This window comes from Schistocerca piceifrons, chromosome 3, assembly GCF_021461385.2.
Source record: "Schistocerca piceifrons isolate TAMUIC-IGC-003096 chromosome 3, iqSchPice1.1, whole genome shotgun sequence".
NCBI classification, from domain to species: Eukaryota; Metazoa; Arthropoda; class Insecta; order Orthoptera; family Acrididae; genus Schistocerca; species Schistocerca piceifrons.
In genome coordinates, this window is record NC_060140.1 from 190,280,831 (window position 1) to 191,262,943 (window position 982,113).

At 43.5% G+C, this 982,113-nt stretch overlaps 2 protein-coding genes, 2 non-coding genes and 1 pseudogene across 8 annotated transcripts; 3 read left to right on the top strand and 2 right to left on the bottom strand.

Moving 5' to 3' along the window:
• Positions 1-79,357: 79,357 nt before the first annotated feature.
• Positions 79,358-79,475, bottom strand: LOC124790596 (annotated as a pseudogene).
• A 23,212-nt stretch (positions 79,476-102,687) lies between these two features.
• LOC124788013 (calcium uptake protein 3, mitochondrial-like) lies at positions 102,688-682,774 on the bottom strand. 5 transcript variants are annotated; one of them, XM_047255061.1, is made up of 4 exons: positions 682,668-682,774; positions 499,192-499,282; positions 378,631-378,680; positions 102,688-104,645 (listed from the first exon to the last, which is right to left on the bottom strand). In XM_047255061.1, exon 4 carries the CDS (start codon positions 104,503-104,505, stop codon positions 103,186-103,188), a length of 1,320 nt encoding a protein of 439 aa, XP_047111017.1. In that variant the 5' UTR covers positions 104,506-104,645; positions 378,631-378,680; positions 499,192-499,282; positions 682,668-682,774; the 3' UTR covers positions 102,688-103,185. The 5 variants fall into 5 exon arrangements, with proteins under 5 accessions (XP_047111017.1, XP_047111015.1, XP_047111019.1 ...); XM_047255059.1 differs by lacking the exon at positions 378,631-378,680; XM_047255063.1 differs by lacking the exons at positions 378,631-378,680; positions 499,192-499,282 and having other exon boundaries at positions 682,668-682,689.
• LOC124788507 (GTP-binding protein Rhes) lies at positions 189,919-866,963 on the top strand. The gene is made up of 5 exons (XM_047255776.1): positions 189,919-189,962; positions 260,456-260,613; positions 741,724-741,919; positions 865,804-866,177; positions 866,938-866,963. The coding sequence occupies exons 1-5, from the start codon at positions 189,919-189,921 to the stop codon at positions 866,961-866,963; spliced, it is 798 nt and encodes a 265-aa protein (XP_047111732.1).
• Positions 463,009-463,082, top strand: Trnat-ugu. The gene has a single exon. It is a non-coding gene; the product is annotated as a tRNA-Thr (tRNA).
• On the top strand, positions 850,415-850,489 carry Trnat-ugu. Its single transcript has one exon. It is a non-coding gene; the product is annotated as a tRNA-Thr (tRNA).
• Positions 866,964-982,113: the final 115,150 nt, after the last annotated feature.

Consider the following 982,113-nt stretch of genomic DNA (forward strand, 5'->3'; position numbering starts at 1 on the left):
AGAACTTTACATAGTCTGTCCCGGCTAACGTCTTTTGGAAAGGGCTAGTGAGAAAAGAGTGAAGCCCTAATTAGTTGAGAAATTTCTGAAACACGATTAAAAAGATAAACGACCTGAATTAATTAAAAGTACAATTTTAACTGCTTTCAGTTTTTATGTGTGTGTGTATTAAGCGTTTAAATAAACTGTAACGCGGTATTATATAAACTGTTTCGTTGCTTTAACGATCTAAGGGGCGAGGTTAATTTCGCTTCTGAAACTTTTACGAAAATGTCTTATCTAATATTGATGATCCAAGAAGAAAATGTCTTATGTAATACTGATGATCCACGTTGATTTTGTATCACAAAGTAAGCAAATTTGATTCTCATTAGCCGCGCGGGATTAGCCGAGCGCCCTAGGGCGCTGCAGTCATGGACTGTGCGGCTGATCCCGGCGGAGGTTCGAGTCCTCCCTCGGGCCTGGCTGTGTGTGTGTTTGTCCTTAGTATAATTTAGGTTAAGTAGTGTGTAAGCTTAGGGACTGATGACCTTAGCAGTTAAGTCCCATAAGACATCACACACATTTGAACATTTTTTGGTTCTCATTTTTCATAACTCGCATATCCTCTGTTTTCATACACACATTCTTTTGAAAACCTATATTATTATTAAATTTGTCACAACAGGATATTTAAGTGTTTCTTAACATTCTAGCGATAAACAATAACGTCGACGTCATTATGTTCACACATTAAACTTACATCACTGAACAGTATGGTCGGCTGAAATGGAATGTTTTTGAAATACACCGGATATTTTGGGAGCATTCATGGTTGGAATTTCATATCGTCTCACTACTGCTCAATCACTTCTCTTCGGGAGCGATAAAGTAAATCTTGATACTCACTTCTTAGAGTTTTAAATGGGCAACTTTGACCCTTTTTCTCAAAATTGAACTTACCGAGTAAATTACAGAGCTCGTTGAGACTTTATTTGTATTTAATATTTCAGGACGAGCCTTTTTAATTGATGTGAGGACCGTTTACCCTATTTACAGGTTGTCTATGAGTGTTCACTACCTTACCAGTTATAGACATTTTTCAGGCTTTTGAGACAAATAAATTCTTTTGTGCTCATTAAAATGTGAAATTTCGTTCATTTGCCTTTGTTGATTTTATGATTTGGATCGAACCTCTGGTTTAAAAATGTATTGCTCTTTTTTCACGTCCAGGAAGCCGAGACTATTTTTCTGTCTCCATCTGTCATCCATTTGCCTATCTACAAGTTCCACCCTCCTCCATTTCTTTTTCATTGCGTTAATAATTGCGCCTTCCACTCTAATCTGATGCTGACCTGTTTGTTAGTTTTCTGTCTTTCCCAATAATTCTTAACATTCATCTCCTCATTGTTCGCAGGGTAGCCGCCAGTTTTTGACTATTTTCGTAGACTGTCTGTGTCTCACTGTCATAAATAAGAACTGGTAACACTTACTGGTTGTAAACTTCCCATTTCATGTGCATCGAGAACTCAGTTTTCAGAACACTATTTACTTTACTAAAAGATCTCCAAACGAATTTTACTACTGTCGCTTTTATTTCCTCTTCATCCTGTCTTTCTATTGAACTGTCCTAAATACAACTCATCTTGTAATTCAATGGTTCCATTGTTAATATGCGCTATACTTTTTTCAAGGGATGATTGTGTCTTTTTTAATTGATTTTCTGGCCTGCGTCCAAACTTCCTCCATTAAATTCTTCGACTCATCATTGAGGTCTATCTGCATTAAAGGCAACCAGTGGAACGTCATCAAGAAAAAGAAGGTGATTCAGACATGACCCCGCTTGTCCTCCAGTTCTGCATATCTTTCTATCTTAATGTCGTCAAATAAACAACACATTACGGTCAATCGAACAGTGGAAATTCCTCCAACCACTGAGGCGAATCGAAGTCCTCCTTACATGCCTACGAGCTACACACTGTCTCTGTATACGATATGTGCTTTTGCAGTGGAAGACCTGCAATTGTACCGTGCTCATGGGATACGAATGTCAACACGCCACGTACAATATATAGTTTTGATAATGAAATCATACCCGGTAGTTTGGATGAGAACTTGTCCTATACTTTAGACTACGAAAGTAAGCATGGATATTGCTTCAAAATATATGTTACTTCTCTTCGAAATCTCAACTTGAGATTGGGGCATTGCCTCCAAAATTCTCGTTCTTAAGGATTCATAACTTAGGATTCACTTACGATATCTTTATAGTTTTAAACACCTGTTTACTAGTTTGTCTCTTTTTGTAACTATTATCGCACCTGTTAGTGCTATTACACTATTTAATTTTCCTTCGGTGGTATGTATTATTTAATTGCACAAAGGTGCTAATGACTACGCTGTCGTGCAACCTGAACCATAATAACGGAAACCACTGTTTGTGTTATATGAAAACAGTTCTATGTTCAGCTCTGATACACTGGTAACAGGTATTGAATGCCAGTTAAAGTGCAATAAGGGCTGGGTGATTCTAATCGACATATTATGCCTTCATATTCCTAAGACCAGCGTACAAGTACGTATAAGAGTACGTTACACAATATTCCTACGTACACTCAATTCTCAGTTGTGGCATAATTTTGTGGGGGGCGTTGTAGTTATCAGTTCGAAGACAGCTCTCCAAGAAAGTCTACCCTGTGCAAGCGCCTTCGTTTTCGAGACCAAGTACACACAATATGGGCACAGCATTAAAACTGTTGAAAAGGTTCATACCACTCATAACCGAGAACGACAATCGGGCTAACTGTAAAAATCTGTTTAAATAGTTGGCGTTTCTAACTGTACCGTCAGAGTACACTTGCCAGTTCATTGCGCACGTTAAGAAGAAGGTTAGGAAGTATTATGATCGTGGAACAAGAGACACACTTGAATTACAAGAAGTGAAAAAAGTAAACAAGAAACCCAGAACAGTATTTTATACCCAGTAATTAAGCTGTACAATAAATTGCACAAGTCGCTGGAAGAGATGACTAAAACCAACACATTTAACATCTGTAGTTACAGATTAGTTGTTAAAATATAATTCATACTACACAGCAAAAGATTACTTAAAAAACACGAAGTATTGGTTACCAAAAAAATTAAGATTGTCTAGGGACCACAAAGACTTAAAAGAACAGTTTAACGGAATTATCGTTGTCTTGAAACGAGATTATAGATGAACATCAACAAAAGTAAAACAAAGGTAACGGAATGTAGTCGAATTAAATAAGGTTCAAATGTGTGTGAATTCCTCAGGGACTAAACTGCTGCGGTCATCGGTCCCTAGACTTACACACTACTTATACTAACTTATGCTGAGAAGAACATGCACACCTATGCCCGAGGGAGAACTCGAACCTCCGGCGGGAGGGACCGCGCAATCCGTGACATGGCGCCTCAAACCGCGCCAGCACTCCGCCCGGCGAATCAGGTAGTATTATGGGAATTAGATTAGGAAATGAGACACTAAAAGAAGTCGATGAGTTTGGCAATTTGTCAACAAAAAACTGATGATGGTAGAAATACAAAGAATATAAAATGGAGACTAACAACAACAAGGAAATCATTTTAGAAAAATAGAAATTTGTTAACAGCAAAAATAAAAATTAAGTGTTGAGAAGTCTGTTCTGAAGGCAGTTGTCTGAAGTGTAGCATAGCACCGAAGTGAAACAGGAACGATAACTGGTTCAGACAAGAACAGAATAACAGATTTTGAAACCTAGTGCTACAGAAGAATGTCGAAGATTAGATGGGTAGTTTGAATAATTGATGTGGAGGTATTGAATAGAGTTGGTGAAAAAAATTATTGCACAATTAGATCAAAAGAAGGAATCGGCTGATAGAACATATACTGAGATACCTAAGAATCGTCGATTTGGTAATGGAGGAAAGTGTGGAAGGCAAAAATTGTAAAGGGAGATAAGTTTTAAATTAATTTAGGTAGCAATACTTATGCAGGGATGAAGGGATCTGCGTAGGATAGGCTAGTGCAGAGAGCTCCAGCAAACCTGTATTCGGACAGAAGACCAGAAGAACGACAGAAACTTAAAATCTCTATTATTCTTCAACACATTTTCGGAGCATACTGCATGTTACGGAAAAACTGTATGCTCCATATATATAATTAATACTACAAACCCTCAATAATAGCCATTTCAAAAGACAATGCTCACCTCATAACACTGTTGACGAACAGTTTACAGCGTTCATTAAATTAAACCAAATTTAAAAATACGTTGGACTATGAGACCTCTGGTATAGCAGTTCACAACTGCTTCTACAACCAAGGATGCGGTCTACTGCGCTGTTACCATTTATGAAGTGGACGATTTTGTGTTACAATAGGAGTTGCAGAGCAATGTGCTTTTCACTTTATTTTATTTTATGTTATTTAATGAACACCACAAACTTAGTGTCAACCGCCTGATGATGAGAACATTGTCTCTAGAAAGGTGTTGAATTGTATCTAGTACTATTAAAGTAGTTGACAGTAAATAATTATTGCTGATTAATGCTAACCCCCATTCATTTTCATGAAGTCAACATTTCCTTCACTGTGAAGGAGTGCTGATCAAGTATTTTAGTCGGCAAAGGAGAACGCCCAAATAATGTAATCGTGACTCAAGGGGTCATGATCTCAGGTGAGAGAACGTGCGTACAGTGTATGCGGTGATCCCGGAAGAGATGTGAGGATGCGCAGTGGATGTGCAGTGGGTTGCATCTCTGGTGACGGCAGGGGTGCGCGAAAGGCGGTCGGCATTCCGTAGTCACCTTGTGCGCTGCTGTCTTCTTCGAGCCCTTTGTTTGGGCGCAAGAAAGAAGGGCTATATTTCCGCTCGCGCCACCGGAAGGAAGTTAGCAGCGAGCCGAGAGGCGAGATAACAGAAGAGCGGAGACCGCCACAGCAGGGCAATGGCCTCAATGTTCTGAAGCACCATTTACTCCTTTCTTCCTGCAGATGTTCTCGGTTCGCTGCGTTCAGCGTCAAGCCCTCTATTTTCTGTCTTGGAAGGGAAATTAATTTTATTTTAGAAAAAAACGGAAGACGAGGAGAAGAACTGAGACAAACTCTAAAGTCAGTCACACAACAACTTCAATTCAATCGCTGGATGTTACCCAAATGGCAATCATATAAACACTGAAATAAATGGTAAGTAAATCAGAAGATACTACCCTAGTAATTCTTGACTCTCGGTCAGTTTTATGGCTGCTAAAAAAATCAATTGAAGTATAATTGTCTGAATAAAAACAGCAACAGTTGCTGTGACGAGTCCGTAGATCTGAAGATGAGCTATACCTGCTGAAACTGGTAGTCGAGAACATAAAGTTTGTGACATAGACTGTTATTTAGATGACTAGAATATAGATGTGAATCTGGCGCCGCCATAACAGCGTAATGCCGTCTTTTAGTTAAGTGTAATCATGAAGATACTGATGGATGCAGTGTTTAGAGAGTTGCAAGGAGAATGCAAGTTGTTGGCAAGAAGATTTTACTCATATGGGTGAAGGCAAGCAGCAACATACACGGTAATGGAAAGGTAACAGAATGAACAAAACGAACGAGGTATGAATGCGAGGATCCGAAAATACTATCTTCTCGCGCCTGAAAAAAAAACTGAAATAAAATTAGACAGAAAATGGCAAATACATTATCTAACAAAGAACAACACTATAGACACGTTTAAACACATATGACGGGAAATCAGTGTTTTCAATAACTACACTACTGGCCATTAAAATTGCTACGCCACGAAGATGACGTGCTACAGTCGCGAAATTAAATCTACAGGAAGAAGATCCTGTGATACGCAAATGATTAGCTTTTCAGAGCATTCACACAAGGTTGGCGCCGGTGGCAACACCTACAACGTGCTGACGTGAAGAAAGTTTCCAACCGATTTCTCATGCGTTCAAAAGGGTAATAAGGAACGCCGTGCTGGATTCCAACGGCCTCCTATCACTACCAGTCGAGATGACAGGCATCTTATCCGCATACCTGTAACGGATCCTGCAGGCACGTCTCGATCTCTGGGTCAACGGATGGGGACGTTTGCAAGACAACAACCATCTGCACGAACAGTTCGACGACGTTCGCAGCAGCATGGACTATCAGCTCGGAGACCATGGCTGCGGTTATTCTTGACGCTGCATCACGGACAGGAGCGCCTGCGATGGTGCACTCAACGACGAACCTGGGTGCACGAATGGCAAAACGTCATTTTTTCGGATGAATCCAGATTCTGTTTACAGCATCATGATGGTCGCATCCGTGTTTGGCGACATCGCGGTCAACGCACATTGGAGCCGTGTATTCGTCATCGCCACACTGGCGTATCACCCGGCGTGATGGTATGGGGTGCCATTGGTTACCCGTCTCGGTCACCTCTTGTTCGCATTGACGGCACTTTGAACAGTGGACGTTACACTACAGATGTGTTACGACCCGTGGCTCCACCTATCATTCGATCCCTGCGAAACCCTACATTTCAGCAGGATAACGCTCGACCGCATATTGCAGGTCCTGTACGGGCCTTTCTGGATACAGAAAATGCTCGACTGCTGCCCTGGCCAGCACATTCTCTAGATCTCTCACCAGTTGAAAACGTCTGGTCAATGGTGGCCGAGCAACTGGCTCGTCACAATACACCAGTCACTACTCTTGATGAACTGTGGTATCGTGTTGAAGCTGCATGGGCAGCTGTACCTACACACGCCATCCAAGCTCTGTTTGACTCAATGCTTAGGCGTATCAAGGCTGTTATTACGGATAGATGTGGTTGTTCTGGGTACTGATTTCTCAGGATCTATGCACCCAAATTGCGTGAAAATGTAATCACATGTCAGTTCTAGTATAATATATTTGTCCAATAAATACCCGCTAATCATCTGCATTTCTTCTTGGTGTAGCAATTTTAATAGCCAGTAGTGTATATGTTCTAGTAAATTATGTGTAAACGTAAAACTTTATCACAGTCTGGCGACCCGGCTCAGTCAGTCACTGTTAGCACTAATGTAAGTATCTTTGACGAGACAACGTGTCTCCCCAACGACCGTTTAACTAAAGTTGCTGTGGATGGGCCTCCGCACCAGGACCTTGGTTGATGCACCCATGATGACTGCTGCTCATTGATGACGTAGGATGGAATTTTCACGCCAGTTCCGCAACTGGACGTCCACTACATGGAAACAGGTGGCCTTTTCAGGTGAATTACGTTTATGCCCCATCGGGCAGGTGGCCGTTGGCGTATACAGCTCTGTAAGAATCGTCGGAAGGGTCCATGTCAGTGCAAGGAGCTTTACACTATGGAGAATGTTTTCCTCGTATTCCCTGGGTGTGCTCGTCGTTTTGGAAGGCACAATGGATCAACACAAGTTTGCATCTATATTTGGCGACCATATCCACTCCTCCATGAAGTTTTTTTTTTCCTTTACACGGTAGCATGTACCAGCAGAACAATGCAACTTGTAACACAACTTGCAATGGACGTGTGTTGCTCTAAGGACGCCAGGATGAGTTTATCCTACTCCCCCGGCCACCAAACCCCCTGATGTAAGCCCAATTGAGGAACTGGCGGATCACCTCCATCCGGTTGTTCTCGCCATAAATTATCAACTGTGAAGCCAGCACAGGTGTCTACGGCACTGGAATCATCATGGCTCCGTATCCCTGTCGGTACCTTCCAGAACCTCACTGATTCTCTTCCCAAACGTGGACACCGTAAAAGTGGTTATTCAGGATTTTGGCAGGTGGTCGAATTGAAGTGACTGGACCGTATGCTAAAAGGCACCTCTTTTTTAATGTTTCATCATACAGATTGTGGGGCGGCGGGTGGAAAATATTGTTTATTTAAAATGAAATATAAAATGTTTTGTAATGTAGAAAAGATGCAATTCCCTGCCGTTTTAACCATATGCGGGACGGCGGGTGGAAAATATTGTTATTATAAATGTTCCTATTATTTATGCTGTTGTTTTGCCATTCTCAACACTGACTCTCTAACTACAATTTTGGCAATCAGAAAGTGATCCGCAAAACGTGAAGCCTGTAATTAGAATTCCTAGTGCCCACTTCATCTGAGAAATACACTTATAGCTACAGCTTATAGCTCTGAGGAATTAGGAGATTGTTTGGGATTCATAATCAAAAACGATCGTGTAAAAACTTTCTCTGTGTTATGAAAGTCACACACAAACTGACTAACAGAGCAGTTCAGAGTCTAATGCGCTGATGCAACTATAACTGTCCAAATTAAATGTTTAAATGAATGCTCGCCATAATTTGATGATTAGGTTCATCAAACGCCACGCTACGCTAAATAATGGTAGAATGTCTGTCCCGCGGCGGCACGTGAAAATACGACATACGCAAACTGAAGATAGATAATTAAAGTCATCCCAGAATTAACACTTCACTCGAAAATGATTTCATAGTTACTCGTATCCTGAGTAACTTATTACGGCATCCGAGGCTGTTTATAGCAATGATACCGATGCGACGCGACTCCCGACACAGATGGTGTGCTATTCAGCGTCTGGAGAGAACTGGGGCCTTCCTTCCTCGCGCAGCGCTCTTATATATATAGCCGCGGTGCGAACGGCTAAGGGAACGCCTGATCAAATCGGCTCTCCCGACTAGCCGCTGGGCTAGTAATGCACCACTTTAAGTTACCGAATAAATCATAGCTTCTCTTACTGATGGGCGATGAAACTCTCAATTTAAATGTCCATTCAACACACAGGTAAGTAATCATAATAAAAGTTTGACGTGGCTAAGTTAAATATTTTGGGCGAGAGAATTAATTTAATTACACTGCACGCAGTAGACGAGCTCTGAACTTGCCCTTTGGAAATACGCTATCGCTATAGTTTTATAGTTATTCAATGAAACTTCTCACATCTTTATGGTTATAGCGGATCTCCATTCTACTTAAATATAAACATCCTAGCCTTAGTTATTAGCCTACTTAATCTATCTTGCTTCCTTAATTTTTAAGACAAAAACCAGAAAATTATGAATTTCAACTAAAATCTTAATTTGTGAGATCCAAAGTACTGTTTCTATTAAATTATTATGGAAAAGGAATCTAAATACAAATTTTTAAGTCTCTAGCTCTTTTCTGTTGCGCCAATGATTTTTACAGAAAAACGTCCAAATTCCGAAAATGGTTAAAGTTATCGAACTGATATTCAACACATATTAATTTAGTATTACTCCTGACATGCTAGAACCGTTTCAGGTTATTCACTTGATTTTTAAAGTATTGCGCAACATTTATGACGTCAGAGCTAGTTACAGCGGACTGGCTGGCACACAATGGAAATACTGATGTGAATTTACTACGGCGTGAGTAGGCTGCTTCCCTACAAGATGTTATTTGGAGACTATGGATCCACACATGAAGACATTAACAGTCCTTTCTCGTGAATCGGTCTATCTACTTTGTTAGTGAAAAACTATTAAGATGCTGATGTTAGCCTTTACATACAGGCAGAAAACGTGGACCAGAATTTTAATGTATAATACATACTGACCCTATGTTGTTGTTGTGGTCTTTAGTCCTGAGACTGGTTTGGTGCAGCTCTCCATGCTACTCCATCCTGAGCAAGCTTCTTCATCTCCCAGTATCTACTGCAACCTACATCCTTTTGAATCTGCTTAGCGTATTCATCCCTTGGTCTCCTTCTACGATTTTTACCCTCCACGCTTCCCTCCAATACTAAATTGGTGATCCCTTGATGCGTCAGCACATGTCCTACCAACCGATCCTTTCTTCTAGTCAAGTTGTGCCACAAACTTCTCCCCAATCCTATTCAATACTTCCTCATTAGTTATGTGATCTACCCACCTAATCTTCAGCATTCTTCTGTAGCACCACATTTCAAAAGCTTCTATTCTTTTCTTGTCCAAACTATTTATCGTCCATGTTTCACTTCCATACATGGCTACACTCCATACAAATACTTTCAGAAAAGACTTCCTGACTCTTAAATCTATACTCGATGTTAACAAATTTGTCTTCTTCAAAAACGCTTTCGTTACCATTGCCAGTCTACATTTTATATCCTCTCTACTTCGACCATCATCAGTTATTTCGGTCGCATGTTCGAATCCTGCCTCGGGCATGGATGTGTGTGATGTCCTTAGGTTAGTTAGGTTTAAGTAGTTCTAAGTTCTAGGGGACTGATGACCAAAGATGTTAAGTCCCATAGTGCTCAGAGCCATTAGCCATCAGTTATTTTGCTCCCCAAATAGCAAAATTCCTTTACTACTTTATTCGACTACATTCCATTATCCTCGTTTTGCTTTTGTTGATGTTCATCTTATACCCTCGTTTCAAGACACTATCCATTCCATTGAACTGCTCTTCCAAGTCCTTTGCTGTCTCTGACAGAATTACAATGTCATCGGCGAACCTCAAAGTTTTTATTTCTTCTCCATGGATTTTAATACCTACCCCGAATTTTTCTTTTGTTTCCTTCACTGCTTGCTAAATATACAGATTGAATAAAATCGGGAGAGACTACAACCCTGTCTCACTCCCTTCCCAACCACTGCTTCCCTTTCATGTCCCTCGACTCTTATAACTGCCGTCTGGTTTCTGTACAAATTATAAATAGCCTTTCGCTCCCTATATTTTACCCCTGCCACCTTCAGAATTTGAAAGAGCGTATTCCAGTCAACATTGTCAAAAGCTTTCTCTAAGTCTACAAATGCTAGAAACGTAGGTTTGCCTTTCCTTAATCTAGCTTCTAAGATAAGTTGTAGGACCAGTATTGCCTCACGTGTCCCAACATTTCTACAGAATCCAAACTGATCTTCCCCGAGGTCGGCTTCTACTAGTTTTTCCATTTATCTGTAAAGAATCCACGTTAGTATTTTGCAGCCGTGACTTATGAAACTGATAGTTTGGTAATTTTCACATTTGTCAACACCTAATTTGGTATTGGAATTATTATATATATTGATCCTATAAGAAACCTTATCCTGGATAGGGGTGATGGATAAGCCAGATTGCTCTTGTAGACAATAATCAAAAGCTTTTTCTTCAAATTTTCCCTCTCTCATTATCCCTGTCCTTCCTTCCCCTCTATCTGTCTCCTACCTCCACCATCTCTCTGCTCAGTCATGTCCATCAGCATATGTAGTCCCTGTAAGGCATGTTGAAACTACCCACACAAGAAGCCACCTCCCCTCACTCTCTGTCCACCCCTTTTCCCTACACTTTCTGTCCATCTCATCCTCCCCCTCTCCATGCCCATCCCCTCCACCTCCTCTCTCTATGCACGATCTCATCACCCCTCTCTGTCCGCCTCTCCTCCAATTTTCTCTGTGTACTTCATCCTTCCCATTCCCTCACTACTATATCCACCCTCCGTCTCTCTGTTCAGCCATGGCCATCTGCATATGTAGTCCCTGCAAAAAGATTCGATAAAGCAGGCTGATACTACACACATGCCTGTCGTGTATGGGACCTGACACTTCTAGGGCTTGAAAACTATTCTTTGCCAGTGATATGCAGCTGTCATGCAAAGGAGGTCGATAAAGCAGGCAGATACGACTCCTATACAACATCCCTATCATGCAGGGCAGCTTGCATGGAAGGGGCTGGAATAAAGCGGGCCGGTACCACTCCTACACAATAAGCTTGTCGTGCAGGACAGCCTGCATCCTGCATGCGAGGGCTGGTAAACTGTTTCTTGCCTCTGTAAAGCAGGTTGATAAGGCTGGATGATAATATTACCACATAACACACATGTCATGCAGGGCAGTCTATGTCGCAGGGACTACAGACCACGTTTATGCCTGTATCTCGTATAGGAGTTAGGGCATTATAAACCCTACAGCGGTTATACTCGAGAAGTTTGCTGTTTGTGTGCTAAGTTTATCTAGGGGTCTTGGAGGACATCCCAGACACACACACATACATACATATATTGTCTGCTAATTTTTTTGTTTTCTGTATTAACTAATGAGGAACAGGTTGGTTCTGTGGAGTTTCATGGAACAGAGAAAACTGTATTTTCAGATTTATTTCTTCAGCAACGCTCTATAGAGTGGAACCACATTACTGTCAAGGATGTATTTGTGTGCCCCCTTCACTTTGTTTTACATTTGACTTACATATACTTACTATACCTTTTTGTGTCTTTCTCTTACGTATCTGCAGCCAGCCATTCACCTACTGACGCTAATGAACGGCACAGACAGCGTGTTATAGTACACCCAGCAATATGTAGCACCCTTCACATACGTCTTGAAATAATGATAAAAAATGACTTAAGAATCTTGAACAGCGGTAAACTGGTAGTTCAGCAAATAACCATAGCATATGTCGAAAGGTATTATTTGGAGCTCATTTCATGTCTTGTTCTTGTGATTTTTAGGCCAAACAAGGTCCTATTTAAATGCCTAATACGGGTTAGGAACTTATCATATAATTTAATGGAGCATTAAAATAATTCGCCGTTTGTTTTATTTCTAATTTGCCGACATACGTCATCCAGTGCAAGAACGCTACGAATATGGTGGCCATCCAGTTGTTGTTTGCCAAGTTTCCATCCAAAATTAAGGCGCAAAAAACTTACGTTGTATGTACCAAAAGCAAGAAACAGATGCGAGAATCGTAACAAGCATGACAAATGCAGGTTTAGGACACTGCCAAAGTGTGTGATGATGATGTTTAGTTTGTGGGGCGCTCAACAATGATCGTGAACTTGCCTGAAGCCAGTATTGGTTTTCAGAGACGTTAGTCTTTACAGGGCAATATGTACCCCATTAAGTCATTTCGAAATTAACAAATGAAGGAGATCTTTCTCTGTAGTATACATTTCGAGACACTGAAAGTATGAAACGTAATTTGACATATCTACAGACGAATAGTTTACCGTTTAATGTAACACACGCCTGGACATTACCAAGTGTGCCTAAGAAGATTTGATGCTTTCTCAAGTATTAATAATAACGATTGTAAAGAAACTGTGTTAATGCATAGTTTGTTTTACACTGCAGAAATAAAAATATGTTGTTGTTGTTGTGGTCTTTAGTCCGAAGATTGGTTTGACGCAGCTCTCCAAGCTACTCTATCCTACGCAAGCCTCTTCATCTCCGAAAAACTACTGAAACGTACATCGTTCTGATTCTGCTTTCTGTATTCATCTCTTGGTTTCTCTCTACGATTTTTACACCCCATAATACTCTCAGAAGGTGTCCTATCAACTGATCCCTTCTTCTAGTACGGTCGTGCCACAAATTTCTTTTCTCCCCAGTTCTATTAAGTACCTTCTACTAAGTTCCGTAATCTACCTGTCTAATCTTCAGCACTGTTCTGTAGCACCACATCTCAAAAGCCTCTATTCCCTTCTTGTCTGAAGTGTTTATCATCCATGTTTCACTTCCATACGTGGCTACACTCCACACAAATACTTTCAAAAAAGACTTCCTAACACTTAAAGCTACATTCGAAGTTAACGAATTTCTTTTCTTCAGAAACGCTTTTCTTGCCATTGCCAGTCTACATTTGATATCCTTCCTACTTCGGCCATCACCAGTAATTTTGTTGCCCAAATAACAAAACTCATGTACTGCTTTAAGTGTCTCGTTTCCTAATTTAACTCATTCAGCATCACCTGATTTAATTCGACTACAGTCCATTACACTTATTTTGCTTTTGTTGCTGTTCATCTTATGTCCTCCTTTCAAGACGCTGTCCATTCCGTTCAACTGCTCTTGCAAACCCTTTGCTGTCTCTGTCAGAATTTCAATGTCATCGGCACACCTCAAAGTTTTTATTTCTTCTCCTTCGTCTTTAATTTTTACGCAAAATCTTTCTTTAGTTGCCTTTATTGCTCGCTCAGTGTTAAGATTTAATGACATCGGGGATGGGCAACAGCGTTCTCTCACTCCTTTCTCAATCACTGCTTCCCTTTCATGCTCCTGGACTCTTATAACTGCCTTCTGGTTTCTGTACAAGTTGTAAACAATTTCTTGCTCTCTGTGTTTTAATCCTGCTACCCGCAGAATTACTGTGTATATTCTCCAGGAATTTTTTTTTCCCAAAACCAGTCGTCTGTCATCTTGCAACATAAATGCTGGTAAGGAATGCGTTACTTCACATACATACCTTTGTGCAGAGAAATATCTTCATTTCAAATTTTAATATCAGTTTGCGCGAAATCATTATTTACTCAGTTATTTGCAATTTTTCGTATCAATATAGCCATATCTGAGCAAACAATATAAGGGTGATTATAATTATAGTTAAACTTTCAAACCGCTATATAAATAACACCACTGATCAGAATGACGGCAAATTGCAACGGAATATTATCGGAGAAAAGTTTTAAACACATGGCAGAAGAAAAACAGATAGTTACAAAATGTAGCAAAAGATGGCGCTGTAATCATCATAATTTAATAGTGGTCGACTACAAATGACAAATGAATCATACAACATTGCCTAACGTGTACGTTTGACGTTAAACAAACTGTACTACTCAGTGTGCATGGGTGTACAGGTGTGATACTGTTAGTTACGTAAGCCCACCCACCACGGCAAGGTCATATCACATCGGACGGGAAAAATCGGTTTTTAACTGTCCTGAGGCCAAAAACCGCATAAAAAGCATCACTCACATCGGTTTTTAACTGTCCTGAGGCCAAAAACCGCATAAAAAGCATCAACCACATCGGTTCTTAATCATCCTGAGGCCGAAAACCGCATAAAAAGTATCAGTCAAAATCAAATCGGATTATTAATTTCCGTGTGACTGTCGCAAAACATATTCAATATGCTGACCACCGTTTTCTGCAATAAGTTTTAATCGAGAAACAGCATGTTCCACAACTGATCGAAGTGTTTCCGGGGTCACGCTCGGAATGTGTTGCACAATGCACACCTTCAATGGAGCTAAATTTGCGACCGGAACACTGAACGCAACGTCTATTAGATAGCGCCACAGCCAAAAGTCACACGGATTAAGATAAGGTGATTAGGACGGCCAGGCTGTAGGGAAATGGCGGCTGATAATTCTAGCATTTCTGAAATGTCACTTCAGCAGCTGCTTAACTGGATTTGCGAAGTGCGCAAGTTCGCCATCTTGCATAAAAATGATCCCATCCACACATCCACGCTGTTGGAGAGATGGCATGACGTTGTTGGGCAAAAGACACTCATAGCGCTTACCAGTGACGGTAGAGGTAACAGGACCGGAAGCACCTGTCTCTTCGAAAAAATATGGCCCTATGATAAATGATGCCGTAAACCCGCACATGAAATGGAACTGGTTGATTTGCATGTGGATTTTCCGTCGCCCATATTCGACAATTCTGTGTATTGACATATCCTGTCATATGGGAGTGGGCTTCGTCTGTCCACAAAATCTTCCACGGCCAGTCAATATCCACTTCCATGCGAGCAAGAAATTCTGAAATAAAAATCTCTCTTGCCGGCAGGTCAACAGGAAGCAACTCGTGCACATGGGTAATTTTGAATGGATAACAAAGAAGAATGTTTCGTAGGATTTTAAGCACCGTGCTCATGGATATGTCGCAATTCTCCGTGCACTACACGTTTGCACACCACCACTCGTCTCCTCCTGCATTGCTGTGCCAACTGCTTCCACTGACGTCGAATCAGGTTTCCTCCCTCTACAAGGCTGCACACTAAAAGAACCCGTCTTTTCGAATATCCGAATCATTTTCTCCAGACCCACGACAGCCATCAGATCAACGTCTTTTTTCGAACCCTTCAGTGTCCGGAACTTCTGCAGAGCGACGTGTGCACAGTCTTCACTCTTGTAATAGAGCTTTACAAGCCGAGCGCGATCCTGCATTGAGACAGTCATGGCGAATGTAGCAGACGCGAAAGGAGGAAAAGCCGTGTACCTGGAGTGTTTACAACAACTTCAATGGGTCGTGCGCGTGACTCATACAAAGCCATCTACTGATCAATTTTCACAAGATTTTTTGCTTCTGACATAAGCTTTCGCCCTTCTCCGATAATATTCCGTTGCAATTTGATATCATACTGACCAGTGGTGTTATTTCTACAGCGGTTTGAAAGTTTAATTATAATTACCCTGTACATAGAAGTTTCGCTAATGTAGTAGTTTACCCAGTTCCCCTGCATCTCATAACGTTGCTTTGAACGCAGCATAATTTATGAGTAAAGCACACAGGGGTTGGACAAAAATATGGAAACACCGCTAAAATACATATTTGAGTATAAATGCAGATTCCAGCCAAGTCTGCGGGTGTGGATGTCTTATTTGACCATGAACGGCACCTGTGCAGTGCCCTCAATATGTCGCAAGTGTCAGTCATGGTCGTAATAGTATTCTATGTAATCCTGAATGAATTCGGAGCTAAGTGAATTCGAATGTGGGTAAATTTTAGGTGCTCGTATGGTGATTGCATCCGTAACCAAAGCAGCCGAAGTGTTTGATTTTTCAAGAGGCACCACATCGAACACCGAAACTGCATAAAGGAAAAGCCGAAAAAGATCATCCGGTAAGTCACAACGCCCGTAGACCAAACTGTGTTCCAATTGATTGTGACGGACGGTCATTCAAGAGGATTGTGACGAAAAATAAGAGGACGATAGCTGCAAAAATTACTGCAGAACTGAATGCCGCACTCGCGAATCCTGTCAGTACCAAAACAATACGAGGGGAGCTCCTACAGAGCTAAATAGAATTCCAAAAGTGCTTATCTGCCACGCAAATGCCCGTAACAAGAAAACGTGGTGCGGAAATCATAAAATCTGAAATTTGGTGCAATGGAAGAAAATCATGTTGTCGGAGAGCCTTGTTTCACACTGCCTCCAACTTCTAGCCGAGTTTCCGTCCCAAGAATGAAACATGCCGGAGGTTCGGTAATGATTTGCGCAGCTGCATCGTCGTATTCCATTGGCACCAGGGTTACTCTGCAAAGTCACATTATTGCCAATGGTTATGTGAACAGTTTGGGTGGTCAGGCTCATCCCATGGCACAATGTTTGTTCCCCAATGGTGATGTTGTTTTCAGAGACGACTGGGCCCCAGTTCACACAGCTCTTATCGTCCAGATCTGGTTTGATGAGCACGAGGACGAAGTGTCACATCTTCTCTGGCCAATGCAGTCACCAGATCTCAGTATTATTGGGCCTTTCTGATATACGTTGGAGAGATTGGTGAGCGATCGCTATCCACTTTCATCATCGTTATTTGCAGGAAGAATGTAAGATTCTGTTGGTAACCAAACAGGACCTGTTTTGAGTGGCAATTATTTTACTACACCGTTTTAGGCATGGTAATGTGTTGTGTTTATGACCACCCTCTCTAAGTGAAATAAAGCAGAGTCAATGGCATGATCTGCCTGTCAGCGCCAAAATAAGACTCGAATTGTGAAATGATACAGCAGAACTGTCACCCTTTTCGCACTTATTTTGAAACAGTTCGTTTTGTTCTTCAGCAGAAATTTGAAACGTTCGATGTAGTAGGTTCGTGAGGGTGGAGACTGGGAAAGTATTTTCTCTTGCCTCCTAACACTTGGTGCTCACTGTGTTGTACGTACGAGGGGCGTTAAAAGTCCGTGCAAAGTCCGAGAGACGGCACTACCGGCGCGTATCGAGGTCATCTTTAGTTAGTAGCATCTTTGGAATGAACGCACACCAAGTGTCAGCCATATTGGTCTATTTCTTTGTGTTTTGCACTCGTGTCAATCAAAGAAGTCGAGTGATTGTCAAAAAATGGATGAAAAAGAATTTCGTGTGGTGATTAGACATTACTTTATGAAAGGCAAAACGCCTCAGGAGACTAGAGAGAAGCTAGATAAACATTACGGTGACTCTGCACCTTCGGTTAGAACAGTTTATAAGTGGTTTCAAAATTTTCGGAGTGGCCATATGGGCACAAGTGATGCTGAACGTTCTGGACGCCCTGTGGAGGTTACGACTCCAGAAATCATTGATCAAAACCATGATATGGTCATGAATGACAGAAGAGTAAAGGTGCGGGAGATTGCTAGTACTGTGGGCATCTCGAATGAACGGGTACATAATATTTTGCATAAACATTTGAACATGAGAAAGCTATCCACAAGATGGGTTCCGCCATTGCTCACGCTTGACGAAAAACGGAATCGTGTGAGGTGTTGCAAGGATGTTTTGCAGCTGTTCAGGAAGAATCCGCAGGCCTTTAAGCGTCGTTTCGTCACTGTGGATGAAACATATATTACTATACTCCTGAGACCAAACAACAATCTAAACAATGGGTTACCAAAGGAGAATGTGAACCAAAAAAGGCGAAGACCATTCCATCGGCCGGTAATGTTATGGCGACTGTCTTTTGGGATTCGCAAGGGATAATCCTCATCGACTATCTGGAAAAGGGTAAAACTATTACAAGTGCATATTATTCATCATTATTGGACCGTTTGAAAACTGAGCTGCAAAAAAAAAAAAAAAAAAAAAAAAAAAAAAAAGCGCCGGCGATTGGACCGCAAAAATGTCCTTTTCCATCACGACAATGCACCAGCACACATCTCAGCAGTTGTGGTCGCAAAATTAATGGAAATAGGATTCCAACTCGTTCCACATCCCCCCTATTCTCCAGGCTTGGCTCCCTCGGAATACTATTTGTTCCTCAATTTGAAGAAATGGCTGGCAGGACAAAGATTCTATTTAAACGGAGGTGATTGCAGCAACTAATAGCTATTTTGCAGACTTGGACAATTCCTATTATTCGGAAGGGATCAAAAAATTAGAACAGCGTTGGACGAAGTGTATAATTCTAAGAGGAGACTAATCTGAAAAATAAAAAAGGTTTGCCCCAAACACGTAAGTAGCTTTTATTTTTGCACGGACTTTTCAAACGCCCCTCGTAGTTAGGGATACTTAGACAGTAGCAGTTCGACATCCAGTTCAGGCGGTTATCACTAGGCCAGTGCTACTACGGCGCCAGCTCGGTCTCTTCCTTTGTTTAGAAGTGACAGCGGTGAACTGAGACGTAAGCAGAGTGCTGTAAGTAAGTTTTCAATGGGGCTCTCGTAACGGCCTTGATTGCAGCGTTCGCAAAGGCTCTTAGACGAAGGCAGTCTTACATCTGCTCTGAGTCGCATCACGAGTCTGTTGGTGATGTAGTCCGATACGGGATGCAATGACGTTATAACTTCTCCGATTGTCAAGTCCGGAAACAGAAACATGCGGTTTGTTTTAAAATAAACATACACTTGTTGTGAGTGCGTGACAGAGAGGGCAGCACTATACAGTACACCGAACTGTAGCAGCAGCAGCGACAGTTAGGACTGATTTCACACTTAAAATGGCGACGATTTAATTACAGGAACAGCGTGTAATCATTCGCTTTCTCCACTTTCATGGTGTGACATTCACTGAACTTCATCGCCAGTTGAGTAGAAAAAGTGCTGATGGCGGCATGGATGCGTCTAATATGCGTACGAGGGTGCGATAGTTCAAAGGATGCAAAACGTCGGCCTCTCACCAGCTAGTCTGAAGACACGCTCGAGAGAGAGGAGAAAGTTGTTTTGGAGTATCGTCGAATGACTGTTGAAGACGTCGCCTTCAAAGTTCGTATTTCCGTGGGATCTGTGCACGCAATCCCGCATGAAGACCTGAAAAATTTGAGAAGTGTCCTCTGGGTGGGAGCCTGGAATGCTGACGAATGACGACAAAGCTGCACGCTTGGCTTGTTGCCAGGAAACGTTGACGCTTGTTAACGGCGTGAGTGGGACATCGATTGAGACAATGTATGAGACCTGGATATCGATTTTCAGTCCTGGAACGAAGAGCCAGTCAGCTCGGTGGAAACACACACACTCACCACCAACAAAAAAATTTCGGGTAAGGGCCAGTGCTGAAAAAATAATGGTGGCCATTAATTGGGACAGCAATGGCGTAATCCTTACTCACTGCGTACCAAAGGATGGTAGAGTGACAGACGCTGTCAGCATGTTTTGAAGAACAAACTTCTTCCAGCGCTGCGTGAAAAACGACTGAAAATGGCTGCCAGTGTTCTCTTTCAGCCGCAGTTTCTTCGTAACAACAACTTTGAAGGGATTCCTCATGCCACATGCTGATGTAACTTTGCTCCTGGCTACTTTTGCTGGTTCCAACAATGAACGATACTCTCCGTGGTCGTACATTCACTAGCCGTGTCGCTATTGCATCGCGTACGGCTGCTGGGAGATTGCGTCGCGAAGTGAAACAAACATGTTTTGCAGTTTAGTTCTTGAGGAAAAAAGTCGGCTGTGTTATAACCTGACTGCAAATAGTACTGAACAAGCAGTGTAAAGGCGATTACTAGACAATGAAGAGCATTAACATGCGTCCCTGCAGACCATACTCTTGCACGAACAATCTGTCGATAGGCGAGTAACAGCAGTCACTAAGCGACGGCAGGGTCAACACTACTGGTATAAAGGTGGCTGAAAAGCTTGCGCATGATCAATCGAAACAGTCACCTCAAACTAAAGAGGGGTTTGAAAATTGGAGGAAACTGAAGTATGTACTTCAATGTTGTTGTTGTCGTGGAATTCGGTCCTAAGACTAGTTCGATGCAGCCCGCATCTCGTGGTCGTGCGGTAGCGTTCTCGCTTCCCACGCCCGGGTTCCCGGGTTCGATTCCCGGCGGGGTCAGGGATTTTCTCTGCCTCGTGATGGCTGGGTGTTGTGTGATGTCCTTAGGTTAGTTAGGTTTAAGTAGTTCTAAGTTCTAGGGGACTGATGACCATAGATGTTAAGTCCCATAGTGCTCAGAGCCATTTGAACTAGTTTGATGCAGCCCTCGATTTTACCCTATACTGTGCAAGACTTTTCATTTCTGAATAACTACTGCTATCTACATACTTCTGAATCTGCTTACTTTGTTCATCTGTTGGTCTTCCTCTACGATATTTACCCGTCTCCCCCCCCCCCCCTCCTCCAGGACTAAATTGGTGATCTCTTGACGCCTCAGAATGTCTCATACCATCTGATCCCTCCTTCTAGGCAGGTCGTGCCACAAATTTCTTTTCTCCCCAGCCAGTTCCACTCAGTACCTCCACATCAGTTACGTGATCTACCCATCTAATCTTCTGAATTCTTCTGTAGCGCCACATTTTAAAAGCTTCTTATTCTCTTCTTGACTAAACTACACTCCTGGAAATGGAAAAAAGAACACATTGACACCGGTGTGTCAGACCCACCATACTTGCTCCGGACATTGCGAGAGGGCTGTACAAGCAATGATCACACGCACGGCACAGCGGACACACCAGGAACCGCGGTGTTGGCCGTCGAATGGCGCTAGCTGCGCAGCATTTGTGCACCGCCGCCGTCAGTGTCAGCCAGTTTGCCGTGGCATACGGAGCTCCATCGCAGTCTTTAACACAGGTAGCATGCCGCGACAGCGTGGACGTGAACCGTATGTGCAGTTGACGGACTTCGAGCGAGGGCGTATAGTGGGCATGCGGGAGGCCGGGTGGACGTACCCCCGAATTGCTCAACACGTGGGGCGTGAGGTCTCCACAGTACATCGATGTTGTCGCCAGTGGTCGGCGGAAGGTGCACGTGCCCGTCGACCTGGGACCGGGCCGCAGCGACGCACGGATGCACGCCAAGACCGTAGGATCCTACACAGTGCCATAGGGGACCGCACCGCCACTTCCCAGCAAATTAGGGACACTGTTGCTCCTGGGGTATCGGCGAGGACCATTCGCAACCGTCTCCATGAAGCTGGGCTACGGTCCCGCACACCGCTAGGCCGTCTTCCGCTCACGCCCCAACATCGTGCAGCCCGCCTCCAGTGGTGTCGCGACAGGCGTGAATGGAGGGACGAATGGAGACGTGTCGTCTTCAGCGATGAGAGTCGCTTCTGCCTTGGTGCCAATGATGGTCGTATGCGTGTTTGGCGCCGTGCAGGTGAGCGCCACAATCAGGACTGCACACGACCGAGGCACACAGAGCCTACACCCGGCATCATGGTGTGGGGAGCGATCTCCTACACTGGCCTTACACCACAGGTGATCGTCGAGGGGACACTGAATAGTGCACGGTACATCCAAACCGTCATCGAACCCATCGTTCTACCATTCCTAGACCGGCAAGGGAAGTTGCTGTTCCAACAGGACAATGCACGTCCGAATGTATCCCGTGCCACCCAACGTGCTCTAGAAGGTGTAAGTCAACTACCCTGTCCAGCAAGATCTCCGGATCTGTCCCCCATTGAGCATGTTTAGGACTGGATGAAGCGTCATCTCACGCGGCCTGCACGTCCAGCACGAACGCTGGTCCAACTGAGGCGCCAGGTGGAAATGGCATGGCAAGCCGTTCCACAGGACTACATCCAGCATCTCTACGATCGTCTCCATGGGAGAATAGCAGCCTGCATTGCTGCGAAAGGTGGATATACACTGTACTAGTGCCGACATTGTGCATGCTCTGTTGCCTGTGTCTATGTGCCTGTGGTTCTGTCAGTGTGATCATGTGATGTATCTGACCCCAGGAATGTGTCAATAAAGTCTCCCCTTCCTGGGACAATGAATTCACGGTGTTCTTATTTCAATTTCCAGGAGTGTATTTATCGTCCACATTTCACAGCCATACATGGCCACATACCATACAAATACTTTCAGAAAAGACTTCCTAATACTGAAATCTACACTCGATGTTAACAAATTTCTCTTCTTCAGAAACACTCTCCTTGGCATAGGCAGTCTACATTCTATATCCTCTATACTTCAACCATCATCAGTTATTTTGATGCCCAAATAGCAAAACTCATTTGCTACTTTAATTATCTCATTCCTAATCAGCATCACCTGATTTAATTCGTGTAGATTTCACCATTCTTGTTTCGCTTTTGTTGATCTTCATCTTATATCCTCCTATCAAGACATTGTCCATTCTGTTCAGCTGCTATTCCAAGTCCTCTGCTGTCTCTGACGGAATTACAGTGTCGTCGGCAAACCTCAAAGTTTGTATTTGTTTTCCCTGCACATTAATTCTTACTCTCAATTTTTCTTTTGTTTCCTTTACTGCTTCCTGAATGTAGACAAATTAAAGGCTGCCTCACTCCCTTCTAGCCGCGCGGGATTAGCCGAGCGGTCTGAGGCGCCGCAGTCATGGACTGTGCGGCTGGTCCCGGCGGAGTTTCGAGTCCTCCCTATGGCATGGGTGTGTGTGTTTGTCCTTAGGATAGTTTAGGTTAAGTAATGTGTAAGCTTAGGGACTGATGACCTTAGTAATTAAGTCTCATAAGATTTCACACACATTTGCACATTTTGAACACTCCCTTCTCAATCACAACTTTCCTTTCGTGCCCCTCGACTTTTACAACTGCCATGTGGTTTCAGTACAAATTGTTTTTTATCCTTGCCACCTCTAGAATTTGAAAGAGAGTCTTCCATTCAACATTTCCAAAAGCTTTCTCTAAGCCTACAAATGCTATAAACTTAGGTTTGCTTTTCTTAACTTATTTTATAGCAGAAGTCGTAGGGTCAGTATTACCTCGCGTGTTCCTGCATTTCATCCGGAATTCAAAATGACCTTCTCCGAGGTCAGCTTCTACTAGATTGTCCATTCTTCTGTAAATAATTGGTCTTATTATTCTGCAGCCATGACTTATTAAATTGATATTGAGATAATTTTCATATCTGTCATCATCTGCTTTCTTTGTAACTGGAATTACTACATTCTTCTTGAAATGTGCGGGTGTTTCACCTGTCTCATACATCTTGCTCACCAGATGGCAGAGTTCTGTCATGGGTGGCTCGACCAAGGCTATCGATTCTTCTAACGGAATGTTGTGTACCCCCTGGGCCTTGTTTCGACTTAGGTCCTTCAGTGCTCTGTCAGACTCTTCACGTAGCATCATATCTCGTATCTCATCCTCAACCTACGAAATTAATTTGTAAAATTTATGTAAGACTATTAAAACAAATTTATGTACAGATTAAGTTTTTACCCCTAGTTGCTCGGTTACGTATTCATCCGAATATTATATCAGTTAGGGCAAGCAATGAAATGTACCCATAGTTTTGTAACTGAACTTTCCCAGGATCGCATCTAACGAGACACAATCTTTGGCAGCCACACAACACCATGAACAAAGTAATATTCGAGTAGAAATCAAAAAGTAATAATTCAGATCACAGATCCAGGACCCTTTAGTAACGAAAAACCCGCTGCTGTATCCATAAATTGCTTTACAATTTTATTTCGCGTTCCTGGAAAACTCAGTCTCAATTTAAAGCATTAGCGAAAATTCTGAGAGAAAAGAAATTTCACGATTATGATTGCTAACACTTTGAGGAAACAAATCTGGAAACTGATTTCTGCTGCTGTCATTTTGAGGGAAGTTGATAAAATGCACAGAATGGGGAAAAGCATTAAAAACTAGTCTAGTTTTAAACTGCCGTTTTTCTTCCTCATGGAGGCTTTACGGATACAGCGATAACTGCCTTTCCGACGGTTGGAACTCAGCCAGAATAAGTAACTTGTGTCGGCAAAAAGACGTTCTCAGCTCCTGCATCTCAGCAGGGAGACTTGTAACCTGCTCTCCCACGTGGTTGGCAACGGCACCATTTTTTGACCTCGGGAGTGAGTTTGGTGCCAGCTAAGCCATAAAAGATCTGGCGGTCGTCACATCTTGGTCCCGTCAGTTTGAATTTAGAGTCAGACCGGCAGCCATAGGTTCGTCACTGTTGCGGAAGCGTTTTGCGGCAGTCATTTACTGTCTTGTTATTAGTAGGACTCTAGCTTCTCTTTACTTTAAACAGAACACAGCAAAGTTACTAATCCCCGCACGTCGTTTTGTTTGCTCGGCGAACTCAACTATCCCGCGCTAAGACTGCAACAGTGTGGCGTCAGCCATGTGGTAAGATTCGCCGGGGCTTCCCCCTTTTTTACCATGATCTGGTCTCTTGGTTCAGTACTCTCTCCCTGTAATCATCGCAGTTCTGTATACCCGCCTTTGGTTTCAAAACGAGTACTCTGTGCCGTTTATCATTGCGTAACGTCAGTGAAGGCTGTCCTTGGCTAAATATTGTATTTTGCTTTATTCTGATTTCATAATACCGGGTGATCAAAAAGTCAGTATAAATTTGAAAACTGAATAAATCACGGAATAATGTAGATAGAGAGGTACAAATTGACACACATGCTTGGAATGACATGGGGTTTTATTAGAACCAAAAAAATACAAAATTTCAAAAATGTCCGACAGATCGCGCTTCATCTGATCAGAATAGCAATAATTAGCATAACAAAGTAATAAAAAGCAAAGATGATGTCCTTTACAGGAAGTGCTCAATATGTTCACCATCATTCATCAACAATAGCTGTAGTCGAGGAATAATGTAAACCATGTCCGGAGTTATGGTGAGGCATTGGCGTCGGATGTTGTCTTTCAGCATCCCTAGAGATGTCGGTCGATCACGATACACTTGCGATTTCAGGTAACCCCAAAGCCAATAATCGCACGGACTGACGTCTGGGGACCTGGGAGGCCAAGCATGACGAAAGTGGCGGCTGAGCACACGATCATCATCAAACGACGCGCGCAAGAGATCTTTCACGCGTCTAGCAATATGGGGTGGAGCGCCATCCTGCATAAACATCGTACGTTCCAGCAGGTGTTTATCAGCCACGCTGGGGATGATGCCATTCTGTAACATATCGGCGTACCTCTCACCCGTCACGGTAGCAGTTACAACACCAGAATCACGCATTTCCTAGAAGAAAAAAGGCCCGATAACCGTAGATGTGGTAAATCCAACTCATACCGCGACTTTCTCGTGGTGCAACGCAGTTCCCATGACTGTTCTAGGATTTTCGGTAGCCCAAATTCTGCAGTTGTGGGCGTTGACAGATCCTCGGAGCGTGAAATGAGCTTCGTCGGTCCATCTTCCGCCATCTTTTGAAACGCCCACACCGCAAATGCCCTCCGCTTCACTAAATCGCCAGGTAATAGTTCACGGTGCCGATGGATTTTGTACGAATAGCATCGGAGGGTACACCTAAGTACCAACCAAACCGTAGTGTACGGAATGCTGGTGTGACGTGCGACTGCACGAGCGCTGACTTCCCCGTGCATAGACGAACCCGCTACAGTCTCCATTTCTTCCTGAACTGTCTCAGCAGCATTACGCCTTGTGCTCGGTCGGCCACTACGGGGTCTATCGTCTAAACAACCCGTGGCTTCGAACTTCGAAATCATTCTCGCCACAGCTGCATTTGTCAACGGACCTTTACCCGTTCGAATCCCCTTCCTATGGCTATAGGATCGTAACGCTGAACTGGCACATTCCCCATTCTGATAATACAGCTTCACTAAAAGCGCCTATTCAGGTAATGTCAACATGCTGCGACTGATGGCGCATCTGATTCTCTCTCTCATTGCAGCTCCTTTTATACACGATTGTCATGCGCAGTCACTGACGTTTTGCTGTCCAGCGCCTCCTATCGGACATTTTGTGAACTTTGTTTTTTTTTTTTTTTTGTTCTTATAAAGCCCCATGCCATTCCAAGCATGTGTGTCAATTTTTACCTCTCTGTCCACATTATTCCGTGGTTTATTCAGTTTTCAATTTGAAATTTGATCACCCGGTATATCTTTATTTTTGTTATTCCTTATTTCTTTCTGATTACAGTTGTCACATCACCCCACTTTTCCCAGTATCCAACAAATCAGGGCTCTCTGCATGTTGAAACGTTGCCGACGCCATATGCCGACGAGTACTGTATGGGAAATCAATTTAAAATCCCAGCCATACGTTAACATTTACCGCATACACAAACAGGAGCTAGCTCCTTGCATCTTCACCACTTGTATGTAAGAGTTGTGGTAGATAGTTTACTTGAGATTATTTTTGCGCCCTTCTCTGATCCCTTAAGTTACTACAGACATCTTACCTAAGTCGTATTTCTTCCAGGTATGTGACTTACCTGAATACTAGAATACCTGCATACTTACCTGGATACTAGATTATTTTTGGGCCCTTCTCTGATCCCTTAAGTTACCACAGACCTCTTACCCAAGCCATATTTCTTACAGGTATGTGACTTACCTGGATACTCACTTTGCTTGAAGAAGTCCAGAGGTAAGTTACACGACAGCTGAATGAAAAGTATTGCCTCCACCTCCATAATTCAATATCAGATAGTAGCACTGGTACGCAGCATCTACTGCGTTGTCCATGATACTGACCTTTACAACTGAAGTTGGCGGGATGCCGCACAAGAGAATGGCTTTGTTGTTACAGGATGAGGAATGGACGGTCGCTCAATGGGATGTAAGCAATGGACTGTCACTGAATTCTTGACTGCAGAAGGTGTCACCTTGAAGGAAGCTGTTTATGGTGACTGTATTGATGTGAGCACCATGAGCCATTTGTCCAGTACTTCTTGATGCAATAATATACCAACAGCTTATGTTGCACTTATCTTGATTTAGATGTTGGTCAAACTGTTAGAAGGTGAATATGAAGAGTTGAACACTTCATTACATCCCGCCTGAAAAAGCTAAACAAATACCGCTATTTTTTTTGAAAAAAATATTCATTGTACCAGTCTCAGCAGCGAATATTTGAAAGAAATATTAATATCTCGTGACAGTATGTCATCTATTATTAAAATACAGCTATGTCGCGAATCTTATCTTACGTAGGCCATTCTGCAAGCAACATAGAATAATTAGGTACTCTACGTTGCCAATGAAGGATAAAACGTTGGCTTCTCCTTCTGTCTCTAACTCTCTCTCTCTCTCTCTCTCTAACTTCTTACCTATACAAACTCACGCACACAATACAAAGCATCTGAATACATTCTTAATGGCTACATCGAACTGGCAAGCAAGTTTCTCCTACAGAACTCCCAAGAACTATCAACTCAAAACAACTAATTATGACTCTCTCTCTGCCCCCCCCCCTCTCTCTCTCTCTCTCTCTCTCTCTCTCTCTCTCTCTCTCTCTCTTATGTGTTGAGTATACAAACAGTCTGTGTCGCCTGGGCACCAAGAGCTGTTGCAGTACGATTGATTCACGGATCCAGTTATATGGCTCCATCCGTGTATAGCGATTTTACGACTATGACGAGTGGGGCCTGAAAAAAATGGTTCAAATGGGTCTGAGTACCATGGGACTTAACTTCTGAGGTCATCAGTCCCCTAGAACTTAAAACTACTTAAACCTAACTAACCTAAGGACATCACACACATCCATGCCCAAAGCAGGATTCGAACCTGCGACCGCAGCGGTCGCGCAGTTCCAGACCGTAGCGCCCAGAACCGCTCGGCCAGTCCGGCCGGCAGTGGGGCTGAAGATGGCATCAATGTAATGCCGAAACTGGTAGCACATAGAAGATCATAAAATAAAATAAACTTCTACAGATCATACGGCTGTTGGTAAATTATTACATCAAGAAGTTCATGCCAGCTGTCGTCCCACGATCCATCATGGATCAACGAAGACTTGTCCAGTAATCTCAGAATGGTGTCTTGCATGACAAACAAAGAGCTGGCCATTCTTTCGTAGTGTTAGATGTCCCTTGGATTGTGGAGAGTGAAATTAGACATCAAAAGGGCAGTGTATTTGTATAATTAACTTCTTTATTCCGACCCACGGCCACAGTGCATCAGAACAGCTAGGTAGAGGCGTGCAGTTGCCTCTCATGCAAAATAACAGACATACGGCATTGCTGACTGTGCAAAGAGCAGTGCCGAGTGCGGCACCACTCGACTGCCACTGTCAGCGAAGTCTCTAGCTGTGATGTGGATGACAACACAACAGCGCAGCTTGATGATACCACAGAGGCGGCCGTGACCTCCCACCAGGGAGCAGGCGGCTCTGTGCTCTGACGATGGCTGCTCTTGTGACTCAGGACAGGCTCCCCCATTCTGTGGTCGAACAGAAGTCCGCGTAATGCACTCCAGGATGTCACTCCTGGTGTCACAGGCTTGTGGTGTATGCTGTAATGTTGATATGACAGTCATTTAGTACACAAATGACTGAGTACTTACGTTCATTTAGGATTTAATGGATGTACTCTAAACACATCTGTGGTGACAACTGAGGAAAGTCATTCGACTTCCCGTTAGCGTTTTGGAGCGTCAGCTGTTGCTATACCATGCCCATCTGGCTCTGCTTCGAAACGCCTGTCGGTCATGTTTTGCTTCACAACACATAACAATCATGCCTGCATGTGGCTGACTGTTGCAACTCACTTCCAGTCTGTCGTAGTTTTGATAGAAAACTGTCGATACGCGACAGCAGTAGCCATTGAGTTGAACATGCAAGACGTAGACAGGTTAATTCATGATCAACGTCCTATCACTCACACAGAAATGGTGAGCACAATCGGCATTTCGCAAGAACGCCTAGTCAACATTGTTGCTGTGATTGGTTATTGTAAATTTTGTGCTCGATGGGTACCCTGGATGCTGATACCTGAAATGAAGGCAGACACTTGAAATTTCTGAGGAACTGTTTGGATTCCTCCATACAGTTCAAATATCGTATCGTCTAACTTTCATCTGTTATCAGTAATGGAAAAAAGATCTATGGGGACCTAATTATGCATCCAACGAATACCTTGAGAGAACTGTGAGAGGCTGGCTGTGGGATCACCGTCGACATTTACCGTGGCGGTTTTGTACATCCAGTTGTCAATCAAAAATGGTTCAAATGGCTCTGAGCACTATGGGACTTAACATCTGAGGTCATCAGTCCCCTAGAACTTAGAACTAATTAAACCTAACTAACCTAAAGACAGCACACACGTCCATGCCCGAGGCAGGATTCGAACCTGCGACCGTAGCAGTCGCGCGGATCCAGACTGAAGCGCCTAGAACCGCTCGGCCACCCTGGCCCGCTAGTTGTCAATCAATGATGTGGAAAAGTGAATAAAGGTATTTAAGGAGCGCATTCTAAGAGTTATTTCTGCGTCTGATTTATTTAAGTGTTACCACCTAAATCTTTGTTACGAAGGTGGAAGCTTTTATTTTCATTCAAACACCGTACTAATGGAATCATGCACACACATTGAAAGTAGTTGGACATATACACTTGCGTTACTTTCATCACTTCATGTGGTGCTGATAAGAATGTTTGTTCCTTAGTGGTGTAAACTATGTAGTTTCCTGTGCTGGTTTTGGCTTAACCTACGTGGTGAAGGTGGGGCATTGCGTTGGAATAGGATTATGTCCACAGTGGATAGCTGGACGATGCTAGAAATTATTTCAAGATACAATGGCAAATACTCAAAAAATACATTTATTATACAGTTTGCAAGTTGAACGTGGTGACCAGGGAGTTGCACCGAGATTCACAAAATGTCAATAAAAACTACAAGTACTCATAGCAAAGATCCATCTCTGAACATTTGAATGCAGAAGCAGAAATTACACAGAGTGTGTGTTTTCGTAAACGATGGATGTTGCCACTATTTACTTTTTAGGATTAAATGTATAGCTTTCACCTCAAGATAGACTACGTACGAGAATCTTTGCAATAATAGACATCATAGCTGTAGAAATATTCCATTACTGTGCCATGTTGTTCTACGGCGAACCCAATAAAACAACTAGCTGACGTGGCGTCAGACGTAAATCCGTACGTCTGCCATTTTGCCTTTAGGTTAGCTAACGGTACGGCAAATCACATATCAACGAAGCAGCCTTTTATTCTGTGTAATAACAATTTGACTTGGCTTAACGGATTCCAGTGAGTTTAATTATTCAGTGATCCAGCTGTTAGTACCTCATGTATGGGTTTTCAGAATGCAGCAACAAAACTCTTTGATAATTTATTCAGTAATACAAAATGGTTAAAAGCAAAATTTTAAATCAACACCTAATAAGTAGATGAATAAAGGGCACTTGAAACTGGAAGTAGAGATTACAGATGACTATAACTATTTGGTCGGTAGCGAAACATCGATCTGAATTACAGAGAATTTAAAAGAAAGTACAGAATTTTGGTCCTTGACTAAGTGTAGTCAATCGGAAACCGATGCATGATGAGAAGTTCCGTCTCGTGAGTGAAAATGGTGGATTCCGTACAGAAGCCATTCTGCATCTTAGAATTTAACAAATGTCGTTCTGTCGTCACAGTGCAGAGAAGATTTCGTCAGCGATAAAATCAAGCAGCTCCAAATGTCAACAGCAATGGACTATGTCATTTGCTGTTTGAAGCAGCGAGATGTATGTTTTCTTCATTCAGCTACGTGTTTCAAAATACATTTACTTGGGCGTACTTGCGCAACGACTCATACGATAGTTTGATATGGATTCCACAGGTGAAGTCTTTCAGTACTTCTACATTGGGTTCAAATGGCTCTGAGCACTATGGGACTTAACATCTGAGGTCATCAGTCCCCTAGAACTTAGATCTACTTAAACCTAACTAACTTAAGGACATCACACACATCCATGCCCGAGGCAGGATTGGAACCTGCGACCGTAGCGGTCGCGCGGTTCCAGAATGTAGCGCCTAGAACCGCTCGGCCACCCCGGCCGGCTCTACATTGGGTTATGAAATTCCAGCGTTTTTAAATCGACGTCCTCCTACCCTTTCGATCAGCGAAACGGTACATAACACTGTGTACTACTTTTGTCCACCCACACAGTTTCGACATAGATATGGAAACACCGGGAGAAATGCATGCTTGAACGTAAATACAGATATTAGGCAAGTCTGCAAGTTGTGTTGTTGTTTTTTACCACGAACGGCGCCTGTGAAATGTCTTCAGTACACTGCAAATGCCAACGGCCTTGCCGCAGTGATAACATCGGTTCCCGTCACATCACCGCAGTTAAGCGCTGTCGGGCTGGGCTAGCACTTGGATGGATGACCTTCCGGTCTGCTGAGCGCTGTTGGCAAGTGGGGTGTACTCAGCCCTTGTGAGGCAAACTGAGGAGCTGCTTGACTGAGAAGTAACGGCTCCGGTCTCTGAAACGAACATACGACTGGGATAGCGGTGTGCTGACCAGATGCCCCTCCATATCTGCATCCAGTGACGCCTATGGCCTGAGGATGACACTGCGGCCGGTCGGGGTACTGACTTCACCTGTGCCTTCATGGACTGTTCGGGCGGTGTTATGTTACACTGCAAATACTGGTCGTGGTCGGAACAGTGTTCTGTGTAGTAGCGAATCCTTTATATCGCAGCTAAAGGAATTTAACATGGGCAAATTGTTGGTACTCGTGTGGTGAGTGCTTTCGTAACCAAGTTAACCGAAGCGTTTGGTGTTTCACGAGGTACTGCGCCAAATATTTAAGTGAAGTGAAAGCAGAAAAACATTATTAGCTACGTCACAATGCAGACGAAAGTTCAAGTTAAGCGATAGTGACAGACGGATGTTGAAGAGGATTGTGACAAAAAATAAGAGGAAGACAGTTGCTAAAGTCGCTGCAGAATCCGCGAATCATGTCAGCACCAAAACAACACGAAGGGAATTCCACAAGGAGGGAATAGTAAGGCATGCCGGAATTGTAAAACCAATCATCAGTGATACAACAGCCCGTAACAGGAAAACGTGGTGCCAAAGCCATATAACCTCGACTACGGAGTCATTGCTCGGATCAGTCTTGTTTCACACTGTCTGCAACGTGTCGACGAGTTTGCGCCCCAAGAGTGAACCACGGGGGGTACTCGGTGACGATCTGGCCAGACATAGAAGCAAAGCACATGGCATAACTCTCTAAATGCTGGGGAACTTGTATTGAGGAACCTAGAAGGGATGAAGGACATTTAAAACTGTTATTTTTTTCATTTGAGTCAGCATACTATCATGTAGCGCATCTATTTCTTCTTTTTTTTTCCTTTGATCCGTTGTGTCCAACTGAAGAGCGTGTTCAAATTGTGTAACAGCTTTTATCCTCCAATTACCTCTTCATCCGCTCGATGTATTCCTTCTACCGTTTCTATTCATCCTATTTTGTCAAAGGGGCATCTCAGCAAATTTATGACTGTTAATTATAGTCCTGAATTTTGTTCTACCTTCAATGACGTCTTCACGTGAGCCAGTTTCCTTTAGATCTTCAAGAATTTTTAGTTAGCTAGTCGTTTCGATTCTTCATAGTTTTCTTCATAGTTTCTTCATAGTTTTTATAGTGAATCTTTTTTTTTAAATTAAAATCTCTATTTCCTACTAGAATCTTTCTGCTTTTACTTTTTTTATATCTTGGTACACTTCCTTTAATTTGTTGTCCACTTAAATTCCATTATCTCATTTTATTTGTAGAACTTTCCTCAGCATTTTCGTTTCTAGTTTATCGGTGCGGTTGATATTAGATCTGCTACCAGTTATTGCAGTATCTCATGCATTAACAACTGCGATATAATGTCGTACTATAGCCATCTGTTGATAGTATTTTTGCTACCTCTGTACCGCTTGGGTTTGCGTGCTTACTGATGTATCTCAATTGTTTTCTTGTTACTTTACCGATTTAACTCTGCTGGTTCAATAATACAACATAAATATTTGAATTCATCCATTTTAACAAGTTTTTCGGATATAGCGATTAAAAATCAGTTTCAAATCATTATCTACGTAGTTTCGACATACATTGAGTCTTCGTTTTTGAATTTTGGTGACTGGTTTTTGCTATATTTTATGAACTTCATCTACATATTGGTTTGCTTTTGCTAGTTATTGGTGAGGGTTGTAAATGCTACACAATCAAGGTGAATTCTGTTTGAGAGACATCTGCCAGTAATTACACCCTTAGATTCACTTCCATTCCAAGGCGACTAATTGTTTCCCTTACAACTCCCACTTCTGAAGTACACCTATCTGCGGTGTTACTTTTTTCACGCAGACACAGCCGGAACGGTTTTTAAATAAACATCGTATTAGCTTTTCGCTGAATCGTAACAGTGGCGTATGAAGTTTGTTTCAAACCAGCGCTGCCACACACATTTAGCTACACCGCTTTCTGTTCGTGGGCTTTTCACTGAAAGATGAACAAACATCAGACAATGCACACCAAAAATAAGCGAACACATGTAAAACAGAATTTACAGAAAGTCCTTCTATTCTATTTTTATCAAACAATGCGGTGGGAAGCAACCACAACAACTGTAAATGGTTATTATTGCTAAGTACAAGCTTTTAGAGCAAAACACTGAGCTCGACAAGAACAGATAGGGAACATAGTTTGTTTTAGAAACAAAAGTTAGGAAGGAGGTAGGGAGGATTCTGAAGAGTAACGTCTCTTGTGCGTTATTGATGGCACGGCAAGTATGGTCAGAAACGAGATAATTAGATATGAAGCAAAAGCTCTGTTTGCACGAACAGGGGACAGAAACCGGAATATTCTTTTCAGCGGGATCATCTCAGAAACCATCTAAAGTGATTAACGGACACAACGGAGAACCTAACTATCGGTGGACTGTGCAGAAAAGCACTTCTTTCATAAATTACGTGGTACCTCAAATTATGTTCGGCCTCTCGCGTGTGCCTATTTTATATGTGAATACAATGTAGCACCCGAGGTCTACTGCATCGGCACGGCAGGTCAGCATGTTAGGTCAGAGGGTAGCTGCCCTCTGCAATAAAAAACTGAATGAACGGATCAAAGACGAACTTGAGCGGGTGTCATTGGACGTCTGCCTCAAACGAATGCAACGATCAATAACGAACAAATTCAGATAAAAGAAAGAGGGGTAGCGTCTTCGACTAGTAATCAAAAGGTCCTCGGTCTAGGGTTCGACTCCCGCCCCTAACTAAATTTTGAAGAAAAAATCAGCAATAGCGGCCGAACACTTGCGTCTTAAGAATTCACGATCGTTCTGCCAGCTATCTGACAAGAGCGCGGTGGAGCGGACAGAGATTCAGGGCACTCTCTTGTCCTAGGGGTGGGAAATTGCCCCTAAAAGGCGGAATAATCAGCAATGATCAACGGTATGAAGATGCAGGAGGCAACGGAAACAGTTGCATCGAAGACACACAATGTGTATCCACAAGACATGAGGCCTGTAATTAAAAAATTGTAATGATATGATCTTTCCTTTGGCAAAAGATTCCGAACGAGTCCTCCACTCCTATATTCTGGAGGGGAATGACGAAGGGGAGGTGACCATGAGAAAAAGATCGAATAACCAACGAAAGGATAACGTTCTACGAGCCGGTGGAGAGAGGGGTGCGGAGCTAGAAAATCTGGATACGGAAATGCTAAGGCTTAATGTAGATTTAGTGGAAGTTAGTGAAGTGAAATGGAAAGAAGACAAAAATTTCTGGTCAGACAGAAAATGGCATAACAGGGAATGGGACTCGTTAAAAATAGGAAGGCAGCGCAGACAGTGACTTACTGTAAACAGATTGGTGATAGGCTTGTTCCCATAAGAATCGACAGTAAACCGACACTGACAATAATAGTTCAGGTAGACATGCCGACACAGGAATCAGAAGATGAAGAGATAGAGAAAGTATATGGAAATACTGAATAGGTAATTAAGTACCTAAAGGGAGATGAAAACCTTATAGTCACGAAGGATTGAAATGCAGTTGTAGGGGAAGGAACAGAAGAAAGGGTTACGGGAAAATACAGGCTTGGTAGCAGGAATGAGGTAGGAGAAAGACTAACCGAGTTCTGAAATAAATTTCAGCTAGTACTAGCGGATATTCTGTTCAAGAATCACAAGAGGTGGAGGTATAATTGGAAAATTCAAGGAGGAACGGGAAGACTTCAGTTGGATTATATCGTGGTAAGGCAGAGATTCCGAAATCAGACATTGGATTGTAAGGCGTACTCAGGAGCAGATATAGATTCAGATCGCAGTTAAGTAATGATGAAGAGTAGGCTGAAGTTAAACAAAGTAGTCAGGAAGAAACAATGTGCAAAGAAATGGGATAAGGAAATATTAAGAAATGAAGATATACGCCTGAAGTTCTCTGGGGGTATACACACTGTGATAGTGAATACCTCAATAGGCATTTCAGTCGAAGAAGAATGGACATCTCTAAAAAGGGCAATCACAGAAGCTGGAAAGAAAAATATAGGTACAAGGAAGGTAACCGCCACTAGAAAACCATGGGTAACAGAATAAAAACATCAACTGATCGACGAAAGAAGGAAGTAGAAAAATATGCACGGAAATTCAGGAATACAGAAATACAAGTCGCTTAGGAATGAAACATATAGGAAGTGCACGGACGCTAAAGCGAAATGGCTGCAAGAAAAATATGAAGAAATCGAAAAAAAATGTTGTCAGAAGGACTCCTCAACACACAAAGTTGCACTTCTTCCGTGATACGAAGAAGACTATACGGTTTGACAGTAGCTTACTGGAATAGTGTAATGACGTTCGCCGACTCGTTATTTTCCTTCTTTTCAAATGATGTAAAGTGTTGAGTGCACCGATGACCGACTGAGATATTTCACCCACGTGTATTGAGGCTTTTTCAGGCCAGAGGTGACTTTATGATGTTTTAGCAGTATTTTTCGCACCATGTCTTTGGCTCGAACACTTAAGTTGTCATGAATGTGAATCAGGATGCTTATCTCAAAATTCTGGTGACCAAGTCTTTCCCTTCTTTTTACATCTTCATAAAGCGCACAGTGTGGACACTTTTATCTTCCAAGATGCGATCTTCCAGGTTCACAAAGTTGCATGCATTGAATCCTGGTTCGATAAAAACTCTGACAGCCTATCGCACCACAGCTGTCCTGCTGAATCACTTGCTCTTAAACTCACAGTAAATGCCTTGAACTGTATGAACAGCGGGTGAACTGTAACAATCAATGTCCCCGCAATTTCGTGTCTCTGCGGAATCTAATCATCAATGAATAGCTTCTGCTGGATATTGTAAATCTGAAGAAACTTGTAGAAGACTGTCTTCCCCATCGAATTTAGGTTATGATGAAGGCCAGAGGCACTATTACATGGTGTTAGTGAGTTTTCTCTCGGGGGTTACTAAAGTTTTTCTCCATTGTGGTAAATTATATCTCTTGCACATTCGCATCAAAATACACTTTCTACTTTCAGACACACGTAAGAAAAACTGAAAGAAAGACGTAATGGCATTTACATGGTGTTTGTACAAACTGGCCACAAGTAGGTAATAAGACAATAATAATAACCACAGAAAGACCAAGTCTGGATATTCAGGTCCAGCTCAGCTTACAGTTTTAGAATCGTACACAGTAATAGAATTAACCAACTGAATTGCTATGTTGAATTAATAGTCTGCTTTAGCCCAGAGTAAAAGGGTCTTCATTTGGGACAGTAAAAGTTCCAAACGCAGTTCAAAAGTATAATTGCATACGACTTTTGACGTGACTTTGCTTCCTCATGAGTCGGATGGGTTAACAGACTGATAGTCCCTATCTGTGAATACAGGTGTAGTGTGGGATTTAGTTGAAGTGGGGTTCAGGCACAGGGTTGTGCAGACATGAGGCTCATTTTAACAGTTATTTTATTTAGCATAAAAAAAATTTTCAGTCGACAGAACCCTAAACCGCTTACAGTAAAACAAAAAAGCTACAGAACAAATTTAACCAAGGAACAAATTCAATCTGGCCCAACAATGGGCACCAAGGCAATGACGTACAATTTGAAATGTCTGGCATTCTGCCATAATTGGAAAAAACTGAAAAATTCACGATGCCAAAGGATACTTAAACTTATCTGGGATCAGGAATGTAATCTGCCCTAACTGCACCTCGCTCTATTATAACTACCGACATCCGACAACTAGGACACCAGTTACCAACAATACTATTAAGCTACCTACCCTTATGTTTGAATAACTTCTTACACAATACAAATGTGACGATTTATTCAGGTAAGGCAATAACAGCCCGCCCGGTTAGCCGAGCGGTCTAACGCACGGCTTTCCGCAGTGGGAAGGAGCGCCTGGTCCCCGGCACGAATCCACCCGGCGGACTTGTGTCGAGGTCCGGTGAGCCGTCAAGTCTGTGGATGGTTTTTAGGCGGTTTTCCATCTGCTTCGGCGATTGCGGGCTGGTTCCTCTTATTCCGCCTCAGCTACACTATGTACGCGATTGCTGCGCAAAGAAGTTCTCCACGTACGCGTACACCACCATTACTCTACCACGCAAACATAGGGGTTACACTCGTCTGGTGTGAGACGTTCCCTCGGAGGAGTTGACCACTGGTTCAGTAACAAGAATTCAATACACAATCGTATCTTAAAGTCTCACCGAATAACAACTGATCCATGCTCGTAGTGAAAGACTGTCGACTTCTGTTTAATTTGCTTAGTCACACTGAGACAATTGTGCCTGCTCTTTCTCAAAACCCACATTGCTGCATGCCCTGCCTGCCTTAAATGCAAACAAGCCATTATTAGCACCCACAGACTTCCATTCAAGAAGCAGTCCACAAGCGGCCACATTCAGTACACTGTAACGACCTAGCCTATTCCGGACCGCTGCGCATCGGGGTGGGTGAGAGTGTAAGAGGTCCATGACTAAGGAATTTATTGCTAGCGCATTCGAGCAGATATAATTTCGATGGATTGCCCACGCGCTGCCTGCGATATGTAAGCTATAAGAGAATCTCAGACCAGAGAGCAGTGTTGGCTGCAGTAAGAGCAGTGGCAGTAGGAGTAAGTAGTAGTAGCGAGCAGTCTGGTGTAAGGAGTTGGCGGGACCGGTCGTGGGGAGCGATGGCGGTGCCTGAGCGTCGTAGTATAGGGTAAAAGCACCAGCGCGCATATGTAGTTTGTTACAACAAAATTTGTATTATTGTTATATCAAGTCCCATGTAAATGTTTCAAAAACTCTTTTAATAATAATCCCATTCTTAAAATTAGCTTTTTGACAATAATTCATCTGAATTTAAAGAATTTACTAATTTCTGCAATCCATGGTCATCCCGATTATCGTAAAGAACAATCAGTCGTTTCCTTTTTTACATGACAAATCTAGCGGCCAGCATTGCACTAGGCTGTGCCAGGAAAATGTCTTATAGGAGCAGAAATATACGCGTTATCCGGCGACTTCATTGAGGTAAGAATTTTCACTTTATTCAGAATGATCTCTCAGGGCCATGACGCAGCACTGCTGACGTCCAAAATTTACCAGTTTAAATTCACAGCCCATTATTAAAAGGTTATAAGTAAGCCACAATTTTATTGAGAGGTTAGTCACGTTATTATTACAAGGTTACGGAATAATAAACTGTTGCGAGGTTACACTGAATGTGAATGTTATACTATATTTTTTTCTGTTGGGAGGTTACAAGAGAAATACTGAGGGAGAGGACAGATTTACACCGGGGCATAAGTCAAACAGTGGTAGGACTTGTAAAGGCTCAATTGCATGCTGTGCGTAAGTTTCCTCGGAAACGCGAAATCTTAATTAAATAATTAATCTCTGGCAAATAAATAAAGCCTATGACACAGAACTGGAGTGCTATGCCGCTGATAAAACAAAATACAATTACGACACACTTATGTTTCATTAAGAAGAAGTAGGTCTTGTACAATACCTGGTGCGGGAAGCACGTATATTTTATTAACTGGCACACCTCAATATTTGATGTTATATAAGAACATTGCGAGTTGCAATCTCACTAGGCACTCGACTCTGTAAAGATTCTATACAGGGTGTTACAAAAAGGTACGGCCAAACTTTCAGGAAACATTCCTCACACACAAAGAAAGAAAATATGTTATGTGGACATGTGTTCGGAAACGCTTACTTTCCATGTTAGAGCTCATTTTATTAGTTCTCTTCAAATCACATTAATTATGGAATGAAACACACAGCAACAGAACGTACCAGCGTGACTTCAAACACTTTGTTACGGGAAATGTTGAAAATGTCCTCCGTTAGCGAGGATTCATGGATCCACCCTCCGTCGCATGGAATCCCAGAGGCCCTGGAGGATGGCGTATTGTGTCACAGTAGTCCACAATACGAGCACGAAGAGTCTCTACATTTGGTACCGGGGTTGCGTAGACAAGAGCTTTCAAATGCCCCCATAAATGACAGTCAAGAGGGTTGAGGTCAGGAGAGCGTGGAGGCCATGGAATTGGATCGCCTTGTACAATCTGTACCTTGTACCGAATCTGTTGTTGAGAAGCGTACGAACACTTCGACTGGAATGTGCAGGAGCTCCACCGTGCATGAACCACATGTTGTGTCGTACTTGTAAAGGCACACGTTCTAGCAGCACAGGTAGAGTATCCCGTATGAAATCATGATAACGTGTTCCACTGAGCGTAGGTGGAAGAAACTAAAATGAGCTCTAACATGGAAATTCAGCGTTTCCGGACACATGTCCACATAACATCTTTTCTTTATTAGTGTGTGAGGAATGTTTCCTTAAAGTTTGGCCGTACCTTTTTGTAACACCCTGTATTTATGAAAGTAAGTTGAATCATTTAACTGTAGGCTTATTCGTTGAATATATCTGATTTAACTAACTGTGTAAACATTTTTATGTTTAGTAGACAGTCACCTCTGTACGACGTATTGACATGGCTGGCAAATTATTCTAATATTGAGATTTTGAGTCCGCACCTACCGCAGTAGTCTTTGGAAACGATTTAAATACGAAGTCCGATTATTTTAGTTACATTTCACGGTCAACTACGAATAACATTGCAAGCATCAAGCGTCTGATACCAAATAATTAAACGTCCACGTTCTAGATAAGCAAATATTAATTACAACCAATCACTATCATACATATACAATAATCTATTTTTTTTAATTTATTTTATAGACTGACGGGTGTTTATTCAAGTAGCCTTATACAGCATTCGAACAGTCCTCACGGCTTCGCCTTGCTAGCAGACGCAGTCGATCGCGGAATGCGCTGATGCTCCGAACAGTTGTTCTGGGTCGCAGGTGGCGTACTGCCAGCGGTGAAGAACGAGAGCGGCCCGCCCAGATCCTCCGGAGTCTTGCTGGCTACACACACCCTTGCGGTTACTAGTAGTCCCATTGTCGAGCACTTGTGTGCAGTAGCCGACATCAGATACCCGTTTCCTAGCAGCAACGCCCCGTCACTCCTGCCCCCCCCCCCTCCTCCCGCCCCTTCTTTCCCATCCTAGGGACCGACCAGGACGATGACCAATGACGTCTAGATGGCTAGGAGGCCGCCAAAGCGCGCCTCCCGCAGGCGTATCGCAGACAAGTTGCAGTGCTCCATAAAAACACGGGAGAACTGCCGGATATCAGTAACGTCCTGCCACGATATTTCGGCGCAGAGTGAAAACTCTACCACTTTTAAACCTACAATATTTTGGCGGTACGTTGACGACACTTTTATAGTGTGGCTTCATGGTCTGGACCGTCTCCAAGAATTTTTACGTCACATGAACTCCATACATGGAAACATAAAGTTTACCATGGAGGTAGAGAAAGATGGTTGTCTGCCATTATTAGATGTCTTGGTGGGACGGAAGAGTGATGGCACACTTGGTCACTCGGTGTACAGAAAGCCCACTCAAACAGACCTGTATCTACAAGCTACTAGTTGCCACCATCCAGCACAAACAATGGGTGTTCTCAAAACGTTGATCCACCGTGCCCATTCTATCTCCGACGCCGACAGTCTTCAAGCGGAACTGGAACACCTGCAAAAAGTATTTCTGAATAATGGCTTTTCACGTAGGCAAGTGAACAGAGTAATGAAGACCTACAAACGACGGAACAAGGAAGAGGAAGAGGCCTTCAGGTCGACTGTTTATCTACCATTTATTGGGAATATTTCTTCACATATAGGCAGAATATTGAGAAAGTATCAAGTGAGAGTCATCTTTCGCCCCCCTTCCAAAATTTCATCACTGGTGGGATCCGTTAAAGACGACCTGGGACTGCGTAAACCAGGTGTTTACAAAATGCCGTGTGAATGCGGCAAATCATATATAGGGCAAACAACACGAACTGTGCAGGAACGCATTGTGGAACACCAACGGCATACTCGCCTTCTCCAACCCACCAAGTCTGCAATCGCCGAACATTGTATTTCCACAGACCATTCCATGAATTACGACGACACAAAAATTTTGGCCCATACATCGAACTTTTGGAGCTCGATTATCAGTGAATCTGTGGAAATAAGATTGTCTGACAACGAGACTCTCATCAATCGAGATAACGGTTATCAGCTAAACTCTGCTTGGAATCCTGTTATAGAGAAACTTCGTAGTCGGCGTAGTTATCTGCATAAAGATGGAAATCGACCTGACACCGATACGCCAGGCTTTCACCGTGGAGGGCGCGAGGCGCAGCGCACGGAGCCGTTATGAACGCGCACGCTGAACAGCGCATGCGCAATGTCACCTCAGAAGGCTTTAAATAGCGGAGCTCAGCGCGTACTCGCCAGTACTACTACAGTGGCACTTACCTGAATACAGCCAGAAGACTCTGCGCCGAAATGTCGTGGCAGGACGTTACTGATATCCGGCAGTTCTCCCGTGTTTTTATGGAGCAATCAGTACGCCGGGAGAGCTTTAAACATCACAAGAAGTTGCAGTGCGTTGGCCCAAGTCCCTGAGGGGGCGGATACTTGCTGCGCACCAGCTCCCCGCATCGGTTAATTTACCCAAAGTCCTGCGGCCGCTACGCCACGGGTAGACGCGCCTCGGAGGAAGTCGATTAGGCGGTCAACTGAAACTAGTCAGCCGATCCTCATCACCAAAAACGTGGGTCGTGGTTTCTCTGAGACTCAAAGGCCCGTCATTCTCTCTGGTTCAAGACGCAGACAGAATAGCGGCACGACTTAACGCTTTGAGCCCCTAATGTCGATTAGTTATACCCGTACAGCTATGCAGAAGTACACTACTGGCCATTAAAATTGCTACACCACTAAGATGACGTGCTACAGACGCGAAATTTAACCGACAGTAAGAGGATGCTGTGATATGCAAATGATTAGCTTTTCAGAGCATTAGTTTTTTCAGAGCATTGGCGCCGGTAGCGATACCTACAACGTGCTGACATGACGAAAGTTTCCAACCGATTTCTCACACAAAAACAGCATTTGACCGGCGTTGCCTGCTCAAACGTTGTTGTGATGCCTCGTGTAAGGAGGAGAGATGCGTACCATCACGTTACGGACTTTGATAAAGGTCGGAGCCTATCGGGATTGCGGTGTATCGCATCGCGACATTGCTGCTCGCGTTGGTCGAGATCCAATGACTGTTAGCAGAATATGGAATCGGTGGGTTCAGGAGGGTAATACGGAACGCCGTGCTGGATCCCAACGGCCTCGTATCACTAGCAGTCGAGATGACAGGCATCTTATCCGCATGGCTGTAGCGGATAGTGCAGCCAAGTCTCGATCCCTGAGTCAACAGATGGGGACGTTTGCAAGACAACAACCATCTGCATGAACAGTTCGACGACGTTTGCAGCAGCATGGACTATCAGCTCGGAGACCATGGCTGCGGTTACCCTTGACGCTGAATCACAGACAGGAGCGCCTGCGATGCACGAATGGCAAAACGTCATTTTTACGGATGAATCCAGGTTCTGTTTACAGCATCATGATGGTCGCATCCGTTTTTGACGTCATCGCGGTTAACGCACATTGGAAGCGTGTATTCGTCATCGCCGTACTGGCGTATCACCCGGCGTGATGGTATGGGGTGCCACTGGTTACACGTCTCGGTCACTTCTTGTTCGCATGGACGGCACTTTTAACAGTGGACGTTACATTTCAGATGTGTTGCGACCCGTTGCTCTACCCTTCATTCGATGCCTGCGACACTATATATTTAAGCAGGATAATGCACGACCGCATGTTGCAGGTCATTTACGGGCCTTTCTGAATACAGAAAATGTTCGACTGCTGCCTTGGCCAGCACATTCTCCAGATCTCTCACCAATTGAAAACGTCTGGTCAATGGTGGCCCAGAAACTGTCTCGTCACAATCCACCAGTCACTACTCTTGATGAACTGTGGTATCGTGTTGAATCTGCATGGGTAGCTGTACCTGTACACGCCATCCAAGCTCTGTTGGACTCAATTCCCAGGCGTATCAAGGCCGTTATTACGGCCAGAGGTGGTCGGTATAGGTACTGATTTCTCAGGATCTATGCACCCACATTGTGTGAAAATGTAATCACATGTCAGTTGTAGTATAATATATTTGTCCAATGAATACCCTTTTATCATATGCATTTCTTCTTGGTGTAGCAATTTTAATGGCCAGTAGTGTAAGAGCAAGACAATTGGAAAAGTCGCAGCAGAACTGAAAAAGCGCCCCGAGCGCGAGTTGCTAGGCCCAGTTAAATTAACATCGTGTGGGATTCTCGGTAGCAGACAACTGCCAGAGTCAGCTATTAGACGCTCTAGGCGCTCGACCGTTAACCGGTATCGCAAACTCCAGTCTGCCCTGAGTGTTTTTGCTGTAATGTCAAAGTTTCATCCACTGGCTTACTTGATTAGCTCATCGGGCGACTCGTCCCTGTTGTCTAGCCGCGGTAGCAGTAAAACTGCCCCAGAACAGTTAAAAATCGATTTCATTTTGCTTTTTATGCGGTATGTGAGTGGCTCGAAGACTTCTTAAGTAATAGTACCCAGTACATTGTCCTCGATGATGAGTGTTCATCGGAGGTGAGGGTATCATCTGGAGTGCCCCAGGGAAGTGTGGTAGGACCGCTGTTGTTTTCTATCTACATAACTGATCTTTTGGATAGGGTGGATAGCAATGTGCGGCTGTTTGCTGATGATGCTGTGGTGTACGGGAAGGTGTCGTCGTTGAGTGACTGTAGGAGAATACAAGATGACTTGGAAAGGATTTGTGATTCGTGTAAAGAATGGCAGCTAACTCTATGTATATATCAATGTAAATTAGTGCAGATGACGAGGAAAAACAATCCTGTAATGTTTGAATACTCTATTAGTAGTGTAGCGCCTGACACAGTCACGTCGATTAAATATTTGGGCGTAATATTGCAGAGCGATATGAATGGCAGTTATGGGGAAGGCAGATAGTCGTCTTCGGTTCATTGGTAGAATTTCGGGAAGATGTGGTTCATCTGTAAAGGAGACCGCTTATAAAACACTAATACGACCTATTCTTGAGTATTGCTCGACCGTTTGGGATCCCTATCAGGTCGGATTGAGGGAGGACATAGAAGCAATTCAGAGGCGGGCTGCTAGTTTTGTTACTGGTAGGTTTGATCATCACGCGAGTGTTACGGAAATGCTTTAGGAACTCGGGTGGAAGTCTCTAGAGGGAAGGAGGCGTTGATTTCGTGAATCGCTACTGAGGAAATTTAGAGAACCAGCATTTGAGGCTGACTGCAGTACAATCTTACTGCCGCCAACTTACGTTTCGCGGAAAGACCACAAAGAAAAGATAAGAGAGATTAGGGCTCGTGCAGAGGCGTATAGGCAGTCATCTTTCCCTCGTTCTGTCTGGGAGTGGAACAGGGAGAGCAGATGCTACTTGTGGTACGAGGTACCCTCCGCCACGCACTGTATGGTGGATTGCGGAGTATGTATGTAGATGTAGGTTTTAGGCGTCAAGAAAACTGAAAACCGACTTTTCCCAACGATGTGGTACGACATTGTCGTGGTGGATCGGCATACCTCACTAACATTGCCGCAACTGTTGACAGCCGAACTTTTGCAGTTATGTAGGGGGTGCAAAAAGTCTCTCCGCAGTGCCGTATGATTGTTAGCCGCGCGTGCCGTATGCCGCAGTGAATATACAGAATAGAAACTCAGTGAAATACAAGTTATTAATTTATTGAATATTTATTTTTACTTACGAATTTTCACATTAAATGTTGAAAGTATCCCCCCCTGTTGTTGAATGCACAGTTCAATTCGTCTAATCATGTTTCCAAACACAAGCTGTAACATTTTTTTCTTTTTTTCCAATGACGCTTCTCCCCAATAATATGCTCTTCAGATTTGAAGTCATTCTCAGCAGTGGTGCTCTTTCTACAGAGTTTTGGAACTGGGATTTTAATTATGGACACCCTGGATTGCTTCTGTACGAGCGCTAATCTCTCTTATCTTGTCTTCTCGTCCTACTAGGAATACACGACAGCAGCAGTAGATTAGTTCTGCAGCTAACATCAAATGCCGGTTATCTGACTTTTCTCAATAGCGTTTCGCGAAAGAAACGTCGTCTTTACTCTATGGATTTCCATTTCAGCACATGCAGCATTTACATAATACTCGCTTCTTGATCACACCTACAGGTAACAATTCTAGCAGCGTGCCTCTGAATTGTTCTACGATCTCTCCCTATAATCCGACCTGGTGCAGATCCCAAATATTCGAGCAGTACTCAAGAATAGGTCGTACCAGTGTCCTGTACTCGCGCTCCTATCCAAATGAGCTACCGTTTCTGGAAATTCTTCCATTGAACGAAAATAGACCACTGGTCTTCCCTGCCGCCTACTTCATGCCGTCGTTCCATTTCATACCGCTTTTAGACGATACACTTGGATATTTAATCAAGGTGACTGCATACCGATCATATTGGATTCTGACATTACAACCTTTTTTTTTTCCTACTCATCTGCCTAAACTCATGTTTCCGTATTTTTAGAGTAATCTGCCATCCATTACACGAAACAGAAATTCTCTAAGTTACTTCAATCATTCAACGACGACTCTTACCAGAACACTCTAGCGTCACCAGGAAACAGTCGCAGACTGCTGCCCACCCTGTTTGACAGATCGTTTACGTATATAAAAAATAAGAGCGGTCCTGTCTCACTTCCCTGTCTCTGATGAACACTCCCCGTCCCCAACAACGTACTGGGTTCCATTACTTAAGAAGTCTCCAAGCGACGATATAGGAAAACCGCTGGCATTCAAAACAGCTTCCAATCGACTCGACATGACTAAATACAGATCACGTATGGTTCTCAAAGGAATCTTATACCACTCTTCGTCCAAAATACGAGGCCTGTTTAAAAAATTCCTATAATTCGTAATTTTTCGCCAACAGTGTGTTGGAGTGAAAAGAGGTCGTCATCCGTGAACACACCTGTGTTTAATATATTACTGTCCGAAGTTGCGTTGTTGTATATCTGTTAATTATTGATCATTGTGTCACACAGTTTGCAATTTTCGAGGTGGCAGACTTATAGAGGCAACACGTCTGCATTAAATTTTGCGTAAAACTCCAGAAAGCCTTTACGGAGACATATCAAATTATGCAGGATATATAATGGCTAGATTGCTGATGACATGCTGCCAAAAAAACGATGAAAATGAGCACTGAAATCGATGTATAATAATACAGTTCAATTAGCGATGTAATTTTAAGGTGAGTGTCCAAAAAAATCGAAGCAAATTGCAAATATTTTATTTCCTGGGCCTACAGTAGTTAATTTATTAAAAATGTGATATTGTACTTTACAGAAAATAAAAATTTAACCAACAGAAGATGACACATTGGTGTCGAAACATGTCTGGGGAAATATGAAAATAAACTAATTGTGTTTGCATAAGGCTGATTCCCAAAACAACCCAGTTTTTAAATCGCAAACACGGAAGAACGAAAAGAGGAGCTTCAAACCTTAGTAAAATGAGTAGTCAGGAAACCTACGGTGATGAGTGCTTAAGCCGGACTTAGTGTTACGAATGGGTCACACGTTTCAAAAATGGCCGGACGGAAGTTAAATGTGACCCTCGTTCAGGATGCACAGAAGCGTTATTTACACTCACAACAGTGTAAATTGCTCACCATCAGGTGCGAGGCAAAACAAATTCATGCTGTGGCTAGAAATGTTACTGACTTGCAGAAATTACCTTCCCCAACATTTTCCTGAAGTGATCTAGGGAAATCGTACGAAATCTAATTTATTATGGCCGGACTTGGATTTGAATTCCACTCTCCTGATAAGAGTCTAGAGCCTTAACCATTGCGTCACCTCTCCCAGTTCCATCGATGTCGAAAATTATGACTCCACCGTGAAAAATATTTGTAGTTGCTACAAACTGCGCTGTCAGCAAAATCGGTAACACGAATTTGAGGACAGGAGCGTAGTGTAAAGAAATCACAGCACCCGACAGAGGTTTTTACGGGTGTGTGAAGGCCAAGGGTGAGAGGATTTTATTACTTTCGCCGGGAAGGTATCCTTTCGAACTCCGTTAGAAATTTATTGCATATGAGTGAGAGATCCCCTTTAATCCATAGGTTCGCTCAGACAGCACCACTTCCGCAGGGAAGCTCATGAATCTCATTTCATCTGTGAGCCCTACTGCGCGCGAAAATATTCAGAGCTCTATACTGTCAGAAATGTTGTCTCCATTCCTCACGTAAAGATAAGTGGAACCAAATTATTCAGTATTATTTTGAAATTTTACTGTAATACCATATTTACAAAAACCTGTCTCGCTTTTCGGAAAAATTCCCTCATCCCGGCATCGGATACGGACTCATCAAAACGGAACGACAGATCCGTTTGCACCTTTGTAACTGATTCAGTATTACGGGAATCTCGCGCCGGACAGTTTGAAGAGAAATGTGTGTTTAACATACCACAGAATCGTTATTTAGTTACATATGTTGCATGAAGCAACGGTATCGAAACTCGATACAGCTCTGTATTCTGTAATTAGTTGTTTTCATCTGGTGGAACGCCACACGAAGCAAATACTTACTCAGTAATTGTTCAAAAATCATCATCTGACATTATGAAATTCGTACAGTTTAAACAGAAATTCCAAGGTCATCCTCTCAACTTTTCCTCTGTTATCCGACTTCTGTTCGAGCAATCGGTACGTAGAACAAAGCCTTTTCTCGGTCCTTTTGTTTTGGATTTCATAAGAATTGCTCGATCAATTTACATTTTAGTTCTTTTATCATTTCGTTTATATTAAATATCATTCATTCCTGTCTGTTAGGTAAGTTTCTTATTTCCAGCCGCATTTCTCAGTAATTTCTTTTCTGTTGTTTGAATAGCCCTCCTCCGTTTTCTGTTCAGAGCCCATTGCTCACAACCACACAGCTTTTGCTAGTGCTTCGTTTCTTTTTTCATTGGTAATCATCAGTTCGCAATGTAGTACATCAGCTAAAATTTGTTTGATTTATTTCTCAGATATTAATTTTGATATTTATACTAAGCTTCTTAATCTGCACTATTACATTACCTATTTTCGTTTACAATTTCCCAATAGCTCTGCTACTTCTCCTTCAATGCTATTACTTTATCTAGGGTCTTAAAAATGTTCCATGTTTTGAGACGTGGTACTAGGGATCAAACAAAGAAAGAGGACTAGACAAAAATCTCCAGCAAACAGGAGCCCTAAAATGCATACCTTAAGAGCCATGAGCTCTTGTTCATCATCGCTTCTGCGAAATTCATCACTTCTACAGCAAGGTCTTTGCTGCTACGAACGGCCTACAGATTGCAGTAAAAAAGTAAGGACGTCTTCGTCTGTTCTTTCCCGTGGATATTATCCGACCACGATATTACTGCCCTTGACCTCCCGTGGCCGTTGACGGAAACTCGCGGTGATGTTGCAGTAAGCAAGTACAGTGGTTGAGCGTTTCCTCGTGAAACATCACGATAAAAACTCCCGATAAGGCGAACGAAGGGCCCACTCTCCCAGTTGCAGTAATATTTTGATCGACAAATACAGATGCAGTAAACATGCGTTAGTGTTGTTATTGTATTCGTATTCACAGTTTTGGGAAAGCGTAATGCATACGTTAGTGCTGATGGAATTAGTTTATATTTTGGTAAGTTTATGAAATGTATACGTGACAACCCTGGAGCTTTTCAGATAGTAAGTGGCGGTGGCACATAAGTGCAGGCCATATGTAATACAAGGGAGATTACATTCGAAGCTTTGCTTTTTCATAATATCAGAATAATGTTCATTCGTTCACCCATTTGTTTACTGCAATCTGTACGTCGCTAGTATTAACAAAGAGCTTACAGTAGAAGAGATGTTTCGCAGCAGCGAAGACAAACAAGCAAGCTTTTCAGGTAGGCCCTATGGATTTGAGAGCCCATGTTTACTCCACTTTTTTTTTTTTTTTTTTTTTTTTTTTTTTTGTCCGCACTAACACATCTCAAGGTACAGTCGTTCATAACAGCAAAGTGCTTGCAGTAGAAGAGATGCGTTTCACAGTAGCGAAGATGAAAAAGTGCCCATAGCTTTTAAGGTAGGGGCTATGCATTTAAGTCCATGTTTACTCGACATTTTTTTCATTCTTTGTGCCATACTAACACCTCTCAAAATATGGCCGTTCGTAATAGCAAAGAGCTTGCAGTAGAAGAGATGTGCTGCGCAGTAACGAAGATGAACATGTGCTCATAGATTTTAAAGTAGACTTTATGCGTTTTAGAGCCCATGTTCACTGCACATATTTTCTTGTTTTGGTCCATACTGCCGCCTCTTAAAATATGGAATACTTATTTTAACATCCTGTATCTTTTGAGAGATTTCTGTAGGTTGTAGTTTGAAACTGAGAAGAAAATTTTCTGCGTGGCCAATTTTAGGTCAGTCCCCTTGCCTGTATTACCCGATCTTCTCGAAACAAAATTGTTTTTAAAACTGTGTTGCCATTATTAAATTGTTTCATATTGCGTTATTGTTGGGTAATTTAGAAATTAAAAAAGTTATGTGATAAGGGGCACATCTGTTTATGGTTGCATCCTTTGGATCTTCTACACTCGCCCCCCCCCCCTCCTTCTTCCCACCCACACCTCTAGATTTCGACACCGACGATACTGTCTGTATATATACCGTTAAATTCTTCTCTTAATGATGTACATAGTTCTACTTTTTCATTATTTCCCAAAGCTTGTGTCTCGAAACTTTGTGAATGCTTTTATGTGGTTAACGAATAAAGCATGATTGTCTATGTTGAATACTCATACATTTTGTATTATTATTTCAATGGGAATACAGATTCACTACAAGAATGTCCTTTCCCGAAGCCATGATGTTCTTCTGTATGTCCTTCTGCTAAAATAGACTTCCTGCTTGTGTTAGGTGTCTAACAAGAATTTTGACATAGTCATTTGTGGCGGTGTTAATCAACTTAAGTCCCTATAATTGCATCACTCTTTCCAGTTTCATCTCTGAGTAATGGATATCACAGGTACTCTGGATCATTCTTTTGAGAATCAACCCAGGATAAAATTGAGGGTATTTAATTTGTTAGTAGGCAAAGACATTATGAAATGGAGTTCGTTTCTACGATTTTACCCGACTTTACTTACCAGTTATAACTAATGCGCCTAGAAGCTAAGAAAAATAGGTGCACTTTACCGTATTTTGTGAAAATGAAGCGCGAAGTTGCGCTTCAGACACCCTCTTTCGCTGCTTTTAATCCGGTATGAACACCGCTTACCACTTCATGTTTCCATTGATTCTATACATATATCAAACAGTCTACATCTACCTTTCTATGTATTCGCAGCACATTACACTTTTCTACATTGAGATTCAATGGCCATTCCCTGCACCATGCGTCAATTCGTTGCAGATCCTCCCGCATTTCAGTACAATTTTCCATTGTTACAACCTCTCGATACACCACAGCATCATCTGCAAAAAGCCTCAGGTTGTGGCTAAGCCATGTCTCCGCTATATTCTTTCTTTCAGGAGTGCTAGTTCTGCAAGTTTCACAGGAGAGCTTCTGTGAAGTTTGGAAGGTAGGAGACGAGGTACTGGCGGAATTAAAGCTGTGAGGACGGGGCGTGAGTAGTGCTTGGGTAGCTCAGTTGGTAGAGCACTTGCCCGCGAAAGGCAAAGGTCCCGAGTTCGAGTCTCGGTCGGGCACACAGTTTTAATCTGCCAGGAAGTTTCAGCCTCAGTGAACTTCCGATGTCATCCACAAGGTCATTTATGTACATTGTGAATAGCAACGGTCCTATGACACTCCCCTGCGGCACACCTGAAATCACTCTTACTTCGGAAGACTTCTCTCCATTGAGAATGGCATGCTGCGTTCTGTTATCTAGGAACTCTTCAATCCAATCACACAATTGGTCTGATAGTCCATATGCTCTTACTTTGTTCATTAAACGACTGTGGGGAACTGTATCGAACGCCTTGCGGAAGTCAAGAAACACGGCATCTACCTGGGAACCAGTGTCTATGGGTCTCTGAGTCTCGTGGACGAATAGCGCGAGATGGGTTTCACACTATCGTCTTTTTCGAAACCCGTGCTGATTCCTACAGAGTAGATTTCTAGTCTCCAGAAAAGTCATTATACTCGAACATAATACGTGTTCCAAAATTCTACAACTGATCGACGTTAGAGATATAGGTCTATAGTTCTGCACATCTGTTCGACGTCCCTTCTTGAAAACGGGGATGACCTGTGCCCTTTTCCAATCCCTTGGAACGCTACGCTCTTCTAGAGACCTACGGTACACCGCTGCAAGAAGGAGGGCAAGTTCCTTCGCGTACTCTGCGTAAAATCGAACTGGTATCCCATCTGGTCCAGCGGCCTTTCCTCTTTTGAGCGATTTTAATTGGTTCTCTATCCCTCTGTCATCTATTTCGATATCTACCATTTTGTCATCTGTGCGACAATCTAGAGAAGGAACTCTGTGAAACAGCTTTGGAAAAAGACATTTAGTATTTCGGCCTTTAGTCTGTCGTCCCCTGCTTCACTACCATTTTGGTCACAGATTGTCTGGACATTTTGTTTTGATCCACCTACCGCTTTGACATAAGACCAAAATTTCTTAGGATTTTCTGCCAAGTCAGTACATAGAACGTTACTTTCGAATTCATTGAACGCCTCTTGCATAGCCCTCCTCACACTACATTTTGCTTCGCGTAATTTTTGTTTGTCTGCAAGGCTTTGGCTATGTTTATGTTTGCTGTGAAGTTCCCTTTGCTTCCGCAGCAGTTTCCTAACTCGGTTGTTGTACCACGGTGGCTCTTTTCCATCTCTTACGATCTTGCTTGGCACATACTCATCTAACGCATATTGTACGATGGTTTTGAACTTTGTCCACTGATCCTCAACACTATTTGTACTTGAGACAAAACTTTTGTGTTGAGCCGTCAGGTACTCTGTAATCTGCTTTTTGTCACTTTTGCTAAACAGAAAAATCTTCCTACCTTTTTTAATATTTCTATTTACGGCTGAAATCATCGATGCAGTAACCGCTTTATGATCGCTGATTCCTTGTTCTGCGTTAACTGCTTCAAATAGTTCGGGTCTGTTTGTCACCAGAAGGTCTAATATGTTATCGCCACGAGTCGGTTCTCTGTTTAACTGCTCAAGGTAGTTTTTAGATTAAGCACTTAAAAAAATTTCACTACATTCTTTGTCCCTGCCACCCGTTATGAACGTTTGAGTCTCCCAGTCTATATCCGGCAAATTAAAATCTCTACCCAGAACTACAACATGGTGGGGAAATCTACTCGAAATATTATCCAAATTATCCTTCAGGTGCTCAGCCACAACAGCTGCTGAGCCAGGGGGCCTATAGAGACATCCAATTACCATGTCTGAGCCTGCTTTAACCGTGACCTTCACCCAAATTATTTCACATTTCGGATCTCCGTCAATTTCCTTCGATACTATTGCACTTCTTATCGCTATAAACATGCCTCCCCCTTCACTGTCCAGCTTGTCCCTGCGGTATACATTTCAATATGAGTTTAGGATTTCATTACTGTTTACGTCTGGTTTCAGCCAACTTTCTGTCCCTAGTACTATATGGGCGTTGTGACCGTTTATTAATGAGAGCAGTTCTGGGACCTTTCTATAGACGCTCCTGCAGTTTACTATTAGCACATCAATACTGTTATTCCCTGTTGCATTTTGCCTACTCCTACCTTGCCGCGTCTCAGGAGGCGTCTTGTCGGGCCTAGGGAGGGAATTCTCTAACCTAAAAAACCCACATGTGCACTCCACACGTACTCCGCTACCCTTGTAGCCGCTTCCTGCATGTAGTGCACGCCTGACGTATTCAGGGGGACCCTACATTTCCCCACCCGATAGCGGAGGTCGAGAAATTTGCACCCCATATCTCCGCAGAATCGTCGAAGCCTCTGGTTTAAGCCTTCCACTCGGCTCCAAACCAGAGGACCGCGATCGGTTCTGGGAACGATACTACAAATAGTTAGCTCTGATTCCACCCCGCGAGCGAGGCCTTCCGCCTTCACCAATTCCGCCAACCGCCTGTACGAACTGAGGATGACCTCTGAACCCAGACGGCAGGAGTCATTGGTGCCGACATGAGCAACAATTTGCAGTCGGGTGCACCCAGTGCTCTCTACCGCCCCCAGCAGGGCCTCCTCCACATCTCGGATGAGACCCCCCCCGGCAAGTAGACAGAGTGAACACTGGCCTTCTTCCCCGACCTTTCCGCTATTTCCCTAAGGGGCTCCATCACCCGCCTAACGTTGGAGCTCCCAATAACTAATAAACCTCAAAGCCACTAAATAAGCACTACTTTGTCCATCTCTACGGGCTCAAAAATGGTCTTTGGCTTATGTGTTCTACATCATAACAAGGCTATACAAAGTAAGTAAGTACAGGATCTTTTTACATTTTCACAAAAATTAGCGGAAATAAAAAACTTTACATCCATGAAGCACCTACCACTCTGGCTCAGTGTGTCTCAAGAGCCATATACGGCTCTGTGTCATATTCTGGTCGCTATTTGTATTCCCATTGAAATATAATACAAAATGTATGAGGATTCAACATAGAGAATCATGCTTTATTCATTAACCACACAAAAGCATTCACTAAGTTTCGAGACATAAGATTTGGAAAATAATGAAAAAGTAGAACTATGCACATCATTAACAGAATATTTTAACGGTATACATACGGACAGTATCATCTGTGTTGAAATCTAGGGGTCGGGTGGGAAGAAGGAGGGGCGGGGGCGGATGTAGAAGATCCTTGGATGCAACAATAAACAGAAGTGCCCGTTATCACATAACTTCTGATTGTTTCACTGACTACTTCGATCCTCATCGCGAGGTAGTTTTATGTAAAATGGATGACAGATCGCTGAATTCTTGCAGTTCACGTGCTTACCCATTGGCTGAATATGGGTTTGAGAGAGATTGCCTCTGGGTGCACAACTAGGCTATCCTTCCCCAATAATTGTAGATTCATATTTAGTTCTTCAAATCTTGCACTGTGTCCACCGACTGCTAATAAAACAGTTTTGATGATTCTCGTTTCTTTAAAAGTATCCACTGCTTGCTGCCACATTACTACCAATATACGCTTAATGCACCGTTTCAGTATTTCACCTGCTCTGAAGTCCGTCTTCTCAACCCCTACGGCAGTTAATCCTTCGTAAGCGATACCAACTGCCCATTGCTACTGCTCTGGAAGATTAAATTCTTGCTGGCAATGCCATCTAGCATCTAATTTTCTTGATGATCCTGAAATTTGGATCACACTCATTAAATGAATGACCAAGCAACTAGTGCTTGCAGTTTACTATTTCAGTGGCTGCATCATTCATGTCCCAAGGCGATTACTTCTCAAAAAGTGTTTCTTTTTTCTTTTTGCTTGGCTCGGCTCAAAGTGTCATTCAGTTTCGCTAGTATTAGAGACCTGTTTATCGGTACATTCTAGTACCAAGGTATGGTCTTTCGGGTTGTATTCTCCCCCGGTTGGTATGAATTCGAAAGATAAATAAGATTCGCCTTATTTTTAAATTTTTGCATATTTTGCAGCCTGAAAGCCAGTTTCAGCACAAGACTCTTTCTATTTGTCACAAGATTAGCGAATGAGGCAAAAAACGAAATGTCGTCACTAAATTAAGCAGAGAAAAATTAAAAATTGTTTGACTTCATACCAAAAAGTTTCTTCCCGTCAACGAATAAGCATATACACTATGCGACCAAAAATATCCGCACTCCCCCAGAAACATACGTTTCTCATATTAGATGCGTTGTGCTGCTACCTACTGCCAGGTACTCCATATCAGTGACGTCAGTATTCATTACACATTACACATCGAAAGTGGTGAGGTGATTGTGTGTCACTTGCATACGCGAGATTTCCAAATTTCTAAGCATCCCTAGGTCCTCTGTTTCCGATGATATAGTGAAGTGGAAACGTGAAGCGACACATATAGCACAAAAGCGTACAGGTCGACCTCGTCTGTTGACTGACAGAGACCGCCTACAGTTGAAGAGGGTCGTAATGTGTAATAGGCAGACATCTATCCAGACCATTACACAGTAAGTCCTAGCTGCATCAGGATCCACTGCAAGTACTATGACAGTTAGGCTAGAGGTGAGAAAACTTTGACTTCATGGTCGAGCGGCTGCTCATAAGCCACACATCACGCCGGTAAATGCCAAACGACAGCTTACTTGGTGTAAGGATCATAAAGATTGAACCATTGAACAGTGGAAAAAAGTTGTGTGGAGTGACGAATCACGGTACAAATGTGGCGATCCGATGGCAGGGTGTGGATATGACGAACGCCCGGTGAACGTCATCTGCCAGCGTCTGTAGTGCCAACAATAAAATTCAGAGGCGGTGGTGTTATGGTGTGGTCGTGTTTTTCATGGAGGGGGCTTGCACACCTGTCACAGCCCAGGCCTACGTTGATGTTTTAAGCACCTTCTTGCTTCTCACTGTTGAAGAGCAATTCGGAGATGGCGATTGCATCTTTCAACACGATCGAGCACGTGTTCATAATGCAAGGTCTGTGGTGGAGTGGTTACACGACAATAACATCCCAGTAATGGACTGGCCAGCACAAGGCCCTGACCTGAATCATATATAACACCACTGGGATGTTTCGGAACGCCGAATTCATGCCAGGCCTTACCGACGAACATCGATACCTCTCCTCACCTGATTGAGCGTATGCCTACGAGAGTGGAAGCTGTCATCAAGGCTAAGGATAGGGTGGGCTAACACCATACTGAATTCCAGCATTATCGATGGAGGGCACCACGAGCTTGTAAGTCATTTTCAGCCAGGTATCTGGATACTTTCGCTCACATAGTGTATCTGTACAGTGAAGGAACAATGTGACAAAATACTATTGTGTATTTAAACCCCACAGAAAACTGAGCAACAGCACTTTCCGAAACATATTTTCGGTGTTCTCCTCTTAATGCAGTTGATGCTTAGGCAGTACCATCGTTAGCACTGATTCAACATTCAGTCCCATCGAACAACTGTGTGATCTTAAGCCAATCATACTGCAAATAATAAACTACGGTACTAAAGGAAGGAATTGCACTGAGGGACAGATAGCGAAATGCTACTATTATTAAATGTATGAAATTGTATTCTCCGCTTAACATAAAGTTCACACAACAGATTCGCTGCTGTACAGAAGAATAGAAGTCTTAGTTAAGTAACGTTAATATGCAGTAGAAATGTCAATGAAGGCTTTTAGTAAGCACAGAATGGTGACACCCAGATACGGTTACCATGTGCGGTGACTGAGTGCCCAACTTGACGACAAGATTCATGACTCACTGAAGACTTAAAGGGGCGTCTTTAGAATCATTATATCTACAATTTACAGTAATAAACCGTATTTGCTTCTTAGAGACTATGTCTTTTGTATTCTATTTAGTTTCCTCCTACTTCTTGCCTCGTTTTTTTCACTTAAAGAAGTCGCTTTCACTTGGTAGTGCAGTAGGTAGTTTTACCAATCTTATATTCCCAAAATCACTATCTTTTCTTCTTCCGTTCTTATGTCCATTTCTCATCAGTGCTCTTTTTAAGGGTCTCCATGAAAGTGTGCTTCGTTACTAGTGTTTCAAAGGTGATTTCGTCTATGATGTATAAGACTTGCAGATCTTCAATTGTTCCTTCTGACCACCTGATTTTGACCTCATTTGAAATAGTAATGCTGCGTGTTCTTTCGGTGAGTCTATTGCTATCTGTTCTAGAAACATGGCGACAGAATTAAAAGTGTCTCTAATGTACTGTGCTAGTAAACTTAGCTAGCTGTGTTTGGTCATATACACTGATCCGACTAAAGTCATGGATATCTCCCAATATCGTGTTGGGCCTCCTTTTGCCTGGCATAACGCAGCACCTTGACGTGGCATGGACTCAGAAAGTCGGTAGAAGTCCGCTGCAGAAATATTGAGGCATGCTGCCTCTATAGCGGTCCATAAATGCGAAGAAATGGTCTCCAAGTAACCGGACATAAGCATTTCCAGTCAATGATCGGTTCAGTTGGACCAAGGGAGTCTGTCCTCTGCACGTAAACACGGACAACACCATTATGAAGGCACTACCAGTCTGCACAGTGCCTTGTTGACAACTAGGGTCCATGGCTGCGTGCGGTCTGCGCCACACTCGAGCTCTACCGTCAGCTCTTACCAACTAAAATCGGGACTCATCTGACCAGTGCACAGTTTTCCAGTCGTCTAGGACCCAACCGATAGGGTGACGAGTCCAGGCGATATCGTGCTGACGTTTGCTGCCTTAGTCCGTTAACGCCAAATTACGCCACATTGTCCTAACGGATACGTTCGTCGTAGTCCGACGTTGATATCTGCTGTTATTTCACGCTGTGTTGCTGTTGTTGGCACTGGCAACTCTGCGCATACACAGCTGTTGTCGGTCGTTAAGTGAAGACCGTCTGCAACTGCATTGGCCGTGGTGAGAGGTAATGCTTAAAATTTGGTACTCTCGGCACATTCTTTACACTGTGGATCTTGGAATATTGAATTCTTTAACGATTTCCGAAATTGAAAGTCCCATGCGCCTAGCTCCAACTACCATTCCACGTTCAAAGTCTGTTGATTTCCGTCGTGCGGCAATAATCATTCGTAAACATTTTCATATGATTTTCCTGAGTACAAATCACAGTTCCGCCAATGCACTGCCATTTTATACGTTGTGTACGCGATACTGCCGCCATACGTATAGGTGCACATCGCAATCCCATGTCGCTTGTCACCTCAGCGTATTAGCCTTAGAGTTTTTCGCTATTGTTACTTCCGTTTCTGCAACCTTAGTATAACCAACATTTAGTTTCTCTGTTGCGTCTAGAGTTAGCGATAGAAGAACTGAATTGCAACGTAATAATTTCACTTTGCACGGCGTTATTTATTTCTTATAAGTCATACCATGTGGTTCGGAATGTGTTTCGAAGTTGCATTGCTCTTTCTAGATTTGCGCTATGGTCCATCACTAATTGCAGCATTCGAAAGAGCATACCTGTGAAGTTGTCCCATTATTTATCTTTAGCGGAATTTTCCTATGCTTCGAAGCAGATATTCCATGTAACGGGTAATGTCATATGTTATCTTGAATAGTTTTTCTGTTGCATATTTAGTTTCTTCTGCGGTCGTGGTGCTCCCTATTAAATCATCAGCATAGGCTGAACATTTATTAATCTGATAATGATTAATTTGAAATGATAAATTCTTTTTTTTATGGTACTTCACTGTGTTACTCTTGTTAACAGGTATTAAGGTAAAACAAATGTGTACCGTGCGTAAAACGCTATGCTTCAGTGAGATGCGACATCTGTACTGGCGACGGTCTCAACAATGGAGAATTGCGCTACACGATGCGTGCCGTTCCCTAGCAACGTTTTGATCCTATGTCGAACAGAGATTGCTTATGTTCGGAGTTCCAGTGAGCTTCCTGAGAATAATACGTGTTACATTACGAAACCACATACATTAAGTGACTTACGAACGCCGTTTGGGAACTCAAAATCCGAAGACAAAACCTGCGTCACGCGAGATGCTGCTCCATTAAGAGGTAAGTGGTCAGTGATCAGTTTTGATTGGTGATCATAATATATCCGCAGGAAGATGCTGTGGTGTGGGCTTCCGGTATAAATTGCTAGTACTAAAACCTAGACCGCTGACTTAAAATCAGAAGAATGCAGCTTATATTCGATGCATGGTCGTGCTAGCTGCATTTTATGGAAGAAACCAATTCCTTCAAGTTATATGAGTTAATATACGAGCTATGAGAGCTGCTTTTCTGCCTAGTAGTGTAATCTTCGTATAGCCGTAAGCCGCTATGGATAGTTCGCCGGTAGCGAGCCTTCTGTTTGAGCGCGTTTAGAGCGACTTAAGCGCAAAAGCAGTAGGGGACGTATCGGAGTAGGCGGCTCGATTTACGGAGCGCCGAGCAGAGCATTGTTATAAAAATTCTATCATGGCGGTGATAATTTAGTGGCTGGTAGTTCGTGCTCGAGTACACCATGTAACGATACAGGCGTAGAGCTTGTGTGTTCGTTCGCTCAATGTTTTTGTTGAAACAATTCGAGCTGGAAGTGATATGTAATCGTGAACATCTACTTCGCCGTGTGCTTTCAAATGTGAACTGGATCACAAGGATTAAACACCAAAGTATTTTGTTTTGCGATGTAGGCTGATCGTCAGTATAATATTGTGATATCTTAATTTGAACTGAGTGGTTATCACGACGGACAAAACATAATTATGCCCACGATAAACCAGTTTCTAGAAGTATGTGATCTGACTGTGAAAGAGATTCTAGTGTGTATGTAGTACTAGTGTCTCCAAGAGAGAATCATATTATACAAGAACTACGTTACTTTGAATAGTAAAATAGCACTCATTCCCTCCTTATATATTTTTTCTCAGTTCTAGCCTTTTTCTCGACAAATACTAATCGTACAAGGATGATTGAGCAATCGTTAGGAAGGCTTTTTAGCCGGCTTCCGACATTGCATACTGTTTACGGGCTAAAACTATTTATGAAAAATTTTAACATAAGAGACTTTTAACTATCATAGGCAAAATGGCATCATGGATGCCCAGCTTCATAAACAATTTATAGGAAGCCTTCTTATTAATCACGAATAAGAAACTCCCTTTTCACATTATCTTGTTACATGTATTATTTTATTTGTTTTCAAGTAATTATTAACTGGATAATTTGTATGCAGCATTGTCAATGATAATAACTATGACTACTGCGGTAATCCGTTATCTCTGCCCGTCCTTGGAGTCGACTTTTCTAAACGAATGTGCTTTCCGAAATGACAAAAATATTTATCACGGTCGCCTTGAATTGTGATTTACGTATTGCTACTGCAGCCTAACGCTCTTACTGTAACTAAAAATGGCTCTGAGCACTATGGGACTCAACTGCTGAGGTCATTAGTCCCCTAGAACTTAGAACTAGTTAAACCTAACTAACCTAAGGACATCACAAACATCCATGCCCGAGGCAGGATTCGAACCTGCGACCGTAGCGGTCTTGCGGTGCCAGACTGCAGCGCCTTACTGTAACTAAAAATATTTGTCAAGTTAAAGTCATAGGTTACGTGGCACTACCGACTGGCCCTGATCTCTGCCCGTCGTACAAGCCGGGAAAAACATTCCGAATGCAAAGAACTTTTTTGGTTACATGGAAAAGTATATACAAAGATGTAACATAAATTATTATTGTTTCACGTATTTTGGTTCACGTTTAAAACTGTTTTCTCCTCACTCCCACGACTATCCTTATCCCAACGATTCCAGATACTGTCAATATTTCAAACTATGAAAGTGCGAAAGTTTCGCACACCCGCAATTAAACTATAGAAAGGGACTTCGGCCACGGTCGTTAAACATTCCCAGCGCTTAAATGTCCAGGGCAGAGTGATAACTATGCAATTCGATTAGCCACGCAGGAGGTATCGTGAACTTTCATTGTTAACTCCAATATTTCTTCACTTATAATTTTCGTCTGTAGTATTCAAGTACCAGTCATTGAGGCCAACGTGCTAAAAAGGATCGCACCTCAGCAGAGGATATTTGTTCCCGCAAAATGCGCTGACGCTCATTCCCCTACGAATAGGTCTTTGAAGAGGCAATAAGGAGCGTGGGAGAGAAATCAGGCTTTGGTTGCAGCACCCGGAGTATCGACCCAAGACAGCATGTTGCCTCTCTGGTCCAGGCCTCTCCTGATCGATGTCGGACTTTTTTCTGACAACATTACATCTTTCCACGTCCATCTTGACCGGTTAATGATCTGTCATTGTTCCCCGGGCACGGGCAATTGTATTCCGTACTTTCAGAAGATAGGCAAATGTGATTAAACACTTATTTGATTCCTGAAAGACCTCCCTGTAGATGCCATCATGTTTAAACACCCGCCAGGAGCCACTCAATTCCTGTATAGAACATTATTAATCTTGCGTACGTAACGCCGTTTATATTACCAACGACGACTTACAATTGGACGCCTTTTGTTTTTGCAAATACTATTCTTTTGTCCTGGTAATGACAGATGCATAACTTTTTGCATTTTGTTGCTTCAATTTGTTTTACAACTAAGTATTCTATGGGTCTTCAAAATTTTCTTTTTTCCTTGTGAGATTGGTTTGGCAGCAATGTATCGCAGTTTTGTTCAGCCTGGGAATCAAAGATTGTCTCTGTTAGCAAACCACGTATTATGTAAATTATCAATCGCTCCGTAGCAAGCTTATTTCGTATGTGATGCTTTTCCTGTAATCACAAGATCACTCACTTAGTGTGACGCTTTGACATCGATTTTTACTGAGAGTTTTTAACAAACGTCTTCTAAGAGCGCAGAGAAAAGTTTTGCTGATGCGGAATCACCGTCCCAGATTTACAGTAACACTTTCTTATCAAATTGCCGAAAAAAGGGTGCACCGATAAACTTGAAAATTAATCTGGTTGACATTTCATGTGTGTGACCTGCTGACTGAGATATTATGCAGAATAATACAAATAAACATTAAAATTGCACTAGAAATATATGACTTTTGTTTCAGGACGGGAAAAGGTACCAGAGAAGCAACTGTGACACTGCGCTTCGTAATGGAAGTCAGACTAAGGAAATTTCAAAACACTTTCCTCGCAGGTTCGAATTCTGCCTCGGGCATGGATGTGTGTGATGTACTTAGGTTAGTTAGGTTTAAGTAGTTCTAAGTTCTAGGGGACTGATGACCTCAGAAGTTAAGTCTCATAGTGCTCAGAGCCATTTGAACCATTTGAACTTTCCTCGCATTTTTGAACCTACAGAAAGCATCCGATTTTGTAAGTTGGATAAAATGTTCAAAATCCTCATAAGATTGAGGCTTAAATCAGAGAGAGGCAAATTATGTTTACCTTTCACAAAACACCGAGTGAAAGGTCAAGTAAAACAAGTTCTCGTTAAGGACGGCGTAAGAAAAGGCTGCAGATTATCTACATCTACATCTCCATCCACATGGACATCTACTTCTACATGGATTCTGTGCAAATCACATTTACGTCTCTGGCAGAGAGTTCATCGAACCATCTTCAATATACGTAATTCTCTATTATTCCAGTTTGGAACAGCGCGCGGAAAAAACGAACAACTATTTCTTTCAGTGTGAGTTCTGATTTCCCTTATTATGATGATCGTTTCCCCGTACGTAGGTCGGCGTCAACAAAATATTTTCGCATTCGGAGGAGAAAATGTGTGTGAATTCCTAAGGGACGAAACTGTTGAGGTCATCGGTCCCTAGACTTACACACTAATTAAACTAACTTATGCTAAGAACAACACGCACACCCATGCCCGAGGGAGGACTCGAATCCCCGGCGGGAGGAGCCGCGCAATCCGTGACATGGCGCCTCAAACCACGCGGCCTCTCCGAGCGGCTCGGAGGAGAAAGTTGGTGACAGAAATTTCGGGAGAAGTTCCCGCTGCAACGAAAATCGCCATTGTTTTAATGATGCTCACCCCAAATTCCATATCACAATTGCTATTCAACATCTACATCGAAGAAGTACTACTGTCTGAACATTGCAGCCAAGTGAAGTAGCATTCCAAAAGAGAATCATATTATACAAAAACTTTGTTACTGTGAATAGTAAAACAGCACTTATTCCCTCCCTGTCGTACTGTTGTCTTATATATTATTTCTCAGTTCACCATGCCTTTTTCTCGACAAATACTAATCGTACAGGGATGAATGAGCTATCGTTAGAAAGGCTTTTTAGAGGGCTTCTGACATTGCATACTGGTTTTGGGCTAAAACTATTTATGACAAATTTTAACATAAGACACTTTTAACTATCATAGGCAAAATGGCATCGTCGATGCCCAGCTTCATATACACTTTTTACGAAGCTAACTTAAGAGAACACTTCCCTCATGGAATAAAACTTCAATGTGAACAGATGCCAATGCTACGGTTCGAAGGCGGAATAGCACTTCAGGCTAGATGTAAGAACGACCTGGTAGACCATCTGAAAGGAATGGACCGCACACTTAGCACCCAGTGCTAACTGAGGATAAACACACTAAAGGTGAGGAACAGCAAGAACCATCGCAAAAGTGCTCCTGTCGGAACACAAAGCTTATGAATATGACCCTGTTTATTTAAATCTGACTGAAAAGTGGGGTGCTAGCTGCTTCATTCTACGATCCTCGGCACCTTGAAATATTTTCTGAAAAATTTTTTCATGTGAATATGTTGTTACGTTTTTTTAACATGCAACTCATTTCAAATTCCCGCAACTTCCTCTAACTGTAACTCACTCACACCCACAAGTCCATTTCTGTAAGTTGCTGATACACATACACTCCCAGCTACCATTTCTCACTCACTCATCCAGCCCAACTCACTGTCATTATCCCTTTGTGTCTCTCTGTCATTGTCTCCTGTGTCATAGTCACAGTCCCCTTCATTCTGTCGTACTACATCACTCTCCTCTCACTGTCACTGTATTCCTCTTGTTCCCTATTACTGCTAATACACTGTCACTAGACAATCAACAAAGTCAGACATTCTACAGAGACGGTATCAAAATAGTTGTCTCTCATTGGGAGAAATGTATTCGTCGTCAAGGAAGCTACGTTAAGAATTAAATATGTAGACATGAAGAATAAAGATGTATACTGTTAATATTGTTTTATTTTAAAAAACTGTAAGTGTTTTCACATAAAAAATCGGAAGCATTACTTTTCAGGGCGCCCTCGCACTTTACCGTACTGGCAGAAGACATTACCATGTGATAGTTAAAACATATGTAAGCTATAAGAAAACACATGTGTGAAAAACACGAAGAACCGCGAATCCAGCAGACCGAATCATCTGGGACAGGATTCCGGCGCAGCGTAGCCCCGTGAGTCGGACTACAAGTGGCAGTATTTCGTTATCGACGTCTGCAAAGCCATTAATCAGATGATCCGAATACCGCGGTAAAAATTCCACTGCGGCAGCGAAATTAATTACATCGCGACTGGCCACGTGTCTGCTTCCCCACGGACGTCCCACAAATCCCTTGGATGACTCGGGGTTGCGTTGACAGCTGAAACGGCGACCACCCCTGCTGTGACCTACATACCGCACATCGCTGTACCTGGTGTGCAGTGCGCCATGAAGAATTTTGAGCGACCTGCAGAATACAGACAAATTCCCAGGCGCGTTATCCACCTTCTGTAATCTGTGTTCCGTACTCTAAATCTTTTATCCTTCTCCTCTACGCGCTGGGCAAAATAAAACTGCCCGGACAATATTTCATGCGCCTTCAGACAGGCAACCCAACTTGTACCATCCGCATCCCGAAGCATTTTAAGAGAAGAGGGGAAAAAAAAGAAACAGAACGCACAACGAAGGAACTATTTGAGCGGGACGGAAATTGGTAGATATGATGTCCATGTATAGACAAACAAATGAGTACAGTTTCAGGAAAATTCAATGCTTTGTTCAAGAGATGAGCTTCACATATTGAGGAAGTCAATAACGCAGTGTGCGGCGGGGCGAAGTTTTAATAATTGTTCAAAAATGGTTCAAATGGCTCTGACCACTATGGGACTTAACATCTGAGGTTATCAGTCCTATAGAACGTAGAACTACTTAAACCTAACTAACCTAAGGACATCACACACATCCATGCCCGAGGCAGGATTCCAACCTGCGACTGTAACGGTCGCGCGGTTCCAGACTGAAGCGCCTAGAACTGCTCGGCCACACCGGCCGGCTAATAATTGTTCGCTAGCACTGAGTGAAGCAGGCTGCATATTAAAATTCACCTACCTCAGAACGGCGTCTGCTCGATGTCCCTTCACTCGGCAACGTAGATGCTTACAAGATGATGTAAAAGCAGCGTTGATAAGAAACACCATCTAATATCTACAATTACTGAGCCTGCCCAACTCTAGTAATGAAATAAAGTTCTGTAAAAAAACTGTCATTAAAAAATTTATCGGGCGGTAAGAAAATGTATTGGCTTCTGGGGAATAATGTACGACATTTCCACATAAAAATGTTTATTTTGGCCTTGTAGCCAAAGAAACGGTACTATTCAGTCCACATTTAAACTATTGGCTATTACCTTCCGGTTCGTGATTGGTACATACATTTCACACGCACAGCAGCCAGAAACTTGTCCAAACCCGACCTGAATTAAACCACGTTTCCATATTAATTAATTCCATTACTAATATGAGTTATTACATTCGGTCCTTCTTATGGATTTCTAAAAAGAAACTGCTCGCCAAAAGTGTTCGTGGTTTAATAATGAAACATGCCATGCAGATACTATGACGGCCAATATTTCACACGTGAATATCTGTCCAACAGATTTAGTCAAAATCTTTGAATTTTCGCCAAGCAGTCCTCTACAGCAACTGCTACCGACTTAGCTCACCAATAACTCAAACACTAAATAATTCTTCACCTTACATACTATTTTGACTGACACTAGTAACATGAGCGTCTGCGTTCAAAGCTAGCGTGTGATTTCCTTCTTGCAGCCTCACTCCCAATATAACTATCAAGTAACGAGCGGGAACCGTCTCAATTCTGATTGGCTGATCATACTCGCTACCAATCAGAACGCTCGCTCATGATTACACTCGCGCCAAAACTTGCCTGCACCAGTCCTTATACACAGACGCATTTGCGTCAGTCTGACATGCAAGTATTAAAGTAATGTTTAATAAATGAAAACGAAAAAGCAATAATTCTGAAAATATTCTTTAAATACAGATTTTACTCCAGCTGACTTTCTGGCCGCTCTGTTACCATATCAATCACACCTGGACATACGTCATCAGGTTCATTTTCCCACGAAAAGCTTGTGTAGCTGTTGCAGGTTACTTATGACGGTATATAATGCAACATTTGAATCTGATGAATGTCCCACAACAATATTAAACGCAAAGAATAATTTTGTATGATTTTTATATTACGAAAACGAAAAATAATTAAAGTTTTAATATGAAAATCTCAATCAATTCTGCACACTGAGAGTTCTGTTTATGATTTCCAATTATACCAAAAGATAAAGTATTATATTTCCTAACTGAATTTAGTACCCTAAGTGTCGGTTTTTGACTTTTTTAATAATTTTTTATCTCCGAAACTATCATAGTTACAATGTTGAAATCTTTTATACAATCTTGTCCTGAATAACAAAAGGTAGTGTACCGATTTTGAAAATGATTGAATAATATTTAATATCATTTATTTAGGTTCATAGGTGGCATGAGTATACGCGTCCAGTAAGAAACATTGAATAGCTTTCCCTTAGCAGGCAGTGACAGATGCACGTGTGTCTCCCGGTTAGGACGCTAGATGTCAGCCATCGAAGTTAGATGCAGTAACCTATCCTAAAACAAACGCTCGCTCGGAACAACTTGCGACGCTACAAGTGGTCCATATCTGGTTCTTATGCAACCAGTTATTCGGCTTGGTTCTGATTGATGGAGTTGCTGAATGTCCTCTTGAGGGATATCATGCGAAATTCTATTCAATTGAAGCGTTAGATCTTCAAACTCCCGAGCTGATTGAAGGGTCCTGTCCATAATTTTCAAATTTCTCAACTGGGGAGAGATCCGCTGCCCTTGCTGGCCAAGGAAGGGCTTCGCAAGCACCAAGACAAGCAGTAGAAACTCGTGTCGTGAGCATGTGGGCATTATCTTGCTGAAATATAAGCCCAGGATGACTTGCCATGAAGGGCAACAAAAGACCATCACTCTTGGTTGTCGACCAGTATGGCGGGCGACAGTCACACTGGGATCCCACCGCTGACCAGGACGTCTCGAGAAACGTTTTCGGCCTGGAATCTCACTGACTGGAACATTATTGTCTGCAGTGATTAGTGCCGCTTCGAACTGAGTACAGTTAGCCAGCGACGACGTGTCTATACGAGGTGCGGCTAGAAAAAAACCGGACTGATGCTGGAAAAAACATTTATTTACAATTATTTACAATTTCATGTTATCTCCTTCAATGTACTCTCCTCCTCGGTCTCTACACCGCTCCATACGAATTTTCCACTGTTCATAGCAATGCTGCAGATCATTTTCGGTAAGTCCATACATTACTTCCGTCGCTTTTTCTTTTACTGCTTCAACAGTCTCAAATCTAGTTCCTTTCAAAGCTGACTTGACTTTAGGGAAAAGAAAAAAGTCACAGGGGGCCAAATCAGGTGAGTAGGGTGGATGATCTAAGATGGGAATGTTGTGTTTTGCCAAAAACGTCTTCACTGACAACGCACTGTGAGCTAGGGCATTGTCTTGGTGAAGGATCCATGACTTTTTTCTCCACAAATCGTTCCGTTTTCTCCGTACTCGCTCACGTATGGTAGCCAGGACGCTAATGTAGTAATGCTGATTCACTGTTTGTCCCTCTGGTACCCAATCAATGTGCACAATCCCTTTGATGTCAAAAAAAACAATCATCATTGCCTTGAATTTCGATTTTGACATTCGTGCTTTTTTTTTTGTCGTGGAGAACCAGGAGTTTTCCAATGCACTGATTGGCGTTTAGTTTCGGGATCGTAAGTAAAAAACCACGATTCATCGCAAGTAATAACATTTTGTAAGAAGGTGGGATCACTTTCAATGTTTTCCAGGATGTCAGAACAAATCATTCTTCGGCGTTCCTTCTGTTCAATTGTGAGACACTTTGGAACCATTTTTGAACACACTTTGTTCATGTTGAAACTTTCATGAAGAATCTGCCTATCACTTTCCTTGTCAACTCCTGTTAACTCAGACACTGCTCTGATTGTTAAACGGCGATCTTGTCGAACAAGTTTACCGATTTTTTCAATGTTTGCATCAGTTTTTGCTGACAATGGTCTGCCAGTGCGAGTGTCATCACTGGTGTCTTCGCGGCCATCTTTAAATCGTTTAAATCACTCAAACACGTGTGTTCGCGATAAACAATCATCGCCGTACACTTGTTGTAACACTACAAACGTTTCACTTGCAGATTTTCCTAGTTTGAAACAAAATTTGATGTTAACACGCTGTTCTTTCTGTACACTCAACATTTTCCGACGCACAGACAAATCGTCAACTACTTAAAACAGACGCCACGGGCAGACTGAGTGCAGGAGGCAGATGAAACTCGAGCAGTAGGCGGAGCGAGAGTCACGTGACAGGCCACGCGACTTTCAGCCTTATTGCATTCGTTTTATTGTTTCACCAGTACTAGTCCGGTTTTTTTCTAGCCACACCTCGTAGATGCCCTGGACAGTCTGACTGTCGCCTGCCATATGGCTCGACCAGGAGTGGCGGTCTGGTGCGCCATTTCGTTCCATAGCAGGACCCCTTTGATTTTTATCCGCGGCACCCTTACAGGACAGCGGTAGGTTGACGATATTCCACGCCTCGTTCTGTTACCCTTTATGGCAAGCTATCCTGGGCTTACATTTCGGCAAGATAATGCCCACCCGCACAGGGCGAGAGTTTCTACTGCCTGTCTTCCTGCTTGCCAAACCCCACCTTGGCCAGAAAGGTCATCGGATCTCTCCCCAGTTGAGAACGTTTGGCGCATTAAAGGGCAATGCCCTTCTTTCAAACTTCCCTGGATTTTCACGGTCTAACGCACCAATTGGACAGAATTTGGCAGAATATCCCTCAAGAGGACAACCAGCAACTCCATCAATCAAACCCAAGCCGAATAACTGTATGTGTAAGGGTCAGATGTGGATCGAAGCGTTACTGACTTGCTCAATTTGGCTCTTTGGCTTGGGTAAATCGTCCACTTTTTTTGAAATTGTATCAGTTTGTTTGTCTGCACATGTACGTAATATCAACTGACTTCCGTCCTATTCTGATAATTCCCTCGTGGTAGGTCGGTGGATGCTTTTTTTCTTTTTTAATTTACTATCAGGGCCGGTTTTGTTTTTCCAAGTACAGCAGGGTCCCGCTAATCCGAAACCCGGTAAGCCGAACGTTCGGTTAATCCGAACATGAAAAATGTTACTCTAAGTATGGAAAACTGTACGGTAAACTGCTGGACATACACACTATTTTAATTTACACAGTACAGTAAACATGTATTAGAAAAATTATCAAGAAAATATTAGGTTTAAACAATTCATAACAATGAAAAAAAAGCTGTCAAACTTACTAAAATACAGCGGACATTTTATCCCTATTCTTTAGATGATAATAACTCAATCATTGTTTTTTGGCGTAATCAAGACAGTCTGTTATATGACCCATAGTTCCGCCGACGTCTCATAAACATCAAATCAGCAGTTGTATCAGTGGGCTGTTGCTCCAAATAACGTAACGCGATGTCACTGGCTTCTGCTGCGTCACTGTGTGTCACCAGCTCTCCTTTGTCACTTCCGTCACCGCAGTCCACTTCTTCCTGGTCTTGAGTCTCAGCAGCAACTAAATCAGCGTCAGTAAGGTTCTCCACACATGCCCCATCCGCTGCCATCCACTCATCTACGTCTCCTTCACTAGCTTCTTCACATCCAGGGATTGTCTCTATCATTTGTGTTAGATTTTCCTCTTCATTTTCAACTAGGTTGTCCTGAAAGTCAAGAGATCTCCACGATTTTCTCCGAGTATTTTCTTAAATATTGTGCCATGCCTCAGCGGCCCAATAAACAACATCCTTCACATTGGTCTGTTTTATTTTGTCCACTAATGGAGTGCTCTCATCTTGGATCAGCATTCTTAAAAACTGTTTTCTGTAAATCAGTTTTAATGTTTGCAGTACGCCCTGGTCCATCGGCTGTAGAAGTGGCAAAAACTTCGCTACAGATTCTCCATCACATAATTCCTCAGTGCTGAGGTGAGACGGCGCGTTACCAATCAAAAGGATTGCACGGGGAGACAAATGATTTTCCTTGGAAAACCGTCGAACATAGGGAACAAACTGGCCATGAAACCATTCTGTGAACAGCATACAATCCATTCGTGCCTTTTTCTAGTTGCGGTAATGTACGGGCAGGGACTTCATGCTGCAGTTTTTAATAGCTCTGGTAGCCGACCGTGGTGGCCGAGCGGTTCTAGGCGCTTCAGTCCGGAACCGCGCTGGTACTACGGTCGCAGGTTCGAATCCTTCCTCGGGCATGGATGTGTGTGATGTCCTTATGTTGCTTAGGTTTAAGTAGTTCTAAGTCTAGAGGACTGATGACCTCAGATGTTAAGTCCCATAGTGCTTAGAGCTATTTGAACAATTTTTTTAAAGCTCTGGGCCTAGCAGATTTGCCGATCAGCATTAAAGGCAGTTTGTGATTATCAGCAGCGTTGCTGCACCCTAGTAAAGTCACACGATCTTTGAACATTTTAAAACCAGGAGCATTGTCCTCTGCTTTTGAAGCCAGGCTTTTTGTTGGCAATGCCCTAAAATTAAGGCCAGTCTCGTAAGAGTTATAAATTTGTTGGGGTGAATATTTTCCCTCTCTTATCATTTTTTCAAACTCACCCAAGTATTCCTTTGCTGCATTACGTCCAGAAGAAAGCTTCTCTCCACTAATTGTTAGCTGACGGATTCCATGACGTTTTATAAATCTGTCCAACCAACCCGTACTCGCACTAAAAGACTCATCACCATTCATTAACTTGTTCAGGTAAACAGCCATCTTTTGAACCAGTGCTCCACTCAAAGAAGTTCCCCTTTCTCTTTTCTGCGTAACTTAAGGAAAAGAGCTTCATCCACTTCATCGTACTGGGGCTGTTTCAAAGTCTGCCGAATTTCAAGTGTTTTTCCCGAAGACGTTGCACAGGACTGTTCAAATTCCATTCATTTCTTCTTCCAATCACAAATGGTTGCTTTACCAACACCCAGTTCCGTTGCCAGTTTAGATACATTCTCACCATTGTCTATCCGCTTCAAAGCATTCATTTTATCTTTGAGAGTTAACGTTGTACGTTTCCGTTTACTCATGAGGAAATTATGTACACCACTACACCTGAACGAATGCAATACAACTGTTAAGCGTGCCAGCGATCGATAAATATCATAACCAAGCGGTTTTCGAGCCAACTGGAAGTGCACTGACCGCAGATACTACAAAGGTCTCAGCAATTCACAGCAACAAGGGCAGGGAGTGAGAATGAGCCATTGTTCCCACACTTATTCCCGTCTGTTACCATGGTGTAGCTACTTATCTGCTTGGTATACTTCATTCTAGAAACTCGTCACCGTAATTCCGGCTAATCCGAACAAATCGGTAATCCGAACAAGGTCCGGTCCCAATTAGTTCGGATTAACGGAACTCTACTGTACTTCTTTCTTCCATTATTATTTTTAGCTTTTCTTCATTTCATACGGCATCTGCTTTCTTAATTTTTAATATTCGTCGATAGCGCTACATTTCACATTCTTCCACTTCTTCTCCTCCAGATTTTAGACCCAGGTCTCACTGCTATACGATGCTCTGCTCCATACGTACACTGTCAGGAGTTTTTTGGCTCTTTAGAAATTACACAGTGGCTTTTTCTACGAATTTTCCTAGCAAAACTCAGAGTGAGAATTGGAAAAATGATGAAGTCTAGTTTAACAAAGAAAGATTTAATTGTTTGAAGGCAATCAGGTTAAATAATAAAAAAATAATTAGTGATTTGAAGTGAACTGAAATATTTGACGACCAGCGGTTGCTAGCTTTGTAAATTGAGTGTCAAAATGTCCATCTTCTCAACGCCCAGCCATACTACGCATAGGCAGTTACTCTGATGCAGCAATTGTGGAATTATTTCGTTCATGTTGAAAAAATAAAAAAAGATCTCTCCTCTCTCTTAATCTGTATACTCTTAATAATAATAGAATACCGTTCGATATTTTAGTATATAAGGGGCGCTCAAAAAGAAACGAGCTGGAGGCATAATTACAGAAACCAGTACCTATATGTTAGAAGTATTGAACCTGGCTGTTGAGACACTTGTCCCATTATGACACAAGGCGGTGAATGGCTGTCTCATAAAATTCCCGGGACTGCGATGTTAACCAGTTCCGCACGTACAGCTGGACGTCGTCGTCCGAGGTGAATCGTTTGCCCCTCAGAGCCTTTTTAAGGAGACCAAAAATGGCGTAAGCACAGGGAAAGATGACCGGACTGTATGGAGTGTTGCCGAGAACCTCCCATTTGAAATTCTACACGAGTGCCGCGACTGTGTTGGCCGTATGAGGCTTTGCACTGTCGTGGAGCAGAATGACCTCACGGGTGAGATTGCCTGGTCGTTTTGATTTGATCGCTTGGCGACGGATGGTCAAGGTTTGCGAGTAACGCTGGGCATTCACTGTTGTCCCGTGCTGTAGGAAGTGAATCAGAAGAGGGCCATCTTGGTTTCTCTTTGAACGCTTCTTATACAAGTATTGTACGATCTGTTACTTGCAGCTGCACTCGTGCATCAGTAGTTTTGACGTGAAGATGGGCGTGGGCAGGAGCATGTATCTGTGTAGTGTGCTGTTAAGTAGCTCCACAATATGGAGTGTGTACATTATGCAACATATTTAATAATTTTTATCATGGTTATGTGCGCTGATGCAAAAAAAGAAGTTGCATTCATTACTTCTTTCTCTTTGTGGTAAATTTTCTTTTTTGTTCTTTTCTTAATTTACTAAGTAGCCGATGCTCTTCCTCAGGGTTCAATCTCCATACCAATTTTCATCGAAATCGGTTCAGCGATTTAATCGTGAAAACGTAACATACAGTTACTCTGGCACTTATAATGCTGTTATGTTATAGTACGGGAGTATGGATTGAACACGCTTAGGACTGTTCAAGCATTATATTCGTTACGTTCAATCGTATTATGTATACATAGCAACCAATAAAAGCATTTCCACAAACTGATAAAGTACAAAAATCGGAGAGTAAATAACGGTTTCAAAGCGTGAATATTCTTCCCTAACTCATATAATACTCTTCAAATTAATATTTTGTACTACACACTTCTTAAAGTAGCCTATGTTCTTCCTCAGCGTTCAAGCTACCTCCATAACAAAATTAACCAAAATCGGTTCAGCAAATTAGTCGCGAAAACGTAACAAACAGATACACTTACACATTTACAGTACAGTACTGCTATGAGATTCACGCAAAATTAAAAAACCCTCAGATATTTTTGTTAAGCTATTTTTTAGACAAAAACGTAAGGCGACCTATTTACTGCAGATGATTCTGAGCATCATTTAAAGGTACGTCAAATGTTTCTATAATATATTTTATTTCCTTTTTCAGACATATTATTTCACAAAACATTTGGCAATTTTTTTTTATTCCTCAGCTCCATAGAAACACATGTAATCAGCCCTTTTCCTTAAGGAGGCTTTCTTCGCCAGTGGCAGTCTATTTCTGCAATCTTCCTTGATTCGACCGTCGTCTGTACTCTTTCTTCCTGGACTGACACTACCATTACTTATCCTCCACCCCTGTTCCTTAAATGGTCGTACTCGTTTATATAAATAAAGCTTCAAACGTCTGTTTACTTAGAAACGAGTTTGTTGAAAGTTGCTAAATGCTCTCATTATCAAACACGGGATAAGTATATCCTCGATAATTTGCTCTCCGTCTTAAGAAAACCTACTTTTTAATGCATCTCAGTGTTCATGAAATCATATCGCTTGAATTATGTGTCGTACAAAGACATAAATTTGTTGGTACATTCCTTAGTATGTTTGGATACTTTCTGCAAAATGTCTTGCCTGATACTGACGTTTCGCGAATAAACAGCGAAAACGTTGTAGCGCAAAACCTTTTTAGCGAGAAAAAGTTTCGTAAAAGTTTCGTAAAAGTTTCAAATTATGTGTAAAGTTTGTTGGAAGTGGCTAAGTGCTCTCCTTCTCACTTATTCTCAAATACTGGATGAATAGAGTCTGGATAATTTGCGCGCCTGGTTATATGGTACCTCAAGTATTATGCACAGTTTCCACTTTTTATAGATTTCTTACTGTGTTAAACCTTTAATGTAAGACTGTACATCTTAATTAGTAAATTACGACAGAATTTTATATTTTTAAATTCAGTTAATAGTTATATGAAACATTGAAAATCAAATATCTATTGCCACTGAAAGTTCTTATATAGGCAACCCGCTAATCAGTTTGGGTGACCATTTCAAATATTTGATGAAACACACTGAGTTTGTAAAAACTAGTTAAGATCCTAAATATTTTTTTCTCATTAATTATGCTTTATATAAAGTATGTTTTCTTCGGTATATAATCTTTGGTATGCTGTAAAGATGTATAAAGATATGCATTATGTTTTATCTTCACTGTTAGAACCCTTGCCTCATTTGGAGGAGGATGACTTTAATTATATGTATTTTTTGTTGATTTACTAATATGTGTAAAGGAAAGGATATTGTAAAAGGTATGAATACACAACTATGTATATGCTGATTTACACTTAAGACTTTCGAATTGTGTAAATGAAAACTTGGTGTGCTTCCCATCTGAAACGAAAGTGAGTTAGCGCGGTCAAAAATGTGGTTGGTGCGAAGGGAAAGGTGGAAACGATAGTCAGTCGGAAACTAGCAGACGTACAGTCGGCAACTAGTAACTGGAAAGTGCATAGCGCAGGTGCCGAGTGAAGCTTTCAGTACTTGGAGTTATTATGGAAAATCCTCGGCAGGATAAACGGCGCTAAAATATTGCTCTGTTTCTGGAAAATACCATAAAAGTTGATGATAATCGCCAAGAAGATAATAACAGAGCAAATTACTTACAACGGAAAGTCCACCTGTTGTTATGTACTCGCCACCAACATTGCGCAATCACTTCAGCAGAGAGGAGAAGACAGATCTTTGTAAAGTGTATGGATCAGCACGTTTACTAAAGCATGTGCAATTATAAGATAAGTCTTGTTAAATTTGTGTACCAACCTTGATTTTTACCTGTCATGATACCTCTTAGGATCCACTCCTCTTAAACAGTGCTTTCCGAGTACCCTGATTGTGAGAACTGGTGAAAAATCAAGTGTTTAATTACTTTTGCTTAAACCTGGGTGCTAAAACGTTGCCTAAAATTACTGAGGATTTTATTGAAGTTCAGGGAGGAAGTAAATTTTGCTCTTATGAGAGCCTCCCCAGTAACTGAATTGATTCAGTTCAATGTGTCAGTGTTATGAGAATTAACTGATTTAATTCTGTCAAAAAATATTAATGTTTGTGCTAATGACAAATAGGCAACACGAGTTTGAGGTTGATTAGAAGTAAATGATCTTAAAGTCATATTTGAAAAGCCTGTTGAAAAGTTCTTCTGTTTTAACTGTCATAAAATTCATACAAGGTGAATGAAACTTGTGAAAGAGTTTTTCAAAGTTTGCTTTCTGTAGTTTGTTCATAAAAGTGTGTTTAGATTGTTTTATGGAGATGGTCAAGATAAAGGGTCCCCCATTTTAAGTTGCTCAGAATACACAAATTTACTTGATCAATGAATATATTAAATGAATTTGAAGTTAATGTTGAGCTTTGTGTAGATTGTGTAATGAAAAGTGTAATATCAGCTTGTGATCCCACACTTACTGTTTTTTTTTTTCTTACTGAAGATAAAGTTACTATGAGTGCCCTTATTCATGAAAACAGTTACAACATTACTTATTAAGAAATGTGTAAATCATACAGCTAGTAAATTTTATTTGAATTTGTGCTGTTTAGAAAGCATCTGATGAAATGGAACTAGGTCCATGTTCAATTTTTAGTTTAACATTGATTTCCACTTTTATTGTTGATGAAATAACTTACTCCAGGTAAAGTATTTACTGTTGATAGTACTAAAGTGTCTAATGTGTTTGTGAGAACTTGCATTTCCTATTGAAACTGGTTATATCCACTATACTACTTGCCTGCTTGTAAAAGGGTTCGTTGCACTTCTGTGAAATAGAAGTAAGTTGTGTTTTTCTATCAAAACTATTTACTGTCTATTTAACAGACATGTTTCATATTTCTATGTCTAATTAGGCTGGCGACTGTATTCTATTTCATTTGAGTGAACTTGATTAGCTAAAACATTTTCTAAACTGGCTGTCACTATCTATGTCCTTAAGTAACATTGATATTCAGCTTCGATAAGTCAGATCCATTAAGCAACTCACGGACCATTTTACTTAAAGCCTCTCAGACGGTAACATTAACTGCATCTAAATACCACAATTGGTTAGAAATATAATGTCAGTATACTAAACGTTGCAATAAAGTGTTATAAGATGACAAAAGTAGAGAGACAGAGGTATATGCTCATACACAGATGGCAGAATAACCGTGTACACAAGATATCAAACGCATTGTCAGAGCTGTTATTTCCACTGAGGTGATACACGTGGAAATGTTTCCCATATGATTATCGGCGCACGACGGGAATTAACATACCTTGACCGTGGAATGGTAGTTGAAACGAAGTGCATGGGATATCCATTTCAAAAATCGTTAGGTAATTCAGTATTTCGAGACCCACAGCGTCAAGAGTATGTCAAGAATACCGAATTTCAGGCATTAACTCTCACCAGGGACAACGCAGTGGCCGACAGCCTTCACTTAATGACCGAGAGCAGAGGCGTTTGCGTAGATTTGTCAGCAATAACAAACAAGCAACGTGGCATGAAATAACCGCAAGAATCAATGTGGGACGTACCAAGAAAGTATCCGTTAGGAAAGTGCGGTGAAATATGGCGTTAATGGGCTATGGCAGCTTCATTTGGTAGAGCTGTTGATAGGATTCGAGTGTGACGCAGACCCCACGAAGCCATGAGCCCAAGTTGTCAACAAGGCACTGTGCAAGCTCCATAGTGGTGTGGTCTGCGTTTACATGGAATTGACTGGGCCCTCTGGTCCAACTGTGCAGATCATTGACTGGAAATGGTTATGTTCAACCACCTGGAGAGTATTTGCAGGCATTCATGAATTTCAAGTACCCAAACAAAGATGTAACTTTTATGGGTGACAATACACCATCTCATTGGGGCACAATCATTCGCGATTAGTTTGAAGAACATTCTGGACATTTCGATCGCCTGATCTGGCCACCAGATCGCCCGACACCAATCCCATCGTACATCTTTGGCACATAATCAGTTCGTGCACAAAACCCTGCGCCGGAAACACTTTCGCAATTGTGGACGGCTATAAAGGCACCATGACTCCTTATTTCTGTGGTGGACTTCCAACAACATGTTGAGTCCACGCCAAGTCGAGGCTGCGCCTTCAAAAAGGAAGTCCGCCACGGTATTAGGAGGTATCCCATGACCTTTGTCACGTCAGTGTAGGTATTCCACTAAGGCATCATTCCCAGTTTCGATGTTAAGCAAGTCGTTCTTCTCCTTTCTGCTACTCTTCTTCAATTTCGTCTTAGCTCTGTTTGTCCTCGAACCATCCCCAGTGGTTTCTATGTTGTCTTTTCCTTCCGACAGGGCAACGTACTTTTCCTTGCTCACCGTCCAAAATATTACGTGCAAGTGTGGCACGAGACATATGCAGCTGCTGGCTATAACCCTGCTGAAGACCAAAAGCTTCACAAGGGAAAGTCTCATAAGAGTACATCACACACTAAACTATCTGACGTGAGACATAATGCTCCAAACAATGCTGGACTGCGTGTGCACAAGTTATCACCTCCGCATTCGCCAAGTCCGTGATGTTATGATCTAAATTATTTCAGTGTGCCAACCGGCTGTTGTACAGAGTCATGTCTTGTTGGGAAGAAGAGTTGCTGGAAGTGACAGACAATAATCTGCGTCTAGTAATGTCCACAACACCGCCGTGGCATGCCTCCTCCAAGCCACGCAGGTAGGATGAGGTGCTTCATACTAGTTTTCGCATATGCCACAGCCTTTGACGCACAGCTTCTTACTCTGGCAAGAGGGCCCTGCAACCTGTGGTGCACCTGGGGTACGTATCACAATGTGCCACATATCACTGAACTCTATTTTATTTTCGAGCTGAAGGATGGCAGCTCATGTGCTGACAGATTTGCCGCCTATTTTAACTGACTCTCACACGAATGCGCTACGACTTTTAAAATTTTGTGAACTGTCTGTTTTTTTCCCTGGAGGTTTATGACACGCTTTTAATGTTTTACCAGATGGCTGGATTATTGGTAAATGGGCAGCCATCTATAATTTCCTGAGATTATAAAAACTAAACTCCTCCCGAACAGGCCATGAAGGCCCAACGGTACCGACCGGCCGCCGTGTCATCCTCAGGACCACAGGCGTCACTGGATGCGGATATGGAGGGGCATGTGGTCAGCACATCGCTCTCCCGGCCGTATGTCAGTTTCCGAGACTGGAGCCGCTACTTCTCAATCAAGTAGCTCCTCAGTTTGCCTCGCAAGGGCTGAGTGCACACCGCTTGCCAACAGCGCTCGGCAGACCGGATGGTCACCCATCCAAGTGCTAGCCCAGCCCGACAACGCTTAACTTCGGTGATCAGACGGGAACCGGTGTTACCATTGCGGCAAGGCCGTTGTCTTCCTGTGATTATACACTAACGGAAAAAAGTCTCAGCACCAAGAAGTAGTTGTGCGACATGAACGAAAGTTGGTAGGCGTGTTTCTACATCTGAAAGATGATGTTTAATCAAATTTCGCCTAACTCACATAAGAATGGCGCTAGTAACACCACTATGAGGATGCAGATCAGGTTCGCTTTAAGTACACATTGCATGGGTCGTCAGCGTTAGCTACCTTCGATTTGCACGTGATGAGTTGATGTTGGTCAACAATCCCTTTAAGGTGACAAAGACGTCATTATCAACACCTCACCGAATTTGAACGAGTTCGTGTAATACGGCTACAAGAAGCTGGATGTCCCTTCTGCGATACTGCAGGAATACTAGGAAGATTCCTGCCACTGTCCATGATTCCTAGCAGCGGTGCTCACGAGAATGTACGGTCTCAAGAAGACCGGTCTCCGGACGGTCACATGGCACCACCGAGAGGGAAGACCGTCGTGTTCGACGTCCAGCTCTGGCGCATTGTACTGCAGATGCAGCACGAATTTGAGCAGCAGTTGGCACCACAGTGACACAACAAACTTTCACAAATCGGTTACTTCACGGACAGCTCCGAGCCATACACCCTGCAGTGTGCGTTCCAATGACCCCAAACCACCGCCTTTTGCGACTTCAGTAGAGCCAAGCGACAGTTCATTGGAGGGCTGGAAGAAGATATGTTGTGTTTTCTGATGAAGCATGATTCTGCCTCGGTGCCGGTGATGGCCGTTTGTAGGACAGAAGAAGGCCAGTTGAGGGACTGGTACCAACGTGCCTGCGTGCTAGATACAGTGGACGTCAATCTGGTGATTCAACCCGTTACGCTGCTATTCATGAACAGCATTCCGGGGGTGTTTTCCCCAAGGATAACACTCGCCCACATACCGCTGTTGTAACCCAGCATGCTCTGCAGAGTGTTCGGAAAGTACCAGACTATAGAATCCCATTTCAAAAACAAAGTTGACCTTAATATCTCTGAAGCGACCCCACCAAGCAACAAAAACCAACGTCATATAATGGCCCCCGTTGTCCCATGCAACTTTTGTCCCACAAACTTTTCAGCTCCTACCATACTTTCGGAGTTATTCTTGGTGGCAATATACAGTAACTCACCTTGTATGAGAAAGTCTTTTTTCTGGATTGAAATGTCAGATGCCTGGATGGTCACTGAAAACAGCAGTGCTAGACTTTGAAATGCCTACAATTAAAGCTAATTAAATAGTGTTCCCCAAACATACCTTGCCGCTTGACCGAGCGAGGTGGTGCAGTGATTAACATACTGAACTCGCATTCGGGAGGACGACGGTTCAAAACGGCGTCCGGCCAACCTGATTTAGGTTTTCCGTCATTTCCCTAAATCGCTTCAGGTAAATGCTGGGAATGTTCCTGTGAAAGCGCACAGCCGACTTCCTTCCGCACCCTTCCCTACTGAACTGATGACCTCGCTGTCTGGTCCCCTTCCCCAAATCAACCAACCAACCTTGCCGGTACCCATTTTCGCTTCAACTCTTGTCTATCGAAGAAAATACAAGATCAGGGTTTTATGGAAAACCACAGGGACGGAGAAGAAGTCCGATTGTTTTGTCGCATGTGAACTCCAGTGGAACATCTTTCACCAGTGTTGATGAAGCGTGGATACGGATAGTGGAGGAAACTCCCACTGGAAAAAAGGTCATGAAATTGCTGTCTATATGGTCAGTAAATGGATGCAAAATACTGACGCACCAATTGAAATATGGAATGATTTAACCAGCGTTATAATACCACGAATACTATCGAAGGTTCGCACAGCAGAATAACTCCTCTATAAAACAAAAACATCCAGTTACTTTCACAAACACGCTGAAGGAGGAAACAGTAAATGCTAATCTGAAACCAGCTGACAAACCCGTTGTAGACCGGTTATTAATTTTGTCGATTTTGTGTTAGAAACGAAAACAAAAATTGAATTGTGTTCGTAGTGAAGTATCGAAAAAAATTCATTTCCATGTTTTCGTGAGAAAAACTTTGGGAGTATGAAACACTCAAACATAGAAATATACATAAAGTACAGATGTATAACTACAGTATCCAATCTAAGACGCATTCGGGAGGACGACGGTTCAATCCCGCGTCCGGCCATCCTGATTTAGGTTTTCCGTGATTTCCCTAAATCACTCCAGGGAAATGCCGAGATGGTTCCTCTGAAAGGGCACGGCCGACTTCCTTCCCAATCCTTCCCTAATCTGATGAGACCGATGACCACGCTGTCTGGTCTCCTTCCCCAAACCAACCAACCAACCAATCTAAGAGACATGATAACGGACAGTCTCCGTACACTGGGAGCAGCTGCTTCGCGCATCCACAACGCGATTTTGTAAATGTCTCTCTGGGAATACCTCTTCATAGCTCTACAGACGGCTATCGTTTTCGCCTACTGCGCTTCGTTCTTGAAGGCTGTCGTAAGTGTTGCCAGATGTCAGGTACTTCATTAAGTTGAGTCGACTATAGGAGTGTCTTAGTAGTAAAGAATAAACGTACACACTTCAAAAAACGTTTTCCATCACCACGGTTCCCAGAACTCCTGGAGACAGACATTGACTGTGGATATTGCATCACAGACACAGTCCCTTTGACTGTTCAGAGATTTCACTAAACCCGTCCAAAGATATAAACAACCATGCAAGAGCAGCGCCTATTAGACGGAGGTGGTCTGACAGCCGATCAGTTCCAGTCATTCCACCAGGAAGGAGGTGCACGTCTCGTGTTGTCTGTAGTTCAACCATGCCTACACGGTCAATATCGCAGTTCGATCGCGCTCGCATTGTTGCTTTGTGCTAGGAAGGACTCTCAACAAGGGAAGTGTTCAGGCGCCTCGGAGTGAACCAAAGCAATATTTTTCGGACATGGAGGAGATACAGAGAGACGGGAACTGTCGATGACATGCCTCGCTCAGGCCGCCCAAGGGCTACTACTGCAGTGGATGACCGCTACCTACGGATTATGGCTCGGAGGAACCCTGACAGCAACGCCACCATGTTGAATAATGCTTTCGTGCAGCCACATGACATCGTGTTACGACTCGAACTGTGCGCAATTGGCTGCATGATGCGCAACTTCACTCCCGACGTCTATCACAAGGTCCATCTTTGCAACCACACCATGCAGCGCGGTACATATGGGACCAACAACATGGCGAATGGGCCGATCAGGATTAGCATCACGTTCTGTTCACTGATGAGTGTCACGTATGCCTTCAACCAGACAATCGTCAGAGACGTGCTGGGAGGCAACCCGGTCGGGCTGAACGCCTTAGACACACTGTCCAGCGAGCGCAGCAAGGTGGAGGTTCCCTGATGTTTTGGGGTGGCATTATGTGGGGCGTACGTACGCCGCTAGTGGTCATGGAAGGCGCCGTAACGGCTGTCCGATACGTGAATGTCATCCTCCGACCGATAGTGCAGCCATATCGACAGCATATTGGCGAGGCATTCGCCTTCATAGACGACAATTCGCGCCCCCATCGTGCACATCTTGTGAATGACTTCCTTCAGGATAACGACATCGCTCGACTAGAGTGCAGCATGTTCTCCAGACATGAACCCTATCGAACATGCCTGAGATGGATCGAAAAGGACTGTTTATGGACGACGTGACCCAACGACCACTATGAAGGATCTACAACGAATCACCGTTGAGGAGTGGGACAATCTGGACCAACAATGCCTTGATGAACTTGTGGATAGTATGCCACGACGAATATAGGCATGCATTAGCGCAAGAGGACGTGTTACCGGGTATTAGAGGTACCGGTGTGTACAGCAATCTGGACCACCACCTCTGAAGGTCTCGCTGTTTGGTGGTACAACATGCAATGTGTGGTTTTCATGACCAATACAAAGGGGGGAAATGATGTTTATGTTGATGCAAAACGTCAGGCATGATGCAACATCTAAGTGTTTAAGACGTCATATGTCTTGAACTATGCGTCGTACGATCATGTATTTGTGAAGTACATTCAGCGGCATATATCGGTACTGCCTGCGACAAACATTGCAAATTGTAGAGTTGGTAGCGAAGAAGTAATAAATTTAAACCTCATGCACCATGCGGCACCTTTTCACACGTCACAATGTTTATGGTGTCATATCTCCTGAGCTGTGGTAGGTAGGCGCTTCTTATCCCAACAGCGACTGTAGCTTGACAGTAAGAGATATGTGTACCACATTTGGTAGAAATCGGTCCGGTGGCTTAGGAGCAAGTGAGGCCCCATGTGGGGAAGTTCGGCCGCCGGGTTCCAAGTCTTATTTCAGTCGACGCCACATTGGACGACTTGCGCATCGGTGGTGCTGATGAAAGGATGATGAGGGCAACACAACACCCAGCCCACGAGCGGAGATAACCCCAACCGGCAGGGAGGGAATTGAACGCGGGCCCACTGCATGGGAGACAAACACGTTACCACTCAGATAAGCCGACGGACATTCATTCGTATAATACGTACGGATTTAAGAAAAAAAGAAGATACACAGATATTGACAAAAATTTTAAGAATAAGTAACGAGTTGGAGGGGTTTTAGAAGATGTTTAGAATCTGTGAATTTCTTTCAAAGAATTGAGTGAGAAATTAAAATTCATAAAATAAGACAAGAAAACAAGAAGTTTAATCATTTCTTGCTGTAAAGGAAGAAGAAAAAGTTCAAAATAAAAAACTGTTGAAAGATGCTTACACGCATTGTTCATAGCCAGTCCTAAGCCTAAGTAAAAGGTAAAGAAATATTCTTAATACAAAATGGTCAGCAGAGCATCCGCATCCCCCACTGTTGCGACTTCCTTGGACGGTCGGAAAACCCACAGCTAAAATATTTGTGTTGAGAAACACCTCGTTGATGTCACGCGTCGCAAAACCCACGGTTGGAAAGCCCACGACATTAACAAAGGTTCGTGGAAATCACTGGATGGTAGCGTTGATTGGAAGATCCATTATTCGTTATTTCGTCGATTAGTGGTGAGAAGGTATCAGGACAAACAGGCGGTGAAACACAGGGAACTCCTAGTGAAGGGGAAGACAAACACGCATTGGCTAGGGACACAGCTAACGACGCTGTCAGGAAGGACGTTTCAGGGACTAAGGGAGGCGTCGAAACGAAAGACAGGCCGCGTGATGACCGGCGGTGATCAAACGAGGCGATGGCGGTAACATAGAACTAGTTATTTACAGTTTGACCTTCAGATGGAAAAACTTAGGCCGTTGCTCTTGCAAAAGGCGATTAACGTTCAGTAGGTTATATCCTTCTTGGAAGTAAGTCTGTCTCAAACGTGACGAAGCAAGTAAACACCATATCTCTTATTGCCGCTATGTCGTCGGATCTAGTTGGTAGCACAGTGTCCCTTCCGATGTTATTACTTGCATAAAAGATATCGCATTCATGTGTCAGTGGAATCTACAGCATTTCCACCCATATTGTCTTACGTTCTTCAGGGGATATGATTAATGGGAAATCTCTCGCTTACCCACATCTGTACTTTCATTTTTTCGATATCGATCGAACAGTCACCGATATTGTTCCAGCAGTTTTCGATATTGCTTCATTTTGTGTGTGGACATGTTAGGTATTTTTACCTGACGGTCTAAATGAATATAACGTACCACTATCTGGAAAATCAACGCTACCAGTCGTAAACGTAATTCTTGCTAACAGCTTTCGTATGCATAAAACAACATTCCCATGGGTGTTCGTCACGGTATTCTCCAATTCGTAACGGATCTTTATGTATATGCATTGCTCCATGAAAGGAGGTAATCCGTAGACAAAATCCTGTGCCGCACTGTGCAGTTACAATGTTGTTGTTGTTGTGGTCTTCAGTCCTAAAACTGGTTTGATGCAGCTCTCCATTCTACTCTATCCTGTGCAAGCTTCTTCATCTCCCACTACCTACTGCAACCTACATCCTTCTGAATCTACTTAGTGTATTCATCTCTTGGTCCCCCTCTACGATTTCTACCCTCCACGCTGCCCTCCAATACTAAATAGGTGGTCCCTTGATGCCTCAGAACATATCCTACCAACCGATTCCTTCTTCTAGTCAAGTTGTGCCACAAACTTCTCTTCTCCCCAACCCTATTCAATACTTCCCCATTAGTTATGTGATCTACCCATCTAATCTTCAGCATTCTTCTGTAGCACCACATTTCGAAAGATTCTATTCTCTTCTTGTCCAAACTATTTACCGTCCATGTTTCACTTCCATGCATGGCTACACTCCATACAAATACTTTCAGAAACGATTTTCTGACACTTAAATCTATACTCGATGCTAACAAATTTCTCTTCTTCAGAAACGCTTTCCTTGCCATTGCCAATCTACATTTTATATCCTCTCTACTTCGACCATCATCAGTTATTTTGCTCCTCAAATAGCAAAACTCCTTTACTACTTTAAGTGTCTCATTTCCTTATCTAATTCCCTCAGCATCATCCTACTTAATTCGACTACATTCCATTATCCTCGTTTTGCTTTTGTTGATGTTCATCTTACATCCTCCTTTCAAGACACTATCGCCTGCCGCTGGTGGCCGAGCGGTTCTAGGCGCTTCAGTCTGGAACCGTGCGACCGCTACTGTCGCAGGTTCGAATCCTGCCTCGGGCATGGTTGTGTGTGATGTCCTTAGTTAGGTTTAAGTAGTTCTAAGTTCTAGGGGACTGATGACCTGAGATGTTAAGTCCCATAGTGCTCAGAGCCAGTTGAACCAAGACACTATCCATTCCGTTCAACTGCTCTTCCCAGTCCTTTGCTGTCTCTGACAGAATGTTAATGTCATCGGCAAACCTCAAAGTTATTATTTCTTCTCCATGGATTTTAATGCCTACTCCGAAATTTTCTTTTGTTTCCTTTATTGCTTACTCAGTATACAAATTGAATAACATCGGGGAGAGGCTACAACCCTGTCTCACTCTCTCCCCAACCACTGCTTCCCTTTGATGTCCCTCGACTCTTATAAGTGCCATCTGGTTTCTGTACAAATTGTAAATAGCCTTTCGCTCCCTGTATTTTACCCCTGCCACCTTCAGAATTTGAAAGAGAGTATTCCAGTCAACATTTTGCAGTTACAATATTTGATTAAAAGTATCTGGATCCTTATGCAATACGCTGTTGACCACTAACTGTCACGTGAGGCGATCCCGCCAGTATAAAAAAGGCAGGGGGTGTTCTGTTGCCAGTAGAGAAGGAGTATCAACATTATGGGTCCGTCAGGAGAGCTCGGCGACTTCGAACATGCTTCAATCACTAGATGCCACCTGAGTAACAAATCAATTACAGACATTTCAGCCCTTCTAAAGCTGCCTAAGTCGACTGCTGACGAGGTGACTGCGGAGTGTAAAGCCAAAGGAATAACTATGGCTAAAGCAGGAAGACTTCGTGTACAAACGGACAGGAACAGTCGATCTGTGAGATCGGTGGTTGACAAAATCGCTTAAAATCAGCAGAAGCAGCCACTCGCGAGTTCCATAGTGCTAGCAGCGGCCTAGCTACACAATGGCTGTGAGTAGGGCGTTAGAAACAATGATGTGCAATGGTCGAGCAGCTCCTCATAACGCACGCATTTCTATAGTCAATGCGAAGCGACGCTCGGATAATCTAAAGAGCGGGCCAGTGGAACGGAAAATTGTGATTTGGAGTGATGTATAAAGCTATGATACGAAGCCGCCATTAATAGTCACTAATACGTGCCCGGATACTTTTCATCAAAGTATTTTATCCCTCCTCAGCAACTGTAGTCGAATATGAAGAAATAATAAGCAGCCAGTTGCATAACAGAATTTTTAAATTCTTTAGCGGTCGCAGGCACTTATTGCCCTTCTTCAGAAGGTTATACCTATCTCATTATTTGTTTGTCAACTATAAGATGCATATACAGCAAAATGCCATGGTCATGTGGCTCACAGTGTCCGTACAAAATTAGTATAAAGCAGAGAAACAACAAGTGCAGACATCATGCCAGAACACGAGCTGCCGGCCGAGGTGGCCGAGCGGTTCTAGTCGCTACAATCTGGAACCACGCGACCGTTACGGTCGCAGGTTCGAATCCTGCCTCGGGCATGGATGTGTGTGATGTCCTTAGGTTAGTTAGGTTTACGTAGTTCTCAGTTCTAGGGGACCGATGACCTCAGAAGTTAAGTCCCATAGCACTCAGAGCCATTTTCAGGTATTTTTACCTGACGGTCTAAATGCATATAGCGCACCACTATCTGGAAAATCAACGCTACCAGTCGTAAACGTAATTCTTGCCAACAGCTTCCGTTTGCATAAAACAACATTCTCATGGGTCTTCGTCACATTTTTAGCTGATTAGCTCATGTTCTGGCATGATGTCTGCACTTGTTGTTTCTCTGCTTTATACTAATTTTGTACAGACACTATAAACCACATGAGAATGACATATTGCTGTATCCGTCTTATTGTTGACACAAATAATGCGATACGTATAACCTCCTGACGAAGGGCAGTAAGTGCCCATAACCGATAATCAAATTAAATTTCTGCTATGCAATTGGATGCTTATTACTTCGTTAGTGTCATCTACCCATCTTCCAATAGGCCGTCGTCTGTCTTACTTATTAAAATATAGTGAAGAACTTCCCTGGTCTGTTTGGTCTGTCTGTTATTCATTCGCCTCGATACATGTCTCACATACCTCACTTTCCTCTTCAAACAGGCTGACATATAAGTTTCCGTTTTTTTTTTTTCCCTGATCCATTTGTTTCTCCCACAAATTCCCAACATCCATTTCCACACTTATCGTTGAACAACACTTTTTTTAACACTTTGTCAACCCTTGGGACGTATGTGTCTCTCGATAAGCTATCAGAGAATCAATGGGAATTTACTGCGTGTTGATGGCCGGAGTGGCCGAGCGGTTCTAAGCGCTACAGTCTGGAACCGCGCGACCGCTACGGTCGCAGGTTCGAACCCTGCCAGGGGCATGGATGTGTGTGATGTCCTTAGGTTAGTTAGGTTTAAGTAGTTCTAAGTTCTAGGGGACTGATGACCTCCGAAGTTAAGTCCCATAGTGCTCAGAGCCATTTGAACCATTTTTTACTGCGTGTTATTGTTATTTATGTAATATCCTACTTGTAAAGTGAAGTAATTGTAGATTGCACCTGTAGTGTGTGAAGCCTCCCAGTTTCATTGTTTACTCTCCGTTCCGTATTGTCGGACAGAATTAGTTCGCGCCTGCAGATGGGCAATCCAATGAACAGATTTGGAAAGCGAGATGCTGTCGCGCTTTCCCGGACAATTAGTGTCAATGAACTGCAGAGGCACATATTGGCTTTTGCCGCGTCACGTACAGTGGCCATTCTGAGTACTTCTAATGTGAGTTACAAACTTTTCAGGGATGATCTACCCACTGTTGTGTGTCTGTTTCGCGTATGTCATGTTGTTTTCTGCAGTCATCTTGTGAAACCCCGTGGGGAGAGGTGGTTATTTATGAATAAAATGGTATGTCCTACAACTCCCCTCGCTTCAAGACGAAAAGCAGTAAAGTTGTTTTTCGTATTGTTGCTTCTGACTACGACAGTAATTAAAACAAACACTGATATTTTTCATTCCGAAAAAATTGGTAGAAAAAGAGCTTTAAAAAGTTTCATGTTACAAGCCCAGGTCTGCTTAAAGCGAAAATTGATGGTAAGTCTAACCACTTAAAGTACACCAGAAGTTAGGCTTGGAAACTGGTTTACCAAAAGCATTGCAAGCAGTTTTCGTTTTTACGCTTCTTTTTACTTCTCCAGTTGTCCATTTAGGGCAGTGGTGCTAAACCCGGTCCCTACAGCCCCCAATCCGGCGTCTCAACTTTCTTGGTGGCGATAGGGTTTTAAATAATTTCATCAGGTTTTCCTAAAATTTTGACAAAATGTTATAAGTTTTAACATTCTATAACCCTGATTTATAAATTTTGTAAAGTAAAGTCACCTAATGTACACTACTGGCCATTAAAATTGCTACACCACGAAGATGACATGCTACAGATGCGAAATTTAACCGACAGAAAGAAGATGCTGTGATATGCAAATGATTAGCTTTTCAGAGCATTCACACAAGGTTGGCGCCGGTGGCGACACCTACAACGTGCTGACATGAGAAAAGTTTCCAACCGATTTCTCATACACAAACAGCAGTTGACCGGCGTTGCCTGCTGAAACGTTGTTGTGATGCCTCGTGTAAGGAGGAGTAAAGCGTACCATCATGTTTCCGACTTTGATAAAGGTCGCATTGTAGCCTATCGCCATTGCGGTTTATCGTATCGCGAAATTGCTGCTCGCGTTGGTCGAGATCCAATGACTTTTAACAGAATATGGAATCGGTGGGTTCAGGAGGGTAATACGGAACGCCGTGCTGGATCGAAACGGCCTCGTAACACCAGCAGTTGAGATGACAGGCATCTTATCCACATGGCTGTAACGGATCGTGCAGCCACATCTCGATCCCTGAGTCAACAGATCGGGACGTTTGCAAGACAACAACCATCTGCACGAACAGTTCGACGACGTTTGCAGCAGCATGGACTATTTGAGTCAAAAGGCTTAAATTTTTCTTTAGGACGAGAAGTCCCTATAGAGCTTAACATTTTATTTTTATATAGTTTTTTGTTTGTCTTTCTATATTTAATGATGATGTTTTGTTGGGGTGACATGAAGAATAAATAAACTCTTCATTATTATATCATTTATTTATGTTTGTTGTTTGATCCATAATTTATGATCATAAGATTAAGTTACCTTAGGGATAACAGCATAATTGTTTTTGAGAGCTCATATCGACAAAGCAGATTGCGACCTCGATGTTGGATTAAGAAAAATTTTGGGTGCAGTAGCCCAGTAATTAGGTCTGTTCGACCTTTAAATTCTTACATGATCTGAGTTCAGACCGGCGTGAGTGTGGATATAGATGTAGTCGTATTAGCAGCAATTGCTGTGATTGCTTAATGGTAATGGAAAGAATATTTCTGACATTTTTCTTGTTCTCCCTTTTTTTATTTTACATGTTTTTTGGTTAACCATAGTTGCCGTGTGTTGACTTAAGACTTCATCATGTACAATAGCTACTCTGAACATCAATGTCAAGCAAATCAATTACATTGTCGGAATATAGTGCTTCATTTTCGGTAGTTAGGCAGTTTTTTTCCTCGAACGTTTTAAAGTATTTTATTTCGTGCTAGGACATTTCTTGTTCATTATGCACGTGGCTTAGCTAAGCTTCATAGTGCGCACGTGCTTCCAAATTTTGTAAATCGTTGTTAGTGTCGACTGGCGACACTACTGTTGCGATTAAATTTATCTTTTTTATCTACTTGCTGTGAACGTTTTGTTCCTTTAAGTTTCGTTGTGATTCCACACTACTATTAACAATATTGATTACTTTGTCCTTGACGACAGTCTGGAACAAATTGTCACATGTGTGTGTTGCACAGTTTACAAGTTCGATATAGCCTTATTTCCTGATAGATGTTGAGTTTCCGATCTCTTTCGCACAGGACCACGCAATCTGTGCGATTAACCAGTTGGAGCAAGCGCAAATTCTAAAGGGCAAACAGGCAACACGTTGCAGACTCTGGATTTTGTTTGAAGTTGAAATGAATTGTTGGACCTCATAAGCCCCGAAGAGTTACGTTATCACTGTCAGCTTGCATTATAGATAGTGACTTCACAACACACGATGCAAAGACTGGCTGCGGTATTAGGCCATCTCAATCGTAGACACGACAGAAGAGGTAAAATGGCACGAAGAATTTTCGGACAACTACTAGCCCCATATGAAACATGTCCATTTACACTGCACAAGTCATTCTGAAACATGGAGTGCAAGACGCCACTATCATATCGTCCTTCTCCTGTTCAATTTGCGACTGCTGCCTGGTTGTTGGCCATCCCCTCTGTACGATCTCGAATCCCTCTCATTTCACCGGCACGGTCATTTCGCCAGGTGTACATTGGAGGAAGTGATATGTTTCTGGACTATTCCGGGAACACCCAATGCCTTTCTCGTAGTGACTGCCTCCGGAGTTTTATGAACATCTTCAAGACGCTTCCGCACTAACTACACATACCCGCATCAAATCCCCTCTTTGGCCCTAGTCTGTTAAGTCTGCCTGGTAATGCTCCCATAACAACGAAGATTGAGCTAACAACCAGCAAAACGAAATTTTTGTGAGTTACTTCTACCATGTGTGTTAGATTTCGTTATAAACCTTCCACAAACCGCTCAGGTATATGCCATTCATGTATTTGTTCCACTTTAGGTCTGTTCGCACAAATACAGCTTGTTGCGGCATCAACCGCAGTCCGGGCTTCGCAAACCACAGAGAGGCAAGTAGGTGTCCTGTCTACAAACTTCTGCCAACGCGTGCCAAAATACTGCCCTGCAATACAACAAGTCTGCCTTGCGGGTGGGCTAGATTTTCACATTCTACGACACAACGCAGCGCATCCATCGTCACCTGCGTGACCAGAAACAGGCCCCTGTCACACCTTAGCTGGGGAGAGCGACTGTAAATACTTTACGCTCAGCCCTTAGCAGCCCTTGTATCCATGCTACGACTTACGACTACTGGCCATTAAAATTGCTACACCAAGAAGAAATGCAGATGATAAACGAGTATTCATTGAACAAATATATTATACTACAACTGACATGTGATTACATTTTCACGCAGTTTGAGTGCATAGATACTGAGAAATCAGTACCTAGAACCACCACCTCTGGCCGTAATAACGGCCAAGATACGCCTGGGCATTGAGTCAAACAGAGCTTGCATGGCGTGTACAGGTACAGCTGCCCATGCAGCTTTAACACGATACGACAGTTCATCAAGAGTAGTGACTGGCGTATTGTGACGAGCCAGTTGCTCGGCCACCATTGACCAGACGTTTTCAATTGGTGAGAGATCTGGAGAATGCGCTGGCCAGGGCAGCAGTCGAACATTTTCTGTAGCCAGAAAGGCCCGTACAGGACCTGCAACACGCGATCGTGCATTATCTTGCTGAAATGTAAGGTTTCGCAGCGATCGAATAAAGGGTAGAGCCACGGGTCGTAACACATCTGAAATGTAACGTCCACTGTTCAAAGTTCCGTCAATGCGAACAAGAGGTAACCGAGACGTGTAACCAATGGCTCCCCGTACCATCACGCCGGGTGATACGCTAGTATGGCGACGACGAACACACGCTTCCAATGTGCGTTCACCGCGATGTCACCAAACACGGATGCGACCGTCATGATGCTGTAAACAGAACCTGGATTCATCCGAAAAAATGACGTTTTGCAATTCGTGCACTCAGGTTCGTCGTTGAGTACACCATCGCAGGCGCTCCTGTCTGTGATGCAGCGTCAAGGGTAACCACAGCCACGGTCTCCGAGCTGGTAGTCCATGCTGCTGCAAACGTCGTCGAACTGTTCGTGCAGATGGTTGTTGTCTTGCAAACGTCCCCGTCTGTTGACTCAGTGATCGAGACGCGGCTGCACGATCCGTTACAGCTATGCGGATAAGATGCCTGTCATGTCGACTGCTACGAGGCCGTTGGGATCCAGCACGGCGTTCCGTATTACCCTCTTGAACCCACCAATTCCATATTCTGCTAACAGTCATTGGATCTCGACCAACGCGAGCAGCAATGTCGCGATACGATAAACCGCAATCGCGATGGGCTACAATGCAACCTTTATCAAAGTCGGAAACGTGATGGTAAGCATTTCTCCTCCTTACACGAGGCATCACAACAACGTCTCACCAGGCAACGCCGGTCAACTGTTGCTTGTGTATGAGAAATCGGTTGGAAACTTTTCTCATGTCAGCACGTTGTAGGCTTCGCCACCGGCGCCAACCTTGTGTGAATGCTCTGAAAAGCTAATCGTTTGCATATCACAGTATCTTCTTCCTATCGGTTAATTTTCGCGTCTGTAGAACGTCATCTTAGTGGTGTAACAATTTTAATGGCCAGTAGTGCATTTGTTCCACTTTAGGTCGTTTCGCACAAATACAGCTTGTTGCGGCAACAGCCGCAGTCAAGACTTCGCAACCCACAGAGAGGTATGCAGGTGTGTTGTATACGAACTTCTGCCAACGCGTGCCAAAATACTGCCCTGCAACACAGCAAGTCTGCCTTTTGCGTCGACTTGATTTCCACATTCCACGGCTCAGCGCTGCGCATCCATCATCAGCTGCGTGACCAGAAACAGGCTCCTGTCACACCGTAGCTGGAGAGAGCGACTGTAAGTACTCTACGCTCAGCCCTTAGCAGCCGTTGTATCCATGCTACGACTTATTTCGGCACTTCGAACTACAACCAAAGCGGTAACATTCTCCACGCCAGCTGACGTATGTGCCTGGGACTATATTGCTCTGCACACCATGCAGGTATTGTTGGTTGCCGCCTCTCCAGGAGGTTGCGGATAAACAATTTACATCATCCTCACTTACCGATCTGTTTATAAGCCTATCCTCGCACGGCTCGGGCTGTCTAGTTCTTAACTTCACACAAACTCCACGGTGTCCAGCAATGACGATCCCGCCGACAGCCTGCGTGCCTATAGCAGCAGATGGCACTGAAGTCTGAGCACCACATTCTTACGCCACGTCACATGCCCCCTCAGCAAGTCGCTGGTATCCCTCCGGTGGGTAGTATTTGGACTGCCGTCTGACCATGTTGCTCCAGTCCCACTTAGAGCTTCACGCCAGACGTAACAGCAGCCCGCCAATCGGAGTCATCGGCCCCTCCGTAAGCACCGGTCGCCGACGCTGTGCTGGATCGCCATGCGGCTCTCCCACGTGCCACTCCTCGCCACACGTCGACCCATCGATGACCGACGTCGATCCATCGCCTCCGACACTCCGGAAGTATCATCGTCCCACAGGCAGTTACCGTCGTCGAGCCGTCGCCCCCGACGCCTAACGCCCTGGAAAATGGCCGTCCTCGAGGGAACACTCCTCGTGCCAGTACGTCAAGAAAGCAAGAAGGAATTGATTGTTGGTGTTAATAACGATCATCCCCCTTTACCTCCTCTGCATTACTGCAGATGACGTGCCACTGAGCACATTTGTACTGTGCATGCAGTACACGTGAGGTGCCTAGTTGTTTCCACTGCACTGTGTGGAACACGAAGGTTCTGTTATAGTTCACTAACATGCTGTCTTCAAGTTGATGTCCCCAGCGCAGAAAACAGCACGCAGGTCGTAGGTTCTGTATCTTGAGGCTGAAACTGACTTTTAGCGAGGTTCTGTTCTGAAATAACCCACCACTTCTTTGTCACGCCACTCGCGTATTTTAATATAGCCACACGAGAAGACTACATGATCTTAATACAACACATTCTGATACAGCGAAGTACATGATCAAACACAATGTTTAAGAAAATGTATCTTTACACTATTTGTGGCACGTGTCTGTGCCTCATGACTACCGGAGTGAATCTTTTAATACCGAATACTGGCAAACACATCCTGTGACAGACAACATGTCTGTTCTTCTCGACTACCTAATGCAGAGTGACGAACAGGAACTTAAATAAAAATTGGAAACACATGCTGCGACAGACAACATGTCTGTTTTCCTCGACTGCCGAATCCAGAGTGACGAACAGCCCGAAACACTTCGCGTGCCATACCAGAAAAGGCTTGACCCGAACACTTCCGAAGTGCTTCGTCTGCAATTTCGTCAGTCATTTGTTTTTGATTTAAATTGTTTTTAATAATTCTAAAATAACTGATTGATAGTCAGCTGTTGAGATATATTTATATTAAAAAGTGAAGTCATTCCAATGAGTAGTTTAACTAATAATAATAACTATACTTTAACATTTTGGCGCCCTTGCTCCGAACACAGCAGCCAATCACAGAGCAGTAGCATTATGCAGGCGGTCTTTCTCACGGGAATGGAACCGAATCTAACATCTGTCACAGGTACCTCACACCACATTTCGTCATCTATATACTTCTTGCATCTCCACTGCTCTGGGAACAGCTTCTTGGAGCCTAAGATGATGGCTGACTAAGCCAGAAATATTACACCAGGTTGCATCCTACCGTCCATCATCCTCGACCTCTTATGCTCTGCTGCATACTACGACTCACTGACATCATCGTGTAGGCACGTCCCAGGCAACGCCTAGGAATGACACGTCTGTCTGTACTTTAGTAATCTGAGTACTGTTTCTTACATCGATAATAAACAATTATTGCTGCACTTGCTCATTTCATTATTACTCAGTAGCACCTCTCTGTGACGGACCCAAAAGCGACCAAACAGCAACTTCGTTTAGCAGTGCCATCGGCTGGTTACAACCCGCCCCTAGAACTGATGGTTCCAGTTCTCGAGCCGGTGCTACCAAGGGAAGACCTCTACTAGGTTGTCTTCGTCCGACACACCGGGGGAAGTCCATGGGTCCTGGGTTCAGCACAGGGCATCTGCGTGCCTGGCCTGCCGTTCGTGGCCACTCCGTCATAAGCCTGCTCATGCCAGCGGCGCCTGCCCTAAGTCAGCACAACCACCGCGCCAGCCATGTACTTCCACTGAGGCAGCACCACTGCCTTGCGTGCGCGCGCACTTCCGCAAACCGTGCATGCTGCGGTAGCAACCTGTCAAGTTATTGCTAATTAACAAAGATAATTTTTTCTTTACCTTCTTTCTTTTCTTCTGTTTCATTTTACTGGGTATCAATGTCTGAAGATATTCCTCAATATTAAAGTTTTTTTTTGCGTTTTCTTCTTTCTTGTTTACTGCTTCATTTTACTCTGTACGTATATCTTCGATGGCCCGGAATGTTATTTCTGTTTTTTTTCTGTAATATTAGATGTGCCAAAATCTTGTTTTTTTACATTGCTGCATGTGATTACGTAGGCTTTCCCGGCGTAATAAGTCTTGAAAGTCTCTTCGGGTTTGCTGCCGGATCCTAAAATTAACTTGACTCGATATTTCGGCGATACAACTCGTCGCCATCTTCAGGAAAATGCTGCTTCTGCTGATGAGTCCCGCTAGAACTGACGCCAGGTTGCAAATCGACGTCCTATATAGGCCACCGTTCAGTACACGGCGCATGCGACGCCCATCACGGTTTCTGCCTTCCATGACAGGGAGGTGGCGCCGCCCTTAGTGAAACACTGCTGGCAACGATAATCGCAATCAAGGCCGCACCGAAGAACGTTCAGTTTAGATGCAAGATAATACAGGATTCCACGTGTTGCTAAGAGGAAACCCATTGTCTCTGTTGATTAAATTACCAGCCAACCTAATTTCAATCGCCTCTTTATAGACACTGTTCCAAAAACCGGAAATGTTGGCAACTACCACAGTTTCATCAAATTCCATACTGCGTCCCTCATTTAGGCAGTGTTCTGCTACTGCCGATTTTTCCGGCTGTTGTAGCCTCGTATGACGGCGATGTTCCAACCACCTGTCATGCACTGTGCGAATCGAACGGCCAATCTAAGCCTTCCCATATTGACACGGAATTTTGTATACTTCGGGTTTCGTAAGCCCCAAATAATCTTTCACAGAGCCGAGCAGAGCCCTAATCTTAGAGTGTGGACGGAACACACTCTTAATGTTAAAATTCCTTAAAATTCGTTCAGTCTTAAACGATAAGCCTCCGGCATAAGGAAGAAAGGCCACAGACCTATGTTCCTCTTCATACACCTCCGGAGATGGTCCAAACTCTATAGCCCGACTAATCTGCTTCTCAGTGTATCCATTTTCCTTAAAAACAATGGCTGTTTTTTTTTTCGTGTCAATGTGGGAAAGCTTACATTGTCCGTTCGATTCGCACAGTGCATGACAGGTGCGTGGAACATCACCGTCACACGAGGCTACAACAGCCGGAAAAATCGGCAGTAGCAGAACACTGCCTAAATGAGAGACACAGTATGGAATTTGATGAAACTGTGGTAGTTGCCAACATTTCCGGTTTTTGGAAGTGTCTATAAAGAGGCGATTGAAATTGGTTGGCTGATAATTTAATCAACAGAGACAATGGGTTTCCTCTTAGCAACACGTGGAATCCTGTATTATCTTGCATCGAAACTGAACGTTCTTCGGTGCGGCCTTGATTGCGATATATCGTTGCCAGAAGTGTTTCACTAAGGGCGGCGCCACCTCCCTGTCATGGAAGGCAGAAACCGTGATGGGCGTCGCATGCGCCGTGTACTGAACGGTGGGCTATATAGGACGTCGATTTGCAACCTGGCGTCAGTTCTAGCGGGACTCATCAGCAAAAGCAGCATTTTCCTGAAGATGGCGGCCAGTTGGATCGCCGAAATACCGAATCAAGTTGATTTTAGAATCCGGCAGCAAACCCGAAGAGACTTTCAATACATTGCTACATGATTCTCGTTTTAACTGAGTATGCAAAAGCCTCAATACGTTTCATTTTCTTCGTAATGCTTACACGTTATGTGCTTCAAATGGCTCTAAGCACTATGGGACTTAACATCTGACGTCATGAGTCCCCTAGACATAGAACTACTTAAACCTAACTAATCTAAGGATATCACACATATCCATGCCAAAGGCAGGATTCGAACCCGCGACCGTAGCAGCAGCGCGGTTCCAGACTGAAGCGCCTAGAACCGCTCGGCCACAGCGGGCGGCGTAATGTGCTGTGACAACCACATGTAACATGCAGCACTGTTGTATGAACTGTGATGCGATAGCGAAATCGATCGTTCCATGCGGGCAGTGAAAACAGTCAGGGTGTGTGCAGTGTCGGGGCGTACGCGCTGTTTATGTTGTTCAATGGTGCTAGACAGAATCACACGAAAATTCATGGCCTATATATATTTTGTCGACTGAAACTAAACTTCGAAGTGGACCTTATGATACGAAATGGTAGACTGTGTGGGTGACGAGAGTTTTGTGGAGCAATATAAACAGTAGTGACGATGCTTCGCCAAATATATACTATCATTGTCGTAGTGAGAACTGAACTGCTTGCAGCTAACCGCTGAACTATTTGCAGCTAACCGAACTGTACAAACTAATACACTTTCGAGTTACTACCTCGTTTGCAACTTAATGACCTGCCACACACGTAAACGTTTAAGTGTCGCGGCAGGGTTTCAAACTGTTATTACGTGTGGTACCGTTTTCCGCCAGAACGGTGTATTCACGACCGTGGCACTCACGCAATAACTGGACGGACTGTGAATTCGCAATGGGCGAGTCAAAGTGAATTTTATGCTGTTTTGAAACTGTATAACATTGGTAAAAGAGTCATGATTGTAAGAGACGTCACTGACGAGCACATAGGAACTTGGATGTGCACAACAACAACTACGTCTAACCGGCCTATGACCAAAGTTATTATACGAACGATAATATTACCGCCTGTAGAAGCCTGTACTAAGCAAGAGGATGCACCCATGGGAATTTCAGTACTGGTGGAAATACAATAATAACACCGCCAGAATCATCAAACCGCCACTGATGTCACAACGCATTCTCTACAAATAGATACGACCCAAAGCATTTCAGACTGTTTATATTGCAATTTCTTTTTCTTTTGTACCTAACTTCTCTCAATATTTACTCCTTAAAAATGAAGTTAGTTGCTGTAAAGTCTGTTCGTAAATCTGTGTTGACATTGTTGAGCCCACCTTTAACAGTAGTTATTTTATGTCTTATTCATTTGTTTTGTTGTTGTCGTTGCATGTGTTTTTTTAGGGTATTCTTTTAGAGTGTGTATTTCCATGCGAGGCACGAAGTCGGCGGAAAGTTTGATTTTGATAGCTGTCAACTACGTAAATTATTTTTACTTTCAGTAAGACATATTACGGCATTCTCATTACCAAATGCAAGTTGGTTTTTTTTTTTTTTTTTTTTTTTTTTGCTCTTTCAATTATAAATGACCAAAATTATAATGGATTCCTTAATTATTCACGAATTTTTGTGGGAGTTTTCGTGGTTGGTTGGCTGGATGATTAAAGGGACCAAAGTATTGGGTTATCAGCCCATTTTTTCCTCTAAGAGACAGGTCTATATGACAGTAGATCAGAAATAGCCCTCCGCGTAAAACCCAGGAGAAGAAAACCCCAAGGTCAACCAAGGGTCAGCGAAGCTGAGATAGGGGACAAAAAGAAGAAAGAGAGACAGAGGAAGAAAGGCAGGTAAGGTACCCATGTAGGGAGCAGCCGGAAGCCCCTGAAAGCACATGAACAGGTCTAACAGACCACACGAGAGACAGAGAAAGGAGGGCGGGGGGGGGGGGGGGTGAGGAGATACGTAAAGGGTGAGGACCGGGCTAGACCACCAAGCCCAGACAGCCGCAGCCCCGTCTGGGCAGAGGAGGCCACACAGACTTCTGCCAACCCCTCAGTGGGCCGATAAGTTTAAAGTGAGTGCGGTTTTCGTGTTATATCTTCTTGTTTGTGTTTGTTGTCATACTCTGACGTGGCTACTTTCGTTAAGCTGGGGTGTCAAACGGGTAAATGGGTTCTTTTGGATTTAAATAATCGAAATTCAGGTCGAAATTATGGAAAATAGAGAATACTTTCGTCACTACCTGCTGGCTGGACGACCGCACACGCCCCTGAACGCCGTCAGCAACCTTTGTGCGGAAGTCTTGCATAATAAATACGGTTATTACTGGCCCAGCTTCTGATTCCACCCTCGCCACCGAGCGGGGTGGCGCAGTGGTTAGACACTGGACTCGCATTCGGGAGGACGACGGTTCAATCCCGCGTCCGGCCATCCTGATTTAGGTTTGCCGTGATTTCCCTAAATCACTCCAGGCAAATGCCGGGATGGTTCCTCTGAAAGGGCACGGCCGACTTCCTTCCCAATCCTTCCCTAATCCGATGAGACCGATGACCACGCTGTCTGGTCTCCTTCCCCAAACCAACCAACCAACCACCCTCGCCATAGTCCTGGTAGAAGGTAACCCACCAGTCCCGTAAATACCATGCTGTGGCAGAAGCAATCATCCTGCCTGATAATAGTGTCCGCATTGTCGATACCATTACGAACTAGACAATTTATGCTTGGTATTGCTGCCGGTGTTCATTGCTAATCGTGCTCTTGAACAATAATGGGCTTCCCCCTCCCCCTGTTCATGCTCATTCCTTTTGTTTATACTGACGGTCCACTACCATATTTTGCATTCATCGTCTGGCTTCTGCAGGCCTTCCTGCATTTCGTTAAAAATTTTTGGCAGTGTTACTTCCCTATTTACGGGGTGAGTCTGAGACAAAGCTACAAGTTTCCATGGATCTTGGAGACGGTAGATGTATCAATTTGAAGTGACTGACATTCGTCAGGAAACGGCCGAGTCTAAATGTACAAGCGAAGAATGTTCCGATACCTCTTGACAGTGGAATACATGTACTGGTACTGTTGTTGCTTCCTTTGCAGGGTAGGCAACGTTCAGAAGTGGTGGTAGTGAATCAAAAGAAGAAAAAATTCAGTAAGCATGGCCTTTAAAATAGACACCTTAAGCGCTATAGGCACTTGGTCACGTTCGCTACTGTGAAACACATCTACTGAGCAAGTGCCCATAGGTCTTAAAGTATATGTTTTACAACCCATCTTTACTAGACATTATTTTCCTTGTTTTGGTTCATACTACTATCTCTGGAAGTCGCCTACAATACAATATTAGCAACAGTATCGGTACCTTTATCCCAGTTTTGGTTCATACTACTATCTCTAGAAGTCGCCTACAATACAATCTTAGCAACAGTATCGGTACCTTTATCCTATTGTCAGAGATATCAGAACGACTTTCGCTTAGAACTTTAGTCTCGCCCGCTTCCGGATGACAGTCCCTTACCTCATATTGTTACCTTTACCCTTCTCTACTGTGCCTAAAAGTTTGTATCATCAACACGGAATAGCCCTATATACGCGCATAAACTGTAAGCAGCATCAAGAAGCCTCCAACGTTATCTACACACTTGGGCTAGTCCTGAAGTTACTTTTAAATCTTACTGTTTTGTCACATTAACCAACGACGAGCTGAGGATGTCCTCAGTCTAACCACGTGTTATCTGATTCACAAACTAGTACTGTATTTACCAGACGATTATGAAGTAGTATGAATGCCTTCGGGAGCACAGTATCAACTATGTAATCTTTATTTACATCCCCCCCCCCCTCTCCCTCTCGATTTAACTGTGAGCAAAGCGACCTCCGCTCAGCATGATCACCCTCGGGGAAATCAGTTTGATTTTTACATAGGACATTTTTTGGTCTCAACAAAGGTGCGTCAGTGCTACAGAAAGAAAAAATGAAAGCTTAAGTACTATCGTAATTTTTAACATATTTACCTGCTCAATTGCATGTTTTAATGCAGGTGAAAGCAGGAGCATAACGGGACTACTTCTGCGGATTCCTCATTAAGGTGACGTTTCATCAAGGAATATCGCAACGTATGTCACGCTTTCTTTCAGCTTACAAATGATGACAATTTAAAACCATATTGACTACTACTCCACTGTGGTTGCTTCAAAAATATGAAAGGGTCTTTCAGAGACCGCCACAAGTCACAAAATTTTGTTGTTTACCTAAATTATTTGATGGAGCTACACGTGCAAAGGTAGAAATATATTTTCAGGCTAGAATGACAGTTCAGTAAACTTTTATTAAAATTACACGTGGGTATTATAGTTGTTATTCACAGCCTTTGTATGTATCGTGGTCACACTCCGAAAGAGATAATGATGACCTACAAGGGGGGAAGTCACCTCCATTTTCTGTCAGCTGTTCACAATGTTTTCTTTCTTTTTTGATAATCATTTTTTGTGTATAATAATACTGTCTTGTTGTGATATTAGTGTCTTCCTGCGGTGTGTTCAGTTACCTCCATTGCTGCTGTACCTTGGATCTTATTCACCACCGCTCATGAACTTTCAGTGGATACTTAAAACAGGTTAGGACAGAAAATTAGATTTTGTAATAGAAAAAGGTGGTAATTAAATGCAACTTGTTTCGATTTAACTATCGTTGTGTTGATCCTGATGTTATGTGTCAGTTCAAAGATAAAATAAAAAAATAACGAATGGGACTGGTATCTGTCTCTGACTAATGGCTGCGAAGATTATTGACTCTCTTCTTATAGGTTGACATAATTTGCACTGATTTTTGCTTAATCTGGTTATGTGCCAAATCATATTGCATCCCTTGAAAGACATTCTTATTACGTACAGGAGGTGCGTTACCGACTTTATTTGGGCAACCTTCTAACTGTTCAAATCTTTATTACATCACAATATTTTCAGTATTTCAATTACAAACGTGAATCGAAGAAAATGGCATGAACTTAAATGGTTGCAAGTGTATAAAATTAGTTAAGAAGTAGATTTTTAGTTACAAATACATTTTTAGAAGTTATGAACAACAGATAATTGTTTCCAGTTTCTTCTCGTGGAAACCCATATGTACCAAATATTCATGATGGGCTTTGCCCTGATTCTCCTGTAGGGAATTAGTTATTTGGCACAATTTCAGCAAACATAACACTGTACGTTAAACTTGCAACAGAACAATTTCTTAAATTTCAGTTACATTCCTGGTACAAAAATACAATTTTAGTTCCAGTTTATCCAGACAATGTTTTTCCCGTTGTAAAAAGTAGGGAGCAGCTCAGTATTTGGACGCAGACTGTCATCAAACGATTGCCCTCACCACATTCTTAATGCATTTGGCGTGAGGGATACAGACATCATCAAACCATCGACTTCATCTCGTTCTTGATGCACGCCTTGAAGCTTTCCCACTTCTCGCGGGTGGGCTGCGCCTTGAACCTCCTGCGCAGGCGGTCCTTCATGATGGCGACGAACTCGCGCTGGCTCAGCCGGCCGTCACCGTCCACGTCGAAAATCTGGAAGACGGTGTGGACGAGGTGCCGGCTGACACCCGCGCCGCCGCAGATCTTGACGGCGCGGAAGAACTCCTGCTCGGCGACGGGCCGGCCCACCACGTTGAACATGTTCACCGCCACCGTGAAGTCGTCGATGTTGTTGAGGAACTGGCAGAAGGCCCAGAACTCGTCGAAGCCGATCCCCTTCTCCACCTTGATCCTGAGCAGCAGGCGGTCGAGGTACGCCTTGCACTCCGCGGAGTCGAGGTAGGTGTACCGCAGCAAGATCTTGGCGAAGTCCATCTCGGAGATGCGGTCGGCGCCCTTGGAGAACTCGTGGAACTCCAGCTCGACGATCTCCTTCTGCAGGTTCTCCATGAACTTCTCGAAGTCCTCGTAGCGCAGCACCTCTCTGCCGGACTTGCCGAAGAAGTGGACGGTGAGGAAGGTATCTACGGCGTGCCCGCTGCTGCTATCGTCCTGCCCGTGAGCCTCGTGCGATGCCTGTCGTCGGCGGAAGTTGTTGTTGTTGTTGTTGACCCTCCAGAACTGGTGCTTCTTGCCCCTCCACGTCTGGATGAAGATGTCCTCGATGATGTGGAACTCGGACTTGTCGACACGCCGGTTACCGTCCGTGTCGAACATGTTGAAGGCGATGACGAAGCCACTGCGGGGCTTGATGAGCACCGACAGCAGAAAGAGGTACTCCGTGTACGAGATGAGTCCCCGGTCGCGTACGGTGCGGAACATGGCTGGCGACCCCGCGTGCAGCGGAGGGGTGGACTCGCGGAAGGCGACCACGTCCGCCACGCTCAGTTGTCGCCTCTTGAGTCGGGGCCGCGGTTCCTGGTCCAACACCGACTCTAGGAAGTCCTGAGGCGTCATGTAGACCTGCCCGTCGAACTCGACGGACGCGAACTTTATGAACCGCTGTTCGCGGTAGGCGAGCTTCCCGCTGACCGGCCCCTTCTGCTCTTCCTTCGGCTGCCTCGTCTCGTTGGCAGCCTCCAGCTTTCCCGTGCGGCTCGCTGCGTACACAGCCGCAGCGGTGCCGATGGCGCACGCTGCAGTGACCGCCACGACACCCCTACGCTTAGCGGAATTGTAGCTCTTGGCTGCAGCTGTGCCCAACAGTCGTTTTGGGATCCTGTGCAGTCTCGACCCCAAACGCACCAGTGACGACATCGTACAGCTATTAAGATTGATATCTGCTTTGTCTTCAATCAGCACTCCAAATTACGCCTGTCAGAAGCTTCCTGATTTCATTTCACTGTCTGATCCTCCAGTCACTTCTACGATAACAGCCATCTGCCGACTTCGGGCACCTGTGAACAAAAAAAAAAAAATTGTGTTGAGGTCGAATAACTCTGCTAAGTTTGGGTGACAGAATATTTGTACCAATCCATCTGTGGCATACAGCAAACCAGTGCTTAACAGTATTGGTTAAAAACAGTCTTGGTTGCAACTGTAGTTTTTTATTTTTCAACGACGCGTTTCGCCTTATTTAGGCATCTTGAGGTTATCTTTAGTCAGTGTAGCCAAAGGCTGACTAAATGATTCTTCAAAGAAATACCAAATTAAGATAACCTGAAAATGTGTCGTTGAAAAATAAAAAACTACAATTGCAGCCAAGACTAGAATATCTGTAAATACTAGCTGTGTCTGCCGTGCGCTGCAACATCTATTTTTGTGAGGACGTACTTTCATACAAATCAGACACATTTACATGAACAGAATGATGAAAGAATGATTTTTTGTGCATTAAATTAAATTTTAAATAGTTTATTCAAGAATTCTGGGATATGTAGTATTTTTGTTGTTTCCACCTTCTGTGAAAAACAGACGTCTTTTTCGGGGGTTTCGTCAAAGTACGTGTGTGTTACATATTTGTACATACACTGACGGAAAAAAATCGCCACAATAAAAAATAATGTAGAGTGATAAAATTTTGGAAATCCATTTGTCTGGTAATATACTTAAGTAATTAACATTGAAGATCACAGATTAATGTAAGCGCAAGATGTTATTGTTGTTGTGGTTTCAGTCCAAAGACTGGTTCGATGCAGCTCTCCATGCTACTCTATCCTGTGCAAGCTTTTTCATCTCCCAGTACCTACTGCAACCTACATCCTTCTGAATCTGTTTACTGTATTCACCTCTTGGTCTCCCTCTACGATTTTTACCCTCCACGCTGTCCTCCAATACTAAATTGGTGATCCCTTGATGCCTCAGAATATGCCCTACCAACCGATCCCTTCTTCTTGTCAAGTTGTGCCACAAATTTCTCTTCTCTCCAATTCTATTCAATACCTCCTCATTAATTATGTGATCTAATCTTCAGCATTCTTCTGTAGCACCTCATTTCGAAAGCTTCTATTCTCTTTTTCTCCAAACTATTTATCGTCCACGTTTCACTTTCATACATTCCTACACTCCATACAAATACTTTCAGAAACAACTTCCTCACACTTAAATCTATATTCGATGTTAACAAATTTCTCTTCTTTTTCTTGCCATTGCTAGTCTACATTTTATATCCTCTCTACTTCGACAATCATCACTTATTTTGCTCCCCATATAGCAAAACTCATTTACTACTCTAAGCAGCGTAACCCGATGTTGCAAGTGTGAAATGCTGGTACATTATAACTGGCGTAACCCCAGAATGTTGAATGCAATCATGCAAATGTGCATACTTTATGTTGGACAACTGCCTGATGTCAGTTCCAAGCCGCTTGCCTTGGTCGGTCAGGCCGTGCGGTTCTAGGCGCGTCAGTCTGGAACCGCGTGACCGCTACGGTCGCAGGTTCGAATCCTGCCTCGGGCATGGATGTGTGTGATGTCCTTAGGTTAGTTAGGTTTAAGTAGTTCTAAGTTTTAGGGGACTGATGACCTCAGAAGTTAAGTCCCATAGTGACCAGAGCCATTTGAACCATTTTGAACCTTGGTCGGTCAATACAGGGACGATGAATGCTCTTTATGTATGACGCTGGTGTTGGCGTCCAATGATTTCCTATATGAGCTATATAGAAGACAGATCTGGTGATCAAACAGTCCGAGGCAACATGTGAACACTCCGTACAGCATGTTGAGTCACAATAGCGGTATGTGGACGAGCGATATTCTGTTGCAAAACACATCCTGGAATGCAGTTCGTGAATGGCAGCACAACAGGTCGAATAGCCAGAGTTACAAATTTACCGCCGCAGTGCGTGGGATGACCACGAGTGTGTTCTTGCTGTCATGCGAAATCGCGCCGCACACCGTAATTCCAATTGTAGGTCCAATGTTGACGAGTTGGTTGCCGGCCCTCAGCTGGCCTCCTCCTAACCAAAACACGACCGTCACTGGCACCGAGGCAGAACCAACTTCCGTCAGAGAACACAACAGACCTCCACGCTGCACTCAGATGAGGTCTCGCTTGATACCGCTGAAGTCGTAAACGGCGGTGTCTTGGAGTCGGTGAAATGCACGCTACGCAGTCTTGGAGCTGTCCTTGAAGTAACTGACTTGTAACAGGTCGTTGTGTCACTGTGGTACCAATTTCTGCTCAGACTGCTGCTGCATATGCAGTACGATGCTCCAGAGTCGTACGCCAAACACGATGATCTACCGTGTCGCTAACGCCGCGTGGCCGTCCGGACACCGATCATCTTGCGACCGTACATTCTCGTGACCAGCAGTCATGTACAGTGGCTACATTCCTACCAAGTCTTTCTTCAGTATCGTAGAAGGGGATCCAGCTTCTCGTAATCCCATTACATGAGCCAGTTCAATCTCAGTGGTCAATTGATAATGGCTTCTTTGTCGCCTTAAAGGCACCCTTGACTAATATCAACTCACCACATCCAATCTCAAAGGTAACTAACGCTCACAGCAGTTACAGCGTGTGTTTAAAGCAAACCTGGTTTGCATCCTTAAAGTGGAGCTACATGCGCCACTCTTATACGACTGGCGCGAAGTTTGAAAAGACACCATCTTACAAGTGTAGAACACGCCTACACACTTTCATTTATGTCCCTCAACTCCTCCTTGACGTTTTCTGTCAGTATATACACTACTGGCCATTAAAATTGCTACAGCAAGAAGAAATGTAGATGAGAAACGGTTACTCATTGGACAAATATATTATGCTAGAACTGACATGTGATTACATTTTCACGCAATTTGAGTGCATAGATCCTGAGAAATCAGTACCCAGAACAACCACCTCTGGCCGTAATAACGGCCTTGATACGCCTGGGCATTGAGTCAAACAGATCTTGGATGGCGTGTACAGGTACAGCTGCCCATGCAGCTTCAACACAATACCACAGTTCATCAAGAGTAGCGACTGACGTATTGTGACGAGCCAGTTGCTCGGCCAACATTGACCAGACGTTTTCAGTTGGTGACAGATCTGGATAATGTGCTGACCAGGGCAGCAGCTGAACATTCTCTGTATCCAGAAAGGCCCGTACAGGACCTGCAACATGCGGTCGTGCATTATCCTGCTGAAATATAGGGTTTCGCAGGGATCGAATTAAGGGTACAGCCACGGGTCGTAACACATCTGAAATGTAACGTCCACTGTTTAAAGTGCCGTCAATGCGAACAAGAGATGATCGAGACGTCTAACCAATGGCACTCCATACCATCAAGCCGGGTGCTACGCCAGTACGGCGATGACGAATACACGCTTACAATGTGCGTTCGCCGCGATGTCGCCAAACACGGATGCGACCATCATTATGCTGTAAGCAGAACCCGGATTCATCCGAAAAAATGACGCTTTGCCATTCGTGCATCCACGTTCGTCGTTGAGTACACCATCGCAGGCGCTCCTGTCTGTGATGCAGCGTCGAGGATAACCGCAGCCATGGTCTCTGAGCTGATAGTCCATGCTGCTGCGAACGTCGTCAAACTGTTCGTGGAGATGGTTGTTGTCTTGCAAACGTCCCCATCTGTGACTCAGGGATCGAGACGAGGCTACACGATCCCTTACAGCTATGCCGATAAGGTGCCTGTCATCTCGACTGCTAGTGATACGAGGCCGTTGGGATCCAGCACGGCATTCCGTGTTACCCTCCTGAACTCACAGATTCCATATTCTGCTAACAGTCATTGGATCTCGACCAACGCGAGCAGCAATGTCACGATACGATGAACCGCAATCGCGATAGGCTACAATCCGACCTTTATCAAAGTCGGAAACGTGATGGTACGCATTTCTCGTCCCTACACGAGGAATCACAACAACGTTTCACCAGGCAACGCCAGTCAACTGATGTTTGTGTATAAGAAATCGGTTGGAAAGTTTCCTCATGTCAGCACGTTGTAGGCGTCGCCACCGGCGCCAAACTTGTGTGAATGCTCTGAAAAGCTAATCATTTGCATAGCACAGCTACTTCTTCCTGTCGGTTAAATTTCGAGTCCGTAGCACGTCATCTTCGTGCTGTAGCAATTTTAATGGCCGGTAGTGTATTTTATCCGTACCTCTACCAATTTCCGCCCAGCAATTTCATCTAAATTCTAAGGAAACTTTTCTTAACTCTGCCAGTAACTGATCTTTCTTTCAACAAAAAGCACTGTCGCTGACAAGTGCCTCCTTCTCCGCGTTTTGTACCACGCGGCTCTAGAGAGGACGTTAAATGTATCTGTGGTACAGACCCGTGTGGCATGCTGTTTGGCTCCGAAAAACGCTGTCAGTATTATTACTTGGCTACAGTGCTTATTCTAACAGTATGGTTGTCGCAATGAACAAAGCAAATATGAGACAGGCTGCCCTTCAGACGTATATAGTACTTCAAGTTAATCAGTTACAGGAAATAAATACCGACACGTCATTTTAGTACGTTTCTACATGTCACTAGTCCTCATTGTCACCACCAACAGTAGCGGTAGTGGGGAATCTGTTATTCAAACAGTATTTTTATGCAAATAGTGAGTCACGTGTCTATCAAATTTTGTTGAAATTGCTGCAGACGTTCCTGGGTTATCTTTTTATATCATGCTTTTCCAATCCAGACTCTCATTCATAGAGGTATGTATGTATGTATTGTATGTTAACCGGGGGCCTAAAAATGAGGGAGAGGCTCCGTTCCCTCCGCAGCCGCAGTGGTCGACAACCCCACGACTGCTACCGCAGTCCACTGCACCTCTCCGCCGCCCCACACCGAACCCAGGGTTATTGTGCGGTTAGTCCCCCGATGGATCCCACCCCCAAGGAACGTCTCACACCAGATGAGTGTAACCCCTTTGTTTGCGTGGTAGAGTAATGGTGGTGTACGCATACGTGGAGAACTTGTTTGCGCACCAATCGCCGACATAGTGTAGCAAAGACGGAATAAGGGGAACCCGCACGCATTCGCCGAGGTAAATGGAAAAACGCCTAAAAACCATTCACAGACTGGCCGCTTCACCGGACCTCGACACAAGTCCGCCGAGCAGATTCGTGCGGGAACCAGGCGCTCCTTGCCACTCCGGAAAGCCTTGCGTTAGACCGAGCGGCTAACCGGGCGGGCCATTCATAGGGGCGCTAGGAGTGTCTTACTGTCACAGTAATTTTTTTTCCCAGATAACAACAAGTGATGTGTGACACTTTTGGTAGAAATTTCTTCAGGCGTTAGAGAGAGAGGTACTGATACGTCCTGCCTCTAGACGTCATGGGTTGTTATCGAATGTTTATATATTTCCCCCAACAATATTTTTATACAAATAATGAGCTGTGTTCATAAAATATTTCATGAAAATTGCGGGCGCGCGGACAATTCACGTACAGCTCATCGTAATCAGAGGAATGAGACGGGACCGCATAGAAGGCGAACAAACACAATGCTTCAGTAGGCATGGTCCTATTGCAGGTAATATAGAGCTACCGTTCTCTGACCTTATAACTGACTTAACTCCGCCAGTTATAGGCTGGCCTACAGCTTAACAAGGACACCGAAGCATGTAGCAACTCGGCATTTTTCACATTAACAAACACTGACAGAGGTGAAAGAAGTAATAAGTGACAGATAGAAACCTTGCGATTGAACTAAGGATCAAATTCCATACTTTTCACTCCGCAGGACTACACTTTACCACTAATTCTTCGAGCCACGAAACTACAACATATTATGAAACTGCAGTATATGTGTTGTGAATAAGTAGAATGTAATGTATAAATGCATGGTTTCGCGGCGATACGAATTAATAAAATTTTGTCGGGCTTCCAGCCGCGTCAGGTGGTTAAAATCCCACGAGCTCTCCTCAGTCATTGTCAAGTGGTATGAATGACAATGACTGAGGAGACCTCGGTCGAAAGCTCGTTGGATTTTAACCACCTGACGCGGCTGGAAGCCCGACAAAATTTTATTAGTAAAATGTAATGTTCGTTCGGACATGCATGCACGTCCGAAGGAACAATGCGTCGAACTTCTTCAGAACACTGGCATTGCAATTTCCTATTCATCCGCCAATACCGGGATTGCTACTTTAAATGTCTGCCCTGTACGGGAAAAACATTAATGGGATTTACGAGTACAGGTATTACTACGGACGACGACATATGATCTTTGGGTCTGGTCATGAGTCATGGTGAGGTAGACGACTGTGGTTAAATGGTTCTGAGGACTATGAGATTTAACACCTAAGGTCATCAGTCCCCTAGAACTTAGATCTACTTTAACCTAACTAACCTAAGGACATCACACACATCCATGCCCGAGGCAGGATTCGAACCTGCTACCGTAGCGGCAGCGCGGTTCCGGACTGTAGCGCTCGGTAACAGCGGCCGGCGACTGTCGTTAAGGCGGCCGCCCGCGTAAAGCGTGTAATCCGAGTTGAATTGCCGGTCGGCCACAAAGTTTCCTTGTATTTCCATTACGAAACTGGGACGTGTTCATATTCGCAACTGCGAATACATTTCATGTATAACATATTACTCTCGCAGCCGCTGAAGTCACTGGGCGCGGTGGCTGATGTAAGGTAACATCGATACAAATAGAAGATACTCGACGGGCAGTGGGACTTAATCCGACTTCGTTAGCTGACAACACTGAGAGCTTGGTATGCTTGTGTATACGAAAGCAGCCCACCCGAAACAGAACGCAGTACAGCAAACACAATGTACGTTTGCGGTAATTCCAGTGTACATAGTATTCTTTTCTGGGCTAGGGTTTGTAATAATCCGAAATAACTAACTATCGGTCCAAAGCAAAACACAGTCTTGTTTCTTTTCATCTTATCTGTAACTCTACCTCTAGATCTATCTCTACATGCTTACTCTGCAATCCACATTTGAGTGGTATGCAGAGTGTTCATAGAATCACTTTCAAAGAATTTCTCTACCATTTCACTATCTAATAACAAATCTGCAAAATGAACACTTAAATCTTTCTGCGCGAACCCTGACTCCTCTTATTTCATTACGATGGTCATTTTGCCCTACGTAGGTGACACTCAACAAAATATTTTCGCATTCGGAGGAAAAAGTTAGTGATTTCCAATTTTATGAAAAGATTTCGCTGCAAAAGAAAACGTTTTTCCCCTAATTACTGTCACCCTAATTCAAGTATCATATCCATGACAAACACTCCCTTATTTCGCGATAATACAAAGCGAACTGTTTCGTTGTCCTCCGTCAACACTCAGATACTGCATAGCAGCATTACTTCAGAAGAGGACGGACAAGCGTTGTGTAGGTAGTCTCTTCAGTGCATGCGTTGCATCTTCTTCGACAATTTAAAAATTATGCGATTCATCATGCAACCGGAATTTATTGGACTTCTTTTGGTACCCACGTGAAGAACCTCTCAGTTTTTATTGCTTAAGGTCAACGTCACTTTTGGCACCATAAAGACATCTTGTCTACGTAATTTTGTAATTGGTTTTGATCTTATGAAGACTTTACTATATGGTAAACAACAGCATCATTTGCAAAAAATCTACCAACGCTACTTAGATTGTCTCCTAGATCCTTTATACAAACTAGGAGCAGTTGAGGGCCTGTAACATCGTTGGGAAACGCCAGATATCATTTGTGTTTCCATTAGATGGCTTTCCGTTAGTTACAATGAACTCAGACCTTTCTGACAGGTAATCACGAATCCAGTCGCAGTACTGTAACGATACTCCACAGGCACACAGCCTGATGAAATGTGTCAAAAGCCTGCTGGAAATCTAAAAATACTGAATCTATTTGTGATCCCCTGTCGATAGCTTTCGTGTGCATAGCGCTCGTTCTGTTTCACGAGAGCGATATTTTCTGAATTCGTGCTGCATAAGTGTCAATAGATATTATTTTCAGAGATACTTCATAATTTTAGAACACACTGTATGTTCCAAAATTCCGCTACAAACTGATATCAACAAGTTGGGTGCATAATTGAGCTGATTACTCCAGTTTTGTCTTTATGTATTAGGGAGACATGAGCAACGTTCCAGTCCTTACGTGAAGATCTTCCGTCGAGCGAGCAGGTGTACATGATTCCTAAATACGGAGCTATTACGTCAGCATAGTCCAAAGGTTACCTAATTGGTATATAATCTGGACCTGGAGACATGCATCTATTAAGCGACTTCAGTTGCTTCGCTACACCAAGGCGATCTACTTCCAAGTTACTCGTGTTGGCAGTTGTTCTTCAATCTGATATTGGGATATTAACTGCGTATTCTTTGGTAAAGGAATTTCGGAGAACTATGGTTAGTAATGCCGTTTTACTGGCGATGTCGGCATTAACAATTCCATAGTTACCATACAGTAAAAGTACTGATAATTTCTTACCACTGATGTCTACTTTACATACAGTCAGAATATCTTTGGATTTTCTGCGAGATATCGAAACAGCGTTCGCTGTGGAAACTATTAAAAACTTCTTACATCTCCTGTCGGCCATCTCAACTACAGTCTTCCTGAAGCACCCAATTAATGTTTCATCTTGGATACGTCTTGGGCTTAAAACAATTTTATTTAATAAAAGTTGCTATCATATGAAAAACAAGCAGCCTTGTTTGCAGTGATGATTTTTTTATTATTTCCCAGTGACATGTTTCACCTTTATTTAGGCATCTTCGGATTTGTCTACGGAAGAAGTACAAAATCTCATAATAGTGACGTGACCCCGTTTAGTGAGATTGGATTACAAAGAAAATATTAAACAACTTGCTGATATTTGGTAAAGATGGGTACCTGTGATACTGCGCATAAAATATCCCAGCAGGTAAATGCCCCTTGTCAAAGCTTTAAAAACACTGCACGATGGCGTGTAAAATCGAATGAAACAGATGACAAAGGTATTTTTTTGATAAATTAACCCGCTTTGTTGCTAAAATGACAACCCACACTACAAGTACCAAGGAAGCAGAAGATTTCCTTATTACGGCATGTGGCGCAGTCCTATGCAAACCAAACAGAATGAGGCCTATAGTAAAGCTTCACATCATAAACATGTCTGAGGTGTATTGCGTATTACAGGACACCACGCAATGTTTTTAAAACTTTGACAAGGGATATTTACCTGATGGGATATTTTATGAGCGGAATCCCAGGTAACACCGCTACCAAATTTCAGTAAGTTAATACATTCTTTGTAATGTAATGACAATAAATAGGGTCACACCACTATTATGAAACTTTTTATATCTTCCGTAAGCCAATCCGAAGGTGGCTAAATAAAGGTGAACGCGTACTTGGGAAATAAAAAGATTTTAACACTGCAACGAAGACTGCTTGTTTTTTCTTACTGACTGCTGTAGCAACCAGGTTATGAACTGTAAAAGCGTCCTAAGTTTGTCGTCAGCTTGAAGGTTGGTTCGAACACCATTGTGATTCACTAAGTAAGGCTCTATATGATGTGGTATGCACTTGCCATCCTCTGATATTTTAACTGACAGACAGCCACATATCGGGGTTCAGTGAAGGGCTCCGTCCATGTGCCAACCCTTCGAAGAACTTCGGGCGAACTGTAAAATCGCGTAACATCAACAGTGAATTCAGTATTCAAGACATGCTTGCCTAAGTACGGGGCGAGATTGATTATAGTCTGAACGGTTGTACAGGGTACAGTGGAGGGCACTCTGAAAATTTGATAAAGATAAATGAAAACTTTGATTGTGTACACAATTGTAAAAAGCACCTAAAGATTCTGTGTGTATTCATGTAAAATATACATCCATGCTAATTCCGATAGTTCTTTTAAAAATAAGTATTTTCTTGACATACGTAACAGTTAAAGTTCATCCTGTGTTTCCATCTTCATTTATGTAGAAGAAATAGTCTTGTGAAATCGGATGAACTTTTTTTTTTAAATACCCGCTACCTGGATTTTATGATATTTATTTGGAGTTCTTCAACTCATGTGATTCCAAAGCTGCTTTTCTGCTACGGTTCGACTCACAAATTCAGCCACGCTCATCTTTAATCAGTCAATAAATCCACAAAGATCTGCAGTGCGCAAATGTGGCATCAAATGGTTTGCACGCCACGAGGTTACCAGAATGCAGTAGGGCCACCAGCTCCGAGACTCTGATCTTGTAAGCGGCTTACAGCACAGCGTCCTTCAGATTTCCCCCTCCCCACCACCACTTCCCTTCCGCTGTGGAGCACACAGGAACGAAAAGCGACTGCCGGTGCGTAGGCAGCTGTCTGCGGCACGTGGCACCGAAGAAAGCCCACAATATCGCCCCGACACTCCATCGATTCTCCGCATGCCAACAGCCGCCAGCTTCCTCAAGCTTTCCTTCTTCACGTGCGAGCATAAAAGATGTTGTTTATTCTCATCAAAAATGGCTCTGAGCACTATGGGACTTAACATCTATGATCATTAGTCCCCTAGAACTTAGAACTACTTAAACCTAACTAACCTAAGGACATCACACAACACCCAGTCATCACGAGGCAGAGAAAATCCATGACCCCGCCGGGAATCGAACCCGGGAACCCGGGCGCGAGAAGCGAGAACGCTACCGCACGACGACGAGCTACTGACTTATTCTCATCTTTTATATTTACATTGCCAGCATTTACAAAAATACTGACTGCGTCCACATACATGTGAACTTTAGTGTCTTTTGCATATTAGAACTGAAACCAAGTTCCTCGAGAAGAAAACGAAAAATAAAAATCTGCACACAAAGTCTTGTGTTTAGAACATGTTCGTTCACCAAACTTTTTTTCCAAATTATATATTATCAAAATCATCAACTGAAACTAAAAGTTACTTTTAACAGCCACACCACCACCACCACCACCTTCATCATCCTCGTATGGATTTATATCGATCAATAAGACTTGTATGTGTTGTGTGTACGACTTTGGTGCAGCCTGTGATACAGTCAGACGCCGTCTTCCCCTTCTCAAATTCCATAGTTTCCCATCCGTCCGATCTTCTTTCCGAAACCCCCTTGAATTCATCACATCTTTAACATCTTGCATCCATCTTCCAGGAAGCCCTCAAGGTTTTCTTCGCTCAACAGACGTCTATTTACACATTCTTTTCGACCATCTGTTATCATTCATTCGTTGGAGTTGGCAATACCAAGTTAATGTTTTGCTATCTACGACCTCGGGGAGTGGCTCTCTTTACGCACTAATTTCCTGTATTCTGTTATTTGTCACGTGTTCCAGTCTAAAGACACGACAACTTCTTTGTCAAAAATCCATCTCAAGCGACAAGAATTAATTGTTTTCTTCTTCGGTTAGCTCCCGTATGCCACCACTGTATGTAGTGATGTTCTCTACGATTGACTTATGCCGCAACACCTTCGTTGCCTTTATAATTTTGTCACTCCGTAGAAAGGAGTTAAGTTGGCCATTTACTCTTTTTCCTCGCCCAGTTTTGTGTTTGTCTTGTGTGTTTATTCTATTTGCTGTAAAACTGACACCCGCGTATTTAAATGCATAGACACGTTTAATTTTTCAGAGATTCCTACACACAAATCTATTCGGTCATCTTTACCCACTGTCACGTATTCCGTCTGTTTTGTGTTTACTATCAGGCCTGTTTGTCAGCATCCATTTTGTGTACTCTTCGTGCAGTTTCCTGAACACGTAACACGAGTCGTCTATACTCTTCCCCGATGACCAGATTCTGTCAGCGGGAGGCTAAGTATAGAGCATTTCTTGTCCTATGGGGATTCTCATTCCACGACATTTCCTCCTTAAATTTTGCAAAACTATTTCTAAGTACGCTTTAAGTAAAATCGGTGCTAATGAGCAGGCCGGCCGCGTGGCCGAACAGTTCTAGGAATTTCAGTCCGGAACCGAGCTGCTGCTACAGTTGCAGGTTCGAATCCTGCCTCGGGCATGGATGTGTGTGATGTCCTTAGGTTAGTTAGGTTTAAGTAGTTCTAAGTTCTAGGGGACTGATGACCTCAGATGTTAAGTCCCATAGTGCTTGGAGCCATTTGAAACTTTTTTTAACTAATGGGCAACCTTGTCTTAGATCCTTATTTATGAAGAATTCTTGAGAAATTTTGTTGCCTACTTTAAACGTACTGTCGCAACCCTCGTTTCAGTTTCTTATTGTCTGGGTTCCTCGTCAAAACGTTATCTACTAACGAAGATACCACATGTCAATCGGATTTTTAAAATTTTTTATATTTATGGTACGTGAAGATTACTAATCAAACAACAATCTTTCAAAGCAATTCAACGCATATCTCAAAAATTCTCGAAGAAATCGGCTTTGAAGTTTTCCTAATATCTTTAATTCGCTAAAGCTAGGACGAGTTTTTGGTGGGCTACTTGGTTTGCTCTTTAACAGAATGCTAGCCTCCCATATAAGTGACACAGGCTCGGCTCGCTGCCGATGCAGATTTTTAGACAAAAATGCACGTTCGATAAGTATTTCCGTGAAAGTAAGAAACATAAAGATAATAAATTTACGTCTGTAATACTTTTAATCCAAATAATCTTCATTCACAAACATATGTAAGACACTGGTATTTAATAATTTATATTTCTAACGAAAATTGGAAAGGTCCGAGGGCTATGTAATTAGAAAAGGAAGGGACGCATTTTTCATAAATAATGAATTATATAGGGGTTAATTAGCGTATATATAATCATGAATTTTGTACTTAAATGATGTACGTATTAGAACCAAACGGGAATAAACGAAAAAAATGAAGACCAAAACTGGAACCAATGATCAAACGAGTACCAGATTCCAGAGCTACCTAATTTTCTTTCTTCTCCATCTATTTTACGCTGCAGAGAACTGCTCTGAGAATGTATAACTTTGTTTAAAAATTTGCGTCAGTCGGGAATCGAACTAGACTGCCCACATGGCAGGAGCGCCGTCTACCACAGAGCCACGTGGCCCATCGAAAAAATCGTCCTAGCTTTAGCAAATTAAACGTGCTCGGAGAACTTAAAAGTCGAGTTCCTCGATATTGTTTGAGAATTGCATGAAACTGCGTTTGGGGAGGCATATATGAGTTTTGCATTTTACGTAAGATAAAAATAAAAAATTATAAATATCTGATTGTCTTATAGTCCCCTTTTAAGTTCCCTGCACAACCCTTAGAATGTTGACACGAACTGCGAAGCACCGTGTATATTCGGCAAGCCACTGTACGTGGCTTAGTCGTAATATCGTTTTTCTGTCCTACTCCATTCGCATGCCATCTATTTGGTGTTTTATGTTATGTAAATAAGACAAGAAAAGGAGCATGTGACCATTGAAGGAAAGATATACACAGTTGTATAAATGTAAATTCCTCCCGTGGCCAAATACTCTTTTACTTGTATTTACGTCACATACACTGATCAGCCAGAATATTATGATAATCTACCTAATAGCCGGTATTTCCAGCTTTGGCACGGATAACAGCGGCGATGCATCGTAGCATGGAAGCAATAAGACCTTGGTAGGTCACTGGAGAGAGTTGGCACACCTGCATACACAAGTTACCTAAATGAAGGGAGGAGAAAGGGGGGGCGGGGGGGTGGGGGGCATGAGCTCTGACGCCACGTTCAGTCACATCCCAGACGTGTTCGATCGGATTCCAGTCTGGCGAGCTAGGAGGCCCAGCACATCAGCTGGAACTCGCCAATATGTTTCTCGAACAAACCCATCACACTCCTAGCCTTCTGACATGGCACATTATCTTGTTGAAAAATTCCACTGCAGTCGGGAAACATGATCGTCATGAAGGGGTGTACGTGATATGCAGCTAGTGCACGATACTCTTTGGCCGTCATGGCGTGTTGCACGAGTTCCACTGTACCCATAGATACCCACGTGAATGTTTCCCAGAACATAATGGAGCCGCCGCCAGCTTGTCTCAGCCCCACAGTATAGGTGTCAAGGGGCTGTTCCTCTCAAAGACGACGGATTCCTGTTCTCCAATCGGCATGGTGAAGAATGTATCGGGATTCTTCAGACCATGCAATGCTCTGCCACTGCGCCAACGTCTAGTGCCGATCGTCACGTGCCCATTTCAGTCGTAGTTGCAGATGTCCGTGTTAACGTTGGCACATGCATGGGATGTCGGCTGTGGAGGCCCATCGTTAGGAGTGTTCGGTGCACTGTGTATTCACACACAATTTTACTCCGTCCAGCATTAAAGCCAGATGATAGTTCCGCCATAGTTCGCTGCCTGTACTGTTTTACCAATCTGCCCAGCCTAGGGCGTCGGGCATCTGTAATGAGGAGTGGCCGCCCAACCCCACGACGTCTGGAAGTGGTTTCACCTTGATTCTGCCACATGTTGATGACATACGCCACAACACTCGTCTAACACCCTACTATCGTACAGTTACCGAAATGCTCGTGCCGAGCTTCGAGACCATCATAATCTGCCCTCGGTCAAACTCAGATAAACTGCGAGCCTTCCCCATTCTACACATGGACACCACGCTCAGTGATACTACATGCACAGTGCGTGTGTCTGAGTTGGGTTGTTTGGGAGAAGAGACCAAACAGCGAGGTCATCGGCCTCATCGGATTAGGGAAGGATGAGGAATGAAGTCGGCCATGCCCTTTCAAAGGAACCACACCGGCATTTGCCTGGAGCGATTTAGGGAAATCATAGAACACCTACATCAGGATGGCCGGACGCGAGATTGAACCATTGTCCTGCCGAATGCGAGTCCAGTGCGCTAACCACTGCACCACCACGCTCGGTTCGTGTGTCTGACTGTCATTTCTCGCCAGGTGACGCTGGTACCACGTGGACGCGTTTATATCTATAGTAGGTTGGTGTCACAATGTTTTGACTGATCAATGTAAAATACCACATAGTTGAATGAAATAGGACACAAAAACGATAATACTGATGCGAAATACCCTTGCTAAATATCGTACAGTGGCTTGCCGAGTATACGCGGTGCTACACAATTCCTATTGAAAGATTCTAAGGGCTACGGAGTGGACTCAGTAGATATAGATTTCATGAGGGACCCATGTTTTGAAATCTACCGTTCAAGATATAACGTAAGTTTGATGATCAGATAACTTTCAAATCTCCCGCTTTGCAATACGGTACGTAATGGCAGAGCAGCAGAACGCATATATCGAGGAATTTTTCCGGTTTGCCCCAATCCATCACATACCAATATCGTCTGATTACAGTAGTGCGAGGAACCTGGTTTGGCCGGCCGGTGTGGCCGAGAGGTTCTAGGCGCTTCAGTCCGGAACCACGCGGCTGCTACGGTCGCAAGTTCGAATCCTGCCTCTTGCATGGATGTGTGTGATGTCCTTAGGTTAGTTAGGTGTAAGTAGTTCTAAGTCTAGGGGACCGATGATCTCAGATGTTAAGTCCCATAGTGCTCAGAGCCATTTGAACCTGCTATGTTCGCAACTAAGAGGGCTGACTGCGTTGTTCCATGGACGCCCACCGGGGTTCCGGGATCGTGCGTATAAAAGCTTGTGCATGCGTCGCTGATACACCTTGTGCAACCAACAGCACGGTTGCCTTGTGGGACGCAACCTCTGAAGCACACACGTCAGATCTTATTGTCTCCGCTGAGTGCATACCGTGCCGCTGGAGATTTGAAAGTTATCCTATCTTCAAACTCGTTTTACAACCATACTGAACATTTCCAACATTGGTTCCTTATCAAGTAAGTCCCTTCCACAACCTTTACAAGTTGGTACTATCAACTGTGAAACACCCTGTATGTGTAGGTATAGACATTGGAGTGATAAATAAATCCATTTGGCAGGTGAGAGTAGAATTTCTTCAAATCAAATGGTTCAAATGGCTCTGATCACTATGGGACTTAACAGCTGAGGTCATCAGTCCCCTAGAACTTAGAACTGCTTAAACCTAACCAACCTAAGGACATCACACACATCCATGCCCGAGGCAGGATTCGAACCTGCGACCGTAGCGAGAATTTCTTTCGTGATATATTTCTTTAAAGACGTGAAGAGCATAATTGCATTACGGCACAGAATAGTAAGGGTGCATAAATAGCAAAAATATTATTAAAACTCACATTGCCAGGAGCAAATACAAGTCACGCCAGAAACAAGCGGAAGCAGGAAGCGAGAGCTAGCATGTCGCAAGTGGGGTCAGGTCGACAACACACTGACTGCCTAGGAAGGATATGAGTTTAGCAGAAAGTAATCTGCGACAGAAAACCAAAGGAAGTGAGTCAGTCATATTCGTTAGCTCTTGAGACGTCATGCAAAAGACTGTCTTTCGTAACAGCACAAAGCGAGGGACTGACGCAGCAATTAACAGCGTGTTAACTGACTATAGCAGAATAAGGACGACACAGTCAGTCATTACGAACCGAGCCTTGCGTCATATCCTCACGCTAGCTGCCTTTAAATACTCCAGCTCTCGTTATCAATTGGTCATTGGGATTATGACATTCACAGTAACAGCACACGATGCCACTGCTACGAACTATAGTGAATCTGTGTCTTACGTTCTCCAGCATAGTTTATGAATTAGCCAACGATGTAATCAAGACGATGGCCTTCACCTGATAGACTTCATATGTAAAGATGGTATCTTTTCTTTCGGACATAACTGCTTACAGGCGTTGATAAATATCAACCGGGACAGTTGAAAATGTGTGCCCCGACCAGGGCTCAAACCCGTGATCGCCTGCTTGCATGGCAGACGCTCTGTCCGACTGAGCCATCGACGACACAGAGGACAGTGCGACTGCAGGGACTTATCTCTGGCACGCTACCCGTGAGACCCACATTTCCAATTTACTGTCCACACACTACATTTGTAGTGCCTCTGGCCGCTATACTCATTACTCGCGGCCGTCAGTCTACTGATTCCCGTTAGACTTTTGAGCAATGTGAGTCCATCCACACTGAAGATCATTGGTCGGTAAGCCTTGTCTATATGAAGATGTTATCTATTCTTTCGGACAGTAAGATGGAAATGGTGGTCTCACGGGGAGTGTGCCAGAGATAAGTCCCTGCAGTCGCCCTATCCTCTGTGTTCTCGATGGTTCAGTCGGATAGAGCGTCTGCCACGTAAGCAGGAGATCCCGGGTTTGAGTCCTGGTCGGGGCACACATTTTCAACCTTCCTCGTTGATATTTATCAAGGCCTGTAAGCAGCTAATGGTCTGGATTTCATTGTAAATTTCATTGATAAACTTCATGCTGCTCTACACCTATCATCTTCTACTGGAGAAACAGACAGTTTTCCAACAATATCACATCGCACAGTGCTGCCAATACCGGAATTCTGTACGGAAGCCAGTAACAGAACCTTTTGGGGTCCACGTTCCTGTTCAACAATCTGGCTCCTTCGGAGATCCACCGACCACACGCGAATAGGTCATCAAACGTCATCGGAGAATTCGGAGTGTGACCGAGTACGCTCCAGCAAGCCTGCGCGAGACCCACTTCGTGCTGGATAACGGCAGTGTTTGCTCGCCGGCAATCCGACAAGGCGCCAGGATCGGTGACATCACCTCCTTGGCGTGAAAACGCTGAGCTGACTCGACGGACGTCAGCTACAATCCAACACGCAGCTGAGTGAGCAACAGCCGAGGCTGGTGCGGAAGGACGACGAGTTGTCAACATTGCGAATAAATAACTGAACTCTGATAATGATCTAACACTTATCCTGACTTCATGCAGAGGTATCTCCGCTCGGCCCTCTATAACTGGAATGGAATAGTAATAATTCATCATAAGTAAGCTGGCATACCGAGGAAAGAGTATCCGGCGGGAAGTTTCGACTTTCTACAATGAAGAACTTGCACAAAGCAGAAAGCCTAAACAAAAAAAAAAATTGAACAGAACACTTTTGAGGAGACATAATAGCTGACAAACAGAGAGGGAAATCAGCGAACCTGTCTTTCATTGTATCCCATGATTAGCGATCCGTATGCATCCCCGCCACCGCAGCCCTGTTACGTGGTATAACACTAATTCGAACCCACAATTCGTGTCACAGGAAACACAAATCCTTCCCGTCGAGCACCGATCACCTAATCAGTGCGCGGTTGGGACACAAGCGAGATGCTTCTAGGAAATTGCCACCTCAGTTAATTAACCGAAACGTCCCGACATTGCGTGTTCTATACGTGCACCACATCTAAAAGCTCATCTCTCCACATAGGAGTCAAAAGAAATATTCTTCCTACCATTATTAATTCATAAACGCAACAAAAAGGAGTATCTGTACTGTCAAATATATCGTGGTTTTGCCCGCATCCACGTTAATATCCGCTCTTACTGAATCTCTTATCCGAATTATTCATTCACTGTCAGACTGACCGTGAATTAAACGCCATGAAGACCGCTATCAAAATACATGAACTGAACGCCAAACTGGTTAGTACGTACACTTCCTAAGAGCAGCATTTCACTCCTCCGTCAAAAACATGAACAACCTGCGATTCAACGACAAACAAATGCTTGGACAACAAAGTAAAATTGGCAACATATCGTCAACAAAGAGATGGTAACTGTTCGTTTCCGTCCAGAAGTCGCAGGAGATATAACGATCAGTCAAAACTAGACAGAGGCAAAAAACTAAGTAAAACGCGTAATATTTCAACTGTAATCGCCATTACTGCATACGTTTATCCCACTGTAAGACGGTCAGTGCCTTCATGAAAAAAGGTTTGCCGTTGCCTACGGAACCATGATTGCACCCAGGAGCGCACCTCTTCGTTCGAGGCATATCGACGACCACGAATGTCTTTCTTCACTTTTTTTGTGAAGTTTTCATTTGCCACTGTGCGTTTATGATGGAGCCGTGTTCCAGAAAGTCAATAAGTAGCGGGCCCTTGCAGGCAAAGGAGGGGGTCATCATGACTTTCCCGGAGCTGGTGTGCCTGTTGTTTCGACTACGTTGCAGAGATTTCGTTGGGAATCCCTTACACGTCCTCCATACAATACTGATCTCTCCCTGTGCGATTTGCATACTTTGGGAGCCTTGAAGAAAGACACCTGTGGCCGCCGGTTTACTTCCATAGGCACCCAAAACATTTCTCCGTTAAGGCAATGAATGTCTTGTGCCTCAGTGGGATAAATGTGTTAACAGTTACGGCGATTACTTTTGAAATAATAAACTGTTTTCTTACCTTTTTTTCCATCTTACTCGCTTTCATTTGAATGTCCCTTTTAGAATTGTTATATTCAGAGTTCCGGAGGAAGGGAAACGACCAGGGATTAATGTGCCGTAGGCGTTGAGATCATTACAGATGCTGAAAAAGCTCGCGTTGGGAAAGGAAGACAGGGAAATCAGCTCTATCCTCTCCAAAGGAATCATCACTATATTTGCATTAATCGATTTAGAAACGCACGGAAAAACTAAATGTGGGTATCCGTACGGCACTGAATCCAGAACGTTACAACAGGAACTGCTGTGTCTAAGCACTGCGTCGCCAAGGAACCAAAACAGGGAACTCTCCTGAAACGGGAAAACGAACTAGGATGAAACACGAAAAGGAGCAAAGCGATAAACAAGGAATAATATGCGGGAGGAGGAGGAGGAGGAGGAGGAGGAGGATGAGGAGGAGTAGGCAACTTCAGAATAATCGCAAAAATAGATGCGCATGGGTAATAGCGAATACTACTATTCTTCATTTGATAACTCATCCAAACGATTTCTGTATTGCTGAAGAATACTTTACTAGGTATACCTTTGACGAAATTATTCTTTTACATGACGCGTGAAGACGCTCCAGTTAAAGCACGTAGCCATAGACAAAAGTAATTTCAGTGGATCATTAAACCAGAACTATGCATGGAGGGGACAAAAGTCATGGGATACCTCCTAATACCGTTTCGGGCTTCCTTTTGGCCGGCGAAGGTGTACGAACTCAACATGGAATGGACTCAAGAAGTCGTTGAAGTCCCCTTGCAGAAATACTAAGTCATAGTCCATACTTGCGAAAGTGTTGCCGGTGCAGGATTATTTGCTGATCTCTAGATTATGTTCAATTAATGTTCAAGATGATTCACGTCGGGCGATCAGTTTGGCCAAATCATTGGCTCCGGATGTCCAGATTCTTTTTCAAATCAATGCCAACAATTCTGGTTCAGTATCACGGCGCATTGTCATCCATAAAAATTCCATCGTTTATTGGTAAAATGAACTCCATGAATGGCCGAAAATGGTCTCAAAGCAACCGAACATGCCTGTTACCAGTCACCGATCGGCTCAGATGGCCGAGAGGATCCAGTCCATTTCATGTAAACACAGTCCACGGTATTATGGATCTACTATCAGCTTGCACAGTGCCTTGTTGACGGCTTGGGTCCATGGCTCTTACCAACCGAAACCGGATCACATCTGACCAGGCCACAGTTTTCCAGTCGTCTAGGGATCACGATCCCAAGAGAGGCACAGCAGGCCATGTCGTACTGTTAGCAAAGTCTCTCGCGTCGGTCGTCTGCTGCCATAGCCCATTAACGCTAAACTTGGTCGCAATGTCCTAACGAATACTTCGTTGTACGTCCCACATTGATTTCTGCGGTTATTTCACGCAGTGTTGCTTACCAGTCAGCGCTGAAAACTCTCAGCAAATGCTGCCGCTCGTGTCGTTAAGTGAAGGCCGCCGGCCACTGCGTTGTTCGTGGCGATAGGTAATGCCTGAAATTTGGTAGTCCCGGCACAGTCTTGACACTATGGACCTTGGAATGTTGAATACGCTAATGATTTCCCAAGTAGAATTCCCCTTGCGCGTAGCTCCAACTACCACTCCGCATTGTAAGTGTATCAGTTCCCGTCCTGCGGCCATAATTACATCGGCCACCTTCTCACATGAATCATCTGAAAGAAGAAAGCTCCGCCAATGCACCGCCCTTTTATACCTAGTGTACGTGAGACTGCCACCATCTGCATATAGCGTGGTCCATTGATAGTGACCGGGCCACATATGTCACGAAATAAGCGTCAAATGAAAAAACTACAAAGTACGAAACTTTTCTAGCTTGAAGGGGGAAACCAGATGGCGCTTTAGTTGGCCCGCTAGATGGCGCTGCTATAGGTCAAACGGGTATCAACTGCGTTTCTTTAAATAAGAACTCCCATTTTTTATTACGTGTTCGTATAGTACGTAAAGAAATGTGAATATTTTAGTTGGACCACTTTTTTCGCTTTGTGATAGATGGCGGTGTAATAGTCACAAACATATGGCTCACAATTTTAGACGAACAGTTGGTAACAGGTAGGATTTTTAAATTAAAATACAGAACGTAGGTACGTTTGAACATTTTATACCGGTTGTTCCAATGTGATACATGTACCTTTGTGGACTTATCATTTCTGAGAACGCATGCTGTTATAGCGAGATTGCCTGTAAATACCACATTAATGCAATAAATGCTCAAAATGATGTCCGTCAACCTCAATGCATTTGGCAATACGTGTAACGACATTCCTCTCAACAGCGAGTAGTTCGCCTTCCGTAATGTTCGCACATGCATTGACAATGCGCTGACACATGTTGTCGGGCGTTGTCGGTGGATCACGATAGCAAATATCCTTCAGCTTTCCCCACAGAAAGAAATCCGGGGACGTCAGATCCGGTGAACGTGCGGGCCATGGTATAGTGCTTCGACGACCAATCCAGCTGTCATGAAACATACTATTCAATACCGCTTCAACCGCACACGAGCTATATGCCGGACATCCATCATCTTGGAAGCGCATCGCCATTCCGTCATGCAGTGAAACGTCTTGTAGTAACATCGGTAGAACATTACATAGGAAATCAACATACATTGCACCATTTAGATTGCCATCGATAAAATGGGGGCCAGTTATCCTTCCTCCCATAATGCCGCACCATACATTAATCCGCCAAGGTCGCTGATGTTCCACTTGTCGCAGCCATCGTGGATTTTCCGTAGCTCAATAGTGCATATTATGGCGGTTTACGTTACCGCTGTTGGTGAATGACGCTTCGTCGCTAAATAGAACGCGTGCAAAAAATCTTTCATCGTCCCGTAATTTCTCTTATGCCCAGTGGCAGAACTGTACACGACGTTCAAAGTCGTCGCCATGCAATTCCTGGTGGACAGAAATATGGTACGGGTGCAATCGATGTTGATGTAGCATTCTCAACATCGACCTTTTTGAAATTCCCGATTCTCGCGCAATTTGTCTGCTACTGATGTGCGGATTAGCCGCGACAGCAGCTAAAACACCTGCTCGGGCATCATCATTCGTTGCAGGTCGTGGTTGACGTTTCACATGTCGCTGAACACTTCCTGTTTCCTTAAATAACGTAACTATCCGGCGAACGGTCCGGGCACTTGGATGATGTCGTCCAGGATACCGAGCAGCATACATAGCACACGCCCGTTGGGCATTTTCATCACAATAGCTATACATCAACACGATATCGACCTTTTCCGCAATTGGTAAAAGGTCCATTTTAACACGGGTAATGTATCACGAAGTAAATACCGTCCGCACTGGCGGAATGTTACGCGATACCTCGTACTTATACGTTTGTGACTATTACAGTGCCACCAATCACAAAGCGAAAAAAGTGGTCCTACTAAAACATTCATAGTTCTTTACGTACTACACGAATATGTAATAAAAAATGGGGGTTCCTATTTTAAAAAAAAAAGCAGTTGATATCCGTTTGACCTACGGCAGCGCCATCTAGCGGGCTAACCATAGCGCCATCTTGTTTCCCCTTCAAGCTACACAAGTTTCGTTTTTTTAGTTTTTTCGTTTATGCTTATTTCGTGAGATATTTGGCCCGGTCACGATCAATAGACCACCCTGTGTATGTGCATATCTCTAGCCCATGACTTGTCACCTCCGTGTAAAGTATATCAAAATGCCTGACTTTTTTACGAAATTTTGTGAATGTAGAGACATAATCGTAGGTACAAAAGACGACAGCATTTCGGATTTTTTTTTTTTTTTTTTTATAGTTCGAGTGACCCCTTTACTACATTTCTCCTACAGTGGTAAAATATCTACGCGGTACTTTGCGCTAGATCCATGTACTCCACATACTACTGGACACGCTGAGCGCTGTGTCAGAGTGATTTGCTGTATACTTACCTGTCCAAAATTAATTTTTTTTTCAAGCGCAAATCGGTTCCGCATTAACGCATCAGAATATCTACCAAGTTTCGTTTTCATTCAATGATTACAGCCCACATTGAACTTCTGTGAGTAGCTGTACTTTAATTATAACCACCAGATATGTATACACTGAAGAGCCAATCACAACGCGAGACTGAAATGCCGGCGTTGCAGCCTCGTGCCGAGTTAATGAACTATTTTCTAGTGATCATACAGGTCGCAAATGCGCGAATCCATTACGTGAGCGACTTTGACAAAGAGAAGATCAAGCAAATCGTATCAGAAGAAAAAATTTCCAGTATACATGGCACGTAAACGTTGCGGATGCGAGCCTATGAGGCGCAGCTGATTTCGTTATCAAATATAATCTGTCTGTAAATACAAGAGCGAGCAGCGCTTTTGGTGGGGGAAGTGGCCTTTCCCGGAAGAACGCTGCCACCGGCCTACAGGGGCACCCAAAATCTGTTGCCCGTTATCTGTCTAGCAGTGTAGATCGGCGTGCAGTGATATACGTCGTTTCTGTTAGTGAGATCTTAGTTGCCATTGTCAGTGAGTTAACTCTGTATACTTACTGATGTACTTCGATATTCGAAAGTGATGGATAAGAGTCTAGCAGTGCAGGAAAAAGTGCAGAATACCAAGAAGAGGAGGTATTTGGGAAGTAACAAACGTTCGAACGTCTCTAATGTTATTACAGCGTGTATTAAAGAGGCGATCCAAATAGAACTGTTGGCTAATGTTACCAGTCCCAATCAAAGGGCTGCAATTTATGCAAACGTCAGCCTCCTAATAGGACGCATAAGTAAGGAGTGGAAAAATAAGCCGCATGGTTTACTGGAATCGCCACGAAGGAAATCTAATAATTTTAGGAGGAAACCCATCGTTATAGACAGTTTCAAAACTATGTAAAACCTTTGATGCATATGGAACACCAAATCTCTATCTCGGTCACTATTCATCTGATTCTAAGACATATTGCTTAAAACATGTCCGGAATAGCTATTCTAAACACTCCTGAAATTTCCTTCGAAACATGTACACCGATTCTGGACTTCTAAGCAGAAAGCTTGACATACGAGGTGCGTTCACATATTAATTTTTATTTTTTTGTAAGAACTTTATTTGTTAATCTACAGTAATGTTATCCTCTTCAAAATATTCCCCATTACATACTATACACTTATGCCAGTGCTTTTTCCAATTCATGAAACCCTTTTGGAACTGTTTCTTCGGAATAGTTTATAGGTCTCTTAACTGTGCATTTTTAATCGCATCCATGCTTGCTAGTAAAACCGCTGTCCTTTAAGGCCTGCTTTGAAATGTTTATACCACACGTCTGCCCTTGGTTTACTCATAACAGGCTCACCAAGAGCAATATTTACCATTTCTAAAAATTTCGTACACTTGATTCCATTCTTATAACAAAACTTAATACAGATTCTCTAATTTATTTTTATACAAAATAAATAATCGTTGATGCTACCAAAATACATGTAACCTTTCTGACAGCTGACAACAGAGTAAATACCCAATATATATAACATTGAACACATACTTTTGAGGCATGTTTACAAAGACAGTGACAAAAAAGTAGTGCAAATCGGACACAATACACAAAATTATAAATTTCTGCTTACTTTTTAAACACTCTTTGTGTTGCAAGAATTGTTAAGTTTCAATGCAGTTCTTCAAAGAAAACTTCTTCCTTTTAGTAGAAACACAAAATAAGAAAAAGTCTTATATTCTACAGACTGATTGCATTATATGGTGTTCGTTTTACGAATAGCAATAGAGGAATATACATTCACATGAACAGGCATTTGGTCCTATGTTTGTAGTAGTATCCTTACTTCCGTTCTTATGTTAACATTATTTACTCTATAATGTTGTGTTTCGGGAGAAGCTATCGTTTTTTGTATTCCTTATCGTCTTAATGCATTTGTCTAAAAGTAAACGCAACCGAGACACATCTGTACACGGCTTCGCCACAGGGCCGGTGCTATGTTGTGAAACAGCCGGTAGAAGCGCCATGTGACATAGCTGGGTTGCCAGTGTGGGGACTCGCTCGCTCGCTATTCGGTTTATCTGCAGACTGTAATATCCTAGTTATTACAAACGTATTTGAAATGTAAGTTTTTCAATTAAGTCGCCATCTATTGAGCCCAAACTTAACTAGTGGCCTACCTAATCAAAAAATACAGTTGTGCTTCAAATACGTTAAATGTCACAATTTACTGTGCTCCCGTGCTTGTCAAAGGGGGTGTTCCCTGTGTCGTCATTGGCTTTTGATACGACACTACACTCATTATTCTCTTAAATACACTCTGATCATCTTGTAAATATTAACAAGACCGTCGCTGTCCCAATTTTCAATCTAGTGAAATGGAGTGCCTTCCCTTTCACTTTCGACATGACCTCCAAGATCATCTGACGTCAATCCTCTAGACTTCTTGTGTGGAGTCAAGGTACAGGCTGTGCTCCAGTTATCCAACTCGGACCATACTGATGCGTTAGCTGTCGTCGTACGTCAGCAGCATAAAGAGCTGGTGCCTCGTCATGTGCGTGGTTCATTCCCTAATCACAGGCCACCATTGAATTCTCAGACCCGTAATATAAGGACCCAATCATCAAATTAGAGAGAATTTCAAATACTTCTGTACTAACTAGGGCAGTATCTTATACTGAAATCAGCTGCGATTCGCAATTAATTCACAAATGTTTTAAGTTAAATCTTACAAGTTAGCTGCTGATAGTCTTGTTATACACACTAGCACGGAACGACGCACGAATGGAACGGAAATCGGTATATGTGACGAACATGTACAGACAAACAAATGATTACAATTTCAGAAAAACTGAATGATTTACTCAAGAGAAAGAGTTGCCCAATTGAGCAAGTCAGCAACGCATGGGTCCACCTTCGGTCCTTGTGCAAAGCAGTTATTCGGCTTGGGGTTGACTGACAGATTGTAGGGTGTTTTCCTCAGGGATATCTGCCACATTCTATCCAATTGGCGCGTTAGGTCGTTAAAATCCGGAGCTATTTGGAGAGCCCTTCCCATGACGCTCCAAACGTTCCTAATTGGGGAGAGGTCAGGGGACCTTCCTGCCCGTGCTAGAGTTTGGTAAGCAGAAGGCAAGCAGTAGAAATTCTCGCCGTGAGCGGGTGGACATTATCTTGCTGAAATGCAAGCCCAGGATGACTTGCAACGTAGGGCAACAAAACGGGGCGTGAAATATCGTTGACGTACCGTTCCGCTGTAATGGTGCCGTGGATGAAAACAAAAGGGGTCCTCTTGTAAAATGAAATGGCACCCCGAGCATTACTACTGGTTGCCGGGTCAGATGGCGGGCTATAGTCAGGATGTTATCTCCCCAATTGAAAACGTGTTGAGCATTATGGGCATGGCCTTCCAATCATCTAGGGATTATGACCATCTAATGCCCCAATTGGACAGAAGCTGGTAGGATATTCCTCAAAAGGACATGCAGTAACTCTTATCAATCAATGCCAAGCCGAATAACTGATTGCATGAAAGCCAGAGGTGCAGCAGTGCGTTATTGACTTGCTCAATCAGAGAAGCTCTCTGTGTGTATAAATCAGCCAATTTTTCTGAAACTGTAATTTTTTTGTTTGTACATGCACATCACTTTCACCAGTTTCTGTCCCAGTCCCATAATTCCTTTCTGGTGCTTAGTACATAGAGTAAGACTATCTCGAGAGTACCGCCATTGTCAAGTACACCTGCTAATAATATAGTTGGTAAACTTTATTTACTTTTCCGAGATTTGTATATAGAGTTAATTGTACATCTGGGCGAAACGCATATATGGCATGATTCAAGAATCCTTTCGTCAGTTGTTTACGTTTGTATGTTGGTAAAATAATGTCACGTCGTAATATGACAGTTGACAGATCTCAATGATGCTGTATGTCTCCAAAGTGGTTATAGCTAGTCGGCGGTATTGTTTGAGTTGTGGATAATTTACTTGTTTGTGTAATATTTGGTTGTTTATTTTTTACCCGTTGTCGTGTGCCCATGTTCCAGAATGTCAATAATAACTTGTAACTAATATTTAAGTTTGAAGTACGTCTTCTGGTTTAATACGTCGTGCTATAACCACTTTGTAAACCTACAACATCAGCTCCCAAATTACAGCCTGACTTCATTTTACCATCATAAATACAGTGACACCTGACGAAAGGATTCATCAAAGATGTAATATGTGCGTCTCGCCCAGCTAGACTAAGTTAAAATGTACATTTAGCTCCAAATACAAATATCGTAAAAGTAAATGAAATTTACCAACTTTAATATTCGGAAGCGTAGTTGACACTGGCGATACTGCCGAAATAGGACTATTGTGCGAAATATATGAAACTATTTGCAGCTAAAGTGGAAGATTCAGTTTTAAATATCTTGTAACGACTTATTTCATTCTACAGACCCAATTAAAAAAGAAAGGAAGAGGTAGTTTCGAATTTTGTGAGAACAGCTCCCTGCGGTACTTTTTTTTCCGCAATGTGTCTCACTGCAGCTTACTGAGCGTGTGTCTGAGACGTTGACTGTGGAAACCCTTGACGTAAGGAGCAGCTCCTCTCTTAATCCTGTCCGTCGATGCTGTCAGTCTTGACGATTCTTGCAAGTCTACCTTCTGGCATCCTCACGGCTAGATCTGATCTCCCTCTCCACCTTAAATCACTCTGGACAGGTGCTGCTTGATCGCTGAACTAGGCTTGTACGACTGATTTTAAAAGAAAAGAGCAGACAAACGGTGTGTCCAAAAGCCACGACGATTTACATGCACAAAGAAGAATATTATTCCGCTCTATAGCTCCACAGAGAGCCATTCACGTGAGTCGATAAGCTTTTATGGCTGTTCGTCGTGCACGCCCAACGTTACAACAGTAACAGCACCATCGAGGAAGGCGCACTCGCAGTGGAGACAAAACTACTCTTGTGCTGTTACGTGCCTCTAGAAACGCATATTGTATTGCAGCTAAAACACAAAAAAGGGGCTCTGAACGTGGATTATGGAAAACATCACTCTCATCTCTGCCACTAAGCGTGGCTGTCTGAAGTGCTACGTGACTCGCGGCGACACATTGAAAGGTGGCTACACTGAGCCACAGCGCCAGAGATTGCGCCAAAGAGTATTATTCAGCCGCCTCCACTGGCAGTGCTGGTCGAGAACTCTTAGTAGGCAGTGCCTGTCGAGGACTCGTAGTAGTCAGTGCTTGGGGAGAACTCGTAGTAGTCAGTGCTTGTTGAGATGTGCTAGTGAAAAGTGCTTGGGGAGAACTCGTGGTAGTAAGTGCTTACTGAGATGTGGTAGTGAAGAGTGCTTGTCGAGAGGTCGTGGTGGAGAGTTCTTGTTGAGATGTGGTAGTAGAGAGTCGGTGTGGAGATATATTGTAATGATTAGAGTGATTTTCGTCAATATATGAAGGTAAAAGAAAAAAATTTTTCCTTTTCTTTTTATTATCTCAATGTCTTAAATAATGCGTCATTACAGGTTCAGTCAACAAAGCATCTGGCTTGCGTTCTTGTATTAGAGTGTAATTCTGCTTTCCTTAGGCAATTATAGTATTTCTATTTTTTAATTACTTCAGTATAAATGATATTTAAAATTTCTTTCCTTATTGAAGAAGAACCGTGCCAGATGTGTACGTTGAGTCATACTTCCACACACAGAACAGTTATACTTGTGCTTTGGTTTCGTAGGTTTTATAGTTGCTGGGGACTTAATTAATTAATTGTGTTAACGGAAATTTTCTTTCATTCTTTGTTGTTGTTCTATGCAGTCAGATTGCGTACTAAGACTAGTCAGGGCCAACCGTTTACGAGACTTGCGTAATCGGACAGACAGCGACGAAAAATAAAAATTATTTTCAAAAATAATAATTAAGCCCCCATGCAACATGCCCCTGACAATCTCGGCGATGAGTCCTGTTTTGGTATTCATAACATCAAAAGGTAACATCTACATGGTTACTCTGCAATTCACACTTAAGTGCCTGGCAGAGGGTTGACCGAACGATTTTCGTACTACTACTCTACGATTCCACTATCGAATGGCGCATGGAAAAAAGGAATACCTAAATCATTCCATTCGAGCTCTGATTTCTCTTATTTTATTATGATGATCATTCCTCCATATGTATGTGAGGGTCAACAGAATATATTCGCATTCGGAAGAGAAAGTTAGTCATTCAAATTTCGTAAATAGATCTCGCGGCAAAGAAAACAGCCTGCGTTTCAGTGACTGCCACTCCAACTCGCCTATCATATCAGCGACACTCTCACCCCTATTGCGCAATAACACGAAACGAGCTGCCCTTCTTTCCACTTTTTCTATGTCCTCCGTCAATCCCACCTGGTAAGGATCCCACACTGCGCAGCAACATTAGAGCAGAGGACGGGCAAGTGTAATGTAGGCTGTCTCTCTAGTGGGTTTGTCGCATCTTCCAAATGTTCTGCCAACAAAGCGCCTTCCCCACAATATTATCAATGTATTCTTTCCAATTTAAGTTGCTCGAAATTGTAATTCCTAGGTCGCATTGACAGCCCTTAGATTTGTGAGATTTATCGAATACCCAAAATTTATCGGATTTATTTTAGTAAAAAATGGTTCAAATGGCTCTGAGCACTATGGGACTTAACTTCTGAGGTCATCAGTCCCCTAGAACTTAGAACTACTTAAACCTAACTAACCTAAAGACATCACACACATCTATGCCAGAGGCAGGATTCGAACCTGCGACCGTAGCGGTCGCGCAGTTCCAGACTGAAGCACCTAGAACTGCTCGGCTTCTTTTAGTACCCATGTGGATGACCTCGCACTTTCCTTTGTTTAGTGCCAATTGCTACTTTTCACACAATACAGAAATTCTATCTAGATCATTTTGTAATTACAATTGATCGTCCGATGATTTTACTAGACGGTAAATTAAAGCGTCATCTGCAAACAATCTAAGGGGGCTGCTCAGATTATCACCTAGGTCATTTATGTAAATCAGGAACATCAGAGGGCCAATGACACTACATTGCGCAACGCCAGATATCACTTCTGTTCCACTCGATGATTTACCTTCTCTCACTACGTACTGTGACCTCTCTGAGAGGAAATCACGAATCCAGTCACACAACTGAGACGATACACCATCTGCTCGCAATTTGATTAATACTCGCTTGTGAGGAACGGTATCAAAAGCCTTCTGGAAATCTAGGAATATGGAATCGATCTGAGATCCCTTGTCGACAGCACTCATTACTTCATGGGAATAAAGAACGACATTTTCTGAATCCGTGTTGGTTATGTACCAATAAGCCATTTTCTTCAAGGTAATTCATAATGTTTGAGTACAGTATATGCTCCAAAATCCTACTGCAAATTGAGGTCAGTGATATGGGTCTGTAATTCAATGGGTTACTCCTATTTCCTTTCTTGAATACTGGTGTGACCTGTGCTACTTTCCAGTCTTTAGGAACAGACCTTTCGTCAAGTGAGCGGTTGTATATGATTGCTAAGAAAGGCGCTATTGTGTCTGCATCCTCTGAAAGTAACCTGATTGGTATACCATCTGGACCGGAAGACTTGCCTTTCTTAAGTGATTTGAGTTGTTTCGCAACACCTAAGATACCTACTTTTATGTCACTCATGCTAACAGCTGTTCTGGTTTCGAGTTCTGGAATACTTACTTCGTCTTCTTTCGTGAAGGAATTACGGAAAACTGGATTTAGCAACTCCTCTTTCGTGGCACCATCATGGGTAACATTTCCATTGCTATCGCGCAGTGACGGTATTGACTGTTTTCTGCCACTGGTGTACTTTACATACGACCAGAATCTCTTTGGGATTTGTCGCGGCGGTGCTGGATTGCTAGGATTTCCCTAAGGACCCTTATTTAGTGAGAGAAACTGTAATAGTGCTTCCTTTACAAAGCATACGTTTTCATACGAAATGTCTAAATATAGATCGACACTCGGCGCCCCACTGTGAACTACACTGACGGAAAAAGAAATCGCTACACCAAGTGGGAGTTGTGCGACGTAAACGAAAGTTTGTGGTCGTGTTTCTACATCTGAAAGATGATGCCTATTCAAATTTCACGTCAGTCGCATAAGAGTGGCCCCACTATGAGGATGGAAATCAGGTCTGCTTTAAATACACGCTGCAACGGCCATGACAGTTAGTTACCTTTGAGATTGGGCGTGGTCGGTTGCTTTAAGTCAAGAATACATTTAAAGCGACAATGATGCCATTACCAACAAATCACTGAGTTTCAACGAGGTCGTGCGACAGGGCTGCGAGAAGCTAGACGTTCCTTCTGCGATGCTGCAGAAAAGTTTCGCAGGAACACAGGCACGGCAGGTTATTGGTGGCAGCAGTAATCACAAGAATGTACGGTCACAAGAAGACAGGCCTCTGCCGCATCGTACTGAATGTGCAGCAGCAATTTGAGTAGCAGTTGACACTACAGTGACACAACGAATTGTTACATATCGGTATTTAAGGACAGCTCCCAGGTAGACGCCCTGTACCGTGTATGCCACTGACCTAAAACCCAACACCATTTGGGACTTCAGTTCAAATGGCTCTGAGCACTATGGGACTTAACATCTATGGTCATCAGTCCCCTAGAACTTAGAACTACTTAAACCTAACTAACCTAAGGACAGCACACAACACCCAGCCATCACGAGGCAGAGAAAATCCCTGACCCCGCCGGGAATCGAACCCGGGAACCCGGGCGTGGGAAGCGAGAACGCTAGGGACTTCAGTGATGTCAAGAGAAAGCTTACTGGAGGGCAGGATGTAGGTCGGTTGTGTTTTCTGATTAAAGTTGTTCGGCCAGGTTGCCAACGATGACGGTATTCTGTTTAGGAGCAGGCCTGAAACCAAACTGTCTGCGGACTTGACACACTGGACGTACAGCTGGAATTATGGTCTTGGCTGACATTTCGTGTGACAGCAAGGGCACTCTCGTAATTATTCCACGCAACCTGACTGCAAATTTGTACGTCAACCGGTTATTTGACCTGATGTGCTGCCATTCATGAACAGCATTCCATGGGGTGTTTTCCAACAGGATAACGCTATTGGTTCAAATAGTTCTGAGCACTATGGGACTAATTATCGGAGGTCATCAGTCCTCTAACTAACCTAAGGACATCACACACATCTATGCCCGAGGCAGGATTCGAACCTGCGACTGTAGCGGTCGCGCGGTTCCGGACTCGAGCGCCTAGAACCGCATGGCCACCGCGGCCGGCGATAACGCTATTACTACACACACCTGTTGTAACCCAGTATGCTCTACAGAGTGTCGTTATGTTCCCTTGGCCTGCTCTATCGCTAGATATGTCTCCAATCGAGCACATGTGGGACAGCATTAACCGGTGACCAAGTGGAACATGCATGGTATACCACCCGAAAAACTGACATCCGGCACCCTCAAAACACAAAGCAGGCACGTTTACATTCTCACATTGAACATTGTGGCTGTTACACTGATTATTAATGCACCAGCATTTCACACTTGCGATGGTTTATCTCGCGCTTACATTAACCTGTGATCCTACGATGTTAATCACTTAAATGTGGCCGGCAAGAGTGGCCGTGCGGTTCTAGGCACTACAGTCTGGAGCCGAGCGACCACTACGGTCGCAGGTTCGAATCCTGGCTTGGGCATGGATGTGTGTGATGTCCATAGGTTAGTTAGGTTTAATTAGTTCTAAGTTCTAGGCGACTGATGACCTCAGAAGTTAAGTCGCATAGTGCTCAGAGCCATTTGAACCATTTTCGAACTTAAATATGTTACTCAGACAAACGTATTCGCGAAATTTCACTACTCCACATTAATTACGAGGATAATCCCAAAAGTAAGGTCTCCTACTTTTTTATAAGTACATAGACAAGTACATAAGTACATAGACAAGTTTCTACAATGGTTTGCATCAGTTTACAGCTTGAACAATTAGCCAGTTTTCGACATAATCACCATTTCTGTCGATGCATTTTTGTGGACTCTGGGGCAGTTTTTGTATCCCAAGTCATACCAGCTTGCCGCCATGCTGTTCAGAAAGTTATGAACTACTTCTTTCACCTCGTCGTCGGAGCTGAATCGCTTTCCGGCCAAACGTTCTTTTAGCTTAGGGAACAGATGTTAGTCACTGGGTGCCAAGTCAGGACCATAGGGTGGGTGGGTGATTATGTTCCACTGAAACTGATCCAGGAGAGCAATGGTTTGCCGAGTGATGCGTGGGCGAGCGTTGTCATGGAGAATGTGTACGCCCTTGCTCAACATTCCTCTTCTCCGGATCTGAATTTCCCGTTTGAGTTTTTTCAGAGTCTCTCAAACGGGCAATTCAGAACGGGTATTCATTGGACAAATATATTGTATTAGATCTGGCATGTGATTACATTTTCACGCAATTTGGGTGCATAGATCCAGAGAAATCAGTACCCAGAGCAACCACCTCAGCTATAATAACAGCCTTGATACGCCTGGGCATTGAGTCAAACAGAGCTTGGATGGCGTGTACAGGTACAACTGCCCATGCAGCTTCAACGCGATACCACAGTTCATCAAGAGTAGTGACTGGCGTATTGTGACGAGCCAGTTGCTCAACCACCATTGACCAGACGTCTTCAATTGGTGAGAGATCTGGAGAATGTGCTGGCCAGGGCAGCACTCGAACATTTTCTGTGTCCAGAAAGGCCCGCACAGGACCTGCAACATGCGGTCGTGCATTATCCTGCTGAAATGTAGGGTTTCGCAGGGATCGAAAGAAGGGTAGAGCCACGGGTCGTAACACATCTGAAATGTAACGTCCACTGTTTAAAGTGCCGTCAATGCGAACAAGAGGTGACCGAGACGTGTAACCAAGAGCACCCCATACCATCACGCCGGGTAATACGCCAGTATGTTGATGACGAATACACGCTTCCAATGTGCGTTCACCGCGATGTCGCCAAACACGGATGCGACCATCATGATGCTTTAAACAGAACCTGGATTTATCGGAAAAAATGACGTTTTGCCATTCGTGCACCCAGGTTCGTACACCATCGCAGACGCTCCTGTCTGTGATGCAACGTCAAGCGTAACCGCAGCCATGGTCTCCGAGCTAATAGTCCATTCTGCTGCAAACGTCGTCGAACTGTTCGTGCAGATGGTTGTTGTCTTGCAAACGTCCCGATCTGTTGACTCAGGGATCGAGGTGTGGCTGCACGATCCGTTACAGCCATGCGGATAAGATGCATGTCATCTCGACTGCCAGCGATACGAGGCCGTTGGGATAAAGCACAGCGTTCCGTATTACCCTCCTGAACCCACCGATTTCGTATTCTGCTAACAGTCATTGGATCTCGACCAAAGCGATCAGCAATGTCGCGATACGATAAACCGCAATCGTGATAGGCTACAATCCGACATTCATCAAAGTCGGAAATGTGCTGGGTCGCATTTCTCCTGCTTACACGAGGCATCACAACAACGTTTCACCAGGCAAGCGGGTCAACTGCTGTTTGTGTAGGAGAAATAGGTTGGGAACTTTCCTCTTGTCAGCACGTTGTAGGTGTGTGAATGGTCTGAAAAGCTAATCATTTGCATATCACAGCATCTTCATCCTGTCGGTTAAATTTTGCGTCTGTAGCACGTCATCTTCGTGGTGTAGCGTTTTTAATTGTCAGTAGTGTAGATGTTACTTTCTCTTCCGTAAGTAGTAGAGCAGCCCCGATCTAAAGTTAACAGCTGTTTAATAAAAAACGCACGTGTTCTTTGATTATTACTTTATGGCTGGTATTTGCAACCAGGAAATTAAGTCGACGACAGTGATTTCTTCCCCCTGATCCCTGTACGCTGCTCCTTCTCCCCCATTTCTCAACTGAACTGAACGACAGAAACTGCAACGTTTTGTATTGCTTTTAACTGATGTCAAACTGTGCAATGTATTGCTCTGTGGCCCTGCAGTACCCTCTACGACATTCGACAGTGAAAAGGCCGTTCTTTATTTGTTTGTTTGCTGCTGTGATGTGCCTCTACCGACCTGCATAATATCAACCGCTTTTGTATCGTCTGGTGGTGTCATCCGAGCGTGTTAACCTGCCTTTAGTTTTTTCGAACGAAGCGTGATACGGTACATTCGCACTCAGAGGGAAGTTGATCATGAAGTACGAGCTGGTCGCACAAGGAAAAATATCAAATATAAAATTTCGGTCGTTGACAAACATAGAAAAACAACTCGCCATACAAACATGCACATAACGTAAATCCATTTGCTTTCGTACACGACTGAACTGTTATAAGCTAGTTGTTATTACTTAACATCCGCCGGCCGCGGTGGCCGTGCGGTTCAAGGCGCTGCAGTCCGGTATCCGCTTTTGTATCGTCTGGTGGTGTCATCCGAGCGTGTTAACCTGCCTTTAGTTTTTTCGAACGAAGCGTGATACGGTACATTCGCACTCAGAGGGAAGTTGATCATGAAGTACGAGCTGGTCGCACAAGGAAAAATATCAAATATAAAATTTCGGTCGTTGACAAACATAGAAAAACAACTCGCCATACAAACATGCACATAACGTAAATCCATTTGCTTTCGTACACGACTGAACTGTTATAAGCTAGTTGTTATTACTTAACATCCGCCGGCCGCGGTGGCCGTGCGGTTCAAGGCGCTGCAGTCCGGAACCGCGGGACTGCTACGGTCGCAGGTTCGAATCCTGCCTCGGGCATGGATGTGTGTGATGTCCTTAGGTTAGTTAGGTTTAAGTAGTTCTAAGTTCTAGGGGACTGATGAACTTAGATGTTAAGTCCCATAGCGCTCAGAGCCATTTGAACCATTTTTGATAAAAGTTGTTGTCCATGCACTTTCTGGTTCAAATGGCTCTGAGCACTATGGGACTTAACTGCTGAGGTCATCAGTCACCTAGAACTTAGAACTACTTAAACCTAATTAACCTAAGGACATCACACACATCCATGCCCGAGGCAGGATTCGAACCTGCGACCGTAGCCGCACTTTCTGTTCGAAGTAATTGAATTAGCAATGAAACAAAAGAGTACCGGCAACGAGATGTTAATATTTTTTTCTTCGCTAATTGACCAATCGTTTGACATGCAGTGTGCATTCCTGTACAGTTGTGATGAAGAATGATGCAATGTTTTCGTTTTTTTTCTAATTTCATCGATGAATTGCAGCAAAATACACTGCTCTGCAAATATTAAGAACGGAATAGAGAAAGTAACATGGCGTGTTAACTAGCCGGTGGAAATGAATTAAAATGCGGTAACATATTACCAGGAACTCCCCAGTCGTGCACAGGGAGTTGGAAGTGAAATGGCGTGAGATGAGCGTGATATAACGGCGAATGGTGTTGCGCCGGAACAAAGGCAGTCGAAGGAACGCGAAAAGACAGTATGTGTCAATCATCAAGCAGTTACGGCACACTGTGCTGGTGTTCTCCATTAAATAATGGCTCGGAAACAACACTCGGGCGATTTCAGACGGAGGAGAATCGTTGCGGAACTGTAAGAAGGACGGACAGTGACGAGTGTAGCCCGGGAGCTACAGCTTTGCTTCGCGGGTATGGGCAGCGTTTCGAACCACAGACACTTTTGCCAGGACGAGAGGAGATGGTCAGTCACGTTCAACTACAGCGGCAGATGAGCGCTACGTTGTGCAACAGACAAGAAGGTGCCTTTGTCAATCAACCACACTTGACTGAACTGCAATACACACAAACTCACACTTCGCAGTGGGGTGAACACACTGCCTGCCGACGAGTGGGTTGTATTCCGTTGACACCTCCATACCAGCTGCGCCGTTTGCGATGGTGCCAAGACCATTGAGACTGGACCAGTGAGGAGTGAGGTTGCGTGCTCGTCACGGAAGAGAGCAGACTCAGCCCGAGTAGTGATTCTGCACGTACCCTATATGGCACTATACGTTAGCACACAGGAACGTTGTCGAACATGACCGGTTTGGTGGTCCAGGTGTTATGCTGTGGAGAGACAATGTTTAATGGGTGCCTTGGCCTCACCTCTTTGAAGTGACAACTTTTATGGTAGACAACGTTCGACCGCATATAACAGCGTAAATGGAGCAAATGGAGCCGCTCTTTGAACGAGAGGATATTTGGGGAAATGTCTTGGCCTGTCCGTTCCCGCGACTTACATCCCATCGAGAACGGAAGGGATGCGTTAGGGAGACGCACTGCGTCACATGCACTTGTACCAACGACAATCCAGCTGTTATTAACCGCTCTGGTGGAGGAATGGGACGCTCTACAACTACTCCGTACCAACGTTGTGGCCAGCATGGCAGCGTGTTGCCTAGCATGCTTTGCTGTCCCTAGCACTCACGCCCTGTTTAGAACTACGTCCCGTATTTTGTAGCGTCTAGGATACCACAATAACCCTGGATGGCTTCAACGTACATACTGTCTTTGAGTAAAAGTGCTATTTCTCTTCGTCTCATTGCGTAATTCTTTCAGCTACGTTTTGTACTACACTGTAACAGTTCTTTCTACGTATTGTCCAAGTTTCATCGAGCTATGTTACTTTGTCCTTATGGTCCGCACACCTGTGTACTAGAGGGGGCATCAGAGCTCTGCGTTCCCAGGACGGAAACTTTGTATATTTGAATGAATCTTGGGAGGGCAATAATCTTGTATGCTGAGCGAAAATGTGGTGCTTCTCACTGCAAATAGCAACTCCTCAAATAGACTTCCGTTGATTCATGCCCGATACAGGAGCGATCTTATCAATGGAGCACATTTTTAAACTTCCCCTTTGTATGTAAAGAATGACAGTACTTGAAAAACTCTTACGTTATTTGATTTTCATGACAACTGAGCAAAACTGAACGTACTCGGACAGTTCTGTCTTTACTCATTCTGATCATCACTAAACTGACACACAGAATTTTTGCACAACGCAATCTGACTTTCAATAATCCCTACAAAAGAAGGGCCCTGACTAATAATAATAACTTATACCTTTCATGAATCACTTACCTCATAAAAATCTTCGTTACTCGAACTACTACAATACAGCGAGTGATATTATCCGCAAGACTCTTCGATGGTGATTGTGCACCCGCACAGTTGCAGCGGCTGGCTGTTGGCCATTTCCACAAGGACTACAGTGGGTCTGCATCTTTGATGGCCCACCAATACCATTATATCTACGAGAAATACTGTGGGTCTGCTCTGTGATGACCTACCTACCAATATTCTTCAAAACTTCGACTGACTCTGCTGTGCGTTCGCTCTGTTGTGGTCCCTTACCTGTCTGCATGTCAAGAGTCAGCACTGTCTTTCCGTTGCAAGGACAACACTACTTCCTCCAGACTGCATTGAAATCCACTATTTCCGCATGCATTTTCTTTTACTGCTCAGACTCTGTGCATAAAACTATCATTATTATTGTGACGAATGATCAGAACTGTCTTTATGGACTGTGAGGACAATTTTTGCTTTTTACCAACACTGTATCAATATGTGTGTGCATTTGATATATTTGTTATCGTTAACACAAAAAATTTTAGCAAGTAAGTATTGGCCACTGCCCAAAACAATCTGTACAAATTTTTGTGGGGGAGCATGGGGGCTATGTAAGTAGGCTGTTTAGGTTTTTATCTTGGTGACGCCACGTAGCGCTCTGTATGAAAATCGCTGACTGCGCTGTTTGCAGTCTGTGGCTGGTTGGACTCATTGTTGGAATATTCGCCGGTGTAGCGTTGAGCAGTTGGATGTGAACAGCGCGTAGCGTTGCGCAGTTGGAGGTGAGCCGCCAACAGTGGTGGATGTGGGGAGAGAGATGCCAGAGTTTTGAGAGGTTACTCTGAGCGAACGATCTGGACGTGTGTCCGTCAGAAAAAGGAAATTTGTAAGACTGTATGTCATGAAATGATACATATATTATGACTTTTGGACGCGATTAAGGTAAATACATCGTTTGTTCTCTATCAAAATCTTTCATTTGCTAACTATGCCTATCAGTAGTTAGTCCCTTCAGTAGTTTCTTTTATTTACCTGGCAGTATTGGCGCTCGCTGTATTGCAGTAGTTCGAGTAACGAAGATTTTTGTGAGGTAAGTGATTCATGAAAGGTATAGGTTATTGTTAGTCACGGCCATTCTTTTGAACAGATTATTGAAAGTCAGATAGCGTTGCACTAAAAATATTGTGTGTCAGCTTAGTGATGACCAGAATAAGTAAGGAGAGAACTGTCTGAGTACGTTCAGTTTTGCTCAGCTGTTTGAAAATCACATAACATAAGAGTTTTTCCAGCACTGTCATTCTTTACATACAAAGAGGAAGTTTCAATTTTACTCGAATTTTTGCTTTGACACTTATATTCTTGTCCATTTATTTATTTATTTATTTATTTGTTTGCTTATTTGCAGCGTCAACGTTAAAAATAAATTTTATTATGAAAGCAACTTAAAGATGCGAGCAAGAAACAGGCAAGAGGTTCCAATCGATGTTTTAACTGAATAAGAAAAAACTCGTTCGTGACAAAAAATGCATTTCAGCAGTTGCACGCACATTGACAACTTAATAAACTATATACACATCACCTACTGATCCCGCAGCCGCATAAATGAAGAATTTAAACCGTTATTATTCCGGAAGTCCCAATACGCTGAAGATGTGCGATGGTTTAATATATTTATGGCGCTTGTATACAAACAATCCAGTCACAGTGTCCTGATGACGTTACATTAACTATAGTTTTGGAACGGCATGTAATATTCCGCTTTCGACTGCGCCACCGCATTTCTGTCAGGCGCATTCTCCTCAGCTACAGACAGTAATGTAGTAGCTCGAATGTTCGCTGGCAAATGCAAAGATGCAAAAGAAAAGCACCATATACTCACTGCACGCCCGCCGCATCTATCGTGCAATTCCAAACAGGGACGTCATCCTCGCGCTACACCTCCGATGTACTGCCAGCACACATTCGCCGCTACGGAGAGAGGACTGTCTGAAAGTGACAACTCCCGCAGGGCGTGTGTAGAGCAGCACAGCCAGCGTCAGATAGCTTATCGTGCCGTGCATTTGCGGCACTGACGAATTATCGTTCTGCAGAATACCATGTGGCGTACTGTGACGCAATTTCCTTGTCAATCTGCTCCTATCGCTGATCGAACCTCGCTGGGTCTTGTGGAGTTCGTGTTTTTACCAACAGAAAGTCGTGCATGCACTTATCAACTAACTTTGTTTGTTTGTTTGTTTCATGTTCCATAGACCATTGGAACGAATCTTTTATCAAAATATTGTAGAAATAGTTACAGGATACGTATACGTGAATGCTAGAACTATTAGCGAACATATTTTTTTACTCCTACTCATGCAACTTAGTTTTTCTACAGGCTACCAGCTTTTAAACAAAAATTCGTCCGTGGCGTAAAAGACGTTATCCAGGAGAAAATTTTTTAGAGCAGTTTTAAAACTAGATTTGCTACTTGTCAGTCATTTTATGTTGTTGGGAAAAGGGACAAAAATTTTATCGCTGCATACTGAATATTTCGAGCCACTGACAACTTTATTTTCCATTATTAAAGATCAGTTTTTCTTCTTGTGAAGTAGGTATGGACATTCATACTGTTCTGCAATTGTGGCGGATTATTTATGACGAATTTTATTAGCGAATTAATGCACTGTGATGGTGCAATTAAAATGCTCAACTCCTTGAAGAGGTACCTACATAACGACCGTGGCTAAATACACGTATTATTCTTAGTGGTTGCACTTGTGCAATCAGTACTTTCTTTCAGAGTGATGAGCCACCCAAGAAAATTATTCTGTAAGACATTATTTAGGGGAAATATGCAAAATATGTCATGAGGTTGATTCGTTTGCCGCAAGACTAGCAATTACACGAAGATCAAAAGGAGCTGAACTTCATTGTTTGAGCAGCTCAGTAATGTGCTTCTAACAGTTAAAGTTTTTCATCACTATGTATATGTCCGTGCCCGGTAGCTGAATGGACAGCGTGATGGATTGTCAATCCTCTGGGTCCGGGTTAGATTCCCGGCTGGGTCGGGGAATTTTCTCCGCTCAGGGACTGGGTGTTGTGCTGTCATCATCAGCATCCTATCATCCTCATCGACTGCAGGTCGCCAAAGTGGCGTCAAATTGAAAGACCAACATCCGGCGAACGGTTTGCCCGACGAGGGGCCCTAAAAATACGGTTAAATAAAACTATGTATATCCAAAATTTAGAGTAGTCTTTTCTGGTTACTGAGACCTGTTCATGTTCTACATCAATCGTTGATCTGATTCTGTTTCTTGTGCAGTGTTTCATTAAAATTTAGTGAGAGCCCATTTTCAGAGAACCACGTAAGAATTGTTTGAGAAACCTCACTAGCAACTCTTCTGTGTAATTGAATTTATTACAATACTAATATCGTCCGGAAAAAGTACAAATTCTGCTTGATGAATGTTAAGTGGGAGGTCATTTACATTATAGGACTAGGTGAAGACTCAAAATTGAACCTGGCAGGAGTCCCTTCACAAGTAGGCGGTTTGGCTCAGATCTTATTGAAAACTTGTTTAGAAGCAACGCTTAAAAGCTGGCGCCGAATGTATAGCAATAGCGATATAGTTGTGGCAGACGTGGTAGATGGTAGGAAAAGCAAATCGGAGGAGTCCTCAAAACATGTAATTCATCACAAGACCAGGATCTGAGAAAACACAAGTTCGATCGATGATGAGTACTGCTACATTGTCTGGGATCCTTACCACGTGGAAGTTATAGAGGTGGAGAAGATACAGATGAGAGCAACGTGTTTCGTGACAGAATTCTTTAACAACGGCGAGACCGCCAAGGAGGTGTCATTAGATTCCAGTAGCAAAAAAATGGTTCAAATGGCTCTGAGCACTATGGGACTTAACAGCTATGGTCATCAGTCCCCTAGAACTTAGAACTACTTAAACCTAACTAACCTAAGGACAGCACACAACACCCAGCCATCACGAGGCAGAGAAAATCCCTGACCCCGCCGGGAATCGAACCCGGGAAGATTCCAGTAGCAGACACTACAAGAGGACAATTGTGGATTATGGTGAGATATACTGTCAAAATTTCGACTGTGTGTATAGCAAAAAGTTCAATCAATATAGATCTGATATAACTAAATTTTCCTTGGGACATTTGAAGCATATCTTTATCTATGATAATGACGGAAGCTCAAGAAATGAATTAAAATTTGTGCTACAGACAGGACTTGAACGCAGGTCTCCTTACTTACGAGGCATGTATGTTAGCCATTACACCACCACCGTGGCAGTCCGCCCCAGTAGCTGAGTGGTCAGCGTGACGGATTGCCGTCCTCTGGGCCCGGGTTCGATTCCCGGCTGGGTCGGAGATTTTCTCCGCTCAGGGACTGGGTGTTGTGTTGTGTTCATCATCATTTCATCCCCATCCGGCGTGCAGGTCGCCCAATGTGGCGCCGAATGCAATAAGACCTGCGATATGGCGGCCGGACCTGCCCCGCGAGGGGCCTCCCGGCCCATGACGCCAAACGCTCATTTCCATTTCCACCACCGTGGCATAGTTGCATGGACTACCCTAGTCGACGCTCTCCCTAGCACAAACTTCAAGGAGGGGAAAATAAGTTCAAGATGTGACTTGAGGGTTGTGTTAGGAACGCACTGGACAAGGACAGTCCGTGTTGCTGTGTTAGCTAAGCCAGTGCGGTAATGAAACGGCGAACACACTTGCCTAGTAAGCAAGGAGACCGGGTTCAAGTCCCGGCTATGGCACAAATTTTAATTCATTTCTTGCGCTTCAATCATTATCACAGATAACGGTGTGACTCAATCAATATACTACTTCCTTACAAATACATGTTTCGAAATAAACTCGACAATGAAAACCCAGTGAATATCATGACGATACATTTGCAAGTATGCCGACAATTGTTCTTCCAGGGCGCCACTCTCGAACACAATAGGACAATGTGGGGTTGGAGGCACAAGGGGTGGATTAGTGGTACACTTCGTACATGTGTGGTGCAAATCGCATTATGGTACCCGAACTGTAATTGTAGATTTAGTTTATGCAACTGAAATATTCAGTTGACCTATGAAGTGTATTAATCACGACATGAACACACATGCCTTGTGTCCCTGCATATCACGAATGTACGTAGAGACTTCATGAAGTAAGTTGCACATGTCATTTCACGCTAAAAGCATTTCGCACCAAGAGTGGCACACTGTCAGGAAAGAGTTCAGAGTTTTCTGTAGCCACAGTTCTATTGCTGTACGGGTGAGAGGTGCATCACAGTGTGCGACTCAAATGATGGGCAACTCGGAAAGTACTCCGAAGCTGAAGTACGCAGAAAAATCAAATTCGTGTGGGCGTAAAGTCTGAATTTCACACAGATTCAGACGTGAAATTTTGGCGGTATATGAACCAAATGCAATGTCGCGTCCACGACTATTGGAATGGTTCCAACGCGACAGAGACGTGGATGATGGTGGTCAGGAAGTCCAGATCCTGCAACATGTGGTTTACGTCTTTTCGGCAGGATGAAAGAACGTCTGGGTGAATCGATTTTGCAACGATAATAACGTTCACCCAGCGGCGGAAGAATGGTTCCGTTAACAAGGAGGTGATATCTGCAACCGAGGAGTTTAACTATTGGTAGAGAAACTTCGACCATTGTTTACAGACACTTTGTGGCTATGTAGAGAAATTTAGTCTCGTACAAGGGTTGGGCAAAAATAATGGAAACACCGGGAGAAGTGCATGCTTGAACATAAATGGAGATGCTAGTCAAGCCTACAGATTGCGCGGCTGTACCTGACCACTAGTGGCAACTGTGTTGTGCCCCCAACACGTTGCAAATCTCCAAATGTGTGTCAAATCTTATGGGACTTCACTGCTAAGGTCATCAGTCCCTAAGCTTACACACTACTTAAACTGTTGTAGTTGTGATGCGTTATGTCGGGGCCAAGTCAACTGGAACGTGGGCAGATTGTTGGTGTTCATATGGTGCGTGCTTCCAAAAATAGACAACTGGAGTGTTTGGTGTTTGAAGACGTACCATATCCAAGATTTATACCGTACACAGGGGTAGTGGAAAAATATCATCCACTAAGCCACAACGCGGGCGAAACTGTGGGTTAAACACTCATGATGGGTGGTCATTGAAGAGTACTGTGTCGAAAAACATGACGACGACAGTTGCGAAAGTCACTGCAGACCTGAGTGTTGCACTCGCGAACCGCGTCAGCACCAAAACAACACATAGGGAGCACCACAAGCAAGAAATTGCTGGGCGAGAAGGAATTCCAAAATGGATCATCAGCAATGCAAATGCCTGAAACAGGAAAACGTGGTGCCAAAACCATAAAACCGGGACTATGAAGCAATGGAAGAAAGTCTTGTGTCTTTTTTCTCACTGTTTCCAGCTTCTGGCCGAGTTAAACATTGCGTGGGTTCGGTGATGAAGTGGCCAGACATACCGTGGTATTCCAAGGGGACCATGGTTATTCTCAGGTTGCATTACCGCCAAAGATTATGTGACCATTTTGGGTGATCAGTCCCATCCATGTGACAGTGTTTGTTGCCCAGTGGTGATGCTGTGTTCCAAAAGGACAAGCCCTTATTCAGAGAGCGCGCATCGTCCGGGACCGGCTTTGTGACCACGAGGATGAACTGTCGCATCTCCCCTGTCCACCACAGTCACCACAACACAATATTAGAGAGCCTTCGTGGTATGCTAGAGAGAGAAGGGTGCGTGATCGCTACCCACCTCAGTCCTCGTCACCTGAAATTGTTACTGTTTTGTGGCAAGGTTGGTATAAGATTCCTTTGAAAGCCATACAGTCTGAGACGATTGGAAGCTATTTTGAATGCCAATGGGTTTCCTACACCGTATTAAACACGGTGGTATGTTGTACACTACTGGATTTTAAAATTGCTACACCACGTAGATGACGTGCTACAGACGCGAAATTTAACCGACAGGAAGAAGATGCTGTGATATGCAAATGATTAGCTTTTCAGAACATTCACACAACCTTGGCGCCGGTGGCGACACCTACAACGTGCCGACATGAGGAAAGTTTCCAACCGATTTCTCATACACAAACAGCAGTTGACCGGCGTTGCCTGGTGAAACGTTGTTGTCATGCCTCGTATAAGGAGGAAAAATGCGAACCATCACGTTTCCGACTTTGATAAAATCGCGATTGCGGTTTATCGTATCACGACATTGCTGCTCGCGTTGGTCGAGATCCAATGACTGTTAGCAGAATATAGAATCGGTGGGTTCAGGAGGGCAGTACGCAACGCCGTGTTGGATCCCAACGGCCTCATATCACTAGCAGTCGAGATGACAGGCATCTTTTCCGCATGGCTGTAAAGGATCGTGCAGCCACGTCTCGATCCCTGAGTCAACAGATGGGGACGTTCGCAAAACAACAACCATCTGCACGAACAGTTCGACGACGTTTGCAGCAGCATGGACTATCAGCTCGGAGACCATGACTGCGGTTACCCTTCACGCGACCGCCTGCGACGAACCTGGCTGCACGAATGGCGAAACGTCATTTTTTCGGATGAATGCAGGTTCTGTTTACAGCATCACGATGGTCGCATCCGTGTTTGGCGACATCGCAGTGAACGCACATTGGAATCGTGTATTCGTCATCGCCTTTCTGGCGTATCACCCGGCGTGATGGTATGGGGTGCCATTGGTTACACGTCTCGGGCACCTCTTGTTTGCATTGACGGCACTTTGATCAGAAAATGTTCGACTGCTGCCCTAGCCAGCACATTCTCCAGGACTCTCAGCAATTGAAAACGTCTGGTCAATGGTGGCCGAGCAACTGGCTCGTCACAATACGCCAGTCACTACTCTTGATGAACTGTGGTATCGTGTTGAAGCTGCATGGGCAGCTCTACCTGTACACGTCATCCAAGCTCTGTTTGACTCAATTCCCAGGCGTATCAAGGCCGTTATTACGGCCAGAGGTGGTTGTTCTGGGTACTGATTTCTCAGGATCTATGCACCCAAATTGCGTGAAAATGTAATCACATGTCAGTTCTAGTATAACATATTTGTCCAATGAATACCTGTTTATCATCTACATTTCTTCTTGGCGTAGCAATTTTAATGGCTAGTAGTGTATGTTTGTTGTTTCCATATTTTTGTGCCACCCCCCCCCCCCCCCCGCCCCACTCCCCGTTATCTGTCTCACTCTGAAATTTAGTATACCAATCAAAAGTTATTTGACCTGTCATAATAATGAGTATCTTAGTTTCAGCAGTCCTCTAGTAGGTGGACGTTGTCGTCTTCAACTGTCCTAATTATGAAAGGGCGCCGGTAAAGTTTTCTGTTCCCCATTGCTCCAAGGTGCTTATTCTTTATCGGTTGGCCGGCCGCTATGGCCGAGCGGTTCTAGGCGCTTCAGTCTGGATTCGCGCGACTGCTACGGTCGTAGGTTCGAATCCTGCCTCGGGCATGGATGTGTGTGATGTCCTTAGGTTAGTTAGCTTTAATTAGTTCTAAGTCTAGGGGACTGATGACATCAGATGTTAAGTCCCATAGTGCTTAGAGCCATTCGAACCATTTTTTTTATCGGTTGGCAGAGGCTGTCTCAGTATTTCCCCTATTGTGTGATCTGAGGTTTTCCCTACGTACCGAAATATCGCGCCTTTTGGACGACGCTGCCTGGCTGAATACCCGAGAAATTTTCAATATTTCCCGTTTTAGCAACATCAGTCTCTTGTACGAACGTGAATACGCTGATAGGTTCTGTAGGTAGAATATCGAGATATTCTTTAGATTACAAATAGATAGTTGTCTTTGACCCTTTACGAAAGGAGTTTGTTGCTTCAATGCTTACAATAGAAGCTTTAAAATTGCAGATTAGCTTCTTGGGTAGTCTAGTCTAGTCTAGTGTAGTGTGAGAATAGGTATGGATGCAGGAATGTATAAAAACGTAAAACAAATGAACCAAAAGGCAGAGAAAAGAGGAAAGAGAATGAAGATAATAGAATGAAGATAATAGAATAAAGATAATAGAATAAAGATAATAGAATAAAGATAATAGAATAAAGATAATAGAATAAAGATAATAGAATAAAGATAATAGAATAAAGATAATAGAATAAAGATAATAGAATAAAGATAAGAGAATAAAGATAAACAAGGGAAAAAAAGGAAGCAGCTAAGTGACGAGCTAGTGAGGAAAACAATTACAAAAAGACAAGTAAAGGAAAAAAGTAAATAAATGAACCCCAGAATGTGATAATATGTTTCATTAATGTAACGAAAGACAGCTAGCAGATAAAACTAATTTGAAATACGTACCGCAGTACACCCAACACACAAGTTCTAGAGTTATAAGCTATAACAATATGAAGTTGTTCAGAGGGTAAACCACGACATATTAAGATAGAAGAATGTCAGGAGAACAGCGGAATGCAAGTGGATAAGAAATAAGCATACTCTGAGATGAGCTGATGTGTTAGTGGTTAATATTAAGCGAAGGTGCACCTCGGTCCGGAGTAAGGAGTTACCGAGTTTCAGGGACGGGAAGTTTACGCCGCCGCGGAACTCTGCGCTGGAGAGAGTAACGGGCGATAACGAGCTGATCATACTCTGTCCCAGAGTTGACGGCGAATTTTACGAGTCCGGTCACAGACCCTCCCAACTCTGCCTCAGCTTGCGCCAAGGAGCCAAGCAACCAACAGGAAATACCTCGGCCCAGTTTTAGATAATGTAGACGATGTCCATAAGATGTAATCGATACAGACGTCTACCGAAATCCAGAGTTATCGTAAAAGTTAAACTCAAGGGCGAACTGAAGCGCTCAATATCACTTCGCCAACTCATAACCAGACTGTCGCCTTTCAGCCCAACCTAGACGTCGGGCTACGCTACGGGTATGTACAATCTCTGCAATCTACATTGCAAAAACACATGTAGACGCAAATTAAATAGTGAAAGTGTTCTGTTCTCTTTCTGTTACCATACGTATGACTTCAATCGCCGCATCTTCATTCAGTTACGAGAAGAAGCCAACATCCAATATCGGTATGTTCGGCTGAAGCGACTTTTCAGTCGCGTATAATAAAACAAAACGCACTGTGAAACGGAAGCAAACCGTTCTAAAATAGCAGAGTAAATGCTTTTTCCGCAAAATCTGCGAAAATTAAAAAGAATGCAGCAACAAAAAGTACATTCCTTCAAAACTCCAGATCGCGTACGTCACAGACAAAAATATTGCAGTCTTTCAGAGACATTGCGTTAAACTCAGTTCCAATTTCTTTCTCTAATGCTGGTACATCCTGCTCTGTAACGTAAGTTTTAAGTTCATCTAAGGAATATCTTTTTTAATCTAGCTTTTTACAGTTGTTTACATTTGTGTGTGTGTGTGTGTGTGTGTGTGTGTGTGTGTGTGTGTGTGTCGCTCAAATGTGTCGGTTCGAATATCATGTCATACAGAACTACGAAGCTTTATAAGGAATTCTTGAAAGTGATCGCTTGAGCAATGAACGGTACCTAACGACTGGAATTATGAAGTTTTTGGAAAATGAACATCTCTATAAAAATCAACATGGATTCTGCAAACAGAGATCCTGCGAAACTCAGTTCGCTCTGTTCCTCCGTGAGATCCACAGCGCAGTGGACAACGGCGCTCAGTTTGATGCCGTGTTCCTTGATTTTAGTAAGGCATTTGACACAGTCCCGCATTGCAGTATAATGAAAAAAATACGAGCTTACGGAGTATAGGAGCAGACTTGTGATTGGATTCAAGACTTTCTTGCAGACAGAACCCAACACGTCGCTCTTAAAGGAACAAAATCGACAGATGTAAAGGTAATATCCGGAGTACCACAGGGAAGTGTGGTAGGTCCGCTGCTGTATATTTGTTTTTTACAATGACACCCTGTATTTTTTATTCGGTAATTCATTTCCTCTCCTAAAGAACTATTCAAAAATGTATCACAGTGTACCATTCACTGAAAAACAACGTTATTAATTCCATAAAACAACATTGCCTTTGAGCCCGGGGTCATAAACTCGTCCACTTGTTGGAGTTGTCAGAAAACAAATGAAAACCAAGTAAAAACATAACACAAAATTGACTTTGACTCTCCTGTATCATTGCCCAGGAGTAGAACATTGAAAGGTGCTCAAAGTGGTGACCCTGGACACCGATACATTGGTACACTCGTTGAATGAAAGAATTAGTTACTGCTTCCATTGTTGCCTACTGAAGGGAATTACAAGCAAGCACGATACTTTCCTGCATGTCCTCTGGAGTTGTTGGAATATCGCGATACACAACGTCTTCAATACATCCCCAAAGAAAAAAGTCCAGAGGATTTAAATCAGGAGACTCAGCAGGCTAAGTAAATGTTCCTCCTCGACAAATCCATCAGGCAGGATACCTTCGGTTCAGAACAAAACGTGCACGCAAGGCATTATGTTCTGGACAGCCTTAGTGTTGATACCACATAAGCATTCTGGTTCTTAGCCGCTCTTCATCCACAAGAGAAGGAAGAATTTGTCTGAGGCCGTTGGCACACGCTATGCCGTTTAGACTACCAATAATTGTAGTACCAAGCATCCCACACCAGACGTTAACTCTCTATTGAGACAATGTTCCACCTGTCTAAGCCATCATGGGTTGTCGCTGGACCAATAATGCATGTCCCCTGTATTTACTTGTCCTTCGTCTGAGAAGGAACATTCATAGGTAAATAGAACATTGGAGAAGAAGTTGGGGTTGGCGAGGATTTGCTGCTGTGCGCACTGACAGAACTTTACAAGATTCTGGAAATCATTCCCATGTAATTCTTGATGTAGGTGTATTTGATATGGATGGAACCGGTGACGCGTAAGAATACGATGTACACTGGTTTTGGGAATATGAGTCTCGTGTTCAAGCTGTCGTGTGCTCACATGTGGATTCATAGCATCGGAAGCGAGAACAGTAGCTTCGGCAGCTTCGTCTTTACAAGTGTTACGACGATTGCACTGTCGTGGGTTGAAACTTCCTGTTTCCTGATGCGTCACAACAAGACGAGAAAACATCCGTCGGTAACAGGATATCGCTCTCTGTACAGTTCCGCTTCCTGCGTAGCATTTCGCCTACCTTCAACAACAACAACAACAACAACAATAATAATAAAAGAAACGTTATTTCCATGCAGTTTGTAGGAAGGACAGCTTTTTACTGTATGCCTACTCTAAACAACAGTATATAAAAGGATTGAACTACTGTACTAAATGTACCCTTACATAAGGAAACAACACCGAGCGAGGTGGCGCAGTGGTTATACACTGGACTCGCATTCGGGAGGACGACGGTTCAATCCCGCGTCCGGCCATCCTGATTTAGGTTTTCCGTGATTTCCCTGAATAGCTCCAGGCAAATGCCGGGATGGTTCCTTTCAAAGGGCACGGCCGACTTCCTTCCCCGTCCCTCCCTAATCCGATGAGACCGATGACCTCGATGTCTGGTCTCCTTCTCCAAAACAACCAACCAACCATAAGAAAACAGTATTGCAATTACTGTTCTGCTAACTTACATTCCCCATAGCTGAGTAGCATTACTACCTCTTTCGTTGGTGCACATTCTACTCACACAACTCTTCAACTGACGATGGTTGACGGAATGACGAGTGTGCATTCTACTTATATATACATTTGTTCTATGTCAACGTCAGCACGTCGTTGTGTTCCGTTACCCCGAGTACCTGCGCTAAGCGCTGGGAGTGTCTACGTCAGTGCTGTGTTACGAAATTAATAATGTAGTGTTTCAGTGAATGGTACTCTGTGATACATTTATGAATAGGTCCTTGGGAGAGGCAATGAATTACCGAATAAAAAATACTTGGTGCCATTTAAAACAGTCATACCGCTGTTCACATCTTTGTAAAAAACAAAGCTACAACGAAGGCAATCATGCTGATTGATGTCCCCCTGACGGCTAAAGAACATTTGCCTGAAACATTTTGTAATTTGCATCTGGACAAACACGTATTTAGGGTGGTCAAGGTAAATGGGACACCCTGTATACATACACGATCAGCATTAACTTATATTTTTCCGCATTTAGCGCAAGCTACCATTCTTCACACCTACTAAAAATTTTGTCTACGTCTTCCTGCATTCTCCTACAGTCACTCAACGGCGACACCCTACCGTACTAGACCTCGTCATCAGCAAACAGTCGCAGATTGATGCTCATCCTGCCCGTCTGACCATCTATGTACGAGTAAAGAGAGTAAGAGCGGTCCCATCACATTTCCCTGGAATGATCCTACCTACCCTTGTATCTGATGAACATTGGCCGTCGAGTACGACGTACCGAGTTCTATTACTTAAAGAGTTCTTCGAGCCAGTCACATACCTGGGTACTTGCTCTGGAAGCTCGTACCTTCGTTAACAGTTTGCTGTGGTCTGATGCCTCTGAAAGCCTTTCCATGACAATGTTACAGAGAAGTAGTAAACGTGACCAACAGTATCTCTGTTATGTCTTGAAGATGTTTCGCCGCGCGGGATTAGCCGAGCGGTCCAAGGCGCTGCAGTAATGGACTGTGCGGCTGGTCCCGGTGGAGGTTCGAGTCCTCCCTCGGGCATGGGTGTGTGTGTATGTGTTTGTCCTTAGGATAATTTAGGTTAAGTAGTGTGTAAGCTTAGGGACTGATGACCTTAGCAGTTAAGTCCCATGAGATTTCACACACATTTGAACATTTTGAAGATGTTTAGGGAACTCAAATGGGGGGTCTCTCGAGGAAAGTCTACGTTCTTTCAGAGGAACACTATCCACGTAACAGGCATTTGAAGATGACTTCAGAAAGATTCTACTGCCGCCAACATACATTTTGCGTAGGAACCACAAAAATTCGAAAAATTAGGGCTTATACTGAGGCATATACGACCAGTGTCGAGTAGATGCTGAATTACTGTAACTGGCAGGAGATAGGACGTGATAACGAGCCAGTCCCACGAACGAAGTCATCTGCACCTACTTACTTTGCAAAATGAAAGTTAACCAAACATCTACTTGTCTGGTCAAATCCTAAGAGAACTTGCAATTCCCATAAAATTTTCTACATGTATCTCCCCGTAATCCGTCTTTTGCTGGTCACATCCAATTTCTCTCTCTCATAAGATGAAGACGGATAACACCACCGACACACGGATTCGTCCCGTTGATCTACCGATGCCAGTACTTCCAGTTTGTCCTAGTATCACTTATCTAGCTGTGTCATTGATATAACATCTCCTGGCGCCAGTTCGTTCTCCGCAGTTAAACTTTAATGAAAATCTATGAGTCGCAATAGTAATATACACTGAAAAGCCAGAGAAACAGGTACACCTGCCTAATATCGTGTAAGGATCCCGCGAGTACGCATAAGTGCCGCAGCACGACGTGACATGGACTCTATTAATGTCTGAAGTAGTGCTGGAGGAGACTGCCACCATTAATCCTGCAGAACTGTCCATAAATCCTTAAAAATACAAGAGTTGGAGATCTCTTCTGAATAGCATGTTGCAAGGCATCCCAGATATGCTCAATAATGTTCATAAATGATTAAACAGAGGGGAGTGTTCCTGGAGCCACTCTGTAGCAATTCTGTTCGTGTGGGGTGTCCCATTTTCCCGCTGAATATCCCAAGTTTGTCGGAATGACCAATGGACATGAATGGATGCAGGTGATCAGACAGGATGCTTGCGTACGTGTCACCTATCAGAGCCGTATCTAGACGTATCAGGGATCCCATATCAATCCAACTGCACACGCCCCACACCAGTACAGAGCCTCCAGCAGCTTGAACAGTCCCCTACTGACATGCAGGATCAGTGGATTCATGAGGTTATCTCTCGTTACAATTTGAAACGAGACTTGTCCGACCAGGAAACATGTTTCCAGCCACCATCAGTCCAATGTCGGGCCGAAGAGAGGCGTAGGGCTTTGTGCCTTGCAATCGTGAAGTGTACACGAGAGAGCTTTCGACTCAGAAATCCCATATCGATGACGTTTCGTTGAATACTTCGTACGCTGACATTTGTTAATGGCCCAGCATTGAAATCTGCAACAATTTGAGGAAGGGTTGCACTTCTGACATGTTGAACGATTCTCTTGCACGATGTTTTTCCGGCCGCAGCGATGTCGGAGATGTGATGTTTTACCTGATTCCTGAAATTTACGGTACGCTCGTGAAATGGTCGTACGGGAAAATCCCCACTTCATCGCTACCTCGGAAATGCTGTGTCCCATCGCTCGTGCGCCGACCTTAGCAGCACGTTAAAAACTCACTTAAATCTCGATAACCTGCCATAGTAGCAGCAATAACCAATCTGACAATTGCGCCACACTCTTGTCTTAAATAGGAGTTGCCGACAGTAGCACCGTATTTCGGCCTGTTTACATAGTTCTGCATTTGAATGTGCATGACTATAGCAGTTTCTTTGGCGCTTCAGTGTAATGCGAAGGCCGGCCGGTGTGGCCGTGCGGTTAAAGGCGCTTCAGTCTGGAACCGCGTGACCGCTACGGTCGCAGGTTCGAATCCTGCCTCGGGCATGGATGTGTGTGATGTCCTTAGGTTAGTTAGGTTTAATTAGTTCTAAGTTCTAGGCGACTGATGACCTCAGAAGTTAAGTCGCATAGTGCTCAGAGCCATTTTTTTTTTAGCCATTTTTTTTTTAATGCGAATGTCTCTCTTTCAGTTGGACTGTACTGTCGTCTGTGACTACAGCACTTGAGTGAGGCATCCACGCACGCCCCTTAAACCCACTTAGAACTTCCAGTTTAAATTTATCTTGTCCTAATGTCCCATATTCCAAAGCTTTCCTCACCAATATGTATTTCAGCTTACGACCTGGGACATAAAGACTGTTCGCTGAATTCAATTTTTGTGATACGTTAAAGCAATGAACCGGTCTAGGACTAGAAAACTGCCATTTGCCTTAAATGGCGGTATTCTACATTTAATTTTGGAGCTTAAATTTCCACAATAGTTGAGGCCTGTGAGGTGATTATCCGAAGTCAACAGAAAGCAGAGACAATTATTGTACCGCTCCTCGGGTGCGTCTCCATTACCCCTAAGTATGTCTCATCATTATCTCCATGTCTCTCAAACCTACGATCTGAGATGCTACGTAAAATCCCCTTCCAGGCGTCTCACAAAGCTGTTTCACATATCTCTGTTACGGGAGAGAAAGAGATAAATAGCCCTAAAATTCCCTGCCACGTTATTTGGAAAGCCACAATGCATAGGCAAATTGTCGTCCTCACTAGGAAATGAAAATTAGAAAATCTTCATATTGTCATTTTTAGGCCAGGAACGCACTTATTTTTCGTCGTACTCAACCTTTAAGTCAGTACCCTTTATCAAATGGCTCTGAGCAGTATTGGACTTAACTTCTGAGGTCATCAGTGCCCTAGAACTTAGAACTACTTAAACCTAACTAACCTAAGGACATCACACACATCCATGCCCGAGGCAGGATTCGAACCTGCGACCGTAGCGGTCGCGCGGTTCCAGACTGTAGCGCCTACAACCGCTCGGCCACCACGGCCGGCTTACCCTTTATCGAATGGCCTCTAGTGTATAGATTGCATCTCATGACTATCTCGTATCTCAACGTGTTCTGGGAGTTCACACTGTTTCTTCAGAATTATTAATTTAATTTTCAAGATCTTTACCCTCCTATCTGGTGACAGTCTACTTGTCATCCTCTACTACCTCACATTTAAATATAATAATTCGTCATTTTTCTCATCATATTGATTACAAACGATGTCTATCTTACTGTAACTAAACTCATGTTCGATGTATTTAGTCCACTCATGATTTGTTAAACTCCTGTACATGAATCAAACAAGAAAACTTACTCGAAAATGAAAGTGTCTTTTATATAGACTCCTTCGGCGATTGGAGAACCTCTTTTCAGAGGGCAAGACAAGAAGTTTTAGTGGATAGATTCGCCGTGCCTATCCTTTCAATTACAAATTTTCCACAGTCGTGACGAAAATCTATTGTAGTTTTAGTATTAATGCACATGTTGCGCAATCGTTATAAGAATGAGCCGATTCAAAAGAGACATTTTTGAACTAACAGTCCTTAGGACAAATAACTGATGCAGTCGGTTTCGATTGAGTTTTTTCCTCATTATAACACAGTAGCAGCGAGAAATGAAACTCCCTCAGGTTAGACTTAATCAGCTGCAAGCTATGTCTGGAAGCTATTTCCAGAATTTGAAAGTGTCATGAATTTTGCTGCTGCAGCTATCCAGAGGTTAATGGCACCTGCGGAGCTGATAGGAGCACTATAAATATCACTCTGATGGAGAATTACTGCTCTCGGCGGAAACAGAGCACTCTACCCCTGCATTCGCCAAATAGAGGAAATGCAGGCATAAATTTTACCCTAGGATAAAATTGTAGTACACACGGGTAACTAAAAGTGATGCCTGTGCAGAAAATAATATTATCGTACACACCTGAATATATGAATCTCACAAACGGTAGCAAACACAGCACTACCTTCGAGAGAATTTGCGCATATAGGCAGTAATGACAGTCTTATGATCACAAAAGTACACTGCGTGTTGTCAGAGACAACAACAAATAGTGCAGAAAATTTGAAGTTGCAAAGCTGAAATAAGGTTACAAGTTTAGTTGCATACAGAGCAAGTATAGATACTGATCTTAAATATCTTAAATATAGCAGTCTAGAACTTACCAAAGGTAAAAGGATAATAAATTGAGTCTTTGACGAAATGCGAAACATACAGGATGACTCCAGTAACTGAAAAATGTCACGTAAAACACAAGAGTAAAACACTTTCGGTAAAGGATGTATTGCTACATCCTATGACACTGACTATGGGTTTGTTAATGATCCTTGGCACCTTGTTCCTTCAATATAACAGCCAAGAATCATGTTCTGTTTCAATTTACACATTTTGAAATCTTCTTGATTCTTTCAGTGCTCGACGGGGGGGGGGGGGGGGGTGAATTGTTCTTTTAAATTAAATCGTTCGATACCGGAATCTACGTAGATGAATCATCTGATTCTACTTTTGATCGAGTTCTCGTGATCTGCAATTTTGTTCAAAAGGTCAGTTTTTCATTACTTTCGTCCTGGTTTGCTGTTTCATCACCAGTGTCATAGCCGGCCATTGTGGCTGAGTGGTGCAAGGCGCTTCAGTCCGGAACCGCGCTGCTGCTACGGTCGCAGGTTCGAATCCTACCTCGGGCATGGATGTGGTGTCCTTAGGTTAGTTCGGTGTAAGTATTTCTAAGTCTAGGGGACTGATGACCTCAGATGTTAAGTCCCATAGTGCTTAGAGCCATTTGAACCAGTGTCATAAATGATGAAAAGATTTTAGTATAATTTACATAGAAAAAGACTGACTCCAAAAAGGTAATCATTCTGATATTTATCACGATCAATTTAAAGAAAAAATAACCAGAATGATATTGTATAAAGAAAAAAATGTGTGTTAATGTACCAGATTCTTACATCAAATCAGAACTTTATCGTTGTTGTCAAGGCACAGAGAATATTTATTTTACTGGAAATACTCAGATACATATCTTCGACTTGTGAACTATTTGGAGTTGTTATTCCTGTCATGAATGCGATTAGTTAGTTCGTAATTGGTTCTGAAAAGAATGGAAGGTCGGACAAATTGTCCCGAAGTTGTTAATTAATTATTGTCGTAAGACTGTAAGATCAAGAGCCATTTTATATGGATTTGTATTTGAAATTGATGTCAGATATGTGGTATCCTTACAAAGAGCTAGTTTTCAATCGGTTGTAGTAAATGGAAATGAGCATATGGCATCGATGGCCGGGAGGCCCCTATTCGGGGAAGTTCGGCCGCCCAGTGCAAGTCTTATTTCATCGTCGCCACATTGGGCTACTTGCGCGCCGGTAATGAGGATGAAATAATGATGAGGACAACACAACACCCAGTCTCCGAGCGGAGAAAATGTCCAGCCCGGCCGGGAATCGAACCCGGGCCCGCTTGCATGAGAGGCGAGCACGTTGCCATCCAGCTAGTCAGGTGGGCGTAAAATGGCATTAGTGTTCTCTGTCACTTCGAGACGAAGACCCGGACTAACTAATTACAGATTTTTAACAAACTGAGTTTATCCCTGTACGACTGCAACCACTACAACAGTAAAGCACTGACAAACAGCCACACAGCATTATTATTATTATTATTATCCACGTTGCAAAATTGTTATCTTTCACGAAAGTGCACATAGTGATATTGTTAGATCATTGTTTGGTCACTCATTTGGTCGCATGTTATAGGTTGCATTTAATTCTTCTTCAGTCCTCTGTTCTAGATCAGCGTATTTTGTGTGGAACAATCTTAATGTTCAGAAGGTCCTGCTCATATTCCTCCAGACACTAGGATCAGCGAATTTCAAAGGCCACAGAGCACCACTGTCAGGCGGTGCCTACGACCTGCAGATAGTTTCCATCGCTAGCCATGCGCTATCAGTTTTGTACAGCTGAAGCAGCCACACTGATTTAACATCGCAAACGTGTGCAGTGACCCAGCTTGCGCACAAATACTGTTGCAAGCCTGCGGAAAGGTACATTCACAAGATGTTGTCTTCCGTAAGGAGGAGGTCGGAGAGACACCGTCAGAATCTGAAGTAGCGTCCAGTGTAACAACAAGAAAGTGTAACAGAACTCTTTACTCCTCGTGACATTGTATTACGTTATACGACCTGCCAGACGTCGTCTTTAGAAACCAACTGTTTCCAGACGAGACGCTTTAAACCGAAACGACTTCCTTGCAAACAGAAATCAACACGCAGTGTTTAACGGAACAAACTGAACAGAAGTAAAAGTAATTTTAGAAATACTCCAATGGAGAGAGAAAGGGTTGTTCCTGTTTACAATATACAGATTGTTTTTTTGTACCTTGAAAGTTGGTAGTGTGGACCTAAATTGATTCCGGTTCCTTAAGAGCTATGAGCATTTATTCATGGTCGCTACTGTGAAAAACATCTCTTTTACCGCAAGCTTCTTGCGATTACGAAACGACCTACGGAATGCAGAAACAAACGAGAACACTTTATGTTACTGTGAAACAACAGAGATTCTAATGTATGAGGGCCCCCTGAAAAGCAACACCTCCGAATTGTTTATGTGAAAACTATTGAGGTTTTTCAAATAAAACAAATTTTATTAGCATTCTACATCCTTATTTTTTATGTCTGCAATATTTGCAGTCTTCTGCCGCTAGAGGGCTACTAATTGTAATGTGTAACTCAGCGGTGTGTAACGTAACTATGTCGGTGGATGAGAAACAGCGCGCTTTAATCGAGTTTCGAATTCAGGGAGTTTTTCCACACATGCAGCACCCTCTCCTTAGAATGACAATACCAGACCACACACGAGCGCTGCGACATCTGCAACAATCCTTCAGTGTCATCGATCACCCTCCATTCAGTCCCGACTTGTGCCCACCCGATTTTCATCCGTTTTCAAAACTTTAAGAACACCTACGAAAATTTCACTTTGGAAGCAGTGGACGCAGATGTGAGGTTGTGCCTCCGTCAACGAAGTCAAACATTCTACATTGGCAGTATCAACAAACTGGTCTCTCGTTGGGAGAAATATGTTCAACGCCAGGGTGACTACGTTGAGAAATAAATATGCAGATATGGAAAATAAAGATGTAGAATGATGATAATGTTTGTTTTATTTAAAAGCTATAAGAGTTTTTCATATGAATTCGCTAACGCCCAACTAATCTCTGCAACAGGTCACAGCTTAAAGTACCAACTACACTATCAGCAAAGAATGCACCACCCTGCAGGACAATTTATTGACTAGTGAGCTGACAGATAGGAGAAGTACACTACTGGCCATTAAAATTCCTACACCAAGAAGAAATGCAGATGATGAACGGGTATTCATTGGACAAAGCGTTTCCGGACACATGTCCACATAACATATTTTCTTTCTTTGTGTGTAAGGAATGTTTCCTGAAAGTTTGGCCGTACCTTTTTGTAACACCCTGTATTATACTAGAACTGACATGTGATTACATTTTCACGCAATTTGGGTACATAGATCCTGAGAAATCAGTACCCAGAACCACCACCTCTGGCTGTAATAACGGCCTTTATACGCCTGGGCATTGACTCAAACAGAGCTTGGATGGCGTGTACAGGTAGAGCTGCCCATGCAGCTTCAACACGATACCACAGTTCATCAAGAGTAGTGACTGGCGTATTGTGACGAGCCAGTTGCTCGGCCAACATTGACCAGACGTTTCCAATTGGTGAGAGTTCTGGAGAACGTGCTGGCCAGGGCAGCAGTCGAACATTTTCTGATCAAAGTGCCGTCAATGCGAACAAGAGGTGACCGAGACGTGTAACAAATGGCACCCCATACCATCACGCCGGGTGATACGCCAGAAAAGCTATGACGAATACACGCATCCAATGTGCGTTCACCGCGATGTCGCCAAACACGGATGCGACCATCATGATGCTGTAAACAGAACCTGGATGCATCCGAAAAAATGACGTTTCGCCATTCGTGCACCCAGGTTGGTCGTTGAGTACACCATCGCAGGCGCTCCTGTCTGTGATGCAGCGTCAAGGGTAACCGCAGCCATGGTCTCCGAGCTGACAGTCCATGCTGCTGCAAGTGTCGTCGAACTGTTCGTGCGGATGGTTGTTGTCTTGCAAACGTCCCCATCTGTTGACTGAGGGATCGAGACGTGGCTGCACGATCCGTTACAACCATGCGGATAAGATGCGTATCATCTCCACTGCTAGTGATACGAGGCCGTTGGGGTCCAGCATGGGGTTCCGTATTACCATCCCGAACCCACCGATTCCATATTCTGCTAACAGTCATTGGATCTCGACCAAGGCGAGCAGCAATGTCGCGATACGATAAACCGCAGTGGCGATAGGCTACAATCCGACCTTTATCAAAGTCGGAAACGTGATGGTTCGCATTTCTGCTCCTTACACGAGGCATCACAACAACGTTTCACCAGGCAACGCCGGTTAACTGCTGTTTGTGTATGAGAAATCGATTGGAAACTTTCCTCATGTCAGCACGTTGTAGGTGTCGCCACCGGCACCAACCTTGTGTGAATGCTCTGAAAAGTTAATCATTTGCATATCACAGCATCTTCTTCCTGTCGGTTAAATTTCGCGTCTGTAGCACGTCATCTTCGTGGTGTAGCAGCTTTAATGGCCAGAAGTGTATTTAAAAAGCTACAAGAGTTTTTCATATGAATTCGCTAATGCCCAACTAATCTCTGCACAGGTCACAGCTTAAAGTACCAACCACACGATCAGAAAAGAATGCAACACCGTCAAAGACAATTTCTTGAGTAGTGAGCTGACAGATAGGAGGAGTATATAATGACAAATTCAGACCAAATGAAATCCTCGTCAGATTAAAGCGTGCCCAAACAGCTCCATCAATACACGAAGAACCCGTTTGGAGGCAACGGCGGCATGTATTCTATCCGATTGGCATCCTGTCATGGAATGATCTAAGCATCTTGCGCCTTTGTTGCAATTCGGCAACAGTTTTTGCAGGCGCTTAAGGACAAGTAAGCTAGCGCTTCACCGTGTCCCATACGTGTTCAGTTGGCGACAGATCTGGTGATCTTGCTAGCCACGGCATTGTACATCATGAGGAGAACAATGCGTCGCAGCATACGTATGTGGACACAGTGTCGTGCTGAAAAACAAATCACCATCCTGTAGACGAAATGGTAAAACCACTGGGATAACAGCCTGAGCAACGTAGTGGCCACTGGTTACTTCTCCAGCACGGACACCAAATGTGTCCGCGAGTTGTATCTTATGCCCCCCAACACACACACACACACACACACACACACACACACACACACACACACCACGAAATTTACCGATGGGACCAGCATGTCGTGGACGACTGCATTCTAGAACAGGTAGCTCATCACATCCAGCCATACATGGGTACGACTATCACTCACATACAGACGGAACCTACTCTCATCACTGAAGGCAACGGAGCAGTATTCACTATTTAGTCCGCTCTTTCATGACACCAGAACAGCTATGCTTGGCGGTTATTGGTACCGGTGGTAGTCTGGCCAGCAAGATGTTCTGAAAGGCCACCATTACTCGCTCAATGCGTGTATCTTGACGTGCCTCTGTACTATGCGAACGTCCAGAACCTTCTCTGCAAGTATGGCAATGTTCCACAGACCGCTGTTGGAAGCAGGGACACACCACCGATAAATTGTGCCCAACATGCGCGGTGACACGTCCCACAGAGCGACAGTGTGGCCCCCTTCAAATGGTTGAAGCCGGTCAACACGGGTACGTACTGTACATTATAACCAAATGTAATCAAGAGGATATTTGAAACGTTTCATGTAATGCAGGCATGCTCTGTTTCTGTGTGTTTCCCATCAGCAATGTGATTATGAAGAGCAGTAGAAAATGAGATATAATATACACATAACGCGTTTCCGGACTCATGTCCAAATAAGAAATTTTATTCCTCTACGTGCGAGAAACATTTCCAAGGAGTTCGGTCATACTGTTTCGTTACACCCTGTAACGGTTATCTACGTCCCGATATGCAGCTTCTATACCTTACAAGCTTTGATCTGGATGGAACTGCTCTCGAGCGCCCAATTCCCATTGAGAACATGCGGAAAAGCTTGCCCCACACCATACTGACAGTAGGAGGCCACGACAATCGGATCACGGATTTATTTCGAACTTTGTACACTTTTAGTAGTCCATTAGGGCAACATCATGAGCACCTAGTAAAGCAACTTGCCGGTTTCGAGGGAATCGCAAAAGAAGTTCTACGAACCAGTGATGTTCCGGTGCGTTACGTCCCTGAGCACCAGATGGCGGCGGTCATGTCATTAACGTTCAAGTCCCGTAATTGATGGATCGCTTCCCGCTCATATTTGTGTGTTTCTTAGTGTTATTTATATTTTTTAAACACTTGTCCTATTAGTTCGTAAATATTGCATCTGAAAGGTAATACGATGAATAGACGTGTATTTTGGTGAACTTCATTGAATATTCAATATTATTTGGTTTCTACTGATTTTTACTATCACAATAAATATTATAAATATAATTATCGGCAAATAAACGACCAACTGCATAGACTTTTCCTCAAAATGTATGCCTGTCGTGATTTCCGAAATCCCTTATACTTGCAGCTGGGTAAGGTACTGAGAGCTGCTTTGGACCTAGACGCTTCGATCTGCAGAGACAGGTTTCAAGGACGAGGAACAGGCTGGACAAGCCCAAGTCAGTCATCGATAAATAAAGATGTAAATGACTTTATTCCATAATACAAAGACTAACAACATGCAAGAATATAAGGGTGTCGTATGTGCTTACGACATTACAAGTTGCAGGATGATAAATTTTCGTAGACACACAGAAAACAAATTAAAAGGCATCCACTACATAGAATGAATGTAATTTTCCCGCATGCACAAGGTATCTTCAGTGTTTCTAAGGAAAGGCAATGGTCGTTAACTTTTCGAAACATTTCTCTTTCTTCCGAGGATTTGGATCCAAACCACTCGTAACGCAAACTTTTCATAAATATCGATGCCCAGTATTGGCGATGTACGATTGAATGTATTTGAACAGAATCTTCACGAGTAATAGTTTCTCGTTCGTTCTCAAACAGGGACAGGTTTGAAGGCGCTTGATAAAGTTTTTAAATTGTCTACAGAAATAAAAGTCGGATAATACTTGTTATAATAATAAAATTTAGTAAATAGACAAATAACACAAGCAATTCAATAAAGTTTCATACAGATACACGCGTCTTTTCATCATCATACTTTCCAAATGTAGTACGTAAGAAATAATATGACTATTGTTGACAAAAATACACATATCAAAAAAAGTTTTGCATCAACCCGGTTCCGAGAACCCCTAAAGATAGACGTTGACTATCGATATTGTGTCACAGACTCAGTCCCTTCAACTGTTCAGAAGATGTAAACGGCCATGCATGAGCAGCGCCTATTACATGGAGACTGTCCGGCAACCTATCAGTTCCAGCCATTCTACCAGGAAGGAGCTACACGGCTCGTGTTGCCTGTAGTTCAACCATGCCTAGACGTTCAATACTGCGGTTCAATTGAGTCCTCATTGTTACTTTGTGCCAGGAAGGGCTCTCTCAACATAGGAAGTGTCCAGGCGTCTCGGAATGAACCAAAGCGACGTTGTTCGGGCCAGCCGGAGTGGCCGAGCGGTTCTAGGTGCTACAGTCTGGAACTGCGCGACCGCAACGGTCAAAGGTTCGAATCCTGCTTCGGGCATGGATGTGTGTGATGGCCTTAGGTTAGTTAGGTTTAAGTTGTTCTAAGTTCTAGGGGGGCTGATGACCTAAGAAGTTAAGCCCCATAGTGCTCAGAGCCATTTGAACCATTTTTTTTTATGTTGTTCGAACATGGAGGAGATACAGGATCTGTCGATGACATGTCTCACTTAGGCCGCCCAAGGGCTACTACTGCAGTGGATGATCGCTGCCTGCGAATTATGGCTCGGAGGAACCCTTACAGCAACGCCACCATGTTGAATAGTGCTTTTCGTGCTGCCACGGGACATCGGGTTATGACTCAAACTGCCCTCAATAGGCTGCATGATGCGCAACTTCACTCCCGACGTCTATGTCGAGGTCCATCGCCGCGCGGAGTTGCCGCGCATTTAGAGGCGCCAAGTCACTAATGGCTGCAGCCACTCCTGCCGGAGGTTCGAGTCCTCCCCCGGGCATGGATGTGTGTGTTGTCATTAGCGTTAAGTTAATTTAAGTAATGTGTAAGTCTAGGGACCGATGACCTCAGCAGTTTGGTGCCTTAGGAATTCACACACATTTGAACATTTTGATGTCCATCTTTGCAACCACAACACCATGCAGTTTGGTACAAATGGGCCCAACAACATGCCGAATGGACCGCTCAGGACTGGCATCACGTTCTCTGCACTGATGCGTGTCGCATATACCTTTAACTAGATAATCGTCGGAGACGTTTTTGGTTTTTGGAGTCAACCCGGTCATGCTGAACTCCTCAGACACACTATCCAGCGAGTGCAGCAAGGTGGAGGTGCCCTGCTGTTTCGGGGTGGCATTATGTGGGGCCGACGTACGCCGCTGGTGGTCATGGAAGGCGCCGTAACGGCTGTACGATACGTGAATATCATCCTCCGACCGATAGTGCAACCATATCGGCAGCATATTGGCGACGCATAAGTCTTCATGGACGACAATTTGCTGCCCCATTGTGCACGTCTTGTGAATGACTTCCTTCAGGATAACGACATCAAAATGGCTCTGAGCACTACGGGACTTAACTGCTGAGGTCATGAGAACTTAGAACTACTTAAACTAACTACTTAACGTAACTAAGCACATCACACACACCCATGCCCGAGGCAGGATTCGAACCTGCGACCCTAGCGGTCGCGCGGTTCCAGTCTGTAGCACCTAGAACCCCTCGGCCACCCCGGCCGGCTGATAACGACATCACTCGAGTGGCCAGCATGTTCTACAGACATGAACCGTATCGAACATGCCTGGGATAGACTCAAAAGGGCTGTTCATGGACAACGTGCCCCACCAACCACTCCGAGGGATCTACGCCGAATCGCCGTAGAAGAGTGGGACAATCTGTACCAACAGTGCCTTGATGAACTTATGGATAGTATGCCACGACGAATACAGGTATGGATCAACGCAAGAGGACATGCTACTGGGTATTAGAGGTACCGGTGTGTGTACAGCAATCTGGACCACCACATCTGATGGTCTCGTTGTATGGTGGTACAACATGCAATGTGTGCTTTTCATGAGCAATAAAAAGGGCGGAAATGGTGCTTATGTTGATCTCTATTCCAATTTTCTGTACAAGTTCCGTTCCGGATCTCTCGGAACCGAAGTGTTGCAAAACCATTTTTTAGTGTGTTGATATATATATGAGAGAGAGAGAAGAACTGGCTCTGAGCACTATGGGACTTAACATCTGAGGTCATCAGTCCCCTAGAACCGAGAACTACTTAAACCTAACTAACCTAATGAAATCACATAAATCTCATACATCCATGCCCGAGGCAGGATTCGAACCTGCGACCGTAGAGAGAGACCAGCGGGAATCGATACAGCAATCTACGGTTTATGGAGCTCGAACGCTAACCACATGACCGGCGCCAGACCATGTTCAGGAAAGCAACATAGCAGTACATATTGAGGCGCGAAACTTCTTTTGAGATTTTCACGAAATCACCTGAATAGCGCACTTTACTACTTGCACATTATGTTAGCCTAATGGGCTACTAAACGTGTACAAAGTCTGAAGTAAATCCGTTATCCGAACGTCGTGGCCTCCCCTTTTGAGACGGAGGTAATGCCACCTCGTCGAGCACGGCGATTACACAGTAGCGTGTAACAGCCAACGTCGCTGCGCGGAAACAGCGGCCGTAAGGTGGAGCTGGTTGGCGAGTGGGTCTGAGGGCGAGTACGTAAGCCGGCGGCTGGAGAGGCGCTCTCCAGGCAGAGCCGCCCGCCAGAGACGGCGCGCCGAGGGCCCTCCGGGTCTGCCTCTTCCGCCGTCGTGCCCCCGGTAAAGGCAGGCGGCCTGCCCCGCCCGTGTGGCTCGCGCTGCCCGCCCACCGGCGCAGCGCCAGCCGACACTCGGCCTGCAAACAACTTCACTCCTGCTGCCCCAGCAGCACCGAGGGCGCTTCACAGACTACCCACTCCTCCTCTGACGGTCTCCAGTCAGCGAATAAAACGTCGTCGTTACTTATGGAATACTGCGTCGCACCTGGGTGATGTCACTGATGACAGTGCCACTAAAGCAGAGTTATTAAACACGGTTTCCCGAAACTCCTTCACCAAAGAAGACGAAGTAAGTATTCCTGAATTCCAATCAAGAACAACTGCCAAGATGACAAACATGAAATCAGCAGATATCCTCGGAGTCAAACTACCAGTTTAATAAGCCACAGCTGCAAAATACTAACGCGAATTCTTTACAGACGAATGGAAAAACTGGTAGAAGCAGACCTCGGGGAAGATCAGTTTGAATTCCGTAGAAATGTTGGAACACGTGAGGCAATACTGACCTTACGACTTATCTTAGAAGTTAGATTAAGGAAAGGCAAACCTACGTTTCTAGCATTTGCAGACTTAGAGAAAGCTTTTGATAATGTTAACTGGAATACTCTATTTCAAATTCTGAAGGTGGCAGGGGTAAAATACAGGGAGGGAAAGGCTATTTACAATTTGTACAGAAACCAAATGGCAGTTATAAGGGTTGAGGGGCATGAAAGGGAAGCAGTAGTTGGGAAGGGAGTGAGACAGGGTTGTAGCCTCTCCCCGAAGTTATTCAATCTGTATATTCAGCAAGCAGTGAAGGAAACAAAAGAAAAATTCGGTGTAGGTATTAAAATCCATGGTGAAGAAATGAAAACTTTGAGGTTCGCCGATGATACTGTAATTCTGTCAGAGACAGCAAAGGACTTGGAAGAGCAGTTGAATGGAATGGATAGTGTCTTGAAAGGAGCATATAAGATGAACATCAACAAAAGCAAAACGAGGATAATGGAATGTAGTCGAATTAGGTCGGGTGATGCTGACGGAATTAGATTAGGAAATGAGACACTTAAAGTAGTAAAGGAGTTTTGCTATTTGGGGAGCAAAGTAACTGATGATGGTCGAAGTAGAGAGGATATAAAATGTAGATTGGCAATGACAAGGAAAGCGTTTCTGAAGAAGAGAAATTTGTTAACATCGAGTATTGACTTAAGTGGCAGGAAGTCGTTACTAAAAGTATTTGTATGGAGTGTAGCCATGTATAGAAGTGAAACATGGACGATAAATAGTTTAGACAAGAAGAGAATAGAAGCTATCGAAATGTGGTGCTACAGAAGAATGCTGAAGATTATATGGGTAGATCACATAACTAATGAGGAGGTATTGAATAGAATTGGGGAGAAGAGGAGTTTGTGGCACAACTTGACCAGAAGAAGGGACCGGTTGGTAGGACATGTTCTGAGGCACCAGGGGATCATCAATTTAGTATTGGAGGGCAGCATGGAGGGTAAAAATCGTAGAGGGAGAACAAGAGATGAACACACTAAGCAGATTCAAAAGGTTGTAGGTTGCAGGTTGCAGTAGGTACTGGGAGATGAAGAAGCTTGCACAGGATAGAGTAGCATGGAAAGTTGCATCAAACCAGTCTCAGGACTGAAGACAATAACAACAACAACAACAACAACAACAACAACAACATCCTCGGAGTAACGAAGCAGCTTAAATCACGTAATAAAGGCAAGGCCTCCGATCCAGATTACATACCAGTCAGGTTCCTCTCAGAGTATGCTGATAAAATAGCTCCATATTTAGCAATTATGTACAACCACTCGGTCACAAAAAGATCCGTACCTAAAGACTGGAAAATTGCTCAAGTCACACCAATACCCAAAACTGGAAGTAGGAGTAATCCGCTGAATTACAGCCCTATACCACTAACGTCGATTTGCAGTAATGTTTTGCAACATATATTGTATTCGAACATTATCAAGTACCTCGAAGAAAACGATTTATTGCCACTTAGTCAGCACGGTTTCAGAAAACGTAGTTCTTGTGAAATAGAAATAGCTCTTTATACTCGTGAAGTTGGTTGGTTGGTTGGTTGGTTTTTGGGGGAGGAGACCAGAAAGCGAGGTCATCGGTCTCATCGGATTAGGGGCGGATGGGGAAGGAAGTCGGCCGTGCCCTTTGAAAGGAACCATCCCGGCATTTGCCTGGAGCGATTTAGGGAAATCACGGAAAACCTAAATCAGGATGGCCGGACGTAGGATACTCGTGACGTAATAAGTGCTATCGGCAGGGGATGTCAAATTGATTCCATAATTTTAGATTTCCAGAAGGCTTTCGACACCGTTCCTGACGAGCACCTTCTAACCAAGCTGCGTGCCTATGGAGTATCGCCTCAGTTGTGAGACTGGATTCCTGATTTCCTGTCAGAAAGATCACAGTTCGTAGTAACAGACGACAAATCATCGAGTAAAACAGAAGTAATATCCAGCGTTCCCCAAGGAAATGTTATAGGCGTCCTATTATTCCTGATCTATATTAACGACATAGGAGACAATCTGAGTAGCCGTCTTAATTGTTTGCAGATGATGCTGTCATTTACCGTCTTGTAAAGTCGTCAGATGATCAAATCGACTTGCAGAATGAGTTAGATAAGCTATCTGTAGCAATGTACCCTGAATAAGGAAAAGTGCGAACTTATTCACATGAGTACTAAAAGAAATTAGCTAAATTTCGATTACGCGGTAAGTCACACAAACCTGAAGGCTGTAAATTCAACTAAATACTTAGAGATTACAATTACGAATAACCTAAATTGGAACTATCACGTAGATAATATTGGGGGTAGAGCAAACCAAAGACCGCGATCATTGGCAGAACCCTTAGAAAGTGCAACAGGTCTACTAAAGAGACTGCTTACACCACACTTGTCCGCCCTATTGTGGAGTATTGCTGGGCGTTGTGGGATGTGGGATCTGCATCAGCTGGGACTGACGGATGACATCGAAAAAGTACAAGGAAGGGCAGCTCGTTTTGTATTACCGCGAAATAGGGGAGATAGTGTCACAGACATGATACGTGAATTGGAATGGCAATCAATAAAACAAAGGCGTTTTCCGTTGCGACGGGATCTTCTCATGAAATTTCAATCACCAGTTTTCTCCTCCGATTGCCAAACATTCTGTTGGCACCCACCTACATACGGAGAAATGATCATCACGTTAAAATAAGAGAAATCAGGGCTCGCACAAAAAAAATTAAGTGCTCGTTTTTCCCGCGTGCCGTTCGAGAGTGGAACGGTAGAGAGACAGCTTGAAAGTGGTTCATTGAACCCTCAACCACGCACTTTATCGTGAATAGCGGAGTAATCACGTAGATTTGTAGATGGGCCGATCTACCTTGTACAGTGACTGCCCATTACCTCTACAGCACCAGGATGGACAGTAAACTAATCAATTCTATTTTCTATTAAGACACAAAGGAATTAAAGACATTAGCTGCCAGTGGGCAATGATTTTTATCAATCGGGTAAGGTGATTATTTGTGCCGGACCGAGATTCGAACCGCAACCTCCCGCTGACTAGGCAGTTGCGCTGACCACTAAGCCATATGGACACTTTGCTCACGACAATCGCACGGACTACCCTAGCATACCTCGGATCAGACCCAGATGTTCAACTTATACCACACACTGTTTATGTAGTGCCCCTGTTCATTGCCTTATTACTCACGGCTTCTCTCGCCGATTCGCTAAGAGTTCGAGCTTAGTGTGCGTCTTCACTTAAGGAAGCATAGGTCTCATCTGCTTATGTCCGCCCCCAGTAGCTGAGTGGTCAGCGCGGCAGAATGTCAATCCTAAGGGCCTGGGTACGATTCCTGGGTGGATCGGAGATTTTCTCCGATAAGGACTGGGTGTTGTGTTGTCCTAATCATCATCATTTCATCCCCATCGACGCGCAAGTCGCTGAAGTGGCGTCAAATCTAAAGACTTGCACCAGGCGAACGGTCTACCCGACGGGAGGCCCTAGTCATACGACATCTACTTAATTGTATGTATGTGGTGTCTGTTCTTTCGGGCTGATACCACACATATATTTATTTTTGATACTTACATCTGATAAAAAATTATCCGGGCACTCCGACATAATGCGTAACTTATCACTAGAGTTCACGACAGGCAGACGCGCCTCATAAGGAGACTATTGCTTGGTCGGTAGAGAAGCGCTAACAGCAAAATGGATCGCACAGGAGACCTCAGTGACTTCGAACTAAGGCTAGTCATCTGACCCAAAATATGCATCAGCGATATTTCAACTCTTCTAAAGCTGCCTAAGCAGACTACTGGTGATACGGAGCGACGGGACAATCACACCTAACATGAGGACAGAACGAACGTCCCCTTACAAATGTGATTCATATTAACAGGGTGTGCAGTGCACTACTACGACTATGTAAACAAGAAGATGTAAATCTCAATTGTTTTCCAGAAAAATCAGTTGTGCTTATATTTCTTGAATTTTCTCATTTTCAGATTATTGAAGGACAATACTAAGGGTTGCCAGCATATTTAAAAAAAATGGTTCAATTGGCTCTGAGCACTATGGGTCTTAACATCTGAGGTCATCAATCCCCTAGAACTTAGAACTACTTACACCTAACTAACCTGAGGACATCACACACATCCATGCCCGAGGCAGGATTCGAACCTGCGACCGTAGCGGTCGCGCGGTTCCAGACTGAAGCGCCTAGAACCGCTCGTCCACTCCGGCCGGCTGAAAATATCAGCAATGACTGTTGAAACCTGTCGTCTTAAATAAAGAAATTTGTTATGTTGTTGTCTGATATTGACTTTATAATGGTTTTTAACTTACATTCTTTGTAGCAGTCAGCACCCGTGCGAGTTAAGTGCTTAGTTTCATAACCGCAAGGCCTCTGGATCGAACATTGCTGCCGATAGCTTCTTTTCATTATTCCCACGTAATTCTAACAACCGGTTTATGGCCGTGCAAATTATGAATATTTTCCATTCATTTATTATTTTCCAAATCTTTCTACTGAAAAAAGGCAAAAGCTTTTTTCTCAAGCAGATTGAAAACAAAGTAAGAATACATGAGGACTTTCAGTCAAATCAGTATTACCATTATATTTATATTATTGTGTGTACTTTTGTGATAGGTATAATTTGTAACTATAGAATACTGCACGAATCAGGGTAACACTGATCGTAGAAACATGGAAAACAATAATCATTGCGACAGACAACAGACGTAATGAATGCCGATTTCTTCCATGTGCGTGGTTCTTTCAACGTGTCTATTGAAAAAAAAAAGTTTTACTTTCATAAACTGTTGTCTGCCATCAAAAAAATTCGCAGCGGCATACCACGCATATCGAAACTCACCGGATATTCATGCAGACAGCTCACAAAAGAAGTGGCATAGGCAGCGAAATTCGAAACCGAGACCTCGTCCTTAAGAAACTCAAGGATTACACGCTCGGTTGCAGACTCCTTGCATACTAGCGACCGTAAAAAGTATGTAAGGACGTCAACAAATTTCAAACTCAATTTTCTCGAAAACGGCTGAGAGTAGTGTCATCCTGTTTGGGTATTTTGAAGTGCTAGTAGTGCGTTACACATCCTGTCAGACTGAATATAATCGGTGCGGGGAAGCCCCTACGCTTCCCTTGTCAATAGAAGCCAGGCAGGTCTCGTGTACTGACGGATGCGGACTCTCGAGCACTGCGGAGGATAAAAAAATCGCATTAAATCAGCGGCAGGAATCTGGTAGTATTTCTGGCTTTGCACCCATCACATTCGGCTACAATATGCTCTTCTTAGAGCAGATGAGAAGGCAGCAGTGGCAGGATGACGTAATGTGGTGTGAGGCACCGATGATAGATGGTTTGTTCGGTAAGGGTATCGTGAGAAAGACCGCCTAAATTGTAGTTCTCCTCCGTGATTGGCTGGTGCATTCGCAAGCTGCGCGCCAAAATGAGAATCTTCTGTTACTAATATTGGTCAAATTAAATAGCATATAAAGCCTCTCTCACTAGCGCGCTATCATTCCATTATTTCACAAGTATTAATAACCAGCAGAATAATAAAATGGCTCTGAGCACTATGGGACTTAACTTCTGTGGTCATCAGTCCCCTAGAACTTAGAACTACTTAAACCTAACTAACCTAAGGACATCACACACATCCATGCCCGAGGCAGGATTCGAACCTGCGACCGTAGCGGTCGTGCGGTTCTAGACTGATGCGCCTAGAACCGCTCGGCCACCCCGGCCGGCACGCAGAATAATAAACAACTGCTATACGAAAAGGCAGACGAAGCACTTCGGTGATCGGATCGCACCTAACTTTGATGGCGGGTGAAGTGGTTTGGTTGTAAGAACAGAGCTGGTTCGGCAGTGTCAGAGTACACAGTCGGTGTTGAGAGTTCATTAACAATGTATGGCTATTTGGAACATATAGTTGAGAACAGTGTGAAACTAATTACGGAAATACGCAGTTCATTATTTTGTTGAACAGAAATTATTTGTGCCTCTAAGCTGGAACGTAATTGTGCAGTTTCTCGTGTTCTGCCAATAAAAAGAAAGTGTCATCCCGTATAAACAAAGTGATGGGAAATTTAATTCTTTCTAAACTAATAGCTCCTCGCTAAGCGTTTCTTACAGCCTCAAGATTATGGATTCACTACCTAAGTACCCGTCTGGTTAGCCGAGCGGTTTAACACACGGCTTTCCGGAGCGGGAAGGAGCGCCTGGTCCCCGGCACGAACCCGCACGGCGGACTAGTGTCGAGGTCCGCTGAGCCGGCCAGTCTGTGGCTGGTTTTTAGGCGGTTTACCATCTACCTCGGCGAATGCGGGCTGGTTCCCCTTACTCCGCCTCAGCTACTCTATGTCGGCGATTGCTGCGCAAACAATTTCTCCACATACGCATATACCACCATTACTCTACCACGCAAACATGGGGGTTACAGTCGTGTGTGGTGTGAGACGTTCCCTGGGGAGGGGGGGGGGGGGGGCGAACCGCACAACAATAAGCCTAGGTTCGGTGTGGCGGCGGCGGACAGGTGAAGTGGACTACGGTAGTCGTGGGGTTGTGGACCACTGCGGCTGCGGCCGGGGTGGAGCCTTTCCGTCGTTTCTAGGGCCCCGGATAACATACGACATACAACACTACCTAAGTGCTGTTTTCTGCGCAACTATAGACTACTGCAGGTTGGTGACATTAATTAGAACTTGTGCATTCCACTCAGGCACTTCGCGTGTACTGCAATCTTAGTATAAATGAGATCAGTGACACGTCACCTGCGGTAATACAGAGGAGGTATGAAGGAGGGTTTAATACACACACCCATAAATATATCAGCCCCCCTCCCTCATATCTCTCTCTCTCTCTCTCTCTCTCTCTCTCTCTCTCTCTCTCTCTCTTGCGGCTTGTGTTTGGCGAATTCCTGGAGCACGCTATCAGCCATCACCTGTAGTGCCAACATCTATGTGCAGAAGAGATGTTTTAATCGGTATGGAGGCCTTTCGCATGGTTTTCGCGTGGTCTTCTAATAGGTCTGAAGAAAACGCTAAATGCGGAAGGATATGCACACGTTTTACAACACTGTGCACTGTTTATAGCAGCATCGCAATGCATCTTACCACAAATCAGCGTCTGTGGATAATACCATTCCTGAAATGGACTGGCCTGCCCAGCGTCCCACATGAAACCAACGGGAGCACCACTGCAATGAGTTAGAATGCCGCACTGCCCGCGTGCGTACTTATTTTGATGCAAACAAGCATATTTCCTGACTTAAGGTATGGCTCCCCAGTCCTGCTCGGCCGGGCGACCAATTCTTCTATCCTCTACGGCAGCAGTACCGTTGACATCTTGCATGACGTTGAGTAAGGTCCTCCAGATCTCAAAGGATTCTCCATATTCTCTCGACAGTCGCGGGATCCACCCTAACGCGAGTAGAAATATTGCTCAATCATCAACCGCGTTTCAAAGTGAACTGTCCTATTTGGTATATCGATTTTCAAGAATTTTTGGCCGAAACTGTGTATGAAGAAGCAAATCTCATTAATGTACTCAACAGCTGTAGTATCGATACACTTATCTATTTTTTTGTAATTCGTTGCCTGAGACCGCAGATGTTGGTCAGAGCGGTTACTTCATTTTTTAGAAAGTAGCAGTGAGTCGGCGGGTGTGAGACAGTCTGGCTACGTACTTTCTTTGAGAAGGATGGAAGCTGATCTGCCTTGTAGTGGAGGCAGTATTATTTAAGATGGATTTTGCAATAATATATTCTGAGAAAAAAATCTGTGGGTTTGAGATGATGTGAATGCAAGATGTCAAAAAGGAAGTTTTCTAAGATGATCTAGTGTTTATTTGTATTCGTAATTGTGTCGTTTCTTATTGTTAGAATATTGTGTGTGCTCAAAGCTTGTGTCATTTCTTATTGTTAGAACATTGTGTGTGCTCAAAGCTAACTGTAAAAATTTTATTGTGAAGCACATGGATTTTTCTTATAATTGAAAGATGTGTAAAGGAAAGTAACAGTACGGAGGAAAATTGTGAAGAAATATTTTGCTAACCTGTCTAGTTGCGAGAACTTTATAGAAGGGTGTATTGTTGTTACGGTTTAATGAAGCATAATTATACCTGGAGTATTTGTTCTCATTTATCAGTCGTTAAATTTAGTCCCTCATTTTTCATTTACTGCCTTTATGAACGTGTTTGTATACTCGCTTGGCACATCGCGAGTTGTGCGCTGCAGAAGCATTTTTTGTGAAAACTGGTAAGATACCGTCTTGCATTGCATATCGCAAGTACGGCAAATGGAATTTGGTTTTGGACAGTCAGATCAAACTCCCTAATAGTAACAGGTTCCAGAACAGACGAGCGTTCAAATATCATTTCAGAGATTTCAAAACAGTTAAGGATTTCAAAAAAGTGCTATCTTTTGAGTTTTCAAGCAGTTTTATCAGAATGTCAGAGGCGTTAAATTTTATATTAATTTGCTGTATAATTAGAACAACAGTTCTGGTACAGTGACTGTTTGCTAGGAAGAAGACGAAGATTCGCAATATTCAGGGCATCCATTTTAATCTGTATCATTTCGTTTTGCAGTCAAATAGCATACGTAAATTTCGTTGACAACGCATTACTTTCTCGCAGGCCAATTGTTTGATGTAATAGCTAGTCTGGCTTCCGCATCGTGTAGCGTGAGCTTCATATACTTGAGGTCAAAATTAAAATTTAACAGGGTTCTATTGCCCTGCACTGAGATTAACTTATTTCGATATCAAAATAAGTTTCATATAAATTTTCAGGTAAGAACCAGTCACAAACAAACACGAGTTTAAAAATTTTATACATTAATTTCACATTCTCAATAGATCACAGCCTGCCGCTTTCGAACTTTAACCTCTGCAGCTGAACGCTGATCTTTACGCAACGGATGACGCGGTATTCTCACAAACTATCAACGTGTAAGAAACCTACTTTGTAATGTCTTCTTATTATACATAATGAACGACAGTACTCGTATCTACTTTGTACGGTAGAGTTCAGACTCTAATCATTTGGATATCCAAACATGTAGTACACCACTTGCCAATTAGACGTTTGTCGCATTCCGCCTTCATTGTGGTGCAATTTTTACGGCCAGCAGTGTAATCTACAGCGAAACACACGTCGTGTTCTGACAGGTAGGCAGAAGGTGAACGGTCTACCCGACGGGAGGCCCTAGCCACACGACATTTCCATTTCAACGTTAGAATGTAAGGTTATGTTTGTTTCGTTGGGTGCCGAAGACTGCTAGAGATATGTCACATAGTTACGCACGGATTCATAAATTCCACAGTTCTGCTGCGGTACGGATAGCAGGTATACCACAATGTGCGACTGAAATGGCGCGGCTAATGGAAACGTACTCCGAATTTGAAGCACGCCTAACAGTAACATTCTTGTGGGAAAAACGTCTAAATTGCATAAAAGTTCACCGTTAAATTCTAGCGGTATATCAACCAAATGTGAAGTCGCGGTCTAGCCGTAGTCAAGTGGTGACGTTAATTAAATTAAGCCCACAGAGAAGTGGGTGACACTAATCAGGAACTTCAGATCTTACACACGCGATTTCCATCTTTTCAGCAAGCTTTTGTATCATTGTGGCTAAATGTGTGAAAAATCATGTTCCGCAATTATGTACGATTTGTTATACACGGGCGAGTCACGTTAATGTAACCACCCGTCAAAATACTAAATAACCTTTGAGGACGAGTGTGTAGGAGGTTCTGCAAGGTAGCGACAGGGATGTGGAGCCATCCCGATTCGAGCGCCGTGGCCAGCTGCGCTAAGTTTCTTAGTTGAGGATCCGTGGCGCGTACCCCCGATAGAGGTGGTCCCACAGAGTCTCCAATAGGTTTACATCCTACGAGTTTGGTGGTCAGAGGAATATGGCAAACTCATGCTGGTGCTCTCCGAATCACGCACGTACACTGACACTCTGAATTGTCCTGCTAGTAGATACCACCGTGCCGAGTAAAAACAAACTGCATGTCGGAGTGGACATGGTCACCAAGGATAGATCCATACTTATGTTGGTTCACTGTGCCTTCCAGAGCGACGGGATAGCCCTCAGAATGGCACGAAAAGATTCCCGGATCATAACGCTCCTTCTCTGGCATGGACCCTTGCGACAACTGTTGCTTTCAGACGTTTCCCGCAGCACACGACATCTGCCATCTGTCCCATGGAGTATAAAACGTGATTCATCTGAAATGCCACCTGTCGGCACTTAGAGGTCTTCCAGTTATAGCACTGGCCCTCAAATCCAGTCTTTGTCGCCGATGAACAGCAGTCGGTACGGGTGTACAAACCATGGCCCTACTGCTGAAGATTACACGCAGGGTGGCCGAGCGGTTGTAGGCGCTACAGTCTGGAACCGCGCGACCGCTACGGTCGCAGGTTCGAATCCTGCCTCGGGCATTTATGTGTGTGATGTCCTTAGGTTAGTTAGGTTTAACTAGATCTAAGTTCTAGGGGACTGATGACCTCAGCAGTTAAGTCCCGTAGTGCTCAGAGCCATTTGAACCATTACACGCAACAGCGTTCGCTAGACTGTTGCTGAGGAGACACTATTGGTAGCCCGTTGGTTCGTCTGGGCAGTCAGTTTGCTGGAGTGCTGGACGTCTATTCGCTCGTACACATCTCCGCAGCCCTCGTTCACCCTAGTCATCTAGGGCCTATGGTGAACCACATTTGCCTCTGCGCTGGTTTTGGATACCGCTGCTCTGCCATGCACGGCCCATGGCGGCACGCGGACAGTTTACGAACTTAGCTGTTTCGGAAATGCTTCCACTCTTGGCCCGAAAGCCAACGATCATGCCCCTTCGGACGTCAGATAAATCCCTCCGATCCCGCATTACGACGACGAATGCACTGTTTCTCGCGCTACTCCACGCTACGCAAATGCACGGAGCTTCGTACTCCGGTGTGTTGTAGGGTGAGCGGATCACGCCTTTCCTACTTCTGCCTGGGTGAGTTTGTAGTAGTCCTCTCTTCGGAATCTTCCTTTCTTTTTTTACTGCATCTGGCTCGTGTTGCGGCGTGCCTTCACTCTAGCAACAGGTCTGGCCACTGTGTGGTCGGGTGCCAGTGCACTTGGTGTCCCAAGTTGCGAATAAGCTCGTTCTCCGACATCCGGGCGGCCACGTAAAAACGATGGGCCGCCTGCCGGAATCGGTGCTAGAGCAGTGGGACTCCTGCTACTCTGGAGTTCTCCGGTGCTGAAGTCACGTGGCAAGTGAAGCGCTAACATAAGTGCCTTGTTCTGGACCGCCTGCAGCCTGGCGATGGACGAGTCGGCAGCGTTGCCCCACACCACAGCAGCGTACTCTAACACAGGCCTGATGAATGTTAGGTACAGAGTTATGCCACAGTGTGGCGGCTGTTTCTCGCGCGACCCCGACACGCGTTATATACCCTCCGCTGCTAGTACTGCCACCTGCTGTCTGTGAGTGGTTACTGCAACTTGACGTCCAACATAGGCGCTGGTTACAGTAATGTGACTCGATCGTGTACAGTTGTACGTTAGCAGCTTCTGAAAGGGTACGAATAAAGGGAACGCTCTGCCACATATTTGATCCGACGTGCCACGCTGCTTGGCCTACTTATGGATCGCAGCTATCCTTACCATTAATGAGGGAGGCAGTGCACGCCTGCAAGAGTTTCGCAATCTAAAGTTGTGATGAGGCAAGGACGGCCACCGCTGCAGAAAACAAACCAACAAGAACTTGCGCTAACAAGCTAGACTGTCAATGGAGAGCCGGCCGTTGCGGCCGAGCGGTTCTAGGCGCTTCAGTCCGGAAGGGCGCTGCCGCTGCGGTCGCAGGTTCGAATCCTGCCTCGAGCATGGATGTGTCTGCTGTCCTTAGGTTGGTTAGGTTTAAGTAGTTCTACGTTCTAGGGGACTGATGACTTCAGATGTTAAGTCCTATAGTGCTCAGAGCCATTTGAACTGTTATTGTCTAGATATCTGGAATGCACAGACTTGTTGCTTTACCTTTACATGACAGAACTTATTTTGACGAAGGCTGTTCCAGAAAAAGTGCTTTACCACCATCGCGCCAATTCTGGGGAGAGTTTAGTGACGGATGAACTGCGAAATCTTGTAAAAAAACTGTCCTTTATTATATGGAATAGCAACAATTGATTAGCAGACGCCGGCCGCGGTGGTCTAGCGGTTCAGGCGCTCAGTCCGGAACCGCGCGACTACTACGGTCGCGGGTTCGAATCCTGCCTCGGGCATGGATGTGTGTGATGTCCTTAGGTTAGTTAGGTTTAATTAGTTCTAAGTTCTAGGGGACTGCTGACCACAGATGTTAAGTCCCATAGTGCTCAGAGCCATTTGAACCATTTTTTTTGATTAGCAGACTATCACTGTTGTGTCTTAAGCGTAAATATTTACTTTTGCTGCAGAGCTTCAACAGGTTGTGTGTGTGTGTGTGTGTGTGTGTGTGTGTGTGTGTGTGTGTGTGTGTGTGTGTGTGTGTGTGTGTGTCTGACGATGATCTCATATCTTGACGATACGATGAGATAGTGATCCTATTGACAAAGATCATGACTGGAGAAGGAAGAGAATGAAACCTTTCTGGTGAAACAACAGTATAATGATCTTACATATTCAATCATCGCACTTACTTACCATTTTTATTTACATCATTCATTGATTTGTTTAACTTGGTAAGATTATGGCCACTGTGCCCTTTCCTACATCTACTCACGCACTCTTTGTGTTTAATATACCAGGTGATCAAAAAGTCAGTATAAATTTGAAAAGTGAATAAGTCACGGAATAATGTAGATTCGGAGGTACAAATTGACACGCATGCTTGGAATGACATGGGGTACATTAGAACCAAAAAAATACAAACGTTCAAATAATGTCCGACAGATGGCGCTTCATCTGATCAGAATAGCAATAATTAGCATAACAAAGTAAGACAAAGCAAAGATGATGTTCTTTACAGGAAATGCTCAATATGTCCACCATCATTCCTCAACAATAGCTGTAGTCGAGGAATAATGTTGTGAACAGCACTGTAAATCATGTCCGGAGTTATGGTGAGACATTGGCGTCGGTGTAGTCTTTCTGCATCCCTAGAGATGTCGGTCGATCACGATACACTTGCGACTTCAGGTAACCGCAAAGCCAATAATCGCACGGACTGAGGTCTGGGGACCTGGGAGGCCAAGCATGACGAAAGTGGCGGCTGAGCACACGATCATCACCAAAATACGCGCGCAAGAGATCTTTCACGCGTCTAGCAATATGTGGCGGAGCGCCATCCTGCATAAACATCGTACGTTCCAGCAGGTGTTTATCAGACAAGCTGGGGATGATGCGATTCTGTAACATATCGGCGTACCTCTCACCCGTCACGGTAGCAGTTACTGACATTTTGCTGTCCAGCGCCATCAGTCAGACATTTTGTGAACTTTGTTTTTTTTTGTTCTAATAAACCCCATGTCATTCCAAGCATGTATGTGTCAAGTTTTACCCCTCTATCTACATTATCCCGTGGTTTATTAAGATTTCAAATTTATACTGAATTTTTGATCGTCCAGTATATATTATATATTATTATAGCTGCCGGGCTCTATGGCGGGCTACAGTCAAACTGCTATCCCACTGCAAAATGGTTCAAATGGCTCTGAGCACTGTGGGACTTAACATCTGAGGTCATCAGTCTCCTAGAACTTAGAACTACGTAAACCTAACTAACCTAAGGACAGCACACACATCCATGCCCGAGGCAGGATTCGAACCTGCGATCGTAGCGGTCGCGCGGTTCCAGCCTGAAGCGCCTAGAACCGCTTGGTCACATCGGCCGGCTATCCCACTGCAGTCCGGGGCGTATTCAGACATGTCTTCGCTGGTCATCGGGGCTCATTTCGAAGCGGGACTTATGACTAAGACAATTCTACTCTGATCAATAATATTCCTTGCCAAATGTGTCTAACACCGCTGCAAACTGGCTTGCTGGTGTAAGAGACCAACGGGCGCCGTGAGCTCGACTCCCTTTCTGTGAGAAGCCAATTCGTGCTCCTCGTGGTCACTGAAGCACCAGTCGCATGTCGGATCGAAGACAACGATGAAACCGGGGTCTAAGTGCCACTCTGACGATTTCTCGGTCCTGGTCCGCAAGTTCTGTCGTCTCTCCACTTCGACAGTTCCTTCTTGGCGCTGTGTTCCATTCCTACCAATATCGTCTAATAGTGGCATCGTTTCTATTCAAATGTCAGCGATTCGCCGATTACTCAACCGGCTTTCTTGAGCCCCACTACAAGTCTTGTTAACGTGCCTGTCTGCGAGGCATAGTTATCGTCCAGCTGAAATTTACAAAGGCTTTATGCCCTGGTATCGAGATATCTCCTGTTTAGCATCCTTGCCAGCTGCGCGGTGAAATTGTGCTGCAGCGTTACATACACTACTGGCCATTAAAATTGCTACACCAAGAAGAAATGCAGATGATAAACAGGTATTCATTTGACAAACATATTATACTAGAACTGACATGTTATTACATTTTCACGCAATTTGAGTGCATAGATCCTGAGAAATCAGTACCCAGAACAACCACCTCTGGCCGTAATAACGGCCTTGATACGCCTGGGCATTGAGTCAAACAGAGCTTGGATGGGGTGTACAAGTACACAGCTTCAACACGATACCACGGTTCATCACGAGTAGTGACTGGCGTACTGTGACGAGCCAGTTGCTTGGACACCATTGACCAGACGTTTTCAATTGGTGAGAAATCTGGCGACTGTACTGGCCAGGGCAGCAGTCGAACATTTTCTGTATCCAGAAAGGCCCGTACAGGACTTGCAACACGCGGTCGTGCATTATCCTGCTGAAATGTAAGGTTTCGCAGGGATCGTATGAAGGGTAGAGCCACGGGTCGTAACACATCTGAAATGTAAAGTCCATTGTTCAAAGTGCCGTCAATGCGAACAAGAGCTGACCGAGACGTGTAACCAATGGCACCCCATACCATTACGCTGGGTGATACGCCAGTATGGCGATGACGAATACACGCTTCCAATGTGCGTTCACCGCTATGTCGTCAAACACGGATGTGACCATCCTGATGCTGTAAACAGAACCTGGATTCATCCGAAAAAATGACGTTTTGCCATTCGTGCACCCAGATGCGTCGTTGAGTACACCATCGCAGGCGCTCCGGTCTGTGATGCAGCGTCAAGGGTAACCGCAGCCATGGTCTCCGAGCTGATAGTCCGTGTTGCTGCAAACGTCGTCGAACTATTCGTGCAGATGGTTGTTGCCTTGCAAACGTCCCCATCTGTTGACTCAGGGATCGAGACGTGGCTGCACGATCCATTACAGTCATGCGGATAAGATGCTTGTCAGTTGGGATCCAGCACGGCGTTCCGTATTACCCTCCTGAACCCACCAATTCCATATTCTCCTCACAGTCATTGGATCTCGACCAACGCGAGCAGCAATGTCGCCATACGATAAACCGCAATCGGGATAGGCTACAATCCGACCTTTATCAAAGTCGGAAACGTGATGGTACGCATTTCTGCTCCTTACACGAGGCATCACAACAACGTTTCACCAGGCAACGCCGGTCAACTGTTGTTTGTTTATGAGAAATCGATTGGAAACTTTCCTCATGTCAGCACGTTGTAGGTGTCGCCACCGGCGCCAAACTTGTGTGAATGCTCTGAAAAGCTAATCATTTGCATATTACAACGTCTTCTTCCTGTTGGTTAAATTTCGCGTCCTTAGCACGTCATCTTCGTGGTGTAGCAATTTTAATGGCCAGTAGTGTATTTATCTATCCGCCTCCGAAGCTAACAAGTTTGCATTTTCCGTCGATACGTGTATGAATATTAATTTGTTACCAATTGGCATAACTGCTTTGCGTTTTTTTTTCTTTTTTTTTTTTGAGTGTTTTTCTAAGACACCCAACTTGTAAGAGGCTAATTATGAGTGCTAGCGGCAATGGGCATTAGAGGAAGGGGGCGGAGAAGGGAGGAAGAGGTAAGCATAACAACACGCAGTTATGAAAGTAAGAGAAAAGAATATGGCGTAACGCAGAGAGAAAAGAAAAGAGAAAGAAGCATTACTGGGGGAAAACTGGAATATTGGCTTTATGACTTACATTTGACAGAGGGAAAGTTGGCCACATACGGCAGTTTCTGGGGAAAATATTATGAGCTTGCAGAGGCAAGTATTTCAGCTTCTTAAAAGCAGCAAGACACTGAACTGCGTGCAGAGTGCAACAAGGGCGTCCGCAGTCTTTCATGTCAATAAAGGCGCCGGCCGACGGTGGCCGAGCGATTCTAGGCGCTGCAGTCTGGAGCCGCACGACCGCTACGGTCGCAGGTTCGAATCCTGCCTCGGGCATGGATGTGTGTGATGTCCTTAGGTCAGTTAGGTTTAAGTAGTTCTAAGTTCTTGGCGACTGATGACCGTAGAATTTAAGTCCCATAATGGTCAGCCGGCCACGGTGGCCGAACGGTTCTGGGCGCTTCAGCCCGGAACCGCGCGACTGCTATGGTCGCAGGTTCGAATCCTGCCTCGGGCATGGATGTGTGTGATGTCCTTAGGTTAGTTAGGTTTAAGTAGGTCTAAGTTCTAGGGGACTTATGACCTCAGCTGTTGAGTCCCATAGTGCTCAGAGCCATCTGAACCCATAATGGTCAGAGCCATTTGAATCATATCAATAAAGGCAAAATTTTTCCCCATGTAAATTCATTGGAGAAAACATCAACTACAAATTCTGTGAATTTCGTTTGTAAGGATAATGCGACTGTCTTATTGTTACGAAAGAATTAATGTGGTTATGTAGTTCCAACATTACGTTGGTATCTTGAGACCTGAGTAAAAAAGTGTTGCATTACACATATCATGCCATTGCACGTGATTTTTGCTTCGTCAAACAAATAAAATTTGACTTGGCCGAAACGGTTAACAATTTTGACTACACCGTCACATGTAACGGCGTGATGTGCGTAATGTGACACGTTTTTACTCAGCTCTGAAGGTGGTCATTACCGACCGAAATTAACAACGTGATTACAAATAAACATTGTTATCCAAGACTGAAATTATAATAAAGCAAATATTTTCCTAGGCCGCTGCAAACTTTTTCGTTATTATGTCACAACTCGTAAAGTAATTAATATTGAGAAGGGACGTCACGACACTGCTGTGAATCTTAATACCCTTTGACAGCTGAAGCGTCACCAGCGCTTTTAATCACGCTGAGCCATAATTTTCGTTTTTTCCCCCATTCGAGTCTGTACCTCATTCATTATCCCATCCGCCCTTTTAATATTCAGCATTCTTCTGTTGCACTGTAGTTCAAAAGCTACTATTCTCTTTTTGTCTGAAGTGTTTGTAGTCTTCACTTCCGTACTGGGCTACAGTACAGATGAATACCTCTGGAAAAAAAAACCCTAAAATTCAAATTTACATTCATCATTAACAAATTTGTCTTTTTCAGAATTGCTTCTAATGCTATTCGCAGTCCGTATTTTATTGCCTTTCTACTTTAGCCGTTGTCAGTTATTTTGCGGGCTAAATGGGAAAAAGAAACATCGATTGATTTTAGTCTCATTTCCTAGCCTAATTTCCTCAACATTGCCTAACTTAATTCGAATGAATGCCATTACCCCTGTCTTGCTTACAAGGAGGCTGTCAGTTGGGTTGCAGTTTGGTAGAAAATTTTCAGCATGAGAAACATTTGATTTAGTACTGGGAATTCGTCACACGGTTGCACTGTTTCCCTTTGTGGATTACATACAGGGCGGCCGTAATTAAAGTTCGAGTTTCGAAACGCCGTAGAAATGGAACCACTGCTCAGAATAACGTCAAATTTTACCAGCATGTATTGACGCAGGGGTAACAAACAAAACTAAAGAAAATTTGACCAATAGATGGTGCTGTAAGCGTTACAATATGCACACTAAGCGTTACAATATGCACACCAACAGACGTGCGGCACCCGGCTATTCTTCAGTTTGCGTCCGAGATGGTCACTAACACTGTCCCCATGAAGGATCGCACGCTATTGGTAAAACCCGTTTACAAGAACGGTGACTGTGCGCCTTTAGCCATTCAGATGTTCAGGACACTGAAGGCTATGGAATAAGGTTCAAAAATGGCTCTGAGCACTATGGGACTTAACATCTGAGGTCATCAGTCCCCTAGAACTTAGAACTACTTAAACCTAACTAACCTAAGGACATCACACACATCCATGCCCGAGGCAGGATTCGAACCAGCGACCGTAGCGGTCGCGCGGTTCCAGACCGAAGCGCCTAGAACCGATCGGCCACAACGGCCGGCTTTAGGCATTAAGAGTTCATGGAAGCTTCGAAATGTGGGATTGTGTCCAGGAAAAATGCGAAATTGATTTCAAATATATCTCTTTTGAAATGGTGCTTGGTTGGAAACTGTATCTCCCAGTGGTTCCCAAGCGAACCTTACAACTATTCATTGCTTAATTTATGCGCATTTGTTCTTGTATTCGTTGCTTAATACGATGATAAAAGCCAATTTTTTGAAAAATTTTGTTGGGACCCCAAGGGTTAAGAAGAGATTGAAAAATTGAGTCGCTAATGAAGGAAAATCTAGAGGAATACAGGAATGCAGATTTCTCTAGAGGAACAACATTTCCTCTTAACAGTAACAATAGATACTGAAAGAAGGACTCGCCAAAGACGGCTAGGAACGACACACAAGCTGCACATTTGAAGAGACACTTGTTATGCCACATATGCGAAAATGAAAGAGAACGCACAGAGAAGAGTGGAATGACGTGGTGCTGCAAACCAACCTCAGCGTTAATACGAAAAGGTACTTTAAGTGCCCACATAAGTAAAGAAGAGAGCGAAGACGATAAGATTAATGAAAGTGAGAGGTGGGTAGGGATTTATGGGAAGTGTGAGAAGGATGGGGCTGAGAGCAAATGGAAAGGGGATGAGGTTGGAGCAACTGTAAGTTAGGTAGGTAGGGAAGACCCACTTTCACTGCACGCTATGTACCTGACAGGTCATTTGTCGTCATAGCTCAATTTTATGTGGCTTGCTGCACTTCCTCACGCCACCTAGGTAGAGGATTTTATATAATCAGTCCATTTGTGAATAGCTCTTTCTTCCTTCTGAATGTTCGTTTCTCCACTTTCTAAATCGATGATTCAATTTCGGTCACGAATCCAGCGAAACAGCCGTGGGAAGCCACCTAAAGCCATCTGGATCCAGATATTTCATTACGAAATATTACTTTTTATTGACTTAATGGCAGTGGAATCCATCAGGATTTGATCACACATGACAAAATAAATGAAAAACGTAGAGCTAAATAATTCAACCATTAGCAGAGGGAGAAAAATTTTAGTGACTGGCAAAAAAATCATGGATGAGGTCCTATAGCGTTCAGTGTTCTAGTCCTCACATATGTGAATGAAAATGTTAGCATAAACGTAAAATAGAAGTGGTGTTTCTTTTTTCAGATGACAGATGTTACAAAGAATAGTCTTAGGGCAAGCGTAAAAAAAACTGCTAGCAATACTTTAAAGCACTATTAAAAGAGGTCTCCGTTAGCTAAGAGAAAAAGCAGTATATTCAGTTCCGTACAACAAATATAACTGAGAGTCACGGTTAATGTAGCACGCGAAATGGAGATAGTGCATAAGCTACAATATTCCAAATTTCTGAGTGTACATATTGATGATTTTGTACTAAAGGCAGCATATTATAACACTTCAGTGACGCTATTGCGCAACAATTACCAACACAAGAGAAACAAAATTCAGTGAAGTCAGCGCCATGTGTATGGGTGGGTTGAGAATTCCGCCCCGGCCTGGAATAGGAGTGTCGCTTTGCGGTGGTGAACAAAGCTGCCGGTGAGGGGGCGGGGCGGTGGCTCGCTATTCGTCACCCTGGGGAAAGGCCGCAGCTGCTCGCTGACTGGGGTGGGTGGGGGCTTCTCCGATAGCGGCGGGCCGCAACTTTCCACTTCACGGTTCGCAGCTTAAGCCGCGCTTTGCCCGTCGCCTGCGCTCGTCCGGAGGCTTTTGGAGGACTGATTCCCGCATCCGCGCCGTCACACACCGAGAGAGTTTCTCTGGAAATGCTAATTGTCACGCTCCGCATCCTTCCTGGGAACTGGGAGCACACACTGCACAACGAATTACTTGTTGGGCGACAGACACACCGTGGTCTGTTCTCAGATACCGTCTCCCATGCGCTCAGCCAGTACGCTGATGTCTCGGGAAACACAGCTACCTCTACACTTTCGATAAATACTGTCTAGAACACAGGTTCCCAACCAGCGGTCTGCTGCAGCTAAAATACCGTCGCCAACAGATTTAAAACTTCAGACTAGATGTTGAGTTGTTTCTAGGCGAGAAAAAATTAAAGCAGTTTTCTGATCTCACATCTCAGATGTATTTGGCTCCTCTTGTGGATATTTGCGCACACCTGAATGAATTAAACTTGCAATTGCAAGGTTCAGGAAATAGACAAAAAAATGGTTCAATGGCTCTGAGCACTATGGGACTTGACATCTGAGGTCATCAGTCCCCTAGAACTTAGAATTACTTAAACCTAACTAACCTAAGGACATCACACACGTCCATGCCCGAGGCACGATTCGAACCTGCGACCGTAGCAGTCGCGCTGTTCCAGACTGAAGCGCCTAGAACCGCTCGGTTACTGCGACCGGCAGGAAATAGACATTTAGTAGGCTTTTCAAATACGCTGGTGTCCAAACTTTAAAGCAATAAACGGAAACTTTGCAAGGTAGCGCTTATTTCGCCACAAAACAGTATAAAGAGGCGATAGTACATTAGAAACAACGCAAAGGATACATAACGTAAACAACAGCAACCTGCATAACGGTAGACAAAAATGTTCTCTATTTTTTTCCATCTCAACGAATTTGCACACACATTCCGACAGTTGGTTAATGTGCTCAGTACGTGGTGTGACCACCACTGGCAGAAATACAGGCCTGACAGCGACAAGGCATGCTGTGAATGATGTTATCAGCCTCATATTCTACATCTACAGCTACATGGATACTCTCCAAATCACATTTAAGTGCCTAGCAGAGGGTTCATCGAACCACCTTCACAATTCTCTCTTATTCCAATCTTGTACAGTGCGCGGAAAGAATGAACACCTATATCTTTCCGTACGAGCTCTGATTTCCATTATTTTATCTTGGTGATCGTTCCTCCCTATGTATGTCCGTGTCAACAAAATATTTTAGCTTTCGGAGGAGAAAGTTGGTGATTGAAATTTCGTGAGAAGATTACGTCGCAGCGAAAAACGCCTTTCTTTTAATGACGTCCATGCCAAATCTTGTATCATTTCTGTGACACCCTCTCCCATATTTCGCGATAGCACAAAACGTGCTGCCTTTCTTTGAACTTTCTCGATGTACTCCGTCAGTCCTATCTGGTAAGGATCCCACACCGCGCAGCAATATTCTAAAAAAGGACGGACAACCGTAGAGTAGGCAGTCTCCTTAGTAGGTCTATTACATTTTCTAAGTGTCCTGCCAATAAAACGCAGTCTTTAGTTTGCCTTCCCCACAACATTTTCTATGTGTTCCTTCCAATTTAAGTTGTTCGTAATTGTAATACCTAGGTATGTAGTTGAATTTACGGCTTTTAGATTCGACTGATTTATCGTGTAAACGAAGTTTAACGAGTTCCTTTTAGCACTCATGTGGATGACCTGAAGCAAAAACGATCATTCTCCCTGCACAGATGCTCGCAGTCCTTAAGACTGGTTGGTGGATGATGACGTGATGCAAGACGTCTCCCTAGTGCTTCCCAGACATGCTCTATGGGATTCAAATCGGGACAGCGAGCAAGCCACGACATACATGCAATATCCTCCATTTCCAAAAAAACATCAACCACCCGTGCTCGATGAGTTCGAGCATCATCGTCCATCAATACGAAGTCTGGGCCCACAGCACCTCGCAACAGCCGCAAATGGGGTCCCAAGATCTCGTCACGATACCTGACAGCAGTTAAACCTTGCCGATTCATCTGTACAATTTCATGAAGAATGGTAAACATAATCCCTGCCCACACCGTTAGGGATCGTCCTTGATATCCGTCTCTTCCCACAATGTTCGGACCTCAAAATCGTGTTCCACGTTCCCTCCAGATGCGAATCCGTGGAGAATCACTCTCCAGACTAAATCGAGTCTCATGTGTGAAAACGACATTATCCCACTGTTCGACCGTCCAGGCGGCATGTTGATGACCCCTGGCTAGAAGTTCCCTTCTGCGAAGACGAGTCAGGGGTAGGCATACAGCAGGTCTCCGACAATAAAGGCCACTCTACCTAATCCTTGTGCTCACCGTTTGCCTCGATACAACACGTCCAGTTGATGCTGCGAGCTCAGATGCCAGTTGCCGTGCGGTACTAAGGTGGTACTATTGTGCCCGTACAGCCAAATAACGGTCCTCTTTTCTGAAGGCGCTCTTGGTCGAGCCTGCCCTGGTCTTCGGGATACAGTTTCGGTCTCTATGCACTGTCGCCACATGCCAAAAACAACAGATCGATTCACGCTAAGCCATCGGGCCACATCAGTCTGCGACTGTCATGTTTCCTTTCTTTCTCTGGCCCTCTACCGCAGAGCGTCTGGTAGGCATCTCCTCCGTGCCATACTGCACAGTCTGTGACTGTGTGCACAGCGATTGTGGATGTTGGGCTACCCAGCAAACATACCTCGTTTCATAGGTGCCCTGACATCACGGTTGGCATGGTTGTCAGTTGACTGGAGTACCATCTTCCGCGCAGAACACGATCGTACGGACATCTCATTGACAGTTTGTATGATTACATCGTGAATTAGACACAGGACGGGAAAATAACGGTTTATTGCTTTAGTATTGGACACCAGTGTATATTTGTCTTCGAAAGCAAACTTCGTCACGTTATTTGCGAACTCCCATTACGGACAGGTAAAACTGACGAAAATAATTATTCTGTGGCCGCGACATGAAAAGCAGTCGAAGATAACACGTGTCACATGTTTAGGGCAAACAAAAGGAAACATCAAGGGTCATCTGCAAATGCTGAATTCAATCATTACTTCCCAGAATACAACAAAACAGAAGCTAAAGTTGACCAAAAATTTATTCGCTGCACTTTTACCACTAACGCAGGAGAAGTTGCAGATGAAATGAAGGACGAGCTCACTGAATTCCAAAATGATAGAAACTTTAAGGAAGCATTTGAATCTGGTTCTCTTGAGCAGTCTTGGTGTAAAAAAAAAAAAAAAAAAAAAAAAAGCAAATTCAATACACTAAAATTCCAGAAATCACCTTGCGCCATCTTACGCTTCTCTCCAAAACTTATTTAATCGAACAAGCATTTTGGGTGGTTCGTTTGTTGATTTGTGTAGGGGACCAAACAGTGAGGTGATAGGTTCTGTCCGGTTAGGGAAGGAAGTCGGCCGTGCCCTTTGAAAGGAGCCTTCCCGCCGTTTGCCTGAAGCGATTTAGGGAAATCACGGAAAACATAAATCAGGATGGCCGGACGCGGGTCTGAACCGACGTCCTCCCGAATGCGAGTCCAGTGTGCTAACCACTGCGCCACGTCTCCCGGTGACAAAAAATTTCTGTTTTGCTGGTAATTAAAAACAAGACCAGTACTCCACTAAAATTAAGTGATAATATCCGTGTAGCTTTGAATAATAATATTATCTACAGGATTATCAAACTTTTACAGAAGATGCAAGCTCAAAAATCACACTGATGCAACCCGTATTCAATTTTCTACTAAAACGTTATGTTTTCTATTGTAATAGCACTGTTTATCAATGTTCCTTTTGAGTTGAAGGAATACGATAAATACTTTTGATTAAACATTAGCTTACCCTTTTAATAATACATACGCTTCATTATCTGAATATTACTCATTTGAAGTTTCCACCTACGTTGTTCTCTAGAACAGACTTTCTACCGAAATTTTTGTACTCTAAACCTTTAATTCGTGGTCTTTTACAATTTCAGGTTGATACTGAACGTTCTTTACATCCTTTTTTCTCTTTGAAGTATCATGACTAACGTCTGCATCCAGACAATCCACAACGGTGTCGAACAGTGCAAAATGGCGGGAGTGCTGAGTTATTAGGCTTGCCTAGTTGGCTGCAGAGAGATCGTAGCTCTGGACAAGAATTGTTTCTCGTCCGACTCACAACTTCGGCGTCTCTTTTCTTCCGTTACAAAGTAGAACAAATGTTCTCACAGGATTCCTTGCATAGAGGAAGCGTCAGAGTACGGAAAACAGCTTTAAACTCGATATTGCCAAATAACGGAATAGTGTTTGTCCTGCAATCAGCGTTATGATTAGTGAAAAATATATTCTTATTAAGAATGTATGTAAAGGAGAACTGTGTGAATATTGGGTGTGAGTGAATGTTACCATAGAGTTCTATCTCCTCGTCGGCCGTTTTGGAATGCTGTTCAATGGTTCAAACGGCTCTGAGCACTATGGGACTTAACATCTGAGGTCCTCAGTCCCCTAGACTTAGAACTAGTTAAACCTAACCAACCTAAGGACATCACACAAATCCATGCCCGAGGCAGGATTCGAACCTGTGACCGTAGCAGCAGCGCGGTTCCGGATTGAAGCGCCTAGCAGCGCTCGGCCACAGCAGCCGGCTTGGATTGCTGTGTATACTGGATGTGTGGGCCATCAGGGTGATGAGTGTGATCAACATTTTCTTTTGTCTGCGTAGAAATCAATCGTCATTAACTCTGTGAGACAGAGGGGTTACTGTATTATATTTATGTTATAGAGTAGAATCCATTTGTCTCTGTGGGAATTACGCAGTGATTTGAACTACAGTGCAGTATGAATTCACACCAATATTATCATGCAGCCCTGTACTACCGTCGTAATATCTGCCTTTCTGAGCTTATCATCCTTATCCATTATCCACAGAGACGAACTATCCTTAGGATATTTACTTTATTTCAATTAATGACAGCGGGAAATATGTTGGAAATGTCACTAAGTCTTGTTGTTGTATCGATAATTATGTGGAAATCCGAGGAAAAAAGCATTCCTGCCGCGTTCTTCTTCGTGTATTAATTTAATTTCGTATCAGTTTAGTTACTCTACGCATTATTTTAAGGAGGCTACAAATATTTGTAACAGATCACCTGGCACAAAAGCCATCTGTCACTTTATAAGGACTTCGAAACTTGGTCATCAGGTATAGCATAAAAAAGAAAAAAATTAAAAATCCTTATAAGTACGAGTAGGGATAGTTGACCACGAAATCGAAAAGCTTAACGATTTTTGTCTTTCATCGTTACTGGTATCGATACTGATAAGATAGCGGCCCTGATAATTACAGGATTTTCGAGACTATTTTAACTGTAATTTTTAAGTTTAAATTTTTTGTATTATTTCACATTCGTTATAGTAATTTTTCATTCATTCTATTAATTCTGAAGTTATATAACAGACTATGGTAAATGGCAATTGCAGATGCGTTTACTTTGTCTGCTCCCGTTCATGGTTCGATTACTGGTAGACTTCATCGAATTCTCCAAAGAAATATCCTTACTGCCAGCCACAGGGCTATTACTACGCAAATGTCGAAATATTCTGTGGAACGCTTCAATGAATGTATTATGGGATACCAGAACCTCATCCTAAACAATGGAAGTGAGATCATTCATCAGTTACCAGTATTATTTTGGTTTGGAACATGACATATGCCGTATATTACAACGTCAGCGTGGTAATAGGGCGGCCTTTCGTCTACCACCGCTAGGTGGCAGAGGCGTCGTTATCACAGCGACACGGGACTTCGTTTCATCATAGCTCAGCCAATTAGCAAGAAGTATTGGTAAATTATATGCATAAATCGCCCTCGTGAATCACTGTACCAATTACTGAAACCAGACCAAAATACCTACAGTAAGTTCCTGACTTTTTGACAGGTTACTAATGCAATGTTAGACAGCAATGGCAAAAAAATTTATGCGACATACGAGGGTCATTCAATAAGTAATGCAACACTTTTTTCCTCGGCCGATTTCGGTTAAAAATGCGAAATTTGTTGTGGAACATCATTCCCGGGGCCGCGCAACCGCTACGGTCGCAGGTTCGAATCCTGCCTCGGGTATGGATGTGTGTGTTGTTCTTAGGTTAGTTAGGTTTAAGTAGTTCTAAGTTCTAGGGAACTGATGATCTCAGATGTTAAGTCCCATAGTGCCCAGAGCCATTTGAACCATTTTTTTTAAATGTGTGGAAACACTCATACGAGGCTACCGACAGATCACAGTAAAACACCATGCTGCACCACTGGAAGCATCTGTTGCTAGTGTTGATACACTCGTCCAACAGTTGAGGTACCTGGGTACCTCGCCACGTAGCAAAAGACCATAAAAAGCAACGAAGGACAATCTGTGCGGAATTGGCAATGGCGAATTTATAGGCACTGGCGCCTGCCACTGGGGGGCACGCATTTGACTACAAATGTGACTTTGTACGCTGTCAGACCATAGACGGAACGCCTCAAAATGCTGTTTGTTATTCAGTGACGGCGACTGACTGCTGCGATTGGCAATGGAGAAGTTGGAGCTAGTTGGTTGGTCATTGTTTTGGGGGAAGAAACCAAATTACGAGGTCATCGGTCTCATCGGATTAGGGAAGGACGGGGAAGGAATTCGGCCGTGCCCTTTCAAAGGAACCATCTCGGCATTTTCCTGGAGCGATTTAGGGAAATCACGGAAAACCTAAATCAGGATGGCCGGACGCGGGATTGAACCGTCGTCCTCCCGAATGCGATTCCAGTGTGCTGACCAGTGCGCCACCTCGCTCGGTTGGAGCTAGTTGCTGTGCATGAAGTCCTTGTCTCCTACGAATATTGGAGGTTTCTGGGAGAAAATTAAACTGCAGTTGGAAACGAGTGTCTGATACTGTCATCCACCGAGTCAACAGAGCATTGGATTCATAAGAGACAAGGTCTTTCTACGCAGCAGCTTCTCAGTGGCGATCGTGGCAGTCAGTTGCCATCACTGAATAACTGGCAACACGGCGAGACGTTCCGCCTGTGATCCGCCAGCGTACAAAGCCACGTTTGCTGCTGAAGGGGTAGCCTAGTGGCAGGCGCCAGAGCCTGCAACTTCTGTGCTCTGTAGCGTCGTTGGATGACGTTTTTCGGGCACGGGTTCCTATCCTCGATTTGTTACTCAAGACACCCTCTATAACCCGTCGAGTACGTCGCAACATTTCTAGGACACCTTGTACATAGATTACAGAACTCTGCATATGATCCTTGAAGAAATTGGTGAGGTATATATCCATAGCCTGGGGAAACTACGCTATAGACAATAAGAGCACGAACAATACAACAATATAATGACGTCAAGAAAAAGCGGTAAAGCGGTACTTGCCTTATTCAGGCGTGATATCTCAGCAACACAACAATTACTTGTGTCAGGTAGAGAGAGCGTTACTAGGATTGGCCTGAAGCACGCGCTCTCCTGTACCACCACACACACACACACACACACACACACACACACAGTAGGAGATCGGGGAAAGGAGGGAGGGAGCGGAGCGGTCCTCCACCACACATCCTTGATCGACCAGAACGCCAGCCGGCAGCCGCCGGACCATTCAGCGCCCTGCGCCATGGAGCTGTTCATTAGGCTGCGCCGGTAACTGCAGGCGGCGTTAATTGGCCTCCGCTAGCAGACACGGGCAGGGACTTGGCCGATAACACAGTCCCACTCCACATCTGCCGGACCGCTCTCAGTTTGTTTTCTGACGCAGGTCGGGTGGAAACTCAGCGCTATGTCGGGCGGTCGGTGGGAACCAAAATGGTGGGCGCATATGCACGCTGCTGAAGCTAGAGTGCCGCTTACTGCGACCAGCCTCCCTTGTGCAAAATCATCCCCAGCAGCGCTCGCTAAAGGGCTTCCAGCATACACTTTCTTCCACTGCAATGACAGTGTCGTCTCAACTTCCTATCTTCTCTTACATTATCCTCCCCTAAATTACCGGTTACTAGTATCCATTTGCTTCGTGTAAATCATATCAATTTTTAAATGTGCATCTGCATCTATGTGATTACTCTGATATTCACAATAAAGTGCCTGGCAGAGCTGTCTCTACCGTTCCACTCTTGAACTGCGCGCGGGAAAAAACGAGCACTTAATTTTTTCTGTGCGTGCCGTGATTTCTCTTATTTTATTGTGATGATCATTTCTCCCAGTGGAGGTGGGTCCAACAGAATTTTTTCGGAATCGGAGGAGAAAACTGGTGATTGAAATTTCATGAGAAGATCACATCGCAACGAAAAGCTCATTTCTTTTAATGGTTGCCACTCCAATTCATTTATCAAGTCTGTGGCTCTATCTTCCCTATTTCGCGATGATACAAAACGAGCTGCCCTTCTCTGAACTTTTTCGATGTCATCTGTCAGTCCCACCCGATGCGGATACCACACCGCACAGCAATACTACTTCTGGCAGCAATAAATACTCCACCACCAACTGTGTTTAATCTATCCTTTCTGAACACTGTTAGGTCGTTTGAAAAAAATTCCGCTGAACTTATTTCCCACTTTAGGCAGCTTTCCGTACCTATAACTATTTGGGCATCAGTGTTTTTAGTAGGGCTTGGAGCTCTGGTTCCTTCCCAACTAAACTATGACAATTTACAACTACAATACCGATCGTTTCTACTACTACCTTACTGCGTTTTACCTGCACCCTTTTAGACGAATGCCCTTTCTGTGATTTCCTGGGACCCTCTAACCTTAAAAACTGCCACAGTCCCTTCCACACAACCTCCACTACCTGCGTGTAGTGGACTCCTGTGATGTGAAAAATGAAGTCTGGAACCTGTAACAGTTAATTACGGCTCAGTCTCTTTATTCACTGTTTTAGTAGGTGAGTTCCAGGCGTTGCCTGGTTATGTATTTATTCCATATCTATTAGTCCGCCTCCTCCCCCCCCCATCTCTCTCTCCCCCTCTCTCCCCCCCTCTCCGTCTCCCACCTCCTTCCACCTGTCTCCTCCTTCCACCTCTGTTTGCCATCTCTTTCTCCCCTCATTCTCCCTCTACATTATCAGCCACACACCAATAGGAGGTTGCTGGTTCTCATCACCACAGTATCTCTTTCCGGACAGTAAATAATGTGAGTACCAAGTGTGACTTGAAATCTCTCCATGGATTTTTAATAGATTTTTAGCCGCGGATTTTCCTGCATGTGTACATGTCACATTTATTTCACACATATTTGTACTAATATTGCGCCTACATCTCTAGCGATTTTCGCTCTGCAATTTCTTTTTCACGCAGATCGATGTTAACGCATGTTTTCTGAATTGTGTGTCGTATAATGATATACAGGGCTATTACAAATGATTGAAGCGATTTCATAAATTCACTGTAGCTCCATTCATTGACATATGGTCACGACATACTACAGATACGTAGAAAAACTCAAAGTTTTGTTCGGCTGAAGCCGCACTTCAGGTTTCTGCCGCCAGAGCGCTCGAGAGCGCAGTGAGACAGAATGGTGACAGGAGCCGAGAAAGCGTATGTCGTGCTTGAAATGCACTCACATCAGTCAGTCGTAACAGTGCAACGACACTTCAGGACGAAGTTCAACAAAGACCCACCAACTGCTAACTCCATTCGGCGATGGTATGCGCAGTTTAAAGCTTCTGGATGCCTCTGTAAGGGGAAATCAACGGGTCGGCCTGCAGTGAGCGAAGAAACGGTTGAACGCGTGCGGGCAAGTTTCACGCGTAGCCCGCGGAAGTCGACGAATAAAGCAAGCAGGGAGCTAAACGTACCACAGCCGACGGTTTGGAAAATCTTACGGAAAAGGCTAAAGCAGAAGCCTTACCGTTTACAATTGCTACATGCCCTGACACCCGATGACAAAGTCAAACGCTTTGAATTTTCGGCGCGGTTGCATCAGCTCATGGAAGAGGATACGTTCAGTGCGAAACTTGTTTTCAGTGATGAAGCAACATTTTTTCTTAATGGTGAACTGAACAGAAGTGAACAGACACAATGTGCGAATCTGGGCGATAGAGAATCCTCACGCATTCGTGCAGCAAATTCGCAATTCACCAAAAGTTAACGTGTTTTGTGCAATCTCACGGTTTAAAGTTTACGGCCCCTTTTTCTTCTGCGGAAAAAAAGGTTACAGGACACGTGTATCTGGACATGCTGGAAAATTGGCTCATGCCACAACTGGAGACCGACAGCGCCGACTTCATCTTTCAACAGGATGGTGCTCCACCGCACTTCCATCATGATGTTCGGCATTTCTTAAACAGGAGATTGGAAAACTGATGGATCGGTCGAGGTGGAGATCATGATCAGCAATTCATGTCATGGCTTCCACGCTCTCCCGACTTAACCCCATGCGATTTCTTTCTGTGGGGTTATGTGAAAGATTCAGTGTTTAAACCTCCTCTACCAAGAAACGTGCCAGAACTGCGAGCTCGCATCAACGATGCTTTCGAACTCATTGATGGGGACATGCTGCGCCGAGTGTGGGAGGAACTTTATTATCGGCTTGATGTCTGCCGAATCACTAAAGGGGCACATATCGAACATTTGTGAATGCCTAAAAAAACTTTTTGAGTTTTTGTATGTGTGTGCAAAGCATTGTGAAAATATCTCAAATAATAAAGTTATTGTAGAGCTGTGAAATCGCTTCAATCATTTGTAAAAACCCTGTAATTTTGTTGACGGTGATCCGCCCATCTGACGAGGACGTTAAGCTCGTCGGCCTCCTCGCTGCTGAGGAGCAGGCTATGTCCCTTCACCGGGTTTCACGCTCTCCCTTGTTTGCAACCATAACACAACAGTATTTCCTCTACACAATGAAGACAGAAGCTTGGGGTGAATTATAACTTAAGCGCAGGATTACGAAATTTCTATTTCCGAAGGAACCCATCGATTTTACAATACTATGTCTTTACATGCACACAACTTCGGTGTACTTTTTAACAGCTACGTTAACATCAAACATTTTATTTTAATTTTTACTGCGTTTGATATTCAGCATAACATGTACCATTAACCACCTTTCCTGAGCATGGTTGATTGGTAGATGGTATAATCTGTCGATCTGAATTCCGGTAGCTAGATTCCTGTTGCGCAGTTTCTTATGATAAAACGTAGAGCTAAATTAAATTTAGGTTTATGTGACTTCTCTCGATTTGGCATTCAGAGGAGTGCTCGAGAATGCTAACCACTAATTGGCCTTAAATACACACTGTAACGATCGTGAGTGTTCGTTACCTTTGAGATTGGACGTGATGAGTTGATGTTAGCCAACAATGCCTTTAATGCGACGAAATCGCGATTATCAACACCTCACTCAGTTTGAACGAGATGGTGTAATAGGACTACGAGAAGCTGGATGTTCCTTCTGCGATACTGCACAAAGAGTTGGTAGGAATGTAGCCTCTGTGTGTGAGTGTTGGCAGCGGTGGTCATCAAAATGTACGGTTCCGACGCATCGTACTTAAACCTCACTGGAGGGCAGGGTGGAGATCTGTTGTATTTTCCTATGAAAGCTGGTTATGGCTCGACGCCAGTGATAACCATGTGATGGTTAGAAAGAGGCCAGTTGAGGGCCTGTAATCAGCCTGTCTGCATGCTAGTCACACTGGACCTACAACCGGAATTATGGTCTGGGGTGCGATTTCATATGACAGCAGGAGCACTCTCTTGGTTATCTCACGCATCCTGACTGCAAATTTTTACGACAGTCTGGTGATCTGACCTGCTGTATTGCTACTCATATAATTCCAGGGGATGTTTTCCAACAAGATAACGCTCACCCACATACCGCTGTTGCAGCCCAACATGCCCTACAGGGTGTCGACTTGTTGCCTGTGCTTGCTCCATTACCAGACCTGTCTCCAGTCGACCACATATGGGACATCATCGGACGCATTATACGTCCCTGTACTGACCGACCAAGTGCAACAGGCATGGGACTCTAGCCTACAAACTGACAGCCGCATCTGCACAGCACAATGAGTGCATGTTTTCATGCTTTCATTCAACATACAGGCGGTTACACCGGTTGTTAATATACCAGCATTTCACATGTGCAATGGCTTATCTCGCGCTTACATTAACGTGTGATCTTGAAATGTTATTCACTTAAATATATTACCTAGACAAATGTATTCCCGAAATGTCATTACTCCGTATTAAATATTTTTTTACGTTGCTTTTTTCCGTCAGTGAATACGGCGAAAGTGCATTCTACCGAAGAACTTGTTACAAATATTTAGACTTTTCCGGTATCTTATAATCAATAAACAGCTCATAAGTACGTTTAGGGCAGGCGAGATCCGTTCGCACCTTAAACTGACATTTACATCTATCGTCCACAAGTCATCTCACGGTGTGTGGCGGACGGTACTTTCTGTACCAGTGTCACTTCCTTCTATTCCTGTTCCAATCGTGAATGGTTGACAGGAAGAACGATTGCTGGTAAGCCTCGTTCGGAGCTCGAATCTCTCTTATTTTATTCTAATAGTCTTTTCGCGAAATATACGCAGGAGAAAACATTATACTGGTTGATTGTTCCACGAACGCAAGCTCTCAGGATTTTAATAGTAAACTACGCCTTGATGCAGAACGGCACGAAAATGGAAACCAGCAGCAATGGGAACGAAACTCAAAAAATTGGAGAAACTAAAAGCAGAAGGAAGGCTTAAAAATCCACTACAGAAAGGGGTTGGTTGTCCCCAATAAAAGCTTCAAATGACTGACGTCATTTCACTGGCACTAATAAACGCGAGAACGCGATCGGCCGCGCGCGTGTCATCTGCTAAAATTGACGATAGATCAGGCGACTGCTGTAGACGGGCGCGTAACGGAGTAAAATAGGGGCACTCAATTAAAAGGTGTCTTACCGTCCACAGCTGAGAGCAGTGGGGACAGAGTGGGGGAGGATCGCCGCTTAAAAGATGTCGATGGCTAAAAAGACAGTGACCTATCCGGAGTCTAGTTAAAATTACCTCCTCCCGACGACGCGTCCGGGAGGAAGAGGTCCAAGCACAAGGAAGAGCTTTCACGTTTCGCAATTTATTATGGGAAAGTGTCGACCAATGTGCGTGCCATAAAAGAACGACACGACGACATAAAACGCTCCGTAGATCGGCGAAGGGAATCGATTGAATAGCTGGCCGAAGAAGAGAGACTGCAGCCTTGGCCGCTATATCGGCCGCCTCATTTCCATCAGATACCAACGTGTCCCGGGAGCCAGAGGAACGCCACCGAGACGCCCCCAGGTGGAGCAAGCGCAGACAGTCCCGAATCCGGTGGACCAGAGGGTGGACAGGGTAAAGAGCTTGGAGACTGTGGAGAGAGCTAAGAAAATCTGAGCAGATAACATACTGTATCCGCTGATGGCGGCGGATGTAGTGGACAGCCTGGAGAACAGCGTAAACCTCCGCAGTATAAACCGAACACTGGTCGGGAAGCCGAAATTGATTTGGGGTGTCGCCAACAATACAGGCACTCCCTACACCTAACGATGTTTTCGAGCCATCAGTGTAAATAAATGTGGCTTCCTTCATTTGTGCACATAGAGCAGCAAATGCCCGACGATAAACAAGTGAAGGGATACCATCCTTAGGAAATTGACATAGGTCACGGAGCAGGCAGATCCGGGGACGGAGCCAAGGCGGTGCTGTACCCCAAGTTGTCAAGAAGGTTTTAGGAAAGCGGAAGGAAAGAGAATGGAGCAGTTGACGGAAGCGGACTCCCGGTGGTAGTAGGGAGGAGGGGCGGCCTGCATACCCTACATGAGGCGTCGAAAAAAATGTCATGGGCTGGATTAGCAGGCATGGAAGACAGATGGCTAGCATAACGACTCAGAAGGACTGCTCGCCGATTGGACAGCGGAGGTTCAGCAGTCTCAGCATAAAGGCTTTCCACAGGGCTGGTGTAAAAAGCTCCGGACACTAAACGTAACCCACGGTGGTGGATAGAGTCGAGACGCCGAAGAATAGACGGCCGAGCAGAGGAGTAGACTATGCTTCTGTAGTCCAATTTCGAGCGCACTAAGGCGCGATAAAGGCGGAGAAGGACCACTCGGTCCGCTCCCCAGGAGGTACCATTCAGGACACGGAGGGTGTTGAGGGATCGCAGACAGCGAGCCGAAAGATAGGAAACGTGGGAGGACCAGCACAGTTTACTGTCAAACATAAGAGCCAAGAATTTAGCGATGTCCGAAAACGGAAGGTTGACAGGTCCTAGATTTAAGGAGGGTGGAAGAAACTCCTTACGTCGCCAAAAATTAACACAAACGGTCTTACTGGGAGAAAAACGGAAGCCGGTTTCGATGCTCCAAGAGCGGAGGCGATCGAGACATCCTTGAAGACGTCGTTCAAGAAGGCTGGTCCGTTGAGAGCTGTAGTAGATCGCAAAATCGTCCACAAAGAGGGAGCCCGAGACATCAGGAAGGAGACAATCCATAATTGGATTTATGGCAATGGCAAACAGTACAACACTCAGCACGGAGCCCTGGGGTATACCCGTTTTCTTGGGAGAATGTACGGGAGATAGTAGTGTTCACCCGCACTCTAAATGTGCTCTCTGCCATATATTCGCGAAGAAAAGAGGCAGCCGACCTCGAAAGCCCCAAGAGAACAGTGTGCGGAGGATGCCTGTCCTCCAACAGGTATCGTATGCTCTCTCCAGATCAAAAAATATTGCTACTGTTTGGCGTTTCCGGAGAAAATTGTTCATATAAGTGGAGAGAGAAACAAGATGGTCAACTGCAGAACGATGCTTTCGGAATCCGCATTGGGCAGGTGTTAAAAGACTGCGGGACTCCAGCCACCAAGCTAAACGGCAATTCACCATACGCTCCAAAACCTTACATACACTACTCGTGAGAGAAATGGGGCGATAGCTAGAGGGGAGATGTTTGTCCTTTCCAGGTTTCGGAACAGGAACGACGATAGCTTCCCGCCAACGTCTGGGAAAAGTACTGTCGGTCCAAATTCGATTATAAAGGCGAAGGAGGTAACGCAGACTATGGGTTGATAAATGCAGCAACATTTGGATGTGGATACCATCCGGTCCTGCGGCGGAGGAGCGAGAAGATGAGAGTGCATGTTGGAGTTCCCGCATGGAGAAAACAGTATTGTATCTTTCGCGATTTTGAGAGGAGAAAGCAAGAGGTCGCACTTCCGCTGCACGTTTCTTCTGGAGAAACGCTGGCAGGTAATTTGAAGAGCTCGAAATCGCAGCAAAGTGCTGACCCAATGAGTTAGATATTGCGACGGGGTCCACTAATGTATCATGCGCGACAGTGATCCCAGAGACCGGGGAGAAACTAGGCGCGCCTGATAACCGTCGAAGCCGACTCTAAACTTCCGAGGACGGAGTGAAGGCGTTAAATGAGCTAATAAAGAATTTCCAGCTTGCCTTCTTGCTATCGCGGATGACGCGACGGCATCGCGCACGGAACTGCTTATAGCGGATGCAGTTGGCCAAAGTAGGATGGTGGTGGAAAACGCGAAGAGCACGTCGCCGCTCACGTATTGCGTCACGGCACGCCTCGTTCCACCAAGGAACTGGGGGGCGCCGGGGTAATTCGGAGGTTGTTTTTTTTTTTTTTTTGTGGTTTTAGGGCGCAAAACTTCTATGGTCATTAGCGCCCAGCCCGTGACGTAGAAAACAGGAAAAAAACGAAATTTAAAATCAGCAGCAATGGGAACAAAGTCATAAAATTTGAGAAACTAAAGGCTGAAGGAATGCTTAAAAATCCACTATAGAAAGGGGTTGGTTGTCCCCCAAAAAAAAGGCTTCAAATGACTGACGTCATTTCACTGTCACTAATAAACTGTAGAACGCGGTCAGCTGAGCGCGTGTCATCTGCTAAAATCGACGATAGATCAGGCGATAGCTGTAGACGGGAGCGTAACGGATTAAAATAGGGGCATTCAATTAAAAGGTGTCTGACCGTCCACGGCTGAGAGCAGTGGGGACAGAGTGGGGGAGGATCACCGCTTAAAAGATGTCGATGACTAAAAAGACAGTGCCCTATCCGGAGTCTAGCTAAAATTACCTCCTCCCGACGACGCGATCGGGAGGAAGAGGTCCATGCGCAAGGAAGGGCTTTCACTTCCCGCAATTTATTATGGGGAAGTGTTGACCAATGCGCATGCCATAAATGAGCAACTTGGCGACATAAACCGCTCCGTAGGTCGGTAAACGGAAGATACTGAATAGCTGGCCGAGGAAGAGAGACTGCAGCCTTGGCCGCTATATCGGCCGCCTCATTTCCACAGATACCAGCGTGTCCTGGGAGCCAGAGGAACGCCACTGAGACGCCCCCCAGGTGGAGCAAGCGCAGACAGTCCTGAATCCGGTGGACCAGAGGGTGCACAGGGTAAAGAGCTTGGAGACTTAGGAGAGAGTTGAGAGAATCTGAGCAGATTACGTACTGTATCCGCTGATGGCGGCGGATGTAGTGGACAGCGTGGAGAATTGCGTAAAGCTCCGCAGTATAAACCGAACACTGGTCGGGAAGCCGAAATTGATTTGGGGTGTCGCCAACAATATAGGCACTCCCTACACCTAACGATGTTTTCGAGCCATCGGTGTAAATAAATGTGGCTTCCGTCATTTGTGCACATAGAGCAGCAAATGCCCGACGGTAAACAAGTGTAGGGGTACCATCCTTGGGAAATTGACATAGGTCTCTGAGCAAGTCGATCCGGGGGCGGAGCCAAGGCGGTGCTGTACCCCAAGTTGTCAAGAAGGTTTTAGGAAAGCGGAAGGAAAGAGAATGGAGCAGTTGACGGAAGCGGACTCCCGGGGGTAGTAGGGAGGAGGAGCGGCCTGCATACCCGACATCAAGGGAGGCGTCGAAAAAAAGGTCATGGGCTGGATTAGCAGGCATGGAAGACAAATGGCTAGCATAACGACTCAGAAGGACTGCCCGCCGATTGGGTAGCGGAGGTTCAGCAGTCTCAGCATAAAGGCTTTCCACAGGGCTGGTGTAAAAAGCTCCAGACACTAAACGTAATCCACGGTGGTGGATAGAGTCGAGACGCCGAAGAATAGACGGCCGAGCAGGGGAGTAGACTATGCTTCCATAATCCAATTTCGAGCGCACTAAGGCGCGATAGAGGCGGAGAAGGACCACTCGGTCCGCTCCCCAAGAGGTGCCATTCAGGACACGGAGGGTGTTAAGGGAACGCAAACAGCGAGCCGAAAGATAGGAAACGTGGGAGGACCAGCACAGTTTTCTGTCAAACATAAGACCCAAGAATTTAGCGACGTCGGAAAACGGAAGGTTGACAGGACCTAGATGTAAGGAGGGTGGAAGAAACTCCTTACGTCGCCAAAAATTAACACAAACGGTCTTACTGGGTGAGAAACGGAAGCCGGTTTCGATGCTCCACGAGTGGAGGCGATCGAGACATCCTTGAAGACGTCTTTCAAGAAGGCTGGTCCGTTGAGAGCTGTAGTAGATCGCAAAATCGTCCACAAAGAGGGAGCCCGAGACATCAGGAAGGAGACAATCCATAATTGGATTTATGGCAATGGCAAACAGTACAACACTCAGCACGGAGCCCTGGGGTACCCCGTTTTCTTGGGAGAAAGTACGGGATAGAGTAGTGTTCACCCGCACCCTAAATGTGCGCTCTGCCATAAATTCGCGAAGAAAAAGGGGCAGCCGGCCTCGAAAGCCCCAAGAGAACAGTGTGCGGAGGATGCCTGTCCTCCAACAGGTATCGTATGCTCTCTCCAGATCAAAAAATATTGCTACTGTTTGGCGTTTCCGGAGAAAATTGTTCATATAAGTGGAGAGAGAAACAAGATGGTCAACTGCAGAACGATGCTTTCGGAATCCGCATTGGGCAGGTGTTAAAAGACTGCGGGACTCCAGCCACCAAGCTAAACGGCAATTCACCATACGCTCCAAAACCTTACATACACTACTCGTGAGAGAAATGGGGCGATAGCTAGAGGGGAGATGTTTGTCCTTTCCAGGTTTCGGAACAGGAACGACGATAGCTTCCCGCCAACGTCTGGGAAAAGTACTGTCGGTCCAAATTCGATTATAAAGGCGAAGGAGGTAACGCAGACTATGGGTTGATAAATGCAGCAACATTTGGATGTGGATACCATCCGGTCCTGCGGCGGAGGAGCGAGAAGATGAGAGTGCATGTTGGAGTTCCCGCATGGAGAAAACAGTATTGTATCTTTCGCGATTTTGAGAGGAGAAAGCAAGAGGTCGCACTTCCGCTGCACGTTTCTTCTGGAGAAACGCTGGCAGGTAATTTGAAGAGCTCGAAATCGCAGCAAAGTGCTGACCCAATGAGTTAGATATTGCGACGGGGTCCACTAATGTATCATGCGCGACAGTGATCCCAGAGACCGGGGAGAAACTAGGCGCGCCTGATAACCGTCGAAGCCGACTCTAAACTTCCGAGGACGGAGTGAAGGCGTTAAATGAGCTAATAAAGAATTTCCAGCTTGCCTTCTTGCTATCGCGGATGACGCGACGGCATCGCGCACGGAACTGCTTATAGCGGATGCAGTTGGCCAAAGTAGGATGGTGGTGGAAAACGCGAAGAGCACGTCGCCGCTCACGTATTGCGTCACGGCACGCCTCGTTCCACCAAGGAACTGGGGGGCGCCGGGGTAATTCGGAGGTGCGTGGTATTGAATGTTCCGCAGCTGTAAGAATAACGTCGGTAATATGTGTGACCTCATCATCGACGCTGGGAAAGTGACGGTCATCGAATGTCGCTAGAGACGAAAAATGTGTCCAATCGGCTTGTGCAAACTTCCAGCGTCGCGGGCGCATATACGGCATTTGAGGCTGCAGTCTAAGGACACATGGAAAGTGGTCACTCGAGTGTGTATCCTCAAGGACGAACCATTCGAAGCGCCGAGCTAGCGGAACAGTAACGACCGAAAGGTCCAAATGAGAGAAATTTGTCGTGGAAGCAGACAAAAATGTAGGGACCCCAGTGTTGAGGCAAACTAGATCCGCTTGGTGGAAGACGTCTAGCAATAGTGAGCCACGTGGACAAGGATGTGGTGATCCCCAAAGTGGGTGGTGGGCATTGAAGTCCCCAACCAGCAAATTGGGGGGGGGGGGGTGGAAGTTGACCAAGAAGATGAAGGAGATCAGCTCGTGCCATTGGTGTGGACGATGGAATGTATACAGTACAAAGAGAAAAGGTATTTCCAGAAAGGGAAGGACAGCGACAGCTTGGAAGGAAGTGTTTAAGTGGATTGGGTGATAATGGAGAGTATCATGGAGAAGAATCATGAGTCCTCCATGGGCTGGAGTGCCTTCAACAGAGGGGAGATCAAATCGGACGGACTGAAAATGGGGGAGAACAAAGCGGTCATGGGGATGCAGCTTTGTTTCCTGAAGACAGAAGATGACCGGCGTGTAGGATCGTAAGAGGATCGACAATTCATCCCGATTGGCTCGAAGACCGCGGATATTCCAGTGGATAATGGACATAGCGTGAACAAAGAATGGAGGAATGTGACTAAGGTTGCCGTCAACTCAACGACTGCTCAGAGCTTGCGACCGACAGCATGGAATGGCATTCTGCCGAAGGCAGAAGATCCTGATCCATAGGTTGTCCAGGAGCAGCTCCTGCCACTAGCGATCGGCCGGTTGACTGGCCGCCAGCAGTGCGCCTCAGCGACACAGAAGACGGCCGAGGGCGATTTCCGCCAGGTGGTGCTGTAGATGGGACACGCCTTGGCGGAGAAGGAGATGAACTGGGTTTCTTAGTAGCCTTCTTGGAAATATGATGTTTAGATGAAGGAGGAACTGATGGTGGTGAAGTTGGGGTACGCAAAAAATCTTCACGAGTATGCTCTTTTTTCGAAGTCTTGGTGTCTGACTTTTGGGCTCGAGATTTAGCAGAACCCGATGAAGGGTGAGCCATAGAGTGGGCAGGCGAAAGTGGTGAGGTTGAACGGGCGATCTTTGTGCTTGCCGATCTGACGACCGAAGCACTAAAGGTGAGGTCGCAAGTCTGCGTGGCAGCCTCCTTTGTTGGCCGAGGAGAAGCAAGGACAGTGCTGTATTTTCCTGTCTGAGGCATGGTGGGCTGTCGACTGGCGAATAATTTTCGAGCAGCAAAGGTAGACACCTTTTCCTTCACTCTTATTTCCTGGATGAGCTTTTCGTCTTTAAAAACAGGGCAATCTCTAGAGGAAGCAGCGTGGTCACCCATACAGTTGATGCAGCGAGGGGATGGAAATGGACAAGCACCCTCATGGGCATCCTTGCCACACATAACACATTTGGCCGGATTGGAACAGGACTGGCTGGTGTGATTGAACCGCTGACACCGATAGCAATGCGTAGGGTTTGGGACGTAAGGGTGAACGGAAATTATCTCATAGCCTGCTTTGATTTTCGATGGGAGGTGAACTTTGTCAAATGTCAAGAAGACATTGCGGGTGGGAATGATGTTCGTGTCAACCCTTTTCATAACTCTATGAACAGCCGTTACGCCCTGGTCAGACAGGTAATGCTTAATTTCTTTGTCAGACAATCCATCGAGGGAACATGTATAAACGACTCCATGCGACGAATTTAAAGTGCGGTGCGCTTCAACCCGGACAGGGAAGGTGTGGAGCAGTGAAGTACGCAGCACTTTTTGTGCCTGGAGGACACTGACTGTTTCTAACAACAAGGTGCCATTCCGTAATCTGGAACAAGACTTTACAGGACCTGCAATTGCGTCGACACCTTTCTGAATAATGAAAGGGTTGACCATGGAGAAGTCGTGACCTTCGTCAGACCGAGAAACAACAAGGAACTGTGGCAATGATGGAAGAACTGTCTGTGGCTGAGACTCAGTGAACTTACGCTTATGAGCAGACATAGTGGAAGGTGAGGAAACCATTGCGGAAGAATCCCCCATGATTACCGGCGTCTCCGATGGCGCGCTCCTCCCTTGTGGGGGCCCTCTCTGAGGGCACTCCCGCCTTAGGTGATTGTCGGGAGGTGTGACCTGAGGTGTGAACAAATGGACGGAGGGACCAATCGGCACTTTCGGAAGGTATCAGCTTGGGTAATCACCTCTCCCTGGGCCTGGCCATCACCAGGGGGTACGTACGTCTCCTACCTGTCTACCCGGGGCGGGGAATTACGCGTTACCCCGTCACCGGCTATGCACAAAAATGCGTGGGTCGGCCTTCAGACACACACAGGGAGGAAGAAAGAGAAAGGGAAAAACAAAGAAAGGGAAAGGAAAGAAGAGAGGTCTCAAACGCCACAGCGGAGAAAAGGGTAAGAGAAGAGGTAAGGAAAAGAAAAGGACAAAGGAAGGATGAAGACATACAAGCAGAGAAGGCGAAGGATGCGTTACATTTACAAGCATCCGTCTCCGGACGTAGGCACAAACCATACTCCCAGAGGGGGAGAAAGGGAAGGAAAGAGCCAGAGGTGAGGGGAGGGGGGGGCGAAGATGGGGGATAGGGAAGGATGTGGAAAAGGAAGGTATGCAGCCCGGAAAGGAAGGAGGGCCACATTAGCTCGGGGTCCCGTGCTCGCTATGCACATATCCACAAAAGAGTTGTGGACCCCCTGGGGGGGGGGGGGGGGGGCGTGGTGGTTTCGCGGATCCGAACGAACCTGTAACTAAACCAGCTTCTCTTCTTTGGAAATTATCTCTTTTCTCTCTCAGTCCTGCCTGGTACGGATCCCACGCTGACGAGAAATATTCAAGCCCTGGCCGAACGAGTGTTTTGTAAGCTAACTGTTCCGTCGATAGGGGTACATTCCTCGAGTCCGCAATACAGTGCTGTACTTTCGACGAAAATCACGCTACACAGCTTTAACTGAACTGCACACGCTGGAACGGAGAACACAAAGCGTGATTTCTTGGTGTGTTATCGTCATTCGACTGCTAGCTCATTCGTAATGAACGAGCGAGATATTGAAAAATAAGACCGCTACTTGGAAAGACATGAACCACCAGCTTACAACTGGTGCCACCGTATTCTGCTAGTTTCTGTGTAACTGTCTCCGCAATCAGGCCACGAGAAAAGCGCAATGCCGACCAGTCACCGCGTTATCCTCTGCCTGCAACATCACCGGTTGTGGTGTAGAGGAACATGGAGTCAGCACGCCGCTCTCCCAGTCGTTATCGGCTTCCCAAACCTTGGAGCTGCTGCTTCTCATTCAAGTAGCTCCTCAAATTGCGTCACGAGGCTGAGTGGATCCCGTTCCAGTCCTTCACCAAGGAAAAATCCGTGGCAGTATCGGCAATCGAACCTGGGTCCTCCACATGCAGGCGGGCCACGTTTACCACCGTTCTGCGGAGACTGACTCTGGGGTCTAAAATAATATAAAAGTAACCCCAAGTGCCTGTCTTCATTCATGTAGAATATATGGTCTTTGGTTATAGAATGAATCTTTATGAAATACTGTTTTATCGTTGACATCGTCGCTCGATTTTACAACGGGATCAAAGAAACTCTTTCCATTTAGTAGATTTAAACTTAACAGCACTATGTATGGTTCGAGTAAGAAGTACAGAGGCTACACAGAAATATGAGAACACCGCGAGAAACGTGTGCTTGAACCATAAAGGCCGTGTCCTACGTGAGCGACATCGCGCCACAGCTTCAGGTGACAAAACACAACCGCAAGTGTAGTTCAGGAAGTGTCCTACGTAAGCGACATCTGTGTCGCTGCCTGTCTTCCGCTGCAACTGGCGACGTTAGAATTCAAACGTGTTTGAATCTTGTCGCTGCAGCACGCGCGACACAGAGCGACAGCCACGTGTCTTCTTCGCAAAGCAGTGGAGCGGACGCGACGGCAGCTAGGAATTATTTAACATCTGATTTTAAGGACACAATTCGGTGAAAAAATTTGATTCTTCCGCAACCTATAGCTTGATATCCTTAAATGACAAAGGTCAAATTTATTTTCGTTATTCGTCATAGTTATTGTGCTACACGAAATTGAGTACATGGGTGTACGAAATTTTTAACAATTTGCAGAGGCAAGATCACATTGTGTAGACTTTCCGTATAGTTCATTTAAGGCCATACATTACTGCGTATGAAATGTAACCAATATATCTAACTTGTATATAAAGTTGAGAGCGGAATGACATCTCTTTTCATTCATGAGATATTGGTTGTTATATCCGCGGACGGGTCGCTCGCGGCGCGTCCGAACCTTTCCTGCACTTCGGGAATCAAGTGGTCATAAAAATCGTCGTATCTCATAAAAGGTTCTAAATATCGAAACGACGAATTTTGGAAATGACAGCAGGCAGAAAGGACTATTTTATCATATTATTAACAATCGATACGTTTTTGTAAACGCGTGAGCAGTGCGAAAACAAGGCTCTCTATAACTTACACCATGAGGTTTTGTCCAAATTTTCATTGCCAAACAAAGGAAACGAACAGGTAAACGGGATATCAAAGTGACCAGCATGAGGTCTAGTTTGGCAAGAAAATATTTAACTGCTTGAAAGTAATCAGTGTAATGAACGAAAACATAATTAATAAGGTAAGAAAAAATTGAAATATTTCACGAAAAGCTTGTGTAAATGAATTGTCAAAAATTTTATCTATTTTGCATATAAAAAGATACGTTGGCGCGGTATTTAAATGTCAAAAAGGCTTCCTTCGAGTCAAGTGCGTTACGAAGGCAAACGAGGAGTCAGTAAGATCATGCTTTCTGAATAAAACTTTAAATTCCAAAATGGAAGAAATCAGTCAAATATTTCGTGAAATGATCTGTGTAAAAGAAATAAGTAGATCAGAGAAACGTTCTACGTGCCTTTGAATGATGCTCTAAATCATGAACAGAAAATGAGGTGCAGCAAACGTTTCCATAATATTTGTTATTTCATACTTCTTAGACAAATCATTACACAAAACGTTTGACTTTCTTTTCAAAAATTTTGTAACCTTCACTTTTACAGACGATATAGAGTATTTGAAACGCTTGGCCTTAACACTGACTGCTGATGAATTACGTTCGCAACATCAAATATCTGTAAAATTTCATGGTTCATTGTAACTTATTATGAATTAAATGCGTGCGATACACTGGGACAGGTGTGAAGATCAAGTTCTTTGGCAAGACTTTAAAAATATACTTAGCGATGCAGTGTGAACAGTGTACATAAAACTTAGTATACAGAATCGTAAATGAGTAAGTAAAAACATAAGAACGGCCTGGAATCGAACCCAGTACTTCTTCCTCAGACGTAATTTATGGTCTGTATACACTACCCCTACACCACAGCTAGATATGGTTCACTGGTGTCAGTCTGTGTGCTTATGTTTGTATTTAGCGTGGTCAGTCATGTAATAGTCATTCCTCCGCATTTATTGGCTGTTTTTCTTGATCATGTAAAAAACCATTCGTATTTAATTTACTGATAGTCGAATGCTCCTCAGCTCATTCGCTTATATTCTAGGAACTTGTCTGGTGATCTTTGTAGTTGATGACACTTATGACATTCTCCATGGCGGTTCCTCCATTTGTAAATTTCATGCACACCATTCCTTCTCGTTTTGTTTTCTTAAGTAAACCTAATTCTGTAGCCGTACTCTCCAGCTACAGTATACGGGTTAAGGACGCCGTTTTATAGATTCCCGGTTGTTTGAGGTTAAAGGGACCAAACAGCAAGGTCATCAGTCCCTTGTTTCAAATAGACTCCATTCTGCTAACGGGACATCTCAGAAAAGTCAGAACAATAAAACGGAAAAACGGAAAAAGGCAGCACGTTGTCATTTGTAAAAACAAATGAGGGAAGTCGGCAAGAGAACGAACCCAAAACTATGCTGAAGCAGCATAGGCAAGACCACCTGCGACTTAAAAGGTATAACTGCTATAATGCAGAAAGTACGTATGGGAATAGAAAGACTAACCAAGCCTTAAAAAGAAGGGGTAAAAACAGAGTAAAAGGGGAAGAAAAGAGGATTCCTGTCAGGGAGGTGAATCGGGAATCTCTGAACACTGCCTACAGTGGGAGACACCCAAACACTCACCGCCCTGCCCCAACACCAGAGAGAGATTAAAAACCTTAAAACTGAGAATAAAAACCACTCTCACGGAGGAAACCGAGAACCAGAGAGACCATCCGGGAATCGTCAGCCAACATCAAAGGTAAAGTGTGGGGGAGTCTGTACTTAGCACGCAGAGCCAAAAGAAGGGGGCATTCAACCAAAATGTGGGCCACTGACTGGAAGGCTCCACAACCACATAGCGGGGGTGGCTCATCATGCAAAAGAAAACCATGGGTCAGCCTGGTATGGCCAATGCGGAGACGACACAGTGTGGTCGAGTCCTTGCGGGAGAGGCGAAAGGAAGAACGCCATGGGCCTGGTGTCACCTCAATTGCACGAAGTTTATTAGACAGTGGAGTAGCCTCCCAAGAATTGGCCCATGACTGTGCGAAGTGGGATTTGATGTGAAGCCGTAAATCCGCTGCAGGAGGGGTTACAGAAAACGGGGGGTAAGTAACTGCTCCCCCAGCCAAACGATCAGCGAGCTCATTACCCGGGATACCCACGTGGCCCGGGACCCATAGGAAGTCAATAGAACAAGCAGCACGGTGAAGATCAGCGAGATGGTCATGGATGGCAGAGACCAAGGGATGGCGCGAAAAACACCGGTCAATAGCAAGAAGCCCACTCATCGAGTCCGTACATAACAAAACGCGGTTGTGTTGGGATTGTTTAATAAAGGTAAGGGCCCGGGAAATTGCCATCAATTCCGCAGTAAACACCCCACATGTAGGTGGCAGCAGATGATTTTCCGTTCCAGCAAAGGACGTGAAGGCATACCCAACATGATCAGCAGATTTAGAGCCATCAGTGTAAAAAACAACAGCATCCCGAAACTCCCATAAAATTTGGTGGAAAAAGGAACGGAACACCACCGGGGGATGGAATCTTTCGGACCTCGGCGGAGATCCATCCGAATTCGAGGCCGAGGAACTAACCAAGGAGGGATGGAGGGGAGGGAGCGAGGAAGACAGGACAAAGAAGGAAGCTGAAAATCACGGTAAAGAGACGCAAGGCGCAGCCCAACCGGTAAACCCGCCCGAGGGCGGGAGTCGGGTGGGCGACGTCCATGGTCTGGGAACAGGATAGAATAGGAAGGATGAGTGGGAGAGGAGCGGATAGTGAGTGCATAAGAAACCAGAAGCTGGGACCGCCGAACAGAAAGGGGGGGGGGGGGGGGGGGGGAATCCCAGCTTCAACCAGGAGACTATCAACAGAGCTAGTAGGGAAGGCACCGGTGGCCAAACGGATACCACGATGGTGGACTGGATCCAGCACGTGCAGTGTGGAAGGAGCAGCTGAACCATAAACTTGACAACCGTAGTCCAAACGTGACAGAACTAGAGCACGATAAAGACGGAGGAGGAGGGAATGGTCCGCATCCCAAGAGGAGTGGGCAAGGAAGCGAAGGACATTGAGTTTACGGAAACATCCTACCTTCAGGAGTCTGATATGGGGCAGCCAAGTGAGCTTGTTGTCGAAAAGAAGACCCAGGAAACGAAACTGTGGAACCACAGGCAATCTTTGTGCAGCGAGATAGAGCTCTGGATCAGGGTGGACCATAGTACGGCGACAGAAGTGGACCACCCGCGATTTTAAAGGAGAGAATTGAAACCCGTGTGAGAGGGTCCATGCAGAGGCACGCCGTATAGCCACCTGGAGCTGCCGTTCTGCAGATGGCATCGAGGAGGAACTAACCCAAATGCAGAAATCATCCACATACAGGGCAGGGGTGACCAAGGGACCGACAGAGGCCACAAGTCCATCGATAGCAATGAGGAAAAGAAGGACACTCAAGACAGAACCCTGTGGGATGCCCGTCTCCTGGGTCCGAGAAGAACTAAAATCAGTACCAACTCGAACTCTGAATGACCGATGGATCAGGAACTGGCGGATAAAAATCGGGAGTGGGCCCCGAAGACCCCACTGATGAAGGGTTAGTAAGATGTGATGGCGCCAGGCCGTGTCACAGGCGTTGCGAAGGTCAAAAAACACTGCAACCTAATGGCGGCGCTGGGAAAAAGCCTGCCGAACTGCGGATTCCAAGCGAAGTAAATGATCGATTGGAGATCGTCCCTCTCGAAAGCCACACTGGTAACGGGACAATAGATCCCAAGATTCGAGGACCCAAGTGAGCCGACGGGCTACCAGCCGTTCAAGTAACTTACAAACAACATTGGTCAAAGTAATTGGCCGATAGCTGTCAACAGATAGGGGGTTCTTACCAGGCTTAAGGACAGGAACCACAATGCTATCCCTCCACTGAGAAGGGAAGTCACCCTGGAGCCAGATACGGTTAAACACTCAAAGAAGATGTTGCCATTGTGGAGCACTGAGATGTTGAAGCAGTTGGTTATGAATGGAATCTGGGCCAGGGGCCGTATCATGAGAAGAAGATAGAGCAGAAAGAAATTCCCATTCAGTAAAAGGTTCGTTGTAAGATTCTGACTCACAAGTGGTGAAACATAAGGTGAGGGCTTCAGCCTGCTGTTTTTGATGAAGGAAAGCAGCTGGATAGGAGGCTGACGCTGATGCCACTGCAAAATGGGTCGCAAGATGTTCTGCGAGAACTAATGGGTCCGTACAAATGCCATCTGGGAGGTGAAGGCCTGGGAGGGTGGACTGCCGATGGCAACCTTAGAGAGAGCGAAGTGTAGCCCATACCCGTGACAGAGGGACAGTGGAACCAAGGGAAGAAACGAATCGTTCCCAACATATCCGCTTGCTCTGTTTGATTAAATAACGGGCTTTAGCGCGAAGGCGCTTGAAGGTAGTAAGGCTGGCTACGGATGGGTGCCTCTTAAAGTGTTGCAAAGCTCGACGGCGATCACGGATGGCAATGGCAATGGCCGTACTCCACCACGGGACTTGCCGGCGACGAAATGGTCCAGATGAGCGCGGGACAGCAAGGTTAGCAGCGCGAACAGTCGCGTCAGACACGTCACGTAGGACGTCATCAATACAACCCAACAAAGAGGGAGAAAACACGACCTGTGCAGTATATAGAGGCCAATCGGCGCGGTGGAAAGACCAACGAGGTAACCTGTCCATCGGGGAGCGGGAAGGGAGCGTGATAATCAACGGGAAATGGTCACTATCACAAAGGTCGTCGTGTGGCGACCAGTGTAATGAAGGGAGGAGAGAGGGAGAAGAAAGAGAAAGATCAATGGCAGAAATGGTACCATGACCAGCACTGAAATGAGTAGGGGAGCCATCATTAAGAAGGCACAGGTCGTGGTCTGCAATAAATTGGTCTATAAGAAGACCTCGTCTAGATGGAAAGGCACTGCCCCACAAAGGATGACGAGCATTAAAAGCCCCAAGGAGGAGGAAGGGAGGAGGAAGTTGCTGAAGAAGGGTGGTTAAGGCAGCAGGTGTAAAAGTCCTGTCAGGAGGGAGGTAAAGATTGCAAAATGTGACTGCAGAGTCTAAGTGGACCCTAACAGCAACCGCTTCCAATGTAGAGGAATCCACGTGCTAGCAATGTCTGTACGGACCAACGTACAAACGCCACCAGAAGCCCGCAAGGGTCCAACCCGATTTCGACAGAAAACACGGAACCCACGGAGGGTCGGTGAGTGAGCATCAGTAAAATGAGATTCCTGGAGAACCACACAAGCTGCAGAGTAGGACGAAAGAAGGGATTTCAATTCCGGAAGGTGACGATAGTAGCCATTACAATTCCATTGGAGAACCACAGAACGATGGTTTAAATGAGGGCGGAACACGCTAAATCCAGACATACCGCTGGGTCCCCACCCGTCACCGACAAGGAGGGGGCGACATCCATGAACGACAGGTCAGAATCCGGTTGTGAAGTCGGGGAAGGGACCTCCGGTGACACCAGAGGCTCTTTGTCCTGGGATTTATGTTTCTTCTTCTTTTCAGGCTGAGATCGAGGAGGGCTGTGTGGCATAAAGGAGCCAGCTGCAGCAAGATCAGGAACAGAAAGACACCGGGCGACCTGGGGGCCGATAGACCGCGGCTCCCGCGGCAGCAGGCCTTTGACCTGGAAGGTGCCGGGAAGGGGCATCCCGGGAGAGGCGCCCTTGACCGGCAGACGCCGAAGGAGTGGGACACTTCTCCGGCTGGGGAGGGGGAGCAGCGCCCAGAGGAGAAGGTGTGGGAGCCGCAGGGGAGGGGGGAAGGAGAGGGGTCCGGGATGGGGGTAAGGAAGGGGGAGGAAGGGATGAAGATGTAACCAAGGCGTAACTAGATGTCATGGACACAGGGTGCAATCGTGCATATTTCTTACGGGCCTCTGTGTAGCTTAAACGATCAAGGGACTTATACTCCTGTATCTTTTTTTCTTTCTTATAGACTGCGCAATCTGGTGAACGTGGAGAATGACTACCATGACAATTTACACATACAGGAGGGGGAACACAGGGACTCCCCTCATGGAGTGGACGTCCACAGTCACCACAGAGAGGGTCCTGGGAACAGCGAGAAGACATGTGGCCAAAACGTAAGCACTTAAAACACCGCATAGGAGGTGGGATGTACGGCTTCACATCACAGCGATAGACCATAATCTTAACTTTCTCAGGAAGGGTATCCCCTTCAAAGGCCAGGATAAAGGCACCAGTATCAATACGATTATCTTTAGGACCCTTCTGAACACGCCGCACAAAGTGAACACCCCGCCGTCCGAGATTGTCCCAAAGTTCCTCATCAGTTTGAAGGATGAGGTCCCTGTGAAAAATCACACCTTGTACCATATTTAGAGACTGGTGAGGGGTAATGGACACAGGAATTGTTCCAAGATGGGTACAGGCACGAAGGGCCGCAGATCGGGCAGCCGAAGCAGTTTTTATCAGCAACGAACCCGACCGCATCTTGCTCAGGGAGTCCACTTCGCCGAACTTGTCTTCAATGTGTTCCACAAAGAATAAAGGTTTGACACTGGTGAAAGTATCTCCATCAGTCCTGGTGCAAACTAGATAACGGGGGAAAGGTTTTGCCCCTAGACGACGGGCCTGACCCTCTTCCCAGAGGGTAGCCATGGAAGGGAAGGCCGAAGGAGCAAGAGAAGCAGCACTTGAGGAATCAGTACCACGCAGAGAGACGGCCGCAGAAGAATGGCCAGAGTTTTGGACCCGTATGCGTTTCATCTGCATAGCGTCCGCCCTGATACCACCCACTTCGATCAGGGGCTCTCCTCACGGGCGCCACCCAGCCACAGCAAGGGCCGTCTGGCACAGCGGCCATTGCCGGGAGTTCCAATGCTCCAGGATGACGAGCAACCACTCCAAGGCATGCATGAGGAGGTCGCAGCTCAGGTATCAGAAGTGTGATCCCTGTGTGTTCAGGGGGCTCAACCAAAAGGGTACATAGCGACCCCACCACACAGGCTGGCTACCGTGCTGGCTATGCACCCTAGCATCAAACAACGACATGAAAGAAAAGGTGGAATGTACTAGGAGGGCGCACGTCGGAGACACTAGGTAAGGTGCTCTTCCCCAAATGGCTCACACTACGGAGGAGAAATTTTGTAATGGAGGTCAAACCCAAGAGGGGGACCAAGGAATGCCAAAAGGAGGAGACGATTACGCAACAAAGCCGGAGTGTGAAAAACAAAAGAACCATGAGGATAGCGGGGGCCAACATAAGCAAGGACACCAATAGAGGGAGAGGAGAGGGCGAGGGGAAAGGAGCATGGAGGGGAAAGGAGGGGAAGGGAAAGGAAATGCAGCCCGGGAGAGAAAGAAGGCTGCAATGGCTCGGGGCCCCGTGCTCGCCACGCACGTATCCACAAAAGAGTTGTGGACCCCCTGGGGGCCGTTTTATAGAAACAGCTAGTTGGCTCTCAGCAGCCATCGCTCGCACACAAGACACCCAAGGTTTTCTCCTGATGTTGCTGCTTGTCGCCGGAGTGTCACATACCTAGAAGTCGATCGCTTCTGTCGCTGACATAGGACACGGCCTAAGTGCAGATGGTAGCCAAACCCGCGGGTTGCACTGTTGTATTTGACTATGAACAGAACCTGTGCAATGTCCTCAATAACGCCGAAAGGGTCAGTCGTGGCCAGAACAGAGTTCTGTGTAGTTTTGAGTTCGTTCTATCGGGAATAAGTGAATTACAACGCGGACAAATTGTTGTTGCTCCTGTGGCGGGTCCTTCCAAAACCAGAGTAGTTGAAGTGTTTGGTGTTCAAGAGACATTGTATCGAAAACAGTGGACCAACATCATCCCCTAAGACACAATGCGGACGGAAGTGTGTGTTAAGTGATCGTGACAGAAGTTTCATTGAAGATAACTGTGACGAAAAACAAGACGATGGCAGCTGCGAAAGTCACTGCAGAACTAAATGTCGCACTCGCGAACGCTGCCAGCATCTGAACAACACAAAGGCAGCTTCATAAGCAGGGAATTTCTGAACGACCTGGAATTCTAAAACCGGTCTTCAGTGATGCAAATACCCGTAACAGGAAAGCGTGATATTGAAACCATGTAACCTCGATTATGGAGGAACAGAAGAAAGTCATTTGGGCAGATGAGTCAAGCTTGGCACTGTTTCAAACTTCTGACCAAATTTACGTCCAAAGAGTGAAAGACGCTGAGGTTTCAATGATGATTTGGGCAGCCGTATCGTCGAATTCCATCGGCCTTATGGGTACTCTGGAAGATCGCATTATTGCTAAGGATTATGTGACCATTTTGGCTGATCAGGTTCATCCCGAGGTACAATGTTTGTTCTCCAACGTTGATGCTGTTCTGAACACGGCAACTCGCTTCGTTGATGCGTGGCTTTGTGACCAGGAGATAAGTTGCCTCAACTCCTCTAACCATCACTGTCAACAGATCTCAGTACTATTGGGCTTTATGGTTTACTTTGGAGAGAATAGTGCGTGATCATTATCCACCCACATCATCGTTATAAGAACTTGACACAATTGCTTGAAGAATGGTGTAAAAGCCCTGTAAACGAGCAAACATTTTTTCAAACTTAACTATGCTTGCCAAACATTTGACTGTGTACGGTGGAGTTTGACGTATTTATCAAGCACAGATCGTGTTTGATCGGTTTGCAAGAAATTTTGATTGACAGGAAGCTTGACAAGACGGTGGACGTTGTTTCTGTCGCATACGTTTAGTGAAAAACTGTTTTATTACAATTTCTCTCACTGTATCGTGAGTTTCCACTACCACGGAAACTACGATCAAGTGTAAAAACAAAATAGCACTGACAGTTTACAAAATGATAGAGGTACCACATCTTTCCCAGCCATGTATTACGGATGAAGAACTTATGAACGAAATCAATACGCCTTCAAGGGGAATGGAATGGAATAAAAGAAATCGAAGTTTTCCGGTTCCTCCACCGACGATGTGCGCTTTATGTTCCCACGTTGCGGCATTTTTAAGGGCCTAACGTAACGGATCAACTAGAAGAGAATAAATTTTCGCATACTTGTGTCCTCTTTTTCAGTGTGGGGTAAAGTAACACTAAACAAGTTATTAAACGTTTCACTGTCGATGTAATTATCAGGTTCTGAGTGAAACATGGAAATTAACAGGTTTCCAGTTGTATGTTTCTCATTTTAAACCATTCTCTGGCCCAGCGTCTTGTTTTCCTGTTCTTTAAACACAGTGACAAGAGCAATCCTAGAAACTATTGATTTGCATTTGCAGCCATTCCTGCTAGCGCCCACTAGCTGCACGAGAAGTGTGTTTCAAAAGTAAGGTTAAATTGACAAGCTTTCTTAGTACGGATACAGGTTTGTTTGACATATTCGTGGCTAGGTAACACTGAACTTGACAGGAAATTTTGCTCTTTTAGAAAGAGCCTTACATTGTTTTAAAAATGTTTCATTGTCCATTCGAAGCAAGCTGATGTAATCATTGTATTCTGAGAGTAAAATTTCCTTTAGCCTATTTTCATGGGTAGATCCCACAATTTAAGTCATTCCTGGACTAGAGTATTGTTTTCTTCTTCTTCTTCTTCTTCTTCTTCAAACACTGTGCCAAAGTCCATACCAGGACTAATTTTTCTGCGTTTGCTACAGATCTCTCAAAATACCCACGAACAAAAATAGCGGCTGCTTCAAAGTGAAGTTAAACTGACAAACATTGTTTGAACGTGTATGGGGTTGCTTGACAAATCAGTGGCTAAGTATGAGCGATGTTGTCAAACACGTTTGATCGTATACGGGGATCTTAAGATTCTCTTGGAAACCATACAGGATCTGTATTTACCCGTTCCGAGAGGATTGGAAGCTTATTTCAATGCTAACGGTTTTCCTATATCGTATCAGTGACGGTAATGTGTTGTGTTTCTGGTATTTTGATGTTTTTGTCCACCCTGCGCCCCTGAGTATCACTATCTCGCGTCTGTAAATTATGTGTCAGGGTGAAAGTCATTCCGCGGTGAAAGCACTGAATATTAAAAAATAATCTTACTCCAGAATACTCATCAAGAGACGAGCCAAATTACTCAGCATTTACGGCTCTAGCGATCGTCCTAAGCTGCGCCTGTTCAGTGCCGCCAAAGTTGTGTACAGCCAAGAAACGCCAGGCTAAAGGGCTGCCTGAAGTTAAAAAGGAGGCGGCTGTATGCGAGGTAACTCCATTAGACTCTGCGCTGCGTGTCTGACGTGATAAATGAGATGCAAGGGGAGAGCCCGGCTGGCTCATTAGCGAAAAAAACCTGCCGGGGCGCCAGCGTCGGCGGTGGCGCACGCCCAGGGCCGCCACCTGCTGCCCGTGTGTCTACTGACACACCCAGCGACCTTATGCGTCTCTGCCAGCAATGTACAGTGTGTAAACTTTTAGATGGCAGACCTCTCCCTAGTCCTGAATCGGTACAAGTCGGTAAACGTCGGGAGGCTTCGGTAGGCACACAGTTTCGACTGTTGCAAACATTACGTAGCTGAATGTGTTGTACAAGGTAGCCATTGTCGTCTGCTTCGTTATTGTTTTGCGCTCTACTGTTCTGCGTGTTTTTATTGTGCAGTTGTGCTAAACATTATCGAAATGAGTGAAGAGGCAGTTGCTGGCCCACCTCGGGAGTTGCCAACAATCTCTACCGGCAGGCCTACGGTTAGAAGGAAACCAGTATTACGTAGCGATGCTCGCAAAATTCGTATATTTAAATTTTATAATTAATAGTTTAACATTGCGGGGAATGAAATAATATGAAAAAAAATTGCGAGGAGTGGGAATCGCACCCGGGTCCGTTGGATGACAAGCCTTTACCTAATCAATTACTCTACGCATGCTACAGTAACGTAACTGTTGAAACATTGTCCATTACTCTTTTCGGGTGTTCGGAGAACAACTCACCAAAGTTTAATTGCAATCGGATGAATGGTTTGTGAGCGCATAGTAGACAAACATATATAATATATATATATATATATATATATATATATATATATATATATATATATATATATATACACACATGGCGATTTCAGTTTCGTTTACGAACAACATTTAAAGCGAGTTTTACTTCCAAGACTTTCGTCTGCTTTCGTGTAAGAATGACGCGCAATTTGTAGTGCCAGCACTGCAACTGGTAGCCGTGCCTTGTCCCCCCTCCCCGCCCAACGGCTCCACTCCCCACGTCAGCCAATGCTTGCTTCCTCCTCTCCCCGCGCACCCCTCACAACTCAACTCAACTCAACTCAACCGTCTAACAGTTAACACGTAGTCGAAACGCTGACTGCCTTCATCGCAGTGCTGTGCTTGAGCGCGAGCGGCTAGAGCAGCTTACGTCACAGTTCGAGGAAAATCTGCTGCTGCTAGCATTTTCGATCGTCCTGCCGTATAGCGCCTGATGTTGGTATTATCTGTATGGTATGTTTTACGTTACGTTAATTAACCCATAATCCCCACCTACCGACTCTTTAAAGAACCGAAAGCCCGTATATAAAACAGCTCGAACGTCTAATTACTTTACATATGAGTTATTGTGTTAAAAGTTTTTGCATGTTTAACGTGAAATACGCTGGGGTCCAAAATTAAAGCAACGAATAGAAATTTTGTAAGGTCGCGTTTATTTTGCCACAAAACGGTCGGTATAAACACGTGGAAATAATGTAAAGAATACAGAACGTGAACAAGTGCATAACGGTAGACAAAAATGATCTTCACTTTTTTCCAACTTAAGAGATCTGTACGCACATTCCCACAACTTATTACTGTGCTCAGCAAGGGGTGTGACCACCTCTGGCAACAATACAGGCCTGCACGCTGTGAATGATGTCATCAATCTCATGTTGAGGCAAAAATGCCCCTTCTTCCTGCAGAGCTGCTCGCAGTCTTGAGCAGTGGTTGGTGGATACTGACGTGACGCAACCCGCCTACCACCTACGTAGTGATTCCAGACATGCTGTATGAGATTCAAATCAGAAGAGCGAGCAGGCCACGTCATGTGTGCAGTATCTTCTGTTTCCAAGAAAACATCAACCACTTGTGCTCTATGAGGTCGACCGTAAATGTCCTTCAGTACGAAGTCCGGGCCCACAGCACCTCGCAACTACCGCACATGAGGCCTCAAGATATCGTGACTATACCTGACAGCAGTTAAATCTAACCGATTTACCCGTACAGTTTCATGAAGAGCTGTTGGAATGGTTAACGTAATTCCTGCCGACAGCGTTGGGGATTCTCCTCGATATTGGTCTCTTTCCACAGTATGTGTGTCCTGAAATCGTGTTTCACATTCCCTCCAGATACGAATCCGTCGAGACTCACTCTCCAAACCAATCCTGGACTAATTAGTGAGAACATTTGCCCATTGTTCGAGCGTCCAGGTGGCATGTTGACGACTCCACTCTTGACGTTCCCTTCTGTGATGACGCGTCAGAGGTACAAATACAGCAAGTCTCAGGCAATAAAGGTCACTCCGCCGAAACCTTCTGTATACCGTCTGACTCGACACAACACGTCCAGCGGATGCTGCGAGGTCATATGCCAGCTGCCCTGCGATACTAGAGTGGTTCCGTTGTGCCCTTACAGCCAAATAAAGCTCTTCTCCTTCTGATGTCACACGTGGTCAGACTTGACCTGGTCTTTGGGATACAGTTCTGGTCTTTATCAACTGTCGCCACATCCGGGAAACAACAGAATGATTCACTTTAAGCTATCGGACCACATCTGTTTGCGACTGTCCTGCTTCCGTTCTTCCCATGGCTCTCCACTGCAAATAGTCTCTGTGCCACACTGCACCGTCTGAGACTGTGTACACAGCGATCGGGGATGTGGAACTACCCGACAAATATTGCTCCGTTTGATTGGTGCCCTGACGTCATCGCTGGTGTGGTCGTCCGTTGACTAGAATGCCATCTTCCGTGCGGAACACGATCGTACGGACATCTGTTGACAATTTGTATATCTGGTAAACCTCTGGAGGTAACACGTTCGTGGAAGATGGTACTGAGCAGATCTTACACTGGGCGGGTGACGAGATGTGTTGCCCCAGCTTGCATGAAAATTGTGGCTTCCATGCAGTTGCTCTCTTACAAAGCGGGAATCGCATGCTGCACAAAGAGGTCTCGATAGCGTGCAGACTTCACGGTGTACCTGACAGGCCCTCTCTGGGTGTATTCTCTGCGAAGAAGAACGGACGGAGCGTAGAGGTTCTTGTGAATCCACGTCACCGAGTCACATACGGCGATAACGGCTCTCTGTGGGCGACACGCGGTTTAACAGTTTTATGTATTCACTGCGCACAATAAAGTAAAATGCGCCTTGTCACGCCATAGAATATTCCTCGGCCATACGTCATGAACTTCGATCTGTGCCAGAAACCGAAGAGCAAATTCAGAACGTCTCTGCGGATCATGAGGTTTCAGTTGCTGCACAGTCTCGATCGTGTAAGGGTATAAAAATTCCATACTGTTGATCATGGGATGATGCTGCATGGTCTGCATGCACACTGCATGGTCTGTCAGAGCAACAGCAACTGGTCAATTGCTTCCACCAGTATAGGACGCCATCCTCTTCCAGGTGCCACACCAGGCTCTCTCTCGTGTTTTTCTATTTTATCACCACCACCACCACCACCATCGTCATCTTTAAGCATTTAGTGACATCTGGCCTCTCCCAGTCGGTAATACTCTCTCAATGCAGCTCTGTATTTGCTGCCATTCACGTAAAACAGTTTCACTAACAGCACACGGTCTCTCTTCTCCATAACCATACTGTTCGCTCACGTTATGGCTTGTCAAGTGACAGCGTGGATGGTATACCCTCATACAAACAGTGTAGAGCGCCAGATCTGCACCTGACGGCCACAACCGAAACTATTTTTTTCCAGCGTAAATCGGTTCCGCATTAACTCATTGGGAGGTCTTCCAAGTTTCGTTGCCATATGGTAATTACAGCCCACGCTCGATCTCCGTGAGTAGCTGCACTTTAGCTGTATTGCAATGATAGCCTAACCAGCTGGCACAATGGTGCATCGGGAACTATTCGACCGAATCAGTGACCGGCCGAATAAGGCCGAACACAGATGTTCGTCCACTGCAGCCGACACAAGGTTGGCAACCAGTAAGTGACCGCACCAGTGAACTACCTCAAACGAACGACAGAGTCGTACTTTCCAGAAAATACACACCTCATGAGACAAAGAATCCAGTGAAAGCTAGGATGATGATGATGATGATGATGATGATGATGATGATGGTGATGATGATGGTGATGATGATGATGTTTGGTTTGTGGGGCGCTCGACTGAGTGGTTATCAGCGCCCGTACAAATTCCCAACCTTTGTTCTGTGCTTTGTCAATACATTATGGACTGTGGGACAACGGCTGGCATATATTTTTTGATGCAATAATTTACCAACAGCCGTATGTATTGTAGAAATTTATTTTATGAACTTCTTACATGCTACCAGTTTCGGCTTACATTGATGCCATCTTCAGGCCCCACACGTCATAGTCGTAAAATCATATACACGGAAGGAGCCATATAACTGGATCCGTGAGTCAAATCGCCATGCAACAGCTATAACGTGTGGGGCCTGAAGATGGCATCAATGTAATGCCGAAACTGGTAGTATATAAGAAGTTCATAAAATAAATTTCTACAATACATACGGGTGTTGGCAAATTATTGCGTCAAGAGATTTGCTCAGTCCAGTCTCGCCACTTTCATAAATGCTGATGAAATGATGAGGACAACACAAATACCTAGTTATCTCGAGGCAGGTGAAAATCCCTGAGCCCGGCGGGAATCGAATCCGGGACCCCGCGCTCGGGAAGCGAGAACGCGACCGCGAGACCACGAGCTGCGGACTGGAAGCTAGGAAAGTACTTTGCCTTTTTGTTGCAGAATCGTAGAGCATATCCCAGGTTCAAACTTTATGATGTTCCTGGAGCAAAACAAGCTTCTCTGAACGAATCGCCACGAATTCGCCGAAAAACATTTGTGTGGTACGCAGTTTGCTCGATTCATATACGTCTTGCTAACAGTTGATGCAGATGAACAGGTAAATTGCTTCTTCCTAGGTTTCCGAAAGGCGACCGACAATGTATCAGATAGTCGACCTCGCAGAATGTTTTCGAAAACATGTGACTGGCTCGAGGAATATTTGACTAACAAAAACAATCTACCATTTTGAGCTTTACAGTTGACTTATGTTTATTTCACCGAACACCACAGTTGTATTGAGCTATGTTTATCAGTCGATGTCTTACACCCGACAATGTGGCGAATATCCTGACGTATGAGTAATCTTTATGGATTAATAGCGGCCGAATGAAAAATATTTTAATTTAACTGTATACAGGAAATGGACAAAAAAGGTCGGAACACCACAAACATAGTGTACTATCTTTGCGTAATACGACGTAGGAAAACCGTTGACATTCAAAACAGGTCACATTCGTCTCGGAATGAACATATACACGTCCTGTATGGTTTTCGAGGGAATCTTATACCATTCCCCCGGCAAAAAAGTGACAACCTCACATATCGTGGATTGAGCTGCAAAATACTATTATTCATGATTCTGACACGTGGTCACATTAATGTGACTGGACAGTGTATTTCTGTGTCAGAAATATCTGGAGTGGGGTCCCTGCAGCCTCGTGACGTCATACGAGAAGTTATTTGAAGAAATACGATGCAAAACGGACACGCAAGCCGCTGAAGTGGCGTCAAATCAGAAAGATCGCGCCATTTAGGGAGCTACATATTTGTTCGTGTATCTAATCTGTTGTCCATAATGAACGTTACTTTTCACTACTTTTTTAACTTTCTAGCGAGTAATTCGGCTACAGCAAACAATACAGCACCAAACACGATTTCCAGGATCAGTGTCCAAATAGCATTCCAGTGCACTAGTAGATACTGATTGGAGTAATGTAAGTGAGAACATACGAACGGGCATTTAGGTCGAGCAACGTCATGGGTACAGCAAATAATCTCCAGAACTGTGGCATAATGGCCCTCTGGCGAACTCAAAATGCTGTCCGATGCGTAGTGGCACAAAGACGACTTTCACTGGCATGTCAAAAGACTCTGGCCCACGAAAGTAGAACAGCGGATTGCGAGACGCAGCTTGATTTGTTGGGACGAAGCGGACGTGAGAGCCGAGCCAAAACAAGGCTACCCAAGTCAAGCCAACACCTGGCGCAAGGTGGCGGCTCTGTTCGACTCTGAAAGATTGGGGAGCTAATTAGCCGTGATCTTGATGAAGGGAGCATCTCGCCATCAGCCTGAGCAGCCCAGGAAAACCAAATTGATCGTCAGTGAAGATAGTGGACGGGATTTTGCACCTTGCCTCTTGTGGTAGTAATCGAAAGTATTCAACACTGCGCCAGCTTGCTTGGTGACTTTATTTCTCGATTTTGATTATATATTTGAATAGTCAGCTCACGTTACTCTAAATAATGATGTACAGGTCAATGCCACAGTTCCTGTCAGACTACATCACGGTAGTAGGAAACTCCTAATTGAAACTTTTACATCTTAAAACAGGAGAAACGAAGAAGAAATGTGTGTTATTGATAATATCTGCTTTGTTGATACAATTTGCTGTTTGCCTCTGATGCAGAAAAACTTCAGATACTAGTGAAAGATTTTTGAAATGTCCACTATTTTTGTTGTAGTAAGTTTGCCTCAGTGGAAATTGCACAGTTTTCACTTGTTTCCTCTGTGACTAATAATGCAGCGCTTCACGAAGCAACAATGCGTTGCCGTAGGGAAACTTATTACACGTGGTGAATGTTGTTCACCGACTGTTCGCAAACTCCGTGGAACGTTTGATCAATGCAGTAAACTAAGTCAACTGAGATCTACATCTACATCTACATCCATACTCCGCAAGCCACCTGACGGTGTGTGGCGGAGGGTACCTTGAATAGCTCTATCGGTTCTCCCTTCTATTCCAGTCTCGTATTGTTCGTGGAAAGAAGGATTGTCGGTATGCCTCTGTGTGGGCTCTAATCTCTCTGATTTTATCCTCATGGTCTCTTCGCGAGATACACGTAGGAGGGAGCAATATACTGCTTGACTCCTCAGTGAAGGTATGTTCTCGAAACTTCAACAAAAGCCCAATACCGAGCTTCTGAGCCTCTCTCCTGTAGAGTCTTCCACTGGAGTTTATCATCTCCGTAACGCTATGGCGATTACTAAATGATCCTGTAACGAAGCGCGCTGCTCTCCGTTGGCTCTTCTCTCTCTCTTCTATCAACCCTATCTGGTACGGATCCCACACTGGTGAGCAGTATTCAAGCAGTGGACGAACGAGTGTACTGTAACCTACTTCCTTTGTTTTCGGATTGCATTGCCTTAGGATTCTTCCAATGAATCTCAGTCTGGCATCTGCTTTTCCGATGATCAACTTTATATGATAATTCCATTTTAAATCACTCCTACTGCGTACTCCCAGATAATTTATGGAATTAACTGCTTCCGGTTGCTGACCTGCTATTTTGTAGCTAAATGATAAGGGATCTATCTATGTATTCGCAGCACATTCCACTTGTCTACATTGAGATTCAATTGCCATTCCCTGCACCATGCGTCAATTCGCTGCAGATCCTCCTGCATTTCAGTACAATTTTCCATTGTTACAACCTCTCGATATACCACAGCATCATCCGCAAAAAGCCTCATTGAACTTCTGATGTTATCCACAAGGTCATTTATGTATGTTGTGAATAGCAACGGTCCTACGACACTCCCCTGCGGCACACCTGAAATCACTCTTACTTCGGAAGACTTCTCTCCATTCAGAATGACATGCTGCGTCCTGTTATCTAGGAACTCCTTAATCCAATCGCACAATTGGTCTGATAGTCCATACGCTCCTACTTTGTTCATTAAACGACTGTGGGGAACTGTATGGAACGCCTTCCGGAAGTCAAGAAACACGGCATCTACCTGGGAACCCGTGTCTATGGCCCTCTGAGTCTCGTGGACGAATAGGGCGATCTGGGTTTCAGACGATCGTCTTTTTAGAAACCCATGCTGGTTCCTACAGAGTAGATTTCTAGTCTCCAGGAAAGTCATTATACTCGAACATAAGACGTGTTCCAAAATTCTACAACTGATCGACGTTAGAGATATAGGTCTATAGTTCTGAACATCTGTTCGACGTCTCTTCTTGAAAACGGGGATGACCTGTGCCCTTTTCCAATCCTTTGGAACGCTACGCTCTTCTAGAGGTCTACGGTACACGCTGCAAGAAGGGGGCAAGTTCCTTCGCGTACGATTTTAATTGTTTCTCTATCCCTCTGTCGTCTATTTCGATATCTACCATTTTGTCATCTGTACGACAATCTAGAGAAGGAACTACAGTGCTGTATTCCTCTGTGAAACAGCTTTAGATGAAGACATTTAGAATTTCGGCCTTTAGTCTGTCATCCTCTGTTTCAGTACCATTTTCGTCACAGAGTGTCTGGACATTTTGTTTTGATCCACCTACCGCTTTGACATAAGACCAAAATTTCTTAGGATTTTCTGCCAAGTCAGTACATAGAACTTTACTTTCGAATTCATTGAACGCCTCTCGCATAGCCCTCCTCACACTACATTTCGCTTCGCGAAATTTTTGTTTGTCTGTAAGGCTTCGGGTATATTTATGTTTGCTGTGAAGTTCCCTTTGCTTCCGCAGCAGTTTTCTAACCCGGTTGTTGTACCACGGTGGCTCTTTTCCATCTCTTACGATCTTGCTTGGCACATACCCATCTAACGCATATTGTACGATGGCTTTGAACTTTGTCTACTGATCCTCAACACTATCTGTACTTGAGACAAAACTTTTGTGTTGAGCCGTCAAGTATTCTGAAATCTACTTTTTGTCACTCTTGCTAAACAGAAAAATCTTCCTACCTTTTTTAATATTTCTATTTACGGCTGAAATCATCGATGCAGTAACCGCTTTATGATCGCTGATTCCCTGTTCTGCGTTAACTGTTTCAAATAGTTCGGGTCTGTTAGTCACCAGAAGGCCTAATATGTTATCGCCACGAGTCGGTTCTCTGTTTAACTGCTCAAGGTAGTTTTCGAATAAAGCACTTAAAAAATTTTCACTGGATTCTTTGTCTCTGCCACCCGTTATGAACGTTTGAGTCTCCCAGTCTGTATCCGGCAAATTAAAATCTCCACCCAGAACTATAACATGGTGGGGAAATCTACTCGAAATATTTTCCAAATTATCCTTCAGGTGCTCAGCCACAAAAGCTGCTGAGCCAGGGGGCCTATAGAGACACCCAAATTATTTCACATTTCGGATCTCCGTCAATTTCCTTCGATACTATTGCACTTTTTATCGTAATAAACACGCCTCCCCCTTCACTGTCCAGCCTGTCTCTGTGGTATACATTCCAATCTGAGTTTAGAATTTCATTACTGTTTACATCTGGTTTCAGCCAACTTTCTGTCCCTAGTACTATGTGGGCATTGTGACAGTTTATTAATGAGAGCCGTTCTGGGACCTTTCTATAGACGCTCGTGCAGTTTACTATTAGCACATTAATATTGTTATTCCCTATTGCGTTTTGCCTACTACTACCTTGCCGCGTCTCAGGAGGCGTCTTGTCGGGCCTAGGGAGGGAATTCTCTAACCTAAAAAACCCACATGTGCACTCCACACGTACTCCGCTACCCTTGTAGCCGCTTCCTGCGTGTAGTGCACGCCTGACCTATTCAGGGGGACCCTGCATTTCTCCACCCGATAGCGGAGGTCGAGAAATTTGCACCCCAGATCTCCGCAGAATCGTCTGAGCCTCTGGTTTAAGCCTTCCACTCGGCCCCAAACCAGAGGACCGCAATCGGTTCTGGGAACGATATTACAAATCGTTAGCTCAGATTCCACCCCGTGAGCGAGGCTTTCCGCCCTCACCAACTCCGCCAACCGTCTGTATGAACTGAGGATGACCTCTGAACCCAGACGGCAGGAGTCATTGGTGCCGACATGAGCAACAGTTTGCAGTCGGGTGCACCCAGTGCTCTCTATCGCCGCCGGCAGGGCCTCCTCCTCCACATCTCGGATGAAACCCCCCGGCAAGCAGACAGAGTGAAAACTGGCCTTCTTTCCCGACCTTTCCGCTATGAGATGGTTCATATTGAAAGTATGGAAATTAATAAACGCGTTCATTCGTCCAAGCTTAGTACTGAAGAATCAGAAGCAGTTCCGTTAGTCGCCACTTATAACTGCAGATACTACTCATAACAACCCCTGCCAGACCATGTTGCAAATAAAACTCACCCCCCCCCATCCCACCTCCACCGAAACGCCCAATTTTTCCTGTATTTCAGCTACTAGAGTTCCACTTGTCCTGTTAAAAATGTTTGCATCATATAATCACATTTGCTTCACTTGCCATTTTATTTTCGTTTGCATTTCTAACTTGCTTGTACTACTCGACCCGTTAAATAAAAATTTATTTTATTCAACCACTCTCTTGAAATATTAGAGCAAAGTTTATTGTTCAATTGATTTTATTTTCAGAACAATTGTTGTAATTTTATATACAGCTCTTTGTTTATTGTGTCACGCTCCTCTATCTTAAGCAGTTTTACATCGCATTTTTACTGAATTTATGCCCATAATTTCACTCCTAAGTCAAAATTGTGTTGCTGAACTAGTTTAAAATCACTGATCCTACGAAAATTTCGGTTACACATACTTATCTTTGTACCAGATCGTTTGGAAAATAAAATAATATTTTCGAATATTACACCAGTGTAGTCTGTGTTTTCATTCATATCGTTATTTGTTGTTCCTTAATTTACAGAAACTTATTACAGTTAATTAACGATCATAAAAAAAAAATATTGTGTACCCGTCTCACGTCTTGTAAAGTGTAACTAAATGTGCGTATAACGTTTTTTTCCTAAAAAATTACGAACGTCTTTAATTTTGTCCGTTTTTATTAGATGCAAGGTAGCGGCTCTACCACATTTTAAAGCTATTTTTTGCTACAGCTACAATGCTCAACAGTAATAATCACATTGTTACACACGACGAATTTGAGAGATCACGCTCTCATCATCACATAAAACTTTCGAAGAATTTTACTGACTTACAGAAGAACAAAAGCGAATGAAATCAGTCTTGTCACCCCATAAAACAAAAGGTTGTAATTTCTGTATTTGCCATTTTATGGAAGTACGATCTTCACAGACGCTTCGCGTATATAAGGTAGTGAACGCAGAATGTTTCGCAATTGCTAAATTTATTTGGGGATTAGATATACATCCTACTCTCCTCCCCCCCCCCGCCCCCCCCCATCCCACCGTTCATCTCCGTCTCTCTTCAGTCTTTGTTTTTCTACTCCTCCCCCCCCCCCCCCCCATACTTTCTCCACTTCCTCTTCCCTCCGCTTCCTGTCCATGTCTACCTTTCTCCTCTCTATGTCCACTATCCCGAGCCCGGCCCTCCCCCTCTGACTATTTCCTCTCCTCCCGCCTCTTCGCTGACCTTGAGCCTTGTTTATTCCTATAGCTTTTTTTTTTAATCGTATGGGACTTAACTGCTAAGGTCATCAGTCCCTAAGCTTACACACTACTTAACCAAAATTATCCTAAGGACAAACACACACACCCATGTCCGAGGGAGAACTCGAACCTCCGCCGTGACTATTGCTATAACGAACGAACCGTTAATTGGGAATTGAGGTCGCTTAAAATAAATGGGTAAATCGGTTGGAATCATTGGAATATGGGATATGAAAGATGCTCTCCTGCTGCTGGTTCAGTGGGGATAGTAGCTTCAATGAGAGCATTTCACTGTTTCATCCTGAAAACCGGTACGAATGACAGAGTTTGGGACGATTCAGATTTCGCAGTAGTATTTTAATCATAAGCCCATAAACCATAAATACAAACTGTCTGCGAGAAAGAAAACAAAACAGCGCTTTATATAAGGAAAACAGTCTAATGTAAATAATTACCCTGTGCCGTAGTTGAAAATGACCTTGACAAAGAAAACGAAACCGCGAATTTTCACAGCACAGCATTTTCTTGAAGAAGCTTTTAACAGAAAACCTGTACATTATTGTTTAAAAAGTGCATGGCAATGTACATCTGATGTTTATTGGAGTATCGTGTTGAAAACTGAGTTAGATGTATACAAAAAATATGTTGCCCATATTCATGCGACATTTATTGCACTATTTAAATATATGTAGCCTATGTCTGTCCATACGTATCATGTAAAAATTCGAGGTATATCAATCAAGAACTTTTCGAGACTTTCAGTAACAACATAGACTTGTCTTTATACGGTAATATACATTAGTGTTGTTGTTGTATATAGTGATTGAAGCTGACAAATAACTTTCAAAACAATGGTTCAAATGGCTCTCAGCACTATGGGACTTAACTTCTGGGGTCATCAGTCCCCTAGGCTTAGAACTATTTAAACCTAACTAATCTAAGCACGTCACACACATCCATGCCCGAGGCAGGATTCGAACCTGCGACCGTAACAGCTGCGTGATTCCAGACTGAAGCACTTAGAACCGCTCGGCCAGCGGCCGACCAATAACTTTCAAAAACATTGCTGTCCCCATCTCTAGGATAACGTTTATGAAATCTGGAAGAACAAACCTCGTTTATAGTGACTGAAATTACCTTCTCACTGGCTGCTATCACATTGCAGCTTTTTTTTACGGACTCAGTGACACAGTTTGTTATCGGCGCTGGGAACGGTGCCTTTCGACTATCGACAGTAAAAGTTTACGTCGGCTGAGTAGCGCCGTGGTGGGCCCGGAATTGGCCGCCAAACGAGTTGCCGCCTGCTATTTCCACACGTGGCGCTGCTATCGATCGAATTTTTATTGCGCCATCGTTACGTTAAGGTAATTCGGCTCGCGTGAGAGCGGCAACCAGCCACTCTGGTTGCGTCACGAGGGCTGTGATGTCAGCGGACGCCCGCCCGTCGCCTACGAGAAAGACAGGCCGTGACGTCACAGCACGTCGCACTGCAGGTCTTTACGAGTGCCAGAAGCCATCTCCGGAGGGAGCAAGTAACTATTTCAGACAAGTTTAGCAAATCTCGACCCTGTGTTTCAATTCATGCAGACTCTAGACAGCACACGACAAAGTTGAGACCTTTAGTGGGTACCTTTCTAGTGACATTGATTTACCGTCGGCCCTGCACAGAGCCGATGGTTCGCGCAGTATCGCGAACAAGGCGTCTAGTGTGACGTCATAAGTTCATTGAGGGGCCCGTATTTCTCGTGATCCCCATCCTCGCCGACCGAGCGACATGGCATGGAGTGTCTTTGTTCGTAGATTGAGTGGATTTGGTCTTCAGCCGCGATACACCAAAATAACAGGAAACTGTGCCTGGTTATATGGATGCTCTTACACTGAAGGGAAGAAGATCAGGGTCTGACCGTCGACGACATGAACATTACAGACGAAGCACAAGCTCGAACTAAACAAGTATAATGGTTGGAATCAGGGTGTATATTTCTAGAGGGGAAACATCCCGACATCAACCATAAATAATTTTCGGCGAACCACTTTCTATGGCCAGATCTCATACAATCTAAGTAATATTTTTCTAAAAAAAGAAAGTAATGTTCACATCGCATATAAATTTCAACCTTCACTTTTACGTCTTTTGATGCACGACATTAAGACAATGCAAGACTTCTGCTAAAACTATTAAATATACAAAATTTACTGCTTTGATTCTACGGCTAGCAGCAACAGAGAAACGGGAAGGAATTTTAAAACACGCTTCAAGGACACACAGAATTAAAAAAAAAACCTCAAGACAACTTGTTTATGGTCCACTGGCTACTGTAGTTCATAGAATTTTGAGAACAACGTTACGTAACTTAATACCATCAGTGTCATATAACTGAAATGATTTAAGCAGCATAAGCCATGAAAGTTCTTAGGAGGCATGAATATTATCTGTTCCATATGAAATTGGTGTTTGGTGGGAAATGATGCGAGTACATGATTTAATTAATGTGTCTACAAACAATGTAAATATACACTAAGACGAATAAAAAGAACCCGACGTACCACAAAGGATTTATCCCAATGGGACGGAAATATGTAGATGTAATGCACCTATACAGACAAACAAATGATTATAATGTCAGAAAAATTGGGCGATTTATTCAAGAGAAACGTGTTAGTCCACATCTAGACCTTATTTATGCAAGCAATTATTGGGCTTGGCATTAATTGACAGAGCTGTTGGACGCCCTCATTAAGGATATCGTCCCAAATCTTGCCCAATAACGCTCCATGCGTCCTCAACTGATCCGGTGACCTTTCTGGCCAAGGTGGAGTTTTACAAGCACGAGGACAAGAAGTAGAAACTCTCGCCGTGTACAGGCAAGCAGTATCTTGCTGAAATGTAAGCCCATGATGGCCTGCCTTGAAGAGCAACAAAACGGGACGTAGAATATGGTCGACGTACTGCTGTGCTATAAATGTGCCGGGATGACAACCAAAGGGGTCCTTCTATGAAGAGAATTGATAGCCCAGGCCATCAGTCTTGACTGTCGGGCCATATGGTGGAAGACAGTCAGGTTCGTATCCCACGACTGTCTGGGGTGTCAGCAGACACGTTTTGGGCCTGGAATGTCAGTGACTGGAATAGAACTGCCTTCAGCGAATAGTCCTGCTTCGAACTGAGCCCAGATGACCTGCAAAGACGTGTCTTTAGACACCCCGGACGGCGGTGGAGTATCCACCAGAGTGTTGTCCGCCATACGGTCCGATAACCAGGACTGGTCGTCTGGGATGCCTTTTCTCTTCACAGCAGGACCCCTTTGGTTGTCATCCGCGGCACCCTTACAACACAGCCCTTGATCACAAGCTATCCTGGGCTTACATTTCAGCAAGATAATGCTCACTCGCACATGGCGAGAATTTCTACTGTTTGTCTTCGTGCTTGCCGAGCCATATTTTGGCCAGAAAAGTCGCCGTATCTCTGCGCCATTGAGAATGTATGGAACATTATGGGCAAGGTCCTCCAACCATCTCGAAATTTCGACAATCTAACGCGCCAATTGGACATGATTTTAGATGACGTTCTTCAGGAGGACATTCAACAATACTGTCAATCAATGCCAAGCCGAATAACTGATTGTATAAGGGTCAGAGGTGGACCAACGCGTTATTGACTTAATTTGTGAAGCTCATTCTCTTGAATAAGTCATCCAATTTTTCTGAAATTGTAACGATTTGTTTGTCTGCACGTGTACAATTCGTCTACCGATTTTCGTCCCATTCGGATAATTCATTCGTGCTGCGGACTGTCTTTTAGTACGTAGCATATCATGTATTGGTGGTTAGCTGAGTGGGCCATGTCCGAAGGCCAGAAACAGAAGGAAATGAACGTGCCTGATGTAGCTATGTTGCCCGTGACAGCACTCCTGTTGTAAACCTTTATACTCACTGGTTCGTTGTTCAGTTTCATTGCAGCAGTTATTTGTCGGAAACTCTTTATGGCACACTTATTCGCCCTGCCACGCAAAAAATTGTGTCCGATTCTTGGTTTTATTTGAAGGGAAACAGAGAGCTGGAAGTCGAGTCATCTCCATCGCCGCTGAAAAAACTTTACATAAAGAAATCGAAAGAGCGCCCCTTGCTGAAGGAGTCTGTTGAAAAATCTTTTACTTTTCGCATACAAAATTAAAACCACAGATCTTGGACTAGCATGTTTTTCGTTGTGCAGTAGTTCTAAAACAACTGCTTACAACACTTCAAAGTCAAGTAACTCACAACGCGTTGTTAGAAGAATGTGCAGTGAGTTATGTGCGAGAAATGCAACTGCAAATGTGAGGAAAGCAGTAACAAAGTCTGAAATAGAAATCTTTTTTCCGATATGCGCCCGGTCCCCAACCAAAGCCTTTAGAAATTTTCTCTAGTCATCTGCTAGGAATTTTTGAATGCCATTCCATCCTCTACTTTCAAGGCGTCATCAAGTCGCGTCCACGCTGACTGCGTCGCGTCAGACACATTCCTTCTGTTTTCAGTACACCAAAGGAAGCGCTCAGTTCGCGCGCACTCAGTTTGGCCGTGGCTACATCGCACTGCGCAGAGCTGTAGATTCAGGGAGTTGTGTTGTTTACTGCCAGATGCAAATGGCATCGTTTTCACAGCGGCGGCTGACAAATTCACCTTAGTTCAGCCAGTTTGCTCGAAATATTAATAAATCATGTACACAAAACTCTCTCGTAATAACTCCTGAAGCTATCCAGAACGTACAGAAAGAAGCGATCAAGAGGACGTAAATTTCTAGGTATATTTGCAAATGAGGCCATTTCATTGTTCATTTGGGGAATATTATGGCACCATACCTAATTATTTACAGTAAATTTAAAAACGGAGATAGAAGAGTGTGTGTGTGTGTGTGTGTGTGTGTGTTTGTGTGTGTGTGTATTGCAAATTTAATAACGTAGGTTGAACAATGGATTGGCCTCATTTACAAATATACCAACACACCAACAGCTTGTAACCCATGACAGCTCGAGACTATATGTAGATCTTTTAATAATATAAATATTATAATTATCTGCATATTTTTAAACAATAATCAATGTATTAGTCTAACCTGTACTTAGTTATAGCATTTAACAGATATCATCTGAACTGCCAAATGAACAATAACTTGCCTAACTCAAAAGCTAAATAGAGCCTCCCAAATAAAACGAACTGTTTGTATCCCCTGTTAGCCTGATGTTAAATACACCTGTTTATATTATTAAGAGTATATCAATCTGCATATCTTTAATTATGTATCATGTAATATCTCAGCATTACTAACAATTAGTGGAAACATGTAAGTAAAAGATCTAAGTTTAACAAACCCACACCTCTACGACATCCAAAATTTAGTTCTCCTTCTCGCCATCCTTTCGTCCTCTTATTTCTAAATTCCAGTCAAAATTGTTATTTACGTATAATATTATCACTGTTGGCAACATATTATCGCACTTGAGATTTGCGATACGAGAACCAAATTTAGCTACGTAAACGTGACGGAAAATAATTTGTATACCACTTGAAATATTTACTCCAACGTTTGTACTTATCAGCTCAACCACAGATCTCCACAATACTTTAAAATTTACCGGGTGATCAAAAAGACAGTATAAATTTGAAAACTGAATAAATCATGGAATAATGTAGATAGAGAGGTACAAATTGACACACATGCTTGGAATGACATGGGGTTTTATTAGAACCAAAAAAATACAAAATTTCAAAAAATGTCCGACAGATGGCGCTTCATCTGATCAGAATAGCAATAATTAGCATAACAAAGTAAGACAAAGCAAAGATGATGTTCTTCACAGGAAATGCTCAATATGTCCACCATCATTCCTCAAAAATAGCTGTAGTCGAGGAACAATGTTGTGAACAGCACTGTAAAGCATGTCCGGAGTTATGGTGAGGCATTGGCGTTAGATGTTGTCTTTCAGCATCCCTAGAGATGTCGGTCGATCACGATATACTTGCGACTTCAGATAACCCCAAAGCCAATAATCGCACGGACTGAGGTCTGAGGACCTGGGAGGCCAAGCATGACTAAAGTGGCGGCTGAGCACACGATCATCACCAAATGACGCGCGCAAGAGATCTTTTACGCGTCTAGCAATATGGGGTGGAGCGCCATCCTGCATAAACATCGTATGTTCCAGGTTGGGGATGATGCGATTCTGTAACATATCGGCGTACCTCTCACCCGTCACGGTAGCAGTTACAAAACAAGAATCACGCATTTCCTCGAAGAAAAAAGGCCCGATAACGGTAGCTGTAGTAAATCCAACCCATACCGTGACTTTCTCGTCGTGCAATGGAGTTTCCACGGCAGTTCTAAGATTTTCGGTAGCCCAAATCCTGCAGTTGTGGGCGTTGACAGCGCCATCAGTCGGACATTTTGTGAACACTGCTTTTTTTTGTTCTAATAAAACCCCATGTCATTCCAAGTATGTGTGTCAATTTTTACCTCTCTATCTACATTATTCCGTGGTTTATTAAGTTTTCAAATTTATACTGACTTTTTGATCACCCGGTAGGTTGAACAATGGATTGGCCCCATTTACAAATATACCAACAGCTTGTAACCCATGTCAGCTCGAGACTCTATCTAAATCATTTAATAGTATAAATATTATACTTAGTTATAGCATTTAACAGATATCATCTGAACTGCCAAATGAACAATAACTTGCTTAACTAACAAAGCTAAATAGACACACCATAATAAAACGAACAGTCTGTACCCCATGTTAGCCTGATGTTAAATACACCTGTTTATATTACTAAGAGTATATCAATCTGCCTATCTTTAATCCTGTATCATGTATTATCTCAGCATTTACTCACAATTAGTTGAAACATGTAAGAAAAAGATTTAAGTTTAACAAACCCACACCTCTAGGATATCCAAAATTTAGTTCTCCTTCTCGCCATCCTTTCGTCCTCTATCTCTAAATTCCAGCCAAAATTGTTATTTACGTATAATATTACCACTGTTGGCGAAAAATTATTGCACTTGAGATTTGCGATACGAGAACGAAATGTATCTACGTAAACTTGACAAAAAATAATTTGTATACCACTTGAAATATTTACTCCAACGTTTGTACTGATCAGCTAAACCAAATATCTCCACAATACTTGAAAATTTACTTTGAAACAATAGTGTTGTTTTGCTATATGTTCTTTGTACTTCGAAATAATGTTAGTTTTACTGTATGTTCTTTGCACCTACTAGTTTCCTGACACCATCTTTGTCTACATAGCTTGACAGTTCATATGTGATGTATTGCGACAGAGAAAGGAGTCTACCTGTGGAGGTATTCTGTTTTTCACATTTACATTTCAAACCATGTTCTGAAATAGTGTTTTGTTTCTCCACGGCCCCGAAGTCTTAACACAACACACACAAAACACACACAACAACAACAAAACACAAACACACACACACACACACACACACACACACACACACACACACACACGCACGCACGACACAACACACCCCTGATGGAGGTTTAAAGCACTTCGAAATATCGAATGTGTCAGAATATAAAACGTATTAAAGCCAAAGGGTTCCAGTACCTTTAATTTTTTGAGTTTTACAGTCTTTATAATTTCGAAATGCCCATTTTTCTGAGGATACCATTGGGCACATAACTTAAATTTACCTGACTTACTTTTTTATCATTTGGTGTTGATTCTGTACAGCACGATGTAAGTTACATATTATTTCTGTACTTATATTGCACGTTTTCATCTCCGACTACGTAAAATATTTAGATGGCTATCATATTATTCATTAACAAGCACTTCCAGGTCCACTTGAATGTGGTTTTATGTAAAGGCCGAACCGGGTCGCAGACATAACGAAACTGTTGTTATTAACTGGAGCAGCTTTTCTTAACTACTCGCAGAATAGCTAAATCTGAGTGACTGGGAGGGGTTTGAACGCTAGTCCAGTATCACAGCACATCGACACGAACCCACTCGTTCTAGTATTATCAACAGACATACTACGAGCAGGGAGAAATTACAATCCACACGTTTATATCTTAGAATCTTTGCTGTTGTGGCTGTGTCTTGCTGTCGTACCATTTAATCTTACTTTATTCACAGGCAGAACTTGCATTTTTACTGATTATGCTACTATTACGTCCAGCAGGTAATATCAGTAAATAATAAAGAACGTTCTCCTGAAAATTTCAAACTATTTTTCCACACATGTGCTTGCTCTGAACATTCAGAAAACACGGCACATCTCCCTCGCCCTTTTGTCGCACGATATCCTGCGAACCATGGATGACTACTGTTCAAAACAAGTTGCTTGTTTTGAACAGTAGTGCTACTGACAACATGACTCGTGCATATGCTGTTATTTACATATATTTGGCGATGCTGGTGCTAAATCTGCATTGAACATTCAACGATGCTACTATGGCTGCAGTACATTAGGACACTTTTTATAAAACACAGATCTGAAGATGGTCATTATAGACCCAAACCAGTAATCTGTGAACAAAACGTTTGCGACCATAGACGTAAATTAAAGGAAATTTATTCTATATACATGTCACTGTTTTATTCGAGACAATGTCGGAGCTTGTGAAACAAGTACATCGATTAATTTAGTATACGTACGAACGACAGTAAATACTTTTTCACAGCGTGTTTGAAGTCTTGTGCCCAACACAGAACATCCATACAATGGTAATAAAGTCATGACCATAAAAATTTAGACAGTGAAATATTGTATAGCACAAATGCAAGTAAACAAAGTGTATGCAACTGTCTAGTGCCATATATCTCATATCTACTACGACTTCCGCACTTCTGTTACAAAGTTCTCGTTCGTCGTCTATCGTGCTGAGGAGTAGCTAGAAACAAAATTCGTGATCACTTGAACAGTTGAAGACGCGAAGACTGGTGGAACAAACAAAGTTTTGTACGGGCATTAACCACCGAATTTACGTAGGAAATGGCTAACTAGAATCGGAGACCCGCAATACATCAATGGTTGTAGCAGAGCATGATATGTCCGTCTAAAGAGCAATCCAAATCTGAAAGAGACAAGGTCAAACTCTAAACACACGTATGTCGTGTTGAACAGTGCTTCGCAGACTATATAAGCGCAACTAAGAATCCTTATCGCGCCAGTAGTCACGCCTCGCTCAGGTTTAGATTGCGCCCTCCAGGGCGCCGTGAGATAACTGGCTGGCTCGTCATACCGAGTATCTCTGATAGCGTGTCCGTCTAGATATTCGCGCTGAGCGGGAAATATCAACCGATTCAGATCCTAAACCATGAATATGAACGTACTAATATGACGAGAACTTTTGTCAGAGACATGGGTTTGACTCAAGTCCTACATTAAGCGCGCAGTAAAAGTTACAGCCTCTCACAAGGTAACTAAAGTAAAGGCGGTAATTCAAAATTGCTAAACGTGCATCACAAAAGTGGAAAGCGGTATCGCTGTCGTACATTGTATGGTGCTAAGAAAACGTTGCAGTAAACACCATACCTGTATGTACTAAACTCTAGTTTTATATTGTATGACCATTCCCTATCAAGATGTCTCAAGTTGTTGAATATATTACGTAAAATGGAAATTCCGCATCGCAACGTCCTCAGATTTAGTGGTAAGATGGGCCAGTGGATAGCCCGTCAGAAACTGGACACAGACCATGCGAGAAAACAGTAAGAAAGTGTATTGAACTGTGAAAAAATGAAGCAAAATAGAAAAGTGAGCGGTCCAAGCTCATTATATGCAACACCGAGCGAACTGGAACAGCCACGGCGTCGTGGTTACGAGGTCACTGTGTTGGATTGCAGGGCGGAATATCTGTGTTCAAATCTCCCTGATGACCCTTTTTTTCACAAGATTGTGAACTATCCGTACGGTAATTGACGTGTCTGTTAGCTGTATTCAGATGTGTGTGTATGCCGTTGTGTAACGTCTGTTTGCAACAGCAAGGTTTAAGGACCTACAATGAAAGTTGATTCCGACATCCTGTGTGTTTTCACCGGAACTCGACGTTCGGATCCCATGATTACAAGAGGATGAGGCGCTAAACATATTTACAGTACCTCGTATTTGTTCCACAAAAGTACCACCTGTTAAGTCTTGCGTTCCGTTTTGGAAGGTCTGACTCTTAAATTTCTCTGTTGTAGCATAATTCACACCCGTTTATTTGTTGTTGCCATTTCTGTGAAATGTCTATGCGGCACCTCACCTTCTCTCACTATTCATAGTATTTGCTTGCGACGGCAATAAATTGTAACCACATGACTCATATTCTGTAACCATTGTATAGTATGACAGTTGCCAAAACTGCAGAAAGGGGAGAGGCACTTCAGTGACCGTACGGACAGTTCATAATTTTGTGAAAAAAAAAAGAGTGGGGAGCACGAGGGAGATTTGAATACGGATCTGCCGCTTCGTTTTTCCAAGTCGCTCGATGTTGCACATCTTCAACTCGGACCGTTCATTTTTTTACAGTTCAGTTCAGTACACCTTCTTCCTGTTTTCATCCTTGATCTGTGTTCAGCTTTTGAAGCGCCATCTTACCATTAAATCTAAGGGCTCTGCGTTGGGAAGTTTCCCTTCTTAGGTATGCAAGAACACTGTGTGACAAAAAAGGTAAGACCCAGAGAAGGAGGAGGAAACGAAATGAAACTTCATGGGTTGTGAGCGTACGCGATGTTATTTCAGTGATCACAAACTAGATTCAAATTTATAAGGAACTTCGCAGTGAGAGCCCACTTATCAGTACGGCATAGCCTGGACGCATGCACTGATTCGCCTGGGGTGTCATTTTAGCTGTTGTATCGACTCCTGTGATAAGCTGACCTACAACTGTCGTAACTGGTCCTTGATATCCTGAATAAATCAGAGACGGAGTTGACGTCCGAGCCGGTCCCATAAATTTTCTATTGGGGACAGATCTGGGGAACTTTCTGGCCACTCTATACCCCTCAGCATTACGCAGACAGTTCACAGAAATGCGTACCATGGGTGGATGGGCATTGTCCTGCTGAAAAACGAAACCACGGTAATGATGCACGAGAGGTAAACACAAGATTGTGTGTTGTGCCACCAAAGTTCCTTCAGTCACTGACAACGTTGACTTGAAGTCATGTCTGTAGCTCCACACACAAGGACGACAGGAATAACACCGCTGCTCCTCTCCAAAACACTTCAAGAATGAGACTTTTCGCCAGGTCATACCGAACTCGCTGGTGATGCTCATCCGGGGCAGTGCTGAACCGTGGTCCATTGCTGAATACTATGCGACGCAATTTCTCTACATCTACATCCATGCTCCGCAAGCCACCTTCTATTCCAGTCTCGTATTGTTCGTGGAAAGAAAGATTGTCGGTATGCCTCTGTGTGGGCTCTAATCTCTCTGATGTTATCCTCATGGTCTCTTCGCGAGATATACATAGGAGAGAGCAATAAATATACTGCTTGACTCCTCGGAGAAGGTATGTTCTCGAAACTTCAACAAAAGCCCGTACCGAGATACTGAGCGTCTCTCCTGCAGAGTCTTCCACTGGAGTGTATCTATCACCTCCGTGACACTATGGCGATTACTAAATGATCCTGTAACGAAGCGCGCTGCTCTCCGTTGCATCTTCTCTATCTCTTCTATCAACCCTATCTGGTACAGATCCCACACTGCTGAGCAGTATTCAAGCAGTGGGCGAACAAGCGTACTGTATCCTACTTCCTTTGTTTTCGGATTGCATTTCCTTAGGATTCTTCCAATGAATCTCAGTCTGGCATCTGCTTTACCGACTATCAACTTTATATGATCATTCCATTTTAAATCACTCCTAATGCGTACTCCCAGATAATTTATGGAATTAACTGCTTCCAGTTGCTGACCTGCTAAATTGTAGCTAAATGATAAGGGATCTTTCTTTCTATGTATTCGCAGCACATTCCACTTGTCTACATTGTGATTCAATTGCCATTCCCTGCACCATGCGTCAATTCGTTGCAGATCCTCTTGCATTTCAGCACAATTTTCCATTGTTACAAACTCTCGATATACTACAGCATCATCCTCAAAAAGCCTCAGTGAACTTCTGATGTTATCCACAAGGTCATTTATGAATATTGTGAATAGCAACGGTCCTACGACACTCCCCTGCGGCACACCTGAAATCACTCTTACTTCGGAAGACTTCTCTCCATTATGAATGACATGCTGCGTTTAACTAAGGCGCAACATAGTGAGGGATAAATTTTAGACAGGGCAGGCGAAAGGCACTATGCTGCTCATCCGCTTATAGTCACACAAATTGGTAGTGTGAACTTTCATTAATAAATCGTTGCTTAATGGTGTTGCCATCCGTTTTGGCACATAGCTGTTCCCTGACCCTATCAGGACCATGACGAATCTGTATAGTTGGTGTTTGCAATCAAGATCCACACGTGGCATCTTAGTTTCTCCCACCGAACATAGTGTCCGAATAATGTATGGGAATGCAACCCAGTGATGTCTACGACTTCACCCGGTTGCATTCTCGTAGCTTATTTGAGCAAGACACTTCATAACAGCAACTACTCCGATGATATACGGTTCTCTTCCTGTCATAGTTACATGTTCGACACCAAATGAATTTGGGGTACATGACAATCTCCTACGACAATCACATAAAAATTCTGAAATTCAGGTATGGTAGTGTCTCTCCTGTGACCCTCTTTCACCTACTTTCATCGCACATCGTCAACACATGCGAAACAGAACGTTACACGATCATCCTCCTGCAAAGGCTCAGTGCGGACAGGCCGACACAATGCTTTATGCAGACGAAATGGTAACACAGTAAAGCCATCGGCACACGGGACTAGGCAGCTAACGTTGATGTGCACGCAGATGGGATGGTCAACGGCACGAGACCAGCACCGTCGCATACGGGACGATGTGGTTAGCGTGATCTTGCTCTCTCAGCGCTCTCCAGCGACAGTTGTCGGCTTCATTAGGCTGGAAAAAAATACAGTTCGTTCACGAAAATGGACGCGAATTAAATTTCTACGTTAGCTCTATTACAAAGCACATTTTCTCACTGGGCCATAAGCTGGTGGTGGTGGTGTTCTGCTTGTGGTATACATAAATAAAAACCTCAGTATCCATGAATATGTAATAAGACAAGGAGACATATATCTCAGGATCAGTAAGGACATCAGCCCGTACAAACTAGAGATGGGTCGTTCGCGAACTAACGGGTCCAAAGGAACGGTTCACCAAGATAAAGGATGAACGAGGAACGAATTCTAAGGAACGGTCTTTCATAGTCGCGGCTTTCTACTTATAGTTCCCGGGAACGGGAAACGGTCGGTCTCGTTCCCGCAGTGGCAGCCGGCCGCTGTGGCCAAGCGTTTCTAGGCGCTTCAGTCCGGAACCGCGCTGCTGCTACGGTCGCAGGTTCGAATCCTGCCTCGGGCATGGATGTGTGTGATGTCCTTAGGTTAGTTAGGTTTAAGTAGTTCTAAGTCTAGGGGACTGATGACCTCAGATGTTAAGTCCCATAGTGCTCAGAGCCATTTGAACCCGCAACGGCACGTCCGCCGGTCTCGTTCGAGCCTCGGCCCCGTTCCCGTCTGTCTCTGTCTCCTTCGGCCGGACTCGTCCTCCTTCGCTCGTCGCAATTGCACTGCCGACTGCTCATAGTTACTTGAGTATCCAGTTACTTGAGTATCCAGTTCGTTTCGTTCGCTGCGCACACCCATTCTAGATCTGTTTCAAACCTCTTTTGAACTCTGGACTTCTGGTTCTTTCCGTATTCTATTCAGCGTCCACGACCGGTAATTAAAATGTACTTCATAATTGCGTAAATTACATAAAAAGTACGTGATATGTAATACATGCATCTTTTCATGTAACAAAAGCGCATATCAGCTTCATTATTTCGATAAACAGCAAAAGCCATAGTTATAAAAAGGCAAGTTTTTTTCAGTATTACACACGCAAAGAAAGTCGGCACGCCACACACGTGTCGCCCTTCTCCTCTTTTTTTGATCCATGGTAAAACAGCATGTTCATTGTTATGGAAGGCAGACCCGCTTACAACCGAATGAAGCCCGCTCTCCATAACAGAGTTTCTGGTGTCACATTTTGTAAAGAGAATGCGATAACTCCTACAATATTATTTCAGTGGTACAGGGTGGCGCACGAAAAATCGGCCCCGAGTACTAGACTGCTCATTGTAGTCCACCAATCGTCATCTGTTGTTTCGAAGTTTTTGTTTGCATTAGCTTATTTGTTATTCCTTTAATGCCTAATTATTACATGTTTATCCATTCTTTTCGTAGCGGTCAACAAATAGTGCGTAATTGCCGAGCAGTCTGTACTCGGAGCCGGTTTTTCGTGCGCCACCTATTATTTCACTGAGACCAGCCACATAATGCTACAGTTGGCTACACGAGATGTTTTGCAGAAGCACGAAAATTACTTCTACAAGTGTATGAGAATTCTGTAATGAATAAAAACTCTGTACTCCAGGGGGGGAAGCAAGTGCCCCCTCTTGGCGCCTTTCGTCTTCAGTTATGTATGCTATTAATTTTCAATTTTTCTTAAGAACCATATACCATGCACAAATGAACGGTGAACGAGTAAAAACGAACGATTTCCAGAAAAAGAGCGATCGCCAGTGAACCAGTTCCCAAGGATGAACGAGTTTGCCTGTCTAGTACAAACTCATTCCTGACAGAGAACGCACTTGCATTTCCATAACATTAAGTATCATAGATATTATTTCTATTAATTTCGTAATAAAGTCCCGCAACGTTTTGGAAAACGCGAAGGTGAATGAAAATATTAGGTAGAACAGGACTCGAATCCTTTACAGACCCCATCTGTGCCCTGTAACATGGTGCCTCTACACACTACCTTAGGCTGCAGTTTCGTTGTAATAGATTTTGGATTTTATCTTAGAGTCTTCTATGGGCTTTGATCGCCGATATGTTATTAATGCATATTTAATTATAACAAATCCTACCAATAACGACAAGTTTTTCGTGAATCATTAATGTGCCGATGCCTTACAGCCGCTTACTCTGATACCACGCGAGTTGCAACGCGGTAATAACCGAATATGAAAATTCTTTAACCACCAATATGACTTTTCCCGTAGTTTTATCTCAACAAATCGTACCTTTAAAAATTCGTTCTTGAAAAATTCAATCTGCTGGTGCTTAGAAACAGCACATATTCATGGTTTGTAATGTGTAACGTAAATCCCATCGAATATGGGCTTCTATTTAAAGATGGCTTGCTTTCTGCAGGCCTCAAGATTTCTGCGAGGCGCGCGAGAAGCCAGGCTGTTGCCCGTACGTCATAGTCCGTGGCACTGCAGATCTTACCAGCGCAGGCAGCGAGTAACTATTTCAGACGAGTTTAACAATTCTTGACTGCTCGTTTAAATGTGTGCAGGCTCTCTTTTTCAAATGGTTCAAATGGCTCCGAGCACTATGGGACTTAACATATGAGGTCATCAGTCCCCTAGAACTTAGAACTACTTAAACCTAAATAACCTAGGCACATTACACACATCCATGCCCGAGGCAGGATTCGAACCTGCGACCGTAGCGGTCGCGCGGTTCCAGACTGAAGCGCCTAGAACCGTTCGGCCACACCGGCCGGCACCAATTTAGTACTGCAGGGAAGCGTGGGGGGTAAAAATCGTAGAGGAAGACTAAGAGATGAATGCATTAAGCAGATTCAGAAGGACGTATGTTGCAGTAGTTATTCCGAGATGAAGAGGCACTCGTAGTGGCATTCGTACGTAAACATAAAAACTCGTTATATCCTCTTCAGTCTTGGAGGCTTTCTTTTTCAGGCCGCGTACGCAGCTGAACCTCTTCTGACTTGTGGTGTCATATATGATACACATCGTGGCTGCCACAGTTCACGTGTTTGTCGTCGTGAGCGCCGTGAGTCGGCAGCACTGACTGCAGACTTCGGATTCTGCAACCGCACAGCATGTCTAGCAGAAATAAAAGTAAAGACATTTGTTCTAATTACAAGTGTTTCCACAGGTTATCATAACTTATTAAACGTCTACAGTCATTTCTCAGTGAATAGTTAACTATAAATTAATGCTATAACTGATTTATAAGCTTTAAACGTTTGGGTATCAAGTCTGATACCTCGGGACTCACTGCCGACTTTGTTTACGTTAAAGGAAGTGGAGTAATGTCTTTTTCCACCTGATTCCCAGGCTTGACTGCCATGTTCAGAACACCAGGTCACTATTCCGGGGCCTTCCGTTGTGACCGAGCGGTTCTAGGCGCTTCAGTCTGGAACCGCGCGACCGCTTCGGTCGCAGGATCGAATCCTGCCTCGAGCATGGATGTGTGTGATGTCCTTAGGTGAGCTAGGTTTAAGTAGTTCTACGTTCTAGGGGACTTATGACCTCGGATAGTGCTCCCATAGTGCTCAGAGCCATTTCAACCAACTATGCCGGGCAGAAGGTTGCAGAGGCCTTAACTTTACACGGTGTGAGCAGTGGAAATTGCTTCCTTACTTCACTACTGACAGGAATTGCTTTATAACATTCCGCAAGGACAAGTTAACTTAATACTGATCCATGTGATAATACCAAGAAAAGCAACTATACTTCGAAAAATTTTGCAATGATCATTTTGTATAAATATTTTGAACTGTTTACTTATAATTGTTGAAAGTTTCGAGACCAAAAGTGTATTTTGGACCTTCCCTGAAATCTACAGCAGATCGAGGAATGTGTGCTATGTATATGACTTTTTTTTTAATATAGCAACATGAAGTTCTAAAGTTGTGTGTATAATTGTCCCGCTTAAGTCCTGAGGTATCGTATATACCACCGACAAAAAATTCACTGTTTCAAAAATATTTTGAGTGTCACTCGTTGTTAACTAGCACTACAAAGCAATTAACTCAATAGTCGCTCACCTGTACTTTTAATATGTGCTCGGTACTCAATAGCATATATTACACAGCACGTTGCTCTGCTGGGATTGATTCGACACTACACCAGTAATGTTATAATGAATATGAAATCACAGACCTGTGTATAAGTACATCCAAAAAGGCTGATGGTGTGAATTTACGAGTATATGAGTACACACTCGAAAATTGCAAACGGCCGAAATCGGCTGATCGTGTTATAAATGACAGCCGGGGTGGAAAATGGAATTGCTGTTCAATTACCATTTAATTGCCTCTAGCGTCTCTGTCACTCTTCCGCATTAGCTATACCTACCTGTTCAGATTCTAGCAGCGTTCCCCTGAATTCGTTCGATGTCTGCTATCATGGCTCTTTGATAAGCACTTAAGTCTCAAGAACAATACTCTAAAATTGATCGCACTAGCGTCTTGTATGCTGTTTCTTCTACAGATTCACGGAGGTTTCCCGCCACCCTTCCAAGTCTGCATTTCGCCTATCATAATAATTATTGCACGTAGGGTCTGGTGGTCTAGCGCTGCAGGCACGGTATCTAAGCGTGTTCGGTCAAAGGGCTGGCCCCCGTTTGTGAAAAAAGAAAGTTGAGTAAGTATTAGACTATGAACTCTGAGAGGCGTCGTTTGACGTCCGCCCACACAATAACGAACAAAATGAAAAAATTGGCGAAGCGCATGCCTGGGAACCAACAGATAAAAGGGTCGAAAGCAGGTTGGTCCACGGATTTTTCAATCTGCTTATTAACCTAGCGTTCACCTCTGAATTATGAAAAAAATTCGTCAGGTTCGAATTCCACTTTACACTGTAGGTCCCCTTTCCTCTGTTGGAAGACGGGGGAAGGTTAGGGACACACAAGTCGCCGAAGTCGCGTCCAATGGAATGACCTCCATCAGGCTATTTAGCCACACTAAATTATTGTTATTACTTTGCGTGATCGCTTCAGTTCATGTATCTTCTTAGTATTACCCCTAAATATGTATGCAATGTGACTTGTTTCACATCTTCATTATTGATCTTTTAGTCTGATACTAACGATATCTTATTCTGTGTTATACACAGGTTTTGCATGTATCCGCATTTAATGAGAACAGCCATTCATTACACAGACTAGAAATGTCGTCCAAACCTTCATAGATTTGTTATGATCGTTCAAGGACGTTACCTTGCCGTAGATAAAGGCATCAGCGAAAAGCTGACCACTGTAAGAAAATCATGATTGTATGTAACGTTGACAATATGGACGTCAATTTCACAGTTTTACTAACCGCATGTTCAACTGTCGTTAAGGTGATCCAACTTGATACATTTTAGCAGACGCAGCTCCACAAAATTTCCAGTGCAATCACAGGAAATTTAGCACCACTAATGCTAGTTTACAATTACATTAACTTTGCCGTGAGCTCCGATAATTAAGCCCGTGGACAATAACAGTCGATTTACTGTTAACATGCGCACGCACAGTGTGGAACGATTAAAGTACGCTGATGGGCAAGCGCCCTCAATCAAATTCGCGTCAGACATCGCACGAAGAGTGGTAAAGTGCGTGACGAATATGTAGCATTAGAAGAGGTGTATATGGCGCGCAACACGAGTCTCCTCGGTAATAGAGGTGCTATAAATACTTGAACTGCAATGAATAACCTAACGTTGAGTATTAGTGGTTTTTATAATAACGGTTACCTGTACTGGGCAGTGTTTTTAGTAACTGCATACACTGCATGAAATCTATTTACTTAAACACGTAATCTGTTTCTCGCTATGTGACCACATATACATGGTGATGCAACTAATACAGAGCACATGAAATACATCCAGAATAATAAATATTTCAAGATGCGGTTTTTTCAAGTTATCGCGGACAATACAGTGAATTTCCTAATGTTGGCAAGTAATTTTTATCGTATGTAGTCCCCGAACTATGGCACAGGCTTCGTTCTTTTCTAATGGAACTATATAACTTTTTCTATGGTATTCCAAAGAAGCTTCTCGAAGAACTTCAACGACATAATATGTATGTGATATGGTCAAATAGTGTCAAGATAACAGAGCCGCAAACCACTGTCTTGCCGTCCGAAGAAGGCTTTCCACAAACGTCTGCCGTATTATACCGAACGTATGTAAGGTAAGATTCGTGTGTTTATCATCACTGCTGTTATACAAAGATCTCAAAACGTTGACCTTGAGCGTTGCTACACGCTGTAAACTGACTCTGGAGAAATAATACTGCATGCTGAATTTCATCTTGAGTTAAAGTCAGCACGGCCTGTCTTATAAGAGAGGAGTCGTCGGTGTGTCCTAACAAATCTCGAGTTTTTATTTTTGCCACAGATAAAAGTGTAGAAGCATTAATTTTGGCTAATGTGTAGATTATTTTGCGTTTCCTGAACTACCATTCCAACGCTCTCGAAATGTTGCCTTAAGAGGGTCTGTCATACGTGCGGAAACACATCAAGCCTACAAACTTAAAATCACCTTCATGTTCGTGTACGGTAGAGGAACGTGAAGAACTGACGGACGTCATACGAATTACTCTCCGCAACACACCGTACGTCACGAAGCATAATACTAATGAAGATGACATCCACAAGCCACTATGCAGTAGGTGGTAGTGGGTACTTACTACCGATCATCACTATTTTCCGTTGCAGTCCTTTTACGCACAGAACGAGGGGAAAATGTACGATGATTCGCTATTGTCCGATAAACTATCGCACTGTTGCTCGAATATCTTTTCTCTAAACAACGCCTCCCTTCCTAAGATTCGAATTTATTACAATTAATACTGTCCGCACTCTAGCAAAACATTGTTATGGGACAGCTGGATAATTGTGACACCGGATAATCGTACGCATTCAGTATTTGGAACTGTAAACATGATGATTTCCGACTAGTGCCTCCTGCTTCTGATTCCTGTAAGTAACAAACAGGAACAAGGAGACATGCACCTTTTGAGCTGCGGAATGTGTCTGGGGCACATAAAATAAGACAGAAAATAGGAAGATGAGTTATATAGTCATTACAGGAGAGTGAGGCAATTAGGCTTAGCGGACAAAACGATGCACGTTAACATTTCAAACTGTGAGAGCTAGTCTTATCTGACAGGTGTTGCCATCTGGTGTTCGGTTGTACAAATAAGCATACAGAATGCGGGACGTTACTTGCCAGTTCTCGGCGCAAGAAGCAAGAGTGTATTCTTTATTTCTTTTAATAGTTGATGCCTAGTTTCTAAGAGGCAAGCCATGGTTTGTTACATTAAAATAAAAGTTCCTGTTGTTATGCCTATCTCTAGACATTAACACTCAACATTTTGTAAGTATTATTTCTCTTAAACAAAGCGCGAGTGTGGAAAGAGGGTTTCATACAGGCCTCGCTTGTTGGGGTAGTTTGACGCACAGAGGTCAAGTGCGTTATTTTATCCCACTTCAGTTTTACGCTAATGAAAGTAGATAGCTAAATGAACTACGTAAATGTATATGAAATGAATGTCAAAATAACATAGTGCATCATTTTTATAAGAATGGGTTCCTCTGTTCGGGTTCCGAGGACGTACACCGATAAAACAGAGAAAGCTTCTTGGACGGCGGTGAATTAAGAAATGCCGTCTGTGCTGTTCGTAATGGAACGTCTATTAAAAACAGGGCCACCCAGCACTACATACCAGAGGCAAAGATCTGTGCGTAAGTCCGCGTCACGTTGGAAGGCGACCCAATTTTCAGCCGTTGTGCGCATCCCGCTTCACTAGTCACTGGCAGCCAATAATATTCATTCTCTTTCCAAGCGAGTAGCAAAGAGTTACACCCACACAGAGAGAACCTCGCTCCTACATGGGGCGTCTTCGTGGACTCTAGTGGATGGATGGGAGAAGGTAAGGGCTGCAAATGGGGAGGCCAATGGCCAAGAAAGTTCCGTACACCACAGTGATATGTGTGGGAATACCAGTATTCAAGAGGAAAAGGTCAAGTTGTGTCGGTAGGTTTCTGAGGTCTTTATCGTGTGGCCAATGATCATGGTTCCACCAAACAAAGAATTATGGGTGTTGAAAGCACCCAAGATTAGGAAAGGTGGAGGGACCTGAGAAACGAATGCAAGCAATACGTTCTGAAACACTTCACCATTGCGATGGTGCAGATGGTAATATCCTGAAATGCCCTTATCCGAAGAGCCACAACCTCCACAGGTGTATTAAGAGGCATGAGTTCGCCATGTAGTGTGTCCAGATAATATGTGCAGACTCCGTCTGATGCCCTGTCATTGGTAGCACGATTCTTATAGTATCCCTGATATCCATGAAGTGCTGGAGCCAGTATTGCTGGAAACCAGCTATCCTGAAGGGCAATGCAGAAGGCAGGAGAAACGCTTAAAAGACGGCTTAGAACAGTCTGGTGGTGGAAAAAACCGTTAGCACTGAAGAATAATATTGTCTATGTACTGCAGTGTTCTGAAGGGACCAAGGAGGCAGGTTTTGGCCTAGGATCACCTGCTACAGCTGGTTGAGGGGTTATGGCATCAATATACATAAATTGTAAGATCTGCTGTATGGTGTGAATTGGGGCCTCACGGGCCACCATACTCTCTGCCTCTGTCACAGGAGTAGAATAGACGGGATCTGGTGGCATGGGAGGCACTGGGATGTCCTCCTCCTTGGAGGACTTTTTCTAATCTTCCCTCTCCTTAGAGGATTTCGAAGCTTGCGAGGGCTCCTCTGAATCAATGTCAAGTAAATATGATCATCATGAAGCCCTATGACAAACAGCATGTGGCTCCTTTAGCCACTGGCTGGTGTCCACTTGTATACCAGTGAAAGTGTCCCAAGGGACCTCTTCCTGGCGAGGAAAGTTATGGGAAGGTGCTATGTCTCTGGCTGGGAGGTGGGGAACAGTGTCCCTGCTGGGTGAGAAGCTACTGATCCCAAAGTAGACCTGGAGAAAGCAGCAAGAGAGGAGTGCCCAACCATCAGGGAAGCAGGCATGGTTCAGCGACAATGAAGGCCCACTGTAGGAGTTGTAATTAGGCGATGTCGTCGTCGTTGTAGCGTATGACACTGTTCTACATGCTGTGTGCAACTGCTCGTACATCTTCTTGGCCTCTTGATAAGTTACTTTGTCCTGTGTCTTGTATTTTGTATTTGTTTCTCTCTCTGGAAATAGTGCAAGCTGGTGAGCAGGAAGAATTGTGTCTTCCACAGTTGACACAGATGAGGGAGCTTCCCACAAGAAGCATTCGCATGCAACACACACACCCACAATCTACAGATTTACAGATTGGGCTAGCATTGCGATGCAAAGACATTTCAAACACTTTGAGCACTGCCTAGGAGGGGGAGGGGATACGATTTCACATAGCATCAGTATACAATCACCTTGACCTTTTCAGGCAATGCGGTGCTTGCTTCACCTTCGTGTCTTTCCGTCTTTGCACCCTTCTCTTTAATAAGGTAATACATCCAAAACCCTGCACGTTAGCCATCCATTCGCCGGTGGCAGAGAGGGGGGGGGGGGGGCGTTGTGAACCTTGTAATACTAAGATGAAGGTACCAGTAGCGACCTTATTGTCCGTCCGCCCCCTATTTACACGACAGAGAAACTGCACACCCCGTTGCTCCAAGTTGGAATGTAGCTCATCATCAGATTTAAGAGCAGTTCTTAGTTGAAAACGATGCCCTGAACCATTGTTTATGTGCAGTGATTGTCACCATTATGTCACTCAGCTTGTTACAAGCGAGCAGTGCCCGTGACTGGGCAGGAGATGCTGTTTTGATCAGAATGGAGCCACTTTTCCTTTTAGAGATACCAATTCCTTCCCCAAACTTGTCTTCTAAGTTCACCACAAAGACAGAGTTTTGTTCCCAAGAAGAAATTCCCACCAGTCCTTGTCCAAACCAAGTATTGCGGGGGTATTTCTCTGCTTGCTGCTTAGCTGTTAGTTCCCAGCACAGTGTAGCCAAGGAAGGTAACATTATAAACTCTTGTCTCTCTACATTAAAAGAGGACTACCCTTTCGTAGAGACTGCTGTGTCTGTATGGCCACCAGCGGTAGATAACTTGATCAACTTCATTTGCTGCTCATCTGCCATGGTGCCACGCACTCCGAACGGGGGCTCTCGCCATGGGCGCCACCCATCCTCAGCAACGGCCATCTGGCCAGTAATCCGTTGCTCGGAATCCCCGTACCCCAGTCACAATGAACACGAACTCCTTGGCAGAATTCAGCTCAGGCACCAACAGTGCGATCTCTGCGTGATCATCTTCCCAAGCCCCCTATTCCCCCCCCCCCCCCCCCCCCCCCCCGACGACAGGCTTGCTGGGTTTTGGGTGTATTACCTTATCAAATAGAAGAGTGCAACGATGGAAAGGCACAAAGGTGAAGCAAGCACCGCATTGGGCTACATTCCCTGCACGATCTGCACCTATGGAGCATTTTAAAAATTGATGGCATGTCAAACCCAACAACGGGGGCGTCAGCGAGATAAAGTGTCGAAACTTTCTCAGTATCAAACGCTGCACGAATCTAGTGTGGGTAGTTTGTGATCCGTAAGTTGACACTGCCTCAAGGCAATAACATAGCTCCAAACTTTAATATTTGACTTACCATTTAATGGGTTGATTTAACGAGGGGGTCTCAATAAGTAATTCAACACATCTTCTTTCTCGGCCAGTTTCGGATGGAAAAATGCGAAATTAGTTGTGGGACAAAGTGGAGTATTCCCGCTTCAGTCCCTCCGTGAAGTTCCGATAAGCGGCAGCGCTATACGTAGCGTTCAAAATGGTGTCTGTAACGAAGGTGCGTTCCAGACAGAGAGCTTTCAATGAATTTCTGTTAGTGGAAACCCAGAGCATCGCAGATATTCATACGCCCTTGCTGAACGTCTACAGAGACCTGGAAGTGAACAAAAGCACGATGAGTCGTCACGCATGGCGGCTGGTTGGTCACCCATCCAAAAGCCGGCCACGCCAAACAGCGCTTAACTTCGATGACCTCACGGGAACCGGTACAGGCCAGAGAACCGGGAGATTATGTTTCAAAATAGAGTTTTGTAGCCAAAAGTGTGTGGAATAACATGGTGTATGGAAAACCTGAATAAAACCAACAGGCTTTCAGAAAAAAATTGATGCATTACATATTTAATACCCTTCGTAAATTCTGTCAGTAATTATATTTAACTGAAAATAAAAATTTTGTTCCTCTCGGAAGCAACCTGGACGTCTAACAATATAGATCACAAACAATTTCGATGCGTTTTAATTTCTGTCCAGCAACTGTTGCACCTCATCTCTCTATTTCTTGTTGCAGTGTTTGTATTGTAGTGTATTTCTATAATTAGACCGTTTAATTTCGTTTTCTTAACATTTAAGCAGAATTTTTTTACAATTGTATTACATAAGTTTTCAAAGTTTAGTGACGTACCTCAGACATCAGAATATTAGTGAGATTACTGTTGTGGTACTATCAAAAGTAACTGTAAAAGATAGTCTGGAGTATGTGTGCGGTGTGTAAAAGGGATCGTTCGTTGTGTGTGCGCAGGTTCCTGAACAACAAGTTCGAGGACTCTTACACGCCGACGATAGAGGACTTCCACCGCAAGCTGTACCGCATCCGCGGAGAGGTGCACCAACTGGACATCCTCGACACGTCCGGCAACCACCCGTTCCCCGCCATGCGTCGCCTCTCCTTCCTCACAGGTAGGCAAACACGCGCGAAGCGGACACCTCTCAAGCAGCGTCTACTGCGTCACCCAGAGCTGGAGTCTTACGTACATCGTCTAGGCACGATAACCTGCATCTTTACGTCAGCCAGTACTTTTGTTGGTTGGTTTTGGGGTTTGATGAGGGCTAAACATCGAGGTCATCAGTCCCCTGTTCCAAACAGACATACTTGGAAAAGGCCTATACAGTAAAAGCGTAACCTCCGCAACCAGATGGAGGGAACACCAAGGGGTGCAGAGCTAAAATGAACACCGCAATAACGTAAAATAGAGGACACTTAAAAAGAGCAGAGCAAATAGTTGACTAGAGTAAAACAGACTACAGTGGTTGATGGATCAGGTAAAAGGTCAACCACTCAACTACAAACGAAGAACCTCCAGCTGGAAAGCGTTGATAGAGGTACCAACACAACTTGTTACCATAAAAGACACTATTTTGGTACCCACGTCACAATTAAAAGTCGATGGAGTGGGTGTAGCCTGAGAAATCGTGCGAGAGCGCCCACGCTAGAGTGAGTGGTAAGACCTAGCTGCACGGATAAAACGTAAAACTGAGACAGCTATAGAGGCATCATCGCCTAGAATTAAAGGAAGTGCAGCTGGTAAATTGAAGGACTGCCGCAAGGGGGCTAAAAGGGGGCAGTCGATCAGAAGATGGACCACTGTCAGTCCTGCATCACAGCGACACTTGGCCGGGTTCTCACGGCGAAGGAGATAGCTGTGGGTCAACCGCGTATGTCCAATTCGGAGACGGCAGAGAACAACTGAGTCCCTACGCGTGCTCCTCAAGGATGGTTCCATACGGCCATGGACGACTTTACCATGCGGAGCTTATTTGGCGCGTTCAAGACAGACCATTCAGAGCTCCAGACGTCGCGGACCTTGCGATATAGGGCTGACCGGAGGTCTCTTTTCCACGAGACCAAGCTCCAGGGGTGGCGAAGTGGTTGCCTGCTTGGCCAACCAATCGACACGTTCGTTTCCTGGAATGCCGATGTGGCCCGGGGTCCACGCAAACGTCGCTGAATGATCACACTCGGCGAGAGCAAAAACAGCATCTTGAATACCGCGCACCAAAGGGTCCCGAGAAAAAACACTGGTCGAGTGCTTGCAATCAACTCAGGGAGTAACTGCATATGACAAATTACTCCCCAGGGCAGGAGGAAAGGTGAGCGAGTGCACGATAAAGAGCAACCAGCTCCGCAGTGAAAACACTGCTCCCACAAGGCAGGGAATGCTGCTCAACGTAGTCGCCGTGGATGAAAGCAAACCCAGTGCGTCCATTGACCACAGAACCACCGGTCTAGACTACATCTGTATCGCGAAACGAGGCAAGAAGAGCCGTGAATTGTTGACGAAGACTGGCAGGTGGAACGGAGGACTTGGAGTCGCAGGACAAAACCAAGCAAAGCCGCAAGCGAGGGAGGGACCAAGCAGAGGTAGAAGGATGGAGGAAGGGGAAAGGACTGGAGTGACGAGAGAAGGGAACGAACGCGGATCGCAGTCGGGAGACCCGACCTAGGCCGCCGTCGTAGTACTTTTGTGTTGTTGTGTAAAGACAAACCTTATTTCTTTCCTCTTGTAATGTAGACCATAAGATACTTTCACGTAACAGAAATTTCATATGTATATCAAAGTAAGTTTACACGGACAACAAAAAATTGCATGTTGCTGTGCAAAATTGCCCTTCTCACTAACTGAAGCAACATCCAGACAATACTGCCAGCTAATGTTGCCCATCAATATTTGCGGCAAAACATTTCTGGGCAGAATTGATTAAACGGTCCCCACAGTATTGTTGCGAAATGGACGAAAGCGAAATGCTGGGAGTAACTACGGCTCTCTTGCATTTGCTTTCCAGAAAGAGAAAAGTTAGCAGGATAAAAAGAGAAATCGGGCGTTGTGAACGTGTTCTTTTTTAAAGTAAGCGAACTGCTGTCGAAACTTTAACTCGTGAACTTTTCCTGAATACACTTCCAGAATATTGAAACACGATTTAAATTTATCGTAAATGCAATTGGTCCAAGAACTGGTATGCCCAAAACCAGTATGAAAGACTGTACCAGCCGCAACCTGACTGGCTTCAACTTTGTTTTCTACTCCTCGCGATTAATGCACCAGTTTGATGTATAATACCTCTTATAAAGGACACATCTCATCGATACGACTCTGCAGCGCTTTGGTTTAAGGAGTCACGGAATCGAATGTCTATGTTAATATTTTATTGTCACCCATCGTACAATATTAGAACTATGAATTTCAATGCGAGAATTACGAATTTCATAAACACAATACACGTACGAACAGTCTTCTGAGAGTTTAAAACGGTAACGAAAACACCAATCACAACAATTACGGCTGGAACATTGCTGCCCATGCATATGAAAAGCACGTTATGATACTTAAAAACGCTTAGAAGACTTATCCTACGTAAAACAGAATTGTACCTCACTGTTGCAGGTCCTCTGCAATGACTGTACCAGCGGGATGATCCCCCCTCAGATTGCTTTCTTCCTATATACACTCAGACGAAAGAAGAAGCACCACGAAGGAATTATCCAAATAGGACAGAAATCTGTACATGTGAAGTGCATGAGAAGACAAACAAATGATTACAATTTCACAAAAATTGGATGATTTATTCAAGAGAAAGAGTTTCACAAATGAGCAACTCAGTAATGCGTTGGTCCACCTCTGGCCCTTATGCAAGCACTTATTCGGCTTGGCACTGATCAGAGTTCTTGGACGTTCTTCTGAGAGATCTCGTGCCAAATTCTGTTCACCTAGCACGTTAGACCGTCAAAATCCTGAGTTGGTAGGAGAGCACTGCCCATAACACTTCAGACGTTCTCAGTTGTGGAGAGACCCGGCGACCTTTCTGGCCAAGGTAGGATTTGGCAAGCACGAAGACAAGCAGTAGAAACTCTCGCCATGTACGGGAGGTCATTATCTTGCTGAAATGTAAGCGCAGAATGGCTTAGCCGCTGACGAAACTTCCAGGCTGTATGGCCGCGGTCAAAAAAACTTCCTGTTCCTGACGTTTCGTCCAGAGCTATGCCTGACATCTTCGGAGGTGCTCCTGACGACGCTGAGTCGGATAGCGACGTAACTACTGTGCAAAGTGGGCGTGGTCGAGTTTACACGTGATTAGCAGAGAGAATCTTTGTCAGACTTAAAACTTAACTATCGATTGTCACCTGTCAAGCATAAAAACTTATCAATCGATTCTGCTGAGCCACTGTCCACATATCATTAAGTTTCATGGCTCCTTCTTTACTGTTATAATTATCACTATGCTTATGTATTTCGATAGCTTCTCTACATAGTCGCGGTTAACTGTCATAAACAAAATTTTATCCATGATAATCGCTTAAATTTGTTCTCAAATATCGAACGTTCATCGGTTCTTCGCTTACGTTTAAATGCAAATTATACTCTTCATACAGCATAGCAGCAGATGTACGATGAATAGAAAAAGTACTACGTATTGTTGTTGTTACAATGAGCTATCTTATCAGTAAATCTTCACAATGTTTGCCCGCAACTAACGTTGTTCCATTTATAATACGAATTCTTCCACATGTATTGTTTTCTGCTGTTTCCATATTTCATCAAAACAAATAACTGATATTCCACATTATGTAATTCAGCGGTGATCATTGCCCATCATTGAGAGATGAACCACAGATAGCTAGCGGGAGTAACCGTAAGTTCGTAATATTAACGGTAACTTTTGTCGTGATCCCACCGCCCCCTGCTGCACAACAAGGAGACTGAAGGACTGAGTGCATAACATTACAAAAATCCCAGCTTCTATACATTCATGAAGATTTCAAATCTTTAAATAAAATAACACCAATATTCACCTGTGAATTACACTACTGGCAATTAAAATTGCTACACAAAGAAGAAATGCAGATGCTAAACGGGTATTCAAAGGACAAATATATTACACTAAAACTGGCATGTGATTACATTTTAACGCAATTTGGGTGCATAGGTCCTGAGAAATCAGTACCCAGAACAACCACCTCTGGCCGTAATAACGGCCTTGATTCGCCTGAGCATTGAGTCGAACAGAGCTTGGTTGGCGTGTACAGGTACAGCTGCCCATGCAGCTTCACCACGATACCAAAGTTCATTAAGAGCAGTGACAGGCGTATTGTGACGAGCCAGTTGCTCGGCCACCACTGACCAGACGTTTTCAATTGGTGAGAGATCTGGAGAATGTGCTGGCCAGGGCAGCAGTCGAACATTTTCTGTATCCAGAAAGGCCCCTACAGGACCTGCAACATGCGGTCGTGCATTATCCTCCTGAAATGTAGGGTTTCGCAGGGATCGAACGAAGGGTAGAGCCACGGGTCGTAACACATCTGAAATGTAACGTTCACTGTTGAAAGTGCCATCAATGCGAACAAGAGGTGACCGAGACGTGTAACCAATGGCACCCCATACCATCACGCCGGGTGATACGCCAGTATGGCCATGACGAATACACGCTTCCAATGTGCGTTCACAGCGAAGTCGCCAAATACGGATGCGACCATCGTAATGCCGTAAACAGACCCTGGATTCACCCGAAAAAATTACGTTTTGCCAGTCGTGCACCCAGGTTCGTCGATGAGTACACCATCGCAGGCGCTCCTGTCTGTGATGCAACGTTAAGGGTAACCGCAGCCACGGTCTTCGAGCTGATAGCCCATGGTGCTGCAAACATCGTCGAACTGTTCGTGCAGATGGTTGTATCTTGCAAACGTCCCCATCTGTTGACTGAGGGATCGAGACGTGGCTGCACGATCCGCTACAGCCATGCGGATAAGATGCCTGTCATCTCGACTGCTAGTGATACGAGGCCGTTGGGATCCAGCACGGTTTTCCGTATTACCCTCCTGAACCCACAGATTCCATATTCTGCTAACAGTCATTGGATCTCTACCAACGCGAGCAGCAATGTTGCGATACGATAAACCGCAATTGCGATAGGCTACAATCCGACCTTTATCAAAGTCGGAAACGTGATGGTACGCATTTCTCCTCCTTATACGAGCCATCACAACAACGTTTCACCAGGCAACGCCTGTCAACTGCTGTTTGTGTATGAGAAATCGGTTGGAAACTTTCCTCATGTCAGCACGTAGTAGGTGTCGCCAGCGGCGCCAGCCTTGTGTGAATGCTCTGAAAAGCTAATCATTTGCATGTCGCAGCATCTTCTTTCTGTCAGTTAAATTTCGCGTCTCTTGCACGTCATCTTCGTGGTGTAGTGATTTTAATGGCCAGTAGTGTACATTCCAGAAGCTTTGACTTACAATTTAATGTTAACATGAATTAGGAAAACTCTGCTATGCCGTTAGAGCTACTAGTTTTCAAAGGAAAAGGTGGCTTTTCGAGTATTCTTACTTGTCCTTCTGTGGGCCATCAGTAACACTGATAAAAATGTTAAAGAGCGCTTCGCATTACGACGCGGTATACGCCTCGGAGAGTCAGTTTCTGACTGCGAAAATTAGCAGTTAATTCAGAACGAGAAGACATGATTACCGCGTGTGGTTGTAGTACTCCAGACTAAACGACTTTACATGCATATGGCACCTCACAGTTTGCTGAGTGATGTGGGCAGAACAGCTGTCGTACCGGATGTCGTTTGCATGCGAGACACCACCTGGCCGTACGCATTCATATATGATGGCACCAGCAGCGCACCAGCCGTGTTGCCTTCTTGTAGATGACAGGGCGCACTTTTCATAACAAAGTTCATCCGTAAGAAACAACTGCTTACTGAGATGTGAAAGCATAATTCCACTTTTCAGATACAACGTATCCTAAATCATCAGGGTCAGACTGAGTACTTTAGATACCGAAATAATGTTCAGAAACGAATATTATCGGTTTTATTAGCATAAAAACCGTACAGCAACAACTTAAACTCGTACCAACTGTTCTAAGTGACGACCGGTAGTGTTACTGCGTCCACTACGACGGAGCACATTCTTCTGCCGCTCAAATGTACCTGTTTTAAGAGCGACAGGTGGATACGACGTGATCAGGGAGCTTCCTCTCATACCTTAACGACTTCATTCAACTCACAGGAAAAAGTCAACAGAAGTTAAATCCGGCGAACGCGCTGGTGATGCGACAGAAGTTTCCCATTCCAATCTGACGATGAGGGTATTTGCTGTTCATGTGGTCTTGGGCAGTAATATCTAACAGGGACAGCTCACAGTCGTTTGAGAGCCACATCATCTTTGCGGTGAGCAAGACGCACAGTCTCAGACAACTGTAACATTAAATCTGGAATGAAAACATACTTACGTGCACCGTTCAAACTGCTAGCGGGAAACTAAGTTTTATTAGTGAGACCTTAACTTTTCCTGGCGAATTGAATGTTCAAATAACTTACGGGTTTGCTGCCGGGTGACGTCGTCGACTACCGCCGATATTTCGACAGGAGCACACCCTGACATTTTCAAGTCACAACTGCAAGGAGGAGCAATGTGCAAGGAATTTAATGCCTCGGTTCACAGAGGAGAAACAAGGAAGATACCACACACAGAACAAGTAACCGAAGAGTCAACACACAACCAAAGATAACCAACATCAGAAATATAGATAGTGACTATTAATCAGCAGGTGAAGCAGCACTAATTCTGTCCCTCTGTTTTTTGATGAGAGACAGAGCCGGATTGCAAGCAGCATTTAAACAAAATCCACCATCTCTGTTTATAAGGTTGCTTGATAGTTTGATTTCAACAGCTTCCTTAACAACAGTATCCCAATAGCTGGACGTGCAAGCCAGAATCTCCGTGTTGTTGTATTCCATAGGATGACCGGTGTCAAGGCAATGTTCTGCAATAGCGGATTTACTCGGCTGTTGTAAGCGTGTGTGACGCTCATGTTCAATACACCAGTCTTCCACAGTCCTGATTGTTTGGCCAATATACGACATGCCACAACTGCGAACGCAAACCATCTTTTAGGGACGCCAACAGGGCCTTAATCTTAGAAGGTGGTCGAAAAACACATTTCACATTATATTTCCGCAAAATACGGCCAATCCTGTTGGAAATGCTTCCTGCGTAAGGCAAAAAGACCGTAGACTTAGGTGCCACTTCGTTGCTATCGTCACTCACCCGTTGCACAGAAGTCTGATAGCGCAATGCACGTTTGATCTGCGTCTCACTATAACCATTCTGACGAAAGGTGACTTAGAGATGTGATAGCTCAGATGCCAAACTTTCAGGGTCTGAGATAACGTGGGCCCTGTGAACCAAGGTACGAAGTACTGCTTCACGCTGTGCTGGATGGTGACAATCCATCCAGTGAGGGATGAAGCTGTTGAAATCAAACTATCAAGCAACGTTATAAACAGAGATGGTAGATTTAGTTTAAATGCTGCTTGCAATCCGGCTCTGTCTCTCATAAAAAAAAGGACAGTATTCGTGTTACCTAACCTGCTGATTAATAGTCACTATCGATATTTCTGATGTTGGTTATCTTTGGTTGTGTGTTGACTCTGCGGTTACTTGTTCTGTGTGTGGTATCTACCTTGTCTCTCCTCTGTGAACCGAGGTATTAAATTCCCTTGCACATTGCTTCCTCCTTGCAGTTGTGCCTTGAGAATGGCAGGGTGTGCTCCTGTCGAAATATCGGCGGTGGTCGGCGACGTCACCCGGCAGCAAACCCGTAAGTTATTTTAAGTTTTATTAGTTGATCTTTTACAAAAAAAGGTCCAGATGTTGATAAAGAATGGTTGACGATGATCAGAAAGGCGTGCTGCATGGATTTTCAACACTAACTAGGGCTACTAAGCCAGCAGACAACAGTGTCGTCGTTGCAAAGGCCTCATCCGGGTAATGTACGAACAGCACCATTTTCGGCACTGTAGTCCGCTGGCGAAACTAAACACTGCCTTAAAAATCATTTGGGCTCATTACTTGCACGCGATATTTTTGATGGTTTCCATTAGTACTCTGCACACTTTATCCTACGAAGAATTCATTTTACGTACAAGGTGACTCGTCTTTATTGAGAAATTTTCTCCCTCACGATCCAGCACCACCACCTCAAATTCTGTTAGCGTTTGGCGAAACTATTAACTACGAGTAATAGTGTTCCAGTTTCAACCACGTAATACATATCAGAAATCTGTTACTTATTTCATAGGTTCCATAGAGACATTCAGTGAAACGAGCGAAGTGGGTCACACTACTGTAGCAACGTTTCCTAGATATTTTAGATTTGAGTTACACTTAGCGCAGTCTGGACAATAAATTAATGAGTCACGGCTGCAGCGCAGAGCAGCTGCGGTGGAAATTTTGCAAACGTGAGAAGGACAGCGTGACCCCGCGGAGATACTTGTATCTATTAGGTTGTGAGAAAGAACCTGAGGCTGCATATAACGGTGCCAAAGCACGAATGGTATTGATATGTTCAAAGTCATTGAAATTTTAACAAGAAAAAGAAAAACATTGTAATACCTAAATAGGTTTCCCCAGTACTATCAAAATGTTGGATATTGGAAACGGATTTTTTTATGAAACCCCTCAAAATAATAATTTAATAGGCTCTAGTGTGGAACGTGTTATTTTATTAACACGTACCGCTAAGTAAACAGGGTTATTTTAGTAGTTACTTTAAATTCTGCTCAAGCCCAAATTCAGTGCTGCGAACAATTCTCTGTCGAGAATCTAGATCAGCTGTCTGTCTCAAACGAGCGAGCTCCAGAAATTTCCATACAGGGGGATAATATTTTCGTAATAAGGATTATGCCTTCTGCAAAAAATCACTCTATACAGTCAATCGGCTTTCTAAGTGCTGCACGCAGCTGAATGATACAGTAACTGTGTCTCTGCAAGTTAATGTACTGTGGAATGTTGAAACTTTGACAACTAGTCATGAACAGTAAACATTGATAAGCTGTTTACAGTTCGTGACAGATTGCTCAAGGCGTGTTCAATAAGTAATGCAACTTTTTTTTTCTGAAGTCAAGTTGGTATTATTCAGGCTTCCCAAACACCATATTATTTCCCGCTATTTTGTCTACAGAACCCTATTTTCTTACAATCTCCGTTCAATGCGACAGCCTGACTGGGGCTCAGTGGTAGGGCCCGTATGGTACCACTCTACTGGTCGACGTCGGAGCACGTCTTGCTGCATCAATAACCTCCCCATCATCCACGAACTGCTTGCCACGGAGATCATCCTCCATTGAGCCACACAGATGTTCCTTTTTATGGTCCTATGTTAGGCGGCGAAGAAACCAGCGGCCACACACCTTTGAGAACCTAACTGGTGGACAGGTGTCTCAGCACTGCCAACAGAAACGTCCAGTTGAGCAGCGAGGGGTTCGATTGTAATCCGTCGGTCACCTCGAACAAGAGTGTCCGCACGTTCCAACATTGCTGGTGTCACAGCTGTGCGCGACCGGTCGGCACGCAGCCTCCACGACCAGTAATTAAAATGTGTTTTATAATTATGTAAACTGCATAAAAATTACGTAGCATGTAATACATACATCTTTTCAGGTAACAAAACTGCGTATGAGCTGACTTCACTATTTCGATAAACAGCGGAAGAAATACTTGTAAAAGGCAAGACTTTTTTGTTATTACACATGCGAAAGATGTCGGCGTGGCACACACGAGTGGCCATTTTCCGTCGTTTTTGATTCGGTAAAATAGCATGTTCATTGTTATGGAAGGGACTCGTCTTACAACCGAATGAAGCCCGCCCTTCGTAATCGAATGTATGGTGTCACATTTTGTAAAGAGAATATAACTCCTACAATATTATTTCAGTGGTACAGGGCGGCGCACGAAAAATCGACCCGAGTACTAGACTGCTCATTGTCGCTTACCAATCGTCATCTCTTGCTTCGAAGTTGTTTGCAGTAGCTTGTTATTTCTTCACTGCCTAATTGTTGCATGTTTATCTATTCTGCTCGTAGCGGTCAACAAATCGTGCGTAAATGGCGAGCAGTCTGTACTCGGGGCCGGTTTTCGTGCGTTACCTTATATTATTTCAGTGCGATCATCCACATAACGCTACAGTTGGCTCACCAGATGTTTTGCAGAACCACGAAAATTACAAGTGTGTGATAATTCTGTTATGAATAAAAATTCTGTAGTCCATAGGGGAGGCAAGTGCCCCCTCTTGGCGCCTTCCATCCTTCAGTCACCTATGCTAGTAATTTTCAGTTTTTCATAAGAACCATATACCAAGTACGATGAAAGAGTGAAAATGAACGGTTCCCAAAAAAGAGGGATCACCAGTGAACTAGTTCCCAAGGATGCCCCTCTAGTCCGAGACGCCCAACATGTACGTCTCCGTGAACGATCGCGCCTGCTGGTAAAGCTCTTTCACAAGAACGGTGTTTGTTAGCCTGTAGCTCTGCAGAAGTGCCGCACATTCACGGTATCAAAGAAGTGTAGTATAGTATGATGCCTGCTATCGATCTGGATAAAATCATTACTAAATTCTAAAAGACAAGTTCTTTTGAAGTGCAATGTGGCAAAGGGGAAGCAGACAGTTGATTCGACGTAGGTCGAAGATGTGGCCACAGCATTGCAAGAACGATCGACAGGTGGTGTGCGAACATGCAGTGCACAGGGAATTGCCCGAACGTTGGACATGCTCCCGAGTAGGTTGCCCAAAATCCTACGAAATATCCTGCATTGCTCTCCTTAGGAGATCACCCATACTCATGAGTTGCTTCATTCTTACCTGCGAGCAGGACAAGCGGTCGGTCTGGAATTTCTTGCAGGCCGGTGTAGCCGAGCGGTTCTAGGCGCTTCAGTCTGGAACCGCTCGACCACTCCGGTCGCAGGTTCGAATCGTGCCTTGGGCGTGGCTGTGTGTGATGTCCTTAGGTTAGTTAGGTTTAAGTAGTTCTAAGTTCTAGGGGACTGATGACCTCAGATGTTAAATCCCATAGTGCTCAGAGCCATTTGAACCATTTGTTTTGGAATTTCTTGCTCATGTGAAAGTTGACAGTGAATGGCCATGGAACATTCTGTGGACAGACGAAGCCCATTTCCATCTCCAGAGACAGGTCAGCAAGCAGAACTGCAGAATATGGGCAACGGAAAATCCGCACGCACGTTAACCAGTACCAGTACCACTTCATTCTCCAAAGATGATTGTGTGGTGCGTATTGCGGGCATCGTTTACCGTAGAGCCGTATTTCTACGGGAAGATGAGTCCTGCGGGCCCTATACAGTCACTGGTAAAAGCTATGAGATTGTTTTGCACACCAACTTCATTCCAACCCTCCAACAATGTGCATTTGTAGGTAGGATCATTTTTATGCAAGATGGCGCTTCTCCGCACTTTGCACAGTCAGTGAAGCGGCTGCTGCAGATACATTTCGAAAATGCTAGAATTATCACCCGTCTTTTCCCTCCAACTTGGCCGTCCAGCTCACCTGATCTTAATCCTTGCGACTTCTGGCTGTGGGGTTATCTGAACGATTGTGTGATAGAATTACGAACGTAGCTGAACTAAAGGCACGCATTGCGCAACGCGTTCTGAACGCGAACCCCGAGCCACTGTGATTTGTTGTTCGTGCTGTGTCTCATTTTTAGCTTGTGGCAGAAAATGGTGGACACCATACTGGACACATCATACGTAAGTCACACGACTAGCAGAAACCGATGTTTTGTTTTTATTCGGTTTTTGGTCTCAGGGCAATTAAAAACCGATTTTTCTCATTCGATGTAGTATGACCTTGTAGTGGTGGATAGACTTACCTAAATGACAGTGCCACAACTGTTGAGTGCTGAACTTGGCCAGTCATGCACATTGAACATTACGGATGGAGTAACGTGCAACTCAAACCGTAGCCGCCGTACTGTTATTCATCTGTCATTTGTAACCGTACTCATTTACGTTGCGATGCTTACAGAGTCAACTATTGCTAAAATTTTCGTTAACTTTTTTTCCCCATGACGTTTCCCCCTGCGTCAATAATATGCTGTATAAGTTTGACTTCATTCAGTGCAGTGGTTCTCTTTCTACGGCGCTTTGAAACTGGAATTTAATTATGGACATCCTGCACATACTTATCCCCGTCGTGAGTCCGCATCGCCACGAGGGGACATTCAGTCTCGCATGATTAGTGAGTGTTTGTTAGCAATTAATGACATACAATTTTGATAAACATTTTCTTTGGCATACAGTGATCAATAGATTATTATATTTTAACTAAAGTTCAGTCTTGATCACAACACTTATGTCTCAATAACATAGGTGACCGGTTTCGGTTATATTTATATAACCATCTTCAGACCTGTGAATTAATTTTAGAAAATACTAGAAACCAATCTTAAAATAACATGAAAAGTGTCTAATGACGACAAATTTTGACAAGATAAAATAAAACTTATTATACCCATGGCTTCCTTGGAGGATGGTAGGCGGAGCTCTCCTCAGCTGCTACAAAGTCAACTGATGGTTATGAGTGCTGAGCATGAGCTTAAACATGCAGAGGCTCCGCCTACTTCATCTCACACTACTTCACAACTGCCAATCAGCGTTGATAATATGACGCTATCATCAAAGTATAAAAATACGAAATACACTAACAACATGAAATTGATTCATTTAAAATGTCTGATTAAGAGATAGTATGTGAAAAACTTATTTGTATTTTAGATAAAAATGGTAAACTACGATGTAGTAGAAACCGGTCACACGTGACATGTTGACTAACGTACATACTCAAAATTCTAGCGACCTAACAAATAACGATGTAACGTTCGAACTGTTGTGCCGTGTATTTTAAAAGCATTTGTTTTGTGTGTGCCCACGATCACCGCTATAGTTTAATTTGGGTAATACTGTTTTGGTCTGTTTGAACTGATTATGTCGGGGAGCGCGGAGGGGGGGGGGGGGGCGGCAAATGACAAATTCAAAAACAAAAAACAGAAAAAAGCTTAATAAGCGGTACATCTGAAGTGCAATCTTTCCAGTCTGCTCACTGTTGCAATACTGCTCATGTTCGGTCCCGCCCTGGTCTTCTCCCGACCGTCAAATCCGCTCGCCTTTGTCGTCCTCTCCGGACCGGAATATCCGCTGTCGGAAAGGCCCCGAGGAAACGTGTGTCGGCCATTAACTAGCGTTGCCACAGAGTTAACGACGTTTACTTTCAACATCCCGCCTGCTTCCTCCGCCCGCCCACTTGCGCCATACGCTCGCCCCCCTTCCCTGCGCGTCGCCAGCCATTTCCCCCCGCCCTTTTCATACGCAGTGTTTATAAACAGCCGTGACGTCAGCAGCAGTCATTACGCGCTAACAAGCGGGGCAGACTGAGGCCAGCTGTCTGGGCGCGAGGGCGAACTCACGTGGCTGTCTGCAGCAGACAGCAGCCGAGGGGGACTTGCCACAGCCCGGCAGGTACTGGCTGGCACGAGAAAGCGGCGCAGTGTGTGTTTCACGCAAAATGCACGAAAAAAGAACAAGACACAAATAATTTAAACCTATATTGACCGGTAATCGACAGTGACATTTTCAAACATATGAAAAGCTTATTCAGTTATCAGGATCAACAAATCGATAGTTAAATCGGAACAAAGTTTGTTTTTTACCGCAATCTTGTTTTTACTTTACAGCAGATTTGATAGTGATAACTGATGTAAGCTTCAAAGCCAGCCGGAGTGGCCGAGCGGTTATAGGCGCTACAGTCTGGAACCGCGCGACCGCTACGGTGGCAGGTTCGAATCCTGCCTCGGGCATGGATGTGTGTGACGTCCTTAGGTTAGTTAGGTGGCGTCCTTATGCTTCAATTTTGAAACGCATTGTTGAAGGACGACCTGTGACAGTTAATGTGAAAAACAAACCAGGTATGGTCATAAAGCACCGGGGCTTGGTTATATTTGTGTCGAATGAGTTTTCTATTGGTGATGAAGCATTAATTTCACGGTTGAACGTTGTGCACGCAGATTGTCATATTATTCATCGTTTATCTATGAAGGAGGAGGTGGCGTCGGACTCGTCGGATGTTGAGACCCCGGAGGAGGTTGTTTGCCTTTCGTCGGACGAGGATGGTCCAGAGGGGTCGCGCTTCACGCCCGAGGCGGTTAATTCGTCGACGGACGATTCTGACTAAACCGTATTTTGGACGTATGTGCAGGTGGCGCACAGAATATACCCAATCGGATAGTGTTAGGTTCGAGTATGGAAAGATGGGCGCCACTGAGAAATATGATGAAAATGCTATTAACTTTACTACTTTAAAACATTATGACATAACAGATGAATTTAAGTTCTTTGCTAACAAGTATGCATCAGTAATAATCAATAAGGTGGTCACATATGTATATAGGATTAATGTTAGAGTTGAACGTTTGACACTGGATGATAGAACTAATAAGAAAATATTTGAAGATCAAGGTGCTTTGGAGAAAGTTCGTATAGCATGCAGTAATAAAATTGGTCCGTTCAGTCTTAGACCAGAACGTTCATCTGGAGTCCCATGGGACTGATTGCCTCAGAAGTTAAGTCCCATAGTGCTCAGAGCCATTTTTATAAGCTCCAAAAAGAAACATCATCCAGCCACAATCATGGTTTAACACTATTTATTTGGGCAAAACAATGACCGGTTTCGGATTTTTTTTACAAATCCACCTCCATATGGTTGTTGCACGTTTCCTCTTGTTTCCTTGATGGGGCCTCGTTTTCTATGCGCCATTGGTTTGTTGCACTACGATAGACAAAGATTTTGGTTCACTATTTGCTTACTTTTACTATAGAATTATTTCTTCCGATCTGTCAAAGGCTTTCTAAAAATGTTTTAATAACGAAATGTGGTTAAAACTGACCTTCCGTATGCTTCTACGTAAGTTTTCACCACATTTCACGTTTTAATAACTTCAAAACATTTTCATAAAACCGTTGACAGAGATCAGAAGAAATAATTCTATCGTAAACTTTACCAAGTAGTGGAAAAAACTTTCTATCCTAGTGCAGCAAACCAATAACGGATACAAACTGAGGTACCAGCAAGAAAGCCGGACGTGGTGGCCGAGCGGTTCTAGGCGCTTCAGTCCGGAACCGCGCGACTGCTACGGTCACAGGTTCAAATCCTACCTCGGGCATGGGTGTGTGTGATGTCCTTAGGTTAGTTAGGTTTAAGTAGTTCTAAGTTCTAGGGGTCTGATGACCTCTGATGTTAAGTCCCATAGTGCTCAAAGCCATTTGAACCAGCAAGAAAACAAGGCAAAACTTGTAACAACCATCTGAAGAAGGATGTGGAAAAAAAAAAACGAAACCGATCATGGGTTGATCCAGATAAACCTTACTGGACCATACTGTGGCTAGTTCCTATTTCAGTTCTAAACCTTATAGTATTACAGCCACGATTCTCAACATGCCAATTTCCGACAAAATAGAGTTACATTTATAAGCAACGATCAACAAAATCCAAGGAGCTGCAACAATGGATGTAACTGAGCACACGACAAGAAGATGGCTGTTGCATATGAATAAAGCGAGTGATTACTTTAAAAAAATGTGAACAGCAAACCAACAAACGATCACGTTAAATTATCCTTCTCTTTCTCCACCTAAAGATGAGGTTTGTACCTCGAAACATGTTGCTTTGTTAAATAATTTAAGTAAGCAAGCAAACGTTTGCTACTGGTAGCGGCTCTGAAGAATATTTTCAAAGGAAAGAAATATTTAACGATCGAAGAGCAAGCACGGAAGGAAGGAAAGCTAGAAACCTAGTTGGTATCACTGGCATGCGGACGCACCGCTAGCTCACTTGGCAGGGACGAAGTGTCGACCAATGGGCCTGGCCTTTCCAGTGGACCCACACAGCATTCATTTCAAATCATTTACGAAAATCCCCTAATCAAGATATCAAGTTGAAACGCTGGATCCTCTCTTTCTCAAAAATGGTTGGTTCAAATGGCTCTGAGCACTATGGGACTTAACATCTATGGTCATCAGTCCCTAGAACTTAGAACTACTTAAACCTAACTAACCTAAGGACATCACACAACACTCAGTCATCACGAGGCAGAGAAAATCCCTGACCCCGCCGGGAATCGAACCCGGGAACCCGGGCGTGGGAAGCGAGAACGCTACCGCACGACCACGAGCTGCGGACTCCTCTTTCTCCCGAATTTGTGTCAAGGCCTACAGATTATGTCATTAACTGTCCCATTGCGATTGGCACTTCCTACTTTATGTCAAAAAGTGGTCCAAGGAAGGAAGGAGGACTGCGTTTTAAGTCCCGTCGACATCAAGGCCGTTAGGGGCGCAGCACAAGCTCGGACTGTGTCAAGCATGGGGAAGGAAATCGGCCCAGCCATTTCAAAGGAACCATCCCGGCATTTGCCTGGAGGTATTTAGGTAAATCACTGAAAACCTGCCGGCCGCGGTGGTCTAGCGGTTCTAGGCGCTCAGTCCGGAGCCGCGCGACTGCTACGGTCGCAGGTTCGAATCCTGCCTCGGGCATGGATGTGTGTGATGTCCTTAGGTTAGTTAGGTTTAGGTAGTTCTAAGTTCTAGGGAACTGATGACCTAAGATGTTAAGTCCCATAGTGCTCAGAGCCATTTGAACTGAAAACCTAAATCTGGATGGCTGGACGCAGGATTGAACAGTCGTCCTCCCGAATGCGAGTCCGTTGTGCTAACCACTGCACCACCTCGTTAGGTGAAAAGTTCCATTGCGAGAACACATTCTGACAGCCCTTTCTGCAAATATAGTTTTCTATAACATCGTTTTGTCTAAACACGGTCGGCCGGGGTGACCGAGCGGTTCTAGGCGCTACAATCTGGAACCGCGCGACCGCTACGGTCGCAGGTTCGAATCCTGCCTCTGGAATGAGTGTGTGTGATGTCCTTAGGTTAGTTAGGTTTAAGTAGTTCTAAGTTCTAGGGGACTGATGACCTCAGAAGTTAATTCCCATAGTGCTCAGAGCCATTTTTTGTCCAAACACGAATATTATCGTTCTTTCCTTTTCTTGCACAGGCATTTTTATGAGACTGTGTGTATATCGCTCTAGTCTGACCCTTACTGCAGTATGGATATGACTGCTTTTCTACGCTATTATTTTAGAACGAAAAACTTTAATACGTATGTATAGTTCCAGTACGATTGCCTATCCTGCAGTGTGATTTAAGAGTCTCACAAAATGGCACATTTATCTGAGAGCAAGCCATCTGCACAGTATGAAGATACAGCAGAATTCTTTGTTAAAAACCAATTACCTTTGCAGAGTTTACTTCCGTTTTTCGTTAGTGGATGAGCTGAACTTCCGATCTTTGACACACTGTTTCCTCGATTGTAGTTCAATGTACTCTTTCATGTTATCTTTATATTGAAGACTACGCCAAAAACAGCTTTTATAATCATCTTCCCATTATAAATCAAATATTAAGGAATCTTCGTGAAAAGAACATGAAGCCATATATGGCCTTTATCTTTGATACTCCGTGTTCTCTAAAGCAGAACTAAATTTTAACAGAAGTGAAGCAAGAAAAACAAATATTAATTAAACTGTTTCATCAACGTAGTGACAATTTTGGAGACTAGAGTGGGCAGTAAAGGATTCACCATTATAGGAAAGAAAGCAGTTTATTTTTGTTCAAATGGCTCTGAGCACTATGGGACTCAACATCTTAGGTCATAAGTCCCCTAGAACTTAGAACTACTTAAACCTAACTAACCTAAGGACATCACACACACCCATGCCCGAGGCAGGATTCTAACCTGCGACCGTAGCAGCCTCACGGTTCCGGACTGCAGCGCCAGAACCGCACGGCCACCGCGGCCGGCTTTTATTTTTGTTGTTGATATGATATTGTGCTATTTATAGATAACTTACATGAAGTACAAAAAAGTTAATTAACGAAACTAAATGCGTACTTATGATGGTCAACACATTTTTGTTCCCAGGCTATCAGGAAGAGGCACTAAAAATGTTACAGAAATTGAACTTATATGCACATTGAGAAAGTATACCTTGTGCACATATCATCGTTCCTTCACTTCAGAAAATAGAAACTGATATACGAATAAATTACACTTAGAAAATGTAAGACATATTTATGTTCCACATTAAGGACGATGTCTTCACTGTTACCGAAAAAATATTCTGTATACCTGTGTCAGTCCTACTCTAAGATTACAACTCTAGACCTGGATACATGTTCACGAAAGAGAAACTAAATCTTAGTCATGCATTGGATCCTGGAAAGACACCTTCTGAGAAATTTGGGAAGTACTAGCAAACTGAAGCTGTGACGAAGGGTCGTGCTCCTGATTCGTGCCTGGTCTATCGGCAAGTTTCTGAGTTCGTGTCCCAGTCAAGTACACAGTTTTAATCACCTTTCGTGTTTGTCGAGTGATTCTCGAATATTAAGCATACTGCATACCGAAAAACTGATTGAATGTAACTATGATACGTCGCATTTTTTAAAATTTATGTCCATGTTATGTCTATATTAATACGCTTCCCATAAAATACATGTAATTTCATTGTTATTTTATATGTCTGTGCCTTTCAGTGTAAGTCTGTATATACATTTGGACCGAACAAGTTTTCATGATAGAATTCAGCCATATTCAGGTCTTCGCAGTTCTATCGTTTCGCTTAATTCCGATGATACAGTTCTGGGTCTTTGTGATGATTAGTAATCCATAGCTTTGATGAAATTAAGATAAGAGGGTGTAGGGTGTTTTACTATTGTAGGTAGAAGGAGCGATTAGAGGGCAACGAGACAAGCAAATAATTCGAGAAATCACCGGTCCCGAGACCAATTATTTAACCGATACGACGTTTGCACAAGTGCAGTCGTGCCCGTGCTACAACACAGTTAATACGTAAGGTTGCGTTCGATGATGTTCCTTATGGCGAAAGTATGCGCATGTGATACATTTGTGATTTGCACACCGGCAAACTTTCATGTGGCTGTAACTTCCTGGCAGATTAAAACTGTGTGCGGGACCGAGATTCGAACTCGCGACCTTTGGTAGAGCACTTGCCCGCGATATGCGAAGGTCCCGAGTTCGAGTCTCGGTCTGGCACACAGTTTTAATATGCCAGGAAGTTTCTTAACAACGCGCACTCCGCTGCAGACTGAAAATTTCATTCTGGTTTCATGTGGCTGTTCGGGGTACGTAGCACTAATATTCGAAAACAAGTGCATCGAGACGAAACGTGTTCGCAGTTGCGAATATGACCGACCTGCAACTGTATATAGAATAACGACAATGAAAATTCGTGCGGGCCGGGACTCGAACCTGGATTTCCCGCTTTACAGGAGCGGTCGCCTTAACCGCTTTGGCTATCGGAGCGCGACTCAGGGCCACTCCCAAACCAACATATGTCGTCCTCCGACTGACATACTTGTAGTCGTAAATCTCATTAAGTTTACCCCCGTACAGTGGAGACGTTTTCTTTGCAAGTCGCAGGCTGATAAAACGAAATCACGAAGTCCTCCTTCACAACACGTGCATTGCAGCTTCGTACAAGTGTGTCGATCGTGGCTCGCCAGTAATGTACCATAGACTCCCAGGTCAGCCAACGTGAACCCATAAAAGCGTCAATGTATTATACACTACTGGCCATTAAAATTGCTACACCAAGAAGAAATGCAGATGATAAACGGGTATTCATTGGACAAATATATTATACTAGAACTGACATGTGATTACATTTTCACGCAATTTGGGTGCATAGATCCTGAGTAATCAGTACCCACAACAACCACCTCTGGCCGTAATAACGGCCTTGATACGCCTGGGCATTGAATTAAACAGAGCTTGGATGGCGTGTACAGGTACAGCTGCCCATGCAGCTTCAACACGATACCCCAGTTCATCGAGAGTAGTGACGCGTATTGTAATGAGCCAGTTGCTCGGCCACCATTGACCAGACGTTTTCAATTGGTGAGAGATCTGGAGAATGTGGTGGCCAAGGCAGTAGTCGAACATTTTCTGTATCCAGAAAGGCCCCTACAGGACCTGCAACATGCGGCCGTGCATTATCCTGCTTAAATGTAGGGTTTCGCAGGGATCCAATGAAGGGTAGAGACACGGGTCGTAACACATCTGAAATGTAACGTCCACTGTTCAAAGTGCCGTCAATGAGAACAAGAGGTGACCGAGACGTGTAACCAATGGCACCCTATACCATCACGCCGAGTGATACGCCAGTATGTCGATGACGAATACACGCTTCCAATGTGCGTTCACCACGATGTCACAAAACACGGATGCTACCATCATGATGCTGTAAACAGAACCTGGATTCATCCGAAAAAATGACGTTTAGCCATTCGTGCACCCAGGTTCGTCGTTGAGTACACCATCGCAGGCGCTCCTGTCTGTGATGCAGCGTCAAGAGTAATTGCAGCCATGGTCTCCGAGCTGATAGTACACGCTGCTGCAAACGTCGTCGAACTCTTCGTGCAGATGGTTGTTGTCTTGAAAACGTGGCCATCAGTTGACTCAGGGATCGAGACGTGGCTGCACGATCCGTTACAGCCGTGCGGATAAGATGCCTGTCATCTCGACTGCTAGTGATACGAGGCCGTTGGAATCCAGCACGGCGTTACGTATTACGCTCCTGAACCCACCGATTCCATATTCTGCTAACAGTCATTGGATCCCGACCGACGCGAGCAGCAATGTCGCGATACGATAAACCGCAATTGCGATAGGCTACAATCCGACCTTTATCAAAGTCGGAAACGTGATGGTACGCATTTCTCCTCCTTTCACGAGCCATCACAACAACGTTTCACCAGGCAACGCCGGTCAACTGCTGTTTGTGTATGAGAAATCGATTGGAAACTTTCCTCATGTCAGCACGTTTTAGGTGTCGCCACCGATGCCAACCTTGTGTGAATGCTCTGAAAAGCTAATCATTTGCATATCACAGCATCTTCTTCCTGTCGGTTAAATTTCGCGTCTGTAGCACATCATCTTCGTGGTGTAGCAATTTTAACGGCCAGTAGTGTAGTTCTGTTAATAGCGTCGTGGAACTTTTGGCACGCATTGTGAATGGTTGTCAGTAGATTCGGAACACGCCAGAGTTAATTGAACGCGTACGGGCATCGATGAAGAGACGTACTGAAGCCTGCCTTCACATTTACGGTGTCCATGTGGAACACTTTCTGTACCGTGTTTCTTCTGGAGTACCTATCTGCAGTCAGGATTCTCTAGGACTCCTGTCACAAGCCGGCCGCGGTGGTCTAGCGATTCTAGGCGCGCAGTCCGGAACCGCGCGACTGCTACGGTCGCAGGTTCGAATCCTGCCTCGGGCATGGATGTGTGTGATGTCCTTAGGTTAGTTAGGTTTAAGTAGTTCTAAGTTCTAGGGGACTGATGACCACAGTAGTTAAGTCCCATAGTGCTCAGAGCCATTTTTTTCTTGTCACAACGTGTTCATGTACTTAGTCGTAAAACACAGTATTGGGAAAACCATTGGCTTCCGGATCTATATCTGTTAGAGTATTATTTGCCTGCTTCACTGCCTTCAACTCGTCACCCTGTTTGTACCTATAATAGTGATCCTGTACATGAAGAGTATCTCGAGTTTTTCTGGGACATAATTCTGAGTAACATCCGAGGTATGGCTTGCGTATGAAATTGAATGCAAATGTTATATAGCGGAACGGTGTTTAGATAGAAAAAGCACAAATCCAAACTCATTGTAGAATCTTCTGGGAGCCTGCGGGCAACAACATTAAACTACATGAAGAGAGCTGCGGTCCAAAAGTGCAGACAGTGAAAATGGCGCTGGGTACAACATTTCATGAACTTATCACATAACAGAATGAGAAATATTACCAGTTATCATCCCGAATGGGAAGGAGAAAGAAGGAACGAGGATTACGTTCAACGTACCATTGAGGAAGACGTCAGTAGTGAAGGAGCACAAGTTCTTATTGGACCAGGAAATCGCCCGTGTCCTGACGAAAGAGCCATCCCAGTAAACGCCTTTAAACGATTTACCGGCCCTGCGGAAAGCGTAAAATCCAAGTGGCCAGATAAGGTTCTGACTCCTATCAAACAAGAGTTTAGAGTGAAGACAATCGGTCAGAATTAAGTTGTCCGAGCGTCGCGCTCAACTATGGCGCGAATTAAATGCCAGCAGAAGCAATAGGATAGTGGCGTAACTACCATAATTGGCGCTTACATCTTCCCCCTCCCATCGCCCAAAGAATGTTGCCAGCGAACATCTCATTATCCGTCGATTTTCACCGTAGCTTAGTCTGTTTAGTCGTTTACTGGTATCGACACGACTTTACAATGACGTAGAAGATACATGTTTGAAATATTTTCTGTTTGATACATCGCACAAGCAAGGTTCAGAAAAGGTAAAACAACAATAGACCTCGCTTCCCGCGCACGGGTTCCCGGGTTTGATTCCCAGCGGGGTCAGGGATTTTCTCTGCCTCGTGATGGCTCGGTGTTGTGTGATGTCCTTAGGTTAGTTAGGTTTAAGTAGTTCTAAGTTCTAGGGGACTGATGACCATAGATGTTAAGTCCCATAGTGCTCAGAGCCATTTGAACCATTTGAACCAACAATAGACCAAATATTCACACTAAGACAAATAATAGATAAGAACTGGGAGCACAATCATGATACCTTTTGCCTGTTTATAGATATCAACAAAGCATATGACAGCATAGTAAGAGAGGAAATGTGGAGGATAGTGGAAGAGTATGGGATACCTGAAAAGTTGATACAGCTGACTAAAATGTGTGTGATGGTTCAAATGGCTCTGAGCACTATGGGACTTAACTTGTGAGATCATCAGTCCCCTAGAACTTAGAACTACTTAAACCTAACTGACCTAATGACATCACACACATCCATGCCTGAGGCAGGATTTGAAGCTGCGACCGTAGCGGTCGTGCGGTTCCAGACTGTAGCGCCTAGAGCCGCTCCGGCCACCCCGGCCGGCTGTGTGGGATGGAATCAAAGTGTAGAGTGAAAGTACAGGGGGAGTTCCCAGAAATAATAACAGGAGTGAGACAGGGAGATATTATATCACCAACCCTGTTCAATTTGGCCCTCAACAACTCCCTGAGGAGAGTAACATGTGAAAGCTCAGGAGTCACCATATGAAAAAAGATAACTGGCCTGGCTTTTGCGGATGATGATATCGATGATGTTTGGTTTGTGGGTCGCTCATCTTAGCGGTCATCAGCGCCAGTACAAAGTCCCAGTTCTTATACAGTCCAATTTTTTTACCCAATCCAATCTAGCCACTGTCACAAATAATGATAATGACGATGATGATGATGAGGAGGAGGAGGAGGAGGAGGAGAAGGAGGAGGAGGAGGAGGAGGAGGAGGCAGAGAAAAATCCCCAACCCGGCCGGCAATCGATCCCAGGACCCTGTGATCCAGAGGCAGCAACGCTCGCCACTAGACCACGAGCTGCAGACACTGATGGTAGGAAAGAACATGGAAGACCTGGAGAAAATGAGGTCTGTGCTAATGGAAGAAGCTAAGAAAGTAGGTCTAACAAGGGGAGGCCGCCAATTGTGAAATTCAGATTCGGTTCATACTGCGCATAATAAAAGCTCATGGCCAGAGGTGTAATGTGCCAAAGCACCAAGATGCACTTCTCAGCCGTTGTCGAGAAAATCGACAGTTAAAAGAAACTGTTGCGGTGAAATACTCTCTACGATTAATAGTTTTCTGCAGCGTCATGGCGCAGCGGTAAGCGCTCGGGTTCGTAATCCGAAGGTCGCCGGATCGAATCTCGCGCCATGCAATTTTTTTTATTATTAGCTTTTTGTAATTCAAATATATATGAACTATTAATGAATTGCTTATTCATGTTGGTGAAGGCGGATCGCTCTCCAATTGTACCGCCTCCATTTTTCCGTTTTTTTAACAGGGTGTACCAAAGCTCTCCCGTCCGCACTGATTTTCGACGATGTTATAAGTGGCGTTAGGGACCGCATCTACCTTCTTTCGAAGTTAGCAGGCAACTACGCTGTTATGCGGCGGCTCGTTTCGGCCCATTCAACATCTGTCCTTCAAGTGTAACGAGCGAGTAACGGAGTTTATATTTCATACCCGCCACAGCGAATTTGTGTTCGTGGGGTCTCTATTCTAATTCGAACGTTTGACTTACGCTTTACGTATTCGTTTCGCAATATCGTGTCTACGTCTTCCGTTAACTATACGTGGTTAACATTATGAAGACAATTAATAACATCTGTGAAATACAACTTTCTTTGCGGAAAACATAATGATGTTCGAAGTCGCCAGTTTTTCCACGACAAACGACTTTCAACAACTTATTATATGCATAATTGTTGCAACTGATTGCCGGTAATTATATATATATTTGAATTACAAAAAACAAATACTAAAAAAAAAGTTGCATGGTGCGAGATTCGATCCCGCGACCTTCGGATTACAAACCCGAGCACTTACCGCTGCGCCACGACGCTGTGGAAAATTATTAATCGTAGAGAGTATTTCACCGCAACGGTTTCTTTTAACTGTCGATTTTCTCGACAACGGCTGAGAAATGCATCTTGGTGCTTTGCCACATTACACCTCTGGCCATGAGCTTTTATTATGCGCAGTATGAATCGAATCTGAATTTCACAATTTGCGGCCTTCCCTGGTAAGTATAAATGAATGTAAAACGAAGTTCATGGTAGTAGGGAGAAGAGCTCATTTAGGGCCAAACCACCTAAAAATCGGAAATCTAACTATACAGACACATTCACGTACCTCAGTGTCAACTTCAACCAACAAAACCTTATAGAACAAGAGATAGTAACAAGAATTCAAGCTGGGAGAAGATGTCTAGGAGCTATGCACAACATCATAAGATCGTAGTTACTACCTAGGCAGGCAAAAATAAGAATATATCAGACCATCACCAAGCCAATTGTCTGCTTTGCAAGTGAGACATGGACCCCGACAAAGAAAACAGAAAAAACTTATCACCTTTGAAAAAAAGGTACTGAGAAAAGTATATGGACCAGTGAAAGAAAGTGAACAGTGGAGAATAAGGAGAAACAGAGAACTCAGACAATTATACACACTGACGTCGTAGCGAGTGTGAAAATTAAGAGACTAAGATGGTACGGACACGTGAGGAGCACAGGGGAGGACACAGTAATAAAGACTGTAGTGGCTGGAGAAGCTGAAGGAAAGAGACCACTGGGACGTCCGAGAATGAAGGATAATACCATGGGAGACATGCAGATACTGGGTCTGGGAGATGAGGCAGGTGACAGGACAGTGTGAAGGCTGGACTGAGTGATGCCAAGGACCAGTTGCGGTTTGTGTGGCCAGTATAAGTTAGTACAATCCAAAATACAGAACGAAGTCCAAAGTCGCATTGCTGGCAACAATTACGCAATAACTTTTTCACTGTTTCGCTGCCGGTAATTTCAAGCGCGAACTACACTCTACATTTTGGTATAACGAGAGTCCTCCAACTAGCAGCCAAAATCAAGACACAAGGGTTTCCATGCCAGGGAGAGTTAGGTCTTATGCAATTGTTGATCGACAGAGTCCAGTTAGACTCTCCTCGTGATTTCGTTTCATAACCTCCGTTCTCAAACCACGTTAGTGACCTACAATCCATTTCCTCCTCCTCCTCCTCCTTCGAATGGTCCTCTTTATACTCTTGCTCATTTTTTCGCCCGCCTCAAAACTGTGTCCCCACGGAAGCGTCACACCGTAACTACGGCAAAAAATACGAAGGTCAGGGAGTCTGGCACCGACAGGCCCCTGTGATGTCAACATCCGTAGACTGGTTCGCATAGCGTTCATTCACCTCTTCGTGACGCTATCGTTTACCCATCTGTTTTTAGATTTATGTTTTCCCACGCGATCTGGACAGTTAAATCGTTAACGAAGTCCTACACTCTCTGTAACAAGGCACATTCCACTGTCGAGTCAAAACGTGGACGCTGAAGCATTTGCAGTGATTATAGAGATGGATGGGTACTGGCTACGCGCCCGGAGACATTTGGCACAACCCAACGGGCACGTGTGCCTTAAGGAATGCTAATAGACGTATACACACCCGTACAACATTATTCGGCTGAGGCGCGCGCAAGCCCTTGTATAAGGAATAGTTGTGCTGCTGTCTTAGTTGGACCGTAGGGAAAGACTGCTGGGAACTATAAGTTCTTTAAAATAACGAGTGGTATCAGCAATATGAATTCAGTTACCCGGGTGCAATTATCCTTAAATACAGTGCATGGATACAAGAATTATTCACCTCTAACATATAAGTATGGCAATGGCCTTGCCGCAGTGGATGCATCGGTTTCCGTGAGATCACCGAAGTTAGCGCTGTCGGGCGTGGTCGGCACTTGGGTGGGTGACCATCCAGGCCGCCATGCGCTGTTGCCATTTTTCGGGGTGCACTCAGCCTCGTCATGCCAACTCAGGAGCTACTCGACCGAATAGTAGCGGCTTCGGTCAAGAATACCATCTTACGACCGGGAGAGCGGTGTGCTGACCACACGCCCCTACTATTCGCATCCTCTACCGAGGATGACACGGCAGTCGGATGGTCCCAGTAGGCCACTGGTGGCCTGAAGACGGAGTCCTTTTTTTTTTAACATATAAGTATACTGAACCTCCCAATTATCCGAGTTGATGTGGACTAGAGACTGCACAGATAACCAAGAAAACGGATATTACACATACTTTCACAGGAATCTGCTATCTGCTGTATTTTCTAAACATGCCACGTGTCACACTTTGAAGTCCACTGCCTCCTTTTTGGTCTCTTCCTCTACCGAACACAATTTGTTCACTACACCCCCGTCACTTACAAGTTACTGTTTGAAACCTTAGTACAAAGGCGTCGTTATTTGCCCATCCGCGGATGTTTTCGTCATCCAGGTCTTTGCATCACAAATTTCTATTCTGAACGAACATATTTTACTAAACAGCTAAAACGGTCTCCTGTTCCTACAGAAGGTTGCCTATCTGTAAGCTTCCAGAGGTAACAAAACTTTGATTTCCTGCAATTAAAATTAAAAAATTAAAATCTATCAATACTCATACATTGCATTTAACACAATACGTGAAGTATTAAAAGTAATAAATTATGTACACGTCTTGAGACAGCCTAACTCAAAGCGTGCAAATTACTCAGACTATATTCATCCAGTATTTGAGAATGACAGCACTTAGCTGCTTCGAACAAACTTTACACAGAACTTCAAACCTTTTCGAAACTGACATCCCCTACAAAATAATGAAAGGAAAAAAACTTTATCGTCTAATACATTTTCGCTGTTCATGCAGAAGAACTTTACATTATGATTTATTACATTTTTACTACTGCTATTCTATTCCAAATACATTTTGCAGACAGTATCCACATATACCTGAATGTTCTTCCAAACTTACGTCAGATGAACCTATGGTTCACGAGATATGACGTCATAAACACTGAGACGTGTGAAAAATTTAATGTCAAATATTAAACACATTAACTCATTTGTAATCAGATATGTTAAGCTGTTTTCAACTTGTGAGTTCGATACTTTAAAGAATGCTGGTGGAGGTTTACTGTATATAAAGAATACGTCAGTCGTTATATATTTTTTTTATTTTTTCAAAAATCAAAGAACTATGCACAGATAATCCGCACTCGAATGATTGGAAATTACATGTAATATCGTAATGTTTTGCAATTTTCTACGATATTCTACGCTCCGCAGATTCGGCACAGTGGAGTAATTTCAGCGGATTTTGCAGATCAAAACGTCGATTGTTTACTCAGTAACATGGCACACATTTTTAGTTGACCAGGCTTGGAAACAGCTCTTAAAGACACAATGGCTGTACCTCTGAGACTGCTTGGACTCCAGAGTTGCATTATTAGTTAGGTCAGCAGATCGAGATCCCGATAATATACTAGGTCACCCATTCCAATAACGTAGTAAATCACAAAAAGGTGAAAGCGAAATTCATTCACCATTCTGAAACTAGTTCATCCGTGCTAAGCAGCAGATAAAATTGTTAACCTATTTAGCAATTTATACTCTGACTTTTAGTTGTCTACGTCACTTTCTGATACCACGATTCTCTGACAGACTGTGTGGGCGCAGCTGTATTAAGATTGTAGGTGGACGTGTTTCGCTTGTTAGTTTCGTGCCGTTAGAAGCGTATCTAGCGGCTCTTTATGTTTTCATATTTGTGCGTGATCTGATGTTGAGTCCAGATACACCACCTTACGTATTACCACTCAGACGCCTTCTCCTTTTGGCCTCTGTTTTACGCAACGGTTCGACACTAAGATAAAGTTACCCATGTGTGCCGCTAAAGCACTTCTGCATCCCAGGTGCTTCCGTCACGAAGCGACGGACTAATGGACAGTGCAAACTCTGCCTCGTTCTGGTACAAGGTGAAGGTGTTCTGGCCAGTGGAGATAGATACGAGGTCTGCGACGGCCGTCTGAACTCCGAAAAATGGTGGATGCTGACTCGCACAGAATTTTAGGAGCATCGAACGTTTGAGCGCCAAGCGGCGCTGAGTCTCAGTATCAAGAGTTGCGCTCTACCACAACTACAGTTCCGTAGCTTTGACACAGTGCATAAATGACTTTGTAAATGGCAGGATTACCGGCAGTATTGGTAGCATTGATAGGGAACGAACCATAAATGAGTGTGTGAGAGAGGAACTGGGAGCCGATAACTTCTCTTCGTTTGTTTTGCACATAATTAGAACCACACATCGTCCATTGTTAGTCCATTGTGTATTTTATATCCATAAAAAATATAAATTGCGTTTTATAAATAATAATTAGCTGATCGCGTAGCTCCTACATTTTTACGTAACCAAAGCAATCAATCACTTTTGATGAATGTACCGTTTATATGCGCAAGCATTAAAATTAATTATTGTTATTTTGTCCTCAATAGAACATTCTTTACCATAATCAAAGCAAGAGTTTCCTGTCATTTTTGGTAAGTGCGAAAGTTGTGTAGCAATAACAGAAACATGTTTTGTATAACTTCGACGTAGTATTGAAACGACGTTTGATGTGTTTCTGTTTTGCTTTTTCTAGACCTGTATGATAAATCTGCATTTTTTTTATTTTTGCTACAGCATTCCTCTGGTTCACGTTACAAATCAACAATTTTCGAATAAAATCTGTACTGAGCGTTGGCGATTTCAATTTTGCTATAAATATTGTTTCTTTGTAAGTTACACACAGGAGGATAAGTATGCATAACAGAAATGTTCCGTAACTTACGTGGCGCTTTATAAATCCCAGTTAGTTTCGAGACAGTTTACTTCACCACTTCTAGATTCTAGGAGAGTCTAGTAAGACACTGACTGCAGAAGCTAACTGATTGAAATGAGACAACGCTCGACAGGTATGCAACACACAAACTGACCAAAGCTACTAGGAAAACTACCGTAGTCTACGCTCACTTACGACAATCTATGATAGCGTACAGTAGTTTTACAACTCTACCCTACGTAGTCTGTTAGGCAGCCAGCTCCCTTATCCCTAGAAACTCTTGGAAGGGGTTACACCACGCCAAACCAGGCTTAGCCATTCCCGTTCAGCAGGTGTCGTCTGTACACCCTGCAGCCATACATTTAGCACTGCTGTGATTCACTCTTGTCGTGCAATAAATTATAAATTACACGGAAACTCAATACACTCTGACCTCTAATAGATTGCTAGCGTTTCTTACGTATCAATCGTTTCACAAACGTATCAATCGTTTCGTTCCCGCAACACTTAAGTGACAAATTAATTTACTAGGTGTTCGCGTCTCTAGTTCTTCGATCATATTCGACAACGGTCTCCTCATTTTAACACATCTGCTGCATCCTACAGGATCAATTATATGCCTTACATACGGATATCTCAACCTGCCCGTATGCTACTTACCTTTCTTCGACAGAAACATGCTCCACTGGATCTCTTTATCAGGCAGTCCATCTAGTCTTCAACAGAAACTTTTGACACCACATTTCAAAAGCTTCTAATTGTTGCAGTAATTTTGAATTACTGTCAACATTTCGCACCAAAGGAGGACAGTGTGTCTCAATATTTTTCTGTTCCCGTGGTTCACTTTTTTGGCCGTTAACATGTTGCTTCATCTTACTCCTTAAATCGACCTCCAAGATGGCTAAATTCGTTCACCTCTTCAACAGTCTCTTGAGCAGTCGCAACATTGAGCCATCCAACACGCCCCCTGCTAGGTGCACCATTACCTGATATTTTTATGGGCGTATTGCAATTACAAAACTAACATTACATGTCATTTAACACCGGATTTAATTTCCGTTCACTTTCAACGGCCATTTCTATGTCATGTCGATTTTCTATTAAAGACAAATGTAACCTGCTGAAAATTGTATTGATAATAGAACACCTCACTCTGATCGTCACAGTTCTTCGACCGTGGCTGCAAGAGAATTCCTCGAACGACGGAAATCTGCTGCACTACGTAATTGTCATTTTGGTAGTGGGAGGGAGTTTGGGGAGGGGGGGGGGGGGTACCAGTTGTAGAGGGAAACCCAGGCTTGCATACAGGTAGCTGGTTCAAATTTATGTAGGCTGTAGCAGTTATCGAGAGAAGAAGAGTCTTGCACAGGATACACTAGCACGGAAAACTGCATCAGACCAGTCTTCGGACTGACGACGACAACCACCACCACCACTACCATATCACCACCAAATTAGACTTCCCAAATTATGTGCACAAGTAAGCGCCTCGGTCTACTCCTATCGCCTGCTGTGCACTATTTTAACACACGCTGTACCTGTATAGCCCTGAGATCCGTATGAAGTGACCCCTCGCTGATCCACTGTACTGACTTAGCTGTTTCCTCTGCGGTACAGCTGACGTACAAACAACGCTTTCAAAACAGAATTAATCCCCTGCTGATTCCCAGATTACGTCTTATCTATTGCAGGGTGCAACAAGTCGATACACATCACGCTCCACAGTGTGAGCCTACGGTCCCCAACAACTAGCACCAGGTGCCACGATGAAGTATCCACTCATTATCAGCACATCGATGATCTACTTACAGGACCCATAATCCGCCCCTCCTCACCTAATCAAATGTTACCTGGACATCCACTCTTCTGGAGTTTTATCACTCCCTCAAGATCGTCGAAAGACTTGCAATCGACCTTTCGCTCCATATGCGACTATCTTCTCTCTTCTGTATCCTGTACATCTTCATCATACTCCGCAAGCCACCTAATGGTGTGTGGCGCAGGGTACTGTCGATACCACTATCTGATCCCTCCAACACTGTTCCACTTGGGAATGGAGCGTGGGAAGAATGATTGTCGGTAAGCCCTCTGTACTGCCTCTAATTTCTCGAAATTTCTCGTGGTCAATACGCGAGATGTATGTGGTGAGGTAAGTGCTGTCCCGAAATTTCAATAGTAAATCTCTCCATGATGCACAACGCCTCTCTTGGTCTCGTAACGTCTGCCAGTGGAGTTTAACATCTCCTAAACGATCCCGTGACGAAATGCGCCGCTCTTCGTTTGATTTTCTCTGTCTCCTCTATCAGTCCTACTTGACACGTATCCCAGATAGATGAACAATACTCAAGAATCGGGCTGAACAAGCGCCTTGTAAGCCACTTCTTTCGTGAATAATTTATATTTCCTTAAGATTCTTCCGATGAATCTGAGTCTGGTATCTGCTTTTCCCACTATCTGTTTTATGTGGTCATTACACTGAAGGTCGCTCTGGATAGTTACGCTTAGATATTTTACAGCAGGCGCTGTCTCCGGCTGTTGATCATTAATAGTGTAGCTGTCCAGTAGTGGTATTCTTTTCCTATTCATGCGCAATATGTTACATTTATTTACGTTCAGTGTCAACTGCTAGAGTCTGCACCATTCATCAGTTCTCTGCATGTCGTTCTGCAAATTCTTACTATGTTCTGGCGTCGATACTTTGGTATAAACAACTGCACCATCTGCGAATAGCCTTAAAGAGCATCTGACGCTTTCTACTAGATATTTTTATATATTTTAAACAGCAACTGTCCTATCACACTTCCCTGTGGTACTTCGGATATTACCTTTATATCCGTCGATTTGGTTCAGTTAAGAGCGACGTGCTGAGTTCTTTTCGTAAGAAAGTCTTGAATCTAATCGCAGGTCTGCTCCGATACTCCGTAAGCTCGTATTTTTTTCATTAAACGGCAATGCGGGACACTGTCAAATGCCTTACTGAAATCAAGGAACACAACATCAACCTGAACGCCGTCGTCCACTGCGCTATGGATCTCATGGAGGAACACAGCGAGCTGAGTTTCGCAGGATCTCCGTTTGCGAAATCCATGTTGATTTTTATAGAGGAGATGTTCATTTTTCAAAAACGTCATAATATAGGTCTATAATCGTGTGGATCTGTCTTACGGCCATTCTTAAAAATAGGAATGACCTCGCTTTTTTCCAGTCGTTAATTACCTTTTGTTATTCAAACGATCTACGATAAATTATTGCTAGAAGAGAAGCAACTTCTTTCACGTAATCTTTATAGAATCTCGTAGGAATCTCATCTGGTCCTGAAGCCTTTCCACTACTAAGCGATTGTAGCTGCTTTCCAATTCCGCGATCGGTGATCTCAATGTCTGCCATATCGACGTTCGTGCGACTACTGAAAGGAGGGACAGTGTTACGATCTTCCGCAGTGAAACAACTTCGGAAGACCGAATTCAGTATTTCGGCCTTCTGTTATTTTCCCTTTCGGTACCGTTGCGGTCGCTAAGAGAGTGAATACATGGTTTTGACCCACTTACAGATTTTACATACGACCAAAATCTCTTAGGGTTTTTACTCAGGACGGTTGACAACGTCTTACTTTCAAAATCATTGAACGCTTCTCTCATTGCTCTCCTTACGCTCTTTTTCGGTTCGTTCAGCTTTTATTTGTCAGCTAGGTTTTTACTTCTCTTGAATGTGAGATGAAGTGTTGTTTATGTAACGCTTTTCTAAAACGGCTATTAAAGCATAGTGGATCTGATCTTTCCCATCCCTTAAAACCTTACTCAGAAAATACTTGTCTTGGGCCTATTGAACGATGCCATTGGATTTTTCCATTTGTTCTCTACATCTTCGTTCTCATCACCGAATATTTGATGCTGACTGCTGAGTTAGCTTAAGTTACTTTACCTCTGCAACCACCTAGACCATGTTCGCAAGTCTTATGTCTTCCGTAAACTTGAGTCCCCATATTTCGTTCTGCCTCGCTTACTTGCCAAACGGTAACAAGCTGCTCAGCCTGTATCAATGAATGTCACCTTCCTTTCGTTTCTTAACTAACCAATTCCTGAGAACTAGTAATACAACCGGGTGATTATAATTAAAGTGCACCTGCTCTCAAAGATCCAGTGTGGGTTGTAATTATCCTACTGCAGCGAAACTTGTAGATAGTCTAATGCGTTAACGCAGAACTGATTTACACTGGAAAAAAGGCGCAAATCTGCTGCTATGAATGCAAGAAAGACGTATGAAACTGTTTTCAAATGTAATGGACTAGGGACGGAATGTGGACAGAAAAGGCGAAACAATTGATAAAGGCATAATGTTCATTTAATTATTAATCGCCGCTTACACAGTTCGCTCGATGTGAACACTACAGAGGTCGACAAGATGCTGCATCCGTGAAAGTACGTGATCAACTGCTGCTCGCAGCAGTCTGGTGGAATGTGAGCAACATGTCCCTATACACTGGTCTTCAGGTAGAGACCGAACGTGTCCCTGGTAAACGTGTTCTTTTAGATATCCCCAGAGACAAAAGTCACATGCCTTCAGATCAGGTGAGCTTGCAGGTTATGCAAGAAAACCTCTGGCATAACACGTTCGTGGAAGGATGCATTAAGAAAATGTTTCTCTGGCTGAGCGACCTGAGATGTTGCCCCATCTTGCGTGAAATAGTGGTTTGCACACAGTTGCCTCTTCCAAATCAGGAATCACATGTTGTAGAAAGTGGTCTTGATAACCAGCAGGTGTCGCGGTACACCTGACAGGCTCTTTGGGTGCATTCTCTCCAAAGAAGAACATACATAGAAAAAAGGTACAAAGCCTCTTCGCGGAAACACATGGTTTAACAGTACCCCAAATTCGACATATCTGTTGATTCACTGCACCTGTAGTGTAAAATGTGCCTCACCACTCCACAGAGTATTTCATCAACTTCCACTCATGCCAGAAACCGAGAGCATATTCAATCTATTGTTGTGGATCATGAGGTTTCAGTTGCTGCACCGCCTAGACTTTGTATGGGTTGTTGTTGTTGTTGTTGTTGTCTTCAGTCCTGAGACTGGTTTGATGCAGCTCTCCATGCTACTCTATCCTGTGCAAGCTGCTTCATCTCCCAGTACTTACTGCAACCTACATCCTTCTGAATCTGCTTAGTGTATTCATCTCTTGGTCTCCCTCTACGATTTTTACCATCCACGCTGCCCTTCAATACTAAATTGGTGATCCCTTGATGCCTCAGAACATGACCTACCAACCGATCCCTTCTTCTGGTCAAGTTGTGCCACGAACTTCTCCCCAATCCTATTCAAAACCTCCTCATTAGTTATGTGATCTACCCATCTAATCTTCAGCATTCTTCTGTAGCATTTCGAAAGCTTCTATTCTCTTCTTGTCTAAACTATTTATCGTCCACGTTTCACTTCCGTGCATGGCTACACTTCATACAAATACTTTCAGAAACGACTTCCTGACATTTAAATCTATACTCGATGTTAACAAATTTCTCTTCTTCAGAAACGCTTTCCCTGCCATTGCCAGTCTACATTTTATATCCTCTCTACTTCGACCATCATCAGTTATTTTGCTCCCCAAATAGCAAAACTCCTTTACTACTTTAAGTGTCTCATTTCCTATTCTAATTCCTCAACATCACCCGACTTAATTCAACTACTTTCCATTATCCTTGTTATGATTTTGTTGATGTTCATCTTATACCCTCCTTTCAAGACACTGTCCATTCCGTTCAACTGCTCTTCCAAGTCCTTTGCTGTCTCTGACGGAATTACAATGTCATCGGCGAACCTCAAAGTTTTTATTTCTTCCCATGGATTTTAATACCTACTCCGAACTTTTCTTTTGTTTCCTTTACTCCTTGCTCAATATATAGATTGAATAACATCGGGGAGAGGCTACAACCCTGTCTCACTCCCTTTCCAACCACTGCTTCCCTTTCATGTCCTTCGACTCTTATAACTGCCATCTGCTTTCTGTACAAATTGTAAATAGCCTTTCGCTCCCTGTATTTTACCCCTGCCACCTTTAGAATTTGAAAGAGAGTATTCCAGTCAACATTGTCAAAAGCTTTCTCTAAGTCTACAAATGCTAGAAACGTAGGTTTGCCTTTCCTAAATCTTTCTTCTAAGGTAAGTCGTAAGGTCAGTATTGCCTCACGTGTTCCAACATTTCTACGTAATCCAAACTGATCTTCCCCGAGGACGGCTTCTACCAGTTTTTCCATTCCTCTGTAAAGAATTCATTGTATGGGTACCAGTGTAAAATAGACGCAAAGCTTTCCGTAGTGATGGTCGTGGGATGGACAATTCTTGCGGCACTACACGAGCACTGGCAATACGCGAGGCACATGCTACACGGTCAGCAGCAACAGCAATCTCGTCAATAACTTCCACAGGGATAGGACGCCACGCAAATCGTCACACAGTGTACAGCGCTAGATTTGCACCTGGTGGCTCCAATTTGAACTAATTTTCTAACAGCGTAAATCGGTTCAGCATTAACGCATTAGCATATCTAACAAGTTTCTCTGTCATACGATAATTGCTGCCCACACGGTTCTCCGTGAGTAATTGCACTATAACCGCCCGGTACTAAATGCGACTTAACAACAGCCCATTCAGGTCAACAACGTTACGTCGTTTATACCACTTTTTCAGCAACGTATGTTTTGCTTCCGTAAACCCATTATTTCTAATTCGAATCTGGCCGTATTCAAGTTCACCTCCCATAGGTGGCATGTAAATAAGAAACAAATAAAAAAAAAATTTGGGTGGTCTTGGCCGCAAATTTATCCAAGACCACCGGTTTTGATATGGTGGTCTTGATATATCAGACAACGATCTCTGGCTTAACAGAATACAGACAAAAGCTTTGCTTCTAAGCTGTTCTGACTGCAAGCAGTATGTACTGCATATATATGACTGGCGGAGAAGATCCCATTAAAATCTCGTTACAGTGAATGACTCGTCAGACGTGGTATTAGCATACACTGTGTCATAAAAACTGCTGTTCATTCTCTGACGCTACTTTTTAAGGCAGAAGCAAACACCTATCCGCTTGAAAGCGCATATATGTTTATCATACCAAAGAACATTTAAAACAATATATAAAAAAGAACTTTTACACTTAACTTAAAGGTGACACGTTTTCTAGGTACTGTAAACTTGCAGATGATTGCTTGATCATTGTAAACCGGTCACCATTGTATAAATTTGCAATATGGACTGATATTTTTTATAGAAAATTAAGATCGTGCACCCCCAAAACTGGGCTATATCCAGTTGTAGATAACCTCAACATAACTTAATATTTCATTGCTAAAAGAGAGAAATAAGTGACAGAAAAAATCGGATAAAGATGAATTTGCGATACTAGTCGTCGGCTCCGACCTTTACAATGCAAACATGCGCCGAACGTTGTAAACAATATGTCGACTGTTACGTCTCATCGACGACTTTTTTTTCCAAATGTGATGAACACAGAGTATTGAATTCGTTACGCCCGAAAACCATGTTTCGAATCAGAACTATTATGATAAGTGACATACAAATAAGAGAAACTTCTTGGACAGAAAACGAATCGAGACCATAAAAACAAGCTTTACAGTTATAATGGACATCACGACGCACAGTGCGAACTACACAGCTATGATGGTCACCACGACACAAAGTGTGGACTAAAAAGAAATATTTTTCGTAAATCCACGTAAGAAAACACTTCGTCTGTAGTGGCGACCACGATACAAAAATTGGGTTACAAAATACATAAATCGACAAAATAATATTACTTACGAAACAGAACAGACCATATTTTGTTCCTCATAAACACCAAAGACGTAAAACATAATTTTACACTTACCCAAAGGGAATGTAACAAATAGCACTATAAAGAGCTGAAAAATCAAAATGCGCTCTTAGAAGTGACATCAGAGCAGCAATTATCATTACGTCACAGGTCAAACTCAGGGATTAGCCCTGAAAATTCCTCTTGACCCAAAAATCATTACACCGTTCAAATGGTTCAAATGGCTCTGAGCACTATGGGACTCAACTGCTGAGGTCATTAGTCCCCTAGAACTTAGAACTAGTTAAACCTAACTAACCTAAGGACATCACACGCATCCATGCCCGAGGCAGGATTCGAACCTGCGACCGTAGCGGTCTCGCGGTTCCAGACTGCAGCGCCAGAACCGCGCGGCCACTTCGGCCGGCTCATTACACCGTCTGGGGATAGAACCCCAGAGTATAGAATTTGTAATCTTTCACTTATGCACAGAACGACAGACACATTACTGCATTATTTAAAGTTAAAATCTGTGGAAACATAAAATTAATCTTTTCATATTGCACAACGCAGTCTCCAAACATCTAGTCTTCCAACGCCAGTAGTGGCGTCATGTTGCTTACACAGGTAGTAGCAAACTCCAGAAACGCCGCTTCTGGAATAAATTGCTGATATGTTGCTAGGCAATGAGATGTGTCCCAGTGTGCAGTGGTTCAGTTGCTGGGCAACAACTACTCAGATTGTCTTCAACAATGAACAATACGAAATACAAATCTGGTGTGTCGGCGACAAATTGCAAATGGCTCTGAGCACTATGGGACTTAACATCTGTGGTCATCAGTCCCCTAGAACTTAGAATTACTTAAACCTAACTAACCTAAGGACATCAAACACATCCATGCCCGAGGCAGGATTCGAACCTGCGACCGTAGCAGCAGCGCGGCTCCAGACTGAAGCGCCAAGAAGCGCTCGGCCACTTCGGCCGGCTGTGTCTGTGACAGTCGCAGTAAATTGAGAGATGTATACCTGTTACTGGTGTGGTCAAATTGTCAAGCGTCGGGAAGTCCGAGCGATTTTTGTCCCCTTCAAATACCTATTTTCGGCAGTTTTACATCTCGCACACATTGCGAAAAGCGTCCGAATGCACTCCAACATCTTAGGAATAACACACTTTATCAATCAAACGCAGTTAGGAACCAAACAGCGTGTTAGGAACTGAAAGTAACGACGCATGTTTCGCACCCTTATTGCATCTAATCGCTAGATGGTGGCAACTTAACGTTACAATAAGAAGTGCACTGTGGATGCAAATTTAGCTTGCCTTTACTACAGTCGTCAGAAATGACAAAAATGTAGGGTTTTTATAATTTGGCTTTCACTACTTGTGTGTTTGTTTTGTTTTGGTTTAAGGCTCAGAAACAACTGGGGTCATACGCGCCCAAGGCAAAACTATAGAACACGAAGACAGAGCGGAATTAAAAACGACTATCCGTCAGTCCCAGTTGACATAATAGAAGACAGTAATAGTAATAGAAGACATTAATAGTAATAGAAGACATTAATAGTAATAGAAGACATTAATAGTAATAGAAGACATTAATAGTAATAGCAGACATTAATAGTAATAGCAGACAGTAATAGTAATAGCAGACAGTAATAGTAATAGCAGACAGTAATAGTAATAGCAGACAGTAATAGTAATAGCAGACAGTAATAGTAATAGCAGACAGTAATAGTAATAGCAGACAGTAATAGTAATAGCAGACAGTAATAGTAATAGCAGACAGTAATAGTAATAGCAGACAGTAATAGTAATAGCAGACAGTAATAGTAATAGCAGACAGTAATAGTAATAGCAGACAGTAATAGAAGACAGTAATAGAAGACAGTAATAGAAGACAGTAATAGAAGACAGTAATAGAAGACAGTAATAGAAGACAGTAATAGAAGACAGTAATAGAAGACAGTAATAGAAGACAGTAATAGAAGACAGTAATAGAAGACAGTAATAGAAGACAGTAATAGAAGACAGTAATAGAAGACAGCTAAAAATAGGGACGTGGAAATAGGGCTAAAAAAGCACCATACAGAAACGGAGGTCCAAAACTAAAAATTAAATGACCGTCATATTTCTTTGGCGTATAAAAAGTAAAAGGCGGTGGACAGGCCGCGCGTCATTTGCTAAAACGGCCGATAACTCAGACGGCAAATCCAAGCGGGAACGTAAACGGTTAAAAGACGGGCATTCCGTCATGAAGTGGTGAACAGTTAAAACTTGAGTGCAATTTGTACGAAGTGATGGGGTAGCGCTACTTACCAAATGACGATGGCTATAAATGCTGTGCCCAACACGCAGCCCAGTTAAAAAGACCTCCGGCCAGCGGGAGAGCAGAGAGGAGGTCGTCAAAGCCGCTGGGGTAGGCTTATTAAGCCGGAGCTTATTCCTGTGAAGGGAGGACCATTGGTGAAACCAAGGGACACCAGCTCCGGACAGATGCCAACACACAGATCGTCGGAAGGAATATAGAAACTAGCGGGCTGAGGTACGAGGACTACAGCCTTGGCAGCAGCGTCCTCGTTTCCAGGCACACATGACCAGGAACCCACATAAACATCACAGTGGCTCCGCCAAGAGTGAGCAAGTGACTTTTTCTGGACCCTTTGCAGTAAGAGATGGGTGGTGTACAGCGCACATAAACTTTGAATGGCGCTGAGTAAATATGAGCAGAGGATTGAATGGAAAAATCTGTGTCTCCATATGTACTCCGTGGCCTGATACAAGGCGAAAAGCTCGGCAGTAAATAGTGAGCAGTGTGCCGGAAGCCGATATCGAAAGACATGGGCACCAATGACGAATGCACACCCGACACCAGGGTCAGCCCGAGAGCCGTCAGTGTACACAAAGGTACTATCGCCAAGTTCCATGCGAAGGTCGTAAAACTGAAGGTGATTGAGCGAGGCTGGAGTAGTGTCCTTAGGAAGCGAATGAAGGCCAAGGTTAACACGGGCCGCTTCACGAAGACAAGGTGGTGAAGGGTTCACACCCACCGGGAAAGTTGCAGGTAGTGTGAATGGCTTCAAATGGCTCTGAGCACTATGGGACTTAACTGCTGAGGTCATCAGTCCCCTAGAACTTAGAACTACTTAAACCTAACTAACCTAAGGACATCAAACACATCCATGCCCGAGGCAGGATTCGAACCTGCGACCGTAGCGGTCACGCGGTTCCAGACTGTTGCGCCTAGAACCGCTCTGCTACCCCCGCCGGCCAGGTAGTGTGAAGTTAAGCCGCCGTAGGAAGTGTCGAAAGCGGACTCGAGGATCCCACTGCGGGTACTTTTCTTTCGTTAGCGTATATTGCAGGAACAACTTCAATAAATAACATACGTACACACGTTTCGCTGTTCTTCTTCCAAATCCTTTCACTACTAGAGAGCGCCCCCAGAAAAAAAAGGCAAGTCGTTAGAACAATTAAACTGTGTGGAAACATTTGTGGGGACATGAGGAAAAGAAATAACGAATGAACCATTGAAAGAAACCCGTTTCGATTTCCATAAAAGAGTGTAACATTTGTTAATTGGGTACAATGTTCACGTTCCAGGTTACAAACTTTGCTCAGTGTGAAGACCATCTGCATCCACGACAGCCTGGAACCGTACCAGAGATAGCATTTCACAGTTGCTCGCAGCACTTTTCGAACGGTTGGCCATGAAATGTTCAGCTGTAGTCACGCAGCTCGTGGAAGATCGCACACTGCAGCCAGCATTCGCAGCCACGGCAAAAGTAAGTTCTTGAACATTTTGCGTACAATTGGCCGTCGGCCTCTTCCAGGAGCAATTCCCAAGCCCCTGAGCGGAAAGTGGACCTCTCCGTATTCCTTTAATGCGTCGATACTCGAGAAGAACTGCAGTACTGTCGCTGTTGTTTTCATAAAACGGCTTTACGAGTAAAGCCCTGCTCAGCTTGTCCAGACCCAAGTTGACTATCTTTAACTTAATGCACGCTGCTTGCATTTCGACCCTACATCGCCGTACCAGTACCGGAGCCTCATGCCAAGTCATCGTGAACCCTGCAGCGCGTAGTCTTATCATTCCTATAAAGTTGGTTACGCATATGGTAAATGGTTTCCCGTCTACATTCGCTCAAGTAGCCGAAGTTAAATTATAGCTACTTCGTATTTTTAACACTATCAAAGCAGTATTATGTATCGATTAACGAGGTATAAGAGAGATGCGGACGAAGAGATTCGAGAGTGAAGGAGCGTTGATTCCCCTTCGTCGTAAGCAGCTGAACTAAAAATTGATGTGGAGGTTGCGACGACTTTAAGATCAGCTAAACGGATATTCTAGAAGCTCGTAACAGCTGTACTCTGTAGTACCCACACTTCAAAATATCTGCTCTATGCACCTAAGCGGCATTTTAGCCGTAAGACTTGCAACTACATGTTTGTGAAACATCATTACGTTGGAATAATATTCAACTAAATTAATCTGAGTAACCTGTGGGTCTCAGTTTGGGTAGCATCGACGAACAATATATCTCCGCGGTATCAGTGTTTGCACGACGGTCCTGATGAGTTAATACTCCACGGCCTATGCTTTTTACGCAGGGTCTCGTACAATGTTTACGGTTCGCCGTTCAGGCACTGCACAGCTCTAAGTAGTGTCTGGGTACCCTGGTACTAAACCTTGTAGTGTCACACAGTGCACCTGACACTGGTCCTGAAATAGCTTGTTTTTCTGCAAAAAATAAAAAGACACTTCAAACTAAACAAGTGGATGGTTCGATGAAGGAAACTGTAGTCAGGAATGAAATGCAGTATGTGCCGTTTATTTGAATATATATCAATACAATTCATATACAGTGTATTTTTTTAAAGCATATGGAAGGCTTAAAGGACAAATTTAGATATCGCGCGCCAGAAACTCCGAAGCTAATAACTGTTAGTTTCTCACTTCTTTCCTTGAGCCATGCTTTACTCCATCACTTACTTCTCCTCAAAACATAAGCACCGATTTCTGTCTTTTTCTACTTCTGCATTCCGACTTCGTTACCATCTCTAACATGGTAGCTGCATTTCCGACTTTAGAATAGTTGACAAAACCACTACTTACGAAGAGCTGCCACGTACAGATACGCAGACACACAAGAAATAATCAAGGAAATTCACACAGAATATTATTGTTCGATCCCCGAACGCTGCAGAGCAACTTCAGCACTGCAGTACATCTCGGGCATTAACCGGCTCTACACTATGCAGCACACTGTTGCAAATCGTGAGAGTTCTGTCTCGTGTGTCGTCGTGTTTTCACAGTGTGTGTGATCAAGGGAAACCAAACAGAAAGTACGCTCCCTGTAAGTATCCAGCGGACATTATCGACCCGCGTTTGGCTCGTCCTCCCATCTCGCTACGTAGCTCTGTGTTAAGCTATTCAAGCAGATCACCATGACGACACAGTTTAATGAAAATAACTATATACTAAACAAAGGACGATACTGACATCTCAGTAAGTCAGTCTTCATACAGATGGCTGAGGGGCTTCGGGTATTCAACATAAAATGTCGAATCAAAAACACCTTTAGCCGTCTATATTTCCAATTTCATTTCCTTATGCGACCCGTTACGGTGCTCTAGTACACCATCCTCAGTTCCCCTAGCTGACGTTTAGGACGAATCCAACCTCATCTGAAATAAAAATAGGGGCAGAATTTAGTAACTGGTATCCGCAGACTTCTTTTAATATCGCGATCCCTTCGCTCATGCAAAAATTAGTGAAAATTAATTTAATTTTACCTCATGTTAAATCGATGTTTTTATTGCAGTTCGCATTACTATGTACAGGACACGCCCAAAGAAATAAGTTATTTTACTTTATCGGTAAAAGTCTAAAAGAGGGTCTCCCACGCTTTAACAGTCATTACATGTTCGTAATGCCTACTACTAGCAATTACAGCAAGTTATGATGATGAAATCCTGATTCGTTTAAGGTGGCTTAACGATGTTTTTTATTTTAATCGCGGAGGAGTATTACGTATTTAGTTGACAACTTACTAGATGCTACGGCGCAACTGAACTTATGTCTGAGAAAAACACTGTTGACGGGGGCAAAAACGCACAAACTCGCAGTAGTTTTTTATTGCATATTCGTATTCCACGCCAAAAATAAGTACAGTTTACTCAAATAATTGTTTCGCGTTCTTGGTAGATGGCACTGCAATAGAAAAATATGAAATTTGCCTATTTTTGCAGTTAATCGACGCATTTGGCTGTACATTTCATTTACGATGCAAATGTAAAACGGTGTGAGTAAATCGTAAGTAATTTTTGGCTTGGAATCCGAATATGCAATAAAAATGGGGAGTCGGGAGGAGAGAGGGGGGGGGGGCGGAGGAGTGGTTAAGATTTGGGCAGCTATTCCCTTTCTTAACATTAACTTTTCACCTAGAACTTTTTTTTTCGTAGGATGCATCGTTTTCGAGATATTTAGTGGTCTCAAACTGAAACAAATTGTATACAGGGTGGTCCACTGACAGTGACCGGGTCAAATATCTTACGAAATAAGCATCAAAAGAAAAAACTTGTCTAGCTTCAAGGGGGAAACCAGATGGCGCTACGATTGGCCCGCTAGATGGCGCTACCATAGATCAAACGGATATCAGCTGCGTTTTTTTTAAATAGGAACCCCCATTTTATTACATATTCATGTAGTACGTAAATAAATATGAATGTTTTAGTTGGACCACTTTTTTCGCTTTGTGATAGATGGCGCTGTAATAATCACAAACGTATAAGTACGTGGTAGCAAGTAACATTCCGCCAGTGCGGAAAGGTATTTTCTTCGTGATACATTACCCGTGTTAAAAATGGACCGTTTACCAATTGCGGAAAATGTCGATATCGTGTTGATGTATGGCTATTGTGATCATAATGCCCAGCGGGCGTGTGCTATGTATGCTGCTCGGTATCCTGGACGGTATCATCCAAGTGTCCGGACCGTTCGCCGGATAGTTACGTTATTTCAGGAAACAGAAAGTGTTCAGCCACATGTGGAACGTCAACCACGACCTGCAACAAATGATGATGCCCAAGTACGTGTTTTACCTGCTGTCGCGGCTAATCCGCACATCAGTAGCAGACAGATTGCGCGAGAATCGGGAATCTCAAAAACGTCGATGTTTAGAATGCTACATCAACATCGATTTCACCCGTACCTAATTACTATGCGCCAGGAATTGGATGGAGACGACTTTGAACGTCGTGTACAGTTCTGTCACTGGGCACAAGAGAAATTACAGGACGATGACAGATATCTTGCACGCGTTCTATTTATCGACGAAGCGTCATTCACCATCAACGGTAACGTAAATCGGCATAATATGCACTATTGGGCAACGGAAAATCCACGATGGCTGCGACAAGTGGAACCTCAGCGACCTTGGCTCGTTAATGTATGGTGCGGCATTATGGGAGGAAGGATAATTGGCCCCCATTTTATCGATGGCAATCTAAATGGTGCAATGTATGCTGATGTCCTACGTAATGTTATACCGATGTTACTACAAGATGTATCACTGCATGACAGAATGGCGATGTACTTCCAACATGATGGATGTCCGGCACATAGCTCGCGTGCGGTTGAAGGGGTACTGAATAGCATATTTCATGACAGGTTGATTGGTCGTCGAAGCACTATACCATGGCCCGCACGTTCACCGGATCTGACGTCCCCGGATTTCTTTCTGTAGGGAAAGTAAAAGGATATTTGCCATCGTGATCCACCGACAACGCCTGACATCATGCGTCAGCGCATTGTCAATGCAGGTGCGAACATTACCGAAGGCGAACTAGTCGCTGTTGAGAGGAATGTCGTTACACGTACTGCCAAATGCATTGCGGTTGACGGACATCATTTTGAGCATTTATTGCATTAATGTGGTATATACAGGTAATCACGCTGTAACAGCATGCGTTCTGAGGAATGATAAGTTCACAAAGGTACATGTATCACATTGGAACAACCGAAAAAAAATGTTCAAACGTACCTACGTTCTGTATTTGAATTTAAAAAACCAACCTGTTACCAACTGTTCGTCTAAAATTGTGAGCCATATGTTTGTGACTATTACATCGCCATCTATCACAAAGCGAAAAAAAGTGATCCAACTAAAATATTCACATTTCTTTACGTACTATACGAACACGTAATAAAAATGGGAGTTCTTATTTAATAAACGCAGTTGACAGCCGTTTGACCTATGGCAGCGCCATCTAGCACGCCACCCATAGCGCCATCTGGTTTCCCCCTTCAAGCTAGACAAGTTTCGTTCTCTCTAGTTTTTTCGTTTGACGCTTATTTCGTGAGATATTTGGCCCGGTCACGATCAATGGACCGCCCTGTATACATGGTGTCCCAGGAGTAATGATCTGTTCCCAGGCATATGACAGGAACGATCATTCGTAGCAAACACATCAAGTAAACACGGGCTCTAAAATTCATATCGTAAGAGATATGAGTAGTAGTTGATCTTTGCTAATATGAAACACGACTGTTTCACTGGACAAGACCTCATTGCTCTTAAGGCGAGCGTTTCAGACCCAATGTTTGCTAGATGTTTTTGCTTGGAATGGTCACAAACTCAGATAGGCAGAGAAAATGAAGAAACGCTTTATAAAAAAAAATTAAAAAAAAAATGGTTCAAATGGCTCTGAGCACTATGCGACTTAACTTCTGAGGTCATCAGTCGCCTAGAACTCAGAACTAATTAAACCTAACTAACCCAAGGACATCACACACATCCATTCCCGAGGCAGGATTCCAACCTGCGACCGTAGCGGTCGCTCGGTTCCAGACTGTAGCGCCTAGAACCGCACGGCCACTCCGGCCGGCAAGAAAGGCATTCCTTACAATGCGAGTATATCCTATCATTTTCTCTCACAACCAAGATTAGTACATCTCGTGAAATTATTAATTTTGAAGGAAATGCCGCCCACGCAATACGATTAGTACGTTAACAGGTGTACATTCGCCTCCAACTTGAGAAAGTGGCGCATTCCCACCAGCTAAACTATACGTGAACAAGTACAGTGTGTGGGCGGCTTTAAGTTTAGTCACTTAACCCACTATGTTACAACATGCTGCCAAGAATGTAAGGGAGTCAGTTTCAAAAGAATGGTGAATTACTCACTGATCGACAGGCAAGCTGAAATTAATGGAAATGATTATGTTGTAAGTAACTTTGCGCATAACACAGCTTATAACATGCTCTCTCAACGTAGCCATGCGTTCAGACTTGACACATTGTCTCTCAGACGCGCTGGAGACGACATATCTACAGGTGAGGGTATTCTATTTCATGTTGGTGGGTCTAGAAAGTATTTTTGATGGTGCTGAACAGGACGGCGACAGTCCTTGCCTTGATAAACAGGAAGGCTGGAGATAAAGTCACTTCCTGGTTCCGCAACCAGCCAGTAGCAGAGACTATGTTGCTACGAAGTGCACGTTAAATTGGTTACAGCCGGTTGTTAACACGTGGCGCTGAGCCGGGCTAGTGAATGGAAGTTATTACGGAACGGGGTTACGAGCCAGCCCACACCTGTGAACGTTAAGTGATCGTAAAGCTAATCCACGGGCAAGGTAATGCTACCGTACCGAACTATAAAGCCAATGAACCTTCAATAGCAGTCTAGTACAGTCATATCGCTTTAGGAGGTTGTGGGCGAACTTCAGCTGTTAATGGAAGAAAGTCATGTAGCCGCACCAGACCACTGACTTCTGACATCTCTCCTAGTACTTGTTTCATGGTTGATGCTCCACAATACAGTCAATTTACTGTTGTAGTCTTTGTTCTTGCAACACATTTTCCTTGTTACGTCATCGTCCTCGGTCGGTAGCGGCGAAATTACGTTACACATTTCATCCAAGTCTATGACTCAAACAAATCCACTTTAAACGTTTAAAGTTTGGTTAAAAGAACTGAGTTTCATCTTAGAATCAGATAATAAATCGCTTGTTACCTGTTTCTACAATAAATATTTAAACTGGAGAGACATTTTTGAACTCTTAAACAAAGTCAGTTATCCACCTATGCACTTCGAATCATTGCAGATCTTTGGGGGGGGGGGGGGTAATAAGTCATAAGAAAACATTTTGCACATTTTCATTCAATTATGCATGAAATAATATTCTGGGTTGCCAACTCTAAGAAAGAAAGTTTTCATTATCTCTGGAAACGTGTAGTAAGAATAATATGAGCTCATCCACGATCGTCTTTTGGATATCTGTTTATGAAGTTAGGCATTTTGAGGGGTTAACGGAAACGTCCCGTTACACTCATCTGCTTTGACCAATGACGTCACCAATATGGCGGAAACGACCATTCACAACAACTCCCATATGGCGACTATGACGTCTTTGCGTAAACATGACAACAAACACAAAAATAGATCGAAAAACCATCGCACACATATTCCTCCAAAAATATAATGAAACTAACGGGATAAGCGGGTGTAAATTGGGGGTTTTTGAGTGGGGACAAATTAAAAATAAACACGCCACTAAACCAAAAGACAAAAACGATAACATAAAACGACCACAACCTTCCCAAAATCAACTAAACAATATCCACTGGAATCGAACACCTCCCTTGACCTGTTATCCTTACATCTCCATATATAGCCGTCGCTGATCCGAGACGCCGGAACTTTAGTAAGTCTCATTTCTTCACCACACTCTGAACACTTTACGAGTTCAGCCAAAAGGTCGAATAGCTGCAGAAACTTTATTAGAGACAACGCACTGTCCCCCATCATCGCCGACAACCGAAAACTGTTGACCTTATCAGTCCTATCCATACCTACCAAAGACATAAACAAAGCGATTTATCAAAATTCACGCACGATGAACAGAAAAAAAACTACAATACATCGACAGAACAAAACCAGAATCGTTAACTCACTGAAAAATATTTCGCTGAAAGCACAGTCACCACCGATACCACACACGTGCAATGCTACCACGCAAATGAACCCCATACGCCACATAGTACGCTAACAATAAACACACCACCAGAGAGCACCACCGATCACATCAAAAGGACACCTACAAACATGCCACACTCACAAAGTAAACTCCACGTCGTCGTGACGTCACACACCACAACAGCCTTAGGTCACGGGTCAAAGCCGGACTCTTCGGTTGACTAAGAATAATAAACCTCTGTCTGCACTGCAAAGAAGTATGACACCACAAGTATGATGTCGTATTCACATTCGGTGGCTTTGCCAAATCACAACCAGACTGTCACCTGTCAATCTAACCTAGACCTCAGGCCACAACTACACTGCAAAATAATATAGAGGAAAAACAAATAGTCAGTCCTCTGCTACTTACGGGAAACCTGTTCCCTCATGACGTTTGCTGTAAGTAACCGACTACCGTTCGAGAGTAACAACAATATGAACCATAAGCTAGTGAAAAACAAGGTGCTACATGGACCACAAGCTGACAATACACAAGAGAGAGAGACAATTATTACTACTGTTGTGACATCACATTCATTGAGTTCGCCATTTCAAAACCAAATTGTCATCTTACATCCTAATCTAAACCTTGGGCTGCGTTTCGCATCAGTATTACACTACTACTACTACTACTACTACTACTACTACTACTGCTTCTTAAATCTCCAAAAAGGACTATAGAACAAAACAAATATTGTCTGTGTTGTATTTCTGTTTGCACCCTACGATGTTACACATCATTACGTCTTAAGTTAAAGTCAGTGTGCACGTCCACTCACGCTTTCGATACTGCTTCCCCAGTTCACAATCAGTTACCGACCATCCTAACGTAGACCTCTGACTGCACCGCAAATAAGTATGCCACCAGAACCATAATGTCGTATTCACATTCGGTGGCTTTGCCAAATCACAACCAGACTGTCACCTTTCAATCTAACCTAACCCTCAGGCCACAACTACACTGCAAAAATTAATATAGAGGCAAAACAAATGTTGTCAGTCTTCTGCTATCTTCCTTTTTTGTACATGTCACAACATCATCACGTCACGGGTCAAAGCCGACGTTCTTTATCGGTAGGTTCAACCCACTCCTTCTAGCTAATCGACCAGATTACACTGCACAAACAACAATATATGGGCGCTGAGGAGTAATTTATTTTTATACGTGGGAGCTATCATCTGTTCACAGACGCCAGCCGCGAAGCAAAATGTGGATATACAGGAATGTTCAATAGGATCGACGGCTTTAACCTGTGACATAGAAAACATGCGACAAATGCCGTAAACAAAATGGCGACTATGAAGTATCTTACTGTCGATTTTTCAAACGGGCTAAGCTACAGACCAGTCAGTAATATGACAATCGTTGGCTTCGCCAGTTTACAACCAAACTGTCACTTTCCAACCTAACCAGTACCTCGAGCTAACCTGCAGCTCAATCTCTCACCATAACCAGTTTTTTTTTCCTTCTTTGAAATTCGTTTGGCTTCCACAACTAACAACAATATATGCACCAAAAGGTGACGTGACAGCTGTCATTAACATCACTGGTCAACGCCGACGACTCGTATGGAACATTCCTCTTGACCCCAAAATATCAGCAGATAGTGGGCGGATGCGGTTTACTTTCATCAACAGCTGAGTATGTAATTGTTTACCTTTGTACGCCTTGGATACCGACGTTGTGGCCCACACGCACAGTGTTGGTTGTAGTTCCAGCTGCCGCTGAAGAGCACAGATTCCGAACAACCAGGCACTTGCTAAAACACTGGCGCGTACTGCGCTGCACACCGCTTGCGGTATGTATCCGACGCTCCCTTCCGCCTCGGTGCAAACAGCGCTAAGGAGTTCACACAGGGGGCCGACCCGCACGCCCGCCCTCTCGCCAGGTAAACACAGACACTCGCACACACCCGCCGCCACGAGCACAGACACTTGTTGCGAGTCGGAGTCAGCGACCAGCAACTGGCGACCGCGCCGCAACGCAGCAACTAGCGGCCGGCGACCACAGCGCGAGCCTTGACGCAATCCGTTCGGGAAGCCTGCCGGCTGTGCGGTTTATCAGCCAAGGCCGCACACGCGGCAGTTACGACACGCGCAGCGGTCCAATGGGGCCGCGGCGCGCGAGTTCGAGGCAAGGGCGTCGGCACGACCTCGCCAACTGCGAAGCTCCGCGCGGTCGGTCCGGCAGGATGCAGCGATAAGCGCGCGATCCGGAACGTCGTGTACGGGGAAGCGGCCCGCTTTCAAGAACCACTCCGTCTTAACCCCTCTCACCTTAATATGACTGTACGTCTATTCACCGAGAGCTAGGGCGAAATAGTTTCACGTGACTGATTACGACCTGGGCAAGTGAAAGCAATGGTGTCTAAAATCCTTCGTGCACACTGTGCAGTTGGCCGCCGGCCTGACGTCGCAGAGAAGCGTGCGTCGCTCGTGAGAAAAACCCTGTGCACGAACTTTGGCTACAGTGTAATCTACATCTACATCCATACTCCGCAAGCCACCTGACGGTGTGTGGCGGAGGGTACCTCGAGTACCTCTATCTGTTCTCCCTTCCATTCCAGTCTCGTATTATTCATGGAAAGAAGGATTGTCGGTATGCCTCTGTGTGGGCTCTAATCTCTCTGATTTTTTTCCTCATGGTCTCTTCGTGAGATATACGTAGGATTGCCTCACTCCTCGGTGAAGGTATGTTCTCGAAACTTCAACAAAAGCCCGTTCCGAGCTACTGAGCGCCTCTCTTGCAGAGTCTTCCACTGGAGTTTATCTATCATCTCCGTAACGCTTTCGCCATTACTAAATGATCCTGTAACGAAGCGCGCTGCTCTCCGTTGGATCTTCTCTATCTCTTATATCAACCCTATCTGGTACGGATCCCACACTTCTGAGCAGTATTCAAGCAATGGGCGAACAAGTGTACTGTAACCTACTTCCTTTGTTTTCGGATTGCATTTCCTTAGGATTCTTCCAATGAATCTCAGTCTGGCATCTGCTTCACCGACGATCAACTTTATATGATCATTCCATTTTAAACCACTCCTAATGCCTACTCCCAGATAATTTATGGAATTAACTGCTTCCAGTTGCTGACGTGCTATATTGTAGCTAAATGATAAGGGATCTTTCTTTCTATGTATTCGCAGCACATTACACTTGTCTACGTTGAGACTCAATTGCCATTCCCTGCACCATGCGTCAATTCGCTGCAGATCCTCCAGCATTTCAGTACAATTTTCCATTGTTACAACCTCTCGATATATCACAACATCATCCGCAAAAAGCCTCGGTGAACTTCCGACGTCATCCACCAGGTCATTTATGAATAGTGTGAATAGCAACGGTCCTACGACACTCCCCTGAGGCACACCTGAAATCGCTCTTACTTCGGAAGACTTGTCTCTATTGAGAATGACATGCTGCGTTCTATTATCTAGGAACTCTTCAATCCAATCACACAATTGGTCTGATAGTCCATATGCTCTTACTTTGTTCATTAAATGAAAGAAAGCGTAAAAAACCGACTGACCAAATAGTAGATTCAAACACAAACAATAATAACAACAACACCAGTTACAATAATGTTAAAGGAAGGATAAAACTAACTTTATAAAAACTATACTCCGCCCGAACAGGTCATGAAGGCCCAACGGGACCGACCGGTCGCCGTGTCATCCTCACCCGAAGTCGTCACTGGATGCGGATATGGAGGGTCATGTCGTCAGCACACCGCTCTCCCGGCCGTATATCAGTTTACGAAACCGGATTCTCTCCTTTATAATGAAGTCTAATTTCCACATCTGAGTTTCAGCTTTTTCCACCAGATGGAGGACACGTGTGTTCGAGTCTTCCACAGTCAATGTTCTTACTGCTTGTTATGGTAGTTCTTTAACCTCCTACATTTTGTATGACCTGTTTTCTGCTGCATCACTTCAACATTGCCTTTGATTGTGGTCCAAACTAACTCGAGAGCATGTAATTTGCAGTGAAACGAAGGAATTCGAAGAACAGTGTTCCATGTATTTTTAGCCATTTCATCTACCGCATATTCATTGTCTGCCACCCTGTTTCTTTTAACGATTTCTAATAGTACTTCCTTCATCATACTGCCTTGAAATGCGATAGTTTTATCCATTCCGACATATCTTGCTCATTGGAATGCGCATCAGGAACTTTTTCTATTCGACGAGAATAGTACGCTGCGTTATCAAGAAAAAACTTCGTTTTCCTAAATCCGAGAAAGAACTTCTTGAAACCACTTCTCGAACGCATCGGTGCACATCTCCTCATAATAATGTCCCCTCTTCTTGGATTCGAAGCTTCTCAACAGTATTCGACGGATCCTGCGTTGTTCCCAGTGCGTGTGATAATCAGGCGTTCTCCTTTACCTGGTGGGCCCTTGTTTCCCGTGGCTAAACAAAGCAAAAAAGCTTGTTTAGAGAATTTTCTGGCGTTACTTCTTGTATGTGTACATTCAACCATGTCTCATCCAAATAGTAAATGGATCTTATTTTATCTCTCAACAATTTAATGGTTCGTACATAAAACAGCGCCCATAAAATGATGTCATCGCTGTCTTTTAGCAAGCTATCGCATCCACTCCGAACATTTTAAATTAATTTCTTTTAACAATGCAGTATGTCGATGCCATAATGAGCAATCAGTTTTATGCAAGTGGTTGCTGGTTATTTCAATATACATACAGCTACAGTTGCTACAGATGGATAAAAATATTTCTTTTAATAACTTGTAAAGTGTGTGTGTGAGCGCGTGCCCTCTGGTGACACCTTCTTTATTTCTTCTTTCATTTTTGCTTACTTACACTGCAAATAAATAGAAGTAATGCTCAGTACATTTTATTTATTAATATTTTCATAAATGGCATGGAAAGGAAAGGCAAAGGAAAATTTCGGAATTCAAATAAATTTCCAGAAATGGAGTGTAATTCGTACACGAGAACTTCGTACATAAAATTAGATACTTTTATTATTTTACAGTTGATTATGTGCCTATACACGTGCGGTGTGATATTCATCGTGAAAATAGAGGAATAATTAATTTGCTGTGCATCTGCCACATGTTACAAATGGTGCATTCTTACAATTACATGTTTTTTTTTAAATAATCGTCTTTATTTACTTTCATAAACTATAGCACAGTTTGGCAGCATACCGAGCGTAACACACCTAGCCGCCAAATATCAGTGAGGATAGCTGGTGTTGTACAGTGGAATGTATTTTGATGCAGTCTTCCAGGAATGTGATTCCTTTTTCTCTCTCAGCGAGATAAGAGCAGTATTCTTTCCCTTTCGCCAGTCGCGGCCGGGAAGCTACACTAACATTAATTGCTCATGCCTCGTCAGATCCCCTCCAAAAATGCTATTTTTTTTTCCAAACCTTCATATCATGAGGGACTAATGTGTTTCCAGCAGGACCAGTCTCTTATACACATGAATGCGATGGTGGAGGAGTGGTCTGCGGAGCAGAATGAAAGTTCTCTTCTCGACTGGCCTCCTCCTGCACCAGACCTAAACCCCATTCGTATGTGCAGGCAAAACGGACCATGCGAGAAAACTGACCCCGCGCCTGTTATGACTTTTAGAACGTCAGCCTAGCTGACAGGGAGGAGGTGATAGATGTCGAGTGGGCATGTCGAGTGCAGTCAGTGGTTGAAACTGAAGGCCTTTGGACGGGATATTAAGTGGTAAAGAAGCAACATGCTGCGTGCGTTTGAGGGCCGAAAATGCGAGTACCTATCTTAATAAGAACAGTGAGCCGTGAACCGTGGAGCAAATTAACGGAGTAATACAAAACGAGAAGTGCTAACAGGGGGACCACCCTTACTTGTCCGAATTGATGGGAGATGCACGGCTCGGCCAGAAATGAAAGTGACGGAAATGGAAGCTCATATTTGGCCATATTGGCATCAAGATAAATAGCTGCAGTTATGGCCTCAACGTGCGGTGATGTATGCTCTATTACGTTCATTGCATCAATCGGAGGGAGTGCGCCAAAGGGCACATTAAGTTTGCCTTGCACATATATTGTGTTGGCTGTAAATCGGCTAATGTAGTCAATATGCGTCAATTGTATTGGCGATGCCTTACTTGGCCTCACTTTGAAGGCGTAAGTTAACGGCCTGTGGCCCTTAAAGATACTGAAATGGCAACCTTCCAAAGAATACTTGGATTATTTTTATTGCAGCGTAGGCTGCATACAGCTCACTTTCGTACGTCGCCTACTTCTGTTATGAGGGTGACAGCTTCTGGCGAAAAACGAAGCGGTTGCCAATGTTGGTTTATCCTCTGACCCAACACTGCTCCAACTGCGTTAGTAGAAGCATCGATCGTTAATACTAACGGTGCTTTTCCTACAGTGTGTTCTAGCAGAGCTGCGTCCGCTATTGTTACTGCGGTTTTGATAGCACTGAAAGCGGAGTCTGCCGCACGTGTCCATTGAAGTCTGTCGTTTGGCCTATGAGCACCTTTCACGAGTTCATTCAGAGGTGTTATTATTGACGTATGATGTGACAGAAACCACTTGTAGAAATTTATTATATTAAGATAATGCTGCAATTGCCGAATTGTAGCTGGACAAGGGTACGCAACTTGTCTTGCAGTGGTCAGACGCCACTTGCATCCACTGTGTAGCCAAAAAACTGAACTTCCTTGACGGCGAAAATACATTTTGATGGGTTCGCTATTAGTCTTTGTGCACGCAAACGTTCAAACACTTCGTCAAATGCTGCATATGTTCCGCTTCAGAGGCAGGCACAACGAGCAAATGGTTCAAATGGCTCTGAGCACTATGGGACTTAACATCTATGGTCATCAGTCTCCTAGAACTTAGAACTACTTAAACCTATCTAACCTAAGGACATCACACAACACCCAGTCATCACGAGGCAGAGAAAATCCCTGACCCCGCCGGGAACCGAACCCAGGAACCCGGGCGTGGGAAGCGAGAACGCTACCGCACGACCACGAGCTGCGGACGCACAACGAGCACATCGTCTATACAGGGTGAGGCAGCTAAGCCATAACACCCCTTGTATCTCCCTGACCGTAATAGATACAAAGATGCCGTCTGGACAGTGAATTGCAGGGACAGGGGATACTTGAATACATCACATTTCATGTTTGTGCTAATTTTTATTACAGATATATGACGCCATCTTTGGTTTTCTTAAATGGAACCCTATGTTAAATTCTAGCGTAACTTGATGAGCTTAAAAGGACGGTTTCAAATATGTGTACATCATAATATTTAGTTGAATAGTTATTGAGACACAGATATGTTCTCGTATCGTGTTCGTCCTTCGAAGCGGCGTTGTCCAGTGCGACCTTCCCTGTTGTGTAGAGTACATGGTAAACGTCGCGAGTCCGTCCTTACACAAACACGCCCATTTACCCGACAATACTAATACATACTGCGATATTTTGCGCAAAAATTAACTGATAATGTCGCGCAAATATTATTTAGTTATTTGACAACTGTGATACCAAAACAGTAGACAACATACAGTATTAAAATACTACAAGATGTTAATACATTTTAAGTAACAGAAATACAAATGCGAATGAGGAGGCCCTTATTGGTTACGATTATCTCATACGTATTTGTTTCGCATTTGAAAATATTTAATATTGATCACAATACGAAGCAAATACACACAAAGATGCAAAATACATACTGTAAATGATACAAAACTTTACTGAAGCATGTGCTCAAAATGCTCATTGCTCCCCACAGAAAAAAATCAAGAAGGGTCTGATCAGGAGACCGGGCTGGCCACTTCACTTCGGCACGTCGTCCTGTCCAACAGTCCGGGAACTTTTCATTTAACAGCTCTAGAGCCACACGGGAACAGCCCGCATCTCGTGGTCGTGCGGTAGCGTTCTCGCTTCCCACGCCCGGGTTCCTGGGTTAGATTCCCGGCGGGGCCAGGGATTTTCTCTGCCTCGTGATGACTGGGTGTTGTGTGATGTCCTTAGGTTAGTTAGGTTTAAGTAGTTCTAAGTTCTAGGGGACTGATGACCATAGATGTTAAGTCCCATAGTGCTCAGAGCCATTTGAACCACACGGGAAGAGTGAGCAGGACAGCCGTCATGTTGGAACCACATGCACTGACGCGTAGTTAGTGGTACCTCTTCCAGCAAAATGGGCAGAACGTTTCGCAGGAACTGTGCGCAATTATTGCCATTTAGTATACCCGGAATGACGTACGGCTCCACAATGACATTTCCGACGATGCCGCACCACACGTTAACACTCCACGGTTGCTGATCCTGTACCTGTCGAAGCCAATAAGGGTTCTCTATTGACCAGTAATGCATATTATGCAAATTCACATTACCGTGGTTCGTGAAAGTCGCTTCATCAGTAAAAAGCACCCATTGAAAAAACGTTGGATCATCTTGTAGGCGCTGGATAGCAAACCGGCAAAATTCCTGGCGCCGTCCGAAATCCACTCCTGAGAGTGCTTGATGTAATGAGAGGTGAAACAGGTGAAATCTATGCCGGTGCAATATGCGTAGAACACTTCTCTGGCTTATACCACATTCCGAGGCGGTACGCCGTGACGAAACAGTAGGGTCTTTATGCGCCAACGCTAGAACGCCCTCTTCGTGCACCTCGCCAGTTGCAGTTTTCTGCCTTGTCCTCTGTATAGCGTTCCATGATCCCAATTCAAGTAGTTTCTTGCAAATACGTGCAAGAAGCTGGCGCGTAGGACGCTCACGATCAGGATACAGCTCCCCATATCGCTTTATTCCTCTAACAGCATTTCTTCTCCTTTCACCATATACTAGAGGCATATCTAACTTTTCTTCGTTGGTGTACATGTCTGCTCCAAGAAACTGTGACGGAAATGCGATGTCTCACTACTTCAGTAGCACATTTATACCCTTCTCTCCAGCTACCTCGTGCGTCACCTTGCGACGTTATAGAGAAACAGGAATACAACGCTTGCCCTGTTAAGTTCCTCAGTGGTCAACAGGAAAGGTCGCATTGGACAACGCCGCTTCGAAGAACGAACACGATACGAAACATATGTGACTCAAAAACTATTCGCCTAAATATGTGATATACACATATTTCAAACGATCTTTTAAAGCCCATCATGTTACGCTAAAATTTAACATAGGGTTCCATTTAAAAAAACAAAGATGGCCTCATATCTCTGTAATAAAAAATAGCACAAACATGAAATGTGATGTATTCAAGTATCCCCTGTTCCTGCAATTCACTGTCCAAACTGCATCTTTACATCTTTTACGGTTGGGGAGATACAAGGGGTGTTATGACGTAGCTGCCTAATGTAATTATATAATTCTAGTTCATCCATTACCCCGTTTATGAAAGTCTGCGCTGCATTATAGAGCCCGAATAACATTCGTGTGAACTCGCATAAACCAAACGGCATGGTGACAGCTGTCTTGGGAACGTCTTCATGAGCAACCGGACTCTAGTAGAATGCTCTGACCAAATCTATTTTTGAAAAAATCGTTTTGCTTTGTATCCCGGCAGAGGTATCCTCTATATGCAGCATGGGACATTTGTCCGGAATCTTTATGGCATGTAATTGCCGATAACCACCGCAGGGATGCCAACCGTTCTTCATTTTGGGTACCACGTGAAGAAGGGCTGCCCAGTTGCTTCTCGAAGAGCGGAAAATAACTTATGGGGTGCTAATCGTCGAGGGCATACATAATTTGGTGGGCTTGGGGTAGAGAGGATGTGATGAACTGTCGGGTGTTTGACAAATGCTAACGTTATTGATTGCCTCGTGATCTCCTGGAAATCTCTTAGTAGTCGTTTATATTTCATGTTCCTAGCGTTCACTCTGACTGTCGTCGTAGTAGTAGTAGTAGTAGTTTAGTTCAACTTACCTTATGCAGCCATGTTCGTTGTCGCGTCGCTTAATCGCTGCAGACCTAGTCGTGGTACGAGATCGTAGAACGCCAGGAAGTCTGCTCCTAGTATGAGGTCTATACATTAACCACAGTAGACATCCACTCAAAGGTACGACGCAGTGGTAACGTGGCGTATCCGAATGTCGTAAGCTTTGTATCATTTGCAGCACACAGGCAAGCATCGTAGCGGCTGTGACGTGGTAACTTGGTTGCCGGGGTGAACGTGATTGTACGTAGCTGCTACTGTATTAGCATCACGATTCGCTTTACACTGTTGTATACACTTCCGTGCGTCTTCGCCCAAATTTTCTGTGGTACCAGCATATGTTCTATGTCGCTGGCAAACGATTTCGAGGCGGCCGCTGTGGCCCAGCGGTTCTCGGCGCTTCAGTCTGGAACTGCGCGACCGCTACGGTCGCAGGTTCGAATCCTGCCTCGGGCATGGATGTGTGTGATGTCCTTAGGTTAGTTAGGTTTATTTAGTTCTAAGTTCTAGGCGACTGATGACCTCAGAAGTTAAGTCCCATAGTGCTCAGAGCCATTTGAACAATTTGAACGATTTCGACTACTTTTTCGTCGACGTGTGCGTTGCTTTTTGTGTGATTTGTATTGTAAGCCCGTATAATTTGAGTCTGTTGTGACGACAAAGTCGCTGAGGCTGTGTTATCTTGCGCATAAGCCATCGTCGCGACACTTGTCGTCTGATATATTTCCGCTATGCGATCAGCTGTTTGCGCTTATGCGTTCAAATCTACGGGACATCCACTGATAGTCGGCATTGTCATATATAGTGTAATACATCGTCACTGACAGTATTATTTGCAAGAGTACGCAGGCGACGAACCAGTAGCTACGGAGTTCTGTTGCCTGATTCCTCTGTTATTACAAGCTTCTCCAGACGTTTAGCTTCGAACAGCGACAGTCGCATAATCAAAGCATTCTTTATGGCAGCACATCCTTCGGTTTCCGGAAGCGTAGCGAGAATGCCTTGGGCGTCTGCGGCAAGATCTTCCATTAACGCAGCTACCACGTAACCATATTTCATCTGGCGTAATATATGCTAAGATGAATTGGCTCTCTTATTGCGCGAACCAAAACAAGTGTTATGTCGGCAAAAAGGCGGTGGTTTGATCATAACCCTGCTGATAACTCCATTACTCGATGCTGGCTCGGTAAGCACTGGGAAGGAATTCATCTCTGTGCTGAATGAATAACCGACGCGGCTGGCGCGGTAATAACAGTCGTAGTTATGGCTGGCTGGCTCTGAGCACTATGGGACTCAACTGCTGTGGTCATAAGTCCCATAGAACTTAGAACTACTTAAACCTAACTAACCTAAGGACAGCACACAACACCCAGCCATCACGAGGCAGAGAAAATCCCTGACCCCGCCGGGAATCGAACCCGGGAACCCGGGCGTGGGAAGCGAGAACGCTACCGCACGACCACGAGATGCGGGCAGTCGTAGTTATGGCGCGTAGTGTCGAACCTGGCGCGGAAGTCGTGTTATGCGTGATCACGTCGGGCAGCACCAGTTATATGTGGTTAATTAGAGAAAAAATTGATTTCCACGTATAAATTAATTACACAGAAGTATGTTGTTAGCATGACATTCAGTGTCACGAGACAAAACAAGGAATAACTATATAATCAAAACAAAGAATAAACACACTGGCCGGCCGTTGGTGGCCGAGCGGTTCTAGGCGCTTCAATCTGGAACCGCGCGACCGCTACGGTCGCAGGTTCGAATCCTGCCTCAGGCATGGATGTATGTGATGTCCTTAGGTTAGTTAGGCTTAAGTAGTTCTAAGTTCTAGGGGACTGATGACCTGAGATGTTCAGTCCCATAGTGCTCAGAGCCATTTGAACCATTTTTTGAAACACAATGCGGTATGGAACCATGGAATTCTCGAACAGTCTACACCACTGTACCGCGGAATGTATATAATGGGAATCACTATAAACGTTTTATTAAACGAAGACTAATGTTAACTGACAAATAATAGTCTGAAAGACCTTTCAAGTCCAAACAAAGATGTACAATTCACTACAGGTTTTCGTAACTGCGGTAAATTTCAAGCAGAGAGTTTTAGATACGCTACGACTATATAGTTCAAAAAGAGAAATAAACACAATTTTTAAAGAGAATTACTTGAGTGTCAAAGACATATATTGTGATTGTATTATAGATATTACAAATCTAATTGCACTTTGCAAAAAAAAAGCAGAGTTATTACCATAAAAGAAAAATAAAAGAAATCCAGTGTATGTAGTAAAATATATCGCTGACTTGGCTTGTGGCTTAGTCGCTGTGAGGCTACGATAAATTTTACAGAACAAAAGAACGCAATTTTCGCTGGAGGGAATATCATTGATAAAAAGTTTACGTAAGTAGTTTTTGCTACTGATACTGACTTGATACCATTGAGAGAATGGTTTTACTGTTAATATGCACTCTCATGTTAATTTTTAACAGGCATAGTCTGAACAGATTTGCGATAATAAACTGGTACAAGTCTGCGATATAAATAATCGTATACTCGTAGCTCGTGCTGAGCGATAACAGTAAGTCTTAAAATCATTTAAGTTTCTTACCACGGCTAAAGAAACTCCATTACGCCTGTGGAAGAGTTGTTAAGCTGATAAAATCTGTTAACTGAATTTACGTTAAACGAGAGCTAACTGTGATGACCTTTGAGTACGATTAATACTTTTAAAAAATCCGTTAAGAACTAAGGAATTTTTGCGAGAATCTAGTAAGTTAGATGCGTGAAAGCTCGAACTCCTTATACATACACTAAACGTTTTGTGCTGGGAAAGCTGTATTGAGATGCGATGGGAAACAGGGACCAGTTAAACTAGAGGTCAACGTTAACAGGTATGTCAAGTGTCGACCACATAGTGACAATCAGACTTACCGTACTCGTCTAGAAGGTGTTACGAGAACTAAACTGTCAGTCGTACTTGTTTATGAAGTGGCGCAGTGCATCGTCTACATGGCTAATAACCGGTGAGTGAGTAATTGTTGGATTAGAGGCGCTTCAGGTCTGTCGCTGGGTGAAGTCCTCACCTAGGACTGGTTCAGGCAGCGATGATGCGAAGTTGTTTCGGCTGTGAGAGACGGCGGCTGCAAGCAGACTGTAGACGTCAGACATCAGACATCAGGGAGCTGGCTGGGAACGTGCGCAGACCTTGGCGGCGAGTTGTCTGAGTTTGCGGCGGACGTGCTGGGTCAGAGCGGAGGAAGTTGGCTGCCCGAGTGAACTGCTCTCTGGCGCACGCACAGGGAGGAGAGAATCTCTTTCTTCCGTTAAAATCGGCTTTGTTATATGGATTCTCCACAACAATTGCGATGACATCAATGCAAATGGCTGTAGCTGCATTATACTCATTTAAAAATACAATCTAAGACAAAAAATACAAAAAAAATACGACGCACCACGAAAAAATTATCCGAACCGGACCGAACAAAAGATTACAGTGTAAGAAAAAACTGGATGATTTATTCAAGAGAAAGAGCCTCACAATTTGTGCGAGTTAATAACGACTAGGACCTCCCCTGGCCTTTATGAAATCAGTTATTCACCGTGCCACTGATTAATAGAGGTTTTGAATCTCGTCCTGAGGGATACTGTGCCAAATTCTGTCCAACTGCCGCGTTAGCTCGTCAAAATGCTGAGGGATGTGTCTTGTCCATAATACATCTACATCTAGATCTACATGACTACTCTGCAATTCACATTTAAGTGCTTGGCAGAGGGTTCATCGAACCACAATCATACTATCTCTCTACCATTCCACTCCCGAACAGCGCGTGGGAAAAACGAACACCTTAACCTTTCTGTTCGAGCTCTGATTTCTCTTATTTTATTTTGATGATTATTCCTACCTATGTAGGTTGGGCTCAACAAAATATTTTCGCATTCGGAAGAGAAAGTTGGTGACTGTAATTTCGTAAATAGATCTCGCCGCGACGAAAAACGTCTTTGCTTTAATGACTTCCATCCCAACACGCGTATCATATCTGCCACACTCTACGTGATAATACAAAACGAGCTGCCCTTTTTTGCACCCTTTCGATGCCCTCCGTCAATCCCACCTGGTAAGGATCCCACACCGCGCAGCAACATTCTAACAGAGGACGAACGAGTGTAGTGTAAGCTGTCTCTTTAGTGGACTTGTTGCATCTTCTAAGTGTCCTGCCAATGAAACGCAACCTTTGGCTCGCCTTCCCCACAATATTATCTATGTGGTCTTTTCAACTGAAGTTATTCGTAATTTTAACAGCCAGGTATTTAGTTGAATTGACAGCCTTGAGAATTGTACTATTTATCGAGTAATCGAATTCCAACGGATTTCTTTTGGAACTCATGTGGATCACCTCACACTTTTCGTTATTTAGCGTCAACAGCCACCTGCCACACCATACAGCAATCTTTTCTAAATCGCTTTGCAACTGATACTGGTCTTCGGATGACCTTACTAGACGGTAAATTACAGCATCATGCGAACAACCTAAGAGAACTGCTCATTGTCACCCAGGTCATTTATATAGCTCAGGAACAGCAGAGGTCCCGGGACGCTTCCCTGGGGAACACCTGATATCACTTCAGTTTTACTAGATGATTTGCCGTCTATTAGTACGAACTGCGACCTTCCTGACAGGAAATCACGAATCCAGTCGCACAACTGAGACGATACCCCGTAGGCCCGCAACTTGATTAGAAGTTGCTTGTGAGGAACGGTGTCAAAAGCTTTCCGGAAATCTAGAAATACGGAATCAACTTGAGATCTCCTGTCGATAGCGGCCATTACTTCGTGCGAATAAAGAACTAGCTGCGTTGCACGAGAACGATGTTTTCTGAGACCATGCTGATTACGTATCAATAGATCGTTCCCTTCGAGGTGATTCATAATGTTTGAATACAGTATATGCTCCAAAACCCTACTTCAGACGTTGTTAATTGGAGAGAGATCCGGCGACCTTACTGGTCAAGGAATGGGTTTGGCAAGCACGAAGACAAGAACTAGCTCTGGTACGGCGCGCCGCGGAATTTGAATCCCCGCCAGACGTCATGGACGTCGAAGACCCCTAGAGGTCTCTGCACCACCGCGCCGTAAGCTGTAAGCGCCTGCCTCTCGCTCAGCCAGCGAGTCTAATCGTTGCTCGAGTCTTGACATATCGCCTTGGCAACAGACAGCCTGTTTTCCGTTCTTTGTTTTCATTACTAGTGGACGTCTTGAATTCGTTTGGTTGTCTCTGTCACTTCGTTGCTTCTTGCGTGTTGTCGTCGTAAGGTCTCTTTCCATCGCCCGTCGTTGTTTCGTGTCCGTCCGTTCCGTTCGTTTGTTTATTCGCGGGCCTCTCTCCGTTTGGTCCCGCCGCCCTTTCTCGGCCACCCCGTGACCGTTCCGGTCGCGGTTACAACAGTAGCCGTGTGCGGGTGGGCATTATCTTGTTGGAATGTAAGCCCCGGATGCACTGCCATGAAGAGCAACAAAACGTGGCGTGTAATATCGTCACGTACCGGTGTGCTATAATGGTGCCGTCAATTATAACCAAAGGGGTCCTGGTACGAAAAGAAATGGCACCCTCGTTGTCGGGCCGTAGGTGAGCGATAGTAAGATTGCTATCCCACTGCTGTCCACACTGTCACCAGACATGTCATCGGCCTGGAATCTCATTGACTGAAATAGGATCGTCTTGAGTTGTGAGTTCCGCTTCGAAATGAGCCTTGATGACCAGTGGGGAGCCGGCCGCGGTGGCCGAGCGGTTCTACGCGCTTCAGTCCAGAGCCGCGCTGCTGCTACGGTCGCAGGTTCGAATCCTGCCTCGGGCATGGATGTGTGTGATGTCCTTAGGTTAGTTAGTTTTATGTAGTTTTAAGTCTAGGGGACTGATGACCTCGGATGTTAAGTCCCATAGTGCTTAGAGCCATTTGAACCAAGGGGTACGTTTCTGGAGATGTCCCGGACAGCGGTGGGATACTAAAACGGCCCGAGAACCAGGACTGATGGTCTGGGGTGACACTTGTTTTCATTCTAGGGTTTCTTTGATTGTCATCCGTGGCACTCTGCAGCACAGCGGTATGTCGACGATATTCTACGCCCCGTTTTGTTGCTCTTCATGGCAAGCCATCAGTGTCTAACATTTCAGCAAGATAATGCCCAACCACAGGGTTGTAGCCTATCCCCGATGTTATTTAATCTGTATATTGAGCAAGCAGTAAAGGAAACAAAAGAAAAATTCGGAGTAGGAATTAAGATCCATGGAGAAGAAATAAAAATTTTGAGGTTCACCGATGACATTTTAATTCTGTCAGGGACAACAAAGAACCTGGAAGAGCAGCTGAACGGAACGGACAGTGTCTTGAAAGGAGGATATAAGCTGAACATCAACAAAAGCAAAACGAGTATGTTGGAGTGTCGTCGAATTAAATCGGGTGCTGCTGAGGGAATCGGATTAGGAAATGAGGCGCTTACTGTAGTAAATGAGTTTTGCTATTTGGGGAGCAAAATAACTGATGATGGTTGAAGTAGAGAGGATATAAAATGTAGACTGGCAATGACAAGGAAAGCGTTTCTGAGGAAGAGAAATTTGTTAACATCGAGTATAGATTTAAGTGTCAGGAAGTCGTTTCTGAAAGTATTTGTATGGAGTGTAGCCATGTATGGAAGTGAAACGTGGACGATAAATAGTTTAGACAAGAAGAAAACAGAAGCTTTCGAAATGTGGTGCTACAGAATAATGCTGAAGATTAGATGGGTAGATCACATAACTAACGAGGAGGTATTGAATAGAAATGAGGAGAAGAGAAATTTGTGGCACAACTTGACTAGAAGAAGGGATCTCTTGATAGGACATATTCTGAGGCATCAAGGGATCACCAATTTAGTATTGGAGGGCAGCGTGGAGGGTAAAAATCGTAGGTGGAGACCAAGAGACGAATACACTAAACAGATTCAGAAGGATGTAGGTTGCAGTAGGTACTGCGAGATGAAGAAGCTTGCACAGGATAGAGTACCATGGAGAGCTGCATGAAACCAGTCTCTGGACTGGAGACCTCAACAACAACAATGCCCAACCGCACACAACGAGCGCTTCTGCTGCTTGTCTTCGTCCTTACCAAACCCAGAAAGGTCACCGGATCTCTCCTTGTCAGAGAACGTTTGGAACGTTATGCGTAGGTCTCTCCATCCATCTCGGGACATCGACGATCTAAGGCGTCAGTTGGACAGAATTTGGCACGATATCCAACAAGATGCCATTCGACAACTCTATCAACCAAAGCGAAGCCGAATAACTGCGTAAGGGCCAGAGGTGGACCAACACGTTACCGACTTGCTAAATTTGTGAAACTCTTTCTCTTGAATAAATTTACTTGTAATCATTTGTTTGTCTGTAGAAATACATCACATCTATACCAATTCGAAACAGCCACATTGAAAAAGGATATTATCGAGGTAATTACGTGTTTCTACAATGTAATTTCACTCTGTCTACTAACGCAATAAGATAAAAAATTCTATAGATCGTCCACTAAAACAAAAAAACATTTACGAGGGTGAGTCGAATGAAAACCTTAAATTTGTAATAACAAATCGAAATTTCGCGCCGTTATCCTATTCGTAGGTAAGCGTGCTACAAACAGCGTGGACAATGGCCTGTAGATGGCAGCATAGTGCAAATGCACACATACCGTCGCAATGGCCTGTAGATGGCAGCATAGTGCAAATGCTCACATACCGTCGCAGTATCAGTATAAAGATGGCCGCTCCATTTGCGACTTGCACCAGGGAAGAACAACGTTCTGTTATTCGGTTTTTGCGTTGTGGAGGTGTGAAATCTATTGAAATTCATCGACGAATGAAGGTTCAGTACGGTAATGCATGTTTGTCATAGCAGCAAGTTTACGAATGGAGTAGGAAGTTCGCAAATGGTGTGACTTCAGTGGAAGATGCTCCTCGTCCAGGTCAGGCACAACGAGTTTGACTCCACAGAACATTGCAGCAGTTGAAGCCATAGTGAAGGAAAACCGCCGAGTGACACTGAATGACACTGCAGCATGTTTACAGATTAGTCGTGGGTCAGCACACCACATTGTGCATGATGTGCTCCAGTTTCACAAAGTGTCTGCAAGACGGGTGCCACGGCAGCTGATTCCTGAAATGAGAGAACGACGTGTTGATGCTAGTGAAGAATTTCTTCGACACTTCGAACGAGAAGGTGATTGCTTGCTTGCAAGAATCGTTACTGGGGACGAAACCTGGGTTCTCTTCCACCAACCGGAAAAGAAAAAAGCGAGCAAGTAATGGCGGCAGTCCTCATCACCAAGTGATTTCCAAATGTTTGGGCCACTCAGAGACGCAATGGGAGGAAAGAAGTTCCGTTCTGATGAAGAGGTACGCCACGCGGTGCATGAGTGGTTGCGTGGACTACGAAAAGAATTTTTTTCTAAAGGAATTTATGCACTTTTTAAGCGCTGGAGGACTTGCACTGAGCGTGGGGGAGATTATCTTGAAAAGTGATACAGCTTTGTACTACTTCTGTACAATAAGTAATATTTAAAAAAATATTGAAGGTTTTCATTTGACTCACCCTCGTACTATATAATAAGTTATGGAACTTCTACAGCTGAAAACAGGTAGTGAGTTATGATGCTTCTTTTAACCTAACCTTCTTTTCTTTCTGTCACTACCACATCTATATGGTTGACAGGCGAATACAGCGTAATTCATAAGTACCTCTGAGGTTTCGGACGAGGCTCCTTCCTTTTCCGTGGTCGTTTCTCGTATCTTTTGGGATAGGGTTATTAGTCTGGATCTCTCAGCTTTAGTGGAAGAGGGTGGCTAGATACCTTTCCTGTCGCCACTCCTTCCACCCTCTCAAAAAAATGGTTCAAACGGCTCTGAGCACTATGGGACTTAACATCCATGGTCATCAGTCCCCTAGAACTTAGAACTACTTAAACCTAACTAACCTAAGGACAGCACACGACACCCAGTCATCACGAGGCAGAGAAAATCCCTGACCCCGCCGGGAATCGAACCCGGGAACCCGGGCGCGGGAAGCGAGAACGCTACCGCACGACCACGAGCTGCGGACGCCCACCCTGTCTCCCCCACCCCTCTGCACCCGTACACGAAACAGAAATGGTACACCCGATCTGCTTGCCTCTAGTGCTGTCCCACGTGTGAGTGTGTTCGATACGGTTGTGAGCTGTGTAACCGAGGCGGGATGCGTGTACACGCCCGATATACGCCTAGTCTGATGTGGTAAACCGTCTAGAAATCACATACAGGCTGAACAACAGACCGGGTCACGTCGTTAATCCGCAAAGCGGATTCCATTCGGTGCTGGCACGTCTCCCTGAATTACCGAAGCGGCATGCTGATGAGCGAGGCTATGCGGACGGGTTTCGGTTTCAGAAGGAGACTGCGCAGGAACTGCAAAGCACACTGAAAAATGACACATTGTAAGTAGGCTGTTTAGGTTTTTATGTTGGTAATGCCACGTAGCGCTCTCTATGAAAATCACTGGCTGTGCTGTGCACCAGTCTCTGGCTGATTTGCATTGTTGGAATATTTACTATTGTAGCGTTGGACAGTTGGATGTGAACAGCGCGTAGCGTTGCGCAGTTGGAGGTGAGCCGCCAGCAGTGGTGGATGCAGGGAGAGAGATGGCAGAATTTTGAGAGCGGACGATCTGGACCTGTGTCCATCAGAGAGAGTAAATTTATAATTGTATAGACGCCAGTTCTTCAAATTAAGTTTCATTTCACTGCACACGTTTCTGTTGGTAATAGTATATGCACAATATGTGAAAAAGAAGGGATTGTTACTGGTCGCACACTGTGTTGATAATTTTTCAAGGGACTGGTTAACAGCATTTCTGGTTCTAAAGACATACCAGAAAGTTTGTGAGTGCACAAGTGGTGGTTTATGGACTTGCTATATTGTCTGCAAGACTCTATAATGGTGATTGTGCACCTACACAGTCTCAACAGATGGCTAGTGGCCATCTCTACAAGGACTACAGTCGGTCTACACCTTTGACGACCCACCAATACCATTATTTCTACAAGGACTGCAATGGGTCTGCACCTCTGGTAGCCTACCAATACCATAATCTCTACCAGGACTACAGTGCGTCTGCTCTGTGATGACCTACCTATCAAATTTCTTAAAAACTTCGACTGACTCTGCTGTGGGTTTGCTCTGTTGTGGCCTATTACCTGTCTGCATGTCAAGAGTCAGCACAGTCTTTCCGTTGGAAGGACAACACTACTTCTTCAAAACTGCATGGAAATCCACTACTTCCGTGTGCGTTTTCTTTTTCTGATCAGACTTTGTGCAATGCAGTTACTACTGTGATGAATGATCAGGATTGTCTTTATGAGAACAACTTTTGCTTTTGACCACCAGTGTATCAATAAGTGTGCGCATTTGATATCTTTGTTATTGTAATTATGAAATTTTTTTTTTCAAATCTGTATGGGGCACTGCCCAAAACAATTTGTAAAATTTTTGTGGAGAGCATGGGGGCTATGTAAGTAGGCTGTTTAAGTTTTTATGTTGGTAATGCCACGTAGCGCTCTGTATGAAAATCACTGACTGTGCTGTGTGCAGGCTGTGGCTGATTTGCATTGTTGTTGGCTATTGTAGTGTTGGGCAGTTGGATGTGAACAGCGCGTAGCGTTGCGCAGTTGGAGGTGAGCCGCCAGCAGTGGTGGGTGTGGGGAGAGAGATGGCACAATTTTGAGAACGGACGATCTGGACGTGTGACCATCAGAAAGAGTAAATTTGTAATACTGTATATCATGAACTGATATAAATATGATGACTTTTGAATATTATTAAGGTAAATACATTGTTTGTTCTCTATCAAAATCTTTCATTTGCTAACTATGCCTATCAGTAGTTAGTACCTTCAGTTGTTAGAATCTTCAATCTAGCTGGCAGTATTGGCACTCGCTGTATTGCAGTAGGTCGAGTAACGAAGATTTTTGTGAGGTAAGTGATTCATGAAAGGTATAGGTTAATTGCTAGTCAGGGCCATTCTTTTGTAGGGATTATTGAAAGTCAGATTGCGTTGCGCTAAAAATATTGTGTCAGTTTAGTGTTGATCAGAATAAGTAAAGAGCGAAATGTCTGAGTACGTTCAGTTCTGCTCAGCTGTTTGAAAATCAAATAACGTAAGAGGTTTACCAGCACAGTCATTCATAAATTTTTCTAAGGGGAGATTTCAACATATCAGTAGATAGAACGTGTCTGCAAGTTTAGATTCGTACACCGTGCAGTAGCTGACCTGCGGGGCATGTGTTTCAGAACATGTAGACACATCACCCGACATAGCCTACTGTGTTCATAACATGAATAAACTTATGTAAACATTACATCGTGTAACCTTCCGCGTTTGCTGCAATCTCATTGGATTTCGTTTCACTCGGAGTACAGTTAAATACGATAACAAGAATACGTTTTATAGTGTGCGTTACAAGCACATTGACTGAGCGATAATACGGGACAACAGCTTTACCAGCACATTTAACTTGGACATTAGTGGTTAGTCAGTTGGTCCAAGTAACCTGCAGTAATGTGTGCAGTTGCAGCTACGACGTAGAAAGAGTCCAGCAGAGAAATAATATAGCTTCTAATGTTATTCAATTTTTAAAGAGAATGCAATAATATTCGGCAAAACTTCAACAATACCTCACGCTTCTTAAGGGAGGAGACGGAAAGCATAACATGATCTCGTTCTTAGCCATCATAGTATGAGGGCAGTTCGGAAAGAGGCTGTTCGAAAAGTAAGGGCCGATCGCGGTCGCGAAATGAAAACCAGTGAAAATCAAAAAAAATTTTATTCGCAGCAGTTGACCACACCTTCCAGCTACCATCCTTAAATGGACATTTGTCGTGGCGTTGTACAAACTTTCGAGTACCCTCATCGCAGAAAGCAGGCGCCTGTGCTCTGCGCCAATTCTCTGCGCTGGTCCGCCTTTTGTTGTTTGTGCCAAAATGTTGTCTTCGTAGCCAGCACTTCATGTGAGCAGAGACGGACAACGGAGGAAGCCAATTAAGAACTGTATTGTGGGTGAGAAAACACTTCCCAACGAAAACGCTGCATGAGTGTCTTCATTCCACCTGCAGAATGTTGCTGAAAATTGTCTTGCAGAAAGAAACGCACGACGTTTATGTTATGTGGGGTGCATAGCTTCAGGCGAATCTCTCACTAGATCCACATACTTGGCGGTAGACACTGTTGTTTTAGGCGTTTCTATGAGATCACTTTGAGCTCTGAACGAAAAGAGCGACTTGAAGCGATCGACAGGCGCGCTACAGACACTGCCCAACACATCGGTGCAAATTTCCAACAGATTTTCACAGTGGTTTCCATTTCGTGCCCAATCGGACCTTACTTTCCGAATAAGCCTCGTACTGTTATTAAAACCAGTGGTGATGAAAATTCGTAACTTAAAAGCAGGATAGAATTTCTGCGCGAGACATATGTGACGCAAAAGCTGCAGGAATTTCACCGTACAGTTAAATATTGAAGCGACCGAAGGTATTAACTTACAGATAGTCATCTGGTAATCTCTCAGTTCCTTCCATATCCGAATACGAGAATAACATTTCAGTACTGGAACTGCATCTGCTACGTTGATAACGAGTCGATCAATAACAGAACTCAATCCAACCAAGCGCGACATTTTCTCCTCTTCTTTTATGAATTGTCGTGCTGTATCCCACCAGCGTTCGACTCCGACGCGTGTCAAAGCTTTGTCCGTTAGTTTCAGTACGTCTGGCAACTTAAATGCCTCGTTATTTGTCGCTACAAATCCCTTAACTTGGCTCAGGATCAGTTTTGTTGGGTTCCTGTTGCAGCGGTACGGCGGCAACCGTAAAAATGTATCGTTTGAATGGTGTGTTCAGTGCTGCGAAAACTATTGTTCTTCGTGTTTTCCGACGCTTATAGCTCTGACTCGCGTGAGACTGCACCTGTGCTACAAAACGCTGGACATGTCCAAATAAAGAGTACTTAAATTTCATTTTTGTCCTAAAATGTAGACTGTAATGATTTCTTAATTTAAACAACCTTTATTAACAATATTTTATAAAATATCGTTTATTAAGAATTTATATTTGCAATGAAAACTGCAATTTTCTGTGCAGTATGTAATTACAAATGAGAAGACGTCAATTTCTAATTAAAATAATGGTTAGATATTTGTTAATTATCATATATTTGATGGGTTTTACATGTAAAGGATGTAGGTATTCCAAATTTAACGAAAACAAGAACAACCAAGGCGATATTTGAACCCTCGATAAAAGGATTTATCGTAGAGCATCATTCTACTGCACTACCGATTTTTTTTTAGTTTCAGCTATGTATCCTGTATTCAAAAATTCCCTAACTTCAGTAAATACAGTTCCTCAGAAAATTTCAAAGATGATTTTCTCTGAAAACTTGTCAAAAACGCTGAGAATGACTTCTTCCGGGCCACTTTTTGACGGTGTTCCACACGCGGGTTTCCCTACGGTGCAGAAAGCAGCGCCAGACATTTTCACATTGCGTATCAACAACGTAGCAATCAGAGCACAACAGTAAACATACCGTGATTGTACACGATTTTTGAAATAAAACGTAAGTTTCTAAAATATTTATAAAAACGTTGATGGCTGTCACACATTAGAATATCTTAAAGGTTCATTTATCTTAACGCAGTAATAAGATACCTAATACATAAAGTAGTACCTACTTCCAGGAGCGTGACAACACGAGTGTACATGTGCCACGGCTGCTAACCAGTCGTTGCGTTTGTGTTTGTTTACATCAAGTTTATTATTATGATGAACAAAATACACATATCGTCACATCAAATAAGTTCGCACCCGGAAATAGACAACCCAGTAAACAAATTTCCAAAGCCTGGGCCTTCCCTTACAGCAATGCAGCGACTTCAGTTAGCTGCACGCACGTGTCGAGTTTTACCACGTCAAAATGGTATCTGTATGGAGCATATGTAGCGTGAGTTAAAAACTTGACGAGATAATACAGGGTGATTCAAAAAGAATACCACAACTTTAGGAATTTAAAACTCTGCAACGACAAAAGGCAGAGCTAAGCACTATCTGTCGGCGAATTAAGGGAGCTATAAAGTTTCATTTAGTTGTACATTTGTTCGCCATTTCAGCCAATAAAGTTTTTGGTCCCTTTTTCTTCGAAGGTGCTACTGTAACTGGACTACAGTATCTGGGGATGTTAGAGAATTGGCTGTTCCCTCAGCTCGAACAAGAAGCACAACAATTCATATTTCAGCAGGATGGAGCGCCACCACATTGGCACTTATCTGTCCGTAACTACCTGAACGTCAACTACCCGAGGCGATGGATCGGCCGCCAGGCAGCCCGTGACAGAGCACTTCATCACTGGCCTCCAAGAAGCCCTGATCTTACCACCTGCGATTTTTTCTTATGGGGGTATGTTAAGGATATGGTGTTTCGGCCACCTCTCCCAGCCACCATTGATGATTTGAAACGAGAAATAACAGCAGCTATCCAAACTGTTACGCCTGATATGCTACAGAGAGTGTGGAACGAGTTGGAGTATCGGGTTGATATTGCTCGTGTGTCTGGAGGGGGCCATACTGAACATCTCTGAACTTGTTTTTGAGTGAAAAAAAACCTTTTTAAATACTCTTTGTAATGATGTATAACAGAAGGTTATATTATGTTTCTTTCATTAAATACACATTTTTAAAGTTGTGGTATTCTTTTTGAATCACCCTGTATATCCACTAATGTGTGTCATTTTCCAGTACGTCTTTTAGTCTCACACAGCCGTCTTATGAAACCCCAGAGGTACTTATGAGTAACCCTGGATAGTTGGTTAATTTACACGAACACACAGGACAAAAAATTGCGCTCCCGTGTAACAGTGCCTCTACCGTTGAGAGTGGCCTCAATTTGGGGAGTAACAGTGTTCACAAGCTTCTTCTGCTATACCTTATCCACCTGAAGGCAGACACGGTGAAGATTTTGTTTGCTATCTTTCATCTGCATTTCCACGTAGTCCCAGATATTTGCTACGCAACTAAGATCGGGTGAATTATTGGACCAATCGACGTGCGACAGCGTGGCTGGGTGTTCATGAAACCAAAACCATTCAACTGTCTTCATGTCGCGTAACAGCAGTGCAGACAGCACGCTTATAATAGGTCCACACGACATGCCTTCAAGCAGATACTTTCCATTTCATGTCTTTTATGGTCCACTGTAGACAAAACCTGTATATGCTCACTAAGAACCTCTATGCCTCGGCAGATACACGCTATTTCTCATCGTAGTCTCCATCAAGCCCCACTCACAGGCACCGCCGACGTGGAATTATAATTACAATCAACTTCACCCAAATCTCACTTAGAACCAATTGTGTACTACCCATTTTAAACACAGGCAAGAACATCTAAACTCTGTCACTCCTGCCAACGAGCGCAGTTGTTACAGGTGTTACAGGGGATCGCAGCTTTACAGACAAGTAGCATTACCGTAAGACATGGCTAAAAGTGGACGCCCGTAGTAACATCCTTAGGAAGATATTTAGTTGTTTATGGGGCCCTCAACGAACTTCAAAAACAACAAAATGTTCAGTGTCCTAATCGATCTTCCTACGCCAAAGAAGTCGACAGGACAGAATAGGCACATCCAGACTTACTGCCCCTAGTTCGCAGCTTACACTACTTTCCAAGACTGAGGCCCAGGAAGAACAAAAATTGCGATTTCCAGTGGTCACAAGCAACTGCGAATGCAGAAAACCGTGGACTACTTGTTTATCTGCCGGCTCTGTTTCATGGTCTTCACCGAGGAAAATCTATTTCAAGCATCTTCAGATGCTCTTAAGATTTTCCGCTTTTCGTGATGCATGGTGTGAATCTTCTATTCCTCAGTACCCAGATTATCTGTGCCCTTCTGTTAACTTTCTTTACGTTTTCAGTAAGTTTTTCGTTTCCTTGTGTTGATGATTATAACAAGAATAAGTAAAACACACGCTCATCTCTCACTTATTGTGGACAAACTGTTCTGCACGCCTTCCAAGTTTGTATTCACTCGGTCCATACCTTTCTGGTTGGTTCGTATTTTCCTGGCGTTGCATTTTTTTTCACAAACAATAGTGTAAGAAGATACATTCGCTCTGAGACTAAGAGATCATTGCGTCGAATGTCACGTGAACTCCAATAGTCACTGTGGAACGTCCAGTTAGAAGGTGACTGAAGCCGTTCAAATGTCAACTGCTTAAATTGAACGACGTCCACTTAATCAAATTCTCCGAGTTTCTGCGTCAGTTGCAGTGAGTACCGATTACAGCTAGTGCATAAGAACTTATTTTTCGTAACAAAAGGTGTTCAGGTGAATCTAAAACACCAGGGGAGAACTTGCAAAGCTGACTCAATTTTGCACTCACACAGATTTGCCACGACTACCTGGATTGCGACATTCCGGTTTATAGATTTTTGTAGCTCGCTTGTTTACCGCATCATACGAATAGAAAAAGTCACTAAAAGAAAAGACACTCGTCTTAGTATAGGAAAATAACGTACATACTTTTTCTTCAGAACCGTGCTTTGGTTCTTTGTTATAAATTTTGTTCTCGGAATTTATGTACACCCTGTATTCTTGCTCGAGATTAAAGCAGTATATCACGCCGTCCACAGCGATCGTTATGAGTATGTTCATCCACTCGGTCACCGTTCTTTCTTTCTTGACGTTGCTGGCCGTTATTAAAGCTGTTCTTATGCGACGTGTATCTTCCGGGCTCTCCTAGAGCCTTACTGCTGCTGTAAATACCTTATTAAGAAATACCTCTCCACTCTTTATATCCACTTTCAGACCTTTAACAAACCTGTGCATAATATTTCGAAAAATTCGATCAGGATGAGTTTCTGGTATGTCTTTGCCTTCGTACTTTCGTCCATTCTATTATTGCATAGTACACCGCACCGTTTCGCATCTGATGCTGTCACAGCACTTCAACGATAATACGAGTACAAAGTTTTTGAACGACGTATTTGGATTAAAATGTTAAATTTCCTGTCCTCAATGCTTTATCTGTGGAGTCAGTGGCGAGCGATCTATGAATTCTTAACTCTTCATTAAAAATTGTTGAATGACAATGTCCCACTAAAAGCATATACACTGAAGCGCGAAAGAAACTGGTATAGGCATGCGTATTCAAATACAGAGATATATGTAAACAGGCAGAACAAAGCGCTGTGGTCGGCAACGCCTATATAAGAAAACAAGTGTCTGGCGCAGTTGTTAGATCGGTTACTGCTGCTACAATGGCAGGTTATGAGGATTTAAGTGAGTTTGAACGTGATGTTATAGTCGGCGCACGAACAATGAGACACAGCATCTCCGAGGTAGCGATGAAGTGGGAATTTTCCCGTACGACCATTTGACGAGCGTACCGTGAATATCAGGAATCCGGTAAAACATCAAATCTCCGACATCGCTGCGGCCGAGAAAAGATCCTGCAAGAAAAGGCCCAACGACAACTGAAGAGAATCGTTCAACCTGACAGATGTGTTCCGCAAATTGCTGCACATTTCACTGCTATGCCATCGACAACTGTCAGCATGCGAACCATGCAACGAAACATCACCGACACTGAACTGTTGGTGACTGGAAACATGTTTCCCGGTCGGACGATTCTCGTTTCAAATTGTATCGAGCGGATGGACGTGAACGGGTATGGAGACAACCTCATGAATCCATGGACCCTGCATGACAGCAGGTGCTGTTCAAGCTGGTGGGGACGTGTGCAGTTGGACTGATATGGGACCCCAAATACGCCTAAATACGACTCTGACAGGTGACACGTACGTAAGCGTGTCCGCAAGTCGTGGTCGTGCGGTAGCGTTCTCGCTTCCCACGCCCGGGTTCCCGGGTTCGATTCCCGGCGGGGTCGGGGATTTTCTCTGCCTCGTGATGACTTGGTGTTGTGTGATGTCCTTAGGCTAGTTAGGTTTAAGTAGTTCTAAGTTCTAGGGGACTGATGACCATAGATGTTAAGTCCCATAGTGCTCAGAGCCATTTGAACCATTTGAACGTAAGCATCCTGTCTGATCACCTGTATCCGTTCATGTCCATTGTGCATTCCAACGGAATTGGGCAACTCCAACAGGACAATGCGACACTCCACACGTCCAGAATTGCTACAGAGTGGCTTCAGTAACACTCATCTCTCGCCCCTCCTTCCCCCCTCGTACTCTTACGGATTTATGGACAGCCATGGAGTGTTATCAGCCATTATAGCTTCCGATCATTGAAATCAATGGTGAATGTTGAAAATTTGTGCCCAACTGGAATTCGAACTAGGCCTTCTCCTTAGGAGGTAGATGCTGTGACCACTGAGCCATCCGGGCACAGCGGTCGTTGCAACAGCGCGGACTATCATAGCACGTCTCCCGTGAGACCCAAATTCTCAACTTATCCACATACTACTAATTTATTGCCCCTCGCATTTCACCGGTTCCTGTAAGAGTTTGGGCCTGGTGTGCATCCGTACTGTAGCGATCACAGGCCATCTCGCCTTATACGTATAGAGAGCGTGTGTGTGTGTGTGTGTGTGTGTGTGTGTGTGTGTGTGTGTGTGTGTGTCGAAGTTGTTCTTTCGGACGTGTTCAAAAGAACAGACACCATTTTTTGATTTAGCAACCATTATGAATTAAGGCACGAAGGAATTACAGTCATTGGCTGCGAGCGGGTATTGATTGAAATCAATAGGGAAAGTTGATACAGTTAAGGCGAGACGGCCAATGCATCTTCAGTGCAGACGTACACCAGGCTCTAACTCATAAGGGAATCGACGAGATGCAGCGAGTAATGAGGATAATGGGCACTGGGTATTACAATAGTAATGTGTGGATAAGTTGAGAATTTGGGTGTGATGGGAGGCGTGCTACGGTAGGGAGCCTGTGAAGTTACAAGGACCACTGTTCCGGATCGCTAAGTGGTGAGAGCATCTGCCTAGATAACAGGAGACCAGAGTTCGAATCCCGGTCCAGCACAACTTTCTTTATTGATTTCAATCAATGCTGTGTGTGTGTGTGTGTGTGTGTGTGTGTGTGTGGTTTGAGGTTTTCGGGCGCTAAACAGCATGGTCATCAGCGCCCAAACGCATAGAAACAGGAACACATGCGGTGAACGGACGAAGACGGACAGCGAACAAGGAGAACGGCTAAAAGACACGCAGTTCCAAATCCTCACATACAGAGGCAAAACAAGAGGAGAAGAAACGCACTAAAAAAGGAGAGGAAACACAAGGAAAAGAGAACAGAAATCGAAGTGAAACAAGTAGGTAATCGTGACTGGCGGAACTCTTACCTAAAACCTGGGTGAGCCAATCACCCAGCAGCACATTAAAATCCTCTCCCTAAAATCTGAGGCAACAAAAATTGGACAGGACGCAAAACCGTAAGACCTTAACCACAGTCGTTGCGTCGTCTTGCAAAATAGAGGGCAAATCCGGTGGGAAGGAAACCATCACCCTCTGGTCAGAGAATAAAAGACAGTCAAGTAAAATGTGGCGGACAGTAATCTGGACGCCACAAGCAATGCAGATTGGGGGGTCCCCCCGCCGCAGTTAAAAAACCATGCGTTAAGGGACTGTGCCCGATGCGGAGGCGAGTGAGGAGAACCTCATCCAGCCTGCATGACTGGTAGGACGTACGCCATGGCCGCGTGGTGGCCTTGACCAGACGCAGCTTATTTTCACCGACTGCCAGCCACTCCTCTTCCCATTTACGCATAACACGAAAACGCAAAAGGGAGGTAACAGCATGGAGGGAGACGGCACATTCAACAATGCTCTTTCGCGGCCAGTGCTTGTAATTATTTTGTGTCTTCAACTGAAAGCTTTTAGATTAAGAGCATAACTGGTCTGTAGCTCATGACAAACTACGTATATGAGCTAGACCTGCAGGAATTTCGAGTACTGAAGAGTGATAATCAGCACTCAACACTCACAGAACATCTATAAAATGGGTGCCTAAACAATATAGTACCTTGTCACAATAGAAAGGAGAGTGTTCATGTAAGTAAGGAACCATTTGTTGTGGCATATTAGAGCGAAACTGTTTTTCGACCTCGACCTGTGTCCTTTCAGTGTGATAAGTTTCATCAAGATCGATCAAGTCACCAGCAATGGATGAGCAGTTTGCTACGTCCTTCTCACGCCTAGCTCCTAATATTGCTACTCACAAGCTGAGGCTTCGCCTGGAAGCAGTGACCTCGGTGCCGTATGGATTCACCGGGCAGAATGCGAGTAATTTCACTCATGGAGGCAACGTGCGGTTAGCTCCGTCATAAATTAACCTCTTGAGCAAGCAGTATATAGTCTCACACCTGCTCTGTGCTGCAGTTTCTTCTCATCATGCCCCTTGCAGTTGGTGTACTGTGCTGCTATAAACTGATAAATCGCGGCACCTGATAGGATTGCGAAAAGCTACCTCCAACAAATAAAAATGAGGCTGACATCACGGAGTGTTTTTTGATATTATCGTAATATATATCTCATATTAAGATACATATCCAACACATAAGTTAAGGCCGGCCGGAGTGGCCGAGCGGTTCTAGGCGCTACAGTCTGGAACCGCGCGACCGCTACGGTCGTAGGTTCGAATCCTGCCTCGGGCATGGATGTGTGTGGTGTCCTTAGGTTAGTTGGGTTCAAGTAGTTCTAAGTTCTAGGGGACTGATGACCTCAGCAGTTAAGTCCCATAGTGCTCAGAGCCATTTTTGAATTTAAGTTAGGACCAACACGAAGATCTCGAGTGGATGGCGCCTGACAGCCGCCTTGGTAAGCCACAGTACCGACTACGTAACGTCGTGCTATTTCGCAACTCCGTGCTTTTCTCGAGTGCTACGTCCCCATCTTGTCTTTAACAAAAGATTACTCACAAATGTATTATTTTAACTGGTTGTTGGAGCTGGCATTTGTAAGTGGTATGACAGTTAAACTAAATCAGTTAAACAAAGAACTACAAGGAAAAAACCAAATTGTGATAAATCTTATGTCTTTTACATTTTTTTATACAAAATCTTGACCTTTGATAGCACATTTACAGAAATTAACAATTTCCTCAAATAGAGTCAGAACTGTCGGATCAACAAACCTCATTGTATCAACAAGCTACACAGAAGCATACAGTCGATCTGACAGCAATGAAGACAGAGTCTTAAAACCGATTTTCAGAATTCAAGGCAAAGGAACTTGTTCTAGCTTTCATAGCCCAATATTTCCAAAAAGCGAATGCGGAAGATATTTCAAATAAAATTAGTACTCTTTGCTCTTTTGTTGGGACTGAACTTGAAGAGGAAATAATTCGATTTCAAAATGACATTTTCTTCGATTCAGTATGCAATGAAGATAACTTTTGGAAATTAGTGAATCTAAAACGCTTCCCTAACACTGTAAAAGCGGCGTCACACGGTTTGCCGATTTATTATCATATCGTTTTATTATCATTTATCTTTGTGAGGCAGCGTTTTGAATAATTAACGTAATGGAATCTAAGTCTAGAAATGAATTGACTGATCCATATATTTCACATTGTGTTAGGTTGGTTCTGATAATTATTCACCAGATCATAATAAACTTGCTAATGACATCCAAAGCCAAGTATCTCACTAACCGTTTTCAACGTTTTTTAGGTGAACAATTAATTTTTTTCACAACTGTAACATCTCGAAAATTGAGTTGTGAGTCTACAATTTTTCATGGAGAAAAAATTACCTTTTATGCATTTCGTGTGATTAAAATGTTTAAGAAACAATTCTTACTGCGTTGTAATAATGTCACTATTATGACCAGTGACTGAGAGACTTAAAATTTTCTACATCCAAAATAAGTTGTTACTTGTAATTAAAGTTACGAATGTTTGGCACCCATTCTTTGAGTCATCCCCGATCTTTATGTCGGTGTGCAAGATATATTCTGACATAGTGAGCCACTCCTTACACCACAGAGCTGCTACGAGATGCACTAAAATTAAAACTGGTGCTGAAAATATTTCATGCACTTTAAGATAGGCAACCTAACTTCCCTCACCCAACCCAGGTGCAAATGATGTAAGTTGCGTTGCATGAAATATTTTCAGAGTCAGTTTTAATTTTTGTCCACACTGTGCAACAGTGGTGTGAACGATTTAGGTTTGAGATCTACTGGATGCAATTTAATCCACTCAGAGATCTACTGGCTTAAAAATTCATAATGGCTTACGTACAAAACAATACCGTAGCAAAAATTAACCATTTTAATCACACGAATACATAAAAGGTAATTTTCTCTCCATGAAAATTTGTGCGCCTACGGCTCGATTTTCTAGCTTTTACTATTGGAAAAAATTAAAATGTACACCATCATAAAAGTTGAAAAAGGTTTAGTGAGATACTTGGCTTTGGATGTCGTTGGCCAGCTTATTATAATCTGATGAATAATTTGTCAGAGCCAACCTTACGCAGTCTGAAAGATGTGGATCAGTCAGTTTATTTCTAGACTTAAATTTTACCATGTTCATAGCTGAAAACGCTGTCTCACCTAGAGAAACTGATCCAAAGAAATGGTAAAACGTGCGAGGTCGTTTCTATAGTGTTAGGGTTGGGATTTAGACGCACTAATTTTCGGAATTTATCTTCCTTGTATTCTGAATTTAAGGAACTGTCATTAAGGAATCGAATTATTTCCTCTTGAAGTTCAGTTTCACCAAAAGAGAAAAGAGTACTCATTTTATTTGAAATATATTCAACATCCACTGAGATATGAAAGCTAGAACAAGTTTCATTGCCTTGGATTCTGAAAATCAGTTTTCAAACTCTGACTTCAGTGCTATCAGGTCGGCTGTATACTTCTTCGCAGCTTCTTGATATAGTGACGTTTGTTGATCCGACAGTTCTCACGCATTTGAGGAAAGGATTTCACATTTAATTCTGTAACTGGGCTATCCAAAGGTCAAGTTTTCGCATGAAAAAATTGTAGAAGACCTAAGACTTACGACAGTTCGGTTTCTTCCTTAAGTTTTTTGTTTTACTCATTTAGTAATACCACTTACAAATGCCAGCTCCAACAACAAGCTCAAATGATGATTTTGGAGTTATCGTCCTCTCTTTCAGACACAAAAAACTTCATCGCTGTCGGAAGTTCTCTAAATCTCAGCCATCGAATTTCGGCGTGCAGTAGCAGGTCTCCGTACGGGCTATCCAATCCTTCTAAAAGAAGTCTAAACTTTCTTGTCTATAGTAATTGTGAGCTAATTTAATTCACACTTTTTATAACAATACCCATAACATGTACCATTTTCAAAACTTTGTCCACAAAGAACTTGAAAAATGCACGATACAATGATGCAAAAAAGGCGGAAAAGATTCATCGTTTCCACACAAGATAACAAATCCTTTGTATCTGCGTAACATGCAAAGCGCTCCATCAGTAGTTAGAGACGCAAGTTTCGGAACTGGCAAAATCATTTTCAGAAAGGAAGGATCTGAATGCATTGTAAAAATCTGCTCTTCGTGTAGTGTCTTCCAAGGCCAAAATTGTATGTAAATCTTCTTTTACACTGAAATCCGAAAAAAATCAGTCTTACAGAAATCGTAACTTGACTACTGTGCAATCGTCAAATTGTTTTGCCTGTTTCATCAGCACTTTGGACACACAAAATGATGCTATGTTTGAACAAAGACTTTTTGTACAGGCTTTACAAGACACTACTGCTGTGATTGTAATTTACTCTGAAGATTAGATAGTTTCTTCGTACTCAACCCACTACCAACAGCCGCTTCCGTTTCGGAGTCTTTGTGACCGTTCTAAAACGGCTATCTATGGCAACGGCTTTACAGCAGTTGATACACCGGTTCCCTTCAGATCACCGAAGTTAAGCGCTGTCTGGGGTGGCTGGCACTTGGATGGTGACCATCTGGGCCTCCATGCGCTGTTGCCATTTTTCAGGGTGCACTCAGCCCCGTGATGCCAACTGAGGAGCTACTCGACCGAATAGTAGTGACTCCAGTCAAAGAAATCCATCACAATGACGGGGAGAGTGGTGTGCTGACCATGCGCCCCTCCTATCCACATCCTCAATGAGGATGACATGGCGGTCGGATGGTTCCGATGGGTCACTTATGTCCTGAAGATTGAGTGGTTTAAAATGACTATCTATAAATCGCTTTATAGACATGGCTGACCTTCATTGCTTACATATTCCTCCCTCACAATCATATTCCGCACATCAAGACGCTTCATTCGAACCCAAACTCGATAAGATAAAGTCAATGTTGTATGAAGTCATGTAAATGATATGCAAATAACAAGAAAATCGCAAGTTCATGCATACCGAGGTTGAAATACTCGAGGCTGGTGTACACACACACACACACACAATGGTTCAAATGGCTCTGAGCACTATGGGACTTAACAGCTGTGGTCATCAGTCCCCTAGAACTTAGAACTACTGAAACCTAACTAACCTAAGGACACCACACACATCCATGCCCGAGGCAGGATTCGAACCTGCGACCGTAGCAGTCGCGCGGTTCCGGACTGCGCCACACACACACATTCAAGACACGACAGTCACAAAAGCTTTTAGTTTGGGAGAGGCATACCACATGCCAGGAGGCCGGTCCCTTCAGAGGACGAGTCAACCTATCTACATCGGCCGGCGACCGCCCATAGAGCAGACAGCGTTTGCCAGAGTGAAAAGGTGAACGTCCCCGTGTGCGGCTTAAGAGCAAATTCTACTACATTGTGTGGGAGTGCCCAGCCTACGCATTCTTTACAAACACAGCACACAGTTTCAGAGGTTTCCACAGGGAGACAGCAAACGCCAAACACCATTGCCCCAGATTTCCTGATTGGTCACCTTAAACGAAACGCCATTCTCCCATTTTAGAAGAGCAATGCTGATTGGCAGACGATATTCCTGACGCCTTGAGCTGAAGGAGTAATGGAAGAGACTGAAAGATATACCCCTTCACGTCTGGCATGGGGAGGGGCTGTTCCGTTATCGCTCTTGGAGCGACATCATGTAACAAGAGCGTGCATGCTCGTCCATGTACTCAAAGAGCGAGGAACAAGTCTCTCCTCAGTACTTCACTGGGAGAGCACCTCTGTCGAGAGCGAATCGGAGTGCAACTCTATATTGAGTCCTTGCGATTAAGCGTTGTTCACTGTGTTGACTGCCACACTTATTGTGTGGTGTGAACGGACGGAGTTATAATTAAACACCTGTGAGCGAATTTTTGAGTGGCATCGTGGTGGACTGGTTGTCTGACCGTTGTACCACGCCAGTAGTTAGACTAGGGGCGAATTGGAGTCCTTGACTTCATTAAGGCGTAGGGAGAGTTTGATTGGCGAAGGTCAATCCAGATAGAACGAGAGTTATCTTATTTGTCAGCAGCGAGCAGCGCAGACAGCAGTCATTGCAGCTTACGGTATTGTGCGCTACAGCTATTGCGAGCGCCATATTTCCTCCACAACTGTACACTTCACTGCATTTCACACGCGACAGCCTCGACCATACCTAGCAACATTCTAACGGATAATTATTCAGGTAGAGTAGGTGCGGCTCTCAGCCATTCTGCCAAGTCAATAACAATCTTAAACTCTGTATAGAAATTTCATTAGCGAATCCTATCCTTAAGGGGTAACTTCACAGACCGAAAAAAAAAAAATGGAAATAATTTGTTCAGTTCATAACTAAAAGTGCCATTGTGATTTCTCAGAATTTTTGCAAAAATAATAATAATTTTCGTTAGTTTCATGTTTTTCTTACACTAACTAGCACTACTCCAGTACCCAAGTATACCACTAGTTACGTAAGAAATTTTGTGAATTTTTGTGTCATTTCCTTACAGCGGACGACTCCAGAAGATATTTATTGCTAAAAGTTTTTCAGGCATTTCTCTTTAGAACGTTAGGAGCGTCTGTCTGACTTCTGTAGTAGTGTGGGGGTGGAAATTGCATCTTGCGAGAGCCACAGGATAAAGGGTACATCTCAGATTAATCCGTTGCGCAGAATGACAGAATAGCACCCACACGCTCACAATATATACGTATCTTTATGCAGTGCAACAAAAATTGGTCTTATCACTCACCGTGAAAGTGCTACATTTTTCTGCGTTTTCCTGCACTCGTCTTCCACAAACACGTTAAAAGCAGCTCATTTAAAGAGATTTCCGACAGTGGTTTTGTAAGATCGATTCATGAAGCCATGGCAATCGACTGGTCGATCGCGATCGACTTGTTCAGCACCCCTGCTGCAGAAGCAAACCACATGGCACGGCTTATGTGCTGTGCTCAGGCCCTCTCCCTCTGTGGGAACATCAACTACAGGTTGTTATTGTGATGTCTGAACCTCTGTGATACTAAACTCTAACTAAAAAATACATAAAGGGCTGCTTCATGACAATGTACGTCGCATGTTCACTACAGACTTTTTTGTTCATGCAGAAGACGGGAATGACGCAGCTACTGTGCAGAGTCACGGAAAACAGCGTGGAGAAATATTGTCGTTGCGGTATATGTAAATGTCTGCAAAATCAAACTTCTCCATTTATTAACTGACCTGCATTAACAGAACATATTTACTAATCACACAAACTTACGGCAGGTGCCTCCTTTCGTTTTTGTAAATCATCCTACACAACTTTAATAGGGACCTCGTCCAGTGCAACTGAGTTGGTCGTTTCTTGGGGAAACGTGTCACAGTGAAGACCGAAAAGTAGTAGTGTACAAGTGCGCCGCGTGATAGTTTCTTAGTAATGCGACCGGTCTGAGTTCTCTTCAGCTGGTTAAATGTACTTCAACCCAGCAACTACAAAGGGCTGAGCCAAAATTTTATGATCACCTATGTGTCCGCCTATTGTCGACATATTATTACGGATTCAAGTGACATTCTAGTGTGGACCTTGCTGGATGATGTGAGCACAAATGTGCAACCGAGCACACTGAGGGAGAATTTCCTTGTGTTAACGTCATGAAATAAGTTACAGTGCGCTGGGATACTTGTGGGCAACGCAGTAAGCCACGACAGGGGATTGAGTATCCGGCCACTGGCGGCGCATAACGTGACGCGTCTGCTCACGCAAGATTACTAAAATGTGTAATAGTTTCACTTTAAATAGAAATAGAAATTACTCACTGGAATGAAATTAATCACTGGAAGTTAACTGGCGTAGACGGCCATTGTTGATCGAGGATACATTTTTGTTAGTGGCCATATTGACTTCTAGAAAAATGCTGTAAAATTTAGAAAAGATTACATTTTTCAACACTACGATCAATTTTGTGGGGCCGGTATCTGTGATTTTCGGGCGAAACGGAATTATAGCTTGGAGACTGTGGCCAGATCATTTAAGGTTCAGCGCTTGCATTCAAGCTTGCAAAATGCTTCGAGATGATCTTCAGTTAATCTCAGGGACACTGTAGCAAGTCGCAAATGAATAAATGGCAAAATACTAATTGTATTCGGCTCGTATTGGTCGTTGGCTGTAACAATAAAACATTAAACATGTCCTGTATCATATACCCATTAGGAGAACTGTTAAAAGTAATTTACATTAATTCAATTGCAAATGGTTTAAAGTTAATGCATGACACTTACGTCATATTTGTCTACACAAGAGAAAGATAAATTAATGATACGCAAGGAACGGTGGTATAGTGCGTCCTATCAGTGTAAAGGCTAACAGACAAGAGACAGAGATCCGAGCAGGAATGCTCTTCACTTACTTTCCAAAACAAACAAAAACATATTATAATCGATCGCAATCATCCATAGGCTCACTGCCCCTATATCTCTGAAATATTATTGATGAAATTCATTTCACAAAATTACTTTAAATAAGTACCTTACACTTGAAGTTTTTACAGAAAATAAATAGTTAAGTGCTCATTTTTGTGCTTTATGTCTTTTTTGCACATAAAGTTTACATGAAATTACGTGAATCAGTCCATGCAATGCTTCAAACCGACGGTCGTCATAGATGTCATTGACACCGAAAAATGAAGAGACATTTCTGCTACGTCACTATTCATGTAATGAACAGCGCCAAGATTTCCCTAATAGGAATTCTGACTGATGTTAATAATTCTCAGAATACTCAGGTATATGATCGCGTACTTGTACTAGTTCAGTGGAAATATAACTGTGTTACTATGAACTGCCTTTGAACGTGATTTAATAGATTAAGCAATATTGATGTGACTGTATGAACTACGTGATATGTTACATTAGTGTTTTTCAGTGCAATTCTAATTAAATTACCCATGATAATTGAATCAGTGATTCGAATTAATCCGAGAAGGCGAATTTTTCTTTGACTTCTCTGAATTTTTCTCCACTTCTGGTTAAGATAGCAACACATTACTGTCAACTTATTTTCTTCTGTCAGAGTTAGTTAGGGTCTGTTCACAATTAACAAGAAATCGTTTATTTGCAGGAAATTGTAATTCAGCCCCTGGTACTGTGGGTCCCCCCTGAGGCGATAATTACAACTAGAATTCCTCAGGTTTCAAGTAGGTCCGACGGTGGGCGGAACACTTGCTCCCGCAGCAAAAAAATCCGACTGATAAAGGACTCCCCACACCTGCTTAATGGCGTGTTGATCCACCTTTGTAACGCCGCACAGCTGCGGTTCTGCATGGCATGGATTCGATAAGTCCTTGGCAGATTTCCAGAAGCATTTGGCAGCAGGTTTCTAAGCAAAGGTCAGGCAGTTCCTGTAAATTACGGGCATGTGTTTTGTTGGTGTGGACCCTTTGCCCAATACTGTCCATGATGTGTTCTTTCGGGTTTAGATGAGGACAATTTTTTTGGCCAAGACATCAACATAACGTGAGTCCACTATCATGCTCCTTAAACCACTGGAGCACTGTTCCGGACTGGCGTCGCTGTCAATTATCCTGCTGGAAGATGCCATCTCCTTCAGGGATGACAACAAGCATGAAGGGATGCAGGTGGTCCGCAGTATTGTTCACGACATCTTTAATTTTTGTTGTTCTGTCTTCCTCAGATGAGTGTAATATTGTGTCGACAGTTGTCACCTTAGGTCCGTCACCATGCAACTGAACGGAAACAATTTTTTCATCCCAAACGCGTTTCGCATTTCTTGATTTTCATACTAAGCCACGTGTGAACAAAGAAATCGGATGACAAAACCGCCTTGATCTGGCAACGCTGCGTTGTTTTTTTTTTTTTTTGTGTAGATCGGTGTGTTCATCCCTTCCAGACGCTCAGTTCGAGTTGCAGCTCCGTACAACCATCGTGTGGTTTTTGAGAGTGCCATCACTGAAGTTGTGTTTTTGTTGCATGTGGCCACAATGGAACAGCGGAATATAAAGCTAAGTTAAGCCGTCAAATTTTGTTTTAACTTGAAGAATTCGTCAGTGCAACCTTTCAGAGTTGAAACAGACCTGTGGGGAACATTCCTTACCAAGGTTACTAGTTTTTCGCTGGCACAAATAGTTTTTTAAAGGCCGAGAACAAGTTGAAGATGAACCTCGATCAGGGAGAATTTCAACTTCAAAAACAGACGACAACGTCGAACGTGTGCGTGTTCTTGTGAGATTACACCGGCGTTTAACAATAAGGATGATGAGTGACACTTTCTCTGTATATCAAATTTTGACCGATGTTTTGCACAAGCGAAAGTTTTGTGCTAAAGTGGTGCCGAAAAACCTCACAACTGAGCAGAAGGACAATCGAAGAAACGTGTACGTTGATCTCCTTCAGAGGAATGCCAATGGCCATTCGTGGTCCATTCGTGTGATCACATCCCGGATTTTTGAGTACGATCCTGAGACAAAGCGGCAAAGTGAGCAGTGGCACACTCAGACGTGTCCTCGACAGAAAGTCTCGAGTAAGCAAATCAAATATCAAAACAAGGCTGATTCGCTTTTTTGACGATAGGGGAATTGTGATTAAGGAATTTGTTCCTCCAGGACAAAGTGTTAACCAAGCGCATTACAAAGATGTCCTTGAAAGGCTTAGGAAAAGGGTGAATCAAGTCAGACCGGACACTGCAAACAAGTGGATATTGTGTCATGGCAACCCCCATGTCACACGGCCACTTCCATCATAGAATTTTGACCTCAAAAAGCATTCCTGTTCTTCCACATCCTCCTGTTAACGTGATCTGAGTCCTTGTGATTTTTTTCTTTCCCTTGAATTGAAAATGTCTTAAAATGATGTTACTTTGGGACTCTGGGGAACAGAAGAAACGTCACCGACATGGTAAAGGGCCTACCAGTTGCAGCCTTTCGGCGCTGCTACAAAGACAGAGAACAAGACTCTGCCGATGTATAACTGCTGAAGGGAACTACTTTGAAGGGTATAAGCTTTGGTAGATAAAAAATCAATTTCAATACTTTTCTCACACATCGCTATGTTGTTTTACATACTAGACGCTCTACTTCGAGGTTACAAACAGTTGTGGCAGTTTATGACTCATTGTAACGTAATGACACTACAAATTGTTACTCCTGTTACAGTAAGTCAGCAAGTACCAGAACTGCTTCTAACCTAAAGTGTCCAGTGTGCAAAACAAAATCAATTATATATATATATATATATATATATATATATATATATATAAACTCCAAAAGTATGATAGTAGCTGAAACGTTTGTGGGAAAAACGTTGTATGGGGCAGCGGGGGCCATAATATGACGTTAGTTTTTTGTTGCTAGGTGCGGTCGCGACAGAGATATAAAGGTCAACTTTGTTTTTTTAAATGGGATGCTATAGTTTGGTACTTATTTTCTGATAGCGGCTATCGACACGAATCCAATGATGTGTAACAGTAAGGTCTTTGAAGGTCCGCAAAGGTAAAAAATGTGGCCTGAACGGCCATTTAGAGAACGTCTTCGAAGTGATGACCATTGGTATCAATGCAGAGCTGCGATTTTCTTATCATGGATTGAGTAGTATTCCTTATCATTTCGGCACTTATCTAAACACATGCTCTGACGGTTATCTCTCGCATATGGTGCAAATGGTAAATATTCGCCCAATACGGCGTATCCATCTAACCTTGTCATTGACATGTAAACACCATTCGATGGTTTCGCAATACAACACTAATAGGAACGGTAAGACTAGTATCGTCGAATCACGCGAATGTGAATGATGTATTCCTTCGAAGAACAAGTCGATATGCTTCCCATTTACGGAGAATGCCAACGAAATTCAGTGAGAGCTAGAGACTTATAGGCTGAAAGATATCCTCAACGTACTCATCCTGCACGTCGTACATTTAAATATGTGTATGATAAAATGAGAACAACAGGATCTTTAACGCATCGGAAAGTTACTAACGAGGAATCGAAAATTGATACTCTTGCCACTGTGATTCGAGATCCTTGTGTTAGTTCGCGTCAAATCGCAAGGTAATCTGGCATGAGCCAGACTAGTGTTGTTCGTGTTCTGCATCGCCATAAATATCATCCTCACCATATCAGTCTCCATCAAGAATTAACTGGGGATTAACAGGGGATTTTACGCGTCGCACTGAATTCTGTCGATGGGCTCAACTTCAGATTCAGATGGATGACACATTTATTGTTTTGATTTTATATACTGACGAGGCTACATTCACGAACCATTAAAATGTTAATTTGGATAACATGCATTGTGGGGCAACTGAATATACATATGGAGTGCGGCAAGTTGCATACAAAAAACCATGGTCTGTGATTGTATGGTGTGGGATACTGGAGGACAGAATCATAGGCCCCTATTTCATCGAAGGAAATCTTAATGGTAGGAAGTACACCACATTCCTGCAAGAAACATTAGATCTGTCATTGGAAGAAATACCTTTATGAACAAGGAACAGAATGTGATATCAACACGATCGGTGTCCGGCACATTTTTCGCTGATAGCTAGAAATGAGATGCAGAGACAATTCCCATATCGTTGGATTGGACGCGGAGGGGATGTGTCATGATTGGCTCGTTCGCCAGACTTGAAGCCTCTGGATTTTTTCCTATGGGGATTCGTAAAAGACATTGTTTATAAAGACATTTCAACTACACCTGAAGATACACGAAAGAGAATTGTCGGATCATGTGCTTCAATAAGCGCCGATGTGACAGAGAATATCACTAAGTCCATGATAAGAAGATTGCAGCACTGCATTGATACCAATGGTCAGCACTTCGAACACCTTCGGTAAATAGACGTTCATGCCACCTTTGTGACCTGCGTTGACCCTCAAAGACCTTACTGTTACACATCATTGGATTCGTCTCTTCTGCTATCAGAAAATAAGTACCAAACTATACTATCCCATTACAAAAAAAAAACAAAGTTGACCTTCATATCCCTGACGCGACCCACCTAGTAACGAAAAACTAACGTCATATTATGACCCCCGTTGTCCCTTGCAACTTTTGTCCCACAAACTTTTCAGCTCCTATCATACTTTCGGAGTTATTCTTGCTTGCAACAGTAAGTGACTCACCCTAAGGATTACATCGACTCTCTTATGAATGATTTTTGTTACAAGTTTCATATCCTGGTAAGACAAATGGTATCATTATCTGTTCCGCCTTGTTAGAGTGTAAGACATTATGCCTAGCCTGTGAAAAGCGTGTTTGTTGTGACCTGGCATTCGAGAAACAATGTTACATTCCAACTTCGAATCAAAAATGACTAACAGGGAGTCTTGGTTATCTTTCACGAAGGTTTATAATAAATTCTTATGCAGCAAGGAGAACCAACATGCCATTTCCGTTGTAACCAGCATGCTGGAGGGGTTCAGGAAGTCAGACTGTTTGGCGAACCTCATGCTTCACTTTGTGAACAGTTATCTTGATTATTTTTGTTGAAAATGTGTGTGATATCAGTAAAGAACAAGGTGAACGCTTCCATCAAAAATCAGAGAGATGAAAAGACAATAACAGGTCATTTGGAACACCAATATGACGGGAGACGTGTAACACAGAATTCGTGGGAGAAAAAGGTGTAGTAGACTCTTCAAGAAAACGAGAGAAACGACACACAATTCTTTTGACGTAAAGAAGTGATTTGGTGTCTATTCTTCAATAAAACCTTTGTTCATACCGAAGAATTAAATATTTTTTCATTCCATTCCATATGTTCCATGTGTTTTCATTTTTGTAGTGAGGCCACATTGTGATAAAAGTGTACAGCAAAGAAAACACTGAGGTTGAGTAGGGAGTCAGTGCGAAATACTGTGAGATTAAGCTGATGCCTAACACAATGTATAAAAAAATATTTTTCGGTCGGCCTGTGTTTTCGTTATTCTTTAAAGTCACATCGAAAGCGGTATTAGCAGTGAAAAATCACGTAATTAGTACTAAATATTCAGGCGAAGACGTCTGTCGTATGACGTCTATGACGATTTTCTAAAAATCTGAAAAATTTGCGGTATGTATGACGAGAACAACGTAAAATTATTGTGCGAGGTAACGACGACACGTGTGCCAAATAATTTGTATGGAATTAACCGCAAATGACATTTCAAATTCCGCCGCTTGTCGCATTTCTGCTGCGGTTATCGGTGAGCGATTTCTACTGTAGAATTGCTCAGTGGCATTTGTCAGCGGTTACCAGTTCTCGCAAAATGTTTTCATTCGCAGTCTGAACAGTGGTCACGCTCGACAATGGAGCGAGAGGAACCGGATTCGCATGTTGCATGTCGAGTTGTGTATCTGTAAGCACTCATTAGGTTTCTGCATTTCAAGCAGTGATTAGTAGTCACTTCACAGTAAAAACGGTCTTTCCGGAGAGCAAAGGGCCGTTGTATTTAAATGTTAGCAGGTCAGAAGAAAATTGCTCGAATGTGCACAAAGTGTTGATTGTTTAAGAACCCACAAAAGTCATTGTTTTGATTGAGTATTCTTTTGACTGTTGGTGAAGGCAAACAACTATGTCTTCGAAAATCTTTACTCCTGCCAGTTGCGAAGTGTGTGCTGTAACTCCATTTTTGTGTGCAAATCGCTCTACAGTTTCAAATACTTAGGTAGTCTTTTCAGTAAAAACAACAGATCGAATACAGAAATAAAGAAACAGATGCCAGTATAGTAGCAGCTTACAAACCACTTGAAAATTCGCTTGCATCAATCAAGTATTGCACCGACAACATTATACGAATGTGATACATTAGTATTTAGAGAGAGAAATGAAGAAAAGCTTACAATATTCTAAAGAAAAACATTAAGAAAAAAGTTTTGAATCTGTAATGGATGAAAATACAATATACAGCAAGTAATAAAAAAATTAAAGAGTAACAAGGCTTGTAGTGAAGACCAGATATACGCTGAGTCTTTAGCAGAAACAGTTTGGAACACAGAAGTCATACCTGCAGACTGGCTAACCGCAGTTATATGTCCCATATTTAAGAAGAATGATCCCCTTATGTGTGATAACTATAGAGAAATTGCTTTACTGGATGTCAATAATTCTATCGATCTGCTTATTACAAAGGCTAATTCCAATAAATGAAGAACTAATTTGGGACTACCAGTGCGGTTTCTGCGGAAATTCATAGGTCCACATTAGATCATTTATCCAGTCTCTGACAAATAACGAGAAGGAATTCAGTGCCGATGTCCACATACTATTTCAAAAAGACTTATGACAGCTTACACCGGCAGACACACCAAATATATTGAGGGAATCTGAAATACTCTCAAAGGTTATCAGTTTAGTTAATAAAATGTATAGGTGAAATTTTATGGACACTTCTAGGAGAAACTGAAAATATTGAAGTTTAGACTGGACAGCGACAAAGGAATGCCGTTTCATCGATTTTATTTAACCTCATGTTAGAGAAGATCCATAGAGAATTCACTAAAACTAAACCACAGGGGATCCAGCTGCAAGAGATAAAAATTACTGAACTTACCTATGCAGATGTTGTAGCGTTAAGTAGTAGTTCCAAAGCCAAATTAATTGGAATGATACAAAGTTATTACAAAATAGCTGAGAAAACAGGATTACGTGTTAGTGAAGAAAAGACAGAATATCTGGTCATACTTAAAAAAATCCGAAATGATACACCTGCTGTGGATGGATTCACTTTCAAGATAGTTGACATTTTCAAGTACTCAGGGAGACTTTTTAGTAACAACAATAGAGCGGGTATAGAAATAGATGCCCGTTTAGCAACAGCCACCGAAACACTTTACATTTTTATCAACATCGTAAAGAAAAGATAATTTAGACTAATTTCAAAATCAGCTTGTACCAGCTTGCTACTATACCAGTAACATCATACGGATGTGAAGCATTAATAAATAAATAGAAAGATGAATAAAAACTGTTACTACTAGAAAGAAAAATGCTAAGAATTAGTTTTGGACCTGTATATGATAAAAATAACGTGGAATGGAGTGTACGAAAAAATGAATAATTAAGAGAACTGTAAGGACACCGTTACATCGTCGAAGTGTTAAAGAAGAGAAGACTGAGCTGGTCTGGTCATATAGCAAGAATGACGGAAAATAGACCAGCTAGAATAGTATTCAGCATGACAGTAGGTGGAACGAGAGGAAGAGCCAAAGTCGGGTGGAGCAAGAACATCCTTGAGAACACAGATTGGACGAACGTCAACTCCAAATGGATAATCAGTGTACTCGACAGAAAGAAATGAAAGGGACTCGTAGAGTAGGTCTATGGTCGATAAGGGCTTTACCACATGCAAAGCAAAGCAAAAGTGTCTACTAGCTGTTAAAATTCATCAGTTTATGGGCCTACAGCGATAAGTGAGGGAAAAGATATACACTGGTGTCCAGACATTAAATGTGACCGGAAAAATGTGCACGGTGGACAGTGGGGGTCAAGTATCCAGACCGATGAAAGCGCGCAACAAGTAGACTAAAGAATGTCATCTGATCGACGATTCACGATTAATGCTCAGGCAGATGAATTTCCTCGCCACTATTTACACGATCGTCACGGAAAAGGGCATATATGACAAATTTTGAGGAAAGTTTATGGTACCGAAAATGGTTGCGTTGAGACTTCAATGATAAGGTCAGAATTTATGTTGAGAACTTATCGATCTCTCACTTTACAGACCTCCCATCCAGTGTCGCTATTTTCGCGAAAGTCCCGATTTGTGGGGGTGTAATGGTATTCCAAGATAACGATTTTAGAATCTTACGCGGGGGGGGGGGGGGGGGGTGAATAACCCGACTGTTGAGCACGGCCAACTATTCCAAACATAATGCGTTTCGCTTCAAAAATGAACAAGTATATGACAGCGAAGAAATGAGTTTCTGAACTCGCCGATGGCGGTAGCCGAGAAAGTTAAAATACACAGGAGATCGCGATCAGCCTATGAAATAAAGGGGCGCCGCAGCGCATGCTCGAACTGTAAGTTTCGAAAACAGCCGCCAGGCTTCCATTCTTATATTGTTACCGCCACACCGTTGTTTTCTTAAGTGTTTCAACCTCTTGCCTATTTGACCGGCCGTGACTTCTCTTTTCGCGCTGATAAGTAGTGTTATGTTGTGCTGAGACGTGTCAGAAAAAGTTTATTACCAACCTAAAGTTGGCACTACTGTTGGACAGAGTGCAGTCCTAAAGCATCGACTGCCCACCGACCAGCGCAGCGCCGCGAAAATGCAACAAGAAGGCGCTGACACATGCACCAATGGAAAAAGCGCGCAGCGTCACACCTACAGGAAGAAAAAGGTTCAGCGCCCCCTGTCAGTGCTTGCTTAACCAATTGCCTATCACTGGCCGTGACCAGTTTGGTCGCAGACTTCGGGAACACCACTACTGAATAATACGAAGACGATACTTAGCCTGCGTTCTGCTAGTAGTAGTACACTACTGGCCATTAAAATTGCTCCATCACGAAGATGACGTGCTACAGACGGGAAATTTAACCGAAAGGAAGAAGATGCTGTGATATGTAAATGATTAGCTTTTCAGAGTATTCACATAAGGTTGGCGCCGGTGGCGACACATACAACATGCTGACATAAGGAAAGTTTCCAACCGATTTCTCATACATAAACAGCAGTTGACCGGCGTTGCCTGGTGAAACGTAGTTGTGATGCCTCGTGCAAGGAGGAGGAATGCGTACCATCACGTTTCCGACTTTGATAAAGGTCGGATTGTCGCCTATCGAGATTGCGGTTTATCGTATCGCGACATTGCTGCTCGCGTTGGTCAAGGTCCAATGACTGTTAGCAGAATATGGAATCGGAGGGTTCAGGAGGGTAATACGGAACGTCGTGCTGGATCGGCCTCGTATCACTAGCAGTCGAGATGACAGGCATCTTATCCGCATGGCTGTAACGGAATGTGCAGCCACGTCTCGATCACTGAGTCAGCAGACGGGGACGTTTGCAAGACAACAACCATCTGCACAAACAGTTCGACGACGTTTGCAGCAGCGTGTACTATCAGCTCGGAGACCATAGCTGCGGTTACCCTTGACGCTGCATCACAGACAGGAGCGCCTGCGATGGTGTATTCAATGACGAACCTGGGTGCACGATTGGCAAAACGTCATTTTTTCGGATGAATTCAGGTTCTGTTTACAGCATCATGATGGTTGCATGCGTGTCTGGCAACATCGCGGTGAACGCACATTGGAAGTATGTATTCGTCATCGCCATACTAGCGTATCACCCGGCGTGATGGTATGGGGTACCATTGGTTACACGTCTCGGTCACCTCTTGTTCGCATTGACGGCACTTTGAACAGTGGACGTTACATTTCAGATGTGTTACGACCCGTGGCTCTGCCCTTCATTCGATCCCTGCGAGACCCTACATTTCAACAAGATAATGCACGACCGCATGTTGTAGGTCCTGTACCGGCCTTTCTGGATACAGAAAATGTTCGACTGCTGCCCTGACCAGCACATTCTCCAGATCTCTCACCAACTGAAAACGTCTGGTCAATGGTGGCCGAGCAACTGGCTCCTCACAATACGCCAGTCACTCACTACTCTTGATGAACTGTGCTATCGTGTTGAAGCTGCATGGGCAGCTGTACCTGTACACGCCATCCAAGCTCTGTTTGACTCAATGCCCAGGCGTATCAAGGCCGTTATTACGGCCAGAGGTGGTTGTTCTGGGTACTGATTTCTCAGGATCTATGCACCCAAATTGCGTGAAAATGTAATCACATGTCAGTTCTAGTATAATATATTTGTCCAACGAATACCCGTTTATCATCTGCATTTCTTCTTGGTGTAGCAATTTTAATGGCCAGTAGTGTAGATCGTCAATGTACACTCCTGGAAATGGAAAAAAGAACACATTGACACCGGTGTGTCAGACCCACCATACTTGCTCCGGACACTGCGAGAGGGCTGTACAAGCAATGATCACACGCACGGCACAGCGGACACACCAGGAACCGCGGTGTTGGCCGTCGAATGGCGCTAGCTGCGCAGCATTTGTGCACCGCCGCCGTCAGTGTCAGCCAGTTTGCCGTGGCATACGGAGCTCCATCGCAGTCTTTAACACTGGTAGCATGCCGCGACAGCGTGCACGTGAACCATATGTGCAGTTGACGGACTTTGAGCGAGGGCGTATAGTGGGCATGCGGGAGGCTGGGTGGACGTACCGCCGAATTGCTCAACACGTGGGGCGTGAGGTCTCCACAGTACATCGATGTTGTCGGCAGTGGTCGGCGGAAGGTGCACGTGCCCGTCGACCTGGGACCGGACCGCAGCGACGCACGGATGCACGCCAAGACCGTAGGATCCTACGCAGTGCCGTAGGGGACCGCACCGCCACTTCCCAGCAAATTAGGGACACTGTTGCTCCTGGGGTATCGGCGAGGACCATTCGCAACCGTCTCCATGAAGCTGGGCTACGGTCCCGCACACCGTTAGGCCGTCTTCCGCTCACGCCCCAACATCGTGCAGCCCGCCTCCAGTGGTGTCGGGACAGGCGTGAATGGAGGGACGAATGGAGACGTGTCGTCTTCAGCGATGAGAGTCGCTTCTGCCTTGGTGCCAATGATAGTCGTATGCGTGTTTGGCGCCGTGCAGGTGAGCGCCACAATCAGGACTGCATACGACCGAGGCACACAGGGCCAACACCCGGCATCATGGTGTGCGGAGCGATCTCCTACACTGGCCGTACACCACTGGTGATCGTCGAGGGGACACTGAATAGTGCACGGTACATCCAAACCGTCATCGAACCCATCGTTCTACCATTCCTAGACCGGGAAGGGAACTTGCTGTTCCAACAGGACAATGCACGTCCGCATGTATCCCGTGCCACCCAACGTGCTCTAGAAGGTGTAAGTCAACTACCCTGGCCAGCAAGATCTCCGGATCTGTCCCCCATTGAGCATGTTTGGGACTGGATGAAGCGTCGTCTCACGCGGTCTGCACTTCCAGCACGAACGCTGGTCCAACTGAGGCGCCAGGTGGAAATGGCATGGCAAGCCGTTCCACAGGACTACATCCAGCATCTCTACAATCGTCTCCATGGGAGAATAGCAGCCTGCATTGCTGCAAAAGGTGGATATACACTGTACTAGTGCCGACATTGTGCATGCTCTGTTGCCTGTGTCTATGTGCCTGTGGTTCTGTCAGTGTGATCATGTGATGTATCTGACCCCAGGAATGTGTCAATAAAGTTTCCCCTTCCTGGGACAATGAATTCACGGTGTTCTTATTTCAATTTCCAGGAGTGTATTTGCAAGTAGAAGGCACAAAAAGTTAAGTAATGGTTCTCTTCTTTGTAGAAATAAAATGTTATATTAAGCACTAAGCTCATTGTAGAAACCATTTTGATTCCTGCCACCGGCCATCGCAACTTCTCTCCTTCCTTCCTTGTTTGTGTCGGTGCTGACTCCCACAGTAGCCGACACAGCAGACAGAACAATACTTTCGACTACAGTTGCACCACTGTACCAAATTTGTTCATTACGTACTGTCACGTCCCACCCACAACGAAGACCAAATTCAATAGCAGGGTCGTTACGGAAGAGCACGCGTAGCACTGGAATCAAGGTTATTGTGCATGTCAGAGCGCAGAGACAACCGAACTCAATTCCTCGACAGAGAGTGCTGCTGTTTTGTAAGATAGGCATGTCATTTTGATTTTTGTAAATTATTGATGTGCACGTCAGAGAAAGACGAAGAAGCTTGAAGTAATATTGCAGCGCTGCACAGCTAGTTTGTCAGAGTGACTTTTGTCAGCTAGTTAGCTCTGTTTCCTTGTTCAGACCTGACAGAATGATCATCCCGCTTCTCTGAGTCATGCATTAACATATCAATTCATCAGCCTCTATGGTTTTTATAGAAATTCTGTGTTAACACTGTACCCCTTTTAAATCATTGTTCAATTTGTTAAGCATAGTTTTGTTAAGACCAGTTTTATGTGTGATGATCATACGAAATTTTACTCAGTCTTTTTGAATATATACTTCATTCTAAGATCGTTGTCTTGGAATATCATTTCCCCATCCCGCCGTTTAAAGAAGGTTTATCATTATGCATTATTACATTGCACCACAGGTATACAACAGTTCGAATATTCCAGAATGAAATTTTCACTCTGCAGCGGTTTGTGCGTTGATATGAAACTTCCTGGTAGATTAAAAGTGTATGCCGGACCGTGACTCGAACTCGGGATCTTTGCCTTTCACGGGCAAGTGCTCTACCATCTGAGTTACCCAAGCACGACTCACGAACGTCCTCATACCTTTCATTCCTCCAGTATCTCGTCTCGTACCTTCCAAACTTCACAGAAGCTCTCCTGCAAACCTTAGAGAACTAGCATTTCGGAAATATCTTTTCCTCCAGGAGTACTACGAGGTGCATTCAAGTTCTAAGGCCTCCGATTTTTTTTCTCTGGACTGGAAAGAGATAGAAACATGCGCATTGTTTTAAAATGAGGCCGCATTCATCGTCAATACGTCCCAGAGGTGGCCGCACCATACGGCAGATGGAATTTTACCTGCAGCGGCGAGAATGAGAACTGTTTTAAATACTAAAAATGGCGACGTTTTCCTTACTTGAACAGCGTGCAATCATTCGTTTTCTGAATTTGCGTGGTGTGAAACCAATTGAAATTCATCGACAGTTGAAGGAGACATGTGGTGATGGAGTTATGGATGTGTCGAAAGTGCGTTCGTGGGTGCGACAGTTTAATGAAGGCAGAACATTGTGTGACAACAAACCGAAACAACCTCGGGCTCGCACAAGCCGGTCTGACGACATGATCGAGATAGTGGAGATAATTGTTTTGGGGGATCGCCGAATGACTGTTGAACAGATCGCCTCCAGAGCTGGCATTTCTGTGGGTTCTGTGCACACAATCCTGCATGACGACCTGAAAATGCGAGAAGTGTCATCCAGATGGGTGCCACGAATGCTGACGGACGACCACATGGCTGCCCATTTGGCATGTTGCCAAGCAATGTTGACGCGCAACGGCAGCATGAATGGGACTTTCTTTTCGTCGGTTGTGACAATGGATGAGACATGCATGCCATTTTTTAATCCAGAAACAAAGCGCCAGTCAGCTCAATGGAAGCACACAGATTCACCGCCACCAAAAAAATTTCCGGTAACTGCCAGTGCTGAAAAAATGATGGTGTCCATGTTCTGGGACAGCGAGGGCGTAGTCCTTACCCATTGCGTTCCAAAGGGCACTACGGTAACAGGTGCGTCCTACGAAAATGTTTTGAAGAACAAATTCCTTCCTGCACTGCAACAAAAACGTCCGGGAAGGACTGCGTGTGTGCTGTTTCACCAAGACAACGCACCCGCACATCGAGCTAACGTTACGCAACAGTTTCTTCGTGATAACAACTTTGAACTGATTCCTCATGCTCCCTACTCAGCTGACCTGGCTCCGAGTAACTTTTGGCTTTTTCCAACAATGAAAGACGCTCTCCGTGGCCGCACATTCACCAGCCGTGCTGCTATTGCCTCCGATTTTCCAGTGGTCAAAACAGACTCCTAAAGAAGCCTTCGCCGCTGCCATGGAATCATGGCGTCAGGGTTGTGAAAAATGTGTGCGTCTGCAGGGCGATTACGTCGAGAAGTAACGCCAGTTTCATCGATTTCGGGTGAGTAAATTAGAAAAAAAAATCGGTGGCCTTAGAACTTGAATGCACCTCGTAGTTCTGCAAGGTTTGAAGGAGCGTTTCTGTGAAGGTTGGAAGGTAGGAGTCGAGGTACTGGCGGAAATAAAGCTGGGAGGACAGATCGTGGGTCGTGCTTGGGTAGCTCAGATGACAGACTACTTGCTTGCGAAAGGCAAAGTTCCCGAGTTCGAGTCTCGGTCCGGCACACATTTGTAATCTGCCAGGTAGTTTCATTTTAAATACTGTTTGGAAATTTCATTTTAAAAATAGAGACCTAGCTTAGCGGCTGTCTGCTTGCTGTCTCGTGTTGTTCTTTCGAAAAATCTGCAACAATGTTGCCAAGACGCGAGCCAAGGGAATTTTGATTACGGCCAGACAATTGTTTTACATCAGTGATGCATTTAATATAAAGACAGGTTGTATTCAGGCCCGTTATATTTAGATTCAAATTAGGTTCTGTTCAGTGAAATGTTAGCATACGAGTTTAAGTGCGAAAACAGTTTATGGGTACATGTTGTTGTTGTTGTGGTTCAAATGGTTCTGAGCACTATGCGACTTAACTTCTGAGGTCATCAGTCGCCTAGAACTTAGAACTAATTAAACCTAACTAACCTAAGGACACCACACACATCCATGCCCGCGGTAGGATTCGAACCTGCGACCGTAGCGGTCGCTCGGCACCAGACTGTAGCGCCTAGAACCGCACGGCCACTCCGGCCGGCTGTTGTTTTGGTCTTCAGTCCTCAGACTGGTTTGATGCAGCTCTCCATGCTACTCTATCCTGTGCAAGCATCTTCATCTCCCAGTACTTATTGCAACCTACATGCTTCTGAATCTGCTTAGTGTATTCGTCTCTTGGTCTCCCTCTACGTTTTTTACCCTCCACCCTGCCCTCCAATGCTAAATTTGTGATCCCTTGATGCCTCAGAACATGTCCTACCAACTGGTCGCTTCTTCTTGTCAAGTTGTGCCGCAAACTCCTCTTCTCCCCAATTCTATTCAGTACCTCCTCATTATTTATGTGATCTACCCATCTAAACCTCAGCATTCTTCTGTAGCACCACTTTTCGAAACCTTCTATTCTCTTCTTGGTCAAACTATTTGTCGTCCATGTTTCACTTCCATACACGGCTACACTCCATACAAATACTTTCAGGAACGACTTCCTGACACTTAAATCTATACTCGATGTTAACAAATCTCTCTTCTTCAGAAACGCTTTCCTTGCCATTGCCGGTACATAGTTTTGGTAATACGAATACTTTTTGTAGTGTGGGAGATAAATTTATGCTAAATTTCATACAAAAACACGTAGTGGGGAACTTACGATTTATAGGAATGTGGAATATCTGAGAATATACAAACATCACAAATATAATAAATTTCGAGAATCTTCTAGAAATCATAAATGCTAAGTAATAAATGTTTGGAGATTGGATTTGAACAGGCGAACCACACCACACCAGGCAGCAACGTTAACCACTGATCCACACTGCACGAGGCGCAGCTCGCGGGATTGCTCTCTCTCATGGAAAATCAGCAACCCGTTGTTTCAGGAGTGCTCTGTGGAACCGACTACAGCACACGAGATTTACCATAGATCCTGACTGCAGTCTTCTGTATGGCAGCGCTAGAGGATCCTCGCTTTCTGATCGTTTTGTCACATCTTTTTCATCCTGGTGAAGGTAGCCTCATTGAGTGGTTCGAGTGGATCTTGAGTTTCCTTGAATGACAAGTCCCCTCGTCGACCTGAGCGTCTGGGATGTAGGGATTCATACGGGGCACATAGACGACGTCTCTTTGGTTTCTTAATGATGCGTCGTAATCGTTGATTTCATATGTCCCGTTCGGCAAACGACGAAGGATACGACACGACTCAAAGCAGCGCTTTAGTAACTTCTCCGATAGCCCCACTTTCTGCTCTGGTGTAAAAATCCATAGCAAGCCTCCTGGACTGTATCTGACTGGCCATTTCTGGGCGTTATAGCGCTCCCGCTCCTTCTCGGTGTTCAGGAACCGTATGCGAGCCAGTTGCCTTGCTTCTTCTGTCCTGGGGATAAGGCATTTCACTTTGTCATCCTGAATATAGTCCAGTTAAAATAGGAAAAGTGTATCCATTGTCGTTTCAGCCTCGCGACTGAATGGAGCAAAAAGGACGGCGTAAAGTCTGCAGTGTCTTGCTTCGATTCGAGTGTCGCGATGGGCAGTGTTAAGTCGCAGTCTGTATGTTGGGTAACAACATACATCGTGAGCATTCTGATAGCATTTTATCAGCGCATTTGTGAGGCCATTCGTCTGTGAGTGGAAGTCCTGTGTTGATGTCGCAACGTGAAGTTACCACTGACACTAGTCTCGACTGGAAAACTTTTCGACTATCAGACATCGTCACATGTGATATCCTGTACTTCGGTATTGCGTCTCCTAGAAAGAATGTTGTAATCTCCGGAGATTCGGCACAGCTTTGATGACAGCGTAGCTATGAGGTAGTCAGTGGAGACTATTATCTTTCAAATCCTGTTTGTCGACTTCGGGAGCCTGCACAAAAGGTCGATACCAGTCCGATGTAATGGTGCTGATGCAGGTGGGATTGGTAGCAGACACCCCAGAGGTAACTGCGGGACGTGCTTCCGTTGCTGGATCCTTCAGTTTCCTCGAATGACCAGCCAACCATCGCGATCTGCGCATCAGGAATGTAGCAGAGCCTCATACGGCGTTGCTAAATGGTCGATGGAGACCTGGCCACTGACACACGCGTCTGATTCTGTTTAGAGCGTTCATGAATCCCAAGTGACCTTACGTTGGAGCATCGTGGAAACACTTCAGGGCGACTGACCCTAGACGCCGGCCGCTGTGGGCGAGCGGTTCTCGGCGCTTCAGTCCGGAACCTCTCTGCTGCTACGGTCGTACGTTCGAATCCTGCTTCGGGCGAGGATGTGTGTGATGTCCTTAGGTTAGTTAGGTTTAAGTAGTTCTAAGTTCTAGGGGACTGATGACCTCAGATGTTGACTCCCATAGTGCTCAGAGCCATTTGAACCATATTTGACCCTAGACGACTTGGGATAGCGAACAAACATTTCCTTCTCATTGCAGCATAGTTCCTCTTAAACAACGTTCAGTTTATTAATTGGGATTCTCCTTTGGTCGTTTACTCCTTCTTCAAGGAGTCTATGGATTTCAGCGCTGGTGGATCTTCCCTCTCTTCGGCATCAATCATTTAATGCAGCGACGGCTGAGATTTCGTCCACGCTGCTGTGTTCCGCCAAAGGACTGCTTCAAAGGCAGTCGGCGTCCTTGGGTTTGTGTCCTCTTTTTTATAACCATGTGACGTCACATTCCTGAAGGCTCAGCGCCCATCTCGCCATTCCACGCGATGAATGCTTCAGGCTAGACAGTTGCTACTCAGCATTATATGCAGCACAGCTCACGTTTGTATTATAAGGAAATACTTACCCAATTGCTGAAAATTTACGTCGTTTTTCGTTTTGTTTCCATATGTCCCCATCTTCAGATACTTGTCCCACTGATCATTTAAACCACTACTCCCTAAGGCTCAATTTTTTTCAAACTGTGTAACCTCCCTCTTACTAATCGGCCTATCCTGCTTGCGGCATAAAATATGACCGAGGATCGCGTGTATGCCTAATGGATTTTTTTCTAATTGGATAAGGCTATCTTTCCCGAAGAAGTGATACTGATAAGTAGGAAGAAAGTGTACAACCGACCCTTCTGATGGAAAGTCTACTAAAAATAAAAAGTAATTAAACCGAATAGGGCTGTAATTTGGAAAATGAAAGTTATTTTGTGCATTCACTCACGAGCAACACTGGACAGAAAAGGGGTACCACTGATCATGAATCCAAAAGTTACACTAAAGAACGAAAAGGAAATAATTAACGGCCGCCAGCCCACTAGAGCAATTTACATCCAAAATCCTGTACAAGATGAAGGGAAAGAAAAACATGTATTATTAAACATTGACGTGGCAACTGAAGGTTGTCACATTTTTTGACATTTTGAGTGAGTATGTACTGATAAAGAAAACTGAGAAGTCACTCTTATGTTTTGTTTGCCATTAAATTTTGAAAAAGGCAATCGAGTAATGATTTGAAAATTGTAATTAAACTGTATTTTAGTATTGAACTTCGTTACGTGAAGAATGACTTTCAGTGACAACATAACGTCATCAAAGAAATTTAGAAAAAAAGCAAGCACTGTTTACTTTGCCATTATTTATTTTGCAAATTGGATTTCATATTATTGTCTGAACACCTGATCCTTTTTTACTGACTTGAACAGAATTAGACACTAGAATACATACCAAACCGAACAGCCATTTGCACCAAGCTATATGTAAAATAAATAAAACTTCCGCACTCTTAATTTGTGCATTTCTTTAGATTTGGATTTTTTTCCATGTGATTGATTCTCAAACTTGAAAAATGAAATTGCTTTACTTTAGTCATACACTGAAACCTCTGTTGTTCAACAGTTAATTGAAAGTAGACTGAGGCTAAAATTCTTAAAAGTGAAATTATTCATTAATAAACTGGCTTTAACTATTCAATTTGTTTCTTATGACACTCAGTTAGCATATAAGGTAAAAAAGGAACAAGGATCCTGCTTGGTAACAATGTCTGGGAGCAATGAGGACACAATCGCCCTGAGTTTAACTGATTATTATTTACCTAAATTATATCAATCAAATCACATTCAGTTGTGCTGCTGGGATAGCCGTTAATACTTTCTACCAATGAACAGTATTACTTCAGTGCTCTGCATACGACGAAACTCGGAGCCGACGACGAAACTGTGTTACCGGAACTGCTTCTGTTGTTGAAGACGGTAGCATCTTGTGGAGCCACGACTAATTACAGGAACTGGCAATCGTAATTAATACAGCCTCTTCCGGCCCGTCCACTGTCCGTACTCCTGCTCTAGACATCTGGCCGGCTCGCGTACATGATGCCGCCGAAAATGGTATTCTCTATTGCGAGAGCGTTAACACCACACTTCGCACGCTACAAGTGCTGGAACCCATCTCTCCCTCTCTCAGCGCGCTCCGCGCAACAACTCCCTACCCAAAGATTTTACAATGCACAAGCACTGCTTTTATCGTTGCTAGCCGATGCAAATAACAATCCCTTTGACTTTTTCCCATAGCTTATAAGTTTCATAGTGAGACACAGGTAAATACAATGAAATCTCAACAGACTTCTACCTAAATTTACACATACAGTGAAGCAATGTCCTTACTTATTAAAAGAAAGCATTTAAATTACAAATATTTGCATACAATTCAGAAAAAAATTATACATCGGTAGCAGGTGCCATGCATCCTGCATTTTCGGTGTTACAACTGGATCATGCAACGTTTTTCCCACGCTACCTTGCTCTCAGCGACTATTGCCTTTGCTTGCTCTTGAAACAATACATCTGTGGAAAACTGTTTGAAGATGAAGAAGATAATGTTGGTGAGGGCGCATGACAGCGAGTTCTGTAGCGCCCCCCATACTAAAATTTTATGAGACGAGCATGGGTAAAGAGCGCAAAATGTTTAAAACTGAAACTACAAAGAATATGAGAAATAACACCCTCAGTATGTGTGTACACACACACACACACACACACACAGACACACACACACACACACACACACACACACACACACACACACACAAACGCGCGCGCGCGCATAACGCCAAAAATCACGAATTGAAAACGTACAGTAAAACGTACCATAAAACAGAATTAAAATAACACAGCAGAGAGGGGTGGTTGGCTGTTCGCTGGAAAAAATGGAACGACCCAGCCACACTGAGACACACCAAAATCTTGCCCCTAAAAGCGTAGGCTGGATTTTCGACATGTCTCAAAACTTTGAAAGCGTTACCACAATCGTCTCGTCATCGGTTAAACTAGAGGGCAGATCCCCACCGAGATTTGCATTTGCTCTCTCATCACGATATAAAATACACTCAGCAAAAACATGCGTACAGTGACTGGCACACCACAGCCATCACAGACTGGAGGATCCTCTCGCTGCGGCTGTGTTAGGGGAGAGTGCCCAATTACTAGTCGGATCATGGTCACTTAATTCCAAATGGCTCTAAGTACTATCGGACTTAACATCTGAGGTCATCAGTCCCCTAGACTTAGAACTACTTAAACCTAACTAACCTAAGGACATCACACACATCCATGTCCGAGGCAGGATTCGAACCTGCGACCGCAGCAGCAGCGCGGTTCCGGACTTAGGCACCTAGAACCGCTCCGCCACAGCGGCCGGCCCACTTAATTTCTACCATACGTGAGGTACGGTAAGGTCGGATAGCTGGTTTCACCAATCGCAGCTTATTGTGGCTCACTGCCAGCCACGCCTTCCCCCAAAAGCGGATGGATCTCTGACGCGATAGTGAAATGAAAGCCTGCAAGGGAATTGCACATTCTGTCACTTGAAGTTTCTCCAATTCCCACCTGGTCCGGTATATACCAGAATGATAACTGCTTTCCCCGCCATTGAAGGAAGTACAGTTCGTCATGTATTAACTGGACCAGTTTCTCTGCTGGGTACATGTTGGTTGGTTGGTTGATTTGGGGTAGGGGACCAAACAGCGAAGTCATCGGTCCCATCGGATTAGGGAAGGATGGGGAAGGAAGTCGGACGTTCCCTTTCAGAGAAATCATCCCAGCATTTGCCTGAAGCGATTTTGGGAAATCACGGGAACTCTAAATCAGCATGGCCGGACGCGGGTTTGAACCGTCGTCCTCCCGATTTCGAGTCCAGTGTGTTAACCACTGCGCCACTTCTCACGGTCAGCTGGGTACATATGCTGCAATGGTTTTAGAGCACTAAGAGAATCGTTGCAGATTAGAATCCGTCCCGAAGACGGCTAATAACCAGGAACTCAAGACCTTTTTCTTTTTGAAAAATATGTAAAAATCAGCCAACCCGTTGCATAGGTTTTCTATATACCTTGACCAGGTTTCGTCACCTGTAAGGGTGACTTCATCAGAAGGTAAGGTAATGACTGTACATCTTTGACGATACGTTCTTCATGTAATTACCTTACCGTCTGATGAAGTCACCCTTAGAGGTGACGAAACCTGGTCAAGGTATATAGAAAACCTATGCAACGGGTTGGCTGATTTTTACATATTTTTCAAATTTGTGTATACGGTTGGTGCAAACGTCAGCCATGTTCAAAGCTGAACTCAAGACCGCTATTGTCAACTAGCTCAACTGTTTGAATAAAAAATCTCCCCCTCGAATATTACCGAAATCATGTAAAAGCGAAAACTCTGAGAAAGAAGCGGTCAGGGAATGGTTCCCCCGCTGCACGCACTGTGCCCGAACCGCGCCGCACGACAGCAAAATAAATAAGGACGGGAGCTGTGGGGCGGTGGTCGCGCTGAGTACACTAATATGGGCGTGCATTATGAATCGCAGGCCGGCAGCGGCCGACTGGGTGCCCCTGACCAAAACCGCCGCTCCGCACCGCGGCGATGCATTTGGCATGAGCGCCAGGCAGCCGCGTCCCGACCTCCCATAAATCCATAACACGGCGCGCGTTCACGGCGCTGCTGCCTCTAATAGCAAAATAACACACCCGCCACTGCCGTGGCCTGTTATCTGCCCGCTTACACGCCCAGTTTTCGAGATTTGTCCTGCGTGCATAACGGTGATCCCTCTGCTACGTAAGTGTCTCTTTTTCTCGGCAGCTTTTCTTTATTGATGCCGTGAAAATTGCGCCCAGTTACGCAGGTGAAAGTTCAGAATAACGTTCGACTTACGAGGAGTAGTCATAAGGTTTTAGTTATTTACTAGAAAAAAAACAGCGCCAATGAAATTTGCTGATGGTGTTACTCATTATTTACACTACTGGCCACTAAAATTGCTACATCTCGAAGATGACGTGCTGCAGACGCGAAATTTAACCGACAGAAAGAAGATGCTGTGATAAGAAAATGATTAGCTTTTCAGAGCATTCACACAAGGATAGCGACGGTGGCGACACCTACAACGTGCTGACATGAGGAAAGTTTCCAACCGATTTCTCATACACAAACAGCAGTTGACCGGCGTTGCCTGGTGAAACGTTGTTGTGATGCCTCCTGTAAGGAGGAGAAATGCGTACCATCACGTTTCCTACTTTGATAAAGGTCAGATTGTAGCCTATCGCGATTGCGGTTTATCGTATCGCGACATTGCTGCTCGCTTTGGTCGAGATCCAATTACTGTTAGCAGAATATGGAATCAGTGGGTTCAGGAGGGTAATACGGAACTCTGTGCTGGATCCCAACGGCCTCATATCACTAGCAGTCGACATGACAGGCATCTTATCCGCATGCCTGTGACGGATCGTGCAGCCACGTCTCGATCCATGAGTCAACAGATGGGGACGTTTGCAAGACAACGACCATCTACAGGAAGAGTTCTACGACGTTTGCAGCAGCATGGAATATCAGCTCGGAGACCGTGGCTGCGGTTACCCTTGACGCTGCATCACAGACAGGAGCGCCTGCGATGGTGTACTCAACGACGAACCTGGGTGCACGAATGGCAAAACGTCATTTTTTCGGATGAATCCATGTTCTGTTTACAGCATTACGATGGCCTCATCCGTGTTTGGCGACATCGCAGTGAACGTATATTGGAAGCGTGTATTCGTCATCGCCATACTGGCGTATCACCCGGCGTGACGATATGGGGTGCCATTAGTTACACGTCTTGGTCACCTCTTGTTCGCATTGATGGCACTTTGAACAGTGGACGTTATATTTCAGATGTGTTACGACCCGTGGCTCTACCCTTCATTCGATCCCTGCGAAACCCTACATTTCAGCAAGATAATGCACGACCGCATGTTGTAGGTCCTGTACGGGCCTTTCTAGATACAGAAAATGTTCGACTGCTGCACTGGCCAGCACATTCCCCAGATCTCTCACCAATTGAAAACGTCTGGTCAATGGTGGCCGAGCAACTGGCTCGTCACAATACGCCAGTCACTACTCTTGACGAACTGCGGTATCGTGTTTAAGCTGCATGGGCAGCTGTACGTATACACGCCATGCAAGCTCTGTTTGACTCAATGCCCAGGCGTATCTAGGCCGTTATTACGGAGAGATGTGGTTATTCTGGGTACTGATTTCTCAGGATCTATGCACCCAAACTGCGTGAAAATGTAATCACATGTCAGTTCTAGTATAATATATTTGTCCAATGAATACCCGTTTATCATCTGCATTTCTTCTTGGTGTAGCAATTTTAATGTCCAGTAGTGTACAGAATCACCCTTTAGTGCGACAAGTTTATCACCAACGATGAATCACTTGACGGAGACCTTCACTGCGGAAGTCAGCATTTTGCCTGTTCATGTATCATTCTATTTCGGAGATCGCCTCGTCATCGTTCTGGATGTGCCGCCACGCAATTGGCTCAAATGGCTCTGAGCACTATGGGACTTAACATCTGTGGTCATCAGTCCCCTAGAACTTAGAACTACTTAAACCTAACTAACCTAAGGACATCACACACATCCATGTCCGAGGCAGGATTCGAACCTGCGACCGTAGCAGTCACGCGGTTCCGGACTGAGCGCCTAGAACCGCTAGACCACGCCACGCAATTGTTACTTTAACCGAGGAAAGAGGAAGAAAGCTCTGGGGGATGTGTCATGATAATATGGTGGGGGTGAGGGGGTGCGGAATTTGATAACCCAAAGAAGAAGCCCGAGTGACGTGTGTAGAATGAGTTGAGTCGTTGTCATGAAGCAAAAACAATCCCCTGGGACAATTCCCCGTGACGCTTTATCTTTAACGGGTGATAACGGCCGCGGAACCTGTAAGGGAAGGGGGACGTCATATTCATTCAGAGGTCGTGCCGGATGTTAGAAACTGATCCATGACTCATAAATACTTTTAGGGTTCCGCGCCTCGGTACAAACGGAACTCTTATAGGATCACTTTATTGTCTGTCAGTCTGTCCGATTGTTAAGACCCCTTCTTCTCAGGTATCAAGTTGAAATTTATGTGACATACTACGATCCCTTAAAGGTGTAAAAAAGGTAAGTTCTAAGTCAGTGCAAGTCAAAAGATATGGCCCTTTTTTGATACTCGTAAACTCATTGATCGAATATACGTTTTGTAAAATAAAACCGTCTTTTCCTTGCTGCAGTGTATTTTATTTGTTCCAGACGGGTTTCGCCTTTTTGTTTTAAGGCATCTTCAGTGGAATTTTGTATGATACAGTTTTGTTTTGATATGCGAAATTTTAGCTCATAAATCAGTTCACATCAATTTTTTACGCGAATAAGTGATTACTTACAGTTATTCGAGTTTTTAGGTCGCATCTGCGTTTGCTTTCATATTATAACATGCTGGAGTTCGCACTATAACTTCACTTACGAAATAAAAAAAATATTTTCACGTTACGAACTTATTTTTTCAGAATTTTCATGACCTTTACGGTACTTGCGGTAGAGCACTATTATTCTTCTGTCACCTGTTGTAGATATTTTACCGAAAACAGTGATCTAAAGTCGTAACTACTATGTGTTCATTTTATGTCTCTTCCTATACGGTTTGTTTATGTACTTGTTGCCAAAATAACGAAGTATGTACCGAAGAGTAATTACTGTGGTGCACTATTGTTCTTCTCCTACTAGCTGTAGTTCTCTCGAAATTTCAATAGTAAGCCTCTTCGTTATTCACAACGCCTCTCTTGTAACGTCTGCCAATGGGGTTTGATGAGCATGCCGGTAACTCTCTCGCGACGACTAAACGATAACGTGACTAAACGCTCATCTCTTCGTTGGATCTTCTCTGTCTCTTCTATAAGATCTACCTGATCAGGACTGCATATTGATGAACAATACCCAAGAATCGGTCAAACAAGCACCTTCTAAACTACTTCCTTCGTGAGTGATTTATATTACCTTAAAATTCTTCCTATGAGTCTCAGCCTGCTTCTCCTCCTACTTGTTGTATGTGGTCTTTTCACTTAAGGTGACTCTCGCAGTTACTCCTACATATTTTACGGTAAATATTATTTCCAGGAATTTGTGATCAATAGTGTAGTTGTAAAGTCTAAAATTTCTTTTCATGTAAACGCACAATATTTTACATTTATTTACATTAAGCACCATCTAGCAGAACCTGCACCATTCGTCAATCTCCTGCAGGTCATTTGCAGATCGATACTGTCTTCTGGCGTTGCTACTTTCTTACAGACAACCGCATCATCGGCGAACAGTCTTAAAGAGCTTCCGACGCTTTCTACTAGTCCATTTATTTACGTTGTAAAGACTGACGGCCTTACCATACTTCCTTGCTTCCTTGGGGTACTCCGGAAATGATCTTTATGTTTGTCAATTTTGACGAGCTGAGTTTTATCTCAATGGAAGTTTCGTATCCAGTGCAAATCTGATCCTATGCGCGGTAAGCTCGTTTTCTTTCTTTTTTCTTTTTTTTTTCGCTAAATCGCAGTGCAGGACGGTGTCAAATGCCTTCCGGAAATCAAGGAACGAGGCATAAACCTCAGCGCTGTTCTCAACAGCGCTATGGATGGATCTCATTGAGGAACAGAGCGAGCTGAGTTTTGCAAGATCGTTGTTTGTGGAATCCATATTGATTTTTATAGAGGAGATCTTCGTTCTCCAAAAACGTGAGCACAAAACATTTTCCGTAATTCTACAATAGATTGACGTCAACTATATAGGTCTATAATTGTGTGCATGTGTCCAACGGCCCTTCTTGAAAACGGGAATGAGTTGCGCTTTTTTCCAGTCGCTAGGTACTATGACGAAAAAATAAATAATATCCATTTTGGGTTTGGGTTGTGTTAGTAGGTTCAGTTTAGTTTGGTATTACCCGGTATTATGTCACTTGTATCTTGTACCGTGTGTCACAATGTTCTGTTAAAGGTGTGGTGTCACCGGCAGACACCACACTTGCTAGGTGGTAGCCTTTAAATCGGCCGCGGTCCATTAGTACATGTCGGACCCGCGTGTCGCCACTGTCAGTGATCGCAGACCGAGCGCCACCATACGGCAGGTCTAGAGAGACTTACTAGCAGTCGCCCCAGTTGTACGGACGACTTAGCTAGCGATGCAACACTGACGAAGCCTCGTTTATATGCAGAGAAGATAGTTAGAATAGCCTTCAGCTAAGTCAATGGCTACGACCTAGCAAGGCGCCATAGCAATTGATAGTTATCGTATGAAGCATGTCTCATCAAGAACGATGTATACAAATGATGGATTAAAGTTAAGTATTCCAGAAGCTACGTACTTTTCTATATAGCATTCATTACGTATCCTGTTTCAGACCTCACGCCATCCTACGTGAGCTTATAGCGTGCATTTCGACCTCCTCTAGCAATATAACAAAAGGATTACCTCTTTTTTGATGAATCTGGTTTTTATGCAGTTCTGTAGAATTTTGTGGACAAGCTATGCTGTGCTACGCCCGTGCAGACTTCTTTGAAGCGTCTTCTCTGCTGCAGGAAATTGCTAAAACTTTCCGACTAACGACTTATACCAAATTATCAAATGCCGAATGAGCACGTCTTTTCACTTTCAGCCATCCGTTTCCAGATGTTTATTGCATAACTGCATTTACAATTCAGTCCACTAACGTGGCGCTTATACATTCTTTCTCTATGAGAACTCAAACAAGGGCGCCGCCGAATTAATAGTAATACTAAATGATTTTACTTTTGCATGGAGCCACAGTCATATAAAATTTTTTGAAAGATGTAACCGCCATTTGACTGCAGAGCAGGTTTTATTTTACAGTCTAGATTTCGGCCTTAGGCCACTATCACCTGTTACAACTGAAACATTTTAAAGCACAATAAAAGTACAAGTGTCAGACAAAGTATTTGAAAAATAGCAGGGCAAACAGTTAAATCAAAGTATGGACTGCATGATTACTTATTATATATCATCAGACGTGAGTAGAACCCAAGTCATCGTAAAACGCATCGTCAGTTACATAAACGACTTTTATAAAAAATAAATGCTACAAAATTTGTGTAATTGCCAGTAAATTAGCATATTACACAAATGATCTCGCATTTGTTCTTTAGAAAATTCGTCAATGTAACCGAAGATACATTTGACGATGACTTGCGTTCTACTCAAGTCTAATGATTTATAATATGTAAGTAACAAATCATGCAAGCCATACATTGATTTAATTGTTTGCCTTGCTATTTTTCTGATACTTCATCTGACACTTGTACATTTATTGAGCGATTATCTGTTGCAGTTGCAATATTTGATTATGGCCTAAGACCCGAATATAGATTTTGAAATAAAAACTGTTCTGAAGTAATAAAAAAGCTTTCTTACATTACAATCGAAAAACGTCATTTGTTTTTCTCCTAAAAGATTCCATGATCCCGTCTATTCTTTGTGCGTCTTCTGGGTCCATGGACTGCATATCAGACGTCCTGCAAGTATTCAGTATTCTCCTAGCTTCCGCGCAATGCGGTTACGTCTTTCTTCGTACGTCCTCTCTGTGGGAACGAATAAGAAGCGCACAGTAGGTGTGTCGGTGTTTGACCCCATTACTTTATTTAAACGTCGCAGACATTTTTAGCTGACGCGACAATTCTTCATATAGCGTAACAGGACTTGAACCACAGCGTCCTGTTAGACTACAGTACCCGGCGTTGCTCCAGCTATTTTCGATGAACTGCTGCTAGAAGGGAATCAAGTTCTTTCGCATAATCTTTTTAGAATCTTATAGGTATCTCATCTAGTCCTGATGCCTTTTCGCTACTAAGCGATTGTAGTTACTTATTCTGCGAACGGTGATCTTAATAGCTGTCATTTAGAAGTCCGTACAGTGATTGAAGGAACAGCTCGTTTTACGATCTTACGCAGTGAAACAATTTCGGAAGACCGAATTCAAGCCTCGCGGAGTGGCCGCGCGGTTTAAGGCGCCATGTCCCGGATTGCGCGGTCCCTCCCGCCCGAGGATCGAGTCCTCCCTCGGGCATGGGCGTGTGTGTTGTTATCAGCATAAGTTAGTTTAAGTTGCTTTAAGTAGTGTGTAAGTCTTGGGACCGGTGACCTCAGCAGTTTAGTACCTTAGAAATTGACACAGATTTGAACACTGGAGCCGGCCGGAGTGGCCGAGTGGTTCTAGGCGCTACAGTCTGGAACCGCGCGACCGCTACGGTCGCAGGTTCGAATCCTGCCTCGGGCGTGGATGTTTGTGATGTCTTTAGGTTAGTTAGGTTTAAGTAGTTCTAAGTTCTAGGGGACTGATGACCTCAGAAGTTAAGTCCCATGGTGTTCAGAACCATTTTTTTGAACATTTGAACCGAATTCAGTTTTTCGGTTTTCTCTTTGCTATCATCCGTTCGACGCCAGTATAGTGAATGAGAAGATGATTTCTAATCGCTTACTGATTTCATATAAGATCTATATCTCTTAGGATCTTTCCTCAGAGCGGTTGAAAAAAATTAATCTTCAAATTCACTGATCGCTTCACTCATTGTTCTCCTTTCACTCATTTTCGCTTCGTTCGGCTTTTGTTTGTCAGCTAGGTTTTGACCTCTCTTGAATCTGAGATGAAGCTTTCTTCATTTAAGGAGCAGTTTTCTAACATGATTATTAAACCACTGTGGGTTTTTTCCCATCTCTTAAGACCTTGCTTGGAACATCTTTGTCTAAATCATAGTGAACGGTGCTTCCGAATTTTCTTCCATTTGTGCTCCACATCTAGGAAATGTATACAAAAGCCTTGCGAGGGCCCACGGACGAGTATATTTAGATTACGATCAATAGGGATCTAACAGTTTTGTATATACCCGACATCCATGATACTCTTACAGCTGAATGCGAACAACCAGATACTATTTACTACGGATGAAAATGGTTCAAATGGCTTTGAGCACTATGGGACTTAACATCTGAGATCATCAGTCCCCTAGAACTTAGAACTACTTAAACCTAACCAACCTAAGGACATCACACACATCCATGCCCGAGGCAGGATTCGAACCTGCGACCGTAGCGGTCGCGCGGTTCCAGACTGAAGCGCCTAGAACCGCTTGGCCACAACGACCGGCTGTACGGATGAAGTGCACGCGGACATGGTCTGCTTGCAGAAGCCCTGCACCAGGAACGGCATACTAGAAGGTTTTAACCTTAGACAAATCATCGTAACAGGTTCATCCAATGCGAAATCTGCGACCGTTGTCACAAATCGAAACCTTACAGTTACACAGATAGCTCATCTAATGAACCGAACACCTCGTAACAGTTGAAATAATGCTGGAAGGAAACAAGTGGGTTATTGCGTCGTTATGCGCGCAGTACTAGCACGACACTGAACCATATCTCAGTTACATCAGATATTATCGAACTTGACAATAATAGAAACCTACTAATAGCTGCAGACATAAATGCTAGGTCGACTATGTGGCACTCTGATGCAACGGATGACAGGAGACAAAAAGTCCATGAAGTCCTAAATGAACACAGCCTCTACATCGTCAACAGTCCGAACCAATCACTCACCTAAATAGCGGCGTTAGGAGTCAGCAGCAGGGTTGACATAACAATTGCAAATGCAAATGCACCGCCATTTATAACGGGATGGGAGGTCATGGATGGCGCTACTCACAGCGACCATGCGCTATCATCATGAACATAGACACACAGATACGAGGTGTGGCTAGAAAAAAACCGGACTAGTACTGGTGAAACAATAAAACGAATGCAATAAGGCTGAAAGTCGCGTGGCCTGTCACGTGACTCTCGCTCCGCCTACTGCTCGAGTTTCATCTGCCTCCTGCACTCAGTCTGCCCGTGGCGTCTGTTTTAAGTAGTTGACGTTTTGTCTGTGCGTCGGAAAATGTTGAGTGTACAGAAAGAACAGCGTGTTAACATCAAATTTTGTTTCAAACTAGGAAAATCTGCAAGTGAAACGTTTGTAATGTTACAACAAGTGTACGGCGATGATTGTTTACCGCGAACACAAGTGTTTGAGTGGTTTAAACGATTTAAAGACGGCCGCGAAGACACCAGTGATGACACTCGCACTGGCAGACCATTGTCAGCAAAAACTGATGCAAACATTGAAAAAATCGGTAAACTTGTTCGACAAGATCGCCGTTTAACAATCAGAGCAGTGTCTGAGTTAACAGGAGTTGACAAGGAAAGTGTTAGGCAGATTCTCCATGAAAGTTTCAACATGAACAACGTGTGTTCAAAAATGGTTCCAAAGTGTCTCACAATTGAACAGAAGGAACGCCGAAGAATGATTTGTTCTGACATCCTGGAAAACATTGAAAGTGATCCCACCTTCTTACAAAATGTTATTACTTGCGATGAATCGTGGTTTTTTACTTACGATCCCGAAACTAAACGCCAATCGATGCATTGGAAAACTCCTGGTTCTCCACGACAAAAAAAGCACGAATGTCAAAATCGAAATTCAAGGCAATGATGATTGTTTTTTTTTTGACATCAAAGGGATTGTGCACATTGATTGGGTACCAGAGGGACAAACAGTGAATCAGCATTACTACATTAGCGTCCTGGCTACCCTACGTGAGCGAGTACGGAGAAAACGGAACGATTTGTGGAGAAAAAAGTCATGGATCCTTCACCAAGACAATGCCCCAGCTCACAGTGCGTTGTCAGTGAAGACGTTTTTGGCAAAACACAACATTCACATCTTAGATCATCCACCCTACTCACCTGATTTGGCCCTCTGTGACTTTTTTCTTTTCCCTAAAGTCAAGTCAGCTTTGAAAGGAACTAGATTTGAGACTGTTGAAGCAGTAAAGAAAAAGCGACGGAAGTAATGTATGGACTTACCGAAAATGATCTGCAGCATTGCTATGAACAGTGGAAAATTCGTATGGAGCGGTGTAGAGACCGAGGAGGAGAGTACATTGAAGGAGATAACATGAAACTGTAAATAATTGTAAATAAATGTTTTTTCCAGCATCAGTCCGGTTTTTTTCTAGCCGCTCCTCGTATACATCCCCACACAGAACAGACATCAGCGATTGTTATTTCATAAGGCGGACTGGGCAAAACTAAGACAAATGATTGAGGCCACCCGCCTACAAGCAGTCGTGGATACATAAAGCACATACTTTGACTGTCTTATAAAAAAAAGCACAAAGGGCTGCAACTATGACCGCTGACACAGGTCGCAAGCTAAACAAATTTAGAATTTTGTGGTAAGATCTTATGGGACCAAACAGCTGAGGTCATTGGTCCCTATGCTTTCACACTACTTAATTTAACTTAAACTAACTTACGCAAAGGACAACACACTCACCCATGTCCGAGGGAGGACTCGAACCTCTGACGGGGGGAACCGCGCGAACCGTGACAAGACGCCTAAGACTGCACGGCTACCCCACGCGGCCAAGCTAAACATACCAAGGACTAGAAGACTAACAACGTTGCGCAAAGAACCGAGAAACAAATGGAAATGATATCAAAAGGTGACAACGGCGAGGGACAGAAACGTCAGACTCACACATTTAGAGAAGCAAAATAACGCTACAAACAAGAATAACAAAAAACACGAGAAGAACATTGGAACTCACACGTGCAGGAATAGCTCCAAACCACCATTCGTGAGACCCATAAAGATACATACTGAGCATCTGAAGACGCCATTAGTCTTAGCAACGCTGAGACGAGATGACGGTACCATAACAGAGGGATGGAGAAGTTCTGCTGAATTCCTGCTAAACATACGTATTGCTCCTCGAGACGAGCAACAGTCGGATTAACAGATTCGTACTGGACGGCGAACCTTAATGAACTCTTGCTATGAGAATGGTACCGTCATTATTCCCTTTGTATGTGAGCACAAGAATAAAACAGCCCCCGGTCGAGACGGTATCCACTCGTGAGCCACTGAAAGTTGTCGTTCCACAGTCTGCTCCATACCTGACGGATCTGCTCAACGAAGCGCTACGACTGGGATGTGTACCTGCGACCTGAAAACAGAAAATACCGTCATAATTAAAAACTCAGAGGACAAGGATTCCTCAGATTCCAAAACGTATAAGCCTATATGCTTAATTAACACCTTGGCCAAGGTCCAGGAACGATTTCTGTGCGATCGTTTGCTATAGCACAGGAAGCTCCTTGGCCTTAGTCCACACCAGTTCGATTTCAGGGCGGGAAAATCTGTAGATGACGCACTTAGTGAAGTACTAACCACTGTTAATAACACAGAAATCAAATGTGCAGTAGCTGTTCTTATAGACGTTCCGGGGGCCTTTGATAATCTCTGGTGGCCCGCAATCTTTGCGAGACTCAGAGATATGCAGGTACCTAAGGCACTCTACGACAGCCCATTGCAATACTGTCGAAATGGTTGAATGGCACGCGGGAAGTCATAAGTGATTAAAAGAATCAACTTTTGAATACCGTCCTTTGGGATATTGCCTTTGAACCCCTCCTACATATCCTGGATGGGGAAAACCGTGTGAACGGGGCGACAGCATACGCAGATGACCTCCGGGTGATGGTCTCCGCGGACTCAGGAGTGCAACTCGAACACCTGTCAACACAGCTGCTCACAAGTGTCAGCCAGTAGTGCAAACATAATAAACTTCAGGTGAGTATACGCAAAACAGTTCATATACTACTCAAAGGAACACTACGAAGTTATCCAACCACAAAACTACAAGACAGCAGCATACACAGTCAACGGAAAACACGATATCTTGGTGTGCAACTCGACGAACGACTATGGTTTGGCGAACAGCTCAGAACAACGACTGACAGAGCTGCCAGGATAATGCACAAGGAGTCAGACTCAAGATAACACAGTTCAGGGCACCATTACGCACGTTGAGAACTTACCTTTCCGCTCTCTCTGAATCTGTGGTCTGTTTCGCAGCCAGTGCATGGGCACACCGAGTACGTCTGGTGGCGAAAATGAATATCGTGCGGCGAGGGCAGAGAAGTGCCCTTGCAAGGCTATCAGGAGATTTCAACACCACATCAGGGAATTACTCTGCGTGGAGCTTGGAACCTTCCCTACCGACATAATCATTCTGTTTCGAGCTGCAATGTACTGGCTGAGGAGGGGTAGATAGGATAAGGTCTATATCTATATCTACGTGGATACTCTGCAAATCACATTTAAGTGCCTGGTAGAGGGTTCATCGAACCACCTTCACAATTCTCTATTATTCCAATCTCGTAACGCGGAAAGAATGAACACCTTTATCTTTCCGTACGAGCTCTGATTTCCCTTATTTTATCGTGGTGATCGTTCCCCCCTATGTAGGTCGGTGTCAACAAAACATTTTCGCATTCGGAGGAGAAAGCTGGTGATTGGAATTTCGTGAGAAAATTCCGTCGCAACGAAAAACGCCTTTCTTTTAATGATTTCCAGCCCAAATTCTGTATCATTTCTGTGACACCCTCTCCCATATTTCGCGATAATACAAAACGTGCAGCCTTACTTTGAACTTTTTCGATGTACTCCGTCAGTCCTATCTGGTAAGGATCCCACACCGCGCAGCAGCATTCTAAAAGAGGACGGACAAGCGTAGTGTAGGCAGTTACATTTTCTAAGTGTCCTGCCAATAAAACGCAGTCTTTGGTTAGCCTTCCCCACAACATTTTCTATGTGTTCTTTCCAATTTAAGTTGTTAGTAATTGTAAAACTAGGTATTTAGTTGAATTTATGGCTTTTAGATTAGGCTGATTCATCGTGTAATCAAAGTTTAATGAGTTCCTTTTAGCACTCATGTGGATGACCTCACACTTTTCATTATTTAGGGTCAATTGCCACTTTTCGCACCATTCAGATATTTCTTCTAAATCGTTTTGCAGTTTGTTTTGATCTTCTGATGACTTTATTAGTCGATAAAAGACAGCGTCGTCTGCAAACAACCGAAGACGGCTGCTCAGATTGTCTCCAAAATCGTTTATATAGATAAGGAACAGCAAAGGGCCTATAACACTACCTTGGGGGAACGCCTGGAATTACTTCTGTTTTACTCGATGACCTTCCGTCAGTTATTGCGAACTGTGACCTCTGTGACAGGAAATCGCAAATCCAGTCACATAACTGAGACGATATTCCATAAGCAAACAATTTTACTACGAGGAGCTTGTGTGGTACAGTGTCAAAAGCCTTTCGGAAATCCAGGAATACGAAATCGAGATTGTCGGACAGGACATCACCTAGAAGCTCCAACTCGTTAAACGGCTGGTAGATACCTGGCAAAGAGAATGGAAGTCCAGCTGTAAGGGTCGTAGGGTATATCCTTTCTTCCTGGACATCAGGGAAAGTGTGAGACTGAGCCGTATCACTCCCAACCGTGACATGGTTCAGTTTCTGACAGCTCATGGACCTTACCTTGCCCATTTCCACCACGTAGGCCTCAGCCAGAGTGCTACTTCTACATGTGGGGGAACATGTACTTTTTCACTGTCACCGATACAAGGCAGCACAGCAGACACCAACGCAGTATAACAATGACATGATAGGGGCAAAAAGAGACAAAGACGAGTGAGAGATAATAAATAAAATCGCTGGTGATGTCTCAAGGACGTTACATGACGAAACAGACAGACATGGCGGTATAACAGAGCACTGCAACACACGAGGCACGTAAGACAGCAGTCCCAATTCGTACACCAATACAGAGGGCCGGCCTGAGTGGCCGAGCGGTTCTAGGCACTACAGTCTGGAACCGCGTGACCGCTGCGGTCGCAGGTTCGAGTCCTGCCTCGGGCATGGATGTGTGTGATGTCTTTAGGTTAGTTAGGTTTAAGTAGTTCTAAGTTCTATGGGACTGATGACCTCATAAGTTAAGTCACATAGTGTTCAGAGCCATTTGAACCATTTGAGCCATACAGAGGCAATACCGAAACACACACTTACTCAAACACCAACAAGTATCGCAGACAGCATTACATAAAATCTAGAATAATTAAACTTTATTAGAATAAACAGCGTAATTAATCAACCCTGTAAACCTGTTCTAGGTCAAATATAAATAGCAGGAATATCCAACCCGCGGTCATTGTACCGCTTTTGGAATGTAACACTTCTAACTGAACACTTAGTATATAAGTAGGGACAATTCAAAACACATAATACAGCAACTGAAGGTTAATTAATAACCCTAAGAAATAACGTACTTTACACTCACACACCACTGCCCTTTCCACAATCCACACAATAGTGCTAATGTTTTTGTAAATAGTGTTTAGAAATATTAATCCCTGAATTAAACTATAGCGAACTGGGATTTCAAGGCTCGTAGAAGTTTCAAGGCTTTCAGAACAGGCTGGCTCTGATACGGTAACATTTCTCTCTCTGAAACTTCCTGGCTGATTAAAACTGTGTGCCGGACCGAGACTGGAACTCGGGACCTTTGCCTTTCTCGCATATCAGCGCACACTCCGCTGCAGAGTGAGAATCTCATTCTAGATTTCTCTCTCTATCCGAGTCTTTCCTATCATGTGTCAAATGGTTCAAATGGCTCTGAACACTATGGGACTTAACATCTTAGGTCATCAGTCCCCTAGAACTTAGAACTACTTAAACCTAACTAACCAAAGGACATCACACACATCCATGCCCGAGGCAGGATTCGAACCTGCGACCGTAGCAGTCCCGCGGTTCCGGACTGCAGCGCCAGAACCGCACGGCCACCGCGGCCGGCCCTATCATCTGTCATCACATCTACTTAAAATATGAATATTTTTGTGTTTCTCTTTCAATTTGTAATGTACTTTTAATTTATTATTATTTCCATTGTAATTGCTGAAAACAAAACTGCTCCTTCTAATATGGTATATGTTTTGCAATCTAAATGAAAAACTGTAAAATGAACGACCAGTTATAAAATGTTAAGGCAACAGGTCTCTAAATGAGCAATAAATCACATGAAATCCGCATATTCACCCTCATCAGGGAATATTTTATGCTGAAAATTCAGGTACAACATTCGTTGTAAAAGCTATAGTCATAGTTGCTATCGCAGCCTGGTGCAAGTCTTTCGCGTTGACGCCACTTCGGCGACTTGCGTGTCGATGGGGATGAGGTGATGATGATAAGGACAACACAACACCCAGTCACTGAGCGGAGAAAATCTCCGACCCACCCCGGAATAGAACCGGGGCCGATGACATTCCGTCGCGCTGACCAGTCAGCTACCAGGGGTGGACGTTTCAAAGGTTTATACCTCCATCATCTAGTGGATTTATATGTGTCAATACGACACGTGCTTGTTGTGTTACGACTTTAGGGTTACCTTTGGCACTGTCTAGTTGTCGTGTGATAATACAGGATAGAAGGAAGACAGAGGGTTTCAGGTTAGTCTCCAATTTCCGAACGGTGAGAATCAAATGCAGAAAGAAAATTCCCAGTGAAGGCAGGCTGGTGACTTGGATCAGCGCCAAACACTGTCACAGGGCACCTACTACAGATGCGGATTCTGGGACTCGGCAGGATGCAAGGAGCACGACATCCATGGAATTCGCGGTATCTGGTTAGTACTGTTTATTTGCAATCAGACTAACCACTACACTGGAGGCTAATTCTAAACACTAGAAAAAGCAAAGGAGGCAACTGGTTGCACAACAGAAATCAGTGGCAGAATCCACGAGGTGGGCGCTGACAGAAGTAGCGGTCACTAGCAGTATGTTAAGTAAGCACATGAGAGCAGCACTCCAAGTGAGAAAAACAGACATTACGGAGCTTGAGGCGTAGCGCCGTATAACGATCCTGCCTTGGAGGCGGTTAAGTGGGAGATGTGTCTTAGAGCTGGATAGTGACAGATGGTGATGCGAGACTGGACGCACACGTAGTTTATGTGTCAGCCGGTAGAGGACAATATTGGATAGGGGGACTGTGATTTTAGTTTCGATTGTGACCACTAGAGTGTACTAAAGTAATAGAATGTTCTCCATAACCTGTTCTAGTATTTTCATAAAGTGTTATTATGTCTTTTTGTGTATGTAAAATGTTATAAATGTGTTTTAGTAGTATGAATGATGCGTGAGTGTGGTTTAAGGTTAATATGAAGCTAATTGTTTAACGAGTTATGTAATACGATTTAGTGTGTGAACATTTCGAAGAAGTATGGATATGGACAAAGGGGATTTTGTAGAATAGATTTGTAAAGTAAGTTTATGGTAAAGGAAAAGTTAATTCAGGTATAAATAACAATAGTAAATAACTTTATGCATAAACAAAACTTCAGCATATTAGATAATTGTGTCGGTAAAAAGTGCAGCCATTAGATTTACTATTTTGCGATTGGTTATTGATTAAAAGCGCGGATTGACGCAGGAGAATGTTGTTGTGCTATTGGCTGTTGAGTAAACTGACCAATGGTAAAGCAGCATTCTTCGGGCGCCTTTCTCTGCTGGTAGAGAAGAATTAGAGTATTCTAGAGAGGAGTGGGGGCCTAGCCATGAAACAGTTCGGACATGTGTAGTAGTAGTTCCGATGGAAACGATAAGTTGCCAGATCTAGCAGTGTCTCATACATCAAAAGTGTGGTAAAGTGGCGGCATGATTATTCCGATGGGCGTGTAGAAATTTCGGAATTTTTAAGTGAATTTTGTGACGAAAAAATACATTATTCCGCGTGGCGTATTGAGCAGGTCGGAGGCTAAAAACTGTGACTGCATTTGGTACCGACAGACTTAATATTTGGCGAGCATTCTCAATCAAAAACAATCAGTATTTTTGTATCTATTACGTTTTCGGGAAAATGCAACACCATGAACTTGCTAACGTGAGTGAAACGGATTGTGAGTGACTGTGTTAAGACTAGCACGGGCTTGGCAGCGTTACTTGTTCACCTAAGTTTCAGAATCTCGTATTGAGGACAAAGTTTCCGAACTTTCATTTGTGTGAAAATTTTCTCCCGAAACGTAGATTAGTGACTTAAATTGCAGCCTGGTTCACGTCGAAGTACAGTAGGTTTCACTCGGCTATCCTACTGATGATCTGCTGAGACAATGTTCACAGGTAGGTGCAGGTTCGTCGTAAAGGGACGGAAGGAACCGCGCCGCCGCAAGCTGACCACGGTATCGGGGCCCCACCGATCTCACTGAGAACTCCCTTTTTAAAGAATCGTGGTGGCGCACTCTTTCTCCCTTCCTGTAGTCGACCACCAATATACCGGTAAATAACATGCTTTGGTCAATATGCAGAGTCGCTCAGCACCTCCAGGGCGCCTCTGGCCGTTCACATTTAAATTCCTCCCCCCCCCCCCCCCCTCCACTTAGGGATGTTTCTGGACTTTACATTAACAAACTCCAAGATTGGTAACAACAGTGTTCAGCTGAAAGCTAAACGTCTCTGCCACTCCGCTAACAGCCAACAACAACAGTGTTTTACGTCACTTGGCTCCGCCCTCCGTCCTTCTGTGAGTGGGGACCTCAACAGTAGCACTCTAACCTGTGTAAACCCACTGACGTTGCAGATCTCAGGAGCAAGTATCAAGCTTGTTGCCTCTGCTAAGACGTGCCTTTTCGTGGGCACTTTATACCGTGACGCCTTACAACAGCATCTAAGCGGTGGATGGAGTTACCAGTTAATTCTCTGAAGTGAAACTTTAGCCTGGAGAAGCTACGCAGAGCGTCTGCAATTTGCAGGGTTATAATGTTACTCTTTAGCTCCGGTAACATAAACGCTACCACTTTTGCCTGTTCTCTGCATTCTGTCTCTGATTTCCTGTCTTGGAGTGCACTAGAAAGCTCCAAATAGCCTTATGCGTAGCAACGTACAGGTCATTAAGTCATCAACATATGATGTAGTGGAGAATCAAACCACTATTGCAGAAAATTGTTTTGGAGGTATTTTTTACAAAAAACTAAACGTAAATGCAAATGCGGAAATGGAACAACTAAAACAGAACACCTCTAGAGGTCACAAGCTCTTTTCTCTGTCGTGATACATCACATGTAAACTGCCACACTTTTTAAACGTAGATGGAGTCTGGAAACTAATAGGTGCAAAGAACAGGTAGCAAAAACGGAAACATCTCTAAATAAGAAGAACAAATAGCAAAACAGCACTATTATTTCAGAGTACGTTTTAAAGCATTGTGGTGATCATTGGTTGAGATAATCAATACAAACGTTAGGCTAAATATTTCAAGTGGTATACAAATCCTTCTCCGTCAAGATTGCCGCGCGGGATAGTCGCGTGGTCTATGGCGCCCTGTCACGGTTCGCGCAGTTTCCCGGTCGGAGGTTCGAGTCCTCCCTCAGGCATGGGTGTGTGTGTTGTCCTTAGCGTAAGTTAGTTTCAGTCAGATTAAGTAGTGTGTAAGCTTAGGGACCGACGACCTTTGCAGTTTGGTCCCATAGGATCTTACCATCAATTTCCAATTTTTTTTCTGTCAATACTATATAGCTTAAATTTTGTACTCGTTTATGTAACCAAGTGACGTATTACGGACCTTAAGTGCAATTATTATGTTGCCAACAGTGGTAACATTGTAAGTAAATAACAATTTTGGCTGGAACTTAGAAATGAAAGGATTGCGAGGAAGCGGGCTAAGTTTTGGGTACACTAGCATTGTGGGGTTGTTAACCGTTGTTAACCCTACATCTGCTACGTGTTCTTTCTCACTTGAAACTCTGCCTACCCAAAAGCTACTGCATGAAATAAATATGCAAACTCCAGTCCACTGATCTAAGCAGTATGATGTCTACTAACACGAGATTTAAACGAAGAGACATGACGTGGTGCTTCGGACGACGGAAAATTGCTCGAAGAATCCGCCTCATATAGCGATATGCACTAAGATTTACGGAAAAACGAAAACTGAGAGTACTTTGCTACACCCTAGCCTACGCAGTAAAATACACAGATATAGTTTACTTCTTCGCAGGAATACGTGAAAAAGCAAAAACTAAACTATATTACTCTAAACTGCTACTGCTGCTACCGCTGTAGGCGCGTCCTCTCACCTCTGATGAGTCAAACGTTTAGCCTCTATTATCTTGTAAGACAGGAGTGTCCACAACATACCCATGACGAAGATGTAGAAAAAAGATAGAAAAGAGAAACGTCTGCTCACCGAAACTTCTGAAAATAAACATCCTTCTTTAATGAGAATGAGATTTTCACTCTGCAGCGGAGTGTGCGCTGATATGAAACTTCCTGGTAGATTAAAACTGTGTGCCCGACCGAGACTCGAACTCGGGACCTTTGCCTTTCGCGGGCAAGTGCTCTACCATCTTTTTTTTTTTTTTTTTTTATCATAACTAACATTTCTAATACTTGGAAACTAATCTGCATTATGACGTATGTATGCAGACTGAAGTGGCGAATGAAAATTTGTACCAAGCCCAGGTTTCGAACCCAGGTCTCCTGCTCACTTTTTTTTTTTTAAGAGTGTTCAGATATGGGTAGGTGGAGGCAAGGCGGGCAGGGGTCGAAACCCGAGGCCTGGCCGCGATGTCTCCCCCCTCCCGTCCCTGAATCACTCACTCAAAGTAGCTTTTTGATTTTTTTTATTTATATTTTTTTTCACCAGGAAAAGGGTAAATGGAAAAAAAAGATCTTTATTGGTACAAACTTAAATACAACAGAAGTGCCATCCTTCGGGCGGAAATAACACAAGACAATATACTCGTACAAGGCGAGGATTTTTTTTTATGAACATGGTGTAGGGAAAAAAAGAATAATAGGTCTGATGTAATCTAAGAGGTGTGAAGCAATATACAGTGGAGTGAGGGAAAGACCAGTGTTGTCTGGGGTAGTGCATTAAAGAAAGGAGGCGCGTGTCCATGCGCCTATTCCACTGTGGGTTACAATGTAGAAAGTAGCGCGGGGAGTCTCAGATGTCGGCAGGGGGGGCGGGAGTGCTGTCGGCGTGTGGCACCATCCAACTGAGCGGTGGTGAAGGAAAGATCGCGTGTAGGTAATTGGCGAAGACGGCGCGGTAGCGCGGTCGCTGTTCGACTTCACTGTGGGCGGTTTGTAAGTACTGCCAGAAATCAAGGCGTGATTTGTCGCCACCATTATACATGTAGGTGATCGTCCATCCCTTGACCCAGACAATCGCATGATTTTTGGAGGTGGGGAAATAAGTATTCTCAGGATGGATAAAAGTCCATGGGTCAATCGAGTCCGGCGGAACGCGGAGGTAACAGGCTACGAACTGTCGGGCAAGTTTCCAGACGTCACTGGTGGCAGTACAAGTCAGTTGATGGACATCGTCATCCACGAGGTGGCAAATGGAATAAAGTGGAGAGTCCTGTAGTCCGATGGCGTGAAGGCGATGGTTTGTGGCGAATTTTTCATTTGCGATTTGGTACCATGTTGCCCTGACGTTGGAGGGAAGAAAAGGTTGGTGGATGTGACGCCAAACCGTTGGCCACCGCGTGGACGGATGTCTCAGTTCGATATTGTTGCTGGATATGGAACGAAGGAGAGGGGTGTAAAAATCTTTAGGTCGAGGAGAACGCGTGGTCGGTAAGTGTGTGTGAGCATAACTGAAGTCGACGATGAAATCAGAAATGTGCGTCAAATGGTGCTTGATGTGTCCGACTGGTACTGGTGGTGTTATGGTCGCGGGCACAAGAATTTCCAGCAAGCTGCGCGTAAGGGAGGTGCCCCCGTGCCACTGCTTGTGCATGGTGGACATGTACAAGGACGCCGCTCGGAGTCGCACATTGACAAGGCCGAGGCCTCCTGCTCGCGGGGGAAGGGTGAGCGTGTCGCAGCGGACCTTAAAGATCGTACCGGCTGTAAGGAAGTATCCGAGGGCAGCCTGAAGGCTGCGTCCAATAGTTGATGGCAGCGGGAGGACCTGTGCGATGTGGACCATTCTGGCCGCCACATGTTGATTGAGGTATTGGACACGTTGTAAAGAATCGAGTCGTCGGAGAAGATTTTGTCGCACCGTCGTGCGGATAGTTTGGAGTGCACGCCGAAAATTGATGACAGTGGAGCGGCGCACGGTGGAGGTGAAAATGATACCAAGATATCGTAGTTGTTGTACACACGGGAGAGGTGCTAAGTCTTCGTGTGAGAGGCCGCGTCCAATGGTCATCGCCGCGGATTTAGCCACATTCATGTTACTGCCCGCTGCAGTGCCGTACGTTGATATCAAATCAAGTACCGTGTGTGTTTCACTCCGTGAGCGGATCAAGAGGAGGAGGTCGTCCGCATACGCACGACATCGAAAACTGTGCTGTCGCAAAGTGAGACCAGAAAGGTGGCTCGTCAGACTCCCGATGAGTGGCTCCAGGCTTATGGCATACAGTAGGGTCGAAAGTGGGCAGCCTTGCCGTACGGAACGCCGGATCGCCACTGGTCCCGCCACACGGCCGTTAACCTGAATCAGAGATTCGGCGGTGCCGTACAGGCGCCGGATCACGTCGATAAAGGCTGGTGGAAAACCCATGCGGTTCATCACTGAGAACAGAAAAAGATGCCGCAATTTGTCGAATGCGCTGTCAAAATCAATGGCAACCACTGCGGCGCGGAGTCTGCACGCCGCTGCCAGTGCAATTAAATCGCGACATTCTCCTGTGGCCGTTTGTATATTAACTGAGCCGCCCGGAGTTGTCTGTTCCGGGGATAGAATGTTAGGCAGGATCTTGCGGCATCGCGTTGCCAGTAGGCGTGTAAAAATTTTACAGTCTGCGTTAAGCAGAGTCAGGGGACGGTAATGTGCTGTCGTCACACCTGGTGTCGGCTTGTGGATGGGTATAATAGTTCCCGTGACGAAGGACGGCGGTACGGCGTTCCCTATCGTCAGCAGTTCATTAAACATCGTTGTCCACCGTGATGCCATTAGTGTGAAGAAAGCGCGATAAAATTCTATCGGCAATCCGTCGACACCAGGTGACTTATTCAGAGCACCTTTTTTGATTGCATCGTGGATTTCGTCACGCGTAATGGGCTCCAGCAGCTCGTCCGCTTCGTCGCTGGTGAGGGTGCGAGTTACGTGTGGTAACACAGACTCCTCAGCGTGGTTGTTGGTAGTCTCCTCCTGGTACATTGTGCGGTAGTGGTCGACAAAGGCACTGACGATTTCGGCCTGGCAAGTGACGTGCTGGCCGCGACAGGTGGTGATCTCGGTGATGAGTTGTCGTCGTCGATGTTTCCTATCGGAGGCGATATGATGCATGGTCGGATGTTCTTGTTCCGCCGAATCTTGACGTCGGGTTCGCACCATAGCCCCCTGCAGTCTACGGCGTGTCAAAGTTACAATTTGCGCCTTAATCCTGCTGCGTTCCCTCTGGGTGTCGGGGGTGGGCGGTTGGGCGTCCAGGTCGCGGAGAACGGCGTAGAAATAGTCGGTAGTGTGCCGGCGCCACGTAGCAACTTCCTTTCCATACTGAATCAAAGTACGTCGAATGGCAGGTTTGGCACATTCTAGCCACCAGGTCAAGGTCGTGCAGTATTTAGGTAAGCGACGTTCACAGGTGGCCCATGTCTCGGTAACACGTTGAAGACATTCGGGATCATGAAGATGGGAGGTGTTTAGCTTCCACGGTGCACGACTACGCCAGACCACTTGCTTGGGGAAGAGAATGTTGCAGATGTAGGCACAGTGGTCCGAAAAGGCCAGGGGCCAAAGTTCTGCACCTTGGACTGCAGGTGTGAGTTCCCGAGAGACGTAAATTCTATCAAGGCGGCTCGCGGAGTGACTCGTCTGGTAAGTATGTCCAGGCGCGTCGCCGTGCCGAACTTCCCAAGTGTCGCGGAGCAACAGATCTCGGACGACAAGACGCAGTTCTTGACAGGTGTTGTAGTGGGGCACTTGATCTTTAGGGTGCAAGACACAATTAAAATCACCCCCAAGCAAGTAATGGTCGCAGCGTCCAAGAAACAAAGGAGCGATTTCTTCTGAATAGAAGAGGGCCCTGTCGCGTCTGCGGGTGGAGCCTGACGGAGCGTAAATGTTGATGATACGCGTCCCCATGACGGTGACGGCCATGCCTCTGGCAGATGGAAGGTATGTGATATCGGCCACTGGAATGCCTTCTCTGGCGTAGATGGCTACGCCGCGTCCCAGGTGGTCACCAGGAGAAGGATAAGTGTTATATCCCGCGACGTCTGGTAGTGTGGCCAGGTGTACTTCCTGTATTAGTGCGATATCGACGTCCGATGCCCATATCATCTCTCGCAGCAGTTGAAGTTTCACGGGTGAGCTAATGGTGTTAGTGTTGATCGTCGCTATTCGGTAGGTTTGGAGCTGTAACCCGCCGTGGAGGGGAACTCCACCGGCGGAGGATGAAGAGGGACGAGGCAACGGTGAGTCGTGCCGTATGCCACCTGACGGCATTATCAGCGGCGTAACGATGCTTCCGTCTGGGGTAACTCTGTCCCCAGCGTGTGGTCCGGCTCCTCATCGACGTCCTCACTCCACACCATTGAAGGCGTTGTCGTTGTGATGGTCGTACGTTCCACTTCGGTCGTAGGGGCAGAGGACGTCACGGCGGCAGTCGCATCTGTGGAGTCCATTGGTTCAGGAGCACCTGAGCGAGCCAGTAGAGTAGGCATCGACGTATCCACAATCGGCGTCATGTTGCCGTCATTCGTATCGTTCCGAGACCGTACGGCGCCTCCTCTTGCGCCTCTTAGGTGAACGTTGTTTGCGGGTTCGTCCCTCCGTGTCGGAAGACGGGAGGGAGTCGCGTCGCTCTGAGAGGAAGGCCGTCGCGGGAACGTCAAATGAAGGGGCGTCCATATGTTCAGGCGGGTGGGTGTCGGAAGTCGTCGCTGTTGGTAGTGGCGCCGGAGTAGCGTCAGGCTTTGAGCGCGACGCGTCGGCCCCAGCGGTATCCGTAGCAGCTGGAAGGGTCACCGGTGCATGGTCCGATGGGCGGCGGCCGGTGGGAGGAGAACAGAGCGCCGATGCGTAGGTGATCGGTAAAACCGTAGTCGGAGCCGGAGGTGCCACGGTAGCGGCTGGCAATTGGGTGATTCGTCGCTGAAGACACTCAGATCTGAGGTGGCCTTCTTTGCCGCACCCGGAACAGGTCTTGGGTTGGCCGTCGTATATGACAACCGCGCGGCACCCGCTAATTTGCAGGTAAGATGGCACGTGGCGATGGAGGTCGATGGTGATCTGCCGTACACCGTTAAGAACAGGGTACGTTTGGAATTGCGCCCAGCGTTCGGCAGTGTGGCCGTGTACAGTGCCATAGGGGCGGAAAGCCGCGATAACGTCTTCCGCTGGAAGCTCGAACGGGAGTTCGAAAACTCGTATGGTGCGCATTCCTAAGCCGGCATGGTCGACAGTGACCGCTCCGACATTGCCGTCGGCGTGGCAAAAGCGTAATCCATGGTTGGTGTCACGAAGTATTCTTTCACATACCGCGTCATTGACGACTTTGACGTACACAGTACTGCTTAATATGGACAAATGGATGCCCAAGATGTCATAAGCTGGGATCTTAGCAACGTCGCGTAGGAAGCGTTCCACTTCCAAGGCCTTTGGTCGTGCGTAGTCGTTGCAGAAGTTGAAACGTAAAGTTGATTTTCGAAAACGGTTGGCCATGATTCTAGTGCACGTAAGCGACACGTAAGTGACGGCCGCGGAAATGTAAACAACAGCGAGCGCGCGCGCTCCGCAGGCGGAAATAACAACACGTCCGCACTGCACGGCGGCGAAAGCCGGACTGACCATCTGAGCTACCCAAGCACGACTCATGCCCGGTACTCACAGCTTTACTTCTGCCAGTATCTCGTCTCCTACCTTCCAAACTTTACAGAAGCTCTCTTGCGAAACTTGCAGAACTAGTACTCCTGAAAGAAAGGATATAGCGGAGACATGGCTTAGCCACATCCTGGGGGATGTTTCCAGAATGAGATTTTCACTCTGCAGCGGAGTGTGCGCTGATATGACTGGCAGATTAAAACTGTGTGCCCGACCGAGAAAGGCAAAGGTCCCGAGTTCGAGTCTCGGTCGGGCACACAGTTTTAATCTGCTAGGAAGTTTCATATCAGCGCACACTCCGCTGCAGAGTGAAAATCTCATTCTGGAAACATCCCCCAGGCTGTGGCTAAGCCATGTCTCCGCTATATCCTTTCTTTGAGGAGTACTAGTTCTGCAAATTTCGCAAGAGAGCTCCTGTAAAGTTTGGAAGGTAGGAGACGAGATACTGGCAGAAGTAAAGCTGTGAGTACCGGGCGTGAGTCGTGCTTGGGTAGCTCAGATGGTAGAGCACTTGCCCGCGAAAGGCAAAGGTCCTGAGTTCGAGTCTCGGTCGGGCACACAGTTTTAATCTGCCAGGAAGTTTCATATCAGCGCACACTCCGCTGCAGAGTGAAAATCTCATTCTGGAAACATCCCCCAGGCTGTGGCTAAGCCATGTCTCCGCTATATCCTTTCTTTCAGGAGTACTAGTTCCGCAAGTTTCGCAAGAGAGCTTCTGTAAAGTTTGGAAGGTAGGAGACGAGATACTGGCAGAAGTAAAGCTGTGAGTACCGGGCGTGAGTCATGCTTCGGTAGCTCAGATGGTAGAGCACTTGCCCGCGAAAGGCAAAGGTCCCGAGTTCGAGTCTCGGTCGGGCACACAGTTTTAATCTGCCAGGAAGTTTCATCCTTCTTTAATGTTCAAAGTAGTCTGAATGATTGGGCCCAAGTCGTAGTAAGAGAAACACACGCGAAATATCACAGGACCACGTCCGGCCGCGGCTGGATCTTCCACATACTGTGGGGTAAACGCCTGATTGCGCAGTGAGCGCAATCAATGCCTGAGAAGAAAGAAAATTGCTATCTGTCAGACCACACTATGCGCCTCCAATCAATTATTGACAGTTTCCATATTTTTTTGTTCAATTGAAAACTTTCAGTTGTTTAGGTCGCTCTGAACAATAGTCCATTGGGGGACATTCAATTAAAAATGTTAACTGCATGCAGCACCCTTCGCGATGTTCACTTGGAAATTGATTCAGATGGACCAACCACCAAACATATAGCACTTGCTGTCACGTTTGTAACTGTCATTGATATGGCCTCGTCTCGGTCCCTGTTGATTAGAATTTTTTACGACCATAGTTTGCGGCGATTCAACTGTTTTACTGGTGGCTTTATGCAGGAGTCTCCATTATCAGTTCATGAACGTATTGCATTAGATTAAATATTTTTTTCAGGTGAAGTTCCGTATTATGGGGCTAATATAAAGATCACCTGATGTAATAAGTATTCCAGTACAAAAGTCCTACTGGGGCCTTAAATTATGCGATCTAATTGCGCCCAAATGATACAACTTCATACAACAATAAGGTTCCGCCAGTCTGCGAGTGTGTGGTAAACTTCACCTGAGTGCATAAGCTCAGAGAAAGAAAAAGAGAACCACACTGCTGTAACCATACCACCACACTAATTTTGGGACATCTCTTGAGCTTACCGACTACTCTCTTAGGTTACTCCCTGTGTCTGTGACATTCACGATTCTCAATTTTCCTCCTGATTTCATTTACGCTGATTTATCTTGCAGTGGTATCCTCCATATTGCTTTCATTGCCTCTGCTTCAGTACAATATCATTTTTATTCCTCCACATTTGCTTCCTGACATTTATGAGTTCTTTTCTGTTTCATGACATTATTCCTTTCCTGTCCCATCATTTTTGTTAGTGATATGGTTCCTAAAACATGACATTTACCATAACATCTCTCCCCGTAATCTGTAAAATTTCTTTTAGCATTTGTTTTACCTCCTCCATTTCACTGCGCCACTGAGTAAAGAAGGTAAATACACAATAATAGGAAATAAATGATAACTTGAAATATCTCTAACGTAAGCGAAAACTTAAAACATCTCTTATCTAAGCAATCCACACTTTATTTATCACAACATATATCAATACTTTACGAAAGTTCAGCAAAAGGGTAAAGCAACCTTCCTCTTTCCACTTCGCTCTTTACCCATCACTCTGTCAATATTTTCACCCTGGAGACATGGTGTAGCCCATAGCATCTCCAAATCTGTGTCATTTGCACGTGTTTATGTAGGTGTTGGAAGTCTCCAAATCCTATACGGCCTATTGAAGACACTGAAAAATTTCTTGCACAAAGCTGTGCCCTTATTAGACAGTCTACGCTAAAGTACTAAAACTTTTTGCCCCACATGAAAAAACGTCTTCTTCCTGAGGTCTGCAGCTTATTTTATATTCTGTAATGCAGTGTCAATGGGGATTTCTTCGCCCAAGAGACTATCTTCTTAATCCTGTTGGAAGGTTCCTTTTTCTTTAAAAATAAGCCTGGTGGTAATTTAGTTAACTTGTTTGGCAACTCATTCAGGATATTCTGGAAGGACCTGAGATGCAGGTCCCACATACGATGTTTCTGATGAGAATGGAGCTTACATGACTTGCCAGTTCCTTCATCACCCTGTCCGCAGGATTCGGAGTGGCCTGGTACAAGAAAATCAAAATGGGTTTAATTTTGTGACTTCTCATTACTTGCAACCAATGTTGTGACCTGAATTACGCCCCACTGTGCACAATTGTGCATCTTACTGGCATCACATCACGTAATAAGCATCTTTCAAAAGCTATAGCAACCTATTTCCTTTAGTTCTCCTCAAAGGCAAATAGGAAACAAACTTTGGGGTTAACTCAATAGTCACCAAAACAAATGAAAAGCCTTAACATGTGTGTGGGACTGGCCCAAATGAGTCTGTTGCCACTATATCACGCAACCTCATCGGAATGACTGGATATTTCGTCGCTGCGTATGACACTGTTGGTGGCTTAGTCTTTTGACAAGTTTTACAGATCATTAAAACACATTTTATCATTTTTAAAATGTTATTAAAGTAGCATATCTCGGGCAATTTGTTGAAGCGTTTGACTACTTCAAAGCACGCGTAGCTCAGATGGATGTACCAGACTAGTTTATTTACTGGACCATCCAGTATGTCCAGTGACCACTTGCAGTCATCCGGATCTTTACATTTCAACAAGAGATAATATTTTGTCAAGTAAATTTGGTGCAATGCCACAATGTGTTTGTCGACCACTCGTTCTTAGCGTCCCTCAATATAGGATCTTTGTCCTGTTCATAGGTGATGTCTTCAAGTGACGTTGTGACATAAATTTCAGATGTGGCAGTCTTCAAATATAGAAAATTAAAATTTATCTCTCGTAGGTTTCCTCCCACACTATGTCATAAGCCACTGGGTGCAACATGACAGGGCATCAGCTATTATAATGTGCTTATCAGTTATGTACTCTATGGTCGAATGGTACTCTTGTAGAAGGAGGTTCCATCGGGGTAACCTCCTGTATATTATTTTTGCGGACATTAGAAACTTCAGTGCTCAGTGATCCATGTATATTTCAGTTGTTTTGTTGAATAAAAAAGACCAGAACTTTGTGAAAAACCCAGACAACAGCGAGTGCCTTGAGGTGGGAGACTGAGTAATTCCGTTCATTTAGAGAAAGAATATGACTTGCAAAAGATATGGTCTTCTCGGCTAAGGGATCATTCTCCTCCATCTCTTAAAATAATATCGCTCCAAGACCTGTCAACGAGTTTTCTATCATGACGCAAAATTCTTTGCTCAGATCTGGAAAGCCAACATGTGTGCATTTACTAAGGTAATCTTTATGGTTTGAAACTCTTGCTGTGATTTCTGACACCCGTCTTACGCCACGCTCTTTCCTGTAAAGTCACATAGTCACGGAATAGATAAAACATCAGTATTGATAAAACGCTTATAAAAATGACATTATTCTAAGAGACCCCTGAGTTGTTTCTTCGTTTTTGGAATGGCAAATTCCATAATCGCCTGAATTTTGTCTGGATTGGGCTGAATCCCATCCACTGAGAGGATGTAGCCAACAAACTTAATGTTTCATTTGCCAAACCGTGACTTTTGGAGTCGGCCGGTGTGGCCGAGCGGTTATAGGCGCTTTAGTCTGGAACCACGCGACCGCTACGGTCGCAGGTTCGAATCCTGGCTCGGGCATGGATGTGTGTGATGTCCTTGGGTTAGTTAGGTTTAAGCAGTTCTACGTTCTATGGGACTGATGACCTCAGATGTTAAGTCCCATAGTGCTCAGAGCCATTTGAACCATTTTTTGACTTTTGGAAATTTATCCTCATATCAGCCTGCCAAAAACATATAGTAGTCGACTCAGTACTTCATTATGCTATGCCCAGTATCCCACCATGATCAAAATATCATCAACATAGGGCATCAGTCACGCTATTAAGTCGTCAGGTAATATAGTGTTTTACCCTCTTATAAAAGCCGCTGAAGGTACATTCAAGTGGTTCAAACGGCTCTGAGCACTATGCGACTTAACGTCTGAGGTCATCAGTCGCCTAGAACTTAGAACTAATTAAACCTAACTAACCTAAGGACATCACACACATCCATGCCCGAGGCAGGATTCGAACCTGCGACCCTAGCGGTCGCTCGGTTCCAGACTGTAGCGCCGAGAACCGCACGGCCACTCCGGCCGGCAAGGTACATTCAACGTGGAAGGAAGCCGCCTATACCGGTAGCAAGTCCTGAAGCGCAAGAACGCCGTATACTGGCGGCTTGCAGGGTGCAGTACTATTTTCCAACAATTGGCACACAAATCAGTTGAGCATTGGACATTCACGCCATGGAACATCTGCAGTAGTTCATCTAGACTCTCAGGTCTATCTGCTTCTGAAAGAATGACACTGTTTACCTGCCTGGAGTCCAGAGCCAACCTGACAGAGCTATCTCACTTTGGCACCGCCAAGGAAGGACTGTTACAAGAGCTTGCAGCTCTCTCGGTTACACTTTACTTCAGAATCTCCTGAATTTCTTTTCCAGCTCTCGTCTTATATGCCAAGGGTATTTTGTTTGGTCTCACGAAAATTTTCTGGTGTTCCCTTACTCTAAAACCATACACAAAACCCTTGAGGGAGTCAGGAGACTCAGAAAACACCGCACCTTGTTCCTGCCAGATATTGTACAATTACATTTGGTCAGCCACTGACGAACCCTCAACACAGCCAATACTCTCCCTCACAATACTAGCAATAGCTTCATTCTGTCCTTGCTCAGATAATGGAAGACAAGGTCCTGTCACACAGTTGATGACTACTTCTGGTTCCAGTTGCAATTCAGAGCGAGCATGTATCATAGGCAAAGCACCTCTGACTCTTCCCTCAAAACATAATCCTCAAATTGCAATTTCAAAGGGACCCCATCGACATCCACAGTCTTCCAGCAAAATCTATCACTGCTCCATGGGCATTCATGAAATCAGTCCCCAGTATCGCTTCTACATTCAGCAAAGACGCATTGAATAAATTCACTTCAAACTGTTTCCCATGACACTTAAATACAACCTGATTTTGCCTTTTAACTTCCGCACTTTTTCCAAATATCGCACCCTTCGCCTTCTTTCCTTGTAGTGTCAAGGCTGACCGAGTCCCCGCCTCCTTGCATTCCTGAAACGCTGCTTTGTCACTTATGGGGGTTATGTTTACTGTGATTAACTTGTTCGCTAATCACTTCTGCTCCCATCCAACATCTCTATAACGAAGCTGCCGCACCACTGTGTAGCCCGCCTCTCCTTACCGTTGTGTATGAAGTCATACACAGTAAGTTAGAATAAGACTACATATTATCGCCATTGGAACATGATGGCCAACAGATTCATTATCTTGTACATTCGTTTGCGCATTTGCATGTCTACTGCAATGGCAACCATGGTTGGAAAACAAGGCATATTAACTGAAATTTCGCCTGTTGTAAGTAGAGTGGCCCGAGAACGGCCTAAGTTTTATATGTCACAAGCGACATTGAAATGTCTCCAGATTCATAACACGGTTTCCCGCTGATCATTCGAATGAGCTGTTTCCTGTTCTGTATTTACGTTCGCAAATGTGACTTTGCAGCTCTCCATAGTCTCAGATTCGGCATCAGAATTGTTCTCTCGCGTTTCCATTGCTGCTGGCTCATATCCTTCATCTAATTTAGCCCTTCTTGAGCTTCTCTTGGAGTGAGTACGAGAAGGCAAGTTCAGTGTACTGGAACACAAGATTACCCTTACAAAACAACAACACCAAGTACAAAAACTAACAACAAAATTTTCAGAAATCACAAAACCTATTCTCGTTCACTGCTAATGTACTTTCCCCTTTCTGTTGTAGTTAATCATATAGAATATTTAAATTCCCTGCAACACCTCAGTAATATTCCCCAAAATACTTAAAAACTTCATAGCAATACGGATGAACATTAACGATAGGCACCAATGGTAATATATGGCTCTTGCAATAAATTCATTAATTAAATATAATACCTCATGTGCCTGTTTCTCAGAGAATTCCCACAATTATTGAGATTCTAAGCAAGTGTCAGTATCTATAGTGTACATTAAACAGGAAGACGTACTGTGTCTAAGAGAACGATCCTGACAGGATCACTTATATATATCTCTACGTTCTGAGCTGGGAGTAGTAAATTAACCTGACATTCAAATAAAAATACAATATCACGTGTCGGTTCTGTTAAACTGAATTAACCGATGAGGGATGGAACTACATCATGTGATCAAAAGTATCCGGACACCTGGCTGAAAATAACTTACAAGTTGGTGGCGCCCTTCATCGGTTATGTTGGAATTCAATATGGTATTGGCCCACCGTTAGCCTTCATGACAGCTTCCACTCTCGCAGGCATATGATCAATCAGGTGCTGGAAGGTTTCTTGGGGCATAGCAGCTCATTCTTCATGGAGTGCTGCACTGAGGAGAGGAGGAGAGGTATGGACATCGGTCGGTGAGGCCTGGCACGAAGTCGGCGCTCCAATATATCCCAAAGGTGTTCTATAGGATTCAGGTCAGAACTCTGTGCAGGCCAGTCCATTACAGGCATGTTATCGTCGTGTAGCCACTCCGCCAAAGACCGTGCATTATGAACAGGCGCTCGATCGTGTTGAAAGATGCAATCGCCATCCCCTAATTGCCCTTCAGCAGTGGGAAGCAAGAAGATGCTTAAAAAATCATTGTAGGCCTGTGCTGTGATACTGCCAAGCAAAACAACAAGGGTGCAGACCCCCTCCATGAAAAACACGACCACACCGTAACACTACCGCCTCCGAATTTTACTGTTGGCACTACACACGCTGGCAGATGACGTTCACCGGGCATTCGCCTTACCCACACCCTGCCATCGGATCGCCACATGGTGTAGCGTCATTCGTCACTCCACACAACGCTTTTCCACTATTCAATCGTCCAATGTTTACGCTCTTTACACCAAGTGAGGCGTCGTTTGGCATTTACCGACGTGATGTGTGACTTATGAGCAGCCGCTCGACCATGCAATCCAAGTTTTCTCACCTTCCGCCTAACTGTCGTAGTACTTGCAGTGGGTCCTGATGCAGTTTGGAATTCATGTGTGATGGTCTGGATAGATGTCTGCCTGTTACACATTACGACCCTTTTCAACTGTCGGCGGTCGCTGTCAGTCAACAGACGAAGTCGGCCCTTACGCTTTTGTGCCGTATGTGTCCCTCCACGTTTCCACTTCACTATCACATCGGTAACAGTGGACCAAGGGCTGTTTAGGAGTGTGGAAATCTCGCGTACAGACGTATGACACAAGTGACACCCAACCACCTGACCATGTTCGAAGTCCGTGAGTTCCGCAGAGGGCCCCATTCTGCTCTCTCACGATGTCTAATGACTACTGAGGTCGCTGATATGGAGTACCTGGCAGTAGGTGGCAGCACAATGCACGTAATATGAAAAACTTATGTTTTTGGGGGCGTCCGCATACTTTTGAACACATATTGTATATTACCTAGAGAATGGCAACGATTGATTCATATTACTTCTGATCATTTAATATAGGATTTTAAGTGACAAAACAGTTTATGTTACATTGATACACGAATGAAATAGTCAAATGATTATTTGTCTCCTTACTGCATCGCTAGTACAGCATATAAAACACACTTGTGCATGGACATCAGAGGAAGTGGATGATGCAAGAGAATCGGTAGTGGATCCTCCTTAGTAATCGCAGCCAAAAGGCTCTTATAATCAGGTAGAATCAAAAAAAATTTCATTGGTCATTATAATTTTTACGGCTACAAATGTCTATGAGCAGTTCTTGAAGAATAAGCATCGGCATACGCGTACCTAATCTGTAATCCATTCAGGAGGTGATTGCGAATTTAAAGAAATTATCGAAACTGGTCTGACTGAAAACTCGCGTTTTAATACCGTTGTCTCACAATGTACAACCCTAATCAAACCTAACACACAACTCGCGGAACAGTGCTTATTACCAAGAAATCGGGGATGCCTCTGAAATCAGTGTTGTCACGCGGCAGGAGCTGATTTCCTCCAAGTCCAACATCAGTAGGTTTCACATTCGTTCGAGGTGAAATTTTGGAGAGCAGCCAATTGGACAGAGAGAGAACGACTTTCTACCATTACCTCCTAATGAGATGAAATGAAAATTTCCACATGCGATGACCAGAGAGAGATGGAGAGAAGGAGCAAGAGAGGGAGTACATTTGTGCAACAAACTTTTCTGCTGCCGTTTTCAAGGATAAAGCAGATTCTTAGACAATTTTCTGTTGTAGAACTTGCATTCCTCCCTCCGCTTCTTAATCATGCTATGCTTGGGTGTCCACTAAGAAGAGTTATGTTCTCAGTTTCTCCCTTCTAGGCGCCTTCAGGTTGCACCACCAGTAAAGCACCTATTATTAGACTATTATTAGACAATGAGAGGAGGGGTAACCGATGGCGTCTTGCCTCTATGTTGCCAGCCAGCCATGCACTTATAGAAGATCCTCATTTTCCAGCTAGCCTCTGACCACCTACATAGTACATGCAGCTATGCACCTATTGTCAGAGAGCGATTTCAGTGGCACAGCCATGGCCAGAATAGCTTGCCTGTCTATTCACAAAGCGTTCGATTTGGTGGGGAACGAGTCTTCCTAGATGTATGCATTTGTCCCCCACAAGAGACTTGCCAGACCTGGCTTACCCTTATGGCTGAAGTCAAGAGCCAGCATTTCATTACTTAAGAATTCATTCCCTTCTAATGGGCAATAAAACTTCTCATTCTCTGCCTAAATGAGGAAATCCAGCTACATTAAAATCAGAAGTTTGGGTTGGAGGAAACTCACAGCCTGATATTCCGCAATTGCTTCTGACAATTATCACTGCCTTGGGAACTCCCTTCCTATTAGGGAGATTTAAATAGGAAGCATAAATAGTGGTGGCTCTTAATGTAACGTCCTAGCTAGCAATTAGAAGGCCTCTTAAAAATTGTGAACTTAAAGTTTTATACAGAAATTGAACAAGAACATGGCTCGTAGGAGTTGCCAAGATACACCCAGAAAGACATGGAATGTTTCAACAGTAGCGTAATGCAGGAAACGAGAGGCAATATAGAATTTAGTGTATACTCTTGGCTATAATAATTGCAAGAAGGAAGAGAGTTAATTGTTAAAGCCATAAAAGAGGTAATTTGCAGGGTAAAAATTAGACATGTATTAGAATTCGAGAATATACGTACTTTGTATTTGTCAAGTTATTGGCTGAAGAAGGAGTTAGATGATTTGGATGTAGATTTAAATTATAAGTTAATAATTATTCTGGATGATAATAAAATTGCGCCAAGCAAATAGAGTTGTTTTCTGTGTGTAAATATATATACAAAAATTAATAAATGTCTTGCACCCACAAATTTGGATACTTATTCGCTACACTGCCAAAACAAAAAAACTAAAAAGTCTCCTATTTACGGTGATCTACGTGCGTCTATAGGATGGTGCCGTAAAAGAGTAGTTGATCATCATTTCTTAGAGTCAAGTGCAGTTCTTTGATTTCTCTGTGCGAAACACGATAGAATGGTAAAAACAGCATTTCCCCTACATGACAAGGATAACTTGTGACTGTGTGAGAAAACACAAAGCGATGTATAATTAAAGGTTCAGTAGCGACTTTTATTTGATCATTACTCCGGAGAACTGTTAATCTGCCTCCTCCCATACTCTTGTCATTAAAAAAAAAAAAAAAACTACTGTCTTCAAGATAAACATACCTCCTAGTATTGTAATGGTTTATCACAGTTTGTTGATTGTTCAAGAGTGCACTCATCCTGTATAAGTAGGGGCAGCTGTATTCGAGTATTGTGTATTAAACCTGGGACATAGAAACGACGGAGAGGCTTCGTTCCTGCCGAGCAGTCCACACACCCCACCGCCGCCCCACACCGAACACGGGGTTATTGGGCGGTTCAGTCCCAAGTAAATCCCCCCCCCCCTCTCCCCCCACCGGGAACATCTCATACCAGATAAGTGTAACCCCAAATATTTGCGTGGTAGAGTAATTATGGTGTACGCATACGTGGAGACCATATTTGCGCAGCAATCGCCGACATACTGTAACTGAGACGGAATAAGGAGAACCAGCCCGCATTCGCCGAGGCAGATGGAAAACCGTCTTAAAAGCCATCCACAGACTTTCGGCACACCGGACCTCGACACTAATCCTCCGGGCGGATTCGTGCCGGGGACAGGCACGCCTTTCCACTAGGGAAGCAGATTAGCACTTTGCTATGTTGGAGTAACTAGCTATTCTTTTCGTTTTTAATGTTCCTGTTAATACATACCGATTAAATGAATATCGAATTACCACATAAAACAGCTTGCATTCTCTGCCCGCAAACTGTTAGTTGCAGCATATCGGTCTTATGAAGGTCTCTGTTGATAGCAAGGCTCCCATATCTCAGTACTAGTGGCCTGTCAGTCTTGCTTCAAGCCTGTGGGACGCTGATGGCTGTTGTCCATATGCCAGACAACGGCCAAGAGTCCATTCTCCATCGCACTTGCTCTCTCCAATCGCGTTGTCAGGTCTGTGAACAGTTCTGGCCATTGCTCGTGCGACAGAGTGGCCAAGAGATGCCTCTCCCCCCCCCCCCCCCTCTCCCTCTCTAATAATGTTATCTCTATCAGTTGTGTGGGACTCTTCTGCCTGTGTGACAGAGGTTGGCGGTGTGCACTCCAGTAACATAACTGCTATTGGAAGGATCTTGACCGCGTTGGTGCAGTATGGCGCAGACGGACAATCCAGAGGCTGTGCGCACTTATGGAGAGGAACAGAAAATGTTTTTTCGTTCATTTCATTTCCATCCAGTACCACTGGTGACAGTAACAACATAACAGGTGGGGAAATTCGTTTATATTACAATTTAGCCTTTTTTTTTTGTAATATAACATATCATCTGTACAAACGCTTCTACACGGAATTCCCGCCGTTATTTACAAGTCTACTAAAATCTTATAGTGGCCGACTCCTCAACGGCATCCTGTTAGTGACGCCATTCTTTTAACCCTTGTGCGGCTATGTGCATACATGTATACCTGGCAAGTGGAACGTCCAGAAAGCTACTGGCATTCATTTATACAGGCAGGGAGGACCGACTGACAGCTAAGTGTATTCATCTGTGCCTAGGTGCTGTAATGACACATTCCGATGCAGAGACATGCAATACCTTAAAGGCTGCGCCAAAGATTAAATTGAGAGGGATGTAGAATATAATCTCTGTAATGTGCATATTGGATACTCTTTTGTTTCATACTCCAAGGAGTTAAGGGACACTGTCGATTGTTGCCTTGTAGAGGATGGACGTAAGTTTTGGTGTGTGCGGAAAGGCAGCCATATTGTTAGTGTTTACGGTTTGTGCGACGAGCAGAGCAAGTCTTATTGTGTTGTGAATAAAAAATAGTGAGAAGTATCTAAGTTTTACGAGAATTATTTAAAGCGACGTAGCATTGTATTCCTTGGTTTCCACCGTCTTCGTGAAGTGAACCGATGCCGACTCAGGAAGGTACACACGGTCAACAAAGAGAAGAACATCGATGGCGACTAATGAATTAATATTGTGGCAGAAGGACGAATTCTACGTCTAAGGTGAGAACTCTGAATAAATCAACAATGTCGTACAATTCAAAAATGTAATTAATCGGAATGGTAAATTATATTACAGGCAAATTTCACGCAGCACTGAATTTGTCCGCATTCAAGCCGGTCAATACAGTCCGTAAAAAAGCCCTTCAAAATTTCTAAATTTACAGTTCCATATCAATAATTTTTTCTCTTTTCAAAAAAATCAATAAATTTAATTTTTCAAAATTTATTTCGCCACAGTGCGCAGTAGAATGGCGGCTCGCCGTTGTCCGTGTTTCAACATTCCTGCCATCGCTGACGTTATCTGGTCTTCTTTGTAATATCGGAAAGTGCTATTCTTTCACCTGCTCCTGAGACCTTTCCGCTAAAGAGCTGAGCATCTGAGTAGTCCTGTATCCATGTTTGGTGAGACAACAGAATTTTCGTGTACTGTTATTGCAAAGTCAGGACGTAATGTATCATACAAGAAAATTGTGGAAATCTTCATGAATAGAAGAGAGGAAGATGATAGCTCTACTTCGGACCTTTCTTCGGATAAAGATCTGGATATGTCTGGACCTACTGCTGAATCTTCAACATAACAGGGAAGTTTGCCAGTAGTTTCTTCTCATAAAGCTGGAAAAGATGAAGCGGTAAGCAAAACTTCATCGCGAAAAACATTGTGTGTAGGGGTCGGAGAATCACCACAATGCTATTAACACATTTAGCGGTGTACAAATAGACTTCCTCCTTTGAATTTGCTTGTGCTATTTGTACAAAGACGAAAAGTTATTACAAATTCATTACTGAAAAAATGACGAGAGTGCCCAGCAGATTAGCACAATGGAAGCTCACAGAGCCTACAGAATTTTATTACTTCTTCCTTATGCCAAGACCTAATAAGTTAGAAGGAAATGACTATTGTTCGACAGATTCTTTGCGTCAAGCACCAATATTTTCTCTCATAATGGCCAGGAACCGGCACAAACTGATTCCGCGTTTATTGCACTTTAGTGACAATTCGGCCCTGTCTCAAGATGTTCTTGAGAAAATACGTCTCATTGTAGAGCACATTGGAAAATTCCATTTAAAAACTTAATGAAAGGTGAAAGTTTTCTGCTTTTCAAAGATAAGGTCTGACTTAAGCAATGTGTACCGAAAAAACGTAACCATTTTGGCAATCAAGTTTCCGCCCTTTGTGATGTACAAAGCAAGTATATACTAGAGTACATTGTTTGCACTGGTACCGCCACGGAAGTAAAATTGCAGACTGGGGAAAATCAGGTGATGTTGTTGTGAGTTCTTACTTGCCGTACCTCAAATAAAGGTCATGCCATTTATTCGGACAGTTGCTATTCGAGCTCTGAATTATTCCTCTGGCTCCACGAGAAACACACCAATGCCATCGGAACAGTACGAAAAAGCACGAAACATTTACCACCATTTCCTCGCAAACTGAATAAAGAGGAAATACAATTCAAGCTCCGTAGAACACTGTTGGCATTAACATGGATGGATAAGAAAGAAATCAGAGTGTTATCCACGGTAACTGGGCGAGATTTTGATGAGGCTGAAAAAAAGAAGCATAAAACGGGTCAAATTGATTGAAACCCACTTTTATAGGTAGCTATAACAAGTCAGGCGCTGCTGTTGGCAAGTAAGTTCAAATGTTCAAATGTGTGTGAACTCTTACGGGACTTAACTGCTAAGGTCATCAGTCCCTAAGCTTACACACTACTTAACCTAAATTATCCTAAGGACAAACACACACACCCATGCCCGAGGGAGGACTCGAACCTCCGCCGGGACCAGCCGCACAGTCCATGACTGCAGCGCCTGAGATCGCTCGGCTAATCCCGCGCGGCGGAAAGAAAGTCACGATGTTGAATTCTGTACAGTGCACCCCAAAGATAGTGAAATGGTACGAGAAAGCATTATTTCATTTGACTGACATTTACGTGCTGAATGCACGAATAATTTTTGAACACGAAAGCATCAGAAGATGCCGCTGGCGAAGTTCCAATTGGAACTAATCTTCCAGTCTCTGGATACATCATGGACTATCACGTAAACCAGAGATCCCAAGGACACAAGAAGAAGAAATTTCATAAAGGACATCATCTAGGGTTCCTCGGAACCACGGAGAAAAAGGACATCCCTCAGAGACACTTTGTAGTATCTACTGCTAATCCACGACGAGAAATGACATGCATGAGGTGCAAAAGTGTATTGTTGCTCTTTGTATGGAGCCATGTTTTCAAAAATATCACCAACAAAGGAAATCGTGACTGTGTATGTTACAAGAAAAGGAAAGTCAAAAGAATAAAAATAAAGGAAAAGGGAAAAAAAATAAAAATAAAAGGCTTCTAATTCAGCCAGTGGCAGTCCAAATACTATGTTAAAAATGACGATCGTAAGCCACTATGCCAGTTCGTTCCGAAGGAGACGAGCTGCAAAGGAAAACGGCAAGCAAGAAGCAGGTTGGTCACTTACTGCTGGATTTTTTTATTATAGAGAATCGAGTTCAGGCTTTTAACACAAACTAACCAACAGACCTATCGCAAAATAAATTGAATCATTTGTTTACCATATTACAGTCTATATCAGACAATTTGGTTTTAAAGTTCAACAATTACTTTTGTTTATGATTGTAGTAAGAGTTGTCCGAGTTTTGAGTATCTTCGCTAGTAACTTTTCACTTTAGTACTGTATATCTTAAAATGCATTTGTTCGATGTTTCTGAAAAGTTAGCAGGTTACAGGCACTGGTAATTTACATCTCAAGTTACAGAATTTTTCAGTAACATAAAAGTTCTTATTTTTCTGATGTAACCCTTTCTCAAACCAGGCTAAATTTATAACAGAGAGCATGGTTAGTTAAGAAGCTCTCCTTCATGCTTATCGGAAAATGTTAGCGGAGTGTCCATACAGTGTGATTTTTAAAAAAGTGTTATTGGAGAGTGGCTGTACGAGCGCTGCAATATGCGATCAGCCAGCAGTGGTAGCCTGTAGCGGTCGCTGGGCTTATTCAGCCATCCACCCTCAGCTGGCCAGGCAGTCAAGATGCTTGACCCTCGCCGCCGCGAAAGGGTTAACTCACTAGGAAGTCATTTTTATGTCGTTGGCGGCGGTTAGCACCCCTGATGGGTTTGAGTAATTGTTTATAGTGTAAATTTAGCAATGTCATGTGAGTGTGCGTATGGTGTGTGTGTGTGTGTGTGTGTGTGTGTGTGTGTGTGTGTGCGCACATACCTGGATTTTCACCATTATTTACAAACTTCTATAATCGTATAGCGTCGGATTCCTGTAAGGCAGCCTTATAATGATGTCATTGTCTGTAACACTCTAAAAATGCGGGGACAAGTTCCTTACAGTGAAATGTAGGCTTGGTATGTAGCAAGAGCGTATTTGTTGCTGTATGCTAATTCTTTAATGGGGGATATCAATGTATTTGTTAAAATGACACACTGTGCTTACTGTTTAACATTTCAAACCTCATATTTACGCGTGTATTAGGATGACGATCTTGAAAAGTGGAAGAGAGTCGGTCAAAAACTGTAATAAATTACTTCAAAACTATAAATAGCAATGGGATGTGGTTGTACATTGGAGTGATTACGGAAAATGCCATTGTTTTCAACTATGACATCACATACTGACTACGCAGGGAAACTTCATCATAGACTTGGTATGTGGCGACAGTTTATTTGTTGAATAATGTACTGTGCTAATTTTGAACATTAAAAGTCTCGTCTTTACGTTTGTCTTTGGATCAAAATCTCGAAAATTGGGAGGAAATAGATCAAAAGGGTAACAAATTACCCTAAAATTGTAAATAGCAATGAGACTCGATCACACGTTGCTGTGTTTATAGAAAATGTCACGACATCATCAAATTATACAGGGTGAAAAATATTTAAACCGACAAACTCTGGGAGGTTGTAGGGGACATCAAAACAAATATTTTTCCCTAATGTCATTTTTTCCTATGAGGAGTATTTAAACCGGTAGAGGAAGATTTCTCTGGCGGCAAATTAATTAAACCGCCAAACATTTTTCCATTTTTTTATGACCAGGAGACAACACCTAAACACAACCCAATTTCAATTACAGTAGATTTTCAAAAATGCCTCCATTGACACGTAAACAAAGGTTACAAAAAAAATGGCTCTGAGCATTATGGGACTTAACTTCTGAGGTCATCAGTCCCATAGAACTTAGAACTACTTAAACCTAACTAACCTAAGGACATCACACACATCCATGCCCGAGGCAGGATTCGAACCTGCGACCGTAGCGGTAGCGCGGTTCCAGACTGTAGCGCCTAGAACCGCTCGGCCACTCCGGCCGGCAAACAAAGGTTACACCGTCGGATAATGTTCTGTCTGACAACGGCAAAAACCCCAGGAGTATCCTGAATTGTTCCTGCTGCTGCTACTATTCGGGCAATCAGATCCTCTTCTGATGCAACAGTAGTTCCGTAAACAAGGTTGCGCATGTCTCTCCACACAAAAACGTCCAGAGGGGTCGTACCTGGGGATCGAGCAGGCCATGTACAGGACCACCTCTGCCAATCCTCGTTTCTGGGAACCGTCGGTGCAGGAATCGACGCACACGACGATTGAAATGTGGCGGCGCCCCGTCATGTTGGAACCACGTGCGTTGTCTTGTAGAGAGCGGGACGTCTTCCAGCAATTCTGGCAATGCTCTGGCGAGAAAATAGTAATAGTGCCTGTCATTTAATGGCCTAGGTAGCAGATAACGCCCAGTTAAACAGTACTCAACAACACCGACCCACACATTAACGAAGAACCGCACATGATGAGCGCTAGTAACTGTGGCATGTGGGTTGTCCTCACTCCAAACATGCGAATTGTGCATGTTGAAGACTTCATCAAGCCCGAACGTTGCTTCATCGGTAAACGACGCAGAGGATGGAATTGTAGGATGCATTTCACACTGTTCCAGGTACCACTGCGAAAACTGTGCACTGGGTGGATAATCAACGGGTTCCAGGTTGTGGACACGCTGTAAGTGAAATGGACGTAACAATTGCTCTCGAAGGACTGTTCTTACATTCGTCTGATTCGTCCCCATGTTATGTGCAATTGCATGAGTGCTGATTGAAGGACCCTGCTCCACATGCTGCAAGACAGCTTCCTCAAATTGCAGCGTTCTTACCATGTGACAGCGTCCCTGTCCAGGTAATCTGCTAAATGACCCGGTCTCACGCAGACGTTGGTACACAGCAGCAAAGGTCGTATGATGCGGGATACGGCGATTAGGACATTGTTGTTGATAAACCCGCTGGGCACCTCAGCCGTTGTGGTGCGCTACGCAGTACACACCAACCATATCAGTGTACTCACTCCAGGTATATCGCTCCATTAGTAAACAGAGACAATGCAATACTACACTGGTGGACAGCAGTTACCTAAAACTGAAGAGCGTAATACACCCTTTAACAACTGAAGATAGTAATACGGCCTCCACCGGTTTAAATAATCCTCATAAGAAAAAATGACATTAGGGAAAAATATTTGTTTTGATGTCCCCTACAACGTCCCAGAGCTTATCGGTTTAAATACTTTTCACCCTGTAGTAATACAGCCAATAGGAAAATGCATCCCTTCGAATTTACTGCAAGTTTTTAGTCACACATTATAATGTCAGATTGTCTTAAGTAATTTTGGGTGAGGTATTGAGTTGCACCCTGTCAGCACTATATTCGGTCCACCCACACGCTATTGTGGATGAACATTTTAGGGAGACAAAGTTACAAAGAAGTGACCACGAAATTTTAATATTTTTCTTTATTTTCTTTATTTCTCGCGTTTATAGATTTTTGTGTAATAAATTCTAATGACGATGGTTTGCTCCTTGGAAACACGTCAGTTTTAGTGTTTATGCACTGTGAAAGATGGTTGAGTCAACATTTTAACATTGATTTCAACAACCATGACGTCATTTCCTTATGACTAAGAGAACGTTATTATTATCAGTTTTAGGAATTAAAAAAATCCGCTCAATTGCCTTATTCGCCAGATGACCGCGAAATGTCCGTATTCGGGGTATATAAAAATACTCCGATTAGAATTGACAGGAATCCGATCTTGTACGTTACTTGTGTGAACTTCACAATTAGCTCCAGCCCAGTTACCTTGCAAATCGTGCGGTGTGTCGCTGCAGGATAGGATGTGCTAATGTGCTGAGGTACTGCTGCCTGAGGGAAAGCGGCGTGCACGAGCAGGCAGGCGCCATCACGCATAGCACGCATACCAAACAGCTGGCCGCCGCGAGAACCTAATTACTGTGAACAGCGCAGCGGGGAGGTGCTCCAAGTTGCCGCCGCTCCAAGTTACCCCAAACTGCCGCTCTGGAGTGGGGGCGGGTAAGGAACACGCTGATACTAATTAACCCACCAGCCTCTGATCAGCATCTCGCCCCCTTGCACTGGTCGGATGTTCCCACAGGACAAAACTACTTCTCTGATCTTTGACCACTCCCATTACTCTGTTTTACCCCTATGGTGCATCGAAACGTCAGGGCTGTTTCGATTATAGTGATTCGCACATGCACAGTGCAATTTATTGACGATCAGTCTGGGATGGCAAGACTCTGTTACCAAGTTTCAAATAATGGTTGAAATGGCTCTAAGCATTATGGGAATTAACATCTAATATATACTAAGACGGTATCTGTTCTTTCGGACAAGGTGACCATGCAGCTCGTTAGAATGAAATTACAATGAAATGAACACCGTTAGCTGCTTACAGGCGTTGACATACGTCAACGGGGCCAGATGAAAATGTGTGCCGCGACCGGGACTCGAATCCGGGATCTCCTGCTTACATGGCAGACACTCTATCCATCTTTTTTTTTTTTTTAAAAAAAAGTCTCATTTTGTTCGCTATCGTTTGTTGCATCTGCTCGAGGCACACGTCGTAAGACATCCGTTTAAGTTCGTTGTAGATCGATTAACTCAGTTTTTTATTACAGTGGGCTGCTAACCCTCTGACCGAGCATGCTGAGCTACCGTGCCGGCTAATCCATCTGAGCCACCGAGGACACAGAGGATAGCGCGACTGCAGGGATTTATCTCTGGCACGCCTCCCGCACACCCGCACACACACACACACACACACACACACACACACACACACACACACACACATATATATATATATATATATATATATATATATATATATATATATGGCTCACCGGCCACTTGACCATCGTCTTCTTCGAATGCACAAGCAGTGCCCGAACTCTTAGGGGAATCGGCAACGCGCCGTGAGTAACAAGTAGAATGGGCAGGGGCACTATGAATGTAGTGCGGGACAATACGTTGAGAATGTGGATTTCGCGGGAGGCGTGCCAGAGATAAATCCCTGTGTCCTCGGTGGCCCAGATGGATAGAGCGTCTGCCATGTAAGCAGGAGATCCCGGGTTCGAGTCCCGGTCGGGGTACACATTTTCATCTGTCCCCGTTGACGTATGTCAACGCCTTAAGCAGCTAAGGGTGTTCATTTCATTGTAATTTCATTGTAATTAACATCTAAGGTCATCAGTACCCTAGACGTAGAACTACTTAAACCTAACTAACCTACGGACATCACAGACATCCGTGGCCGAGGCAGGATTCGAACCTGCGACCGCAGCAGCAGCGTGGTTCCGGGCATAAGCACCTAGAACCGCTCGGCCACAGCAGCCAGCTATCAAGTTTCTTACAAAATGTCAAGTATCTAAAGTTCCTGCCAATGTTCGAACTCTATATGCTATTTCAAAAAGATTTATTTCAGAAAACTTAACTTCCATCATTTGCAGCGGCAACAGTGAAGTGCGGTGGAGATGGTGCTACAGTACGGGTTTTTCTTTCGAAGCCAGAGATGTAACGTAGTAAATTATTACGAGTTGTCATCTTGCATTGAAAGCGTAGCTTGCCGTACGGCTAGGAGGAGAGCAGATTTTGGTTCTCACGCTTGTACAGCTGACGCTGGCTACTGGGCCGAGCTAGCTGTGTACTTGCCTAACGCTGAGTGCAATACGTTACCAGTACTCTCTATAAATCTGAAGAAGTACTAATAAATATTAATCGATCTTTTTCATACTAATTATACCAAATTTTATGTATAACACAAACTGTTAAAATTTCAAATCAACAACTTCAATACTTTCCGAGATTCAAATTTTTACCTAAAATGTATAATAACCGTATATGCATTGTGAAACTGGGTTAAGCACTATAGTATCAACTGAAACTACAACCAAGAGGAAAGATTGACGTAACATAATTTTCTGGAATTTTCTTTAGTTTCATTATCACAGATTTATGACGTAATTAAAACTACTTTGAAAAATTAATATTTCATCGTGTTTTGATTGTATGAGTGTGTTTGAGAGACTGAAAGAGTGAACGTAGGACATAGTAAAGTGAGAATGTGATCTTTATTAAAACTATGAAAATGAATGCGTGATAAAACTGTTGTGCAAGAGGGGAATTTGTGTTGTATGTCCGAGTGAGCTTGATTTATAAAAGGCAGCCACAAGGGACGTTGAGTTTTAAATTCATTAGTAATTTATTTTCTGGAAAGGAATTGTATTTTGATTTCATTAAATTTTATTTAGTTTTGGAATTACAAGATTTCTAGTCCAAATTACTTGTGGTAACCTGATTGGCTGACATTAGAAATACCGCGAGGATAGAAGTGCTCGAGTGTTCTGATTGTCTGCTTAACGTACTAGCCAATGGGAAATCAGCATTTCCCGCGAGTAGGGCTTGGAACCTTAGCTGAATGAGTAGATATAGTCGCTCGGGAGCTGTCTTCCGGCAAACATCTATGTTGAATCGCGCTGATCAGATTGGTAGCAAAATGAAACAAATCGCGCGTTTTATCGGTTCTCGTGTTGTTGAGGAAAAGCGACTACGTTATTGATTATTTCGTGAAAGTTTGAAGCTTGTGAGTCGTTTATTTTTTGAGATATTCGCTTTGAACATTTGATGTCGTACATAAAGTCCGCGTGGTATGTTTCGCACAGATTACGAGACATTATGGCACGCACTTCTTAACAAGAAGCTTACTGAACGACTGAGTGTGTTAACTCGCATTTAGTCGTGGGTCAGTGACTGTGTAGGACGTTCAAAATATCGGGTCGGATTGAATATCTTCTGTGTGCTTTCGGGTGTGAATTTATAACAGAGACAGTCAGTAACATTGCATAATTGATGTCGGGATATTAAATACGGACTTGTGGCCATTTTACGTATTTTAAAGACAATAAACCAACTTAAAGGAAATTTTGGACTTTTTCAAACGAATCATGCGAATGCACAAGCTAACCTTAAAATTTCTGTAGCGATTTTGAAACGGATATCACCAATAGATAAACAGATTCACTTGAAAGGTTTGTGTGTAATTTATTACTGCTACCCCAGACAAGCTGTCAGTTCGTATATACTTAGTGTTGCCCTATGAAGTGGAAGCCTGTCGCTAGTGTTACATAAAGTAAGTAGTTATTTGCTATAATTCGCTATTTCAAATAACGATTAACTCAGCGGCACACAAAATCAAAGACAGATAATAATTACTTCAAAAGTCACACTAAATGTGTCTAGGGGCAAACCTGAGCCAAGATTGGTTGCCTATAGCGCCAAATTTCAGTATCAGCATTTCGAAAAATCTTCACGCCATCTTTCGCTGTTTCCGGTTCCACAATACACTAGAAATTTTGCCATTAAATCTTTACTTTTCAGTTAATTGAAAACACAGTGGATGAGCAGACGACTTGTATATTGTATTCAAAGACCTGTGACTGACACCCGAACAACAGAGATTTAAGCTCATTGAGAACTTAAAATAGTGCATTGAGAATGGCTAGCTACTAGCCGAAATGTGGATTTGCGTAATAAAATCTAAAAAAGGACGACTGACTGGTGCACTCTATAATTTATTAAAAAAATACGAAAATTTGATGCTAGTTTCTCCAAAACGTGGACACTGTCTGGACTCATTCTGTAGAATTCATGGAATTTGTGTTCTTCTTGAGTGAGTCTACGAAAAGCAACAGCTGAACTGTGTTTGATATTAGTAGCATTGTATGATTGTATAGGCGCATGCAGTGATTCCTTTTCTTTTTAAGTTGTTTGAACTTTAAATATTGATAGGCCACGATGACGTTCTCTTCGAAAGATCTCATGATTGAAACTGAGCCAGAAACGTGATTCGTGCTGTCTTGTTTTTCGTCGTAGAGCAGGTCGCATTGCGTATCGTACAGCACATACGAGGTGCGGCTAGAAAAAAACCGGACTGATGCTGGAAAAAACATTTATTTACAATTATTTACAATTTCATGTTATCTCCTTCAATGTACTCTCCTCCTCGGTCTCTACACCGCTCCATACGAATTTTCCACTGTTCATAGCAATGCTGCAGATCATTTTCGGTAAGTCCATACATTACTTCCGTCGCTTTTTCTTTTACTGCTTCAACAGTCTCAAATCTAGTTCTTTTCAAAGCTGACTTGACTTTAGGGAAAAGAAAAAAGTCACAGGGGGCAAAATCAGGTGAGTAGGGTGGATGATCTAAGATGGGAATGTTGTGTTTTGCCAAAAACGTCTTCACTGACAACGCACTTTGAGCTGGGGCATTGTCTTGGTGAAGGATCCATGACTTTTTTCTCCACAAATCGTTCCGTTTTCTCCGTACTCGCTCACGTAGGGTAGCCAGGACGCTAATGTAGTAATGCTGATTCACTGTTTGTCCCTCTGGTACCCAATCAATGTGCACAATCCCTTTGATGTCAAAAAAAACAATCATCATTGCCTTGAATTTCTATTTTGACATTCGTGCTTTTTTTTGTCGTGGAGAACCAGAAGTTTTCCAATGCATCGATTGGCGTTTAGTTTCGGGATCGTAAGTAAAAAACCACGATTCATCGCAAGTAATAACATTTTGTAAGAAGGTGGGATCACTTTCAATGTTTTCCAGGATGTCAGAACAAATCATTCTTCGGCGTTCCTTCTGTTCAATTGTGAGACACTTTGGAACCATTTTTGAACACACTTTGTTCATGTTGAAACTTTCATGAAGAATCTGCCTAACACTTTCCTTGTCAACTCCTGTTAACTCAGACACTGCTCCGATTGTTAAACGGCGATCTTGTCGAACAAGTTTACCGATTTTTTCAATGATTGCATCAGTTTTTGCTGACAATGGTCTGCCAGTGCGAGTGTCATCACTGGTGTCTTCGCGGCCATCTTTAAATCGTTTAAACCACTCAAACACTTGTGTTCGCGATAAACAATCATCGCCGTACACTTGTTGTAACATTACAAACGTTTCACTTGCAGATTTTCCTAGTTTGAAACAAAATTTGATGTTAACACGCTGTTATTTCTGTACACTCAACATTTTCCGACGCACAGACAAAACGTCAACTACTTAAAACAGACGCCACGGGCAGACTGAGTGCAGGAGGCAGATGAAACTCGAGCAGTAGGCCACGCGACTTTCAGCCTTATTGCATTCGTTTTATTGTTTCACCAGTACTAGTCCGGTTTTTTTCTAGCCACACCTCGTGGTATCGCCTCAGCGAGAACTCGAGTGTCGCATCGATAACCGTGCAACTCGCAACCTTTATTACAACGAATCGTGTCGCATATCGCATCGCCTGTGTGTGAAGCGCGTCTCCCTCGCCAAATTGACGTAATCTAAAGGGTAGAAATGCTGCTATACAGTGTTAGCATTATGTATTTACAGGTGCAGCTCATAGTTAAAGGCGGAGCCGACAAAAAAATGTTCTCAATAGCGTGTTACAGAATTTAAATTATCAGAACGCATTTTGCATATTTCCCACACGGATTTATAAATAATGCCGGTTAAAGTTTTTGTAACTGTTGATATATGACACCAAGCGATGTTCTTCTAACAGATAGTAACTAGTGGTAAGACTTCGCCTAGAAATGCCGCTTGGCTCTGCAGCAGAGGTTTGGTGGCGTGGCTTGTTAGGAGTACAACACTGGCCGTCCCGAAGTCTCTGGTATTTAAGCCTAAGCATGTTCTACCAACCTGCACAAAATTTTCACGTTCCATTGCGTACATCAGAAAATAATGAATCCCTTTCTGCGTATACCTCTACTATGCTTTGATGCGACATTAATCGACGTTTTATACTATTGTTTTGATAATTTTTTCGTTTCTGCCATTGGCTATTCTATCCACCGGGATTTAGTTTCCAAATGACTCGCCAGAATGCACTAGAGTAAAACAAAAGTAACACCACCATGTGCGAGCTACGTGAATGATTAGAGGAAAACGGGCCCGAAATATACCCATGTGCGAAATATGTCCTGTTACTTCAGTTTCATTGCTAGCTGACTGTGCATAAGTGCGTTATTAGCAACTTTCTCTTTGGGAGTGTATTAGGCATGAGTTTAGTGAGATTTACTTTCTTGCAAATAACATCAACATACAATGATTTCGTAAACGGCGCAATATCAATTCAGTGCGCGTTTATCAGATAAAATTTGGAATATGAGGTTAGAAAGTGAAGGAACTTGGTGCGCCCAGATCGGATGTAAAAACGAATCAAGAACAAAAAGAGTGTAAATCCAGGCAAGGATATACACAAAATTTTAACAGACCCTTGCAGCTGATAGGTTGTGTGTGCTATAATATCATTTGAAATCCAAATTTTTGTAGCCCACGAGTATAAATATGACGAATATGGTGTGTAAATTTCCACGGCGATTGCTTGGGTTGCTCATGTCAACCATCATTCACAAGATCTGTGACGTCATGGAAACATCAGTGTTTCGTCACGTAAACTCAAAACGCCGTGATTTGATAGCACAGAACATTGAAGCCTGAAGTTTACAGGGCTATTACAAATGATTGAAGCAATTTCATAAATTCACTGTAGCTCCATTCATTGACATATGGTCACGACACACTACAGATACGTAGAAAAAGTCATAAGGTTTTGTTCGACTGAAGCCGCACTTCAGGTTTCTACCGCCAGAGCGCTCGAGAGCGCAGTGAGACAAAATGGCGACAGGAGCCGAGAAAGCGTATGTCGTGCTTGAAATGCACTCACATCAGTCAGTCATAACAGTGCAACGACACTTCAGGACGAAGTTGAACGAAGATCCACCAACTGCTAACTCCATTCGGCGATGGTATGCGCAGTTTAAAGCTTCTGGATGCCTCTGTAAGGGGAAATCAACGGGTCGGCCTGCAGTGAGCGAAGAAACGGTTGAACGCGTGCGGGCAAGTTTCACGCGTAGCCCGCGGAAGTCGACGAATAAAGCAAGCAGGGAGCTAAACGTACCACAGCCGACGGTTTGGAAAATCTTACGGAAAAGGCTAAAGCAGAAGCCTTACCGTTTACAATTGCTACAAGCCCTGACGCCCGATGACAAAGTCAAACGCTTTGAATTTTCGTCGCGGTTGCAACAGCTCATGGAAGCGGATGCGTTCAGTGCAAAACTTGTTTTCAGTGATGAAGCAGCATTTTTTCTTAATGGTGAAGTGAACAGACACAATGTGCGAATCTTGGCGGTAGAGAATCCTCACGCATTCGTGCAGCAAATTCGCAATTCACCAAAAGTTAACGTGTTTTGTGCAATCTCACGGTTTAAAGTTTACGGCCCCATTTTCTTCTGCGAAAGAAACGTTACAGGACACGTGTATCTGGACATGCTGGAAAATTGGCTCATGCCACAACTGGAGACCGACAGCGCCGACTTCATCTTTCAACAGGATGGTGCTCCACCGCACTTCCATCATGATGTTCGGCATTTCTTAAACAGGAGATTGGAAAACCGATGGATCGCTCGTGGTGGAGATCATGATCAGCAATTCATCTCATGGCCTCCACGCTCTCCCGACTTAACCCCATGCGATTTCTTTCTGTGGGGTTATGTGAAAGATTCAGTGTTTAATTCTCCTCTACCAAGAAACGTGCCAGAACTGTGAGCTCGCATCAACGATGCTTTCGAACTCATTGATGGAGACATGCTGCGCCGAGTGTGGGAGGAACTTGATTATCGGCTTGTTGCCTGCCGAATCACTAAAGGGGCACATATCGAACATTTGTGAATGTCTAAAAAAACTTTGAGTTTTTGTATGTGTGTGCAAAGCATTGTGAAAATATCTCAAATAATAAAGTTATTGTAGAGCTGTGAAATCGCTTCAATCATTTGTAATAACCCTGTAGAAATGAAAATAACAAAAACATCAAGCATGCAACGAAGCTAACATGCAACGCATTAAATAACTCACCAAAACGCGTCTTTTACTACGATTTGTTGTGGTAAACTGTCGGGAAATGTGACGTTGGGGAATTAGTAAGCTATAGATTTTATCTTGGCGTTAGCTTCTGATACTATTTAGTAATTTATTATAAAACAGAAAGGAAATACAGAATATAAACGTTTGGCAAGAGTATGATATCGCCCCCCCCCCCCCCTCCACCTCCTGAAATTTTGTTTGTGGTGACAGACTGATCTGTAGCATAGCCCGAGATCCAGGTTAGTTCCCATCGGTAAATGTCGCAGCCATCCCCAGCATGGAAACTACGAGCCGTGCATGTTCTGATGTAAGTAACAATTTTCGTCTGATGCGTCGCACGTTTACATATGGATATGTTGCGACGTGTAGGTAGTCTCACATGTACGTACTGTAAAAAAAAATCAACAAAGTATTTGCTGTTGCTACGCCTTAAAACAAAGCTGTTATTTGAGGTATCCAGTACGCATAGCAATACTAGTAGAACAGCATCAGAAAATATTGCACGTAAATGCAAAAACCAGGAAGGATTACATGCCTGTCCACCTTCAGTGATCAAAGACTGCAGCGGGACAGCTTCATCAGTCTAGCGCTGCTGATGGATTTTCCGTTTTCTGCTTTGCTGAATTTGTGCGCTGCAGCGGCAATAACACGACTTCCTTATTCAAATACTGTAACGTTTCAAACGGAGATTAAAAACGGACTGTGAAAACATGCTACTTCCGCGTGAGTAATCCTGCTTCTACTTGCCCTTCCGGAACTATTCGAGCAAAGTTCTGGGTTTCCAAGAAACAAAACTTTTTATAACGCTGTACAGTCGCTTTACAGCGGAGATAAAAGACAAAATAAACTAACAAGAATTTAATTTCTTTCATCTCTTAACACATTTTGTGGGAAGCAGATCTCCAGTATCATAGAAAGTGCGATGTTGTTTAATCGAATGAATTTTCCGTTAAGTGCTAACCATACGGCAAATACTAAAAGACGACCGAGCGAGGTGGCGCAGTGGTTAGACACTGGACTCGCATTCGGGAGGACGACGGTTCAATCCCGCGTCCGGCCAACCTGATTTAGGTTTTCCGTGATTTCCCTAAATCGCTCCAGGCAAATGCCGGGATGGTTCCTTTCAAAGGGCACGGCCGACTTCCTTCCCCGTCCTTCCCTAATCCGATGTGACCGAAGACCTCGCTGTCTGGTCTCCTTCCCCCAAAAACCACCACCACCACTAAAAGACGTATGGAATCATTTCTGTACCCCACGCATATCATACAAGTTATTTTTAAACTATTTTTGCTCTTAAATTACAAAATGTCTGAAAGCCGTTTCACGACTCCAAACATCTCCAGTTTTTACACCCATGCAGCCCCCCTCCCCCCCCCCCCCCCACACACACACACATAACACATATACACATGCTTAGTGTGACGTTGCTGAATATACTTCACGTTTGAAATATACTGACTATTCTGCAATCAGCGACACATATATTTTGTTATTTCGTCTCACATATGTTACAGTGCTCTTACAAAATTAAAAGTTATTTTTTTCGTCTTATACAGGGTGGTCCATTGGTAGTCACCGCGTCAAATATCTCACGAAATAAGCATCAAACTAAAAAATTACAAAGAACGAAACTCGTCTAGCTTGAAGGGGGAAACAAGATGGCGCTATGGTTGGCCCGATAGATGGCGCTGCCCTAGATCAAACGGATATCAACTGCGTTTTTAAAAAATAGAAACCCCTATTTTTATTACATATTCGTGTAGTACGTTAAGAAATATGAATGTTTTAGTTGGATCACTTTTTTCGCTTTGTGATAGATGGCACTGTAATAGTCACAAACGTATAAGTACGCGGTGTCCCGTAACATTCCGCCGCGGACGGTATTTGCTTCGTGATACATTACCCGTGTTAAAATGGACCGTTTACTAATTGCGGAAAAGGTCGATATCGTGTTGATGTATGGCTATTGTGATCAAAATGCCCAACGGGCGTGTGCTACGTGTGCTGCTTGGTATCCTGGACGACATCATCCACGTGTCTGGACCGTTCGCCGGATGCTTACGTTATTTAAGGAAACAGGAAGTGTTCAGCCACATGTGAAACGTCAGCCACGACCTGCAACAAATGATGATGCCCAAGTAGGTGTTTCAGCTGCTGTCGCGGCTAACCCACACATCAGTACCAGAAAAATAGCGCGAGAATCGGGAATCTCGAAAATGTCGGTGTTGAGAATGTTACATCAACATCGATTGCACCTGTACCATATTTCTATGCACCAGGAATTGCATGACGACGACTTTGAAAGTCCTGTACACTTCGGCCACTGGGCAGAAGAGAAATTACAGGACGATGACACATTTTTTGCACGCGTTGTATTTGGCGACGAAGCGTCATTCACCAACAGCGGTAACGTAAACCTGCGTAATGTGCACTATTGTGCAACCGAAATTCCATGATGGCTTCGACAAGTGAGAGATCAGCGACCTTGGCGGGTTAATGTATGGTGCGGCATTATGGGAGGAAGGATAATTGGCCCCCATTTTATCGATGGCAATCTAGATGGTGCAATGTACGCTGATTTCCTTCGTAATGTTCTACCGATGTTACTACATGACAGAATGGCGATGTACTTCCAACATGACGGATGTCCGGCACATAGCTCGCGTGCTGTTGAAGCGGTGTTGGATAGCATATTTCATGACAGGTGGATTGGTCGTCGAAGCACCATACCATGGCCCGCACGTTCACCGGATCTGACGTCCCGGGAATTCTTTCTGTGGGGAAAGTTGAAGGATATTTGCTATCGTGATCCACCGACAACGCCTGACAACATGCGTCAGCGCATTGTCAATGCGTGTGCGATCATTACGGAAGGCGAACTACTCGCTGTTGAGAGGAATGTCATTACACGTATTGCCAAATGCACTGAGATTGACGGACATAATTTTGAGCATTTATTGCATTAATGTGGTATTTACAGGTAATCACGCTGTAACAGGATGCGTTCTCAGAAATGATAAGTTCACAAAGGTACATAATCACATTGAAGCAACTGAAATAAAATGTTCAAACGTACCTACGTTCTATATTTTAAATTAAAAAACCGACCTGTTACCAACTGTTCGTTTAAAATTGTGAGCAATATGTTTGTGCTTATTACAGCGCCATCTATCAGAAAGCGAAAAAAGTGGTCCAACTAAAACATTCATATTTCTTTACGTTGGAACGTCCCCTTTGAACAATTATACATGACTGTGCTTAAACTGACACATAAGAATTTGTTTTAGCGCAACGCAATCTTACTTTCAATAATCCCTACAAAAGAATGGCCCTGACTAACATTAACCTATACCTTTCACAAATCACTTACCTCACAAAAATCTTCGTTACTCAAACTACTGCAGTACAGCGAGCGCCACTACTGCCAGCTAAATAAAAGATTCAAACTACGGAAGGCACTAACTACTGATAGGCACAGTTAGCAAATGAAAGATTTTAATAGAGAACAAACAATGTATTTACCTTAATAGTCATAATATATATAGCAGTTCATGACATCCAGTCTTACAAATTTCAAAACTCCGCCATTTCTCTCCCCACATCCACCACTGCTGGCGGCTCACTTCCAACTGCGCAACGCTACGCGCTGTTCACATCCAGCTGCCCAACACTACAATGGCAGACAACAATGCAAACTAGCCACAGACTGCACACAGCACAGCCAGTGATTTTCATACAGTGCGCTACTTAATGTTGCCAATAAGAAAACATAAACAGCCTACTTACATAGCCCCCATGCTCCCTACAAAAAATTTTACAAATTGTTTTGGGCAGTGGCCAATAATGATTTGATAAAATTTTTCATAATTACAATAACAAATATATCAAATGCACACACTTATTGATACAATGTTGGTCAAAAGCTAAAATTTTCTCACAGTCCATAAAGACAGTACTGATCATTCATCACAGTAAAATTGCTGTGTTTTTCTCAAAGTCTGAGCAGTAAAGGAAAATGCACATGGAAGTAGTGGATTTCCATGCAGTCTTGAAGAAGTATTGTTGTCCTTCCAACGGAAATATAGTGCTGACTCTTGACATACAGGCAGGTACTGGGCCACAACAGAGTAAACCCACAGCAGAGTCAGTCGAAGTTGAAGGATATTGGTAGGTAGGTCATCACAGAGCAGACCAACTGTAGTCCTGGTAGAGATTACGGTATTGGTGGGCCATCAGCGGTGCAGACCCACTGCTGTCCTTGTAGAAATAATGGTACTGGTGAGTCAGAAAAAGGTGTAGACCCACTGTAGTCCTTGTAGAGATGGCCAGCAGCCATCTGCTGCGACTGTGCAGGTGCACAATCACCATCGAAGAGTCTTGCAGACAATATAGCAAGTCCATAACCACCACTTGTGCACTCATAAAGTTTTTGGAATTGTCCTTAGAACCAGCAATGCTGTTATCCAGTCCCTTGCAGAATTATTAACACACGTGCAAACACTAACAGTACCCACTTCTCACATATTGTCCATATACTATGACCAACAGATATGTGTGCAATGAAATGGAACTTACAAGTTAATAATATGATGAACTGATGTCAATTACAATTTTATAACATAAGAATACAATTACAAAGGTACGAAATACATCATTAAAGAACATAACAATACAGATAACATTTGTAGTACAGGTTTTACAAAAGAATCGAAAAAACATATACATCAGTGTTACAGGAATTATGACATAAGTTCATACATAAAAGATCAGAATAACTTTCGAAACATCAACTTCACACATGAGCATTAAAACAGAACAGAATAAATAATGTCTAAACATCTTTACAAAGAAAATAAAATATTATCAGAAAAATTCTACAACGTAGCTCTTATTAGCGAAACACATTAATACAGGAAAAACACAAATTCACATAGTGTAATAACACAAAAATACAGGACAAGGTTTGTTTTCAGTGTGACATTTGGTACTGCAGTCCACCCCAAAACTTCATTCCATATATCTTTCCTCTTATTTCAACATTTGTTTCCACCAAAAAAGTTCTATCCAAGCATGCTTTCTGTAGTTATATGTTTACAAATTTCCTACCTCATTATTTATTTTTCATTATCTTACCTCATCATTTATTTCCAAGAAAATCCTACCTAAACCTGTTGTCCATAAACCTCACTTTTTTGCTCATATCCTCTTTCAAAATACTTTTTTGGCCAAACCATTTTCTTATGGCTTCTCAATGCATTTCTTCCAATTCATCACAACTTGTTCTCTCATATAGCCTACCCCATCTTAAGCTAACTTAAATCTACTGAGCTCAGATGCTAAACTAAGGAACAAGGCAATGCAGCAGCACAAAACAATTAACACAAACAGCAATGAAAAAAATACAAATGGCAAAGCAAGCAGCATAAATAAGCAAAGCAAATGCAATATTACAACTAATATAAGGCAATGCACAGCAAACAAGAAAAATAAATCAGTAGTAAAACTAGATTAACAGAGTAATACAAAGTGAAATTATAACACTATGCCTGGCAAACAGCAGCAGCAAATGCTATACCTTATATCTAATCATGAAAAAGCTCAAGCAGAAAAAATATTATAGTAAAGATGGCCATGTCTAATACCTATGTCACATCTTAACACTAGGGTGATGCATCACCTTAACTTACACTACTAAATAAGTTACCCAGTCATTGACAAAAATTATGTACACAATTCCTGTGAAGGGAAATGTCTTTTTGTGCACTCTCCTTTTTTTTGGAATAGATTATAAAGTTATTATTGACTGGATCTGTAGGCATAAAATAACTATATTAGTACATCTATTAAATTTTATTTTAACCAATGCTGCAGTGCAGCTAGAAACTAGATATTAAACAAAATAGGCAAAGCAAGGCATGAAACATCATTCGCTAGCCGTAAGGCATTTCATAATGCAGTAAACAATCTTTCAACTAGCAAGACAATAAACATGAAATGTTTCTCATCATTTCATTTCAGTAAATATCATAAATTAAGAACTCTACAGTTTAATCATGTTTTCAAGTTTGAGGGTGTCGTATTTACGATGCTTTCTACAAAGGAATGTCAATAGCGAGGGTATGGCCTCCCTCTTTTTTTTTTTTTGCCTGAGCCTCTGAAAAGGCACACACTAATGGCTTTTTCTCCAGGCATCTGACACAGCTGGCCACGCAAGATGCATTACGTCAAGGTCACTTGGCTTTCTTACCGAAATATTTACGACACCAGTTTGCAATACAGTGACAGTCTCATATAAAAATTTCACAGTTCGAGAATTTGCATTGCACATCTGTAGAAACAAAATCCTATAAATGTAACAGTGACCAACAAATATTCGTCGGCATTGTGATACATTCATGCATTTAGACACATTTCATAACTCTTAAAGTACGATTCTTGGTTTCCAACATACTTTTTCACAAGTCAGTGTCCCTAACCACTACTCATTATTCCTTACCTTATTACACATATACATATTCATCGACACTTCTTCAATATTTCATCATAATAAATACATAGCATAATCAAATTCCTCATATAGCATCAGCTTATTGATCATAAACATACCGCAACAGCGTAATACACATCGTCATCATAACATCATAAAACCTCAGCCAAATCTCAAAAAAGGCGTAGCTTTCTGCAATAATGTAAAAACCTAAAAAAAATTCTCTGCTCATTTCAATGGGGTCATCTACCTCAAACATACTTTAAAAATCATGATCTCATACCAAATACATCATTCAAAGCTATCATAGTATCACAATGGTTCCGAAAAAATATGAACAGTTCACACATTACAGAAAAAATACAGTTTCATAAGTGTGAAGTAATCCAACTGTGTAATCGTGCAAACGTGTCACTGATGTAGTAAAAAAGTTTATCTCTCAGTTAAATGATCAGATAGCTGTGTAATTTATGTGTTAGAGGAATATGGTACCGATGTGTAAGGTATAAGCAAATACCATATTAGCTAGGGCTCCTTGTGCTTGCCAAACACATGGTACACAAAGTAGGCGTGTACCCCCCTGAGGATTAATGTAATTATACCCTCAGGTGTTACAGATTACAGCAATGGAATGAAATGTATCATGGAGAACTTTCTTTGTAATTCAAAATTCTTTAAAAATAAATGTTTTAAGTACAAAATTAATCACTCAAATGCGTGTCCTGTAGCGCTAAATGTGTGTCTTGTTGTAAGATAATTCTGTGGAAGTGTCGTAGTTATCATCCTCTGTAAGCAAAGTTCTGCCGAAGTCAATGTACTTATCTCGTAATGAAAGAAGTGAATTGCTTTGCGTATAGATATCGTAGTTATTATGCTTATTGCCGTGATGAAGAAAGTACTATAATGTAACGTATTGTTGTGCTACGATAAAGGCTGTCTCATTGTAGCTATACCACAAAAGTTACTACTAAAACATGTTTTACTTTCCAGAAGAATTCAGAAAACCTATGCAGATATAAAACAGATACACTGCAAAAACAACATTGTAAATTGTCACTCATTAGTAGCGTCGTGATAAAATAGTGTAGCTGTCACATAAACTAACCACTGTGTCATCTGGTATCTCACAGAAAGTACTTTAAATCCAGAATGTATTTTCAAGTAAACCAAAATGTTGCATTAAAATCTCATTAGCAGTACTGGTAAATGTTCTAAGTATGTGAGCCTTATAGTCATTACGTAATCGTGCAACTAACAAGCAAGAATGTACACACACAATAACACTGTGTCGTCTGTTCACAATAACAATGCATTCGTAATTTCTGTTTAAATAAGTTCTCTTGGTTCTTGACTGGATATTTAACTTCAGACATTGTTGCATATTAACAGATTCTAAGATTGAAAAAGAGTACTAGTAACGTGAAGTGAAAAATTTTATAGCAAATACTAAGTTAAAAAGCAGATTATCTCTCAACAAATGGTTTTACATGTGAAATGTGGTGTAACCCTTTGCTCTTCCTAGTATGCAGAGTTTCAACTTTAACGCAATTATCATGTGGTATACGTCGGTAAAGAATACTGGAATTTTCCTCAAGGTTAGCATCTATGTTATTTTTCCCTGAGCCAGCGGGCGCACGTGGCTGCCTGCGGTGTCTGTTTCTTTGTTGGCGCCCGTCGTTATTGGGATTAGGAGACCTAACTTCTACAAATTCACCTTGACGAGAAGGCCCTGCCCTGTTTGAAGCTCGCCAGTTCTGATGGAATTCAGGTTTGTCGTTACGATCATATAGTCTGTCGTCATGTCGGTAGATTCCATAGTTTCTTTCTTGTCAGTCACGTGGTGGAGAATTTCTCCCTGAATCGTAACTGTGCGCTGGACCGTTGCATCTAAAGTTATTCTTTCTCCCTTGATAATAATTATTTTGGTTCCCATATTGTCTGTTTCTCTGATTGTCTCTGTGATAGTCATTACTGCGTAGAGGTGATCTTTCACTGTAATTATTACTACTCTGCCAACGGTTGTCATACGGGTGGTGTCTGTTTTGGTCACGATTTACGTTGTAAGAATAGCCTTGTCGTGTATTATTTCTGTCATCGCGGAATTGTGACAGATGTGACCTGTAATTGTTGTGCTCCTGTTTTCGCGTTCCGCGATTGTCAGTGTCAATTTCCAGTTCTTGTAACAGTCCCTGAAAAGCTTCAATGTCGTCTTTGCAACGTCCTGCTAAAATAATATGTCGTAAATGTTCAGGCAATTTGATTAAGCAAATGCGGATGAGTTCTGAGGGGCTGTATGGGTTTGAAAGATACTGATTCTTATGCAACATGTCTTCAAAATATTTCATAAGACTGGAAAATTCAGATTGTTCGAAACGTTTCATCATTATGATGCTATGTTTTACTCGGTCTTGTGTAGCTTGAGACCAATATGCTGAGAGGAAGGCATGGTAAAATTCTCCTTCACCATGACAATCGTGAATGACCGATCGCATTCTTACAGCTGGTTGATTCCCTAAATAGCCACACATAAATTCTAATCTGTGCTCTAATGACCAGTTGGGAGGAAAACAATGAGAGAATTGATGAAGCCATGCTTGTGGATGAATGTCGTTGTCAGAATTCTTAAATGTTTTGAATTTACGTGTAGTAATGGACAGCTTATAGTCAAAATCATGGTGTCGGTGAGCCGCACATCGCTCATTGTTACTTCGTTTCGGCGGTTCCATCTCAAAATCCAATGCGCCTTGCCAATTTCTTTCATAATTTCCGAAGTGTCCTGTGTTATTATTTTGTGGTTGTTCTGTATTTCTATGACCCTCTTCCCATACTGTAGCATGAGTGTCCTCTGTAATATGTAATTCTTGTATTACTTGTGCCAACTGATCTTGTACTTCCCGGATTTCTCTTTTATACTGTGTATTGATTTGATTTTGATTTTGTTTGAATTTTCTAATTTGTTCATACTCTTCAGTGTCCGTGAAGGCTACAGGTCTTCCGTCATTCAGATCATGATCTACCTTTGTAGATAAGTTAGTGAACTGATCTGAAAGTTCGGCTACTTTATCCGTTAGTGAAATTATTTCCTCTGTGTGTTTTTCTGAACCAAGTTTCAGAGTGTCCATTTGTGTTGAAATCGTATCTACTGTGTCTTTTAAGTTTTCCTGAGTTTTTGCAAGTTGCATAACCGAATCGGTAGATGCAACTGAGTCAATTTTAGCTTGCAAGATGTCGTGATTTTCATGAACAATAGTTTGCAGTTCCTTTATGGCTGCTTCGTGATTCTGTAATGGATTTTCATGACGCGAAAAAATAGGTTGGAAATGCTCACAAATTTGTGTTTTTACATCGTTACAGACTTTTTGACGTTTCGATTCGATTTTATGTAACTCAGTAGTTAAATCTTCACGTGTTTGTTCAAGCGTGGTGTGAAGATTTTGTTCCATTGAGTCTAACGTTTGAAGATTTTGTCCCATTTGTTGCATTAACTGTAATAACAATGCACTGGTGTCTGAAACATGTTCTTCAGTGCTTTTCGACAGTGAATTTGCACCGGCAACATTCAAATTTTGACAAACGGAAAATGTGTCTTGACTCATTTGAGAAAACGGTGAGAACCCAAAACCTGAGTCTACAGTATTTGCAATATTGTGTCCTGTCATTTCGGAATCCTGAGGCGGGCTGTTGCCGACCAATCGATCGATAATGCTTCCCTGTTCACTAATTGTTTCACTGCCTACAGCATTATTTGCAGCCCGCTCCATTTCCCTATGCACAATTACCAAATTACTACTTTGAACATTAGTTAATTCATTACTCGGTGGCGCTGATAAGCTACGCTCGTCGTCACTATTATTTCTCAGTTTACTTTGGAGCCTAGTGTTACGTTTTTCACACGCCATTATTGTCACAATATTTCACACGACAACACAGAAAAGCACAATTTGAAGAGCAAAATAAGAAAACACATTAACGTAGCACTGAAAATAATATCTAGTTAATTGCAAGCGCAGCTGCGAAATACTTGGTGCAAATCTACATGCATGCCACAACAACAATGAAAGACTGCAACTACAAAGGAGATTCTCTCTACAATTACACGCTAGCAATAAACTAAAGCTACACTAATTACACAAACTACAAGAAAAAATCAGAAGATTCCAGTGAGGTATCCTCGGCTAAGGGTCGACACATGAAACGTCCCCTTTGAACAATTATACATGACTGTGCTTAAAGTGACACACAATAATTTTTTTAGCGCAACGCAATCTGACTTTCACTTATCCCTACAAAAGAATGGCCCTGACTAACATTAACCTATACCTTTCACAAATCACTTACCTCACAAAAATCTTTGTTACTCGAACTACTGCAATACAGCGAGCGCCACTACTGCCAGCTAAATAAAAGATTCAAACTATGGAAGGCACTAACTACTGATAGGCATAGTTAGCAAATGAAAGATTTTAATAGAGAACAAACAATATATTTACCTTAATAGTCATAATATATATAGCAGTTCATGACATCCAGTCTTACAAATTTCAAAACTCCGCCATTTCTCCCCCCACATCCACCACTGCTGGCGGCTCACCTCCAACTGCGCAACGTTACGCGCTGTTCACATCCAGCTGCCCAACACTACAATGGCAGACAACAATGCAAACTAGCCACAGACTGCACACAGCACAGCCAGTGATTTTCATACAGAGCGCTACGTAATGTTGCCAATAAGAAAACATGAACAGCGTACTTACAACGTACTACACGAATATGTAATAAAAAATGCGGGTTCCTATTTTAAAAAACGCAGTTGATATCCGTTTGACCTATGGCAGCGCTATCTAGCGGGCCAGCCATAGCGCCATCTGGTTTGCCCCTTCAAGCTGGACAAGTTTCGTCTTTGTAGTTTTTTCGTTTGACGCTTACTTCGTGTAATATTTGGCCCGGTCACGATCAATGGACCACCCTGTATATACTAATAATAAAACTGTAAAACTGTCGTGCCTGTCCATCTGAACACACTAATCTCCAGAACAACGACATCAATTTTCATGAGGTTTTCTTAGGTAACTGGAGCATAGCTCGGAGCAACGCTTAGGCGTTGTATCATGAAAACTGGATCACGGAAGTTCTGATTTACAGTTTTATCTTAAACCATCGTGTCTGTCTGATTGTCTGTTTGAAAACGCTGATCTTAAAAACTACTAGACGAATTTTCATTGGGTTTTAATATCTTGGGGTAACATATACGCTTTATTTAATTAAAATCGGAGAAAAAGATATTGTAATTTAAATTTTTGTCTAAAATCGTCTTTTGACAGCTTGGTAGTTTGTATGTTTAATCACCACGGCACAATAGACCAAAGAATCAACACATGGCACTGTTAATTTCGTATTGCACCGAAGAACCAAAAGTTGGCGTTGTTAGTTTTTCTTTTGTTAAACACAGTGACAAATGTATTTTCGAAAGTTTCCATCAGAGATAGAATTAAGTGCTGTAATTTTACCTTTGCGAGTTGAATCTAAGAGCGAATCAACTTGTCTAAGATATACGGATTTACTCATTTCGCTTTGTGTATTACAAACATAACTTTTTTCGATGCGTTTTATTTACATTCTTTTTTACGAAAAACGTATTTATTGAGTTTCCTTTTGATTTAGGTGCCTACTCATTGTATTTTCATTTCGTTTTCTTTACGAATAAAAAAAGCCGAGAAAACGGTCGAATCTTTCTGAATACATCAGAGCGGCCAAAAGACTTGAGGACTATGTGATCTCGAGAATCCAATGAAGATTGGGAGGCGAGACTTGAACGGCTCGAGAACATCAAATTTTTCTCGCTCTTTGGAAACTCCTACTGAAAGCGAGATGTGACGTAACTCTACTCGAGAGCGTCATGCATTATCCCACTCCTTAAAACCCTTCACTCACAGAGGCTCAAGTTACTTCTCTCCAACTTAACATCTTAGAAACTGAAATTTTGGTGGCATGTGGCGCTAGCAATCGAATTTTTATACTCCAAACCTCGCTTATTCCTAAAATGTACGATCTTGCTTTAAACGTATACAATTTCTCTGATCTTATGTTATGCCGTAATCACAAACAAATCACAATGCCAGGCTCTGTGTGTTGCGGATGTGACTCTTAGCATCAGTTGCTTTTCGTATAGCCAGCTCTACATCGCTTTCGCGCCGGCCTGTGTGGCCGAGCGGTTCTAGGCGCTTCAGCCTGGAACCGCGTGACCGCTACGGTCGCAGGTTCGAATCCTTCCTCGGGCGTGGATCTCTGTGATGTCTTTAGGTTAATTAGGTTTAAGTAGTTCTAAGTTCTAGTGGACTGATGACCTCAGATGTTAAGTCCCATAGGGCTCAGAGCCATTTGAACCATCGCTTTCGCACAAGTCAGTAAAACAAACAAGCTCATCGTTCATGTTCTTAATCATACTACAGAGAAGCTTTATAAACCAAAAATTAATTCCACTTGAACAATCCTCGGACACAGCTATAAATTTATACCCAGGCAATGCCAGGTTTCTCAGCTAGTATTACCATAATAGTTAATTAACATTGGATGAACTAATACCTACAGATAATGTTACACTCATTGATTTCAGTTATTATTTTTATTCAAAAATGCAGCATTTGGGTGATATTTTTACCACGTCTACAAGTTAGTCATCTGCATCTGGATCAATACTTCGGGAAACTTTCAGTGCTTTAGGCCTTAAAGTAAAACTAGATTTGTTTACTGTTTCTGCAAACCGCTATTACAGCTATATTTACTTCTCTTTAGACATGGGTTTTTTGGCCCACAACTTACGAACGTTCCTCAAAGTGTCACTGCTTGGAAAAAAAAGTGTGCCTTGACTTATGCTTTGTATTACGTATTTTACGCTCTTCGTTATTATAAACCGATTGGTTGATGATAAGATTTCGCGTTTTCACCAGAGTTAATGATTCCTTTTTTGGCCTGGTTGGTCGGCTGTAGTCTGCGGAGCGAGTTCAGATAAAATAATCGCTCGCAGCACCTAAAAATGGCGATTTAATACCAATCTAGTAAATTTATTGCCGTAAATTTTGAATCTGTTACTTGGAAACACTAAACAGGCCATATATGCATTCAACAATTGTGATAACATACAGTACTTTGACGTTAACTGAATTTTCCGTAGGTGCTCGACAGAACATGATAATAATATTAAATAGCAAACACTTCCTAAAGTTCTGCAGAATTACAATCATTTAGAAGGGCTAGGCAAACGATACTCACGTTGGGACGGGCTCAAGATTACCCGATACGACGCAGCGTTCGATACAGCATCGATCTTGTTCGAAAAATCACGTGACGTTTGACTCGCTTATGTAGTACCGATATGTATAGATATATAGACATTTATGGTGATTTTTAGGTAAAGGTAATTGACAAAGACGAAAATGTTGTCCTCCAAAAAGTAATACTTGACTGAACCCAATATCATATTTTATTTGTTTATGAGGGACGGTAATGATTTACGAAGTACGTTGCAGATGAGCGACTCAGTCCCTGTTCACAGGCTAGAAGAACAGATAAAAACGTTATCAGATTTTATAATCAGTTTGCAAACAACACGCCAACATTCAGATGAATCAATCAAGACAAGTAATTAAGAATTAAATGCCTTACAAACGAAACAGATGGTAATAAAGTGACCAGTTTTCATCACGAGAATGAATTACAGCGGCAACGCCCCCGTTGGAAGTAATACCGTCAGACATCACTAGATCGAAGGAAACCTCGATAATTGAAGAGAATCATGGTTTCAATCTTTTATTTATTTATTAGTTGCCGTTGTTACGCATGACCTGTACCCTAGAGGATATCACAGACCGTGTTTCACAATTATTTTTGTTATTAAAATCCACAGTGCATTAAAAACGCTAAGACAGGACGTTGCGATATTACCAATAAAAATCACTAGAACGCAGCCCGAAGTAAAGATAGAACAGAACCCGAGATTTCCCGAACTGTGACGTAAACTGCTGGAACAGTTCGAGTCGTGCTTAATTACAGCCCTATCATTTAGTCACGTACCAGATGTTGGCTTCTTGGGCCATCGTCAGCAGACAACTGAATGTCACAAACACGGACTTACGCAGACAATATTTATACAGAAAATACGAAAGACACAAAAATGATGCCTTCTAGAGTGTTTGTAAAGGAAAGCATCCCATTTTTATGAAATGCAGAAATAGTTATATTTAACTAAGAAAGGAAAACAAGTTTTTATGTGGACATACAGGGTGGCGCATTTAAAAAGAGCTCGCCTCCCCTTCAAATGCGATTGCATTATTTCGGCTTCCGAAATAGAGTAAACAACCACAACAAATGGCAATTTATGCAGTAACCGATTGTTAGCATTCGTCTGTCAGCACTTCAGTTTATTACATCAGTGAAGTCTGCAAAACAACTTTCTCGATGAAGAAAGAATTGAAATTGTGGAAGCATATGTGAAAACAGGCTCGACTAACGAGACTCGCAGCCGGCCGCTGTGGCCGAGCTGTTCTAGGCGCTTCAGTCCGGAACCGCGCGCCCTGTCAAAGGTCCGAATCCTGCCTCGGGCATGGATGTGTGTGGTGTCAGGTGAGTTAGGTTTCAGTAGTTCTAAGTTCTAGGGGACTGATGACCTCAGATGGTAAGTCGCATAGTGCTTAGAGCCATTTGAATTTGAAGGAGACTCGCGAAATTTTCTGGGTCATGTATCCGGGCACAAGACTGCCAGCAAAGAGAACAATACAGACTTTGCATAAAAATTGGCGCACCTACTGGTCTGTGCTAAATGTAAAACGAGAAAGAATTCCTTCAGTTCGCACACCGGAAGTTATTGCAGACATTCTTCGAAGAATTATTCATAGCCCAAAGAAGTCGACACGCAAATTTCCGCAACAGGCGCATGTACGTAGGAGGAGTTAACTAGCGGATATTTAAAAGTCTTAATCTGAAGCCATATCGGGTACGACTGTGCGCAAGACTGCCAGCAAAGAGAGCAATACAGACTTTGCATAAAAATTGGCGCACCTACTGGTCTGTGCTAAATGTAAAACGAGAAAGAATTCCTTCAGTTCGCACACCGGAAGTTATTGCAGACATTCGTCGAAGAATTATTCATAGCCCAAAGAAGTCGACACGTAAGTTTCCGCAACAGGCGCATGTACGTAGGAGGAGTTAACTAGCGGATATTTAAAAGTCTTAATCTGAAGCCATATCGGGTACGACTGTGCAGCGATTACGTGAGGATTACACACAGAAATGTGTAGATTACTGCACATGGCTTTTGAATACCATTAATGATGCTTTGTTAGACCTTTTCCATTACATGAAGAGTGATGAAGTATGACTCCATCTTTCCGGTCATGTGAATTCACAAACCGCGATGGACTAGCAACAGAGAACCGTAACATCGTGAGTCAGCAACCACTACATGATGAAAAACTCTGCGGTTGGTGCGGTATAAGAGGAACGCGCATCATTACACCGGTACTTTTCGACAATACCCTCAGTATGGTTGCACAATAGAAATTTTTGATGCATTTTGTGCTCAACTTATTGAATATGAAAGACAATAATGCTTATTCCAGCAAGACGGGGGCAACATGTTCCACATCTGAGGTATTCCAGGAACGATTCCATGATGTCTTCGCTGAGGAACTGTCCACAATAATTTATGGCCACCACGTTCGCCGGATGTAACAGCATGTGATTTTTTCCCGTGGGAACACTTGAAGAGCAAGGTCTGCGAAACAAATGCAAGCACTATACTGGGACTGAAAGGCAACATCAGTCGTGAAGTTGTCGCCGTCGATATCCGAACTTTACGCCGGGTGTATCTGAATGTGCTTAGACGTGCACAGCTGTGTATTGATGTTGCAGCGTTCACTTTCACCATCTTCTATGAATGTGTTTTTCACTTTATTTGTCGTTGTAAATAAGTCCATTTCAGCTCTTCGTTCCTGTAATTTCATTTCTTTTCCGTCATACTTACATGGCCTACTTTTATCTGCACTACCCTGTATAATTAACAACCAACGAAAAATCAAGTTGAATTTACAACCTAATGTAGTGTTGTGCAACTAAAACCTATTTTTAGAAAAAGGAGAAAAAGAAAATTATGTTTTTCATTCAATTAAAAAAAAATGGTTCAAATGGCTCTGAGCACTATGGGACTTAACTTCTGAGGTCATCAGTCCTCTAGAACTTAGAGCTACTTAAACCTAATTAACCTAAGAACATCACACACATCCATGCTCGAGGCAGGATTCGAACCTGCGACTGTAGCGGACGCGCGGTTCCAGGCTGTAGCGCCTAGAACCGCTCGGCCACACTGGCCGGCTTCATTTAATTCTAAGCTCACATTCTGTGTTATATGTCTGTTGGTTTCCAGTGTTACCAATAGGATCACCTTTCTTAAAGCAATTGTAATGTTTTACATTATGTATTGATAAGGTACAATAACAGCAACTACTGCTAATATACAATACAGAAATAAAAACTAATATTGACAATATAATTCAATGAAAATGTATATAAATAAAGTCTTAGATGCGTGTTAGTTTAAATTACTACAACTGTTACTGATTGTCTAGGAAGAGCTAGAGGTTTGCCGACTGACTACAGCTGCGCCTCCATCTGGATATATTAGTACTACACTGTTCTATTTTGATCCCAATTGTACCTGTGTGCCTTGACAAACCTCGGGTCTACACAGACGCATGTTGGTGACCATTGCATTTTTCTCTATAGTTTCATTTAGCTACATTTCAGTTGTGCCTACCATTCTCTACTATATAGTAATACCTTTTTCTTTTATTCTTCTGCTTTCCTCTTCGGATCTGCTGATCTTGATATTCGGAGTATCCAGTTGACCTTAAAGACGGTGACAGGCTGAAGATGACAAGTGGGTCCTTATGAATCCAAGAGAAACAAAAATTGGTGTGATTAAAACCTTGGTGGATGGGGCAAATAAAATATTCTATACGGTTTTCTTTCAAGAAGAGCTGTTACCTACAGTTAGGTTTCGAGAGAGATATTTACTCTAATAGGGAGGTGGAATGAATGCTGCAGCCAAAAAGAAAGATTTGCTGTAGCAATGAGGAACAACAATAGCGAGCAAAGAAAGTTTTCCATCCAAAAAACGGCTCTGAGCACTATGGGACTTAACATCTGAGGTCATCAGTCCCCTAGACTTAGAACCACTTAAACCTGACTAACCTAAGGACATCACACACATCCATGCCCGAGGCAGGATTCGAACCTGCGACCATAGCGGGGGCGCGGTTCCAGACTGAAGCGCCTAGAACCGCTCGGCCACAACGGCAGGCCGTTTTCCCTCCATTTGTTAACAATATTACTGTACGCGTTAGAAACGTTTTGGAGAAGTATGAGATGAAAACTATTTTTAGCCCACAAGTAGGATTGATATATTAGAACTGTAAAAGATACACGTCATCAGTTGACGACAGATGATGTGTAAAAAATTACTGTTAAGTAAACACTATCTGATCAACGATATCCAGATATAATCATAATAATGGATATTAATGTAGAATCACCTAATTGATCCTCCAGTGTATGCATTAAAATGTGTTCACATCCTTCAGCATTTAGCGTTTTTAAGAACTACAAGGGGACTACAGCCCATCCACGAATATCACCCCATATAGTAACACCACCTCATCCGTACTTCTTTGTTGGCATCACACATGATGACAGGTTACGTTTTAAGGACATTCGCTAAATCCAAACTTTTCCGTGGGATTGCCACAGGATATAGCGTGATTCATCACTCCAGACAACTCGTTTCAAGACATCCACTAGTCAATGGCGTCGTGCCTCACGCCACCTCAAGCGTCGCTTAGCACTAGCTGAAGAAATGTGTGGCATTTGAGGAGCTGCTCTACCACTGGACCCCTTTGCTTCCGCTGATTTCATGCGATTTTTTACATCCGCCCTCCACAATGCTTAACGGTTCCAGTTCGTCAGTGCATGATATCCGCCTGGTGTTGGTTTAGATGTGGTCATTCCTTCGAGTCTCCACATCACCATCACTTCGCCACAATCGACTTTGACAGCTTTAGAAGGTTGAAATGACCCTGAGAGATCTACTACTCATGTGACATTCAGTGACCAGTTCACGTTCGAATTTACTGACAAGGCGACCACCCGGCAACGGGGTTTTTGTAATTTTTTATGCTTCTGGTACCTCAAGTTCAGAACTCAAGTATCAGTCACCAAAAGCAGTTCAACGCAACTCTCAAAAATTCCCGAGAAAATCTACTATAAGATTTCCAAGGAAATTTAATTAACCATAGTTAAGATAATTATTCATTATGGACTCCATGGCTCACTTGGTAGCATTGGGGAGTAGTAAAGGGTAATGTGGATCTGTGGACTATACCTTTTTTTTCGCTTTATTATTTTCTTTGAGTTCAAATACCTACATCATTGAAACATAGAATTCATCAATTAACACACATCTGATCATCATTTTTATGAATATTGTACGTCTATTTGTCTCTAATTATATACTGCACGCATTCCAAACATAAATTCTTAATTATCAATACTGTATAAAACAGTGGTGTTAATAAAGAAAGTTTAAATTTTTAAAAATGACAAGCTAGCTGGAAAACCCAGCATTTCCCGTATGGCCTTGTGCTTTGTTTATGGTAATGGCACAACATAAGCTTACAAAGAATTGTACATGTTTACAGGAAAATGGTAAATTGTTAGGAATAAGCGAGATATGGGGTATGAAAATACGCTCACCAGCGCCACTTTGCATCAAAATTTTCGCTTCTACGATGTTAGGTTAGTGAGAAGTAACTTGGAGTCTGTGTTAGTGAACGGTTCTGAGGAGCGAGATACTGTGTGACGCTCTCGAATGTTCAAATGTGAAGGAGGACTCGGCAGTGGAGGCGCAGTCCGTGACATGGCGCCTCAAACCACGCAGCCACTGCGCGGCTGACGCTCTCGTTCAGAGTTGGTGCACACCTCGCTTTCGGAAGGAGTTACCAAAGTGTGAGTTAAAGCCTGATGTTCTCGAGCCGCAACTAGTCTCGTCTCACGATCTTCATTGGATTCTCGGAACCGCATGTTCTCAATATTTTAGCCCCTCTGGTGTATTTAGAAAGACTCGACTGTTTCCTAGACATTACTATTCGTAACCAAAGTGATATCAAAACGTAATGAGTAGGCACCCAAATAACAAAAGAAAAACTTAATAAATTTCTTTTTAATATCAAAGAAAGTAAACAAAACGACGAACGACAGTAGCGAAGCAATATCGTTAAGTTTTTAATCCTCAAAATGAAATCAGTAAATTCGTATATCCTGACCAAGTAAATTCAGTTTGTATTCGTAAAGACAAGACTGTGGCACTTAATTCTGCCCCTGACATAAACTTTCCAAAACACATCTGTAACTGTGTCAAATAACTAACAGCATCACTTATTGGTTTTTTGGTATACTACAAAATTAACAATCTCATCTAATTGTTCTTTGTTGTAATATGCCACAATGATTAAACATTCAAACTACTAAGCTGAGCAGATGATTTTAGATAAATATTTCAATTAATGTAACTTTTTTCCCAATTTTGGTGAAATATAACCTATATGTCGCCCCAAGCTTAATTCAAATACCTATGAAAACCCTTTGAAAATTAGTCTAGTCGTTTTTGAGTTTAGCGTGTTCAAACAGGTAAAGAGGCAGACATGAAAGTTTTAGATAAAATATTAAATCATGACATCTTTTTTTCTGCGGTCCGTTTTCGGTGACACTGAGCGTATATGTTGGCCAAAGCTACACTCAAGTTACCTGTAATAACCCCATGAAAATTCGTGTAGTATTTTTAGAGATTAGTGTTCTCAAACAGACAAATGGACAGGCAGGACGGTTTCACTGTTTTGTTATTAGTATACGAGTAGCTCTTATCTAATATATCGGTATTTTAGAATTTATGTTTTGAATGAAAACTATAATTTCGTGTGTGATATGTAATTAAAAAAAAGAAGAAATTTAGTTTTATAAAAAAAATATGTTTAGATATGTGTTAATAAGCCTATGTTTTACGACTTTTACATTTAAGTGACAAAGCCATCCGATTGCTCAAAAAAAAGTCAAAGCGATAATTGACTAGTTATCAATCTCCATCGCTACCGAGTCAGCCACACAGCCCACCGCCGAAACGGCACAACAGAAACAACCTTAAGTTAGTGAACTACAGTTTCTCGGAAATCTTCAAAGTCGATTTTCTGGGGAATTTTTTAGAGTTGCGTCGGACTGCTTGAACTGACTCATTACATTATCCGATTGCCAGGCAGTCCACAAGACAGGTCTCCTGACTGACCCACTCTGCTGTTACTGCTTCTCTGCTGACTTCAGCCAAGAGTGCTTCTGAAAGAAAACAAAGGTGATAGAGAAATAAAAATGTAAAGATTGTTTGCACTGTAAGTTAAGAAGATTAATGACAGACAGCTAAAAGGACGAAGAATATGTATAACGTAAAAACAAAGCTGCAATGAGGTGAAATTCTTCTATGAGAAAACACTGGAGCACTGCACTTTCATTTAGCCTCAGAAGGACCTGGACAAGGTGAGGAAGAATATGTTCCATAGAGGTTCAGGGGATTGGGGGGGGGGGAAGAGATATGCGTCTGTTAAGTGGAGATGATGGGTAGAAGGTGAAGCAGATAGTGAGAATACAGAAATTGGAAAGGACAGAGGGTGAGTAGGAGTAATGGTGTGTGGGGATGGTAGTGGCATAACAAGAAAGGGATACAAGTGTGTGTACAGAAAAAAGGAGACAGGAGCCCCGATGTGGAGTGGAGTAGGTGGGGAAGGGTTAAAGTTGGTTGAAGGGATAAATATCAAAGCAGATCTCATTGTCTAGGAGAGGGAGTTGGTTGAAGTTGGTGTTGGGATAGGATATGGAGTGTGTGAAGGTGTAGTGATGGAGGGTTGTATTGGTGAAGGAGTGACAGCATACCAGAGTTGTGACCAGATGGGAGCGAATGGGGTTATTGGAAACTAGTTCGTGGACAGTGTTGGAGATGCATAGGTATTCAATGTGGGTGAGGAGGGGTGGAAATTTGATGAGATGGTAGAGGACCCAGGTGGGGAAGGTAAACGAATGTGGAAAGCAAGACAGAGTGCTTGTCGTTCCAGGATTTGGAGGGATTTATAGAACTCTGGTGGGACAGATGACAACACAGTATTCACCTCCTCATTTTATACCGGCAGGTCCACCTCTCGTGGCATCTGGTGGTCTATTCCACATTACGTAGGGAAGTCTGGATAGGTTTGATGAAATAAGATACAATGGAACCACATAAAGAAGTATTAACGCCTGTTTAATCGAACATAAAAGGAACTATCACTTAGGACAAATCGATAAGTCGGCCATAGTGAAACATGTTTTAGGTACAGAGACCACGAAATAAAATTTCCTGACCCTAGCCAAGAGCACACATTATCCACTCGTTTGTGTAGAGAGACAACAGAAATTTATAGGCACCATGATTGTGTCAGATCAAACACCTCCACAAATCCTACACCATCCGCGAACTATAGCCACATTGGTCCATCATATTTCGGGCTTGCAGCCGGATCACGTTGACATCTTGGCACGATATTTCGGCTAACAAACATGCAGCCATCTTCAGGTGAGTACGAGACTGAAGATTACAGGTGCGCGTCGTTCTATATATATCGAAAATTGGCGCGGCGGCGCCTGCGCAGTGGAGAAGGCTAATACCGCGCCCCCGATCTAATTTGGCGCACTCTGCAGCAGAAGCGGGCCACGCATGCGTAGTGGTGTACCTACATTTGCGGTATCTGTCGTAAAGCGCCTTTGCGCAGCTGAGGCGCGGAAGTCGAAAGTATAAAATCAATTTTCGTCAGCCGTCGCACTAGATGCAGACCCATGTCTCTGTGAAGCGATTAAAGAAATTACAGGATCCCATGCTTTATCCATCTGAAAGCCGCCGTCTCGATTAATAAGATCTTTTGCCAATCGTATGTCCACGGACTCCTTCATAATGGATTCCCAAAAAGATCTAGTTGTCGCTAAAATTTTTGTTCCACAATAATCCATGGAGTGTCCCGTCGAAATAGTGTTCTGCTATGGCCGATTTGATGGGCTGTAGTAGACGTGTGTGGCGCTCATGCCCCACGCATCTTTCCCGTACTGTGCGAGTAGTTTGGCCAATGTAGGATTTTCCACGTTGACAAGCGATCTTATAAATACCCGCCTTCCTCAGACCCAGATCGTCCTTCACAGAGCCAAGCAAAGCCGATATTTTCGTAGGTGGTCGGAAGATCACTTTAACACAATGCTTCTTTAAAATCCTTCCTATTTTAGAGGAGAGGTTACCCACCTACGGAAGAAACGCCCTGGACCTTGTTTCTCTTTACATTCCTTCTTTGTTACAGCTGTGCGGATTTGGCGTGTAGAATATCCATTCTCCCTGAAGACGGATTGCATATGTTCTAATTCTTTAGGATGGCTGTCCTTATCAGATACCACATGTGCCCGGTGCACCAGAGTACGCAGCAAACCCATAGTTTGTGCAGGGTGGTGGCAGCTTGTCGCCTGCAAATACAGATCTGTGTGTGTGGGCTTCCGGTAGACGGAGTGCCCCAAAGATCCATCGGTTCTACGATTGACAAGGACATCCAGAAACGGCAGACATATATCTTTTTCGACCTCCATGGTAAACTGAATATTCTTGTGAATGGAATTCAGATGTTTTAAGAATCCTGCCAGTTTTTCTTCTCCATGGGGCCAAACTACAAATGTGTCATCCACGTAACGCCAGAAGACTTTCGGTTTAAATTCAGCCGACTCGAGTGCTTTCTCCTCAAAGCCCTCCATAAAATGGTTTGCTACCAGAGGGGACAAAGGACTGCCCATGGCAACACCGTCAACTTGTTCAAAATATTCATTATTGAATAAGAAATAAGTTGAGGACGGGCAATGATGAAATAATGCTGTTATGTCACCTTTGAACCTTCTGCTAATGAGTACCAGTGAATCTATCAGACTCGCGAAGGCGCTTTACGACAGATAGCGCAAATGTAGGTACACCACTACGCATGCGCGGCCCGCTTCTGCTGCAGAGCGCGCCAAATTAGATCGGGGGCGCGGTATTAGCCTTCTCCATTGCGCAGGCGCCGCCGCGCCAATTTTCGATATACGAGGGTTATTCCAAAAGTAAGGTCCGATTGATTGCCAAATTGAAACCACAGTGAACATCAGAAATGTTTTACTTGTAACAATTAGCTACACCTTTCAGCTACTTCTCTACGTAGTCGCCGTTCTGACTTAGACTTTTGTCATAGCGTTGTACCAACTTTTCAATAGCCTCATCATAGAAGGCAGCCGCCAGTGCTTTCCGCCAATTCTCCACGCTGGCCTACACCTCGTTGTCTGTGTCAAAATGTTGTCTTCAAAGACAGCGGTTCATGTGACCAGAGATGAAACTCAGGGGGAGACAATTGCGGACTGTATTCTGGGTAATCTAACATTTCCATTTGAAAACGATGCAGGAGCATCTTCATTGCCCCTGCAGAATGCGGCTGAGAATTGTCGTGAAGACGAAACAGCACGACAGTTATGTAATGTTGGCTGCATAGCTTCAGGCGAAATTTCTCACCAGGCCCTCGTACTTGGCGGCAGACACTATTTTCTAGACATCTTTACGCACTCACTGCGAGCTCAGAAATGTGAAGAGCGACGTGATGCTAACTGGGGTTATACTAGAGACACTACCCAACACATCTGTGCAAAGCTTTATCGGATTTTCATAGTCGTTTCCATTTCGCGACCGATCGGACCTTACTTTTGGAATAACCCTCGTATATAGAACGACGCGCACCTCTAATCTTCAGTCTCGTACTCACCTGAAGATGGCTGCATGTGTTTTAGCCGAAATATCGTGCCAAGATGTCAACGTGATCCGGCTGCAAGCCCGAAATATGATGGACCAATCAATACGCCGGGAAAACTTCAATATAGCCACATTGTTCCCCTCTGATCACCAACCTTGGTATGCTGGCGCGACTTTAAAAAAAAAAATCCCACTGTCCCTATAGCTAGCCACAAACCCCATCTCCTATACAATGCAACGTCAAACTACTCCGTCTCTAGACAATGTGATCTGCCCCACTATTTGTCCGTCCTACCAACTGTAACCTTTCGCCACCTACCCCATTCCCCACCAGATCTCTCATCCCTTCTCCTCTTAATTTCACGGCTCTGTCCACACACCAAACCCCTGTTCACCTTCAGTCTTCCCACCATCTACCCCAACACCTGTCTCCATTTCCAAAGCACCTACCCATATTTTTTCCACCCACATCCTTCAAGCCTGTAGAATACATTTTCCCCTCTGAAAATCCTCTTCTCCTAGTGCAGATCCTTCAGTTTTTAAGTGAAACTGCAGTCCTGGTTTTTTTTAAAGAATGTCTCCATTTCTGCGATGTGTTTTTAAATCTGTACCTATTTTTGTTTTTTATCTTTCAGTGCTTCGATTTTTAATTTTAAAAAATCAACAAACTTAATATTTTTAATGCAAACACCAAAAAATTCATATTTTTATAGTTTGTGACGGCACTGGCATGTCACATGTCACAAAGCGACCATACGTATAATCATTTCATGTTGTTATTTTCATGACCTTTCTAGACGGAAGAGCAGGGCTTTTGAATTCTGGCGTTTTAGCTCGTGTTTTCCACTGTTATTGGAATGTGGCAAAAATGTCCAGCTGCAAGCATTAGGTGTTGGGTAGTCAATAGCAGAAAGTCGGAGGGGGCGGGAGGGGGGGGGGGGGGAGACTCTACGTGAGACTTTCCAGGGATGGTGGGCACGTGAGAAGACTTCTCTGCCTATCTCCCCAGGCAAAGTATCACAAAAGCGACCTTTTCAGAGCAGTGCGGACTACGTATGTTCCCGAGAGACTTGCACAAAAGCCCAGAGGAAGAGCCATTGCTTTTTTTTCGTAAACAGCAGGGAAGCGAGCTGCATTTTCATGCCCTAACGTCTTTCCGCCAGCCGTAAAGTGAGCCTCCGTACAGTGTCAACTTTAAGCCAGTTAAGGGGCTCCGGAAAGGCTCAGAATCATGAAAAGTTCAATTTTTACTTTTTTGCGTTTTCTGAATCTGCATACTATTACCTTTTAATAGATATATAATTTATTCAATTCCGAAGACTACAACTATTTTTAAATTTTTTTTTGAAATGTGTTCTACATGGGCGTGACCCACTGTGGCGCTGTTAAACTGCTGTCAAATGGTGTTATTATTAACGTCCGTGTTCATCAGGTACATTTTAGTGATGTGAGATAAAGTACGTGTTGTGGCTAACCTGTGATGGTTCAATATATATCGCTGGTGTGATTGTCGATTGTTTCATGTTTATTTACTCTGTCGTTATCTCGAAAATATTCGTAATTAATTCTGTTTCTTGAGTCTCTGTTTTGTTGAAGTATAATAATGAGTAAAAGTAAAGATATTAGAAATCCTCTGAAGGCTTTTAAGAAAAGGAGAAATGTTGGAAAGCCAAAGGTATGTGTTATTACTGTAAACAATAAAGACGATAACCAAGTGAGTGAACCTAACCTCTCAAGTACACCTGCCCATAGCAGTCAAAGTGGGAAAGAAAATACTTCACAGAAGAAGCTTGGTTCAATGAGTGAAAACTATGAATGTTTTATGGGCGAATCGGATGTGAATGAAATATTTGATATGTCGGTTCTGAAAGAAATTTTTTCAAATTGTGTAAGATGTATTCATTGTAGTGAAGTTGGTCTGGAAGTCTCCATAATAAAGCACGTAGGACTTGCTAGTGAAATACAGCTGAAATGTGATAAGTGTTCATACATGACCACCTTTTGGAGCAGTGTTGCAGTAACTGCAACTGAAGAAAATGGTAGCAAAATCTACGAACACAACAACGAGCGATGCTTGCTTTAGACAAGGAACGCCTTCGGGCTGCAGACAGGGCTGTAAAGAGTCTAGAAATACAAGCAAGAGTAAACAGGAGGAGGAACAAGAGGAAGCTGGAGGAGGAGTTTGCAGAGGATGAAGATAATCCATCCTATGGACCTGGAATGCACTAAAAAGTTAATCCAATCTTTGTCGCTCGATTCCCAAAACTTTTATTTTCTCATACTAATTACATGTTTTCTAAGGATCTTCCAAACATATTTGTTTCAAACTTTCAGTAAATGTTACACAGTACCTCCTGCATAATTTAACACAGCCTTTTTCCAAAAAACTGTATATTTTTGAATATATAAATAAAAAATTGCAAAAAATGTTGTGAATTTTCATTACAATTGAAAAAAAATCATCTTTAATAACTGAACTAAAACTTTGTAAAATCCCTGTGTTAAGTTGTAGCCCATATTCCAATAAATAATCTGTAAAAATGTTCAACTTCCTACCTCAAATACTTTGTGAGGAAAGATGTAATTTATAAGCGTTATTTTAACATTGCAAGTATAGGGCGTTCCAGAGCCCCTTAACAGGGAATACAACAAGCGCTCGAGGAGAAAATTCTGCAGGCTTCCCATGCTTCCAGGAAGATAGAGAGACATTATCATTTGCCACCGGGAGAAAACTGGTGATCTCTTCCCTACTGCAGTAGCACTGACGAGCGTATGACGGCGACAGTCAGTGGTCGCTCTAGAGCGAGGACATTGTCGCTGTTTGAGTTTCCCTGTTCAAGAGTCGCTGTTCCATGTCTGGCTTCAGTCTGGCGCTTATTTAGGTGTTTTGGAAAAGTGTTGCGTATAACGTTGACGTTGCTTTAGCCCTGAGAAGCTCATAATTTGCGAGTCTGTTCTCAACCTATAATTGCTTTTTATAGATAGTGGTGTATCATACTGGGTTTGAGAGTCAATACTGTCAGTATTTTCGCCTTTGACGGGCCCAGATTTCTGAAAGTGATTTATATCTGAATTTACAGTTTTAGAGACAGCTTTCAGCTGCCTTCTGCACAGACACAGTGTTTTCAGAATTTGAATATTATCATGATGGTGGTTCAGTCAAACTTTGATGTAATAAGAATACTGATAATCATTCCTGATGAAAGTAATTGTAAATTAACCAAATTTTGACTTGTGAATTATTGATAGAGGACAAATAAATTAATATTTTGAAGCTAACTTTTTTTTTTTACTCAATCATTTCCTCCCACAATATTCTGATAAGGCGACTCTATTTTAAAAAAGAAATATGATCAGAGAGTTCTAGCTCGCTTAATTACACTCTCACTGTGGCGGTGTTTCCAACGTAGTACAGGCGCCATTACGGCAAAGATATTCTTTCATTTGAATCTGGAAAGTCAACAAAGTTCTTTTCTTACTTACGAATTTAATTAAGTTTTTAATAATTAAACTTCACTTGCAGTAATACTTAGCAACGTGAATTATCATCACTGCCAAAATTGTACGATTGTATTAAATACTATCAAGTCAGAAATACTTGTTTGGTTATTAGAGTACTGTGATCGCAAGTGTGGCAGACAGATTCCACGAATTACAGCCGAACCCCTGTCGACCCACACATCCCAAAATTCACTGAACACGCAAAATTTTCAACATTTCAAGTTTTTAAAACAATGTCGACGTTACCTGAAAGACGCCATTCCAGGACATTGGACTGGAGGAGCAGGAGGAGCAGAAGATGAACTTCATCGCCGGTGGCCTCCCAGGTCTCCAGACCTCACACCTTGTGACTTTTATCTGTGGAGTTACGTAAAAGACCGCGTTTTAACCCCTACCCCCTATGCCTGACACTCTTTAAAGTCTGCGACATTGTTGAAGCTGTGAATTCGATACCAAAAGGCCAGTTGCTTCGTTGTGACAGTAAATGAACCACCGTTTTGATATTTGTCCCACATGGTGCTCACATTGAACGTTTCCAGGAACGTTGGAATTGTGTTTCTATGTTCTGTAAAATAGAAGCAGTAGATGTTTGAAATCTGTTTCTTCTTTTTGACTAACCCTGTATTGTTGTTTTGCGGTTTTTTATTTTGAGGAAATTCCGTTCTCTAACACTATACAATAAATCTGTATTGTTTCCTTTATTTTTACTACGTATAAAATCTCTCTGTTTCACATTACAAATCGACTGTTTTCGAATAGGACCTGAACTAAACATTGACAGTTTCAGTTTTGCTATAAATGCTGTATATTTTTAAGTAACGGGCAGGAGGATCGCTGTGTTGAAGAAAAATGTTCTGCGGGTTACCTGGCCCTCTATACACTGAAGAGCCAAAGAAACTGGTAAACCTGAGTATTATCGTGTAGGGCCTCCCCGAGCAGCATAAGTCCCGAAACATGACGTGGAATGGACTCGGCTAATGTCTGAAGTAGTGCTGGAGGGAACTGACACCATAAATCGTGCAGGGCTCTCCATAAATCCGTAAGAGTACGAAGGAGTGGATATCTCCACTGGAGAGCATGTTACAAGGCATCCCAGATATGCTCAATTATATTCAGTTATGCGGAGTTTTGTGGCCAGCAGAAGTGTTTAAACTCAGAATAGTGTTCCTGGAGCCACTCTGTAGCGGTTCTGGACATGTGGGGTGTCGCATTGTCCTGCTAGATTTAACCAAGTCCGTCGGAATGCACAATGGACATGACTGGATCCATATGATCAGACAGAATGCTGGCCGGCCGTGGTGGCCGAGCGGTTCTAGGCGCTTCAGTTTGGAACAGCGCGACCGCTACGGTCGCAGGTTCGAATCCTGCCTCGGGCATGGATGTGTCTGATGTCCTTAGGTTAGTTAGGTTTAAGTAGTTCTAAGTTCTAGGGGACTGATGACCTCAGATGTTAAGTCCCATAGTACTCAGAGCCATTTGAACCAGACAGGATGCTTACGTACTTGTCACCTGTCAGAGTCGTATCTAGACGTATCATGGGTCCCATATCACTCCAGTTGCACACGCCTCACACCGTTACAGAGCCTCCACCAGCTTGAACAATCTCCTGCCGACACGCGGCGTCCATGGGTTCATGAGGTTGTCTCAACACCCGTACATGTCCATCCGCTCGACACAATTTGAAACGAGAGTCGTCCGACCATGCAACATGTTTCCAGTCATCAACAGTCTACTTTCGGTGTTGACGGGCCCAGGTGAGGCGTAAAGCTTTGTGTCGTGCAGTCATCAAGGGTACACGAGTGGGCCTTCGGCTCCGAAAGCCAATATCGGTGATGTTTCGTTGAATGGTTCACACACTGACACTTGTTGATGGCCCAGCATTGAAATCTGCAGCAATTTACGGAAGGTTTGCGCTTCTGTCACGTTGAACGATTCTCATCAGTCGTCGTTTGTCTCGTTCTTGCAGGATCTTTCTCCGGCCGCAACGCCGTCGGAGATTTGATGTTTTACCGGATTCCTGATATTCACGGTACGCTCGTGAAATGGTCTTAATGGAAAGTTCCCACTTCCTCGGTACCTCAGAGATGCTGTGTCCCATCGCTCGTGCGCCGAGTACAACACCACGTTCAAACTCACTTAAATCTTGATAACCTGCCATTGTAGCAGCAGTAACCGATCTAACAAATGCGCCAGACACTTGTGATCTTATATAGGCATTGCGAACATAGTGCCGTATTTACTTGTTTAAGTATCTCTGTATTTGAATACACATGCCCATACCAGTTTCTTTGGCGCTTCAGTGTATACTATCAATCAGTTTCCGGAAGTTCAGCGCTTCCGGGTTTGAGGGGAATCTATTAAGACATTGACGGCATACTTAAAGAAAGAGATCGCCCGACAGCCATGCAACACACTTGACGTACAGGTAACGTGCGTACGACCTTAACTGAACAAAGCTGCTAGGAGAACTACCATAGTCAAATCTTACTTATGGTAGTCTGCAGTAGCCTATGTCAGTTTTGCAGCTATACTTCTTACATTTGCCACAGTCGTTAAAGTCATGTGTGCTACACGGTGCTCCCATCTGTGTCACAAATAGTGCCCTCGTATTTTAAGCAACTTAACCACTCAGTGCGTCCCACTTCTGAAGTATTTGGATATCTAGAGCCATCCGTAAGCACTTAAAGAAAAGTATATACGGCCTGTAAAGTATCGACACTTGAATTCCTTGTGCCGAAATCATTTTGCTTAAAACTGTAACGTTATTGTTTTCCAACTAATACCCAAATGCAATTCCAAAAAGGCCACACTACAGGATTCAGCGGTCGCCGATGGGGAGATCTGGAAACATAAGCTTCGATGAACTGAAAAACAGCGTCATATTATTGGAAGGTCTAGAAAAATTCACTGTAGCCTCAATCTCTTCGAGGATTCAGCATACACTGCGTGCTGTAGAATTCGAGAGGCAGATTTGACCCGCTGTTTGTTTACCGCCGATAATATCGGGCGAAATTGAGTGGCGTGAAAATGCATATGCGCATTGGAATACATTTAAATGACCATGCATTTTCAGAAACGATAAGACCCTCGAATAGCTACAGCCCATCGATTAAGCACGGAATTCTTATCAGCTGGCTTTGTCGTTGGCATCATGCTGCGAAGGAAAATCCGCTTTTAGACTCAATTCCTTCGGGATTGCTCGTGTGAATCTCGAGTGCTAACAGAAACGTTTCAGCTCTCTACAACTAACTGCTCTTCAGACGATAGGCAATAAAAGAAAATAAGAACGGCGATGACTATACCCACAATTTAAAAAAAAGACACTGCTGAATACATAGGATGTAAAAAACTACGTATATAAAGTTTTGGTGCGTTCAGAGGATGTAAAATGAAACAAATCTTCATATGGCAAATACAAAAAATGTACAGTGTATCCCCTAGACGTACGTAAAGGATTTGACGCTGCATTTTCTTATGCCAACGTTCAGAGTTCTTTTGACTTCTTCGTATGCCACATACTGACCGTGACATTTTTGTATTGTTGCTCCATCATTAACAGACGTCTGTCACAAATGTGTAGGGTGGTATTTTTCACGACCATCTGACTGGGTCTTATCTTCCACTTAACACGCTCGGTGGAGGAAATTACCTTTCGTCATAAATGTCGGAGAAAGTCCTGTTGCCGGCCGAAGTGGACGAGCGGTTCTAGGCGCTACAATCTGGTGCCGCGCGACCGCTGCGGTCGCAGATTCGAATCCTGCCTCGGGCATGGATGTGTGTGATGCCCTTAGGTTAATTAGGTTTAAGTAGTTCTAAGTTCTTGGGGACTGATGACCTCAGACATTAAGTCCCATAGTGCTCAGAGCCATTTGAACCATTTTTGAAAGTCCTGTTATCAGGAAATGAATGTGACGGGGCCCTTTCACACTTTGCCGGTGATGTCAGAGAACATCTAGACAAGGGATTCCCCAATTACTGGATTGGGAGGGGTGGACTAGTACCGTGGCCACTCGTTCTCCCGACCTCACTCCCATGGATTTCTTTTTATGCGGTTGATGTACGACCCCAGAAGAGCCAGTTGCCCGTTCTGGTGAAGCTGTGCCTGTTATTAGCGAAACATTTGTTTCTTTTGAAAGAGTTAATCATTAGCACGCAACTGCCAGTTGTGCACTAATGTAAACAAGCGGAATTTTCAGCAACATCTCTAAAACAATGTTCATCAGACGGCTATTTGAACACTGTCTCTGGATATCACTAGCGATGAAACGAAACATCTAAAATTCTGTATATGTCGTTTTACTACCTTGTATATAAACTGCACGACAAGTTAAAATACAGTGTCCAGTCACACTGAAGTCACCACCTATTAAAAGACTAAATAAATACCTTTTGCAGCGGAGACTTCTGGGATAGGTGCAGAAAGGATGTGGGGCTATTCCGACTCGAGTGCCGTGGCCAGCTACGCAAGATTTCTCAATTGATGACCCATGGCGCGAACAGCTTGATCGAGATAGTCCCACAGATTCTCCATTGGGTTTAAATCCGGAGAATTTGGTGGCCAGGGGAGTACAGTAAACCCATCCTCCTGTTCTTCGAATCACGCACGTGCACTGCGAACTGTGTGACATGTTGCATTGTTCTACTGGTAGATGCCATCACGCCGAGAAAAAACTGATTGCATCTGTGGGTGGACATGGTCCTCAAGAATATATGCATACTTGATCCACTATACCTTCCAGAATGACGAGATCACTCAGCGAATGGTTTCTCGCCTGGACCCTTCCGACGATGTTTTGCATACCTTTCACGTAGTACACGCCAACGGCCATCTGCCCGATGCAGCATAAAATGCGATTCTTCTGAAAGGTCCATCTGTCGCCACTCAGTGGACATACACTTGCGTGCAAATTCCAGCCTTCGTCGCCAATGAACAGTACTTATCATTGGTGTATGAACCAGGCGCCTGTTGTGGAAGCCTATACACAGTAACGTTCGCTGAACGACCATTAAGGTAGCCCATTGTTCATCTGGGTGGTCAGTTGCTGAGCACTTGCACGTCTATTCGCTCCTACACATCTTCACAGCCGTCCTTCAACTCTGTCTTCTATGGTCTGTGGTGTACCACAGTTGCCTCGGTAACAGATTTGGATAGCGCCATTTTGCCAGGTACGGTGTACTCTAACCACGACGGTACGCAAACAGTTCAAAAATTTATGCCACGCGGTTTGAGGCGTCATGTCACGGATTGCGCGGCCCCTCCCGCCGGAGGTTCGAGTCCTCCCTCGAGCATGGGTGTGTGTGTTGTTCTTAGCGTAAATTAGTTTAAGTTGTGTGTGGGTCTAGGGACCGATGATCTCAGCAGTTTGGTCTCTTAGAAATTCACACACATTTGAACATAAAAACTTAGCAGCTTCGAAAATATTTCCACTCTTGTCCCTAAATACAATCATCACGCTCTTTTGGCATTACAACAACGACTGCCCTGTATTTCGCGTCCCCTGACACCCCTTATATACCCACCACTGCTAATGCTACCACCTGCCTTCTGTGAGTGGTTATTGCACGTTGTCGTCGAACATAGGTGGTGATCACATTAATGTGGCTGGACCGTGTAAATCAGCAGGATAAAATGAAACAGCAGTCACACAGGACAAACTGGGGTGTAGATGTACCACATTTACAGACAGTTACGTCCGTAGGGTGGTAGCGCCAGATCAACGTTGAAGTCATTATAGACGGAACACAAGTTCTGAAGAAAAAGTGATAGCAACCGCAATCAACCGTATCTTTATTAAAGGAACCATTCCAGTATCTGACTGATATGATTTAGGGAAATTACGAAACATCTGAATCAGGATGGTCGGAAAGGTATTTGAACCGCGATTACGCATTCATTTTAACTGTTGTTGCACAAACTTGTTCGGTCATGACGACCAAATGACTGCTAAGATGAGGGCAAAGCTGTACTGAACCTGCACTGCTTAACTTGGGATGGTCTAATTACAGCAGGTGTCCTTACCTCTCTTCGACCGTTGGACTTACCCAGGTTACAGGGGGGCCTAGAGTTTACACTTTGTTTCGGCTTATCTTTATTATATTACAATTGTATTGGTTCAAATGGCTCTGAGCACTATGGGACTTAACATCTGAGGTCATCAGTCCCCTAGAACTTGGAACTACTTAAACCTAACTAACCTAAGGACATCACACACATCCATGCCCGAGGCAGGATTCGAACCTGCGACCGTAGCGGTCGGGCGGTTCCAGACTGAAGCGCCTAGAACCGCTCGGCCACACCGGCCGCCTACAATTGTATTAATGCCATTAAATCGCGAGGTTAGGTATAGAGCAACATACTGATGTGGCGATTTACATGTAGGGAGAACGTTGTACATTAAACAGTTTTCAGGCTTCCGTCTGCATCCAGCCCTATAAAAGATGTTTAACATATTTTCGTACTCTATTCTGAAATGATAGAATTCGCTTTACATATGTTGCAGTTTTTTTCTGAAATTACAAAAATTACTCAGGAAAAGTAAGGCTTTTCCAAATGTGAAAAACTGCTCCGAGGTGCAACATGATCATGGTCATATAGTTAGGAATTAATATTCTATTCATATTTGAAGGTTTTGCAATCAAGAAAATCTTTTAAATACGATCTTTAATAGTCTATGTGTTATATTGCTATTCTGTCACCTACCAGTAATCAGTAAGTGAAGTCATATTAAGTAGTAACACTTTAACTGCTGTGGAAAGGTTAACTCGCGGTACACCTTCTCTCCCCAGGCGCTGAGAACTAGCGAAACCGCAGCCCCTGGGTTTTCCTGAAAAGCTGCTGATACGTTTATGCGTCCCATTCCATTGACATCTCAGTGCTGTGTACGAGTTACTACCATACCATAGCCAATAAAAAAGTTACGAGTATTTATCACACGACCTACGTGCCTCTTTATGTGCTATGATTTGCTAAAAACCTCGTTTCGATATGTTGAACCGATTATGAAATATGAAGATTGTTATGACCACATGATTCGCGATGCGCAAGGATGGAAATGGCCGCATCACGTGACTATCTGTCGGATATAAAAATCAGTAACTCAAAAGCTCAATGTAAAATAAAATTTCGATATTTCGTACAGTGTAATGTATGAGGTATAAACAACCGCACGTAAGGTTTACGCAATGCGTTTTTACCTAACAAATGCTTTAAAATTTCGTGCAATGTTTTACTTAACATCAAGCATTGCAATATCCTTAATGAATAATTAATCCTATCAGTCGTTTATCGAGCGAAGATGATAGACTGTGATGTGCAAAAATCAAATTTTTCACCTAATATTTTTCATAAAATCGGACGATTAGCCGCCCTCGGGGAGGATCAGTTTGGATTCCGTAGAAATGTTGGAACACGCGAGGCAATACTGACCCTACGACTTAGCTTAGAAGAAAGATTAAGGAAAGACAAACCTACGTTTCTAGCATTTGTAGACATAGAGAAAGCTTTTGACAACGTTGACTGGAATACGCTCTTTCAAATTTTGAAGGTGGCAGGGGTAAAATACAGGGAGCGAAAGGCTATTTACAATTTGTACAGAAAGCAGATGGCAGTTATGAGAGTCGAAGGACATGAAAGGGAAGCAGTGGTTGGGAAGGGAGTGAGACAGGGTTGTAGCCTCTCCCCGATGCTATTCAATCTGTATATTGAGCAAGCAGTAAAGGAAACGAAAGAAAAATTCGGAGTAGGTATTAAAGTCCATGGAGAAGAAATAAAAACGTTGAGGTTCGCCGATGACATTGTAATTCTGTCAGAGACAGCAAAGGTCTTGGAAGAGCAGTTGAATGGAATGAACATTGTCTTGAGAGGAGGATATAAGATGAACATCAACAAAAGCAAAACGAGGATAATGGAATGTAGTCGAATTAAGTCGGGTGATGCTGAGGGAATTAGATTAGGAAATGAGATGCTTAAAGCAGTAAAGGAGTTTCGCTATTTGGGGAGCAAAATAACTGATGATGGTCGAAGTAGAGAGGATATAAAATGTAGACTGGCAATGGCAAGGAAAGCGTTTCTGAAGAAGAGAAATTTGTTAACATCGAGTATAGATTTAAGTGTCAGGAAGTCGTTTCTGAAAGTATTTGTATGGAGTGCAGCCATTTATGGAAGTGAAACGTGGACAATAAACAGTTTAGACAAGAAGAGAATAGAAGCTTTCGAAATGTGGTGCTACAGAAGAATGCTGAAGATTAGATGGGTAGATCACATAACTAATGAGGAGGTATTGAATAGAATTGGGGAGAAGAGTTTGTGGCACAACTTGACTAGAAGAAGGGATCGGTTGGTATGACATGTTCTGAGGCATCAAGGGATCACTAATTTAGTACTGGAGGGCAGCGTGGAGGGTAAAAATCGTAGAGGGAGACCAAGAGATGAATACACTAAGCAGATTCAGAAGGATGTAGGTTGCAGTAGGTACTTGGAGATGAAGAAGCTTGCACAGGATAGAGTAGCATGGAGAGCTGCATCAAACCAGTCTCAGGACTGAAGACCACAACAACAACAACAGTATTTTATAGCTGCCAGAATGCTGGCTCTCAGCACATATAGCAGCATTTGATGAACAGTACAGCCATAATAAAGCAGCACTCAGCGCGGAGTGCAGAGAACAAGTCTGTAGCAGTGAAAGTATTGAACACAATTTGAAACAAAAGTTACTGGTGACTAACAGGAATTCCCATTTTCGAGACAGGGGAAAAAGTTAAGATACGAAAGAAATTCAGTTCATTTACAATTGACACATGCTCATGGTAAAAAAGCCTTCCATTTCAAGTTTCAAGATAGTGCATGACCAACGAAATATGACCTAATCGCCCACACATTATGTAACTAGTTTCAAAAATATACACACTTTAACTCACCATAAAACGCTATAACTGAATAGTTAACAATGTCATCCAAATAGCTTTAATGTATTACACAGAACATAAATTTTTGGAACTCGTAAAATTTAGAAACGCTACACAAAACACCTCCTCATGTCTCACAACAAAATTAATAGAAAATGACGGAAACTGTTTATGGTGGTTTCTGCTGCGCATTCCTTCATGTGATTCTATAAGTGGTCACTAGACCGACCAGGAATCATCACATACTCTTAGGTATGCTATCCTGCTAGAGCAACACTGTCCCCTACGTTAAAGTATCAGCATCTTTCTTTTTAAGACAGTATTTCATTACGGATAATTGCTCTATCTCCAAATAGTTTAACGTTATTTTTAGTATTGTGTGTCAGGTCAATAGCCAACGATATGAAGAGCAGAGTCATAACACTGTTCCATGGGTCACGCCTAGAGTTAGTTTATCAATCTACACCTCTCTATTCAAGATAACATGCTACACCCGTGTAACATTGTGTGGAATGTCACTTGATGATGATCGTTAAATGTAGTCAGTAGTGACTGAAGTCCAGTTAAAATTACTTGACATGTGACTTTTCCACTTGCCGCTACAGTGTTGCCACATCGGCCGCCGGCTGCGGCTCGGTTACAGGCGACACACAAACAGGGCGGGTCACTTCACAAATGCTAATAATGTGTAACGCTGAGCAATGTTCGACGCGGCCGCTGTGAGGTGTGACGGAAATGCGGCATACTCTATCGACAGCTGATTTTAAACGACCAACCACTGAACTGCGGCAGACGACATGTTTTGTAACCCTGAATTTAAAATCGTGTTCTACCCATAATGTTCAATATATCTGAGAAAACGGCAGTCAATAGTCTGCGTCAGAATTAAAATAACAAACGATTTGTTCTCAGCGGTTCAGGCTAACCTCTACGAGCATACTCAAGACAGAAGAATTTCGCGTTATGATTGGGTACCTGAAACCATCGTCACACTGGCTACACCAGCTGCCACGTTACCAACTGATGAGCAGTGTTGGTTGGCACTTGACCATACATTGTAAGCAACATAGGATCATTCCAAACGAAAAAAAAGGAAGAAAAATTAGAGCAAATAGAAAATCAATACGATGATAAAAAGGATGCGCCAAAGAATTAGAAATAAAAAATTACACTTTAACCAATCAATTACATAAAAATAAGAATCAGTCTCGTGATTAGATTTAGAAAGAAAATACGAGGTTGTTTTTTAAGTAAGTGCCGTTTTTATTTTTTTAAAAGGATACAAATACTTTTGTAAAAAAACTTTATTTTCTGATTCTACACAATTTTACCCATTTTTCGACATAGTTACCTTTTTTATTTAAGCACTTGTCATACCGTAAAACTAAGTTTTTAATTCCCACTTCAAAGAATTCGGCCACCTGCTCCAACAGCCAGGAGTTCACGGCTGCTTTCACTTCATCGTCGTCATTGAAGCGCTGCCCGCCAAGATGGTGTTTCAGGTACCGGAAAAGGTGAAAATCGCTAGGAGCAAGGTCGGGGCTGTATGGTGCATGGTCCAAAACTTCCCAGCCAGAAGAATCAATCAAATCCCGAGTCTTTTGAGAGGTGTGAGGCCTACCGTTATCGTGCAGGAGCAAAACTCCTTTTGTCAGCATGCCGCTCCTTTTGTTTTGAGTTGCTCTGCGGAGATTCTTTAGAGTTGCACAGTAGGCATCTGAGTTGATTGTCGTTCCTCGTGGCATAAAGTCCACTAGCAAAACACCGCGCCGGTCCCAGAACACAGTTGCCATAATCTTGCGCTTTGACAGCGTCTGTTTGGCTTTGACCTTGACGGGTGAGGTTGGGTGTCGCCATTCCATCGATTGTCGCTTGCTTTCAGGAGTGATATGGGATACCCATGTTTCATCTCCAGTGACAATTTGACTCAACATGTCATCCCCTTCTTCCTCGTAACGAATCAAAAAGTCCAATGAAGTGGCAAATCTCTTCCCTTTGTGGTCCTCTGTGAGGAGTCTGGGTACCCACCGAGAACACAGTTTCTTAAAGTTTGGGTTTTCAGACACAATTTTGTACAAAACCGATCTTGAAACTTGTGGAAATTCCAAAGAAAGAGTGGAAATTGTGAATCTTCTGTCCTCACGAATCTTTGTTTCGAGTGCAGCCACCAAATCATCAGTGATCACAGAGGGCCGGCCTGAGCGTTCTTCGTCATGGACGTTTTGACGGCCATTTTTAAACTCTCTAACCCATTGACGCACTTTATCATCACTCATTGCATTCAAGCCATAAACTTCTGTTAACTGACGATGAATTTCTGCAGCTGATAGGCTTCTCTCGGTCAAAAAACGTATCACTGACCGTATCTCACACGCGGCGGGCGATTCACTAATCGTAAACATTATAAAGTAGCACAGCGATGCGTACACGTCAGCTACAGAGCTGCAACTTGCATCAGTGTGAACGGGAAGGATGCCGGCAAGTGGCACGGTGGCTTGTTGCGGCGCCCGCGCGAACTACGGGACTATACGCGCGAACGGCCCTTACTTAAAAAACAACCCTCGTAGTTAGGTGTATTCCACGTGATTAGTATCTACCACCATCTACACATCAGGTTTATACGGTAACCCTTGCCCTACTCCATTACACTGCGTTACTTTCTATATTTATTACTCCGGTGTCCGGTCACAACAATGAATTGCACCCTTCAAAAATTCCGTATCACGCAGTGTTGCGTGAAGCTTATCTTAGGAAGCTGATCTATATTATTATACACTCCTGGAAATTGAAATAAGAACACCGTGAATTCATTGTCCCAGGAAGGGGAAACTTTATTGACACATTCCTGGGGTCAGATACATCACATGATCACACTGACAGAACCACAGGCACATAGACACAGGCAACAGAGCATGCACAATGTCGGCACTAGTACAGTGTATATCCACCTTTCGCAGCAATGCAGGCTGCTATTCTTCCATGGAGACGATCGTAGAGATGCTGGATGTAGTCCTGTGGAACGGCTTGCCATTCCATTTCCACCTGGCGCCTCAGTTGGACCAGCGTTCGTGCTGGACGTGCAGACCGCGTGAGACGACGCTTCATCCAGTCCCAAACATGCTCAATGGGGGACAGATCCGGAGATCTTGCTGGCCAGGGTAGTTGACTTACACCTTCTAGAGCACGTTGGGTGGCACGGGATACATGCGGACGTGCATTGTCCTGTTGGAACAGCAAGTTCCCTTGCCGGTCTAGGAATGGTAGAACGATGGGTTCGATGACGGTTTGGATGTACCGTGCACTATTCAGTGTCCCCTCGACGATCACCAGTGGTGTACGGCCAGTGTAGGAGATCGCTCCCCACACCATGATGCCGGGTGTTGGCCCTGTGTGCCTCGGTCGTATGCAGTCCTGATTGTGGCGCTCACCTGCACGGCGCCAAACACGCATACGACCATCATTGGCACCAAGGCAGAAGCGACTCTCATCGCTGAAGACGACACGTCTCCATTGGTCCCTCCATTCACGCCTGTCGCGACACCACTGGAGGCGGGCTGCACGATGTTGGGGCGTGAGCGGAAGACGGCCTAACGGTGTGCGGGACCGTAGCCCAGCTTCATGGAGACGGTTGCGAATGGTCCTCGCCGATACCCCAGGAGCAACAGTGTCCCTAATTTGCTGGGAAGTGGCGGTGCGGTCCCCTACGGCACTGCGTAGGATCCTACGGTCTTGGCGTGCATCCGTGCGTCGCTGCGGTCCGGTCCCAGGTCGACGGGCACGTGCACCTTCCGCCGACCACTGGCGACAACATCGATGTACTGTGGAGACCTCACGCCCCACGTGTTGAGCAATTCGGCGGTACGTCCACCCGGCCTCCCGCATGCCCACTATACGCCCTCGCTCAAAGTCCGTCAACTGCACATACGGTTCACGTCCACGCTGTCGCGGCATGCTACCAGTGTTAAAGACTGCGATGGAGCTCCGTATGCCACGGCAAACTGGCTGACACTGACGGCGGCGGTGCACAAATGCTGCGCAGCTAGCGCCATTCGACGGCCAACACCGCGGTTCCTGGTGTGTCCGCTGTGCCGTGCGTGTGATCATTGCTTGTACAGCCCTCTCGCAGTGTCCGGAGCAAGTATGGTGGGTCTGACACACCGGTGTCAATGTGTTCTTTTTTCCATTTCCAGGAGTGTAGTAACTAAATATGTGACGCTTATTCACGTCTTGTGCTAAAGGATCCAGCAGTGCTTGGTTAATGCTGTGTACGAAACGTGTGTATTTCTTTAGCATCGTTATGTCTATGTGTGTGTGTGTGTGTGTGTGTGTGTGTGTGTGTGTGTTTTCTGCTGTGGTTATCATGTATGATGAAATACGAAATAAAAGGGTCAGACGGAGGATTCGGGATCCAAATATATCAAGAAAGAAAGCTGACAACGAATGAGAAGTGAACTGACCATTCGCTGTGGCAGTTTGGCAACGGCGAACAGTTCGGGCGTGATGCTGAGCGCTCTGATTGGAGGAAACCAGCTCAACGTGTGAAGTTCAACCTGTGAAGCTCAACGTGTGAAGCTCAACTGTCAAGTAATTTTAATCAGACTGTAGTAATGTATTTTATAAACAGCACCTGAGATAGTGATATGCAAATGGCTAAAGTATCAACAGCTTTAGTGCTACAAATATATGGGACATGATCAAATTATTGTATCTCGGATTTCTTGAGATACGGTTACTGAGGATCTAGACGTTGAATATTTAGAAACGTCGGCCCACACACCTAAACATTGTTGCTTTTGTGGTCTTCAGCATGAAGAATGTTTTGTTGCAGCTCTCCACGCTAGTCTATCCTGTGCATTGTTCTTCAGCTCTCCATAGCTACTGCAATCTACATACATTTGAACCTACTCAGTATATTCAAACTTTGATCTCTCTCTATAATTTTTATCCTTGACCTCCCCTTCGATTCCTCGACGCCTCAGGATCTGTCGTGTGAAACGATCCTTTGTTTTAGTCAAGTTATACCACAAATTTCTTTCCGTCCCGATCTGATTCAATACCTCTTCATAAGTTATTCGATTTATCCACCGAATCTTCAGCGTTCTTCTGTAGCACCACATTTCAAAAGTTTCTCTCTCTTCTCATATGAATTGATCATCGTACTCGACGCAGTTCCAAAACAAGATTACACACCAGGCAAATGCCTTTAGAAAAGACTTCTTAACACTTCAATTTCTAGTTTTAAACTACCTGGAAGTTTCAAATCAGCGCACACCCCGCCACAGAGTAAAAATTTACCCTGGGAACAGTACCCTCGGCTGTGGTTAAGCCGTTTTCTGCCAACATCCTTTCTGCCATCTTTACTTATGCTGGAGAGCTTCTATTCAGTTTACGACGCAGAAGAGAGGTGCTAGCGGACCAAGTATTGTGAGGGAGAGTTTATTTTTCTAGATTAATTCCTTCAGTAAAGTAAATAATTTGAAAGAGTGATGGTAGTACTTACGTTTCGCATCAACATTTCTACAACATCCACTGTATTTCAGCACAATAAAAGATTTTAATGAAATAAATGATTGCCCAACCGGTAGCGTTCAAATGGCTCTGAGCACTATGGGACTTAACTGCTGTGGTCATCAGTCCCCTAGAACTTAGAACTACTTAAACCTAACTAACCTAAGGACATCACACACATCCATGCCCGAGGCAGGATTCGAACCTGCGACCGTAGCGGTCACGCGGTTCCAGACTGAAGCGCCTTTAACCGCACGGCCACACCGGCCGGCGTCGGTAGAGTACTCGCCTGCGAAACGCAAATGTGAGATTCGAGTCCTGATCTGGTATAGAATTCCGCCGGAAATTTGATGTAAATATATATTCAATGCTGACACATTTACTCTTTTAAAAACGCTTTTTCTTCTTATTGGCAGCCTGCATTTATGTCTTCTCTAGGTCACCCACCCATCGTCAGTTATTTTGATGCCGAAATAACTAAACTCATCTACTACTTTTAATGTTTCATTTACTGATATAATTCACTCAGTATCTCCTGATTCGGTTCGACTACATTCCATTAGTCTCGTTTTACTTTCGTTGAAATTCGTGTTATAACGTCGTTCCGTGACGATATCCATTAGTCTCGTTTTACTTTCGTTGAAATTCATTTCCTATTTTCGACAAGCGCGTGGGAAAGACAGTAATGCCGCACTAATCCCTTACCTACATGTCGATGCTCATGTACCCGCATTGGAGTCACGCTACTTTTTTGCATACGCTCTACAACAACGCTCTCAAACTGAAACTTTTTGATCACTTCTTACACAAAGTCATTGACAAACCTCAGAATCTCTATTACTTCACCCCGAACTTTAATTACTTTTCCAAATTCTTTTTTGGTTTCCTTTAAGATCGTTTATTTTTACTAGCTTTACATAGTCATTGCAAGTTGTATCTCTCTCTCTCTCTCTCTCTCTCTCTCTCTCTCTCTCTCTCTGATTATACCTTCAAGGTAATACACATGTATTCCGACAGAGTATGACGCTTAACACGATTATACCGGCGTCAGACTGAGCAACGAAAATAGCGGCTGGGATATAAACGGTCCGTAAAGTGGCGCTGGGTTGCGTTCGATGTGGGAGGAGCATCGAGGTGTTTGCGGGCCGGAAGCCGGTCAGGTGGTCAGCACTCGAGCTCAATCGATGCGCCTTGAATGCAAATACTGGCGCGGCCTTGAACCTCCCTCGTGCCAGCCGATGCGTGAGTGGACTGGGATATTAAAAAGCAAGGAGAATAGCGTAGGAGGGAGAATGGCAAATCAGTACATGTGACACAAACAGAAACTCCTCTCCCATCCCTCTTAGCTGGTATTAAACTAACCGAATCACCGAGCAACGAGTTGTCTTCAGGGACGATTTAGCTCGTGCCGGCAGCGATTACTATAATGTATACGGAGGTCCGGTGTGGGCTGTAATTATCCTATAGTAGCAAAACTTTGTAGATATGTTGCTCATGTTTGATCGCGAGTCTACTATTTGCCGCACGCAACCATTTGTCCTGCAGGCTGGAACATGTTTATATACTAATATGGTATCTGTTCTTTCGGACATGTCCGAAAGAACAGATACCATTTTTGTATATATGTAATTAAGGCTCACCGGCCACTTGACCATCTTCTTCTTCTGTGTGAATCCACAAACAGTGCCCGAACTCTTACGGGAATCGGCAACGCGCCGCGAGTAATGAGTATAACGGGCGGGGGCACTACGAATGTAGTGCGGGACAATACGTTGAGAATGAGGGTTTCGCGGGAGGCGTGCCAGAGATAAATCCCTGCAGTCGCGCTATCCTCTGTGTCCTCGGTGGCTCAGATGGATAGAGCGTCTGCCATGTAAGCAGGAGATCCCGGGTTCGAGTCCCGGTCGGGGCACACATTTTCATCTGTCCCCGTTGACGCATTTCAACGCCTGTAAGGAGCTAAGGGTGTTCATTTCATTGGAACGTGTTTACCGGGAAACCGGATCGGATTGTATCCTACGCTGACCAGGTGGTTACGGGCTCGCATCGTTATCAGGCATGGGATGTGGTGGACATGAAACAGAATGAAAAGTCTGAGTCTTCTGATCCCCTACTCTGAGTATACTCTCGGCCCTGAGATTGTTAGTAGATTGGCATGCGAGATGCTGACACCAGAGACCACCGTATAGAGTGCCGCTACGTGTGGAATGTATGGGAGTTTTGCCGATTGATGGTGGGGCTTATAAACTAAACTGCACCTTCCAGTGTGACACCAACGTGGATTCTCTTTCCTGACTTTAAACTGCACCCAAGAACGAAGATCAGCGCCGTGGCCTGGCTACTGGGACACACTGCCTATGCTGTTTTTGAGTTACAACAGAGTGACGCCGTGCAGTACATGGTCTACCTGTGGGAAGGTCTTCAACAACTGAACCATTCACCGAAGTACAGCGAACATTTTGCAAACAGTTTATCAGTTGCGATATTGTATGGTTATCAGAGGATGTTTCAGTTACAGTGATACCTTTGCTAGAAGTATCCATTTGTTTCCTATTTTTCATTACAGTTTTCCATTTTCTTTTACCTTATTACATGATACAATTATTTCAATTTGTTTAAATTTCACAACTCATACACATTTCTATCAGGATTGTTACCAAAAGCACTCTGTGAATAACTTGTAACACATTTCAATTGTTTTTGTTTTCACTCTGTTTTCTTTAAAGGATTTCGATTCTGTATAATATTGACCTGCGACTCATAATTAAATTTCTGTTCATGTATTGTTCTAAAGATGTTATGTTATAATGATGTAATGTTAATAAATAAATAAATAAACTACAAAAAAAAAGAAAGAAAGAAAAGAAAAGCGCGTCCTTCGGGCGCGTCATTCGCGCTAACCTGACGAATTAAAAAAAAAGCAGAAACATTAATGCGGAACCGATAAACGCTGGAAAAAAGTTTTTCCAGTTTTGGCAACCAGGTGCTTATCTGGCGCTGTGAATGCAAGAAAGACGGATAGAAATATTTCCATATGTACTGAGTTGGGTCGAGACGAGCGCGGAAAAGGCCAAACAAGCGAGAAAGGCATAACGTTGACCTTATTGTTAACCACAGCTCACGTAATTTATTTAATATGAGCACCGGAGACGTCAACGAGATGCTGCATCTGCAAAACGACGTGGTCAGTTGCTCGCAATAGTTCCGGTGGAATCTGAGCGACGTGTTCCTGTATACTGGCCTTCACACCGGGTGCAGACCGAACGTGTCCCTGTTAAACGCGTTCTTTTCCATATCTCCAGAACCAAAGGCCACATGGATTCAGATCAGGTGATTTTGCAGACCATGCATCTGGAAAACCTCTGCAGATAACACGTTCGCGGACGGTTGCATTAAGAATATCCTCCACTAGGGGAGCGACATGAGTTGTAGCCCCATCTTGCATGAAAGCAGTTGTTTCTACACAGTTGCGCTCTTCCAAAGCAGGAATCGCATGCTGTACAAGCACGTGAATCCACTCCACACAGTCACATACAGCGAGTGCAATGGTTCTTCGTTCACAGCACGCGGTTTAACAGTACCCAAAATTCGTCAGTTCTGTGTATTCACTGCACCCTGTGGTGTTAAATGAGCGTCCTCACTCCGTAAAATATTGCCCGGCCACATGCCCAGCTTGTATGCCTGCGAGAAACCGAAAAGTAAATTCAGAACTTTGCTGAGGACTATGCGGTTTCAGTTGCTGCGTTGTCTGGATCTTCTACGGGTACCAGTGTGATATACACTATGTGATCAAAAGTATCCGGACACCTGGCTGAAAATGACTTACAAGTTCGTGGCGCCTTCATCGGTAATGCTGGAATTCAATATGGTGTTGGGCCACCCTTAACTTTGATGGCAGCTTCCACTCTCGGACGCATACGTTCAATCAGGTGCTGGAAGTTTCCTTGGGGAATGGCAGCCCATTCTTCACGGAACGCTGCACTGAGGAGACATATCGATTTCGGACGGTGAGGCCTGGCACGAACTCGGCGTTCCTAAACATTCCAAAGGTGTTGTATAGGATTCGGTTCAGGACTCTGTGCAGGCCAGTCCATTACAGGCATGTTATTGTCGTGTAACCACTCCGCCACAGGCCGTGCATTATGAAAAGGTGTTCGATAGTGTTGAAAGACGCAATCGCCATCCCCGAATTGCTCTTCAACAGTTGGAAGCAAGAAGGTGCTTAAAACATCAATGTAGGTGCGTAATGGGGCCCCTTAGGGATATGGTGGCTAAGGAGGGATAGAAATCCAGTGTGCACTCCGTGTGCATTCCGGGTGGAGTCATTCCTGATGTGGAAAGGGTCCTTCCGGATGCCATGAAGAGCACAGGGTGCAGCCAGCTGCAGGTGGTGGCACATGTCGGCACTAATGATGTGTGGATCTGAGGAAATTCTCTCTGGATTCCAGCGGCTATCTGATTTGGTGAAGGCTGCCGGTCTTGCTTACGAGATGAAGGCAGAGCTCACCATCTGCAGCATCGTTGACAGAACCGACTGCGGACCTTTGGTGCAGAGCCGGGTGGAGGGCCTGAATCAGAGGCTCGGACGGTTTTGCGACCGTGTTGGCTGCAGATTCCTTGACTTGCGCCATAGGGTGGTGGGGTTTCGGGTTCCGCTGAATAGATCAGGAGTTCACTACACTCAGCTGGCGGCTACACGGGTAGCGGAGGCTCTGTGGCGTGGACTGGAAGGTTTTTTAGGTTAGAAGGCCTCGGGAAAGTATGGGGTGGGCTACAATCTCAAAGGGTGCATGGCAAATACTGGACGTGCTTGGATCAAGGAACAGTCGGAATTGTAGTTGTAAATTGTTGTAGTTGTGCTGGGAAAGTCCCTGAGCTTCAAGCGCTAATAGAAAGCACAGAAGCTGAAATCGTTATAGGTACAGAAAGCTGCCTAAAGCCTGAAATAAGTTCTGCAGAAATTTTTACGAAGTCTCAGACGGTGTTCAGGAAAGATAGATTAGGCAGAATTGGTGGTGGAGTGTTTGTGTCTGTCAGTAGTGGTTTATCTTGTAGTGAAGTCGAAGTAGATACTCCGTGCGAATTGGTATGGGTGGAGGTTATACTTAACAGCCGATCTAAGTTAATAGTTGGCTCCTTCTACCGACCCCCAGACTCCGATGATATAGTTGCGGAACAGTTCAGAGAAAAATTTGAGTCTCGTAACAAATAAATACCCCACTCATACGGTTATGGTTGTTGGGGACTTCAACCTTTCCTCGATATGTTGGCAAAAATACTTGTTCAAAACCGGTGGTAGGCAGAAAACATCTTCCGAGATTGTCCTAAATGCTTTCCCCGAAAATTATTTCGAGCAGTTAGTCCACGAACCCACGCCAATTGTAACTGGTTGCGAAAACACACTTGACCTCTTAGCCACAAACAATCCAGAGCTGATTGAGAGCATCATGACTGATACAGGGATTAGTGATCACAAGGTCGTTGTAGCTAGGCTCAATACCGTTTCTTCCAAATCCACCAGAAACAAACGCAAAATAATTTTATTTAAAAAAGGAGATAAATTGTCACTAGAAGCCTTCCTAAGAGACAATCTTCATTCCTTCCGAACTTACTATGCAAATGTAGACGAGATGTGGCTCAAATTCAGAGATATAGTAGCAACAGCAATTGAGAGATTCATACCTCATAAATTGGTAAGAGATGGAACTGATCCCCCGTGGTACACAAAACAGGTCCGAGCTCTGTTGCAGAGGCAACGGAAAAAGCATGCGAAGTTCAGAAGAACGCGAAATCCCGAAGATTGGCTAAAATTTACAGACGCGCGAAATTTGGCACGGACTTCAGTGCGAGATGCCTTTAATAGGTTCCACAACGAAACATTGTCTCGAAATTTGGTAGAAAATCCGAAGAAATTCTGGTCGTATGTAAAGTACACAAGCGGCAAGACGCAGTCAATACCTTCGCTGCGCAGTGCCGATGGTACTGTTACCGACGACTGTGCCGCTAAAGCGGAGTTATTGAGCGCAGTTTTCCGAAATTCCTTCACCAGGAAAGATGAATGGAATATTCCAGAATTTGAAACACGAAAAGCTGCTAGCATGAGTTTCTTAGAAGTAGATACCTTAGGGGTTCCGAAGCAACTCAAATCGCTTGATACGGTCAAGTCTTCAGGTCCAGATTGTATACCGATTAGGTTCCTTTCAGATTACGCTGATACAATAGCTCCCTACTTAGCACTCATATACAACCACTCGCTCACCGATAGATCTGTACCTACAGATTGGAAAATTGCGCAGGTCGCACCAGTGTTTAAGAAGGGTAGTAGGAGTAATCCATCTAACTACAGACCTATATCATTGACGTCGGTTTGCAGTAGGGTTTTGGAGCATATACTGTATTCAAACATTATGAATCACCTCGAAGGGAACAATCTATTGATACGTAATCAGCATGGTTTCAGAAAACATCGTTCTTGTGCAACGCAGCTAGCCCTTTATTCGCACGAAGTAATGGCCGCTATCGACAGGGGATCTCAAGTTGATTCCGTATTTCTAGATTTCCGGAAAGCTTTTGACACCGTTCCTCACAAGCGACTTCTAATCAAGCTGCGGGCCTATGGGGTATCGTCTCAGTTGTGCGACTGGATTCGTGATTTCCTGTCAGGAAGGTCGCAGTTTGTAGTAATAGACGGCAAATCATCCAGTAAAACTGAAGTGATATCAGGTGTTCCCCAGGGAAGCGTCCTGGGACCTCTGCTGTTCCTGATCTATATAAATGACCTGGCTGACAATCGGAGCAGTTCTGTTAGGTTGTTCGCAGATGATGCTGTAATTTACCTTCCAGTAAGGTAATCCGAAGACCAGTATCAGTTGCAAAGCGATTTAGAAAAGATTGCTGTATGGTGTGGCAGGTGGCAGTTGACGCTAAATAACGAAAAGTGTGAGGTGATCCACATGAGTTCCAAAAGAAGTCCGTTGGAATTCGATTACTCGATAAATAGTACAATTCTCAAGGCTGTCAATTCAACTAAGTACCTGGGTGTTAAAATTACGAACAACTTCAGTTGGAAAGACCACATAGATGATATTGTGGGGAAGGCGAGCCAAAGGTTGCGTTTCATTGGCAGGACACTTAGAAGATGCAACAAGTCCACTAAAGAGACAGCTTACACTACACTCGTTCGTCCTCTGTTAGAATGTTGCTGCGCGGTGTGGGATCCTTACCAGGTGGGATTGACGGAGGACATCGAAAGGGTGCAAAAAAGGGCAGCTCGTTTTGTATTATCACGTAGTAAGGGAGAGAGTGTGGCAGATATGATACGCGAATTGGGATGGAAGTCATTACAGCAAAGACGTTTTTCGTCGTGGCGAGATCTATTTACGAAATTTCAGTCACCAACTTTCTCTTCCGAATGCGAAAATATTTTGTTGAGCCTAACCTACATAGGTAGTAATGATCATCAAAATAAAATAAGAGAAATCAGAGCTCGAACAGGAAGGTTTCGGTGTTCGTTTTTCACGCGCGCTGTTCGGGAGTGGAATGGTAGAGAGATAGTATGATTGTGGTTCGACGAACCCTCTGCCAAGCACTTAAATGTGAATTGCAGAGTAGTCATGTAGATGTAGATGTAGATGTAGGCCTGTGCTGTGATAGTGCCACGCAAAAAAACAAGGGGTGCAAGCCCCCACCATGAAAAACACGATCACACCATAACACCACCGCCTCAGAATTTTACTGTTGGCACTACACACCCTAGCAGATAAGACGTTCACCGGGCATTCGCCACACCCACATCCTGCCATCGGATCGTCACATTGTGTAACGTGATTCGTCACTCCACAAAACGTTTCTCCACGTTTCAATCGTCAAATGTTTACGCTCCTTACGCCAAGCGAGGCGTCGTTTGGCATTTACCGGCTCGATGTGTGGCTTATGAGCAGCCACTCTATCATGAAATCCAAGTTTTCTCACCTCCCACCTGTCATAGTACTTGCAGTGGATCCTGATGCAGTTTGTAATTCCTGTGTGATGGTCTGAATAAATGTCTGCCTATCACACATTACGACCCTCTTCAACTGTCGGCGCTCTCTGTCAGTCAACAGACGAGGTCGGTTTATACGCTTTTATACTGTACGCGTTCCTTCACGTTTCATCTTCACTATCACACCGAAAACAGTGGACCTAGGGATGTTTAGGAGTGTGGAAATCTCGCGTACAGACGTATAACGCAAGTGACAACCAATCACATGACCACGTTCGAAGTCCGTGAGTTCCGCGGAACGCCTCATTCTGTCCTCTCATCATGTCTAATTACTACTGATGTCGGTGATATGGAGTACCTGGCAGCAGGTGGCAGCAAAATGCAAAACGTGTTTTTTTTTTTTTTTGGGTGTTCGGGTACGTTTGATCACATAGTGTATATAATTCGATGGAATGTGCATCTCCGACGGAACAGGAAATGCTGAAGGTTGGCAGTCGCATTAAGTCATGAAATGCATTCGCAGATCGCGAATACGGCTGTACAACAGCTACGCAATTGACTAGTAAGAAACGAAAATTTTTGTCAGACTGGGACTCGAACACGGATCTCCCTCTTTGTGCAAGGAGTCGCCTTAACAACTTGGTCTGGGTGGACGTCACGTGACACACCTTCAAGTTCCTCGTTGAATATTTCACATTCTTTGTCCTACAGAGGGCAGCCAGCCCTCTGACCTAACACGCTACTCTACCGTGGCAGCTACCAGCCTTGGACATTCGAGCACGTCGCCACGACCACCCCGATCTTCCACACGTCTTAACGTCTACGCCCCGTAGTGCCTGCTCACAAGTCATGTGATTCCACACAGGAAGAGAAATTGTTTTACTCGTTAGATGGCCTTGCTTTGGCAGTAAATAGAGCAGGGCAGTATCTACTCCCTGCAGCACAAATTTTTATATGTTACTGGTAAATCTCATAGCTGTTGCACAGTTCTATTCGCAGTTTCCGAATGTATTTCATAATTTAATACGGCTGCGAATCGTCTGCGGAGTCTGTTCCTTCGCATGCATGGATGTCTGAAGGAACATTTCATTGAACCGTACAGACACTGTAAAACACAGGCACTGCCCTGCTGTATTTCATGCCAAAGCAAGGCAATCTGACGCGTAAAATAATGTCGTTCCCTCTTTGGGAAGCGCACGCTTTGTGTTCAAGTACTGTGGAACATAGACATTAGGGTATATGGAACTTTGGGTCCGTCCTGGAGGCGTGCTTGAAGGGCAGGCACGGTAGCTCAGCGTGTTCAGTCAGAGGGTTAGCTGCTCTCTGTAATAAAAAAACTGCGTGAACGGATCAACGAAGAACCTAAACTGGTGTCACGAACAATATGGAACAAAATGAGATCAGCAATAAATAAAGAGGTAGCGCTATCCTCTGTAATAAGAACAGTGAGAAAAGGAACCAACGATAAACTTGAACGGGTGTCAAGTGACGTCTACCCAGACCAAATGCAACGCAAAAAATGGGGAAAAAAGGTGGGGTTAAAATGACCGCTCCCGTAGGACGGTAGAGGCGGGTTCGAGTCCTGGTCTGGTACAAATTTTTATCTCTCACTAGTAAATACTATAGCTACTCTACAATCGTATTCACAGCTGACAAATGCATCTAATAATAATTTCAAACATTTTAAAAACTTTTTCTTGTTATAACCCCACAAAATAATGAAAGGAAAACGTTTATCGCTTACTAAATGATCTTTGCTCATATGGTAGAGGTTCAACACAGTCATGACGTTGTAAATTATTATTTCCTTACTGCTAACTCTATTTACTACCCATTTTGCAGACAATATCCTCATATACCACTGAAGATCCTTACAAAATTGTATCATTGTATGACACATGGTTTAGGAGAAGAATTGGCTTTTCAGAAAAATATAAAAAGTTCTCGACATGGATTGTATGAATGTTTACAGAGTTTAAGAAAAAAAACTTTGTTGTAAGGTATCAGACGTCTGAAGCTGATCTAAAGTGGGAGTTAGATTCTTCGAAGAATCGGGTGTGGGTTTTACTGGTATCAGATAAAACAGGATTCCATATTTTATTTCAAGGGTTGCCTCCATTTATAACATTGTGTGTGTGTGTGTGTGTGTGTGTGTGTGTGTGTGTGTGTGAATTGCTAAGGGACCAAAACTGCTAAAGCCACCGGTCCCCAGTCTCACACTCTACTTAAACTTAGACTAACGTACGCTAAGGACAACACAACACCAATGCCATAGGGAGGGCTCGAAGCTCCGACAGGGGCAGCCGCACGAACCGTGGAAAGACGCCTAAGGACCGCGAGGCTACCCCGCCCGGCTTATAACATTGTTTGCCAGTCTAATTTCCACTGCTCACTGTAAGACACTTTCCCGATAGTGAGACGCAAGAGCAACTATCTCTGTCTCACCATACACCATTCTGTTGCCTCGGGTAGAGAGAGCTTCTCCTGTCGCCTCCACAAACAGATGAATCCGTCGTGATGCTGCACCCGGTACAGGGACTGGATTTTTGTATCAAGGTGCATTATGACTGCTAGGGCCTGCCATCTTAATAATTTATGCAGATCGTAGCGCTCCTCTAAGACCTCGTAGCCCGCACGCACGGACTCCACAGCGCAACAGGATACCAACACCACCAAGGGAAGAGGAGTTTTTACTCTACTAAGACAAGGACTCCTTTGGAAAAACGACGTGGAATCACTCCACTCTCTAGAGTTGTCGCAGGCACAACTCTTCAGCTGCCACGCCAAGGGATGCCGCAGAAATGGTCAGTCTACGGACGGCCTGTGGTGCTCTGGATACTGTTCGCGTTTATAACTTCCTCGCAGCAAACGAAGCTGCCCGCTCGGACCCTGATGGGCCAATCGGGACCAAGCAGCCACCGTGTCGTTCTCATTTGGATGCGGTGTGGCGGGTCGTGACGTCAGCACACCGCTGTCCCGGTAGTTGCCGGCTTTCTTGAGTTTGGAACGGCTACATCTACATCTACATATACCTAGCAACTCTGCAAATCACACTTAAGTGTCTGACAGAGGGTTCATCTGACCACCTTCACAATAACTCTCTATTATTCCAATCTCGAACAGTGCGCGGAAGAAACGAAGACATATACGTTTCCGTGCGAGCTCTGATTTCCCTTATTTTATGATGATCGGTTTTTCCAATGTAGGTCGGCGTCAACAAAATGTTTTCGCATTCAGAGGAGAAAACTGGTGATGTAAATTTTGTGAGAATATCCCGCAGCAACTAGAAACACCTTTCTTTTAATGATGTCAACCTCAAATCCTGTATCATTTCAGTGACACACTCTCCCCAATTTCGCTATAGTACAAAACATACTGCTCTTCTTTGAACTTTTTCGATGTACTCCGTCATTCCTATCTGTTAAGCATCCCACACTGCGCAGCGGTATTCCAAAAGAGGACCGACAAGCGTAGTATAGGCAGTCTCTTCAGTAGATCTGTTACATTTTCTAAGTGTTCTACGAATAAATCGCAGTCTTTTTGTTTGCCTTTCCCATAACATTATCTGTGTGTTCATTACAAATGGACTTGTTCGTAATTGTAATTCCCAGGTACTTAGTTTAGATTTGATTGATTTATCGCGTCACCGAAGTCTAACGGATTCTTTTAGCACTCATATGGATGACCTCACACTTTTCATTATTTAGGGTGAACTGCCAATTTTCGTGCCATACAGAAATTGTTTCTAAATCTTTGATCTTCTGATGACAACAACAGCATCATCTGCAAATAACCTAAGACGGCTGCTCAGATTGTCTCCTAAGTCAGTGCGTATAACACTATCTTCGGGAACGCCAGAAATCGCTTCTGTTTTATTCGATGGCTTTCCGTCCATTACTACGAACTGTGACCTCTCTGACAGGAAACCACGAATCCAATCACATATTTGGGAAGATATTCCATTAGCACGCGGTTTCACTCCATGTCGGCTGTGTGGTACAGTGTCAATCGCCTTCTGGAAGTCTAGATACACGGAATCAATTTGCAAGCCTTGTCAATAGCGCTCAGCACTTCGTGTGTGTAAAGAGCTAGTTGTCTTTCACAAGAACGATGATTTCTAAATCCTTCTTGACTACGTGTCAAATCTCAGCCAAGTAGCTCCTCAACTGGCATCACGAAGTTGAGTGCATCCCGCAGCAGTCATCCCCGCACCCATCAGGGAAAAATCCCTGGCAGTACCGGGAATCGAACCGGGATCTTCCGCTTAGCAGTCACACACGCTGTCCAATCTACGTAAGCGGACTTTGTTGCAGCAAGCAGGGCCATTTCGTGACTCAGTGTGTGTTACGTGCATGTAGGATCCTGAAGGGCAGAGCGAACAGTTATATCTGTCCACTCAGACCGTAGTCGCGTGGGGTCGTTGAGATCCAACGCGGCGTTCACCATGGCATTTCTAAACTTGTCGATTTCATATTCGCCTGACAGCCGTAGGGTTCCGTCCAACACGAGCGGCAATATCGGGAAACTATAAACTGTTTCGGTAGATCACTCTCTAGCCGTTGTTGAATTCAGCGTATCGGGAAAAGCACGAGGCATAGCATGATCTTCCCAAAAGCAATATACAAACGCGATTTCTGAAACTGTTACTGAATTGGGTGGTCTCAGGGGACCCTTTGCTATTTTACTCACGCATCCGTCCATGCCGAAACCCCCTCCTGGTTGTCACGCCACAAGAGGGCACGAAACAGAAAGGCTGAAAATGCATAAGCACTCCCTGCTGCTTCAAATTACGTTCAGATTTCGTCCAGTGGTTGTGTTCCAAACTGTACACAGGAGCAAAAATTGTGGTCTTACTGAGCTCCAGACAAGTGCAATCACGTTCACAGGGGATGCGCCCCATAGTGTCCTTAGAGAGGGGTTGAAACGTCCAGGGGTATCAGGGATGTCAAATATTGTCAAGACCGTAGTCCTGTTGCTCATTCCACTGCGAACTGTCGTTTTCGGACGTGAAATGCGAGGGAATCAACGCCCCAAGGAAAGGGGTGGTTTCATTGAGGCCCTTTATGCCTCTCCCTGAGGTCTTTTCGTGTCAATACTGAGCTGCGCAATCTTTCCTTACACACGATGCTTCAGAATTTCTAGTACAGGCTTCTAGGATTTCCAAAGGGGACTTAGTAGGTAAAGTTACGATATTAAACCCGAGTCCGGAAATGAACCGCTTGAATGTAAAATAATTTTGACGATCGGGTCATTTTCAAATCTCTTGCTCTACGGTATGCACAAAGCGCAGATAATAAGCTATGACCTGCGTGATCTCTAGGAGCCCATGGCATGGGCAATGGATGGACTCAAAATGGCTCTGAGCACTATGGGACTTAACATCTATGGTCATCAGTCCCCTAGAACTTAGAACTACTTAAACCTAACTAACCTAAGGACATCACACAACACCCAGCCATCACGAGGCAGAGAAAATCCCTGACCCCGCCGGGAATCGAACCCGGGAACTCGAGCGTGGGAAGCGAGAACGCTACCGCACGACCACGAGATGCGGGCAATGAATGGACTACTCGCCGTCGGGTTCTCTTCTACGTTACGAGGGATGTCCTCTTGTGGGGCACCACAGTCCCCTCCCCCCCTCCCCCCTCCCCCCCCCCCAAGCTTCTAACGTATCCGGGTGGTTACAATTAAAGTAAAGCTACTCACGGAGGTCCAGTGTGGCCTGTAATCGTGGTATAGCAGCGAAACTTGGTAGATACGCCAACGCGTGAATGCGGAACCGGTTTATGCTGGGCAAAAACTAGTCCCAATGTTGGCCACCAGGTGTAAACTGGGCGCTGCGCACTGTTTGTATGACGGTGTGACATCCACGCTGTCATTTTACAAGCCACAACATGAGTGGACAGTATGGCTGTCGAGAAGGGAGACTGTGCGCTGTTGGTGAAACAGTTTAATGTGAACAGCAACAATTACAGTGCTGCATTGAGAGATTATCGCCGACTGAAATGTGTGAGCACAGACCCAATCTAAATCAAGTGGTTTAAAGAAGATGATAATGAAGTTCGAATATAGGCCTGAGCTTGGTGCAGCATCTGGAAGAGGAAGGCGTTATATCACAGCGGAGGCTAACCATGAGGTTACTGTGATAACTGACCACGCAGCACGTGCCCTGGGTAGTGTTAGTGCTCGTGCAATATCACGCGAATTGTCCATCCATGGTCAACAGCTCGGGAAGTTTTTCAATGTATTTTACACTGGCAGACGTGCAATATCCAGTCGGTGCAGCTGATGCCTCATGATCCGTAGCAACATTCTGTATTTGCTCTTCGGTTTCTGGCACAGTTCGAAGTTGATGCCGTGTGGCCGGGAAATATTCTACGTAGTGACGGAAGACACAAAGCTGCCGTGTTTGGTATACTGTTTGATCGCGTGTTGTGCACGAATAGCCACTGTGATTGTGAGGTGTGGATTCATAAGCAGTTTTATTCTTGGTCCGTTATTTGAACAGAATACACCCAGAAGGCCTGTCAGGTGTATCGTAACGTCTGCACGTTATCGAGTTTTCCTTGTACAGCATGTGACTCATGCTCTGGAAGAGCGCAACTGTGTAGAAACAACTGTTTTCATGCAAAATGTGGCAACACCTCATGTCGCTCGGCCACTGAGAGATCCTCTTAATGCAACCTTACACGAACGTGTTATCTTCTACATCTACATTTATACTCCGCAAGCCACACGACGGTGTGTGGCGGAGGGCACTTTACGTGCCACTGTCATTACCTACCTTTCCTGTTCCAGTCGCGTATGGTTCGCGGGAAGAACGACTGCCGGAAAGCCTCCGTGCGCGCTCGAATCTCTCTAATTTTACATTCGTGATCTCCTCGGGAGCTATAAGTAGGGGGAAGAAATATATTCGATACCTCATCCAGAAACGCACCCTCTCGAAACTTGGACAGCAAGCTACACCGCGATGCAGAGCGCCTCTCTTGCAGAGTCTGCCACTTGAGTTTGCTAAACATCTCCGTAACGCTGTCACGCTTACCAAATAACCCTGTGACGAAACGTGCCGCTCTTCTTTGGATCTTCTCTATCTCCTCTGTCAACCCGACCTGGTACGGATCCCACACAGATGAGCAATTCTCAAGTATAGGTGAAACGAGTGTTTTGTAAGCCACCTCCTTTGTTAATGGGCTACATTTTCTATGGACTCTCCCAATGAATCTCAACCTGGCACCCGCCTTACCAACAATTAATTTTATATGATCATTCCACTTCAAATCGTTCCGCACGCATACTCCCAGATATTTTACAGAAGTTACTGCTACCAGTGTTTGTTCCGCTATCATATAATCATACACTAAAGGATCCTTCTTTCTATGTATTCGCAATACATTACATTTGTCTATGTTAAGGGTCAGTTGCCACTCCCTGCACCAAGTGCCTATCCGCTGCAGATCTTTCTGCATTTCGCTACAATTTTCTAATGCTGCAACTTCTCTGTATACTACAGCATCATCCGCGAAAAGCCGCATGGGACTTCCGACACTATCTACTAGGTCATTTATATATATTGTGAAAAGCAATGGTCCCATAACACTCCCCTGTGGCACGCCAGAGGTTACTTTAACGTCTGTAGACGTCTCTCCATTGATAACAACATGCTGTGTTCTGTTTGCTAAAAACTCTTCAATCCAGCCACACAGCTGGTCTGATATTCCGTAGGCTCTTACTTTGTTTATCAGGCGACAGTGCGGAACTGTATCGAACGCCTTCCGGAAGTCAAGAAAAATAGCATCTACCTGGGAGCCTGTATCTAATATTTTCTGGGTCTCATGAACAAATAAAGCGAGTTGGGTCTCACACGATCGCTGTTTCCGGAATCCATGTTGATTCCTACAGAGTAGGTTCTGGGTTTCCAGAAATGACATGATACGCGAGCAAAAAACATGTTCTAAAATTCTACAACAGATCGATGTCAGAGATATAGGCCTATAGTTTTGCGCATCTGCTCCACGACCCTTCTTGAAAACTGGAACTACCTGTGCTCTTTTCCAATCATTTGGAACCTTCCGTTCCTCTAGAGACTTGCGGTACATGGCTGTTAGAAGGGGGCAAGTTCTTTCGCGTTCTTCAGAGGTTTTCCAGTACATGGCCTACAAGATCACTTGACATGAATCCATATGACTTTTGGCTTTGGAGATATCGAAAAGAATGCGTTTACCACAGATACGTTCGGTCTCTACGTGATCTCAGGGCAGTATACAGGAACGCATTGCTCACATTCCTCCGTCGTTTTACGGATGCAGCATCTCGTCCACGCCTCCGGTGCTCATATTGAACAAATTGTGTCAGCGGCGGTTAATAATAACATCAACATTATGCCTTTCTCACTTGTTTGACCTTGTCTGAGCATGTCCCGCTCCTAATGCACTGTACAGGGTGTTACAAAAAGGTACGGCCAAACTTTCAGGAAACATTCCTCACACACAAAGAAAGGAAATATGTTTTGTGGACATGTGTCCGGAACCGCTTACTTTCCATGTTAGAGCTCATTTTATTACTTCTCTTCAAATCACATTAATCATGGAATGGAAACACACAGCAACAGAACGTACCAGCGTGACTTCAAACACTTTGTTACAGGAAATGTTCAAAATGTCCTCCGTTAGCGAGGATACATGCATCCACCCTCCGTCGCATGGAATCGCTGATGCGCTGATGCAGCCCTGGAGAATGGCGTATTGTATCACAGCCGTCCACAATACGAGCACGAAAAGTCTCTACATTTGGTACCGGGGTTGCGTAGACGAGAGCTTTCAAATGCCCCCATAAATGAAAGTCAAGAGGGTTGAGGTCAGGAGAGCGTGGAGGCCATGGAATTGGTCCGCCTCTGCCAATCCATCGGTCACCGAATCTGTTGTTGAGAAGCGTACGAACACTTCGACTGAAATGTGCAGGAGCTCCATCGTGCATGAACCACATGTTGTGTCGTACTTGTAAAGGCACATGTTCTAGCAGCACAGGTAGAGTATCCCGTATGAAATCATGATAACGTGCTCCATTGAGCGTAGGTGGAAGAACGAAACTAAAATGAGCTCTAACATGGAAATTAAGCGTTTCCGGACACATGTCCACATAACATCTTTTCTTTATTTGTGTGTGAGGAATGTTTCCTGAGAGTTTGGCCGTACCTTTTTGTAACACCCTGTATACTGGGAACATTTCTATATGTACTTCTTGCAGTCACAGCGGCAGATTTGCACCTGGTGGCCAAACATGAAATACATTTTTTCCAGCGTAAATTTTCCCCATAATAACACATTAGAATATCTATCCAAGTTTCGCTACGATGCGATAATTGCAGCCCGCATCTCTGGGAGTACGAGTGCTTTAATTATAACCACCCTGTCCAGTTTCAGTCAGCTGTTATTGTTGTCGCACAAAAATAACCTAATCAGAACCGGGACCGACGACGGCGCCATCTTCTAAGTTGAAAGTTGAGCTCAGAACTTATTTAATATTCAAAAGGTACATTTTCGTACAGTATTTCCTGATTACAACTTTATCTTCTAAATCCCCTCCATAACGCCTGCGAGCTTGAAACAAAAACAGTGGAAAACCCTGTATACCGTTTCCAGTTGGCTTTCCACCACTTACTTCGTGTTGTTGATGGGATATAGTAATCGTTTGCATATCCAAGGCTGTAGTAGACTTCATGCCAATTTGACCCATGTTGCAGGCTGCCTGCATGGCGCTGAAGTTTCAATGGCCAATAGTGCATTTCACAGTTGGTATTGCAATTATCACATGCGGACAAATTCAGAGAGCTTCGTGAGAACTACACACATAAAGTGCACTCGATTTGCGTGCAAGAGCTTCGTACTTCCATCTTTGAGCTGATAAAACGATCAAGCATCTACAGTGAATTGACAAAAGTCATAGGATACCTCCAAATATCGTATCAGTCATCCTTATGTCCGGCATATTGCAGTAACTGGACAAATCGTTGGAAGTTCCATTCAGAAATACTGAACGATGATGCCCTTACAGCCGTCTATAACTACGAAAGTGTTCCCAGTGCAGGATTTTCCGCACCAACTGACCTCTTGATCATGTCCCTAAATGTTCGATGGAATGCAAGTCGGGCGACCTGATTGGCCAGAGCGTTCGCTCGGATAATTCAGAATGTTCTTCAAACAAATCGCGAACAACTGCGACCCAGTGGCATGACATAGTTGTTTGGGAATGGTTGCGTCCACGAATGGTTGCAAATGGTCTCCAAGTAGCTGAACATAACCATTTTCAGTCAATGATCCGTTCAGTTGGATCGCTCCAAGTAAACACAGCCCACACCATTATGGAGCCACCACCAGCTTGCACAGTGTCTTGTAGGCAACTTGGATCCATAGTTTCTTGGGAACTGCGCCACATTCCAACCCTACTATCTGAAATCGGGACTCATATGACCAGGCCACGGTTTTCTAGTCGTCTAAGATTCAAAGGGTGTGGTCACGAGCCCATGAGAGTCGTTGCAGGCGATGTCGTGCTGTTAGCAAAGGCATCCGCGTCGGTCTTCTGCTACCGTAGCCCATTAACTCCAAATTCTCCTGCACTGTCCTAACGCATGCGTTCGTCGCACGTCCCACACTGATTTATGCAGTTGTTTCATGCAGTGTTGCTTGTCTGTAAGCAAACACCGCTGTTCTCGGTCGTTGAGTGAAGGCAGTCGGCCATTGTGTTGTCCGTGGTGAGAGGTAATGCCTGAAGTTTGGCAATCTCGACATTCTCTTGACACTGTGGATCTCGGAATATTGAATTCCCTAACGATTTCCTAAATGGAACGTCCCATGCCCCGACTACCATTCTGCGTTAAAAGTCTGTTAATTCATGATGTGTAGCCATCATCACGTTTGAAATCGTTTTATATGAATCGGCCAGTACAAGTAATACACTACTGGCCATTAAAATTGCTACACCAAGAAGAAATGCAGATGATAAACGTGTATTCATTGGACAAATATATTATACTAGATCTGACAGGTGATTACATTTTCACGCAATTTGGGTGTACAGATCCTGAGTAATCAGTACCCAGAAGAACCACCTCTGGCCGTAATAACGGCCTTGTTACGCCTGGGCATTGAGTCAAACAGAGCTTGGATGGCGTGTACAGGTACAGCTGCCCATGCAGCTTCAACACGATACCACAGTTCATCAAGAGTAGTGACTGGAGAATGTGCTGGCCAGGGCAGCAGTCGAACATTTTCTCTATCCAGAAAGGCCCGTACAGGACCTGCAACATGCGGTCGTGCATTATTCTGCTGAAATGCAGGGTTTCGCAGGGATCAAATGAAGGGTAGAGCCACGGGTTATACCACATCTGAAATGCATCGTCCACTGTTCAAAGTGCCGTCAATGCGAACAAGAGGTGACGGAGACGTGTAACCAATGGCACCCCATACCATCCCGCCAGGTGACACGCCAGTATGGTGATGACGAATACACGCTTCCAATGTGCGTTCAGCGTGATGTCGCAAAACACGGATGCGACCATCATGATGCTGCAAACAGCTTAACGGCCCATCTGATGGACTGATCACCAACAATTAACTTTTTATACCTGGGTTCCACAGTCAGGTAGAACTTCATAAAAGACATCATAATTACGCCAGTGACTGTAACACTTTCTTTATTTCACGATTGCAATTTCGGCCTTAGGCCATTATCAAGTGAAGATGTTATGGCTACTAGGCCATGTCAACCTAAAATGAGCTGACACTTTTATATGTCTTTGTCACTATTATTAAATACATTGGTGACGCTCTTACATAGTGCGAGCACACACATCCATGTCATACAACAACACAGTCTGTAGACACTCATGTTCGTTGGCCCATCACTAGTCATATATGCGCTGGAATTTAACCCAGCAAATACTTGTGCTCTGTAACTTCACGCTGCCACCTCTCGTCCCATTGCCGGCCTAGTATTGGCAGTGAAACTTTGAGTACATATATGACCAGTGATGGGCCAACGAATATGAGTGTCTACAGACTATGTTGTTGTATGACATATGGATATGTGTGCTCGCACTATGTAACAGCGTCACCAATGTATTTAATAGTAGTGACAACGATATATAAATGTGTCAGCTCATTTTAGGTTGACATGGACTAATGGCCATAACATCTTCACTTGATGCTGGCCTAAGGCCGAAATTGCAGTCGTGAAATAAAGAAAATGTTACAGTCACTGGCGTAAATATGACGTCTTTTATAAAGGAGCCAGCCACTGTGGCCGATCGGTTCTAGGCGCTTCAGTCCAGAACCGCGCTGCTGCTACGGTCGCAGGTTCGCATCCTGCCTCGGGCATGGATGTGTGTGATGTCCTTAAGTTAATTAGGTTTAAGTAGTTCTACGTCTAGGGGACTAATGACCTCAGATGTTAAGTCCCATAGTGCTTAGAGCCATTTGAACAATTTTTTATAAATGATCACCAACAGTGTCACATTCCCTCACTCCAAGAGACATTCTGGAAAGGTTTGGAATTGAACCCAGGACATTGCATCAAATATTCGTGCTCTGGAACTTCACCAGGACTCGAATCGGCGTACCTTCAACTCAAGCGCCACAGAACAGGCCTCGGTAATGGAGGCTGGCTTAACATTGTGCAACACTTGTGATAACTCTCTGTGATTGTAACTGGAGTTGGCGTGTACAACATCTGTTGCTGGGGCAACCTGGAGGCAACTGAATATTTCAGCACCTCAACTCCCGTAGTTACTGAGGCGCCCGCACTTACTCCTTTCCTCAGCTGCAGCCTTCCTGCCTCCCAGCTGAGAAAGGGAAGAAAAACAGCTGCCGAGCTACTACCAGCACTCGCAGCCGCAGACGTAACAGATGGAACAGCCCTCTAGGGTCGGCTGGTCCCCCAGGTGAGTGGATGATAAAGCGGTGTGCGCCAGCCGCCGTCTGAACTACAGGCAGTTATCTTCAGCTGGGTCGTGCCTTCTGACACCAGCACGTTCGTGTACCGTCAGATGCTGCATTTAACATCACCGTGTTTCAAAAAACATGTTAGGAAGTTACTACAAAAGCAAAGACAGCTTACTCACAGATTTAAGCGAATTCAGGGTCTAGTTGGCAAACAAATGCTGAACGAAGACAAAATGGTTGTAAAGAGAGGAATGCAGGAAGCGTTCATCGAATTCGAATGTAAAATTTTCCCGTACTTTTAGTCTTATGGATATCAGTAAGCAGATCAAAATAATCTATTCAGTCGCCGAATGACTACTGGCACCGGCGCGAATGACAGAGGAAAGACCGAAACTCTGAGTTCAGTGTGCCGATATTGTTTCACTGCGGATTATCGTAATATGGTTCCTCTTTCAGTCATCACACGAACATCAAATTGTCATAAACTAAATACAAAATCGACTAAAACTGCTCAACAGCGAAAAGCTGTTTGGACGTAACGAGGCGTGAGGTACGTGTGATAGTCCATAGATTCCTCTTGATTCTGGTGAGAGCGAAAACGCAAATATTTTGATTTACGTACCTGAATAAATTGACGATCATACTAGCAGTGATACCAGTGTGCAGTCCAGACAGCAAATTTATTGGAGCACCTACAGTTTAAGCCATTTGCTCCATTGTAGGCATCAGAAGCAAGAAGAATAACATAATACAATAACTGCAATGTAAATCGTCACTAATAGTACATTTTCCAGCAGCGACTGACCAGTGCTGCTGCATGGCGGTAAAAAATGGTTCAAATGGCTCTGAGCACTATGGGACTTAACATCTGAGGTCATCAGTCCCCTAGAACTTAGAACTACTTACACCTAACTAACCTAAGAACATTACACACATCCATGCCCGAGGCAGGATTCGAATCTGCGACCGTAGCGGTCTCGCGGTTCCAGACTGAAGCGCCTAGAACCGCTCGGCCACAACGGCCGACATGACGTTAATATTCACCGCGGGCCAGGTCGGTGCCATCGCTGCGGGAGTACTAGTTATTCTTAGTGTTTCACTGGCCCTGATAATACATATCGATTAAACGAATATTTCATACATGATTTTCAGACCGCTCCATCAACTGGGCACGTAAAATTCCGCAATAAAAATAATTTTGTTTGTAACGAGAAAGAAACCAACGCTTCCCGTCGGCACGGAGGGGCCACTTGAAATACGTGATGAACACTATTTATTTGGGTTCACTCCAGCAACAAATATATTTAGTTATGGTACATGTGGTCTCCGACGACAATTTCTCATGTTAGGGACGATTTACGTTAAGATGGTTTAGCGTGCTAATGACAGCAGTGGCATTCGTAGTAAAATATAACTTTCTGTTGATATTACTTGAAAGAATGTTAAATCTTGTTAAGTAGAAAGAATTTTTATAATCTAGATGACTTCTATTGACAGTAAATAGTAGCTTTTATAAGTGAAGTTAGCAACATGAGATTTACTTTTTATAGTTTCTGTAGAAAAGTTCTGGAAGATGTCATTCAGCGGCAAATGGCTAGCTTTTAAAGAGCAGTATTTTTTGTTATTAGTGTCCAGAAGTGGGGTCGACTAATGATAAAATATAGAATATCTGAGAATCTGGAAATAACTCCTAAATAATTTGGTGAAACCCTATTTTTTTCCAACAATGCAGGTTATTATTTAGAAAAATTATTTCGTACATTTACAAGTTTCATGGCAGACATCTTCTGCAAAGAAAACACAATGGAATTTGCCAACTTACGGTGGAAATTAGTTATCGTTAATAAAGTTTAATATTTTCTGTTTAGAACAAATGTTCAAATGTGTGTGAAACCTTATGGGACTTAACTGCTAAGGTCATCAGTTCCTAAGCTTACACACTACTTAACCTAAATTATCCTAAGGACAAACACACACACCCATGCCCGAGGGAGGGCTCGAACCTCCGCCGGGACCAGCCGCACAGTCCATGACTGCATTGCCCTAGACCGCTCGGCTAATCCCGCGGCCCTGCTTAGAAATTAGAATGCTCATCAGCAGAGCAAATCATTGTAGGAAATGATAATATCGCGGTAACTGCGATGAATAATACGTCATAAGATAAAAATAATAATTACAACATTAATAAATAGAGCTCACTGGAGCTAAAATGTCTGCCAAGATAGAATCTGGCTCTCAAATGATTCTTCACGGCAATGCTGGAAGTAAATCCTTTGTCTAACACTGAGAGGTACATCCTCCAGCAGTTCTGGCAACATACACTCCTGGAAATGGAAAAAAGAACACATTGACACCGGTGTGTCAGACCCACCATACTTGCTCCGGACACTGCGAGAGGGCTGTACAAGCAATGATCACACGCACGGCACAGCGGACACACCAGGAACCGCGGTGTTGGCCGTCGAATGGCGCTAGCTGCGCAGCATTTGTGCACCGCCGCCGTCAGTGTCAGCCAGTTTGCCGTGGCATACGGAGCTCCATCGCAGTCTTTAACACTGGTAGCATGCCGCGACAGCGTGGACGTGAACCGTATGTGCAGTTGACGGACTTTGAGCGAGGGCGTATAGTGGGCATGCGGGAGGCCGGGTGGACGTACCGCCGAATTGCTCAACACGTGGGGCGTGAGGTCTCCACAGTACATCGATGTTGTCGCCAGTGGTCGGCGGAAGGTGCACGTGTCCGTCGACCTGGGACCGGACCGCAGCGACGCACGGATGCACGCCAAGACCGTAGGATCCTACGCAGTGCCGTAGGGGACCGCACCGCCACTTCCCAGCAAATTAGGGACACTGTTGCTCCTGGGGTATCGGCGAGGACCATTCGCAATCGTCTCTATGAAGCTGGGCTACGGTCCCGCACACCGTTAGGCCGTCTTCCGCTCACGCCCCAACATCGTGCAGCCCGCCTCCAGTGGTGTCGCGACAGGCGTGAATGGAGGGACGAATGGAGACGTGTCGTTTTCAGCGATGAGAGTCGCTTCTTCCTTGGTGCCAATGATGGTCGTATGCGTGTTTGGCGCCGTGCAGGTGAGCGCCACAATCAGGACTGCATACGACCGAGGCACACAGGGCCAACACCCGGCATCATGGTGTGGGGAGCGATCTCCTACACTGGCCGTACACCACTGGTGATCGTCGAGGGGACACTGAATAGTGCACGGTACATCCAAACCGTCATCGAACCCATCGTTCTACCATTCCTAGACCGGCAAGGGAACTTGCTGTTCCAACAGGACAATGCACGTCCGCATGTATCCCGTGCCACCCAACGTGCTCTAGAAGGTGTACGTCAACTACCCTGGCCAGCAAGATCTCCGGATCTGTCCCCCATTGAGCATGTTTGGGACTGGATGAAGCGTCGTCTCACGCGGTCTGCACGTCCAGCACGAACGCTGGTCCAACTGAGGCGCCAGGTGGAAATGGCATGGCAAGCCGTTCCACAGGACTACATCCAGCATCTCTACGATCGTCTCCATGGGAGAATAGCAGCCTGCATTGCTGCGAAGGGTGGATATACACTGTACTAGTGCCGACATTGTGCATGCTCTGTTGCCTGTGTCTATGTGCCTGTGGTTCTGTCAGTGTGATCATGTGATGTATCTGACCCCAGGAATGTGTCAATAAAGTTTCCCCTTCCTGGGCCAATGAATTCACGGTGTTCTTATTTCAATTTCCAGGAGTGTATATGCCACAAAGACGCGATATATCCGTCCGTTGAGGCGAAATGGAAGAATGTGTGGTCCGATCACACCGAATCGCTGTTGATGAGCACGAGATGGAGTATCAAGTAGATTCACATGTTCCAGGTGCCACACCAAGCTCACCTGTGTTTTCGAATTTCATTATCACCCTCTTTAAGGGAAGGTTTACTATCTTTTGGTTCAAAAAATCGGTATTTTTAAAATTCCATTTTTGGCTCCATAAAAGTGTTTAGAATCCGCTCCTGAAACGGTTTTCCCGAATACGGAACGGAAATGTTTGTTATTCGCAGCTGAACAAAAAAAAAATTCATCTGCCTGAAATCGGCCTTTCTCACGCACCAGTTTTTTTTCTTTCGGGGAACGAGTTATTGTACCGGTACTTTGGAGGAGGAAACACACAAATTCAAATGAAAGTTTGAACGCATGTGTTTGGAAGTAAGACCTCAAGCATTTGCATTCTGGTGCGAAGACTTTGGAGATTGCGACTTCCCTGGGAGCGAGCAGCTTCAACGAAGGGTGTTCAGCAATTATGAAGACCATGACAACGATGGACGTCACCCTGGGACTCTATTCGACGCAGTTCGCCAAGTATTCGGACGACCACCGGATTCAAGTTGCCGAAAACCGCTTGTCACCGGACAGCTGAAAATGTGTGCCTCGACCGAGACTCGAAACCGGAATCTCCTGCTTACATGGCAGACGCTCTATCCATTTGAGCCGCCGAGGACACAGAGGATAGGGGCTCTATGAATATAGTGCAGAACAATAAGTTGCGAATCTGGGTCTCACGGGAGACGTGACAGAGATACGTCCCTGCAGTCGCACTATCATCTGTGTCCTCGGTGGCTCAGATAGACCAGCCAGCACGGTAGCTCAACGTGTTCGGTCAGAGGGCTGCTCGCCCTCTGTAATAAAAAAAACTGAGTCAAGGAATCAATGATCAACTGCTGTCTTGTGACGTCCGCCCAGACCAAACGCAACTAACTATATCGAACAAAATGAAAAAAAAAAAGATGGATAGAGCGTTTGCCATGTAAGCTGGAGATCCCGGGTTCAAGTCCTGGTCGGAACACACCTTTTCTAATGTCCCCGTTGACTTATATCAACGCCTGTATGCATCTAAAGGTATTCATTTCATTGTAATTTAACTATAACTACTCTGTACTAGCCGACATTATTGTCGATCCTGCTGTCGGATAACACTAACATTTTGATACAATATTTCAGCTGTCCATCTGTTCGCCATCTTCAGGTTAACGCGATATTTGGTAATCTATCCGGAACTGATTACTACCGTAAGCGGTGGGCATTTTGTACGGTGCAGAAAACCTACAGTGCGTGCGGCACGTATTATCGCTGCGGCCCCTAAAGCCGTCGGCACACGGACCGTGCATCCGAACGTTGAGCGTTGAGCGTAGCGAGTTTCTGACGTCATAGCGTGGAATAGCACGTTCGGGAGTCTTTCCGAACGTGCAGAGCAATATCTGGCATGTCAGATATTTTGAGCGTGCGTGTGAGCGTTGACCAATGAGATGGCACAACGCCACCTACGTCACACGCTCGCCGTCTCCCTTCAGTACAGAGTTGTGAGGCGCCATATTGGCATTCATTTCAAGCCTATATGTATATATGCCGTTTCTGAGTACCAGCGAATTGAGAATCACTGGAGAACCCGTTGTTAACTGTGTGATTCGTTCCAATAAAATAATGAGAAACATCATATTTGTGGCAAAAGAATTATTGTAACTTGCGTGTAATGAGAGTAGGCTATTTGAAGGCAGCGACACACTGAAGATCCACCCAAAACGCATTGTTCTTGGTACAATTTATTATAATTAAATTTCAGTTAGCAATGATTAAGGTTTTCAGTAAGGGTAAGATAATATGATTAGATGTCAAAAGTGTGTTGTAGGCTTAGCGTAATGCGTAGCGTCACTGAGTTTGTTGGGGCGGTGGTTCGCGTCTTGACCGTTCCAAATTTTTTTCCTAACATTCCCGTATTTATTAGGTTCTGATACTTTATTATTAGTTTACTATAAGTATATACTATAATATTTGATGTTACGTAAATACAAGTTCACCCTTTTTGAGGGTTGACTTTGTCCGATTGGCTTAATCTACAGGACAGCTTGCGCTTCTTGTGTAAAGATATTTTGCTCCTTTTTCTTTTACGCTCCGTAATTCACATGTTGCAAAGATTCTGCTGCTGGGTAGGAAGAATGTGCAAAAGAATTTAAGAATAAGCCTTCTCTGGCTGATTAATAGTATTATGGGAGTTGTTTGTCGTTGTGCCTGTAGAGAGCTGTATTGTGTTCATCGAAGTTGAACCTTCGTGTAAACAAACGTAAGTGCTCTACCACTGGCGATCGACTACTCTGTTCCAACATTAGAAGTAGGTTTTACTTACGTATTTTATTGTGATTCGAGAGCGAAAGAAACTCTGACACGCGCTAAAGCATCGAATATAGTAAGTTTCTTTTTAGGAGTGGTGACTCTCAGCTCTTAAATGTCAGGAAAATTTCATATTACCGCCTTGAGCTGCTGGTAAAATACTTTGTTTACACAACCACTTTCAGTCGTCTGACCATCATCAGGTTTATAAAAGCATTCACAGCATTGTGTTGGGAGACATATAAAATCATTATAGTCAGGTGATAAAACCATGAAGTATGCATTGCTATCGTATCATCACATAAATTAAATCGTTAGTTTATAAAAGCTGTGGTAGGTAGTTTACTTATTCATGTTAAAACTGTAATCGGCGACAACATTGTGAACAGATTCATTGATGAATCTGCTCAAAGCGTTAAGTCGACTTCAGTTTCAACATGTATGAGCACACTACCTAGCACAGTTTTTACAGACTGACAACGTAATTTATACTACGATGTAACAATCGTTTTATCACCTGACGATAACGACTTTATCTGTCGCAGAACATAACGCTGTGAGTACTTCTCTGAATCTGATTGTTGTCACACCAATGAAACTCGTGTAAATAAAACATTTTACGAGCAGCACAAGGCGGTAATATGTCATTTTCCAAATTTAAGTTGTTTTGTTAATCACTATATTTAGCACTAGTGTGATGCTTCGCTTAAAGTCAGAAATGCAAAGTACATTACTGGCCATTAAAGTTGCTACACCAAGAAGAAATGCAGATGATAAACGGGTATTCATTGGACAAATATAATATACTTGAACTGAAATGTGATCACATTTTCACGCAATTTGGGTGCATAGATCCTGAGAAATCAGTACCCAGAACAACCACCTCTGGCCGTAATAACGGCCTTGAAACGCCTGGGCATTGAGTCAAACAAAGCTTAGATGGCGTGTACAGGTACAGCTGCCCATACAGCTTCAACACGATACCACAGTACATCAGGAGTAGTGACTGGCGTATTGTGACGAGCCAGTTTCTCGGTCACCATTGACCAGACGTTTTCAACTGGTGAGAGATCTGGAGAATGCGCTGGCCAGGGCAACAGTCGAACATTTTCTGTATCCATAAAGGCCCGTACAGGACCTGCAACATGTGGTCGTGCATTATCCTACTGAATGTAGGGTTTCGCAGGGATCGAATGAAGGGTAGAGCCACGGGTCGTAACACCTCTGAAATGTAACGCCCACTGTTCAAAGTGCCGTCAATGCGAACAAGAGGTGACCGAGACGTGTAACCAATGGCACCCCATACCATCACGCCGGGTGATACGCCAGTATGGCGATGACGAATAGACGCTTCCAATGTGCGTTCACCGCGACGTCGCCAAACGCAGACGCGAACATCATGATGCTGTAAACAGAACCTGGATTCATCCGAAAAAATGACGTTTTGCCATTCGTGTACCCAGGTTCGTCGTTGAGTACACTATCGCAGGCGCTCCTGTCTGTGATGCAGCGTCAAGGGTAACCGCAGCCATCGTCTCCGAGCTGATAGTCCATGCTGCTGCAAACGTCGTCGAACTGTTCGTGCAGATGGTTGTCTTGCAAACGTCCCCACCTGTTGACTCAGGGATCGAGACGTGGCTGCACGATCCGTTACAACCATGCGGATAAGATGCCTGTCATCTCGACTGCTATTGGTACGAGGCAGTTGGGATGCAGCACGGCGTTCCGTATTACCCTCCTGAACCCACCGATTCCATATTCTGCTAACAGTCATTGGAACTCGACCAACGCGAGCAGCAATGTCGCTATACGATAAACCGAAATCGCGATAGGCTACAATCCGACCTTTATCAAAGTCGGAAACGTGATGGTACGCTTTTCTCCTCCTTACACGAGGCATCAACACAACGTTTCACCAGGCAACGCCGGTCAACAGCTGTTTGTGTATGAGAAATCGGTTGGAAACTTTCCTCATGTCAGCACGTTGTAGGTGTCGACACCGGCGCCAATCTTGTGTGAATGCTCTGAAAAGCTAATCATTTGCATATCACAGCGTCTTCTTCCTGTCTGTTAAATTTCGCGTCTGTAGCACATCTTCGTGATGTAGCAATTTTAATGGCCAGTAGTGTAGATTTTGTTTTACTTTCAGTTTTTTTAGACAGTTTATCAATTTGTAATTCGTTCACTTCAATGACGTCAACGTTCTGTCTGCATTATTTTTCAACAACGTAATTCAAAAAATGGTTCAAATAGCTCTGAGCACTATGGGACTTAACTTCTGAGGTCATTAGTCCCCTATAGCTTAGAACTACTTAAACCTAACTAACTTAAGGACAGCACACACATCCATTCCCGAGGCAGGATTCGAACCTGCGACCGTAGCGATCGCGCGGTTCCAGACTGTAGCGCCTAGAACCGCTCAGCCACTCTGGCCAGCCAACGTAATTCATTTAAGTAATATTTTCCAATAATTCTTAATGTTAATTAAAACTAAATCTAAACTCTGTCAGATCAGGTCCTGAAGACCCAACGGTAATAGTCGGCCGCCGTGTTATCCTTAACGCATAGGCGTCACTGCATGCGGATATGGAGGTGCATGTGGTCAGGGCACTGCTCTCCCGGCCGATGTCAGTTAACGAGACCAGAGCCCATACTTCTGAGTCAAGTACACTACTGGCCATTAAAACTGCTACACCACGAAGATGACGTGCTACAGACGAGAAATTTAACCAGCAGGAAGAAGATGCTGTGATATGCAAATTATTAGCATTTCAGAGCATTCACACTAGGTTGGCGCCGGTGGCGACACCTACAACGTGCTGACATGAGGAAAGTTTCCAACCGATTTCTCACACTCAAACAGCAGTTGACCGCCGTTGCCTGGTGAAACGTTGTTGTGATGCCTCGTGTAAGGAGGAGAAATGCGTACCATCACGTTTCCGACTTTGATAATGGTCGGATTGTAGCCTATCGCGAATGCGGTTTATCGTATCGCGACATTGCTGCTCGCGTTGGTCGAGATCCAATGACTGTTAGCAGAATATGGAATCGGTCGGTTCAGGAGCGTAATACGGAACGCCGTGCTGGATCCCAACGGCCACGTATCACTAGCAGTCGAGATGGCAGGCATCTTATCCGCAAGGCTCTAACGGATCGTGCAGCCACGTCTCGATCCCTGAGTCAACAGATGGGGACGTTTGCAAGGCGACAACCATCTGCACGAACAGTTCGATGACGTTTGCAGCAACAAGAACTATCAGCTCGGAGACGATGGCTGCGGTTACCCTTGACGCTGCATCACAGACAGGAGCGCCTGCGATGGTGTACTCAACGACGAACCTGGGTGGACGTATGTCAAAACGTCGTTTTTTCGGATGAATCTAGGTGCTGTTTACAGCATCATGATGGTCGCATCCCTGTTTGGCGACATCGCGGTGAACGCACATTGGAAGCGTGTATTCGTCATCGCCATACTGACGTATCACCTGGCGTGATGGTATGGGGTGCCATTGGTTACACGTCTCGGTCACCTCTTGTTCGCATTGACGGCACTTTGAACAGTAGACGTTACATTTCAGATGTGTTAAAACCCGTGGCTCTACCCTTCATTCGATCCCTGCGAAACCCTACATTTCAGCAGGATAATGCACGACCGTATGTTGCAGGTCCTGTACGGGCCTTTCTGGATACGAAAAATGTTCGACTGCTGCCCTGGCTAGCACATTCTCCAGATCTCTCACCAATTGAAAACGTCTGGTTAATGGTGGCCGAGCAACTGGCTCGTCACAATACGCCAGGCACTACTCTTGATGAACTGTGGTATCGTGTTGAAGCTGCATGGGCAGCTGTACCTGTACACGCCATCCAAGCCCTGTTTCACTCATTGCCCAGGCGTATCAAGGCCGTGTTTACGGCCTGAGGTGGTTGTTCTGGGTACTGATTTCTCAGGATCTATGCACCCAAATTGCGTGAAAATGTGATCACATTTCAGTTCAAGTATATTATATTTGTCCAATGAATACCCGTTTATCATCTGCATTTCTTCTTGGTGTAGCAATTTTAATGGTCAGTAGTGTATATAATTCTTATTTCGCACTTAACTTTGGTGATCGGACGGAAACCGGTGGTACCACTGTGGCAAGTTAGGCCTTTATGAAAATTACTTACAAATTTATAAAATCGGATAAGTCTTCGTAGAAAAAGCTGCAGAGAGGCAATTTTATCGAAGAGGGGAGAGGCAGCTTTGATGCTTATGCTGGGGCGCAAGCTCACCTCGGTACCGTTCTGCATCTTTCACAGTCTTTGCAGGTGGAGAAGGAAGTCCTGGACGCTCTGGAGACAGTTGTCTCCTGGGTGTAGTCATCCATTTAGAGAAACACGGAAAACCTAGTTCTGGGCATCCAGAACGGGGGAGCTGAACCGCTGCTCCCGAAAGCAAGAGTAGTCACATTCACTGCGGCAACTCTTTCTGTCTAGTCCACCCAGCGTTGTGAGTTCATTTCCACAAGGATTTCGGTTAAATAGGTGAAAAGCGCACAGCTCTGCTGCCGTTAGTTAGGCAGTCTACTAATACGATTACCATTTCGCCTGTATCCTCGTGGTTTGTTCTCTCTGGAAGTTCGCCACGAGCATGAATATTTGATACGCTCGTTCGTTGGGCGGACGTTTCAGCTTATTAAATCCCCACGCCGTACTCGACAGGGGCAGAATCTTTCATCTAGGGTTCCCACTGTTTTCGAGTCGGCGCATAAACCCACCTGTTATATCCGTTATCATGAATTTTAGCCACTTCGCACATTTAACGACATATACACTATTCTCAATTTCTATTATCATAATGTTCGTGATCTTATGAATAAATTTCTAGTGTAAGTCCTTTTATCCTGTACAGAAAACATGCGTCTTACAGAAAGCAGTTTCAACCAACTACAGTCGTCAGAATACTTTTTTTTTTTTACTCTTACCATTAGCCTGGATACCCAGAGTTCAGAGTTACGTTTTATGTGGTTTTTCTAAATGGATGGTCGTACCCTGCTGACAGATATGTCAAGAACATCCAGGGTCCATTCTACACCTGCATAGGATGGGGAAAACGTATCATGGTACAAGGTAAGCCAGGGGAATAAATTAGTAGATTATTTTGAATCAAATGGGTAAATGGCCTGTTCTCGTATATGCAACAGCTCCGGTGTTAGCTACAGAGTAATGCGTCAGTGGGAAGAAGAGTGAGTGAAAGTGACCGATAGTACGTTGGAGGTGTAAAATTAACTGTTTGGTCGTGGCGTACCTCCTTGTAGCCACAGAGGTAACATGTACTACTTTTTACCCGCCTTCGGACGCGGCAGAATCCGATGCTGCATGACTTTTTACAGCGGCGGCAGAACCTTCCAGTGTGTGGTACACGTGGTGCACAGACTTTAAATTAATGTATTTTATTTACGGACAAGAAGGCAGTAGTTAGTTCACCATATGATCGGTTTTCTACTTTAGCAGACAATTAGGCGAATGAGACACCGCTTTTAAAATTTTGTGGGATGTATGACTCTCTTCCTAAACTATTACGGAGATAGTTGTAATGTATCCTGAAGGTGTTTGTACTTACTTTATCGTTAGTGGCAGTCTAATGGTATTTAGTTCATTTCTTTCCTATACATGAAGAGAATATCCTACATCTACATCTACATCCGTACTCAGCAAGCCACCTGACGGTGTGTGGCGAAGGCTACCTTGAGTACCTCTATCGGTTCTCTCTTCTCTTCCAGTCTCGTATTGTTCGTGGAAAGAAAGATTGTCGGTATGCCTCTGTGTGGGCTCTAATTTCTCTGATTTTATCCTCATGGTCTCTTCGCGAGATATACGTAGGAGGGAGCAATATACTGCTAGACTCCTCGGTGAAGGTATGTGCTCGAAACTTCAACAAAAGCCCGTAACGAACTACTGACCGTCTCTCTTGCAGTCTTCCGCTGGAGTTTATCTATCATCTCCGTAACGCTTTCGCGATTACTAAATGATCCTGTAACGAAGCGCGCTGCTCCCCGTTGGATCTTCTCTATCTCTTCTACCAGCCCTATGTGGTACGGATCCCACACCGGTGTGCAGTATTCAAGCAGTGGGCGAACAAGCGTACTGTAACCTACTTCCTTTGTTTTCGGATTGCATTTCCTTAGGAATCTTCCAATGAATCTCAGTCTGGCATCTGCTTTACCGACGATCAACTTTATATGATCATTCCATTTTAAATCACTCCTAATGCTTACTCCCAGATAATTTATGGAATTAACTGCTTCCAGTTGCTGACCTGCTATATTGTAGCTAAATGATAAAGGATCTTTCTTTCTATGTATTCGCAGCAAATTACACTTGTCTACATTTAGATTCAATTGCCATTCCCTGCACCATAGCGTCAATTCGTTGCAGATCCTCCTCCATTTCAGTACAATTTTCCATTGTTACAACCTGTCGATATACTACAGCATCATCCGCAAAAAACCTCAGCGAACTTCCGATGTTATCCATAAGGTCAATTATATATATTGTGAATAGCAACGGTCCTACGACACTTCCCTGCGGCACACCTGCCTGCGGCACACCTGAAATCACTCTTACTTCTGAAGACTTCTCTACATTGAGAATGACATGCTGCGATCTGTTATCTAGGAACTCTTCAATCCCATCACACAACTGGTCTGATAGTCCATATGCTCTTACTTTGTTCATTAAACGACTGTGGGGAACTGTATCAAACGCCTTGCGGAAGTCAAGAAACACGGCATCTACCTGGGAACCCGTGTCTATGGCCCTCTGAGTCTCGTGGACGAATAGCGCGAGTTTGGTTTCACACGATCGTCTTTTTCGAAACTCATGCTGATTCCTACAGAGTAGATTTCTAGTCTCCAGAAAAGTCATTATATTCGAACATAATACGTGTTCTCAAATTCTCCGCTAATTGCATTGAATGTATGATATGGAACAGTCAAGTGAAGAGAAAACTTCAAATGCAACAAGGAAACTGATGTCTATGTGACTTGAAAATTTTTTGTGAAGAATACATGCTTTCAATAAACAAAGTCAGCTAGATCGTATACAATTGTTTGGAACTCTTGTGACAGGACCTAGAGTGAGACACAATTTCTAAGGAGTGATGTAAGAAAAATTTCACGATGACTTCACTTGCTTTATGATGGTTAGGGTTCCGTGCCTCAATCAGCACACACGGACCCTCTCCGATGCTGGTCTGTCTGTCTGTCTATCTATCAGCCGGATATACGTATCAGGTTCAAAATTATGTTACATATTAATATCTATGGTCCCTTGGAGGTGTACAGATTTTAAGCTTCTAAGTCATTTCAGTCAAAAAGTACGGCAATTTATGTCACATACTTCCATACTCGAAATCTCACTCATCAGAACTTACAGAATGCTTCCCGTTGACCTAGAATCATGAAATTCGGTAAGGAACAAGATTTTACAGCACAGGAAACGAAAAATTCCGAAATCTGTTAATTTGTAATTATATCCCACTAAAAATTTTTTTTGTTGTTTTTTGTCCGTCTGTCTCTCTGTCCGTCTTTTAGGACCCCATTTTTCCTGGATAGTTTTGCATATCACGTTCAAATCCATGTCACATACAAAATTCTATGGTTCGTTGTTGGGTAAAAAAAATTAAGTTTCTAAGTCATTGCAATCAAAAGATTGTCATGTATGTCGCAAACTCACTTATCAAAAGCTATAGGATACTCCCCGTTGACCTATAATCATGGAATTCGGTAAGAAGTAAGATTTTACAGTACAAGTAAAACAAAAAATCTGAAACATCTTAAACTGTAATTATATTACAAAAAATATCTTTTGCCATCTGAACATACACTGATGAGCCAATACGTTTTGACCAGCTGCTTAATACCTTGTTTGTCCGTTTTTGGAAAGAAATATATCAGTGATCCTGCTTATCAGGAATCCGAAAGCTTGTTGATAGGTTTGTGGAGATATGTAGCATTAAATATCTACGCACAGGTCACATAATTAGCGTAAATAAGGGTCTGCTGATTTGTGTCCGCGGTGATGGCACCCGATATAGAGATAGATGGATTCCATAGGATTTACATCAGGCGTATTTGGCGACCAAGACATCACCGTGAGTTCACTATAATGCTCCTCAAACCACCGTAACACGGTTCTGGCTCAGAGACACGGAGAATTACTCTACTGAAAGATGCCATGGCCGTCGGGAAACATCAAGCATGAAGGGATGCAGGTGGTACGCAGCTGTCAGCGTCCCGTGCAAGCCCAGGAGAATGTTTCCCACAGCATAATACTGCTCCCAGCAGCCTGCACACGTCGCGCGCTGCACGTTTCGACCCGCCGTTCACCTCGATGGTGGCGTTTGTGGAGACGACGATCGACCTAGTGTAGCAAAAACGTGATTCACCCGAAGAGCCGACACGTTTCCATTGATCGACGATTAAATCCCGATGGTCCCGTGCCTACTGCGCTCGTAACTGATGATGTCGTTGAGTGAACATGTGAACACGTAGGGGTGGTCTGCTGCGGTGCTCCCTCTTCAACTATGTACGGTGAATGATGAAATGTGTGACGAGGGCCTCCCGTCGGGTAGACCGTTCGCCTGGTGCAAGTCTTTCGATTAGACGCCACTTCGGCGACTTGCGCGTCGATGGGGATGAAATGATGATGATTAGGACAACACAACACCCAATCCCTGAGCGGAGAAAATCTCCGACCCAGCCGGGAATCGAACCCGGGCCCTTTGGATTGACAGTATGTCGCGCTGACCATTCAGCTACCGGGGGCGGACAACTATGTACGGTGAACGCTGTGCTCCGAAACATTTGTGCGTGCAGCATTGTACTCTTTCGACATAGATGCCACAGATCACCATCTATCTTACTTTACAGAACAGACAAGCCTCCGAACCCCACGTTCTGTGAAGAGTCGTGGAAGTCTAACCACTTAGCGCCTAGTGTTAGTTTCACTGTCCATCTACATCTTTCCGTGGTTGCTCACGACATTCGACCAACTTCACCGTTTTCAATATACTCGTTGACAGGCTTTGCGTAATAATAATCTGTCCTTTGACAAAGTCTCTTATCTCAATGGGTTTCCCCATTTGCAGCCCATATCTTCGTTAGGGTATACCCCCTCCGTCTCTGCTGCGCCTACGTACTTTTCATTGCTCGTCACATGCCCGCAACGCCACCACGTGACATCCAGCCTCGGGGTGGGCGGTGGTAATAATGTTTTGTCTTATCAGTGAACATTGCGTTGATCGTCTGTCAAAAGCGTAACAGACGAACATTACTGCACGCAAACATAAAATGTTAAGTTGTAGTCATCTTTTAGCAAGTACACTCATGCTCATAAATTAAGGATAATTGCAGAATGTTGTGCCACACAACGTGGCACTACACAAAACTGGCGCTAATAGCATATGCACATTGGGAACACACACGACACATATCTGTAAGTCCACAGTATTAGTGATAAGTTGAGAAAACCGTCCCGAAACACATGTGCTACAAAACTCCACTGTTTCCTGCGCATGTACCCCAACATCGATATGAGCTATGATCACCATGCACACGTACACAGGCCGCACAACGGTTGGCATACTCTAGATCAGGTGGCCGAGTAGCTGCTGGGGTACAGCCTCCCATTCTTGCACCAGTGCCTGTCGGAGATCCTGAAGTGTCCTAGGGGTTTGAAGACGTGCAGCGATACGTCAACCGAGAGCATCCCAGACGTACTTGATGTAGATTAGGTCTGGAGAACAGGCAGGTCACTCCATTCGCCTGATATCTTCTGTTTCAAGGTACTCCTCCACGATGGCAGTTCAATGGGGCCGTGCGTTATCATCCATCAGGAGGAAGGTGGGACCCACTGTACCCCTGAAAAATGATGTCCCAATACACCTGTCCTGTTACAGTGTTCCTCTCTCAAAGATGTGCAGGGGTGTACGTGCACCAATCATAATCATGTGTTCTTGACACCAGGCTTTACGGGCTCTCCTGTGACCAGGGGTCAGTGGAATGCACCTTGCAGGCCTCCGGGCGAATAAACCATGTCCGTTCAGTCGTCTGTAGACTGTGTCTGGAGACAACAGTTCCAGTGGCTGCGGTAGGGTCCCGAGCACGGCTACCTGCAGTACTCCGTGGCCGTCTGTGTGCACTGATAGTGAGATATCGGTCTTCTTGTGGTGTTGTACACTGTAGACGTCCCATACTGTAGTGCCTGGACACGTTTCCTATCTGCTGGAATCATTGCCACAACTTGAGGTTCCTCTTCGTGGCACACGGAGGGCCCGTGCTACGACCTGCTGTGTTTGACCAGCCTCCAGTCGCCCTAGTATTCTACCCCTCGTAACGTTATCTGTATGTGTTCTTTGAGCCATTTTCAACACAGTCACCATTAGCACGTCTGAAAACGTCTGCACACTTACTCGCTGCACCGTATTCTGACATGCACCAACGCACCTCGGCGTATGTGGACTGCTGCACCACATGTTCATACCCCGAGGTGATTTAAAACCGCAAACAGCCCACCAGAGCATTGTTTCACCTTGTATCAGCACTATCCTTAATTTATGAGCATTAGTGTAAATAAAAATAAACATATACAAATTTAAGTACCCTGCGCTCTTCTTATTGTATGTCCAATTTTGTCGGAAAACTAATGTAGAGATTTTGATACGGTCTTCGAATTCCCGGGATCAATATCTTGCCAATATTGATAGCGATAACAGATTGAAATTCTCGATTCCTGGGATGAATGAACTATCTATGTATACACAATTAAGTTTGTGCACAACCTTCATTACATGAGTCCTACTAGCACTTATAGAATTTTTTTATAAGAACATATCATTTGCACGTTGAGGAGTTTGTTTAGGAAAGCACTTGACTAAGGCAAGGATCTGGTTTTACTCTTCTATCGTACGTACCTTATGTATCTGGATAGGCTGGACGTACTTGCATCACTGCGTAGAAGGGTCGCGTTGAAGTTTGAAGATGATGTGATTATACAGTTTGACCCTGCAAATGATAAATAAAAATAAACTAATTACTCTACTGAAACTAGTTATTATACAATTTTTGTGTCAATGTTGAATACGCGTCCCTCCCCCACAAATTTTTAAATATCAATATCGCTCAAGAACATCGGTTTAAGAAGTTCTTTATCGAGCTTAATTAAAGCGATGTACTAGGAAAAAATCGTTTCAGAAAGATGCTTTTAATCTGCAGAGAAGTGTGCTGTGTTTTGAAACTTTTTGGCACATTACAACTGTTTGTCGGATCAGGACTCGAACCGAAGATCCTCGCCTTCCACGAGCAATTCCCCTAGCTATTGAGCTATCCAGGCACGATGGCGCCCTGTTCTCACAGCTTTACTTCTGCAAGCTCCTCTCCTCTGGAGCCAGCCGATGTGGCTGAGCGGTTCTAGGCGCTTCAGTCCGGAACCACGCGGCTGCTACGGTCGCAGGTTCGAATCCTGCCTCTGGCATGGATGTGTGTGTTGTCCTTAGGTTAGTTAGGTTTAAGTAGTTTTAAGTCCAGGGGACTGATGACCTCAGAAGTTAAGTCGCATAGTGCTCAGAGCCATTTGAACCATTAAACTCCTGGGCAAGTTGCGCGTTAAGAAAATGGTTCAAATGGCTCTAAGCACTATGGGACTTAACATCTGAGATCATCAGTCCCCTGGACTTAAAACTACTTAAACCTAACTAACCTAAGGACATCACACACATCCATGCCCGAGGCAGGATTCGAACCTGCGACCGTAGCAGCCGCGTGGTTCCGGACTGAAGCGCCTAGAACCGCTCGGCCACAGCGGCAGGCTGCGCGTTATGAAGAGCAATTTATGAAACTCCGTAGCCTTCCTATTTCACTGCCGGGAATAAAAGACAATCCACGTTTTTCTATCGTGAACCACCATATCGACACAGCAGGACCAGGAGAATAGTTCACCTTGCCAACTTCTTCCTGCTGCGATAAAAAATACATTAAACCATAAATCAGCTGGATACAAATAGCCGCGATTTTATTACCGTCTTCTTGCAGCTGACGGATTCGCTTTGAGCGTTCGATTGGGGCTGTATTGATACAGCCACAAGTGGCAAGTCGATACAGGGGAAAACCACGGAGAGGCAGAAATGGAAATTCAGTCAGCTTTCGCAACAACAGGAACAAATCCCGAAACAACATAACGCGTCGTTATCAACATGACGGCGAGAGACATCGACGCGGGTGCCATTTCGGCACTTAAGGGGAGTTCATCGTCGACAAGCACGAAAAATGGGCGATGTTTAGAATTTTTTTCATACAAGGATCGTTGTTATTAAAATTGTAGTTTTGCCGCTTTATTATACATCCATACAGGTGGCTGAGAATGACTTATAAGTTCGTGGCGCCCTCCATCGGTAATTCTGAAATTCAGTAAGGTGTCGGCCCACCCTTAACCTTGACGACAGTTTTCACTCTCGCTGGCATACGTTCAATCAGTTGCTGGAAGGTTTCTTGGGGTGTGGCAGCCCATTCTTCACGGAGTGCTGCTCTGAGGAGAGGTATCGATGTCGGTTGGTGAGGCTTGGCATGAAGTCGGCGTTGCAAAACAACCCAAACGTGTTCTATAGGATTCAGATCAGGTCTCCGTGCAGGCCAGTCCATTACAAGGATGTTATTATCGTATAACCTCTCTGCCACATGCCATGCATTATGAACAGGTGCTCGATCGTGTTGAAAGATGCAATCGTCATTCCCGAACTGCTTTTCAACAGTGGGAAGCCAGAAGGTGCCTGAAACATCAGTGTAGGCCTGTACTGTGTTAGTGCCACGCAAAACAACAAAGGGTGCAAGCTCACTCCATGAAAAACACGACCACACCATACACCACCGTCTCCGAATTTTGCTGTTGGTACGACACACGCTGGCCGATGACATTCACTGGGCATTCGCCATACCCACACCTATCATTGGATTTCCACGTTTTGTACCGTGATCCGTCATTCTACACAACGTTTTTCCACTGTTCAATCGTCCAACGTTTGCGCTCCTTACACACCAAGCCAGGCGTCGTTTTGCATTTACCGGAATGATGTGTGGATTATGAGCAGCCGCTCGACCATGAAATCCAAGTTTTATCGCCTCCCGCCTAACTGTCATAGTACTTGCTGTGGATCCTGATGGAGACTGAAATATCTGCGTGATGGTCTGGATAGAAGTCTGCCTATACACATTACGACCTTCTTCAACTGTCGGCGGTCTCTGTCAATCAACAGACGAGGTCGGCCTGTACGCTTTTGTGCTGTACGTGTCCCTTCATGTTTTCCACTTCACTGTCACATCGGGGACGGTGGATCTAGGGATGTTTAGGAGCATGAAAATCTCGCGCACTGATGTATAACACAAGTGACACCCCATCACCTGATCACGTTCGAAGTCCGTGAGTTCCACGGAGCGCCCCATTCTGCTCTCTCACGATGACTAATGCCTACTGAGGTCGCTGATATGGAGTACATGGCAGTAGGTGGCAGCACAATGCACCTAATATGAAAAACGTGTATTTTTGGGGGTGTCCGGATACTTTTGATCACGTAGTGTTCATGCATGTATGAAAAAATCCTTTTATCTCATAACACATTAGAAATGTTAGTTGCAGCCATTGTCAAAGTATGCACCTCGCGGCGCATTCTGGTTTGTGCGATTTTGAACCATTTGAACTGTGCGGCATGGGATATTTGTTTCTGGGCATGTAAGATTTGTAGAAGTCCTACAGAGATACATGAAAAAAATTTTCTTTTAGTTGAATGTCCGACTGCAACTCTATGCATTTCATCCGAATACCTTCTGAAACGTATCTATTTTAATTGTAAAAGATGTCGCATAAATACAAAAATTTCTATTATATTTTTGAAAATCCTGAAAGTGATTTTCAAATTCATGCATCATATCGGAAAGTATGGCTGCATATTTCAAACCATCTTTAGGATTATGTTTCAGTTTATCGTAACTTTACGTAAGCGGAATTTAAACGAACAATGGTTTGTCGTACAGGGCCACGAGAAAAACAATTGAGATATAAATTTCAGGGAAAACCCTCAATAAAAGTGGCGGTCTTAGGCGCAGCTTGGAACCCGGCCATCAGAAGACTGAAGTTGGTGCGGCTCTCTTGCAACTAGGACTGTTGATATTATTAAAAATGTCGGGAATCCGATGTATCGATATTTAAGAAATATCACTAACCGCTCTCGAATTATCGAGAAAGGATCGTTATATCGATATATCGACGAAAAAAATACAGCGTACCTGACAAAAAAATTCGGCTGCACATTGTAAATATACTGCCGGTTTTAGAGCTGTATATTTAAGTACCGACTTATTATTAGATAGTCTGTACATCAAGAAGCTAGCAGCTTGCCTATCCCCCTTAGAACAAGAATTGATAGGAAAACGATGTACGTTCACGCTTAGCGATAACCACTTTGCTAACAATGGTAACTGCATGTACGTGGCACAATAAATGGTACCCGATTAGTCCATCTTTCGGTTTCGTCACATATCAGATTTATCCGGAACGCTTCGTGTCAGCTTCCCTCTTTTTTCATTTCTGCCAACGCCAGCGACCGAGCAGCTGTAGTGTCAGAATTGCGTGCTGAAGCTAAACGTTCCAGTTTCTGTTGGTAGCGCCGAGGGCCGATTGCATCAGCATTTCCCCTCAAACGCTCCACTCACCATAAAGATCAATCTTGTCATTTAGGTTTTTGTTCATCATTTTCAGCAACTGTTTTTGAAGAATGCCGGCGTGAAGAAATAGCACAGTAGTTGCATCAGATTTTTTTTTTTTTTAAGCAACTGATGTGCTATTTCTTAACGTCGGAAATCTTGTTATTCCATTCACACACCACCGCTCAGTGCAACCGGATTTCTTCTTTTGTGTCGCACATATTTGGTTCACACCATCAAAGACAAAGAGTGGATGTGATGAATGTTCAAAAAGTAGCAAGACCCCTTCATACAGTGAAAGTAAAATTATGTTCTACTACAGGGTGAGGCACAAAGGATGAGCACCCCGTCTTCACGCCACAACTGCCCCATTGGGACCATCCGACAGCCGTGTCATCCTCAGTGGAGGATGCAGATATGAGGGGCATGTGGTCAGCATACCGCTCTCCCGGTCGTTATGGTGGTTTTCTTTGACCGGAGCCACTACTATTCGATCGACTAGCTCCTCAATTGGCATCACGAGGCTGAGTGTACCCCGAAAAATGGCAACAGCGCGTGGCGGCCCGAATGGTCACCCATCCAAGTGTCGGCTACGCCCAACAGCGCTTAACTTCGGTGATCTGACGGAAAGCGGTGTAGTCACTGCGGTAAGGCTGTTGCCCGTAAAGGATGAACGGTTTTCAAATGAACAAAACATCGTTAGGAGTGCTTCAAAAAAATTTTAATTACAGAATAACACTCAAATAATGTTGCCATTTAGCAAAATTAATGCTCAAAAACAACATCTCCAAAGTGACGGCCGTTTTCAGCGATGCACTTTTCAAGACGCTCTCAAGGCGTTCTCTGCAACATGCCGCTGTCTATTTGGACGATTTCCACACGAACAGCTTCCTTCAATTCTTCAAGTGTACATGGTTTATACACGTACACACGTGATTTGAGGTAACCCCGCAAAAAGTAGTCATGCACGGTCGGGGAACGAGGAGGCCAATAAATGTCCCCGAACCGGGAAATCACTCTACCACAAAAAACAGTCTTAATTGCTTCCACAATCAATCTTGCCGTGTGAGTTGTAGCTCCATCCTGCTGAAACCACACTCGCCGGATAGGAATACATTTTCTTCTTAGTTCAGGAAGGAAGAATTCAGCGATCATCTCTCTATATCGTTCAGAGGTTACAGTTACAGTGTTCCCATTCCCGTCTTGGTAAAAGCGTGGACCAATAACATCTGTACCTGTCACAATGCACCAAACAGTCACCTTGGGACTATGTAATGGTTTCTCTTGCAATAGGTTTTGGGTTTCACAGGCCCATTAACGACAGTTCTGCAGATTTACCATTCCATTCAAATGGAAATGAGCTTCATCAGTCATAAGCAAAATAATGTTGTCATTTTGCTCAAATATGGCCTCCATTTCTCGGGGAAAATCAAGCCGCTCTTCATAATCTCTTGGGTTTAATTTTTGCAAAAATGGTTCAAATGGCTCTGAGCACTATGCGACTTAACTTCTGAGGTCATCAGTCGCCTAGAACTTAGAACTAATTAAACCTAACTAACCTAAGGACATCACACACATCCATGCCCGAGGCAGGATTCGAACCTGCGACCGTAGCGGTCGCTCGGTTCCAGACTGTAGCGCCTAGAACCGCACGGCCTAATTTTTGCACAGTGACCATTTTGTAGGGATGAAATTTTAGGTTAGTATGCAAAATACTAAAGGTGGCAGGGTTAAAATACAGGAAGCGAAAGGCTATTTACAATATGTACAGAAACCAGATGGCAGTTATAAGAGTCGAGGGGCATGAAAGGGAAGCAGCGGTTTGGAAGGGTCCCCGATGTTATTCAATTTGTATATTGAGCAAGCAGTGACGGAAACAAAAGACAAATTCGGAGTAGGTATTAAAGTCCATGGAGAAGAAATAAAAACGTTGAGGTTCGCTGATGACATTGTAATTCTGTCAGAGACAGCAAAGGACTTGGAAGAGCAGTTGAACGGAATGGACAGTGTCTTGAAAGGAGGATATAAGATGAACATCAACAAAAGCAAAACGAGGATAATGGAATGTAGTCGAATTAAGTCGGGTGAAGCTGAGGGAATTTGATTAGGAAATGAGACACTTAAAGTAGTCAAGGAGTTTTGCTATTTGGGGAGCAAAATAACTGATGATGGTCGAAGTAGAGAGGATATAAAATGTAGACTGGCAATGGCAAGGAAAGCGTTTCTGAAGAAGAGAAATTTGTTAACATCGAGTATAGATTTAAGTGTCAGGAAGTCGTTTCTGAAAGTATTTGTATGGAGTGTAGCCATGTATGGAAGTGAAACATGGACGATAAATAGTTTGGACAAGAAGAGAATAGAAGCTTTCGAAATGTGGTGCTACAGAAGAATGCTGAAGATTAGATGGGTAGATCACATAACTAATTAGGAGGTATTGAATAGAATTGGGGAGAAAAGGAGCTTGTGGCACAACTTGACAAGAAGAAGGGACTGGTTGGTAGGACATGTTCTGAGGCATCAAGGGATCACAAATTTAGCATTGGAGGGCAGCGTGGAGGGTAAAAATCGTAGAGGGAGACCAAGAGATGAATACACTAAGCAGATTCAGAAGGATGTAGGTTGCTGTAAGTACTGGGAGATGAAGAAGCTTGCACAGGATAGAGTAGCATGGAGAGCTGCATCAAACCAGTCTCACGACTGAAGACAACAACAATAACAACATGCAAAATACGCCTTACCGAGCGATTACCGAGATGCAGCTCAGCCCAGTGTCTTCTAGCATATCGACCAGGACTAGGGAGTATCGCTTGCCGAACTCTTTCCACATTATCTTGTGTCTGAACTGAGAGAGGAGCTCATGGTGGTTTTTCGTTCATAACTGTTCCTCGTGTCGAAATAATTCTACCCATCGTAAAATGGTGTTACGAGTGGGAACGCTTTCATGTCTAGCGAGACTGAAATGGCGACGAAACTCACGCTGCACTGCAACGATAGACTAACTATTGCGCACAAAACTATCGTAGCTAAACACACAATGTTGCACAGTCCACGGCTCCATGACCTTGACTAAACAAAATGGCAGGAGCTACCGATCACGTTACCACATCTCTCCCCCGACTCCGACCGCCTGAACCTGAATACTAGCTGTTCTAAAAACGTCCGTCTTTTCTGCCTCACCTTCTACAATTTCGAAAGAACAAATTGAAATATTTACCAAAAATTCAGAAAAAAATCTAATCTAAAATAAAAATTTCGGCGCTTGATATAGCCATTTTAATGTCGATGTCTCGATATATTGGTGGTAAAAGCATCGCCGACATACAACAATAGGTAATGGAAAAAATATCGGTATTTTATCACCAGCTACTTGCAACCAATACTAGTGACTTCGTAGTTGGCAGCGTGGCTGAATAAGAACGACAGCACCAACCACACGAAAGTCACCGCCTGACGCTGGTTAAGCCGTACTGGGCCGAAAGCTCGTGGTCTTCTTACCCCTTGATGCAGCTGGAAACCCGAGAAAATTTTATCCTAAAGATTTGTATGCAATAATTACCTAATGTAAATTCTAAATACGAGGGCAGTTCAATAAGTAATGCAACACATTTTTTTTCTCGGCCAATTTTGGTTGAAAAAACCGGAAATTTCTTGTGGAATATTTTCAAACATTCCCGCTTCGTCTCGTATAGTTTCATTGACTTCCGACAGGTGGCAGCGCTGTACGGAGCTGTTAAAATGGCGTCTGTAACGGATGTGCGTTGCAAACAACGGGCAGTGATCGAGTTTCTTTTGGCGGAAAACCAGGGCATCTCAGATATTCATAGGCGCTTGCGGAATGTCTACGGTGATCTGGCAGTGGACAAAAGCACGGTGAGTCGTTGGGCAAAGCGTGTGTCATCATCGCCGCAAGGTCAAGCAAGACTGTCTGATCTCCCGCGTGCGGGCCGGCCGTGCACAGCTGTGACTCCTGCAATGGCGGACCGTGCGAACACACTCTTCAGAAATTGAAGAAACGACTTCAGCGTGTTCGTAGTCACAAAAATCTGAACGAACTTCTCCTTCTTCATGACAACGCAAGACCTCACACAAGTCTTCGCACCCGAGACGAGCTCACAAAACTTCAGAGGACTGTTCTTCCTCATGCACCCTACAGCCCCGATCTCGCACCGTCGGATTTCCATATGTTTGGCCCAATGAAGGACGCAATCCGTGGGAGGCACTACGCGGATGATGAAGAAGATATTGATGCAGTACGACGTTGGCTCCGACATCGACCAATGGAATGGTACCGTGCAGGCATACAGGCCCTCATTTCAAGGTGGCGTAAGGCCGTAGCATTGAATGGAGATTACGTTGAAAAATAGTGTTGTGTAGCTAAAAGATTGGGAAATAAACTGGTGTATTTCAATGCTGAATAAAACAACCCCTGTTTCAGAAAAAAAATGTGTTGCATTACTTATTGAACTGCCCTCGTACTACGGAATATTCCATTGTATATATAGACGAATAATCTGTGTCTCAAGCTGTTCGATATATATCGTAGTGTTTGACCTGAAGTAAGTTATTACATCACAGTCCTCGTAGCGACGCTACAGGAGCGGCCAGTTTTTATCATTGGGTCCGCTTTGCCCACATCCGCTTTAACGCTGCTTCTTCCTAGCGTCCCGTCCCTGTTCCCTCCTCTCTGCCCGTCTCTTCTCGCAGGCAGCGCGGCCCTTTACATTTCGTTCCATTGTCCGCCGAGACAATTATGCGGCCTTCCCGCGCACCCCCTGAACCCCGCGCCGGCCGGCCAGCAGTCGATTACGTTCGAGAACCGCGGGCAGACCATTAACACCGCGCGGCGCTTCTATTGGCTGCGCGGGCAGCTGCCGCCGCGACTTCAAAGCGGATTTCCCGCCACCTCAGAACTCCACTTTCCACCTTAGAGAATAGGCACGATAGATTCACTGCTACGTCAAAAACAGAACTTCCGCCTTTCGTTTGCGACGCGTCATCAAAGTATAATAAGTGAACACGAAAACTGAAGTACCGATTTTTAATATTAATTATACAAGGAGCTCAATGAAACATGTAATTCGGAGGTATTTTGCCATAGATGTGCACAAAGAAAAAAATCACGTGTGTACGTAACCGGTAAGAGTGGAAGTAGATGCTTTCATATTCATAAGTCTGACGATATCCTGTCCGTCAGGCAGTAATATCTCCAACATGTGAACATCGAAAACCAAAGGACTGCCACCTTCTGCCTGTATACTGATAAGGTGCTATAGTAGATATGACACACGAAAGTAACGTTTTTTGAAATCGCATTCAAGGGACTTTTATGTTTTAGATGTCTCATTTGCAGCACGCATTACGTGGTAGCTACAGTGCGACAGCTACTACGTCGATGTTGTCAGCATCAGAACTCGAAATATCGTAGTAATGAGGTCTGTAAATAACGTTATATATTAGCATCGTTATTTCGATTACTATTCTGGAAGAGTAATTTTGTGATCATTTGATGACGTTACCGGAAGATTTGGAGTATGTTCCTCGTCTTTAATGTCTTCATTTTGAATAATCTACGACTTCCGCCATCCCTTATTATATAGAAACTATATTTGTTTTACGCTATGGCTAGAAGGGGAACACTAACGGGCCGGAGTAAAAAACGCAGAGCTAGACAGACACAGTTTCTGCATAGAGTAAGTAACAGGAATGTGGGAATTCATAATGATAATAGAGCTGCTTTTTTGAGCGGTACTTTCACATGTGCACTTAAGATAATTTCATTGACAGTTACAATTGCGGTCTGATCAATTTACGTTGTAGATTTCGTAATGCAGAACATTTCACATCACAGATTACTGTAAGTGGTACAACGACACTGACATTGTATTGTCATAAGGGAAACGTTAGTATGTCGACGTTAACACAAAATTAATTGTTTAAAGCACTTTGCCAAGGACACACCTCAAATGAGACAAAAGTTCAAGAGAAATCAAAGAATTATATCATTAATATTCGTAGCTACAACGCAACATCTGCTACTGTCAGTTCTGATGCTAAAATTTCAGACTAGTTTTACGTGGAATGCAGACACACGACTAATTTTTATCATCGGTCAGGTCCAATGACACACACTGAAGAGCCAAAGAAACTGGTAGACGTGCCTAATATAGTGTAGGACCTCCGCGAGTAAGCAGAAGTGTCGCAACACGATGTGGCTCAAAAAATGGTTCAAATGGCTCTAAGCACTATGGGACCTAACATCTGAATTCTTCAGTCCCATAGACTTAGAACTACTTAACCTATCTAACCTAAGGACATCACACACACCCATGCCCGAGGCAGGATGCCAACCTGCGACCGTAGAAGCGCCTAGAACCGATCGGACACAGCGCACGAAGTGGCATGGACTCGACTAATGTCTGAAGTAGTGCTTGAGAGAATTGACACCATGAATCCTGCAGAGGTGTCCATAAATCTGTAACAGTACGAAGAGGTGGAGATCTCTTCTGAACACCACGTTGCAAGGCATCCAAGATATGCTCAGTAATCCCAGATACGTTCAGTAATATTCATGTGTGGGGAGTTTGGCGGCCAGCTGAAGTGTTTAAACTGAGAAGAGTGTTCCTGGAGCCATCCTATAGCAGTTCTGGACGTGTTGGGTGTCGCATTGTCCTGCTGGAATTGCCCAAGTCCATCGGAATTCACAACGGACGTAAATGGATGCAGGTGATCAGACATGATGCTCACGTACGTGTCACCTGTCAGAGTCGTATCTAGAAGTATCAGGGTCCCACATCACTCCAACTGCATACACCTCACACCATTACAGAGCCTCTACCAGCTTGAACAGTCCCCCACTGACATGCAGGGTCCATGGATTCGCGAGGTTGTCTCCATACCCGTACACGTCCATGCGCTCGATACAGTTTGAAACGAAATGGCAACATGTTTCCAGTCATCAACATTCCAATGTCAGTGTTGACGGACCCAGGCAAGACGTAAGGCGCTGTGTAGTGCAGTCATCAAGGGTACACGAGTGGGCCTTCGCTCTGAAATTCCATATCGATGATGTTTCGTTGAATGGTTCGCACGCTGACACTTGTTGACGGCACAGTCCTGGAATGTGCAGCAATTTGCGGAAGGATTGCACTTCTGTCACGTCGAACGATTCTCTTCAGTTGTCGTTGGTTCCGTTCTTGCTTAATCTTTTTCCGGCCGCAGCGATGTCGGAGGTTTGTTTTTTTACCGGTTTCTTGATATTCACGGTACACTCGCGAAATGGTCGTACGGGAAAATCCCCACTTCATCGCTATTTCGGAGATGCTGTGTCCCATCGCTCGTGCGCCGACTACAACACCACGTTGAAGCTCACTTAAATCTTGATAACCTGCTGTTGTAGCTGCAGTAACCGATCTAACAGTTGCGCCAGACACTTGTATTATGTAGGTGTTGCCGATCCCACCGGCGTATTCTGCCTGTTCGCGTATCTCTGTATTTGAATACACATGCCTGTGCCAGTTTTTTTTTTTGGGCTTCAGTGTATGTTTAGACGTTAGCCGCGTTATGTGCATTTTTATTTTAGTGACATCGACACAGTTGATCGAATGTCGACCACAGGCGATACTAGTTTTTTTTAAGCGCTGCTGTTAAAGTGGTCGTCACGAAATTAGACAGCTCAAAGTCACATCCGCTCCCTACAGTCTACAGGCGCTAAGCGCCATGACTTGCACCCCTCATAACTTCGCTATCGTATTTACACTGTTAACAGTGCATCAAGTCAGCGTCAGCTGAATGTTCTGTGTGCACTGACGTGTGTTTAGTAATGAGCGAAACGCAGAAGCAGACATTCGAAAACAATCTAAAACTGTCGCATCGAATTCACTGACGTGGCTAACAGTGAAGAAACAAGGAATAATATAAATTTTGCGCAAGTTCATAAAATCACGACAAAATTTTGTGGTATTTCGGAATCGACTGTATTTCATATTAACAGTCCAGTAACGTGGGCATAACCTCTAGATGTGTGCGTGTATTTTGACTCTCCAAGAAAGGGACGTAAATGAAAACAGAAATCTACGGAATTTGACGATTTTGACAAAAATAGATTCCCAAACCGACGAGCATCCGACGACTAGAAAAATTCTTGCTCAGAGACATCCGTTATTTGTCTTTTCCACTCAATTGGTTTTTGATTCAAAAAGTATAACGATGGACGAAAAAAATTAAGTGGAATGCAGAGACATTGCAGTTGCACTTATTGCTTGCTAGAAGGCAATAGTCTTATAGTATACTTCGATAAAACTTGGCGTTCACGAAACCATACGCACAAATATATTTTGCTAGACTTCAACGGAAATAATCGCCTGAAAGTACTTACACTCACTTCGGTAGAGCATATATCGGTCATTTGGGTAATGAGTTCAGTGACGAAGGGTCAGTAACTATTGCAAATAAAATATTTTCGAGAGATAGTGAATATTCTCGGTCGTATTGAGGCGAAGTCCCAGAACTAAAATCCTGGCGGCGGCAATTCGGTACTCGCGCACTGCCGCGCGAAGAGCCTGTCGCAAATAAAATGCGTTCGTAACTGATATGGTTCAATAATGTCTCAGATGTTACCAAAATTAATTTTATAGTTTTCTTAACATCTTCCTCGCTGGTAGTATCTGCAAGGTCCAACAGTACACTCATTTTTGATGTTCCTGAACAACAGTCACACAATATTTTCTAAAGGAACGCATCGTCGTTTGACTGTTTTACTGTTTATGTAAGTACAGCCCAGGTACAGCTGGACACTTAGCATGTTCTCAAGCTCAAAGTTGGCCATAGCTTAAGAGAAACTGTTAAGAGTCCTGAAATATGCGTAAAAGACATAAAATCAAATACTTGAAAACGGCATGAAAGGCCGAAACCTGGATTGCACTTAAATAAATAATAAAACAACCGAATTGCTGTGTGTTCCTTTAAAAAAAGACGTAAATTCATCAGGAGCAACATTTTTCGTTACAAAATCTGAACAATTTCTCAAATGTTACAGTATTTTTTTTATTTCGGGATAATTTTATATTTTTACAATAAAAAATGTATCACATACATTTATAAACTTTCAGAATACTCGCCTATTTCTTTTCTGGGCCAAATATGTCAGTGTCTCTGTTTTATCGACAGTTTGAAGTAAAAAATTATTTTTCTTCAAAATCTCTTGTAATATTAGATTTTATTTTGGTTAATTAAAAAGAATTTTCGTTTAGCAAGTACTACATCACTTTCTACGCTAAAAATAGAGGTCTAAAACTTTTTTCGGAATTCTTACTAACATTTGAATTCGCCACTAGCTGACAACGATGTTAAGACGGTAAGATGACGTTCTGGTACTTATTTTCGTGGCGGCCGCTGAAGCAACTGTGCCTTGTGACATTCTGTTAGCACAAGCACTTAAAGCATAGAAAAGAGATACAGTGTACATCACATTCACGTACTCTGTAAATCACTGAGAAATTTAAATACGTAAAACTGCAGCCAGTCACTCTTTGGAAACAGTTATTTATTCATTCCATGTCCCGGTTTTCGAGTCTTTTCAGGCTCGTCTTCAGATGGTGTATAGGACGTTACATAGCTATCTTCAGATGGTATACAGGAAGTGACGTAGCTATCTATACCTGCACACCATGATGCCTGAAAAGGTTCACAAACCGGTTCATGGAATGAATCAATAACTATTTCAAAAAAGTGACTGGGTGCAGTTTTATGTATTTAAATTGGATAAACATTCACGGGTTCTTAAACGTCCGTGACGGATAAGCTTAATCACTGTGATATGCTTGGTGAACACTTCCCACTCCAATCGTGTTTGCGGAGTAAGAAGAAAGGGAGCGGTACACAGGGGCTTGAAGAATTTCTCCAGATTCTGCATCTGGACGCTGCAACACCGTTTACGATGAAATAGACCGCTACATGCTGTAACACAGCCCTGCGTTTTCACACCCGGCTACGTGACGGAAAGCTTAATGTGAGGGTACAGTTGAGCCTTCAACACACCACTGTGGATGTCGTAATGATACACATCGCTTGGTCTGGCCAATAGTCAGATCGCTCCCCATGGACCCATATAAGAGGGGCGTTCAATAAGTAATGCAACACATTCTTCTTCTCGGGCAGTTTCGGTTGAAAAAAATGCAGAGTTTGTTATGGGGCATCATGGAAGGTTCCCACTTCACCGCCTATAGTTTCATGAAGTTCCTAAAGAGGGCAGCCTTCAAAAAGGCGGCTCTGACGGAGGTTCGTTTCAAGCAGAAAGCTGTTATAGAGTTTCTTTTGGCGGAAAACCAGAGCATTACAGGCTCTTGCGGAGTGTCTAGAGAGACCTGGCAATGAACAAAAGCACTGTGAGTCGTTGGGCGAGGAGTCTTTCATCATCGCAAGAAGATCGCTCAGATCTATCTGATTTCCCGTGTGCCGCCCGGCCGCACGCTGCTTTGTCTACTGCAATGTTGGAACGTGCGGACACTCTCATTTGAGGTGATCGAAGGATCACGATCGAACACCTCGCTACACAGCTGGACATCTCTGTATGCAGTCCGGATACACCCACCCACCAGTTGGGGAAGTCAAAGGTGTGTGCCCGCTCGGTTCCTCGCCGCCTAACAGAAGACCGTAAAGAGCAACGCCAGACCATTTATGCGGCATTGCTTGTGCATTACAAGCCTGCTCGTGACAATTCTTTGCCTAACCATCACAGGCAGTGAAACATCGGTGCATCACTTCGAATCGTATACAAAACGGCAATCCATGGCGTAGCTTCATACCATCTCTCCTCTGCAGGAAAAGTTCAAAGCCATTGCGATGGTGTTCTGGGACTCTGAAGGGCTTATTCTGTTTGATGCCTTCCTTCATGGGGGAAGTGTGCTGTGCTGACCTCAGGAAATTGAAGAAACGACTTCAGCACGTTCGTCGCCTCAAAAATGCAAACGAACTTCTCCTTCACCATGACAACGCGAGGCCTCATGCAAGTTTGCGCTCCCAAAAATGGTTGAAATGGCTCTGAGCACTATGGGACTTAACATCTGAGGTCATCAGTCCCCTAGACTTACAACTACTTGAACCTAACTAACCTAAGGACATCACAAACATCCATGCCCGAGGCATGATTCGAACATGCGACCGTAGCGGTCGCGCAGTTCCAGACTGAAGCTCCTACTACCGCTCGGTCACAGCGGCCGGCCCTGCACGCCCAAGAAGAGCACATAAAAGTTCAGTGGACTGTTCTTCCTCATTCGCCCTGCAGCCCAGACCTCGCATCTTCCATCTTTCATCTGTTTTATCCAATAAAGGAAGCATTTTACGGGAAGCAGTACGTGGATGGTGAGAAGGTTACTGAGCGAGAGGCTGGCTCCGTCGTCGACCAGTAGAACGGTACAAAGCGGGCATACAGGCACTCCCTGTAAGGTGGTGCAACGCTGTCGCATAGAATGGAGATTATGTTGAAAAATGGGGTTTGTAGCCAAACGAATGGAGAATAATATGGTGTACTGGAATCCCAAATAAAACCAATCTGCTTTCAGCAAAAAAATGTTGCTTTGCTTATTAGACGTCCCAAAAGCAATTAATGAAATGGGTGTCGCACAGTAGGCAACTAATAGGACAGGGGTGGCCCTAGCGAACATGACACATGCGTGTTGTACCTCACAAAATATAGCAAAATGTGGTGCGCATTATTACAAAGTTCCCTTCTAGCATACATCAAAAAACGAATTATCACAGGGTCTGTTCTATCACAAGAAATACAGAGAACAAGAAAATTATCAATCGTTTATATATGTCAGCACTAATCTAACAGGTGAAAATCTTGGAAAAGATTGGATGGTCTAGATCGCGATGGTTATGTTATTAAAATGACCGGTTTCGGGCCAGTCTTACGCCATCTTAAAAACAACACCAGTCTACTGTCTGTTGCAGACATCGTGAATTTCAGCTGATGGTGCTGCTCTGGAGATGTCCTAAGATTGCGATGAAACCGTTCTTTTTAGTAACATAGCCATGGCGATCTAGACTGTTTTTTCAGTGATTTTAAATAGCTTACAAAATCGCAGTTTCCCGAAAACGTTACCAAAAATCTCGTTACCAGCCTGCTCACTGTGCCGGAACTGACGTATCAAATTCCTAGCTGAACTGCAGAGAAAATTATAGGCAAAACAGCTATCAGAAAACAGAAGATGGTTTACTCCTATAACCAATGTCGTTTTTAATTACGAGTGTTGACTGTTTTATTATATGGTGGGAACAAAGGTGAGATAGAATCTTTTCAGTCAACTATGAACAGAGCCTGATACGTGCCAGTCAGGCAAGGGATTGCTGTTATCACTAGCTCCGGGCCGGGCGCTGTGGCCGAGCGGTTCTCGGCGCTTCAGTCTGCAACCCCACGACCGCTACGATCGCAGGTTCGAATCCTGCCTCGGGCATGGATGTGTGTGATGTCCTTAGGTTAGTTAGGTTTAAGTAGTTCTAAGTTCTAGGGGACTGATGACCTCAGGTGTTAAGTCCCATAGTGCTCAGAGCCATTTGAACCAACTAGCTCCGGTCATAACAAACCTGGGCGCAGTGATTAGAAATACGTACAACTCAGCTGATAGCAGCATTCCATTAGCACCATGCATTCTACCTGTACAACTCCGCGCAAGTCATCAGTCGAATTTGCAGTTAAGCTCACCGATGAGCGTCTTTAACTAGGCAAAGACGCTGGTCTATAAGGTGCCAGCCAGTGTTGATAGTTGCAGGTTCGAAGTGCTTCCTCTGAGACGGAGTCACCCAATGGGTGCCAATCGCCTGGCTCTCCAGATAGGCTCCAAGGGTCTTGGATTTATCTTGAGATGAAAATTTTCTGATTCTAGGTCAACGGGAAGTACCCTGTAGCTTTCGATGGGTGAGCTTCCGACTAACAAAATGTATGACTTAGAGGTTTACATTTATTATACCGCCAAGTTACTATAGACTTTCGTACCTGACAAATTTAAAAAAAATGGCTCTGAGCACTATGGGACTTAACATCTGTGGTCATCAGTCCCCTAGAACGTAGAACTACTTAAACCTAACTAACCTAAGGACATCACACACATCCATGCCCGAAGCTGGATTCGAACCTGCGACCGTAGCAGTCGTGCGGTTCCGGACTGAGCGCCTAGAACCGCTAGACCACCGCGGCCGGCGACAAATTTAAACTTTGAAAGTCTACCCGTTTCTGAGAACAAGGGTTTTGAACAGTCAGAAAGACAGACAGACAGACAAAATGATCCTCTAACCGTTTCGTTTTGACCAACTGAGGTATGGAACCCTAGAAAGTAAGTAAAATGTTCATTATTTCAAAAGTAATCACCATAACTGTTAATACATTTATCCCATTGTGAGACAAGTCGGTCAGTGTCAATGGAAAAATATTTGCGGTTGCCTACATAACCATTATTGTACCCAGGCGCGCGCCACGTCGTCCAAATCAAATCGGTGGGAACGAATGTCTTCCTTCATGGCTCCAAAAATATGGGCATCACGTGGGGAGAGATTGGGACTGTGTGAAGGATGTGTGAGACCTTCCCGGTGAAACTTCTGCAGCGTACTCGGCTCTAAGCACTATGCGACTTAACATATGAGGTTATCAGTCCCCTAGAACTTAGAACTACTTAAACCCAACTAGCCTATGGACATCACACACATCCATGCCCGAGGCAGGATTCGAACCTGCGACCGTAGAGATCGCGCGGTTCCAGACTGAAGCGCCTAGAACCACTCGGCCACACAGGTCGGTCTGCAGCGTACTCGAAACAACCTTGGCAACATGTTGCCCACGTTTCGCTGGGAACGAGTTACACATATTTCATACAGTCCCGGTCTGTCCCCAAGCGATTTCCTTATTTTTGGATCCCTGAAGAAAAAATTCATGGCCGTTGATTTGTTTCGGACGAAGAGAGACACACCTTGGTATAATCATGGTGCCGGAACAACAGTAAATATTTTTTTCAAGAAGGCGCTGACGATCTTGTTTCTCAGCGGGGAAAAAGCATTAACAATTATGCCGATAACTTTTGGAACAATGAAGAGTTTATTTACTTTTTTCCCCACCTACATCTACATGGATACTCTGCAAATCACATTTAAGTGGAGGGTTCATCGAACCACCTTCGCAGTTCTCTGTCATTCCAGTCTCGTATAACGCGCCGAAAGAACAAACACCTGTGTCTTTCCGTACGAGCCCTGATTTCCCTTACTTTATCGTGGTTATCGTTCTTCCCTATGTAGGTCGGTGTCAAAAAAATATGTTCGCATTCGGAGTAGAAAGTTGGTGATTGGAATTTCGTGAGAAGATTCCATCGCAACGAAAAACGTCTTTCTTTTAAAGTTGTACAGCCCAAATCCTGTATCATTTCTGTGACACTCTCCCATATTAAGCGATAATACAATGCCCTTCTCTGAACTTTTTCGATGTACTCCGTCAGTCCTATCTGGTAAGGATCCCACACCGCGCAGCAGTATTCTAAAAGAAGACAGACAAACGTAATGTAGGCAGTCTCCTTAGTAGGTTTGTTACATTTTCTAAGTCTCCTGCCAAAAAAAACGCAGTCTTTGATTAGCCTTCCCCACAACATTTTCTGTGTGTTCCTTCCAATTTAAGTTGCTCGTAATAGTAATACCTAGGTATTTAGTTGAATTTACGGCTTTTAGATTAGACTGATTTGTCGTATAACCGAAGTTTAACGAGTACCTTTTAACACTCATGTGGATGACTTTACACTTTTCGTTATTTAGTGTCAACTGCCACTTTTCGCACCATTCAGATATCTTTTCTAAATCGTTTTGCAGTTTGTTTTTATCTTCTGATGACTGTATTAGTCGATAAGTGACAGCGTCATCTGCAAACAACCGAAGACGGCTGCTCAGATTGTCTCCAAAATCGTTTATATAGATTAGGAACAGCAAAGGGCCTATAAAGCTACCTTGGGGAACGCCAGAAATCACTTGTGTTTTACTCGATGACTTTCCGTCAGTTACTACGAACTGTGACCTCTCTGACCTCGTTTTCATTTTGTCTACCCTTATAGTTATATTACTTTCGAACTATTCAGCCATAATGAGAAAGTTATAACCAAAACATCGGAGGTTCGAGTCCTCCCTCGGGCATGGGTGTGTGTGTTCGTCCTTAGGATAATTTAGGTTAAGTAGTGTGTAAGCTTAGGGACTGATGACCTTAGCTGTTAAGTCCCATAAGATGTCACACACATTTAAACATTTTGATTTTTTAAAACCAAAACTATTTATAATTATATGAAAATTGCTGCAGATTATACTCGTAAGTCAGTAGATGGCTCTGAGTACTATGGGACTCAACTGCTGAGGTCATTAGTCCCCTAGAACTTAGAACTAGTTAAACCTAACTAACCTAAGGACATCACAAACATCCATGCCCGAGGCAGGATTCGAACCTGCGACCGTAGCGGTCTTGCGGTTCCAGACTGCAGCGCCTTTAACCGCACGGCCACTTCGGCCGGCCCCCTCAGTAGATTAAGACAGCATTTTAAATTTTTAAATTCCCCCAATAATTATATATAATACTGAAAATCAAGTGTTATTCTCCCTTGAAGTCATTAGAAAGGCATCCTGCAACTGAGACCGACTAACTGTTTTAGCCACTTAATAATATAGATGAGGAGGCACATTCTCGCTTGAAATATCTGGCGGCTTTCCACTGAAGTGATATCGCTGTAGACCTGTGCGATGCGCGTCTGTATACGGTATTTTGTATTTTATTTCTACACTGAGCAAATCGCAAGGTTTCGTGTTAGTTTGAACTATTGTAAAAAAATTACACGCTAACGTATTCCACTGTGCTGAGAACGCCTGTGTTATGGAATCTAACGTTAAGATCGCCCCTGCCTGCTCTTGTCCAATTAGCACACGTGGAAGGAAACACGGTCCTGCGGCGTGTCTGTTTTGGGGACAGCAAGTGAGTAAGTGCAGAATGTCACACGGAGACAATTTGACAGGGAACAGAGAGAAGCGTAGAACTGTACGCGACGCGTCGCGAAATGGGTGCTAAAACCGACAGAGACGGCACACGGCACTGGAAGCTGACACGTTACGCCATCGACCGCCACTGCAAGTGCGTAGCGTGTTCCCGCAGCTGCGTAGTCTGCTGTGGCTGCACCTCCCGACACCAGCTGACAGGCCGGCGCTTCGCCGAGGCAGGCGCAAGAGGGATTTATTACGGCCTCTGAGCCGGGAACGACGCCGAACTACTCAGCGCGCAGAGGTCAGCTTCACTTACACGTAACACGGAGAGTTTGAGAAGGAATACTAAATACTCTCAACAACATTAAAAATAGCGCACCCAAAGGGGAGAAGAGTACAAACACGAAACTTTCAAATACGAGGTCTGTTCAAAAAGTTCCGGAACCCTGTCCGCAAAATTTTTCAACTCTTGCTTTTACTTATTGTGCATGGCTGCCAATGCCGTTTCCTCTTCTGGAAGCAGTCTAGGTACGCCTCCTGCTTGATCGCACGAAGAGGCCTCTGAGAATTTTATTTTATCTCGATTATAGTTGCAAATCTTCATGCATTCAACGGGGTTTTCAACTTAGGAAATGAAAAAAATGTCTGCAGCGGCTCGTCTGGAGAGTATGGAAGGTGAGACAGCACGGTGATTTCGTTTTTTGTGCAATAGTCACGCACCAACAGGAGGCCGTTTCTGTTATGCCGGAGCCAAGGTAGCCCCTGATGGCCGGCAACCCATATTACACCACAGAGGACGGGGTTGTCTATATCCAAGGTGTACCAAAAGCACCATGGTAAACACCGGCTATTTACTGGGTGATCAAGAAGTCAGTATAAATTTGAAAACTTAGAAACCACGGAATAATGTAGACAGAGAGGTAAAAATTAACACACATGCTTGGAATGACATGGGGTTTTATTAGAACCAAAAACACAAAGTTCACAAAATGTCCGACAGATGGCGCTGGACAGCAAAACGTCAGTGACTGCGCATGACATTCGTGTATAAAAGGAACTCTAATGAGAGGGAGAATCAGATGCGCCAGCAGTTGCAGCATGTTGACGTTACCCAAAAAGGCGCTTTTCGTGAAGCTGTATTATCAGAATGGGGAATGTGCTAGTTCAGCGTTACGACCCTGTCGCCATAGGAAGGGAATTCGAATGAGTAAAGGTCCGTTGACAAATGTAGCTGTGGCGAGAATGATTTCGAAGTTCGAAGCCACGGGTTGTTTAGACGATAGACCCCGTAGTGGCCGACCGAGCACAAGACGTAATGCTGCTGAGACAGTTCAGGAAGAAATGGAGACTGTAGCGGGTTCGTCTATGCACGGGGAAGTCAGCGCTCGTGCAGTCGCACGTCGCACCGGCATTCCATACACTACTGTTTGGTTGGCACTGAGGCGTACCCTCCGATGCTATTCGTACAAAATCCATCGGCATCATGAACTGTTACCTGGAGATTTAGTGAAGGGGAGGGCATTTGCGGTGTGGGCGTTTCAAAAGATGGCGGAAGATGACGATTGGTTGAGTAACGTGTTGTGGACCGACGAAGTTCATTTCACGCTCCGAGGGTCAGTCAACGCCCACAACTGCAGAATTTGGGCTACCGAAAATCCTAGAACTGTCTTGGAAACTCCATTGCACGACGAGAAAGTCACGGTATGGGTTGGATTTACCACATCTACCGTTATCGGGCCTTTTTTCTTCGAGAAAATGCGTGATTCTGGTTTTGTAACTGCTACCGTGACGGGTGAGAGGTACGCCGATATGTTACAGAATCGCATCATCCCCAGCCTGGCTGATAAACATCTGCTGGAACGTACGATGATTATGCAGGATGGCGCTCCACCCTATATTGTCAGACGCGTGAAAGATCTCTTGCGCGCGTCGTTTGGTGATGATCGTGTGCTCAGCCGCCACTTTCGTCATGCATGACCTCCCAGGCCCCCAGACCTAAGTCCGTGCGACTATTGGCTTTGGGGTTACCTTAAGTCGCAAGTGTATCGTGATCGATCGACATCTCTAGGGATGGTGAAAGACAACATCTGCCGCCAATGCCTCATCATAACTCCGGACATGCTTTACAGTGCTGTTCACAACATTATTTCTCAACTACAGCTATTGTTGAGGATTGATGGTGGACATATTGGGTATTTCCTGTAAAGAACATCATCTTTGCTTTTTCTTACTTTGTTATGCTAATTATTGCTATTCTGATCAGATGAAGCGCCATTTGTCGGACATTTTTTGAACTTTTGTTATGTTTTGGTTCTAATAAAACCCCATGTTATTCCAAGCATGTGTGTCAATTTGTACCTCTCTATCTACATTATTCCGTGAGTTATTCAGTTTTCAAATTTATACTGACTTTTTGATCACCCGGTATATTCAAGATAATGGAAACAGACATTCCAAGCACTACTTCCTGCAGGGGGAGCTCGAGCCACGGCCTGCAGGAAGTACCACTAAGCCACAACCTGATAGGCTAGAGACAGCTATTTAGGGGCTAGAACCAGACTCGAAGTTCAGTTCACTCCAGATGCCGACCTCGGGGACTTCGACCGCTGAAGATTACGTCTTCGTCTCTGAATTGGACTTTTACTAGTGTGTGTGTGTTACCACGAAACTTTGTGGAAAATTAGACGTGAACTTTTGTTTGCCTCATTTAGGAGACTTTTACTGGCATCGTTATTGTTACCTTTCTTTTGTTGTTCAGTCATCAACCTTGTAAACGTACATACATAAAAGTTGTGTTTGTGAAAAATTGCGAATTGTCAGTCACAACAGTTTCCTTCTCACATTTTCTCGTAGGCGTCGCAACACGTCCCGATAGTACCACCGATTAACAGTTTGTCCCTGCGGCACGAATTCATGACGTTCCTGGCATGAGCGTCGTCGGTAGAAGTCGAAGAACGTCCTGAACGAGGGTCGTCTTTAACTTCCGTCCGGGCATTTTTAAACCGTGTATACCATTCGTAACACCGAGTACAGCTTAAGCACTCAACACCGTAGACTTGCTGCCCCATTTGGTGGGCCTTTGTAAAGATTTTGTGAGTTTCAAGCAAAATTTAATTCAGACGCGTTGCACCTCTAACTTTACCATCCCGAAATTTGCAAACTGTGCGACACAACGTTCTACTCACTCAATACGGTAGGCTACTGAACAGTAACTACCAGACACACAACAATGAAACTTCCGGCGATTACACATTAAATACGGACGTATGCAGGGATGCCAACCGCACTTCGCTCCAAAACACCATTGGCGCGAAATTATGAATGTTCTGGAATTTTCTGAACAGACCTCGTAAGTACAGTGAGATTAGATATGGAGATGATTCAAGGGTGGTGCCAATGTGCATGTCCACAGACCTTACAATGGCGCTGCAATCGGGCGGGGGGAAATATTTAAAAGGAGTAGACTGGGCGAGTTCCACACTTGCCGCTCACATAACGACTCGAGTAGCACGTTACCAGGCGCAGAAAGCCAGGTAGGAGTGTTCGACATTTCTCACAGTTACACCAGTTTGAGAGGGGCTGGTCATCGGCATGAAAACCGCAGGTTGTTCAACATGCCATGTGGCTCGCCATGTCGATCGTTCGGAGTGATCCGTCAGACATTGTTGGAACAATGGACACGAGATGGCACCCCTGGTCTGGAGTGACCAGGAAGACAACTAGGCGAGAGGATCGAAGGATCGTATGCAAGTGATCAGGGATCCTACAGTGACTCGCTCCACGATATAAGCAGATTTACGGATGCCGTTGTTCCACAAACCATTTCCAGACGCCTCGTGGATGCGAATTTACAGTCCAAGCTCCTTTTTCATGCAATGCTCTTAACATCACTCGGTCTAGAGTGGTGCCAAGCCAGAAAGACATGCACTGCCATAGATGGGCAAAACGTGTTGTTTAGTGATGAATCCCGATTCGTTCTTGGGACGAATGATGACCGCATAAGGGTCTTCACACAGCCTGGTGAACGGTACAGTTCCACGAAAGTTGTCACGCGCCACGCCGCTCGCACAGCCGGCGTAATCGTCTGGGAAGGACATAACCTACGGTAGCTGGTCCCTTCTAATTGTGAAACGTGGAACCTTAACGGGCCAGCGTTATGCTGACGACGTTTCTCAGCCCCATGTGGGACCATCCAGCATGGTCTACCACGGTCGCTATTCCAGCAAGATAGTTCAACTAATGCTTGTACAAGCTTAAGTTATATTGGAATATATTTTGTCATAATTACGTTGAGTCTACATGACTATGTATAACACACTGTTTATAGCTGCACTGTTAGCTGGAATCTATATCTGCAATAAAAAAGACAGATGATATTACGACCGATGCTGACCTTCTTTCTGTCATGAAACTCTTACTTACATGAATTGTTCAAAATTCTCCCTATTAGTACTACAGCCAGTATACTAGTTGTAGATAATCTTTCGCTCCGTGTATATATCCTCGCTTCTTTCAGATTTCCAGACAGTGTATTCTAGTCAACATTGCCAAAAGTATTCTCTGAATCTGCAAATGCTATAAATGAAAGTTTGCCTTCCATCTACGTGTTCCTACGTTTCACTGCAATCTAAGCTGATATTTCCCCCAGGTCGGCTTCTGCCAGCCGGCCGTTGTGGCCGAGCGGTTATAGATGCTTCAGTCTGGAACCGCGCGAACGCTACGGTCGCAGGTTCGAATCCTGCCTCGGGCATGGATGTGTGTGACGTCCTTAGGTTAGTTAGGTTTAAGTAATTGAAAGTCTAGGGGACTGATGACCTCAGATGTTAAGTCCCATAGTGATCAGAGCTATTTCAACCATTTGGCTTCTTCCATCTTTCGTTCTTCTCTAAACTATTAATATTAGCATTTTGTAGCCATACCTTATTAAACGGATAGGTCGGTAATATTCACTTCTGACCACACCTATCTTCTTTGAAAATGGTGTTAGTACATTGTTAATGAAGTCCGAGGCCATTTTGCTTTTCTGCGATGTATTGGTTGCCAAGGAGGATAGTTTTGTCCTGACTGATTCTCTCAAAGACCTTAATAATTCTCACGGAGCATCGCCTACTCTAGATGACTTGTTTTGATTTAGTTCTTGCAGTGCTCTATCAAACTTTTCTCTCAGTATCATATCTCCCATGACATATTCACCTATTTCTTCTTATACATGGTGATTCTGTGATACGTTACAAAGTTTCAGGGATGATGGAGAAGGGTAAATGCGTAAATTTGAGGTAAGGGAACCTGGTGCGTTAAAGACTGAGTGAAAGATATAAGCCAAAATGTCCTGATGTCTCTGACAATCGACTATTTGTTTTCCATAGTTTGGGAGGAGCTAGTATGGATCAAAACAAGAAAAAAATGTCCAGCAGATATGGGCTCTAAAAGCGCGTAACTTGAGTTATTAGCACTTGTTCATCTTTGCTACTGTGAAACACATCTCTTCTACTGAAAAAGTGCTCATCGCTCTTAATGTATGCAAATTAGAAACTGTATTTACGTGATTATTTTTTCTTGTTTTCGTCCATGCTACCTCCTCCAAAAATATGGGAAGCAAGGTGTTTTCAGTAGCAGAGGTCCACTGCCACATGTATTAGAACGATTTTCGCTTATAATTTTCTACTCGTCGTTTCCGTACCAAGATCGCGTAGGGGTAAAATTGATACATTTCTGTATTTACATAACATTGTCTTCAAGTTTGTCCCCTATGTAGAGTCCTCGCATAAATTCCTTCCTTATTTCAGTCTTACCTTATTTTTACTTTTTAGTACTGGCTGGCCACCTAAGCTCTTGATATTCATTTAGCTCCTACTCTTTTCTTCTAAGCTTTGTTAGTTCCCCTTCATGAGGTTTATATCTTTCAAATAATCATACATATCTCTACAGTGTTTCATTTATTGTCTAGCCATTTCTAGTTTTCCGTTATGCGGCTTCTGCCAGTGCCACTTTTGAGAGCTGCATGCTTCTCTTTGTATCTGTTTTAATGTCGCATTGCTATTACATGTTTTCCTTCTTTCCCCCTTTGCTTTGATCTGAAGATGTGTCGGTTGAAACTGGTTATCGGAATAAAAACATTAGCAAGTAGTTATTTTCATTTAACTCAGACGAATACCTACGCGTAAAAAACTGCAGGGATTTGAAATGGAACGATCATACAGCCTCAGTCGTAGGTAAGGTAGGAGACAGATTTTCGTTCATTCGCAGGGAACTTGGAAAATGCAGTCGTTAATATCTGTCGTTCCCCAAGGAAGTGTTACAGGTCATCTGCTGTTCCAGATCTACATAAACGACGTATGAGGCAATGTGAGCAGCTCTCTCATATCGTTTGCAGATGATGCTGTCATTTACCGTGTTGTAAAGGCATAAGAGAATAAAAACCAATTGCAAAACGATTTAGAAAAGATATCTGTATGATGCGAAAAGTGGCAATTAATCCTGAATAATGTGAAGAGTAAGGTCATCCACATGAGCACTAAAGGAAATCCTCTAAATTTCGGTCACACGATAAATCACAGAAATCTAAAAGCTGTAAATGGATTTAAATACGTAGGGTTACAAACATGAATAACTTAAATTGGGGCGATCACATAGATAATGTTGTGGGGAAAGCAAAACAAAGACCGCGATTTATTGTCCGAACACTTGGAAAGCGCAACAGGTCTACTAAAGAGACTGCTTACACCACGCTTGTCCGCCCTCTTCCGGCGTATTATTATGTGATTTCACAATAGAAATAAAGGAAAAAATCAGAAAATTGTTAATTTGTAATTATATCATACGAAAAAATATTTTTTTCCTTATTTGTTATTCAACTTCAAACCTGAAATTAAAACACTCTCGAAAGTCTTGGAATCCCTGTAACCGAAATCTTGCCAATATCAACGTCGGTAACAGGCAAAAATAGTATTGATTCTCGATTTCCAGAATGGATGAACTGTGTGTATACATAATTAAGTTTGTGCGGAACCCTCCGTGCGCGAGTACTGGACAATTTTTTTCCATGTGTCTCGTTATCACTTGACTACACCTTATAATTAGGGTTTTGCGTCTTCAGCCATGAAAGTTTTAGGTGCTGAATGTCAAGTGGTTAACACATGAACTCATTTGTAAAGTAATCAGACGTCTGAAGCTGTTTTACACGTGGGAGATCCGTTCTTTAAAGAATCGGTGGCAGGCGAAGTGTTTCTGGTTCTTTTCTAAGCCAATGGTCCACCACTTATGAATTCATGTTCCCTGGCTTTCGGAAGCCATTCGATACAGTTCTGTACTGCCGCCTATTGAACAAAATAGGAGCAAACGGAATATCACGCCAGCTTCGTGTTTGTGCTAGTGAGTTCTAACAGAACGAGCACAGAATGCTCTGCGGATGAAGTGGCATTCTCTACAAGTAGCAGAAGCTTTTCCATTACAAAACCCGTACCTAAATACCATACAAACAAACTCACCATCTTAATACGCGTGTGGCATGCTTCAACGATACAGTAGAATTGTCCAACAAATCCGAATCACAAACAGAGTTGAAACATTCAATTGTGTAAACTCAGTCACAACTTCAACTTCCAAACAAAAAAGATAGCCGATAAATAAACCCGTAGTAAATGGAGTACCAACACGCAAAATGAAAATTTATTTCTGCAACCAGCTGTATCTCTGTAAACAATAAAAACCGCACACACGTTACATAGATTTTTTTTATTCCAACTAATCTATATACCAGCTACCAAAATATTTACTATTCCTCCTGAAAAATGTTTCATTTTGCGCTAGATATGTAGTGGAAAAAAGAGTAATTACATGCAATGACCGCAGTTCGAGAACTAGCGCCAACATCCAAATTCTATTGTCAGTTTCGGATGAAGTGGTACTAAATTAATGAACTTTAGCTCATTTCATTTCTATATCATTTTGAGTGTTGAACATTGTAATAGATGCAATCATAGCCGTGACATCGTTGAGTCATATCAATACACAAGATCGCGGTTCATAGCTGCTTAACCCAGACTTAATGCCGCTAGCTTGACTTGAATGGTCATTAAGGAAGCTGGTGACAGATGCAGTTGTATGAAAGGAAGAAAATTTTGTATCAGAGATGTGAATGATTTTAGGCGGTAACAGGTAAATAATACATTATAGAAACTCAATTACACACGCAAAATTTTCAGGCAGTCTAGGAAGAGAAGGTTACATGAATCTGTTCAGCAGGCTTTGCTTTTTGTGTGAGGCAAACGCGTTTAAGTTTCTTCATTTGTCGAAAGGTTTTATGAGTGAAGGCGCATGAGATAAGAAGATTTTCCAACAACAGACGACGCATAATTGGTTAAAATGGCCCTAAGCACTATCTGAGGTCATCAGTCCCCTTGACTTAGAACTACTTAAGCCTAACTAACCTAAGGACATCACACACATCCATGCCCGAGGCAGCATTTGGACCTGTGACCGTAGCGGAGAATAAAGAGCTTGCTGGTTCCGGACTGAAGCGCCTAGAACCGCTAGGCCACGGCGGCCGGTCGTCTCATAATTCAAAGCGAGTGCGTTTCAGTACGTAAAAATGGTAAAGCAAGTGGACCTAACACATAAAATTGGTGACACTAGCCGGCCGAAGTGGCCGTGCGGTTAAAGGCGCTGCAGTCTGGAACCGCAAGACCGCTACGGTCGCAGGTTCGAATCCTGCCTCGGGCATGAATGTTTGTGATGTCCTTAGGTTAGTTAGGTTTAACTAGTTCTAAGTTCTAGGGGACTAATGACCTCAGCAGTTGAGTCCCATAGTGCTCAGAGCCATTTTGGTGACACTAGTATTGATGATATCAGTGAATTAGAAAAAAAAATAAAGGTTGACATTACAGACTATTAGCCTTGGCTGTAAGAGAGAAAAATTCTGTTGAATAAAGCATGCATGAAAATTATTTGTAGACACGAAACGTATTTGCAGTTACGAATACAGGCAACCATCGGCTGTATTAAGGAATGGTGCCAACGCAAATTTTTGGCGGTCCGGGACTCGAACCCGGATTTAGTGCCTTACGCGAGCGATCACCTTAACTACTTTGGCTATCAGTGCACCACTCACGACCAGACCCATACTTCCATATGTCGTCGTGAATGCTCACATCCTGCACACGTACACATTATGTAATCCCCGTACAGTGGGAGGACATTTTAACTGAAAGTCGCTGCCTGGTATCGGTGGATGAATGCAACGGGTTTAGAGCCATACAGACGTAGCTACAAAATGTGTGTTTTGAGATGAAAGCAAGAGAAATTTTGCAACAGGAGAAGCACTACCATTGCCAGCACCAAATTCGTGTTGTTGATAGACATGATACCTCATGGCTCTTGGAATTTTGAGAACTTGTGGTAAGTTGCTATGGGACCAAACTGCTGAGATCATCGGTCACTAGGCTTACACACTACTTAATCTAACTTAAACTAACTTATGCTAAAAACAACACACACACCCATGACTGAGGGAGGACTCGAACCTCCGACTGGGCAGTTGCGCGAACCGTTTCATGGCGCCCTGGACGGCGCGGCTACCCCGCGAGGGTATTCAGGGTTCTTGGACTGCGTTTACATTTATTCAATAATCTCCCAACTTTAACATTAAGACATTGATGAAGTAGATATGTGAAAATCGCCAATTTTTAGTGCGAATGTCGTTAGGACTCTAAAGCCCCGATGTGATATTGCACAGTGCCTGTGTTGTTAAGAAAACAATGCAATGTTTCTTCGGACATCCATGCACGTCCGGAGGATCATTGCATACTACTTCTTAACAGCACAGCGACTGCAATATCATATCGCAAATTATTTGTACTTATTTATTTTCCTTGTTCTTTCATTTCTATAAATGACTAATATAAACTTACAATAGGCGATGATAACGTTTTTGTTGGATTGTAAAATGTTTTATATCTGTAAGACAATTTGTTGCTGTGCCTTATCCAGAGACTGTTAAAAATTAGAAACTTCTAAAGAGACCACATCAAAATTTTTGTATTCAGGATCGTCTTATATACAGGGTGTAAATTTTAAGTTGACAAACCAGAATAACTCGAAAAATAAGCTTCACACGAAAAAATGTGTAGAATCCAAAGTTGAATATTTTTGAGGGGGACATCTGCTGGTGCTAAAACTACCCCGCCACCCCAGCCTCTGGGGGTGGGGCGGGAGACAACATTAAAATTTCAAATGGGAGCCCCCATTTTTATTGCAGAATCGTACTCTACGTAAGAAACTACGTACATTTTGTCCTAATGATTTGTTTTGATTCTTGGCAGTTGGCGCAGAGGAATTAGAGTTTTACAAATGTTGCCCCATTTGACCAATGATGTTTGGGTCAACATTTGTAAAACTTCAATTCCTCTCTCTCAAACCCCACCCTATGGCGAGAGAGGGAGAGTTTTAGTTTTAGCGAATCAAAATTTACGAAGTAAATAAGTATTATTTACTTATCTGTTACCATTTTCCACGCAAAAATGAGAACATGAATTTTCTTGAATTACAGCGCCAACTACCAAAAATCAAAACAAATCTTTAAGACAAAGTGTACGTAGTTTCTTATGTAGAATCTGATTCTGCAATAAAAAATAGGGGTTCCCATTTGAAATTTTAATGTTGTTTCCCACCCCACCCCCAGGGGCTGGGGTGGCGGGCTAGTTTTAGCACCAGCAGATGTCCCCCTCAAAAGTAATCAATTTTGGATTCTACACATTTTTTCGTGTGAAGCTTATTTTTCGAGTTATTCTGGTTTGTCAACTTAAAATTTACACCCTGTATAACAATACATACATACGGTATGAGTGGTGAGAGGTAGGGACGTGCAGGAGAAAAGCTTGCAGTTTAACGTGGAATGCAAACCATATTTTACACATACGTACATTTTGAGAGTTAAAAACAGTCTGGCAGTCTAGCGAGAATCACATTCGCAAAAATCCCATTACTCTCACACTCAATAAACGACATTAATAACACATACTACGTGTAACCCAAACAGATTTTGATTTCCTGAATGAAACTCTTTAACAAAATCTGTTAGGTTCATCATTACTTATTGCCAACAAATAAAATGTTTAATAAAATGAAGTGCTTAGGGTGAGAGATAGTCTCCGTTGGAGAGTTTAAAACTGTGGCGAGAGCAGCTGTTGCCAGCGCCAAGTATACGGCACTGTTTCTGACGCTGTAAACACGCACTGAGGAACAGATGTAGAGGTTTACATGCACATCAGAGCCGTGTTCTTGTGAAAGTGTTTTCTGTCGAGACATCAACAGAACTTCTATATATATCAGTTCTGTACCTTTATTTTGTAGTGTTCAGCGCCGAGCATTGTGAGGTAGCGTTTAAAACACTACATCGTCTCTAATGATCCCGTCGTTGAAGGAACATTAAACATTAACCTTCTTTCATTCCTTTAAGATATCGGTCCCGTATTCGGCCTCAGTAGTAGGTAAAGTAGAGAGCAGATTTCGGTTCTTTGGTAGAGTATTAGGCAAATGCAATAAATCTACAAAAGAAACTGTTTACGAAACGCTCGTGCGACCTATTCTAGAACATTGCAAGCATGTAAGACCCTACCAATTAGGACTAACAGGAAATATTGTACATATAAAAAATATCAGCACGGATGGTAAGAAGATTGCTTGACCCTTGGGAGATTATCACGGAGAAGCTAGGGAAACTAAACTGACAGACAGTTGATGATAGAAGCAAATTTTCTCCATAAAGCTTACTTACAAAGTTTCAAGAACCAGCTTTATCTGACGAATCTAGAAATGCAGTAAACCTCATGCGTATCACTCCCGTAAAAGTCGAGAGGATAAGACTGGACTAGTTACAGTGTGTTTAGAGGCCTTTAAACAATAATTCTCCCCGAGGGCCATAGGTGAATAGAAGGGGAAGGACCCTTGATAACTAGTATAACGAGAAGTACTCTCTGCCCTGTACTTTTCAGTGGGCTGCACAGTGTGGATGTACAGTGTGGTTATAATTAAACTTTCGCTACTTGAGCCATTGTGGACGGAAAACTATTTACCGTATGGATACCGAACTTCACAAATGGTTCCAATGGTTCTAAGCACTATGGGACTTATCTGGGGTCATCAGTCCTCTAGACTTAGAACTACTTAAACCTAACTAACCTAAGGACATCACAAACATCCATGCCCGAGGCAGGATTCGAATCTGCGACCGTAGCAGCAGCGCGGTTCCGGACTGAAGCGCCTCGAACCGCTCGGTCACAGCGGCCGGCCCGAACTTCACAGTAATGATGTTTAGGCTGTGCACTGCAAGATTTGAATTGTTAATTGTGATGCCATTGCTGAGGATGTTGGATGCAATGTGCGATTTTCAAGCATTGCATGAGCTCTGTCATGAGAGCTGAATATTCCATGGTCTACCGTTCGAAAGGTGCTGCGAACAGTTTTGAAATGGTATCTTTAGAGCGGTTCCACACTGCAGAAGATCATCACATTGAGTAATGTTTGTAACCTGAAACATAAACATGGTACGCAATTAACAAGCATTGCCCTCTCATGTGGAAATTAAAATTTGTTTGTTTCAATGGTTTACTCGCTATTTCTCTTCCGCATGTACTTACAAATGTATCAATGAAGTATAACTGTCCTAGGATCGCTCGTTCTTCGGGGCCCTCTCAAGTAGCGAAAGTTTAATTATAACCACGCTGTAGTTATAGATTCGGGGGGAATGGAGAGCAAATAACCGTCTGGGCATTCAGATTAAAACAAAAAAAATCAGCCCATATATCTCAGGGTCTGTCTGCGGAATCTTAGTTTTTGTTTATTAATTTAAAATAGAACCTCGTTTACTCGATCCTCGTTACATATATACGTACCTCCGATTCATCCTGAATGGCTTTTTTTTTAAAGTAGCTGTACTGTATTTTACTACTGTTTGATGATTCCAGCAACGACAATCATTAAATTTAAATTCAGCCAACAGCTATACAGGGATCTGGGAAGGTGACAATGAACAACGTGAGACGATCGTAAAAGACATCAAAGAGAAAGCAGATGGTAGTGCCCATGGACAAAAAGTTATGTATGCTGTATAGGATGGATATAGGAGATTAGTTAAAAAGCATTGCTACTTAGTCTGGTGATGGAACGTCAACAGTATATTTCTTCTTCTTGTACAGTGACCACACGAGGACTGATCGACAGATGTCCACTCATCGCGACTTTCCGATTTCCTCTTCATTTCTCCATCGTCTCACATGCCACAGCTTTCGTAATTTGGTCTATGTCTCTTTCCATAACGTACTCCTGCATCACAGTCCTCTGTAGTCCCTTATGTCTCATTAGACGGCCAATAACTTCCATTCTTCTTTCGACAACTAACTTCCACAGACTTCTCTCCTCACCCACTCTTTTAAGGACCTCTTCGCTAGTAACCACCTAACTCCACTTCGTTTTGAGCAACAGTTTTGTTTCTTCTCTTCCTCCGTATTCCGAGACCAGGTTTCACGACCATAACACGCCACACTCCAAACATAGCATTTGAGAAACCTCTTCTTGATTTCAAAGTTGGTGCTTTATGAAGTTAAGATCATCTTCTTACTGAAGACATTTCTGTTTGAGCAATTCTACGTCTGACTTCTGCTTTTCTCCGTCCATCCCTACGATCTTCCTTTCTTAACATGTAAATCGAATTGCTCTAGTAGCAATTATCCATGTAAATTCCAGCTTTGGCTTTCTCTTCTTTATCACATGTCATCTATCTTGTTTGGACTTATTTATTCTCGTATTATATTCTTTCCTGTAATCTCATCCATTTTTAGTGACATGGCTTCAATACCTACCGCGCTTTTAGATAGGACAGTTAAATCATTGGCGTATCTTAACATATCCATTCTTTGGCAAGCCGGAGTGGCCGAGCGGTTCTAGGTGCTACAGCCGCTACAGTCGCAGGTTCGAATCCTCCCTCGGGCATGGATGTGTGTGATGTCCTTAGGTTAGTTAGGTTTAAGTAGTTATAAGTTCTAGGGGACTGATGACCTCAGAAGTTAAGTCCCATAGTGCTCAGAGCCGTTTGAACCCTTTGAGCCATATCCATTTTTTGGCCGTGTATTGATATACCTGTCTGTAATTCTTCTCTGAAATTTTTAAGTGCCCTTTCTGTACACAGTTTTAAACAAATGGCTGATAATGCACAACCTTGTCGAACACCTTTTCGTATCTGCTTTTCTTCTAGGTTTGTACTTCTGTCATATTTGTTTCGAATTATGATTTCTGATCACGAAATATAGCCGACTGTTCATCTGCAGATGATGGCAATATTGATGATGGATTCACAGACTGAAGAAAATGTCTGATACTGCAGAACCTTATCGGGCACCTTTCCGTATCTGCACTTATTCTCGCTTTGTCCTTCCATCAATAACTGTTGTCTCTTTTTTTTTTTCAAATTATCACTTCTGACAGTTATCACCTTTTATGCCTCTGCGAACAATAAAGATAGTGATTATAGATTAGCTGTCGAAGTTGGCATTCACTCTGAAGACGTTGGCACACAAAGTGACAACAACGTATCTGGACAAAATAATGGTTTATTTGGATCGCCAGGCGGCAGCATCTTTGACGGAACAACAGACACAATTACAACTGTTTGCTCACAACATCTAATAGCACTGAAACACACAGTTTTCCGTTCAATGTGGTGCATCGCATTTATCTGTTACAGCACCCAAAGAAAATTCCACAGTGGAGTTAACAGTACAATTTATCGCCTCAAGCAATGACAATAACACAGTCCCGAGTGACCACATTAGACATAGTAATACCCCCTGTCCATGCTCCCACTGCTGTTCCTTCCAATACAATATTTGCAGGAAGTGATTAACTATACCATATCTAGAACAGCTATCGCAGATTGTAGGAAAAACACTGAAATCCTGCTACTCGTTCAAAAAATGGCTCTGAGTACTATGGGACTTAACTGCTGAGGTCATCAGTCCCCTAGAACTTAGAACTACTTAAACCTAACTAACCTAAAGACATCACACACATCCATGCCCAAGGCAGGATTCGAACCTGCGACCGTAGCGGTCTCGCGGTTCCAGACTGACGCGCCTAGAACCGCACGGCCACACCGGCCGGCTAACTTCTGAGGTCATCAGTCCCCTAGAACTTAGAAGTACTTAAACCTAACTAACCTAAGGACATCACACACATCCATGCCCGAGGCAGGATTCGAACCTGCAACCGTAGCGGTCGCGTGGTTCCAGACTGTAGCGCCTGAAACCGCTCGGCCACCCCGGGCGGCAATCCTGCTACTATAGAATTTCGTGCTACGTGAGGAACACTACAACCCAGTGTGCTACCAGTAGCAAGAACCAATAGCTAGCCAATAGTGGGGTATACAAAATTACTTGTCCTGGTTGTTGTAAGTTTTATATTGGTCAGTGGGACAGAGACATAGAGAGTAGGTTGGCTGAACATGAACGCAGCTGGAAGTTGCAGGATTCTGACTCCACAATTGCTGAGCATGTATTGTGTGAGGGACAGAGTCCATATCCTCCACTTACCAAACAATCGTCAAAAACCTATTCCGTTGGAAACCGTGGCAATCAATAAATATCTGACCCTGGGTCCTGATTTAATATTAAACACACCTCCCCTCTTCTAAAGTTCATTTAATCCTCACATCTCTCAAATTATTCCCACACTATCTTTTCCATTCTGTTCCTCTATTTTTTCCTGTACTTATTTATTCAATTGTGATTGTCTATGTACTCCATATATTCCGTTGTTTTATTATATGCACATCTTCCCTACAGTAAGAGACATTCTCGAGGCCACTCGTATATAATTTAGCTTATTTATTTCTTTTTACAATTGACAATTCTATCTTTTACTCTGTTCTGCATCATTATCCATGCACAATATCTCTTCAGACTATTCTTCAGTACCCTTGTGTTGTATTAATTTTATTTTATTGGGATTGTTAATTTAATTTAAATTATTTTCTATGGTATTAGGTTGTTTTGCTGCGTGTACGAGAGAGAGAGAGCAGCAGAACAGAAAGAGAGAGAGAAACTGTTTTTCATTTTTATTTTAGTGTTAATGTTTCTTTTTATGGCTTGTTCCCTTTATTTGCTGCCTACTTTAATGTTTTCGATAACGTTACCGCTGCACTGACATCTTTTTCAATGTCGATCGCCAGAGTTTTGCCGTCTCTGACGACGATAATCACTTGAAGTTGAAAGGCGTCGGCTGCTAGCAACGGCTCTTTCCAGTTGAGCGCAGAAGCACACCGCGCGTTTGTCTTCTGTTCTCTCACTAGAGTAGCGTAGGAAGTGAAACGCAGTGATCTATATACTACATGGATGTAGATCTGTGATCGCAGAGCATATAGTTTCAACACGCCTGCAGATTCTTGTCATCTGCATAGTCCACCACATTGCAGTTAGGCAAACAGATTTCCACCTATCTGTATATGATTAAGAATTCTTTACTTGTTTATGGCTTTAAACTTTATATCAATATGCGATGTAAAAGGCTGACGTGGGAGGATAATTGAATAGAATTTTCGCTTGACGCTCTCGCGACTTTTTGTGGCAGCCATGTTATAATTAGGCATAAAACGAAATAGCAGCATCTTTGGCCGGCACATTCAGACCATAGAGTATAGATATCTATGGAGTGATCATAGCCTACTGCGCATTTTGGGACGACGACACTTGTCCACAATTTGCAGTAATAATATTACACGTATTTCCCTTGTTTTACATACGTTTCTGAACATTTGAGTTTTAGTATCAGCTGTGATGGTATGAATGGAAAGAGAAGTATGTGAAAGGTGGACCAGTTATTTGTCTTTGATGTCTACAATAAATGCGTAATTGTAACTGTATTGATATGAGGCACTGTATATGTTGAAAAATATCGAGACACATTATTATAAAGTCTTATATTGTAGAGATAGTTTCTGCGATTTTTTGGCAATGTACTTATGATATAAGTGCTAAATAAATTTGCAAGTGTGTTTGAGTATACCGCCAGTCAGTGTATGCATATCTGCGCTATGTTCATATGCAGACAAAATTTATACATTCCTCCAGATGCAGGTTCTAAAAATCTGGTGTGTTTCAAAGTATTTCTGCATGAGACAGTTTCCCATACAGTGTCATTTTAACGTAATTAATTGGAACAGATTCGACAATAGGATTCAGCGCAATAGAAAATGAAAAAAAAAAATTTTGTTGGCTGTCACTTCTTTTATTACTGCAAAATTTGAGTGTTGATCTTGTATTTTCTATTTTTTGTGCATTGTGTGTGATTTTACTTTTCTGATGAGATGGCAGAAAAATGTTTTAGATATTTTACTTGTCTATAGAAATCAGAAGGGCAAATAAAGAAAAATTGAAACTAATAATTGACAATGAGGTGGTGCAAATCACTTATGTGTATAATGTAACAGTTTCATGTTTTTAAATGTGTTGTTTTTTCGTGACACTTCGGCGCCCTCCACTGTGTCACTGTAACGTAATTAATTAGAACAGAGGTTCGACAATAAGAATAAGTGCAATAGTGAACGTAAAAAAATAATGTTGGCTGTCACTTCTTATCCCGTTACCGGAAAAACGTAAATAAAGAGGAATCTCTTCTATGATAATGTAGCGATAAGGCACAGTACCGTTGCCTTCACATCTTTAAGCTAACTTTAGTTCTTGGTGTCATATTGTTAAAATGTCTGTAAAACGCCTATACAATGTTTCACTGTACTTCTGAAGGTGATCTAGCTGTAGCAGCGAAGTAATAACACTAAAAATACGCTAACCGCTATACCGGCTAAAATGCATAGTCCCAAAATCACGTGATTTCAGCTACAGAAGATGTTGTAGACACAATTTTCAGACTGCGCATCCGAATGCTCACTCCATAGACATTTATACGCTATGGTTCAGACAACGGGAGTCTGACATCCTTATAGCATAGATACCTCTGGTCAGGCAGCATACTTTGGCTGGCTCTAGCAATTATCGCTGGGTAGCCTTGCGCAGTGTCACGCGCGAAACTTAAAGTCTTTGCACTGTGCGAGCCAATCAGAGGTCAAGCCGTAAGGTTTCAAAAGTATGCAATGTGATTTTGAAGAGAAATTCACTTTGGGGTCGCTTTCGCGTGGTAAGGACGTTCTCGATATTATTTGCGGACGAACTGCACAGATCTTTAGTTTCAACGTGCTGTTTCAGTTACTTTGGTGTAGTCGCTGCATGCGTTTGGCCTAATCAGTGCATATTATGAGTATGGCTTCCGCAACATGCATATTGTGTTGCTTTTGAATTATGTTTCTACGAAACAAACTCTCGCAGTGTGTGTATGTCCAGATTATGACTAAAGCGTACTTTTTTGTAATGAGATCGCACCACGTGGGTCAGTGGTTGACGATATCCATGTAGGATACTCATATCCGTGAACATCGGCGATAAACAAGCTCTGTCTTTCTATATTTCTTTGTCCTGAGACTAAAGACGCAAAGAATGTTGTTATTGTAATATTTTTGATTTTGTGATGTACGGATATTTTGTTGATTTTTGCGTGGTATTTGAAAACTCGTTGTAAATACCCATATCGGCTACGTATCGTGTATAATATTTCTGAGTATTAGAATCTCTTTCTAGCACAATTTGGCGTTCGCCTTTTATTCCAGCAAATAGTTTTGTCTGTTCGACTCGCAACCACGTGGTTTTATATGGATATTCCAATACGGAATTCCCTTACAGTAGCTGGCTCCCTTCTTTTATTATTTCGTCATACTAGTAAAGATATTCCCTTCACTCTGCCATGCATTATCCTGGTCTCTTTTGTAGTATTTACAGCTATCAGTTAAGTGGCCGAGTTGGAGTATGCTGAGATGCGGAGACCAGATTCTTCCACATGATTTCATTAACGTTAGGTAGGAGTTGAAGGTTCGTGTTTTTTAGTACTTAACTTCATGGTATACAGATGGCAGATACATTGTGTAGCATGAGTTTTGTCTACAAGGCATAGCTCAACACACAGTCAGGCATTAATGCATTAGTTTTTACAGCGCCAAGCCTATGAAAAAAGGTTACTTCAGAAACTTTTGTATTAAATTTCCCGTTGTGCTTGTGGAAGTGCTACCATCGTCGTTAGAATTTCATAAGTTAGAACGCGTTACCAGTAAAGTAGCCCTAAAATTTGGCCAAAATTCAGGGTGAAATTTGCTTCAAAATTTTACCTAGGCTTTCAGCAGCATTTTACGGGTCGATGGGCTTTCAAAGTCTGATGCTTGGTTCTGATCCGAAAACGGGTTAACAATATTAATTAATATTATAGAACACTTACAATATTTTGTTTATAATTTGTGATTATAGTTTGTGTGTTTACGTGAAAATAAATACATTCAGGTGACAAAAGTCATGCAATATCTCCTAACATCGTGGCGGCAGCAACTCGACATGCAATGGACTGAACAAATCATTGGAAGCCCCCGTAGAAATACTGAGTCATGCTGCTTCTAACGCCGTCCATAACTGCGAAAGTATTGCGGGTGCAGGATTATTTTTTTTTATGTATTTATTTTTTTTTTTTTTTTATGAAGTGACCTCTCCATTATGTCCCGTAAATGTTCAATTGGATTCATGCACGGCAATCCGGGTGGCCAGATCATTCGCTCGAAATGTGCTTAATATTTGAATAACTGTAGCCCAGAGACATGGCGCATTGTAAACTATAAAAAATCCCATCGTTGCTTGGGAACATGAAGTCCATGAATGTCAGCAAATGGTCTCCAAGTAGACGAACGCAACCCTTTCCAGTCATTGATCGATTCACTTGGACCAGAATACCCAGTCCATTCCATGTACCACACCCCGCACCATTATGGAGCTATCACAAGCTTGTAGAGTTCCTTGTTGACAAGTTTAATCCATGGCTTCGTGTGGTTTGCGCCATACTCGAAACCTCCAGTCAGCTCATACCAGCTGAAATCAGGACTCATCTGACCAGCCGCGGTTTTCCAGTCGTCTAGGGTCCAACCGATAGGGTCACGAGCCAAGAAGAGGCACTGCAGGCGATGCCGTGCTGTTAGCAAACGCAATCGCGTCGGTCATCTGCTTCCATAGCCCATTACCGCCAGATTTCGCCGCACTGTCCTAACCGATAAGCTCGTCGTACGTCCCAAATTGATTTCTGCGGTTCTTTCAGGCACTGTTGATTGTCTGTTAGCACTGACAACTCTCTAGAGAAGTTAAACGAAGGCCGTCGGGCACTGCGTTGTCCGTGGTCAGAGATAATGCCTGCGATGTGGTATTCTCGGCACAATCTTGACACGTTGGACCTCAAAATACTGAATTAGCTAACGATTTACGAAGTGGAATGTCCCGTACCTCTAGCTCCAACTGATCAACCGCGTTCAAAGTCTGTCAATCCCTGTGCTGTGGCCGCAATCACATCGGAATTCTTTTCACATGAATCACCTGAGTACAAACGAAGACATGCGTGGAAAAACAGGTTGACTCTCAAGTGTTGCCATCTATTGCTGGGTATGGGAACTATCAAAACTGAGAAATTCTTCCAATCCATAAGTGGCATACAGCAAACCAGTGCTTAACAGTATTGGTCAAAAACAGTCTTGGTTGCAATTTTAGTTTTTCATTTTTCAACGCATTTCAGCTTATTTAGGCATCTTTGGGTTATCTTTTCTAGATGGACACGAGAGGCACCAAGATCTGCATAACGCGTTCCCGTTCACTACCTGAGCCCCCATCTAACTCTGTTACTCGCTCCTGTGAACGGGAACGCGTTATGCAGATCTTGTTGCGTCTTGCGTCCATCAAATGGTTCAAATGGCTCTGAGCACTATGCGACTTAACTTCCGAGGTCATCAGTCGCCTAGAACTTAGTACACAACTTTCCCACTAGAGCGCGCCCCGATAAGCACAACAGCACTCATCAGTCTCCGCACTACGAGATGGCGCTGCCATAGAGACGGACCAAATTCTGCTTCCGCCAATCCGTGTATTGATATGTAACGCAGCCAATGAGATTGCTGCTAACGTAGAACCTTTTCTCCTCGCGGATCACACTCGCGCAGTGATACATGAACGTGCGAGGTATTATAATGAGTGTAAAAACTCTGATTAGTAAGTCTGCATTTGTCTGCACCAGTCTGTACGAGTTCTACATTTATCTGTACCAGTCTATAGTCAAGTTTCAGTCTGCGCCTAGTAAGATTATGACATTCCTGTACATAGCCATGAAGATAAATGAATAGACACTTTTGTCAAGTATCAGAGATATTTGTGAGAATAAGATTAACGTACCAATACCAAACGAATTTCAGATTGTCAATTGTAAATAGCATGCAGGACCAAGTTAAGTAATTTTTATGCTTGTTATTATTTTAATAAATGTGTGTGGAAATTAATCAAGTTCTGTTTAAAGTTGGTCACCGTCAATCTGCTACTCTAAGGGTGCAAGTGGCATTTCTATCGTCTGACCTAACGGCAGAAGACAAACACGCCACGATAAGACCACGAGACATATTGCTGACACTCGTCTACTTCGTTAGAGCGACAAGTCAAATAATCTAATGGTGTGTGTACCGAAGGTCTTACAGTACGCACACCACACTAACTAACCTAAGGACATCACACACATCCACGCCCGAGGCAGGATTCGAATCTGCGACCGTAGCGGTCGCTCGGTTCCAGACTGTAGCGCTTAGAAAAGATAACCTGAAGATGCCTAAATAAGGCGAAACGCTTCCTTAAAAAATAAAAAAAAAATAAAATTGCAACTAAGACTGTTTTTAAGCAATACTATCAAAACTGACATTGGTCTAACTCCTAAGTGATATGTCAATTTTAAGTTTTTACAATCGAGGGTTAGCCCGTTTTCCCGCGCTTGTCTTCAAACGACAGCTCTACCAACGCACTACCATTATATACCATGTGTACGCGAAAATACCGTCGTCTGTATATATGCATTTCAGTATTCCATGACTTTTGTCACCTCAGTGTGTAACAGTGTGCTTATGGGATGTAACACACGTCATATTTCCTGAAACTCGGGATTATCCGGATGTTCGATAATCCAGATGACCTACGGTCGCATTTTGTCGGAATAAACGAGCTAACGCCGTGTTTACAGACGATTCGGCTCGCTGCCTGCTTACTCGTAATACGGGACGCCGACACGTGCGCGGTGTTTACATTTTCGTGGCGGCCGGCCCCCTTTCAGCGGAGATAACCGCGCTTAGCGGTGCGTTAATTACTGACGCCGTGACGCTTCGCTTTTTGGGACGTCTCCAGCCGTCACTAACCGCGTGCCCGGCCTTCCTTACCCTCTCTCCTACCCCCCCCCCCCCACTGCCATCCCCCCCCCCCTCCCCCGTGTGGCTCCTGCCTCGTTAGCGGCTGGGCCCGGTCTGCGGCTCTCCGCCCTAGCAGCTGCCAAAACTTGCCCCACGTAGCTTCCGCCTCCACGGCGCCCTTCGAAAATTATCTCGTTACTTGCGCGCTCCGCAGCTGCGGCAACTGCCCGGCGTTTCCACGTCCCGAGCCGCTGTGGGGGACGCTCCATTCAAATCTGTCACTAGGGTGTGGATAAATGACGTTAGGTTCACTAATGAGAGAGTATGGGGGTATGATTTTATCAGTTTCTCGTGGCTTTATAATTTTATCTCTGCTGAGCGTGAAAGGTGACTGCTTTAATCAGTTGTCTTTCATACACGGTGTTTCCGTAAGAGCGTGCAAAAATTAACAGTATATAGGGGATGCTCCACTGAACAATTTTAGGTAGGGAGCCTGGGGTCCGAGAAGCCAGCTTAAGGAGATAATAGGAATAAAATCACATTACTGTGTACTTTTTTACTTAAATCAGTTACAGTTAACTGCAAATCCCGTCATTGACACAATGAACGAACCATTTGTACTGCCTCCTACAAAAGGTGCCGAAAATGACGGCTGTCAACCTTGTAAGAGGTCCATGACTAACAAGGGAACCTCCCCATCGCACCCCCTTCAGATTTAGTTATAAGTTGGCACAGTGGATAGGCCTTGAAAAACTGAACACAGATCAACCGAGAAAACAGGAAGAAGTTGTGTGGAACTATGAAAAAAATAAGCAAAATATACAAACTGAGTAGTCTATGTGCAGGATATCCAACATGAAGAGTAGCGCCGTGGTCCCGTGGTTAGCGTGAGCAGCTGCGAAACGAGAGGTCCTTCGAGTGAAAAGTTTAATTTTTTATTTTCAGACAAGCACAAAAAATGGCCCTGAGCACTATGCGACTTAACTTCTGAGGTCATCAGTCGCCTAGAACTTAGAACTAATTAAAGGATATCACACACAACCATGCCCGAGGCAGGATTCGAACCTGCGACCGTAGCGGTCGCTCGGCTCCAGACTGTAGCGCCTAGAACCGCCCGGCCACTCCGGCCGGCTTCAGACAATTATGATCTGACAGACTCTTATGTTTTCATCACTTTTTTGGGAGTGATTATCACATCCACAAGAAAACCTAAATCGGGCAAGGTAAAAGAATCTTTTTACCCATTCGCCAAGTGTACAAGTTATGCCGTCAACAGTGTCGTATAGAACATATCAGACGTGTTTACCTGTGGAGGAATCGGTTGACCTATGACCTTGCGATCAAATGTTTTCGGTTCCCATTGGAGAGGCACGTCCTTTCGTCTACTAATCGTACGGTTATGGGGTGTGGTCGCAAAAGACAAACACTAAACTTATTACAGTGAACAGAGACGTCAATGAACGAACGGACAGATCATAACTTTGCGAAAATGAAAAAAGTAAACTTTTCATTCGAGCGAAGACTTGAACGAAGGACCTCTCGCTTCGCAGCTGCTCACGCTACCCACGGGACCACGGCGCTCCTGAGCTCCCAATACCCCTGATGTTGCATATGATACGCATGGACTACTCAGTTTGTATATTTTGCTTATTTTTTTCATAGTTCCACACAACTTCTTCCTGTTTTCTCGATTGATGTGTGTTCAGTTTTTCAAGGCCTATCCACTGTGCCAACTTATAACTAAATCTGAGGGAGGTGCGATGGGGAGATTCCTTTGTAAGGAATTTATTGCTAGAGCACTCGAGCAGATGTAATTTCGATGGATTGCTCACGCGCTGCCTGCGATATGTAAGCTATAAGAGAATCTCAGACCAGAGAGCAGTGTTGGCTGCATTAAGAGCAGTGTCAGTACGAGTAAGTAGTAGCTGGCAGTCGATCGTATGGCATTGGCGGAACCGGTCGTGGGGAGCGATGGCGGTGCCTGAGCGCCGTAGTGTAGGGTAAAAGCACCCGCGCGCATATGTAGTTTCTTACGACTAAATTTGTACTATTGTTATATCAAGTCCCATGTAAATGTTTCAAAAATCTTTTAATAATAATCTTTTTTATAAAATTAAGTTTTTGACAATCATTCATCTGAATGTAAAGAATTTACTATATTCTGCAATCCATGGTCATCCCGATTATCGTTGAGAAAAGTCAGTTGTTTCTTTCTATACATGACAAATATAGCGGCCAGCATTGCATTGAGCTGTGCCACAAAAATTTCTTATAGGAGCCGATATATACGCGCTATCCGGCGACTTCATTGAGGTAAGAATTTTCAATTTATTCAGTATGATCATGACGCAGCACTGCTGACGTCCAAATTTACCAGTTTAGATTCACAGTCAGTTAGTTATTGAAAGGTTACATATGAGCTACATTTTTTATTGGGACGTTACTTACTTACTCACTGGTCATACCGGACTCGAAAGTCCATTACCGCAGCAACGTATTTTCGCCATCTGTTCTTGTCTTGGGCTATTTCCTTCCATTCCCCTTCAATACCTAGGCTCCTCAAATCAGCCTTCACATTGTCCTCCCATCTACGCCTCGGTCTCCCCACAGGACGTGTTCCCTCTAGGTGCCCTACCAGTACTCTGCGCGCTGCCCTGCCCTCATCCATTCGAGCTACATGACCCGCCCATCGAAGCCTACGTGATTTAATAATACTGATTATGTCAGGGCTTGAATAGAGTTCGTGAACCTCTTCGTTATGCAGTTTTCGCCACTCTCCGCTAATTTCATCCCTTTTTGCTCCGAAAATTTTCCTCAAACTTTTGTTTTCAAATACTCGAAATGGCTTTTCATTTTGCACAGTGAGAGACCAAGTCTCACACCCATACAGCATAACTGGTATAATAATAGTTTTGTATATTCTAATCTTTAAATTCCTAGACAATATCCGTGATGAAAGTAGTCTATTCCGTGAGAAGTAGCACGCATTTCCCGCCCGTAATCTCTTCTTCATTTCGGATTCAATCTCATTTCTCGAAGTGATGTCTACGCCTAGATACTTAAATGTGTTCACTTTTTCAAACTGCATGTCTCCAACTCTTAACATTTCCTGGTCTACTGCTGTTGGCATTCTAGTAGTAACCAGGTATTTAGTTTTGTCTTCACTTATCCTTAGACCTACATCTTCACTAGCCTTGATTAACGCATTCGCATTTGCTGTTACCGATTCTTTCTTATCGCTAATGATGTTTAGATCATCTTCATACCCTAATATCTTAATATTTCCATTTAACTCCACACCCTCTGAATTATCTGCTGCCATTCGTATTTTAAGTCCGTTCTTTATTACAAATTCTTCTGACTTCAATTTCCCCACGCGTACTCTACCTTTTGTGTTTTTCAAACTCACTTCTATAAGTCTAACATACTTCTTAGGTATTCCAAGTTCCAAAAGAATTCTGTACAATTTTGATTGCAATACTGAATCATGTGCTTTTGTAAAATCTATGAAAAGATTATGAACTGGTTTATTGTATTCCCATTTCTTTTCCAAAATTTGACGCAGGGTGAATATTTGGTCTATAGTTGATCTGCTCCTCCGAAAGCCGGCTTGGTAATCCCCCACAATTTCATCTGCATATGGTGTAAGCCTGCTTAGCAGAATATTCAAGAAAATTTTGGAACATACTGGTAATAGCGGTATTCCTCTATAATTACTACAATCCATTTTGTCGTCTTTCTCTTTTGGGACGTTAGTCACGTTATCATTGCGAGGTTACGGAATAGTAAACTGTTGGGAACTTACACAAAATGTCAATGTTATAAATATTTTTCTGTTGGGAGGTTACAACCTCAATGCAAACATGACATGGACGAACAACAATTTGACGCAGCCTGACTTAAATCCCTGGTGTGTTTCGAATCACCCCACGAGCAGCTACAATTCTGCCAGCTAATTCCATCTCCGTATCCACTGGGGTCTCACACACAAGTGACTTTAGATATCCCCATAGGAAAAAGTCAAGTGGATTCAGGTCAGGACCTCGCAGGCCATGGAATAGGACCTCCCCTTCCAATCCAGCGACCAGGAAATAAAGCATTGAGATGGTTGCGGACATCCATACTGAAGTGAGGCGGTGCACCCGTCATATTCTATCCACTTCCCCTAGCGAACAGCCGAGGGTACGTGCTCCAACAACTCAGGTAGAACTCTTTGGATGGATCTCAAGTACAGGCGCCCATTCAGACGACCAGGTAGAAGATATGGCTCATCCTCCTTGTCTCCTTGCAGGAAATAATGTACACTACTGGCCATCTCAAAAGGTGACGTGCTACAGACACGAAATTTAACCGACAGGAAGAAGATGCTGTGATATGCAAATGATTAGCTTTTCAGAGCATTTACACAAGGTTGGCACTGGTGGCGACACCTACAACGTGCTGACATGGGGAAAGTTTCCAACCGATTTCTCATACACAAACAGCAATTGACCGGCGATACCTGGTGAAACGTTGTTGTGATGCCTCGTGTAAGGAGGAGAAATGCGTACCGACACGTTTCCGACTATGATAAAGGTCGGATTGTAGCCTATTGCAATTGCGGTTTATCGTATCCCGACATTGCTGCTCGCGTTGGTCGAGATCCAATGATTGTTAGCAGAATATGGAATCGGTGGGTTCAGGAGGGTAATACGGAACGCCGTGCTGGATCCCAACGGCCCGCGTATCACTAGAAGTCGAGATGACAGGCATCTCATCCGCATGGCTGTAACGGGTCATACAGCCACGTCTCGATCCCTGAGTCAACAGATGGGGACATTTCACAATGGTTCAAATGGCTCTGAGCACTATGGGACTTTACTGCTGTAGTCATCAGTGCCCTAGAACTTAAAACTACTTAAACTTAACTAAGCTAAGGACATCACACACATCCACGCCCGAGGCAGGATTCGAACCTGCGACCGTAGCGGTCGTGGGGTTCCAGGCTGTAGCGCCTAGAACCGCTAGGGAACTCTAGCCGGCTGGGGACGTTTGCAAGACAACAACCATCTGCACGAACAGCTCGGAGACCATGGCTGCAGTTACCCTTGACGCTGCATCACAGACAGGAGCGCCTGCGATGGTGTAATCAACGACGAACCTGGGTGCACGAATGGCAAAACGTCATTTTTTCGGGTGAATCCAGGTTCTGTTTAGAGCATCATGATGGTCGCATCCGTGTTTGGCGACATCGCGGTGAACGCACATTGGAAGCGTGTATTCGTCATCGCCATACTGGCGTATCACCCGGCGTGATGGTATGGGGTGTCATTGGTTACACGTGTCGGTCACCTCTTGTTCGCATTGACGGCACTTTGAACAGTGGACGTTACATTTCAGATGTGTTACGACTCGTGGCTCTACCCTTCATTCGATCCCTGCGAAAGCCTACATTTCAGCAGGATAATGCACGACCGCATGTTGAAGGTCCTTTACGGGCCTTTCTGGATACAGAAAATGTTCGACTGCTGCCCTGGCCAGCGTGTTGAAGCTGCATCGGCAGCTGTACCTGTACACGCCATCCAAGCTCTGTTTGACTCAATGCCCAGGCGTATCACGGCCGTTATTACGGCCGGAGGTGGTTGTTCTGGGTACTGATTTCTCAGGATCTCTGCCCCCAAATTGCGTGAAAATGTAATCACATGCCGGCCGGAGTGGCCGAGCGGTTCTAGGTGCTACAGTCTGGAACGGCGCGACCGCTACGGTCGCAGGTTCGAATCCTACCTCGGGCATGGATGTGTGTGATGTCCTTAGGTTAGTTAGGTTTAAGTAGTTCTAAGTTCTAGGGGACTGATGACCTCAGAAGTTAAGTCCCATAGTGCTCAGAGCCATTTGAATCATTTGTAATCACATGTCAGTTCTAGTATAATACATTTGTTCAATGAATACCCGTTTATTATCTGCATTTCTTCTTGGTATAGCAATTTTAATGGCCAGTTGTGTACATGTAACTAAATAGCACAGTACATCGGCTCCATTTGGGTCTTTGCCTGAGGTTTTGCGAGCGACTTAGGCTCAGCCAGTGAGTAGCGAGAGCGTGGTTGTCCTACTTAGGCAGGATAGTGTTCGAAACAAGGAGATGGCATTTGGAGTATAGCCGTGGGTTGAAGTGTGTATGTTCTTGTGGTTGCGGGCAGGCAGACAGTGCTGGCCAGGAAGTGGCCGCTAGAAGTTGCATGTGACGGTCAGACAGTTGTCTGATGTCTTTTGTTTTGGCTCTACCGGGGATAACAGGCGTGACACTAGTATGAAGTGGTAATGTGCATAGCTACAATAAGGTCCACTGAAAGGGACACAGAGAGCTATGCATGAGTGAGGAGTTCGTATTGAGCACTCTCTGCTCAGCAACATAAGGGAACGTGTACTTGTCCTTGACCACTACATTGAAGTAGAGTGGTTGCTTATGTTTCTTGTCGAATCTGTAACAGACTGTCACTAACGCAATGATCAGTGTGTGGCAGATCTTGCTCTGTTTATGAAATGAATTTAATTCATGATCGAGTGTAGTAAGTGGTACTTCATTTATCAAATAGATCATGCACTTCTCATTCGATTTTCAAATATGTATTAAGGAATCGATCATTTTATGACTATGCTCAGAGCAGCAACTCTTCTTTCAGTAATCAGATATACTGTGCAAGGCTTTTGCGAATTATGAAACGCAATATTCGACGGGCGTTCAATAACTAATGGCCACGAGGGGTAGCCGCGCGGTCCAAGACGCCTTGCCACGGTTCGCACGGCTCCACCCGTCGGAAGGGTCGAGTCCTCCCTCGGGCATGGGTACGTGTGTTGTCCTTAGCGTAAGTTAGTTTAAGTTGGATTAAGGAGTGTATAAGCCTAGGGACCGATAACCTCAGCAGTTTGGTCCATTAGGAACTTACCACAATTAATAAGTAATGCAACACATTTTTTCGGCTAATTTCGGTTGAAAAAATGTAGAACTTGTAGAACATCATGGAATATTCTCGCTTCAGGCCCTACAGCTTCACAAAGTTCCAATAGATGGCGACACTATACGTAGCTTTCAAAATCGCGCCTGTAACGGATGTGCGTTCCAAGCAGAAAGCAGTTATTGTGTTTCTTTTGGTGGGAAACCAGAGCATCGCAGGTATTTCTAGGCGCTTGCAGAATGTCTACAGAGACTTGGCAATGAAAAAATGCACGGTGAGTCTTTGGGCAAAGCGTCTACCCATCACAACTAGGTCACACTTGGCTGCCGGCCGCACACGGCTGTGACTCGTGGAACGTTGGGGTACTCTCATTTGAGGTGATCGACGGATTACAATCGATCATCTCGCTGCACAACTGGGCGTCTCTGTTAGTAATGCTGACACACTCGTCCACCAGCTAGGATACTCAAAGGTCTGTGCCCCCCCCCCCCCCCCCCCCGCCCTGCGTTCCTCGCTGCCAAACGGAAGACACCATCTGTGCGTAATTGCGTGCACGTTGCGAGAGTGGTCGTTACATCGTCACTGGCGATCAAACATGGAAACAAAACGACAATTCATGGGGTAGCACCGCACTACCTCTCCTCCGAAGAAAATATTCAATGCCTCACCTTCAGCCGGTAAAGTCATGGCGACGGTCTTCTGGGACTCGAAGGGGTTATTCTATTTGATGTTCTCCCTCGTGGTGCAACGATCAACTCTGAGGTTTATTGTGCTATTCGCAGGAAATTGAAGAAACGGTTTCAGTGTGGTTGTCCCCACAAAAATGCAAACGAACTTCTTCTTCTCCATGGCAACTCAAGGCCTCACACAAGTCTGCGCACCCGAGAGAATCTCACAAAACTTCATTGGGCTGTTCTTCCACATCCACCCTATAGCCCGGATCTTGCACTTTCCGTCCTCCAGCTGTTTGGCGCAATGCAGGATGCACTCTGCGGGAAGCAATAATTGGATGATGGGTAGGTTATTGATGCAGCAAGACGTTGGCTCCGACGTTGGCCAGTAGAGTGGTACCATACGGGCATCCATGACCTCCCAGTAAGGTGGCATAAGCCCGCCCAGCTAGCCGCGCGGTCTAACGCGCTGCTTCTCGAGAGGGAAGGCGTGCCGGCTCCCGGCACGAATCCGCCCGGCGGATTAGTGTCGAGTTCCGGTGTGCTGGCCAGCCTGTGGATGGTTTTTAAGGCGGTTTTCTGCCTACCTCGGCGAATGTGGGCTGGTTCCCCTTATTTCGCCTCAGTTACACTATGTCGGCGATTGCTATGCAGGCACTGTTGCCACGCATGCGTACACCATTACTCTACTACGCGAACATTTGGGGCTACACTCGTCTGGTATGATACTTTCCTGGGGAGAGACCACTGGGGGCCAAACCGCACAATAACCCTGGGTGGAGCGGCGGTGGGGTGGGTGGACTGCTGTGGCCTGTTGTGGAGTTGTGAACCACTGAGGGCTACGGCGGGACGAAGCCTTTCCGTCGTTTCTAGGTCCCCGGTTTAAATACACAGTACAAGGTGGCATAAGGCCGTTGGATTGAACAGAGAGTATGTTGAAAAATAGGGTTTTGTACCCATAACAGTGGGGAATACTGTAGTATATTCAATAAAACCAAACTGCTTTTTCGAACGTGCTTTTTCCACGTTATGACGTAACAAATTCGGCACGCTCGACGCTCAACGTACGAATACACGGTAATGTACCTTAGACCACTGCCGAATGCCCATATACGGTAACTAAAATCACCAAGAATACACACCTATAATATTGTGAGTCTTCAGTTTCTCTCGGCGTATTTGATAATCAAAATATTCACGGGTGTACTGCCGGTCTGCAGTGTCCAACGGGCACAATATTACGGCGATCATACATGTCGCCATCATCAGGTGAACTGACTGACTGAGCTCCTGTGAACGTGCCGGTACGGAGATCCGTACGATATGGTGGCTCAGGGGGAACTGGGTTCGGTCGCGGCGGCGGCCGATTGAAATACCCTCCGCCCGCGGCGCACTCCCTCCGCCGTCCGCGCCCCGCGCCACGGCCGCGCGGTGGAACAGATTGCGACGGCGTCTGAGATGACGTCGGTGTGATGGCTCTATCCGCCGTGGTCGTCACAACTATACGTTTGCTCGATTTACTCTTGATTAACCCGATCGCTGGTTCCCAAGCCTTGCTAATATTATAGCCACAGTCACGGTTTATGAGGTCGTCATTGGTGCGAATTTCGATGGCCTCTCTAACAACGCTGTCCCAGTATCTCGACGTCTGTACCAGAATCCTCGTGCGTTCATAGTCCATAGCGCGATTTTCCGACAAACAATGTTCATCGACCGGCGACTTGCTCGGATACATCAGTCGAATGTGCCTCTGGTGTTCACGGCATCAATCCTCGACGGTACGCATCGTCTGACCAATATACGACTTGCCACATTGACACGGAATCTGGTACACGCCGGCCTTCCTCAAACCGAGGTCATCTTTGGCGCTCCCCACCAGTGCACGAGTTTTATTCGACCCGGTGTTTCTTCAAAATGCGGGTGATTTTCCCCGAGAGTGCGCCTGTATATGGAATAAACGCAGTGCCTACTTCCTCCCTAGTGATTTCATCCATCTCCACAGGTTGTGCTGTAGTGGTTGGGCGGAGAGCACGTTGAATCTGCCACTCTGAGTACCCGTGTTTTCGAAATACAGTTCTCAGATGTTCCAATTCCTGGGGCAGACTCTCTGCGTCAGAGATAGTGCGCGCCCTATGTACTAGAGTTTTAAGTACCCCATTCCTCTGTGAAGGGTGGTGGCAGCTGTCTGCGTGCAAATACAGATCAGTGTGCGTTGTCTTCCGATACACCCCATGACCTAGGGTGCCGTCAGCCCTTCTCTTGACCAAGGCGTCAGTCTCCATAGTGAATTTGATGTTGGGATGTATGGAGTTTAGATGTGTAAGGAAGTCAAGGAGTTTATCCATACAATGTGGCCAGATGACGAACGTGTCGTCCACGTAACGGAAAAAGCAAGTTGGTTTCCATTCGGATGACGACAGGGCTTCCTCCTCGAAGTTCTCCATGTACAAATTCGCTACCACCGGTGAGAGTGGGCTACCCATGGCGACTCCCTCCGTTTGTTCGCGCTGATAACGGACTTAGACTCTGCGCGCACCAGCGGGAGAGAATTACAGCGTACGCGCGCTCTAGCCTTACTATAGTTCAATTCTTTTATCTTGGCGGCTCGCGCATGCCCGTCCAGACGCGGGAGATTGCTGCGTTGCCAGTTGCACACGACGCACGCGCCAATAGAAGCAGCGCCATAGTATAGCATAGTTCGCAAGCTTACATGTAGGGGGGAGCGCGCAGTTCATGAAGTAAAGCCACCACGCCGCATTAACTCTTTCGCTGCTACAAAGACGTGCTCCCTGCATTCCGCGCTGTCCGCGATTTTGTCACTGCACTGCTCGCCTGTGCAGGCACATGGTGTTTAAGAGCGCGCGTCTGCTGGTGCGCCGGCCTAGCGCCGAGCCAAGCGGGTTGCGTAACCAGCCGGCTAAGCGCCCAGCGGGCAATGCGGCATTATGCTCTGTTAATTTTTTCAAATTGTTACATCCTTGAGCCACCGATTACCAGATGTACATCTAGCGGTTGTCGGCTGACGCCCCCGGTTACAGGAGTCAAGGATAACACTTTATTAATAATTATAATCCAAGGTAATATCACCAGTTACAGTTACATTTTCAGCAAGTACACCAAGTCCTTTCATCCATACATGTATTTTCTCATCATTAGAAACTTTCCTACAAGAACGGGTACACAGAGTAAAAGGCATATTACTATAAACAAAACTAGGTCTACTTTGAGTCTTCGGGTCGATTCCACAATGCCATGTCTTGTAAGCAATGACATCTCGGTCGGCAAGCGATTCTAGTCCTGGTAGCGATGCATTCTCACAGCGGACAATTGCGAGTGTAAACCACCCACTGCCAGCTGCTCCCATGGCAACATCGAGTGAAAAATTAACTCGGCATCGACGAAAAAATATAGGTCCATTAGGAATAATTGATTGTGCTGTGCCATTTCCTCCCAGTTTATTTTCCAAGCTAAGTATGTGTTTGTAAACTGGCATGCGGTGGCGGCGATGACGATAACCACGTCGACGAGGCATAGTGCTTCAATGCTGTTGCAGATAGAGCTCAAAGCGGAATAGTTCCGCTGATGTGCACTGCCCGCTTATATAGAGAACAAGACGAGGTCGCTTCTCAAGGACGCAGATTTACTGGAGGGTGACGCTAAGAAATTGTTACCCCAAGGTCCGGTACCGACTAGACTATATGGACTCCCGAAGTTTCACAAAGAGGGGGTACCATTACGCCCCATTGTCAGCAACATCAGGGCACCTACATATTTGTTGGCCAAATACCTGACGGGAATATTAAGTCCTTTGTGGGTAAATGCCCTCATCACATCCGTAATTCCGTGGATTTTGTTAAACGCCTTGATAGCTTCAGGTTGGATGAGTCAGATATCATGGTGAGTTTTGACGTCGTTTCCTTGTTTACGAGGGTACCCCTGCGAGAGTCACAAGAATTGATTAGACAGAAGTTTGACGAGAAGACCACTGAACTTTTTAGGCATGTCTTGACTTCCACGTATTTTCTTTTTAATGGAGAATACTACGAACAAACGGAGGGAGTCGCCATGGGTAGCCCACTCTCACCGGTGGTAGCGAATTTGTACATGGAGAACTTCGAGGAGGAAGCCCTGTCGTCATCCGAATGGAAACCAACTTGCTTTTTCCGTTACGTGGACGACACGTTCGTCATCTGGCCACATGGTATGGATAAACTCCTTGACTTCCTTACACATTTGAACTCCATACATCCCAACATCAAATTCACTATGGAGACTGAAACGGAGGGTAAATTACCTTTCCTTGACGTCTTGGTCAAGAGAAGGGTTGACGGCACCCTAGGTCATGGGGTGTATCGGAAGACAACGCACACTGATCTGTATTTGCACGCAGACAGCTGCCACCACCCTTCACAGAGGAATGGCGTACTTAAAACTCTAGTACATAGGGCGCGCACTATCTCTGACGCAGAGAGTCTACCCCAGGAATTGGAACATCTGAGAACTGTATTTCGAAAAAACGGGTACTCAGAGTGGCAGATTCAACGTGCTCTCCGCCCAACCACTACAGCACAACCTGTGGAGATGGATGAAATCACTAGGGAGGAGGTAGGCACTGTGTTTATTCCATATACAGGCGCACTCTCGGGGAAAATTACCCGCATTTTGAAGAAACACCGGGTCGGAACCTATGGAATTACAATTACTAACAAGTTAAATTGGAAAGAACACATAGAAACGAAAGACTGCGACTTATTGGCAGAACACTTAGAAAATATAACAGATCTATGAAAGAGACAGCCTAAACTACGCTTGTCCGTCCTCTTTTGGAATACTGCTGCACGTTCTGGGATCCTTACCAGGTAGCATAAATGGAATACATTGAAAAAGTTCAACGAAGAGCGAAGTTCAACGAAGAGCGAAGTAGTGTAGAGAGTTTCGCGGACATGATACAGGATTAGGGATGGGCATCACTACAGCAAAGGCGTTTTTCGTTGCGGGGGAATCTTCTCCCGAAATTTCAATCACCAACTTTCTCCACCGAGTACGAAAATATTTTGTTGACGCCGACCTATATGGGTAGAGACGATCATCAAAATAAAATTAAGGAAATCAGAGCTCTCACTGAAAGGTATAGGTGTTCGTTTTTTCCGCGCGCTATTCGGGAGTGGAATAATAGAGAATTATTGTGAAGGTGGTTCGGTAAGCCCTTTGCCAAGCAGGGTATCCATGTAGATGTAGATGCGCAAGATACTTCATCTCTGCATAGCTACCGGCATTTACAACCTCTTGAACTTGTTTACTGTAGTCAATCCTTGGTGTTTCACTACCCCTCCCCCTCCCCCCTCCCCCCCCCCCCCACACACACACACTTCCTTCAATCGCCAAATAAATTATTCTTTGATGACTTACGGTAAGTGCTATCAAATGCCGTACATTTCTTTTTTCCTCGTTTCCGTTCCGTATCTCTTCGTTAGTTACCTAATCTACATTTCTATACTTGAAAATTCTTCCGTGGCATCACATTTCAGAAGCTTCTCTTCTGCTCTTACTGTATGTAGCCCCTTCCATATAGCGACGCACTCCAAAGAAATACTTTCAGAAAAGATTTTCTACCAGTTACGTTTGTATTCGATATAAACGTATCTTGCTATATCCTCTTCACGTCTGCCGTCGTTAGTTCGTTTGATGCCAATAGCAGAACTGGTCTACTAGTTTTATTGCTACATTTCCCAATCTAATTCCCTGAACATCATCTGACGTATTCGGCTAAACTCCATTATCGTTGGTTTGCTGATTACCTTTTTTAAAATTCTACTTGGTTGCCTTTACTGCTTGATCAGTAAAATCCTGGTCTCACTCATTCCTCAACTAGTGCCTCGCTTTTGTATCCTTCGGTCTGTCGTAGGATCAGCGTTGTCACGCATGTTCCTACATTTCGCTGGAGTCCAATCCAAGTGTACGCGACTCCCCATCTCCAGAGCTTGGGTTCTTATAATGTTAATTAGCTTAAAATATGATCACATTAAAAGTGACGGGTTTGATAAGAACAAATTAACAACTTAAGCTGTTAAAAAATTTGAAATATTTTTACGGTAAATTCTTCTAAAAACTGTAGAGCCCACTTGTAGCTGCTAATCCTCGTTTATTATGGAGTCAAGGTACAACCTGTTTCGCGATGATGAATCGCATCTTCAGGTTAAATCCGCAACTTCAAACCATTTTCGTGATACCGGACAAACACTTATGGATCCGGCAACCTTGCGAAATATCTTATGTAACGCAAGCAAGGTCAATACTGTCAATGTTCTCGAAGAAATCCGTATCATGCAACTCCCTAAGGCTACACCTAAACCAAACGCTGAACGGCCGGCTGACACAGAGCCACTCTGGAAATTCGTTTGTTTACGACCTCCTTTAGAAGCAACCATTATACAGTAGCAATTGCGGTACCTCATATTCACTGCATTTTGACTTTTGGTTCTCATTCATCATTTTGCAGGGCAATGCTCAAGCACGTACAGTGCAAACCGTTACTGATCTGTTTGACAGATGGGGCTACACCACTCCCTTGACTTAAGCCCTCATGAGTTCAATTCGATTTATAAACTGAAGGAAACGCTTCACGGCATTCGCTTCAGAACTGCTACAAATTCGTCGGGCAATAGAACGCGTCGCTCGAACTGTCAACATAACTGGAACTGCTAAGAGTATCCTACGACTTCCACATCGCTGGCAACGGGCTGTACACAGTGCTGGTGACTACTTTGAACGTCAGAAAAACTTTGAAACACGTATCTATTTTGTGCGAGCTGTAAATAAATAGTTGCCACTATTAAACTTCCAACCTTCGTATGTGCCATGTTATGGAGGCTGTCTGTGGGCCTGTAAAAAAAAAAAAAAAAAATTAGAGTTAGCAGAGATATGTACACGTACAGCTTTTATGTTTACGGAGAAGAGGCGAATGACAGCGATGACTGAAGTATTTTTTTCTAAACCTTGAAAGTTAGAAGTATAGGCTGGAAACACAGAATGGTAATGCAGAAACTGTATATAATACTAAAATAACAGTGAGGCCTGTTTTGGAGGAAATAAATGGGAAGAATAATGCAAGAAATTTAAACATGGGTGTTGTTTGTCCATATTTTCGCTGAGAAAGTAACATACAATGCATTAAATGAAGCAAGACGCACAATAGTATGAGAAGAAATGATAAATACATTTAAGCTTGCAGATAGTGAAGCAATATTGGCAGCAACAGAGGAAGCATTGCAACTGGTGACGGAGAAGCTGCAAGGGAATGCACAAAAAAATATGAAAAGCTAAAGTGAAGTGAATCAATAAATATGGTGACTGTCTGAGTATCATTGGGAGGAACGTCTGTGGAACAAGTAAAATCTTTTAGTTGCTAAGGAAGTCTAGTAACGGAAAACTGGAGGTGTCTAGAGGAGAAAAGAAGTAGAATATGTTTGAACAAAAGAGATTTTGAAAAAGCGAGAAAGATTTGTTGACAACAAAAATAATTTAGACGGAAGAAGTCATTCGAAGAGCGTTTTATCAGGAAGCATTATACGTATCTCAGTGAATCATGGACAGCAGAAAAGAAAGAAGAAAAATGCTTGACAGTTTTGAAATGCGGTTCTGGAGAAAAACGATTAAAATGGAGTGATAGAAAGAGGACCGACGACATATTTAAACTAAATAGGAGAGGAAAGAAAAAGTTGGAAATGTTAAGGAGGAGGAACATCCTTGCTGTGACATGCACGGTAACGCCGAACTGCACTCACGAAACTTAGGAGGTTGTTCAGGGACATTTTGTGAGCATTTTGGTATAAGGGAGCCGTGGTTGTTGATAGCTCGTGACACAGAATTAACGTAATTGTACACTGCTTGGCAATTGCAGAGGAACAGACACGTTGTTGGACAGCAATAATCACAGGCAATGATGGGCGACATGAAACACAGCACAAGCGAAATATAGATGGAGTGGTATATTTATAATTCAAAATAGTAGATATTTCACCACACGGGAAAACAGGGTAACAGACATAAATAACATTCATGTTTGACACAAGTCAGATTCCCAACGTAAAGTTTGAGATCGAATACTTAGTAAGGAATATGTCCTCCTCGAGTACTAATGCACATTTTGCACCTGTTATTCATGCTAACTACCCAACTGTTGAGGGGTCCTTGGGAGATGTTGTCCCACTCCTCTATCAAGGCGGTTTTTAGTTCTTGCACGGTTTGGGGAGGTGGCGTTCGTTGAGAAACACGTCTGCCAAGAGAATCCCAGGCATGCTCTACAGGGTTTAGGTCCTGGAAGTAGGCAGACCATTTCATAATTTCAATATCTTCACTTTCAGGTGTGCCCGACACCTCACTGGTCTTGTGTGGGTGGGCATTGTTGTCCATAAACAGAACGACGGGACCCATCGCACCCAAAATCAGACGGACATAATCTCCCTGCAATACGTCTGTGCTGTAACGGTATATCGCGCAAAGATATGCAGCGGTGTTCGGTCATTGTGCGTAGTGCCTGGCCACACCAAAACGCCTAGGTCATACCGATGACGTTCGGTAACATTCTGTGGCGTGTAACGTGTTCCCCTCTCCTTCCACACTAACAGGTGGCCACAATCACTTGTCGCAGTGAAGGGGGATTCGTTGGAGAACATCAGTCTGGACCTCTGTCGCTAACCCCAACCATCATGCTTCCTACATCAACGAGGTCTGCAGCGATCTGCCTACAAGTGAGATGTCTGTTCCTTTTCGCCACTAGGTCTATGTATCGATCCTCTTGCGGTGTGGTGGTTCGCCTACGACCACCAGAATGCTTCCTCATAGTATTTCCACATTCAGCGGGCTTTCTTAATAGCGAGATGACACTTTTGGACACATTCATTACTGTGGCCATAGTCGTGACACACTGACCACTTCGAGCCGGCCATCTGCTCGTCCACGATCGTAAGCACTCAAATGATGTTCTGCACCAAAGTTGCTGTATAACAAGGTATGTTGCACTAATCGGTTCCACAACGGCCTTCATCGAACACCGTACTATATGAATTGTCGAAGGCATCGGAGCGTCCGTCGACAGAGTTCACTGCAGTTAAGACGCACCGCCCTCTATATCTATTTTTACTATCATTGGTGGTGTGTTCCGTAGCAATTGCCGGTTGTTCAGTTGCAATTGGCGGTTCTTTCTTAACAATGTCAGCTGCTCCTTAGCAATTGTCAACCAGTGTAATTTATTCAGTTTGTTATCCCAGTTGCCTTTGTTTCTGCGAAAATATCTCGATAACAGTGAAAAAGGCTGTAATATGCCATCTGTCTAACTCGGAAGGATCTGGTTTGTCGTAGGCGCCTACGTACAGGTGCGAAAGTTCTGTGATGAGGTTACCACCACTGCGGGAACAGCTGAGCATAGCGCTATTGTGCCGCTCTTCCACCGCACGAGGTGAAGGTCGGCCAACTCTTCCCAATAAACCTATCCACACTGCTATTAACTGTTAATGTGCAACAAATACTGCAGGAAAAGAGAACATCAAACAGAAACGATCAGTACTGGATGCAGGCTTGACGGCGAAGAGTGGCCGAGCGGTTCTAGGCCCTTCAGTCCGGAACCGCGCAGCTGCTGCGGTCGCAGGTTCGAATCCTGCCTCGGGCATGGATGTGTCTGCTGTCCTTAGGTTAGTTAGATTTAAGTAGTTCTAAGTCTAGGGGACTGATGACCTCAGATGTCAATTCCCATAGTGTTTAGAGCCATTTGAACCATTTTTGAACGGCGAAGAGTAACTCAGGAATTCCTGTTGCCAACAGAAAATACCGTGAGTGAATGAAACAAGTTTGTTTACAGGTAAGACAGACAGCGCAACCCTCCTCATCTGCCCTGTTACAGAAAATGTAGGTCTACATAAGAAAGAACTGCATACGTATCTACATCTACATTTATACTCCGCAAGCCACCCAACGGTGTGTGGCGGAGAGCACTTTACGTGCCACTGTCATTACCTCCCTTTCCTGTTCCAGTTGCGTATGGTTCGCGGGAAGAACGACTGTCTGAAAGCCTCCGTGCGCGCTCTAATCTCTCTAATTTTACATTCGTGATCTCCTCGGGAGGTAGAAGTAGGGGGAAGCAATATATTCGATACCTCATCCAGAAACGCACCCTCTCGAAACCTGGACAGCAAGCTACACCGCGATGCTGAGCGCCTCTCTTGCAGAGTCTGCCACTTGAGTTTGCTAAACATCTCCGTAACGCTATCACGGTTTCCAAATAACCCTGTGACGAAACGCGCCGCTCTTCTTTGGATCTTCTCTATCTCCTCCGTCAACCCGATCTGGTACGGATCCCACACTGATGAGCAATACTCAAGTATAGGTCGAACGAGTGTTTTGTAAGCCACCTCCTTTGTTGATGGACTACATTTTCTAAGGACTCTCCCAATGAATCTCAACCTGGTACCCGCCTAACCAACAATCAATTTTATATGATCGTTCCACTTCAAATCGTTCCGCACGCATACTCCCAGATATTTTACAGAAGTAACTGCTACCAGTGTTTCTTCCGCTATCATATAATCATACAATAAAGGATCCTTCTTTCTATGTATCCGCAATACATTACATTTGTCTATGTTAAGGGTCAGTTGCCACTCCCTGCACCAAGTGCCTATCCGCTGCAGATCTTCCTGCATTTCGCTACGTATGACGATGAAGTTATTGCAATTTTTAAACGCAATCCTATATCTTAAAAAGTCAAGTCAAATGGTCCCTAGAAAATATTCTTAAGAACAAGGGTAGTCGACATGAAGAACAAGGGTAGTCGACATGATGGAATTCCAGCTGAGTTGTCCAGAATCAATGGAGAGCATGCGGTGAAAATTTTGCATTCAAACGTCAGAAAATTTGAACAATCGAACAGTGGCCAAAAGACTGGGAAAGTTCAGTGTGCATCCATATTTCAAAGACGAGATTTCTAAGGAGAGTTCAAATCACCGAACAATCACATTTATCTCACATAATAACCAAGTCACGCTTAACATGTTACAAGCTAGATTTCACCAACGCGCAGACCGAGAGCTACATCAAGAACGAGCTGGATTTCGTAATGAAAGGGGGACCAGAGATCAAAGTGCCAACACCCTATGTATTACGGAGAAGGCAATAAAGTTGTAGAAAGATGTGTATCTTTGCTTTATTGATTATGCTAAAGCCTTCAAAAATGGTTCAAATGGCTCTGAGCACTATGCGACTTAACTTCTCAGGTCATCAGTCGCCTTGAACTTAGAACTAATTAAAGCTAACTAACCTAAAGGACATCACACACATCCATGCCCCAGGAAGGATTCGAACCTGTGACCGTAGCGGTCGCTCGGTTCCAGACTGTAGCGCCTAGAACCGCACGGCCACTCCGGCCGGCTAAAGCCTTCAACTGGGTTGACCGCGGGAAATTGCGGGAAATAACATGGCAGTACCAGATCACTTCATATACCTCATACGTAATTTGTCCTCTGGCCAAGAAGCCACGGTGACAACCATATATGGACCAAACAAACTATTCAAGATTAAGAGAAGGGTATGGCAAGGCTGCTTATTGCCGCCTTATTTGTTCAATCTATATGCATAGCACGTTGTGATGAGAACGCCGGGTTAGGTGAAAAAGCACCAGAATTAAAATAGCTGGGATAAATATAACTAACCTTAGATATGCATATGATACCATCTTGATGGCATGTAACACCCCCCTTCCCTTCTATCGACAGTGTTAGAAATATATGACCGTGTAAACATGTGCCTAAACAATTGGAATAAAATTTTGAAAAGGCTATCGTTCCGAATATTCAATATAAAGTCGATAAATGAGGGGGAGGTCAACAATAAAATGCCTTCTAGGACAACTTACTCCGCCTACTTAATTACTGTAAAATTTAGTATAGTTGTTCGAAAGGTTTGTGCTATCATTCACGTACTGTCCCAACGAGGAGGGGTACCACGTGAATCGGAACAGAATAATAAGATTTACTGAAATAATTATAGCTAAAAGAAATACAGTCGCCAGCCCAACTGGGCAAAATTTCTGTTCGGCAGGTGAATTAATGAGCCGAACAGTCAATGTCAAGAATTACTAGAACACGAGCGGCAACAGAGGGCTGCACGCACGTTAGAAAAAACAATTGAAACGTTTACGTAATAAAGCGAGAAATAAAACAGTTTGCACTCGAAATATCATTAACTAATAGAGCTGAAATTTTGAAAACATGCAAGATAACACTTAGATTAATGGTTATTTACTGTTGTAAGTGACAATGGCGCTACCTCACAATAACGTCTACTATTTTCATATGAATTTTGGGAAATGGCAAAAAATAATTAAAAGAAACACTATTGACTTTTGAACAGGGAAGTAGAAATTGATAATTACTGTATCAAAAGGTAATTATTATACTTTAGCACGATTCCAAGTCAAAATGTGAACCAGAACTGTACTAACAACAAATTACAATAATCACTGATATTTTCACTCACTCATTAATTCTAGTTAGTGCTTTTGTTCATAGTGCCAAGAATCATTTTAATTTGACTACTTGATTTACTATTTGCAACAATTAGATCGCCTCAGATTAAAGTTCAAATTTAAAGTTAGTGAGACTGAAATTACTGAATGCTTTAAGTTCAAGTCTTTAATCTAACTGAATCATTTAGTTCATAAGCAAAATTAACTGGCACTGCAATTTTCGTTTTTCATAAACGGTACTCGGATTATTGTGACAATAGGACAGGACAGGATCCTACTTGGTGAATTATTTTAGGAGAATCGCGGGTAAACAGTTTTGATTAAACTATGGTAATTATTCACTCGCAAAACACCACAAAGCTGAGTAACGCCGTTACAAAACTAGTTGGCAATAAGCTGTGATGCAGCAATCTTACTTCAGTCCATTCTCGCCGTAACGAAGTTGCTGACGGCGATACTGCTGCTGGCTCCTTTCCATGATAATTAGCGAGCGCAGGAGTTACTGGCAATGAAATTGGCGCGGCGGGTTCTTGATGTTGCTGCAGCCAATATTTCCACCGCCCACGCTCATCACTTGTCACGTGCCGCTAAACAGTCACTCCTCCAGTACAGTGCACGCCATCCATGCGTCCGCACTTCACCAAGTCCTCTCTCTGTGTAGCGCGCGCTCTGGCGTAACATCTTCCCACGTCCAGAGACGCCGCTACTCCAACGATACTTACTCGTTGACAAAAATCTAACGTTTCCCTAACATTCCGTCAGCAATTGGTTCAAATGGCTCTGAGCACTATGGGACTTAACTTCTGAGGTCATCAGTCCTCCAGAACTTAGAACTAAATGGTTCAAATGGCTCTGAGCACTATGGGACTTAGCATCTGAGGTCATCAGTCCCCTAGAACTTAGAACTACTTAAACCTAACTAACCTAAGGACATCACACACATCCATGCCCGAGGCAGAATTCGAACCTGCGACCGTAGCGGTCGCGCAGTTTCAGACTGTAGCGCCTAGAACCCCTCTGCGATTACTCAGCGATATTTACATAATATACGTGACTGATTATACAGCAAAATAAACAAGTTAATTCATACATCGTGTACATATAAATTTACATAAAGATAAAAGCAAGTATATATACAATAATAAATGGTCAAAGAGCACATCGGCATGAAAGTGTTACAGGCAGAAAGTGAAGAAGAGTTAAGGATCCTTTTACTGAAAGTAAAATAAGAAAGTGCAGAGGCTGGTATAATGCTGAATGTCAAGAAAACGGAAATTTTGGCAACTACACCTGTCACTTCATGGCAATGGAGGCAATTTCTGTGTTCAGTTATCTCGGCTCCCAGATTTCTGCCGATGGTGACAGCAGCCACAAAATCAAAAGCTGCTTTTTACTTAGTAGAAAGACAATTTCCAAACTTGTCTAAGTTTTAATGAGTAGAGACGCAACTTAAACAATAAAGAATAGTGTATTAAAGGCTATGGTCTTTCCGGTCTGATGTGCAGCTGTGAGACCTGGACCATAAGAAAGGCTGAACGGCATCTAACATACACCTTTGGATTGTGGTGTTGGACGAAACTTCTTCAATTACATGGACCGCAAAGTGAACGAATAGGTCAGTGTTACACCAACAAACACAAGACTGCTCTTCGGTAGGTCTGATACTGAAACCAAAACTGAACTAATTAGGGCATATCGTGAGAAGATACGATTCACTGGACTAGACCTTAATGCTGTGGAAGATCGAAGGCACACGGAGAAGAGGGCGGCGATGTATGAGATGGATCGCTGGCATCACAGAAGTAATGGATTCCAACCTGGTAAGTTTGCGGGAGAAAGTGCAGAACAGTAGAAATTGGGGTGCTTTAGATCATGGGGCTACGGAGAGATGGTATCGACTAAACGAATAGAGACAGATGGGGAGAGCCTGATTTTCAATGCAATACAGATGCAAAGATAAATCTGTGCAAGAAATAAAAAGAAATGCAATTATTCTGTAGTGATCCGCAGGGGATCAACGGTCCCTTACATTAAACTACTCAGAAAATATCCCTGAATAAGCTCCGAAATGTTATCAGTGGAGTTCGGGTATATTCCGTACACGGCAAAAACATTTGCTGCTCCGAAGACTCACCGAAGTAAGATTGCTTGGGAGAATGTAAGGAAAAGACTCGGCGTACCACGTGACACTAGCAATAGACGAAATTATCAGCAGATTAAGTAAGAGCTGTATCACAAAGAAATTGGAGAAGACCCATTTGATATCTGTGGCAGTACAGTTTAAACCACCACCTCGACATGCAAATATATCGTGGAAAGCGTATAGATCAGATGTGTCTCATAACATACGCTTTAGAAAATCAATGCCTGTTCATCGTATCCGCAATCATCCCCTCTTCGTCAGGTGCAAGCCCAGTTAACGCTGCGAGGTAATAATTAATGGGACAAGCCAATTGGTGTGACGCAATCTGATGTGTAGTAATCAAACATTCATCGCTGACCAGCACGGTACAGCCACCAGCATCGGCGATGCGGCGACGCTCAACAAAATCCGTTGTGATGATAGGATACAGTATTGGAAAATGAGTGTCCAAAAGTAGAGTTTGCGTACTGAAACCCTGCTGTGAAAGAGACACGCTTCTGAATAATACATCCCAAATAGTTCTTTCTCGTTGTTGAATTTTTTACGAGCAAAGTTTTCATATGAAAGTGGCATCCTATACATCACCTGCTAGTGGATTATATAAATAGGACAAATAGGACAAACAAGCAGAAATTTCCGAACGAAGTACACAGAGCACATAAGAGCTCTAAGAAGTGAAAGCACACGTTCTACTTTTGGAGAACATCTAATGAACAAAAACCATAACCCCACTAATATCAAAAACGATCTACGCATTCTGAGAAACAGCAACAGTCTATACCGACAACTAACGATAGAAGAAAATTACCACATACAAAAGGCTATAGTCGAAGGGAAAAATGTAATAAATGAAAACACAACACTCTGAAACAACTCACTCTTTACCGCTCTGAGAGAACTGACCAAGGACACAGAACAGAAAGCACACACACGCAAAAGAACCACTTCCTCAACACACACAGAGACATAAATAATGAACAGAAGTCGTCGTAATTCGCGTTACAGTTTTTCATAGCCTTTCTCGCCACTTGCGACACGCCTCTCGCGACACACGCGAATAGCAAGATGGCGTAATATTCTGGATCAGAAACAAAGTGCAAAAGTTTGGTTTTTCTGTGTAAAAAAACAGCCACACACCATCCAACGAACGTGTGTACACGAATAGCTAAACAACAGCTAAATACACACCAAAATAACTGGTTTCCACAACACTACCACAACCCCAAGTATATACTGCTGACATAGGAAGTTCACCTTTAGTATTTGTTTTCTAACAGCCGCTCATATAGTTGCAGATGACAGGATGTTCGCTAAGTAAAAAGACGGCAACAGAAAAAAGAGCACAGAAAATATGTCACAAACAGGGCCAATAATAGCTTAAAAATGCTGTAGCATTCAATAAATAAGGTAGTATAAAAGTATCAATATAAAACTATATTTCAAAAGACGATTTGTAAAAATGTAATAATGTTTTACTGGTTTTAATGTTTTACTGTATTTGTATAACCATACCACTTTCTGCATGTTTTAGATTTTAAAAAAAAACACGGATGATGGTGATATTTGTCGCCGAAACTAGTTTGGGATAATAAAGAAATAAACAAATAACACGGTGTTTTGCATCAAGGCGGACTCAGTTTGTGACATTACTGTTTTTTGTATAAATTTTTGTTCTCTTTATCCTCCAATGGTGTTTAATGATTGTCGTACGTCGTCGCTGACAGGACTTTAAATCCAGGTCCTTTAAAGGGGTGTATTTTATGATAAATATTTAACTATACATGTAACGCTAGTGTGGCTTTCCTAGATGAAAGGAAAGAGTTATCGCAGTTTTTACGTCATATTCATGGTCTATTGAATTTGTGCGGATTGTCTGATTATACTAGAGTTGATAAGCCCAATTAAAAATATTATAAATGATTATAAACTACGAATAGCTCCGATATATTAACACACTAACCTAATGAAAGGGGACGTGGCAGCGATTGCTATGATAATGATTATAATACATCAGCTATTTTCCCATTTCAAGAACATCAACATTCAGATCATGTCTTGGAAGTGGATTTAACATGTGGATACAGACCTGAATGCAAATCGTGCGATACACGAAGAAAAGAAAGGGATCGTTATTACAAAGAATGACAGATAATGTAAGAATAAAAAACATAGATTTTCTGTCGATATTCACAGGGAAATAACATAAAACTTAAAAGATACTCATGTTATTCGAAAAAAAGGTGGTACTTTCTCTTATCATTCTTTTTTTAATCAAACAGAGCATTCCTTAATATGTATGATTCTACAAAATTTAATTGACTCAAGGGTTCTATCATGAGCATGATTATCCCTGTGTTTGAAGGAAGGAAGATTAGGGTTCAATGTCACATCGACATCGAGGTCATTAGAGTAGGAAGATGAGCTCGGAATGTTTCAAAGATTGGGGTAGGAAATAAACTGTGCTCTTTGAAAAAAGCATCCCAGCATTTGCCTGGAGCGATATAGGGAAACCAGAGAAAGCCTAAATCTGGATGTTTGGTTGCAGATTGTCTTCCTAAATGTGAGACCAGTTAACTAACCACTGCGTCACATCAATCTCAATGTTCAATACGGGTGTGAAATTAGTATGATAGGACACAGATAGTAAGAATTACTCGCACATATTCGCACAGTCGAGCGTAATAAGACGCTACAGGTGATATTAAACACAATAAACTATTACAATGAAGCCCATCGGAGCTTAAGAAGAGAGGACACAGGTAAATCTCATGCCCTGTACCATGATAGCAAAAGTGCGTAAAAATCTATAAATGAACACTGAAGAAGAATTCTTTTTGGGGTTTCACGTATCAATACCACCACACAGGCGTCAAAATTGGCATCGGAATTCTAAGTTTCTGTCAGACTCTTGTAGCGGTCGTGCGAGACCCAACGGACCCAATCTACAAAATGCATTGCCACTACAGTTAGAAGCAAAGAAGTAATAAATTAAAACGTTATGCCTGCTGCTGGAATTTCACTGCATGAACAGCCATAATACAGTAAGCGCCAAACATTTTCCTTTCATTATTTTGTGAATTTTCGACAGGGTTTGAAATTATGTAAGTTTGTTGGAAGTCACTAAGTGATTCTGTTCTCAGTTACTGGATGAAAATATTTGAGAGGAATTTTAGCGCCATGAGATACAATGCTTCAAGACATACACACAGTTTCTAACTTTAATGTAGCAACTTCAATTATTAAATTCTACTATTAGTCATATATGTACTTGAGGACAATATTATAGAAATGGAAGAGAATGTAGATGAAGATGAAATGGGAGTACGATACTGCGTGAAGAGTTTGACAGAGCACTGAAAGACCTGAGCCGAAACAAGGCCCCGGGAGTAGACAACATTCCATTAGAACTACTGACGGCCTTGGGAGAGCCAGTCCTGACAAAACTCTACCATCTGGTGAGGAAGATGTATGAGACCGGCGAAGTACCCTCAGACTTCAAGAAGAATATAATAATTACAATCCCAAAGAAAGCAGGTGTTGACAGATGTGAAAATTACCGAACTATCAGTTTAATAAGTCACAGCTGCAAAATACTAACACGAATTCTTTACAGACGAATGGAAAAACTGGTAGAAGCCGACATCGGGGAAGATCAGTTTGGATTCCGTAGAAATATTGGAACACGTGAGGCAATACTGACCTTACGACTTATCTTAGAAGAAAGATTAAGGAAAAGGAAAACCTACGTTTCTAGCATTTGTAGACTTGGAGAAAGCTTTTGACAATGTTGACTGGAATACTCTCTTTCAAATTCTAAAGGTGGCAGGGCTAAAATACACGGAGCGAAAGGCTATTTACAATTTGTACAGAAACCAGATGGCAGTTATAAGAGTCGAGGGGCATGAAAGGGAAGCAGTGGTTGGGAAGGGAGTGAGACACGGTTGTAGCCTCTCCCCAATGTTATTCAATCTGTATATTGAGCAAGCAGTAAAGGAAACAAAAGATAAATTCGGAGTAGGTATTAAAATCCATGGACAAGAAATAAAAACTTTAAGGTTCGGCGATGACATCGTAATTCTGTCAGAGACAGCAAAGGACTTAGAAGAGCAGTTGAACATAATGGACAGTGTCTTGAAAGGAGGATATAAGATGAATATCAACAAAAGCAAAACGAGGATAATGGAATGTAGTCCAATCAAGTCGGGTGATGCTGAGGGAATTAGATTAGGAAATGGGACACTTTAAGTAGTAAAGGAGTTTTGCTATTTGGGGAGCTAAATTGATGATGCTCGAAGTAGAGAGGATATAAAATGTAGACTGGCAATGGCAAGGAAAGCGTTTCTTAAGAAGAGAAATTTGTTAACATCGACTATAGATTTAAGTGTCAGGAAGTCGTTTCTGAAAGTATTCGTATGGAGTGTAGCCATGTATGGAAGTGAAACATGGATGATAAATAGTTTGGACAAGAAGAGAATAGAAGCTTTCGAAATGTGGTGCTACAGAAGAATGCTGAAGATTAGATGGGTAGATCACATAACTAATGAGGAGGTATTGAATAGAATTGGGGAGAAGAGGAGTTTGTGGCACAACTTGACGCGTAGAAGGGACCGGTTGGTAGGACATGTTCTGAGGCATCAATGGATCACAAATTTAGCATTGGAGGGCAGCGTGGAGGGTAAAAATCGTAGAAGGAGACCAAGAGATGAATACACTAAGCAGATTCAGAAGGATGTTGGTTGCAGTAGGTACTGGGAGATGAAGAAACTTGCACAGGATAGGGTAGCATGGAGAGCTGCATCAAACCAGTCTCAGGACTGAAGACCACAACAACAACAACGATGTCTCTTTTATTCCAGAGAGTCCCATTTATTTTCCAAAGAGTCCCTGTTAAGTTCCCTGGATGTCTGTCTGTTAGTCTTTCGAATGAGCTGCAACGACCTGTTACGTAGTCTCTGAATTCGTTCCCTGTCTCTACGTAGACTTGGTTAATAATAGCTTGCTGGATCAGTGGTCCAGGATAGGTCACACCAGCCTCGTCTATGAAAGTTCCATTAAAGATGAACGACACATACTTCAGGACTGTCCAAAAAATCTGTCTTCTATTCGTCTTTCGCACTACCAGTGTCACGTGTGCGTCCCGTTTCATATAGTTTCACAGGTATTTAAACGGCGTGATAAGCTCTAGAAGTACCAGCAATATCGTAATCCGGTACTATCTAGTTCCTTTACCACTTTATCGGCGTTATCATCCATCTGCCCTATCTCGTACAGCAAGAGAGGGTATGTTGGTTGTATCGACTTTTATTGAAATCATTTCTCCTGCTTCAGTTAATCGTTGTCTAATGCTCCTTCTTAAGCTTTCCTCTACCTTTGGTTCTTTCAGGTTTTCCAGATTTCTTTCATTTTTCCAGATTTCATTTCCTACTTTTTTGCAATTTCTTCTGTTTTAATCTGCTGTTCATAACCAATAAATAATGCTTAAAACACACATCTGCCCCTGGAAATATTCTGCAGTTTAAAATCTGGTTTCGGAACCTCTGTCTTGTAGTTATGCAATCAATCTGAAATCTTCTAGTGTCCCCAAGTCTTTTCCACGCATTAAATCTTGTTTCATAATTTTGAAAGCAAAGATGGACTAAATAATGCTCTGTGCAGAATTCTACCTGGTGCCTTCTCTCCCATACCTTTCCTTAGTCCATATTCTCCGAGCAGTTTTTCCTCTCTTCTTTTTCCTTCTGTCCAGTTCCAGTGCCCCCATTACAAATAAAATTTCTTAAACCTTAATTATCTGACTGATTCCTTGTATCTCATCGTCTTACATTCTTTCAGTTTCCTCATATTGTGTGGGGCTAGTTGTCATATAAACTTGGACTATTGTGTTGGGTTTTGGCTTTGTATCTATCTTGGATACGATAATGCGTTCACAATACTGTTTTCTTTTTAATTATTAGATTTACTCATGCATTATTCCTATTTGATATTTTGTATATAAACCTGTAGGTTGGTAGGGAGGACGCAGCATGTTATCTTGGATGGGCAGCCATCGTCAAATGTGGAAGTAACTTCAGATGTACCCCAGGGAACTGTGTTGGGACCCTTGCTGTTCATGTTGTATATTAACTGATCTTACAGACAACATTAACAGTCGCCTCAGAGTTTTTACAGATGATGCACTTATCTATAACGAAGTACTATCTGAAAGAAGTTGCACAAATATTCAATCAGATCTTGATAAGATTTCAAAGTGTTGTAAAGATTGGCAACTTGCTTTAAATGCTCGGGAATGTAAATTTATGCGCTTAACAAAACGAAAAACGTAGTATCCTTTGACTGTAATATCAGTAAGTCACTATCAAAATCGGCCAAGTCATACAAATACCTGAGTGTAACACTTTGTAGGTATGTGAAATGGAACGATCACATAGGCTCAGCCGTGGGTAAAGCTGGGGGAAGACTTCGGTTTGTTGGTAGAATACTGGGGAAGTGCAATCAATCTACAAAGGAGATTGCTTACAAAATCACTCGTGCGACCGATTCTAGAATACTACTCAAGTGTGTGGGATCCGTACCAATTAGGATTAACAGGGAATATTAAATATTTATACAGAAGGGCACCACGAATGATCACAGGTTTGTTTGATCGGTGGGATAATGTCACAGAGCTACTAAAGGGACTGAAGTGGAAAGCTATTGAAGACAGAAGTAAACTATCCCGAGAAAGTCTGTTAACAAAATTTCAATAAACGGCTTTAAATAATGACTGCAGGAATATACTACAATCCTCTACGTATCTCTCACATAGGGATCGTGAGGATAAGATTAATTACTGCATGCACAAAGGCGTTCAAGCAATCATTCTATCCGCCCTCCATACATTAATGGAACGGAAAAAAGCCCTAATAACTGGTACAATGAGAGTTGTGCACTAATTCCCTCTATATCTACCTTCGGCCTGTGCATTTCCCTCTCTAATATCTGTAGCCTGCGTACCCGATTACTTTATGTAACGTTCACGCTCCAGCCCGTAGAACGTCATTTTTGTTTTTCCTCATGACATCATCTTCTTAGTAGTCCCCTCCCTCCCCCCTCCCCCCCCGCGAGATCCAAATTGGGTGACTATTTTACCTCCTGAATATTTTACCCAAGAGGATGTTGTCATCATTTAACCATACAACAGAGAAGTATGCTTAGATTATACACCCGGTGCTTGTTTTCTTTACTCTAGCGCTATAGATTCGCTGCAATGTGACGAAAACGACGTTGGGAATAAACCTCTTAATGCTATTCACATCTCTTTGCCATGTAAAGTATGCCATTTTACTGTTTTTTTTTTTCACCTGCCATATGTGTTTCTCTGTCGTCTCAAAGACAACGTGTAAATCCTAGTTTTGCTGGTATGCAATACCCGTAGGAGATTTCTCATCGTATTTGATGTCATTATAAGTTACCCTAAAATAGCTGAAACTGAAAAAAGGAAGTTGTCGGCTGCCGCACTGTTAACGAAACTTTCCAAATTTTTTGTGCGTACTGTAGCTTACAAAAAAAGAAAATGTCTAGTGACACACAGTTAACATGGGTTTAGAAAACATCGTTTCTGTGAAACACAACTAGCTCTTTATTCACATGAAGTGTTGAGTGCTATTGACAAGGGATCTCAGATCGATTCCGTATTTCTGGATTTCCGGAAGGCTTTTGCACTGTACCACACAAGCGGCTTGTAGTGAAATTGCATGCTTATGGAATATCGTCTCAGTTATGTGATTTCCTGTCGGAGGGGTCACAGTTCGTAGTAATGGACAGAAAATCATAGAGTAAAACAGAAGTGATTTCTGGCGTTTCCCAAGGTAGTGTTATATACTCTTTGCTGTTCCTTATCTATATAAACGATTTGGGAGACAATCTGAGCAGCCGTCTAAGGTTGTTTCCAGATGACGCTGTCGTTTATCGACTAATAAAATCATCAGAAGATCAAAACAAATTGCAAAACGATTTAGAACAGATATCTGAATGGTGCGAAAAGTGGCAGTTGACGCTAAATAACGAAAAGTGTGAGGTCATCCACATGACTGCTAAAAGGAACTCGTTAATCTTCAGTTACACGACAAATCAGCCTAATCCAACAGCCGTAAATTCAACTAAATACCTAGGTATTACAATTACGAACAACTTAAATTGGAAGGAACACACAGAAAATGCTGTGGGGAAGGCTAACCAAAGATTGCATTTTATTGGCAGTACACTTGGAAAATGTAACAGATGTGCTAAGGAGACTGCCTACACTACGCTTGTCCGTCCTCTTTTAGAATACTGCTGCGCGGTATGGGATCCTTACCAGATAGGACTGACGGAGTATATCGAAAAAGTTCAAATAAGGGCAGCACGTTTTATATTATCGCGAAATATGGGAGAGAGTGTCACAGAAACGATACAGTATTTGGGCTGGACATCATTAAAAGAAAGGCGTTTTTCGTTGCGACGGAATCATCTCACGAAATTCCAATCATCAACTTTCTCCTCCGAATGCGAAAATTTTTTCCGACGCCGACCAACGTAGGGAGAAACGATCACCATGATAAAATAAGGGAAATCAGAGCTCGTACAGAAAGATATAGGTGTTCGTTCTTTCCGCGCGCTATACGAGATTGGAATAATATAGAATTGTGAAGGTGGTTCGATGAACTCTCTGCCAGGCACTTATATGTGATTCACAGAGTATCCATGTAGATATAGATGTAGACTGTCCACATCGCTAAGGAAACACAACTGAGGCAAAACATTACGACCAGTTGCGTAATAGCGGTCTGGTCCTTGTCTGGAATGCAATACAGCAGTGATTGTGCGGTACATGGATTCGACAAGTCCTTAACAGGTTTCCGGCGGTATGTGGTGTCAGATATCTGCGCACGAGTCACGCAATTGCCGCAAATTACAAGCCGAAAGTCTGTGGCCTCGCACTTGGCGACCGCTAGCGTCTCAGATGCTTACCATACTGTTCAGAACGGGCGAATATGCTGCCAAGGATGTTAAAGAGTTAACTACCATGCTCCCCAAACCACTGCAGCACGATTCTGACCTTGCGACACTGACAGTTATCCCATTAGAAGGTGTTATCGCGACGCTGACATGGAGATGGTGGTCTACGATAGTGTTCATGTATTTCACAGGTGGCGCGGAGCCTTCGGGCACTGCCACAGGCCCCATGGAAAGCAAGAGGAACACAGCATAACACTTCCCCCACCGGGCTGTATCGGTGGCGCGGTGCATGTTTAGAACAGCCGTTCACTTGGATGAAGGCGCATACAAACGCGACATCGACCTGGTGTCATAACAAATGTGATTAATTCGGCCAAGCGAGACGTTGCCACTGATCTACTGTTCAATTTCGATGATCCCGTTCCTTCGCCAGTCGTAATTGACGCCGTCATTAGGTCAACATGGGAACACTTAAGAGGTCGTCTGCTGCAGAGACCATTTTGAACAATGTGCTCTGAACGACGTGCTCCGATATACTTACGAGGTGCAACAATAAAGTAATAAGAGTGATGTGAAAAAAAAATGTTGCTTACCGTTTTAGTCAAGTTTAGTGTTGTCTCCATCAAAGTAGTTCTCTTCTGACTGCACACACTTTCTCCAGCTCTTCTGCCATTGATGGTAACATTTCTGGAACTAATCCCCCAAGACCCTCGCCACAGCTTTTTGGACATCTTGTGTTGTATGAAAATGGTGTCCCTTGACCTCCGTTTTGACTCTTGGAAATAGAAAAAAAGTCGCACAGAGCGATATCTGGTGAATAAGGTGGCTGTGGTAGTACTGAAATTTGTTTTGAGGTTAAAAATTGCTGTACTGACAGAGCAGTATGGGATGGCGCATTATCGTGATGCATAATCCAATTATCAGCAATGTTGGCATGGACACGAAGAACTCTTTTACGAAGTCTTTCTGAAATTTCTTTGTAGAAATATTGGTTAACTGTTTGCCCAGGAGGCATCCACTCTTTATGAACAATTTCCTTGGAATCAAAGGAGCACACAAGCATGCATTTCACTTTTGACTTTGACATGCGAGCTTCTTTTGGTCTAGGTGATCTCTTTGAGCACCATTGCGAACTTTGGCATTTTGTCTCTGGATCGTACTGAAAAAACCAACTTTCATCACCAGTGATAACACAGCTCAACAATTCTGGATTGATTTCCCTTTGCTCTAACAGATTGTCTGCCATATTTTTCCGTGTTTCTCGCTGTTGTGGTGTGAGATTTTTGAGGACCATTTTTGCACAAATCTTTCTCATACCAAGATCTTCAGTTATTATTAGACGAACCATTTCTCGATTGATGTTCAGTTCTTCTGCAGTCAATTTCATGGATAATCTTCGATCAGATTGTACGAGTCCACGCACCCTGGCCATGTTGACATCCGTCGTCCACTGCGGTCTTCATCTTCAAAATTCGTTCTGCCTTCACTAAACATTTTATGCCAGCGAAAAAGTTGCGTTCTTGACATAACCTCCTCTCCAAAAGCCTTCTGAAGCCTCCCATAAGTTGTCGTCGCATTTTCACCCAATTTAACGCAAAAAGAAATGGCATACCGTTGCGCAATATTATGCCGTTCCATTTCCATGACGAAAGAGGCAAACACATGTTAACTTATTACAGCACAACTCACGACTGAGCAGTTGCATCCATGTGCCGCTTGGACTAGAAGGAGCTTATAGACCAAGGTCAAAGATATTGTGCCTACGCAAGCCTGCAGGGTTGCCACATCTTGCAAAGAAAATCAGTCTCATTATTTTATTGTCGCACTTCGTATACTGTTAGTTCAGCCAAGAGCGTCAGTTTTCGGTGAGCCGGTGGCTGATGTGCTACTCCAGCAGAACGGCTCGCCCACGTCGGCTACTCCGCAATCTTTCTCAAACGATTTTAAAGAAATTATTAGGTAAAAAAATTGGTTTTTACGTCAGTTGCACCTTTCTGAGTCAGCTCCACGATAAAGTGCCTATCATTTCGCTAATGGTCATAGTTATTGTGATACTGCTTATAAATAACTCATTGTGTAAAATTCGAAAAGTTTGTAATGAGAAATAGAGGCCTCTATGAATTTACTTTTGGTGCATATTGATGAAATTCAGCTAACGTACTGAATTTTTCTTTAGACTTGGGAGGATGTCTCTATGTATTATCGATCTCGAGAAAATTCGTGTCATGTATCACGCTCATTTGCGAACGCGCGCGTCAGCAAAAAACTAGAATAAACTACTCATAACAACCCTCGGATTTCAGAAGCAGTTTGAGATATCGAAACGAGATTTTGGCAAATGACAGGACACAAAGAGAAGAATATTTTACCATAGGTACACAACCAGAATTTTCTTATCTATCGTGATATACGAGTAAGTGCAAACTGTTACAATGGAATGATATAATTTTTAAGAGTCATCAATAGCTGGTTAAATCGGAATTAGTGTGGCTTTGCAACGAGATAAGTAAAGAAATTACACGTTTATGTTTAGACAAGGATGAGATTTTTCGTAAGCCTTTAGCCTGACTTGTCCTCAGTTCCTCGTTAAATAAAACAATGTTTGAGCATTCTTGTTGGATTTGCAACAGCATTAGGATATTAGCTAGGTGACAGTATGTAAATTCCACTTTGTTCTGACAAAAGGGGCAAATTTTGACACGACAAAAAGTAGGTAAAACCCGAAATTCGATACTGATGAATGAGTGGTTTTGAGGTTACAGCAAGCTTTAATAGCTACAAGTATAGTGAAGGGGGTGGACCAAGGACCACATCGAAAAATTATGCAACTATACCGTGAAACACCTTGTTTGTGAAAATTGACACATGAATATTACACAAACAAGAATATAAAAAACCAATGTACAAAGAGCCGATTGAAACATTTCTTGGCATTATTACAGCTGTGGACCAATAAAAACTAACAACATTGCCAAACGAGGGAATACCTCAAAAACATGCAAGCAGACAGTGTTTCCTGATATGAGCGAAAGTCGAACATACATAAGTAACATCAACATATTTTGTAACGAAATGTTTTAACACTGAGCATGCGGCCGGCGTAATATTACGTCTCGGCAGTTAGAATGTTTCTCTGAGACGTCAAACATATATTTACGACTCCCACGAAATCTGACTTGTGAGTGGTCTGCAGGCTTCGTAGTTTCAACCACGAGCGCTAGATGGAAGCAGCGAACTCAGTGGAATACTTTGTGTTTATGAAAGACTTTGTTACTGTAGCTGTAATTTTTTTTTCAATTTTTTTTCTGGCAATAAATATCAATGACTTGAAATTTTATTGGTGCCTTCAAATTTTAAATTATTGACCCCAAAATTTGAGTACTTAACGTAAAAATTCCATTAAACATAAAAATGTTTTTGAATTACAAATACGGCGATCTGAACAGCCGTAAAAAATTACAGAAAAACACTGCTTTTACACTGTCCGCAGGTGACGGCAACCACAAACTACATCAGCACTGTAAGTGTTAAGATTCAGAAATCAAGTCAGATTGTAAACACGTTTCATTACAGACCACAAAAAAAAATGGTTCAAATGGCTCTGAGCACTATGGGACTTAACATCTGTGGTCATCAGTCCCCTAGAACTTAGAACTACTTAAACCTGACTAACCTAAGGACATCACACACATCCATGCCCGAGGCAGGATTCGAACCTGCGACCGTAGCAGTCCCGCGGTTCCGGAATGAGCGCCTGAACCACTAGACCACCGCGGCCGGCTACAGACCACAGATGATGCTTTATTTACGTAAAATGAAACGAATTTGGTGACAAAAATACTTATTTTATTGTAGTTGCAAAGACGGATTTAAAACACCTTAAATTCCTCAATAATCCCAGAAAGGTGCACATCTCTTGAAATAAGAGTGAAACGGGGAGGGGGTGAGTCATTGTAAGCAACACAATTGTGAGTGCTATTAACGTTTTGCTTGTTTTATGTTCAATATTGTAGGCTATTGCCTGTAATTGTGTTATGTCCATTACCTAACAGGTATTGAAACGTCCCCTCAGAAAAAGTAGTGAATTACTGTGCTGGTAAACCCCTTACGTTATTTGATTTTCAAACAGCTGAGCAAAACTGAACGTACTCAGACATTTCTCTCTTTACTTATTCTGATCAACACTAAACTGACACACAATATTTTTAGCGCAACGCAATCTGACCTTTTAATAATCCCTACAAAAGAATGGCCCTGACTAACAATAACCTATACCTTTCATGAATCACTTACCTCACAAAAATCTTCATTACTCGAACTACTGCAATACAGCGAGCGCCAGCTAAATAAAAGATTCTAACTACTGAAGTCAATAACTACTGACAGGCATAGTTAGCAAATGAAATATTTTGATAAAGAGCAAACAATGTCTTTACCTTAATTGTGTTCAAAAGTCATTGTATATATATATATATATATATATATATATATATATATATATATATATATATATCAGTTCATGACATCCAGTCTTACAAATTCACTGTCTCTGATGGACACACGTCCAGATCATCCGCTCTCAAAACTCCACCACCTCTCTCCCCACATCCACCACTGCTGGGGGCTCACCTCCAACTGCGCAACGCTACGCGCTGTTAACAGCCAACTACCTAACACTGCAATAGCAAATTCCAACATGCCAGCCAGCCACAGACTGCACATAGCACAGCCAGTGATTTTCATACAGAGCGCTACGTGGCGTTACCAATATAAGAGCCTAAACAGCCTACTTACAGTATTACAAATTACTATATTTTACAGAGACTCAAACAGCCAGCGACTGCCAATTTTCTATCCTAGCATCGTCCATATTTTCTCTCGAAGACGTAAGTTACTTTCAAAGTGCGAAAATGTGCTACAGTAAATAAAATGCATATACACTGCTGGCCACCGTAAATGCAACACCAAGAAAGACAAGAGGTAGGACAACAAAATTTATTTTGTAGATAACATGCTGACCAAGTATCAAATGATTACGCTTACAAACGTCTGTGACATGTGGTTCCTGCCAGAATCAGTAGCCAGAGTAGCCGCCATTGTTGGAGATCACCGCTGCCACACGTCTCGGCATTGAGTCAAAGAGACGTTGGATGTGTTCCTGGCGTACAGCAGCCCAAGCAGCTTCCACACGTTGCCAAAGATCATCTGGTGTGGCAGCTGGGGATGTAATCTGGGTCACTCGTTGAGCAACCATGGACCACATGTTTTCTATCGGCGAAAGATCCGGAGAGCGAGCCGGCCGGGGAAGCAATTCAATCTGGTTATTGACGAAGAACCTTTGGACAATGCGTGCCACGTGTGGTCGTGCATTATCCTGTTGAAATATGGCTGTGGCCGAGCCCTGAAGGTAAGGAAGGACAACTGGCTCCAGCACCTCGGATATGTAGCGCCGGCTATTTAAAGTACCGGCAATGCGTACTAGAGGCGTGCGAGAGTAATATCCAATACCGCCCCATACCATAATACCCGGTGCAAGACCAGTGTGGCGGTGCATAACGCAGCTGTCCAGCATCCCCTCTCCACGGTGTCTCCACACTCGAATCCGACCATCGTGGTGCTGCAGACAGAAGCGTGCCTCGTCAGTAAAGACAACGTCATTCCATTCTGCCGTCCACATCCGTCTGTCATCACACCATTGGCGACGGAGACGTCTGTGGTTCTGCGTCAGTGGTAGACGAAGCAATGGACGTCTTGCGGACAGACCACTCTGCTGCAAACGGCGTCGAATGGTACGCGCAGACACTGGATGATGCGTTACAGGCGCAATGTGCTGTGCTATGGTTCGGGATGTCACTGAGCGATCCGTCACTGCCATGCGCACAATTTGCCTATCAGCACGTGCAGTGGTGCACCGTGGTGAATGCGATCTACCACGTCGGTCCGTCGTACCCTCCTGCATCCAACGGTCACATATCCGCATTACAGTTGTTTGGTTTCGTCCAACACGACTAGCGATTTCTCTGTATGATAATCCACAATCTCAGTAAGCCACTATCCTTCCTCTGTCGAACTCGGATACTTGATCAAAAGATGTTCGCTGTTGTTTATGAGGCATAACTGATCGTCTTGTGAAACAACCACAAGGTAAACACACGTGCCGAACGTACACTCGTCGAAATCGCCAAGCCATAAATGGCGCTATGAGGTGGCGCCACAGGCGCGCGTGATATGCGTCTGCGCTGAAATTCTAATCAGTTGCATATCTCATCGCTGCTAACTCATGGTGTAAATTTCACTTGATTCGGATGCTTCCTTCAGGGTGTTGCATTTACGGTGGCCAGCAGTGTAAAACGTCGCAGTGTACAACGTACTTGCGGCGAAACACAGGACCAACTCCTGAAATGCGTCGCCCATCGCCTCTGGCCTATCGTGGATGCAAGGCTGTCCTGGACCCTCGGATAAATCACGAAAACCCTCCGATTTGCTCGCACACACGAACGGACCCGGCCTGTGAGCAGATCGTAGAACGAGATCAGACGAGCGGAGACTCTACGTTATTGGGAAACGACGGACCTTAGATCTGCGGAGCGGAGCCATTAGAGATATCCCCGGAACTGGCCCGTGGTCCTGGACCGTCGCGGAAATCCGCTCGTGCGTGGCAGCTATAAAACCTGCCTTACAGAGCGTATGAGCTTCCGACATCCACGTTCTGCGATGAGGCGTGGACGTCCACACTTTGTCGCCTACTCGTGGTTTCACTTTCCTTTAACCACTTTACATGCTCACTACAGTAGTACGCTAACAGCCCAGCGGCATCGCTGTTTCCGAGATGCTTGTTCGCAGGGGCCGGGCCGTAACGATGTGCCCTCTGTTAAAGTCTCTTACGTCAGTGGATTTCCCCATTTGCGATCCTTGTCGTCGCTAGACTAACTCTCCAGTCCTGTTTGCTCCACTTACATACAGGGCTATTACAAATGATTGAAGCGATTTCATAAATTCACTGTAGCTCCATTCATTGACATATGGTCACGACACACTACAGATACGTAGAAAAACTCATAAAGTTTTGTTCGGCTGAAGCCGCACTTTAGGTTTCTGCCGCCAGAGCGCTCGAGAGCGCAGTGAGAGAAAATGGCGACAGGAGCCGAGAAAGCGTATGTCGTGCTTGAAATGCACTCACATCAGTTAGTCATAACAGTGCAACGACACTTCAGGACGAAGTTCAACAAAGATCCACCAACTGCTAACTCCATTCGGCGATGGTATGCGCAGTTTAAAGCTTCTGGATGCCTCTGTAAGGGGAAATCAACGGGTCGGCCTGCAGTGAGCGAAGAAACGGTTGAACGCGTGCGGGCAAGTTTCACGCGTAGCCCGCGGAAGTCGACGAATAAAGCAAGCAGGGAGCTAAACGTACCACAGCCGACGGTTTGGAAAATCTTACGGAAAAGGCTAAAGCAGAAGCCTTACCGTTTACAATTGCTACAAGCCCTGCCACCCGATGACAAAGTCAAACGCTTTGAATTTTCGGCGCGGTTGCAACAGCTCATGGGAGTGGATGCGTTCAGTGTGAAACTTGTTTTCAGTGATGAAGCAACATTTTTTCTTAATGGTGAAGTGAACAGACACACTGTGCGAATCTGGGCGGTAGAGAATCCTCACGCATTCGTGCAGCAAATTCGCAATTCACCAAAAGTTAACGTGTTTTGTGCAAACTCACGGTTTAACGTTTACGGCCCCTTTTTCTTCTGTGGAAAAAACGTTACAGGACACGTGTATCTGGACATGCCGGAAAATTGGCTCATGCCACAACTGGAGACCGACAGCGCCGACTTCATCTTTCAACAGGATGGTGCTCCACCGTACTTCCATCATGATGTTCGTCATTTCTTAAACAGGAGATTGGAAAACCGATGGATCGGTCGTGGTGGAGATCATGATCAGCAATTCACGCCATGGCCTCCACGTTCTGCCGACTTAACCTCATGCGATTTCTTTCTGTGGGGTTATGTGAAAGATTCAGTGTTTAAACCTCATCTACCAAGAAACGTGCCAGAACTGCGAGCTCGCATAAACGATGTTTTCGAACTCATTGATGGGGACATGCTGCGCCGAGTGTGGGAGGAACTTGATTATCGGCTTGATGTCTGCCGAATCACTAAAGGGGCACATATCGAACATTTGTGAATGCCTAAAAAAACTTTTTGAGTTTTTGTATGTGTGTGCAAAGCATTGTGAAAATATCTCAAATAATAAAGTTATTGTAGAGCTGTGAAATCGCTTCAATCATTTGTAATAACCCTGTACTTTCCCTACCGCGTCACATGACCGTAACTCCACCCGGATGGCATTCGACTCCGCAGTGGGAATTGGTTATTTAATGTTTGGCCCATCAGTGTATTTGTCGTAGCGTATTATTGCGCGTTTGTGTCCGGCTTCGTAGCATGACTGACAGCTATGCAGAGGGCCCAGGTTGGATTCCCGGCCGATTTGCAGATTTTGTCCGCTCAGGGACTGGGTTGTGGTGTTGTCCTCAGCATTGTTGTTTCGTCATCGACACGCAAGTCGCCGGAATAGCGTCAAATAACAGGACTTGCACTAGGATGCCGAAAACCTCTATGGGGTCTTCCCGCCATTAATACTATATGGCTGTTTCATTTTCATTGTGGATTTGTATTTCTTCGACTGCGACCCGTGACATGACGCTCGTACAAATTTCAGTGTTCTGCAACAACTTACTGTTAGTGGCAGTTCACGAACAGTTTACTGCAGACCTGTTCTTGGACTCCGCCGGGAGGCAAACATGGCCGAGCATCTGCAGAGACTTTGAGCAAAAGTTATGTAGAAATGTTACGAGCAGTGGATGGAACGAATCTAAATGAATGTATTGTCGTTTGAATGGATAACGATCAACTGCACTCATTTCACAACTACACTAATTTGCTGGGTCGTTTTAATATGTTTCGTATCAATCCTTACACACAACATTATCCTTCCTCATAAGTCTCGCTACGTACAACTCATCAAGACTCGTTTGAAATGTACCATGGTTTCGCGACATTGGTCCTATAAGAGCCATGCATCACTCACTTGTGAGTCAGGGCCTACTTCTATCTCCTTAGTTTACGTCATGTGTCTATAATTACTATTGTAGAGATTCTGAATATGCATCCATTAGCGCCAGCGCACGTGCATTTGTGTGTGTGTGTGTGTGTGTGTGTGTGTGTGTGTGTCAAACAGCGAGCGCTTTAGCTTAATGGCATGTGATCCAGCTGATAGCTACATTCTGAAAGTCGCGTAATGTCTACTGCAACTGTTTCACGATAATAATTTAAATGAAGTGCTTTAATCGAATTACTAACAATTTCAAAAAAAGGTGCTTATCTACTGCTGATTACAATAGCGTGCGAGTCTTTATTGAACGTTAACGACTCTGCGTAAATGAATATACTCGTAATTGCTTTGATGGAACACTTATTCCACTGGAGAAACATACAGCCAATCACACTTAAATATGATTGCAATGGACGTTTTTAGCCACTAACTACTGTATCGCCTGGCTGGTGTAGAGAGCCATTCAGGCACGAGTGGAAGAGGAACATGCGCAACACGTGGTTGCCTCCAACTATCTGGCTAGGCTTCTATTTCTCACGTCGTAGCACTGGTCGTTTGAAGAGATCACGTGTGGATACAACCAGTTTTTTAACTGTGACAGCGCGCTGTTGTAGATTCTGACGTAATAAGACGTAGCTTCCATGAGAACAAAATTACGCCTGCCACCTACTCAGAACCCACTGCGTCCTCGTAGTCACCAGTAGCACAAAAGCTTACTGCTGTTTGTGATTTTTTAAAGCTCTGTCGGCAGAATGTATAATGAACAACTTTCCGACTTCGCAGCGGGATTAATGTGATTATCTTTCCCCCGGTTCCAGTTTCATTGTGCACGCGCCGGACTTCTGGGACAGCGTAAAAGAGGAGGAACTCGCCATTAGAGTGTTGGATAAGTTAATCAACAGCGACGGAAGCTTTAGCTTAAAAAGGACTGGGTTTCGTCTTTCAAAGTACTTCAGTGTCGTCGTAAATAATATCAGTCCGATACGGTTCATTACTCGGAGTATGGCCTCAGTTGTGGGACTGGATTCATGATTTCCTGTCAGAAAGGTCACAGTTCGTAGTAGTAGGCGGAACATCATCGAGTAAAAAAGAAGTAATATCCGGCGTTTCCCAAGGAAGTGTTATAGGCCCTCTATTGTTCCTGATCTATATTAACGACATAGGAGACAATCTGAGTAGCCGTCTCAGATTGTTTGCAGATGATGCTGTCATTTACCGTCTTGTAAGGCCATCAGATGATCAAAACTACTTGCAAAATGATTTAGATAAAATATCTGTATGGTGCGAAAAGTGGCAATTGACCCTGAATAAGGAAAAGTGCGAAGTTATTCACGTACTAAAGGAAATCAGCTAAATTTCGATTACGAGATAAGCCACACAAATCTGAAGGCTTTAAATTCAACTAAATACTTAGGGATTACAATCACAAATAACCTACACTGGAACGATCACATAGATAATATTGTGGGTAGAGCAAACCAAAGACTACTATTAATTGGCAGAACACTTAGAAGGTGCAACAGGTCTACCAAAGAGACTGCTTACACCACGCCTGTTCGCCCTATTCTGGAGTATTGGTGTCCGATGTGGGATCCGCATCAGGTGGGACTGACGGATGGCATCGAAAAAGTACAAAGAAGGGCAGCTCGTTTTGTATTATCGCGAAATAGGGGAGTTAGTGTCACAGACATGATACGTGAATTGGAGTGGCGATCATTAAAACAAAGGCGTTTTTCGTTGCGGCGGGATCTTCTCATGAAATTTCAATCACCAGTTTTCTCCTCCGATTGCGAAAACATTTGGTTGGCACCCGCCTACATAGGAAGAAATGATCATCACGATAAAATAAGAGAAATCAGGGCTCGCACAGAAAAATTTAAGTGCTCGTTTTTCCCGCGTGCCGTTCGAGAGTGGAACGGTAGAAAGACAGCATGAAGGTGGTTCATTGAACCCTCTGCCAGGTACTTAGTTGTGAATAGCAGAGTAATCACATAGATGTAGATGTAGATAGACATGCCGTGGAAAAACATCGTCGGTACTGTCAAAAAAATTGTCGTCCAGTTTACGAATCCACAACATATCATGAAGTTGGCGATCCCCAGTCGTATACATTTACAAACCACTCCGACGAATCTACATCTACATCTACACTCCGCAAGCCATCTTACGGTTCTCGGGTAGCACTGTTACTTCCCTTTCGTTCTGTCCCATTCGCCCATGGTGCGCGGAAGAAAGAACTAGCGATAAGCCTCAGCAAAAGCTCTAATTTCATTGGCCGTTTTGAGACATATGTATGAGGAACCAATTAGTTGGTTGAGTCTTCTCTCAACGTACGCTCTCGAAATTTTAATAGTAAACTTCTGTGTGATGCGCAAAGCCTCTCTTGTTGCGTCTGACACTCGAGTTTTCTCTCGAGCTTACTAAAAGCCATGGATGAATGGGCAGCTTTCACATACGTAGATTTTCGGAAAACATTTGACAGGGTGCCCCAAGGTAAGTACGAGCGTACGGAATAGGTTCTCGGATATGTCATTGTCTCGAAGACTTCTTGAGTAATAGATCCAGTACATTGTCCTCGACAGCGAGTGATCATCAGGGTATCGTCAGGAGGGCCTCAGGGAGATGTACTTATTCTAAAGTAAAAAACTAAACTCCTTCCGAACAATCCTCGGAGGGCCCAACCGTACCGAAGCAATTCAGAAGCCGGCTACTAAATTTGTTACCGGTAGGTTCGATAGAAGCGCAGGTATTACGTAGATGTTTCGGGAACTCAAATGGGAATCCCTGGAGGGAAGACGAAGTTCTTTTCGAGGAACGCCACTGAGAAAATTAAAAGAACCGATATTTCTAGTTGTCTGCAGAACGCTCCCACTGCCGCCAACGTACATTTCACTTAATGATCACGAACATAAGATAAGAGAAATAAGGGCTCGTATGGAGACTGTAGATAGTCATTGTTCCCTCGCTCTATTTACGAATGGAACAGGAAAGGAAATGACTAATAGCGTTGCAAGGTATCCTCCGCCACGCACTATACAATGACTTGTGGATTATAAATGTAAATCCAGATGAAGTACACATGATGTCACGCTCCACTCTTTGTTGGATCTCCTTTATTAATTCAACATGGTAAGAGTCCATAACTGACCTTCATTATTTAAAAATCGGTCGAACAGGAGCTTTTCAACCCACTTCTCTCGTGGATGAATTTCATTTCCTTCAGATTCTTCCAACGAATGTCAGTCTAATATCTGCTTTCCCCACGACTCTGTAGGGATTTCAGAAAGTTAGACATGTAGTTCCACACTAAGATCGCTGTGCGGAGTGGCCGCGTGGTTTGAGGCGCCATGTTACGGACTGCGCGGCTGCTCCCGCCTGTGGTTCGAGTCCTCCTCAGGCATAGGTGTGTGTGTGTGTGTTGTTATTAGCATAAGTTAGTTTAAGTAGTGTGTAAGTCTAGGGACCGATAGGGACCAATGACCTCTGCAGTTTGGTCCCTTAGGAATTCACACACACACACACACACACACACACACACACACACACACACACGCAGTCCGCAGCTCGTGGTCGTGCGGTAGCGTTCTCGCTTCCCGCACCCGGGTTCCCGGGTTCGATTCCCGGCGGGGTCAGGGATTTTCTCTGCCTCGTGATGACTGGGTGTTGTGTGATGTCCTTAGGTTAGTTAGGTTTAAGTAGTTCTAAGTTCTCGGGGACTGATGACCATAGATGTTAAGTCCCATAGTGCTCAGAGCCATTTGAACCATTTGAACACACACACACAAACACATACATACACACACACAGACACACACACACACACACACACGCACACGCACGCACACACGCAGTAGTGCGTAAGTCTAGGGACCGATGACCTCTGCAGTTTGGTCCCTTAGGAATTCACTCACACCCACCCACCCACACACACACACACACACACACACACACACACACACACACACACTAAGATCATTGCGCAACAGGAGAGGCACATTGTCAGTTTAGAGTGCTCTGGGTATGCTGCAAACACAGTTCTGCTGCAGTGCGGATAATCAGGGTCGAGGGTAAGGGGGAGGGGGTGAAATAACGTGGCTATTGGAAATGTACTCCAAAGTTGTAGCACGCGGGACAGTACGATTCTCGTGGGCAAAACGTATAAATTGCTCACGGAGCCACCGCAAAACTCTGTCGGTACATGGACCAAAGGCAAATTTCGCTTCCAGGCATTGTCAAATGGTACCAACAAATCGACCAATGCCACACAGATGTTGGTGACGCTCGTCGGCAATACTAGATATTTTCGGCAAGCTGAAAGAACATTTGCGAGAACGAGATTTTCCGACGAAGAAGACGTTCACACAGAGGTTTCCGAATGGTTCCGTGATCAAGGAGCCGATTTCTACGCCGAGGAATTGAACGATTGGTAGAACTTTCCCATCGTTGCTTTCGGAGACTTGGTGACTATGTTGAAAAATATTGACATGCATCTGCGTCAGTTTCAAGTATAGTACAGTGTTCCATAAAACCTAATAGGCCTGCCATAATAATCTGTAACTTTATTTTTGAAGTCCCCTCGTAGTTTCATGTGGACGTAACTAGGGCCATTGATAAAATATTGATATATTGATTTTTTCCAAGAGGAATTGATTTATATCGGCTATATCTCTTTCACTGAACTGTCGACGAATAGATATCGAAATGACAATATCGAGTGCCGGTGTTTTTATTTAATATTATATTTTTTCGCAGTTTTCGATAAATATTTGAAGCTGTTCTTTTGAAATTTAAGTAGAACATAATTTTACTTTCACTGTGTAAAGAAGTCTTACTACTTATCCAGCTTTCATCACGTGCAGTCTTTCTCTTTGACTGTGTGAATCGAGTATAGATGACACAAAGAAGCTATCCGATTGCACTGGGGTTGGGGGAGAGGGGGGAGAATGGAATAACAAGATATCTGATTTGAAGAAATAGCACACCAGTTGCGTTAAAAAACAATTTTAAAGCAACTAATGTGCTATTTCTTCATATCGGCATCCTTCAAGAACAGTTGTTGATGAACAAAAATCTAAACGAGAAGATCGGTCTTTGCAGCGGCTGGAGACGTATGGAAGGAAATGCAGACGTAATCGGTGCTGTCAACAGAAACTGCAACGTTTAATTTCACCACGCAATTTTGACGCTGCAACTGGTAGGTCCCTGGCGCTTGCAGAAATGAAATAACAGGGAAGTCGACATGAAGTGTTCCGGACAACCCCGATATGTGACGAAACCGAACGACGGATCCATCGGACACCTTTTACTGTGCCGCTTCCCTGCAGTTACCATTGCTAGCAAAGTGAATGTCGCCAAGCGTGAAAATGCATCGTTTTCCTTTAAATTCTTGCTCTGAGTGGGATAAGCGAGCTGCTAGCTTGTTGATTACAGAATATCTAATAATAAATCAATACTCAAATATGTAGCTCTAAAAACCGGCAGTATATTTACAGTGGGCAGTCGATATTGTTTTTCGTCAGAACGTCGATATTTTTTCCGTCCATATACCTATAGATCGAGCACATATATATTTTAATATCGATATATCGGATTCCTGATATTTTTGAAAATATCAACAGTCCTAGACTAGTAAAAGTTTAGGTCGCTCCTACATCTTTCACAGCTGTTACTGTTTTCGTCTGTTTCTATTTCCAATCGGTTTAGTCACCTGGCAATGAGATTAATGACCCGTCTTGTATTTATAGGTTACGCAAAAAAATAGTGCAGTGCAGTGTTCTCATATTCCCATCTGTGGCTAATCAGACTGTTCAGATAATTGAGACTTGTAAAGTGGGGCTGATATTTAAATAGCATACACGAATGAAAGGCATAATCATTTGCATTTCGATGAAGAAATCACAGCACATGTTTCATTCGATGTGCAAAATCGCGTTGTCTTTTCGTTAACAACTTCTGTAGATTGTACTTGCAGTGCCCTCCAAATCATTTGCTGATCTTTGTCTATAGCACGTGACACAATGCATACAAAGTGTTTTTAAAAAAAGTGTTGCACGTTCTAACAGGAAACAGAACTGATCGAAACTAGAAAGAAAATTCCCATAATGCGCATCCTGCCGAATCTTTGAGCCCTTCTTTGCAGTGAATCACGCACACTTTCATTTACACCTGGCTCCATTCAGATTCCGCCACATGCTTCTGTCACGAGGTCCCGTAATGTCTCCACATTGTCGATGGGTTGTGCGTGCACCATTGACCTTAAATGTCCCCACAGCTAGAAATCCAACGGAGTCAGACCCAGTGAATGGGGAGGCCATACCAGCGGACCAAACCATCGCCCATGGGACTTTGAGCCGCACAATCTGTGAAAAATGAGATGGTCCCCGTCTTTCGTAAGATATAGCACAGTAAATTACCACAAATGTACGTGGGGGTAGATGAAAAACCTCGAGCAATCATGGAGGTGAGGCATCAGAATCGCTTCAGTATCAGTGTGTGGGCAGGGATTGGTGATAGACCCATAAAACCATACTCTTTACCGAAACAAGATCAACAGGTGCTGTGTATCACAACCTTCTGAGCGATGAGCTACCAGTGCTATTGGAGAACGTTATCCTTGCAGAAAGTCGACGACTTTGGCTTATGCACGCCGAGCCACCACACTATTTTCTACGGATCGTACGCCAGTACCTCACCGCAACGTTTCATGTGGGATGAACTGGTCGATGAGTCTTCCCGTTTAGTTAGTTGTTGTTGTTGTGGTCTTCAGTCCTGAGACTGGTTTGATGCAGCTCTCCATGCTACTCTATCCAGTGCAAGCTCCTTCATCTCCCAGTACCTACTGCAACCAACATCCTTCTGAATCTGCTTAGTGTATTCATCTCTTGGTCTCCATCTACGATTTTTACCCTCCACGCTGCCCTCCAATGCTAAATTTGTGATCCCTTGATGCCTCAGAACATGTCCTACCAACCGATCCCTTCTTCTAGTCAAGTTGTGCCACAAACTTCTCTCCTCCCCAATCCTCTTCAACACCTCCTCATTAGTTATGTGATCTACCCATATAATCTTCAGCATTCTTCTGTAGCACCACATTTCGAAAGCTTCTATTCTCTTCCTGTCCAAACTATTTATCGTCCATGTTTCACTTCCATACATGACTACACTCCATACAAATACTTTCAGAAACGACTTCCTGACACTTAAATCTATACTCGATGTTAACAAGTTTCTCTTCTTCAGAAACGCTTTCCTTCCCATTGCCAGTCTACATTTTATATCCTCTCTACTTCGACCATCATCAGTTGTTTCGCTCCCCAAATTGCAAACTCCTTTACTACTTTAAGTGTCTCATTTCCTAATCTAATACCCTCAGCATCACCCGACTTAATTCGATTACATTCCATTACCCTCGTTTTGCTTTTGTTGATGTTCATCTTATATCCTCCTTTCAAGACACTATCCATTCCATTCAACTGCTCTTCCAAGTCCCTTGCCGTCTCTGACAGAATTACAATGTCATCGGCGAACCTCAAAGTTTTTATTTCTTCTCCATGGTTTTTAATACCTACTCCGAACTTTTCTTTTGTTTCCTTTATTGCTTGCTCAATATACAGATTGAATAACATCGGGGAGAGGCTACAACTCTGTCTCACTCCCTTCCCAACCACTGCTTCCCTTTCATGCCCCACAACTCTTATAACTGCCATTTGGTTTCTATAAAAATTGTAAATAGCCTTTCGCTCCCTGTATTTTACCCCTGCCACCTTTAGAATTTGAAAGAGAGTATTCCAGTCAACATTGTCAAAAGCTTTCTCCAAGTCTACAAATGCTAGAAACGTAGGTTCGCCTTTCCTTAATCTATCTTCTAAGATAAGTCGTAGGGTCAGTATTGCCTCACGTGTTCCAATATTTCTACGGAATCCAAGCTGATCTTCTCCGATGTCGGCTTCTACCAGTTTTTCCATTCGTCTGTAAAGAATTCGCGTTAGTATTTTGCAGCCGTGACTTATTAAACTGATAGTTCGGTAATTTTCACATCTGTCAACACCTGCTTTCTTTGGGATTGGAATTATTATATTCTTCTTGAAGTCTGAGGGTATTTCACCTGTCTCATACATCTTGCTCACCAGATGGTAGAGTTTTGTCAGGACTGGCTTTCCCACGGCCGTCAGTAGTTCCAATGGAATGTTGTCTACTCCCGGGGCCTTGTTTCTACTTAGGTCTTTCAGTGCTCTCTCAAACTCTTCACGCAGTATCATATCTCCCATTTCATCTTCATCTACCTCCTCTTCTATTTCCATAATATTATCCTCAAGTACGTCGCCCTTGTATAGACCCTCCATATACTCCCTCCACCTTTCTGCTTTCCCTTCTTTGCTTAGAACTGGGTTTCCATCTGAGCTCTTGATATTCGCACAAGTGGTTCTCTTTTCTCCAAAGGTCTCTTTAATTTTCCTGTAGGCAGTATCTATCTTACCCCTAGTGAGATAAGCCTCTACATCCTTACATTTATCCTCTAGCCATCCCTGCTTAGCCATTTTGCACTTCCTGTCGATCTCATTTTTGAGACGTTTGTATTCATTTTTGCCTGCTTCATTTACTGCATTTTTATATTTTGTCCTTTCATCAATTAAATTCAATATTTCTTCTGTTACCCAAGGATTTCTACTAGCCCTCGTCTTTTTACCTACCTGTTCCTCTGCTGCCTTCACTACTTCATCCCTCAAAGCTACCCATTCTTCTTCTACTGTATTTCTTTCCCCCCTTTCTGCCATTTGTTCCCTTACGCTCTCCCTGAAAGTCTGTACAGCCTTTGGTTTAGTCAGTTTATCCAGATCCCATCTCCTTAAATTCCCTCCCCGTTTATCAGACATGAATCCGTTGGATTGCTGGCTATGGGGACATTTAAAGGCATTGGTGTACGCCCAACCGATGGACAATGTGCAGAAGTTATAGTAAGGTCGGCCTATTGCACGTGACGCAGTTCGAATGGAGCCATGTGTATATAGAAGAGTGCGTGATTTACCGTGCAAAAGGGCTGAAGTATTTATCAGGATGCTTGCTAACAACATGCAGCCACGCAGGATTAGCCGAGCGGTCTGAGGCGCTGCAGTAATGGACAGTGCGGCTGATTCCGGCTCGAACCTTCGAGTCCTCCCTCGGGCATGGGTGTGTGAGTTTGTCCTTAGGATAATTTAGGTTAAGCAGTGTGTAAGCTTAGGGACTGATGCCCTTAGCCGTTAAGTCCCATAAGATTTGACACACATTTGAACATCATGAAGGTCTTAGTCTCTACTTCTGCGTAACAGACAGATGGGAATGAGAAGACAGTGTGTCCAATATCTCAACAGGTGTTGGTTTCCAGATATTTCACTATAGGAACCGTCCTTCTAGTTTCGACAAATACTACCTCCTGTAGAAATAGCTAACATTTTTCATTTAAACACCTTGTATACTGAGTGTAGAGTAGTAAATCGTTTTTCAGTCCGGGACCGCGCTGCTGATACGGTCGCAGGTTCGAATCCTGCCCCGGGCATGGATGTGTGTGATGTCCTTAGGTTAGTTAGGTTTAAGTAGTTCTAAGTCTAGGGGACTGATGACCTCATATGTTAAATCCCATAGTGCTTAGATCCATTTGAACCATTTGAAGTAAATCTTTATATGAGTGTATCTTCAGAATACGATGTTTTGTCAGCACGCCTACTCCGTCAATATAATCATCACGGGGACTTCCTATTTGTCGAAGGCAACGTTAAATTGCAACAAATTTACTGTGGTGTGAAAGTCTTGGGGTATAAAAGCAACGCGCGTCGATGCGACGAGCGTCTCTTACGCTGTACGTCACCTCACTGTAATAGGTAATCCTGCCAGTGAACTCAAACAATACTTAGTTCATGCTGGTCCACAACCTCACTTATAAACAAGAAAAATAGTTCAGGCACACTTATTTCTCTCTGTTTCATTCAGACATTTATCATTTTTCTTAGATTTCATCGATGAGAATCCTCAGGGATGTAGCAGCTTCTCTGCGTCAGTCACAGTGATCACTCAACAACTGACATTGTTCACGCACCTTATATACCCTGCCTAGGCTGATAACACTAAAAACGAACAGCACAAATACATTCCGGTGGCTGGTTTACATTTCACAGAGAATTGCAGCTTCACGCACTGTATATGATTACGCATGATAGTAAAAAAAATAAAAATAAAAATAAATTAATTACTTTCTGTGATCTTATGATTTTTTTCACTGAATCACTGAATACGTATATGCTGTCAGTATCTCTATCACATACAGTTTTCTTAAAATATGTCTTCACTGTAAACTAACGCCGGCCGCGGTGGTCTAGCGGTTCTGGCGCTGCAGTCCGGAACCGCGTGACTGCTACGGTCGCAGGTTCGAATCCTGCCTCGGGCATGGGTGTGTGTGATGTCCTTAGGTTAGTTAGGTTTAAGTAGTTCTAAGTTCTAGGGGACTTATGACCTAAGATGTTGAGTCCCATAGTGCTCAGAGCCATTTGAACCATTTTGTAAACTAACAAGATAGCAAAACAAATGTAACTCGACTGAAAGGAACTTTAATTTTTCAATATTAACAAAGGCTTTGTTGAAGTTTGCGCATGAAAACTCCTATTTATTACATATGAATCATGCATCTATTGGCTTATGCCTCGTTTCTCTCATCTTCTTAAGGCATGTAACATAATTTTTTCGCCGATGAATTGACAATTGTGGGTCTCGATGAGGTGACCAATAGTTGTATTCCATCATAATAGTATTAAGGCGGCCGCGGTACTATCTTTCCTTCATTCTGATGTTTTGATGAAAACCTCACCTTGTTCCTCACTGACGTCGCACAAACTTTCAGGGGAAAAAAACCTCTTCGAGCAGTGAATCTTAGTAATAAACTCCTTGGATGATACCCAAACCTCCCTCTCCTTCAACTAGGTTCTTTTTAATTTAAAGCTGGAACCGGATATCAGTTTTGGATGTTAGGTTCAATTAATTACGCTCCTGATAGATGGGAAAAATTTTCGCTGACATATTTCAAACATTTTCCATCTTTGGTGAAGGCTTTGACAAATTGTTCCATTAGGCCCAAATTAATATCTGGGTATGGAAATAAAACATTCACTAGGTTCTTGGGAGAAGAAGATCGAAAGAACTGCTCATAGTGGTTACAATATTTACTAAGCAGTGTAACTGCTACCGTGTTAATTCAAATATTGTGTATACAGACACACTTACTGACAAAAAAATCGAAGCACGCTGAAGGGATTGTCAGATGTCAGTGTAACTTCACATGCGTACGCACAATCGGCAGGTATGTAAAATAGAGCTGCAATCGTCTGTAACAGTTACAACGGCCACGAGAGTGCATTAGTGTTGTTCATGTTTAGTGTTGTTAGCATTCTTGGTGAGGGATAGCGATATGCACACACACAGACGGTGCTAGTATCGCGTACACAACGTATAAAACGGCAGTTTGGCGGAGATGCCATTTTATCTTAAGTAATTCGTGTGAAAAGGTGTCCTACGTGATTATGGCCGCACGTCGGTAATTAATAGACTTTGAACATGGAATGGTAGTTGGAGCTACTCGCATAGGACATTCCATTTCGGAAATTGTTAGGGAATTCAGTATTCCGAGATACACAGTATACTGAGAATACCAAGTTTCAGGCATTACCTCTCATCACAGACAACGCAATGGCCGACGGCCTCCGTTTAACGTCCGAGACCAGAGGCATTTGCATGAAGTTGCAGTGCTAAGAGACAAACACCACTGCATAAAATAACCGCATAAATCGATGTGGGACGTGCGACGACCGTATCCATTCACGCAATGCTGATAAACATCTACATCTACGTGGTTACTCTGCAATTCACACTTAAGTGCCTGGCAGAGGGTTGATCGAACCATTTTCATACTACTTCTCTACCATTCCACTCTCGAACGGCGCGTGGGAAAAAGGAACAACCACATCTTTCCCTTCGAGTTCTGATTTCTCTTATGTTATTATGATGATCATTTCTCCCTACGTAGATGGATGTCAACAAAATATTTTCGCATTCGGAAGAGAAAGTTGGTGGTTGAAATTTCGTAAATAGATCTCGCCGCAATGAAAACCGGCTTTGTCTCAGTGACTGACACCCCAACTCGCGTATCATATCAGTGACTCAACTCTATTGCGCGATAACACGAACCGAGCTTCCCTTCTTTGCACTTTTTCGATGTCCTCCGCCAATCCTACCTGGTAAGGATCCCACACCGCGCAGTAATATTCCAGCAGAGGACGGACAAGTGTAATGCAGGCTGTCTCTTTAGTGGATTTGTAGCATCTTCTAAGTGTTCTGCCAACAAAGCGCAGTCTTTGTTTCGCCTTCCCCAAAATATTATCTGTGTGGTCTTTCCAATTTAAGTGGCTCGAAATTGTAATTCCTAGGTATTTAGTCGAATTGACAGCCCTTAGAATTGTGCGATTTATCGTATACCCAAAATTTATCGGATTTCTTTTACTACCCTTGTGGATGACCTCGCACTTTTCTTTGCTTAGTGCCAATTGCCACTTTTCACACCATACAAAAATTCTCTCTAGATCATTTTGTAATTGGAATTGATCGTCTGATTATTTTACTAGACGGTAAATTACAACGTCATCTGCAAACAATCTAAGGGGGCTGCTCATTAGCACCTAGATCATTTATGTAGATCAGGAACAGCAAAGGGCCTATGACACTACCTTGCGGAACGCCAGATATCACTTCTGTTCTACTCAATGATTTACCGTACATCGCTACGAACTGTAACCTCTCCTAAATGAAATCACGAATCCAGTCACACAGCTGAGACGATACTCCATATGCACGCAATTTGATTAAAAGTCGCTTGTGAGGAACGCTATCAAAAGCCTTCTGGAAATCTACGAATGTGGAATCGATCTGATCCCTTGTCGACAGCACTCATTACTTCATGAGAATAAAGAGCTAGCTGCGTTGCACAAGAACGATATTTTCTGAATCCGTGTTGGTTATGTATCAATAAGTCATTTTCTGCTAGGTGATTCATAATGTTCCAGTACAGTATATGCTCCAAAATCCTACTGCAAATTGAGCTCAGTGATATGGGTCTGTAATTCAGTGGGTTACTCCTGTATCCCTTATTGAATATTGATGTGACCTGTGATACGTTCCAGTATTTAGGAACAGACCTTTCGTCAAGTGAGCGGTGGTATATGATTGCTAAGAAAGGCGCTATTGTGTCTGCATACTCTGAAAGGAACCTGATTGGTATAACATCTGGACCGAAAGACTTCCCTTTCTTAAGTGATTTGAGTTGTTTCGCAACACCTAAGATATCTACTTTTATGTCACTCATGCCAAAACGTGGTGTTAATGGACTATGGCAGCAGACGACCGACACTATAGCCTTTGCTATCAGCACATCACCTGCAGCGCCTCTCCTGGGCTCGTGATCGTATCGGTTGGACGACTGGAAAACCGTGGCCTGATCAGATGAAAGCCGATTTCATTTGGTAAGAGCTGTTGGTAGGGTTCAAGTGTGGTGCAGACATCATGAACGACTGGACCCAGGTTGTCAACAAGGCACTGTACAAGCTGGTGGTGGTTCCAAACGGTGTGGGTTGTGTTTACGTGAAATAGACTGGGTACTCTGGTACATCTGAACCGATCACTGGCTGGAAATAGTTATGTTCGACAACTTGGAGACCATTTGCGGCCATTCATGGAGTTCAAGTTTCCAAAAAACGATGGAATTTTTATGGATGACAGTGTGCAACGTCACTGGACTCTCTTGGTTTGAAGAACATTCTCGACAGTTCGCGTGAATTATTTGGCCACACAGATCGCCCTACATGAATCCCGTCGTAGATTTATGGGACATAACCGAGAGGCCAGTTCGTGCACAAAATCCTGCACTGGCAACATTATTGCAATCAACGGACGGGTATAGAGGGAACATGGCTCAATATTTCTGCAGGAAACTTCCATTGGCTTGTGAGTCACCTCAGTGTAAGTGGCGTTAACAGCGTCAGATTTGAGTAATCACTGCGAAGGACACGGAGATACTCCATGCGCGTGTGAGACTGCGTTGCCAGCAACTAACAGAGTTTGAAGGGGGGCCTCATTGTAGGATACTATTTGGTCGGCTGGTCGAATCGTGAGTATCCACATTTGGGTGGATTTCAGATGTGGCAGTGCTGCGATGCTGTACTTCGTGAAACGTGAGGCCAGGCTTACTCGTTGTGAAGGTTCTGGTCAACCGCGTCCGATCACTACAGGGCAGGATCGCCGTGCAGCAATCACATAGAACAGTTTCACGTGTGCGTCTGCCATCCAAGAACAGGTAATGAATTCCCTGCAATATTCTGTGTCATCCCGCTGTGTTGGTCGGAGATTAGTAACAGCCAGGTTCTACATTTACATCTACATCCATACTCCGCAAGCCACCTGACGGTGTGTGGCGGAGGGTACTTTGAGTACCTCTATTGGTTCTCCCTTCTATTCCAGTCTCGTATTGGTCGTGGAAAGAAGGATTGTCGGTATGCCTCTGTGTGGGCTCTAATCTCTCTGATTTTATCCTCATGGTCTCTTCGCGATATATACGTAGGAAGGAGCAATATAATGCTTGACTCCTCGGTGAAGGTATGTTCTCGAAACTTCAACAAAAGCTATTGAGCGTCTCTCCTGCAAAGTCTTCCACTGAAGTTTATCTATCATCTCCGTAACGCTTTCGCGATTACTAAATGATCCTGTAACGAAGCGCGCTGCTCTCCGTTGTATCTTCTCTACCTCTTCTATCAACCCTATCTGGTACAGATCCCACACTGGTGGGCAATATTCAAGCAGTGGGCGAACAAGTGTACTGTAACCTACTTCCTTTGTTTTCGGATTGCACTTCCTTAGGATTCTTCCAATGAATCTCAGTCTGGCATCTGCTTCACCGACGATCAACTTTATATGATCATTACATTTTAAATCACTCCTAATCGCTACTCCCAGATAATATATGGAATTAACTGCTTCCAGTTGCTGACGTGCTATATTGTAGCTAAATGATAAAGGATCTTTCTTTCTGTGTACTCGCAGCGCATTACACTTGTCTACATTGAGATTCAGTTGCCATTACCTGCACCATGCGTCAATTCGTTGCAGATCCTCCTGCATTTCAGTACAATTTTCCATTCTTACAACCTCTCGATGTACCACAGCATCATCCGCAAAAAGCCTCAGTGAACTTCCGATGTTATCCACAAGGTCATTTATGTATATTGTGAATAGCAACGGTCCTATGACACTCCCCTGTGGCACACCTAAAATCACTCTTACTTCGGAAGACTTCATTCCATTGAGAATGACATGCTGCGTTCTGTTATCTAGGAACTCTTCAATCCAATCACACAATTTGTCTGATAGTTCATATACTCTTACTTTGTTCATTAAATGACTGTGGGGAACTGTATCGAACGCCTTGCGGAAGTCAAGAAACACGGCATCTACCTGGGAACCCGTGTCTATGGCTCTCTTGAGTCTCGTGGACGAATAGCGCGAGCTGGGTTTCACACGATCGTCTTTTCCGAAACCCATGCTGATTCCTACAGAGTAGATTTCTAATCTCCAGAGCCGGCCGAAGTGGTCGTGCGGTTAAAGGCGCTGCAGTCTGGAACCGCAAGACCGCTACGGTCGCAGGTTCGAATCCTGCCTCGGGCATGGATGTTTGTGATGTCCTTAGGTTAGTTAGGTTTAATTAGTTCTAAGTTCTAGGGGACTAATGACCTCAGCAGTTGAGTCCCATAGTGCTCAGAGCCATTTGAACCATTTGCCTAGTCTCCAGAAAAGTCATTATACTCGAACATAATACGTTTTCCAAAATTCTACAACTGATCGACGTTAGAGATATAGGTCTATAGTTCCGCACATCTGTTCGACGTCCCTTCTTAAAAATGGGGATGACCTGTGCCCTTTTTCAATCCCTTGGAACGCTACGCTCTTCTGGAGACCTACGGTACACCGCTGCAAGAAGGAGGGCAAGTTCCTTCGCGTACCCTGTGTAAAATCGAACTGGTATCCCATCAGGTCCAGCCGCCTTTCCTCTTTGGAGCGATTTCAGTTGTTTCTCTATCCCTCTGTCGTCTATTTCGATATCTACCATTTTGTCATCTGTGCGACAATCTAGAGGGGGAACTACAGTGTAGTCTTCCTCTGTGAAACAGCCAGGTTCAAGGTATTACCTTCTTTTGTGCATGCTGCTGTAAACACTACAACAGAATAGGCTGCACTTCAGGTGGTGCCTTGACCGGGAAGCATGGACTGCTGACGAGCGGCATCACATTATGTTCAGCGATGAATCACAGTTTTGCACTCCCTCAGATGATCATCGCCCGCGAGGCGAGCATGGCGGCGACCTCGGGAGTGATTCCATTCTTCCACGATTTTATTTTTTTTTGGGAGGGGGGGAGGGGGGCTGGATAGCGGTGTTACTTCTGTCGTCATAATGTGCGAAACCAGTGGGTATGACGTGTGGTCACGGTTTGTAGTGACTACGTGAACTATGACGGCACAACGGTGCGTCACGGACATCCTTGCCTTCATGCGTTACCTCTCAATCGACAATATCGTGGTGTCATTTTTCAACAGGACAATGCTCGTCCATACACGGCACGTGTCTCTTACAAAGTGCAGAGTGTTATTGACGTACTCTGATGACCAACGAGACCTCCTAACGTGTCCATGACAGAACATGTATGGGACCATCCCCGGCGCCAGTTGTGTCTCAGTGCCAGTATCCACGATATCAGGGACCAGTTACAGCAGTTGTGGGCCATTTTGCCCCAGCAGAGGATGAAACGGCTTTATGGCACCGTTCACATCCATGTAAGTGCATGCATCCAGCCAAAGGGGTTGCAATGTGGCATTGATAAGTGGGGTTCATAATGCCAAATTCTTTTTAAATTTGAGTCGAGTTTGTAATCACTGCAGTAACATCACATACCCTTTCAAGGCGTGAAGTTTCGTTTTCTCCTCCTCTTTTGGCAGCTCCACATTTTTTTGTCAGGCAGTGTAATTCATAGAAGTGGCCAATGAGGTATGTTTCTAATTTTCTTCTGAGTTGATGGGTTGGGTTGTTTGGGGGAAAGAGACCAAACAGCGAGGTCATCGGTCTCATCGGATTATGGAAGAATGGGGAAGGAAGTCGGCCGTGCCCTTTCAAAGAACCATCCCAGCATTTGCCTGGAGCGATGTAGGGAAATCACGGAAAACCTAAATCAGGATGGCCGGACGCGGGATTGAACCGTCGTCCTCCCGAATGCGAGTCCAGTGTGCTAACCACTGCGCCACCTCGCTCGGTGAGTTGGTGGGGATTCGCAATTTTTTGTTATATGTCAGACAGGAACTGACTCAACAACTTTGCATCAGAGTAGATCTCTCCACTCTTAGCTCTAGACAAGGAAGCAAACTTTGCTTGAAAATTATTTTGGTGTTGTATCAATATATTGTGCAAATCACAGTTCAGTTGGAAGTGATTTTTATTATCAACGACACCAATCGCAAGGAGTAAATCAACTGCTAAGTGATTCTGAGAGTTTCATGCTAGTTAAAAGGCCGAAGATTTAAAAGCACCACAGGTCGCTACGATAAATGATGTGGATTCCATTTTTCTGCACAATATTTCTACTACTGACCCACTCTTCTTCAGATGCTTCAAGCTACGTTGTCGTGCGTACTCGCTGCCTGGTCTCCAACCTGACTGGGAAGTATTGTTGGAGTCGCGTCGCTATTTACAGGGAAGTTGAACCCCCCTCCCCCCCCCCCCCCCGCCCCCTCACTCACCTGACGACCACTACGCTCTTTGATGCTTATATGTTTTTCCTAGGCTGCGCTGTTATATTCTGCGTTAATTCACATTCCCTCAGAAGTTTCCACCTCTGATGGATGAGGTGGCCGGTGACATCTTAATAAATTGAGTGCAGGATCTCTGGCTTTTCTTGAATTAAAACTTCCGTCCCAAATTATCGGTTTTTCCTACATCTTTATTTCGATAGACTCGTTAGTCACGATATTCAACTTTTGTAGTCCTGTGTTCCTGAGTTGCATGTAATATTACGGTCTATTGATAATCTTTACTTTATGGACCGTCTGATTTCATTCAGTTGTACTCAGACGGTCCATAAAATAAAAATTATCAGTATACAGTAACTCTTAACCACGATATTGCAGAAACGTGTTGCACCACAATACTTGTCTCATCGTACTGCATTTCACGATTTCATTCGAGGTAGTTCATCGGCGAGGGTTGTTTCAGTCGCGTTTATCACTGATGTTTCTCACGTCTCTTCTCGACAGTCCTAATGGATTGCTAGACGTAAGACATCCTCACCCCATGACGCAAGCAGTAACAACGCAATCCCACACCAGAACGTCACGTCACATCCGCACTCGCTGGCCATTGTCATCCGGGCTGCTACAGAACCAAGATTCATGCTGAACACAATACGATGCCCTTCACCAGCAGTCCATACTTTCCCTTCATTGCACATTTCAGGTGCAGTCATTTGTGTTGTGGTGCTTCTCGCCCATGCGTAGGACGGTAATTCAAAATGTTCAAGTGTGTATGAAATCTTATGAGACTTAACTGCTAAGGTTATCAGTCCCTAAGCTTACACACTACTTAATCTAAAATATCATAGGGACAAACACACACACCCATGCCCGAGGGAGGACTCGAACCTCCGCCGGGACCAGCCGCACAGTCGATGACGACGGTAATTCGTTAGTCCGGCTGCTGTTAGTCTCCCACCAACATTGTGAAAGAATGTCGCAGGGAGTCCTTACATGTTCCAGGACGATTGGCGCAGGTCTGAAAAGGTTACGGTGTGCTGGGTACAAGAGACGGCGATTGTCCCTTGTTGTGGTGAGACGTAGTCAAACGAAATAGAAACGTTTCCATACAGTCCAGAATTGGGCTACTGTCACACACAATTGCTTGCAGTTCGATATACGAGCACACCTGGCTTTGGAAGACGTAGATCGTCTTTATCATTACAAAGGAGACAGTTCAACTTTGTTGACGACAGCGAAATCCAATGGATGCCATATTTCCGTAGGAGTCTACATATCTTTCCTCATACTGGTGCAGCATAAGGCAGATAAGCGTTTCGTGGCTTTGCTGTTTCCTTCTAATAAGTAAACCTACCCAAGATACACTCTTCGATTTTGATCGGCTTTATATATATTGCAGTGTAGAGCAAAATAAGAGAGAGAAATTTTTCTATGCGTGCCCATACGGCTGTGTGAAACATCCACTTGAAAAAAAAAAAGTGTTTAATATTTCTTAATGAATATCGTCGAAACGGTGACAGATATAAAAAAAGAACTTCCAGTAAAAGTTCGATGGCTTTTAATGTACCCTACAACAGTTGATCCAGAGTTATCGAAAAAGTCATTTTTCGGAACCCCTGTCTTCCCACTATTTAGTTTTTCATTTCTTCATCGCAAATACCAAATTCATCACATATGATGAAGTCGTATTCCAAAGACGCATTTGTCAGAAATAAACTAGAACTATCTCTGTATCAAAGTGCATTTAGCATCTTTGATTCGAAAAATAATGCGTCTTCGTCATTATTATATAAATTCACAATGATGTTATAATAACAATGCACAAACGCGTTCAAATATAGCATAATTAAATCTGGAAAGGCTGCAACTTGAAAATAAAAATATATATCAAATGCAAAAAGAAAACGCAAATACAATACAAGATATACTATACTCCATACAATTAAAAGAAAAAATATGTACAAAACGATATATGTAGAAAATACATTTAGAATATGTTTAAGATTTTTTAAGTCGTCGAACATAAGAAAATTGGCGTTGAAGCGAATACATATAGAGCGTGAATACAGCGATGTAAAGATATTTCTACCTTACTTCTGACAAATGTGTCTTGTTTTACCACTTCACCATATACGACTGAATTTGATGTTAACGATGCATACGTTTTGCTATTAGTCAAATGTCTCATGAAAAAAATAGTGGAGGGAGAAAGGATTTCGAAAAAATGACTTTCCCAACAAATCTGGGTGCACTGTTGTAGCGTACCATAAAGACAATAGAACTTAGATTTTTTTATATCTGTTACAGTTTCGGGGGTATTCATTCAGAAATTATAAACTCATTTTTTTACAAGGCAGTGATTCACCCCCTTAACGACCGTATGGGCTCTACACTACAACATATTCAAAACTGATCAAGTCCGAAGAGTATCCCTTGGGTGGATTAACTTGTAAGTCTCAGCTTCTCCCTCAGGCGTTGCCGATTTTGACTCCAATGCCAGGCAATTTCTCGATTTGAGTTCCCACTCTTTCGGAATGCCGTTCGTACGTGTTTTAATTCTTCGGTCAGGCTCTGCTTGTCTGACAGCGTTCGAGCTCTATGGACAAGGGTTCTTACCATCTAACTGTGAGTTAACTATTGGTGTATCATACACTACCGGCCATTAAAATTGCTACACCAAGAAGAAATGCAGATGATAAACGGGTATTCATTGGACAAATACATTATACTAGAACTGACATGTGATAACATTATCACGCAATTTGGGTGCGTAGATCCTGAAAAATCAGTACCCAGAACAACCACCTCTGACCGTAATAACGGCCTTGATACGCCTGGCCATTGAGTCAAACAGAGCCTGGATGGCGTATACAGGTACAGCTGCCCATGCAGCTTCAACACGATACCACAGTTCATCAAGAGTGGCGTATTGTGACAAGCCAGTTGCTCGGCCACCATTGACCAGACTTTTCAACCGGTGAGAGATCTGGGGAATGTGCTGGCCAGGGCAGCAGTCGAACATTTTCTGTATCCATAAAGGCAGGTACAGGACCTGCAACATGCGGTCGTGCATTATCCTGCTGAAATGTAGGGTTTCGCAGGGATCCATGGAGGGTAGAGCCACGGGTCGTAACACATCCGAAATGTAACGTACACTGTTCAAAGTGCCGTCAGTGCGGATAAGAGGTGACCGAGACGTGTAACCAATGGCACCCCATACCATCACACCGGGTGATAACGCCAGTATGGCGATGACGAATACACGCTTCCAATGTGCGTTCAGCGCGATGTCGCCAACACGGATGCAGCCATCATGATGCTGTAAATAGAACCTGGATTCATCCGAAAAAATGACGTTTTGCCATTCGTGCACCCATGTTCGTCGTTGAGTACACCATCGCAGGCGCTCTTATCTGTGACGCAGCGTCAAGGGTACCCGCAGCCATGGTCTCCGAGCTGATAATCCATGCTGCAGCAAACACCTTCGGTCTGTTCGTGCAGATGGTTGTCTTGCAAACGTCCCCATCTGTTGACTCAGGGATCGAGACGTGGCTGTAGGATCCGTTACAGCCATGCGGATAAGATGCCTGTCATCTCGACTGCTAGTGATACGAGGCCGTTGGGATCCAGCACGGCGTTCGGTATTACCCTCCTGAAGCCACGAATTCCATGTTCTGCTAACAGTCATTGGATCTCGACCAACGCGAGAAACAATGTCGCGATTTGATAAACCGCAATCGCGATAGGCTACAATCCGACCTTTAACAAAGTCGGAAACGTGATGGTACGCATTTTTCCTCCTTACACGAGGCATCACAACAACGATTCACCAGGCAACGCCGGTCAACAGCTGTTTGTGTATGAGAAATCGGTTGGAAACTTTCCTCATGTCAGCACGTTGTAGGTCGCCACCGGCGCCAACCTTGTGTGAATGCCCTGAAAAGCTAATCATTTGCATATCATAGCATCTTCTTCGTGTCGGTTAAATTTCGCGTCTGTAGCACGTCATCTTCGTGGTGTAGCAATTTTAATGGCCAGTAGTGTATCATGTCAAATGCGACCCTCTCATGGTCATAGCGCATAACGATGGGTAAAACAGGATACTTCCCTGAAGAAAAAAGATCCTCTTTGTGTGACGTGAAGCGCCTGAAGGGTTGAGGTACATGGCCCAGGACAGATGAATACGGCTCCTTGTCTCCGCGTGGTGCGAGTATCGTCAGCGTGGACACGCCAGGAGCAGACGTCCTCCGGGTGCTGTTCGGGCCAGTCCTGCCGGCTCCGGAGGGCCGTCACAGGGTGTAAACACGGCACTACCCCGCACCCTGGGAGTCGTAGGGCAGATAACCCTGCGCTGCAGAGACCACAATAGCCACCGCCCAGCGGCGCGACTCTATTCACGCTTCTGTCGTACATGTACGCCGTTATGCACTTCCCCTGTCCTCTGCATCTAAATATTCAGCTATTCTCTGCGAACCATTACGAGTAAAAAAGTAAACAAAAATCTCAAAAAAATGTTTTCTGCCAAACAGTAAAACTGTGCAATGCGGTGTGTGCGTGCGTGTGTGTGTGTGTGTGTGTGTGTGTGTGTGTGGCATTCAGTCCAGAGACTGGTTTGATGCAGCTCTCCATGCTACTCTGTCCTGTGCAAGCTTCTTCATCTCCCAGTACCTACTGCAGCCTACATCCTTCTGAATCTGTTTAGTGTATTCATTTCTTGGTCTCCCTCTACGATTTTTACCCTCCACGCTGCCCTCCAATACTAAATTGGTGATCCCTTGATGCCTCAGAATATGCCCTACCAACCGATCCCTTCTTCTAGTCAAGTTGTGCCATAAATTTCTCTTCTCTCCAATTCTATTCAAAACCTCCCCATTAGTTATGTGATCTACCCATCTAATCTTCAGCATTCTTCTGTAGCACCACATTTCGAAAGCTTCTATTCTCTTCTTGTCTAAACTATTTATCATCCACGTTTCACTTCCATACATGGCTACACTCCATATAAATACTTTCAGAAACGACTTACTAACACTTAAATCTATACTCGATGTTATCAAATTCCTCTTCTTGAGAAACGCTTTCCTTGCCATTGCTAGTCTACATTTTATATCGTCTCTACTTCGACCATCATCAGTTATTTTGCTCCCCAAATAGCAAAACTCATTTACTACTTTAAGCGTCTCATTTCCTAATCTAATTCCCGCAGCATCACCCGACTTAATTCGACTACATTCCATTATCCTCGTTTTGCTTTTGTTGATGTTCATCTTACATCCTCCTTTCAAGAGACTGTCCATTCCGTTCAGCTGCTCTTCTAGGTCTTTTGCTGTCTCTGACAGAGTTACAATGTCATCGGCGAACCTCAAAGTTTTTATTTCTCCTCCATGGATTTTAATACCTACTCCGAATTTTTCTTTTGTTTCCTTTACTGCTTGCTCAATATACAGATTGAAGAACATCGGAGATAGGCTACAACCGTGTCTCACTCCCTTCCCAACCACTGCTTCCCTTTCATGACCCTCGACTCTTATAACTGCGATCTGGTTGCAGTGCGAATTGTATATAGCCTTTCGCTCCCTGTATTTTACCCCTGCCACCTTCAGAATTTGAAATAGAGTATTCCAGACAATGTTGTCAAAAGCTTTCTCTAAGTCTACAAATGCTAGCAACGTAGGTTGCCTTTCCTTAATCTATTTTCTAAGATAAGTCGTATGGTCAGTATTGCCTCACGTGTTCCAATGCGGGGTATTTAAAAAAAATTCATCAAATTTCTACATGAATGAAGATAGACACTGTGGACTCGAACGTTTCTTATTTTCAAAAGAACCACCCCATACTACAAGAGATATCTACGTCTACATTTATATACATACTCTGCAAGCCACGGCAGGTTCATGGCGGAGGTTACCTTGCACCACTACTAGTCATTTTCTTTCCTGTACAGCTCACAGTTGGAGCGAAGCGAAAACGACTGTTCATATGCTTTCGTGCGAGCCATAATTTCTCTTATCTCGCCTTCGTGGTCCTTACGCGAATTGTACGTTGGTGGCAGTAGAATCGCAAAAGCCGGTTCTCTAAGTTTTTTCAATAATGTCTCGCGAAAAGAACGCCGTCCTCCCTCTAGGAATTCCCATTCGAATTCAGGAAACATTTCCGTACTACTCGCGTGCTGATCGAACCTCTCAGAAACAAATCTAGCAGCACGCCTCTGAATTGCTTCGATGTTTTCCTTTATCCAACATGGCAGGGATTTCAAACACTCGAGAATACTTAAGACTGAGACACACTAGTGTCCTATACGCGGTCTTCTTTATAGTTAAATCACACTTTCCGAGAATACTCCTAATACGAGGTGTGTTCAAGAAATTCCGGAACATTCGTAATTTCGCGCCAATGGTGTGTTGGAGCCAAATGTGGTTAGCAATCATGTATACGCCTGTGTTGAATGTGTAACAGCCAGAAGTTTCATTGTTATATGTCTGTTAGTTATTGTTCAGTGCTGTGTTGAGTAGAACGTTGTGTCGCACTGTTAGAGATTGCAGAATTAGAGGAGCAATGCGCATGCATTAAATTTTGCGTAAAACTCAAGAAAACCTTTACAGAGACACACCAAATGAAGCAGGAAGCCTACGGTGATGAGTGCTCAAGCCGTACGCGGTGTCGCGAATGGCTTATATGGTTTAAAATGGCCGGATGGAAGTTAAAGATGACCCTCGTTCAGGACGCCCTTCTATCAACGACTCTCGTGTCTTGAACGTCAACGAAATTATGCGCGCCAGTCGAAGACTGACTGTCCGAGAGAGTGTAGAAAAATATAACATTTCAATTGGAGCATGTCATGAAATCCTGACACAGCATCTTGGATTACATCGTGTTGCCGCCAAGTTCATCCCACGGCTCATGAGTCAAGACGAGAAATCTGTGAAGAACTTTTGGAACGAGATGTTCCTTAAGAGAACCATAACTGATGATGAGACATGGGTCTACAGTTATGACGTTGTGACCAAGTTCAATCCCTACAATGGGTCGGGAAAGGTTCCCCAAGACCAAGAAACGCTTGTCAGGTCAGGTCAAATGTCAAAGCCATGTTAATAGTTTTCTTTGACTTTGAGGGATTACTTCAAATGGCTCTAAACACTATGGGACTTAACACCTGAGGTCATCAGTCCCCTAAACTTAGAACTACTTAAACCTAACTAACCTAAGGACATCACACACATCCATGTCCGAGGCAGGATTCGGACCTGCGACCGTAGCTGCAGCGCGGTTCCGGACTGAAGCGTATAGATCCGCTCGCCCACAGCGGCCGGCAAGGGATTACGAGTGAATTTGTGCCACGGGGACAAACTGTGGAGGAGAGTATTTCGAACGGGACCATTCACAATAAGTAAAAGGTAATCGTAGAAAAATTTCGTGGACAAAGTTCCGGAATTTTTTGAGTAGCCCTCGTACACCAACCTTTCACCTCCCTTAATACCAACCATACATGCTCGTTCCATTTTATATCGCTTTGCACTTTAAGCCTAGATATTTAATCGACGGGACTGTGTGAGCAGCACGCCACTAATACTGCATTCGAACATTACTGCATTGTTTCTCGTGCCCATCTGCATTAACTGTCCGCCTCGATAGCAGAGTGACCAGCGCGACAGAATGCCATGCAAAGGGGCCAGTGTCGGAGATTTTCTCCGCTCAGGGACTGGCTGTTATGTTGTCTTCATCATCATCTCTTCCTCATCGACGTGCAAGTCGCCGAAGTGGCGTCAACTAAAAACACTTGCTCCAGGCGACCGGTCTACCCGACGGGGGGGTCCTAGCCACACATTTCATCTGGATTCACTTATATTTTTCTACATTTAGAGCAAGCTGTCATTCATCACACAAAATATATTGTATATTTTTACAGTCGTTCAACGACATTTCCTGTACACTGCAACGTAATCGGCAAACAATTACACATATCTGCTCACCCTATTCGTCATATCGCGTACACATACAGAGCATATCTTGCATTTGGCAGTGCAAAGACCATTGTCAGGATGTAGTTGTACATAACCCTCAGCATCGCCCCCATAGGATTCTCTTGCGGTCCTTTAAAATCAAAAAGGAAACATATGTTGTGGGAGAGTACACGTATTACCAAGATATTCCCAGGGCATTTCGTCGTATTTAACAGTTTTCGGTTTGTTACAACTTGCTACCGATTTCCGAGTAGGTATATGAAAGTTTTCCCTTACCTGCGTTCTCAAAATGCGTAATTTGAGGGGGTTATTTGTCACAGAACGAATGGTTAACCTACAGAATGGATACCGAGCAGTCTAAAACCAAATCCCTCAACATCTATAACATGTAGAGAAATCAGGAGTACTACTGACACGATTTAAGATGATTTTGAAATACCTCATGCTCTTGTATAAAGAAATGATGTAGGGAAAATCACTTTGCATCGTTGTACCTGTTATCACACTGATATTTTAAAAGTTCGCAAGTTTCTTTGTAATTAAACATCACGAAAAGTGTCGTGCATAATGTATAAAGAAATGATGCAGGGAAAATCACTTTGCATCGTTGTACCTGTTATCACACTGATATTTTAAAAGTTCGCAAGTTTCTTTGTAATTAAACATCACGAAAAGTGTCGTGCATAATGAGTTGTGAAAAATGAGAAGTACGCAAGATGAATTTACGTATACACACTACATAATCTGAATCAGAACTGTAATTCCATGGTCGCATACATGCAACGTGTTTCGCGTGAGACGTAGCAGCTGGGTCCGGCGTTGTGTAAAAGCCAATAACGCGGAAGCAGGCTGCGATCGCCGATGACATTTTGGCCCGTTCCTCGGACACTAGCAGCTGTCGTGTCGGAATCTGTCGATTGAGTAACGCCCGCTCGTAGAAATGTACACAAATTTTAACTGAGACCTTACATCTTATTGGTGGTGCATAGATCTGCCTACAGTTATTTCAAGGAGGATAATGCAAGAGGAGGCTTAGCACGAATGCTAATATGACACTATTTCGCTGGTATTTTGCCATAAACACCTCTTAATACTGTTGCTAGAGTACCTTCGCCAACGGCCTTGCACCAGTGGTAACATCGATTCCCGTCAATTAAGCGCTGTCGGGCTGAGCTAGCACTTGGATAGGTGACCATCCGGTCTGCCGAGCTCGGTTGGCAAGCGGGGTGCACTCAGCCCTTGTGAGGCAAACTGAGGAGCTACTTGATTGAGAAGTAGCGGCTCCGTTCTCGGAAACTGACATACGGCCAGGAGAGCGGTGTACTGACCACATGCCCCTCCATACCCGCATCCAGTGTCGTATATGGTCTGAGGATGACACGGCGGCCGGTCGGTGCCGTTGGGCCTTCATGGCCTGATTGGTAGGAATTTTTTTAGAATACCTTCTGCCACCGAAGACACCTCGTAATACTGTCGAAGACGCATTGCTGATGTGCGCTCGAACATTGTAACACAGCCAACAACAATAGGTCTTTCCGTTAATTACCCGCTCTCTGAAGAAATGGTTGCAGTATGTTGTTCACAGACCTATCAGAAGTTATGATTAGATGTAAAAAGACCGTTCCAGTAACTGGTGTTACAGGAACTGCACACCACACGTCACCATCACACAATCCTCTTTCAAGCTCTTGATATAACTAATGAGGATTTTCGGAACACCAGCGTCTATTGTGCTGCGACAGCACGTTGTCAGTCATACTTGATCCTAAAAAGGGCCTTTCAGTATCAAAATCTGCCTCCTGGGCAGCCAGCAGTAGCCAGTTGTAGTACCGGTGTCAGGCAACAGTATCTGAGTTGGTCAGTCTATGCAGCACCGGATTTTACGTGGAGTTTGTGTAGATCTCTTTTAACGGGTGTTACTAACCTGGCAAAAAAAAAAAAAAAAAAAAAAAAAAAAATCGGGTAAAACCGATATGCTACTTGCTTACGTCCGAGGAATGGCGAATGTGTTACTGGCAATGAGAACCTCTCTCTCCGGTATTGGTTCTCGCACAGCGCCGGACACAACGCTTGCGCCGCATGTGAGATACACTGTACTACTTTTTATTGTGACCAATGATGATAATGTTCATTCAAAATCGAAACGCATTTTGTTACAAAAAACGACTAAATCCAAGTAGCTATCATTTATACGCACGTTTATGGTGTGTACTAGTTTGTAGTGACTTTAGAGGTAGTCTGTTGACACAAAAAGCACATTTTTCCAAATTGTGTAAAAATACCTCTAGCAGTAATTAACTTTGACATGTAGGTATATTTTCCTTCCACTGAAGTTTTCACTTTTGTTATTTCCGGAACACAAAAATCTGGGTTGTTCTTGAAGAACGAAGAGACAATAACGCATCAACTTTCCGGAGATTTCCGCTATCAGGCTTCACAAAATTGCTTTCTATAATTGTTTAAATGCGTTTTCCATTACTAAATAACTAAACTGAGAAAAAGTACGGAAAAACGTTAGCAGTTTCGGCTAACATTCCTGTGACAGGCGTATCGCTTTGTCTTACACCTAGCCTGTGACGTCGCCAGAGTGTCAACCAGTAACAGTGCCTTTAACGATTTTTAAGCTTTGATTACATAAAACCAATAGATATTTTGTGAGAATATTGATCGAAAATGCTACTTCATAGTTATAATCATTCAGAATAACAACAATCCGAACCATATTTTTACATAGGAAAACAGACAATTGTACCTCATATCTCATCTTCACCTACTTTCTGTTCTCTTCTTGTAATGTTGTACTCATGTTTGTTTCCCCTATACAGACCCTCTACACTTTGCTTCCGTCTTTCAACTTTCCCTTCTTTGCTTAGTACTTGCTTGCCATGTAGGATCTTAACATTCGTGTAGCTTTTTTCTTTTTTCCAAACGTGTCTTCAATTTTCCTATACGTTATATCTATTTTTCCTCCAATTATACATGCTTCTACAGCCATTCCTGCATAGTTGCTTTGCACATTCTGTAACTCTCATTTTCTAGACGTTTGTATTCCTTATCGCCTGTTTCATGTGCTGTATTTTTACATTTTCTCCTTCAGTCAATTAAATTCAAAATCACCTATGTTATCAAGGGATTTTTACTAGAACATGCTTCCTGTCTATGTGATTCTCTGCTACCTTTCCCGTTTCATCTAACAAAGCTGTCAATCACTTTCTGTCGTATTCCTTTCCGCTTTTTCAGACCAACTTTGCCGCATAGCACACCTGAACAACAACGTCTGGTTCCATCATTCCATCCCTTGCCAACTACTTAATTTGCTACCTATTTGCAGTTTCTTCAGATTCTCGACAAATCAAGTCTGGAATTCGCAACCAATAAATTATGATCAGAGTCCACATCTGCCCCTGGGAATGACTTACAATTTCAAGTCAGGTATCAAAATATCTGTCTTACCATTGTACAACTAATTTACAGGGTCTCCAGAGCTCTTCAAAGTGTACAACTTTATTTCATGATTTCATCTCTCAGGTTTTCTCGGCGTGATTAATGGTGTGCTCTCGGGTGCTCTGCAGAGCTGTTGACTTCGTTTTACGCTTAATATTTCGAAAACCGACCCATTCTTCTTCTTCAGGTGCTGCGAGATTTGCTGTTATAGTGTACTCGCTGCCACGACTCCTACCAGACAGCGAACTATTGTTGGTACCGCGCCGCTATTTATAGCCGAGTTCGACTCCCGACGCCCACTACGCCTTCTGACGCGCTTTTGTTTTTCAGAGGTCGTACTGACATTCCCTGAAACGCGCACTGTCTTCGCTAAGAGAGTGGAGAGTTGCAACAAACGTTTGTTATTATTGATGACTACAGTGACAACATACATTGTAAGTTGGAAACCGACAGTGTTGGGAAGACGTGGAGTATAGAAGACTAGGTAGCAAGAGATTTAAAAAGCCATGTCCCCGGCTTCGGTAGCGCAAGTGACTGCCCATTTTAACTGAATGTTAACGAAGTGTGTTGCTGTTAGATGCTGCAGCGACAGATCGTTACGATGCCCGTGAATACTCGTGTTTCTCTTGTAGTAAATTATGCCCCAAAGATATAATCAAGCAACATCTGACGTTGCCTGGCCACTGATAGGTTTGTATTAAAATAGTACCATTCTGCACCAGGGCTACAATCAGTTCCCTGTTTGATAAATTTATTTTTAATGTTAAAATACACTGAGGTGACCAAATTCATGAAATACCTCCTAATATCATGTCGACCGTCCTTTTGCCCAACATAGTGCAGTAATTCGGCTTGTCAGGGACTCAACAAGTCGTTGAAGTCTCCTTTAGAAATATTGAGCCTGCTGCCTCTGACCTGCCCATAATAGCGGAATGCCGGTGCAGGATTTTGTGTACGAACTGACCTCTCGATTTTGTCCCATAAATGTTCGAGGTGACTGATGTTGGGTGCTCTGGGTGGCCAAATCATTCGCTCGAATTGTCCAGAATGTTCTGACGTGGGGCACTGTCATCCACAAAAATTCCATCGTTGTTTGAAAACATAAAATCCATGAATGGTTGCAAATAGACTGCAAATTTGCCGAACAGAACTATTTCCAGTCAATGATTGGGTCAGTTGAACCAGAGGACCCAGTCTATTCCATATAGAGTCCACGCCATTAAGAAGCCACGAACAGCTTACAAAGTGTTTTGTTAACAACTTGGGACCATGGCTTCTTGGGTCTGCGGAACACTCGAAACTTACCATCAGTTCTTACCAACTACTCTACTGGCCATTAAAATTCTACACCAAGAAGAAATGCAGATGATAAACGGGTATTCATTGGACAAATATATTATACTAGAACTGACATATTACTACATTTTCATGCAATTTGGGTGCATAGATCCTGAGAAATCAGTACCCAGAACAACCACCTCTGGCCGTAACAACGGCCTTGATATCCCTGGGCATTGTGTCAAAGAGAGCTTGGATGGCTGCCCATGCAGCTTCAACACGATATCACAGTTCATCAAGAGTAGTGACTAGCGTATTGTGACGAACCAGTCGCTCGGCCACCATTGACCAGACGTTTTCAATTGGTGAGAGATCTGGAGAATGTGCTGGTCGGGGCAGCAGTCGAATATTTTCTGTATCCAGAAAGGCCCGTACAGGACCTGCAACATGCGGTCGTGTTTTATCTTGCTGAAATGTAGTGTTTCACAGGGATCGAATGAAGTGTAGAGCCACGGGTCGTAACACATCTGAAATGAAACGTCCACTGTTCAAAGTGTCGTAAATGCGAACAAGAGGTGACCGAGACGTGTAACCAATGGCACGCCGGGTGATACGCCAGTATGGCGATCACGAATACAGTGTGCGTTCAATGCGATGTCGCCAAACACGGATGCGACCATCATGTTGTTGTAAACAGAACCTGATTCATCCGAAAAAATGACGTTTTGCCATTCGTGCACCCAAGTTCGCCGTTGAGTACACTATCACAGGCGCTCCTGTCTCTGATGCAGCGTCAAGGGTAACCGCACCCATGGTCTCCGACCTGATAGTCCATGCTGCTGCAAACGTCGTCGAACTGTTCGTTCAGATGGTTGTTGTCTTGCAAACGTCCCCATCTGTTGACTCAGGGATCGAGATGTGGCTACACGATCCGTTACAGCCATGCGGATAAGATGCCTGTCATCTCGACTGCTAGTGATACGAGGCCGTTGGGATCCAGCACGACGTTCCATATTACCCTCCTGAACCCACCGATTCCATATTCTGCTAACAGTCGTTGGATCTCGACCAACGCGAGCAGCAATGTCGCGATACGATAAAACGCAATCGCGATAGGCTACAGTCCGTCCTTTATCAAAGTCGGAAACGTGATGGTACGCATTTCTCCTCCTTAAACGGGGCATCACAACAACGTTTCACCAGGGAACGCCGGTCAACTGCTGTTTGTGTATGAGAAATGGTTCAAATGGCTCTGAGCACTATGCGACTTAACTGCTGAGGTCATCAGTCGCCTAGAACTTAGAACTAATTAAACCTAACTAACCTAAGGACATCACACACATCCATGCCCGAGGCAGGATTCGAACCTGCGACCGTAGCGGTCACGCGGTTCCAGACTGAAGCGCCTTTAACCGCACGGCCACACCGGCCGGCTTGTGTATGAGAAATCTGTTCTAAACTTTCCTCATGTCAGCACGTTGTAGGTGTCGCCACCGACGCCAACCTTGTGTGAATGCTCTGAAATGCTAATCATTTGCATATCACAGCATCTTCTTCCTGTCGATTAAGTTTCGCGTCTGTAGCACGTCATCTTCGTGGTGTAGAAATTTAAATGGCCAGTAGTGTAAAATCGGAATCTGACCAGGCTATGGCTTTCCAGTCGCCTAGGTTTCAAGCGATGTGGTCACGAGCCCAGGAGAGGCGCTGCAGGCGAGGTCGTGCTGTTAGCAAAGGAAATTGCGTTGGTCGTCTGTTGCCATAGTCCATTAACGACTAATTTCGCCGCACTGTCCTAACGGATACGTTCGTTGTACGTCCCGCATTGATTTTTGCGGCTATTTCACTCACTGTTGCTTATCTGTTAACAATGGCAACTCTACGCAAACGTTGCTACTCTCGGTCGTTAAGTGAAGGCCGTAGGTTACTGCGTTGTCAGTGGTGAGAAGTAAGGCCTGAAATTTGGTACCTTCGGCTCTCTCCTGACACAGTGTATCTGCGATTATTGAATTCCATAACGATTTCCGAATTGGATTGTCCCATGTGTCTGACTACAACTACCATTCCGTGTTCAAAGTCTGTTAATTCCCGTTGGGCGGCCATAATCACGTATGAAACCTTTTCACATGAATCACGTGAGAAAAAACGACAGCTGTCAATGCAGTGCCCTTTTAAACGTTGTGTAAGCGATCCTACTGCCATTTGTACACTGAATATCGCTATACCACGACTTTTGTTACCTCAGAGTATTGTCCCCCGCTGTGAAAAATTTCCACGTGAAACACGCTTTGTTTTCCCTCTCCTCGTCGTCTGATGGTGGTTACTCTGGAATTTGCAGTGTAAAGGTCCTCTTCTGCATTTTATTAAAGACAGGCAAGTTGCACTGCTTGTGTCTACTTGAAGCGTGAGTACTCCACATTCTGGAGCACCTCTCATTTTCAACGGGTCCCTTGCAAAAGGGAACGAGCTCTTCTCCTCCACTTTCGTCGCAGCCGGGAGGCTTCTCAAGATGTATAGCTTTTCTGACGCCACTTCTGTCCTTAAACGTAGCAAGCCATCTCAGTTTACTTTGTACTAGCCGAAATATTTAGGTTGCATACCAATGTGTACTTCTGAAAGTATTTTTTTTTTTTTTTTGGAGAGTTTCTTATATATGACATGAAAAATGAACGATACAAACCACAGTAAAAAGAGAAACTGTGAAACTCAATACTACAGAAGAAATGTGAAGGTTACATAAATAGGTCAAGCAATTATTTGCGAAGTACTGAATGGAATTGGAGAGAAAAAATTAGCTGAACTTGACTAAAAGATGGTTTCAGTTGAAATGATCAGTTCTGAGGCATCAGGGAATGGTAAATTTTGCAATGGAAGAAAGTTGACCGATAAAAACCCGTTGGGGCAGATGAGCATTCGAATACGGTAATTAGTTTCTAACGGATTTAGGTTGTTGTAGCTATACAGGCATGAATAGACTGGCACAAATATACTCCAGTGGTGAGCTGCGTAAAACCTATGATATACTGAAGAATACAACAACACCACTTGCAACAGCAAGACATTCGCAGCAGTCGTGGGTGTCTGTTTCGGATACGGATCCGGCATTGGTGTCATTTGATATTGCTGTTTGTGTCAGATTTTTGTAAATGCTTTCGTGTACCGAAACAGTTTCAGAAAATCGGGAAATTTTTAAATTTGTTCAAATTCACATCTTCGTTCCCTTTCTGAATTTTTGAGATGCAGACTTTATAGCCACTATGAGTATATGGTGTGGTTCCGAGTATACAGAATGGTGTGGTTCCGGGTATACAGCCGAGTTGCTGTTTCCATTGTAAACAAAATGTCACAAAACATGTAAATGTGCAGTACACTGAGATTCTTAGGCTGTTGTATCCACGCATCAACAAATAGAAAAGTCATTTTACAACACTTGTTTACAAATTCCGCACTGAATTTGTGCAGAAGTCAGATTATACGTAATATCCGCATTATTTGATATTATTAACAGCGTACACACATCCGTTGGTTCTACGAAAAAATTCATAAATGGTGTAGAAGGAGTTGGTTATCAAAAAATCCTTTACGCTCCTCTTAAACTGAACTTTATTAGTAGTTAAACTTTTCATGGTGGTGGCAAGTTATTGAAAATTGTGCTCCTGGGTAATGGACATCTTTCTGGCACAAAGTAAGTGATTTTAGTTCTTTGTGAAGATATTCCTATTTCTAGTATTGACTCCATGAACTGAGCTGTTAGTTTCAAAAGGAGATATGTTTTTAACGACAAATTTCATTAAGGAATAAATATATTAGAGAGCAGTAGTTAGTATCCCTAATAGAACTCTGCAAGATGTTTTTAGTTCACACCACAAATAATTCTTATTATGCGTTTTTGGACGCGGAAGAACTGTAGTATAGCTTGATGCGTTATCCCAGAATACATTCGTGCATGGCATTATGGAATGAAAGTAAGCATAGAATGCTAGATTCTTTATTTTTATATCTTTTACTCGTATGTCTGACAACATTCGCATTGCAAATAGAAGTTTGCTTAGGCGCTTCAGCAGTTCTTTGGTATCCTCCTCCCAGTTGCATTTATTATCAAACTCTAATCTCAAGAATTTAACACCGGCAACTTCTTCTATGGATTTGTCATCATATTGTAGGCATACACCGATACAAAACCGCTACGAAGTTTTAAACTGCATTAGTGTGGTTTTTTTTTCAAAGTTTTGTCATAAAAGCTTGACTAGGAAACATTTCTTAAAGCCTACGAAAATTTCATTAACATACCTTTCTAAGACTATACCTGATTTTCTGTTTATTGAGATATTTCTATCATCTGCAAATTAAACATACTTGGCGTCTGGTAATGTTACAGATGAAAGGTCCCTTTTGCCGCGTTTCCTTTTACACTGTAATATTCTAATTTGTTTAAAAGGCTATTGTTATTTACACAATCAAATACGTTAACAGATCACAAAGTATGGTATATCCGCAAAATATAGAACTGACCAGTGATTTAGTGACCAATGAATTCAGTACATTCTCGCTGTATGTGAAGATAACCCTCTCAGTATCAGAATCCCCTCTGACTCTGACAATATTATTTGTCGTCAGATGATTAAAAAGCCGACTGTATACTACCTTTTCTAAAATTTCAAAGAATGCTGACAAAAGTGAAACTGGACTGAAATATGACAGTATTTGTTTTTATTTCCTTTCTCTAGCAAAGGTGTAACTTCACCATACTTCAACCAGTCACGAAATGACTGGTTACACATATAACTTAAGTGTTACTAAAGTCAGAAGCACACTCTTTAATTCGATGTTTCATCATGGTGGACATTATTTCTACTGCAACAGTGACAGTCATTTGCAGTGATTGGTGTGAGATATCCCATGGTAACATCTACTGTACCTAACAAGCCTATCTTTTCTGTAAGAGTTGTGGAATATTGTAAAATAATTTTGCAACACGTCTTTGCAGTTTGGAAGGTACTGGAGGAAGTAGAACTGAGAGTTATGCTTTTTATTTGAAGAATGTGATCATAATGTTAAGCCTTACATCAATGCTTGTACAGCTTTGCAATTGACAGTCAATGATGAGTCAAAACATTACACTGATCAGCCAGAACATTATGGCCACCGACCTACTATTGATACAAACGCGTCCGGGCGATAGCAACGTCATCTGGCGAGGAATAACTGCTAATCAGACACACGCATGGTACGTGTAGTATCAGTGAGCAGGCTGGGCCGTCCGTGTGTAGAACGGGGAAGACGCGCGATCTGTCTGAGATTGTGATGGGCCAGAGGCTCGGCACGAGCATTTCGGAAACTGCACGATTTGTCTGGTGTTCGAGGAGTGCTGTGGGGAGTGACTTCAGGGAGTGGTGAAAGGCAAGGTGAAACCACGTCCAGAAATCGTGCGATTGGGTGGCCACCCAAACTGAATATGTCGGACTTCGTAGGCTGGATAGACTGATAAAAAAGGACAGGTGGCGAACTGCGGTGGAACTAACATCACCGAATACTCCTAACGATGGGCCTCCCAAGCCAACGACACGTACGTATGCCAATGTTAACACCGCCACATCGGCAACTACAACTAAAATTCGCACGTGACCATCAGCCCTGGATGCTGGCGCAGTGGCAAAGTGTTGCATGGTCTGAAGAATCCCGATACTTTCTGCATCATACCGATGGAAGGACGCGAATCCGTCGTCTTCCAGGGGAACAGCTCCTTGACACCTGTACTGAGGGACGGAGACAACATGGCGGCAGCTCCATCATGCTCTGCGGAACATTCATGTGGGCAAAAAAAAAAAAAAAAAAAAAAAAAAAAAAAAAAAAAAAAAAAGGTTCAGGTGGCTCTGAGCACTATGGGACTTAACTGCTGAGGTTATCAGTCCCCTAGAACTTAGAACTACTTAAACCTAACTAAGCTAAGGACAACACACACATCCATGCCCGAGGCAGGATTCGAACCTGCGATCGTAGTGGTCGTGCGGCTCCAGACTGCAGCGCCTAGAACCGCTCGGCCACTCCAGTCGGCTCATGTGGGCACTCATGGTTCTAGTGGCCCTCGCACGGGGCACCATGACGGCCTACAAGTGTCGCACACTAGTCCCAGACCACGTACGACCCGTCGTGACGGTCGTGTTTCCCGACTGTAGTGACATTTTTCGATAAAATAATGCGCCATGTCACAAGACCAAGAGTGTTATGGAGTCATTCGAGGAACACAGTGGCGAGTTCCAGTTGATGTGCTGGCCCCTCAGTTCACTAGATCTGAACACGACCGAACACATCTGGGATGTGATTGGCGTCAGAGCTCATGGCCACCTTCTGCGGACTTTACGGGAAATGGATACCTTGCGTGCGCACATATGGGACCAGTTCTCTCCGGCGACCTACCAAAGCCTCGTTGCTTCCATGGGACGACGCGTCGCCACTGTTATCCGTGCTAATGATGGACATACCGGCTATTAAGTAGGTGGTCATAATGTTCTGGCTGATCATTGTACGACCAGCTGCTTGATAGGGTGTTAATTTTCCTGTTGAACGCAATGCAGGAGCGACTTCCCACATCATGGATTCAACAAGTGTTCGGTGGGCCTCTGGAGGAATGTGGCACCAGAGGTCTACGCATACATTACGCAGTTCCCGTAAACGCTGGCCGATGATTTGTGGGCGCGCAGCTAGCGTTAGATGCGTCCAATATCGGTTCCATCGGGTTCGAATGAGACGAATGGTGGCCAAGAGCCGTTCGATGTGGCCGAGCGGTTCTAGGCGCTTCAGTCTGGAACAGCGCGACCGCTACGGTCGCAGGTTCGAATCCTGCCCCGGGCATGGATGTGTGTGATGTCCTTAGATTAGTTAGCTTTAAGTAGTTCTATGTCTAGGGAACTGATGACCTCAGATGTTAAGTCCCATAGTGTCCAGAGCCATTTGAATCATTTGGTGGCCAAGACATCGACATTGGTTCACTGTCATGTTACTCAAACAACTGCAGCACGATTCTGGACTTGTGATATGGACAGTTATCCTGCTGAGGGCTGCAGAATCATTGTATTCAACACGTTGAATCGTATTATGTAGAGCATGCGAAACAGTAAAAGAATTTGCAGAAATATGATAAAAGTTCAAAAGTCAAAAAGTGAATAGATTCTTCAAAGAGTAATTATTGTTCCATACTCAGCGTTATATTCTTCAAATTAATAAATATGTTGTAATACACACTTTCTAAAGTAGCCTACGTTCTTGCTTATCGTTCAGGACATCCGCATAACGAATTTCATCAAAATCGGTTCAGCGGTTTACTCGTGAAAGCGTAACAGACAGTTACTTTCGCATTTGTGATGTATGGTTTAGCTGTAGAAACATTGAACAAAAGCGTTCAAGTGCAAGGGAATAGCTGGGCAACTGCTTATTTGTTCGTTTCAGGAGCTTGAACTATTTATTGCAAAAAAATATAGCAGGACTACTACCCACCGTTTACAAGAAAGTATCTTACTCTTTTCAGGTTTATAGATCACTTCTACCACTGTGAAAGTGACATCCGACAGGTATATAAACAGTATCTTTTTCTGTATACATAAAGTGTAACGAAGTTCACCAATTCTTTAACAGGTCCTCGTTCAGCCTTAAAAAATTCGAATAGTCATCTGGCTTTGCTGAAAGCTGTAGCATGTTAGTAGGGCCATTTATAGAACAGCTTCCAAGCCACTTTTCACCCATCGCAACTACCTCTTACTTTTCGTTTTGCAGCACGTAGTGAAAGCAATCACAAGCCGACATGTTCGCAAAGAGGTGATAGTTCTAACGCGTCCCAGGCAAAAATGTTGCCCAATAATGTTGTGCCGTTCTTGGCCTTGTCGTATATTGACACAATATTATTGAGCAATGAGTACTGAAAGTCTGTGAGCATCTAAGGGGCCCTCACACGCTCAATATTTACAGCGCAATACGGATAGCGAAATAATATTAACCGTCGGAGATGGCTATTGAAAGTTTAAGCAATATATTGAAGAAGACTGCAGAGTTATAACATTCACGCTCGCTCATTACACTGATGAGCCAAAAAACTATGGCCACTGAGTAATAGCTTGTTTGTTCGTCTTTGGACAGATCACTGATTCTGCGTATCAGGGATCTGAAAGTTTGTTGATAGGTTTGTGGAGGTATGTGGCATTAGATGTCTATCCACAGGTCATGCAATTCACGTAAATAATAGGCGGTGATTGCGCCCGACAGAGAGACATATGTGTTGCATATGGTCGCCGAGACATCAACGTGAGTTCACTATAATGATCCTGAAACCACTCAAGGCAAGCACTGGCTGGAAGATGTCCTTCATCTTCTGCGAACGTATCAAGCATGAAAGAATGTGGGTGTCCGCAATGATGTTCCAGTAGTCCATAGCTGTCATGTACCTTGCCATTACTACCACGATCTCCATAGAGGCCCAGCTGTATGTTCCTCATACCATAAAATGCCCCCACGACCTGCGTCAGTAGCTAGGTGCATGTTCGCTTGAATGACGGTGTGTGTGTGTGTGTGTGTGTGTGTGTGTGTGTGTGTGTGTGAAATCTTATGGGACTTAACTGCTAAGGTCATCAGTCCCTAAGCTTACACACTACTTAACGTAAATTATCCTAAGGACAAACACACACACCCATGCCCGAGGGAGGACTCGAACCTCCGCCGGGACCAGCCGCACAGTCTACGACTGCAGCGCCTCAGACCGCTCGGCTAACCCTGCGCGGCGAACGACGGTGTATTTGGACACGACCATCGACCCGTTGTAGCAGTAAATGTGATTCATCCGAACAGCGACAGTTTCCTACTGATCCACAGTACAAACCCAATGATTCCGTGCTCACTGAATTCATAACTGACGATGCCATTGGGCCAAGATGTGAACACGTAGCGACTGCCAGCTTGCACCCTGTTGAATAACGTGTGCTGCATAGTGTGCTCCGAAACAAACGTCAGATTTGTCGCCATATCTGCCACAGATCGTCGCCTCTAACTGCTTTATGGAGCGGGCGATCTTCCGGCCTCCACGTTCTGTGGTTAGCCGTTGACGTCCAACACATTATCACCTACTCGTAGTTTCGCCGTCATCAACCATTTTCCGTAGATGCTCTAGACAGCAGCACGAGAACAGTCTACCAGCATTGCACTTTCCGAGACTCTCGTTCCCACAGTATGTCAGGTCATAAAAATCGCCCTTCGTCAAAATATGCTTATGTCAGAGATTTCCCACATTTCAAGCACGTATCATTTCCTATTCGCCTCTGCTTAGCTTACAAACTTCCCACAGTGTCACGTGTCCATGGCAACAGGTGGCATCCGCACTCGGAGTGGACTATGGCCATAATATTTTCCTCATAAGAGAATAAATGATTTTTAGTAAAAATAAATGAAAAAAGTATATAAACTCACACTGTAGAGCACATTACCGCGGAAAGCACAGGGCGCATATGGAAGTTCTGGTCTGGCTCACACTTTTAATGTTGCAAGAAGTGCCATATCAATGCACACGCTATTGCAGAATAAAAATGCATTCTAATTAACGAAAGTCAGTGAACAAAGAAAGCGTTTTCCATATGCACAGTTTTACGGTGGAATACCTCTCAAACTTTACAAGAGTAGTTCCTAATTCGGAGCTTTGATGGCAATGTACAGTAGAATATAATCTACAGTGGTGAGCCGAAACGTTATGACCATATGCTTAATAGCTTCTTTTTCCGTCTTTAGAACGAAATACATCACTGAATCTGCGTATCAGGGATCCCACAGTTTGTTGGTAGGTTCGTGGAAGTATGTGGCATTAGGTGTCTACGCACAGGTCATGTAATTCGCGTAAATAACGGGCCCCAGAGTGCCGTACGCAGTGAGGGCGCCCGATAGGTAACGAGAGGGGTTCTATAGGATTTACATCAGGCGAATTTGGTCGCCAAGACATCAACGTCAGTTCACTGTAATGCTCCTCGAACCATTGTAGCACGGTTCTGGCTCCGAGACATGGACAATTACATTGCTGAAAGACGCCGGCCGGGGTGGCCGAGCGGTTCTAGGCGCTACAGTCTGGAACCGCGCGACCGCTACGGTCGCAGGTTCGAATCCTGCCTCGGGCATGGATGTGTGTGATGTCCTTAGGTTAGTTAGGTTTAAGTAGTTCTAAGCTCTAGGGGACTGATGACCTCAGAAGTTAAGTCCCATAGTGCTCAGAGCCATTTTTTTGCTGAAAGGCGAAATCGCCGACGGGGAACACATCAAGCATGAAGGGATGCAGGTGGTTCGCAGCTGTCAATGTGTCTTTGATTGGTACCACAAGTCCCACGCAAGTGCAGCAGAATGTCCCCCACAGCATAATACTGCTCCCACCAGCCTGGCGCGCTGCACATTTCGAGCCGCCGTTCACCTCGATGGTGGCGTTTGTGGAGACGTCCATCGGACCATCGACCTAGTGTATCAATAGCGTGATTCATTCGAAGAGACGACACGTTTCCATTGATCGACGGTCGAATCACGATGGTTTAGTGCCCACTGCAATCACAATTGAAGATGTTGGGTGAACGTGTGAATACGTAGGGGTGATCTGCTGCGGAGCTCCATGTTCAACAATGTTCGATGAACAGTGTGCTTCGAAACACTTGGGTGTGCACCAGCGCTGTGCTCTTTTGGCAGAGGTGACATAGATCACAATATATCCTACTTTACAGAGCAGACAAGTCTCCGAACCCCACGTTCTGTGAAGAGCCGTAGACGTCCAGCCATTTAGCACCTAGTGGTAGTTTCACTGTCCTCCTATCTCTTTCCGTAGATGCTTACGAGAGTAGCACGTGAACATTGCATGGGGGCTTAATTAAATATATTTGAAAATACTTTTTTATTTTTCGTAGCTGTATGTCCGATTACGCTGTTTCGTAAACGGTTGGCCCTGACTAGTCTTAGTACGCAATCTGACTGCATAGAACAACAAAAAAGAATGAAAGAAAATTTTCGTTAACACAATTAATTAATTAAGTTCCCAGCAACTATAAAACCTACGAAACCAAAGCACAAGTGTAATTGTTCTGTGTGTGGGAGTGTGACTCAACGTACACATCTGGCACGGTTCTTCTTCAACAAGACAAGAAATTTCAAATACCATTTATACTGACGTGATAGGAAAAAATTAGAAATACTATAATTGCGCAAGAAACCCAGAATTACACTCTAATACAAGAACACACGCCAGATGCTTTGTTGACTGAACCTGTAATGACGCATTATTCAGGACACTGAAATAATGAGAGAGAAAAGAATTTTTTTTTTTTTTACCTTCGTATATATTGATGAAAAGCACTCTAAACATTACAATCTCTCCACACCGACTCGTTACTATCACATCTCAACAAGAACTTTTCAGTATCACATCTCAGCAAGCACTCTCTGCTACGAGTTCTCAAGAAGTACTTTTCACTAGCACATCTCAACAAGCACTGCCTACTACGAGTTCTCGACCAGCACTCTCCGCTACTTCTCAATAATCACTGCCAGTGGAGGCAGCGAACAAAACTCTCTGGCGCTGTGGCTCAGTGTAGCCACCTTTCAACATTCGACCAGTTTCTCAGTTTTCGAGATACTTCAAATGGTTCAAATGGCTCTGAGCACTATACGACTTAACTTCTGAGGTCATCAGTCGCCTAGAACTTAGAACTAATTAAACCTAACTAACCTAAGGACATCACACACATCCATGCCCGAGGCAGGATTCGAACCTGCGACCGGAGCGGTCGTTCCGTTCCAGACTGTAGCCCCTAGAACCGCACGGCCACTCCGGCCGGCTCGAGATACTAGTTCACAGGCTCTGCGTAATAATAATGTGCCCTTCGTCAAAGTCGTTTATGTCTGTGAACTTCCCCAAATCTTCGCTAGTGTGTGGCCCCGTTCGTGTCTGCCCCGCTTACATACTTTTCTTACCGCGTCACGCGCCCGCCAGTCCACCAGGCGCCATCCAGCGTCGCGGTGGGCAGTGGTCACAATGTTTTGGCTGATCAGTGCAAACGAATCTGTCGGCTAGCAGTGATGTGAGAACGCTGGTAAACGCTTCGCCTCTTTTGCCTACTCGAGCTGATTCGGAAGCGACGAGAAGTCCTTGGATGCACCAAGTCTCTAACGAATGGACCCATCGGTGTGTCTAGAGGCGTTACCTATGAATAAAAAAGTGTCTGCCCACGTTCTTGCAATCCACAGACTAATACCTCTTTAACAGTCACGGGTCAGATAACGCGATTCCTTCCCTGCTGTTGATGAAATTTGCAGGGTTTATGACTATCTTTGTCCGACGCCGTATCCGATACCGTAAAACCGGAGACCGAGATGGGCACATCTGTGTCCAGTTTTAGCCCAGTTGTTGATGTTTTATACACTACTGGCCATTAAAATTGCTACACCAAGAAGAAATGCAGATAATAAACGGGTATTCATTGGACAAATATATTATACTAGAACTGACATGTGATTACATTTTCACGCATTTGGATGCATAGATACTGAGAAATCATTACCCAGAACAACCACCTCTGGCCGTAATAACGGCCTTGATACGCCTGGGCATTGAGTCAGAGCGAGCTTGGATGGCGTGTACAGGTACAGCTGCCCATGCAGCTTCAACACGATACCAAAGTTCATCAAGAGTAGTGACTGGCGTATTGTGACGAGCCAGTTGCTCGGCCATCATTCATTAGACGTTTTCAATTGGTGAGAGATCTGGAGAATGTGCTGGCCAGGGCAGCAGTCGAACATTTTCTGTAACCAGAAAGGCCCGTACGGGACCTGCAACATGCGGTCGTGCATTATCCTGCTGAAATGTAGGGTTTCGCAGGGATCGAATGAAGGGTAGAGCCACGGGTCGTAACACATCTGAAATGTAAAGTCTACTGTTCAAAGTGCCGTCAATGCGAACAAGAGGTTACTGAGACGTGTAACCAATGGCACCCCATACCATCACGCCGGGTAATATGCCAGTATGGCGATGACGAATACACGCTTCCGATGTGCGTTCACCGCGATGTCGCCAAACACGGATGGGACCATTACGATACTGTAAACAAAACCTGGATTCATTGGAAAAAATTACGTTTTGCCATTCGTGCACCCAGCTTTGTCGTTGAGTACACCATCGCGGGCGCTCCCGTCTGTGATGCAGCGTCAAAGGTAACCGCAGCCATGGTCTCCGAGCTGATAGTCCATGCCGCTGCAAACGTCGTCGAACGGTTCGTGGAGATGGTTGTTGTGTTGCAAACGTCCCCATCTGTGGACTCAGGGATCGAGACGTGGCTGCACGATCCGTTACAGCCATGCGGATAAGATGCCTGTCATCTCGACTGCTAGTGATACGAGGCCATTGGGATCCAGCACGGCGTTCCGTATTACCCTCCTGAACCCACCGATTCCATATTCTGCTAACAGTCATTGGATCTCGACCAACGCGAGCAGCAATGTCGCGATACGATAAACCGCAATCGCGATAGGCTACAATCCGACCTTTATCAAAGTCGGAAACGTGATGGTACGCATTTCTCCTCCTTACACGAGGCATCACAACAACGTTTCACCGGGCAACGCCGGTCAATTGCTGTTTGTGTATGAGAAATCGGTTTGAAACTTTCCTCGTGTCAGCACGTTGTAGGTGTCGCCACCGGCGCCAACCTTGTTGAATGCTCTGAAAAGCTAATAATTTGCATATCACAGCATCTTCTTCCTGTCGGTTAAATTTCGCGTCTGTAGCACGTCATCTTCGTGGTGTAGCAATTGTAATGGCCAGTGGTGTACAACTGCGATAGGACCTATTTCTCATTCGGGTGCGATTTCATCCCTACACCTGGATTGGTTTTAAATACATCTTCACGTCCAGGAATGTAAGAATGTACAGGGTGTTCATTTTAACTTCAGACAACTAAATATCAAGAAAACGATGCATCGTTCGAAAAAATGTTCTACGTGAAAAGTTAATATTAGCAAATGGGACATATGTCTGTGCTGCAGATGGCCCACCTCCTAATCACTTCTACGTAGGCGGAGTCAACTTTGTATTATAAAATGGGAGCTCTCCAGCTTTATTGCATATTCTGATTCTATGCAAAAAAATATTTACTGTTTACTCAAACCATTGTTTCCCGTTCGTGGTAGATGGCGTTGTAATCGACAAATATCAAATGTGTCTGTTTTTGCAATTAAGAACCGAAACATTTGACTCTACACTTCGTTTATGGTTTAAATGTAAACCTTGTGTCCTAGTGGTTGACACTGATGTTCAACTGTTACTTGAGCGTTGCAAATATGACAGCACAGCGCAAATAATATAGCTAGACATTGACGTTCCTGACAAATGAGATAATTGAATGGTAAGGTAGTTTTCTGTTCCCTATGGGGTTGGTTGATTGGAGTGAGTCCTCAAACCATCGGAACGCTTGATTTCGGAGTCCGCCCTCGAATCCCGCCAACAGAGCGACTGATTTCGGTGTGTGTTCCGTCCAATCGCCGTAGCTCCCGCGCTTGCCACTACAGGGCTGTCGGCGAAACGCGAACCACAACCACTGTAATAACATCTCAATTATCAGAGCAGGAAGGCCTACCGAAATAAAGTATCCTAATTGTGAGGGGCCTCACCGATATCAAGCATCGCGATGGGAACAGAAAACTGTTACGTCCACTTCGTTGTTCTTGGATCACGCTGAACGAAGTGTGCAACCAGAGTTTGAAACAATACCGCAGTGCCTGTGTTATTCCGAATTACGATGCGAAGTTCCTCCAGGCATGTATACATGCATGGAGGAACTTTGCACCGTACTTCGGAATAACACAGGCCTTGCAATATCGTATCTATCCGCCGACACCAGGCAAGTGACTTTTAAGTAAAATGTCTACCCTGTATAGGAATACACATAATGTATGTACGACTACAGGTTGCATGCATGTGGTTGTCGAGATATGGAAGTTTGGGCCGGGCTGTGAGTCGTGCACGCATAACCACATGGTAAGGTGACCGCTAGCGATAAGCAGGAAATCCGGGTTGGAGTCTCGGTCCGGCATAAATGTTCACTGTTGTCATTCCATTATACAGCTGATGGTTGTCCATATTCGCTACTGCGAATACATTTCATGTAGACATTGAAACGGCTAACCATACTGTATTGTACGGTCAAATTAGCGACATCAAAGTAAATTTCTGACATAGATATCAGCCGTCAGAACACAAAAGTTCACATTTACATCGCAAATGAAATGTAGAAAGAAATGCGTCGATTCTTAATTGCATAAACAGGCAAACTTTACATTTGTCGATTACAGCCCCATCTGCTACGAACGGGTATTAATGTAAACCGTACGTATTTTTTGGCTTAGAATCTCAATACGCAATAAAAATGAGGGGTTCCCATTTGAAAATAGAAAGTTGACCCAGCACGCGCAGGAGCGGTAGTGAAAGCGTGGCCAGTTGCAGCAGAGACAGATGCCCCTTTACTAATATTAACTTCTCATTTGGAACGTTGTCCTCGTATGATACGTCGTTTTCGGGATTAGTTGTCTCAAGTAAAAAGAAACACCCTGTAGACAAAACACGATTTCAAGCGGCACATTTCCGCGACGTTCAAATGGTTCAAATGGTTCTGAGCACTATGGGACTTAGCTGCTGAGGTCATCAGTCCCCTAGAACTTAGAACTACTTAAATCTAACTAACCTAAGGACATCACACACATCCATGCCCGAGGCGGGATTCGAACCTGCGACCGTAGCGGTCGAGCGGTTCCAGACTGTAGCGCCTAGAACCGCTCGGCCACCCTGGCCGGCTTTCCGCGACGTATCACTTCGTATTGTAGGGAATACTATTTTAGTGTGCCAGTATAATTTTGTTCGTAAGATACTTACAGTGCGTCATGCTTCTTCTCCTCATTCGAGAGCACAAGAATATCATTATTTTGTCGAATAATGAAACGCGCTACACCATCACTAAAGAGTACTTGCAGGCAAGCGTTGGGCTGCAGCAGGTACAGTAAACGTTAACGAGTTCAAAAATGTTCAAATGTGTGTGAAATCTTATGGGACTTAACTGCTAAGGTCATCAGTCCCTAAGCTTACACACTACGTAACCTAAATTATCCTAAGGACAAACACTCACACCCATGCCCGAGGGAGGACTCGAACCTCCACCGGGACCAGCCGCACAGTCCATGACTGCAGCCCCCTAGAGCTAGACCGTGCGGCCGTTGACGAGAAAAGGGACGGGGAGAGAGAGGAGGGATAAGATGACTTGTTAACCAGCAGACCTTCCCTCCCCCCCCCCCCTCCCCCCCTCCCCCCCCCCCCCCCACTTCAGCCACTTCCTGCCCCTTCACCCAGATTAAGTGGTCCGTAATTGCGGAAGGCAAGCAAAACCTCCGCAATAACTCCAGGCCTACGCAGGCGCCTCTGTTTTTCACACCTGGCCTCTCATTTGGTAAAGCGGCGCTGTTTGCGGGAATACCACCACAGTATAAAATTATACTTATTTATATAAATTGCAAGAAAGTAACTAAAAGAGCTATCAACAGTTTTAAAAAATAGTAATTTTTTTCTTCAAAAGAGATTCATGGGCGTGTTCTGAAACAGCACACAGCTTTCGCTTTTTTACACATTAAGTTAAGACGGTGCTCATCCTGTTACCGTACATGAAAGGGTGAAGATGCCACTTTAGCTGTACGGTTTGCTTCCTCTTTTGTTTACGCTACTCCGTGCTCTGCGCTCGCTGGTGATACACTGCGTCCTACACTCGTCAATCGCGGTGCACAGGGTCACACAAAGTGTAAGTGTCCCGATGTTCAATGCATATTTCTTTACCCAAGCAGTCCTTCGTAGTATTGTCTGGTGTCGCTTTGCCATTGACTTAGATTTTAGCACACCTAGCCTAACAGCTGTTTTCTAAAATATTATATGGAACTTCCTTTTTGTTATCTCATATGTACCAATGCGTGAAAAAATTATCATTAGCTTCGGTCTCCTGTTTATTTTCAGTATCACACCTGATGATGAGCATTTAAGAGTCCGAAACCGATCGTGCTTTAAGAAGTGAAAATTAAAAAGAACCTTACAACTGAAGCGGTACCTTCAATCTCTATTACAGTGCTCAGTTGCGGATGTTCCTTCGGCAGGATTGTTTGTAGCTAAATGAAAGGGCTTTTGTTGTAAACACCAGTACGATGATAGGTCTGATGCACCTCTAGATACTGGAGTACCCTGTGCAGGCTTTTTCACCTATGCGTTACGGCTACAACCTACATCTACTTGTAGTTGCTTGCTGTAGTCCAGCGTGGTTTCCCTGTGCAGTTGTCCGCATCTCGTGGTCGTGCGGTAGCGTTCTCGCTTCCCACGCCCGGGTTCCCGGGTTCGATTCCCGGTGGGGTCAGGGATTTTCTCTGCCTCGTGATGGCTGGGTGTTGTGTGCTGTCCTTAGGTTAGTTAGGTTTAAGTAGTTCTAAGTTCTAGGGGACTGATGACCATAGATGTTACGTCCCGTAGTGCTCAGAGCCATTTGAACCCTGTGCAGTTCTTATCCCCACACCGCCCACCCCACTACCATCGATTACGAAATTAACTATTTTCCTTGAAGCCTCAATACGTATCCTGTCAATCTCTCTTTTCCTTTAGTCATGCTGTGCCATGAAGCTTTTTTCTGCCCAACCCGATTCCGTGGTTCTTCAGCGGTTACGATGCACCTGTGTATTCTCCAGCATTCTTTTGTGGAACCCATTTCAAAAGCTTCTTTAGCTTATTGTCTGAACAGTTCCACTTCGACATAAGACTACAAACCATACAAATACTTACAGAAAGGACTATCTAACATTTAAATTTATGTTCAATTTAGCAAACTTCTGTTTTTTCAGAAACACCTTTCTTGTAATTATCCGTCTACATTTTATACCCTATTTGCATTTACCACTATTTTACTGCCAAAATACGTTAACTCGCTTACTACTTTCAGTGTCTCATTGCCTATTCTAATTCATTCAGAATCACCCGCCTTAATTCGACTACACTCAACTACCTTACTTTCGTTTTTATTTGTATTCCTCTTGTAACCCCTTTTCGAGGCCACTATCCATTCCACTGAACTGAGCTCGCCAGTCCTTTCCCATCTCTGACGTTTTCCCAGTGCATTCATCGTCGCTTAGAGTCAACAATGCTTTCCCTTTCCGTACATTCTTATTCAGACATCGTAATACTTCCTCTAGGCACAGAAATTTCGCCGTTTTCAAATTGTATCACCGTTGATTATCCAGGGTCGATTTCCGGCCGGGTTTGGCATTTTCTCTGCCCGGGGACTGGGTGTTTGTGTTGTCCTCATCATTTCATCATCATCCTCTTCATTCGGGACAGTGGTTAGATTGGACTTCGAAAAAAACTGAACTGTGAAAAAATTCGGACTTTGTACAGGCGCTGATGACCGCGCAGTTGAGCGCCTCACAAACCGAACATCATCATCATCATCACACCGTTGACTATACTGCGCTCTTACATTGTCACATCACAGACGCCGTGCTCCCAGACTATGGTTGTACATCGCTGAAAGTTGTGCCAGGCACTCGTCGTCGTTCCACGTATGAATCCTCTGAAGTACGGTTTCAGGACAGAAAAGTTAGTGGCGATGCGGTGAATCACGCACTGCATATTTCCAGCACCTCAGACCAAACATACGTCATAGGTACATTGATTGACAGCTGAGGCCCCTGGTAATTAACTGTGGGCTTTCCTGTTCAAAGTTCGCCTCCTTAGCTGAGTGGTCGGCGCCGCTGATTGTCGTGCGGAAGACGAGGGCTCGATTCCCAGTACAGCCAGGGATTTTTCCATGGTGAGAGGACTGGAACGCGGTAAACTCAGCTTCGTGATGCCTGTTGAGGAGCTGATTGCCTGAATGATAGCTGCTTCAGGTCACAAAAGCTAACAATGGCCGGCAGATTGGTCTGCTGAACTCACGCCCCTCCATCCCTCATCCAGTGATTCCACTCGCTGAGGATGACATGCCGGTCGGACGGTACCGAAGACATGCCAGGGCCTATGGACACAGTTTACGTTTGCATTTACTGTTCAAAAGTTGAAGTAGATTGATTTTGTCAGGTGTCTCTATAACACCCTGTGAGGTAATTGCACAAACAGATGAACGAAACTAGAAAGCCCCAGCAATTAATGTCCCTGAGAGCGGGGTATCACCCAGTCTGAATAAATGACCAACAATCGGAAGCAAAAGAAGTGCATAAATATCTAGGTATATTTTGACGCGCGTATGGAAATCTTAAGCCAAAGGGGCTCTAAACTCCTTAACGATGTACATGTATTGACCAACTAACATTACAATCGTCTCGGAATATAATAAATACATGCCATATTCCAGAATGAGATTTTCACTCTGCAGCGGAGTGTGCTCAGTTGGTAGAGCACTTGCCCGCGAAAGGCAAAGGTCCCGAGTTCGAGTCTCGGTCGGGCACACAGTTTTAATCTGCCAGGAAGTTTCACATGCCATATTCATCGCTGTTCTGGACTATGGGCTGTATGTATAGGCTAGAAGAGCCATAAAGTGAGAAACAGGCTATGCAACATACACAAAGAATCATACTTCTGCGACTCACGGATGCGTAGGGTCTATAGGACTACACCAACTGAGGTGCTCCTGGTGAAAGAAAGCATACCACCGCTGGATGTAGCACTAAGAGCGAGAAGCGCTTAATATTGGTTCAAAAAGGGCCGAAACTAAGGGGAACCTGACAGTTCATTCCTAATATTAAGTAATATTTCAAAATGACTCAGACCTGGTCAAAGAAGGGCGAAATACACAACCCGACCGGGCTTTGATAATATGCCATATGATTACTACGCTGATGGGCAAAACTTAAGGACAAAAAAATCTTTCGCATGATGTGTCACTGCAAAGTAAAACAGCTCGATTAATATTGGCCCATACATAGAAAGAACAGTTGCAGTATAGTACAGAAGGTAACACAAAGAAATACACAATAAGAAGAAAATAAATAACACTTTTACTGAAAAACAATAAAGACACTGAAGTTACTGTAATTCATAATGGTCTTCTGAACATTACACAATGGTTCTCAATAGGATGGGTGATCACCACGAATGGCAACGCATGCATGATATGCTCTGCAACGTGCTCCCATCCAGGCTATAAGGCTGATAAGGAGTTTTTGTGGTAGAGCCTTCCATTCCTCCACGAAAGCGGTTGACAACTGTTAGTGCACGTTGGCGCATGTGGGTGTGCTGCAATTCGTCTGTGCACTGCATGCCACATGTGCTCGTTGAAGTTGTAAGTCGGGGAACCGGCAGGCCTGTCCATTCGACAAATATCGCCTCGTTCCAAGAGCTACTCTACGTGCGCTATTCTATGCGGACACGGATCGTCGTTCTCAATAAAAATTGACCAAGTGCAAGTAGGGCACGCGCACTGAGGCTTACCTTCAAACTTAATTATGGGTATAGATTGTTCATCGAGCCAGGGGATCGAGAGTCTATTAACTAAAACATGACTACAACTCACATTTTATGTTTGCATCCAGTAATATTTTTCTTTTAAGTTTGTAATGGTTGATGAATGTCATGTGAGTTCTGTTCTACATCTAAATCTACATATATACTCCGCTAGCCACAAGCGGTGTGTGGCGGAGAGCACAATTCGCGCCAAAGTCATATTTCCCCCCGTCTGTACCACTCGCGGATCGCACGAGGAAAAAACGACTGTCTGAACGCCTCAGTACGAGCTCTATTTTCCCTTATCTTTGAATGGTAATCATTGCGCGATTTGAAAGTTGGTGGTAATAATATATATGCTCTACACCAGGTGTCTCCAAACTTTTTAGTCCGCGGGCCACATTGACTCCTCCACGAAGTCATAAGGGCCAAGATCTACCTAGTGGGATTAAAGCACCCTAGCACTCCATGACCACCGTAATGTAAGGCTAAAGGAAAGATGAAATCGCAAAAATCTAAGGTTGTGGGAATAGCTAGCACTGAAACGAACTACGATTTTTATTTAATTACATAATTTTGATTGGTAGACGTACCTGACCGAAATTCTGGCGTATTTTATTCTGGCGGATTTCACCGACAAAAAAGAATATCACTGCACATTCTGTATGTATTTTACAACGTAATCAAAAGAAAGTGAAACCTCGCTTAAGAAACATCTTCCATAATGATTGATTACTAAGGCTAGTCGCCGAAGTGGCGTCCATTTGAAAGACTTGCACCAGACTCGTGAGTAGAAAAAAAACGCAAAGAATTTTTTTTACTTAAGGGGCTCCGGAACGCCCTATACTTGCAATGTTAAAATAACGCTTATAAATTACATCTTTCCTCACAAAGTATTTGAGGTAGGAAGTTGAACTTTTTACAGATTATTTATTGGAATATGGGCTACAACTTAACACAGGGATTTTACAAAATTTTAGTTCAGTTATTAAAGATGATTTTTTTTTCAATTGTAATGAAAATTCACAACATTTTTTTGCAATTTTTTATTTATATATTCAAAAATATACAGTTTTTTGGTAAAAGCCTGTGTTAAATTATGCAGAAGGTACTGCGTAACATTTACTGAAAGTTTGAAACAAATATGTTTGGAAGATCCTTAGAAAACACGTAATTAGTATGAGAAAATAAAAGTTTTGGGAATCGAGCGACGAAGATTGGATTAACTTTTTAGTGCATTCCAGGTCCATAGGATGTATTATCTTCATCATCTGCAAACTCCTCCTCCAGCTTCCTCTTGTTCCTCCTCCTGTTTACTCTTGCTTGTATTTCTAGAGCCGGCCGAAGTGGCCGTGCGGTTAAAGGCGCTGCAGTCTGGAACCGCAAGACCGCTACGGTCGCAGGTTCGAATCCTGCCTCGGGCATGGCTGCTTGTGATGTCCTTAGGTTAGTTAGGTTTAACTAGTTCTAAGTTCTAGGGGACTAATGACCTCAGCAGTTGAGTCCCATAGTGCTCAGAGCCATTACTTGAGAGGTTAGGTTCACTCACTTGGTTACCGTCTTTATTGTTTACAGTAATAGCACATACCTTTGGCTTTCCAACATTTCTCCTTTTCTTAAAAGCCTTCAGAAGATTTCTAATAACTTTACTTTTACTCATTATTATATTTCAACAAAACAGAAACTCAAGAAACAGAATTAATTACGAATATTTTCGAAATAACGACAGAGTAAATAAACATGAAACAATCGACAATCACACCAGCGATATATATTGAACCATCACAGGTTAGCCACAACACATACTTTATCTCACATCACTAAAATGTACCTGATGAACACGGACGTTAATAATAACACCATTTGACAGCAGTTTAACAGCGCCACAGTGGGTCACGCCCATGTAGAACACATTTCAAAAAAAATTTAAAAATAGTTGTAGTCTTCGGAATTGAATAAATTATATATCTATTAAAAGGTAATAGTCTGCAGATTCAGAAAACGCAAAAAAGTAAAAATTGAACTTTTCATGATTTTGAGCCTTTCCGGAGCCCCCTAAAATGTTGTCGCCAAACTAGTCTGTTAACCGTTCTCTTTTTTTTTTTCACTATCGCACGGAGAATGGTCTGTGTGTTTATTGTGGATAGCCACAAGTTTAACCATGACCTTCCGCTTTGTAAAGATAGAGCTCCGACAATGTCGCGGTGTATTGGTCTCGATAGGCCTCGAAACTCAATTGTTGGCAGTACAGGTAGCACCTCAAATATTTGTCGGGCCGGATACCAGGAGGGATGTCCGGCCAGCTAACGCGGGCCGGTTTGCGGACCCTCGCGGGCCGGTTTCGGCCCGCGGGCCGTAGTTTGGACACCCCTGCTCTACACCCTCGGCGAAGATCGGATTTCAGAATTTAGTGAGCAGCCCCTTCCGCTTAGCGCGCCGTCTGCCTGCAAGTGTGTTCCCACTTCAAACTTTCCATGAGATTTGTAGCGCTCTCGCGATGGCTAAATGTACCAGTCACGAATCTTGCCGCTCTTCTTTGGACCTTCTCAATCTCTTGAATCAGACCCAACTGGTAAGGGTACTATACAGACGAACAGGACTCTAAAACTCGACGAACTAACGTATTGTAAGCAATTTCCTTTGTTGAAGGACTGCATCGCTTGAGGATAAACCGCAATCTAGAGTTCACCTTGCCCGTTACTTGTGTAATCTGATCATTCCATTTGAGATCATTTCGAATAGTCACACCCAGGTACTTGGCGGATGTTACCGCTTCCAAAGACTGGGCATTTATTTTGTACTCCTACATTAATTGGTATTTTCGCCTTGTTATACGCAGTAGGTTACGCTTACTAATATTGAGAGATAACTGCCAGTCATCACAACACATTTATTTTCTGCAAATCCTCATTGATTTGTTCACAACTTTGGTGTGATACTACTTTCCTGTAGACTACAGCATCATCGGCAAACAGTCTAATGCCGCTGTCAGTACCATCAACCAGATCGTTTATGTAAATCGTAAAAAGCAACTGACCTATTACACTCCCCTGGGGCACACCTGAAGTTACGCTTGTTTCTGTTGAAGTCACCCCGTTCAGGACGATATTCTGCTCCTTGTCTGTTAGATAACTTTCTATCCAGCCGCATATGTCATCGGATAGGCCACAAGCGCGCACTTTTTGGAGCAAGCGACAATGTGGAACTGAGACGAACGCCTTTCGAAAGTCGAGAAACATGGCATAAACCTGGGAGCCGGTATCCAGAGCCTGTTGTATATCATGCACAATCAGGACCAGCTGAGTCTCGCATGACCGCTGTTTCCTAAAACTATGCTCGTTTCTGCAGATGAGCTTCTCAGAGCCTAGAAAGGTCATTATGTCTGAACACAGAATATGTTCCATGATTCTACAACAAATCGATGTCAGCTAAATTGGCCAGTAATTATGTGCATCCGATTTTCTACCTTTTTTATACACTCCTGGAAATTGAAATAAGAACACCGTGAATTCATTGTCCCAGGAAGGGGAAACTTTATTGACACATTCCTGGGGTCAGATACATCACATGATCACACTGACAGAACCACAGGCACATAGACACAGGCAACACAGCATGCACAATGTCGGCACTAGTACAGTGTATATCCACCTTTCGCAGCAATGCAGGCTGCTATTCTCCCATGGAGACGATCGTAGAGATGCTGGATGTAGTCCTGTGGAACGGCTTGCCATGCCATTTCCACCTGGCGCCTCAGTTGGACCAGCGTTCGTGCTGGACGTGCAGACCGCGTGAGACGACGCTTCATCCAGTCCCAAACATGCTCAATGGGGGACAGATCCGGAGATCTTGCTGGCCAGGGTAGTTGACTTACACCTTCTAGAGCACGTTGGGTGGCACGGGATACATGCGGACGTGCATTGTCCTGTTGGAACAGCAAGTTCCCTTGCCGGTCTAGGAATGGTAGAACGATGGGTTCGATGACGGTTTGGATGTACCGTGCACTATTCAGTGTCCCCTCGACGATCACCAGTGGTGTACGGCCAGTGTAGGAGATCGCTCCCCACACCATGATGCCGGGTGTTGGCCCTGTGTGCCTCGGTCGTATGCAGTCCTGATTGTGGCGCTCACCTGCACGGCGCCAAACACGCATACGACCATCATTGGCACCAAGGCAGAAGCGACTCACATCGCTGAAGACGACACGTCTCCATTCGTCCCTCCATTCACGCCTGTCGCGACACCACTGGAGGCGGGCTGCACGATGTTGGGGCGTGAGCGGAAGACGACCTAACGGTGTGCGGGACCGTAGCCCAGCTTCATGGAGACGGTTGCGAATGGTCCTCGCCGATACCCCAGGAGCAACAGTGTCCCTAATTTGCTGGGAAGTGGCGGTGCGGTCCCCTACGGCACTGCGTAGGATCCTACGGTCTTGGCGTGCATCCGTGCGTCGCTGCGGTCCGGTCCCAGGTCGACGGGCACGTGCACCTTCCGCCGACCACTGGCGACAACATCGATGTACTGTGGAGACCTCACGCCCCACGTGTTGAGCAATTCGGCGGTACGTCCACCCGGCCTCCCGCATGCCCACTATACGCCCTCGCTCAAAGTCCGTCAATTGCACATACGGTTCACGTCCACGCTGTCGCGGCATGCTACCAGTGTTAAAGACTGCGATGGAGCTCCGTATGCCACGGCAAACTGGCTGACACTGACGGCGGCGGTGCACAAATGCTGCGCAGCTAGCGCCATTCGACGGCCAACACCGCGGTTCCTGGTGTGTCCGCTGTGCCGTGCGTGTGATCATTGCTTGTACAGCCCTCTCGCAGTGTCCGGAGCAAGTATGGTGGGTCTGACACACCGGTCTCAATGTGTTCTTTTTTCCATTTCCAGGAGTGTAGATTGCTATGACCTGGGAGCTTGCCGCTGTTCCAATGATCTCTGATAGATGATGGATAAGAATGGTGCTATATTTGTCAACATAAAATCTTACAGGGATACCGTCTGGGCCAGATGCCTTCCTGGCGTCTAAGGATCTTAACTGTTTTGCAATCCCAGATACACTGAACACTATGTCAGCCATCCTTAAGAAGTAAAGTCAAGCGTCGGCACGCCAGTCGGGAAGGAGAGAGCAGAGAGGGCTGTGAAGAAGTTATCAGCCAATTGCACGCGGACCGACCCGTCTCCAGGACGACAACGCGACAGCAGCGGCCTCTATGCGAAGAGAGCATAAGCACCGCGCCTGATTGGCCGCTGCCCAATCGAAGGGAAGCTTCAAGACTAGCGACTTGAATAGAAGCGTCAACTCTATTACTTCCCTTGTATTAAAATTGTTATACTGAAGAAGCTTGTGTATTTCGGATGTCGCCCTTTGCTTGCGACACAGCTACGTAATTCTAAAAGTTAAGTATTATCATTTACTTCTCCTAATAAAACTCATTAATAGCCATTTTTTTGAACTGTTGTCTAGGATCCGAGAGAGCAGGTTTCCTATACACCCCATATTCGGAGGCTAGGCAGGATTTAACAAGTTCTAATGGTGAAACCATGTTTTTTTATATAATTACAATTTAACAATTTTCGAATTTTTTGCTATACGTTTACTGTGAATCGTTGCTTCTTGGCAAAAATCAACGGGAAGTATCCTATGGGTTTTGATGTGTGAGTTTGTGATTATCAAAATCTGCTGCATAAATGGCCGCATCTTTTGATGGCATCGACTTAAAGGCTGAAATTTTTTACAGCGCCAAGAACCGTAGATCTTAGTACGAGACACAAATTTCAACTTGATACCTCAACTCGTTCCTCAGGAATGAGTTCTTAAAAGTAGGACAGACAGATAAAATAACAGACGTACGGACAGACGGACAACAAAGTGATGCTATAAACGTTCCGTTTCTACCGACTGAGGTACGGATCGCTAAAAGTGAAGTCAGGGCCTACTGCACGCGTGAAAAGACGCACATGTGTAACGATTACCGTGTCACAATAATATTGACCGGTGAGTGTACCGTGTTCAAACATTGGAGGTTCATACACCCATGAAACGTTATTGCCGCATCACGCCATGAACTATGTGATCGAAAGTATCCGGACACCTGGCTGAAAATGACTTACAGGTTCGTGGCACCCTCCGACGGTAATGCTGGAATTCAATATAGTGTTCGCCCACCCTTAGCCTTGATGACAGCTTCCACTCTCGCAGGCATAAGTTCAGTCAGGTGCTGGAAGCTTTCTTGGGGAATGGCAGCCTATTCTTCGCGGAGTGCTGCACTGAGGAGAGGTATCGACGTCGGTCGGTGAGGCCTGGCACGAAGTCGGCGTTCCAAAACATCCCAAAGGTGTACTATAGGATTCAAGTCATGGCTCTGTGCAGGCCAGTCCATTACAGGGATATTATTGTCGTGAAACCACTACGCCACAGGCCGTGCATTATGAACATGTACAGGATCGTGTTGAAAGATGTAATCGCCATCCCCGAATTGCTCTTCAACAGTGGGAAGCAAGAAGGTGCTTCAAACATCAATGTAGGCCTGTGCTGTGATAGTGCCACGCAAAACAACAAGGAGTGCAATCCCTCTCCATGAAAAACACGACCACACGATAACACCACCGCCTCCGAATTGATTGAAGTGTTGGCACTACACACGCTGGCAGATGACGTTCACCGAGCATTCGCCATACCCACACCCTGCCATCGGATCGCCACATTGTGTACCGTGATTCGTTACTCCACATACCGTTTTCCCACCGTTCAATCGTCCAATGTTTACGGTCCCTACACCAAGCGAGGCGTCGTTTGGCATTTACCTGCGTGATGTGTGGCTTATGAGCAGCCGCTCGACCATGAAATCCAAGTTTTCTCACCTCCCGCCTAACTGTCATAGTACTTGCAGTGGATCCTAATGCAGATTGGAATTCCTTTGTGATGGTCTGGATAGATGTCTGCCTATTATACATTACGACCCGCTTTAACTGTCGTCAGTCCACATCAGTCAACAGACGAGGTCGGCCTGTATGCTTTTGTACTGTACGTGTCCCTTCACGTTTCCACTTCACTATCATATCGGAAACAGTGGACCTAGGTATGTTTAGGAGTGTGGAAACCTCGCGTACAGACGTATGACACAGGTGTCACCCAATCACGTGACCACGTTCGAAGTCCATGAGTTCCGCAGAGCACCCCATTCTGCTATCTCACGATGTCTAATGACTACTGAGGTCGCTGATATGGAGTATCTGGCAGTAGGTGCCAGCACAATGCACCTAATATGAAAAACGTATGATATTGGTGGTGTCCGGATACTTTTGATCCTGGACCATCAACACTACATCGTTCGACAATTCTACATGTACCCTCATATGGCGAGAGGTGGGAACACGTAATGTTCACAGGGACAGTGCCCAATATGATTTTTCTCGTCCAGGCGTCGTGGTGTGGCGAGGCATAATGTTTGATGCGCGTATTGACCAACAAATCTTTGTATGCGATACGCTCACCGTTCAACGTAATTGTGACACTGTACTCCTTCCCCATGTGGGTCTTTTCATGGGTGCATTTTGCTCTGGCTTCAGTTTCAAGTATGACAATACGTGATCGCATCGAGCAGCGCAGGTGGATGAGGTCTTGGGACGAGACGGTAGTTCGTTTATGGCCTGACCTTTCGTTCACCTGACTTAAATCACATCGAACACGTGTGGCATGCATTGGAGAGGCGTACGGCAGCACGTCCACATGCACCAGTGACCATCCAGCAGTTGTCAACCACTTTCGTGGTGGAATGGAAGGCCCGACCACAGGAACTCCTTACCAGCCTTAACGCCAGCATAGGAGCACATTGCAGAGTATGCATTGCCGTACGTGGTAATCACCCAACCCCATGAGGAATCATTTCCCTCCTTCTGTAATGTCTAGGAGACTACCATAAATAGCGTTAACTTCAGTATAGTTATTGTTTTTCAATAAATGTGTCATTTATGTTCATCTCATTGTGTATTTCTTTCAGTTAGGCCCTACCTCCTGTATACTACACTGCAGCATTTCTATGTACGGTCCAAGTTTCATCGATCTGTGTTACTTGCCAGTGACACATAACTCGAAAGCCACACCAATATAAAAATACGCCAAGACACCTGCGTGAGTGGAGATACGAGCTCCTCAGACTACAGTGTGTGGGAATGAGCCACTACACAAAAGTCATACACGAGGGCAGTATATCCTTTGACAATACGACGGACTCATCAGTCCATTAAATCTTCTCCCATGCTTAGAGTGTCCAACGGCCATGTTCCTGGGAGAGCGGTGTGCTGACCACACTGCCCCTCCATATCCGCATCCAGTGACGCCTGTGGACTGAGGATGACACGGCGGCCGGTCGGTACCGTTGGGCCTTCACGGCCTGCTCGGGAGGAGATACATTGTCACTCACAGCATATTACTCCAGCAGTATCAGTTTTCCCCAAGCCGAAATGCTCAGAGTGGCTCCGTGACAAAATGGTTCGTAAAAGTGACTGCAATGTCTAATGAAATGAAAACTAGGCACCCGCGACCTGGGTGTGAACATATACGCTCTTATTGCACACTCTGCCCATCATATGCTCGATTGTCGTGCCAACACTGAGTACATTGTCTCACGATATCCAAGGCTTTGGATATGCTTTATTATTTCTTAAACCATGCCGTTCCAACTCCTATGCCCCCCTGCAGGCAGCCAGAAGTCTGGGGGCAGAGTTGACCAAGAGTCTCGTGCATGCGCAGAACATATGCGGTAGGACTGTTGGGAGGTAGCCTATGCCATCTGCGACGCCTGAGGAAATATCCTGCCTAGCTGTGACTGGAGCGCCCATTCACACAACGAAGCAGCTGTCTGTAATTCAGTTGCTCATAGATATGTATGTAATACTACTTTTTTGGGCAATAACCAGAGTGGTACGGTGGTACCCACATAGTACTTTTGGCATGTACAGGAAGCACGTTGGCCGGCTGGAGTGGCCAAGCGGTTCTAGGTGCTACAGTCTGGAACCGCGCGACCGCTACGGTCGCAGGTTCGAATCCTGCCTCGGGCGTGGATGTGTGTGATGTCCTTAGGTTAGTTGTGTTTAAGTAGTTCTAAGTTCTAGGGGACTGATGACCACAGCAGTTAAGTCCCATAGTGCTCAGAGCCATTTGAACCATTTTTGAAGCACGTTGACAGGAGCCACACACCACGTTGTCCGATTTTTCTTTTTGAGCAGGGGAGAGAAAGCCTTGCCAAGATTGAGTTCAGTATAATAATACCGTTATGTTTCAACACTGCCCGACATTGTAGGGGCATTCGTGCCTGCCTATCCTTACACTCAAGGGCAGAGAATGTGGAAGGAGGAGACAGGCAGAGTGTGGGTGGGCATCATGCAGATGGGTAAGGAGGGAATGAACAAAGAGAGGGGTGAGGAAGGGGCCGACAGAGAGAGGGGTGAGGAGGGGATGGATCGAGAGAGGGGTGAGGGAGGATGGACAGAGGGAGGGGTGTGCAGGAAATGGTCAGAGAGAGGGTTGAGGATGGGATGTACATACACAGAGAGAAGAGGTGATAGGGGTAGGAGGAGGAGATGAAGAGACAGAGAGAAAGGGGAGGAGGAGATGAGGTGGGAGGATGAAGTAGACAGAGTAATGGAGCAAGAGGTGAAAACAGGTAGGGTGATGGACGTATGGACAGTATTGTGACATACAAATATGGAGGCGAAGCCACCAGAAGGCTAGTATGTATGTATGTGCGTGTGTGTGTGTGTGTGTGTGTGTGTGTGTGTGTGTGTGTACTTGTAAGTGTGTGTGTGTGTACTTGTAAGACCGAGACCCATGTATACTGTATACAGGGTGTTAGGGTATAAGAGCAAAGCCGGCCGGGGTGGCCGAGCGGTTCTAGGCGCTACAGTCTGGAACCGCGAGACCGCTACGGTCGCAGGTTCGAATCCTGCCTCAGGCATGGGTGTGTGTGATGTCCTTAGGTTAGTTAGGTTTAAGTCGTTCTAAGTTCTAGGGGACTGATGACCTCAGAAGTTAAGTCCCACAGTGCTCAGAGCCATTTGAACCAATTTTTTTATAAGAGCAAATATGTTTATTGGTGACTGAGGAAAGTGTAGTGAACAGCGTTACAGCAGTATTTCCTTCAGTTACAGACTTATAATTACGGCTATGAGGAGTAGTACGTTTTTGGTTTGGTTACTAACACGAAGCACTTGTGGGAAGAGAAAGCCATTAATGATTATTTTTCCCTGGGCTGTAGCAGGGGTGTTGAACTGTGGACACAAAATGGTTAGTCTATAGTGACAGGCGTCCACTTGGCGGTACAGTCACGACTGTGCAGAAATATCAGGCAGTAAATTATGTGATGTGTTTGCGGGAAGATTATTATACATAGAAGAAAACAGTTAACGTACTGAAGGGTGAAGTGATTAGATATTAAGGTAGCGACGATCACAATATATGTACTTGTCTCCTAACACGTAGTATCTTCTTCCTCCTAGAATCTTCTCATTAGAATGGGGTTCACTTATTGGGTCATTGCGCGTCATTTCTTAGTCAAATGCTTCCTGTGGATTCAGGATTCCTAATATTTGATCTGCGTTTATAGTGTCCATCGACCATAATTTAGGTCTTGCACATTGTCTCTTGCCTTCAATTGTGAGGTGATAGGCTAAGCAGATAACTGTATTGGGCGGTGCCCATATGTTGTGTACATAGCAACTAAACCTCCACTTTTATATCTTCTCACTGATTGCAACCACTACAGCTAGTATCGGATTGTTGTCTTGATGATATGGTCAAGCAGAGAGCTGCCAAATGGTCTTTTCAGTATTCGCATTTCCAAGAGATTTAGTACTTGCTCAGTACTTCCGTGTGTCAGCCAACACTCAGTACCATATAACGCAACTGACCTCACCATTGTGCGGTATAGCTTTGATTTCAGGTGGATAGGCATCGTATTATCACAAAGAATACCAGTGACGTCTCTGAATCACATCCAGGTCGCCTTGATTCTTGCTCGCACAATCTTCTCCCATAGTTGTCACTCTGTACTCCAGAACCCAGAGATTGGAATATATCCGCCTTGGTAAGAGGGGCTCCATTAATTTGTGTAGTTCCAAGGAGATGAAATTCTTTCGAGGTACTCAGCAGAGTGGATGCTTAAACAGAGGCCAAATCTCTGTAGTCGATGTATAGTAAAAGAAAAATTGACACTCAATCAAAATTACAAAAATGTAATCCATATGACCTAAACGATGAAAGAAACACTGAAACGAAAAATATAGATTGCATTACGAAAGTTCATATATATTGAGATTATCTTGATTAAATCCAACAAGCATGATGGACACACTAATTGCTGTGGGCAAGATATGGAGAAGCAGAATTTTAATGCAAAATCAAACACCTGCCATGTCTAAAATATCAAAGCGTACCGCCTCCCTGAGGTAATGCCTCGTTCTTTGAATAAAATACCACCAAGCAGCGATGTATCCAACACAAATGCTCTGCTCATCAAACAACTTTGTAAGTAATTACTCTACATTTCCCTCCTGTTCGCTTAACAACGCACTGAAACTTGTGGCTTGTAATCCTGGAGGCTTTTCTGTCGACGGAGTGTTCAAGTGCGGTAAGCAGAGAAAAGTTAATCGCTCTTTTTCCATTCACCTGTTGGAGAAACTTTCCAACATTCGCTGTTAATAGCCTCGCATTCTACCTTCACGTAAATAAATCCGTAAAGTGGGGGTATTGAAACCAAAAATCCCAATCAAAATTCCACTTTCACTTCCTTGTTTCTAATTTTCAAAATTGCCTGCTTTATTTGTCCTTCTATAGTCTCTATAGTTAGAAAAGAATAAAAGAGAGTCTTTTAGATGACGATCAGTTTGGCGCTCGGCAACATAAGGACAGCAGTTCTGGCGTTACGATTAATACTGCAAGCAAGACTTCAATTGTGGAAGATATTCGAAAATCTGAGAAAAATAGGGATAAGCTGCAGGAAAAGCCGAATAACATACAATAATGTAAGAACCAAGAGAGAACAATAAGAATGGAAGTCAAGAACGAAGTGATCGGATTGAAAAGGGTATTGGACGAGGATGTGTCTTTCACCCTTAGTGTTCAAACTATACATGGAACAGTAGTGACGGAAATAAAAGATAGCTTCAACAGTGAGACTGAAATTTAGCTATCCTCAGTGAATATGAAGAAGAATTACAGTTCGTGTTGACTGGAACGATCAGCCTAATGGACAGACAATATGGACTGAGAGAAAAGAAAAGAAAAACGGCAGTAATGAAGAGTGGCAGAAATGAGATTATCGATGAACTTAACACGAAAATTGGGGACCATGAAATAGACAAAATTAAAGCTTCTGCTGCAATGGAAGCACATGGCGGACGAAGCAGGGGGGACCTTAAAAGCGTATTGGCACAGTCAGAGAGAGCATTCTTGGCCCAGAAAAATCTGCTAATATGAAACATCGGCCTGGAATCGGAGGAATACGTTGCTGAGAATGTAAAATGTATGTTAGTGAACCATGGACTGTGGGAAAACCGGAACACATGAGATGTTGTGCTATAGAAGGATGTTGAAAATAAAATACGGAATTGAGGGCGATCTCCGCAGGATCGGCGAAGGAAGGAATACAGTGTAACATATAACAAAATTTCACAAACTGTAATACATGTGCATGTAAAATTATCTGTCATTACTGAGCACACACATGCCGGTGCAAGATCTCCGATAAGACACAAAATAACAAAGTAAAAAATTTAATTAAGGCTAAATCGAACTGGAACTTTTCAGACTACGGTAGTAAGGAAATAATATGGCTAATAGTTAGAACGTAGATCCTTGAATTCAGTAACTATGGAAATATATTATCGAAATCAACTAGTATCGTAGTTCACTAACGTTCGTATTTGCACCACAATAACATTTGCGCATATGATACAGCTTATTGTCAGCTTCACAGTTTCGAAGTGTGCCGAATCACTCTAACTCGCGGTATATGAAAATGGGGTTCCTACGTTTTTGTCACACGTGTGTCAAATCCGCGGAATCCCAGTCTGGGGGTCAACATGGAAAAGAGATTTTATAATCGCTTTCATTGTTTTAATGACCAGGAAAAAATCTAAGCCAGCAAATGAAAACTATAAAACTCAACAATTTTTCCTGTTCACGTCACTTCCGCTAATTTGCAGTCCAGCCAAACAACAACCACGGCTTGCCCATGTATACAATGTCAGCATATTCTGTAGCACTTAACGAGTCTCACACTAGTCGAATGAGTCTGACGCTGTCTTCACACACTGATAATGGCAATATTAAGCCAATAGGGTATTCGAAAGTGAAGGCTTGGCACTACTCGGGATAGGTTTCATTCCGACATGACACCTACTCGCTACTATCTCTGCTCTGGCACAGAGAGACGCTGTTCGATTTACCGACTATTTATCATCAGCCCTCTTCCGCTCATATAGCAGTTCATTACATTCATCATGTTTAGTAAAGAAACAACAACAAAAATTACGTTGAAAAATGTTCAATCGTCTCTGAGCACTATGGGACTTAACTCTGAAGTCATCAGCCCCCTAGACTTAGAACTACTTTAACCTAACTAACCTAAGGACGTCACACACATCTATGCCCGAGGCAGGGTTCGACCCTGCGACCGTAGTAGCACCGCGGTTCGGGACTGAAGCGCCTAGAACAGCTCGGTCACAACGGCCGGCAAAAATTATGTGAATTTAAAATATTACACATTCGAAAATGAACATGATAATACACGGTCCAGTCACATTTACACTACTGGCCACTAACATTGCTACACCAAGAAGAAATGCAGATGATAAACGGGTATTCGATGGGCAAATATATTATACTAGAACTGACATGTGATTACATTTTCACGTAATTTGGGTGCATAAATCCTGAGAAATCAGTACCCAGAAGAACCACCTCTGGCCGTAATAACGGCCTTGATACACCTGGGCATTGAGTCAAACAGAGCTTGGATGGCGTGTACAGGTACAGCTGCCCATGCAGCTTCAACACGATACCACAGTTCACCAAGAGTAGTGACTGGCGTATTGTGACGAGCCAGTTGCTCGGCCACCATTGACCAGACTTTTCAATTGCTGAGAGATCTGGAGAATGTGCTGGCCAGACCAGCAGTCGAACATTTTCTGTATCCAGAAAGGCCCGTACAGAACCTGCAACATGCGGTCGTGAATTATCCTGCTGAAATGTAGGGTTTCGCAGGGATCGAATGAAGAGTAGAGCCACGGGTCGTAACACATCTGAAATGTAATGTCTACTGTTTAAAGTGCCGTCAATGCGAACAAGAGGTTACTGAGACGTGTAACCAATGGCACCCCATACCATCACGCCAGCTGACACGCCAGTATGGCGATGACGAATACACGCTTCCAATGTGCGTTCACCGCGATGTCGCCAAACACGGATGCGACCATCATGATATTGTAAACAGAACCTGGATTCATCCGAAAAAGTGACGTTTTGCCATTCGTGCACCCAGGTTCGTCGTTGAGTACACCATCGCAGGCGCTCCTGTCTGTGATGCAGCGTAAAGGGTAACCGCAGCCATGGTCTCCGAGCTCATAGTCCATGCTGCTGCAAACGTCGTCGAACTGTTCGTGTAGATGGTTGTTGTCTTGCAAACGCTCCCATCTGTTGTCTCAGGGATCGAGACGTGGCTGCACGATCCGTTACAGCCATGCGGATAAGATGCCTGTCATCTCGACTGCTAGTGATACGAGGCCCTTGGGATCCAACACAGCGTTCCGTATTACACTCCTGAACCCACCGATTCCATATTCTGCCAGCAGTCATTGTATCTCGACCAACGCGAGCAGCAATGTCTCGATACGGGAAACCGCAATCGCGATAGGCTACAATCCGACCTTTATCAAAGTCGGAAACGTCATGGTACGCATTACTCCTCCTTACACGAGGCATCACAACAACGTTTCACCAGGCAACGCCGGTCAACTGCTGTTTGTGTATGAGAAATCGGCTTGAAACTTTCCTCATGTCAGCACGTTGTAGGTGTCGCCACCGGTGCCAACCTTGTGTGAATGCTCTGAAAAGCTAATCATTTGCATATCACAGTATCTTCTTTCTGTCGGTTAAATTTCGCGTCTGTAGCACGTCATCTTCGTAGTGTAGCAATTTTAATGGCCAGTAGTGCATGTGTTCGACATCAACGTGCAGTAACAACTCCCTGGCGGCGCGTGGCAGCACTAGCACTGGAGGGTATTTAAAGCGTGTCGTGGGGGATGCGGAAACACTGGAGGCGTCTTTGTAAAGAGGAAACAGAGTGATTAAGCCGACGTCGAAAAGGAAATGATCCTTGGCCTTCAGGACAAGGGTGGAAGCGTTTCCGAAACAGTTAAGTCTGTAAACTGTTCGCATACCGCCGTGGTTAAAGTAAACAGCGCATGTCAAAATGGTGCCATCCAGAACCGGCGCCGAGGAAACTCCGATGCATCACGGGTCGTAGGTGACAGGTGTCATTTCCTGGGCGATCTTGACATTCTGGAAGGCGCAGTATATAAACGTAAGTACGCATCTACCGTAGGAGAACAAATGGGTTCAAATGGCTCTGAGCACTATGGGACTTAATATCTGTAGTCATCAGTCCCCTAGAACTTAGAACTACTTAAACCTAACTAACCTAAGGCCATCACACACATCCATGCCCGAGGCAGAATTCGAATCTGCGACCGTAGCGGTCACGCGGTTCCAGACTGAAGCGCCTAGAACCGCACGGCCACACGGGCCGGCCGTTGGAGAACATGTCCATCCTACATGCAGTTTGTTTTCCGCACTGTGGCGTTTACCAGCAGGACAATGGAACGTGTCACTTAGCTGGCAGTGCGAGCGCGTGGATGTCTTTACCGTACTCCTCTGACAACCAAACTCCCCGGATTTAAACTCAATTGACAATACGTTGAACCACCTCTATCGGGCTGTTCGCACCACGGATCTTCATCCGAGAAAGTAGCTGGCAACGACACTGGAGTCGGCATGCCTTCCAGAACCTGACTAACTCTCTTCTTATGCCCGCCCGGTTAGCCGAGCGGTCTAACGCACGGCTTTCCGTATTGGGAAGGAGCGCCTCGTCCCCGGCACGAATCCGCCCAGCGGACTATTTTCAAGGTCCGGTGAGCCGGCCAGTCTGTGGATTGTTTTTAGGCGGTTTTCAAATGGTTCAAATGGCTCTGAGCACTATGAGACTTAACATCTGAGGTCATCAGCCCCCTAGAACTTAGAACTACTTAAACCTAACTAACCTAAGCACATTACACATATCCATGCCCGAGGCAGGATTCGAACCTGCGATAGTAGCGGTCGCGCCGTTCAGGACTGAAGCGCCTAGAACCACTCGGCCACAGCGGCCGGCTTAGGTGGTCTTCTATCTGCCTCGGCGAATGCGGGCTGGCTCCCCTTATTCCGCTCCAGCTACACTATGTCGGCGATTGTTGCACAAACGAGTTCTCCAGGCACGCCTACACCATCATTACTCTACCACGCAAACATGGAGGCTACGCTCGTCTGGTGTGAGACGTTCCCCAAGGGGAGGGGGGAGGTCCACCGGGGGCTGAACTGCACAATAACCCTGAAAGAATGGTTCGATGTGGGGCAGTGGAGGGGTGAAGTGGACTGCGGTAGTCGTCGTGGGGTTGTGGACCACTGCGGCTGCGGCGGGGACGGAGCCTCTCCGTCGTTTCTAGGCCCCCGCTTAACATACAATACAATACAACTCTCTTCTTGCATGTCTCGCAGCGGTCCGTGCTGCTAACGGTGGTTATTCGGGCTTTTGGCAGGTGGACACGTTAATATGACTGGATACAGTAATACATACTATAACAGAATAAAAGTAATGCATAGTCATTCATTTTATCACAGAACAAAAAGATTGAAATGTCAAACATTCGTATAATATTCCCGTGTCGCCGTGATGTAAGAGGAGAAAAGATAATCAAAATTAATGGAGTGTAGTCGAATTAAATCAGTCAGTGCAGCAGAAATTAGATTAGGAAACGAAACAATAAAAGTAGAAAATAAGTTTTGCTGTTCAGACAGCAAAATAACTGATAATGACTGAATTACAGAGGATAACAATGCAGACTGGCAAGAGTGAGGAAAATCATTCTGGGAAAAAGAAGTTTTTTACCATTGAATACAAATTTAAATTTTAGGAAGTTTTTTCTGAAGGTATTTGTGTGGAATGTAAACTTATACAGAAGCGAAACGTGAACAACAATCAGTTCAAGTAAGAACAGAACAGAAGGTTTTCAAATGTGGTGCAACAGAAGAATGTTGATTTGATGAGAATCTCGAATAGGTACTAAATCGAATTTGGGAAAAAATTTGTGGTGGAACTTGATAGGACACACCCTAAGACACCAAGAAATCGTCAGTTTGGAGGTTAAAACCGTGTAGGGAGACCAAAACTCGAATATAGTAAGTAAGTTAAAATGGATGTAGTTCGCAGTAATGATGAAAACGTTTGCAGAGTATAAATTACGTGGTAATCTGCATCAATCCAGTCTTCGGACTGAACACCGCAACATCAATAACACAAACAGAAGATATGTGGATGATCCAAAAAATCTTTATAAATATTATTAAGCGCTAGAGCGTTTCGGAGATGCTCATCCAGTGCCAATGGAAAAGGTCAAACATGGTGTAATGTCAAAAATGAGAAAATCAACGCATTTTTTTTAAAATTCTCCTATTAGCTGGCAGTTACAGAAGCTGGGATGTTCGTATAAGAGAATTATTTCACAACTCTACTGGTAACCCTATTTATATGGCAACATTTTCTATAACCAGGTTTAAGGAAATAAGGTGAGCTATAAGGATCGACGATAGATGCACCCAACAACCTAGGAGCCAAGACGATAATACGGCGGATTCCCACAATGTGGGAACTGTTCATAAACAACTGCAGACAGAGATTCCATCCAGGAGAGAACTCCACAAGAAATGGGCAGCTACTGTCTTTCAGAGTGCGTTGCTGATTTATAAAATTTGTTCCAAGCAAACCAGGAAAAATACGGAATGACGATATTCTGGCATTGCAGCTCTTTGATATCATACGCTATAGATGGTCTAGTGAACTCAGGAAAAAATCCAGATCACCCTCATCAAACTGATGTTGCAGCTCATGTGGTAAAGACCCTGGCAAAGACACCTAGAAGAAGCTCATCCAGTATCACGATGGACAACTGCTTTGCGGTGTTTCCCCGTTTCAAGATATACTGAACGATAAAATTAAAGTATACGGTACTCTTGGCCATAAAAAACCACAAATTCCATCTGAAATGAAACCATGTAAGACACGAGAGGTTCTGTCTCCAACATTTAGATTGAAAGATGATTTGAAAGTTGAGAGTTATGAACCAAAGAAGAATAGAAGTACTGTGCTACTAAGGTCCATCCATCACGATTCCACAGTTGACAAGACTCACAGAAAGAAGAAATGATTTTATTTCATAACAAAACGAAATCAGGTGTGGATTCTCTTGACCAAAAGATACTTATTTTAGCTTGCAAACCATAGACAAGAAGATCGCCGATTGTCTTATGGGATAATGTAACGGATGTTGCAGCTATAAATGCTTTCCGTTTACTCATAAATCATCGCATCGTCCAAAATATCACAATGGAAATTCACATACAGGGAAATTTCTCTTGAAAGACTGCCCTAGAACTTACGCAACTGGCCATTAAAATTGCTACACCACGAAGATGACGTGCTACAGACGCGAAATTTAATCGACAGGAAGAAGATGCTGTGATATGCAAATGATTAGCTTTTCAGAGCATTCACACAAGGTTGACGCCGGTGGCGACACCTACAACGTGCTGACATGAGGAAATTTTCCAATCGATTTCTCATACACAAACAGCAGTTGACCGGCGTTGCCTGGTGAAACGTTGTTGTGATGCCTCGTGTAAGGAGGAGAAATGCGTACCATCACGTTTCCGACTATGATAAAGGTCGGATTGCAGCCTATCGCGATTGGGGTTTATCGTATCGAGACATTGCTGCTCGCGTTGGTCGAGATACAATGACTGCTAGCAGAATATGGAATCGGTGGGTTCAGGAGAATAATACGGAACGCCATGCTGGATCCCAAAGGCCTCGTATCACTAGCAGTCGAGATGACAGCATCTTATCCGCATGGCTGTAACGGATCGTGCAGCCACGTCTCGATCCCTGAGTTAACAGATGGGGACGTTTGCAAGACAACGACCATCTGCACGAACAGTTCGACGACGTTTGCAGCAGTATTGACTATCAGCTTGGAGACCATGGCTGTGGTTACCCTTGACGCTCTGTCACAGACAGGAGCGCCTGCGATGGTGTACTCAACGACGAACCTTGGTGCACGAATGGCGAAATGTCATTTTTTCGGATGAATCCAGGATCTGTTTACAATATCATCATGGTCGCATCCGTGCTTGGCGACATCGCGGTGAACGCACATTGGAAGCGTGTATTCGTCATCGCCATGCTGGCGTATCACCTAGCGTGATGGTACAGGGTGACACTGGTTCAGATGTGTTACGACCCGTTGCTCTACCATTCGTTCGATCCCTGCGAAACCCTACATTTCAGCAGGATAATGCACGACCGCATGTTGCAGGTCCTGTACGGGCCTTTCTGGATACAGAAAATGTTCGACTGCTGCCCTGGCCAGCACATTCTCCAGATCTCTCACCAATTGAAAAGTCTGGTCAATGGTGGCCGAGCAACTGGCTCGTCACAATACGCCAGTCACTACTCTTCGTGAACTGTGGTATCGTGTTGAAGCTGCATGGGCAGCTGTACCTGTTCACGCCATCCAAGCTCTGTTTGACTCAATCCCCAGGTGTATCAAGGCCGTTATTACGGCCAGAGGTGGTTGTTCTGGGTACTGATTTCTCAGGATTTATGCACCCAAATTACGTGAAAATGTAATCACATGTCAGTTCTATTATAATATATTTGCCCATTGAATACCCGTTTGTCATCTGCATTTCTTCTTGGCGTAGCAATTTTAATGGACAGTAGTGTATTTGTCCACATATGGGGTCCAGAGAGAAAACTCCAAATTTGCAAAGAAATGTCCTACAATCACTTGTTAGATGTGGCTTCAAAATGGACCAAATCGCAAGAAAGTCGTTGTGCACAATAGAGATAGAGCCCTTATCTCGTACAGACCAGAGGAAAAAAAACCGGCGGTGTCGTTTTCAAAAGACCAATTCTGTGGTCGCCTTAACTGGTTGTAGGAGATCCACAAAAGCTCTAAATTTCAATGTCTGGTCATGAATTTGAACGCCATACCTCTAAAAAGTATCTCCGTCTGCAGAAGATAAATGCAAGTGTGGTGACTTCATGTGTTGTGTCTAGACAAGACAGCCTAGACACAATGAGAGGAAGCCGAAAGGCACGCTCTACGCTCACGCAGATGGGCGCGAGGTCTGAAACAGGATTCGTAATGAATGCTATGAAGAAACTGAAACAGGATTCGTAATGAATGCTATAAAGAAAAGTACGTAGCTTCTGGAATACTTAATTTTAATCCATCCTTTTGGTACATCTGGAGATTGTGGCGATACAAGTGAGACTCTTTACATACATGCAATGTTACTAATGGCGCCTTGCTAGGTCGTAGCCATTGACTTAGCTGAAGGCTATTCTAACTATCTGCTCGGCAAATGAGCGAGGCTTCGTCAGTGTGCATCGCTAGCTACGTCGTCCATACAACTGGGGCGAGTACTATTCCGTATTTCGAGACCTGCCTTGTGGTGGCGCTTGGTCTGCGATCACACAGTGGCGACACGCGGGTCCGACATGTACTAATGGACCGCGGCCGATTTAAAGCTACCACCTAGCAAGTGTGGTGTCTGGCGGTGACACCACATCATGATGGCAATTTAATACAGGTTTTGTAAGTACAACGTTACAGCACTAACAGAAATTAACCTTTGTTAGACGTCCCATCTTTCACTCGTGGCCTGTAAAGGTGTAGCAGCCACATTCGTATCCACCGCAAAACTTCCGTCAACAGCCGCCTGACGTTGTGACTCTGGAAATCTCCGTAGTCTAAATTATCGTTTTCGTTCTTGATCTCGTTATTACACAGAGTTCTCACGATTAGTAGTTAAACTATGCGATGTGTCCTAGGACAAAGGGTGTGTATTTCGTTATCAGAAAATAAACCTTTGTCAAAGCCAATTGTCGAAATATAATATAAGGAACAGTCCCACAGTTTGGAGATCATTATCAGTGTTTTTAGTTCATACAGCAAGCATTACTGAAGAGTACATCAAGGGAAACTAAGCCTAAACTGATTATTTATTTGAGTCTTTAAAATAAAAAATCCTACAGCATTGCTGATTGTATGAGCCTGAGATCATTGAGGTGTTATTTAAATGAAACTTTCTTTTGTAGTGCATATTCTGATAACAACTGAATTCTGAATACATTAGCTTTTAATGTCATCTGAGTTCAGCTCAAGCCAAAGTTACTGAATAGCATCTGCTATGCGTGGTTCCGTTAAGAGATTCGTCCAATGTAGAACATGTAATGGTAACAGACTTCGTAAACTGATAATGAACCAAGCGTACTGTCATTTGCGGATGCTCAAATTACGGTCGGTCGAAAACGCTGACCGATCGTCCGCACTTCCACAAATACGTCAGCTAATACAGTAGTGGAAATCAATATAAAGACGGGGTTCGAACGAAAACAACATGTAATGTCCGAAGAATACATGTATGGAATTTACTACGAAAGTAGTAGACACGTATGAGATATTAACTATCATGACGGAATTACAGGAATTACATAGTTTCTTTCATAACACTAGTATCAAACTAAGGCGCTTGCATTTGCTGGACGGAAACTGGTATAAAGGTACTCACTGTTCTGTTGTGTTATTACATTGTTAGTGCTTTGTCCATCCTCAGTTCTTCCTAACTGCATCAAAATTTCTGTTCGGCACTGATTTAGTTCTTCCTGATTACGTCAAAATTTCTCATCAGCACTGATTTTGTTAGGACGGGGCCGGCCGCGGCGTGCCGAACTTCACGCGTCCAGCTCCTTGGGACCACGGGCAGACCAAAGCCCGGCCTGTCATTCGGCATTGTTCAGTCCCTCTCGGAAGTACCCGGAACAGCGCCACATGTCATTTAGCATTTCGGGGCGGCATTTTGCGGCCGGCACAACTCTCAGAATCGTGATGTCCGCGCTGTTTACTCTTCGCTATTTGTTTGTGATGTGAAGGACATTCACAGTTCCAGGAACTGTTTGTACAAAAAGAGGCAGAGCGACCTACCTTCACAATCCATTAAAATGAATGGGAATGACAGAAGAGAGGGGTGAGAATTATCAAACTACATAAGCGACGGATACTTCTTATTTGCTAGGGAACGACATTATACACTGAAGAGCCAAAGAAACTGGTACACCTGCCTAATATAGCGTGGCGCTCCTGCGAGCACGCAGAAGTGCCGCAACACGACGTGGCATGGACTCGACTAATGTCTGAAGTAGCGCTGGAGGCAGTTGACAACATGAATCCTGCAGGGCTGTCCATAAATCCGTAAGAGTAAGACGAGGTTGAGCACGTTGCAAGGCATGCCAGATATGGTGAATAATCTTCATATCTGGGGATTTTGATGGCCAGGAGAAGTGTTTAAACGCAGAAAAGTGTTCCTGGAGCCACTCTGTAGCAATTCTGGACGTGTGGGGTGTCGCATTGTCCTGTTGGAATTGGCCAAGTCCGTTGGAATGCACAATGGACATGAATGTATGCAGGTGATCAGACTGGATGTTTAAGTACGTGTCACTTGTTAGAGTCGTATCTGGACGAATCAGGGGTCCCATATCATTCCAAATGCATAACGCCTCACACGAATACAGAGCTTCCACCATCTTGAACAGTCGCCTGCTGACATGCAGGGTCCTTGGATTCATGGCTTGGCTCCATACCTGTACACGTCCATCTGTTCGAACAATTTGAAACGAGATTCGTCCGACTGGGCAACAAGTTTCAAGTCATAAACAGTACAATGTAGGTGTTGAAGGACCCAGACGAGGCGCAAAGCATTGTGTCATGCAGTCATCAAGGGTATACGAGTGGGCCTTCGGCTCCGTAAGCCCATGTCGATTATGTTTCGTTGAATAGTTCGCACGTTGACAGTGTTGATGGCCCAGTACTGAAATCTGCAGCAGTTTTCGGCAGGGTTGCACTCCTGTCACGTTGAACGATTCTCTTCAGTCGCCGTTGGTCTCGTTCTTGCAGGATCTTTTTCCGGCCGTAGTGATGTCGGAGATTTGGTGTTTTACCGAATTTCTGATATTCACTGTACACTCGTGAAATGGTCGTACGGGAAAATCCCCGCTTCATCGTTACCTCGGAGATGCTGTGTCTCATCGCTCGTGCGCCGACTATAACAGCATGTTCAAACTCACTTAAATCTTGATAACCTGCCATTGTAGCAGCAGTAACCGATCTAACAACTGCGCCAGACGCTTGTTGTATTATATAGGCGTTTACGACCACGGCGCCGTATTCTGCCTGTTTACATATCTCTGCATTTGAGTGCGTTTGCCTATACCAGTTTCTTTGGCGCTTCAGAGTATTATTCTTATGTGTTAGGTTTTGCAGATTATCATTGTAAGAAACGTTGCGTCGAAGCAGAGGGGAAAAGCACAGATGCAGCCAGTCCATGTAGCAGTGAGTGTGAAGACGTGCCTAGACCCAGCAACAACTCGCGTACGAATATAAAAAAGACAGCCACAAGAAATGTAGCATGCAGAAAGAATATAAAATTTTAGATAACAATGAAAGAGCAAAAAATTACAACGATCGAAAGACAGGATTCAATGTTCTATACATCAAGAAGCAGTGTGTGCTAAATTTGCAGACATGGAGCACTTGGAGAAATTGTTAGTACGAAAAATAAAATGCAACAGTTCTCAATGGAAACGAACGAATAGTATGGAGTCAAACAATGGAAAATTCAGGATGGTCGTGGTAAGACAGGTGGTGGTAAGTTCTTACTGGAGCAAACTGCTGAGTTCATCGGTCCCTAAGCTTACACACTTCTTAATCTAACTTAAACTACGAGTAACTTATGCTAAGTACAACACAGACACCCATGTCCGAGAGAGGACTCGAACCTCCGACGGGGGGAGCCGCGCGATCCATAGCAAAGGCGCCCTATGACCGCACGGGTACTCCGCGCTTCTATCCAGGATGGTATGTAACGATATTATGAGCTGGGAAGTTGCTACTCACCATGTAGCGGAGAAGCTGAGTCGCAGATAGGCACAGCAAAGAGACTCTCACAATTACAGCTTTCGGCCGTTAAGGCCTTCGTCAACAGTAGACAGACATACGTGCTCTCCCTCTCTCTCTCTCTCTCTCTCTCTCCCTCTCTCTCTCTCTCTCTCTCTCTCTGTCTCTCTCTCTCTCTCACACACACACACACACACATACTCACACAAACTCATCTCACACACATGACTGCAATATGTGTTTTGTGTGTGTGTGTGTGTGTGTGTGTGTGTGTGTGTGTGTGTGTGTGTGTGTGTGAGAGAGAGAGAGAGAGAGAGAGAGAGAGAGAGAGAGACAGAGAGAGAGAGAGAGAGAGGGAGAGCGCGTATGTCTGTCTACTGTTGACGAAGGCATTAACGGCCGAAAGCTACGAGGGCCGTTCAGAAAGTAACCTCCGGTTGATTTAAAAAAATACACCAAGTTAAATAAAAATATTTTAATATATACATCTTACAACTACATCTTTGCACTATTTTTCTACATAGTCTCCATAGCGATTGAGGCACTTATCGTATCTCTTCACAAGCTTTGAAATTCCTTCTGCATAAAAATCACCCGCTTGTGCCTGGAGCCAGCCTGTGACCGCATCTTTGAGCTCTTCGTCGTCATCAAACCGCTGTGACCCGAGCCATTTCTTCAAATGCATGAAGAGGTGATAATCACTTGGCGCCAGGTCTGGGCTGTAAGGTGGATGGTTGATAACGTCCCACTTGAAGAACTCAAGAAGGGCCGTTGTTCTGCGAGCAGAGTGAGGACGGGCGTTTTCGTGCAAAAAAACGATACCGGAAGTCAGCATACCACGGCGTTTGTTCTGTATAGCCCGTCGTAACTTTTTTATTGTTTCACAGTACACGTCTTGATTAATGGTCGTACCACGTTCCATGAATTCAACCAACAACACCCCTTTGGCATCCCAAAACACCGTTGCCATCAGTTTTCTGGCAGAAAAATCTTGCGAGGCTTTTCTTGGATTGGTAGGCGAATTTGAATGTGCCCACATCTTTGATTGTTCTTTTGTCTCAGGGTTCACGTACTTAATCCAGGTTTCGTCACCGGTCACGATTCTGTTTAACAATGGTTCTCCTTCGTCCTCATAACGTGACAGAAAGTCTAATGCAGAGGCCATTCTTTGAGTTTTGTGGTGGTCGGTAAGAATTTTGGGCACCCATCGTGCACAGAACTTACGGTAACCCAATCTTGCTGTCACTATCTCGTACAAGAGAGTCTTAGAAATCTGTGGAAAACCAGTAGACAACTCCGACATTGAGAAACGTCGATTTTCACGAACTTTTGCATGAACTGTCTGAACGAGTTCGTCAGTCACCAATGATGGTCTACCACTCCTCTCTTCATCATGAACGTTTTCTCGTCCACTTTTAAATAAACGTACCCATTCACGGACAACTCCGTCACTCATAACTCTTGGTCCGTACACGGCACAAAGCTCACGATGAATAGCTGCTGCAGAATATCCTTTGGCTGTAAAAAACCTTATGACAGCACGCACTTCACATTTGGCGGGGTTTTCTATTGCAGCATACATTTCAAACTGCCGCAAAAACTAAACTAGCGCAGGTACGACGTTCACTCGACCACGGCTTGATGCCGACTGACCTGTTGAGTGCGTGAACGCACAGATGGCGTCGCTACTCCCCCCACAACCCGCACTGTGACCAATCGGAGGTTACTTTCTGAACCGCCCTCGTATAATTGTGAGAGTCTCTTTGCTGTGCCTATCTGTGACTCAACATCTCCGCTATATGTCGAATAGTAGGTAGACTTCATATACGAGGGCTGTTTTTTAAGTAAGGGCCGTTTTTATTTTTTAAAAAAGATACAAATACTTTTGTAAAAAAAACTTTTATTTTCTGATTCTACACACTTTTACCTATTTTTCTACATAGTTGCCTTGTTTATTTAAGCACTTGTCATACCGTAAAACTGAGTTTTTAATTCCCTCTTCAAAGAATTCGGCCGCCTGCTCCGACAGCCAAGAGTTCACGGCTGCTTTCACTTCATCGTCGTCATTGAAGCGCTGTCCGCCAAGATGGTGTGTTTCAGGTACCGGAAAAGGTGAAAATCGCTAGGAGCAAGGTCGGGGCTGTATGGTGCATGGTCCAAAACTTCCCAGCCAAAAGAATCAATCAAATCCCGAGTCTTTTGAGAGGTGTGAGGCCTACCGTTATCGTGCAGGAGCAAAACTCCTTTTGTCAGCATGCCGCTTCTTTTGTTTTGAGTTGCTCTGCGGAGCTTCTTTAGAGTTGCACAGTAGGCATCTGAGTTGATTGTCGTTCCTCGTGGCGTAAAGTCCACTAGCAAAGCACCGCGCCGGTCCCAGAACACAGTTGGCATAATCTTGCGCTTTGACAGCGTCTGTTTGGCTTTGCCCTTGACGGGTGAGGTTGAGTGTCGCCATTCCATCGATTGTCGCTTGCTTTCGGGAGTGATATGGGATACCCATGTTTCATCTCCAGTGACAATTTGACTCAACATGTCATCCCCTTCTTCCTCGTAACGAATCAAAAATCCAATGAAGTGGCAAATCTCTTCCTTTTGTGGTCCTCTGTGAGGAGTCTGGGTACCCACCGAGAACACAGTTTCTTAAAGTTTGGGTTTTCAGACGCAATTTTGTACAAAACCGATCTTCAAACTTGTGGAAATTCCAAAGAAAGAGTGGAAATTGTGAATCTTCTGTCCTCACGAATCTTTGTTTCGACTGCAGCCACCAAATCATCAGTGATCACAGAGGGCCGGCCTGAGCGTTCTTCGTCATGGACGTTTTGACGGCCATTTTTAAACTCTCTAACCCATTGACGCACTTTACCTTCACTCATTGCATTCAAGCCATAAACTTCTGTTAACTGACGATGAATTTCTGCAGCTGATAGGCTTCTCCCGGTCAAAAAAAGTATCACTGACCGTATCTCACACGCGGCGGGCGATTCAATAATCGTAAACATTATAAAGTAGCACAGCGATGCGTACACGTCAGCTACAGAGCTGCAACTTGCATCAGTGTGAACGGGAAGGATGCCGGCAAGTGGCGCGGTGGCTTGTTGCGGCGCCCGCGCGAACTACGGGACTACACGCGCGAATGGCCCTTACTTAAAAAACAACCCTCGTATTACTGGAAAGTGCGGTGGTTAAGTCAAGGGGCGAGCCTGGAACAATTTTTCGACTTCCATCTAGCTAATGTTGAATTTATGCAGCGAAAACGAGAGCAGGAACGAAAATTAAATCATGCGGAATGGTGCAGCAGACTTCGCAGTTTAAGTGGACTTGACTGCACATTGCCCATAGGAAGACACCGCTAGGTATCTTCTTTCTCATTTGATGGGGGTGCATTTAAAAAGAAAGTCGCGTTGTAGAAGGGACACATTCTGACAAAGACAATCCTGGTCCCTAAGCTCACTGGCATTAAAGAAAGCGCAAGGTTTGAAAAATTCATTGTGTCCTTGCAAGAATTACAACGATAATGTTATGAAGGTTTTGAGGACACTGTCAGTGTTTTTTAACTGTTTTCGAGACTATTTGAAGTTTCATTTGAAAACTTCCCTGTGCATGTGCAAATGTAACTGAGTGACCTGCAAAATAACTCTTGTTTAAATTGAAAATCTTTTTGCGTTAAAACTGTCCAGGACGTCTTCATTGCTTTTCTCACGTAGATTTTCCAAGTGTCCATAACGAGCTTGCAAAAGTGCTACAATAATTCGATCGACAGATTTGTGTGAAAGACCTTTTTATCGATTATGATACTAAATAATATACGATTAAGTGGCAACTTGAGTGCGAAGCTCTGTAAAATTATCTGCGACTGTCCGAATGCGGACAGTTTGTACCAGATAAAAATTATGTCTTCAGCTAGCTAAATATAATTAATTAATACGGTAAACCTGTTTTGTTCGTCACCTACGCTGTTGAGAAATGTGTAATATAAAACCAAGCCATATGCCCTGGGGCTGTATCGTCAGTGAAATGTGGTGCGTTCTCTGTTTTCCCCTCTTCCCCCTCCTCGCGTTCAGACATCGCGGCGTGGCGGCAGGGGAAATGTGGAGCGAGGCTGAGCGCTTTGACACTCGAGCCTGTGCATGGCCCACGAGCCGAAATCTTGGTCACCCCTATGTTAGGGCTCGCAGTTCTTGCAGTGAAATTGTCGCCTACTTTTCTTGTACTGCTCTTTTCACCTCACATATGGCTCCAAACTGCCAGCCATATCTATAAACACGCGTTATAGGTATTCATCAAAAGTTTTCCATGGGGTTGAAATCCAAGCTACATGCAGGTCAGGCCAATACACCGACATCTTTATCTTCTAACCACTCTCTTGTTGTGCAGAAGCCTCGACGTGTGTATTATCTTACTGAAACATTAAACTTTCGTCTCCTACGTCCTCCTACATTGTGCTCCATTCTGTCCCTGACAACTCGGTGTACTTATCAGGGTTCATTCTAGTGTCCACCCAAGCAACGCATCATTTATCTTTAGTGCAGAATGCTGCCCAAATCATATTCCCACCACCAAAGTTCTACTCATTCTTACATGTTGCCCTGTTCTCAGATCTCACCAACCATATTGAAATCCATGTGGACCATCTACATTAAAGTACTTCTCATCGCTGAAGATCGATTTATCCCATTATCGAGTCCATGACGTACAGGGCTATTACAAATGATTGAAGCGATTTCATAAATTCACTGTAGCTCCATTCATCGACATATGGTCACGACACACTACAGATACGTAGAAAAACTCATAAAGTTTTGTTCGGCTGAAGCCGCACTTCAGGTTTCTGCCGTCAGAGCGCTCGAGAGCGCAGTGAGACAAAATGGCGACAGGAGCCGAGAAAGCGTATGTCGTGCTTGAAATGCACTGACATCCGTCAGTCATAACAGTGCAACGACACTTCAAGACGAAGTTCAACAAAGATCCACCAACTGCTAACTCCATTCGGCGATGGTATGCGCAGTTTAAAGCTTCTGGATGCCTCTGTAAGGGGAAATCAACGGGTCGGCCTGCAGTGAGCGAAGAAACGGTTCAACGCGTGCGGGCAAGATTCACGCGTAGCCCGCGGGAAATTGGCTCATGCCACAACTGGAGACCGACAGCGCCGACTTCATCTTTCAACAGGATGGTGCTCCACCGCACTTCCATCATGATGTTCGGCATTTCTTAAACAGGAGATTGGAAAACCGATGGATCGGTCGTGGTGGAGATCATGATCAGCAATTCATGTCATGGCCTCCACGCCCCCCCGACTTAACCCCATGCGATTTCTTTCTGTGGGGTTATGTGAAAGATTCAGTGTTTAAACCTCCTCTACCAAGAAACGTGCCAGAACTGCGAGCTCGCATCAACGATGCTTTCGAACTCATTGATGGGGACATGCTGCGCCGAGTGTGGGAGGAACTTATCGGCTTGATGTCTGCCGAATCACTAAAGGGGCACATATCGAACATTTGTGAATGCCTAAAAAAACTTTTTGAGTTTTTGTATGTGTGTGCAAAGCATTTCGAAAATATCTCAAATAATAAAGTTATTGTAGAGCTGTGAAATCGCTTCAATCATTTGTAATAACCCTGTATGTCTTTCAGCAATTTCCAGTCCAGCCTGTCACAAGTCGTACACGTCTGGCAGTTACTTGCAACAGTAAATCAGCAACAAGTTGAGAAGAATAACAGGTTTTGGTTTCTATGCCAAAGATAATTTTACACTTGCCCGTACTTTCCGTTCTACCCATATCGTGCGCCGAAGCCAACGGAATTACAAATTAATGTTCTTGACTGGTTCAAATTCTTCGCGTTATGACCATTAGAGTGGCACATTTCCTTCTACGCACCGATTTTTGCTTTACATGATATCTGTGTTCCGCGTGGCTATGTCACAATGGCTGTCGCTAATGGTGTCTGTATCCTAACTGGCAGGAAAGGCACGTATGCACACACTAACACGGCACAGTGCCGACTGCCTTTATATGGAGTTCCATCCTCTATCACCTGAACTGTTGATGTATTGTCATACAGGGTGTCCCATTTATCTTGACCATCCTAAATAACTGTTTGTCCAGATGCAAATTACAAAATGTTTCAAGCAAATGTTCTTTATCGTCAGGGGGACATCAGTCAGCATGATTGCCTTCGTTTTGGCTTTTTTTTTTTTTTTTTTTTACAAAGATACGAATAGCGATATGACTTCTTTAAATGGCACTCTGTATTTTTCATTCGGTAATTCATTTCCTCTCCTAAAGACCTATTCAAAAATGTATCACAGTGTACCATTCGCTGAAACACAACCTTATTAATTACGTAACACAACATTGACGCTGACTCTCCCAGCACTTAGTGCAGGTACTCGGGGTAGTGGAACACATCCACGTGCTGACGTTGACAGAGGACAGATGTAAACATAAGTAGAATGCACACCCGTCAATCCGTCAACCAACGTCAGTTGAAAAGTTGTGTGCGCAGAATGTACACCAACGAAGAGAAGGTAGAAATGCTACTAATCTGTGGGGAATGTACAGCAGAACAGTAATTGCAGTACTGTTTTCTTATGTAAGGGTACATTTAGTACAGTAGTTTAGTCCTTTTGAATACTGTTGTGTAGAGTAGGCATACAGTAGGGACTGTCCTCCCTACGAACTACATCGACATCATGTTTCTTTTATTGTTGTTGTTGTTGAAGGTAGGCGAAATGCTACGCAGGCAGCGGGACTGTACAGAGAGCGATATCCTGACAAGAACCCACCTTCCCGACGGATGTTTTCTCGTCTTATTGCAACGCTTCAAGAAACGGGAAGTTTCAACCCACGACAACGCAATCATCGTAGCCCTCGCACAGACGAAGCTGCCGAAGTTAACTGTTCTCGCTTCCGCTGCTATGAATCCATATGTGAGCACAGGACAGTTTAAATACGAGATTGGCATTCCTGAAACCAGTATACATCGTATTCTTACATGTCACCGGTTCCATCCTTACCACGTACACCTACATCAAGAATTGCATGGGAATGATTTCCAGAATCGTGTACAGTTCTGTCAGTGAGCACAGCAGCAAATCCTCGCCAACTCGAACTTCTTCTCCAATGTTCTATTTACCGATGAATGTTCCTTCTCAAACAAACGACAGGTAAATGCAAGGACATTCATTATTGGTCCAGCGTCAAACCACGATGGCTTAGACAGGTGGAACGTCAGCGTCAATGGACAGTTAATGTCTGGTGTGGGATGCTGGGCCATTATTTAATCAATGGTAGTCCAAACGGCACAGCGTATGCCAATTTCCTCGGACGAATTTTTTCTCCGCTTCTGGATGAAGTGCCGCTAAGCACCAGAATGCTTATGTGGTATCAACACCATGGATGTCCAACACATAATGCCTTGCGTGCACGTCGTGTTCTGAACCGAAGACATCCTGCCAGATGGATTGGTCGAGGAGAAATACTTACATGGCCTGCTAGGTCTTCTGATTTAAATCCTCTGGGCTTATTTCTTTGGGGATGCATTAAAGACGTTGCCCATCCCGATATTCCAACAACTCCAGAGGACATGCAGGAACGTATTGTGCTTGCTTGTAATTCTCTTCAGCAGGCAACACTGGAAGCAATAAATAATTCTTTCATTCAACGAGTGCACCAGTGGTATCGATGTCCAAGGTCACCGCTTTGAGTACCTTTGAATGTTCTACTCCTGGGCAATGGAACAGGAGAGTCAAAGTCAATTTTGTGTTATGTTTTTACTTGGTTTTAATTTGTTTTCTGACAACTCCAGCAAGTGGACAAGTTTGTGATCCCGCACTCAAAGTCAATGTTGTGTTATGTAATTAATAACGTTGTGTTTCAGTGAATGGTACACTGTGATGCATTTTTGAATAGTTCTTTAGGAAAGGAAATGAATTACCGAATAAAAAATACAGGGTGCCATTTAAAAAAGTCATATCGTTGTTTATATCTTTGTTAAAAACAAAGCTACACTGAAGGCAATCATGCTGATTGATGTCCCCTTGACGGCTAAAGAACAAATGGTTCAAATGGCTCTGAGCACTATGGGACTTAACTTCTAAGGTCGTCAGTCCCCTAGAACTTAGAACTACTTAAACCTAACCAACCTAAGGACATCACACACATCCATGCCCGAGGCAGCATTCGAACCTGCGACAGTAGCGGTCACGCGGTTCCAGACTGTAGCGCCTAGAACCGCTCGGCCAGTCCGGCCGGCGGCTAAAGAACATTTCTTTGAAACATTTTGTAATTTGCATCTGGACAAACAGCTGTTTAGTGTGGTCAAGATTAATGAGACACCCTGTATATTGTACTGCTGGCATCAAACGCGCTATCATTTGACTTCATCTGTCAGTACACTGAATCTCATACTATTGCATATACACTGTGCGCAACTGTTCCAAACAGCAATGTTAATTTTCCTTCAAATATCCATGCCTTCATATTGATTACCACTACTGTACAATATTGAGCCTAAAACTGCTCATTAAAATGACTTCAACACAAAGGAGGCTCGGTGTGCTCAGTTAAGACTGGCTTTCATTCACCATCCCCTAGGTATTATGAGTCATGACAAAACACAAGTTTTTGCAACACATTGGTGATGGTACAAAAATTCCCTTTATACATTTTTTCCCTCTTGCTCAAAATTACTTGACTGAAAATAGGAATTATTTTACGCTGGCATTACTGAAATAAAAAAGTTCACACATACAAAACAATTTCATGTATCACGCCGAAGTGTCAAAGAGGGACACACAGGTAGAGAAGAAATCTTGGTGCGACAATGGACAATACATAATAGTTTCTTTGGATCAAGTTTCATTTCTTTGATGAACGACAATATTAGCTCAGTCACCTCTCCAATATACACTTTACACCTTTTATTTAACATGTACTGCAATTATAAAAACGGCTTAAAATACCAGATTGGCCTAAAATAGTAAAAGGAGCGCCTCACAGTTTAGCCAGATACCTCACGCTGTGTGAGGGTGGTGACTTAAATGTACACTATGTGATCAAAAGTATCCGGACACCTGGCTGAAAATGACTTAAAAGTCCGTGACACCCTCCATCGGTAATGCTGGAATTCAATATCGTTTGGCCCACCCTTAACCTTGATGACAACTTCCACTCTCGCAGGCATACGTTAAATCACGTGCTGGAAGCTTTCTTCGTGAAGGGCAGCCCATTCATCACGGAGAGCTGCGCTGAGGAGAGGTATCGATGTCGGTCGGTGAGGCCTGGCACGAAGTCGGCGTTCCAAAACATCCCAAAGGTGTTCTACAGGATTCAGGTCAGGACTCTGTGCAGGCCGTCCATTACAGGGAGTGTACTGTCATGTAACCACTCCGCCACGGGCCGTGCATTATGAACAGGTGCTCGATCCCCGAATTGCTCTTCAACAGTGGGAAGCAAGAAGGAGCTTAAAACATCAGTGTAGGCCTGTGCTGTGATAGTGCCACGCAAAACAACAAGGGGTGCAAGCCCCTCCATGAAAAACACGACCGCCTCCGTATTTTACTGTTAGCACTACACACACTGGCAATGACGTTCACTGGGCATTCGCCATACCCACACCCTGCCATCGGATTGCCACATTCTGTACTGTGATTCGTCACTCCACATAAAGTCTTTCCCACTGTTCACTCGTCCAATGTTTACGCTCCTTACACCAAGCGAGGCGTCGTTTGGCATGTACCGTCGTGATGTATGGCTTATGAGCAGCAGCTCGACCATGAAATCCAAGTTTTCTCACCTCATGCCTAATTGTCATAGTACTTGCAGTGGATCCTGATACGGTTTGTAATTCCTGTGTGATGGTCTGGCTAGATGTCTGCCTATTATACATTACGATCCTCTTCAACTGTCGGCGGTGTCTGTCAGTCAACAGACGAGGTCGGCCTGTACGCTTTTGTGTTGCACAGGTCCCTTCACGTTTCCACTTCACTATCACATCGGAAACAGCGGACCTAGGGATGCTTAGGAGTGTGGAAATCTTGCGTACAGACATATGACACAAGTGACACCCAGTCACCTGACCACATTCCAAGTCCATGAGTTCTGCAGAGCGCCCTATTCTGCCCTCTCATGATGTCTAATGACTACTGAGGTCGCTGATATGGAGTACTTCGCAGTAGGTGGCAGCACAATGCACGTGATATGAAAAACGTATGTTTTTGGGAGTGTCCGGATACTTTTGATGTCATAGTGAATCTGTTGAGTGTAGGTGAGTGTAATGAATGTGTGTAGTACAGTATCATGTTGTATTCGATTATCATGAGAGAAGGGATAGGGTGGAAAATAACCTACACCTCTCGAACAGCACCAAGAGGACTAGCGAGCTTCAGGACCCTGTTCTTGGGCGATAACCGTCAACAATGTCACATACCTTCACTGCATGAGACAGTCCAAAAGGGCTTCGGAATTTAATACAGGGACACTGGTCCAAAGTCCTGTGATCAGGAACTTCATTCCTACACCTCTGCTCCCCCTGCCGGTCCAGTACTGATGGTGAAATTTTTTATTACCACCACCAGGACTCCACCCAGCTACCTCCGGATCTCCCGTTTTTTTATTGTTGTCACATCTATTTCCTGGAACTGATGTTTAAATCGAAGTGATTTCGACAGCGTTGCTTGAATGTATGGAGTAGTAACAGGTACTGATATCTAAATTAATTGTGTTACGCATCCTTAGCCACTAAAGCAGTCGGCACACGGACCGTGCATCTGAATGTTGAGCGTTGAGCGTGCCGAGTTTCTGACGTCATAGCGTGGAATAGCACGTTCGGGAGTCTTTCCGAACGTGCAGAGCAATATCTGGCATGTCAGATATTCTGAGCGCGCGTCTGAGCGTTGACCAATGAGATGGCACAACGCCACCTACGTCACAAGCGCGCCGTCTCCCTCCAGTACAGAGTTGTGAGGCGCCATGTTGGCGTTCATTTCAAGCCTATATGTATATATGCCGTTTCTGAGCACCAGCAAATTGAGAATCATTGGAAAACCCGTTGTCAGTTGTGTGATTCGTTCCAATAAAATAATGAGAAACATCGTATTCGTGACAAAAGAATTATTGTAACTTGCGTATTATGAGAGTAAGCTATTTGAAGGCAGCGACACACTGAAGATCCACCCAAAACGCATTGTTCTTGGTACAATCTGTTATAATTAAATTTCAAAATGGTTCAAATGACTCTGAGCACTATGGGACTCAACATCTTAGGTCATAAGTCCCCTAGAACTTAGAACTACTTAAACCTAACTAACCTAAGGACATCACACACACCCATGCCCGAGGCAGGATTCGAACCTGCGACCGTAGCAGTCCCGCGGTTCCGGACTACAGCGCCAGAACCGCTAGACCACCGCGGCCGGCAATTAAATTTCAATTAGTAACATAATTATCTACGATTAACGTTTTCAGCAATGGGTAACACACTATGAGTAAGTCCAGATAACGCGTTGTTTGGTTAGCATGAGGAGCAAGCCGGCACAGTAGCTCAACGTGTATAGCCGGCACGGTAGCTCAGCGTGTTCGGTCAGGGGGTTACGTGCCCTCTGTAATAAAAAAACTGAGTCAATCGATCAACAACGAACATAAATGGATGTCTTACGGCGTCCGCCCCGAGCAGACACAACGAACAAAAGCGAACAAAATGAGATCTAAAAAAAAAAAAAAAAAAAAAAAAAACGTGTCTGGTCAGAGGGCAGGTTGGTCTCTGTAATAAAAAACTGAGTGGAACGATCAACAAACGAATTTCACTGGATGTGTTGTGACGTCCGCAACGAACAAACACAAAGAGAAGCAGCGTCTCTGACTCCTCATGAGTTTTTGTTGAGGCGGTGGTTCGCGTCCTAACACTTCCAAATTTTTTCCCCCTAACATTCGCGTTTCCATTAGGTTCTGATACTTTATTACTAGTTTAATATAAGTATATGGTATAATACTTGATGTTATGTAAATATAAGTTCACTTTTTTTTCAGGGGTGACTTTGTTGGATTGGTTTAATCTACAGGACAGCTTGCGCTACTTGTATAAAGATATTTTGCTCCTTTTTCTTTTACGCTTCGTAATTCACATGTTGCAGAGATTCTGCTGCTGGGTAGGAACAGTGATCAAGTAAGATTGACCTTGGGGTTTTACTAAAATGTGAGAATGATGAAATAATGTTCATCTTATGCGGAGAAGTATTCTACATTTGTATCGCACTGTTTGTAATGGAACTTTTATAAGCCTGTTTCCTTATTGATTGGACACGGTACTTTCCTTTTTGTGGACGATGGAGGAAATGTGCGTTTTAATACAGCTAACGTGGGAATTTTACGCGCGCCCGATGAGTAAACAGTATGATTTACGAACTAGGAACATCCCTCAACTGCCGCTGGAGTGCGTTGCGATCGCGTATACCACGTCGGGGCCCACGTACCGTATGAACAAGTCGCATCGTTACTCAGCGTTCAGCAGAACGTTGAACTTGGCACGCTCAACGTTAACGTTCGACAGCACGGTCCGTGTGCCGACGGCTTAAGGGTATAGTTCTGCTCTCTTTGGAATTTTTGGGGACTAAAGTAACATACGCATTGACTCTGTTATGAACATTACCTATTTGATTAATCCTACTCGTGATCAATCCGATTGTTTGTTATTAGATATTATAGGAATTTTAATTGGTAGCACAGAAGTCAGGAATATATTTTTTTATGCCCAAGTTGTGACTACGGCTGCTCGTAGGTTTGCTTCTTTACAATTGCGTTTTCGGTTACATGGGCTGTGCAGATGTCATTGTTGGCAAATGACTTTTAGTACCGCTAATTTCGTTATATTATATTCCGCAATAATCTCCTCTGTCGAAAACACATGACATAAGAAACGCAGTGGTATGATAGGAGCTAGAAGCTGAACCGATTGCATATAAAATGCCGCAGTCCCAATACAAATACACACGAACAGAAGACTGACGACTTAACAGTTCCCCAAACCAACGTTAGGTCTAAACCGGACAGCAGAAGAGGTATAGCGAGACCTAAGAAGAGATGGGTTGAGGAATTGCAAAGACGGACTTAAAATCTGATCCATGAAGCGAAGTGAATCCACAACCGCAGCCTGATAATAGTCCAGATGTTACGAAAATCAGCACACATAATTACCTTGAATTTTTTGGAGGGTGTCCATCTTGAGCAAAACACATTTGCTATAGTAATGTACAGAAAGTTCTGGATGGGAATTAAGAATTATGTAGGAATAAAGGTGACGGTACCAGAAAGGCGGAAGTGCTGTGACATCGATAGATACACAAATGAAGGGTACAGAACTTGAATGGCTTTCGGAATGCTCTTCCGTTTTCAAGCTTGTAGGAAAAACATGCACACAAACACACACACACTCAATCACATGCACACACCTGTCTCCGTACTTTGTGCTCAGTCGACTGACAGCTTTTTCCTTTCCCGGGGTCATTGTACTGGGGTGAAGTGGGGGTGGGGGGTGAGGTGGGGTGAGGGATGCAGAGATCTGGGAGGCAGGGAGAGGATTAGGGGGAAGCTTCTAACGGCTCTTCGGGGCCTGGGGAGCCGTCTGTGGGCCAGTTAGGGGTGCTGGTAGAGGGGGCAAGTGATACACGACTGGGAACGCGATTTCATAGACCAGGGTGTGAGATAACAGCACACAACTAGCTGATGTGGGAACACAAATTGGGCTAGGGTACTGGGTCAGGGGATGATGCACACACACACACACACACACACACACACACACACACACACACACACACACTATAGGGTGGAGGATGGTGTGTGGGTGGGGGAAGGGAGTTACCTTACGTTTAGGCAAGAATAGTTATAGGAGCGAAGAATGTGCTGTAAGGATAGCTCCCATCTGTGCAGCTCTGAAAAGCTGTTGGTAGTGGGGAGGATTGAGATGACACGGGTTGCGAAGCGCCATTGAAATCTTACATGTTGTGCTCTGCTGAATGTAGTGACACTAGGTGATCCACCTTATTTTTGACCGAGCGAGGTGGTGCAGTGGTTAGCTCACAGGACTCTCATTCGGGAGGACGACGGTTCAATCCCGCGTCCGGCCATCCTGATTTAGGTTTTCCTTGATTTCCCTAAATCGCTCCAGGCAAATGCTGGGATGGTTTCTTTGAAAGGACACGGCCAACTTCCTTCCCCGTCCTTCCCTAATCCGATGAGACGGATGACCTCGCTGTTTGGTCTCTTCCCCCAAACAATCCAATCCAATCCAATCCTTATTTTTGGGAACAGCTTGGCGGTGGCCATTCATTTTAGTTGACAGCTGGTTGGTTGTCATACTAATGTAAAACGCTGTGCAGTGGTTGCAGCAGAGCTGGTATATAACATGGCTGCTTTCACAGTTGACCCAGTGTCTGATGGGGTAGGATAAACCTGTGACAGGAACTGGTGTTTCTGTGCATGTTCTCCGTACAAGTTTGAAAAAGGAAGAGCATTTCGAAAGCTACCAAAGTTCTGTACCTTTTGTTTGTGTACCTATCGCGATGCAGCGCTTCTGCCTTTCGGTGAGTCGTCTCCTCTACTCCTACACAGTTGCAATAAAATACACAAAACCCATGAAAAGCACAGCTTGTAGTAACAAGGTATATATACAATACTTTGATTGTTTTTCAGATTTGAGAATACTGCCTTAAAAACTCAAATTTATATGTGTACAAATGGAAGAGAGCTTTTCTCTCGTGCGACATAAAGAAAATAAAAGCCCATTGCCGATGCTGGAACTTCAGCAGAACATGTCTGGGAAATAAAAGAGGAGGTAAAATTGTGTTTTGCTCAAGGGGGGCCCCCCTCTAAAAGCAAATCTAGTTGTTAAGCAAACACAGACAGAAGACCTTCAACCTCAAGATGAATATTACTAAAGTATACCTGTTTATGATTTAAAATGTCACATGAATACTATTTGTCACTTGAATTCAATAGTTGGCCAAAATGCGAACACAGTTGTCCTGGAGCCGGTTCTCTACGAAACTGTTTCACCACTCTGTTATCTTTCGTGCTATAATCTGGGTTTGACCTAACCATTTCCAATAGAGATACGACAAAACATGTAAACTACTCTTTAAAATGTAGGACACAGATGAGACCAAAAATAAGCTTTGAGATAAATAAATTATATTTTATTCTGTGAAGTAAGTACAGAGGACAAAAAAAAGACATTTTTCCAGGTGACTGCACTAAAGTGTATTGTATGGTACCAGACGAGGAGCTTTGTAGCCAAGCATTGAATAAAACACGGCCAATGTGGGCGTACGTGTTTCTATTCTCAGATAGCTATCGCTGTAGCTTGCCACGATTAATCGAATTGACTACAAACTCACGACAGCGAAAAGCGCTCCATTGAACCATATCTTCTGATCGTGTTACAGATACTCCGGTATTTATAAAACCAAAAAAAAAACATGTCAAATGTTTGTGTGTTGAATGACAAAATGTTCGATAGCTGAGTGTACTTCGGAAAAGCCCGAGTTTATATTGGCGAGGACGGCGTGACTCTGCGGAATGGGATTAGCGATCGTATCCCGTAATTAGCCTGCGGGTAACGAATTCTGATTACCGGCGGAAATCGGTTTTGATGAAAAAATTGTAGCGTCGTTAGCTGCTGCTTAATACGTTGCACGCGCGATGATAATTGAGTTGTATCTGTGAAAGCTGGCGTTATTTTGCAGCGGGCGGTGCAGTATAATTAGAAAGGAAGTCAGCGTGTTTGTTACCTGAAACGACTGGGAGCATTCGTTATTTTTGTGAGAGTGTATTTTTGAGAAACGCATTTATATCACAGGTGTTTAAAAATAGCAGATTGCCGTTAACTTGTGGGCGATGTTGACCTTCAGCAGTAACACCACATCGAGTGTATCCTATAAGGTTGTATGTGAGCACTTGTCCGTGTAAAGATAACAGCACTGATTGTATTTCTTCGGAATACTATTTGTACAAGCCCGTAAAAATTGTATATACTATGTTTCTTTATGCTCCAGGTATCTTTATTTGTAAATTACATTGCTGCTGGCCTGCTAGACACTTGCTATATAGTTACTATTAGCCGACCGCTGTGGCCGAGCGGTTCTAGGCGCTTCAGTCTGGAACCGCGCTGTCGCTACGGTCGCAGGTTCGAATCCTGCCTCGGGCATGGATGTGTGTGATGACCTCAGATGTTAAGTCCCATAGTGCTTAGAGCCATTTGAACCATTTTTTATTACTATTAGGAGTCACGTAACTTCAAACCAGTTGCTTTGGAGTACAGTCCGTGGGCAAGGCCAGTCTGCTCTTAAGAATATTATTCTGTGATTGCCTTCTGAGTGCATCTATGGAAAGTTGGACCTCGCGAGTACGTGCAGGGTGCGATTGTTAGATATGTCATGAACTAGTTGTCTGTTGTAACATCGGGTAGGGTCGTTAGGAAAACGGGAGTCCACTCACAGTGTCAAAGACGCTGTGATGGCCCAGAGTGGGCCAGTTAAGGAGAGTTTGCTGGAACACTGTAGCCTTTCGCCACATGACAACATAGCTATTATATTACCCTCGTCGCCGATAACCTCTGCATATGGAACAACGAATGTAGCCCATAGCATAAAACTGCCGCCATTGGCCTTCGTCCACAGCGCTTTACATATTTCGGGCAGCCGTTCGCCTGGATGACGACGTATCTGGACGCGATCAGCGACTTGCTGCAACAAGAAATCCAATTCATCGGACCAGGTGATTCGTTTCCATCGATCCTCAGTCCAGTCTCGGTGATACCGTGCCGAATGCAATCGTTGAAGATGTCGGAGAGTCTACACGACCCAATTATATTAATGTGACCACCGCCTATCCTCAATGACAACGTGTAATAACCACTCACAGATGGCAGTTGGCACCACTAGCAGCTGAGGGTACTTAAAACGCCTCCAGCAGACCAGAGAACAGTGCAGTCGTTCTCGTAATGGTGAAACGGAGCGATTTATCTGACATCCAAAAGTGCACGGTCATTGGCTTTCTGTCCAAGGGTGGAAGCATTTCAGAAATGCCTGCTAAGTTTGTAAACGGTTTGACTGCTCCCGTGGTTAAAGTACTAGGTGCATTCAAGTTCTAAGGCCTCCGATTTTTTTTCTCCGGACTGGAAAGAGATAGAAACATGCGCATTGTTTTAAAATGAGGCCGCGTTCATTGTCAATATGTCCGAGAGATGGCAGCACCGTACGGCAGATGGAATTTTACCGCCAGCGGCGAGAATGAGAACTGTTTTAAATACTTAAAATGGCGACGTTTTCCTTACTTGAACAGCGTGCAATCATTCGTTTTCTGAATTTGCGTGGTGTGAAACCAATTGAAATTCATCGACAGTTGAAGGAGACATGTGGTGATGGAGTTATGGATGTGTCGAATGTGCGTTCGTGGGTGCGACAGTTTAATGAAGGCAGAACGTCGTGTGACAACAAACCGAAACAACCTCGGGCTCGCACAAGCCGGTCTGACGACATGATCGAGAAAGTGGAGAGAATTGTTTTGGGGGGTCACCGAATGACTGTTGAACAGATCGCCTCCAGAGTTGGCATTTCTGTGGGTTCTGTGCACACAATCCTGCATGACGACCTGAAAATGCGAAAAGTGTCATCCAGGTGGGTGCCACGAATGCTGACGGACGACCACATGGCTGCCCGTGTGGCATGTTGCCAAGCAATGTTGACGTGCAACGACAGTATGAATGGGACTTTCTTTTCGTCGGTTGTGACAATGGATGAGACGTGGATGCCATTTTTCAATCTAGAAACAAAGCGCCAGTCAGCTCAATGGAAGCACACAGATTCACCGCCACCAAAAAAATTTCGGGTAACCGTCAGTGCTGAAAAAATGATGGTGTCCATGTTCTGGGACAGCAAGGGCGTAATCCTTACCCATTGCATTCCAAAGGGCACTACGGTAACAGGTGCATCCTACGAAAATGTTTTGAAGAACAAATTCCTTCCTGCACTGCAACAAAAACGTTCGGGACGGGCTGTGCGTGTGCTGTTTCACCAAGACAACGCACCAGCACATCGAGCTAACGTTACGCAACAGTTTCTTCGCGATAACAACTTTAAAGTGATTCCTCATGCTCCCTACTCACCTGACCTGGCTCCTAGTGACTTTCGGCTTTTTCCAACAATGAAAGACACTCTCCGTGGCCGCACCTTCACCAGCCGTGCTGCTACTGCCTCATCGATTTTCCAGTGGTCAAAACAGACTCCTAAAGAAGCCTTCGCCGCTGCCATGGAATCATGGCGTCAGCGTTGTGAAAAATGTGTACGTCTGCAGGGCGATTACGTCGAGAAGTAACGCCAGTTTCATCGATTTCGGGTGAGTAGTTAATTAGAAAAAAAATCGGAGGCCTTAGAACTTGAATGCACCTCGTATACCGTGAATGCCCAAATGGCGCTAATCCAAAACGGTGCCGAGGCAACTGTGGCGGGAAAAAAAAAATGTGGCGCACCATGGGCCATGAATGGTAGGGGTGAACAACGGCTGTGGAAGTGTTCAAATCTTTGAAATGGCTCTGAGCACTATGGGACTTAACATCTGAGGTCATCAGTCCCCTAGAACTTAGAACTACTTAAACCTAACTAACCTAAGAACTTCACACACATCCATGCCCGAGGCAGGATTCGAACCTGCGACCGTAGCAGTCGCGCGGTTCCGGACTGTAGTGCCTAGAACCGCTCGGCCACCGCGGCCGGCGTGGAAGTGTTTCCGGACGAAAAACTGACCACCCACACGAACCAATGGGCTACCAACAGTGTCTCCTCAACGACCGTTCAGCACCCTCTGCAGTGAGTGTCTTATTCATTCACCCATTCTAACTGCTGTTCATCAGCGATTAAGGCTGGAATGTGCACACCAGTGCTACAACTGAACGTCCACTGAGCGACAGGCTGTCTTTTCAGATGAATCACGTCTAGAGAGATGGCCGTTGGCGTTTTAATTGTGAGACCCGTGAAACCAAAGGGTCCAGGCCGCATGGAGGAGCGTTATGGCCTGGGGAAAGCGTTCGTGGCGTTTCCTGGGTAATTCTGGAAGATACAATGGATCAATATAAGTATGTTTCCATCCCTGGTGATCGTGTCCACTCCTACATTGTTTGATGTATATCAGCGACACCTGTCGGCAACTAAGGGTTTCGATTTAATTATCATTTCATTCTAGAGAAGCTGCTCGGTCATCAAAGGTATCTGTTCTTTCGGGAACAGATACCATCTTCATATAGTTAAAGGCTACCCGGCCATTGACCTTCTTCTGTGCGAATGTGCATGCTTTGCGTGAACTCTTACAGGACTCGTCAGCTTAGTCTGCTGCGAATAATGAGTGAATGGGCAAATATCTCTTAGGAACACTACGAATGTAGGTTGTGGACAGTTGGGAATGTGTATCTCATGGGGAGCGTGCAAGGGGTGAGTCCCTGAAGTCGCACTATCCTCTGTGCCCTCTGTGGCTCAGATGGATAGAGCGTCTGTCATGTAAGCAGGAGGTCCCAGGTTCCAGTCCCGGTCGAGGCACGCATTTTCAGCTGTCCCCATTGATGTACATCAACAACAACGTTCGGCAGCTAAGGGTTTCGATTTAATTATCATTTCATTCTAGAAAAGCTGCACAGTCATCAATGATATCTGTTCTTTCAGGAGCAGATACCATCTTCATATACTGTGAATGGTCAAATGGCGCTAATCTAAAGCCGGCGCCAGGGCAACTGTGGCGCACCATGGGCCATGAATGGTAGAGGTGAACAACGACTGTGGAAGTGTTTCCGGAAAAAAAACTGACCACCCACATGAACCAATGGGCTACCAACAGTGTTTCCTCAACAGTCGTTCAGCACCCAATGCAGTGAGTGTCTTATTCATTCACCCATTCTAACTGCTGTTCATCAGCGATGAAGGCTGGAATTTGCACACCAGTGCTACAACTGGACGTCCACTGAGCGACAGGCGGTCTTTTCAGATGAATCACGTCTTATACTCCATCGGAAATATGGCCAGTGGCGTTTACGTTGTGAGACCTCTGAAGGCAAAGGGTCCAGGTCGGAGGAAGGAGCGTTATGGCCTGGGGAATGTGTTCGTGGCGTTCCTTGGGTAATTCTGGAAGATACAATGGATCAATATGTTTCCATCCCTGGTGATCGTGTCCACTCCTACATTGTTTTTCCTCGGCACGATGGCTTCTACCAGCAGGACAATGCAACGCGTCACACAGCTCTCAGTATAAGTGCATGGTTCACAGAGCATCAGATGAGTTTACCATACGCCACTGGCCACCAAACTCCACGTATTTAAACCCAATCTAGAATCTTTGGGATCAGTTCGAGCGGACTGTTCGAACCCTGGATCCTCAACCGAGGAACCTAGCGCAGCTGGCTGTTGAACAGGAGTCTGCTTGGCTCCACATCTCTGTCGGAACCTTCCAGAGCCTTTCTGACTCTTCCTGCACGTCTCGCATCAGTCCGCACAGCAAGAGTTGCTTATTCAGGCTTTTGACAGGTGCTCACATTAATGTGAGTGGACAGTGTAGTTCCTCCAATGGTAGGTAGCATATCGGGCAGCAAGTTTACTCCAGCTAACTCGATCACCTGCCAGATTCTCAGCTTCCTCCCAGCTTATGTCCGTGGATTGCAATAGGGACGACTAATTAGAACACTTGAAGTATTAAAACCACCATCTTAACTTTTCTATATTTTTTTATTAATTCTAAATATTGTGACGTAGAAGAAGGTGTAATTACATGAATGACGAACACTAACTTCACTTAACGAAGGTTTATTCAGCACTTGCACATACAAGGTCCGGCCGCTGTGGTCGAGTGGTTCTAGGCGCTTCAGTCCGGAACCCCGCGACTGCTACGGTCGCAGGTTCGAATCCAGCTTCCGGCATGAATGTATGTGATGTCCTTAGGTTGGTTAGGTTTACGTAGTTCTAAGTTCTAGGGGACTGATGACCTCAACATAAGTCCCATAGCGCTCAGAGCCATTTGAACCACATACAAGAGGGCAGAGACAACTGTCTCCGGCCAGAACACATACGGTATATACACAGTTACAGAACTTTCCGGTACAATGATTCTAACATTTGTGGATACTTCTAGAATGTACTCGAACCGGATATAGAAATTAAAATTTTACAGTGCAGGTGAGTTTTGAGCTCACGACCCTCCATGCAATAGTCTGGTATCACAATCACTCCATCACGGTGACTGTGCTACTGAGCTTCTTCTGCGACAATATTGTGTATGTTCTGCTAAATCAATTTATTTAGTTAACCGGGTTTTGGCTTACATGGCCCTCATTAGATTTTAACTGACTGTTGGCATCACAGACGCTACACTGTTTGTAAACAGCCATGAAAAACACGTTACTCATATGACAAATACACATAGTAAATGTAATCTTCGACAGTGCGATGGTAATGCGATTAAAAAGGTAAAAAGTTGAACTACAAATAAGTATAAAGGGAATAAACCAGGAAAAAAACATTAACACTAAAGTCGAAAAACATAGCCTACATAACAATTTAAATTAAACTGATAGTCCCAATAAAAGAAAAGTAGTAACTGACAACAATACTAAAGAATAGGTTGAAGAGATGATACGGAAACCGAGTAAGAGATGGAATTAACAATTGTAGCAACAGAATATACGCAATATGGAGCACATAGACAATCGTAATAAAATAAAAATAAATACATGAAAACGGAGGAATAGAAAGAAACAGACAGTGCGGGACGTAATGGAAAACCGTGAGGATTGAAACAGTTTTAGAAATGGGGAAGCACTGAGCTATGTTTGGTTATTTAAAATTAGTTCAGGACTGTGGCCTAGATGTTTGTTGATTTCCAAGACTTCCTACACGATGAGTTTTTGGCCTTTGTTATTTTAATGAAGGGTAGGACTGTGTATGGTAGTTGTGCTCTCACTCACTGCACGTTCAGCAAATGGGTCATAATACTGCAACCTCTAGTTGCGCTCACGTTCAGCCAGCTTATGTCTCTATCTGATTAACCAATATAAAGCTTATTACAGCCAGGACAAGTAATTTCGTATACTCAACTTTTGATTAGTAATTGGGTCTTATCTTTCGCACTGAAAACACACTAAGCTGTGAATTTCTTCACGTAGTAGGAAATCCTATAGCTGCAGGATTTCAGTGTTTCTGTTATACTGAGTGATATCTGCGTCCACATCTACATCTACATACATACTCAGCCAGCCACCCTACGGTGCGTGGCAGAGGGTACCCTGTACCATTACCAGTCGTTTCCTTTTCTGCTCCACTCGCAAATAGAGCGAGTGAAAAAAGACTATCTACTTGCCTCCGTGCGAGCCCTAATCTCTCTGACATTATCTTCATTGTGCTTACGCGAAATTTACTGGCTGCAGTAGAATCGTTCTACAGTCAGCTTCAAATAACGGCTCTCTAAATTTTCTTAATAGTGGTCCTTGAAAAGAACGTAGCCTTCCCACCAGCGCTTCACATTTGAATTCCCGAAGCTGTAATACTTGGGTGTTGTTTGAACGTACCGGTAACAAATCTAACAGCCCGCCTCTGAGATGCTTCGATGTCTTCCTTTAATCTGAGCTGGCGCGGATCCCAAACATTCGAACAAGACACAACATTGGGAGGCACTAGGGTCCTAAATGCGGTCGTCTTTACAAATGAACCACACTTTCCTAAGTTTCTGCCAATAAGCCGAAGTCGATCATTCGCATTGACTGTGCGAAACAGCACACTACTAATACTTTATTCGATAATTATGGCTTTGTTTTCCCTACTCATCTGCATTTACTTATATTTTTCTACATTTAGAGCTACCTGCCATTCATTACACTAACTAGAAATTTTGTCTGAGTCTTCTTGTATCGTCCTACAGCCGCTCAACGACGATATCTTCCCGTACATCACAGCACCATAGGCAATCAGCAACAGACTGCTGCTTATCCTGTCCGCCAGATCGTTTATGGGTAATTTCCAAGAATGATTGCTATCTAAGTCGGAAGGGTCCAAACGATACATATCGAACGTGCGATAGTAAATCGATTATGGAAGTCTCGTGGCGGGCGTTATGGTCAATTATTTGTGATCGTCATTTTTATCAGTTTTCCGTTGTTCCTTTAGTTCGTGTACATTACGTTCCCGCCCTAATTATTTGTGATTTCATTGGGAAACCCACACGGTTTCCTCGATAGCGAGTGTAACGTCTGCTGTTCCTCACGTTTCTTCAGCAGATTGTCTGACATGGAAAACTCTTGATTCGATGCATACCCAGCATAGACAAATGTTTGACTTTTTGCCGCAAATATGGACTTCTGCCGGACGAGGAACGGAGGGACTGTGTTGACTGTGGTGCTGCGAAGTCTGTAAAACTTCGTAAGAGGAGTGTCGACACCGAGATAAGGTTGCAATTCCATTGCTGACTTTGCGGAAAGCGAACCAGCATCAGGAGAAATACGTGGTTCGAGTCCTCCAAATTATCCATTCAGACGAGGGTAATTCTTGTGTCATGCTGGAATCGAGATTACGCGTTGCAAACCACAGCATCAGTAATTGAGTTATCCGCAAATACCGTGTGTGACTATTTCGGGTTTTGCCGAGAAGTCTGTTACGTGGTAGTGACAAATGATGGGGTGCGAATTGGTGGAGCGAATAAAATTGTAGAAGTAGACGAATCTTACATTGCTAGACGAAAGAAGCAGAGAGAACGACATTCTAAAAGTGAAGTAGATCATATCTGGGTATTCGGTGCGATAGAAACAGAGTCCCGCAAGTGTTTCGTTGTGAGGGTATCGTCCCGATACGAGGTGACTTTAGTGGGTCTCATAAAACACTTCATACTGCCTGGAACAAAAGTCATCACAGACGGGTTTCAGTCGTACAAGACTCTAAAAGCTGAAGGGTACGACCACGAATTCGCGAACGAGTCTGTGAGTTCGTCTCCTCGGATGACGCCAGTGTCAACACCCAGAATATTGAGCTGCTATGGAAGTCTGAGAAGTCTACCATAAAAAGAGAAGGGCGTCCAGGACAGAGGGACAAACTGTACTTGTTCCAGTACCTACACTTCTACAACAAGCGTTTGCAGAGAAAAGTCGACCCATGCGACACACTGCCGATACGCCTATGCGATATTGACAGAGTTTACTCTACCTGCCAGGGTAGCCGAGAGCGCATCCCGGCAAGGTAACTCAGCGTGATCGGTCAGAGGGTTGGCTACCCTCTGTAGTAAAAAAACTGAGTTAATGTATTGACGACAAACTGAAACGGGTGACTTGCAACGTCCGCCCCGAGCACATACAAAGAACAAAATGAGATTTTTTTTTAAGCCGGCACGGTAGCTCAGCGTGTTCAGTCAGAGGGTTAGCTGCCCTCTGTAATTAAAAAAACTGAGTTAATCGATCAACAACGAACTTAAACGGATGTCTTACGATGTCCGCCCCGAGCAGATGCAACGAACAAAGGCGAACAAAATGAAATTTAAGAAAAAAAAAGAGCGCTAACGCGCTGCTTCCTGGACTCGGGTAGGCGCGCTAGCCCCGAATCGAATCCGCCCGGCGGATTAACGACGAGGGCCGGTGTGCCGGCCAGCGTGGATGTGGTTTTTAGGCGGTTTTCCACATCCTGCTAGGTGAATACCGGGCTGGTACCCATGTTCCGCCTCAGTTGCACGGTTCGCAGACATCTGAACACATTCGCACGCACTATTCCATGGATTGTACTCGATGCAGACAGTTGGGGTACACTAATTCCGTCCCTGGGGGTATGGGGTGGCGGCAGAAAGGGCATCCGGCCACCCCTTAAACATTAATGTGCAAATCCGATTAACGATGGCTGACCCTGTGTCACTGCGGGACAAGGCTCAAGCGATAGATAGAATTGGCAGTGTTTACTCTGGCTACGGGAAAAAAGGAGTTGCCCCTGTAGCTTATACATCACACGGACTGTCACAAGACGATAACACTGAAGATGAGCAGGGTAAGCCGTCTCCTTTGAATTTACAAGTGCTTCTTCAATGCTCTTCTTTTGTCGTTGCTGTAGTGATAACATCAAACATACTCATAACGCCCGCCACGAGACTTCCATAATCGATTTACTATCGCACGTTCGATATGTATCGTTTGGACCCCTCCGACTTCGAAAGGCAATCATTCTTGGAAATTACCCACTTATGTATATAGGAAATAATAGCGGTCCTGTCACTTCCCTGGGGTACTCCTGACTATACCCTCGTCACCGATGAACCTCTTTAAGGTATGGTACTGTACACCACTTCCTGCAGACACTGGAAAGGGCAGCAGCTTCGAAACTTTTTCGTGTTAATTTTTTTACGTTGGAATTACAAAAAAACGTAACCAAAAAACATAAAGCTCTGTAATTAAAGATGGTTTCGTCAACGTGAAGGTGGACTAAATTTTGATGGATCACATTTGCATAGCAATAGCGCGAAACAAAAGCGTAAAAAGTTGTAAAAAGAAGCGTTACATGGTGGCAGTACGAAACACGATAGCGGGCGCCGCATGTAGAGGTCGAAGACGTCGAGAAGGCAGCTGTACAAGCGCAGAAGAGTAGACCTACCTGTTGTTGCGGCCGGCTGCTCACGCCCACCGCACACCACACACGAACCACGCCACACCTCGCACGAGGCGACGCCCGAGGATGCGGCCGCTCCGTCCGAAATAAACGCCAGCGAGCGAGTTACGGCCGCTGGCAGCGCTTCTGAGCCGTTGCCGAGGAAACCAACAAGCGTGACGCAAGAATGCGAACGCAGCCGCCGGCACACGGCCATCGCCGTTTTTTTTGTTCTACGCGGCTAACACAATAGAAGCGGAAAACATAACAGTCATTTATAACTTTCATGAACATAATTTTACTGTCTGTGGAATGTTATTTAAGATGCGATGTTAGTTAAGCTGTGCTATGTCCAAATGTGTACGGTAACGAACAAGGGCGTACCCAGCGTGTGAGTTGGGATGAGGAGGCTGCGGGTGGAGGGCAACTCACATTAGTTACGTAGGAGGAAAAGGGCAAGAGGAAATTAAGCAGTAACTCCTAACGGAATAATCTTAAGGCTATCGAAAAACTGACCTTAATAATCAGCAAACGAACTAATGCCGACACTGGACAGAAAGTTGTGCATCCCCAGGACACATCACGCCAATTCTGTCTAAAACGGCCTCTAGTCTTAATAAAGGCCTCAATTCAGTGGAGAAGAGAGTCCACACGTTTCTTCTTGTTTGCCATATCTAACTGGAAACATTCATGGTTACATCCCGTAGAGTAACATGATCATACCTTTGAAACAAGAAAACGGGAAATTTTAATTTTTTTTCGTTGAAACAAGGGAAAAAAGAGAACGCGTAAAATAGTTTCGCCATATATACAAAGGTTTCTAAAATAAAAATAAATAAATAAACAAATAATGTGTAGCTTACAGCCGGCCGCTGTGGCCGAGCGGTTCTAGGCGCTTCAGTCCAGAAACCGCTCTGCTGCTACGGTCGCAGGTTCGAATCCTGCCTCGGGCATGGATGTGTTTGATGTCCTCAGGTTAGGTTTACTTAGCTCTAAGTCTAGGAGACTGATGACCTCAGATGTTAAGTCCCATAGTGCTTACTGCCATTTCAACCACTTTGTAGCTAACATATACATTGAGGCCACAGAATACCTCCTAATATCGTATTGGACCTCCTTCTGCCCAGCATAGTGCAGCATCTCGACGTTACACGGACTCAACAACTCGCTGGAAGTTCCCTGCAGAAATATTTAGCCATGCTGCCTCTATAGCCGTCCATATTTGCGAAAGTGTTGGGCTGGCTCAAATGGCTCTGAGCACTATGGGACTTAACATCTATGGTCATCAGTCCCCTAGAACTTAGAACTACTTAAACCTAACTAACCTAAGGACATCACACAACACCAGTCATCACGAGGCAGAGAAAATGCTGACCTTGCCGGGAATCGAACCCGGGAACCCGGGCGCGGGAAGCGAGAACGCTACCACCCGACCACGAGCTGCGGACCGAAAGTGTTGCCGGGGCAGGATTTTGTGCACGAACTGACCTCTCGATTATACCCCATAAATGGTCGATTGCATTCATATCAGACGATCTGAGTGCCCAAATCATTCGCTCGAATTGTTCAGAATTTTTTTCAAACCATTTGTTAAGAATGTCTTCCACGAGTAATGAGTGTGTTGGAGTGGGACACTACGAATGTAGTGTGTGGACATGCAAGGTGAGAATGTGGTTCTCGCGGGAGGCGTGCGCGAGATAATCCCTGCAGTCGCCGTATCCCCCGTGCCCTCGGTGGCTCAGATGGATAGAACGTCTGCCATGTAAGCACGAGATCTCGGGTTCGAGTCCCGGTCGGAGCACGCATTTTCACCAGTCCTCTTTGATATATATAAACGCCCGTCAGCATCTGAAGGTATTAGTATAATTCTAATTTCGTTCTAGATGGCAGCAGGTCATCAATGGTGTCTCTTCTTTCGGACATGTCCGAAAGAACAGACGCCATATCCATACAAGTATATAGTTCTCGCAATACCGGCCATGACCTTCTTCTTCTTCTCTTACGGGACTTGGTAAGAATGTCTTCCACGAGTAATGAGTGTGTTGGGGTAGGACACTACGAATGTAGTGTGGGACATACAAGGTGAGAATGTGGATCTCGCCGGAGGCGTGCGCGAGATAGTCCCTGCAGTCGCGCTATTCTCTGTGCCGTCGGTGGCTCCGATGAACGCCGGCACGGTAGCTCAGCGTGTTCGGTCAGAGAGCTGGTTGGCCTCTGTAATAAAAAAAAAAAAAAAACTGAGTGAAAGGATCAACAACGAACTTGAATGGATGTCATGTGTCTGCAACGACCAAACACAAAAAAAAGGATGGATAGAGCGTCTGCCATGTAATTAGGAGATCCAGGGTTCGAGTCCCGGTCGGGGCACACATTTTCACCTGTCCCCGTTGATATATGTCAACGCCCATCAGCAGGTGAAGATATCATTATAATTCTAAAAACAGCATGTGTGTTGATTGCTACGTCTCACCAACCGTTCCAGTCACCTAGATTTTCAGTGGGAATAAGTTCAAGTGATTTACTGTTCGTCAAACCAAAAACGAATGCGGGGCAGCCCTGTGAACACGGTTGTTGTCAGTTTGAATGCCGGGTGTGTAGGTTACGTATTCAACAAGCAGATACACACCGAGGTGACAAAAGTCATCGGATAGCGATATGCACCTATACAAATGGTAGTATCGCGTACACAAGATATAAAGGAGCGTGCATTGGCGGAGCGGTCATTTGTACTCAGCTGATTCCTGTAAACTGGTTTCCGACTAGATTACGGCCGCACGACGGGAATTAAGAAACTTTGAACGCCGAATAGTTGTTCGAGCTAGACGCATGGGACATTCCATTTCGGAAATCGTTAGGGAATTCAATATTCAGATATTCACAGTGTCAAAAACGTGCCCAGCATACCAAGTTTGAGACATTACCTCTAATTATGGACATCGCAGTGGCCGACGGCCTTCACTTAATGACCGAGAGCAGCAGCGTTTGCGTAGAGTTGTCAGTGCTAGCAGACAAGCAACACTTGCGTGAAATAACGGCAGAAATCAATGTGGAAAGTAGAAGGAACGTATCCGTTAGGGCAGTGCGGCGAACTGTGGCGTTAATGGGCTATGGCAGCAGACAACCGATGCGAGTGCCTTTGCTAACAGCACGACACCGCCTGCAACGTCTCTCCCGGGCTCGTGACAATATCGGTTCGATCCTAGACGACTGGAAAACCGTGGTGTGGTCAGATGAGTTTCGATTTCAGTCTGTAAGAACTGATGGTAGGGTTCGAGTATCACGAAGACCTAACGAAGTCTTGGACCCAAGTTGTCAACAAGGCACTGTGCGAGCTGATGGTAGCTCCATAATGGTGTGGGCTGTATTTACATGGAATGGATTGCGTCCTCTGGTCCAACTGAACCGATTATTGACTGGAAATGAAATGAGCGTATGGCGTCATTGGCCGGGAGGCCCCTTATGGGGCAGGTCCGGTCGCCTTGGCGCAGGTCTTATTACATTCGACGCCACATTGGGCGACCTGTGCGCCAGATGGAGATGAAATGACGATAAAGACAACACAACACCCAGTCCCTGAGAGGAGAAAATCCCCGACCTAGCCGGGAATCGAACCAGGGCCACTTAGGATAGCATTCAGCTAACTGGGCGGACAACCTATCATTGACTGGAAATGGTTACGTTTCGCTACTTGGAGACCATTTGCATCCATTCAGGGATTTCACGTTCGCATACAGCGATGGAATTTCTATGGATGACAGTGCGCCATGTCATCGGGCTCCAGTTGTTTGTCATCGGTTTGAAGAACATTCTGGACAATTCGAGAGAATGGTTTGGCCACGCAGATCCGATACGGGTCCCACTGAATATTTATGGAACATAATCGAGAGGTCAGTTCATGCACAAAGTCCTGCACCGGCAATAGTTTCACAATTATGGACGCCTATAGATGCAGTATGCCTCATTATTTCTGCACATGACTTCGAACGACATTTGAGTCCATGGCGCATCAAGTTGCTGCATTACGCCGAGCAAAAGCAGGTTCGACACGATATTAGGAGGTATCGCATGACTTCCGTCGCCTCAGTGTGGAACAAAGGACGTCATTGGTCACTTGGGATATTCTAATAAACTTCTTGTTTCATGTTCAGAGTAACCTGAATCAGAACGTCTAAGTCATGGTGCGGATACATCCCCACAACATAACAGAACCGCATCGAGCCTTAACAGCACCCTGCACGTTCTGCGGTTTAAAAGCCACACTGGGCCGTCATTCCACTCTGTGCCTTACATCATTTGGAAAGAGGTAACATCATGACTCGTTAAGCCATACTAGACGCCTCCAGTCAGCCAATGACCAGTTCTGAAGTCATAAATAAATGTTTAGTTGTGTTTATTTTCGAACTGTTAGGTAATGGTTATACTGCGACACTGCAGCTTTGTGCGCCGCTTTTAGCATAGGCGTTTTGCGAGGTACCCAACTCCAAAGGTCCACTACACGTACTTCCCGTCGCAAAGTTCTCCCAGAAGCTGGTCAAATGGATCTGCACTCAGTGACAGGAACAATACATGTCGTGTTTCAAACCGATCGCCATTAACAAGGCGTGATATTCGTCACTGGTCCCTGCAGGTTAGCATCTTTTTACCACCACTGTCCTTACGCTGTGTTACATGGATGCGACTGGTACATCATTCCTTGAACACACGTTGGATAGCCCACGTCGATAAAACAAATAATCGTGTAGCTTCATTGACGGAGTAGTCATGATCATGTTTCTGCCATTTTGTCTCGTCTTCTCGTTGGCTCTTGCTGTGGTCATTCCATAGAACCAACTAGCACAAACGCAGACACACACACACACACACACACCACTTCACTGCCATGTTTCACGTCACCAGTGCAGGATGATATGACCGACTGACACCAATTCTACGCAGTCCACAGGGCTACAAAGCGACCAGTGTGGTCTTTTAGAGGATAACCAATACTTCGTCCAGTGCGTTTAGGTACCTACTACAGGCAGCTTACTGAACAGAGAGTATAGCTTCCATCAAATTTACTCGTATTAACAGGTAACATAGGGACAGAGGGGCGAGGGGTAACGTTCGGATCTGTGCTTAGCATTCAAGGAAGTACTCAGTACGGCACGACAATTCATTTAGCATTGCACTGGGATATTTTTTGGTCGGCACAATTTTCTTCAGTTTGGCAGAACTGTACTGTCGGCACAGTTTACCCTTCATAATTCATTCGTGGTGTAGAGGAAGTTTGAGGTCTGGTGGCTGCTTGCACAAAAGAGGCAGTCTAGTGACCTATCGTCATAAGCCCTTAAAAATGAATGTGAATGGCAGAAGAGAAGAACCAATATCTATGAGTATTACACGATACACAGTCGCATAATGGACGGGTACCGCAAATTTGTTATGGAACAATATTGTGATACCATGCAGAAAGATCCTGAGGACTTAGTTGACAATGAAAGAGGAAAAAATTATAATGATCCACAAACATTGTTCTGTACACCAATTGGCACTTCTGCTAAATTTGCAGGCATGGAGCACGTGATGGAATTGGTGGCACAAATAGTAAATTTTCTGAAGTTGCAACAGTTTTCGATGGAACTGAATGAAGAGTATGGAGACTATATTTATTACTGCAAAGTACGCTGGTTAAGTCGAAGGTCAAATCTGGAAAGGTCTTTCGATTTAAAACCCGCTATTGCTGTATCCATGACCGAAAAAGGAGAGCACGAACGAAAATTGGAACATCCGGAATGGATTGCAGTCCTCGCGTTTTAAGTGGACTTGTCTGTACATGGCCGACAATAAGAAACTGCAAGGTGGGAAGTAATTTATTTCTTATTTGATGGGGAAGATTTTAAAAATAATTCGCATTGTGGAGAGGACAAATTCTGACGTAAAACGCCGCCCATTGCCGTATTATCATGCCATGAGGTTTGAAGAATTAATTGTGGCCTTGAAAGAATTATGAGAATAATTTTTTAAATGTTTTGAGGACACTGCCACTCTTACATCTGCATTAGAGATGTTTTCGAAATGGTTTGCCATTTCAGTTGAAAGTACCCCTGTGCTTGTACAGATGGAACTACTTGAACTGGAATGTAATTTCCGTTTACAAGACAAATTCTTCTACATTACTAACACTGGTCCAGGAGGCCTGTGTCGCTTTAATTGCGAAGAGTTTCCACGACTCCATAATGAGATTGCAATTGTAATAAAATATTTCGATAAACATATGTATGTGGAAGGCTTTTTTAGAATCTTAAACTAAGTACTTCACTATTACATGCCAACATGAGTGCAAAAATCTGTGCAATTGTCTGCATTGTCACTGTGCCAACAGTTGATACCAGGTAAAAAGCAAACATTATATCTGCAGTGTGCCACATATAATTAAGTAATACTGAAAATTTGTTTTGTATTTGATCTGTGTTCTTAAGAGACTTGAAATACGAAATCAAGTGGTATACTTTACGAGTTGCCATTTAAATGTGGAGCTTTCGCACTTTCCCCCTCGGCTCCCTCCTCACACACACAGTGTGTGTCATGATGGTGGGGGAAGTGTGCAGCGAGACAAGAGAGCTGTGGCACATGACTAAGAGCAATGCTCGTGTGCCAAATTCTTGGGCTCCCTGGACTAAACCCATTTTACTCACAAAACAGAGAAGTCCCACATTCCATGTCTGAGCCAAAAGGCCTGCGTAATGGGTCAGCACTCTCTCTCCCACGTGAAGTCGACAACCCCAATGTTTGATGAGCAATTCAAAATATGAAAAAAATAAATGCAGCAAATGAGAGTATGTAAACGGGAAACTATTTCAAAAAATGGTTCAAATGGCTCTGAGCACTATGGGACTCAACTGCTGAGGTCATTAGTCCCCTAGAACTGAGAACTAGTTAAGCCTAACTAACCTAAGGACATCACACACATCCATGCCCGAGGCAGGATTCGAATCTGCGACCGTAGCAGTCTCGCGGTTCCAGACTGCAGCGCCTTTAACCGCACGGCCACTTCGGCCGGCGGAAACTACTTCGCTGTTTGAGTAGCAATGTTGATAGTTTTACTTACAGAGATAACAAAGCAAGTGAGGATGTTTGAAATGGTTCTGTATTCAAGAGCTTTTGAAAATACAAGGCTGTTGATACAAGACATAATAAAAGCTCTCGCATAAAGTGCAGGAAATGTAATAAATACGAAGACAGAAAGTTGTGGCACAGGACGGTTTAAGCGCCTGGTGCGATGTAGACATGGCAGTGGAGGCAAGTTTCAATGAGTCAGCAGTCTCCCTCTTCAATATAATACCTTTTCCCATTAGGTATCAAAAATATTCACTGTGACTATTGTGAAGCGACACGTCACTGTACTAATTCTTTTAAAGAACACACGAAATCCGGTAAAAAAAAATACACCTATGCCTTAGTTGCTTCTGTATACACACACATCAAAAAAAATTTTGCATCACTCCAGTTCCCAGAACTCCTGAAGATAGTCATTGGCTGTGTATATTGTATAACAGTCACAGTCCCTTTGACTCTTCAGAGATGTCACTAAACCCGCGCAAAGACGTAAACAACAATGCATCTAGACGGTCAATACCGCGGTTCGATCGCGTTCACATTGTTACTTTGTGCCAGGAAGGGCTCTCAACAAGGGAAGTGTCCAGGCGTCTGGGAGTGAACCAAAGCGATGTTGGTCGGACATGGAGGAGATATATAGAGACAGGAACTGTCGATGAGATGCCTCGCTCAGGCCGCCCAAGGGCTACTACTGCAGTGGATGGCAGCTACCTACGGATTATGGCTTGGAGAAACCCTGACAGCAACGTCACCATGTTGAATAATGCTTTTCGTGCAGCCACAGGACGCCGTGCGCAATTGGCTGCATGATGCGCAACTCCATTCCCGACGTCCATGGCGAGGTCCATCTTTGCAACCACGACACCATGCAGTGCAGTACAGATGGGCCCAACAACATGCCGAAAGGACCGCTGAGGATTGTCATCACGTTCTTTTCACCGATGGGAGCCACATATACCTTCAACCAGACAATCGTCGGAAACGTGTTTGGAGGCATCCTAGTCAGGCTGAACGCCTTAGACACACTGTCCAGCAAGTGCAGCAAGGTGGAGGTTCTCTGATGTTTTGAGGTGGCATAATTTGGGGCCGATGTACGCCAGTGGTTGTCATGGAAGGCGCCGTAACGTCTGTACGATACGTGAATGCCATCCTCTGACCGATAGTGCAACCGTATCGGCAGCATATTGGCGGGGCATTTGTCTTCATGGACAACAATTCGCGCCCCCATCGTGCACATCTTGTGAATGACTTCCTTCAGGATAACGACATCGCTCGACTAGAGTGGCCAGCATGTTCTCCAGACATGAACCGTATCGAGCGTACCTGGGATAGATTGGAAAGGGTTGTTTATGGAAGACGTGACCTACCAACCACTCTGAGGGATCTAAGCCGAATCGCCGTTGAGGAGTGGGACAATCTGGACCAACAATGCCTTGATGAACTTGTGGATAGTATGCCACGACGAATACAGGCATGCATCAACGCAAGAGGACGTGCTACTGGGTATTAGAGGTACCAGGTGCGCACAGCAGTCTGGATCACCATCTCTGAAGGTCTCGTTGTATGATGGTACAACATACAATGTGTGGTTTTCATGAGCAATAGAAAGGGCGGAAATGATGTTTACGTGATCTCTATTACAATTTTCTGTGGAGGTTCCGGAACTCTCGGAACCGAGGTGACACAAAACTTTTTTTGATGTGTGTATAAAAATCGTCCTTTTCAGTGATTTGGCGAATCCTTTGTTCCCTTTTCTTGAATCCATAAGAGTAAAAATAGTATAGATGGAGAAGACCGCACACTGAAAACTTATGTAAAGCAATAATTTTCAAGAAACAATATTCAGTTTTTTGTTGGCCTCAACAACTTACACCCTACAGCAATAACTTACGCTATTAGCAGTTATTCGAAGTAGCGATCATGAGTTTGAACGTGTACATTATAATTGGTTGCCAGGCAAAACAAATTTTCCAGAGGAATACTGTGTGTACACCCTCTTTGGTGGAAGGGAATATACGAGTTTTCATTGTTCGATGTTTTACCTCGTTTCCGGATTGTTATGGCGAGCAAAAGAATTGTCCATTGTGGCCAAGTGTCTGAAAAACTCCTCTTCCTTTCCTTGCCCGTTTTCGGTATTTCCACCAGAGCTGTCATATGATGATTCCTTTGAATGGGAATCGAGAAACGAAGCTTCCATTGTGCTCACACTTTTGTCACGTGCAGTATCTCATGCAAGTTCTTGTGCGGTGACCCTACACACATAATACCACTCTGTTTGACAATTTTTTTCGGTGGTAGTGTGCCTACTAGACAACACCAAAGCTGCCAGCTTTGCGATGAACCTCCGTTCCTTCATCAGAGACTACATGCCGCGTCTGTGCGTCTGAATGATTTGTGTCACCACACTAAAACAATTTTGTTCTCTTTTCCACAGTCTCCTTCGCTGGCACATTATCGCCTTATAAAGTTACCATCTCATCGTGAACGTCCTTCACTGATTTACCTTGCAAATGCAAACAAGTCGCTGAACACGTGGACACGATACGCAGACCAGCAGCCATATTGATTGTTTCCGCTACTGCAAGGCCGCCAAGCGACGCTACTCGGAGCGAATTGCACAAACAACTGAGAAACAAACTGCGCATCCAATGCGTACTCACCTATTCAAATACACGCACTGTTTTCAGCGAAAGGTACGAAGTTTGTGACTACCCCTTGTGTTTTTCGTGTTGTTGACTCGTGCCCTGTACGCACCACACACACACACACACGCGCGCGCGCGCTTATCTTTATTCAGAGTTTTAATGCTAATGAAAGTTCCCTAAATTATTCGTTACACACCCATCTCCCAAAAACGCCCTCCTCGGTGTTGAAATAACCCCTCCCAGATTCCAACTGCAGACCCACGGCGCCGTTATATTGTTATCAGGGCGGCCAGTACATCACGACTGGTGAGCTTTGTTCCCCGGCCGCCATCTTCCGCGGCGCGTCCCCAACTTTCCCGCGTTTTACGGTCGTGGGCCCGCCCTAAGTTTGCCAGACTGGGAGGGGGCGGCGGTGGCGGAAGGGTCGACAAATTCCTAAACTCATTTACGCTGCGCGCGGCGCTCGAGTCGCTGTGTGCTGGCCTTACTACGCAACAAATTCACGCGTTTCGCTCCGGCCGAACGAAAAAGCGGCGCTCTTCCCTGCTACATGAATTCCCTGAAGTAGCTCAACTGATTTTAGTAGCTCAACTATTTACCGTGTAGGTACCGAACTTCACAAATGGTTCAAAGCACTATGGGACATAACATCTGAGGTCATCAGTCCCCTAGACTTAGAACTACTTAAACCTAACGAACCTAAGGACACCACACACATCCATGCCCGAGGCAGGATTCGAACCTGCGATCGTAGCAGCAGCGTGGTTCCTGACTGAAGCGCCTAGAACCTCTCTGCCACAACGGCCGGCAGAGGCTGTTCAATAAACGTTTATATCCATTAGCTTACTACACACAGTAAAGTAATGTTAACACACAGCCATGTATTTCAAGAGTCAAACTCTCAACATCAGGCCGTCTACATCAAATCATCACTGAGGTGCGCCTGTATTCTTCAAAGTAGAAATCATAAATAATGTTATCTGGATAAAAGTCCTCATCTTACTTTCGATGCCACTGTCAAAGTGAATGAACGCTGGAATGAACATCCACCCCAGAACGCCCGCTCAAACCGAAACCCAACGGCAAAAGTTGTAGGGTTTGAGATTCCCCGTTGCAGATGATCGAGTCTCATGTGCATCCGATGTGACAAGGGAGTGTGAGCACATCTTTAAGAAGTGTGGTTATTGCGAAAGTGCTCCGTGTGACTATGTTGTAAGGGAACTGACAATTGGACACTTTGGGAATAACTGCCTACTCTACGCTTTTAAAGGTGGTCTGAAAGATTTACATGAAGTGACACCGAGTGCTGCGATCTTGTTGTAAATTCGTTGAGTATGTATTAGAGTGGTCCCCATTTTTCCAATTTCGTATTTCTTTGGGCACATCCCCTGTTTTCTTTTTTTTTCACTTTGTTTTAAGGAGAAATTTTGTTGAAACTGAAGACGAGGAACCAGTGCTGCAGTGGCCGAGAAGCTGCGTCATGACGCTAAGTGTTGGTATAACTGTTCATACGTGTGGTCGATAGTTGTCACACTGTCTACCTGAAGCTGAGCGAGCCTTGGTTTCCATTAGAGGACTCTGTGAATGTCTGTTTACACCGTGGCGAGTAGTTTAAAAAGTAGTGACACAGTTATTTAATTGGTGAAGTTAAGCACCAGATCAGTGTACATAAACCACCATCTAATCGACAGGTTACGTCGGTCTTGTTTTATAGCATACGCAAAGTGAAATTGATTCTCAGTGAGAGTGTTAATTTAGTCGCGCATGATTGTGTAATATTGCGAGAGAAGGCTGGGATTCCTGCAAGATCTCTGCCTCATTGTGAAAAAGAAACTTATAGACTTGCATTCAGAATGGCACAGTTAAAAAGAAAAAGAGAGAGAGAGAAAAGAAAAAAAGTGCTCATAGAAAGACAAGCACTAACAAAAAGGAGAGTGTAAGTTCTTCGCAAATCTTAGTAATACCTTCGATGTTGCTCATGTTAATTCCTTGAACATGATAAAAATAAAAGAGGATAAACTCTATGTATTACACCGAAGAGAGACCGGGAGTAGAGATTATCTTCCAGGTGTTGACTGGAATTTGGCGCCAAAAAAGGGAATGGCAAGGATTATAGTTATGAAAGAGAAATTGGGAAGATGAAGGCTGATAACAGCTCACAGTTTTTGGAAACTACTACTGATTCGCATGAAGAAACCGTTGAAGTGGGTCATTGTGACGGTGGTTCAATTTTTACAGAACCCTCCACGAGTTCAGCTTCAGTTTCTCGTAGCGTTGCAACCGTAGATGAAAATAAAGTAATTTCAAAAAAGGAAGACCAACGTGGAGGAAGGTTTTTTATGACATCAAAACCAGCCGCCGTTTAAGACAGATGTAAGTTAAGTCAGAAAGATCCTGTGTTCGTCCTTGAGAGTACAGCTGAAACCCAGGGATACAGTGTTGATGATATTGCAATTAATCATCGTACTTCGATTCAAAGACATCGAGATCAGTTCAGAAAGAAAAAGGAAGACAATATTAAAAAATATTTGTTTACAGAGAACGATCGAAGTTTTGTGACTGTTCATTGCGACATTAATCTGGTAATAAAGCTAAGTATCAGAGATTCGAGAACTGAAAGACTGCCAGTCATAATAACTTAAGGAAATCAGGAACAATTAATTGGTGTGCTGCATTATGGAATTCTAGTGGGAAAAACAATCACGAGCAGTTTCGAATGCCATAAAAGTTTGTGGAGTGGACGAGAAAGATCAAATTCTTTGTTGTGAAATCACTGCATTCAACACAGGTCGTTTCACAGGAGCTGTTACTTTGCTGAAATAGTTAGCAGGAAGGGAGCTGCCGTATTTTTCCTTGCCATCACCACATGTACGAGTTAGTGCTACAGAGCGTGTTCGAAAGTGAGTTATCCAAGTGGTAGTTAGTCCCGACGAAACATTCCACAATAAACTTACAGAAAAGTGGGATAGCATGGAAAAAAGGTGGTCATGAACATTTACTTGAGGCTTATAGCGATGTCGAAATTGACGCAGCGTTTAAATGCTTCCGAAAACTACAAAAAGAATAAAACCTGAAAAGTGATTACCGTGAACTCATTCAACTGTGCTTCATCCTTCTGGGGACAAATGTGGATTTAAATATACAAGGTGGATGGCCAATTGAAATTAAATAATTGATGATGTTCCTCTTTCGTTCTCGTCCATGCCTCGGTGTTAGTGTATTGGATAGTCTGAAGAACACTTGCTAGTGTATGGTAAAATTGTATGCAAAATGGTGGTTTCTGAGTTCACCACCAATCGTCGCGCCTTACAATGTCTTCCGCTCTTTAAGAGAATTAAAACAGTACGAAAAAATAAATGCAAAAGTTTCTTCGAGTGCTCTAAAGAAGTTTTGACAACACGTATGGCATGTAAATGAAGAGTTTTGTGCGTTAAACTGTTTGATGACAACGTTGAAAATTACACTAATCCGGCCGGCCAGAGTGGCCGAGCGGTTCTAGGCGCTACAGTCTGGAACCGCGCGACCGCTACGGCCGCAGGTTCGAATCCTGCCTCGGGCATGGATGTGTGTGATGTCCTTAGGTTTAAGTAGTTCTAAGTTCTAGGGGACTGATGATCTCAGAAGTTAAGTCCCATAGTGCTCAGAGCCATACACTAATCCATGTGAATGTGAGCGAAAGTTTTCGAAATGTCTGCGTATTGGGTAACTGTAGGGGGACTAAGGAAGATCCTTGGACCGCAAAAAAGAAACGATGATGCGTGAAAGAAGAAGAAAAATGAAGACCTGTACAAACGGGTGGAGAAGATCACAAAGAATATGCCCAAGAAAAGGCTGAAGTTTTATGTGCATCTCTTCAGAATGACGGAATGCAAACTAGCGAAGAAAATCTAGCTACATCACCAAACTGAAGGTGCCTAAAAAATGGGTTGAGGAAAAACAATGAAGCGCCAAAGAAACTGGTACAGGCAGGCGTATTCAAATACTGAGGTATGTAAACAGACAGAATACGACGCTGCGGTCGGCAACGCTTATATGAGACAACAAGTGTCTGGCGCAGTTGTTAGATCAGTTACTGCTGCTACAATGGCAGGTTATCAATTTTTAACTAAATTTGACCGTGGTCTTACAGTCGGCGCAGGAGAGATCGGACACAGAATCTCCGAGGTAGCGATGAAGTGCGAATTCTCCCTTACGACCATTTCACGAGTGTACCGTGAATATCAGGAATGTACTAAAGCATGAAATCTCCGACATCGCCGCTAACAGAAAAAGATCCTGCAAGAACGGGACCAACGACGACTGCAATCTTCCCGCTACTTGATCCAGTTTTTAATGCTGGGCCATCAACAAGTGTCAGCGAGCGAACCATTCAACGAAGGGTCATCGATATGGGCTTTCGGAGCCGAAGGCCCTCTCGTGTACACTTGATGACTGCATGACACAAAGCTTTATCCCTCGCCTGGGCCCGTCAACAACGACATTGGACTGTTGACAACTGGAAACATGTTGCCTGGTCGGACGAGTCTCGTTTCAAATCGTGTCGAGCAGATGTACGGTATGGCGACAGCCTCGTGAATCCATGGACCGTGCGTGTCAGGAGCAAACTGTTGAAGGTAGTGAAGGCTCTGTAATGGTGCAGGGCGTGTGCAGTTAGAGCGGTATGGGACCCCCTGATACGTCTTGATACGACTATGACAGGTGGCACGTACATAAGCATCCTGTCTGATCACGTGCATCCATTCACGTCCATTTTGTATACCGACGGACTTGGGCAATTCCAGCAGGACAACGCGACACCCACAAGTCCAGAACTGCTACAGAGTGGTTCGAGGAACACTCTTCTGAGTTTAAACACTTCCGCTGGCCACCTAACGATCCAGACATGAACATTATTGAGCATATCTGGGATGCCTTGCAACGTGCTGTTCAGAGGAGATATCCATCTCTTCGTATTCTTACAGATTTATGCACAGACCTGCAGGATTCATGATGTCCATTCTCTCGAGCACTACTTCAGACATTAGTCGAGTCCATGCCACGTCGTGTTGCAGGACTTCTGCGTGCTCGCGGGGGATCTACACTATATTAGGCATGTATACCAGTTTCTTTGGCTCTTCAGTGTAAGAAAGGACATAGAGGAAGTTGGGATCAATCAGAGAGAGATCCGGATAAAGAGATATTTCGAATGAAGATTGACAAATTCAAGGAGTGTAAGGAAAAGTAAAGTACGGGGAGCTAGGTCATCTTGACAGAGGAAAGGATGACAATCCTCAGCGAAAGAATGAAGAGATTCTGGGAGTAGGAGACAAAATATGCGTTCCTCTTTCATTTATTGTTTTCAGCACGTAATCATTTACACTTCATTATGTCTAGTGGCACATTAAACAATGTGGGGCAACCAATACTGTTACAAGCACCTAACAGATTATGAATACGTTTCATTTGCTACTGAAAACAGAAAAAATAGCAAAATTTCGAAAATGTCAATACATCTTTTCACCCGAAGATATAATACACTGAAAAAAAAAATTTCGAAGACATGTGTCTACTTGAGACAAAAGACACGAGACTGGCCGCAATACCAAGGAATTCAGAGGGTTCAAAATGTGACGAGATCGTATGAAAGAATCTTTTTTTTTAGTTTCAGGTAATATATGTCTATAACTGAGGAAGAATTGGGTATTCTTAAGGCACAGTTTATTCATCGTCACCTTGACCTTTTGACGTGGCACTTCTGCTGAGACTCAGAATGTCTTTGCAGAAAAGTATGGCAAGGACAGCACCCAACAAGTCCGTGATCAGGGAGCTATGCGATGAGATCTAGAAGGGCGAAATCTGGCAGATGCAGCCAAATCCAGGACAGTTGATCGATGTGCAAGTCACCTATTCTTTGGTTCTCATGAAATTTTGTTGCGTCTATGTAGACATAGTTACTCTGCTCTCTCCATTAGTAATACCCCCAATGGATTGTGTAAGTGTTTATAACTCTGTCGTTGCTCTATGCCATTTATATCGACAGTTGATGGAGAACGCGATGAATGGCTTAGCCTGATGAGGCATTATTCCACAGTGATGGATTTGTGAATCCACAGAATACACTCATTTGTGCTATGGAAAATCCAGATAACTACTCTTATCTCCTCTGGACACACAAAAAGTGGTTGTTGCATGTGTAATGTCACGTACGTGAATTTTCATCACATTCTTTGACGATCCAATAAACAGTGAGCGCTACATGCATATAGCGCAACAATCTGTAAGCACTACACGTGATTTCAACAGAAACATTGCTATGGCGCACACAGTCATCAACACCATGACTCCCTTGGATAATTGTTTTCATGAACTAGCAGTATCTATGCGTTTGTGGTCCTCTCGGTCTGCTGATTTATTCGTACGTGATTTTTTCTTGTTTTCTTGTGATGATATATTAAGTATGCTACCTGCAAAACTCGCTCTTTCACTGTTTCCTGATTGCAAAAAGGAACTGTATGATGTGTACTGCAGTACCTCAATAAATGCAGCACCATGTATTTAAGAACTTTCAACGTCGTATTCAATTATATGAGTCGCATAATGGAAGCCATTTTCAACAAATTTTATAATTCAGCGATCACCAAAAGATTGCTTTGCAATTTAAACAGCCTATATTTTGACGTTGAACATTATAGTGTGGTAAGTTTAACCAAAATCCATCAGCTCAGAACAGTAAACGAGCAGTTTTCTGTAAAAGAGTTCTTGCACTCAGCCGGATGCAAAAAGAGATGCAGCTACTTGAAAAAGCTCGTGATAAAGGTTCTATACAAAACTTTTAAGTCGAAGAGGAAAGCATGCAGACAACTGCGCACTCAAATGAGACCTACTACATAGATGACTATCGCTAATAGAACATATTTAGTGCTTATTGCTTTATTCTTCAGGTCGAAGATTAGTTTGACGAATTTTTCAACACTAGTCTACCCTGTGCAAGACTCATCATGTAGAATAATAACTACAACCCACATCCATTTGAACTTGCCTACTGTAGTCAAGCCTATAATTTTGACACCCCCGCCCAAAGTTCCCTATGTTACCAAATTAACTATTTCTTGATGCCTCAGAATGTATCAAATCAATCTGCTTCAAACGAGATGTTCCACAAATTTCTTTTCTCCCCAGTTCGATTCATTGTCCATGAAATCTGCACACCTAACTTAATCACTCTTCTGGAGCACCACTTTTCAGAAACTTCTCTTCTCTCCTTGACTATACAGGCTATCGTCCACGTCTACGCTACAAATACCTTCAGAAAAGACTTTATATGTATGTTTCCAGAACCAATAACTATTTTGTTACACAGGAAAACATGTATTCCATTGTCTTAATTCATTTTTTTCCTGTTACTTTAGCCGGCCGGTGTGGCCGTGCGGTTAAAGGCACTTCAGTCTGGAACCGCGTGACCGCTACGGTCGCAGGTTCGAATCCTGCCTCGGGCATGGATGTGTGTGATGTCCTTAGGTTAGTTAGGTTTAATTAGTTCTAAGTTCTAGGCGACTGATGACCTCAGAAGTTAAGTCGCATAGTGCTCAGAGCCAGAGCCTGTTACTTTAAATTCAGCTGCGACCTTCAAACCTTTCCACATCTTCACAATTGTTTCATCCTCTTAGAGAACGTAGTCCGCTACATCTTCTTACACAAAAGCCAGTTATATAAATGATTTAATAATATGAATCTGTACATTTTATTCCGATACTTTCAAAAGGGAGCAGTAGGTTTTAGACAATTGTCTTCCTCTCTGCATCTCTAATCGACTGGAAGAACATTTAAATACTATAATTTGCTAAATCTTTTGCATCCAAATATATAAAAAACTTCTGAAGAACGCAGAAGCTCGATCCACCTTTTCGTACTTCCCACACTTTCTGCCCATCTGAAACAAGTCGTTGAGTCCGACTGAAATAGCGCGAATGCTGTGCTTCCTGAAAACACAGTCTGCCACCAACCAGTGCCACCTAGGAAGGAGACCGGTACACTCTGGTCATATGACCGCGAGAGACGTTTGCAGCTGCTAGCCTGAACTGAACTACATGTTTATGAAATTCTTACTTTATCTAAAATAAAGAGGAAGTCTGATACTATAAATAATACATATTTGTTCTCTTATGTTTATAATACACTTTCTTTCTTTTTTCGTAAAATCACTTTTCAACTTATTTAATGAATCGTCTCATTAGGACTGTGAGCTTCTCTATTGCTAGGGTCTAGTTTTCACTCGACAATATTAAGTATATTAGTTAACCGTGTTGTATTACTTAGAGTTACTGGCAGCTTTAAATTCCCTATTCAATCAGTCTGTTGATCATTAACATAGACAGTGAGACATAAGTTTGCACTCTTTGTGACATGACACCAAACTTTAAGAAAAAGGACTTCACTAATTGAAAGGAAATATACATTAGTCTCCTTTCTACCACAGATCCACTCATTAAATTATTACCTTTATCATATAATTACGTCAGGGAAGAGAATTGTATTCACTTCATATGTTCTTCATGACTAGTCAAACTTTGCTTTAGAGCAGAACATGCAAAAGCATTTTTCAGCTGCTGTTTCTGATTCTCAGAATGTCATCTTCATGCTGAAGATGTAAATAAATATCCAAGACATCCAGGTAAAGTAGAGGTTCTGCACTCATAACAAATATTAATTCCCATCATCTTGCAAGTCATAAGTGGAGCAGATTCATTCAGTAATTATATAACTTCACTCAAAGTCAATAAATATCCGACTAACTTTTCAACAGGTGTGGAATTCTTAAAGTATCGTGTGCATGAAAGTGGAGTTCACAAACCTGTAAAAATCATGGTTTAGGTCACATTAGTATCACAAAATGGTTTCTATATATAGGTTATGTTAATAAATTACAGTTAATGGCTAAATTAAATAAAAATGTTTAATAGGTTCATTTTACTAAAGCTTCTACTTACCACAGAGACATTTGTAAGCATAATATTATCTAGGTGAACTGCTCTATTCCATTCTCCCGTTGCATTTTCATCACAAAGGTAATGGTATATATGACTCTTTCTTCAGAACTGCCCCTAAAAGCCCAAGCAGGCTTACGTAGTCTACGTGGTATACTTAAGTGTTGAAGTGATATTAATAATAGCAATTAAAATTTCTTCTCCGTATTTCAGTTCACAATCTTCATACCATTACAGAGAAGGAACAGCCGAGAGTACATATCCCGCTCTGTTATGACACCTAGTTAGATCTCCTGTATAATACTATATAATCATCCACCACGTTTTCCCCAATTCTGAGGCCTTGGATGGTTAACCTATTCACACAATTTTTACAATATTTCTTATAATATATTTGATATTACATGCATGAAGCGTACAAGAACAGTAATCAAAGTGTATAGTAGAAGAAGAATGGGCAGCTTTGAGAGATGAAGTAGTGAAGGCAGCAGAGAATCAAGTAGGTAAAAAGACGAGGGCTAGTAGAAATCCTTGGGTAACCGAAGAAATATTGAATTTAATTGATGAAAGGAGAAAATATAAAAATGCAGTAAATGAAGCAGGCAAAAAGGAATACAAACGTCTCAAAAATGAGGTCGACAGGAAGTGCAAAGTGGCTAAGCAAGGATGGCTAGAGAACAAATGTAAAGATGTAGAGGCTTATCTCACTAGGGGTAAGATAGATACTGCCTACAGGAAAATTAAAGAGACCTTTGGAGAAAGGAGAACCACTTCTATGAATATCAAGAGCTCAGATGGAAACCTAGTTCTAAGTAAAGAAGGGAAAGCAGAAAGGTGGAAGTAGTATGTAGAGGGTCTATACAAGGGCGACGTACTTGAGGACAATATTATGGAAATGGAAGAGGATGTATCTACATGAAATGGGAGATAAATTACTGCGTGAAGAGTTCGACAGAGCACTGAAAGACCTGAGTCGAAACAAGGGCCCAGGAGTAGACAACATTCCATTAGAACTACTGACGGCCTTGGGAGAGCCAGTCCTGACAAAACTCTACCGTCTGGTGAGCAAGATGTATGAGACAGGCGAAATACCCTCAGACTTCAAGAAGAATATAATAATTCCAATCCCAAAGAAAGCAGATGCTGACAGATGTGAAAATTACCGAACTATCAGTTTAATAAGTCACGTGTGCAAAATACTAACACGAATTCTTTACAGACGAATGGAAAAACTGATAGAAGCCGACCTCGGGGAAGATCAGCATGGATTCCATAGAAATATTGGAACACGTGAGGCGATACTGACCCTACGACTTATCTTAGAAGCTAGATTAAGGAAAGGCAAACCTACGTTTCTAGCATTTGTAGACTTAGAGAAAGCTTTTGACAATGTTGCCTGGAATACCCTCTTTCAAATTCTGTAGGAAGCAGGGGTAAAATACAGGGAGCGAAAGGCTGTTTACAATTTGTACAGAACCCAGATGGCAGTTATAAGAGTAGAGGAGCATGAAAGGGAAGCAGTGGTTGGGAAGGGAGTGAGACACGGTTGTAGCCTCTCCCCAATGTTATTCAATCTGTATATTGAGCATGCAGTGAAGGAAACAAAAAAGAAATTCGGAGTAGGTATTAAAATCCATGGAGAAGAAATAAAAACTTTGAGGTTCGCCGATGACACTGTAATTCTGTGAGAGACAGCAAAGGACTTGGAAGAGCAGTTGAACGGAATGGACAGTGTCTTGAAAGGAGGATATATGATGAACATCAACAAAAGCAAAACGAGGATAATGGAATGTAGTCGAATTAAGTCGGGTAATGTTGAGGGTATTAGATTAGGAAATGAGACACTTAAAGTAGTAAAGGAGTTTTGCTATTTGGGGAGCAAAATAACTGATGATGGTCGAAGTAGAGAGGATATAAAATGTAGACTGGCAATGGCAAGGAAAGCACTTCTGAAGAAGAGAAATTTGTTAACATAAAGTGTAGATTTAAGTGTCAGGAAGTCGTTTCTGAAAGTATTTGTATGGAGTGTAGCCATGCATGGAAGTGAAACATGGACGACAAATAGTTTGGACAAGAAGAGAATAGAAGCTTTCGAAATGTGGTGCTATACAAGAATGCTGAAGATTAGATGGGTTGATCATATAACTAATGAGGAGGTACTGAATAGGATTGGGGAGAAGAGAAGTTTGTGGCACTGCTTGACTAGAAGAAGGGATCGGTTGGTAGGACATGTTCTGAGCCATCAAGGGTTCACCAATTTAGTATTGGAGGGAAGCGTGGAGGGTAAAAATCGTAGAGGGAGACCAAGAGATGAATACACTAAACAGATTCAGAAGGATGTAGGTTGCAGTAGGTACTGGGAGATGAAGAAGCTTGCACAGGATAGAGTAGCATGGAGAGCTGCATCAAACCAGTCTCAGGACTGAAGACCACAACAACAACAACAACACAGATATTTAGATTTCTCTTTTCATATAACAGAAAAATCGGGATGTAACATTACACGGCTACTGATATGTAGGCTTGGAACTTCATGGTAGCTTGTAAGCATTAAATGTAATGAGTTAAGAACTTGGTACAAATGTCTTTAAATATGAATGTTACGCTATAACAATCTGTGCCTATTTATTAGTTTTTTCCTGTGTATAGGCACTTGCAAAAGTGGTGTTTATTTTTTAATCATAAGCCAGCACTTAAAGAAATGCAGTATTTTTATCAATAAGAGGGGAAAAAATATAGATTCACATTACAGTCAAATGAATTTTTATTAATACTTTCATTTGTTGTTTGTTGAGTTGTGGTCAAAACTTTATTCTTTGAAGATTATTGTACTTGTGCACATTCCCTCACAATGAGCAATCCACTATAGAAGTATATTAATTATCACTCACCATAGTGTACCTATATAAGAGGCGGAAGTATTTATTCAGTATGTGTTTGTATATTTACAATAACAACATATAAATGTGTCACAACAAATATTTCTCTCCACTTTGCCAACTGCGAAAATATCTCTGGAATCGAAGGATTTTGAGAAAAACTGCTTCAGCATAGTAAGGGAGAAGAAACACAGTTGTATACATTTGGTTTCATGTTTATAACTACTAGAATTGACATGTACTTACAATACACAGCAACACGCTAGGTCTTGTTTCCCAGTTCTCTCTGCAGCAACTTATGGCCTATCTTTCTTTTAATTCAAAATTCCCCTGGAAATCTAAACATGCAAAAGTCATTTTTGGAAGGGGTAGTGCAGCTGAACACCAACCCAAATTTACGACGAATTCTTCAATACATTTAACTAGAAATATCCACTCGCATCCTGACTCACATGAAAACAAGTATGAATATCCTACACTTGAGGAAAACATGACGGACAGTTCAGCTCAGGTTATAGGAGTCTTACCGCTGGCGCTTACGTCACGAGCGATTCCAAAGACAGTGTGTCGCCATTATTACTAGGTGCTACTGGACCAGCACTATTCACCAGATGTTAGTCTGCACTGTGGCCACGGATCACGGTTCGCCACACCAGTTAAAACTTGTATATTTCCCTAAGATGGCGCGCCCCTAGTACGTAAACTGCAGGCAACATCAGCAGCGGGTGAGTGACTGCTGCGCGCCAGCCATCTGGTGGCAGGGAATGCAGACCGGCGTAATTTCCCTGGGGAGGGTCGCTTAATCGCGTTGCCGGCAACGGCGCCCTGGGCCAGCTCGGACGCCAAGATGCGAGTTTGCCTCTAATAAAGCTCCTCCGTGACAGGCCGAGGCCAACGCTGGAGGTCCGCTACTCTCAAAAGAATTGCCAGCTGAGCATGTAGCCTCCCCTGCCTCACGATTCCGACGCTTTATGTTTAAGCGCAGACATGTTTTTATCCCATAAACTGTACTACTTACAAGGGAATCTCCCCATCGCACCCCCCTCAGATTTAGTTATAAGTTGGCACAGTGGATAGGCCTTGAAAAACTGAGCACAGATCAATTGAGAAAACAGGAAGAAGTTGTGTGGAACTGTGAAAAAATAAGCAAAATATACAAACTGAGTAGTTCGTGCAAACATAGGCAACATCATGGACATTAGGGCCGCAGGAGCGCCGTGGTCTTGTGGTAACGTGAGCAGCTGCGGAACGAAAGGTCTTTGGTTCAAATTTTCCATCGAGTGAAAACTTTAATTTTTTATTTTCAGTTTATGTGACAAAACTCTTATGTTTTCATCACTTTTTTGGGAGTGATTATCACATCCACAAGAAAACCTAAATCGGGCAAGGTAGAAGAATCTTTTTACCCATTCGCCAAGTGCACAAGTTAGGTGGGTCGACAACACATTCCTGTCATGTGACGCACATGCCGTCACCAGTGTCGCATAGAATGTATGAGATGTCTTTTCCTGTGGAGGAATCGGTTGACCTATGACCTTGCGATCAAATGTTTTCGGTTTTGATTGGAGAGGCACGTCCTTTCGCCTACTAATCGCACGGTTTTGCGATGCGGTCGCAAAAACACAGACGCTAAACTTATTACAGTGAACAGAGACGTCAATGAACGAACGGACAGATAATAACTATGCAAAAATAAAGAAAGTGAAATTTTCACGCGTGGGAAGACTTGAACCAAGGACCTCTCCTTCTGCAGCTGCTCACGCTACCTCGGGACCACGGCGCTACTGAGTTCCCAATCTCCTTGATGTTGCCTATGTCACCCATGGACTACTCAGTTTGTATATTTTGCTTATTTTTTCACAGTTCCACACAACTTCTTCCTGTTTTCTCAATTGATCTGTGTTCAGTTTATCAAGGCCTATCCACTGTGCCAAGTTATAACTAAATCTGAGGGGGGTGCGATGGGGAGGTTCCCTTGTTAGATACGAGGGGCGTTCAGTAAGTAATGCAACATATTTTTTCTCGGTCGGTTTCGGTTGAAAAAAACGCGGATTTGTTGTGAGACATCGTAAATATTCCCGCTTCAGCACCTGTAGTTTCATGAAGTTCCGACAGGTGGCAGCGCTATATGTATCCTTGAAAATGGCGCCTGTAATGCACGTGCGTTCCAAGAAGAGAGCTGTTAACTGAGTCTGTATGGCAGAAAACCAGAGCATCGCCTATATTCCTAGACTCTTACAATACGTCTATGGAGACCAGGCAACGAACAAAAGCACACTGAGTCGTTGTGCTAGGCGTCTGTCATCATCACAAAAAGGTCGCGCAAACCTGTCCGATTTTCCACGTCCAGGCTGGCTGCACACAACTGTGACTCCTGCAACGTTGGAACGTTCGGACACTCTCATTCGAGTTGATCGACAGATCACAATCAAACACCTCGCTGTTCAACTGGGCGTCTCTATTGATAGTGCTGACACAGCCGACCAACAGTTAGGCTACTCAAAGGTGTGCGCCGACTACGTTCCTCGCCCCCTAGCAGAATATCATAAACAGCAAAGAAGGACCATCTGTGCGGAACTGCTTTTGTCGAAGATCGTCACAGGCGATGAAACATGGGTTCATCACTCCGAACAGGAAATAAAACGACAATCCATGGAGTGGCGCCATACTACTTCTCCTCCAAAGAAAGTGTTCAAATCCGACCCTCTGCCTGTAAAGAGATAGCGAAAGTGTTCTGGAACATTCAAGGGATTGCTCTGTTTGATGTCCTCCCTCGTGGTGCAACGATCAACTCTGAAGTGAATTATGCTATCCTCAGGAAAGTGATGAAACTACTTCAGTATGTTCGTCACCAGAAAAATGGCAACGTAATGCCTTACAAAAGCCTCCACACCCGAAAGAAGCACACAAAACGTAATCAGACTGTTCTTCCTCATCCACCCTACAGCCCAGATCTCGCACGTTCCAACTTCCTTGTGTTTCGCCCAATGAAGGACGCACTCCGTGCGAACCACTACGTGGAAGATGGAGAGGTTACGACGTTGGCTCCGACGCCGACCGGTAGAGTGGTACCATTCGAGTGTACAGACACTCCCAGTACAGTGGTTCAAAATGGCTCTGAGCACTATGGGACTCAACGTCTGAGGTCATCAGCCCCCTAGAACTTAGAACTACTTAAACCTAACTAACCTAATGACATCACACACATCCATGCCCGAGGCAGGATTCGAACCTGCGACCGTAGCGCTCGTGAGGTTCCAGACTGTAGCGCCTAGAACCGCTCGGCCACCACGGCCTGCTCCTGCAAAGTCTTCCTGCAGTATCGCAGAAGCCAAATCCAGCTTCTCGTAGCCCTATTACACAACCACGCTCAAATTCAGTGAGATGTTGATAATGGCGCCTTTGTCGCCTTACAGGAATTCGTGACTAACATCAACTCACAACGTCCATCTCAAAGGTAACTAACGCACACGATCATTACAGCGTGCATTTAAAATAAAGCTGATTTTCATCTTCATAGAAGCGCTATTAGCGCCACTCTTATGCGACTGGCGCGAAATCGGAATAGACATCATCTTTCAGATGCAGGAACACCCCTACCAACTATCGTTTATCTCGCACAACTCCTCTTGATGTTGCAACTTTTTTCCGTCAGTTTATATAGGATCGATTATCACTCGTCCACAGGACTCTGAGTGGCGGGGAGGAGGGGGGGGGGGGGGGGGTGACTGGTACCCGAGAGAACTGAGGATGTTACATCCATCCTCCTAACCAACGAGTTTGATGGGCTGTCTCCCACTGAAACCGAAACTGAGCCAATTATACTTCAACTGTTGGGAAAACTGCTATGTCTTGTGTCAAGAGACAGCGATGTGGGTAGGGGTCTATTAACTTTCGGTAGTTCAAACATACTGCAAATAATGTAACACCTGAGGGGAACGGCAGCAAAGGGTGAGAATAAACTCGAGATACACGCAGTGTATACTCCTGGGGCGTCATTCAGCGTGTAGATCAGGCTGCTCTGAGTGAACAGGGTGTGACCAACTGCAAATTATGGCTAAGCAAAAGATGTCTGTCGTAAGGATTCCGAGGTCATATTTGGATCATTACAGCGAACAGCATGAAAGGTTGTGAACACCAAACTTGGTCACGGAGTTTCAACGAAGCTCACTATCTGCAGCATTATCCCCTAAACAGATCGTGGCCCCCTGGTTGCGAGTTGAATGGAAGGCTTCAAACAGTGACTGCGAAGGTTTTATGAAAAACTAAGCAGGGACTTCCTGAGCTAGTGCCATGTGGTTGAGAACTGTAGAGTCCACCTAAATGTGTCAGATGCCCACAAAATCTCAGAGCTAGCTACGCAGGTGGCTGCTTGAATGTGGGGTGCACAAAACGTTTTTTTTGTTTTTTTTATAAAGTGCCTCTCCATCCAATCCAGTTAACGATAGCTGTAGGAAACCCACGACTATAAGATCCAAAGAAACGCCCCCGTCGCCTTCCCCACCCTCCACAGGAGAGACAATTAAAATCCTAGTAGTTAACTGCCGAAGCAGTTGCCTAAAGTGCCAGAACTCGAAGAGCTTCTAAAAAGCAATGTAGCTTACATAATACGAGGTGCAGAAAGGTGGTTAAAGTCTGAAGTTGACAACAGTGAAAGTTTTGGGTATAATTTAAATATGCACTGATGAGTCAAAACTTAAAAAAAATGTTCAAATGTGTGTGAAATCTTATGGGACTTAACTGCTAAGGTCATCAGTCCTTTAGCTTACACACTACTTAACCTAAATTATCCTAAGGACAAACTCACACACCCATGTCCGAGGGAGGGCTCAAACCTCCGCCGGGACCAACCGCACAGTCCACAACTGCAGTGCCTGAGACCGCTCGGCTAATCCTGCGCGGCTTAACTTTATTAATACCTGCTTAATAGCTTGTTTGTCCCACCTGTGGAACGAAATACATCAGTGATTCTGCGTATCACTTATCCGACAGTTTGTTGGTAGGTTACAGTTCGTCGGTAGATTTGTGGAGATATGACGCATTAGCTGTCTACGCAGAGAGCATGTAATTCGAGTAAATACCGGACCGCTGATGTGCGTACGCGGTGATGATAATGGAAATGAGCGTTTGGCGTCATTGGCCGGAAGGCCCCTTGCGGGGCAGCTCCGGTCGCCTTGGTGCAAATCTTATTACATTCGACGCCACATTGGGCGACCTGCGCGCCGGATGAGGATGAAATGATGATGAAGACAACACCCAGTCTCTGGGCGGAGAAGATCTACGACCCAGCCAGGAATCGAACCCAGGCCCGTGGGACGGCAATCCGTCACGCTGACCACTCAGCTATCGGGGCGGACGCGGTAATGGTGTCCATGGGTTCCATCAGGTGAATCTGGTCGCCGACACATCAGTGTGAGTTCACTGTAATGCTCCTCAAACCACTGTAGCACGGTTCTGGCTCCTAGACATGAAAAATGTCATCGCCGTCGGGAACACGTCAAGCATGAAGGAATGCAGGCGGTTCGCAGCTGTCAGCGTGTCTTCGATTACCATCACAGGTCCCATGCAAGTGCAGGGGAATGTCTCCCATAATACTGCTCCCACCAGCCCGAGTCGGCGGCGCGCTGCTCGTTTCCAGTCATCGTTTACGTCGATGACGGCGTTTGTGGAGATGACCATCGACGTAGTGCACGAAAAATGTGTTTCAGCCAAAGAGCTAATATGTTTCCGTTGTTCGACTGTCGAATCCCGATGATACCATGTCCACTGCATTCGTAATTGACGATGTCATTGGGTCAGTATATGAACACGTAGGGTTGGTCCTCTGCAGAGTTCCATGTCCAACAATGTACGATGAACAGAGTGCTCTGAAACACTTGTGCTTGTACCAGCATTATGCTCTTTCGGCAGAGAAGCCACAGATCATCATCTATCCTAATTTGCAGAGCAGACAAGCCGCCAAACCCCACGTTCTGTGAAGAGTCGTGGACGTCCAGCTATTAAGTGCCTAATGGTAGTTTGACTGTCCTTCTACTTCTTTCCGTAGATGTTCACGACAGTAGGGAGTAAACATTCGACCAGCTTCGCCGTTTTCGAAATACTCGCTCTACGTAATAATAATCTGCCCTTTGTCAATAGCTCTCCATTTGCAACCCATTCTTCGCTAGGGTGATCCCTCCTCCGTGTATGTTCTTACCGCGTCACGTGCCCGCTAAGCCACCATGCGGCATCCAGCATCGTGGTGGGCAGTAGTCATAATGTTTTGGCTAATCAGTGTATATCGGTAAGTGTGTATTTGTGTCAATGGATAACAAACTCAAAGTCACCGAGGAAGTGAAGCTACCTGTGACATTGTTCGAGCAAGATTCTTCATGAACGGAGGATATAAAATTTTTACTGCATCCTTCTATCGACCACCAGACTCATCTCCTGATATAACAGAAAACATTAGAGGAAACCACACTTCGCTTGTACGTAAGCTCCCTAATCATACTGTAATTGTCAGAGGACACTTCATTCATCCAAGAATCAACTGGGATACTTACAGTTTTGTTATTTATTGAAGAAGGGTTATGTCAGCGTTCCATATAATATTTTTATTAGTGACAAATTTCGAACATTTTTGTTCAGTCTCAAATCATAACTTTTGTCTTTAATGTTTGGCTGTACGTAATAGGTTTCCTTTTACATCAGATCTATATAACAAATGTAATTGATTGTATTGCGATTGTCTTGGCACAAGACAACCATTAACTGCATTTGTAATGTTCGACATTATATAATAGACTTGTTTTTCAATCAGATCAATGTAACAAATGTTATTCGATTTTATTGTGATTCTCTTGGTGCAAGACAAGCATAACACAGTCGAATATTACTTGTTATATGGCTCTGTTGTAAAAACAAATCTATTATGTAAAGTAAAACATTAGAAATGCAGTTAGTAGTTCGAGAATGAATGAAAATGTTCGAAACTAGTCACTAATAAAAATGTCATATGCAACTCTGATGGAAACCTTACTTAATAACTTACAAATATATTGATTTACTGGTCTTGATACGCACAAATTGTCGGAATTACTAAATTACAGTTTTGTTAGTGTTGGGTGTGACAAGACATCCTGTGAAATATTACTAAAAGGTTTCTCTGAACACCACCTAGAACAGACAGTTCTGTAAATATATTACGGCCGGCCGAAGTGGCCGTGCGGTTAAAGGTGCTGCAGTCTGGAACCGCAAGACCGCTACGGTCGCAGGTTCGAATCCTGCCTCGGGCATGGATGTTTGTGATGTCCTTAGGTTAGTTAGGTTTAACTAGTTCTAAGTTCTAGGGGACTAATGACCTCACCAGTTGAGTGCCATAGTGCTCAGAGCCATTTGAAACATTTTTTTGTAAATATATTACATCTGATGGCAAGAAGTAGACGAGACGACTTTGAGGAGGCCCACATCGGAACTGGTATCAGTGACAACGAGGCAGTTATAATAACAATGAATGCCAAACTACAAATGCAAGAAGACCAAATAGAAAGATTTATATGTTTAGTAAATTGAACTTGACGCTTTTAGCTCATGAAAGGAGAGACCCTCCATGGTACATAGCCGCTGTAAAGGAACTTCTAAGGAAACAGAGACTACAGCATAATAGATATGAAACAAAACATAGACTTATAAGTAGAGATATGCTGAGCGAAACACGTCTACATGTCAAGAGCGTAACGACTAACGCAGCAGAATGTTGTCGAAGGATCTTACGAAAAACCCAAAGGCATACAAGTGACAATAAAGTTAATGTGCAGTCACTCACTCTCGAGAAACAAAATGAAATGGAGAGTGGCAAAGGAAAAGCAAAAATGCTTAACTCCGTTCTCGAAAGTTAGTTTACAAAGAAATGCCCAGAAGTATTGCCCCAAATTAATTCTAGTATCATTAAAAAGATGAGTGAAATAGATATTAATGGCAGTAGCGTTGAGAAACATCTGAAGACGTAAAAACTGAAAAAAACTGCAGTGCCCGATTGTATCCCTACCAGATTCTATATCCAAGTTGCAGTTGAGTTAGCCCCGCTGACAACCATAATCTACCGTAGATGCCTCGAACAAAACACAGTGCCCAGTAGCTGGAAGGAAGCAAATATCACACGCGTCTGCAAGAAAGATAGCAGAAGTGACCCACAAAACTACCATCCGATGGTGATGGTGATGGTGATGCATTCAGTAGGACCATCAAGACCAGCTTTCAAGATATGATTAATAGGAATAAGGAACATCAAAGTATGATATGCTTTCAGCACCTATTGCTGCAGTTTCCTCACAGTTGATACATTCGCCACGGTGCTGACCACTTTTCATATTGTGACCACCTTGCGAACAAGGTCTCTGAGGCGCTATTTATATACGTCCATTCATCCACTAAAGCTTGCGACCGGGTCATCCATCCGTTCAGCACTAGCTTGGCAGCTGTCATCCGTCAACTGCCAGTCATACATAGAGGTATGGAGTCTACCCCAACATCCCACTGCCCCAGTACCACTACGAGTGCAGTTAGCAATGCAACAGCCCTGCTTAGTGTGGCAGGTTATGGATGCCAATCGCCGCCGCCAGTACTGAATCGGCATCAGCTGCGTGTGACAAGCTTTGTGTCATCTGTCGCTAAGCCAGGCGCAGCTGCGCGGACAGCTTCATTTCGCGTGAGCCACAGGTCGAAGTCAGACTGCAGTCGCGTGACGTGGGCGCATACACGTTTGCATCGAATGCAGCAATTCTTGTGGCTGTCATTTTTATATTAGTACGCGAGTTGTTGTTGGGTCTAGGTACACCTTCACACTCACTGCTACATGGACTGGCTGAGTCTGTGTTTCTGCCCTCTGCTTTAACTCGACGTTTCTTACAATGATAATCCCTAAAACCAAACACATAAAACATAATACTCTGAAGCGCCAAAGAAACTGGTATAGGCATGCGTATTCAAGTAAAGAGACATGTAAACAGACAGAATACGGCGCTGCAGACGGCAACGCCTGTTTAAGACAACAAGTGTCCGAAACTGTTGTCTGGTCGGTTACTGCTGCTACGATGGCAGGTTATCACGATTTAAGTCAGTCTGAACATCGTCTTGTAGTCTGCGCACGAGCGATGGGATTTGGATTTTCCCGTACTACCATTTCAAGAGAGTACCAGGAATGTACTACCATTTCAAGAGTGTACTAGGAATGTGAGGAATCCCGTAAAACATCAAATCTCCGTCATCGCTGCGGTCGGAAAAAGATCCTGCGAGAGCGGGACCATCGACGACTGAAGAGATTCGTTCAAGGTGATAGAAGTGCAGCCCTTCCGCAAACTGCGCAGATTTCAATGTTGGGCCATCAACAAGTGTCAGCGTGTGAACCATTCAACGAGACATCATCGATATGGGTTTTCAAAGCCGAAGGTCCACTTGTGTACCCTCGATGACTGCACGACACAAAGCTTCACGCCTCGCCTGGGCCCGTCAACACCGACATTGGACTGTTGATGACTGTAAACAAGTTGCCTGGTCGGACAAGTCTCGTTTCAAATTGTATCGATCCTATGGACGTGTACGGGTACGGATACAACCTCATGAGTCCATGGACCCTCCGTGGTTCAAATTGTTCAAATGGCTCTGAGCACTATGGGACTTAACATCTGAGGTCTTCAGTACCCCAGACTTAGAACTACTTAAACCTAACTAACCTAAGGACATCACACACACCCATGACCGAGGCAGGATTCGAACTTGCGACCGTAGCAGCAGCGAGGTTCCGGACTGAAGCGCCTAGAACCGCTTGGCAGCAGCGGCCGGCGACCCTCCATGTCAGAAGGGGAGTGGAGGCTCTGTAATGGTGTGGTGCATGTGCAGTTGGAGTGATATGGGACCCCTGATATGTCTAGATACGACTCTGACAGGTGACACATACGTAAGCATCCTGTTTGATCATCTGCATCCATTCATGTCCATTGTGCATTCCGACGGACTTGGGCAATTTCAGCAGGACAGTACCATACCCCACACGTGCAGAAGTGGTACAGAGTGGCTCCAGGAACACTCTTCTGAGTTTAAACACTTCCGCTTGCCACCAAACTCCCCAGATATGAACATTATTGATCATATCTGGGATGCATTGCAACGTGCTGTTCAGAAGAGATCTCCATCCCCTCCTTCGGATTTATGGACAGCCCTGCAGAATTAATGGTGTCAATTCCCTCCAGCACTACTCCAGACATTAGTCGAGTCCATATCACGTCGTGCATGCTCGCGGGGGCCTTACACGATATTAGGTAGGTGTACCATTTTCTTTAGCTATACAGTGCATATTTCTTATGAAGTTCCAGCGTAATGGACAAAAGGACCAGCAACTTGGATATGAAATATTTTTATTTTTTTCCAGTATCCGTCACAATTGCGATAACAGTCATCTCTTCGTGGCGTGGACGTGGACATGATCAGATACCACTCGCCATAAAAATATGACTATTATCGCAACTGTGACGGATATTGGAAAAAAATAAAAATGTAGTATATTTCATTGTATGAATAATAATACTCTTAACTCTTGTATCAAGCTATTCCATAAATATTTTTCCAAATGTAACAATGTACTGTCTTTAATGGCGTTCGATAGTTTTCAGAGACGAGTACAGTACTTTAACACTTGTTAATGTTGGCATTGAAACTTTTCGTAAAAGAATCAGAGAAATGCGCTAAGGTAACTGGCCGTCGTATTTGCTATATAATTTTTCTTAATATTGCTAATGACTTTCAGAATAATTCTTCACGTAGACAAATATTAAACACTTCATTTAAAAAGATGCTCAATAATATCTCATCAGACATCCACTGAGTAATCTGAAACATTTCCAATAATTTATTGCAGTAATGCATTTACTACTGCCACGTATTAAAAAAGTAGCTGAGAAAACCAGTGTTGCTCAGGTATTTATTTACAGCTGTGCCAGAGACTTCGTTCACGTGGAATTCATTTCTGACTTATAAAGCTTCAATGTATACAGCGTTTGGAGTAGTAATACGGGGGACATGAACGAAGAGCTAGTTTGCTTCACTAATATGCGGAAGAGCCACACAGAGCCGGCTATGTAACGTGTAGCATCTGGCACTGTACTTTGTTTACGGTCATGGCGCAACACAGCACACAGGGAACTGTACACGCTTAAAATGAAATTCATAATTGTTTGGATTAAGAGGGATTCAGGGGAAAAAAACTCGCCCGCCTGCACCTCTTCCCATCAAACTTTCCGCTTCTATGACGTTACATTGCAGAGAAGAAATCTTAAGCCTCTGTAAGTGTTCTGAGGGGCGAGATAATGCATGGCACTCTCGATCAGTTACTTCGCGCCTCGCTTTCGGGTGGAGTTTCGAAAGAGTGAGTGAAACCCTGATATTCTCGAGCCGCGGCAAGTTTCGCCTAAGGATCTTCAATGGACCCTCGAGACCGCACAGCCCTCTGTCTTTCAGCCATTCTGCTATATTCAGAAAGATTCAACCATTATGTAGACATTTTTATTCATATACGAACGGAATTAAAAATGTAATGAGTATGCGCCCAAATCACAAAGCAAACTTAATAAATTCGTTTTTCCTAGGAAACTAAAAAAATTGAACCCATAGATAGACGCAAAGCAGTGTCGTTAAGCTTTTAACTCACTAAACGACATTAGTGAATCTGTATATCCCAGCCAAGTGAATTCGCTGTTAGTTCATATTTGTAAAGGTAAGATTGTGACACTGTGTTCTGTCACTGGCACAAATACATCTGTCACTGAGTTAAAAAAACTAACAGAGCCATCTATTTGTTCTCTGCTGTACTAGGCCGTGACGATTAAACATCCGCACTACTAAGCCAAGCAGGAGGTTTCAGTTAAACTTTAAATTACGATATGTTTCTTTCGTATTCAGATTTTGATTAAATAAAGCCTGTATATTGTCCCAAGCTAGGCTCCATTTACCTGCGACAACTCTGCAAAAAATCATCCAGTAGTTTTGGAGACTTGCTTATTCAAACAGACAGGCACGACAGTTTTACAGTTTTATTGTTAGAGAATAGACGCTACATTAATTAATAAGAGTGCAGGAAAATTGGCTGGAAATAAACTGATATAAGATTTCATTATCATTGGTATGATCCATTTTCTTTTTCAAATGGTTCAAATGGCTCTGAGCACTATGGGACTTAACATCTTAGGTCATCAGTCCCCTAGAACTTAGAACTACTTAAACATAACTAACCTAAGAACATCACACACATCCATGCGCATGGCAGGATTCGAACCTGCGACCATAGCGGTCGCGCGGCTCCGGACTGAGCGCCTAGAACCGCGAGACCACCGCGGCCGGCATTTTCTTTTTCATTTTTAGTCTTCATCAGCTGCCTTCTTATCATATCGAAACAAATCTTCACTCGAAGAATGGCCGTTGGGTCAACAATAACTTGGTCCGATACCAAAAAGTCTGCATACCGCACCAGAAGATCAATTCACTGATACCAAGGCTCCCTGCTAAACATGTGACAAATAGAAAAAACACAAACATTTGGTAGTATTTTGAAAATAAGTTATTCGCCAGGGATTGAAATAAATTACGTAACTTCCTTCGCTATCTGTCGGAAAGTCGACTTGACCCTTAGTGGCATGGTTGCAAACGGCGAAACACTACAGGTTCCGTTTCAAAATGTGGCTGACTAGACTAAAAATCAGTTCGAACCGCAATACATGATTGCAAAATAGAAAAAAAATGGTTCAAATGGCTCTGAGCACTATGGGACTTAACTGCTGTGGTCATCAGTCCCCTAGAACTTAGAACTACTGAAACCTAACTAACCTAAGGACATTACACACATCCATGCCCGAGGCAGGATTCGAACCTGCGACCGTAGCGGTCGCGCGGTTCCAGACTGTAGCGCCTAGAACCGCTCGGCCACTCCGCCTGGCGGCAAAATAGAATTTTTGTGAAGAAACGAAGTACTGAGAGTCGAATTTACGTGTTACACATACACTCAGTTCTGAGAAAAAGATAATGTATGGTGGTATGGCAAATCACCTGTTGCAGTGTTCGTTTACTCCAGCTCTAAAATCTTCCTGTGAATTCAGTATAAAACATTCAGCGAGACAAACTGTATAACTCCCCGCCGCCGACGTCGCCGCCACCGAAACCACCACTTGCGCCTTCTCAGAGAGTTCCTGTACGGTCCGTATTACTAGGGGTGTTCTGTAAGTAATGCAACACATTTTTCCTGGCCAATTTTGTTTGAAAAAAGGCGTAATTTCTTGGTGGACATCATGGAATATTCGCACTTCAGCTCTTATAGTTTCATGAAGTTTCGACAGGTGGCGGCGCTGTACGGTACCTTGAAAATGTTGTCTATAACTGAGATGCGTTCTAAGCAGAAAGCTGTCACTGCGTTTCTTTTCGGCGAAAACTAGAGCATCGCAAGTATTCATGGGCGATGTACAACGTCTACGAGGATCTGGCAGTGAAGAAAAGCACGGTGAGTCGCTTGGCGAGGCGTCTGTCATCATCGCAACAAAGGCGCGCAAACCTGTCAGATCTCCCGCGTTCCGGCCAATCGCATGAAGCTGTGACTCCTGCAGTGTTGTGCGTGCGGACACTCTCATTCACTGCCCAACTGGATGCCTCAGATTTTAGTGTTGACACTCTCGTCCCCCAGATGAGGTCCTCAAAGATGTGTGGCCGCTGGGTTCCTCGCGTCCTAACAGACGACCGTAAAGACGAACGATGGACCATGTGTGCGGAGTTGTTTGCGCACTGGGAGGTTGATCGTGACAAATTTTTGTCGAACATCGTCACAGGCGGTGAAACATGGGTTCATTACTTCGAATCGGAAACAAAATGGCAATCAACGCCACACCACTTTTCCTCTGAAGAAGAAGTTCAAATCGGCAACCTCAGCTGGTAAAGTCATGGCGAAGGTGTTCTTTGACTCTGAAGGAGTTATTCTGGTTGATGTTCTCTCTCCTTCTCCACGACAACTCAAGGCCTCACACAAGTCTCTGTGCACCCGAGAGGAGCTCACAAAACGTCACTGGACTGTTCTTCCTCACCAACCCTACAGCCTGGATCTCGCACCTTCTGATTTCCAACTAACCTGTTTGGCGCAATGAAGGATGCACTCCGCGGAAAATAGTACGTGGGTGTTGGAGGGGGGGAGTGGTTGTTGTGGTATTAATGCAGCAAGACGATGGCTCTGATGTCGACCAGTAGAGTGGTACCATGCCCCCCCCCCCCCTCCCAGTAAGATGACGTAAGACCATCGCATTGAAAGGATATTTTGTTGAAAAGTAGGGTTCTGTAGCCTTAAGGGCGGGGAATAAAGGGTGTACTGAAATCCTGAATAAAACGAACCTGCTTTCGGAAGAAAATGTTTTGCATTACTTACTGAGTACTTCTCGTAGAATATAGTTGGAGTCTTGGAAACTATTAAATACCCAATCACAATAAACATAGCTTTCCGATTGATTGGGTAAAGCATGATATTCATGCTCACAGGTTCCCACTAGTTTGAATCAAACAAGTTGTAACAACAACGAAGGTTAATAATCTATTCTTAGTCGTATCTCCTTCTCCCTTTCTCTTCCGGCTTGTAATAAACATTAGAGTGCTGCAACTACGACCAGAATTGCAGCTGCGTTTATCGAGTAATACAAGTACTGTGCGTGCACACTAAGAAGAATCTGTATTTGTTGGCTGATGGGAGTTGCTAAATCTATAGAAATCGAATGACGACGAGTATTGACTTGCTTTCGGTTGCTACCACCAGTGTTTAATACGTCAGATTTCATGATTTCAAAATAATTGCCGCGCTGGATTAGCCGAGCGGTCTCAGGCGCTGCAGTCATGGACAGTGCGGCTGGTCCCGGCGGAGGTTCGAGTCCTCCCTCGGGCTGGGTGTGTGTGTTTGTCCTTAGGAGAATTTAGGTTAAGTAATGTGTAAACTTAGGGACTGATGACCCTAGTAGTTAAGTCCCATAAGATTTCACACACATTTGAACATTTGAACATCAAACTAATTTACAACATTGCAGCGGGCGTGAACTTCGCTTGTTACTTCTGCTGGCTGGTTTAAGGCCATAGAGACAAACAATCAGTCAATACTGATCGATGTCATTCGACTTCTTCCGACTCTTTAACTGCCATCAGCCGAGAGTCTTCTTGGTGTGCGCGTATAGCGCATGCTGTTTTTTATTTCTCTCTCTCTCTCTCTCTCTCTCTCACTTCAGTATCATACATTATAAGACGCTAGCAAGGAAGTTATAGAGGTGCATAGCGCAAGGGATCTGCTCAATTGATTCATGAGCCATAGGCGAGACAGCTGCAGCGAAATAAATCCCGAAGAAACACGCTACACGTCAGCCGCATGGAAACTTACCAGACAGACTGTATATCGCAGTTACGCTGCGGGCAGTTCGCCTGAGAGATGTGTAGCAAGAAACGCAGATAGAAACCTGCGAGTCTTCGTCACCTCCGCTATGCAAAATAAAGACTTCAACTCTAAGTCGCAAAACAGCTGTTACAACTAAATAAACGGAATGGGGTGGCAGTCACTGAAACAAAGGCGGTCTTTGCGGCGAGATCTATTTACGAAATTTCAATCACCAACTTTCTCTTCCGAATGCGAAAATAAGAGAAATCAAAGTTCGAACGGAAAGATTTAGGTGTTCCTTTTTCCCACGCGCCATTTGAGAGTGGAATGGTAGAGAAGTAGTATGAAAATGGTTTGATGAACACTCTGTCAGGCACTTAAGTGTGATTTGCTGAGTCTACGTAGAGGTAGGTGTAGATGAAAAGATGGCGACTATTATAAGTGATGTGGAAGCACGGAGGTGGGTTCGTTATGCATTCCTCGCAGATAGAATTGGGAACACTTTGCAGCGTTATCAGTGTGCTCGCTGTCACTTTCCACACAACACAGTCCAGCCGTTGCGTCTCCTGGTAACTGTCAACGAGTGAGTGAGCGCCAAGATGGGCCGCTACACTCTGCTTCCGATTCTCACTAGAAAAAAACATACGCGCGAACCACTATCAGTGTCGCTACTTAACACAGTACTTCTCGTGGTTGGTTTATGACACGCGTAACGGACGCTACAGTGGCTAAATACCTTCACCTATTCCTAAACTAACATGAAAATCAACGCCGAATGTTCTACGTGCACCCTCAAGTACACGCCACAGACGGACGTGGAATAATGTTGCTACGGGTTAAACAAATTCTTACCTGCACACCAGCATTTTCTACTACTACATTTACATACGTCACAACTCACCATTCGGTGCATGGCGGAGGAGACTTGTACCACTAATAATAATTCCCGTTCCTGTTTCACTCGCAAATGAAGCGAGGAAAACGTAAGGAGGAGGAGAAGGAGACATTAGTGTCTAGCGTCCCGTTCACAACGAGGTCATTGGAGATGGAGCATAAACTCGGATTATGAATGGATGGGGGAGGAAATTCGGCCGTGCCCTTTAGAAGGAACCATCCCGCCATTTGCCTGAAGTGATTTAGGGAAATGACGGAAAACCTAAATCAGGATGGCAGGACGCGGGTTCGAACCGTCGTCCTCCCAAATGCGAGTCCAGAGTGCTAACCATTGCACCATCTCGCTCGGCAAGGAGTAAAACAATAACTGTCTATATGCCACCGAACGAGCCCCAATTTCTTTTATCTTGTCTTCGAAGACCTTACACGAAATGTTACGTTGGCGGCAGTAGAATCTGTCTGTAGCCAGCCGCAATTGCCGGTTTTCAAATTTTCTCGACAGTGTTTCGCGGAAAGAACTCCTCCTTATCTCCAGGGATTCCCATTTGAGTTCATGGAAAATTTACGTAATACTTGCGCGTTGATCGAATCTGTCGGTAACAAATCTAGCAGCACGCCTCTGAACTACTTCGATGTCTTCCTTTTATCCGACCTGGTAGTAATCCCAAACAGACGAGCAGTATTCAAGAATGGGTCAACTGGTGTTCCGTACGCGGTCTCGCTTATGGATGGGGTAGACTTTGCTACAGTACTCCCAATAAACCGATGCAACTGTTCGTCTTGCCTACCACCCACGTTAGGTGCTCGTTGTATTTCATATCGCTTGGCAACGCTGCGCCCACTTATTTAACCGACGTCGCTGTGTCAATCAGCATACCACTAATACTGTGATCGAACATTACAGGATTGTTTTCCCTACTCAAGGGAGAGGGTAAGGAGGGTGGAGAGATGGAGACCGGGTGGGACGTGGGAATACAGGCGCGGCAGCAGTCGGGGGTGGGAGAGGATGGGTGAGACAAGCGGATGAGGAGGATCGAGTTTGCGGGAGGTGTACAGGATCCGTATCCTTTCAAGGAAAAGGAGGAGGTGGGGGAAGGGGATGAGATCGTACAGGATCCACGTGGGGGAGGGGAGACGGATCCGATAGGATTGAAGGGATTTATAAAAGGTAGGGGGGGCGGAGGTCCAGGCCGGATGGGCGTAACAAAGGATAGGGCGGATGAGGGATTTATAGGTGTGGAGGATGGTGGAGGGGTCCAGACCCCACGTACGGCCGGAGATCACGTATCGCGTCTTGCTGTTTAAGTACATCATTTCAAACAGAACCTTTGCTTTTCAATACGAATTCCGAATCAGTATTACTATCACTAATTAAGGTGGAAACTAAATTAGTACTTTTCACGGTCATTTCGGTTATCAAACAGTGGTACGTGCAGCAACACCCACGGCCTGACACACTCATCAATGAGACAAGCAGTGGCTATTTTGTCAGGAAAGAAAGTAAGTTAGTAGCAGGGTAATTATTTGATGTATGGGTTTAAATTCAATACGACGTGCCATCGCTTTTGTGCAAACCTTTACTCATGCAGTGCATACTGTTGAGCAGGTTCAGTTATCTTTATCTTTTTCATTTGCTCTCTACTGCCATACAAAGCATACATTACACCCCACTTCTCCCTTGTAGACTTTCACTCGAGTTAGTTCTCACTGCTGATTGTGGCTCGCGTTGTAATATGTATCTTGCAATTGGGCTACCCTCTCAGCTTGACGCTTGTGTCGCTTAGGCCTTAAATTGACCCTGCTATCTCGCATCCAAACTCACCTTCCAATTGCACATAGCAGTGTCATTTAATACTCACCAGCCCCTGAACAGAGAATGCTAACCCCGAACTAAATTCAGGCTGCCCCAACTCCTTGGACAGAGACAGGAAAAAGCTTTGGCAGTGGCCTACTGACCAATCGACAAAGCGAATTCGCAGCGGTACCAGGCGCCTCCTCCAGTCAGAAGACAGCAGACACAACGCCTGCTGGCAATTTCCTACCGACTCAACATCTAAAAACTGAACTACCGTTTTTCTTGTGCACGCGTCTGATTTAACCAAGACCACGTGTTAACAGAAGTCGAGCAGACAGTCGCCCCGCCAAACTGGCGCCGCAAGTTTGCCTCGCAGATTTAAGCACAACGGGCGCCCCCAAGCCTGAATTTACCGACCTGCACACGTTTGCAGTTACACTCCCATGCAAACAATCAAGGAATCATCTGTGTTTAGTAAAGGTGGGTAAAGGCATATAGGATGCTGAATATCAAGAGTAATAAAAAAAATGAAGATTAAAAATAAATCAGATCGATTCCCAGCACGATATATAACCCCAGAATGATAAAAACACAAGCAGAGAAAAGACACTCTACAGAATTTAATAAATTTACAAAATCACATGAAAGGTCGATTGATTGCTACCTTTCATCTACATCGTCCGCCCCTAGTAGCTGAGTGGTCAGCGCGACGGCCTGTCTTACCTAACTGCCCGGGTTCGATACCCAGCTGGGTCGGTGATTTTCTCCGTTCAGGAACTGGGTGTTGTGTTGTCCTTATCATCATCATTTCATCCCCATCGACACGCAAGTCGCCGAAGTGGCGTCAACTCGAAAGACTTGCACCCGGCGAACGGTCTGCCCGATGGGAGGCCTTAGCCACACGGCATTTCCATTTATTTCCATCTACATCTACACATATACTCCGTAGTCCACCATATGGTGCATGGCGGAGGGTACCCTGTACCACTACTAGTCATTTCCTTTCTCATTCCATTCGCAAATAGAAAAACGACTGTCTGTATGCCTCCGTATGAGCTCTTATTTCCTGTGTCTTATCTTCATGGTCCAAAAGCGAAATATACGTTGATGCTAGTAGAATCGATCTGCAGTCAGCCTCAAATACCGGTTCTCTAAATTTTCTCTATGGTGTTCCTAGAAAAGAATTTCGCCTTTCATCGAATGATTCCCATTTGAGTTCCCGGAGCATCTCCTCAATATTTGGGTATTGTTCGAACTTACTAGTAACAAATCTAGCAGCTCACTTCCGAATTGCTTCGATCCCTTCCTTTAATCCGACCTGGTTTGGATCCCAAACAGTCGAACAGTACTCAACAGCGGGTCACACTAGTATCCTATATGCGGTCTCCTTTACAGATGAACCACACTTCACTGAAACTTTCCCAATAAACTTAAGTCGACCATTCTGTTTCTCCTAATACAATCCTTACATGCTCATCCCATTTGATATCGTTTTGCAACGTTACGCCTAGATATTTAAAAGACGAGAATGTGTCAAGCAGCACACCACCATTACTGTATTCGAACATTATGGGTTTGTTTTTCCGCTCATGTGCATTAACTTACATTTTTTCTACATTTAGAGCTAACTGCCATTCATCACAACTACTAAAAATTTTGTCAAAGTCATCTTCTAAAAGGTGGCTTCCGCTGTTTTTTCCCCAACATTTGAGTCTGCAATGAAACAAACTGGTTACACATGTATCATTCAAAGTGTTTTCCATCGCTGACCACTACTTCATCGCATCTTTCGGGCAGTGTACGAATCTCACGTCGAAAAAATTGTTCGTCTGTTGAAGCGATCCACGAATCGATCCAATTTGTGACTTCTTCGTGAGATCAGAAGTGTTGGTCAGGCAGGCCATGCGCCATTGATCTAAAGAGGTGATAGTCAGAGCGAGCAATGTCTGGAGTTTACGGCGGGTGAGGTAGGACTTCCCATTTTAATGTTTCCAAGCACGTTTTGAACTCTTTTGCAACGTGGGGTCGAGCGTTGTCGTGTTGCAAAATCACTTTATCCTCCCTCTCACTGTATTGCGGCCGTTTATCTTTTAATTCTCTGGTCAAACGCATTAACTGCGTTCGATAACGAGCACCTGTGATTGTTTCACTTGGTTTTAACATCTCATTGTACACGACACCGAGCTGGTCCCACCAAATGCAGAGCATGATCTTGGAGCCGTGAATATTCGGTTTGGCCGTCGACGTGGAAGCATGTCCGGAATATCCCCATTATTTTTTGCGCTGTCGTAATGAACCCATTTTTCGCCCCTAGTTACAATGCGATGCAGAAATCCCTTCGGTTTTTGCCTCTGAAGCAACTGTTCAGAAACACACAAACGCCGTTCAATGTCTCTTGGTTTCAGCTCACACGGGACCTAAGTTCCTTCTTTCTGAATAATACGGATAGCATTGAAACGTTTTGAAATGGCTTGCTGTGTCACTCCCACTAATCGTGCCAATTCTTCTTGAGTTCGACGCGAGTCTTCACTCAGTAATGTCTTCTCTCTTCCACCACTATGCCGGTCTACGACATTAAAACCACCGTTCTTGAAGCGTTGAAACCACTCACGACACGTTCTTTCACTAATAGCGTCCTTACCATACGTACTTGAGAGCATTAGATGAGACTCAGTCACTGTTTTCTTCATATTGAAACAAAACAGTATAACACCTCCCACAAATGATGAGAATTACGCTCATAAACTGACATTTTCAGTCAACAACAACTTTATGATGCAGACACAAATCGACTAATGAAGTTATGTTGACCGAGGTCCAAGGTAACTGCCTGACGTCTGCGATCTGTTTCTTTCGGCCGCTACTTACCTTTGTCGCCATCTGTCGGCAAACAGCGGAAGCAAAGTTGTACATCTTTTATCATTCATTTTCGAGAGTTTCGCGTACAGCGCACCATTATCAGCGAGCAGCCGCAAACTGCAGCTTGCCCTGTCCGCTAGATGATTTATGCGTATTAAAAAAAAAAAATAGCGTCGTAACACACGTTCCTGGGACATCCCTGAGATACCCTTTTCTGTGATGAATACTTGCCGTCGAGGACAGCATACTGGGTTCTATAACTTGAAAAGTCTCCGAGCCACTCACATAGCTGGGAATCTAATCCATATATTCGTACCATTATTAACGGTCGGCAGTGGGGCACCATTTCAAATGCTTTACAGAAATCTAGGAATGTGGAATCCGCCTGTTCCCTTCATTCATGGTTCTCAGCATCTCACGTGAGAAATGGGAAAGCTGAGTTTCGCACGAGCGATGCTTTCTACAACTATGTTGTTCTGTGGACGGAAGCTTTTCCCTCTCAAGGAAATTTACGATATTCCTTTGTATCTGTATGCGTGATAAGATCCTGGAATGCCTGTACAGCTTACTAGAACCATAATACGTGATAGGCGGCTTGCTGCACCAAATAAATACGTAAAGCAATGAATACCCCTGAGGATGAGAGTGAATGCAATCGAAACGCGCCGTAGATATTAAAGAAGGAAACCGACTGACACAGGCGATTGTTTTCATTAATCTTCGTCGATTTTCTTCAAACAGTCGCACGTGGGCGAAATAAGGTGATTTACATTTGTATTTAGTATCTGTTAACACATCACCGTCGTACATAGAGATGTGAGATCAAGCGGAACACCCGGCGTGTCTTGTATCGAACGCAAAGCAAATACGTACGTAAATCTTCTCGCGACTGCTTCGCCCTTCGCGTTCGCCTGGAAGCCTGATGGCCTCCGGAGGGTGAAGGCGGTGGTAAGCGGCTTGCGGCTGCAGAGCTCGCTTCACCCCAGAGACCTGGAGGCCACTGGAGGCTGCCTCGCTCGTCTGTTCGCACTAAACGTCAGCGACCTGTGCACTGGGAGACTTCAGACTCCCCAACTGCGGCAAAGTCGCTGAAGCTTCTTTCAGGCCCTGTTGCGTCACCGTCACTGGTACGAGAGGTACATACAAATGTGCGGTTTATGACTCTCGCCATCTAATAAATAAATAAATAAATACATTTTAGCAAATGCATTTATATTTTGACATGAGAGGGTGCTGAAAAGTAATGCCTCCGAATTTTTTAAGTGAAATTCTTATAGATTTTTAAATAAATCAAGCTTTATTAACGTTCAACATCTTTATTCTTCTCTCAACACAGTCTCCATGGAGATGGACACATTTCTTCCACCGAGAGACGGGTTTGTTGATACCGTCACAGAAGAATGACTTTGTTGGCGGAGCCACAATCTCACCGCTGCGTGCACTGTATCCTCTCCAGCAATGGGAAGTCCTCGAAGGTGTTCTTTCAGTTTTGGAAACAGATGAAAATCGGATGGGGGCAAGTTGGGACTGTATGGTAACTGGATTCAGCGTACTACTATACGAAATAGATTCAAATTCGCTTATGGCGAAAAGATCTGAATCGACAAAACAGAAAATGAATACACCCACTTCTCTTTATTCGTCATACTCTTTTTCTCATGACTGCGTCAGTCAGAGGCTTGATCTCCTCCTGTTCTACCAACTATATCATAAACTTGCATTGAAACTTGGCCCAAAATTATAAAAGACATTACGCTCAATACAAGTAACAAATATTCATGTTACACTACGTTGTTAAAATGTCATTATATGTTACTCTGTCTGTTATATTCTGTCTTCTTATTTGATTTAGTGATCAGTAGCCATATACAGTCGAATCTCGATAATCTGAAGTTAAAACGGCCTCAGAAAAAAAAATTCGAATAAGCGCGAGTTAGAGTCAACGAAAGTTTCACTATTGAGGAATCAAGGAAAAAATCTAAGTAAGACTGTCCCCCACAAAAGTAAAGTTAACATAGAATACTGTAGTGCCAATAATATTCGTATTTAATGACATTTCAACAAACAGAGCTCAATACAAAGTTTACTTTTTTTAAGTTTTTTTTAGTTTTTATGTATTTTAACGTTTCAAATGAAAGGTACCTTGTCTGATCCAAACTACTCGGGCTCCACACACACAAGACGTCACGAGAGGCTGACCCGCCAGTGTAAGAGGAAGGAGGAAGTACCAAGCTGTCAGTAGGAAAGCAGTAACAGCAGAACAGGAGACCTCAGTGACTTAGAACTGGGATCAGTCACTGGACGACACCTAAGTAATAAATCCGTCAGGGACATTTCATCCGTTCTTAGGCCGCTCGAGTCAACTGTTGGTCATGTGATTTTGAAGTGGGTACGCTAAGGAACAACAACAGCTAAACCAAAACCAGGCATAACACACGTACTAGCGGCCAGGGATCGTCAAGCATTGCAGAAGGTAGTTGTAAAAAATCGCGTGAAATTAGCAGAAGGAATCACTCGCGAGTTTCAAAGTGCTATCAGCAGTCCAGCGAGCACAGTGACTGTGGGCAAAGAGTTAAAAAGAAAAGTCTGCAATGGTCGGGCAGTTCCTCACGAGTCACACATTTCTGTACAAATGTTCAGATGTGTGTCAAATCTTATGGGACTTAACTGCTAAGGTCATCAGTGCCTAAGCTTACACACTACTTAACCTAAATTATCCTAAGGACAAACACACACAGCCATGCCCGAGGGAGGACTCGAACCTCCGCCGGGACCAGCCGCACAGTCTATGAATGCAGCGCCTGAGACCGCTCGGCTAATCCCGCGCGGCCACATTTCTGTAGACAATGATAAGCGACACTAGAGGAGGTGTAAAGAGTGACTCTACTGGTCAGAGGAAACGAGTGATTTGGAGTGACGAATCACGCTATACCCCGCGGAAATTCGATGGAAGCGTCTGGGTTTGGTGAATGCCTGGAGAACGCTACTTTCCATCACGTGTAGTTGACACCAAGAAAGTACGGAGAACGTGATGTTACGATACGGGTGTGTTTTCCGTGATCAGGGAGTTGTTCTCCTACCGCACTTAAGAAAATGCTAAATTCGGAATGATATGAACACGTTTTACTATAATGTGTACTGTGTGCAGCAAAAAAACAGTTTGGAGACGATGACTGTATGTACACTCCTGGAAATTGAAATAAGAACACCGTGAATTCATTGTCCCAGGAAGGGCAAACTTTATTGACACATTCCTGGGGTCAGATACATCACATGATCACACTGACAGAACCACAGGCACATAGACACAGGCAACAGAGCATGCACAATGTCGGCACTAGTACAGTGTATATCCACCTTTCGCAGCAATGCAGGCTGCTATTCTCCCATGGAGACGATCGTAGAGATGCTGGATGTAGTCCTGTGGAACGGCTTGCCATGCCATTTCCACCTGGCGCCTCAGTTGGACCAGCATTCGTGCTGGACGTGCAGACCGCGTGAGACGACGCTTCATCCAGTCCCAAACATGCTCAGTGGGGGACAGATCCGGAGATCTTGCTGGCCAGGGTAGTTGACTTACACCTTCTAGAGCACGTTGGGTGGCACGGGATACATGCGGACGTGCATTGTCCTGTTGGAACAGCAAGTTCCCTTGCCGGTCTAGGAATGGTAGAACGATGGGTTCGATGACGGTTTGGATGTACCGTGCACTATTCAGTGTCCCCTCGACGATCACCAGTGGTGTACGGCCAGTGTAGGAGATCGCTCCCCACACCATGATGCCGGGTGTTGGTCCTGTGTGCCTCGGTCGTATGCAGTCCTGATTGTGGCGCTCACCTGCACGGCGCCAAACACGCATACGACCATCATTGGCACCAAGGCAGAAGCGACTCTCATCGCTGAAGACGACACGTCTCCATTCGTCCCTCCATTCACGCCTGTCGCGACACCACTGGAGGCGGGCTGCACGATGTTGGGGCGTGAGCGGAAGACGGCCTAACGGTGTGCGGGACCGTAGCCCAGCTTCATGGAGACGGCTGCGAATGGTCCTCGCCGATACCCCAGGAGCAACAGCGTACCTAATTTGCTGGGAAGTGGCGGTGCGGTCCCCTACGGCACTGCGTAGGATCCTACGGTCTTGGCGTGCATCCGTGCGTCGCTGCGGTCCGGTCCCAGGTCGACGGGCACGTGCACCTTCCGCCGACCACTGGCGACAACATCGATGTACTGTGGAGACCTCACGCCCCACGTGTTGAGCAATTCGGCGGTACGTCCACCCGGCCTCCCGCATGCCCACTATACGCCCTCGCTCAAAGTCCGTCAACTGCACATACGGTTCACGTCCACGCTGTCGCGGCATGCTACCAGTGTTAAAGACTGCGATGGAGCGCCGTATGCCACGGCAAACTGGCTGACACTGACGGCGGCGGTGCACAAATGCTGCGCAGCTAGCGCCATTCGACGGCCAACACCGCGGTTCCTGGTGTGTCCGCTGTGCCGTGCGTGTGATCATTGCTTGTACAGCCCTCTCGCAGTGTCCGGAGCAAGTATGGTGGGTCTGACACACCGGTGTCAATGTGTTCTTTTTTCCATTTCCAGGAGTGTATTAGCGTAACAACGCACCCCGCCACAAAGCAGCGTCTGTGAGGCAATGCGTTACGGGCAATGACATCCAACAGGTTCTACATCTACATGGATACTCTGAAAATCGCATTTAAGTGCCTGGCAGAGGGTTCATCAAACCACCTTCACAATTCTCTATTATTCCAATCTCGTACAGCGCGCGGGAAGATTCAAGTGGTTCAAATGGCTCTGAGCACTATGCGACTTAACTTCTGAGGTCATCAGTCGCCTAGAACTTAGAACTAATTGAACCTAATTAACCTAAGGACATCACACACATCCATGCCCGTGGCAGGATTCGAACCTGCGACCGTTGCGGTCGTTCGGCTCCAGACTGCAGCGCCTAGAACCGCACGGCCACTCCGGCCGGCGCGCGGAAAGAACGAACACCTATCTCTTTCCGTACGAGCTCTGATTTCCTTTATTTTATCGTGGTGATCGTCTCTCCTATGTAGGTGGGTGTCAACAAAATATTTTCGCATTCGGAGGAGAAAGTTGGTGTTTGGAATTCCGTGAGAAGATTCCGCCGCAACGAAAAACGCCTTTCTGTTAATGATGTCCAGTCCAAATACTGTATCATTTTCGTGACACTCTCTCCCATATTTCGCAATAATACAAAACGTCCTGCCCTTCTCTAAACTTTTTTAATGTACTCCGTCAGTCCTATCTGGTAAGGATCCCACAGCGCGCAGCAATATTCTAAAAGAGGACGGACAATCGTAGTCTCCTTAGTAGGTCTGTTACATTTTCTAAGTGTCCTGCCAATAAAACGCAGTCTTTGGTTAGCCTCCCCCAGATTTTCTATATGTTCCTTCCAATTTAAGTTGTTCGTAATTGTAATACCTACGTATGTAGTTGAATTTACGGCTTTTTTAGAATGATTTATCGTGTAACCGAAGTTTAACGAATACCTTTTAGCCCTCATGTGGATGACCTCATATTTTTCGTTATTTAGGGTCAACTTCCAATTTTCGCACCATTCAGATATCGTTTATGAATCGTTTTGTAATTTGTTTTAATCTTCTGATGACTTTATTAGTCGATAAACGACAGCGTCATCTCCAAACAACTTAAGACGGCTGCTCAGATTGTCTCCCAAATCGTTTATATAGATAAGGAACAAGCAAGGGCCTCTAACACTACCACTACCTTGGGGAACGCCAGAAATCACTTCTGTATTACTCGATGACTTTCTGTCAATTACTACGAACTGTGGCCTCTCTGACAGGAACTCACAAATCCAGTCACATAACTGAGACGATATTCCATAAGCACGTAATTTCACTACGAGCGACTTGCGTGGTACAGTGTCAAAAGCCTTCCGGAAATCCAGAAATACGGAATCGATCTGAAATCCCTTGTCAGTAGCACTCAACACTTCATGTGAATAAAGAACTAGCTGTGAACGATGTTTCCTAAACCCATGTTGACTGCGTGTCAACAGACAGTTTTCTTCGAGGAAATTCATAATGTTTGAACACAATATATGTTCTACAATCCTGCTGCATATTTAGTGGATTACTCTTACTACCTTTCTTGAATATTGGTGTGACCTGTGGAACTTCCAGTCTTTAGGTACAGATCTTTCGTCGAGCGAGCAATTGTAAATAATTGTTAGGTACGGAGCTAATGCATCAGCATACTCCGATAGGAACCTAATTGGTATACAGTCTGGACCAGAACACTTACTTTTATTAAGTGATTTAAGTTGCTTCACTACTCCGAGGATATTTACTTCTACGTTACTCATTTTGGCATCTGTTCTCGATTCGAATTCTGGAATATTTACTTTGTTTTCTTTTGTGAAGCAGTGTCTTAGACAGCATCTCCATTGTTATTGCGCAGAGGAGGCTTTGATTGTTTCTTGCCGCTAACATACTTCACATACAACCTGAATCTCTTTGGATTTTCTGCCAGGTTTCGAGACAAATTTTCGTTGTGAAAGCATCTCGCATTCAAGTCCGCGCTAAATTTCGAGCTTCTGTAAAAGATCGACAATCTTGGGGATTATGCGTCTGTTTAAATTTGGCATGTTTGTTTCGTTGTTTCTGCAACAGTGTTCTAACCCGTTTTGTGTGCCAAGGAGGATCAGCTCCGTCGTTTGTTAGTTTATTTGGTATCAATCTCTCAATTGCTGCCGATACTATTTCTCTGAATTCAAGCCACATCGGGTCTACACTTTTATTATTAATTTGGAATGAGTGGAGATTGCCTCTCAGGAAGAGGTCAAGTGAACTTTTATCTGCTTTTTTGAATAGGTATATTTTTCGCTTATTTTTGGAGGATTTATGGATTACAGTATTCAACCTCGCTACGACAACCCTGTGTTCACTAATCCCTGTATCGGTTTTGACGCTCGTTATTAACTCAGGATTATTTGTTGCTAAGAGATCAAGTGTGTTTTCACAACCGTTTACTATTCGCGTGGGCTCGTGAACTAACTGCTCGAAATAATTTTCAGAGAATGAGTTTAGCACAATTTCGGATGATATTTTATGCAAACCTCCGGAATTAAAAAGAGTTCAGGTTTGGGATGAGTTAGAATGTCGACTTCTTCATAAAGGTGAAGAGTGGACGCACATCACATTAATGTCCTCCAATATGTGCCCGTTTACGTTTGATCAGCAGTTGTATACACTAATTTCCGAAAGCACCTAAGAAACATTCAGTTATTTTGCAAAAAAATTAGTAATCTTCCTGTGCTTCAGTGACCCCCAAGGTCAAGCGCATTTTCTGTTGTGACAAAAGCCGGAAAACCATCATCGTCTACTTTCGTTCTAAGGACCTAAATGCGTAACAATTCCAATGACAACCTTGCCTACTTTGGAGTGCCAGATGGAATTGGTTTTGCTTCATCTTCTTGTCTTTTTATTTCCACTTCCTCAGAGTCTAAAATTTCAACGCCAGACTGGCGGAACATGACAAACCTCAAAATGATCTTCAAAGTGTAGGACACATCAAACCTTGTTACGCTGACTAGATTCCAGATAAAAACAACAGGGACACTTGTATTTATACTTTATACCTAACTTCATTACTATACATGAGCTTACCTTTCTTGTCAGTTATCTTGATATTTTGAAATCGATAATGGGTCTATGACGATACAGCAGCTGGAAACCTCATAGGAAGAATGTATCTTCATTTTGAGAACTGGAAAGGAAAGTGTAGCTAGGCCTACATTACATGTAAATAAATTTCTTTTCTTCAGACAGAAATAATAAAGACTGATACATACTTTTTATTGTAATAACCTGGCTACACTTTCTGCAATGTTAATCATTTACTAGGTACTTAGGGACAATTTGGTAATCCTAAAAACTATGTGATATTACTAAAACATTTCATATTAAAATTTAAGAGTTCAGGTTGTTAGAGCAAGCGTATGTACAGGGTGTCCAGAAAAGGGCTCCCTGATTTCAAAATTAAATATCTCGAAAACAAAGATCGATAGAGGAATGCAGTAAACGGTATGTTTATTGTGAAAGATGTAAGAAGTTTATACAGCAGTTTGGAATAATAGTTACAAAAGCTGCTAACAGATAGCGCTGTACGCTGTACAGCTCATATCAGCATACATAAGTGAAATAATCGTATGAAAACAATGTACATGACAAATAACATTCAATAAGCACTGCTAACACATGCCTCATAGCTCACATTCTTCACAAAACTAACTTCCGTATGGCTGCAGTCCCGTTACGAGAAACGGTTTCAGCAAAGCGATGCTCCTTTATACCTCCTTTATGTTACGTCTTCTTTGCACGCAGTGTGGTTCCTTAGCTAATACAGGAGCGTTCATGAACAGAAAATTAAGATAAATACATCTAATATCAAATAGTACAATAATACAGAACTTTGTTGCTTTTTTTGTCTCAGTTACTAACAGTAGATTCGAATGTAGAAATGTATACAGACACAAAAGAATTATAAGTCTTTCATTCTCCAATACAATGTCTATTCAGAAGATGTTGAGTCCTGGCCACTATGAAGGTCTGTTAGTGTTATTCAGGTGGCAAACACAGAAAAAGGGCTTAGTGTATCAATGTTCGAACTTAAGTACAGCCACCGCCGAAGCTCTGGAGAGGGGATCCTTGCATCTCATTGGCAGCGGCGTAGTCCTTCGTGACAGAGCTCTAGAGTCGCCGTGGCGGCTGTAGGGATCGCGGCGGCGTAGCTGGTGGCGGGAATATTCCACGATGTCCCACAAAAAATGATGCCTTTTTTCAGCCGAAATTGGCCGAGAATAAAAATGTGTTGCTTTCCTTACTGAACGCCTCTCGTACAAACAGATACACTGATTTTTGATTCTCCTAACATATGGCGAGATTTTTCACTAGAACATTTTCATATGATTTCTACGGTTTAAGGAGGTTTTTCAAGGGACAGTGCAACTGCTTTGGTTTATCGAAAAATTTGATTTATTTTTGAACTGGCAAGAGTCTACTGTACTACTGCAAGTGCGTGTTTTTGCGAGACATCAAAAGTTATTATGTCAAAATTCACTGTACACTCTGTCCTTTATTAACTCCTGCTGTCGTGTTATCAGTTTCTGAAGTCCTGTATCTGCTACTGCTGTATCCGACGTGGCGTCGGACAGTGATATCGATATTCTCCGCAGGATTCGCCGACGATTCTGCTAATCGCCGATACTGATAACAGGAAGAGAGACACGTGGTCTGATCCCGTGACTGCCAGACAGGAACAACGCTCTACCCAGCGAGGATGCAACAATCGATCCTGTCGTTATTCTCTCCGGCCGATCCGTCATCGACGACTTGGCATATTTTTGGGACATATTTGTGGTTTCTAATCCGGTTGGAGTAATCGCAAACGCGTCGAGTTTCAAGTGAGGATTGTTTAACGAGAATCGATAAATAACTGGTAGTCGACGGCAACATACCGACGGTATTCTATAAGCCAACCATCGGCTCAGTAGTACAGACTGTCCTTGTAAAGATTATCAGCTATTCCGCCTCAGGAAGCACGCATACGGAAGAAGGCATTTCTTGTTCACTGAATCCCGTATAATTTTCATTTGCCTGAACGATATTTTATCACGTGTGTTTTGCTTAATAAACTTCCCAAGTTCTGTGGTAGAATAGTTTTAATTAAAGATAATAAAGAATACTGTAGCATCTCGTTTAGACCCGCTCTCCTCTTTAGGTTCTTATTATGTTGTTGTACATGCAAACCTGTCCTCAAGGCGAACGTCGATTTGAACATCAAAGTGTTTCAATGGCGACGGTAAGCCCTTGCCTTCCGCCGACCTTTCAAACAAGTTGCTCAGCAGATCACAGGGTGACCTGCGAATTAGCGACGTTTCTGAACCACGGTGCACCCAGACATTTGCCGCACACGTGTATCATTGCCGGAGCTAAAATAGGTAATAAGTGATAGACAAGATCCTTCGCACCAACTGGAGACGGCATCGTGGACCTCCGTCTATAGCAGTCTATAGCTAGCCGAATGAGCCGCCAATCTACATCAGATTTATGTAATATTCTCAAAAAAGCGACACAAATATGGCAGAGATACAGTCATTATCGTACGAAAGGGTCTGAAGAAAAATTTGGTTTCATTAAAAAAAACTATATCTATTTTTATTTCCTTTCCTTCTACAGTACGATACTTTCGATGGAGCGACTGATTTTAAAATATAAACTTATTTATTTGTTATGTGTATTTCTTTCTGTAGTCTTTCGGTAACATTTAAAAAAATGATCAGCACATTTCCTTGTTACAAAGTGGTTATAATACAATTATTTGTGTTGTCCGTCCTGTAAAAATTCGCAGCTATTGGTAATTAAAATATTCAGTTTCATACTTTCGCTATCAGATGCTAAACAATTTCGAATGTCTTTAACTGTGTCACTCTGTTTCTTCTCTCTCGTATCTGCACGGATGGGACACATTAAATCGTGTCGCGTCATTGGTGCGTTACAATAGGCCACCCTCGGCTCTCAGTGACGTATGAAACACGAAAAAAAAACACAACTACTTCAAATTACAAACTCTCATGAATATAACAAAAGTTATACTTTGGTGATAGCAAAATAAGAAACGATTATTTGGGACATCTGCGTTTATACACCGTGTGCAACACATCTGTAGATTTAGAAAAAGTTTTGACAGTGTTGACTGAATTACAATTTTTGAAATTTTGAACGTATGAGGGATAAAATGCAGAGAGCGAATGGTTATTTACAACTTGATCTGAAACCAGAGTGCATTTATTAGAGTCGAAGGACTTGAAACGGAGCAGTGGTTCACAAGGGAAAAAGACGGGATTTGGAAAGGAAATTAAAAATCAGGGAGAAGAAATAGAAAAACTTTAGGTTTTCCGACGAATTTGTAATTCTGTCAGAGACACAATGACTCGTAAGAATACTTGAACGGTGTGGATAGTATCTTGAAAAAGGGTTAGAAGATGAACATCAACCAAGAAAAGAAAGGTAGTGTAATGTAATGAATGTAATGGAATTAATTAGGCTATACAGAGGAATTGGATTGGGAGAAGAGACATTAAAAGTAGTAGATAAGTTTGGAATTTGGGCAGCAAAGCAAATGCAGATGGCGGAAACAAAGAGGATATAAAAGGCAAACGCGATATCAGGAGAAGTACTTCTGAAATTTGTGAATATTGAATACAAACTGAAGTGTTATTAACTCTCTTCCGAAGGCATTTGTCTGAATTATAACCTTGCACGGAAGTAGAACTTGAACTGGCAAGAAGAGGATACAAGCTTTTATCACGTGGTGCTCCGGAACAGTGCTGAAGATTAGATATTTAGAACGAGTAACTAATGAGCAGGTGCAGAATCGAACCGGGGAAAAAAGAAATTTACGGCACATGATGACTAAAAGAAGGTATCTGTTGACAGAGCACATCTTGAGACACCAGGGAATCGGTAATGTGGTAATGGAAGAAAGTGTGGGGGATAAAAATTGTAGAGGAAGACCAAGAGATGAGTACAGATAGTACATTCGAAGGGATGTCAGTTGCAGTGCTTCTACGTCTACACCTGCGTAACAGACGATACATCCTATTGTACCAGTTATTAGAGTTTTTTCCCATTCAAATAACGTACGGAGCGCGAGAAGAATGATTTTGTAATTCTCCCATGCGTACGGTAAGTAACATAATCTTGTCCTGACGATCCTAATTCTGGACATTTGGGGCGTCGCATTGTCCTGCTGGAATTGCCCAAGTCCGTCGGAATGCACAATGGACATGAATGGATACAGGTGATCAGACAGGATGCTTACGTACGTGTCATCTGTCAGAGCCGTATCTAGACGAATCAGGGGTCCCATATCACTCCAACTGCACACGCCCCACACTATTACAGAGCCTCCTCCAGCTTGAACAATCCCCTGCGCGGTCCATGGATTCATGAGGTTGTCTCCATACCCGTACACGTCCATCCGCTCGATACAATTTGAAATGAGATTCGTCCGACCAGGCAACATGTTTCCAGTCATCAGTAGTCCAGTGTCGGTGTTGAAGGGCACAGGCGTGACTAAAGCAGTCATCGAGGGTACACGAGTGGGCCTTCGGCCCCGAAACGTGATATCGATGATGTTTCGTTGAATGGTTCGCACGCTGCCACTTGTTGATGGCCCAGGACTGAAATCTGCAGCAGTTTGCGGCAGGGTTGCATTTCTATCACGTTGAACGATTCTCTTCAGTCATCGTTGGTCCCGTTCTCGCAGGATCTTTTTCCGACCGCAGCGATGTTGGAGATTTGATGTTTTACCTTATTTCTGATATTCACGGTACACTCGTGAAATGGTCGTACGAGAAAATGCCCACTTTTTCGCTGCGTCGGACATGCTGTGTCCCATTGCTCGTGCGCCAACACCACGTTCAAACTCACTTAAATGTTGATAACCTGCCATTGCAGCAGCAGCAAATGATCTGACAATTGTGCCAGACACTTTTTGTCTTATATAAGCGTTGCCGACCGCAGCGCCGTATTCTGCCTGTTTACATATCTCTGTATTTGAATACGCATGCCTATACGAGTTTCTTTGGCGCTTCTGTGTACATAAACCACCATTGTGACAATGCCATGCGGAAAACAATTACTATATAATGAAAAAGCAAAAACCGGTACGTACAAGGGAATGGGAGTCTCTACTCATCAAATTACCAAGGAATTGAACTGTTCAGGTATAGTGATTGATAATGTCGTTAGATATTGCTCACGATATGAACAGAACGGCAAGTAGAAAATTATGTGAGGCATGGTAAGCGTTACTTTTGCCCAAAGAAAGGGCGACAAACCTTTATTCTTCTCAATTTGTAGCTGATTTACAGTTACCAGTTTCTGCCAGGCGTGTACGACAAAATTTGGCACGTGACAAACATAAACAGACTAGACTGGAGTTTGCTGAAAAATATACGTCATGGACTTAAGAATGATATAAACTGATGTTCAAGTGATGAGATAACGTTTAATTGAGATTGGTAGGATAAATTTCAATATCACTGGCATGATCTGAGAACAGAGCAGCGGGTAAGAACGAGCAGAAATTTTGGTGCTGAAAGTGTTATGATGTGGGGAGTCTTCTGCGCTAAAGGTAAATCACACATTGCTTGGCTGAACACTGGAATGAACTCTAACATGTCCAATGTGATACTGTATACAGAGCTGATTAGAATACTTGAGCACGTAATGTACGAAAGTCTAATGTTTCAACAAGGTAATGCATCTGTGTACGTTTCCGCTACAGTCAAAAAGTGATTTGAAAAATATCGATGTCTTGCTCTGTCCTGTACGTAGCCCTGATTTGAACTCCGTTAAAATATTTAGGGAATACCTGTAAGTGGTGTTTATCGGAATGGAGACTAGAAAGTTACTCTGTAGGAATCAACATGGGTTTCGAAAAAGACGATCGTGTGAAACCCAGCTCGCGCTATTCGTCCACGAGACTCAGCCATAGACACGGGTTCCCATGTAGATGCCATGTTTCTTTACTTCCGCAAGGCGTTTGATATAGTTCCCCACAGTCGTTTAATGAACAAAGTAAGAGCATATGGACTATCAGACCAATTGTGTGATTGGATTGTAGAGATCCTAGATAACAGAAAGCAGCATGTCATTCTCAGTGGAGTAAGAGTGACTTCAGGTGTGCCGCAGGGGAGTGTCATAGGACCGTTGCTATTCACAATATATATAAATGACCTTGTGGATAACATCGCAAGTTCACTGAGGCTTTTTATGGATGATGCTGTAGTATATCGAGACGTTGTAACAATGGAAGATTGTACTGAAATGCAGGAGGATCTGCAACGAATTGACGCATGGTGCAGAGAATGGCAACTGACTCTCAATGTAGACAAGTGTAATGTGCTGCGAATATATAGAAAGAAAGATCCTTTGTCATTTAGCTACAATATAGCAGGTCAGCAACTGGAAGCAGTTAATTCCATAAATTATCTGGGAGTACGCATTAGGAGTGGTTTAAAATGGAATGATCATATAAAGTTGATCGTCGGTAAAGCAGATGCTAGGCTGAGATTCATTGGAAGAATCCTAAGGAAATGCAATCCGAAAACAAAGAAAGTAGATTACAGTACACTTGTTCGCCCACTGCTTGAATACTGCTCACCGGTGTGGGATCCGTACCAGATAGGGTTCATAGAAGAGATAGAGAAGATCCAACGGAGAGCAGCGCGCTACGTTACAGGTCATTTAGTAATCGCGAAAGCGTTACGGAGATGATAAACTCCAGTGGAAGACTGTGCAAGAGAGACGTTCAGTAGCTCGGTACGGGCTTTTGTTGAAGCTTCGAGAACGTACCTTCACCGAGGAGTCTAGCAGTATATTGCTCCCTCCTACGTATATCTCGCGAAGAGACCATGAGGATAAAACCAGAGAGATTATGGCCCACACAGAGGCATGCCGACAATCTTTCTTTCCACGAACAATACGAGACTGGAATAGAAAGGAGAACCGATAGAGGTACTCAAAGTACCCGCCGCCACACACCGTCAGGTGGCTTGCGGAGTATGGACGTAGATGTAGATGTAGATGAACGGAAGTCAATTTGAGGCCGTATGTGAGCTGAAAAGAGTGACACGAGAAGAGTGGGCGACAATTTCACTTCAGGAACTCCTGACCTAATAAAGTTAACGCCGATGAGAATTTTTGAGGTATTTAGGAACAACCGAGATTGGACAGAGTTCTAACAGTGCAATAACACAACAGTATAGTGAGTGCCTTTATACCAATTTCCATCCAGGTAATGCAAACGCCTTGTTTTGTTACTCGTGTTATAAAAGAATGGCCATTGAAATTGCAACACCATTAATTTGACGTGCTACAGACCTGAAATTTAACCGACAGGAAGAAGATGCTGTGATATACAAATGATTAGCTTTTCAGAGCATTCACACAAGGTTGGCGCCGGTGGTGGCACCTACAACGTGCTGACATCAGGATAGTTTCCAACCGATTTCTCATACACAAACAGCAGTTGACTGGCGTTGTCTGGTGAAACGTTGTTGTGATGCCTCGTGTAAGGAGGAGAAATGCGTACCATCACGTTTCCGACTTTGATAAAGGTCGGATTGTAGCCTATCGCGATTGCGGTTTATCGTATCGCGACATTGCTGGTCGCGTCGGTTGAGATCCAATGACTGTTAGCAAAATATGGAATCGGTGGGTTCAGGAGGGTAATACGAAACGCAGGGCTGGATCCCAACGGCCTCGTATCACTAGCAATCGAGATGACAGGCACCTTATCCGCATGGCTGTAAGGGATAGTGCAGCCACGTCCCGATCCCTGAGTCAACAGATGGGGACGTTTGCAAGACAACAACCATCTGCACGAACAGTTCGACGACGTTTGCAACAGCATGGACTAGCAGCTCGGAAACCGTGGCTGCGGTTACCCTTGACGGTACATCACAGACAGGATGGTGTACTCAACGACGAACCTGGGTGCACGAATGGCAAAACATCATTTTTTCGGATGAATCCAGGTTCTGTTTACAACATCATGATGGTCGAATCCGTGTTCGGCGACATCGCGGTGAACGCACATTGGAAGCGTGTATTCGTCATCGCCATACTGGCGTATCACCCGGCGTGATGGTATGGGGTGCCATTGGTTACACGTCGCGGTCACCTCTTGTTCGGATTGACGGCACTTTGAACAGTGGACGTTACATTTCAGATGTGTTACGACCCGTGGCTCTACCTTTCATTCGATCCCTGCGAAACCCTACATTTCAGCAGGATAATGCACGGCCGCCTGTTGCAGGTTCTGTACGGGCCTTTCTGGATACAGAAAATGTTCGACTGCTGGCCTGGCAAGCACATTCTCCAGATCTCTCGCCAATTGAAAACGTCTGGTAAATGGTGGCTGAGTAACTGGCTCGTCACAATACGCCAGTCACTACTCTTGATGAACTGTGGTATCGTGTTGAAGCTGCATGGGCACCTGTACCTGTACACGCCATCCAAGCTCTGTTTGACTCAATGCCCAGGCGTATCAAGGCCGGTATTACGGCCAGAGGCGGTTTTTCTAGGTACTGATTTCTCAGGATCTATGCACCAAAACTGCGTGAATACGTAATCACTTGTTAGTTGTAGTACAATATATTTGTCCAATGAATACCCGTTTATGATCTGCATTCCTTCTTGGTGTAGCAATTTTAATGTAATTGTAATTCCGTCATGGGTTGTTTATGTCTTATATGTATATACTGCTTCATAGTAAATTCGATACATATACGCTTCAGACATTGTACTATTACTTTCGTAGAAGCTTAACTTTATACCCATTTCCATTCTGCAGCGAGAAGTGTTGTAGGGCGCCGCAACTGATGCAGCGGATAGCCGACGCTCCACTGAGTTTGACGGTGGTGGTGGTTTGCGCAGGTGACCTGTTCGTGCTGGTGTTCAGCATGGACAGCCGGGAGTCGTTCGAGGAGGTGGTGCGGCTGCGCGAGCAGATCCTGGAGACGAAGCTGAGCGCCTGCGCGTCGGCCAACAGCTCCTCGTCCAGCCGCAAGAAGGCTGCGATGCCGCGGGTGCCCATGGTCATCGCCGGCAACAAGTGCGACAAGGAGATGCGGTGCGTCTACTCTCTCTGCTCCCTTACTTCAACATTCTTCACTTTGCTCTCGTTCAATACAATCCTAAATATATGCCCCTTTTTACACGAAGTGTCCCATTTATTCAGATCACTGCAAAAATTCTGCAGGATAAATAATAAAACACCTTCAAAGACAAGACTATTTTATTGACAAGTGAGGTGACAGGTAGCCCACCCTTGTGTGAGTATACGATAACCAATTCAGATCAAATGACACACAAATATCACAGTAAATGGTACCCAAACAGTAGCATCAAAACGCAGCATACCTCCCTCTGGCTGCAACATACGTATTCTCACACGTAAACTGCCGTAAAGGCATAGAGCAGCATACTGCGATAGACTATCTCAAGCGTCTTGTGCTTTTTGCTACATTTCGGCATTGTTTCTTGCAGGACCTGAAAACCGAGTAAGTTTCCTCTTCATCACGTTCCATACGCATTAGGTTGGAGAAAGATCTAGTGATCTTGCTGGCCAGGACAGAGGTTGCCACTACGAGGAACACGTTGCATCACTGCAGATGTACAGTCGTGGACAAAACGAGCGAGATCCCTCGCCTTTTCGTTATGCTGATCCGCACAGCTTTTAAGTCTGCTGCACAGTATAACAGGCAAGGCGACGATGTGCTACCAACATACCATGCACAGGCGTGAAATTGACGAACTATCCAAAATTGTCAGACTGTTTTCAATCATATGTAAGACTATACGAGGGTTGGAACTTAAATAGTGGCAACTATTTGTTCACAACCGATACAAAAGAGTTACATGTTTGCACCTGTTACTGTCCTTCAAAGTAGTCACCAGCGTTGTGTAGAACCCGTTGCCGTTACTCGCTAATAACAGTATTTTGTTATTTCGATAAACATCCCGAATGTTTGTCACATAAGCGGTGACATGAAGGTAGAAAATTCATATTTTAGAGTCCAGAAAGCTCTATGCAACAGAAACTGCAGATCATTTTGCCATTTTCATTGCGAAATTGCCGGTTTTTTCTTGTCTGAGGTAATAATAGAGGGCTGGTTGCCTGGGTTGTGTGCTAGCGTAGTGAAAGGTGTTTGCTATTGCAAGGGGGGTCTCGTTTGTTTTCGGTTCTAATCTCGACGGAGGCAGATAGACTATCAATAAAGCAATTTTAAGAAATTCTCGCTCCCCCAATACGTTTTGTTGCTACATTTATTCTGTACTGGCACCCTGTGGATGTTAATATGAAACTCTTGTAGAATTTCATACTTGTTACTGCCTTCCTTTTTCCGCTTCTGTGAATAATTGAATTGACTTTCGTGTGGCACTGATTGATTTTTAACTGAATTTCGTTATGAATCTTCACGCATTGCTAAATTTGCACACTTTCATGGTAGGTCAGCAACGGTAATCCACTATGACTAGTCTGAAAGTTGACACAATCCGTTTCGCGGCCGAATGCGCAAAATATTTTGCTAATTCATAACGATCTGGGGTACTATGTCTTACTAGAACAGTTGCGTTATCTCGATAACTTGAAATTCATTTTTATTAGTGCAGTTCATACTAATTAGCGTTTCTTCTTTTATTTCTATCTTATATTTACGTGTTGTGTTAAACACACTAATCAGCATTAATATAGCCTTATACATGATTGAAAACAGTCTGACAAAGTTCGGATGGTGTTTCAATTTCACACCTGTGCGTAGTATGTTGGTAGCACTTCGTCGCCTTGCCTGTTATGCTGTGTAGCAGACTTTAAAGCTGTGCGGATCAGCATAACGAACAGGCAAGGGGTCTCGCTCGTTTTGTCCACGACTGTACATAGACTTGCATTATCCTGCTGAAAAATCGCATAACCTTCCTGTCGAAGAAATGGCACTAGCACGACGATAACAGCCTCATCCATGTTACGTTATCTTGCAGAAACACCAAATTTGACCGTGAGTTGTAACAGATGGCTCCCATCCTCCCCACATCATGAAGGCTGGAATGGGACTAGCATGTTGTGGCGGACGCTCTCTGGAACGGGCAGTTCACAAGGTCTGTGCCATACACTTGTACGACCATCACTCACACACAGACAGAACGCACCCTCATCCCTGAATACAACAGAACCTCATTCCAGTCTCCAGAGTAGTCATGCTTGGCAGTGTCGTGGTATCGGTAGTAGCCTGGTCAGAGGTACACATGAACTTAATCCTGCTACAAGCAGGCGGTTCCCATTGGTCCCTGGTAACACAACATGTGCAATGTGTGCCCGCATTTCGTCCCTGGATGATGTTCGATCGGTCGCCACTGCTTGAACAATGCATCAATCTTGACGTTGTCTGTACTACGCGGATATCCAGAACCTGGTCTACAGTTGTGGTGATGATCCACAGACCATCGTTGAAAGGAGCGACACACCACCTATATATTGTGCCAAAAATGTGTAGCAATCCGTCGATACGGCTGTCCAACATCCCGCAGGATCACAATGCGACCGCGTTCAAACGGTTGAAGCTGTTCAATATGAATACGTACTCGTCGGTGGGGCATGGTTGTACCCTTAATGAATATTGGAAAGCTTGTTCACCTTTAAAGTCAGCGCCGGCCGCTGTGACCGAGCAGTTTTAAGCGCTTCAGTCCGGAACCGCGCTGCTGCTACGGTCGCAGGTTCGAATCCTGCCTCGGGCATCGATGTGTTTGATGTCCTTATGTTAGTTAGGTTTATATAGTTCTAAGTCTAGGGGACTGATGACCTAAGATGTTAAGTCCCATAGTGCTCAGAGCCATTTGAACCATTTGATCTAAAGTCAGCACAGTTACTGCCTACATAGTCAAAACAGTGGAGCCGCAGGCGGACCTCCTGAGCGCCATCTCATCGCCGATTGGCGTGACAAATGAATCACTAAAACTACGAATACAGCTCTTCAGTAAGTGTATAAAAAATGGTTCAAATGGCTGTGAGCACTATGCGACTTAACATCTGTGGTCATCAGTCACTTAGAACTACTTAAACCTAACTAACCTAAGGACATTACACACATCCTTGCCCGAGGCAGGATTCGAACCTGCGACCGTAGCGGTCACGCTGTTCCAGACTGAAGCCCCTAGAACCGCACGGCCACACCGGCCGGCGGTAAGTGTATATTATGCCCTGGTTCCACGGAACGCAGTTCTTTAGGATGTTGCATTTTTTCCGGCAGTGCAATTTTTTATCCAGAAGCAAAACAAAAAATGTACCAAGAAAATGTTATTGAGCTACCAAAGAGACATTAACCAGCATGATTGTCTTTGCTATAACATTGTTTCGTTATGAAGATATGAAAAACAGTACGTCATTATTAAATAGCGTCCTACATTTTTGTAACAGACAGTCCATTTCTTCCCCTCAAGGGAAGTACCACAGTGTACATATCACGTAAACATTATGTTATCAAAATATGTACCCCAAAATTGACTTTGGCTCCCCTAGACCAGCACACAGTGTAGATGCGAGGAGTAGTGTAACTCATTCACTTGCAGCAGCTGTGAGTAAGCCAATGGAAAGACAAGAATAATACACACCAGTCATTTAGTCAACCGTCTCTAGTTGAAGGTTTTCGTGAGTACAATGTACACCAACGAAGGCTAGGTTGAAATGCTATTCATGTATGCAAAACATTTGCTAGCAGAACAGTAACGTTTAAAAGTAGTAGGATACTACAGTATATGTACCCGTATTGAAAATAAGAAAATTTATTCGAAATACTGTTCTGCTAACTCCCATTCTGCATGGATAAATAGCATTCCTATCTTACCTTCGTTAGTGTACAGTCTCCTCTCAAATCTTCAGCAGAAGACGGTTGACTGAATTCTCCGTGTGCATTATATTTACGTTTCTATTTGTTTACTACCAACTCCAGCAACCGTTTACACTAATCTGCACTGTCTGTTGCTAATGGAGAGTCGAAGTCAATGCAGTGTTACATTTTTAATAAAGTCATGCTTACGTTAATGGTACAACATGGGCCGGCCACTGTGGCCGAGCGGTTCTAGGCGCTTCAGTCCGGAACCGCGCTGTTCTAAGTCTAGGGGACTGATGACCTCAGCTGCTAAGAGCCATCTTTTTTTTTTTTTTTGGTACAATGTGATGCGTTTACGAACAGGTTTTGAGGCGAGGAAGTGGATTTACCTAATGAATAATATACGGTGGTATTTAAAAAAGACGTACTGCTGTTCATATCTTCGAAACGAACAAAATTACAAGAAAGACAATCACGCTCGTTAATATCCGCTGATACCTAAACAACATTTCCTTGACATATTTTTTATTTTAGCCCTGGATAAAAAATTCTTTTGGGTAATCGAGACAATCAACTTTGTGTGTAACTTATGATTACACATTTTACCATAATTAATAATTACAGTGTGTTTCTAATTCTTTTTCTCTGTTCTGCTTTGTTACCCCGTAGCTCTTCAAGAACATTATTTATACTCATTGCTGACTGAGTTTCCTGGATGCAACACTATAAGAAAAAAAAAAAAACCACACACCACGAAGAATTATCCGAATGGTACGGATATCGGTTATGTACATTTACAGACAAACAAATGATTACAGTTTCAGAAAAATCGAAAGATTCATTCAAGAGAAAGCAAACGGCCTTGCCGCAATGGTAACGCCGATTCCCGTCAGATCTCCGAAGTTAAGCGCTGTCGGGCTGGGCTAGTACTTGGATGGGTGACCACCCTTTCTGCCGAGCGCTGTTGGCAAGCGTGGTGCACTCAGCCCTTGTGAGGCAAACTGAGGAGCTACTCGATTGAGAAGTAGCGGCTCCGGTCTCGGAAACTGAAATATGGCCAGGAGAGCAGTGTGCTGACCACATGCCCCTCCATATCCGCATCCAGTGCCGCCTGTGGGCTGAAGATGACACGGCGGCCGGTCGGTTCGGTTGGGTCTTCATGATCTGCTCGGGAGGAGTTTTTCAAGAGAAAGAGCTTAACAAACGAGTGAGTCAATATCGCGTTGGTCCATTTCTGACCCTTATGCGAGCAGTTATTCGACTTGCCATTGATTGATAGAGTTGTTGAATATCCTTCTGAGGGATACTGTACCAGATTCTGTTCAATTGGCGCGTTAGATAGTCGGAATCCCGAGTTTGTTGGAGGGCTCTGCCCATAACTCTCCAGATCAGAGATCCGGCCATCTTTCTGGTCAAGGCACGGTTTGGCGAGCACGAAGACAGACAACAGAAACTCTCACCCTGTGTGGAAGGACATTATCTTGCTGAAATAAAAGCCCAGAATGGATTGCGATAAAGAGCAATAAAACGGGGTGTAGAATATCGTCGACGTACCTCCGAGCTGCAAGGGTACCACATACGACAACCAAAAGGGGTCCTGCTACGAAAATAAATGGTACCCCAAACCATCACTTCTGGTTATCGGACCGCATGACGGGCAACAGGTTAGTGCCTCCCCCTCACCCCTCAGTCTGGGGGGTCTCCAAAAACGTCTTTGCTGGTCATCGAAGCTCAATTCGAAGCACAATGACTCATTACTGAAGACAATACTACTCCAGTTAATGAGATTCCAGGCCAGATACGAGCCTACAGACGCTCAGGACAGTGTTGGGATACCGAAGTGAGTGTCTCCCACCATACAGCTCGAAAAGCAGGGGTGATGTTCTGGGGTGCCATTTCAACTCGCAGCAAAAATCCTTGCGGTACAGCGTAAAGTAGGCGATATTGTACGCACCGTTTTGTTGTCCTTTGTGATAAGCCATCAAGGGCTTGCATTTCCACCTGCACGTGGTGAGAGTTTCTACTGCTTGTCTTCGTGCTTGCCAAACCCTGCCTTGGCCACCAAGGTCGCCGAATGTCCCCCAGTTGAGAACGTTTGGAGCACTACGTGCAGAGCCCTCCAACCAGCTCGGGATTTCGACTATATAAGCCGCTAACTGGACAGAATTTGGCACGACATCTTTCAGGAGGACATCCAACAACTCTGTCGTTAAATACCAAACCGAATAACAGCTTGCATAAGTGCCAGAGGTGGTGTCTGTTTCTGCATGTGCATCACATTTACCGATTTACCTCCCATTCGGATAACTCCTTCGTGGTGCTCCTTTTTTTTTTAGTGTATTAGATGATCGTATTATGGGCATTCTTATGGTCCTCCCATACTATTATAGTTATTTCTGATGAAGAAAAACAGCAATTGAATTTTTAACATTTTGTCTGACTCTATTTCCTTTCTTGGCAATGGCCTTGCAGCAGTGGATACACCGGTTCCCCTGAGATCACCGAAGTTGACCGCTGTCGGGCGTGGCCGGCGCTTGGATGGGTGACCATCCAGGCCGCCGTGCGCTGTTGCCATTTATCGGAGTGCACTCAGCCTCGTGATGCCAATTGAGGAGCTACTCGACCGCATAGTAGCGGCTCTGGTCAAAGAAAACCATCATAACGACCGGGAGAGCGGTGTACTGACCACACGCCCCTCCTATCCACATCCTCAACTGAGGATGACGGGGCGATCGGATGGTCCCGATGGGCCACTTGTGGCCTGAAGACGGAGTGCTATTTCCTTTCTTGGTTTTTTTTCTTTTCTTAATTTCACTGTCGAAGGTTTCCAGAAATTCATCTCTGACACTAGTGTATTTCAGTTTAGTTGGTATTTATCCGTACAAACTTCCGATCGACGTACAATAATGCTACTCATTATTGTTTTAAAGTTCTTGTTTTAATGTCAATTGGTGCTTGACTTTCCCATAGAATTCCATTGTTAAATAAATAGTCGCCTCCTCTGTAGCGAACACCTTGAACTGATTTGAAAAATTATGTTTATCTTCAACAACATCGTGAGTCTCTACATTCACTTTTCGTATTTTCTGATCATAGAGAAACTTTTAAACTATTATGGTTAGGCAGTTTTCATCGACTGGACTGTTTAGTTCGTCTATCGGAGACACCTTTGTCTCTTGCTATTTTAAGATGTCTTGTTTTATATGCTTTCATTGTAAGATAACGTACGCAGTCTGCAGGAATGTCATTTCCATTTAGCATTTAGTCACTGATCATTATGTCATTACCTGTCGCTGCCAGTTACTTGTTTAGTCCAAAGTTCAATTACCCAGGATAAATCTTTCATTCCCATAAAATCAAAGTAATTCCACTAACATAATTTTAAAACTGTAAAAACAGTACACAAATTTACGGAATATGTGGCCTCAAAGAGCAAGAATATGTAAATTTTTGCGTAGATCCATCCTTGAGTAAGTAACATAACGTTGTCCAATGGCACAAGGCTTCACAAAGTTCTCGTTGTTCTGTTCAACTTAAATTGCACTTAAATGTAACCAGTATTGTGATCAGTCAGCATTGCAACTCCAGATTGTATACACTCAACACTAACGTCAGTCATTTCCCATTCTTTTTACATTTCACCATTTTCCTATGCTCACCACTAGAGATGTCGTATACCAACAGTATTTTGTTCAAAATAATAAAACAAGTGCTTACTCTGTTTCCTTTTAAATTTCTCCAGGCTTTGAAGAGGTATATAACATTCTGCTGCTATTTCAGGCAATATACAGGGTGTAAAGTTTAAGTTGACAGACCAGAATAACTCGACAATAAGCTTCACACGAAAAAATGTATAGAATCCAAAGTTGATTATTTTCGAGGGGGACACCTTCTGGAGCTAAAATTAGCCCGCCACACAAGCCCCCTGGAGGTGCGGTGGGAGACAACTTTAAATTTTCAAATGGGAACTCCCATTTTTTATTGCAGAATCCGATTCAACATAAGAAGCTACGTACATTTTGTCTTAAACATTTGTTTTGATTCTGGGTAGTTGGCGCTGTAATTCAAGAAAATCCATGTTTTCATTTTTGCGTGGAAAATGGTTACGGATAGCAAAAAATACTTATTTACTTCTTAAATTTTGATTCGCTAAAACTAAAACTCTCCCTTTCTCCCCATATGGTGGGGTTTGAGGGAGAGGAATTAGAGTTTTAGAAATGTTGACCCAAATATTAATTTTTTCCGCAGATTCGGATAAGTTCTGAGTCAACATTTGTAAAACTCTAATTCCTCTCTCTCAGACCCCACCCTATGGGGAGAGAGGGAGAGTTTTAATTTTAGCGAATCAAAATTTAAGAAGTAAATAAGTATTTTTTGTTATCCGTAACCATTTTTCGGGCAAAAATGAGAACATGGATTTTCTTGAATTACAGCGCCAACTACCAAGAATCAAAACAAATGTTTAAGACGGACTGTACGTAGTTTTTTTATGTAGAATCGGATTCTGCAATAAAAAATGGAGGTTTCCATTTGAAATTTTAAAGTTGCCACCCACCCCACCCCTAGGAGGTGGAGTTCTCAGTCCCTGGGACTTCTCCTTCGCCATTCTTTAATATATCTTTCACTATAACAAATATGATTTGTAACTCTAATTCCACTCATTTATGATAGATACCGCTGTGTTCCTTTTCGCCCAGACATGTATCGCTTCATCTAACAATACCACAACTGCGTTGAAACAATATTGGGCAAAGAGAAAGAAATTGTCTTTTTCGTAAAGTCGACCCAAGTAACAAAAATACTTCCACTATTACATTTCCTTCATATGCTCTGTAACCATTTCACGTACTTAAAGCATGTGTGATCTTTCTGTAAATAGTTACTTGTCGTATCATGCTGTTTATGCTATATTTATAAATTCACGTAGTTGGTTTCTACCCTATTCCATGCCATAGATACTTCTATTTCACAACGCATTTATCTGGTTCTTTGTGTTTCCTGTCTAACATTTCATTTTCCTCTTTCTCTCAGCTGCTCCCTTGCGTTCTTATTGAATGATGCACATGTCTTCCTACGCTGTGGCTCACACACAATTGGCTAAAAATCACAAACTTACGGGTTGAGAATAAGTTCGAACAAGTGAAAGCTCGGAGGCTGTTCGATCGGCAGGTACAGAGAGGTTGTATTAGTTCTGAATTAATGCACTGTGTCATCCATCCCTAATTGTACAAAGCAAAAGAAAAAATCTGAAGAATCTCTTGCTTCTCCATGCATCTTCAAAAAGTGCACTTAGGGAAATCTGCATAGTCACTATAGGAATGCGGAAGATATCCTACGGTTGCGTGTAGGTGTCCTAACTGACATGCATATTAAGACCAGAGTGAAGCTCTGATGTATACCACACTCATGAGACTGCACATTAAGTATACACAAGGAAAGATGTTGAATTGCTTTGGCCACAGTGCAACCCATCATAAGCCGGCTAAACTTCACGTAAACTTAAAACAAGAAATTTATTATTATTCCCCTCGAAAATAATGTTGGGTGGGGTTGCAAGGGAATTGTTGGTTTCCGGCCTGTGTGGCAGAGCGGTTCTAGGCGCTTCAGTCTGGAATCGCGCGACCGCTACGGTCGCAGGTTCGAATCCTGCATCGGGCATGGATGTGTGTGATGTCCTTAGGTTAGCTGGGTTTAAGTAGTTCTAAGTTCTAGTGCTCAGAGCCATTTGAAACACTTTTTTTTAAGTAAGTGAAATGAAGCAATTTCTTCTTAACTGCCTATAGTGCAGAGCCATCCATTATCGGAGTTTCCATATTATTTTCGAATATTTATGCTATTATTATCTTTCTGAAATATAATCTTTGCAATTGATGTAGTTACTGTGTTGACTGAGATCTGCAAAAAAGAAGATATGTTCTCCCCAGCGTTCCTTGTACATGCAAAGTCTCATTGTCCTTAATTGCAGTCGCTGACAGAGAAGGAAAGATCTGTTTGATATTTTTCTGTTGTATTAAACGATTTATTAATATCTTACCATCGTTTCTATGAACAGACATCAATAAAGCAAACAGATATCTCCCATAGTGCTCAGAACCATTTTGAAATGTTAGTTCAACATAGAAATTTTTGACCTAAAGTATTACAATGAGATTTATTGTCTCAAAGACAAACACGAGCATGAAATTCAAATATGAGCTGTTAAGAATCATAAACGCCATGAGTTATTGACAACAAAAAATAGATACAGGCACTAGTAAAATCCAGTATGGGACCTATCTGAACAAACTGACGTGAGGTTTCTATATGTGACTGGGGCCGCGATAAGATCCAAATTAATTGTAATCTAAGCTAACGTGTCAGCGATCAAACACTTTTCCACCCTATCGTCAATGAAAAGGAAGTGGTGCTAAGTACATCCGTTCTAAAGAAGGCTATTGCGTTGGGGCTTGAAATCGATTAACGGATTCGCTGTTAACCGGAGCAGGGTGTGTTACCTCAAACAGAAAGTTTCGGCCTCTAGACGACGGCTGCAAGTCGTGGCCGGGTGCTCTGCGATAAGGCTGGTGATATCTGAGGTAGAGAGCTCCACTGCGAAACTCCATTTGTCCAGGTGATCGAACTGATAAGACTTTAAGAAACTGCTCTCCGACGAAGTACAGCACAACAAGCAACGACTGACTCCTGCGACGATCAGGACGTGTCTCTTCTGTTTCCTTCGCCACAGCTCCGCTAGAGCTTCTGCCCCGTTGTGCTAGTGACCAGCCAGTGGCGGTCCGACAACACTTTTTTCGACAGTTGTGGCTATTAAAAAAATTGCAAATTTCCCACTACAAAATTACATCTCCATAACCGCCAATGACAGCTCTTCCCGCCAATCTCCAGGGCGGCCGTAATCATGAGCTGACGTAAGAGTCGGCCTTCCAATATCAGCCTCCGCGAAATGTCTGCACAGGAAGTTCTCGGGCGTGTGACACCAACAGACTGTGCGAATTACAGGATGTATGCAAAACACCATAGTGGCGCACCCCCTGTCGAGACGGATTCCCGCTTCCACGACACCCCAGCAGACAATGTCACATGCCTCTCTCTCGAAATACACTCCTGGAAATTGAAATAAGAACACCGTGAATTCATTGTCCCAGGAAGGGGAAACTTTATTGACACATTCCTGGGGTCAGATACATCACATGATCACACTGACAGAACCACAGGCACATAGACACAGGCAACAGAGCATGCACAATGTCGGCACTAGTACAGTGTATATCCACCTTTCGCAGCAATGCAGGCTGCTATTCTCCCATGGAGACGATCGTAGAGATGCTGGATGTAGTCCTGTGGAACGGCTTGCCATGCCATTTCCACCTGGCGCCTCAGTTGGACCAGCGTTCGTGCTGGACGTGCAGACCGCGTGAGACGACGCTTCATCCAGTCCCAAACATGCTCAATGGGGGACAGATCCGGAGATCTTGCTGGCCAGGGTAGTTGACTTACACATTCTAGAGCACGTTGGGTGGCACGGGATACATGCGGACGTGCGTTGTCCTGTTGGAATAGCAAGTTCCCTTGCCGGTCTAGGAATGGTAGAACGATGGGTTCGATGACGGTTTGGATGTACCGTGCACTATTCAGTGTCCCCTCGACGATCACTAGTGGTGTACGGCCAGTGTAGGAGAGCGCTCCCCACACCATGATGCCGGGTGTTGGCCCTGTGTGCCTCGGTCGTATGCAGTCCTGGTTGTGGCGCTCACCTGCACGGCGCCAAACACGCATACGACCATCATTGGCACCAAGGCAGAAGCGACTCTCATCGCTGAAGACGACACGTCTCCATTCGTCCCTCCATTCACGCCTGTCGCGACACCACTGGAGGCGGGCTGCACGATGTTGGGGCGTGAGCGGAAGACGGCCTAACGGTGTGCGGGACCGTAGCCCAGCTTCATGGAGACGGTTGCGAATGGTCCTCGCCGATACCCCAGGAGCAACAGTGTCCCTAATTTGCTGGGAAGTGGCGGTGAGGTCCCCTACGGCACTGCGTAGGATCCTACGGTCTTGGCGTGCATCTGTGCGTCGCTGCGGTCCGATCCCTGGTCGACGGGCACGTGCACCTTCCGCCGACCACTGGCGACAACATCGATGTACTGTGGAGACCTCACGCCCCACGTGTTGAGCAATTCGGCGGTACGTCCACCCGGCCTCCTGCATGCCCACTATACGCCCTCGCTCAAAGTCCGTCAGCTGCACATACGGTTCACGTCCACGCTGTCACGGCATGCTACCAGTGTTAAAGACTGCGATGGAGCTCCGTATGCCACGGCAAACTGGCTGACACTGACGGCGGCGGTGCACAAATGCTGCGCAGCTAGCGCCATTCGACGGCCAACACCACGGTTCCTGGTGTGTCCGCTGTGCCGTGCGTGTGATCATTGCTTGTACAGCCCTCTCGCAGTGTCCGGAGCAAGTATGGTGGGTCTGACACACCGGTGTCAATGTGTTCTTTTTTCCATTTCCAGGAGTGTATATCCCTTTGGCAACAGCGTTCGCCGCCGTAGGACGTGTCCCGGGCGTCCACTAACCTCCAATTGGTAACATCTGAGTGCGAACAGCAGGCGACGGTCCTACGGTTGGTAACCTCGCCTGAACCCAATCTATTCATCGCTGGGCAGCTGGGCCGAAGCGGCTATTGTGTAGGCCGGGCCTCATTTCTGGGAATCCGCCAGCCTTCTCTCCTCGCCGGCCACTCGCAAAGCTGGCATCTGAAACCTCCACAGAGATCGCAGGTTGGAAGAAGAAATTATTTAAAAAATGATGTCACCCGTACAAGTTACTTCCCATACTTGCCGGTACAAAAAATGGTTCAAATGGCTCTGAGCACTATGGGACTCAACATCTTTGGTCATAAGTCCCCTAGAACTTAGAACTACTTAAACCTAACTAACCTAAGGACATCACACACACCCATGCCCGAGGCAGGATTCGAACCTGCGACCGTAGCAGTCCCGCGGTTCCGGAGTGCAGCGCCAGAACCGCTAGACCACCGCGGCCGGCTTTGCCGGTACAGAGCGTCCGATCACTGACTCGCCTAACGAAGTATGACCATCGCATATTAAAAGCAGTTTGCGTATATACAGAATCAAACATAATAATGGAAGACGGACTGGCATGTTGGGTCTTAACTGACATGTGTGGGAGTGCCAGATGTCCTGTCGTCTAACAAATGCGTCTCGAAAATGGTGCTCTGCAAACACCGTGACACTGGACACGCCGATAGAAACACAGACTGCATTTAAAAACGAATTGGAGCCTTAAGCGGTACATGTTGTATATGTCCATTAGAGGAGCATACTTAACACATGAAGCCCTCGTATGGAAATATAAGATGCAATACTCCACAATGTGTTAGGCCATCCAGAATGGCTTGTCGTAATGCTTCCCTTTGCTGGGTGTCTGCCTTCTGGCGATCAGCCATGTCGGGCCTATAGTCATGATGCAGTGTTTGATACTTTACTTGTATTTGGGAAGACAACAGTTCAGATCCCTGTCTAGCCGGCCAGATTCATGAGGGATGATCAAAATGAGACTCCCGAGTGTGTATATAAGCACCGACTTGTAGGAAAGGGATTCGAGTGGCATTCGTGTTTTTCCGAAGTGCTTACAGTAAATGCAGAAACATCAACTACCGTGACATTATTACCAAATGCGTCCTAAACGGGCCATTGTGATGCTGTTCTTTTCTTGGCTGCCGAAGGACAAGCAAGGAGAACGAAGAATGTGTATGCGACAGCATATTTGTCGAAAATCACCATTGTGGAATGGTGTGCCAAGTTCCATGCTGGTTGCAGTTCTACACAAGACGCTGGTCGGTCTGGGAGGCTAGCCTAATCCATTATGAACAAGTTGGAGACACTTGAGCACCCACCCTGTAGTCCTGACCTCGCCCCATGCGACTGTCACCCCTTCAGTCCGTGAGAAAAGGCCTTGAAGGGTCTATGATTCCTGTCTCATGAGGATGTGCAGCAGGCAGTTATGGACTTCTTCACACGGCAAAACACAGTGTTCTATCAAAGTAGTATCTTCAACCCAACACGTCGGAAGGATGGTTACCTCAATGCTCAAGGTTTTCCCAAGCCTAAATCAAATTTGAAAGGAGGTACCCAGATGCTTATGCGGGGTTTCGTGGAAGGTATTCCCCTTGATGGTTGAACATCTTCAGGCACTTAAAGCAAGATAAAACGAATTTTACTTGGTCGTATCACACATTCAGTCTTGTCTGTGCTTCTGTTAATGTTCTGCAATCTCCTTCACATCTGTCAACTGACAGCTTGGATGACTCTCAGCTACTGGTATACCTCTTGATGACCTTGGCTGGCATATTGCGTGCCAATTACTGGCGATATGTAATGTCATCCATATGTCTTTACTGTGCCATCCTACTTGCTTATGATGTGAAAAATCTCTGTAAGATGCATGCAACACACAGTCAGGAAAACTATACAATGTATCCTTTCCCAAACAGACTGTTGCAGGCACCCAAAGGAGTCCCATATTGGTGTACTGTGTATAGCTGATATTTCTGTGTTGTCCCACCACAGTTTTGTTCTCACAGTGTATTCATATCCCACTGGTTTTTTCTAGATCTCTAAAGTCCCTTATCAGGCTGTTCCACACTGCCCCCTGGTGCAACACTCGTTCTGCGCATGCGCTAGCTGCTACGCCCTCCTGGCTGTGTGTGCTCGTCTAGTGCTGTACGATAGCGTACGCTATGGGCCGATTGCAGGACTGCCCTTGCGTTAGCTATTTGTCTATCCCTGCCCACTTCTCTCTGGGCAGGTAATCGAGCTGGAACAACCTGGCTTTAATGATGGAGATACACGAGAATAGTTAGGTTTCTTCTCATGGTCCAACAAAGAATTTATTACAATTTGGAGTTCCAGACTTCCACATCATAATGATGGTTTAAAAAAAATGGTTCAAATGGCTCTGAGCACTATGGGACTTAACTGCTGAGGTCATCAGTCCCCTAGAACTTAGAACTACTTAAACCTAACTAACCTGACATCACACACATCCATGCTCGAGGCAGGATTCGAACCTGCGACCGTAGCGGTCGCGCGGTTCCAGACTGTAGCGCTTAGAACCGCTCGGCCACTCCGGCCGGCAATGATGGTTTAAAATAAATATTTATTAATAGTGAAGTAACTGCACTACAATGTGGGTTTTGAAATTCATAACAAATAAAAAGATTACGTGTGCCAAAAGCAGATTTGTAAATAGAGACATTATACTCGTTTTATTTGCACAAAATCTGTCTGTCTGGATGACAGTTAGATTATTGCAGTAATCAACTTCAAAATTTGTTCTTACATATTATCTTTCCATCATATGTCACAGTTTAAATAAAGAAACAATAATAGGACTATTGTCTTAAAAAGGAGATCTCAGGGTCACTTCTCCAAGGTGTTACTTTGAGACAAATAGCACAATGGTAGACAGGTTTCGTATAGGAGTGTTGTACTGAACTTCATTTACATGGTGGGCATGCAAACACCTTGATAAATACACTTTTGTGCGATTTGATAACGAAGCATTTCTTGGGTGGTGACCATTGTACAACTTTCGTGAGGACAACAGTTAGACCGTATGTGACTACAACCAATTGGGAAAGGTTTGCGTCAACAGTAACGCCTACTGATCGTCATCAAGCTCAGAGACAAAGTCTTGAGTTATATCTCAGAAGCTGTAGAAGTGCCTTACACCACGTCGAGCAGCAAAGTCTCCCACATAGAAGTATCTCTTCCCTACCACTCCGCAAAATTTTCTGTTGCCGTGCTCGTACACTATCTCATAATACATATTAGTGGGCATTAATATTGAGTGTGTCCACCCTTCGCTTTTATGAGGGCCTGAACGCTGCAGACACTTTCAGCGACGCGTATGAAACGTCCGTGGGGGAATGGCAACCCGTTCTTCCTCAAGAGCGGAAACGAGATAAGGTAGTGATGTTGGACGTTGGGTTCTAAAACATCCCCAAGGTGTTCGATTGGCTTCAAGCCGGACTGTGGACAGGCCAGTACATTTCTGCAATGCTATGGGCAATGCAATATGATGTGTGGCAGGGTACAATGCCACGTTGATACTATCAGCCATTGCCTCAGAGCCGTTCCTCTACTGTACATAGTACACCAGGGTATAAAATGTGTTCATATGCTCCGCACATAGCGTTTTCTTAAGTACAATAAGGGGACCATAGGCCAATCCCGGGAAACGCCCCAATACTGTAACACCATCTCCTCTGTACTTCATTGTTGGCACTAGCGTTGTATCGATACATCGATACATTTCCAAAAAATATCAACATATATTGGCGACATATTTTCCCCCAATATATCGATGTATCGATATCGGAACGATAATATCGAGAGCAGATAGTTTTATTTTATATTTTTTTGCAACTTTTGGTAAATATTTCAAACCGTTCTTTTGAAATTGCATTTTTTATTTTCACTGAATGAAGGAGTCGTACTACTTTTTGAACTCTCGTCAAGTCCAGACTTCTCTTTGACTGACCGCCTGCTTAGCTGGATGGTAACGTGCTTGCCTCCCATGCACTGGGCCTGAGCTCGATTCCCTGCCAGGTCGGAGATTTTCTCCGCTCGTGGACTGGGTGTTGTGTTGTCCTCGGAATCATTTCATCCTCATCACCGGCCGCAAGTCGCCTAATGTGGCGCCGAATGAAATAAGACTTGCACTTGGCAGCCGAACCCAAATAAGAAATCCCGGCGAACAATGCCGTACTATCATTTCATTTTTTCTCTTTGACTGTGTGAAGCAAGTATAGGTGGCACAAAGAAGAATTCTGGTTGCGCTGGTGGGTGGCGATGCGAATGGCATAACAATATTTCCAATGTGAAGAAATAGCACACCAGTCGCGTTAAGAAACAATTTTTAACGCAACTAGCGTTCTATTTCTTCACATGGGCGCTCTTCAGAATCAGTTCCTGAAAATGAAACACAAAAATCTGAATGACAAGATAGTTCTTTGCGGTGGGCGGAGACGTCTGAGGAGAAATGCTGACGTAACCGGTGCTCGCCGCTACCAACAGAAACTGCAACGTTTAAATTCACCAAACGATATTGACACTACAACAGCTAGGTCGATGGCGTTTGGAGAAGTGGAAAAACATGGAAGTCGAATGAAGTGTTCTGGACAAATTCGATGACGAAACCGAACGACTGGCCTATAGGACACCTTTTATTGTGGCACTAACAGTTACCATTGTTAGCCAAGTGGCTATCACCAAGCGTGAACGTGCATCGTTTCCTTTCAATTCTTTCTCTAAGGAGAATAAGCAGGCTGCTAGCTTGTTTATGTACAGAATATCTACGCTACTGGCCATTAAAATTGCTACACCAAGAAGAAATGCAGACGATAAAGGGTATTCATTGGACAAATATATTATACTACACCTGACATGTGATTACATTTTCACGCAATTTGGGTGCATAGATCCTGAAATGGGCTTTCACGGTTTGTTAATACCACCCTAGGGAGAATGACGGAAGGTGTGGACCAAATGGATTTGAGGGACTTCATTCACTGTACATTTTTTTATAACACACTTCTTTATTAATAACATTTATAATACCTTTAAAAGGAAACAACACAACAGGCCTTGTAAATCGCCTAACTCCATAAGTGAACTACTAAAAATAATCGTTAATATGTTTAGGAACACAATAAACTTCCACTCACAAATAGCATTCAGTTGTTTACTAATTAATTAAATGTCTGTTCAAGGCAATTTCCCCACATAATCAACACAACTTGAAGTCAGAATTCCATACACTTCCTTGCTATTAAATGTCTGCATAAGTTAATGGCCATACATAGTAACCTCTGAACAACAATTCAATTGACTTAAAAAAAAACACAACCACCTAAACATGTTTACAGAATTATGGGAAAGAAATGCACCTTCTGTTTAGCAAATGAACCACTTTCGGCCTGAGCCACCACCAACAACAACATTAGACGTTATTACCCACATAGAGCCACTCCGAGGGACTGGAAGCAAAACATGAGTCTTCCACGTGTACACCAAAGGCACGGTTTCCCAGACTGCAAGCCGTAAGAAACCAGTCAACACGCCCCCGCCACCAAGTACAGGACGGCGCCGGGCTAGTAAACAACGCCCGCTACGGTGGGCGGGCGCGGCTACGTAACTGTTTGCCACAGTGGGTCGGTTCCTCCCGCAGCCTCTGCGAAGACCGGCGGCAAAATTAACGAAATTAGCACCATCTGTGACACAAAGGGCAATCAACTCACCAACATAACAAGGACATAAATTATTTGCACATACAACGTGTCCAAAACAGCTGTCTATCCGCTACTTCCAGCACCTCAGAGGGCACTACATAACACACTGAATTCAGAGTCATCTAAACATACCCCGCAATCTGCGCAAAAACACATAAACTTCCTGCATGAGCGCACTACGCTAAAAATAAGGAGTATTAACTTAACACAACATACAACTTCCAAATCTCCGGGTGACTGGCCTGGACTCGTGAAATGGATCTACCAACACATCATCATGGCCAATAAACCGCCTCCGCTCTCCACTTGCGAGGCACAAACAGGATTTGTCCTGCAACACACTGATTAAAATATCTAAAACAGTGTTCGTTACAAGATTAACACTCAATGTCACAGGAAACATTAATCAGAAACAGACATCGGTTCGTTACAATAAACGCACAAATTACGTGGCTGAAAAACACAACCAAGTCAGTGGCACACAAGGTCAGTAATAGTAAGGCCCTTTATCATTTTCCCATTCAGAGGGGAGTAAAAGAAATGGCTCAGAGCACGACGGGACTTAACATCTGTGGTCATCAGTCCCTAGAACTTAGAACTACTTAACCCTAACTAACCTAAGGACACCACACACATCCATGCCTGAGGCAGGATTCGAACCTGCGATCGTAGCGGTCACGCGGTTCCAGACTGAAGCGCCTAGAACCGCACGGCCACACCGGCCGGCGGGGCGTAAAACAATAACACTTAAGCAGAGAAGTATGAATGCATTTGAGCAATTCAGACACTGACAACAACTAAGTTTTTAAATGCAGAACACAAGTCCTCACAGGATAAACGAGGCCTTACGCAATGGACTCCTAATAGTAAGGTCAAGCGTCCAAAGCACACTGCTCAATAAATACACCACAACGGCAACCACACTCAGTAATCGCCAGAACGATGGACACTGCGAACAAAATGCTGCTTATACCCAAACCAACTATGCTCGCAATGGCATCATATCAGTCACAGAGCCATAGAGACGAGAATTTAGTCACTAGAAGCAAACAGTAAATCCATCATAAACAAGGAAGCAGCATGTTCCCGACAGCATCGGCACCTCTACCCACCAAGTCCGCTGCAAACGCCCAAACACAATCAGGTAACGTGGCAAACTTTCCTCTTGCCACCACACACCGCGTCGGCAGACACGGCTTCGCGCTCCGCGCACTACTGCCTATCTCACTGTTTCTGCTCGCCCCCCAAAATCCAACTACTCCACTGTCACAGGTACCTCGCCGACTTCCTCCACGAAGGGGCACCACTTCTCTTTTTCCTCCGGGATACAGCGATAATATTATACGCGGTACGTTCGATAGATCAAACCCGAGCCGCCACGGCTCAGATCCTGAGAAATCAGTACCCAGAACAACCACCTCTGGCCGTAATAACGGACTTGATACGCCTGGGCATTGAGTCAAACAGAGCTTGGATGGTGTGTACAGGTACAGCTGCCCATACAGTTTCAACACGATACCACAGTTCATCAAAAATGGTTCAAATGGCTCTGAGCACTATGGGACTTAACTTCTGTGGTCATTAGTCCCCTAGAACTTAGAACTACTTAAACCTAACTAATCTAAGGACATCACACACATCCATGCCCGAGGCAGGATTCGAACCTGCGACCGTAGCAGTCGCGCGGCTCCGGACTGAGCGACTTAACCGCGAGACCTCCGGGGCCGGCCCCACAGTTCATCAAGAGTAGTGACTGGCGTATGTGACGAGCCAGTTGCTCGACCACCATTGAGCAGACGTTTTCAATTGGTGATAGATCTGGAGAATGTGCCGGACAGGGCAGCAGTCAAACATTTTCTGTATCCAGAAAGGCCCGTACAGGACCTGCAACATGCGGTCGTGCATTATCCTGCTGAAATGTAGAGTTTCTCAGGGATCGAATGAAGGGTAGAGCCACGGGTCGTAACACACCTGAAATGTAACGTCCACTATTCAAAGTGCCGTCAATCCGAACAAGAGGTGACCGAGACGCGTAACCAATGGCACCCCATACCATCACGGCGGGTGATACGCCAGTATGGCGATGACGAATACACGCTTCCAACATGTGTTCACCGCGATGTCGCCAAACACGGATGCGACCATCATCGTGCTGTAAACAGAACCTGGATACAACCGAAAAAATGAAGTTTTGCCATTCGTGCACCCAGGTTCGTCATTGAGTACACCATCGCAGGCGCTCCTGTCTGTGATGCAGCGTCAAGATTAACCGCAGCCATGGTCTCAGAGCTGATAGTCCATGCTGCTGCAAACGTCATCGAACTGTTCCTGCAGATGGTTGTTGTCTTGCAAACGTCCCCATCTGTTAACTCAGGGATCGAGACGTGGCTGCACGATCCGTTACAGCCATGCGGATAAGATGCCTGTCATCTCGACTGTTCGGGTAAGAGGCCCTTGGGATCCAGTACGGCGTTCCGTATTACCCCCCTGAAACCACCGATTCCATATTCTGCTAACAGTCATTGGATCTCGACCAACACGAGCAGTAATGTCGCGATACGATAAACCGCAATCGCGATAGGCTACAATACGACGTTTATCAAAGTCGGAAACGTGATTGTACGCATTTCCCCTCCTTACACGAGGTATCACAACAACATTTCACCAGGCAACGCCGGTGAACTGCTGTTTGTGTATCAGAAATCGGTTGGAAACTTTCCTCATGTCAGCATGTTGTAGGTGTCGCCACCAGCTCCATACCTGTGTGAATGCTCTGAAAAGCTAATCATTTGTATATCAAACCTGACGGTTAAATTTCGCGTCTGTAGCACGTCATCGTCGTGGTGTAGCAATTTTAATGGCCGGTAGTGTAATAATAAATCTATATTAAGTATACAGTTCTAAAACCGGGAGTACATTAACATTGTGTAGCGGAAATTTTTATCGGCCAGTACGTCGATATTTTCTCCGTCGATATATCGATATATTCGTACTTTTCTAGATATACCGAGAGACTATAATGATATTTTTTTTAAATGTCCGATATTTTTAAAAACATTAACAGCCCTAGTTGGCACTGCACATGCTGGCAGGTAACGGGTTCCATGCATTCGCCAAATTCAAACCCTTGCAACGGATTGTCACAGGGTACTGTGTGATTCATGACTCCAAATCACTCGTTTCCAGTCATCCACTGTCCACTGGCGCCTCTTATTACACTACCTCAAGCGTTGCTTAGCACCGGCCATAGAAACGTGTGCCTTATGAGAAGCGCTCGACCATTGTACCCCATTGTTTTTAACTCTCTATGCGCAGTTATTGTGCGAGCTGGTCTACTGGTGGCACTTTGGAACTCACGAGTTATCATTTCAGCCAGTTTGATGTGATCTTTTACAACCAACTTCCATAATGCTCTACAGTGGATGTCCGTCGACACATGGGACCCGTCTAGTATTGCTTTAGTTGTGGTTATTCCTTCACATTTCCACTTCACAGTCTCATTGGGCAACCTTAGAAGGACTGAAATATCCCTGATGGATTTGTTCCACATGTGACATCTACCAACTAGTCCACATCCAAAGTCACTGAGCTATCCTAGCCGACACATTTTGCTCTTACTGCATTCCTGCTGACAACACAGTAGTCCCCATTCAACCGTGGTACTACTCAATTCTTTAGAAAATCAAAAATTACAATTTCACCACAGCTATTTAAAGGAAATAGTAAGCCCGGAATCACTGGTGATGGAAAAACTTGTGATTGTTTTACAATTTTAATTTGACTCAGAACAGGCATTATAAACTTCAACTCGGACATTTGTCCTCTTACTGATGCAATATACAAATCTTCACTTTAATCGAATTACATAAACACGAATAAGAATTGTGTTTGCGTCCGCAACCAAAATCATAGATAGCAGGCACGGTGAATAATCAATCGGAAACAATCGTTCTTGTTTAATCATATCTCAAAGGACTAGTAACACTATGTACTTCCAACCCAAAGTTACACAGCGACATAATACCACAACTTGAATAAATTAAAAAAAAAACAAAGATCTTAAAGCTTAATAAACTGGGCTAGCACTTGGATGGATGACCATCAGGTCTGCCGAGCGCTGTTGGGGTGCACTCGGCCCTTGTGGGGCAAACTGAGGAGCTGCTTGATTGAGAAGTAGCGGCTCCGGTCTCGGAAACTGACACACGGCCGGGGGAGCGGTGTGCTGACCACATGCCCCTCCATATCCGCATCCAGTGACGGCTATGGGCTGAGGATGACACAGCGGCCGGTCGGTAACGTTGGGCCCTCATGGCCCGTTCGGGAGGCGTTTCTTCAACTTCTGCGTTTGTTATTTCGGCTGTGAGAGCAGCTTCGATTTCTGTTGATGTAATGATAGTTTGCTGGTGTGTTTTGAGGTCTTGTTTAACTTTTTCTTCATGTGTTTTGTCAAAATTAGCGTCTGTTGGAAAGCTGTGGATATTGTTAAGTACTTCCGTAAATATAACTGCTTTTCGTTCATGATCAGTTAATGTTTCAAATGGTTCAAATGGCGCTGAGCAGTATGGGACTCAACTGCTGTGGTCATTAGTCCCCTAGAACTTAGAACTACTTAAACCTAACTAACCTAAGGACATTACACACATCCATGCCCGAGGCAGGATTCGAACCTGCGACCGTAGCAGTCGCACGGTTCCGGACTGCGCGCTTAGAACCAGTTAATGTTTCCTTCGTGGTATAGGGGAGGATCGGTTTTGTAGTGAACTCCTGTTACTTTTCAGAAAGTGTGCCAGTTGGTTGGTTGGTTTGGGGGATTAAAGGGACCAGAGAAAGTGTGCCAGTATTTGTTGGTTTGCTTGCGGACCACATTTTCGCTAATTTCAGTCCATCTGTTGGCTCTGAAACCCTTCAGTTGTTTGAATAGGTTGTTTAGTCTGTTCCACTCTGTTTTATATTCGCATTTCGCAGTGTGTTTAAATAATCTGTACATGCCTCTTTTTTCCTTTATGGTATTCAGTACTCTTTCTTAGTATTCGTTTCGCGTTTGCTTTGATGCTTCTAGTTGGTGCCTTATCTCTCGTTCCTTTGATTATTGCCTGTATGGTGTTTTCTTTGTGTTTTTCTAGTTCTTCAGTATTTGGGATTTCTTTGGCCGGCGGTAGGCTTTTGAGTAGCTCTTCCTCATATTTTTGGATGTTTAGGTCTTTGATCTCAATGACGAACCTCCTGCTTTTGTCAGTTTTTGGAGATTTCTTTAGGTGAGTTCGTGTTATTGGTGGCAGATGATCAGTTATTATGCTGCCCATGGTAGGCTGAGCTGTGCATACATCCATCTAGCGCAAATGAAATGGTCGAGGTTAGACGTTCCCAGATGGTTTACACAGGTCGCTTTCTTGTATGGCATTCCATTCTCTTCCTCCTCCAGGCGTACTGTGAGTATTGCGCAGTTTCTATTAGTAATCAAATCACCAAATGTTTCCGACCTTCCACTGAGGTCGCGCAGTGATCTGGTGTGAGGCAGGTAGTCAGTCGAAATACCGTGTCCAAGTGGAATGTGTATAGTTATTAAGTGTGTCAGTGTATGAGCGTGTGTTTGTAGTTCTCGGTGAATTGCCTGGATTCTGGAGAAGTGTGGCGGTAGATAGAGTCCGATGGCTGGTGTTCCTTTATTGTGGAAGACCACAGCGCACCTTTAGGAGTGCTGCGAGGTACTGGAGTTGCTTCTAGTTCGTGGGTAACGAAATCGTGTATGCATAGGGGAAAGTTTGTCGTCCTCGTACGGTAAGTTTCTCTTTGTTTACTAGGTGCTCTGGCATTGGGAGCTTTGTTCTAAAGACGTCGGCGTTGACGAAGCCTATATTTATATCGTCCTCGAACGCTTCGACCGGGATGGTTGCGCCTTCTATTTTCCTTCCTGTCTTTTTAAAGGTGTGAAGGTTTCGGGTTTTGAGTGGACGCTTCCTTGGCGGCTGGTTACATCTGCTTGAATGGGGGGATTAAATGTTTCGGAAGCTTGGGTGACTGGTTCCTTGATAGATGTGGCTGAGTTTTCGGCTCGTTCTTCTGGTGTAGGGGATTGTTTCTTGTTGTGGGTTGGCGTTTCGGTTACGTCCTCGACCTGCAGGTGTTGTGAGTTTCTGTTGGACTTTTCATGCTTTGGAGGTGTTTATTGCCTACTGGCACTGTTTCCAGTTTTCTGCTGAAGAATGTTTTTGAGATTTTTTTCATCACTTCCACTACCATAGTCTTACTATCCGATGGCGTTTGTAATTGTCCATATCAAGTCGTCGGTTTTGACGAACTGATCGTTTCGAGTCTCTTGTGGGTCGCTATGTGTTGGTCTGTCTACACATTTGACTGGGTTGTTTTCAGGATCGGTGATGCTAGCGGCCTTTTCGGACATTTGAGGTCCACTCGACGGTGGTAGCCCTCACGGTTTGCGCATTTTCCTCTATCGTTTTTTGTGTTGCACTCGCTTGCGAAGTGGTTTCCGGCGCATCTTGCACATTTTGGCGTTTTTGAGCATTTTTCGGTCGGATGCTGGTAACTGCATTTAGCGTAGTGTGCTGGTTGTGGTGGAGGCAAGTGTGACGGTTCTGCTTTGTATGAGTGCATATGCATTCGAAAGTTTTCGGGCAATAATTTGTCCACCGTAGTTTTCTCTCTGCTGAGAACTCCGATGTCTGGTGTATCTGACGTGTTTCTCGACCGGATGCGAATCGAAAGCTCGTATTTGCATCCCAGTACCATGAGTTCTTCCTCATCTCGGTGGTGGTAAAATCAAAAGCTATGTTTTTGATTACCACGCACGTGTATTTTTTTTCCTTTGTTTTTCCGTCTTATGGAGCGCAGAAATCATTCGTATTTCTACTCGCTTCTGGTCGGTAATGGAATAAAAAATTGTCGACTACTCGCGCTACGTTTGTAAACTAAGATAAGAGCTGTGTAACGTTGTTGCCTATTATCGGACCATCGTTATGTCTGACAAAACATTTATCTAATTATACAATTCGTACATACAGTATGTTTAACAGACATTACGAAAGTAGATTTAGCTTGTAAATCCCGGAACTTTGAGGGACTTGTAGTCCGGGGTGATATGTTACAATACAGCATCACCGGTCTATTGCGGTCTAACTGTGTTGGTGAGGCAGTAAATTTCCACAGGGCAGTGACTCCGTCACTGCAATTCACTTTGGAGGTGAGGCGGTGGGACTTGTAGTCCCGTACCACCCTCTGACGGTGATAGTATTACATGAGTCAGGCAGAAGAATTTTGCCCAACATGGGCAGGAACTTTGTAAATCCATTAGTTATTTATCTTATACTTTGTTGAAATTGACTGTGAGAAACAACTAAATTTGCAAGCTAGGAAGGCAACTAAATTAACCGGCTATTTTCTTATTTGCCATTTCCAATCTCAATACCAAGAGAGTTGTTTGAGATGTCAACCTACCCATTTTTCAATCCTTTTAGCCAGACCCCATCTGCGGAAATAGGGAAAGAGGATTGCTAGTGATGACATTAGCCCTACAACCAAGCACGGCCTTCCGAAAACATTGGCCGGAGCTGGTGGACAATTATTAATTTTGGCAGGACTCTGGGACAATATATGCCTGGGAAAAATATGAATGCAAGCCTACAGCGTGTACGTTTATCTCTGTGTCGCTCAGTGTAGTTTGTGTATTCTGTAAAGTCGGTGATTTACTCAACAGGTAGTATAGTGTGACCGACGACACATGAGACTCCTAAATCTCTTTTTTAATACATTTCATCTTCTACCAGAAGGAGGCTATAAGGGGAGATCAAAAAGTTTCCGTCTGAAGGCGTTGCTGCAGCGTATACGCAAAGTAGCGCACACGCCGATGCGGTTATACAGGGTAGTCTATTGATAGTGACCGGGCCAAACATCTCACGAAATAAGCATCAAACGAAAAAAACTACAAAGAACGAAACTCGTCTAGCTTGAAGGGGGAAACCAGATGGCGCTATGGTTGGCCCCCTAGATGGCGCTGCCATAGGTCAAACGGATATCAACTGCGTTTTTTTTTAATAGGAACCCCCATTTTTTATTACATACTCGTGTAGCACGCAAAGAAATATGAATGTTTTAGTTGGACCACTTTATCCGCTTTGCGATAGATGGCGCTGTAATAGTCACAAACGTATAAGTACGTGGTATCACGTAACATTCCGCCAGTGCGGACGGTATTTGCTTCGTGATACATTACTCGTGTTAAAATGGACCGTTTACCAATTGCAGAAAAGGTCGATATCGTGTTGTTGTCTGGCTATTGTGATCAAAATGCCCAACGGGCGTGTGCTATGTATGCTGCTCGGTATCCTGGACGACATCATCCAAGTGTCCGAACCGTTCGCCGGATAGATACGTTATTTAAGGAAACAGGAAGTGTTCAGCCACATGTGAAACGTCAACCACGACCTGCAACAAATGATGATGCCCAAGTAGGTGTTTTAGCTGCTGTCACGGCTAATCCGTACATCACTAGCAGACAAATTGTGCGAGAGTCGGGAATCTCAAAATCGTCGGTGTTGAGAATGCTACATCAACATCGATTGCACCCGTGCCATATTTCTATGCACCAGGAATTGCATGTAGACGACTTTGAACGTCGTGTACAGTTCTGCCACTGGGCACAAGAGAAATTACGGGACGATGATAGAATTTTTGGCACGCGTTCTATTTAGCGACGAAGCGTCATTCACCAACAGGGGTAACGTAAACCGGCATAATATGCACTATTGGGCAACGGAAAATCCACGATAACTGCGACAAGTGGAACATCAGGGATCCTGGCGGGTTAATGTATGGTGCGGCATTATGGGAGGAAGGATAATTGGCCCCCATTTATCGATGGCAATCTAAATGGTGCAATGTATGCTCGTTTCCTACGCAATGTTCTACCGATGTTACTACAAGATGTTTCACTGCATGACAGAATGGCGATGTACTTCCAACATGATGGATGTCCGGCACATAGCTCGGGTGCGGTTGAAGCGGTATTGAATACCGTATTTCATGACAGGTGGATTGGTCGTCGAAGCACCATACCATGACCCGGACGTTCAGCGGATCTGACGTCCCCGGATTTCTTTCTGTGGGGAAAGTTGAAGGATATTTGCTATCGTGATCCACCGACAACGCCTGACAACATGCGTCAGCGCATTGGCAATGCATGTGCGAACATTACGGAAGGCGAACTACTCGCTGTTGAGAGGAATGTCGTTGCACGTATTGCCAAATGCATTGAGGTTGACGGACATAATTTTAAGCATTTATTGCATTAATGTGGTATTTACAGGTAATCAAGCTGTAACAACATGCGTTCTCAGAAATGATGAGTTCACAAAGGCACATGTATCACATGGGAACAACCGAAATAAAATGTTCAAACGTACCTACGTTCTGTATTTTAATTTAAAAAACCTACCTGTTACCAACTGTTCGTCTACAGTTGTGAGCCATATGTTTGTGACTATTACAGCGCCAATTGTCACAAAGCCAAAAAAGTGGTCCAACTAAAACATTCATATTTCTTTACGTACTGCACGAATATGTAATAAAAAATGGGAGTTTCGATTTTAAAAAAACGCTGTTGATATCCGTTTGACCTATGGCAGCGCCATCTAGCGGGTCAACCATAGCGCCATCTGGTTTCCCCCTTCAAGCTAGACAATTTCCGGTCTTTGTAGTGTTCTCGTTTGACGCTTATTTCATGAAATATATGGCCCGGTCACTATCAATGGACCACCCTGTATAAGCACCGACATGTAGGCGAGGGATTAGTGAGGCATTCGTGTCTTTCCGTCGTGTGTGTGCTAAGTGCGGACACGTGAACTATTGCGACTTTTTTGCCAAAGCATCCAAACAGGACCAGCGTGTTACTATTCTTTTCTTGGCTGCCGAAGGACAAACACTGGTGGGCATTTATCGGAGAATGAATAATTTGTAGGGGACAGCACGTCTGTTGAAAACCTCCGTTGTGTACTGGTGCAGCAATGGACGCTGCTACTTCATCATAACGCATGTCCCCATTTCGTAAATGTCGTAAATCTGAAAATTTGTGGTAAGTTCCCATAGGACCAAACTAGTGAGATCGTCGGTCCCTGGGCTTACACTCTACTTAACCTAACTTACGCTAAGGACAACACACACACTCATGCCCGAGGGAGGACGTACCTCTGACGGGGAAGCCGCGCGAACCGTGGCAAGGTGCCTGAGACCACGCGGCTACCCCGCGCGGCGCAACTGTCGTAACGCAGAAATTACGTCAGCTTAACTGGGAGATACTCGAGCACCCGCCCTATACTCCTGGCTTCTGCCCATGCGATTATGACGCCTTCGGTCCCTTAAAAAAGGCCTTGAAGGATCGACGATTCCTGTCGGACATGGATGTGTAGCAAGCAGTTGCTGACATCTTCACGCATCAGAACATGTCGTTTTAGCAAACGGGTATCTTCAGCATGGTGCGTCGGTTGTATTATTGCCTCAATGTTCACGGCGATTTTGCCTGATCTGCGTATTGATTCTAACTGTGCGGCCTTCGAATGAAAACTTATTAATCCCCCCTTATATTAAGATACCTATCCCACAACAGACCTCAGTTCTTTTCAGCCAAATACCAGATATACGTGCCCATCGGCGTTAAAGAGAGATGGTTTCCCGTATTATTGTTAAATTAAGACAAGACATTTCCTTTCTCCATTTCCCATTCCATCCGACATTGTGTTCAAACTGCAATTTTTTTCTTTTTACTTTGTACTCCTCAAAAGGTGGTTGTTATTAATCCGTGACCTTTTTTTGCCTCGAACCATTAAAATGGTGTCACGTATTCTAGTAGCTGCTTAGTGAAAGTTAAGTTATTTGCTTGTTACGTGAAACGGGGCAGTAGACCTTTCGCACTGACAAGTGAGATCTACCCGGATTTACTTTAGTAGGCGTACTAGTCAAGCACCTATCAGTAGATTTTAAAGGCTACAGTCCTGTGGATGTACTCATCTTGTCGTCATTTGATTTGAACAGGTTTGTAGACCCGCAGCTTTCGTTGAAAAAAACTTTCCACTTTCAGCTCAGAAAATTTCATCAATTATGGTGACTTGCCCTTCTTACACCGTCAACGAAGCCCTGTGACAGAATTACGAACAGTCGTTGAATCAAGTTGTCATTTGCACAGTTTTTAAATGGCACTGAAGGCAATTTCAAGCGCGAATCAGTGGATCAAAATAGAATTTGGAGCCCTTCACAGCTTGCGAGGTCTGTTCGCTTGCAAATCATGTTATATTGGTGGAATTAGGTTGATATGAGCGTAGGAGGGCTGAAAGCATACAACAGCGAGAATGTCTGTAAAAAAGCAGGAAAAAATCGGTATCATTGTACATTGGTGTGTGACACTTGCGGACGAAAGTCCACTCCTGAGCAAAATCTTTGGACCAATCCTACTTTCTCATGGTGTGTCACAGCCAAGTAACACAGATCGATGAAACTTGAGCCACAGTATAGTAGGGAAGCTAATAGAAAGAAGTACGCAATGAGATGAACAGAAATGGTACTTTTAATCTAAATGCAAAAATTACACTGAAGTTACCGCGATTTATGATGGTCTCCTGGACATTACAAATGGCGGCACATGGTAATTAATAGAGTGTGCGACCATACGAACGACAGCGCATGCGCTACGAAGTGCTCCCATGCTGGCCACAAAGTTCTTAAGGAGCTCTTCTTGTAAGGCGCTCCATTTCTCCACCAAGGCGCCTAGCATCAGTTGAATGGTCGTTGTTATAAGTGGACCCGCTGCAGTACGCCTTCCCATCGCATTCCACATGTGTTCGCTGAGATTTAAGTCGGGAAAAGAGCAGGCTAGTCCATTCGCTGAATATGCTCTCGTTCCAAGAGCTTCTCCATGCGGTTTGTAACCCATAAAAATGAAGCCAGTTCCAAGATTTGGAGGCCAGTACGCCCATGAAACATTATGCCTCAACACACCATAAAAAAATGGTGCAAATGGCTCTGAGCCCCGTGGGACTTAACCTCTGAGGTCATCAGTCCCCTAGACTTAGAACTACTTAAACCTAACTAACCTAAGGACATCACACACATCCATGCCCGAGGCGGGATTTGAACCTGCGACCGTAGCAGCAGCGCGGTGCCTGACTGAAGCGCCTAGAACCGCTCGGCCACAACGGCCGGCACACCATAACAAGTGGACCGCCAAAACGATAATGTTCGACAATGTTCCTGGTTATCACACCTCTTGCCATATGTGAGTACGTGCAGAATCACTACTCAGACTGAATCTGCTCTCATCAGGAAAGAGCTTGCCACCCCATCCTCGACGGTCCACTTCTTGTGTTTCTTTAAAGTAGTACTTCCATTAGACTGTTGTTTATTTACAGTGTTACATTTACATTTACACAGTCATGATTTCGGCTTCAAAGTGCCATATCAAGTGTTTTAAGTGTTACAAATTGCCTAAGATGTCATACTGTCGTATAAAAATACACTATTAGACACATTGTCTAATAATAATAGTGTATTTGCCTAAGATGGCGTACTGTCGTATTAAAATACACTATTAGACACATTGTCTAATAATAATAGTGTACTTTAATACTACAGTATGCCATCTTAGACAATTTATAACAGTTAAAACACTAGATAATGGCACTTTGAAGTCGAAATCATGATTGTGTAAGTGTAAATGTAACACTGTAAATAAACAACAGTCTTATGGCGGTACTGACTTTAAAGAAATATATTATGACTGTGACTCCACATTATGAAAAAGTTACTTCTTGTGTTCTTGGCGCCACAGCAAACGATGCCGCCAGTATGTGGATGTCAACGGAGTACAACGTCTTATTCGTCGAGCAAAGACACCACTTTATGCAGTCGTCTTGCCACTAGGGAACGTGAGATTGCGATGGGGGCGCAAATTGTCGTCCATGAAGACGAATGCCTCGCCAATATGCTGCCGATATGGTTGCACTATCTGTCGGAGGATGGCATTCACGTATCGTACAGCCATTACGGCGCCTTCCATGACCACCCGCGGCGTACGTCGGCCCCATATAATGCCACCCCATAACAGCAGGAGACCGAGCGAGGTGGCGCAGTGGTTAGACACTGGACTCGCATTCGGGAGGACGACGGTTCAATCCCACGTCCGGCCATCCTGATTCAGGTTTTCCGTGACTTCCCTAAATTACTCCAGGCAAATGCCGGGATGGTTCCTCTGAAAGGGCACCGTCGACTTCCTTCCCAATCCTTCCCTAATTCGATGAGACCGATGACCACGCTGTCTGGTCTCCTTCCCCAAACAACCAACCAACCAACCATAACAGCAGGGAACCTCTACCTCGCTGCACTCGCTGGACAGTGTGTCTAAGGCGTTCAGCCTGACCGGGTTGGCTCCAGGCACGTCTCCGACGATTGTCTGGTTGAAGGCATATGCGACACTCACCGGTGAAGAGAACGTGATGCCGATCCCGAGCGGTCCATTCGGCATGTTGTTGCGACCATCTGTACGGCACTGTATGGTGTTGTGGTTGCAAAATGGTTCAAATGGCTCTGAGCACTATGGGACTTAACATCTGAGGTCATCAGTCCCCTAGAATTTAGAACTACTTAAACCTAACTAACCTAAGGACATCACACCCATCCATGCCCAAGGCAGGATTTGAACCTACGACCGTAGCGGTCGCGCGGTTCCAGACTGTAGCGCCTAGAACCGCTCGGCCACACCGGCCGGCGTTGTGGTTGCAAAGATGGACCTCGCCATGGACGTCGGGAGTGAAGTTGCGCATCATGCAGCCGATTGCGCACAGTTTGAGTCGTAACACGACGTCCTGTGGCTGCACGAAAAGCATTATTCAACATGGTGGCGTTGCTGCCTGGGTTCCTCCGAGCCATAATCCGTAGGTAGCGGTCATCCACTGCAGTAGTAGCCCCTGGGCGGCCTGAGCGAGGCATGTCATCGACAGTTCCTGTCTCTCTGTATCTCCTCCATGTCGCTTTGGTTCACTCCGAGACGACTGGACACTTCACATGTTGAGAGCCCTTCCTGGCACAAATTAGCAATGCGGACACGATCGAACCGTTTAGGCATTGTTGAACTATAGACAACACGAGCCGTGTACCTCCTTCCTGGTGGAATGACTGGAACTGATCGGCTGTCGGATACCTCCGTCTAATAGGCGCTGCTCATACATGGTTGTTTGCATCTTTGGGCGGGTTTAGTGACACCTCTAAACAGTCAAAGGGACTGTGTCTGTGATACAATGCCGGCCGATGTGGCCGAGCGGTTCTAGGCGCTTCAGCCTGGAACCGCGCTGCCGCTACGGTCGCAGGTTCGAAGCCTGCCTCGGGCATGGATGTGTGTGATGTCCTTAGGTTAGTTAGGTTTAAGTAGTTCTAAGTTCTAGGGGACTGATGACCTCAGATGTTAAGTCCCATAGTGCTTAGAGCCATTTGAACCATTTTTTTTGTGATACAATATCCACAATCAACGTCTACCTTCAGGATTTCTGAAAATCGGGGTGATGCAAAACTTTTTTTGATGTGTGTAGTAGCGAGGTGGGAAAGAGTTTGGTGTGCACTCTGATAAGCATTGACTCGTGTCAAGAAGAACGTTTATCAGTGTCTTGTATATGACGCGCTGCAATGTGCGCGTTGAGCTCTCGTAAAACTCACGAAACGACGGCACTCACCAAAGTAGTGTGGGCAGGGGTGCTGCCATTGATTCCGGCGTCGTATTCGAAGCCATTTGCGCCGTCATGAAGCGATTCATCACTTCGAGTGGGTGTGCCATTTTTTGACTCTGAATCTGAATAAACTGAGTTAGATGAATTGCAAGCGGCGCAGCAGAGGACTGCGGCGTAATAGTCATTCTGAACTAATCACTGCTCAAAGACACGAATAGCAATACAAAATAGGGCAGAAAAAAGGGTGTACAAAACCAGCAACTTCGGAATTTTGGACAACATGGTTGTGGCGAGAAGCAGCGATTAGTATGATTAATCAATAATTCAAAAACAGTCTTAATCGCATTTATTATTATTTTACCGCCAATCGGTTTCCTCGCTAGACAGACTAGAGGGCGCCTGATATACGTTTTGTAATCCATGGCAACGGCGTCCTCACCACAAGGAGTAGAGGGCGTTGTAGTCCTTCCATATTAACCGTTTTAGTAAATAGACTCTAATGTTTTCCACGTAAATGTACGAGTAGATATATTATAATACAAGACGACACCAGTTTTTGTGTGTCACAGATTGTTTTACTTTATATTATGGCACATAATGTAATATACTTTTACGAATTTTACGAGTTGACTACGGAACGTTTGTTATTATTTTATAATTAACACTATAATTGTAACTCTTTTTTAAATGGAATGGTTCCGTTTTCTGTTAATTACTGTCACTTAAATTTATGTTAAACCGAGGTGACTAATAATTACATATAATAAAGTGTGTTAAATACCGTTGATCGCCGCTGGGGGTGTTTCCGTCTATTCACGTGATCTCAGTACGCTATTTAGTCTCGCATAGTTTCCTGCCGTTATGCAGACAGGAGTGACACCACCAACAGTCGACCAATGGGTAACATATTTTAAATTTACGTAATGTTAGCTGTTGTATAATAGAGTCTCTCTGACGGATATCTACAATTTCACAGTGTAAACGCCCAGAAGATGACCCCTACGTCGGGTTGAAACCGGTTGGCGGTATAATAATAATAATAATAAATGCGATTAAGACTGTTTTTGAATTATTGAGCAACTTCGGAACCTAGAACATGAATAGTACAAGCAAAGCAAACACAGGGGTCACAGAATACAATCCACATCAGATAAAAGCAACCAAAAAGGCTACAGTAAAGTAAGAAGTCAACGAGACTTGAAGACTACCATAAATGGAAACGAAAACATGTCGTCAGTCTTTTTGTATACTACTTCGTATACAATGGTAAGAAGTGGGCTACAAGGGGATGCAGCATCTGTCGTCTTAGTGAATCTGGGCCAGAGCAGAAATGGTTAGCAAACAAACAAATGACAGTAAACAGAAGTTTTACTTAAGTTGTATCTTTCTCCTAGCCTTGCGAAGAAACTTTACAAAGCTTAAACAGCAACAAGAAGTAAACCAAAGAGTGTCATGTAGTGTGAGACTCCCACTACTGATTCATGACCGAACTGTCGAAGGCTGACTAAGACTGAAGACTGTCGAAGACTGCAACTTACAAGGGGACCCTCCATACTGTAAATCACGGATTTTCATTCACTTCAAATATGTTGTAGAGGCACTTACCCTGAGCTCCTGGCTATCCAGTTTTTTAGCAGCGGGCCTTACTTTTTGAGGAAATCGATTTTGAAGTTCATTGCGCACTTTGTATATCAGTAACATTACAGATATTCTGAGCAAGTCAGCGTAGCGCAACGGTAAAGGTTTACGGCTACCGTGCTGGAGGTACCGTGTTCGAATCCTGCTCGCAAAGTAGATTTTCGGCGTATTTAATGGCATTTGTGATTTCGCCTTTTGATTCTTCGCTCAACTCCTCTACTTGTGGATCTTCTTCTGGCTGCACTACTGCAGAAGCTTTTGGTTCTTCCATTTCACAGAATTTTTCTAACACACAGCACTAGAGACGCTTTGCGAGCAACTGACGCTGTATTTAGATGTGAACGTAAAGGAAAGCAACTCGCATCCTCATTGGCCGCAACTTGGAGCTGGGGTTTCCGTTACGGCTAACGGTATTCACGGGAGAGGGGACGATAATGGGCGGAGATCGATTTCAGGTGATACAAGAAGCGACCGTTGTACGAACATTTGGAACTCCAACAGCGAACCACAAACGGAATGAATATTTGCAAAAATTAATAACTGAATATATCTTCATAATTTCGCACACCTTACACTGTTTGTTGCTATTCTTTGAAATAAAATTGAAAAATTCGTTCGATTATGAAAAAAAAAAAATACACAAGTAGGATTCGAACACGGTACCTCCAAGGCGATAGCCGTGAACCTTCACCGCTGCGCTACCCCGACTTGCTCGAAATCCACGTAATGTTACGGGTATATAAAGCGCGCAATGAACTTCAAGATCGATTTCCTCAAAATCCAAGGCCCATCACTAAGAAACCGGATAGCCGGGTACTCAGGGTAAGTGCCTCTACAACATATTTGAAGAACATCAAAATCTGTGATTTGCAGTATGGAGGGTCTCCTTGTCAGAATGGCCGTGTATCAGCCGCCGGCAATGCTAGATCGCGGCGGCAGAGGACGCTCGCAGTTGGAGCTGCTGAAGGCCAGGCTAAACGGGCGCGCGTCATTGGATCCGCAGGATCCTCACGCGAGTGCCATTGACGTCTGCCGGAAACGTGCGTTTCCGTTGCCAACTGTGAGACGCCGGTGAGGGTAACATCGATCAGTGGTACCACACTTAGCAACCATCATACTCTGCATTGTACAAGAACAAATGCAGTAAAATAATGGAATGAATTTTGATGTGTCACAACAATTTCTTGTAATACACTACTGGCCATTAAAATTGCTACACCACGAAGATGACGTGCTACAGACGCGAAATTTAACCGACAGGAAGAAGATGCTGTGATATGCAAATTATTAGCTTTTCAGAGCATTCACACAAGGTTGGCGCAGGAGACGACACCTACAACGTGCTGACACGAGGAAAGTTTCCAACCGATTTCTCACACTCAAACAGCAGTTGACCGGCGTTGCCAGGTGAAACGTTGTTGTGATGCCTCGTGTAAGGAGGAGACATGCGTACCATCACGTTTCCGACTTGGAAAAAGGTCGGATTGTAGCCTATCGCGATTGCGGTTTGTCGTATCGCGACATTGCTGCTCGCGTTGGTCGAGATCCAATGACTGTTAGCAGAACATGGATCGGTGGGTTCAGGAGGGTAATACGGAACGCCGTGCTGGATCCCAACGGCCTCGTATCACTAGCAGTCGAGATGACAGGCATCTTATCTGCATGCCTGTAACGGATCGTGCAGCCACGTCTCGATCCCTGAGTCAACAGATGGGGACGTTTGCAAGACAACAACCATCTGCACGAACAGTTCGACGACGTTTGCAGCAGCATTGACTTTCAGCTCGGAGATCACGGCTGCGGTTACCCTTGACGCTGCATTACAGACAGGAGCGCCTGCGATGGTGTACTCAACGACGAACCTGGGTGCGCAAATGGCAAAACGTCATTTTTTCGGATGAATCCAGGTTTTGTTTATAACATCATGATGGTCGCATCCGTTGAACGCATATTGGAAGTGTGTGTTCGTCATCGCCATACTGGCGTATCACCCGGCGTAATGGTATGGGGTGCCATTTGTTACACGTCTCGGTCACCTCTTGTTGGCATTGACGGCACTTTGAATAGTGGACGTTACATTTCAGGTGTGTTACGACCCGTGGCTCTACCCTTCATTCGATCCCTCCGAAACCGTACATTTCAGCACGATAATGCACGACCCGTGGTCTAGGGGTAGCGTCTTTGATTCATATCAAAACGTCTTCGGTCCCGGGTTCGATCCCCGCCACTGCCTAAATTTTGATAAATAATCATCATTGGCGGCCGAAGCCTTCCGGCATAAGAAGTCAGCCTCATTCTGCCAACGGCCTTGTCAAAATAGGGCGGAGGAGCGGATAGAGGTTCAGGGCACTCTCTTGTCCTAGTGGTGGGAAATTTGCCCTAAAAGCGGAAGAATCATCAATGATCAACGACGTGAGAATGCAGAAGGCAATGGACACCACTGCATTAAAGACACGTAACGTGTATCCACAGGACATGTGGCCTGTAATTGAAGAAGTGTCATGATGATCTCTCCATTGGCAAAAGATTCCGGAATAGTCCCCCATTCGGATCTCCGGGAGGGGACTGTCAAGGGAGAGGTTACCATGAGAAACAGATTGAATAATCAACGAAAGGATTTCTACGAGTCGGGGCGTGGAATGTCAGAAGCTTGAACGTGGTAGGGAAACTAGAAAATCTGAAAAGGGAAATGCAAAGGCTCAATCTAGATATAGTAGGGGTTAGTGAAGTGAAGTGGAAGGAAGACAAGGATTTCTGGTCAGATGAGTATCGGGTAATATCAACAGCAGCAGAAAATGATATAACAGGTGTAGGATTCGTTATGAATAGGAAGGTAGGGCAGAGGGTGTGTTACTTTGAACAGTTCAATGACCGGGTTGTTCTAATCAGAATCGACAGCAGACCAACACCGACAACGATAGTTCAGGTATACATGCCGACGTCGCAAGCTGAAGATGAACAGATAGAGAAAGTGTATGAGGATATTGAAAGGGTAATGCAGTATGTAAAGGGGGACGAAAATCTAATAGTCATGGGCGACTGGAATGCAGTTGTAGGGGAAGGAGTAGAAGAAAAGGTTACAGGAGAATATGGGCTTGGGACAAGGAATGAAAGAGGAGAAAGACTAATTGAGATCTGTTACAAGTTTCAGCTAGTAATAGCGAATACCCTGTTCAAGAATCACAAGAGGAGGAGGTATTCTTGGAAAAGGCCGGGAGATACGGGAAGATTTCAATTAGATTACATCATGGTCAGACAGAGATTTCGAAATCAAATACTGGATTGTAAGGCGTACCCAGGAGCAGATATAGACTCAGATCACAATATAGTAGTGATGAAGAGTAGGCTGAAGTTCAAGACATTAGTCAGGAAGAATCAATACGCAAAGAAGTGGGAAACGGAAGTACTAAGGAATGACGAGATACGTTTGAAGTTCTCTAACGCTATAGATACAGCAATAAGGAATAGCGCAGTAGGCGGTACAGTTGAAGAGGAATGGACATCTCTAAAAAGGGCCATCACAGAAATTGGGAAGGAAAACATAGGTACAAAGAAGGTAGCTGCGAAGAAACCATGGGTAACAGAAGAAATACTTCAGTTGATTGATGAAAGGAGAAAGTACAAACATGTTCCGGGAAAATCAGGAATACAGAAATACAAGTCGCTGAGGAATGAAATAAATAGGAAGTGCAGGGAAGCTAAGACGAAAGGGCTGCAGGAAAAATGTGAAGACATCGAAAAAGATATGATTGTCGGAAGGACAGACTCAGCATACAGGAAAGTCAAAACAATTTTTGGTGACATTAAAAGCAACGGTGGTAACATTAAGAGTGCAACGGGAATTCCACTGTTAAATGCAGAGGAGAGAGCAGATAGGTGGAAAGAATACATTGAAAGCCTCTATGAGGGTGAAGATTTGTCTGAAATGATAGAAGAAGAAACAGGAGTCGATTTAGAAGAGATAGGGGATCCAGTATTAGAATCGGAATTTAAAAGAGCTTTGGAGGACTTACGGTCAAATAAGGCAGAAGGGATAGATAACATTCCATCAGAATTTCTAAAATTATTGGGGGAAGTGGCAACGAAACGACTATTCACGTTGGTGTGTAGAATATATGAGTCTGGCGATATACCATCAGACTTTCGGAAAAGCATCATCCACACAATTCCGAAGACGGCAAGAGCTGACAAGTGCGAGAATTATCGCACAATCAGCTTAACAGCTCATGCATCGAAGCTGCTTACAAGAATAATATACAGAAGAATGGAAAAGAAAATTGAGAATACGCTAGGTGACGATCAGTTTGGCTTTAGGAAAAGTAAAGGGACGAGAGAGGCAATTCTGACGTTACGGCTAATAATGGAAGCAAGGCTAAAGAAAAATCAAGACACTTTCATAGGATATGTCGACCTGGAAAAAGCGTTCGACAATATAAAATGGTGCAAGCTGTTCGAGATTCTGAAGAAAGTAGGGGTAAGCTGTAGGGAGAGACGGGTCATATACAGTATGTACAACAACCAAGAGGGAATAATAAGAGTGGACAATCAAGAACGAAGTGCTTGTATTAAGAAGGGTGTAAGACAAGGCTGTAGCCTTTCGCCCCTACTCTTCAATCTGTATATCGATGAAGCAATGATGGAACTAAAAGAAAGGTTCAGGAGTGGAATTAAAATACAAGGTGAAAGGATATCAATGATACGATTCGCTGATGACATTGCTATCCTGAGTGAAAGTGAAGAAGAATTAAATGATCTGCTGAACGGAATGAACAGTCTAATGAGTACACAGTATGGTTTGAGAGTAAATCGGAGAAAGACGAAGGTAATGAGAAGTAGTAGAAATGTGAACAGCGAGAAACTTAACATCAGGATTGGCGGTCACGAAGTCAATGAAGTTAAGGAATTCTGCTACCTAGGCAGTAAAATAACCAATGACGGACGGAGCAAGGAGGACATCAAAAGCAGACTCGCTAGGGCAAAAAAGGCATTTCTGGCAAAGAGAAGTCTACTAATATCAAATACCGGCCATAATTTGAGGAGGAAATTTCTGAGGATGTACGTCTGAAGTACAGCATTGTATGGTAGTGAAACATGGACTGTGTGAAAACCGGAACAGAAGAGAATCGAAGCATTTGAGATGTGGTGCTATAGACGAATGTTGAAAATTAGGTGGACTGATAAGGTAAGGAATGAGGAGGTTCTACGCAGAATCGGAGAGGAAAGGAATATGTGGAAAACACTGATAAGGAGAAGGGACAGGATGATAGGACATCTTCTAAGACATGAGGGAATGACTTCCATGGTACTAGAGGGAGCTGTAGAGGGCAAAAACTGTAGAGGAAGACAGAGATTGGAATACGTCAAGCAAATAATTGAGGACGTAGGTTGCAAGTGCTACTCTGAGATGAAGAGGTTAGCACAGGAAAGGAATTCGTGGCGGGCCGCATCAAACCAGTCAGTAGACTGATGACCAAAAAAAAAAAAAAAAAATGCACGACCGCAAGTTGCAGGTCCTGTTCGACTGCTGCCCTGGCCAGCGCATTCTCTAGATCTCTCACCAATTGAAAACATCTGATCTGGTCAATGGTGGCCGAGCAACTGGCTCGTTACAATACGCCAGTCACTACTCTTGATGAACTGTGGTATCGTGTTGAAGCTGCATAGGCAGCTGTACCTGTACACGCCATCCAAGCTCTGTTTGACTCAATGCCCAGGCGTATGAAGGCCGTTATTACGGCCAGAGGTGGTTGTTCTGGTACTGATTTCTCAGGATCTATGCACCCAAATTGCATGAAAATGTAATCCTATGTCAGTTCTAGCATAATATATTTATCCAATGAACATCCGTTTATCATCTGCAATTTTAATGGCCAGTAGTCTATACATGTATTTTCTGAGCTCTCCATTCTTCTTAATCTATGTTTGTACTCAGGATGCCTCACATTGTGAAGCCCGCATCTCGTGGTCGTGCGGTAGCGTTCTCGCTTCCCACGCTCGGTTTCCCGGGTTCGATTCCCGGCGGGGTCAGGGATTTTCTTTGCCTCGTGATGGCTGGGTGTTGTGTGCTGTCCTTAGGTTAGTTAGGTTTAATTAGTTCTAAGTTCTAGGGGACTGATGACCATAGATGTTAAGTCCCATAGTGCTCAGAGCCATTTGAACCATTTGAACCTCACATTGTGAAGCGCCTCGTCAGCTTCATACAGTTCTATTAATTTTGTACTTGTGGGACGCAAAATGCATTTATTACTCTGATCAACGATTAAAACACTTTTTAATACACATAAAGTGTATTGAGCATTTATTTACTTTCAGATATCGGTCCTTTAGTGCTTTATAAATTGCTTCACACGTTTCAGATGTTATTTAAGTTAATGTGCAATGTGATATTCGAATGCTGTACTGTAAGCTAGAGTACTTCTCTCCTGTAGCAAGAAATTTGAATGTTACTGTGAGGCTGTCTTCTGCAGATACAGCAGTTCTTATATGAGTACTGTGCATTGTGATATGACGAGACACTTCACTGAGCAAAAACTGAAATATATGCTCACCCGTTTTAAGTAATTTATGTACGACTTGACGTCCTCCACTAGAAGCTCGCATAACAAATTTTGTTTTTATGGTCTCGTCGTAAAACCCACGGCTTCACCCAGGTACGTTACTTTTTTTCCCCCGCTTGTTTTCCTAATGCGCACACAGTGCAATGTGGTACATGCAATTGCTGCGTATAATAACAAACTGCTGTCAGCCATCTTGAGCTTTGACGAAAAATATGATGACAGTGTAATACCCCTATTTAGCGCGACGTCAAATATCTTTGTCAAACAAATTTGACGAATATTTGATAATATCTTTGTTCAAATCTTTGTCAAAGAAATATAATAGTGTAATACCGGACTTAGCAGCCGGGGCGGCAAATGTACACGCCCCGGCACTGAGGCCAGGACGCTGACGGAGATAGCAGCAGGGCCTGCAAGGTGGCAAGCGCGGACGACGGGAGGCGGGTAGACCGCGCAGCTATACTGCAGCAACATTAGGCTCCACGAAACGGACATTTCGGTCGGTCAGCAGCGAGGCCGGAATGCAGCATGGCGAGCCACGCTGTATTCATCGGAGGGCGGCGGTATTGGGCGACGTGCAGTTGGTGGGCGGCGGCAGCACCTGTGCGCTTGATGAGACCACTGGAGCGTTTTTATACGCCCCGTGCGCCCTGACGGCTTTGCGACAGGTGCGGCGCAGATGTGTCGATAGTCAACCGCGCCCGGCGCGGAGCCTGCTGGCGCGAAGTGTGCGCGTGTCGTTCCTCGCAGCTGCAGGCTGGATTTCGTCTCCCGCGCCTTGGAACGTGCAGACAGTATCTGGCCGGCAGTATAGAAGGTGCGCTGCTGCACCCCGACTCGGCACGCAGTGGAATAACTGCGACGAACACTGACCGGCCACACCACATTAAATACACTATGTGATCAAAAGTATCCGGACACCTGGCCGAAAATGACTTACAGGTTCGTGGCGCCCTCCATCGGTAATGCTGAAATTCAGTATGGTATTGGCCCACCCTTAGGCTAGGCGCAAATTGAGAAGCGTATAGCACGTGTGACGTGACACGACACTACAGCGCGACACGCACGTGCCGCACGAGTCGCGCGGGTCCAGCGCATATTGCGACGCGTACGCCATACTTCGCACGCGCTGACTGGCGACGCTCTGCGCTGACTGAACTGAAGAGCGCGCAACCTCTTATCTTTCTCAAACGATTTTACAGAAACTATTCACTGAAAATATATGATTTTTGCCTTACTTGTAACGTTATATGTCAGCTTCGTGACGAAGTGCTGATCACCTCGCTTATGACCATTCTTATTGTCATGTACACATTTTAGTAAGACACTACGCAAAACTCAAAAAATTTGCAAAGGAAATTAGGGGTCGCTATGATTTTGCGTTTAGTGCGTATTACACCATATGTTGCTGCGTATGAAATTTAGCTAACATGCTGAATTTTGGTTTAGACTTGGGAGGAGATCTCTATCTGCCTCCGATCTCGAGAAAATGGATCCCATGTAGCGCGCTCACTTCCGATCTCACGCCCGCGAGAATGAAATACTCGCAAGATCTCTCGTATCTCCTAAACCGCTCGAGACATCGAAACGAAAGTTTGGCGAATGATAGCACACAAGGAGGAGAGTGTTTTGCCAATTATTAAACACACGGAACTCTCTTTCTATGGCGGTATATCACTACTTATACTTATTTTTTTTATTTATTTCACTCGAGTGACTGTAATTTTTTAAGAGTTATCGACAGCTGGCGAAACAAGGGCTTCCTAGTATGAAAATAAACATGAAATTTCTTCTTTTATGTTACTGCAAACCGATACTATGAGGTTTTTCGTAAGCTATTGAACTCTGTGATTGCCAATTACTTGTTTAATGAGGCCCTCCGTTTCGGAATTCTGTCTCAATAGCTGCTGTGAGATGAGTTGGGAAAATTACATTGTGACAAAGGAAGTACAATTAAACCAGTCGCCTTTACTCATAAATGGTGATGCTTCTTCGAATGAGAAAAGATTAACAACTCACACAAATACAGATTGGCAATTCTGTTGGAATTTTGGTGGAATCCCCGTAACCCATCGTATTTTTAACACTGAGCGACTGGAATGGAAATTTACCAAAGGATTTTATTCCTTCTCTTGATCTGAGCAGTATTAAAATAATGACGAGCGTTCCTTCAGGCGGAATGATAGGTACATGCCAGATGCTGTTTTCTCACCTAGGGCTTGCCAAACTGACGCGTGATCGCGAATAAAATAGTTGTTATTGAGAAAAATAAACAATTTGTCTGTCGCACAACACAATGGTCAGTGCATTGTCAGCGGCGAAGGATAATGCGCGCGACAGGAATGCACAAGCTAGCCATGTGTGCCTTGTGAGATGGAGTTCGAAAAACATTGTCATGAAAGTAGATCTGCCTTTGTCAGCATCACATTTCAACTAATTAAATATATCTAATCATAACACTATTTTAGGATATCCCTACTTTCGTAATAATACCGACCATGTTCTTCATTTGTGTAGCCTGTTGTTGTATAATTAGTTTATTAATGCTGATAATGTCCATGCAACAATTGAAATGCTTTTTCTCATCAAGATTAAAGCATTGTTATTTGTGACTGCTTTTCGACTGTTTCTAGCTTGCAGTGGAAATATGTTGTTCACATGCATGTAGTACAGTGTGTCGTATTACATTATTACATCCATATCAGAGTAATCACAGTGAAACTTCTATACTTCAGATCTTGGACGCTTTTTACCACAAGCACAAAGGGATCACACATGTGGAGATTATCCCTTTCTAAATTTTTGTAACAGATCGTACAGATTCGCTAGCTTACTAGGCAGCGAGAATATAACCTTGCCTTACTTCCCTGCCTTGATTCTTAATCACATGATTTTATAGTATTCCTTTCTTCCTTATTCACTACCCTCTGTCCCTTCTTGCGATCTCAAAACATCGCGGAGGCATATGGTGCAATTCCAGCGGCCAATGGCTCATCAGTTACTGAAGTATACATTTTTCTTGACAGAAGAAAAACAAAACAGAACTATGCAGATATAAATAACAGAAAGGTATAACGTGCTAACGAAGAAAGCTGGAGCGTTTAAATGGCGAAAAACGAAACACTACCCAAAGGCAATAAAATTCAGTACACAGTACGGCAAAATTTATCGTATTGGCAATACTACCACTGCTGATATGCGCCGTTCCGATGTGAGCATATGGCCGGGCTACTTTTCGCTCCCCGCCTGAAATTTCCCACGGTGCTAGCGAGGCAAGCGCGACGCGCAGCGCGAGAAACTGTGCCTCAAACACATCGCCGCGCGACCTGGCGCAGGCGCGTGTCGCGTCCCAGTCGCGCCGTGTCGCAATTTGCGCGGTCCCATTTGAACCTGCGATGTTACAAAAACACGGGCTGCGCTGCGTCTCGCCACACGCGCTTTACGCGTCTCAATTTGCGCCTAGCCTTAGCCTTGATGACAGCTTTCACTCTCCCAGGCATACATTCAGTCAGGTGCTAGAAGGTTTCTTGGAGAATGGCAGCCCATTCTTCACGGAGTGCTGCACTGAGGAGAGGTATCGATGTCGGGCGGTGAGGCCTGGCACGAACTCGGCGATGTAAAACATCTCAAACGTGTTCTATAGGATTCATCTCAGGCCTCTGTGCAGGTCAGTTCATTACAGTGATGTTATTGTCGTGTAACCTCTCCGCCACAGGCCGTGCATTATGAACAGGTGCCCGATCGTGTTTGAAAGATGCAATCGCCATCCCCGACATGGTATTCAACAGTGGGAAGCAAGAAGGTGATTAAAACATCAATGTAGGCCTGTGCTGTGATAGTGCCACGGAAAACAACAAGGGGTGCAAGCCCCCTCCATGCAAAACACGACCACGGTATTACACCACCGCCTCCGAATTTTACTGTTGGCACTACACACGCTAGCAGATGACGTTCACCGGGCATTCGCCATACCCACACCCTGCTATCGGATCGGCACATCGTGTACCGTGATTCGTCACTCCACACAACGTTTTTCCTCTGTTAAATCGTCCAATGTTTACCCTCCTTACACCAATCCAGGTGTCATTTGGCATTTACCGGCGTGATGTGTGGCTTATGAGCAGCCGCTCGATCATGAATCCAAGTTTTTTGAAGGAAAATGAGCATTGGCAGTATTTTGTTGTTTTATTGTCAGCAAAATCGATTTTCGGTCACTTAGTGAGCATCCTCAGTGCTGTAATATACAATTAAAATTGGTAGGCACTGGTATCAAGCTATAACCACAAGCCTAGAGCGATCACATAAACAACAAAATACGGCCAATGCTGATTTTCCTTCAAATTCTATCCCCTATTTGGTCGTGGTGCACACAACACGCCATGGAGTTGCCAATCAATCCAAGTTTTCTCACCTTCGCCTAACTGTCATAGTACTTGCAGTGAATCCTGATGCAGTTTGGAATTCCTGTGTGATGATCTGGATAGATGTCTGGCTATTACACATTACGACTCTCTTCAACTGTCGGCGGTCTCTGTCAGTCAACAGACGAGGTCAGCCTGTCTGCTTTTGTGCTGTACGTGTCCATTCGCGGTTACACTTCACTATCACATAGGAAACAGTGGAGTGTTGAAATTTCTCATACAGACGCATGACACAAGTGACACCCAATCATCTGACCACGTTCGAAGTCCGTGAGTTCAGCGGAGCGGCCCAGTCTGCTCTCTCACGATGTCTAATGACTACTGAGGTCGATGATATGGAGTACGTGGCAATACGTGGCAGCACAATGCACCTAACATGAAGAACGTATGTTTTTGGGGGTGTCCGGATACTTTTGATCACATAGTGTATGAAAAGAAAGTGAAACGCGGCGTTAAGGACCGAACGGTAGGAACAGCTCCCGCTTTTGACGCCAATGTGCAGCCGGTCCAAGCGGGCACGATTCGGGAATGTTGAACGACAGAACAGGAAATGTAGCTGAATAAAGAGAATATATTTTATGTTTGGGATACACGGGACGCGCCTGAGGTAGGACGTTAGCACCTGCAATCCAGTCTAGGAGGTAGAGCAAACCAAAAAGAGTGGGAAACGGGACAGGTGGTTCATGTTAAGTTCGGTTGACGGCCGGTCTGGGGGCGCAGAGCCGGAGACTTTGCTTCCCACGAAAGAGGTCTGTTCCATTAGAGATCTGAATCACAAAAGAGAGGAGGAACCCAGTTCTTCTCTCCAGAACCTTCCAGAGTCCACACATGTGGCCTGCCTCCCATGCTCGCTATTGGCTAAATCGATGGCGAGAATTCGCTGGCAACTTCGGCAGAAGGCTGAAGGCGTCTCTCAGCAGCAGTTTTAACTGGACAGAATTGCCAACGTTCTGAAAGTCAGGTAGGTTGTGTCATGTAGGCACGGCCGAAGTTACCTTGGGAGAAAACTTCTGAAGATGCCTTTGAAATAAAATTTTATGAGCCAGTTCCCTCAATATTCCTTGTCTGGCTACCATCTTGTACCTCACGACAGCAAACATTACACGTGCGTTTCACAAAGTATAATTTGAAAAAGACATATGGAGGGTGGATTTCAGGAGGAAACTTAGGATTTGGTCACCCCAATGGAAGGACTGGAGTCCTACACAGTTGCTTCAGCATTCGCTGCCAATTAAATATAGTTTCCTTTATTGATTTATTGAAAGGTTGCAACAGCTGTCACGATTTTAAAGGTAAAAAACAGAAATTAAGCAGACAACTCATATGATTCTCCACCGTACATAAGTGTTACTAGGAAATTATTCTAAGATCTGCCACAATTTTAAAAAAAATAGCGAAACAGTTGCTAAGCTGGTAGCTCACATGACTTGTTAGTATCTACTAGTTTAAAAAAATATTCTAACAGCTGCCAGAATTTTTTAAAACAGGGAAGCAATTATTCAGAAGACAGCTCATATGGCCCTTCACTGTACATGAGTAAAATTAGAAAAATGTTGTAAGAGTTCCCAGAATTTTAAATTTTCAATAAACAGTTATAATGCAAACAGTCCCCGATGACTTCTTAGTACACCCCAGTTTAAGAAAAATATTCGAACACCTGCTACTATTTTTAAAAAATAGCAAAATAGTTACCAAGCAGATAGCTCACATAACTTGTTAGTGTTCAGCAGTTTAAGAAAAATATTCTAACAGCTGTCACAATTTTTTAAATAGCAGAACAGTTATTAAGAAAACAACTCACATGACTTCTTATTATTCACCAGTTTAAGAAAAATATTCTAACAGCTGTCACAATTTTTTAAATAGCAAAACAATTATTAAGCAAACAACTCACATGACTTCTTATTATTCTCCAGTTTAAGAAGAATATTCTAACAGCTGTTGCAACTTTTAAAATAGCAAAAACAGTTATTAACTGGGCAGCTGAGACGCTAAGTTGCTATGTACCAGCTCAAGCCACAATTGTTTTTCAAGAACACCCCTAGACTTGAGCACCAACGGTTCAAACCCAAAGAAAGGAAAAATCAGAAACCAAGATACATGTGCGCAATCGCTTAACTTAAAAGGCAAGGACGCCGTCCTTTGGTTCCGTAGAAAAAAAAAATACCTTGAAGGTCCAACTGTACCGACCGGCCGCCGTGTCATCCTCAGATCTTAGGCGTTAATAGATGAGAATACGGAGGAGCAAGTGGTCAGCACACCGCTCTCCTTCGTGACCGGTGTTGCTACTTTCAACAAGTAGCTCCTGAATTGGCCTCACAAGGGTTGAGTGGACCCCGCTTGCCAATAGCACTCGGCAGACAAGGACGGTGACCCATCCAAGTGCCAACCAAGCCCGACAGCGCACAAGTTCGGTAATCTGGCGGGAACCGGTGTAACTACCTTTGGTTCCATAGGGGCAAATCAATTCCAAGCCAACCAGAACTTAGGCGAATGTACCATGCCTCTACTGGCAGACACTGGTCTTCAAAATACGCGATCATAGTCGTTGCAAACTAGGCTCATGACCCATCCCAGAAGCAGCTGATTTTGTCTGAGAAACACTAGCACAGTAGCTCACACTACCGAGAGATACCTCAGACTTCGGCGAGGGAATCACCTCCGAATGGACCCGTTTCATCTTCGCACCAGACCATGTCGACTCACACTGCTGTTGGACCTCCCTTCCCTCTTTCCGCGAGCGAACGCCGATGGCTCCACAGGAAGCACTGTACACTATCGAGGCAACGATGCCGAACCAATGCATAAATCGATAAGAGACACAGCTGCCACAGCTGGGCGTAATTATTTTAATACATTCGCCTCTAAGTATTGTCGTACAGCTGTTGTGCAGTTCAGAATGGCCCGCCTCCTCACCTGACAGGTTAGCGTGACTCACTGCCATACGAAAGACTGGGGTTTGGTTCCCGGTACTCTCAGGAATTTTTACCTCACTGGGAGGAGTGGGAGGTGACGCATTTAGCCCCGTGAGGCCAACTGAACAGCTGCTCGGTAAATCAGTAGTTGTTCCACGGTCAAGGAAACCGATAGCTTTAGTACCGCGCGCCGCGGAATTTGAATCCCCGCCAGACGTCATGGACGTCGAAGACCCGTAGAGGTCTCTCCACCATCGCTCCATAAGCTGTGGCGGCGCGCGCCTCCTGGCCCGCATTTAGCGTGAGGGCGCCACAGTGGAACACGTGGTTGCAGCGGCCAATAGCGGCGTCCCCAATCGAGTACTTAATCATCTGCCTGTTGCTCAGCCTGAACCCCGCCGTCTCTACCGTGCCTTCCTCCGCACGCGTGACCCGGACACACTACGACACCACCGGCAACTCCAGCGACACATTCGTAATTTGCTCGCGGCTAAGAAACGCCGGGACTGGCGACAGACATGCACCCGTTTAAATGCTACCCTACCTATCAACTCGTCCAAGTTCTGGTCAGCCTTCCGTCGCCTTACCGGAACTAAACCCTCCCCCTACTATCCTCTTCTCCATGATGATCACCCCTTCCCTGACTCCCTTAGTAAGGCCAATCACTTTGCCTCCTATCTCTCCGATGTGTTTTCCATCCCCGATGATCCCCAGTTCGATTACTCCCTCTTCTCGGATGTCCGCGATCGAACTGACACCTCTGTCCCTCCCCTCGCTCCTGGTTTCCAGTACTTGGACAACATTGCACACACGGAACTCAATGCCCCTATCACTACACAGGACCTCATTGCTACAATCCGCACGAAACACAACACCGCTCCTGGTCACGATCGTGTCACCTACTGTCACCTTCGTTAAGCTCCTGTCTCTTTCCTCTCCACCCTGGCCAGGCTCTACAATGCAGTCCTGTCCACCGGTTGCTACCCCGACCTGTGGAAAACCTCCCGTATCCTGATTTTCCTTAAACCTGGCAAACCGCCGTCCGCCGTCTCCTCCTACCGTCCCATCAGCCTTACCTCGGTCTTCAGCAAGGTCCTGGAATCTATCCTCACCCGACGAGTCCACCAGCATCTCCGCCAGCACCGCCTCCTTCCCGTTACCCAGTGTGGCTTTCGGCCGTCCTTCTCTTCCGAGACCTTCTCCTTCGCCTCACTCATTTCCTTTCAGAACAGCTTAATTCCCGTCGCCTCACAATCTTCCTCTCCCTGGACCTCGAACGTGCTTATGACCGCGTATGGCATTCCGGTCTCCTCTTCAAGCTCCAAACCTTCGCCCTTCCCATTAACTGCGTCCGTCTGATCGGCTCCTTTCTCTCCCACCGTCCTTCCTACGTCACCATCCATAACACGGATTCCTACACCTTTTTCCCCTCCGCCAGTGTGCCCCAAGGCTCCGTTCTCTCCCCCCTTCTGTACCTTTTGTATAGGCGGACATGCCGCCGCCGTCACCCCCCGTCCACCTTCTCCAGTTTGCCGATGACACCGCCTTCCTTGCCATTGCCCCCACCCTGCAGCGCTCCCAACACCTTCTCCAATCCCATCTTGACCGGTTCACCGCTTGGTGCAACCAGTAGTTGCTCAAGGTCAATCCCTTCAAAACCCAGGCGATCATTGTAGGCAAAACCACCCCTTCCTTCCGCCTCCTTGATTTCTATCTCACCATCTATGGCCGTCCTATCGCCCTCACTCCCATGCTTAAGTACCTTGGCGTCACCCTCGACCGTCGCCTCTCCTGGACTCCCCATCTCCGGACAATCCAAGCCAAGGCACACTCCCGACTTGTCTCCTCAAGCTCCTTTCCGGCCGTACGTGGGGTCTGGACCTCTCCACCATCCTCCACACCTATAAATCCCTCATCCGCCCTATCCTTTGTTACGCCCATCCGGCCTGGATCTCCGCCCCCCCCCACCTTTTATAAATCCCTTCAAATCCTTGAACGCCACGCTCTCCGCCTCGCCTATCGCATCCGTCTCCCCTCCCCCACGCGGATCCTGTACGATCTCATTCCGTTCCCCCACCTCCTCCTTTTCCTTGAAAGGATATGGATCCTGTACACCTCCCGCAAACTCGATCCTCCTCACCCGCTAGTCTCGCCCATCCTCTCGCACCCCCACCCGCTGCCATGCCTGTATTCCCACGTCCCACCCGGCCTCCATCTCTCCACCCTCCTTACCCTCTCCCAAGGTGGCTTCCGCCAGCTCCCCCTCCCTGATGATGCCCTCCTCCCCTCCATCTACCCCTCCTATCAACTTTGATCCTCCTCTCCCTGTGTTTCCCTCCTCCCTTCCTCCCCCTCCTCCCCCTGGGCTTCACCTACCCCCCATACCTTCTTTCCTCCCCACATCTCCTCTGCCACTGGCATCTCCACTCTCCCCTCTCCCTCCTCCCCTACCTTTTTCCCCTTTTGGCAGGTCCCCGGACTCGCACATGTCCCGTGAACATTAGCGCGCTGGAGATCATCGCCATCGGTTTTGTGTGTGTGCCGGCGTGTTTGTGCTTCAGCGTTTTCGCCGCCCACGCTACTTCGTTCACGTGTGTCGTCTCAATCATCAATGTTCGTGTACAGTGCTGACAGTTTACTTGTTTTCCTTCGCGTGTGAACGGCTTCGTGTTTTTTAATTACTGTGTCTACTGTTTTTTTGAACACCGTTATGTTACTTCTGTGTCTTCATTGGTTTTCTCTTTTTGTACTGCCTGTGGCTGAAGAGCGGAGTAAAGTTGCCGCTGCCAGCCCACCTTGTGTAAGGTGTAAAATGACAATAAAGAAGAAAAAAAAAAAAAGCTCAGCCTGCCAGTCTAACCTCGCGTGTGTCTCAGGACATGTCGCCTCAGACGTATTTACTTTCGTGTTTCTGTATGAGTGTACGAGGTTGTCTTGTTTGGTTCGTGGCTCTGTTGTCTGTTCTTGTTGTGTCGTAAGGTCCTCCGTTGGTTGTGTCCGTCCTCTCCCGTTGTGTTGTTGTTCGCGGGCCGTTCCGCGGGTCCCGCCGCGTTACGGTCACTACAACCCCGCGCCGTTACAACAAGAACAACCGGGAGAGCGATGTGCTGACCACATGCCCCTCCACACCGCATCTGATGTCGCTATTGGCAAAGGATGACTTGGCGGTCGGTCGCGTCAAAATTGGCCTCCTAGGGCCAGAACGCCGAACGTTTACTTACTTACACTTCACAATAAATGTTCTAATATTCCAATATCAACTTTAGGGTTTATGTGCGCTCTTGGGAGAAGATGTGTTGCTTGTCCGAGTGGTTCTGCACGTTCCCTAACTAGGGCAGAAGTGTCCACGATGCGAGCAAGTAACTCATCTCGTGTACTGACCTTTCATTTTTACGCCTCAGAATTCATCCGACCCATTAAACCAAAATGTAATGGCGTAAGGTCTTGCGAACTTGGTGGACCAATAATTGTACTACCACAGTCTATTCAGCGATTAGGGTAAGATACCTTCATGCCCGCCTATAGCCCGAAACAAATGTACGTTAAATGTGTTGTAATCGGAAACCATTCCTAGTAGGACATACGTCTATATTAAGTTTTTTTTTTACTTTAAATAAGCGTTCCTGTCTTAACCCAGAATATTGATCATTCTTCCAGCACACCTTGTACATCAAAATATTGCGTTTTATTCATACATTGCACGTGTAGATTCGGTTTTCGTAAGTTATCGATGTTTTAATTGATATTAATTAAAGCTTTTTCATTTAAACACGTTACGTGTATCGAGGTATTTCCAACTGGTCCACCTGATGTGACACCTCTCAATTGCTTTAGAAGGCTTGTTTTACAGAAACTGAGGAGTGCCCTCGTGTCAGGCTTCGCGTGGCGTTAAGTCATGGAAGCTGTATTCTACGAAACCCATGCCTCTGCGAAAAAGAAGTGGTCCTGACTTTCAGTAAACGCTAATAGTTCGGGGGATAAATTCAAAAGATAAGCCAAGGGCGAAAATTTTAGTTACACGAAGAACGCTGATAAAGTAAATATAGGTAAAAAGGGTTGAAAGAATAGAAACAGGTAATTTCAGGCAATTTTACATTGGAGGGGGAAGTGCCCATAATGTTACGTCAGGAAAAATTTCAGTTACGTGAAAATTTAGGTTATGATGAACAAAAAGTCTTCCTATTGAAGGAATAGACTTCTTCGATTTACAAAAGAAGAGAATTCAGTATAATTGCTTAGGTCAGCGCTGGAGGACCGTGTGACCATCTGATACCAGTCCTACACTATAAGCAGCGATCCAAAGCGGTCAGTGTGCCCTTTCAAGCAAGAGGATAAGACTTTGTCCGCTAAGCTTAAGTTGTGTGACAAAAGTAAAGTGTATTCTCAAGACTCCTTTTCAAATTATTGGGTATGTTTTCTTAATGTATATCACAGTGGCTGGTTCTCCTTATTGTGGTCAGTGATCAATCCGTGACAATTGTGTGAATCAGTCAGTGTTGTAGGCGCCAAATGCTGTCGTTAGCAAATTTTGGCGAGAAGAAAACTTCCTTCCATCAAAGCTAGTCGCTAGAGCTGCAAAACTACCGTGGCTACAGTAGAATATTGTAAGCAAGCATAGACTACGGTAGTTTTTGTTGTGGCGTAACAAGACAGCTACGCCACACTGAAGTAGCCGAAAGGCACGCGTCAACTCACGTTGGCTAAAGAGAGGTCTGAAACAGGATACTTATTAATGTTATAAAGAAAAGTATGTAGCTGCTGGAATACTTAACTTTTAATCCTTGTTGTATACATCGTTCTTGATGAGACATTTCATATGATAACTATCAAACTATGTAAGGCTATGGCGCCTTGCTAGGTCGTAGCCATTGACTTAGCTGAAGGCTATTCTAACTGTCTCTCGGCAAATGAGAGAAAGGCTTCGTCAGTGTAGTCGCTAGCAAAGTCGTCGTACAACTGGGGACGAGTGCTATTCCGTATCTCGAGACCTGCCTTGTGGTGGCGCTCGGTCTGCGATCACACAGTGGCGACACGCGGGTCCGACATGTACTAAATGGACCGCGGCCGATTTAAGCTACCACCTAGCAAGTGTGGTGTCTGGCGGTGACACCACAGTTTTCCTACTAATTTTGGTCAGTTGACGTAGTACTCACATTACCTGTACATTGAGTGTTTTGCATACGTATCGAGCGTTACATCATAACCATCGCTTTCTTCATGTATGCCATCACTGTCTTACTAGAGTCCCCTAAAAACCGGAAGCTGTGAACCGTGTATAAACTGAGTGAGCATTTATGAAGCGTTCTACACAGTTACCCTCCTGTCAATTACTTAAAAATAAACAGTATTTATAGCAATAAAATGAAATTGTCAATGTTTAATTCGGGTTTTATTCGAAAGTCGTTGATTTGTAACGTGAAACAGAAGGGTGTTGTAATAAAAACAAAGGAAACAACACAGATTCATCAAACAGCGCTACGAAAAGCAATTTCCTCAACAACAAGATAATATAAAATACTGCAAAACAACAATATATCAAACGTCACTTCAATACTTCGTCGAATTTCTCTAAAACATGTTTCTGTTACTCATAAAAAACTTTCGCATTTTTCAAAAACAACAGAAAACTCTTGCGTTTTATCATGATGAAGAACGTTATATTTAGCACAAAATAACAACAATTTTATATATTTTTTATATTTGTGCACTGTCCTTGCTTCAAAAATAATTCCTTTGGTTACATAATGGCGCAGAAGTTACGTGATCAACTGATTTTTATTACTTAGAAAATATAATTCATATTCCGTGTGGAGGTAAAACACCCATTGAACTAACACTGAACGATGTGCGGTTCTAATTACGTGCAAAACTAACAAACAAAGAGAAGTCGTTAGTTTCCAGTTGCTCTCTTACACATTCATTTATGTTTCTTTCCCTGCCAACGCATCCAATACTACCGGTAATCCTGCCATTTGCTAAGTCATTTCAGTAACGTACGAAAATTGCCAAACCGTAGTTTTGCTAGAGCACAACTATACTAGTTGCTGTTATGAGCTGGCTTGCTTATACGTAGCAATACATAGCCTCGTCAAAGAGCTGAATAGGGATACGCAACACTACGCCGAAAATAACGGCAGCACAGGTTAGTAACAGTTCAAAATACCTTAGTAATAGAAGTTTTGAAATACTTAACTGAAGTGTGATGTCTTTACAAATCAGTATTCACTTGCACCAATCTGCCATCAACTCTAGTCCAGTCACGAATCCAGGGAACGAAAATGGGGATCACTTGTAGAACATCCAGCTCGGCTCTTCTTTGCGCGAATGTAGACATGGTCTTGATGCTGACAGAAGCACTGTTGATACTGAACGATGTTGACTGGATACTGTCGCTGATACTGACTGGAAAGAGCTGTGTTTCTCTTTATATCGATGTTTTTTGGCAGATGGACGTCCACCTGGCAACTATGTAAGTGACGTTTAGCGGAAGCGTAGCAGGCCCTCTCTTGTTGCGCCCTGTGTTAGGCTAACTGTACCTGAGTAGTATGCAGCCCGGCACTCCTTAATGAAGGCTGTGTTTCAAATCTTCCAGTGCTCACAGCAGGCTGAATCTTACGTTATGTCTGTTTGTCCATTTCTATTTTAGCATTTATTGTTAAACTGACATTCAGGTTTTTAATAAAACCATGTTAACATGCGAATATATAAAGGACTGTTACTCAGTCATTACTTGTTCTCACACCATCTGGGACATTCCCTTTATTTATTTGTGACCAGTGGGCCACGGATACCAGATATAAGTTTTATCTATTTACTGATTTTTTAGCCCTTTAAGTGAAACTGGTAAATATATGGTGTGTAACACTGGTCTTAAATGTTGTTTATTGCTTTGTTTACAACAAGATATCTATTTTATTGTTATTAATATATGCACAGTAGTTTTTCTGAGAAGCAACAATCCCATTTTCATGTTCATAAGATATCAGAGGACAGGTGAATAATAGTATGGATATTTAACATTGGTCTTTGAGTCACCCGTCTCCAGACCAGATATTGCGTTCGGCTAGTATTTGCCTGCTGTGGATTTATTCTTCTCAAATGGTTCAAATCGGTCTAAGCACTATTGGACTTAACATCTGAGGTCATCCATCCCTTAGACTTAGAACTACTTAAACCTAACTAACCTAAGCACATCACACGCATCCATGCCCGAGGCAGGATTCGAACCTGCGACCGTAGCAGTAGCTAGGTTCCGGACTGAAGCGCCTAGAACCGATCGGTCACTGCGGCCCGCTATTCTTCTCACACCTTCTGATATTAACGACGGTACGAGTAATTCACACTAAGATTTCCTACATCATAAAATATGAAATCAATATGGGAGTCGTGTGTATGCATATTAACAGGTATTCCTCTTCCGCGACTTACATGTAGGCAAATAGATTGTCGTGAATTCAGTTCCTTGTTATATCCAATTTTACTGATTGTATCTTGTGAAATTCTGTTTTTTAATGAAGGATGAACATTGCAGATAATATTGTATCACAACTTATCCCGAGAAGCCGGCCGGAGTGGCCGAGCGGTTAAAGGCGCTACAGTCTGGAACCGCACGACCGCTACGGTCGCAGGTTCGAATCCTGCCTCGGGCATGGATGTGAGTGATGTCCTTAGGTTGGTTAGGTTTAAGTAGTACTAAGTTCTAGGGGACTTATGACCACAGCAGTTGAGTCCCATAGTGTTCAGAGCCATTTGAACCATTTTTTATCCCGAGAATGTTAGCCACTGAAATAATATATCTCCCTGGCATTGCACATGTGGGATGATTACTGAAACTATTTAACATGACGAAAACAGTTTATGAATACACTTGAATGTAATAGACATTAAATTTACTCATTTTAGTTCACTTATGTAGTTGTAGTTATCACACACAACACGTGGTTTAGGGGGCCGGCACGGTAGCTCAGCGTGTTCGGTCACAGGGTTAGCTGCCCTCTGTAATAAAAAAAGAAAGAGTGGATAGATCAACGATGAACTTCAACGGGTGTCATGAGACGTCCGCTCCGAATAAATGCAACGAACGATAACGAACAAAATGAGATAAAAGAAGACGTAGCGTCTTTCACTGGTAATTTAAACGTCATGAGTCTCGAGTTCGAACCCCCCAACACTGCTTAAATTTTGAACAAAAATCATCGCCATTGGAGGCCGAAGACTTAGTCTCCCACTCGGAAATCCAGGAGGGGACTGGCAAGGGAACCGTGATCACGAGAATTAGAAAAAGATGGAGTGATCACCGAGGGAGAACACTCTACGACTCAGAAGTCTGGATGTGTCAGTAAAGCCAGAAAATATGAAATGGGACATGCAAATACTCAATCTAGATAGAAGATGAAGATATCTGGTCAGACGAATATAGTGTAACACCAACAGCAGCAAAAATTTTAAAACCGAAGTAGGATTCCTTACGAATGGGAACGTAGGGCACAGAGTGAGCTACTGTGACAGTTCAGCGATAGGGCTGTTCTCCTTAGATTCGATAACAAACCAGGACCAACAACGATAGTTCAAGTATACATGGCGACGCCGCAGGCAGAAGACGAAAAGAGAGAGAAACTATAAGAATATGTTGAACTGGAAATTCTGCATCTGAAGATAGGTGATAATCTAACAATCATGGGGGCTGGAACGCGGTTGTAGGGGAAGGACTTGCAGCAAGGGTTTCAGGAGAATACGGGCTAGGCAGAAGGAATGAGAGAGGACAAAGACTGAGTTCTGCAATAAATTTCAGATGGTAATAGCGAATACTCTGTTCATTAATCACAAGAAGAACAGGTATACTTGGAAAAGACTCGGAGACACAGGAAGATTCCATCTGAATTACGTCATGGTCACACAGAAGATTCCGAAATCAGATACTGGAATGTAAGACGTACCAACGAGCAGACGTAAGCTCATTTCACAATGTAGTAATGACGGAGAGTATACTGAAATTTAAGAGAATGGTATGGAAGGGTCGATGTGGAAGGAAGTGGGATACTGAAGTACTGAGGAATGACGAGGCGTGTTTGAAGGTCGCTAAAGATGTGGATACTTCCATAAGGAATATCACAGTAGGGAGTTCAGCTGAAGAGGAGTGGACAAATCTAAAAAGGAAAATTTGGAAATTTATGGTAAGTTCTTATGGGACCAAACTGCTGAGGTTATCGGTCCTTAAGCCTGTACGGTACTTAATCCAACTTAAACTAACGTACGCTATGGACAACATACACACCCATGCCGGAGTAAGGACTCGAACCTCCGACGTGGGGAGCCGCATGGACCGTGACAAGGCGCCTCAGACCGCGCTGATATCCCGCGCGCCATCTAAAAAGGGTAATCACTGATGTTGGACAGTCAGACATACAGTGAAGGAACGTAACTTCGAAAAAACTTGGCTAACAGAAGAAATACTACAATTGATTGACTAAGGGAGGAAGGAACGATATAACTGTTCGGGGAAAGACAAGAATATAGCAATATAAATTACTTAGGGATGAAATAAATAGGAAGTGCAGGGTAGCCAAGGCGAAATGGCTGCAGAAAAAAACACTTCGATGTAATTGAAAGCAAGGATGGTAACATTAAGAGTGCAATGGGAATTGCAATGTTAAACGCAGAGGAAAGAGCGAAAAGTGGAAAGAGTACATCGAAGGCCTCCAAGACTGGCGGGATTTGTCTACTGACTTGGCAGGAGAAGAAACTGGAGTTGATAAGGAAGGTATAAGGGATCCAGTATTAGTTAGAATTTAAAAAATCTCTGGAAACCTTGAGATCAAAATTAAGCACAAGGAGTAGATAGTATTTCATCGGAATTTCTAAAGTCGTTGAAGGAAATAGCGACCACCCGACTATTCAAGTTGGCCTGTGTAGAATCTGTAACACTGGCGACGAATCGTCAGACTTTCGATAAAATATCATCCACACAATTCCGAAGATAGGAAGGGAAGAGAAGTGCGAAAACCGTCATACAGTCAGGTTAACAGCTCACGCATCCAAGTTTATGATAGGAATAATATACAGAAGAACTGAAAAGAAAATAAGGATGTGTTAGATGACGAGTGGCCCTGAGCACTATGGGACTTAACGTCTGAGGTCATCAGTCCCCTAGAACTTGGAACTACTTAAACCTAACTAACCTAAGGACATCACACACATCCATGAGCGAGGCAGGATTCGAACCTGCGACCGTAGCGGTCACGCGGTTCCAGACTGTAGCGCCTAGAACCGCTCGGCCACCCGGCCGGCTGTTAGATGACGATTAGTTTGGCTTTAGGAAAGATAAAGGCACTAGTGTGGCAGTTCTGACTTTGCGCTTGATAATGGAACCAAGACTGAAGAAATATCGAGATACGGCCATAGGATTTGTCGATCCAGAAAAAGCTTCCAACAATGTGAAATGATGCAAGGTGTTCAAATTCAAATGGTTCAAATGGCTCTGAGTACTATGGAACTTAACATCTCAGGTCATCAGTCCCCTAGACTTAGAACTCCTTAAACCTAACTAACCTAAGGACATCACACGCATCCATACCCGAGGCAGGATTCGAACCAGCGACCGTAGCGTTCGCGCGGTTCCATACTGAAGCGCCTAGAACCACTCGGCCACATAAGGCTGGCTGCAAGATGTTAGAAATTCTCAGAAAGATAGGAGTAAGCTGCTGGGAAAGTCGAGTGATATACAGGGTGTTTCAAAAATTACCGGTATATTTGAAACGGCAATAAAAACTAAACGAGCAGCGGTGGAAATACACCGTTTGTTGCAATATGCTTGGGACAACAGTACATTTTCAGGTAGACAAACTTTCGAAATTACAGTAGTTACAATTTTCAACAACAGATGGCGCTGCGGTCTGGGAAACTCTATAGTATGATATTTTCCACATATCCACCATGCGTAGCAATAATATGGCGTAGTCTCTGAATCAAATTACCCGAAACCTTTGACAACGTGTCTGGCGGAATGGCTTCACGTGCAGATGAGATGTACTGCTTCAGCTGTTCAATTGTTTCTGGATTCTGGCGGCACACCTGGTCTTTCAAGTGTCCCCACAGAAAGAAGTCACAGGGGTTCATGTCTGGCGAATAGGGAGGCCAATCCACACCGCCTCCTGTATGTTTCGGATAGCCCAAAGCAATCACACGATCATCGAAATATTCATTCAGGAAATTAAAGACGTCGGCCGTGCGATGTGGCCGGGCACCATCTTGCATAAACCACGAGGTGTTCGCAGTGTCGTCTAAGGCAGTTTGTACCGCCACAAATTCACGAAGAATGTCCAGATAGCGTGATGCAGTAATCGTTTCGGATCTGAAAAATGGGCCAATGATTCCTTTGGAAGAAATGGCGGCCCAGACCAGTACTTTTTGAGGATGCAGGGACGATGGGACTGCAACATGTGGCTTTTCGGTTCCCCATATGCGCCAGTTCTGTTTATTGACGAAGCCGTCCAGGTAAAAATAAGCTTCGTCAGTAAACCAAATGCTGCCCACATGCATATCGCTGTCATCAATCCTGTGCACTATATCGTTAGCGAATGTCTCTCGTGCAGCAATGGTAGCGGCGCTGAGGGGTTGCCGCGTTTGAATTTTGTATGGATAGAGGTGTAAACTCTGGCGCATGAGACGATACGTGGACATTGGCGTCATTTGGACCGCAGCTGCAACACGACGAACGGAAACCCGAGGCCGCTGTTGGATCACCTGCTGCACTAGCTCCGCGTTGCCCTCTGTGGTTGCCGTACGCGGTCGCCCTACCTTTCCAACACGTTCATCCGTCACGTTCCCAGTCCGTTGAAATTTTTCAAACAGATCCTTTATTGTATCGCTTTTCGGTCCTTTGGTTACATTAAACCTCCGTTGAAAACTTCGTCTTGTTGCAACAACACTGTGTTCTAGGCGGTGGAATTCCAACACCAGAAAAATCCTCTGTTCTAAGGAATAAACCATGTTGTCTACAGCACACTTGCACGTTGTGAACAGCACACGCTTACAGCAGAAAGACGACGTACAGAATGACGCACCCACAGACTGCGTTGTCTTCTATATCTTTCACATCACTTGCAGCGCCATCTGTTGTTGAAAATTGTAACTACTGTAATTTCGAAAGTTTGTCTGCCTGAAAATGTACTGTTGTCCCAAGCATATTGCAACAAACGGTGTATTTCTATCGCTGCTCGTTTAGTTTTTATTGCCGATTCAAATATACCGGTCATTTTTGAAACACCCTGTACAAACGCACAAGAACCAATAGGGAGCAACAAGACTGGAAGACCAAGAACGAAGCGCTCGGATTAAAAAGTGGATAAGACAGAGATGTAGTTTTTCATCCCTACTGTTCAATCTATACAGCGAAGAAGCAAAGACAGAAATAAAAGAAAGGTACAAGAGTGGGGTTAATATCCAGAGTGAAAGGATATGAATGATAAGATCCGCTGATGACACTCCTATTCCTATCCTCAGTGAAAGTGAAAAAGAATTACAGGATCTGATGAATGGAATGAACAAGCAAATGAGCACAGAATATGGACTGAGAGTAAACCGGAAAAAAGTAAAAGTAATAACGCAGAAATGAAATAGAGAGAAACTTAATATCATAATCGGTGTTCACGCAGTAGTTGAAGTCAAAGATTCTGTTGTCTTGGAAGCAAAATAACCCATGACGGACGAAGTTAGGAGGACATAGAAACTAGACCAGCACAGGAAAAAAGAGCATTCCTGGCCAAAAGATGCCTAATGAGAGGAAAAAATTTCTGAGAACGTATTTTTGGAGCACAGCATTGTATGGTAGTGAGTTATGAACTGTGGGAAAACCGGAACAGAGACTGAAAGCGTCTGAAGTGCGGTGCTACAGAATAATGTTGAAAATCATGTGGACTGATAAGGTAAGGAATGGGAGGAGGTTCTCCGCAGATTCGGCGAGGAAAGGAACATATGCAAAACATTGACAATAAGAAGGAACAGGATGGTACGACATGTGTTAATACTTGGGGGATATCTGCCATGGTACTAGAGGGGGCTGTAGATGGTAAAAACTGAATGGGGAGACAGAGACAGGAACACATCCAGCAAACAATTGAGGACGTAGGCTGCAAATGTTACTCTGAGATGAAGAGGCTGGTACAGAAAACATAAATTTCAATTTGTTACCTCTAACTGTTCCTGAAAAAAGTGGTCTTACCATTCGCACAGACAGACAAAAATGTTATCCTATAAAGGTCCCATTTTTACCGATTGAGATACGGAACACTAAAAATGAAGTCCTATATGTGTGTTATTGACTCGTTGTGTGTCCAAAGCTATCCTTCTTTATACGATGGCCTGGTTGTCAATAAAACTGGAATACCGACGTGTTCATTAAAAGATATTCCGACATATTGTACGCTGTTGTGTTAACCTTACAATATATACTTTTAATGGTGTGTGACAAATTACATTCGCTCTTTGCAAAAGTTACCTACTCTGATCACACAGCAAACGAAAATCACAACTAGAAACGATGAAGTTAATAAAATATACGCATGGATCCGTAATCTAACGCAGGGTCCAGCTTTCGAGAAAATGCTTAGATATGCTTGTTTTGCCGCGAAGTTACCGCCAGATCACGAGGTATTTAAGGCGTTAATGAAGTTGGTTTTCCTAATGATAATCACATTAAAGAATGTGAATGGGGCATACGTGCATTCGCACGCTGCTGGCGGTGCCTTTGTTTTTTATGCTTTGAAAGTTTTATGTTAGATATCACCCCACCTTAGGGGTCGGCCTACTTAGCTGGGAGCTCGCCTCCCATGCAAGCGGGCCCAGGTTCGATTCCCGGCCGGCTTGGAGATTTTCTCCGCTCGGAAACTGGGAGTTGTGTTGTCCTCATCATCATTTCATCCTCATCACCGGCACGCAAGTCGCCCAATGTGGCGTCGACTGAAATAAGACTTGCACTTGGCGGCCGAACAACCCCGGATGGGGCCACCCGCCAGCGATGCCATACGCTCATTTCCATTTTATCGCCCTTGGGAGTGCACTGGTTCCCTTGCACTATAGTAGAAAAATCGAAGCAAAGGTTGATATAATAGAACGTATATATTTCTCATTTTCAATTACTTCTATAACATTATACAAGTTTTGTTATGATAAAATCTAATTTTACTAATATTTGAAATTCTCATATATTTTGTAAATATTTTAATTATATTTCTCGGTCTTACAGAAATACTAAATCTCACATACTACAGTGACAGCAAAAGGAAAAAAGATAACATCATAAGTTTAGATTTGAATACAGAATGCTAAAATTCGAACCTGTGTTGTTTGGCACTACGCTACAACGTCGCTTGGTAACACCACGTGTGCGAACTCTTACAGTCGCGTCAAAACTTTGACTGTTACTTTCTACGAAACTATTAGTGTTGGAACCTAAGGCAAAACAAATATCGATTTAAAATGGCTCTGAGCACTATGGGACTCAACTGCTGAGGTCATTAGTCCCCTAGAACTTAGAACTACTTAAACCTAACTAACCTAAGGACATCACACACATCCATGCCCGAGGCAGGATTCGAACCTGCGACCGTAGCGGTCTCGCGGTTCCAGACTGCAGCGCCAGAACCGCGCGGCCACTTCGGCCGGCTATATCGATTTATTTTCGCCCTTTTTTCACCAATCGAAATTTCGACTGTGCCAGAGAGCGACCATCGCGGCTCCTCCGTGCAAGATGTAGTTCTAGGAAACTGATAATGTAATCCACGCCCGTGCTTGGAACATGGAGTTCTTGCAGTATTTCTGTACCAATCCCTATGCGCCGCAAATGTCGGTCTTGATAAACTAACATACTATCGAAATTAATCACCACATTCTGCATCCCTCAAGACCACTAAGATGTACACTACTGTCCATTAAAATTGCTACACCAAGAAGAAATGCAGATGATAAACGGATATTCATTGGACAAATATATTATTCTAGAACTGACATGTGATCACATTTTCACGCAGTTTGGGTGCATAGATCCTGAGAAATCAGTACCCAGAACAACCACCTCTCGCCGTAATAACGGCCTTGATACGCCTGGGCATTGAGTCAAACAGAGCTTGGATGGCGTGTATAGGTACAGCTGCCCATGCAGCTTCAAGAGTAGCGTCTGGCATATTGTGACGAGCCAGTTGCTCGGCCACCATTGACCAGACATTTTCAGTTGGTGAGACATCTGGAGAATGTGCTGGCTAGGGCAGCAGTCGAACATTTTCTGTATCCAGAAAGGCCCGTACAGGACCTGTAACATGCGGTAGTGCATTATCCTGCTGAAATGTAGGGTTACGCAGGGATGGAATGAAGAGTAGAGCCACGGGTCGTAACACATTTGAAATGTAACGTCCCCTATTCAAAGTGCCGTCAGTGTGAACAAGAGGTGACCGAAACGTGTAACCAATGGCACCCCATGCCATCACGCCGGTTGATACGCCAGTATGGCGATGACGAATACACGCTTCCAATGTGCGTCCACTGCGATGTCGCCAAATACGGATGCGACCATCATGATGCTGTAAACAGAACCTGGATTCATCCGCAAAATGACGTTTTGCCATTCGTGCACCCAGGTTCGTCGTTGAGTACACCATCTTAGGCGCTACAGTCTGTGATGAAGCGCCGGCCGCAGTGGTCTAGAGGTTCAGGCGCTCAGTCCGGAACCGCGCGACTCCTACGGTCGAAGGTTCGAATCCTGCCTCGGGCATGGATGTGTGTGATGTCCTTAGGTTAGTTAGGTTTAAGTAGTTCTAAGTTCTAGGGGACTGATGACCACAGATGTTAAGTCCCATAGTGCTCAGAGTCATTTGAACCATTTTGTGATGAAGCGTCAAGGGTAACCGCAGTCATGGTCTCCGAGCTGATAGTCCATGCTGCTGCAAACGTCGTCGACCAGTTCGTGTAGATGGTTGTTGTCTTGCAAACGTCCCCATCCGTTGACTCAGGGATCGAGACGTGGCTGCACGATTCGTCACTGCCATGCGGATAAGATGCCTGTCATCTCGACTGCTAGTGATACGAGGCAGTTGGGATCCAGCACGGCGTTCCGTATTACCCTCCTGAACCCCCGATTCCATATTCAGGTAACAGTGATTGGATCTCGACCAACGCGAGCAGCAATGTCGCGATACGATAAACCGCAATCTCGATAGGCTACAATCCGACCGTAATCAAAGTCGGAAACGTGATGGTACGCATTTCTCCTCCTTACACGAGGTATCACAACAACGTTTCACCAGGCAACGCCGGTCAACTACAGTTTGTGTATGAAAAATCGGTTGGAAACTTTTCTCATGTCAGCACGTTGGAGGTGTCGCCACCGGCGCCATCCTTGTGTGAATACTCTGAAAAGCTAAACATTTGCATATCACAGCATCTTCTTCCTGTCGGTTAAATTTCGCGTCTATAGCACGTCATCTTCGTGGTGTAGTAATTTTAATGGCCAGTAACGTATTTTACACACATGGGAAACAGCATCTCCGAGGTAGCGATGAAGTGGGGATTTTCCCGTACGATCATTTGACGAGTGTACCGTGAATATCAAGAATCCGGTAAAACATCAAATCTCCGACATTGCTTCGGCCGGTAAGAGATCGTGTAAGAACAGGACCAACGACGACTGAAGACAAACATTCAACGTGACAGAAGTGCAACCCTTCGGCAAATTGCAGCAGATTTCAGTGCTGGCGATCAGGATGCGATGTATTCAACGAAACGTAATCGATATGAGCTTTCGGAACCGACGGCCCAGTCGTGTACTCTTAATGACTGCATGACACAATGCCGGGATGGTTCCTTTGAAAGGGCACGGCCGATTTCCTTCCCAATCCTTCCCTAACCCGAGCTTGCGCTCCGTCTCTAATGACCTCGTTGTCGACGGGACGTTAAACACTAACCACCACCCCTGCATGACACAAAAGGATACGCCTCACCTGAGCACGTCAACACCACTTTGGATTCGAACATTTTCTGTATACAGAAAGGCCCGTACAGGACCTGCAACATGCGGTCGTGCATTATCCTGCTGAAATGTAGGGTTTCGAGGGGTCGGTTGATGGGTACAGCCACGGGTCGTAACACATCTGAAATGTAACGTCCACTGTTCAAAGTGCCCTCAATGCGAACAAGAGGTGATCGACAAGTGTAACCACTGGCACCCCATACCATCACGCTGGGTGATACGCCAGTATGCTTATGACGAATACGCGCTTCCAATGTGCGTTCACCGCGATGTCGCCAAACACGGATGCGACCATCGTAATGCTGTAAACAGAACCTGGATTCATCCGAGAAAATGACTTTTTGCCATTCGTGCACCCAGATTCGTCGTTGAGTACACCATCGCAGGCGCTCCTGTCTGTGATGCAGCGTCAAAGGTAACCGCAGCCACGGTCTCCGAGCTGATAGTCCACGCTGCTGCAAACGTCGTCGAACTGTTCGTGCAGATGGTTATTGTCTTGCAAACGTCCCCATCTGTTAACTCAGGGATCGAGACGTGGCTGCACGATCCGTTACAGCCATGCAGATAAGACGCCTGTCATCTCGACTGCTAATGATACGAGGCCGTTGGAATCCAGCACGGCGTTCCGTATTACCCTCCTGAACCCACCGATTCCATATTCTGCTAACAGTCATTGGATCTCGATCAACGCGAGCAGCAAGGTCGCGATACGATAAACCGCAATCGCGACAGTTCTACAATCCGACCTTTATCAAAGTCGGAAACATGATGGTACGTATTTCTCCTCCTTACACAAGGCATCACAACAACGTTTCACCAGGCAACGCCGGTCAAGTGCTGTTTGTGTATGAGAAATCTCTTGGAAACTTTCCTCATGTCAGCACGTTGTAGGTGTCGCCACCGGCGCGAACCTTGTGTGAATGCTCTGAAAAAGCTAATCATTTGCATATCACAGCATCTTCCTCCTGTCGGTTAAATTTCGCGTGTGCAGCACGTCATCTTCGTGGTGTAGCAATTTCAATGGCCAGTAATGTAATTAGTTATGTTAAAGTATCATTACACGGCACTGATTCCGTGGAACTGACGTGGTTCATTTCCTACAATTTGTGGACTTTTTTATTCTCTTTGTTTCACTCTTTTACTAAAAATATGTCGTTGCCGAGATTTTCGATGAAACTGTAGGATAATAGTTGGGGATTGCATCACACCGGCTCTGCGATGACGACAGTATGAGGTGGCAGACCCTCTCTGCTGCTACCTTGAGTTACTGAAGTGTCTGAAACGACTCAAAGAGATCTCCAGTTACAGGTATTTGGCTTTTGTTAGATTTGTAGGGGCGAATTCAGAACGGAAGTACCTACGGAAGGAATGATTTTGGCTTCATCTTGAAATGTTTAACTTCATCAACATCATTTCCTCAAAATTTGCTGCCTTACCAATGCTCAACTTTTTCAAGTTATTCCACGGTGATGTAAAGAGAGAAGTGTCTAGTCTCCATGCGTATTTTTCATTCTGGCTTTACGCTGTTTATGTGACCCTCAACGTTTTAGTCAACCAACAACCGATGAGCAGTTGTCTCAAAAAACAAATTGATGCGCGCAGTGAGTACCTTCGAAGCCTTATTAAGTATTTCCAATAGTCTCCAAAATGAAACGAAATTGCAGTTAACGTTCTCCGCTGAGTCAGATCCGGCCACAAGTGCCATAGTGTTTAAAATAGCGTCTGTTTTAGCAATTAAACCTCAGTAATTCCCATGTGAATGTTGTGATAGCCTAGAGGCGTCTTAGCGTGAAACAACCCAGAAATAAACTAAGAACAAAATGCACCAACTGCGAACAACTTCATGGAATTCCTTCCCACGACCACCTACAGTAACGTCTTCTCGTTACTTTGGTTCCTCTCTGTCTTAATCTCTGTGGCAACTGAAAGGCCCATTCATCAGGCGCTTTTTGTTGTTATTCCACAAAGCACCAGCAACAGTTATTTGAAATCGTTACAATTCGATGATGTTTTTCGTATCTTTGGTTTTTATGAAATGAATGACAGTTTTCCCTAAGGAAAAGTACATAATATTAAAATGAATGTTATTTGCCCATAATGTTAATAGTGTCTCGTTATGCTAAAAAAAGTGCATCGCTTCCAATTAATAAGAGTTTTAGTTTAGTTTACCTAATGCAGCAAGGCAAGAGTAACTATGCAGAAGAGGAGAACTCCCGAAATAATTTTCCCCTCTTCTTTATTTACAGTATTTGATTTACAGATTGTACATCTGGATATTATTCATAACTATGATATATACCCAAATCATAGTTACAGAAATGTGAACAAAACTCGTTGGCTTATTTGGTATTTCTGCTCCCATCACTGCAGTGACACCGGCAGCGCCGTGCTTTCGAAAGTCGAGCTCAAGATTCAAATCGGCAGAGCAGCTGCATTCTGCCTATCGCTAGTTTGATGGAGAACTGGCAACAAGTTAGAATATCTTGGGCAGCTTTCTGAAGGTCGATTTACTTTCTGGTTTGGAGTAGGATCATCGCAGTAAATTTTCCTGTAATTTAGCTTAAGTATTCTGAATTATTCTCGCTTAAGGCATGACACGCAGGTAGCAAATTTATGGTTTTGAGTCCAGGAAGCTAGATTCAACAGAAACTGCGGTTTACTTCGCTATTTACGCTGCAAATTCTCTGTTGAGGCCGTTACTGGGACAAGGGACGGCAGTTTGACGTAATCGTATGTTAGCTAAGCGGTAAAGTGTTCACCTGTCCAGCGGAAAAGCGCGTTACTTTTCGGTTCTAATCTCGCTGGAGACAAGATTTTTACATATTCTTTTCGTTCTGTATCCTGCAGATCTAAAAGAGAAAAACTTGCTGAATTGCACAATTCTTATTGCCTGCTATCTCTGCTTCTGTCAATTATATTGGCATAATGGTGGCACTGAACGATTTATTAACTGTATTTTGTTACGTATCTACCCCTGCTCCTATTATCCTGCTAATTCGTAATATTTTGGGAAACTTTGTATTATTAAAAAAGATTTTTTTGTTATTTTATCATAATTATTTGTCCATTTTCAGATACACAATATGTTGGTAGCGCTACCTCTCCTTGAATGTTATGCTGTGACACCAGACAGTAAAGGTGTCCAATCCAGCATGAGACACTGCGCCCTCCATATTTTAGATACTTGGTGTGGCCAGTTGACTAAAAAGAGTACAAAACTGAATAATTATGTTTCTCCCATTTCTGCGTGTCTCATCATGGGTAACGCTCATCTAGGGGTAATATTTATGGGTGCTGACAACAAACTACACCATTAAATAACAGCGGAAAGGCTGACAATTACTTTGAGTAAACACTTCCTAACCTTCATTCTGAGAAAAGCTGTTCTTACTTTTGCGAGTCTACATTTTATATCCATGTTGCTTCTGCCGTCGTGAGGTATTTTGCTACCCTCGTAACAAAACTCCATCTACATCACCTGACAATAGTTTATTGCCTTCTGCTTATGCATATACAAGTAATGTTTACTACATGGTCACTCAGGAAGCTTTGCCAATAAATGCGAACAGCGTCTGGCGATCGTGATTTTCAATTTGCAGTACACTTCAGACCGAAAGAAATAAAATAATAACAAGAACACCACGTTTACCACCTTGAGCATGGGCAACGTTGGTGCAGTGCCCTAAAGTTTCTGCTAATTTACTGCCTGATTGTTGATACAACAATGTTGGCATATTAATATGGGAATTATCATCGAGATGTAATCGATAAAATAACTTCCTATGTTAGATTCCATTCTGTTTCCCACGAATCTTAACGGGACCACATTGTGGTTCAGGTCGAAAAAAATCGATTTTCGGTTTTTATCATATTTCGGTATATTAAGGTTTTATTTACGTACTCTGAAAAGGATTTTGCTGAAAAAAATTTTTTTCGAGCGTTTAAAGAGCATTTTCCTACCACGTGTGTTTATGTGCCATGCCCACTTTTCTGTCATCCACTTTTCTGCACATATTTCAGATCTTTACATCCCCTACATTGCACGTTAGGGATTTTTTTTTTACTCCCGAGTGTGTTGGCTATCCTTGGAATGCAATGGTCGGTATTCTTTTGTTTCTGCTGTTTGTAAACAACACGCTTTCAAACACGCGGTTAGTTTTGTTCGAGTGTGGTTTCGAGTAATTGTTATAATTACGTCTGCAGTGCTTGTTTACGTGTGTTTTGTTGTGTTTATTGAAGATGATGAAACGTAAAGTCATTTTCAAGAAACGACAATATAGAGGAAACAAGTTTAGAAAGCTTTCTGTTAAAGAGGTTATGTCGCCTGGCAACGATGTTTCTAATTGTAATTCTTCGGCAAGTGCACCATCAAAGAAGCTCTCATCATTTCAAAAGAGTTACTGTAAGTGACAAGGGGTGCAGTAACATTATTATAAATATGAGAATATTATCAGATGTAATTTCTAAATTTTTACAATGTAGACAGTGTGGTGAGTGACAGAGTGTGAAAGTTTGTGAGAGTGCCAGTGGAAGAAAAGGCCTAGCAATTGCTTTGGATTTAATTTGCACTAAATGCTCAGCTGTGATTTCATTTATGAGTTCTTCAAATCAGACGCAAGTGGCCCTCATGAAATCAATACTAGATTAGTTTATGACTTACGATCCATTGGCATGGACATGGCTGCAGGGAGAACATTTTGTTCAGAGATGAACTTACATCAGCCACCAAACAAATCTGAGAACGTTACTGCAATATTATAGAAAGCTGTATGTGAGGTCAGTGAGGAAAGCATGAAACTGGCTGCTAACGAAGCAGTGGAAGAAAATGATGGATGTTCGGATATTGCAGTTGCACTTGATGGAAGTTGGCAGAAAAGAGGACATACTTCTCTGACTGGAGTAGTGACTGCCACGAATGTACACACTAGTAAAGTGTTAGATGTGGATATAATGTCTAAATATTGCAAATGTTGTAAAGTCAATGAACATAAAGAACACAACTGTGTGGCTAATTTTAGAGGAACAAGTGGTGGTATGGCTCGTGGAGTACAACAAATATTTCATCGCTCTGTAGAAACAGAAACAGAAAATTGTTTACCAGACTGAAATAGAAAACTTGCAAGTATACTATGGGCAGGCAATTAGGAGAAATAAAGAAAAGCAGCCCTGGGTGGCCGAGCGGTTCTAGGCGCTACAGTCTGGACCCGCTCGTCCGCTACGGTCGCAGGTTCGAATCCTGCCTCGGGCATGGGTGTGTGTGATGTCCTTAGGTTAGTTAGGTTTAAGTAGTTCTAAGTTCTAGGGGACTGATGACCTCAGAAGTTAAATCCCATAATGCTCAGACCCATTTGAACCAAATAAAGAAAATCTGGAGGCAATGAAGAGAGATGTTTGGGTCATATTCTTCCATAAGTCCTCTACTGATGATAAGCCATGTCATAGATTGTGTCCATCAGGAGAAAATTCGTGGTGCAAATACAATAGGGCTCAGTCAACTGGAGAATCTTATTCTCACCAGCATTCTCTTCCTGCTGCTGTTATTACAGCAATTAAACTTATTTTCAGGGACTTGGCTCATCCTGATCTTCTAAGGAAATGTCTGCATGGGCAGCACAGAACCCAAATGAAAGTTTCAGCATCATATTTTGGAACAGCCTTCTTAAAACTGTATTTGTAGGCATACATACAATGAAACTAGGAGTTCATGATGCTGTTATTACATTCAACTGTGGCAATATTGGGAAGTGATGGTTACTGAAAAAGCTGGGAATCAATCCTGGTGAAAATATGATCACTTTGCTGCAACATTGCGATAAAATGAGGATAGCCGACAGGTCTGCACCTAATATGGTCAAGAAAGCAAACATCCAGGAAGGCAAAAAAGAATCTGGAAGACATGTTAGAAGTCAAAGGAGGGCCATCATACGCAGCAGGACAGTTTTAATTAACTGTAAGTAACTAATTTCAAAAGTTTTTTCTTTAAAGTCAATTTCCTGCAAACTAAAATTTTCAGTACATATGCCCCATTATATCAGAAACTATCATAGATAAATGAATGAAATTTGCAGAGACTCTGCATAACATAAAAAGCCACCTCTGGTACTACATTCATTAATATTCCTCCATTAGGAAGTTCACAAAAAAAATTTCTGCAGAAAAAACTTAATATTTCTTGTTAATAAATTTAAAAAAGTATTTCTTAAAAACTATAAAATGGATAAAATAGATTTTAGTACAGTTGACTCTATTAGCATAATGTAACATGCAGTAAAAATGTTAAGGCCCTGCCTCAAATAGTTTTTTTCAGAAATGGGTCAAATACTTGCCTAAATTAACATGGGTTAGATAGGCAGGGTGTAGTCCCCTTAATTTCACCACGTCTCTTGACGACGGACTGAATGTATTCCGAACTTCTCTCACTTTTGCCTTCCTCGTTGATTTGTTGATTTCGGGTAGTGTTCATTCGTCTGGCAGTCAGAACTTTCGTGCAGAAAGCCCTTCATTGTTCTGTACCATCAAATCGTCTAAGTTGCTAGTTGTTCCGTACAGCAATTCGAAAACAGACAATATCTTAAATATGTAGAGACAGTGTGTAGCACTAGATTGAATGTCCAGGTCCGAACTTAACCGATTCTAACTAGGAACACGCATTCTTCTTGCCGCTAGCGAGTCAAGACTTTGCAACGCCGTAGGCAATGTTTGTCAGCTCTGTTATCATAACACTGATTTGTCGGTGTGGGACGGACTGATACTTCTGACTGATACTTCTAAATACGCTTGACCTTTCCTTGACATCTCGATCAAATATTCTAAATAATTCCCGCTTAAGATATCAGATTGAATTAATAAAGGAAACTTTTTTGATTACAAAAAGGTCGTTTCGTGCATTTGCTACCTCTGCTCTCATCTTTCACGTTGCGCGTTATCTACCTTAGCGACGATTATAGCAAGGAGAGAATGTTCACTGCAGCAAAGCCTCGTCCAGATATTTGTAAAGTGTAGTCTTTCTGAAGTGGTAGCTGTTTCCGAAATCATTTCCAATTTTTCTGCAAAAGCTGTATCTTATCACTTCATTTCGCTACTACTTTAAATGAGCTGCTGTCAGAAGCTAAGTTAAACATCTTAACACTCCTAGTCATATGTCTCCTGCCTGCCTTGCAGAAGTAGCCATTGTCATCTACATCGCCAATACTACATCACCAACAAAACAAGACAGTCTCTGAACAGATTCGAAGCAGCTATCAGTGACAAGAATATGTATTTTGTTCGTCATCTCCGTATCACACAAGACGGGATAAACCACGAAAGCAATAAAAAAGCTTGTTACTATGCATTACCTATGGTAGATCTAGAGCGTGAAATAATATGAAAGTGCACCTTTGCCCATTGCTTCTTTTGTTTCTGCTTCGGTAGTCATACGTTCAGTTTTTCCCTGTGGATCCACAATTTGATTTATTACCCTGTGACATTGATGTATTAGTCCATTATCCGTAATATCTCTCTATTTTGGTGGTATTCCTGATATTCTAGTTGTGTATGACACCAGACTGGCCGTAGATACAGTTCATCTGAGGTCAACAGTAGGTGGTGCCTTACTGTTTATTGACATTTAGGACAAGGTCGCTTTAAACACATTTTTAGCTCTGCTTAAATCATTTTTCACCGCCAGACTAACAGGATAAGTGTGAAGCTCATTTCTAGTATCAATGGTGTAATCTACTTTTGGTTTGAAGCTGTCCTGCAGGTTGGTGTGGCCGAGCGGTTCTAGGCGCTTCAGTCTGGAGCCGTGCGACCGCTACGGTCGCAGGTTCGAATCCTGCTTCGGGCATGGATGTATGTGAGGTCCTTAGGTTAGTTAGGTTTAAGTGGTTCTAAGTTCTAGGGGACTGATGACCTCATAGAGCTCAGAGCCATTTTGAAGCTGTCCCTTAGATCGGCATCTGGTACTGCAGATCCGAAGGCTGGCTGGAGCAGGGTGTGGATGGCGGTGAGGACATTCTGAGCTAGCCATGAAGTTATTCATACTGCTACTGCAGGAGACTTGGTAATATCACTGACGGTGTTTGGCACCTGATGATCATCCATTCAGTTTCGGGACTGCTGCTGACTGATCCTGCTAAATCACGTAATTGTCTCTTTTCATACTGATGAAGTAGTCTGAACAGTCATCGCGTTAAATGAGATCAAGATCATAAATTTAAGTTTTCCACCCTAGGAAGGTAATTCCACTCTTAAATTTCAACTGGTTTTGTACTTCGTGATCTGTACTGTTTGCACGACATACCATCAGAGTAGTGGCGGAGAACTAAGCGAAACACAGTTATGTTTCTCCGTGACGTCATGCTCATCTCGTGGCCTAAAACAAGGGCAGCTGCTGGTTCAGATCTCGCTCGACTACCGATGTGTGTCGCTTGCGTTTTTTTCTCTGGAACAAATCAGAAAGGGAAAACCAAATGCTAGAAAACATTTGAATTCCGCCAACTCAACATCAGCATATTTTTACGAGTATTTAGTTTTATGTTTAGTTGACATTTTTTTCTAATGGAATATAAACTTCATACATTTCAGTCTTTATTAGTCCATTATTGTTACTATTATTATTGTTGGCTTCACTCGCAAGAGCTTTCCAATCACTACTTGACACCGATGCACATGACCAGAAGAATGGTGTGTTGGATGTTTCTCCACGCATAATATGCGACGTTAGAAAGTATCAGGAGGTAACGCTGTATAAAAACGGAACGTGCTTCAGCCTCCCCTATGAGCGCCCATATAAGACGAGCACATCCGACATTTCGATCCATAGCTGTCCCTAGCACATCGATGCAATTATTTGGCAACCCTACGATAGTGCACTTCGTTCCGCTAAATTCACTTGGAATGTCCTTTCAATTTCGATGACTTATGTAACATAATCGTTAAGTAAGATGAGCGACAGAGAGATAAAATTTGAATTTTGGACTCCAGGAATCTCATGCTTAACGTAAGTAATAACATTTTTACCTTTATGAGGCTCAGAGATCAATATTACGATGAGAGAAACTTGCGCCTAGCAGCGTCTCGTTGGCTCGGCTGTTCCACACCTGTCTTGTGATTCAAACCCCGTGTTTCTCAGTTCTAATCGCAGTGCAGGCTAATGTGCAGTGAGTTACTATTTCCCATTTTATTTGACGCAGCTGCAAATTTCTAGAAGAAATTCTTTAACAAAATCTGAAGAAAACCTTTACGCATTAAGTCTTCTCACAAGCTCGACTCAGTAGGCTGTTTTAATGGCCATATACGAGGGCAGTTCAATAAGTAATGCAACACATTTTTTTTCTCGGCCAATTTTGGTTGAAAAAACCGGAAATTTCTTGTGGAATATTTTCAAACATTCCCGCTTCGTCTCGTATAGTTTCATTGACTTCCGACAGGTGGCAGCGCTGTACGGAGCTGTTAAAATGGCGACTGTAACGGATGTGTGTTGCAAACAATGGGCAGTGATCGAGTTTCTTTTGGCGGAAAACCAGGGCATCTCAGATATTCATAGGTGCTTGCAGAATGTCTACGGTGATCTGGCAGTGGACAAAAGCACGGTGAGTCGTTGGGCAAAGCGTGTGTCATCATCGCCGCAAGGTCAAGCAAGACTGTCTGATCTGCCGCGCGCGGGCCGGCCGTGCACAGCTGTGACTCCTGCAATGGCGGAGCGTGCGAACACACTCGTTGGAGATGATCGACGGATCACCATCAAACAACTCAGTGCTCAACTTGACATCTCTGTTGGTCGTTCTGTCACAATTGTTCACCAGTTGGGATATTCAAAGGTTTGTTCCCGCTGGGTCCCTCGTTGTCTAACCGAACACCATAAAGAGCAAAGGAGAACCATCTGTGCGGAATTGCTTGCTCGTCATGTGGCTGAGGGTGACAATTTCTTGTCAAAGATTGTTACAGGCGATGAAACATGGGTTCATCACTTCGAACATGAAACAAAACGGCAATCAATGGAGTGGCGCCACACCCACTCCCCAACCAAGAAAAAGTTTAAAGCCATACCCTCAGCCAGTAAAGTCATCGTTACAGTCTTCTGGGACGCTGAAGGGGTTATTCTGTTCGATGTCCTTCCCCATGGTCAAACGATCAACTCTGAAGTGTATTGTGCTACTCTTCAGAAATTGAAGAAACGACTTCAGCGTGTTCGTAGGCACAAAAATCTGAACGAACTTCTCCTTCTTCATGACAACGCAAGACCTCACACAAGTCTTCGCACCCGAGAGGAGCTCACAAAACTTCAGTGGACTGTTCTTCCTCATGCACCCTACAGCCCCGATCTCGCACCGACGGATTTCCATATGTTTGGCCCAATGAAGGACGCAATCCGTGGGAGGCACTACGCGGATGATGAAGAAGTTATTGATGCAGTACGACGTTGGCTCCGACATCGACCAGTGGAATGGTACTGTGCAGGCATACAGGCCCTCATTTCAAGGTGGCGTAAGGCCGTAGCATTGAATGGAGATTACGTTGAAAAATAGTGTTGTGTAGCTAAAAGATTGGGGCATAACCTTGTGTATTTCAATTTTGAATAAAACAACCCCTGTTTCAGAAAAAAAAGTGTTGCATTACTTATTGAACTGCCCTCGTATGTCTGCTTTGTGACTACCAACCTTCTCCACAGTACAAACGTCTCTGAAGAACTTCGACTCGGCCGTTAATCACAAGAATTTGAATTTTGTTCGTCTCGTAGGACCCATATGTCAAAGGAATAATTATGAAGTGAACACAGTCCCTCTGTGCAATTAGGCACCCTTGTAGACATGTGTGATACCGTTTTAGAAGCTTCGTTCCACTCTGGGTAGCTGAAAAAAATGGGCAATTTTGTTGATTTCAATCTAACTGAATAACCCCAAATATCACTTCCAATCAGCGTTGAGTTCTCCTTGAATCCGTATTATGTGGACCTCAAAATGTGCAGTATGCCTGGAGAAAGCTTTTGATACCATTCCTCACAAGCGACTATTGATCATATTGCGTGCATATGGAGTATAGTCTCAGTTGTGTGACTGGATTCGTGATTTCCTCTCAGAGGGGTCACAGTTCGTAGTGATAGTCGGTAAATCATCGAGTAGAACAGAAGTGATATCTGGCGTTCCGCAAGGTACTGTCATAGGCCCTCTGCTGTTCCTGATTTACATAAATGATCTAGGTGATAATCTGAGCAGTCCCCTTACATTGTTTGCAGATGACGCTGTAATTTACTGTCTAGTAAAATCAGACGATCAATTCCAATTATAAAATGATCTAGAGAGAATTTTTGTATGGTGCGAAAAGTGGCAATTGGCACTAAACAAAGAAAAGTTCGAGGTCATCCACATGGGTACTAAAAAAAAATCCGATAAATTTTGGGTGTACGATAAATCACACAAACCTAAGGATTGTCAATTCGACTAAATACCTAGTACTGACAATTACGAGCAACTTAAACTGGAAGGACCACATAGACAATATTGTGGGGAAGAAGAGCAAAGACTGCGCTTTGTTGGCAGAACACTTAGAAGATGCGACAGACCTACTAAAGAGACAGCATACATTACACTTGTCCGTACTCTGCTGGAATATTGCTGCGCGGTGTGGGATCTTTACCAGGAAGGATTGGCGGAGGACATTGAAAAAGTACAAAGAAGGGCAGCTCTTTTCGAGTTATCGCGCAATAGGGGTGAGAGTGTCACTGATATGATACGCGAGTTGGGATGGCAGCCACTGAAACAAAGGCGGTTTTCTTTGCGGCGAGATCTATTTACGAAATTTCAGTCACCAACTTTCTCTTCTGAATGCGAAAATATTTTGTTCACACACACCTACATAGGGAGAAATGATCATCATAATAAAATAAGAGAAACCAGAGCTCGAACGCGCCATTCGAGAGTGGAATGGTAGAGAAGTAGTATCAAAATGGTTCGATGAACCCTCTTCCAGGCACTTAAGTGTGAGTTGAAGAGTAACCATGTAGATGCAGATGTAGATTACTACAGAGCATGCACTGCAAGGTATTCACACAGTTTATCGCATACGTTTGCCATAAGAAATCAAATCACGTCAGCTAAACTCATGACACCACAGTGAGCTGACTATGGCTTGATGAAAAGATAAGAATTTTTGATGAAAGAATTGCATCAAGAGTAGCTAATAAAAGAGAAAGGAGCGAGATATAAAGCATTAAGAATAACATTAACCAACGAAGAAAGGTACTCAGACTGGATCACAAACTATAACATTAATTTTGAGCTGTATTTGTGTCTTGCGTATTAGTGTAGTACATTACTCATCATACAAAAACAGGTCGTCTGCCTCGGTTGCTATCGAGCATGAAATGCAAATCGTAGACATTTTTTGTGGACCATCACTCGGCAACAGTAAAGCATTTTGTAATCTCAAAAGAGATGTGCGGTGGCTGACGCTCTCGACAAAGTGTGAGGGAATGGGATGCCGCCGCAGCAGCCAAGGGGGCCCCAGAGAGTTCTGGCATATGCGGCGTTCAGAGGCAGATAGTCTGCCAACAAATCTTTCGCAAAAATGTTATTGGACGGAACTGCTGCTACCGGTGTATCATAAAGTGAAATACCTTGTAATTGTGCTAGCACTACACTAAAGACTTCAGCAGTCAGACGAAAAGCCCAATAAAAATTTGCGCAACGGGAGGTTACAAACGCGACACGTTGCAGCTGGGCAATGCGCTGTTTACTGCTAGACCACGGATGCAGACAGAAGACAAAACTTCCTCCAGAAACTGCCGCAGCCTCCATTGTTGCCAACACTGTGCAGATGACCAGACTTGGAGAACTTTCAGCGTGGCCAGTTTATTTGCCCCATGCCGCGATCGGTGCGTACTTCGAATGTGGTGGGCGATCTCCGGCCAGGTTTCATGTCAAAGATTGTATCTTAGAAACTGAACCCACCCTGAAATACAAAAAATTACTTGCTTTGATAGTAATACGCTTGTAATTCTTCTTTGGTCCGCTGTCTTCATTGCACATCCTGTATGGGTGTGCAGAACAGCACCGACTGATGGTCATACCGGGCGAGAAGTGTTATTTCGAACTGTAGAACCACAGCTCTTTCGCTTTCGACACTTTCTTTTATTCCGTTTTTAAGAATATCCTTGTACTTTACTTCCACGAACCTCAATTTTATAATTCTTCTGTTACGGTTTTGTACAAGAGATATTAAACAACCAATTAATAAATTCTGTTTGTTTTCATGACGACTACAACAAATGAATGTACCATATTCCTTTGCAGCATCATTTGCTGACATAGCCACTATAATATGTATAAATTCAGACTCTAGCAAGTGATTTAGATGATTGTTCTATCTTTAACTCTCTTAATTGAAATACCGTTACCATACTGATGCCCATTATGCAAGGTAACCATGCTCCCTTGAACTTAAACGAACTGTACGAGTGGGATTTAACACGATCCGTGTTGGTTCTGAGTGGTACATTATAACCAAAGGTGCATTAGTCTCCCATTTCTTCTCTTATTTTCATTACATTGAGTGTCAAAACATTGAGCTACATTCCAGCAGTAATTTATGTACTTTCCACCAGGTTCAGTACCTCATAATTCCTCTACCAGTCTTTAAAATTTGTTACGGTCGTGTCCATACATCTAATTCACCAGCGTAGCTTTTTTGTCTTGCCAATTGATTTATTTCTTAGCAATATTTGTTGCTCCTCCATAAAGAGGTCTTTTCCCCACAGTTAAAGGACACGTGCTTCCTAAGAATATTCCTCTCATTGCGTGCCTCAGCGATACAGATAGCCGTACCGTAGGTGCAACCACAACGGAGGGGTATCTGTTGAGAGGCCAGACAAACGTGTGGTTCCTGAAGAGGGGCAGCAGCCTTTTCAGTAGTTGCAAGGGCAAGAGTCTGGATGATTGACTGATCTGGCCTTGTAACAATAACCAAAACGGCCTTGCTGTGCTGGTACTGCGAACGGTTGAAAGCAAGGGGGAACTACAGCCGTAATTTTTCCCGAGGGCATGCAGCTTTACTGTATGATTAAATGATGATGACGTCCTCTTGGGTAAAATATTCCGGAGGTAAAATAGTCCCCCATTCGAATCTCCGGGCGGGGACTACTCAAGAGGATGTCGTTATCAGGAGAAAGAAAACTGGCGTTCTACGGATCGGAGCGTGGAATGTCAGATCCCTTAATCGGGCAGGTAGGTTAGAAAATTTAAAAAGGGAAATGGATAGGTTACCGTTAGATATAGTGGGAATTAGTGAAGTTCGGTGGCAGGAGGAACAAGACTTCTGGTCATGTGACTACAGGGTTATAAACACAAAATCAAATAGGGGTAATGCAGGAGTAGGTTTAATAATGAATAGAAAAATAGGAATGCGGGTAAGCCACCACAAACAGCATAGTGAACGCATTATTATGGCCAAGATAGATACGAAGCCCACACCTACTACAGTAGTACAAGTTTATATGCCAACTAGCTCCGTAGATGACGAAGAGGTTGATGAAATGTATGATGAGATAAAAAAAGTTATTAAGATAGTGAAGGGAGACGAAAATTTAATAGTCATAGGTGACTGGAATTCGGTAGTAGGAAAAGGGAGAGAAGGAAACGTAGTAGGTGAATATGGATTGGGGCTAACAAATGAAAGAGGAAGCCGCCTGGTAGAATTTTGCACAGAGCACAACTTAATCGTAGCTAACACTTGATTCAAGAATCATAAAAGAAGGCTGTATACATGGAAGAAGCCTGGAGATATTGACAGGTTTCAGGTAGATTATATAATGGTAAGACAGAGATTTAGGAACCAAGTTTTAAATTGTAAGACATTTCCAGGGGCAGATGTGGACTCTGACCACATGACCACAATGTACGTGTCATGACCTGTAGATTAAAACTGAAGAAACTGCAAAAAGGTGGGAATTTAAGGAGATGGGACCTGGATAAACTGAAAGAACCAGAGGTTGTACAGAGTTTCAGGGAGAGCATAAGGAAAAAATTGACAGGAATGGGGGAAAGAAATACAGTAGAAGAAGAATGGGGAGCTTTGAGGGATGAAGTAGTGAAGGCAGCAGAGGATAAAGTAGGTAAAAAGACGAGGAGTAATAGAAATCCTTGGGTAACAGAAGAAATATTGAATTTAATTGATGAAAAGAGAAAATATAAAAATGCAGTAAATGAAGCAGGCAAAAAGGAATACAAACGTCTCAAAAATGAGATCGACAGGAAGTGCAAAATGGCTAAGCAAGGATGGCTAGAGGACAAATGTAAGGATGTAGAAGCTTATCTCACTAGGGGTAAGATAGATACTGCCTACAGGAAAATTAAAGAGACCTTTGGAGATAAGAGAACCTCTTGTATGAACATCAAGAGCTCAGATGGAAACCCAGTTCTAAGCAAAGAAGGGAAAGCAGAAAGGTGGAAGGAGTATATAGAGGGTCTATACAAGGGCGATGTACTTGAGGACAGTATTATGAAAATGGAAGAGGATGTAGATGATGATGAAATTGGAGATACGATACTGCGTGAAGAGTTTGACAGAGCACTGAAAGACCTGAGTCGAAACAAGGCCCCCGGAGTAGACAACATTCCATTGGAACTATTGACGGCCTTGGGAGAGCCAGCCCTGACAAAACTCTACCATCTGGTGAGCAAGATGTATGAAACAGGCGAAATACCCTCAGACTTCAAGAAGAATATAATAATTCCAATCCCAAAGAAAGCAGGTGTTGACAGATGTGAAAATTACCGAACTATCAGTTTAATAAGTCACAGCTGCAAAATACTAACGCGAATTCTTTACAGACGAATGGAAAAACTAGTAGAACTCGACCTCGGGGAAGATCAGTTTGGATTTCGTAGAAATGTTGGAACTCGTGAGGCAATACTGACCCTACGACGTATCTTAGAAGCTAGATTAAGGAAGGGCAAACCTACATTTACTTAGAGAAAGCTTTTGACAATGTTGACTGGAATACTCTCTTTCAAATTCTGAAGGTGGCAGGGGTAAAATACAGGGAGCGAAAGGCTATTTACAATTTGTACAGAAACCAGATGGCAGTTATAAGAGTCGAGGGGCATGAAAGGGAAGCAGTGGTTGGGAAGGGAGTGAGACAGGGTTGTAGTCTCTCCCCGATGTTATTCAATCTGTATATTGAGCAAGCAGTGAAGGAAACAAAAGAAAAATTCGGAGTAGGTATTAAAATCCATGGAGAAGAAGTAAAAACTTTGAGGTTCGCCGATGACATTGTAATTCTGTCAGAGACAGCAAAGGACTTGGAAGAGCAGTTGAACGGAATGGAAAGTGTCTTGAAAGGAGGATATAAGATGAACATCAACAAAAGCAAAACGAGGATAATGGAATGTAGTCAAATTAAATCGGGTGATGCTGAGGGACTTGGATTAGGAAATGAGACACTTAAAGTAGTAAAGGAGTTTTGCTATTTCGGGAGCAAAATAACTGATGATGGTCGAAGTAGAGAGGATATAAAATGTAGGCTGGCAATGGCAAGGAAAGCGTTTCTCAAGAAGAGAAATTTGTTAACATCGAGTATAGATTTAAGTGTCAGGAAGTCATTTGTATGGAGTGTAGCCATGTATGGAAGTGAAACGTGGACGATAACTAGTTTGGACAAGAAGAGAATAGAAGCTTTTGAAATGTGGTGCTACAGAAGAATGCTGAAGATTAAATGGGTAGATCACATAACTAATGAGGAAGTATTGAATAGGATTGGGGAGAAGAGAAGTTTGTGGCACACCTTGACCAGAAGAAGGGATCGGTTGGTAGGACATGCTCTGAGGCAACAAGGGATCACCAATTCAGTATTGGAGGACAGCGTGGAGGGTAAAAATCGTAGAGGGAGACAAAGAGATGAATACACTAAGCAGATTCAGAAGGATGTAGGTTGCAGTAGGTACTGGGAGATGAAGAAGCTTGCGCAGGATAGAGTAGCATGGAGAGCTGCATCAAACCAGTCTCAGGGCCGAAGACCACAACAACAACAACATGCAACCTAAATAAAAATAACGATTCATTAGACACAGGGCACCCTTCCATTCACCAATAGCGTGTTCAAACAATCAACGGCTATTACTGCAAGTGCTATATTTGTTGCTTTCAACAGAATCTTGGCATCAATGTGTTGTGGCCCTGAATTTATAACCTGACGAGTAACACGCCGTAGAGAAAACTGATATTGTAATCACCTGTTTGTAGGTTTTATGCTTACTTGCAATATGTCATCTGCAGCCTCTTCTCTTCGGCGTTATTGAAGAATAGGGAAGTAGAGTGTTGCTATCAGCGTTTTGTTGCGTGTCAGTGCCCTTTGTAGTTGGCCTGTTGTTGGTCTAAATATTCCAGTCAGTATCACATTTCTGAAGATAACAGCTCCTTTTGTTCACATAGCCACGGTTTTGCAGCAATCAAATTCGCTTTTGTCTACATATGTCACTGACACACGGGGTGTATCAAACGGCTGTCCACCACTGTAATTGTGATCTGCGTCAGCCATCAGTTGGTATGCAGCTCACATTTCGTTCTGTAAGAGTACGGGCTTTGAATTGTCATGCTACCTGAGTTTCAAACAAAGCTGTGCACTCTTATCGAGATCCCCATGAATTATTTACAGCCACAAATGTGTCTCTTGACAAGAGCAGAGTGCGAAATTAGTAATTCCTCCAAATCCAATCAGCGTTTCCAAACTAAATCATCTGTTAAATTTCAGTTCCTAGTGCGTTTAATGCTCCTCTGACCAGATAGTACTGGGAAAGTTAAGAAATTAATGATTGGCTCTATCTATAGCGCTATGACTGTAATCCGCAAAGCACCAGCACGAAAAAGTTAAGCTTACTGGACTCGCGTGTGAATTTAGAAAACAAGATTTATTTTCAGCAGCTACATTTCATCTTTTACACGCAGTGGTATCATACACGACAATGCTCATCAGCTACATCGCTAGGAACCGAGGAAACAATAACCCAGAGTAAATGTTACGAATCAAAAGAGAATTATTACAGAACCTTCAACATTGCAGTGCGTCAGCAATCGTTGGTTACTATATTAAAAAACTAAAAACCCGCCTCGATTGCGAAAAAAGCACCTGGTGTTAACCCAGGTTTCGGCGTAGATAACTACACCTTCTTCAGAACAACAATAAAACCCACAAGTGCCTAAGAAGACCTTTGTCCATGATTAAAAGAACACCATAGCTATGCATTTATAAACGAAAAAGAAAAGGAAACACAAACAGTGCATATGTACAAAATCAAAACCATTACTTAACTTACACTATTAAGTTAAACTATTAAGTTAAGTAATGGTTTTGATTTTGTACATATGTACTGTTTGTGTTTCCTTTTCTTTTTCGTTTATAAATGCATAGCTATGGTGTTCTTTTAATCATTGACAAAGGTCTTCTTAGGCACTTGTGGGTTTTATTGTTGTGCTGAAGTAGGTGTAGTTATCTACGCCGAAACCTGGGTTAACACTAGGTGCTTTTTTCGCAATCGAGGCGGGTTTTTAGTTTTTTAAGAATTATTGCAGACAAAGTCCCTAAATAAAATGGTTATAAGCAAGCTTTGCTACATGTAAAGTCACTGGGTCTTTCTCGTACACTTTGCTGTAGTGGTGTAAAACTTAATAAGCCAAAACAGAAAGAAAAAGAGATTAGAACGATGAATCGTAAAAATCACGCAGCCGGCAACAAGAAATATGATCAAATAAGTTTATGTTTACAGGCAACTCACAATGAAAAGAGTGCACACTTTTACAAATGTAAAACTTTGTGGCATAGCGCCCTATTCCCTAGGTGGCAACCGGCCGCTGTGACCGAGCCGTACTAGGCGCTTCAGTCTGGAACCGCGCGACCGCTACGGTCGCAGGTTCGAATCCTGCCTCGGGCATGGATGTGTATGATGTCCTTAGGTCATTTAGGTTTAAGTAGTTCTAAGTTCTAGGGGACTGATGACCTCAGATGTTAAGTCCCATAGTGCTCAGAGCCATTTGAACGATTTGAACCCTAGGTGGCGAGTATGCTCCAAAACCCTCAAAGAATGTTATACACTTAGTGTCGACGTAATATATAAGAAATAAATATAATAATGTCGTGTGGCTAGGGCCTCCCGTTGGGTAGATCGTTCGCCTGGTGCAGGTCTTTCGAGTTGACGCCACTTCGGCTACCTGCGCGTCGATCGGGATGAAATGATGATGATTAGGACAACACAACACCCAGTCCCTGAGCGGAGCAAATCTCCGACCCAGCCGGGAATCGAACCCGGACCCTTAGGATTGACATTCTGTCACGCTGACCACTCAGCTACCGGGGACAGACTATAAGAAATAATTTATCAGTAATTAATTATTATACACTGCCGGAAAAAAATCGCAGTAGCAAGAAGGAGTTGCACGACATAAACGAAAGTTGGTAGGCGTGTTTGTACATCTGAAAGATGACGTCTATTCCAGTTCCGCGCCAGTCACGTAAGAGTGGTTGGTTGGTTGGTTTGGGGAAGGAGACCAGACAGCGTGGTCATCGGTCTCATCGGATTAGGGAAGGATAGGGAAGGAAGTCGGCCGTGCCCTTTCAGAGGAACCATCCCGGCATTTGCCTGGAATGATTTAGGGAAATCACGGGAAACCTAAATCAGGATGGCCGGACGCGGGATTGAACCGAATGCGTAAGAGTGGGGCTAGTAGCGCATATAAAGGTGCAAATCAGGTTTGATTTAAATAAACCTGTAACGGAAAAAAAATTGGAAAATTTATGGTAAGGTCTTATGAGACCAAACTGCTGAGGTCATCGGTCCCTAAGCTTACACACTACTTAAACTAACTTACGCTAAGGACGAAACACCCACCCATGCCCGAGAGAGGACTCGAACCTCCGACGGGGGAAGCCGTGGGGACCGTGACAAGACGCCCGAGACCACTCGGCTACCCCGCGCGGCTCAACCCGTAACGCTCGTGACCGTTAGTTACTTTTGATATTGGACGTTGTGAGTTGATGTTTGTCAAGAATGCCTTTAAAGCGACAAAGACGCCATTATCAACTCGTCACTGAGTTTCAACGAGGCCGTATCATAGGGCTACGAGGAGCTTGGATGTTCCTTCTGCGATATTGCAGAAGACTTGGTAGGAATGTAGCCATTGTACATGACTGCTGACAGCGATTGTCAGGGGAACGAACGGTCGCAAGAAGACCGGGCTCCGAACCGCCACGTAGCATTATCGAAAGCGAAGACCATCGTGTTCGGTTTTGTGGCTCTGGCGCGTCTTACTATCTGGTGTAGCGCTTTGAGCAGCAGTTAGCACCACGGTGACATAACGAACTTTACAAATCGGTTACTTCAGTGACAGTTCCGAGCCAGACGCTCTGTAGCGTGCATTTCGCTGACCCCAAACCACTACCATTTGCGACTTCAGTGGTGTCAAGCGAGAGCTCGTTGCAAGAGCAGGGTGGATGTCTATTGTGTTTTCTGATGGAAGTTGTTCTGGCAAGTAGCCAATGGTTACTCTATTGAAAACAGATCTGGCGATCGATCAGGCCAAGGCAAAAAGTGGACACTATGTAGACCATATTGAATTACAACAGCTGTATGTGGGCGAGCGTTATCCTGTTGGAAAACACCCTGTGTAATGCTGTTCATATATGGCAGCCCAACAGGCCGAATCACCAGATAGATGTACAAATTTGCAGCCAGAGTGCGTGGGACGAACACTAGAGTGCTCCTGCTGTCATATGATATCGTAGCCCAGACCATAACTCCAGGTGTAGGTCCAGTGTGTCTAGCACACAGACGGGTTGGGTGCAAACCCTCAACTAGCCTCCTTGTAACCATTGGCTACTTGCCAGAACAACTTCCATCAGAAAACACAATAGACATCCACCCTGCTCTTGCAACGAGCTCTCGCTTGACACCACTGAAGTCGCAAATGGTAGTGGTTTGGGGTCAGCGAAATGCACGCTACAGAGCGTCTGGCTCGGAACTGTCACTGAAGTAACCGATTTGTAAAGTTCGTTATGTCACCGTGGTGCTAACTGCTGCTCAAAGCGCTACACCAGATAGTAAGACGCGCCAGAGCCACAAAACCGAACACGATGGTCTTCGCTTTCGATAATGCTACGTGGCGGTTCGGAGCCCGGTCTTCTTGCGACCGTTCGTTCCCCTGACAATCGCTGTCAGCAGTCATGTACAATGGCTACATTCCTACCAAGTCTTCTGCAATATCGCAGAAGGAACATCCAAGCTCCTCGTAGCCCTATGATACGGCCTCGTTGAAACTCAGTGACGAGTTGATAATGGCGTCTTTGTCGCTTTAAAGGCATTCTTGACAAACATCAACTCACAACGTCCAATATCAAAAGTAACTAACGGTCACGAGCGTTACGGGTTGAGCCGCGCGGGATAGCCGAGTTGATCCTCAGACGCATAGCTGATTATGTGGACAAAGTCCTCATTAACGAACAAGCTGGATTCCGACCAGGAAAATCATGCTGTGGCCAAATCCTGAATCTCACACAGTACATCGAAGACGGCTATCAGAGAGGAGAAGTAACTGGGGTCGCATTCCTGGATCTCAGTGCTGCATATGACACAGTTAACCATAAGTTGCTTACCCAGAAAGTGTATAATGTCACTAAGGACTACACCCTTTCTATGTTCGTGCAATGTATGCTACAGAACAGACGCTACTATGTAACCTTACAATCTAAAAACAGCCGATGGAGGACACAGAAAAATGGACTTGCACAGGGCAGTGTTTTGGCTCCAATACTATTTAACATCTATACCAATGATCTTCCCATCAGCCACCAGACACGAATGTTCATATATGCTGATGATGCAGCTGTGGCCACACAGGATAAAACCTTTGAACAAGTGGAGGAGAATCTCACAGGAGCCTTAACAGAACTTGCTACCTATTACGACGGCAATAATCTCAAACCAAACCCCAGTAAATCACAAGTATCCGCCTTCCATCTTAGGAGCAAACAAGCCAAACGGAAACTCCGAGTCATGTGGCAAGGGGAAGAGCTGAAACATACAAACAGCCCAAAATACCTGGGAGTAACATTGGACAGAGCACTTACTTTTAAGCAGCACTGTCACAACACTAAAAAAAAGGTCTGTGCCAGGAACAACATACTGCGGAAGCTAACAGGTTCATCGTGGGGAGCTCAACCACATGTTTTGCGCACCACAGGTCTGGTGCTGAGTATCTCAGCTGCGGAATATGCGGCGCCAGTTTGGAGGAACTCTGCCCACGCTAAGCAAGTTGACGTCGCCGTAAACGAAACTGTACGTATTGCCACAGGATGCCTCAAACCAACTCCCACAGACATCATTTACCCCATCATAGGCATAGCACCACCCACTATCCGCAGACAAGTAGCCACCGAGATCGAAAGATCAAAACAAAAGAATGATCCTCGACACCCGATGTATATGCACCGAAAACAACGTGTCCGGCTGAAATCCCGCAGGAGTTTCATTGAAACTACTGAAGAGCTCGCCACCAAGTCCGTCGCAAGGCGGCTATCTCTCTGGGAAGAAATGGTGCCACACTCCACAATGGAACTACTTGAGGAGGGATCTGCAGGATTTCAACTACCTTTTACAACCTGGAGGTCATTAAACCGGCTGCGCACTGGAGTAACTGGGTGCAAATCAAACCTATTTAAATGGGGTTACAGTGATAGCGATAGGTGTGAATGCGGAGCAATACAGGACTTGGACCACCTACTGATCTGCCCAGACATGTCTATGACATGCACTAAAGATGATATTTTGAAAGTCAATGACAAAGCAATCTACGTTGCTAATTACTGGGAAGGGAAGATATAATTGGTGCATCCGGACACGGAAGAAGAAGAATCATTAACAACGCCAGCGTCACCCACAAACGGCATTAATCAGCCTTTTATTGACCGACCAAGTGTAAAAAGCATGGAACTGCATCCCACAAACTAACATCCGGCACCTGCACGACACAATACGTGCACGTTAGTATGCTTACATTCAGCATTTAGGCGGTTACACCCGTTATTAATGTAGCACATTTCGCACTTGCAATGGCTTATCTTGCTCGTACATTAACCTATGATCTTGCAATGTCAATCTTAAATATGTTACCTAGGCAAAGGTATTCGCGAAGTCTCATTACTTTACGTTAGCTATTTCTTGGTGTTGCGATTTTTTTTGCGGCAGTGTAATTTAAAATGTACCGAGTGCGGGACAAGGTTTATTCCGCAGTAATCTTTGTGTCAGACGAAGTTGTAATTTGTAAACTTGAGCACTCACTGTTTGGAATAGTGCCGTGACTGTCACCTGCGAGCATACAGGCACCGAGTGGACCCTGTCGTTCCGAGGATATGGATGTACGAGAGGTAGTCACCAGAGATCAGAAGTGAACTCTGTGTACAGCGAGTCCTATGACGTCATCTCCGAACATGCGTCTCCGTGTGCTCATAGACTCAACTTGCGAGTCTCCACCACTGCCCATTTAACTGAAAACTCGTCACTTGAGTTTGTTGCTCTCTCTCTCTCTCTCTCTCTCTCTCTCTCTTTCTCTCTCCCCAATTCGAAGACCACGGCCTCTAGCGAAAAAGTGTCCCAGTACAAAATTTACCTACATTGGATTTCCTACAAAACCGTCCACTTTTTGTGTAGGGCTAATAATTTGCTTTTAGCGAGGTAGTATGAAAATCTTGCACGTGTCATTTGAAGGTGTCGCGGGTCGCATAAAACCCCTAGGCAGGGGCAGCTGAGTCACCTTACAATCCATAGCTAGAGGCAGATGAATAACCTTATACATGTAGGGGTTTTATGCGACCCACAACACGTTCAGATACCACGTGCAAGATTTCCATGCTCTGTCCCTCGATATGGGCAAATTATTAGCCCTTCAGAAAAAATGAACAGGGCGTTTTTGTAGGAAATCCAATGTAGTTAAGTTTTGTATTGGGATACTTTTTTGCTAGAGGCCGTGATCTTCGAATTGTTCAAGAAAAACGAACAAAAGCGATGTTCAAACGCGTTTTTCTTGAGTAACTCGTAAACTGTGGCCTCCGGCGAAAACGTATTTCAGTACGAAGTTTAACTTCATTAAACTTCCTACAAACATGTACTGTTCATTTTTTCTGTAGGACTAAAAGTTTGCATGTGGTGAACGAGAGTGTACGAAAAACTCGCGCATGATTTTTGAAGGTGTTCCAGATTGTGTAAGACCCATATGTAGGAATAGGTGAATCACCTTTTGTGTGTGTGTGTGTGTGTGTGTGTGTGTGTGTGTGTGTGTGTGTGTATCTTAGGTATGAAACTTTTTTTTAAGCCTGCTGCAAGTTTATTTTAATATTTAATATCTAACAATTACCCCGACATACACACACTGGGTCTGTGTTGACAGCACAACGAAACAAGAAACGTGGATGAAGTGCGTTCTCTAAATGGTGATTAATTATTAAAACAAATTTATAACGGTCTTCACAAAAATTACGGAAATGAATGATAAGCTACACAGCTCGCTGTTAGCTCATAAATGCAATTTGCCACGACCAAAAGAATATAGAAATATGGCACTTATTGGTCGCAGGAACATAACAGTGCCGTTACTCTGCGCCTTGTTTTCGTCTGACGCAACACATATGTTTCCCCCTGAAGATGGTGGAATAAACAAGAATACAACCACTTTTTTCTATCGGACGAAATTAGTATGTTCTTCGTCTGAAGTGTGAACAATAGCATAGAGTTATTGGAGATGTCTCTGCTCCTCCAATGGAACGCATTTGCAATTATATACACTGCATCACTTTATTTTCGTCTTTCACCCTCTACAATCTCACAAAACACAGCTTCATGCATGGCCATCTGACGCCGGCAGTCGATCATTTCACCTTGTCAGATGTGACAACTGTGGTATATGTGGTGTATGTGTTTTCCACTGTTCAGTGGTTTAGGTATTCAGAGTATCTTTTTTTTAAATTTATTTTTGTCTTTCACACATCAGTTGCGTGATAGTCATTGAAGGTTAATTTACATATGTCCGTTATGCTGATTTTTTTTGAAGTTGCACATAGCGTTTGTGATTTTGTTTTTCAATGTTACTTTACAATAGCAATATAATGTACTCAACTCCCTTACTAAGTCACGAGTAGCCTTACACATTCCTGCACGCTACAGCAAGAGAGGACGAGTCGACGATTACGAAGCCACTACAGCGCCAGACTCGCAATATTCACGTTTACGGCAGGAAGAAAGGAAGCGGTATAGCACTGACGAAACAGCGGGAATAGAATAAGATCCGAACCCACCCGTCTGCTTTAATCGGTGACGTCATATTACGCGTAAATATGATCTTTCGCCTTAGCTACTGCGACAACCACTAGAAATGGAAATGAGCGTATGGTATTGTTGGCCGGGAGGCCCCAACCGGGGAAGTTCGGCCGCCGAGTGCAGGTCGTATTTCAGTCGACGCCACATTGGGGGACTTGCGTGCTGGAGATGAGTATGAAATGATGTGTAGGACAACACAACACCCAGTCCCTGAGCGGAGAAAATCCGCAACCCGGCCGGGAATCGAACCCGTGCCCGCTGTATGGGAGGCAAGCACGCAACCACCCAGCTAAGCAGGCGGATACGACAACCACACACTGTGTTTAATAGCAGGCCGATTGCATTCTTCAAGATAGTGACGACAAGATACACTATTATGTTCATCAATAAATGCCAATAACATGCAAAGTATTTCAGTCAGGAAATAAAATTAAATTAACGAGGCAACCGCGGGGCTGGAGGGTTTTCGGAGGCGAATAACTTTAAAAAAATCTTAATAAAGATAACACCATTCCAGAGCAACCAAGACATCGAAAAACGGCATACGCGAATTCATCCGGAATAAACGGAACGAAAAATATGAAATAGGAATCGAATAATTTGCTTAACCTATGCAACTCACAAAAAGAAAAAAAAAAGCAAGACAATCGAGATTTTATAAAAGCGAATTCATCTGGAATAAACTAAACATAAAAGACACAAAGATCACACTGTTGGAATCGAGTTTTTTCCTTGACGAAGGCAGCGAAACCGAAAACCAAACCGTGAAAAGCAGTATCACAATTTTTCGCAGGTTTATATACACTAATGGCCATTAAAATTGCTACATCACGAAGATGTGCTACAGACGCGAAATTTAACCGACAGGAAGAAGATGCTGTGATATGCAAATAATTAGCTTTTCAGAGCATTCACGCAAGGTTGGCGCCGGTGGCGACACCTACAACGTGCTGACATGAGGAAAGCTTCCAAGAGATTTCTCATACACAAACAGCAGTTGACTGGCGTTGCCTGGTAAAACGTTGTTGTGATGCCTCGTGTAAGGAGGAGAAATACGTACCATCACGTTTCCGACTATGATAAAAGTCGGATTGTAGCCCATCGCGATTGCGGTTTATCGTATCGCGACATTGCTGCTCGCGTTGGTCGAGATCCAATGACTGTTAGCAAAATATGGAATCGGTGGGTTCAGGAGGGTAATACGGAACGCCGTGCTGGATCCCAACGGCCTCGTATCACTAGCAATCGAGATGACAGGCATCTTATCCGCATGGCTGTAACGGATAGTGCAGCCACGTCTCGATCCCTGTCAAAGGATGGGGACGTTTACCAGACAACAACCATCTGCACGAACAGTTCGACGACATTTGCAGCTGCATGGACTATCTGTTCGGAGACCATGGCTGCGGTTACCCTTGACGCTGCATCACAGACAGGAGCGCCTGCGATGGTGTAATCAACGACGAACCTGGGTGCACGAATGGCAAAACATCATTTTTTCGGATGAATCCAGGTTCTGTTTACTGCATCATGATGGTCGCAGCCTTGTTTGGCGACATCGCGGTGAACGCACATTGGATGCGTGTATTGGTCATCGCCATACTGGCGTATCACCCGGCGCGATGGTATGGGATGCCATTGGTTACACGTCTCGGTCACCTCTTATTCGCATTGACGGCACTTTGAACAGTGGACGTTACGTTTCAGATGTGTTACGACCCGTGGCACATCCTTCATTCGATTCCTGCAAAACGCTACACTGCAGCAGGATAATGCACGACCGCATGTTTTCGGTCTTGTACGGGTCTTTCTGGATACAGAAAATGCTCGACTGCTGCCCTGGCCAGCACATTCTCCACATCTCTCGCCAACTGAAAACGTCTGGTCAATGGTGACCGAGCTACTGGCTCGTCACAATACGCCAGTCACTACTCTTGATGAACTGTGGTATCGTGTTGAAACTACATTGGCAGCTGTACCTGTACACGCCATCCAAGCTCTGTTTGACTCAATGCCCAGGAGTAACAAGGCCGTTATTACGGCCAGAGGTGGTTGTTTTGGGTACTCATTTCTCAGGATATATGCACCCACATTGCGTGCAAATGTAATCACATGTCAGTTCTAGTACAATATTTTTTTCCAATGAATACCCGTTTATCATCCTCATTTCTTCTTGGTGTAGCAATTTTAATGGCCAGTAGTCTAACTGAAACGCATGCATCGATACCAAAGCATAGCCCAATTAACTAAATCATTATTACAAACAAACCACATCACCAAAAAGTACATTCACTGCAAGAGTGACCCACATCTAACAACAACACGACACCTAAAAGAACAGTCGACTTCATGTACACAACGCCCTAACGACGTCACATTTTTTAAAAAAAAGTAAATTATTGGAAAAACAAGTTAATAATGACAGCATTGCAACTTATTGCACTCACGGCCATATGAGAGCTTCACATATGTTCTGAAAAAAACTTGCCACATTACAAAAAAGTGAAACAATTGTAAGAAACAGCATTATGTTCATAACCACGAACTGTTTCTCTCGGAGTAACTTAAATTCTGCTCAAGTTCCTATCTAACCCTACACATGGAACTCGTGCCCAATTCAGAAGTAAACAGAAAAGTATTTGCGTAACCAGAAATAAAAGCATAAATGCTACTTGTTTCTCTATCGGCAATTTAAGCTATGTTTGCTGTTTACAGACATCACAGAGCACACGAGAAACTAATAGGAGCAAAGATAATATTTAATAACAGGTTGCTTACATCCTTTGCAACGTAAGAACACCACAATAGACGTCGTGACTCAAGCAGACGGTTAGTCAACATCGCAGTTGATCAGAAGCAGCGGCGCCGTGATTTGTAAAGTATGCAACCCGAAACATAAGACACGTACCCACTCCGTTTCGGATCTGCAGTCGTCATAACGTTCTTATTAATGCCTCGAAAAAATTAAACTGCGACCATGAGACACGGTGTTAGTCCTTCCCTACATATTCACCCTGCAACACCATGTATTTTTCTCAACGGTGAATAACTTGACGCAGCCTTGGATGCTGAAGTCAGTGCTTTGATTGACTCCAAAATCATCCCTTGTGATGGCTTGCCCCATACGACCATAATCTATTAGCATCAGTCCCTGGCAGTCCTAAAAACTGCTCATCATCACCAAGCCCTATTATGATTGGATCTTCGCATTTTCCCTGGTGGTGAGTTCATATATTTCGCCTGCCCGATTTGCTGCTTTGTCTCGGGGTCATTGTTATGCATCGAGTACTCGTCCGCGTTCATTAATCGGCTAAAGAAGTCATCACCTTAATTGACCTGACACAGTTACATCATTTCCGCTTTCTGAATATGTGTGAGCAATCACAGAACCCAGCTTTGTCACTCTTAAAACAGCGTACAGTTTGTTGAAAACTGATCGATAACTGATATTTCACTTTTCCCAACATCGCCTCGATTGTGGTACGCCAGTCTTCGAGCAGCAAGATTTCTGCTTTTCTTACAGTTCCCAAACCTTCACAGAGTGGTGGTCTGCCACGTCGTTCTTCGTCATTCTAGCTTATTTGACCACACTGAAACAGTCTGCGCCAGTTAACCACTGCGTCCTATAATGCTTCATTGTTGCTGCACAGTTCCACCAACTATAGGAATTACCACGCGATATTCCACTTCGTCAAGGGGCCGCGACCCTTTGTTTTGGGTCGTCTAGAAGCGTGCTACGGGATTTTACTACTCACGCAAACAAACGAACAAAATTAAATATGTGACTTTTCTTTGTCGATATTCTAATTATGGCTTTTTGGCTGCCACTCTTACAAGGGGAGGCCGCCAATTGTGAAATTCAGATTCGATTCATACTGCGCATAATAAAAGCTCATGGCCAGAGGTGTAATGTGGCAAAGCACCAAGATGCACTTCTCAGCCGTTGTCGAGAAAATCGACAGTTAAAAGAAACCGTTGTGGTGAAATATTCTCTACGATTAATAGTTTTTCACAGCGTCGTGGCGCAGTGGTAAGCGCTAGGGTTCGTAATCCGAAGGTCGCCGGATCGAATCTCGCGCCATGCAATTTTTTTTATTATTAGTTTTTTGTAATTCAGATATATTCGTTTCGGCCCGTTCAACATCTGTCCTTCAAGTGTAACGAGCGAGTAACGGAGTTTATATTTCATACCTGCCACAGCGAATTTGTGTTCGTGGGGGCTCTGTTCTAATTCGAACGTTTGACTTACTCTATACGTATTCGTTTCGGAATATCGTTTCTACGTCTTCCGTTAACTATACGTGGTTAATATTATGAAGACAATTAATAACATTTGTGAAATACAACTTTGTTTGCGGAAAACATAACGATGTACGAAGTCGCCAGTTTTTCCACGACAAACGAGATTCAACAACTTATTATATGCATATTTTCTCGACAACGGCTGAGAAGTGCATCTTGGTGCTTTGCCACATTACACCTCTGGCCGTGAGCTTTTATTATGCGCAGTATGAATCGAATGTGAATTTCACAATTGGCGACCTCCCCTTGTTAGAGTAGTGTCATTTTTGGTAGGAAGTGGTCGCTGTTCGCAAAGCTAACAGTGACTGACAAGGGGAGCATAAGGCCTATTAACCCTTTCGTTACAGAACTTTCTGCGTCTACATCTATACAGGGTGTTACAAAAAGGTACGGCCAAACTCTCAGGAAACATTCCTCACACACAAAGAAAGAAAATATGTTACGTGGACATGTGTCCGGAAACGCTTACTTTCCATGTTAGAGCTCATTTTATTACTTCTCTTCAAATCACATTAATCATGGAATGGAAACACACAGCAACAGAACGTAGACTTCAAACACTTTGTTAGAGGAAATGTTCAAAATGTCCTCAGGGAGGATACATACATCCATCGCATGGAATCCCTGATGCGCTGATGCAGCCCTGGAAAATGGCGTATTGTAACACAGCCGTCCACAATACGAGCACGAAGAGTCTCTACATTTGGTACCGGGGTTGCGTAGACAAGAGCTTTCAAATGCCCACATAAATGAAAGCCAAGAGGGTTGAGGTCAGGAGAGCGTGGAGGCCATGGAATTGGTCCGCCTCTACGAATCCATCGGTCACCGAATCTGTTGTTGAGAAGCGTACGAACACTTCAACTGAAATGTGCAGGAGCTCCATCGTGCATGAACCGCATGTTGTGTCGTACTCGGAAAGGCACATGTTCTAGAAGCACAGGTAGAGTATCCCATATGAAATCGTGATAACGTGCTCCATTGGGCGTAGGTGGAAGAACATACTGACGAAACTAAAATGAGCTCTAACATGGAAATTAAGCGTTTCCGGACACATGTCCACATAACATCTTTTCTTTATTAGTGTGTGAGGAACGTTTCCTGAAAGTTTGGCCGCACCTTTTTGTAACACCCTGTATACATACATACTCCGCAAGCCACCGTTCGATACTTGGTGGAGGGAACTCTGTATCACTGTTAGTGGTTTGGTTTCCTGTTCCACCCGCAGATAGAGCGAGGGAAAAACGACTGTCTAAATGCCTCTCAGTATGAGCCCTAATTTCTTGTATGTTATCTCCGTGGTCCTTGTGTGTTGGCGGCAGTAGGATAGCTTTGCAGTCAGCTTTAAATGACGGTTCTCTGAATTTTCTCAATAGTTTCCCCGGAAAACCTCCAGGGATTCCCATTTGATTTCGCAGAGCGTCTTCGTAACACTTGGGTGCTGTTCGAATCTACTGGTAGCGAATCTAGTAGCCCGCCTCTGAGTTGCTTCGAAGTCTTCTTTCAGTTAGACCTGGTGCGGATTCCAAACATTCCAGCAGCATTCAATAATAGGTCGCACCAGTGTCCTGTAAGCGATCCCTTTTACAGATGAGTCACACTTTCCTAAAATTCTCCTAGTAAATCGAGGTCGTCAGTTCTCTTTCCCTGCCACAATTCTCACATGTTCGTTCCATTTCATATCGCTTTGCAACGTGACGTCCAGATACTTAAACGTTTTGACTGTGTCAAGCAGGACACTAGCAGTGCTGTATTCGAACATTACGTGTTTGTCTTTCCAACTAACCCTCATTAACACACATTTCTCTACATTTAGAGCTAGCTGCCATTCATCGTATCAAGTACAAATTTTGCCTAAGTCATCTTGTATCCTCCTCCAGTCAGTCATCTTAGACTCTTTCGCGTACGCCATAGCATCGTAATGAAACCGCGGCAGGCTGCTGACACTGTCCTCCAGATCGTTTGTATAAATGCAAAATTACAGCGGTCCTATCATACTTCCCTCGGACGTTCCTGACGGTATCCTTGTCTACGATGAACACTCGTCGTCAAGGATAACATACTGGGCTCTGTTACGTACGAAGTCTTCGTTGATGATGATGATGTTTAGTTTGTGGGGCGCTCAACTGCGCAGTTATCAGCGCCCGTACAAATTCCCAACTTTTGCTCAGTCCAAACTCACCACTTTCATGAATGAAGATGAAATGATGAGGACAACACAAACACCCAGTCATCTCGAGACGAAGTCTTCGAGCAGTTTACATATCTGGGAACATTTTCCGTATGCTCGTACCTTCGTTAACAGCCTACAGTGGGGCATCGTGTCAAATGCTTTTCGGAAATGAAGGAATATGGAATCTGCCTGTTGGCCTTAAACCATAGTTCTCAGTATATCATGTGAGAAAAGGGCAAACTGAGTTCACACGAGCAATGCTTTTTAAAACCCTACTGATTCGTGGAGATAAGCTTCCGTAAATCACTGTTAAAACTGGTTTTCTCCTTTTGGAATGAACAGAGAATGAGGCCATGTTTATAAATATCGATTGTTATTTACAGTTTTATAATTATTCTAAGTGGGACGTATGTATCCATCTGGACTCGAGGTGGAATAAATGGCCCCCTTACTTTCTTTCTCCTCCGGCGAGACAAATACGTCCTATCTGAAATAACTGTTTTGCTAGGGATTACGATGTGTAAAAAGAAGGAATTAATTACCATTACTATGTCAGACAAATTCGAACTTAATATGCCAGTTACAGTGTTGTCAACTGCTCACCACCCGAAAGATACGACTCTTCCATTTGACTGCCGAAGTCTTCCATTTGTAAGATATCGACCATCTAAACTTGGTATGTAGTAATTCCATGGAAACGTCACAGCAGACTCTAGGGAATCTGCTGTCTTCAGTCTGGCTCAGTACCTCTCAAAATAACATATTTTGCAAATACGCCTAAAGGCAACTGCACATGAGATTGAAAGTTTTTCTTGTATTGTTCAGTTGTATGTGCTTTCCTAACCATAGGATGATTACTCGAAATACGTCATAAAGTTTTTTAGCGATCAAGATGTTTCCATAGAATTACTAGACGCCAAATATAAGATTCGTCACAAGGAAAAAGAGAGATCGTACAACCTTAGCTGTTTCCTGTCCTGCATCCATAGCAGGGTACGCAGATGTAAAGGGGGCTGTAGAACGGTTCGACGGACGGACAGGAAGACATACTCTTGCCAGTAGGTCACTCAAATGGCGGTGTCGCCTTCCTTATTTTCTTTTGGACGCTGCAGTAGTTAACAGTTTAATCATGTGGAACTATAATAATGGAGGAAAATGTGCCCAACTTTCTTTCCACCTTGCTCTTGTAAGGCAGCTTCCAACCGGAATAAATATAAAGAGAAGGTGAAGGCAAGTATGCATCACAAAAGGAACAAACCATGAGTTTGTGGGGTTTTCCGTTTCCTATCAAATCAAGGGAAACCAGATAAGATTACAGTACCGCATAAAATATACGTAAAAATTTAGACAAAAATATGAACAAAAGGCACAAATAGAAATTCTCTACACACACTGACGATAATGCAAAACCATTAAACGAATTTAAAAGTATCTTATAAATAAATATTTGCAGAAATTTGTATATTGCTTGTAAACAGTGTAAAAATTATAATAAATACCTTTACTGAGCTTACCTATTGCAGACAGGAAAAGATAGAGGAAACTGCAGAACACAAGCCACAAAACGTATAACTGGGAAAAATAAACGAAATCTCGCACATTTCGTGCCAAACAATGGGCTTGTTGGCTCCAACCAGATGATACATTCAACGTTAGATCGCAGCATCACATAGATGTGGAACATCCGTATCCTTCTGAACTCAGGGAACTAAATTTTTGTATGAGACACATATGTCCCAGTGGTCACGAAAGGGGTTCATCAAGGCTTCTGCCTGATATTGAGTATGTTGCAGAGGGACCTGTTCCGAATACCTGGCTAGTGCCTTTTTATGCGACGGTCCTTAGCTTCCAAGAAATTACGTTCCCTTAGCAATAACATAACTAACGTTACAGGCATAAGAGGTACGCAAAAAATTTAAACCTCGATTCTCTCGGAAACTATGGGTCGCCGCCTGAAAAGCCATTAGCCAGATACTCAGGACAGGTCCCTTTGCAACATACCAAAAATTCATGAAAATCTGTGATCAACAAATCCGATGGTCCCTTTGTAAGTGACTTTCGCTCTTGCGTAGACTCGGTTCTGGCAGGTCGCAACAGTGGCAAAGAACTGTATTACCCCGTGTGGCAAGAAACGTTGTCGAGCTCACGAATTTATCGTTTATGACAAGCATCATTTGGAAGTCCGGCGGGCTATCGAAACTGCGCGTGACACTGGCTTCTTTAATGTCGGCAAAATGCTTTTAGGGCTAGGGACTGTCTGGAAGGTTGACACCATCGGTATTCAGAAAATTGTTGTTCGTGAATAAACCAAATTTTATAAATGTTTATTTCACTTTAGAAACTAATAACCCTACCTTTTTTTCGTCATCACTCTTCTGACTAGTTTTATGCAATGCGACACGACTCCCTTTCCTGGATTAACCTCTTCATCTCGTAGAATCACTAGCACCGTTTTTTTTTTTTTTTTTTTTTGGTCATCTGTCTACTGACTGGTTTGATGCGGTCCGCCACGAATTCCTTTCCTGTGCTAACCTCTTCATCTCAGAGTAGCACTTGCAACCTACGTCCTCAATTATTTGCTTGACGTATTCCAATCTCTGTCTTCCTCTACAGTTTTTGCCCTCTACAGCTCCCTCTAGTACCATGGAAGTCATTCCCTCATGTCTTAGCAGATGTCCTATCATCCTGTCCCTTCTCCTTATCAGCGTTTTCCACATATTCCTTTCCTCTCCGATTCTGCGTAGAACCTCCTCATTCCTTACCTTATCAGTCCACCTAATTTTCAACATTCGTCTATAGCACCACATCTCAAATGCTTCGATTCTCTTCTGTTCCGGTTTTCCCACAGTCCATGTTTCACTACCATACAATGCTGTACTCCAGACGTACATCCTCAGAAATTTCTTCCTCAAATTAAGGCCGGTATTTGATATTAGTAGACTTCTCTTGGCCAGAAATGCCTTTTTTGCCCTAGCGAGTCTGCTTTTGATGTCCTCCTTGCTCCGTCCGTCATTGGTTATTTTACTGCCCAGGTAGCAGAATTCCTTAACTTCATTGACTTCGTGACCATCAATCCTGATGTTAAGTTTCTCGCTGTTCTCATTTCTACTACTTACCTTCGTCTTTCTCCGATTTACTCTCAAACCATACTGTGTACTCATTAGACTGTTCATTCCGTTCAGCAGATCATTTAATGCTTCTTCACTTACACTCAGGATAGCAATGTCATCAGCGAATCGTATCATTGATATCCTTTCACCTTGTATTTTAATTCCACTCCTGAACCTTTCTTTTATTTCCATCATTGCTTCCTCGATGTACAGATTGAAGAGTAGGGGCGAAAGGCTACAGCCTTGTCTTACACCCTTCTTAATACGAGCACTTCGTTCTTGATCGTCCACTCTTATTATTCCCTCTTGGTTGTTGTACATATTGTATATGACCCGTCTCTCCCTATAGCTTACCCCTACTTTTTTCAGAATCTCGAACAGCTTGCACCATTTTATATTGTCGAACGCTTTTTCCAGGTCGACAAATCCTATGAAAGTGTTTTGATTTTTCTTTAGCCTTGCTTCCATTATTAGCCGTAACGTCAGAATTGCCTCTCTAGTCTCTTTACTTTTCCTAAAGCCAAACTGATCGTCACCTAGCGCATTCTCAATTTTCTTTTCCATTCTTCTGCATATTATTCTTGTAAGCAGCTTCGATGCATTAGCTGTTAAGCTGATTGTGCGATAATTCTCGCACTTGTCAGCTCTTGCCGTCTTCGGAATTGTGTGGATGATGCTTTTCCGAAAGTCTGATGGTATATCGCCAGTCTGATATATTTTACACACCAACGTGAATAGTCATTTTGTTGCCACTTCCCCCAATGATTTTAGAAATTCTGATGGAATGTTATCTATCCCTTCTGCCTTATTTGACCGTAAGTCCTCCAAAGCTCTTTTAAATTCCGATTCTAATACTGGATCCCCTATCTCTTCTAAATCGACACCTGTTTCTTCCTCTATCACATCAGACAAATCTTCACCCTCATAGAGGCTTTCAATGTATTCTTTCCACCTATCTGCTCTTTCATCTGCATTTAACAGTGTAATTCCCGTTGCACTCTTAATGTTGCCACCGTTGCTTTTTTTTAATGTTACCAAAGGTTGTTTTGACTTTCCTGTATGCTGAGTCTGTTCTTCCGACAATCATATCTTTTTCGATGTCTTCACATTTTTCCTGCATCCATTTCGTCTTAGCTTCCCTGCACTTCCTATTTATTTCATTCCTCAGCGACTTGTATTTCTGTATTCCTGATTTTCCGGGAACATGTTTGTACTTCCTCCTTTCATCAATCAACTGAAGTATTTCTTCTGTTACCCATGGTTTCTTCGCAGCTACCTTCTTTGTACCTATGTTTTCCTTCCCAACTTCTGTGATGGCCCTTTTTAGAGATGTCCATTCCTCTTCAACTGTACTGCTTACTGCGCTACTCCTTATTGCTGTATCTATAGCGTTAGAGAACTTCAAACGTATCTCGTCATTCCTTAGTACTTCCGTATCCCACTTCTTTGCGTATTGATTCTTCTTGACTAATGTCTTGAACTTCAGCCTACTCTTCATCACTACTATATTGTAATCTGAGTCTATATCTGCTCCTGGGTACGACTTACAATCCAGTATCTGATTTCAGAATCTCTGTCTGACCATGATGAAATCTAATTGAAATCTTCCCATATCTCCCGGCCAAGTATACCTCCTCCTCTTCTGATTCTTGAACAGGGTATTCGCTATTATTAGCTGAAACTTGTTACAGAACTCAATTAGTCTTTCTCCTCTTTCATTCCTTGTCCCAAGGCCATATTCTCCTGTAACCTTTTCTTCTACTCCTTCCCCTACAACTGCATTCCAGTCGCCCATGACTATTAGATTTTCGTCCCCCTTTACATACTGCATTACCCTTTCAATATCCTCATACACTTTCTCTATCTGTTCATCTTCAGCTTGCGACGTCGGCATGTATACCTGAAATATCGTTGTCGGTGTTGGTCTGCTGTCGATTCTGATTAGAACAACTCGGTCACTGAACTGTTCACAGTAACACACTCTCTGCCCTACCTTCCTATTCATAACGAATCCTACACCTGTTATACCATTTTCTGCTGCTGTTGATATTACCCGATACTCATCTGACCAGAAATCCTTGTCTTCCTTCCACTTCACTTCATTGACCCCTACTATATCTAGATTGAGCCTTAGCATTTCCCTTTTCAAATTTTCTAGTTTCCCTACCACGTTCAAGCTTCTGACATTTCACGCCCCGACTCGTAGAACGTTATCCTTTCGTTGATTGTTCAATCTATTTCTCATGGTAACCTCCCCCTTGGCAGTCCCCTCCCGGAGATCCGAATGGGGGACTATTCCGGAAACTTTTACCAATGGAGAGATCATCATGACACTTCTTCAATTACAGGCCACATGTCCTGTGGATACACGTTACGTGTCTTTAATGCAGTGGTTTCCATTGCCTTCTGCATCCTCATGTCGTTGATCATTGCTGATTCTTCCGCCTTTAGGGGCAATTTCCCACCCCTAGGACAAGAGAGTGCCCTGAACCTCTATCCGCTCCTCCGCCCTCTCTGACAAGGTCGTTGGCAGAATGAGGCTGACTTCTTATGCCGGAAGTCTTCGGCCGCCAATGCTGATTATTTATCAAAATTTAAGCAGTGGCGGGGACCGTACGTCGTCAATTATTTCTTGCATGTATTCTAGCCTCTGTCTTCCGACGCAGTTATTGGCCTCTATAACTCTCTCTAGTGCCATGTCTGAACATATGTCCTATCACCCTGACCCTTCTAGACGTCAATGATTCGCGTGCCCCTTTCCTGACGGATTCTGCGGGAAACTCATTTCTCATCTCATCAATCCATTTAATTTTCAGCACGCTTACGTAATACTTCAATTCTCTTCTTTACCGGCTAACAGTCTATGATTCACTTCCATAGAGTTCTGTCGTCCAGACGTACATTCGCAGAATTTTCTTCTTCAATTTAAAGTTTTTCGCTGATATTACTACACTTGTTTTGGCCAGAAATGCCCTCTTTACCCGTGCTAATCTGCTTCTTATATCCTCTTTGCTTTGTATATGATGAGCTATTTTGCCTACAAGGTAACTAACTACATTGTCCAAGCTGTTTTGCCTACAAGGTAACTAACAACACTGTTCCCACTAAATTTAACATTGTGCTTGGTACTATCACAGAAAATAAAAGAAAATTGTTCACCTTTATTACTTGCTGATCATCTGATGATCCTTTCAGTCGTCCTCATAATGTCTGTTTTTGGCCTGTATAGGTGACCAGTACAAAACATTTTCTGAGATTAGGGTAAAACAAAGATAGGGGACCATGACTTCTTCAGATGCCAATATGAAACCCTAATACACAAAAAACACTGGAAAATTTACGGATATTGCTTTACACGTTTATTAAAAAATTAATACTAAAATAAGACTTCGTTCGTTAGACCATATTTCAAATTTACTACGATTTCTTTTTTAATTTTGTAACACTTCGCCGTTTCACCCGTGTTTTAGCGATGTATGGTCAGACATGCAAGGGATAGATGGCCAGCTGACAAAACGCGATAAAAACAAAGAGGAAATCGTATTAAAAGAATATCCAGTTAATATGTTTTTATTGAACTGCTTGTTCACGTAAGTATTGCAGAGAAAACTGAAGCAATTACATGGTTTTAAATGAAACTGAAACTTAAAATATACCAAAAGGTTTATACACTAGTGTCCAAAATTAAAGCAACAAACCGAAATTTTGCAGGTTATGTTTATTTTATCTCAAAACAGTTTAATCAGGTGATAATAACGTAGAAACAATGTAAGAAATACAGAACATAAACAACTGCAGCATACATAACGGTAGACCAAAATGTTCCTCGTTTCTTCCAACTTAACTGATTTACACACCAATCCGACAACAGGTTAATGGGCTCAGTATGGGGTGCGACCACCTCTGGCAGCAATATGCGCCTGATAAACTGTGGAGCGTGCTGTGAGTGATACCATCACTCTCATGTTGAGGCAATAACGCTCATTCTTTCTGCATAGCTGCTCGCAAGTCTTGGAGGTTGGTGGATGCTGACGTGATGGATCTCGTGTCTCTAGTACATCCCAGACGTGTTCTATGGGATTCAAACCGGGAGAGAGAGCAGGCCACACCATGCGTGCAATATCTTCCATTTCCAAGAAAACGTCAACCACGCGTACTCTATGAGATCGAGCACTATCGTCCAGCAATACGAAGTCTGGGTGCAAAGCACCTCGCAACAACCGCACGTGACGTCCAAGATCTCTTCACGATACCTGACAGCAGTTAAACCTTGCCGACTTAAACGAACAATTCCATGAAAAGGTGTTCGAGTGGTCAACATAATACCTGCCCACACCGTTAGGGGATACCTGACAGCAGTTAAACCTTGCCGATTTAAACGAACAGTTCCATGAAAAGGTGTTTGAGTGGTCAACATAATCCCTACCCACACCATTAGGGCATACCTGAGAGCAGTTAAACCTTGCCGATTTAAACGAACAGTTCCATGAAAAGGTGTTTGAGTGGTCAACATAATCCCTACCCACACCATTAGGGGATACCTGACAGCAGTTAAACCTTGCCGATTTAAACGAACAGTTCCATGAAAAGGTGTTCGAGTGGTCAACATAATCCCTACCCACACCATTAGGGGATACCTGACAGCAGTTAAACCTTGTCGATTTAAACGAACAGTTCCATGAGAAGGTGTTCGAGTGGTCAACATAATCCCTACCCACACCATTAGGGGATACCTGACAGCAGTTAAACCTTGCCGATTTAAACGAACAGTTCCATGAAAAGGTGTTCGAGTGGTCAACATAATCCCTACCCACACCATTAGGGGATACCTGACAGCAGTTAAACCTTGCCGATTTAAACGAACAGTTCCATGAAAAGGTGTTCGAGTGGTCAACATAATCTCTACCCACACCATTAGGGGATACCTGACAGCAGTTAAACCTTGCCGATTTAAACGAACAGTTCCATGAAAAGGTGTTTGAGTGGTCAACATAATCCCTGCCCACCCCATTAGGGATTATCCTCTGTATGAGTCTCATTCCACAACGGTTGGGTCCCGAAATCGAGTTCCACGTTCCCTCCAGATCCGAATCCGTCGAGAATCACTCCCCAGACCAAACCGGGACTCATCTTTGAAAAGAACATTAGCCCACTGTTCGACAGTCCATGTGGCATGTTGATGGCTCCGCTCTAGATGTTCCCTTCGGTGAAGAAGCGTCAGAGGTACACGCACAGCAGGTTTCCGACAATAAAGGCCACTGCTGAAACCTTCTGTACACCGCTTGCCTCGATACAACACGTCCAGAGGATGCTACGAAATCACATGCCAGTAGCCGTGCAGTACTAAGGTGGTACCGTTGTGACCTTACAGCCAAATAACTGTTCCCTCTTTCTGATGTCACACATGGTCGGCTCCGTCCTGGTCTTCGGGGTACAGTTTTGATTCCTATAGACTGTCGTCACACCCGATAAACAACAGAATGATTCAGATTAGGCCATCGGGCCATATCAGTTTGTGACTGTCCTGCTTCCATTCTTCCCATGCCCCCCACCGCAGAGAGCCTGATAGGTGTCTTCTCTGTGCCATACAGCACCGTTCGTGACTGTTACACGGCGACTGTGAATGTGGGGCTACCCGGCAAACACTACCCCGTTTGATAGGTGCTCTGACGTCATGGTTGGCGTAGTTATCCGTTGACCAGAGAACCCTCTTCCGTGCAAGACACGATCGTACGGACATCTGTTGACAAATGATCATACCGTGTAAAAGCTATCACTCGAGTCTTCCTGGTACTGAATATTCTCTGGTGAACCAGAACTGTCTGAAGTCACTTTAGCTTCCTTCTTAGTCAAAACCTTCCTTACGATTTTTTTCCATTTGGCCTAGCTTTTTCTCCATTTTCATCAAGTTTTAATTTTATCTTTTTAATATTTTCTTCTGATGGCTAATATGTAGGTTTAGTTCTTCTATGTTTCTTATTTTAGGTTTTTAGTCTAGTCGATATAGATGAAACATTGTTCAGCATTTTGATTGGTGTGATGTAGTTTGTTCCTCTGAAAGGAGCAGGCCAAATATCCACTCCGGTAGTGGACTGAGGCCGAGATAACGAGGTTCTTTCATCGATCTTTGGCCTGATGGGTTGATGGTGTCATTCCGTACAAGTCCTTCTGAATCACATCTAAATGCGTAGTACGGAATTGCATCTGGATTAAATGGGTGGATCCCCGTTGATTTGAATCCAGACGCGGCATTCGTTAGCATCACTGTTTTTGCGCAACATTCATGAAGAAGCTCGCCAAATTACAATCTTTCTGGCGTTGGATCTCGATGATTCCTTCACCATTATGCTGCTGCAATTAAAAAATACACTACTGCCCATTAAAATTGCTACACCAAGAATAAATGCACATAATAAACGGGTATTCATTGGACAAATATATTATACTAGAACTGACATGCGATTACATTTTCAAGCAATTTGGGTAAATAGATCCTGAGAAATCAGTACCCAGGACAACCACCTCTGGCCGTAATAACGGCCTTGATACGCCTGACCATAGAGTGAAACAGAGCTTGGATGGCGTGTACAGGTGCATCTCAAGAGTAGTGACTGGCGTATTGTGACGAGCCAGTTGCTTGGCCACCATTGACCAGTCGTTTTCAGTTGGTGAGAGATCTGGAGAATGTGCTGGCCAGCTACGGTCGCAGGTTCGAATCCTGCCTCGGGCATGGATGTGTGTGATGTCCTTAGGTTAGTTAGGTTTAAGTAATTCTAAGTTCTAGGGGAATGATGACCATATATGTTAAGTCCCATAGTGCTCAGAGCCATTTGAACCATTTTTTGTGCTGGCCAGGGCAGCAGTCGAACATTTTCTGTATCCATAAAGACCCGTACAGGACCTGCAACATGCGGTCGTGCATTATCCTGCTGAAATGTATGGTTTCGCAGGGATCGAATGATGAGTAGAGCCACCTGTCGTGACACATCTGAAATGTAACGTCCACTGTTCTAAGTGCCGTCAATGCGAACAAGAGGTGACCGAGACGTGTAACCAAAGGCACCCCATACCATCTACCCGGGTGATACGCTTCCAATGTGCATTCACCGCGATGTCACCAAACACGGATGCGACCATCATGATACTGTAAACAGAACCTAGATTCATCCGAAAAAATTACGTTTTGCCATTCGTGCACCCAGGTTCGTCGTTGAGTACACCATCGCAGCCGCTCATGTCTGTGATGCAGCGTCAAGGGTAACCGCAGCCATGGTCTCCGAGCTGATAGTCCATGCTGATGCAAAAGTCGTCGATCTGTTCGTGCAGATGCCTGTTGTCTTGCAAACGTCCCCATCTGTTGACTCAGGGATCGAGACGTGGCTGCACTATCCGTTACAGCCACGCACATAAGATGCCTGTCATCTCGACTGATAGTGATACGAGGCCGTTGGGATCCAGCACGGCGTTCCGTATTACCCACCTGAACCCACCGATTCCATATTCTGGTAACAGTAATTGAATCTCGACCAACGGGAGCAGCAATGTTGCCATACGATAAACCGCAATCGCGATAGACCACAATCCGACCTTTATCAAAGTCGGAAACGTGATGGTACGCATTTCTGCTCATTACACGAGGCATCACAACAACGTTCCACCAGGCAACGCCGGTCAACTGCTGTTTGGTATGAGCAATCCGTTGGAAACTTTCCTCATGTCAGCACTTTGTAGGTGTCGTCACCGACGCCAACCTTGTGTGAATGCTCTGGAAAGCTAATCATTTGCATATCACAGCATCTTCTTCCTGTCGGTTAAATTTCGCGTCTGTAGCACGTCATCTTCGTGGTGTAGCAATTTTAATGGCCAGTAGTGTAATATAATTAATAACATAATATAATACAATATATGAAAACACATCGGTCCAGCGGCTGCAGTTAATGCGTAGTGCGACTGGGAAGGCAAAATAAAATGATATTATACGAAGATGGCATCTGTTCTTTCGGACATGTCCGAAAGAACAGATGCCATCTTCATATCGTTAAGGCTAACCAGCTGATGACCTTCTTCAGTGTGGATGCACACGAATTGCCTGAACTCTTACAGGACTCGGTGGATTGTCTGCCACGAGTAATGGGTATATTGGCAGGGGCACTACGAATGTAGTGTGTGGACTATAAATTGAGAATGTGGGTCTCACGGGGAGCGTGCCGGCGATAAGTCCCTGCAGTCGCACTATCCTCTGAGCCGTCGGTGGCTCAGATGGATAGAGCGCCTGCCGTGTAAGCAGGAGATCCCGGGTTCGGGTCCCGGTCGGGGCACTAAACTGTCCCCGCTGATGTATTTCAACGCCTGTCAGAAGCTAATGGCATTGATTTAACTGTAACATGATATTATTCATCTTAGCAAACTCCAACAGCTATACAGAGTTAGGGTGTGAATTATGGCCATCCAGAAATAGCGTAACATTTCCAAGGGGTTTATAAGGCAAAAAATGATCCCTTGGCGATTGGAGAAACATCTCAGCATTCACTTATGCAGTTTTCCTTGATATCACTATTTCACTGTCTTGTGGTTTGTTATCCCCACCCCCATTCTTTCTTCATGTTAACTCCCTTCACGACAACGTAAGAAGGAAGAAACGACCCTTCAGCATAGCAGCATGCTAGCACGGTAATAGTTTATTCTTTTCAGACGACTGTAGCTACAGGAACTATCTTTGATCATCTCTCAGCTATAACGGCGCCTTGTCAGTTGTTTAATTGAGACCATCTCATCAACACATACACACACACACATATATATATATATATATATATATATATATATATATATATATATAGCGAGAAATAAAAACCGGTTGTGATTCAAAAACTGCAGTGGATCCGCAAACAAACACACACACACACACACACACACACACACATATATATTCTCAATGGGTTTTTATTTCTCGCTCTAGCACTTTCCTTTGAATATTAAACTCTACAGAAGTTTTTCTGGCTGAATAACCATCATTTTATACTTTATTAATAGCACTTTGAAGGTCTTCTTCTTTCCATCTGCCTCGAACAGAACCAGTCTTGGGGACGTACTTAGTTCTCATCTGTAAAAAAAGTGAATTCCCGTCAAAACTAAAAAATAAACAGGTTTTTACGGAATGGCTAACTGTCCCAAAGATGGTATAGCCATTTCCCTCATGTGGCAGGGAGAGAGGACGTAGCGTGTCGTTAAACATGGTGGACGAGAACGCAAACAGAAACAACATGATGGTATGCACCCCAACCTATAAAGCCCTGAAATGTAAGATTTCGAAACTTCTCACAGTCTAACTTAAGAAGAAACGAAAAAATTTGACATGCTGTATAATATTAAGGTGTGTTAAAAACTGAAATCATGAAAAATACTGTTTATCGAAATAAAGAGTCAAGAGAAGCATTGACGTGTCACTCACGACAATGCTTTACTATCAACTGACTAGCAGCGCTGTAAATCGTGTAACTGGAGAACTACAGCCATCGGTCATCTCTCCCCTACGGCCATCTATTCCTGTTTTAGGGAAAGGGGGGGGGGGGGGGGGGTAGGACGTCAAACAGGTCGACTTGGAGCAGGAGAGGCACCACAGGACATTTTATTTTCCACTGTCTATACTTTTACAAATAAATTCATAAAACTTTGTCAGCATGACCAGGAAGGATTCGGGATTCACACTCATAGCAGTGGAAATTCAAAAACATAACAAAATAAATTTTTTTACATGTCAAATTTCATCGTTTTTGCTTACTATTGGCTGCATTTATTGCTATAGGTACATTTTTCTTCACAAGTAAGAGTGATTCTTTGATGAATTTTGCACAGCATACAAACCATACTTACAGGTGTATGAAACTCTCGAATTTTCCAAATCTATTAAAAACTGTGGTAAAAATTGAGATAATTAACTACAAAATTTGATTTTTTTCTAAATATAAAGTTTAAAACGTAACAGCTCATTCAATTTTTTCATAAATTAAATAGATTCTAGAGTTTCAGACACCTGTAAGTATGGTTTGTATGCTGTGCAAAATTCATCGAACAGTCTCTCTTACTTATGAAGAAAAGTGTACCTATAGCAACAAATGCAGCCAATAGCAAGTGAAAAAATGATGAAATTTCACATGTAAAAAAATTTATTTTGTTATGTTTTTGAACTTTCGCTGCTACGAGTGTGAATCCTGAAGCCTTCCTGGTCATGCTGACAAAGTTTTATGAATTTACTTGTAAAAGTATAGACAGTGGAAATTAAAATGTCCTGTGGTGCCTCTCCTACTCCAAGTCGGCCCGTTTGACGTCCTATCCCCCATAACCTATGTCAAACAAAATATTCGGTACACAATGAATACAGATCGTGTAAAGCAATCCGTTTGGCTGTAATCAGTGGAGGTGCAAAAGTGAAGTTCAGGGCAGACCAGCAATATTCTGGGCCCTTCCCTTAACCTTCCTTACGCGGGACACGCGGACTGCCAGGATTTCCCGACGTACCTTGAGCACGCTAAGAAGCGATCCATTAGATCACACGCTACAGACGCAGTAGGGCGATTATTCGACCACATCGCTCTCCAAGGGCACTTTGAGACTGCGCAGACCACACAGAATTAGTTCCAGAAAATGAACGTGCATCGAACAGCTACTTAATCGTTAATCTCGATTGTCGAAGATGCGCTAAGAAAATCATGGAAAAGATTGCGAAGGCGGAATAGCGCTTAACACACAGAAGAGGGTTCTTCTTGAAAAATTATACAGCAACGGATGTGAACCAACAGTTACGACCATTCTGGAAACGTTATAATTGTGTGGAAAATCGCCACTCGAAACCTCACCCCTTCCTTCCGTTGGCAGCCAATTATCAAAGGCACACCCTATGATACACCGACTTGAAATGTCAAACAGTCACTTGTTTTCCTCCATACGTTCCAAGCTCATCTCGAAGTTCTCATTTTTACGTAATCAATGAAGATCCACACACACCTCAGCTGTGAAAAATCTGTGATTAAATCAATGATCCAGTTCACAACTAAGACTTAAGTTTTAAATCTATGGTACTACATTTAACCATCGATGTGCCATTTCTCAAAATTCTACTACAACAAATCGTGTCAGAGTCGAAATGTTTTTGATAACTACTTTTTACCTTTATGCCTTGAAATAGCACAGTATGATAACCTCTTCCAGTTTGAGCGAGTCTCTTTACAGACACTTCCTGACCATTTTGGAGTATTCTTCGCTATTCCCAACTGTTCTGATCAATGTGGCAATATCTGAGATGTCGAGCCACTCTCGAAGATTCTGGAACAATGATAAACGCTTTTCTGTCAAGTCCCACATTTATTTTTATCTTTCCTTTTGTGGTGAACTGTGTATTTCTCACTTCTGACTATAGGCCCAAAATACGCTGCTTTCCTACGTTTGATGATGTTTCAATGGCGACTTCAAGATTTATACCAATACAGTGGAGTACTTCACGTCGTCTGCCCATGACATCTTCAGTATGCGGTGTCACAATCCCCATTTTCTGCGCCTTTAACCTATTTGTAGACTGTTGATGTTGATATTGTGGTCTTCAGTCCAGAGACTGATTTGATGCAGCTCTCCATGTTACTCAATCCTGTGCAAGCTTCTTCATCTCCCAGTACCTACCGCAACCTACATCTTTCTGAATCTGCTTAGTCTTTTCATTTCCTGGTCTCCCTCTACGATTTTTACCCTCCACGCCGCCCTCAAATACTTAATTGGTTATCCCTTGATGCCTCAGAAAATGTCCTACCAAGCGATCCCTTCTTCTAGTCAAGTTGTGCCACAAATTTCTCTTCTCCCCAATTCTGTTCAATACCTCCTCATTAATTATGTGATCTACCCATCTAATCTTCAGCATTCTTCTGTAGCACCACATTTCGAAAGCTTCAATCCTTTTCTTGTCTACACTATTTATCGTCCACGTTTCACTTCCATACACGGCTACACTCCATACAAATACTGTCAGAAACGACTTCCTGACATTTAAATCTATACTCGATGTTAACAAATTTCTCTTCTTCAGAACCGCTTTTCCTTGCCATTGCCAGTCTACATTTTATATCCTCTCTACTTCGACCATCATGAGTTATTTTTCTCCCCAAATAGCAAAACTCCTTTACTACTTTAAGTGTCTCATTTCCTAATCTAATTTCCTCAGCATCACATGATTTACTTCGACTACATTCAATTATCCTCATTTTGCTTTTGTCGATGTTCATTTTATACCCTCCTTTCAAGACACTGTCCATTCCGTTCAACTGCTCTTCCAAGTCCTTTGCTGTCTCTGACAGAACCTCAAAGTTTTTATTTCTTCTCGTTGGATTTGAATACCTACTCCGAATTTTTCTTTTTCCTTTACTGCTTGCTCAATATACAGATAGAATAACATCGAGGATAGGTTACAACCCTGTCTCACTCTCTTCCCAACCACTGCTTCCCTTTCATACCCCTCGACTCTTATAACTGCCATCTGGTTCCTGTACAAATTGTAAATAGCCTTTCGCTCCCAGTATTTTACCCCTGCCAATTTCAGAATCTGGAAGAGAGTATTCCAATCAACATTCTCATAAACTTTCTCTAAGGCTACAAATGCTAGAAACGTAGGTTTGCCTTTCCTTAATCTATTTTCTAAGATAAGTCGTAGGGTCAGTATTGACTCACGTGTTCCAATATTTCTACGGAATCCAAACTGATCTTCCCCGAGGTCGGCTTCTACCAGTTTTCTCATTCGTCTGTAAAGAATTCGTGTTAGTATTTTGCAGCTGTGGCTTATTAAACTAATAGTTCGGTAATTTTCACATCTGTCAACACCTGCTTTCTTTGGGATTGGAATTATTATATTCTTCTTGAAGTCTGAGGGTATTTCGCCTATCTCATACATCTTGCTCACCAGATGGTTTAGTTTTGTCAGGGCTGGCTCTCCCAAGGCTATCAGTAGTTCTAATGGAATCTTGTCTACTCCCGGGGCCTTGTTTCGACTCAGGTCTTTCAGTGCTCTGTCAGACTCTTCACGTAGTATCATATCTCCCATTTCATCTTCATCTACCTCCTCTTCCATTTCCATAACATTGTCCTCAAGAACATCGCTCTTGTATAGACCCTCTATATACTCCTTCCACCTTTCTGCTTTCCCTTCTTTGCTTAGAAGTGGGTTTCCATCTGAGCTCTTGATATTCATGCAGATGTTTCTTTTTTCTCCAAAGCTCTCTTTAATTTTCCTGTAGGCAGTATCTATCTTACCCCTAGTGATATACTTCTCCACATCCTTTCATTTGCCCTCTGGAGATCCCTGCTTAACCATTTTGCACTTCCTGACGATCTCATTTTTGAGATGTTTGTATTCCTTTTTGCCTGCTTCATTTACTGCATTTTTTTTTATTTTCTCCTTTCTCAATTAAATTCAATATCTCTTCAGTTACCCAAGGATTTCTATTAGCCCTTGCCTTTTTACCTACTTGATCCTCTGGCGCTTTCACTATTTCATCTCTCAAAGCTACCCATTCTTCTTCTACTATATTTCTTTCCCCCATTCTTGTCAATCGTTTCCTAATGCTCTCCTTGAAACTCTCTACAACCCCTGGTTCTTTCAATTTATCCAGGTCCCATCTCCTTAAATTCCAACCTTTTTGCAGTTTCTTCGGTTTTAATCTACAGTAGATTGTGGTCAGAGTCCACATCTGTCACTGGAAATGTCTTACAATTTAAAACCTGGTTCCTAAATCTCTGTCTTACCATTATATAATCTATCTGACACCTTCCTGTGTCTCCAGGCTTCTTCCACGTATACAACCTTCCTTTATGATTCTTGAACCAAGCGTCAGCTATAATTAAGTTATGCTCTGTGCAAAATTCTTCCTCTTTCATTCCTTACCCTTATTACGTATTCACCTACTACGTTTCCTTCTCTTCCTTTCCCTACTATCGAATTCCAGTCATCCATGACTATTAAATTTTCATCTCCCTTCACTATCTGAATAATTTCTTTTATCTCATCATACATTTCATCAATCTCTTCGTCATCTGCGGAGCTAGTTGGAATATAAACTTGTACTACTGTGGTAGGCATGGGCTTCGTTTAGTGTTCTAGGAGAGCCAACACCGTGTTACGAATGGAGGCCGAAATGCACGCGTTTTAGCTCAAGAAGCCTGGCGTGAGGAGGGAAGAACTATACTGACGTGAGGTCTGGAACATGACAAGGAATGAGAATTCAGAAAGTAATTAGTTTGATACTTAACTTTAATCCATTAATGATGAACGTCGCCCTTGACGGTACATGATTCACAATATTATCTGTTCAGAATACATTGTTGAAAATAGTAATTATAGTAACTGAATATGGCGCCTTGCTAGGTCGTAGCAAATGCCGTAGCTGAAGGCTACGCTAAACTGTCGTCTCTGCAAATGAGAGCGTATGTAGACAGTGAACCATAGCTTTCAAAGTCGGTTGTACAACTGGGGCGAGGCCTAGGGAGTCTCTGTAGACTAGACCTGCCGTGTGGCGGCGCTCGATCCGCAACCACCGACAGCGGCGATACGCGGGTCCGACGTGCACTAACGGACCGCGGCCGACCCAAAGGCCACCACCCAGCAAGCGTGGTGTCCGGCGGCGACACCACACTTCGTGTCTATCTTGGCCACAATAATGTGTTCACTATGCTGTTTGTAGTATCTTACCCGCATTCCTATTTTTTTTATTCATTATTAAACCTACTCCCGCATTACCCCTATTTGATTTTGTATTTATAACCCTGAGCAGAAGTCTTGTTCCTCCTGCCACCGAACTTCTCTAATTCTCACTATATCTAACATGAACATGAATATCAATGATACTGCGTGAAGAGTTTGACAGAGCACTGAAAGACCTGAGTTGAAACAAGGCCCCGGGAGTAGACAACATTCCATTAGAACTACTGACAGCCTTGGGAGAGCCAGCCCTGACAAAACTAAATCATCTGGCGAGCAAGATGTATGAGACTTCAAGAAGAATATAATAATTTCAATCCCAAAGAAAGCAGGTGTTGACAGATGTGGAAATTACCGAACTATCCGTTTAATAAGTCACAGCTGCAAAGTACTAACGCGAATTTTTTACAGACGAATGGAAAAACTTATAGAAGCCGACCTCGTGGAAGATCAGTTTGGGTTCCGTAGAAATGTTGGAACACATGAGGCAATACTGACATTACGACTTATCTTAGAAGAAAGATTAAGAAAAGGCAAACCTACGTTTCTAGCATTTGTAGACTTAGAGAAAGCTTTTGACAATGTTGACTGGAATACTCTCTTCCAGATTCTGAAATTGGCAGAGGTAAAATACTGGGAGCGAAAGGCTATTTACAATTTGTACAGGAACCAGATGGCAGTTATAAGAGTCGAGGGGTATGAAAGGGAAGCAGTGGTTGGGAAGAGAGTGAGACAGGGTTGTAACCTATCCTCGATGTTATTCTATCTGTATATTGAGCAAGCAGTAAAGGAAAAAGAAAAATTCGGAGTAGGTATTCAAATCCAACGAGAAGAAATAAAAACTTTGAGGTTCTGTCAGAGACAGCAAAGGACTTGGAAGAGTAGTTGAACGGAATGGACAGTGTCTTGAAAGGAGGGTATAAAATGAACATCGATAAAAGCAAAATGAGGATAATCGAATGTAGTCGAAGTAAATCATGTGATGCTGAGGAAATTAGATTAGGAAATGAGACACTTAAAGTAGTAAAGGAGTTTTGCTATTTGGGGAGAAAAATAACTGATGGTGGTCGAAGTAGAGAGGATATAAAATGTGGACTGGCAATGGCAAGGAAAAGCGGTTCTGAAGAAGAGAAATTTGTTAACATCGAGTATAGATTTAAATGTCAGGAAGTCGTTTCTGAAAGTATTTGTATGGAGTGTAGCCATGTATGGAAGTGAAACGTGGACGATAAATAGTTTAGACAAGAAGAGAATAGAAGCTTTCGAAATGTGGTGCTACAGAAGAATGCTGAAGATTAGATGGGTAGATCACATAACTAATGAAGAGGTATTGAATAGAATTGGGGAGAAGAGGAGCTTGTGGCACAACTTGACTAGAAGAAAGGATCGGTTGGTAGAACATGTTCTGAGACATCTAGGGGTCACCAATTTAGTATTTGAGGGCAGCGTGGAGAGTAAAAATCGTAGAGGGAGACCAAGAGATGAATACACTAAACAGATTCAGAAGGATGTAGGCTGCAGTAGGTACTGGGAAACGAAGAAGCTTGCACAGGATAGAGTAGCATGGAGACCTGCATCAAACCAGTCTCAGGACTGAAGACCACAACCAGAACAACAACTAACTTTCACCTATCCATTTCCCTTTTTAAATTTTCTAACGTGCCTGCCCGATTAAGGGGTCTGACATTCCACGCTCCGACCCGTAGGACGCCAGTTTTCTTTCTCCTGATAACAACGTCCTCCTAAATAGTCCCCGCCCGGAGATCCGAATGGGGAGCTATTTTACCACCGGAATATTTTACCCAAGAGGACGCCATCATCATTTAACCATATTTAATTTGTGGATAAGGTTTCAATTGTCCAAGTGTCTACCCCATCACAGTAGTACCGATGACACTTACCACTCAACAATTCGCCAACGTACCTTGGGTTCAATATAACTATTACATGTCAGAAGCTCGAGATTTTATGTACTTTCATTATTTTAATTGTATCTATAATCTTGGTTATCATGTGATCTAATATAATGATTATTAGACCCAAAATGTGATGGCAGAAAACGTATTTGTTATATAGTCCGGTTTCATACTCTTTTCTATAAAAGGCAATAGGACGAGACCAAAGGGTTACAACGTGACCGCAAACTTTATCTTAAGTCACTCTGAAAAATTATCTACAACAGTTAAATGAAATAATTAGTAACTGATACATGACCTTCAGTTCCTAACACTTTCCAACACACTGTGATGATAGAAAGGAAGGAACCAGGGCATTAAACTCATTGATAAGGAAAAGAAGTATCTGTCACGAAATTCTGAAAAACTAGCGTTACTATAACTATTATACGAGAACCGTATGTATTCAGCCACAAACATTTTCGCGGGACTTGTGACCTCGCTGTTTTGTCCCATAACCCCTCAATCAACCCATCAAACGAAAACATTAATCAAAACATTTAACATTCAATATTAGCAAGCATGAAAAACTTACCTCAAGGCACATCTATTACCATGGTCATAATTCACAAGTTAGCAGACTGTGACCGTGGTAAAACAGATCTCCACTACTTTGTCCGTGAAACAGTAATTCGCCAAAGAGTGATCATATTCTGTAGGTATTTATTTCAAAGATAACTTCTTTCTTTATATGAAAGAAAAATATACATCATAGAGCCAAAAGTAGTACTTTCGAGAGCAGGTGATTCAACTCTGTTCATTAATAATAACAATACAAAGCTATTACAATTTTCACTGGAGTCATGGCATCTACATAAACTCAGGACCATTCGTTGAAGTGATAAGAAGGTACCTTGGTCAATAATTCCTTATGAAATGTGTTCAGGACAAACTAGTGTAAGACTTAACAAGAACAAGCCGCCTGATGTACCTGTACACATGAAGACTATGAACGATTTTAAAAAAAATGAATGTCCCCAATAAAACCTCTACGTCTTGAATATCATTTTAAGAATTCGGCCTTAGAACCAGAAGTATCATTGGCCCTAGCACCGACAGTTTGGTTTCCATAGTGCGGCTATTGTTTACGCAAATGGATCCAAGAATGAAGATGGCGCAGGCAATGCATTTGGAACAATGAACGCAATATCCTATAAGTTTTAAACTAACGAGGTACTACACAACCATCAGCTAGAACCAAAACCTCGGAAAAAAAATTAATTATTCTGTAGCATACAGGATAGCAGACGTATTTAGACAACCCCAAAACAATAAACGGCAGTTCAAAATGTATGTATCAATGGCTACTGTAGGATAAAAGGAAACGAAATTGCAGTTAGTGTCGCCAAACAGATAATATGTGACGACGCAGAAAGCAATATTACAGTACTGGCTTGACTTTCTACAAAAACACAAACAACTAAGAAGACATGAATGGAGCAAGTAATTGTCAGATTCCACGAAAACAACAGGCAACATTATGCCACTATATCACCAGCAATACTAAGCAAACCTAGGTGCACGAAGAGCTGTTATGGAAGAATTCAGACAGCGTATATACTGCATTCATGCTGTTGAGTCACAACTTTGTGAATGTGGAATTACGAAGGATGTGAACCACTTGTTCTTTGTTTGCGGCAGTTGAGAACAACAATCTGTAACACTGTTTTGGCGTCTGGCAGCGTTAAAATGTTCTCTTTCAGCATCTGCGCTGACTCTCCTAGCGACAAGGACTACAGGGTATACAAGGAAGTCTCTCTCTACGGTGTGCAGAGAAGTTAAACATGTTATTTAGAGATGTGCAGTCAGAGGAAATATGCAATGAATTACTGTTAAAATAAAGTAGAAGAAAGTTGTAAATTTTAATTTGTCTGTTAATTTACGCGAGTTAATACAGGAACTAAAGCTGACCCATTTAGGATCTATGCAGCATCTGTGTTGATAGTGCTGCTATTAGCAATGCAAATCTATTAACTATTTAGGTATGTGGTGTATAGCTTACATTACAGTTTTATCACAATTTTGCTCTTTTTTTAACTGATTTAACGCAGTAGCACATTACGTCTAATTCTGAATTTTCGACCTAGTTATATTTCTCCACGTAATTCAACAAAAATGGTACATACGACCTACTTAAACCAGCTAAAAAACATACTAAGAAGTTTCAAGAATTAAGTATTAAAGGTTAGAAATTGTATATTGATGACTCTGTGGGAAGAGGCCTAAAAGCAAATAAAAACTTTTATTCATTCAATCTTCGTACACCCATATTTAAACTGGATGAAGATGGGACACAGCTAGTATAATTTTTATTAAAAATGAAATTCCTCCAGCTGTACTTAAGATTCTTTATTTACTTCGCTACTAGTTTCGACGTTGCGTCAACGCCATCTTCAGGCCTGTACACTTTGATGAAATCAGTTGTGTGGGGCTCAGTCTAGAAGTTCGCGGTGAGACCAACACGTGTCCCACGTGCTACCAAAGCCAAAAGTTACCTACTGTATTTTGTATGTAAAAAATAAGTCGCTGAATACATTTCTGAATTTACATTGCTGAATTTACATATTTATTCCAATTACGTATGAAGAAATATTTTGACACAAGTTCAATGCCGGTCAGTAATGACCGTCTTCAGATCTGAGTATACACAGTTTTCTATTCATAGGGAGTCAGCATATGTAAACATGGTGCGATCAAAGCTTCGTCGTATTTATAAGTAATACAAATACCACACACACACACACACACACACACACACACAGTTGTAGTGGACTTGTTGACTCTATGAAGCATCTTATTAGGTCTGAAGAATGCGATTATTGACTAGAATTATGTAAAAAAAAAGGATTGTGATCTATAACTGGAATAAATACGTAAATACCTTCCTGGATCACCGTGGATTTTTTTCTCGACCGTGTCGCAACTCATTGAATACAAGGCAAAATGTGTTAAAATTAGTAATTCATCTGCGCTCTTGTAAATTTTATTTCAAATCTATTTCAATATTTCTCCTCATATGGCTTTCCACATATCAAATGATTATATCAGAAACATAGCTAATGCTTACTGTTCTAATAAAAGCATTATATTATCGTAGAAGAGCTTATTTTCCTTCAGTAGTTAGTAGACTTTAGCCAGTACTTCATTCACAGATCTGATTGCTTCCAAGCTTCCCTTCACAGCTGACTTTCATAAAACTTTGCCACTGACACCAGTTTTCATAAGTACACTGTGGGATGTTCCACCCTACCTTCATTCTTTTATACTTTTTTCAATTATATTTTAAAATATTATGCTGATATTTTTAAGTATTATTGTGAACAATACATTACGGTATTTTCTTGAACAATAGCTTACAGAGCTACAAAAACATAGCAGAGGCTCTTCCCACTCCCGGGAGAACATAAACACTGCGCAGAAACAATCAACTAGCCAACAACGGGAGGGACCTCTGATTCTGCCAGAGCTACTGAGCTCATTAAAACAACTTTGCCGTTTCTACGACCTTACGGAAGGAAGTTACCATCCATTGAAATAGTTTAGGTTAGGCATGGTGGTTCTCACTGAAACAGCCGCTTTTCGGTTATATCGGTTTCTTTCCACGCCATTTTAAACTGACTGTTAAAACCGCTCAAAATAACTGGTTTCGGAAACCATCGATTTTTCGGTTTTTTATGCCTATTATTTCCTGTAATAAACGCAGAAATCGAACGAAGATTGAAAAAAAACTGACTCAGTTTCAAGATGAATGGAATCAAAATATTAAATTAAATAGGTAAATAGAAAAACCCTTAGTCCATCCACCTTCCGCTGCTTTTCTCGAGAAGCGATAAGTGGTGGAATTGTACAAAAAGTCGCCAATATTCTCATACTGATTCTATTTTTTTGAAACTCTGCTCAAAAATCATGCTGTAATCGGAGATCATACCTCCATTTGAGTCTGTGCTAAAGGGTAAAAACTAAAGTTGAAGAACTCTGTATTTCGAGTTAATTTGTCCGTTTTTAAGTGCTACAACCGATAAAGGTATATTATGCGGGTTCAGGTAGCAGATCGGCTACCGTATACTGTGAATGAATTGTTGTTAAGTATTTAATTTATTAGTGTTACCATAATCTCCTTTCTGTTTTATTCTTTCATAGAAATGGAAGACAAATCTTTAATTTTTTAAGGCAAGTTAAGCGCTGTACTTCATTGCTACGTCACTTGGTAAAAGCATTTCGAGGCTAGGATTGATGCCATTCTGCAATACAACAGATGTCCAGCGATGGTAGCGAAAAATTGCCTTATAGACCAGGTGTGGGAGAGTCTTGCACATTGAGTGTACACGCGTATCTTAAGCCACGACTCTTGGCAAAAAGGACATTAGTTTCTCAGTAATGCTTTACCAATTCTAATGCCATGTGATCGGTTATGTCGACATTGTAATTGAAATACCGCTAGTCACTCGTCAGATTTTTTACTATAACGCAGTATTTCAAACCAATGCAAATTTTACGAATAAAAATTACTCATTTTAAAAAAACGCTTATTTAAAAACTAAAAATTTTACCTGTGACTGATTGATATTTCACTTTTTCACTCGGCCATTAGTGAAAAATAAAAAACATCTGCTATAACCGAAACAAAACAAATTCATTTCATAAATAATGCACACTAAGTTTTTTTAATTACTCGTTTATTTTTTCAGTATCTCTTTACAGTCCTTCAGTATAGTCTCCCTGCTTCCCTATGACGGAATCCTAACGTCTCGGAAGCTCTGTTATTTCATCCGGACCATCACTTCTGTTCATTTTTCCAATGGCTCGGGTAACAGTGATAGAAAGGTCTTTCAAACAGAGATAACGACCCCCACCCATAGGTTTTTTTCAACTTCGCGAACAAGTGGTAGCCTGGGGACTCATGTCCGAGCTTTAGGGAGGATGTGGTAGCGCTTCCCGTCCGTATTCACGCAATTTTTGGACAGCAAAATTGCCGATATGCGGGCTGGCATTGTGGATATTGAGTGGCCCAGCCTCGAGAAACTGATGTCGGGTTTTGTGCATTTTTCTGCGCAGGATTTGTGTGAAGTTACGATAATACACTGCTGAGACACTTATTCTACTTGGGACTGTATCTGTCATGATGCTCCCTTGGTATTCATAAACAAAAGTCATCATTTGCTTGATTTAATTGAGCGCGTCGAAATTTTTTTGGGCGTGTAGGCTCTGAAGCTCTTCACTAATTGGACAGTGATTTCAACTGCGGTTCAAAGTCTCTAATCCAGGTTTTATGAGCAGCGACAGTTCGACACAAGAATCCTTGGCCTTCATGGTAGAATCGTTGTCTGAGCAAGTGGGACCCATCTTGGGGAAATGTTTCTTTTCTTCAACTCGCTTATCAGAATGCTGATGATGGGAAAATTCCTCAGAAGTCTGTGCGATCTTCTTCAAGAGCATCTGCCAAAACTTTCACACTTCGTTCATCTGTTGAAGTTTTTGGTCTTCTGGGTCTTGGATTATCGTCTATGTTCATGCGACCACCACGAAAACGATTAATCCTACGTCAAACTCTATTACGGTCTACTGTAAACTCACCACAAACGTCACTTGACGAACTGTGGATTTCTGTCGGGTTTTTGCAGCGTAAAGTTTCCATCTTGATGTACGACCTCTAGCCTTGAACAGTCGCAGTATCCGAAACCTTTACTGGGTCCGTTTCTACCTCTTGCCAATTTTGTGTTACAGTACACAGGGACAAAACAAAAATATGTGCTTCTTCTTCAAGCTACCAACTACATATGAAGTAATTTTAATTGTTGTTGCATGAAACAAGCCACAGTATTACCGACCTGTGCTTTCTTTCTTTTTGCCGCTTACGCCATAGTCCCGCAGCGATCGCAGGGTCGGTGTGGCTAGAATGCATTTGGCATTGTTAGCTTTAGGGGTGGCCGGATGCCCTTCCTGCCGCCACCCCGTACCCCCAGGGATGGAATCAGTGTCTGCATCTAACGTAAATCGATTTCCAGGCTGGCTGGCACACCGACCCTTGTCGTTATTCCACTGGGCGGATTCGATCCGGGGCCGGCGCGCCTACCCGAGTCCAGGAAGCAGCGGGTACTCGCCGCACTAGCAGTGGGGTCTCTTTACGGCACTGGCAGTGCGTCGCGGCCCAAACCCCTCCCACTCCTTTTTTCATGTCCCCTGTTGGGTCACAGCACTAAGTGTGCAGAGATCTTAACACAAAACTCCCATTGTCCGATGTAAGAAAGACAAAGAAACCTCTTCTCTGAGTAGAAACTGAACACTGATAAAACTTAACAATTCTTCTTGAATCACACAAATACTTTGGAAGTCGAACAGGAGTAATTCTGAACGAAATGTTTTGAAAAAAACTCTTCGTGTAACATAGAAGTTTCGGAAGCAAGGTAATAGCAAATAATAATAAGAACACAAGTGACTTTTAATTTTGTTCTGTTCGTTCTCGTTCAAGGTGTTGTAGTGGGCCCACATATTTAACCGACACCCATTCTTTCAAAAATGATGTTTAGCATGTTGCCGTAGTGCTTCTGGTGGTTGCGATACTGCTCGGCTACCCCTACCCTGGCGGGTTATTACCTGTACATTATTTACGAAATGTCCCTCGAACCGAAAAATACCGATAATTCGTAACTAAAAAATGGCTCTGAGCACTACGGAACTTAACATCTATGGTCATCAGTGCCCTAGAACTTAGAACTACTTAAACCTAACTAACCTAAGGACATCACACAACACCCAGTCATCACGAGGCAGAGAAAATCCCTGACCCCGCCGGGAATCGAACCCGGTAATTCATAACTAAAATACTGGTATCGGTTTTAACTGGTCAGTTTTTTGCATCCCTGGTTCAGATTTCTATGCACTTTTTCGCTGTGACTGTGCAAGATTGCAGGAGTGACGTGGGGCAAACCGCCCGTGTCAGCAGGACGGTGACGGTGGAGGAGGCGACGGCGTACGCCAACACCCAGGACGACTGCTGCGTGTTCGTGGAGACGTCGGCGAAGCGCAACATCCGCGTGGACGACCTGTTCTACGAGCTGTTCCTGGCGGCCGGGCTGCCGCTGGAGATGGCGCCCAACCACCACCGCCGGCTGCACCCCAGCTTCGGCAGCCCGTGCGCGCTGCCGCCGCCCGCGCCGCAGCACCGCTCCAAGAAGTGCTCGCTGTCCATCAAGCGTCGCCTCAGCGACGCGTGCGGCGTCGTGGCGCCCAACGTGCGCCGGCCCTCCATCCGGACCGACCTCATGATCATGCGCACCAAGACCTGCTCGCTGGGCAGCAGCGGCGGCGGCGGCGGCAGCCGCGACGCGGGGCTCGCCGGCTCGGGGGGCGCGTCGCGGCTCGCCGCGCTCGTGCGCAGGAGCGTCGGCATCGGCGCCGCCACCGGCGACGACGTCGGCCGCTGCGTCGTCCAGTGACGGCCCGAGCGCCGACCACCACCCCGCGCCGCCGGCCGGAGGCGCCGGGCCGCCTCCCCTGGCTGCCGCGGGCTCGTCCACCGACCTCGCGTGCCACCTTTCTTCGCTGGAACTCCCAGACAGTCTCCGACGAGATGACGACTCTCGTGTTACCTTTCTTCGCTGGAACTCCCAGACAGTCTCCGACGAGATGACGACTCTCGTGTTACTGGTGAAAAATTCTGCGTGTGTCGTCGGCTCAGACGTTTCATTCCTGAGGGGCCTCAGTTCTTCTGAGGCTGTACCTTGAGACGGAACCACCTGCAGGCACAGAGAGTCTGCCAACAGTCAAGCAGACCTTCAACACTCTGAGGCTACCTCCTAGAAAACTAGCGAAGCGAATAAAATCGCCTTGTTAGTGGGTCACACCCACTGGAGGTCACTGATCAAAAATTACAAAATCGCCGGCTGAACGTACCGTAAATATAGCCCCGACACGGAAGTTGGCCAGACCTATCAAGTGTTGAGCCCAAGTTACCTCACATTCATCTACTTCACGTGCCACATTTCATGTCTGGAGTTCGCTGAGAGTCTTCAACAGAATAATGATCACAATGTTACTTGCGAAAATTTAAAAACTGTGCACTTTTTCAATTACTCAGGACACTCTGCACGTGTCGTGAGCTGAATATTATTATATATGAGGGGCCTTAGTTTTTCTGAGGCTGTCTGTACCTGGAGACGAAACCAGAAACCACCTGTAGGCACAGAGAGTCTACCAAAAGTCAAACAGACCTTCAACAGTCACCTCTGAGGTTACCTCCTGGAAAACTAGCGAAACGAATAAAATCGCCTTGTTAATGGGTCACACCCCGTGCGGGACACTGGTCAGAAGTTACAAAACTGCCCACAACTGACAGGTGTCTGTGTTGCATGTACAATGAATATCGACCCAACATCTAAGTTGGCTAGACCTATCAGCTGTTGAGCCCAAGTTACCACACATTCATCTACTTCACGTGCCACATTTCATGTCTGGAGTTTGCTGAGAGTCTCCAACAGAATAATGATCACCATGTTACTGGCGAAAATTCAAAAACTGCGCACTTTTTCAATTGCTCAGGACATTCTGCACGTGTCGTGAGCTGAACATTATTATTTATGAGGGGCTTAGTTTGTCTGGGACCGTACATAGAGACGAAAAAATGTGTGGGCACAGAGATTAGTCGACAGTCAAACAGTTCTTTAGCAGTCACCTCTGCAGCTACGTCCTAGAAAACGACCAAACAAAAAATAAATCACCCTGATCATGAGTCACACTGCGTGAAGACCACTGGTCAGAACTTACAGAACCTTCCACGACTAACAGGTCTCTGTGTTGCCTATACAAAGGATGTGGACCCAACATGTAAATTGGTAAGACCTGTCAACTGTTGAGCCCAAGTTACCTCACATTCATCAACTTCACGTGCCACATTTCATGTCTGGAGTTCGCTGAGTGTCTCCAACAGAATAATGATCACCATGTTACTTGCGAAAATTCAAAAACTGTGCACTTTTTCAATTGCTCAGGACATTCTGCACGTGTCGTGAGCTGAGCATTATTATTTATGAGGGGCTTAGTTTGTCTGGGACCGTACATAGAGACGAAAAAACGTGTGGGCACAGAGATTAGTCGACAGTCAAACAGTTCTTCAGCAGCCACCTCTGCGGCTACGTCCTAGAAAACGACCAAACAAAAAATAAATCACCCTGATCATGAGTCACACTGCGTGAAGACCACTGGTCAGAACTTACGGAACCTTCCACGGCTAACAGGTCTCTGTGTTGCCTATACAAAGGATGTGGACCCAACATGTAAATTGGTAAGACCTGTCAACTGTTGAGCCCAAGTTACCTCACATTCATCAACTTCACGTGCCACATTTCATGTCTGGAGTTCGCTGAGTGTCTCCAACAGAATAATGATCACCATGTTACTTGCGAAAATTCAAAAACTGTGCACTTTTTCAATTTCTCAGGACATTCTGCACGTGGCTTGAGACGAACATTATTATTTCTGAAGGGCTTAGTTTGTCTGGCGCCGTACATAGAGACGAAACAACGTGTAGCCACAGAGATTAGTCGACAGTCAAACAGTTCTTCAGCAGTCACCTCTGCGGCTACGTCCTCGAAAACGACAAACAAAAAAAAATCACCCTGTTCATGAGTCACACCGCGTGAAGACCACTGGTCAGAACTTACAGAACCTTCCAGAGCTGACAGGTCTCTGTGTTGCCTGTACAAAGGATGTGGACCCAACATGTAAATTGGTAAGACCCGTCAACTGTTGAGCCCAAGTTACCTTACGTTCATCAACTTCAAACCTTCAAATGTGTGTGAAACCTTATGGGACTTAACTGCTAAGGTCATCAGTCACTAAGCTCACACACTAGTTAACCTAAATTATCCTAAAGACAAACACACACACTCATGCCCGAGGGAGGACTCGAACCTCCGCCGGGACCAGCCGCACAGTCCATGGCTGCAGCGCCCCGGACCGCTCGGCTAATCCCGCGCGGCCATCAACTTCACGTGCTATGTTTCATACACACAGTTCGCAGAGAGTCTCCGACGGAATAATGATTACCATATTACTTGCCAAAATTCAGTAACACGAAATTTTTTATTTCCTCAGTTCATTCTGCATATGTTGTGAACCGAGCATTTTCATTCCTGCGGGTCCTTGTTTGCAAGGGGCTGTTCTTAGAGGCGAAACCTCTTGTGATCACTGAGGTCAAATTGTCTGTCAGCAGTCAACTCTGAGGCACCCCCCTCGAAATCTAGCAAAGAAAGAAAATCACCCTGTTATTGGGTCGCACCCCCAGTGGGAAATTAGTCAGAAGTAACGAAAGTGCCACCCAATGTCCACGGACTGTCGGATCTCTGTGTGACGTCTGTACAATGAGTATGAACTCAGCATCAAATCTGACCAGACCTGTCAACTGTTGAGCTAAAGTTCATCAATCTCATGTGCCACATTTCATCGACAGAGATCGCGGACTGTCTCCAACGAAACAATGATCATCATATTACTGATGAAAATTCAGGAATTACGTACATTTTTTTTTATTTCCTCTGTAGACTTTGAATGTGTCCAAACTTGGACAGTATCTCTGGCGCCTAACCTCTGTAGCCACAGAGAGTCAACCATCAATCGACAATCAGTCTGTCGGCTGACAACTCTGAGGCTACCTGGTATCTAGCATAGAAAAATCACCATATCAGTACGTCGGACACTCAGATGGGGAAGGCTTTCAGCCATTGATCAGAGGTAATAAAAGCTCCAACCAGTGCCCTCCGACAAAAGGAAGCTCTGCACAGTCTTTCTATCTGTGTGGAACCGAGGTCGGCGGTTCGCCAGATCTATCCTCTGTTGAGCCCAGGTTGTCACACCTTCATGAACCTCATGTGTCTCCTTTCTACAGTTGACTTCTCAGTCTCCAGAGAGATAATTATTATTGTGTTACTGGTGAAAATTGACAAATTGTGAACTACATTTCCTTTATTCTCAAGATACAGTCTGCATGTACAACAAATTGGACGTTTTATTTTCTGAGGGTCCTCAATTTCTCTGCAACTGTACTTAAGGACGTAACTATCTGTAAGTCGTAGAAAGTCTACCGTCTGTTGACAGTCTAGCATTATGACAGCAGTCAAATCCGACGAAACCTACCTCAGAAAATTCGCCACATTAATGGGTTCCATTCTCTATGGGCCTCTGACCAGAAGTAATAAAACCGCCGACCAGTTCCGACGGTCAGAAGGAATCTTTGCCCGTGCAGTGAGTGTGGGCCATGCGACGTTTCCCGTTCGAGCTGAAAGCGGTTCTGTTATGCGCTGTGAGTGTTGAAAGGCACAGGCTGTCACAGGAATTACTATATAGCCTAGTCATCCCCGACCTCTACCCATTTAGGACGATTAGGGAAGAACCAGTCCACTAACTCCATGCTGAAGATATCACTCGGAAACCGAACATGTCGATGACAATATCAACAGAAAGAACACACGATTGTGGCTATAAAATGGTATGTCACAAGACATTTAAATAACGGCGTCTTGGAGTCACAAAAGCCGCTGCAATGAATATTTATGCACAGACTACTAGTTCTGATAAAGCGGCCATCTTCATGTCACGGCTTAACACCACATCAAGTTTATGGAAGATTCTTGGTGTGAAGTTCTGTACATAATTGGTTTTTGTTGCAGCGTATTTTACACACTCGTCTCTAGTTAGCAGCTAAAAGACAAAATATATCTGATGCCAAGGAACCTTCCATAAACTTCAAGTACTGTTAACCCGTGATTTGAAGATTGGGCTGACCACAAGTGTTTGTCTGTTGCTAAATGCACAATGCAGTAGCTTTTGGTGGCCCCATGATGCCGTTCCGTAAACACACTTGTGTGTAAAACTTAAGGACGAAAGTAACGTTCGCCTGATATGTCACTGCCAAGCTCGATGAAACTTGGACCATACATAGAAACAAATGCTACAGTGTAGCACATAAGATAACTATAAGAAACATGCAATGGGACGAACAGAAGTGACTCTTTTTATCCACAGACAAGAATTAAACTGAATTCACCACGATGTGTGACGATCCCATGGGCATTAAAAAAGCGAGACAGGATTCTAAGTAGGGTACGTGATCACCATAGACGGCAGAGCACGCTTTGTAAAGTGCTGCCATGCCGGCCGCAATGTTGGTAAGTTGTTCTTGTCGTCGGGTGTTCCATTTCTCCATCAGCGCAATTGACAACTGTTGGATGGTCGTTGCTGCATGTGGATGTGCTGCAATAATCCCACAATGCATGATGGGATTTAAGTCGGAGGAATGGACAGTCCAGTCCATTGACCGAATATCCTCTCGTTCCAAGAGCTACCCAACCTCCACTGTTCGATGCGGTCGAGGACTGCATCCATAAAAATGAAGTCAGGACCGACATCACCCCTGAAAATACGCACATTGTGATGGAGTACAGTGTGACAATAATGCTGATTGGTAAGTGTGCTGTGTTCAAAGATTTGGAGGTCAGTACGCCCATAACATTATGCCTCACCACATCCTAACACCACGACCGCCAAAGAAATCATGTTCGTCAGTGCTCGTCGTAACCTCATATGGTGAGAGGTGGGAATGTGTAATGCACCCAGAAATATTGTCGAACATGATCTTCTTGGTGGCCCAACTATTGTGTTCCACTGACGTGCTGACAACCCGATAATTGAACACGGCACACTCACCGGTCAAAGTTATTGTGATACTGTACTGCTTCGCCACGTGCCTCTTTTCAAGCATGCATTCGGCCCTGACTTCGTTTTTTATGGATGATCGCATCTAACAGGGCAGGTGGATGAACTCTTGGACTCTTGGAACGAGAGGATATTCCACGAATGCGAATGTACCGGCCTGCCCGTTCGCCAACTTAACAGGGAAGTGCAGAGGAGACTTATTGCTGCCAAGTTCACATGCACTAAGGACCATCCATCAGTTGTCACCAGCGTTGGTGGAGGAAGGAACGCATTACCACAAGAACAACTTGCCAACCTTGCGCCAGCATGGTATCAAGATGGAGAGCCTACATTACCGTCAGTGGTGATCGCACACCCTATTAAGACCCATGTCCTGCCTTTGCAGTGTCCATCGGTGTCACTTCAATAAAATTATTCTCTTTCAATAAAAGTATCATTTCTGTTCGTCTGATTGCGTCTTCCTATTATTTACCCTCTCACCGAAGTTAAGCGCTGTCGGGCTGGGCTACCACTTGGATGGGTGACCATTCGGTCTGCCAAGCGCTGTTGGCAAGTAGGGTGCGCTCAGCCCTTGTGAGGCAAACTGAGGAGCTTCTTGATTGAGAAGTAGCGGCTCCGGTCTCGGAAACTGACATACGGCAGGGAGAGCGGTGTGCTGACCACATGCCCTTCCATATCCACATCCAGTGATGCCTATGGGCAGAGGATGACACGGCGGCCGGTCGCTACCGTTGGGCCTTCATGGCCTGTTCGGGAGGAGTTTAGTTTTAGTTACTTTCTGTACTACACTGTAGCATTTCTTTCTTTCTTTGGTTTGATCAAGCTTGTTCCTTGGCAGTGGCATGTATGCGAAAGTTACTTTCCGCTTTAACTTTTGTACACAGTGTACATTGAAACTATGCAACACGGGCCACAGAAAACAGTTTGAATTAGCAACTATCTGGCATCGCTACTACTATGTAACGTAGCATCGAATGGCACTTCATTTTTTCTGTAACAATTTACTGTCCGATCCAAAATGAGAGTGTTAATACTCGTAAGCTTTTAATAAATACTGCGCTAGAGCCAGAAACAAGGAAAATAAATGGATTAAGCTAATTAGCACGGAGTGATTACATCCGAAGAAAGAAAGTGTTAAATTACACTATAAAACCAGCAGTATCAGGTACGACATAATAAATGTGGCGACCAATAATACTTCATTCGCTATAATTCGAGGTGAACAACATAATACCTGACGTTAATGCTCAAATTACATTCATCTGCAGTGAAATCATCGAAATAAAACCGTGGAAATAAACATCCACTCAGTGAAAATTCGCTGTGCCAGCTAACTGTATTACTCGTGCTGTGAATGGCACCGAGCCCTTTGTTTCCGATAAATGCAGCCGCTAATAAAGCGTCTGTAACGCGGTAAAGCCAGAAAACATGGTGCTGTTCGTAACATTTCTTAACACAGGGGCAGATAATAAATTATTTCCCATGTTCTAGCGAGAACTACACGTACAACCTTCCGGGTTGTACAATGGACACTTTCAACGCACACAGATCCTTTCGCTTTTTTCCTTTTTTTCCCCAAGTGGTTTCTTTCTCACAGTTAAGTGCTAAGTTCAAATCTCCTCATTAGAGTTGCTTTTTTCGCAGCTACAATTGAGCTTTCAACTCGTGCGAAACGTTCTTACTACCCGTGAATGAGTGCATGGATTGAGTATACAACGTCAGCTTTCTGAACATGCCAGTGCTTTATTATCCCTGATAGGGTACTTGGTACCAGACGAGATAGTGACTATCATACGCTGAGTCTAATGCATCGGTGTGCGCGTCCCTGAATATTCCGCATCGGACACAAAGTGCTTGTCTAACACTAGACGCCTACTTCGGCTGTCACATATGTCATATCTTTCCTATACTTCACCAAACCCCTCAGTTTCTCTCTCTCTTCCTTTTCATCCTATTCCCTCGCATCAATCGCTACAGTTTAAATCTGCCTTCCTATAAATGATCTCTATTATTTCTGTCATCAGACATTAATGTAAATAATTAATATTTTTGTGTTGAAGCTAATACCGCTGTCGCGGCTACTTCTACTACTATTTCTAAGCGTTAGCTTCTATACTAAGTAAAATACAATAAGGAATGTAATGATAAAGTACGAGGAATACCTTAATAGGTGTGAAGGAGGCTATATGGACCTAATCTTGTCAGAAAAAATATATGCATAAATAAATGTACAAAAATAAATACGATTGTGTCAGGGAAATTTTCTGTCTTGGTTTCCGTACTGTACCACAGGTATCACTGTGAAATCGTACTTTCTGTATGCGGAATCTCCTGAGATATCACCAACAAATCTTCTATTTTTTTCTTAAGCCAAGTAAACAGTCTCTTTATAATAAGATTACCTTTACACCCGACAAAATAGTGATAAGTGTGTACAGATATTCAGTAACAGACATTGCTGGAAACAGAGAGTTAAAAGTCATTTAAACCAACACTGAGAACCTTACAACTACTGCCAACTGAGGTAACCATACATTTATAAAAGCAGTTTCTCTGCCCACAATTTTTGCAGTCAGCACAACGAAAGCAAATTGTTGTTCCAGTTGCAGTGATAACCAGGAATGTGTAGTTTGTTCGTCACTCGTGAACAGTGCTGAGACGAAGGCATTAAATCTACACCAGATTGCTTGTCACAATAACATGCTGTTAAATTACTTAAAATATTACTATTTTCTTGTGAATTCATCCTTAAATAGAGCTTATATGGATGCGTCTGTTCTTCTGAACACTTTAACAAAATTATGTTGTACTCGAAATGACTAATTTGAGTTTAGAGTGGTGATTCTCATTCCAAAGCGCATTATAACTGTTATCTTTCACGTTTGTTTTCTTTCTTCTTCTTCTTCTTCTTCTTCTTCATCTTCTGCTTCTTCTGCGTCTTCTTCTCCTTCCTATCCAGTAATGGATCTAGTCGCTTGTTACGATCTCGATCCATTTCCAAGTTGGTCTTCCCATTTCTATCTCTGGGTTGCTTTGTTTTCTCTTTCATTTATACAGCTTGGTTTTTGTATATTTCAAACTCACTCGAGCCATCTGCGTACAGATTTCCCAAACAGACAAGGGAAATGGACTTAAAGCCACAATCTGCTACAGCACACGCGTATCTGAGGCGAAAACAAGTAATCTATCTAAAGTATAGGTATGAGTGAACAGATAGTCAAACCTACCAAATTCTGGCATTCCTTAACACCAGATCAAAGATAATTTCTCCTCAGTGGAAACGAATTCGGCAATTAGTTCACACCTTATTCGAAAACTAGCAAAAGCCAAATAATAAGACGAAAACAGCGCAGCTCGAACGTCTCCAACAGAACAGCTATTGCAATTTTTGTCACTCTGAAAACGGTCGCCTGATATTTACAAGATATCGACCGAAACTTATTGTTTGGCACAATTCCACTAACAATGCAGAAATAAGCTTTGTTCACAGCTATTTGGGGTGAGAGTGGGCAACATCCCAGTCTAGGCAAGCAGACTTAGATTCACCGTGGTTTCCCTAAATCGGTTAAGGCAAATGCCGAGACGATTTCTCTGATACGATCACAGACAATTTGTTTCCTCCTCCTTGTCCAGTCTACATCTACATATACATGTTTAAGTTTCCTTTAATTTACGTCAATGGTCACAAACTTTTTGTTAGAAGATTACCGCTTTCGGTCTATAATGACCATCATCAGATCTGCAGCAAAAAATGGGGAAAAACATAAATACTCTCACAGACTATCTACAGCTTAAAAACAATAAATGGACCATAGTGAAAAGTACTACTGCCAAATATATGCATTTGTGCGCTTGAAGTATGGAGAAGCATACCTGTTTTATAAAAACAAAGTCCTAATGTACAGCAGCCATAGTGGCATCATCAAATGTTAAATGCAGAATCAGCACCAGCATCGTCAAATATATATAAATAACATCAATGCACGAGTCATGTTGTCAATAGCACTACTGTTCAAAACAAGCTGCCGTACAGTAACCATAAGATGTTTGTGTTTTAAGTTCATCAGATGTCGCTAATGTCGGCATACACTAGTTTTCAATAATTAATTGAACAGCAACATCTGGTGAGCTTACAATACAAACATCTTGTGGCTACTGTACGGCAACTTGTTTTGAACAGTAGTGCTACTGACAACATGACTCGTGCATATGATGTTATTTATATATATCTGACGATGCTGGTGCTGATTCTGCATTTAACATTTGACGATGCCACTATGGCTGCTGTACATTAGGGCTTTGTTTTTATAAAACAGGTATGCCTCTTCATACTTAAAACGCACAAATGCATATATTATGTTTCAGCTACAACGTGCTCTCCTTGAGAAGATTACGGCTGATGTTTCGCTGCAGTTTAAACATTTGCGCCCAAACAGCGTTGATTTTCTCACAAACAGTTTCAACACTTGTCTCGTACTTTTCCAAACATTGGAAAGTAGCTAAAGTCGTTACACTTCTGAAAACAGGGAAGAATCGACTATTTCCACAAAATTATTGATCCATGTCCCTTTAATGTTGCTTTGGAAAGGTTCTTGAAAGAATTATTGCAAAATTTCCTCATGTACGTTTCGGCAACAGAATTCTGCAAAAATGCAGTACGAAATATCAAATTAAGAGGATTGTTAAGCACGTCGTAGAGATTGACAAATTGTACACAACATCTGGACTTTAAAATATAATTCAATCAAGTGTGGCACAAGGTAATGTTGAAAATTACCGTGTTTACAGCACAACTACCCATTTCCTCTTTCCTAAATCCCTTCCTCTTTTACTAGCGATAACCAGTCAGATAGTCAGCTCAGACACATTGAGGCAGAAGTATCTCAAGGTCCAGTCATTGTAGTAACTCTCTACACGTTCTACACAAATGACATCCCACGATAACCTGGAAGCCAGCTTTTAATCTTTGGAGATAACACACATCTCTACACAAGCAATTCAAGTTTGTAATTTATCGCTGCCAAATTGTAAGAAAATCTTGAAGACACCCAAAAATAGGTCTTGTTTTGAAGATCTAATAAATGTCAGCAAATCTCAATCTATCCTTTTCACCAAAAAAGGAGTTAATGCAGAAATGCAGATCATACCAATGCAACTGCCCTACTTCGAAGTCTCATTGGACGTTGTGAATATAACCAAAAGTTCACCAGGAGACACTGAGCTCCTTTTAAAATCCTCACCCATTTTCGATCAGAAACAGCGACTATGTCAGAAACTACTGGAACTGTTTGTTTTGTTAACTCCATACCTGCGACATGAGACCCTGAACTGAAGACGGGGTACACACTCACGACATTCCCGTTACGAAACCTTTGAGAACTGATGCCCTTCCAACAGCTATATAAAAATTCACTAACAAGAAAAATAGGCCAAAATGAAGCAAATACAGAGAAAATCCAACACTCTAAAGAAGTTATCCTACAACTATTGGTTATTTTTGGATTTAGTGCACAAATCTGCGTGAATGTTGCAGATGGCAATAGTTTAGAGCGTCAAACAAGGTATCACATCCTATGATTAGAGTCAACCTTCTGTAACGGCTTTATTTTTAATGGTTACTGTTATCCTGTTCCTTTCTATATAGCATCTGAACTATGACTAGATTCAGAAAAACGACAGTTCTCCATTATACAATTGTAACTGTCTTGAATTCGCGGTCTCTGAATTTTTTTGACGGCGACATTTTAGACATACAGTGCACGATTCAGAATAACTTCCACAATTGCAATTTCGACTTTTATGTAATTTTCAACTGGTTAAGGTGCCTCTGCGTATTTGAGTAAATGTTGAAAACTGCCGTGTTTACAGCACCTCAAACACTGAAAATAAATTTCGGAATTGTAAACGTTATAACGAATAGTGGCGTCACAGCGAAAACGTTATTGTTCAAAAAATGATGACCATTGTTCACGATGGAGAGTTCATGCAAAGAAACACTCATCTGAAGCAAAAGTATATTCTGAACCTACGTCCCATCTCATATCGGCACATCTCAAGTCTCATCTGAATTGTTATAAATTTCAAGAAAGCACTCGTTACCGCCTCAAGCTTAATATCGCTATTTTCATCTCTACCAACATATTTTTACGTATTTAATTTCTTTTAATCAAAGGCAGAAGAACGGGAACATGATGGCTGTCAATCCACCTCCCCCCCCCCCTCCCCCACCGTCGTGGGTGAAAATTCATACGTGCTACAAAGCGTTCCCCTTCTGCATATTTCTAATTAAGCCTTTCAGAGTGACACTTTTTACATATGAGTGTAATAGTTCTACTACTCATTCAGGAAGCTGTAAAGATCGTAAATCTTTAAAAAAAATTAAATCACCAATTTACACAAGAAAACTGTTATTCTAATAATGTCATGGAGATTAATTGTTGCTAAGTGACCCCTTTTCATTTACGTAATGGAGATTAATCGTTGCTAAGTGACCCCTTTTCATTTACGTACATAGAGTTTTTTTTCGTTTCTTTGATACCAGAATGAAAGTAAAGGAGATAAGAAACTTTTTCGATATTCGGTTAGTGCACGACTTGCTCTTCAAATTCAGCTGCTGTAAGTCATTTACAAGCAGCACTTCTATGACTCTGAATTTTTCCAAAGTACGTTTCTTCATTCACTCTATGAGGAATCTCTGCACAGTGGCTGACTGGAGCCTTGGACCAATATTCTTTCTTTTGCGGTTACTGCCAGCCGTAGCTTTCAATACCATGAAGGAGGAGTGTTTTCACTGGACATATAAATATATATAAGCAATTTATAACTAATTTGCACATAACATTTATGTGATCTTTAATTCCACATGCTCCATCTGCTTTCGTTTACCAGTACACAGATGCACTGATCACCGTGTCGTCTGCTAGTCCAGACTGGAGGGGGCGAGTAGGCTGTCGATATCGACCGAGGCCACTCGATTCCTGTCGATAAAGCTACTCCTGTAGGCCATCACGCTGAGAGTCTTCTTAGAATGAACACTCACCAATCGATGTTCCATTTTCACGTACCATTTCCTCTCAGAGTGTAGCAGTAGGGCCTAATTCTTTTGCATTGATTTTCTCTACGTAGTTTGAACAGTTCCTTTACGTTACTAGTCCTGCGTCTTGTCAACACGAGTTTCAGTGGTTGAGCAACGCAGAACCTACAGCGTTTTCAAATAAGTGCTATGCAAATACAAGTTAAATTTATTTTTCTCAAAATGTATGATTAACTAAGTTTAATGTACTGCAAGGAAAACATCAATGCTATTGGGAATCAGCATCTTTTGTAGCATATAGTACATTTACCGACATTCAGTTTAAGTTTAAGCGTCTGCTTCAACTCGATAGGCATAACCTCAATGAAAAACAGTTAAACTCGTTTTGTCCGAAGGCTTTGGAGTTAGTTCATTATCCAGAGAAAGCCGTATCAGTATGGACAAGGATACTATGAACGTTTCCTGATTTATGAACACTTCTGCTGCAACTGTTATGCTGTAGCTATGTTAATGAACTCGTCACCTTATAAGCTTGGTTAGTTTCTCAAGCTGTCGCCAACAATTTCAAGTTTTTGACTTAAATAAAGTTTGTGATCAGATTCCTTGTACAAGCATCTTTGTCATTTGTGAACAAAGTTTCGTGTTTCTCTGCAGTAAAGAAGTTTCTGTTTATCATGACATTCTCAAATGCTGTATATTATACGAGAGCACAAACAGGCAAGAAAATGCAGTTAAGCGTTGTTAACAACACAGACACATGTTGACAAGATTTGTAAGTGTATTTTACTGTTAATATGTTTCCAAAAAACTGACGTCCAGAACTTTCTACATAGTAGCGTATGCATTTCCATATGCAATACTCATTTAATGCGCACCACAAGAGAGACGCCATTCAAATACTTAAACAGTACATGAGAACAAATTGCCTTAAGCTCACAAATATATCATTTATACATCATTTACTAAAGAGAACGCCTTGTGGCTTCAAGCGATATTTTCGCTACTCTTCATACAAACAAGTGTGATTGTTTTGTGTTGCAAAACTTGGGAACTAACGTAGTTGTGCGGTGATGATTGTGTGTGTAAAGAGATTTTTCTAAAGGATGTTGCACCAAGACAGTTTGTAAACAGATTGTGTTGTACATAAGCACTTCGTGTAATTTTGTGTGCTCAAATTATATTGGAATTTTATGTTTATGTTCCAAACTGGATAGTAATTTTTGTGTGTTGTTAAAATTTATGTTGTAAACATGTTAAAAATATACTGTACATATTAGCGCTGTTATGTAACTCAAGCTTACACATTAACAAGGAGTGTTTGGAACAGTATTTACAGATACGGAACCATTATCACAAGTGTTTGTTATCATTTGTCTATCACGCACTGAACATGATTGTACTCGTATATGTGTGTTCAGCTGTGTTTCTTACTAGCATTTACCAATGGACCGATTTCTGCGGCATATCATCTCAGCGTCAGCCGCTCAGGTTTCACACTCACTGAATATGATACTGTATTTTGTATTCGCAGTTTAAATGTGAAGAATTTCGTAATAAAACTGTTTCAAAGACTTTCCTTGCCGCCCTGTTTTCTGTAGCTGCTAATTTTCAGCAGGAAACTTGATCATGCCACTAAATTACCTACACATAGATCACATTCGATGTCTTAACAAGCTACGACGCAGAAGCCGTACTCACTCGCTTCTGGAAACACTGATAACCCTGCGCATTTCTCTCAGTGTAAATAAGCATCCTTGAATTGAATATCACATTACAGTAACTTGAAGTAGGTCTGTCGAGTACGCTCACATAGTTATTACTTTAAGTAAAGAATTTTTTTTGATTTCTTTTTTTTTCTTTTTTTTTAAGGAGAATCAGACCATTGTTTCCAACTGATACTTGAGGTTCAATGAAGCATCTCAAGAGCAGTCTTCGTTACGCATTGATCGCGCCTACATGTAAAAAAATTGAAAATATCTTTAAATATGTCAAATATACAATGCTTGACTGTTCTTGGGGGGACACTTAGTACATATATGCAAGATGTGGACTACTACACCGAAACAACAACAAAAGTTAATGAAGAAATGAATGAATGAAGAAAGGAAAAGGTATGTACAACTCAATCCTGTGCTCTATCCAGTCAGTACATTAATTACCTCTCTTGTAGTGTTGGTCTTAGAAGAAAATAGAGACTCCTGCACATTCTAACTGTATATTATTGGAGCTTATTTGTCAAGGCTGTTATCAATAATATCACATACACACCTGAAGATGCATGATATCAGAGGCAAAGGTGACTCATTAAACATGGATCTTCAAAGTAAATGTTTGCTGAATAACATCAAATTTTTTTGTGTGTTCTCCTAGTTATGAAAATGATAACAGTTGAGACAACTTACTATGGTAGAAATACTGGTGATTTCAATGGATAAGAAACAAAGTCCTACTTTATTGTGTTACATTTACATACATGTTGACCCTGTTTCGGGTTGTTATACTGCTGGGCCCAAGAATTTCATACATATTATCTCATTAAATATCTGATCACTTATGTCTATTTATGATGTCTGAACGTCATTTTATTTGTTTGAAACTCAATAATATGAGTGTTTGTGAGGCGCTTATTTACACCATTTGCTCTGAAACAGTAGTATCCTGTTCAGTCACCGTCAGTGTTTTTTCCAATATAATTGCATTTGGTCTTCAGTTAGTATGCTTGTACTTAGGCACCTAATTAAATTTTTCGGCCCTTCAGAGTGGGTTAGGATATGTATTAAGGTAGCAAATGAGATCAGACCCAAAACAGAACATTATGAAACTTCACATTCTAAGTTTTTATTGTAGGGTGCAGAATATTCCGTGTGATCCTCTGTGACTGTAAAAAAATAATTAAAATAATTACGTAGTCTGAGAGCTATAATTATCGTTCTGTGCTTATATCTGCCACATTTGCTATCTGGGAAGTCAATTCTATTTACATCACTAATTCTACTGGTTCTTGTTACAGGGTGAACTTACTGAATCATATGACATAAAATCGTCATAACTTCTGAACGGTTTGCGTTAGGACGTTCAAGCTGCACGATTGGCCGCGGGGCATGATGATGATTATGATGGTTTAGCGACGAAATCTACTTTCATTTGGATTGGTTCGTCATTAAGCAAAATTGGCGCATTTAGGGGACTGGGAATCTGCATTTCGCGATCGAAAAGTCTCTTCACTCTCAACGGCTGACTGTGTGATGTGCAGTGTCCAGTCACGGAATAATCGGTGAGATATTCCTTGATGACATGGTGGCTACTGAAAGTCACCGAACAGTACGTGAAGGTTGTGAAGACGATTTCATCCCCATTATCCAAAGTGAACCTGATTTCGACAAGTTGTGGTTTATGCAAGACGGAGCTCGACCTCAACGAAGCAGGAGAGTGGTTGATTTCCCGGAGGAGCACTTTGGGAACCGCATTCTGGCCGTGGTTTACCCAGAGGCCACTGGCTTGGGCCTCGATTGGCCGCCATATTCTCTGGTTCTGAACGTATGCGACTCCTTTTTGTGGGGCTATATTAAAGACAAGGTGTACAGCAATAACTCCAAATCCATGGCTGACCCGAAAACAGCCCTTAAGGATGTCATCGACAGCATCGATGTTCCGACACTTTAGCGGGTCACGCAGAATTTCGCTATTCGTCTGCGCCACACCATCGCCAATGATGGCAGGTACATCGAACATGTCATACCTAAAGCCGAGTATCTGTAGTAACGTTTACATGTTGGATAAAGTGTGTGCAGGTCGCAGTTGGTAATTAATTTACGTTTTTTTTTCACACAGTTCAATAATTGTCACCCTGTATAAGGCCCCAGATGCCACTAAACTACTGCAGCCCAATCAACGTACTGATGTGGGAAACACGTCGATAAAATCTCTAAGTAAATTTTCCCTTCTTTTGGACTTGTTATTTAAGATTTTTTATGAATTTTGCCAACTCTTTTTGACAATTCCCGGTCTTAGGTCATTTAATAGTTCCATAAGAATCTTTGGCATGAATATCCTCAGGACCAAATGTCTGTTAAGTTTCTATTTTCTGAGCTCTCCATGCAACGCCCTTTTGTCAGATTACAAACCTGTTCACAGATGAGGCATAAGTCCTAAGACTCTAAGTCTGCTATGATATGGCTTGTCTAGTCCATTTAAATTTTAGTAGAGGAACTCAATCAGTTGAAAAATTACAGCCTGTCTCTATCCTTGAATCATACTTCCCTCTTTCATGTACATTGTGTCCTATGATGACGACACAAACTTCCATAAGTGACAGAGAGGAGAGAATGTACCAAACTAATACAGCTACGTAGTACAGCCGATAAAATTTGTTATCAATTGTCTCCCTGCTTTTTGACTTGTTACTTAAGAATTTTTATGAATTTTTCCTATCCAGGTCACTTTCCGACGTACATACGTACAATAAACACTGAAAGGTGCCTATTTACTTGACACTTTCCTTTATACCCCTTTTTTGAATGTAATAGATGACGATATTTACCTTTGCCATACTTTACTCAAATCTGCTATTATAATTTCGATTAAGTTACGCAAGGCACTGTAACAACCTCTTTGCATAGTAACTAATGCAATTTTACCTCTGTGGCACGTCGGTTTGCTTTAGGCCGATAGGAATCGTTCGTAGATTCTGCACATGTGATCTTCCTTGTTTGAATGCAAATTCTCCATTACTGTGTTACATTCGAGTCTTTGTGTGTTCTGGGACGGTTGGATTCTTGTAAAGTGTCTACATATCTGGACAGAAGATAGCTTTTGTCTCTGGAGATCCTTGCTGCCATGCAGATTCTACAATGAATAAAGAATCGAGCGAGACTATTTCAGTTTATTTTCCACGATGAAGATGTATATATTGTGACCCAAGGCTAGAATCGTATGGTTAAATCGTGATTACTCCATGAGTAGGAATCGGCCTGTGTGCTTATGCATAGTAAAATGGGAGCTCGTAGATTGCTAATACTTAATTGAAAGGAAGCAAATTATAGCAACATAAATTACTCTCTCAAGGATATTAGCTAATGATAATTTGCATTACATTGCTTTACCTAAAATTCAGTGTACAGTTTCTCGGGCGTCTCAGCCATGTAGAATTTTTTGAAAGGACATCATATACGCTGTTGGCTATAGATATTCTTTATTCCGCAATTGTAGTTTTGGCCTTTGGGGCATTTTTCAAGTGGTCCTGCAAAACATTTTGCTTCAGCACATGTCACTTTAAATCCTCCAACATGTATACATGTCATCATCAAAAATAACCATTAAAACTGTAGGAATACAGCAACATCAAACGAGTGGGAAGCTCTGTACATCGTGAAGTGAAAATTACGTGAACTGTTGCTAATATCAACATCCTTCACATAAATAGCCAGAAATCAATGTTCTAACACACTTTACAAGTGAACTAATACCGTTGGCGCAAAATACGATTCGATTCACAAGTGACTTGTGAACGTTTTCGCGTCAATGGTCCTAGTTTACTTGTAAGCAGTGTATTTGAACATTAATTTATAGCGATTTATTTGAAGTATGTTAATATTGGTAACAGTAGACTTAATTTACATCATTTAACGATGTACCCAGCTTCGCACTCGTTTGATATTACTGTATTTCTACAATGAAAAGCTCATGTTTGACGCCGACATGGATTTTAGCGTCTGACATGTACTGAAGCAAAATATTTTGCATACCACTTCAAAATGGCCCAAAGGCCGAAATTGCATCTGTGAAATAAATAAATTCTACAATCAATGGCGAATATTATATCCTTTAAAAATACGAGTATTAAGCAAGCAGGGGCATTTATTTCAGTTCAACTTACTTTATGAAAGTGCTTATGTGTGTGCGACTATTTCTATAAAAATTTTGAGTCAGACTGGGTTTCCATTATGTTTCTCTGGGATATTAGAATTACACATTTTGTGTAACTTGGAAATATCGGGTCTTGTTTATCACTACTAATGGGAGTAGTCTATGTTTTTTTTAAAGACACACACACTTTTCAGTATATATGTACAATAACCATGATGTCACATGCCACACGCTATTCTAGGTCGTCATAATGCCCCTCCACTTTTAAGAAACTTAACCCATACGTTTACTGGTGAGACAGCTTTTAAGAAAGCACACCCATATTTATATCTCCCAACCACAGCCCGTGTTTTAATGACCAATTACATTTATTCAAATACTTCTCAAACGATGCCCCTGGGCCAATCAGAGAACTTTTAAGCTGACATACATATTTAGGTCTTCCAATAAAAGCCCAGTATTTTATAATTTTTCACTTCCATCTTAAGCCAGGCCACTTAACCAATCAGAGTTTCTAAGTCAATGACTAACGACATTTCGTGAGTACGTTGTAAGTAAGCTGTTTAGGTTTTTATGTTGGTAACGCCACGTAGTGCTCTGTATGCAAATCGCTGTCTGCGCTGTGTGCTGTCTGTGGCTGGTTGGACTCACTGTTGAAATATTCACTTGTGTAGTGTTGGGCAGTTGGATGTGAACAGCGCGTAGCGTTGGGCAGTTGGAGGTGAGCCGCCAGCAGTGGTGGATGTGGAGAGAGAGATGCCAGAGTTTTGAGAGGTTACTATAAGCGGACGATCTGAACGTGTGTCCGACAGAAAAAGGAAATTTGTAAGACTGGATGTCATGAACTGATACATATATTATGACTTTTGCACACTATTAAAGTAAGTACATTGTTTGTTCTCTATCAAAATCTTTCATTTGCTAACTATGCCTATCAGTAGTTAGTGCCTTCAGTAGTTAGAATCTTTTATTTAGCTGGCAGTATTGGCGCTCGCTGTATTGCAGTAATTCGAGTAACGAAGATTTTTGTGAGGTAAGTGATTCATGAAGGGTATAGGTTATTGTTAGTCAGGGTTATTCGTTTGTAGGGATTATTGAAAGTCAGTTTGCGTTGCGCTAAAATATTGTGTGTCAGTTTAGAAATGGTCAGAATAAGTAAAGAGAAAACAGTCTCAGTACGTTTAGTTTTACACAGTTGTTTCTGTATCAAACAACGTAGACGTTTACCAGCACAGTCTTTCCTTACATTCAAAGGGGAAGTTTCGTAACGTTTCTCTAGGTAACTCATTAAAGTCATTAACATAGCAAGATCACAGCACAGTAAGTGCGAGATAAACCATTTCAAATGTGAAGTGCCAGTACATTAATAATCGGTGTAGCCTCCAGAATGTTGAATAAAAGCATTCAAACGCGCATGCAATGTGTTGTACGGATGCCGGTTGTCAGTTTGTGGGATGGAGTTCCCTGTCTGCTGCACTTGACCCGTTAATGCTGTCTGTTGATCGCGCAGGAGTAGTCGTCCGATCATTTCCCATAGGTGCTCGATTGGAGACAGATCTAGTGATCGAGCAGGCCAAAGCAACATGTCGACACCCTGTAGAGCATGTTAGGTTACAACAGCGGTAATTGGGCGAGTGTTATTCTGTTGGAAAACACTCCTGGAATGCTTTTCATGAATGGCAGCACAACAGGTCTAATTACCAGACTGGCGTCCAAATTTGCAGTCAGGCTGCATGGAATAACGACGAGAGGGCTCCTACTGTCACATGAAATCGCACCCCAGACCATAACTCCAGGTGTAGGTCCAGCGACTCTACACTCCATACGGCGAGAGAAGAGCTCTGACAGTTGGGTGCAGCCTTGGCGCACGTGCTTCGCGCATCCACGACGGCCAATCAGATCGTGAGCTTTTGTTTACCTTACCGTGGAAACGTCCCATTGTTGTAGTGCTGGGCGACCGCTGCTTTCTAGAGCTGGGCAACACGATACTTTTTCCCGATTCGATTCCTACGATTCAATCTCACATTGCGAATCGATTCCAACGATTCGTTCACGATTCTTTCACGATTCATTCTAGTCTGCGATGGCACGATTCTTACGGAATGCAAAAAGTTCTACATCTTACTCACAGATGGCAGGACATGTCTGAAATCGTCAATGGGGTTAGAATCGTGAAGGGAGACGAAAATTTAATAGTCATGGGTGACTGGAATTCGAGTGTAGGAAAAGGGAGAGAAGGAAACATAGTAGGTGAATATGGATTGGGGGACAGAAATGAAAGAGGAAGCCGCCTGGTAGAATTTTGCACAGAGCACAACATAATCATAACTAACACTTGGTTGAAGAATCATGAAAGAAGGTTGTATACATGGAAGAACCCTGGAGATACTAAAAGGTATCAGATAGATTATATAATGGTCAGACAGAGATTTAGGAACCAGGTTTTAAATTGTAAGACATTTCCAGGGGCAGATGTGGACTCTGACCACAATCTATTGGTTATGACCTGTAGATTAAAACTGAAGAAACTGCAAAAAGGTGGGAATTTAAGGAGATGGGACCTGGATAAACTAAAAGAACCAGAGGTTGTACAGAGATTCAGGGAGAGCATAAGGGAGCAATTGACAGGAATGGGGGAAATAAATACAGTAGAAGAAGAATGGGTAGCTTTGAGGGATGAAGTAGTGAAGGCAGCAGAGGATCAAGTAGGTAAAACGACGAGGGCTAGTAGAAATCCTTGGGTAACAGAAGAAATATTGAATTTAATTGATGAAAGGAGAAAATATAAAAATGGAGTAAGTGAAACAGGCAAAAAGGAATACAAACGTCTCAAAAATGAGATCGACAGGAAGTGCAAAATGGCTAAGCAGGGATGGCTAGAGGACAAATGTAAGGATGTAGAGGCCTATCTCACTAGGGGTAAGATAGATACCGCCTACAGGAAAATTAAAGAGACCTTTGGAGATAAGAGAACGACTTGTATGAATATCAAGAGCTCAGATGAAAACCCAGTTCTAAGCAAAGAAGGGAAAGTAGAAAGGTGGAAGGAGTATATAGAGGGTCTATACAAGGGCGATGCACTTGAGGACAATATTATGGAAATGGAAGAGGATGTAGATGAAGATGAAATGGGAGATACGATACTGCGTGAAGAGTTTGACAGAGCACTGAAAAACCTGAGTCGAAACAAGGCCCCCAGAGTAGACAATATTCCATTGGAACTACTGATGGCCGTGGGAGAGCCAGTCCTGACAAAACTCTACCATCTGGTGAGCAAGATGTATGAAACAGGCGAAATACCCTCAGACTTCAAGAAGAATATAATAATTCCAATCCCAAAGAAAGCAGGTGTTGACAGATGTGAAAATTACCGAACTATCAGCTTAATAAGTCACAGCTGCAAAATACTAACACGAATTCTTTACAGACGAATGGAAAAACTAGTAGAAGCCAACCTCGGGGAAGATCAGTTTGGATTCCGTAGAAACACTGGAACACGTGAGGCAATACTGACCTTACGACTTATCTTAGAAGAAAGATTAAGGAAAGGCAAACCTACGTTTCTAGCATTTGTGGACTTAGAGAAAGCTTTTGACAATGTTGACTGGAATACTCTCTTTCAAATTCTAAAGGTGGCAGGGGTAAAATACAGGGAGCGAAAGGCTATTTACAATTTGTACAGAAACCAGATGGCAGTTATAAGAGTCGAGGGACATGAAAGGGAAGCAGTGGTTGGGAAGGGAGTAAGACAGGGTTGTAGCCTGTCCCCGATGTTGTTCAATCTGTATATTGAGCAAGCAGTAAAGGAAACAAAAGAAAAATTCGGAGTAGGTATTAAAATTCATGGAGAAGAAATAAAAACGTTGAGGTTCGCCGATGACATTGTAATTCTGTCAGAGACAGCAAAGGACTTGGAAGAACAGTTGAATGGAATGGACAGTGTCTTGAAAGGAGGATATAAGATGAACATCAACAAAAGCAAAACAAGGATAATGGAATGTAGTCTAATTAAGATGGGTGATGCTGAGGGAATTAGATTAGGAAATGAGGCACTTAAAGTAGTAAAGGAGTTTTGCTATTTGGGGAGCAAAATAACTGATGATGGTCGAAGTAGAGAGGATATAAAATGTAGGCTGGCAATGGCAAGGAAAGCGTTTCTGAAGAAGAGAAATTTGTTAACATCCAGTATTGATTTAAGTGTCAGGAAGTCATTTCTAAAAGTATTCGTATGGAGCGTAGCCATGTATGGAAGTGAAACATGGACGATAAATAGTTTGGACAAGAAGAGAATAGAAGCTTTCGAAATGTGGTGCTACAGAAGAATGCTGAAGATTAGATGGGTAGATCACATAACTAATGAGGAAGTATTGAATAGGATTGGGGAGAAGAGAAGTTTGTGGCACAACTTGACCAGAAGAAGGGATCGGTTGGTAGGACATGTTCTGAGGCATCAAGGGATCACCAATTTAGTATTGGAGGGCAGCGTGGAGGGTAAAAATCGTAGGGGGAGACCAAGAGATGAATACACTAAGCAGGTTCAGAAGGATGTAGGTTGCAGTAGGTACTGGGAGATGAAAAAGCTTGCACAGGATAGAGTAGCATGGAGAGCTGCATCAAACCAGTCTCAGGACTGAAGACCACAACAACAACATGAATAAACATACATATGACGTTACATGTGTGATTCTCGATTTATACGTGTAATGCCTTAATTGACGAAAGGTCACGTTTGATTTGAATGACAGGGAAGAGGAGTCGATTTGTGCGAAAGGTGGTGCAAAATTGCTTCGTTTGTTCGCACGCATCCTCCACTTGACTGCCACCTGGCGGTCGTAATCATTCGGCACGACTCGGCATGATTCGGAAGTTGCCTTCGAAGCATAGCAGAGTGCGTATTAATAGTAAGAATCGATGAACCGTTGGAACTTGGAATCGTCACGACTCGGAAACACGCAATCGTTCTTACGATTTTCCGCTGCTTCTGTGAGTTTCTTGCTCTGTGTATAAGTGGAAAAGTGGGTTTAAGTGTGTATAAGTGGAAAATGGCTGCCTGTAGAGCAGAGAAGAGGGCTTTTGGGAAACGAGCTACGCTGAAATCCCAAGCACGCGAATTTATATACAGATTGCGAGTTTGTTTTTGAAAGGGAAAGGGACAATGGTGGGCCTTTGATATCGGTGAGTAAAGTGGTCGACAGAGTGGCAAAGCATTGAACATCTCTACAGCGACAGTGAAGAGAGTCACAAGTGATAAAGAGGCTGCCAATTCAGCTGCGAGCCCTGTTATTGTGACGCCTGGAAAGTCAAGGAAGATATCGTGTCATGTGACTGAAACAGACAACTTTGACGAAAGTGCTATCAGGCAACACATATACGTGTGCCACAGCAGGAATGAGTATCTGATACTTAAAAAATTGATGGCATCACTTTCGGACAGGTTTTTGTTCACAGGCAGAGCGACAAGTTTCTCCATTGTTTTGAAGAAAAAAATTTGCTTCCATTGTAAAAAGTTCTCAGGACGAAAGATATTAATGGAACGCGGAGACATTGTAGCATGGAGATCTCGTTTCCAGCCGAGTTGCTAGCAGTGAATCCGGAAAATGTAATATGGATTGACGAAACAGGGGTCAACGTGCGTCATGCACTTTCCGTCGCATGGTCAGGCAACAAGCGCCACCGAACTACGAGTGTGCCAACTGGTAAAGCCGTCGGCACACGGACCGTGCTGTCGAACGTTAACGTTGAGCGTGCCAAGTTCAACGTGCTGCTGAACGCTCAGGAACGATGCGACTTGTGCATACGGTACGTGGGCCCCAACGTGGTATACGCGATCGCAACGCACCCCAGAGACAGTTGAGGGATGTTTCTAGTTCGTAAATCACACTGTTTATTCAACGGGCGTGCGTAAAATTCCCACGTTAGCTCTATTAAAACGCACATTTCTTCCATCGTCCATGAAAAGGAAAGTACCATGTCCAATCAGTAAGGACACAGGCTTATAAAAGTTCCATTACGAACAGTGCGTTACAAATTTGGAATACTTCTCCACATAATATAAACATTATTTCATCATTCCCACATTTTAGCAAAACCCCAAGGTCAGTCTTACTTGATCACTGTTCCTACCCAGTAGCAGAATCTTTGCAACATGTGAATTACGAAGCGTAAAAGAAGAAGGAGCAAAATATCTTTACACAAGTAGCGCAAGCTGTCGTTTAGATTAAGCCAATCGAACAATGTCACCCCTCAAAAAAAAAGGAGAACTTGTGTTTACCTAGCATCAAATATATAGTCTATACTTATATTAAACTAATAATAAAATATCAGAACCTAATAAAAACGCGAATGTTAGGAAAAAAAATTGGCTGTGTCAGGACGCGAACCACCGCCCCAACAAAAAGAACCTCATGGCAAGACAGTGACGCTATTCATTACGCCACACCAACATCACGTATTTCGAATGTAATCGTAGTATCTTACCACTTGCAAAAAAACCTTATTCGTAGATATGTTACTAACTGAAACTTAATTATAACAAATTGTACCAAAAACAATGCGTTTTGTGTGGATCTTCAGTATGTCGCTGCCTTCAAATAGCCTACTCTCATAATATGCAATTTACAATAATTCTTTTGCCACGAATATGATGTTTCTCATGGAAATACGGAAGCGTCCGATCCCGCCCGTCTGCTTTGATCCATGACGTCACAAATATGGCGGAAACAAAAACAAACACACACACTTTCCACAAGAAGCCTAATGACACTAACGGGACAAGCGCGGGAAATGGGGTGTTTTGGGTGGGGGCAAACTAAATATAAACAAATTTAGACGCCTTGCGTAGCTACAACGTGTAAGTGAAGACAGCCATGCATGAATACCCACCCACCTCCCCAGGCGTCGTAACCCCTGCAACCTATAGAAGATAAAGATGCTTCAGTAGCTGATTCTATCACTGGATAGAACTAACAGATCAGAAAGATAAATATAATAAACTAAAACAGAAATTGGAGGAAACAGATAATTAAAATAAGTAATAAGTGTTTTTAAATTTAAAAAAAAATCTCACGAGATAGAACGAACAGATCAGAAAAGTAAATAAAATAAGATAAAACAGAACTGGAGACAGCCACACTCAAACCAAACTCCGCGCCGTCATGACGTCACACACGACAACACCCTTACGTCACGGGTCAAAGCCGACGCGTGGGATCGGACGCTTCTGTTGACCCGTTTCTCATTATTTTATTGTACGAATCACACAGTTAACAACGGGTTTTCCAGTGATTCTCAATTTGCTAGTGCTCAGAAACGGCATATATACATATAGGCTTGAAATGAATGCCAATATGGCACCTCACAACTCTGTACTGAAAGGAGACGGCGTGCTTGTGACGTAAGTTGCGTTGTGCCATCTCATTGGTCAACGCTCATACGCACGCTCAGAATATCTGACATGCCAGATATTGCTCTGCACGTTCGGAAAGACTCCCGAACGTGCTATTCCACGCTATGACATCAGAAACTCCGCACGCTCAACGTTCGGATGCACGGTCCGTGTGGCGACGGCTTAAGGGAGGGCGATTAATTATAGTTCATGCTGGCTCTATGAACGGTTGGGGTTTTGGGTGCACTGTGCTATGGTGATGTTACAGTCAAACTACCACGAGGAGGTGAATGTAGATACATTCAAAGACTGGTTCGTTACTCGTTTTCTACCAAACGTCAGATCTGGTAGCGTTTTTGTGATGGACAATGCGCCGTACCATTCTGTACAATTAAATAAGGCACGAACAGTTGCTGCGAGGAGAGACGAAATAGTCAGCTAGTTGAAAGATAATAAAATAGGCTTTGAACAGAATATGCGGAAAACGGACCTTCTGAAATTAGTAAAACGATACAAGCCGCAGAAGACGCATTATGTGATTGATACATTAGCAGAGAACCACGGCCATAAAGTTATATGTCTTCCACCGTACCACTGCCATTACAACGCAACTGAACGCATCTGGGCTCAAATAAAAGCATATGTTACGGAGAGAAACAAAACCTTTACGTTGCGAGACACAGAGAGGCTGGTAAATGAGTGTGACTCGAATAACGCCAGAAAACTGAAAGAACCTCGTGAACCACGTGTGGAAAGAGATTACAAGGTCAAACATAGAAGAAGGTGTAAGAGAAGAATCCGTTCATAATATTGTAATTTCTTTATCAGACGATGAGGACAGCTGCAGCGAAGATACCGAAGACTATGTGGTCGTGACGAGAGATGACCAATCAGACGACGATGATCTTGGGCTTTCCATCCTCCCGCACGAAAAACAGAGGTAACGTCCTTATTCGATATTTTACACGTAACATTTGTGCAATTTGCTTTACCTTGTTTATGCTGAAAATCTGATTGCGTGTAATTTTTATTTTGGTTGGAACCATAGTCATGGTAATTTTTTTCAATGATGTCGCCGCCATTTGATGGTAATAATTTTTATTTCATTGTTGTAGGATCCAGAGTTCGGCCATAGGCCATTTTCAAGTACAGTAACTTATTCTCATGTCAAAAGATATCAGACTGGTAGAAGATACAGCGAAATCTGAACCGTATAACAATAAAATAAAAATTGTTGCCCTCAAATGGCTGCAACACCATTAAATAAAATATTTATGTGTGTGTTTGTGCAAGGTGGCAGACACTGTGAAAAAATATTCCACCAAGGAACACATCCGTCAGCACATTGCTGCCCCTACAAGAATGCTGTAATGAATGACGCGCTATTGTTAGGTTCTGAAGGAGCCGAGTGTTGCCGCAGGCTGAAGGGTGGGATGGGAAGGTCTGTCACCCCGCTCCCCCTGCTGCTGGTTTGCCACCTATCCGTGCTGAATACTGGCAACTGCGCTGCCAGCTGTCAGAGCTCTTCTCTCGACGTAAGGAGTAGAGCTCGCAGACAGGTTGGTTGCAGGTCCTCAACTGGCCTTATTCTAACCCACACACGGACGTCAGTGGCACTGAAGCGGGACCAGCTTTCATCAGAAAACGAAACAGATCTCCAGCCTACCCCTCCAATGAGCTCTCGCATAATACCACTGAAGTCGTAAATGGCGATGGTTTGGGGTCAGTTGAATGCACGCTAGAGGACGTCTGGATCGAAGCTGTGCCATTGTGTTGCCAAATGCTGCTCAAATTGCTGCCCCAGATGCAGTATAATGCGTTAGAGCTATTCACCGAACACAATGATGTTCCCTCTCCTTATTGCCATGTGGCAGTCCAGAGTCCAGTCTTCTTGCGACCTTACGTTCTCGTAATCACCGCAGCCAGGAAACATGTACTGAGGCTAGATTTCTGGCAAGTCTTTCTGCAGTATAACACAAGGAACATCCAGCTTCTCGCTGTCCTATTAGACGACTTTATTCAAACTCAGTGAGGTGCTGATAATGGCGTCTTTAGCGCCTTAAAGGCATTCTTGACTAACATCAGCTCAGCACTTCCAGTCTCAAAGGCAGCTAACGCTCACGACCGTCACACAGTGTATTGAAAGCAATATTACGAGAGTCACTCCAAAATAAATGCACACTATTTTTGTAAAAATACAGTTTTCATTCTGCATGTGTGAAAGTTTTACAGTGTGTAGATACATCCTTCCCGCTTGTTTTCAAACTTAGTTCAACCTCTTCCCGTCAGTGGCGCCGTAACAGCATGTCATCAAGATGGCTTCTACACTTCACGTTCGTCAGAAGCAACGTGCTGTCATAGAATTCCTGTGCTGTGAAAACGAGACAGAGGGAAACAACCACAAGAGGTTGAAAAACGTGTATGGAGATGCTGCTGTCGATCGCAGTACAGTTAGTCGGTGGGCAAGCAGGTTACGTGATGAAAGCGGGCACGGCAATATTGAGGATTGTCCTCGCAGCGGCAGGCCTCGTACTGCACACACTCCACACAATGTGCAGAGAGTTAACGAATTGGTGACTGCTGACAGACGCATCACAGTGACCGAATTGTCATGCTACGTTGGGATAGGGGAAGGAAGTGTTTGCAGAATACTGAAAGTGTTGGAGTTAAGAAAGGTTTGCGCCAGGTGGGTTCCCAGAATGTTGACAGTGGCTCACAAAGAAACAAGAAAAACGGTATGCAGCGAACTTTTGGGACAGTACGAGAATGGTGGAGATGAATTTCTTGGAAGAATTGTGACAAGTGATGAAACATGGCTCCATCATTTTCCACCAGAGACGAAGAGGCAATCGATGGAATGGCATCATGCAAATTCACCCAAGAAAAAAAATTCAAAACCATACCATCTGCTAGAAAAGTTATGGCTACGGTGTTTTTCGATTCCGAAGGACTCTTGCTTATGGACATCATGCCAAGTGGAATCACCATAAATTCTGATGCACGGCCACATGTCAGTCAAAAAACCATGGAAGTGATCACAAAACTGGGATAGACAACAATGAAACACCTGCCTTACAGTCCTGACCTGGCTCCATGTGACTATCATCTCTTTGGGAAACTGAAAGACTCTCTTCGTGGAACAGGGTTTGAAGATGATGACTCCCTTGAGCACGCTGCCAAACAGTGGCTCCAACAGGTTGGCTCAGAATTTTACTGTGCGGGTATACTGGTTCCAAGATGGCGTAAGGCAGATGAGAGGGATGGAAATTATGTGGAGAAATGAAAATATTGTTCCTAAAGGATGCATCTACACACTGTGAAACTTTCAAACATGTAGAATAAAAGATGGATTTTTAAAAAAATAGTATGCATTTCTTTTGAAGTGACCCTCGTAATTTGCAACCTCAAGATGGCGCTGCTAGCGCCACTCGTACGCGACTGGCGGAAAATCTGAATAGACATCATATTTCAGATGTGGAAACACCCCTATCAACTTTCATTTATGTCGCACAAATGCTTCTTAGTGTTGCGATTTTTGCTCCATCAGTGTATGTGCATCTCTCCTATTATGCTTCTTGAATGACCTGCGCTTTTTTTTTTCCAGTCGCTAGTTATCCATCATTGCTCCAGGGTTTCAAATAACCCACTGGCAGCAAGACAGCAAGCTGTTTTGCATAATTTCTGAATAACGTTACAGGTATCTCAACCAGTCCAGATGCCTTTCCACTTCTAAACGATTGAAGTGGCTTTTCTGTTCCGCGATCACTTATCCCAACACCTACCGTTTCAGCGTTCGTGCGAAAACTGAAAGGAGGAATCTTATTACGACGTCCCGCAGTGAGACTGTTTCGGAAGACAGAACTTAGTACTCGGCCTTCTCTTTACCGTCTTCCGTTTCGGTGACGGTATGGTCTCTGAGTGGCTGGGTAGATCCGATATTGACTTTGCATGAGACCAAAACCTGTTGTGGTTTTTAGTCACATCGGTTGGCAAAATATTACTTTCAAAGTCATTGAACCCTTCTCTCATTGCTCGACTTACGCTTATTTTCGTTTCGTTCCGCTTTTGTTTGTGAGCTATGGTTTGACTTTGCGTGAATCTGTGATGTTGCCCTATTTTCTTTCCTAGTACCCATCACAGCTGTTAAACCATCGTGGGTCTTTCCCATTCCTTAAAACTTGTTAGGCAGCTGCTTGTGTAAGCTGTATTTTCTATACAAGTCTAAATGAAGAAAAAAATTGTATACAAGAAGACACCAATGCAATTTGCATTCATGGGTTTATAAGTCTCTAACAATGCCTACTGGGTTCTATTAGATCTTTTATGACTTGTAGTCTCTGTAAGTTTTCGTGAGATTGCGCTTATCAACAAGCCTAACTAGGAATGTGGTCTGTGAGGGAGACTGAACACCCATTGTCGTCTTACAAACAGCTGAAGCATACGTGCCACACGATTATTGTGCAACTGCACATTCAGGTTTTAAAAAATTCCAATAAATTGTCATTGGAATAAGGGAGACAAATTGAAGTTTTACCATATGAGTGTGATCCTAAATATACAGGAATATGGGAGTACAAACTGATTTAGCAAACAACTCATAAAATAATTCCTAATTCTAATAACTATAGTGCTGAGGCATACAAGTACACGTACCACCAGTAATTAACCGTGACATGGTATAAAAGATTTTAATCACAAGAAAAAATGGCTCTGAGCACTATGCGACTTAACTTCTGAGGTAATCAGTCGCCTAGAACTTAGAACTAATTAAACCTAACTAACCTAAGGACATCACACACATCCATGCCCGAGGCAGGATTCGAACCTGCGACCGCAGCGGTCACGCGGTTCCAGACTGAAGCGCCTTTAACCGCACGGCCACACCGGCCGGCGAATCACAAGAAAGTGGGGAATCACCCTTACATGTGTAAAAACGTAATGAAGCAATTATGTATTGTGTCTGTGACTGGCTTCTGTGATGTGCAGGAAAGTTTATGGAACTTATTCACCCAGGAACTTATATTGTAGATTTTAGTAACTGAGCTAACACAAGTAGTCTTTTCCGCTGGGAAAGTTCACACTCATTAACATCAGTGGAGAAACTTTTAGCTGATAAATCTAAGTTACCAGTGATCGCAGTTTGTATATGGTAAAATGTACTTAGTCTATACTACTATACAAGAACAACACGTTGTTCAAAGTCGTTATTATGGTATCGGCCGCCATCCGTTTGGGTCGCGTTGCAAAATACGCGCGCCCCCAGTAATACCGCCGTATTTCCTGCAGTCATCACCGCCGGATGAGAGCGCTACCACGAAAGCTTACACCGCTGCCAATGATATGCAAGCATCCACTCCCATAAGCTCCAGCGGTGGGTCTACTTAAGTTAAAACATCGATGCACAGAGCTCCATTCTTTGTGTCAGCATTTCATGACATTTACGGACTTTCACAGCGGTTAGGGCTCGTCAACTACGAATTAGTCATTGCATTGAAGAATGACTGATTTGTAAACCTTTGAAACTGTGGATATTTCAACATTCAGATCTACTGTTAGTAGCAGGAACTGCGACTATAGGCAACAAAGCTATGTAATACTATTGCTGCTTAATATTAGATGTAGAATAAATTAATATCTGAATTCTTTGTTCACGAACCGCACTGTTCCTCGCTCCTGTATCCTCTAAAGAGCCACAAAACGTGCAAAGGAATTTACAATAGTTAACAAAAATCTCTAAAAGTTCTTGACCGATTTCCATCAAATTTTTACACGATACCCTAATAAAAATGTCGTCTATTTATCTGTCGGTTCAACAGCCAAAATACCCACGGTCACACACATCGCCAGCGGCGAGTTGTATCAACAGGAAGTGCCTCTGTTGTACCATATGAAGTATCAGTCTCTTTATGGTCTTTCCTTGCGCTAGCAAATAAATGGCCAAATATTTGTGGCAAGAATGTTATTGCTGCTCGTTTCACTTGGAGCAATTTAACTGTCCTCTTTGGTGCCTAGCTACACTGTTCGAAATCGTCACGTATTCGGAAATAATACTCGAGCAAACAAAGTTGACACTCGGCGCGGTGGCTGATGGGTGCAACTGTAAATGGGAAATGCCTCTACGGCCGCTCCCATCAGCCACCGCGCCGAGTGTCAACTTTTTTCGCGCGTGTAAATAAACAGACAAATATTTATTTCATCCTTAGTTATCTAAGCAGACGGAAATAACAAATAACATGAAATATTGCACAAAATACTTATATTACATTCATAAGAAAGTCGTAGAAAATGTTAAAAACGCTACAATGAATAGAAATAGCAAATAGCAGGACACAAACCTACTTCCTCCTGAACCACTACGCTATGCCGATGATATGCTGCCAAATGGCGCCGTGTTTTATGTCCACTATCACAGTATCTCTTGAAGGCTTGTATACTGATGTGACGTTAACTGACATTTAGTAATAAGGTTGACGTGTTTGTGATAAATCTTCAAAGCATCATTGCCTTGAAACGGCACACTGCAAGTTCTAACACAAAACAGATAAATACATCAGAATCAAAATGGCGTCTGTCACATCGGAGAGTACGGGTGAGTCTTATTCATGAAAGTAAAAAAAAAAAGGGAGATGGCATTCCGTCACAAACTTGAAGCCTATGTCTGCCATCTTAACTAGCCTAAAACATTAGGTTCACCGCATTCACACCCCTATACTTCACCGGGGTGACACTTCCCCGTGACGTCACTCTGACTGCGCCGCATTACAAGAGCAAATACGCATTCAAGAACAAAAAAAATTGAATTTGCCTTCCTGACACTACGTCATTCATGTAAGCGCTATAATTTTTAGTACTTAAAACAGTTGTTGCGCGCACACAACAGAAATAACGAACAAGAAGCACTCGTAAACAGTAGTCGCTAATGTTCTAGGCTATTTAAAATGGCGGCATGTCCCGCCCACTCTGGCTTTAAAACAACGTACAGCGTAAGTCTGTAGTGCCATGGCCCTCCTTTTTTTACCCCTGTGATCTTATTGCACGCCAGTAAAGTCATGTGTGACATCCTTATGATGCAGATGAATTAAAGGAGTAGCTCACTATATTTTCAAGTTGGTATATTCAGTGCAGTTGTGGAAGCTATTGATGTCTTTATTTTCTTTGAAATTGTGAAGCTACCAACTTTTGGGGGAAAAAATGAGCTGATAATGCAGTTTTTGAACGGTAAATTTGGCTCAGTCAGTAAAAGGCAGTTAGGCTAAGACGCAGATCTTGTGTTCGAAACGACTAACAGAATTTTTTAATGCGAAAATTTTCGCCAAGTAGCAGCGTGGTACGGAGTCTACGTTAAACTTGACGCAAGTAGGGAATTACCTTCACAAATGATTCAGTTGTTAGAATTAAACACTGAAATGTCTAACGCCGAAACATATCCTCCTTATTGTCAACCAGTTACAAAACCACTGAAGAACTTCATCAGTGTGTCTGAAGTTGTCCCAGTTTCTTAGTAAGAATTATTGACTCTGACCTCCAAAGACATTTGAGATTTTCAATCTTAGCAGAGAAAGACTGGTACCAGTCTGACATACTTGCCGTGGGACATCAGGGAAGTCGTTAGTCACATCTAATGCTAAATTTAACTTCTCGTTTCGTTTCTGTGTACATGACTGGTACAGCATTTTTGCTGAAAATAGGTGACCAAAATGCCTTTTTTTCAAACACCATTTTCAAGTGTTTGCGCTGAGCTGACAATATTTGCAAATGGTTCTTTGTATGAGTAAAATACAAAGTTTTGTTAACGTTACTCATTTGACACTTACTTCCTACACATTTTAAAATTTGCGGGAGAGCTTTCACTGGAGTTTCCAAATGATGATGAATTCTGGACTGAATAATTCTTTTTTGAGAATATATGGGAAAATAATCTATGGAATGATCTGTCCTCCTTCATCTATGTTTCGTGTGTCATGGCAGACAACTTTTCTTACGTACATTGCCATTGGTTACGCCCTAAGCTTTTAGGGTTATTATAAGTAATGTTACAAAACTCTGCATTTTATTGATATATGATTAACTAGTCTACAATATGGAGGATATGCTTTGGCGTTAGACATTTCATTCTTTAGTTTTAACAACTGAATCATTTCTGAAGGTAATTCCCTTCTTCTGTCGAGTTTAATATGGACTCCGTACGATCTCACACCGCCTAACTCCATTTAATTGTCTGAGCCACTGTGAGATGATACTTTAAACTCCACACTTACCATTCGCGAACAAAATGTGAGCTCATTCTTTCCAAAATTTGGCAGGATCACATTTTCCAAGAAAATAAAGCAATCAATAGATTCCAAAATTTTAGTGAATACACCAACTGAAAATGTAAGTTGCTCCTTTAATTCGTCTGCAAGAATGGCTACCGCAGCTTAGCGTCTCGAACGATCACAAAAGTCGATATGCGGCCTCGGTTGTCTTCGATACAGCGTGTATACTTCGTAATGACGTCATGCATGGCTTTACCAACATGCATAAGACTCGCCCAGATAGTACTGGCACGGTGTAGTAGTCTGTGGCTATAGACATATACTCTCTTTCACCAACATGCTGCTAATGTCTTACAGTCTTCGTTCTGGTAAGTCGGGCAGCGCTGCAAATCTAATGTTCCCCTAACGAATGAAGCCCCTCATTTTTAAAAAGAGCACACTGTTTATACTAGGTAATTATTCTACACATACTGCTGCAATTGAAAAGAATACGCTGTTTTTATCAGGTAAGTCTTCTGTACATACTACTGAAAGCATTATAATAGAAAAATAACGTTAATAAAAGACATAGTCTAACATCGTTTGACACAACATAGAGGTAAACTGCTTTTGGTATGTCAGAAAAAGAAACATTTTTGGAACTGATGTTGCATACCTGCGGTCTTGTACATCTGTGTTGTGTATTTTCTGTGAGCGCTCTACGTTTGAGTGTCCCCCACCTCCTGTTTGCAGATATTACCTGAGATGTTACAGATATTTCGCATCACCTGGCTTACATACGTGTTATGGATTTTTTTAGGGTCATACAGCACGCAAAGATTATTATAGTGTTGTACACCAGAGCGGATTGCTCTTACACCTCTACATAATTTTTACCCATTTTAGTTTATTTTAGAAATCTTTCTGTGGATGGTATGATATTAGATGCAAGAGGAGGCCGGTGTGGCCAAGCGGTTCCAGGCGCATAAGTCTGGAACCGAGCGACCACTACGGTCGCAGGTTCGAATCCTGCCTCGGGCACGGATGTGTGTGATGTCCTTAGGTTAGTTAGGTTTAATTAGTTCAAGTGGAGTGATGAGCTCAGACCATAGCGCTCAGAGACATTTGAACCATTAGATGCAAGAGTGTTTTGAGGTCCTGAAACTGAATCTTTCACTACCATTTGGTAACCCCTAAGTGAGTTGGCAAGGAGAGTTCTGGTGGAAAATGAGCTGACGTCAGCAAGTGATTTCTTACGTGTGGCGACAGAGACAACGGCACATGTCTTATGTCGCCGACAGCAGCAGCACCACTTACGCCACTTGTCGAGGTCGAGGAGGGCAGGGGAGAGACTGTTAAAATCATCCTTAGTTCGTTGATTGTACCATGAGTAAGTAGTTCTCACTGTTATCAACAGATGGGGTTGCCTAATACCGATAATACACTAGGTCTTTTCAAAAACTTCTGGAACATTCGCAATCTCGCACCAATGGTGTGTTGGAGCGAAATGCAGTTAGCATCCCTGAACGTGCCTGTGTTCATAGTGTAACTGACGGGCGCTTCATTGTTGTATGTCTGTTAGTTATTGTTCAGTGGTGTGTAGAGTAGGGCGTAGTGTCGCACATTTTGCGAATTACGAGATGGTAGTTAGAGGAACTGCGCGTCTGCATTAAGTTTTGCGTGAAGTTCAAGAAAACCTTTACAGAGACACGTGTTTTTAAGATGATGCAGGAAGCCTACAGCGATGAGTGCTTAAGCAGTACTCGGTTCAAAATGGCTCTGAGCACTATGGGGCTTAACATCTGAGGTCATCAGTCCCCTAGAACTTACAACTACTTAAACCTAACTAACCTAAGGACATCACACACATCCATGCCCGAGGCAGGATTCGAACCTGCGACCGTAGTGGTCGCGTGGTCCCAGGCTGAAGCGCCTATAACCGCTCGGCCACGCAGTACTCGGTGTTACGAATTGTTCATACGATTTAAAAATGGATGGACGGATGTTAAAGACGACAGTCGTTCAGGGTGCCGTTCGAAGTCTACCGATGACGCTCATGTCAGTAACGTCAACGATATTGTGTGTTCCAATCGAAGACTGACTGTCCGAGAGATCGCAGAAGAATGTAACATTTCAGTTGGATCATGTCATGAAATCCTGACACAGCTTTTTTGAATGCATCATTTCACCGCCAAGTTCTTCCCAAGGCTCATGAGTGAAGACCAGAAAGACCTTCGTCCCGCTTTTGGATCGTGCAAATGAGAACGAAATTTTCTATAGAGAATCATAACCGGTGATGAGACATGTGTCTACTGTTATGATGTTGATACCAAAGTTCGATATTCACAATGGGTCTGGAAAGGTTCTCCAAGATTGAAAAAAGATCGTCAGGTCAGGTCAAACGTCAAAGCTATGCTGATAATTTTCTTTGACTTTGAAAGTTTAGTTCATCGTCAATTCGTGCGTCAGGGACAAAATATTAACCTGTGGTACGATCGGGAGGTGTTGCCATACCTGCGAGAAAATGTGAGTGGGAAATGCCCTGAAATGTGGCGAGACAATTCATGGCTCTTGCACCACGGTAACGCACCCGCACATTCATCCCTGTTGGTGTGTGATTATTAAAAAAAGAAAAAAAAACAACTGTGCTTCCCCATCCTCCATATTCTCCAGACCTGCCCCTGCGGACTTCCCTTTTATCTCGAAAGTTAAAAACCCCATTAAAAGGACGGAGATTTGCAACGATACACGAGATGCAAGAAAATTCGCAAACAGCGCTTCGCGCGATCCAGCAAGGGGCGTGGTAAATGATTGCTTCCGGAAGTGGAAATGGCGTTGAGAGCGATGTATCAATTGTGGAGGAGAGTACAACGGAGGAGAACATGCTCAATAAGTAAAAGGTAAGCGTAGCTAAAGTTTGTGGACCAAGATCCGGAATTTTTTGAGCAGACCTCATACACAAAAAAAGTAGCAGATCAGGCCTTTTCCTACCTATATGATTTTTTTCTCCAAATGTCCCCACTTCTCTATTCTAATATATATAAGTAAACAGACGATTTGAAGTGACTAACAGTTAGCACAGTGTGATATTTTTAAAAAAATACACCAGTAACATACACTGAAACAAGAAGCACTGCATCATTAATTTTGCATGAAGCACCCGACGTGCGCCTTACAAACTGCAGTGATCACGTGGTCATTAACTTAAAATTCTCTAGGTGATTCTGCCTCCATGGAGCGACATCAGATGCCTTGTTTCTCTGCCTGCTTCACAGTTATGTTGCCGCACCACTGGTTACACCACGTTGTACCTGCATGCCAGGCTGATGTGTTGACTTTTTATTTACCGTTAACAAAATGCCATTGCCCCACTTCCAGCCCTGTAGGTTCGGAGTACCACTCTGAACAGGCAGATGATCTACTGCGTACGCCCCCACCACATTGTGATCTTTGCTAATGTCAACTAAATTCTTTTACGAGAAAAATCTAACTACTGAACCAGTTTTCTGTAGATGACTATCACCTTAGGTGAGGCATATATTCTAAATAACTGTTGTATTACGCACACACAAACACAGCTACACACACACACACACACACATATATATATATATATATATACTAACTATTAAAATTGCTACACCAAGAAGAAATGCAGATGATAAACGGGTATTCATTGGACAAATATATTATACTAGAACTGACATGTGGTTACATTTTCACGCAATTTGGGTGCATACATCCTGAGAAATCTGTACCCAGAACAACCGCCTCTGGCCGTAATAACGGCCTTGATACGCCTGGGCATTGAGTCAAACAGAGCTTGGATGACGTGTACAGGTACAGCTGCCCATGCAACTTCAACACGGTACCACAGTTCATCAATAGTAGTGACTGGCGTATTGTGACGAGCCAGTTGCTCGGCCACCATTGACCAGACGTTTTCAATTGGTGAGAGATCTGTAGAATGTGCTGGCCAGGGCAGCAGTCGAACATTTTCTGTATCCAAAAAGGTCTGTACAGGAACTGAAACATGCGGTCATGCATTATCCTGCTGAAATGTAGGGTTTCGCAGGGATCAAATGAAGGGTAGAGCCACGGGTCGTAACACATCTGAAATGTAACATCCACTGTTCAAAGTGCCGTCAATGCGAACAAGAGGTGACCGAGACGTGTAACCAATGGCACCCCATACCGTCACGCCGGGTGATACGCCAGTATGCTTATGACGAATACACGCTTCCAATGTGCGTTCACCGCGATGTCGCCAAACACGGATGCGACCATCATGATGATGTAAACAGAACCTGGATTAATCCGAAAAAATGACGTTTTGCCATTCGTGCACCCAGGTTCGTCGCTGAGCACACCATTGCAGGCGATCCTGTCTGTGATGCAGCGTCAAGGGTAACCACAGTCATGGTCTCGCAGCTGATAGTCCATGCTGCTGCAAACGTCGTCGAACAGTTCGTGCTGATGGTTGTTGTCTTGCAAGCGTCCCCATCTGTTGACTCAGGGATCGAGACGTGGCTGCACGATCCGTTACAACCATGCGGATAAGATGCCTGTCATCTCGACTGCTAGTGATACGAGGCCATTGGGATCCAGCACGGTGTTCCGCATTACCCTCCTGAACCTACCGATTCCATATTCTGCTAACAGTCATTGGATCTTGACCAATGTGAGCAGCAATGCAGCGATACGATAAACCGCAATCGCGATAGGCTACAATCCGACTTTTATCAAAGTCGGAAATGTGATGGTACGCATTTCTCCTCCTTACACGAGGCATCACAAAAACGTTTCACCAGGCAACGCCGGTCAACTGCTGTTTGTGTATGAGAAATCGATTGGAAACTTTCCTCATATCACCATGTTGCAAGCGTCGCCACCGGCGCCAACCTTGTGTGAATGCTCTGAAAAGCTAATAATTTGCATGTCACAGCATCTTCTTCCTGTCGGTCAAATTTCGCGTCTGTAGCACGTCATGTTCGTGGTGTAGCAAATTTTGAAGGATGACGGAGAAGGATACATGAATCAATCTCAAGTATGGGACCCTGCTCCAGAAATGAGCAAGTCGAAAGTTATAATCGAAAATTGTTCTGGTACCTCTGATAGTGGAATATATACATCGGTAGTGTTGATGCTAAGATTGTAGGGTAGGAGATGTGTTTCACAGTAAGGATGAGGAACAAGTGCTCATACCTCTTCAGGTATGCATTTTCGAGGCTATGTTCAGCATGGTTGTTTTTTCTTGTTTTGGTCCATGCTACCGCCTCTGAAAGTTTCCTACCCTACAATCTTAGCAACAATACTATTGAAGCATGTATTTCACTGTCAGAGGTATCAGAAGATTTTCGCTTATAACTTCCGACTTGTTCGTTTCCAGACCAGGGTCCCTTACCTCAAATTGATACATTTACTCTTCTCCATCATCCTTGAAAGTTTGTAACATCATCATGGGACCACCCTCTATACGTACATACATACATACATACATATACTGGACCGACACCTATAACTTAAATGATCTACAGCATCACTGGATGACACTTCCAGATACGGGTTCCTATCTTCATGTTTTTCCTCAAGACACTTTCCACATCTCGCAGTTTGTCAGTGTAAATTTGAAACACATTGTATATGTATTATCTAGTGGTCAGCAAGCATCTACTTGTATTGTACGGTTTTATGGTTTTAATGTTTTACTATTGCATTGGGCACAGGGGTGAGGTGCCAAGCATCAGGCATCAGGCATCAGGCAGGGAGCGTTGCATGTACTCTGCTTAGTGAAAGAATTGAGTACTGTCTGGGACCTATTATCACGCGAAAATGGAAATGGACATGGCCAGGTGTGGTATGAGCACGTGCATTAGGGTGGTTGCTTCCACAAAAAAGACAGTCAAGTATCCTTCAATATATATATATATATATATATATATATATATACATATATATATATGTGTGTGTGTGTGTGTGTGTGTGTGTGTGTGTGTGTGTGTGTGTGTGTGTGTGTTGTCTGTGCTCCTCTTGAAGAATAGGACAAAAAAGTTTGGAGACATCATCAGTGCAACGATCAAAGCGCCAGTGGTCGATTGCTACTTGCATACAGGGTCCCTTGGGAGTCTCTCTGTACGTGTAAAATCCCAATCATCCAATACATAAAATAATGTGCACACAGGGTCTGGAATGTGAACTCCTGGCTCTCATGTCTCCAACAGATATGTGTGTGTGTGTGTGCGTGAGTTCTTAAGGGACCAAACTGCAGAGGTCATCGGTCCCTATACTTAGACACTACTTAAACTAACCTATGCTAATAACAACACACACCCATGCCCGAGGGAGGACTCGAACCTCCGGCGGGAGGGACCGCACAGTCAGTGACATGACGCCTCTAACCGCACGGTCACTCCGCGCGGCCAACAGATATGGTACAGCTGTTGTTGCTAACCAGAAGACCCGCCTGTTCTCTAGTTACACCAGCAGGTCGCATCAGTTATGGTGCAAAGTCATTAGTTCTCAGATTCTTGGCCTTGACTGGTACCAAGAAGAGCCTTGCAGACCTGACGTGCCTCTCAGGTTGCACCAGCAGGTCGCCGCAGGTATGGTATTGCTGTGCTGAGTGATCACTTCTCCGATTCCACTCTGCCACTGCACGTTGTGCATTGGTGTGCATTGTGAGTCTAGTTCAGAATAGTTGCAGATCGATAATGGTAACCATCCATGGTATGTATACACACACACAAGTGTGTGTGTGTGTGGGTGTGTGTGTGTGTGTGTGTGTGTGTGTGTGTGCCGGCCAGGGTGGCCGAGCGGTTCTAGGCGCAACAGTCTGGAACCGCGCGACCGCTATGGTCGCAGGTTCGAATCCTGCCATGGGTATGGATGTGTGTGATGTCCTTAGGTTAGTTATGTTTAAGTAGTTTTAAGTTGTAGGGGACTGATGACCTCAGATGTTAAGTCCCATAATGCTCAGAGCCATTTGAACCATTTTGTGTGTGTGTGTGTGTGTGTGTGTGTGTGTGTGTGTGTGTGTGTGTGTGTCTCTGTGTGTGTAGGAGGTAGAGCTATGTAGAATAGAATTACTCACACATCCAGTTCGTCTCCAGAACCAACACCTCAGTACAAGATCGTCGTGGCCTAAATACAGCATACAGGAGCCTAGATCAGCATCATTCGATGAGTGACCTCTTGATACTGAGCAGGGACCGGATGGGTTTCATGAAGCTGAGTACTTTTACACCAGTATTGATGGTGAAACAGTATGTTTTCAATGTGATGGTGGTTTGAAGCACTGGCGTGAAAAGGTTGGTCTGTGGACAGCACATATTCTGTGGTACTTCAAACGTGTGTTGGTGATTCGAATAAAGAACACTGACTTTGTAGATACTATCTGTCCAACACAAAAGCGATAATTACAGCAAACGGTGTGTCACATATTAAACATGAGGCAGATATTCCAAATAAAGCAGTGTCACCTGAACAGCATGTGACTTAGAGTACTTGTATATGTAAACGTTGCATCCAGGAAGTGGTGCGTGCAATTCCCCATTCATGCGGTCACATTACTATGTTAAATCTGCACTCTCTGTTTCCCTGTGTGTCGTGTGATAGGCGCCTATAGTATCTACAGTCTGAGTATTGATTCATTGTAATTAATATAGTATCAGCAAATAGCGTCTATTTTGACTTTGTGAGATGTAAAACTCCACACTTTCAGTCTATGAGGTACAGACCTTATTTATAAATTCACAGTACCAAACAGTAATTACATCAGCCCTGCTATATACCACTAATGTGATATAAGCTGGAAGGCTCGCTGAAGCGCTATAGGGGCACAGCCATCCTGCGAAATTTATGTTGTATTATACAGAGAATGACGTAGTTTGAGAACAATGTCAGCAATATCGGCTTGTTGATTACTAATACCACTGCAGCTCCACGTTCCTCCTACAGTCAAATCTTTTACAGCACCTGAGGCCTGGATGGCAGATGCCAATTTACTATCACTCAATTACAGTAGGTTCCACTCATATTCGAGCACCCAATCTGGTAATGCGTCTCTACACTTGTGTGTTGTTACTCCGTCAGTTCTTCTAGCATTGGACTGGAAGCCCTTTGAGCTACGATGGTTCAGGAGCGAGTGCTAGGAGTACAGCTACTCTGTGCCAATTGCTTCCTTACAAAATAGACGCTGTATTGTGTTTAACAAAGTTTCTGCTGTTTCTCTACTTGTGTATATGTAGACCATTAACTATATTCTATCTGCATATGGCTATAATAAGCTACTCTTAGTCGAAGAGAAGTGCTATATCAAAACAAGGGAAGCGTTGTTATCCACAGCACTGCCGGTGGTATATTGTATCCATCACGATTTAGCAATATGTCGCAAACAGGTCGTTGAATTTACCATTAAATTATCCCATTACATTAGTATCATCCATCATTTTTTCGGAATATGCCATGACGCCATTAAGTTATGCACAGTGAACATAGGATTCACATGCTATTCTACATCAACTACATTCAAAACTACATTATAAATCTACATTAGCGGAAGCAGCCTGCTTCTTTAGCTCCATAAAGTTTTTCCTAGGTGGAGAGTTATATTCGCTTGGAGGCGAAATCTCTCACGTACAGCAACACGTAAGGTTATTCTATACACCAAGACAGATTGGGATGGTTGTTTCACGAGGATGACTTCCAGTCTTGGAATAAAACTTAGATAACATATTACATATGAAGGGCTTATTTTAACAGTGATACAAGTCCATTACCTCCACTTTTCTGTCTATAATGCTTCTGAAATTAATGAGCCAAACAAATAGAAAGAAAGGTTCATCTCTAGCAAGAAGCCATATGCTTGAATATTTCTGGTATCTCAACTGCATATTTTTCAGCGCTCATTTAACTTTAGGACTCTGTATCTCAATATGAACAAAAATGGACTTGTACCACTATTGAAATAAGCCCTTCATATGTCGAATCACAAGTCTGGGAATGGACAACGTTATTGATACCTTAGGTATCCTGATGTGGAACACTTCTACAAGAAACACACGTGTTCATCCACTATATTTAAGAACACAATGAATTTAATACAGTTGGTCTTTGTTGGCTGTCAAAGACACAAGTAACCGACTTGGTAACTCTTTCCTAACAGGGAAATAAGTTCGCAACTAAACGCAGTACTCGTAACAACAAAAGGAAGGCTTTTACAGTCAGAGTTCATTCTTTGACTATCGAATATTTAAGTGCTCGCTCTGCTTGAGCGGAGCACATTAGAACAGATTAACACTTAAGTTACGGTCTGAACGAGTTCATAGTCTCTACAGTCTGGTCATGTGAGTCTGACAGAATACCAGCAGGTCTGCGAGGAGGCTCCAAGGTTCCTTAGCGCTGACGGCGGCGGAACGGTCGTCGGTGCTGGATCCGGAGCAAACTTCCTCTATTGGTTGGCTGCGTCGTAACTGCCGTGATCGTTTTTTTGTCTTTTTTCTTTATTGTAGTTAAGTGCCACATATGGGGTGGGCTGGCAGCAGCATAGGCTCCACTCTTCTGCCTAGAGACAAACATTAAGTACAGAACATGGAGATATTTAAAAAACAATAAAAAGGAGGAAATACGGCGAAAACGACATTAAAAAGGGGAAACATAATGGAAGACAGTGTAAAAAAAGGGGGTAACTGTAAAACGGTGATAAAAAGCTAAAAACTATACACAAAAAACCACACACTGTGACGATTAAAAGAAACACAAGGCGAAGTATGGCCGGATTATAAAAGTAGCGATGGACGGCGTAGTACTTAACAATCACTGACAGTAAGACACAATTAAAATCACAGCTCTCGACATCACAGGAGAACAGCACCAAACACAACCCTGACGTAGCACACTGGTGACGATGTGCACACTGAGAGGATCTGCCAGGGGGATGGAGCGAGGGAGAAGGGAAGAAGAGAGGGGGAGGGGGTCATGCCAAAGGGGCCCAGGAAGGGAAGGACGTGGGAGGGAAACAGTTGAGGAGGGTGTGCAGAGACTCAGGGGGAAAGGAGGAAAATCCGCTCTGGGAGAAGGAGGGAAGTGGAAAAGGAGGGGGTCTTGGGGAGGGGAACAAGGCCAGACTACAGTTGGTATGAAAGTTAGAAGTCACGGCGAAATTCAACATCCGGGAGGGGGAGGTGTTGGAAATTGCCCTGATGAAGGAGATGGAGGGTGTGGAGGTGGAGAGAGGGAGGGATACAGCGTTAGAGGTGCGGCAACAGGCGGGGCGTGAGGGGGTGGAGAGGATGGAAGAAACCAGGGGTTAGGGGGAGCAAGCCTGCAGACAGTATAAAGGATATGGAGATGTTGGAGGAAAAGGAGGAAATGAGGAAAGGAGATGAGGTCATACAGGAGTCATGTGGGGGAAGGAAGGCAGATACAGGAAGCAAGGTGGAGCACGTGGTATTCTAGGATTTGTAGGGCCTTATAAAATCGGGGAGGGGCGGAGATCCAGGCAACACTGGCATAACAGAGGATAGGACAGATGAGGAATTTGAAAGTGTGGAGGATAGTGGAAGGATGCAATCCCCATGTCCGATCAGACAGGAGTCTCAGGAGGCAGAGGTGGGAGTGGGCTTTCTGCTGGATGTTGAGGGGTCCAGGTGAGGTGACGGTCGAGGGTGAGGCCAAGGTATCGCAGGATGGGGCTGAGCTGGATGGGACGACATAAATGGTTAGGTAGAAATCATGGAGACGGAAGGAGTAGGTGGTGCGGCCTACAATCATTGCCTGCTTCTCGGAGACATTTATATGAAGGAACACTGGTTACACCAAGTGGTGAAGGTGGGTTTGGAGAGTCCGTTGGGACGGTTGAAGGGTAGGATAGAGAGCCAGGAAGCCAGTGTCATCAGCATATTGGAGGAGATGGATAGGTGGGGTGGCTTGGCCATATCTGCAGTGTACAGGAGATAGAGGAGGGGGCAGAGGACGGAACCCTGGAGGACACCAGGTTTGGGATAAAAGATACAGGAGTTAGTGTAGTGGAGGGTGAAATAGGAAGGAAGGTATGAAAGGAAGGAAGCGATCAGACGGACAAAATTGATAGGTCAGGGGTAGGTTTGGAGTTTAAAGAGGAGACCAGGAGGCCATATGCCGTCATAGGCATTTTGGATATTAAGGGAGACCAAAATGGTGGAGCGATACGAATTAAGTTGGAGGGAGAGAAGTGGGACGAGGTTAAGTAGTTGGTCTTCGGTGGAGGAGGAGGGTCGGAAGCCAACTTTAAGGGGGAGGGCCATGATCGTCGCGGACGCGCCCTAAATACCCGCGAGACGGAAGTACACTTTTTCCTGATTGGCTGCCTCTGACATTGGCGGGTGCTGATTTAAACGCCCTCTGTACTGTGGTCCAGTGTACGCGATGACCCTCTGCGGGTCGCGTTGCAGCTGACGGAGTCGGAACGTCGTGTAGTCGCAGGGGCTGAGCTGGCAACCAACCAGACGGCGGTGTGTTGCCGTATGGCGTCGGCGCTTGACGGCTTCTGCGACACCCCAGTAACCACTTTATAGACTGTCTAAGGTGACCAGACATGTGACTGCAGACAACTTTTTACGCCTTCCTTGGCTTAACACCAAGGTATTAATGTCTGTAGACCACTACAGAATGGACCGTGTGTTTGTTCTCTGTGCAAGACCATTCAGATATGTACACGATGACTTGTATCTTTCTTTTCCACTACTCTGTTATAAAACATAATCACATCACTTTCGCAATTATTGGTGCTGCCTCGACTCTATTTCTGATTTAATCACCTTATTTTATCTCTGTTTTTTCGTGTATTATGACGTTGACACCTTCCTCCGTGCAAATCGGCGCTGTCATGCCATCATACTGCATTGCTGAAGTACCAGACATCGTATTACTTACAAGGGAACCTCCCCATCGCACCCCCCTCAGATTTAGTTATAAGTTGGCACAGTGGATAGGCCTCGATAAACTGAACACAGATCAATTGAGAAAACAGGAAGAAGTTGTGTGGAACTGTGAAAAAATAAGCAAAATATACAAACTGAGTAGTCCATTGGCCACATAGGCAACATCATGGAGAATGTAGGCTAAGGAGCGCCGTGGTCCCGTGGCAGCGTGAGCAGCTGCTGAATGAGAGGTCCTTGGTTCAAGTCTTTCCTCAAGTGAATATTTTACTTTCTTTATTTTTGCATAGTTATTATCTGTCCGTTCGTTTATTGACGTCTCTGTTCACTGTAATAAGTTTAGTGTCTGTGTTTTGCGACCGCACCGAAAAACCGTGCGATTAGTAGACGAAAGGACATGCCTCTCCCATGGGAACCGAAAACATTTGATCGCAAGGTCATAGGTCAACCGATTCCTCCACAGGAAAACACATCTGATATATTCTATACGAAACTGGTGACGGCATGTGCGTCACATGACAGGAATATGTTGTCGACCCACCTAACTTGTACACTTGGCGAATGTGTAAAAAGATTCTTCTACCTTGCCCGATTTAGGTTTTCTTGTGGATGTGATAATCACTCCCAAAAAAGTGATGAAAACATAAGAGTTTGTCACATAAACTGAAAATAAAAAATTAAACTTTTCACTCGATGGAAGATTTGAACCAAGTACCTTTCATTCCGCAACTGCTCACATTACCACGAGGCCACGGCGTCCTGCGGTCCCAGTGTCCTTATGTTGCCTATCTTCCCATTAACTACTCAGTTTGTATATTTTGCTTATTTTTTCACTGTTCCATACAACTTCTTCCTGTTTTCTCAATTGATCTGTTTTCAGTTTTTCAAGGCCTATCCACTGTGCCAACTTATAACTAAATCTGAGGGGGGTGCAATGGGGAGGTTCCCTTGTTAGAACCATTAAGCTTTGGTTATTGGAGGTTCGAACATGGATGATGTGGTTGAGGGCTTGATATTAAGAGTGTATTTCAGCTGTGGCAGCTTCATGGGTTGGTAGAATCGCTAACGTCATTTCCGGTTGTGACCCACAAATTTTTTAGAGCACGACAACTTCCACATCTGCATCTACATGTCCGTATCTTATAGAGACTAACATCACTTTAATACATGTTGTGGCATTTGTTTAGCATTTATAGCAATGGAGGGTGGTCATACAATGTCTTGCATTAGGCATTAAGCGTAGTATGATGGCTCTTTGTGCTTGTAAAGCACACGAAATCGAATTTTCATAACGATTTAATTTATATTTCGATAAACATTTATGTTAATGAGTTATGGATACAATTTAGAAGTGCTAATATTTCATTTACGCTTGCAATGTGTGAATGGTCTGACAATATGTGATAAGGTGGTAAGTAATTTTATTTATTTTCTGAGGTACTGGGTCTGACATTGTCTTTGGAAATGTCACATCTCTCATTGTTACCATCTTTGATTGTGTTTGAAAGCAGTACATGTTCTTTTGTGGTCTAAGTAATATTTGGTAATAAAAACACCTTATTCCCTTCTTCCCTAATAAGACTATTATGTTGTGCATGTATTTGTAGTAGTATTAGCTACAGGTCTTTATTTTCACAAGTCATTGTTTCCAGAAATGCAACAGCACAGATTGAATACACATTTTACACATTTATATACGGCTGCAGCGTGAACATCGCACTTTTCGCGCTGCTGACGCAATTTTAAATACTGTGAGCAATTTTATAGGAAAATACAGTCTACAAAGTTTTTCTGGGAGACTTCTAACTGCAAATTGCTGTTGTTGTGCGTAGCCTCTAGTAGATCTGTGGCATTTGTAATAACAGCCATAACGGCCAATCAAAAACATTGTCTATATTTTTCAAGTGATTAACATGTTGCCTTACCTTTTTCCTTTCTAAAATGATGCTTGAGAACATTTTAAATGCGGGAATAATACTTTGAGAGTGTATTGTAACTCGTATCAAATGTAAGTCTAATTAGTTACATTTAGTCTGTCCATGCTTGCTTAGCTAACACATATTTTTCTGCAGTTATAATCCAGGTCAGGTTAGCTTTATGACATCGAATTATTAGGGTTAACTTCTAAAATTTCAGCTATTATTAGAGATGGAAATCGAGCATTGGGGTACATACTTTTAACATAATACTTAACTCGTACTTTCTTTACAATGGAGTTGTATGTGATGTCACATTAATTGATTTGAGTCTCACAGGGTTTTTCATTTATTAACCTCAATTATCAACTTAAACTTCGTACTTTTCGCGCTACCTGCTCATTTTACAGACATTTTAGAATTTTTCAACATCTTAGAAGTCTAAAATAACCAATTTATAATTATAACTGTGTTGTGTTTTACCACCAAATGTCTGACTGAAAACTGCTTTTGTTGTACATAGGCTTTAATAGCATAATCTTTGTCCCTCCTAAAATGATGTTTGAGAATAATTTAGATGTGAAAATATTTAGTTTCAAGATATGTCATCACTTACATCTTGAGTAGGCCTAATTAGATATATTCAGTCCGTCTGTATGCCTGCTTAAGGCAGTATGTTTTTAGCTAACATGTATTTTTATGATGTCATGAGCCTGGTCAGATTACTTTTATGACAACGAATTATTAGGTCTACATTCTCAAAGCATCAACTGTTACTATGCATTGAAATCTAGCATTGGGGTAGATAATTTAGAGCTTTTGGCACTAATTTGGTAAATATGTTATATGTTTAAATTAACTTTCTTTTACACTACAGACGTAATATTGTGACATCTCATTAACTTATTTGAGTCTTACAGCGTTTTTTCCATGTATTAACCTGAAATAAGCCCTGGATACTCGGTGTAAACATTGTACTTTTTGCGCTGCTGACGCATTTTGCAGAATTACAGAATATTTCAACATCTTACCTGTGGAAAATGATTAAAATTTACTACTATGATTTTACTACAGAGCCATGTATTGGTCACAGAAAAAACTACTTACCTATGATACAACCAACTAACTAAGGACGAATAGAACAGTGGAGTCATCTGTTAGTATGGTACAAAGACCGAACTACACTCGCTCTTTCAATGCAGACGTCTACTAGTGACAGAAGAAACTGGGATATGAAACAGGACTTGCTTTTATTTCACGCATCCTAGGTTTGTGGGATAGTATTTAAGATAATACTCATGTTCAACAAACATGTATTCCTAATTCATTGTTTATATTTTATAAGCAAATTTTGTTTTGTAATTGTTTATAGAGAAATGTCGATATTTAATGCACTCATGTATTGGTGAAAGTAAGAACTGGGATGTAAAACAGGACTTGATTTTATTTCGGGTTTTCAAGGCTTGTGGGATAGTATTTAAGTTGAAACTCATTTTCAAGAAATATCAGTTCCCATTTTGTTATTTCTATTCTATAAGCAAATGTTGTTTTTTAATTCTTTATATAGAGAAATGTGCTGTCTGCTGTTCCCGTATTCTATGTCAAAAGATACATAGCTTCAAATCAAAATTATCAATGCGACTAGCGAGCCATTCTTTAAGCGAATTTTTGGAAGTCAGTAATACAAACATAGTCGATTATTTTTCAGCAGTTCAGATACTTTACCGTGTTTGGCTGTATGTGAAGGGGGCACATGGATGGCGAGGGTGATTCATGCAAACTTTGCAGGAGCACAGGGGGTGCCAGCGATCTCGCCTCTCCCCCCCCCCCCCCTCTTTGACCTTGACACATCGCAGATGTCATGATTCCTGGAATGGCTTTGGAGATAAGGAAGTGCTGATGCTGTTGTCAACGGTATATGACATGCACAGTTACGTCAGCTGTAATATAACACCACAGGCACGAAAGTGATGATGCTGATATCAGAATATTCTCCAGCAGAATTCTTCTTGGTACTCTGTTCCTCTACACGAATATAATCATACAAGAAACTGACAATGCATTAAGAACTTGCCTTTCTGACTAGTCTTCTGACAGACCACAGTACACTTTGGTTATACCAAAAACGACTTGATGAACTAGTGAGAAATCATTAACGAAAGAGTGGGAGGCTCTCCAATATATTCCGACAGAAGCTGCCAAAGAGAGTCTTGGATGAAAAGCAAAATGGCTGAGGGAAAAAGGAGAGATTAGAGGGTATGATGATGCTGAAAACACTATAAAGGAAAAACGAGAAGAGATTCTGAAATATCTATTCACAAGAAATCGTGGAGATAAACTAGAATAGCATAGGAAGAGAGCAATCTCTAAAATTGAAATACTTTAAATGTTAACATTTTAGGTTAGGCTTTACCATTACTGTTATTATCGAATGAAACAAGTTTTCTCTTACCAGTCACTGTGATTGGTAACAGAAAATTTATTGTTTCATTCAGAAAGAGAAATACATAGAAAACACAGAGTAGGGACGAATTTGTGGCCCGCTTAGAACATGATGTTTACAGACCGCAACCACTGACATTCAGAATTACTTAAAAGGTAAACAGTGAAATAAAAGGGAATGTGTAAGTGAAGCCCATCCCTTTACTTAAATGGTTGCCTTACTTTTAAAATCTATGGTTTCAAACCTCATAGTTTCTTAAATCCAACTCTCAAGGAACTGTCCAAGAGAAACCATCTTTAAGTGTGCGCTTAAAAAAGCGATAAACAAAGTAAAAACTCATAAAACCCCAGGAGAATATTTAATCACTCTACAGCTGTTTAAATACACAAGCAAGTCATTTATAGACAGATTCCTAAACTTCTTAAATGTGATCTGGTCAGGAGATGATATACTGAGAGATATTCTAAATTAATTGTCATTCCTATGTTAAAAAAGAGCTCGGAAGAATTGTGATAAATACCGAGAAATAAACTTATCAAACTTGACACAGAAAACTGTACAAATATTAGGAATCCATCATTGCTGAGGAGCAAAATAGCTTTCGAAAAAGAAGACTATGTTTTGATGGCTATTTTTCATTGTAATTTCTAATGGAAAAACATAGAAAATTCAGTTTAGAAACACATATTGCCTTCGTCGACTTCAAAAAAGCTTTTTGATAACGTCAACAGTAACGAATGATTACAGATTCTAGCAGATGATCATGTCCCTTAGCAACTTATTAATAATACACACAAAATTTACGGAACAAATTTAATATCTGTCAACAAAGAGGACAAATTATCGAAGTGGGGCAGAACACACGCACGAGAATGACAGGGATACAGCCTCTCATCACTATTGTTTAGTATTTAAATGAATTAAATCTAAGAGTGCAGACAAATGCCACGTGACTTCTTTCAAAACATTAAAAACACAAAGGTAGATGCTTTACTTTTTGCAGATGATTTAGCTCTTGTAGCATCTTCAGTGGATTACTTGCAGAGTTCTGTACACAGTTTACAGATCATATCAGAGAAATCCAACATGAACTTCAACACCGAAAAAAAGTCCGTGGCCACCTGCAGAAAATATGCAGTACAAAATAAGTTCTGTTTGAAAAATAAAATTCTAGAAGTATTGAACACATCCACACAGGTATGAACTGTTATTTCTGGAAGAAATATACCTAAATGAGAAAGCCACTAGGTGTACAAAAACAGTGGGAATCATTAATGATGTAACGAAACCTTCCCTATTCCAGAAGCACCCTAGAATCTGCCTTTATAAGACATTAGCAAGACCTGTGCTGTGCTATGTCAGTGAAGCCTGAACATTAAAGGCAAAAATTGCAAAATACTAACAGCCTGCGAAGCGAAATTCTTGAGATGAGCAGCTGGTTACACCAAACAGGATCACAAAAGGAACTTAAAATGGAAATCTCACATTATATTTATAATTTTCAAAGTAGTTGGAGGAAACATTTACAACGAATCAGTTGAAAGAGGACCCCAAAATCCATGCTATCCTATGACTTCAACATTATAAGATCGCTAGGTTGACTAATAAATAGGTGACAGGAGAACTTCTCGGCGAGACTAATGGGTCAAGAGACCCAACACTTGGAAGGATGATAATGATGATGATGACAAACATATCTTTCACATAGTTCAAAAAATGTTTAAAACATTCATATCCATAATTTTAACCCACACACTAAATTGGATTTTACTTTGATATATGATGTATAGTGTTGTATAAAACTAAGTTGGGCAACTACATGTCAGATGGTTTTAGGAGAGACGTGTGTCTTGCTAAATTTCCTTATTACCTTCGTGCGTTCATTTGTGATATTTTAGTTCAAAACCACATGTGCCTATAGTTTTTAGTTTCTCTGAGTCGACGGAGCTCAATCATATTTTGTTTTATGCCATCTATCTATGTATGTAAGATGGTCAGTGCTTTATTCATTTCTTGTTCATACACTGGTATTTGACAGCTGACTTAGCATATTTCTTTAGCGTAAATAATGTCATGTGTTCACAAAATCTGAGGTCAAAAGCTTTAAAAAATGGTGTATGTAAAATTCACTGCACTCATGAAAGCCTCTGTATGTAGCGTAATAGTACTTGAAGCTCTGTGTCGTTATATCTTCCAGGCACAGAATCTACAAGACCAGGAGTAACTTCAAGACCTTTACACCCCAAGCTGTTTTCAATTCCTGATGAATTCATTCCATGATGAACACTTTTTGCTCCTGGTTTTCCTCTCCAAAACATACGAGTGGCAGGATTGGGTAGATTACATGCTCCATGTTTCTCAATATTTATCAAATAGTATATTTCTTAAACATAACATAAATGTCAGGTGCCATAAACAATTAAAATATTTATTCAAATTTCAACATGTGATCATATATCATAGATGGTGATTTTATCGAGTGACACTTTGCATTTCACAATAATTATTCTTTTAACAGCACCACTTCAACAATTTCTCGAAACGCGCTAACACTATAATTAATGACGACACCAAGTACGTAAATACATATTTGTTGTGGTATAGTTCCACCACTTTCACCAACACCTCTAAGTTGACCACCAGGTAAAACCTGAGCCCTTCGCTCAGCCTCAATCGCGGGTTTGGTGCCTAGTAGTTGTTCTGCTGTAAACCTCGGAGTCCATACTAGGCGGCGACCGCACATTTCCTAATGCCTCTGGCAGTCCAGGGACAATCTCACCCTCTATATGATTCCATGGTGCAGCTCGACACTACCGCCAGGCCGGTCGCGTTGGTCCCGCGGTTCTAGGCGCTCAGTCCGGAACCGCGCGACTGCTACGGTCGCAGGTTCGAATCCTGCCTCGGGCATGGATGTGTGTGATGTCCTTAGGCTAGTTAGGTTTAAGTAGTTCTAAGTTCTAGGGGACTGATGACCACAGATGTTAAGTCCCATAGTGCTCAGAGCCGTTTGAACCATTTTTGAACTACCGCCAGGAACTTCAAATCCGGTGCCGGCACCATAGGAACGGTACCCTGTCTATCATTCTATCATAGCACAATAACTGTCACACATTTGACACCTGCTGCTGAATAAAGACGTCATCTAGATTTCGTCATGCGTTATGAATGTCAGCCACATGTCTTCATGTTGCACCTGCATTTTTACTGTAATCCACACCTTTTCCTTAGGTCGTCGTCACAGCCTTTCGTTACATGTTAGAATGTTTCAAAAAACTTCTTGGTCACTCTGCCATTCATGTGCCTGGCTACATGTCCTCTCCACCTCTGTTTCTAGACTAGCTGACAAGAAAAGTGAAGCACCAACAAGGAAGGGAAGGAAAGATATCACGTAGACAGTTCATAGAGACAGATGCCATGTGTGGACAAGCATTGTCGTCTTGAAAAATGGCACCATGAAACCGTCACAAGAGAAACAACACATGAGAGCTCAGGGTATCTGTGACGTACTGTTGTGTTGGCAGAGTTCCCTTAATCAATGCAGGCTGTGACCTGAAGTCATACCGAATAGATCTCCACACCACCTAGCCCTCTCTAAAGTGTTGGAAGAATGGAACCTCTTCCCAGGTCGCCGCCATACTAGCTGACAATGGTCAATGTCTGGAGAGCGGGGTGGCCAGGGTATTTGGCCGTTCCTTCGAATCCACCGATCCGGACATTACTCCCCTCTCAAGACATTACGCCCCTTGACTTTTTTCTGGGGCTATATCACGGACTGAGTCTTCGTCACACCGGTTGCTGACGTCGACGAATTGAAGGCTAGGATACAAGCTGCTGTGGGTACTGTGATAGAACACATATTACGAAACACCTGGCGGGAACTGTAATACCGCCTCGGCATTCTCCGAGTTACCAAGGGAGCACACGTTGAGGTTTACTGACGTAAGTGGTCTTAAAATAACCTAGTAACACTAACCTGTCTAACGGCATCAAATGTAAATTATTATATCAAACGGTTATTCTGTAATAAAATGTTATAATCAGGGCAAGACTTTGTGGTCACCCTGTATGACTGGACACATGTTCATAGAACCTTCCTTCCACCATTTCCAATTCGGAATCCGTCCCTGCAGTTTGTCGGTTTTATTACTGTTAACTCTGTATAAACGTGTCGAAATGTATAGGTAAGCTGTCAAAATTTAATGACCTACAGAATTCGCTTTATATAAGCTACATACGATGCTGTAGCAGCGAAAAGAGGGGAACCGGCGAAAAAAATGTTCCTGGCACAGCACAAGAGGGCAAATATATTCCTCTCGAAGAGACTCCGACAAACTTGGGACTAGCTGCTTCAATCCTCGTTCTGCCTTCCTCACCAAAAATTTTGGCATAAGAACGTATTCGCGTTTTTTTTTTGTGCCGAAAGGCAATAGTAGAGAGACAGTGACGATAGAAGAGAGGAGACACTGCCAGTGGGACAGAAATAGAGCGGAGACAGTGTTGATGGGAGAGAGAAAGTGACAGCGAAAGAGAGATGAATGAAGACAATAGTAGTGTCAGCGAAAGAGAGAGGAGACATTGATGGTCAGTGAAAGATAGTGGCGGTAAAAGAGAAAGAGATATCCATGGAGATAGAAGCACTGGGAGGAAGAGAGAGAGGAGACAGTGGAAATGAAAAAAGAGGGATGGATGGATACCATATATAGACTTGGGGGGATTAGGGTCTACATCCTCTAGGTTAAATCAGAGCGGGCTGTAGTATACACCGCGGTGGTCTCGCGGTTAAGGCGCTCAGTCCGGAACCGCGCGACTGCTACGGTCGCAGGTTCGAATCCTGCCTCGGGCATGGATGTGTGTGATGTCCTTTGGTTAGTTAGGTTTAAGTAGTTCTAAGTTCTAGGGGACTGATGACCACAGATGTTAAGTCCCATAGTGCTCAGAGCCATTTGAACCATTTTTGTAGTATACACACGTGAATATTGAGCCTGGATGCAGTGTTATCCTGTAATACAGAACGTATCAACATTCGGGGAAATTGTACACACGTGGCATGTTATTGCATTATATATAGAAAGCGGATGGCTCCGAAGAAATACCGTGACGTCTTCCGACACAGAGTAGAAAGTTTACGTACAAGTGTGTCAGAGTAATCGTTCCTAATCTTGTGATGTCGTAGAGGACAAGAATGTAGACATTACTTATAAATAATACAGAGTCTGCAAATGCTTCCTTTCTCTATACAAAAGTCAGTGCTCGTCGCTCGGAATGTAGATGCTTTTGCCTCAGCTTTATCCCTGCCACAGGAACAATGAACTAATAAATTTTGTTTGTTACTGTTCGTCGCAGAATATCCTCTATTTATACGTAATTTTGAGTAGTAATATTCGTAAAATTGTTTTTCTAAGAAAGTGAGGAATGACTGTCTTCCTAATTACATAACTGACACTAAAAATTAAATTTGCTGCCTGCAGTATGTAATTTCTTTCCAAGCACATTCTCTGTATTCATATTTCTGCAGAGAATTACAGCAGACTGCCATAGATACAAATTTAAATGACATTTATAAATGTAACTGTAAATTCCATCGTATTTGTAGTGAAGCGGCCAGCTGTTTTGTACTGTGTACTGCGTGAATGTTTGACGCGTGTGTCGTGCTGCGAATGTTCAATCTCGCGCTGTCAAATTAGTCCGCGCCGGCCACCAGAAGCACTGTGTTTTGTTCATGAACTCCGTGCCGTTTATTCTTAGTTTATAACAATTTATGTTTACTCTATGTTTAGTTCTGTGACTGCATAGTCCTTAGTGACGAATCAACAAGAGGCTTGTTCGTCCTCTATCCAGTTTGTCTTTGCGCACACTGCGTCTGAAAGGCGCTCTGTATTATTTGACCAACGAACGAATAAAGTCATCGTCATCCCACCAATTTATTTTTATCTAGATAGGCAGGCTAACCTGTTGGACGGGCCAGACTCACCGCTACGGCCAAATATTTAACTGTAATAATCTCATAGAGATAAAGCAGCTAGTATCACACCAGTGTGATGTGCTCTTGGTAAGATCATGCTTTAAATTTCACCCTCAGTTTGCAATGAAGTCCTGCACATATTATAGTATACAGTTTTCTTCAAGTGCAAGTTCAAGAAGGCGCATTAAGAAAAATGTTTAATCTCGTGCCCGCTATTATTTCAGAAATCTGGTAATATACACTATGTGATCAAAAGTATCCAGACAACCCGCAAAACATACGTTTTTCATACTAGGTGTATTGTGCTGCCGCCTACTGCCAAGTACTCCATATCAGCGATCTCAGTAGTCATTAGACATCGTGAGAGAGCAGAATGGGGCACTCCGCGGAAGTCACGGACTTCGAACGTGGTCAGGTGATTGGGTGTCACTTGTGTCATACGTCTGTACGCGAGATTTCCACGCTCCTAAACATCCCTAGGTCCACTGTTCCCGATGTGATAGTGAAGTGGAAACGTGAAGGGACACGTACAGCACAAAAGCGTACAGGCGACCTCGTCTGTTGACTGACAGAGACCGCCTACAATTAAAGAGGATCGTAATATGTAGTAGGCAGACACCTATCCACACCATCACACAGGAATTGCAAACTGCATCTGGATCCACTGCAAATATTAAGGCAGTTAGGCAGGAGGTGAGAAAACTTGGATTTAATGGTCGAGCGGCTGCTCATAAGCCACACATCACGCCGGTAAATGCCAAACGACGCCTCGCTTGGTGCAATGAGCGTAAACATTGGACGACTGAAGAGTGGAGAAAGGTTGTGTTGAGTGACGAATCACGGTACAATATGTGGCAATCCGATGGCAGGGTGTATGTATGGCGAATCCCCGGTAAACGTCGTTTGCCAGCGCGTGTAGTGCCACTGTAAAATTCGGAGGTGGTGGTGTTATGGTGTGGCCGTGTTTTTGATGGAGGGGGCTTGCACCCCTTGTTGTTTTCTGTGGCACTATCACAGCCAGGCTCACATTGATGTTTTAAGCACCTTCTTGCTTCCCACTGTTGAAGAGTAATTCGGGGATGGGGATTGCATCTTTCAACACGATCGAGCACCTGCTCATAATGCTCGGCCTGCTGCGGAGTGGTTACACGACAATAAAATCCGTAATGGCCTGCACAGAGTCCTGACCTGAATCCTATAGAACACCTTTGGGATGTTTTGGAACGCCAACTTCGAGCCAGGCCTCACCGACCGACATCGTTACCTCTCCTCAGTGCAGCACTCCGTGAGGAATGGGCTGCCATTCCCCAAGAAACCTCCCACCACCTGATTGAACGTATGCCTGTGAGAGTGAAAGCTGCCATCAAGGCTAAGGGTGGGCCAACACCATATTGAATTCCAGCATTACCGATGGAGGACGCCACGAACTTGTAAGTCATTTTCAGCCAGGTCTCCGGATACTTTTGATCACTTAGCGTAATCTCTTAGACTTCGTGGTCACCTCGTTGAGATGGGGTGTTCTGTTTGTAGTCCGCGTCTTCCCAATCCGATATTTCGACGCCGTGACTTGGAGTCTCCATCAGATGTTCCCTGAATCCCAGGAAACATCTGATAAAGACGTCGAAAGATGCAGGGTCGAAATGTCGCGTTGGGAATGCTTTGACCACCGGCAGAATACCCGATCTCAAGGAAATGACAAACCAGTAATATCTATTATGATACAACTTGCATAATTGTGTATTACACTCAGAACTATACTCATGCTCATAAATCAAGGATAATCGCAGAGTATGGTGCCACACAACGTGGCACTATACAAAACTGTCACTAATAGCGTAGGCACAAAGGGAACTCACGTGACACAGATCTGTAGTCCACGGTATTGCTGATAAGTTGAGAAAACCGCCCCGAAACACATGTGCTACAACGCCACTGTTTCCTGCGCATGTACCCCAACATCAATATGGGATATGATCACCATGCACACTTACACAGGCCGCACAACGGGTTGGCATACTCTGGATCAGGTGGTCGAGCAGCTGCTTGGGTACAGCCTCCCATTCTTGCACCAGTGCCTGTCGGAGCTCCTGAAATGTCCTAGGGGTTTGAAGACGAGCAGCAATACGTCGACCGACAGCATCCCAGACGTGTTCGATGGGGTTTAGCTCTGGAGAATAGGCAGGCCACTCCATTCGCCTGAAATCTTCTGTTTCAAGGTACTCCTCCACGATGGCAGCTCAGTGGGACCGTGCTTTATGATCCATCAGGAGGAAGGTGGGACCCACTGCACCCCTGAAAAGGTGGACATACTGGTGCAAAATGACGTCCCGATACACCTGACCTGTTACAGTTTCTCTGTCAAAGACATGCAGGGGTGTACGCGCACCAATCATAATCCCACCCCACACCATCAAACCACGACCTCGATACAGGTCCCTTCCTAGGACATTAAGGGGTTGGTATCTGGTTCCTGGTTCACGCCAGACTAAAACCCGGCGTGAATCACTGTTCAGACTATACCTGGATTCGTCTGTGAACATAACCTGGGACCAATGTTCCAATGACCATGTACTGTGTTCTTGACACCAGGCTTTACGGATTCTCCTGTGACCAGGGGTGAGTGGAATGCACCTTGCAGGTCTCCGGGCGAATAAACAATGTCTGTCCAGTTATCTGTAGACTGTGTGTCTGGAGAAAGCTGTTCCAGTGGCTGCAGTAAGGTCCCGAGCAAGCCTACCTGCAATACTCTGTGTCTGACTGTGAACACTGATGGTGAGATATCGGTCTTCTTGTGGTGTTGTACACTGTGTACGTCCCATACAGTAGCACCTGGACACGTTTGCTGTCTGTTGGAATTGTTGCCATAATCTTGAGATCATACTTTGTGGCACACAGAGAGCCCGTGCTACGACCTGCTGTGTTTGACCAGCCTCCAGTCGCCCTAGTATTCTATCCCCCATAACGTGATCAATATGTATTCTTTGAGCCATTTTCAACACACAGTCACCATTAGCACGTCTGGAAACGTCTGCACACTTATTCGCTGCACCGTACTCTGACATGCACCAACACATCTCTGCGTATGTGGACTGCTGCCAGCGCCACCGTGCGACGACCGAAGGTCAGATGCACCGCATTGTCATACCCCGAGGTCATTTAAACCCGCAAACCGCTCACCAGAGCGTTGTTTCACCATGTATCAGCATTATCCTTAATTTATGAGCATGAATGTATTTGGAATGTAGTAAAACAAAAAACAGTCCTAAAACATGTCTCCAGTTTCCCACTGTGCCTTTGAAAAAACTAATAGACCTGTCAGATGAATCATAGCGAAGGTTAAATATGTCGAGAAAGGGCACTAGTGCAATGACACTTTCACGGACTAGGAGACAGAAAGAACAGTAATAAATTGGTTTGAAAAGTAGTGACGAAGACAGTTAATAGGAGCACAAGGCCACCACAGGTAAGGAACTGGATGACAGCTCAATCGTGACCTACACGGCAAGGCAGAAAACTGATACGACTTATAAACTTACAAGTTCGGCTTCAGGTGCTACTCAATAATGAATTATTGTTAAATTATGTATGCTCGATTTAATTTTATATTTTAAACTGGTTTAATCTCCTTTTGCTTCATTTTAAAACAAAAGGTTAGGTATTATACTGAATTGAACATTGACGAAAGGTCTGGTGCCAGTAACGCTGTGGTATGGAGTGTTTCGTTCCCAACCGTTCCCTGCCTTGCCCACACGTTTCAGTAAATAGACATCAGCACTCTCTCATATCAACCATCATGAGTCATGCAAAGTGATATCACATAATCCAAAACACTCCGTACCACAAAACATGTTTCAGTTCACAAAATTTAACTAACAGAGGGTTTCGATAGCAATGGCAATATTATCCAAGTGAGCTGCAATTTGTGATGCTGCATCAGTCCAAGCACTCCAACACGTATCAGACATGGAATACAAAGAACTTCCAGCAGAATGTTTCACAATTTCCTATCGTTGTGGACTGCTACTGGACAGTTTGTAGAGAAGTTGAATCACTCCACAAAAAGTATCTGCTTCATGACAACTCTCAGTTAACTGTACTCCACATAGGGCTACAAAAAGTACACAGAGAAAATTTTGCAACCGGATTTCACTGAAGAAAATGTGTCTGAGTTCCGTTTTAAGATCCTCTAATATCACTTCCATTATTATAAACTTGTCCGTGACATTCACAGATAGGAACTGAATGTTTCACAAGCGTTGATCGAATTAAATGTGCAATAGCAACACTCGTCTTCTGATTAAAATCTACAAATTCCAAAAAACCGTTCATTTACTTCATATTTATTAATTTCCTACTTGAAGTAAATATAACGCAGGACGAATGTTGTTTGTTCATTATGGTTTGAATCAGAAGGGCATCAACAATAACTGAGTAACACTTCTCATTTTCTCTGAGACCCAAAGTGGCACTCCTGACGTGATGGGCACAACTAGGAATAAATTCATTCCATCATTTGACAGATAAAGCACTTGTAAACGTCTCTGACCTTGCTAAGGCATTTTGCAAGAACTGTATCATGGTGACTCAAGAACTCTCATATTCTGGGGAAATACTCATTATTTGAATTTTCAATTTTCTGAGGTGAACGTCTGAAGGCCAACCCTCTGATCAGGAAATAATGTCACATCAAGTCCCATGAGAGTACCCATGTAAGTTGGTATGCTATGGACGAACAAAAGAAGAAGATTAACTCTTTTCTTCCGAGCGTCACCATAGCCATTTTACATCTTTCAAGTCATTTCATTTCTTTAGTTTTACGATTTTTCCACAACTATATACAAATGGAAATATTTTATGTTGTGTTTACTCTTGAATGCAAAATATTTACTACGGCCGCAGATTCGAATCCTGCCTAGGGGACTGATTTGTGTGATGTCCTTAGGTTAGTTAGGTTTAAGTAGTTCTAAGTCTAGGGGCCTCATGACCTCAGATGTTAAGTCCCATAGTGCTTAGAGCCATTTTAACCATTTTTTTCCAAAACATTATCTGTTTACTTGTTGTTCGTGTAAAAGCATCTTGTGATGGAATCAGAAGTGCCTTATCTTTGAATGTTGCTGTCAAACCTACCAAATTATAATGAAGTTCCACAGATGTTGCCGTGTACATTTTTTGCGGAAACGTTTTGGTAGGATTTCCTACATTTAAAGAAAGCGCATTTTCTAATTAATCACAAGGTGGATTTAGTGCACAAAATATAAAGAAAATGTCTTGCTACAAGATTAAACATGAAATAGAATTGTACTCAATTCGGCTGTGTGACACACAAAACTCAAGTGGAAAGAAAGAGCTAGATTGGTTATGCCGGTGCTGGGTTAATGTTGTTTTATTTACTATATGATACAAAAATTATTTTACAATAACAGGTTTTTGCCAATTTAGCATGCTGAGGGATCCAAAACCTTGAGAGAGCTCTGCCCCCCATGAGCCTTGGTCCCCAGGGATTTTGCCCCGACACCCCCCTCCTGCCCCTCACTTCCCCTCCTCTTATCCGGCCTGCGTGGATGTGTGACTAAAGCGGAAGACTGCATTTTGAATAAGCGCTTTTCTAGACCTCATGAGATATTCGCTACACATGGCATCCCTAACTGGAGAAAACGACCAGTAGGCGGTGTGTAATCAAAAATGTTCAAATATGTGTGAAATCTTATGGGACTTAAGTGCTAAGGTCATCAGTCCCTAAGCGTACACACTACTTAACCTAAATTATCCTAAGGACAAATACACACGCCCATGCCCGAGGGAGGACTCTAACCTCCGCCGAGATCAGCCGCACAGTCCATGAGTGCAGCGCCTGAGACCGTTCGGCTAATTCCGCGCGGCGGTGTCTAATCGATGTGGCAGGAACTGTTATAGAACAATATTCGCACGAAGTAATGACCGCTATCGACAGGGGATCTCAGGTTGATTCCGTATTTCTGGATTTCCGGAAAGCTTTTGACACCGTCCCTCACAAGCGACTTCTAATCAAGCTGCGGGCCTATGGGGTATCGTCTCAGTTGTGCGACTGGATTCGTGATTTCCTGTCAGGAAGGTCGCAGTTAGTAGTAATAGACGGCAAATCATCGAGTAAAACTGAAGTGATATCAGGTGTTCCCCAGGGAAGCGTCCTGGGACCTCTGCTGTTCCTGATCTATATAAATGACCTGGGTGACAATCTGAGCAGTTCTCTTAGGTTGTTCGCAGATGATGCTGTAATTTACCGTCTAGTATGGTCATCCGAAGACCAGTATCAGTTGCAAAGCGATTTAGAAAAGATTGCTGTGTGGTGTGGCAGGTGGCAGTTAACGCTAAATAACGAAAAGTGTGAGTTCCAAAAGAAATCTGTTGGAATTCGATTACTCGATAAATAGTACAATTCTCAAGGCTGTCAATTCAACTAAGTACCTGGGTATTAAAATTACGAAGAACTTCAGTTGCAAAGACCACATAGATAATATTGTGGGGAAGGCGAGCCAAAGGTTGCGTTTCATTGGCAGGACACTTAGAAGATGCAACAAGTCCACTAAAGAGACAGCTTACACTACACTCGTTCGTCCTCTGTTAGAATATTGCTGCGCGGTATGGGATCCTTACCAGGTGGGATTGACGGAGGGCATCGAAAGGATGCAAAAAAGGGCAGCTCGTTTTGTATTATAACGCAATAGGGGAGAGAGTGTGGCAGATATGATGCGCGAGTTGGAATGGAAGTCATTAAAGCAAAGACGTTTTTCGTAGCGGCGATATCTATTTACGAAATTTCAGTCACCAACTTTCTCCTACATAGGTAGGAATGATCATCAAAATAAAATAAGAGAAATCAGAGCTCGAACAGAAATGTTTAGGTGTTCGTTTTTCCCGCGCGCTGTTCGGGAGTGGAATGGTAGAGAGATAGTATGATTGTGGTTCGATGAATCCTCTGCCAAGCACTTAGTCAATTGCAGATTAGTCATGTAGATGTAGATGTAGATGAAATTTGCGGACTGGAAATTACGGGTAAACAATTAAAGACAGTGATTAACAGAACTGGGAGAAGTTTTGAACAGTGCATATTTGAAGAGAGCTCTGAATTTGAATTTTGTTGTGGATTATGACATTGTGAACAGTGAATGTAAAGATTGCTGTTTGACTATTGAAAAGGCGCTGAATTATTTGTCGTGAATGACAGATGCTACGGGAGAACATTATTTTTAAACTGTGGATGGAAAACGGATTTTATGAACTGTGAATGGATGGTTGTTTCCACGATATCAGTTTGACAGTCAAAAATGGGTCAAATGGCTCTGAGCACTTTGGGACTTAACATCAGAGGTCATCAGTCCCCTAGAAGTTAGAACTACTTAAACCTAACTAACCTAAGAACATCACACATCCATGCCCGAGGCAGGACTCTAACCTGCTACCGTATAGGTCGCGCGTTTGCAGACTCAAGCGCCTAGAACCGCTCGGCCACTGCGGCCGGCTTCAGTTTGATGGCGGCGCGTATACAGCCATTGGAGATGGACAAGTGAAGACGACGTCATCATCGGACGATGTGCGCGACTTTGGCTTCAGAGACGCAGTACCGGCGACAGGAGGCGGTGCCACAGTCTAAGTCTGATCGTCGGGAGCGTCTGCGAGTTGGCGGCTTTGGCGGCCCGAGGTGGGCCAAGAGCAGTACAGAGGTCAGCCCAGTACCAGCGAATGACAAGGGTCTGGCCGGGTTGGCAGTTCGACGCGTGCGGCTTGTGTCGTGACAGCGTGGAGTTGGCGCTTGACTTCGTTGTACACTACTGGCCATTAAAATTGCTACACCAAGAAGAAATGCAGATGATAAACGGGTATTCATTGTACACATATAGTATACTAGAACTGACATGTGATTACATGTTCACGCACTTTGGGTGCATGGATCCAGAGAAATCAGTACCCAGAACAACCACCTCTGGCCGTAATAACGGTCTTGATACGCCTGGGCGTTGAGTCAAACAGAGCTTGGATGGCGTGTACAGGTATAGCTGCCCATGCGGCTTCAACACGATACCACAGTTCATCGAGAGTAGTGACTGGCGTATAGTGACGAACCAGTTGCTCGGCCACCATTGACCAGACGTTTTCAGTTGGTGGCCAAGGCAGCAGCCGAACATTTTCTGTGTCCAGAAAGGCCCGTACAGGACCTGCAACATGCGGTCGTGCATTATCCTGCTGAAATGTGGGGTTTTCGCAGGGATCGAATGAACAGTAGAGCCACGGATTGTACCACATCTGAAACGTAACGCCCACTGTTCAAAGTGCCGTCAATGCGGTGACCGAGATGTGTAACCAGTGGCACCCCATACCATCAAGCTGGGTGCTACGCCAGTATGGCGATGACGAATACACGCGTCCAATGTGCATTCACCGCTATGTCGCCAAACATGGATGCGACCATCATGCTGCTGTAAACAGAACCTGGATTCATCCGAAAAAATGACGTTTTGCCATTCATGCACCCAGGTTCGTCGTTGAGTACACCATAGCAGGCGCTCCTGTCCGTGATGCAGCGTCAAGGGTAACCGCAGCCACGGTCTCCGAGCTGATAGTCCATGCTGCTGCAAACGTCGTCGAACTGTTCGTGAAGATGGTGTTGTCTTGCAAACGACCCCATCTGCTCACTCAGGGATCGAGACGTGGCTGCACGATCCGTTACAGCCATGTGGATAAGTTGCCTGTCATCTCGACTGCTAGTGATACGAGGCCGTTGGGATCCAGCACGGCGTTCCGTATTACCCTCCTGAACCCACCGATTCCATATTCTGCTAACAGTCATTGGATCTCGACCAATGCGAGCAGCAATGTCGCGATATGATAAACCGCAATCGCGGTAGGCTACAATCCGACCTTTATCAAACGTGATGGTACGCATTTATCCTCTTTACACGAAGCATCACAACAACGTTTCACCAGGCAACGCCGGTCAACTGCTGTTTGTGTATGAGAAATCGGTTGGAAAATTTCCTCATGTCAGCACGTTGTAGGTTTCGCCACCGCCGCCAACCTTGTGTGAGTATTCTGAAAAGCTAATCATTTACTTATCACAGCATCTTCTTCCTGTCGGTTAAATTTTGCGTCTGTAGCACGTCGTCTTCGTGGTGTAGCAATTTTAATGGCCAGTAGCGTAATTAATGTAAGTTGCACTTACAAAATTATTACAAAATGGAACTTCCGTTGCAAATTCAGGGGATTTCATCTTACAATTTTTGTACCCGTAAACTTTGTGTTTTGTGAGTTATTGCCATAGCAAATAAGGTAAGATGAATTCTTTTCACGATAATACGAGGCCTGTTCAAAAAAATCTGGAACATTCGTAATCTCGCGCCAATGGTGTGTTCAAGCGAAATGCGTTTGGCATCCCTGCACACGCAAGTGTTTAATGTCTAACTGCCGGAAATTTCATTGTCGTACGTCAGTTAGTTATTGTTAGTGCTGTATTGAGTAGAAACTTCTGTCACAGAGTTTGCGAATTTCCGAATGGGGGAGCAACGCGTCTGCATTAAACTTTGCGCGAAGCTCGAGAAAACGTTTACAGAGACACACTGAATGATGCAAGAAGTCTATTGTGATGAGTGCTGAAGCCGTACACGGTGTCAGAATGGTTCACATGGTTTTAAAATGGCCGAACGGAAGCCTCGTTCAGGACGCTTTTCGACATCTACCGACAACGTGCATGTCAGGAACATAAACGAAATTGTGCGTACCATTCGATGACTGACTATCAGAAAGATTGCAGAAGAATGTAACATTTCAGTTGGATCATGTCATGAAGTCCTGACACAGCATCTTGGAATGCGTAGTGTTACCGCCAAGTCCGTCCCACGGCTTCATGAGTCTTCGCCTTGCAATCTGTGAATAGCTTTTGGATTGAAAAAAATGAGAACGAGATATTCCTTAAAGAGAATCATACCCGGTGATGAGATGTGCGTTTACAGTTATGATGTTGAGGGCATGGTTCAGATCAAATGGCTCTGAGCACTATGGGACTTAACATCTGAGGTCATCAGTCCCCTAGACTTAGAACTACTTAAACCTAACCAACCTAAGGAGATCACACATATCCATGCCTGAGGCAGGATTCGAACCTGCGACCGTAGCAGCAGCGCGGTTCCGGACTGAAGCGCCCAGAACCCCTCGGGCGCATCGGCCGGCACGTGGTTCAGTCTTCAAGATAGGTCGGGAAAAGTTCTCCAAGACCAGAAAAACCCGTCAGGTCAGGTCAAATGTCAAAGCCATGCTGATAGTTTTCTTTGACTTTGAATGAAGTTCATCATGAATCCGTGCCACAGTCACAAACTGTTAATCAATGGCACTATCTGGGTGTGTTGCAACGCCTGCGGAAAAAAACCGCCTCAAATGTGGCGAGACAATTTATGGCTCTTGCATCACGATAATGCATTCACACGTTCACCCCTGTTGGTGCACGACTATTGCACAAAAAACGAAATCAGTGTGGCACCTCATCGTCCGTACTCTCCAGACCTGGCCTCTGCGGACTTTCCTTTTATTTCCAAAAGTCGAAAACCCTGTTGAAAGGACGAAGTTACATAACGATAGACGAGATTAAAGAAAAGATAGCATTCCATGAGATCCAGTAACAGCCGTACCAAGACTGCTGCTAGAAGTGGAAATGGCACTGGGAGAGTTGTATCAATTGTGGAGAGTATTTCAAAGAAGACCATGCACAATAAGTAAAAGGTAAGCGTAGAATAATTTTGTGCACAAAGGTTCGGAATTTTTTGAACAGACCTCGTATGTGTGATGAGATTACCGCTCAAACAGATGTAGCTAACAATGAGGACAATATTAATCAGTTCATTAAGTAATTGGTATTTTAAATTAGACAAGATGAGCTTTGTTGATAAAAGTATGGGCGAGAAAATTACCTATCAGCGGAGTTACGTTAAAAATGAAAACAATATTAATGAGTTAATTATTAGTGGAAATGATAAATTATTTCATCAAGCTGTATGAGGATGTTGAGTATGACAACAGTGTATTGGCAAGTAAGTGATATTTGGTTTAAGATAATAACTTGTAATAGAACTCTGGTGTGATTTACTGTGACATATTAGAGCTAATGATTTATGGGCCGTTGCTATAGAGTAACTTAAGCAAAATTAGTAATGCTGATATGAATCAGGACAAGGAAACGTCCATGCAGGGAAATACCATCAATCTTGATTTTAATGTTAATAGGCCACTTATAATAAATGTACTACAATGGCAGAAGTTAATAAATCTCAGAAAGTGAAAGGCAGTGTTGAAGTTAAGGTGACAGGCAAACACGATGTAAATAATGGCTTAAGTAAAATAGTAACCATAGGCAATAAAAAGAATTGTGGGTTAACACAAGCTGAATGCAGTTTCATGTTACGAGAAATCAGACAGATGTGAAATGATTTTCATAAGATAAAAATGATTTATTAAAAAAATTTCATAGGGATCTGAAACTAACCAGCAAACAAGACAATGATGAATTAAAAGAAACAAGGGAAGATCTATAAAAAAAATTAATGACCGAATTGATCAGCTGACCAAATCTTGTGATGCATTAAGAAAGGAAATTAAAACTGAAATACGCAAAATGAACTCTGAATTGATAGATTGAAAAAACATGTCAAAGTTTAGGAGCTGGGATATTGAAACTGAAAAATGAAATATTGAGCAGGAAACGTTAAGAGAGGATATTTGTGATGAAAATAAAGTACAAGAATACGAGAAAGAGTGAGGATAAGGGTTCTGAATTAATGTCGACGCTGGTGGAACTCGCGCAAGTGGCGAGTCTCTATGGCACTAACACCAGCTCGCATCTTTGCACCTATGATGCTGTTTCCCTGGCTGTGTCTTGTTCAGACGACCAAGCAAATATTATGAGGAATGCTGCATAACGTTTTGTACTTTTTTGTGTTTCAAAATGTATCAAAAACATTTACAGCAGTAAATAAACTTACTTAACCCTGATACTATTGAATGCGCGAATACATCATTGTAAAAGTTTTTTATGTGCATGCAATAATAATAGATAAGACATGAAAGTAAATATTGTAAATAAATACTTCTAACTCTTCCAGTGCCTATCTAAAGCCCGAAATTGCGCCAGGAAGTCTTCAGCATAAGTTTTGTCTGTGTTTCTTCAATTCCTTTCCACTGTTTTATCATCCCATCGATTTTCGCTGCCTCACAAAATAAAGCAAAGCACTCAAAAGACAAGGTCGTACACCTACACACAATTAGCAGCCATGTACATTGTATTTTATTGTATTGTATCTTTATTGATCCACTCAATTATTCAATGTGCAGAAATGTATAACATGGTAATGGACAAGTCAAACAGATGACATGAGAACATATACAGGCATAACGTGGTTTCTAATGTATACTTCACACTGAAGATATATCACATATGTATTCATAATAACATAATGATAAGAGTAAGTTCAAGTAAAAACTCTGGTCATAATCAAACAGCAGAAGTTCAGTAATGGACAATAGGTTATTGCCAATAAAACAGTTTATCTTTGAAAGGTAATCAAAATCTATAATATAATTTATAGCAGATCATACTCAAGGAAGTCTTGTATGCTGCAGAGGCAATACTTTGTTAGGAGTGCTCATATAGTCTTTTTTAAAAAAATCTGCTGGTTCTTGAATATTTTCTACATCTTTTGGGAGATGATTGTATTGTTTAATTCCCATACATTTAACACTATTACTATGCAGTTCAGTACACAGGGAAATTAGTCTTAATAGTTCTTTTGACCATCCATATTCTTGTGGAGTTTATTGATATTTTGTTTAATAAAACAAATCAGTTGAAATGTATATTGACTAGGGAGAAGCACTATGTTTAATTTTTTGAAAAGTGTTTTACAGGTTTCTGTTTGCGGTTTGTAGATGATTATTCTAATTGCTTTTCTTACAGTATAAAAAATTTCATTGATTCACTACTATGACCCCAAAAATAATGCCATGGCTTAGTACCAAACAGAAATGAGCATAATATATACATGTCAAAGTGCTGTCATTTAGCTCATCCCTCACTGAGTGGAGCATAAAACAGACTTTGCTTAGCCTGCAACCAATAATGTCAATGTAGTTTTTCCAAGTGAATGTGTCAGCGATGTGAAGATTAAGAATTTAGTCTCATTGAGAAATTCGGCATTGCTGTCACTTAGTGTTACTGTTGGCACCTGGGGAGTTCTGCTCTGATTTTTTTTTTTTTTTTTTTTTTTTTGCGCTGATGAGTAGTTTGTCTGGTGTAACTCATGAGTCTAATTGGGCTGCATTTCTATTAACTGCTGACTGGAGGGATTCAACTGTATTTGAGATTAGGATATTAGTATCATCAGTTAATAGACATGCCCTATATGTGGGTAGGTCATTTATATAAAGTAGAAATAAAAAGGGACCTATAACTGAGCCCTTTGGCACAGCATGTTTTTGACTTGTGCAGATGTGTGCAACCCATTTAAGATTTCTGACTGACTGACTTTATTTGTATAAATGTACTGTACTCAGTCTTTGACATACTTGCTGAGCCATCTATGGTTGTTTCCCCTTATGCAATAAGAGTCTAGCTTTCGCAAAAGTAAGTTGTATGGTTAAAGTTGCAATTTTCTGCAATGGTATAGAATGGACATTAGAATATATTATTGTTCATTGCATTTAGTGTTGTTACTAGGTCTGATAGGTCATATAATCAGCATGGACAGCATCAGATGTTGAATGATCACCATGAAGTACATTGGTTATTCTGTAAATACATATTACATGTAATAACAACATAGAACATTTACACAAAAATGAGAAGAGAATTAGCTTAATTACAATAAAAATTCCTGATGTGTAAATAAGTAGCTGAAATTAATTTTGATGGATCAACTTTAGTTTTATTTTTAAATATTTGCTATTTTATCCAACTTCTTTTAAAGAAATTGCAGATATTCAAAATCATACATTGGGATAATTAAGCTCAGTACATTTTTTAGAATATCTTCTACACTATATCAAGTTCAAATCGAATTTATCAGGTTTAGTGAGGGATGAACAGATAGTGTCAGAGCCCTCTAGTCAATCACCAAACTTATTAAGAGGTTGAATGACATGCTGTTACTTTTTTACAGTCATGTATTTATTTTATATTAAGTCTTACATCTAAACACATTGAAGCTCAACTACATCTTGAAGTAGGTTATAGGTACAGAAAAACATATGGTTACATATGAATCGCAGTTTTCAGAGCTTGTAGATCAGTGGAGAATGAAAATGTTGCTGCTGTAGAACGCAGACTCGCAAATATGATAAAATATTAAATTCTCTGCAGAGTAAACCAAGATTAAAGATCAATTTTATCTCTCACTGATTAAGTCTTTGAGTGTCATGTCTGCTTATATCTGAGCAATTTAACACACTGGTTGATTATGTTATTATATTTTGTGAACTCTGAGAAAAAATCCTATATAAAATACTTAAGGCTAGAAAATAAACAATATTTAACAGAGCAGTGTGTTCATGATGAGCTTTTACTGTTCAAAGAGTAGTGAATATGAGACATGCTCGTTCAGTCAGTTGTCGTGCAATGGCAGTGCCATGAGCTGAGTGTACAGTGGTTTGTTATACACAGCCATAATATTCAGACATGAACTTTCTCTTTCCTGAGTTTAGCCCACAATCATTCTGCAGGATGTACGTTATGACCAAAATTTTGAAAGGTTTTGTTTGCAATATTGAAGTTAGTGGAGTGCCTCTTGTTGCCTTCTGCCATGACTTCGATGCTTTTGAGTCTATATTGCAGCAGAATTGAAGTGAATGTTCAGGGACATGGATTTGAAACATGTTTTCGAAATGTTTGCTAATCATGACACCGAGACAGCATGTGGATAAAAGCCCAGTATGGACCTAGTCAGATGTGGGAAAATATTGTGTTATTTGATTGCTAGGTATTACACACTAAGGTTCCAGATTTCCAGACTATCCTTTTTTACTGAATGGCAGGAAAAAGATTTACTAAATCGTAGGAAAAAGAAGAGGTAATTATTGAGTACAGCTACCTACGAAATACGACACCTGCCTCTTTCATCTCTTTTGTGGACCAGTCCTGGATGTACTTGAAATGTCTTGAAGTTTTTAATACAGTACATTGTAGTTCCAAAACATCGTGGTTCTTGATGTCAGGACGATTAAAATAATCCAAAACTTCAAAGTCTATTCCTGGCACTATGAAGAAACTTTTTTTTCTGTTTATGTTTCAGATAGACAATACTTGTTTGCATCTCTCGACTGGCAGATGAAGTATGAAAGCAGTCTTCCTAAAGGATTTCTACAAACCTGCAAATCAGCAGTGTTCTCTCTAGAACCGATTGTGGTCCTATAGGTTTGAGCCATGCTGAAGCGAGAACCAGAGACTTTGAGAAATTACTGATAACCTGCATTCGAGGCATTCTGGATATGTGCTACACTGCTCAGAGATACAAGAGTTCCTCCAACTTACTCAGCATTATGTTATATACCAGAGGGCAGCTACCAGTTGTCACGAATCGCTTCATTGTCAGGAGAATATGTACACTTTCATGTATTTCAGAATGATAAAGGCTTCCTTCCCCGTTTCGTTTGTGTTGTGTTATCGACTTATTGTGGCGCGCTACGTGGCTCTTACATTGTTGCTTGAATTCTGGTAAATACATACAAAAAAAGAATTCCTTTCACCAGTTTAATCTGTTCGTTCTAAGTACAGTATAACTTTGAATTGGGTATTTAGCGGATGAGATAAGTAGCTTAATTTTTCCAGTGTGATACTAAATTCTTTTCCATCACATACCAAATGCCAGTCTGTGCTGGATGATAAGTGCCATTCTAAACTGAAGCCTAAGCTCACTTTTTTTTTTGTAAATGTTAAGTGGAGCCCTCCCTCTTGCAGACTTGCATCATGACCATTCAAAAAGATCTGTCACCTCTCCTTTGATTAGTAGCTAAAAAGAATTCCGCTCAACATGCAACAAAAGCAGCGGTTTATTTTTCCTGGCTAGGTAAGCGTTTGTAACTTTCAGATGTGTCAGAAGTGGCGAATTTTGACTACAACCTACACACTTCTCTTGTTTCCATGTTAAATTTGCTTCTTTTGCCACAACTCAACGAAATTTACACAGCGTCACCTCACTAACAAATTGTACAGATGAAGATGCGAGAGTATTCTGAACCAGTGGTTAATTAGATTTACAAAGCGAGTGGAAATGGATTGCCACGTGAGCAAACTGATCAGCTGCAATACACTATATATATGAAATAAATGTGCTATCCTATGCGTTAAATGTTAATACAGTGAGTGTTAAATAAGTACATACCCTAGCAATATAATTGAGTAACATAATGGCAGACGTGAAACATTATTTATAGCTCAGCATAAATACACTTCGATGAAGTAAGTACATAATTGCAGATGTGGAACTGACACAGCAGCAGAGGACCAATAAGTGGATTTAGTAGTCAACTAAACGTAGTGTGTTTTGAACACTCAGAACTGTACTATTACCACAAGTTACTCACATGTACAAAGAGGCTAAGAAGACAACTGCTAATCAAATATACTCATACTATCTCTAAGATAAGGTGCGGGGCAAAGTCAGGACATGTGGGGACCAAGCAGCAATCGGTATTGTAACTGTAAACTGTCGAAGCTGCATTGGTAAAGTACCGGAACTTCAAGCGCTGATAGAAAGCACCGAAGCTGAAATCGTTATAGGTACAGAAAGCTGGCTGGAGCCGAGGATAAATTCTGCCGAAATTTTTACAAAGGCAAAGACGGTGTTTAGAAAGGAAGATTGCATGCAACCGGTGGTGGCGTGTTTGTCGCTGTTAGTAGTAGTTTATCCTGTAGCAAAGTAGAAGTGGATAGTTCCTGTAAATTATTATGGGTGGAGGTTACACTCAACAACCGAGCTAGGTTAATAATTGGCTCCTTTTACCGACCTCCCGACTCAGCAGCATTAGTGGCAGAACAACTGAGTGAAAATTTGGAATACATTTCACATAAATTTTCTCAGCATGTTATAGTCTTAGATGGAGATTTCAATTTACCAGATATAGACTGGGACACTCAGATGTTTAGGACGGGTGGTAGGGCCAGAGCATCGATTGACATTATACTGAGTGCACTATCCGAAAATTACCTCGAGCAATTAAACAGAGAACCGACTCGTGGAGATAACATCTTGGACCTACTGATAACAAACAGACCCAAACTTTTCGACTCTGTATTTGCAGAACAGTGAATCAGTGATCATAAGGCCGTTGCAGCATCCCTGAATATGGAAGTTAATAAAAATATAAAAAAAGGGAGGAAGGTTTATCTGTTTAGCAAGAGTTATAGAAGGCAGATTTCAGACTACCCAACAGATCAAAACGAAAATTTATGTTCCGACACTGACAATGTTGAGTGTTTATGGAAAAAGTTCAAGGCAATCGTAAAATGCGTTTTAGGCAGGTACGTGCCGAGTAAAACTGTCAGGGACGGGGAAAACCCACCTTGGTTCAACAACAAAGTTAGGAAACTACTGCGAAAGCAAAGAGAGCTTCACTCCAAGTTTAAACGCAGCCAAAACCTCTCAGACAAACAGAAGCTAAACGATGTCAAAGTTAGCGTAAGGAGGGCTACGCGTGAAGCGTTCAGTGAATTCGAAAGTAAAATTCTATGTACTGACTTGACAGAAAATCCTAGGAAGTTCTGGTCTTACGTTAAATCAGCAAGTGGCTCGAAACAGCATATCCAGACACTCCGGGATGATGATGGCATTGAAACAGAGGATGACACGCGTAAAGCTGAAATACTAAACACCTTTTCCCAAAGCTGTTTCACAGAGGAAGACCGCACTGCAGTTCCTTCTCTAAATCCTCGCACAAACGAAAAAATGGCTGACATCGAAATAAGTGTCCAAGGAATAGAAAAGCAACTGGAATCACTCAACAGAGGAAAGTCCACTGGACCTGACGGGATACCAATTCGATTCTACCCAGAGTACGCGAAAGAACTTGGCCCCCTTCTAACAGCCGTGTACCGTAAGTCTCTAGAGGAACGGAAGGTTCCAAATGATTGGAAAAGAGCACAGGTAGTCCCAGTCTTCAAGAAGGGTTGTCGGGCAGATGCGCAAAACTATAGACCTAAATCTCTGACGTCGATCTGTTGCAGAATTTTAGAACACGTTATTTGCTCGAGTATCATGTCGTTTTTGGAAACCCAGAATCTACTCTGTAGGAATCAACATGGATTCCGAAAACAGCGATCGTGTGAGACCCAACTCGCTTTATTTATTCATGAGACCCAGAAAATATTAGATACAGGCTCCCAGGTAGATGCTATTTTCCTTGACTTCCGGAAGGCGTTCGATATAGTTCCGCACTGTCGTCTGATAAACAAAGTAAGAGCCTACGGAATATCAGACCAGCTGTGTGGCTGGATTGAAGAGTTTTTAGCAAACAGAACACAGCATGTTGTTATCAATGGAGAGACGTCTACAGACGTTAAAGTAACCTCTGGCGTGCCTCAGGGGAGTGTTATGGGACCGCCGGCCGAAGTGGCCGTGCGGTTAAAGGCGCTGCAGTCTGGAACCGTAAGACCGCTACGGTCGCAGGTTCGAATCCTGCCTCGGGCATGGATGTTTGTGATGTCCTTAGGTTAGTTAGGTTTAACTAGTTCTAAGTTCTAGGGGACTAATGACCTCAGCAGTTGAGTCCCATAGTGCTCAGAGCCATTTGAACCATTTTGTTATGGGACCATTGCTTTTCACAATATATATCAATGACCTAGTAGATAGTGTCGGAAGTTCCATGCGGCTTTTCGCGGATGATGCTGTAGTATACAGAGAAGTTGCAGCATTAGAAAATTGTAGCGAAATGCAGGGAGATCTGCAGCGGATAGGCACTTGGTGCAGGGACTGTCAACTGACCCTTAACATAGACAAATGTAATGTATTGCGAATACATAGAAAGAAGGATCCTTTATTGTATGATTATATGATAGCGGAACAAACACTGGTAGCAGTTACTTCTGTAAAATATCTGGGAGTATGCGTGCGGAACGATTTGAATTGGAATGATCATATAAAATTAATTGTTGGTAAGGCCGGTACCAGGTTGAGATTCATTGGGAGAGTCCTTAGAAAAAGTAGTCCATCAACAAAGGAGGTGGCTTACAAAACACTCGTTCGACCTATACTTGAGTATTGCTCATCAGTGTGGGATCCGTACCAGATCGAGTTGACGGAGGAGATAGAGAAGATCCAAAGAAGAGCGGCGCGTTTCGTCACAGGGTTATTTGGTAACCGTGGTAGCGTTACGGAGATGTTTAGCAAACTCAAGTGGCAGACTCTGCAAGAGAGGCGCTCTGCATCGCGGTGTAGCTTGCTCGCCAGGTTTCGAGAGGGTGCGTTTCTGGATGAGGTATCGAATATATTGCTTGCCCCTACTTATGCCTCCCGAGGAGATCACGAATGTAAAATTAGAGAGATTCGAGGGCGCACGGAGGCTTTCAGACAGTCGTTCTTCCCGCGAACCATACGCGACTGGAACAGAAAAGGGAGGTAATGACAGTGGCACGTAAAGTTCCCTCCGCCACACACCGTTGGGTGGCTTGCGGAGTATAAATGTAGATGTAGATGTAGATGTAGATGAACTGAGGTAAGATAAGGTCAATAGCATAAGAAAACTGACATTCTTTGCACAAAAATAAACGTCTAATGTCTTCACTTACGTTGTTCCAAAATCCATACCATTTCTAGTCTCACCAGCTAGCGATGGGCCTTAAAAATTATGTTCTTTCGTTGAAAAAGTTTGTAGTTAGTTGGATAACACTGTAGCTAATAAAGTTTTGCGTAGCAACAATGTCACAAAATTCCACAATATTTCGGGATTGCAGCCGGATCTCATCGACTTCTTTCCACGATATTTCGGCTGACAACCTTACAGCCATCTTCAGGCGAGTGTTTGACACTGGAGATTGCTAGTGTAAGTCGCTCTATTTATACGTAAAAGTGTCGCAGGCGCGCATGCGCAAGTTACCGTAGCATGCGCGCCACGGTGAAGAAGAGCTTTCACGGTTTTTACAGCATCTGAATTCCATCCATACAAACATTCAGTTTACGATGGAAGTTGAAAAGGATGGTTGCCTACCATTTCTAGACGTCATGGTTAAACGCGGGGTGGATGGGTCATTGGGGCATTCCGTCTATCGAAAACCCACGCATACGGATCTGTACCTGCAGGCGTCAAGCTGTCATCACCCGTCACAAACTATGGGCGTCCTTCGAACGTTGGTGCATAGGGCACATGTGTCTGATAAAGATAGCCTTGCAGACGAATTAGAGAACTTGAAATCGGTATTTCAACATAATGGATATTCTGCACATCAGGTCAGTACTGCTTTAAGGAGGAAAAAACGTGACCACCCACAAGATCAAGAGGATAAGGAGGTGTTTAAGTCCAGAGCATTTCTCCCATATGTCGGGAACATTTCATCGAAAATAGGCAGAATTTTAAAGAAACATCGTGTGAAAGCAATCTTCCGGCCACCTACAAAGACTCGTGCTCTTCTGGGCTCAGCCAAGGATAATCTGGGATTACGGAAGGCTGGAATTTATAAAATACCTTGCGAGTGTGGGAAAGCCTACATTGGTCAAACCACACGCACAGTACACGACCGCTGCGTTGAACATGAGCGCCACACTCGCCTTTTACAGCCCAGTAAGTCGGCCATAGCCGAACATTGTATTTCCACAGGACATACTATGGATTATTCGGCCACGAAAATCTTGGCCCCATCGAGATCCTTCTGGGATTCAGTTGTGAAGGAATCCGTGGAAATACGTTTAGCGGAAAATCTCATTAATCGTGATGGCGGCTTTTTATTGAATAAGGCCTGAGACCCGTTGATTTCTTTAATTTCAACCAAAAGAAAACTTTTTATGGGTTCTGACATGTTGAGCGACAAGTAATTTTAATTTTAATTTTTTTGCATTTTATTGTTTTGGACACGTCTGCGTGCATGTTTTACTTTTTTCACGCACTCCTTTGCGCTCCATAGATGCAGTAATATTGTAGAGGGTCTTGGAATCGACAGCTGGCGCGCATGCTACGGTAACTTGCGCATGCGCGCCTGCGGCACTTTTACGTATAAATAGAGCGACTTGCACTAGCAATCTCCAGTGTCAAACACTCGCCTGAAAATGGCTGTAAGGTTGTCAGCCGAAATATCGTAGAAAGAAGTCGATGAGATCCGGCTGCAATCCCGAAATCTTGTGGAATATTCGATACGCCGGGAAAATTTCAAGAGTCACAATATGACAAAATATTCTCCTCTTTGTGTGCTTTCATTTGCCAAAATCTTATTTCCATATCTCAAACAGTTTATGAAATATGAAGAATGTTATGGTATTTCATTCGGGTTTTGTCACTGTCGCTCGCGATCCCATATGAGTGTGCTACATCAGATCAGTTTACTCGAGATTGATGTCGAATATAGACATCCACCCAAGTCTAAAGAAAAATGCAATATGTTACTAAATTTTACACACAGCAACATATTATGTAATATGCACGACACACAAAATCAAAAGTACCACTATTTTTTCATTGCAAACTTCTCCGAACTTCACGCAGTGTCTTGCTTACATGCAAATATCACAGTAACTATGACTATTAACGAAGTGACGGGCATATCATCATGAAGCTGACATATAAAGCTGTTAGTAAAGCAAAAATGATTTTTTTTACCGAATATTTTCTGTAAAATCGTTTCAGAAAGATTGCAGGGTGTGTACATTAGTTGTGCCATCGCTGACCAGCCGAAGGGGACAAACACTGGCGGCCTCTCATTTCGAGCAAAAGAATGAACTCGCGCAGAACTTTGGATGGGAACTGGTCACCGCCCATCGGCCATAGTATCCTGCGTGGACTCTGTCGAAGTATGAAGTGGATTTGCTTGTCCTGGTATTGCTTGCCCATTTGGATACGGTGTCTGGAAAAGAGCTCCTGATTTAGTCAGCACAATTGCTATTTCTCATCACTTAAATATCATGAGTAGATATTTTCATTCTCAGTCTAATATTTCTGCTTCTCCTCCAATGCACAATAAGTTACTCCGTCCATATTATTTGAATATTTTGAAAACAAGACATAACATGACAGTCCAATCACATTTCAAAAGCGGTTGTGTGTTTACATCAAGGAGGTTTTATTTTAACCACCTTGGTTTACATGGGAGCGAATCTTGATTGCGGAAGTGGAAAATGGGCAGACAGAATCGAATTTCCAAAATGGACTATGAAGTGATCACGAGACCAGACACAAACAGAACTGCGAAATCAGTTTACGAAATATGGTTTTGGAGCCCTGTATAAACACAGTGACAGTTCAGGAAAATCATCTGTTGCTAAGAGCTGCCACTGGAGGGAATTACTATAGGCTGAAATTAAAATGTATGTTCATGTAGAATCGTTGTCAATGAGAAAAGGATACAATGTAATGTATCTGATGTATACTGTTTCTTTAGGCAAAAGCCATAATTGTCTGTTACAATGTATCCCATTTTGTGTAAAGAAAGACGTTTATTTATATTTCTATTATTTTAGTACCCTGCTTGCATCTTTTGCAGAAATTGGCACAGATAGCTGACATTTCAAAGTAAATGCATTCGCTTTTTAAAGTAAAAAGCGATAAAAAATAAATCAGGACAGACGTTTCCACGTTGTATTCAGCTAGAGGTATAGATAATTTCGCTCTGTATATTATAACCCATAAGTAAAGGTACGATTTGTTACTAAATTATATCTTTACAATTTTTCGAAAGTTAAAGCATTAAATGGACATAACTCCATTTGGAACTAACACAGTGTGTATGAAAATACACAAGTTACATTCACCAACACAGAAATCGAGAACCATTCTAATCGGTTATCGCATCTGATTCCATTTGCATCTGTAATTTTATAATGATCGTAGTATCAAGAGCCCATTGCAAATGCCCACCACAGCAAGCTTAAGACTTACAACATATAATTAATCTTATACTGAATGACCATCTTTTTCGGAATTTTCATAGCACTTTGAGATTTCGATAAACAATACTTTTAAGATATTGTTTGAGTGGAAGTGATAAAGTGTGGAGGCACTTTGATTCCTAACTCTGCGCATTTCAGCAATATATAACATTTCCCGATCTTTTCAGAATCGCTATGCTGAATACGACCATGGGATGTTAAACAACACATATGATTACTTGCAGTGATGACTACTAGCAGAGATCTAGATAGTTTTCAGTTTACCCAGACAATAGTTTTAACTGTGTATTTTTCTTCCTTTTTGCATCTGAGTTTCTGTGAAATTGCAGCCCTTTGATTTTTATTTCGCAATAAGATTCTTGGAAGTGGGATGGAAGCGAAGTACATTAGTGTGAATACTATGATGCATCATAGGAATTTATATTGAAAGGTTGACCAGAAGAATCCACATGTATGTGACACTCATCAGTCATCACTATTGCTACTGACATACAGTGTCGCTCAAGATATTGTGGTTAGCCACACATTTTTCCTAACCAAGAGCAGAAAGTACAAACAATTTTTTTCAGTTTTGAGGGTTCTTTGTTGTATTGGAATAAACAGATAAACAGCAACAGAGCACTGTAAAATATCTGTATAAGGCCTAGAAAATATTCCCAAGACCCAAGGGATTAAGACATCAGTCGTCAACTGTACAATCGACAAAACGTATCAGATCTCAAAAGTTCTTACAGACTTCTAAGAACGAAAATGTGACTAAAACACTAACTAAATGGATGTGAAATTTTTGAGGTAGCCTGATTATATATCAATGAACAGTTTTGCTGGAATTGAAACTGGTAAATTTGTTGCAGTAGGTAGTAAACTTTTAATGTTCGAGCCAGAAGCTGAGTATGTGAGTCAAATATAACATATATTTCTTCTGCTAGTGATCACAGCGGCCTCTAGAAGTAAGCTTAGAGATCTGAGAGATCAAAGTAAAAAAACAGCGTCGTTGTGACACCATGAAGATTCATCTGCATTGGAACAACACATACATGAATGACATACATGACACACCAGGATGAAATACTTAGTGTGCCTGCAACAGTCTGTATGGAGAAAGGTATTGGATATAGTAGATTTTTGTGTGTGTTTGGACCACACGATTCAAATCTTAGGGAAGGTGGATGTACTGTGCTTGATTCTTGGCGGCATGCACTGGTATTCCCTCTCAGTACCTCTGACGAAAAAAATCAAAACTGCAGACTTTGAAATGTAATAGAAATTTTTGGTAAAGAGAGACTGAGACACTTGCAGTTCGCTTCGAGTTGAACAAACGAAATACGATCAAAGCATTTTATAAGTATGTTTTTGACAATTGTGAGAATCTCGATAGAAATCGAATAAACAAAGCAAGGTATCCCACAAATTAGATTCCATTGGCAACTACTGTCAAGACAGTTCCAGTGTCATCTAGTGAATGTCAGTCTGACCATTACTGACTGCAGAACCTCTCAGTTAATAAAAGCTGTATTTTCACTACTTTTTCTGAAGTGGAATGGTCCACCACTGTCTAGTTTTGAACCTTCAAAGTACATGGAATACTGGCTACTTTGTTGATGGAACTCCGCTATGGACATCAACAGCTAGGAAAGAGAGAGAGGAGGGATGTACAACGAAATCCTTTCAAAGCTTTGAACAGTTGTATTAACTGTAACTAAAAACGTTTAAAATTTTTCTTGTATCCGGAGTTCTGTAGTTCAAATTTAAATGCATTCACGTTATTGTAACTTATTTTTTGTAACAAACTGTAAATTTATAAAATATGTTTAACTCAATTTATAAAACATGTAATAAAAGAATGTTGATGCACATGAGAGGTTTCGTTTTTACCAGTACAAATGTTTTATTCATACTTTTAAAATGCTCAGAAAAATCACCAACAATCAGCGTGAGGTGTTTAATGTCGTTTGTCGTATCATTTCACAGCTGTCAGTAGATTCCAGGTGAGAGGAAACATTCAGTGGCAATTCAGCTGAGCAGGTTCTGTAATCCAATAGCAAGATTGTAAGATTTTTAAGAGCCCAAAGGCATACTACGCGCTCAACACTTATCCTGGATTAGAAAATATGACCCTTGTCACATATTTCTCATCAGACTGTCGTATTGACGACTCCGAGAGGTCGTCCCTGAGCCTGGTGACTTGTCAAATGTATTATTGTCACCCAGAAGAACCACATGCTTAGTTAATTGATGTCTTCCTCAATGCCAGTTGACGCTGGAACACTAGGTCAACGTCATCATCATGAATGAGCTGAAATTTAGTGTGTAGGGCATGATTTTTGTCATGTTTCCCTGGCTCAATCCGGCCAGGAGATCGAAAATGGACTTATATAGCGGCGATGGTGTTCTCATATGGGATATCATCACATTGAGAGTATGAATGCATCACCAAGTGCTTTCCTTGATCGATTTCAATGGATACAATCTATAGTCGTGGGGTCCTGCAGTAGTATACGCCCCTTTTTCATAGAACATATGGATCTAATAAGTTAGCGCTCATGAATAAGTTCCTGGCACTACTATATTAGCCTGATGCACAAGTATATGCCACCTGAAGGCATCACATGTCTAGATCCCAAATTTCGCTCTATTTCTACAACCAAAGTAACCCTTAGCCACAAGGTAACAGCTCTAATCACTGCAGACCAATGTTGAGCTGTGGAGAGCTCTTGTCCAGTAATTAGGGTTGGGAAAAAGGTTGGGTATTACCGCAAGCTGGGCAAAGGGACCCCCAACATCATTAGTTTTTGTGCATAATGTATTGCCATATGTGCGCATCACACTCTGCATTTACGTTCTGTACGCCACCTATGGAGGACGCCATACACAGAAGAACTGCTAGGCCATGTTTTGCCAGTGCGCCTTCCAGATCTCACATAATCGCTTTTCCTCACAATGTCTGACATTTTTATGCACTGTAAAGTTATGGACCTGAGTTTATGCATGTTCTTACTGCAGAAATATTCTAAAATGCCATTATGACTATTGTTTAGAACACATACTTCTGAAACCTAAGCCTGATGAGTTCACCAGACAAAATACTAGTCACACCCTTGACAGGATTCTGGTCGCTTTGAAGCCCTGCAGATGGTGTAAAACTACTGCCAAACGATCATGCGATTATTATGATTATAAAACGTTCCAAAATATTACTTTTCATGGATTCCATCATTTCTATACTAGTTTATTTAGTTTAGCTTTATAAAACATCCGCTGTCTTGACTTTTTCGCTCCAGTTTGATGAAATGATCCTTACACGAAAGTGAGTCAGTCCACTTATAACAATTTTTGTCAGTTTTACTCATTTTCATGGACATTTCACGCTTGACCAAACATTTGAGTACGGCAAAATTGTTTTCACAAAAAAAGCACCTAAAGGTTCCTAAGACAGTTTTCCTGTATCTCCTATGGATTCTGATTTCCTGTACTGACCCAGTTAAAGAAAACACTCTGCACATAGATAACTCGGCTTCTAGGTGGTGTATCAAGATGAAACACATACCGGATTTTAAGTCAGACCTCCAACAATACAACTATGAATACCGCATCCAATTTCATGCAGTAGTTTTTGTATGATGTACATACAAACACATGTTCAGACAGGCAGGCAGACAGATGGACAAATAAACAAAAATTCTAAAAATAACTGTTTTTTGTTCTACTGCTGTTATAAATGCTTCTCATATTACGTTTTCTTAAATATCTCCTACGCACAGACATCAATCAGTTACAGTTTTGTGGTATACATATAGTTAGATTCTTCGAAAAACATGAGAATTTTTTTAGGTAGTTACACACTGGCATCTGGATCAGTGATCACGACATATTTGTAATGAATATGATTACTAAACTAAAAGGGACTATAACTGAAATGTCTAGATGAGTAAGTTGTGTTGTGTTGATTCTGATGTTGAATATATACATACATGAAATTACAAAAATGAGTATTCTAACGGGGTCTTTTGGACGGACGAGTAAAATGTTATTGCGTCCATTTACTGTTAGGATGGGATGCGTGGGCGGTAGTTCCGGGTAGTGCAGAATGTGGAACACGGAGAACTTAGTTTTACCATTTATTAATAAAGACGGTGCGACAATGCATTACGTGCGTCTGGTAACCTGTCGTACTTTGTCGAGAGCGATACATTTTCGCAACTGGCCGGTCTCAGACTGACTTCGTAGCCAGTGGCTGTGCACACGCCACGGCGCGCAACTCAGATTCCATTTCCCGTCAGCATTCCTCGTGATAAGCGCACAGCGCGGCGACTCTGGCGCTGTCCGCTACCGCGGTACAATTCTGCCGTTACTATCACACTCCCTCATGAAAACGAGCTACCGAAGGTTGCTCGAGACGACCTCCTGAGCGTCATGCGTTTGTCTCGCCAATGGTGGCGTTGGGGAGGGGGGGAGGGCACTTCAACATTTATTCTGTTTGCAGACACAGCGACGACGGGCACTGACGAGCGGGTTTTCAGGACAACAATTTCATACATTACATAGGCTGTACATACAAGAGACATCAATAAAAGCACAAATAACACAACACCGACAATCAAATATGGATTAGCATTATTGGAAGATTCAATATACTTAATTTTAGTTGCTACTTCTAAGAAATTTAACTCATTATTAGTATTTATTACACTTTCATGGATATCCGCAATTAAATTGTCATCCTCGGGTAAGCTGGACAGAGAATGATTTGCATAGGTCAGTAAGTATGATTCATTGTAATAAACAGGTAACATCCTTGTTAAAGGGAATTTTGCATCTGCATGAAAGGTGGTTGATAATACAGAAGGCATTGCAAACAGATCACATGATAAATCACAGTGCGGAACATTCAGAATTAATCCACTACCAGTTAATTTGAATGTGAAAGGTAGTTCGGGTGTGTCAAACGTTTTACAGGTAAATTTGATTTCGAGAGTCGAGTTAAACGAATATATTATATCTTCAGAATATCTTTTAAGGAATGGTTGATGAAGAGGCATTAAAATCCTAGGGCAATCACCGCGAGGCGGATTGTTCATAAACAAATCTTTCTCACAACTGTACATTCTAGTATCTAAGGATACTGCCGTCTCTGGGCAAATTAGTTTATGAGTACGTTTACACTTACGAACATCATGTTCATTCAGGGATACAAAATATCTTCTATCTTTACTGATTAATAAATAATCCTTTAGCTGATACATTGCGTGAATACATACTTGGCTCCATTTCACAGGGTAAGTATGAATTTTATACGTTTCAAAATTATGCTTGGATCTGGCAATCGGTATAGAAACAATTACAGTTAATTGATCTTCAGTCATTAAAGAATATGTGGTAGTTAATCCGTAATAAGCATATAAATTGTAGTAATTGACAGGGTAAATCATGGTAGATGATGCATCTAGCTTACGTTCAATCAACAGCAACATTTGTAAAAATTGTTCTGGATACAATAAAACACTATTCAAGCAATCATTTCAACTACTTTCTAAGGCTATTCTTAAATTGAGAGCATAAAATTTAGCGTTTGATAAACTGTCAGTAATTCTTAACAGTAGGATGTTTAAATCTAAATGTGCACTCACAGCTTGAAGAATTGCATATAATTCACGGATGGTTGCATTCATTTCACCACGAATTGTGTTGAAGTGTGTAATGAACTCTTTCACAATTTGTTCAATAAACAATGTGTGGTTAGTAACGGTATTTTGCATATTTCATAAAACAATTATTTCATTAAAATGGTTAATTGGCTTGTGTTAGACTGATGCTCTAGAGCTAGTGTTTTATCCTTTATGTCCAGTAGATCTTGGCTAGTTAAGGTACCAAATACAGCACGAAGAACTCTATCTCCAAAATCAAACCAGGCACGTTTTTCGCCTAATCAAGCTTTTATGTGGCAAGAGTTTTAAGAAACAGTTAATGTCTTGCTCATAGCTAGCGAAAGTGGATTCTACTTGCATTTTTGCAGTAATCCAGTTGTTATACAAAGAGATTCCAGTTTCCAAGACTGTAACATTATTCTTAATTGAACGGATCAAAGCAATTTGTTTTTTAACAGAATCAAATTGTTGGTGAATCTCAGACAAATTATATTTAAGCACAATTGTAGCACTGTGCGTTGAGACTACCATGTCTGATTGTGGTTCAAACAACACACCTCCATTCTGTGATGCTACGTCTACAGCATTAATAGAACACACTAACACAACAAAAAATGGAATTACAGTAAACATGGTTAATAAGTTCTACACACTAGAATTAAACAATGAATATGAAGAAATATGCGTCTTCGGTGACCTGTGGAACAGATATTATTTACACTGGAGCACCTTGCGCAATAGCTGCGATTTTATGTTGCATAGCACATTTACATACGCACTCGGCTAAACGCAACACACCTTGCATTCGCCCACACTACACACGCTTACGGAGGTTGGGCTGGATCGCTGGGTTGGCGGCGGCGAAGCCTCGGGCTCGAAGTCTGGACTGTGAACTCGCGGTGTTCGGCTCCTGGATTTTGGAGCAGCTGGTCTGCCCCTCGGTCGGTCCTCGTCGTCGTCCTGCGTTGCTACGGGGAATCTACTCAGGTATGGCTTTAGGGCTTTACACTGTTGACATGGACGACAACCGAACGAAAAGGCAGTTGGAGCTTTAGAGTGACAGGTGACACCACTTTCAATATCGGGTATGTTCCCATCCAAAACTCTTAAACTTTTTGACCTGCGACTTCTTAAACACTACGTTGCTCAGGTAGACAAAATCTCCCACTCGATACTGCGGCGCGACTAGTTGGCAATCATGTTGCTTGGCTTGCTGAAGGAAGGACTGATGATTCCGCTGTTTCACTCCCCTCCATGCGTCCTTCAGTTTGCGAGCTAACTTCCTTACGTGTTCATTGCTGATTCCAGCTGTCGATCGTGCAAAGTCCAAGGGTGAACGCATCTTCCGTCCATATACAATTTCATAGGGACTGAGGCCCATTGATGAGTGCATTTTAGCGTTGTAGGCATTTACAACATATGGAAGACAGACGTCCAAATTATCGTGTTTGCTGCTTACATAGTGGCTAAGATTTTAATGATGGTTCTGTGTACTCTCTCGACGCGACCATTGCCTTCAGGGTGTGCTGGTGTGATTCTCAACTGCGTTATTTGCATCAGCTTACATGTTTGTTTAAGTAAATCACTCATAAAATGGTCACTGATAATGCTTAATGGAGATCCAAACTTTAGAATCGATTCCTTCACAGAAATTTTAGCTATGGTTTCAGCACTTTGATCTGGTATTGGTACCGTCATAAGATATCTGGAGAAATGATCTAATATCATCAATATGTACTTGTTTCCATCCTTAGTCTTCGGCAGGGGACCGACGACGTCTAACCCAATTCTTTCAAAAGGTTCACTAGTCTCCAGCAGTTCTTGTAATGGTGTCTTAGTTCTTTCCGAATTATTCCGTCTGTTGCAGGAATCACATTGTGAAACAAACTCAAATACGTGAGCCTTACGACTTGGCCACCAATACTTTTCAGCTACTTTGGTATTCGTTGCCTTTTTACCGCAGTGTCCTGATAGCAAGGAATCATGTTGTTCAGTTAGGATTTGCTCTCTCATGCTTCCTGGAATAACTAGGCGATTCCCTTTGTTAGTAACTTTGTACAGCAATCCATCTATTTCAACGAACCGTTGATCATTTTTCCCTATTTCGCATTGTGGATCTTCTTCTTGGGCCGCTTTTAATTCCTCCTTACGGCTTATGGTGACACAAACACGAACCTTACAACTCATCGCATCAGCATTCACATGTTGTTTCCCAGGACGATGGATAACTGAATTGGTAAGCGCTCAGTTCTAATGCCCATCTTGTTAGTCTCGAACTGGGATCCTTTAAACTCAACAGCCATTTAAGTGCGGCATGGTCTGTGATTACAGTGAATTCCCTTCCTGTTAAGAAACATCTGTTTTGTTTGATACCAAAGACCAGAGCACAAAGTTCCTTTTCAGTGGTAGTGTAGTTACATTCCACCTTATTTAATTGCTGGGAAGCAAATGATACTGGACGTTCTTGACCATCAAATTTTTGGGACAAAATAGCACCAACTGCAAAATTTGAAGCATCTGTAGAGAGGATGAAGGGCTTACTGAAATCCGAATAGGCCAAAACTAGAGCAGTTTTCAGTTTTTCCATTGCAGATTTGCATTCTGTTGACCAATTATTAGTAGAATAGGCGACTCTGAAATTATGGGCTCCGAGTAAACGTCCCAATTTGTAACTTATATTGCCTATGTAAGGGATAGATATGGTTGCCACTTGTTTGTTATCTAACGCATCCCCTAGGGTAGAACACGTAATATTATTTTTATTTACACTCCTGGAAATGGAAAAAAGAACACATTGACACCGGTGTGTCAGACCCACCATACTTGCTCCGGACACTGCGAGAGGGCTGTACAAGCAATGATCACACGCACGGCACAGCGGACACACCAGGAACCGCGGTGTTGGCCGTCGAATGGCGCTAGCTGCGCAGCATTTGTGCACCGCCGCCGTCAGTGTCAGCCAGTTTGCCGTGGCATACGGAGCTCCATCGCAGTCTTTAACACTGGTAGCATGCCGCGACAGCGTGGACGTGAACCGTATGTGCAGTTGACGGACTTTGAGCGAGGGCGTATAGTGGGCATGCGGGAGGCCGGGTGGACGTACCGCCGAATTGCTCAACACGTGGGGCGTGAGGTCTCCACAGTACATCGATGTTGTCGCCAGTGGTCGGCGGAAGGTGCACGTGCCCGTCGACCTGGGACCGGACCGCAGCGACGCACGGATGCACGCCAAGACCGTAGGATCCTACACAGTGCCGTAGGGGACCGCGCCGCCACTTCCCAGCAAATTAGGGACACTGTTGCTCCTGGGGTATCGGCGAGGACCATTCGCAACCGTCTCCATGAAGCTGGGCTACGGTCTCGCACACCGTTAGGCCGTCTTCCGCTCACGCCCCAACATCGTGCGGCCCGCCTCCAGTGGTGTCGCGACAGGCGTGAATGGAGGGACGAATGGAGACGTGTCGCCTTCAGCGATGAGAGTCGCTTCTGCCTTGGTGCCAATGATGGTCGTATGCGTGTTTGGCGCCGTGCAGGTGAGCGCCACAATCAGGACTGCATACGACCGAGGCACACAGGGCCAACACCCGGCATCATGGTGTGGGGAGTGATCTCCTACACTGGCCGTACACCACTGGTGATCGTCGAGGGGACACTGAATAGTGCACGGTACATCCAAACCGTCATCGAACCCATCGTTCTACCATTCCTAGACCGGCAAGGGAACTTGCTGTTCCAACAGGACAATGCACGTCCGCATGTATCCCGTGCCACCCAACGTGCTCTAGAAGGTGTAAGTCAACTACCCTGGCCAGCAAGATCTCCGGATCTGTCCCCCATTGAGCATGTTTGGGACTGGATGAAGCGTCGTCTCACGCGGTCTGCACGTCCAGCACGAACGCTGGTCCAACTGAGGCGCCAGGTGGAAATGGCATGGCAAGCCGTTCCACAGGACTACATCCAGCATCTCTACGATCGTCTCCTTGGGAGAATAGCAGCCTGCATTGCTGCGAAAGGTGGATATACACTGTACTAGTGCCGACATTGTGCATGCTCTGTTGCCTGTGTCTATGTGCCTGTGGTTCTGTCAGTGTGATCATGTGATGTATCTGACCCCAGGAATGTGTCAATAAAGTTTCCCCTTCCTGGGACAATGAATTCACGGTGTTCTTATTTCAATTTCCAGGAGTGTATTTTCTTGTCATACATCTGTCTTACCAACTGAGGCCTATAGCCATTGTCCCTTACATAGGCAATATAAGTTACAAATTGGGACGTTTACTCAGAGCCCATAATTTCAGTTATCTACGCCGAAACCTAGGTTAACACTAGGTGCTTTTTTTGCAATCGAGGAGGGTTTCTAGTTTTTAATATATTCGACAAAACCAACAGCTGCCTCTACTGCTTCTTGAAATGTTTTACAGCGTGCGAGTCTGACTGCTTTATTTACTTCATCCCCATACAACCCATGGATGAATGTGCCAAGTGCTCTCTGATCGGCTTCGAAAAGCTGGATCCGGTTCTCATTTTCGTCCTCTACAAGCTCGTAAGTCTGAGCATTTATGTTTCAGATTCTATCTGCGAATTGCTCGGTAGATTCGTCACGCCGCATGCACAAACTATGAAGTTGCTCACGGTAGAATCTGATTGCATTTTTGCGTTTGAACCTCTGAACCACTACCGTTTTAAAATCATTTCTCGCAAATCGGCTCCTTGTATTCTCAATTTAGCAACTGCTAGCTTATCTGAATCAGTCCACGAACCCAGCAGAGCTGCGCCTTCGAGTTTCCGAAAAAATACTTTCTCATCTTCCTCAGGTTTTCCACTGAGCACTGGTACAGATGGCAACAGTGAAAAATTATTTATTGGAACAGAAGTGCCGTCATGTGACAAATCAAGAGGGAGGCTAAGCTCGCTTTTATCTGCTTTTAATTGTTGAATCTCTCTTCGAAGTTCTTCTATAACGGTTTGGAGATCGACCGTGTTTCTCGCGTTTGCGTCTCTCATTTTGAATGCAGTCTATACCGGTCACTCAATACATAAAAATTTAAAATCCATTACTGCCATTCGTTTTAAGCCAATCTGAGTAGACTAATCTGAATTCCAGCGCTGGATGTCCCCGTGTTGTCGGACGATATCCTCGACTGCTGCTGCTTGCTGTGTTGTCGTGAAGATGTTCCGATGTTAAGTTTACACATCGCTGCACTTTTCAGGACTGACACCATTTTTCTAACGGGGTCTTTTAGACGGACGAGTAAAATGTTATTGCGTCCATTTGCTGTTAGGGTGGGATGCGTGGACGGTAGTTCTGGGTAGTGCAGAATGTGGAACACGGAAAACTTAGTTTTACCATTTATTAATAAAGACGGTGCGACAATGCATTACGCGAGTCTGGTAACCCGTCGTCACTGTGTCGAGAGCGGTGCATGTTCGCAACTGGCCGATCTCAGACTGCTCTTCGTAGCCGGTGTCTGTGCACACGCCACGGCGCGCAACTCGATTGCATTTCCCGTCAGCATTCCGCGTGATAAGCGCACAGCGCGGCGACTCTGGCGCTGTCCGCTACGGCCGTACAATTTTGCCGTTACAGTATGTACTCAATCAACAGCAAAAACTATATGTAGTGCTACGTTACAGAATCGTTAAAGATGTCTGAAAAAGTTATGATAGTTCAAAAATCACCAACAGCTGCGTAGCAGTTATAAAAAAAAATAGAGCATCAGTAAGTAGGTATCGAGTGAAACATATATGGTTACCAGAAGTGCAAGTCATGAAGCATTTAGTGATCATATCAGAGTTTGGTCTCAGAACCTCTGCGTAAACCACAAGCAATTTTTGCTGTATGTTAAGACTGTCAGCGACAAAAAATAGTATTTAGAGGCTACGGAACAATGTGATGACTGGTAAATAAATGCGAAATACCTGTTTCGGTTTTCAAACGACCTTTCTTAAGTGACAATAAAGTAATTTTGTTCAATTGAATTTTAATATTATTACAGCTGAGCGATATGGACATCACTATAAGTGGTATGGTACAAGCCAGGGTTTCTGGAACTCACTGGAATCTTTAGATCCAGTAACATTTCTGTCAGTCTCTGTTAGAAATTTACTGATTAATTTTTTTTCTTTTATGACAATTGACTGTTGATCCTCTTTGCAGATGACTGTTCTAATCGATTTGAGGAACATAAAAGATGCAGCTATGTTTCACAATGTCAGTGGTGTAGTACTGCCCTCTTTCTGATGGAGAAATATGCAACACATTAAAAATTCAAACGTCATGATCTATCAGCTATAAAATTGGCCAGGTTGTGCTCTTCATACATAACACTTACAGTCATGGGTTTCAAAAGATAGATTCCGTATTTCTTGACCTTTGAAAAGTTTTGTATCAGTACTAAATTGACGCTTACTAAATAATATACACCAATGGCCAACTGCTCCAATCAGACCGCGAAAAAATGCGAATGTGTTTCTGTTCATTTAAAGGACTCTTCCTGAAAGGGGGTACCAGCTGCCTCATTCTACCTTCCTCAGCATCTTTAAAAAGTTCCCAAGAATTTTGACATGCATGTAGATTCGTGCCTTTTTAACATGCAGTTTACCCCAAACTCCCACTAGCTTCCCTCATTGTAACCCTCCCATACCCACTTGCCCATCAGTGTAAGTCACTAATACCCATCCACTCCCCGTTTCCCTTTCTGACTGACTCATTCAGCCCAGCTCATTGTCATTATCTCTTCATTTCTCTCCGCCAATGTCTCCTGTGCCATAACGACAGTCCTCTTCATTCTGCCCTACTATATAAGTCTCCTCTCACTGTCACTGTGTTCCTCTTGTTCTCTCTTACCGCTAATATCTCATTCCTTCCTTCCTACTGTTGCTGTGTCTTCTCACTGTCACTGTCTCTCTCTACCTCGTTGTCTTTGTCATATACTCTGTCTCTCATTATCAATATCTCTCACCCAATTCCCATTTATTTTTATCCCTCTTCCCTCTACCACTGACTCCTTCACTCTTTTCCTAGCACTGTTCTGTCACTATCAATCATGTTCCACTGCCACTGTGTCCCTCTCTTTCTCTCACATTGCCATTGTGTCCTTCGCTCTTTCTATCACACAACCGCTGTCTACTATCTTCGAGTACTTTACGTTTCCATTGCTTTGCCACTGCTACTGTCTTCTTCCCTCTCTGCATAAAAAAGCGCGAATATGCAGCTTGCAAAAGAGTTAAACAACACAGTGCAGCTACTGCAACTAGTGCAGGCTCTCTTGTGGATAAAGTTAAAATTTATATATCTACTAAAATCTATTATATTTTTACAGTGTTGTGTTACTGTTTTGTTTTGGGTTTGTTCTGTGACCCACAACCTGGAAAGATTTTTTGGATGGATAAATAAATAAATATTAGTTTGTAATTGTGTGACTAGTTGTTTTGTTTATATTTAATACTTGCTATATTCCCTAAATATCTCTGCTTTGATAACATGCCATGCTTTTCTCATATGACATGCCATCTGCAAAATGAGTGCCTGTTGTTAATTAAATTTATTTTGGTCCTATACATTTATATTCTGAATCCATGAATTTACAACTGTTTTGTGAAGATTTGATGAACCTTAAGAGAACATAATATCTTTTAATGAAGTTTTAGCTCGATTTACTATTTAATGCATTGAGAATGTCTTTCCAAATATAACAGCAGCTAACCAGTCCCTTGCAATTGCCTGTTACTGTAACCTTTTAATCAAGTGTTAGCTCAATTTACTATTTAATGCATAGAGAATATCTTTCCGAATATAACAGCAGCTAACCAGTCCCTTGCAATTGCCTGTTACTGTAACCTTTTAATCAAGTGTTAGCTCAATTTACTATTTAATGCATAGAGAATATCTTTCCGAATATAACAGCAGCTAACCAGTCCCTTGCAATTGCCTGTTACTGTAACCTGTTTACATATGAGACCAGTTTTTGGTGTGACTAGCTGTAGTTTTTCTGTTCATTCATTCATGATTTTCATAGTTAACTATTCCATTGCAGGTAGCTGTTTGAACACAGTTGAAGTTAATTTACTTGTTACTCAGTTGAAGTTTTCTAAAACTATACTAAGATCAGCTTCGATAATAAGTGGAAAGAAATAAATCAACCTCTGAAATCTTCCCCAAATTATGTTTACCGTGGTATTCTTTCAAACATAATTTTTTTTCAAATTGTATTTCATGCTCCCTTGGCGATAAACATGTCTACTTGTAAGACAGAAAAATATCAGCCTAGTAATAGTACTGAATAGTAAAACTAAAGAAAAATGTCTGTTGCACACTACAATCTCAGCTTATGAAGTGAACTTTTCACACTTTAAAGGATGAATTACAAACACAGCAAAGCACTTGGCAGCTGCACAGTGAAGCCTTAGTGTAAAATTAATTACCAGATTAAAACAGTTTCTTTTGAGAAAAATGTTTATATCCGTTACCTTGAATCCTGACAGTGTAACATCTAATTACTCTTGTTTCAAGAGTGAATGCAATATCGTATCTTGCCACATTAAATTGTTTTTTGAAATGTCTAATAAGGAATAAGCATTACAGTTAAATACATCTGTGCAAGGAAAATAATATTTGTGAATTTGAATGACTTAATTGGAGAATCCGAGGTACACATTTGATTATTAAACTTCTATGCAGTACATTTGGGCTGTTTTTTTTCGAAAAGTACATTGTTATGGTGAGTTCAGATAATGTCTCTTGGGTCGTGAGCAGTCACAGACACATGGTAATAAAAGGGCATGCACAAAAATTCGTAGAAAGAATGCAAGTACACATGTATGTTCTCGTGCCCACATGCGGCTTCACTCTGCAAGTGGTCCACTATGAATCCCCTCATTTGCTTGGAAGCTCATGTTGAGTTTGCTGTGATGAAAGGGTGGCAGAAAAAGAAAACGCAAGAGACACAATAGTTAAAGTAGAGTATAAATTTCAGGAGAAGGTCAGAACAAGATTTTAGATTTTCTGCTTGGAAAACTGCAGCAATAAGGCTGACAATAAAGTTTTGTTAACTAGTAACTGGTGACTTATATACTCGCTTGAATTATTTATTGCTCATTTCAAAACACAACATTTCAATTCTATCAAATTTGTAGCCTATGATGTGGAACAATTGTAATTTATTATTCGATTGTTTTATACCACTTTCCACTGTAGGAAATGACTAAGCTTCTAATTATTTGCATATTTTGTTCCTATATAATACAACAATTTGTATCTATTAGCATCCATAAATACTGTTCTCATATATAATTATGACTCATTCCATACGTATACAATCTCTTGCATACTGGATCAATGGAACACGAATAAATAAGTAAAAATAAAAGTGATTATTCATGAAACTTAGAAATGCTTAGGGGAGGTTCTTAGTTGACATGTGGGGGTTAGTTTACTTCCAATGCACAATTTGTATTTAATCATGAAATATGATATGTATATTAACAACTTCAGGCTCAACAAATTTAGGGATTTCATAGATTCCAGAATCCACTGGAAAAGAAGGTTGTGTTTTTCGTATTTTTTTTCATCATCAGTGTGCTTCATTTCTAATTTTAATAGTTTGTTGAGGAGCTATACATACCCCATCACATCTTTTGTTCACATGCCAGACTCCTCAGTTGTGGTTTTAAGTCGCCATAGCATGACTATTCATTCACAATTTTCATGTATACTGCTCATAAATTTTGGGCTTAGTCTTCTCAGTTTTCCTACTTCGAAACTTATGGTATACTCTCTTTACAGAAATATGATTGGAGACTTTTTATCTAATACTTGAAGCTCAGAGCAATACATCTCGAATTTTTGTTCAAATAACCTTCAGAAGCAGCATTTCACACGAATTTTTTGTCTGTAATCACTTATAAGTTTCAACATGTTTCCTTCGGAGTTAACAGACATGATCGCACATAAATCTCTTCGCAGCATGACCTCATCACACTACATAATCATATACATCATGTTTGGCCACAATAAGTTGATCATTTCGCTAGTGCTGGGAGGAGAACAGAAAGTCGGTACTACTTGAAATTATTAATTTGTCTCGGAGTGCTGCCAACGTCAAGCTGCCCCTAGATGTGAAATGATACAAAAGGCATGAGCCCACTAGCAAATAACTTCCGTAAGCACTTGCTGGTATTTATATTAGAACAAAAACTTACTCAAGTTTACTTCTTCAAGTCACCGGGGCAAGTTTATTTCAGAAGCTCGCAGTAAGCACTTTTTACAGAAGTGCAGTTAGTCTTAAAAACCAGAGCAGTCACCATTGTTCTTGCATTATTATTAATGAATATGCAGATTTTCAACATCTCTAGCCTATTGTATAATGAAGTATTCGATAACAGGAATCAAAAATGCGGCGCGGTATCCAACCAAGAGACTTCCTTTTAATTACTGTACGATTTTTGCAAGCAGTTTTTACTACTTCTATCTCAAGTTTAATGCATTTATATTTACGGTAACATTAAAAAAATCAACTAAAATTTAAAGACGTCTGTACTGCCGTTCTGCTTTGCCTTCTGGTGAGACAAACTGGTATGTAAACTCATTTCGTAGTTCCTTGACTGATGGTGTCAATAATGTGGGTTCCAACAGTAGATTTGTTTCGGCCCAACTGCATTTTTAGCATACTCCTTTTCGACAACAATACTTTCGCACAGGTACTGAACGCAAACAAGTTATGTAAGTCTGAGAACAATTTCCACGAAAAGACAAATTCGGCAAGTACTTGGAGCAAGATGCAAGAAACTAGAACGAATTTTAACCCCACATCGTTGTGTGCCAGGCCGAGACTCGAACCTGGGAACCTGACCTGGCACAGAGTTCCGTCAGTAAGTTCCATGCAAGAAACTGTTTCCACTAACTTGGGAATTTCTTGACTTTGACGAAACTAGCGGACGTAGCTGGGCGGGAGAAGGGGGGGGGGGGAGTTGCAAAGGTGGTCGTTCGTAACGTTCCACCCAATTCTGTGATTGTTTGGATAATGCGCAATACCACAACAGGAAGTTCGACAGAATGTCTAGTAAATATGATTTCAGAATTACGATATTAGAGCGATTGCAAGAGGGGCAAAAAACTGCATAGACTCAATGAGGGAAATCTACATCTACGTGATTACTCTGCTCTTCAGAATAAAGTGCCTGGCAGAGGGTTCAATGAATCACCTTCAAGCTGTCTATCTGCCGTTCCACTCTCGAACGACATGCGGGAAATACAAGCACTTAAATTTTTCTGTGCGAGCCCTGATTTCTCTTATTTTATCGTGATGATCATTTCTCCCTATGTAGGTGGGTGCAAAAAGAATGTTTTCGAAATCGGAGGAGAGAACTGGTGACTGAAATTTCATGAGAGGATCCTGTCGCAACGAAAAACGCCTTTGTTTTAATTATTGCCACTACAATTCATGTATCATGTCTGTGACACTATCTTTCGAGATAATACAAAACGAGCTGCCCTTCTTTGTACTTTTTCGATGTCATCCATCGGTTCTACCTGATGCGGATCCCATACCGCACAGCAATACTCCAGAATAGGGCGGACAAGCGTGGTGTAAGCAGTGCCTTTAGTAGACCTGTTGCACCTTGTAAGTGTTCTGCCAATGAATCTTTGGTTTGCTCTACCCACAATATTATCTATGTGATCGTTCCAATTTAGGTTATTTGTAGTTGTAATCCCTAAGAATATAGTTGAGTTTACAGCCTTCAGATTTGTGTGACTTATCGCGTAATCGAAATTAAGCTGATTTCTTTTAGTTCTCATGTGAACACATTTTTCTTTATTCAGAGTCAATTGCCACTTTTCGCACCATACAGATATCTTATCTAAATCATTTTGCAAGTCGTTTTGATCGTCTGATGACTTTACAAGATGGTAAATGACAGCATCATTTGCAAACAATCTAAGACAGCTACTCAGATTGTCTCCTATGTCGTTAACATAGATCAGGAATAATAGAGGACCTATAACCCTTCCTTGGGGAATGCCGGATATTACTTCTGTTTTACTTGATGACTTTCCGTATATTACTACGAACTGTGACCTCTCTGACAGGATATCACGAATCGAGTCGCACAACTGAGGCGATACTCCGTACGAATGCAGTTTGGTTAGAAGACGCTTGTGAGGAACGGTGTCGAAAGCCTTCTGGGAATCTAAAAATATGGAATCAATTTGACATTACCTGTCGATAGCACTTACTACTTCATGAGTATAAAGAGCTAGTTGTGTTTCACAAGAACGATATTTTCTGAATCTGTGCTGACTATGTGTCAATAAATCGTTTTCTTCGAGGTACTTCATAATGTTCGAATACAGTATATGTTCCAAAACCCTACTGCAAATCGACATTAGTGATATAGGCCTGTAATTCAGCGGATTACTCCTACTTCCCTTTTTGGGTATTGGTGTCAGTTAAGCAATTTTTCAGTCTTTAGGTACGGATCTTTCTGTGAGCGAGTGGTTGTATGTAATTGCTAAATATGGAGCTATTTTATCAGTATACTCTGAGAGGAACCTGACTTGTATACAATCTGGACTGGAGGCCTTGCCTTTATTAAGTGATTTAAGCTGCTTTGTTGCACTGAGGGTAGCTACTTCTATGTTTCTCATCTTGGCAGTTGTTCGTGATTGGAATTCAGGTATATTACTTCGTATTCTTTGGTGAAGGAGTTTCGGAAGACCGTGTTTAATAACTCTGCTTTAGTGGCACTGTCATCAGTGAATGAACCGTTGTTATCGCGCAGTGAAGGTATTGATTGCGTCTTGCCACTGGTGTGCTTTATGTATGACCAGAATCTCTTCAGGTTTTCTGCCAGATTTCGAGACAGAATTTCGTTGTGGATATTATTAAAAGCATCTCGCATTGAAGTACGCGCTATATTTCGAACTTCTGTAAAACTTTGCCAATCTTGGGGATTTTGCGTTCTTTTAAATTTGGCATGCTTATTTTGTTACTTGTGCAACAACGACCTGACCCGTTTTGTGTACCATGGGGATCAGTGCCATCACTTATTAATTTATGTGGTATGTATCTCTCAATTGCTGTTGATACTATCTCTTTGAAAACATTCCACAACTTTTCTTCACCTACATGATCAGATTGGAAGGAGTGAAGACTGTCTCTTAAAAAGGCGTTAAGAGTATTTTTAACAGCTTTTTTTAAATAGATATACTTGGTGTATATTTTTGATGGTTGTAGGTGTTACGGTATTCAGCCCAGCAGCAACTGCCTTGTGGTCACTAATCCCTGTATTCGTCACAATATATAAATGACCTAGTAGATAGTGTCGGAAGTTCCATGCGGCTTTTCGTGGATGATGCTGTAGTATACAGAGAAGCTGCAGCATTAGCAAATTGCAGCAAAATGAAGGAAGATCTGCAGCGGATAGGCACTTGGTGCAGGGAGTGTCAACTGACCCTTAACATAGACAAATGTAATGTATTGCGAATACATAGAAAGAACGATCCTTTATTGTATGATTATATGATAGCAGAAGAAACAGTGGTAGCGGTTACTTCTGTAAAATATCTGGGAGTATGCGTACGGAACGATTTGAAGTTGATTGATAATATAAAATTAATTGTTGGTAAGGCAGGTGCCAGGTTGAGAATCATTGGGAGAGTCCTTCGAAAATGTAGTCCATCAACAAAGGAGGTGGCTCACAAAACACTCATTCGACCTATACTTGAGTATTGCTCATCAGTGTGGGATCCGTACCAGGTCAGGTTGATGGAGGAGGTAGAGAAGATCCAAAGAAGAGTGGCGCGTTTCGTCATAGGGTTATTTGGTAACCGTGATAGCGTTACGGAGATGTTTAGCAAACTCAAGTGGCAGACTGCAAGAGAGGCGCTCTGCATTGCGGTGTAGCTTGCTGTCCAGGTTTCGAGTGGGTGCGTTTCTGGATGAGGTATCGAATATATTGCTCCCCCCTACTTATACCTCCCGAGGAGAGCACGAATGTAAAATTCTTCCTGCGAACCATACGCGACTGGAACAGGGAAGGGAGGTAATGACAGTGGCACATAAAGTGCCCTCCGCCACACGCCGTTGGGTGACTTGCGGAGTATAAATGTAGAAATGTAGAATGTAGAATACTCACTATTTGTCCAGGATTATTTGTTGCTAGAAGGTCAAGTATGCTTTCGCAACCATTTACGCTTGATGTGGGCTCATGAACAAATTGCTCAAAATAATTTTCTTAGAAAGCATTCGGTACAATTTCGGATGACGTTTTATGCCTGCTGCCGGCTTTAAACGTATAATTTTTCCAGCATATCGACGGTAGATTGAAGTCACCACCGATTATAATTGTATGAGTGGGGTAATTATTTGAAATGAGACTCAAGTTTTCTTTGAACTGTTCAGCAACTATACCTTCTGAGTCGGGGGTCGGTAAAACCATCCAATAAAAAGTTTAGTCCAATTGTCAGGTATAACCGCTACCCATACTATTTCACATAAACTATCTACTTCAATTTCGCTACAAATCAAACTACATCTATCAGACTTAAATACTCCACCACCAGCTGTATTTAATCTATCCTTTCTGAACACTGTTAGATCGTTTGAAAAAGGCTGAACTGTTATCTGCACTGAAGGAAAATGAACCAGCCGCAAAAGTGTACATCCTGTTAAAATCGCTCAGAGCAGAGACCGCAATATAGTGCATTTACCGCCCTACAACTGTGATCTAAATCCGATAGAATTGGCATAGGCCAAAATAAAACACAATTTCAGGGAGAACAATACCTCTGGTGACTTGTCGAAGGAAAGATTGCAGAATCTTGTTAATATTGATTTCCTTTCAGTTACTGCACATGACTGGCAGGGTTACTGCAAGAATGTGGGCCAGATGGAGCAAGAGTACTGGACACGAGATGGCATTACGGGAGCGGACATTGACGAATTTATCATCAGTTCTATGTCCTCAAGTGATGATGATCTTGAAACAAACACAAATGACAGTGATCTTTAGGGAACATCATTTTGACAGCTCTGTCAGGCATAATTAATTACACTTTGCAAACATTACTGCTATCTGCATTTAATAAATGCAATGTTCAGATTTCAAAAATCAGTTTGAAACTTTCGATTCATAACGTCGTAAGTCGTACACTAATTCGATTGATAAATAATATATAAGTTATAGGTAAAACTCTCGAGGATGAATATGTCAACAGATTAGGTGAATTAAGACCCGATGAACGTGTCACTGAAGGGGGCAATGCTTCCGCGAGTGCCACATGCGTCGGAAATCGATGTAGATTCAACACAAAAAAGACATTATGTGAATGCACCTTAAATCCATTATGCCGTAACATATACCAAGCAGTAAATTTCTACTGACACGCTTTTTAAGGAGTAATTTTAAAAGTATATTACTTTGAGGAATTATCACACAATAGTACTATGCACTACAAGTGAAACAATAAAATGTTTCTGCTTCGAAAAGTACACCAGATGTATGTGCTGCATGTCTGTCAGATGTATGTCACTATCACTAACTTATCACATTATCATAAAAAAGGACACTTTTCGCTTCACACTGCTTAAATTACCTGAATATATCCTTGAAGAGCAGATGTTATTACTTCGCAAGTTTCCATGAGTTTTGCTGATAGTGTAGGCGACAGTCACATGATCAGCCTGTGACCAAAAATCTTCACAATCCTTCATCGGCAGGAATTGTGGGCCTCATAACTGAGTATTGTTTTTCGACCACGATGGGATTGTTATCGCCACTGAAGGTACGGAATCCAGTTAACTTTGGCATGCCACATACAATTCAGTTCATTGCACATGGAAACAGATATGAGTGGCAGGTTACACTTGGGGCCTGAAGATGACACAATTTGGTGTCATGTGTTAAACAGAATGAACGATGCTGGATTCAAATGCAGCCTCTGATTTTGTTATCATTATTCAAGTAGACTGGGAGATCATTGATGAAGATAAGAAACAGTAAAGCTTCCAAAATGGAGCTTTGTGGCGCTCCACATTTTAATGTGCGCCAATCACATGAAACAGGACAACCATCTCTGTTACCAAGTATCACCTTCTTCTTTCTATTGCATAGATGTGATTCAATCCACCTCCCGGGGCTACCATTCAAACCACAAAAATCAGCCTTCCCTAAGAATATGTGGTGGTCTACATAATCAAAGGTCTTTGACAATTCACAGAAAATTCCAATAGGTGACATTTTGTTTATTATTGACTCAAGAATTTCATTTGTTATAGAGAAAACGGCCTGCTCTGTTGATTTTCTTTTTTAGCCAAGTTGGTTTTTGTTGAGGACGTTATGAGTGTTCAGGTGGTCTATAATTCTTTTGCACATCAGTTTCTCTAATATTTTCGAGAAGCCACTTAATAGCGATATTGAACTGTAGTTGGATACACTAGTTTTTTCACCCTTGTTAAAATGTGGTTTTGCCATAGCAAACTTTAATCGCTGCGGGACAGCAATTTGCTGCAGAGATCGATTGAAAATGTGATACAGGACTTGACAAATATAACCACTACTGTAGTTTATAATTTTTGATGAAATGTTGTCAATACATGTGGTATTTTTATTTTTTAAGACCTTGATTATATTTTTAACCTCACTACTGTTGACTGGAGCTATACAAATTGGGTCATTTAAGTTGTGGTCACCTCATTGTAACAAATTAATGGCAATATTTGATGAGCCCTTGCAGCCCACATGTTCCACTGCAGTTAAAAAGTGATTTTAAATATGTTCGAGATCGTTACAGGATTATGTGTCACCTTGTCATTATAGCTTACCTCTATCATATTTTCATTCTTATTGTTCTTGTCGCACTCTCTCTTTATGATATTCCAAACTGATTTTCATCTGTTAGTTATACAGATTTAATATGTAAGCCTCCAGATTTATTTATCACTCGTGTTAAAACTTCATGGTACAATTTATAATAGGATTTTTCAAGTGGGTTGTTTGACACTCTTAATGAGGTATTTATTCTCTCTTAGTCCTACAAAAAAATTTAATTCTTTCAGTAATCCATGGTCTCCTGAAAGAAACTTAAATGTTCTTCTCACAATTCTTTTTGGAAAAGTCATTTCAAATACAGAAATAAAGATTTTTACAGTTTTCTGTAAGTTTCATGGGGAAGTTAATCATAGCAGCCAAGTTTCAAGAATTCATTAAATGCTCGAGGTCAGTCTCACAAATGTTATTGGTTATGAAGTCAACATTAGAGTCCCCTGTAACTATTACATTTCTGGTTTTGGAGAATAGTTTAACCAAAAGAGATTCTACTTTATTTTTCTAAAGGTACAAAACTTCCAAGCCTGAGCTCTGTAAATTGTAAACATTGTAATCAATATGTCCTTTGCAATAATTTCAGTACTACAGACTTCAAAATGTTGATCTGTACAATATCTGTTTAAATCTAGTTGTTTATAAATAACTATGTTTCTATGTAAATTATAGCATCACCTTTTTCTCTACCTGATCTGCAATAGTGAGTACCTAGCTAAATTATACCCATCTAGCTGCAGTCCCTCTGTACCAATCGTCATATGGTGCTGAGTAAGACATAAATCGCACGCATGATTTAGAAGATCCATAACACCTAGACTTACAGACAAAATATCTAATTTTTTTTTAGACCTTTGATATTTAGGTGAAAAATAGGAAGATTATTCAAGCTATCTTCACTGTTCTAACAGTGGTTTTTTTCTACATACACGCAATATTTCTCTGCTTCACTTCACTCTGGGTTTTTTATACAGTGTCCTACATTGCAGGTGGAGGTTTTGCCACTTGATGATGATGCTATAGTCATAAAGGTCTTAGCCATAAAAAGTCACTGCTTCTCTTGGGAACTCGTCTTCCTCACATTGATACTCGTGGTCCAGCTTTTCACTTATGCATGAAGTGGCAGAAATAATATCAAGTTCTTGAGGCTCTTTGTATGAAACATCATGTATCACTGATGTTTCTGCAGATGGTGTTTATGATGCATTTAAATCACTGTTGATCACAGCATTTGAAGAAGGCTGTAAGACACAACCCCTTGCATTAATATTTGTGTTACTTGATATCTTGGTCTGAGTGGTTTCTGCAGCCCAAAGAGACTTTTCTGGCAGAGCTAGTTGTAAGTGTTTTTATTACTTCAATTTGTTTCGATATGCTTGCTAGTGTTGTTGCAATGTTTTTGCAGAGTCTTAACTTGCCTATTTTGTTCAGCTGTAGCCCATGATTAGCACAGTCACTTCTTTGCAAAAATAGATTGATGTTAATTACCTTCACATTAGCACACTATGATCATATGTTCATTAGATATCTATTAAACATATACACAGTTTGGTTGACTTCTGGTATGTCATAACAATAAGGAATGATACATACCGATACATTTATGTGATCAAGCTTTGAGATCACATTCTCAAAACTTTTATTACGACTGTCACTCGCTCCTGCAAGAGTAATACAACTTCATCACATTTAAAATCACTAGGAAAGTTGGACGCTCCTTCATCCAAACTGCTGAGACATGCATCGCGTTTAATAGCAGATGTTACACGGTACTTAGGTTTTACAAAGTCATTCAACCATGATGGAGATTTTCGACAGTGATAGTCGTATGACAACAATTTTTTTTTCGTAGGGTGACTCCTAAGTGGTCTTTTTGCTGCATGTGCATAATGACTGTATTGTTTCGTCATTTGGTCGGATTTTTCTGTTTCCTCGATTTTGTCCACTAAAGCAATAAAACGGTTGATGGTAACCACATGATTCACTTGTAGAGAAACTAGATTTTTCGCATTTTCTTAGGCCACAGCCAAATGTTCATCTCATCTGGGATTTCACATTTACTTCGTTGATTTTTGTGTAACAAGTTGTCACATTAGATTTTAACATTTGCAACTCCTCTATCAACACTGAAATTATTTCTTCCCTGCTGTCATTGGTGTTCATTTTTATGCGTTTACCACATATCTAGATCTTTTGATTACTGCTCGTGTTAACGCAGTTATAGAGGTAAACATATTTACTTTTGAAACACACAATACCTTTAACGCCTTTCTTAGTGTATAAGCACTGACTTCTGTCTGTTGCATCTTCAAGTGCAGTTTCGTGGCTGTATGACGACCTTCATGGTAAACAAACACTGTGATCCTTCCAGAATGAGATTTTCACTCTGCAGCGGAGTGTGCGCTGATATGAAAATTATATGAAACCGAGTTCGAGTCTCGGTCGGGCACACAGTTTTAGTCTGCCAGAAAGTTTCACTGTGATCCTTGTTTCTTTCCATAACGATCACAATTCGGTAACAAGAGATACATTTCCTGTCGCAAAATACGCCGAATTTCTTACATTTCACACATGTTTCTTCAGATTCTGTGCCTTTGTTTGCGTATTTTGTTCACTCTTGCACGTTTCTCGCCATGGCAGTTTCTTTATAACAAGTTGTGGATTTATCACTATTTTTCTCAGTTACTTTTAATGTGACACAACATGTCATGCATAATGATAGCAATAAAAACTGAAATTTTTACAGGACACACAGTTTTATTCATTATTCTTAGATTTATTGCTAGAGCTTACACACTCGCAAATTACATTCGGCACTACCTCGATTAAAAGACAATATCAGCCTTTCCAACCTCAGAAAATAAAATTATGGCATTTTGTACTTGAAATTATCATTTTATATAAAATTATAGTATACTGAAAATCTTAAAACACAAAAACAATAATGCTGATAATATGAAGTACACAATACTTGTTTTCAATCGCGAATGCTAAAGTTAAATTAGTCTTAAAATTTTTATCCATAAAATTTGCGAATTACAAGCCAAAACATCTCTAATCACAATCCTAAGCACTAATCTATCTTCAGAACCAGATAAACTCGGAAGTGTCCAAAAGCATCACAGATTTTGTGCAAAGGAAAATTTGCTAACTCCAATTGAGGTGTAGCACTGTGTATGTAATACAATTACAACTAATAATAATATAATCAAACTCGCCCTAATAAGCATCGTAGTCGAACACCACATTGACGAAATCGTAATCGCTATCCTGATGAGATTCCGTTTCCTTAGCATAAATGTTGGACGAGTTCACTGATGCAGTTGTGGTACTGGTTGGTTCACACTGTACAAAATCCTTGACACACTGGGAAGTGAGTATTACTGGGCTGACTGTACCCGAATGTAACTTAGTTTTCAATTCCTCCTTCACTATATCCATTTCTGAAAAGAGCCGCACACAATCAGCACTAGTATGTGGTACAACTAATATAGATAACACAAATATTACTGTTTGGAGGAATTCTTGGTTACCATGAAGCTCCCTAGCCTTCTTTATGAAGAAACAAATTCGTCCATATCTTTACACTGTTGATTTTCGGGAACTTCTGCATGTGGCAATGGTCTCCATTGATCATCAGTCATATGCATAAGCCTCTTGTCTTTTGGAGAAATCCTCTGAACCGACTTTATAAGTAGAACAAGCATTGTCAGCCTTGTAGTACTTTTTACCAAAGCTATTTCTAGTGTTAGTCAACTCAACATTTTTAGAATAGAATTGTTGAAATCATACTACTTTTTCCCAAGAAGATAGTATAAGAAACTGTTGCATTCTGCAGTTGAAATCAGTCACTTTAGATTTTTTTGAGATGTATTAAGATTAGTGCATGAACTCCATCACACCTATACTTAAATACATTTGTGTATAAGACAGAAGTTGGGTTGGGTTTGCTAGATCTGAGTTTGTAAAATCACTTTTATTGATGTTATCAGGAGACATGTAGCAGATAAAGATTTCTTTGTATGTTTGCACATTGTATTACTAATTTCTCATTTTGAAATTGTTGAGTCAGTGACACTATTTGGGTTGAATCCACTTGCAAAATACAAAAAACACACGTACAAAGTTGTCCCTGAATGACTTTGCTAACTGTTCATCTGCATACAGTCTTTCTTCTTCCCACTTGTAAGTGAAAAATAATTGCAGTGCAGTCCATTATTCTAGAATACGTGAAACAACAGTTAACAAAGACAACCATCTTGTTTGAGAAGGATGCAGTATCTTGTAAGGTTCGATATATTGCCAAAGCTTTTGGCATTCCACAAACTGGGCAATCATTTCTCAACTATGCTTAAAGAATGAATACTTATCACTTGCTGTGTCTTATGTATTCTTGGTAATTGTTTGCAAGCCTCACTTGTGCATAGCTGCAATGAATGACATATACATTTCTGTATAAAAATACCAGGAAAATCCTCAATTTTTTCGACTAACAACAGAGATATTTTCCCTATTATTATGTTGCACTCATCCAAAGTAAATCTGACTAAATTTTCAAGAGAGACATTATGTACTGACAATGCATTAAGTAGGAGACTGTACAAACAATTACAGTGACATCTTAATGAGCAGCCACTGCATTTTTCTCTTCGAAAAGCTGTAACAACTGCCAGAATTTACACTCCTGGAAATGGAAAAAAGAACACATTGACACCGGTGTGTCAGACCCACCATACTTGCTCCGGACACTGCGAGAGGGCTGTACAAGCAATGGCGCTAGCTGCGCAGCATTTGTGCACCGCCGCCGTCAGGGTCAGCCAGTTTGCCGTGGCATACGGAGCTCCATCGCAGTCTTTAACACTGGTAGCATGCTGCGACAGCGTGGACGTGAACCGTATGTGCAGTTGACGGACTTTGAGCGAGGGCGTATAGTGGGCATGTGGGAGGCCGGGTGGACGTACCGCCGAATTGCTCAACACGTGGGGCGTGAGGTCTCCACAGTACATCGATGTTGTCGCCAGTGGTCGGCGGAAGGTGCACGTGCCCGTCGACCTGGGACCGGACCGCAGCGATGCACGGATGCACGCCAAGACCGTAGGATCCTACGCAGTGCCGTAGGGGACCGCACCGCCACTTCCCAGCAAATTAGGGACACTGTTGCTCCTGGGGTATCGGCGAGGACCATTCGCAACCGTCTCCATGAAGCTGGGCTACGGTCCCGCACACCGTTAGGCCGTCTTCCGCTCCTGCCCCAACATCGTGCAGCCCGCCTCCAGTGGTGTCGCGACAAGCGTGAATGGAGGGACGAATGGAGACGTGTCGTCTTCAGCGATGAGAATCGCTTCTGCCTTGGTGCCAATGATGGTCGTATGCGTGTTTGGCGCCGTGCAGGTGAGCGCCACAATCAGGACTGCATACGACCGAGGCACACAGGGCCAACACCCGGCATCATGGTGTGGGGAGCGATCTCCTACACTGGCCGTACACCACTGGTGATCGTCGAGGGGACACTGAATAGTGCACGGTACATCCAAACCGTCATCGAACCCATCGTTCTACCATTCCTAGACCTGCAAGGGAACTTGATGTTCCAACAGGACAATGCACGTCCGCATGTATCCCGTGCCACCCAACGTGCTCTAGAAGGTGTAAGTCAACTACCCTGGCCAGCAAGATCTCCGGATCTGTCCCCCTTTGAGCATGTTTGGGACTGGATGAAGCGTCGTCTCACGCGGTCTGCACGTCCAGCACGAACGCTGGTCCAACTGAGGCGCCAGGTGGAAATGGCATGGCAAGCCGTTCCACAGGACTACATCCAGCATCTCTACGATCGTCTCCATGGGAGAATAGCAGCCTGCATTGCTGCGAAAGGTGGATATACACTGTACTAGTGCCGACGTTGTGCATGCTCTGTTGCCTGTGTCTATGTGCCTGTGGTTCTGTCAGTGTGATCATGTGATGTATCTGACCCCAGGAATGTGTCAATAAAGTTTCCCCTTCCTGGGACAATGAATTCACGGTGTTCTTATTTCAATTTCCAGGAGTGTAGTATGCATTTTGGGGCTATTTCATCAAAATACCACGTATACATACACAAATTTTTCATAGTGGAAATGTCGGTAGATTCATCAGTTATGAATCTGAATTTTTGTATCCATAGAACTTCATTCAGTTCATCCAGATGACATTTATGTATGGCATTCTTTATCACCCCTGTCCCTTTTGTTCTACACGACTGTATGTTCTCAACAGTTTTAGAATGGGGAAAAGCACTTTCAATCACATGTGTTAAATGATTGGCTGTCTTAATAGAGATGTTATGTTCTGCCAAAAATCCACATATCAGTAATTCAGCCCTCTTGCCCTGCTTATCAAGTGTATTGGATGATTTTGATTGTGATAAAAATTCGTCTCTTTTTTAGAGGCCCAGTGCATTTTACAGCACTTAAGTGCTTTTTTCATTTAGCGAAATTTTTCACTACAGTCAACTCCACACTGAATTTACATCTACAAACTTTGCACCAAGCCTTACATACATCATCACTAACAGGTTCTAGGCAAGACAAATCAGTCAACTATTCCTTTCTGAACTTCAGCTTCAAACGTTTTAATTTTAGCTCACCATGTAGTCTCAATTTCTTCTGTGGAGCTGATGGATAATCTACATCACTGATGTCACTTTCAATTATTTATATTTAAATACAGTATTTATTTAAAGAACACTATACTTTAATTTCCCTTAAGAACAAAAAAATTAATATTTTTGAAGAGCGCAAAGACAACAACCCGTGCATTCAAGTCCCAGTTTTACCTGCAACTGATGACGACGACATAATGGGTAATGCCCCGTATCAGTTGTGAAACAATATTTGTTAGGGAGTAAGGGCATTCCCTGGAAGCTAGTATATAGTTAAGAGACGTTGGACTGTTGAGGGCCATGGATGGGTGAAAACACTGAATGTAGTATGGACTTAAATATATGAAAACATGTTATTAACATATGAAGTTACTACAAGTCAGGTTGTAAATCTTTACAAAAACTACCATAGATTCCACAATTATTAGCAATGTACAATCGTTCACTGTGTTTACATTGTAATTATCGTATATCACGATAATTTATAGTATTACTGGCAACACTAGAAAATATTGTTCATTGTATGAGGCAGTGTTGCCAACTCAGTGATACCTAAAGTACCCAAAAACCATTTAAAAAGTCGCTGATTTTAATCAAAATACTCCAAATTTACAACAAATAAACAAAAATATAATATCAAATTTCGTTTAAAATGTATTATTATATTTATGCAACATTGATAATGGTAATCTGATACCATCTAAAATAGCGTTTTTTAAAACTTACATTTACATTTTAAGTGCTCATCCTCACTTCCATATTCCTCCATTCTTGAAGATGACTGACTAGGTCTGGCTGCTCCATTGTCAGGTGCAGCCTGTCTGGTGGAACTTGACATTGTACCTATGAACTTCAGCGTGGAAGCCATGGTTCATATGAATGAAAACACTTTCCTATGCCATTCTACCTATGAACTTCAGCATGGAAGCCATGGTTCATATGAATGAAAACACTTTCCTATGCTCTTTAGCTCACTTATTACTGTAAGAATCAAGTTCAGAGTATCGTCATTCATCTTTTTACGCAATTTTGATTTCACAATGCTTATTTCACAGAAAACCATATCCAATTCTGCATTTGAATGGGAAGGACTTAACACTTTAATTGGGAGATACCATAATTCTTGAAAGGCATTCATGCCTGTGGAATCTTTATAAGCACCTACCTCAGCCCAAAGATCTACTGTATTACTAGTGTTGCACCACTTTATGAACCTGATATTCTGCCACTGACTAGTAATGGATTCAGTTATGTCAGGCTTAGTATAATAAAACATTTCAGCAAATTCAGTAATTGATTCTATAAGAGAATTGAGAATCTCATCTACGCAGAATATGTTAATTTTTTTCAGGATGTGAATGTTATTAGGAAGCCTATTCTTAGTTCTTTAGTGAGTTTTGTAGTGGAATCTATGCACCATTTATGAAGGAGATTTTCAGTTTCACAGCTGAGTTCAATTTCTCAAACTATTTTCTTAAATTCATACTCCATATAAGGTTTAGTATCACTTCTCAAATGTCTCTGCTTTCACTGTAGGTATTATAATTATCCTACTTACTGATTGGGAGAGACTTCATTGTCTTTTGCACTTCCTGCACTAGAGGTTTTGAATAACACAAATATAACTTATTCACAGAATAGCAGTGAGATTTTTGGAGAAAATTTATGTATATATCGAAAGGGTAGGCAACTGGGAAATGGAGGAGGTGTATTGGTCATAGTAGACAAGAAACTCAAATCCACTGAGACACAAATTCAAGCTGCATGTGAGATAGTCTGCGCAAGACTCAGTATAAAGGGTGGGCACAAAATTATAGCTAGAGCATTTTGTCACCCACCAGACTCATCTCCTGATGTAACCAAGAACTTGAGATAAAACCTCAGTTCACTTGTATGAAAGTTCCCCAATCATACTGTAACCGTTGGTGGAGACTTCAGTCATCCAACAATCAACTGCAAAAATTACACTTTGGTTATTGATGGGAGTGATAAGACATCCTGTGAAACAGTACTAAATGCCTTCTCTGAAAACTACCTAGAACAGTTAGTTAGAAACCCCACTCACAATAGGAGTATGTTGGATCTAATGGCAAGAAATAGACCTCACCTCTTTGAGGATGTCCACATAAAAACTGGTATCAGTGATGTGAATCAATTGTGGCAACAATGATTACCAAAGAACAAAGGGCAACTAAATGAAGCAAAAGATATGTATGCTCAGTCAACTTGATACAAAATCAGTAGTGTCATATTTCAGTGAGGAACTTGAATCTTTCAGCACAGGGAAGGAGTGCGTAGTGGAACTACAGCTCAAGTTTTAAGGAATAGTTGACCACGCACTAGTTAGATATGTACCCAGTAAAGCAGTTCATAATGGAAAGTAAACCTCATGGTGTACACCCACTGTAAAGAAAGAGAGATTATTGCATAATAGTTGTAAAACAAAGAATAAAGCTATAGATAGAGAGATGCTGAATGAAAGGCGTTTGGCTGTCGAGAGAGTAATGCACTATACCTTCAATGATTACCATAACAGAACATTGTCAAATGATCTTTCACAGAACTCAAAGAAATTTTAGATGCGTTTAAAGGCTGTTAGTGGCATGAAAGTTAGTGTCCAGTTCTTGCCGAATGAGACAGGAATTGAATGAAATTGAGAGTAGCAAATCAAAAGCTTAAATGCTTAGCTCCATTTTCAAAGGAATACCCAGGCAAAGTGCCCCAGTTTCATCCTTATATTACTTAAAAGATGAAATAAATAAACATTAGTGTCATTGATGTTGAGAAACAGCTGAAATTGTTAAACTTAAACAAAGCTGCAGGGCCCCACAGAATTCCTCTAAGATTCTATACTGAATGTATAGCTGAGTTAGCCCCTCTCCTAACTATAATGTGTCATAGATCCCTTGAACAAGAAACTGTGCCCAGTTCTTCGAGAAAAGCACAGGTCACACCTGTCTACAAGAAGGGTAGTAGAAGTGATCGATAAACCACCGACCAATATCCTTGAGATCAATTAGTTTAGAACCTTAGAACGTATTCTGAGCTCAAACATAATGAGGTATCTTGAACAGAATGACCTTTCAGTGCCGACCAGCGTGGATTAAAAAAAAAATCGATCATATGAAACAGAACTTTCACTTTTCTCATTTGACACACTGATAGCTTTGGATCAAGGCAATCTGGTGGATGCAGTATTTCTTGATTTCCAGAAAGCGGTTGACTCTGTACAACATCTACACTTTTTGTCAAAAGTTTGTTCATATGGAGCATCAACTGATATTTGTGACTGGATTGAGGACTTTTTGGTAGGGAAGACACAGCATGTCATCTTGGATAGAGAGTCATTGGTAGATGTGGAAGTAACTTTGGTGTACCCCAAGGAAGTGTGTTGGGATCCTTGCAGTTCTTGTTGTATTTTAATGATGCTATTATCTTTAATGAAATATTATCTGCAAGAAGCTGCATACATACTCAGTCAGATCCTGATAAAATTTCAAAGTGGTGCAAAGATTGGCAACTTGCTTTAAATGTTCAGAAATATAAAATTATGCACTTCACAAAACGAAAAAATATTATATCCTATGACTATAATATCAATGGGTCGCTGTTGTAATCAGCCAATTCATATAAGTACCTGGATGTAACACTCTGTAGGGATATGAAATGGAACAATCACATAGTCTCAGTCATGGGTAAAGTGGGTGGTATAATTCGACAAAGGAAATTGCTTAGAAACCACTTGTCTGACCCATCCTAGAATATTGCTCATGTGTATGGGACCTGTACCAAATAGCATAAACAAGGGATATTGAATGTACTCATATGCAGGAATGAGGAGCATTGATGTCCACAGGTTTGTTTCATCTGCGGGAGAGTGTCACAGAGATTCTGAAGGAACTAAACTGAAAGACTCTGTAAGACAGATGTAAATTACCCTGAGAAAGTGTATTGAAGTTTCAAGAATCGGGTTTAAAAGGTGACTCTAGGAATGTAATACAATCACTTATGTGTTGCTCACGTAGGAGTAATGAGAATAAGATAAGAATTATTACTGCACTCACAGAGGCATTCAAACAAACACTCTTCCTCTGCTCCATATGTGAATCGAACAATAGGATATACCCTCTGCCATGCACCTCACTGTGGTTTGCAGTGTATAGATGTAGATGTAGGTTGTGTGTAGATGTAGATGTAGATGTAGATCGCAATACATATTATACATCATTTGTGCTGTGTAGCGGCTTTCTTTAGGTCAGACAATCTGAAAGTGAAGTTACAATTCTTCCCACTGTGCTAATTTTACTGTAAAAACAGGCTCAATAGAGTGCCATCACGTCTCACACACATCTGGAATTTTCAAAGGTTCCTCCCCTTCATTTAATATCTTATAAATGTCCCTATACATTGCATGATTCACACACAGCTGGAAGTTTCAGATTTCCTCCCCTTCATTTAATGTTTCATAAACGTGCCCGTACATTGCATGGCGCTGTGAAGAAAGCGAAAACCAATTGCAGCTTTCTCGGACCAAAAAGTCGATACTCCTTGGGAGTGTCTCTTCTGTTGCATGAGAGATTGCTAACTGTAATGAATGACAAACACAACACATCACAATCATGTGTGGTAAGTTTAAATCTCGTTTCAGGCTCTCATACGCACCACTGTTTATTTCTGTATCATTGTCAACCCCAACTCAAATCGTATTTTCTGGGTTAAGTTTATGACACTCCAATAAAGATTTTATTGAATTCACAATGGTTTCAGCTGTGATGGGTTCTAATTGCACCAAACCCAAGAATGTGCACATTATTTTTTGCGTTGACACACTGAAATAGCGCATTAAAATGACGATTAATTTTGTAATGGATTTATCTGTTGATTCATGTACCATTAAGCCGAATCCTTTTACATTAATATCTTGACGCCACACTTCTGGAAAGAGCAGAGCTAACACATTTACGATAATTTCTCTACACTTAGCTCTGCGTAACAGGAGTTCTCTTGCACATTTGCTATCTGAAATGTACAGTGCTCTGTCAAACTCTTCACGCAGTATCGTATCTCCCATTTCATCTTCATCTACATCCTCTTCCATTTCCATAATATTGTCCTCAAGTACATCGCCCTTGTATAGATCCTCTATATACTCCTTCCACCTTTCTGCTTTCCCTTCTTTGCTTAGAACTGGGTTTCCATCTGAGCTCTTGATATTCATACGAGTGGTTCTCTTTTCTCCAAAGGTCTCTTTAATTTTCCTGTAGGCAATATCTATCTTACCCCTAGTGAGATAAGCCTCTACATCCTTACATTTATCCTCTAGCCAACCATGCTTAGCCATTTTGCACTTCCTGTCAATCTCATTTTTGAGACTTTTGTATTCCTTTTTGCCTGCTTCATTTACTGCATTTTTATATTTTCTCCTTTCATCAATTAAATTCAGTATTTCTTCTGTTACCCAAGGATTTCTACTAGCCGTCGTCTATTTACCTACTTGATCCTCTGCTGCCTTCACTACTACATCCCTCAAAGCTACCCATTCTTCTTCTACTGTATTTCTTTCCCCCATTCCTGCCATTTGTTCCCTTACACTCTCCCTGAAACTCTGGTTTAGTCAGTTTATCCAGGTCCCATCTCCTTAAATTCCAACCTTTTTGCAGTTTCTTCAGTTTTAATCTACAGTTCATAACCAATAGATTGTGGTCAGAGTCCACATCTGCCCCTGGAACTGTCTTACAATTTAAAACCTGGTTCCTAAATCTCTGTCTTACCATTATATAATCTATCTGATACCTTTTAGTATCTCCACTCTTCTTCCATGTATACAACCTTCTTTTATGATTCTTGAACCAAGTGTTAGCTATGATTAAGTTGTGCTCCGCGCAAAATTCTACCAGGTGGCTTCCTCTTTCATTTCTTAGCCCCAATCCATAGTCACCTACTACGTTTCCTTCTCTCCCTTTTCCCACTACTGAATTCCAGTCACCCATGACTATTAAACTTTCGGCTCCCTTCACCATCTGAATAATTTATTTTATTTCGTCATACATTTCTTCAATTTCTTCGTCATCTGCAGAGCTAGTTGGCATATAAACTTGTACTACTGTAGTAGGCGTGGGCTTCGTGTCTGTCTTGGCCACAATAATGCGTTCACTATGCTGTTGGTAGTAGCTTACCCACATTCCTATTTTTTTATTCATTATTAAACCTACTCCTGCATTACCCCTATTTGACTTCGTATTTATAACCCTGTATTCGCCTGACCAAAAGTCTTGTTCCTCCTGCCAGCGAACTTCATTGATTCCCACTATATCTAACTTTAACCTATCCATTTCCCTTTTTAAATTTTCTAACCTACCTGCCTGATTAAGAGATCTGACATTCCACGCTCCGATCCGTAGAACGCCAGTTTCCTTTCTCCTGATAAGGACGTCCTCTTGAGTAGTCCCTGCACGAGATCCAAATGGGGGACTATTTTACCTCCGGAATATTTTACCCGAGAGGACGCCATCATCATTTAACCAACCATACAGCAAAGCTGCATGCCCTCGGGAAAGATTACGGCTGTAGTTTCCCCTTGCTTTCAGCCGTTCGCAGTACCAGCACAGCGAGGCTGTTTTGGTTAGTGTTACAAGGTCAGATCAGTCAATCATCCAGACTGTTGCCCCTGCAACTACTGAAAAGGCTGCTTCCCCTCTTCAGGAACCACGTGTTTGTCTGGCCTCTCAACAGATACCCCTCCATTGTGGTTGCACCTACAGTATGGCTATCTGTATCGCTGAGGCACGCAAGCCTCCCCACCAACGGCAAGGTCCATGGTTTATGGGGGGGGAGGATATACGATCGCAATAACGACCACATCCTAAAAAGGGTACAGGTAGAGGTGAACGAAAATAATAACGTGTTTCTTTTCACAGCATTCCAAACGCAGAATAAAAGGAGATAGTAGATTTTATATTGTGCATTCACAGGTGGATACAAGCTGCAGCTTTTGTAAATTTTCATTCAAAAAGTGATAAATTCTGAACATATTGTACGCTGTATTTAAAAGTGGATAATTTTTCAGGAGAGCTTAGCAATATAAAAACATTTTCATATAGTAAAGATAGTCTTATGCCTCAAAGCTAGTCAGGGTATATCCAATAAAACAAAAATCCACTGCAACGTGAAAATGTTTGCTAAGTTCGATGGACAATAATATTTTCATTCTTGCACAAACAGCTTTAGTACTTGAATAAAAGTAAAACTGGAATAATTATTTTGGAATATTCAAAGAAATTCATTTCTGTTAATCTGCAATAGAATGTTTAATATGTAAAGTAATAATCACAGATGAGAAATTTATTGCAACCTTTCATTTCTCATGCCTATCCATGTATATGTTAAGTTCAATCTCAACGGTTTCCAATCAAATTAAATGCAAAAACCAAAGAAAGTTTAAAACCAGACAGTCAACTCCTGAATAATTAAAACAGACAGAATCTCATTAAACAATGCAGTACTCAAATTGTTCCCACACTGCAGCGAGTATGTCTTGAGTTACAGCTACCTCAGCTACTGTTATGCGATGTTTCAGTTCATTCATTGTAGTTGG

Coding starts and splice junctions, on each gene's coding strand:
- LOC124788013 (XM_047255059.1), bottom strand. CDS start 104,505: ATGTCGTCACTGGTGCGTTTGGGGTCGAGACTGCACAGGATCCCAAAA.
- LOC124788507 (XM_047255776.1), top strand. CDS start 189,919: ATGGGGCTGAGAGCAAATGGAAAGGGGATGAGGTTGGAGCAACT. Junction 189,963..260,455: donor GGGATGAGGTTGGAGCAACT/GTAAGTTAGGTA, acceptor GTGTGTGCGCAG/GTTCCTGAACAACAAGTTCG. Junction 866,178..866,937: donor CAGCGGCGGCGGCGGCGGCA/GCCGCGACGCGG, acceptor TCAATTACTCAG/GACACTCTGCACGTGTCGTG.